This window comes from Homo sapiens, chromosome 10, assembly GCF_000001405.40.
Source record: "Homo sapiens chromosome 10, GRCh38.p14 Primary Assembly".
Classification (NCBI taxonomy): domain Eukaryota; kingdom Metazoa; phylum Chordata; class Mammalia; order Primates; family Hominidae; genus Homo; species Homo sapiens.
In genome coordinates, this window is record NC_000010.11 from 20328632 (window position 1) to 21303806 (window position 975175).

Consider the following 975175-nt stretch of genomic DNA (forward strand, 5'->3'; position numbering starts at 1 on the left):
GTCTCTGAGAAATTCTTGAGAAAAAATTTGACGTAGAGTTTTCCTAACCTACTGCTCTCCTTTCTTCCTCCCTTGCCCCCAACAATAACTTTCACTGCGATACCTATGCTTTAAAACACTCATTAGAAAATTCACTGAAGAAAGTTTCTTGAAATTACTTTTCTTTATTTTTTTACTTTATTTTATTTTCTTTTAGAGACAGGGTCTCACTATGTTGGCCAGGCTGGTTTCACACTCTTGGCCTCAAGCATTCTCCCATTGTAGCCTCCTGAATGGCTGGGATTACAGGCATGAGCCACAATGCCCAGCTTGAATTCACTCTTAATAAAGGATTTTTAAAAAAAAGTTTAAAAGGGATCTCCAGTGTACATTTCAATCATAATTCTAAAAGGCTCAGAAATTAAAAGAGAAAATTCCAAAATCTATCAAAGAAAATAGTTTCCAGTTAATGAAGTGCATGTAATGCCACTGATTTTTATCAGTGTCTCACTGAGGGGAATTATAATAATCACATTCAGCATGTGCTGAGTGTGTCTGTACACCAGACACTCACCCAGCCTATTGGAAAGCCATTTCTGAATCCTTACAGCAATTTCAAGAAGTAAATACTGTGGTTTACCCCTATTTTTTAGAGACTGAGGTTTAAAGTGTCTGTGTTTCTTGCCCAAGGTCACCTAGCTAGAAATTAGTTGCTATGGTTTGAATGTCCCCTCCAAAATTCATGCTGAAATTTAGTTACCATTGTAATAGTGTTGAGAGGTGGGATCTTTAAGAGATGACTGGACCACGAGGGCTCTGCCCCCATGAGTGGGATTACTACCATAGAAAAAGAGCAAGTTTGGTCCCTTTTTTCTCTTGCCCTTCTGCTTTCTGCCATAGGATGACACAGCAAGAAGGTCCTTGACATATGCTGATTTTTTGATCTTGAACTTCACAGTCTCCAGAACTATAAGCCAATACATTTCTGTGCATTATAAATTACCTAGTCTGTGATATTTTGCTGTAACCACAAAAAACAAACAAAAACAAAAAATTGGGACCAGAGAAGTGGGGCATCGCTATAAAAATATCTAAAACTGTGGAGGCAGCTTTGGAAGTGGGTAATAGGTACAGGTTGCAACAGTATTGAACTGAAGGCTGGAAAAAGCATCAGTTGCCCTGAATGGAACATTAAGATGATTCTGGTGCAGGTTCAGAAGAGAATATCTGCAGGGAAAGTCTGAAACTTCCTAGAGATTACTTAAGTGGACATGAATAAAATTTGGTGGAAATAGGGATAGAAAAGGCAATTCTAATGAGGTCTCAGATAGAAGGAAGAGACAGGTATTGGGAACTGTAATAAAGGTCAACCTTGTTATAAAGTGACAAATAAATTGGCTGAACTGTGTCCTAGGACTTTATGTAAGGCAGAACGTAAGAACAATGAGCTAAGATATCAAGTGGAAGAAATATCAAAGCAGCAAAGCATCCAGGATGCTGTGTGGCTTCTTTTAACCACATATCTTAAAATGTGAGCAGAGAGAAATAATTTAAAGATGAAATTTATAATTAAAAGGGATGCATAACATAAAGATTTGGCCATGTAAGGAATAAAAAATATTTTTTTAAATTCTCAGCCTGGCTATGTAAAGAATAAAAAAGTCTGTTTAGGAGAGAATATCCAGGGTACAACCAAGTAGACCTTTGATAAGATCAGTATGGATAGAAGGAAGCCAACTGCTATGCATTAAGACAATGAAAGAATGTCCCTAACAGCATTTCAGAGATCTTTGAGGCTGCCTCTCTCATTACAGACCCAGAGAAGAGCCTGAGGGCAAGCTTTCCAGAGAGGAGCCTCATACCACTTCAAGTGTCTGTTTCTTGCATTCTGGTGCAGTGCTCCTTGGCTGCTCCAGTCATTGCTCAAGTGGGCCCAGGTGCTGCTCAGGTCACCACTTCAGAAGGCACAAGTAGTGAATCTTGGTGGCATCCATGTGGTGCTAACTCTGCAGAAGTACAGAGTGCACAAGCTGCGGGGCCATGACGGTCTTCAGCTAGATTTCAAAGGATGTATTTGCCTAGAGGCCCAGGCAGAAACCTGCCACAGGGTCAGAACTGCCACAGAGAGTCCCCACTAGAGCTGTGTCCGGTGGAGCCACAGGAGTGGAGCCACCCCCAAGATCTCAGAACTGTAACACTGCCAGTGTGCAATGCCAGCCTGGGAAAGCTTCAGGCATGTGACTCTAATCTGCAAAATCAGATGTGTGGGCTGAGCCCCACAAAGCCATAGGGGTGGGGCTGCCTGAGGCCTTGGGAGACCCAGCCCTACTCCAGTATGCCCAAAGGTGAGACATTGAGTCCAGGAAGATTTTTCTGGAGCCTTAAGATTTAATGTTGTTCGCCTTGTCAGGTTTTGCACTTATTTGGGCCAAGTTACTTCGTTTTTTAATTTTCTTTACTCCTTTTTTGGTAATGGGAATGTCTATCCTATGCCTGTCCCACAGTTGTATTTTGGAAGTACATTGCTTGTTTGATTTCACAGGCTTGAGGCTGGAGAGCACTGTGCCTCAGAATGGATTGTGCCATGATGTTTAGGTGAGACTTTTGACTTTTCAATTGATGCTGGAACTAGTTAAGGCTTTGGGGGCCATTGGGATGAAATTCATCTATTTTGTATGTGAGAAGGACATGAGATTTAGAGAGCTAGAGGCCCTTTGGAATGATTTGAATATTTTTATCTCCTTCAAAATTGATGTTTAAATTTAGTTGCCATTGCAACAGCATTGAGAGGTGGGACTTTAAAAGGTGATTGCTGGGAAGACGAGTTAGGCCCTTCTTTCTGCTATGGGATGACTTAGCACAAAACTCCCTCACCAGATGCTGGTCCCCCGTTCCTGGACTTTTCAGCCTCCAGAACTGTGAGCCAACACGTTTCTGTTCATTATAAATTACGCAGTCTGTAGTATTTTGTTATAGCAGCCCAAAATGAACTAAGACATTAGTGGAACCAGAAATGCAAACACAGGTTTGCAGGCTCCAAGTCCCGTACCAAGGAGACTGTCAACTTCAACATGCAAATTACTTCTCCCACCCCTACTCTCTTCCACCTGGGGCATTCATAGATCCCAAACCCAAAGTTTTTCCTAGGATCAATTGCTTTTGTAAATGGTTTGTCATGGGTTTTAACTTGTAAGAAATAAAAATAAAACATTAGGTCACTAAACTGATTGAATGGACTTCCTCTTGGTCAAGGGGACCCCAAAGAAACCTTAAAAATGGAGTTCCTGGCCATGATGGGATGGGAGGTCAGACACATCTTAAAATGCCCATTTCTTATTAACCTTTAACCGGAATTCTTTCCTAAGGAGTAAGCAGAAACCAGCTCTGGAAAACAAGAAACAGATGACTTATTCTTTTGTTGTCTTTAGCCAATCAACTGATGCCATCACCAGATGCCCCCACCCTCTTCACAGTTTTGACATGACAGCTTGCCAGTTTCACAATGCATCCCTTCCTCATAAGAGTCTGTCCAGTCTATAGAGGATACACAGCACGAGTTTTTGTATCCTCTGCTTCACCTTTTGAGGTCAGAGGGCTGAAAAGCCCACCTTTGGATTATGCCAGCACTGCCATTTTTTTTCGTACATGGGACCCACAAAGAGGCATGAAACTCAATTGCACATGTACATGTTTCTCCTTTCATAAATATTTATGCTCCTCCTACAGCATATTGAATATGTATATAGCTAGCTAACAAATTCAACTTAAATTCCTGTCTTATTCTTTCCTCCCTTGAAGTGCTTGCTCTCAACTTTTGCTGGAGGTCACGCTTCTCAGTCTTTAGGATGGCTAGCTTACAGGCTGCAACCCTCTATGAGAACTAAAGGTCTCCTTTTCAAACTGATGAACCTTATCATTCTTCAGTTGACCCTTGCATCATAGGGATAACAATATACAGTAGCTATTGTCATCCCCAATAATAGACAAAGTTCTGAAACATTAGGTAATTAACATGAATATATAATCCTACTCACCATCTTTTCCCCTCTAAGATTTGACATTTTTACAAAAGTAATAAATAGAGGAGATAAGAACCAAACCTAAATGTTCTCCCTGCTAGTAAAGAGCTCTTTCTACTGCATCTTACTGCTATATCCAGAACTTTGCAAATCCCACTGAAATCTGTCTTTGTTGTTCTTTCTTATTGCTGACATTTAACAAATACCACTGGTGGCTTTGCTCTGTTTGTCTCCTAATGCTGAAATATGTTGTAGAGTTCTCAGACACTGATGGTGAGTGTCTGCTTTGTTTCTATTTGGTCGGCCATGCTGACAGCACATGTACCAGCATGTGGAGAGACAGAATAAGATCCAGCCCTTCGATATGCATCTTGCCTCACTTTTGCACCATCCATGCACCACCACATTCAAGAATCAGACCAAAGGGACCTTTTTGTAAGAAACAAAGTAGCCGTTTTTAGATCTGTTATTTTTCAAAACCACTCAGTACAATGATTTTAACTAGTAAAATTCTACCCAATCAAGAACATTTTCTCTTCTGTGTGGCAAATACAGCAGATGGGTCGATTAAAAAAAAAAAAAAAAAAAAAAACAGAGTGCTCTCAGAAGCACAAAGAAAAATGTACTTTTTAAAAGACAATCTATAATGTGTACATATCTAGGTACACAATCCAGTTTTTAAATTTCTCATCTATTGATATGAAACAGATCCATATTGTCCATGTTATCTTGATGTAAATATCAGTATTATTCCTATTTTTGATTCCCTTCAACCACCATTATACATGTGCTTGCATGTAGATACCACACACACAAATTATACATACACAACATATTTCTACTGTTAAATTTAGCAAGTTCCACACCAGCCTGGGAAAAGAACCATTGTCCATCAATGGTCACGAGCATGGGTAGTATCAGACAAGATATCAGGACCTCAAATCATCTTGATTTGAACTTCAGTAAGAAATGTCACTGAATGTGCCTCCTATTAGACATACAGCTGACAGTTAGAAACACCTGGTAGTAAATAAATTAACATATATACTACACATTAGTTACATAATATCAGTATCCTATTTGTCTTCCCAAATGACTTGTGATGGTTCATTTTATATGTCAACTTGACTGTGCTAAAGGGTGCCCAGATAGCTGGTAAAACATTATCTCTGGGGGTGTATGGGAGAGTATTTTCAGAAGAGACGACCATTAGAATCAGGAGACCGAGTAAAGAAAATTGCCCTCACCAATGAGGGTGAGCATCATCCAGTCCACGGTAGGCCTGAATAGAACAAAAAGGTGGAGGAAGGGAGAAGGTGTTCGCAGCATTAGCTGGGACATCCATCTTCTCCTGCCTTCCAATGCCGGTACTCCTGGTTCTCAGGCTTTTGCACTTGGATTGTGATTTTTACCATTGGCTCCCCTGTTCTCAGGTGTTCAGACTAAGACTGAAACGACACCACTATTTTTTCTGAGCCTACAGTTTGCGTACAGCAGATCGTGGGAGTTCTCAGCCTCTATAACCATGTGAGCCGACCCCTCACAATAATTCTCTTTCAATCTATATATATTGTATTGGCTTTATTTTGCTGCAGAATCCTGACTAATACATTTGCTTTAGTTTGGGGGCATTGCCACTTTCACCTCTATTTTAGACTTTCTTTTCCCTAAAACAGGAATCCCGATAAGACATTCATCATTTATTTCTTTGCTCATTTATTTATGTGACAGATGTTTATGGATCAACCACCATAGCCAGAACCTGCTGATGTTCCAGCACTGGTAAACAGGTTATATTTCATGCCCTTGCAGAAATAGAGGAGATAAACATTGGAAAAATAAACACATCGGTAAATATTTAAAAGTAAGCATTGTGATACGTGCTATGCAGAAAAGGCATGTGGTCAAAATGAAAATAGGGATATGAATGACTGGGCCGGCTGCAGGGGAGCAGGGAAATGGGTATAAGAGCAGTGTGCAACATCCCCCTAATCTAGTATGAGACACAAGTTTTTTAACCATGTATTTCTGTTGAAAGAAGAAACAATGACAGGAAGTTGCATATTTTTCTGACAAATGCTGAGGAAGAGCCCAAACCCACAGGCCGCTTTGAATGAAGAGAACAGAAGGTCTTTCTTATATTAGTCAGCATGCCACACTGTGCAGTAGTGATCTGCCTGGGGGTTGACCCCTGACACAAAGGGAGCCTTGCATACAGGTGGAGCATGAATGGAGCCAATGGCCTATGACAGGAGGTGGCCGAATTATCCAGGCAGTTAGAGAGGAAGCTAATGCATTAATAATTATTCATACATAATACATTAATGCATTAATAATGTAGACTTTACATCCATATTTGAATACTACTCTTTTGCTTTTAGTTGTATGACCTCAGGTGAATTATTTAAATTTTATAATTGGCTTATCTATAAAATGAAGACTGTAATAGTTCTTACCTGGTGGTAACTATTTTGGTGAGAATTAAATGTGTTCATATGAATTAACATGTACAAAAACAATGCACCCAGCACATAGTAGATGCTCAGTAAACAATTTTAAAAGCATATGTCTTATATATAATATAAAATATTATTTTTATATTATATTATGTCCATTGTAGTATAGTTTGAAGTCAGGTAGCGTGATGCCTCCAGCTTTGTTCTTTTGGCTTAGGATTGACTTGGCGATGCGGGCTCTTTTTTTGGTTCCATATGAACTTTAAAGTAGTTTTTTCCAATTTTGTGAAGAAAGTCATTGGTAGTTTGATGGGGATGGCATTGAATCTATAAATTACCTTGGGCAGTATGGCCATTTTCACGATATTGATTCTTCCTACCCATGAGCATGGAATGTTCTTTCATTTCTTTGTATCCCCTTTTATTTCATTGAGCAGTGGTTTGTAGTTCTCCTTGAAGAGGTCCTTCCCATCCCTTGTAAGTTGGATTCCTAGGTATTTTTTTCTCTTTGAAGCAATTGTGAATGGGACTTCACTCATGATTTGGCTCTGTGTTTGTCTGTTGTTGGTGTATAAGAATGCTTGTGATTTTTGTACATTGATTTTGTATCCTGAGACTTTGCTGAAGTTGCTTATCAGCTTGAGGAGATTTTGGGCTGAGACGATGGGGTTTTCTAGATATACAATCATGTCATCTGCAAACAGGGGCAATTTGACTTCCTCTTTTCCTAATTGAATACCCTTTATTTCCTTGTCCTGCCTGATTGCCCTGGCCAGAACTTTTAACACTATGTTGAATAGGAGTGGTGAGAGAGGGCATCCCTGTCTTGTGCCAATTTTCAAAAGGAAAGCTTCCAGTTTTCGCCCCTTCAGTATGATATTGGCTGTGGCTTTGTCATAGATAGCTCTTATTATTTTGAGATACACCCCATCAATACCTAATTTATTGAGAGTTTTTAGCATGAAGGGTTGTTGAATTTTGTCAAAGGCCTTTTCTGCATCTATTGAGATAATCATGTGGTTTTTATCTTTGGTTCTGTTTATATGCTGGATTACATTTATTGATTTGTGTATGTTGAACCAGCCTTGCATCCCAGGGATGAAGCCCACTTGATCATGGTGGATGAGGTTTTTGATGTGCAGCTGGATTCGGTTTGACAGTATTTTATTGAGGATTTTTGCATCGATGGTAATAAAGAATATTGGTCTAAAATTCTCTTTTTTTGTTGTGTCTCTGCCAGGCTTTGGTATCAGGATGATGCTGGCCTTATAAAATGAGTTAGGGAGGATTCCCTCTTTTTCTATTGATTGGAATAGTTTCAGAAGGAATGGTACCAGCTCCTCTTTGTACCTCTGGTAGAATTCGGCTGTGAATCCATCTGGTCCTGGACTTTTTTTGCTTGGTGAGCTATTGATTATTGCCTCAATTTCAGAGCCTGTTATTGGTGTATTCAGAGATTCAACTTCTTCCTGGTTTAGTCTTGGGAGGGTGTATGTGTCGAGGAATTTATCCATTTCTTCTAGATTTTCTAGTTTATTTCTGTAGAGGTGTTTGTAGTATTCTCTGATGGTAGTTTGTATTTCTGTGGGATCGGTGGTGATATCCCCTTTATCATTTTTTATTGCATCTATTTGATTCTTCTCTCTTTTCTTCTTTATTAGTCTTGCTATCAGTCTATCAATTTTGTTGATCTTTTCAAAAAACCAGCTCCTGGATTCATTGATTTTTTGAAGGGTTTTTTGTGTCTCTATTTCCTTCAGTTCTACTCTGATCTTAGTTATTTCTTGCTTTCTGCTAGATTTTGAATGAATGTGTTTGCTCTGGCTTTTCTAGTTCTTTTAATTGTGATGTTAGTGTGTCAATTTTAGATCTTTCCTGCTTTCTCTTGTGGGCATTTAGTGCTATAAATTTTCCTCTACACACTGCTTTGAATGTGTCCCAGAGATTCTGGTACATTGTGTCTTCGTTCTCATTGGTTTCAAAGAACATCTTTTTTTCTGCCTTCATTTCATTATTTACCCAGTAGTCATTCAAGAGCAGGTTGTTCAGTTTCCATGTAGTTGAGCGCTTTTGAGTGAGTTTCTTAATCCTGAGTTCTAGTTCGATGGCACTGTGGTCTGAGAGACAGTTTGTTATAATTTCTGTTCTTTTACGTTTGCTGAGGAGTGCTTTACTTCCAATGATGTGGTCAATTTTGGAGTAGGTGTGGTGTGGTACTGAAAAGAATGTATATTCTGTTGATTTGGGGTGGAGAGTTCTGTAGATGTCTATTAGGTCCACTTGGTGCAGAGCTGAATTCAATTCCTGGGTATCCTTGTTAACTTTCTGTCTCCTTGTTCTGTCTAATGTTGACAGTGGTGTGTTAAACTCTCCCATTATTATTGTGTGGGAGTCTAAGTCTCCTTGTAGGTCACTAAGGACTTGCTTTATGAATCTGGGTGCTCCTGTATTGGGTGCATATATATTTAGGTTAGTTAGCTCTTCTTGTTGAATTGATCCCTTTACCATTATGTAATGGCCTTCTTTGTCTCTTTTGATCTTTGTTGGTTGAAAGTCTGTTTTATCAGAGACTAAGATTGCAACCTCTGCCTTTTTTTGTTTTCCATTTGCTTGGTACATCTTCCTCCATCCCTTTATTTTGAGCCTATGTGTGTCTCTGCACGTGAGATGGGTTTCCTGAATACAGCACACTGATGGGTCTTGACTCTTTGTCCAATTTTGCCAGTCTGTGTCTTTTAATTGGAGAATTTAGCCTATTTACATTTAAAGTTAATATTGTTATGTGTGAATTTGATCCTGTCATTATGATGTTAGCTGGTTATTTTGCTCATTAGTTGATGCAGTTTCTTTGTAGCCTCGATGGTCTTTACATTTTGGCATGTTTTTGCAGTGGCTGGTACCGGTTGTTCCTTTCCATGTTTAGTACTTCCTTCAGGAGCTCTTTTAAGGCAGGCCTGGTGGTGACAAAATCTCTCAGCATTTGCTTGTCTGTAAAGTATTTTATTTCTCCTTCACTTATGAAGCTTAGTTTGGCTGGATATGAGATTCTGGGTTGAAAATTCTTTTCTTTAAGAATGTTGAATATTGGTCCCCACTCTCTTCTGTCTTGTAGAGTTTCTGCCGAGAGATCCGCTGTTAGTCTGATGGGCTTCCTTTTGTGGGTAACCCGACCTTTCTCTCTGGCTGCCCTTAACATTTTTTCCTTCATTTCAACTTTGGTGAATCTGACAATTATGTGTCTTGGAGTTGCTCTTCTCGAGGAGTATCTTTGTGGCATTCTCTGTATTTCCTGAATTTGAATGTTGGCCTGCCTTGCTAGATTGGGCAATTTCTCCTGGATAATATCCTGCAGAGTGTTTTCCAACTTGGTTCCATTCTCCCCATCACTTTCAGGTACACAAATCAGACGTAGATTTGGTCTCTCCCCATAGTCCCATATTTCTTGGAGGCTTTGTTCATTTCTTTTTATTCTTTTTTCTCTAAACTTCTCTTCTTGCTTCATTTCATTCTTTTCGTCTTCCATCACTGATACCCTTTCTTCCAGTTGATCACATCAGCTACTGAGATTTCTGCATTCGTCACGTAGCTCTTGTGCCTTGGTTTTCAGCTCCATCAGGTCCTTTAAGTACTTCTCTGCATTGGTTATTCTAGTTATCCATTCGTCTAATTTTTTTCAAAGCTTTTAACTTCTTTGCCATTTGTTTGAATTTCCTTCTGTAGCTCGGAGTAGTTTGATCTTCTGAAGCCTTCTTCTCTCAACTCGTCAAAGTCATTCTCCATCCAGTTTTGTTCCATTGCTGGTGAGGAGCTGCGTTCCTTAGAAGGAGGAGAGGTGCTCTGATTTTTAGAGTTTCCCATTTTTCTGCTCTGTTTTTTCCCCATCTTTGTGGTTTTATCTACCTTTGGTCTTTGATGATGGTGACGTACAGATGGGTTTTTGGTGTGGATGTCCTTTCTGTTTGTTAGTTTTCCTTCTAACAGACAGGACCCTCAGCGCAGGTCTGTTGGAGTTTGCTAGAGGTCCACTCCAGACCCTGTTTGCCTGGGTATCAGCAGCGGTGGCTGCAGAACAGCGGATATTGGTGAACCGCAAATGCTGCTGTCTGATCGTTCCTCTGGAAGTTTTGTCTCAAAGGAGTACCTGGTCATGTGAGGTGTCAGTCCGCCCCTACTAGGGGGTGCCTCCCAGTTAGGCTACTCGGGGGTCAGGGAGCCACTTGAGGAGGCAGTCTGTCCGTTCTCAGATCTCAAGCTGCGTGCTGGGAGATCCAGTACTCTGTTGAAAGCTGTCAGAGAGGGACATTTAAGTCTGCAGAGGTTACTACTGTCTTTTTGTTTGTCTGTGCCCTGCCCACAGAGGTGGAGCCTACAGAGGCAGGCAGGCCTCCTTGAGCTGTGGTGGGCTCCATCCAGTTCGAGCTTCCCGGCTTCTTTGTTTACCTAATCAAACAACAAACTCAGCGATGGCAGGCGCCCCTCCCCCAGCCTCACTGCCCCTTGCAATTTGATCTCGGACTGCTGTGCTAGCAATGAGCGAGACTCCGTTGGCGTAGGACCCTCTGAGCCACGTGCGGGATATAATCTCCTGGTGTGCGGTTTGTTAAGGCTGTTGGAAAAGCACAGTATTAGGGTGGGAGTGACCTGATTTTCCAGGTGCCATCTGTCACCCCTTTCTTTGACTAGGAAAGGGAATTCCCTGACCCATTGCTCTTCCCAGGTGAGGCGATGCCTCTCGCTGCTTTGGCTCGTGCACGGTGCGCTGCAGCCACTGTCCTGCACCTACTGTCTGGCACTCCCTAGTGAAATGAACCTGGCACCTCAGTTGGAAATGCAGAAATCACCCGTCTTCTGCGTCGCTCACACTGGGAGCTGTAGACCGGAGCTGTTCCTATTTGGCCATCTTGACTCCTCCTATAATTCTCAAATTGAATGAACTGAGATTGGTGATAGCATCGTTCTCCAAAGAAAAAGTCAGGGTAGAAGTGGATACTAGCAACAAACCATAATCTCTACCATGGTTGATATCAAGAATATTGGGCAAATTTGCTTTTCTTGATATAAACAGAGGGGATATAACATGTCATCATAATAGGTACATGGCAAAACTGGATTCCCTCTTCATAACCTCTCAGACTGTGTAATTCACATTGGAAGCTGAACACGCTGACTCTGCAGGTCACCTCTACACATTCCTGCCACCACCACCAGGAAATCTACTCTTTATCAACAATGCTGCCTTAGTTGTAAGGGTTCGCTTTAGAAGTGTCTGCCAATGTGCTTTGGCTAAAGTATTATAAAGAAAGTGACATTACACCTGGATTTTATGAAGGACAGATCTGGTGCAATATTGATTTCCATCAAATGTAGAGTTATTGTGAATATATTTAATCGGAGCACTTATATCATCATTTCAATGAATCTTTCTTAAAGTTGAATAGTTATGTTATAAAATTGCTAGCTGCAATGGGCATGACTTTTACTGTTCAAAGGGAGAAGACATCTGAGTGTTCCAGGCTCTGAGAAGAAATATAATATAAAGGCCAGGGGTGGTGTCTTATGCCTATAATCCCATGACTTTGGGAGGCCCAGGCTGGTGGATTGCTTGAGTTCAGGAATCCAAGGCCAGCCTGGGCAACATGATGAAATCCCATCTCTACAAAAAAAAAAAAAAAAAAAAAAATAGCCGGGCATGGTGGCACACACCTGTAGTCCCAGCTACTCGGGAGGCTGAGAAGTGGGAGGATCACTTGATTCTGGGAAGCTGGGGCTGCAGTGAGCCAAGATCACACCACTGCACTCCAGCTTGGGTGACAGAGTGAGAACTTGTCTCAAAAAAAAAAAAGTAAATAAGTAAATAAATACATAAATAAAATAAGCAGAAATACAAATACAATATAAGATACCCTGGAAAATATTTCCTGTTACTGTTTAGGAGGGAATGCCTGGAAAGTTGAAATATTCAGAGTCAGAAAATTAGAGTACATAATGCCAGGTGGAAACACTTTTTAAGAAGTAAAGAAGTTAAATAAAAGCATGTTAGAAAATACTCTTTCACAGAACTCCAATGTACTCTCTTATTCTCCATTAGTTCCAACATTGCTTGAGAGCAAGGATCCAAATTCTATAGAGAAGCCATGACTTCAAGCTTTTGCACCATTTCTATGTTTTTGAAGGATAGAAAGCAGTGACCATCATTTATTTACCTACAACCAAATATCAAAATACTGAACTTCAAAAATTGCATCTCTGGGCTCAAAAATGTAATCGGATGTCTACTAACATTTAGTAATCTACTCTATTAACAGTACAAGTTGTCCTCTTCATTTTATCTCTATCTCCAAAGCAGGCACTATCGTAATAGAATTCCTGTGCTTGTGTCCTTTGGAGTGCACAAGCCGAGGTGCAATATAGATTGTTATCACCACAGCAAGAATACAAAGAATTCTGAGCCCTCCAAGGAATAATCGATCTTCAAATGCAATGATGGGAAAAAGATGAAAAATCCACACACCTCTAGATCTTTTCTTACATTTTCCCTCTGGGTCTATTCTTCCTATATACCTTTTGCAAGCAAGGTGCCAACTCTTTAATTTCAGCAGCTGCTATTATCTCCAAGCTTCCTTTTTTTTTTTTTTTCCATTTTAGAATCACATTTTATTTCCTTAGGCTAACTGAAATAACACACTTCACACTTTCCACTGTTGCAGCTGGGTCTGTCACATGTGTCTACTCACAGGGTTTATTTTATCTGTATCTCATCAACTTGCTCTTCACTTTCTGTTTTCTGATGAGGCACCACACTAGGATCTGCATTCACCTTTTCAAGGTTTTCCTGCAAGGAATTAAGAGTTGATTATCCAGTCCTATAAAGTCATCTTGGCAGCTTCTGTGTAATAAAAATCCAGTGTTGCTAATTTGATTGAAAGCTTTCTTAGGAAGAAATGAGCTTTTTCCTTTCTCTTTTTTGAATCAGGGAACTAGGACTATTTCTTTTCCCTTTAATCATAGATATTCCGTGGATGTTTTCTATTTTGTAATATGAAAAACCAAATTTCAAAACCTTAAACTTGAATGGACTATCAAATTCCAAGACTTGCTTTAGGAGTTTCATTAAAAAAAAAAAAAAGGAAGTACAGAAGACTGGAAATGGGGCATAAGGGGCATAAGAAAGGGGAATAAGAATGTCTGAATGGAGTAAACAGTTCACTCCATTAAAGAAATCAAAAGAGAACACACTGAAGTCTTGGGAGGATCATCTGCAGAATGGCTGAGGTAATGCTATAAAGCAAAGTTTAAATGTGCTGTACATGGTTATGAAAATAAAAAGATAAATACAAATCTGTGTCGTGGAATGCTGGAATGTGTAATGCTGCCAATGACCACCTCTCAACCAAAGGACAGCAGAGGTAAATTGCAAATGCAAAAGCAGAAATGAGATTGAAAATGGCATTCCCAGCCAGGTGCAGTGGCTTATGCCTATAATCCTAGCACTTAGGGGAAACCAAGGTGGGAGAATTGCTTGAGCCCGGGAGTTCAAGACCAGCCTGGCCAACGTAGGTCAGCTTGATGTGGTGGCACGTGCCTGTGGTCCCAGCTACTTGGGAGGCTGAGGTGGGAGGATCAATTGATCCCAGGAGGTTAAGGCTGCAGTGAGCTGTGGATGTACCACTGCATTACAGCCTGGAAGACAGAGCAAGACCCTGTCTCAAAAAAAAAAGAAAAGAAAAAGAAAATAAATGAAATGAAAATGTCACTCCCTGTATTCTTTGGGAAAAAATTTCAAAGAAATCTTAGGTAGACTTCCCTACCCATTTCAAAAGGCTGCTTCCTCCTCACATCATCATCCCCTCAAAATTTCTAAATTTACATGTCCTTTCTCTGCCATGTCCTTCCCTATTCCTTCCTCACCCTCTTAGTCTGGTTTCTGCCTCAAAAATACCCAATAGGTTCATCATTCTTAACCCTGCTGACCTTTTCTTTCCCCTTACCTCATACTTTTGTCCCTAACCCTGTCTTTCTTGAAATCCCTCCTTCCAAATCTCAGTAGCATAGAGAGATGGGGCGCTGTCTCCTCTAGTCTCTCTTTTCTTCACTGCTTCTGCTTCACAGGCTCCATGCCCAGATCCCTTGCTCTCACGCAGCTCACAACAGAGTATTTCTCTCTGAAATCTTAGCCAGTCTATTGGCCTCAATCCCACAAAGCAAAAGCATGCCCATATTTGTATCCAAGCTCACTGGTTTCCCCAAAGCTGCCGTCCACTCTTCCACCTGCATCCAAAAGATACCTTTAACTTCTTTTTCCTCCTAAGCCATTTCCCTCTCTGCACAGTCTAACTTCTGGCACTGGCACCGGCACCCAAAACTACAAAATTATTCATATTAACCTTTTATATTCTTTTTCTTCTCCCTTTTGACTTATAGTCACCAAGATCTTATTTTCTGTGTTCAACAACTCTAGTAATCTCCCGGTTCTCTTCAATGCTTACAGTCTCTCTCTATTTAAGCCAGGTATATTCAACATGGAGGTTCCCTCTTCCCTTTTCTTTGTCGCCACATGTGCAGTAAAAAAAGCAGGCAACGTGGTGCCGGCCAGGTAGAGACACATCTGCATAATAAAAGATTAAGGTAGAATGTCCAGCTTCTTTGCATGCTATGCAAATGGCACACCTGGTCCTAACAATCTCACGTGCCATATGTAAATCAGACATTGCCTCCTCAAGCTTATCTATGAAACCCCATGGATTTCACCATGGAACCAGAAGATCCACTTGGGACCCCCTCTCTCTCTGCAAGAGAGAGACCTTTTCTCTTTTCTCTCACCTATTAAACCTCCACTCTTAAACTCTCTTCTTGTGTGTCCACATCCTCAGTTTCCTTGGTGTGAGATGAGGAACCTCAAGTATTTACCCCAGACAAATGACACCACTTCATTACCAATCAGAACCTGGAGAAGAAGGAAGCCTGTGGCTCAGGCCTGTAATCCCAGCACTTTGGGAGGCCAAGGCAGGCGGATCACCTGATGTGAGGAGTTCAAGACCAGCCTGACCGACATGGAGAAACCCCGTCTCTACTGAAAATACAAAAAAAATAGCCGAGCGTGGTGGTGGATGCCCGTAATCTCAGCTACTTGGGAGGCTGACGCAGGAGAATCGCTTGAACCCGGGAGGCAGAGGTTGCAGTGAGCCGAGATTGCGCCATTGCACTCCAGCCTGGGCAAGAAAAGTGAAACTTCATCTCAAAAAAAAAAAAAAAAAAGGAAGCCTGAAGTTCAACTAGGTCAGCACCCCTGAACACGGAGTGCAGGTTGAGAAAAGGATGAGAAGAGGAGAGACGGGATATGACTTGTGGGTGAAGGAACGAGCATGGGTACTTCTGGGTAGGTAATTCTACAGCTTGTATTTCTAGCTTGTTTGGCATTATGCTTTATAATTTTCTTGTGTATTAAGGTATTTCTTTTGTTGGATCATTTTTTTCATGTTTTGCCAACCTTATCCTATTTAAGATTAATTGGTAAAACAAATCATGGACACTGCCATGAGTTTCAATTTAACATAATGCTAAGATTTCAGAATCTGTTTTAATTTATGAAGTAACTTAAAACAAATATGTATGTCCTTTAGGTCATATCAATATGTCAGCAATAGGTTCTAACTTTTCATTTAATCACTTGGCTTAAAGAAATTCTATATGTGGGTATATTACAACAGAAATCTATGGTGAGCACTCTCTTTTCCCGGCATTCATCCCAAACCATCGACTTTTCTCTTCAGCCTGAAGTAAATGAAAGTGGGGAGGAAAATCACACAGAAGGAAGAGCTGTCTCATTTGATAAATGGAGTAAATGTGAACAGAATTCCGTCTATTTGACAAATGGGTCTAATTTAACTCATGTCCTGTTTCTGGTGGATTTCTCCACTTGGTGAACACATTAGTGTTTGTGGATTTTCTTGCCTCAATATATAGAAAGGAATCCACGAGGTGACTCCTAGCTTTTCAGTTCAAATATTCTTAAGGTCTCATTGAGTGATGAGATATCACACATTGCCTAACAAACTGACAGACACTAAAATTATCATTCTGACATTTCAGGAATTTGTAGGGATAAGAAGAGGAGTAGAGGGACAGGTTTAGGCCACATACGAAAGGGATCAGAATGGCATCAACTTACTCTATAACTACCCTAAAAGAAGAAGAGAATAGAAAATTACCTATAAAATGTATAGGAAATGGCTTATCATCTCGAATTCTATTTCCAGTCAAATAATAAAAAGTGTAAGTATAGGATAGACATTCTCAGACATGTAAGTTCTCAGGAGCACTGTATTCCCTATGGACCATTTTTTCAGGTTTTGGGAAGACATGTTCCACCAAAATGACAGTAAAAAAAAAGAGAGAGAGAGAAAGAGAGAGAGAGAATGAGAGAGAGAGAGTAGATCTTACAAACAAAGTACACAATGCAGAAAAAAGTGAAAAGAATTCCCAAGATGCTGTTGAACAAAAGCTGTGCAGAAAGCCAAGCGTGCACCCAATCCCAATCCAGACTGGAGAAAAACAATGAGCATTCCCAGAGATCATTCTGCAGGGCTAAAAAATAATAATAATAAAGGGAGATGACTTGTGATCTGATGTGTTTGATTATGTGAGAGGCAGCTACTCTTATAAAATCTATTTCAGAAAATTAAGATAAGGAGAAATTAACCAGTTTGCATAATCTGACTAGAATAACATTGATATCAAGAATGCACAAAGACTGGCAGAAAAAAGATAATTATAGATTATTGATGAGTATTGTAAAATTTGAGAAAACATATTAGTGAATAAATGCAACAAAGTATTAAACTGTCACTATCAATTGACATTTATTCCAGGAATTTAAGGTAGTTCAAAATTTAGAAAATTTTTATATGATCAGCCACAACAACAGATTAAAGAAAAAACACATAATTTAAAAGGATTAAAAAGGCACTTAATAAAACTTGGCATTTATTAATTATTGTAAAAAACAAAAATATTTGCAATGTATATCTCATAAAGATATTGTATCCAGACTATATCAAGTACTTTATAATTTGATAATAACCAAACAAGCTAAATAAAAAATACATAAAATATTTGAAGAGATAATTAAGTGAAAAAATATGCAAATGACAAATAAGCTCATGAAAAGATGCTTGCAAATTAAAACTACGATGATATATCAATTTTTTCTTTTTTGAGACAGGGTCTCTCTCTGTTGCCTAGATTGGAGTGCAGTGGCATGATCTTGGCTCATCAACCTCCACCTCTCAGGCTCAAGAGATCCTCCCACCTCAGCCTCCTGAGCAGCTGGGACCACAGTCAATACAGTTCTTGAATGACTGAAAGAAAAAAAAAAGGCAATACCAAGTGTTAGCATGAATGAGGAAAAACTGTTATGGCTGGTGATAACACAAAATGGTATAGCTACCTTGTCTTATTTTAAATTTTTATTTTATTTTATTTTATTTTATTTTTGAGACAGAATCTCTCTCTGTTGCCAGGCTGTAGCTCAGTGACGTGATCTCGGCTCACTGCAACCTCCGCCTCCTGGGTTCAAGTGATTATCCCACCTCAGCCTCCCAAGTAGCTGGGACTACAGGCGTGCGCTACCACATCCAGCTAATTTTTTTTGTATTATTTGTATTTTTAGTAGAGACAAGATTTCACCATGTTGGCCAGGATAGTCTCGATCTCCTGACCTCGTGATCCACCTGCCTCAGCCTCCCAAAGTGCTAGGATTGCAGGCATGAGCCACCACACTCGACCTTTCTTAAAATTTTTTACTTTTATAGATTTAGGGAGTACAAGTATGTTTTTGTGACATGGACATATTGCATAGTGGTGAAATCTGGGCTTTTAGTGTAACCATCACCCAAATAACGAACATTGTACTGAAGAGGCAATTTTTCAACCTTCCCCCTCTTCCCACCTTTCAGAGTCTCCGATGTCTACTTTTCCACTCTCTATGTCCATGTGTATGGTACAGCCACTTTGAAAAAGGGTGTGGCAGCTCCTTATAAGTTAAACACACACCATACGACTCCTCAGTTGCATGATATTTACTCAAGAGAAATAAAAGCATGCACCCACAAAAGAGCTATATGCAATGTTTATAGCAACTTTATTAATAATATTTACAGTAATCATGTTTTTATAATTTTCTGTATTCTATGATGCTTTGCTATCTTGGGAATTTATGGACTCAGGGAGAGACCTTCCCTTCCTGGGTTAGCTAATCCCTAGAGACGGCAAACAATTCATCCTGGGATACTACTCCACTGCCCTAAATCAACCTGAAGCCACATACCAAGAGAAGGAGAGACCACCCCTGCAGCACAGAGCCTGCTAAAATTCTTCACTCAATCCTAAACCTGCTCAGGTTCTTGGCCTGTCTTTCCCATTCCTTTCTGTGAAAAACCACAATTAAGACTGTGCCTCTGCCCTCTCCTCTCTGCTTCTGCCTCCCGACTGACCCAGGTGCTTCCCTGTGTGGTCCTGCCTACCATGGTATGACCCCTTCTCTTGGAAACTGTGAATAACAAAGTACCTTCCCAATGGCAGTTGTCTCCTGATCTGTTGGCTTCACCAAACCTGAAAAACACAATATCATTGGTACCTTTTCAGGCAGTATTCAATGCTGGAAACACTCAAATGTCTTTTTTTGAATAGATAAGATACTGCGGTGCATTACTACAATGGAATCCTGCCCAGCCATGAAAAGGCAGGAGCTACTGACAACATGCAACAAAACGATGATGCCAGGTGAAAAAAGAGCCACTGAAGGTTGGGATGGTGGCTCACATTGAAGGTTGGGATGGTGGCTCACATCTATAATCCCAGCACTCTGGGAGGCTCAGGTTAGGAGATTGCTTAAGTCCAGGAGTTCAAGACCTGGCTGGGCAACACAGTAAGACCCTGTCCCCCTGCCCCCTCCCCCACCACACACACACACACACACACACACACACACACACACACACACACACACATATTAGCCAGGCACGGTGGGTAACACCTGTGGTTCCAGTTACTTAAAAGGCTGAGGCAGGAGGATTGCTTGAGCCCAGGAGTTCATGGCTGCAGTGAGCTATGATCACCTGGGCATCGGAGCAAGACTCTATCTAATTTTTTTAAAAAAGCCATTCACAAGGGGCTACATGCTCTTTGATTTCATTTATATGACATTCTGGAAAATGCAAAACTAGTAACAGAAAGTAAGTCAAGGATTGCCAGGAGCTAGTGGGGACAAGTTTAACTGCAAAGTGCCATAAAGGGATAGTTTAGAGTGATGGAAATCTTCTGTATCTTGAATGTGGTAGTGATTATGTAGCTGCATGCATTTGTCAAACTCTCTAAAAACAGGCGAAAAGGCTGAATTTTACTAGATATAAATTGTATTGGTTTTCTGTTTCTGCTGTGACAAATTGCTGCCAAGTAAGTGGCTTAAAACAACACAAATTTATTATCTTACAGTTTTATAGAAGTCTGACATCCACGTCCTGGACTAAAATCTGAGTATTAGCAGGACTGTGACTCTTTCTAGAGGCTTTAGTGGAGAATCTGCTTCCTTGTCTAACCATGACCTCATGCATCTTTCCTTATATTTCTCTATATTCATATCCTTTAATCACAGCCTGGAAAGCTTCTCTGATTTAAAAACCTTATGTGATTAGATTGAGCCTAAAAAGATAAAGCAGGGCCGGCTGTGGTGGCTCATGCCTGTAATCCCAGCACTTTGGGAGGCTGAGGTGGGTGGATCAAAAGGTCAGGAGTTTGAGACCAGCCTGACCAATATGGTGAAACACTGTCTCTACCAAAAACGCAAAAATTAGCCAGGCATGGTGGCAGGCACCTGTAGTCCCAGCTACTTGGGAGGCTGAGGCAGGAGAATCACTTGAACCCGGGAGGTGGCGGTTGCAGTGAGCAGAGATTGCTCCACTGCACTCCAGCCTGGGCGACAGAGTGAGACTCCATCTCAAAAAAAAATGAGAGAGAGAGAAGCCAGAGAAGCCGGGATAATCTGCACATCTCATGTTTCTTAATGTAACCACATCTGCAGTTTCTGTTTCCGTGGTCCAGGTTGAGCCTGTAATTTGCATTTCTAACAGTTTCTCGGATGATCCTGATGCCACTAATCAAGGGACCATATTTTGAGGAAGAAAATAGATTCTCTTGGATGTCCTATGAGCCACTAGAAATAAGAATGTTTAGCAAGGTTGCTGAATACAGAATCTATATAGAAAGTAAATCACACACTGTCCAACAGTAATGTACAATTAGAAACTACAGGCTTACACAGCATGGCTGGTGACATTAGGTAGCACTCACTCTACTCTCTCTAATGAGGATACAATGGACTATAAGAGACTGAACTATACCTGCTTCTATTTCCAACAGACTCACATTCAACTTTCATTCACACAAACGCACAGCTGGGATAATTTTGTTAGTCTTTATCTATTTTATTTGTGTGCATATATTTATATTTAGAGATGGGGTCTTGCTCAGTTGCCCAGGCTGGAGGTATGGTAGCTTGATCAGAACTCATTGCAGCCTCCAGCTATTGGGCTCAAGCGATCCTCCTGTCTCAGCCTCCTGAGAGGCTAGGACTACAGGCATGTGCCACCATGTCTGACTAATTTTTATTTAAAAAAATGTTTTATAGAGACAGGGTCTTGCCATGTTGCCCAAGCTAGTCTTAAACTCCTGGCCTCAAGTGATCCTCCCTACTTTGCCTCCCAAAGTGTTTGGATTACAATCATGAGTCACTATAACCTGCCAGTTTTTTTTTAAAGCAGTTAATATAAAATTATAGCATTAAAAGAAAAGCAACCTGTATTTAGTAACACAGCGGGAACAATCTGCAGGAGTGGTGGCAGTGGCGAGAGAAAAGGTCTAATTTAAACAATTTTCTGTAGTTGTTGGTTGTTCACTTTTCTCATGGTGATGACAGTAGACATTTTTTCAAAGGGGACGAGAAGCTGCTGGAGGTTTGCTGCTCCCAAGGATCTGGGAATCTTTGCACTACTTCAGGATCTGAGTAAGTCGTATTAAAAGTAATGTAAGTTGTATTAAAAGTACGAAAAGTAATGACAAAAACTGTAATTACTTTTGCATCAACTGAACACATTTGATAAATGTGCAATGTTCAATCCTAAGCCTGACAAAAACTGACAAATAGGAAGCTTATGTACGCAGTGAGAGTAGCATGTTTGTCTTCAAGAGATGTCTCGTTTTGCAGACATGTGGAACTACCCTCTTTCTGCAAGCACTGGTTCCCATATTGAAGCTTGCTAGACATGACAATGGGTTTGACTCAATTAAAGCTTCTTTTATTCGCATAAGAATTTCATGAAGCTTCTTCACCAAGGATACTCACGCCAGAATTTCCAGGAAGAAATAGAGATTCTTAATGCAATTTTCCCAAATGGAGCAGCATATTGTATGAGATGTATGAGTTGTGATGTTGGTACTTATATGTACTGGGTTTCCCAGGGAGTGGGGTAATCAGTCAGACAGATTAAACCCTGGAAATTCTGATGAGTGTGCTTGACCCAGCAGTTATGGACCAGTTCTGCATGAAAGATGGTGTTACTGTAGATGACGTCACTCTCTAGAATGAAATTCATGACTTGATACCAGATCCTGTCATTGAGGCCACACTGTTCAATCCTTGGGGGATCTGATGAATGGAATGAAATAAGATAGAACTTATTGGACTATTCATATCACTCCAGAACCAGAATTTTCTTACTTTAGTTTTAAAAGAAACTTAGGTCATACCTCCTATGATGACCTAATCGGGACAGTTGTGAAAGTCTTCAAGACAGGAAAATTTGTGACCACCTTGTTAGCTAATCAGAGCTCTAAATGTCACACCATGTTTTCTTCACCCCAGCAGACTGAAGGTTTTAAATGTCTTGATTGCCAGAATGCTGTGTTCAATGATTACAATTTTGTTTTTACCGGTTTTGCAAAGCAGCAATGACAACAGAGACTTGATTAAGAAAAATGAAGGAAGAAATGCAAAAAGAGAACACATGTAGAAGGGAGTGGCTGCTTTCTAGATGTTCATGCCAGGGACCATGCTTTCTATAACCATCACCTTGTTGTTGCAGAAAGCCTTAGATATAATCATAGTGCAATCATTTTGAACTGTATGCATTATTATATGAAGGAGTTAGATATCTTGCATGAATGCTCTCTTCTGTGTTTAGACGTTCTCTATCACTCTTGCTGTGAAATTGAAGTATGTGTAGAAAAAAACACGTTTTATGATATAAAACTTTGCAACACTTGTGAAAACAATTCAATTTAGTTTATGTGCAGTATGATATTTCTCCAAGTATCATCCAAAATTTCCCGCACACAATTTTGTCCCAATTAGGTGTTGGTCTCCGCCTAACCATCTGAGACTGTTCTGTAAAATTGCTGCCAGAATTTTACATCCAATTGCCTCTACTTTCTAGCACACATTCTTTACTGTTACTGAAACCAATTTCTACTTTATACAGAATTTTTTGCCACTGTAATTAAAATTTTTCTTCCATGAGTCAAGTCCTCTTATGAAAATGATTTCAGCTACTCATTTTGTGTATGCCTCTTTTAACGTTATTGGTCCCTGTATCGGTAGTACTTTAATTCATTTATTCTTTCACCATGATGTATTCCCCAAACCTACCAAATAAAGCAATACACTTAAAAAAAATTGCACTAACAAAAGGATCACATTCACAATTAAAAAAAAAAAAAGGTACCTAGAAATAGACTTAACAAGAAACATGCAAGATCTCTGTTGAGGAATGTATAAAATATTTGTGAAGGACATAAAGAATCCAAATAAGTGAAAATGTATAACTTGCTCATGGTTTGGAGGAAATATGAGAAAAGTGTTCATTTTCCTCAAATTACACTGTAAGTTTCATGCAGTCTCAATCAAGATCTGAACAAGGTTTCTGTCAAACTTAAAATGTGCTTCTAAAATTTATACAGAAAACTTACTTACCAAGAATAGTTACTGCAGTTTTGAAGAATGAACAAAATTGGGGAATTTTAGCCAAAAAAAAATTAGTTTTCTGATTACCTAAAGAATTTGTATGACCCAATCAGAATAAAACATCCCAATAGGAAAACAAAAATAAGCAACTGATGCAAAGGAAACTAGCATAGCCAAAGCAGTTATGAAAGATTACATCAGGAAAACTCCAGTTAAAACAATAGACTATTATGTCCTATTCATCTTTTGGGAAAAATTTAAATATCTGACAAAACTATGTTGGTGAGAATTTGGAAAAACAGGAGCACCAATTCCTGGTGGTGGATGCATAAATGTATACAAATGCTTTGGAAACTGTATTAGTCCATTTTCATGCTGCTGATAAAGACATACCTGAGACTGGGTAATTAATAAAGAAAAAGAGGTTTAATAGGCTCACAGTTCCTCGTGGCTGGGGAGGCTTCACAATCATGGTAAAAGGTGAAAGGCATGTCTTACATGGCGGCAGGCAAAGAGGGAATGAGAACCAAGCAAAAGGGGTTTCCTCTTATAAAACCATCAGATCTTGTGAGATTTATTCACTACCATGGGAACAGTATGGGGGTAACCACCCCATGATTCAATTATCTCCCACGAGGTCCCTCCCATGACACATGGGAATTATGGGAGCTACAATTCAAGATGAGATTTGGGTAAGGGCACAGCCAAATCATATCAGAAATCATCTTGAACAATCTAATTGTTGCAAATGCTCTTGCTCAATGATCCAGGAATCCCACTTATAGGTGCAAATCCTGAAGAAACTGGCATTCAATGAGATTCATCCGCATTGTTTATATTAGTGAATAAATAGAAACAACCTAAATGTCCACCCACAGGAGAACAGATAAATAAATTGTGGCATAGTTATCTAATGCAACATTACATAACAGAAAAAAATGAATACATTGAATCTGTAAGTATGGCATGAGTAAATCTAAAAAATATAATGTTGGGAAGAGGATTAAAAAGCAAGTTGCAGAATATATAAATTTATCAAATTTACATAAAATTTAAAATGTTCCACCTAATTTCTATGCACTGCTTACATATATAAAAATATGTTTATCAATATAAAACCATGGATAAGAATGATAAACATGAGGTCCTCTTACTGGTTAACTGAGGAATAAGTGAATAACATGGATTCAAAAAGGATGGTGTGGCCGGGTGTGGTGGATCACATCTGTAATCACAGCACTTTGGGAGGCCAAGGCAGGTAGATCACCTGAGGTCAGGAGTTCAAGACCAGCCAGACCAACATGGTGAAACTCCATCTCTACTAAATACAAAAATTAGCCAGGCATGGTGGTGCATGCCTGTAATCCCAGCTGCTTGTGAGGCTGAGGCAGGAGAATTGCTTGATCCTGGGAGGCAGAGGTTGCAGGGAGCCGAGGTTGCAGTGAGCCGAGATTGCACACTGCACCCTAGCCTGGGAAACAAGAGTGAAACTCGGTCTCAAAAAAAAAAAAAAAAAAATCGAAAACAAAAAAAGGACAGTGATGAAGGCCTCAACCATGTTTGAAACCTTGTTTCTGTGTTTAAAGTGTCTTACAAAAATGGAGCACTGAGTTTAGATTTGAAAGAATTTTTCAATATACTTTATAGGTTATTTTCTGGATGTTTGATATACTTCACAATAAAAATTGAAATAATTTTGTTTCCCACTTTTCCACTTAATCGTACATTGTAATTTTTTTGTATAACACAGTAATCTTAATACAACTCTTAAATTTTCGCTAGTGTTTCATTGGCTGAATACTAAACCTTTCTCCCTTAGTTGGACAACTTTCAACTTTCCAGTTGGTTTCAATTTTTCAATATGATAAAACTTCAATCAAATCTTTTCAAAAAGGGCATTTTTCAGTTTTTAAACAACTGAATATGAAATGGAGCACTTGAAAAGAGATGAACATGGCAATTGAGAAGAAAAGTTAAGATAAAAACTTTTCTTCTTAGTTGAAAGTTTAAAATCACAAATCAACTACTGGAAATAATTTGCAGACATATCCAAAGAAAAGGTAAATAAAGAACATTTAATTATCCTACAAGGAAGCATCTAATTTTACAAAGACATATTAGAGACAAACCACAGCTACATGCAAGTCACTGAATCACAACACAAGATTTCATGTTGTTCATATTCAAAGGCTATTTTTTCAATTGTTTGTCAACCACAGTACTCAGCTTTTCCATTGTGCATATGCCAACAGTCTCTTCCTAAGTAAAACTGGGCATATGGAACATTTCAGCTCTAAAGTTTGGCCTTTCAAGTTATTCAAATATAAAAATAGCCAAAGAATGAAGTTAAAATGGGGGAAAAAAAGTATTTTCCGTTCATGCATTGCTTTCAATTATATGTTCCAGAAAAAAAATTACCTTCAGGCTGAGAAAAAGCATGAAAAATTTCAACCTCAAATCTAAATATCAATACTTGTGAAAGTAAAATGCAGAGAAATGTGGTTAGGGCTAACAATTACCCATGATCTCGTCTATTTATTTCCTAGTCGTCTTATCTGCCTTTACTCTCAGAGACACACACAGATGCTATATATTTTCCCTCTACAAAATTAATTTTAATTCTGCAAAAATCTGGGAAGGAGAATGGATTGCAGAGTCAGACTTTAGTTTGAGTTCAATTTTTGCCATTTTATGTTCTATAAACTCAAAAAATACCTAAATATTTCAGAATTTCACTTTCTCCCATCTCTAAAGTTAGAATATGACTACTTTTGTCTTGCTTTAAGTATTATTTGAAATAAAGTATGGTATAAAAATTTAAGTATTAATTAACAATCATGTCACTGTTTATCTAAGGATTTAGCAAGCTGTGTGAAAGCTGTCTAGCCTGCAAAAGGCAGTCAAAAGGTGTTTGTCCTTTTCCCCTTTCTCTTGGAAAACAAAAAGACATAAAATTATCATCTGCAAAAGTTGTAGTAGTTATGCTACTATGGTATATGCCATTGCTTTATGGAGTAACTGATTGTTTTCTTTTAAAAATTGCAATGATAGACTGAATAAAGAAAATTTGGTACGTATACACCATGGAATATTATGCAGCCATGAAAAAGGAATGAGAATATATTCTTTTCATGGACATAGATGGAGCTAGAGGCCATTATCCTTAGCAAAATAACACAGGAACAAAAAACCAAATACCGCATGTTCTCACTTATAAGTGGGAGCTAAATGATGAGAACACATGGACCATAGAGGGGAACAACACATACTGGGGCCTACTGGAGGGTGGAGCGTAGGAGGAGGGAGAGGATCAGGAAAAATAACTAATTGCTACTAGGCTTAATACCTGGGTGATGAAATAACTCTGTATAACAAACCCCCATGGCATAAGTTTACCTGTGTAACAAACCTGCACTCGTACCCCTGAACTTAAAATAAAAGTTAAAAAAAATTACAGTTGATACCAGTGCTTCACATAGCTCTTTAAATTTATTTGCTCTGAGAGGAATACTGAATAGCACCTTCATCAGAATAACCTGTGGTGGTTTTTAAAAAATGCTAATTAATGGCTCACCATAAGCTCCCTGGGAATGTGGCCTAGTGGTATGTATTTGAAAACAATTGCCCATTTTTGTTTTTTTTTCTGGCAAGCAGTGGCATTTGAAAAAATGCTCCTTCAATGTTTAGGTGAATATGGTCAACAACAACAGGGTTATTACAGATGTCTCCCTGTGCTGCTCTGGGAATACTACTACTATTCTATCGTAGACATTAAAGATTAAAGGTTCCTGGGGTAAGTCTTTTATAAAATATTGCCATGTATTCTCTCGGGAAAAAAATGTGCCTGGCATAGGAGAACACTCAGCCGCATGAATACTTAATAAATTACCAAGAAATGCCTAAACCTTCCATATACCAGAATAAAGCTTATGCTCAGAAAGTCTTGTGTTTAGCATGTTTCTTTGTGCAGATTCATGGTTGATTACACCTCGTAGGGGTGGTTTCCATTTTCAGAGCAGGCCTAGCCAATTATCTCATCAAGAGTCCAAGTCACATGTCACAACACTGAAGGGAAATACCTTCAGAAGGATTTATTCCAACCAGCAGAATCCATACTCACTGAACACTGCTGGGCTTCACTTCTCATAGGTGAAGGGCAGGTTTGGGAACTCTTCGTTAAGCTTTTTTTATTTTTCTTACAGACAAGGTTGCTCTGTCACCCAGGCTATATAGTCCAGTGGTATGGTTGTAGCTCACTGCAGCCTCTGTCTCTTAGGCTCAAGCCATCCTCCCACCTCAGCTCCCCAAGTAGCTGGAACCATAGGTGTGCACCACCAGGCCTGGCTGATTTATTTTATTTTTTGTAGAGACTGGGTCTCACTCTGTTGCCAGGCTGGTCTCAAACTCCTGGCCTCAAGAGGTCCTCCCCTCTCGGCCTCCCAAAGTGCTGAGATTACAGCCATGAGCCACTATGCCAGTCTTTTGTTAAGATTTCTATATGCTTTGTACTAAAGCAATATGTGTAACCACTTTTAAGGGCAAAGAAGGAAGTAACTGACTCCAGTAAGATTTTAACAGTGTCAGGCTGGGTGCAGTGGCTCACGCCTATAATCTCATATTTTGGGAGGCTCAGGTGGGCGGATCACTTGAGGCCAGGATTTTGAGATCAGCCTGGCCAACATGATGAAAACCTGTATCTACTAAAAATAAAATAAAATAAATAAAATAAAATAAGCCATGTGCTTGTAATCCTAGCTACTCAGGAGGCTGAGGCATGAGAATTGCTTGAAGCTGGAAGGTGGAGGTTACAATGAACCAAGATGGCACCAGTGCACTCCAGCCTAGGCAACAGAGCAAGACTCTGTCTCAAAAGACAAAGAAAACACAAAGTAAAAAATGAAAACAAAAAAGGATTTTCATAGTGTTATCTGATTGTTTGGAATAGCTGAGCTGGAGCCCACGCATTTTTAGTGCACACTTATTACCCTGCCTCCCTACCTCCCCACACTAGGACCTTTTATGTGCTTCCACCTCTTTGTATGCTTAGGTGTTTTTGTTTAGAAACTGGAGGAGAAATAAAAAGTTTGTATGAGTGGAGAAAGATGGAAGAACTGCTGTGGCATGTTTTTTGCTTCTTCCAGCATCAAGATATTAGACTGTGCTTCTGTCTAGAGTACAGAGATCCTGAGAGGGAGAAAAAAGGCACCTGGTCCTAAGGGAACTTCTTTGCTGTGAGGCGCAGTATTGAATTAGGCCTCACTCTAGCCCAGGAGAAATAACCATCGGTGCCTTACACCTGCCTGCACCAACGACATGATTTCCAATTCAGCTTTCTCAGTTTCATGGTCTTGGAAAACAATTGCTTTCGAGAATGGATCCACACATTTCTGTAACTGTAAAGAGATGTTGCCTTTTGACTATAAATAAACCATAGTTTGATATTTTTAAGTTCCATGGGGTTAAAAGAAGGGGCTTCAAAGGAGGTACCCTATGGCATAAAATATTGAAGATGCATTGGAGAATGTGGACAGGCACAGATGGAATGGCTCTCCAGAAAAGAGGATACCGTACAGGAAAAGGTGCTGAGCAAGATAAGCTTTTTTTTTTTTTTTTTTTGAGATGGAGTCTTGCTCTGTCACCCAGGCTGGAGTGCAGTGGCACTATCTTGGATCACTGTAACCCCCTACTCATGGGTTCAAGCGATTCTCATGCCTCAGCCTCCCGAGTAGCTGGGATGACAGGCGCCTGCCACCTTGCCTGGCTAATTTTTGCATTTTTAGTAGAGATGTGGGTTTCACCATGTTGGCCAGACTGGTCTCAAAATCCTGACCTCAGATGATCCACCCACCTTGGCCTCCCAAAGTGCTGGGATTACAGGAGTGAGCCACCGCACCCAGCCAAGATGAGCAATTTGAAACAAGGCTGTTCTTTAAGCAGGGAGTCTAGTCGAGCTTAACTGGGGTCCACATGAAGGAAAAGACCCAGCTGGTGAGGACTGGGGGTTACCATCCAAGCATGCACAAATTGTCAGGTTGACAAAGAAGAGTCATTCAAAACTTCATGAGTAGGGAAATCGTACAGAAAAGTGCAGTGAAAACGTACTAGTCCAGGCTATTTCAATAATCCAAGCAGAAAGAAATGAAGAGACACCAGTGAGACTGGTAAATGCAGGAAGAGAAAGGCAAATGCTGTTGCCACTTTCAGGACTACACAAATCAGGAGATGGGTTGAATTGGAGATGCCAGTGAGTCGTAAGTGGGAGCAAGTCTAGAAGACATGTGAGACACAAACCTAGGAGTGAGATGAAAAGAAGGGGGAGGTAGACAAGGTTAGGGATAGCAATTTGGGAGTTATTGATCATTACATGGGAGTTTTTACTGCTTGGTGCCAGGTATTTTTCTCAGCTCGAGACTGATACTTAGCTTTGCTTTCCTCTATGAGCAGTCTCCCGAGGACTCAGCCTCTTTTTCTCCTGTTCTTTCACATACAGTGCTTTTCCTTCCCCTCTCTTACCTGCTGATATGATTTGGCTGTGTCCCCACCCAAATCTCATATTTAATTATACTCCCATAATTCCCACATGTTGTGGGAGGGACTCGGTGAGAGATAATTTGAATCATGGAGGTGGTTTCCCCCATACTGTTCTTGTGGTAGTGAATAAGTCTCACAAGATCGGACGGTTTTACCAGGGATTTCCGTTTTTACTTTTTCCTCATTTTCTCTTGCTGCCACCATGTAAGAAGTGTCTTCACTTCCCACCATGATTCTGAGGCCTCCCCACCTGTATGGAACTGTAAGTCCAATTAAACCTCTTTTTCTTCCAGGTCTCGGGTCTGTCTTTATCAGCAACATGAAAATGGATTAATACACCTGCCTTCCCTACTCTGTAGCCTACTGAGGAGTAGAATCTAGTCTCTACACATTCACACATTCTCACATCCTTCTTCTTGCCTCTGTGTTTTAAGATTTTCTTAACAAATTTTTATAGGAAAGAAGACACAGCCCAAAGAGGCTCAAAGTCTTCTGAGATCTTGCTGTGGAGATTCCTGGTGTATAATTTCTGATGGCCTCCAAGAAGGTAAACGAGAAGCTTCTAGGAGCCTTCATCCTTCCTCACTTTTTTACTGAGCTTTGGTTCACAATATCATCTCTTCCTCCCAGACTTATTAAAGACTATCGTCCCCTCTCCTTAGCCTCCAGGTGCAATCCAAGCTGGAGATTTTGGCAACTGGAATTCCTCCAGACCATCAGGATCTATGTCCTTTTCCAGAAAGATATTTCTGTGGCCCCTCCTCCAAAAAAACAGCTGTCTCACCATCATGGTCTTACCTGCAGAATCAAGTGACCTCTTCCCATAAGAGACTGCAGATTTAACTCCTGAATTCTCCAAAATGTCCAAAGCAAACACAGAACTGCTAGATTTAAACTATCTTTCTTGTCTTTTGCCAAGTTAAATTATTTGGCCCTGTGGCCAAACTCAGAGAGCAGACCTGTATTTCAGTTTTTCCCCCTATAAAATTATTGTTTGACTAATATTCCTCCTGTTAAGTTAAATAAATTATGACAGTTTTGTAAAGAATTTAGATGTCATTATTTTCCATCTTTGTGGAATGAAAGCTCCGTGTGTACTGAATCTTTTTACAAATCTCTTAACTTCCTTAAACGTTGTGCTTGTTTGCGGTTCTCCCAATGATGATCACATCATTTCCTGAACATTCCCAGGGTGAACTCAATGCAGATTCTTCAGATTTTAGGGAAAACGTGGATTGGTAGAAAAAAAAACAAAAAAGACCATGGTTTTCAAAATTTTTTTTCTATATTCTTCCCCATTGACATACTGTACTGTTTAAAAGTGTCCTATTATACTATATACTGAGATGTTAAGCATAAAATCTTTCCTTAGATATGTTCCTATGACATTTCATCCATTTCCAATAAAACATGTGGGTAAGTAAGATGTAGTGGATGTCAAAACTAATAGGTTTATTTTATGCAAAAGTATATAATCTAATAGCCTTCCTTATTAAAGGTGACTTATAAAACAGACATTTAGGCAGTGATGTGCAGTTTCTGTATTTAACATTTAAAATTATTACATGGGCTTGGCTTATGCTTTGTATGGAAGCTTAAAAGGTTGTCAAAAGTTAGAGATGAAGGGAATTTGGGGTTTTATTGCCACACTGGTGTTTTGGACACAAGGCTAAAACACACAAAGATCAATTTAAACAGAGGACTGGCCGTGGAGTAAGTCTGACGAACTTCTGTGTGAGTGACTTGGACATGTAAGTCTTTGAGTATCAATACCCTGTCCTGTAAAACTAAAGCACCTCAGTGGTTGTTTTGAGTCTCAAATGAAATAATGAAACTGGATGTGTTTTTGTAAACTGTGCCACACTAGGTGAAAAGCTAAGGTCATTCTACTCTGTGGTTAGTAGTTCAGTTCTCTTAATGTGTAACACTTGGTTCTCCAGCTGCTTGGTTGATAATAATGCCAACTATTCAACTATTTTCATCCAAGGACTTAAATAAGAAACACCATCTCTATTTGTCTGTTCTCATGCTGCTAATAAAGATGTACCCAAGACTGGGTAATTTATAAAGGAAAGACTTTTAATGGACTCACAGTTCCACATGGCTGGAGAGGCCTCACAATCATGGCAGAAGGCAAAGGAGAAGCAAATGCATGTCTTACGTGGTCACAGGCAGGAGAGCTTGTGCAGGGGAACTCCCATTTATAAAACCATCAGAGCTCATGAGACTTATTCACTATCACAAGAAAAACACTGGAAAGACCTGCCCCTCATGATTTAACTACCTCCCACCAGGTCCCTTCCAAGACACATAGGAATTATGGGATCTACAATTCAAGATGAGATTTGGGTGGGGACACAGCCAAGCCATATCACTATCCCAGCTTTTTGGGAAGCTAAGATGGGAGGATCACTTGAGCCAAGGAGTTTGGGGTTACAGTGAACTATGATCGGGACGCTGTACTTCAGCCTGGGAAACAAAGCAAGATCCCAACTCAAAAAAAAGAAATGCTAATGTTTTGGAGTGCCGTGCAGGTCAAGCCTTCAGGCTCCAGGTGCCCATTCCCCCAGCTGCTGTGAGTGTTGGCTACTGAGAGCTCATAGCTGAGTTCCTTTCCAGCAAATGCCCACATCAGAAGGAAACAGCCTTCCCTGGAGCAGTCTGCTTCTGAAGATCAGCCGATGTAAGAATACACGGGCCCAGCTCTCTGCCTCCACTGAAGATAATTTTGAAGAGTCTTCCGAGATTTCATTTTCTGCTGGGACAGTAGAGGCCCCGTTTGCAAAGGCCTCACAGTTCTCAGTCACCCTCTGTCCCATCCTGCTTCCCCCACCTCCTCACAGGGTTATTCCCAGGTGTACTGCCTAAAAAAATTCTCCTTCAGGTAAATCTCCATTTCAGGAATTGGTGCCATTTAAAAGCTCTCCAGATAACTGCTGTCTGTCACACAAGGAAGATCACTAGTTTAATCTCTGCATCGGACAATATTGTTTCTAACATTGAACAGTAGTGTGCCAAAAATTAAAGTGTAACATTTCCAATCTCAGTTTTTTCATCTGTCAGATTGGAATAACTCCCTTACGGAGTATTTGTTATAAGACATACATAATGTGATAATATAGCGTCTACAACATTGTGAATACTCAATAACTATTGGTTTTACTATTTTTATGGGAAATCAGAAAGTGAAGTTTAGAGTTCCATGTGATTGGGACTATATTAGATGTTCTGTAATGAAATCTTTAGACAAGTGATAGTACTAATAATGTAATTATTAGTAACATATAATTCTAGAGAGATTTAAGAGTAATTTATTTGGGTGTTGATATGCTTGGCTATTTGTTCCTTGAAATCTCATGTTGAAATGTGATTCCTAATGTTAGAGGTGAGGTCCAATGGGAGCTGTTTGGGTCACAGGGATGGATTCCTCATGAATAGCTTGATGCCCTTCTCACAGAAGTGAGTGAATTCTCACTATTAGTTTCCAAGAGTACTGGCTGTTGGAAAGAGCCTGGCACTTCCTCTACTCCCTCTCTATTGTTGCTTCTCCCTCCATGTGATCTGCCCATGGTCACTTCCCTTTGCCTTCTGCCATGCGTAAAATCTTCCTGAGGTCCTCATCAGAAGCAGATGCCAGCACCGTGCTTCTTGTACTTGCCTGCAGAACTGTGAGCCAAATAAACCTCTTTTCCTGATAAGTTATCCAGCCTCAGGCATTCCTTTATAACAACGCAAACAGACAAAAACAGATAGCAACCAAGAAAAGGGGAAAAGTATTATATAAACTGTAGGAGGCATTTTATATTTACAGTGGAGATATTTATGTAGGAAACACACCCACACCCACATCAAATTTATTGTTAAATAACGTTTGAAAAAATTCTGGCTGAAGTGTGTGACTAACACGATAGCATAAAATATTTGTTGTCAATTGGTGCAAGTCACAGGATAATTAAAAGGTCAAAAAGAGTAACTGGAAGGGTGAAGCAAAGCTTTGGGGGAGGATTGTTATCTATTATTTATGTAGAATTTTAAAAATTGCTACTGTTTTACAGAAAATGGTGACCAGCCTGTCTCATTTCAATAAGAAGAAAAGAATCTAAAGTCCTGGATTTCCATTAGAAGGTGGGAGTTATATAGGGAGGCTATTAACATTTTTCATTTTCCTGCTCAAACACCTTTTAACAAGGGTCATGGTACTCTTACTCTACATGAAACAAATAGTCACCACAAGAAGCTGTTGAATTATCTAAAGAAAAATAATAAGAAAGACATTATCCAAAGAAAAATCATTTCTTCAACTTAAGTAGGATTGATGGGGCAAGACACTGTTAGGACTAATAAAGCATCATTATCCACTGTATCAACCCATAATCCAAATCAGTTTAAAGTCTTTAAAGTGCCTAATTCAGAATTTTTCCCCCTGTAATGGTTTGAAAAATGACCATCCAACACTATAATCAGAGAAGAGCTGAAATAACAGAACTGGTTTTATTTGCACTAATGTTTGTCTTTAGTTTAAAAAAGAAATCAAGTAAACTAACTAATTTTCATACTGTTGCCAAATTTTCTTTACTGGTATAACTCAGTATTTCAGACCTTTGTGATACAAAATAAGATTGCAGTTAATACTTTTGTAACTTTAAAAAAATTTTTAAATATTTCAGATTGACAAGTAATGAAGGCTCTTACTCATAACACCTTATTGTATAAATCCTTGATAATTGTCACATTTATCTCTGATTATATTAAGGCAGAAAATATGACTGGGTGTTTTGAAGCCCTCTGTGTTCCTCACTATAATTTCATTTTTCAGTCTCTCTCCCCAGAGGTAATGCCTACCCTAGATTTGTATTTATTATTCAGTAAATACGTTTACAATTTTAATAACATATTGGTAACCATTAATAAAACATAGTTTTTAATAGAAATGATATTATTTTCCAACATGCTTTGTTCTGGCTAAATATTAAACTTTTAAGATATATCTGAATTGCTATTTGTAAATTTAATTCATTCCATTAATTATGTTAATAATTACAGTATTAGCATAATTATGTTACAGTATTCCATTTTATGATAGAAAACAATGTATTCATCCATACTCTTGTCTTTGTGATCCAGCTTTTTTCTAATTGTTCTCTTTCACAAACATCCATTGTGCCTTGTATGAGGGCTTTTCTGTGGTATGTATCCAAAGTGGCATGGCTAGGTCCCAGGGTCACAAGCATTTTCAGTTTAACTCAATCTTTATAATTGCTCTTGACAATAGTTTAATCATGTTGACAGTCTCTCCAGCACTGTGTAAGAATTCCCAGTTGCCTGCAATCTGATCCTCACTTAGTAATACAGATTTTTAATCTTTCTCTATCTGATGGTTACAAAATTGTACCTTCTTGTGTAAATTCTCAATTTTCTAATTACAGTGTGTAGAAGTATATGTATTGGCTTTTAAAATCTTCTGCTACTTGTCAGCTCATAGTTTATGCAAATTTGCTATTGGGTTATTTTTATTTGTAAAGTTAATATTAGGTCTGCACATTTTTTGGATAATAAAATTGTCCAAGTATTTGTTAAAATAACATTTAAATCTATTTAAATTTAATAAAAATCCGGATCAGTCTAGTTCTGATAGTTCAGCTCTTTTCTGATTTGTGTTGGGGGGTCATTTCTAAATTCTTTAGGGAGAAAAAATCTGAGTTAAGCTTTTTAAAAAAGAAAAAGCTCAAATATCTCAGTAAGGAAGTCAGGCTGGGAGGCAGGGTAAGTACTTCATTTAGTATGTACTTTAATTTTCTACTGTGAGGTAGGAATGTGTTTTTTTTTTTTTAATTTTCCCATAGGTTATTGGGATACAGGTGGTGTTTAGTTACATGAGTAAGTTCTTCAGTGGTGATTTGTGAGTTTTTGGTGCACCCATCACCCGAGCAGTATAAACTGCACCCGATTTGGATAGTCTTTTATCCCTCTCCTGCCTCCCAACCTTCCCCACAAGTCCCCAAAGTCCATTGTATCATTCTTTTGCCTTTGCATCCTCATGTCTTAGCTCCCACATATCAGTGAGAACATATGATGTTTGATTTTCTATTCCTGAGTTACTTCACTTATAATAATAGTCTCCAATCTCATCCAGATCACTGCAAGTGCCATTAATTCATTCATTTTCATGGCTGAGTAGTATTCCATTTTCTTTAACCACTCATTGATTGATGGGGATTTGGGTTGGTTCCACGATTTTGCAATTAACGGATTGTGTTGCTGTAAACATGTGCAAGTATCTTTTTCATATAATGACTTATTTTCCTCTGGGTAGATACTCAGTAGTGGGATTACTGGATCAAATGGTAGTTCTACTTTCGGTTCTTTAAGGAACCTCCACACTGTTTTGCATAGTGGCTGTACTATTTTACATTGCTACCAGCAGTGTAGAAGTGTTCCCTGATCACTGCATCCACATCAACATCTACTGTTTCTTGATTTTTTTATTATGGCCATCCTTGCAGGAATAAGGTGGTATCACACTGTGATTTTGATTTGCATTTCCCTGATCATTAGTGATGATAAGCGTTTTTTCACATTTCTGTTGGCTATTATTTGTACATCTTCTTTTGATAATTGTCTATTTGTGTCCTTAGTTCACTTTTTGATGGGCTAAGGATTTAGCCCACTAAACCAAACTAAACAACCAAAAAGCCCACTTTTTGATTGTTTGTCTTTTTCTTGCTAATTTCTTTGAGTTTGTTGTGGATTCTGGATATTAGTCCTTTGTCAGATGTATAGATTGTAAAGATGTTCCCCCACTCTTTGGGTTGTCTGTTTACTCTGCTGACTTCTCTTTTTGCTGTGCAAAAGCTCTTTCATTTAGTTAAATCTTGGTTATTTATCTTTGTTTTTATTGCATTTGCTTTTGGGTTCTTGGTCATAAAATCCTTGCACAAGCCAACATCTATAAGGATTTTTCCAGTATTATCTTGTAGAATTTTTATAGTTTCAGCTCTTAGATTTTAGTCCTTAATCCATCTTGAGTTGATTTTTGTATAGTATGAGAGATGAGGATCCAGTTGCATTCTCCTTTATGTGGCTAACCAATTATCCCAGAACCATTTGTTGAAAAGGGTATCCCTTCCACACTTTATGTTTTTGTTTGCTTTATTGAAGAACACTTGGCTGTATTTGGGTTTATTTCTGGATTCTCTATTCTTTTCCACTGGTCTATGTGCCTATATTTATACCAGTACCATGGTGTTTTGGTGACTATGGCCTTATGGTATAGTTTGAAATCAGGTAGTGTGATGCTTCTAGATTTGGTCTTTTGCTCAGTCTTGCTTTGGCTATGCAAGCTCTTTCTTGGTTCCATTTGAATTTAGAATACTTTTTTCTAATTCTGTGAAGAATGATGGTAGTATTTTGATGGGGATTGCATTAAATTTGTAGATTGCTTTATGCAGTATGGTCATTTTCACAATATTGATTCTACCTATCCATGAGCATGGGATATGTTTCCATTTGTTTGTGTCATCTTTCATTTCTTTCAGAAGTGTTTTGTAGTTTTCCTTCCAGAGGTCTTTCACCTCATTGGTTAGACACATTACTAAGTTTTTCCAATTTTGTTTTTTGCAGCTATTGTAAAAGGGGTTGAGTAATTGATTTGATTCTCTGCTTGGTCACCATTGGTGTATAGGAGAGCTACTGATTTGTGTACATTAATCTTGTATTTGGAAACTTTGCTGAATTCTTTTATCAGTTCTAGGAGCTTTCTGGAGGAGTCTTTAGGGTTTTCAAGGTAAATGATCATATCATGAGCAAAGAGTGATGGTTTGAATTCCTCTTTACTGATTTGGATGCCTTTTATTTCTTACTCTTGTCTGATTGCTCTGGCTGGGACTTCCAGTACTATGTTGAAGAGGAGTGGTGAAAATGGGCGTCCTTATCTTGTTCCAGTTCTCAGAGGGAATGCTTTCAACTTTTCCCCATTCAGTATTACATTGGCTGTGGGTTTGTTATAGATGGCTTTTATTACATTGAGGTCTGTCCCTTGTATGCCAATTTTGCTGAGAGTTTTAATCATAAAGGGATGCGGGATTTTGTCAAATGATTTTTCTGCACCTATTAAGATGATTATGTGATTTTTGTTTTTAATTCTGTTTATGTGGTGTATCACATTTATTGACTTGCATATGTTAAACCATCCCTCCATCCCTGGTATGAAACCCACCTGATCATGGTGGATTAACTTTTTGATATGTTGTTGGATTCAGTTAGCTAGTATTTTGTTAAGATTTCAGTATCTATGTTCATCAGGGATATCGATCTGTAGTTTTCTTTTTTGGTTATGTCCTTTCCTGGTTTGGGTATTAGGGTGATGCTGTCTTCATAGAATGAATTAGGGAGGGCTCCCCCTTTCTCTATCTTGTGGAATAGTGTCCATAGGATTGGTAACAATTCTTCTTGGAATGTCTGGTAGAATTCTGCTGTGAATCCATCTGGTCCTGGATTTTTTTTGGTTGGTAATTTTTACATTACCATTTCAATCTCACTGCTTGTTATTGGCCTGTTTAGGGTATCTAATTCTTCCTGATTTAAGCTAGGAGGGTTACATTTTTCTAGGAATTTATCTATCTTTTCTAGGTTTTTTAGTTTCTGTGTGTAAAGGTGTTCATAGTAGCCTTGAATGATCTTTTGTATTTCTGTGCTGTCAGTTGTAATATCTCCCATTTCATTTCTTATTGAGGTCATTTGGATTTTCTCTCTTCTTTTCTTGGTTAATCTTGCTAATGATCTATCAATTTCATTTATCTTTTCAAAGAACCAGCTTTTTTATTCATTTACATTTTGTATTTTGTTGTTGTTGTTGTTGTTTCAATTTCATTGAGTTCTGCTCTGAACTTGGTTATTTCCTTTCTTCTGCTGGGTTTAGGTTTGCTTTGTTCTTGTTTCTCTAGTTCCTTGAGGTGTGACCTCAGAATGTCAGTTTGTGCTCTTTCAGTTTTTTTGATGTAGGCATTTAGGGCTATGAACTTTCCTCTTAGCACCAACTTTGATGTATCCCAGAGGTTTTGATAGGTTGTGACACTACTATTGTTCAGTTCAGAGAATTTTTAAATTTCCATCTTGATTTCATTTTTGACCCAGTGATCATTCAGCAGCAGGATATTTAATTTCCATGTATTTGCATGGTGTTGAAGGTTCCTTTTGGAGTTGATTTCCAGTTTTATTTCATTGTGGTCTGAGAGAGTGCTTGATAAAATTTTAATTTTCTTAAATTTATTGAAGCTCATTTTGTAACCTATGGTCATATGGTCTATCTTGGAGAAAGTTTCATGTGCTGTTGAATAGAACGTGTATTCTGTGGTTGTTGGATGGAATGTTTTATATATATATCTTATGTCCATTTGTTCCAAGGTATAGTTTTAATCCATTGTTTCTTTGTTGACTTTGTCTTGATGACCTGTTTAGTGCTGTCAGTGGAGTATTGAAGTCACCCACTATTATTGTGTTGCTCCCTATCTCATTTCTTAGGTCTATTAGTAATTGTTTTATAAATTTGGGAGCTCCAGTGTTGGATACATATATGTATAGGATTGTGATATTTTCCTGTTGGACAAGGCCTTTAACCATTTTGTAATGTCCCTTTGTCCTCTTTAACTGCTGTTGCTTTAAAATTTGTTTTTTCTGATGTAAGAATAGCCACTCCTGCTCACTTTTGGTGCCCATTTGCATAAAATGCCTTTTTCCACCCCTTTAAGTTTATGTGAGTCCTTATGTATTAGGTGAGTCTCTTGAAGGCAGCAGGTAGTTTGTTGGTGAATTCTTATCCATTCTGCAGTTCTGTATCTTTTAAGTGGAGCATTTAGGTCATTTATATTCAATATTAGTATTGAGATGTGAGGTACCATTCCATTCATCATGTTATTTGTTGCCTGTATACCTTGTTTTTCATTTTTGTTTTTGCTTTTTAAATTGTATTTTTGTTTTATAGGTCCTGTGAGATTTATGTTTTTAAAGGGCTCTGTTTTGATGTGTTTCCAGGATTTGTTTCAAGATTTAGAGCTCCTTTTAGCAGTTCCTGTAGCAGTGGTTTGGTAGTGGTGAATTCTCTCAGCATTTGTTTGTCTGAAAGAGACTGTATCTTTCCTTCATACATGATGCTTAGTTTCACTGGACATAAAATTCTTGGCTGATGATTGTTTTGTTTGAGGAGGCTGAAGATAGGGCCCCATCCCTTCTAGCTTGTACGGTTTCTGCTAAGAAATCTGCTGTTAATCTGATAGGTTTTCCTTTATGAGTTACCTGGTGCTTCTGTCTCATAGCTCTCAAGATTCTTTCCTTTGTCTTAACTTTAGATAACCTGATGACACACAATAATCTTTTTTTGATGAATTTCCCAGATGTTCTTTGTGTTTCTTGTATTTGAATGTCTAAGTCTCTAGCAAGGCTGGGGAAGTTTTCCCTGATTATTCCCTCAAATATGTTTTCCAAACTTTTAGATTTCTCTTCTTCCTCAGGAACACCAATTATTCTTAGGTTTGGTCATTTAACATAATCTCAGACTTCTTGGAGGCTTTGTTCATATTTCTTATTCTTTTTTCCTTGTCTTTGTTGGATTGGGTTAATTCAAAGACATTGCCTTAGAGATCTGAATTTCTTTCTTCTACTTGTTCAATTCTATTGCTGAGACTTTTCAGGGCATTTTTCATTTCTACAAATGTGTCTAATGTTTCCTAAAGTTTTGACTGTTTTTCTTTATGCCATCAATTTTCTTGAATATTTCTCCCTACACTTCTTGTATCATATTTTGGATTTCCTTGCATTGGGCTTCACCTTTCTCTGGTGCCTCCCTGATTAGCTTAATAACTAGCCTCCTGAATTCTTTTTTCAGGTAAATTGGGGGTTTCTTCTTGGTTTAGATCCATTGGTGGTGAGCTAGTGTGATTTTTTTGGGGGGGATGTTAAAGAGCCTTGTTTTGTCATATTACCAGAGTTGGTTTTTTGGTTTCTTCTCATTTGGGTAGGCTCTGTCAGAAGGAAGGTCTAGAGCTGAAGGTTGTTGTTCAGATTCTTTTGTACCACAGGGTGTTCCCTTGATGTAGTACTGTTCCCCTTTTCCCATGGATGTGACTTTCTGAGAGCCAAGCTGTAGAGATTGTTATCTCTCTTCTGGGTCTAGCCACCCAGCAAGTCTACCAGGCTCTGGGCTGTTACTGGGGGTTGTCTGCACAGAGTCCTGTGAGGTGAACCATTTATGCATCTCTCAGCTGTGGATACCAACATCTTTTCCAATGGAGGGGGCAGGGGGCTGAAATGAACTCTGTGAGGATTCTTAGCTTTGGTGGTTTAATGCTCTATTTTTGTGCTTGTTGGCCTCCTGCCAGGTGGCGGCGCTTTCCGGAGAGCATCAGCTGTGGTAACATGGAGAGAAACCAGAGAGTGGGTGGGGCTTTAGAACTTCCAAGACAGAGGCTCTGGAAGCCTCTGTCTTCAGCTACCAGAGTGGGTAGGGAAGGACCATCAAGTGGGGGCAGGGCTAGGTGTGTCTGAGCTCAGACTCTCCTTGGGTGAGTCTTGCTGTGGCTGCTGTGGGGGAGGGGGGGGTGAGGTTCCCAGGTGAATAGAGTTGTGTACCTAGGAGGATAATGGCTGCCTCTGCTGAGTCATGCAGGTTGTTAGGGAAGTGAGGGAAAGCTGGCAGTCACAGGCCTCACCCAGCTCCCATGCAATCCAAATGGCCAGTCTCACTCTCACCATGCCCCCTCTAAAGCATTGAGTCTGTTTCCAAGCAGTGGGTAAGCAGGGGTGAGAACTTGCCGCAGGCTACCCACCTCCCAGCTGTGAAAGAAAAGGGCTTTCGTTCTTCCCCCACCTGTGGAGTCTACACGCTGGATTTGTGCCCTCCCTTGAGTTCTGGCCAGGAGGCTTCTCCACCTGTTCAAATTGTTATAAAGTTCAGCTGGAGACTTCCTTCTCTCCGTGGCATTTTCCTCATGCCTCTGGCCACCCTCCCAAAGGATCCCTGTGAGGCCAGGCAGGAATGGCCTGCTTGGGGACCCAGCAAGCTTCTAGGGCCTTTGCTGCTGCTTCCTCTACCCCTGTATTTCGCTCGGCTCTCTAAATGGACTCAGCTCCAGGTAAGGTCAGGAACTTCTCCTGCAAACTAGATCTTCTGTGTCCGTAGTGGGGGTGTTTGTTCAGGGGCAAATGATCTCCCTTTCCCACTTTCATGCGCGTCCGTGTGAAGAGACCACCAAACAGACTTTGTGTGAGCAACATAGCTGTTTATTTCACCTGGATGCAGGCGGGCTGAGTCCGAAAAGAGTCAGCGAAGGGAGATAAGGGTGGGACGATTTTATATGATTTGGGTAGATAAAGGAAAATTACAGTCAAAGGGGGTTTGTTCTCTGGCAGGCAGGAGTGGGGGTTGCAAGGTGCTCAGTGGGGGTGCTTTCTGAGCCAGGATGAGCCAGGAAAAGGACTTTCACAAGGTAATGTCATCACTTAAGGCAAGGACCGGCCATTTACGCTTCTTTTGTGGTGGAATGTCATCAGTTAAGGTGGGGCAGGGCATATTCATGTCTTTTGTGATTCTTCAGTTACTTCAGGCCATCTGGGCGTATACATGCAAGTCACAGGGGATGCCATGGCTTGGCTTGGGCTCAGAGGCCTGACACCCACTTCCTCAGTTTGGGCACTCACAGTATTTGGGGTGTCTCCTGGGTCCTGCAGGAGCAGTCTGCTTCCTTCAGAGGGTTGGTGGGTCCTCTCAGGATTCCTGATTTATTCCTGTAGTCGTTTGGGAGCTCAAATTCGTGATGTGAGCCTCCGCACACTGTTCTGTCTGTCCGAGTCAGAGCTGCAATCCAGTTCTGCCTCCTGTCAGCCATGATGATCACCTTTAATTTTTTTCTAATATGAATAACCAGTTCTGCTAGAACTATTTTCTAAAAAGTCCATCATATCTTGCTGATATGTAATACTAAATCTGTTATATATCAATCTCCCATAGATTTGAGGGTCTATTTTTGAACGAATTCTGTATCTTTTATTTATCGTTAATGTCAATATCTTTTAATTATCTTGGATTACAGTAAGTCTTAACTTATTGTAGGGCATATGTTTCCACCCTATTCTTAAATATCTTGGATATTTTCCATTCTTTAGTCTTCTGTATTAATTTTATAAGTTGTTTATATTCTTGGGAGAAATTTAAAAGAAAAATCAATTTGCCAGTGATTGAAATGACATGATTTTTATTTTAAGTTAGAAGGAATAGGTATTTTTATACCATTGAGTATTTTATCATAAATATTTTTATCTCTTTTATCTACTTATTTAATGGTTTGTTCATTTATTTCTATATACTGAAAACTTTGTTGCTTTCTTTTATCTACTTAGTTTTTTGTTCATTTATTCCTATATACTGAGAACTTTTGTTGTTTTTTGGTTTTTTCTGTGGTATTCATTAGAGCAATATTGGAGCTTTTAATATTTCCATATTAACTGTGTGTTCTGAATTCTATTTTTAGTAAAATAAAAATTGTCTTCTGTTCTACATTCTTTGTTTTTAGGTCTACTGTACTAGCTAAAACCTAGAAAAATAAATTGAATAGAAATGGTGACGACAAGTATCCTTGTCTTATTTTTGGTTTAGCTTTAAAGAACTTCCAGTGTTTTACTATTAAATATTATGTGTACTACAGATTTTTGGCAAATACCCTCTAGCAGACTAAGAAAGTTTCCTTTTATTCCCAGTTAGCTAGATGGATTTTATATTTTGCTTTGTTTTAATTATATATTGCTATTGAATTTTCAAATGCTTTTTTTTTGGAATCTATATAATCACATAAATTTTTATCTTTAAAATGTTAATGTGGTATGTTAATGTGGTATGCTACTTTAATACACTTGTACTGGGAAATATATAGAGGTATAAAAAAATAGAGAAGTGCTTGGTCATATGTCTGACACATGCATATCGACAAATCTGTTCCCCCCAAAGATGGGCTTTTTCTGGGTTTGGTGTCACTGAAGCCTATATACAAAGCTGAAAGGGAGCATCAACTAGTGAGGACTTGATTCCATGGCTACATAATTGAAAGGCAGGAACCTGGCTCAGAAATCAACTTTAGGACAAGTGAGGAGTGAGAGGGCAAAAATATAGGCTCTCTCTAATGAAGGGGTTGGCCATTAAAAATGAGGTGAGGAATATTCATGTCTTTTCCAGAAATGAGTGGTGAACTTGAGTGCCACCTTCCTTTTGTCCTTTAATGGCTTCTTCTGGTCATTGTCATGGTGATTGTAAACTGTCATGGTGATGGTCAACTGTCATGGCACTAGTGGGAGTGTCATTTAGCATGAGAATGAGATTATAATGAAACCTGAGCTCTTTTTGAAGTTGTTAAGTCCTTTGATTAGCTACCATGATTCTAACCAGTCTCAGGTGGTCTGGTTATAAGTAGAACTTTGTCACAGGCATCCTGTTTCTTTTCTTTTTTTTTCTTTTTGAGATGAACTTTCACTCTTGTTGCCCAGGCTGGAGTGCAATGGTGCAATCTCGGCTCACCGTAACCTCCACCTCCAGGGTTCAAGCGATTCTCCTGTCTCAGTCTCCCTAGTAGTTGGGATTACAGGCATATGCCACCATGCCCGGCTAACTTTTTTTTGTATTTTTTGTATTTTTAGTAGAGACAGGGTTTCTCCATGTTGGTCAGGCTGGTCCCGAACTCCCGACCTCAGGTGATCTGCCCACCTTGGCCTCCCAAAGTGCTGGGGTTACAGGTGTAAGCCACCGTGCCTAGTCCCTGTTTCTTAAAGAAGTTAGGATGGGGTAGAATTCAGCTAGGTCATATAGGCTGGTTAACATGAGGGGTGTCTTTGGGAAGTAGACATAGAAATAAAATTCCTGGACAAAAGGTATGAGTATCTATGAAGTTACTATTTAATGCAAAATTGTTCTTTCAATTAATTGTTTCATCGTCCCCTAACCCCTGCCCACTCCAGTCCCCAATCAGTATATTAGAATTGCCATGTTTCCATATTTTCTCTAATACTTCATCTTCTGAGACATTTTGATTATTGCCCATTATACTAGTGTGAACTAATATCTACTTGCTGGATACATTTACATTCTGCTGATTTTCACTTATTCATTTTCATATGCTTATTGGAATTAAAATACTTCTATTAACAAAGAATTCTTAAATTTCTAAAATAAAATCTACGTATTTTATGATAGATTTTATTTAGACTATTTGGATGCAATTGGCCAGTATTTAAGATTTTTATATCTCTATTTATGTAATATTAAACTATAAATTTTCTTTCTTATACCCTCTTTTGTCAAATTTCGGGATTAAAGGTTGCCATAGCATTAATAAACAGTTGTGAAAAATTCCTACTTTTTCTATTTTATGAAATAATTTCTTTAATATATGGATTATTTGTAAGCAAATTTTGGTAAGCTCTTCTGTAATACTATTTGGGCATGGTAACATTTTGTGGGTGTATTTTGGCTACTGATTCAAGTTTCATAAATGAATATAGACTTATTTGTGCTTTCAATTTCTTCTTAGGTAACTTCTATGAATTAATATTTTCCTAGAAACAATAATTTTATCCAAGTTTTCACATCTGTTGGCGTAAAATTAGTCATGGTAATCTCTCGTATGTTTACATATTTTCTATTAGCTATACTGCTTGTCCCTTGCTCATTATCTTGATTGTTTTTATCAATCTGCCCATAGATTATTCATCACATCAGATTTTTCAGAACCAAGACATTGGTTGTGTTATTTCTATATTCCTTGGTTTTATATCTCATTAAAATTTGCTTTTATTTATTACTTTCTTCCTTTTACTCTCTTTGGACTTACTCTGCGTGTTAGTCTGTTTTCACACTGTTGATAAAGACATATGCGAGACTGGGTAATTTTTACAGGGAAAAGGTTCCATGTGGCTAGGGAGGCCTCACAATCATGTTGGAAGGCAGACAGGAGCATGTCACATCTTACATGGATGGCAGCAGGCAAAAAGAGCGAGCTTGTGCAGGGAAACTCCCCCTTATAAAACTATCAAATCTTGTGAGACTTATTCACTATCATGAGAACAGCATAGGAAGGACATGCCCCTATGATTTGATTGCCTCCCTCTGGGTTCCTGCCACAACATATGGGAATTGAAGATGAGTTTTTGGTTAGGGACACAGCCAAACCATATCACACTGTGATTTTTTTTTGAGTAAAAGTTTGTTCATTAATTTAAATTATTTTATTCTCTAACATATGCATTGGAGGATATAAGCGTAGTTCTATCTAACTTAAACTGCATTTCATAATTTTTAATAGCTTTATTAAGGTATAATTAACATACAATAAATTGTAATATTAATGTGTAAATATTACACGTTAAATATTATGAAATGATCATTTCTGTCCCCAATTTCCAGCAATCAATCATCTACTTTCTGTCACTATACATAAGTTTATATTACCTGGAACTCTACAGTATATCTCCCTTTTTTGTCTGGCTTTGTTCACTCAGCATAATTTTTTAGAGTTAGTCATGTTGTTGTGTAGATCAATGGTTCATTTCTTTTTGTTCCAGAGTAACATTCCATTAGAGAGATATACAACATTTTTTAAAATCATAAACCTGTTGATGAACATTTGGACTATTTATAATTTTTGGCTATTACTAATAGTGCTGCTGTCAATATTTGTGTACAAGTTTTTCTATGGACATACAGTGTCATTTCTCTTGAGTAAATACCTAGGAGTGAAATGGATAAATCATGTCAGATTTATAATTTACAATTGTACAATTGCTTTCCAAAGTAGCTTGGTTATTACCAATTTACATTTTGACCACCAGCATATGAGAACTCCAGTTCTTCTGCATTCTTGCCAACACTTTATTTAAACTTTTTAAATGTAGCTGTTTTCATGGATGTCTTATAATATCTCATAAGGATAAAATTTGCATTTCACTAATGAATAATGAATAATGTCGAACATCTTTTTAACCATCTGTCTAGCTTCTTTGGTGAAGTGTGTGTGTTCAAATGTTTTGTCTATTTTTTAGTTGTTTTTTTTCTTACTCTTGAGCTTTGGGAGTTTTCATGTATTGTAGATATAAGTCTTTTATCAGATATATACTTTGTAAATCTTTTCTCCCAATATGTGATTCATCCTGTCTTCTTTACATTGTATTTAGAAAACCAAGTTTTAAATTTTGATATCTAATTTATTGATATTTTTATTTTATGGATTATGCTCTTGGTGTTATAGCTAAGAAGTCTTTGCCTAATACAAAACCACAAAGCTTTTCTCCTGCACTTCCAGAATTTTATAGATTCAGGTTTTATATTTAGTAATATATCAAAAACATATCATATATTATAAAGATATACTACATATCATAATGCATCATACATTATGAAATGTATGGCACAATAAAAAGAAAATGTGTAATATATTTAAACAGCGTAAAGAATGAACAAAAACACCTATATGCCCATAAACCAGTGTCTAAAGGAGAACATTACAACGCGTATTCCTCTCTAATCTCAGCTCTTCTGCACATATCACTAGATGACACTTTCTTTTGTTGTTTAATGCTTAGGTCCCTAGCAACATATTGCCTTTATTGTTGCCCCTCCTTATCATTTGTAAAAATATAATCAAACTGCATTCCTGAGTTGCTTTTCTTGTTTAATATTGTGTTTTGGAAATTCATCCAAGGTGGTTGGAGAATATTAATTTTTATGTCTATTATTATATATGTTTACTGTGTATTTATGCAACCTACCATTGCTGACTTTTGATATTTTAAGGCTTTTATTTTATACAATGTTGAAATAAATATTTTTATGTTATGTCCTCTTGGACATTATATGGTAATACCTTTTCAATATTTATGTCATTTTATATACATATACATATATAATGTATACCACAATATATATTCACCTTTATTAGATAATGCTAAATAGTTTCCAAAGTAGTTATAACAAATTACACTCACACCAGCAATGTATGAGACTTTCATTCTTAAACATACTACCATCAGTTAGTATTACAGGGCCTTTTCATTTTTAGCAACCTGGCTGGTATGTAGTCATATCTTATTGTTATATTAATTTCACTTGCCTGATGATTAATAAAATTATGTCTTCTAATATGTTTATTAGACACTTGTGTTTCCTTCTTTTTTTCAATACAAGCACCTAAGAGATATTGCAGCATTAATTCCAGACCACTACAATAAAGCAAGTATCACCATAAACCAAGTCAAACAAATTTTCGGGTTTCCCAGCAAATACAGAAGTTATATTTACACTATACTGTACTTTATTAAGTGTGCTATAGCACTGTGTCTTTTAAAAAATAAACACTTTAATTTAAAAATACTTCATCGCTAAAAAATGCTAACAATCATCTGAGCCTTCGGCGAGACTCATCTTTTTCTGGTGGAGGGCCTTGCCTTGATGTTAATGACTGCACACTGGTGAGGGTGGTGGTTGTGGAAGGTTGGGGAGGCTGTGGCAATTTCTTAAAATAAGACAACAGTGGAGTTTGCAGCACTGATTCATTCTTCTTTTCATGAAAGATTTCTCTATAGCATGCGACGCTCTTTGGTAGCATTTGACCCACAACAGAACTTCTTTTCAAAATTGGAGTTATTCAGCTGGGCGCAGTGGCTCATGCCTGTAATCCCAGCACTTTGGGAGGCCCAGGCGGGTGGATCACGAGGTCAGGAGATCGAGACCATCCTGGCTAACACGGTGAAACCCCGTCTCTACTAAGAACACAAAAAATTAGCCGGGCATGGTGGCGGGCACCTGTAGTTCCCAGCTGCTTGGGAGGCTGAGGCAGGAGAATGGCATGAACCCGGGAAGCAGAGCTTGCAGTGAGTGGAGATGGCGCCACTGCACTCTAGCCTGGGTGACAGAGCGAGACTCTTTCTCAAAAAAGAAAAAAAAAAATTGGAGTTATTTTTCTCGAACCCTGCTGCTACTCTATCAACTAAATGTATGTAGTATTCCAAATCCTTGGTTGTCATTTCAATAATGTTTACAACATCTTCACCAGGAGTAGATTCCATCTCCAGAAACCACTTTCTTTGCTCATCTGTAAGAAGCAACTCTTCATCCATTCAAGTTTTAGTGGTTTTTGTTTGTTTGTTTTGCCCAAAGGCACTATGTGTAAATCATTTATTTGAGGGAAAAAGAAAGGAATTGCAGTCATTCCTTCAATGAAGACTGTTTGCTTTATTAAATATTTTCACCCTGCCACTGTTTCCACGTTTTATAGATATACAATTTTTTGTTTCAATATGAAATCATAGTGTAATCTTTTAAAAGACATTTTAAGTGGCAACCATATATGCATCTATGACCAACTTTACCCAAGTACAGGAAATGGCATATGGTGACGCTATCTGGCCAGCAGCTTTTGTGAAGCACTCTAGATTGTGTAAAGTACTACAACCTTTGAGAAGTTAACATGCAAAAAATACGTGCATCTCGTGCATCTCAGTAGTGTGGCCAAGTGTCGTCGTTTACCCAGGATTGATGAGGTTCTCAGAACACGGGACTTTTAGCACAACTAGGAAGCCCCAGATAAACCCACTTGAGTTGGTCTCTGTAATCAGAATCAATTCAGTATGATTGGTCAAAGGTACAAACTTTTAGTTAAAAGATTAGTAAGGGCCGGGCGTGGTGGCTCACGCCTGTAATCCCAGCACTTTGGGAGGCCGAGGCGGGCGGATCACGAGGTCAGGAGATCGAGACCATCCCGGCTAAAACGGTGAAACCCCGTCTCTACTAAAAATACAAAAAAATTAGCCGGGCGTAGTGGCGGGCGCCTGTAGTCCCAGCTACTTGGGAGGCTGAGGCAGGAGAATGGCATGAACCCGGGAGGCGGAGCTTGCAGTGAGCCGAGATCCCGCCACTGCACTCCAGCCTGGGCGACAGAGCGAGACTCCGTCTCAAAAAAAAAAAAAAAAAAAAAAAAAAAAGATTAGTAAGTTCTGGGGATGTAATGTATATCATGACAACTCCAGTTAGTAACATTGCATTGTGTATTTGAAATTTGTAACAAGAGTGTATATATATATATTTTTTTGTTTGTTTGTTTGTTTGAGACGGAGTCTCACCCTGTCTCCCAGGCTGAAGTGCAATGGCGCCATATCGACTCACTGCAACCTCCACCTCCTGGGTTGAAGTGATTCTCCTGCCTCGGCCTCCCGAGTAGCTGGGATTACAGGCGCCCACCATCATGCCCGGCTAATTTCTGTATTTTTAGTAGAGACAGGGTTTCGCCATGTTGGCCAGGCTGGTCTTGAACTCCTGACCTCAAGTCATCCGCCTGCCTTGGCCTCCCAAAGTGTTGGGATTACAAGTGTGAGCTACCACACCCGGCCATGAACCGAGTAGATCTTAAGTGTTCTCACCACAAAAACATGATAAATTAATATGTGAGGTGGTGGATATATTAATTTGATTGTAGTAATCATTTAATACAAAATTTATATTGTATATTATATGCATATATATGTATATATGTATATATAATATATAATATTTTATATTATACATATTTTCTATATATATATAATACCTCATTGAGGTATAATTGACAAAAATGTTATATTTGAGGTGGATAATGTGATTTATACATCGCCACCTTAAATATATACATTTTTGTCACTTATACTTCAATGAAGTTGAAACTGTGTTGTGGTAATTTCAATGACGATTGTTTTTCATTTCTGTAAGTTTTATTTGTTTTTTCTTTTTTTTATTTTTTCCCCAAATCAGCCTCCTCTTTTTTCATGGTGTTACTATGGGTTACTTTCTTTCTTTTTTATATTAATTTCTTGGCTTAGGGCCTCTGCACAATGTGAGTTTGTAAATCTACACCTTCACCTGCATGTGGCAAAGACCTGGAGTTTTGATTTCTCATGGGAAATTATGCTTCTCCCTCAAACATGCCCCTCCAGAGCTCAGGCAGAAGACAAACAGGGTTACAGGCAGGCAGAGTTCTCTAGTCTGTTTTCACTAACCCGGGGTCCTTTTGGCAGACTAGGCTTAACTTAGGGGTCTCTGTTTCCACTCACTGCCCTATATGGATCCATGGCTACCTGGATATTTTCTCATAGCCATTAACTTCAGCATTTGCTCTAGGCCCCATATCCAGGCTGATACACCCCTACAACCACCCACCATCTGTAACAATTTAATTTCACATAGATATGCCCACCACCAACATCCTCAGTCTGTCTCTGTCTTATATCAGTTCCATTTCACACTTCTGCCTCTGAGTTTCTTCTTTGTTTCTAGCACCTAGAGATTTCCCTTTCTTTCTGTTTGGCTTAAGTTTTAAATGTTGCTGTTACTGTATTTTATCTAGCAGTTTGGTATGCCTATTAGAGGTCATGGTCTGCATCAACTCAGGCAATCGTCAGAAACCGGTGGAAATTATCTTTGTCCTCTTTAGCTTCATAAACACAGACACACACACATGCACACACAACATGGACAGAATAATAAGCTCTCCTTCTTCTGAGAATCAGTTTTACAGCTTCTTCCTTATGTACATGAATTGCAGAGTTTTGATATTTTCACAATTATGTTGTGCAACATGGAAAGAGAAATAAAAGCCAAGCCCCTTTCTTTCTGATTCTATCATGAACTCCATAATTAATGTAAATGGATGAGCTACTTGGATTCCAGTTTTACAAAGAGAGGCACTCAAGTCTGATGCACGAGCCTGAAAGGTCTTCTCTCCTCACAAATGCATGGATGTATTGAAGGGGCTTGGAGGAAGGAAAATAGTCCCTGCTCCACCTAACCTAAGTACATCTTCAGAATTCCAAAATCAGTGACAGATATCACATCCTAGGTGCACAGGATCTGCAGGAGGTGCTTGGAGTCCTGTGTAGATGAGTAATGGTTACAATATCAGGAGTCTTTCATGCAGACACATGAGCACTTTATGAGTGAGAAGCAGTAAAGCATTGTGGTTATAGTGCTATACTTAATATTAGAAAGACTGAAGTTCACATTCCAGTTTTGCAACATAGTTGTTATGTTACCAAAGCCCTTTGAGATTTAGTTTCCTTATCTGTATAATAATATATTTACTATTCAAATAATGCTTTATTTAAAATATACATTAATTATGGAGTTCATGATTGTGTCAGAATTCTATCATAAATAAATAAAACATTATTTGCTTTATTATTTAGTAACAATATTTACTTCATATGTCTCTCGAAAATTTTAAATAAGAGTGCTAACCCTTAGCGTAGACTCAAACATTTCAGAATATTTATTATTACCTCCATTTATAGTATATTTCATTGTAATTATTACTGGCACATTTCTCTTACGCACTACACAGGGAGCTCCTTAAATACAGAGAGTTTGTATTGTTCATTATTGTATCTTCAATGTCAAGATCAAGAAGAACTTTGAAACCTTTTGAATTAATAATCAAGGTAATACATTAGAAATATTCATCTAGTGAAGTCACACATCATGGATCAGAACTTACAAGACTAAAGCTTGGAAGGTTAGTTAAGAAATCATGACAATATGAGAAAATTTGATGGGAACAAGCCTTAGAAATGGTGGTTAAGGATAAACAGAGGTCAAAGACTTCTAACTTTGGTACCTGAGGGAGTCATTTTCTATAGAAAGAAATCCTAAGTTTAATTTTTGATATCATCTGCCATTTTTAAACTAAGTAGCCTTCATTAAATCCCCATCATCTGAAGTAACCTAATGTATCTCTGATCCTTGAAGCCCAAGGGCTGCTATGTAATACAGGTGGTCTGGAGTGCATCTGTGTGTGTGTGTGTGTGTATGTGTGTGTGTGTACCTGAGGCAAGTAGTTAACTTGCACATAATTTTGGCAGAAACCACTCAAGCCCATTGCTTCTTCTGAAGATAATATGTTTTCACACCTTTTCCTTTGGGTATATTCAACTAATTATTCATCAAGAACTTACTCTTGTCAACATAATAGCATGGAAAGGGACAATTACTTAATTTGTCAACTGAATAGCACTGTCTTTGTTTATTTTGCTGGCCATGTTCTATCAATTTCCTTTGCTGCTTTAAAATCTGCTGATTGAATTAATGCCATTCTGGGATGTTTTAGTTATCAGGATTATCTCTTCTAATTTATGTTTTTATATTTTGGCAACAACTCAAAACACTGTTGAAACCGTGTGCATCCTAAAAAGCTCCAGTGATAGCAGTGCTACAGCATCACTGTCTTGCTCAACAAGCCCCTTGGGAGTGCAGACTTCCAAGGGCTTGTGGAGAAATGGGGCCTCATGCAGCAACATCTGATGGTTGTCATTTACAATGCCTTTGGATTTTGCTCCTGAGTCTTGTTGCAGATGACAGACTGTATTAGCTTTTTTCCATGCTGCTGATAAAGACATACCTGAGACTGGGAAGAAAAAGAGGTTTAATTGGACTTACAGTTCCACATGGCTGGGGACGCCTCAGCATCATGGCGGGAGGTAAAAGACACTTCTTACATGGCGGCGGCAAGAGAAAATGAGGAAGAAGTAAACGTGGAAACCCGTGATAAAACCATCAGCTCTCATGAAACTTATTCACAATCACAAGACTAGCACGGGAAAGACCAGCCCCCATGATTCAGTTACCTCCCCTTGGGTCCCTCCCACAACAGGTGGGAATTCTGGGAGATATAATTCAAATTGAGATTTGGGTGGGGACACAGCCAAACTGTATCACAGGGCTTTTGACTAGAGCGCAGTTGGTGGCCCAGGAGATAACCTATGTAGAGCCACATGCCTGCATAACGGCTTTCCTGGGAAGCACTGGATACAGCTTGAGCTGTTGTGCTCCTGAGAGCTTCTCTGAGCCCTCAGGAGTATAAAGGCTGAATTAATTTTCACTGCTTGTGAAGTGCAATATGAATTGCCCACACCCTGCCTTATATTAAGTTGGTGCAAAGGTAATTACTTTTATGGCTAAAACCACAAATACCTTTGCACCAACATAATATCTTATTGCTGCTGTCAGTCCCATCCTTTATTCTTGAAAATATTTTCTATTGGTACTACCAACCATTCAAAATTAACCATGAATTCTGTTTCCCAGTCCTGCTTACTACTGACATTTCAAGTTCTGAAGTAGAATCAATAAAATTTAAAGAAATGCTTTCTTTTCCAATTTATTCCTTGATATTGCCAGATATAAAGGTGTGTTGAGCTTGTCCCCTTGCCTCAGTCATACTTAACTAAGCAAGTTATTCAAAGGAAAGATAAAAATCTCTCTCTTCTGGAGCCAAGGCAGCCTTTTTCTCTTGATGTTAGAACTCAAGTTTCTCCTATCTTTGGTCTCTGAGACTTGTCCCACCAGTGGCTTCCAGGGCTCTTGGGCCTTCAGCCTTGGACTAGGAGTTACTCCATCGAATGTCTTGGCTCTAAGGCCTCGACTTGGACTGAACCACGCTACTGGCTTTCCTGTTTCTCCAGCTTGTAGATGGCCTATTGAAGGACTTCTCAGCCTCCATAATGAAGTGAGCCAATTTCCCCTAATAAATCCCTTTTCATACATATCTCTCTGTGTATATCATATTGGTTCTGTCTCTCTGGAGTACCCAAACTAAAACAGAAATTGGTACTGGAGAGTGGATTGGTTGCTATAATAAATACCTAAGAATGTGAAAGTGGCTTTGGAACAGGTTAATGGGTAGAAGCTGGAACAGTTTTGAACTAAGTGCTCGAAAAAGTCTGTATTGCAAAGAATGGAACATTAAGGGCAATGCTAGTGAGGGCTCAGAAGAGAGCTGTAGCAAGAGCTTCATTCTTGGAGATTACTTAAGTGGTTATGAACAGAAGGTCCGCAGAAATATGGACTGGAAGGGCCATTCTGATGAGGTCTTAGAAATGAGATACAAGGTATTGGAAACTGGAGGAAAGGCGGTCCTTGTTATAAAGTGGCAAAGAACTTGGCTGAATTATGTCCATATCCCAGGACTTAGTGAGAGTGTTCAGAATGCGGCAAGGCTTCTCTTAAATGTTTATAGTAACGCATAAGGAAAGAGAATGGTTTAAATATAGAATTCAGAATTAAAAGGGAAGCAGAATATAAAGGTTTGGAAAATTCTTATCCTGGCCTTGTAAAAAATAAAGAGTACGTTCAGGAGAGAAAACCAAGAACGTTGCCAAGTGACTATTTGATAAGATTAGCATGGATACAAGGAAGCCAGGGGCTAGTCATCAAGACAATGGGAAAATTACCCTAAAGGCATTTCAGAGGTCTTCAAAGGCTGCCTAGCCCATTACAGGTCCAGAAAACCATTCCAGGACACCAGAGGGACCAAGGGCACCCGTGTGGTCATGCGGCTTGCTGCCAAGGACCTCCTCAGTTCTCTGCTTCCTGCATTCTGGTGACGCTCTGACTAGCTGTGACTCAAGCAGGCCCAGGTGTAGTTCATGCTACCTGTCAGGCGCGCACAAGCGGCGATCCTTGGCTGCATCCAGTTGGTCCTAATTCTGCAGGTGTGGAGAATGCAAGAGCTGTGGAAGTGCGCTTGGCTTAGCGTGCTAAGTGAAATCTCTTAGATTTGAAAAATAATATTTTCAGAAAGAATGTTTTCAAGCAGTGTTTTATTCAGAAAGCCTCAGGGACCAAGGAGTGACCAGCCATGGGAGTGGAGCTTTTGCAGAGAGCCCCCGCTAGGGCAATGCGCAGAAGAACTGTGGAGTGGGGGACACCACAGAGAGTTCCTACTAGGGCAATGCCAGGTGGAGCCATGGGGACAGGGCTGCTCCTGAGACCCTAGAACTGTAGAGCCACCAGCATGCAGCACCAATCCCTGACAGCCACAGACATATGACTTCAGTACATCACAGGTAAGGCATGGGCTGTGCCCAGCAAAGTCATGGGAATGGGGCTGCCCGAGGCCTTGGGGCCACAACCTCCACTCAAGTGTATCCAGGAGGTGGGATATGGAGTCAAAGAAGATTATTATTTAGCCTTAATGTTGGATATTCCCTTTACAGTTGGGTTTAAGACTTACTTGGGACTTGTTACTCTTTTCTTTTTTCCTACGTCTCCCTTTTGGAATGGAAAAATCTATCCTATGCCTGACCTACCAGTGTGTCTTGGAAGTAAATAACTTTGATTGCACAGGCTCACAGCTGGAGGGAAATTTGCTTCAGGTTGAATCATGCCTTGAGTCTCATCAGTATCTGATTTAGAAGAAACTTCAGGGTTTTAGGCTTTTGAGTTGATGTTGGACGAAGTTAGGACTTTGGGGACTATTGGGATGGTAAAGATATATTTTGCATGTAAGAAGGGCATGACCTTGTGGGGTCCAGGGGTAGAATGCTATGCTATGGTTTGAGTATCTTTGTTTCCTCCAAAATTCCTGTTGAAATGTAGTCCCCAAGGCAACAGTATTGTGAGATGGTGGCCTTTGGGAGGTGATTGAGTCATGAGGGCTCCACCCCCATGAAAGGGATTAGGTGTCCTTGGAAGAGAGCTTGATGGAGTGAGTGAGTTTGCCCCTTACTGCCCTTCTGACTTCTGCCACGTGAGGACACAACATTCCTCTGCTCCAGGCAAGTCATCTGCACCATCTGGGAAGCAGGGAGCAGCCCTCACCAGATGCCAGTGCCTTGATCTGGGACTCTCCAGCCTCCAGAAATGTGAGAAATAAATTTCTCTTCTGTAAAAAGTACCCATCCTGTAGTATTCTGCTATAGTGGCACAAAACAGACTAAGACAATTGCTATCATCAAACCAGGTTTTCATTATTAAATTTGGAATTCCTTGAGATCAGAGGCCAAAATATGCTTGACTTGTTTGAGGAACAGTGGAGGTCAATGTGACCAGAATGGTGAGAGTTAAGGGGAGAGTAGAAATAAATGAAGTCAGAGGAAGCAAGGGGCCATGATAAGGACTTTGCTTTGACTCAGAGGGACATGGGAAGTCAGTGGAGGTTTTTTATCTGCGAATTGAAATAATTTGACTTTCACATTAAAAAGGATCACTTTGTCTATCATAAGAATAAATAAAGGGAAGACAAGGGCAGAAGAATATAGAGCAGATGGGAGGCTATTGCTTTAAACCAGGCAAGAAAGGTTGATGGCTTACACCATAGTGACAGTACTGGTGGTAAGAGGTGCTCAAATTCCATATTTATATTGAAGATAGATCCTATAAGGTTAGTTGATGGATTGAAGGTGGAATAAGAGAGAAAAAAGACCATCAAGGATTCCTCCAAGATTGTTGACCTGAGCAACTGGAACAATGAAACTGACATTTGCAGAGATGGGGAAGACTAAGGAAACCATATTTGAAAGGTGGATATAGGGAAAACTGAGAGATTGATTTGGGGCATGTTTAAGTTTTTTGATGCCTATTAGACAACCAAGTAGAAGTATCAAGTAAGCAGTAGGATAAACGAGTCTGGAGTGTACAAGAGTTTTATGCTGAGAGATTAAAGTTTGAATGTTATCAGCAGGTGCATGTCGCTAAAGACATGAGAGTGAATGAGATCCCTGGAGAGCGGTTACACATAGAAAAAAGGAGAAAATCAGGGCAAGACACCTAAACTCTGATGCTTAGGATGATAGGAGGAAAAATTAGGAAAGGAGATTACTGGCTTGTGGCCAGCAAAGTCAGAGGAGAGACAAGAGAGAATGGCCATGAGAAAGCCAAGTGAAGCAGGTGTTTCCAAGAAAGGAGGGAGTGAAAGATTAAATGTGATGAAGATTAGCAATCAGCCCTTGTATTTGGCAACAGGGAGGTCATTGGAGAGCTTGACAAGAGCAGTTTATATCAAATTGTTAAAACGTGAACTTGATTGAAGGGCGTTTGAGACAGGGTGAGAAACAAGACAGTGGATAGAGTGTGTATAGATAGCTCTTCTCCAGTTCCACTGAAAAGGGGAGCAGAGAAATGGGAGGTTGGAGGATGAGCCTGTAGTCTCAAGTAAGGTTGTTTATTTCCCCAAAAAATAATTTTGATGAATTTGTATCTATCAGCAGGGTGTATTAATAGGATAACATACAGATGACTTCATTTTGGTAAGAAGCAAGCTCTTTTACTTTATCAAATTGCTTTTTAATCTCCTGGACTCATCTGGCATTAAATTTGTTGGAAGATGTTATGTTAGAATGTTATCACTGAAATATCTCAAATTCCGATGAGCTATTTATTCCAAGTATCCAAGTACTTATCATAAATGGAAGTCTTCCATCTTTTTGGGAACTGCAGCAGGCACCTCCAGTTTTAGAGTCACATGACTTTATTAATGTTACTCCAAGCATTCCTTCAAAGTAATTAATACATCTTCATTTTGATCCAACACTAGACACTTCAGGATCAAGTACAGGGAGTTGGGGTGGTTCTGGAAGGATTGGGATACATTTGCTTGGATTTTCAGTGAGTGCAGCTCAGGAAAGAGAACAAATACCAAGGAGTAAACCAAGCAGTGGGAAGTCAGGAGATCAGAGACTGATGGTGAACCAGGAAAACCAATAGTGTGGTGGAGACAAAGGGACAGCATGAACTAAGCCCATCATGGTACAGAAGAGCACTGGGTGATGGAAGGATGACTCGGGGCTCAGATGGAGTGTGCAAATTTGGAAATATAGCTACTTTTAATAGGCAGATTGGTCTGTTCCTGCTGGGCTTGGCCTTTCTTATTAAGCTACTGCATTTGCAGTGCTTATACTCCAGTGTGTTCAGCATTTGAGGTGCATGAGCTTATTTAGTGGTTACCACATTCTCTGCAAATGCAATATTGTTTATTTCATAAATGAGGAAGCTAAAGTTCAGGGAGTTATTTGCCCAAAGTTATGCACCTGTTATATGGTTGAATCTGATTCTCTCTATTATAAAACACACTTCTAAAGTTTTCTGGTTTACTATCTCCAGTTGGACAGATCACACAGTCAGCCAAGTTTCCTGTTGGCAACTAATAGAAAATAAGGCTGGTGGTTGAGCATGGGCCTGGATGATATTTCATGTTGAGAATTGAAAGAATAGAAATAATTGCAAAGGAAAGATTTCTGAGGCAAGCTGTAAAAGGAGAAAAGAAAGTTTGTCTTAATTTTCAGTCTTCGTTGTTGTTTGTGCAATTAGCTTTCTCTACTTATTTTGCTTCTAAGCAGGGATATCAGTTTCATCTATTTCTTAATTGCTCTGTCTCCAAGGCAGGCATATGGTTCAAGCAAAGACTTGCAAGTATGCCAGATGAAGTGTCCACAGCCCACCTTTCTGTTAGGTGATCATAAGCTTTGAGACTGCAATGGGAAGAGTGGACATAAACAGAAGAAAGGAATGGAAGGACAATTAGTAATGTCATTTGCTGACAGCTATCCACCTTATATGAAATTGTAACAAAAAAAAAAATCCAGGTGAATTGCCAAAATTGAAAACAGACGAGAAGCATTTGGTATTTACATAGATGCATTTCCTTAATTTTGTTTTTCAAACATGCATAACTATAAGTTTTCTGATACTTGGACAATAGCTTTATACTGTAATATTTGTTGACTCCATAGTCTACATTTTTTTGTTTCCAACAGACTTCAGCTAATCTATAACATCATGACGTGTTTGTTAGTTCGTTTCCAACACAATGTCATACATGTACACCTGTGAACTTATTAAGAACCTGTATGCCCCGTGTACTTACTAAGAACACCACTTTCCTGGGCTTAAAGTCACAAAGACAAATGAGAATAATGTGAGCATTGCTTGACATGAAGTTGTGAAAAAGTGCAAATAAAACTTATAGTGAGAAAAACCCTCGTGGGCAAAGCAACTTTTTTATTTAGCTATATTATGTTGCTGGTGTCTGACACCCCCCTTTGGTCTGAAAGTATTTATAGGCAGCAGTTGCATTTATTGAAGACAGAAGCGAAACCAATTCTCAAGCAAAGAAATTAATTTCATTTGGGAGGTACTATATTTTAAGTCACTGGTGGATATAGAAATGAACATGCCTTATCAGCAAGTAGACATGTGAGCCTGTAATTCAAGGGGACAACCTGAAATGAAGGCAGATTTGGGAGTCATCCTCACAGAAAAGATCGTGGAACCACGGAAGTATACATAATACAGGTAGAAGAGAAACAAGGACAGAAAACGTAACATGCAAGGAATAGAAACCAAGAAGTTCAGAGAGGGAATATTTAGAATAACAGAGAATCAAAATGAGAGAGTTGTTTTGTAATAAATCATAGAAAAAACATTTCTTAAAGGTGTGAAGATGTTGATGAGGTTAGGAAAGAGGAAGGAAGAGAAGATAAAGGAGCACAACATGCTAAATTCCTGGCATTGCACTGAGACGAGGTAAAAAATAATTTCATCATATTTTGGACAACCAGACAGTTAAGGAATATTTTCATTTGTTCAAACTTAATAGGACTGAGCTGGAGTCATTGATTAATTTCAGCAGAACTGGAATCTTTGGTATATTGAGTCTTCTCATTTATGAATGTACTACATCTCAACATTTGTGCAGGCGGTTTTTGTGTTTTTCTCAAAGTCTTGTACACATTTTGCTAGGTTATTTCTAGGTATCTAGTCTTGTTTCCCTCGTAAATATTATCTTCCTACAATATTTTGTGATGAGTTGTGATGGTGCCAAGGAGTGTTCATGATTCCTACAGATTGATCTTGGATCCGATGCAAGTCTAATTCAAATACTACTTGGATAAAGGAGCAAATTGATTTTAAAATTCAAGTTACAGAATAAAGAGCCAGGAACAACAGAGCAATAATGATGGATTTTTTTTATTCGACCAAATGTCAAAACTTACAAAGCTGTAGTAATTTTTAAGATGTGGTTTTGGCAAAGGGATACATAGATGTTAGATCAATAAAACATATTAGCTTCCCAGACAGTACAAGCTATATGTGAGAATTAGTTAGAGGTATGAGAATATGATTCAAGTAGTATTAGAAATCAGTGGGGAAAGGGTGGACTCACAAACAAGAGGTGTTTATACCACTGATTTTCCAGATGAAAAACCATAGTAGTTTTTCCTCCTACCATGCAAAAAAAAAAAAAAAAAAAAGTAAATTCTACATGGGTGGTAGATCTCAATATGGAAAACAAAACTTTCAGAAAATTATAAGAAAATAAAGAGACCTTAAAAAGGATTTATTAGACAAGGCTCAAAATATTTGATTCATAAAAGTAAATGATGCATTTGATTATATCATTTGATGGACACATTTGACTACATCAAAATCTAAAATGCTGGTATAATAAAAGACAAACATAAAAGACGCAGGCTAATGAAAAATATTTGCATATGTTAAAAAGAATTAGTGTTTGTAATATAAGAATAATTTTTAGAAATCCATAGTAAATAAATAAGCTGCTTATTCTTGAGAGCAAACCAACAAGGCCTACAACATCCCAGTCTCCTCCCATCCCTACAGGTGTCATGAAAGTGAGGAGCATGTGTGTGTACCTGAAAAATAATTTTAAAATTATTCAAAATCATCAGGGCATCAGGATGCAGTTACGTGGCATGGAAAAGAAATGGAATTCCAGGGAAAGAGAGAAGAGTGTAACGTGGTCAAGGGATAGGTTGTAGAAGAGATTTCAGGTTGTATTCTCTTCTTTGGCTCAAAACTGCCTGCATGCATTGTTACCTACTCTGTCATCCTAGCAAGGCATAAAAAAAAGCAGTGGCAGCTACAACTGTTAAACCCTGCTGCATGGAGCAGCATTTATCAACAGATGCAGCAAACTGGACAGCCATGGAAATTTCTTCTACTCAACTCAAACAGCGTGGAGGGAAAGGGTGTTTCCATGAAGGCAAGGGTTCATAGAGAGGATATTCCTACAGGTGAGGGAGCTCTTCACCCTGGCATAGAATACCCTCCTTTCTGCTCCAGGCGGGGAAAATGTTAAGACCTGGATTATGGTCCCTCTCCCCAAAGAAGCTGCTAGGGCACCTCTAAGGAATGTGACCTCAGAGAAAAACAATGACCTAGCTAAGATCACCTACCTAAGATCTATCTCTAAAATCTATCTGAGACCTACAAATTACATCAGAGAGAGACAACAAAATCATACAACCTATACCAGGTGGAGAAGCATCACTATAGCACGGAAACATTTAAAATAAGCATGATAAATAAGTATCCTCCAAGAAATAAGGGCAGATTCTAATCACATAATGCAAGATCAAACATCTATTTTTTTTAAATCAAGGAAAATTATTGATGTGAAAATACAAGAGTTGAAACAAGAAACCCAGCAAAGGGAATAAATGGCAAAAGAATTAGAGCAGAAGAGAGAATTAGTGAGCAGAAGTCTTCAGGAAGCCATAAACAGGAGAAAAATAGAAAGTTAAGAGAAGTAGCAAAGAGAAATAGAAATGTCCGTATAATAAAGACAAATAATAGAAAAGGAAAATATTTTTAGGAAAAACATTCAGACATTCCCAGAATTAGAGATTAAAATGCTTATGGAGGACCAAATAAAATAGATTAACAAAAAATCCCAAAACTGGACCCTCTGGTAGTTAAGTCAAATTTGGAAAAGAATATCAAAGGAAAGGTACTTGCTCCAGCAAATATGAATAGATAATACAAGGACATAATAAATACTCAATGGTGCTGGGAAAGAAACTTCTAATATACCAGAAGAACAGGATAGAGAATTAAAATGCTTATGAAATATGGATAGATTGCTTTAAAATAAAATGAGGAAAGATTCTACTGTTTAATATGCAGTGCTGGGAGAACTGGCATTTTTTAGAGGAAAAAAAAAAAAAGAAAAATAAAAAGCTGGGTCCTTTTTTTCACTATAACAAAGTTAATGGATACTCCAGAGAGTTTAAACTTCTTAACATGAGAATTGAAGCCATAAGTCTAATATGAGGAAACAGAGAAGTTCTTGTAAACTAAAAGTGGAGAAGATCTTCTTAACGTGAAAAGTCAAAAGGTTTTCATAGCATCAGGTGGCAAAATATTGATGAATTTACCTGTATCATATTAAGGATTTCTATTTACCAAAAGAATGGATATATAAAATTAGAAGACAACTGACCATTATTTTCCATTCACAAAACCAAAGCCAGATGAATACCTAGAATTTACATGGAACTCCTAACAATTAATAAGAAAAATATGGAAATTTTAGGAGAAGAAAATGCTTCTTGAAAACATATGAATCAGCATAAATCAGAGAGGAAATCTGAATAGTTAACAAGAATGCATTATAATAAGAAAAATAAACAGTTAAAACATCCGTATATCATTTTATGTCCATATTGTTGGCAAAATTAGAATGATGAATAGTAACACGTATTGGTAAAGATACTGAGAAAAAGAATGCTTATATATCGCCATTGGGAGCCTTAACTAATGAAACAATTCCAGAAGACAATTTGTTAATATCTACTTTGCTTAAATATCTATATACCTGACAACCCAGTTATTTTACTCTTGGTATATATATTGCAAATAATTCTCATAAGACATAAGTGAATATGAATAAGGACATTTATTTGGGTTACTGGCTAGCTGAATATAAGCTGGGTTCCTCTTACTAAGAGAATACACCATTAAAAGTTGGTGGATGCAGTCTAGGGAAAACTGTGAAGCACTGAAGCAACAAAATAAATTTAGGCAGTAAGGAAGAGGAAGATGTCAAGAACTCCATCCATTGTCTTGAGTAATGGTTTATTATGGTATCAATTACTGTGATGTTGTTTTGGTAGTCTACTGCTCCATAACAAAGCATCTTCACATTTAGTGACTTAAGACAACAATCACTTATTTTGCCTACAAATTTGCAATTTGGGTTTGAAGGCTAAACGGGGGTGGTTCATTTCAACCCCATGTGACATAAATTGGGTCACCTCTATCTTTTTCCAAGAAGATTTCCTTACACGGCTGGCAAGGTGGTTCTGGCTGTCAGATGGAACCCAGGCTTCTTGACCGGTGACCTCAGTTTCTTCACATGTGGGCCTTCCCATGTGGCCTGACCTTCCTTATAAAATGACAGTTTGCAAAACATACTATTCTGAGAAACAGGAAGTGGAAGCTTCCAATCTTAAAACCTGGACCTAAAAATTGCTACAAGATTATTTCTGCCATATTCTAATTATCAAGCCTACTCAGATGCAGTGGGAGAATTGTCAAAGAATTTGTGGATATCATTTATTATTATAAACAGATATAACCATCCATTTCTACATCCATATGTGTCATTTGTTTGTCTGGCTGCAAATGATTTACTCTCCTTCCATGTGAAGAATACTCTTATCCTTTCCTAAGGCTCCCCTAAATCTAATGCCATTATGGCGTCAACTCAGAGTCCAAGATCTCATTATCATTGAAATCACGTTCAGGTGTAGATGAGGCTCGTTAGGTGTAGTTACTGTCTGTCTGAAGACCAGCGTGTTCCCCACAAACTCAACATACAATAGTGGACTAGGCTTAGCCTAACTGTAATAGTCCCATTCAAAAGGGCCGCAACACGGCCACGCAGCAGTCGCTGGTCCTTTGCATGTTTACAGTTCACAACAGCGCACATTGCAGTTTCTTGATGAGGGCAATTCCTACTCTATGGAAATTATCCTGCAGAGCTATTGGCTCTGTCCTCTAGGTTTGTAGTCCTAGCCACCAAGTCATACTTCATCTTCCATAAGAAATCATCTGTCTTACAGCTAAGTACTTTTCTCAGCCTGCTTCCTTCCTACAGACATTTGGGAGTTCTAATTATCTCTTTTTACTTTGTACTATCTTTCCATTTCATTCCTAACTGACACAATTTCTTTAAAACATTTGTGGGTTTCTTATTTACCAATTTATAGTAAATTTCATTAAATAGAAGTCACATCCACATTTCTTTCCAAGACAGACCTTGTGTGCCTTGGGTGGCTGGTGACATTGCTGTGGAATATTGCTCTTAACACCTAAAAGCCCTGTTATTTAAACTAAAGTATCTATGATTCTTAATCACAGGCCTTTTGATTCTCAGAAGTCCTACTAGGTACAACCTTAAATTTTTCTGAAGTCTTAACAAAAAATCTTAAAGCTATACTCTTGAAATCTTTGCCCTGAGTCCATGGTTTACTGATAGAGGCCTGGATTTGGTCTTTGCCCTAGAGCCATTTTTCACTTTGAACATTTTTTTCCTGGGTAAAAATGACAGTGAGAAAGTTTATTTTTGAACACAGCAAGTCCTGTATTCTTTGTATTTCCTCTAAACTTAGGTTGAAAGCTTAACCGGTTTTTATTTAAGTTTATCTCTCTCTTCTTATATTTTATCACATGCAGCTAAAAGAAACCAGATGGCCCTTTTGACATTTTACCTGGAAATCTCCTTAGGCAGATCCGTGAGCTTATTAGACATTTTCTCTACTATATTCTACAGGTGACGGTTTTGCTACACTTTTCACCACTGCCTAATACAGGTCATTTTTTCTGCAGCATTTCCCTTGCTGTCTTTCAACTTCAAATCTTAATCAACAATCACTTTCAGCTTCCACCTGCCACCTGGTCCCAGAGCTGACACTATGTTTAGATATTTGGTTATGGCATCATCTTACATCTAGGTAACAAATTCTGGTTCTAGATATAATATATTTCAAGCACTCCAAGAGATAGCACGTGGGAGGTGCCAGCCTCTTAAAAGCTGGGCCCAGAAGCTGAGCAGCATCACTCTGAACAAGCTTGTCCAGATTTAAGGGCAGGGAATGAAACTAGTGTCAAAAAAATTACTTCTCACAGATGGGGAAGTAAGAAGTGGGAGCAGGTTTGAAGATCAGAGCTCAATTCAGCACATTGAATTAGAGACAGACAAGTTAAAATTTTTAATAGGCATTTAGATGTGATTCCAGATCCCCCGAAAAAGAGATCTCGGCTTGAGGAATAAATCTGGGAGCTATGAAAATGAATACTCTTAACCCCCAAAAAAGTCTAGAGTAAGAAGAAAAGAAGACTTAAGACTAATGCCTGAGAAATTTTAACACAGAAGTGTCAGATAGGGGAGCATCCAGCAGTGTAGACAAAGAAAGAGTATCCAGAAAGGCAGGAAGAAAACCAGACCAGTGTGGTGTCATGGAAGTCGAAGAAGAGAACTAGTTAAGAAACAGTGGTCTGGCTGGGTGCAGTAGCTCACGCCTGTAATCTCAGCACTTTGGGAGCATCATTTGAGGTCAGGAGTTCAAGACCAGCCTGGCGAACATGGCAAAACCCCATCTCTACTAAAAAAACACAAAAATTAGCCGAGTGTGGTGGTTGGGTGCTTGTAATTCCACCTACTCAGGAGGCTGAGGAAGGAGAATTGTTTGAACCCGGAAGGCAGAGATTGCAGTGAGCCAAGATCGCACCACTGCACTCCAGCCTGGGTGACAGAGGGAGACTCTGTCTCAAGAAAAAAAACAAAACAAACAAACAAAAGAAAAACCCAGCCATCTCATAACATGTGTGCACTTCCCCTCAGGCCTCCTGCCAACTTAACGAAATGAAGCACATAGAATAACAAATGAAAACAACATACTTTCCTGCTGGGTTAAGGCTACTGGCAGGGTTTTGGCCAGATTATGAAATATGGTTTTGTAAAAGCAAAGAAATATTTAGATACTGTGACTTTCCATATAAAAAATTATGTATATAAAGAACCAGAAAGCTTGAGAGCTATGATAGTTATTGTCTGAGCAGAATCTACTGAATTTCTAATAAGGATGATACGCAGAAAACAGAAAAAGGAACTCCAAACCATCAGCATACCCGAGAATCATCCCTGCGCACCACGGTCAGCCATTTTGCCATTTCATTTGTTTATTTCAAAGGAGAAAGACTGTCTTTCTGGAGGATGAACAACCAAGATATGATATATGTTTTCACTAGGTATAAATCAAATAAGAGTACTGCAGAGAAGTAGAAATTTCCTTTTGAAACCATGTTCATGAAACTGAGTTTTGGAAATGATGGCTGCCTGGGTGGTATTGCTGGATCAGTTCAAGTTGGCTTGTATTTATTGGAAGGGAACACTGCAATTTGCTTAAAATACTCTTCCATTCTAGAATGTTTTATTCACCTCAAGTCCAGCTTCTGGACACGCTGATGTCAGGATTCCATCTCACTTCCTTCTTGGTCTCCTCTCTCCTTCAAGGGACACAAAGCATTTGACCTAAAGCAAGGACAAAAATCGAGTCTTTTTTCTTTGAGAGGCCCTAAAACCCACTCTATGGATGACTGCCCTACTGTGGAAGGAAATACTGATACATGACATGAAGCATTGTCAGTGTCTCTAAGGATGATTGGTTTCATCTCTTGTGGGGAGATAACTGTAAAACCACTCTTCTACGGATGTTTGCAAAATCTGGAAGTTCTGGAGGAAATGTCAAAATCCTCCATGTTTAGCACTGTATAAAAACTAGCTCAATGCTTTGTGGAAGTAGGGCTCGGGTCACCTACTTCTGGTTGGTTTTCTCTGAAATATCCCAAAGAGGTTAACAGCAAATAAATATAAAAATGCAGAGAGATGAGCAAAAGAGAAAAGATTCTAAGAGAGATGAAAAATAAAAGATTCCAGGAAGGATCTGGAAATTATACACGTTTTTCCAGGAGATTGATTTGAATTTTGGAAAAGTCGTCTAACTGCCTGGAGTTTATGCAAATCCAAGCTCTGAATGTTTTCTGAGGTCTGCCCTATCAGTCATAATATATAATGGAAAGAACTAATTATCTTAGAACTGTGCAGCTGCATGCAACCTTCAGATTAATATCAGAGTTCAAAGAGAGAAGCAGATGTGTAAGGCAGAAGCAATGCCAGCTATATACTTTGGAGCATTAGGAAATATTTGGTTTGATGAAAGAGTCTTATTCAATAATAATTTTCCATCTCTTAACCATGGCGATGGGATTAATATATATTAATCTGTCAACTAGATTGCTGTTTTTCATTGTATTTGTTATTTTTCCATGTGCGGCTTCATAGATAGGAAATTGTAGCATTTTCAGAGCTCATGTGGATCTTGTAAATCCCAATGGAAGACACTAAGAAAAACAAATCTAAATAAGGTGTCTGTACTATTGTCAATTGCAATTTATTATTCTCTTTTTAGCAGAACTGAGAATAACACTATACAAGTCAATTTGCTGAAACTTGTCTCTTAACTTTTTAGCTAAATAGTTGAGGTTTAGAGGCACGTTTTTAAGACAGTGAGTGTTTGTCGGCATTGCGCTTTAAGCAACCCTTCTAGATGCCTTGGAAAATGAGCTCAGTTTTCACAGGCTTGGAAAATTGTAAAACCAAAGATGCTAAGTGCTCAGTTTGACTCTGGAAGCTGTCTAGCTTTGTGACATTCGCATGTCTTTACTATAAGCCAGCCTTCAGCAGAAAAGGACAAAAACACACTTGGAAATGATCTAGTCAAAACTGTGCACAGAAAAACAACTGGAAATTAGTACAACCATTATGGAAAAACAGTGTGGAGCTTCCTCAAAAAGAAAAACAAAAATAAAACTGCCATATGATCTAGCAATCATACTATTGGGTATATATCCAGAGGAAATGAAATCAGTATGTCAAAGAGATATCTAAACTCCCATTATGTTTTTTAAGAGTTGAGATCCCACTCTGTCATCCAGGCTGAAGTGCAGTAGTGCAGTCATAGCTCACTGAAGCCTCCAACTCCTGTGCTCAAGCGATCCTCCCAGCTTAGCCTCTGTAGTAGCTGGGACTACTGATGCAAGCAAACATGCCTAGTTTGTTGTTGTTGTTGTTGTTGTTTGTTTTGTTTTTAGAGATGAAGTCTTGCTGTGTTTCCCAGGCTGATCAATCTTGAATTCCTGGCCTCAAGCAATCCTCCTACCTCAGCCTCCGAAGTCACTAGGATTACAGATGTGAGCCACTGTGTCTGGCTTGCACTCTCATGTTTTTTGCAACTCTATTCAACATAGCCAACATATGGAACCCACTTAAGTGTCCATCAGCAAATGAATGAAGAAAATAAAATTAGATACACAGTGTAATACTATTCAGCCATAAAAAAGGAGGAAGTCCTGCCATTTGCAACGACATGAATTAACGTGGAGGACATTATGTTAAATGAGATAAGCTAGGCACAGAATGACAAATAACCACATGATCTCACTTATATGTAGAATATAAAGTAGTTGAATTCATAGAAGCAGAGAAGAAAGTGGTGGTTACCAGGGCCTGGGGTCAGAGGAGTGGGGAGATCTGGGAAATGTTGGTGAAATGATAGAAAATTTCGGCTGGGCGCGGTGGCACATGCCTGTAATCCCAGCACTTTGGGAGGCCGAGGCGGGCGGATCACGAGGTCAGGAGATCAAGACCATCCTGGCTAACACAGTGAAACCCCGTCTCTACTAAAAGTACAAAAAATTCGCTGGGCGTGGTGGCGGGCGACTGTAGTCCCAGCTACTCGAGAGGCTGAGGCAGGAGAACGGCGTGAACCCGGGAGGCGGAGCTTGCAGTGAGCGGAGATGGCACCACTGCACTCCAGCCTGGGAGACAGAGTGAGACACTGTCTCAAAAAAAAAAAAAAAAGAAAAAAGAAAAAAAAAACAAGGATGCAAAAATTTCAATTAGGAGAAATATGTCAAGAGGTCTGTTGTACAACATGGTGACTACAGTTAAAAACAACATACTGTATATTTGAAAAGTACTAAAAATGGTAGATTTTAAGTGTTCTCACCACAAAAAAATTGTAAACGTGTGAGGTCATGCATATGTTAATTAACTTGATTTAGCCATTCCACAGTTTGTATATATATTACAATATGTCATGCACCATAAATATATACAATTTTTATAAATTAAAACATAACAGAGAAAAATGACTGAAGAAAATACATCAGTGTACATAATCATCATCTGTAGGTGGGAGGACAATGTTTGACTTTAGATTGTTCTTCCAGCATCTCTTTATTGTTCTAAATTTTCTATCATAGGAATGGAATAATAATTAATTGAGGTGAAACTAAATATTTTTAAATGTTTTAATTAAATTTTACTTCCTGTAACATCTAACGGGATGCCCACTCCTGTATAAAATGAGCACATTAGCTCATAAGTGGCTAGAATTTATAAGTGAATTTTTTAATTCTCTAGCTATCCATGACATGTTTTCTACTGATAGAGAAAAGAAAATATTATGGCCCCTGATTTCCCATATTTGTGGAGTATGAGCTTTATTTTCATATACCAATCAATAATGTGTTTTTTGGTCGGGTGTTGGTGGCTCACACCTGTAATCCTAGCACTTTGGAAGGCCAAGCTGGGCGGATCACTTGAGGTCAGGAGTTTGAGACCAGCCTGGTCAACATGGTGAAACCCTGCCTCTACTAAAAATAAAAAATTAGCTGGGCATGGTGACACACACCTGTAATCCCTGCTACCTGGGAAGCTGAGGCAGGAGAATCGTTTGAACCCAGGAGGTAGAGGTTGCAGTGAGCTGAGATTGCACCACTACACTGCAGCCTGGGGGACAGAGTGAGACTCTGTCTCAAAAAAACAAAGAAACAAAATAATAATAATAATATGCTTTTTAATCTTACTTTTGAAAACAGAGCACATCACTAGTGATTTGTTTTCCCTCATATGAACCAGTGATAGCTACATCCTAGCACATCCTAGCTGCCACCTGCGAAGATAAGAAATGATATAGGGTTAGATTTGGGACAGTTATTAGTGAAGAGGCAAGGATGATCTTCCCGGACTCAGTGTAATCCAGATATTGTCATGCAGAATGAGCCACTGGAGATACTAGCCCGTGGAGGAGACACAGAAGAAAGGTAATGGCAAAAACTCTTGTCTGGAGTTTTTACTATTACAAAGCAGCATTGGACATCAACAGCAGAAGGGAAGAAAAGAAGATAATGAGTGTTCGGCAACTCTGTGACCAAGGGCCAAAGATACCAGCCAATTTCTAGACATTCTCCTTGGTACAAAGGACAGTGTGAAGGCAGAGGGTTTCCTTCACCACTGCATTGATCGACGAGTGTTAAAAAGCAACGCAGAAGAACAAAACCACCTACCATATTCTGGAGCCCTTACTCTGTGCCAGACACTGTGCTGAATGCCTTACATTCCTGATCTCATGTAGTACACGTGACTCTAAGATGGGCACTATTACCCAACTTTTCTAGGAATATCTGTAGCTCAGGGTGGGAAAAAAAAATACTTATTCAAGATCACAAATCTAGTAAATGACAGAGTTGGAATTGGAACCCAGGTCTGTGTGACTTCAAAGCCAGGCTCTTCAATGTTATGATGCATTGCTTCCTCCCATCTGTTTCCCAGACTAACAGATGTATAGCTCTTTGCATCTTGATAGCATTATCGCATGGCATTCTCACACCAGCACTGTAGATGGAGGTGGAGCAGATGCCACCCTTGTACTATACATGCCAGCACAAAGAAAACACTGAGTGTCCAGCCCAAAGCAAGAAACCTAGTAAACAATGGCAATAGGTGACAATCCTAGGATTTCTTCCTTTCTTTTTGCTTCCTTTTAATCCGTAATACATTGTAATTTCTCACTGCAACAGTGAAACGCCTCTGTGTAGCAATGAAATCTCTGTTTTCTGTGAATTGAACAGAAAGAATAATGACCCAGGCAGAACACAGTCAGGATGAAAATCCTGCCAGAACATGGGATTGATCACTCCCTCTAAAGGGACACAAAATAGCCAAACTGTGATCACTGTAAAGAGCTAGATTTGCATCTTATCCTAAGTATGGCTTTAGTCAGTTACTTCATCTATTGATTTTCTGTGAAAATCTTGAGCCTGTGTTTTGTGAGAAAAACGCCTGAAGGGCCTGTGATGAATTCCTTTTTAGCTTTAAGTACAACCAGTACAACCATCAGGATGATAGAAGTGCTTCTCGGTGATGTAACTGCAACCATTTCTTTCTGCTTGTTTGAACCAAAGTACTTTTTGATTGAAAACTACCTCGTTCAGACCTGCTTTGAAGGAAGAAATGGAGCAGGATGGGTTAAAGTACTACATTGATCAGTTATTGCCACAATAATGCTGGGTAGTCAACTACCCACAAAGAAAGTGGTATATAGCCCTGCACTTTGATTCCCAGGCTAAGTCTGCAAGTTGACTATGGTTCTGCTGATTTAGGGTAGGGTGTACTCTGCTTCAGACTATGGTGTAACTGGTCGTGGTACCAGGTCAGTTTTCATGGGTTAGGCTCGTGTCTATCCATGTATGTTTATTTTGGAGTGGAGAAATAAAATATGTTTATTTTGGAGTGGAGAAATTAGCTTCCCCTTATTTGGAAGGGGAAGCTAATTTGCTAAACTGAAAAGCTCTCGAGAGAGCAGGTAAGCCAGGTTTCAATGTTTCCAATGTGGTCAGACTGGGTCTCCAAGGATTCCCCAGAGGCTTGGGGTTTTTACAGCAGGACTTTGGGGGTCATAAACCAATTAAGATAAAAGTACCTATAACAGGCTGGGCATGGTGGCTCAGGCCTGTAGTCGCAGAACTTTGGGAAACCAAGGCAGGTGGATCACTTGAGGTCAGGAGTTCAAGACCAACCTGGCCACCGTGGTGAAAACCCATCTCTACTAAAATTACAGAAATTAGCCGGGTGTGGTGGCACACACCTGTAATCTCAGCTACTTGGGAGGCTGAGGCAGGAGGATCACTTGAGCCTGGGAGGTGGAGGTTGCAGTGAGCCCGAGATTGCACCACTGCACTCCAGCCTGGGCAACAGAGCAAGACTCTGTCAAAAAAAAAAAAAAAAAAGACCTATAATAGTGCTTAAACTACACCCACCTTCTGTTGGAGAGAGAAACGGGGTGGAGAGAGGAGAATGCAACATCCCATACACCAAACCCAGTGCTGGACCTGACCTTGTGACAAATACCAAAGCAATGAGAATAAAGGAGTACACTCTCTTTTTTTGCCCTAAAATTCTACTTTACATGGAGAAAGTCATGAGAGTCTGCCATATAGAGTAGATAGAAAAAAATTAGTGAATAAAACATTGTCACTTTGGGTCCTATTTCCAAACGAATTAAAATGACGAGACTAAAATGAACCTTAGTCATTTTTTTTTCCATATTGAAACACTCAGCTGTGATTACGTTTTGTTTTGCTTAATGAAAAGATAGCACCTACTTTAGTGGTCTAAGTTTACACTTGCATGTTTCAAATATCAGCATTCATAACTTGTGATCATCTGATTTATACTACTTTATTCAAGTAGACAGAAAATGCTCTTCATTAAGAATAAATTCCTAACACATGAAAGTTTTCTCTCTTCTTTTTCTATGTTAGATTCCTACTAGTTACTGGCTAAATCTTACTATAATATCTAATTTTGAATTCTGATATATTTTATGTCTTTATATTAAGCTCTGAATACACATCCTTATATCTGGGGATATTATGACAGGTACAAATAAAAAAAAAAACAAAATATAAAATAAAGCTATTTCAGATGCCTAACAAGAAAGCATGGAAATTCAATTATCATGGAAAATCTCAGTATATTATAATTCAATTTGGTCCAGGTTCAAAAACCTACTTTCTGGTAATTGAAGTTATAGCAGGCCCATCTTCCAGTGTTCACTGTCTGCTAAGCTCAATCCTGTTGGCCTCTTCTGATCCGCAGTTCTGATAGGACTACTATTCTAATATTGCCCCTCTGAGATACTGCTTTTTTTTTTTTTTCATGCTAAGTTTATCTACCATAGACTATGGGAATGCAACTCCAGACTTTGCAGTGTGCTCTGGCTTCCAGAAAGATACAGACTGACCTGGGTTTAAGCCCCCGGGAAGTTCTATGTTTGCCAGGAGAGGACTCCGGGAGCAGTGACACCATCATGGAGTCTAGCTGAAGAAAGAGCAGGTTGTTGTCTGTAATCACCAGCTCTAATCAGGGCATGTCTCATCTTACTTGCTTTTATGTGAGTTCCATATATATCTCATTGAAAACAGGGTTCTGGCCGGGCACGGTGGCCTATGCCTGTAATCTCAGCACTTCGGAAGGCCGAGGCAGGCAGATCACAAGTTCAGGAGTTCCAGACCAGCCTGACCAACACGGTGAAACCCTGTCTCTACCAAAAATACAAAAATTAGCCGGGTAGAGTGGCGAGTGCCTGTTATCCCAGCTACTCAGGAGGCTGAGGCAGGATAATTGCTTGAACCCGGGAGGCGAAGGTTGCAGTGAGCTGAGATCACACCACTGCACTCCAGCCTGGGTGACACAGCAAGACTCCATCTCAAAAAATAAAAAAAAAGGAAAAGAAAATAGTGTTCTGCAATTCTTAAATTCCTTTTGATAAATCATTGCCTTATATACCATCTCAGAAAATAGGAGGAAATAACATTCCCTGGTGTGCTTTTCAGGGTATCCTAGAAGCCTCACTTTCCAGATATATCTGTATCCACCTATCTAAAATCACCTATACAGGGAGAGGAGGTCCTCAGTGGCCTGTCTGCAGTCATTCACTTTGAGTTTCCCTCAAGTCAATGTAATCATTTGCAGACATTTAATAAGAGGCAAACTGGTTACTGGGGAGACCGCATCATCTGGTCTTGTATTAGTGTCTGCCCCAAGGCTTTCCCCTCATTCCTTTATACATTTTTGCTAAGCACCAAGAAGCACTTTACTTCCAATGGTCATGGGCTTCTCAGCCATAATGAAAGATTCTGTGAATATCTTTTTTCCCCTTATTTATATCTTTATGAATCTTCATATAATTTTAGTAAATTGTTTATTTGTGCACATTGCTGTTGAGGCCATGCTTAATTATTGCTTTTTCATATACTTTGGAAAGAAAATAGACCCCTGTATCGTGGTGAACAAAGGAAGGTGACAGATAAAAGTTCCTTTTATCTCTGGAGTCCTTACATTCTCAAAGAACTTTAATGTTGATTAATTCACGTCATCTTCACAAACACGTTGGGTGAAAATAAAGGTGATGGCAGCAGCAGAAATGGTTAGACTTGGATAAGAGCTGGTGTTTAAAGCATATGCCCCCAAGAAACATTTATTTCATCTTTTAACCATCATTCAGTTATTTGTTTCACAGACCAGCCTGGTTTCATGTGCCCTGACCGTGAGCTCAGCCATGGGAGTCTCCTATCTCTTTGTCTGTTGACTCTGATTTCTCTAAGCCCTGGTCCTGGCTTAGCCTCCTGCTCTAAGTTCCAGCTTCCATTACTAATTCTTGTTTTTGTTTTTGTTTTTGTTTTTTGGTCTAGTCAGGATTCCAATTCTGTCTCCAAATCTAGCTGCTGAATTGGAGCTGCTTATTTCAGTATAGAGAATTAAAAAAAAACAAAAAAAACCCTACACCATAGAAAGACAAACACACAATTAACTTTTTTCTTGAGGAAGATTTTAAAGAAGCTGTAAATAAAATAAAATACTATTTCTTTTACTAATTGTCCTTCACTTGCATTGAAACTGCCATAACTAAAAATTGGTTGAACCTCTAAAATCCCCCACTGAACTTTTGTCACGCTCTTTAAAGTCAATTCATTCTGTATTTTTTTTAATTAGAGAAATAGTACCAGTTATTAACTTCTTACTGTTCGCCTTTCAGGTCTCGGTTTAAATATCATTTCTTCATAAAGCTTTCCTAGGCTGCCCTGACCAGGTTTGGTCACTGCTGTGGTTTGGATGTGTGTCCCCTCCAAAATTCACATTGAAGCGTAATCCCCATTATGTTGATGTTAAGAGATGGGGCCTTTGGGTAGCAATTAAGTCGGGAGTTTTCCACCTTCACAATGGATCAGTGCCTCATACAAGGACTGGGGGAGCTAGTATAGGAGCTAGCTTTTTGCTCTTGTATCTTGTCGGGTGAGGATACCTAGACAGCACCATTTATGAGGAACAGGCCATTGCCAGACACTGAAGCTGTAGGCACCTTGATTTTGGACTTCTCAGCTTCCAGAACTGTGAGCAATAAATTCCTGTTGTTTATAAATGACCCAGTCTCGACTATTATGTTAGAGCAGCAGGGATAGACTAAGACAGTCACATGGTAACATACACATGTGTAGCACTGCAAACTTCATTACTTACATATCCTGCAGCTTTAACAATCCATACCTTTCTTCCTCGATAAGCTATAACTTCAAGGAGAGCAGAGAATGTCTTATTCACTTGCAGCATCCTCAGGCCTAGCACAATAACCAGTAAGTACATCACAGATCTAATGAAAATGTTGATCGGTATGAATAAACAGAGCGCAGTGTATTAGCCATTGAGGATGCCAGGATCTAGACACCATCTCAGGCAATTCAACATCTAGCTGGGGATGCAGGACATGTAAAAACAAATGCAAACAGTATCAGAATAAAATAAAGAATAATCAAATGTATCATAAATTCCAAAAAGCTATACTTTCAGTGAAATCTACAAGGTCTTAGAGGCATGAAGACAGTGGTTTGGGATGGCCAAGAAAGGTTTGTTTGTTTGTTTGTTTGTTTCAGAAAGGTGATAATCAGAGAAATGGAGCAACTTAGTGGAAAGGGTGCCCTCTTGGTCTTTTTGGCAAGGGAGATCATGGGTAGCAAAGTAACGAGCTGCATGCATAATGGATTTGAAGAACACATCTGTATATTTTCATTTTATTCTATGGGATACCTAGGGCAATAGGGAATTCTCTCTTTCTCTCTTCCTTCCCTTTTTCTCCTTTCCTTTCCTTTCCTTTCCTTTCCTTTCCTTTCCTTTCCTTTCCTTTCCTCTCCTCTCCTCCCTCACCTCCCTGCCCCCCTCCCCTCCTCTCCCCGCCCCCCTCCCCTCCCCTCCCCTCCCCTACCCTTCTTTCCTTTCCTTTCCTTTCCTTTCCTTTCCTTTCCTTTCCTTTCCTTTCCTTTCCTTTCCTTTCCTTTCTTTTCCTTTTAAAATTTTATAGCCGATGTAGTAAAAGCAACTTTTGGGAACACTCAGGATGACAATATGTATAGGTCAAAAATATGATGGGAAGGAATAGAATTTTGTGGTCATCCATGTGATAGAATAAGGAGGGCTGTAACCATGAGAAAGATGGAGCAATGACAGGACCAACCAGACCTGATGCCCAACTAGACGGAGAGGGGGAAGGAGTAGGGAGTGTCTTAGGGACTCCCAGCTTTGGAAGGGGGATGAAGAATGCTAGGCATACGTTAAAAGACAGAGAGAGAGAAAGCCAAGGAAGGGTGACTATGTTGAATTTGAAGGGACAGCAGCACAGCCCAGCTATAAGAAATCACTCACGGATGGGTTTGATCTTGAGGCTTTGTTTGTGGCATGCGGTGCTGAAGAATTTGGTTTGAAGGACAGCTGCATACAGATGTTTTGCTTCCCTGGGGAACTTACAGAAGAGAGTCTTTAGTTAGAGACAAAAAATATTCATGTACTGGCTTTGCTTATAAACCTAAAGGACAATAATAAAGAATATTAAATTCTCTCGTGGAGTCCCAAAAAGTGATACTGACCCTTTTGGTTCAAACTTTGCATACCCTATCAGTGACTTCCAATCTTCATAAAAATAAGAAATATTAGTATAGGTCAATATTTTGACATTTATTATTACTACTAATTTCAGATATTAAAGATGAAACATCAATGAGTAAACATGATTAATGTTTAAACCAAGCAGATCTTCACGGCTAATCTAATAATGCAATAAGTGCACAAGTTTCAGATCACCATTTTCTCTCAAAGAAAAGTATCTTACTAGATGTGAACTTTTGCAGCATGAACAGCCCTGAACAAAAGAAAAACTGGCTTGGCTTTTAGAATTGAAGATCTGAGTGTGCAGGAAGCAGGCCAAATTAGCTGCAAATAAAGTGTCTGCACTATAAAAACAGTTCTGCAGCTTTTTCCAATGGCACTGCCTTTGAGTCATCTAGGATGCACAGTGCTGTAGTTATTGGGTAGGTTTTTAGTTGGATGTCTTATAGATTGTTCAAGAAATTAACAGATAGTCTGCAATGACAGGGCCAGCTATGAAATTGCTCCAACTTTTATTGCTGAAATGTTGACCATTCTGTGAATGTGTCAGTGGCGGTGACAAGACTGCAGTTTGAAACCAGTCTGACGATCCCCACCTCATCAGGGGCCCATCTGACTTTAGCATATTGGCACTGAACACCGACGCCAGCCTCTGTCCAGCACAGGAAGCCCTCTTGACACTTGGCAGTAGGTGTTGGGAGCCATATTGAGAAAGCCAGGAGTCTGACCAGATGGTAGCTCTCCCTTGAACTTCTTTACAGATTTATTTTCTCTATGAAGCAGAGGGAATTGGCCAAGTCTGCCAAGCACATGGCCTTTTTCTGTACTTTCATCAGATGAGGAAGCCCTGGCTAGTCTTTTGGAGGCCGAAGACTTGGCAGGCTAGCAATCTTGGCAAAGCCACGCAGCTCACAGACTACCAGGGGGCCCTTCAGATCACAAAGCAATCCTTGAAGTTTGCAAAGTTCCTAGATGAGGGGTGTGGGGACAGGGCAGCAATGATCCATCACAGACACCTACAGGCATTCTGGAAATATAACCAGCTCTGCCAAGATAGAGGGTGAAATAGAATATATTTAACAAGTCTTTCCAATAGAAAACTCATTTTGCAAGTGTTTAAATGCATAAATGTTGAACGGGCATTATGGTAGTCCATCCAGGTATTGATTCCCACACATTTCCCAGAATGTGCTCAGACTCCGTAGGTTTTCATAGTGAGGTTAGCAACTTTTATTTTCATTTAATATTATTATTATTCCCATCTATTCTTTTAAGGAAAGGATAGCAAGAGCACTAAAGTGTCTTATGCTCCTACTCTTCAACCTCCAATTGACTTTATTTTGAAACAGCTTTATGGAGATGTAACTCATATATTGTGCAATTTGCACATTTAAAATGCACAATGATGGTTTTTGATACATTACATCATTATTCAATAAGACTTGTGGAATGTTATTTTCCATTTTTACTATTTTAAAATATACAATTCAGTGGCATTAATTATATTCACAGTGTTGTGCAACCATCACCACTATTTCCAAAGTTTCATCACTCTAAACAGAAACTCTGTAACCATTAAGCAGTAACTCCCTATTTCCTCTTCCCATAAGCCCCTGGTATCCTTTCATGTACTATTTAGCTCTATGAATTTGCCTATTGTGGGTACTTCATGTAAATGGAATCATACAATATTTGTCATTTCATGTCTGACTTATCTCACTTAGCATAATGTTTTCTGGGTTCATCTGTGCTGTAGCATGTGCCAGAATTTCATTCCTTTCTATGGCTGAATAATATTCCATTTCATGTATATACCCCATTTGTTTATCCACTCATCTGGTGATGGACATTTGGGTTGTTTACATCTTTTGTGGAAACCCTTTGGCTACTGTGCTTAACTGACTTTCGTATGCCTTTCAAAGGAGAGAACGTGTGCCTGGTTGCACTTTGCAGTCAGGTGCACATGCATTCTGAATGCCTTGCAATTTTGTACATGCTTTAAGGAGAGGCATCCCATGATAGGCCTCTCAGTGCCCAGCATCAATAAAGACTGGCTGGTAAAAATTGCATGTATATAAAATAAAGGGCAGAGTCACTGAACGCTTTCACTAACGTAATCTATTTGAGAAAAGGTTATGTGGTTTTCCTAAGCATAAATCATGCCTGACTAATTGAATAGACTTCTTTGAGATGATACATATTTACGTGGGAAAACAGACACTGAGAATATGGCTGGTTTAAGCTTCCAAAATGTCTTGGAGGAAATTTTACACCAAAGCTATTATGTTTTAATTAAATCACCATAGGATTGGAAATAGGAGCAAACTGTTTTACCATTATAGAAAACTGACATTCCATTCAATGAATATTTATGATGTGCTTAGTTAGGAACTATGGAAAATACAAAATAAGACATATTCCCTGCACTCCCCCAAATCCACCTCCCAAGGGAAAAAGGAAGCACAAGTAATAAAATGTGTAGGATATGAAGGGTCACATCTTTGCAAGAAAAAAATATAAACCATGGGTTACCTTAGAGATTGGGCTCTAAGACCACTTCTATTCTAAATATATTTTAAGTAATGTTGTGGAGAGCATCTGGGGAAAACTCCAAGCTTACCTAGGCCAATAAATCCTTCAAGGAAGGAAACCATGGATGAAACCATGCTTTGTGAATGAACAACTATAATAAAAATGATGAAAACATATCATTGAGCGTTGAAAAGGCTAGTGAACTAATGCAAATAGTACAATCCATCCTAAAGAATGGGTTTAAATATAGCTATTATGTTCCATAAAATATGACCAAGTATAAATAACTAAATAAATTTTTCCCACATCACAATTGTTATGGTGGGCTCATATGATTTAAACAAACAAACAAACAAAAACAATGGCATAAGATATGATGACTGTTTGGGAACAGACCACAATAATATCTCCTAACCTAATCATCATTTTAGAACAGTCATACTTAGAACATACACTGAATTAGATGTTAGATGTTTGAAATTATGGGATTATAGAATGAATATAATCTTGCAGTCTCACAAGGTCACAAAGTCCATTGACATATTGGGAAATGTCAACTTATTGAGAAATAATTTTTTAAAGAAAAACAAAGTCTACATTCACATTTTATGTGGACATGAACAATACCATGATATGACTGTGAAAAATTTTTGGTTAAAGTATGCCTAAAAAATTTCACAAGAGAAATCTGAAAAACACATTCATATTAACTGGAAGAACACCAAAAGCAATCATTGAGCTTTTATCAAATGTTATTCTCAACATCAACAACTTACAAGTTATTACCAGGTGGTAAAGCATGAGGTACCTAACTGTGGAAATGCTAGTGTGAAATAATGTGAAAATGTCATTCAACTAAAAGAGAATTTAAAACATACCAGAATACTCAAACAATGCCAAACTTGTAAAGCTTAGTAGATATAATACTGACTGATCCAAATTAACCATGGGCCTATTTACTTCCAAGCTCTCCCTCATTTTTCTCCTTTTCCTTCCTTCCTTCCTTTCTCTTTCTTCCTTTCTTTCTTTCTCTGTCACGCTCTTTCCCTCTCTCTCTTTTCCTTCCTTCCTTCCTTCCTTCCTTCCTTCCTTCCTTCCTTCCTTCCTTCCTTCCCTCCTTCCCTCCCTCCCTTCCTTCCTTCCTCCCTCCTTCCTTCTTTCTTTTTCAGACAGGGTCAGGCTCTCGAGTGCAGTGGTGTGACCACGGCTCACTGCACCCTCAAATTTCTGGGCTCAAGTTATCCGCCTGCCTCAGCTTCCTTGGTAGCTAGGAATACAAGCATATGCCACTTTGCCTGGCTAATTAAAAAAAAAAAAAATTCTGTAGCGATGGAGGTCTTACTATGTTGCCCAGGCTGGTCTTGAACTCCTGGGCTCAAATCATCCTCCTGCCAGCTTTCCCTCCTTTTTCTGTTAACTAACAAAGATCTAATAGATCAGTTTGTAATGGATAAAGCATAATTGACCTGGAAAAAGTCCAGCAAAGGACAAGTAAAATGATCAGAGGTGTGGAGGGGGGTATCCATGAAGACAAATGTAAAAGTTTTGAAATTTAGTTGCAAAGGTAAAGACAGAGTGAGGGTATTTTTGATGTTATTAGAATTGTAAAAGCAGAAACTAGGGAGACGTATGGCCAGCTCATCACATTCTGGAATACTAGAACAAGGAGGAAATCTCTTCAGTCATTAGTGAGGAAAGTTTTAAGATAATTATTTGGGATAGAACTTCATAGTGCAAGGTGGACTAGTTGTTATAGAGTTTAAACATGAAGAGAAAAAGCAATTGAAATAAACTCACAACTTGACAAGTTCATGATGTGAGAAGAAGACAATTAGTAGATTTAGGATTTTCCTTACCTTTAAAGGAGATGCTCATGCAGTCAAACGTATCTTCCAGAATTACATCTCTTGATAGTCAGTTTTAGAATGCTAGACTGAATAAGGACAATAAGTATGACCTACTCTTCTGATTCTTATGCTCTTATGTTTAAGGCCAACTCCAGAGGGGAGACCTGACTGCAACCTAGGTTGTCATTTGTAAGTTAAAGAGAAATTAAGCAGAATACATACTTGGAAAGCTTTCTCCTCCAGAGCCTTGCAGCCCGCCCGGCCATAGATTTCAAATGGCTCTACAGAAAGCTACTAAACAACGTTCTTCTTTACTCCAAAAGAACACTTAAGAAAATCTATCCATTTTAGAGAAAAAAAATGAGAATATTCTGAAATCATACAGATCCTCAAAATATGTACATGATATTATCACACTCTTAAATGCTAGAAAAGAAGTATTTTTTTTCTGGAAAGGAAATCATTGATGAATCTTTTAATCTGTATTTATGATTAAAGCATTACTCTCATAATCATAACATTTATACAATTATTTCATAATTTGGCTTTTCTATAAAATGAGTTGGACTGTAGATTTCACCATTTCTAATTTCTTTTTTTCTCCTGTTTTTCAAAATTAAAGCTAAATCCAAGTTGAAGAAGTGCATTCTCAGTAAAAGTTGGGCTAATTTGTAGTGACCATTGCCTTTGACAAAAACAGATTAAGAAAAAGATAAGTTTATACAGAATTTGGATCAGGATTCACCTGGTTTCATGAAAATTTCAATAATCACATCTAAAACAATTCCCCTGTTTTACAAGCCAGGATTGTATTAGGTTAATAAACAAATGAGATTAGTAAAATGCAGATAATTGTTTATTATCAGGAAGTCACCTTTCATTCTACAATGTTGTACTGGAGCAAGAAGGATACACAGAAGACTCCAGTGACTTAGGGATAAAATAATGATTGATTGAATTTGCTTCAGAAATGATTGCCCTTTATCTTCTTAGGAACAGATGCACTAGGTACCTCCAATTATGTAACTAGGATCAAAATTCATTCTTCCCTCTGGTAAGAAAATCATAAAGTAAAATCCACGTCTCTCTTCTCTAGGTGCAATTTTGAAATATGTCTAGAAAGAATGCATTGGTAAAAAAAAAAAAAAGCATATGGGTAAAAAATATGCTTCCATTGAAGTGTTGTATCAGAAAGCACCACCATGAGATCTATCATTTGATAGTTTAAAACCTGGATCATATGGGCACACTGCCTATTCACAGGCCAAATACTGAAGTGATGGAAAACCTACAGTAACATGGGAAAAGAGTCCCATTTCTTTCCCCGTGCCTGGTACGTATAGAAGTTGATATGTAAATTATGTGCCCTTTGGAGGGTTGTATAAAAGAGTGATGGGCTTAGTTTAAGCTACATCCATTGGAGGCCAAAGGTTGTGATGAAAATGTATTATTTTAAAATAAAATCTTCAAGATGTTCTTGAAGTGCTACAAATAAATTGGGACTTCTGCATGGCTTGCTAGGTTCTTTCCTTTTTCATCTGAATGTCCTGGCATTGGATGGACCAATAAGTGCCTTCTTAAATTGGACTTGCTTCTGAGAATTCTTCCTATGCATAATCACAATTTCCTATTTTCTCTTACACATGAGTTTAAACATTTAAACAGATTGGGTTTTGCTAACAAATTGTAGCTTTTGTTATCTTTTTGAATTACTTGTTTAACCCTACACAAAGTCTGCCCTTGGATTTGCCTGAATTTTTGTCTTTTGAATCAAGAAGTTGATTAAGCCAAAATTTCATGTGCATATAAATAACCCAATGATCTTGGTAATGAGTAAATTCTGATTCAGTAGGTCTGGTGTAGGGCTCGAAATTATGCATTTATAACAAGCTCCCAGGACATGCTGAGGCTGGTGGTCTGAGGACCACACTTTGAGGAGCACAGTTAAGCAACTATCATTGAACCCATCAATCATAACACTTGTGTGTCTTCTGGAGATATTCTGAGAGTGACATTGAAAGTCTACATTTCTATGCACTAAAAAAAAAAATGCCACATTTCCACTCAGAAACTGCTTTTATCTTTGCCTGGCTCATTCAGTATGCAGGCCCTACACTGAATTCATAAAATCAAACTACACATTTGAAGGACCATGTATCAGCCAAATAAGGTCACCCAAATACAGAGACACACCTTCAATGAAAGAAAAAAATTACTCTTTGTTTCAATAAACTTTGCACATAAGGACTGAAAGTTGTTTTCTACTTTCAAGAACTTCTTACCAAAAGGAATGACAATTACTATACTTTGAAAAGGTCAAGGGATTTACCTTGGGTTTCTATAGCTGAAGAGCTCCATCACTTTTCTGTGGACATTTGAGCTGCTTGGACTTTGAAATGAAATAGCTACTAGTGCAGAGATTTATCTCAAGCATTGCAGTCTTTCATAGGTAATTTTCTAGCTGGAAAAAGATGTGAAATGTTGGCTGGCTGTTTAGGAATATTGCTACAGTCTACCGAAGTGTTCCAACAAACTCTTTTTTTTTTTTTTTTTTTTTGAGATGGAGTTTCGCTCATGTTACCCAGGCTGGAGTGCAACGGCATGATCTCAGTTCACTGCAACCACTGCCTCCCGGGTTCAAGCAATTCTCTTGCCTCAGCCTCCCGAGTAGCTGGGATTACAGGCATGTGCTACCACACCCAGCTGATTTTGTTTTTTTAGCAGGGACAGGGTTTCTCCATGTTGATCAGGCTGGTCTCAAACTCCTGACCTTAGCTGATCCACCTACTTCAGCCTCCCAAAGTGCTGAGATTACAGATGTGAGCCACCATGCCCGGCCCAACAAACTCTTAAGAAGCAGAAATTATGATATAGAATATAATACATAAGGAAATATATTAACAAGGTAAATTTAAATATAAATAATTTCTATAATTTAATGAAATAAACAAGTTTCTATACTAAAATTATAGATTCCTCAAAAAAAGATAGATATTCATTAGAATTCTAAGCAAAGAAAGAATTTTAAGTGAGCAACATATAGGAGGAAATAGAAAATATATAGAAAATAGGTAAGGGAGAATTAAAGAAACATTATCAGGCATAACATGAAAGATAACAACTGTATTACATATTGCAACTTCATACGTTCTGATATCCAAATCCCCAAATTCTATGGATATAATTTCTTTTGTATTAGAATTCCAAAAATCTATGCTTAGTGAACAGACTGTGGAAAGATGGAAATTGATAGCTAGGCAAAGCTAAAGTAGGCGAAGCATTTAAGCCCATATTAATACTGATTTCACAGAATCTATTCAAAATTGGAAGTAAATGCATTATCTGCAGATATAAAAATATCTGATTTTAATTAAGATAAAGCGTCTCTCTAAGGAAAACATTAATTCGTATGATTTCATAGTGTAATCTCCTTTTTTATGGTTTAATAACTGGGAAGCATTAAAGGCAAATAACATTATGTATTTGTTCATATCGAACAATACAGTTGAATGGATTCAACAAATGATGGTGACAAATAATCTTCAGTCATACAGAAATTTTAAAATAAATCAGATCTAATTATACTAAAGAGCTTCTGTGCAGTGAAAGAAACTATCATCAGAGAGAATGGACAACCTACAGAATGGGAATTTTTGCAATCTATCCATCTGACAAAGGTCTAATATCCAGAATCTATGAACTTAAACAAATTTACAAGGAAAAAAAAATCCCCTTTAAAAAGTGGACAAAGGACATGAACAGACACTTCTCAAAAGAAGACATTTATGTGGCCAATAAACATACTTTTAAAAAGCTCAATACCACTCATCATTAGAGAAATGCAAATCAAAACCACAGTGAAATACCATCTCACACCAATAAGAAGGGTGATTATTAAAAAGTCAAGAAACCACAGATGCTGGCATGGCTGCAGAGAAATAGAAATGCTTTTACACTGCTGGTAGAGATGTAAGTTAGTTCAACCATTGTGGAAGACAGTGTGGCAATTCCTCAAAGATCTAGAACCAGAAATACCATTTGACCCAGATATCCCATTACTGGGTATATACCCAAAGGAATATGAATCATTCTATTATTAAGACACATGCAAACATATGTTCATTGATATATTCAATAGGGAAGACATGGAATCAACCCAAATGCCCATCAATGATAGACTGGATAAAGAAAATGTGGTCCATATACACCATGGAATACTATGCAGCCATAAAAAGGAAAAAGATCATGTCCTCTGCAGGGACATGATGGAGCTGAAGCCATTATCTTCAGCAAATTAATGCAGGTACAGAAAATCAAACACCACATTTTTCTCAATTATAAGTGGGAGCTGAACAATGAGAACGTATGGACACAGGGAGCGGAACAACACACAATGGGGCCTACTGGTGGGGTAGGGGATGCACGGGAGGAGGGACAGCATCAGGATAAATAGTTAATGCATCCTGGGCTTGATACCTAGGTGATAGGTAGATACATGCAGCAAACCACCATGGCACACATTTACCTATGTAACAAACCTGCATGTCCTGCACATGTATCCTGGAAGTTAAAATAAAATAAAATAAAATAAAAAGAAACATGTGAATATCCAGCCCTAAACCTAAAAAAAAGAAAATATATCAACATTCTCTACACTACTTAACAACTGGACTTTAAAGTTAACTTAAATGATCTCTGTGGATAAAGTACCATTGCAACATAATGATACTGCCAGTAGTATAAGAGGAATGATAAGAGAAAAATTATCATTTGGACAGTAATAGAAAAGAAGGGTTAAATATGGTAATAGAGGCAGTGGAGATAATCCCAAAGAGAGTACTAAGTGGTTACAAAGACACAGTGCCTCAAGGCTCAGTCATATCCCTGGGATATACTTATTTCTAATAAGATTTGGCAATTACTGTGCAAAGGAAAAGCCCTAAACACAATGAATCCTTAAAAAGTTCCCTTAGTCGGCCGGGCGCGGTGGCTCATGCCTGTAATCCTAGCACTATGGGAGGCCAAGGCGGGCAGATCACCTGTGGTCAGGAGGTTCAAGACCAGCCTGGCCAATATGGTGAAACCCCATCTCTACTAAAAAATACAAAAATTAGCTTGGTGTGGTGGCGTTCACCTGTAATCCCAGCTACTTGGGAGGCTGAGGCACGAGAATCACTGGAAACCGGGAGAGGTTGCAGTGAGCCAAGATCGTGCCACTGCACTCCAGCATGGGTGACTGAGTGAGGCTCCATCTAAAAAAAAAAAAAAAAAAAAAAAAAAATTCCCTTAGTCATCTTAGATAACAGCTTATTGGCAACATTGTGCTTTATACCTTCAAATACATCTCTCCAAATGTTCTCAGAACTCACTTTTGTTTGTTTTAGCCTTGGTCTAACAGCAACAGCCTGGCTGATGTTATGCCAAGATTCCAGTTGGTGGAAATGTAGAGTTACTCATAGCTATGGCTATTAGAAGGAAGATGTTTTGTCATTTGACTAATAAGGTTTTACTAAAGTTAAAAGGGGTCTTCAAACCTCCGAGATGAAATTCAGCAAAAAGTTAGGGATATTTGCAGAAAGCTGACCATTACATAATCACCTTATGGAATGTTTAAAATCTTTTCACCAGGTTGTATTACCAGATACTGCCACTCACATTACTATGTCCACGGACCATGGTAAGACTGTAAAGCCTTATTTGGTTTATTTCGGTTCACTGGCGTATAATTCCTCTCAGCTCCCTATTCTTTGGCCCTTTCCCCAGGATTAGATCTGCTTCAAAGAAAACATCCTAAAATTAGCTTGACTGTGGTACAATTTCAATATTCATACCGTAATTTAATAAAGGTATCCTCTTGTTGACTTCATTTCTCTTTTCTATCTCACATCCACTGAACCCCAAATATCTTTCTGCTTCTGCTTCTCTTATTTCAGTAGCATAAACTATACCATTTAAAAGAGGCCTTTTCCAATGTTTCATTTACACTGAGGGCCAGTGAAAGCAAGATAAATGCACCCATATACATGCATAAGACATTTTAGGAATGTATCTTTCTTCCTGTGCTCCTTTAGGTTTTCACTTTTTTAGCTGCTTATTAGGGTTTTTTTGTTTTGTTGTTGCTGTCGTTGAGATGGAGTATTGCCCTGTTGCCCAGGCTGGAGTACAGTGGTGGGATCTCGGCTAACTGCAACCTCCACCTCCCGGGTTCAAGCAATTCTTGTGTCTCAGCCTCCCGAGTTGCTGGGATTACAGGTGCCTCCCACCAAGCCTGGCTAATTTTTTATGTTTTTAGTAGAGACAGGCTTTCACCATGTTGGTGAGGCTGGTCTTAAATTCCTGACCTCAAGTGATCCCCCACCCAGGCCTCCCAAAGTGTTGGGATTACAGGCATGGGCCACCATGCCCAGCCTGCTTATTAGTTTTTCAGCAGTGAGAGATAAATCAGTTTCCCTTTGAGGCCACCCCCGCCTCATGCAATAAACTAAATGTTTATGCCCCACCCCCCCATTCATATGTTGAAATTTAATCACCAATGTAATGGTACTAGGAAATGGGGCTCTTGGGAGGCAATTAGATCATGAGGGTGGAGATCTCACAAATGGGATTAGTGCCCTTTTAAATGAGACTCCAGAGTTCTCTCACCCCTTCTGCCACATGAGGACACAGTGAAAAGACAGCTCTCTAGGAACCAGGAAGTGGGCCTTCACCAGACACTAAATCTTCCAGCAACCCCTTCATCTTGGACTTCCCAGCATCCTGAACTGTGAAGAAGAAATTTCTGTTGCTTATAAGCCACTCAGTCTATGGCATTATGTTATAGTAGCCCAAACTGACCAAGATACCTCAGTTTATTTATTTATTAATGTTGAAAAGGTTTATTGGGTGCTATGCTTTGGGCACTGTGCTAGGAGCTGGAGGTATATAGAGTGGGACAGCACAGTCCTTGCTTTGAAAAGACTCACAGAATAATAGAGAAAGCCAGTATTTCTCCAATATTGGCTTCAGAATTAAAATAGAAAAGTGTATAGATCTCTTCCTTCAGGTAATCATTCATTCATACATGAGCCACTCATTCATTCATTTGTATATGATGAACAGGAACTATAAGGTCTCTGCCCTTGGCAGTTGGGAGTTTTTAGAGTGTCCACGTATGGCTGGGTGTGGTGGCTCATGTCTGTAATCTCAGCACTTTGGGAGGTCCAGGTGGGAGGATTGCTTGAGCCCAGGAGACTAGCCTGGGCAACATGATGAGACCCATTTCTACAAAACAAAAATTTTAAAATATTAGCTATTAAAATATTACAGTGGCTCACACCTGTAATCCCAGCTACTCAGAAGGCTGAGACAGTAGGATCACTGCAGCTCAGGAGGTCCAGGCTGCAGTGAGCTATTGTCATAGCACTATACTCCAGCCTAGGCAACAGAGCGAGACCCTGTCTCAAAAAAAAAAAAAAAAAAAAAGGAGTACCTACATGTGCTTATGCAAGCATGCACACACACACACACACACACACACGCACACACACACAGGGGATATGCAGATACTGACTTAACGAGAGTTTTATTTTTAAAGGATATGTTTTATTTTGCCATCACACACAGTCTGCAAGATTTGTGAGTGCCACTTCATGCTATGCTCTGAATACATCTCTGATATAAGGCTTCATACAAGGCTTGTAGTTTTAATTTAAAATACTTTTTTAGTGAATATTTTACTGACTACAGCTCCACCTGAATCTCTTTATGCAAGCAAGCAGGGCACTCTGAAAAAGGCATCCTGCGGTGTCAACAATGCCTGTGGGGGCTTAAAACGTCCACATTTATCTATGTGTAAGAGACCTATGGTCGTGCTCCATAGAGGGTTACAGGGACAATATAGGCAGAGAGAAATCTTGGACTGAGAAATTTTTCAACATAAATGGCTTAGCGAGATAACATCATAGAGGAAATTCATTGGTATAATCTCACATTGATAAGCAGCTATTTCTGACCCTTGTCAAGTTTACACATTCCTCAGCTCTTTGAAACAAATGAATCATGCCTGCAAAGCTTTCATGATCAGCTTGAAAAAGGTAAGAAGGAGCTTTCAAAATTCATTAGTAGAACTATGAAAAGCTCAAGCCCCTTCAAAATGAGTTGCAAATATTTTAGAAAAGGATGTATGTAGGTATGTTTATTTTTTATTTCAGTGGAGCAACTAAAGAAAAAATCTAAAAGTCTGTAACTTACTATGCCTGTATAAATAAAAAGAAGACAATTGAATCACAAGGATCAGAAAATAAAACATTTTTAAAAGAGAGTTAACCAATTAAAATCACGGCATGTTAATTTGCAGATATCAATAAACGGATTGTAAGTTGATAGGGAAGACAAAAGATTTAAAATAGCCAACATAGTGTTTCAACACAGTATTTAAGAAGATCAACAAAGCCAGAGGGCTGACACTACCCAACTTCGATAGTTGGTATAAAACTAATCAAGACACTGCAGTATCAGCAAAAGAATAGAGAAATAAATCAGTGGAATAGAATAGAAAGCCCAGAAATGGACCCAGATGAATATAGTCAAGTAAGCTTTGACAGAGGAGCAAAGGCAATTCAATGAAGAAAGGATCATCTTTACAGGATATAGTGTTGACACAACTTGGCACCTACATGCAAAAAAAGATGAATATAGACATGACCTTTTACCTTCCAAAATATTCAACCAAAACAGATCATAGATCTAAGTGTAAAGTTTAAAACTATAAAACTACTGAAAGAAAACACAAAATCTAGCTTACCTGGCTTTAGTTATGATTTTTTAGCTACAACACCAAAAGCAATATCCATGAAAGAATAAAGTGATATGTAAGACTTCATTAGAATTGAGCATTTCTGCTTTATGAAAGACATAGTTAAGAGAATGAAGACATGTCGCAGACTTGGAAAAAATATTTGTAAAACACATACCACATAAAGGAATTGTATTCACAATATACAAAGAACTCTTAAAACTCAACAATAGACATGAATTCCTTGACCATGCCTATGGCCTGAATGGTATTGCCTAGGTTTTCTTCTAGGGTTTTATGGTTTTAGGTCTAACATGTAAGTCTTTAATCCATCTTGAATTAATTTTTGTATAAGGTGTAAGGAAGGGATCCAGTTTCAGCTTTCTACATATGACATATGGCTAGCCAGTTTTCCCAGCACCACTTATTAAATAGAGAATCCTTTCCCCATTTCTTGTTTTTGCCAGATTTGTCAAAGATGAGACGGTTGTAGATGTGTGGTATTATTTCTGAGGGCTCTGTTCTGTTCCATTGGTCTATATCTCTGTTTTGGTACCAGTACCATGCTGTTTTGGTTACTATAGCCTTGTAGTATAGTTTGAAGTCAGGTAGTGTGATGCCTCCAATTTTGTTCTTTTGGCTTAGGATTGTCTTGGCAATGTGGGTTCTTTTTTGGTTCCATATGAACTTTAAAGTAGTTTTTTCCAATTCTGTGAAGAAAGTCATTGGTAGCTTGATGGGGATGGCGTTGAATCTATAAATTACCTTGGGCACTATGGCCATTTTCACGATATTGATTCTTCCTATCCATGAGCATGGAATGTTCTTCCATTTGTTTGTATCCTCTTTTATGTCGTTGAGCAGTGGTTTGTAGTTCTCCTTGAAGAGGTCCTTCACATCCCTTGTAAGTTGGATTCCTGGGTGTTTTATTCTCTTTGAAGCAATTGTGAATGGGAGTTCACTGATGATTTGGCTCTCTGTTTGTCTGTTATTGGTATATAAGAATGCTTGTGATTTTTGCACATTGATTTTGTATCCTGAGACTTTGCTGAAGTTGCTTATCAGCTTAAGGAGATTTTGGGCTGAGACAATAGGGTTTTAAAAGCAATGGCAACAAAAGCCAAAATTGACAAATGGGATCTAATTAAACTAAAGGGCTTCTGCACAGCAAAAGAAACTACCATCAGAGTGAACAGCCAACCTATAGAATGGGAGAAAATTTTTGCAATATACTCATCTGACAAAGGGCTAATATCCGGAATCTACAAAGAACTCAAACAAACTTACAAGAAAAAAAAAACAACTCCATCAAAAAGTGGGTGAAGGATATGAACAGACAATTCTGAAAAGAAGACATTTATGCAGCCAACAGACACATGAAAAAATGCTCATCATCACTGGCCATCAGAGAAATGCAAATCAAAACCACAATGAGATACCATCTCACACCTGTTAGAATGGCAATCATTGAAAAGTCAGGAAACAACAGGTGCTGGAGAGTATGTAGAGAAAAAGGAACACTTTTACACTGTTGGTGGGACTGTAAACTAGTTCAACCCTTGTGGAAGACAGTGTGGCGATTCCTCAAGGATCTAGAACTAGAAATACCATTTGACCCAGCCATCCCATTACTGGGTATATACCCAAAGGATTATAAATCATGCTGCTATAAGGACACATGCACACGTATGTTTATTGCGGCACTATTCACAATAGCAAAGACTTGGAACCAACCCAAATGTCCATCAATGATAGACTGGATTAAGAAAATGTGGCACATATACACCATGGAATACTATGCAGCCATAAAAAAGGATGAGTTCATGTCCTTTGTAGGGACAGGGATGAAACTGGAAACCATCATTCTCAGCAAACTATTGCAAGGACAGAAAACCAAACACTGCATGTTCTCACTCATAGGTGGGAATTGAACAATGAGAACACTTGGACACAGGAAGGGGAACATCACATACCAGGGCCTGTCATGGGGTGGGGGGAGTGAGGAGGGATAGCATTAGGAGATATACCTGATGTAAATGATGAATTAATGGGTGCAGCACACTAACATGGCACATGTATACATATGTAATAAACCTGCATGTTGTGCACATGTACCCTAGAACTTAAAGTATAATAAAAAAAAAAACAAGAAGATAACCAGTAATTAAGTTAATTATTTGTTTTTCCTTCCAACTTTTATTTTAAGTTCAGGTGATACACACACAGGTTTATTATATGGTTAAGGTGCACGTTGCTATGGTTTGGCATACAAATTACTTCATTACACAGGTAATAAGCATAGTAACCGAGAGGTAGTTTTTTGATCCTCACCCTCCTCCCACCCTCTACCGTTAAGTAGGGCCTGGTGTCTGTTGTTCCCCTCTTTGTGTTATGAGAATATGCAGTACTTGGTTTTCTCTTCCTGTGTTAATTACCTTAGGATAATGGCCTCCAGATGCATCCTTGTTGCTGCAAAGGGCATGATCTCATTCTTTTTATGGCTACATAGTATTCCATGATGCATACATACCACATTTCCTTTATCCAGTCCGCTGATGAGGGCCTTTAGGTTGATTCCATGTCTCTTCTATTGTGAATAATGCTGCAATAAATACATGATGCATATGTCTTTATGGTAGAATGATTTATATTCCTTTGGGTATATACCCAGTAATGGGATTGCTGAGTAAAATGGTAGTTCTGTTTTAAATTCTTAGAGAAACCTCAAAATTAATAACAAATTACTTTAGCCAGAGTGGCTAAACTGATTTATAGCCACAGTGGCTAAACTAACTTACACTCCCACTAGCAGTGTATAAGCACTTCTTTTCTCCACAATGTCACCAGCATCTGTTATTTTTTTTTTCACTTTTTAATAACAGCCATTCTAACCAGTGTGAGATGCTATCTCACTGTGGTTTTGATTTGCCTTCCACTAATGATTAGTGGTCTTGAACGTTTTTTCATACGCTTTTTGGCTTCTTTTGAGAGGTGTCTGTTCGTATCCTTTGCCCATTTTTTAATGAGATTTTTTGTTATTTGTTTGTTGATTTGTTGAAGTTTCTTATAGATTCGGATATTAGACTTTTGTCAGATGCATAGTTTGCAAATATTTTCTCCCATTCTGTAAGTTGTCTGTTTACTCTGTTGACAGTTTCTTTTTGTGCAGAAGCTCTTTAATTTAATTATGTCCTACTTGTCAATTTTTGGTTTTGCTGCAGTGGCTTTTGGAATCTTCATCATGAAATCTTTGCCAGGACCTATGTCCAGAATGGTGTTTCCTAGCGGTTTTATCCCTACAGTTTTTATAGTTTTAGGTTCTCACGTAAGGTTTTAAATCATCTTGAGTTGATTTTTGTATATGGTGAAAGGAAGAGGTCTAATTTCAATCTACTGTATATGGCTACCCAGTTATTCCAGCACCATTTATTGAATAGGGAGTCATTTCCAAATTGCTTTTTATTGTGGACTTTGTTGAATATCAGATGATTGTAGGTACACCGCATTACTTTTGGGTTCTCTGTGCTGTTTCATTGCACCATGTATCTGTTTTTGTACAAATACCATGGTGTTCTGGTAACTATAACCTTATAGAATGATTTGAAATTGAGTAGTACAATACTTCTGGCTTCGTTCTTTTTGCTTAAGATTGCTTAGCTATTTGGGCTGTTTTTTGGTTCCATGTGAATTTTAGAATAGTTTTTTGGTTTTTTTTTTTTTTTTTAGTTCTGTGAAAAATTTTATTGGTAGTGGGATAGGACTAGCATAGAGTATATAAGTTGCTTTGTGGAGTAGGGCTATTTTAACAATATTGATTTTTCGAAACTATGAGCATGGAATGTTTTCCCATTTGCTTGTGTCATCTCTAATTTCTTTCAGTAGTGTTTTGTAATTCTCATTTTAGACACTGTTCACCTTCCTGATTAGCTGTATTCCTAGGTATTTTATTTTTTTGTGTCCATTGTAAATGGTATTGCATTCTTGTTTTGGCTCTCAGCTTTGATGTATTGGTGTACAGAAATGCTTTTTGGTACCTTGATTTTGTACCTGAAACTTTGCTAAAGTTATTTATCAATTCTACAAAACTTTGGATAGAGTTTTTTTTTGTTTTTTTTTAAGATGGAGTCTCGCTCTGTCACCCAGGCTGGAGTGCAGGGGCGCCATCTCTGCTCACTGCCAGCTCCCCGTCTCGGGTTCATGCCATTCTCCTGCCTCAGCCTCCCGAGTAGCTGGGACCACAGGCGCCCGGCACCACGCCCGGCTTTTTGTATTTTTAGTAGAGACAGGGTTTCACCATGTTAGCCAAGATGGTCTCGATCTCCTGACCTAGTGATCCGCCCGCCTCGGCCTCCCAAAGTGCTGGGATTACAGGCATGAGCCACTGTGCCCAGCCTCAGGGGTTTTCTGTGTATAGAATCATATCATCTGCAAGTGAGCTAGTTTGACTCTCTCTCTTCCTATTTGGAGGCCTTTTATTTCTTTCTCTTGCCTTACTATCCTGGCTAGAACTTCCAGAATTATGTTGAATAGGACTGGTGAAAGTAGGCATCATTGTCTTTTCCTGGTTCTCAAGATGAATGCCTCTAGCTTTTGCCTAGTCAGTATGATGTTGGTTGTGGGTTTGTCATAGATGGCTGTTATTATTTTGAGGTATATTCCTTCGATGTTTAGTTTGTTGAGTGTTTTTAACATGAAGGCATGTTGAATTTTATTGAATGTCTTTTCTATGTTTGATATGATCACACCATTTTTGCTTTGTTTCTGTTCTTTATGAATCACTTTTATTGATCTGTGTATGTTGAACTAACCTTGCATTGCACGGATAAAGCCTACTTGATTGTGGTGGATTAATTTTTGCTGTGCTGCTAGATTAAGTTTTGCAAGCATTTTGTTGAGGATTTTTGCATTACGTTCACCAGGGATATTTTCCTGAAATTTTCTTTTTTTTGTTGTGTCTCTGCCAGGTTGGTATCAGAATGATGCTGGCCTTATGAATTAGGGAGGAGTTCCCTGTTCTCTATTTTTTGACATAGTTGCAGTAGGATTGGAACCAGCTCTTCTTTATATGTCTGTAGAATTTGGCTGTAAATTCATCCGATCCAGGCCTTTTCTGGTTGGTAGGTTTTTAATTACTGTTTCAATTTCAGAACTCATTTCTGTTCTGTTCAGGGTGTCAGTTTCTTCCTGGATTAATCTTGGGAGCTTGTATGTTTCCAGGAATTTCTCCATTTCTTCTAGATTTTCTAGTTTATGTGCATATAGGTATTTGTAGTAGTCTCTAGGGTTTTTTGTATTTTTGTGGGACCAGTGCTAATATCCCTTTTTCATTTCTGCTTGTGTTCATTTGGATTTTTCTTTCTGTTTTTGTTTATTAGTCTAGCTAGTGGTCCATCAATTGTATGTATTCTTTAAAAGAACCAACTTTTAGTTTAATTGATTTTTTGGTATTGTTTTGCATCTCCATTTCATTCAGTTCAAATCAATTTTGGTTATTTCTTTTCTTACTAGCTTGGGGGTTTGTTTGCTCTTGTTTTTCTAGGTCCTCTAGGTGTGATGTTAGATTGTTAATTTTGAGAGCTTTCTATCTTTTTCATGTGGATGTTTAGCCCTGTAAGCTTTCATCTTAACACTGCTTTAGCTATGTCCCAGAGATTCTGGTATGTTGTATCTTTGTTTTCATTAATTTCTACGAATGTCTTGATTTCTGCCTTAATTTCATTGTTTACCCAAATGTCATTCAGGAGCAGTTTGCTGGTTGATTTCCATGAAATTATATGTTTTTAAGAGTTCTTCTTGGTAGCAATTTCTGTTTTTACTGTGCTGTTGACCAAGTGTGTGGTTGATATAATTTCATTTTTTTTTTTTTTGCTGTGAATTGCTTTATGGCCAAACGTGTGGCTGATTTTAGAGTATGTGCCATGTGTATATTAGAAGAATGGATATTCTGTTGTTGTTATGTGGATTGTTCCATGGATGTCTGTTAGGTCCATTTGGTCCAGTGTCAATTTTGGATCCCAAATATCTTTGTTAGTTTCCTGCCTTGATGATATGTATAGTACTGTCAGTGGGGTGTTAAATCTCCCACTATTATTGTGTGGTTATCTGAGTCTCTTTGTAGGTCTCTAAGAACTTGTTTTATAAATCTGGGTGCTCCAGTGTTAGGTGCATTTATACTTAGGATAATTAAGCCTTTGAGTTGAATTGAACTCTTTACCATTATGTAATGCTCTTCTTTGTCCTTTTTGATCTTTGTTGGTTTAAAGTCTGTTTGGTCTGAAATAAGAATACCAACCCCTGCTCTCTTTTGTTTTCCATTTGCTTATCAGATCTTTCTCCATTCTTTCACTTTGAGCCTATGGGTGTCATAGTATATGAGATGTGTTTCTTGAAGACAGCATACAGTTGGGTCTTGGTTCTTTATGTGGCTTGCCACTCTGTGCCTTTTAAGCGGGGTGTTTAGCACATTTACATTCAAGATTAATATTGATTTGTGCAAATTTGATCCTGCCATGACGTTGTTAGCTGGTTGTTACTTAGACTTAATTGTGTCAGTGTTTTATAGTGTCAATGGTCTGTGTACTCAAGTGTGTTTTTGTAGTGTCCTGTAACAGTCTTTCATTTCCATGTTTAGCACTCCCACAAGGATGTCTCTTAAGGCATGTCAGGCGGTAATGAATTCCCTTAGCATTTGCTTGCCCGAAAAGAATTTTGTTTCTCTTTTTCTTATGAAGCTCAGTTTGGCTGAATTTGAAATTCTTTATTGGAATTTATTTTCTTTAAGGATGCTCCAATCTCTTCTTGCTTGTAGGACTTCTGCTGAAAGTTCTGCTGTAAGCCTAATACAGTTCCTTTTGTAAGTGACCTACCCCTTCTCTCTCGGTGCTAATATTTTTTCTTTCATGTTGACTTTGGAGAATCCGATGACTGTGTGTCTTGGGCATGGTCATCTTGTATAGTACTTTGCAAGTGTTCTCTGAATTTCCTGAATTTGAATATTGACCTCTCTAACAAGGTTGGAGAAGTTTTCATGTACAGTATCCTCAAATATGTTTTCCAAGTTGCCTGCTCTCTCTCCCTCTCTTTGAGGAATGCCATTGACTTGTAGGTTTATTCTCTTTACATAATCCCATATTCCTCCAAGGTTTTTTTTCCCTTTTTTTCTTTATTTTTGTCTAAGTTGATTGAAAGAACTGGTCTTTGATCTCTGATATTATTTCCTCAGCTTGTTCTGTTCTGCTGTTAATACTTCTGATTGTATTATGAAGTTCTTGTAATGATTTTTTCATCTCTATCAGATCAGTTTAGTTATTTCTTAAAATGGCTATTTCATTTTTCAGTTCTTGTATAATTTTACTCGATTGCTTACATTCCTTGGATTAGTTTTAACTTTCTCCTGAATCTCTATGATCTTCATTATTATCTAGATTGTGAATTCTATGTCAGCCATTTTAGTCTGGATAAGAACCATTGCTGGGGAGCTAGTGTAGTCATTTGGAAGTAAGAAGACACTCTGGCTTTCAGAGTTGCCAAAGTTCTTGTGCTGGTCCTTTCTTATCTGTGTGGACTGATGTTCTTTTAATCTTTGAAGCTGCTGTCCTTTGGATGGGGTTTTTTGCTTTTATAATCTTTGATGTCCTTGAGGGATTGACTATGGTATAACATGGGTTTAGTCAACTAGCTTCATTTCTGGATTATTTCAGAGGACCAAGGCTCAGCTCAGCAGTCCTGGGCTGTGTGCCCTAACCCTCTGGTGCTGGGACCAGGTCCATGCCTCTCTTCTATGGCCTCTTGAGGTTAAGCACCTGCTGTGATGGAGGTGCCAAGGTGTTTTTGGTCCAGTGCCAACAACAGTCTAATGGGAGGTGCACCACAAGTACTTCATTGGGGTGACGGCAGTGGGGTCTGTGCTCACAAGTGCATGGCAGTGGTGGCAGGGCTCAGGGTCTGCATGCATGATGCATGCATGACAACATTGGTGTGGCAGTGGCATCCATGTGCTCACGCATGCTGGCAAAGCAGTTGGGGGGAGGCTGTGGGCAAGTGAACATTGGCAAAGCAGTGGGAGGAGGCTGCAGGCAGGTGTGCATTGGTAGGAGCTCATTTGCCAAAGCTCCCTGATGGGTAGGCAAAGTCTACCAGCAAAAGAGCTACGGCAGTGGCCACTGGCACGTGCCCTGGTTGAGCATCTGAGGCTGTGCTGCAAGCAGTTGCAGCCAGGCAGGGACCCTGGGAAAAACCAGCAGATAGCAGGGCACTCAGATTAGACTGGTCCCATCCCAACTGCAAGATAGCCCCTTTCTATACAGGTCTGACACTCAACAAATGCCACAACCACCTACATGAGCATTGCAAGCCTTGGAAGAGTGCTCCACTGCCAGCATTCCTGCGTCAAACCCTCTGGGTTCTATGCAGACCAGAGTCTTGTCCCTGCCACCCCTTCAAGCAGTTCTCCCTTCCAGCTCAAATGTCCATGGTGGCCACTGGGTCTCCTGCAGCTAGGATTCTGGAGGTTTGTGGTGAGAGTGGGCCATTTCACACATATGTAACTCATTCCTTCCCCAAAAGCCACTTGGAGCCAGGAACAAATCCTGGTGCTTGACAACCCTGTGCTGGGACCTCAATTTCCTTCTGTTTCATCCCAGGGTCTGAGTCCTCTCACCATTCAATCTCAAAGTCTGCCTTCCAAAGATCTGCTGAGAGTGTGCTAGTCTTCTTGATGATCTGGTCTCTCAGTGGGAGAAGCTTTTTCCAGATGCATCTTGTCAGTCATATTGGCTCCTTTCCCTATTCTAATTTTAAAATAAGCTAAATATCTGAACAGACATTTTATCAAAGAAGATATACAGATGGCAAATAAGCATATGAAAAGATGTTCAACATCATATATCATTGAAGCATTATGAATTAGAACAACATTGAGATACCGCCATGCACCCATTAGACTGGCTAAAATTCAAAATACTGACATAATCAAATGCTAGTGAAAATACGAAGCAACAGGAATCCGCATTCACTGATGGTAAGAATGCATAATGGCACAGCCACTTTGGAAGATAACCTGGCAGGAGGGAGGAAATAAATGAGAACTCACTGTAGTTTTATTCGATTTTTTTGTAAAATAAAAACTGCTCTAAAAAATAAAATGTATTTTTTTTAAAAAAGAGGCAGTATAAAACTATTCCTGAAACAAAAATCACATAAAGATATACACAAAATAAAAAATAAAAATATAGAAGGAAAGTCTTACCCTTTAGAAGAAATTACAGGGCAAGAAATTAAAAGTGATGTAAAATTGCCAACAGAATTTAAATGTCTGTCAATAAGACAATGACTTTTAAATGGAAAAACAGGCACAGTGAACCCAAGATAAAAAGTTCAGGGACATTCAATTTCATGCTACTTTCTTATCCAATCCCATCAGGACCTCAAAATTACATGATTGTGCTATATATTCTAAAAATTCATTTGTCTCTTTTGAAATAAGCAACATTCATATTCAACTCTAATTGATATTATAGTAATTAGAAGTCTAGGATATTGGCCAACTTAATCTAATTAAAGTTTCTCAGGGAATCATCATCATTATTTTTTAATTGTTGTATGCGACAGAAGTAAAATAACAGATTCATGATTCCACGTTGTAATGATTACTGACATCTTCATTGTATTTGAAGAAATATTACATTTTTGCTACATGGCCAATTGGGAAATGAAAAAGAGAATGATGTAGAATTGCATACAATGATCTAAAGACTCAATGATGAATAGTTATTTATGGATATTGACAATGGCATAGTGTTAAAGCAGCCAAATACACTCCTAACGAATGAGTGTAACACTGCAGAGGAAAATTGGTTTGGTCTTACATGCCAAAGAGTACTATAGTTAGTGTTTTGTTTTTGGAGGGTTCCTTGGATATTAGTAACTATAATTTAGGGGAGTATTAGCCTTGTGGCAACAAAGACTCTTTGTTTGAAGGTCTGATTGCTACTTGGTCATTAAGTATGATGGGATCTTTTCTGTCTAAGATGGATTTTTTTTAGTTGAGTTGTGGATAGTACAAACTGATTCTCAATTAAAACTTGTATGAAATTTGCCATCTTTGAGACCAGCAATACTTCCTGTTTCAAAACACAGCAGAGGCAGCAAACTCAAGTATGTCATGCTAGCCATTTTACTTCCTGGTCTTTCTGTGCTTAGAAGCTTTCATTCTACCACGCAGTAGACAAGATAGAATGTCATCCTGTTGCTGAGCCTACAGGACACAGATACTCTGTCACAGTTTTGCTGAGTAGTCAGTGTCATTTATTGGGCACTTATGTGAGCATCTTCATCTGCTCATCTTGAAATTATTCAAAATCATCTTTACTTGTCCTCCTTTTTCTCACTTTCTGAGAAAATATGTACTGTATATTTCTTTCTCATCTGAATAAGAATCAGGGAAATACAAAAAAAACACCAATGAGATGCTGCATTTTATCCATAGGATTGGCAATAAATTATATTCTGCCAGCATCAAGAGTTGGTGAGGATGTTGATGGGATTAAAAGTTAGTATAAAACTTTGGCAGGGGTGGCCAGTTGTGGATAAAACTCCTTTGGTCTCTTTCAGAGCACACAGTTTTAGGTGGGAAGTGGATGCTGAACTAATGACTGACTGTATTTCCAGCCTTTCTTCCAGCTAAGTGGCCTTGAAACCATAGACGTTTCCTAGGTCATTACGCAACACAGAATGCCCTATTCCCATTAACAGTCACTTCTCATGTTTTTCTTCCTCCTCCCAGGCAAACACTGGTCTATTTTCTGTCTCTATAGACTTACCTATTCTGGGCATTTCTTACAAATGGATTCATATATGTGATCTTTTGTGACTGGCTTCTTTCCATCAGCATAATATCTTCAAAGTTCATTCATGTCATAGTATATGTATCAATACTTTATTCCTTTTTTAGTACTGAATAATATTCTATTGCATATGTATACCATATTGTGTTTATTACAGACATTTGGGTTGTTTCCAATTTTCAGTTATTACGGATAATACTGCTATATGCATTTACAAGTTAGGCCATGTAGCAACTCTATGTTTAACATTTCAAAGAACTGCCAAACTAGTTTTCTAAAGTTCCTGCAACATTTCACATTCCATTGGCAATGCATGAGAGTTTTCAATTTCTCTATATTCTTGTCAACACTTGTTATTGTCCATCTTTTTTATAATAGCCATACTAATCAGTGTAAAGTGGTATCATATTGTGGTTTTAATTTACATTTTTCTAATGAGTAATGATGTTGAGTATCATTCCATGTGTTCATTAGCTATTTCTATATCTTCTGAGATAAATATCTATTCAGATTCTTTGCCCATTTTTATTGTGCTTTTTTTCATTATTGAGTTGTCTGGCTTTCCATATATTCAAGATACAAGTCCTTTATCAGATATGTAGTTTGCAAATATTTTCTCCCAGTCTGAGTTGTCTTTTCACATTCTTGATGGTATTTTTGCAACACAAAATTGTTTAATTTTTATGAAGTCCACACTTATTTTTATTATAAGAATTAATCTTTATCATTAAGATAAATGAATAGCATCATAGTGAACATCAGGCCTGTATGACACAATGACAAAGAAATAGATGAGTTAGCTAAGAATGACAATTTTGACTAACAGTAAAGAAACATTTTCCAGGATAAATTCACTACAGAAAAAAATTTTGGAACAGCTCCTGGGTAACTATCTGGTATAGTCATTTTTTAGTTACTCTTCTGAGAATTCACCAAAGCAATAAAACTTCTCTGGCCATTATAACTTGAAGCACCTACTAGATTTTTCTATTCAGAATTATCTTTACAAAAGGGAACTGTCAGATTACTTATCTGTTAATTAAAGATATTGTAATATTGTGATGTCAATGGTACAGTGGCTTACTATGGTTTGTTCTTCCTTCTAAAAATCTTCAGATTAAAAAGAAAGAAAGCTAAGACTTACTAAGCTCATAATATGGGCCAGGGACTTTATAAAGCATTTTACTAAATGGAAAAATAATTCATAATACAGTCATTCAGGAGAAGTTCTTCAGCCACAAAATATAGGCCTCCTTTGTTTTCTAGTTTCTGTAACAGAAAAGTGAAGTATTCATTCAATTTGTCTTAAAGAAATATTAAATGCCTACTATGTGCCACTTATTTTACCAGGTATTACAATGGAAAATGTGATCTATTTATCATCAAGGGGACTGTAGTTTGCGAAGGATGAGGAGAAAGATGTAAACCAATAAATATAATAAAGTGTTACAGGAACAGAGTATTTATAGGGTACAGGGGATGAACAAAAGACAACAATATTAGTGAATATATAGGTGCTTAATGTACATTGTTTCATTTTAATACACACAATAGTCCTGTAAATCAGATATTTCCATCTCCACTACATAAATGAGGAAATTAAGGCCCAGGAAAGTTAAAGGACTTAAAAAAGATTAGAAAAACTAATAAGTAACACGATAGAAAGCCAAAGCAAGGGCCCCTGATTGCAAAACTGTGTTTATTGCAATCTGTCATGTAGACCCTCAAACGCTCACTACACTTATCCTGTTAGTCAAGCTAATGATACAGTGGCAAGAAAAGTGTGGCTCCGGGAGCATCAGTCATTCTGTGAGCTCATCAGTCTGCATTATCTATTGATTATTAATATATTCTCAATACAACTCTTCTTCTTCAAATTTAGATCTATCCCAATACACTGTAAGATTACAATAGCTATTAGGAATATGCAATTGCTCCCGAGAATCCTTATTAAAGATAGGATTTTAAAGCCCTTATTTTTATCTTACATTGTTAAGCCTTGTGGCAAATTGAATCATTGTTTGCAATTTTTTTGCCTCCCCTTCTTTACACCTTATACATCTGCACCCCTTACCACTTGCCCTTTTAATTCCAGTTACCAAAATGCGCAGAGTTTAGTGCCCAATCCCATCAACACTGGGTTTGACCATTGTCTTGCTTTGAACAATGGAATAAGGGTAAAAGCAACTATGTACAGTTCCAACTGAGGCTAACGGTGCAATGCCTGTTTCTCCTTGTGCATGCTGTCCATGTGCACTTTATGCTTTCATGCATATTAATGATTGCTATTCAAAAAAGTTGCTCTGTAACTGCACATCTTCGGCCTGAGCCCTACAATAAACATAGGTTGGAACACATCAGAGACAAACGCACACCAAGAAGCCTAGCTCAGCTTAGATCAGCTGATCTTCAACTTTCCTGCAAGAGCATGAGAAATAAATACTTATGGTACATGCCACAGAGATTTTTATGGTTGTTGTTTACACCACGATAGCTAACAGAGACAAGCCTTACTCTCTTCCTCCTGGGGAATTTAGAATATAAGCACTCCAGATTGATTTATCCAGCTTGTAACATGAAACTTCAATGGATAATATGGTCAGCCTATTTAATCTCTAAGTAACAAGAAAATCATGATTACAGAGAATTAAGACCTGCAGCCATTACTTCCATTATAAAGTAAAAGTAATGTGTCCTTGAATGTATCAAACTTAATAGGTCAAAATTTGGACACTTTATTTCTGCCTCTGAACTTAATTCCTCTTTCAGTTTCCCAGCACAGTAAATGCCACCTCGGTCCAGCTAGAAACCCAGGAAGTCATCCTGAACTCTTTCCACTTCATTGCTCACTACATCCAATCCATCAGCAGCTTTTCCAAAGATTTTCCAGGATTCATTCACTTTTCTCTTTGGCCCCTCTACAGTTTCCTAACCCTTGCAAGCACATCAGTCTCTTCTGCTCATCAAAACACACCATAAGGAAAGTAGCAAAGACAAACCACAAAAAGCAAAAAAATAAAAGCTAAAAAGATTTGCTGCCTACCAAAAATTGTTATAAGTTTAGAACAGTGCTGTCTGGCCAATAGAAAAAATGCAAACCACCTATGTAATTTTAAATTTTCTAATAATCACATTTAAAAATGTTAACACAATTGTTTAAAATAATTTTAATAATATATTGTTACTTAAGCCAATACATCAGAATTTCATCAACAGTAAATAAATATAAAAATTAATGAGAACTTTATACTTTTTCATACTGTCTTCAAAATTTAGTTTTTGTGCTACTTTTACAAAACATCTCAATTTAGACTAGTTGGATTTCAAGTGAGTATATGAGCACTTATGAATCAATGAGAAAAAGCAAACCATCCAAAAGAACGGTGAGAAAAAGACATGAACAAAAATGCATACATTCTGTCTTCGTTTTTACTCTATGTTTACAGTCATAGTACATTTAAAGTGCTTTTTCTGTGATTAGACTGAGACACTGTGGAGATGGCAGGGAGAGTTTTCTTCCTCTCTAGAAGGAATAAAAATGAATGCAAATCTTAATTATTCATAGTTGTGATTTTATTTGTTACTTAGAGATTAAACAGATTGGCCACATTATTCACTGAAGTTTCATGTTTAATTCTGTTATACTTTAATGGTGATCGACGTTCGTAAAATTTCCATTACCTAAGGTACTTTTGACCCTGATAGCCAATTCATTCCTCTTAGGAAAAAATGCTTCTTCTATATCACAGAATCTTCACTGTCAGCATGGCAGCAACCCCAAAATTGGTGGACAAAAGGGAAAAAAAATCAAATTTAGTTATTTTCCAAACTATACAAATTTACTTATTTTCTAAACTCATAAGAAAGAAACTAAGCAACCAAGTTTAGCTTCTTGAACATTGCAGACAGCATCCTTGATAAAGGATTTCTTATTAATCTCTTAAAAACATTCACCTTGTTAAGTGCATTGTTTTAAATATACCTGAGAGTTTTGTCCTTTCAAAAGAACAATTATGGCAGTAATTTTTCTGTGCTGTTCATGAGCATGCTGAAAAGGTTATTCATTTCATAAGTGATACTATTAGACTTCCTGGCGTTTTTTGTTCAAAGAATTCCCGATAAGCTTCCTCACAGAAATAAGCTTATAAAGGAAATAATTACTGAGCCTCAAGAAATAAATTTTTGATAGTCTGAGGTGGGAAACTGACTCATTCTGAAGAAGGGGAGAGTTAAATATTTGAGCCCCTCCAAGGCTGATGGCTCATTAATAGCAGGGAAAAAGGGCTCTGAGAGATCATGTGAAGTCCTGCCACTCACGTGTCCCATGATCCTGATATAAGAGCTGGCATGGCTTTTCTCAAAATAGGGAGTAAAGTGAAATAAATAAAAGTCATAACATAACCTGAGGATATGGTAAAACAACACAAACGACTGCAATGTTAAAAACAACAGCAACAAAAACAGAACTAAGAGGAGTAAGACCACTGATATGGTTCGGATGTGTGTGCCCGCAAGCCTCATGTTGAAATGTCATCCCCAGTTCTGGAGGTGGGGCCTGGTGAGAGGTGTTTGCGTCACTGGGGGGGATCCCTCATGAGCAGCTTGGTGCCATCCTCTCAGGGTAATGAGTGAGTTCTCACTCTCTGAGTTCACATGAGATCTGGTTGTTTATAAAAGTCTGGGACCTCCTCCCTGCCTCTTGCTGCCTCTCTTGCCATGTGGTACACTGGCTTCCCCCTTCACCTTCCTCCATGATTGTAAGCTTCCTGAGGCTCTCACCAGAAGCCAAGCAGATGTTGTTGCCATGCTTCTACCACCTGTAGAACTGTGAGCAAATTAACCCTGCTTTCTTTACAAATTATTTGGCCTCGAATATTCCTTTAAAGCAAGGCAAATAGACTAATACGCTCAATATATTAAGAAATTCAATAATTACTTTATAACCCTTGGGAGGGTCCAACTCCACCAACATGAACAACCAAGGAAGGAGAAATGGCATGGGGGCCAAGTCATGATGACCACACAGCAAGCCTGTGAGTGATGTTATTATGGGAGTAACCACCAGGTCCAAGTCACTCCCAGCCCCTGGTGTAAGCATCAAGGTGGAGGCTAAAATGAAAACCAATCGAGGCTGCATCCTATCTCAAGGATTAGGTGATATTTGGCACCAGAAGCTGGAGTACTCTGGGTGAACCATCCAGATTTTTCTGCCAAGGGAAGGGAAGTTGTTGAGTGATTTGGGAGCCTAGAGAATGCCCTCTGTGGGAGGAGAGGGAGACAACGATTGTGTTTCTTTCACTGGAGACCTTATCTCCACCCTCCAGCAGCCTGGAGACTAGCAGAAAGTCATCCTGCTTTCACTTGCTCTGAGCATTGCAAAAGTTTTCATAGTTTCCAGAAGCTTACTTTCCCTTCAGCACTTTTTAAAACCTACTTACCAATTTTATGGACTACTTATTTGACGTTGTATGTGATTTACAATGTGAAAAATCCCAACTGGTCTACTTTATGACCAGGAAGACGGTCCTACTGAGCTTTGGAATTGCTGTACCTGTTCTTTGAGCTATAATATATAGCTCAGGTATTTTGGGGATATTGCATCCAAATCTAAAATGTAAGCTGAAAGAAAAAAAAAAAAAAACAAGCACATTACTTGAAGTTCAGTCTCAGAAAAATGTTTCTCAAATTTTATTTCCTATTTCTCAATTTTCCTTTAGGCAATTAAAAAGCAAAACATCACTTCAGAAGATACACATTTAATCTACGTTGTAGGGAGCATGTAATTTGAATCTAAACCCCTTAAATTATCTGTCCATTAGCAAAAAACAGACTTTGCACTCCAAAAACTATTTTGTTTAATTGAAAGTGCTCAAAGGCAACCCTTCATAAGTATTCAAATTCAGTGACTTGAATTAATTTACCTCTATTTAACTATTCTGTCCTGGGATGCAATTGAAAGTAACAAAGCTAATAAGTAAAGGTAATAGACTACTCTCCACATGGATTAATATAGATTAATAAATTAATCCATCTTGATTAATAAAGAAAGTCTATCTTAGAAATTTAAGCAAAATGCCTTATTACTTTTGTTCTTGGCAGCAAGGATATTTTAAATTATATCCTATATAATATCCTATTATGTTGGTGTTTCCCCCTCAATTTTCTAATTTGAGAAATTCTAAATTTATAGGAAAGTTGTAAGAGTAAGGACAATTAATGTCTATATACCAATTATCTATATTCATGAATTAATAGCATTTTACCACGTTTCTCCTTTCTATTTGTGACTTAAGAGTCAGTTTATATCTTGACAACCTCACTTCTGAATATTTCAGCCTTTATTTCAAAAGAACAAGAATATTTTCCTACATAAACATACTTCAGTTATTCAAGTCAATAAAATTAACATTGATACAATTCCATCATTTAATATTTACCCTATATTCAAATTTTCCTTATTTTCCAATAATGCCCTTTACAACTTTAAAAAAAAAATAAACAGTGGGGTAAAGAATCATGTATTGAATGTAGTTGCTATATCCTCACCTACTTTATTCTAGACAAGTTCACTTGCTTTTAATTTTTTTTAAATTAATATCATTTTATTTTACTTTATTTTATTTTATTTTATATATTTATTTTTTTATTATTAATATACTTTAAGTTTTAGGGTACATGTGCACAACGTGCAGGTTTGTTACATATGTATACATTTGCCATGCTGGTGTGCTGCACCCATTAACTCTTCATTTACATTAGGTATATCTCCTAATGCTATCACTCCCCCCTCCCCCCACCCCACAGTAGTCCCCGGTGTGAGATGTTCCCCTTCCTGTGTCCATGTGTTCTCATTCTTCAATTCCCACCTATGAGTGAGAACATGCGGTATTTGGTTTTTTGTCCTTGTAATAGTTTGCTGAGAATGATGATTTCCAGCTTCATCCATGTCCCTACAAAGGACATGAACTCATCCATTTTTATAGCTGCATAGTATTCCCTGGTGTATATGTGCCACATTTTCTTAATCCAGTCTACCGTTCTTGGACATTTAGGTTGGTTCCAAGTCTTTGCTATTGTGAATAGTGCCCCTATAAACATATGTGTGCATGTGTCTTTATAGCAGCATGATTTATAATCCTTTGGGTGGATACCCAGTAATGGGATGGCTGGGTCAAATGGCATTTCTAGTTCTAGATCCCTGAGGAATCGCCACACCAACTCCCAGAATGGTTGAACTAGTTGACAGTCCCACCAACAGTGTAAAACTGTTCCTATTTCTCCACATCCTCTCCAGCACCTGTTGTTTCCTGACTTTTTAATGATTGCCATTCTAACTGGTGTGAGATGGTATCTCATTGTGGTTTTGATTTGCATTTCTCTGATGGCCAGTGATGAGCATTTTTTCATGTGTTTTTTGGCTGCATAAATGTCTTCTTTTGAGAAGTGTCTGTTCATATCCTTTGCCCACTTTTTGATGGGGTTGTTTGTTTTTTTCTTGTAAATTTGTTGGAGTTCATTGTAGATTCTAGATATTAGCCCTTTGTCAGATGAGTAGGTTGCAAAAATTTTCTCCCATTCTGTAGGTTGCCTGTTCACTCTGATGGTAGTTTCTTTTGCTGTGCAGAAGCTCTTAAGTTTAATTAGATCCCATTTGTCAATTTTGGCTTTTGTTGCCATTGCTTTTGGTGTTTTAGACATGAAGTCCTTGCCCATGCCTATGTCCTGAATGGTATTGCCTAGGTTTTCTTGTAGGGATTTTATGGTTTTAGGTCTAACATGTAAGTCTTTAATCCATCTTGAATTAATTTTTGTATAAGGTGTAAGGAAGGGATCCAGTTTCAGCTTTCTACATATGGCTATCCAGTTTTCCCAGCACCATTTATTAACTAGGGAATCCTTTCCCCATTTATTGTTTTTGTTAGGTTTGTCAAAGATCAGATAGTTGTAGATATGCGGCAGTATTTCTGAGGGCTCTGTTCTGTTCCATTGGTCTATATCTCTGTTTTGGTACCAGTACCATGCTGTTTTGGTTACTGTAGCCTTGTAGTATAGTTTGAAGTCAGGTAGCGTGATGCCTCCGGCTTTGTTCTTTTGGCTTAGGATTGACTTGGCGATGCAGGCTGTTTTTTGGTTCCATATCAACTTTAAAGTAGTTCTTTCCAATTCTGTGAAGAAAGTCATTGGAAGGTTGATGGGCATGGCATTGAATCTATAAATTACTTTGGGCGGTATGGCCATTTTCATGATATTGATTCTTCCTACCCATGAGCATGGAATGTTCTTCCATTTCTTTGTATCCTCTTTTATTTCATTGAGTAGTGGTTTGTAGTTCTCCTTGAAGAGGTCCTTCACATCCCTTGTAAGTTGGATTCCTAGGTATTTTATTCTCTTTGAAGCAATTGTGAATGGGAGTTCACTCATGATTTGGTTCTCTGTTTGTCTGTTATTGGTGTATAAGAATGCTTGTGATTTTTGCACAATGATTCGGTTTGCCAGTATTTTATTGAGGATTTTTGCATCAGTGTTCATCGAGGATATTGGTCTAAAATTCTCTTTCTTTGTTGTGTCTCTGCCAGGCTTTGGTATCAGGATGATGCTGGCCTCATAAAATGAGTTAGGGAGGATTCCCTCTTTTTCTATTGATTGGAATAGTTTCAGAAGGAATGGTACCAGCTCCCCTTAGTACTTCTGATAGAATTCGGCTGCGAATCCATCTGGTCCTGGACTTTTTTTGGTTGGTAAGCTATTGATTATTGCCTCAATTTCAGAGCCCGTTATTGGTCTATTCAGAGATTGAACTTCTTCCTGGTTTAGTCTTGGGAGAGTGTATGTGTCAAGGAATTTCTCCATTTCTTCTAGATTTTCTAGTTTATTTATGTAGAGGTGTTTATAATATTCTCTGATGGTAGTTTGTATTTCTGTGGGATTGGTGGTCATATCCCCTTTATGATTTTTTATTGTGTCTATTTGATTCTTCTCTCTTTTATTCTTTTTAGTCTTGCTGGTGGTCTGTCAATTTTGCTGATCTTTTCAAAAAAGCAGCTCCTGGATTCATTGATTTTTTGAAGGGATTTTTGTGTCTCTATTTCCTTCATTTCTGCTCTGATCTTATTTATTTCTTGCCTTCTGCTAGCTTTTGAATGTGTTTGCTCTTGCTTCTCTAATTCTGTTAATTGTGATGTTAGAGTATCAATTTTAGATCTTTCCTACTGTCTTTTGTGGGCATTTAGTGCTGTAAATTTCCCTCTACACACTGCTTTGAATGTGTCCCAGATATTCTGGTATGTTGTGTCTTTGTTCTCTTTGGTTTCAAAGAACATCTTTATTTCTGCCTTCATTTCCTTATGTACCCAATAGTCATTCAGGAGCAGGTTGTTGAGTTTCCATGTAGTTGAGCAGTTTTGAGTGAGTTTCTTAATCCTGAGTTCTAGTTTGATTGCACTGTGGTCTGAGAGACAGTTTGTTATAATTTCTGTTCTTTTACGTTTGCTGAGGAGTGCTTTACTTCCAACTATGTGGTCAGTTTTGGAGTATGTGTGGTGTAGTGCTGAAAAGAATGTATATTCTGTTGATTTGGGGTGGAGAGTTCTGTAGATGTCTATTAGTTCTGCTTGGTGCAGAGCTAAGTTCAATTCCTGGATATCCTTCTTAACTTTTTGTCTCGTTGATCTGTCTAATGTTGACAGTGGGATGTTAAAATCTCCCATTATTATTGTGTGGGAGTCTAAGTCTCTTTGTAGGTCACTAAGGACTTGCTTTATGAATCTGGGTGCTGCTGTATTGGGTGCATATATATTTAGGTTAGTTAGCTCTTCTTGTTGAATTGATCCCTTTACCATTATGTAATGGCCTTCTTTGTCTCTTTTGATCTTTGTTGGTTTAAAGTCTGTTTTATCAGAGATTAGCATTGCAACCCCTGCCATTTTTGTTTTCCATTTGCTTGGTAGATCTTCCTCCATCCCTTTATTTTGAGCCTATGTGTGTCTCTGCATGTGAGATGGGTTTCCTGAGTACAGCACACTGATGGGTCTTGACTCTTTATCCACTTTGCCAATCTGTGCCTTTTAATTGGAGCATTTAGCCCATTTACATTTAAGGTTAGTATTGTTATGTGTGAATTTGATCCTGTCATTATGATGTTATCTGATTATTTTGCTTGTCAGTTGATGCAGTTTCTTCCTAGCCTCAATGGTCTTTACAATTTGGCATGTTTTTCCAGTGGCTGGTACCGGTTTTTCCATTCCATGTTGAGTGCTTCCTTCAGGAGCTCTTTTAGGGCAGGCCTGGTGGTGACAAAATCTCTCAGCATTTGCTTGTCTGTAAAGTATTTTATTTCTCCTTCACTTATGAAGCTTAGTTTGGCTGGATATGAAATTCTGGGTTGAAAATTCTTTTCTTTAAGTATGGTGAATATTGGCCCCCAATCTCATCTGGCTTGTAGAGTTTCTGCCGAGAGATCCGCTGTTAGTCTGATGGGCTTCCCTTTGTGGGTAACCTGACCTTTCTCTCTGGCTGCCCTTAACATTTTTTCCTTCATTTCAACTTTGGTGAATCTGACAATTATGTGTCTTGGAGGTGGTCTTCTCAAGGAGTATCTTCGTGGCATTCTCTGTATTTCCTGACTTTGAATATTTGGCCTGCCTTCTTTAGATTGGGGAAGTTCTCCTGGATAATATCCTGCAGAGTGTTTTCCAGCTTGGTTCCATTCTCCCCGTCACTTTCATGTACACTTTCATGTACACGTAGATTTGGTCTTTTCACATAGTCCCATATTTCTTGGAGGCTTTGTTGATTTCTTTTTATTCTTTTTTTCTCTAAACTTCTCTTCATGCTTCATTTCATTCATTTCATCTTCCATCGCTGATACCCTTTCTTCCCGTTGATCGCATCAGTTACTGAGGCTTGTGCACCTTTCTTTGTCACGTAGTTCTCGTGCCGTGGTTTTCAGCTCCATCAGGTCCTTTAAGGACTTCTCTGCATTTGTTATTCTAGTTATTCATTCATCTAATTTTTTTTCAAAGTTTTTAACTTCTTCGCCATTGGTTCGAACTTCCTCCTTTAGCTTGGAGTAGTTTGATCTTCTGAAGCCTTCTTCTCTCAACTGGTCAAAGTTATTCTCCCTCCAGCTTTGTTCCATTGCTGGTGAGGAGCTGCGTTCCTTTGGAGGAGGAGAGGCACTCTGATTTTTAGAGTTTCCGGTTTTTCTGCTCTGTTTTTTCCCCATCTTTGTGGTTTTATCTACCTTTGGTCTGTGATGATGGTAACGTACAGGTTGGTTTTTGGTGTGGATGTCCTTTCTGTTTGTTAGTTTTCCTTCTAACAGACAGGACCCTCAGCTGCAGGTCTGTTGGAGTTTACTGGAGGTCCAGTCCAGACCCTGTTTGCCTGGATATCAGCAGCGGTGGCTGCAGAACAGCCAATATTGGTGAACCACCTATGCTGCTGCCTGATTGTTCCTCTGGAAGTTTTGTCTCAGAGGAGTACCTGGCCGTGTGAGGTGTCAGTCCGCGCCTACTGGGGGGTGCCTCCCAGTTAGGCTATTCAGGGGTCAGGGACCCACTTGAGGAGGCAGTCTGCCTGTTCTCAGATCTGAAGCTGCGTGCTGGAAGAACCACTGCTCTCTTCAAAGCTGTGAGAGAAGGACATTTAAGTCTGCAGAGGTTACTGCTGTCTTTTGTTTGTCTGTGCCCTGCCACCAGTGGTGGGGCCTACAGAGGCAGGCAGGCCTCCTTGAGCTGTGGGGGGCTTCACCCAGTTTGAGCTTCCTGGCGGCTTTATTTACCTACTGAAGCCTGGGCAATGGCGGGCACCCCTCCCCCAGTCTCGCTGCCGCCTTGCAGTTTTATCTCAGACTGCTGTGCTAGCAATGAATGAGGCTCTGTGGGCGTAGGACCCTCCAAGCCAGGTGCAGGATATAATCTGGTGTGCCATTTGTTAAGGCCATTGGAAAAGCGCAGTATTAGGGTGGGAGTGACCTGATTTTCCAGGTGCCATCTGTCACCCCTTTTTTTGACTAGGAAAGGGAATTCCCTGACACCTTGCATTTCCCGGGTGAGGCGAAGCCTCGCCCTGCTTCGGCTCACGCATTGTGCACTGCACCCACTGTCCTGCACCCACTCTCTGGCACTCCCCAGTGAGATGAACCTGGTACCTCCTCAGTGAGATGAACCTTGGAAATGCAGAAATCACCCGTCTTCTGCGTCGCTCACTCTGGGTGCTGCAGAATGGAGCTGTTCCTATTCAGCTATCTTGGCTCCCTGCTTTTAATTTTTATTCTTTGTTTTCTAAACAATCCTGAGAGGAAATTGCAGAGATTAACCAGAAATATCTCAGCATTTATCTCTAAAGAGCAAAGTTCTCCCCTTACTGAAACGGTGTGCTTTAAAAATTTGTGGGTGGGTTTTTGTTTTACTATATTTATTATAAAAATATATTGCTTCTTTTTACAAAAAGTTGGGTAAAAATAATAGGAGAAGAGAGGGAAGATCATTACCATCACCTAGCGAAAAATTGTGACTGTTTTGTTACATTTCATTTTAGTCTTTTCTTTCTGTTTGCTTATTTTTTGCTTTCATGTCATATACAAGGAATATATCTGAAAAAGTTAAATAACATATTTTAACTTCCACTTAACAGCATCTCTCAAGCCAAAACAACACAAACACAAACACTGCTGGACCAGTAAGACCAAAAGATTCAGGGCAACAAGTCCAAAAATCAACATCAAGATTCCCTGGAACCCAAAAGTTTGCCTAGAATTGTGGCAGCAAATTGACACACAAAATCTTTCCGTTATATTATTCTTCGGAGTTTCAAGGCAACTCTTGGTTGATAAAATTGTAGCTTCAGCCAGACTAATCTGAATACCAGAATTTTCCACTGTGGCATCTAATGGAAGTTATTGAAATGTCAAGGGAGCATGAGATGGGGTGAGCGTCAGATGGGAATTTTCTCAGTTGTATCATGGCAGATTAGCTGAATTCCTCTCTAAGTGCCTAGAGGACATTACCAAGGTAAGAGGAGAGTTTTAAAATGAACTTGAGGGCAATAAAGGGCATCAGATGATAAAAAATGAGTTGATGCAGTTTTGGCACACATTCAAAACCTTCAGTGTTTCACTAGATTTTTTTTTTCATTATCATTGAGAATGCACTTTATATTTCCTGAAGGGAAAGTGTCCTCAAACAGAGCCATTCAGAACACATTTCAAAGGAAATGAGGATATCATGTTACATGTATATTGACCTGAAAAGGCACTGCAGAGACAGGCAGAACTACCTGATTAAATAGAGTCTAGGGTTTTTTTTGATATTTCTCTCAGCCAAAACTCTATGGGAAGCCAGACACAGACATCTGAGATTAGAATAGTGCTCCAATGTGTAAGTTTATTACCAACTGGTATGAGTTTTATAGACATGCTTGATAAAAGTCTGACAATTTTTTTAAATGACAAAACTTTTCTGAAAAAGCAAGAAAGGAAAAGTTTAGGAGTCCTTATGGTCTCTTATAACAGAAAAGACAAAATGTAAAATGAATATAATTTATTAACTTAGAGTCATGTGCCCTTCCAAACTATGGAAACAGGACCGCGCTTTGAAATTCTCTAGAATGGTTTTACATGACTACTCTTTTCATGGGTGTTGGAAGGAACAATTCATTATTATATGCATATACAATTAAAAAGATTAATTAAAGTAACAAATAAGAAATAAGAACTGCTTGTTCTTTGGGAAAGAGAGTTATTATTTCTCCTTTTTTGTAAATATTACGCTCAAGATCAAGTTTATGCTTTTATGATACCATTAAATTTAATTGATAGTCTCCATTTTTCCTGTTTTGTTTATTTAAAAAAGGAAACAACCATTTGTTAAAATTAAGTTTGGGTAGTTCTAACAGCTCATGTGAAAATTATAAGCAATGCTTTTTACATTGTTTTACTTAAAAAATCCATTTGTAGCATAATAATTTAATTGGTTCATTTTAAATGCCAGTGTAGCAGTTGTTACTGTAATCTAGCATAAAAGCCAGAGCACATTTCAAGAAGTAACTTTAAAACTTTAAAAGTGCATAAAACTCTTCCATATGAGTGTAATAACATCATAAATTAAAATTTCATCAAGAGATATATATATATTTATAGTAATTTTTACATATATGTGTATAGATGTAGTGCAAATTCTGAATCTTTTCTGATTATCAATATCAGGAAATAATAAATAAATATATTCTTAGTATGAATTGTTATCCCAGCCCCCCTTCCCCGCTACACTCACAACTGCTAAAATACTACAGATCTGCTGTGTGAACAATGATAGAACATAAGTGTGTATGTTATCTTTTCTAATAAGGTACGTCCTTTACTTTACATAAAGGACTTTCTCAGGCTATTTTCAAATTATTCCCAATTTTTAAAAAAATGAAATGTTTTTCTGAACTCTGGACTTTCCATGTTCAGTGTTCCTCAGACAGTTAGGCCTTTTGAAATGACACAGGAACTTGTATCTTCTAAAAGGACAAATTACTACTTAACAAGAGAATATGCAACAATTAGTGCTCCAAGGTGTTCATTGTTAAATTCATGGCAAAGGCATGAACTTTGAAACCCCTATGTTTTGAGCTGCAAAAGATATCACAGGGGCCCGGCGCTGTGGCTCACGCCTGTAATCCCAGTACTTTGGGAGGCCAAGGAGGGCAGATCATGAGGTCAGAAGGTCGAGACAATCCTGGCCAACATGGTGAAACCCCATCTCTAATAAAGATATGAAAATTAGCTGGGCGTGGTGGCACACACCTATAGTCCCAGCAACTCAGGAGGCTGAGGCAGAAGAATTGTTTGAACCAGGGTGGCAGAGGCTGCATTGAGCTGAGATCGCGCCACTGCACTCAAGTCTGGTTGACAGAGCAAGACTCCGTCTCAAAAGAAAAAAAAAAAAAAAAGAGAGAGATCATAGGAAGTTGATATTAAGAGATTCCAAAAGTAGTCTTCATGCTACACAACACTGATGACATGCAAGAGTTGAAATTTTGAAAATATTAGTATATGCATCTTGTATTTAACCCAACAGTCATGAGTGACATAAAATGTGACAGTAAGTAGTGGTGATGGTGGGACATTAGTTAACGCAAGCCTAGGAATGAAATACCCTAATCCTAACCCTATTAGTAAGTGACTACACCTGTTCTATTAGTGAAAAAAACAAAAAAATTATCTTCAAAAATTGCATCTAAAACCCAGCCATTTGTACCCACCACTCAGTGTCAACAACAGAAATCACCACTATGAGTATAAATGTTCTTTGGATTCAACCATTTCTCAACAAACAGCTCTGTGATTCTCCCAAGCATCTTTAGGGATTGAAACAGTGCTGAACTTGAAGTCAGAAACAATGGGTTCAAGTCCAGATGATGCCACTTCTCAGTACCTTGAGGTTTTTTTTCTGGCAGGGTGGTTGCCTATGTCTGTCTTGAATGGTCAAACGCTCCCAACACCCCACACACTCCACACCAACTCAGGAAGTCCACAGAGTCTGAGAAGGGAGCAAGGATTCCTTGTCTTGGTACTTACTTGCTATGGACTGAATGTTTGTGCCCCTCAGAATTAATATGTTGAGGTTCTAATCTTCAACATCATAGTATGTGGAGGTGGAGTCTTTGGGGGGTAATTAGGTCATGCAAATGGAGCCCTTATGAACAGGATTAGTTCCCTTATTAGAAGAAACACAAAGAAATTCTCTCTCTCTCTGTATACCTTGTGAAGACACAGGGAGAAGGTTGCCATCTTTAAACCAAGACAAGGGCCCTCCACAAGAACTCCATCATGCTGACACCCCTTACCTCAGACTTCCATCTTCCAGAACTGTGAGAAACATACGTTGGTTGCTTAATCCACCCAGTCTATGATATTCTGTGATAGCAGCCTAAACCATTACTCAATTCTCAAATCTTTGTGATTTTGGTAAGAAATTTGTTTCTTCAATGTGAGAAACATTTTGCTTACATCCTATTGTTTCTGTCTCCCTCTACTCTCATCACTTTTACTTCTTCCTTGCCTCAATCCCTACCCAAATCTATCATTAATTCTCTATACACTCATACCCTTGTTTGGTTGTTTGGTAAATGCTTATCTTCTTTTATGAAAATTCAATCTGAGGTCCCACATCTTAATACTCTTTGGAAATTTAGAATAATTGAGTTTTAACATTTTCCCCTTTATTTGTGAGATTCAGTGGTCATTTTTCCTCACACAGTCATTTCATCTTTGCCAGCATGCGGGAAACTAATATTTCTACCTGGTTAGCATTGTGCATCATCAGCATCAACTCTTCCAAACACAGAGTGACTTTGCCTTCTAGTTCCCATTGCCTTTGGGCAAACACCATGCTTCATACTCAGAAGGGAGAAGTACAATCTTGCAAGTATGAAGAATCCAGAGTCCCTGAAATCTGACCAAATTTTCCTTGCATTTTTCAAGCTTTACCAAGAATAACTGGAGCTTGCTGTGAGAATTTTTGATGTCTTTGAATTATTTCTCTTCTTTCAATAAAGACTGATTCAGTTACTCATTTACAGAACTTTTATTTTCATTTCTAAGTATGCTACAGTGGAATTCCAAATGAAGAATTCAGCCAAAGTCCATAAAATGATTGATATCTTCCCTTCCCTAGAGTGGAAAAAACATTGAGGAAAAGAAAATGTAATTCAGCCTCAAATGTATCCTATATCCCACCCCATAAGGAAACTCTAAGTATGACCTTACAATAAAGAGACATTAAAAAGTGGCCTGTAGCAAAGACACTGTTCCAACTGGTGTCATCATGCTGGTTAGTTTATTTGTTCTTGTGATAAGCAAACATATTTTGTTCTCCCTGTATTTTTCCAGGCACCAAGCTAAGCACTTCTGTCTACATTATCTCATGTAATATTTATAATGACTTCATGTGGCATTTCCATTTTTACAGATGAGCCTATCAGGGCTAAGAGAGTAGAACCATTATATAAAGTTCCAAATCTACTAGTTGCTTAACTGAACTTGACTCAGGTTATCTGATTTCTGGTGCTGTCAGCATTCTCTCATTCTCCCATACCCCATCAGTTTATTCTCTTGTGGTACCACAATTTGTATAGTGGCTCCTTCATGTCTGAGTCACCCTTCTGCTGTCCACATAGGAGATGCTTATTAAATATTTGCTAAATAGACAATATATACCAAGGTACATGTGCCAGGCACAGCTCTAGATAATACAGTAGTGAATAAGGAAAAACCCTAATCTCATGGAATTTACATACAGCAAGGGGAGACATGAGGTTTATGAACACATAATTATACAGTAGAAGGTACAAAGGCAGACAAAGTGAGAGAGGGACAGAGAGGAGCTATATTGTGTGTGTGAATAGGGTGTTCAGAGAAAGCTCTCCCCAGTAGTAGCATTTAAGCAGAGGCCTGAGTGAAGTGAAGAAATAAGCCATTCTGATCTCTGGGGAAGAGCATTCCAGGCGGAAGATACAGCAAGTGCCAAGGCCCAGGGGCGGGAATGTGTTTGATGTATTCGAGGGAAATTGAGGCTACCTGAATGGTTGGAGCACCATGAGGAAAGCAAAGAGTTGCTGGAAAAGACATCAGAAACAAGGCTGGTTGGTGGATCAGGAAGGAAGCAGTAGGCAAGGTGAGAATTTTACAGTTTATTCTGAGTGAGATGAGAAGCCACTGAAGGGAGTGACAGTCCACTTCAACCGGATCCCTCTGGTTGCATGGACTCCTCTGAAGGGCAGGAGTGGTGGACTCTTTGGTTGGAGCATAGAGCCTTCAGCAAGAACCCAGAGGAGCAGCAGCTCTGCCTAGGAGCTGGGGCTGGTGGTGGCGGTGGTGACTGTTCCTATTAGAGCCAACAAGAGGGTTTGGTGGGTCATTTTGGCTACTTGTTAATTCAGAAAACAGAGGTTTTTCTCCAGCAGATGAAGAAAGGGTGGTTGATGTTTTAAGTAATGTGTGGACACAATTAGGATGAAAGAAGGAAGAGCCCACTGTGTCAGCACAGCCTCGGGAGGGATCCAGGTTACATAGATATGAAGCCAGGCTTAAGTGGGTGGTCAAGCCAGGCTTATTGAAAACAGACTTAATCCTTTGCACATTTTAATGAATAATTGGAATTCTTAGTTGATAAACTTAATAAACTCATGGATGAAAAATAATACCACTTTTGGAGGCTGGGGAGAAGATATCACCAAATCCTTTGACTTTAAAATGACTGAGGGCAAAATGGGGAAGTTTTATCACTGAAAGAATTCCCCAACCATTGGAAGTGATTTTATTTTTAATGCATAGAATCAGGGCCTTCCTTCCCAAGTAATTACCTAAATAGATATAAATGTGTTTCAAAATTGTCCCATTTTCCAGACACCATTATTCTGAGCATGCTTTTGATGTCCTGAAGCCCAGAGTACAATTATCTTTGATAGTGGGGACAGTTTTTCAGATAGGTTTCCTTTGAACAAGAGAAGGACTTTTCCCTAGGTTTCCATTTCAAGAAAATTAAATTGAATTGGATTTTCAGGTACCATTAATTGATGTAAGAGAGAGAACAGAAACCTAATGATTTGGCTCAAGGCCTTAAAAAAAAAAAAAAAAAAGGAAAGAAAAATAAAAAAAGAAAAGGAAAAAGACTTTAGTGAGAATAGCCTCCAGGCCCAAAATGTCAGATTTCTTGCTGGTTCTGCAGCTATACCTCCAGTTAAAAAAACAAAAGGAAACTATAGGGTTGATCATTTCCTTGGAGACTGCATATTTTTAGCTGCAGTTTCTATATTCCATTTTTCAGAAGTGCCAGAGATAGATTATTTATAGCAAGTGGATTTAAGAGTTAGAAATATTGAACAACCTAGACGAAACTTTTAAGTACGTATCATTTTTTCCAGTCTACATTTCAGTACCTGGTATTTCTAATGATTACATGGAGAAATTTCCATTCGACACTATTTTGAGCCTCTTAGGCTAACCGGATAGCTTAAAGGCTCTTAAAGAGCACAACAAATGTATTTGGTCAACAATGAGATTTTCTATACTGAAAAAATGGGTATGTTGTTCATTTTATTTTTAAAAGTGTGCATTAAGATGCATATGTGTATTTAGAAAAATTTTTATAATCTAGTAAGAACTTTTGTCTGGAGGGATATTGTACACTGGCCTGGAAGTCCAATAATGAAGAGAAGAAGAGATAATGGTAGAACCAACTGGTAAGCGTGGATTCTCAGCAGGAGGTGACACTGCTCCCACGGGGGTAAACATTCATTCTTAGGGGTCAAGAAAATCCTCAGGTATTACAGTGGTTTATTTCCCTTTTCAGTAAGCAGAATAATGCTTTTCCAGGGTCTCACCCTCCCAAAGAAGTCCATTCTCTACTCCCTAGAACCTGTGACCTCATTATGGTAGCTGAGAAAAAGGAATTAAGGTTGTAGGTGCAATTAAGGTTGCTAATGAACTGACCTGGAAAGGAGAGAGGAGATTAGCCTGGATTACCAGGTGATACAGTTTCACCATGTCTTCACCCAAACCTCATCTTGAATTGTAGCTCCCATAATTCCCATGTGTTGTGTGAGGGACCCAGTGGGAGATAATTGAATCATGGCGGCAGTTTCCCCCATACTGTTCCTGTGGTAGTGAATAAGTCTCAGGAGATCTGATGATTTTATAGCGGGGGTTTCTCTTTTGCTTGGCTCTCATTCTCTTGTCTGCTGCCATGTAAGACGTGCCTTTTACCTTTCACCATGATTGTGAGGCCTCTCCAGCCACTTGAACTGTGAGTTCATTATACCTCTTTTTCTTTATAAATTATCCAGTCTCAGGTATGTCTTTATCAACAGCCGAAAATGGACTAATTCACCAGGTGTGCCCAATGTAACCACAAAAGTCCTTAAAAGTGGAAGACAAAGATGGACTAAAAAGGCACAGAGAGATCCCACATTTGCTTTGAGGGTGGAGGAGGGCCATCACAAGCAAAGTTATATGGGTGGCCCCAGAAGCTGGACACACATTTGCCTCTAGACTTCCAGAAAGAAATGCAACCCTGGTGATCCCCCCACTCCAGCACAATGAGACCCGTGTCAGACAGATATCCCTGTACAACTGTAAGATGACACATGTGTGTTGTTGCTGCTAAGTTTGTAGGAATTTATTATAGCAGAAATAGCGGGACAATTAATATACCTTCCCAAAGGTCATAGAATACAAACATAGTGTAGCTGTAGTATTAAAAAGTCGTTGGTGGCCAATTAGGAAAAATGTGTCTAAAAAGGCTCCTTGGGGGGCAATAATGAAAACAAATTGAGTAATATTGCTCTAGAAGATGACAAGCAGGCTATTTGACTGCAGAATTTCATAAAATGGAGGCATTTTATGGCATTAGTGTTTGGATGAGTAAATTTTACAGCACCAAAAGCTGTTGCTTTAATCTGGAGCAGATCAGAAAATTAGCAAAAATAGAGTTATTCTTAAAAGTGAATAACTAAGAAAGTATTCCACGGGCAAAAGACTTAGGAAACTCTAATAGAAACAATATAGTTGGTAAGAAATGAAACCTACAAATCGCAGCTATAGAAGAACACTTCTCTAATTACATGTATATAGTTGCCTGGAAGAAAAAGTTTGAAGGTTGATAGGTCAGATGCTAATAGTGAGTTCTCTGGATGGTCATTCTATTTCTGTTTATTGTTGTTGTTATTATTGTTGCTGTGGTTTGTTTGTTGTGACTTTCCTAAAGGAAATATATATATAATAGGAGGCTTTTACTATATGCCAATAGTTGGTAACTGGATGGGAACCAAAATTTCATAATAAACAGTTTTCTCAAAATCCAGTTTGGGTTGAGTCTTAATCTTAAAAAGAAGAACTGGAATTATAAAATAAGTTTATTTCATTTTATGTATTGTTATTACTAAATTTCTGTTACAGATGTAGCTATGTTGTTAGAGCTATGTCTTTAGAGAGTAGAGAATTGAGAACATTAAAGTAGTGGCAATTTTGGTCTTTTTTTTTCTCAAATTTATATAATTACTTGATTATATACTTCATGTTTGATTTCTGCAGCATAGAGAGGGTCATATTGGAAGGTTGCATTAGATTTCCCAGGGGTTTTGCCTAATCCTTGAATAATCTAATTATTCCCTTTCGAAGTAGCTATTGTGTAGTCGTCATTGTGTATTTTTTCCCCTTAGTTTAATTGGTGAATGGTGCCAACTTCTCATGTGTCCGTGATTTGGCTTGTAATTGAAACAGTGTACCAACCTTCCTTTCCATCAAATTCTTAAGTCCTGTATTTTTTTTCCACAAGATTTTCAGTTTCATTTTGCAGTCTGTGTGCATTGAATAATTGGATGTTTAAGAGGTTAGGCTTGGAGGAATGTTTGAATGAGTGCTAATTTTATCATTGTTTTGCTCATTAGTTAATAATATTGATGACTTGTTTTCCCACACAACTTTAAGTTGGCGAGAACTTAGATAACTTGATCACATTGTACATAAACAATTTTATCATATTTTATCACGCACACATACAAAGACACATAAACTCACTCATGCACTCTGTTTCTTTCAAATATTTGGGTTTAAAATTTGAGAAATCTGGCCAGCTTTGTGGCTCATGCCTGCAATCCCAGCACTTTGGGAGGCCGAGGTGCGAGGATCACTTGAGGTCAGAAGTTCGAGACCAGCCTGGCCAACAAGGTAAGACCCTCTCTCTACTAAAAATACAAAAATTAGCTGGGTGTGGGTGTGCATACCTGTAGTCCCAGCTACTAGGGAGGCTGAAGCAGGAGGATCACTTGAATCTGGGAATAAATTTTATTTATTTTAATATAGTTATGATTTGCCCTGATCTGCTTGCTCCCAAGTCCTTGTATTTTAAAAGAACGAGAAATTCTAATTAACTTCAGAGTGGCATAGTTCAACTATAGTTAAATGATATAGAGATTCAAGGCTCTCTGAGGGAGGGAATACATAGATATTCACATGGTTAGATATTATGCAATGCTTGTATTAATAAAGTCATAATCATAATTCCAGTTTCTATATAGTCCTTGATGTCTGGATTCACTGACTTCATACCACACAGTATTGGCAACAGCCCAAGTTTGCCTAAATGAAAAAGTAATGCCTTTAGGAAGAAGCTTCAGGGAAATACATGAGTGGTAAGAAACCCTTGCATCAGTGCAAAAACAGAACAATTGCTTCTTTCCTTCATTTATTTATTAGGGACCAGCTTTGCCTGCAGAAAATAAGAAGAAAGTCTATTAATATTTTCTAACTTTTTATTTGACTTCTCAGTGGGAGAGAAGAAGTATTTTTCTTAAACTCTGAAGTTTATTACCCCGCAATTGTTTATGGCTTTTGCTACACCGAATTTCAGTAGTTGAAATGTATCTCAATATATTTTAAAAATGACTTTACTTAGGTGACAGCTTATATAACTTTTATTCCTGAATTGGCATCCCTGACAGTGTGGAAAATACTGTTACTTAATTAAGCCTCCTTTTTTTTAATATTATAGCTTTGATGAACTGAATATAACTGAAGGGGGACCTGGCATGAAGAGCTATGAACCTCACTGTTCTCCTGACTTTAAAAGTGTTTTTGGATTATTTTAGAGTCATCGTATATATACAAGAATATTTAAAACATGCTAAAGTCATGAATAGGGAAACACAAAGCCAAAATAAAGTAATATTCTAGAATGGATACAATTTGAAAGGCAGGTAATTTGGCAAGGGTATATAGATTGAAACCTTTAAACCTTGCAGGTGGGACTGTTCATATGCAACCGTTTTTGAAAAATAGTTTGGCAATGTCATAAAATGTGAAACATAGAGTTCCCATATGACCTAGTAATTCCACTCCCAGGTATATATACCCAAGAGAAGGAAAAACATATGTCCACACAAAAACTTGTACATAAATGTTCACAGTAGCGTTACGCATGATAGCCAAAAGGGTAAAAGAAATCTAAATTGTGACCAAATGTTGAATGGATAAATTTAATATTGTGTATCAATGGAATACTATTCATCAACAACAAGAAAATGAATAAATATAATATTGTGTATCTTTACAATGGAACACTATTCATCAACAACAAAAATAATGAAGTACTGACACAACATCAATGAACCTTGAAAACAGTATGATAAATGAAAGAAGCTAGTCACAAAAGACCACATTTTTCTTTTTCTTTTTTTTTCTTTGAGACGGAGTTTCACTCTTGTTGCCCAGGCTGGAGTGCAATGGCATGATCTTGGCTCACTGCAACTTCCATCTCCTGGGTTCAAGTGATTCTTCTAACTCAGCCTCCCAGATAGTTGGGATGACAGGCCTCCATCACCATGCCTGGCTAATTTTTGTATTTTTAGTAGAGACAGGATTTCACCATGTTGATCAGGCTGGTGTCGAACTCCTGACCTCTTATGATCTGCCCACCTCGGGCTTTCAAAGTGCTAGGATTACAGGCGTGAGCCACCACGCCCAGCCAAAAGACCACAGATTGAATGAATTCATTCACATTAAATGTGCACATTACGCAAATGTATATATAGAGAAAATAGATTAGTGGTTTCCTGGAAGTAGGGCTGAGAGGAAGGGAGGAAGAATAGGCAGTGACTGCTAATTTGGTACAAGATTTCTTTTGTTTTAACTTAGATTGTGGAGATGGTTGCACAAGTCTATCAATTTACTAAAAATCATTAAATTGTATACTTAAGATGAATGCATTTTATGATATGCAAATATGATCTCCATCAAGCTGTTAAAAAATAAGACGAGTGTACCAATGTGCAAAGGACACCAGCAGGATGTCAAGAGCACAATCATTAGAGGGGTCTGGACCTACATATGTTAATCAAAGAGGCTTGTGCGTCAACATCTGCATATAAAATGTTTAATTTTAAACAGGACATGAGTACAGAGGAATTGGTAATCTTTAGCTAGAAAATATTTCACTGCTGAGTTTTCTTTGCAATAATTTATTGAAGTGAGAATGAGGTTGGAATGTTCACCTTGGAAGGTTGCTCTCCAGACGTATTTTTCCTTCAGAGCAAGTCAAGTCATTTCTTTCTTTCTTAAACAACCATAAATAAGTGAAAATTTTTGACATAACGTACAACACAGTTTGGTGTTTTTTTTTTTTTTTTAGACACTGCAGGAAATGTTTGAGATTTTTATTCCTTGTAGACTTCACAAACAAATAAGAAACATAATAAAGAAAACCTTTTCAATCTTATTCACTCCTTGTAACTTTCTCTGAAAGCCTGCTAAGACACCAAATCTGATTTTCTTTTATCTACCCAAAGGCAACAGTCCTCATTAGCAGGGAAAAAACCTACAAAGCTAAGACTGAGTGAAGAATGTTGACGGTTATCTCATTAGGGCATGCAGTGCTCACAAGGCACCGGATGGACAGACAGCATTAAGAAGCCAAATGTCAAGGTAGTGAAACAAAATGTATCACAGCCCTCCACTATCACTGGCATAATCCCTTTATTAAAATTTCTGCTAATGAATGATTACAAAACTCCGGAACGTGGGCAAGGGAGGGGAGTGGAATTGAACTTTTGCTTTAATCGCTAGAATGGCTAGAAGACTGCCTTAGAAATCTTTACATCAGACTAATCATTTCAAATTCAAAATAGCATTAATTATTAATCTGAGAAGCAAATGAGTTCTGTGATGTATAAATTATACCTCAATGAAGCTGTTAAAAAATATGGCACGGTTTCTAATGTGCAAAGAGCATACAAAGAACATTTGCACATCGGTAACCTTCCTACATTTTTGTCTTTCTTGAGGTGTAATTTATGTATCATAAAATTTTAAGTATACAATTCAATGATTTTTAAGTAAATTTATAGAGTTGTACAACCATCACCAACAATCCAATTTTCTCTGTAGAGCACATGTTTAGAATGTGAAAAAGTGAACAAAATTCAAAAAAGGAATTTATAGAAGGTGCAATGATCTGTTAAGAGTAAGAATACACTAAGTTCAGGAACTTCTTAAGCTTTAAAAAAATTACTCATGTAAAAAATGTTACAACTTTTATGTGTGGGTTTCATACTTGTTTTATAATTGAAGGATGTTGTTATTGCTGTCTTAGGAATGTTACCAGGCATAATGTAAGCTATGTTATGTTTATTTCTGAAAACTAAAAATCTTTGGTGTATACATTTTTAAAATATTTAAAAACCTGAGGTGTTTGGATTCTGCCTTAAACATAATTTTAAAAAGAACAGCCTCTCAAGGATTAGAGGATGTGGCTGCTTCTAATAATAATGTCTTCCTTTAAGGAAAATGAAAAACAGATTCATACATATAATCAAGCAAAGTTGTTGACCAAAATGGCAATTATTCCCATAATGAGATACTAAAGGAAATTCATACAAAAGAAACCAACGGGCTCTGTGTTTCTTGACCTGTATCAACTGGGTGTGGAATGGAATGTGTGCTTCTCGTGAATTCCCTGGTTAGCTGCTTTATTAAACAAAAAAACCTGTCTACTTTTCCACTCTCACCCGCAGCTGCCTTACAAAGCAAAAATACATTCAGTCCAAATATGGCAACACAAGGTTTATGCCATCAACCTGGAGGTTGGCTGCAAGCAGAATGCCTGTAGCAACAAACTGTGTGTGTAACTGACAATGATGTCAGACGGCAAAGTCCTTGGACCACCGAGGCAGCTCTCAAGATCATTTCAAGGTTGCCTATGGCGACTAAGAGTATCACAAAGTGATGGCAGTTTTCCAGGTAACTAGATAATTATTAAAGAAATGAAAAGGATGTTAACTCTAAATTATTCTAATACAACATCCAACATCTGCCTTTGGGTAGATAAAAGAAAATCAGATTTGGGGTCTCTTAGCAGATTACCACAAATGACTTAGATAATGCCAGCGGTACTATGTTATATTCCATAAAGTCTGAGTAGACACAGTTTTATTCATGCATTCAATTAGTCAGTCAAATGATATTTACTAAGTTTCTATATGGGCCAAGAATTTTACCTCATAGAGTTTACATCTAGTCTTCCTATTTGATCCAATAACATATGAAGATCATGAAAGGATTTCTTATCCCTGTCATAACATATATTTAACAATTGTAAATGTACAATTACCTATAAGTAAAGAAAATGTACTGAGTTTATGTGACAGCCTGTATACAACGAATAGCCAAATAAGTCTATTGATTATTTTTGATCCAAATCAAACACATTTCCTCAATTCTCAATTACTGTTTTTCCACAGAAGACATTTAATTACTTCAGTAAATCTTAAACAGCCCTAACTTTTAGAATAGTCATAAATATTCTTTTCTAATTGCTCACAGACATGAGATCTCTTGCAGGAGGTTGGGAAGAGAAGACCCTTGGTTCCTTCTAACTTTTCTGAACTTCATAAGTAAAATGAGAAAAACAACATCCACTTCAAGAATCATAAAGAGAAATAACTGAAATAAGGTGAAGAAATGAGCCCAGCACTGTATCTTGCTCAAGGCATGTGCCTTTAAAAAAATAATAATGACAAAAGACAGGGTCTTGCTCCGCTTTGTCACTCAGGCTGAAGTGCAGTGGTGCACTCATAGCTCACTATAACCTTGAACTCCTGGGTTCAAGTGATCCTCCCACCTTCCAAGTAGCTGAGACTACAGGTGCACCCCATCATGCCTGGCTAATTTAAAAAAAAAAAAAAATATATATATATATATATATATATATATATATATATATATATATATATATATATATATATTTTTTTTTTAGAGATGGGGTCTCACTATGTTGCCCAGGCTGGTCATGGACTTCTGCCCTCAAGTTATCTTCTCACCTCGGTTTCCCAAAGTTCTGAGTGCCTTTATAGATACCTTCCTTTTGCTTAAGAGGCACCTGACCATTCACCCAGTCAGTATAAGGACAGTATGTAAAACTCATGTGACATTGAAATATGAGACATAGTGACTAGTGACTGACAGGAAGAGAGCCAGTACCGCTCACATAAACCTTAGTGAAACCGGAGGAGAAACAGCTCATGATGAAATTTACCTGCAGTCTGAGAAATGAAAGAAAGTGCAAGCAAATAAACTAACTAAGGTTATGCAGTGAGCTAATGTGCAGGCCAAGTTAACCTATCCTCAATTCGTGATTAAAACCACTAACTTCCACCGACTGCACAGACGCCTTACATTGAGTTTCTGAAGTAGTCTTCTTTTCCAGATGATGCTTTTCAGAGCTTTATAGTGATTTAAAAATTATGATACAGTATCTTTTATTGGTTTTATGATATTTTTATAATTTATCAGACTATGTCTGAAAACACTTGGTAGATTTGGATGTCGTTGCTGACAACATTTATATTCTTAATAATAAACACAATAATGGACATGTCTTATAGTATTGTTCTTAGGTTTTATTACAACACATGTTGACAAAGGACATAAATGTACCAAAAGGTTTACAAATCCATCACTTTTCTGTTCAAAGGTGCATGGAGTTACACACAAAATGCAATTCTTAATCAAACATGCTACATTAATCTTTGCAAGAGGCTAAAAGTCCAACTTTTGCTACTCAAGGCCCATGAAACTGCTAAAAATGACTCAAAATCAGTAAAAGTTGATTTAAAAAAATAAGCTTCTGCTCTGATTCCTAGCAGCCTGTGTTCTTTCTTAAAACCATATGCTCCACATGGAAAGCATAAACCCTGCTGTGACATTTCAGCGTTATCTGGTAAAATGGGTTCCATCTGTATGTCACTTCCAGGTTGGAAACAAAAGATGAGGTTGGAGGCATTTTTCCTTTTTCCAATCTACTCTCCCATCCTCCCACATTCCCATCCCGATACCCACTCAATTCTGGGGGAAAAAAAAACACCTTACAAAGCAAGTGCATATTTCTGGAGGCCACTTAAAATAGCAGCAATTCTGGATTGAAATTTCCCACATATTACCCACTGGGCCCCTCCCTCTCCCCATCAATATATGTGCTTCCAAGATGCCTGCTGTGAAATCCTCAGAACCAAGTACTAGAGGTCAATCAGCTTCATTTATAACCCACCAATGAGAAGTAAGTCTCCACGTTTCTCCCTGCATTCCTATGATTTCACTAAATAATAGAAAAAGAAACCCCCTGCACAAAAGGATCAAAATGCCTATGGAAGCTCATTGTCAAGTTACTGTCAGGAGCATTGATGTTGCCTGTTGCTAAGGTCACAGTAGTGACACTAAGACTTGCAGAGAAAGAAATTCTGAAAAGAGGATATAAGGGATATTTTGCTTAAAATGTGCTGGCCCCACACAGACAGGCTTTCTTTTTTCTCTTTTTACTTTCTTAATTTTTTTTTATAATGCAGCTATATTTGTTGGACACAATCAATTGCTCTAAAAGCATGTTGAATTAAAGTACAATAATAGAATGCGCCAAATACGTTATCTCTGGCAGTATACTACTGTGGATGCTCAAAGTAACTCAAATTTAAACAGGAGCAAGGTGGGGCTTAAAGTAAAATTCCTCTAACCAGAAGCTACTAGTTCCTTTAATAGCAATGACTGTTAAGGTATACCTAAATAACTAAGAACAAGAAATTTAAAAGACATGGACACTTATCCAAGACTGATATGTTTGTGATCTTGGTTTACAAATCATGGCATCTTTATTTTGTGACTAGTAGCCTTTAAAACTTCCTGTCTTTTCCCTGGATTGGAAAATAGCTGTTAAGTGATGCCAGGAATATGTGTTAAGACATTTACATCTTTATTCAATCACATGTACTTGGGTGAGATGCAGTGTCATCCCAATGGATATTAAGTATTTATTTGAAGCCAAGAAGGAATTAAACATCTAGGAATTTCAAAACATCATACAGACTAGTAAAGGAATGGTCCATAAATTGTGATCAACATCAGGAGACAATTGCTCAGGGCCATCAACTGAACATTAAATATTATTAACTCATAGATTTTGATGACAAGATACTGTAAAAGATTCATTTCAGTAATTTTTCATAGGACTTTAATTCTTCAAAATAGAAAATTTTTACTAGAGTGATATAAAGATGTGAGATCAAAGGAGAGAAGAAATAATTTGGAATTTGTAGGAGTCACCACTGCTGTGGAAGCCTGCTAAAATCTGTGTTATTAATATTCTTCATGTCACCACCAAATGAGAGAAGTACAGACATAAAGTGGTAGGTAACATTTTGAAAGACCCCAGATAGAAGTGGGACAACTGGGCCTTGAAATACAGCTGTCAGTATGCTTAGTTACCTTGATGTAGCGCTACACTACAAGAGATTGTGATATTGAGTACTATTTGACATTTTCATTTAGAAAATCATATAGCTGTGATCCAATGTACCCTGCTTTCTACTTAAATCCATATTATAGTGGGCATTTTATCATCTATACCGCAGTAATTATGATCTCAGTGCGTTCATAGCCTCACACTTTTGAAGCCATTAATAATACATCTAGAACTCAGATCATAACTGTGCAAAAGACAGACCATTCAGATGAATGTATATATTACTGTAACTTTATTTATTATTTTCTTAATTTTATTATTATTATACTTTAAGTTTTAGGGTACATGTGCACAACTTGCAGGTTTGTTACATATGTATACATGTGCCATGCTGGTGTGCTGCACCCATTAATTCGTCATTTAGCATTAGGTATATCTCCAAATGCTATCCCTCCCCCATCCCCCCACACCACAACAGTCCCCGGTGTGTAATGTTCCCCTTCCTGTGTCCATGCATTCTCATTGTTCAATACCCACCTATGAGTGAGAACATGAGGTGTTTGGTTTTTTGTCCTTGTGATAGTTTGCTGAGAATGATGGTTTCCACTTTCATCCATGTCCCTACAAAGGACATGAACTCATCCTTTTTTATGGCTGCATAGTATTCCATGGTGTATATGTGCCACATTTGCTTAATCCAGTCTATCATTGTTGGACATTTAGGTTAGTTCCAAGTCTTTGCTATTGTGAATAGTGCCGCAATAAACATACGTGTGCATGTGTCTTTATAGCAGCATGATTTATAATCCTTTGGGTGGATACCCAGTAATGGGATGGCTGGGTCAAATGGTATTTCTAGTTCTACATCCCTGAGGAATCACCACACTGACTTCCACAATGGTTGAACTAGTTGACAGTCCCACCAACAGTGTAAAAGTGTTCCTATTTCTCCACATCCTCTCCAGCACCTGTTGTTTCCTGACTTTTTAATGATCGCCATTCTAACAGGTGTGAGATGGTATCTCATTGTGGTTTTGATTTGCATTTCTCTGATGGCCAGTGATGATGAGCGTTTTTTCTTGTGTCTGTTGGCTGCATAAATGTCTTCTTTCAAGAAGTGTCTGTCATATCCTTTGCCCACTTTTGATGGAGTTGTTTGCTTTCTTCTTGTAGGTTTGTTTGAGTTCTTTGTAGATTCTGGATATTAGCCCTTTGTCAGATGAGTAGGTTGCAAAAATTTTCTCCCATTTTGTGGGTTGCCTGTTCACTCTGATGGTAGTTTATTTTGCTGTGCAGAAGCTCTTTAGTTTAATTAGATCCCATTTGTCAATTTGGCTTTTGTTGCCATTGCTTTTGATGTTTTAGACATGAAGCCCTTGCCTATGCCTATGTCCTGAATGGTATAGCCTAGGTTTTCTTCTAGGGTTTTTATGGTTTTAGGTCTAACATTTACGTCTTTAATCCATCTTGAATTAATTTTTGTATAAGGAGTAAGGAAGGGATCCAGTTTCAGCTTTCTACATATGGCTAGCCAGTTTTCCCAGCACCATTTATTAAATAGGGAATCCTTTCCCCATTTCTTGTTTTTGTCAGGTTTGTCAAAGATCAGATATTTGCAGATATGTGGCATTATTTCTGAGGGCTCTGTTCTGTTCCATTGATCTATATCTCTGTTTTGGTACCAGTACCATACTGTTTTGGTTACTGTAGCCTTGTAGGCTAGTTTGAAGTCAGGTAGCGTGATGCCTCCAACTTTGTTCTTTTGGCTTAGGATTGACTTGGTGATGCAGGCTCTTTTTTGGTTCCATATGAACTTTATAGTTTTTTCCAATTCTGTGAAGAAAGTCATTGGTAGCTTGATGGGGATGGCATTGAATCTATATATTACCTTGGGCAGTTTGACCATTTTCACGATATTGATTCTTCCTACCCATGAGCATGGAATGTTCTTCCATTTGTTTGTATCCTCTTTTATTTCATTGAGTAGTGGTTTGCAGTTCTCCTTGAAGGGGTCCTTCACATCCCTTGTAAGTTGGATTCCTAGGTATTTTATTCTCTTTGAAGCAATTGTGAATGGGATTTCACTCATGATTTGGCTCTCTGTTTGTCTGTTATTGGTGTGTAAGAATGCTTGTGATTTTTGTACATTGATTTTGTATCCTGAGACTTTGCTGAAGTTGCTTATCAGCTTGAGGAGATTTTGGGCTGAGATGATGGGGTTTTCTAGATATACATTCATGTCATCTGTAAACAGGGACAATTTGACTTCCTCTTTTCCTAATTGAATACCCTTTATTTCCTTCTCCTGCCTAATTGCCTTGGCCAGAACTTCCAACACTATCTTGAATAGGAGTGGTGAGAGAGGGCATCCCTGTCTCGTGCCCATTTTCAAAGGGAATGCTTCCAGTTTTTGCTCATTCAGTATGATATTGGCTGTGGGTTTGTCATAGATAGCTCTTATTATTTTGAGATATTTCCCATCAATACCTAACATATTGAGAGTTTTTAGCATGAAGGGTTGTTGAATTTTGTCAAAGGCCTTTTCTGCATCTGTTGAGATAATCATGTGGTTTTTGTCTTTGGTTCTGTATATATGTTGGATTACATTTATTGATTTGCATATGTTGAACCAGGCTTGCATCCCAGGGATGAAGCCCACTTGATCATGGTGGATAAGCTTTTTGATGTGCTGCTGGATTCAGTTTGCCAGTATTTTATTGAGGATTTTTGCATCAATGTTCATCAATGATATTGGTCTAAAATTCTCTTTTTTGGTTGTCTCTCTGCCAGGCTTTGGTATCAGGATGATGCTGGCCTCATAAAATGAGTTAGATAGGATTCCCTCTTTTTCTATTGATTGGAATAGTTTCAGAAGGAATGGTACCAGCTCCTCTTTGTACCTCTGATAGAATTCGGCTGTGAATCCATCTGGTCCTGGACTTTTGTTGCTTGGTAAGCTATTGATTATTGCCTCAATTTCAGAGCTTGTTATTGGTCTATTCAGAGATTCAACTTCTTCCTGGTTTAGTCTTGGGAGTTTGTATGTGTCGAGGAATTTATCCATTTCTTCTAGATTTTCTAGTTTATTTGCGTAGAGGTGTTTATAGTATTCTCTGATGGTAGTTTGTATTTCTGTGGGATCGGTGGTGATATCCCCTTTATCATTTTTTATTGCATCTATTTGATTCTTCTCTCTTTTCTTCTTCATTAGTCTTGCTAGTGGTCTATCAATTTTGTTGATCTTTTCAAAAAACCAACTCCTGTATTCATTAATTTTTGGAAGGGTTTTTTGTGTCTCTATTTCCTTCAGTTCTGCTCTGATCTTAGTTATTTCTTGCCTTCTGCTAGCTTTTGAATGTGTTTGCTCTTGCTTTTCTAGTTCTTTTAATTGTGATGTTAGGGTGTCAATTTTGGATCTTTCCTGCTTTCTCTTGTGGGCATTTAGTGCTATAAATTTCCCTCTACATACTGCTTTGAATGTGTCCCAGAGATTCTGGTATGTTGTGCTTTTGTTCTCTTTGGTTTCAAAGAACATCTTTATTTGTGCCTTCATTTCGTTATGTACCCAGTAGTCATTCAGGAGCAGGTTGTTCAGTTTCCATGTAGTTGAGCGGTTTTGAGTGAGTTTCTTAATCCTGAGTTCTAGTTTGATTGCACTGTGGTCTGAGAGACAGTTTGTTATAATTTCTGTTCTTTTACATTTGCTGAGGAGAGCTTTACTTCCAACTATGTGGTGAATTTCGGAATAGGTGTGGTGTGGTGCTGAAAAACATGTATGTTCTGTTGATTTGGGGTGGAGAGTTCTGTAGATGTCTATTAGGTCAGCTTGGTGCAGAGCTGAGTTCAATTCCTGGGTATCCTTGTTAACTTTGTGTCTCATTGATCTGTCTAATGTTGACAGTGGGGTGTTAAAGTCTCCCATTATTATTGTGTGGGAATCTAAGTCTCTTCGTAGGTCACTAAGGGCTTGCTTTATGAATCTGGGTGCTCCTGTATTGGGTGCATATATATTTAGGATAGTTAGCTCTTCTTGTTGAATTGATCCCTTTACCATTATGTAATGGCCTTCTTTGTCTCTTTTGATCTTTGTTGGTTTAAAGTCTGTTTTATCTGAGAGTAGGATTGCAACCCCTGCCTTTTTTTGTTTTCCATTTGCTTGGTAGATCTTCCTCCATCCCTTTATTTTGAGCCTATGTGTGTCTCTGCATGTGAGATGGGTTTCCTGAATACAGCACACTGATGGGTCTTTACTCCTGATCCAGTTTGCCAGTCTGTGTCTTTTAATTGGAGCATTTAGCCCACTTACATTTAAAGTTACTATTGTTATGTGTGAATTTGATCCTGTCACTATGATGTTAGCTGGTTATTTTGCTCATTTGTTGATGCAGTTTCTTCCTAGCCTCTATGGTCTTTACAATTTGGCATGTTGTTGCAGTGGCTGGTACCGGTTGTTCCTTTCCATGTTTAGTGCTTCTTTCAGGAGTTCTTTTAGGGCAGGCCTGGTGGTGACAAAATCTCTCAGCATTTGCTTGTCTGTAAAATATTTTATTTCTCCTTCACTTATGAAGCTTAGTTTGGCTGGATATGAGATTCTGGGTTGAAATTTCGTTTCTTTAAGAATGTTGAATATTGGTCCCCACTGTCTTCTGGCTTGTAGAGTTTCTGCTGAGAGATCCGCTGTTAGTCTGATGGGCTTCCCTTTGTGGGTAACCCGACCTTTCTCTCTGGCTGCCCTTAACATTTTTTCCTTCATTTTGACTTTGGTGAATCTGACAATTATGTGTCTTGGAGTTACTCTTCTAGAGTAGTATATTTGTGGCAATCTCTGTATTTCCTGAATTTGAATGTTGGCCTGCCTTGCTAGGTTGGGGAAGTTCTCCTGGATAATATCCTGCAGAGTGTTTTCCAACTTGGTTCCATTCTCCCTGCCACTTTCAGGTACACCAGTCAGATGTAGATTTGGTGTTTTCACATAGTCCCATATTTCTTGGAGGCTTTTTTCGTTTATGTTTATTCTTTTTTCTCTGAACTTCTCGCTTCATTTCATTCATTTTGTCTTCCATCACTGATACCCTTTCTTCCAGTTGATCGCGTCGGGTACTGAGGCTTCTGCATTCATCATGTAGCTCTTGTGCCTTGGTTTTCAGCTCCATCAGGTCCTTTAAGGAGTTCTCTGCATTGATTATTCTAGGTATCCATTCGTCTCATTTTGTTTCAAAGTTTTTAACTTCTTTGCCATCGGTTTGAATTTCCTCCTGTAGCTCAGAGTAGTTTGATCATCTGAAGCCTTCTTCTCTCAACTTGTCAAAGTCATTCTCCATCCAGCTTTGTTCCATTGCTGGTGAGGAACTGCATTCCTTTGGAGAAAGAGAGGCACTCTGATTTTTAGAATTTCCAGTTTTTCTGCTCTGTTTTTTTCCCATCTTTGTGGTTTTATCTACCTTTGGTCTTTGATGATGGTGACGTACAGATGGGTTTTTGGTGTGGATGTCCTTTCTGTTTGTTAGTTTTCCTTCTAACAGTCAGGACCCTCAGCTGCAGGTCTGTTGGAATTTGCTAGAGGTCCACTGCAGACCCTGTTTGCCTGGGTATCAGCAGCGGTGGCTGCAGAACAGCGAATATTGGTGAACTGCAGATGCTGCTGCCTGATCGTTCCTCTAGAAGTTTTGTCTCAGAGGAGTACCCGGCTATGTGAGGTGTCAGTCCGCCCCTACTAGGGGGTGCCTCCCAGTTAGTCTACTCGGGGGTCAGGGATCCACTTGAGGAGGCAGTCTGCCCATTCTCAGATCTCAAGCTGTGTGCTGGGAGAACCACTACTCTCTTCAAAGCTGTCAGACAGGGATATTTTAGTCTGCAGAAGTTACCGCTGTCTTTTTGTTTCTCTGTGCCCTGCCCCCAGAGGTGGAGCCTACAGAGGCCGGCAGGCCTCCTTCAGCTGTGGTGGGCTCCACCCTGTTTGAGCTTCCCCATGGCTTTGTTTACCTAATCGAACAACTAACTCATCAATGGCGGGCGCCTCTCCCCCAGCCTTGCTGCCGCCTTGCAGTTTGATCTTGGATTGCTATGCTAGCAAAGAGTGAGGCTCCATGGGCGTAGGACCCTCCAAGCCAGGTGCAGGATATAATCTCCTGGTGTGCTGTTTTTTTAAGCCCATTGGAAAAGCGCAGTATTAGGGTGGGAGTGACCTGATTTTCCAGGTGCCATCTGTGACCGCTTTCTTTGACTAAGAAAGGGAATTCCCTGACCCCTTGCACTTCCCAGGTGAGGTGATGCTTAGCCCTGCTTTGGGTCGCACACGGTGCACTGCACCCACTGTCCTGCATCTACTCTCTGGCACTCCCCAGTGAGATGAACCCGGTACCTCAGTTGGAAATGCAGAAATCACCCATCTTCTGCATCACTCATGCTGGGAGCGGTAGACCAGAGCTGTTCCTATTTGGCCATCTTGGCTTCTCCACCATAACTTTAAAAGTACTGATTAGGAAGCCCACAGAAAAGGGACAGAAAAATAACTGATGTTTTATCAAAATGGCTTATTCTTGTCAATTTGCTTCCTCTTATCCTAAAAAAAGAATAGTCGTATAGTTCATAGAAAATCTGAGCAAAACACCCAAATTTATTTATTTATTTATTTTTGAGATGGAGTCTCTCTCTGTCGCCCAGGCCAGAGTGCAGTGGTGCGATCTCGGCTCACTGCAAGCTCTGCCTCCCAGGTTCATGCCATTCTCCTGCGTTACCCTCCCTAGTAGCTGGGACTACAGGCGCCTGCCACCACGCCTGGCTAATTTTTTGTATTTTTTAGTAGAGACGGGGTTTTACCATGTTAGCCAGGATGGTCTCGATCTCCTGACCTCGTGATCCGCCTGCCTCGGCCTCCCAAAGTGCTGGGATTACAGGCGTGAGCCACCGCACCCGGCGAGGAATATGTTTTAAGACGTTTACATCGTTATTCAGTCACAGGTACTTGGGTGAGATGCAGTGTCATCCCAATGGATATTAAGTCTTTATGTAAACCCGAGAAGAATTAAACACCTAGGAATTTCAAAACATCATACAGACCGGTAAAAGAATGGTCCATAAATTGTGATAAATGTCAGGACACAATTGCTCAGGCCATTGACTGAACATTAAATATGATTAACTCATAGGTTTTGATGACAGGATCCTGTAAAGGATTCATTTCACTAATTTTCCATGTCAGTATACTTTAATTCTTTGAAATAGGAAATTATTACTAGAGTGATACAAAGATGTGAGATCAGAGGGGAGAGGAAATAATTTGGAATTTGTAGGAGTCACCATTGCTGTGGAAGTCCGCTAAAATAGACGAAAATAAATCATACCAAAATGTAACAGTTCTCCCAGGACTAGTCTTCTAAAGTTTCATGATGATATTTACTATCATCTTTTCTCAGGTAGACAAATACAGTTTTTTCAGACTTGGAATGCCCTCTAGATCCTGAATCTCTAAGGTAGGTTGGTTGTTTTTTCATTCTAGGGCAATGGATTCTTTTTACTCATGACTCACTGTGATTCAGTGACTTGGAATTCTTTCTCCTGCCATGTTGTGTAGTGCAGCATCTAGTGTAAAGCCTTGGCACTGAGATCCCCCATGAGGGCCAGCAGGAAAAGTCTAAAACAAGGACCAAAGGGATTGCAGTTAGAAATGTCTCATTTGAATGCAGTGTCCCAAATGACATTGCACCAGAATGCCACTGGACTGCCTGCAATAGAAAATGTGTTCTGTGGAATATAACTCTCAGAGTATAAACAAGATGTCTCAAGAAAATACCTTTATTCATGTTGTGAGAAAAATAATCCTCTTTGTTTGACTACCTATCTATTTCTCAGTGAATGGTAAAATTTTAGTAGTGATACTTGTAAATGCAAAAACCACCCCCGCTGTGTAGAATTTCATTGATTTAAGTAAAAGAGAAAGACTTTAAAAAATACCTATGACTTCCTATCTGTTTTTTCTTTAACACTTGAGGCTCTTTTCTCTTTTCTTTTCTTTTCTTTTCATTTTGTTTCTTTTCTCTTTTGAGATAGAATCTCACTGTGTCACCCAGGCTGGAGTGCAGTGGTACGATGTCAGGTCACTGCAGCCTCCACCTCCTGAGTTCAAGCAATTCTTCTGCCTCAGCCTCCCAAGTAGCTGGGATTACAGGCATGCACCACCATGCCTAGCTAATTTTTGTATTTTTAGTAGAGATGTGGTTTTGCCATGTTGGCCAGCCTGGTCTTGAACTCCTGACCTCAGGTGATCCACCCGTCTTGTCCTCCCAAAATGCTGGGATTACAGGCATGAGCCACTGTGCCTGGGCCTTGATGCTGGCTTTTTTTGTTTTGTTTTGTTTTGTTTTTTTAATTAATTAATTAATTTATTTTAGCATCATTCATTTGAAAACTTTTTCATAGGCTTTACTATGGTTACAGCATCACTGGATGTAAACATATTTGCAGAGCTCCGTGAAAGGGCAATTAGCTGCCCTATCAGTCTAGAAATCTAACATCCCAGAAGACAGGAATTTGAAAGCACTAATGGACTACAAAGAGCTAATTATTTTCGGAAATACAGAAAGTATACCTCCAACAGTCTTCTTGAAGTTAGGTAACAATTAATTAGGGACTGAGGTCTTTCTCTTTTCTTTTTCTTTTTTTTTTGTCTTTTGTTTTTTGTTTGTTTTTTGAGATGGAGTTTCGCTCTGTCGCCCAGGCTGGAGTGCAGTGGCACGATCTCGACTCACTGCATGCCCTGGCTTCCGGGTTCACGCCATTCTCCTGTCTCAGCCTCCCGAGTAGCTGGGACTATAGGCGCCCACGACCACGCCTGGCTAATTTTTTTGTATTTTTTTTTTTAGTAGAGACGGGGTTTCACCGTGTTAGCCAGGATGGTCTCGATCTCCTGACCTCGTGATCTGCCCAACTCAGCCTCCCAAAGTGCTGGGATTACAGGTGTGAGCCACCACGCCTGGCCATGGGACTGAGGTGTTTTTCTAAAGTTATAGCCCGTACAGGCTCTTTTTTTTAATGACTATATCGCATGCCTTTTTGTATATTTCAACATGCTAACATGAAATAGACTCCCAGACATGTATTAAATATTGTTAATTTGTTGTTAAACATGTAAACCCTGAAAGTTCTTAAAAGGGGAAAAATCTATTTTTTTTAAAGATAACAGTTCTCAAAGCACATTAATTTTTCTAAAAACATTTTCTGAAATTTATATAGCAGTCATCAAGCTAAATATTTCACTTAATTTTCATGGAATTGCTTTTGAAAACAGTACCACAATAATACTGAAAAAAGATATTGAAGTTGAAAAATGTAAAGGTCTTGCCCTAGAACAAATAGCTAAAAAATAATGAAGCTGGGATTTTAAACTACATCAATTAAACTTCATAGCTATTATAAAACCTGCACCCATAAGGAGTGCTCGGCAAGAACATACATGACAGGAAACTACTCGCCTCTAGAGAAAAAAAAAAAAATCACTGAAAAAGACCACAGGCAAGAATTCAAGGACTTACACAGGGCTGGAAATACTATTCATAATTCATACGACATAAGGAGAATACTCAGAAGGCTTTTGCTTAGTAGAGGGCCTGAGTTAGCTCCACACTAAATGTTGCTGTGGTCCCACCTAACAATGCTTAAAAGTAAAACTCAAAAAGATCAGACTGCTTCCAATGAACTGACCTGTATTCCACAACAAAGCTTCTATGAAGACAAAAATATCTAGCACCCATCAAGTTAATAATGGCAATGAATGGCATTCAATAAAAAATTACCAGGATGTCAAAGAATCAGGAAAATATGACTCACAAAGGAGTTATATATATATATATAAATATATATATATATATATAAATTTTTTCAACGTATGGAATTTTTTTTGGTTCTAGCCCTAGAACCAAAACAAATGATAGCATTAGTAACATTTGACATTAAAACTTAAAATATTCCATACATCGAAAAAATAAGAGGAACTATTAAACATGTCAATTAGAGATACTGAAAATACAAAAAATGCAAATAAAAAAATTTAAAAATAAAAACACAATTTCTGAAGTAAAAAATACACGGATAGGATTAACAGCAGATTTGACACTACAAAAGAAGTAGTGAACTAAACACAAAAAGAAAAAATAATTGGGGAAAAATATGAACAGAGCACCAGTAACTTTTGTGACAATTTAAAGCACCCTAAAATACTTGTAATCCTCAAAAAAGTGGATGTACGTGAAAAGCATTTAAATAAACAATGGGTGAATATTACAAGTTTTATAACAACTATAAACTCACAGATCCAAGAACTCAATGAATCCTAAGGAGGAAAAATATGAAGTAAACAATTTTAAGATATAGCATAATCAAATTGCTCAAAACTAGTGATGAAGAAAAAAAATCTTAAAAGTGGCCAGAAGAAAAAAGAAAACAGATTACATACAGAAGAACCAAAAAAATGATGACAACAGATTTCTCCCTGGAAGCAAAGCAAGTACAAAGGGACTGAAGCAGCATTTTAAACAAATGAAATGTAAAAAACTGCCATCCTAGAATTCTATACCAAGTAAAATGTCTTTCATAAACAAAGGTGAAATTACAACTTTATCAGACACATAAAATCTAAAATAATGTATTACTAGAAGACTTGTACTATAAGACAAGTTAAGGGAAGTTCAGAATAGAAGAAAATAATGCCATGGAAATATAGGTCTACGTATTTAAATAAAGAGGACAAGAAACAGTAATGATGTGGGTGAATATAGGATGTTTCTTTCTTAATGTTGAAGTCATGCTGTTTAAATAGTCTGATCAGAGCAAAACTTAAAAGAAAGTATTTATTAAGTGTGGATTTTAAGATAGGTAGAAGTTAAAAAATATGATAATAGCACTAACACTGAAAAGTGTGAAATGGAAATATAGTCTTGTAAAAATACACGTAAGCCACCTGAAGGTAGAACTATGATAAGTTAAAAATATGTACTTTAATCCTAAGGCAAGAACTAACAAAACAAAAAAAATTTAGCTGCTAAGTCAAAAAGTAGAATGAAATCATAAAAAATACTCAACTGGGCCAGGTACAGTGGCTCATGCCTATAATCCCAGCACTTTGGGAGGCCGAGGTGGGTGGATCACGAGGTCAGGAGATAGAGACCATCCTGAACAACTTGGTGAAACTCCTTCTCTACTAAAAATACAAAAATTAGCTGGGCATAGTGGCATGCACCTGTAGTCCCAGCTACTAGGGAGGCTGAAGCAGGAGAATCGCTTGAACCTGGAAGGCGGAGGTTGCAGTGAGCTGAGTTCACACCACTGCACTCTAGCCTGGCAACAGAGCAAGACTCCGTCTCAAAAACAAAACAAAACTCTATTAATCCAAAAGCACACAGGAAAGAAAAACAAAATGAAGAATAGACTAAAAAAAATGCAGAGCAAAAATGTATATTTAAAACAAATTATGTTAATAACCCTTTAAGATTAAAATCCTGTAAATATCCCCGTTAAAATGCAAATATTAGATTAAAAAATAAGATCCAACGATACGCTGCCTTCAAGAAATGGACTTTAAATATAAAGAAATAATAGGTTAAAAGTGAAAGGATGGAAAAAGATAAACCATGCATGCTAACACTGTTCTAAAAGAGTTGGAATACTATTTTTGTATGTTTCAACATGCTAACATGAAATAGACTCCCAGACATGTGTTAAATGTTGTTAATTTGTTGTTAAACATGTAAACCCTGAAAGTTCTTAAAAGGGGAAAAATCTATTTTGGTATTAGACAAAGTGGAATTAGAGCAAACAATACTACCAGATCTTTAAAAAGTCAGATTTGCAGTGATAAATTCACAAATGATAATTATAGTCAGAGATTTCAATATAATTTTCTCAATAACTAGTAGAACAAACAGGCAGAAAAGATTTTTTTTTAATTTCCACAAAGAATTATCCAGAATCGGATGGCTTCACTAATGAATTCTACCACATATTTAAGAAATAAATGTTATTGATTCTATATAAACTTTTCTAGAAAATTGAAGAAGAGAAAATAACTTTCAATTTATTCTATGAGGCCAGTATTACCCTGATACCCAAATCAGATAAAGACTCAGAAAAAGAGAAAAAACACAGACTAATACTTTCTTTGAACATTGATTTAAAAATTCTTAACATTTTAGCAAATTAAATTTAATATATTAAAAGGTAATATCTGATCCGGGTGTAGTGGCTCATACCAGTAATTGCAGCACTTTGGGAGGCTGAGTTGGGCAGACTGCTTTAGCTCAGGAGTTCAAGACCAGCCTGGGCAACACAGTGAGACTCTGCCTCTACAAAAAAGATAAAATCAGCTGAGTGTGATGGTGCATACCTGTAGTCCCAATTACTCAGTGGCTGAGGTGGGAGGAGCCCCTGAGCCCAGAAATTTTAAGCTATAGTGAGCCCTTATGGTGACAGTGCAGTCCAGCCTGGATGAAAGAGTAAGACTCTGTCTGAAAAAAAAAAGGGGGGGGGTGGGAGTGGTGGGGTGGGGGGTGATATTATCTTAGAACCAAATGGTGTTTAAATATTTAATATTTAAGTAATTTAAATGAGAATAAGAAGAAAGTTGAATACTAGCTCTACACAGGAAACACTCACTGTATATAATCTGCTGGTCACACATCCTACGCAGGCTCAAGGAATGCAAGGCTGATTAAACATTTGAAAACCAATCAATGTAACTCACCATAATAATAAACTTTAAAGGAAAAATTACCAGGTCATCTCAGTAGACGTAGAAATAACATTTGACACAATCCAGTATGCATGCCTGATAAGAACTCTCGGCTGACTAGGAACAGAGGGAAACTTCCTCATCCTGATGAATGGCGGTATGAAACTACAGCAAACTTTATATTTAATGGTGAAATATGAAATGCTTTCTTCGTAAGATCAGGAAGAAGACAAGAGTCTCTCTCTGCTCTTACCACTTCCATTCAAGATTTTCCTGGCAGTTCTAGCCACTTCAGTAAGGCAAGAATAAGAAATCAAATGCACTCAGATTAGAAAGGAAGAAGCACCTCTCAGTTGTATGAACATTGTTGGACATATTAACTTCACAGTGACTTTTGGGCTGTCTTATCAAATTTGGGACTATTTAGAAAATGCTATCATGACACCCAGGAACTGAGAGTTCATGATATATGTGGAGAACGCTGTGTAATTTTCAGAAAAACTACTAGAACTAATAAACGAATTTAGGAAGCTTCAGAATATAATCTGTATAAAATATCACTTTATTTTTATATACTACAATGAACAATCAGAAATTTTAAAATAACATAAAGAATATTAAATATTGAGTGATAAATCTCACAAAGGTGTGCAAAACTTGCACACTTAAAATTACAAAAATTTTCAAGAAAACATTTTAAATGTCTAAAAGAATAGCAATATAGTGTGTTTATTGATTAGGAAACTCTATATTGTTAAGACATTTTCCTCTCTGAACTGATCTCTAGATTCAATCCAAATTCCAGCCATGATTTTGTAGAAATATTTAAAATAGTTCTAAAACTCAGGTGGAATTCAAAGAACCTAAAATACTACGAAAAAAAAAAAAAAACTTTGAAAAAGAACAAAATTTGAGGATGAGACTATTTGACTTCAAGACTGATTATATAATAACAATAATCAAAACAGTGTGGTGTTGATGTCAGGATAAACAAATCAATGGAACAGAATAGAGAATCCAGAAATAGGCCCAAATGTGCATGGTCAGCTGTCTTTTTTTTTTTTTTAAACAAAACATTCTTTCTGTCGTAAGGCAGAGCATAACTAAGTGGTAAAGCTATCCTCTGCTGTGTGTCCAAAGTACTGTGAGGGTAGAGTCCTCATTTTCTCACTGTGCTTATTTTTTTCTTTTGACTTTCCTCTTAGATTTTTAAATTTGCTTCCTGGAAAGAGTGATGTGTGACAGTTCTCAGATGAAATGAAGTTCTGGTTTGGAAGCTGCTTAGCCCTAATATTTACTGTTCTCCCAAACATGCATAGCATCTTCGGTGAGGGAATCTGCTGAGAATAAAAAGAAAGTTCAATAATAGCTTATCACAGGAAACACTCACTGTACATATTCTGCTTGTTACATATCCAGTGCAAGCTCAAATTACGGACAGCTGCTTGGTCATCCTGTGTAGATCAATTCATGCCAAATTTCATAAGACAGCCCAGAAGTCACTTCACAGAAACAAAGCACTTGAAAACAAACCCTGGATTGTAATCGTTGGTGATGATGTAAATCAGCCACTGTGGAAGACAGTGTGACGATTCCTCAAAGACCTAAAGACAGAAGTATCATTCAACCTACCAATCCTATTACTGGGTATATACCCAAAGGAATATAAATTGTTCCGTTATAAAGACACATGCATGTGTATGCTCATTACAGCACTATTCACAGTAGCAAAGACATGGAATCAACCTAAATGCCAATGAGTGATAGATTCGATAAAGAAAATGTGGTACATATACAACATGGAATACTATGCAATCACAAAAAAGAATGAGATCATGTCCTTTGTATGGACATGAATGGAGCTGGAGGCCAATATCCTTAGCAAACTAACACAGAAAATAGAAAATCAAGTACAGGATGTTCTCACTTATAAATGAGAGCTAAAGGATGAGAACACATGGACACGTAGAAGGGGACAACACACACACCAGGACATTTCAGAGAGGGAAGGGTGGGAGGAGGGAGAGGATCAGGAAAAATAATTGGTACTAGGCTTAATACCTGGGTGATGGAATAATCTGTACAACAAACCACCATGACACAGGTTAGCCTATGTAACAAACCTGCACTTGTACCCCTAAACTGAAAATGAATGTGAAAATAAAACTTAAAAAAAAAAAAAGAAACCACAGATGTGCAAAGGAGAAGAGCAAAACTGTCCTAGTCTGAGGCTCCAGAACTGCTGAAGGAGGGTTCCTGTCTTAATCCCGAGATTAAGACAACCTGACGGCTCCATAGCCTTGGTCAATGAAAGTATTACTTGAAATAGTTTTTGAGGAAGTATTTTTTTTCAAAGAAACTATATTCCCTTAAAGGAAGGAAGCCTATTATATACTGCAAGGTCCCTCAGCCTTTGGCTTTACTTTATGCCTTTAAAATGCCCAAACTGGTTGGCATGTAAATAAGGAGTAATGAGTTATGTAAGGTGCCAAGCCTGATGAAGCTGTGTTACAAATGCATAACTTGTAGCTGCTTGCTAACATTGCAAACACTTCTAGTTCAGCACAGCATTCCAGAATTATTGTCATGAGCAGTGTTAAAGCCAATGTAGTGCCTCATTAATAATAATAATTATGCAAAGGTGACTCTACTCTTTAGTCATTGTGATGGTTTAGTCATTGTGATTGGGACTCAGACTGGCTCTCTTTGCTCCTCAGCTTGCAGAGAGCCTATTGTGGGACCTTGTAATCATGCACGCTAATATTTAATAAGCTCCTATAAATATATATACATTCCCATATATATATCATATATATAGGATATATATCCTATTAGTTCTGTCACTCTAAGAGAACCCTGACTAATGCAGTCATTAAATAAGAAACTATTAAGTAGTTATGAAATGAGGTATAACCAATGTAATCATTTCTCTCACACCATCCTTCCCACAATGCGTACATCGAATCTTTGAGGGGTTTTCCTTCACACTTACCATGTTCTCCTGCAAGAGTAGACCCTGTTCACAAGGGCATTGCAGCACTGCATCTCGTATGTTGAGGCATCTGGAATGATTTTATGTGCCCGACACATGTACACAGTGTTGCTTCGGCTGTTTTTGATGCAAGTTCCTCAGGATTTTTATCTTACTAGTTTTCACCATCTGATCAACTCAGTTCAGCTGAGTGGCTTTATTATAAGGCAGTGTGTAGCAGTCACTTCACTGGATAACAAATAGGAGTGTCTGCATAGCCACAGCAAGATTCTGGGAGCTGAGCTTCTCAAGCATTCACTATTGATTATCTGCAGAATGACAGTTGGACACAGAAACTTCAAAGATACACCCACCTACTCTCGCGGGTTCTCCACATAGCTTAAAAATTCATTGTGTATCTAAGCTCCTTCAGCTTGGAATCCACACATCTGATTTCAAAATGAAACAGTTTCTGACACTCTAGTGCCATTCAAAGGCTTGGACATTTTGACCCTGAGGAATTTTGTCTTGGGAGAAATGGGGCAGTGGAATATTGATGAAGTATACAAAGCTGCCTTCATGGAAATGAGTTTCCTTCTGAGATATTCCAGTGGTACATCAAAAGGAGAGACCAGGGACCTATCCTGGACATAGTCAAGTGAAATGTCACTCTTTTAGAATGGTTGATACCAGATGTTCACTTTACTGTTTGAAACACAAAGTTTGCATCATTCCATTTAGACTTTTATATTATCACAATTTTGAAAGGCTGCTGAGGAACAGATTTCTATTTACTTTCTTCATGAAAAAGCATCTGTGATACTTTTTAAAAGGTAACTTGGGCGAGTACAGGAAAGAATAAGAAATAGGAAAATAATTACCTATAGTTTTATTATCCAAGGGAAACCTCTGACATTTAAGTACATTCTTTTTAGTCTTTTTCAATGATCTTTTTGAAAGATTAAAATCATACAGCAGATACAGAAACAGCTCGTTTTATTGCACTTGCTTTATTGCACTTGACAGATACCATGCTTTTACAAATTGAGGGTTTGTAGCAACCCTGCATCAAGCAAAGTCTATCAGTGCCATTTTTCCAACATCAGGTGCTCAGTTTGTGTCTTTCTGTGACATTTTGGTAATTCTCACAATCTTTCAAACTTTTTCATGATTATTATGTGTATTGTGATCTGCGATCTGTGATCTTGATGTCATTGTAATTGTTTTGGGCACCATGAGGGTTGCCCAAATAATACAGTGAGTATAATCAACAAACGTGTGTGTTCTGACTGCTCCACTAACTGGCAGTTCCTCTATCTCTTTCTCTGTCCTCCAGGCTGTTTGTTCCCTGAGACAGAAATATTGAAATTAGGCCAATTAATAATCCTGTAATGGCCTCTAAAATTTTCAAGTAAAAGGAAGAGTCCCACATCTCTCACCTTCAATCAAAAGCTAGAAATGATTACGTTTAGTGAGGAAAACCTGTTGAAAGCCAAGATAGGTGTGATGGTTAATACTGAGTGTCAACTTGATTGGATTGAAGGATGCAAAGTATTGCTCCTGGGTGTGTCTGTGAGGGTGTTGTCAAAGGAGATTAACATTTGAGCCAGTGGGCTGGGGAAGGCAGATCAACCCTTAATCTGAGTGGGCTCCATCTAATCAGCTGCCAGCAAACGTAAAGCAGACAGAAAAACATGAAAATAAAGACTGGCTTAGCCTTGCAGCCTACATAGTTATCCTGTGCTGGATGCTTCCTGCCCTGGAACATCAGACTCCAAGTTCTTCAGCTTTGGGAGTTGGACTGGCTTCCTTGCTCCTCAGCTTGCAGATGGCCAATTGTGGGACCTTGTGATCATGTGTGTTAATAGTACTTAATAATCTCCCATATATATATCACATATGATATATATGATATATATCACACACGATATATATATGATATATATCACACACGATATATGATATATATCACACACGATATGATATATATGATATATATCACCTATGATATATATGATATATATCGCCTATGATATATATGATATATATCGCCTATGATATACGTGAGGCATAATGCTCAGAAAAAAAGATTCTTTTCAAAATATTAATGTTATTGTCAATGCTCCTGGTCACTCAAGAGCTCCGATGGAGGTGTACAAGGAGAATAATGTTGTTTCCATGACTGCTAACACAATGTTTCTCCTGTAGCCCATGAATCAAGGAAAATTTAGACTTTCAAGTATATTATTTAAGACATACATTGTGTACAGATATAGTTGCTGTAAAGGGTGATTCCCCTGATGGACCTCAGAAAAATGAATTGGAAAACTTCTTCATAAAGCTCACCATTCTAGATGCCATTAAGCACTTTTATGATTCATGGGAGAAGGTAACAATATCATTAACAGGAGTTTGGAAGAAGCTGATTCCAATGCTCATGGATGACTTTGAGGGCTTCAACACTTCACTGAAGGAAGTAACTGCAGATGTGGTGAAAATAGCAAGAGAACTAGAATTAGAAATCCAGCCTGAAGATGTGACTGAATCCCACATTTCATGAGATTCCTTGAATGAATGAGGAGTTGCTTCCTATGGATAAGTAAAGAAAGTGGTTTCTTGAGACAGGATCTACTGCTGGTGAAGATGCTGTGAACATTATTGAAATGTCAACAAATAATTTAAGATATTTCATAAATTTAGTTTGATTAAACAGCAGCAGGGTTTGACATGATCGATTCCAATTTGAGAAGAAATTTTACTGAAATGTCTATTGAATAGCTTTGAAACTATAGAGAGTAAAAATGCTATCAAACAGCATCACATGTTACAGAGAAATATTTCATTAAAGGAAGAGTCAACCAATGTGCCAAATTTCATTGATATCTTATTTTAAGAAATTGCCACAACCACCCATCCCGATCAGTCAGCAGCCATCAACATCAAGGCAAGACCCTCCACCAGCAAAAAGATTATAGCTTACTGAAGACTCAGATGATCATTAGAGTATTTTAGCAGTGAAGGATTTTTAAATTAAGATATATAAATTTTTAAGACATACTGCTATTGCACATATAATGGACTACACTATAGTGTAAACATAACTTTTATGTGCACTGGGAAATCAGAAGATTCATGCAACTCATTTTATTGCATTATTTGTTACATTGCACTGGTCTGAAACTGCACTGGCAATATCTCTGAGGCATGCCTTTGAAACTTTGATGCATGCTTTCTTGCATGTAACATTACATCATATCATCTTTTTACTCATACCATTAAAAACATTTCAAAAACACTACTTATTATCTCATAAATGGATGCATCAGAAGTCATTAATTGATCCTATTGTTAGTTTAGTAATAATTTTCTCACTTATTAACAATCTTTAGTAAATATCTTTAGGCATAAAACCATGACAAATACTCAAATTTTTTCCCTATGGTATATAGATTTGCAGAATTCCAAATACTGAATTAAAATTGTTGAAAATGTTTTATCTTTGATGTTCTTCATACACATTTGTCAAATAACTTTTCAGAAAAATTATACTTATTTAAACTCTCACAAGCAATGTATGAGGATAGACAATTTCACTCTCCACCCTCTCCATTGAGTCTTCTCCCTTTAAAAATATTTGCTAATTTGGTGGGTGAGAAGAATATTTATTAAAATGGTATCTGTTTTTTGAAGATCTCTCAATAGTTTCAGAGCAATTCAATAGAAGTTCAATTGGGTTTTTTCATGGCACTAAAGAAACTTTTTCTAAAATGTAGATGGAAGAATAAGGAGCGAAGATGAGTCTAAACATTTTAGAAGAAGAAGGATAAGAAAGGGGTGTCCTAGCACAGGACTCATTTTGAAGCTCAAGGGATTGAAATAATGTGGGAGTATTGCAGAGATAGCCACATTAACCAATTAAATAGGCCGCCCAGAAATAAACCCATTAATATATAAGAGTTGAAGTGATGGCAGTGAAGGGTACATCCATAGGAAAAGGAATTTTCACAAAATAAAGCTAGGTAAATAATTATATATATATTTTAATAAAATAGGATTCTATTTCTCTCAAAAACCAAAAATCAATTCCAGATGGATTAGGACTTAACGGATAAGTACAAAACCTTTGGAAACATTTAGTTTAATTGGCAAATATCTTGCTGACTTTGGGGAGGATAATGGTTTTGCAAGCAAGACTCAAAAAGCATTAGCTATAATAGAAAAAATGATGAATTTAAATGTATTAAAATTAAGATCTTCTGTTCATCGAGATCTAATCATATTTATTTGAGGAAGTGATTTAACTTCCTGTGTCTCAGCTGCTCATCTGTAAAAGAAGATAGTAAAACTATCTCATAGGGTTGTTGTGAGATTTTAAAGGGTTAATTATGCATTTATGTAATGCATTCAGAAAACTACCTGAAATTTAGCACTGAATTATTAGCTCATTAAATCTAATAATAATTTAATGGCTAGTGTATGTTTTCTATAGTGCAATCATTATCTTTATCACTTTTTTGTGATTTTATTGGTTGATTTTATTTTTAAATGACTTATTGAGATATGACTGACATGTAAAAAGCTATACATATTTAATATGTACAATTCTATGAGTTTGGGGATAAGTATACACTTATGAAACCATCACTCCATCAGGGCCTTTGACACATCCATCATCTGCCAAAGTTCCCTCCTGCCCCCTTTATTATTATTCTCTGTGTGCACAAGCACATGAGTGTGCTGAAAACATTTAACATAAGATCTGATCTATCCTCTCAGCAAATTTTAAGTACACAATACAGTATTGTTATCTATGGAAACTATGCTGTGTAGTACAGCAGTACAGCAGTCCCCAAACTTTTTGACACCAGGGACCAGTATTACAGAAGATGATTTTTCCATGGACCAGGGTACAGTGGGGTCAGGGGTGAGAGGAATGGTTTCCAGATGAAACTGTTCCACTTCAGATCATCAGGCATTAGACTCTCTTAAGGAGTGTGCAACCTAGATCCCTGGCATGCGCAGTTGCCAGTAAGGTTTCCACTCCTATGAGAATCTAATGCCACCACTGATCTGACAGGAGGCGCATCTCAGGCGGTAATGCTCACCTCCTGCTGTGTGGCCCCGGTTCGTAATAGGCCATGGACTGGTACCAGTTTCTGGTCTGGGGCTTGGGGACCCCTGCTGTAGTAGATCTCCGGAACTTATGTCACCCAAACTTTGTACCCTTTGACCATTATCTCCTCCTTTCCTAGCTCTAAACGACAACCATTCTAATCTCTGCTTCTATGAGTTTCACTATGTTAGATTTCACATAGAAGTAAGATCATGCAGTATTTGTTATTTCTTCACTGGCTTATTTCACTTAGGATAATGTCTTCCAGGTTCATCGATGTATCATAAATGGCAGGATTTCCTTCTGTTTTTCAGGCTGAATGGTCCATTATATGTATATGCCACATTTTCTTTGTCCATTCATCTGTTGATGGACACATTTAGGCTGTTTCATATGTTGGCTACTGTGAATAATGCTGCAATGAACAAAAAAAGTGCAGGTATTTTTTCAAGATCTAGATTTTAATTATTTTGGATAAGTACCAAAAAGGATTGCTGAAATATGTGGTAGTTCTGTTTTTATTTTTTATATTTTATTTTATTTGATATTATATTTTTTATTTTATTTTATTTTATTTATTTTATTTTATTTTATTTTAATTTAATTTAATTTAATTTTATTTTATTATTTTATTTTATTTTTGAGATGGAGTCTCACTGTGTCCCCCAGGCTGGAGTGCAGTGGCACAATCTCGGCTCACTGCAACTTCCATCTCCTGGTTCAAGCAATTCTCCTGCCTCAGCCTCCCAAGTAGATGGGTTAACAGGCACCTGCCACTACATCAGGCTAATTTTTGTATTTTTAGTAGAGATAGTGTTTTGCCATGTTGGCCAGGCTGATCTCGAGCACCTGACCTCAAGTGATCCACCTGCCCCAGCCTCCCAAAGTGCTGGGATTACAGGTGTGAGCCACCACGCCTGGCCAGTAGTTCTATTTTTGAGAAACTTGTATGCTGTTTTTCATAAAGACTATCAGTTTACATTCCACCAGCAGTGTATCAGGGTTCCCTTTTCTCCACATCCTTACCAACACTTGTTATCTTTTAAAAACTTATTTATAGCCATTCTAACAAGTATGAGGTGATATCTCACCATCTCACCATGGCTTTCATTTACATTTCCTGATAATTAATAGTGTTGAGAATCTTTTCTATACGTGTTGACTGTCATTAGTCTTTTTTGGAAAAAATGTCTATTCAGGTTCTCTGTCCATTTTTAATTAAGTTCTTTGTTTTCTTGCTATTGAGTTGTAGGATTTCCTTATATATTTTGAATATTAACCTCTTATCAAGTATATGGTTGTAAATATTTTCTTCCATGCTGTATGCTGCCTTTTCATTTTGATATTTCCTTTGCTATGCAGAAGCTTTTTAGTTTGATGTCATCCCACTTGTTTATTTTGAATTGTGTTGCCTGTGCTTTTGGTGTCATATTCAGAAAATCATTGCTAAGACCAATGTCAAGGAACATTTTACCTACGATTTTTTTCTAGGAGTTTTATGATTTTAGGTCCTATGTTTAAGTCTTTAATCATTTTTCAGTTGATTTGTGTGTGTGTGTGTGTGTGCAATACGATATATATTTTTTTTGCATACAGATATCAAGTTTTCCCAACATTCTTTGAAAAGACTATACTTCCACCATTTTGTATTCTTGGGACCCTTGGTGCGGATCAATTGATCTTCTGTGTGTGGGTTTATGTCTGGGCTCTCTCTGCTGTTCCATTTGTCTATGTGTCAGTTTTTATGTTAGTACCATGCTTTTTTGGGTACTATAGCTTTGTAATATAATTTGAATCCAGAAGTGTGATGTCTCCATCTTTTTTTAAATCAAGATTGCTTTTGAAGTTTTTGTGGTTCCATATGAACATTAGAATTGTTTTCTATTTCTGTGAAAAAATGGCACTGATATTTTGATATTTGAAATTATGACTTCATTGAGCCTGTAGATTGCTTGGATTAGTTTGGACATTCTAAAAATATTAATTCTTCCAATCCGTGAACATGGGATGTATTTATTTGTGTCATCTTCAATTTCTTTCATCAATGTTTTATGGTATTCTATCAATTAATTTGTCCCCATCCAGTCCCCATTTAGACATAAAATACTCATGAACATTTGTGTTTAATTTTTAAATACTGATTCTTATTAATATATTTTATTTTTTCATGATGTAGAAATTCATTTTAATGCATACTCTGAAAAGTAGATCTAAACATTTAGCTAAGTGTCTGGGTATTATTTGTTTCATAATCCATTACTGTTTCATGGATGTGTGATGACTACATTATTTAATCTTATGTTTTGCCTTTTGTTTTTCTATTAGTATCCCATTAATTTACCTTTTTTTTTTAGCTCTATAATAACTTAGAGGGTAGTTGTTTTGACAAAATTATCAGAGCAACTTATATCTCATATCATTTTCATATTTATAAATTACAATTTTAATTGTTGAGGCTACCTCATTTCCCAAACATTGTTTTCGAAACACACCAAATGAAAGTTCAAGAAGTCATCTCGTCATTCAATTATAGATCCAATTTTAACCCACATTACTCATTTAATTATAAGCAAGCCTGAGTCAGGCCTCTCTACCACACAAAGCTGCTATAAAATATATATTTGACAAGTAGAGTCTGGACCTTTCCTGTAAAAAGGCATCTTATTATTTTGCATAAAAATTAAAAAGTTATATAATTGCTGGATGTCAGGTTGTGAGATTAAACATCGTCACATAAGCCCCAAATCATGATTATGCAAAGCAGTTAATACTTACAGTTCTTTCTTGCTACTAGAACCAAATGGCTTGTTACTTCTTTTACAGCAATACGTTATGCAGAACAGCAACAGCATACCTAAAATAAATGTGCTTGTATGTGCTACTTTCTTAAGCATTTATTACAAGGCACAGTTTATAGTCTGAAGAGTTTCAAGAAGTTTTATGAGATAAATGCGAACAGACGTAAAAACACCTATGTTGTAGGATCCATATAGCTGAGATTAAAAAAAAAAAAAAAGAAAGAAAGCAATACATAGTTCAGCCAAAAGCTTTGAATGGCATGATTAATAAGCCTAGAAAACATAAAGTAGTGGAGTTAGCTTGGCTAAGCTGAGAAATGTGGAGATAACAGGAGAAAAACACTGAAAAGCATTAACCCAGAGTGGTCAACCTAGTTCACTGCACTCTTTTTCTTACGGATGGGTACATCTTGCCTCTGGGAAGTATCATAATCCATTATAAGCACATAAGTATAACAAGTAACTAAATAATGTCACTTAGTTTTGGTTGATTGCAAACATCTCCCTGTTACAGTGGACTTTTGAATTAGAGATGGTAGCTCAAAATGTGCTCATTCCGTGGTGTATTAAAAGTATCTACCAGTTTCCTGAAACTGGGAAACCTGGATTCTAGTTCAACCTCTGCCCTTAACTCCCTGTGTGACTTAAGCCAAGTTATAAAATGTCTTCACTTCAGTATTCTCATGCTTAAAATCAAGAATCTAAATTAGCTGTTATCAAACTTAAGGGTTGTTAAACATGTGAAATGCTTAGAACATTAAACACAATGAAAACAATAGGTTTTATGTATTTCCAACACTGAAATGTATGATTCTATTGTTCAGAGTGCACACTTAGCATGCACCTACCCTTAGCATTTCAGATTGTTCTAATAGGATTACCTCTTATTAGAGGTGTTTGTGACCCTCTTTTCCCTTTGGAATGAGACTGGCTTTGGGATTCCTCAAGTGGGCATGAGGCACAAGAAATCTATTCTGTCTGCAACCACGCCTGAGACACACTGTAGGGTAAGTGAGGAAAATTGAGCGCCTTCCCAGGGGGAGCCAAACATCTCTGAGACTCAATAGTGTGTTCAGCAGTTTTCTAGGAAAATGCCATCCTAATACCTCACTGTACCTCCCATTCTTATTACTCCATCATTCTGGAGTTAAAACTAAGCCACCTGAAATCTTAGATAGTCCTTCCTTTTTCTTGAATCCATTGTTTTTGTATACCCTTGACCTAAGTGACTCCATTTTAGAAAAATACTCCATCTTACATTTTAAAAGGCATCAAGCCATCGGGTCCAGGTGCTCACCTAATCAATAGAGACAACACCCAACCAGATAGTGGTGTAACCATTTACTACCAGTCCTTGTCAGAGGGCTCAAGGGCCATAAAATGAGCAGGACTTCACCAGCTACACATGGCCGTCTTGACTGACCCTGTCTTGCTGCCACTGGTGATCAGTACCCAGCATCTGCCATCCAAGGTTCTGACCAAATCAAAGACGTTTCCTTGCAAGATATTAACATCCATCTGGACCAAGCCAGGACACTCTCCTTGTCCGTGTGACTCTCCTTAGACTGGTTCATTAACCCCTTTTTCCTATTCCCTTTTCTTTTGATGTTAAATGTTAGTTTGTTTGATGTGGAATGTTTGATCTATTTTACTTATGTATTGGTTAAGTATACTATTACCTACACTTTGTAATACTGACTGACCTGTGGAGTGGCTTGAGCATGTATACGCACAGCCCTGGCTACCGAGTGTATGGCTAATACTAAGGAGAAGTGCCTCCTTGGGAGCTCAATGTAGCTCACGGGTTTTATAATTAAAATAGCATCAATACAAGTCTTACCTTGTGGAAAGACACAAATGTGCATGGACCTGGTTATGTCTGAACTTGTGCCACTCGTGGAAGTTTTAAATCTACATATTATGTTATTTCACAACCAAGATTTTATTTGGAAAGAAAACGCAGATCATTAGGGAAGCCTGATGGATTAACTTGAGCTGAAAGGAAGTCAGCCGAAAGACTTCCTTCTTCCTAATGATGCTCAAATTCAGGGTTTGTTTTTATATAAACTTAGTGTCCTTCCTGTAAAGAGATCCTTGTGCTCTCCCCACCTAGGAGAAGTGGGGATCTATACAGGAGGGGAGTCAAAGGGGGTCTTGGGTGAGTGATCAGTATCTATGAAAAATTTTAAAATCCAATTTAATTTTGGCAGCTTAATTATTCCTGAGGTCTGAGCATTTTTGACAACCTGCTGAAATATGTCAAACACAAGTGACAGAGCTGGAGATAAGACTGAGTTGAGACTTTTAACTACAAAATGATGGGACAGTGAGGGCAGAGGAGTTTTCCCATAAGAATTAAGATATAGAAGAGGAACTCTGGACTTTTATCCCTAATGAGGGCATTTTAGACTGTAAGTGCAAATAGAAGCCTTCTCTCCTGAACTGGACATTGTTTCAATTGCTAATAAAAAGATTCCGCTAGCTGAATTTCAGGACTGTGAAGCAAAGTGGGACAGTGGCGGGGAGACTAAAGAAAGCCAGGGAAATGAACCCCTTCTCAAGCAATGAGGCTTTATAAATGCTGAAGAAGCACTTAAAACTCGACAGTCTGCAAAGGAATATCACTTTCCAAACCTCTTAAAGGTTTGCTTAGGGTACTTTTCTGCTATAAGAGAAAATATTTCCTTCCCAGTGATCGAATGGGAGACCCAGACTGACTGGCTTAGCCTACTAATCTCTGCTCAGCACTGGGCAAAATGACCGACTAAATTAGAAGCACTTGAGGATTTCATCAGTAAATGAAATGCTGTGTCAGGGATTAATGATCTATTTTGTTTTCTGACTTGGAGCAGCAAAGCAGTCCCACCCTTAATATAAATAAAATTATTAGTGGAGGTTAGAACTCAATGAAACTTGCCAGGTTTTAAGCATGTGGAATGTTGAAAATTGCACATCCTCTTTAACTTAATAGCATTTATTGGTTTTATTTTTCTTCTAAAAGTGTATATATGTATCTTTTTGTGGAAATATCGGAAAATGCAACTGTGCACAGAGAATCTAAAAAAATGACTCAGTACCTCAATATACAATGGGGTTTTGGGTGAATCTAATCTGTTATTAAGATATAAGACTCGTTCCAATTTATTCATTCCTTCTACCACCACCAAAATCACTCACCACCATCTGTTTGCAGAGCCATTATAGTGATTATTTAATCTGATCAGTGTGGATAATGACTAAAAGATTAGAGGCCTATCACTCTTAAGCCTGATCCACTGCTATTTGATAAAATATCAACTGTTTATGAAAAACAAGATCTCAACCAATCATCAAGCATGGAAGTGAATCAAGATAAATTTTAACAGAATGTTTTAGTCTCTTCTTTGTCTTTGTACCAGGCAGAAGCAGCCAGAAAAAGAAACAAGTTTTTATTGTATTAGATCAAGCTTCCCCAACCCGCGGCCCATGGCTGCATGTGGCCCAGGATGGCTTTGAATGCGGCCCAAAATAAATTTGCAAACTTTCTTAAAACATGAGATTTATGCTCTGACCTATTTTTTTTAGCTCATCAGCTATTGTTAGTGAAAGTGTATTTTATGTGTGGCCCAAGACAATTCTTCTTCCAATGTAGCCCAGGGAAGCCAAAAGATTGGACACCCCTGGATTAAAAATAATCACAACATTTCACAAGGATATTTCACTGGACTTACTGGCCAGAGAGAAGAGGGGTGGGAAAGAAACAGAGAGACAAAAAAAGAGAGTGAGAGAGAGAATAGTCAGACCACCTGAGAGGCCACTGGCACATCAGTAGCATTATCTTGGTAGAGTTGTTAATTTTGTAGGATTCAAATGGATTTTGGGGGGGCACACTGTGTACCCACCCACAAGCATAGACTTGCAAGCACACATGTTTCTGTGTACAACCATGGTCCTCAAACCTAGGTTAGCTTAGACTCCAGCTGTGATTCCATCAGCCAAGCCAGGAGCTGGGGAGGGAGCCTGGCAGCTGGGACCTGACCACACAGGGAGGGGCTGGGAGGTGTTTATTCATCTTGGAAAACAGAACCACCGTGGTGACCCTTTGAGGTATCCCAGACAAGGCTGGGCTCTAGGGCCTCTTGGTGGCTCAGGTCCTTGGAGGGGACCTTAGGTTCACAGGGAGTGAGATGGGACCACCCTCACTGTCCAAACTCCAGGCAAGGTCAATGTACAGCATGGATCTTGCTCAGAGGAACAGCTAGAATGCAAGCTAGAAGGTCAACTTCAAAGGGGTAGGATTCTCTATTTGTTCACTCAAGTAGTCCAAGGCACATGGTCCATACTTTAACAGTGTTTGCTAAATGAAGGATTGACCTTAATGACACTCAAAAGAAACCAATTACACAAACCAAAATTCTGTTAAAAATGGGTAATAAGTTTTACCTATCATATTACAAATAAAGAATACCTTCATTATAGAAAATGAGGAAACATAAATGAAGAGAAAAAGACCCTCACACTAATAGTCATACTATGCAGATGTAACCACTAATAATAATAATTATTATTATTATTATTTGAAACGGAGTCTCACTCTATCACCCAGGTGGGAGTGCAGTGGCACGATCTCAGCGCACTGCAACCTCCATCTCCTGGGTTCAAATGATTCTCCTGCCTCAGCCTTCCAAGTAGCTGGGACTACAGGCATGTGCCACCAAACCTGGCTAGTTTTTTGTATTTTTAGTAGACATGGGGTTTCACCATGATGGCCAGGCTAGTCTCGAACTCCTGACCTCAGGTGATTAGCCCGCCTCAGCCTCTCAAAGTGTTGGGATTACAGGTGTGAGTCACTGTGCCTGGTCAAGAATTTTTTGATATAGAGGTATATTATCTTCACTCTTTTTCTATGAGACTAGATAGATGTTTTCTAACTAAAAGTTACTGCACTGTAAAGTGATTGTTTTAATTGAAAATATATTGTTTCTAGCTTTCCATGTGAAAATAACATTTATAATTCTTAGAGTTATTTCTGAATTAAGGCTTCATTTTTGTGATATATAAAAATGTACATAATTTATTTCCTTTTATTATATATTTATAGTAATAGAAACAATGCAATAAATATCTTCATAGAAAAAAATTACATGGGTTAGTTATTTCCTTAGATTCTTAAATTTGAAATTAATCTATAAAAATACACATTTTTGAAGCTGTTGATAATATGGGCCAATTGCTTTCAGAAAGTTTGTGTCAATTTACCATCTTGCTAGTAGTGTATGATGGTGAATAAATCCTCAAGCACAAGATATAATCTCTTTACTTGTCCAGTCAATTGGCTAAAAATGGTACTGTAAACAAAACAAAACTAACATTAAAAATGGCATCTATCATTGTTTGGATTAAGGCATTACTTTTATCATGGGGATAAATGAGAGCTGAAATTTGGACAATCACCTCTTTGGACAGGGCCTAGAGGCATGCCGGTTCTTCAGGCTGTCTTTGATATTCTGACTCCATGTTCTCTAATGCCTTCTCAGTCCTCACATTATTTCCTCCACATATGTTTTTACCCCAATAGCTTTATTTCATACTAGTTAAACACCAATTACATTTAGATCCTGTGAGTGCAGATTTTTATCTGGGAGATTTTCCACCTTCTAACGAGACATTGACAAATGTAATGATCTTATCTGTTATGTTAAATTATAAGATCAAATTATAAATTTAATGTTAAGTGAGCAGCCTGATTTCCCTCAGTTGCAAGTTTCTGAGATCAATTCACTATTGTTGCTAAATGACCTGCAGTACGTGAATAGCATGTCCTTGCTCGGGATTGGCAGTGAATGGGAGTGATGACAGAAATGTAACAGAAACAGAACATAAAACATAGGAACAGGACAGGACCTTAGAAATTTTTCCCTAGTCAATGGCTTTCACATTAAACACAGGAAACATGCTTGGGAAGATGAATTTCCAAAGCCTATGACAGAGTTTACTTGCACGCTGGATGTCTATTTAGGTTAAGATACAAGTAAGTGTTTAAATCACAGCCTACCACTTAGAAATATGTCCATAGAACATTTTATTTTTAAAGCTGTATCCCTCAAACTGTAGGTTAGATATCTAAAATGGATCACAAGGGGTGCTAGTTACAAATTCAGATTCTTGTCGTCACATCAGGGTTAAATTAGGGTTAAATTAGAATCTCCGACTGCACAGTCCAGAAATCAGCACTATTAACAAGTGCTTCAGATGATTCTTGGGCAAAATGAAATTTGGGAAGCAATGCTTCAGCCAAAAGAAAATCGTCACAGCTAAATGGGTACTTCACTCTATAAACTGGCTTTCTGCTTTCATCCAACTCTAGCCAAAGGGAGTTTTAGTTTGTATTGTGTGTTTTTTTCTGTTTTGGACTATACTATGAGGTGGTTATTAGACATGTACAGGAGCACCTGTGTACTTTTTTCCTTATGGTTTGTAGATCCTCTGAAAGAAATCTATATCCAAAAAGTGTATTAATGACATACATTTTTTTCCCAAATATCTGATGGATGGAAATTCTGAAGTATGGAAAAACGAATTCTTGGCCAGGAAATGAGGAAAAATGAATTCTTGTACTTAACTAGTGAGAGTGTTCATTGGTGTAACCACCAGGGACAGAAATTTGGCAGTAGATAGAAAAATTGTTAATGTGTCCCCTATGCCTTGGAAATTCTATGACTAGGTACATTTCATTCATTTATTATAGATAGGGTCTTGTTCTGTCACCCAGACTGAAGTGCAGTGGCACGATCATAGCACACTGCAGCCTCCAACTCCTGGGTTCATGTGATCCTCCTGCCTCAGCCTCCCAAATAGCTAAGATAACAGATGCATACCACCTTGCCCAGCTAATTTTTAAAAAATTTGTGGTAGAGATAGGGTCTCACTTTGTTTACCAGGTTAGTTTTGAGTTCCTGGCCTCAAGCGATCTTCTGGCCTCAGCCTCCCAAAGTCCTGGAATTATAGGCGTGAGCCACCTAAACCAGCCAAGGTACATGTTTACTTAGATTCTTGTTAATATAACAATAGCTCATTTTGAGTGAGGCACAGTTTTGGTGCTTTATGTGTAGCTCCCTTAATAATTACAACAGATAGGTATTATTGTTGCTGAGCTGCTGCAATGTTGAGCTGCTTGCTAAAGCCCCATGGCTGGAATGTGGTGAGTCAAGACCAAACACTCGCAGCCCGATGCCAGAGCCCATATTCTTAACCTTCAGTTTAGACTGCCTTCTATGGTCCTGTTGCGTACTGAATTGTGTCCTTCAAGATTCCTATATTGAAGTCCTAACCCCCAGTATGTCCATATTTGGAAATAGGACCTTTAAAGAGAAAAGTTAAGATTAAATGAGGTCATAACAGTAGGCTATAATGCAATAGGACTGGTGTATTTATAAGAAAAGGAAGAGACATCAGGGATGCTTGTGCACAGGGGAAGGGTTTTGTGAGGATACAATGAGAAAATAGCCTTCTACAAGTCAAGGAGAGAGGTCTCAGGAGAAATACAACCCACTGACACCTTGATCTTCGACTTCCAGCCTCTAGAACAGTTATTCAAGCCATGCAGTTCATGGTATTTTGTAATGGCAAAATATTTTGTAATTAACAAACCAATATGGGTACTTACAGAGATACAAAGGATTATACTGTGAGTTAGAGTGAACTCTTAGAAACAAATTCAAGAGCCATCAATAGGAGAATGAATAAATCAAATGTGGTATACTGATATGATAAAACCCTGTAAGGATATTAAACAGAAAAGGCTTGATCTTTATGCATTCATATGGATAGATCTCAAAAACCATGTTGAGTGACATAAAGTTAAAGAACGATACATTGCAAAGTATGAAATCACTTATATGAACTTAAAATACATATGAATACAACATATATATAAATTCATATAAATATATGATGTGGTTTTTCCACTGTTCTGTGGGATTGCTTCTGGAGACAGAAAGAAAGGTATCTGTGCATGGGAAAGAAATGGGAATTTGAGCTTACCTGGAATATTAAAATTAATATTAAAAGGACTTTAAATGTATATAAAATGCTAATACTGTCATTTTGGGTGGTAGATATATAAGCATTCATTAATTTTTCTTTGAGCTCCTTTTTAAAATTTCTCAACATCAAGATATTCTTATAAAAAGAATATATTAATTGGTAGAAGACATGAGTAGTCCAAAAATTATTGAGACTGCATAAAGCATATAGATTTTTTTAATTTTCATCATACCACAAGTGATTTAAACAAATTTATAAAATAATGTCCTGGCCAATAAAACTTTAGGAGCATTCTGGTTATCAGAGATTTTTCATCTTGTTTTTATTCTGTTGTTGATATTCATATATCTAAATCAACTTTCTTGAGAACCACTTGAGTCTTACAGATTTCTAATGGTAATCCTGAAACTTTTGCCATGATAGCATACTTGTTAATTAAGTAGAAAATGAGGAAAGGCTGCCATGAAATAAAACATTTATTTTTGCACTGTTTGATGATTTACAGAAAGTGTGATAACTGTGTTTAGGGTCTTTTTTCATATTAATTTTCCCCCCACTCATCCAATACATAGGAGAAACACAAGAGTCTGGAAGCCACCATCTTCAATAGCACGACTTATATACAATACATATTTTCCTTAAGTTGGAAAAAACAATGTTTTCACAGCCAAATATTACTGGGATTTGTGTACTCCTAAGCTTCTCCCCTAGTGGAAAGGATTATTTCTTCCCTTGCAGCTTAGAAGAAAGAGTGGGCTTGGGAGTTAGACAGGCTTGCTTCAATTTCCTCACAAACTACATGACTTTGGGCAAGTAACTTCATCTCTCCGTGCCTTAATTTTTTGCTCTAAAGTATATGAATAGTTATAATTATAATTCATATAAAAGCCATGTCATGTAGGGAGAAAGAAAGCAAATTCCTGAGCAGACTCCTGGGTTTGACGTTGGATGCACAGCTTGACAGTTGAGGACATCATTCATTATCTTCATTCTTGGCTATGCCTAGTCTATAAGAAAAACATTATGGGCAGTACCTACCTTGTACATTGTTGTGGTATTCAATGGGTAAACATACATGAGGTACTCAGAATCATACCTGGTACATTCTTACTCTTTACTATGTGTTTGCTACTATAATCATTTTAACACAGTTATTGTAGGATTAGAACTAATACGAGGAAAATGTGGGATACTTAAAAAGGGTTTTATAAACAACCACTATTCAGCCCCAGCAAAACTTGACAATTTGTATGAGAAAGATAGATGGAGTGAGAAGCTGGCTGTAAAATAAATACAAACAGTCATGAATCAAAAATGTCAATGATTCTCTTTCCCAGCCTTTAAACAATGTCCTCATCTTTTAACCAGGCTTCTCTGGATGGGTGGTATTAACTCCTCACGTTGCCAAATTTACCTTTAAAACACAGAAATGATGTCAGCCTCTGTAAAAAGATATTCAAAACCTCCAAATGAGAATGTAATAATTCAAACTCTCCATGTTCAACCCTTCTGGGGATTAGGGTTGAGATGTTGCAACTTACTGAAAGTGGATGAGTCTCTTTGAGAAGCAGTGATGTACAATGCCCTTGTGGCCTGGCAGAGTTAATGCAGCTTTCAGCAGCCCCTAATTATCTCCTAGAAGTAGTCTGAGCTCTGAGATAACCGGACTTACTGCAAACACACAAAGAGATAAGGGCACTAATAGCCCCCACAGGGCATTTTGGCTTCTTGTTGGCGTGGCTAAAGTATATGCTAGACCTCACTCCATGTTCATCATGTGCCCTGCTTATTCAAAATTCCATTCCCAGGTTTAAAGGCATAGATCAATGGGAGATTAAAAGAAATCCAGATAGAAACACAGTTGGCGATTTCAATTTCAAATGAAAATTAATTTACCCTCTTTCACTCCAGCCAGGTGTACAGACATTCTGCTCGGAACTTAAAAATGACACAGTAAAAATGTGGAAGCCCAACTATTATCACATAAGGAGAACAGCAAGGTGGTGGAAAAATAGACCCTGTAGCCAAACTATTTGAATCACAGTTTTGAGTCCCTGCTGCGTGTCTGTGGGTAATTTACACAACTTCTCAGTCCTCAGTTTATTCATCATGAATACGTGGGTAGCAAAAGTAAATTACTCATGGACTTCTCAGGAGTTAAAACAAAGTGCTCAGAACGGTGCCTGGCATGTAGTCAGCTCTATGTATATGTTAGCTTTTCTTATAATGTAGCCGTATCTGAAACACAAACATGGCATTTTGTTGCTGAATCATGTACTTGCCGGCCCCATGTGTTGCATACCTATTAGACCTGTGCTGTCCAATACGGTAGGCACTAGCCACATGAGTTCATGGGCACTTGCAATGTGGCTAGTCTGGACTGAGATGAGCTGCAAGTGCGAAGCACACACAGGCTTTCAAAAACAGTACCACAAAAAAAAAAATGAATGTAAGATATCACTCACTAGCAATGGAAACCTGGGAAAGTCACTTCACCTCTCTGACCCTCACGTTTCTCATCTGTAAACAAAGATGGATCTATAACATCCATCTTCTATGGTAATTATGGAGAAAAATGACATATCACACGTAAAGAATACCAGCAAGTGGCCAGGCATATATTAGGCTGGTAAATTGTGAATAGCCATTTTCTAAAAATTCTTACCATTCTGACATTAAGAGGTGACATTATTAAAAATGGAATATCTGCTCTGCCTCTCCAGCAAGGCACAATGTGGAAACCCCTTTCGGGTAGGCATGAGTAACTGATGTTACTCTAGAATAAGATGACTTCAGAAAATCATATCATCCTGAATTCTGACACATTTATATTAAAAAAATAGGATGAAAGTAGATTAATTCATAAGATACTTAATAGTTTGTTTCATTTTAGGGTATGTCAAGATTCCATACCTCAAGAGCTATCATTTAGGACTAACCCAGAGAGGTGAGGATGACCTTGAGCACAGAGTGTAGAAATTATATAATGATTTATAAATATTTTTTCAACTCTTCCAAATTAAAAAGGGAGACTTCCTAGACTTCTCATTTTCAGTTCAACATGTAAGGAGCTTGGAAATCATGTTTCATCCTCACAACAAGAAACAACCTAAACAAAGTGAAAATCAACAAGCCTTTTTACATCTAACAGAGAATTGAGGTCACAAGGAAAACCACTGTACCAAAAGTTAAAGAGACAGGCAAATACAGAGAATCACAACTTCCTGAAACACAAGCCCAGGAGAAGAAAACACCACTGCAACCAGCAGTAAGGGGAAAACAACTGAAAGAGCTGCATGGCGCAGACCTTATTTAAGAAGAACTCTCTAGGGAAACCCAAAGACAACACAGGAGACAAAAAAAAAAAAAAAAGACATCTGAACAAATTTTAGTCTCTAATCCTTACGGCTAAAGCAAACAGTAAAGATAGCCTAACCCTTAGCTTAATAATATAAAATCTCATGTTAAAGGTCCATTTGCCTCAGTTCCTTTTACTCAGTACATCACATTCAGCTTTCAACAAAAAAAATTACAAGGCATACTAAAAGACAAAAAAACAGTTTGAAGAAAGACAGCAAGCAGTAGGACAAGACTCAGATATGGAGGAGATGTTGAAATCATCAGACTGGAAATTTAAAACAACTATGACTAATATGCTAAAAGCTCTAATGGAAAAAGTACACAACATGCAAGAACAGATGAGTAATATAAGTAGAGACACAGAAATTCCAAGAACAGATGAGTAACATAAGCAGAGACATAGGAACTCTAAGAAAGAACTGAAAGGAAATGCAAGAAATCAAAAACATTGTACAGAAATGACAAATATCTTTGAGGGGCTCATTAATAGATTGAACACGGCCAAGGAAAGTCAGTGAGCTTGAAGAAAAAGAAGTGTTTTTAAAAGAAACTATACTTATTATAAAAGCAATAAATGCTGAAATCCAACATTGAGATTTGCAGAGGATTATACCTGAGAAAAGATGTTTGATATTATATCAATTTGTTGAACATGAGATATGTTTTGGCATGATTTCTATTTAAATTTCATAGACTTATTAAAGCTATATTTTTAAGTTTTATGGAGTAAGCACTGTCAAAATGGAATGTTTATGACAAACATTTAATGACAAACACATAATGTTTGTTAACTGATGAAATGATATATGTTAGATGATGAAATAATTTTTAGAGAATGCATTTGTTGGAATGGTTTTTATTAATGTGTCACCTGCCTTTTATTTATTTAAGATAAAACACCTGTCTTTCTCATTCCCACTTTAATGTATTGCACTTAAACTAACTAGTGCTCTCAAGAAAGCTACTTCCAGTAAAATTTTATGATATCCAATTCCTGGGTTTAATGACTCATAGTTAAATGCTGCATTTACCTGTTTGGAATTTATTTCTAAACTACTTTCACCATCTTTCTCTTCATTCTCTATACCAGTCTTATGTTGCCAGTATACATGCTACTGCATTTATATTTGGAGAAATTATAAACTTAGAGAAATTGTCTTGGGAAACTTACAGATAAGACAGTGGTTACTTGGAAAACTCTAAACAGATAATTAAAATTAGAGTTGAAGTTACAGGACTCTCTTATAGGAATTTCTTTTTTATTTTATTTTATTTTATTATTATTATACTTTAAGTTTTAGGGTACATGTGCACAATGTGCAGGTTTGTTACATATGTATACATGTGCCATGTTGGTGTGCTGTATCCATTAACTCTTCATTTAGCATTAGGTATATCTCCTAATGCTATCCCTCCCCCCTCCCCCCACACCACAACAGTCCCCGGAGTGTGATGTTCCCCTTCCTGTGTCCATGTGTTCTCATTGTTCAATTCCCACCTATGAGTGAGAACATGCGGTGTTTGGTTTTTTGTCATTGCGATAGTTTGCTGAGAATGATGATTTCCAGTTTCATCCATGTCCCTACAAAGGACATGGACTCATCATTTTTTATGGCTGCATAGTATTCCATGGTGTATATGTGCCACATTTTTTTAATCCAGTCTATCGTTGTTGGACATTTGGGATGGATCCAAGTCTTTGCTATTGTGAATAGTGCTGCTATAAACATACGTGTGCATGTGTCTTTATAGCAGCATGATTTATAATCCTTTGGGTATATACCCAGTAATGGGATGGCTGGGTCAAATGGTATTTCTAGTTCTAGATCCCTGAGGAATCGCCACACTGACTTCCACAATGGTTGAGCTAGTTTACATTCCCACCAACAGTGTAAAAGTGTTCCTATTTCTCCACATCCTCTACAGCACCTGCTGTTTCCTGACTTTTTAATGATTGCCATTCTAACTGGTGTGAGATGGTATCTCATTGTGATTTTTGATTTGCATTTCTCTGATGGCCAGTGATGATGAGCATTTTTTCATGTGTTTTTTGGCTACATAAATGTCTTCTTTTGAGAAGTGTCTGTTCATATCCTTCACCCACTTGTTGATGGGGTTGTTTGTTTTTTTCTTATAAATTTATTTGAGTTCATTGTAGATTCTGGATATTAGCCCTTTGTCAGATGAGTAGGTTGCATAACTTTTCTCCCATTTTGTAGGTTGCCTGTTCACTCTGATGGCAGTTTCTTTTGCTGTGCAGAAGCTCTTTAGTTTAATTAGATCCCATTTGTCAATTTTGGCTTTTGTTGCCATTGCTTTTGGTGTTTTAGACATGAAGTCCTTGCCCATGCCTATGTCCTGAATGATAATGCCTAGGTTTTCTTCTAGGGTTTTTATGGTTTTAGGTCTAACATGTAAGTCTTTAATCCATCTTGAATTAATTTTTGTAAAAGGTGTAAGGAAGGGATCCAGTTTCAGCTTTGTACATATGGCTAGCTAGTTTTCCCAGCACCATTTATTAAATAGGGAATCCTTTCCCCATTGCTTGTTTTTCTCAGGTTTGTCAAAGATCAGATAGTTGTAGATATGCAGCATTATTTCTGAGGGCTCTGTTCTGTTCTATTGATCTATATCTCTGTTTTGCTACCAGTACCATGCTGTTTTGGTTACTATAGCCTTGTAGTATAGTTCAAACTCAGGTAGCATGATGCCTTCAGCTTTGTTCTTTTGGCTTAGGATTGACTTGGCGATGCGGGCTCTTTTTTGGTTCCATATGAACTTTAAAGTAGTTTTTTCCAATTCTGTGAAGAAAGTCATTGGTAGCTTGATGGGGATGGCACTGAATCTATAAATTACCTTGGGCAGTGTGACCATTTTCACAATATTGATTCTTCCTATCCATGAGCATGGAATGTTCTTCCATTTCTTTGTATCTTCTTTTATTTCATTGAGCAGTGGTTTGTAGTTCTCCTTGAAGAGGTCCTTCACATCCCTTGTAAGTTGGATTCCTAGGTATTTTATTCTCTTTGAAGCAATTGTGAATTTGAGTTCACTCATGATTTGGCTCTCTGTCTGTTATTTGTGTATAAGAATGCTTGTGATTTTTGCACATTGATTTTGTATCCTGAGACTTTGCTGAAGTTGCTTATCAGCTTGAGGAGATTTTGAGCTGAGACAGTGGGGTTTTCTAGATATACAATCATGTCATCTGCAAACAGGGACAATTTGACCTCCTCTTTTCCTAATTGAATACCCTTTATTTCCTTCTCCTGCCTGATTGCCCTGGCCAGCACTTCCAACACTATGTTGAATAGGAGTGGTGAAAGAGGGCATCCCTGTCTTGTGCCAGTTTTCAAAGGGAATGCGTCCAGTTTTTGCTCATTCAGTATGATATTGGCTGTGGGTTTCTTATAGATAGCTCTTGTTATTTTGAGATACGTCCCATCGATAACTAATTTATTGAGAGTTTTTAGCATGAAGTGTTGTTGAATTTTGTCAAAGGCCTTTTCTGCATCTGTTGAGATAATCATGTGGTTTTTGTCTTTGGCTCTGTTTATATGCTGGATTACATTTACTGATTTGCATATGTTGAACCAGCCTTGCATCCCAGAGATGAAGCCCACTTGATCATGGTGGATAAGCTTTTTGATGTGTTGCTGGATTCAGTTTGCCAGTATTTTATTGAGGATTTTTGCATCAATGTTCATCAATGATATTGGTCTAAAATTCTCTTTTTTGGTTGTGTCTCTGCCTGGCTTTGGTATCAGGATGATGCTGACCTCATAAAATGAGTTAGGGAGGATTCCTTCTTTTTCTATTGATTGGAATAGTTTCAGAAGGAATGGTACCAGTTTCTCCTTGTCCCTCTGGTAGAATTCGGCTGTGAATCCTTCTGGTCCTGGACTCTTTTTGGTTGGTAAGCTATTGATTATTGCCGCAATTTCAGAGCCTGTTATTTGTGTATTCAGAGATTCAACTTCTTCCTGGTTTAGTCTTGGGAGGGTGTATGTCTCGAGGAATTTATCCATTTCTTCTAGATTTTCTAGTTTATTTGCATAGAGGTGTTTGTAGTGTTCTCTGATGGTAGTTTGTATTTCTGTGGGATTGGTGGTGATATCCCCTTTATCATTTTTTATTGCATCTATTTGATTCTTACTCTTTTCTTCTTTATTAGTCTTGCTAGCAGTCTATCAATTTTGTTGATCTTTTCAGAAATCCAGCTCCTGGATTCATTAATTTTTGAAGGGTTTTTTGTGTCTCTATTTCCTTCAGTTCTGCTCTGATTTTAGTTATTTCTTGCCTTCTGCTAGCTTTTGAATGTGTTTGCTCTTGCTTTTCTAGTCCTATTAATTGTGGTGTTAGGGTGTCAATTTTAGGTCTTTCCTGCTTTTTCTTGTGGGCATTTAGTGCTATAAATTTCCCTCTACACACTGCTTTGAATGTGTCCCAGAGATTCTGGTATGTTGTGTCTTTGTTCTCATTGTTTTCAAAGAACATCTTTATTTGTGCCTTCATTTCGTTATGTACCCAGTAGTCATTCAGGAACAGGTTGTTGAGTTTCCATGTAGTTGAGTGGTTTTGAGTGATTTTCTTAATGCTGAGTTCTAGTTTGATTGCACTGTGGTCTGAGAGACAGTTTGTTATAATTTCTGTTCTTTTACGTTTGCTGAGGAGTGCTTTACTTCCAACTATGTGGTCAATTTTGGAATAGGTGTGGTGTGGTGCTGAAAAAAATGTATATTCTGTTGATTTGGGGTGGAGAGTTCTGTAGATGTCTATTAGGTCTGCTTGGTGCAGAGCTGAGTTCAATTCCTGGGTATGCTTGTTAACTTTCTGTCCCGTTGATCTGTCTAATGTTGACAGTGGGGTGTTAAATTCTCCCATTATTATTGTGTGGGAGTCTAAGTCTCTTTGTAGGTCACTCAGGACTTGCTTTATGAATCTGGGTGCTCCTGTATTGGATGCATATATCTTTAGGATAGTTAGCTCTTCTTGTTGAATTGATCCCTTTAGCATTATGTAGTGGCCTTCTTTGTCTCTTTTGATCTTTGTTGGTTGAAAGTCTGGTTCATCAGAGATTAGGAATGCAACCCCTGCCTTTTTTTGTTTTCCATTTGCTTGGTAGATCTTCCTCCATCCTTTTATTTTGAGCCTATGTGTGTCTCTGCATGTGAGATGGGTTTCCTGAATACAGCACACTGATGAGTCTTGACTCTTTATCCAATTTGCCAGTCTGTGTCTTTTAACTGGAGCATTTAGTCCATTTACATTTAAAGTTAATATTGTTATGTGTGAATTTGATCCCGTCATTATGATGGTAGCTGGTTATTTTGCTCGTTAGTTGATGCAGTTTCTTCCTAGCCTTGATGGTCTTTACATTTTGACATGTTTTTGCAGTGGCTGGTACCAGTTATTCCTTTCCATGTTTAGTGCTTCCTTCAGGAGCTCTTTTAGGGCAGGCCTGGTGGTGACAAAATGTCTCAGCATTTGCTTGTATGTAAAGTATTTTATTTCTCCTTCACTTATGAAGCTTAGTTTGGCTGGATATGAAATGCTGGGTTGAAAATTATTTTCTTTAAGAATGTTGAATATTGGCCCCCACTCTCTTCTGGCTTGTAGAGTTTCTGCTGAGAGATCCGCTGGTAGTCTGATGGGCTTCCCTTTGTGGGTAACCCGACCTTTCTCTCTGGCTGCCCTTAACTTTTTTTCCTTCATTTCAACTTTGGTGAACCTGACAATTATGTGTCTTGGAGTTGCTCTTCTAGAGTAGTATATTTGTGGCATTCTCTGTATTTCCTGAATCTGAATGTTTGCCTGTCTTGCTAGATTGGGGAAGTTCTCCTGGACGATATCCTGCAGAGTGTTTTCCAACTTGGTTCCATTCTCCCTGTCACTTTCAGGTACACAAATCAGACGTAGATTTGGTCTTTTCACATAGTCCCATGTTTCTTGGAGGCTTTGTTCGTTTCTTTTTATTCTTTTCTCTCTAAACTTCCCTTCTCACTTCATTGCATTCATTTCATCTTGCATTGCTGATACCCTTTCTTCCAGTTGATCGCATCGGCTCCTGAGGCTTCTGCATTCTTCACGTTGTTCTCGAGCCTTGGCTTTCAGCTCCATCAGCTCCTTTAAGGACTTCTCTGCATTGGTTATTCTAGGTATCCACTCGTCTAATTTTTTTTCAAGGTTTTTAACTTCTTTGCCATTGGTTTGAATTTCCTCCTATAGCTTGGAGTAGTTTTATCGTCTGAAGCCTTCTTCTCTCAACTCATCAAAGTCATTCCCCGTCCAGCTTTGTTCTGTTGCTGGTGAGGAGCTGCGTTCCTTTGGAGGAGGAGAGGCCCTCTGCTTTTTAGAGTTTCCAGTTTTTCTGCTCTGTTTTTTCCCCATCTTTGTGGTTTTATCTACTTTTGGTCTTTGGTGATGGTGACGTATAGATGGTTTTTTGGTGTGGATGTCCTTTCTATTTGTTAGTTTTCCTTCTAACAGACAGGACCCTCAGCTGCAGGTCTGTTGGAGTTTTCTAGAGGTCCACTCCAGACCCTGTTTGCCTGGGTATCAGCAGCAGTGGCTGCAGAGCAGTGGTGGCTCAGATGGAAATGCAGAAATCACCCGTCTTCTTCGTCACTCACGCTGGGAGCTGTAGACTGGAGCTGTTCCTGTTCAGCCATCTTGGCTCCACCCACCAAGAATTTCAAAGAAAAATCTTTGTAGGCAATTTAAATATCTTGAAAGCTCAAGATAAAATGCATGGAGAGGTGTTTAGTATTCTTGATAGGCATGGTGTGCATGCTGTCTGGAATAGAGAAAACTCGAATGACTGAATTATTTAATTATTTGCAACACATAGTGTTATTACTATTGATATTTAAATGCAATACAAATGCTTCTTGATCGTTTGTTAATTTTCTTTAGTTTAGATCTTCCTGTTATTTCACTTCTCCTTGGCCCCTGGAAAAGACAAAATACTGAAATTTTACTGAGTTTTTACATGTGCTTTTTCCAGTTTGTTCTTAGGGAGTATCAGAGCAGCCCAGCACTGCAAGAATCTCTGCATGATTTTTTTTAGAAAATAAAATGAATGGGTGTTTTACTAGAGTGAGTATTAAGAACTCACAATATATGCAATATTCAATGCCTTTCTGCTTGTAAACCTCTCCAAGAGCCTCCTTGACAGATTTCCTCTCCCTCTGTCTTCTCTGCATCAGTGTTAAAACTGTCCCATATCTACCGGATGCCTCACTATTCCCTGATCATTCAGGAGCTGGATCTCCACTTTCGTCTGCCCCGCAACACAGACCCAGTGTTTTGGGCATAGTACATACTCAGTAATCATTTATAGTATTAAACTGGAGAGGAGACACCAAAATCATTTGACTCTCCCTAAGAGGTTTGTATAGTGACCTTTCCATACCATCGTCTTTCTTCTAGTAACAGAATTAGAGGCTACACTTTCCTCTACAAACTTTCCTGCTTCCCTAGCTTGCAAACTGGGTAGGACTGTCACTCCTAATGTTTTTGTCTCCCCTGGCCAAGGTATGGACACACAACCCAAGCTAGGTCAATAAAATTGCACTTTCCAGGGATGTTTATCTGAGCTAAGCTACAGAAAAATTGAAAACAAGTGGTCTACTATCTATTCCTTCCCAGCCCAGCAACACAGGACCTCTGGGACTTCTTAAGTTCATTTCTGCCTCCAATACCTTTGCTATTGTCAGTCCCTCTAACCAGAATGTTCTTCTCCAGACACTTACCTGGTTTCCTCTACCATTCTATTTCCATCTTTGCTCAAAAGTCATGTTCTCAGAAAGAACTTTCCAGAGAATACCATGTTAAATAACTCCATCTCCCTGTCTTGCCACTTTCTTTCCACTTCTTTTCCTTTTTTTTTCTTTTAAGAGAGAGTTTCACTCATATCACTCAGGCTGGAGTGCAGTGGGCAATCTTGGCTTACTGCAACCTCCACCTTCCAGGTTCAAGCCATTTTCCTGCCTCAGCTTCCTGAGTAGCTGGGATTACAGATGCCTGCCACCAAGCCTGGCTAATTTTTGTATTTTTAGTAGAGATGGGATTTCCCCACTTTGGCCAAGCTGGTCTTGTACTCCTGACCTCAGGTGATCCACCCACCTTGGCCTCCCAAAGTGCTGGGATTACAGGAATGAGGCACCATGCCCAGTCTTCTTTATTGTTTTTTATTGCTGTTTTTGTCATGTGAAATTTCTATGTGCTGTTATTGGTTTACTTGTTTTCTCCCTCTCTCACTCCTATGGGAGAGGGTAGGTACCTGTTTTGGCTTGTTAATGAAGAAGACATTTGCCTAGCACATAGTAGATAATAAAAACATATGTATTGAATGAAAGATTAAATAAATGCTACTAAATCCCTGGAATTGCCCTGATTCCTGTCCTTTCTGAAATCCCATTTGTTGTTGAGCTTTTCCCTTTTGTTTTTCCAGCACATTTCCTTTCTCTTACTCTTGGTTTTCTTGCATTTAAGTTAAAGAGTTTAAGTTTCTGATACTTATAGTTAAAGAACCCCACTGACAGGATCCAAATGTAAAAGCACACTTAACATGGCTCCTGGAAAAGCATCTCACAGCGTTTCTGACACATAAGTAGGGCACACAATTTGTATGAGTTCCCCATCCCATTCTTTTTTTGTACTCTCTTCTAGCTAACCTCAGGGATAGCTTGCAGCAGGCTAGAAAATATGTCAGACAGGACTAGATGCATGCACTCAGTGCTAAACAAATATTAGTTAAACATTCTATTCGAATTGAAAAGAACCACAGCCCACTGCCCTGGCCTCTAGAAAAACTATTCCCCTGGCACAACAATTGGGACATGGCAGGTGGCTTGGAACTGCCATCTCTCAACTGGCATTTGGGCAGATATAGGCAGGAATACTGCTTTTATTTTTTTAAAAAAATAACCTCCTCGCTTCATTTATTTAAACCATAAACCATAAAACTGATGATAAAACAAACTGCCAATTAAGCCATAAACCTCTGTGTGCACCTGAGCCAGTCACTATAGGAGGAAGCAAAGATGTGAGAGAAGGAATGAATCCAAGTGTGAGAAGTGACCACAGCCAAGTAGGTCTCTGCTCATCACACAGATATCACCAGCAAGAAGCACTCGCTGAGGGACTGCAACATGAAGAGCAGGATGTTGGGATCTCCGGGAAATTCAAGAGTCTCCATCTTCCAGGAGCTTCTCAGATTGTAGGAGACACAGACAAGTAATCAACTCATTGAACATCCAAGTAAACGGCTGGAGTATTAATAGAAGCAGGTTCAAACTGCCAGGAGGCAGCAGTGCCAGCTGATTCATGTGCATGCCCATTAGTGCACTCATCTATTCGGCACTGATTGCCTGCCTAATAAGCTTCATTCTGTGTGCAAGATCCTGTCAGTGTGAATCTCATACACCCTGATATGGTTTGGCTGTGTCCCCATCAAAATCTCATCTTGAATTGTAGCTCCCATAATTCCCATGTGTCATGGGAGGGACCTGGTGGGAGGTAATTGAATAATGGGGGCACGTCTCCATGTGCTGTTGTCATGATAGTGAATAAGTCTCATGAGATATGATGGTTTTATAAAGGGGAGTTCCCCTGCACACGCTCTCTTGCCTGCCATCATGTAAGATGTGACTTTGCTTCTCATTCACCTTCCACCATGATTGTGAGGCCTCCCCAGCCACGTGGAACTGCAAGTCCATTAAACCTCTTTCCTTTATAAATTACCCAGCCCCAGGTATGTCTTTATTAGCAGCATGAGACCAGACTAATACTCCCCCAATATTCCAATGGGGACATATATCTATACACGGATCTGTTACAAGAAGTCTGGAGGAAAGAATGATTTCATCTGGAAGAATTTAGAGAATGTTGCACATAATCACAGTAGTGAATGTTTGCTCCCCACTTTCCACGACCAGACCCTCCTTGAAGCCCATCATGCATTAGCTCATTTATTAAGTATTTTATGGTTATACTATTATTCCCATTAAAGAGTGAGTGACAAATATTTTCCTCAAGTAGGGACATTTGCCCATAAAAATAATAGTTAACATCTTTTGAGGATTTTTTATGTATTGGAAATTATTCCACATGCTTTATATCTTCCAGCATGTTTATTAAAACTTCCACAATTATCCCCATTTTTGCACACAGAAAGCTGAAGTCCGGAGAGGTCAAATCACCTGGACCAAAGTTTTTAAAAACTCATTTACCCATTTATGTTGGAAGCTGCAAAATTTTGTTGTGAAAAATCAGAACTTGGTGATGACCTTGAGCAGTAGGATATAATTAACTCTCCCAAGCTCAGCGTTCCAATAATGGAACACTAGGCATAAATGGATTAAGGGGCAGAAGTGGGATCTGAGTCCAGGTAGCCCAGGCTTTTAACCTCTACCTCTGCCTCCTCTGCTAGGTAAATAAGACATTTAAGTTGAGTCTTGGGGAAGGCATTTGCCTAATGGAAAAAAGGTGCAGGCATCCGAAGCAGAGGAGAGATGTGTTCGTTGGTTAGGGCTGCCATAATACCTTGGTAATTTATTCTTTCATGGATCTGGAGACCAGAAGTCCAAGAACAAGGTGTTGGCAGGGGCGGTTCCTTCTGAAGGCTGAGGGAGATCCTGTTCAATGCTTTTCTCCTGGTTTCTGATGGCTCTTGGGAATCCTTGGTGTTCTTTGGGTTGTTAGGTGCATTACTCTAGTCTCTGCCTTTGTCTTCATGTGACCTTCTCCTTCTGGGCATCTCTATTTTCTGTCTTATTGGATACCTGTCATTGCGTTAAGAACCTACCTAATCAAGGGTGAAACTTGAGATCCTTAGTTTTTTGTTTTTTTTTTTTTAATTTTTGAGATGGTGTCTCACTGTGTTGCCTAGGCTGGAGGATAGTGGTGCAGTCAGCTCAATGCAACCTCCACCTCCCAGGTTTAAGCAATTCTTCTGCCTCAGCTTCCAGAGGAGCTGGGAATACAGGCACATGCCACCGTGCCCAGCCAATTTTTGTATTTTTAGTAGAGATGGGGTTTCATCATGTTGGTCAGGCTGGTCTCGAACTCCTGGCCTCAAGTGATACATCCACTGACCTTGGCCTCCCAAGGTGCTGGGATTACAGGTGTGATCTGCCACACCTGGTGAAGATCCTTAGCTTTATTACATCCAAAAGACCTTAATGCCAAATAAGTCCACATTCTGAGGTTCCTAGTGGAAATATATTTTGGGGGTCACAATTCAACCAACTACAGAGGGCACATGCAAGGCGTGGTGCCACAACACAGTTGGAGGAGGTGAGCTGTTCACGTAAGCTGCGAGGTTTTGTGGTGCTGTGGCCAGGTGGAGATGAGGCTGGGAAAACACTTTAAGCAAACAAGTGGCATTATTTGATTCCCTTGGGGTTTTGTGACCATAGAAATTAAAAGGAGGATGGATTAGAATGAAGAAAAACTGATGGCCCAGGGAGTCAGTGGAGACAACACTGTGACATGGGAGAGACTTGGTCAAGGGTCATTGGCTTCAAGGCTGTTTCTGCTTGACAGAAGTAAGCAAAGCCCCATGGACAGGTATCATTGGAGCTGAGAATTTCTTTCCACAACTGTTTGTACCTCTCAGTCTTAGACACACAAACATATTCTAACTAGGTCTAGAAAATAACCTAATACATTTTAAACATGCTTTTTGGTTTCAAACTAATGGCCAGGTATGGTGGCCCACGCCTATAATCCTATCACTTTTGGAAGCTGAGGAGGGCAGATCACTTGAGGTCAGGAGTTCCAGCCCAGCCAAAATGGTGAAATGCCTTCTCTACCAAAAATACCAAAATTAGCCAGGAATGGTGGTGCTCAACTATAATCCCAGCTACTTGGGAGGCTAAGGCAGAAGAATTGCTTGAACTCAGGAGACAGGTGTTTCAGTGAGCCGAGATCACACCACTGCACTCCAACCTGGGCGACAGAGTAAGTGAAATTCTGTCTCAAAAATAAATAAATAAAAATAAAATAAAATAAAAACTAATGGGCAACTGCTAAACCAGTGATGGAAATCATGTCTATTTTAATCTATGTCAATCATTGGATGAGGGTATCAATATGAAGTAGCTTAAACAATTAATATCAGTTGATGTAAACTGTAAAACAGGTTGATTCCTGAGGAACTTTCTTGTGTAGCTGTTTCACATACATGTCTATGCCTTCTGATCAGTTGTTTATACGAACAAATAATTGACAGAGCTTCATAAAATGATTACACTACTCCCTTCCTCATTCTTGGCATAAACACCTAGCATTTATCAGCTGCATAATGAAACTTCCAGTTGCATTCAAATTAGTACATTTAAATGCTTAAAATTTCACGTCAAAAAAAATGCGACATCATCAAAGGGAAGTGAATATGATATATATATATATACTCACTTTTAGAAAAATGTACAGCATTTTATTTCCATAATAATGGCCATTTCTCTTTGTGAGAATTAAATTTCAAGTTAAAAAGAGTAGTTCTGTTCACTTAGAGAGTTTTGCAGACCAGAGACAGAGTGGCTTAAATTTTGGACAAATAATTTAAAATATTTTCAAAGAGAACTGCTTTTTAAAATTCATTTCTAAGAAACATGCTTTCTTATTAAAAGAATTTTAATGGTTTTCTTGTTCTTCATTTACAACAGATCACACTTTGCTTAGAACATTAAATGCCAATGTTTTATTTCATTATTTGTGCTTCATTTAGCTGCCTTACTAACTAAGAACACTTAAGCAAGAAAATAAAGCTTTATAATTGCTTCATAGTTGGGCTCTTTTATTTTCAAAAGTTTTTGTATAACTCCAGTACTGTGTAAGAAGAAAAAAATTATTCAGCTTGTCACATTTTTGTTATAAATTCCACATTAGGCAAATATAAATGTATGACTTTTTCCTTCAAAATCCTTTAACTTTTCCCTTTAATTGTAATATTCTTTTAGTTTTAATTCTTGATAGTTTTATGTTAGCTTCTTTAATCAGTTTTCATTTTAGATACAGATTAATAATACAATTTTCATGATGCATCTATAACATGCTTGTAAAATTCATCAGCTTTGCTTTTTGATAGTGAAGTTAAAATGATGGTTAATTTGCAACAGGTGTTCATTCCCATTTTTAAAAATTCAAACTGTCTGTGGATTGATAGATGCATGTACCAGAAAACTATAAAGAAAAGAAAGAAATGGTAGATACAAAGTTCAGGTCAATGTTATCTCTGCAAAGAGGTAGTGGAGAGAATAGGATAGAACTGAAGAAGGAGATGTGGGACTCCTAGACAATTCCTATTGTCATGTCTCTTAAGCTAAATGAGAAACTTGCAGGGTATGTACATTACTCTTAATCTTTAGACACTTCACATATTTTAGAAATATGTATTTCTATGTATTCAATCTTTAGTAAAGATAATTTTACAAAAAGAACAAGCATGTAACAGATGGAAATGTACTAAGCCCTTATAAGAAAGTAACATAAATGGCCCCCTTGCTTACCAACTCATTTGGGAGTTGAGTAAATATCATTTTTAAATATTGTATGCCCAATAATCTCAGCACTTTGGGAGGCCAAGGTGGGAGAATTACTTGAGGCCAGGAGTTTCAGATAAGCCTAGGCAACATAGCAAGACCCCATCTCTACCATTAATATATTAGACAACAAAATATTAGGTGTGCTGGCATGCACCTGTAGTCTCAACTACTTGGGAAGCTGAAGTTGGAGGATTGCTTGAGCCCAGGAGTTTAAGGCTGCAGTGAGCTAAGGTTGCACCACTGCACTACAGCCTGGGTGGCAGAGTAAGACCCTGTCTCTACAAAAGATTAAAAAATTAAAAATAAATATCTTCCTATAACTCTACTATCCTCTGGTCATTTAATATTAAATATGTTCCCCCCAAAAGCAGTAGGCTTTCATATTGGATGAATTTTACTCTTATGGACATCAATCTACAACGAAATTGTTACAACAAAATTAAAAGAACTCGTAGTTCTTTTTTGTTCCTATTAACAGATTTTCAAGTTTAAAGTACATTCTTCTTAGTATTTTACAGCATTGCAATGGTCCATTTATAAGAGATAATCATCATCTATTTTGTTACAGGAAGGAAGGGTGGGGCTTACTACTGCTCTGGCTTGTTGAGAAATTTCCACTTGGTTCTACGTATTCTATTAATACTTATTCCTAACACAATCATGTTTGAAGTTTTCCACTTACACCATCACTACCCTCTAGTTGTCACCCTTCATTTTAAGGGACCTAAGAGTGCCTTGAGTTCTTTAGCAAAGGGTAGTCAACATACCAACTTCCATCCTAAAATCAGGGAAAGATGAATAATGTATAACAAGAACAAAGACAATAAAATAGAAAAGGTTCTGAAATTCTACTCTCTTTTCAAGCTAAAAAGTTAGCCTTCCACTGTTTCATAGATGTTAGGAGATATGAGACCCCAAGGTCAGAGAGGAAGGGTGTTTTCATTCTCAGCACAGCAGACAGCATGAGCTTCAGGTCCACATTTGGCTCCTCTTGTCCCTCATGTTCCACAGGGGCAATGAAGAGGCAGGTCCACATACCTGCTGTGTATACAAGAGGGTCTGTGTCACAGCTGAGGAATTCTAAGTGTAGGAATGCTTGAATCTTATAAAGTGGTCTGCAAGCAAACCTGCCCAAGCATTGCCCCAGAGAGAGGCATAGTATTTATTATACTAGTCATGAGACAAGTAAGCCTTCTGACCCAGAGGACAGATCTCTTCCTTCTGAGGCCATCTGCTATGTAAACAGAACAAAAGTTTTATAAACACTATGGAGAATTTGCCTACAACACAAATAGACACAGTCATGTACCATATAATGATGTTTTGGTTAATTATGGACCACATATATGACTGTGTTCCCATAAGATTATAATGGATCTGAAAAATTCCTAACATTTAGTGTTATGGTTTGGTTATGGTTTGTTTATCTCCACCAAAACTCATGTTGAAATTTGATCCCCAGTGTGGTGGTGTTGGGAGGTGGGCCCTAGTGGGAGGTGTTGGGTCATGGGGGCACATCTCCAATGAATGGCTCAGTACTGTTCTTGTGGTAGTGATTGAGCTATCACTTTGGCAAGACTAGGTTAGTTCTCATGGGACTGTATTAGTTCCTGAAGAGTGAGTTTTTATAAAGCCTTTGCTGTTTCTCCTTGGTCATATCTACTTCTCCTTTGACCTCTGCCATGTTTAGATGCACCATGAAAGCCCTCACCAGAATCCAGAGCCATGCCCTTGAACTTCCCAGCCTGCAGAACTGTGAGCCAAATAAACCTTTTCTTTATAAATCACCAAGCCTCAAAGATTGTTATAGCAACACAAAACAAAGACATCTAGTGATGCTGTAGCTGTCATAACATCATAAAGCAACACATTACTCATGTGATTATAGTAATGCTGGTACAAACAAACCTACTATGCTGCCAGTCATAAAAAAGTATAGCACATACAATTATGGACACTACATGATACTTGATAATGATAATAAGTGACTATCTTACTGGTTTATGTATTTATTATACTATACTTTTTATCGTGATTTTACAATGTACTCCTTCAAATTATAAAAAATAGGTTTACTGTGAAACAGTATGCTGTTTTACACCAGCAGCAGCCTCATACATCTTGTGTTTACCATGCTTGCTGATTGCATCATTTTCTCTTCTGCATATTTTAAACTCATGTTGCTTTGTTCAACATGGCCCCTAAGCATACAAAATCCATTGCTAATGTTGCCAGCAAAAGACCACATCAAGTGACTGATTTCGAAATGAAATTAAAAGTGAAGTAAGGACTACAAAGGTAGAAAGTCAGTGATGGTTATTGCTTGCCAGTCAGACATGTCCCATTCCACTGTAACTATAATCTGGAAGAACAAGAACAAAATGATGGAAGCTGTTAGAGGATCTGCTTCATTGAAGGCAAAGAGACTAACACAATTTTAAGAAGGGCCTACATCAGACATGGAGAAACTGCTAACGACCTGGAATGAACACCAGACACACAGGTGTATTTCTCACGGCATTGTGACAATTATGGTCAAAGAAAAAGTTTGCCTGGGATGTTGAAAAAAAAGGCCGAACCCCATTACAATGTTGAATTTGCTGCAAGCTCTGGATGATATAAATATTTCAAGAATTATTATTATTACCTAATGTAAAAGTGAATGGTGAGTTTGCAAGAGATAATGTGAAGGCAGCTGAAGAATTTTTAGAAACTGTAAGTAAGTTAATTGTGGAGGAAAATTACTTGCCAGAGCAAATCTTCAGTAGGAATAAAATTTCTCTATTCTGGAAAAGGCTGCCTGAAAATATTTTCATCTGTAAAGAGGGAAAGTCAATATTGGGTTTCAAGGCTCTTAAGGACAGGATAACAGTCTTGATTGGGAGCAGTGGAGCAGGCTATAAATTGAATTCTTTTGTGATATGGCACAGTGAGAACCCCAGGTCTTCAAGTATATAAGTAGGCACCCACTGGCAGTGGACTACAGGAATAATAAGAAGTCATGAATGACCCACGTCCTCTCCTAAGTGCCCTCTCAAATTGCTATGCCAGAGAAATGGAGAAGCACAAATGGGAACTTTCAAGATTTTGCTTATTGTTGATAATCCTCACACATCCTCCTTTATTGGTGATCTTCATCCCAGTATGGAAGTAGTGTTTCTCCATTGGACAATCAGAAGACACTGATGCAATTTTGGAGGGATTATGACATATATAATTGCCTCAGGAACTTGCATGAGCTTGGCATAATGTCACCAAGGAGTGTGTAAATGGCATTTGGAAGAAGATATTCAAGAGGTTTGTTCATGACTTCAAAGTATTTTGCAAAGGATGAGGAGGGTGCAAAAATCAATAAGGCTGTGTGGTTGAGATGGCAAACAATTTTATTAAGCTAGCTGTAAATGAGGATGAAATTGAGGAGCTCACAAATAAAGGTGGTTCCTGATGAATTGACTAATGAGGAGTTGTTGGAACTGGAACAGGAATACACAGCTGAAAAGAGAGGCCAAAGAGAAGAAAAGCACATGAGAAGATAAAGAAGAACCTCATGAAAATTCACAATGACGAATTTAGCAGAAGCTTTTGCAGACCTCAACAAATTCCTTGAAAGTTTGAAAACATGGATCCCAACATCAAAATGTTTTCATTAATAGAGAACATTCATGGTGCATTATCTGCTTACAGGCGAATGTATGACAGAAAAAAAGAGAAGCCAATCAAACAAACCACCATGGACATATTTCCGGAAAGAGTGACTGTTCACAAAAAGAGCTTCAGGCGGGTCTCTTAGGAGATCTTCCAGAAGAAGAAAGCACTGTTATAACAGATGGCAGCTCCACGCTGTGTGTTTGTGTCTTAATTTTTAACAAAATGTTTAAAAAATAAAATATTTTAAAAATGGCAAAAAGCTTATGGAATGACAATATAAAGAAAATATCTTGTACAGCTGTGTAATAGGTTTGCATTTTAAGCTAAGTGCTATCACAAAAGAATCAAAAGTTTTAAAAATTGAAGAGTTTATAAAGTTAAAAAGTTATACTAAGCCAAGGTTAATTTATTATTTAAGAAAGAATATTTTTAAATAAATTTATTGTAGCCTAATGTAGTGTGTATAGAGTCTACAATAGTGTAATGTCCTAGGCCTTCCCATTCACTCACCACTCACTCACTTACTCACCCAGAGCAACTTCCAGTCCTGCAAGCTCCATTCATAAGTACCCCCATATAGGACACTTATAGGGGTGCCTTAATTGGGATACCTTTTTAAAATATTTTATACTGTATTTGTACTGTACTTTTTCTATGTTTAGATATACAAACACTCACCATTGTGTTACAGCTGCCTACAGTATTCAGTACAGTAACCTGCTGTGCAAGTTTGTAGCCTTAGAAGCAACAGGCTATATGATATAGTGTAGGTGTGTAGAAGGCTTTGCGTAAGTACAATCTATGATGTTTGCAAAACGATGAAATTGCCTAATGGCACACTTCTCACTACGTGTCCCTGTTATTAAGCAACACATGTCTGTATAAAAAGGTGAAAGGAACAGGCAAATGCATTAGGGAAGAGAAATGGAAATAAGATTGATTATAAAACATCTCTTTAGATTGTCACCTGACTGACTTCATTAGCAACTATTGTGCTTCACTCCTAAGTCACATTAGTAATTTGTTTCCCTTCATCTGAAATATTCATGTGTCTTATACTTGCTGGCAAAGTTCTTTTGGAGCCCCTTTTTTCAGGTACGGTTCGAGGAAAAGAGGAGGTTATTAGAGATATTTTCCACAGCTCTGGTTTCATTACTGCAGTAGTAAATAAGAAACATTAAAGTCTTCAACTTATCGTTGCTCTCACTAATCAGCAGCTGAAAATTCTGTGCTTATCGTTTAAGAAGCATTCCCTTAGCAATAAAAACCTCTTTACCGCAGCTTCTCTTAATGAAGAGTGCATACAATACCCTCCCCCGAGAGAGACAATGGGATGTGCAGGAACAGATAAGCATCCTCCGTAACTTCCAAACACCAGCACCAAAACGAAACTCCAAGGGAAAGCACATTTGCCCTCTCTCCACCCTCTACCCACTGGCTGGACAATTTTAGTTAGTGGGGATATCTGATGATTCCGTTCTTTAATTTTTCATTTTTAAAATTTTTGTATATTTAGGGGGTACCAATGCAGGTTTCTTTCTTACATTCATATATTGCACGGTGGTGAAGTCTGGTCTTGTACTGCAACTATCACCCCAATAGTGAACATTGTAACCAACAGGTAATTGTTCAGCCCTGGCCCTCCCTCCCACTCTCCCACCTTTTGGAGTCTCCAGTGTTAATTATTCCAGTCTGTATGTCCATGGGTACCCATTGTTTAGCTCCCCCTTGTAAGTGAGAACATGCAATATTTGATTTTCTGTTTCTGAGATATTTCATTTAGAATAATGGCTCCCCTAAGTGTTTCTCCCTTATAAAGGAGTCTAAAAATCTTCCAAGCTGCAAATCAAGAGCTATTATTTTGGTCTTTTTCTTCTCCTGGGGCAGCTACTTCCTGAGGTTGTAAACAGCATCAGACCAGGTGGAAATTAGATGTACTAGGATATGAGTTGAGGTTCCTGAATCAATATCACATTATGGTCCTAGAGGCAAGAAGGTGAGAACTTGTCTCATTCCAGTAGTAAATCCTTGGGTGTTCTTAAAGCTGTCAATCATGAACTAAAGTTTGTAAAAATCACGTGGAGAGATTGCAGAATGAAAAGAAACCGATACTATATTGCCTTGAAAACTACTATAACAAGAAGAAGGTCAAATGATGGTTGATTGAAGACAATGTTGGAATAAGTATCCATAGAGCTATGGTTTTTCATTTCTACCTACAGGCTTTATATTATTTTTCAAGTCTCTGCAACACCAACAGCTAGTTAACCATTTGATTTGATATGGATATTTGTGTGTATGTTGGGGATGATGGGGAAATAAATACACACAGCTCTTTTAATCCGTTAAAGAAAAATGTGACTTGTGCTACTTGAAGTGAGTTTAAAATGGTATCTGAATTTCTTCAACATGTATCTGCCTCACAAAAATGAAATTTTTTACAAACTAAAACATAATCATAAAAACTCTGTGGATTGGAATCTAATCCTGCTTTAATTCAAAATGAAAAGCTAGTTTTACTCAAACATATCTAGTTTGAGCAATATTCCCATAATAACTCAAAAGAGCACACAAATTAACTAAGTCTTTAATATCAGTGTTAATTATCAGATAATCAAGATTCTTTTTGCACATACTATGTGGCTTGATAATTCTGACCTTGGCCAGTTCCTCATACTGCATGGAAAAAGCAGAAGGAACTCAGGAGCAGATATTATTTTTGATAAAAATAACGAACAGTTCCCAACATTAATTTTAACTATTATTAGTTGCTATAGGAAAGGTCAAAATAGCATGAACTCATTTTTTACTGCCCTGTAGAGATATATGAGGATCCTTCCAATTTTTCTCTCTATAGTAGAGGAATACAATGAAAGTTATTTAACAATAATGGTGAGTTTTTACGTATATTTTTCAGCAGGTTATGGGTCACCATTTTTCTGTTCTTCTAAATGAATCAAGAAAATACAGTGTGTCTAACTGATCAAACACAACATAGTAGGCAAAAAAAAGATTTTTCACGTCAGCAAACAAGGAAAGTAATTTGGTCCAAAGGATTTTTTAAAAATCCTGATTTGTGTAGTTTGTCCACACTAGATTTATTGATTATTAATTGAATTAGCTCTATCTACTGGCATTCACCCAGCCTGCCTGAGTTGACATTCCTGTCCTATCTACCATTTACTAGTTGTATGGCCTTGATTAATTCTGTAAGTCTCAGGTTCTTCAACTTTTTTATAATATTAAAATTTATTACTAATTTAGAATGAAAAGGAACTGATGCTATAATCACTCCAGATGATTTTTACAAAGTTTAGTTTATGATTGGCAGCTTTAAGAACACCCAAGGATTTACTAGTGGAATGAGACAAGTTCTTGCCTTCTTGCCTCTAGGACCATAATGTGATATTGATTCAGGAACCTCAACTCATATCCTAGTACATCTAATTTCCACCTGGTCTGATGCTGTTTACAACCTCAGGAGGTAGCTGCCCCAGGAGAAGAAAAAGACCAAAATAATAGCTCCTGATTTGCAGCTTGGAAGATTTTTAGATTCCTTTATAAGGGAGAAACACTTAGGAGAGCCATTATACTAAGAGAACTAACTCATTAATTTATTTTTATTAATAAATAAATAATCATTTATTTATCATTATTTTTACAACGTGTTGGATACTGTTAAAAGCGTTTTGCACAAGTTCATTCATTATTTATAACATCTCTATGAGATAGTGTATTAGTCCATTTTCACACTGCTGATAAAGACATACCTGAGACTGGGCAATTTACATAAGGAAGAGGTTTAATGGACTCGCAGTTCCACGTGGCTGCGGAGGCCTCTCAATCATGGTGTAAGATGAAAGCACATCTCTCATGGTGGTAGACAAGAGAAGAGAACTTGTGCAGGGAAACTCCCCTTTATAAAACCATCAGATTTCATGAGACTTATTCACTATCACGAGAACAGCACAGGAAAGACCTGCCCCCATGATTCAATTACCTCCCACTGGGTCCCTCCCACAACACGTGGGAATTGTGGGAGCTACAATTCAGTATGAGATTTGGGTGGGGATGCAGCCAAACTATATCAGATAGATAACTACTATTATCACCATTCTATTTTTTTCAGATGAGGAAACGGAGATTCACAAAAATCAGGTCATTTGTCTGAGGTCCGAGTACTGTGTGATAGAGCAAAGATTTGAACCCAGGTAGGCAGCTCTGACACCTTGACTTCTGATGACTGTGTTAGGTTCTCTGTCAACAACACTTCCTTAGGTGGTCAGGAAGTTGTGAGAAAATGCTGGTCAGGCGCATAACCCAGTGTCTGGCATATAGTAAGTACTTCAAATTCTTACATATAATTGTCATCCACACAAACTTCCTGGGAATGATAATTAAGTCTCTACTATAAATGAGTTTAATAAGTACAACACAGGTGATGAATAACATGTACCTTAAGCAATGTAGATGTGTACCAATTTTCCCACTGAGAAATCTCCATTTTTCTATTGTTGGTGACATCATTCTCTCCATCACTCAGAATTGGTTTTTAAAAATACTTTATATATACATACAAAATAAAGAAGAATAAAACCATTATCAGTTTCACTGGGCTAAAGTTAAGGTGTTGGCAGGACTGGCTCCTTCTGAAGAATCCAATTCCTTGCCTTTTCCATAATCTAGTGGCCATCTGCATTCTTTGGATCCTGGCCCCTTCCTCCATTGACAAAGTGCATCACTACAATCTCTGCTTCTGACATCCCATCACCATCTCCTCTGGCTTCTCATGTGTCCCTCTCATAAGGACCATTGTAGTTATCTTAGGCCCACCTGGGTAATGCAAGCTAAACTGTTCCATCTCAAAATCCTTAAATTAATCACATTTGTAAAGTCCCTTTTGCCATATCAGGTTATATTCACAGGAGCCAGGGAGTAGGGTATGAACATATTTGGGGGGCCATTATTTAGACTACTACACTCCCATCCTTTTTCTTTTCTTTTTTTAAAATTAGTGCTAGCATCCTAAGCCAGCTCTGTTTCCTTACACATCTAATCTAACTGCCTCCTAATTGGTCTGCTGGCTCAGAGGTGAAGCAAAAGTGATATTGAGAAGTATACACATTCTATGGGCACCAATTTATGAGGCTGTCAAAAGATGCCAGAGAATGTTTTTATTGCAATTTTGTACTGAGTTACTAACTTTATGTTTGTTGTCCATGAAACATATAAAAGTGTCCCTAATATTATTTCTGTATTTATTCATGTCTGGGCAAATATCAACACCAGATAGGGAGAGACAGCGCAAATGCATTGCATTGTCTTTGGGCACCATTTATCTTCAATGTGTCAGTATTCCTGCCTCAGTTGTTCTGTGTTACCAATCCTACACTGCAATACCAAATCCACCCTTTCAAAATACAGGATACTGGATTATTTAACAACAACAACAAAAAATGCACACACAATAAGGAACAAAGACAGTCAGTGGCTCCCAATTGCCTACAGTCATGATTCTCAAATGTATTCAAGTTCAAGAATAACTAAGTCACGTTGCTCCAGGAATGTCATAAATTAAAAAAAAAAAAAAAAAAAAAAAAAGCAAGTACTTTAGCTTCAGACATGCCTGAGGTTAAATCCCGATCCTGCCCTTAGTAGCTATCTATGCATCTTTGGGTAGAGTGCATGTCCTCTTGGAGACTTTGTCCCCTAATCTGAAGCATTTGTGGAGAGAATAAAATCAGATATTACATATAGAGCATTTAGCACAACACCTGGCACTTGATAGAGGCTCAAAAATCTTATATCCTTCTCTCTCCTTTAGATAAATACCGTGCTGTTCACAGAAAACTATGAAATGTTAATTATTCAAATTAGAAGCAATATTTTTTAACAGACTGTGTGATATGTACTATAAAATATAAACTCTAAGGGAAAGATCTCAAGAAAGCAAAAGCTGTTAGACTAAACGCAATCAACTAAGTCTATATTTTGGAATAAATCATCCTTGGCTATCTTCACATATTGACATGGACTAACATTTGCTAGCAGATGAACACAAGCAGTGGGTGCCAAATTTCAAGAAAAGTATTTTGGATAGAAAAATTGCAAAAAAAAAATGGGGTGAAGAAAAGTCCCTATTAATTATGTTTTGAACAAGTTGAAAAATTCTGACATTATTTGATTTTAACCTCAGAAACTTCAGCTCAAGTCATAAAATAAGAATAATCTATGGGGACATAGTGGGAAGAACCTTTCAGATAAATCCAAATTGCCTGCCTTTAACTTCCAAATGCCTTTAGTTTGGTTCCAACTGATCTTTTCAAAGTTTTCTCCCTGAAAGCCCTGTGTCCTAGTCAGATTAGTCTGAAGGCCCCTGGCGAATTTCCTTCGTGCTTATCACTGCACCTGCTTTTCTGTTATTTCTACACCCAGGTGACAAACTCCAATGCTACAGCTCCAGGCCATGACAAAATGCAGACCCAGAGTGACTGGATCTTATAATTTTTTAAGAGAAGCTGGGACACTGGAATTTGGTGTGCAGTTTCCTAATTTTTAAATATGTAAAACTAATTTAAAATGTTTAAAAAAAATTGAGTTAGCTAAAGAAAACATACCTGCAGGCTAGATTAAATCCCCAATAAGCAGCTCTGATCTTTGCAAATCATTGAGGTGTGCAGCTCAAGTGTCCTTCCTCAGTGCTGAGTGTCTGGAGTGATTCCATCTTCCCACACATATGTCTTCTTTTGGACTCAACTTCCTCTTGTACTTTGATTCTTTTCTCTCTTTAGAACATATTTATGGGCTCTTTTAAGCTACTGTTTAATGTTATTTTAAGTTTCTGGAGGGAATGATTATATATTGAAATAATTTTTATCTTGTACTATTTTTCTAAACTCAGAATACAGTGAATTGGGTGAATGAATAAATTACATCAAAGCTTCTTTTCCAATTTCTATTGATATAATGATCATCATCTGTTTATCCAATAAATTCTTTTTTTATTTTTACTTCTCCATATATTTGGCTATGGAGCAAGAAGTCATCTACGATCTTTCTTTCACCCCAATTCAAGAAGGGCACAATCAACAAATATAGATGAAAACACGTGTATTTGGACATAAGGCTTATTCTAACCAGTCAAGTTGAGGTATTCTTCTATGCACACTGGCTCTAGAAAAAAGACCCTGATAGGTGAAATTATTTGGGAGGATTTTTGTGTTACTTATTCATAAGCTGCCTTCATCATCTTGTTTGTTTGAGGTATTTACACTTTCTGTTATATCAGAAAGGAAACTATATTTAATTCTAATATCAAAAATCTTAAACTGAATCCAATTTAAACCAAACTATTTATGTACCACAGTGTCATATTTTGGTTTGTTTTGGTTTGGTTTTAATAATTATTTTTTATTTTTATTTCAATAATTTCTGGGGTATGGGTGGTTTTGGGGGCACATGGATAAGTTCTTTGGTGGTAATTTCTGAGATTTGGATCCACCTATCTCCCAAGCAGTGTAGACTATACCCAATGTGTAGACTTTTATCCCTCATCCCCATCCCCACCTCCCCGAAGTCCCCAAAGTCCATTTTATCATTCTTATGCCTTTGCATCCTCATAGCTTAGCTCCCACTTATGAGTGAGAACATACAATATTTGGTTGTCCATTCCTGAGTTATTACACTTCACTTAGAAACATAGCCTCCGGCTCCATCCAGGTTCCTGCAAAAAGCATTATTTTGTTCCTTTTTATGGCTGAGGAGTATTCCATGGTGTGTATATACCACATTTTCTTTATCAACTCGTTGGTTGATGGGCACTTAGGTTGGTTCCATATCTTTGCAATTGCGAGTTGTGCTGCTATAAGCATGCATGTGCATGTGTGATATGTTTTTTGAATTTTATAGCCCATAAGTGGCTTCCATTTGTGTGAGGAAATTGAGAAATGTCTATGTGTTGAAACAAAAAAACTCCACTTCTGTTTTGATTCATGTCCTTTCTTCCCTAACCATGTCCAATGTGTCCTTTGTGGAAGTTTTTGTTGTATCAGTCCATTATAGGCTATAGTGACTTTTGTCTATAGTTCAAATTGCTGTCCAAATTTTAAAGTACTGCTGCTATTATGACAACTCCGGGCTGTTGCAATTGATGGATGGCAGCAAGACACAGTTTGAGAACATCGGCTTCATACAAAGTACTGCTTACCAGCAGTTATAGCTGGGGAGGACTAATTAATTTCTGGAGCTTCTGTTTTCTCACCTGTAAAATGAGGATTGTAATATGTAGTTAATGGAAGCATTAAGAGAATTAAAAGGTATATGTAAACTATAAGTACTAAAAAAAAATTGTAGCTATTACTCATTTTCCCTTTCCCTTCCCCTCCTTTCTACCCTTCTGATGTGAGAATCTATGGAATCTGCCCACTTTTCCTCCAAAAGGATGTGGACTCTCAAGAAGATGTTTTTATTTGGTTTGAATCCCATTTGTAATTTCTCTCCACAGAGGTACTTTAAATATTGTTGGATATTTATTTCATCCATTTATTAATCTGACAAATATTTGTTTTTCCTTTGAGTCATCTATAGAATGAAATGAAAGCTGAGTTTATGAAAATTACAATATATACTGAAACATAATTTATTAATCAGAGTGATGCCATCAAAGTAAATTATGCTCTTCTCTAAACGGGCAAATTTAAATACAAGAAGGAAGAAGGCTTGCTGGTTACAAGGTTAAAAATTAACAGGAAATCTTTGTGTGATCTAATTTAGCCATGTGTTAACTACAAGGCCAGCATTGGAGACTCATTAGAAAAGGATATCAAAATTTTAATAAGATGTAAAGTGCAAGACATAATTATATAGTGTTTTACCTTATGACAGGTACTTACAAGAGCCTCAGCATTCATTCATCCAAGAATTACTTACAGGCATTGAACACCATGCATATACTAAACAGGTGGGAAGCATCTGTAATTAGTAAATATAATATTGTATCCAGATTAGGCAGTGATTCCTTGACAGAAGATGGAATCCAATAGACTTACTAAGGGATTCCTTGTCTTAACAATGATAGGAGAAAATAAAGGATTTTTATAGGTTAGCCTCAAAAAGAGAAGGCTAACGAATAAATCAGAATTGGTTTCAAAATATAAAGGATTTCAATGAGAAAAGAAATGAAAGGTTTTTAATTATCATTGTAAAGTCAAGACAATAAAACTGACCTAAAGAGAGTGAGAGATTTTTCTGATGATTGGATAAAGAAAATTTGTATATAGACATAATGGAATATTATTCAGCCATAAAGAGAGAATAAAATCATATCTTTTGCAGTAACACAGATGGAACTAGAGGCCATTATTGTGATAGAAACAACTCAGACGTAGAAAGACAAATCTTGCATGTTCTCACATATAAGTGGGAGCTAAATCATGTGTACATATGGACATAGAGTACAGCATGGTAGACACCGGAGACTCAAAATGTTGAGGGAGCGGAAATGAGGTGGATGATGAGAAATTGCTTAATGGATACAATATGCAGTATTTGGGTGGTGAATACTCTAAAAGCCCTGATTTCACCACCATGCAATCTATGCATGCAACAACATTGCACTTGTACCCCATAAATACATATACATAAAAGTAAACAAATAAAACAAGAAGAAAAAATGATTCCTGATGAGCCAAATGAAAAACTACAGAGGTGCTAAAGCACAAGAAATTCTTAGGAAAGTTTTACATTTTTTGTCTAGGAGGTCTCAAGACAAAACAATCATTCACCTTCAGAGAGGGTTTCAACGTTGATTGACATTGAAAGTGCGTGACATGTAATTATATATGTTGTAACAAAACGTCAAAGATTCTCCTTTGTTATCACTCCCACACGTACCATTCAAAAGATTGCTGAAAAACAGCTATTCATCTTTTACTTCAAAATCTTTAGAGAAATCATTCACTCACTGCTTTTCGATAATATATCATAGCATCTTTATTTCTCCCAGCTATGGTGTTTCTTGATGTACACCCTAAATTACTGGGCAGAAGAAACAACTGACCTAGGATGTTCTGCGTACCCACCTACTATGAAAAGCCTGAAGTGTTAAAACCAACTTAGAGACTGTTTTTCTTTTCTTTCAACTTTTATTTTAGGTTCAGGGGATGCATGTGCGGGTTTATTACGTGGGTGTATTGTGTGACATTGAGGTTTGGGATATGAATGCTTCTGTCACCCAGGTAGTGAGCATAGGACTCAATAGTTAGTTTTTCAGCCCTGGCCCCACTTCCTTTCTCCATCTAGTAGTCCCCAGTGTCTATTGTTGCCATCTTTATGTCCATGTGTACCCGATGTTTGGTTCCTACTTATAAGTGAGAACCTGTGGTATTTGGTTTTCTGTTTATGCATTAATTCATTTAGGATAATGGCCTCCAGCTGTATCCATGTTGCTGCAATGGCTATGATATTGTTCTTTTTTATGGCTTTTTCTTTATCCAACCCACAATTGATGGGCACCTGAGTTGATTCCATGTCTTTGGTATTATGAATAGTGGAGCAATGAACATATGAACGCAGCTATCTTTATGGTAGAATGTTTTAGTTTCTTTTGGATATATACCCAGTCATGGGATTGCTGGGTCAAATGGTAGCTCTGCTTTAAGTTCTTTGAGAAACCTCCAAACTGCTTTCCACAGTGGCTGGACTAAATTTTCATTCCCACCCATAGTGTGTAAGCCTTCCTTTTTCTCCATAACCTTGCCAGCATCGGTTATTTTTTGACTTTTTAATAACAGCCATTATGATTGATGTAATACGGTATCTCACTGAGTTTTGTTTGCATTTCTCTGATGATCAGTGATGTTGAGCTTTTTTCATAGGCCTGTTGGCCACATGCATGTCTAGAGATTGCTCTCTCAAGTCAGATTTCATCTAGTGAGTTCTCATACCCAGTATGCTAAGGATAAAGATCATTTGCTTTCCTTTTATTCACTGTTGGAAACAATTTATGCCAGAAAAAAATATATGCCTTCAATTTTTAAAAATGTATTAATTTTTGTGGGTACATAGTAGTTGTATATGTTTTTGAGGTACATGAGATGTTTTGAGACAGGCATGCAATGAGAAATAATCCCATCATGGAGAATAGGGTATCCATTCCCTCAAGCATTTATTCTTTGTGTTCCAAACAATCCAATTACACTCCCTTACTTACTTTAAAATGTATAATTATTTAAAATGTACAATTATTATTGACATAGTCACTCTGTTGTATTATCAAATAGTATACCTTATTTATTCTATTTTTGTACCCGTTAATTATTCCCATCTCCTCCCACCACAGCCCTCTACCAACTTCAATTAATTAGAGTCATTTCTACTATTTTTATTGGAAAAAGACTTGCATAATTAAAGGTCAGATTTTTATATGTGAGAGACATGGAGTAGGAGAGATAAATGGCCTGTAATTAAAAGTCAGGACAAGACCGCTGGTGAGCTACAGAGCAGTTGGGAACATCTGTAGACTCCAACAACCATATAATTCATTATCCAAACTAGAACACTTTTGAGAGTGAAAAGCTGAGGAGCTGTTAATCATAATAGCAGGACAAAAGGTATAAACTGGAACTGTCCCAGACAAACCTGGATATAGGGTCACCCAATCTATAACCAAATGTCATACACAATAAAAATGATGGGGTCAGGTGCGGTGACTCATGCCTGTAATCCCAGCACTTTGGGAGGCTGAGGAGGGCGGATCACCTTAGGTCAGGAGTTCAACACCAGCCTGACCAACACAGTGAAACCCCGTCTCTGCTAAAAATACAAAAATTAGCCGGGCATAGTGGCATATACCTGTAATCCCAGCTACTGTGGAGGCTAAGGCAGGAGAATCCCTTGAACCTGGGAGGTGGAGGTTGCAATGAGCCAAGATTGTGCCATTGCACTCCAGCCTAGGCAACAAGAGAGAAACTCTATCTCAAAAAAAATTTTAATAAAACAATAAAAAATGATGTTAGGACCTCTTTAAGTTACACCAAAAAAGGAGCTTCCCTGTACGTGATTTACAGACACCTAGAATGACTACTTTGACAATGTGTGACCATAAAATGAGGAAGAATACCTACATCACTTAAATTCATTCTTACACCTGTTACCAAAGAAAATGCTGAACTTCCAGGATATCTCTCTTACATTCTTTCTTTTGCTCATAGGATAGTTCAAAGAAGCAGTGTTAAAAAAGAAACATGGTAATTAGACTGCCACTGTTCATGAATGAGAAATTTCTGAACTCATCTCCCGTGAGAAGAGTATGCTTCTTAGCCTAACACAAACAGCAAACGTTGCATTCGCTCTGTACGTGATGGTATCTTGTATTTGCCAGAAAGCTCTGAATCAGGAAATTAGCCGTCATGAAATTAGATAATACACTTCCATTGCTTATCAGAAAGCAAATTTTCTGGGTGACCCTGACACAGGATCCTTAAGAACAATTCTTCTTCCAAATCGGCATTATTTTATTTCCAATATATATGACTCTTCTGAGAGATGTATTTTTTGTAAATATCAGATGCTCTTGCTAGCTAGTGCACAGAGTTGCTCTCAGCTGGTTCTAATCATTGTTCTTTTATTCCCCTTTAACACTTTCCTGTCCCTCCCATGTCTCAAGTTACCATACCCAGCTAAATATCTAAGCATCGCTTAAGAAACCCATTTTCCTCACCTGTAAAACGAAAATTTCAGGCTAAGCAATGCTTAAGAGGCTTTCCTAGCTTTAAATTTCTGCAATTACATCTCATTGGTACCATTGCAAGTGTGTCCAAAAATAGCATCCACCTTTTACTCCCTGCTTCGATTGTGACACTACAACATTCTGTTATAAACACCATTTGTATTTCTAAGTACTCTGCTCTCAGAAACCAGGACTCTTTACTGCAGAACCTAATCAATCTAGATTTTTTTATTGTAGAATATAAGACTTCCAATGACTGAGTTTCTAATAACTTTCTAGCCCGTCTTTGATTATTCCTTCACAGTCCCTCTCAGGAAGCCAGTCCAAATAACTCACTCTGATGAAACATAATTTTTCAAGGTTTCGACAGTTTGTTTCTGTTTCTTTTCTAATTTGTATTACCCTCTCTTTACTTTATAGTTGACATATCTATTACATACTTCAGGATTCAAACTATTTTCTTCTAAATATTTTGCCTTAATCCCCTTTCTCATGACTATTTATAGATTTAATCAATTTTCTATTATTTTTCATACAATGATAGCCTTCATTCATGTTTATTTAACAAACATAGGGGGATAATTATTATGTGTACAAGGCACTGAGCCAAAAGCTATGAACAAAACAAAATGGTGAAAGTTCCTGCCCTTATGGAGCTTACATTTTATGGAGAAGACAGACCATTGGCCTTAAATGAATGCTAAATAATAACAGCAATAATACTACTGATAATGAAGCAAGGAAGAAAGAAAGTGAGCAGAGGAGAGGCATCACTGAAGAGATGGCACCTGAGGGTGGCATTTGAAAGAAATGAGGGAATAAATCATCTGAAAATCTCGTAGAATCATTTTCCAGTGAAGATGAAGGGCAGGGGCCCAGAGGTGAGAACAAGGTTTAAGCAGTAACAATAAGATTGATGGGGCTGGAGCCAAAATCCTACCTTACCCGCTTATCCTGTTGGCCTTCCTATTCCTCATTGATCCCCTCATTCACTCTGATTTAGCTGCTCTGGCTCCCATACAATGCCTCAAACATATTAAGCACGTTCCAACCTCGGGGGCTTTGCACGTGCTGTTTGCCCCACTCAGAATGCTCTTTACTAGAAGATTTCATGCTGCTTCTATCTGTTTGGAGTTCTGATTAAACATCACTTAACAACTTTCTCTCCCCTTGCCTGGCTTTACTTTTATCCATAGATATGATTCCACGTGGATTTGCAATTTTATTTGCCTGCCTCCATCTGCTGGAATATAGTTCTAGCTGTTTTGTTCATTTCCTCAAATTTCAGGACATTTCCTAGCAGATAGATGGGACTCAATAAACATCTGTTTGATGTGTGGTCCATGAAAGTTTATAAAACTCAACAGTTCCTACCAACCTGGCAACATGAATGTGTAGTATGTCAAAGTTTATTTATTTATTTATTTATTTTATTATTATTATTCTTTAAGTTTTAGGGTACATGTGCGCAACGTGCAGGTTTGTTACATATGTATACATGTGCCATGTTGGTGTGCTGCGCCCATTAACTACTCATTTAGCATTAGGTATATCTCGTAGTGCTATCCCTCCCCACTCCCCCCACCCAACAACAGTTCCCTGTGTGTGATGTTCCCCTTCCTGTGTCCATGTGTTCTCATTGTTCAATTCCTACCTATGAGTGAGAACATGCAGTGTTTGTTTTTTTGTCCTTGCGATAGTTTGCTGAGAATGATGGTTTCCAGTTTCATCCATGTCCCTAAAAAGGACATGAACTCATCACTTTTTATGGCTGCATAGTATTCCATGGTGTATATGTGCCACATTTTCTTCATCCAGTCTATTGTTGTTGGACATTTAGGTTGCTTCCAAGTCTTTGCTATTGTGGATAGTGCCGCTATAAACATATATATGCATGTGTCTTTATAGCAGCATGATTTATAATCCTTTGGGTATATGCCCAGTAATGGGATGGCTGGGTCAAATGGTATTTCTAGTTCTAGATCCCTGAGGAATCGCCACACTGTCTTCTGCAATGGTTGAACTAGTTTGCATTTCCACCAACAGTGAAAAAGTGTTCCTATTTCTCCACATCCTCTCCAGCACCTGTTGTTTCCTGACTTTTTCATGATTGCCATTCTAACTGGTGTGAGATGGTATCTCATTGTGGTTTGATTTGCATTTCTCTGATGGCCAGTGATGGTGAGCATTTTTTCATGTGTTTTTTGGCTGCATAAATGTCTTCTTTTGAGAAGTGTCTGTTCATATCCTTCGCCCACTTTTTGATGGGGTTGTTTGTTTTTTTCTTGTAAATTTGTTGGAGTTCATTGTAGATTCTGGATATTAGCCCTTTGTCAGAGGAGTAGGTTGCAAAAATTTTCTCCCATTCTGTAGGTTGCCTCTTCACTCTGATGGTAGTTTCCTTTGCTGTGCAGAAGCTCTTTAGTTGAATTAGATCCCATTTGTCAATTTTGGCTTTTGTTGCCATTGCTTTTGGTGTTTTAGATATGAATTCCTTGCACATGCCTATGTCCTGAATGGTATTGCCTAGGTTTTCTTCTAGGGTTTTTATGGTTTTAGCTCTAACATTGAAGTCATTAATCCATCTTGAATTAATTTTTGTAAAAGGTGTAAGGAAGGGATCCAGTTTCAGCTTTCTGCATATGGCTAGCCAGTTTTCCCAGCACCATTTATTAAATAGGGAATCCTTTCTCCATTTCTTGTTTTTGTCAGGTTTGTCAAAGATCAAATGGTTGTAGATAGGCAGCATTATTTCTGAGGGCTCTGTTCTGTTCCATTGGTCTATATCTCTGTTTTGGTACCAGTACCATGCTGTTATGGTTACTGTAGGCTTGTAGTATAGTTTGAAGTCAGGTAGCATGATACCTCCAGCTTTGTTCTTTTGGCTTAGGATTGACTTGGCGATGCAGGCTCTTTTTTGGTTCCATATGAACTTTAAAGTAGTTTTTTCCAATTCTGTAAAGAAAGTTATTGGTAGCTTGATGGGGATGGCATCGAATCTATAAATTACCTTGGGCAGTATGGCCATTTTCACGATATTGATTCTTCCTACCCATGAGCATGGAATGTTCTTCCATTTCTTTGTATCTTCTTTTATTTCATTGAGCAGTGGTTTGTAGTTTTCCTTGAAGGGGTCCTTCACATCCCTTGTAAGTTGGATTCCTAGGTATTTTATTCTCTTTGAAGCAATTGTGAATGGGAGTTCACTCATGATTTGGCTCTCTGTTTGTCTGTTATTTGTGTATAAGAATGCTTGTGATTTTCGTACATTGATTTTGTATCCTGAGACTTTGCTGAAGTTGCTTATCAGCTTGAGGAGATTTTGGGCTGAGGTGATGGGGTTTTCTAGATATACAATCATGTCATCTGCAAACAGGGACAATTTGACTTCCTCTTTTCCTAATTGATTACCCTTTATTTCCTTCTTCTGCCTGATTGCCCTGGCCAGAACTTCCAACACTATGTTGAATAGGAGTGGTGAGAGAGGGCATCCCTGTCTCATGCCCATTTTCAAAGGGAATGCTTCCAGTTTTTGCCCATTGAGTATGATATTGGCTGTGGGTTTGTCATAGATAGCTCTTATTATTTTGAGATATGTCCCATTAATACCTAATTTATTGAGAGTTTTAGCATGAAGCGTCATTGAATTTTGTCAAAGGCCTTTTCTGTATCTATTGAGATAATCATATGGTTTTTGTCTTTGGTTCTGTTTATATGCTGGATTACATTTATTGATTTGTGTATATTGAAGCAGCCTTGCATCCCAGGGATGAAGCCCACTTGATCATGGTGGATAAGCTTTTTGATGTGCTGCTGGATTCGGTTTGCCAGTATTTTATTGAGGATTTTTGCATCAATGTTCATCCAGGATATTGGTCTAAAATTCTCTTTTTTGATAGTGGCTCTGCCCGTCTTTGGTTTCAAGATAATGCTGGCCTCATAAAATGAGTTTGGGAGGATTCCCTCTTTTTCTATTGATTGGAATAGTTTCAGAAGGATTGGTACCAGCTCCTCCTTGTACCTCTGGTAGAATTCAGCTGTGAATCCATCTGGTCCTGAACTTTTTTTGCTTGGTAAGCTATTGATTATTGCCACAATTTCAGATCCTGTTATTGGTCTATTCAGAGATTCAACTTCTTCCTGGTTTGGTCTTGGGAGGGTGTATGTGTCAAGGAATTTATCCATTTCTTCTAGATTTTCTAGTTTATTTGCGTAGAGGTGTATTTCTGTGGGATCGGTGGTGATATCCCCTTTATCATTTTTTATTGTGTCTATTTGATTCTTCTCTCTTTTCTTCTTTATTAGTCTTGCTAGCGGTCTATCAATTTTGTTGATCTTTTCAAAAAACCAGCTCCTGGATTCATTAATTTTTGGAAGGGTTGTTTGTGTTTCTATTTCCTTCAGTTCTGCTCTGATTTTAGTTATTTCTTGCCTTCTGCTGGCTTTTGAATGTGTTTGCTCTTGCTTTTCTAGTTCTTTTAATTGTGCTGTTAGGGTGTCAGTTTTGGATCTTTCCTGCTTTCTCTTGTGGGCATTTAGTGCTATAAATTTCCCTCTACACACTGCTTTGAATGTGTCCCAGAGATTCTGGTACATTGTGTCTTTGTTCTCGTTGCTTTCAAAGAACATCTTTATTTCTGCCTTCATTTTGTTATGTACCCAGTAGTCATTCAGGAGCAGGTTGTTTAGTTTCCATGTAGTTGAGCAGTTTAGAGTGAGTTTCTTAATCTTGAGTTCTAGTTTGATTGCACTGTGGTCTGAGAGACATTTTGTTATAATTTCTGTTCTTTTACATTTGCTGAGGAGAGCTTTACTTCCAACTATGTGGTCAATTTCGGAATAGGTGTGGTGTGGTGCTGAAAAAAATGTATATTCTGTTGGTTTGGGGTGGAGAGTTCTCTAGATGTCTATTAGGTCAGCTTCGTGCAGAGCTGAGTTCAATTCCTGGGTATCCTTGTTAACTTTCTGTCTTGTTGATCTGTCTAATGTTGACAGTGGGGTGTTAAATTCTCCCATTATTATTGTGTGGGAGTCTAAGTCTCTTTGTAGGTCACTCAGGACCTGTTTATGAATCTGGGTGCTCCTGTATTGGGTGCATATATATTTAGGATAGTTAGCTCTTCTTGTTGAATTGATCCCTTTACCATTATGTAATGGCCTTCTTTGTCTCTTTTGATCTTTGTTGGTTGAAAGTCTGTTTTATCAGAGACTAGGATTGCAAACTCTGCCTTTTTTTTTGTTTTCCATTTGCTTGATAGATCTTCCTCCATCCTTTTATTTTGAGCCTATGTGTGTCTCTGCACGTGAGATGCGTTTCCTGAATACAGCACACAGATGGATCTTGACTCTTTATCCAATTTGCCAGTCTGTGTGTTTTAATTGGAGCATTTAGTCCATTTACATTTAAAGTTAATATTGTCGTGTGTGAATTTGATCCTGTGATTATGATATTAGCTGGTTATTTTGCTCATTAGTTGATGCAGTTTCTTCCTAGCCTCGATGGTCTTTACAATTTGGCATGATTTTGCAGTGGCTGGTACCAGTTGTTGCTTTCCATGTTTAGTGCTTCCTTCAGGAGCTCTTTTAGGGCAGGCCTGGTGGTGACAAAATGTCTCAGCATTTGCTTGTATGTAAAGTATTTTATTTCTCCTTCACTTATGAAGCTTAGTTTGGCTGGATATGAAATTCTGGGTTGAAAATTCTTTTCTTTAAGAATGTTGAATATTGGCCCCCACTCTCTTCTGGCTTGTAGAGTTTCTGCCGAGAGATCAGCTGTTAGTCTGATGAGCTTCCCTTTGTGGGTAACCTGACCTTTCTCTCTTGCTGCCCTTAACATTTTTTCCTTCATTTCAACTTTGGTGAATCTGACAATTATGTGTCTTGGAGTTGCTCTTCTCGAGGAGTATCTTTGTGGCCTTCTCTGTATTTCCTGAATCTGAATGTTGGCCTTCCTTGCTAGATTGGGGAAGTTCTCCTGGATAATATCCTGCAGAGTGTTTTCCAACTTGGTTCCATTCTCCCCGTCACTTTCAGGTACACCAATCAGACGTAGATTTGGTCTTTTTACATAGTCTCATATTTCTTGGAGGCTTTGTTCATTTCTTTTTATTCTTTTTTCTCTAAACTTCCCTTCTCACTTCATTTCATTCATTTCCTCTTCCATCACTGATTCCCTTTCTTCCAGTTGATCGCATCAGCTCCTAAGGCTTCTGCATTCTTCATGCAGTTCTCCAGCCCTGGCTTTCAGCTCCATCAGCTCCTTTAAGCACTTCTCTGTATTGGTTATTCTAGTTATACATTCGTCTACATTTTTTTCAAAGTTTTTAACTTCTTTGCCTTTGGTTTGAATTTCCTCCAGTAGCTTGGAGTAGTTTGATCATCTGAAGCCTTCTTCTCTCAACTCGTCATAGTCATTCTCCATCCAGCTTTGTTCCATTGCTGGTGAGGAACTGCATTCCTTTGGAGGAGGAGAGGCGCTCTGCTTTTTAGAGTTTCCAGTTTTTCTGCTCTGTTTTTTTTCCCATCTTTGTGGTTTTATCTACTTTTGGTCTTTGATGATGGTGATGTACAGATGGGTTTTTGGTGTGGATGTCCTTTCTGTTTGTTAGTTTTCCTTCTAACAGACAGGACCCTCAGCTGCAGGTCTGTTGGAGTTTGCTAGAGGTCCACTCCAGACGCTGTTTTCCTGGGTACCAGCAGCGGTGGCTGCAGAACAGTGCATTTTCGTGAACCACGAATGCTGCTCTCTGATCGTTCCTCTGGAAGTTTTGTCTCAGAGGAGTACCCGGCCGTGTGAGGTGTCTGTCTGCCGCTACTGGGGGGTGCCTCCCAGTTAGGCTGCCTGGGGTCAGGGGTCAGGGACCCACTTGAGGAGGCAGTCTGCCTGTTCTCAGATCTCCAGCTGCATGCTGGGAGAACCACTGCTCTCTTCAAAGCTGTCAGAGAGGGACATTTAAGTGTGCAGAGGTTACTACTGTCTTTTTGTTTGTCTGTGCCCTGCCCCCAGAGGTGGAGCCTACAGAGGCAGGCAGGCCTCCTTGAGCTGTGTTGGGCACCACCCAGTTCCAGCTTCTAGACTGCTTTGTTTACCTAAGCAAGCCTGGGCAATGGCGGGTGCCCCTCCCCCAGCCTGGCTGCCGCCTTGTGGTTTGATCTCAGACTGCTGTGCTAGGAATCAGCGAGACTCCTTGGGCGTAGGACCCTACGAGCCAGGTGCAGGACATAATCTCCTGGTGGGCCGTTTTTTAAGCCTGTCGGAAAAGCACAGTATTAAGGTGGGCGTGACCCGATTTTCCAGGTGCTGTCTGCCACCCCTTTGTTTGACTAGGAAAGGGAACTCCCTGATCCCTTGCGCTTCCTGAGTGAGGCAATGCCTCACCCTGCTTCGGCTCGCGCATGGTGTGCTGCACCCACTGACCTGCGCCCACTGTCTGGCACTCCCTAGTGAGATGAACCCGGTACCTCAGATGGAAATGCAGAAATCACCCGTCTTCTGCATTGCTCACGCTGGGAGCTGTAGACCGGAGCTGTTCCTATTCGGCCATCTTGGCTCACTTCTCCTGTAATCTAGATTCTTAAGGCGTGCTTCAGATCCACCAATACAAAATATTCCAATTTGGAGGTCAAGAGATATTAATATAGTTGAGAAGAACTTCACTCCTTTCTGATGCCACACAAATAGTAGTGGCCAGGGTTTTTCCATTAACACTCCTTGTTATGAACTGAATGTTTGTGTCTCCGCACAATGTATAGGTTAACATCTAATCCCTACTGGGACAATGTTAGGAGGCAGAGTCTTTATTTTTATATTTATTTATTTATTTATTTTTAAGACAGAGTCTTGCTGTGTCAGCCAGGCTGGAGTGCAGTGGCACAATCTTGGCTTATTGCAACCTCCACCTTCCAGGTTCAAGTGATTCTCATGTCTCAGCCTCCCAAGTAGCTGGGACTACAGATATGCACCAAGACACCTGGCTAATTTTCGTATTTTTAATAGAGGTAGGGTTTCACCATGTTGGCCATGCTGGTCTTGAACTCCTGGCCTCAACTCATCTGCTCACCTCAGCTTCCCAAAGTGCTGAGATTACTGGCCTTAGCCACTGTTCCCAGTGGAGGCAGAGTCTTTAGAAAGTGATTAGGTCATGAGAGTGGAACCCCCATGAATAGGATTAGTGCCTGATATGGTTTGGCTGTGTCCCCACCGAAATCTCATCTTGAATTCTCCCAGTGGGAGTTAATTGAGGTAATTCTCCCAGGAGGCAAGTCTTTCCTGTGCTGTTCTTGTAATAGTGAATAAGTCTTACAAGATCTGATGGTTTTAGAAAGAGAAATTCCCCTGCACAACCTGTCTTTGTCTGCTGCCATCCATGTAAGAGGTGACTTGCTCCTCCTTGCCTTACCCTCTAATTGTGAGGCTTCCCCAGCCACGTGGAACTGTTTAAGTCCATTAACCCTTTTTCCTGTATAAATTCCCCAGTCTCAGGTATGTCATTATCAGCAACATGAAAACAGACTAATACAATACCATTATAAAAGGAAACCCACAGAGCTCTCTCTCCTCCATTTAGGGACACAAGAAGAAGTTGGGCAGTCAGCACCAGAAAGAGGGTCCTCACCAGAACATGACCATGGTGGCATCCTGATCTCAGACTCCCAGACCTTAGAGCCATGAGAAATCAATACCAGTTGTTCATAACTCACTCAGTCTGTGGTACTTTGTTTAGCAGTCTGAGCTGACTGAGGCACCACCTCTGACCTGTGGGTATCAAGATCCTTAGATAGCATCCTGGCTATTCCCATGAGGCAGCCCAGGTAGGGTTGACAAACCCTCATGATACAGGTTTATTTCCCAATGCTGGATAATCCTGGTGTCATTCTAAACCCAAAAATATATTCCTACCCCTCCCTTGATGCTCAAGATTTTTTAGAAAAAATTTCTCTCCCTGAACTGCAAAGAAATTTCACCAGTACTCTACAGGTGACGATTTCTTGCTTTTGTCCCCACAGATTAATGATTTTGTTTCATAGGGGAGAAAGAAAAGAATTCACTCTGAGTTTCTTGCCTCTGATGCCTCCATCCCCATCCTGCAGATTTTCCTAGGATTTTCCCAGTCTTCTGTGACCACCTAGAGGAGTTCATGAAGGAAAAGCCTGCAAGCATGGGGGGCCCCCCTGTATTTATAGTCCACTTCCCCCAGGGGATTCACCCTCTCATTGAAGTACACACTCAACCAGGCTCCACCTATTTACCCACCAGCCCTAGCAGGAGTCTGCTTATGGAGTCCGCTGCATCTGCCCAGAAAAGCCAGTGTTTGCAGCTCTTGTCTCTCCCTGCAGGCACCCGTCTCTCCCTAGACTCTGGGACGGTTGGTTGCCTCTCCACTATTCCAATGGTTAGGAAAAGGAACATTCAAGACAGGTTCAAAGGTATTGTCTTTCTAGCTTTTTAAAAACTGACATTTGGGAGCGAGGGTATTTCCAGCTATCTACATCTAAGTGGAAACTAGAAATGTTTGGATATTTTGTTTTGTTTTGAGACAGGGTCTCACCCTGTCACCCAGGCTGGATGGAGTGCAGTGGTACAATAACATCTCACTGCAGCCTCAACCTCCCGAGCTCAAATAATCCTCCCACCTCAGCCTCCCAAGTATCTGGGACTACAGGTGTGCCACCATGCCCAGCTAACTTTACTTTTATTTTTTGTACAGATGAAGACACACTGTGTTGCCCAGGCTGGTCTTGAACTCCTGGGGCCAACCAACCTGCCCACCTTGGTCCCCTGAAGTGCTGAGATTACAGGCCTGAGCCATGGTGCCTGGCCAGATATGTCTCTTAAAGCTCCTCTACTAGTCCTTACTATTGGGCCTGCCCAGCTCCTGACCCATTTTCTGTGAACTCTGCCCACATCTCACCCCTCCCCTCACATAGTTAGTGTAGGAACAACCATTTTGCAACCTGTTGTCATCTCCCTTAAGACCAGAATTGGTCTAGGGTTGAGCAGTTGAGTTAATCCAGAAATGTCACAACTGGGATTAGGAGAAAGAAATTCTGTCTCTCTCTCTCTCTTTTCTCTCTGTGTCTCCACTCCTCTTTCTCTATGATTAAATGTTTGCTGGGTTTTCTGCCATTTGGACTGAGAAGTAGAGAAAGTCATCTGAAGACAGAGATGGAATGGCTATACAGAGATCAGAGAAAAGCACAGAGGTCAGACCATTCTGGATGCTAAACTCCTATCATGTCGTTGAGTCCGTTACAATGCCAGAGTTCCTTATAGCTTAAGTGATTGTTAATAGGGTCTTTTTGTAAAAAAAAATAACCAAATATATCCCAACTCCAATAGCTCCCCAGGCGATTTTGATCCACATAGAGTTTGAAACCATTATCCTAATTATCACCTCACTATTTCTTGACCACATAGTGACATCCACAATCACCTTAAAAAATTTTAATTTTCAGCCCACAATTTGGCAAAGTGGATTATAAATTCATTACCCTAGTTAGGCATTGAGAATTAAAAATAAGTTCATAGCCTGCTGTTTTCATCATTATTACTGAATCTGGGAACCTTTCTTCTCTTCATCTTCTATTTTCCATTAAAATCTAAAGTGATGGCTATTAGAGGAAGAGCAGAGAATCAGCCAGTGAGCATTGGTGAACAGGGTTCCAGAAAGAATAATTTCCTGTTGTAACTTTTCTTACACCAGCCTTGGCCCAGATGATCTTACACCAACCTTGGCCCAGATGATGGTTGAAGTGTTTGTTCATCAAAACAAAATTATACTGCCAAGGAAAAATACAATTATTTTGCCTTTTAATAAGAAGACCTTGCATTTTCTATCTAGGGAAACAGCTTCTGGAGTTAAATATCTCCCAAGATAATAAAGAACTAAGATGAAGGCAATTTTAAGTAATTGTGTATATGACAAAATGGATGAAAATGCTCAGAGACTTGCATAATTCATACACATTTTCTACAGATTGCAGGCAGGAGTAAATGTTTACTAATTAGGTTGGTAGCCTATTATTCGAAAAAATGAAACTTGATTATAATAATTGTTACTCATTTATCCTGCAAAAACCTTCCAACTGCCAAAGTAAAAAGTCTTTTTCAGGCAGTTAATAGTTGCTCATTTCATACCCTTGGCGCATTCTGTTTTCCCACTAGAGACATATGTATGCTGTTCAGTAGATGCTGTGAGATGATAACGACCAACTGGGATCATTTGGGCACTTATGAAATTTATAGGAACATAATTTTTTCTCTAAATTGACTGAACTTGGAATGGAATTATAATGATCCCAAACAGATAAAAATACAACGTATTTTCCTTTTAGGTTCCTCAACAGTTATTTAATTTAAAATGCATTGCATTTTGGTATTTAAATAAGTTCACTGTCTGTTTGCAAATATCAATCACCTTCCAAACTATTACATAAGTGATCTCTTACAACTGTATTTAAATTGTAAGAGATCACTTATATAATAGTTTGGAAAGTGATTGATATTTGCAAACAGATACCAAAAGATACACTGCAGAGAATGAAACAAAAGAACATTTCCACACAGCGTTTTTCTATTAGCACTTTTTCTTCCTCCTTGAAACATAGGCCCCAGGGAACTATACTCTCCTTTATCCTGACTAGTTGTGCAGCTGAACAGACATCCTCACGAGAGGAAGCTGTCATTCCCGATGCACTTTACAGAATAAACAATATACTTCCTTGTGACCACATTATACACTGCCACGATCTCCTCCAATTTGGTACATTTGAGCCGGTAAGCCCCAGGAATCAATGTCATTGAACTGTGGGAGGTAAATGAAACAACTGTCCACCAGTTGTTTTATTAAAGATTGGGCAGCTGGAATAGTCTCCAAGCAAATGTGTCTACAGCCCCTGGGGATTGCTAGAGACGAATGTTACAAAGTCTGACTTAAAGGAACACTTTTAGAGGAATACATTTCTTTTTTGACCCAAGCATCAATAATCTATTTTGCTTTCCTCTAACATGTATGTTGCCTGAGGGAAGGAAAAAAAAAAAAAAGTTTCCCTTTAAATAATAAAATCCAAAATGAGGTCAACATTTCCATCCCCAGCAGGTTACTCCAGTTTGAACTCTCCTCTTTTTAATCATGGATAATTTCACCAACAGCACAGCAGTCCTGCTAGTATACAGAAGATGAATTCTGTGTTTTCCTAGTTTGATGATTGCCTACTACGGTGCTGATGTGATGTGGATGCTAATGTTACTTTTCTGTGATTTATTGTTGACGGAGGAAAAATATTGCCTTGTTTTCCTTACAATGTGTAATGTTAAACCAGAAAAATAATGACTCAACAGTAACATTTCTTCCTCATGAATACAGATTGGCATGCCAGAATTAAAATGAATGAATAGTAATTACATCTTGCTAGGGAGAAAGGAAGGGGAGGGACACCCATTGTCCATGGCTAATATATGACCAGCCTCCTAAATCCATCAAAATCCCTTTATAGTTAATTAAATAACAATTAAATGACATGGTAATGTTATTTAACATTAATCATAAAACCATATTTAACCATATTTAACTTGGTAATCATAAAATATGTACATATTGATGTGCCCTCCTAGGTATCCCCAAATTGCCCTCCTGGTAACAATTTTATTGTATTGACCCCAAGAAATAAGTAGCAGGAAACACAAACACAACTGCCCAATCCATGACCTTGAGCTCAAAGATGAAGCCTTAAACCCAAAGATGAAGCTCGCTCCAGGGCATCTTTTCACTACCCCTTAACCACAGAGTATTAACTTGCAGAGTGTCTGCAAGATGCCAGACACTATGATGTATTGGTGCAGAAATATAAACTCTGGGCCAGACTGCCTGGAGTCCTAACTCACCTTATTATTAACTTGCTGTGCGATCTCCAGTGATACTCACCTGCTCTGAGCTTCAGTTCTCTGTTGGTAATGTAGCAATAATAATCATACCTGCCCCTTGGGGTTGTTAGGAAAATTAAAAAAGTTAATGTTTATGAAATACTTAGAATAGTACCAGATGCCTTTAAAGCAGCAGTCCCCAACATTTTTGGCACCAGGACCCATTTTGTGAAAGACAGTTATTCCATGGACTGGGGTCCAGGGATGGTTTTGGGATGATTCAAGAGCATTACATTTATTGTGCACTTTATTTCTTTTATTGTTGCATTGTAAATGGAATACTTACACAACTCACCATTACAGAGAATCAGTGGGAGCCATGAGCTTGATGGTCCCACCTGGGGGTGATGGGAGATGCAGATCATCAGGCATTAGATTCTCATAGGAGCGTGACACCTAGATCCCTCACATATGCAGTTTCCAATAGGATTCACGTTTGTACGAGAATCTAATGCTGCCACTGATCTGACCGGAGGCAGAGGTCATGCACTAATGTGAGTGATAGGGAATCGCTGTAAATACAGATGAAGCTTCCTTTACTTGCCTGCCACTCACCTGCTTCTGTGCAGACCTGTTCCTAACAGGCCACAGACTGCTACTGGTCCATGGCCAGGGGGTTGGGGCCCCTGCTTTAATGCAGTTATTAAAACAGATAGAAGCTTAAATTAAAGACTTCCTAGGGGAAACTGTGACATCCTTAGCTTCAGAATTACCCTGTATTGTGTGGAAGTAGGTCAGATTCAGGAAATTTTTAAACCAGTCCAGCCTACACACATTTCAGACTTAATCAGATATTTTAAGAATATTTCTAGAGAGTCTTAAAGTCATCTGATGTTTTGAGATTGCCTAACCAAAAGTTCTGTTTCCTGACTTAGTACCCTCTTAACACACAGTGACGCTAGCATCCAGTATCCTAGGGTTTGCAGAATCTGCATACATTCATACTGCATTTCAGGGACTTATGGCACGTATGTGAATGTGGTTGGTGGTTTCTTATTCCAGTATCTTATTGAAGTTAGGAAGTGTGGAATAATGGAAGGGACATGAATTAGGACTCAAAATAAAACTAGGGTCTGACCCATCCCCTATTTAAAGGGCAGATCTTGTTTTGCCTACCTGGGATTAAATATGTGAATCACAACTGAAGCTTTCCTGATTCTAAGGGTATCTATGACAAACCCACAGCCAATATCATACTGAATGGGCAAAAACTGGAAGCATTCCCTTTGAAAACTGGCACAAGACAGGGATGCCCTCTCTCACCACTCCTATTCAACATAGTGTTGGAAGTTCTGGCCAGGGCAATTAGGCAGGAGAAGGAAATAAAGGGTATTCAATTAGGAAAAGAGGAAGTCAAATTGTCCCTGTTTGCAGATGACATGATTGTACATCTAGAAAACCCCATTGTCTCAGCCCAAAATCTCCTTAAGCTGATAAGCAACTTCAGCAAAGTCTCAGGATACAAAATCAATGTACAAAAATCACAAGCATTCTTATACACCAACAACAGACAAACAGAGAGCCAAATCATGAGTGAACTCCCATTCACAATTGCTTCAAAGAGAATAAAATACCTAGGAATCCAACTTACAAGGGATGTGAAGGACCTCTTCAAGGAGAACTACAAACCACTGCTCAAGGAAATAAAAGAGGATACAAACAAATGGAAGAACATTCCATGCTCATGGGTAGGAAGAATCAATATCGTGAAAATGGCCATACTGCCCAAGGTAATTTACAGATTCAATGCCATCCCCATCAAGCTACCAATGACTTTCTTCACAGAATTGGAAAAAACTACTTTAAAGTTCATATGGAACCAAAAAAGAGCCTGCATCACCAAGGCAATCCTAAGCCAAAAGAACAAAGCTGGAGGCATCACACTACCTGACTTCAAACTATACTACAAGGCTACAGTAACCAAAACAGCATGGTACTGGTACCAAAACAGAGATATAGATCAATAGAACAGAACAGAGCCCTCAGAAATAATGCCACATATCTACAACTATCTGATCTTTGACAAACCTGAGAAAAACAAGCAATGGGGAAAGGATTCCCTATTTAATAAATGGTGCTGGGAAAACTGGCTAGCCATATGTACAAAGCTGAAACTGGATCCCTTCCTTACACCTTATACAAATATCAATTCAAGATGGATTAAAGATTTAAACGTTAGACCTAAAACCATAAAAACCCTAGAAGAAAACCTAGGCATTACCATTCAGGACATAGGCATGGGCAAGGACTTCATGTCCAAAACACCAAAAGCAATGGCAACAAAAGCCAAAATTGACAAATGGGATCTAATTAAACTAAAGAGCTTCTGCACAGCAAAAGAAACTACCATCAGAGTGAACAGGCAACCTACAAAATGGGAGAAAATTTTCGCAACCTACTCATCTGACAAAGGGCTAATATCCAGAATCTACAATGAACTCCAACAAATTTACAAGAAAAAAACAAACAACCCCATCAAAAAGTGGGCGAAGGACATGAACAGACACTTCTCAAAAGAAGACATTTATGCAGCCAAAGAACACATGAAAAAATGCTCATCATCACTGGCCATCAGAGAAATGCAAATCAAAACCACAATGAGATACCATCTCACACCAGTTAGAATGGCAATCATTAAAAAGTCAGGAAACAACAGGTGCTGGAGAGGATGTGGAGAAATAGGAACACTTTTACACTGTTGGTGGGACTGTCAACTAGTTCAACCCTTGTGGTAGTCAGTGTGGCGATTCCTCAGGGATCTAGAACTAGAAATACCATTTGACCCAGCCATCCCATTACTGGGTATATACCCAAATGACTATAAATCATACTGCTATGAAGACACATGCACACGTATGTTTATTGCGGCATTATTCACAATAGCAAAGACTTGGAACCAACCCAAATGTCCAACAATGACAGACTGGATTAAGAAAATGTGGCACATATACACCATGGAATACTATGCAGCCATAAAAAATGATGAGTTCATGTCCTTTGTAGGGACATGGATGAAATTGGAAATCATCATTCTCAGTAAACTATTGCAAGAACAAAAAACCAAACACTGTATATTCTCACTCATAGGTGGGAATTGAACAATGAGATCACATGGACACAGGAAGGGGACACTCTGGGGACTGTGGTGGGGTGGGGGGAGGGGGGAGGGATAGCATTGGGAGATATACCTAATGGTAGATGACAAGTTAGTGGGTGCAGCGCACCAGCATGGCACATGTATACATATGTAACTAACCTGCACAATGTGCACATGTACCCTAAAACTTAAAGTATAATTTAAAAAAAAAAAAAAGGGTTTCTAAAAAGAAGTATTCTGTGAACTATTTTTAGCATTTTAAATCTCCAAATGGAAAACTGCATTCACTCGAGATAACACTGTGGGGGCTTATGGAAACATTAAGTTTTATTGTTTATTTGTTTGTTTATTTTTCTCCATTGGCAAGAATGTTATCACCTTGGTGGAGTAACACAACCAGTGACAACCAGTCTTGCTCTGATGAGAAATTCTGAATAGCAACCGCATAAGTCATTGGTAGCAAAAGATAGAAAGACAACTTAAAGATTACTAAAGTAAATGCATTGTTTTTAGACGAAAGTCTTTCAAAATACAGAACCCAAAGGAGAAGGAGAATTAATAAAGGAATCCTAAATAGTAGAGAATTTGAGATTCTGAACTCTGTAAAGTTCCTCTTAGCTCCAGAGTAATAAGATTATATGGCTCCAATGGCCCAGGACAGAGAGAATAAAATAAAATGAATTTAAGTGATAGAGAACAATACAAACTCTAATAAGGCAGGAAAATAAGAAATAAGGACTAGTTAGAAATACACGAGACATTATAAAATATAAGGATTCATCTTTTTCCAGAAGAAAAAACTTGAGAAGTGATAATAATAAATTAGGAAAATGGGTTTCAATGAATAATTTATTAAAGTTGACATAAAGTATTATCATGACAAAAAAATACTAATATAAACTGAGAACTGTACACCAAAACTCCAACTGTCAGTCAACAAACAAGAGCCAACTTTTCAGGAAAAGTTCTCGGGGTTCATGAAGCCTGACTTTCCTGTCCTCAGTTTAAAGATGCCATCCATAGTGAGTAAGATAAAGATGAAAATACTACCACGCATAAAAGAATAAGGTGAAATACGTAAAATTTGGTTTAAAAAGTTACATCCAATTTTCATTTTCTATTTTACAACATCCCTCTTTGATTTGCCTCTAAATATAACAAAACAGACAGAAGAGACTCCAGTGAAGAAAGACAATATACAAAACTACAACTATATTAATATATTTTGGGGGCCAGAGCAAAATGTGAGATTGTTCAAAATGAGAAATGTCTAGCAGCAGTTAATGGCCTGACTTTCCCAAGTGAAAATATGTTTAATATAAATTATTATCATTAATAGATCAAATATGTCAAATGGATCTTCATGATGTAGTGGAAAGAGTATCAATTTGAGAGTCAGATGCCTGGAACATTTTCATTAACTGGTTAAATGATTTGGATTGAGAAGAAGCTCTATGCACTCTTTTCAGCAAATATTTATTGATTCCTTTTATATAATAGTTATTATTGGCCATTATCCAGTTTATTTATCTGTATGGTGAGTGGGATGGGCTAAATGGTTTCTGAATGTCTTCCAACTCTAAGAATCTTCATGTACTAAGAATCTTCATGTAAAATGTTAATTAACATAGTAATTCCTTATTTTCTTTATCTCAGAACAGCACAGCAGTAAAGCATGATGAATTTGCCAATAGCATCTCCAGTTATAAATGCCAATTGTGTGCGTAGAAAGTTGACAGAGAAGAATAAAAAACACAAAACACAAATATTAACATGATTAGTTAAGTAATAGAAAATATTTCTTTGAACAGGGCTCTTTGAGAAATGTATCATGAGAGAATAAATGCAGATATTAAAATTCCCCACAACATTTCCATGGAGCTTTGAAATGAGCAATAATTGTAATTTGTGATGACACCAAATATTCTACACATGCTTAGAATATCAGCCTGTAATTAATTTATCTTAATGTGGAAATATTTACTGGTTCAAATGAATGCTTTTTAGAAAATATTGCATCAATTTGTAAGTTTGTTTCCTCAGTGCCAATATCATGTTTACATACAGCTGGAAAAATCTGAAATCCTCTGTTAGTAAGGTTAGAATGAGCGGACACCCTGAACTGTGAAGAGCATATTGGACTGGATGTCCAGGGACCTGGGCTCTATTTCTCACGCTGACATGTGATCCTAGACCCATCACTTTCATCTTCTAAGTAAGTGCCACGTTTTCTCATTGCTAAAATGACATTAGACCAAATGGAGTAAGGATTTTGAAGGGTGACAACTCAAAATCCCCCTCAGTTACTGAATCCAGCTTAAAGTCCGGCATTTTCAGGTGATGTTTGGTTTTGTCTGTCAGCTCTGGAAGGGACTCTATGTTATCCGGTGACTTCTGATTAAAATGGCAACTTATCTGTCCCCACTTGTCCCTCTGCCCTTACACATGCTCAAAATTCAGTGGCAAATCAAAGCTAGGATGACGATGGCAAATGCTTTCATTTGCAAAAGGAAAGAATGGGGCCTGCACAGCAGTCCCTGGCCCTTAGCAATAATGGAATCCTGATGGCCAGGCATTGTGTGATGACCCTGCTTTAGCGGTGAGGGAAGCTTCTTTATATATATATATATATATATATATATATATACACACACACACACATATATATATACGTATATATATATATACACTTTAAGTTCTGGGATACATGTGCACAACGTGCGGGTTTGTCACATATGTATACAGGTGCCATGTTGGTGTGCTGCACCCATTACCTCATCATTTACATTAGGTATATCTCCCAGTGCTATCCCTCCCCGCTCCCCCAACCCCACAACAGGCCCCAGTGTGTGATGTTCCCCTCCTGTGTCCAAGTGTTCTCATTGTTCAATTCCCAGTCAACAGGTGCTGGAGAGGATGTGGAGAAATAGAGACACTTTTACACTGTTGGTGGGACTGTAAACTAGTTCAACCATTGTGGAAGACAGTGTGGCGATCCCTAGGGATCTAGAACTAGAAATACCATTTGACCCAGCCATCCCATTACTGGGTATATACCCAAAGGAATATAAATCATGCTGCTATAAAGACACATGCACATGTATGTTTATTGCGGGAAGCTTCTTGATTAGACTCTGATTCTTATTTTCTGAAAGGAACTCACTTACCTATTCTTCTCTGTGCCTCTGGCTCTGCCCTCTGGGAAGATCTAATCTTTTGTCCACTGAAGTCACAGCTGAAACTGGGATCTGGAAAGGGGCCCCAATGAAGAACCTGCAGGCACTAGTGCAAGTTTGAGATTTTAGGAGTATTTTTCAATCTCAATTTTTAGTCCAGGCTTCTCATTTCTTGGCAATGGTTTCCTAAAAAGCTAGTAGACTTTTAATGTATTTTTTGACTTCCCAAATTTCTACCTAGACACAATACTGAAGCCTGATTTTTTTTCTTAGTGCCCAGCCTCCCATGCCTCTCAATCAAGTTAATGACAGCTACTTAGAAGCCATCATCTCAAAAAAATAGGTGCATAGGCCACCTCGTTAATCTGATGTTTGCTGAAAGCTGAGTCAAGTCATCTGTGATTTCTTCTTGGCCTTTGTTACTTACTAAGGCTCTTACTAATTTGTGGCTCTTTTGTTTGCAACAGGGCACTTCCAAGTTTTTGACAGAAGGGGAAAGAGACCGAATAATTGTATTTGGGAGGTTTTACTTCCCATATTTCTTTGACTGCAGCTCAATAACTGGAAAGGAAACTGATAAATGAAGTCTTGCTCAATATTGTCCATTAGTTTTGGCAATGATGCAAATATTCTATATCTGCTCTGTGCAAAATGGTAGATACTCATCAAATCAAAATGGTAGATACTCATCAAATGTGGCGATGTTGCACTTGAAATCTGGCTATTGTAACTGAGGAATTGAATGTTTAATTTTATTAAATTACTAGTCATTTAATTTAAATAGCCACGTATGGTTAAAAACTACCATATTGGATAGTGCAGGTTCTTATCTTCCCAAAAAAAAAAAAATAGGAAATAGTTTCAGTGAGTGGCTAGCCAGTCTCTGCCCAGCTGGGTCAGTTATGTCAGTGCTACTGGAGAATACTGAAACAGGTGCATCTCAAGTACATTCCTTATGTTACCTTCCAAACACTGTTACTATCCAAAGATATAGAAGTCATCTCCACTCTTTTTTCACAGGCATACTAGTAAAAGCTGAGAAAAATGTACTACTTATATTTATAGTGGATTGTTTTAAGAACATTTTGTGAGACAAATTATTCATGCTCTGCTGATTGATAGAAACAGGAATTGGGATGTAATAAGAAGGACCTATGCTGATCACCAAAGTTTCTGGTTTTGCCTTTTCTCCAGTTTTATGAATAAGAAACATGTTAATCTTCCCATTTTCAATTCCGAAGGAGTTACAGATAGGCTTCAGTCCATTGCAGCTTTTGCATTGACAATATTTTGTATGGGAGAATGTCATGGGAAGGTTATTGGGGCAGTGAAGTGTGATAGCTCTTCTCTGGGAAAAAAAAATCAACTAAATCCTGCTTGATCAAAATGCAAAGCCTCTACCATAAAACGTGTAACAATAATTTCGAGTAAGGAATTAACTACAGAAAGAAATTGTTTAAAAATTTTATGGCTTCCTTATTGAAAGACCCCATTTTTATTTTATTATTTATATTTCATTCTAAAAATGAAATAAGCATCTTAATAAGCTAGAAGTCTTTATTAGATTTTTAGATTTTAACATTAAAATAGTCCCATTGTCCCCCAAATGTTTGCGGCTTGTTCATACAGAATTTATAATCGTGTTATTTTGTCAAAACAGTCATGTGCTTGAAAAATGTAGAGAATAGTGTCTTTCTTGGGAGTTGGCAGCAGTGTAAGGTGAGTGGAATTGAGGCCTCTTAGAGCAAATACAGAAAACTTGCATATATCAACTTGTGCAAAGCACTCACACCCTTCTCCCCCTTTGCAGTTCAAGATGTAATATTTTAGTATTCCATGAAAACCTCAATTAGTAATATTTTTGTTTGGTAAAATGCTATTATATGAGTGATTGTCTTCATTTCCCTTATTATCTTTTCCTGACTGTCTCGAGGCAATACTTTGGAAGAACAACAGAGCTGGTTCTAAGCAAAGTTGTAAAGTAAAAAACTCCATGTGTCCTTTCCTCAACCATCTCTTTCTTAGATCTTTCAGTATCTTTGCATTCCACTGCCTTATACTAATCAAAACCTATTCACTTTAGAGGATTGGATGTGCCAATTTTACAGTCATCTGAAATTGTTCGGATGAGAATATTAGCTCTTCTAGCAGCTATTTGTACTTTAAGCCTATCACCTGTTCCTGTACAGAGTAAAATTATCTCTGATGAAGGAATTCCAAGTACCAGCAAGAGGTTGGAGAACTTCTTTAAGTGGTGGTCTCTGGGGCTGCTAAAAATCACACAAAATACACAATCAATCAGCTTGTATATGGACTCCCCAGGCTAGGCTTATGGAAGAAGGAGAAAGTCTTGTAGTAGATGATTCCATGCTTCAGAAAGGATGATGGTGCCAGGCACAGTGACTCAGGCCTGTAATCCCAACACTGTGGGAGGCCAAAGCAGGAGGATTGCTTGAGGCCAAGAGTTCAAGGCCAGTCTGGTCAATATAGGAAGAACCCATCTCAAATATACATATATACACACACATATGTACATATATATATACATACCTATATACATATATACGTATATATACATATATACACATACATATATACACATACACATGTATATATACATACACATATATACGTGTATATATGTATACATACTATATATGTATATATAGTATGTATACATATATACTATATATGTATATATAGTATGTATACATATATACTATATATGTATATATAGTATGTATACATATATACTATATATGTATATATACGTATATATAGTATATATGTATATATATGTATATACGTGTATATGTACATATATAGTATGTATATATACTATATATGTATATATACGTATATATACGTGTATATATACATATATAGTATATATACGTATATACGTACGTATATATGTATACATATATACATATATATATAAAAGCCAGGAGGCTGAGGCAGGAGGAACACTTGAGCTCAGGACTTCAAAGCTGCAGTGAGCTATCATCATGCCACTTCACTCTAGCCTGGGCAACAGAGTGAGACTCTAGAGCTTATCTCAAAAAAAAGACAGAAAGAAAGAAAAAGAAAAGGTAATGGCATCCATGTGACCAATCCCCTTCATTTGTGAAGACTTCCCTGAAGGTTCAAAGAAAAAAAAAAGTCTGAAACTAAAAAGTGTGGATTATTGATTACTTGTTAACTCATAGAAAGCTAGAAACATGGTTGCTTCTTTTTCCTTCTTAGCCCTACCTTCCAGTTCCATCTACAATTCTCAGATACGTCTTGCACTTTCTTTCCCAAGTTCCCACTGCATTGGGCCCAAAGCACAATAGCTCTAAATTTATAGCAAATTTCTTCCAGAAATTTCTCGGAGATTTCCATCAAATGAATCCTCATGTCATTATCTCATAGTGGATGAAGACAATGAGTACTCAAGGGATTTTTCTAAGGCCAATTGACTTTTAAAGTTATTTGTAAAACCACTTTATTTTCTCCTAAATGGTTTTATTTGAAGCCTCCAGAAAAACCTACTGAAATTTCAGAAAGGTGATCTTTTAAAAATCACTTTAGTTATTTAGTAATTTCATTATTTTAGTCATTTAGTTGGTTGATAGTATTTATTCAATTTGAATAACACTCATTGAATTTGCATATTCATTTAACTTTCACTCTCACATAGAACTGCCATGGTTCTGCTGCACATGAAGTGGGGCGACAAGAGCCAGTTCCTGCTGCAGGTGCCAGGGAGCACCAAGCCGGAGGAGCTTATGGTGCAAGTGGGCCAGGTCTATAATGGGTGGCTCAACGTGCAGCGCCTCTGCTTGGAAATGGAAGAATTAGCACAACATGACATATTTCTCTCTCCTAATATGCAAGGACTGACCAATGATCAGATTGAAGAATTGAAATTAAAGAAGGAATGGGGTGAAAAATGTATGCATACACACACTCATCATAGGCTTAGCACCGAAGACCATAAGTCACCAACTCAGACCTCAGGCAACTCACAAATGAGTAGTCACTTTTACATTAATGATGTTAACTTCACCCGTAAGATGCTGCTGATGTTTTTTGAAGTTTCAGGTAGAGTAGATCACCCTTTCTTAGACCAGAATGGCCACACAATTTATCATCTAAATACATACAGTGTCCAAGGTGAACAGGGCACTATTATTAATTATGCCTGGACCACAGGCTCACTTCCTTTTCTGAGACACATCTGCATCCTACCTGAGCTTCTCACTACACCTCATAAAGACTGATCACAGAACCTGTAGCACTTTACCAGATATGCTGGTTTATACACAAGTTCCTCCTCCTCCAGATCATAAGTCTCTTGGATCTTGGCCTTTTCATCACCAGATCCTGAATTATGGTAGCTATATACTATTTTTTTTTAAAAAAAATAAGTATTAGCATTGCCCTAAGGAGGAGATTGGGCTGGTAGTGGCATGGCTTTCAGAGAGAAAGGTGCTTTTGAATTGGAGCAAGTATGGTCTACCCAGGAGATATTTATTGTTTCTATAAACAGTTTATTTAATGCACCCACAACACTATTAATCTTGTCCAACCAAAACTGTCGAAGTGATTTTACATATACAATCTCATAACAGTATAATAAAGGATGTCTCTAATATTTTGACTTATAGTCAATAACATAACTTATTTTACTTTTAACCACCAGTTGCCTAAGATGTCCAAAGCTATTCTCAATGATCAACTTGCCTAAAGATTTTCACTTACTGTGGGGACAATATGACAGAGTTTGGGGTTGTTATTAAATCTCCTTGTAAACTACATGCAATCCCAAAATCTGAGTGACTCTGATAGAAGCTCAGATGGGGTCCAGTTTTTGCACTCACGATCTCACTCCAAAACTACAGTGATGGTGCAACCATCATCTGAACACTGCTGGTCACTGTGGCAGAGGGTCAGAATACTCTGAAGGTCTTACACTGCCAAATACTCACTCCCAAGTGGCAGTGACAAACATCACTGCTGCTGACCATTTATAGACCAGAACACGTTACATGGCTCCACCTATGGATAAGGAGGCTAGGAAATGCAATCCTACGATCACATAACATCAAGAGAGCCAGAAATATTTGTTAAAACAACATTACTGTTTGTCACACTTATATTCCTGAGTTGAGATCTTACTGGCTAGAAGAAGCCTAGGAAAATATGAGGACCAACAGAATTCTGCGGCAACACAATTGTAAATGACCTTGGGCCCTGAGCTAAGGGTAGACATCTTGTGAACTTGTACAGAATTTACTTGCGTAAACTCTGAGTAAATTCCTAAAATGAGAGCCTCACCAAAGAGCTAAGCTCCCCGGACCCACCAGCTGCCATTAGAAACTTAGGAAGTCTGCTACTAATTAGCAATCCTTCGGAACTCCCAAAAGAATCAAGCCACAAGTTACATTAAGAAGCATGAGATAGTAGGTGTCATGATTGATTAATATTTATGAGCAGTAGGTGAACATCAGAAGCTGGGCACAAAGAAGGATGTATTGGGAGATGCCAATTTGCACCTTATGTGAATCAGCTCTGTTGGACTAGTGTTTAAAAGAAAATAATCACCAAGATGGGAGACTTAAAGAGTAGACTCAACTCTGAGCCACTTGAAGAGAAAAATGAGACATATCAATTATACTTGTTCATTTTTAGCAGGTTGAATAGTGCCCCCAAAACAGATATGTCCAAGTCCTACTCCTAGTAACTGTGAATTTGACCATACTTGGAAATTATGTCTTCGCATATATAATTGTTAAGAATCTTGAGATGAGAACATCCTGGATTGAGGGTAAGCACTGAATCCAATGATAGGTATCCTTGTAAGAAGAGAAAAGGAGACAGAGGCAAGAGAGGAGGAGGCTAGGTGAAGATGAAGGTAGAGATTGGAGTGATACAGCTACAAGCCAAAAAAAGCCAGGAATTGCCAGCAGCCACAGGTAGCTGAGAGAGAGGAGAACAGATTCTCCCTCAGAGCCTCGGGAAAGAAGCAACCCTGACAACACACTCTTATGTGAGACTGCTTAGCTCCAGAACTGTGAGAGAATAAATTTCTGTTGTTTTAAGCTATCCAGTTTAGGGGATTTTGTTATGGCAGCCCTAAGAACAATACCTTTAAGTGGAAAAGAGGTTTTTTTAAGCTTGAAAAATCCCAGAAGTTGATGATAAAAACCCTGATAAAGAGATAATCTTAAAATCATACTGAAGGTATGATGGGAGTATCACAGGTGTGTGATGGCAGATGAGATGGGATTATGATGTGTGTATAATGGCAGGTGTGATGGGCGTATGATGGGGTTATAATACAGGTTTGGTGGGAGTATCATGGAGGTACCATGGCAGGTATGATGGGATTATGATGCAAGTGTGAAAAAAGTATGGTGGGGATGTGATGGCAGGTGCAAGGGATTATGATGTGGGTATAATTGCAGGTGTGATGGGAGTGTGATAGCAGATGTAATAGGGGTATACTGAGGGTATAATGGCAGATTTGATGGTAGTATGATGGGCATATAATGGCAGATATGATGGGAGTATGATGAATGTATAATGGCAGATATGATGGGAGTATGATGAATGTATAATGGCAGGTGTGATGTGATTGTGATGTGGGTATAATGGCAGGTGTGATGAGAGTATGATGTAGGTATGATGGCAGATGTCATGGTAGCATTGTGGGTATATGATGGCAGGTGTAGTGGGATTTTGATGTGGGTATATGGTAAATGTGATGGGAGTATTATGGTGGTACAATGGCAGTCATGATGGGAGTATGATGAAGGTATAATGGCAAGTGTAATGAGAGTATGATGTGGGTGTGATGACAGATTTCATGGTAGAATTGTGAGTATATGACGGCAGGTGTGGTGGGATTATGATGTGGGTATATGGTAAATGTGATGGCCATATTACGGTGGTACAATGGCAGGTGTGATGGGAGTATGACAAAGGTATAATGGCAGGTGTGATGAGAGTATAATGTGGGTATGATGACAGATGTTAAGGTAACATTGTGAGTATTTGATGGCACGTGTGGTGGGATTATGATGTGGGTATATAGCAAATGTGATGGGAGTATTATGGCGGTACAATGGCAGATGTAATGAGACTATGATGTGGGTATGATGACAGATGTCATGGGTGGTATTGTGGGTATATGATGGCAGGTGTGGTGGGATTATGATGTGAGTATGTGGTAAATGTAATGGGAGTATTATGGCGGTACAATGGCAGGTGTAATGGGAGTATGATGAAGGTATGATGACAGGTGTGATGAGAGTACAATGTGGGCATGATGCAGGTGTGATTCGAGTATGATGGGGGTGTGATGGTGGATATGAAGGCACTTGTGCTGGGGTTAGCTGGGAATCCTACCCCACATCCCCTCCAAAAAGTATGGCAGGCTGGGCTTCAGGAAATGGATCAGAACCATTCTCAAGGCCTATGATCCGAATGATTCTTTTACAAGACTTGCCGGTAGGCAAGAGGAAAGATCCCTGATGCTCTAGTGATACAATTTAAGGTACTTTCTAAGAATAGGAAATAAATAAAAGTTATGTTCAAACCTAAGCACAAAAACTCATGATAATGTTCCAAAATTGAATTCATACCCAGCATTATGACACCAGCATATCAACATGACAATTTTTACTGCAGTCCACCCTCCCTTATTCTTTCCAGCCCATGAGTCATATTGGGGTCACATTAATATCATGCTGATCTTAGCTCTTAAATTGCATAACCCAAAATCACCTCCTAAAATTTCTCCTCCAAGTATTGCTGGATGTAAGTGAGGTGTTTTATATGTGTTCACCAACATTCCACTTTTATATTTTTCCCCTCTTTGCCCATTAGTTAACATCCTTGCAGTCACAGCTACCGAGGGCAGTGCTTGACATTTTCACTCCTGCCTAGGCTCTGTGGAACAATGTTCCTATGCCTGTGCTTCTTTCAGAACACTAGCAGAACTAGCTGCACATGCAGTGAGAACTTTGCAGAATTCTGCTTGGCTTTGACATGTCACTTCATCTCACATACAATTGTGAGACACCCCTACCTAGCATTTAGTGAGGTTGCAGAAAACAGCAGCAATTGCTTTTGTTGCCATTGTGGCAGATTTCAGATCCTATCTAATGAATAGGAAGGTAAGGTTTCCAGGAGTCAATTTGTAAGAGAACTATTGGTTCCAAGAGACAGAGACAAGGGATTTTGTACACATTTTTAGGGAAAAAAATCAAAATGAGAAAGATACCTGCCCCCTTCCCATGGCAACCCTGCCACCTGATATTATGTGCAAAAAAAGCAGCATGGCATCTAATCTAGTGTTTCATAGGGCTTCTAGGGACAATAGCTCCACCCTCACAGGAGTTCAGATTCAACTGAAAGGCATGCAGGAGTTAGATTTATGAAGATTAAAAAGTCAGCTTTATAACTGATAAAATCTAGGCTGAATTGGACAGACTCACTCCATGAGAAATCCTGCTGGTCAACCATAGCCCTGGTCAGACTCTCCGGGGCTGTGATTGACCAGCAGGACTTCTCATGCACTGAGTCTTAGAGCCCTCTCCAAGCAAAAGGAGAGTAGAAGCGACTTACTCAACCATGGCATAGTTCTTCCCATGTCAGGAAAACCACTTACCTGGAGAGAAATAGGGTGTGGGCAAGGAGCTTTACCTTCTCCCAGGAGAAATTCCTGCAAAGGAAAGGAAATCCCGGCTACTCACCCTTGGAATCAAGTGGGGAACACATTCTCCCATTTCAGTGTTCCTTTCTGGGAAATGCACAATACCTTTCAAGGCCACAATCCACATCTGTTTGAGACTGGAGCCCTTATTTTTTGGCATTATGTTACACTTCCTCCCTGGAATCCCTGGTACATTACAAGTATCCAACAAATATTTACTAAAGTCAGAATAATTATTCTCACTATCATTATTCTTTCAGTCATAAATAAGTTGGAATTACTAAATATATCTTTTCTAAAATGGGTGTTAAATATATACAAGTAAGAATAGCTGAAAACACTTGCCACATTCTTCCTGCAACATATTTCAAAATGAAAGCCGATGTGGAAATTTCTTCAGCTCATGTGACCCACAAAGCAAGTATGCTAGAAAAATCCTCTGTCATCAATCATGATAGTAGGTCGGGTCTGGAACTGAAAGCTATTAAAAAAAAAAAAAAAAAAAAAAAAAAAAAAAGCTTGTCTGTGGTTTGGAGAGGTAACGTTAACCAGGTCAAATTCTCAAGAGTGCTTATTTTTAAAAAATAAATCTATACTGAATAAAGAAATTTGCACTTGATATCATTTCTTATTAGCCTGGGCATTTTCATCTTTAAAAATCAGTAACAGAATTTACAACATCTTTTAACAGTAGCTTGAGAAGTCACAGTAAAGTATAACATTAAAGTAGCCTGTAATGCTGGAAAAGCTCTCCTTAAATCTTGAAATCAATAGCTTCACTTAGGATGAATTCAGCTGAAGGTTATGGAGGACAAAATTCAAGTGGCTGAACCAATACAGGAACTTTACTTATTATCTTCTTTTTTTTTTTTTTTTTTTAGAGTCTACCAGTAAGGCCCTCACAGCGTTGGTTGATTCAGTAGCTCAAATACACCACCAGGGACTCAGTTCTTTCCACCCTTCTCTTTTGTCATTGCATTGGCTTTTGCACTCAGACTTGTCACTTCCTGGTCACAGTATGGCTACCACCTCCTGCTTAAAATATGGCTGCCACAATATGGCTACCACAGATCCAAGCATCACATCTTCACACGTGTCCAAAGAATGGAAGAAAGTAGGCCCTTTTCTCAGATTCCTTGCAAGAATGAGAAGAAGATAATTCCTTCTGTCTCATTGGCCAGAATTCTGTTGTCTGCCTTTCCGTAGGCCAACCACTGGATAGAATAATAGACTTCCCATGACTGACTAATGTTAATTAAGATTCATTATCTAGGGCTGTGAAGACATCAGCTCCCATGAAGCACAAGGTGGCAAAGGTTTGGACAAAACTGGTTGTAAGCTACCAAGGGAGGGAGAATGGAAATGGCTGCTGGAGAGGCAAAAAAAAAATTCTATCTGATGCATCAGCAATAACAAAATATCTTAATTTGAAAAGCTATCAGGAGATGCCTTCAGTGTCAGTGTGTTTATAAATACCTGTCAACATGGTTCTGATTGCAGCTGGTACATCTTTTACCTCAATCAATGTTGCCTTGGTATCAGGCAATAATAACAGAAGGGTTTTTTTTTTTTTTTTGGTTATTGAATGTATTTAGAAAAATTCTAATTGTTCAATCTGTAAATTATCCAAGTCCCACATTTCTGTTTCTGAGAGGTGTTGGACTATTGTCTCACTTTGTTACTGTGCTTATGTTAGAGCAGAGCTAATTAAAATCCTTTTGTAACTTTAATTGAGTGACCATAATTCTCATTGCTCTAGGGTTTGACATTTCAACACCTTCAAATGGGCCTATATATTTCCTGAGACTAACCTATAGGCTGATTTTTTAAAATTGAACTTCGTAAAAATTTATCTAGCTTTGGAAAAGCAATATTCAATAGTTTTTTCACTCATTCATTTAGTAAATGGTCTTTCACTGCCTCCTATGTCCTGAGCACTGTTCTAGGAGCTTGATACAGGCAGATACAAGGTTTGCTTCCAGTCCAGTGAGGGGAATTCAGACAAGCATACAGTGTAATGGTAATGAATTTGCTAAATGCTCCAGAAAGCATAAGAACACAAGGTTGTAGTGGCCTTTGGGAGGCCATGATGGATTCTGCCTTACAGAAAAGCAGGCTTCATGATGGAAATGACATTGGCAATAACTCTTGCAGGATGAGTGGGTGAAAGGACAATTTAGAAAGCAGTAAAACCGTAAAGTCAAATGTGAAGAGATAGTGAAGGCACAACATATTTTGGGGAGGGTATGGAGCTCTTGGAGTGAACAGGTACACAATGGCTGGAGAAGTGGGTACATCTTGAAGGGAACTAGAACCTTTCTTAACAGAAGAGGTATTCCTTTTCTTTCTGAAATGTACTGTATCCCAACCATTATTTCATTCATCTATTAAATATTTCTTATGGGTCTAGTGAACAAAAAGTGCTTAGAATTTTATAAGATCAAGTCTCAAAAAAATATAAATCTTGTTTCCTACATCCTTACTCTGTCTCTCCTCTGTCTCCTTCTTTCAACCTATAAACATTTTCAAGCTTACTTTACTTAAAAATGTCTCCCTTCATCCTTCTCCTTCTCAGACCAGCACTCTACTCACTTTCTTCCCTTTGCCACTGTAGTTCCTGAAAAACTGTTGAAGACATGCTTTCATATTTTATTAACTCCTCAACATATTGCAGTCCTTTCTACTCTCTGATAATAGTTACCACCAAAGACCATCAAATTGCTGTTTTCAGTTTTCAGTCCACTGATCTCTGAGACTTAGCATTGTTATCCATACCTTCCTCCTTGAAATTTCTTCTTTTGAGTTCTAAAACAGCACTTTCTTCTTCTCCTATATCTGATGTGATTTCTTCTCAGATGTTTGCAGTCTACTCCCTCTCAGCCCATCTCTCAAATGTTAGTGTTCACTGCTCTGTTGGCCTCATTTTTTTTCTGTTCTTTCTCTCTGGTTTCTACCTAGATGACCTCATCTGAAATCACAGCTTCAATTAGTGTGGGCTCATCATTCCTAAATCTATTTTCAAAGACCTGACCTCACTACCAAACCAGGGACCTCTATTTCCAACTGATTCCTACAAAATTCCCCAGGACTCTGAAGATGTCTCTCATTTAACACATCTGAGGTCAAACTCCTCATCTGTCTCATACACCATTTTCTTCTTTCCTATATTCAGTCTTCATTAATAGCATAATGTGGATTAAGAAGTCTAACTGGGACACAGGGTGGAGCCAAGATGGCCGAATAGGAACAGCTCTGGTCTACAGCTCCCAGCACGAGCGACGCAGAAGACGGGTGATTTCTGCATTTCCATCTGAGGTACCAGGTTCATCTCACTAGGGAGTGCCAGACAGAGGGTGCAGGACAGTGGGTGCAGCGCACTGTGTGCGAACCGAAGCAGGGTGATGCATCACCTCACTCGTGAAGCACAAGGGGTCAGGGAGTTTCCTTTCCTAGTAAAAGAAAGGGGTGACAGACGGCACCTGGAAAATCGGGTCACTCCCACCTTAATACTGCGCTTTTCCAAAGGGCTAAAAAAATTGCACACCAGGAGTTTATATCCCGCACCTGGCTCAGCTCGTCCTATGCCCAGGGAGTCTCACTGATTCCTAGCACAGTACTATGAGATCAAACTGCAGGGCAGCAGCGAGGCTGGGTGAGGGACGCCTGCCATTGCCCAGACTTGATTAGGTAAACAAAGCAGCCGGGAGGCTCGAACTGGGTGGAGCCGACCACAGCCCAAGGAGGCCTGCCTGCCTCTGTAGGCTCTACCTCTGGGAGCAGGGTACAGACAAACAAAAAGACAGCAGTAACCTCTGCAGACCTAAATGTCCCGGTCTGACAGCTTTGAAAAGAGTAGTGGTTTTCCCAGCAAGCAGCTGGAGATCTGAGAACAGGCAGACTGCCTCCTCAATTGGGTCCCTGACCCCCGAGCAGCCTAACAGGGGGGCACCCCCCGGTAGGAGTGGACTGACACCTCACATGGCCGGGTACTCCTCTGAGACAAAACTTCCAGAGGAACCATCAAGCAGCAGCATTTGCGGTTCACCAAGTTCCGCTGTTCTACACCCACCGCTGTTCTGCAGGCACCACTGCTGATACCCAGGCAAACAGGGTCTGGAGTGGACCTCTAGCAAACTCCAACAGACCTGCAGCTGAGGGTCCTGTCTGTTAGAGGGAAAACTGACAAACAGAAAGGACATCCACACCAAAAACCCTCCTGTACTACACCATCGTCAAAGACCAAAAGTAGATAAAACCACAAAGATGGGGAAAAAACAGAGCAGAAAAACTGGAAACTCTAAAAAGCAGAGTGCCTCTCCTCCTCCAAAGGAATGCAGCTCCTCACAAGCAACAGAACAAAGCTGGATGGAGAATGACTTTGATGAGTTGAGAGAAGAAGGCTTCAGATGATCAAACTACTCCGAGCTACAGGAGGAAATTCAAACCAATGGCAAAGAAGTTAAAAACTGTGAAAAAAAAAAATTAGACGAATGGATAACTAGAATAACCAATGCAGAGAAGTCCTTAAAGGAGCTGACGGAGCTGAAAGCCAGGGCTGGAGAACTACGTGAAAAATGCAGAAGCCTCAGGAGCTGATGGGATCAACAGGAAGAAAGGGTATCAGTGATGGAAGACGAAATGAATGAAATGAAGTGAGAAGGGAAGTTTAGAGAAAAAAGAATTAAAAGAAACAAACAAAGCCTCCAAGAAATATGGGACTATGTGAAAAGACCAAATCTACATCTGATTGGTGTACCTGAAAGTGACGGGGAGAATGGAACCAAGTTGGAAAACACTCTGCAGGATATTATCCAGGAGAACTTCCCCAATCTAGCAAGGAAGGCCAACATTCAGATTCAGGAAATACAGAGAAGGCCACAAAGATACTCCTTGAGAAGAGCAACTCCAAGACACATAATTGTCAGATTCACCAAAGTTGAAATGAATGAAAAAATGTTAAGGGCAGCCAGAAAGAAAAGTCGGGTTATCCACAAAGGGAAGTCCATCAGACTAATAGCTGATCTCTCAGCAGAAACTCTGCAAGCCAGAAGAGAGGGGGGCCAATATTCAACATTCTTAAAGTAAATAATTTTCAACCCAGAATTTCATATCCAGCCAAACTAAGCTTCATAAATGAAGGAGAAATAAAATACTTTACAGACAAGCAAATGCTGAGAGATTTTGTCACCACCAGGCCTGCCCTAAAAGAGCTCCTGAAGGAAGCACTAAACATGGAAAGGAACAACCGGTACCAGCCACTGCAAAAACATGCCAAAATGTAAAGACCATCGAGGCTAGGAAGAAACTGCATCAACTAATGAGCAAAATAACCAGCTAACATCATAATGACAGGATCAAATTCACACATGACAATATTAACTTTAAATGTAAATGGGCTAAATGCTCCAATTAAAAGACACAGACTGGCAAATTGGATCAAGAGTCAAGACCCATCAGTGTGCTATATACAGGAAACCCATCTCATGTGCAGAGACACACATAGGCTCAGAATAAAGGGATGGAGGAAGATCTACCAAGCAAATGGAAAACAAAAAAAGGCAGGGGTTGCATTCCTAATCTCTGATGAACCAGACTTTCAACCAACAAAGATCAAAAGAGACAAAGAAGGCCACTACATAATGGTAAAGGGATCAATTCAACAAGAAGAGCTAACTATCTAAATATATATGCACCCAATACAGGAGCACCCAGATTCATAAAGGAAGTCCTCAGTGACCTATACAGAGACTTAGACTCCCACACAATAATAATGGGAGACTTTAACACCCCACTGTCAATATTAGACAGATCAACAAGACAGAAAGTTAACAAGGCTACCCAGGAATTGAACTCAGCTCTGCACCAAGCTGACCTAATAGACATCTACAGAACTCTCCACCCCAAACCAACAGAATATACATTTTTTTCAGCACCATACCACACCTACTCCAAAATTGACCACATATTTGGAAGTAAAGCTCTCCTCAGCAAATGTAAAAGAACAGAAATTATAACAAAATGTCTCTCAGACCACAGTGCAATCAAACTGGAACTCAGGATTAAGAAACTCACTCAAAACCGCTCAACTACATGGAAACTGAACAACCTGCTCCTGAATGACTACTGGGTACATAACGAAATGAAGGCAGAAATAAAGATGTTCTTTGAAACCAACGAGAACAAAGATACAACATACCAGAATCTCTGGGACACATCCAAAGCAGTGTGTAGAGGGAAATTTATAGCACTAAATGCCCACAAGAGAAAGCAGGAAAGATCTAAAATTGACACCCTAACATCACAATTAAAAGAACTAGAAAAGCAAGAGCAAACACATTCAAATGCTAGCAGAAGGCAAGAAATAACTAAGATCAGAGTAGAACTGAAGGAAATAGAGACACAAAAAACCCTTCAAAAATCAATGAATACAAGGAGCTGGTTTTTTGAAAAGATCAACAAAATTGATAGACCGCTAGCAAGACTAATAAAGAAGAAAAGAGAGAAGAATCAAATAGACACAATAAAAAATGATAAAGGGGATATCACCACCAATCCCACAGAAATACAAACTACCATCAGAGAATACTACAAACACCTCCACACAAATAAACTAGAAAATCTACAAGAAATGGATAAATTCCTTGACACATACATCCTCCCAAGACTAAACCAGGAAGAAGTTGAATCTCTGAATAGACCAATAACAGGCTCTGAAATTGAGGCAATAATCAATAGCTTACCAACCAAAACAAGTCCAGGATCAGATGGATTCACAGCCGAATTCTACCAGAGGTACAAAGAGGAGCTTTTACCATTCCTTCTGAAACTATTCCAATCAACAGAAAAAGAGGGAATCCTCCCTAACTCGCTTTATGAGGCCAACATCCTGATACCAAAGCCTGGCAGAGACACAACCAAAAGAGAGAATTTTAGACCAATATCATTGATGAACATTAATGCAAAAATCCTCAATAAAATACTGGTAAACCGAATCCAGCAGCACATCAAAAAGCTTATCCACCATGATCAAGTGGGCTTCATCCCTGGAATGCAGGGCTGGTTCAGCATATGCAAATCAATAAATGTAATCCAGCATATAAACAGAACCAAAGACAAAAACCACATGATTATCTCAATAGATGCAGAAAAGGTCTTTGACAAAATTCAACAACCCTTCATGCTAAAAACTCTCAATAAATTAGGTATTGATGGGATGTATCTCAAAATAATAAGAGCTATCTATGAGAAACCCACAGCCAATATCATACTAAATGGGCAAAAACTGGAAGCATTCCCTTTGAAAATGGGCACGAGACAGGGATGCCCTCTCTCACCACTCCTATTCAACATAGTGTTGGAAGTTCTGGCCAGGGCAATCGGGCAGGAGAAGGAAACAAAAGGTATTCAATTAGGAAAAGAGGAAGTCAAATTGTCCCTGTTTGCAGATGACATGATTGTATATCTAGAAAACCCCATTGTCTCAGCCCACAATCTCCTCAAGCTGATAAGCAACCTTAGCAAAGTCTCAGGATACAAATTCAATGTACAAAAATCACAAGCATTCTTATACACAAATAACAGACAAACAGAGAGCCAAATCATGAGTGAACTCCCATTCACTCATGAGTGAACTCCCGTTGCTTCAAAGAGAATAAAATACCTAGGAATCCAACTTACAAGGGATGTGAAGGACCTCTTCAAGGAGAACTACAAACCACTGCTCAAGGAAATAAAAGAGGATACAAACAAATGGAAGAACATTCCATGCTCATGGGTAGGAAAAATCAATATCATGAAAATGGCCATACTGCCCAAGGTAATTTATAGATTCAATGCCATCCCCATCAAGCTACTAATGAGTTTCTTCACAGAATTGGAAAAAACTACTTTAAAGTTCATATGGAACCAAAAAAGAGCCCTCATCGCCAAGTCAATCCTAAGCCAAAAGAACAAAGCTGGAGGCATCACACTACCTGACTTCAAACTATACTACAAGGCTACAGTAACCAAAACAGCATGGTACTGGTACCAAAACAGAGATATAGATCAATGGAACAGAGCAGAGCCCTCAGAAATAATGCCGCATATCTACAACCATGTGATCTTCGACAAACCTGACAAAAACAAGCAATGTGGAAAGGATTCCCTATTTAGTAAATGGTGCTGGGAAAACTGGCTAGCCATATGTAGAAAGCTGAAACTGGATCCCTTCCTTACACCTTATGCAAAAATTAATTCAAGATGGATCAAAGACTTACATGTTCAACTTAAACCATAAAAACCCTAGAAGAAAACCTAGGCAATACCATTCAGGACATAGGCATGGGCAAGGACTTCATGTCTAAAACACCAAAAGCAATGGCAACAAAAGCCAAAATTGACAAATGGGATCTAATTAAACTAAAGAGCTTCTGAACAGCAAAAGGAACTACCATCAGAGTGAACAGGCAACCTACAAAATGGGAGAAAATTTTTGCATCCTACTCATCTGACAAAGGGCTAATATCCAGAATCTACAATGAACTCAAACAAATTTACAAGAAAAAAACAAACAACCCCATCAAAAAGTGGGTGAAGGATATGAATAGACACTTCTCAAAAGAAGACATTTATGCAGCCAGAAAACACATGAAAAAATGCTCATCATCACTGTCCATCAGAGTAATGCAAATCAAAACCACAATGAGATACCATATCACACCAGTTAGAATGGCAATCATTAAAAAGTCAGGAAACAACAGGTGCTGTAGAGGATGTGGAGAAATAGGAACACTTTTATACTGTTGGTGGGACTGTAAACTAGTTCAACCATTGTGGAAGTCAGTGTGGCAATTCCTCAGGGATCTAGAACTAGAAATACCATTTGACCCAGCCATCCCATTACTAGGTATATACCCAAAAGATTATAAATCATGCTTCTATAAAGACACATGCACACGTATGTTTATTGTGGCACTAATCACAATAGCAAAGACTTGGAACCAACCCAAATGTCCAACCAACCCAAATGTCCAAGGATAGACTGGATTAAGCTAATGTGGCACATATACACCATGGAATACTATGCAGCCATAAAAAATGATGAGTTCATGTCCTTTGTAGGGACATGGATGAAACTGGAAACCATCATTCTCAGCAAACTACCACAAGGACAAAAAACCAAACACCGCATGTTCTCACTCATAGGTGGGAATTGAACAATGAGAATGCATGGACACAGCAAGGGGAACATCACACACTGGGGACTGTTGTGGGGTGGGGGAAGGGGGGAGGGATAGCATTAGGAGATATACCTAATGCTAAATGATGAGTTAGTGGGTGCAGCACACCAACATGGCACATGTATACATATGTAACAAACCTGCACATTGTGCACATGTACCCTAAAACTTAAAGTATAATAATAATAAAATAAAAAAATAAAAAAAGAAGTCTAACTGTACACAGAAGGATGACTGGTTTGATTTCTTAAAATCAGGGTCAGATCAGATAATGAAATAGATATAAAATGGCAAGGAGGTCATGCCTGCTTTGAATTTCATGTTATGTCATATCCATACTCAAGGTGTTATACTTGTGAAGAGTTCCTACAGGGCTTCTCATTTAGAATGCATTAGAATCACCTGGTGGGATTTGTACAACAGCGATTCCTGAGTCCTGCTCCTGGGATTCTAATTCCTGGGATCTGGTGTTGGGGGTGAGAATTTGTGTTTCTGGATAGATCGTAGGTGATGCTGATGCTGTTGGTCCATGGATTACACTTGGGTAGCACTGCCCTAGAGAACATCAACTTTAATTTTGTTGTATTATCCAGCCTATGACTTGTTCTAATGGTTCTGTTTACCGAGGTCTTAGTTGAGAAAGGCATTAAAGTGTAACAGCTAAGATTGTGATTAGCGGAGCCATGCCTAGTTTTGAATCCTGGCTCTCCTCATTACTGTAGTTGTGTGACACTGGGAAGTTACGTAGCCACTCCTTTATTTGGTACCATTAAGTGTAAGATCAGAATCATAATAATAATACTTGTTTCTTAGGTTAAGAGGATTGAGGTCATTCATGTAAAGTACCTGGTGGCACAGGGGAGCCTACCTCAGAGTAAATTCTCAAAAGATGTCTGTTTCTGGCTGGGCATGGTGGCTCACGCCTGTAATCCCAGTACTTTGGGAGGCCAAGGCGGGCAGATCCCGAGGTCAAGAGATCGAGACCATCCTGTTTAACACGGTGAAACCCCGTCTCTACTAAAAATACAAAAAAAAAAAAAAAAAAAGCCTGGCATGGTAGCACACACCTGTGGTCCCAGCTACTTGGGAGGCTGAGGCAGGAGAATGGTGTGAACCCGGGAGGTGGAGCTTGCAGTGAGCCGAGATCCCGGCACTGCACGCCAGCCTGGGCGACAGAGCATGACTCCATCTCAGGAAAAAAAAAAAAAAAAAAGATGTCTGTTTTAATTCATGGTTATAGTTTGGATGGGGAAGAATGGTAAGAAATTAAGCTAATAATCTAGCTCTGGCTCTAGAGTCTTTAAATTATATCACCCACTACTCTACTACTCACTCTAGGACATTTCCCCTCATTTCTTGACAATTTTAGCATCTGGCTCATTGTCACTCTCTATAATATCGCAAGAATAGCTTCATTCTTGGAAATTCCAATGTTCTCATAGATGATCCTCCTAACATCCAGGCTTCTCTGTTCCTTGAGCTCTTCTCTGCCAGTGATCTGTCCTCCACATTCCCTCCACTCCTCGTTCTCATGGTCATATTCTAGAATTTATTCAGTAGTCTCCACCCATCTCTAATCTCGATTTCACTTACTCTACTCTGACCAAAACTTGCTACCTTCTCAGCTCACCCCTCCTGGTGCCTCAGTTCATCCAGTCCTGTGACCCCTAAGAGCTTTCCGTTGATCCTATCATCTCCCATTCTCTCTTGTCTTTCTGATGCCATCTCTCTTCATCTTACTTGGGTTAAGTTTCATGGGCAATTGCTATAATCACTACTGGTGCACATTCTGTCAATTCCCTGCCCAGTCCGTGCGACACCCATGCAGTTGAACTTGGCTGTAGCAAAGCTCATAGCCACACTAACAGACTTTACTCTCATGTCTCTGAACCTTAACTGACTCAGCAATCTTTCCATCTTGCACTAGTCCATCCACTGTCCTACTCTCCTAGAACATGCTTTCTTTACTGGATGCTTTCTTTATTTCAAGACACCTCAATGTACATGTTGTTTAAATGCCCTGGTCATGTTCCTTGGGCCTTTCCCCTTTAGTCCACCTTCCATCTGCCAGTGTCTGTACTCTTTGGCTTATGGCTTTTCTCCAAATAGAAAGCTGCTCTGCCCATGTACACAGCAGGCTGACCATGGTGAGGAATGAACAGCACCCAGGCAGATCTCCACACTTCCCATCCTGGTCCAAGCCTCCCAGATTACTGCAGTGGCCATGGACTTGCCTCCTTCTTTCATCTTAGTTCCCCAGTTATCTGCAGAGGAACTCAGCGGAGTGGTTAGGAAAATGCATTTAAAACTTAGATCAGACTACATCATTTATCTGCTCAATATTCTGCGATGGTTCCCCATGCTCTTCAAAGTGATGGTCTAAGTTGTTACAATGGCTGTCATTCTTACCTGATTCTTGTTGCCTTTCTGGCCTTATTTCCTAATCCTCACCCCCTGATTCACTCTGCTCAGGCCACATTGACCTTCTTGGTGTTCTTCCAACACACCAGGCACGCTCCTACCTTACAGCATTTACACTGGCTGTTTTCTCTTCCTAGAAGCCATTCCACAGAAATCAGAGGACTCCTTCACTTTTTTTCAAGTTTTGCTCAAACACCCCCTCAATTAGACCTACATTGACCATCCTATTTAAAATTACAATCTTCCCTGAACCCGTTAACATTCCCCTTCACCCACACCCTACTCAACTTTTCCTGCTCAACTTCTCCTTATTGCCACAGCATGTATCTCCTTCTGCCACTCCATAAAAAGTATTTATTTCTTCTGTCTCCACCTACCAAAAGCAGGAATCTTTGTTTTGTCTGCTGATGAATTCCTAGGGACTACACAGTGCCTGGTGCAGAGTGTATGCTTAATAAACATATTTAATAATAATAATAAAACTCCCCAGTTCAGGTTGTGAAGAGTTTTGAACACCCTGCTACATTATAATTCAGATTTTACCCTTTAGGCCATTAGAAGTCTTTCCAAGCTTTTGAGTGAGCAAATGAGAGATCAACTGCATATCTTAGAGTCCTAACTCTGCTGCATTAGGTGAATGAATGGAGAATGGATTGTAAGGGACAGAGAATGCAGGCAAGAGCGGAAGGAGCAAAATAACATTGTTGAGCACTTATTAAGAGTCAGACACATCAGCCAGTGCTGATGACACAACAGTGAATGATATGGTTTGGCTATGTGACCCTACCCAAATCCTACCTTGAATTGTAATAATCCCATATTGTGTGTGGGACCGGTGGGAGGTAAATCAATCATGGGGGCAGGTTTTTCCCATGCTGTTCTCATGATAGTGAATAAGTCTCACGAGATCTGATGATTTTATAAAGTGGAGTACCCTGCACATGCTCTCTTGCCTGCCACCATGTAAGACATGACTTTGCTCCTCTTTCACCTTCTGCCATGATTGTAAGACCTCCTCAGCTGTGTGGAATTGTGAATCCATTAAACCTCTTTCCTTTATAAATTACCCAGCCTCTGGTATGTCTTTATTAGCAGTGTGAGAACAGACTAGTTCAGTAAACAAAACTTGCCTGGTCCTCATGAAGCTTGCGTTGAGGGTGGCTGGGTGGGTGGATGAAAAAAGGAAGAGTGGCAGTAGGTGGAAAATAAAGAATTATACACATATGTAGGCAGAAACTCCAAGTCCCAGTATAGAAAGGTAAGTGATGCTATGAGAAGAGATAGCAGTGAAGCTAAATTTCACCTGGGGAATAAGGAAAGGCCTCTTGAACACATGAAGTTTCAGGGAGAACTGAAGGCTGAATAGGAGTGAGCCAAGTTAAGAAGGGAAATGAGTGCATTACAGGAGACAGTGGGCAGGAAGGAGTTGTGGAGCAAGAACCCTTGGCACTTCCTAGGAACTGAAGGAGTCTGTGAGCTGGATACCAGAGAGGGTGGTGGGAGGTGAGCCTGGGGAGGTGAGTGGGTCAGATTTCACTGTACATCATGTTTATTCCAAATCTAGTGAGAGAATGGGAAGAGCCAGAACTCACTTGAGGCTTCTAGCCCCATCTATGCTTCACCATACCTGTGTCTCCATGGCCTTCCCTGGTTCTGGGCCCAGGCAGGTGCTCTGCCCCCATCTGTGGATCCCAGGAACACATCAACCAAAGCACAGAATACCCAGTGGGCTTGAGTTTATGCTTCATTTTAGTTGCCTGAGTTGAAGTGACTCCCATTAAATAGTGAAGATTGGAAGAAAAGACTTCTGTGTTCCCATTTCAGTTCATCTTTACCTTTACAAAGTGGAAAACTTCTCCGATACCTGAGACCAGGAATGCCAATAATAGCAGTTCACAGCTTCTTCCTCCAAAAAGTGCCCAAAGCGCACACTGTCCCCACAGGCCAAGGCTTTCTGCTGTAGTCCAAGCCGTACTTCAGAACCGGGAGGCTTTGGGCCCCACTTTTTTTAGGTAATGTTCTGTGAGCATTCTAAACACAGCCTAGAGTAAAAAATGTTGATTATCTTGATTGTGGATATGGTCTTATGGGTTTATGCACATATCGACATTTATGAAATTGTATTTCATGTCACTTAAACCTCAACAATGCTGTGAAAAAAGACGTTTAAGATATATTTTTGCCACTTCTGTATTTGGTGCTTCAGTTACATTAGCCAAGAAAATAAAATAATGAATGAAATCACGCTAAAAGTTAATCAAAATGAAAAATCAAATCTCTTGCCTTTATGAAACACAAACAATGGGAAAATGGGTCACAGAGTCACATTCTTTTTGCTGCATTTTCCTATAACTCACACTACCGGGAGTAATTAAACTGGATTAGTGACATTTCATTTAAAGGGAGAACAAGTCCCAGTATAAGCAAAATGCTAAAAATCAACTATCATATCATTCTGTTGTTCTAAGTAGTGTGGATATGCTGAATAATTGCTTGTTATTTGAGAATCCTTCTGCTTCTTAGAAGATTTAACCTGCACCTTATGAACTGGAAGTGTTTAAAGCATTTGCTTTCACTGGGGATTGGCAGGCAATGGAGAATGTAGATACTGGGAATGGAGCAGGAATTTAGTGTAGCTCCTTCCCTACTGCCTCCCACTCCTAAGCCAGAAGAAATGTTTAGTCAGTGAATTTCAACTGTTGGCAGCAAGTCTGTACGTTAAGAAAGTGATTTGAAGTAAACCTTAATTATGCCCAGGGTTGTCCTCTCTTTACTCATGTGGCCTCTCCCCTCTTCCACCATCCAGGAGAAGGAATTCTCTTGCACCTTATCCAGGGAGGAAGACAAAAAGAAGGAGTCCCTGGGAAATCTTGGTGCTCAGTATCAGACAGATCACTCTTTAATTTTCCAAAAGAGAAATTACCCTGAAGGGATGCAATGACAGGAGAGGAGGTTAGAGGCTGAAGTCCCTTGGGGAAGAAAGCTATCAGGATTTAGATAGGAAGTCAGGGTCTAATCACCAGACCTAGATCCAAAAATGACCCAATCTTAGGAGGAAATTGGCAATAATATCAGAACCAAGTTAGAAGCACATTCTAAAGATAAAATCCAGGAAGATGCAAACCCATGCACAGAGTTTACTCTAGAAGGAGCCTCACATGACACAAGTCATTTAGAAGCAGAGAACACCCCCATTGGGCAGGTACTGCTACTATCTTGTCTTTGACTCTTAGGGAAAAATCCAGGAGATAGAGCTTTGATATTCAATAGTTGGGTAGGGGAATGTAGGTTGCGATCACGAATTATTTTATGAGCATATTTGTAGAACTCAGACTCGGCCAGGAGAGCATGGGCTAAATTTCTTTTCTTTCCCCTAATTTTCATCTTTTTAAAATTCAAAATAGAAGAGGTTTACATTAAGGGTTTTCTCTCTTAACTTGTGGTATTTAATTTTGTTTATATAGATGTAGAAAGACAGCAGTCTGAAAAGACCCAAAAGATAGTCTTAACATTTTTGGAATACAATATATTTCTTTCTGGACTCAGAATACAATTTTAATATAACAGCCTGTAATGAGGACAGAATCCATTAGTTAAATAAATAAACCATTAGAATGATAGCAAAAGTGCCAGTTTAGGTAAACTTACTTTGAGGCAGATGGTGGCTGATTCTTGGACAAAAGATAGAGAATAAAATTACCAACACAGCCCTGAAGCTAAGAAAACTCAGGACAAATTTGGAGCAATTCAGCAGCTTCATTATACGATAATGTTTCATATTCTTAATTAGTACCCTTTCCATTTCCCACAAAAGAAAAACAAAGTTCATTCTGCTCAGAAATGGTCTCAATTTAGTATTCATTAGTTTATAAGCTAAAATTGAGCATTGTGGTTTTCTCTGGTAAATTCAAAAGTTTATCAGTTTGCTTATTATTTGCTTAAATAGGTTTCTTACTGATTTTTTACTTTAAAAAATTGATGTTAAATTAGAAAATATTTTTATAGTATTACTCAGAACAATATGTTGAGATTTTGTTTGAAAAGTTTACCCCACAGATTGTAATTGTTTGAAGTTCATTCCTGAAAATCAAAATGTTCTGGGATTTAAGTAAAATTAACCTTTCTTAATGGGCTATTATTGAAACACAATCGTGGTTTATTTTCAAAGCTCACACTTGTTTCAAATGGGGCTTTCTCATTTGCATCAGATTTCTGAGTTCTTCCTGCAGTCCTTTTTTTTTTTTTTTGAGGAGTCGTCTCAGTCTGGAGTGCAGTGCCATGATCTCAACTCGCTGCAACCTCTGCCTCCCGGGTTCAAGTGATTCTTCTGCCTCAGCCTCCCAGATAGCTGCGATTACAAGTGCCAGCCACCATGCTTGGCTAATTTTTGTATTTTTAGTAAAGACAGGCTTTCACTATGTTGGTCAGCCTGGTCTCGAACTCCTGACCTCAAGTGAACTGCCTGCCTTGACCTCCCTAAGTGCTGGGATTAGAGGCGTGAGCCACCACACCCAGCCAGGTCCTTATGATTTATACAGACATAAAGCAGAAGGAAACAATTTGCCTGAAAGAAAGCTGAGTGGGATTCATTTATATACTGAGGCTCTCATTCTCAAAATAATTATGTGCCATTTGTATACTTCTACATGGTTTATAGTAAAATGGAAAAAAGATGCAGTCATCCAGTACATATAGAAAACCCTTTTATTGAAACCCTACAAGCCAGAAGAGAGTGGGGGCCAATATTCAACATTCTTAAAGAAAAGAATTTTCAACCCAGAATTTCATATCCAGCCAAACTAAGCTTCATAAGTGAAGGAGAAATAAAATCCTTTACAGACAAGCAAATGTTGAGAGATTTTGTCACCACCAGGCCTGCCCTAAAAGAGCTCCTGAAGGAAGCGCTAAACATGGAAAGGAACAACCGGTACCAGCCGCTGCAAAATCATGCCAAAATGTAAAGACCATCGAGACTAGGAAGAAACTGCATCAACTAACGAGCAAAATCACCAGCTAACATCATAATGACAGGATCAAATTCACACATAACCATATTAACTTTAAATGTAAATGGACTAAATGCTCCAATTAAAAGACACAGACTGGCAAATTGGATAAAGAGTCAAGACCCACCAGTGTGCTGTATTCAGGAAACCCATCTCACATGCAGACACACACATAGGCTCAAAATAAAAGGATGGAGGAAGATCTACCAAGCTAATGGAAAACAAAAAAAGGCAGGGGTTGCAATCCTAGTCTCTGATAAAACAGACTTTAAACCAACAAAGATCAAAAGAGACAAACAAGGCCATTACATAATGGTAAAGGGATCAATTCAACAAGAAGAGCTAACTATCCTAAATATATATGCACCCAATACAGGAGCACCCAGATTCATAAAGCAAGTCCTGAGTGACCTACAAAGAGACTTAGACTCCCACACATTAATAATGGGAGACTTTAACACCCCACTGTCAACATTAGACAGATCAACGAGACAGAAAGTCAACAACAATACCCAGGAATTGAACTCAGCTCTACACCAAGCGGACCTAATAGACATCTACAGAACTCTCCACCCCAAATCAACAGAATATACATTTTTTTCAGCACCACACCACACCTATTCCAAAATAGACCACATACTTGGAAGTAAAGCTCTCCTCAGCAAATGTAAAAGAACAGACATTATAACAAACTATCTCTCAGACCACAGTGCAATCAAACTAGAACTCAGAATTAAGAATCTCACTCAAAACCGCTCAACTACATGGAAACTGAACAACCTGCTCCTGAATGACTACTGGGTACATAACGAAATGAAGGCAGAAATACAGATGTTCTTTGACACCAACGAGAACAAAGACACAACATACCAGAATCTCTGGGACGCATTCAAAGCAGTGTGTAGGGGGAAATTTATAGCACTAAATGCCCACAAGAGAAAGCAGGAAAGATCCAAAATTGACACCCTAACATCACAATTAAAAGAACTAGAAAAGCAAGAGCAAACACATTCAAAAGCTAGCAGAAGGCAAGAGATAACTAAAATCAGAGCAGAACTGAAGGAAATAGAGACACAAAAAACCCTTCAAAAAATTAATGAATCCAGGAGCTGGTTTTTTGAAAGAATCAACAAAATTGATAGACCGCTAGCAAGACTAATAAAGAAAAAAAGAGAGAAGAATCAAATAGACACAATAAAAAATGATAAAGGGGATATCACCACCGATCCCACAGATATAAAAACTACCATCAGAGAATACTACAAACACCTCTACACAAATAAACGAGAAAATCTAGAAGAAATGGATAAATTCCTCGACACATACACTCTCCCAAGACTAAACCAGGAAGAAGTTGAATCTCTGAAGAGACCAATAACAGGAGCTGAAATTGTGGCAATAATCAATAGTCTACCAACCAAAAAGAGTCCAGGACCAGATGGATTCACAGCCAAATTCTACCAGAGGTACAAGGAGGAACTGGTACCATTCCTTCTGAAACTATTCCAATCAATAGAAAAAGAGGGAATCCTCCCTAACTCACTTTATGAGGCCAGCATCATTCTGATACCAAAGCTGGGCAGAGACACAACCAAAAAAGAGAATTTTAGACCAATATCCTTGATGAACATTGATGCAAAAATCCTCAATAAAATACTGGCAAAACGAATCCAGCAGCACATCAAAAAGCTTATCCACCATGATCAAGTGGGCTTCATCCCTGGGATGCAAGGCTGGTTCAATATACACAAATCAATAAATGTAATCCAGCATATAAACAGAGCCAAAGACAAAAACCACATGATTATCTCAATAGATGCAGAAAAGGCCTTTGACAAAATTCAACAACCCTTCATGCTAAAAACTCTCAATAAATTAGGTATTGATGGGATGTATCTCAAAATAATAAGAGCTATCTATGACAAACCCACAGCCAATATCATACTGAATGGGCAAAAACTGGAAGCATTCCCTTTGAAAACTGGCACAAGACAGGAATGCCCTCTCTCACCACTCCTATTCAACATAGTGTTGGAAGTTCTGGCCAGGGCAATTAGGCAGGAGAAGGAAACAAAAGGTATTCAATTAGGAAAAGAGGAAGTCAAATTGTCCCTGTTTGCAGATGACATGATTGTATATCTAGAAAACCCCATCGTCTCAGCCCAAAATCTCCTTAAGCTGATAAGCAACTTCAGCAAAGTCTCAGGATACAAAATCAATGTACAAAAATCACAAGCATTCTTATACACCAATAACAGACAAACAGAGAGCCAAATCATGAGTGAACTCCCATTCACAATTGCTTCAAAGAGAATAAAATACCTAGGAATCCAACTTACAAGGGATGTGAAGGACCTCTTCAAGGAGAACTACAAACCACTGCTCAATGAAATAAAGGAGGATACAAACAAATGGAAGAACTTTCCATGCTCATGGGTAGGAAGAATCAATATCGTGAAAATGGCCATACTGCCCAAGGTAATTTACAGATTCAATGCCATCCCCATCAAGCTACCAATGACTTTCTTCACAGAATTGGAAAAAACTACTTTAAAGTTCATATGGAACCAAAAAAGAGCCTGCATCACCAAGGCAATCCTAAGCCAAAAGAACAAAGCTGGAGGCATCACACTACCTGACTTCAAACTATACTACAAGGCTACAGTAACCAAAACAGCATGGTACTGGTACCAAAACAGAGATATAGATCAATGGAACAGAGCAGAGCCCTCAGAAATAACGCCACATATCTACAACTATCTGATCTTTGACAAACCTGAGAAAAACAAGCAATGGGGAAAGGATTCCCTATTTAATAAATGGTGCTGGGAAAACTGGCTAGCCATATGTAGAAAGCTGAAACTGGATCCCTTCCTTACACCTTATACAAAAATCAATTCAAGATGGATTAAAGACTTAAACGTTAGACCTAAAACCATAAAAACCCTAGAAGAAAACCTAGGCATTACCATTCAGGACATAGGCATGGGCAAGGACTTCATGTCCAAAATACCAAAAGCAATGGCAATAAAAGACAAAATTGACAAATGGGATCTAATTAAACTAAAGAGCTTCTGCACAGCAAAAGAAACTACCATCAGAGTGAACAGGCGACCTACCTAATGGGAGAAAATTTTCGCAACCTACTCATCTGAGAAAGGGCTAATATCCAGAATCTACAATGAACTCAAACAAATTTACAAGAAAAAAAACAAACAACCCCATCAAAAAGTGGGTGAAGGACATGAACAGACACTTCTCAAAAGAAGACATTTATGCAGCCAAAAACACATGAAAAAATGCTCATCATCACTGGCCATCAGAGAAATGCAAATCAAAACCACAATGAGATACCATCTCACATCAGTTAGAATGGCAATCATTAAAAAGTCAGGAAACAACAGGTGCTGGAGAGGATGTGGAGAAATAGGAACACTTTTACACTGTTGGTGGGACTGTAAGCTAGTTCAACCCTTGTGGAAGTCAGTGTGGCGATTCCTCAGGGATCTAGAACTAGAAATACCATTTGACCCAGCCATCCCATTACTGGGTATATACCCAAAGGACTATAAATCATGCTGCTATAAAGACACATGCACACGTATGTTTATTGTGGCATTATTCACAATAGCAAAGACTTGGAACCAAGCCAAATGTCCAACAATGATAGACTGGATTAAGAAAATGTGGCACATATACACCATGGAATACTATGCAGCCATAAAAAATGATGAGTCCATGTCCTTTGTAGGGACATGGATGAAATTGGAAATCATCATTCTCAGTAAACTGTCACAAGAACAAAAAACCAAACACCGCATATTCTCACTCATAGGTGGGAACTGAGCAATGAGATCACATGGACACAGGAAGGGGAATATCACACTCTGGGGACTGTGGTGGGGTGGGGGGAGGGGGGAGGGATAGCATTGGGAGATATACCTAATGCTAGATGACGAGTTAGTGGGTGCAGCGCACCAGCATGGCACATGTATACATATGTAACTAACCTGCACAATGTGCACATGTACCCTAAAACTTAAAGTACAATAAAAAAAAAAACCCTAACAGAAAACCCTTTCATTAAAAAGTGCTGTTGGTAGTACAATGTGGTAGGCAGAATAGCCCCCCAAAATTGTGTCCTAATCCTTGAAATCTCTAAATAGGTGACATGACAAAGAAGAATTTAAGTTGCAGTGGGGTTGAGGTTGCTCACTGGCTGACACTGAGTTGAGGGGATTATTCTGGTCCAATACAGTCACAAGGGTACTTGTAAATAGAAGAGGACGGTGGATGAGTTGGAGTCAGAGGGAGATTTGAGGATGCCACGTGGCTGGCTCTGAAGTTGCAGGAAAGGGCCATATGCCAAGGGATGCAGATTTCTTCTAAAAGGTGGGAAAGGCAAGGAAAGATTCTCTTCTAGAGCCTCCATAAGGAACACAATCCTGCTGACAACTTGACTTTAGCTCATTGGGACCTAATCGAAAACTATAAAATAGTTTAAATATAAAATATAGGATAGTTTTAAATAAGACACTTTTCAATTGGTTCTCAATGAGCTAAAATCAAGCCCAGTAAGTTTGTGGTAATTTGTTACAACAGCAATCAGAAATTAATACTGATAATATATGGTAGCATCTTGAGATGCCCAGCAAACCTGCTAATATTGTTCATTCAAACCTTTTCTTCCATCTTCAGCAGTCATATTCTGAGTTCCTGCTATGAGCCAGGCAGGGTTACAAAGAGGACAGAAAACATTGTCCCTGTCTCCCAGGAAGTTTACAGTCTCACATGGAAAACAAACTCATAAACACATAGATACAACCATGTGAAATAACTATTTTCTTTATTTTATTTGTATTTTTAAATTAGAGACAAGATCTATTTTGCCCAGGTTGGTCTTGAATTCCTGATCTCAAGCAATCTTCCTGCCTTGGCCTCCCAAAGTGCTGGGATTACAGGCATGAGCCGCCACACCTGGCCTGAAATAACTATTTTGTGAATGACATTTAACACACCTCCAAAGAGTAAGCGCCTATGTAACAACATGGGCTTCCAAAATGAAAACAAATCATTTAGCCTTTTGCTCCACAATTTATCTGAATAAATAAAGAATAATACATTTCACCAAGTGCAATTTCAGAAATAAAGACGATGCCCTTGAATGATGTGCCCAGTTATTGCTAATCAGGCCTTTAGATCTAGGACCAACTTTGCAGGCAAAAAGTGGAGCAGAAGATTCATCACAGGTGACCTTTGGGCCAAGCAAGGATCCCCAGGGCCTTAGTTGGTGCTTTGTGGCAAGGTTTCTGTTTGTTTTGTTACCAGGGATCACTTCCTTCTCCTCATAAGTTATTTTAGCTGTAGGTGAAACTGTAAAGAAAGCTAGCTTGCCCCACATTTTTACCCGTTTCAAAAACCTTCTTGGTAATCTAACCTTCTTGCTTACCCACAAATTCTCTTTACTGCAGTTGTACCCCTGTGGTAAAGTTATCTGAATGTAATCGATACTCATGTTACTGATTTGATATGTCACACCTTCAAAGCATACTAAAAGTGACCAATACGGAATTCATGCCAAAGGAATTAATTACTGCAGCTAAAATAACAAGCACTGTGATCAAAGGGGGAAGGGAAGAGCTAGGTACAAATTTTATGTGGTTGAATCAAACCACATAGGGAACCTCATCAGGTAATCCTGAGGCTAGCCATTCCAGCTAGATCTAGAAGAAGACTGTAGAACAAGAGCAATATTGAAATATGTTTCCATAAAATGAAATATTATGTATTTCGAAAGTTAAAAATACTGATTATAGGCTAATCATAACAATCTAATTCTAAAACTGGGGAAAAAAACAAACTGGAAGCTGATGCACATTCAGAAAATAATCATATGTCTTAGGAGAATTAACTGCTTTATGATGTGAACAATTTGAAATACTATGCACTCTTCTTAGAAAAACAACAAAGCCTTGTGGTCAAGTTTAGAAGAATTGTCTTCAACATCAATTAACACAATTTTTTCCCTGTTTCTTTTTTGCAAACTGGTTCAGAAATTATACTTGTCAAGTTATTATTATTATTATTATTATTATTATTATTATTATTTTACCAGAGTCACATTGGGTTGCCCAGGCTGGAGTGCAGTGGCATGATCTTGGTTCACTGCAACCTCTGCCTCCTGGGTTCAAGCGATTATCGTGCCTCAGTCTCCAAGTAGGTGGGATTACAGGTGCCCATGACCACGCCTGGCAAATTTTTGTATTTTTAGTAGAGATGGGGTTTCTTCTTGTTGGCCAGGCTGGTCTCAAACTCCTGACCTCAAGTGATCCGTCCGCCTCGGCCTCTTAAAGTGCTGAGATTACAGGTGTAAGCCACTGCACCCAGACAAATTACTCTTAACTGCATGATTGATATAGCTGAAAATGTGGTCTTTGATAATTATAATAATGTACCTAATAGTTTTTTTAAATGGTTTTCTCCCTTCAGTTATGCAGTGCCCTTAGAAATAATCTTCTATATGGAAGGCAAATGATTTGCTTCTCAGAGAACTGAATAAATGACTTGATAAATATTTCACCGAGTGTTTGTAAATATTATATTAGTCCATCACTAATTCTTTGATACATACATTGACTCCCAGGGAGTCTTTGCTTTCTGATAGAATTTGTTTTCATAAAATAAATGGAAACAATAACTATATCATGATATTATATCAACAAATACTGAAAGGCTTAAAGAATAAAGGTTTATATTTAAACTATAGAGTTACCAGCATGAAAACGTCCTTTCTAATCTAAAAGTCCAGGAGACAATAGTAGGAATATGAACAATGACTAGATATTCTTCCTTTTACTTTAAAGAAAAAGGAATGAAATGAAACACAGTTCACACCATTTTTCAATTGTTCTAACTTAGTCTTCAGAAGTTCGGAACAGCAACCATTGTCATGAAAATCTTGTGAAAGGAAAAATCACTCCAAGGAAAAAAGTGGTTATATAGCCTTTCTACACTGAGAACAAAAAGGGGAAGGGCTAAGGAAGTAAAAGGAACCAAGATGTTTTTGTTAGATAAATAAGGGATATGGATGTGAAGGCATTGACCCTTTAAACATATTTTGCTCTTTTTTTTTTTTTTTTTTTTTTTGCCAAAAAAGTCACACATTTATTTTTGGTAAAAGTCACATGGTAAAATCTTTCTTTATGAAAAGAGGAAAATATGTGATAGTTATTATAGATTATGCACCTTAAATTCAATACCTGATAGAATGGGAAGGGCAGATGTCATTAAACACTAGGGACAAATAATTGGAAAACAAAAATGCTCTGTGGGTGGGAATACAGCAACCCAATTTTCTTCTCTGCTAGGCTGTGTAGGAAAAAAAAGCCTTTTACAAGAGACAAAAAAAAAAAAAAAAAAAGAGGCATAATCGATTTTCCTTACCCCTGGATTGTGAATTTGGCTTGTGACTTGCTTTGGGTAATAGATGGAGGCAGAAGTGAAGGGGGGCCAGTTCTTGATTTCTGCTTCCAACACCATGAGAAAGACAAGCGTGAGTGAGCCCACCAGCCCCAGGAGGAATGAGAGACACATGGGGTTGAGCTGCCCACCAAGCCTGCCCCAGAGCAGAACTGTTAGCCAATCCCCAGACCACAGGAAGGAGCCCAGCCACAATCAGCTATGCCCAGTGGAGGTAAACCAAGCCCCACTGGACCAGCTGATCTCCAGTCAACCCACAAATGTGTAAGTTCTAATAAATAATTGTTCAAGCCAGTAAGCATTGGAGTTTGTTATGCAGTAATACTTAATACATGATCCCTAGACATTACACCTTCTGTTTTTCACCACTAGGCTAAATTAACTGGTCTATATTATAAAAACTAGATTTCATTCCATCCTATTTTTGCTACCAGCATCTGTGGGGAAAGTATTTCAGTAATTTATTGTCATGCCTGTTCTGCCTCAGGTAGCAATAGGGCTTGCGATTATGAAAACTTAGAAAATAAATGATTTGTGCAGCTATTAAATTCCAAGATCCGAAATCTACTCACATTGGCTTCTAGAATATAAAAATCCTCCAAATCACAGGCTTTGATAAAAAAGGAAGTCAATCTATGAATACTCAAAATCTCTTTATAAGTTTGCTATTCTCTTTTAAACATTCCAAAGTTATTTATTTTGCATAAAATAGCTACATTGTTAAGGTAATTTGAATGTAGAAAGCTTTAAGAAAATTAAATAGGTAGATGGCATCATATTTGATAGAAGAGGGGATTATATTGCTAATTTGTATAATGAAAATTGCAAGGACCAATTTTTCATGAGGTTACACAGCTGGTATTACTTTCCCTTTAACTATCAAATACGTAAGAAGTTCATTTTATAGTGACTCTTCATCAATAGCTCATTGTAAATTTCCTAAAAATCAATTTTCCTCCTTCAGGACAAGAGATTTATATAGTAAAAATATCAAGGCAACCTATCTCCTATCCATGTAATTAAGAGCTCAAAAAAAGCACTTAAGAAATCAAAGAAAACCTATCTGAAAAGTACCAGAGGGAAACACTTCTCTATATGTCAAACCTGTTGACACAAATCAAAACAACAACTTTTTACAGGAGACTAAAAATATATACACCATTAATACACAATATGATGTAAACCAGTCAAATATTTCTTTAAAATTCATTTCTGAAGAATAAATTAGTCTGCTTCAATCTTTATTTACCTTTGACTTTATAAAGTTTTCAATTCTTGGTTCTTGGCATCTAAATATTGCTACTTAATAGAGGCCAAAAGAACTGCTGTGTATGCCATTCAAGTTCTGACAGATTTCCAATGAGCCTCTATATTTTGGACGGGAAAACACATCACCATAAGCATGCCTTGTATTTCCTATTTTTTTCATATACATCATAGTGAAGGCAGTAGTGCTTTAGTCATATAATTTCGGTCAAATCCTTTGAGGGGAAGGGTTTGCTTTTCCATAAAGCACATCTGGGAAGACAGTGTTGATCACAATCAACATGCTTCATGGTTATTAAATTAACTTATCCACCCATTCTTGTGACAAATATTTATTGAGGACATTTCTGTGCCAGAAACTTTTTTAGGATCTGGGAGACCTAACAGTGACCAAAACAAAGTCTTTGCTTTTATGGACAGACTACACACACACACACACACACACACACACACACACACGTTTCCTGATATTATCGCTATATGGGGTATGAAGAAAAATAAAATAAGAGAGACAGTCACTTATTCCCTTCAAACAACTCAAAGGATCTCAGCACATTGACTAATTCTCTCAGCATGCCATTTGAAACAAGGACGCTAAAAACTTAGGATGTACAAACAGAGCTGACTTTGCTACATGAATAAATGGCAAAGAGAAAAGCAATTTCAGGATACAAAAGTATGCAGACCCCATCCATTGACATCTAGTTTTTTAGTGCCACTGATTCTATCAACTGGAGTTAGAAATGAATGTTTCTAGGCAATTGGGGAATGAAGGAAGAATATGAAGGCATGGCCTCTGTTCAGGGACCTGTGTGAGGTGATGGGAGGAGAGGTTTTGAAAATGAGAATTGTTCAGCTGTGTTTCATTACTCTTCTCTTCCTTTAGCATGTTTTTATATTCAAGAAGAGCCTTCTAAACAAAAAAATAAATAAAAGAAACAGCTTTTTCCAGTGACTCTCGCACTGAAGTTTAGATGAAATCAAGCCTTTTGGTGCAGGCCCTTGTTTTAAAATCACACTTAGGCCGGGTGCGGTGGCTCACGCCTGTAATATCAGCACTTTGGGAGACCGAGTCGGGTGGATCCCGAGGTCAGCAGATCGAGACCATCCTGGCCAACACGGTGAAACCCCGTCTCTACTAAAAATACAAAAAGAAATTAGCCAGGCATGGTGGCAGGCGCCTGTAGTCCCAGCTACTCGGAAGGCTGAGGCAGGAGAATGCGTGAACCCGGGTGGCAGAGCTTGCAGTGAGCCGAGATCGTGCCACTGCACTCCAGCCTGGGTGACAGAGCTAGACTCCATCTCAAAAAAAAAAAAAAAAAAAAAAATCACACTTAAACACTTCAAGGTGAAGAATAACCTTAGCACAGATTCCTTCCGGGAAATTGGAGCTGTTGCTGCCTTGGTAGTCAACAAAAAGCAACTGCAAAGGTTGCTGACGTGGACTACGCCTGGTCCCTGGGTGCTAGCATATGATTGTACCCCATGATGCAACTGACAGCCACAAAGGTGCAGGAAACCAGCCCTCAGGCGGGTTGGCCTCCTGATACCCCTGCACCCAGCTACTGTCACCAACCAGCAGCCATTCTGCTTCCATCTCCACTTCTCTAGGCAAATGTTCAAGCCCCAAGAAGCATGGCATTGACTCAACAAACTTGAGAACACCATTGAAAATTGTTCGTATGCTATTATGTTATTAGGAAAATGATAGCATTTACTTTATAAGGTTATTAAAAGCGTTCAATGAGCCAGTATTTGTAAAGCTACTAAAACAGTGCCTGGTACATACTAAGTGCTAATGGACTTGCTAAGCAATGTACTTAATGAAATAAATCTGTAGTAATAGTTGGCTTTCTTTGGAAATTAAGTGAAAAATGAGCTGTGATACTTTCACTTAGTTTCTCCCTTGGATACGATAGATACCTTGTAGGGCACCTTCATAGCACAAGGGCTCTGTTTTATTAATGCACCTACATCTACCCAGCTCCCATTTCCACCTAGCGCAGTGGTTGCCAGAAAGGAATCCATGCACCTTAGGGAGTGCACAAGACAATCCACTAAGCTGGGTGGAGAAAATATTAAAACTTCTATTGATACCTATTTTTAAACCTAAAAATAAGATTGAAATCGTGCTTTTCTAATTTTGCACAAAACGACAGGAGCACATGGGTATCAGTTTTATTTTATTTATTTTTTGAGGCATGGTCTTGCTCTGTCACCCAAACTGGAGTGCAGTAGTGTGATCATGGCTCACTGCAGTCTTGACCTCCTGGACTCAAGCGATCCTCACACCTCAGCCTCCTGAGTAGCTGGGACTACAGGCACATGCCACCACACCCGGCTAGTTTTTGTATTTCTTGTAGAGACAGGATTTTGCCATGTTGGCCAGGCTGGTCTTGAACTCCTGACCTCAAAGCCATCCTCCTGCCTTGGCCTCCCAAAGTGCTGAAATTACAGGTATGAGCCACCACACCCAGACTGGGTATAAATTGTAGATAAATATATACTTATTGGCAAAATTTGATCAAAATGTTTTACTGATGGGGTGTGATTTTTAAAAGTTTGGAGACCAGTGAAATGGATGATTTCTTCCTGTCTTGAAATTGAATGCTTTGGCAACAGAACTGTTTCTAGTTGAACAAAAAATAACTTTCCATTGGACTGATGACTATCTGGCAGAAGCCTGCCTGCGTCTCTGTGAGTGGATTACAACTGACTTGTGCCACCAAAGGTAGAAGGCTTGAATCTTACCGAGCAGAAACCTCTCAAGAGACAGACCCTCTATATGTTCTTCCCCATTTCCAGTCTCATGAGAGAATACATATGTACATTTTTATTTAAAAGCACAAAATACAGTGCAAGCTTTCATAACATGGGGCTCATGGTTCTCTGGAGGATTCAGGGGTGGATGCAGGAGATGTGTGGGCTTCTTGAAATCACATAACACATTTTATAAGGCTGGATATTTATGCATTTTACTAGGGAGTGAACTCAAAGCTTTAACATGATTTTCCAAGAGCAAGTGACTCTCCAAAAATTAGTGGCTGGTATAACTTTTTAAAGTACAGTTAACCCTTCAACAACACAGGGTTTAGGGGTGCAGATCCCCAACACAATCGAAAACTTGTGTATATGTTTTGACTTCCCAAAACTTAACTATTATTTAGCTACTGTTGACCAGAAACTTTACCATAACATAAACAGTTGATTAACATATATCTTGTATGATATATATATGATATACTACATTCTTACAATAAAGCAAGCTAGAAAAAAGAAAATGTTAAGAAAATCATTTTAAAAAAGTATGTTTACTATTAATTAAGTGGAAGTGGATTATCAAAGGTCTTCACCCTACTGTCTTCATGTTGAGTAGACTGAGGAGGAGGAGGAGGAGGAAGAGGAGGTGTTGGTCTTGGTCTTGCTGTTTCAGGGGTGGCAGACGCAGAAGAAAAGTCACATGTAAGTGGACCCATGCAGTTCAAACCTGTCTTGCTCACAAGTCAATTGTACTGAAAGTCTATCTTAAGGTATGTATTTAAATGCTAATATGGTTTGGACTTGTGTTCCCACCCCAATCTCATGTTGAATTGCAATCCTCAGTGTTGGAGGAGGGGCCTGGTGGGAGGTGACTGGATCTTGACTGCAGACTTCCCCCTTGCTGTTCTCTTGAACAGCAAGTGAGTGAGTGAGTTCTCTTGAACAGCAAGTGAGAACAGTGAGTGAGTTCTCATGAGTTATGGCTGTTTAAAAGTGTGTAGCACATCCCCCTTCACTCTCTCTTTCTCATGCTCTGGCCATGTAAGACGTGCCTGCTTCCCCTTCCACTTCCGCCATGATTGTATAAGTTTCCTGAGGTCTCCCCAGCCATGCTTCCTTTACAGCCTGCAGAACCGTGAGTCAATTAAACCTCTTTTTCTTTTTATAAATTACCTAGTCTCAAGTAGCTCTTTTATAGCAGTGCAAGAATGGACTAATGCAAATGCCTACTTTCAACAAACACAATTTACACATTACAACAAACACATTAATTGTTTTTAAAGAATTAAAGCACTTCAACCAGGTCATTGTGGGCAGAAAGAGTTCAGAATATTGTTCAAGAAATTGGCACACAAGTCAGGAACAAAGAAAACCCCAACTTATGCTTCCTTTTGATAGGGACAGGGGACAGAGAAATTCTATGCAGAAAAGGGAGGGTCCCTGGCAAAACCCCACCCTCAAGCTGAAAAGCTTGAAACCACAGCCCAAAGTGATAACTTCTATACCTGTTTTCCTGCTCAATGTTGCCTTTTCCTAAACCACACATGGCCCTGCTCTGCCCCATCCTGTGCCTATAAAAACCCCAGGCTCACCCGGTAGATGGGACTACAGCTGGATGTCGAAGAGAAGTGGTTTGACTTCAGAAGGACAGCTTGACGGCCTAACTCCAGAGAAGAATCTGGCTGGTGATGGCCAGACTTCAGGGAAAGATTTCCTACCTGCCCAGTCCCCTTTTCAGCTCCCCTTCCCACTGTGACCCTCTTTCGTTGGCAATAAAATTTCCCACATTTGCCATCCTTCAATTCATTCATGTGACCTCATTTTTCCTGGATGCTAGACAAGAGCTTGGGAGCCACTAGTGTGGATACAAAAGGCTGTCACACTGGCCCTCTGCCCTTGCTGGTGGAGGGCAGCCACCTCATGCAAAAAGGCAAAGGGCCCACTGAGCTGTTAACACTTAAGCAATCCATGGATGGCAGAGCTAAAAGAGCACTGTAACATATTCTCTGGGGCTTTGGGGGTTGCAGGCAGCCCCATCTGAATGCTGCTGTGGGGCCTGCATAGGGTTTGCTCCTGCTAGAGCCCAAAAGTGGCCACTCTGATGCCCGCACCCACTCACCTGTGTGCTCCCTCCCACAACAGGTGGAAAGTAACAGGTCCGAGTGAGTGGAGTTTGATCATGCCAGTGCCAAAGCGACTGGCTAGTTCCAGTGCTTGTTCACTCCAGTTCCTGCACTCATTTGCTCCTGCGTTCCATCCATCAAGGAGTTGAGAGTGGTGGGCTGAGTAAATGAGGCACCCCTGTCGTGAGTCTCGCAAAGGGGTCAAGGAAATATCCTGTGTCACCATATCCCCCCCTCCTCCTACTTTCTCTGCTTTTAACTGAGCACTTTACATGATTCCATTTTCTCTCTTCTCTTAAAATATCATTTATATATATATATATTTTTTACTTTTTCAGTGGTTTCCCTAGAGCTTGCAGTATATATTTACAATTAATTTAAGTCCCCTTTTGAATAACACTATACCACCCCACAGGTAATGCAAGCAACTTATAACAAAGAATTCCTACTTCCTCTTTCCTGTTTCTTATAACATTGCTGCTACTTCTTTTATTTATCCATATCCTATAATTACCCAATATGTTGTTACTATTACCACTCTGAATACTAGATCAACTAAGACAAAAATTATTTTACCTTCATTTATTCCTTCTCTGATGCTCTTTTTTAAAATGATTTTTAATTTCTTTTCATTTTTGTGGGTACATAGGTGCATATATTTATGGGGTACATGAGGTTGTACAGGCATGGAATGCATAATAATCACATCATGGGAGTGGGGTATCCATCCCCCAAACATTTACCCTTTGAGGTAAAAATGATCCTGTTATACCCTTTAAGTTATTTTAGAATGTACAATTAAGTTATTATTGACTATAGTCACCATATTGTGCTATCAAATAGTAGGTCTTATTCATTCTTTCTATTATTTTTTTCTTTCTTTATGCACATCCAAATTTACGACCAACATTCTTTCCTTCTTCCTGAAAACTTTTGACAGTCCAGGTCTACTGATGAATTTCCTTAGCTTTTGTTTATCCAAAAACATCTTTAATTCTCCTTTACTTGTAGAGGATAATCCCACTGGATACAGAATTCTTGATCCGTGGTCTTTTTCTTTTGACCCTTTTAAATATTTTATTTCACTCTCTTCTTCCTTGCATGGCTTCTGACAAGAAGTTGCATGTGATTATTATCCTTTATCTCCTACAGGTAAAGTGTGTTTTTTTTTTTCTCCATTTCTTTCAATATTTTCTTTTTGTCTTTGGTTTTCTGTAGCTTGAAAATTAAATGCCTAGGAACAGATTTTTTGATATTTATCCTACTTGGTGTTTGCTGGGCTTCCTGGACCTGTTGTTTAGTGTATACCATTAATTTTGGAAACTTTTCAGCCATGATTACTTCAAAACTTCTTCTCTTTCTTTTCCTTCTGGTACTCCAATTATATAAGTGTTACACCACTTGAAATTGTCCCAACGTTCCTGGATTTTCTGTTCTGTTTGTTCCACTCTTTTTTCTCCCCATTTCAGTTTGTGAAATTTTATTGACATTATCTTCAAGCTCATTAACTATTTCCTCAGATGTATCCAATCTCCTGAGGATCCCATCAAAGGTATTCTGCATTTCTGCTACAGTTTTTTAAATTTCTAACATTTCCTTTTTATTCTTTTCAGTTTTCATCTTTCTGCTTATGTCAGATTCATTAGTTCTTGCATGTTGTCTGCTTTTACTGGTACAGCCCTAGCATATGAACTATATTTTAAATTCCCTGATGATTTCAAATTTGTGTCATATCTGATTCTGACATTTGCTTTGTCTCTTCAAAATTTGTCTTTCTTTTTAGCACATCTTGTAATTATTTTGTTGTTAAAAGCCAGATGTAATGGGTACTGAGGTGAATACATCTTTAGTGTGATGTTTTATGTTAATCTGGCTAGAAGTTGGACTGGGTTAATGTTTGCTGTAACTGAAGGTGTCAGAGACTCCAGTTTTCTCTAGGGTCCTTATTTTTGCCTCTTCTGTAGTCTTTAAATTTCCCTAAAGACTCCTTCTTAAATAAAGTCTGTGCCTTATAGCTCTTTCAGCTGCAATCCACTGTTATGATTTTGGAACCCTGTTGATTTGGTGGTAAAGTGTGGAAGAAAGCAAGCCTTCTCTAATCTCATGATTAAATCCCAGTCTTTTTGGAGGCCTATGTCCCTAGGATGTGAGCTTCACAAGTGTGTCTTAACTGTAATCTACAATTAGTTAAGACAGGAAGTCTAGAGGGAAGTCTAGAGGGTGCTGAAGTTGGGTAACTGCCTTCCTCCCAGGGGTGAATAAGCCTCTGAAAGTCTTTTCCCATAAGCAGTGGGCCTTTGTTGCAGCAAATGCTCTGGGTATACTTCGAAGTGGTCATTTCTCCCCATCTCTCCCCCAGAAACATGAAAGAGATTTTCTTGGCTATTCATCATAAGAACCTATTGGGGTCCCTGGAGATAAAAGTCATAAAAGTGTGCTTCTCCTCCAAGAATGTGGTCTCTGGAAGTTTTCTATTCTCATGCTAGTTCATAGTCAGCCTTTAGCAAGTTGTCAAAATGATCATTTTAGTGTTCCTACTGGTTTATGGCTTCAGTGGCTTCTACTCCAGATAAGCTGATTTCACTGTGATTCTCTGCATTCTCCTGTCGTTGCAGATCGGGGTGGTGATTTGCTCTACAATCTCAGGTCCCTAATAGATCCAAGAAAAGTCCTTGATTTTCAGATTATTCCACTTATATCTTGTTGTGAGGATGGGAGTGAGGACATCCAAACTCTTGACTTGTCAGAGCTGAAATCAGAAGTTGAACATATGCTTTTTAAGCTCCTGGTGCCCTGAAAACCAAAAAGCCTTCCCTCTTCAACCCTATCTCAGAGTATTTTCAGCTGCATGCTGCCTGCTCTTTCTGCCTCCCCTCTGAGCCTCTCTCAACTACAGCTCAGCTCCGGGACCATGCTACAGCAGAGTGACAGAAAAGGCACTTAGAGAGGTTGTGCATTCTGTCCACCTCATCCTCAGCCAGTTGTCCTGGAGAGAACTCCTCTCCACTGGATTAGCCTATCTATCCTCTACACAATGGACAGAGCTGTCCTAGTTGAGGAGGAACAAGTGTGCATTGATGCTTTTCAACTCCATTTTCAGTGCCAGCACCCAGGATGCTTACTGCCCTCATCCTACTTGGGATGCCCTCACATTAAACCCTACACAGACTAGCAGCCCAAATAAAATTTGGGGTTTAGATCTCTACAATCATTGTGTTAAAAAGCCTCTGAGACAAAAGTCTCCCAATAGAAACAATTAAAATAACATCAAGTTGTTTGAAATTGAAAGGCCATAAGCAAAGGGCATTTTAGAAAGTGTAAGACCGAGATCTTGGGCATCATCGTAACTATAATTTTGTCAGCTATATGAAGCATAGACATAAGAAAGCTTAAGTAATACAACCCAATGGAGAGTTCAAGTGGAGAAAATTGAAAAAGATATTAAATGTACTTAAGATTACATTAACTAAATGAGTCACTTAGAAGTAATAGTAATAAACATTCAGAAGAAGGAGCAATTGCTTCAATCTGGGGATGATCAGTAACACTAGATAATCTTGCAACAACCTTCTGAGTTTCACTACAAGCCCCTAGAAGAATATCAAGAATGCTAGAGAATTCCAGTGGGTAAAGTGAGGGTAACAATGACTTTATTATTCTTGATGTTCTCAAAGAATTCCAGACAAACTGGATATGTCAGCTTCATAATTGACTCCAGTTCTTAGTATACTTGGAGAGTCAGATGTGTGATAGAAATGTCCATTCCCTTCAGGTCCAGTCAGCAAGTGACAGGGACAGTGCATTTTGTTCCCAAATGACTTGCTAGCCTCATAACTCCTTCCAGAATTCAGAAGTCTTGTTGTTTTATCTACAAAGTTGTGCCTGTGTTGGAGGTATTCACAATTCTTATAGGCTCATTTTTCGTTTGTGTGTTAGGAAAACTGATTCAGGGAACCATTTAGCAGAATCTGTTACAGAAATTATAGGCTATTTCGCCACTGAAGAAGCATCACCGCTCTGGAGTCTTTGAAAAGACCTAGAGCTTTTGCTTTATAACTAACTTTTTTAAAAATTAAATGGCCATCAACTTTTATTGCTATCATTATAAGCCACAACATTGCACCAAGGTTATGTTTGGCCCTTTATAGATATGTGAATAATTCTGGCTCTGCCTTTTGGGAGGATCTCATTATCTTTCTCTCTCTGTTAAAGCTGAGATGTGAATGGCTGAAAGACCTGAGAAAAATATACTGCTTTGGTATCTCAAGATCCATCCTAAATACCACTTCATCTATGAAATGATCCATCTTTTAACTCTTGTAGCACTTTGCATATTTTCCTATTGATTCACATCTACTTCACAGTAACCTGCTTATGTGAATACCCATTAAACTGTTGAGAGATTTGATGGTCCTGTTCTCCCTTGCACCTCCAAGCCAAGCACTGTGTCTCAAAAATAGAAGTACTCAGTTAATGTTGAATGAACACACTTGAACGTGTCCCTTCCAATTATTTGCTTAAATTTGACGCACAGCTGTTTTTCCCTCCTGTATCTTCACCACACATGCAACTGCAGTTAGCACAGAAATGCAAGAAGCCAGGCTGAGCGTGGCCTGGCTGCGGCTCGCTGAGGCTGGCCAGTGCAGGTGGGAGGGTAAAGTGGAGAGTGTCTGAACCCACTCTATGGAGTCACACTGGGGTCAGGAAGATCCAGGGAGATTATTAGTGCACAGTGCATCAATACTTGATCTTGTAGTTCCCTTTCTAATTCTTCAGATGTTCCAAATTTTCTCTAGGAACCACCTTTCAGTTTTATGATTGAACAAATATCAAAAATTTTCACAATAAACTTTTTGTATGAAATAAAATCAAATTTCCAAAGAACAAACTTTACAATATGGTGACCACTGTACAGCTCAGCCTGCCTCTAGAGTATTTTTTATGATGTTTTAAACTTTGACAAGTTACATAACCAAAATAAAGGTGTGGCTTCCCAAAGTGACTACGTTAAATGAACAACACTCATCCATTATATGCTGTAATTCTTAAATATTGCTAGAATGCTATATAATTATATATCTTGAAAACAATCTGGAGAAACCACCTTAATACATTTGAAACAGTAAGAGCAATGCAAAACAATATTTAAAGTATTAAATTAATTGGTGATGGCAGTACTTGTTAAAGAAGTTGAGACTTCAGGATAAACCCTAGAAGAATTTACGATTTGCCCCTTGGGGCTTCATGCATCTCCACACATGTCTGAATGGTAACAAAGGCCAAGTAGACAAGCTTCCTTGGATTGGGAATCAAACAGGGAAGTGTGCTGGAGAGTGCAAAGACATATTGTTTTCATCAGTGTGTCGCTTTTAAACTTGTGATATAAAAAAGCAGGGATGGGGAGGGAGTTAATTAACTGACTTGTTACCTGACTGTTACCAAGCAACTTGTTAGCTGCTTGCCCATATCAGGGATGACTATTATCTCACTCTTTTCAACTTTCAGATCTTCCCCTCCTTAAAATGGAGGGCTATTTTCCCCATCTGTGGTTTTCAACTGTTATTCCCCTGAAAGACGCAAACACAAACTGATTTATAATAATCCAAATCTTAGTTAAAAAGACAGAATACACTTTCAAATTTTACCTCACAGTGCCATCAAACAATGAATGGGAACAAAGTGATCACACTGTGGACTAAGAATGTGGGATAAAGTTTCCTGAAAGAAGCAAGTCTTGGGATTAGCCAATTATGAAGAATGTGGATAAGTGGTTAAAGTCAGTGTTTAAGAACAAAATTATTGATCGAATGTTTCTAAAGTAGGTTGCCCCTATCAGGCATAGCTCCCTTATCTATGTTTTTAGGATGGATATTTCAGTGTACAAGTCAGGTCAAAGTGGTCCCCTACACTTCCCTCTAGCCTTTACCAAGACAATGCTAGACAACACACATGTATTACATACCCTGTTTCACAGGCCACTGACAAAGATATATTCATTCCAAAAGTCTCAGGAGTAGAATTTTGAGCTGGCATAGTGTGTCTGTCTTGAGGAGCAAACACACTGAGATTGTTTGCATCCGTTAGCCAAAAGGTGGGATATAACTGAAAGATCCCTGAAAAAGATGCACCTTTTATTACTTCCCTGAAAAACAGATGATGAATATGGTTCATCATTTTTGATGCTATGGGATAGCATCATTCTTTGCTATTCCATATTTGCAGGGATAGCAAATTATGGGTAACGTTTAATTATAATTTCATTATTTTAAAGGGCAGAACCCCTTTATTCACTAAGAGCAATATAAAAAACTGTTGATAAAGGGACTATCTGCTGAGAATTTCTAAATATTAAATGGTTCACCTGTGGTAATACATATGACAGTATTCTACGGAAGTTACACACAGACATTGGTATAAATGATAGGTAAGAGTCATAATTTGCTCATTCTTTGTGTTTCCAGCGAGAAAGGGCAAGAAATTATTAGAAGAGAATTGAGGAGACTCAAGCCTACAGAAGGAATTTTACTAAGAGATCCCTGATCTTTCTAGAACACTCCCATAGAGATAGGTTCCAAAGGCATGTAAGTAGCAGTTTACATTGGGTAGCCATTTTTCATTCCTGACTCCTGGCCTTTCTTGGAGGTTTGACCCGCCAGTTCTATGATGGTCATACGGGTCCCCATTAAGCTGAACACATAAACTTAGCTGTTCTCATACAGTATCAATTCCATCAGGAAACAAGAGTCCACTAACCCACTGACTAGTGTCTCATTCTTTTCAACTTTCAGAACTTCCCCTTCTTAAAATTGAGGGACATTTTCCCTATCTATATTTTTCAGCAGTTATTCCCCTAATGGATACAAGCACAAACTGACTTGTAATCATCCAAATCTTATTTTTTTCAGGCAAAGTATACTTTCAAATTTTTATCTCATAGTGCCATAAAACAATGAAAGGAAACAAAGTGAGTATACTGTGGACTAACAAGGTGGGAAAAATTTTCACAAAAGGAGTAAGTCTTGAGATTAGCAAATTATAAAGACTGTGGATAAGTGATTAAGATCAGTGTTTAAGAAAAAATTTATTGTTCAAATGATTCTAAGGTAGGTGGAATTTCTATGCCAGAAACTACTCCGTTTTGAATTAGATCTAAATATATATTTTCCATTCTACACAGGCTTTGAGAAAATGACAATGAACATATACAATAGTGGGTTTCTAGCAGAAGGGAAGAGATGCTGCGTTTGCTAAACCTACCATCTAAAATACACATCCACACGAATACCAAAAGATTTTCACATCAAATATAATCCAGTGAATATTAAATCACCATATACTTGCCATAGTAAGACTTTATGATGTTATTAGCTGCATATTCATTTAATGGCTTAGAAACAACCAGCTTATTCTACTTTACAATTTTAGCTTGAGCCATTCTGAGCATATTAATGTAAAAATTGTGCTTACTCACCTATGAAAAAGTTACTGACAACTGCCAAATGTATTTTTAGAAAATTCTCTTTCTGAAATTTCCCAATTGCTAATCAAGGTCAGATTGTAAAGACTACAACTTTTCTAGCCATTCTCTCAAGTCCCCAGTAGCAAAGTCAGTAACTGGGCACTCTCACAGTATAACTGAATCCTGTCTTTTATTTAGAATATTCTTCCCCTCTTGGCATTTGAGTCTGGTGGTGCTGGTGCATTTAAATAAAGTCTTGCACACATAAAAAACAAATTTTTGTTCTATAATAACCATCTGTGTTCGGTTCACTTACAAAGGAGGCTAAGACTATGATGATACTACCTTCATTTTGTGAAGACTTTGAAACTCATTGAACTATTTTTGGTGGTACAAATTATAACTGCCAATTCACTGAAGCTACCTAGGCACTAACAGACTGAAGAAAAAAAGCGATCAATTATCCACTGAAATCAATGTGTGATGACTAAGAAAAATCTTTCAGTTTCCAAACATTTCCCAAATGTTCCACTCCCACTTCCTCATCTACTCAAAGCTTACCAATCATCAGTGGGCTATCTCTAATCTCATGTGATCCATACAAATCTTCTCTTTAAATTTTTATTTCACATGCATTGCACTGTATTTTAAATCTTACTACCTCTTTCTCAGGCATGAAGAATTCCATCACTAGGTTGGTTCCCAAGGGACATTTGCTGGAAAGTTGGTTAACCTTTGAATTGCATGTAAATCAAGCCAACAGCTCCTGGTCTAAAAACATTTAGAAGTTAAAGAAAACATCCTTCATAAAGAGCAGACACAGATGTAAAGCAAGCAGGAAAGCCCTGTGTGCTTGAGAACACAATTTTAGAGATTTTGGATTATCTAGTACAGACACATTCTTTGCAAGGGGCAGGGGTGGGAGGATATTGGGAGAAAATGTGGCTGGAATTTTTTTCAGCTTTGTTAAAGTATAATTGACAAAAAATTTACATATTCAAGACATACAGCATGATTTGATATACATTTATGTTGTGAAATGACTGTCACATAAAATTAACTTCAATCACCACACAAATACCTCTTGTGCGTGTGTGGAGGAGGGTGAGGACACTTAAGATCTACTCCCGTAGCAAATTTAAAGAAAATAATTTTAAATAAAATAAAAAATAAAAAATTTGAAAAGACATTCAGGCTAGGCGCAGTGGCTCACACCTGTAATCCCAGCACTTTGGGAGGCCGAGGCAGGTCGATCATTTGAGGTCACGATTTCGAGACCAGCCTGGCCAACATGGAAAAATACAAAATTAGCCCGGCATGGTGGCATGCACCTGTAACGCCAGTTACTCAGGAGGCTGAGGCAGAAGAATCACTTGAATCAACCAGGTGGAGGTTGCAGTGAGCCGAGATCGCACCACTGCACTCCAGCCTGGGTAACACACAGAACGAGACTCTGACCAAAAAAAAAAAAAAAAGAAAAAGAAAGAAAAAGGAAGACATACAAATAGCCAACAAATATACGACAAATTGTCAACATCGCTAACCATAAAGGAAATGCAAATCAAAACCACAATAACATATCATCTCACCCCAGTTAGAATGGCTATTATCAAAAAAACAAAAAATAACAGATGCTGGTGAAGATGCAGAGAAAAGCTAACTCCTGTTCTGTATGTTGTGGGTGGAAATGTAAATTCGTGTAGCCACTATGGAAAACAGTATGGAGGTTTCTCAAAAAGCTAAAAATAGAACTACAATATAATCCAGTAGTCTCACTACTGAGTATTTACCCAAAGAAAATAAATCAACGTATCAAAGGAATACCTGTACTCACCCCTGTTCATTGCACCACTACTCATAATAGCCAAGACACAGATACAGAACCAACCAAGTGTTCATCAACAGATGAATGGATAAAGAAAATGTGGCACACACACATACACACACATATACACACACACACACATATGTATACATATACATACAATGGAATACTATTCAGCCATAGGAAAAATGGAAATCCTGTCATTCAGGGCAATATTGATAAGCCTGGAGGACATTATGTTAAGTAAAATAAGTCAGCCACTCATATGTGAGAGTTTAAAAAATAAAAAAGATGTCATAGAAGTAGAGAGTAGAATTATTGATAGTAGAGGATGGGAAGGGTAGGGGGAGGGGAGGATGAAGAGAGATTGGCTAATAGATAGTAAATTACAGCTAGATGGGAGGAGTGAGTTCTGGCGTTCTGCAGCACTGTAGGATGAATATGGTTAAATACAATTTATTGTGTATTTTCAAAAACCTAAAAGAGAGAATTTTGAGTGTTCACAATGCAAAGGAACGTTAAATGTTTGAGGTGATGGATATGCTAACTATCATGATTGGATCATTAAATATTGTATACACATATCAAATATCACTCTTTCTCCCATAAATATGTACAATTTTTTTGAGACAGGGTCTCACTCTGTTGCACAGGCTGGAGTGCAGTGGCATGATCACAGCTCACTGCAGCCTTGACCTCCCCTACCTCAGGTAATCCTCCTACCTCAGCCTGCAGAGTAGCTGGGACCACAGGCATGCACCACCACACAGGGATAATTTTTGTAATTTTTTGTACAGATGGGGTTTTGCCCTGTTGCCCAGACTGGTCTTGAACTCCTGGGGTCAAGCAATACTTCCATCTTAGCCTCCCAAAGTGCTAGGATTACAGGCGTGGGCCACCGTGCACAGCCAATATGTACAATTATTTGTCAACTAAAAAGAAAAAATAATCAATACAGTATTAACTATTACTTATGTATTATGTGATTATGTATATTATTAATTGCATATTATTAGTGAGAACCATTGTCTCTGAGGCTTTTCTTCATGCTATCTGAAAGAGAGAGAGAATTGCAGAAAGAATCACAGAAGAACAGAACCTGAGTTCAAGGTAAAGTGACAGAAAAGTTTCTATTAATATCTCAAAAATAATGAACCAAAACAATCCTGGTATCTTTTATGTCAAGATTAATAAGAAAAGACAAAATCAAGGAAACAGGAAAGAAATGAAGTTGACAGTAGTTAAACATGGCAGTTGTCTAATGATATCCTAGGGCTGTTGACTTTCCAAATTTGCTCTATATTTGAAGGTCAAGTATGATTTCATAAAACAAGTCTTTATTGCACATACAATATTTAATGGAGAAAAATATTTTTCTTCTCCCCCCTCACCCTGCAAGGCACACACACTGACTAAGGACCAGAGAAGAGTGGTAAAGGACAAAGAGCTTCAGGACAGATTCCCAGATTAGTTTCAAAATTCCTTTCCTTTATATCATGTAATACTATGTCCCCTGCTAACAGCATATCCCAAATATAGGAAACAAGAGGGAAGTAAATCCTTTTTGGGGAGCCTGATTTGCAGAATTAAGTCATAGAATGATATCACCTGCAGCTCTTGGTACATAAATTGTTATGGACTATTATGCATTGACGTCTAATGTCTTATGGGTACAGTTCTTGTCTCCCAATAAGCTCAAATTTCATGAGTGTTAGGGCAATGTTCCATAGCACTTACAAAGCCCTATTTATATACAACACAATCTTAATGACATGATAACCACTTAATACATACTTATTGAATTAAACTGAATTGATCAAGCTAAATTTAATAAGTAACAAGAAATAAAAGGGAAAATGTAATTTTAACTTAGGAAAAAAGTCCCCCAGATGTCCCCTATCACTCCTCTCTCCTCCCCACTCCCCACACTCAGCACCACTGTAGCGATTTTACTTCTAGAATGATTGAGAAAATTCTTATGCATATATTCAGAAATTCCTTGCAAGGATATCTAACCCATCCTGCATGTCCCCACTGCTCGCTGCCAACTTTGGGCCTGGGGATGCTGCCAGCATTCCAAGATTCCTGTGGGGAGGCCCTTTGAAGGTGGCATTTCCTTCCCAGCCTCAATACTGCCCCTGGGTCCTGGGACAGGGAGAGCCAGGCCTCTCTAGAGTTGCCTGGAGTCTTGGAGAATTAAGGTCTCCTCTCAACCTCTACCCCCAAGACCTAAGCAGCCAGCCTACTGCCTGATGCGTGTGCACATTCTCATCCACTCCATGACTTCTGTCCATCCACTCTCCTGTATCTGTGTGGCTTCCCGTCCAGGTGTCTGTGTGTCCGTGTATCTGTCTCCTTATGCATGTGGCTTGTGGAGACACCGTGGCGTGCATATAGGGATAGAGCTAGCCTTGTGGCATCAGAGAGGTGCCTCTCCCTGCCTGTGGTCTGATGTGAAGGAGATATACTGAGAAGTGCTAGAATAATTTTGGGAGCATATTTTAAGAATAGATCAATTGGAGATGATAACTAAAGTTTTCCAAGGTATCTTTGAACTTCTTGCAGGGGAACATTTAGAAAGTTGTAGAAGCAGCATATGTGATCAGGGATAAATTAGTAAAGGAATAGAAAATTATAAGAGCAATAGGAGAATTGAGCTGGACTTTACCAACTGCTGACAATTGTCCAAGGATCACCAGGAGAACTGATTTGCATGCTGTGATGTTAGCTGACGTTCTTTGTTGTAGTTCTTTGTGTCTCCCCATGCACTCTTGCATAGTTTAGAGTCCTTGAAATATTTTTTCTCATCCACAATAAAAATAGCTCTTTTTTGAAGATTCAATGACTACACATTCATTATACACAACTCACACCCTAGATCAAGCAATTTTAAAAAGTAAAAATGGCCTGAAATCCCACTGACCTGATATAAATCAATATCATTTTAGTCATGTGTTTCTTGACCACTTGATCTTCTATGATTTATTCATAACCTTGACAATTTTTATTGTCTTTTCCTTATCAGTTTGTAAGCACTATCTGTAGAGTACTAATAATATTTTTGTCTATTGCCTTGCAAATATTTTTAGTTTTGCTATATGAATGTTTTTATATTTATAGTATCTATATAAATATATAGCTATATGTTTTGTGTGCTTGGTACTTTTGCCATATAAAAGCTGTTATATTTATACAGTACAGTGCATCTGACCTTTTTAAAAAATATCTTTTGGATCTGTTGCAGGGAGACAAGCTTTCTGGAATACTGTTAAGCTGCAGGCAGTAGAGTTGGGTACAGCTCTTGAAGACCTGTATTTCTTTGCTCTTAAACATCTTGAAATACCACCTTCACATATACACCAATACTTATTTTTTATTTGAAATAATCACAGAGATCATATAAAAATTGTGATCTTTTCCATAGCTATTAAATACTACTAAAAAAGACACTGATAGGCCAGGCACAGTGGCTCATGCCTGTAATCCCAGCACTTTGGGAGGCCGACATGGGCGGATCCCCTTAGGTCAGGGTTCGAGACCAGCCTGGCCAACATGGCAAAACCCCATGTTTACTAAAAACATAAAAAGTAGCCAGGCATGGTGGCACATGCCTGTAATCCCAGCTACTTGGGAGGCTGAGGCAGGAGAATCACTTGAACCCAGGAAGTGGAAATTGCAGTAAGCCAAGACTGCACCACTGCCCTCCAGCCTAGGCAACAGAGTGAGATTCCATCTCAAAAAAAAAAAAAAAAAAAAAAAAAGGGAAGAAAAAAAAAAAAAAGACACTAATACCCAGGAGCAGTGATTCACATCTGTAATCCCAGCACTTTGAGAGGCCAAGGCAAGCAGATCCCTTGAGCTCAGGAGTTCAAGACCAGCCTGGGCAACATGGCAAAACCCCATCACTATTTAAAAAAAAAAAAAAAAAAAAATTAGCTGGGCATGATGGTGCATGCCTGTAGTCCCAGCTACTCTGGGGACTAAAGCAGGAGAATCTCTTGTGCCTGGGAGGTTGAGGCTGCAGTGAGCCACGTTCCTGTCACTTTACTCTAGCCTGGGTGACAAAGTGAGACCCTGTCTTAAAAAAAAAGACACTAATAGAGAATGAAACATATTCAATGAAACAATATTTTTCATATTTCTTTTTAAGTGTGCTCATGTAGAAAATGTGTGAAAATCCATCTCAAAAAGCCTTGAAATAATGAGAATATATTACTTGATATGAATTTATAGGTCATTTACTTAGGTTTCTACATCAATTTATTGATCCTTAGACTCTAAGTTTGAGAAAAAGTTTAAGACGGGTTATTTAGATGACACTTATCTTCCTCTTGTTTTATTCATCTTATATGGAAATACATTACTTTTGCCTGTCACTTTTGTTAATTAGCTTTATCAATAGGCATAAACTGTATAGCAAGCTGAAATAACTGGATCTTATGTGGTATCTTTTAGCTACATCATTTAAGGCAGTTGATATTTCTATAAACAACATTTTTATGCACTTTCATGTTTGTGGTTAACCTGTTAAAGCTATTCTTCCCTTTTGTATTTCTCTATGTCATTATGAGGCAGTGTCTAAAGAAAAGATACATTTGACTGATAAATCCAAGGTTATCCAACATTAAGAAAAAAACATATATATACCCCAAAGGTTCAATCTAATGATATCAGGATCTAGGAATGAGGAGGCCTGGTCCCATAAACCCCTTGAAAACAATACATTTGATGAGGAACTTTTAATAACTCTCATCCTTAGCAATCATTTGTATGAAGAGTTCAGTGAGTCATAGCTGACCAGGGAAATATCTCACAACAATGCAGTCTGATAGCCAAGCACCCTGCTTTCATTCCTTGTAAAGTAAAAAACACTTGTCTAAACACTCTCAATGTAACACCATTATTCTCTTTTTTTCTTTTTGAATGGTAAATGACAGTATCAAAAAATCATGGAATTAAAATAGCAGCTCCTTTCTTTTTCGTGCATTTTTATCTAAATGAAATCTGCCATACTTCAGGGCCTATGTTCAGTGTGATACTTTTGTGGAGGCTCAGTCTATAGCCAAAACTGTGTGTGTTGATACTAAGATTCTGAAAACCTTCATTTTTTTATCTTTCAATTCTATTCATTATACTGAGACATTTATTTTCCAGAAGCAAAAAGGATGGATGTTAAAGTTTTTTTTCTGATTTGTACTTTTGATTCACGATCTGATTTTTCATAAAGAAGCCTCGACAGGGTTTGTTTTCCTATTGAAGATCTCACATTCAAGTCTTCACTGTCAAGAGCAAGCAGGGGATAGAATGTACCAAGTAACTTAGCAACCATCCAAATTCCATCCACATTCCAGGCCTGTGCTCCAGTTCTATGGGAAACACCATTCAATCCAGAAATAGACAAGAAAGAGGGTTGAAACCTTCATGACAATGCTAGAGAATTAACAGTGAGAGATGCATTAAGCAACAACACAGTTTTGCCTTTTACAAGCTCCCTGAGGTTTTTATTTCAGTCAGAGGACCAAGATTTCAGTTCAAGTCACTGGAAGAAAAGAGCTGTCATTTATGGTAAGAGAACAAATTTAAGGAGCAGAGGGAATTAAAAGTTCAGTTCTGACATGTTAAGTTCCAAACACCTTAATGGGTGTTTTCTCCAAAAGAGGATTATAGTCAGCAAGTAATTTTCAGGTGAGAAGGTGAGAGGGGTGAAGGAGAGGTAAAATGCTTGAGCCCCAAGGCATGCCAGCCTTTAGACACCTAAAGATGAGCATGAATGAGCTAAGGAGACTGAAAAACAGGTCAGTGATAGGGATATGCTAAAAGTTCAAGAAATTAAGTGTTAAAAAAGAAGAGTGATCAACTGAACAAGTACCGAAATAGGTAGGCAAGATGACAACGATATTGATTCTGGTAACAGAAAAGTCTTTGGGACATTAACAAGAGGCCTTCAGAGCAGTGCACGGGACAAAAGTCTGATGGGAGGGCCTTCTAGGGTGACTGGAAAGGCAGGGAGATCCCTTTTGTTACTTCCGGTGTGTAGCAGGAAAAGTAATTAACATATGGAGAATTCACAATCTTGCACTGCCTTTAACTTTGTGATTTTCGATGAACATTTACAATTAAAAAGTTAAGCTATATGATCTTTACCCTTCATTTGAACATTTTCTAGTCTATAATCCCTCCTTAAATAATGCTTTCCCAAATTTGACTTTAGTTTCTTAACTGTTTTTTAGATTTAAATATGCCTGCTTTCTCTGCGTTCTGTTCTCTATCTCTCTCTCTTCCCCCCACCGTGTGTGTGTGTGTCTGTGTGTGTCCGTGTGTGTGTTGCTGAGTCTCCCTTTAAGTCAGGTAGAAGAGGAAAACTACCATATTACCATTAATAAGTCCATTATAAATTATGAGCTAATATTATTTAAAACATAGATGAAAATAAAAAATTCAAAACTTTTGAAATGGGAAACAATCATGAAATTTCTGTCCAGGCTATTTTCTATGACATTATAAAACTAAATAGCCCCTCCTGAATTTAACATTACTATTTTGTCTTAGGCTTTTTAAAAAATACAGATATGTAGGCAAATAATTCTTCTACTCAAACATATCCCTACTTTATAAGGTGGCTTTCGTGCCACTTACTGAGTAATTTTATATTCGTGAAGTGCTTTGAGCTACGCAGGAAATCTGTGAAAAATGAATAAAGAACCAGCTATGTCTTCAATTTACTCCAAGATGGAATGAAACTTTTCATCCTGATTAGGGAATAAATATTAAATATAGATAATCTTGGATTCATGTTATGATGTGAACCTGTATGTCTCTCTTTCACTGACAAAATATACAGAAACACTTTATGGGACATTAATTCTTAAAAACCATGTCAAAATATAGGTCCATGGTGGAATCATTCTAAGGTGGCTCTCCAGTGCATCCTGCAAGGGTAGGGTAGGGAGGAGGCCCCCCAGCCTCTGTGTCCTAGCCTGGTAGCAGCTGTCGTCTGGGCAGCAAGGATGACTCACAGGGCTGAGATCCCACCAGGCTCTTGCACCGGGGAGAGCCTTGGAGAGCTGAGTCATGAGCCAGGATAATAAGCCAGAATTCACTTCCAAATCTGACTCAGAGCACAGGAGCTACCGAGACCAAAACATGTGGCCACTTGGGTGTAGCATTTGGTGCCCCTTCAAATCAATGTTCTTTAATACATGGTAAGAGACAGGACATTCTCTTCTATTGCTCAGAGCAATTTAGCTCTGGTAACACGCTTAAAACCTCACCCAGCAAAACTGAAGCTTTCCAACTATATTCCCATCCTCCTGAGAAGGTACTTTAGGAATAAGGGCCATATATTGTTACTAAAACATGACTCTACTGTGACCAAGGCATACCCCTCTTATTTCCTCTTTTACATAGACTTTAAACTGTAGACTATAAAGAATAGACTTCACTTTTAGAGCTGTTTAGGTTTATAGAAATATTGAGCAGAATGTATAGAGTAATATACCCCCTCGCCTACTCCAGTATAGTTTCCCTTATTAGTATCTTGCACTAGTCTGGTACATTTGTTACAAATGATGAATCAATATTGATACATAATTAACTAAAGGCCATAGTTTAAATTAGAATCAACTCTTTGTTGCACAACTCTATAGGTTTTGAAAAATGCTTAATGTCATACATTCATCATTATAGTATCATACAAAATAATTTCACTGTCCTAAAAACCTAGCATGCTTTACCTGTTCATTTCTCCATTTTCCTTTTGATGTAGTTTATCAAAGTATTCCTTACAAACGTTATCCCTCTCATCACATTTTCAGTGATGTTTCATTACCGGGGAGGTATTTTAGTATCCCTTACAGAGAAACAACTATCCAGCTGGTCCAATAGTAATCAGATTCTCACTCTATGGATGGAAAAATTGCCAGCTTCCCTTTCAATCTTACTGAAATAGAATTTCAAAAATTATGTCTAACAAGTGAGAAGGTGATAGGTGATTGCCATGGTGGGAATATGTCCCACAAAGTTCATGTGTTGGAAGCTTAATTCCCCATGCAACAGTGTTGGGAGGCAGGGCCTAATAAGAGGTAATTGATTAGGTCATGAGGACTCTGCCCTCATTAATGGATTAATGTCATTATTGAGGGAGTGGATTTGTTATTACAAGAGTGGGTTGTTATAAAAGTAAGTTTTGCCCCTTCTTGCTCTCTCTTACTCTCATACTGTCTTGCCCTTCCACCTTCTGCCTTGGATGACACAGCAGGAATGCCCTCACCAGGTGTTGTCACCATGGTCTTGAAATTCAAGATTCCAAGATTCCAAGATTTTGGATTCTCTAGAATCATAAGACAAATAAAGTTACATTGCTTACAAATTACCCAGTCTCAAGTATTCTGTTACATAGAGTACTCAAGAATTTTCTTAAACACAAAATGGACTAAATATGACTAGTGTTTATACTCAAGTTTGAAGAACAGCAAGAAAGATGAGGTACAATACTCATTAAAATTTTCATCATGCTAAATTCACAGAAATACTGAATAGAAGACAGAAAAAGGGGCAATGCCATCATTAAGGCAAGGTTAAGTTACATATCAAATTCTGGTTTCCTTTTACTAAGTTCTCTTGAAGAAGAGTGGGTCTCTTCCTAAAGCAAGTTCAAGTTTCCTTCTCTACAGGGAGGCATAAGTTCCAATCACTTGCCACAGTTGTATTCAGGACACGAGTTAGGTTTTTATAAGATATGTAGGCCTAAATATAATGGAAAGGCAGATCCATAATTCAGAGCACACAAAGAGTTTCCCAAATGACCCAAGCTTGGGATACTCTGTCTTGCATTTTGAACATCATGCTTATAGGAAAACTTTGATGGGGGGTAGGAAATGAGCTGAAACATTTGGGTTGTGAAATATCAACATAACTCAAGCTTTTCAGATTGATGCAAAATAGCATGAAGGAGAGACAGAGTGTAGTCACACTGAAAAAAGATATTTATAATCAGAGCTGAATTCAAATCCAGTCCCAGCCACTTAGTAGCTGTGTGACCTTGCCTAGCTTATGAACTCTTAGAACATCAAAGTTTTTCCATCTTTAAAATGAAGAAAATAATTATTTTGATAATTTAGATCAACAATACTGAGAGCTTGGCTCCCAGTAGGTTAGAACAAAAACATTAACTACTATATTTTTATTCACAAAAAAGAAAATTTATTACCATGTAGCCTATTAAGTGTATATGTTTTAACAGAAGTTTTTGCTTTCTATAGAAAAGCTTCATCACTGAATTATCTGTTTCTCTTAGCACAGTGTGCTTTGTGTTTGGCTGATTGTTCGTTGTGCTTGGTGAAAAATGTTTTCACTATTTAATTTGATTGAATTATTCTATTGCAATAAATAGACAGCCTGTAGTGAAATAATGATTCATTTCTCATTAGCAGAAATGAGTTTTGCATCACAAACATGAATTATTTTTTGAACTTAGAGAACGGTGTTTGAAAGAAATGATGACAGTAGCAGAAGTATAGTAACTTTCTAAGCCAACAAAAAGTAGGATTTCAAATATAGATGATTATTTTTTGGGAGAAAGAAAAAGGAAGCGAGTAGCAAAGTTTCATTTTAGCCAGCTTTTCCTTCTGTAGGAAAATAGGCTTGGAGTTCACCCTTATCCTTCCCAAAACGTAAATGGCAAAAGATGTCTGCCCAAGACACAGAGAAGCATGAACTGGACCTTCTTAAAGCCAATTGTTTTCTTATTAGTTTTCCACCCCCTTCCTCCTCGTGGGAATTATTGCTGAACTTTAATTTCCCACATCTACAATGAAGTTTAGAAAAAAAATTAAGGGATCAAAGAGAACTTTCAGATAAAATGAAACATTTTCCCTCATGAAGCAGCAAATGTTTTATGTAAAACAAGCAAACAGACAGTTAAGAAGAAAACATTATGTGTTAGCCAGAGAACTCAAAAACAGCAAAATTCATTTTTAACAATTTCTTTGGCTTTAATCAAAAGCATTTTTTATTGCAAAATCTGTTTTTCATTTAGCTGTCACATTACTGCTTGTCATTAATTTATTGTTTATGAACCCCAAACCAAACATTTTTCTGTATGTGGGCAAATATTATTGGCAAATTAACATATCACCAGGGTTGGCACAGAGAAATAGCTAATCAATTATTTAGAATTTTTCTCATGATCATTCTTGTTTTTCTGACTTTAATAGATCTTAACCAAAAACTATTAATAGAAATATTAGAATTGAAGATATAGTACAACTAAATTAGAGACATCACAACCAAGCCACTGGATCAACTGGTTCATCACTGTGGTGACTGAGAGGCAGAGAAAAACTGGATCAATTACACAGAGCCACAGAATATTGTAAGAGGGAAAAGAGAATGGACAAGAGCCAGGCTCTTATTCAAAGCCAGAGCAGATACACTTTCTGTTTCCTTCATTAGAAATTCAACCATTGGTCCAGTGTTGGCTCTTCAAACATGTCATTATTCACTCAATAAAGAAATTATGCTGGGTGTGGTAGCTTACATTCATATCCCAGAGCATTAGGAGACCTGGGTGGGAGGATTGCTTGAGGCCAGCAGTGCCAGACCAGCCTGAACAAAAATTAGCAAGCATGGTGGCACACACCTATAGTTCCAGCTGCCTGAGAGACTGAGGCAGGAGGATTACTTGAGTCCAGGAGTTTGCGGCTGCAGTGAGCTATGATTGCACCACTGCACTCCAGCCTCAGCAACAGAGGGACGACCTGTCTCTAAAATAAATCAATAAATATTGACACCTATGATGTACCAAGACTATTGAAAGTACTGAGAAGGCAGTAGGGGAAAAAAAGTGGTAAGACCTCAGTTCTCAGGGGCCTCACATTCCAATGGAACTGGAAGAAAAAAAAATTTAACACATAAATATACATTTCAGGGAATGGAAAGCTCTAAGAAGGCAGATAAAAAAGAGAAAGGGATAAACGTGCTGGAATGCACTATTTTAGGTAAGGTGATAGGGAAGGCCTGTTAGAGGAGACCTTTACAAGAAGCCTGAATGACGTAAGGGAATGAACCACATACGTATTGGAGGGAAGAGCATTCCAGGCAGAGGGAACATCAAGGACCAAGATGCTGAGGAAGGAGTATGCGTGGGGTATTCTAAGACCATCTGAAAGGCTGAGGAAGCTTGCCCAAAGTGAGCAAGGGGGAAAGCGATCGAGGTTGAATATTCCAAATCCAAACTTTGAAATGCTCCAATGAGCATTCCTTTGAGCATCATGTTGGCGCTCAAGACTTTTGGATTTGGCAGCATTTGGATTTCAGATTTTTAGATTTGGGACACTCAACCAGTAAGGATAATGTAAATATTCCAAAATCCAAAAAAACTCCAAAATCTGAAACATTTCTGGTCCCAAGCATTTTAGAGAAGGGATTCTTAACCTGTGGTAGGTCTTTTGATCTATGGTAAAGAGTGGTGATTTGACTCTGATTGACATGGGAAGCCTTGGAGGAAGGTCAGCAGGCAGTGACTTGCTCTGATGTTGAGTATAATGGGCTGTTTTTGCTGCTGTGTGAAAAATGGACTATTGAGAAGTAACCAGGGAAATCAGAAAACAAGGTGAGAGGCTTTTGCAATAGACAGACAATAGGTGCTTGGTGGCTGGGACTGACAGTCATGAAGTCAGACAGAAAAGGTCATACTGGGGATACGCTTTGAGGGCAGAGCCAACAGGAATGGATGCCAGGTATGGAAAGAGAAGACTCAAAGATGACTTCAAATGTATTGACTGGAACAATTACAAAAATGGGGTGGCCATTTACTGAAAATGGGATTGTGGGCAAGGAACAAGTTTGGGTACTGGGGAATCCAGGCTTAAGTTTGAAACTTGTTTTGTTACACTGGATTATCTTATTAGACATCCAAATGGAGTGTCCAGCAGTCACCTAAATACACAAGTTAGATGTTTAAGGGCGTGGTCAGAATTAGATAACTACATCTTGGAGACATCAGCATATTGGTAGTATTTAAACTATGTCATTACCCAGGAAATGAGTTTTGATAGGAATAGTCATCAGCCTGGATAATTGACCTTACTGACAGAAGACTTCCTTTTCTGTTTTTTCCCCCTTTTTCTGTATCACCACCAATGTAAAGACTTAAAATAACAATCTTGAAGAAATGACTACAACCTAGAAATTCAGTAGTTACTAGGAAGATGCATGTCTTTGTAAGTTATAGTGACTCCTTAGAGTAAAAAGTGTTGTCATAATTTAAAAACCAAAATCCATCTCATCCTGTAAGTCTATAGTGCCATGGAAACCACTCTGGACTGGATGGTCAGAATCCAGCCACTTTCATTCCCAGAGTCCCAGTTCCTCAACTGAAAATCTAGTGGTAGGATACTAAGTTTCCTTCTTATTTCAAAAGCTGATTCTCTTTTGTTTTACTCTTTACCGTATGATAGTAGATAGACTATTTTACTGTATTTCACTCTTTATTTTACTACAAGAGGCAGTAAAATATTGTGTGTGTTATGTGTATGTGTGTGTATACACTCATGCCTCACTTAACAAGGATACATTCTGAGAAATGCATCATTAGGCAATTTCATTGTCATGCAAACGTCATAGAGCATATTTACACAAACCTAGATGGTATAGCATACTACACTTCTAGGCTATATGGTGTAGCCTATTGTTCCTAGGCCACAAACTGTACAGTGTGTTACTATACTGAACACTGTAGGCAATTGTTAGACAATGGTAAGTATTTGTGTATCTAAACATAGAAAAGGTAAAGTAGGCTGGGAACAGTGGCTCACGCCTGTAATCCCAGCACTTTGGGAGGCCAAGGTGGGTGGGTCACCTGAGGTCAGGAGTTTGAGACCAGCCTGGCCACCATGGTGGAACCCCATCTCTACTAAAAATACAAAAATTAGCCGGGTGTGGTAGCGGTTGCTTATAATCCCAGTTACTTGGGAGGCTGAGTCAGGAGAATCACTTGAACCCAGGAGGCAGAGGTTGCAGTGAGCCAAGATCATGCCATTGCACTCCAGCCTGGGCAATAAGAGTGAGACTTCAGAAAAAAGAAAGAAAGGAAGGAAGGAAGGAAGGAAGGAAGGAAGGAAGGAAGGAAGGAAGGAAGGAAGGAAGGAAGGAAAGAAAGAAAAAGAAAGGGAGGAAGGGGAAAACACGGCGTTATAATCTTATGGCACCACCATTATATATGCAGTCCATTGTCGACTAAAACGTTATGGAGCTCACGACTATACATATATATATACAGAGAGGGGGGTCTAACAAAATGCTTTTCAGAATTTATACGTCCTTTCTTATCTTATGTTCACACTAAAAACAGTTTTCTTCTTCCATTTTTCCAACTTCCCAACTTCTTTCCAACTTTCATCTTATGATTTTCTGGACATCGAAGCTATCAGGGGTAATTCAACTCATCAATAGATTTCTGTTCGTTGAACTGAAGCTGTGAGTCCAGCATTCTGGGAATTCCACTGTCAGTAGTTATGTGCTGTTTCTCTCCACAATTTAACGACTGATTTTCTGCTATAAGTTTTAGCTTGTACAATATACAGTACTGTATCACCTTTCATTTTATCAAAACTGTAAACATCGAATTACATACAGTCCCCAAAGGCATTGCTAAGCTATGTGGAATTCATGTTGAGCCATCAGGATACGTTAGGTCAACATATTCTTATTCCCTACCCTACTCCTTTCCTAAATATTGATACCAAGATTTCCTGAGGTCATAGGGAGAAGATGATAGAGGAATTTAAAGTTAGTCAAGCAAATTAAATCACAACATTGAAAAATCTTTGATACCTATATTAACCACAATGGATTAATTATTTCTAAACCTCTACATTTTACAAAACATAGTTAACGAACGAATAAAAGACAACTTGTTTAAAAGCATTTCTTAAGCCAGCTCAAATACTTACATACAATTATAGGGATTTTTTTCCATTTAGGCCCTATCTTAGGCTATTTGGTGTGCTCTCATCTCACACGCACACGTATACATCACCACAGTTATGTACTACATTATACTAAAGGGGAATCCTCAAAAGGAATTGTTACCTACAAGAACAATAGGAACAAGCACAATACAATAGGCACAATAGGAAGGAAATGGGAAAAAATGGTGCTTCTATACAATGGAAAAATGGGTACTCATTAAACGTCAGGCCTTGAAAATTATTTAATGATATTGGGAAATGTTTCTGATACAATGTTAAATGAAAAAATGTACAAAAACAATAGGATTTCAACATTTTTACAAAGAAATATATGTATTTCAAGCTAGTAATGATTTTAAGAGGCCAAAAGGAAATACAGATTCTCTAAATGATAGAATTATAAAATTTTACTTTTATTATTTATTCTAATAAGCATGTATTATTTTATGTTGAGAAAAAATTTTAGATGGGTTGGAAATGTAAAATCATTCAAATATTGAGATTACATTGTAAATAATACTATGGAGGTGGCAGAATATCATTTGTTTTTTCAATATTGCTGTAATTTTATACTCACCATTGTACCTAATGTCCTACAGCTCTCTACTTACAGGTAAATTGTCTTGTGATTATTTCCACAGAACTCTGACTTGGATAAGGTGAGCTATGCTGTTATATATGTCTAAACAAATAAATCTTCACACAAATCATAAAGGTCCATTGAATTTAAATGATGTGAACTCCAGAACCCTGTTCATAAAGTTTTATCCTATATCCACTCATGGATTAATCTGGACCAAATGATCAAGGATACGCAGATTACATGCCTGGTTTGAATTAACCCAGAAGGAAAGCCTGCTCTTCATGAGTCTGAGATACTAAGGAATGCACATGTTTACAATTCTCAATAATGCATATTTCACATTAATTCCTAAAATATAATATAATATGTAGCAGGCATTAGTGTGATACATTTGTTTGTAAGTGTAAGGATTGCTGCATGTTTATTAATTGAGGCAGAAATTAATCTTAGAATGCATTATCTCTGATTTTACTTTTATTCTAAAAGGAAGACAGAATAATTTCTGATCTGGTCATGCTTAGAGAAATAAAATCTAAAAATTGAAACATAAGCAACCCAAACACAGAGATGGTAGAGGGAAGAATTATATTGAGTCTATTTTAAATATTGAAAAGTGAAACAGATTATCAGAAGCCAAACTTTGTAAGCCTGCAATTTTTTTCTTGCTTAATTTCATAAGCTTTTGACACTAAATGAATGCACATTTAATCTCTTGATGTTTATTTAATTACAGACTTGTATCCATTTTATTACGATGTTCTTCTTTTTTACAATTTAGTTCCCCAGAGGGCAAGACCAAGGTCAGTTTAATCTGAAGTCTTTCGTACTTGATAAAAATGTCACTGTAATGAAAACTTGACCGCAATTATAAAGATGACATCATTATGATGATGATTATGATAATAATGATGACGATGATGATGACTTTGCCATTGCTTTGCAGAAAAGGGTAAAGAAAATTCATCCTATAATCTTAAAACAGTTTCACTGAGATAATGTGGTATTATTAGTTCAAAGTCATTGCACCCATTTTTCTGGAAGACCCCAAATCATTGCGAAAGTACAGACAAAAGGAAGAGGTACTAACAGTTTCCCTACAAGTGGCTTCCAGGCAACACATTCTGGGTTTTGTTGTTGTTGTTGTTTTGTTTGTTTTGAGATGGAATCTGGCTCTGTCACCCAGGCTGGAGTGCTGTGGCTGGATCTCTGCTCACTGCAACCTCCACCTCCCAGGTTCAAGTGATTCTCCTGCCTCAACCTCCTGAGTAACTAGAATTATAGGCCTGCACCAACATGCCCGGCTAATTTTGTATTTTTAGTAGAGATGGGGTTTCATCACGCTGGCCAGGCTGTCTCAAACTCCTGACATCAAGTGATGTGCCCACCTCAGCCTCCCAAAGTGCTGGAATTACAGGCGTGAGCCACAATGCCCAGCAATTCTTGAACATAAAAATAAATAATAAATAAAACTGAATTCCTCCCAATCTATCATAGAAGCTCTTTGATAACATGAGTCAATCAAATAAATAAGAATAATAGGATTTTGACAAAAGAAGACATTTATCTATTCCCAGAGAAACATATTGGTCACACAACTTATAAATTGCCAGTTGAGGTTCTCCATTCATCACCAAGATTTCCATGTAATGACAGGGAAATAATTACCATACCTCTCCCATGTCATGCAATCTTTTGATGTGTCAGGAAGTCAAACAATACGTAAATTCAGCCCTCAGTGTGTGGACAACACCTGTGGAGTGGGCAGATTTTTTTTTCACTAACAGCAGCTAATTTCTCTCCTGAGTAGGCATGGAATCTTTGTAGCAGGTCTACGGCTTCCGGAAAAGCTGCAGAGAGCCTTCCCTGGAAAATCAAGGATGTTTAATCTTGAACCTTTCGACAATCTATCACAACCCTTTCTCCACTAAAACGTCCAGAAAAATGTGCTAATATTTGTTTTTTAAAAAATCATAGATTAGAAGCTCCAGATTCAGCTCCAACTCACCGGTTCTCTTCAGCTTAAAAACAGAATTTTCTCTTACCTGAAACCTATAGGCATCTATTAGCATCAAATTTCACTATTTGAATAGGTAGTAGGGTCTTTGCTCCCAAATGATACATATTTTTACATGTATATAATTTTAAATTAAAATGTAAATATAAAATATATAAATAGTATACATATGCATAATTGGTATAAAATATAAATTTTACATATATAGAGAAAGAGAGAAAAAGAGAGAAAGTGAACCTGTCCAGAAATGAAAGAGTGAAAATCAACTCAGATTGAAAAAGAAACAAGGAGTCCTTCTGCTAATCCAGTGGAGAGGACAGCTACATAAGGCCAGCTGTGTAATTAACAGGAAACCCAATTTTCCCAAGGTCATGCAGCAGCTGCTCAATGCCATAACAACCCTCTTCCTGAATCACCTCTGCCTTGTCACTAATGATGCTCACAGACATGCTTTGCTGTAACTCATCTATTCCTGGGGATCCAGAATTGCTAAATGTCCTTGCCTCATGACATGGCATAATCCCTAATCTTCATTTGTCCTAATCCAGAACTGATCCCCACTGGCTTCTGCTGGATCCTCCTCCAAGCTCTTCAGTTAGAACCCAGACCTTGTGAAAGACACTTCCTCCTATCATGCAGCACTCCTGGCTCTTCCCAAAGGCCACCCCTTGCTGCATTGACTCAATACATGTGATTTTGTCGGACTCTGGGTTTGTTGATAGTGATTTGTGACTAACCCATTAGCCTGTCACAAGTTGGAGGTTTCACAGAGAGTTGGCTAAGACCTTCGTTGCCATGAACTGAGACCCTAACTCCATAATAATGTGTATGTTTGAGACCCCATGAATCTCACCTACTCAAGACTTCCCTGTCACCAATTGTGTGAGTTTTTCACTGGACCAGGGGTCTGATGACCTTTTTGTCTCTCCTGTGTCAGCTTTATTATTTATCTCTCAGGATTTGGTCGTTATAAATCTGACTTTGTCAGACTATTTGTTCCCGGTGGTCTAGAAAAAAAAATGTACACACACACACACACACACACACACACACACACACACATATAATATACATTTAATTATTTCTTCAGTTCAAAGATAATTTTTTGGGATGAAAGTAAATTTAAAGCACAGATTAAGACACAACTTTCTGGTTATTCAATTGCTTTAACTAACTTACCATAATGGATATATTTGCTATAATTTTGCTACAATAAACTCTTAATCACAAACAAGATAGAGAAGTGAATACACATATATGTAAGAGTGGATACAAACAGAAAGAAAAAATAAAGAATTCATGTGGTGAGCTTATGAACCTTTCTTGAAAAATTCTTTTTTGCAGAATGTATCACTTGCTGAGAATTCTTGATCACCTTTATAAAAATAACGTTTATTGTTCTTTTAGGATTATATCTTTTGTGATGATATGAATGATACATCTTAGCCTCTTTACTTGCTAGATGACTTCTCTTTATTTCACAATCAGATAAGAACAGAGAAGACTCAAGCTGATTAGCACATTTTTTGTTTTCCTCTCAAACTACAGCTACCTAAGATCGGAACCCTCTGATAATTTGTGCTGCTATTTTAAGATCCAGTTCCATTCTACAACTGGCTGAAGCATGAAGTCAACTAAAATAAACTGAATTGAGTGGAACTGAACTGAACTGAAGTGAAATAATGTGATTTCCAGTAAACCTGACACCTTAAGGACAGAACATGAGCCTTGCCCATCTTCCTCCCAGAGGTCCCAGCACAATCACCGACTCACACAATACTCTCAGTGCATGAGTGATGAATTTCACTAACAGCGACCCATCTCTCTACATAATCCACTCCGGTTTCACCAGAGCTGAGAGTATCATGAATTACATCTATAGATAGCTGTAAGCTAATGACCAAAGCACATAACTGAATTCAAACATATTCTTTATTGCAGTCAGATGTGAGAAAACAAAATTTAGAAGACAAGCCAGAAAGGAAATGAAGAACATAAAGAGCCTGAATTCTCATCGTCAATTTTTCCCTGACTGACTCCGTTTTCCTCTCTTCTTTCCATTTACCTTTCTGTTCCCATCCCCATCATTTTTGTAGTGTTTATTGAGTGTCTGCTGCATGCCAGTCAATGTGCTGAGTACTTTTCATGTGTTATACCATTTGATCGTCACAGCAGCACACTATTATAATTATGAATATGATTCCACATACTATATCTAAAATTTAACTTAATTTTACATAGGAGGAAGCTGAGACTTGCCCAAGACTACTCCATTAGTAAGATGTGAACCAAGTGAACCATGTCTGACTCAAACCTAACCCCTGATTCTCTGAATCCATATCACCGTAGAACTCAACAGTGAAATATTGGGGTAGAGGTAATGCTATTAGTACACAAACTATGCACAGATTTACAAGCAACTAAACAGGAACTCATGGCCAGGCACAATGGTTCATGCCTGTAATTCCAGCACTTTGGGAGGCCAAGGTGGGCAGATCACCTGAAATCAGGAGTTCAAGATCAGTGTGGCCAACATGACAAAACCCCATCTCTACTAAAAATACAAAAATTAGCTGGGTGTGGTGGCACATGCCTGTAATCCCAGCTACTCAGCAGGCTAAGGCAGGAGAATTGCTTGAACCTGGGAAGGAGAGGTTGCAGTGAGCCGAGATCACATCACTGCACTCCAGCCTGGGTGACAGAGCAAAACTCTATCTTAAATGAATAAATAAATAAAAATGAAAAAAACAAACAAATGAAAGAAAGTCACGAGCACAACTTCTGACTCCCCCTCCATCTTTTCCATTGTTCCCTGTCTCTCTGCTTAAAAACAATCCGAGTGACTCTCACTTTTTCCTTGTGTCTCCCACCCATCTACCCTACTCTTGCTCTACACAGTTAAGGATTGTTTTGAAATTCTATGGGGAAAAATTATAAAATTTATAATCCCAAAGAGTCCATCCAATTGTCTGTAACAAGATTTAAAGCTTAGTATTATCTCAACCCAAAATTTGACAAATGACAGTTTCCTTGTTGCTTGTACACACGTCACTCCAACAGCTGAAAAGCCAGGATAGATGTTTGCCAGTAACTTCCTTGCAGAGGCCTTAATAAACTTAAGCATGATATATACCAATAACCTAATAAATATATTGAGGGTTTCTTCTTAGCCATATCCTTGATATAAAGTGACATCTGAGTTTTATGACGTTTAAGGTTTTTGCCTTTTCTTCTGTCTTGGTGGCTATTAACTGAGCACATTTCTATTTGTGAATCATAAGCTAATGTATTTACATTTAGGAACAGAAAATCATGTCACTTGATAAGTATGCAGGTGTCATAAGCTCCAGAGCACCAGCAAAAGATGCAGGTGCTGACCACTTTGTTTCATGTCAAAATTCACTGTCTGAAGATGCTCTGTGACCATGAGGCTCATCAAACACTCAACATTCAAAAGAACTCTTACCACATTCACACAGCAAATCAGCAAATCATTTTTAATCATAAATCATCTTTGTTTGAAAACAATTTACTCACTTGAATTCTAGGTAACATTCTAGGTTATGTGTTCATTTAGATGTTCTTCTTTTCCATGGAAATCAATTAAAAACAAATGCACCATCTTGGGAGATGAGCTTAAAAGATTAATGTCAGACTTTTTGAAAAAACAATTACTTGGGCAGAATTATGAATGAACAACGTGTGACGTTTTTGTCATTTTTTTTTTTTGGTTCTTTTATTCTGCATATTTCAGTTTGGCTTTTAATTTCATCAAAATTATAGATGCACATAATTCTTTTAAGCATAGTAGGAAGACCATGGGCTTCCTAATGTGCTTAAAACAGGGTCCTCACACCTTGTCCAATATATCCGAGATTTCTCCCCTTTCTAGAGAAAACTACTTTAAATTCTGATAGATTTTTTGTTGCTGTTGCTCATAGTTACTTCCATAACTCTAAATAGCTCATGCTGTTACTTTTAATATTTCTATTTTGAGGCTATCTAATGGGTTCTCTCTATGGAAAATCAAGATTCACTCTCATTCACTCTCCCTCAACCTGACTGACCCCCAAGTATCATCTTCATTAGTTTAGTTAGATTACTATACAGTATTTACCTTATTATAGTTAGGTCAATGCTGGGTCACATATTAATCTATAATAACTTTTCCTTTTTATGAGCAATATTTTGGTTTTACTTGAAGTTAATCATCACACTTGTGTTTGCTTAGTTGTGCAAATGTCTGTCACTAACTTTGCAAACTTTTCCTCCAGTGTCTAAGCTTCACACATGAGCTAATTTTATTGATTGCATCTTTATTTCATCTCTGGTGACATCTGACCTGTTCTAGTCTGGACAGGTTTCTTCCCAGTCCCCAGCTGGCTCTTTCTTAACCACCAACTTGGGTTTGGATTTCCTATAACTGGATCCTGTGTCTTTATTGCTAGTTTAGTTCATAGTTTTGGTGGAGCATATTCTCAAGACCATCCATGTGTGGAGAACTAATTTGACAAAGACTTGATGTGAACATGTCTCTATTTTCTAATGTAAATCATTTTCCCTTGGGATATCAAAAGTTTACTGCATTGACTTCTTCCCTCTAGTATTGTTTTTGAGGCATCTAAAGCCAATCTGATTCCTGATCCTTCAGAAGAACCTCCTGCTGCTTTGGGGAGAAGGAGGTTCCTCTACCTGGTAGCTTTTGGGTACTCCTCTTTGCCCCCATGGCTGAAATTCACAATGAAGTGCTTGGTGTGGTTTTATTTTTATAGGTTATGCTGTACACTCAATAGGTCCTTATATAGGAAAAAAACAAAAAATAAATAACAAAAAAAACAACAACACTGTTTTCTTCTTGATACGTCACTTTCAATGCATCTGACAAGAGACAGGGGAGGAGTGTTACCACACCAAGCAATTCTCCACTTCTTGGCAGACACCAACTGGGTGCCCCCCAGTTCAATTCAACTCTGACACTAACAGAATCAATGTAGGCCCCAAAGTTTAAAGGTTCAGTCCCACAAGACTGCCCCACACTTTGCAGGCCAGTTGCAAACAGTAGGTTCCCAGATTACCCACAACTTCTGTCCTACTTGGCTACAAACCAGAGTTTCCCACACCCAACTCTGTGGGTTTGACAATTTGCTAGAGTGGCTTATAGAACTCAGAAAAGCACTTTGCTGTTATCAGTTTATTATAAAAAGATACAGCTCAGTAACAGCCAGATGAAGAGATGCCTAAGTTAAGATATGAGGGAAGGGGCACGCAGGCTCCATGCCCTCCATGGGTGAGCCACCCTTCCAGGACCCCCACACGTTGAGAAATCTGGAAGCTCCCCAAACACAGTCTTCTTGGGGTTTTATGGAGGCTCCATTTAGCAGGCAGGATTGATTAAATCATTGGCTGTTTGTGATGTTCATCTCCAGCCCTCTCTCCACTGGTGGAAGGTTGAAGGGTGTGGCTGGATGTTCCAACCCTCTAATCATTTGCTTAGTTCCTCTGACAAGCAGCCTCGTCCAGTGCCTGTCCAGGAGTCTCCAGCCACCAGTCATCTCATTAGCATACTAAAAGATGCTTATCATGTCAGAGGTTCCAAGGGTTTTAGGAGCTACATGCCATAAAATCAAATATTTAGTGGAAGACTAATATGGTTTGGCTATGTCCCCACCAAAATTTCATCTTGAATTGTAGCTCCCATAATTCCCACGTGTCATGGGAGAGACCAGGTGGGAGGTAATTTAATCATGGGGGCAGGTCTTTCCCATGCTGTTCTCATGATAGCGAATAAGTCCCATGAGATCTGATGGTTTTATAAATGGGAGCTCTTCTGCACAAACTCTCGTCTGCCACCATGTAAGATGTCACTTTGCTCTTCCTTCATCTTCTACCATGATTGTGAGGCCTCCCCAGCCATGTGGAATTGTGAATCCATTAATCTTCTTTCCTTTATAAATTACCCAATCTCAAGTATGTCTGTATTAGCAGCATGAGAACAGACTAATACAAAGACCAAAATATATATTTCTTATTATATCACAGTAGCACAGCCCTCTTAATGTACAAACTCATTTTCTACAATTCTGGCTAATTTCTTGAATTTTTTTTCTCTAATAATTTCTTTTCTCTCTTCTTTTTCCTGTTATTCAGATGGATGTACCTGCTTCTTGAGCTGAATTCTCACCAATCCCTCATTTCTGGTCATTCTTAACCTTACTCCCAGATGTGTTTGGTCTACTGCAGCCTTCGGATCCCTACTAGAGTTTGCCTTAGGAATCAGCTTTCTCAGACCTGTGTCTGAGATAAAATGTCTGGGATAAAATGTCATTTATCCTGCTTCCTGGATTCTGAAATTTGATGATTCTGTTCTCCTCTTTCATCTCTTCTTTCTTAAACCCTTTTTTTTAAAAAAAAATCCTGTAACTGTCATTTACTGGAACTTCAGAGAGAAGCAGAGGTTAATACCTATGTTCAATGGATACAGGAGATAAAAAGAAATTATTTAGGCAGTTAATGAGGGTAAGAGAGTTCTTGGCAAGGCTTCCCTTTTAACACAAGCAACCCGCCAAATCATTTCTTTTCTAACAAAGAGCAGCCGGTAAAATCAAGCCACAGACACAGATAAGCAAGCTAGAAGCTTTCACAGGTAAATGTGGCAACTGTGCCAATAGAAACACACTACCTAAGGGCCAGGTATGTTCAACATGGAGGTTCCCTCTTCCCTTTTGTGGCTACATAAGTGGTAAAAAAGCATGGAGCCAGCCAGGTAGAGGCCTCATCTGCATAATAAAAGATTAGGGTGAGATGTCCAGCTTCTTCACGCCCTATGCAAACAGCACACCTGGTCTGACTAATCTCTTGATCCCTATGTAAATGAGACACCGCCTCCTCAAGCTCCTCTATGAAATCCCTTGCATTTCAGTAGGAAACCAGAAGACCCACTTGGGAGCCCCATGCTCTCTCTGCAGGAAAGAGAGCTTTTCTTGTCTCTTTTCTCTCGCCTATTAAACCTCAGCTCTTCAACTCACTTCTTGTGTGTCTGTGTCCTTGATTTCCTTAGTGTGAGACAACGAACCTCAGATATTTACCACAGACAACGTAGCCACTTCACAATCTTGCAAATTTTCACCAAGTCCTTTTCATTATTATGTAAGGAGTTGGAACTGACTGATGAGGGTTTGATTGTGATTGCCTCTAGCTCTCCCTGATAGCATTTGGATGAGCTGGACAGATGTAGGATTAACAAAGGTCTGTAGGGTGGAGCAAATATGTCTCATTACCAAGGGTAAAATTTCAAGTGAAGAGGCTCCCATACTAGAGCAACCACAACAAAACAAATAACCATGGATTTGGGACTGAACACTAGGAAAGAGTGAATATATGTTTTTGAGGTCAGCTGTGCTGAAGGCAAGAGAAGAACATTGCCAAGTAACTTCCAAATGTGACATTTTTCAACCTTGGTTTATGACTGAAAAGCCAAGAAAGACTAAGCTAAAATGGAATTCAGCTTCCCAGCCTAAATAGTGGGAGAGGTCCAAAATACAGCTAAGGAAAATTTTACTGGGAAAGCTAGTTGTATCCATTTACTCTGTTCTACACATATCAATTAGAAATTTTAAAAAGGTAAGTTTGATCAAGCTTTTATTCCGACATTTGAAAACATCCTTAACTATAGCAATATTATCTAGAGAATAATATGTAGGTAACAATAGAGATAGTTCAATATTTGCTTTAGAACTCATAAGGGACAGTAATCTTTATCCTATATATACTAAAATGTATTCTTTTTTAACTGGAAAAGTTAGAGCATTATCGAGTTTAATTCAGACTCCTGTCTTCAAAAGCTATTCACAGCTACCACATAGTCAACATCACTGGACTTTTTAAGTACATGGTCTTGCTTGCAAGACAAGAGAATGAGTTTGTTGACCAGATTAGGAAATTACTCATTGGCCTCAGCATGAATAAACTGTTACTCTTCTGCTCATATTGAGACAGTAGAGCGGATTCCGTAGTCAAGTACACAAATACTATTTCAAAGGAGGTCCCAGAGAACTGTGAAGTCACCTGAGAAAGATTGACATTTAGCTGCTAGTTACTGCAATGCAAACAAACAACTTGGTAAAATTACACCTATCTATGACCTACCTAGATCATGCCAGACATGAGCAAGTCTAGGCCATGGTGCTAACAGGATCATTCAACACTGTGTGTTCAACAACCACATTTTGACTCTGGCTTGAGCCTCCCATTCTCTAACTTTTCTCTTCTTACCCAGAGCAGTGCTTTCAAATTCATTTTATTTCTTTATTGTATCTTCCAAAAGTTCTATTATTAAAGCAATACACAGGCTACAATTGTAGGGCTAATACTTTTCTTTCCCAACTGTTTACACTTCCAGACATGCTGTCTTCTGTAAAATCTGGAATATGGGATATGTGGGAATATTAAAGATACAGTTAGTTCTGATAGAATGGGACATATGTTTCTAAAACTTACCAATGCTATCCAAAATGGTGCAATTAACACCACAGAACTAAGGAAAAATTGGAGTTGAGGAACACCACTCAGATACTTAGTGACACGTAAAAGAAAGTAAAATGCTAACAGCAGCACAGTTTTACACATGTTAAGTGGATAGGAAGTATATTTAAGTACTACAATAAATATGGTGCCTTATCTTTAAAAGACCTGCAGTTTGCTTGAGGAAGTGGGTGTGGGAACTGTGACTGCTTGTGAACTATCGTGAAGGTGGAAGGAAGGTTCTCAGAAACGGGAGAGAACGTCGTTAACATCCTGTGTGCGTGAGAGTGACTCCTGACACACATTGCTGGTAGAGGTTTGAGGTACATTTTATGTATTTGTAAGTGGCTTTGTGCAGAAGGTGCAATTTTTTGCATTCTACTAGCGTTTCTTCTGGGTGAAATTTTGCACAATCAAACACAGAATTCTCATGTTCAAATTGTTCACTAATCACACGATCCATTGTGAAACATCCAGAGCACTCAGGCCTTGTTCCCCTTTGTCGTCTCCACTTCCCCTTTCTCTCTGATTCTGCACAAGAGCCTGAAGATTTGTCCGTCATTGAACCCTCCCCTTGAGATTCAGTGCAAGATGGGGTAGAAGTCACAACTCCACAGTGTGCAAGGGGAGAGAAAAGACCAAGTGCAATCATCTAATCACAATTTTCATCTGATCCCATTTTAAAAATAAACTGATGCCACTACCCTCTAATTCTGTTAAGGAAAGAACTGTGTCTTTTCTGCCTCTATGTCTAATACATTGCAATGCGTCTGGCACATAGCAGACACCCGATGATATCTGATGATTGCAGCAGTGCACATTCCACTAGAATAACAGCCATGTTATGTTTCCAAAGACCCTTATTCTGTTTCAGATTCTATAAATATAAATAAAGTTTTAAAAGGAATAAACTGACAAAGAGACTTGGCTGCAATGTCTTAACATCACAACACCTAACGATGTAGATCATAAAACTTAAGCTAGTCCTCCTCTTTGACAAGATGAAGGAAGAAAGAGCATGTACTCTAAAGACATATGGCAGGACTTAAGAAAGAGTATTTCATAAATGATAGACTCTAAAATATCAGGCCAGAGAGCCCTTTATTACTTTATTACTGTGGTGGGAATTTTTGCCATGAAGTTTCCATCACAATTTGCAAACTTAAGTTTTTGCTTGTACCGATCTGTGTGTGTCCTAAGTCTTTACCAGGCCCTTAAGAACCAAACAGAAACGTAGCTGCTTTGCATAGATTCAAGAAGTATGTGCCAGTTTCTACGCTGGAAGAGAAAGCAAACTAGCTAAGGCAAGGAGACTTTCCAGAGAGAATGTTCTGTGATGTTCTTCAACTGAAGCACTAAATAGAAATTGCCCATTCAGATGTTTCTTTCAAGAGGCACCTATTTAGTTGGGTAACTAAGCTGTTTAATTCTCTGTAGTTCATAATATTTACTTGGTCTCCTCTATTTATTTTTTAAAATACTTCATATGAGGAGATTATCAGAGAGTCAGCAAATTTTTTACATGAGAAGAAGTTCAACTTTAAAGTAACAAATGGCAAATTTTCAAGTTATAAGGCCTATATGAAATTATAAGACCATAGTTTAAAATTGCATTTATTTGGAGAAATTTGTTAATAAATATTTTGGAAAGATGAAAATCTATTGAAAAATGGTCATTTCAAAGAAATTTGCAATGAAAGCAACAAATTGAGGATCAAATTATATGTCCGTCATCACTTACCAATTGCAAGACTTACAAAGGCTATTAAATGCCTTTATTTATAAAAGAAATGATTAAATACAACCACTTGCACTAAAATGTAGATTCCAATTAGGAAGAAAGAGATGTACAATGTACTACTTCCCAAAGGGTCTATTTGACTTCAGTGATCAAAATGCTTAACACAGAGTAGGAAGGACAGGTAGGATGAAAGAGCCCCTAAAATACTGATCTAGTTTAAGGACTGGCACTATGAAAAGCTAAGCTACAAATTAGAAGACATTCTAGTTACATCCTGCCTTTGTTACTACCCAGTTTTTGTTTTATTTGTTTGTTTGTTTGTTTATTTTGAGATGGAGTCTTGCTCTGTCACCCAGGCTGGAGTGCAGTGGCGCGATTTCAGCTCACTGCAACCTCTGCCTCCCGGGTTCAAGCGGTTCTCCTGCCTCAGCCTCCCCAGCAGCTGGGACTACAGGCACATGCCACTAAGCCTGGCTAATTTTTCATATTTTTAGTAGAGACGGGGTTTCACCATGTTAGCCAGGATGGTCTCGATATCCTGACCTCATGATCCACCCGCCTTGGCCTCCCAAAGTGCTGGGATTACAGCGTAAGCCACTGCGCCCGGCCTACTCCCAGTTTTTAAGCAAGAGAACATTCATTTAACAGAAAAGTCATAATATTCAATACACACGTGTCTCTTTGCTATGACAGATATGCGTGATATACACTCTGCCTTTCAAGAATTTATAATCCAGATAGAAATACAGAAGATCAACAATATAAGAGCTAAATATAAAACAACTGTTCAAGGAACATCACAGAGCAATGTACTGTTATTTACAAAGTCTTTGTACAATCACATTTGCCTTTGGACAGGCACGTATATATAAAATCCAATTATTTTTATAGTTAACACCAAACACCACATTATTGTGTTTGCAGTACAATAAAATATTAACTTATTACAATATGAGATTCAGAGCATTGCCAGACTGGGCAACACGAATAATTCAATAAAAAAAAAAGGAATCTTTTTGTCTCTGAGCCACAGTAACCCTACAAAGGATTCATATTTCTTTTGGCAAGATGGATTTTCGGAAGGCTTAAACAGGGAAGTACAAAATTGATTTTGAATAAAACAACAAATATTTAAATGAAGTGATTAAATGCTAGTCACTGAGAAAATAAATGATGCAGCATTCCTTCAGATCTGCCTAAGAACTTGGCTCTATGTGGCCAATAAGGAAAATAAATCCCAACAGATGTAATAATTCTAGTTGATCCCTTCATGCTCAGCCCCTATCTGCTTTCCCCCACTGTTCCTCACTTTAGTGAATAGCTTTTTCCTTTCCACCCCATCACTATTCTCTTCCAAACTTTCTCCCCCATGGCAACTCCAAAACTGCTCCCCAAAAATCATTAATGACCTTCATGTTGCTACATTCAGTGATCAATTCTCACTCATTGCACTTGCCTCTCAAGAATATTTACAACAGTGGGCCACACCTTCCTTAATACATTCTCTTAGGTGAGCACACATCCTCTTGGCTCTTCCCTGGCCTCAGGGCCTCCTTTGCTAGTTCTTCTTTTCACTGCTTCTTACTGTTGGATTACCCCCAGGGCGCAGTCTTTGACTTTCTGTCTCCATTCACTCCCTAAGTGGTCTCTTTCACTGCCCATGGTTCTCAATATTACGTGTATATCTCCACCTAAGAAGGCGTATCTCCAGCTCAAAACTTTCTCCTGAGCTCCAGACTTGAATATCCAACCACCAGTATGATTCTTTCACTTCTACTAGACATCTCAAACCTAAAATGTCCAAAACTAAACTACTGAATCTCCCTCACCTCACATTCAAATAGGATTTTTCACCATCTCAGTCAAGGGCAACATCATCCTTCTAGTTTTTCAGGCCAAAAAATCAAGGTTCCCTAATCTATCAGGAAATCAGGAGGGTTCTACCTTTACATATATCTAGAATCTGGTCACTTGTTATCTCACTGCTGTCACTCTCCACTGAGCCATTAGCTCTCAACTGGATTACTGCAATAGCCTCAGAGCAGGTCTCCCTGTTTGATCTCTGCTGCCTGCAATATGGTCTTAGAGGAGCAGCCAGAGTGAGACTTTTGAGCATAAGTCAGACCATGTAATTCCTCTGCTCCAAACCCTAAAATGACTCCACATTTTATTTAGAAGGAATGACAACCCCCAGTGGCCTTCAAGGTCCTAAACAATCATGCCTCCTGGTTTCTCTTCCTCCATCACCCACCCTATACTACCTCTAGCTCACTGAGCTGCAGACACACTGGCCCCCTTACCCTGGCTCAGATTCTGTGGGACCACCCTGATCACCCTAATAAATAAAGGAGCTTGTTCTGTTGCCCACTCCTCTTAGCCTTCTCTGTTGGTGTCTCTCTTTCACCACATGTATAACCTTGGAATATATTTTAAGATTTATTTATGTTTATTTTTATTGCCCTTTTCTTCCAGAGATTTTTGTCTATTTTGCTCAATACATTTTCCAAGCACCTTTTATTGCCTCCAGCACAAATTATATTTAATAAATACTTGAGAAAAGAATGAATAATTGGCTCAACCATTTCCCAGTGGCTCAAACTAAGTACTTTGGAATCGTTCTCAATTCCTCACTCTCCTTTACACCTATTGAATCCAGCAGAAAAGTCTTAGTATTCCTGGCTAGGAAGTATATCCAAATGTATCGAGAAGTAAACCACTTCTCACTCCACTGCTAAGCTCTAATACAAATCACCATCATCTAAGGCCAGTACTAGCACAATAACCTTCTGCTTGGCCTCCCCATGTCATCCTTCTCCTCTATACAGTTTGTCTTCCACAAAACGGCCAGAGAGACTTGTAAAATCCTTAATCACATAATGTCACCCTTCTCAACATTTTTCAGTGATTCCCATCATACTTAGAATGAGTCCAAATTCTTACCTGATTTTATAGGGTTCTTCTTGATTTGGACTCTACCCATGCAGTAACAACTTCAAATTTAATGGTATTTATATTTTTTTTTTTTTGTAGAAACAGAGTCTTGCTATGCTGCCCAGGCTGGTCTCAAAGACCTAGCCTCAAGCGATCATCCTGCCTTGACTTCCCAAAGTGCTGGAATTATAGATTTGAGTCACTGTACCCAGCCCTACCCTCTACATTTCTTTCCTCTCTCAACTTTTCATTTCACTCCAGCAACATTGACTTGCTAGAAGTTCCTCAATAAGGCAAATTTAGTCCTGCATGAGAATCTTTGTACTCATTTTTCCTTCTGACTCTTCCTCCGAATTCCAGACTTTCTCATGGAAAGTCTCACTTTCCTTCATTGAAGTCTCATCTTAACTATTGGAACCTCCAAGTCTTTCCTGATCACCCTACATAAAAGAGTTTCTTTACCTGCTCTCAGTATTTCCCTTCTAGCCTTTTTCTTTGAAATATGCGTAATATATGGTAACATCATATTATATATTTATTATTTTCTCCAAACTAGAATCCCCATGAAGCTGAGACTGTGTTCTGCCCACTGCTCTATTTCTGATGCCTAGAACAGTCCTGTGACTTAATAGGCACTCAACAAATACTTACTGAATAAATGAAGGATATATGAAGATATTGACTTTAATCCTTGAGCTGTATAAAGTAAAAAATGAAATCGTATCCCAATCCACTTATTTTTGTTCTAATAAATAGTAAGTTCTATTCAATGGATTGAGCTTTGGTCCCCAGAATAAAACGTGAGATAGCTTAACACATTCCACACCATTACTTTTTTATAAACTGTAAACACATATACTTTAAGTTTTAGGCATAAAGATTGCTAAGTCTTTTTATGAAGACCCGTGACTTCTTTCTGAATGTCATTAACTGCACTATGTAAAATCAGAAAGGTTTTTATTCTCTTCTATTCAGCTATTACCTTATATAGAAATTCTACTATGTAAGTGAATTACGGAAACAAGAACAAATAATCCCAGAACAAGGCTTTGCTTGAGATTAGAGTCACAAATCATAATCATTTGGATTTGGTCCCATCACCCAGATGCATTACCGAAAGATTTCTCTTTGAGGTTTCTCCCTCTACAAATTGTTGCCTCACAGTCGAGGATTTGCTATGTGTTTGCAGCTAAAGACAAAAACACCCCTAAACACTTTGTAAGATTTTATCTACAAAACTTCAATGTGTTATTTCCTGTCATTTTATCATCCTTCTATAAGCAGGTCATAACCAGAAAAAAAAAAATAGTGATAAGGAGAAAAAAGCCTGAGGAAAAAAAAAATATGTACTGACATATCAGCTGATTGTATCTGTTGGTTTTATCCTGTGTTGGATTTTGGGTTTTGACTGTGCTGTCGTGAATGTTGATTTGTGATGAAGTTTCATCAAATGTTGACCTTCTTCCCTCAGGTTTTGTCTAAGTGCTAACCATGTGGAAATAATTACAATGTACACCATTGTACATACATGAGTTATTTTATTAGCAGAGCATAGAAACATCTTTGAGAATTGGCTAGAATTTCCACGGTGGTTTATGCAAGTAAGCCCTGAGCTATTTGCTAAATATTTGAGCAAACAGAACATTGTTTATTTAGTTCTTGTTAGCTTCTCATGTGCGTTCTTGGAATGCGGTTGTAGGTTTTCTGTTTGATTTTAAGGGAGGCCACAACCAGAAAAATCATAAGTCTGAATTAGAGAAACTACACAATCATTCTTTGCAATTTTTTTTTCTTCGATTCCTTGCCTGTTTCTGGTGACCTCTTTAGTTCCATGGTGCTTTTCCTGGCCTCACTCTTAAATGTGGGCTCTGAACGATTCTTCTTTTTTTTTTTTTTTTTTTTTTTGGGTAGCTACTGGAGGCAATGGCCTGTGCTGGCCCTAAGGATTCAAAAGACTTTTAAAATTGTGTGTTCCCGAATAAAATGATCTCCACACAACTGGGTCTAAGAGGTCCCAAGCTTGCTTCTGATTGTTCCTTTCTCTGTCTTCATTTGTAAACACCCACCTCCCAGTTAAAAATGTCAGAGAGAAGCACTTCCTGCTGTAGTTCCTGTCTTGGTCCTCTTGAACCCTATTCCAAAGACAATCAGAGCTTTCAGTATCATGAAAGGTAAGGGTGAATGAACCTAAGGAGATTTTCTAATCCATTTCCCTTCTTGAAGCAGGATCACTCCTTAATGATCTCCAGGGAACAGTAGCCTGGAAACAGCAGAGGCTGATAGCAATTTAAGATAGTCCATCCTAAGTTTCCAACCAACTTGATTGTTTTACAATCTGGGTCTCTCTCAAGTTGTGTTCATCAGGAAAAAATTCACAAAACTTTTCATGGAAAAAAGTCCTTGAGCAACATATTTAACAGCCATATGCTGGTATATCATCTTAATTTGATATTATTTAAAATTAAGAATATTCAGCAAGAAAACTTTGTAAAACAGACTTATGTTTTCAGTGTTTGGGGCAAGGACATTTATTAAGTAGTGACAACTTGTATCTTTTGCAATGCTGTGTCCTTAAGCAGTTTCTAGTGGAACTGTGTAAATAATTAAGATCTTTGGAGCAGAAGCGTCAGAGAGGTTGCCGAATGGTTTATGGATCAGGAACTTTGCTACTGAGATTTTCAATTTATTTCTCAAAAAAACAGAGATACAAGGAAAATTTATACTGATATTCCTATCACTACTAGGTTATTTTTAGTTATTTCATTTTTAATAATTTAATATTTTGTAATTATAGATTTAGAGCTACATGAATAAATATTTTATCTTAGATACTGACTTACTTTTTAATTTTGGATCTGTCATTTGAATGGGCATGAGTTAGTGTTTTAGGGGTGAAATATGGGAGGGAAATTAACCTATTTGATTACAACCTAAGTATATTTCAAATAATACTAATATATAAAAAAAAATCTTCCAGAGTTTTAGAAATCACAATACATTTGCTACTAATATATTTAAATTTTACTTTTTTCTTTTTTCTGGATTTAATATTCAGAACTATATTATTTTCCTTCTGTTTCATATCCATTTTAAAAATTAGGTATTTTGGTTTACAAACTCTGAAAGAATTAGAAATTAAGAACAGAGCTTTGTAACCCTCATGTTACCTGGGAACACTTAGTTCTTAAAGTCTAAATAACATTTGTCTGAAAGCCCATGCCATTCTATCTGGGAGAGTTCTGCAAATTCATGGGGAGCAGACATTTTCATGGTTCCCAATCCCACTACTTCTGAATCAGTTCAGTTTCTGGATGCGTCACTGTCTTGTGTTTGCTGGCCAGACTTCCAGCCATGTCGACATAACTGTGGAATTTTCCTCAAGCTTCTTTCTCCCTATCCTTTCCTTCTCACAAAATAGCCACTCACCAAGACATTTGGGGTGTGGAAGATTTTACTGAATAATTGAGGAAAAAGACGGCAATGACGACCCTGTAAAAGTTTTCTCCATGTACACACACATCTACATACACACCCATGTTCACACATACACACACACACACGCAGAACCATCTGAAATACAGAAAGCAGACTCCTAAAGCATGCACTGGTAAATTTTATTATTTGATTTTATTTTTAAGAAATAGATTCACCTAGTTCACAAATAAAATCCACACAGAATGTCATGCATTGGGAAGATCCACTTCATTTCTATCTGCATGCATCCTATCCTCTACTCCCACCTACTAGAGGTAATCACTTTTATAAGTTGTTTTTATATCCTTTCTGTATTAGTCCATTTTCAAGCTGCTCATAAAGACACACTAGAGATTCGGCAACTTAAAAAAGAGGTTTAATAGACTTACAGTTCCACGTGGCTAGGGAGGCCTCACCATCATGGTGGAAGGTGAAAGGCACTTCTTACGTGGTGGTGGCAAGAGAGAATGAGAACTAAGAGTAACGGATTTCCCCTTATAAAGCCATCAGATATTGTGAGACCCACTCATTACCAAGAGAATAGCATGGGAGAAAACACCCCCATGATTCAATCGTCTCCCACCAGGTCCCTCCCACAACAGGTGGGAACCATGGGAGCACAATTCAAGATGAGATTTGGGTGAGGACACAGAGCTAAACCATATCATTTTCCAAATCTGTTTTTGCAAACATATAAACTAGTTATCCACTTTCTTAAATAACATACTGTATACACCGTTTGCACCTTGCTGTTTTCATTTATTAATACATCCTGAAGAGCTTCTCCATTCTTCCTTATAGATGCACAATATTTCATTATGTGGATGCACTACAGTTAACCAGACTCCTATTGTTGGACAAATTGGGTAATTTCCAGTCTTGTGTTATTACAAATGTTGCTGCAATGAATAATCTTTTATATTTGCCGTTCTATAAATATAGAATTATTTATAGGATAAATTCCCAGAAGTAGAATTGCTAGGTCAAGTGGTAAATGCATTTGTAATTTATATAGATGTCTTCCATAATGTTTGCACTGCCCTGTACACTAGCAGGATATCTGAGTGCCTGTTTCTTCACAGCTCTGTCAAAAGTGTGAGTTGTAAAACTTTGGGGTTTTGGTAATCTGAGGTGTGAAAAAAGTAGCCTTTATATGTCATTTTAATTTGCATTCTCAAATTACCTGTAAGCCATTTGTATTTTTCTGTGAACTATCTGCTCAGGTTTTTTTTACTGCTTTATTGCCTCATTAGTCTTTTCCTTCTCTATTTCTAATAATGTTTATATATTAGGGAGATTAGTTCTCTTAGAGAAGAATGAGTTGCAAATGTTTTTCTAATTTCTCATTTGTCTTTCAAATTCATATAGCCATGCAGAAGTTTTTTGGTTATTTTCCCTCTTTCTAAAGTTTGGGTTTGTTTTTATTGATATAGGATTATTTTTGGTTTTGTTTATATATTTGTTTTTAATGGCTAGTGGATTCCAAATAACTAGTAGCAAAGTCTTCACTTCATTTGTTAAAAAGGAATCAGCTCATGTTTCAATGTGGTGCTTTAATTCTAATGCAATAGATTGAGGTATGAATACAATCTTATCTTTTTCCAGATAGCTACATGGTTCTCCCAATCCTATTTTTAGGGTATGGTGAATCTATATTTACTTCAATTATTCGAGCTGTCACGTTAATCAGATACTAAGTTCCAAAATGTGTTGGTATTTATGGACTTTTCCTCTGTTCTTTTGGTCTGTTACCTTTTCATGCAGTGACACTATATTATTAAAGCAATAGTGTATTTAATTATCTTCTAGGGATACATATCCTTATTGCTTTTATTTTAAATAGTTTTCCTGGTTATCCTTACTTGGTTATTTTTGAGATGAACTTTAGTATCAGCTTGCTTAGTTAAAAAGACTGATACTTTTTACTAAAATCACGTTACATTTAAAAAGAATAATGTGCATTAGCCCATCCAAGAACATAGTATGCCTTTATATTTTAAAGTCTATTTTTTTAATTTTTATATGCCTTTATATTTTAAAGTCTATTTTTTTAATTTTTAAGGAGTGTTTTAAATTTTTGTCATATAGGTCATGCCCACTTCTCATTAAGTTTATTCCTAGATATCATCTCTTAATTGGCTCAAATTTGTCTTTAGTATTTAATTCCAAAAGGACTCATGGGAATAAACATTTCATAGGTTCTTATATATTCAAGGCTATTATACAGCAAGTGCCTTTGTACAAGATTATTATATAGCAAGTGTCTTTGTACTTTGAACTTGCCTGAGTATAAAACCCTTGGCTTTCTCTGTCCTTGCTTCAGCATTGTTTAACTATTGTTGCATCCTGTTTTAGCATTAACCGATGCCATAAAGAAGTCTGATGCCAATCTAGTTTCCTTCTTCTGAGAGATGTGATCCTTTTGCCTGCCTTCTTTTTAAGCCCATTGCATTTAAATTCAATAGTTTTATTAGGCTATATCCCATGTTGGGTCTACAGGGTCCATTTTTCCTGAAAAGTGGCATGTCTATTTACATACATATGTTCAAATCCTCTTTAATTTCAGGAAAGTTTTCTTATAGTTTTAAATATTCACCCCCCAAAACCCTCCTTTCACTCTGCTATACTGTATTTCACATTTATATGATAATTCATTGGCAGACTATAACATTTGGAAGTGTATATTTTATATGAGGCTTTGCCTGAGCTAGTTTACATGTTATTATAAGAACAAATGCTACCTACTTACAACCCCATGTGATAGGCATTAATATTCCCATTTTACAGATGGTGATCAAGTCTCAGAGCTGGTAGGTGTCAGAACTGAGGCTTATGCCCCAGAGAAAGATAGGCTTTTTCCACAAACCATTATTTTCCAGTGTATCATCAAGAACAAAAGGTACACATACACAGATTGCATGATTACATAGAGAAAAATATATTCATTTTTAGATGCTCAATTTTCTGAATACAAGGCAACATGAAAGAATTTTTTAAACGGCAAATATAAGCAGGGGTTTTTTGTTGTTGGCCAGCTGGTTATTTCCTTAATTTTGGACCACACAGAACATCTGTTTAAGATTTTAAAAATTCCCATTCAGAGAGGAAAAACGCTGTGGAAACTGATTTCTTAACTATAGAACTAGACCTTCCTGGCAAATCACAAATATAATACACTTTTATTTGAATGAACAAAGCTCTCCCAGGTGACGTATTTGTTGAACTTTTGTCATAACTTACTTTAAAAATGAAAGATGCAACAAGATAAAGTTCTAGGTATATCTGAGTCAGAAAAAAAAAAATATTCACACTTATGTAGTCCTGTCTCCCTATTCCACAGATGAGAAAAACCAAGACAGAGAAAACTGGAGGCAAGAGTCCAAGGTTCTGGAAGAGATGGTTAGATTAGGACCTGGAGATTCTTTCAGCATTGGAAACAGTCCTTAGTATGAGGAGAGAAAGAGATTAAGAGGAGGAATCAACTGAACAATATGCCTCTCAGATATACTCAAGTGAATACATTGCCCCTAGATTTTTTTTACTAAAACATAGTGCAATCAAAAGTCAAAATATCATATTAGTTAATAAAAAATTGTTTTGATATATGCAGTAAAAGGGAATTGAAACCATTATTTCCAAATTGATAGTGTCATATAAATTCACCCACATGTGAGTCCAACATATTTTGACAAACTCCCTTCCTGGTCTTGCACTTTGCTTTACGTTTGTTCCAACAGGAGTTGATGTTTTAGGTATACATGCCAAAAGGTAATATGAAACAGGAGTGGGGATAATTATGGTTTACCTCGGCATGTTGAAAAGCAAGGAGAGGCCAAATATTATATGCAGACCCATGAATCAGAGTAGATACGAAGCATATACAATATATTGAAGTGTGTCTTGAACACCTATTTATTGGCAGAGGTGAAATGCAATAAAAACTTTCTCAAAACCATCAAAAACATTCAAAAACATTAAGTTTGAATTTGACCCACAGAGATTGATCACAATTGAGGAATCTTACCTCCAAGGAGAAATTGTTCAATTGATCCAAGGGGAATTCAATATAATTTGAAACTATTCTCACCTTACAAGATTGTCTTCTTAAATTAATTTTGACCTTCAAGAAAATGAATAGAGAAATAACTCATTGTATCACCTGCCAAACATTTGTGATGTTCATTGCTTTAATAATAAATTGTTAGTGCCATAAAGACTTCTATTTTGACCTCTTGTATAGAGGCTAGCAGTGGATATCTGGCTAAGCCATCTTGCTTGTTTCACTGATGGGTGTCCTAGTGATTGGCTCACGTATCCCAGTGTCTCTTGATCAGTAGGGGGCAACGTGATATAACACACATCCAGACAGAATAAACCATATTGTGTCAGCATTCTTCAGAGCATTAGAAGGCCTGGACAAAATTAGGTGTTTATAAGAAAAAAGTGAGATTCCTTAAGAAAGTTAAAACCCACTAATAGAATGAGATTACAGCTTATAGGTCTAACATTGTCAAACTTAAATATGTGACATACTTCTTTTATTGACTTCCTATATATTCTCAGAGGAAATAGTTCCTCTTTGGTCTGATATTATCTCACCTAATATTAGGTAGCACCCACTATTAATAAAAGAAGAAAGAAGGGGCTGAGGCCAAGAGACTCTGGCTTGGCGTTTCCCTTCCACCATTGGTATCTTCTCCCTCACTCCCCAAGGCATAAGATTCCATGGAAATCTAGAATTGGTTTCATTAACCTCTGAATTTTACTCTTGTTCATATAATATTTTATACATTAATTTATATTTTGTAATTATATCCACTTTAGCATGAGTCCTTTCTAATTCAAATATTCTCTTCCTGTATTTCTAATCATCTCTGGCTGCCTCCATTCCAACTAGGTAGGATACTTCTTGAAATGTCTGCACTGTGATATTTTCTATATTCTTAGTATGCCTGTGATGAAACAAATTTGAAAGCAAATTTCTTGGAAATAGTAATTTGCTTTTCTAGTATGCAGTATTCACAGAAGGTTGTAGACTTCTCTTTCAAGCAAGATGTATGCATGCTACTTTCTCTCTAGGTTTGTAATTATATTGTGTTGTAAATATGTCAATATAGTATCATATTGCCAATAAGATATATTAGCATTACCTACTTCAAAAATAGAAAATTAGATGGATGTTTCAAATTTTTGTGAAGGGAGTGTTGAAAACTTTTTTTTTTTTTTTTTTTTTTTTGAGACAGGATCTTGCTCTGTCACCCAGGCTGGAGTACAGTGGCATGATCATAGCTCACTGTAATGCTGAATTCCTGAGGTCAAGCAATCTTCCTATCTCAGCCTCCTGTGTAGCTAGAACTACAGGCATGTGCCAACATCCCTACTAATTTTTATTTTCTGCAGAGGTGGGGACCTTTCTGTGTTGCCCAGGCTGGTCTCAAACCCCTGGCCTGAAGCAATCCTCCCACCTTGGCCTCTCAAAGAATTAGGATTACAGGTGTGAGTCACTGTGACCACCCTGAAAACTTTTTCACTGTGAAGTTATTTTTCAGTATGAGTAACATACCGAAACAACAATGAGCTGTTGTTCCTGTTGTAAGAACAGAAAAGGATATGAATTCAAACCTGTTATTATGCAAAAGAAGGGAATAATACTGTTTAAAAGTAGAAGATACATTAAAATATCTCTATCCCTAATTTCCTGTTCTCAAAGATATCCATTAAGTAGTCATTTACTTACCTCTCACTCTATTTACTCCTTAGACAGGCTGCATGGAGATTGTAGCATGAATGCAGATATTGGAAATTTACTGGATGTATGATCAGACAAACCAATTGAAGTGGAGAAGAGAACCAATCAGCCAAATCATTACAGAAGTTGCACCACTGCCTGAAATATCTTGACTGATTCTATATAAGTTGAATTTTTGCCGAATAAATTCTGAAAATAATTACAAGCTTCCTTTTGATTTGAATGTTACACATCAAGTTCTAGTAAGAGCTAATTTTACATCATTGACAGATAACAAAATAGAAGGAACAAAGTGCCCTTTGAGTTAAGGGCACTCCAATGTCCCGGAATTTAACCTTTTTGTCAGATCAATAAGGTTTAGTGCAACTAGCCAGACACCTGTCCCTCAGCCTCTCAGTCTAGGAGCAGCTTCTTTCTTTCTTTGGGCTGGGCTTATTCAAGTTAGTGAAGCCAGTCTGGTTTCTTTTAAATCATATCCCCTGCCCCTGCTCATCTGCAGTGAAGGCTGCTGGCTTCATATTTCCATTCTTTGCTTTTATTCTGAGCAGCAATAACTGGACTAGCTAATGTACAGCTTCCTGATAGTTAACCATTCCTCCTAGAAGCTAATCTTTAGAGGGAAAAATCTTTATGCGATTTAATGCAATTTGGGAAAAATGAGCATATTTCCTGAGATCTCTGAGGAGATGCTGTCTTACAATGAGGCAAGAAACTTGAACCAATTATCTGAGGCATACACACAACTGTCAGGAAACAGTAGTTGATGTGCTATTAGTTGCTCTTCTCATACTCCCAGTTGTATAGCTGTGGTTTTTGTCAGCATCTTGGGGAAGAAAAGGGATATTTAGGTGATGATAAATCAATGCAAACTTAATAAGCCTAGTGTTAATCTATCCCTACAATTGTCTCAAAGTATTTTAAAATATCTGGTACAATTAATTTATTCTTTAGCATTGCAGGAAAGATGTTTGTTGGCTTTCTTTTATATTTATTCTATTAATTGGGGTAACAGGCTATCTAAAATAAAATAAGCCAGATTTTGAATTATTCACACTTTTAGGTACATTTTTAGTCAAAATGTTGCCTTTCTGCATATAAGGCTTTGGTAACTACTAATTCTCATTATGCAGGAGGCATTTTCCTGTCTCAAATGTCAAAACAAGAGATTATGGCCACTATAAAACCTGCACACATAGTCCAGATTTCAATTATCTGTGGATGACTCAACACATTATACATGGTGTGTATGGCCCAGGATGCTTGTCCTCATAATTTAACAGTTTCAACCAATTATCCAACACATTCTCTGTCATGCTGCAAAGTGTCTAACTACGCAATGACAATGCAGCCTTAAGGATGCGCCAGGTGACTGCAATATATGTTAAAGGCCACAATGAAGTCATAAGAATTTAGAAGTGTGTTCACTTATGGCGACTGTAATTCCAAGACTTTGACTTGAGAAAACCTCCTGAAAATGCCTGTGAGTAAAAAATTTCTCCTGATCACTAGAGCTATAAATAATAGGTGGAAATATCCAGGTCTAGACTCACAGCTCTTAGAGTGCTCAAAGGAGAATACATTCCCATGAGCTCATGCATTCATTCATTCAATGAGCATTTCAGCTTTTGCTATGTATCAGCTACTACTTGGTACATACTAATTGGTTCTGAAAATCTCAAAGCTTAATTTACAAGTTGATTCCAGTAAGAGGTTAAAAACCTGGCCTTCTTCAGAATAGAAAATGTCTGAGACCTTTATTAAAGAAAATGCATACACACATACACATACACATACATACATGTGCATACACATACCCAAGTTTGTTGTGGAGTGGGTAGGTATGAAGATGTCTTATGACCACGTAATAATGTCACATGTAGCTTCAAAGATATACCTAGCTGTGAAAATCTGTTTTTGTGAGATTTTTTTCACTCTTAGATAGATAAGTCCGAAGAGGCACTTTAGAAATATAAAATGTTTTCCATTCAAGATGTGTCTCAACAAAATTTATGTCTCTATTGTCAGGATGCTTTTAAGTATATTTATGGGCCTGTGAGCTAGGGAGATGACCCATGGGATAGTATTTGGAAATGTTTATTTCTCTTTCACCTCAAAATAGATAGCTAGAAGGACCCCTTGCTGACTTCTGGCCAGAACATCAGATGCATGGCTGCCCACTGCAGAGCTCGAAGACAGCAGGAAGTGGTATCATCTTTCTAAAATAAGAGTATCACTTTAGGTACCCAAAAGGAGACTTAAGAGTTGACTGTAAGTGGTGGGAGCCTAGGGAGGTGGATATTGTCAATCCTGAAAGGAAAGGAATGGCCCCCAAATATCCTCTTAATTTTTCTACTGTTATAACGTTGGATTTTTCAATGATACGATTCAAATGTCCTCTTTATGTTCATGCATCATTATCTAATTTTACATTCTACTTCAAGAAGTTCACTTAAGTCACCTCAGAAAAGACTTTTAAAAAATAAGTTCCAAATGATCTAAGACAGCTCCCTTCTGTCCTTTTGACCTCTGTTGTGCTTATGCCAACCTTCACATTCCTAATTGCTGGATTTCTGAACAAATCTCTGTGACTATCAAATCAGCATTTGCACCTTGATGTTTCCCATTATCATTTCAGTGTGGCTAGTAAAACTCCTCACTCTTCTTACTCACAGTGACTTCAGGCCAAAATCATGATTTGTGGGCAAACACCATAGATAGGGCCCACTGGATCTCCCTCATAGAGACAATAAGAAAGGCAGCCTCACTCGGCTGCTTCCACCCAAGAGAGTTTCTACTTCCCAGAGAGCAAAAACTGCTCCAGCCATAAAAATGTGAATGAAGAAGTTGAATATTCCTTCAGCCAACAGTTATACATAACCACGAATTGTCGAAATGCATTATTTTAATGAATAAAGGTAGATTTTAAAAGCAAAGCAAAAAGTATCATTCTCTCTTTGTAGAAGTGTTTCTTTGGTTATTTAGTTTTTTTCCTTCACCTCCCCAAACCTTCTCCACTGTAAGAAGCCTGCCATAGAAGCATAAATGTTAGAGTAATACATCTGGCTGCAAATTCTTCCAGGAAATAAAAGATAAATTTGCCATCAGGACAAAGAAAGAAAGGGAACTGGATTCAGAGTCATCAAGCACCAGAGAACAAGTCTTCGTAGCTCCGCCCTCTACTTGATTTCATTACCTCCCTAATGGGAATTTGAATGACAGAGCAAGGGAGTAACCATTTAGGTATCTGGCATTGATAACGAATAAACTTACGGGAGAGGGAGTTGCATGCTCACATTTAAAAAGCTCCTGACAAAAAATATGACTTTTTTACATTTTAAGAGATAAAAAAATGTATAAGCAAATACTTTACTATTTGTCTTGAACATTAAATCATCACAGTATAAAAGCACATAATGTGTTTGCTATACTAGCAACACGCATGTTAAAAACAAACTTTCTAAAAGTCATTTAGATTTGCACAGCTGACAAGAAGGCTGTCTTCTGGATCCAGAATCTCCTCCACCACTTATTAAATATTTGACCTTGAGCCAGGTAATAACACCCTAAGTCTCAGTTTCCCCATTTGTAGGATGGAAATAATGATAGTGCCCTATCACGGAATTGTTTTATGTATTATATGTATCTGGAAAACAAAATCCTTAGCAGAATGCCTAACACAAAATAAGTTTTCAAACATTAGTTCTATATGAAATAGCAAATTGAGACAAAGCAGCCTGGGGGTGGAAGGATTGAGGAAAAATAGTCCCACTTTATTGAGACAAACACCAAATATTTAAAATCTGGGTCAAAATCAACTAAGAATGGATATAATACAACTTTTAAAAACTCACTCCAAAGAAGTATGGACTAAAAGTATATTGAGGAAATGTGTCAAGATGACAAATTTATGCAGTAGAAATATATAATAGGCTATTAGAGAAAAACCAAGATGCTTTAAGGCCTATTTATTTCATGCGAATGTTAAGAAAAAATATAATACAACCTTCTCTCAAACTCTTCTCCAGCACTATCGTCAGAGACAAATAGTTCATTTAATGCACAAAAGCAACTTTTGTGTCCATAGATGAAATTAGCATAAGGCAAAGAGAGAGTTCTGTTGGAAAAAAAAAATGTTTTTTCAAGACAGCGCTGAGCCCAGTTATTTATTCATTAAGTCAACAACTATTTATTGAGTACCATCCTTGTGCAGATGTAGCAAAAAACACAGGGGATAAAAACAGTGAACAACGTCGAGCATGGCCCAGACTCTTATGATGCTTGCATTCCAGTGCAAGAAGCTAGTCATTAATCAAACCATGATCCAAATGGCTGTTTATTGCCAACCAAGGGAAAGTGCTATGAAGAGACAAGATATGTAGCCTGCAGTTCTGAAAGGCTTCAATGAAAAGATGGAATAAGTAGTCTACGGCTGTTTGAGGGGGTTACAGATTAAGGAGTTTGTAGTTGTTTTAAGATCTTTTAAGGGAAAGGCTGGAATAAAGGAAATGAACAGGAGTCAGGATTCAATTTGTCAATAAGCAGGTGAGATCACTTAATTCTTTAAGAACTGATTAAATTTTTTAGTTTCTGTAATTAAATATATGTCTGTATTCTCTTTTGTTAGAAAAGGTCAGCCCTCATGCCAGGGGTACCTGGGGTAGCTATTTGTGTCCTGACAAAAGAGACTCTTCTTCCATGTTTTAAAAATAAACGTTTCCACCCAGAGACAGTAAGGAAGCTGAAAATAGCTCAAGATTAGCTCTAAGAGATCAAGCCAAGTAAAGCCTTTACCCAAGCTCCAGAAAACCCATTTCTGGAAGATAATCATGTCCAAATAAATGTTCCTAAGGAGGACAATGTAATTTTCTCCTCTAGGGAGTAGGCACTTTTGCCTATTCATCCTTTTTTCTAATTATGAGTTTCATTGCATCTCATCAATTTGCAGGCTTATCTCCATTTGAAATGTATCTGTTTGTCAGTGCTCCAATTTAGTGTGTCTGGGATTTATCCTGCATTTGCTGACCTCTGGAAGAGAGCTGCCAGGACTAGGTCACCTCCTTTTCACTAAGCCTGTCTTACTGGAATGCCTTAACCAATGGCTCTCCTAAGCATGGAGGATGTCCTTGCTCTGGGAGGTTTCTGTTTACTTTTGGCCTTGGTGGCATTTGTCTAAGACTGGACCCCATTCTTTTAGGGCTCCTGGCTTGTTCATTTCATTATGTTCCCAAGGCTACTCCTTGGTTACGGGAAGATCTTTTGTCCCCACTGATATTTGTTTAGAGAGCTTGACAATTTATCAATTGACCTAGATAAAAGGTCTCAAAACATAACATCTGTTTGTTGTCCGAAGTACTACTTTTTTCAGACCTAACATGACTCTAGATCAAAATTATGAATGTACTCTCTTGGAAGTGTTAGAAGATCATCAAAAGAAAAAAAAGAAAAAATTTACAAGGATCCATAAAGAACACTGTAGTTGACTGAGACACAAGGTAATTGGTACATGCTGGAAGGTTTAAATCCCTCAAAAGAGCTGACTTGGATTTGAAGAAGATAAAATAAAGATGTATGCATACTTTCTGGGATGTGTTCTGTAGGTAACTCCATGGCACTGCTAATGTAGATGAATGATAACCACAGTCAGGTCATTTTCAGATCATTAGCAACCTTTGGTTAACAGGCCATAGAAATTACACTCATTTGTTATTTGACAAATATTAATTGAGTACTTGCTGTGTACCAGGCACTGTTCTAGGTTCTAGAGTTAAAGCAGTGAATAAAAGTCCTCATGGAGCTTATATTCTAGTTGCGAAGGATCTGCAACAAGGTGAGCAAATATATAATGTATCAAGTTGTGTTAAGAGATAGACATAAAGGGAGGGAGGTTGGTATACACGTGCTCTTTTATGAAGTGTGGTAAGTGAAGGCCTCAATGAGAGAATATTTTAGCAGAGACATGAAGGAGATAAGGAAGCAAGCCATGCCAATACCTGGGGGAAGGGCATTCAGCTAGAAGGATCAGCACATGCAAAGAGACTAAGTTGGGAGACAGCCTGGTGTGTGTGAGGAAGAGAATGAGTGGGAAGGAGGTAGGGAAAGAAGTCAGGTAAGAAGTTGTAGAGTCATATAGGACCTTCCAGGACATGGTAAGGTGTGGGCTTTTATCCTGAGTGAGGTAGGAAGCCGTTGGAGGGTGGTGAGTAGCAGAGTGGTGTCATCATATAACTTACGCGGTTTAGGAGCTCACCCTGTACACTATGTTGAGAATATAACTATAAAGGCACAGGGGGGAAAATGAAAGAACAATTCAGAGATTACTGGAATCACCCAGAGGTGGTAGAAGCTTACACTAGGGTAGTGGCAACAGAGGTGGTGAGACACGGCTGCATTCTGTATATTTTGTAAGAGTAGAGACAATGTGATCTGTTAATTAGTTGGCTGTAAGGCATAAGAAAAAAAATGAATCAGGATAAATCTAAACTTATGTCCAGAGTAACTAAAAAGATGGTTTTCCCTTAACTAAAATCAAGCTATCAGGAAGGAACAGTGTGGGTGTAAAGGGATTACAAGGAGCTTGATTTTAAGCAAGTTCCTTTGAAGATCCTTGTTAGAGTTCCACAAAAAGACATCATTAGGCTGTTAAATAGACAAGTATGCAGGCCAGGGGGAGGTCCAGCATGTAGAAATACATTTGAGAGTCTTCAATATACAGATGCAAGTAGGGTGAGATTACCTAGGAGGTGACATGAAGAGACAAGGTCCATGGACCAAGCCCTTGGTCACTTGGACTTAGAAGTACAAGGAGAAGCAACTAGTGTGGCCGAGGGAAAAGCAAGACTAAGGAGTCCCAGGTGAGATAAGGAAAATATTCAAGATGGAGGTGGTTAGTGCATGTGTAAGCATAGTTACTGATAGGGTGAGAAAATACTCAGAGTTGACCCTTGGGTTTAGCCATATGAAGATCATCAGAGACCTTGGTGAGAGCAGTTTTGGTGCAGTGATAAGGGCCAAAGGCAATTTCAGTAGGAATAAGTGACAATAAGAGGAGAAAACTAGAAATAAGACAGACAATGTATAAGTCAGGACTCTCCAGATAAACAGAGCCAATAGGAGGTATATGGAGAGAGAGAGAGAAAAGTTTATTTTAAGGAACTAGCTCATGTAACTGTGGAGGCCAACAGGCTGAAGATAAGGGAAGATCTGCTGTTGCAGCTCAGGTCTCAAGGCCATCTGCAGGTAGAATTTCTTCTTCTGAAGAGGTCAGTCATTTTCTCTGAAGGCCCTCAACTGATTGGAAAAGGCCAACCTACATTATGGAGAATAATCTATTTCAAAGTCTACTGATTTAAATGTTCATCTCATGTTAAGGTACCCTCACAGAAATATCTACTGTTTGACCAAATATCTGGATGCTATGGCCTAGCTAAGTTGACACGTAAAATTAACCATCCTAGAGAAGTCCAGGAGAGAGTGTGTGTGTAGAAAAGAGATAAATTGGGCAGTAGGTGGACAGTAGGTGGAGGGGAAATTACTTTTAAGATAAGAGAAATATGCCAGGCACTGTGGCTCATGCCTGTAATCCCAGCACTTTGAGAGGCCAAGGCTGGAGGATCACCTGAGGTCAGGAGTTTGAGACCAGCCTGGCCAACATGGTGAAACCTCGTCTCTACTAAAAATATAAAAGTTAGCCGGGCGTGGTGGCATGTGCCTGTAAACCCAGCTACTCAGAAGGCTGAGGCAGGAGAATTGCTTGCACCCGGGAGACAGAGGTTGCAGTGAGCCGAGATTGTGCCACTGCACTCCAGCCTTGGTGACTGAGACTCCATCAAAAAAATAATAATAATAAATAAGAGAAATAATAGTATGTTTTTATGCTAACAGCAATGAAAGTGAGAAGGTAAAACTGATGATTCAGAAGTGAGAGGGGAGAATTGCAAGAACAATGCTCTTGAGTAAGTGAGAGGACTAGGATCTATGCACAAATAGAAGAATAGAAGGGGTGGTATTTGATAGGAGCCAGGGAAAGTCTTCCATGTTCCAGGAAAATGGCTACATCGATGTGTCAGCAGGAACTTAAAACATTATCTTCTGAATGCTTATATCTTCTTACAAAATAGGAAGCAAAGTCACCAGCTAAGGGTAAGGAGGACAGAGAAGTAGTAGAGGCTTGAAGATCCAAGAAAAGACAAAACTTTTATCAAGTACAATATGGAATTGAATAGACAAGAAATTGAACAGAGTTTTCAGGTAACACTCAGGAAGGACCTGTAAACATTCATTATTATGAGTTTAAGGTGTGATCAGCCTGCATGGTTGTGTGTGTTTGCAGCCATGTTCAGGTGAACCATTGCAGGGGCAGAACAGGCTAAGAGCATAAATTAATTGGACCATGGGGCTTTGCTGTCCAAGGACAATAAGGGTTAAAAGGGATGAAGGAGTTGAGAGTTCACTCAAGAGAGTAATTATAATGATAAACCATGAAATCTAAACTGTTTAAGAAAACGAGTAAGAGGGTGATGAAGGATAGCAAAAAGCTGGGAGGATCAGCATGGATGGTTGGTCTTGTTGGGGCTGAGGAATCTTTGAAATATGGATGCTAGAGGGAGTGAACTAGAAAGCTAGCAGGTGATGGCTGGAGAATACTCAAGTTGAGACTACAGAGATGTTTTATTGACAATGGTACCTTCGAAAGTGAGCATGGCTGAGGACAGGATCATCTGGGGAGAGGAGACAAAGATTTCAAATAGCCAAAATATTGAAATCCCCATAATTTTGACAAGAACAAAATTGGAAAGTGACAATGAGTGCAGGCTTTCATCCCGAATGAGACAAGAAGCTATTGGAGGGTTCTCAGCAGAGTGGTGTCATAGTCTAACTTAGGTAGTTTAGGAGTTCACCCTGTACACTATGTTGAAAATACAACCATAGAGGCACAAGAGGGGAAACGAAGAAAAAAATCGGAGGCTATTGAAATCACCCAGAGATGGCAGAACCTCGCAATAGGGGAGCAGCAACAGAGGTGATGAGACATGGTTGGATTCCGTGGATATCAAAATCATCATAATTTTGACAAGAACACAGTTGAAGAATGACAGTGAGTCAGGAGCTGAAATCTCTGAGAGTCAAGGGAAGTGGACTGGGGGTTGTGGGTTGGATAGTCTGAAAACATGGTGCACACACTTCATGGAATGATCCCTGCCTGCCCCTCACCATAGGCTGGAGCAGACATGGGGTCTCAAACTCCTGAAAAATGAAAATTAAATCCTAAGCCCCCAAACAAGTGAATTGGCCTTCTCCTGGCCAAGGGGACCCCGGAATAACCTTGAAAGCTTAGCTGTAATTAGATGGGGGTGTCAGACACAGCTCATTATACCCCCTCCCTGGCTTACCACGATTGAGCTTTCTTCCCTAAGGACTAAAAAGAGAGCAGCTCTTTCAAAAGACTCTACTGCTGATATTAAACAACTGCCTGACATGGCCCCATCTTTTTGGCCTGATAAAGGAGCAGACCAGAGTGGTTCTGCCAGTCTACAAAGGATGCACAGTGAGGGTTTTGGCATCCTCTGATTCACCTTTTGACACCAGAGGGTAGAAAACTCCACCCTCCAATCACGCTAATGCTTTTTTGTACTTGGGACCCATGAAGGGCCATGAAGCTCCATCACACATGTGCGTATTTCTCGTTTCATAAACATTCATGACTCCTATTGCTTCATGAATATGTATATTTGGCCACCCTGCTCAGCATACATGCCAGTTCCCCTTGCACCTCCCTTAAAGTATCTGTTTCTGGCTTCTGGCTGCAGGCTTTGCTCCCCAGCCTGTCAGAATGGCCACCCTGCAGGCTGCAACCCCTTATGAGAAATATAGGTCTTTTCTCCAAATTTCGGAACCCTGCCATTCTTCAGCTGACACTCCATTGAAAGGTTTTAAGGAAGAAAGCACGATCTGGAAGTGACAAAAGGATTAAAACTCCCAAATCCAGGCCCACTGAGAAGAGGGCTGTGGGAAAGGAAATGGCCACCACCTGAGGAGGTTGTCAGGGAGGACGCCATGATCTCAGGGCTGGGCCAGATTTCACATAGAGCAAGCAGGTAACAGTCACTGTCAGAGAGGAGGTTGCAGATGATTGGCTGGGAGATCCAGAGGGCAGTAGAATGATGGTAGGAGCTGGGGACAGAAGCACGTGATGTGCAAGGAAATAACTTATTATTAGAGTCTGGGGATAAGGAATTGTGTGCTGCTTGTGGGGATGGGTACAGGGTATAATGACAATAGCCTTGATGTTCTCAAGGTAGATGGTTAATATCATTCATATGTATTATTAGGAAATTCTATATACTACTGTTTGTATTATTTATATTGAGGGCAGGAGGTGAGTCTGGGCAGGAGGGGCAGAGTCTGAAGCCCACCTCCACTCCTGCCTTTGGTGACATGGGGTAGAAGAGGGGTCATCCTTGAATTCCTCACTCTCTCTCAGCTCACTCTCAACTTCAGGGGTTCTCAGTGGTTGTTTTCCTGCAGCCACATTCAGCTGCACCTGTGTAGGGGTAGAAAAGGCTAAGAGCTCAAACTAACCAGACCATGGGACTTTGGCAGGCAAGGACAACGAGAGTAGAAAGGGGTGAAGGATTTACAGTTCACACAACAGGGTGGTTCTAATGACCTGCCATGAAATGTAAACTGGTTAAGACAGGAAGTAGGAGGGTGATGAAGGACACCAAAAAGGATATGATCAATGGATGGTGGGTCTTGTTGGGGTTGAGGAATCCCTGAAATCTGGATACAAGAGGGAGTGATGTGGAAAGCTAGCAGGTGCTAGATTTACAGTAGAAATTGTTTCTTCTCTTGTTGGTGTCTTAACCTATCTTGACTTGGACCCAGTGCCAAAGATTTCTGTGAATATTCCAGATAATGGCCAATGCCTTAACTTTACCAGAACAAGTGTATATCTCTCAGCAGAAGAATTATTTCCAATCTCAGCTCCTGCTGCATCTACATGCGTGCCGAGATAAAATTCCAGAGTCAGGCCAAACTGGAAGCCACAGCACTGATGGAGGTCAGAGGAAATGGGCTTCGATCCTGCCTTTGTCACAAGGGGAACACCACACCTCTCCCTCAGCTTGTTTCCTGCTATTGAAAGTAAACGCTGAGCTGTGAGAATAGAATCAACATAAAAATTCTGTAATGGTACCTGTGCTTAATGTGCTATACACACTGGATAACTTCCTTAAAAGCATGGGTAAGGAATGAAGATAATTTTAATGCTGTGCTCCACTTCAAAAGAATGTTAGAGAGTTTTGAGACCATCTCACATGGACAGGTGAGCTCTGCGGAAGAAGTCCCAAATCTTCAACCAAGGTCATTAGGAAAAGTCTGGAGCTTGGGAGAAACACTTATGAACCTAGTGATTGAGAAAGGCCACAAACTGGAACGCCTACAGGGGCCTAGAAATAAAGTAGGCCAGCTATCACGTAATAGGGCATGGTGGGGACTGCAGCAAACTAGAATGGGTACTGATTTTCAGGACAGCCATGAATTAACTCCAGGTGATTGTTTCTTCCACAAGTGCAGGTCTTGTGTGGTCTTCTGGCCACACAAGACTTTTCTATTTCTGAAAGCACCCAGAATCTTGGTTTTATGTGAAATTTGCTCATTTTAAAAGTTTGTAACCAAATCAAAATATTAAAGCCACTGCATGGATCATAAAAACACACTTGTAGGCAGATTTGACTTTCAGTTACCAATGCTCAGTGTTCTAAGGCTGTATATGGGTGGTGATTCCAAACAGACCATGGAGAAATTCAAGTTTAGTCAGTGCACCCTGAGTCTTCTGTCAGTGTTAACAGATCATATAGTTCTTAGCACATAATGGGTTCTTGTTAAACATTTTATTCAAGAAAAATTCTTTCTCTTGAATAAAAGAACATACTCAGTGTGAAAAAAAACTGCAGCATTCTTAGTCCAGTCGTTTTCATGTGTTTCAGCTGCTGCATCCCCTCTACCACCACCCCCCGATGTCCTGGGAAACACTCTCAGATAGAAATCAGTGTGCAGGTGGCTTAACAGGGAGGTACTCAGGAATAACACCTGGAAGGGAATAAAGGAAGCGGGGCTGGGCAGAGGAGGAAGGTAGGTTGTGAGACAGCTTTAACACAGGCCTCTGCCAGTCCCTGGGGGAGCTCTGAAGCTGGATTGGCCCTTCAGTGATCTCCTGAATTGAGGTTGGGGACTAGATCTTTGTCACTGGATGTGAGCTGCCCCTATAAATGGGATCTCAGCCATCATCAGGCATTGCCCATCCATAGCAGCTGGGGAAATGAGTGCCCCGACCCAAAAAGCAAGAGTCTAGGCAGCACACCGCAGCATCCACTATACTTGTCAACCCTTAGCGTAAGAAACTGCACAGGGAAGTCCAATATAAAGCCCAGTCAAGCGGAGATGCTCTGGTTACAGAGTCCAACTCCACTCTTGCTTTTTCTATCCTCACTTTCTTACCCCAGGGCAGCTTCTAAGAATGCATATTCATCTCAGAGTCTAGAAACAGCCCTCAGAAGTTCTTTGCCTTAGTCCTCAAGTATCCCCTCATCTGAGCCCCTAGCGAAGCCCCTTTGGGGAGTGTATTAATCCATTTTCATGCTGCTGATAAAGACATACCCGAGACGGGGCAATTTATAAAAGAAAGAGGTTTAATGGACTTACAGTTCCACATGGCTGGGGAGGCCTCACAATCATGGCAGAAGATGAAAGGCATATTTCACATGCGGCAGACAAGAGAAGAGAGCTTGTGCAGGGCAACTCCCCCTTATAAAATCATCAGATCTTGTGAGACTTATTCACTATCACAAGAACAGCACAGGAAAGAACTGCCCCCATGATTCAATTACCTCCCACTGGGTCCCTCCCACAACATATGGAAATTCAAGATGAGATTTGGGTGGGGACACAGCCAAACCATTATCAGGGAGGTTACTCCCCACCTTCAAACTAGAGATTAGCCCTGCTGTCTTTCCCTCTCTGCCTCAGCTAGCAAAACCCAGCCACCACTACCTTCGCCACCTCAACTCTCCTCTTGGAAAGGAGCCACACCACCTCAAGAGAAGCACTTAAATACCTCATGTCACCTCTTCAGAGAATATTTTGATAGGAATGAAATGATCTGAAAATTAGGATCAAAGATCCTTTCATTTAAAATGGTTCATTCCTGTGGAGATTGTTCAGGTTTTCTTCCTCAGACATCTCCATAGCATACTTGGCTTCCTCTTTGAAGAACAATGTAATTATAGAAAAAGAACAGAGAGCACCATGCAGATTGAAATGACAGGTTCTTAGTCCTTATAGAAACCTCAGTGTTGAATCCAGCAGCATTCAGATGCCCTTTCGTTCACCTTCCAATGTAAGCCTTCTCAAAACTGGAAACTTTTTCAAGGAGGCATAACGCCTGACTAAACTTGCCTTTCTTTCAGTTAACCAATCACCTTCCCTGCCTCCTGTTAAAGAGCTCATTATGTTGCCTTCTTACCCATTTGTTTTCCTCAAAAATAGCCTCTCTTGGCCTCACCACTGAGTTTCTCTGAGAACTTTGTGTAATACACTTGAGTATACACTTGAGTATAATACACTTGAGTCATTTCTATGATATATTTTTTAAATGCTACTGGCTGACCCACATGGTTCATATATCACTTTCACCATGTATGAGCTTTTTCCATGAAATAAGGCCACATTTATATTCACAGCGATCCTCTTTTCTTCTTCCCTGACCATTTCCTCACCTGTCCTCACCCTTCTGCCTCGCCCCCTCAACCACCACACATACCCAAACCGCTAAGAGCAATTCCAGGAGGGAATGTACGCCCTCTTGTCCCAATGGAACAATTTTTGCTATTATTTTTGCTCAACAGTACATTTGGCTGCACGCCTACTTATTCACCCTGCTTGCTCAGCTAAAGTATGTCATCTGGGAAGATTTAAACTATCAAATTCAGGAAAGTGGTTTTAGGACAGTGTTCGAAAAGGGAGACACATTTGTTGACACATGTTACAGATCCACAGTTAACGTCGTTTCCAGGCATCTTGTGCCAGGTTCTCTCCTTCACCAAATACCACAATAAAAAAAGGTGACACACGAAGGCACAAAAGCATCTCGCATAACCCAGAAGCCGACACGCTCAGCAAGTACTACAGAAAAAGTGCCATCCTGCCTGACAGATATAACCTTTTCTTCTTGGTTCTGTTATTTTCGGAAAGGATAGGGAATGATTGCTTAAATTACTTAGGTTTGTATATTAGAAATTCTGGAGAATAGCATGCAAAACATTCAGTCATGTAAGTGGGAAATTTTTAAATCTCCATTAAATAATATGGCTCCAAACTGCAGTGATCTTTAGTTCTCTATAGCAGCCCAAGACTCCACTGCTTCTCCAACTCTCCATTCAAGGGGGAATCTCTAAGCCCACTTTTTAGGATAAACTCAACAGACTCAACAGTCAACAGCCTTTGCCTCTACTTACTTACACTGATAACTTATGAGGCTGTTTGACAAGAATCATCCAATGAAGAGTCAATGCCATGACCACATGCCACCCCAGAATGAAACATCTTCCCAACACCATAGATTCCTTTCCCCCAAGGGCTAACACTTTTGATTTTACGCATAAATCATTTGTAATAGAGACATTTAAGCTCAAGTTCAAAAAGACTGGAAGTTAAGCTCTTAGAATTCATAGAGGTAATTTAGTCATATGGAGACTCAGATAAAAGCAGAAAAGGAGTATCTATTTACCTCAGGACTTTTTTTTTAACTGGAAGTTTGACCTAGATGTAAAATTAGACTTTAAAGCTTACTGAGGGTTTTATCTTCCTTTTCTCAGCCCGCATACTTTCTACGGCTGTGTCTACCAAGACTTGAAAGGCATATTCTTGAAAGTCATAGACATCTAGTCCAATTTGTATAGCTTAACTGGAAGAGGCGTCTTCATCATATTTCATCAACCACATAATCAAGTTAACTTCAGAAATACCATGTAGGAAACACTGGTTACTTAAATCAGAGTTCATAAACACAGATCACCTAGAAATACTTACAGAAATACATCTAGAAATACGTCACCAGGTCTAACTAAAGGAAATATGGAGAGGTGCTTTGTGTTTTCAAAGAGACAATGGTTGATCCTTTTATCTACACTAACAGTCAAAAAATAACATGATCTCTTTATAAAATGCATCATACATAAGCCCAGATTGAGTGGTATTTATAAAGCAACATTTTGAATAAGCCAAAAACGAAAGACTTTTAGAACTAGAAGGGATTTTCTAGTTATATCCACTTTATTTTTTCAGAAGAAGTAATGGAGAGCTAAAGAAGTGAGAGAGGAAGCATTTACCCCTACTGTCAGAGATAAACTCAACAGACCCAAAAGCCAAGTCTCTTCCTCTCTCTACTTCTGCTGAAATTTGTGAATCTATTACGACAAGAGTCACCCAATGAAGAGTCAAGCTGCGACTACATTCTGTGTCAAGCCACATCAGAATGAAGATTTTCCCCAGGTCCCCATGTTCAAAGTTCAGTGAGTTTTATTCTGTACTTCTCCTTTAATAGCACTTATTTTCCATCAAATAATACAATATCCTGCTTTGCAAATGAGCAACAATGGAGCAGATAGAGAATATTAAGTTATCAACAAGAAGTTGCTTACTTGGAGATGTGAGTGGTCAGAGACTTCTCATATCCTGTGGTCTGATGGTAATCATTCCTCTTAATGGGGATTGAATATCGGTTCTGAGGGAAGAAATCAGAAAGCCATATTCTAATGGTTTTAAAAAGCACCGACAATGGTAGTGTGCTTTTTTATTTTTAAGAAATATCAACTGAATGTGTTCTTTGTATTTATTACAAAGTTAAATAGCCACTGTAATTTTCATGTCTTTTGGTAATTTATTTTCTTTTGCATTGTAGGTTAGATTTAATAACAAGGCCACCTAAATGAATATCTTGTGACTTTCCTGTTTAAGTATTTGCCAGATCTAAGTTATTTCAGATATAAGATTTTCTAGCAGGGAAGAGAAATCGAAATCCACTCTTATCTAGTAAGCTCACTTTAACACAAATAGAATCTTGAAGTCAGTACTTTTGACAGGGAAATTCTTGCTGGTATGTCTTCTAAGCCACAATTATTGAAGGATGAATACTTCTTATTTCCATTTAAACTACTTTTCTAGGAAATGGAATAGTAAAAAAATAAAGTTGAGCATGTCTCATACAAATAATATAAAAATACATCTAAGGATCCAGTGGTGACTGGCATCTGAAATTATAGCAATGAAATGAAGAAAATAATGTGAGTCCCTCAAATGTCAAGACCCAATGAGAAAAAGATCAAAAGTGAGACTGAAGGTGCACGCTAGATTATATTCCTAACAGGAAAGGTTAAGAACTGATGGTCAATCCTGGCCACTATCTCTTTTGGATTTTACCTCATTTTTAAAAGTTTTTAAAAACACAAGGCTATTGATACAAGGGCAAAGAAAAGCTATAAGGAGAAACCATAAAAACAGAAACTTACAACCTATAAAAGACAGTTCAGAGGAAATTTAATTTTGGCATATAAAGTCTTAACCAGCCTATATAGGATGCCAAACACAGTGACTACTTCTTCAAAAGATAGATAAGAAAGCTCTAAGCTTAATTGCAAAATAAAGCAAAATAAATTTGAAACAGGTGTCATAAAACCACCCCCCTTACTTTGTTTTAATTATAGAAAAATCAGGAGTTCATCTATACAATAACTTGCCAGGAAAAGATAGCGAAACTTAAACACTAGGAGACCTTTCAAGAAGCAGTCACTATAACTGAAGTCTTCAAGGGAATTGGAGTATTAACAGAAGATAAACCTTAATGAACTAAAGAGGCTTCAATTATTCTGATTTTTAAAAATTTTCTCAAACTTAAATGTTGTACAGTGAAAAATAAATTAGAAGGGTCCAAGCAAAGCTATTTTTTTTCCTGTAAACTTCACTCTTACCGTAAAACCAAAGTTCAGATCTCTATATTTTTTTAATGTTTGAAAGAGTTAATTTTTTTCTTTAGGAAAATCCAATGGCCTCAGCTCTTGCCTAAAGTTGATTCAGCTGTTCCTAATAACTTTTTAATGTTGGTTTCTTAAGGCATCTGGGAAGCTTTCAGAAAAATTCAGTAAATGTGAAGATCCTCACTGTACACCAAGAAAAAGAGACACTGCTGATGCCAAACTGTGCCATCTTCACACTGAGTTTCTAAACAGCATGTTTTCACAGCAATATTTTGCTTTGAAAGATTTAAGAGATTCAGAAAAAAAAATTCACTACATTAGATTTCCCACATGAAAACTGTTAGCTAAAAAAAATTGTCTTCATTTTTGGTTGAGTTAGTTGGTAAGATTTAAATTAAAATTACGTTTAATGGCTGGATAGAGGAACAGATGAATAAATTAGGAATAAATCAAATAGAATAATGGTAGAAACCAGGCTGTGGAAAAATGTGCTCACTATAAACTTTTTTCCAATTTTATATTTGGACATTTTCATAATTAAATGATGGGGGAGAAAAATCAGTTAAGAAAGAATGACCATTCTGAATTTTATCAACCAAAAAAGGCTTATTTCACCAGCCACAAATCAAACCAGACAGCAAACAATTTTCCAGTGAGTTCATAAGTGATTAGCTCACATTGTTGTCAGATGGAAGGTCTTGACTGTGAGTTGTCCAGGTTCTTGGCATGTTGAACAAAGAATTGAACAAAACACACAAATCAACAAAAGAACAAGGCAACGAAAGACAAAGAAACAAAACAATGGAGTAATGAAAGTACAGATTCATTGAAGTGAAAGTAGACGTCACAGAGCAGGAGCAGGCTGAAGCAAGTGGCTCATGATCTTCCCAATTACAATCTCCTTTAGTGTTTTTATTAGCCTAAAAGAATTTGGTAACACCCCTAGATTACCTTTAGAGGCCTCCAATTGGTTACATGCTATGAAGGATTGGCCCAGAACAAATCAGAGGCTGAAGTGGAGACTTGACCCATGGCCAATCAGAGGCTGAAGTGGAAACCTCTGTCTTGTTGTCACAGGGGTGAGGATGGGGCCTGTATGCTGCCCATTCTTGCCTAGAACTGGCTGCACCTGCTGTTCTCTTGCTTATGTGAACTGGCTGCACCTGCTGCTCTCTTCCTTATGCCTTAACTCTGGGTTTCCCTAATTCCCTCTTCTCCTGCCTCAACATTATGTAGGAACATTAGATCAGTAAGTTTGGGTCTGAATAGAAGAATTATTTGGCAGATATTCCAGGTCAGCAAATAGATGGAATGTGGATAAGAATGCATATTATTCATTCAAAAAAATGTATATCTTAACCTACCTCCAAAACCTGCACCCTGGAGACAGATTAGGTACTCAGAAGACCCAGTGATGTCTAAGGAAGAAAGAGAGTAGACAGGTCCAAACAAATTAGGACCACAGGAGTTCATGACTCCCTCCCCAGGTACCTCTGTATCAAAACCAGGTTGTTCTCTCTTTACCCATGATTGGAAAAGTCTCTACCAGTTGAAATCACCTGGCAAGGACCACAGTTTTCAGCAGACAACAGGAAAAGATCCAAGGTTTGCAAAACTCCAGATGGGGAGGACAAATTCATTGGTAGATAGGGAGGGTTGGGGTCTACCATGAGTTCAGGTACATCAACAAGAACCTGAAGCCCACGCTGGCCAGGGAAAGTAGTGCAGGCAAACAGGGTTGTACCTTCAGATCCTAAAGCTTTCTGTCACAAATCTTGTCGTTTGGCCATCTGAGGGAGGTAACAGTTTTGGGGTGTTTTTGCAGGTAGAGAAAGGCTGAGCTCCATAGAAGTCAATGAAAGCAGGTAACTGCAGAGCAGCAGTTCTGCATGATTTTGACCTCAAGACCCCTTTATGGGCTTAAAAATTATTGAAAACCTCCAAGTGCTTTTGTTTACAAGGATCACCTATCAACAATTACAATATTCAAAATTAAAATGGAGACTTTTTTTTTTCAGATGGAGTTTCACTCTTGTTGTCCAGGTTGGATTGTAATGGCGCAATCTCGGCTCACTGCAACCTCCGCCACCCGGGTTCAAGTCATTCTCCTGCCTCAGCCTCCTGAGTAGCTGGGATTACAGGCACCTGCCACCATGCCCAGCTAATTTTTGTATTTTTAGTAGAGACGGGGTTTCACCACATTGGTCAGGCTGGTCTTGAACTCCTGACCTCAGGTGATCTGCCCACCTCAGCCTCCCAAAGTGCTGGGATTACAGGTATGAGCCACCGCACCCAGCCTTACTGATTTATTTTTAAGATGACGATAATAAACTCACTACACGTTAATGTATGTAAATATTATATAAATAAGTTAAATAAAATATTTTTAATATAACTCATACTTTCTAGACAACAGTGTTATTCATTCATAAAAGACAGACAGTGGAGAAGAAAAGTAGAATAATTATGAATATTGTTTTGATCTTGTGGACTCCCTGAAAGGATCTTGGTCCCCAACCCTGTATTTCCTGGAACATACTTTGAGAAACACTGTCATACAGGCAATGGCTAAGACTTTGAGAGTTCTTAATAACATCTGCCATTGTAAAAGTTATCTTCATATTGATAAGTATAATTTATATATATAAAGAAAAATCTTTGTGATAGTAATGAGCTTCAAAGAGAGGTGAGTGACCAAGTTAATTTGTGTATGATACCAAACATGGCTTAAAAAGATAGTTTTGAAATAGCAGACAGATTATCAAATTTGAATTCTTCAAGGCACTTAGCTGTCTTCCCCTTCCAAGCCTTTAAAAATCATTTTTTAACAGTTTAGCAGCTTGGAAACACAATTATAAATGATTTCCTTATGTCCCAAACCTCGTGATATAAACAAATTGATTAAACCAAACCCAAGTTGCCAGTGGCTGGGAAACTGGTCTTTACCATTCAATGGACACCTAGACCTAGCCTGCCTCTCTTGTCAGGTCTCACAGAGCCCACAGACTCCCCAGACACAGCAGGAACCAGGCTACTGCTCTTTCATTCATGCCTTCTCTCTCCATAGCAAACTCCTACTTATTCTAAAGGCCAGCCAAAATTGTATTTGGTCATCTTTTAGCATTTCTCACTTTAAAACTCAGAAATTCTCAACCCTGTTTTTCAGAAAGAACAACCTGAGCCATAGGGAGAAAGTGAATCTCCCAGGATCCCAGACAGTTAATTGGCCTAGACAAGAATAATATGAAGGTCATTTTTGATCATTGTCATTCACAATCCAGTTGTCTCCTGTGCCTCCGTATGCAAAGAAGTCTACATTCCTGACTCAAGAAGTCAAATGTATTTGTCTTTCATGCTAAAACTAGAAGGACATTCATTTGTATTATATTTTGTTTTTGTACCTCACCAAAACAATGCAATGTTCTATGACAAACATGAGTTGTGTTTAAATCTGAACTCCAAGTTGTTCCAGGGCAAAGGTTATGTCCTATATTTCTTTGGCATTTCCTCTATGGATTTATATAGAGCTCTTTCACAACACTGAATCCTGAAAGGTTAAGGAATCACTCTGTTTTTTTCTCCTTTTCAGAATTATTTAATTTTAGCCCTAGCTTTGATTCATTCATTCAGCCAGCAAGTATTTATTAGATCCCAGTCACGTGGGTGAGACATTAGAGATATATGATCTTCATGTGCCTTTCTTACATCCACAAGGAGTGCCAGAAGGCCGTGTGATCCTGATAACACTGCTGTACCTCCTTACCCCAAATCCTCAAATCTTCACCACAACTACATACTAGAAGACCATTAGGAAGAGCCCCAATGGGTTTACATCACTCGTGCAAACGGTGACTTTCTCCCATACCACTCCACCCCATACGAGTTACCACTCTTCCCTAACTCCTGAAACCATTCTGCCAGACCCTCTGTAACGTACAGCAAAATCAGCCAATTCTTCAGCTATGCTTAGAACATTCCTTTCCAATGACAGCCATTGAACCATGCTTCCATAGAGCCCTCCTAAGTGTAGACTGCTTTCTCCTCCACACCTGTAGATCTGTCAGCCTGGAGGTGAGGTCGTAGTTTTCATCACTCACCATTGCTGCTGCCAGATTTTGTCCTTCCAACCTCTTTTTTGTTTAGACTCTGTTTTTTATACCTATATATTAGTAATAAACACTTCTATTAATCTAATCTATAGTTTTATTTTTAATGTTGACTGAATATATAGCAGTTTAACACCTATTGTTGAAGATTTATACTATTTTCAGTTTTTAATCATATAAACTATATTGCCGTGAACAACTCTGTGGCTAAATTTTAGCATAGTTTTTGGTTGTTTCCTTAAGACAATTTACAAAAACATAATTATCCTTGAGCCTTTTACAACTATGTCCAAGTCATAAAACCAGAATTCAGCCAAACGACACCAAGTGTGAATCATCCTCTCATTGGAGATACTAGTACCAACAATTTCTGTTGTTATAATTAAAGATTATTTCAATAAGCTAACATTAATTGAGCACTTTCTTTTTTTTATTAAAGTTCTGGGATACATGTGCAGAACGGGCAAGTTTGTTACATAGGTATACTCGTGCCATGGTGGTTTGCTGCACCATCAACCCGTCATCTACAATAGGTATTTCTCCTAATGCTCTCTCTCCCATATCCCCCCGTCTGCTGACAGGCCCCGGTGTATGATGTTCCCCTCCCTGTGGCCATGTTTTCTCATTGTTCAGCTCCCACTTATGAGTGAGACCATGCAGTGTTTGGTTTTCTGTTCCTGTGTTAGTTTGCTGAGAATGATGGTTTCCAGCTTCATCCATGTCCCTGCAAAGGACATGAACTCATCCTTTTATATGGCTGCATAGTATTCCACGGTGTATATGTGCCACATTTTCTTTATCCAGTCTATCATTGATGGGCATTTGGGTTGGTTACAAGTCTTTGCTATTGTGAGTAGTGCTGCAATAAACATACGTGTGGATGTGTCTTTATAGTAGAACGGTTTATAATCCTTTGAATATATACCCAGTAATGGGAGTGCTAGGTCAAATGGTATTTCTGGTTCTAGATACTTGAGGAATTGCTACACTGTCTTCCAAAATAGTTGAACTAATTTACACTCCCACCAACAGTGTAAAAGCATTCCTTATTCTTCACATCCTCTCCACCATCTGTTGTTTCCTGACTTTTAATGATCGCCATTCTAACTGGCTTGAGATGGTACCTCATTGGGGTTTTGGTTTGCATTTCTCTAATGACCAGTGATGATGAGCTTTTTTTTCATATGTTTGTTGGCTGCATAAATGTCTTCTTTTGAGAAGTGTCTGTTCATATACTTCACCCACTTTTTAATGGGGTTATTTTTCTCTTGTAAACTTGCTTAAGTTCCTTGTAGGTTCTGGATATTACCACTTTGTCAGATGAATAGATTACAAAAATTTTCTCCCATTCTGTAGGTTGCCTGTTCACTCTGATGATAGTTTATTTTGCTCTGCAGAAGCTCTTTAGTTAAATTAGACCCCGTTTGTCAATTTTGGCTTTTGTTGCCATTGCTTTTGGTGTTTTAGTCATGAAGTCTTTGCCCATGCCTATGTCCTGAATGGTATTGGCTAGGTTTTCTTCTAGGGTTTTTATGGTTTAGGTCTTATGTTTAAGTCTTTAATCCATCTTGAGTTCATTTTTGTATAATGTGTTAGGAAGGAGTCCAGTTTCAGTTTTCTGCATATGGTTAGCTAATTTTCCCAACACCATTTATTAAATAGGGAATCCTTTCCCCATTGCTTGTTTTTATCAGGTTTGTCAAAGATTAGATGGTTATAGATGTGTGCTGTTATTTCTGAGGCCTCTGTTCTGTTCCATTGGTCTATATATCTGTTTTGGTACCAGTACCATGCTGTTTTGGTTACTGTGCCCTTGTGGTATAGTTTGAAGTCAGGTAGCATGATGCCTCCAGCTTTGTTCTTTTTGTTTACGATTGTCTTGGCTATACAGGCTCTTTTTTGGTTTCATATGAAATTTAAAGTAGTTTTTCCTAATTCTGTAAAGAAAGTCACTGGTAGCCTGATGGGGATAGCATTGAACCTGTAAATAACTTTGGGCGGTATGGCCATTTTCACTATATTGATTCTTCCTATCCATGAGCATGGAATGTTTTTTCCATTTGTTTTTGTCCTCTCTTATTTCATTGAGCAGTGGTTTGCAGTTCTCCTTGAAGAGGTCCTTCACATCCCTTGTAAGTTGTATTCCTAGGTATTTTATTCTTTTTGTAGCAATTGTGAATGGGAGTTCACTTATGATTTGGCTTCTGTTTGTCTGTTATTGGTGTACAAGAATGCTTGTGATTTTTGCACATTGATTTTGTATTCTGAGACTTTGCTGAAGTTGCTTACCAGCTTAATGAGATTTGGAGCTGAGATGATGGGGTTTTCTAAGTACACAATCATGTTATCTGCAAACAGAGACAATTTGACTTCCTTTCTTCCTATTTGAGTACCCTTTATTTCTTTCTCTTGCCTGATTTCCATGACCAGAACTTCCAATACTATGTTGAATAGGAGTAGTGAGATAGGGCCTCCTTGTCTTGTGCCAATTTTCGGAGGGAATGCTTCCAGCTTTTGCCCATTTAGTATGATATTGGCTGTGAGTTTATCATGAATAGCTCTTATTATTTTGAGATACATTCCATCAATACCTAGTTTATTGAGAGTTTTTAGCAGAAGGGGTGTCAAATTTTATCAAGGCCTTTTCTGCATCTATTGAGATAATCATGTGGTTTTTGTCATTGGTTCTGTTTATGCGGTGGATTACATTTCTTGATTTGCATATGTTGAATCAGCCTTGTATCACAGGGATGAAGCTGACTTGATCATGGTGGAGAAACTTTTTAATGTGCTGCTGGATTTGGTTTGCCAGTATTTTATTGATGATTTTTGCATCAGTGTTCATCAGGGATATTGGCCTGAAATTTTCTCTTTTTGTTGTGTTTCTGCCAAGTTTTGGTATCAGGATGATGCTGGCCTCATAAAATGAGTTAGGGAGGAGTCCTTTTTCTATTGTTTGGAATAGTTTCAGAAGGAATGATACCAGTTCCTCTTTGTACCTCTGGTAGAATTTGGCTATAAATGCGTCTGGTCCTGGGATTTTTTTGGTTGGCAGGCTATTAATTATTGCCTCAATTTCAGAACTTTTTATTTGTCTGTTTGGGGATTAGATGTCTTCCTGGTTAATCTTGGTGGGGGGGTGTATGTGTCCAGGAATTTATCCATTTCTTCTAGGTTTTCTGGCTTATTTGTGTAAGGGTGTTTATAGTATTGTCTGATGCTAGTTTGTATTTCTGTGGGATCAGCGGTGATCTCCCCTTTATCATTTTTTATTGTGTCTATTTGATTCTTCTCTTTTCTTCTTTATTAGTCTGGCTAGCCATCTATCTATTTTGTTAATCTTTTCAAAAACCCAGCTCCTGGATTCACTGATTTTTTGAAGGGTTTTTCATGTCTCTATCTCCTTCAGTTCTGCTCTGAGCTTAGTTATATCTTGTCTTCTGCTAGCTTTTGAATGTGTCTGCTCTTGCTTCTCTAGTACTTTTAATTGTGATGTTAGGGTGTCTATTTTAGATCTTTCTAAAAAATATTAAGCCCTGCACTTCATCACAGCAAAGTTTTCTTGTCAATAGCTCTAAAATATGACATGCTGAGTATGAAGAAATTGTTCCTCATGGACAGCTATCATGTTTCAAAATCCACTATCAAATTTTCCAAAAACCAAGCTTAATGTATTTTAATAGATATTTTCACCTTGGGTTGCTGCAAAAGGGAAAGTATCTGTAGCTGCTCATAGCTTTTACTTATTGGGCACTTCTTTTATGTTGTTACTTTTCTGCTCTAGTACTCTACCCATGCCTTGATACAGAATGAGACCAAGAGCTCGTTATTTTGCCCGTTAGTTGATGCGATTTCTTCATACTGTCGATGGTCTTTACAATTTGGCATGTTTTTGCAGTGGCTGGTACCGTTGTTCCTTTCCATGTTTAGTGCTTCCTTCAGGAGCTCTTGTAAGGCAGGCCTGGTGGTGACAAAATCTCTCAGCATTTGCTTGTCTGTAAAGGATTTTATTTCTCCTTCGCTTATGAAGCTTTGTTTGGCTGGATATGAAATTCTGGGTTGAAAATTACCTGGTATATAGTAGATAATCAATAGGTAAATAAATGATTGGGTATGTCTCTACTATTCTGGATTCAGTATCTCCTTTTTTATCAACATTATTATTTCTATGCAATCAAATGCACAGACTTAGTGTATACTTTGATACATTTTGACAAATGTATAGCCCCTCATCAAGATCCAAAACATTACCATCTCCCCAAAATTCCATGCCCCTTTCCAGTCAATCCCCTAGATTCAGGTGACCACTGATGTGATTTCTGGTGCCATAGCTGATGTGCGCCTGCCCCAGAGCTTAACGTGGTTTTCAGAAGTTAGGCTCTGGTGTGTGGATGTCTTCCTAGTTGTGTCTTGGTGTTTGGATGTGTCTAGGTATATTGCTCATCATGATCATCTTACTTAGCCTTCACTTGTCATTGAGTTCTTATTTTTAATCAAATTTGGGGAATTTTGAGGCAATATTTCTTTAAATGTTTTTCTACCCATTCCCTTTCTCCATTTTTCCTAGAACTCTAATTACACATAGGCTTGAGTGCTTCATATTGCCCTACAGGTCATTAAGGTTATTTTCATATTTTTCCATCTTTTTTTCTCCATGTACTTTGACTTCCATTAGTCTGTTTTCAAATTCATTTATGTTTTCTTCTCTTGTGTCCCATCTGCTGTTAAGTCTATCAATTGAATTCCCTGAATATCTTTTATTTCAGTTCTAGGGTTTCCATTTTGTTCTTTTTTAGTTTCTAAACTTTACTTCTGAAGGAAAGTTGACTGTATCTTCATTCATTATATCCATCTTTTTCTATATATTCTTTAAATATTTATCATGATTATTTTAAGTTCTGCTAACCCAGTGTCTAAATAGTCTGTGACTATACTATTGAGTAATTTTTCTCTTGACTATGGATGACTTCTGTGTTTTTATATAACTCTTTTTTAAATTGCAGCCAGACTTTATGTCGAAGGACCAGTAGAGGCTGAAATCTGGGGCTGGGATATGGCTTTATTTCTACTAGCACAGCTTCTGAATATGAAGTCCAGGAGTCTAAGAACTGTCTTTGTTTTTCAGACTACCCCTTATATTTCTGCACTGTCACAAGACAGTTGCCTTTGATCTTAGCATGAGTTGAATTGAGTGGGGATTTGGTTACAGCTTTTTTTAGACTCAGATCACATTTACCTACAAACACTTTGAAGATGTCTAGGCCTCTCCCTCTAGTAGCATCCTGGGGCCAAATTTTGCAGGACTTCAAGATTTCAAGTACGCGAACTTTTTAGCCTGCTACAACTTGAGGCTGTGAAACTGCAGGAATATAAGACTATGAAACTCCAAGACCACTTAACGCCTCAAGGCTGTGAGAATGCAGATCAGGAAGGTGAAGAATTATGTGTTCAAGAGTAGGGGATTTTGAGACTGTGAAAATGTGAGATCATAAGATTGCCTTCCATTTTTTAAAATAGACCTTCTTTCTTAGAGCAGTTTTAGATTCACAGCAAAATTGACCAGAAAGTACAGAGATTTCCCATATACTCCCTGCCCTATACACATACAACCTACCCTACTATCAGCATCCCCAACCAGAGTAGTGTATTTGTTACAATTGATGAACCTACATGGACACATTATTATCACCCTAAGCTTGCAGTTTACCTTAGGGTTCACTCTCAATGTTGTACATTACATGAGTTTGAACAAACGTATAATGGCGTGTCTCCACCTTTATAGTATCATATAGAATATTTTCATTACCCTAAAAATCTTCTGTGCTCTGCCTAATGAATAGTGTGACCCTCTTTACCCTCCTTAGCTCCAACCCCTGGCAACCACCTATCTTATGTTTTCCACTTTTCAGCCATTGCTTAATGGCGAAAGTCATCTTAGAGAGTTTGGAACTCTCTATATCCAAATCTAACACAATATCATGCAGGTCTGTCAAAGACCAGTTGCTTTTTCCTAAGCTGAATAAAAATCATCCTTCTCCAGCTGGCTTTCTCTGCCCAACTGTTTCCATATATGAAAGTATCCTCTGTCCCTTGGTTACCAGGAAGGTCTTGTTACTGACAAAGCTGGTCCCCTAAAAAATAGGATCTTTCCCTTTTGGTGTCATGAAAGCAATATACAATACCAAAAGTGTCAAGCAGTGCAGGCTTTATTCGATGGCCATGGAATTCAGAAGAAGCATCAGGCTCATAAATCAACTTCTCAGGTCATGAGAGCCAGGAGCCCACAAATAAATGGCATCTTCAATGAAGGGTCTAGGCATTAACAGCAAAGGGAGGAATATTCATTTATGACTTTTCTGGGAACAGGCAGAGGACTTCTTGGAACTGGAGTGCTGCCTTTCTTTTTGTCCTTTTGTAGTTTCTTCCAGTCTTTGTCACTGTGATTTTCAACTGTTACGGCAATAGTGGAAGTGTTGTTTAGCATAGAAATTAGATTATAATGACGTCAGAGGTTCTTCATATGTCAAATGAGCTGCCATCTTGGATTCCACGATTTCAGCCAATTTGATCACGAGGAGGATCATCTGACTACAAGCATTCTGTTACTTAAAGATAAGCAGAGTTAAGGCAGGGTAGAAATTCAGCTAGGTCATATAGTCCTTACACTGGATAACAAACTCATCTTTTGGGAATTTAGTTCTTTTAGATTTCTTTGCATTCACAGCTAATTCATAGTTTAAAGAAAAGTATAATTTTTTGGTATACAGAAACATTTCTTGTTTCATCAGGAACACAGGTCTTGCACACACTCCTACATTTTAACCCGAAGTGGAAACCAATTGTTCTTAATAATGGGTTAAAATTTAGTGTAGGGAAGATGATGTGTAATTTACTCCTTGTAGCCTCCTAAATGACCAAGTGTGCTTTAGTAACAAGAACCATATTCACAAAGGGAGAAAAATGACGTGTGGTACTTTTTCAAGACAAATAAAGAGGAATAAATGCTGTCTTGCATTCTAGTAATTGAAAAATGGCTACACTGCTGCTGCTGACACTGGAAATGCTACATCATCTGCCTAAAGTAGAGACCTCTATTGTTATGTATTAAAATAGCATTTACTGTAAATAGAGTTGGTTATAGGCAGTAACTGTTTGTAATCAAACTTTCATGAAGATTTTTGGTCAATGAACTGAAAATAACCACAGATGTAGAATGCATGGGATGGGCTCTAAAATTTTATAATCCATCTTGGTCAAAGTTCTCCTTCTTTAGTTTGCATTAGCATCATGGATTTTAATGTAAATGCAGAATGGTTATCAGTCTATCAGTGTGTTTCACAAATAGCTCTGAATACTTTATGGTTTAGAAATACTCTTTCAAGAGTATTTCTCTTGAAAGAGTGTCATCTGGAGTAATTTGCCACTACAACAGCAAAGTACTTCCTCCCCCAAGCTGGATGGAGCTAAAAGAGGTGGTTTCTCTGTATCAGAATACTAGATTGGGACATAAAAACATTTTAAAGCATCGTTAGTCTGAGAGAATGCTTTCTTGCCCTGGCATGTCCATGACTAATCAATCATATAGTATCCCTCAACAAGGAAAAATACAATTTTTTTAACGGTTGTCATAGATGAAGACTTCTTTCCATGACACTTGTGTGTACTAGCTGAATCAGTCTCAGAATTATTTTTGTGAATTTGTTCAAAGAAAGTTTTAGTTTTGTTGGAAAATAAATTGTGTGCATTCTAGGGATATTGATCTTCTAGGAATTGATGGCAGAAAAAAAAATACCGTTCCCAAGATGTCATCATTTTAAATGGAAATTCTTGGTCTATGATCAAAAAAAGAAAAAAGAAAAAGAAATTGTTAAAAAAAATTTCTTATTTATTAACTTCTGCGGCTTATTTAATTGGAGTCCTTTACCCTAATTACCCATCAGCAACTTTCCCAGCCAACACAAGCACACACACATACTCTTTCTCAGCACTATAGTATGGCAGGCACTGGTTGGGCAATATTAACACCAATACCCTAGATGAGGAGTCCCTGAGTTTGGAAAGTGAGATCATTTCCCTCAGTTTCCTTGGCCACACTCTTCATTCCCTCTTTAAAGTATTTAGTAACAGAGGAGTAGTTTGAATATTAACACATCAGTCTGAATTTTGTACTAAACAAAGCTCAGCATACATCTAAAGAAAGATTGTTATCAAGAAAGGTATCCCTGCAGGAGGCTTTGCTTCTGCTGTGTAAAGATTTCTGACATTTCTCACTGAGGGCAGCTTTTAAAGCCTTTGGGGCCACACTTGTTTCAACAGCAGCAATGGGATAGCACAATTTTCCATGAGTAGCAGATTTTATATTTGAGCACCTATGTAGTGGAGAACTGTCTTTTGTTTTGGAAAGTACCATACAGGGCACATATGGATGGAAAGATGGTCTGTGTTCCACGGCCTGCAACAGTGGAGTTCAAAGTATTTTGACTGTTATCTACAGAAAGTAACATGTTTTACAACATAATGGAATCTACAACAAAATTTCACCTTACAATGAGCAACACACTTGAATATTCCCTATTTGATTCTTTTTTTTTTTCAATGCTTTGTTTCTACCCACATGCAATACACTGAATATTTGTGTTGCCCTGAAATTCGTATTTTGAAGCCTGAATCCCCAATGGGATGGTGTCTGGAGGTAGAATCCTTGGGAGATAATTAGGTTATGAAGGTAGAATGCTTATGATGGGACTACTGCCCTTTAAAGAGGGACCTGAGAGAGACAGAGAGAGAGAAAGAGAGAGGACAGGGGGCTGGGGGAAGGAAGCTCCCAGCCCCTTCCACCATGTGAGCACACAGCAAGAAGATCTCAGTCTATGAAGGAAGCAGGCCCTTGCCAGACATGGAATCTGTCAGCACCTTGGATCTTGAACTTTCCAGGCTCCTGTACAATGAGAAACAAATTTCTGTTGTTAATAAGCCACCCAGGTTAGCACTATTTTTATAGCAGCCCAAAGGGACTAAGGCATCATGGAACAAACTTCTCAATCCACTAATTGGTTACTACCTGCAACTTGAAAAGCAATGGTCTAGAAGAAATCAGCAAAACAAACAGAAATCTAACCTGCTGTGAATAAAGGATTGACAGGAATTTGGCGGTAAAAGGAGGAATGGGGAAAATGAGAAAAAAGACAAGTGAAAACTGAGGAACGTGATCAGAGGTTAGATGCTAGAAAAACTAGCCAGGGAGAAATTCTCAGTGACAAAATGCATGATGACTTCTAAGAGGAAGGTTAATATTCTATTTTCAACCACCTAGAAACAGTATTATAAGAGACTACCCCATTGCTATAAAATGTCATTAAAATTGTGCTGCATTTACAATTTTGTATTTGTTGCATTTTGAAGACATAGAATGGGGCTGTATGTGCACAAGGCAGAAGAAAAAGAACATGCAAACTTGGCAAGACCATTCAGAGATGGAGATAGTTCAGTAAAGTAAAGCTCAGAGCAGCAGAGATCACAGAAAACAATCTCTTCCCTCTTCCAATGTTCCTCTGCAAAAAAAATAAAAAATAAAAAAAGAAGAGAGAAAGAGAGAAACAGAGAAAGAAAGAACAAAAAATCTTCAGAGATATTTCAAGGACACTGATGTTTTAGGACTTATGGTGTGAAGACAAGTCTATTTTCTTTGGATCTCAGAGGCTAGAGTGTTTGCTGATAGTATGTGAGTTACACACCCATAATTTTATTCAGAGCCAAGCCAAGTGATGGAGGACAATTATCAAGCTTCATATTTCTGTTTGGAGGGAAATGTTTCACAGAAAGCACAGTATCTGTTGAGCTCTGTTACAATGAAAGCATCAAATACAGGGACTTAGCTCAAATCCAGGTCTCTGCTTTGCACAGACCTTCCTGAATACTTCAGAACCTGATGGCCAGCCTGCCTTTGTAAAGATCAATTCGGCAGAGCAGTCTTTGAGCTCAAATAAACAAATCAACTTTGTCTTCGCTTCTGCTAATATAGGTGTCCAATGTTTGGCTTTCATATTTGGTTTTTACATAAGAGTACAAAAAAAATCTGTTGGAATCAATATTTATTCTTACCACCTCTGACCACTGTGCTGGTTTAACCCATCTAATCATCTAGTTCCTAAATCAATCTTGACCAAAGTGAGCAGAGATCAGCAGGCTTTGATTTACCACCTGGTGCCAACTGAAACTACTCACTGCTAGGAAATCCAGCATCCAGGAAGGCCAGGGCAAACCCAGGTTGTCTATCTGCCCATCGCACCTCGACCATCAGATGACTTTTGCTCTTCTGTCCAAGTCTATCTAACAAGGGTTCTGCCTAAATTCTTAGGGGGACCCACCCAAAACTCCAGTCAGCTTGACTACATCCCTAAACCCCTGCTTGGCCACTGGGTTCTTGACTCAGCTACAAGCAGGAATCCTCCCAAATTGCATGGGATCTGTCCCTTCCCCATGCCACACACACATCCTCAACTAACACTAACTGATACCCTTCCCGAGACTGGAGCACCAGCTGTCATATCCCATGCCAGGATCAGATCTTCTTAGAGACCAGCATTGGGGCAGATCAAGTCTGGGCATGATTATCTTAAAGGACACCCTTCCCCACTCTACCACTTTCAACCACAAGTTGGCTCATGTGACCTTGCTCAATTTTCTTCACTTCACCTCAACCTCCTCTTTTTTTTTTCTTTTTCCAGAGCAGGAGCCTCATGCAACCTGTTCATGCCTGAGTTTGCCCAGGGGTAAGCGTCAACATTAGGCCTTCTTTTACCTGCTTTTTGAGAATATAAGAAATACTAGACCTTTTCTATTTCTTTCTCAAGCTATGGTAATATCTTCATAGAAACATTTTTCATGCTCATCATGTTCTTTTAGAACAAGTCTGTTTACCTAAAGCTTCTACAATTTGGTGGAGAAATCCAAATCTCTGACCTCTGGAAAATCCAGCATCATGCCTCACCATAGGGGGCAGCCCTTCTGCTGCAAAACCACACCCATCAAAAGCCCTTCCATTGTTTAGCTTTGTAATTGCTCCCTTGACCTTGTCATGGGAGCTACTCAAAATTTTCTTTTATTCTTTTCTTGTCCTTTTTTTTTTTTTGAGACAGAGTCTCTCTCTCTCTGCTGCCCAGGCTGGAGTGCAGTAGTGTGGTCACGGCTCACTGCAACCTCTGCCTCCCAGGTTCAAGCGATTCTCCTGCTTCAACCTCCCAAGTAGCTGGCACCCACTACGACACCTGAATAATTTTTGTATTTTTAGTACAGATGAGGATTTCACCATGTTGGCCAGGCTGGTCTTGAATTCCTGACCTCAGGTGATCCACCTTCCATGGCCTCCCAAAGTGCTGGGATTACAGGTGTGAGCCGAGCCATCACACCTGACCTCAAAGATATTTTTAGTCTTATCACTTTAATGTATATTGTTTGCTTTTAAAGAATAGATGTTTATTTGTATGCTAATATGAAACAACACATATAAAGGAACATAGCATGAGATATTTGGTCAACACTGCAAATCAAAGCAAGTGGGATCCTCTCTGTCACATAATTTACATTCTTCTATTGTAAGTATCACTCATTCACATGCTTCTTCTTTTTTTTTTTTTTTTAATTTTTTATTGAGACAGAGTCTCCCTCTGTCACCCAGGCTGGAGTGCAGTGGTGCAATCTCGGCTCACTGCAACCTCCACCGCCCGGGTTCAAGCAATTCTCGTGCCTCAGCCTCCTGAGTAGCTGAGACAACAGGCGCATGCCACCACACCCAACTAATTTTTTTTGTATTTTTAATAGAGATGAGGTTTTACCATGTTGGGCAGGCTGGTCTAGAACTCCTGACCTCAGGTGATCTGGCCACCTCATCCTCCCAAAGTGCTGGGATTACAAGCGTGAGCCACCACGACCAGCCTATTCACATGCTTCTTCACCCTTATAGTCTATATATCTTTTTTAAATGCAAGTATTTTTAGATTAATTTTAGTCTAACATTTAGTACCTTGAATAGTCTTGAAGATTATTGGTAAGGCCTTGGAATAATACTATACAATAGGACATGACGAATGTCTCTCACCCATGTTACCAACTCACAGAGACTCAGATGTGAGAGAGCCAAATGTTGACAGAGGAATTGCTTCAGAATCACTGGTCTGTCGGTCCCACAGACACGTAGGCATCCAGGACACCCTTTTTCTTCACAAAACCTTCTCGCTATTTTTTTAAGGAGGCAATAATTCTGTTTGTGTTTGAAGGCAGAACTGTTGCTATAGTTTAGATGTTTGTCTCCTCCAAATCTCATGTTGAAATTGGATTCCCAATGTTGGAAGTGGTGCCTAGTAGGAGGTGTTTGGGTCATGGGGGTGGATCCCTCATGAATGGCTTGGTGCTATCTCTGTGTTAACAAGTATGTTCTCTGCCTATAGTTCAGGCATGATCTGATTGTTTAAAAGGAGCCTGCCTTGCACCTCCTTCCCTTCTCTCTCACTCTCTTTCTTGGCATGTGACATACCTGCTCCCCCTTCACCTTCTGCCATGAATGGAAGCTCCCTGAAGCCCTCATCAGAAGCAGATACTGGCACCATGCTTCTGGTGCAGCCTGCAAAACCATGAGCCAAATAAACCTCTCTTCTTTATAAATTACCCAGCCTCAGGTATTCCTCTATAGAAACATAAGACAGACTACATGGCTGTAAATACTAATTTCTAATTCAATAAGGAAAGGGAACATCACTGACCTTTTTAAAATTTCTTATCTAAATACAGAAGAAAGTTAAACAGCATCTGTGATGGTAAAACATATACTTTTCCCAAAAACTCTGTACCTAATTAAAGAGGGCCAGGCATGGTGGCTCATGCCTGTTATCTCAGGACTTTGGAAAGCTGAGGTGGAAAGATTGCTTGAGGCCAGGAATTGAAGACCAGACTGGGCAACATGGCGAAACCTCACCTCTACAGGAAAGTTTTTGAATCCTGCGTAGCTGGGAATGCAGGTCTGTGCTACATAGTGGTGCAATGCCTGCAGTCCCAGCTGCTCAGGAGGCTGAGGTGGGAGGATAGCTCAAGTCCAGGAGGTCAAGGCTGCAGTTAGCCATGATTGTACCACTGTGCTCCAGTCCAGGCCGAGAACTTTTCTCAAAAAAAAAAAAAATTAAAGAGGCACATGACTGTCATTGTCATTTTAGTTTTCTTCCAAAAGAGCATAATCATTCTCACATATATTTTTGTTGGAGCCCCTGCTGCTTGAGGCTACTCACTACGCCAGATTAGTTTGGGTGGCAGCATTAGTGGAAGTACAAATAATCAGTCAAGAATCAACAAGCAGCACGATCTATTTTGCTAATGCTGACTGCAATTCATCTGTCAAAGCCATTTCACTTTCCCAATATGTGTGCTATTAACTTTGTCATAGGAAAATTAGTCTAAGTGATTTCTAGAATTATTTCTGAATTTTAAGAACAGGCAACAGAATTATATATAAATGTAAGTTGACGTCTTGGAATTCTACACAGAATTCTAAAGGCATCACAGATTGAGAGCTTGTTTTCTCCCACTTTCTTAGTTGAGAAAAATTTGCAGATAAGGAAAGGCTGACCTTAAATAACAAGGCAGGAGACAGTAGCCCAAGGAGGAGAATCTGGCCCTACCTGCCCTTTCTCTAGAAATGAAGGTGTCTAGACTAAGATTTCTTCATTGCTGCCAGGACAGAGAGAAGCAGAGGGTTCAAAGGTGTGAGAGTTTCTTCCTTTATTCAGAAAAAAAAAATGTAACAAGATGCAGGTGAAAATTACTATACAGAGAGATTTTTCAAAGTTTCAAATAGTATGGCTGGCTGCACAGAAGGTTCCCACAAGGTTACATCTACCTTGATGAATTCACTACACCCCAAGGTCTGGTCTCAAGCTGGCAAGTTAAGAAACTTGATTTTACTGAGTACCCTGGAAGTAGCTCTGTCACCCCTCAGAGGCACCACTTGCCTTAATCAAGTTGCAGAGACCAAATGCCTGCTTATGATGATATAATGAGAAGCAAGCATATGGGAAGCCAAGTTATTAGAGGGTTTCATGGTGTGTATGGAAGCAGAACACAGGAGTAGAGATGATCTGAAAATGAATCTCCCAGTGCAAGGTGCTTCAGGCCCTCTCACCAGCCACAGGAATATCTCTGCTGATGGAACCATAATGTCAATTTATCGTACCAAAGCTTCCTCCTCCCTGGATGGTATTTGGATGTCTGAGCATTGACTTGAGGGATACTTTCTTTTGTCTATACTTTCATTATAGACCAATTCCTTTGGCTTATGCACTTATGGATAGTATCTTGGCTCTGCTCCTTAACAACCACAGCAAGCAACCCCACCTGCTGCCTTTGATTCCCAAGTCCTTGAGATGGTTGTGTATTGTATGCCCTACGTGTGCACAGGGCTTACTTGCTGTGGTTCCTATGTACTCACAGCAGCAATTATGTCAACTAATAAACCTATGAATGGGGCTGGGCACGGTGGCTCATGCCTGTAATCCTAGCACTTTGGGAGGCCAAGGCAGACGGATCACCTGAGGTCAGGGGTTCGAGACCGGCCTGGCCAACATGGTGAAACAACCCCATCTCTACTAAAAATACAAATATTAGCCGGGTGTGGTGGACACCTGTAATCCCAGCTACTCAGGAGCTGAGGCAGGAGAATTGCTTGAACACGGGAGGCAGAGGTTGCAGTGAGCCAAGATCGCACCACTGTACTCCAGCCTGGGTGATGAGAGCAAAACTCCATTTCAAAAATAATTAAATAAATAACCTATGAATGGATCATTAGTGAGCACCTACCATGTGCCTGAAACTCAAGCAAAATGATGTACACAGGAAAGGTATGTACTCCCAGCCCCCAAATACTTTCGTCTGTTGGTGAAAGGCAAACTATCACATGTGAAAAAAAAAAAATTGAAAATCAATAGATGTTAGCATAACACCCCATAAGTGCAACAGGAGTTTTTAGAGATGGAGGAATCAAGTTAAAGTCAAAGTGACTTTATGAAGAAAGGAGGATCAAGCTAGATTTTGAACGGTAGGTAGGAGAAAGAATAAGAAGTGATTTTCCAGTCTGAAAAAGCCAGAAAGGCTTGTTCAATGTAAAGTCGTAACCTTAAATTAGGAATAATAAACAAAGGAAGTGAGATGGAAATTATTGCCAAGTCTGGGGTGTATTGGAAACATAGTAGGTACTCAAAAATGCATGTTGAATAAGTGAATGAAGTGGGACCACGGTGAGAAATAAGATTCATTTAGTGGTACGGGAAAGAGTAGACATCTTGAAAGTGAGGAAGAGCTATATAGATGTGATATGTTATCAGAGATATGAAATATACCAGAGATTCCCATAGAATAATTTCTGAGTTCATTTTTTCTCAACTAAAGGCTAAGCACTTTTATAGTGGCATAATTCTACCTGTAGTAGAAGTTCTGCTCAAAACACACATGTTGAACAGGAAATTTCCCAGACAAATGGCATACAACGAACCAAGTAAAGATAGTCCTGCATAATAACCATTTACCTATACCATTGTCCATTCATTCCTTCTTTTGAAATTCAAAAGCTTTTTCCAACATTCTCATTTTGAGGCGAGGGAGGCCCATTTATTCTCATTTTCTTCCCATTCTCTTTTCTCCTCTTTCTCTATTTCTCATTCATTTATCCATTCCACAAATATGTAATGCCTATGATTTGTCAAACAAGTGCTAAGAACAACGTATGTCTGGATTTTTCTTAAAAACTGATGTGATGCCTATCTCATGGACAAAATAGACATAGAGAGGTCAATAAACAAGAAATGCCCAGCAGCAAAACTGCAGAGCTGATGTGAAATAAAGGAACAAAATGCAGTGGTAGAGAATCACAGAAGGGAAAACATACCCAGACACAGCAGCCAGACACGGAGGCTAAGACCTGAATGATAGGAAGGAGCCAGCTGTGTGTGTGTGTGTGTGTGTGTGTGTGTGTGTGTACATGAATGTGTACGTGTGTGTGCCCGTGTATGTGAGTGTGCATCTGTGTGTGTGAGTTGCATGTATGAGTGTGCACAAGTGTGCGTGTGCACTGGCAGGGAGCAGGTGACAGAAGCCTGGTGCTCCAGGCAGAAGGAGTGGTATGCGGGAAGACCTCAAGACAGAGACCTCCTCAGCACGTTCGCAGACCCTGGAAGGAAAGCAATTGCCCAGCGTATGTGGGGTTGAGGGATCGGGGGGAGCAAGGAAGTAGATGAGCTCTGTGTGGTTCACAAGGCACAGCTCACAAAGCGCTTCCTAGGCTAAGCAGACTTTGGATTTTCAAAGAGTAAGTAGGATGGTGTTAGATTCATGCAAGAGTGCCCTGGTTTCCAGAATGAGACTAGGTTTGAAGGATGCAATGTACCAACGCTAGAGCTGTAGGTAGAAATGCAGTCACCCTGGTAGAGCTGTTGGTGGCTTAAACTGGAGAGAAGTAGTTACGGAGAAGTGGGTGGATTTCAGACATATTTTAGATGTAGAAAGACAGGATTTGTTGATGGACTGGAGTTCAGGAGGAGGGAAAATGAGAAAACAAAAATGTCTGCTTATCTCTCTCCCTTCTCTTTCCCTATTCCACAATCTATTAATGATTTTTTTAATTCATGGTGTCATTTTCCTATCTCAGGTTAAAGGAGAGTTTAACAGCAGTAAATCCCAAACAAAAGCATTCTGATTTTAGACAATGCTATACATAAGAAGTAGAAATATCTCAAATACAATTCTCAAATGACGCTTTTAGTTGTATGAGAAAGAAAAGCCGTAAATACTAGCATAACCAAATGATATGGTTTAGCTCTGTGTCCCCACCCGAATCTCATCTCAAATTGTAATCCCCACATGTCGGAGGAGGGGCCTGGTGGGAGGTGACTGAATAATGGGAGTGAACTTCCCCCTTGCTGTTCTCGTGGCAGTGAGTGAGTTGTCACAAGATCTGGTTGTTTAAAAGTGTGTGGCACCTCCCGCTTCACACTCCCTCTCCTGTTCTGCCATGGTAAGATGTGCTTGCTTCCCATTCTCTTTCTACCATGATTGTAAGTTTCCTGAGGCCTCTCAGTCATGCTTCCTGTTAAGCCAGTTAAACCAATTAACTGTGAGTCAATTAAACCTCTTTTCTTCATATATTACCCAGTCTCAGGTAGTTCTTTATAGCAGTGTGAGAACAGACTAATACACCAAACCTCTGTCATCAAACAGGAAACCATTATCTTTCATTGAAACTGCTAAAGACACCACAGTCAAAGTTATAACCTCTATCCACTGGTGATTTAATTAATGTGAAAGACTTACTCATAAGAACCAGTGTGGTGTTGAAGTCCCCACACACACCCCTCCTGTAAAGTAGAAGTTTGGTCACTATATCCCCTGATGGCAATGTTTATTATATGTGGCTGTGCAAATAGGGGAAGAGACAGTGAGACAGCACATGACCTGAGTACAGAAACCATATTACAGGACCAGAAGTCCTGGCCCAGTCTCTCCACACCAAATTCAGCCCCCAAATATGTCTTCCTCTGTCTCCAAGCTGCAGGACATGGCACAAATTGAAAACAAGAAAAGTCCCACTTTTGAATACATAGCCAAGTACGTTGGTAGAAAAAGAGCATATTTTGGCCAGGTGCGGTGGCTCACACCTGTAATCCCAGCACTTTGGGAGGCCAAGGCAGGTGGATCACCTGAGGTCAGGAGTTTGAGACAAGCCTGGCCAACATGGTGAAATCCTGTCTCTACTAAAAATAAGAAAAATTAGCCGGGCATTATGTAGGGTGCCTGTAATCCCAGCTACTCAGAAGGCTGAGGCAGGAGAATCGCTTGAACCTGGGAGGCGGAGGTTGCAGTGATTCGAGATCGTGCTATTGCACTCCAGCCTGAGCAACAAAAGTGAAACTCCATCTCAAAAAAAAAAAAGAAAAGAAAGAAATAGAGCATATTTTTTTAAATGTTCCCTCAAAATCACTTTTCAAAACAGGCTTTTCCCATTGAATGTAAATGTAGCAAGTTGAAAAATTAAGTCTGTAGGTTCCTTCATCTCCTGAGTACTTGCTTTAATGTGGCCAGTACCAGAAACGGTTCTTCCATTTAAAGTCTGATCATTAAATTAGAAGTAACTTAAAGGGACTAATTGCTCATGGGAGATTTGTTCTTTTCAAGCAGTAGAACACAGAGCTCTGTAACATCCTGTGTTCTAAATTATCATTATGGCCAAAATAGGTCCTGATCCAAGCACAAAAATCCTTCTCATATTTTGCAGTTCTTAATAGAAGTGTCTAACCTAATGTAATTTGATTCACGAATGTTAGTAGTGCAAGTAAAACTTGTTTTTAGAAATTGGGTTTTTTTGGTTTGTGTTGCTGATTTCTCATTTTTAGTTACCTCTGCGGGGTCATTGCTTTTAAGCAGTCCATTGGTTGCATGACAAATGTATTTTAGAGACCTGTCTTTTGTTCAGGAACCGTATTTGTCTGGGAGAAAAATGTCAGCAATTCAGAGTCTGAATCCTGTGTGTGAACAGTACATCTGTGTCACGCCAATGTCAAGCAAACAGAGACAATAGTTTTATCCTGGTTTGACTTCAAGTCTAAACTGGCTCCACATCCAGGAATAGAGCAGAAAGAGGCAGGTTATGGATTGAATTGTGCCACCCCAAAATTCACACATTGAAGTCCAAACCCACAGTATCCCAGAATGTGATTTTATTTGAAAATAGGGTCATTTCAGATGACACTATTTCAGTTAAAATGAAGTCATCCTGAAATAGGGTGGGCTCAGTCCAATACGACTGGTGTCCTTATGACAGAGCACCATGGGAACAGACAGACACACATGGCAGGGAGAACACCATGCCAAGATCAGAGTTATGCAGCCACCAGCCAAGGACCTACCAGGAGCTGGGAGAGAGGCCTGGGACAGATGCTTCCCTAGGGCCTTCAGAGGGAGGGTATGGCACTTTGCCACAGCAGCTCTAAAAGACTAATGCAAGGAACTTGTAAATGTCCCACAACACTTACCTTCTTTGTGGACTGCTATATTCTTCATTAGAAGACCTCCTTCTTTCAAAACTATACTTTTTTCTTACTCACTAAAACCTTAGCCAACTCAGAATTACCTCCATGCCCCTCCCAGGGGGTCTTCATTCTAGGTGCACGTTAAAAACTCTCAGGTGGTGGGTGGGAATCACTGAGCAGCTTCTCACTGGCTAGAGTACTCTGCCACATGACCAAGTAGACCATATGCAAGCAGAAGATCACCCTGGCAAGTCCATGGATGCAGAGATAGACCCCAGACTTCCATATTAAAAAGATGGGTGAAATGAATGCTATCACTTGGATGAAGTTTCTGCCATAGGATTTGCAGATTAACCTAAATTAAGTTCACTTTTGCATCTGGAATTACAAGAGACATGGTAGGGCAGGATCTTCAGAAGATGAACCAAGGAGCTTCCTGTGATTTGTGGGAGAATGGAAGAATCATCCTATTGTCCTACTGACAGAGAGTTAGGGTGCATATATTTGGTGACAGGAGAGTGGCCTACCGTTGGAAAGGAAGGACCATTCGAGCACAGTGGATCTTCTGTTTTGCAAACTGCCTACTAGACCTTCACCCATAGATGCATGGCAGAAAGTATAAAATACAGGAATACTATTTAAAGCATTGGGGGCATTGAAAACTCAAGACCCAAGAGCATTGGTACAAGCATTCAGGAATGGAAGACCTCACCAGACACAGCACTCCTGACAATGGACACGACGAGCCTCACTGAAGGCATTAGGGAGCTGCTTCTGCAGCATCCGCAGTCAACAACAGCACCAGGAATGACAAGCAAATCCTGCAGCGACAGATAATCATTATGCCACAGGGCAACCAAGAAGAATTGTGCTCAGAGCACCGTATGATCCATCATCTAGGAACTAACTTAACTTGTCTAGAGGAATTTAAAGAGGGGCAATGGCAGGGCAGGTGAAGGAGGAGCCGGAGAAAAACACTTACTTGTGATTCTTCTTGTTGTCCTCATTTTATCCCCAGAAAAGTGTGGCCTGAGAACAAAAAGGGATGCAGTTTCTTCTTCACTGTATTTGGCACTAACAATGAGACATAGATGAGCATAGTGTCAATCACAATAAACTCAAATCAAATTAAAAGCACCTTTGAGAGCTCTGATGATCTGGGACATTTTAACTAGTAAGTTCGCAGCATTATTATTTCAAAATCAATTTCATGAATGAGTGCCTATTTGCTAACACTCTCACCTTGTCAAGGGAAAGAAAGATATGAATATATGATATGCCTTCAAAGTCCTTAAAACATGGTTCACATTGCTGCAGAAAAGACAGCACAGGAGAAAGGAGGTGTAGATGGAAAGGTTGAGATGGCTCTGGGAGAAAAGATGGTGCAATGCCGTGGAGATGAATAGACCAAATGCAGAGGAAGACCAGCCCAAACCAAATCAGCAAGTCAGAAAATGTCTAAAAGCCATAGGACATGTTTCCAAGGTCTCTAACAAAGTAATTTGCCTTCCTAATAAGTACCCCAGTTATGATTCTGGGAAAGTTGAATCTCAGAGGAAGTTGCTCAAGATCAAATAAGTTATTAAAAGAGCTATGAAAAAAATGCTGAAATTCTTGAATTCCATCTGGCCCCTTGCCCTCACAAAAACACTAAGTTTCTGATTCCATTTCAAGCCCCCTGAATTCAAAGTCTAAAAGCATGACAGGGCATGAAATAGCCCTCTCTCCTAAGTGAAAGGATTTCCTTTCCCCAGCACCAATGACTCCGGCTGTTTTCCGTATTTTCCCTATTATAAATTCTGTCACCATCTTTCACAGAAGCTCCACTTATGGGGTTAAATGTGGAACTGCTGGCTTAATATCTTCTGATTGAAAAGTGGGTATGTGTTTCTCACTTCGGGCTCACTGAGTTTGGACACAGCTCCCCATGAGGAAATGCAACTCCGTGTCTGATGCCTTTTACAGCTGTAAGAAGGCGTGGAACCCAGTAAGGACCCACAGGATTAAGGAGGAAGCAGGGGATGTCCCTTAAAGCATGTTGAGATGTTCCCAGCTGCATATGTCATGTGGGTGGAACGGGGAAGTTATTATACAGGAAAACATGGGCACGCTTGAAGCATTGCTCTACAGAGGAGCCAAAACTCTGGGGATTATGTTGGGATTCAAGACCTCTACACCAACCTATCAGAACATAAGTCCATGAGAAGAAATGCAGAGAAAGAATGTGTTGACAAATTAACCATTATGTTCATTGTTCTTTACACTTAAAAAATAAAATAAAATAAAGTTCTTACTATATCTTATCTTCATCAGCCTAGAAGCTTTGTGTCACTTTTGAGTTTCTGTGGTTAATACTATTAAAACAAAGGCAGATGAAAAAAAAAGTAACTATAAATACCACCCTTTCCAAGGCCGTCATAGTCTCTTTTGTTAAGATTCTCTCCCACGTATTTTGAGAAGAATACAGTAGCCATGTCTGGGGATATGATGTTGCTTGTTTAATGGTAGGTGTGAAATTAGGAAAAATGTTAAGTGTCCTCGCCCAGAGATGATGTTGTAGTGATGCACGGGCATTGTCATAAAATGGCTTCCTGTCCCACAGAAAATGTTTTCCACTTGGTCTCAAAGTTCAAGTTATTCTTCCCCAGAAAAGAAAAATTAAAACCACTGCTCCCATCACTGCTAAGTTGGTGAATCAATGATGCCTTTGAGCAAGAGAGCCAGAAAAACAGAGAAGAACTGCAATACTATCAAATCAAGGATGCTATTGCCAAGGTGAGAAATCATAGCTGTGGGTGTTTTTGCAGAATGCTGAATGGAGAATAAACCGCCTGGAAAGCAACTGATAAAAATTCTGTATTTATGGTGAACTTCCAGGGGTTTTTTTGAGGGGGAGGGGCGGAAGGGTCATAAGTACAAACTAAGGCTTCTGAATTTTTTTAACAGTTTAAAAGAATAGTTATTTTTATGAGAACACATGGACACAGGAAGGGGAACATCACACACCGGGGACTGTTGTGGGGTGGGGGGAGGGGGGAGGGATAGCATTAGGAGATATACCTAATGCTAAATGACGAGTTAATGGGTGCAGCACACCAACATGGCACATGCATACATATGTAACAAACCTGCACGTTGTGCACATGTACCCTAAAACTTAAAGTATGATAATAATAAAATTTAAAAAAAGAATAGTTATTTTTAATCTCTAGGTATATATATATCAGTCAGTTTCAACAGAGAGTAACATAAGAGGAGTCTGGAGCAGGACTCTCCAAAGAGAATCAGAACATGAATCACATAAGATGAAATAGGAGAATTCCCCAACCCCACTGGGTTGAGGACATCATCAATTTTTATTGAGGACAGATCAAAAGTTTAGAAGTTCATATTTGAACGTTATTATGTATTATGTCTGGTTCATGCATAATCGTGTTCCAGTTAACTATATCATGAACTATTATTTCATTTCCAAGTTTAATTCTGTTTCAAATAAATTTACTGGAAACCTTTTATGGACCACGGTGTATGCTAGATAGGCCCTGAAGATATGAAAAGTATGAGTTCAATCATCCTCAAAATCCTTTTATCTTTTTACAATTCCCAAATCCCCTTCCAGATATTACCTAACAAGCCAGGTAGAGCTCAAAAGATTAGTCACAATTTCAGCGGTCAGCATCCCAGCTTGAGAATTCTTCCTTCAGCTATGGGCAGTGAATATTAAAAACTGTTTCTCTAATTGGATGTTTCCATAAAATGCTTTTCTGATTGTTTTTAGAAACTATTTGGTAACCATATAATCCACTAAAATGGAATTTTCAAAGTTCAAAGGAACTCTCGAAACCAGACACCTAAAGTACATTTCGGACCCTCTAAAATTTTAAGGTGGATATTTTTGAATTATGCTCATTAAAACACTGCTCTACTGAAAACGAATCAGCCGTGGGTGAACTGTTAAGTGATCTAATGACCTGGAAATCTGGGGATTTCTAACACCTTGCTTTCATCTCTGGGCAAAACTATGAGCTTTCATTAAAATTAAAATCAAACTTAAATAGCTTGGACACTTTCAAGCTGTGAACATCAACCATATGTGCAAACCTGGGCAAGTTCTGTCTCTGTGGGGTTTTGTGAGTGGGAGGAGGAAATGGATGATCAGATGACTACACAGATGTTCAAAAAGATCCTGGGACGGCAAGACAACTTGCATCCATTTCAGCTTCCTTAGAGGCAAACAGAAAGGACAAACAAAAGCCTGGAGGTAAAGCAAAGAAAGCAAATTACAGGCCTGTGGCCAAAGCAGCTTAAAGGCACAAGATTCCATTAATTGCAAACACATTTTCTTAGGAACAAAACACTCACTGATAAAGGAAGCAAAATTGTGGTGTTGGAACCCAGCAAATTTGTAATCACAACAATGGTGCTTCAAATTAAAAAAGCATTGGAACTTGAGGCAGTTTCTCAAATCTATGCATTATAGCTGATATAAAAACAAAAGACTAAGATTTAATCTACATGAATTAGAAGGAATGTTTCCTCCGTCTTTGATCTCCAAAGAAATATGGGTAATGCTTTTTTCTGCTTTCAACCGCTCGCAAATGCCTTTGTAGAAATTGATCTATGTAAAAAAGCTGAGGAAGGGTGCATGGAAACCCAAGAAAATGGGGAGAAGAAAATAAAAAAAAGTCTCAAAAAATCTTTTCTATATGTTACTCTGGAAGGGATCTTGTTCACTGAGTTTTCTTACTCTGGGCATCAAATCACTGCATAAGGCTTTTAGATTTTACAACGAGCCCCGTTGGATGGAAACCTAGTTGCCAATGACATGTAACATCATTAAACAGCTCCGCCTGTACCAACTGGTTAGGACCATTTCACACTTGTCTTCTTGGGATGCACATTTATCATTTATCAAAATCAATCAACTTCTAGCTTTTATGAATTACATGGCGAGAGATACTAATAGATAGGAAGTGTTGCTTCTTATTTATATAAGTTGACCTCATACTGGCATCAGGCAGTGATGAGGATTAGGTGAAAAAGACATATTTTACCAAACCATTTGGTTGCCTACTTTACACAAGACATCTGTTCTAGGAGCTCCCTTCACTTGGCCTAACACCTCTCATTGCTTTAATTCAAGAATCTAGTTCCAAAAATATTTTTGCCGAAATAAATGCTGGCAGGTTCGGTTGGCAACTAAGAAATGCAGGCCTAAATTAATTAGCTTCTCCTGTTTCCCTGTTTCCCCCAGGGGGTTTGTCAACTAGGTACCTATTTCTCATTTTCCTAAATAAGTTGTTATAGAGACTTCATTAAGTTAGCGATTCTCTGCTGTTTTTAATCGACCTAAGCATATTTCACATTAAAAACAAATAAATAAAATGAAAACTCATGTTCACACAAAAACCTACACAGGCATATTTATAGTGGTTTTATTCATAATTACCAAAAACTAGGACTGTCACAAGTGTCCTTCACCTGCGGAGTGGGTGAACAAACCTCTGCCTTCATATGATGAAACACTATTCAGCAATGACCTTGTTAACACTACAGAAGCCAGCAAAAACATGGATTAGCCTCAAATGCATTAGCCTAAGTGAAAGAAGCCAGACTCAAGAGGCTACATGATTCAATTTATGCGACATTCTGAAAAACGCAAAATTATAGGAACAGAAAACAATTCGGTGATTGTCAGAAGCTAGGGAATGGGTTGACTACAAGGTAGCGTGAGGGGTTACTAGAACTGCTCTCTATTGATTGTGTTGAATATACACTGGGGTGCTTTTGTCAAATGGTGACATATATGTATATACATGTAATACTTTTAAAACATATGTATATTTATGTATAATACCTTTATAAGGTATATATCTAATACCTTTAAAAATGAAAAAATCAATAACTGGACTCCTTTTGAAATGAAAAAAAAAAAATGAGAAATACAATATAAGGGTTAGGACACACGAGAAGTGAAGAGAAATATGATTCGTTCCACATCTAACTTACCTGCGGTTGACTGCATCCAAGTCTCAAGGATGTTACTAATGTTGAAAGAAAAACGCCAGCCAAGTTATATGTAAGAGCGTTTAACTGAGCGAAGAATGACTCGCGAATCGGGGAGCCTCCTGAGCCAGAGTAGGCTCAGGGACTCCAGGGCAGCCTCGTGGTGGAAGAGGATATATGGACAGAAAAAAGGAAAGTGACATACAGAAAATGGAAGTGAGGGACAGAAACAGCCAGATTGGTTTTGGCTCGGTGTTTGGCTTATTTGAACATGGTTTGAACAGTTGGACCACATTTGACTGGCCAAAACTCAGTGATTGGCACAAGAGTAGATTACTGTCCGTTGACATTTCCAGTTAGGCTATAGTTTACAATGTAACACAGAAACCTGTAGGCCAAATTTAAAATATTTAAGGAGGCAGCTATAGGCTAAACCTGATTCAACACTAATGAGATCAAGAGGTTATAAGAAAAAATTAGGAAAAAATAGAAAAATAAAGCAAATATAATTTCTGCCTCTCTCAGTGTTTGCTCACCATCACAGGCTGCTTACAGCTTGTCTTCTTCAGACAGGGCTTGCACGTGGAGCTGCACTTATGAATGGGCTATGCTCCAAGGACAGTTGTAAATGGGAAGGTTTGTTATTGTCTTAGTCCGTTGGGGCTGCTGTAATAAAGTACTTTAGACCAGGTAATGTATAAACAACAGAAATCTACCGCTCACAGTTCTGGAGGCTGTGATCGAAATGCCGACAGATTTGGTGCCTGGTGAGGGCTTAATCTCTGCTTCAAAGATGGAAACTTCTTGTTGCATGCTCACGTGGCAGAGAGGTGAACAAGCTCCCTCAGGCCTTTTTGTTATAAGGTCACCCATCCCATTCTAATCACCTCCAAAAAGCCTCATTTCTCAATACTATTTGCTTTGGGGTTAGCTTTTAATATTGAATTTTGGGAGAGAGCATTATTCAGACCACGGCGGGTAACGTAAAAAAAGGTTACAACTGTCAGGTGGATTTATAGGCAGACCTTCAAAACCTGCCTATCCACAGTGCCTGTCAATAACGGAATCCTTGGTTCTAGCATGAGAATGTAAACTAGCGGCCATGAGGTGTGCACAGAAGGAAGCCAGTGGATCAGGATTCACTCACCCTTTCCTCATGGCAAGGCCCGTCCTAGGCAAGCTTTAGAAGCAGATGACTTGAGTCTTTGGCCTGTACCCTTTGCATAATTATCTTCCCAATCTCCTTCACCTAGCCATTGTCGTAGGTGACCATTGCCTTCAAGAGACCTCCATCCTTAACAGATGGTAATACGGAGGTATGCAGCCCTCCCCATCAATGTTGCCAGCTAAGTTTTAGGACAGAAATGTCTTAAATGAAATTGCTTCTCATTAAAATATAAAGAACAAAAAGAGTCTTTTGATTCTTCCAGGGGTATTCATAATTCAAAACAAATGTATTGCTGGGTCAGAAGGAAAATGTAATTTATCTAGTTTAACATAGGTTCTTTTAAATAAATAAACTTGAACCAAAGGTAAAGTTTTCTGCCTTGTCTATTACTGTATATTGCTACTTAAAAAATAAATAAGAATTAATTAATTAAAATTAAGGCAGGCACAGTGGCTCACTCCTGTAATCCCAGTACTTTGGTTGGCCAAGGTGGGCAGATCGTTTGAGCTCAGGAGTTCGAGACTAGCCTGGGCAACAAAGTGAGACACCATCTCTACAAAAAATACAAAAATTAGCCAGGTGTGATGGTGTGTACCTATAGTCCTAGCTACTCAGGAGACTGAGGTGACAGAATGGCTTAAGACTAGGAGGCAGAGGTTGCAGTGAGCCGAAATTGTGCCATTGCACTCCCGCTTGGGTGACATAGCCAGGCCCTGTCTCAGAAAAAAAAAAAAAAATTAATATATGACTCTTAAGATAAAATCTGAGAGAGTGCAAATCAACCCTATTGATAGTCAGATTGGGATGTTCCTAACAGAACAACAATATTTCTAACAAAACCCATACAAAGCCACGAGGCAGCTGCAAACTGACCAACAATTTTTTCTTTTAAACTATCAGTGCATTCTTACAATTAATATTCCCAGAGCCCCCTTTTTCCTCCCATCCTCTGGACAAAGCTCACTGAGACATCTATTTGTTGAACTGATGGCAAACAACCCAGAACTGACCTCAGCTCCCTGCACCCCTGAGTTCATTTCAGGGGGCTGCTGTGAGCAAATACCAAAACTGGGTGTCTTAAAACAACAGAAATGTAATTCTCCTTGAAGAGGTCCTTCACTTCCCTTGTAAATTGGATTCCTAGGTATTTTATTCTCTTTGAAGTAATTGTGAATGGGAGTTCACTCATGAGTTGGCTCTCTGTTTGTCTGTTATTGGTGTATAGGAATACCAACAGGCACATGTAAAAATGCTCATCATCACTGGTGATCAGAGAAATGCAAATCAAAACCACAATGAGACACCATCTTACGCCAGTTAGAATGGCGATCATTAAAAAGTCAGGAAACAACAGGTGCTGGAGAGGATGTGGAGAAGTAGGAACACTTTTACACTGTTGGTGGGACTGTAAACTAGTTCAACCATTGTGGAAGACAGTGTGGCGATTCCTCAAGGATCTAGAACTACAAATACCAGTTGAGCCAGCCACCACTTACTGGGTATATACCCAGAGGATTATAAATCATGCTGCCATAAAGACACCTAGACACGTAAGTTTATTGCGGCACTATTCACAATAGCAAAGACTTGGAACCAACCCAAATGCCCATCAATGGTAGACTGGATTAAGAAAATGTGGCACATATACACCATGGAATACTATGCAGCCATAAAAAATGATGAGTTCATGTCCTTTGTAGGGACATGGATGAAGCTGGAAACCATCATTCTGAGCAAACTATTGCAAGGACAGAAAACCAAACACCACATGTTCTCACTCATAGGTGGGAATTGAACAATGAGAACACTTGGACACAGGATGGGGAACATCACACACTGGGGCCTGTCGTGGGGTGGGGGGAAGGGGGAGGGATAGTATTAGGAGATATACTTAATGTAAATAACGAATTAATGTGTACAGCACACCAACATGGCACATGTATACATATGTAACAAACCTGCACATTGTGCACATGTACCCTAGAACTTAAAGTACAATTTAATAAATAAATAAATAAATAAATAAATAAAAACAGAAATGTACTGTCTCGTAGTTCTGGAGGCTGGAAGCCTAAAATCCAGGTGTCAGCAGGGCCCTGCTCCCTCAGATAGCTCTAGGGAAAACTCCGTCCTTAGCTCTCTGGCTTCCAGTGTTTGTGGGCAATCCTTGACATTCCTTGGCCTGGAGATGCTTCATTCCAGTCACTTGGCTGTCTTCTCCTTGTGTGTCCTCACTTCATCGTCCTTCTGTGTATATCTGTCTCTATGTCCAAAGTTACTCCTTTTATACAGACACCAGTCATATTGGATTAGCGTCTACGCTAAAGACCTAATTTTGACTTGATTACCTCTACAAAGACCCGATAAGGTCAAATTCTGCAAATAAGGTTACATTCTGAGGTGCTGGGGATAAGGATTTCAAAACATCTTTGTGTGTGTGTGTGTGTGGAGGCGGGGGGGCAGGAGGTGCCATAATTCAACCCATGACAACCCCTTCTCAGAATCATTCAGCATAAGCCCAACATCTAGAGTAGGTGGCTCCCACCTTCTTCTACTGGGTGTTCCTCACTTGCTCTGTGCACTCTTCCATGCAGCAGCAAGATGAAGAATCTCAACTCTAACTTCAGATGTGTTTCCAGTGGACTTTGACAGCTGGGCTCCAAAAGCTCTAATGTCGTTTTAGAGGTTCTAACATACTGTCATAGTACACACACCACGCTTTGCTAAACTATTCTCTAACAAGCCCGGTCTAAGCTCAGTATTAACCAAATACTTATTTCCCGTGGGTGATATAACACAATCATTAGAACTTATAACCAAACCAAAAAATTACATAACTAGCATTCAGTTGGAAGCAACTCTACTTTTTTTTTTTTTTTTTTTGAGACAGAGTCTGGCTCTGTTGCCCAGGCTGGAGTGCATTGGCATGATCTCAGCTCACTGCAGCCTCTGCCTCCCATGCTCAAGCGATTCTCATATCTCAGCCTCCGAAGTAGCTGGGATTAGAGGTGTGCGACACCGCCCCTGCCTAATTTTTGTATTTTTAGTAGATATGAGGTTTCGCCATGTTGGCCAGGCTGGTCTCAAACTCCTGGCCTCAAGAAATCCATCCACCAAACTTGGCCCCCCAAAGTGCCAGGGTTACAGGCAGGAGCCACTATACCCGGCCACACCTCTATTTATTAGCAGAAGTTTCAGATTTTTTCTAAACTTCAGTCATCTTATCTGTAAAATAAAGGTATAATAGTGCTTTCCTCCTTTGTGAGGAGTGTTAAATAAGTAATGTATACAAAGCATTCACTCAGCGCAGCCTGGCCACCTGCTAATTATTTAATAAACTTTGGCAAAAATGATGGTTGATAGTGATGTCAGTTACTAGATTAAAATTATTGGGAGACTATCAGAAATACTAATTTCTGCAGCTTTCCAGGATTCATAAAATTTCACAACGATAGTGCTAGACTGGTCCTTGGAGATCCTGAACTAACCTTCTCCTGTGTTGGAGGAAAAAAACTGAGCACCTGATGGAGTGGCTGTCTTGCCAAAGGTCACATGAGACCAGGTTGAAGCTCCTGTGGTTCTCATAATGTCAATAGCACCCAAAATTGAAGACCTTTACTGAACTCTTAAATTAGACACAACCTTGCATAGGCCATCTTTCCTGAAAATAAGTCACAGGCTAAAGAATTGTTTCTTATCTGCTTCCAGTTCTCTATCAATTTCCTTCAAATGTCAGTGCTAAATTCTCTGTAGGAGGACTTAATCATATTGAAGACAGAAACAGAAAATGTGGTGACAATCCTGCTCATATTAAGCATAATAAAGTCGTTATTAGAAGCGAATGAAATTGAAATACCACTTATTTTTATTCCCCCACCTGACCAAGTAAATGAATGAAATTAGATTTTATAATTAACTTTATAAATCCTAGATCACAAAGTTTTTCTAGTTTTCTAAATTTAAACACAACCCAAAAAGAAACGGCAGAAATGAATATTCTTAAAGAGGGAAAATTAAAGTTATAAAATACAGCCAGGTGCAGTGGCTCATGCCTTTAATCCCAGCACTTTGGGAGGCCAAGGTGGATGGATCACTTAAGGTAAGGAGTCTGAGACCAGCCTGGCCAACATGGGTGAAACCCCATCTCTACTAAAAAAAAAAAAAAAAAAAAAAAAAGGAAAACTTAGCCAGGCACAGTGGTGCATGCCTGTAATCCCAGCTACTCAGGAGGCTGAGGCAGGAGACTCGCTTGAACTTGGGAGGTGGAGGTTGGTGAGAGCCGAGATCATGCCACTGCACTCCAGCCTGGATGACAGAGCAAGAGTCTGTCAAAAAAAAAAAAAAAAAAGTTATATAATATGTCTGTCTCTTTGAATGTTATAAACTCTCTTTACTGAAAATAATCTTTTATAAATTGTAATATAATTCTTAGTGTTTTCCCCCATTCCTGGCCTGAGGAAGTCAGAATTGAGCCCAGCACTAAATTTGATGTGAAGACTTAGCAATGAAGCCTTGGGTTGCTGCTATGTTTTTTTGGTACCTTCCTTCTTTTCTCCCTCCTCCCTCCTTTCTGATCACCTTCCTCTCAGTGACCTTGAATCTCATATTCTTTTATTTATCCTCATGTTTTTGAGACCCTATTTAAGGACTAGGTGTTGGGAAAGTAAAAATGGAAGGCTGTTACGGGATGAACTGTGTCTTCTCCAAATTCATATGTTGAAGTTCTAACTCCCAGAACCCCAGAATGTGATGGTATTTGGAAATAGAATCTTCTTTAAAGAGGTAAATAAATTAAAATGGGGTCATTAGGGTGAGCCCTAATCCTGTATGACAGAAGCGATTAGGACACAGGCATGTACAGATAGGAGGCATGACACAGCAAAAGTGAGGCCACCTGCCAGCCAGGAAGAGAGGCCTCAGAAGAAACCAAACCAGCAACAACTTGCTCGTGGACTCCCAGCCTCCAGAACTGAGAGAAAACAAATGCCTGACTTTAAACCACCTGTGGTATTTTGTGATGGCAGCCCCAGCAGACTAATGCAAAAGCACAATATCTATATTGAGGGCCTCACTATTTAGAGGGAATGATAGGTAGGAAACAGAAAATTACAGAGTGGCAATTGCCCTGACATATATAAGCATGAGAGAAAAAGCCACTGCCCAGATTAATGGTGGGAGATATCAGAGAAGGCTTCCTGGAGAAGAAGGAGCAACCAGGCATCCCAGACTAAAAGAACAGCACATCCCTTTGTCATGTTTAATCCAAAGACAGAGTTAAAACACACAGGGTCTGTGAGAGAGCTCAAAAAGTGAGTTACAGCTGAAGTGTGAGTACAGGGTGGAAGAAAAAGTAAGAGAACAGATTGGAGAAGCAGGAAAGTCAGTAGAAAGGGCTAGATCAGAAGAGGCCTTATATGCCCTGCTGAGACTTATGGCCTTGCTCCAGAGGACAAAGGTCAACCACAGAGGAATTAAGCAGGAGAGAGAGATGGTCAAAAGATCACTACAGAAAAAAGTGTGGAGAATGCATGGAGTGTGGTGAGCCTGAAGACAAAATGACCTGCTGATATGGTTTGCCTGTGTCCCCACCCAAATCTCATCTTGAATTGTAGCTCCCATAATCCCCATGTGTCATGGGAGGGAACTGGTGGAAGGTAATTGAATCATGGAGGCAGGATTTCCTGTACTGTTCTGGTGATAGTGAATAAGCCTCACGAGATCTGACAGTTTTATAAAGGGCAGTTCCCCTGCACACGCTCTCTTGCCTGCCGCCATGTAGATGTGCATTTGCTCCTCCTTCACCTTCCGCCATGACTGTGAGGCCTCCCCAGCCATGTGGCACAGTGAGTCCATTAAGCCTCTTTTTCTTTATAAATTACCCAGTCTTGGATATTTCTTCATAGTAGTATGGAAATGGACTAATACACCTGTTAAGGGCTATTAAACCAATCTAGCAGGGGTTCTGAAGGCAGTGGCACCAGAGATGGAGAAGAATTGCTACCCAACTGGAAGTTGTAAATGAGGAAGAAGGAGTTGCCTATGATGGTCTCCAGGTTTATAGTTTGCGAAACTGGACACCACTGACTGAGAGTGGGGATCGTTTTTGAGGAATGTGGTGAGATCAGCTGAGGCATAGACAAGCTGATTAAGCTTACTGTTGGAGAAATAGATTTCAAGCTCAGGATGAACCTTGAAGCCGTTATGCTAGGTGAAAGAAGCCAGACCCCAAAGGCCACTTACTGTATGATTCCATTGAAATGAAATGCCCAGAACAGGGAAATCTAAAGCGACAGAAAGTAGATTAGTAATTCCAAGGACTGGAGGTGGGGAAAAGGGCAGGGAGACTACATGTGACTGCAAATGGGCACAGGGTTTCTTTCTCAGGCGAGAAATGCTTGGAAATTACACAGAAGTGATGGTTGTATAACCTTGTAAATATGCTAAAAACCACTAAATTATATACTTTAAAGTGTAAAATGTATGTTTCTGAGGTTATATATAATTTATAATGTATGAATTATATCTCAATTAAAAAAAGAATTTTGGACACCAAAAAAAAATCAATGATCAATCAAAAATGAAAAATCCATCTAAGTTATTGTTGAAGTCATGGACTTGAGTGAGTTTCCCCAGGGAAAGTCAGAAAAGAAAAATTAATCAATTATGACTTTATTATAAAAATCTTAAGTCGTCTTTGAAAGTAGCCAAGATATAAACAAACAAATAAATAAACACAATGCTTTCCTTATCTTTTGGAGAACTTGAATTCTTTCCAAGTATCTGTTAACCCCTTCATAATTTATTACGACAGGCTTGGTGAAAACTGTATCCCACAAAACCAAAACTGGCAGGATTCAGCCCTTGCTTAGCCAGCAAGACTTGCCCCAGTACTTGCTGGGATGCCCCATTTAGCTTATGACAAATGTCCATCTGTGATTGGCAAGTTGGAATCTCATTCATTTATATTCTAATTTCAGTGTAACAGCTTATTCATTTAACTATGGGTTAGTATCCCCACTAGGAGCTCTTAGCACTTCAAAACAGTGATTACCAAGTGCTCTCCATTGTTTAGAATTAGCATCTAGCTAAGCGTTGGCTATGTAGGAAAGACAGTGGGTGCTGGCTAATTATTAATACATGGACATGCAAGTTATGCAGGTGGACTTCTTGAATTTAAGGCTGTAATTTTATTAGTGAATACCCATTAAATGCAATATGCCTTAGAACAGTGGATTTTGCCCACCTTTCACTCCATGACATTTGGCAATATCTGGACACAATTTTAATTATCAAGAATGGACTATTTCATCTAGTGGTAGAAACCAGGGATGCTGTGGTAGGTCCCAAAATGCACAGAACGCCCCCTCACAACATATTATCCAGACTAATACGTCCATAGTGCCAAGGTTGAGAAACTCTGCCTTAAATTAATGTTGGCATATAGTAGCCATAATATTAACAGAAAACCATCCATGTTTCAGAATCATACGTGAGTCAGTCTGGTGTAATGATTTGTCGTAATGAGATCAGATTGGGGCAGGACATATGCACACTCTTACCAATCTTTTCAAAGCTTGCACATTAAAAAGCCATGACATACATTTTAAATAGCCCAGACGGCACTACAGAAAACACACGCGTTACCTCATCAGGTGTTTTTTCTTTTTGCTGCCGCTCTCACATCGTCTCCATCCACATCACAGGCTGCAGAACAAGGGGGAAAGTATGACAAGCAAGAGACAATCCCCTTCATCCCAGATCTGCGGGCAGATCCTCAACCAAGGCCGATCAACGTGCAAAAAGCAAACAGAAATCATGCGCGTTTTATTTTTTTTTCTCTCTATTCATTTAAACTGTAAAAGAAGAAGCTGGTAAAATGAGTCTCTGGCTGGCCAAAGTTTGGCACATCTGTAAAAGTGTCACCTCGTTATATGGGTTTATTATGAACATGAAATCAGCTTAATTAATCTTAGCCATTAGAGCTATAAAAATTCTTCCCAATAGGATTTCCCATAAGCCCTGGGGCTGATGTAAGGCTAATTTAATCAGTTAACTACCTTCCTCCTGAGCTAGAACCCCGTGACCTTCTAGTCATGTCCCCCTTCTCAATAAAGAATCAGAGAATGAGCATTCAGACCATGAATGGGTAGAAGCAGAAAGATGACAGAAATGCACTCTGTTTCATGTTCTACAAAGATAATCCATCACGCGGAGTTTCAGCTCCTTCGGAATGGAGCAGTCTGCCTGCTTTCCAGCCCTTAGGGCCCAGCAGGATTTTCAATATTTCTCCTCCAATTTTCTGTCAACTGAGATAAGGCAGGGTGTGAATGCTGACAGTTTGGAGACTTAAGAAAAAGCCTTTTTCCATGAACCAGCCACATTTCTGAGCTTCTCTTCCTCTGTTGAAGCCATTTGGCTGGGGCCTGCTCGCTTTCAGGACAGAGAAATGGGACGACCTGGGGTTCAGGTTTTTTTCCAAAGAAGGAAGAGGGGGTAGCTGCAGACTCTGATTTTAATTTATCTTTTTTTAAAAATTTTTACCCATGTGACCACCAGCTGTTCAACACAGTGTTTTATAAATATGAAAACAAATAGTAGAACTAAAAGACTAGTGGTTCCACTCACAGCTGGCCATCAGTGACCCAAGAAATTGGAAGTCAACTGCTTATAAAGAAAAAAATGCTAACTGCTAAATAGATTTAAAGGTAAATCCAAATCCCATGTCAATTTATCAAGATGAAACACACGAATATGCATTCTTTAGATAAGAAAAGGATTCCAAGAGGCTCATTACTTCCTTTATTAATCCAAAATAGTCCCAGCAAATCTGCGATTGGCAAAAGGTTTTGATAAACACCGTAGAAAACACAGAGATGAAACAATATAGCTGCTTATGAGGAGGATAGTGTCATTTGGAAATATTCATGTATCCATAAGGAATTATAGCATAAGGTAGAAAAAAAGGTGATAAGAGAAACAAAATCTTTCAGCTACTTTCACAGCTTGCAGAATAAAGTCCAGATCCCACAGCCTACCTACAAAACTCTTGATGATTTGGCTCCTGGCTCCATTGCTGGTCTTATTGCCTGACACTTCCCTACGTGCTCCATTTGCATTGACCAAAATGAACTACTACCAGCAGGCTTTTGAACCTAACTTTTCCCTTTCATCTAATCAACTCTCTTTTTTCTTTAAAGATAATAGCTTGCCAGGTTCACGCCTGTAGTCCCAGCACTTTGGGAGGCCGAGGCGGGCAGATCACTTGATGTCAGGAGTTCAAGACAAGCCTGACCAACATGGTGAAACCCTGTCTCTGCTAAAAATTCCAAGATTAGCAGGGCATGGTGGCACATGCCTGTAATCCCAGCTACTCAGGAGGCTGAGGCAGGAGAATCACTTAAACCCAGGAGGCGGAGGTTGCAGTGAGCCGAGATCATGCCACTGCACACCTGCCTGGGAGACAGAGCGAGACTCTGTCTCAAAAAAAAAAAAAATACAATACAATACTATACTATAAAAAGATAGGATCTCCTCTATCATCCAAGCTGGAGTGCAGTGGCGCAATCATAGCTTACTTCAGCCTCGACCTCCTGAGCTCAAGCAATCCTCCCACCTCAGCCTCCTGAGTAGCTAGGACTATAGGTGCACACCACCATATACAGCTAAATTTTTTTTATTTTTTGTAGATGTAAGGGTCTCACTATGTTGCCCAGGCTGGTCTCAAACTCCTGGCCTCAAGCAATACTCCTCCCACCTTGGCCCCCAAAGCACTAGGATTACAGGTGTGAGCTATGATGTCAGGCCTTACCTAATCAAATATCTGCCTTCAAAACACATGCCAAGCCTCACTCTTGTAGAAAACCTACCATGATCACTCTCTTCTGGGCCACCTCTGCAGCCTGGGCTTGGCTTTGTCATTGTACTTGTCATACTATAAACACAATTTCATTTGTTTCCTCAACTTAGTCCTTGAATGTCTATCCCAGACTCTGAGCAGTGAGTGAACACAGAGAATAAGGAGAGTATAAGAGATTTTATATATCAGTCAAATTGTATCTAAAAGAAGGTAGGATTTGCATATTCAGAGGTCAGCGAAGTGCATTCCACCCAGATGGATGGAATAAGGGTGAAAGCAAAGTGATATACAGGATGGAAGCTAGTGCAGGTACAGTGCCTTGCTCCCTTCCTAGGATTAAATGGAATATTGATTTCTCCTGGGATATGAATGGGATAAAAATTGCTCCTTTCCTAAGATTAAATGGGATATTAGTAAAGCAGCTCATACAGGACATTGCTCCCAAGTGCAAGGGGCAATTCACTGTATGAGCTGCTTTACTAACATCCTATTTAATCCTCACAGTAGCAAAGAGCCAATAATATGTCTGGGCATAGTACTCACCCCCCAGTGGAATAATGGAAGTATAAATGGAAAAAGTAAATTGGGGCCATATTCTGAAAGGATGGCTCTGATCAGGAACATTACCCACCCCTAGGGATCTTTGGAAATACCTGGTTGGCAGAGTGACAGGAAAACCATGTACCCTAAACATTCTGCAAAGTGCAGGCCAATCCCTCCCAGTGCAGGGTTGCCTAGTTGAAATGTCATGAGAGACCAACTGAATCTCCTTAAAGGCTTTCAAAGTCAGGCTAAGGAGTGGGAATATTGTTTGGTAGCTAAGGGGAGTGACTGAGGGTTTCATAGCAGGAGCAACATATATGGAGAACCAAATCCTTACCTCTTCCACCTCTCTATGAGGCTCTGGTCATCCCAGGGGTAATCCAAGTAGCAATGGCCATGAAAATGGAATTACTCACTTAATCCTTCTCAAGTGTCACTGAGGATCAAAGCACCCTGGCCAAGAACGCCTTTGGAAACTTGCTCCATGATATTCACCCCACCCCATGTGTGCTGTGTGAACAATTTGAAGCCCCAGCAGGAATACTTCTTGAGCTGCTCAAGCTTTTCAGAAAGATTAAGCTTGATTTCAAAAGAAAAAGAAAACAGTTTGCTTGACTTTGAGTTGAGATTGAAATTGAAAAACGGTTTTATTGCTTTTGGAAAGGACTTCAAATGAGCAACTTTTCAAAAAGAATACATCATTAAGCGGATGTTAGAAATTGAACCCAGTTCCAGAAATGTTACAACAATAATGGTTTAATTGTACCATTGGTCCCGAGTGGCCCTGCCAAGAGATATAGTCATTAGCCTTCCAGTGCGAAACACGGTAATATTCCAAGCCTCTGATACAAGAAGAGCAGGACCTCAGTGGTGTTTCTGAAGTAATTAGAGACTGCATATTAGTTGGAGGAACAGTCCTGAATGCCTCAGGTCTGGACACTTAACAGTGGAAACTTCAAAAGTAATGGCTATGTTCCTCTAACTTATGACTCAGAAAATGGGGCTGAACACGAGAATCAGGAGAATAATTTAGTAATTGGACCATTTTTGGTGGACAAATTGATACCTCAGAGGGGCCCTGATGGCCCATTTTTAATGACGCTGTGAGGCAATATAAACCTCACACATCTGCACACTGAAGATATAAAATATTCCACCTGGGGAAAGCAAATGGCAGGCGCTACATTCCAGGATTTTATACCCTAGGCTAGATTTTGCATTTTGCATTTGTCCAAATCATGACATTCTGTCATGATTTCAACTATTTTCATTGGTTCTTCACATCACCTACTGCTAGTTATTTATTTATCTGGGTTTGGAAGGGAGCTCTGAAATAAAAATTGTTAATGTCCTTTTATGCCCACCTGAATCCCGGTAACAACAGCTGGCCCAGCCAGCTGCAAAATATGTGCTAATGACTTGAGCTGGGTGAACTGGGAGAGGATTATAGATGTGAATTTCTGTAGTTAAGAAGTCAGATTTCCTTTTCTTGCCTCTCTTATTAAAGGCCTTTACCTCTCTTTGCAGATGTGAATAATACTGAATTTGTGGAATCCTCAGCATGATGCTAAAAGAAGACCTTTCTTTTCATTCAGATGTCCCAAATCAGAGAGTGGCAAAATAAAAATGAAATGAAGACTGGTTTTGATGGGATTACTTAGCTACATTAAGATTAATGTTGCCAGAAAAGCATAGTTACATTTGAACTTAAGATCCACAAAGAATGTCTTAGTATAAAGTGTGCCACATGCAACATTTGTCCAATTATTGCATGAAACGTACTTGTACTTAAAATCTCTTTGTTGCATATCTAAAATTGAGATTTGACTGGGTGACATGTATCTTTGTTTGCTAAATCTGGCAACCAGAATTAGGATAAAAAGTTGAACAAAGATATTCATTCAATTCTCAAATTCCAATGTGTTGAAATGGAATGGTCATGCCATTATTAACCACAGCAAAAGCATAATGTTCTAAAATTTATATGTAGCTTGAGGCAAATTTGGGTATTTATATTTGAACATGAGTATTCAAATCTGTTTTCTAGGAATTCACATCACTAAAAACTGTCATAAGGCCCCTGCAAGAACTGAATGTTGTCAATGTTTCCTCATACTCAGCTTCTTCTCCCATTCAATTATCCCAAGAACATCTACGGACTCTTTCTCAAACTAATAGAATGCACGAATCTAAGCAGGAAAATGCCTGTTTGCCAGCCTTTCCAGAACTTACAGCTGAATTCCATTTCTAAGGTTTAAATAGGATTTTTTTCCCTTACTACAGTCTACACTTAAAGTCTAGTAAAAGTAGATAAGTAGATTGTATATAATTTGGCATCAACCAGGACGCAGTGCAACAATTGCCAGTATGAATGTGGAAGGAAAAAAAAGTGAATAAAAAATATCCTATGGGTACATCGAAATTTCAATAGTCTGTGAAAATGAAGTATTGGCTTTGGTCTCCCGTGGTATGTCATGTAGCTGTGTGCCTCTAAAAAAGCAGAGGGGAAAATGCCATCACCTACTGGAACCTGTATATCTCCTATCTTACGATGGGCTAGTTGGCTCATGATATCTCCTATCTTATGACGGGCTAGTTGGCTTATGAACAGAAACACAAGACGGCATGTACGGAAATCAACAAGCATGGTTTTTAAACCTTCCCTGAACATCCTGAAGACGGTCACAAAGATTGAAACACAGGGCCGTGATGCCAGGAAAACTGGATCGCCACAAATTCTGTCTCTTGAAGTTAGGAAGTCGTAGCATTGCAATGCAAAGCAACGTGAACTGTCTGTGGTGCTGGTTGACTTGTACCCTAGTCAGTTACACATGGTAAGATCCAGCAGACAGTGTAAACAGTGTTTACCAACCATATCTCCTCAAGATGTTGTGGACAGAAGCTACAGCTGTGGCTTTTGAAGGACTCAGATGAAAGCCTGAAGATTTCAGAGCAAAGTTATTTGATGCACAAAACTGAATTCTAAGAGCTTTTGTAAATTGAGGGACTGCGCTAGAAAAGTCACACTTGTGGCAACAGCTGAAGACCAGAAATGAGCCTATGGAGTGGGTTATATTACCTAATGGGGTAATATACTAAACAGATGCAGGAACGGGAACATGATCCCAGAACTTTGACTGTCACATCATTTGGCAGGGATGTGGCTGGGAAAACACTATGATCTCAAAACCCATGAAAACAGAGTAGGTGTCAATGTGAAATTCTAATTATCCAAATATATACCTTCTTAGTTTTATCCAATTCAGTTCAACAAGCATTTAGCAAAGCCTAGATGAGTTAGTTATTGTAGCAATAACCAGACTCCTAACTGAGCCGTAGCCTGAAACGTAAGGAATTCCCACCTTCATTTTTTAATCCTTTCACTTTGAAAAATAAAAATTTTGCCATTTGGGGACTTTACACATTAATTTAAAATGGATTGAAAAAGAATCCAGTCCAAAAGTGTCATCTATGAATTAGATTTAGAGTTTGCTAATCTTAGCCTTGATCTGGGAAAATAAGACTAAATCAGTCCTCAAGATTAAACCTCAAGATTTATCTGCAGGAGAATTTTGCTAATTTTCAATGTCTTCATAGCTTAGAAGGCAAAATGGGAGGTCTAAGATAAAGAGATTTAAAACTGTAACTCCTGGCCGGGCACAGTGGCTCACGCCTATAATCCCCACACTTTGGGAGGCTGAGGTGGGAGGATCACGAGGTCAAGAGATCGAGACCATCGTGGCCAACACGGCAAAACCCCATCGCTACTAAAGATACAAAAATTAGGTGGGTGTGGTGGCACACACCTGTAGTCCCAGCTACTTGGGAGGCTGAGGCAGGAGAATCACTTAAACCCAGGAGGTGGAGGTTGCAGTGAGCTGAGATTGCACCACTACACTCTAGCCTGGGTGACAGAGTGAGACTCCATCTCAGAAAAAAAAAAAAGAATCCAGTCCAAAAGGGTCAACCTATGAATTCGATTTAGAAGAGTTTGCTAATCTTAGCCTTGATCTGGGAAAATAAAAATAAATCAGTCCTCAAGATTAAACCTCAAGATTTACCTGCAGGATAATTTTTCTAATTTTCAATGTCTTCATAGCCTAGTAGGCAAAATGGGAAGTCTAAGATAAAGAGATTTAAAACTGTGACCCTGATAATTTAAAAACAAAACTTCAAGTAGGATCCAAAAACATATGAGAAATGATTGCCGATGGCAAATGTTAGTACACTGAGGCTATGACGCACCAGAGACCCAGGCATGCTTTCCCAAGCTCAGCTTGTATATAACCCTGTATCTCCATCTGCGAGTCTCTGGAAAAATAACTGGGAGACTCCACAGGCAATGAAAGTAAGTGGTAGCAACTAAATGAGAATGGAGTGGGTAATAAAATATAACTGTGATCTGGGAGAGAATAGCTACAATTCAGCCTGGCTGTGCTATTTGTGAGTAATGTGATTCCCTGACACAGGTGGCAACGAGGACTTTATAGGTTCCGGCGTTATTTTTCTTCTCCCAGGATGTTGTTGTATTGAGATATAGAGACCCATGCAGCCATCCTTATTTACCACTTTAACCAATATTCATGAGGCACTTTACTGTCATCCTTTCAGGCTCCCACACTGTGTGGGTGGTACAGTTAAACTATCCCCCAAGTCCCCTTTCCTAGAAAATGCTGTAATGTACATCTGTTTATAACCTGTATGTTTTGTAGTTGGATTTCTTAACTACGATGTTTATAGCTTAGCTCTAAAAGGAAATGTCGCCTCCCATTTGCGATCAAGATTCAGGATTGAGTAATAAAAGAAACCTGGGCTTCATGCAGAAAGCATATCCATCAACTACTGCCCCAAAGGACCTACAACCGTTCATTTTTCCCTTTCTATTTCTGTTGTCTATAATGGAGAATAACCTAACTGACTTTTCTCCTGGTAGCTCCAAAAATGAACTTTTAATCAAAGACAAGTCTATGCAGTCATTTAAAATAAATTTGCCAAACCATGGAGGGGACTTAGACTTGCATCTCTAAAGAGTAAAATATTTGCAAGAACTTGATATCGTAAGGAATTTTGCTCCCATTAACAAGATTTTCATCTGCAAGTCATGTGCAAACTGCTAAGTATTCTAAATCTACAATTCAGCTGCTTGCTGATGGGTTTTTTTTCTTTTTCTGCTGCCAGAATCATTGCTCCCCGCACTCAATACTTTTTCTGACATCTAGTTTTTCATTCACATTCCCATGACTTTGTTTAGTTGGTTTGTTGGAGGGAGGAAGGGGAAGGGAGATTGCATTGTCTTTCCCTTTTTCTTCTGTTTCTTTACAGAATTGCTTTCAAGTACTACACTGACTCTTTTTCGAGTTTATTGATTTGGGGGTGTGTATTTACAATTGCCAATTGTGTCTGACACCTACCTTTTGTAGTACATAAATAAGATTTTTCTCTCCATCACAGTCTATAGTTTGCCTGTTCCTTACTTCAACCTCACAACATGCCTGCTTCAGTACTGAGGAGAACAAAATAAACATAAACAATTTCTACCCTGTAACTAGATGACTTCAAATTGGGACCCTTAACATTCACTTTTAAATTCTATTTCTATGCTTCAGTAATCGGATTTCCAGCTAGTACAGCAAAGAAGTATTAGTTGTCATTGTTATTTAACTAAATTCCTACCTTGGGAAGATGCTTCCCCCAAAAAAAGCAAAACATAAATAAAAACTAAAATTCTCAGTTCTCAAGAAGGAGATGAGCAAAATCAGAAAATGGTGTCTTCTCCTCCTGTTTCTTCCTTCCAGTTCTTTTCTCATACCTTTCCATTTTTTACCCTGTAGTGATTTCTCCTTCCTCATGTACTGTCTTCACTTCTATTGACCTCAATCTCTAGCTGTTTACTTGGAAACATTCAGAAAAAATAAATTAACATGTCTGTGACCTAAGATTAAGGTGTTGTCTCTCTCTGATGATTTCCTCCTTGGTGGAAATACTTCTTAATCTAAAGGAATGACTCCCTAATGGAAGAATTTCAAGTATTCCTCATAAGTAGAGAGGCAAGATATTTGGGGGCAGAGGGACACTTCCTGGCACCATTCATATTATGCCACATTTAACACTTCTTTCATTTGCACTCTTTCTCCTCTAAAAAAATGAATTTGAGGTGTCTTATAAAAATATACAATGTAACAAAAAATTAATAGATGATAAAATTAGGGGTGAGGGTACATAAAATGATAGAAGGCAAAATAAGTCAGGGATAATATCAGCACACAAAATAAACATGCAATAACAATTGTATGACTGTTATAACTGGTCCTCAAATTTACCTCTGAACAGTGCAGAGAAACAAATCAAAGGGAAAAGTAAAATTAGTTACAGATTCACAGGGTTCAGAAAGTTGAGAACAGTTGCTGATTCAGAAACTACACTGAAGAGTAACCAACTGGCCTCTGTGCAGGGTTAGTTTGTAGAGAATTCTTAGAAGTACAACTTTTAAATTATCACAAAGTTATTCACAGCTATTCACAATAGCCCCAAACTGGGAAACAAACAAATGGTCCATTAAATGAATAAGCAAATTGTGGCATATACATTTAGTGGAATACTACGCAACGACAAAATGGAATGAAATGCTGATAAACACCACAGTAGCGGTGAATTTAAAAATCTGTGCTGAGGTCAGGAGTTCAAGACAACCATGGCCAACATGGTGAAACCCCATCTCTACTAAAAATACAAAAATTAGCTGGGCATGGTGGTATGCACCTGTAATCCCAGCTACTTAGGAGGCTGACTCAGGAAAATCACTTGAACCCAGGAAGCAGAGGTTGCAGAGAGCCGAGATTGCACCACTGCACTCCAGCATGGGTGACAAAAGCAAAACTCTGTCTCAAAAAAAAAAAAAAAAATCTATGCTGAGTAAAAAACAGGCACAAAGGCATGCATACTTCATTGCTCCATTTATATCAAATTCTTGAAAATGCTAACTTATCTTTAGTGACAGAAAACAGATCCTTGACTGCCTGGGATCTGGGTGGAAGGAGAGGTAGACTGCAAAAGGCCACAAGGAAGCATTTTAGGATGATAGAAATGTTCTGTATCTTGATTGTAGCAATGGTTTTGTGGGTTTATCCATCTGTCCAGACTCACTAAATTTTATACTTTAAGTGTTTTATTTTAAAGAGCTCTTAGCAACTTTAATAGCCCCAAATTTTAAACCCCCCAAATTTCCATCAGCTGGTGAATGAATAAACAAATTGTGACACATCCGTATAATGGAATACTATGCAACAATAAAAAGGAATGAACTAGTGATATGCATAACACCATAGATGAATCTCAAAATGATTATGCAGGGGAAAATTCTAAAAATTGGGAAAAAATTCAAACAATGAATGGCATATCTATGGTTACCTGGGAATATGGGGGAAGGGTTAAATGGAGGAATTCTAAAGAGGCTTGAGAAAACTTTGCGGAACTGTGGAATGTTCACTATGTCATGGTGAGAAGTTCCTGAGTATAGACATATGCCAAAACTCATCAAATTGTACACTTTAAACATGTGCAATTTATTCTGTTAACTGTACTTCAAAAAAGCTGTTTAAAAAAAATCACACATTTTCTATGCATAATTCTATCCCTGCATGTACTTCATTATACAACAGTTATCTTTTTTGTGTCTGTCTCCACCACTGACCATAAACTCTAGCATGGAAGGAGCCATGTCAGTTTTGGTGTGCACCTCCAAAGGCATGGCCTGGCTCATGGACTGCTCCATAAGGATCTGTTGAATTGTACTGTGAGGTCTGATAGCAATTATTACTATTTCTGCTGTTTATTTGCCATGTGCTATTCTAAATACTTTTTATGGGTTAACTCTTTAGTCCTCACAATACAATAGTTCTCTGAAATTGAGTCCTGTTCTTATCCCACTTTACAGGTAAAGAAACCCAGGCACCTGGCTCCAGAGCCCTTACTCTCTTTAATATGAATCTGATCTTGCCTTTTTAAAAGATGCTCAAAGGAAATGAGAATTGTCTAGGATCTCAAGCTAACACCTTAAAGCCTGGGGTATGGGGTGTGACAGAGAGTCTAGGAACTAAGACAATAAGCCCAAAAGACCAACGGAATAAGACTGGACTTAGAGTTAGAAAATTTGGTGTTGAGCCCTAACAGGGCCACCTGAGAGCTACTGCAAAGATCAAATGAGAAAATGAATAGAATCTTGATATAAATTGAATGACATCATAATCACTCTCTAGAATAAATCCATTTGGATTATAAGAATTCAATTATGAGAAAAGATTCATTTGAATCCTAGTTCTAATTTCAACACATTACCTTTCAATAATGAGGAAAAATTCAGATTTTACACGTCAGCAGCTTGCCCAGTAAAACAAGAGCCACCTCTTATCGTGCTCCCAATTATATGGTTGCCACAGGTCACCCATAATCCTTCTTTCAAAATACTTATGTTTCGCCCATTTTATAGTCATGAAAATCTTATAGAATGGGTGTCTTGCTCTCACTGATTTCTTCAGTCTCGACTGTTCTGTTTGGTTCTTTTTGAAATTAAATGTTTCATTATAAAGACATTGCGCATCATTTTTGTCTCGGTCTATTTGGATGTTAATTTTAAAAATGCCATAGCTTGGGTAACTTATCAACAACTGAAATTTATAGAGGCTAGAAAGTCCAAGATCAAGGTACCAGCAGATTCAGTATCGGGGGGGCCGATTTCCTTGTGCCTAAATGGCATCTTCTCAATGTGTCTTCACAGGGTGGAAGAGAAAAAGTAGCGCCCTGGGACCTCTTTTATAAGAGCATAAATCCCATTCCTGAAGGCTCTGTCTGCCTGATCTAACCACCTGCCAAGGGCCACTCCTAATACCAATCACTTTGGTGGTTAGGCTTCAACAATGAATTTTGGATAGATGTAAACATTCAGACCATAGCAATATGTATGCAGTTTTTGTGTGCATCGTCCTAGCATCCTGCGTGCTGCATTTTACTTACTGCATGTGTCATCTACACAAAGCTGGATCAGCAAGCCGGGAAGACACCACAGTGCAGACTCATCACAGAAGGTCCCCTGCCTGCTATGCCATCATTGCCAATCATGAAATTCAATGCCATGTTACTATAAATGGGTATTAATTTAAGGGTCGAAAAATGCTTTAAATGTTTTTCCACGGAAATTAATGGTGATTATATACTTGACTTTTAAAATTTACTCTTAGATGAGTTTTTCAGAGAAAAATAAATCAACCCTGAAAAGACAGGGCAAGACTAATAATAAATATAAGAAATTAAGTTTATGGCCTTTATTTTTAAAATCCACTATGACCTGCTTCATTGGGCACTGTTTCCCAAACTCAGTTCTATGAAACAATCATGGGTCATTGTTTGAATGGAAAACACTGGTTGAAATAAGTTGTGAGTCACTATAGCAGGACTTCTCATAACATGTGATACCCAAGAACAAGACACAGTATAGAGCATTTCCCCAAAATATTTATCTTCCACTAAATGGTTACTGATTAGAAACATTCAAGAATTTTTAAATTTGCTTGGTTGATACTGAGAGATATTTAAGGATATAATCATTAGGCAGTGGTGAAAACAACAGTCTTTCAAGTCAGAAGACCTGGTTCAAATTATGACTCAGGAGTTTATTATTATACAAGTGATTTGATGTCTCTATTCCTTAGTATCTTCATCTGTAAACTCGAAACAATAAAAATAAGAATATTTCACAGGTGTGTTTATGCAAAAGCTTGTGCAAATGAGAGGTGATTAGGAAAGCATTCAGATTTTCCTAGTTCTCTTAGTCTTTATCTCAAACAACTTAGCTCAGGGTCAGTACACATTTCACTAAAATTTGCAATCTATTTTAGATTTCTAAGATCCTTGGAATAATATTTAAAGTATTTAGCGTAGTTAAATAGAAAATGGGAAAATGTCCTCATGTTGGGAGGTTTCTGCTCAAAGGTAGGGTTAATTAGGGTGAAAGCCCCCAAAAGCTAAGGCAGGTTTAACCATGGGAAACGTGTGAATCAGATAAAGTATTGTCTATTTTCCATCCCTCTGTAAAAAAAATCATTCCCTTTAATTCCCCTCCTCTCAGAAATCTTCATATTTGATTTTTAAATTACTTAAGAAGAGATATATGGGGAAATTATTTAAATTATTATTACTAATAGCCTAAGAAAAAATTCCCAAAGATAATAAAAATTATTTTTTATTCTTATTATAATCAAATTGGTATTCATATGCAAATGAGTTTGTATAATTAATCCCATCTTCACCAAGTCTTCAAAATATGTAATACATTAAGAGAAATGGAAAAATATAAGTCACATTGTTAAAACTCTAGGTCATCAGAATACACACATGCCTGGAAGCCTGGAAATATTGCTTATTCCAGGGCTAATGAACAAGCCAAAGGGATTCAAAACACAGACAGTTCTTGTCACATTGAATAACAACAGAAAAGAATGATATGTATTATTGGCATCAGAAGAGTTAACCAAAACATCATTGGCAGTCAACATCTACTGTGGACCATCATTCTTATTCATGCTGCTAATCCAACAAGTTTAAATAGCTTAGATTCTGCAGGACCAACTGTGGTGCTATGTGATTGTATTATTCTCTAGTTGCTTCACCTATACCAGTGAATAAACCTTCCCTAAGTAGATAAAAACTCTCTGAGAGTATAAAAGATGTATTTGCTCTTTTAAAGGTATTAACAGGCATGCAATAGGTAATCAGGAAGTAGTTATCAATTGGTTGATTGACAGAGTGAATTTGTTCCCTGGGCCAATGACCCTGAACTTATCACCTAAACCAGGACAACTTTGAGAGTGAAAATAATCAATACAATAATTTTTTAAAATACATTTTTATCAATCAATGAATATTTATACTGATGAACCTAAAACATAGCATGCCTTTTAAAAAAATAAAATCACTTTTTAATAAACAAAAACAACCATGCATATTTTAAAAATGTTAAATGTCTTCTATATGATTATCTGACTACTTAAAAATAACAAGTTTTTTTGTGTACTTTTAACAGTTTTGTCGACATTTCTGTGTCAAGTACTCTTTACTAGTAATTTTTTGATGAATGAATGTTATATCATCTCTTTATTTTTATTTATAAGATTTCCTAAAACTTGTTCAAAGTTTCATTTTATGGTTAATAAATGTGAAATTGTCTATACTTACATCACCCTAAAGTGCTAAAGTACATTGGGAGCCCAGAGGAAATTCTACTAAATACAAAATATTCTCATTACTATTTTTTCAGATAGAAATATGTAAATATTTAAGCCCTAATATTCTCATAAGTATTGTTAACCCCTTTTTAAGCACCTTTCTTTCACTTTTTAAAGATAAAACATGTCAAATGAATTGCCTCTATTTATTAATTCTTTTGAATATTTTGCTACATTTAGATACTGTATAATCTTAGGCCTTTCAGTTTTACTTCATTCTTATGAATAATATAAATTTAGCCAATTAAAAGTAGAAGCTATATTCCAAGAGTCTTGCCATAAATCAAGATATTCCACAGAACAATTATAGAACTTTAAAACTAGTAACAACTTGAGCTCTTATCTTTTAAGTTGTTATGTTCCTCCCTTGCTTCTACAGGGATAAATTTTAATGCCTTTTTCTTTGCAGGCTTTATTTTAATAATTAGAATCAGCTAATATCTTCAAAACTCAAATTTTTTTATGCTTATTCATGGAGGGCTTTGATTAAAGATTTCCAACTAATTATAAGGGCATACACATTGTGGATTATAATGTCTTCCTGATTAACTAAACTTTTTATCATTATGAAACATCTCTCTGATAATACACATTGTCTTGAAGTCTATTCTTTCTGACATTAATTTAGTCACACCAATGTTCTTAAGCTTACTCTTTTATGGTATACATATTTTCATCCTTTTACTTTTAACTGATCTGGGTCTTTGTATTTAAAGTAAATTTTGTATAGACAGTGTATAGTTGGATCTTACTTTTCACTTAGATCTTACTTAGTCTGACAATATCTATCTAATAATTGTAGTGTTTAATTACATTTAATGTAATTATTGATATGGTTAGGTTTAAGTCTACCAGATTGCTGTTGTTATCAACTTGTCCCGTATTCCCCTCCCATCCTCTTTTCCTTTGTATTCTATTATCTTTTAGTATTCCATTTGAAAACTGACTATTGATAATTTAGCTATACATGTTTATGTTATTTTTAGTGGTTACACTTGGGATTATGATATAAATGTATAACAGCACAGTCTACTTAAAGTTAATATTCTCCTACTTAATAAAAAATACAAGAATCTTTAAAGAATACATTGTAATTCCATTTGCCCCTCTTTCTTTGCTAGCATTGTCATACATTTTCAGTTTTGCACTGGAGTTAAGCAGAGATGTGATTTGTTAAATTTTCAGAAATTTTGCAGCTGATTGACATAACATTGATAACTCGAAATTGGCAATAGTGATATTTACATCATGTCACTTGGCAACTGACTTTTTTTCTTCAAAGAGCCAGTTATTAAACATTTGACAGCACAACACTATATATTTTACTCTCATATATAATCCCACAAAAAATATTATTTTCGTTTAGTTTTTAAAGAAATTAACAAAACAGAGCTTTCTTATCTGTTCATATATTATGTTCATCTTTTCCTTTAAGTCCTTGAACATGTTTGTAATAGCAGTTTTAATATGTTTTTATGCTAATTATAATACAAGGTCATCTCAGGGTGGGCTTTATTAATTTTTTTCTTAATTATGAATCATATTTTTCTGCCTTTTGACTGTCTAGTAATTTGTGAATATATGCTGAACCCTGTGGGTGATACATTGTAGAGAGTGGGTTATGTTGTCTTCCTTTGAATGATACCAAATTGTACTCTGGTAGGCAGTTAATTACTCACTGACCTTTTCAATTCTGTCAAGTTTTATTTTATTCTATGTTAAAGCAGGTCTACTTCAGTCCTATCATTAGTCCTAAGGAATAGACCCTACTCTAGAGGGTGATCCTTACTCTAAAGGCACACACAAAAAAAAAATTTAGAATAGTCATTTGATCTAAATGAAAAGTTATGCTTCTCAGAGTGACATGTAAACACATCTTCTGCAGTGCATGTGATATCTTGTCATCTATGGGCATAGTCTCAAAATAACTACTAATTTTTAAATAGATAAGGATGTTTCTTCAGCAGACTTGTGTATTTTGGTTTTCATGTGGTCACCATCATCTAATTAGAAGATCATCGTAAATATAAGTTACACATTCACCATCAGCATACCTGAGGAAATAAAAATCTAGTATTTAATTTTTCATGAAATATTTCCTTTTTTCACAGTTTATTGCTCTGGATGGTTTGTTGCAATTTTTTTTAATTACCAAACAATTTTTTAAGGTTTATATTGGTATTATAGAATAAATGACAGTAGTAAGAACATTCACATCACTCCCTAAATTCTCTGTGGTAGGAATGCTCAACACTAATTTCCATACAAACACCCATGTATGCACATATTAACGTACATATCCTATCGTTTCCCATTACCAACTGACTGGCAGCCTGATGCTTCTATGCACCTTGAAGGTCCTAAGGCTATCGCACAACTAGCTGATGCACCAAGCAGGAGTGGATAAGCAGTGTCAAATATTTAAACAGAAACAAGTTAACTGATCCTCACTTTTTGTGCCCAAGAGCACTCGGTCTTATCATTGGATGCCCTGCAAACTGTCCCTGGAGGGAGATATTAGTTATCTTCAGTCTGGAAAGGCTCATAAAGAGAGAGATATAATTACAATATAATATTTAATTTAACCATGCATTAAAATGTAACCATGTATTGGCCAGGTGCAGTGCTTCACACCTGTAATCTTAGCACTTTGGGAGGCCAAAGTGGGTGGATCACCTGAGGTCAGGAGTTCAAGGCTAGCCTGACCAACATGGTGAAACCCCCTCTCTACTGAAAATACAAAAATTTGCTGGGCGTGGTGGTGCATGCCTGTAATCCCAGTTATTCAGGGGGCTAAGGCAGGAGAATTGCTTGAACCCGGGAGGCAGAGGTTGCAGTGAGCCGAGATCGCACCATTGAGCTCCAGACTGGGCAAGAAGAGCAAAACTCCATCTCAAAAAAAAAAACACAAAAAACAAACAAGATGTAACCATGTATTAAGGTTATTAAAGTGAGAACTCTATACCTAAGCCTTTAACATAATGTGGAAGAGCCCACAGCAGAAACCAGAAGGATAAACTGAAGGTCTACACAACCTCTAGCCTTATTTTAAACGCAGCTATTAATGGTAAGATTCATAATAAAACTTGAAAATCATGTCGACACAATTATCAATTTTAAAAATAACTATGTTTAAAATAATTTAGACAAATGCTAACCTGGATGGGACTACAGAACAACTGGTGTAATCCAGAATTATGCCAGGCAAATTAGGATCACCCAGTTGATACCGCTAGATGAGCTATTTAAAGAAAAGTGAAATGGTCAAGTAAAAACAAAACAAAACAAAAAACCCTAAAGGCTATATGAGGAAGAAATGATGATTTCAAGGTGACTTGGGAAAGTGGGACCATTACTAGACATGAAAAGAGGCTGTTTCTGTTCCGGATTAGCCCCGAATGGTGTTTCTTTGACAAAGTTGAATTTTTCTTCCTACCTCTTTTGGAAAACGATTTATGCTTACTCAACTGCCAAAAGGGATGAAGTGGATAATATGTAATGTCTCCTGTATCTGTCACATGTGTGGTCTCCTTCCTGCCTTTTTTTTGGCCTAACACATTAAAAATCAGAAATATTTCTGTTTTTTATAACAGGTTGAAAGCCAATATTTTTCATTATCAACTTTTTCATGTTAATAATTCATCACACATGATATATTGAAATATTACATAATTCAAGTGCCACACAGCAGTCTTCCTAAGTGAGCTAGGTTTTATTTTTAACTATGACTTCTAAACATAATTACTGTATGTGTGAAAAAAGAAGAAAATTCATCTTTTCTTTACATAATACTTGTCATCCCCAAAGCCATTTCTAATGAAAGTGACTCTTCTATTTCTTAAAAAGCACAGTTGTCTCCTTCTTTACCTCTTTCACTTTATTTCAAGCTTATTCAGCATTTACAACTTACACTAATTAATTTGTGTAGACTTCATTAAATGTTCACTGACTGAAGGCAGCAGTTAAGAATTGAGAGGCTCATCAAGCAATTACATCTCCTTTTACTATAATGAAGCCACCAGGAGTATCAGCCATTTCCTGAACTCTGGACTTCAAAGATGACATCTACCACCCCTGGGTCCACTTCAGGACTGGCCGCTGAACTGGGACCTTGTGGCTAGTTCCAAACCCTGACCGCAGCCCCTGGCTCCTGGTGTGGCTCCTAACCCAAGGGCAGTGCTCATACCCTAGGAATTGGAGATGTGGGAATGATGCCTATGAAGAAGGGAGACTTATCAGTTCTTAAATTGTGTGTTTCCAGGACTATAACTACCACCCCAGAGTACAACTATGGGCAGCTGCTTTGAGCTCTCACTCAACTTCTGGGCAACATCTGCTCAGCCTTACCCCACTGCAGCCAGCCATATGCCCACAAAATGCCTAGAAGACATCAGTAAAATATAAGTCAATTGATCTCCCTTCTGCAAGGTCAAATGCACACTAAAAATACGTTACAGATTTCACTTTCAAGGTCAGAATGTCTTAGAGTTCCATTTCTGGATTTTAGCTACCATTGTGTTCCAGTTTTTGGACTAAAACCAGGAACATCTAGAGCGGTGTCTCCCAAACCCAGTACTGTGAGTCACTTAGTGGATTGTGATGGATCCAATACGTCTTAATGAGGAACCTTTCTTAATGAAACAGAAGAGAATTGAAAATACCAGAAAAATGTACCTGTATTAAATGTGTTACAGAAATGAGGTCCGGATCCAGACCCCAAGAGAGGGTCCTTGGATCTCACGCAAGAAAGAATTGAAGGCGAGTCTGTAAAGGGACAGCAAGTTTATTAAGAAAGTAGAGGAATAAAAGAATGGCTACTCCATAGACAGCAGCCCCAAGGGCTATTGGTTGCCCGTTTTTATGGTTATTCTTGATAATATGCTAAATAAAGGGTGAATTTTTCGTGCTTCCCCTTTTTAGACCATATAGGCTAACTTCCTGACATTGCCATGGCATCTGTCACTGTTATGGCGCTGATGTGAGTGTAACAGTGAGGATGACCAGAGGTTACTCTCATTGCCATCTTGGTTTTGGTGGGTTTTAGCCAGCTTCTTTACTGCAAACTGTTTTATCAGCAAGGTCTTTATGACGTGTACTTTGTGCTGACCTCCTATCTCATCCTGTGACTTACAATGCCATAAATGTCTGGGAATGCAGCCCAGTCTCAGCCTCACTTTACCCAGCTCCTATTCAAGATGGAGTTGCTCTGGTTCAAACGCCTCTGACATGAGTGAGACATTTATTTAAACTTTGTGTGTGTGTCACAGGTTGTGATGTAAAATATATATTTTTTACTCTGAGTCCGACTTACTTGAAGGCCCAGATGGGAAACAGAAAGACAACTTATGCTATTGAGGGTAATACAACTAAAGGAAGAATATGGAAGTTGCAAAAGACATATTGCAGTTCAGTGAAAGAACAATTTCTTTCCAGTAATAAAACATCCGGTCTCTTGAGAAAGTGAGTTTCTATTTAAAAAGTAACTGGATGGCCTCCTACGTGAGCCATGGGAGCAGCGATTCCAGACATTACTAAGAAATGGCTCTGGATGACTTTCGGGCACTTCTTTGGATGCCTTCAATCGTTGGCGATTAATTTTCTACAACGATCACAAACCCCCAAGCTGCTAGTTTGTGCTATTGAGCTCTAAGTTTTTAAGCTATTAAGCATTTTTTTTAATTTATAACTTGCACTTTTTCTCTACTTTCATATAATGTCCTTATGTTAAAATGGCACTTTCAGGATTTGAGACAGAAATTTCAAAATGGTAAAAAGCAATTGCTTTGGTTGAAGGGCAGTGTAGCTTTTGTTCCATTTTATATTCCTTTCTTTTATTGCTCCAAAAAATAAAAAATGAACCCTGTATTATAAAATGGGCAAGAACAAATAAAATAACACCCGTTGCAGGGAGAGCACTTTGAAACCAGCAGTTATAACAATAGCTTTACTTTCCTTGGAAGGGTATTTAAAAATGAGAGACTCTGTAAAAGTTTTCGGGATCAGGACGCTTGCATTTTCCAATTAGGCCAGCCTATAAATTCAGGACAAATGTGAGACAAAGATGCCATCCAATAAAATAATATGGGTATGTATGTGGGTTTTGATTCCTAATCTCAACCTTCAACATGTTGGATTTAGAGATTTTGGCTACAGTCCTAGACCTGGTATCTGGTTATGAAACTTTAAGCATTTCAGATAAAGAAAACTTCCTATAAATAGGATAAAACTTCACCCTGAGTCCAGGCGCAGTGGCTCATGCCTGGAATCCCAGCACTTTGGGAGGCTGAGGTGGGTGGATCACAAGGTCAGGAGTTCGAGACCAGCCTGGCCAGTGTGGTGAAACCCTGTCTCTACTAAAAATACAAAAATTAGCAGGGTGTGGTGGCGTGCACCTGTAGTCCCAGCTACTCAGGAGGCTGAGGCAGAAGAATCTCTTGAACCCGGGAGGCAGAGGCTGCAGTGAGCCGAGATTGCGCCACTGCACTCCAGCCTGGGCAACAGAGCAAGACTCCATCTCAAAAAAAAAAAAAAAAAAACACTTCACCCTGGGTTTTACAAAGAGCATTTGGTAAGAGAAGTTTACAGGTAGAGTACATTTAAACTTTACCACATGTTCCTCAGTGAAGAAAGGTTTCAGGAGGGTGATTTGCTAAAGAGAATACAGACTTGGAACACCAACCTTCTGTTCTATCTTCTGTTCTATTCCCTCACCTCAATCCTATTGTATTTAAGTTCATGGTCCCTAATTGCCAAGAGGAATCCAATAATTCATAATCTACGGAGAACCATATACTACCACACTGACCATCAGGGTTCCCCATGGGTTAAAATGGAGCAGATAGAAACAAATGAGTGAGTGAGGCAAACCAGTTACTCACTCTAACATGATAAGTAATGGAAGACATTTATATGGTCACAAGCTTTCCAAGGCTGATATGCTTTGGCTCTGTCCCCACTCAAATCTCCTCTTGAATTGTAGCTCCCATAATTCTCATGTTTTGTGGGAGGGATCCAGTGGGATATAATTGAATCATGGGAGCAATTTCCCCCATACTGTTCTCCTGGTAGTGAATAAGTCTCATGAGATCTGATGCCTTTACAAGGTGTTTTCCTTTTCTCTTGGCTCTCAATTGTCTCTTGTCTGCTGCCATGTAAGACATGACTTTCACCTTCCACCATGATTGTGAGGCTCCCCCGCCCCAGCCACGTGGAACTGTGAATCCATTAAACCTCTTTTTCTTTATAAATACCCAGTCTTGGGTATGTCTTTATCAGCAGCATGAAAACGGACGAATACAAAAGCCCAAATTCATTCTACATTAAATCAATTCAAAAATTTAAGGCCAGAAAGTAAGCTATGCCAATTAATTCAATTACAGGAACCATGAAAAACAGACTTTCTTCTGTATGTTTCATCATGGGCATTAAACACTAAATTACTTCAGAACCATAGATAATTATACATGGTTCTGTATAGAAGCCCAAATTGCTCACTTTGTCCAGTTTTCCATCAGCAATGAAAAGTCCATTATAGCGTAAAGGAAATCAGGTGGCATGAGTAACATGTATGGAATCTAGAACACTTCTGGTTTCCTTTTGCTTTCTCAGTAACATAGAAGCCTGTGCTCCCGTCACACAGAAGGACACAGAGCTGGTGCAGGGCACAGTGTTCCAGGAGGGAATTTAGGAGCCTTAGTAATTAACTGTGGCCTATTTATCCCCTGGGGATATGGAGTTAACCACTTGTCTTTAAAAACAGGTTCAAGAGCTTTCACAGCCTCATAGACAATGGTTCCTTCCTGTCACAGCAGCTTATTATATTAATGATTTTATGAAACATATCCCCGTCTATGACTTTGGTCCTTGCCAATTGGTAGAAAAGCATCGTGTTCATTTAGCAGAATTTTCTTTTCATATCTTCAACATCCTTCTGAGCCGTTAAAATCTCTACTAATAGAGAAGCGTATTATGTCTGAAGTCTATCTCCCTGCGGTCATTATTCCTTTACAGCACTTGTCATTTGCAGCTTCCTTTCTGTATTCCCTAAACTTTCTGGTATCTTTTCAGAAAAATTCTTTTTAATTTCTTGAAATCTCACAGTCAGCACTTCAGTTCATGTCTACATTTTACCCTCGTTGCTCTCTAACAAATGAATCTTTTCAGGTTGACCTCTCCCTAATCTCTGAAGCTTTGACGGGATTTTCAGAAGTTCAGACTGAAGCAATAAAGGCCGTCCCACTTTTCTTCACTTTGCTGTGCAGATGGAGAAAGTCTACTATGTTTGATTATGCCGCCTCTTAGAATACTCGTAAGTTTCTACTGTGCTTATGAATTTTAACTCTTCTTTCTAGTGCACCAAGCTGACTCTGCTTCTAAATCCACTTCCAAAAGAACTTCTACTAAGTATAACATCCTCACTTGCTGCCATGTATAAAGACATGTTTATGGAGCGCCTTATGGGCTCTTGTTCTTTTTTTGTTTCTCAAAGTCCTAACCAGGATTTTCTGATTTTGTGTCTCGAATCTACAAGTTGACACGAGATGACGAATTGCCATTCTATAAATGACATCATGAGCCCTAAGTTGTGACTTTTCACCCCAGGATATTCTGTGCCAGTAGGATGGAAACAGAATTAAAAGACAAATCCCAGTCCAGCCATGGACCTGCTGCTGGAAAGACCAGCCACACTCAGAGGCCCTACGTCTCCCAGGACTGACTCATTTCAGGGTTTTACAGGCAGTACATGTAGAAAGTAAAGTGCAGACTCTCATAGGTTTGCATTCTGGCTTCACCTCTTACTACCTGTGTGACTTTAGGCAAATTATTAACTCTTCAATCTTCAAATACCGCCTAGGGCTGTGGTGCAGACAAAAAAAAAAAAAAAAGACATTATGCATATAAAGTTCTCAGACCTGTCAGGTGGAAGTGTTAGCTATTATCTTTATCAATAGGACCTTAGTAACACCTTAATGGCTTCTCATTGATGTATTTAGGGACCCTGGTGTTTTAGAACACTTTTGGGGTTAAAGTACCTTCCTTTGCGGTTAGAGTAACTTCCTTGAGTTCTCCTATAGCCCCATCTTTATAGAACCATTGCTTTTCTGATACTTACTGTGAAGTGGACCATTTGGAAGAATGAAAAACATTTCAAGATTAAACTATGAAAAATAACCCTTGTTACCCACAGTAAGTTTCTCCAGAATGGAGATTTTGTTTTGCTTTTCTTTTCCATAAAGCTGATCCATAGTGACTGGGGGCAGTGCTACGAAAAATCAGGAGAAAAGATAGCCTGGTCTCTGACTCCTGTAGATTATAAGAGGATTCAGGAAACTAGACTAGAGCACAGAAGTGTATGTCAGTAGCATAAGATGAAATATAATCGTCAGCAGGGTGAGCTAGAAATTAGAAGGGCCTAGTTTGGGGCTAAGAACACAACTGATTCTCTGCCAGTGCTCATTAACTAATACCACTAATAACTTACAACAAATAACATCAGAAATTCTATGACAGGCATTCCAAGATGATAATTTTCAGAATGTAAACATGTATTTACCTTGCCACCAATACCAATAGAGTCTGTAAAAACTGGCTTCTTGGCCAGGCACGGTGGCTCACACCTGTAATCCCAGCACTTTGGGAGGCCAAGGCGGGAAAATCACTAGAGGTCAGGAGTTCAACACCAGCCTGGCCAACATGGTGAAACTCTTTCTCTACTAAAAATATAAAAAGTAGCTGGGTATGGTGGTGCAGGCCTATAATTCCAGCTACTCAGGAGGCTGAGGCACGAGAATCGCTTGAGCCTGGGAGGCAGAGGGTGCAGTGGGCCAAGATCAAGCCACTGCACTCCAGCCTGGGCAACAGAGCAAGACTCCACTAAAAAAAAAAAAAAAAAGTGGCTTATTTTTATTTTATTTTTATTTTAATTCACAAATAAAACAAAATAAAGAAAGTGAAAAAATTAGCCATAAAAGACTTGTACCTATACAGGGTAGGAGCAAAATGAATGGAGTGAGGACTATTGTGCGACTCTTGGCCCTAGTAATTGCAGAAATTCATACATATTTGAGATCCTGTGATACTCTCTGTGCCCATGGAACAATCTTATCAGCAAGGTTCCTGCTGAGCCTTTCTTCAGTGTTCACCTCAACAAAGGCAACTTCTTCCCCTAGATTCTTGTCATTGTTCCTGTCAACTGCTGCTGAGAGACCAACTGCCCAAATATAACCTGCAGCAGTATCTACCTGGGGCAGAAGATTCACTAGAAGGCTAAGAGAACAAAATTTTTTCTTCTCAGATAGGCACCTCGCCTTTGATACTTTATCCTCATGTCTATAAAATCCTATGGCTTGAAAAAAAAAAAAACCCTCTTAAGAAACTTCATATGAAATGAAGCCAAGAAAATATTGCCATTTACAAACCTGAAGCAATATTCAGTTATTAGGACAAAGGCACAGAAAATCTGTGTTGGGTAGAAATTTCATTATCCCACCGGATATTAAAATCCTGATATCAACATTGTCAATGTTGTGATAACAAATACAGCCCTAAAAGTAATTGCTTCTTGGAATGTACCTTTAAAGATCATTTATAATTTAGTAATATCTCCACTACCACGGCTGCTAATATTGATTAGCAGTCAACTACATTAATCAACTGCATACAATGAAAGACTCAAAGAGAAACACAGAAATGAGAAGTCCAGAAGCATCGTTGGCAGGACAGTTTCTGCCAAGGAAAAAATCACTTTGCTTTTCTTTGATTTCTGATCTCTTTGTAATAATAATAACAATCAAAAGGAAAGTGCAAATTCAGTGAAGAAGAAAAACAGAGAAAATACACTAGAAACTTACTAAATCCTTACCCTGACTTCCACATGATAAGTTTAAAACCAAATAAAATCAAAGAGATTTTTCTGGCACGTTTAGTAAGAAGCCTTATAATGAGATGCAAACTGGTGAAACTTTCTTAGAACATTCCAGTATGCATTTCCCATGCTACAAGAGGTGAACGCCATGTTAAAAGAAAAACTTTGGACAAATTAAATTTAACAGCGTTTAATGGAGCAAAGAACAACTTGCAAATTGGTCACCCCCCGAACTAGAACAGGTTCAGAGCAACTTTATCAGAGAAGATTTAAGGATGGAAAAAGGAAAATGACACACAGAAAATGGAAGTGAGGTACAGAAACAGCTAGATTTGTTACATATCAGCATTTGCTTTATTTAGGCACAGTTTAAGCACCAGGCAAGGTGGTTCATGCCTGTAATCCCAGCACTTTGGGAGGGCCAAGGTGGGCGGATCACCTGAGGTCAGAAGTTTGAGACCAGCTTGACCAACATGGCGAAACACCATCTCTACTAAAAATACAAAAAAAATTAGCTAAGCAGGATGGTGCACGCCTGTAATCTCAGCTACTCAGGAGGCTGAGGCAAGACAATTGCTTGAACTCAAGAGGCGGAGGTTGCAGTGAGCCGAGATCACTCCACTGCACTCCAGTCTGGGGGACAGAGTGAGACTCCGTCTCAAAAAATAAATAAAATAAAAATTTTAAAAAATAAAAATAAAAACAAGCACAGTTTGAACAGTTGGCTCTCTGTGATTGGCTGAAATTCAGTGACTGGGACAAGAGTGGTTCCAATTTGTTTACACATCCAGTTAAGTTATAGTTCAGTATGTACAGAGAAAACTTTAGACAGAACTTAAGATTTGTAGAGACAGACTTAGACTGAACTTAACAGTCAGTATCGTTGAAACATGCAGACCAATATTTACAATGGTATGTAACACCCACCCCTCCAACTCCTGCAGGCTTAGGATAAGGACCAACCCTGGGAGAGTTATTTGCTTGAGTGTTGCTGTAAAACCAATATTCAATAGCAACGCTAAAGCAAGTGACTGACGAGAAAGACCTGAAACCGCTCTGTGCTACATGTGCAAAACAGCCAGGAATGTCCCCTGGAACGTCTGTTTCTAGAATAACTTCTACCATGCCTTGCTGTGGACACACTGGCTGCCAGAGAATACTTTAGCAAATGCCAGGATACAGACATGTGGAAAATTTGGAGGATTATATTGTTAATTCTCCCAATCAGCAATAGCCCCACCTCTGGTCCCATGTTGCAGTTCCAGACAGAGAATGAATGCTTGTAAGTCTCCAAATCAATGACAGTTGTCTCACCCACCAGAACTCAAGGATGGTTCATGTTTGAGCACCACCGTGTAAGTTTTCTTGTCACCAGCCCATGTTTTATGTACCTGTTTGGAAACAATTCTTTGGATTACTAGATAATCATTTGTGTCCACCTGGGTCACTGGGCTATGGAAACTGTCACCAAAAAGAGTCAAACTCTGTAAAATATATGAAAAGATTTATTCTGAGCCAAACATGAGTGACCAATGGCCCGTGATACGGCCCTCAGGAAATCTTGAGAACATGTGCCCAAGGTGGGGTCACGCCACAGCTTTGTTTTATGTATTTTAGGGAGGCAGACATCAATCAATACATATAAGATGTACATTGGTTCAGTCCCGAAAGTAGGACAACAGAAAGTAGGGAGAGGTGCTCCCAGGTCATAGGCAATTCAAATATTTTCTGATTGGCTATTGGTTGAAAGAGTTAAGTTACGGTCTAAAGACCTAGAATCAATAGAAGGGAAAGCCTGGGTTAAGATAAGGGGTTGTGGGCCGGGCATGGTGGCTCACATCTGTAATCCCAGCATTTTGGGAAGCCAAGGCAAGCAGTTCACTTGAGGCCAGGAGTTCGAGATCAGCCTTGGCAATATGACAAAACCCTGTCTCTACTAAAAATTAAAAAAAAAAAAAAAAATAGCCAGGCCTGGTGGCAGGTGCCTGTAGTCTCAGCTACTCAGGTGACTGAGAATGCAGTGAGCTAAGATCATGCCAGTGCCTGGGTGACAGATAAGGGGCTGTGGAGACCAGAGTTCCTATTATGCAGGTAGAATCAATAGAAGGGACTGTCTGGGTTAAGATAGGGTGTTGTGGAGACCAAGGTTCCCATTATGTATAGGAAACCTCCAGGCAGCAGGCTTCAGAGAGAACAGATTGTAAATGTTTCTTATCAGACTTAGAGTGTGTTCTATCAGTCTTGAGGTCTCTAAGATGTTAATGCTGGTCATCTGTGCCTGAATTCCAAAAGAGAGGAGGGAATAATGCAGCATAGCTGATCCTCCCCCCAACCCCCCACATCATGGCCTGAACTAGTTTTTCAGGTTAACTTTGGAATTCCCTTGGCTGAGAGCCGGGTCTGTCAGTCAACTGGGGGCTTAGAATTTTATTTTTGGTTTATAAAACACTACTTTACAAAAGCAATTAGGGGACATTTTCCATTCAAAAAATGAATGATGGAGTAAGAGGTATTTGGGAAGAACTGTTGAAATACTGTAAGAACGCATATAATTAACCTTCAGTTTAAGGACGTGTGTGTGCACGTGCCTGGCCTCTGCCTGTGCAAGCATCGGAGAGCAGAATATTTGTCCTTTTCTTCTCTTGCTCGTTCTTAATATTAACTCACAGGGATCCCTCTGGTATCTTCCGAACTCTAGATCCCAGTGAATCTTTTGGAAGTTTCTAATTCTTCAGTCTCATTCTCTCTCAAGACCTTATGCTCAGCAATTTGAAGAGGCTGTCTCTCTTTTCTCTTTGTTTTGAAAGTGAAATTAATAATTTCTGTGAAAAGTGTTAAAAGGGAGACTCTTCTTAGAAACAATAGGTAACTTATTGGCATTCTTTTCCTTTTCTTAAATAACACTTTCTCACCTCACTCTTCCCAACCCACCCCCACAACTATGGTGCTAGGGAAAGAGGAGCAACCATAAAATAAAAAGGTAAAGACACTAGCAGGGTGTTAAATGACAAGACATTGTGTGATCATCAACAGAGTATTGGCAAAGGTCCCAGGGCTAAGAATACAAACAGCTAAGAAAGGGGCCGGTCATTGTTACTGAAGCCTATAATCCCAGCACTTTGGTAGGCCAGGGCAGGAGGAGTGCTTGAGGCCAGGAGTTCAAGACCAGCCTAAGCAATGTTAGTCAAACCTTGTATCGACCAAAAAAAAAAAATTGTTTTGTTGTTGTTGTTGTTGTTGTTGTTTGGAGATAGAATCTTGCTCTGTCACCCAGGCTGGAGTGCAGTGGTGTGATCTCAGCTCACTGCAACCTCTGCCTCCTGAGTTCAAGCAATTCTCCTGCCTTAGCCTCCCGAGTAGCTGGGACTACAGGCACACACTGCCACACCTGGCTAATTTTTTGTATTTTAATAGAGACTGGGTTTCACTGTGTTGCCCAGGCTTGTCTCAAACTCCTGAGCTCAGGCAATCCGCTCACCTCAGCCTCCCAAAGTGATAGGATTACAGGCGTGAGCCACCACACCTGGCCTAAAAAACTTTTTTTAATTACCAGGGAGTTACAGTGTGTGCCTGTAGTGGAAGCTACTCAGAAGGCTAAGATGGGAGGATTGCTTGAGCCCAGGAAGTTGAAGCTGCAGTGAGCTATGATCATGCCACTATACTCCAGCCTGGGTAACAGAGCAAGACCTTATCTTAAAAATAAAAAATAAAAATCAAACAGACAGAGGAATGTAAGCCCTCATCTCCCACCTCAATTTCAGGCAAGGAAGGATTCCAGAGAACCACTCATAGAATGTGGGGATGCTTTTCAGGAGGGAAACATCTCCTGGTTCAATGCTTGCCAACCTGCACAAATATATGGGACCCTCCCTATGGAAGGGGCCCAGAAGAGTGTGGAGACAGTTATTTTGGGATATGTGTCCCCTTGCATTTAGGTGACTCAGAGACTGGGCCTGATACTCTCTTGGAGAAAGTATAAAGATAAGAAACTTGCTAGAATTGTCCTGATAGCATGGTAAGTAAAGAGGCTTGAGAGGCACACCTAGGCAGAGTGACGACATTAGTCAGAGTACATCAGCAGATCTCCAGTCAGATGTTTCCAGTGGGAGAATCTCTGAAGAACTCTTTATTAGTTATTAGTCATATATTGCTGTGCAAAAATAGTACCACCAACTTTTTAAACAACACATATTTTTTAAGCTCAAAGTTTCTGTGGGTCAAGGGTCCAGGCATGGCTTAGCTGGCTTCCCTGAAAGGTTGCAACTGAGGCTTGGATTGTGGTCTCATTTGAAGCTCAAGTGAGGAAGGGTACATTTCCAATCTCATGTTGTTGTGTGAAGCATTCACTTCCTTGTGAGTATCATACTGAGGTTCTTGGTGTCTTACTGGTTGTTAGCTGGAGGCTGCTCTGTTTGCCACATGGCCCTCTCCAGAGGAAACTCACAACATAGCAAACTAGTTTCAAAGCCAGCATGGGAGATAGAAACCTCTTTTAAGGAGGGGGTGGGAAACAAAGCTTGCGATGAGATGAACAACCAGCCCTAGGATGTTTACCATCAACAAAGGCATTTGAAACCCAAAGGAGAGCTGCAGACAACAGCAGCCATCTGAGACTACAGCACTCTTTCTCTCACCCATCTTTCTTCCCTTTCACCCAATCCTGGAGGAGCCAGAACCAGCAGAATGAAGGACAGGGAGGGTAAGACCCAGGAGTAATGCTGAAATGCTAACCACAGTGCCTTCCCTACTGCAGGCTTCTAATCCTACATCTGACAAGGATTTGAAGAGCAGGAAGAGGAAAAATGTTAAGATAAATAAAAGATTTTTTTTTCTATTACAGTTGGCAGCACTTTTTAAAATTTAGAAATAAAACTCTACACACTGCACTCCAGCCCAGGTGACAGTCCAAGACTCCATTTCAAATAATAATAATAATAATAATAATAATAATAATAATAATACTCTATATAAATGCATGGAAAGTTACTCAAAAAGCTGTGAGATCACTGAAGATATCATCCTGGGAATATCATTAAGAAAATATTTTATAGCTCTAATTCTACTGAGTTCAGTTTGGTCACGAAACTATTTTTCATGAGCTAATTCAGGAGGCCACAAGAATTAATAAGAAATGGAGATATGCACAGGACTCATTTTAAAAAGAAGGAAAAGAAGAAGAGAAGAGGTAGAAGTAGAAGAAGGAAAAAGAGAAAGAGACTGAGGAGGAGAGAAGAAAGAGAAGAAGGAAGGAGGAGAGAAGCAGTGAGAGAAGGGAAGGGAAGGGAAGGAAAGGGAATTACTCAGAGGAGACTTGTTTTCATGTGACATTTACTTCAGACATCAGAGGGGCAGGCACAGGTGAAAGACGAGTGACAAATAAGCTGTTTCCTGATTTGTATCTAAACAAGCCTAGTTTGTTCATCAAACAGATTACAACTACATCCAAAGGGTTGATATTTCAGTAGAAAGTAAAATTAATTACTCCTAAATTATTGAAGTATTCCCTGCTTTCTTTTGGATTACATTTGTTCCTAATTTTAAATGCCATTCAAAAAGCCAATCAGGTAATATCTCTTAGCAGCAGTTTGTCTGAAAGATACACTGTCATTCTTTTTCAGTTTACATAAGCAAATAGAGTTCAAATTTTATTTGCATGATTTAGTCTTATTAGCCAAAGGGAAAATAACCAAAGAGTAGGAGAAATCTTCAATTCTTTTCAGTCTATGTCACCCATAGGCATAGTTCTCATTTCTGATTTTTTTAAATCCCTATGTTATTTCTTCTTGTAACCCCCATTTTTCTAAATATTATGCTTTATTTTTGCATCTTAATTTTAAATGTTGGACATTATGAACTACTATTGTGATAAAAAATTCTCTTTCTTACACTACTGACACACCATCATGCCTCACCCATTCTTTCATTACACTTATATTGCTATTTTCAGTTAAGTAACTGGTATTTATGTTATTAATTTATAAAAGTGTATATGTAATATTTTTCTGCAAAGTTAAGTATAAATCTATGATTACATATTCTTTCTTGTATAGCTTTTTATTTTTCCTGGAGTTTTTAATTGCTTTTCTTTTGTAAAAAATCTAAGTCTAATTAGTACTCGTATATTTTTCCCAAATAATCTGTTATATCAGGTACTCTCATAAATAACACACTTCTTTCCCAGTGTCTCCTTTTTTCTAGGGAAACTCTCTTCTGGAGTTGTCCATTCTCCTGCTTCAAAATAGACTGGTTGCTTCCTAAGCTTGCTGCACCCTGTCATTTTGGGTCTTCTCCTTGCTGGTCCCCTGGGTTGGATATGCTATTTTCATAAATCAATGTCTTTCTCTATTTTGTTTACTTTCTTGTTTTCCTGAGTCATATCTTTAGCTTCCTTTAAAAAGATGCATGGCAAGAAGACATTTCTAACTTTATACTTCACCATCTTCAGATGAAACTCAATTTTATGGAACAGGTTAACAAAGACTTTTAAGTATGTTTAAAGCACTCAAAGAGATACGTAAAGTTCCTTGTGATGACTGACCTATTAAACAAACCTTGGGAACACCTTGCCTGTGGATTTTTTTTATGTGATAATAAAAGTTATCACTGATTGAGCCAGGTTTTTGTTACTTATAACCAAAAAGCTTCCTGACTTCTACATAATAGCTCAGAAAGTATCAAGATGATCCAAAGCTAGAGAAGAATCAATCTGCAGTCCAGTAGTTGTAAGTTTTGTTCTGAGTAACAATAAATGCGAAATTGTTCAATGTGCAATTGAATCATTTTAAGTTTTATTTCATGTAAAGAAAAAGAAGAGATAGACTTAGACTTTGGTAAGAAGATTTATGGTTAAATATGTATGTTAAAACGGCCACTAAAATAACAGGAATATATTCTATCAAAATCATTTGATAGAAACAAAAAAGGAATGTAGAAAAATTAAAGATCCAACAACAGTCAAAACATGCAGAAAACAAAGAAAATAAAAAGGGTATTGTATATACACAATAAGGTAATAGAAAAAGTCCAAATATTGCAGAGTAAAACTATTAATTTAAAAACTATCAGATAGGTTGTTTTTTTTTTTAAGTATATGCTGCTTATAAAGAAATACAACTAAAATATGGCCAGGCACAGTGACTCACACCTGTAATCCCAGCACTTTGGCAGGCCGAAGTGAGCGGATCATTTGAGGTCAGGATTTCGAGACCAACCTGACCAACATGGTGAAACCTCGTCTCTACTAAAAATAAAAAAAAAAATAGCTGGGTGTAATGGCACATGCCTGTAATTTCATCTACTCGGGAGGCTGAGGCAGGAGAATCACTTGAACCCAGGAAGCGGAGGTTGCAGCAGTGATTGCTCCACTGCACTCCAGCCTGGGTGACAGAGTGAGGCTTCACCTCAAAAAAAAAAAAAAAAGAAAAAAAATACAACTAAGACAAAACTCATAGAATGGTTGAAAATAAATATATAGAAAATAGCTCAGCTCACAAATACATATGAAAAAAAGCTATTGTAGCAATATTAATGTTAGACAAAGTAGAACTTAAGGCAAAAATATTAAGAATAAAATGATACTACATAATAAAGAAAACCTACCAAAAGAATACATTCATTATAAACTTCTATACACCTACTAATGCAGTCCCTAAATACACAAAACAAAACCTGACAAGACAGCAAAGAAAAAGTAACAAGTCTATAGCCACAGCGGGATATTTTAACATTAACTCCCTGTCTTAGTTCTGGCTGCTGTAACAGATTACCATAGACGAGGTGGCTTAAACATAAACATTCATATTTTTACAGTTCCGGAGTCTAGGAAGTTCAAGATCAAGGTCCCTAAAGATCCAGTGCCTACTTCCTGGTTTTCAGGTGTCCATCTTGTTGTATCCTCACATTTATCTCACAGCAGAGATAATTTATCTTGTGTCTCCTGTAAGAGCACTAATCCCATTCATGAGTTTCACCCTCATGACCTCATTATCTCCCAAAGGTCCCACCTCTTAATACTGTCAAATTGTGAGTTAGGATTTCAACATTTGAATTTTGAGGGGACATAAGCATTCAGTCCATAACAATATCTGAAACTGATAAATTAAAAAGACCAAAATAGAACATGGAAGATTTCAACAGACAAGTAAAAACTTAATATATGTAAAAGCCTACACTATCCAAAATAGATAATATACATTCCTATCTAGAACATATGGAATATCACCAGATTTTCATGTACCAGTTCATAAAGTCTCAAAAATTTCAAATAATTTATACCATACAAATTACATTGTCAGAAAAAATGAAGTTAATTTAGAAATCAAAATAAAAGATTTATAATCCAAACAAAAAGTGATACTTAAACATGTATTTATAAAGGACTCATTCTTAAAAAGGAACTCACAGTTAAACCGGCCAAATATTTAGGAGTAAATGAAAATTAAATATTATACAGAAAAATTTATGGAATTCAGCCAAAATGATACACTGCTAAATAAATGTATAGCATTAATTACAACTATTACAAAATAAGAAAGCCTTGACTTCAAGAAGCTAGAAAAATAAATAAAAAATATGTAATATATAATTTATATTATAAATAATATAAATATATATAGTATATAAATAACACATAAAATAAAATATAAAAATTAAAATAACAAAAGAGTATACCTAGAGAAAATAGAAAGAAACAAATATTAAAAATAGGAACATATTTTAATAAAATGAGAAAGATAGCACATCAGAATACCTGAAATACGATTCTTTAAAAACACTAAATCTACAAATAAACACTTCTTGAAATACTGACAGAGAAAAAATAGAATTGACAAAGATAAAATGAGAGTTAAAAATCAAGAGTAGACTTTTTTTTTTATTATACTTTAAGTTCTAGGGTACATGTGCACAACGTGCAGGTTTGTTACATATGTATACATGTGCCATGTTGGTGTGCTGTACCCATTAACTCCTCATTTACATTAGGTATATCTCCTAATTCTATCCCTCCCCCCTACCCCCCCCCCCCACCCCACGACAGGCCCTGGTGTGTGATGTTCCCCTTCCTGTGTCCAAGTGTCCTCATTGTTCAGTTCCCATCTATGAGTGAGAACATGCAGTGTTTGGTTTTTTGTCCTTGCGATAGTTTGCTGAGAATGATGGTTTCCAGCTTCATCCATGTCCCTACAAAGGACATGAACTCATCCTTTTTATGGCTGCATAGTGTTCCATGGTGTATATGTGCCACATCTTCTTAATCCAGTCTATCATTGTTGGACATTTGGGTTGGTTCCAAGTCTTTGCTATTGTGAATAGTGCCACAATAAACATACATGTGCATGTGTCTTTATAGCAGCATGATTTATAATCCTTTGGGTATATACCCAGTAATGGGATGGCTGGGTCAAATCATATTTCTAGTTCTAGATCCTTGAGGACTCACCACACTGTCTTCCACAATGGTTGAACTAGTTTACTGTCCCACCAACAGTGTAAAAGTGTTCATATTTCTCCACATCCTCTCCAGCACCTGTTGTTTTCTGACTTTTTAATGGTCACCATTCTAACTGGTGTGCGATGGTATCTCACTGTGGTTTTGATTTGCATTTCTCTGATGGCCAGTGATGATGAGCATTTTTTCATGTGTCTGTTGACTGCATAAATGCCTTCTTTTGTGAATTATCTTCATATCCTTCACCCACTTTTTGATGGGGTTGTTTTTTTCTTGTAAGTTTGTTTGAGTTCTTTGTAGATTCTGGATATTAGCCCTTTGTCAGATGAGTAGATTGCAAAAATTTTCTCCCATTCTGTAGGTTGCCTGTTCACTCTGATGGTAGTTTCTTTTGCTGTGCAGAGGCTCTGTAGTTTAATTAGATCCTATTTGTCAATTTTGGCTTTTGTTGCCATTGCTTTTGGTGTTTTGGACATGAAGTCCTTGCCCATGCCTATGTCCTGAATGGTATTGCCTAGGTTTTCTTCTAGGGTTTTTATGGTTTTAGGTCTAACATGTAAGTCTTTAATCCATCTTCGATTAAATTTTATATAAGGTGTAAGGAAGGGATCCAGTTTCAGCTTTCTACATATGGCTAGCCAGCTTTCCCAGCACCATTTATTAAATAGGGACTCCTTTCCCCATTTCTTGTTTTTGTCAGGTTTGTCAAAGATCAGATGGTTCTAGATGTGTGGTATTATTTCTGAGGGCTCTGTTCTGTTCCATTGATCTGTATCTCTGTTTTGGTACCAGTACCATGCTGTTTTGGTTCCTGTAGCCTTGTAGTATAGTTTGAAGTCAGGTAGCGTGATGCCTCCAGCTTTGTTCTTTTGGCTTAGGATTGTCTTGGCGATGCGGGCTCTTTTTTGGTTCTATATGGACTTTAAAGTAGTTTTTTCCAATTCCGTGAAGAAACTCATTAGCTTGATGGGGATGGCATTGAATCTACAAATCACCTTGGGCAATATGGCCATTTTTACAATATTGATTTTTCCTATCCATGAGCATGGAATGTTCTTCCATTTGTTTGTGTCAAGAGGACACATTTTAACACTTTATGCAAATTTATTCCAAAGCTTTAATAAAAATAATAACCTCATGGAATTCCATATATCCTCGTATTCTCAAAAAGAAATTTTAAAATCTTAATAATCCAAAATCATTAATGAAATTCGATGTTAAAAACCACAAATAAAATAGAAAACATATGCCATTTTGAAGTTAAACTTCATTATATGCCCATGGAACAGATAATCTCTTATACATGCTATGCTAGAAAATAGATAAAAATCTTTTGTTGTTGTTGTTGTTGTTTTTGTTTGTTTGTTTGGTTGTTTTTTTTTTTTTTTTGGATACAGGGTTTCGTCATGTTGCCCAGGCTGGTCTCAAACTCCTGAGCTCAAGCGATCTGCTCACCTGGCCTTCTCAAAGTGCTGGGATTGCAGGCTGGAGCCACTGTGCCAGGTAAAAATCTTAATTAGTATCAATCTTTACTGTAATTTCAAAAACATAGGTAATCAAGAAGCATGCAACAAGGAGAGGAGGGTCTTGGATTTCCCGCATTGCCGTCCAGAGCCTTCTACCCAGACCCACTTCTCTGGCTCAGAGTTCTAAGGAAGCCACTAATGAGGTATACACATTCTTACCTCCCACGGCTGGGAGCATGTAGGTTGTGAAACATCACCAGATAGTTCCTATAGTTTACATACAATCTCTCTGCCTCACAAATCCGTAGATTCTAGGTTTTCTTACTACAGATGATCTTCAATTACAAACATCTTGCTAAGAGCATTATAAAAACTAAGAACTCTCAGCAGCTATCATCAACCTGTTTATCAGGATATCCAGTTATTAGTATATTTATGAAAATTTATGAACATGAGGTCACCTATCTTCTTTCCCTGGGAGGAAGAATGACAGTACAGCTACTTTAACTCCTTCCTGCCCAGTTGCCATACTGATTTTATGCGGCTGATATATACTTGAAGGACTGTACAGACAAGTATCATACAAGAAAAGGAAATATTGAGATCAAACTCAATTATAAACATAAGCACAAAAAATGTAAATAAAATGCTAGCAAATTAATATAGCAATACTTTTAATTAGGTAGCAAAACAAATATGGATTTATTCCAGGAATGCAAGATAATTCAATGTTAACAAACCACATTTAAAAATTAAACATTTTTGAGCATTATCTCAATAGGTTCAGAAAAACCACTCCATAAAAGTCAAAACATCATGTGTGTATCTAACAAAACACTAATGACAAAATATATTTTTCAAATCCCTACACATTGTTTCTTACATGCAGGTTTGAAACATTTTTATTTACTCAATGTTTATTAAAATAATTTTTAAAACTTATAAGGAAAGAAACAGTCAATTTACAGAAGAGCTATGAATGGCAAAAAAATAAAATAAAGGATGGTCAATCTTACTACCAATAGGAGAAATGCAAATTAAAACAAGGGATCTGATCAGCAGGATAATGTTTACTAGAATTAAAGATATGCATACTTTGAAACCAACAATTCCACTTTTAGATGTTACTCTAAATAAATGCTTTTATATTTGTACAAGGAGAGCTGTACAAGTATATTCATTGCAGCATTGGTGGTAATATTTAAAAATTAGAGAGAAGTCAACAAGAGGAGGTTGGTATGGACTGAATGTGTACCCCTAGAATTCATATGTTGAAACCCTAATCTCCAATGTGGTGTTATTTGGAATGGGGCCTTTGGGAGATAATTAAGTCATGAAAATAGAGTCCTCATGATCGGATTCGTGCCCTTATGAAAACAGACAGGAGAAAGGTTGTTGCTCACTTCTCTCCATCACGTGAGGTTACAAGAACAGAACAGTCATCGGCACACCAGGAACCCAGCCCTCACCAGACACCAGAGGTACTGACAACTTCATCTCAGACTTCCAGGCTTCAGAACTGTGAGAAATAAATATCTGCTGTGGTTGGGCATGATGGCTCATGCCTGTAATCCCAGCACTTTGGGAGTCTGAGGTGGGAGGACTGCTTGAGTCAAGGAGTTTGAGACCAGCCTGGACAACATGGCAAGATCCCCTCTCTACAAGAAGTTCTAAAAATTAGCCTAGTGTGGTTCCATGTTCCTGTAGTCCCAGCTACTCAGGAGGCTGAGGCAGGAGGATAGTTCGAGCCCGGGAGTTTGAGGCTGCAGTGAACTGTGATAGTGCCATTGTACTCCAGCCTAGGTGACAGAGTGAGACCCTGTCTCAAAAAAAAAAAAAAAAAAAAAAAAAAAGTTTACTGTTCAAGCCACCCAGTCTATGGTATATCATTAAAGCAGCCCAAGCTGACTAAGACAGGGACAGTGGAATATTCCATTTACATCTCCTGGGCAAGTTAGACACGTTTGCATGTTTTAGGATGCACAGCTTGGCAGATATTATCCAATAACCCAAAACCTATATGAAAAAGAGGAGTGGTAAATTTCCTTTGGAAATGTGTATAAGTAATTTCCCTTGGACAATCCCTGCCCCAAGTCCACAGAGCACCAGTGATTTTGATCTCGTGTTCCTTCCACAACCGTCCTGCTCAGGTGCAAGGAAGTCTTCTCAGTTAGTTAACTTTCTGGTCCACAAGGTAGCTCATCATGAATCTCTGCGTATCCCGGATGGAGAACCCATGACTGGTGAATATTCTATGCTTAAAAAATTTTAAATGCCAAAGGAGTATTTTAGCAGCAAAAAGAATACCAAACTGAGGAGTTTCTAATTATGAAAATCACTATAGAAATGATTCAAATAAATTCAAAAATAATTCAATAGAACTTTTCAAAATAAACTCATTTACCCTTGAATTTCTAATCTAACATATAAACGTACCTGCTAGAAAATAAACATTCAATAAGAAAAATATAAAAGAATCTTAGGTAGTAAGTTGATTATAGGCAGCAGCTTAAACATAATTTATGTATAATTTTTTAATTTTGTGAAATATTTTCACTGATAGCTGGAGAATGAATTTTCCATAAACTGCTCTAGTAGAAAGCCAGCCGGGCACGGTGGCTCATGCCTGTAATCCCAGCACTTTGGGAGGCCAAGGCAGGTGGATCACCTGAGGTCAGGGATTTGAGACCAGCCTGGCCAACATGGTGAAACCCTGTCTGTACAAAAAATACAAAAAAAATAGCTGAGCATGGTGGTGTGTGCCCGTAATCACAACTACTTGGAAGGCTGAGGCAGGAGAATTACATGAATCCAGGAGGTGGAGGTTGCAATGAGCCGAGATTGCGCCACTGCTCTGCAGCCTGGATGGCAAAGTGAGACTCCATCTCAAAAGCAAGCAAGCAAGCAAGCAAACAAAGAATAGAAAGCCAGATTATCTGGGCCACATATGAACCTCAGAGAACTCCTTCACACTATTTGGATGCTGACCCCAGACTGGAAAACTGAGTTCATCTAGTGTCAACTTGTCACATAGCTCACCGAGACAACATTTTGTTTTTTAGCAAATTTGGCATCCAAAATATGAAATGCTCAGTTTTTTATTATGTCCTTCTCCCCCACTTACCTCTCCCATACTCATAAATAAGCAGCTAATTATCATAGAAAGAGCTCTTGAGTCTGTGTGCATGTACATGTGTGTACATGTGTGTCTGCATGTGTGTATGTGTGTGTATGTGCATGTGGATGTGTGTGTGCATGCGTGTGTGGGATGTGTGGTTTCATTGCATGAGGCAGGATGAGCCAAACCTTCCTAATGTTGCAACTGTTCAATCATCTGGGAAAAAAATCCAAAGAAGTCATTTACATTTTCTGTTTAAATAATGCAAACCCTCTCATCAGAAGATGACAAATGGTTTATGAGCAGCGTCTCTGACAAACGGTACAAAATCAACCCCAGTTTGAGAATAAACATACATGCTGCACACAGGTCAATAACCCTTCCAGCATAAGTGAAGAGGGAGTGGAGCTAATTCCACACTGTGCTTGTTTCCTCTCCCAATAGTAACTGGGTAACAGCCGTGTGCTGATTGTGTGGATTTTGTTGCTAGTTCTCCTCACAAATTGCAAAGCATTGCATTGCCAGAGACAGATTTGATTTCACATTATTTATGCTCATCCTGATTTCCCATTCATTCTTTGCTTAGATTCCTTCATTTTAATCTTGCAGATTCTTTATAATCTTTCAGCGTCTATCACTACAGCCTCTCAAATATCACAGGACCTCTACTGAAGGGTAAACTTTTGAAGAATTAACTTGCTCAATCTTCAACATTTTCCAAGCCAGTTATAGTGCATCCTGACCCCTATAAACATGTGCCACATCCAGGCTAATGTGAGGTGTGCTTCATTATCAGGTAGGTTCACGTCCTCTAGTACCTCCTTCACCAAGGAGAACTCCATCCTAAGATTTCTGTCATTTGTCACCACAGCAGTGGAGGTTGAGGTGACTCTCTCTCATGTATTCGCCACACTGTCACCATTCCACATCATTCCATACCATTCCCTATATTCAGGACCAAGGCATTGAACTGAGAGGACTAGGGGAATAACACCTCATTATTTTGTAGGGCCTAAAATCTGTACCGAATGGTGCTTCACTGCTGGAGCTGGCAAAAAGCTAGATCCTAAATCTTGGTGTATTAGGGTCTTCCAGGTGTGTATGTGTGTGTGTGTGTGTGTGTGTGTGTGTGTGTTTAAGGACCTGCTCACATGCTTGCTGGCTGAGAAGTCCCAAGATCAGCAGTCAGTAAGCTGTAGACTCAAGAGAGCTGATGGTGTAAGTTCTAGTCCAAAAGCCAGCATGCTGGAGACCTAAGAAAAATGAATGTTTCAGTTCCAGTCCAAAGGCAGGAAGAGACTAATGCCCCAGCTCAAGCAGTTAAGCAGAAGGAGTTCCCTCTTACTCAAGAGACATTCAGACTTTCTGTTCTATTCAGGTCTTCACCTAGTTGATTGAGGCCCATCCACACTAGGGAGAGCAATCTGCTTTACTCCACTGATTCAAATGTTAATCTTATCCAACAGCACCCTCACAGACACACCCAGAATAATGTTTGATCAAATATCTAAGCACTCTGCAGCCTGGACAAGTTGACACACAAAATTAATCATCACACCTTGATTTACAATCTAGGCTGTACACTAGAAGCACTTGAGGGTTTTAAAAATCTGGATGTCAAATTTGTAGCCCAGACCAATTAAATCAGAAGCTCTGGAATGAACCAGACATAAATATGTTTAAAGAATACCCAGGCAATTGCAATGTAAGTTCAGGGTTGAGAACCATTGCCCAAGGGATCACGCTAAATGGAACAACCCTTTTCTTTTTGTACCTGAACAAGACCTGAGCTGGGTGCAGAAACAGGCTTTGTGTGGAGTTTCTGTTTTCACTATAAATTGTACATGGCAGCAGAGATATGTAGCTCATACAAGTAGGAGTGGTTGGAAAGTGAAGTTTCCGGTGCAAAAGTGCATGTTACTAGCAACAGTAGTGGTCGCAGTGGAGTCAATGGCATTTACACCCTGGTTGGTGGTTTCCTCAATAGGCCAATTCTTGAACTTTGTTCTTGAAAGCTTAGCCTTTTTCTGTTTCCCTAGCTCTCTGAATGATTAAGAGGGCTAATTAACATTTTCAAATAAAGACCTTTTCTCTATGAATCCTAATCTGGGATAAATGTCCCTCCCCTGTGCTCCTAATATGTCTTCCTTTGTTTTTAATGTATCAATTATCAATTGCATTAGTTTAACAGGATATATCTATAAATTTGTTTTTACTGCTCACCAATAAGCTACTCCAGGGAAAGGATTATTTATTATTCATTTTTGAGCCCCCACTGCCTAGTCCAGTGCCTGGTTTACATAACGAGCATTTAGCGAATATTTTCTAAATGGAACTGAATATTCCTCTCATAGTTCTGATCACAGTCATCTCATACATGAGTTTTTACTGGCACACTGTAAACTCCTTGAGGGTTAAAGCAAGTTTCATCATTGTTTCATCATTGTATTCCTACAGTTGTGTAGAATTAAAGATAATCATTGTTTAAGTAATGACCCCATCGAGGCATAATTTTAAAGTTCCAACACAGACAAGGCAATGATACGTTAAGAGGTAAAATTCTCATATGGCAAAGTTTTCTAGAATAAGTAACTACAGTGTTTCAGCTTTGTACAGACTAAATTCTTTAAAAATTTTTAGAATAACTAATTAGATCAATAAATCAAGTGTAAAGTTCACTAACTTGAAGAGAGAAAAGTTTTGGAATCCTACTGATGCTAACTGTAAAGTATTTAACCTTGGGAAAACCACTGAAAATTGTCAGCCTCTTTCATCACCTAGGAGAAATTCTATCAGTTCCAGAAACTGCCCATTTCTTTCACACCTTAGGTCCTTTGCAGCACCCCATACCTTTATCTCTCTCTCAATTATGTTGCCTTCTATTACACCCTGTCTATTCTTCCTTTGTCGTGTCAATCACAACCACAATGTCACACTGTTTTATCTTTTTCTGTTCTTATTTTTCTCCTCAACTTAAAAGAGGGCAAGAATATTCTCTATATTGATGTTCTTATTTTTGTGGTGCCTCAAATGGTCCCTGGCATATAGTAAGTAGTGTCAATAAATATTTATTAAAAGAATGTATGTAAGTTTAAAAACATACTTTAGGTAAGTAAATCTGCTAGGTCACTACAAGAAACAAACAGACATGAATAAGAGGAAAGCAGCAGGCTGATTGAATATTCTTCCATCATATTTCTACAGTTTATCTCCCTCCTGTGTTTGCAGATGCCTCCTCCTACCTCTTCACAGCTGCCATCAGCCCAGGAAAACCTTCAACTCAGTTAAGTACCAAGACACCTGCCCAAGATGGAGATGAGAAACAAAAAAAGGTGAGCCCTATGATTGCCCCAATTTACAGCCTAGAGAGTGATTCTAAACAGTGGATCAGGGAGAAGGAACCCAATCAGAGCCTGGTAAACCCCACAAATTGAGGAGTTGGATCTGAGAGTCTGGAGAGACAAAGGCAGCCAGAGTTCCTAGGATGTGAACAGAGAGTAGCACAGTGGAGAGAGCTGCACAGAGAAAGAACTTTTCAGAGCTGCAGAGGGTTCCTCTATAGAACTCGGCAGAGTTCTAATCAGCACAAAGCATGCAGAAAAAGCTACCTGACGCCAAGAAAGAAACACCGAAAAGGACAGAGGGAACAATATCTGATACTCACACACAAAACTATAATTGTGCTTGTTCCTACCAGTCGGACTGCAAGACATAATTCACAGGGAATCCAATATTGTACTTAGAAGCCTTTTGTCTCAGTCATGGGGACTAACTAGCTTTAGGCTAAACAGTGCTCTAAACCTGTCTCACAAAATTTAAAAGCAAGACCTGAAAGGACCAAACTGTGTCCAAGGATAAAGCTCAAGATTATTTACAGAAACCTAAAAATATCAAACATTATGCAAAGTAAAATTCACACTCTCTGGCAGCCAAAGGACAATCAGACATTCAAAAAGCAAGAAAATATTATTTATAACAAGGAGAAATGATGTAAATGAAATTGATCCATAAATGACACTTGTTAAAATTTGCAGATAAAGACACTAAAATAGTTAACTATAACAGTATTCCTTATATGAAAATATTAAGTAGGGACATAGGGAATATAAAAAATTAAACTTCTAGAGATGTCAGTTATAATGCCTGAGATGAAAACAGTGAATGGGAAAAATGGCAGATAAGATATTAAAGAAGAAAATATCAGTGATTCTAAGACATAGAAATAAAATTACTTAGAATTAAACACAGAGAAGAAAATAATATGTACGTATCAACAGAACATTAGTGAGTCATGGCGCAACTTCAAACAGCCTAATATATGTGTTATTAAAGACCTGAAGAAGAAGACATAAGGAGGGCACAGCAAAAAATTGAAGAAATAATTACTGTAATTTTCCCAAATTTGATGGAATCTATAAACTCACTGATTCAAGATGCTCAGCAAAACCCAAGTACAAGAAAAATAAAGAAAACTATACCAAAATACATTGTAATCAAATGGCTCAAAACTAGTGACAAAAACATAATCTTTAAATCACACACACTACATACAGAGGCACTAAAGATAAGAATGAGAGCACATTTTTCATCAGAAGCAATGTAAGTGAAAAGACAGCGTAGTAACACTTTCAGCATCCTGAAAGAAAGAAAACATTGTCAACCTGAAAGTCTATAACCAGCAAAAAATATCTGTCAAATGCAAGAGTTGCAAGAATTCACTAACAGGAAATCAGCACTAAAATAAATGTTAAGAGAAGTGATTTAGGCAGAAGGAAAATGATACTGGACCTACATAGAAGAATGAAGAGCACCTTAAGTGGTAACTACATAGGTGAAAATAAACAATTTTTTCTTTTATTTAATTCTCATTAAAAAAATCAATTAACCAAAAATAATAAGAATGTACAGGGGAATTATAATATATGTATACGTAAGATAAATGATACCAATAGCATAAAGACCAGAAGGTAAAAAATGGAAATATACAGCTGTAAGTTTCTTCACTATCAATGAAATAGTAGAAGGAAGGAAGACTATCAAAAGTTAAATATGCACACTGAAAACACAAATGCAACCACTAAAATAAGGAAACATATATGCCTAATAAGACAACAATGGAGATAAAATGGAATCATGGAAAAACATTCAAATAATCAAGAGAAAGTAGAAAAGGAGGGAGATAGAAAAAAACAGGTGAAACAATAGAAAACAACTACCAAGTTGATAGACTTAAACCTAACCATATCAATAATCACATAAAATATAAATGTTCTAAAGACTCCAGTTGAAAGGCAAAGGTTGTCAGGTTGAGTAAATACCCAAGACCCTACTCTATGCTACCTGTAAAAGAAAACAGAACATTAAATATAAAAACACAAATAGGTTAAACATTTAAAAATGGAGAGTGATATTGGCAGGAATGGTAGACTAAGAACCTCTAACAATCCTGTCCTCCATAAAAGCAATAAGATCAAATTTATCAAAATCACCTTTTTTAGAACTATAGAAATTAAGCAAAAGCTTGCAACAATCTAGCAAGTAGACATTTAAGAAAATGGCAGAATCTCTATAATAACAGTAAGTTTTATGGCTTTTTAGCTTGCCCTGTCTCCTTCTCCCTCTTACTAGATCTGTAGGTAGCCTTGAAAAACAAGAGCCCTACAGTCACGGCAAAACAGTAGCCTAAAAGCCACTGGACAGCACAGTTCAGGTTTGCAGGTCCTTCAAATCCCCATTCCCAAAAATTGGCATTATTTGAGTTGTTTGGAATCCCCTGGAAAATCCTATTACAAGGCATTTGTATTAGCCTGACTGACATCTCACTCAGTAAAAAGAATCTTTTCACCATAAGCATTTGATAAAAACAAACAAACAAACAACAACAACAACAAAACAGAGACAGTTGTTTAACAAAACAGTTTCCTGAGGGAGTGATAACAGTTTGGGCAAACAAGAAACTCACCAAAAAACTTTAAAAGTTGAGCAATGACATGTCCATATTTGGGCTTTGAAAACCTTTCACATATTCCTGAAAATCTAAAGACCACATGCATTGAAGGGCTGTGCACATGCCCAGAAAAGAACTCAGAAGCCCTTAAGCTCTTACCTGTGACTGACCTTGAGGTTCTGCATGAGCAGGAAGCAAAGGCTAAGGTGGAGTTGTAAACTGCCTGCCTGACCATTGAAGGAGTACCCCAACACTCACACAGAGACCTCAGCAAAAGATGGGAGAATTATTGGTTTCAGTAATATAAGGACACCTTTGTCCAATCATTGATCACCAAGCTAACTGAGCAGAGACTTCAGTGGCCACACATGAAAAGGAATACAGACTTAAAGAATGTGTACAGGAATGTCACTAAACAAACAAATAGCAACAACAAACTCTGGGAAGGGAAGTCACCACCTTTTTTTTTTTAATTTTTATTTTTTGAGACAGAATCTCACTCTGTCACCCAGGCTAGAGTACAGTGACACAATCAGAGTTCACGGCAGCCTTGACCTTCCAGGCTCAAGCAATCCTTCCACCTCACTCCTCCAAGTAGCTGGGACTGCAAGCATGTGTCACCACACTCTGCCAATTTATATTATTTTAAATGTTCAATCTATAACTAAGAAATTACGGCATGTAAAGAAAAAAAGAAAGAGTGATTAATATGCAGCAAAAAAAAAAAAAAAAAAAAAAAAACTCAATAGAACCTGTCCCTGAGAAAGCCCAGGCATTGGACTTACTAGACGAAGACTTAAAATCAGCTATTTTATTTATGTTCAAAGAACGAAAGAAAACCATGTCTCAGAAATATGAGATCAACATTTAACTAAGTAGAGAATAGCAATAAAAGGATAGAAATATTTTCTACAGCCAAACAGAAATTCTGGAGTTAAAAAGTAAAACAACTAACAAGAAAAATCCCCTGGAGGGTAGCTCTCAATGGGCTAAAGTGACACAATGTGACTTCTGAGGCCAGATTATACAAGAGGATACAGCTTCTTCCTGGTTCTCTTGGGGCATTTCCCTCTTGGAACCCATGTGCTGTGAGGAAGCCAAAACCACCACATGAAGAATCAGTGTTTAGGCCCTCTGGTCAGTCACCCCAGTGGAGATTCCACCTAACAGCAACATCAACCACCAGTCACGGGAATCAATGATCCTTTAGATAAGCTTAGTTTCCCAGGTATCAAATCTTCCCCACTGGTGTTGCAGGTACTGTGGAACAGAGACAAGCTGTTCCCACAGCCACTTTCCGAATGCAAAACCTACAGTATATACAAGCATAATAAAATGTTTGCATCATATCTCTGACATTTCAGGTAATTTTTTACGCAGCAATAGTAAGCAGAACAGGAAGCCAGGCAATCATTGTCTTCATTGATTTCCATTCACAGGAGTCTGTTATTATTCTCAAAATTATTGTGAAGATATTTTCACTGGGGAAGAAACTCAGAAGAGCAAACTTTATAGCATGTTTCTGAAGAGGCTGTACCCAGGAAATCCATTGACAGAGTGTGTTATGAATTCAACAGATTGGTGCTATGGCAATGAATCAACATAGAAACCAAATTGGATGCTTTCAATTAAAAATTCAAAATCACAAATTCTTTCAGGAACCCCTAAAGTGAATTAATTCATGAAGCTAATATTTATTGACCCATAAGAACATTTTTTAAAGCAGTGCCACTATTTTATTAATTACCATAAAATTGAAAACAAAAAGCAGATAAATCAATATCCTTAGTTTCTACGAAGTACAACACTTTATAGTAAATTTAACTTTATTTTCTTTAGAATATTTTCTCTTGTATATTTAATTCCAAGCTCAAAATAATCATACCTTCGCCCTCACAGGTGCAGCTGAGTTGAAAATACATAGATGTCACTTTGGTTTTCCTGCTTAGTAAGAAAAGCACATATTCAGAAAGTGAAGTCATAATTCTCCAGCTCAGTTCAATATAAATTTATTGAGCACCTACTAAGAAGATGGCAGCAGATGGCTTCATTTTCTCTGGCTATGTTTACCTCTCTGCAGATATCTTCACATAGTCAACCTTCTGATAGGAATGAAGGTGAAAGGGAAGTTCACTGAAATAAATGTAATGGTACAGCCAATGGACGCATTCTTAGGCACAGTCTCTAACTGGATGTAATCTACCCAGGACAAATGGTACAGCTTTTTAGAAGAAACCAGCTCACTCAGTTAAATAAACCTTTGGGGCTAATGGCTTCCCTCAGTCTCCTCATTGTTTCCCTGAATTAATGGAACTGCCTGGTTATTTTGGTATCACATAAATCCGTTCTCTTCATCCTTATCATGCCAGAGATAAAACCGTTCCATGTTAATTTATACAGCCATGCCAGGCTAACAAAAAGAAACGCATTACAGTTCTTGAAACTCTGTAAGCCCAGAAGCATAAACGATTTTTTCAATCATCATTTCTCCACAGGCAAAAAAATAACAATGTACTGGAAAGAACTAATTAAGGGGGCTGAGACATGATTCAAGTCAGGTCATTGCCATGAACTAGCTCTATGACCTAAGAGAAGGCCTCCTCTTCCTTATTTTTGTTCTGACTTTATGATTCTGAACTACTTAGCAGTGTCACTCTGGTTAAATACATATGCCATTGCTTATGATTCATACCAACAAATATTAGAAATATCAAGTTAAAGATGAATTTTTTTTTTTTTTTTTTGAGACAGGTTCTCGCTCTGTTGCCAGGCTGGAGTGCAGTAGCACTATCTCGGCTCACTGCAACCTCCGCCTCCAGGGTTCAAGTGATTCTCCTGCCTCAGCCTCCAGAGTAGCTAGGACTACAGGCACACACCACCATACCCAGCTAATTTTTGTAATTTTAGTAGAGACGGGGTTTCACCATGTTGGATGGGATGGTCTTGATCTCTTGACCTTGTGATCCTCCTACCTCGGCCTCCCAAAGGGCTGGGATTACAGGCGTGAATCACCATGCCCAGCCAAGATGAAGTTTCTTTTTGTGAAACCTGAGTCATAAGATTTTAATTATTGATCCAAGTAAGTGAATGCTGGGGCTAAACAAACGTGCTTTTAGACTTGGCTTCCAAAGAAGCTGCTTATATTTGGCGATTCATAGGAAGTTACATTGCAGAATTAATGAAAATCATGGAGCTAGTTTTGACTTTACTGCTGTGACTACTGGCTCGCATGGTACTTTTAGTTGCAGTGATTCTTTTTGTTGCTTTGGGTAACATTTCTTAGCTTTTATGATTTGGTTTGAGAGAATAGAAGAGAAAATAAACTAATATATACCAAGTGAATAACACTCGCTGAGCAACAAATCTGTTTCTGGAGAAGAAGAAAAAAAAAACCTCACTACTTTCCTGTTTTCAAAATAACTCTGTGGAACACAGATCGTTTTCCCAAAGCCAATTAGATCAATAAGTAAAAAATCTGAGACCTGACCTGGGCCTCCTCTGTGGCCACAGAGTTCATTTCCACTCTGCAATGTACAATGATATTGGCACAATATTGGAACAAACATTGACCTTGATACAATTTCCTTTCTTCATACTATGTCACCAGAAGGCTTATTTCTGGAGCTCTAAATTCCATAATATTGACATAATTTGTTGATCAGATGAGATTATTGATTGATATGATATACTGATTCCCATTAAAACAAAAACTGCTATAGCAGAACATAGTAAGCAACTAATGATGCCCATTTTCATTTCATCTTTGTGTGCATTTTATCAGTTCTGTTCCAGTGAACACTTCAATAAATGTGTATGTTGGAATATTGGAAATGGTCTTATAAAAGCACTTTACAAAGTGATGGGGACACATAGATGTTTCTGGACTGGAAGGATTCATGGTCTAGAAGGTACTAAGAGAATATAAATCATTAAGCCAGGCACAGTGGCTACCACCTGTAATCCCAGTTACTCGAAAGGCTGAGGCAAGGGGATCACTGAGCTCAGGAGTTCAAGACTAGCCTGGGCAACACAGTGAGGCCCCATCTCTAAAAAAGAAGAAAGAATGAAATATAAATCATTCCTCTGTAATGGTTCACACTCAAAGGTCTACAATAAAATAATATAGAAAGCCATGTAGAGACACAGAAGAGTCCAAGAAAGTTTCAAACTAGGCTGGATGCAGTGGCTCACAGCTGTAATCCTAGCACTTTGGGAGGCCGAGATGGGTGGATTGCCTGAGCTCAGGAGTTCAGCACAAGCCTGGGCAACATGGTGAAACCCAGTCTCTACCACACACACCCACACACACACACCCAAAAAAAAAACTGGCGTGGAGTGGTGGTGGGCACCTGTAATCCCAGCTACTCGGGAGGCTAAGGCACGAGAATTTCTTGAACCCAGGAGGTGGAAGTTGGAGTGAGCCGAGATCGTGCCACTGTGCTCACACAGCCTGGGTGACAAAACAAAACTCTGTCTCAAAAAAAAAAAAAGTTTCAAAGTAAATGACAACAGAGGTCATTGGAGGATTGAAATACATGCTGTTGCGTCTCTCATGAAGAAATGTAAAACAAACAAACCTGTATTCCCCAGGGTTGAGAGTCTCAAGAGGGGAAAAAAATGACCTCAAGTTGGGTATTTTGAAAATATAATGTAGGGACAATTTAGAAAGCATGGGCAGATATAGGAACCCACTAAGGACGTTATAGTCATCAGGACTAATTATAGTCCTACGATACATCAACACCTCTAGGCCTGAATGGGGAAAAGGAAAGAGTGGTTCTTGAATACGCAGAGAGCATCACAGACATAACTGTGCCCCCAGTGAAGGGAGGCAGCCCACTATTTGTGACTGCGTTTGGAAAGAAGCATGAAAATAAACTCCTCCATCTCACTCTTCCCTCTCTCCCTTTAATCTCTTGCTGGAACTCCCTATTGGCCAAACTCAACCAGAAGCCAGAGATTAAAGGAACCAGTTGATGTAGCTTGAACAATCCAGCCTCTTATAACAGAAAGGAGGGTAGAAAATGAATCTGGATGGGCAAATTGAAAGTATTCAGACAGGAAGGTAGAAATGTAGTTTATAAATGTCCTGCACAGCAAAGAAGCAGGCCAGAGCCTCAGGTAGCAAAGCTTGGACCTGAATCCTAGCTTTCTAAACATGTAGCGCCTTTGTGGAGTTTTAAAAGAAAAAAAAAAAAACAAGGAGCAAAGATCTTTGAGTTTATGCCTGAGGCTGATAGCCCGATCTGCATAGTTCATGGAAAAGACTTCATCTTTTTGAGTTAACAATTTAGGGGAAAATGACGACCCACTTCTATTTGGAGAAAGAGCAATAATGTATTTGAAAGCCTGTTATAGAATGGAAAAGAGAACAATTCAGAAAGCTATGCTCCCACCATCTATATTCACATATATAGAAAGGCTGCCAAACAAATTACCAGAGCTGAAAAGAATTTGTGCAATCATTACATTTTCTTAAGGCTAAAAATACACTTTCCCCAGAAACTAAAAATAATAATCAAATAAAGACTTAAAACAGAGAATCAGAGACCTCAGAGATTGCCCCAGTTGCAGTCAACCTTTAAGTGATGTCAGATTTAAAAGTTTTATTGTTTCATTGCGTTAACTAGAACCAACAGGTGCTTGCATTTCTCTTTCACTCTCTTTAAGCCTTCCCCACCTTCATATGGAAAGAACGCATAATTTTCTCTAGGCATTCATCAGTAAAGATGAATGAATATTCTATCATCAGATATTAAAATTTAATTTGTGATCCCATCTCTAGCTTGTCACCTCCTCCACAGCTCAGAGCTTATTGAACTTCAGAAACATGAAGTAGGAATTATTTTTCTCCTCCCTCTGTGATTTCCCTCATTCGGAATCTACTGGGGCTCTTCCAGCATTGGAGCCGGAGGAGTCAAAGGACAGAGGATGAAGGGTCTTTGTGGGGTGGTGCTGAGGTATCCAGGTGTTGCTGTTTTCTGGGTAGAAATGGCTGCACTGCAGCTCTTCCACCACATAGCTGGAGGTGGCTGCAGGGCTGTCACCATCCTCTTAGCCACCTATTAGCAAGCCCTACCAATGGGACTTCTCTTTAGAATGTGTTATTCTCAGCTAAAAATTCAAGACCAGAAAAGTCCCATTTAACATTCCATTACAGCATCATTAAAACTGCCTGTGTGCTGAAGGGAAAACATTGAAGTTGTAGGTGACATGATATAATGATTACAGTATTGTCCTTAGCATAGAAGATCTGGACCCCAGCCCTGGAATAGTTACTGGCTGCAGTAGCCTGACCAAGTTGATTAATTTATATAGGTCTTAGTTGCTTCATCTGTATGATGTGTTTGGTTGGATATAGAGATCTCAAAATTCTTTCTTATATCTAGTATAGTATTTTTCTATGAAATTGGCACTGCAAATATTATATACAATCATGCCTCACATAAAAATCTTTCGTCAACAATGGACTGCATATGATGATTGTCTCATAAGATTATAATACCATATTTTTACCATACTTTTCTGTGTTTAGATACACAAATACTTACTATCGTGTTACAATTGCTTATAGCATTCGGTACAGTAACCTGCTGTATAGTTTTGTAGCCTAGGAGCAATAGGCTACACTATATAGGCCAGGTGTGTAGTATGCTACACCATCTAGGTTTGTGTAAGTACACTCTGTAATGTTTGCACAATGATGCAATTGCCCAATGATGCATTTCTCGGAAAGCATTTTCTTTGTTAAGCGATATATGACTATAATCCCATAGTACTGAGAAATGTCCCAACCCACACAACGAGAGAGCTGCACACAGTATTCTTCTGCCATGTCAGAATCTATGTCCAGGCAGATGTAAGACACAAACCTATCAAACCTACGGCTCTACACTTCGTGCTGTTTTTTAAAACCTCTCTGCCAAACACATCCCCCTCTGCTTCCACAAACATCTTTTATCGACATTTTCTTCTCCCATGCTCTGCCGAATTTACATGGGTTTCTACCTAAGACTTTTCAAGAAGTATTATCAAAAGGTATTCAAGCCAGATTAAGAAAATAAAATTCTCCTATGGACTCAGCCTCTCAGAAAACATAAAACTCTGCAATGCTCAGACACTAGTGCTTTCTGGCTTGAAATTGTCAGTCAATCCTTTTCCATCTTCCTCAATGTTCAACTCTACTTTTACCCTGCTGTAATTGATTAATTATCAAAGTAGGAAAGGTGGACAGTTTGTTGACAGATGTTTTTAATTGCTAATTTAAGGAGCTTCATGATAGAAGTAAAAGACTCAAAAAAAAAGATACTAATGGCATTAAGATTGTGCTAGGTAAAGACAACGCTTGGGGGAGGTCCCATTTTAGGGGCTTTTCATTAAATTAGACTATAGCTCATGTGGCTAGCTAGATGTGTACCATTCTAGGGGAATACCCACTGTTAAATCTCAATATTCCTTTGTAGTCAAATAGGTCCCAGAAACACAACGTAAAACTTACCTAGTCACATAGCTTCAGGCTACATTATATACAAAATAAAGACAAATATACCCAATACTGTCAAGGGAAGCATTGTGAGCCATAGAGACCAATCCAAACTTCTGATTTAGGAGTTGTGGCTCAGCTGTGTGATTTTGAGTAATTCATTTAACTTCTCTGAGCCTCTGTTGCCACCTTCTTCAATTTTCTCATCAATTTATTCAGTTTATCCATTTGTTCCTACACCTTTCTCCATGAAGTGCATTGACACCTTTGTCAAAATCAATGGACCATAAATTTGAGGCTCTTTCTAGACGTATTCTATTTCATCATCTATTTTATGCCATTGTTGTAATGTCTTCATTACCATAGTTTTTCAGACTTGAAATCAAATAGTGCAAGTCCTCCAACTTTATTATGTTGCAAGATTTTTTGGACAATTTTAGGTCCTTTGCATTTCCATATAAATTTTAGAATCAGCTTGTCAATGTCTGACCCCAAAATGCTATATTTTGATTGGACTTGTGTTTCATCCATAGATCAATTTAGGGAAAACTGATGCTGTCAACAATATTGAGATTCCCAATTCATGAACAGCAACATTTTATAGTTTTCAATAAAGCAATCCTGCCCATCTTTTGTTAAATTTATCCCTAAGCATTTTAAGTTTTATGCCACTGCAAATGATTTTTAAGATTTTATTGAATTTGCAGCCTTGCTGCTCATGCTTGCACATTTCCATGTCCACAGATTTTTGTGACTGCCCAATGGGTTCACCTTGCCCACTGCCTAGACAGAGCCGATTTATCAAGACAGGAGAATTGCAATAGAGAAAGAGTAATTCACGCAGAGCCAGCTGTGTGGAAGACCAGAGTTTTATTACTCAAATCAGTCTCCCCGAGCATTCAGGGATCAGAGTTTTTAAAGATAATTTGGCGGGTAGGAGCTTAGGAAGTGGAGAGTGCTGATTGGTCAGGTTGGAGATAGACTCATAGGGGATCAAAATGAGTTTTTCTTGCCATCTTCTCTTCCTGGGTGGGATGGCAGAGCTGGAGGAGCCAGATTACCCATCTTGGTGGTGTCAGCTGATCCATCCAGTGCAAGTTCTGCAAAATATCTCAGGCACTGATCTTAGGTTTTACAATAGTGATGGTATCCCCAGGAACAATTCGGGGAGGTTCAGACTCTTGGAGCCATAGGCTGCATGACCCCTAAATTGTAATTTCTAATGCAAAGGCAGACTGGTTCCCAGGAAAGAAGGGGTCTTTTGGGGAAGGGGCTGTTATCAATTTTGTTCCAGAATCAAACCATGAACAGAATTCCTTCCCAAAGTTAGTTCAGCCTACACCCAGGAATGAACAGGGACAGCCTAAAGGTTAGAACCAAGATGGAGTCAGTTAGGTCTGATTTCTTTCACTGTCATAATTTCCTCAGTTATAATTTTGCAAAGGCAGTTTCATTTACCCCATCTGGAATGCCCTTCTTCCCACCCCCACATATCAAAACTCACCCATTCTCCAAACTCTGCCTTCTCCTTTATGAGAGCCACCTTCCCTTCCAAAAGAAAGTAACTGCTCCCATCTCTAAACTTCCACAGCCCACACTTCCCTCTAATACCTCTTACTGCCTGCCTTTATTATGTGCATGTGGTCTCGCCTCCACCAGAAATAAATTCTTTGAGGGCAAAGTCTCTACCCCATTTATCTTGTATGTTTCTCCCGGAATCTAGGGCATGGTGGAAATATAATAAATGTTAAGTGAAAGCAAATTTTTCACCTCCTTAGGTACAGTATATGTGCATATCTGTCCTACCTTTGGGCATAATTCCTTATCCCTGTGTTCTATCAAGCCAACAGCTTTCATTTCACCACAAACCCCACAGCCTCAGAGTAGAGCATCCTAACCTTGACAGCAAATATATAACTGCTCTTACTAGACTCTATAAATCCCTTCTCTTTGAGGTTCTAAATCTTTTTTTGGCTAGAGATATTTAACTAAATTGCTAGTCGTTGTGGCAACATTTGCTGAACTACATTTTTGATAATTTTTAATATCTCCCAATATTTATTGTGATATCTATAAATAGCCGGGTCCATATTTTATTATGGTTAGAAGCACCTACCCTTTGATTTATTACCTTCATGTACTAGATCATCAAATTGGCTGGAGTTCACGGTGTTGCAAAGTATTGTGCTGTCCTGGAACTCAGGAAGGGAGATGATTGGTAACAGAAACCATCCTTTAAGATGTCATTGATTAATACACGGCATCTGTCGGCCATGTGTGCAATGGTCATAATGGGTGATGGGGGACGGAAACGGATCTTCAAATCTCAATGTTTTATCCTATGAGATGGGTGCTGGGATGATTGTGTCTTCTTTTAAAATGTGATTACTTTGAGAACACAGCTGAAGAAAACACAAAGTAATTCTATTCTGAAATGGAGTCTTAGCCAAGAAACTTGATTTGGTATCGAGAGTCATTTTCCCAGAGACTGGCTCCCAGATGATCCTCCTCTGTTCACTGGACTATTATGTTTTAAGGGACTGGCTCAGGATGTCACAGTGTCTGTCTCCCCTGCCTTTGATACCTGTGGTCTGGAAGGGTGACTGCATCTTCCAAGCTTCTGTAATTTTTAGCCAGGAAGATTCAGGGTTACAGTGGCCTCATCTGTATAAACAGCTGCAGTGATAGTCACAGAACACCTGAGTGCTTTTATCAGCTTTGTCACTGACCAGCTGTTTCATTGTGGGGAAAACACAAGATTTTTCTTAAGCCAATTTCTATTCTAGAAGAATTCCCATGCTAGAAATATCTCCTAGAAAGGTATAAAGGTAGTTACAGTATACTATTCCAGCCAAATATATTTGATCAGAAGAGGTTTTTTAAAATTAAATGTTGCTTGAGATATCTATTTCTTGGGATATTGGTTTAGGAAACACTAACCTATCCAGTTGCCATGGCCCAGCAATAGACCTGAGTTATCAGCTACACATATAAGTCATAATATCGATATTCATAAAACAAACTTAAATTATGAAGGGCTCAGCTATTACAGCCTCAAGGGCCTGGTTACTTATCATTTGGTCTATAGAGCAAAGGGAAGTTCTGTGAATGCCATCCTTTCCAAATATGTTAGAAACTGAAGTTACTGATATGGTTTGGCTGTAGTTTGGCTGTGTTCTCACCCAAATCTCATCTTGACTTGTAGTTCCCATAATCCCCACATGTCATGAGAGGGACCTAGTGGGAGGTAATTGCATCATGGGGGTGGGTTTTCCCATGCTGATCTTGTGATATAAGTTTCATGAGATCTGATGGTTTTATAAAGGGTAGTTCTCCTGCATACTCTCCCTCTTGCCTGCTGCCATGTAAGATGTGGCTTTGCTCCTCCTTCACCTTCTGCCATGATTGTGAGGCCTCCCCAGCCATGTGGAGCTATGAGTCCATTAAACTTCTTTTTCTTTATAAATGACCCAGTCTCGGGTATATTTCATTAGCAGCATGAGAATGGACAAACACAGTTACCACAAGAAAGAGAAAAGCAGAAGAAAAGATAGCAGGAACTTTTAAAATCATATTTGAAGGAATGAGAGCATGACCACTGATGTATAAGACAATAAAACAGAAGACAGGCCTTGCCAGGATTTAGACAAGCAAATGTTTCTCCATCCTCCTCATGCAAGCTCCCTAGGGGACAAAAACCAAAGCTATACTTCTTTGAAGCTGCAGAATGACACAGTGGATGAGACAAGAGCATTAGATTCAGATGAACCCAGGGGAGAGATGATCTGTGTCTCTTACTGTAGCTGTGTGATACAGGCATGTTTGCGTGTTAGGGAAGTGTGAAAGCAAGCCTCAAGGCAAAAGAATCACCTAGACCAAGACCTAGAGGATGTGGACAAATTAGCCAAGGGAGGAAAAAGTAGAAGTTGCGGGCAAAAGGCACAACACAGTTGAAGACCTGAAAGTAAGAAAGATCATAGCATGTTTGAGACACCGAGATTAGCTCAGCAGGGCAGGAATGCACAGAGGGAGGAAAGTGAGAACAAAGGAAGCTGGGGGAGAGTCAGAGCTAAGAAAATTGGGCTTCATCCCGTTAAAAGAAAAACTTCAGGCCAGGTGCAGTGGCTCATGCCTGTAACCCCAACAATTTGGGAGGTCGAGGCAGGCAGATTGCTTGAGCTCAGGAGTTCAAGACCACCCTGGGCAACATGGTGAAACCCCATCTCTACTAAAATACAAAAAATTAGCCAGGTGTGGTGGCAGGCACCTGTAATCCCAGATACTCGATAGGCTGAGGCAGGAGAATTGCTTGAACCCCAGAGGCAGAGGTTGCAGTGTGCCGAGATCGTGCCACTGCGCTCCAACATGGGCTACAGAGTGAGACTCTGTCCCAAAAAAGGAAAACAAAAGAAAAACTTCAGACAAATTAAATTTAACAGAGTTTAACTGAGCAAAGATCAATTCACGAATCAGGCAGCCTCCTGAGCCAGAGTAGGTCCAGAGAAACTCCAGCCTGCCTTATGAGAAAATTTATGGGCAGACAAAAGAAAGTGACAAGTAGCATACAAAAAAAAATGGAAGTGAGATACAGAAACAGCTGGGTGGTTACAGCTCGGCATTGGCCTTATTCAAACCCAGTTTGAACAGTTGGCTATCCTTGATCAGCCAAAACTCAATGATTGGCATAAAAGTAGGTTCCAGTCTGTTTACACATCTAGTTAGGTTATAGTTCACTACATAGGATAAAACATTAGGCCAAATGTAAAATAAGTAAGGAGGCAGCTTTAGGCTAAACTTAATTTAACAGTCCTAACAGTGACAGGTTTCTAAAGTGGAAATGACGTCACTAGGACAGGATAAGAGAAAGAAATGGCTCACTTGTCTACATGGACCATTAGACGCAATGCAAAGGAGAAGAAGTCAAGAATGGTGTCCAGTTTTCTGGATTAGGCAACTGAGTGAATAAAAGCAAAAAGCTGCAATGTAGACAAGGTGTCTAAGAGGCAAAGTTGCAAACAAAGTCCAATATCACTATCTGCTTCCAAAGGAACAGCTGCTGGTGGCTGTAGTAGCAGAAAGAATTTCAGATAAACAAATCATCTTTTTCAGCCGCATGTAAACAACCATAGCTCAGCAATAACCTTAAATAAGAAAAGAAATGCTTGCCACAATACTGTATTGAGTGGCATTCAAATTAAATACTTCAGATAATGGGGTCAGGTTGGATCCTTCTAAGAGACTCCAGCCCAGGCCCAGACATCTAGAAAATATTTGAAGCATTACCGAATATTTTAGAAGCCAAATGTCTGCTTTGCCTTCTTAGCACAAAAGAGTCTAAGAGCCTGGAAAAGTTCAGCTTCACCAGCTAGTGTTGCTATACCCAAAGGGTGGAAGTCACTGAAGGTCAAAGAAAAATTGTAGGCACCAACTGTTAGGTTTAGTAATAGTTCAATTAAGGATGCTGGGAACTTTAAAATAGAACATTGTGTTGGCATCAGTGGTGACTACAATTTCTACAGGGTGTTGCTTTCAATGAGATTTAGGGTCTCTTAAAGACTTTGTTAACTTTTTTTTTAATGTGGCCATTTAAACAGTTTTAAGGTTAGGGGCTTAGAAACCCTTCCTTCTTCCTTTGCAGAAATTCCAGGTGTGTATTTCAAGAGGTAAGTACCTTTGAAAAATGAGAATGAATGTAAAGCCGGCTCACTTCCCATCACTTACATTGCATAAATGTTTTGGGATGAGATCAAATAAAGCTTGATATATGTGGTTCAGGCAATATGCAGAGCCCCAAAACAATTTCTGAAATATATGGCTTCTCTCTTGTCCTTTGCCCATAATCCTACTGTTATGTTTCAGCTTTTGATGTTCCTGAGGCTTAGTTATATTTCTTTCTTTATCTCACTAACGGACCTAAGGTGCCACCGGATTTTTACAATGTGGATTCCTTTTATCACTAACTCTTATCACGAAGCCACATTCAGGCATCACTCATGTCCTGGTTCTGCATGCTTTCCTCCTCTTCACAGCTGCCATCCACAGTGCCTCCAGCTACTGTCACATCAAATTACACTAGCTAAATAGAATGAAGAAGAGTCAGTCCCGAGTCAGAACAACTTCGGTAAAGATGCTTGGCTGTATTTAGTGGACATTTATTAGGTATCAAGTCACACTGAAGGAAACATTCATTTATATCATGTTTAGCAAATCATTGAAAAACAGACATATATATTTCATTGATTTTTGGAAGAATTAAACATGACAGCTTGATGGAAATGCAATATTTAAAAACAATAATATCTGGAGCTTCATACAGTGACTTTTATCCAGTGAGTTTGTAGGTTTCCTTCCCTCACCACACATTCCCACGTGCAAGTTGTATCTACTGTCTCCAATCATCAGACTCATGATAAAGAGAATCTAATTGTAGGATATGAAGATATGTAGCTGTTTCCAGTGCCTCCACAGTAACCTCAATGAAACAATCAACCGTTTAGTAATTCTTGTTCCCTGAAAAACATGAAGCTGGCAATAAATCTACAGGCAGAGGCCAGCTCTACATTAGCAAAATGAAGCAGAGAATTAAAGTAATTATCTAAAAAATTCATCATGAGCCTGGGGTAGGTAGCTAAATTACTTAAATGAATATTTCAGGGGGAAAATGCAGTTTTGGAAAAAGGCCTTTGAAGACTCTCTTGGCTCACTGATTGCATGTAAAACAGGAAAGTCATTGTACCAATGACGTCCACGTATAGATGGAAGGTATCCCCTACTGGAGCCTTACTTTGAGAGTGCAAAACTGTTCAAAAATGTTACTGTGGTTTAAAATTTTTGCCACTTGGCTTTAAAATCAAAAGAGATTGAGGAGGACCAAACAATGATTCGTCCATTGGGGATTTAGTCCTATCGACCATTGTTTCCTGGGTTCCACAGAGTGAAGGCTCAAAGAAACTTCTAGGAGACATTCCTTTCCCTGCGTTCACCTCAAGATCAGCCAAGATCAACACTTACCCCAATTGGCAGAGACAGAGGGAATTTTAAGACTTTCCCAAAGTAGGCAATTTTTTCCCTTCCTTCAGTGCAAAATAAGCCTTAGAAAGGTTTGTATTGATCTAAGTCTGGTCACTTTGTTCTTATATGCCTGTCTTATAGGAGCATCGGTGTCATGCCCTCTGAACTGGTCACAAGGATTCAGGGCAGAGATACAGGCTCTCTTTCCAAGCAGGGGACTTCAGATCCTTGGAACTAAAAGTGTGGACCATGAACCAGCAGCATCAGCATCATCTGGGAGCATGTTGGAAATGCAGAGTGTCAGGCCCCACCAGTCCGCTGCATCAGACTCTGAAAAATCTCCCCAGGGAATGAACATTTGTGAAGCGCCTATCTCCATGACATTGTGGATCTAGGAGAGCAAGGGGTAAAATCTGAGCAAACCTGTAAGGTAGGAGAGAAGAATCAATTCTATAGGTTCACAGAGGGCTGAAGAGTCCAGAGATGTGAGATCTGAGAATAAGCAGAATCAATACAAACAGACCAGTCTATGAGATTACAATCCCAGGGACTTGGGCTTGCTGTTTGATGCTTCCAGCTGAGTGTCTACACCTTGGGATCGCAGGTGTTAATTACGGCCACAAAGGGCCCGGAGACCTAACTGCGAATCCATCACTTTAAGAGGAATACCTGCATCCCTGTTAATGGTTTCCCAAGACACACATCCCTTCCCCCAAAGGCAGACGCTTCATATGGAGGACAGCAAGTCCCATGACATTCACTAGGAGCTGGGGGAGCTGGGCAGGAGCAAGTGAAGTGTTAGATGGAAAGCCCCACTTTTAAAAATGTCCTCAATCTCAGCTGAGCATGATGGAAACATGCTGTTTCCACAGTACATATTGTGTTGGCTTTTATTAGAATGTGTTGTTGCTGCCATTAATTTAATTATTTTATGGATTGATTTTGCAGAGCTTGCATCCTGAGGCTATACATATTTTTTTAAAGCAGAGAACTCACTTGAGAATGAATGTACATATTGCACATGTGGCTGAAACTCATTTGCTCAGAAAAGATGGGAAGCAGCTGGCTGGCTTCTTGCACATATACTTAAGGAGCATGCCTAAGTCACATGAATGTCCTCATTACCAAACTGAAGAACTCCAGGACCATCTTTCTTTCTTAGTCACATCAATAATGACCATTTATAGAGTGTGCGCCCATCTGAAGCACCATGCTAAGTGCTTTGCATACATTACATCTTAATTCCGTAAGACACTCAAGTTCCCACTGGGTTCTAGTCTCAGCTTCAAATGGTCCACCATTTACCTTCTCTATATCTCAATTTACCCACCCTTAAAAAGGTGGCAACTACCTTCTCAAGCTGCATACAAGAGTTGTCTTGAGCAGGGGTCCCCATGCTCCAGGACAGGGACCCATACCAGTCCATGGCCTGTTAGGGAACCGGGCTGCACAGTACGAGGTAAGTGACAGGCTAGCGAGTATTCCCGCCTGAGCTCCACCTCCTGTCAGAGCAGCAGCAGCATTAGATACTCATAGGAGCACAAACTGTATTGTGAACTGTGCATGCAAGAGATCTAGGTTGCGCGCTCCTTATGAGAATCTAATCCCTAATTATCAGAGGTGGAATACATTCATCCCAAAACCATTTCCCCTCCCCATGCCCCAGTCGATGGAAAAATTGTGTTTCACAAAACCAGTCTCTGGTGCCAAAAAGGCTGGGGACAGCTGGTCGTGAGGATCAAACAAGAGTGCCCAGGTAGGAGCAGTCTGTGATATAAGGGCTTAATATTCCTGCGGAGCTTTTGTTTTCATCTGGAACTTCTTCTTCATGCACTCCATAAAAATTTATGTGTAGGAACAAGAAGCAGTGCTGTTACCTGTGCTGCAAAGCAGGGGGTCTGCTTCAGAGAACTTCCTGCTGCTGCGCTGGCCGACTGCACTAATGCACATCCCGCTGAGCGACTGCTATCAATAACTACTTCTTCCTGACTTCTCCCCTACTAGTTTGCACTGAGCCAGCCCTCCCATGTTGGGCGACTTGGGCTCTGGCTTTTCCTCCCTAAACGAATTACACTTTCTTGCTCCTTATTAATCTTGTCATACTTTATATTTAATTCCAATTCTGTCCTTCACACTATTGCCCACACACACCCAAATTGGAGCTGTCAGCAAGTTATCCCTAGAGCCTTACTGGGTCACATCACCCAAATGCCCTCAGGTACTTCCTTTACTTACAAACAGCAAGGGAGTTTAATTTATTTGAACATTGAGCGTTTGGTGAAGCCTGACTGCACTTTAATGTATCTAATCAACACTTCAAATGCTCTACGATGAAATCCCCGATACCAGATAACCAGTCTGGTGGCTTAAATGTCAGTTTCAATATAATGTTCATTAAATAGCATGTCCTCTTCATTAGACCCTATGCCAGGTGTTTTACCTATATATAGATATTTAAACCTTATTTTAGCTTTGTGAGATAAATATTAATATCCCAGTTGTAAAGTTAAGGAAACAGAGGCTCAGGAAGGCTAAATCACTTGCCCAGAGTCGTAGAGCTACTTGGAAAAACTGAAGTTCCAATCCAGGACTCCCAATTCCAAGTCCAAATGCCTTTCCACCATGCCACAGTTCCCATTGAGAGCAATGTGGAAGACACATTTGCAGAACTCTTCAGGGCAAGTGTTATCATTATTACATCCTGGAGCTTGGTAAAGTTGTCTTGAGATGCTTCAAAAGGAATGTCACTTGCTTGGTCTAGCTGAATACAGAATCTATTTTCCTATCACTAATTACTTCATATTGGTGTAAAACACATGAAGTCCTGACTGCAAAGCCTTATAGTGCTCATTGAAAATGACTAAGTGTTATTTTAAGTTTGGCAGGAACTAGCACATTTTCACAGCCTGAAAGAATTTTTTGGCCAACAGGTTTTGTTCAGATCCACAGTTGTTAACCATTACAGATGCCTAAAAAAAACTAAGATTGGGGTTGTTGAAATATTTAACTGATGTCTGGGGTCAATAGAAACTGAGAATCTTCAGTTTCTACACTGTCACTAGTGCTCCAAAGTGAAGGAGAAGTTCATTTTCCTTCACCTTTCAAAAAAGATATTTCTGGATATGAATTAAACCTTTGTGATCTAAAGATGAGTTACGTGTGCTATACCATTCTTCAGGTTTACACTCTTCATCCTGTTGAAGGATTTATCATTTCTGAGAAACCCAAGTTAGTTGTATCATTTAAAAATGTAACTCAACTACTGCCAACAAAACCAAGAAATAATGTTGACTTTTTAAATTTTTTTTACATAAAAAAAATCTGGAGGCAAGCAATTTAGGGCATGGGTGGCAGCTCAACCATCACATCAACAACCTAGGTAACTTTGATCTTTCTACCAACTTTTGTATATGACTTCCATTGTTAATATGATTTTGAGGTTCATGATGGCTGCTGGGGCTTCAACCAGTATTTTCACATTTCATGTGGGACAGAGAAGAAAGAGTTCCAGCTTCAGGAGGAACCAAGAATAAATCTTTGTTACCAGGCAGTAAAAGCTGAGATTCTTACTCAGGAAGAAAGAGTAGATGGATTTTAAACAGTTGACTAAGAGTCTCAGTGAGTTGCCAAGGGATGAAAAATTCCAAGTCCATTTGGAACCTTCTTAGGTTGGATTACAGGCATGATTCATAAGCTCTTAGAGCTAAAAAACATGAGAGATCAACTAGTCCAACATCTGCATTTTAAAGTTGAAGAAACTGAGGGCCAGGAAAACCACTGGACTCGGTTAAGACAGCAAAGCCAGTGAGCATCAGAGGTTGGACTGGGAATGAGGTCGCAGTCATTCCAACCTAACATGGTTTTGACCATAGCACATTTCCTTACTAAGCTTGCTTTATAACTGTGACACATCCTTTTGTTGAAGTTTTAGAGTATCTATGCATAACATTTCTCTCTTCCCTTCCTGTTGAGAAATAAGAGAAGTCAAACAGATTCTGATCAAATACTGGCTTTATTATTGGTGCAGGCAATTGAACAGTGTTGTTATCCAGCAGTAACCAAAAAGGCTTCCCTTTGCCCTTCAATCAGGCCAATGTACCCACCCACTCATGGGCAGCACTACCACAGGCCTCTTCCACAAGACAGCTTCTGTGGGGTGGAGACAGGAGTAGGATACAGAAGGGCACACCAGAATTCATGCCCCTGCAGTAAGACTTGCTCAGAAAGGAATGGACTGGCCTGAGCATGTCCTGTCCCTTCTCCCAGTGACAGCAATCTCTTCTCTGCCCTGCAGAGTACATGGGGCAGCAAGGAGAGGCCAGAAGTGGTTCTCTAATGAGTTCTTCCAAATGAAATTTCCTCTACATAGGGCCAGAGAAAAACCACATCCCCCTTAACACTTAAAATATGTTTATCTTATCTATCATATTTCCTACCATAATATTTGACACAGATACTTGAACATGGCTTCATTGACTTACTATGAGATTTATTATAAGGGTGGGGTAGACCAGAGTCTGGAAAGTAAAGCACAGAAAGGTTATGTAGCTTATTCAAAGTCATACAGTAAGTGGGAACAAAACCAAAACCAGGACCCAAGTATCTGGCCCCACTTCCCTGGATACTTTCTCTAAACTTGGCTGTATATCTGCAAGTCCTCCTGTTCTGACAAAGCAATCATACCCTAACTAACTGGAGACCATCTGGAGCATTCAGAATAGCTCCAGGTACTTTTGCCAGATTAAGACTAGTGTCCCTCACAGTGAGAAAAAGTCTTTGAGGGTAAAGAATACTCAAGCCTTATGAAACTTGCTGGTGGGCTAGAGGAATAACTCAATCAATCAAGAAACTTTTAAAAAAGAGATAGAAGACTCAAAATCAGAGATGAAAAGGGAACCATTGCAACTGGTACCATAGGAATACAAAGGATCTATCATAAGAAACAATTATGAACAATTATATGTCAACAAATTGGAAAAGCTGGAAGAAATGGATAAATTCCTGGACATATGCAACTACAAAGACTGAATTATGAAGAAATAGAAAATCCAACCAAAGAAAAAGATCGAATGAGTAATTAAAGATATCCTATCAAAGAAAAGCCCAGGACCTAATGACTTCACTACTGAAAATTCTAGGCAACACTTAAAGAAAAACTAATACCAATTTTTATCGACTATTCTCAAAAAATTAAAGACAAAAGAATTCTTCCAAACTAATTCAACAAGGAGAGGATTACCCTGATATCAAAACCAGACAAGGACACAACAACCAAAAAGAAAATTTTAGGCCAATATCTCTGATGAACATAAATGCAAAAATCCTCAACAAAATACTAGCAAAGCAAATTCAATAGCATATTTTTAAAAAATCATTCACCATGATTAAATGGGATTCATCCCAGGAATGCAAGGATGGTTCAACATATGGAAATCAATAAATATGATACACCACATTAACAGAATGAAAGGCAAAAATCACATAATTATTTCAATAGATGCAAGAAGAGGATTTGAGAAAATTCAACTTCACTTCATGCTAAATATTCTCAAAGAAGAAACATACTTCAACACAATAAAGGCAATGTATGGCAAACCCACAGCTAACATGATATTGAACAGGGAAAAGTTGAAAGCTTTTCTCCTAAGGTCTGGAACAAGATGAAGCTGCCCACTTTTACCACTTCTACTCAATATAATACTGGAAGTTCTAGCCAGAACAAGAGAAAGAAATCAAAGGCATTCAAATTGGAAAGAAGGAAGTTAAATTGTCCCTGTTCACAGAAAATACGATCCCATTAACAGAAAACTCTAAAGATTCCATCAAAAAAACTATTTGAACTAATAAATTCAGTAAAGTTACAAGATGTAAAATGAACATACAAAAATCTGGCAAGGCATGGTGGCTCACACCTGTAATACCAGCACTTTAGGAGGCTGAGGCAGGCAGATCAGTTGAGGCTAGGAGTATGAGAACAGCCTGGGTAACATGATGAAACCCCATCTCTACAAAACATACAAAAATTAGCCAGGTGCTGTGGCACACACCATAGTCCCATCTACTGGGGAGAATGAGGCAAGAGAATCACCTGGGCCCAGGGAGGCAGAGGTTGCAGTGAGCTGAGATCATGCCACTGCACTCCAGTCTGGGTGACAGAAGTGAAATCTTGTCTCAAAAAAAAAAAAAAAAAATCAGTAGCATTTCTATATATTAATAGCAAACTATCTGAAAAAGAAATCAAGAAAAAATACCATTTACAGTAGCCACCAAAAAAACCAGCCTAGGAATAAATTTAACCAAGAAGGTAAAATATCTCTACAATGAAAACTATAAAACATTAATGAAAAATTGAAGAAGACCAAAATAAATGGAAAAATATCCCATAATGACAGTTTGAAAGAATTAATATTCTTAAAATGTTTATACTTCCCAAAGAGATCTACAGATTTAATCCAATCTTTACCAAAATAGCAATGGCATTCTTCACAGACATTTTTTTTTTTTTACATATAGAAATCAAGGTATTTATTTATTTATTTATTTATTTTTTTTTTTAATTTTTTTTTTAAATTATACTTTAAGTTTTAGGGTACATGTGCACATTGTGCAGGTTAGTTACATATGTATACATGTGCCATGCTGGTGCGCTGCACCCACTAACGTGTCATCTAGCATTAGGTATATCTCCCAATGCTATCCCTCCCCCCTCCCCCGACCCCACCACAGTCCCCAGAGTGTGATATTCCCCTTCCAGTGTCCATGTGATCTCATTGTTCAATTCCCACCTATGAGTGAGAATATGAGGTGTTTGGTTTTTTGTTCTTGCGATAGTTTACTGAGAATGATGGTTTCCAATTTCATCCATGTCCCTACAAAGGACATGAACTCATCATTTTTTATGGCTGCATAGTATTCCATGGTGTATATGTGCCACATTTTCTTAATCCAGTCTATCATTGTTGGACTTTTGGGTTGGTTCCAAGTCTTTGCTATCGTGAATAATGCCGCAATAAACATACGTGTGCATGTGTCTTTATAGCAGCATGATTTATAGTCATTTGGGTATATACCCAGTAATGGGATGGCTGGGTCAAATGGTATTTCTAGTTCTAGATCCCTGAGGAATCGCCACACTGACTTCCACAATGGTTGAACTAGTTTACAGTCCCACCAACAGTGTAAAAGTGTTCCTATTTCTCCACATCCTCTCCAGCACCTGTTGTTTCCTGACTTTTTAATGATTGCCATTCTAACTGGTGTGAGATGATATCTCATAGTGGTTTTGATTTGCATTTCTCTGATGGCCAGTGATGATGAGCATTTTTTCATGTGTTTTTTGGCTGCATAAATGTCTTCTTTTGAGAAGTGTCTGTTCATGTCCTTCGCCCACTTTTTGATGGGGTTGTTTGTTTTTTTCTTGTAAGTTTGTTTGAGTTCATTGTAGATTCTGGATATTAGCTCTTTGTCAGATGAGTAGGTTGCAAAATTTTCTCCCATGTTGTAGGTTGCCTGTTCACTCTGATGGTAGTTTCTTTTGCTGTGCAGAAGTTCTTTAGTTTAATTAGATCCCATTTGTCAATTTTGGCTTTTGTTGCCATTGCTTTTGGCGTTTTGGACATGAAGTCCTTGCCCACGCCTATGTCCTGAATGGTAATGCCTAGGTTTTCTTCTAGGGTTTTTATGGTTTTAGGTCTAACGTTTAAATCTTTAATCCATCTTGAATTGATTTTTGTATAAGGTGTAAGGAAGGGATCCAGTTTCAGCTTTCTACATATGGCTAGCCAGTTTTCCCAGCACCATTTATTAAATAGGGAGTCCTTTCCCCATTGCTTGTTTTTCTCAGGTTTGTCAAAGATCAGATAGTTGTAGATATGTGGCATTATTTCTGAGGGCTCTGTTCTGTTCCATTGATCTATATCTCTGTTTTGGTACCAGTACCATGCTGTTTTGGTTACTGTAGCCTTGTAGTATAGTTTGAAGTCAGGTAGTGTGATGCCTCCAGCTTTGTTCTTTTGGCTTAGGATTGACTTGGCGATGCGGGCTCTTTTTTGGTTCCATATGAACTTTAAAGTAGTTTTTTCCAATTCTGTGAAGAAAGTCATTGGTAGCTTGATGGGGATGGCATTGAATCTGTAAATTACCTTGGGCAGTATGGCCATTTTCACGATATTGATTCTTCCTACCCATGAGCATGGAATGTTCTTCCATTTGTTTGCATCCTCTTTTATTTCCTTGAGCAGTGGTTTGTAGTTCTCCTTGAAGAGGTCCTTCACATCCCTTGTAAGTTGGATTCCTAGGTATTTTATTCTCTTTGAAGCAATTGTGAATGGGACTTCACTCGTGATTTGGCTCTCTGTTTGTCTGTTGTTGGTGTATAAGAATGCTTGTGATTTTTGTACATTGATTTTGTATCCTGAGACTTTGCTGAAGTTGCTTATCAGCTTAAGGAGATTTTGGGCTGAGATGATGGGGTTTTCTAGATAAACAATCATGTCGTCTGCAAACAGGGACAATTTGACTTCCTCTTTTCCTAATTGAATACCCTTTATTTCCTTCTCCTGCCTGATTGCCCTGGCCAGAACTTCCAACACTATGTTGAATAGGAGCGGTGAGGGCATCCCTGTCTTCTGCCAGTTTTCAAAGGGAATGCTTCCAGTTTTTGCCCATTCAGTATGATATTGGCTGTGGGTTTGTCATAGATAGCTCTTATTATTTTGAAATACGTCCCATCAATACCTAATTTATTGAGAGTTTTTAGCATGAAGGGTTGTTGAATTTTGTCAAAGGCTTTTTCTGCATCTATTGAGATAATCATGTGGTTTTTGTCTTTGGCTCTGTTTATATGCTGGATTACATTTATTGATTTGCGTATATTGAACCAGCCTTGCATCCCAGGGATGAAGCCCACTTGATCATGGTGGATAAGCTTTTTGATGTGCTGCTGGATTCGGTTTGCCAGTATTTTATTGAGGATTTTTGCATCAATGTTCATCAAGGATATTGGTCTAAAATTCTCTTTTTTGGTTGTGTCTCTGCCCGGCTTTGGTATCAGAATGATGCTGGCCTCATAAAATGAGTTAGGGAGGATTCCCTCTTTTTCTATTGATTGGAATAGTTTCAGAAGGAATGGTACCAGTTCCTCCTTGTACCTCTGGTAGAATTCGGCTGTGAATCCATCTGGTCCTGGACTCTTTTTGGTTGGTAAACTATTGATTATTGCCACAATTTCAGAGCCTGTTATTGGTCTATTCAGAGATTCAACTTCTTCCTGGTTTAGTCTTGGGAGAGTGTATGTGTCGAGGAATGTATCCATTTCTTCTAGATTTTCTAGTTTATTTGCATAGAGGTGTTTGTAGTATTCTCTGATGGTAGTTTGTATTTCTGTGGGATCGGTGGTGATATCCCCTTTACCATTTTTTATTGTGTCTATTTGATTCTTCTCTCTTTTTTTCTTTATTAGTCTTGCTAGCGGTCTATCAATTTTGTTGATCCTTTCCAAAAACCAGCTCCTGGATTCATTGATTTTTTGAAGTGTTTTTTGTGTCTCTATTTTCTTCAGTTCTGCTCTGATTTTAGTTATTTCTTGCCTTCTGCTAGCTTTTGAATGTGTTTGCTCTTGCTTTTCTAGTTCTTTTAATTGTGATGTTAGGGTGTCAATTTTGGATCTTTCCTGCTTTCTCTTGTAGGCATTTAGTGCTATAAATTTCCCTCTACACACTGCTTTGAATGCGTCCCAGAGATTCTGGTATGTGGTGTCTTTGTTCTCGTTGGTTTCAAAGAACATCTTTATTTCTGCCTTCATTTCGTTATGTACCCAGTAGTCATTCAGGAGCAGATTGTTCAGTTTCCATGTAGTTGAGCGGCTTTGAGTGAGATTCTTAATCCTGAGTTCTAGTTTGATTGCACTGTGGTCTGAGAGATAGTTTGTTATAATTTCTGTTCTTTTACATTTGCTGAGGAGAGCTTTACTTCCAACTATGTGGTCAATTTTGGAATAGGTGTGGTGTGGTGCTGAAAAAAATGTATATTCTGTTGATTTGGGGTGGAGAGTTCTGTAGATGTCTATTAAGTCCGCTTGGTGCAGAGCTGAGTTCAATTCCTGGGTATCCTTGTTGACTTTCTGTCTCGTTGATCTGTCTAATGTTGACAGTGGGATGTTAAAGACTCCCATTATTAATGTGTGGGAGTCTAAGTCTCTTTGTAGGTCACTCAGGACTTGCTTTATGAATCGGGGTGCTCCTGTATTGGGTGCATAAATATTTAGGATAGTTAGCTCCTCTTGTTGAATTGATCCCTTTACCATGACGTAATGGCCTTCTTTGTCTCTTTTGATCTTTGTTGGTTTAAAGTCTGTTTTATCAGAGACTAGGATTGCAACCCCTGCCTTTTTTTTTTTTCCATTTGCTTGGTAGATCTTCCTCCATCCTTTTATTTCGAGCCTATGTGTGTCTCTGCACGTGAGATGGGTTTCCTGAATACAGCACACTGATGGGTCTTGACTCTTTATCCAACTTGCCAGTCTGTGTCTTTTAATTGCAGAATTTAGTCCATTTATATTTAAAGTTAATATTGTTATGTGTGAATTTGATCCTGTCATTATGATGTTAGCTGGTGGTTTTGCTCGTTAGTTGATGCAGTTTCTTCCTAGTCTCGATGGTCTTTACATTTTGGCATGATTTTGCAGCGGCTGGTACCGGTTGTTCCTTTCCATGTTTAGCACTTCCTTCAGGAGCTCTTTTAGGGCAGGCCTGGTGGTGACAAAATCTCTCAGCATTTGCTTGTCTATAAAGTATTTTATTTCTCCTTCACTTATGAAGCTTAGTTTGGCTGGATATGAAATTCTGGTTTGAAAATTCTTTTCTTTAAGAATGTTGAATATTGGCCCCCACTCTCTTCTGGCTTGTAGGGTTTCTGCCGAGAGATCCGCTGTTAGTCTGATGGGCTTTCCTTTGAGGGTAACCTGACCTTTCTCTCTGGCTGCCCTTAACATTTTTTCCTTCATTTCAACTTTGGTGAATCTGACAATTATGTGTCTTGGAGTTGCTCTTCTCGAGGAGTATCTTTGTGGCGTTCTCTGTATTTCCTGAATCTGAACGTTGGCCTGCCTTGCTAGATTGGGGAAGTTCTCCTGGATAATATCCTGCAGAGTGTTTTCCAACTTGGTTCCATTCTCCACATCACTTTCAGGTACACCAATCAGACGTAGATTTGGTCTTTTCACATAGTCCCATATTTCTTGGAGGCTTTTCTCATTTCTTTTTATTCTTTTTTCTCTAAACTTCCCTTCTCGCTTCATTTCATTCATTTCATCTTCCATTGCTGATACCCTTTCTTCCAGTTGATCGCATCGGCTCCTGAGGCTTCTGCATTCTTCACGTAGTTCTCGAGCCTTGGTTTTCAGCTCCATCAGCTCCTTTAAGCACTTCTCTGTATTGGTTATTCTAGTTATACATTCTTCTAAATTTTTTTCAAAGTTTTCAACTTCTTTGCCTTTGGTTTGAATGTCCTCCCATAGCTCACAGTAATTTGATCGTCTGAAGCCTTCTTCTCTCAGCTCGTCAAAATCATTCTCCATCCAGCTTTGTTCCGTTGCTGGTGAGGAACTGCGTTCCTTTGGAGGAGGAGAGGCGCTCTGCGTTTTAGAGTTTCCAGTTTTTCTGTTCTGTTTTTTCCCCATCTTTGTGGTTTTATCTACTTTTGGTCTTTGATGATGGTGATGTACAGATGGGTTTTCGGTGTAGATGTCCTTTCTGGTTGTTAGTTTTCCTTCTAACAGACAGGACCCTCAGCTGCAGGTCTGTTGGAATACCCTGCCGTGTGAGGTGTCAGTGTGCCCCTGCTGGGGGGTGCCTCCCAGTTAGGCTGCTCGGGGGTCAGGGGTCAGGGACCCACTTGAGGAGGCAGTCTGCCCGTTCTCAGGTCTCCAGCTGCATGCTGGGAGAACCACTGCTCTCTTCAAAGCTGTCAGACAGGGACACTTAAGTCTGCAGAGGTTACTGCTGTCTTTTTGTTTGTCTGTGCCCTGCCCCCAGAGGTGGAGCCTACAGAGGCAGGCAGGCCTCCTTGAGCTATGGTGGGCTCCACCCAGTTCGAGCTTCCCGGCTGCTTTATTTACCTAAGCAAGCCTGGGCAATGGCGGGCGCCCCTCCCCCAGCCTCGTTGCCGCCTTGCAGTTTGATCTCAGACTGCTGTGCCAGCAATCAGCGAGATTCCGTGGGCATAGGACCCTCTGAGCCAGGTGTGGGATATAGTCTCCTGGTGCGCCGTTTTTTAAGCCGGTCTGAAAAGCGCAATATTCGGGTGGGAGTGACCCGATTTTCCAGGTGCATCCGTCACCCCTTTCTTTGACTCGGAAAGGGAACTCCCTGACCCCTTGCGCTTCCCAGGTGAGGGAATGCCTCGCCCTGCTTCGGCTCGCGCACGGTGCGCGCACACACTGGCCTGCGCCCACTGTCTGGCACTCCCTAGTGAGATGAACCCGGTACCTCAGATGGAAATGCAGAAATCACCCGTCTTCTGCGTCGCTCACGCTGGGAGCTGTAGACCGGAGCTGTTCCTATTCGGCCATCTTGGCTCCTCCCCACAGACATTTTTTATTTCAAAAACATTAGTAGACATTTTTCTATGTTGAAAAACCATCTGAAATTTGTATAGAACAATAAAAGACTCTGAATAGTCAAAGCAATCTTGATCAAAAAGAACAAAGCTAGAGGCATTATACAACTGACTTCACAATACAGTAACCAAAACAGCATGGTATTGGAATAAAAACAGCCATATAGGCTAATGAAACAGAATACAAAGCCTAGAAATAAATCTATGAATTTACAGTCAACTGATTTTCAACATATGTATCAAAAACACATCTTGAGAAAAGGACAGTTTCTTCAATAAATGGGGTCAGGAAAACTGGATATCCATGCACATAAAAATGAAATTAGACCCTTATCTCTCACCACATACAAAAATCAACTCAAAATTGACAGAGACTTAAATGTAAGACCAAAACTGTGAAACAATTAGAAGAAAACATAGGGAAAGTGCTTCATGACATTGGTGTAGGCAAGGATTTTATGGAAAGCCCTGTAAAGTATAGACAACAAAAGCGGTGATAGACAAATAGAATTACATCGAACTAAAAAGCATCTGCACATCACAGGAAACAATCAACAGAGTGAAGAGACAACCCACAGAATGGGAGAAAATATTTGCAAACTACACATCCAACAAGGGGTTAATATCCAAAACAGGGAAATAATTCAAATAACTCAAAAAAAAAAAAAAAAGAAATGGGCAAAAGATCTGCATGGACATTTCTCTGAAGAAGACATACAAATGGGCAACAGGTATACAAAATAATACTCAACATCACTAATCATCAGGGAAATGCAAATCAAAACCACAATAAAATATCTCACCACAGTTAGAAGGATATAATCAAAAAGACAAAAGACAATGTGTTGGCAAAAATGTGGGGAAAAGCAGATCCTTTTATACTGTTGTTGGGAATGTTAATTAGTACAACCACTATGGAAAAAAGTATGGAGTTTCCCAAAAAAAAATTTTAAAAGAACTACCATATGATCTAAGCAATCCCACTACTGGGTATATATCCAAAGGAAATGAAACCAATATGTTGAAGAGACATTTTCACTCCCATATGTTTTTGTAGCACTATTCACAATAGTCAAGATACGGAACCAACCTAAGTGTCCATCAGTGGATGAATGGATAAAGAAAATGTGATCTATATCTACATATATATATATATGAATATATAGATACATAATGGAATACTATTCACCCATAAAAAAGAATAAAATCCTGCCATTTGCAGTAACAGGGATGAATCTGGTGAATATAATTAAGTAAAATAAGTCAGACATAGAAAGACAAATACTACATGTTCTCACTCGTATGCAGAATCTAAACGAGTTGATACGATGGTGGGTATGGGGTGGTTAGGGGGAGGTGGAGATGGGGAGATGTTGGTCAAAGGATACATAATTATAGTCTGGAGTACATTTCAAGAGATCTGTTGAACAGCAGGATGACTATAGTTAATGTTATGTAATAGTCAATGTTATGTGCTATCACCACAAAAATAACTATAGAAGTAATGCATTTGTTAATTCACTAGCGTTAACAGTGTATATATATATTTCAAAAATCATGTTGTACAAGATAAAAGCATAATGTTATCTGTCAAATGAATGTACAAACATTTTTAAGCACCTTCTGGGTGCCAGGCTATTACTGGGATAAAGAACTGACAACATACCAGTTGAAATCTGTCATAACCTAGTAGGGAAAACAACCAAGAAGACACAAGCAGGCTTACAGTGATATGTGTGTTCACAGGATGCTAAGTGGGGAAGGGATGTCATTCCAAATGGAAAGCATGAAGAGACGGAAGAGTTTGTCTTCTTCTAATAACTTCAGGTCACTTAGAATACCTGGATCACAAGGAGCAAGTCAATGTTGTGTGAGGAACAGAAGGAAAACAACTTCCCTAGAAACAGCACAGGCTGATGTTGCACCTACATTAGGCCAACCATGAAACATGAAAGCCCCTGCAAAGTTATAAGGTCAGTGTTTCCCAAGGATACCTGCCACTTGGATAAGAATAAATCTAGAAGCCATTGATTTGAAAATTATTCTTTATGAGTCTTCTTTCTACTGTCCCAATTTTTCTGCTAAGCATTACTCCCACCATCAACACAGACACATTAAACGACTTGTTCCCTACCATATCATTTCCTTTAATGTGGACATATACATGCACTTAGGAATGCAGTTTCTGTACTTCCTTCAGAAGGACTCTTCTATTTGAGCTTTTAGCATCTTTACTTAAAGTGTGTTCATAGCTCTCCTTTCTGAAGTTGGCCAGTTGAAGTCTGAAGGAAATTTTAACAGATTTGGCACATTTGAGAGCCTGCAACTGAACAGGTTGAATCGGAATCAGTGTTGCTTTACTCTTAGTCTCTGTTTCAGGTTTAAAGTCTTCAAAATGGCTTTCTACATTTAGTTTTTCAAGATTTTCTAAGTCACTTAGGCTTTTTCAAAAGCTATATTGTCTAGAACCTCACAGAAGCAACAGATATCTATCCTGCTGCACCTACTCAAGACTCTCCTTGGAAACTCTTGAAACAGCTTTGCTGACCCACCACCACTTCCTGGTGGACACGGTAAAAACCACTGGTCTCTGTGCTGGTTTGAGAGCCCTTGCAGTTTTAACAAATAGACAGAGCCCAGCTACTTAATAATCTTCTCGGCACCTCACTCCCAGCTGAATCTGTGGATGTGCAAGACAAATGCCCAGACACCCCAACTCCCTCTTCAACTCCCCAGATTTCTTTGGTCAAAGCATCAGCTCTGGGCCCCAGCAGTGCTGTTGAGAATTCAGTTCCAATCCCATCAGAGTAGATGGAATTACAAGATAGATTCCACTTGCCTGAGACTCCCAAGCCCAAGTCAAAGGAACACATTTTTAAAATAGCAAATGTAACACATCTCCTGTAACTAACTGTTCCTTGTATAATGTGGATCCAAGATTGCTCACCAACTTGAGCATTTTCTCCTGGGCATATTCCAGAGTGTCAGAGTCTCTGCTAAGAAAAACAAAAATTTGAGAATGCAATTTAATTCTCTATTACTGGAGGGCAGAATTTTAAGGGCGTTTCTTTTCTTTCTTTTTTTAATGGAAGAGGCATGGGAGAAAACACGTTTAGCTATGTGCTGGACATTTCATATAACATCTTTTAATTGTCATGTAACAACTAAGAAGACAAGGTTAGGCTGTCCATAACAGAGAAAGTCTTTCTGTGTTGATTTATCTCTCTTGTAAAAAGGGCAAGCAATGAGAAAACAGAAAAACAGTATTCAGGCCCGGGCTGTTTCTTGGATTCCTTAGAGATCAAGCCCCTTTCAGCTCACTATTCTGCCATCTTTATCAGATGGCCCTTGCCCTCATAATCTGAAGAAGCATTTTCCTTCCAGGTGGCAATTTTGAGAAAGACAAGAAAAAAGAGAGGAAGAAAGAGAAGTTGCCAGCTGTCTCTCAAGGAAGGTTCTCAGTCGCTGTCACACAACTCTTCTCTCATATCCTATTGTTCAGAACTTTGTCACAGTATCACACCTAACTGCAAAGAGCCCAGGAAATGTATTCTTTTGTTTTATGGTCATCAGCTCAACTAAACTTTATCTTACTCTGGAGGAAGGGGAGAAAAGGTATTTAGAGACAATCAGCAGGGTCAGTCACAAGTTACAACTCCATGAAGCAGGCATTAATAAACTCATCAAACAAATGAAGAAACCAAGTCCGAAATGTTTCAGTAAGTTGCTGTAGGTCATACAGCTAGAATGTGCTATAGCCACTACCTAAATTGAAATCTTTTTATACCAACAACTGTTTTATTTCCTCTATTGTCCATACTAAGAGTAAGAAGTACCCTTCTATAAATACATTCTGTTCGTTGTATTATATCCTTGGCTTTCATATGGTGAACTAAAGTATGTCACCTTTCTCTCATGATTCTCTTTATACTACCACTAGGCTGGTACAAACTACATCATCTAATTATTGTCATTGCCTATCAATTAGATTCCCTATTCTCATCTTGTCCTACTCCAGTTCATCCTCCACACAGCAGAAAGAGTGGGCTTTTAAAAACTCAAGTCTAAAAATTTTACTTCATTGCTTAAACACCCATAATAACTGCACATGACTGTTTAGATAAAGATCAATCAACACCATTAATGCAGCTTTCAGGGCTTGCAAGTCGGGCCCTACCCACCTCATCGGTTTCCTGTCGTATGATTCTTCTCCTCCTTCTCCACACTACTCTGGATTTCTGTAGACACTCCGTGGTTCCTTCTATCTTGGGGCCTCTCTGATGCTGTTCCCTCTGTCCTGAGTCTCTTTTCCTGATATCTTTGTGTCCTTCACATTTCAGATTTTGACTCAAGAAAGACCTCTTTGACACCTCAGACTATATCAAGTCCTTCTAGTATATGCTTTCAAAGCACCTTATTTTTCTGGATTCTGAACACAATTTATAACTATACATATATTTTAATATAATGTATTTCTATTTCTTCTGCTAATCTGTAAGCTTCCTGAAGAAAGTACCATTTTCCTCACAATGGCATCTCCAACATCTGGCAAATAGATGTTTGCTGAAGGAAAAAGAAAACAGTTCAATTTATAACCCTTCTAATTTTGCTTGTTTGTTTTTTGTTTGTTAGAGATGGAGTCTCGCTCTGTCACTCATTCTGGAGTGAAGTGGCACAGTCTCTGCTCACTGCAACCTCTACCTCCCGGGTTCAAGCGATTCTTCTGCCTCAGCCTCCAGAGTAGCTGGGACTACAGGTGCATGTCACCACGCCCAGCTAATTTTTGTATTTTTAGTAGAGACAGTGTTTCACCATGTTGGCCAGGATGGTCTCTATCTCTTGACCTCGTGGTCCACCTGCCTTGGCCTCCCAAAGTGCTGGGATTACAGGTGTGAGCCACTGTGCTCGGCCCTAATTTTTATAGTTAATTAATTGTGACTGAAATGAGGAATACTGCATGTATCCATTCATCTGTTCAAAATATTTATTGAGCATCTACTGTGCTCTAAGCGCTAGAAATAAAACTGTGAACAAGACAGACTATGTCCCTGCATTCACCGAGATTACATTCTTAAGGAAAAAAATTGATAGATGACTGGATGGATGGGAAAAAGGGATAAAGAAAAGAAGAAAGAGAAGGAGAAAAAGAAAACATGAGATTTTGTCAAGTGCTAGGAAGAAAAGTAAAGCAGAATAAGGCAGAAGACTGTTGGAGTGGGACAAGACATACTTAGGCAGGATAGCCAGGGAAGGCTTTGCTAAGGAGGTGATATTTGAATGTAACTAAATTATATTAAAGGGAAACCATGTAAACATATGGAATAAGAGCATTCAGGTAAATGGAGCAAGGAAAAAGGCTTTGAGATGGAAACAGCCAAAGCACTGTGGCTGGAACAGAGAGAAATCAATACTGAGGTAGAGCACTTCAATCTGATGAGATAAATGTAACATATTGATTCCTCAAGAGTAGAAACTAACTTTCAGCTTTAAGTTCTCTATAAATATGGTAAACATGCCATGTACAATGATAGACCATGGTGATCCATCATTTTAGTCTACCTCCTAGGTCACTCTCGATTTGAACAATAGTTTGTGTTCAAATAAGTAACTTTTTCTACCAAATGTGTGAGCAAAGAAATAACAGCAACTTCTTTACTATCTATTCCAGGAAAAAAAAAAGGATAGAACACTTCCTAAATCATTTTATAAAGCTAACATTACATTGATACCAAAACCGGAAAAAAAAAGTTTTCAAAGGAAAATTATAGATTCTCTCTCATGAATATAAGTGCAAAAAGTCTTTTTAAAATATGAGCAAATAGCATTCAGCAATATTTAAGAATTATACACCATGTTCAAGTGGGATTTACCCAAGCATGGCTCAACATGTAAGAATCTATGTAATTCATGATATTAACAGGCTAAAGAAGAAAAATATAATCATATCAATAGGTGTGGAAGAAACAATGGACACAATTCAACATCCATTCATAATTTAAAACACTTAGAAAAATGAGAGCAAAGGAAAAGGTGTTCAACTTGATAAGGAGCGTCTACAAAAAACCTAAAGCTAATATACTTAATGGAGAAAAACTGAATGCTTTCACTGTAAAATAAAAAACAAGGCAAGGGTGTCCGCTCTTATTCAACACAGTGATGAAAGTTCTAGCCAAAGCAAGAAAGCAAGAAATGGAAACAAAATGCAAACAGATTGAAAAGAATTATTTTAGATCATCTGTACTAGCAAATGACATGATTGGGTACACAGACAATCCCAAGGAATCTACAAAAACACATATGACTAATAAGCTCAGAAAGTTCTTAGGATACAAAATAAACATACAGAAATCATTTGTATTTCTACGTACTAATAATGAGCACCCTATGTTCATGGACTGGAAGACTCAACATAGCAAAGATGTCAATTCTCCCAAAAATTCATATATAAGTTATATGCAATTCCTAGTAAGATCCCAGCAAGATTTTTTGTATATATAGACAAGATTATTCTAAAATATATATGGAAAAGCAGAGGAACTAGAAGAGCTAAAACAATTTTGAAAAAAAAAAACAGTCAAGTGAGAGAGAGATCAGTTTATTCAATTTCAAGGGTTATTATATAGCTGCAGTAATTAAGATTATATTTGGTATTAGTGGAAGGATGGACACAAAAATGGATCCGAATAAAGAACCCAGAAATAGACTCACATGAATATGCCCAACTGATATTTGACAAAAGAGCAAAAGCAATGCAATAGAGGAAATATTGCCTTTTCAACAAACGGAGCGAAGGGACAACAATGAACCTTGACCTAAGTCTCACACCTTATATAAAAATCAACTCAAAACAAATCACCAACTTAAACGTAAAAAAGAAAAGATGAAATATAAAACATTTAGAAAAATATATGAGAAAATCTTTGAGATCTAAGGCTAGACAGAATTCTTAGGCTTGATATGAAAAGCACAATCCACAAAATTAAAAATGGACAAATTAGATATCAAAATTTTAAACTTTTTGTTCTTTGAAATATCTGTTAAGAAGATTAAAAGATAAGCTATAAACTGGAAGACGATATTTGCAAACTACATCTCCAACAAAGGACTAGTAATTAATATACATATATATAAAATATATATTTAAACACTCAAAATAATTAAAAAACAATCTAATTAGACAGTGAACAAATGACATGCATAGACATTTCACAAAAGAAGATAAACAATGGCAAATGAGCTCATGAAACCATATTCAATATCATTAGTCCACAGGCAAATGCAAATTTAAACTACAATAACTTAGATATCACTACATGTCTACCAAAATGGCTAAAATTTTAAAAAGTAGTGACACCACCAAATACTAATGATGATGCAAAGAAATTAAGTCATTCATACATTGCTGGTGGGAATGTAAAATGGAAAACATCTGGAAAATCATTTGGCAGTGTCTTAAAAATTAAATATGCAACTATTATATGACTAACAATTATACTCTTGGGAATGTATCCAAGAGAAATGAAAAATTTTTGTTTGCACAAAAAAACTATGCCTAAGTATTACAGCAGCCTTATATATAACAGCTAAAACTTGAAAGAAATCCAGATGTCCTCCAGTGGGTGAATAAACTGTGGTAGATGACATCATGGAATACTATTCAGTAATAAAAAGAAATGAACTGGCTGAGCCCAGCGGTTCACACCTGTAATCCCATCACTTTGGGAGTCCAAGGCAGGAGGATTGCTTGAGCCCAGGAGTTTGAGGCTGCAATGGGCCATCTCACCACTGCACTCCAGCCTGGGTGACAGAGCAAGACTCAGCCTTTAAAAAAAAAAAGACAAAGAAATGAACTATTGATACATGCAACAATTTGGATGATCCTTCGGAGAATTATGCTTAGAGAAAAAGGCCAATCTCAATGTTTACTAACTGTACAATTCCATTTATATATCAGCATTGAAATTACAAAACTAGAGAAATGGAGAAGAGATGAATGGTTAAGGATGAAGGGAGGCCAGGAGAGAATTGGAGTGGCCATGGAGGGTCCACATGAGGGATGCTTATGGTGATGAAAATGTTCTGTATTGTATTTTATTATAGTTTTGCAAGATGTTCTCATTGGAGGAAACTGAATGGTACATACAATCTCTCTGTATTGTTTCTTACAAATGAATGTAAATATAAAATTACATCAAAATGAAAAGCTTAATTCAAAAAATTTTAAAATCAAAGTTTATGCTCAAATCAATGGCTATTTTTCTGGATTGCAGGTTTATCCATTACAATATGTTTAGCAATCCTTCCTCATTCCAACATCTTCAAATATTCATCTATATTCTCTTCCTTTTGATTATTTAAATTTTTGCATTTTATTCTTACTTTTACTTTAGTACATGATAATTTTAAAGGCTCTAGCTTGATTTTTTTCAAACGGAAAATAGTTTCCAAAACTAATTTTTTGTTGATTCATCCATTTTCCACTGGTTTATTATATTTTCTTTATCATATGCTAACTTCTGAAATACACCAAGAACAATTTTCTTAATCACTCTTACTGTTTATTTTGCTAAATGCACTCCGAATCTCTTTGTCAAGTTCAAAAAAAATTTTACGGTCTAATTTATAATCCATTAAATGTATAATTAATTATGGAAGGATTAACATATTTACAATATTTAATCTTTCCATTCAAGAATAGGGTTCTCCATTTATTCCTATTCTTTTGTATCTCTCAGCAAAGTTTTATAATTTTCTTCATATAGGTCCATTTATTTCTTGCTAGAAATATTCCTAAGTTTTATTGATCTTGTAGCTGTAGTCTTTGTTTCCATGCAAAGGAGATAGATGTCCAGTTTCCTAGTTTTAATACATTCTGTATTTCTTAAACAAGGGCTAAACAGTGGGGGAGGAAGTAAGGGGTCTCTCTACCTACATGTAAGCAATCATTTTTAGAGTACTGATTGTCATTTTCGTCAACTTTGAACTTAGTAGAAACTCCTCCCTGATACTAGCACTAATGTGGTCAGTCCTACTTTTGGTTTTCTTCTTTCCTATGTCTCCATAGGAACTCTAGTAAGAATTTGTGAGAGGCAACATGGGCACTGACCAAATGTCATTGTGAATTGAATTTTTTATTCTCCCATTCTAAGCACAAAGTTTTCAAACAGGTCCCAGCCACCCAAGAGTACTTTTATACTATGTGTATTTTTGCTATATCATTCATAGTGATATTTTGGCATGTCAGATATTGCCAAGTGTTTTTGTAAACCCAAGAAACAGTAGATCTATGTCACTCCCAGTGATCTATCAATTCAGTAAAATGCTTTCACAAAAGGAGGTCAGGTTAGTTTGTCATGATTTGTCCTTAGTCACTCCGTGTCTTCTAGCAGTCAACACATTCCTTTCAAAGTACTCATAAGACATCTGCTAAAAATTCATTCTATAATTTGACCAAACTTTGAACAATTTATTAGTCTGTAGTTTCTGGAGTCCACCCTTTTTCAAAACTTGTGACATTTACTTGCCATCAATCTTCTGGTTCCTCTCTTGTTGTACATAATTTTTTTAAGATTACCAGTGGTGACTCTGATTACACATCTAAATTCCTTCAGCACCCGGGGATGAAACTTGGCTGCACCAAAAGACATGACCTCATGACAGGAATTAAGTCTTGCTCTCCTTTTCCAGTCATCCTGGGCTAGAATTTCTTTACTATATAGATTATTCTACTTTGCTAGAATCTGAAACTCTTGAGAGAACCAACAATTGTGGGTGGTGTTGTCCTTACAGGGGAAATTGTTTCAAAGTGGCACAGAAGGCAAATCACTTCCTGATGTATGATCAGCAGTGATGCCTAGATACATGGTGGCATGGGTGTGTGCGTGTGTGTGCAATCTGGATGCTTTTCCTGGTTTCTCCATTTTAGACTGTTACCTGCTTGTTTTCTCGTGTTGAACATCCCCTTGCACCATGCTTATTTTAAATAGCACACCCATTTGGAATCTCCAGTTCATACTGCTGAACACCTATCTTGTCCCTAATGGTTGGATTGGAATAACGTTAAGACCTTAAGACGCACAGCCCTGCCCTGTTGTTTCTGGATGAATGGTCCCACCACCAGTTCTTGAGTCTCTGCAGCTCCACCTTCCAGCCTAGTCTGCCCTTACTCCCCGTATCGGTTCCACTGTACTTGTCTCTGTAACTGTGTCTCAGGAGTTCACCCCAGGCTCCACTGGTATCACTATGAACCAGCATGCACTGCAGTACAGACTGACTCCGGGGCCACAGCACCTGCTCTCTGGGGATATACTGAGTCCCAAGACCCAGGTGCTTAAACCATACCCCACCCCATGCCACCTCCTCCTTGATCAATTAGTTCCTACCAGAAGACCCGGTATGGCTTCTCTGTACCTTGCCATGTGTAGATAATTAATAAATGTTTATTGAAATGAATTAAGTAACAATTGCGTATCCACATTCACTTTGAAGAAGGCTTGGTAAGTTTTGTAAGGGTCTATTTGTATAAAGTTTTACACCCTTCCAAAGCCAATTTCATTCTTGCTAAAGCCTGGGGGATCCTTAACAGCTCCATTCCTGATCTGTGCTGAGACAGAACTCTTTCTTCTGCTGCCTCCACACAACTGCACAAAACCCTTAAACTGAACGCAATTCAGACCTGGAACATTCTCGCATCTTCTGAATCCCTTGGCTCAGAGTATATTATCCTAGTGCTCAGGTCCTATCTGCCTCCTAGGACATAATTCACTCATAGAACCCACACCGCAGCTCAGGCAGGAGACCTCCAATACCATACAGGATATTTATTTACCTGCCATGAATCTCAAAGGATGACAAGAAGTAAATCAGCTTCTAGAATATGTGTGAAAACAGCAGCTGAGACATTCTTGTCCAACTCTGCAAGACTGTTAAGTTCTAATGCACAGGATACACCATTCATTCTAACATATACACCTCCATGGGGACCAGAATACCCAGCAATTGATAAACACTTCCATCCATTCCCCCATCTCACTTGCAGTTCAGTCAAGTGATTGTCAAGACATCAATAGGAAGTTCTGTGTAAACACAGGCACTATAGCTAATCAGTAGGATGTTTATTGTATCATTGCTTGTCAACCATTATCAATAAGGATTTGAGTGCTACAAAGGAGAATTAACTGGTTTCTAATTAAGTAATTATACTACCTCTATAGAATAAGAAATTCATTAAAGACAATTTCCAATCATTCTGATCGTTCACATATTTGGTTTTAGCCTAATATATTGTAGCAAAAAGTATTCAGAAATAGTACGCAGCTGCCCTCTTGTGTCACTTTCATATAATTAAATCTATTAATGTTTACCAGTGATTCAATTAGCTTTGCATTTTTAAAGGTCACCATATACCACTACGCTTCCACTTCTGATGATAATATCCTAAATGGTCATTTACAAAGTATGATATGTGGAAAGATACCAGTTCTCTCTACCAATGAAACTTAGTGGCATAAACATCTAAATATTGAAGAGGTAATATAATTTACTCTGTCCTCCAGGTCCTCTCCTCATCCAAATACCCAGATGTCTTAAAATGATTCTGCATCATCTCATTATACTTAATTAATACCTAATCAATATTTAATCCATTCTTAATGAGTGTATGGATTTGTACTAATTCTTCACTACTGGCCACTCCACGACCCCACAGGAGATGAAATGGAAGCAAGTTCTCTTTCATAATTGCCAAGGGCATCCCTCACAAAGAGCCCCTTGTGGTCTCTGTTGCCATTTATTAACCACCTATTATGAGCTAAGTACTGTGCTACATTCTTTACAAACAGAATATACAACAATATGCATAAAACAGAAAGCTTATCTTCATGTAACAGAAGAAACCCAGTTATCAGAGTTAGATAATGCCTTCCCAGAAGCCAAAGGATAATGATGGTCTCATTCTTCACATTGTAACTTGGCAAACCAAGGCTTGTTTGTTCTTTTCTTCCACATCCATCTACGATAATAAGCCACCATACACGAATTTGCAGACAGCCAGCTGCTCAACATACCAGAAACTATCTTACTAAAGTGAGAGTAAGTTTAAACAATGGAGATAATTAATGGATGTTCTGTTTCTTTACTACGTTGTGTTTCCTTATTGAGTACTCTACAGTTCCAGCTCTGTATCACAGTTCTCTGCATTATGGAAGAGTAGATATAAAAAACTGAAAACAAGTCATATTGGTTTGGGACAAGTAGGAACTGTACTTTTGCACAAATCAACACTGGTTTGGTGGCTACACTCAATAACTGGGTAGAGAGAGGATCCAGTAGTGACACAAGAAGATGAACCAATTGTACAGCCTCAGTCCCTCATCTCCTGGGAGGTAGAGTCCCTGGAAGCACTTATTGCAAAGACATAGGAATAAGATGCAATGTATAAAATGTAAGCTGAGATGTGACATCCTGTGACCAAAACCAGACATTGTGAGAGTGGAAAGAGGAGGTTCCAAGGGTGCCTTGAAGGTGGGAGCAGGGTGGGAGATGTAGAGTAAGGAGGTGTCTGTGTTTCTTGTTGTGTTAATGCACACACTGGTGGTGGGCTCCCTCTAGAGTGGGCACAAAGCGAAATGGATCCTGCAACATTGACTCTAACTCCATAGAGAGGGGAGAGATACCTGCAGATGGGATGTGTGGAAGACGGTCCTTCTGGAGACTGTAACATAACAACAGTGATGTGGGGCATGCAATAGCGGATGCCCAGCTCAAGCGGATGCCCACTCATTGCCAAGGGTTGGAGTCAGAGGAGAGACACAGGGGCCCAGTCTAGCTCTGGAGCTGAGCTTCCTGAGGCAGGGTGGGGCAACAGGAAAGCCTTGAGAGTCAAAAGTCTAAGTCCCGGGCTCTTATTCTAGCTCTGTAATTAACTTGTTCTGTGACCTTGAGCCAATTGCCTCACCTTCCTTGTTCTGTTTCTTCATCTTTCACATGTCTTCCTTGGGCGCTCAGAAAGTCCCTCCATTCCTAATGCTCTCTTTACTCAATCCCTTCCAAGGTAGCTTGGTTGTGTGTGGCCACCCATGGGGACTGATTTGTTTTATTATTATTATTTTTTTGAGACAATCTTGCTCTGTTGCCCAAGCTAGAGTGCAGTAGAGCAATCTTGGCTCACTGCAACCTCTGTCTACTGGGTCCTAGCCATTCTTGTGCCTCAGCATCCCAGGTAGCTGGGATTACAGTCATGTGCCACTATGCCCAGCTAATTTTTTTGTACTTTTAGTAGAGATGGGGTTTCTCCATGTTGCCCAGGCTGGTCTCAAACTCCTGACCTCAAGCACTCTGCCCGCCTCAGCCTCCCAAAGTGCTGGGAGTCACTGTGCCCAGACTGATTTTTTTATTCCTGTTGTGAAAGTTGTCAGAATGAAACTGAAATCACTGATGTTATGGAAATCCTGACAAATAGAGCTGCGAAAGGATATGAAGGGAGGGATCTCAGGTTTGTATGCCTGATAATAAAAGAACTCTACAAAACCACAACCTTGCACAAAGGCCATTGCAGCCTAACACAAAAAATACTTCTGCAAGAACATGTGTCCAGCAACTGCCTGTCAACCTGGGGCTGGTGTCATCCTTGTTTTTGTTCTCAGTAGCCAAGGATGATTATTTCAAAACAACTATGTAATCTTCCTCATTTCTGCCTTTAAAATCCATTGGCTTTCTCTCCCTCCCCAAATATGCACAAAGTTTACTATAGCATGCAGATTCCCATTACAGTACTCTATTCCAAAATAAATATCTTTTTCTTTTAAAGAGACTCTCTGTTAGTTATTTGGGTTGACATTGTTATGGGATCAACTGTGCACCCCCTTAAAATTCATATGTTGAAGCCCTAGGATCCAGCTTTCAGAGTGTGACTATATTTGGAGATACGGTCTTTAAAGAGATGATTAAGGTAACATAAGGTCATACGGGTGGGCCCTAGTCTAATATGACTGGTGTCCTTATAGGAAATTAGGACACAGGTACAGAGAGAAGGCCTTGTGAAGACACAGGGAGAAGACAGCCATCTGCTAGCCAAGGAGAGAGGCCTCTGAAATAACCGGTCCAGCTGCCACCTGGTTCTCGGACTTCTAACCTCACTGTGAAAAAATACATTTCCATCCTCTTTTGTACTCAGTTCCCCTCTGGGTTTTCCTTTCTATTTATATTTTCTTCCACTTAGCAACCTTAAACACTCATGGGCAAAGTCCACATTGTGCCCTCTCCCCATACCTCAACACAATTATCTTTCTCCCTCTGATAGGGTTTGGATATTTGCCCCTTCCAAATCTCATGTCGAAATGTAACCCCCCATATTGGATGTGGGGCCTAGTGGGAGGTGTTTGGGTCATGTGGACAGATCCCTGACAAGTGTCTTGATGCCATCCTCACAATAATAAGTGAGTTCTCAGTCTATGACATCACCCGAGATCTGGTAGTCTGAAAGAGCATGGTACTTCCCGCCTCTCTCTCTCTCTTGCTCTCTCTCTTGCCATGTAACATTCAGGCTCCTCCTTCACCTTCCAACATGGTTGGGAAGCTTCCTGAGGCCTCAACAGAAGCAGATGCCTGCACCATGCCTCCTGTACAGCCTGAAGAACCATGGGCTAAAATAAACCATTTTACATCATCAATTACCCAGCCTCAGGTATGCCTTTATAACAACCCAAAATAAACTAAAGTTCTCTCTCTCTTTCTGTTCTATAACGCACAGCAATTGTATATGGAGAAATGAAGCCATTAACATACAACATACACAAAGCAGTGTCTGTAACTAAAAGAGTACACATGAAAACGAACACACACAATGGCATCCAATGCCAGGAAGGGCTTGGTGAAACAGACACTCACATAAACTGTTGGTGGGAGTATATATTTGAGGAAACTTTCTGGAGGTTAATTTGGCCACATACATCAAAAGTTTTAAAAGCATTCATACCCACATGCTGAATATCCCAGGAAACAAAATGAAAGATGAGGAAGTTGGGCGGGGGGAGGAACTGAACTTCCAATGGCCAACTTCACTAGAAATCACAGAAATGAAAATGTGTGAAAGAGGAACACTCTATTAATGGTGGGTAGCTAAATTGGTTAATCTTGCCAAGAGACAAATTAATAATCATTATTAAAATCTTAAAATTATATTTTCCTTTTGTCTCAGCAATCTCATTTTAAGGAATTTAGCCCAATGAAATAATAATGAAAGTAATAGTAAGAACATATTTACTGCAATATTTTAAGAGGGAGATTATCTTTTCTAGTATTTTTATTTCCATAGGTTTGGGGGGAACAGGTGGTGTTTGATTATATGAGAAGTTCTCTAGTGGTGATTTGTGAGATTTTGATGCACCCATCGCCCGAACAGTATACACTGAGCCCAATTTGTAGCCTTTTATCCGTCACACCCCTCCCACCCTTTCCCCCAAGTCCCCAAAGTCCGTTGTATCATTCTTATGTGTTTGCATCCTCATAGCTTAGCTCCCACTTACGAGTGAGAACATACAATGTTTGGTTTTCCATTCCTGAGCTACTTCATCTAAATGTCCAATGAGAGGGTTAAATAAATAACAATTTGTCCATATGATGGAATCATTTACAAAAATGATTTAATGATCGCAGAAATTTTTCTTACACAATGTTAAATGGGTAAAAAGTACAAAAAGTTTCTATAAGTATTGCTAAAAATGTATGCATGTGTGTAAAAATACTCTGGAAAAATATTCATCAACACCCACAATTCCTGATCATGAATCTCCCCACGTATTTTTTTTTCTTCTCTGTACTCTTCTGAATGTTCTCCAGTAAGGCGGGGTTACTTTAAGTAGAAAAGCAACACATCATTTTAAAAATGGAAAAATAAGCCAGGCACGTGTCTCACACCTGTAATCCCAGCACTTTGGGAGGTCGAGGTGGGTGGATTGCTTGAGTCCAGGAGGTCTAGACCAGCCTGGGCAACATAGTGAGACCCTACCTCTACAAAATTTTTTTTTAAAATATCAGGCAGGCATGGTGGCACACACCTGTAGTCCCCACTACTCAGCGAGCTGAGATGGGAAGATCACTTGAGCCCAGGAGTTTGAGGCTGCAGTGAACCATGGGCACACCACTGAACTCCAGCCTGGGTGACAGAGTGAGACCCTGTCTCAAAAAAAAAAAAAAAAAAAAAAAAATGGCATGGGAAGGAAAGAAAAGGAAGGACAAAAATGAAGCACACACACTTGAGAAAGGGACGATCTATTGCAACATGCCACAAATCTGCCTTACAGGCCCTAGTCTGAGCCCTGCTGGCATCATGTGTAGCATCACATGTGGAAGAAATATGTATTAGATGTTTAAGAAATCCAAGTTAAAATGCCATTAAAAAAACAGATGAGAAGTCCCAAGGCAATCTAACTGCCCAGTCTACAAGAGGACCAGATGGCAGCCTAGAGCGCCATACTATACTCTACTTGGGAAAAGGAAGTACTGGACTTGGAACAGGAGAAGATATTCTGACTTCCTATCCATCCCGTGAAGACCTTGTTCTTCTTTTATCTTAATTTGCAGGTGCAGAGTCTTAAAGAAAATGAGACACTGACTTCCTGGCCTGAGATAGGAGAGTCTAGACTCCATGAAGACTTCTGCTACTCCAAAGCATCCTTGCTGTGGTTTGGGTGATCAAAGTCAGGCCACTGCTTGGGATCACGCTCCTCAGGGCATATAGCTGGGCTGATGACCCTACTGGGACATTAAAGGAAAAAGAAGGGCAGCTTCAGACAGGCGCTCATTCCTGTCCTCCGTGTATTAGGTAGATTTGGAGTATAGCATGGGAAGCAGAGTGGGGGACGGAAGGGACACAACGGCAAAAGACAGAGAGGGGAGCTGGGGTTTTATCTGCCCTTCAAATCAACTGCCATTTGACTAAGTTCCCAGTTGGCTCAGGTCCTCGTCTTCCAATCTGTAAAATGGCACACTTATGCGATGTCCTCCTGAAGGTGGGGGTGGACTAAAGCTCCCCGACTGCCTGAAAACCCGTGAGTCTGAGTAATGTGCCTGGAAGTGGAGAGATACTGCCGGCTGAAACTCATCTGCCTCAGTAGTATTCAGCAGAAAACAGAGGGTCTGCTCAGTTTCCCTCTGACTTCCGTAAGTTTCTCAAACATAAAAAAAAAAAAAATCGACAAATGGCTGAGGAATCATAGAATCCCAAAATCAAGGAATGTATCCCTTGATACATTCCATAACGCATGAAGTCAATTTTCAGCATTTTCCCAGTGCTTTCTAAATCAAGAAAGGCTAAGCTACAAAACAGAGTGCAGCATTATTTTGGAGACATCACTAAACTGCAAAGGCATGAGAAAATAAATAAGGACGACCTGCGGAGATTCTACTTCCTGATTCTGAGATAATTATTATTAATAAGTAAGGAATAATAACTTCCTGATCCTAAAATAATTTTGAAAGATACATTTCTGCTTGAAACTAAAACTTTGACTTTTTCACCGAAGTGAGATATTCGGAGTTTCAGGTCTGCCTTGGCTTCAAATGTTTTCTTCCTTCTCTTCTCTGCCAAAGATGATCCCGTCCCACAGATAATCACTTACCTGTCAGGGTCACCTTCGGCATTAAGGCTTCTCACTTACTGCTAAGCCCCATCCTCCCCAGTGGATCATAATCCAGCTCTTTGATCTGTGCATGAATATCATTAAATTGACTGTCAAATTCTTAAAGGTTATGTATATTATGAAACTACTATTGAAGTGTCTCAGTGACAATCAAGTAACTTATATCAAGACCAGAAGCCCTGTTCAAAGCTCTGAAAATGTTTTAGTGTTTTCCAAACATGAAACCTTTGAATGATCCTAAGAGGCTGCACAATATAATTATAGTTCTTATACCATAAATATGTTTTGTTTGCCGGTTTTGAAAATAAATCATCCCAGGGACCCAACCTCCTACCCAACCTCCACGTCTTTCTAGGATGTAAATCACAGAAGATGGAAAAATCCCCCCTGGGCCTGCTTCTTGTTTTTCCAGCTAGAGGTTGGTTACAGGTAAAAGCCACATTGAAGTGCTGGAGCTGTGGCCCAGACACTCCTGGAAGGAGGCTTGGCAGGTGAAATGCACAAAACAAGTTTATCCTGCAAGATTTTCAGGCTCCTTTCCTCCCAGTCCCACTGAGGTGAACATAAACAGTGGAAATATGACTTGTGAATAAATCCTGAGTTACAATATAGATGTGACACTATAGTTAGATCATAAGAGCTAACTTTTTAAAAATTTTTACAAAAATCAACATACCAAAAAGATGTAGAGGTCCAGAAATCATTTTATGTAGCACTGTTGGAAGCCAAAACATTTCTTTCGAAAGAAAGAAGTACATGCAACCAGGAAACGTTTGTAAATATCAATGAGTTTTCCTACAACAAGCATTTTGTTAGGCATTGACTATGGGAATCAAATATGTCCAAAATATTCCCAATTGTTAATTTAAATGGCCCAAGGTAAAGTGTGCGAGCATACAGTTAGACTTTTAAAGGAGGCAGGTGTTCAAAATTCTTGCTAGAATTCTATAAACAAAGCTGTGACTTACCTCACAGCAAGGATGTATTCTAAATGATTACAAACAACTTTCTTGCACTGCAAGTTATTTTTCTGTATGTTGCCCAGGTATTGTAGCATATCTAACTCATACCACATATTAGATGGGAATGACAATCCCTGAATATGTTAAATCTAAAATGGGAGAACACAGTATTTTTAATCAGACTGTACCATAATAAACTCCAGTAAGCACACGCTGTCCCAAAATATTCAGGGAGGAAGTAAGGATACACAGGAAAGCCTATGTAATAACCAATCATCCAAAAAAGGGAAGTGAAGTATTCCACATCTGTAATGCTTTGTTTATATAATTAACTCTTTGCAACCTGCTGAATCTTATTAAAGTGAAATAAGTCATAATTCGAATAATAAAAGGGTGTGCTGACACATAAATTTGTCCATATGGATGCACTGACTTTTGTCCACAAGGAATTTAATGGTATTAAAAATACAAAACCGAGCATTGCTACTGAAATTAAAATTTGGGAGAAGACTGGAGTATTTCTGTCACTAACTGCTGGTGACTACATTTTCCCATGTGTCTCATGCTTACATGAACTTGGATGGCTCTCAGGGCTCAAATAGCAGTTCCTCAAAGAACTCTTCCAGGCCCTCCCTCCTGAGTCCACAGATCGTGGGTCCCAGCTACAAGGACTCCAGGCACACTAGGCTTCCCTTTCATGACATCTCTTAAACTGTAATTAAGTAATTAATTGTATAAGTATATAATTAGTCGTTTGATGTCAGTCTTTCCCTACTAGTATGAAAGCTTTATGAAGAAAGTGCCTGTGTTCTGTGCCTTGAATCAAGCAAACACTGAATAATTATATGTCGAATGAATAAATTACAATTACTGTTTCTTCTGTTTTCATCAAGAGCCGTCACTGAGTAAGCCTGGAAGAATTAAGTACTTCTGAATAAAGCTCTGCTAAAACAACTCCGCTTTTATCATCAGAGCCTATGACACTCTCTAAGGTGGTCTCTGCTATCCCCTTCTTCTTTGCCAAACATTCAAATATGAGTGAGAACGTTGTCTAAACCCCCAAATCCTTCCTTTGTACATATGTACTAGTAAAAGTGAAATTCATTTGATATTAGTTATTGATGCCCTTCCCAGGGCCCGGGGAAACAACTTCTAACTACTAAAGTGATTTTAGATAGGATATATAAATAACATATCATAAAGCAAAACAGTAAAATTTAAAACAACTCTGTGACATTTTAACATAATGTAATCGGCATTTCAATCACATTTTCTATATAGTGGTTTGTTTGGGGGAGGGGGTACATTGTGCAACTCTCCTGCTTATCCATAAAATTTGTTCCTTGTCAAAATGTTATTTTTTTACTTTGTCAGATATGAAAACTATGAAGCCAGGAATGGTGAAGCATGCCTGTAACCTCAACAATTTGAGAGGCTATGGCAGGAGGATCGCTTGAGCCCAGGAGTTCAAGAACAGCTCTGGCAACATAGTGAGACCCCATCTCTACAAAAAATAAAAAAAGATTAGCTAGGCACAGTGGTGTGTGCTTGTAGTCCCAGCCACTCAGGAGCCTGGGAGATCAAGGCTGTAGTGAGCCATAATTGCATCACTGCACTCCAGCTTGGGCAACAGAGCGATACACTGTCCCAAAAATGTATAAGTAAATAATAACCCTATAATTTGTGCCAATGGATGTATATGGCCGCTTTGTTAGTCTAAGTCTCGGATTGCTTATAAGCCATAGAAAGCCTTTCAAAGGCACCTCCAGGAAACCTTATGTACAAGTGTGGAAAGGAACGTAGGATTTGGCCTTGTTGGGGGCCCTAAGGGCACACAGGACAGCAGAGGAGGTGGCCTCCTGGGTGGGCGAGCTTTGCATGCCTGGGATGGAGAGTGGGTACTCCTTGGGAAGCAGGAGCTGATGTTCCCTCGTAAGGGGACCACCATTAACAAGAACCTGTTTCTCCCGTGGCCCTGTGACTCCTCCACTGCCAGCCACCTACTTTACTCTGTCTATGCTAAGTATCTTTTCCCCCATTTCATGAGTTCTTTTACTTATACTTTCTGCTTACTCACAGCTTAGGCTTCCTCCTGACTTCTTTCTCTACGTTTTTTAACCATACAACCTGAGAGCCAACTTGCTTTCCCTCTTGAACTCAGGCCTCTTCAGGGGGATCTGAGCAGGTTCAGCCACCACCATCCCTGTTAGGCAAAGTCCTTGTGTAGCCCTGCAGAGTCACCTCATTCCAATCAGCTGGGACCAGGGAAGTGAGAGCATGTAGGACAGAGCATGGTTATCCACAAAAATTAATGAAAAAGTTAGCTGGGGCCACATAGCCTTGGACAGTAGCCCTCTGGAAAAAAAGGCAAGAAGTGTGACTGTCTTGTGTTAAGAATCAGAAACTAGTTCCCTTCAAGAGTGATCTTATGACTCAATTTGGGATGCAGAAAAGTTTCCTCTTTCCTCAGGTAGAATAACAGGAGTTTAGATGTTGTCCATTTCTCTATTTTAGTTTACTATTCCCTTTCATGTTTGCTGCTCAAAACAGAAAAGGAACTGGGGGGTGGGGGGCAGGGGAAGCTACAAAGATTAAAATGCCACAACGTAAACACAAAATCAGCAACTAGACTCTTGGTTCTAATATTGACTTTTCACCTTTTGAATCCATTTTCTCATTCTGCTTTTTTTTGTCAGAACTCTGCAGCTGCCAAATACAAATATAATAGACAAAGGCCTGAGAATTTTGCTTAGAATGACAGAAAGGAGCTAAAGTTCACAACTGGACCATATCCAGTTTTCTGCCACAACAAAACTCATATTCAATCCCTCTGTGTAGGAGAAGCATATATTAGCCCATTTTCACACTACAATAAAGAGCTGCCTGAGATTGGGTAATTAAGAAGGAAAGAGATTTAATTGACTCACGGTTCAGAATGGCTGGGGAGGCCTCAGGAAACTTACAATCATGGCGGAAGGCGAAGGGAAAGCAAGGCGCTTTCTTCACAACGTGGCAGAAAGGAGAATAAACAGAGGAGGAACTACCAAACACTTAGTAAACCATGAGATCTCGTGAGAACTCACTATCACGAGCACAGCATAGGGGAAACCGACCCTGTGATTCAATTACCTCCACCTGGTCTCTCCTTTGACACGTGTGGATTATGGAGATTATAGGGATTACAATTCAAGATGAGATTTTGGGTGGGAACACAGCCAAACCATATCAAAGCAGATTATATGAAGAAAAAAAAAAATCCCCTTTTACCTACTTTTTAGTTTATTATATATTTTTGTAGAAACTTATTTTGGTAGAAAAGTTGTTTGGTGCGCATGTCATAGTTACCCGTAAAACCTCACAAATGTTTAAGAAAATAAAATTATAAGCACAGTCTGTTTAAAAGCTAAATTATTTTTTGTCAGAAAAAAAAAAATCTAAGGTATTCATTTCCTCTGTGGCCTGGGTTACAAAGAGTAAATTTATAATCGAATGGAAAAAAAAAAAGTCTCAGAGGGAAAAAAGGTAGTGAATTCTTCAAATAAATAACTGTGCTGTCTTGTGATTTCAAATACAGTGTGCTTGATTCATAATACTATTAAAATATTCATTTCATACTTACGGAATATGAAAAACAGAAAATCCAATATTTGGAAGAAGTGTTTATTCTACGAGCAGATGTCATCCGCAAAGTTTATCAATTTACAATTAGGAAGGATTATGAGCCAAAGAGAAAGTTTTACAAAATAATACAATAAGACTAGCATCCAAATCGCATAGATTTATATGAGTGTGAAAAATAGGGACTCACTTTTTCAATTATGGGAAGCGTAGTGGGGGGAGAAAAGCAATTGTGTTCTGTGATAAATGAGCCTTTCTTAGCTGAGAAATCAGTTGCTTCCCATTTTATGTACTCAATTTGTGCACTTTCTATTCTATGCTCCAAACCATTTCTTTCATCTTATGAATAGAAGAAAATTAGAATTGTACTATTGAGGACATATGAGGAATTTATTCTTGAAATAAATTAACTACAATGATGCATTGTTGCGGTACTTTGATATAAAATCAGAAAGATACTGAGCTTGGAGAAGCATAATATTGTTATCACTTACAACTAAGTTTATTTGGGGGAGGAAAATATCTTGACTGATTCACCAATGTAAATGCACTGAAGGCAGCACACACCTCTGATGCGATTTGATGTGAGTTGTCATGTTAAATCTCAGACCCGGGGTATTATTAGGGTGCATTGCTTGCATCTAACAACCCATGCTCCAAGAAACCACGGTGAGAGCCAAGAAGTGAACCATTTTTTTTATATCCTGCATTTATTTAAGCAAACCAAATGTGTAGAGATAGGAAATTAATGTGTTATAATGTTTTACAAATACAGAGAGAAAACACAGAATATTAAGACCCTGAAGAGAGTGCATTTGAGAACGCAGTTCTATCATAGGAGACCACTTGCAGGGAACACATTAAAGCCATTGCTGACACAGCCATCTGTCATTCCTGGTTTGCCGTCATTTAAGTAGTTTCAATAGATAAATCGGTGATTTGCTTTTAAACAAATATTAATGTTAATGATTAGGGTAGCCTTGAAGGGTTTGTGAGTGACTGTACTATACAATGTGATGCTAGGCTTAATGTGTCATTTCAATGCTGTTGTACATTATGCAGGGGAAATAATGTCTTATTACACATTAACTGCGACATCCACTAAAATGTGAACTAGTTTGCATAGGTTAGTCCTTTGGGCAGCACGATGTTGCTCTAGTCCACCAAGGCTTAAAGATTCACAGTGTAGAGGAAAAAAATATGAATTAAAGCATTTCTACTAAAATATATTTTAATAGCTGGTGTTAACAATTTGCATAACAAAAGCCAAATTATATTAGTAACATTGTAACATTCCGTGAAGCCCCTTCATTTGCAAAACATTCAATGTTTTCTTCAAAACTGTTACACTCTCAAAGTTAGTCTCGCAAATTAATCATCAACCACAATTCTACATATTTTGAAGCAAACAGAAGCCAAACTGTACAATGGTTCAATTTTGATCACAGGTCAAACATCAAGTTTCACACCATGCCTGTAATAGACTTGGTGCTGCTTCCTAAATGCTCAGCAATTCATTGCATGGACACTGGAGAATGGGACTGTGATGCAGTTTTCTCTTTTCCTTTAAAGTACATCATTCTTAACAGCAACTGGATTACAAAGAAGTGATACTATGCAAACTGGATACCATGTATCAAGCACAAAAAATCCTATGGCATTCCCAGGAATATACTGAAGTCATACAGACAACTGAGAAAATTTGCTCAAAGATTCTTCCAAGTTTATGGGTTCAAGTAGTCTAAGCATCACAGAATAATAACCACAGAAGCAACATACAATGCCTTGACTTTTTTGATCAACAGTTGACAGTTAGTTGCGAGGAAAGGGTCCAAAAGGCATGGAATACTTCAGAGACTTTTATTTTAGCATCCTTGTCAGTTTACATAGCTTCTTACTTAACTAAAAGCTCTCCCACCTCCATATCACCTTAACCAAAACAACCACAATCTAGCCACTTTTAGATTATCAGAAGCAAATCGCTAAGGTATAATTAATTTATGAAGTGAAGTTCATCTTGTGTAGTGAATCCAGCCTCACAATTATTCTATCTTACAATAGGCATTTTAAATCCCAAATCTAAAGTTAATGTTTATATAGCTCAACTCTATATAAATCCACAAAGAACCTTTCAGAAATAGATGGAAGAAGTCGGCATTTTCTAAAGTTCTAAATCTTTAGAGATAAAATACAATCAGCTAACACCTTTAATATCTGAGGAGCATCCCACTTCCCTACCACAAAAATATCAATCATGTGTAATAAAATATTACTATAGAATAGGCAGCAACTTGCTTGCTTGGTTTTCTTTCCAAGAGCATACTAGACAAACAAGAGTAATCAAAAAGGCACCTATATTTGTATATATCTGTATTACAGTTTTGGTATATCTTTTATCCACTTTCTATAGGGATGTGTTATTAAAGATCACACACATTTTCTTCATCTTTTATTGAAAACATTCCACTGGAGATGGATGAACCTGAAAACGAGGTACATCCCTTGAACTTCCACTATCTTTTTAGAAAAAGTCTTGTTCCTCATTCCCAGAGTGTTGTCAAGCTCAGCATGGAGAGGATAAGGAAAGACTGTGGCACATTGGAAAAACCAGATCTGCATCTTCTTCAAGAAATAAACCCAGTGGACAGAGAGGGGCTGGTCTAATCTTATCCATATTCCTACAAGGTGCTTGTGGAAACTGTGCTTACAAATGCCTGTGTGGTGTATGGAGGTCGAGGAGACCTGGGATCATCAAGAGCCTCCTCCATGGGCAGTTGATAACCAAATAAATATTTCAAACTGGGCTACACTGCAAGTGTGTAAACAATAACAAGAAGACATGAAGGATTCATTTTGCCATAGGTTAGAAATAGAAAGCTTTCTAGAGAACAAGAATTATTAGTAAAAACATGTACTACAAAAGCTTACAACAAAAGCAATATATTCTGTTGCTATACTTTGCTCAAGAGAGAGAGGATCCCTATACAGCTTTGTTTTCAGAACCTTTTAAAAGTGTATCAAACTGTTCCTTGTGCTTCTGTCAGGCTTGAGAACACATCAAACTTTAGAAAGTCAGGTGCATGCTCTCTGTGCTTGGACATTTACACAGTCATCTTTAACTCAATTTTTAAAATCTTCTTTAGCTGTCAGCTTCATGCACGAGATACCTGTTGCCAAACCAAAGGTGGGAGGGAAGCACGTGGAAAGTGGAAAAGTTGTTCAGGCATGTCATTTTTTTTTAAATGATGCTTTTAAAAATAGCACTTTGGTTTTATACATATAATTTTCCAATATTTCTCCTGAGATGCTTAACATCCTGACAAGCTTTATTAACAACTGCCAACACTACCAAATTATGGCCTCAAGAGCATGCAACATCTTGTTCAGTTTTAGTCTTCATTGTAAAACAACTACCCTTTAGTTAAATTCTGATCAGATCTTAATTCCTAAAGGCTTGAAGCAGAAATATTTTGCTATGCAAACATTATTACGTGAAGCTTAAAATTTTAGGAGACTTATTCCTCAAATATGTATTGACTTTTATGCTCAGTGAATCTGGTTTTGAAATCGGTGGATGAAATTACTTTCCTGATTACAAGCATTATTTCAAGTCAGTTTTCATTGCGGTTCTTATAAATGTGCTATTTATCCAAAATTGTACCTGTCCTATATTTAGTCTGAAAATTTAATCAACAACTACTCTTTCTTATAATCACAAAAGAAAATGGCCTGCCTGGGTGAAATGTAAATATATACTTAGTAAAATAAAATTGAGCAGGTATTTTATCCTCAGTTTTAACGACAGATTTTTTTGCAAAAATATTGCAAGTTCAGTTTATTTTTGTAGGTTTGTGTACAATATACCAAAACAGATATGGGGTTTTATCACTTTAATCACGACTGGCCATTTCAGTGAGAGAAAACCAGCCAAACCCCCTTAAAAGAAGTCTCTAGTTATTTGCCTGCATTTATTTTTTCAACTTTATGTCAGTGACATATAGATGCAGCTTCAGTGTAATAAAGCCTATTTACCCTTTTAGCCTAATAAAATGAAATCACAGATTTTCAAAAGCATGTGCTAACTTTTCTAAAGTGGAAATAAATTAGCTTTGGCCTTTGGACTAGTAAACGTTTCCTTAAACGATGTTTTACAGGATGTTTTGTTAATTTCCTTGAATATAACATATAAGGCAGATATCCCCAAGACCCGTACATCTTAGTACTTTTTTGCAGTTTTGCTTTTTCGGTTTTGTCATAGCTGTGAAGTCAGACCCTAAGTGAATGCCACCCCGTTGCAGGTCACAGTAAACGGCACAATCAGAAAAACACAGGGTTGCCGACGGGTGCCGCTGGCTTGGTGACCTGGACTGCAGACTCTGGATGAAATTTCAAGACCCACCAGCAAGGGCTAGCATAAAGCCTGCAAAGTCACTTATTCGAAAATCAAAACATGGCAACAATTTCTTTCTTAGAGAACAGGCTCTTGGGCCTGTACTAAAAAATCTCTGATGACATTCCTGTTTCATTCCCTTAAAAATGATTTAGAAAATAAAAGCAAAAAAAAATGGAAAAGGACGTCTTTTGATTAACCCGTTTTGGTGGCTAGATTTCCATTCCAGAATTTGAATACCATTTTCCAAAAGAAGATACCAGATCATCTCTGTATGGAATTGGTAACTTTGTTTGCTGAGTATTTTTCCAGTCACACTCCAGCTTCCATTGCTTCACTGGCTTCTGTTACATTTTCTTCACTTTGAAATCAATGGTGGCATTAAGTTAATCAAAGCTGTTCAATGGAACACCTAAATCGCTTATTTACTAGAGTATACATGTTATTTCCTAAGATGTAAATCCTTCAAAACTAGAGTGCGATGCAGCAGGAAAATCTCAAGCATCTTTTCAAAGTATGTTTTTCTGATGAGCTGGCGACTAGAGGAAGAAAGGGCTTTTAGGTATCAGTCACCCTTTTTGCTTCAATAATAGGAACGCGCAGTGCAGCTGCCTATGTTACAGAAGCTTGAATCTACATGACATGCAACAGGGTAAATGCTACTAGGGAAATTATATCAATGACATTATAATTTGCCCTTTGCAGAGTAGCTGTGAAGTTATTTGGTCCTGACATTCTGTGGAACTGAGCATAGACTTGGGTCCATAGAATATAAATGGAGAGTAGGAGATGCCTTGGTACAAATGAGAAATAAATAGATACCAGTCAGCCTAGGGAACAAGGAAATTTCTCTGTTTAGTAGAAGTTTCTAGATCCCTAAGGCCACCAGTCAATATAATTTTAACCAGACTGTCCTTCTGCCACTGTTTACACTTATTATATTGGGCAATTTTCACTAATATTGGAAATTGCCTCATGACTCAAAAGCAAAACGGGTTTGAAATTATTGGCTGCATTACAGAGTTAAGAGAATTGGCTTGGGGTGATTCCAAAGTGACAGCTAAGAAGTTTCAAACACACACTACATTTAAGGGACAATCAACTTCTCTATTAAAGTCTACAAAAATACATTTCCCAGAAGGGTTCAATAGCCAATCAAAGGAAACCATGAACACAATTAGCAGCACCAGGTGTCCAGACACAAAGATTTTTGTTTGTAGGAATTACTGAAAATGCTGCTGTTTTCAGCCCAGAGGTCATTCCTTCTTCCTGGTACCTGTGTGTCTAATTGTCAAAGGAAGGATACATCATTGTAAAATAATGGCCAAGTTGTCTTAAAAGTATCTTCTATCTTTTAAAAAGATTAGGTTTGGGATACATTAGAATAAAGCTCAAAGGGCAGGGAGAAATAATTAATTAACAAACTCAATGTAATTCGCTGGGAGCATTCCTGTTCTCCCTGTTCTCTGCACTGTGCCGTACATCCAGCCATCGTCAATAGGCTGCACGTTGACGATGTAGTCGCCGTCTCTAAAGGAGACCTCGTCTTCATCCTGGGCACTGTAATCGTACATGGCTCGGTAGGTCCTCTGAGAAAGGAAGAAGGGATTATACGATGAATGCCGAAATAGCTACAGCCACAAATTCCAATCACAACACACCGACCCACACATAAAGTAACTATTAGGAATGTTTTCAAACACATGTATCTCTGGAAATCTGTAAACCTAGCATCTCATTGTGCTGATCTCAAGTTTACTAGTCTAGCAAATAGCTTAATATTTTTGGAACAGGGATAGAAAAGTCACTAAATACGACAGGTAGCCCATCAAAAAGTAGGCTTTGAAATAATAAAGCCAAGTTCCCCCCAACTTCAGATAACCCCAGAAACCTTAGATAATATGTGATTTCATATTCTTCAGAGAACAAAACTCGTCATATGTCAGAGAAGTTCAAATCTCTCCTGGCAATGTACTTTTCTTAAGTTGATGCTAAAAATGTTCATTTCCTCTTAAAACTATGTAAAACAAATGAAAGAAAAAACTCATAACATACTCACTATATAGGTTTCTGTATCACTATGAGAGAAATTTAGCATATAAGTGTCCTGAATGTTAAGATACATACTCAATTGTACTTATTATATTATGATTATAATGAGTTTTCCTATATTTGTTTTTGTTTAAGGCTAAGCATTTAGCTAACATTAACATCAGACAATCTCAAAATCAAGTACATTCACAGACTGAGGACATGGCTGGGACCCAAAGAATTTTAGAGCAATTCAAGTTACCGGACAGTGTAGAAGAGTTTTCTAGGTGTTGAGGCAAAGACCAAGAGACTATGTTGAGGGCTTGTAGAAGAAATTTCTGCATGAGAAGCCAAGTATAACTAGCAAATGTTGAACACTTCTTCCAAGTTTTACACTGAATATATGAACCAGTTCTTCAAGATTTCCAATGGGGGATTTGAAGATATATTTTGGCCACATAATTTAGGCTTTTGTGTTCATTTTGATTAAGATGAACTTGTAAATACAACCATCAAATATCCATGCTCCTAAGGCATGAGTAAAGAGCATAATCGGCTAGTACCAATCATGAAGTAACAATTAGGATACTGTACTGGTAGATTCTTTGTATGTTTTATTGTTTTATGTAATGCTTATTAATGCCTTCCTTTCTCAACAGTTTACCTCTGTAAGTTTTTTGCTTCCTTCAAAAGAGTTGTATAAATGGCAACACATCATCATTTATCTTTAAATGAAAATACCCAATATTCAATTCAACTCTATTCCACATGTATTTACATGCTTGAGGGGAAATGGGAAGACCAGCTAAGGAGGAACGTATCAAATGGACACTTACTAGATTTGGTGAATGCTGCATTGATCTCATGGATGACACACTGGTCTGGTGCATGTAGCCATAGCCTTGGGAATGGCTTTGCTGATAGGCTCCGGGAAGAACAGGTGCTGCATGTTAAACATACACACACACAAAGATTCCTTAAAGTTAGCCTCGAAATACCCATCCCAAACCCTCAGAGTGATGTTATGCTCTGCTAGAAGCTTCTGAAACAAAATGCCTTTTCAGTGTTGTGAAATTTAAGTTGCAGTGTTATAAGTGATCTCTAGATTAGTAGAAATCTTAGTAATTAGGGACACATAAAGAAACTCAGCTTAGCATGCAGTTAAATATGCTTTAAATATTCTTGTGGCTCTATTGCAGATGCTCAGTTAAAAACATAAACAAAAATTTTTCATACTCCCTTAATGAAATCATGTTTTTATTCGACCATGTGATCCTTTTTGGCATTTTCCAAAAGAAAAATAAGAATTTTAAAGGAATTTAATGATAGAGTATAAGTGTTTTCACAGGGTATTTCTCATATAACAGATACTGTCAATATTTCAAGACATACAGCTGAATGTTACTTTTACAAAGACGGCAAACATAACGTATGTTTAGCAACACGTTTGTTCGGTAGTTAACAAAAAGTCCATACCCTTTAAAGAAACATTTACTTAGAATATATGAAGTCTTTGTTTTATGAAGGAGTGATATTCAGCTGACTTATCAAGACTAAATAAGTCAGCTAAATACGTTACAAAAGCCTGAGAAACCAAATCCTTAAAGAATTTCATAAACATTATTCTTCTATATTAAAAAAGTATCAAAATAGTATTCATTTAGTATGTGCTCTCCAAACCACTAATTATGACATTCAAAAGGCATAGTTCCTGTTTTGAAGAACTCGGAATTCTAGAGAAGCCAACACAGAAGCTAGATTTTAAAACCCCACAGAATCAGCAGACATATGCTTGTGTGTTTCTCTGTGAATGTGTTTAAGTTATCTGTGACCAGAAACATGAGCTATAAATGAGGGTATTTTCGTAGCGTGCCCTTCATTGTCTTTTGAAAAATTTATGTGCTACATTAGTAAAACTTATAGTCATATGTGCTATAAAATATATAATAGTTTGCCATTTTTGTTTAATCAGGTTGAGTATATAAAGTAATTATAATGGGTTGATTTATTCAGAACAGTTTTTATAATAAAAGAAATAAGATTTAATTCTGAGTGTTATGAATAATTAATATTTTATAAGTAGAAAATTCACTCTAATAAGTGAGAACATCAATACTTTAAAGAAGTTTAATCATCAGAAAATTACAAATCATTTAATATGTTCTCCAGATGATAATTATATTAGATTGAAAGGGGATTTTTTAAATAGTTCTTGAGTGAATTTATCTTATAAAGTTATTACAAATTATGCTTAATGTCCAGATAGGGGACCAAAGAGAAACTGCCAAGATCTCCACTTGAATTATAGTATATTGCAAAGTCATTAAAACATCATTAAATATCAAATACTTCAGAAAAGAACACTTTTTAACATTATCAACAAAATTTAAATATTTGATATCAACAGATGTTAAAGATATTGTCAAAATCCACTCACGAAGAAAAAAGAATGAAATTCCCATAGATCTCCAGGCCCACTTAATTAGCTGAGTAGGGAGGCTTTTCTATATTAGACTCTGGAAGCCTTGTCCATTGATTCATTCACTGTCTCTGCTCTCAGCAAATATTTATCAGTTAATGCGTGCACAGAGCATACTGCATTTCCTGGCACATAGTAAGCCTTCACAAATGGTAACAATAATTATTACTGTCCACTATGTTCAAGGCATGCCAGGAAGAAAAGGGGTGACAAAAACAATTGCTCTCCTGGAGCACCGAGGGTCTTGGGCACCTGGCCTTTTACCCAATTAACAAAATGGCACTGGCTACTCACGGTATTTCCAATTAAATGATTCAGCCTGCATACTCCAGACTGTTAGTCTTGCACTGGTTTTTAACCATTTAAACAACTCATGGCTTCATTAATTACTACTTGAATCTATTTGTAAAGTTTGAAAGATTAAATATAAACATCTCTGTAAATTTATAAAAATTAAATTCTAATTCATTGTTACACCATTTAACTGTGAACTTTAAGTTTTAATGTGTAGAGGTAAGCACAGCCATCTTTAAATGTTTAAGAAAAACTTTCAGGAATGGACATTGAAAAATTTGGGAAAATAGGCTATCTCACACTCTGTAATACATTTAGGTTCACCTAGTTTATACATCACAGTCCCAGCTTAGTGCCTGTTAAGTGCTGACAATTCAAGAATGTTGCTTAACAATGTTTTCTCATTTTGGCTTTCAAAAAATAAGTATGCTGGGTATGGTGGCTCATGCCTGTAATCCCAGCACTTTGGAAGTCCAAAGCAGGAGGACTGCTTGAGCCCAGAAGTTTTGAGACCAGCCTGAGCAACATAGCAGACTCTGTCTCTACTAAAAATAAAATAAAACAAATAGCTGTGTGTGGTGGTGCATGCCTGTGATCCCACCTACTTGGAAGGCTGAGGTGGGAGGATTGCTTGTATCTGGGAGGTCAAGGCTGCCATGTGATCTCACCACTACACTCCAGCCTGGGTGACAGAGAGCAATCTTATCTCAAATTTTATATATATATATACATACACATACACACACACATATATATATGTATAGATATATGTATATATATATGTGTGTGTATATGTGTATATATATATGTGTGTGTATATATATATATATACACACACACACATACAAGTTATATTTATGCCTACTCCTTACTTATATCTGACTTTGAAAGGGAACCTGTGCTACTGTTAAATATAGCAAGAAAAGAAAGTAATGTATTAGTTCTAAATGTGTATATGTTGCAGACAGCAGGGAAGGGAGTTTAGAATGAGAAACTTTGGAATAAACATAAGCCATCTATCTAGCCCTTGCAGTTTATCTTCATGCCTTTATTGATTATTCTCATTTGCCATCTGGCTGAATTAGTTATTAAAAAGTTTCTTTGGGATTATAAAACCTAGTTATCTACCTTATACTTGGTACAATAAAAGAGTTTTTAGGGAACTCCTATAGGGGTTATAAAAAAAATAACTGATGGGTCACACCTGTAATCCCAGCACTTTGGTAGGCTGAGGTGGGCAGATCACTGGAGGTCAGGAGTTCAAGACCAGCCTAGCCAACATGGTGAAACCATCTCTACTAAAAATACAAAAAATTAGCTGGGCGTGGGGTGTGTGCCTGTAATCCCAGCTACTCGGGAGGCTGAGGTAGGAGAATCACTTGAACCCAGGAGGAGGAGGTTGCAATGAACCGAGATCATGCCACTGCACTCCAGCCTGGGCGACAGAGTGAAACTCTGTCTCAAAAAAAAAAAAACAAAACAAACAAACAAAAAAACAAAGACAAACATAATTGAAAGCCTAAAGAAATCAACTTAGTAAAAGCAAACAGCAATTTAAGAAGAGGCATAAACACTGCTTTTCTATTGTTATGCTACAGGAATGCCTTTTTTGGAAACTTAGGTAAATAAAACAAGCAAAAGGAAATCTAAAGCAATGGCTTCACATTTGGTTCACTGAGAATTTGGTTGAAAGATAGCTATTCCATGTATGAGATTTCTTCCATGAACATGTGGAATCAAAGGATTTTTAAAAAGTAAGATGTCAGGTTCATTTGGCAACAAACAAGGGCTTTTCAATCAAAGAGTAAAAGCATAGTGCCCTGTTTATTAAACTAGTCATCAGATACCATTAGCATTGCTACAAATGGGGGACAATGGCTTTTCTAACCAAAGAGTTTGAGTTTGACAGGTTGTTTTATGTCAACAAGATTAAAGCCACAAATAATAGTTTTAGTTATACTAAGTCAATGAAAATACACAGAAGTGTGACTCAACTTTCACTTCACATTGGTAAGATTTATTGACCAAAGATCTAGAAGCTGTCTAAAGCTCTAAGCATTTCAGGCTCTATATGGAATATTCTACAACATTTATAACATCAAAATGTCTCTTCTACTGTACAATAAAGTACTTCCACAGATAGGCTATTTTCTGCTTAATGGTTATTATTAAAATGGAAAGAGATAAAACCAAGATAAAGAAGTGAATACATGTGAAGATCATAAAAGAGAAGATGAAAAGGGAGGAAGAAAAGTTTTGTTTTTTTGTTTGTTTGTGTTTTTTGAGATGGGGTCTCACTCTGTCACCCAGGCTGTAGAGTAGTGATGTGATCACAGCTCACTTCAGCCTCAAACTCCTGGACTCAAGCGATCCTCCTGCCTCAGCCTCCCAAGTAGCTGGACATACGCCACCATGCCCAGCTGATTTTTTTTTTTCCCTACAGACAGGATCTTGCTACATTGCCCAACCTAGTCTCAAATTCCCAGTCTCAAGCAATTATCTTGTCTCAGACTCCCAAAGCACTGGGATTATGGGCGTGAGCACTGCACCATGCTAAGAACATGTTAAGAGGCTCACCAAATCTGAAACTGGAAAAGAGGAAATATACGTAAATACACAAAGATTAGAGTAAATGAAAGGAAGAAATGTACCCACAAGAAACGTTGAAGAGTACTCAAAAAGAAGTTCACTGGGGGGGATGTACGCAGAGTGCGTGAAAGAAGAGAATATGATTAAGTGTCCTTGGTGTTCATGGTGCTTTGTATGCCATCATTTAATTACTGCAACAACTATCTAAAACAGATACCATTCCCACTTTACAGAACAAAATACAACAGAGGCTGAGAGATTGAACAGGAAGGCAGCAAAAAAATTATTTGTGCAGTGAAGCCACAGTTAAGGTTTCAAGTCATCAAAGAAAAGGTGAAGGTTTTGAAGGCCCCTCAATGACTATAGAGATACAGTCGATGGCCAAATTCCAAATAGAAAAAAAAAAAAAAGAAAGAAAGAAAAAGAAAAAGAAAAAAATGGTACTTTAACTATAGATGTAATGTGAAAAGAGAAAATAATTTGGGTTTTTTCCTATGGGCTTACTTTTTGAAAAAATCCAGAAAAAGGGAGAAAATCACCATTCAGAAATTTCCCAATAAAGAGTCTAGGACACAATGCAATTATTGTCATATTTTCTAACACTTGACTACTGTTTTATCAGCTAATGTATGTCAAATAACTTAATGAGGTTTTGTTTTTCTTTTTAGGACAAAGAACCCCTATTTAGACAATCAGAGAGGAATTGCTAAAAGAGAAAGTAGGACTATGCTGCTAGTTTTGAAGTAAGTATTAAATAATGAACTAGATCCTAGTTAAATCCTGTCTAGTCCTGGCCGGGCATGGTGGCTCACGCCTGTAATCCCAGCACTTTGGGAGGCCGAGGCAGGCAGATTGCTTGAGCTCAGGAGTTCGAGACCAGCCTGGCCAATATGGTGAAACCCCAACTCTACTAAAATTACAAATTAGCTGGGCTTGGTGGCAGGTACCTGTAATCCCAGCTACTTGGGAGGCTGAGGCAGGAGAATTGTTTGAACCTGTGAAGAGGAGGTTGCAGTGAGCTGAGATCGTGCCTTTTCACTCCAGCCTAGGTGACAAGAGCAAAATAATTCTGTCTCAAAAAAAAAAAAAACAAAACTCCTGTCTAGTCCATGAGCAAGGTGGCTGTGCTGCTTGGTTATAACACACGGCCATGGTATGGACCTTTCTGCTCAAATTGCTTTTACACGTGTCACTGAGAGTTTCATGTCAAAGCCTCAAGTCCTATTCACATCTGATCACAAGACATAAGTGGGAGTTAAGTCCACAAAGTTTATATGCAATCTAGAAACAAGATGCTATTTTTTAATCTGAAAGGATTCTTAGCACTACAGAAACCCCTTTTCCTTCCCTGCAGGATACAGAAGCAAGCCAGATTGCCTCTAGATTTTAGTTTGCAGATTCTTAATTATAAGCTCTGAATAGGGAAGTGCCGAAGAAACAGGCTTACTGCATAATAAACTAAGAATACCCAGACTTCAATATAAAAATGAAGTGCTCTATAATTGAGTTAAAACCACCAAGTTTTAAAGACATGCCTAATCATCGTGATACAAAATAATTAAGCTCAAGCTTTGGGAATCATTTAAAAATAAAAGCAGTCATTACTGTTTTATATGTTAAATCTTCAGTTTCAGCAGGAGCAACAAACCCTGGAAAGGAAGGACAGGAGATTAAGGACTGAGGACAGAGGAAGAATCAGTTACTTGCAGTGTTTTCAACCCTGACTGCATATGACGTTCAGGTCCCCCACACCAATTATAATAAATCAGAATCTAGGGTGGCGGTAAAGGAAATTGCATAATGGTGTCTTATTTTTCTTTCTTTCTTTTCTTTTTTTTTTTTTTAACACAGGATCTGGCTCTGTCACCCAGGCTGGAGTGCAGTGATGCCATCTCAGCTCACCGCAGCCTCCATCTCCCAGGCTCAAGCGATCCTCCCACCACAGCCTCCCAAGTAGCTGGGACTACAGGTGCATGCTACCACACCCAGCTCATTTTTCTGTGTTTTTCATAGAGATGGGGTTTTTCCATGTTTCCCAGACTGGTCTCAAACTCCTGGGCTCAAGCCATCCATCCACCTTGGCCTCCCAAAATGCTGGGATTACAGGAGTGAGCCACTGTGTCTGGCTGGTGTCTTGTTTTTTCAAATGAGCAGCCACAATGCGGACCTACCGAACTGGCGGGCTTCATTCACCCCCATTTGACAGGAATTTAGGGGTATATGTGGCTCTATTTTAAACATGCTATTTCCCCAATTCCCTCTTTTCCCCCAGTGCTTTGTTTCCAATATCTGTGGAGGCGAATGTTTGAACCTGGGCCTCGGGAAGCAGCCTGGGACTGCAGGAAGAAATCCAAGTCAAGAGAAAGCTCATTGTAGAATAATTTGGAGGTTAGCGTGCAACATTCCTGGGAAAGCCAGTGCCACGAGGCGAGGGGAAGCGGACCCCATTTCCTTGGGGTGGAGCAGAGCAGGACCTGGCGGTCATCAGCTGAGAGGAAGGAGGAAGTGTACAGCCTAAAATATCTTTGCAAAATCAAAAATCCTCTCTCAAGCCAATGCTAGGATCCTAATAATCAATTCTCCTCTTCTAGACTCTCATATTATCTTTGTTTTAATTTTCTAGTTTTAGCTAAATGTTATTTCTATTCCTATAATGTATCCTGTTTATAGTATATACTATATCCTGCTTACTGCTGACCATACTACAGTAATACATACTACTTATAGTGATAAAACAATTATCGCCATTATTACTTTAAGATTGCAAATCTATTTATTTTGGTGAAATATACATACCATAAATGTATCCTTTTAATCGTTAAGTGTACAGTTGTTTGACATTAAGCATATTCATATTGTGCAACCTGCATCTTTATAAGAAAATGCAACCTACATAAAAGTATTTAAGCACTCAGGTGTATACCCCTGTGAAAGTTAGTGGGGGAAAGAGGTAACATAAGACTCTACTTCCCCAGGAATACTGAATCTGCACACAATAAAAGTTTAATAATATAAGTAAAATGCTTACAACCCCGTTAGCTCAAGATTTTACTAATTTAGCTCTTAAAGTTCTGCTTTTCAGGAACATCCTTAGTCTCGGGCAATTTGGGATGTTCGGTTTTTTTCCTTACAATGTTCCAGCCCTGCGCTTAGGATGTCACATGCTTTAGTTGGTGTAACTGTCACCACAATCTTCTTTTCACCAACAAAGGAGCTGAAGGTTAGCAGATTAAGTAATTTGGTCAAATATCAGAAATGAGGGGGAGCCAGAATTTAATGCCAAAAATCTGACTTCAGAACCCAAACTCTTGACTATACTAAACCTAAATTATTACAGAAGAAATGACAAAACAGTGTGAGATTAATTTCAAAATAACCACTGTGAATTCAGAAAAGTGTAAGAGTACTATGGCATGTTGAGCAGAGAAGATTCTAGGAGTAAGAAGACTGGATCTGAAGTTTGAAAAGGAGGCGGTCAACCCTTCCTGCTTGGGGCAGTAGAAGTGAGAAAGAGGGAAAGGTAAAGAAAAATGAGTTTAAATGCACAGGATATGTGCCAGCCAGGCTTGTTAGGCTCATAGAGGTTACTCTATTTGTCATTAATTTGTGTGTATATGTGTGGTAAACATCCAACCAGAAGTTTATGTGTATGTGGTTGATGAGGTATGCTAAAACATCTCTGGAAGAAATTGTAGAGGCAGAAATTCACCCACTTTTGGAAAAGCAAACTCAAATAAAGTAGCATCATTTCTGAAGCAATGACTTTTAGATTTATTGTAAGAGTCATTTTAGCATCTGACAAGTCTCTGGGGAGAGAGAGTGTGCGTGTGCAATGTGTGTGTGTGTGTGTATGTCAGATTAATTTTTCTTTTTCCCATTGCCAATACCAACCTATTTTATCCAGGGCAAATATTTAGTCGCCTTATCTTGTATGATAAATTTCAAGCCTATGTTCAATATCACGTCTCCTAATGTGACTTCAACCACATTCCCACTGAGTGACAACAGCTGCATAGTGATGGCACCTAACAATCTTCAAAGTCACTGTGTACAACGCTGCCTGAAAAAGATCTCCCACCATCAGTATTAGAATAAGCAATGCTGTCACCAATATATGAAAGATTTAGTTGAAAATACAATTAATTCCATGAGATTTTTAACCATTTTCTTCCCCAAATATAAATAACCAGGTTTATAATATTCCTTAAATATTAATGGATTAAAGATTCTTTATTGCCTGTGAACTGCAAAAGGAAACATACATACTTTGTACTTTTTAAACTACATATGCAGACATTACATTTCAGCACTTCATTGATATATTTGACTTAGTTGTCTCAAATGAGAACTTCTAGGCTGGGCACGGTGGCTCATGCCTCCAATCCCAGCATTTTGGGAGGCTGAGGCGGGCGGATCATTTGAGGTCAGGAGTTCGAGACCAGCCTGGCCAACACAGTGAAATCACACCTCTACTAAAATACAAAAATTAGCAGGGCGTAGTGGTGGGCGCCCGTTATCCCAGCTTCTCAGGAGGCTGAGGAGAATCGCTTGAACCCAGGAGGCAGAGGTTGCAGTGAGCCGAGATTGCACCATTGCACTCCAGCCTGGGGTGACAAGAGTGAAACTCAGTCTAAAACAAGAAAAAAAAAAAAAAAAAAAAAAAAAAACTTCTCTAAAATATTATCTTGGGGACTCTGCAGTTCCTAAATATTGAAAAAACACACAACATTAGTTGTATTTTTAATTTTCCACCAGTTAAACTTAATTAGCCTCACAAACCAAGAAAATCAGTACATTTTGATTTTGAAGCCAACTGCTTTTTCTCTAGAAAAAATTAGTCTGCAAATGTTCTGACAGAACTGAGCTAAACCATAATATGGTTTAAATACAACTAGATAGCTTTAGATTTTAGAATTTCTGCTATTTTACTTCAGAATAATCTAGCCCATTTACTTCTACATTTAGATTCGAATTGCCACTTCCATTTTTTTCCCTCAGATTTGTTTCTCATTTTATCTCTCTTAGGATAAACTCTGCAAGTTGTAACTATAATTCAAACCACAAATATAAGCAGGATTGTCGGTGAGGGAAAAGAAAATAATTTCTTCCCCAAATTATAGAGTCTTTAATAATTATTCTCATGGCACAAAATCCATATGGTATATGTCTGTGTGCACATGAACACGTGTGAGCTATCCCCCAAAACAAGACAGAAAGAAAAGAAAGGAATGTACAGTGCAGACACATATGTAGCTTCCTGATAAGAACTACGTAATTCTGGGCAGTTCTTCGATAAGGGGAAAGCAATTCAGAACATACAACTGGCAGGTAGACAGAGATGCTATTTCCACTCATGTATCCCTATCACCAAGACTAGCTTGTAGATGCAAATTATGCCATGACTGAAGAGTCAGCTAACAGCAAATCCCAATTTTCCTCAGTGAATACTACTGTCCATGTTGTATAAATCAATATTTAATATGAAGATTCATTACTCGAGTACAATGAAAGAAATTGTCATTATTCCACTGCAGAGGATATTCTAGAAATATGTATTGGATCAATGCATGTAACATTTTTTAAAGACTTAAAATGGCATTGCCTTTGGTTTTTCTTGAACTAATGTATTCTAATACTGACCCTTAGACAATACCATCAATCCATAAGGAGTTCTGATACGTAGTTTTACACTAGACATCCTAAGTGACAAGCCACACTAAATATCATAAATAGACATATCTTGGTGCTGATTAAATTGCTGAATGGGCACATATATATTTTCCAACAAATAGACATATATAAAACTGACTCGATGTGTCCCCAACATGATCTCAAGATACAGAAATACGAGAAAGTAAATGTGAATGATTGTCTGCGTCTCAGAGGGCCCAAATTCTCTATGTGGGTCTGAACAAACAGGCAGGTATGAAGATTCCCTGCCAGGTAGGGAGGTCAACAGGTTGACTGCACACAATCGTAAGGATAGTTAGACAGGAGCAAGGTAAGAACTTGACAGACAGAACAGTAGACAAGTTTAACACACATGGGTCAGGTATGGCACAAGAATAAGATCAAGGACCAGAATGAAAAATATAGACATGGTGGTTCCATGCCTGTAATCCCAGCAACTCAGGAGGCTGAGATGGGAGAATTACTTGAGGCCAGGAGTTCAAAACCAGCCTGGGCAACAGAGCAAGAACCATCTCCGCAAAAAAACAAAAAAATACTCACCAGGCATGGTGGAGGATGCCTGTCCTCCCAGTGATTCCAGAGGCTGAGGCAGGAGGATCCTTTGACCTCAGGAGTTAGAGGTGCAGTGAGCTAGGATTGTGCCCCTGCACTCCAGCCCCTAGATGACAGAGCAAGACCCTGTTTCTAATTACAAAAAAAAAAAAAAAATGTAGCATGGGCATATCAGAAATACTAGGGGGAAAGATCAGGCAGTAATAAGTAGCAAATCTCGCCACAAGGGATAAAGTACATGACAAAGAGCCAGGGCCACAGATAACGGGCAAGCAAAATGCAGAAAATTCATACACTATTTCCCCACTGTATTATTTCCAGCACGTGGAAATATTAAAGAGTTCCTCTAAAGTCAGGAACCAATCCCCACAACCTACACGCCTAGGGCTTAATGTGGGGCACCTGGCTGAAATGGAAAGTGGGAGAAAAGCAGGGAAATTTGTGACTGTGGAGATCACATTATGACTCTACTGTTTTGCACATGAGACAGACAGGTAAGTATGCATATCTGTTCAGTCTATGATCCAACTTGGATATTGATTTTAATCTATATAAATCAAAAACAACTATTTTCATTTCATTTGCTAATGTTCAACCATCCGATAAGCAGGAATATTTATTTTCTCCTTTACATGCATGTCACTTTACAGTTTATGAAGCTCTTCCCGAAAAGCTTTCTCATTTGACACACATGCTAGAGCCACATTTATGTTCTTCCTGAAGATCAAAACTTCTCTTTCTCCAAATCAACTCAGCCTCACAGGAAATGTATTTTTAATGTTGTATTGTTTCTAGTTTAAGTGTCAGATGTTTCTCCTTCACACACATACGGAACCCTTTGACTGAATCTTGGCACATCGATGAAAGACACATGTGCATTCTAGAACAAGTGCTATTCATTAGTATTTGATCCTTTCCCCAACTTCACACTCAGAAAAGAAAACGTATGACATTTCTTTCATTCCATTTCTATTGAGACTAGGAATACAAGTTTCGCTGCCCGAAACTTTTTCTTAGGGACGTAACAGAATGAACGAATACTTGCGAACAATGTACAATGTGTTTTTTTCACAGGCTAGATGTACAGACTAGATGGTAAAATATAATCATATGATAGCCTACACATTGGAATTTACATTATAAAGAAATAATTCATTTTTCTAATGATTAGATTCATCGCAGAAATTTATTTATTTTATTTTTGAGGCAGAGTCTTGCTCCGTCACCCAGGCTGGAGTGCAGTGGCGCAATCTTGGCTTACTGCAACCTCCACCTCCCGGGTTCAAGTGATTCTCCTGCCTCAGCATCCTAAGTAGTGGGGACCACAGGTACGTGCCACCACACTCAGCTCATTTTTGTATTTTTAGGAGATACCAGGTCTCACCATGTTGGCCAAGCTGGTCTTGAACTCCTGGACTCTAGTGATCCACCCACCTCCGCTTCCCAAAGTGCTGGGATTGCAGGCGTGCCCGGTTCATCACAGACATTTAGTATTTCAATCATCAATTCTTCATATCTTCCTAAACTTAAATGAAGATAGCACTTTTTTGGACAAATGTAAACACAACAGCATTTTTGGGACAAATTTAAACCAACTTTTCAAATTCAGTTTGCAAATAACACTCAAATATAGTTGGGAAGTACAACTGAAATTCTGAAATTCTCTTGCTGAATGCACATTCTTTACAGAAGTCAGGCTAGCAAGGAGTTGGATTGGGGAGTGATCTTGAAGGGTCACCAATCAGTAGTCAGAAAACCGAAGCAGTGGCTAAAATAGAAACACCAGCAAGTTTATTTTAAATGAAGATACATAGTTCTAAATCAGGAGTGTATTTTCTTCTTCTTAAATAAAGCTCATGTATATTTGAAGTTTACAACATGATGGTATGGGATACATATACGTGGTAAAATGGTTACTATAGTGAAGCAAATTATCATACCTACCATCTGGCACGTGTGTGTGTGTGTGTGTGTGTGTGAGACGGAGAAAGAGAGAGCGCACGCGTGTGAGAGAGCGAGCAAAGGGCAGCTACAATCTACTTAACAAAAATCTCTAACATAATTTTATTAACTACAGTCCACATGCTATATGTTACATCTCTAGATGTGTTTATCTTACATATCTGCTACTTTGTATCATTTGAGTTACAACTCCCCATCCCCCCACCCCATCGTAACCATTGTTTTATTTTCTATCTCTGTAAATTTGACCTTTCTTTTTCAGATTCCACATATAAGTGGGATCATGCAATATTTTTCTTTCTATGTCTGGCTTATTTCACTTAGTATAATGTCCTCTAGTTCCACCCATATTATGGCAAATGGCAGGGTCTCCTTTTTAAAGGCTAAACAATATTCCATTGTATGTGTATATATACACATTTTCTTTACCCATTCATCCTTTGATGGGCATTTAAGTTGTTTCCATATCTTGGCTATTACGATAAAAATGCAATGAACATGGGAGTACAGATATATTTACAGGGTGGTGGTTTCATCTACTTTGGGTTGGGTATATACCAGAAGAGGAACTGCTGAGTTGTATGGTAGTTCTATTTTAATTTCTTTAGGAACTTCCATACTGTTTTCCACAACGGCTCTACCAATCTACATTCCCACTGTGTGCTAAAGTTTCCTTTTCTAGGAGTGTATTTTCTAATAGGTTTTTCTGGTTATCTAATTTCAGTGTTTCTGCTCTTCTGCATAAACGACAAATGCTCACAATAAGAGAGGTTGCGATATTTGAAAAAAAAAATCTACCAATACTATTTCTACATCATTAATCCCTCTAGCGGACCACTGAGAAGGTCTCTTGATGCCTGAGGAGTCAATTTCTTGGTAAAAATCTAAACAACGCAATGCAGACCAGATTCTTAGAAAAGCTCCAGGAATGGATTAAACCTCCAAGGAAGAGACTCCACTCACCTACAAGTGTAGGTCACTGGTCCTCTAAATAGCGTTTAAGTCTCCTACAGGATAAAATCCAAGGAAAGTGTGCTGGGACCATGTTCCCTTGAGCCCTATCTCTGCAGAGATTGGGGTTCAGCACTGCCCGTGCTCTAGTTCCAGACTTCTTCTTCAGCTCATCTAGACACACAGCCTCAAGATGTGCTGAACTATACCAAGTTGCCAACGTGCTATGCTCTCTCTCGTCTACCCTTTTTCTGCCTAGTACATTCCTTTCCCATTTCTCTACTTGGCTATCTCTCTCTCTCTCTTTAAATTTTATTTATTTTTATTTTTATTTTTTATTTTCTTTTGAGGCAGGGTCTTACTCTGTCACCCAGGTTGGAGTGCAGTGGTGTGATCTCAGCTCAGTGCAACCTCCACCTCCTGGGTTCAAGCGATTCTCATGCCTCAGCCTCCTGAGTAGCTGGGATTACAACCAGCTAATTTTTGTATTTTTAGTAGAGAAGGTTTTTTGCCATGTTGGCCAGGCTAGTCTCGAACTCCTGACCTCAAGTAACCTGCTTGCCTGGGCCTCCCAAAGTGCTGGAATTACAGGCATAAGTTACCATACCTGGCCTCTACTTGGCTATTTCTAACCCTATGCAATACTTCATCACAATGCTTTCCTGAGCACAATGGTTTTATGCAACTGGTTCACCTAACAGAATGTGAGCTCTCTAAAAACAGTACCCGTTTCTTTTATTTTTGTGTTCCCAGTATCTCACACATACAAGAGATACTAGATAAATGTTTGATGACTGAGCAGATGGAGTTATGGGTACCAGTAAAACACCAGGGCAATTGGCCGCACAGTTGATGCACTGCCCTCTTGATATATGCTATGAACAATAAACTGAGAGTTCCAGAATGTACTGAAGCATCTCTTGCAACTCTTGAATACGTATTACATGGGATGAAACGCCGGAAGCATAGCCTGGCTAGGGTGGGTTAAACTGCTACAAAATTCAGAAACTTACTTTCAGTCAGTTAAGGTAGGGCTAGGCCATCCCCATAAGACTCTCTCACAGCAAAATGGGAAAGGCCACGAGGTTGGAAAGCTGAAAATATTTATTTTGAAAAGTGCATCTGTTTTTCATTCCCCATCACACTCCCATATCCTTTTACGTTTTCCGGAGGAAAACAGAAACACATAGCATACCTGAAGCAAAACTGAATACAAGTTCAAATCAAGGCAGGTAAACACCAGGTGAGATTGCAAGCACATACGAATACTTTCAATACCAGAAAACTGCAAGTTAAGGAAAACCAAAGAAACACAAAGTAATACCGGGAAGCAGATACACATTGCAGGCAATGAACTAGAGGCAAACACAAAGATCAAAGGAAACCTCACAGTGAAATAAGCTGAAATCATCAGGATCCTTTTCACCAAAGGAGCTGTGTGTCAAATAAAATATAAGTTAAGCGAATCTAATACCAAAAGGCAGTAAAGATAATTTCAAGTAATACTATTCATGAATCAAAACAAAATTGGGTAGAGGTTAAATAAAAGCCTCTGTTCTTAAATCAAAGTAACACAGTAGAGATGTAAAATGCAAACCCTTTGGTAACTTAATACATTGAAAAGTAGATTGACAAGTAAAGAAAGTCCAAAATAATCACATAGGAAAATGAAAATACTGAACAATCAAAGTAAGATGGGAAAATATCATGGAAAACACATAACCAAAATGATGATGAAAACTTAAAGGAGAAGGCTTATCTGTTAATGCTCATGAAAACCAAATGTGAACGATGAAAACCTTGTACTTTTGCCTTAACGAAATGAGTTGATTGTTCAACCCTTTGTCCTAACAATCAGAACTTACTCGAAAGAAGGAACGAAAACTGTGACTCTCATAACTGCCCAAGTACTTCATTCATAAAGTAAAACAGACCACTTTCAGAACATAAACACATTCTTACACATAGAAAGAAAAGAAAGAAAAAAAGTTTATTTAGGGCACTTAGCTGAGGAAATGTAAAATATCTGCTTCTTGTTCTGCGCCATTCTTATGACAGATGCAAAATTTAAGCCTAATAAGGTTAAATGACCCCTTTGATAACCCGGACCAAGTCGTGAGAGCACTGGGACTTAAGTCCAATGTCTCGTCCTCCAGTTCAGGGTTCCGGCCACCGCAGGACACCACTGCCACACACCCCACCTCGACCACAAGCAGGCAACCAAATATTAAAGGACGTCTTTCTGGGACATAATACATTTTATCATGTAAATTACAGCTAGACAGGAGAAATAAATTCTAGTGTTCTATACCACTGTAGGATGACTATAGTTAGCAAGAATATATTATACAGTTTCAAATAGCTAGAAGGATGTTTAATGTTCCCAATACAAAGAAATGATAAATGTTCAAGATGATGAATATGCTAATTACCATGTTCTGATCACTATATGGTGTATATATCGAAACATCCCTTGGTACCTCATGCATATGTATAATTATTATTTATCCACTGAAACATTAAAAAAGAAAAATCAATCCTTAAAATAGTCCATTATAGCAGTGGTACTCAGAAGATGATCTTGAACCAAAAAATTTTAACTACATTTTGTTTTTAAAAGTAAATAAATTTAAAAGAATCAACAACATCCAGAAGAAAAATAGCGTTTCTAAATATTTATAAACATTTCTTCATCTTACCCCTAACTAGTATTGTTATAAAATTCTTTTCAATTTCTAGGATAGAATTTAAACAAATGCATATGATTGACTGTTACTGTTAAAAGCACTAACGATTTTCATCACTCCACTTTTTATAGAGTCAATCAGCACCTTCTCACCAGAGCCCAGCAGAGCACACATTTCAAAGGGGACCCTAAATTTCAAAGCCACTGAGAAATCATGGAGACTTCTTTCCTTCTGTACGAAAAATATATATATATATATATATATATATGCACACATACTGGGAATGTTTTCACTTTAGAGTATTTTTTCAGCTATGCTTTAATGTCATTGAAACATATCAAAACATCATAAAAATGTAAGAATCTTCTTGAAAGCCTTCCCCAAGAGAATTTTATTTTATAAAAATAATTATACTTATATATATTTATGCATGTGGTCCTTGTTTTTAAAATATTCATTTGGCCATTTTATTCCCTCTCCAAATAGTTGCTGAATGCCTATTCTAAGAGCTAGAGATACAACAGTCAACAAAACAGCCAGTACCTCTGATCTTGTTGGGCATGCAGAGAGAGACAAATAAATAAATCAATATATAATATCTGAAGTGGTACCAGGTGCTATGAAGGAAAAAATTCAGAGAAAAGGGACAGATAGTCAGGAAAGGGGTGCTATTTTATCTCTAGTAGTTAGAGAGGGTACCATCTGAGCACTGGACATTCAATTCAAAATATGTACTCATTAGCGCACTTCAAGCAGTAGCCCAAACAATTCCATACAAAGTTCCCCTAGCAATCATCCTCCTGTTAGTTTTCTTGATAAGTGGATCATTTGCTTTATCAACCCTCATCACTACACAAAGGTTCACATGACTAACCCTACCATTATGGCCTCTAGCTGTAACATGATTTATTTCAACATTAGCAGAAACTAACCAAGCACCGTTCCACTTAAGAGAGGGTGAATCAGAATTAATCTTGGGCTCCAATGCTGAATATGCTGCAGGCCCACTGAAACATAAAGAAAAATGGCACTTAGCTAAGCAAATATCTGGGGTGGCAGAAGTATTCCAGGCTGGGGGAACAGTGTGTGCAAAAGCCCTAGGGGGAAGCATTCTTGGAAAGTTTGAGTAAAGCAAGGGGACCAGAAATGGTGAGAGTGGACAGATATACTTGGAATGGCAGAAAATTAGTTCAGAGCAGTGACCGGGGCCCAAGATCAGATATGGGTCTTGTACGCAATGATGAAAATTTGGGTTATATTCAGAATAAAATGATAGAAGAGTGACATGATGTCACCAGGGTTTCAAGAAGATCATTCCAGATGTCAGGTGGAGAACAGATCAGAGCAGGAGGTGGGTGGAAGATGGTGTGGCCAGAGCAGAAGCAGGCAAACCAGTCAGGAGGCAACTATCATTGTCCAAATGAGAGATGACAGTGGCTGACATAAGGGTAGCAACAATGGAGGTAGGGCCAAGCACTCAGATTCTGGATATTTTTGTCATGGTCCAGCTGACAAGATTTGCCAATGAACTAGACATGGGGTATGAGTGAAAGACAAGCGTCAGGGATGACTCCAAAGGGTTTAAGTAGCTGGAAAGTTGTAGTTGTCACTTAGCAAACTGGGAAGCTCAGAAAGGAGATTTCTGCAGGGAAGGGGGAAGCAGAGAGGTGGTATTGAACTTATAAGGTTTGATATATGTCACTAATCATTTGAATACTGACATCAGGTGCCAATTGGTAGAATGTGCTTTGCTTCACTTAAATTAAATTAGCATATTCCAATGTATCCTAAAATCTTTTCAAATTCATATGGCTCTTTTGTGGGCACATGTCACTTGTGTTTATGTTATACAACTTATTGGTACATCTTGACTTTTGCTTCATACCCCAATATCTATTTTTTAAAATAGGCAATGTCCCTAAAGACAGAGCATCTTGGCCTCAAAACAGAGGACTGAGAACAACAGAAATTTATAAATGACCCCAAAGAGTCAACTTTTTGGCCAGGCACAGTGGCTCATGTCTGTAATCCTGGCATTTTGGGAGGCGGAGGCAAGTGGAGCACTTGAGATCTGGAGTTCAAGACCAGCCTGGCCAACACGGTGAAACCCCATCTCTACTAAAAATACAAAAATTAGCCAAGTGTGGTGGCGTGCACCTGTAATCCCAGCTACTCAGGAGGCTGACGCAGGAGAACCGTTTGAACCTGGGAGGCAGAGGTTGCAGTGAGCCAAGATCACGTTACTGCACTCCAGGCTGAGTGACACAGCGAGACTCCGTCTCAAAAAAAAAAAAAAGTCAACTTTTTCTTACAAGGCATTATTTGAGTCACTGAGTCATCGCTGCTGTCCAAAATCTCCCTCCATCTTTGAAGAAGTATGAAATTCCTCCTTTAAAAAAAAATATGATTATTCCCTCTTACCCATCCATGTGTTACTCAAATTCTAGTATAAATGCAAGAATATTTGCCTATACCTTCTTCCAATGAGACATTTTCTCATTCAATTTGGCTTAGGATAGGGTCCTCTTGCTAGAAATAATTAGAAAAGAGAAGGAATGTGGGCTTAAGAAAAAGAGGTGATTAACTAACAGCAGCAGGTTTTTACAGCCTTGGAGGAGAGAATGCAAAGAGACAAGTGACGTGGGCATGGTCTGCTGCTGCAGAGGGAGTAGAGGCATCCAAGCAGAGGCCCTCCGAATTCCTGATCTCTACACAGATTCATTTAGGACCTAAATCATAGACTTGGATGGATGATTTCCAAACTGACCTCGGGTGCGGCCTCCTCTTCTAAACTCTAATTGTGTGTGTGATGCTTCCATTTGAACATCTCAATGTTCTGCCCTATCCAATGCATGCGTCTGTCCTATCAGAAACATTTTTCTCCCAAAGCCCCACAGCCTCGTTAACGTCCATCAGCATTCACATCTCTACTCAAATATCCCCTCCCCAAGGAAGGTTTCCCTGACATCAAGGCCAGATGCAGCTGCGCTGTTATTGTAGCCCTCATTCCACCCCGTCACAGGCCTGATTCTGCTCTTCATTATGTATTACTTGTTTAAGTGTCTGCTAAATGTCAAGGTCCCCCCACCAGCCTCTAAGCCCCTTACAGCGGATGCATGTTTCTTTTGCTCACTGCTGTGTGCATTGCCAGATCTAAGCTCTTGGCCAGTGCACAAACAGCACTCAGTAAACATTTGGTGACTAAATGAATGAATGATGGACTGAGGAGGATAGACATGAAGTAAAGGGTCATTCTTGAAACAAAGACTCTCTGGTACATTGCCTTTGGGAGAGACATCAATTCCAGTATGCTGAACTGAGTAACATTAAATAAGGTTGATCAACATTAGTTCTTGTATTTGCTTTGGGTTTTATTTATCTCTTTAAATATCAATATTATTCTGCATCTACAGAACCAGGAAGGACACTGAGGGCATAAATCAGTGACCCCACGTCCAAAAAAAGTAATCAGAGGTCAGGTACAGTGGCTCACGCCTCTGATCCCCGCACTTGGGAGGCTGAGGTGGGTGGATCACTTGAGGTCAGGAGTTCCAGACCAGCATGGACAACATTGCGAGACCCCCGTCTCTATAAAAAATACAAAAATTAGCTAGGTGTGGTGGCACACACCTGTAGACCCACCTACTCAGGCGGCTGAGGCACAAGAATCACTTGAACCCAGGAGGTGAAGGCTGCAGTGAGCTGAGATTGTGCCACTGCACTCCAGCCTGGGCAACAGAGCAAGACTCTATCAAAAAAGTAATCAGAAGTTACTGAACCCTTCATTAGCAATTCAGACAGACACAAAAAGGGGAGATTTTCTCATGTATTTTTACCCACAATAAAACAACCAGTTTATAATGATTTCATTAGTTACACAAAAAGGAGACCTTTAATAAATTTCTACCAAAATAAGGTCAGTCCAGTTTTACAATTCAAGATGTATAGAATATAATAAATTTTATTCCCATTAGTGTTTCACTGTAATGAGTGCAGAAAAACTAATTACACAATTATACAATCTTTCGCAGCTTGGTCATTTCCTCAGTCACATTACTTTTTACCCACCAAGGTGTTAAGTTGCTCAACCTCAAAATTTCCTACCTTTGGGATTTCAACAATATGGCCTTTGAGTTGAAAGGGAAATTCAGTATTGCTTTTGTTCTCATATGCTTCAGTCCTTTCCCCCTCCTTGCTGTACTAAAATATAACTGCAATGAGGTGAGGAAACATTTTAGTCTTAACCTTTAAAAACAGATTTATAAGTAAAATTAGTTTAATACCCTAAAGAAATTCATTGAAGTTCTAGGCTTAATCCATCAGCCTGGATACAGAAAACAGAAGATACAGGAAAAGAGTGGGTATATAAAATAGTGACAAGATTATTAACAATCAATAGTATTTCTCATTTAAAAAAAAAAAAAAACCCTCTCATATCCCAAGTATTATGCCCAATTTCTTTTGGCAAGGTCTAACTCTGTCTGCAAGTTTATATTAATATTTAAAATATACACATTCATTATAACCTCTGAGGTACCCCAATATTACTGTAAGATTGATTTTTTTCCTTAATGGAAATCATATAAAAACTATGCAGAACTCAAGTTTCTCCTATGACTGTGTAGTGTGTATATTTATCACATATAACTCCTGTGAAACAGACTCAAGCAGCAAGTCTCAAGACCCTTTTGTCATTACAAATCCATTGCTGCGATAATAGTGAAGTAAGACGGGGGGAAAATAACATGCAAAAATGCAAATTAGTAGGGTTTTTTCTTTAAAAAAAAAAAAAGACTATTAACTTTCTGAACTTAATTTTAAATTCTCAAATACAGCCAGGATAGATGTTCATGCAAAAGTGAAAAGAATTTTAAAGACACTCTTGTGACACACTTAAAAAATGAATCGATTTTCTTTGTAAGCAGTGAATGTTTGATACCTCCTTCATCAGACGGTCTTGTTACCTCACTGCAGCATGAAAAGCTAGGGTAAATCTCGGAGATTTCTGACCTGTCGTCTCCGAGACCTGTACCGAAAGTACTGCTGGAATGGGATCGAGACCAGTGTCGCCTATAGTGACTCGCCTTTTCTATATTGGAGGGAAAATATTTACACGTGTGATTAAGTGACTCGAAAAACAAAATCAACAAAAAATTACTTAAAAGCTTAACAGAGAAGAAAAACCATCTCTTAGTAAAGAATAACTCAAAATCTCAGCGCTAGGCACCTATTCCCAAACTTCAGCATGCATTGCATCAACTACATGAATAACTTAACCATCGTTTTATGCTCTTTTAAGTCTCAATTTTAAAGGACGGGTAAGGGATAGGAAATTGACAAGGACAAAGAAAACATTGGTAAATTAATAAATTTTTGTTAATTGTAATGCCTGGTTTTCAATAATTCCTTTAAACTATCACCAGATATATAGTATGTGTTGCCTTTTCTTTATTTTTAGAAAATCAAGTGACACTGTTTGGCTAACTATATGAATGAAAGTGACTATAAAAGTACTAGAATTCCTGCTTTGCCTTGGGTATTCAATTCTATTCACATCAAAAATTAAATATAGAGTAGAAATCAGGGGTTAGAGCAAGATCTAAATGACATAGCTATCTATTGTTTAACATAACTGCATAACTGTCAGAGAAAATTTGAAATGTCAAATCAAGCCATCATTCGTACCCCAACTATTCATTTTTTTGCCTTTAATTATGAACTTGCAATCTAAGTTAAAAGCCAACTATGCTTGCCATGTAAACTATTCATTTTACATTATATAAAATGTCAAAGAAAATTTTAAAGATACTTGAAAATTTATTTTAAGACATCTATGATGCCCTGTAAAAAACCTTTCTACTGTTCTATATATAATTCTTTAAATCTACCTTTAAAAAATTATAACAATGTATTTCATGAAACAAACCTCCTTTTGTCTCAGCACTTTAGTGCAATCCAAATAACTGTATTTGTAAACCCAGAAATAATATAAAAGCATTCTTACTAATAAAAAGCTTATTTAAATGAATCTAGGACAGACTAATTAAGATATATTAAAAAGTTTTCTTTTCATAAATGACTAATTGTATTTAAAAGTAGCATAGCATTTTTTTGGTTTGCCAAATTCTCAGCTTTAAAATTTACATTACACAGTACAATGAACCTCTACAGTTCACAGTGGTTCACTTTTGGGACAAAACCACATAAATGGGATGAACTAAAAAGTGAGTAATACCAGAGAGCATATGGAGACTTCTAGACTGAATATTGTCTTCCAGGGGATCAAGGTCGAAGATGGAGCCAGGATCTGTGCGCCAAACTTTGAGGTCTTTTGCCAAAAGGAAGAAATCAACACTCATCAAGAAGGAATTTAAAAAAGGAAAAAAAAAAAAAAAAGCCAGTACCCAAAAGAGTCAAGACAAAGTCTGCAAAGGAATAGATATAAGAAGCAAACATGTAACAGACAAACTCACAGTGCTGCTGACTTCAGAAGAGAATGAAAAAATACTTGCTTTCACAAGTATCTGTTAAGAAATCTTTGTAATCAGATTGAAGTTGCCTGCTCTATTCATTGAGCTGCCCTATCAGACCTTGCTGAAGTACCTGTGACCCATCACACAACACAGGAGCACATGGGGCAGCTATATGCATCCCCTCACAGCACCCCTGAATCCCCAGTCACTCTTGCTCTCCACAGGCTGAAACAAGCAAAATGTTTGATTATAGTTTCTGATTCAGGACATGTGAGTAATTCATAGGAAACAATTGAGAAGTTTATGTTTAAAAAACAAAACAAACAAAAAAAAAGTCCCTTTCTATAACAGAAATGAATATTTAAAATGTGGAATGGTGGCAAGCCTAGTTTTCATTCTGAGTCTGTGAGTGCAAGCTAAGTGTATCTTAGGGAATGCATATCTTATTAGATACACTTATTTAAAAAGTGTTATAAGCAAGGCACACAGCAAGGAAATATGATGAATGAAAAGAGAAATAATATCAGCTTCCTGCTGTCAATGGATCCCTGCCATAGTCAGTGATCAGACTGTGCAAACCACTTTATTCTCCTCTTATTTTAATAACTTCTGAATTCACCAGTCTCTCCAACAAAAGGGCATCAGATCCTAAAATAAGCTGTTTACAGCTGTACCAACAACTGGAAAAGAAAAACCTAGTTATAGACATACGGCAGAAATGGGGCTACAGCAAAAACAATTAATTTGTAAAATGGAACTGGAAATTTGCTTGTCTGTTTTTAATTAATATTATGTAGTGCTGACCATATGCCAGGCACTCTTCTCATTTAACACCTAATTAATTTAAGTTTCATACATATTATCCTCATTTTGTAGATGAGGAAACTGAGGCACAGAGAAATTGAGTAGCTTGGCCAAGGTTACACAGCTCGTAAGAAGTAGCAGAGCCTCCAACAAAAATAGAAGCAGCACAAATTGGCTTAATCTGAATTACTCAGAAAATCTCTAAACGTGTATTTTCATGCCTGATACAGAAGCTGGCTCATTGGAAAGTTTAATGTTGGCCAATTATGGAAATTTCAATGGAAAACAGTTCTTCCCAATAAGAACAAATAAACTGACTTCTGGATTGCCAAGTAAGTAAATAACTTAGAGTCATACATCTTATATTTTATAAAACAATCATAATTTCAACCTCAATGGTTTTGAGTACTGAATTCTGAGAGCCCACGGTCTAGACAGTTTCATGGTTTTTAGCAACGACCTCACCATCATTCCTGACCTCTGATGTGTGCAGGGCCTGGAAGTAAGCTGTACAGACTTTAGCAGTTCCACCCTAAGTGAGATAAATCAGAACCCCTGCACTATCCCTTAAGATAGTTCCATCCCTTTAGCACAAAGCAATGAAACTCTAATTTGGTGTCACATTGAATGAAAACATCACAACTCATCCATCCAACTTAATGTGATCCTTTTAAGTAATCAACTCAGGCAGATCAGCAAAGCTATCAATTGCCTACAAACATGTTTGGAATCCTTCTTCAGAAAATACTTCCAGAGTCACTTTAGTATAATCATCCAAGTTACTTAGTGCTGCTCTGACTTTAGCACCCTGGTTTTGTAAAGACATTACCCTGTCAAATTTAGCTTATCTCTAAATGGCCTTTCACTAGTACCAAAAAATAAGCTCCTACTTTTGAAGATGAAGAAAACCTAACACTGATATTACTGAGTGGCATATACCAAAAATATTCTTTAAGCTACGTAACTACATAATTCAGAGGTTAACTGCTCTGAAGGAGACAATAGTCTTCAGTTGTTGATACAGACTGAAAAATCAATAATCATCCTTCCTAGCCCTGCCTTATACTTCAGTATGATCTTTTCTGATATCTCAGCCACCATTCAACAAATATCCTTCTAGGATTTCTCCTGACTATAAGGAACAGATAGCAGGAATAAAAGTTTGCTCTCTTAATTGCAAGACTTTCAGATGGCTCTCAACTATTCCAGTCCAGAAATAATATTTTTAAAATGAGCTATTACTATTATGGAGTACCATCAGAACGCCCATGGCGTGTCTGTTTTTGATAAAAGGACCTAAACGCAATATGGTTATTTCTGCCACTTATGCACATGAGGTCAACAGAACAACACGTCAACCAAGCAGAAAAACAATTATTTTGTTTTTCTTTTTAAAGAAAAACAAAGTAATTGTTCAACCATTGTGATCACTCATATCTCTGCTGCTTCTTTGCTTAACAAGGAGGAACATTCTTTTTTTTATTATTATTATACTTGAAGTTCTAGGGTACATGTGCACAACATGCAGGTTTGTTACATACGTATACATGTGCCACGTTGGTGTGCTGCACCCTTAACTCGTCATTTACATTAGGTGTATCTCCTAATGCTATCCCTCCCCCCTCCCCCCACCTCACAACAGGCCCTGGTGTGTGATACAAGGAGGAACATTCTTAAAATTAGCAAGGTATTAAAGACAGAGCTTCCAATAATAGAAAAGACTTGAGATGATACCAGGTGAATGCCAGAAATCCCATTCCACATCGTACAAAAATAATACTTTACCTGCGGTCCATTTTAAATTGGGTACCACAACCAACATGTGATGAGGAGTCAGATGACTCAAGAGGGTAATTCTGAAGCTAGAGCAAGCATGATCTTTTCGACCACACACACCGGCCGACAAACGCCGTCAGCTTACCAACAATGATTCCAGGTCTCCTGTCCATCTCCACGATGTGAGGGTGGACCCCTTTATAGGCAGCATCGCTGACCACCTGGGTGTTCTTCCTCACTCTCTCTGTCACAGGATCGTCCACGACGGGAGTAAAGCCTCTCCCCTTTGTTTTTTCAAAATCTTCATGGTATTTTACCTGAAAAAGGAAAAATCATCATACTGAATTTTGCGGATAGTTACCTCTTTCACAACATTTTTATTAAATGACAGGTGTACACTGCACTGGCTGCGTGCAGATTGTCTACATGTATGTATCTTTTCCAAATACTCCAAAACTAAAGTCTGGAACTTCAGTTTCTTAGCATCAGAAATCAAGTGCTGATATTTTCACAAAGTTTTTAATCATTATAGCTCATATCTATTTTAAATTATATATAAAACTATATATATATTATTAATGAGAGCTTGTAAAAATACATATTCTCAAATCCTGGTTACTTCCTAAAATATACTAATTTAAATATAAATTAAATTTCCTATCTCTTCAACTTCAGTATGCAATAAAGTGATATCTATTTCCAGGCAATCATTCATGAAAATGGCATTATTTAAAATCAGTTTGAAATTTTATAGGTAACAATATATACCACTTTTAATATAATTACAAAAACTTATACTTCAAAATATACTTTTTTTATGTCCTGAAATTAGGTCCAGGAGATAGTTGTGTAACTGTAAATTATACTAGAAACCATTGAATTGAACACTTTAAATGGGCAAACTTTATGGTAGGTAAATTACATCTGATAATATAATTTTTAAAACACACATTTTTAAAAACACAGCTTTAAAAACACACTTCTTTTCATATCCTTTATGACAGGCAAACAGACCAAATTTTGTCTTAGAATTAATTGGAAAGAAGTCTACACAAATATCTTTCACACTATGAGTTTACAGTAGTCACGTTAGAAATAAAGACACACCAGAAAAAGTCACTGAGAAAAATCATTTTATTAGACTAAATGTTTCCACTGCATTTCAGTGTGATTAGAAATGCCCCTCCCTCAAAAGACAAGCCAACCACATTTCCATGCTTTGTTAGTTATCGGATTAATAGTGAAGTAATGCCATCCGTGCACTGGATCCGCCCATTCCTTAGCATGTTTTAAGAATGATCTGGTTGGACCCTACCATTGAAATATGATTTTGTGCTTCTTTAACATGTCTCATAGCAGGTGTATCTAAAATCAGACTTGGTCTACCTTTCATCTGTTTATGGTCCTGGGTATATTTTACCTGCAAAGTAAATAGTAGGCATAAGACAATGATAAGAAAACACATGATGTAACATTTTTAAGCTTTACAAATGAGTGAAACATATGCAACATACTTGAAATTATTTTCCAGGTAACTATTTCAGTGAATTAAATTTTGTTCTAGAATAGCAACCTAAAATTTTACAATCAAAGATCTCCTCCACCGCCTACTGCTAAATGACCTAAATCTATCAACTCTAAACAAATGTGTGAATGACCAATAGTAACTATCTATCTAGTCTGTAAACCTGCGCAAGCCCGAGGACTCGTATCTGTAATCACAGCACTTTGGAAAGCTAAGGTGGGAGGATGACTTGAGGCCTGGGATTTGAGACTAGGCTGGGCAGCACAGTGAAACCCCCCATCTCTACAGGTAAAAATTAAAAAAAAAAAAAAATTAGTTGGGCGTGTGCCTGTAGTCCCAGCTACTTGAGAGGTTAAGACAAGACAGCTGCTTGAGCCCAGGAGTTCAAAGCTGCAATGAGCTATGATTGTGCTATTGCATTCCAGCCCGGGCAACAGAGACTGTGTCTCAAACACACACATACACACATACACACACACACACACACACACAACTGGTTATCATATTTAAGTTAAACAGAGAAAATCCAAAACTATTAAATAGAACCCAAAGTTATTTTGTTTCTAAATTTCCCAATTTTCTACCATAAGAGTGTTAAAAAATGCATACAAGCTACTCTATTTCTTTTTATTTTTTTCTCTGCTTAGGGAATAAGAAACAATGAGGAACAAATTTAGTTGTTCTTCTAAGCAGCCACAACTTAAAGGTAATTTATGTTAAATACACACAGCATCTCTGGACAGAAATGTCACTAGGAAGCTGTAAATTGCAAAGCCTAAATGCTGATTCTCAGGCAAACAGCTATTCAGGGTATGCTAAGAAAAGGGCCTGTGTTCTTCACAACTGCCCATCAGAACACCGCCATTTATGAAACTGATTAGGTGTAAGATATGGATACCACTTACTGTGGACCTGAGGGCATTATGTACAATTCAGAATTGAAGCCCTGATATTCACTAAGAGGAAGCACAATATTCAGATAAGATACTCATGTACACCACTGGACTTTGGTGAGCAACTGAATTCTACGTTAACTGTATTTAAGGATTCTTTTCTGTAAGTCTTTAGTGGGGGTAATGATCCATCTCCTATTTTGTTTTGCAGACAGCATTTAACAATCCATGTTCAATGAAATATTTCAGGAAAATGACAATTATTTAACGCACACATCAAAGGCTTTACCACCTTCAAAGACACGGCTAACATATCATGAATCGTTGTTTAAATGAATATAATTTTAACCTAAGCTTTGAATGTAACTGTTGGTCACATCTGGAAATAACAAAGAGTTGCAAAATAATGTAAATGTTTGCAGTGGCAGCTTTTGGAAGTCATCTGAAATAACACATGTACTTATTGGACACATCACAAATGTTTCTTGAAAATAAGTTTTATTTTCACAAGCAAAGGAGGACCGCAAGTAAATAATAAAAGACACATCCTTTGTGATAGTCTAAAATGAAGAAAACCACTTGCCGAGCTAATATTTTCTTGATTCTTCTTCACTCTTTCCATTTCAGGAGTTACACTTAAAGTGGTAGCTCTTCCCAGCTGACCTCTGTAATAAACCTATCATTTCAGAGAACAAAAAATAGAATACTATGAATCAATTCAACAAAGAGACTTATTTATTTATTTAAGACAGGGTCTTGCTCTGTCACCCAGGCTGAAGTGCAGTGGTACAATCTTTGCTCACCACAGCCTCGATCTCCCAGGCTCAGGCAATCCTCCCACCTCAGCCTCCCAGGTAGCTGGGATTACAGGCACCTGCCACCATGCCTGGCTAATTTTTGTATTTTTGTAGAGATTGAGTTTTGCCATGTTGTCCAAGCTGACCTGAAACTCCTGGGCTCAAGTGATCCACCCACCTCAGCCTCCCAAAGTGCTGGGATGACAATCCTGAGCCACAGTGCCTGGCTCACAGTATTTATTTTAATGAGTTAGTCAGGGAAGTTTTGTAGGAAACTACAAAAAATATTTTCAGAGGTTGAGTTGTATTTAAAATGCTGGCATCTTAAATCAATCTATTTCATTTCATCCCATAAGAGAGTACATGTGTCCAAATCACTGTGGATGTACTCGAATACATAGGCATACCATCCGTAAAGCTGTAATAAATATTTAACCACAAAAGGAAATGAGAATAAATGTCTTCATGGAGATTACTTAAAGGTATTCACCGTAGACTGGTACTACATGGTCGTGGTTTCTTAGGAATTAACTGCGGCAGAATTTTTGTAAAGATGTGTTTAAATAGGTGACTGTGGGCATCCTTTAAAAAGCCAGCATGCTTCTCACTGGTCCACTCCTTGTCTAAATAACCATGTTCCTTTTTGAGAATAATGGAGTCACATCAAGTATGACTCTAAATATATGGGGGAAAGATGAGCGTCTACTTCTCTAAAATATAGTTGTTAGGAAAAGTATCAATCACCTGCCTTTGCATTATAAACTGGTAAAATGACTTTAAAGGTGTGAAGAATAAAAGATTTCTTTGAACGTAATAGATTTCCAAGTTTCCTCTTCCAAAGAACCCAATCTATATGTTAATGACTGTAAAAGAGGACTTTCTTCTTGAACTGCATCCGTGAATTATTTCAACAACAGGGAATCGGAGCAGGCCACAAGTTGGTGTCTAGGTAAAAACTGCCAGCCCCTTATTAAGTGCCCCCAAAATGGTCCTGTCCAATATAACCTATTCAGCCATGCACACATTATCATTTCTTCCTAGACTTTGCCCAAAAATGGAGTCATGATTGTGGGAAGTGGAAAGTGGGGCTCGGAGGAAGCGCAAGAACAGGAACACATGCTGGTAGAAAAGGGAGGGAAAATGTTTGTTTGTAGGGCCAGGATGCCAGAAGCTACGACTGTGGGACTTGAGGAGACCATAGCACCCATCAGCTAGATGACAAGATAGAAGGGATACACAACAACCTGTCAAAAAAAGTCACCCAGGCCCGGTGGCACACATCTGTAATCCCAGCACTTTGGGAGGCCAAGGTGGCCGGATTGCATGAGCTCAGGAGTTTGAGACCAGCCCAAACCCCGTCTCTACAAAAAATACAAAAATTAGCCAGGTGTGGCAGCATGTGCCTGTAATCCCAGCTGCTTGGGAGGTTGAGCTGGGAGGATCACTTGAACCCAGAAGGCAAAGGTTGCAGTGAGTCAAGATTGTGCCACTGCATTCCAGTCTGGGTGACAGAGCAAGACCCTGTCTCAAAAAAACAAAAAGAAAAAAGTCATCCTGATGAGTCACTGGGAACCCTGAGGTGGGGAACACCTGACTGTACCCACAATACCAAAGTCCCCGAAATCTTTCAAATAAGTTGTTAGTCAAATGAGAACAGGACATCAGCTCAAGGTTATGAAAATTCTATAAATACAATCCCTTCATTCACACGTGGACAATGCATTTGATAGTGTAAGAAAAAAGTTACTAAGATGATCACACATTGCTGATGTTTTTCTGGTTTTCTTTTGCCCTCTTCAGCTCTGGTGGATCAGAAATTGCAGTTCCCCGTTGAAGTTCTCCCTTATATTTTACCTAAGAAGGATAAATAAGAACTTTAACAGATAGCACAATGGGCTCCACTGAAATACCACAAAGGACAAGGCTCAAAATTAGCACCATCTTTTTACACATTTTTTTCCACAGTTGATTACATCAACCTTCACGCTTACATATACGCCCACATTCCGATGGGTCTGATTTAGCAAGCACAAGTTGTTGCTGGTACTGTTTAAATATGTCTTCAATAAATGCTTTCCTCTTCAATATCAAAATTAACCATAAATTCCACAAATAAAAGTAATGGAATCATAAGGCAACATGCTTTAAAAGAAACGCCAGAATGAAGTCATTACAAGAGAACTCTTGTGAAGTCCATTCCCTGTCACCCTAGAAGGCTTTTTACTGTCTTCTGACCGTGGGGCTTCTCCCTTCAATAGAAGCTAAAGCTCTCTGACTCCTACCACCTCCCAGGGATATTATAAGGATAAACAGTGTTGAGCCTCATTATCTCCACCCAGGAGAACCTACTCTTACATTTTGAAGTCTTTCAAAGGTACTTGTTTTGGAAAAAGAAGGCTTTTGTTTGTATTGGTGAAAGTTCAACAATATGTTCCAATCTCAGCTCTGCCTTTACTAGCTGGGTGGGGGGGCTGGGGGTGGGAGGCCAGCATGTCCTCTGACCTCCCCAAGACTCAGTTTCCCACATCTACCAACCAGAGAAACAAACAGTGCTGACCTCATGGGTTTACATAGAACATTAGTACAGGGCCCAGCACAGAGTAGCGCTGCCTTGTTAACTATTTTTGCTTTATTCACAACAGACTATTGAATGACTGAAAAATGTTTTCCATTTATAAGGCTCTTTGACTTGATACTATGTCTTAGAATGCCAGTCAAGCCAGGTCTTCTTTTGCCCTGTTCCAATATATATATATTTTTCTTTTCATATTGACATCAGATCCAGTATTCTCCATTAACTGCATTTTTTTAAAGAGATTTACCAACTGAACTATGAGGTCCTTGAGGATAGAAAGTGGGTCTTACCCATCTTTGTGTCTGGGTGACCAGGACAATGCCCAGTACATTTGGGTACTTAATGAAGATCTCTTGAATAAGCAAACACAGCTAAGGTACAGCAACACAGTCCCAAATTTCCTGGACACGCAGTTCATGCCCTTCAACAAGGAAATGTGAAAAGGAACATCCAAAAATGCAGAGGGTGTAAAACTTTTCCTTTTTAAATTTTTAGATAGTTTTATTAAATCTGGAGATATTCCGTTTATCATCATCGTTATTATTGCAGTTGTTAAATTTTACAAAAGAATTAATGCTGCATGTACATATTCACTTTTTCATGTTATAATGATATGATTCATCCATATAATTGCATGTTGCTCAAATTCATTTTCTTTTAAAACTTTTAAGTTCAGCGGTACATGTGCAGGTTTGTTACACAGGTGAACTTGTGTTATGGGAGTTTGTTGTACAGATGACTTCATCACCCCGGCATTAAGCCCAGTACTCAACAGTTACTTTTCCGGATCCTCTCCCTCCTCCCATCCTCTCCCGTCCAACAGGCTCCGGTGTCTGTTATTCCCCTCTATGTGTCCATGTATTCTCATCATTTAGCTCTCATTATTATGCAGTATTTGGTTTTACGTTCCTGTGTTAGTTTGCTAAGGATAATGGCCTTCCAAAGGGCATATTTTTAAATAAAAATATGTTATGTTTGAGAAAATATAAAAGGAAACAGAAACGACTTGCCGCACTCAGCTGCTCCTGGTTTCGCCTCACTCTCTCTATCTCCGGGGTCATGCTTACCGGAGTGGCCTTGTAGTTTTGCTCTTTATACTGGAGCTGAGAGACAAGGTGCAAGACAGTTTGAGATTATGGGAAATAAATACGTCCCAAAACATTGCAACAGATTTTTTTTAAATGTCACATGGCTACAGAACATTCATTAATAAGATCATCATCAGGATTTCATAGTGAAATATGTATTGCTTATAGATTTTATCTTCTTGGCGATGCCAGTCTTTTCCTTGTCAAGTGGTTTTGTTGTTGTTGTTGTTGTTTTATTTTTGAGACAAGGTCTTGCTCCGTTGTCCAGGCTGGAGTGCAGTGGCGTCATCACAGCTCACTGCAGCCTCAACCTCCCAAGCTCCAGCGATCCTCCCGACTCGGCCTCCCAAAGTGCTGGGATTACAGGTGTGAGCCACCACACCCAACCCTTATCAAATGTTTTAAGTCACACTTTTTGTTGTTTTCCTTCAGATTATATTATTTATTGGTGGCCTCTCTGAGTTTGATCTTATCAGTAATAATGAATAATCCCCTCATCAGTAAGAATGAATTCTATGAATTCATTTCTTCATAGCACTAAAGCAACATTTATCAAATTGCCATTTTATATTTAAAAATAATAATTCTACATTCTTATCATTGGGAAGGAGAGTAACAAAATCCTGTACCTGAACTTTAGTGATAGACTATTACTGTATAAAGAAACCTTGAACTTCAAAGGTTCTTCTCTATGCCGTTCTAACATTGGAAGCCCCATCTCTGACCTAGCATTATAGAAATTTTCCTGACTTAATGCACAGAGGTGTTTTTCTTAGCTGGGGATCTAACTCCATTGTTTGTGGTCATCTTTCCCAACAATTCCACAACACCTCCCAAAATAAATGAGCATCAATAGAGAAAATCAGAATGGCAAATGAACTTTTGGCAGACAAAAGTAGAGCTGGAGGTTAAGATCTCATTAGAAGAAACTTCACAGGGACAGTTTTAGTGTCTTTTTAGACTTTAAAGCTCAGGTTAGGGAATTTTCTTTTACAAGAAATCCCCACAAGACCTGCAGGGCCTGCTGATGAAACAGACTTGAGGTCGGGTTTGGTGGCTCACGCCTGTAATCCTAACAGTTTGGAAGGCCGAGGCAGGTGGATCAACTGAGGTCATGAGTTCGAGACCAGCCTGACCAACATGGTGAAACCTCATCTCTACTAAATATACAAAATGAGCCAGGCATGGTGGTTTGCATCTGTAATCCCAGCTACTCAGGAGGCTGAGGCAGGAGAATTGCTTGAACCCAGGAGGTAGAGGTTGCAGTGAACTGAGATCACGCCACTGCACTCCAGCCTGGGTGACAGAGTAAGACTCTATCTCAAAAAACAAAACAAAAATAAAAAAGAAAGAAAGAAAAGAAAAAGAAATAGACTTAAGATGCATACTCTTAGTAGTGAACATGAGAGTGAAGGGAAGTTGAATAAGTTTAAAAAATAAATGAAAAGGGGTAAGGTTCCTCTGGCCTCTTTCCTCGATATGTAACTTTCTGTGTGCCATGGTATGTAGTTTGAGATGTTACGCAGATTCTTGTGACCGGGTGATTGAGCTAAAGGGAGGAATGTTTCAGTTTAATCTGTATCAAGCTTGAAAGAAATCACTCTGGCTAAAGCTCAAAGGGGTTACATCTGAATAGTAAATTCACATTATTGACAAAGAGAAACTCTTACTGCCAATTTCTAGTGGATGTAAGTTTGGGTGCATAAGTTTGATAGAATCTTCACATCTTGTATTCATCCCTTCACAAACATGCTGTGTGCTTCACAAGCAATATCTCTTCAATACTCTTATCCTTGCTTTATATAGAGGAAATTTAGGTTTCAAGAGGTGAATGGCTTACAACAATTATACAACAAGTAAGATCTGGAGTTAGGATCAAATCATCCAACAGTCCAGGATCCAGGGTTCATGTTCTTTTCCACCACTTGAGTGTTATCCAAATTTCCCAAATTTCTGCCATTTGCATGCCCCTTTCTCTATGTCATACCAGATAAATACTACAAATAACACCTACAATGTTATACTTTTTCATTAAATTAATTCACTGTTTATTTTCAAATAAAGTTATTTCTAAGAGATTGTTATATTTCTACCATCAATTGAAAACTAGTCACCCTTCTTTTGGAAGAAGGTAAACATTAGAACAATTTAATCACGAAGTCAACTGCTCTTAAACATTAAGATTGTCAGTAAGCCACATAATATCTACCGGAATGCCATAATGGTATATGAACCACACTTTAGAGACACTGTGGGAATCCATACTACCTTTTTGTGATCTGTATCTCAACTTCCCTCTCCAGCATACGCTCCTGCCATCTTTCACCCCAAGTACTCATCACACTAAACCCTCTTCTTGAATCCTGGAACAAGCCTTGGATCTTGAACATATTTGGTTTGCTCTGCCAGGAATGCCTTTCCTCACAAAACTCAGCTCTAAACCTTTATTACCTTTTCAAGATCTAACTCCAACGTTACCCCTTCCCCAAGGCTCTTTGTCTCTGCCACTGCATAGCCGTCCTTCTGCGTTTGCACAGCACTTTGCAAGAGGCATTATTACTTATGATTAAATGAGATATTGCAATGTAAAGTACCCAAAATGCATAGTAAGCACCCAACAAATAACAGTTATTGTAATGGAACTTAAACAGTGAACATAGCTATATACTCCTATCTCTGTTTCTCCTACAAACCTTGAGGATGCCCACGACCCCTAATCTCAGGGCATACCTCTCATCTTTAAAATCCCCCAAGAACAAGAACAGAGAAGACATTCAATAACACATTTCATGTTTAGTTTTGTCACTTGTTTTGTTTTGTAGACTAATATATATATATGTTATCTATCTATCTATCTATAGGTCTATCTATAGATAGATATCTATACCTATTTTCATAAATATATATATTCATAGATATCTATACCTATTTTCAGAAATAGGTATAGATAAAAGAAATAGAAAATGTTCTTTTTTGTGATTTGTTTTGCTTTGTAGACTAATATATAGATAGTCCATATGTCTATATAGATAGGTAGTAGTCTAACTAGATATAGAAAGACTATATAGAGATATATACAGACTATCTAATATAGACTATATATAAACTAATATAGACTATATAGAGATATACAGACTATCTAATATAGGCTATATATAGATATATAGAGACTATAGATATATAGATATATAGAGACTATAGATACGTATATATGTCTACAAAACAAAATAAATGACAAAACAAAAAAGAAAATATCAATATATGTTTCTGAAAATAGGTTTCATTCCTTTTTAATTATTATAGATTCAAAGGTACAAGAACAGTTGTGTTACATAGACATATTGCATAGTGGCGATGTCTGGGCTTTTAGTGTAACCATTACCCTAGATAGTGTACATTGTACCCAACAATATTTCACCTCTCATCCTGCTCTCACCCTCCTACCTTTTGGAGTCTCCAATGTCTATGATTCCACTCTGTATGTCTGAATAATATGTGTCTTTAATAAATAAATGCTGACACAAGGCATTAGGCTAGGTGTCATGGAGGGCATACAGATGTGTAAAATGCTAGCTCCACTTTTAAGGAACCGATCCTCTCGCAATGAGGTTCATTGTGATGGCATTTGACCTGTACAGGTTTTATGCTGTCATTACGTGTTGATATACAATAAAATTTTTAAAAAATACTTAAGAAATATGATCACATTGCTGATGTTCTTCTGGTTTTCTTTAACTCTCTTTAGTTCTGGAGGATCAGAAATGGCTGTTGCATGTTTAATCTCTTCTTTGTATTTCACCTGCATAATTTATAAGAATATAACGTTAACTTTATTCTATGCAAGGCTTTAAAATATTGAGAATTCTTCAATTGTAACTATTGCATAATTGAATTTTATTAATTCCAACATTACTTTTCCTTCACTGGGGACATAATTCTTAATTTTATATGATGCTTTCAGGATTCCTTATTCCTAAGGTACAAATAAATCCGTATCTATTCACTTATTCATCACTATAGGAGTTTTTTAAGTAAAATAAGCAAATGTTGCTTATAAAAATAAATTTTATCATTAGGCAGATGCAGGAAAAAAACCTTGTACATTATCGTAAATAAAATGATTATTTTCTATCCAAAAATCAGTTTCTATTAATATGGTAATTAAAATTTAACAAGTATTTAAAGGCAAAAGTCAAATTGATTTAGCCACAGAGTCTGGGGAGCACTGCTTGTCTGACTGAGAGCACATAAATAATAAGGAAATAAATAAGGAAATAAGGAATTCCTTATAGAATAAGGAAAAAAATAAAGTGAGCACAATAAAAGAAGAGAAAAAGGGAGATGGAAGGAAATGTACTAAAAGCATAGACCACTGGGTCCTGCATCAGTATAAGGAAGGTCAGCGCCAGGAAGTCAGAGATGTCTGCTATCCACACAATCACATTAGGAAAAGCTCACCTTTATCCTGGCTTCTACTTCACTCAAAATCTCCCCCATCACATATATTTAGAGGAAGATCAATCAGGCAAATGGTAATACAAGCATACAGTTATGCACGGGACAAGAAAGAGTTCTTTGAACTCATAAAATGATTAGTGATACTATCAATTCAGGTGGTATTTTAATATGTCTAAAATTCATGGAAGATAATTCAAATTCAATCTTCCTTGAATGAAAAGGATACATATATATGTAAGTATATGAAAGCATAGGCTCAACTTAAGAGGCCGTGTTGAAATTTAGTAAATATCTAAATCTACATGAAACATGTTTCAGAAATCACCTGGTAATGTTTAAAATGATTAAGGGTGAAAACCATGCAGACTGTCATAAAGAAACAGTACCTAAATATCTCAGATATCATCTATGTCTTAGTATCTGTGGATTTCATGTAAGTAACAATGCCAATATTAGTCCAGACCCAAAACAGTTAAATTGGAAGTTCACTGAGACAGGCTACCTCTAAATAAAATTCAAAAATAGTTCTTAAGACAGAGAGCTAACAGCTAAAAGGCTTGTACTCTGGAGGTGGAAAATGTCGAGATCTTTAAATGTTAGAGAATCATATCTTGGTTTGACAGATCTAGCTAATCTTAAAAGGGCAACTTTCCATTTGAATACTAAGCAGGAGTTTATGGCCCAACCTCATGCAGATACAGAACTATGCATTTATTGTTTGCTAGAAGAGGCTGTGGGATGCTAAGAGAAGAAATGATATACTGTAATACTCTGGGATTTTCCTCAGGTAAGAAGCTTAACATGATTAAAGATGAACACTTTTGTTTTTCAAAGGGACTCTAATCAAAATGGCACAGTTATTTCACTGTAGTCTATAGAATTGCACACTACAGAATATTTATAATATTAAACCACAGTACATCGATGGGTGCATTTTAAATATTATCATTGGAAAGAGAAGCAATGAATATTTTATACTTCTCTCCCAACCTAATTCATCTACCAGGCTAACACAGGCTCTCACCATGAAAGATCAGAAGAACACATTCATCCACTCTCATCCACACCTTAAGCCTAGGTCCTCCTTACACTTTATTCAAGAGACAGCTCCATGGTGCTACAGAGGTTTTATTGCACTCATATTCTGTAGACTTTTTATGCTTTTATTTTGAAGTATACTTTACTATTGCATTCTCTTACCTCTCCTACACTTTCTTCACAAACGCTGACCCACACTGATATTCTCTGGATGCTGCATAATGACCAAGTGACCCACAGATGAGTCTAATCAAGGCAATTCTGCTTGGATTACTTAAAGGGAAGGTGCTCTTTCCAAGGATAAGGTGAAAAGATAAGTCAGAGTAAGGGATTTAAAGAACGAATCCTTTTTACTTCCTCAAGAAACTAAATGTAACGGAAAGGCACAGTAGCTTATGCCTGTAATCCCAGCACTTTGGGAGGCTGAAGCGGGAGGATCACTTGAGGTCAGGTGTTTGAGACCAGCCTGGCCGACATGGTGAAACCCCATCTCTACTAAAAATAAAAACAATAAAAATAAATGGCCAGGTGTGGTGGTGTGTGCCTGTAATCCCAGCTACTCGGGAGGCTGAGACAGAAGAATCACTTGAATCTGGGAGGCAGTTGCGGTGAGCTGAGATTACGCCACTGCACTCCAGCCTAGGCAACAAAGCAAGACTCTGTCTCAAAAAAAAAAAAGAAACTCAATGTACTAAATATACATGGGAGAATATCAAATTGGTAAGGAGAGCAATTATCCACAGCAAATGTCAAACACTCAATGGAAAAAACAATTTATCCGTAATATTAAGCACCTTAATGTTAGAAGGACCCTTCCAACAGAAGAGGACCCCTCCCCCCAGTCTAAAGGTTACTGGAAGCTAAGTTATTTCACAATTTATAGTGAAGATGTGTGATTTGTTTTCGTTTCTGCTGGAAGAAGCAGAAGGTAAAACAGGCTGGAAAGAAGAAATGGGCAGAAGCGTGTCTGATAAAAAGCTTAGAGATGTGACTGACATCGGTTAAAAATGAACTGGTACTATTTGCCTTTTCAAATCTAATCCTTCACTTAAGCTGCCAAATAAATGTTCTGGGGCCTTTAATCATTGTATCAGGGAAAAATTTCTTTCTTCCAACTTGTGGAGAGGTACTGAAATGTATCCTTTCTCTGCAAAATTTAATAGAGTTAAAATTCTCTTCAAAGAGATGAAATCTAACCCTAGGTTTCATTAAAATGACCTAGCTCTTCTTCATTGTGATATATCAAAATGAAACACTGCTTCAGAGTCAAGGGGAACAAGGATACAGTTTTTGTTCTGAAAGTTAGATCTTTGATATATGATGAAATAGCATTTCAATAAAGTGAAGAATAAAAGGAAAAAAGCCATCAGTTGAGTAAAGAACTAAAAACATTTGTCTATAGTTTTGGTTTGCTTTTAGAAAAGATAATTAATGCTGTAGAGAACTTACTGAACTAATATTCTGCTGATTTTTCTTCACTCGTTCGATCTCTGGGCTATCTTTCACTGCAGTGCCAGCTCCCACTTCTTTCTTATAAAATACCTTTATTATAAGAAAAGGAAAAGAATAACTAAGCTTGTCAGAATTCAAGTCCTAGATCCGCTTCTTAGAAAGACAATTTCTCAGGTTTTATAATAATATGAATACTGCATCTATTTATGAGTGCCGGAATTATAGGAACAAATTAAATAATCCATTCAGATAATCCATGAAAACTTTGGTTTTATATCCCATAATCTCACAAATAACCCTCTCCTGCTCTAGGTCTAGACCACTACCATGGCTGACTGCAGATTATTTGCTTTAAGAATACACATTGGCAAACCAGAGTTCCTTTCTTCAAATATAAATATATGTCCCATGTGTATTTGAGAAAAAGCAGATATTACAAAAGCCCATTAAGCCGTTATCACTGAATTCAAAAAGAAAATGACATTTTAGGCAACTTCTATGCTCCAAACACAAGGATGCCCACATTCTCTTCCAAGAAAATGTTAGCTCATCATCAATATCAATGTTAATTTCAAGTCTATCTTCTTCATCTTCCACTTATTTGTTAACCCTCTCCCATGTGTCTCCACCCCTACTAACGTCTACCCTTCCAAACCCAAAGCAGAACAAAAACACAAGAGTATTTATGAGTGCCCTCGTTATGAGTACTCTGCAGAAAAACAGAGTAATTATAAGAAAGGTAAATGAGGATAGAATTACTCCCTTTCTTGACATTTGGTAATCCAGTGGCCCCCGCGTGGGTGGGAGAGCACGGTAGGAGAGATGTTTTCCTCCAAAGGCTAGAACTACAGAACACTATAGAATCACACAGCCTCTTTTCCTCATCCTTCCATCAAGACTTTCCCATTTCTCAGTACAGCCTGGCCATCCCTGTGGAGACCCAGCAGACATCTGACCAGCTTACTCTGAGAGCTGGCGCTTGCCAACTAATTAGGAGGTAGGAAATATTCCAGAAGTCCTCACACTTACTAGAATTTATATTTTGATGAGATGCTTCCTTAACTATTAATGACTGAGCTAATTCTATGTTAAAATATTAGTTGTATGGTCAATTTTTACAATTTTAGAACAGAAGTCAAGTTTATACATTTATTAATGGACTCAGCCTCTTAATTAATAGTGCTGATGCACTATTTACAATAGGAAAGACATGGAATCAACCTGAATGCCCATCAATGATAGACTGGATAAAGAAAATGTGGTACATATACACCACAGAATACCATGCAGTCATAAAAAAGAATGAGATCATGGCCTTTGCAGGGACATGGATGGAGCTAGATGCCATTATACTTAGCAAACTAATGCAGGAACAGAAAACCAAATACCGCATTTTCTCACTTATAAGTGGGAGCTAAATGATGAGAACACATGGACACACAGAGGCGAACAACACACACAGGGGCCTATCAGAGGGTGAAGAAGGAGGGGAGGGAGAGGATCAGAAAAAATAACTAATGGGTACTAGGCTTAACACCTGCGTGACAAAATAATCGTACAACAAACCCCTATGACACAAGTTTACCTATGTAAAAACCTGCACAGGTACCCCCAAACTTAAAATAAAAGTTAAAAAAAAAAGTGCTGATGCAATTCCTCTTCCTCAAAATAAAAATATAGAAGTTTAGAAATTTATTAAGAATGAGTAAATGGTTAGACATATTATCAGTAAAAACAATCAATAACCAGGAATAAAATCACTTCATATGACTATTTTCACCTTCAAAGTAAAATCTGTGTAGAAGACAGACTTCTTTCCTGAGTTAAATTTTAAAATTTAGTTAATAACTGTCATTTATACCGAAGAGGAAATTTTGAATTTGTAATTCCAAAAAAATAATGAAAAATGATAATTTGTAAAAATTATCAGTATTCTTATTATTTTAAAGAAATAAAGATAATACACTTGACAGAAAATTCAACTAAGACAGCAGAAAACATCAGACAATGAGGAAAAAAGACCATTTCTTACAAAACAAAATTTCAAGGTGGCAACTTAAAAGAAGTAATGGCTACTCACCGCACTAATGTTTTGTTGAGTTGTCTTAATTCTCTGAATTTCAGGAGTATCTGCTATGGTAGAATAGTTAGAAAGCATCTTCTCTGCTTCATCTTTATACTTTCTCTAAAAACATAAACAGTTAATATAAATCTGAAACTATGTGTGTGCGCACATGTGAGAGGGAGGGAGGGAGGCAGGAAAGGAGGAAGGGAGAGAGAGAGAGTAAAAAACTGTTTTTACTGACTTACACTCCCAGAGAGAGAGAGAGAGAGGTGGAGAGACAGAGATAGAATGATACCATTCTTCGATCTCTACCATACGACATGGCTTCTAGATTTACGCTTTGCTTCCTACTTCATGTGAAGATAGATTTGATTAAGGGAAAGTTAACAGTATTTTGAAGTTGAGATTAAAATCTTAATTTTCTCTCCACTAAATGAGCTACTATGAGCTCTAATACAACCCAGGCAATATCTTATCCTAGTACCAGCACTTACATTGTACTTACTATGTAATGGGTATTGTTCTAAATACTTAACACACACTAACTCATTTAATCAACCTGACAAGCAGATACTATTATTATTTCCATCTTACAGATGGAGAAACTGAAGTACTAGATAGTAAGTATCAGAGCCTCAACTTAAAACCAGGCTCTCTGATTCCAAAATCAGTGAAGTTAATTATTCTGGCAAACTACTTAAGAAAATGTGGCACATATACACCATGGAATACTATGCAGCCATAAAAAATGATGAGTTCATGTCCTTTGTAGGGACATGGATGAAATTGGAAATCATCATTCTCAGTAAACTATTGCAAGAACAAAAAACCAAACACTGCATATTCTCACTCATAGGTGGGAATTGAACAATGAGAACACATGGACACAGGAAGGGGAACATCACACTCTGGGGACTGTTGTGGGGTAGGGGGAGGGGGGAGGGATAGCATTAGGAGATATACCTAATGCTAGATGACGAGTTAGTGGGTGCAGCGCACCAGCATAGCACATGTATACATATGTAACTAACCTGCACATTGTACACATGTACCCTGAAACTTAAAGTATAATAATAATAAAATTAAAAAAAAAGAAAGGTAACTACTATTCATGTTGAAATGCACCAGGCTTCATTACACCCTCGTAAGTATCCCAATTGTATTTCAGTGATTAAAATCCCTTAAAATTAGATATATTCTCACACCACACTAAAAAAAAATCTATGCTGTTGAGTTAATGCAGGAAATCTGACAGCTCAGGCACCTTCACTCTCAATACTTTTACTTTCAGGTGTATATATCATGGTTGTAATACTATATTTACATGATTATTAGATTTATCTGTAGCTTTCCAAGAGCAAAGCCATGTCTAGTTTTGCCTGCAAATGGGTGCTCAGGAGGTATTTACCTACTGAAGGAATGAATTTGGCATTCTTGAGAGAGTAAGTAACTCTTCTCCACTGACTCAAATGTCTATTTGTTGTTTAATGCATTGACTTAGGATTTTAGTTAAGCTGATATGGCCAAGCCAATGTCTCCAAGTTCACGAACACTGAGAACAGAACACACACTTCAGGATCATCCCAGCGGCTGTGTCGGCTGCGGAGGCTGAGAGGCACACAAGTCCTCTGACATTTGACTCTGCCATCTTGATACTACCCTTTTGAACTAGTGGATGGTTAATGTCCTTGCTTATGTCTTAATCAGAATTTTAACAAATTTCACCAAATGTTGTTACACAATCCTTTCTGCATAAACTCCATTAATCAAATTAAATGCTATGGTCAATTTTAAATAACCATTTTCATTTTTTTCATTCCTTCTATTTTTTTCCATTGGGAGTCATTCTTTTTTAGTAAATGTTACAGCAAAGATATTATTTGCTAATGAATGTTTTTGCCCAAGTCAGATTTTATAAATAAATTCTTCTTCCATAAATTTTTGTGGTCACTACTTCTCCCACATCCAGCTTTGTTTACAGAATATGGGACAAGTATATTTGACAAATCTAAATTTTACCAAGAAAACCTCACTGTTCCCTTAATTTTTACCTAACACTAAACTTCACTTTATACCTTGTGCAGCTTTAGCCACTGTTAGCTTTATTTGGAACTATTTTAATATTAATATTCATTATGAAATGGTTAAAAGACAAAACGTTTGTAATTTATTTTTCTGTAGTATTAGCAAAAGCATTTGAGCCAAGTGTCCAATAGGGTCAAAAAAAAAAAAAGAAAGAAAGAAAAGGTTAAAATATCCTTGGGCTGGGCACAATGGCTCATGCCCACTGAGGCAGGAAGATAAGCTTGAGCCCAGGAGTTTGAGGCTGCAGCAAGCTATGATGGTGCCACTGCATTCCAGCCTGGGTGAAAGAGTGAGACCTCCATCTCTAAAATTTAAAAAAAAAAAAAAAAAAAAAAAGGTTTAATGTCCTTGGACTCAAAACAAGGAGCCCCGACAGAGAGGCTGTAGCTCTCCATAATGTCTGTTGCATTGAATCTATGACTGTTGTCCTATTAATTAGTACGGTTAATCAAGTTTGGCCAATGGTTTCTTAGTGAAAGAGTACACTAGCTCTGAATGCAATGCCCTCAGAAAGATATCATTCATAGAGACATACAAAGCACATGGCAACATGACATTGGAATACACGATTCTGAGCATCTTCATTCATGACCAACCTGGCTATAGATTTCAGATGTCCTCTTGGCTCGAAGGATATCTGGGATATCCATGCTCACTTGCATTCCTTTCCCTTTAATTTCATTTTCTAAGTCCTTCTTGTATTGTTTCTAAAAGAACAGAAAATAATCTTAGAGCTTTGCTTAAGCTTTAATAGCGATGTTGAAATTTACATGTTTGAATCTCAAAGCCACCCATGTGGAAAGAAAACTTATGCTCTTTCCAGCTATGATTCACGGCATTTATTTTAAACTTTGTATCTTGCTGCTGTCTTACCTGGCTGGCCATCTCGGATGCTTTCTTAGCTCTCTGGACATCAAGAGTGTCTGTGCTCACCTGCATCCCTTTCCCTTTAATTTCAGTCTCCAGATCTCTTTTATAGTCTTTCTGCAGAAAATGAAACATACAGTTAGTGCTCTCCAATCATTTGAGAAACTGCTCAAAAATCGAGATGTCATTTTGACATTAAGACCATGTCTTTTGGAATGAAGTTGAATCCTTATTTCTTTTATTTCTATAGAATAATAGAGTTTTTACTTGTGGTAGGAATACGACTTAGTATAACTTATTCACCAGTAATCAGAACAATTTTTTTCAGCTAATCTGAATTAAGAAGAAGAAAAAACACAGCTAGCCAAGGGGAAAATTTAACATTTCAATATGATAAACTTGATATATTATTGGGTCATATATGGCTTAGTTAAGTGTCAGTCAAGAGTGATTGTAAAATTGCTGTTTTTCACTCTGTAGTGAATAAGTGTTGGTTGCTTCTCTGGAATCCACCCCTTTTTTCCCCTTCATTGGCTCCCTAATTTGCCACTAGACAACTCAATGTTCCCACTCCTAAACCATCCAGCTTCGGTGAGACTGGCTCAAATCTCTGGACTTAGCTGGGCTTAAATAAATCATTATTCCCTTCACTGGCTCTCTGATTTGCCACTGGACAAGTCAATGTTCCCCACTCCTAAACCATCCAGAAACTGGCCCAAGTCTCTGGGATCTGCTGGACTCAATAAATCATTATACCCCATCACCCACACTGCAGAATTGGTTCTGGGATGCATGCATCTTTTTTTCCATATAAGAGCTGCTGGAAGCCTCTTTGCAAACAAGAATGTCTACCTAAGAACTGCAAGCTGAAACTATATCTCATTATTTGAGTCCTAGATCAAGCCGTGCCTAGGAATTTCTCTACTATTCAATCATAAGAACAACAAATAAGTTATCTCTGTTTTTTTTTTAAGCCAGTGGGAAATGGATTACCAATTGCTTACAAGATAGTCATAATTACATAGACACACATGTCTTTAGGGACTTCTGTCACATTTGAAAACTGATTATAAAATTCAGAAAGCTGTACATATATAAATTTGCTTTTTCTATATGTATATTATTCTTCAAAGAAAAATGTTATTAAAAAAAACTATTAACTATAGCCAATTAAATTTGCTTTAAAACAATTATTTCTTATTATGCTGACACACTCCAGATTTGTAGATTCTCTGCTGCAAAGTAAATGTTGATTTGCTTATTAGGAGATCCTCAAATTTAGGTAAGTGGTAAACAAAAATCTCAGTCTTGGAGTATTTTGCCTCCTATCTTCCACTCATAATCCTTCCTGTTTTTACTGACTTACACTCCCAGTATCACTTTTCTAAATAAAAGTTTACATAATTATGTTTAACTTTCAAAATATTAATATTCAATTATTACTATGTCTACAAAAAGCACTCTGTTTTAGTCAGCCTGTTCAAAGCCCCAAAATGAAATGTTTCATTTGAAGGCCAACAAATATGATGAAACTGAGGCACTGATAACAGACAGCCACCAAGGTCTGATGGTAAAAGGATGTAACAATTTTTTAATATGAACTTTCAAATGTAAATGTGTTCTAAAGCACATAGACTACATTAGACACCCTTTGCATCAGTTATTTGTTGTCTGCATAACAAAACACACCAAAACTTAGCAGGTTTAAAACAACATGGCGGCATCTACATTCCAAGAGGGCAAACCCTAATGCAGAAGTGTGTTTATAGTCTGAGTCACATTTGCTGATGTCTCATTGGCTAAAGAAAGTCACATGGTCAAGCCCAGAGATATGGGAAGGCTTGACTCTTGAGGGTCATTTGTGTCACAATAAGATCCATTGACTTTATTTGAAAAATAAACTTTTGATATTAAAAATAAACTATGGCAAAGTCCCGAACATTGGTTGAAAATGATCTGAGCCTGTCATTTAGGCAAAATGGGACATGACTATGATTATATGCAAATGAGATTTTTATTATTATTATTTGGGGGGTTTTTATTGACTAAGATTCTCAGCCTGAGAGTGGAGACTTCACCAGAGCCACGTGAATCAATTTACACTGGATGTGACTGGAAACCATTAAAGAATTGCATGTGAGGAGAGTAACAAAATTTCATTTAATTGCCTCAAGGATTCTTCTCCTGCTGGGTTAAGAATGTCTACTAGGACCCTGGAGGCAGAGCTTGCAGTGAGCCGAGATTGCACCACTGCACTCCAGCCTGGGCGACAGAGCGAGACTCCGTCTCAAAAAAAAAAAAAAAGAAAAAAAGAATGTCTACTAGGAAGGCAATAATAGCAGAATTCTGGTTAGGAAGCTATGGCAATGATCTAGAGGATAGAGATAGTGGCTTAGGACTAGGGTGGCAAGAAAGATGGATTTAGACCACCACTATGGGGGTGGCATCAATAAAGTATGCTGATGACAGGAATCAAAGTGACTTCTATGCTTTGGTTGGCGCCATTTGAAGATTGGGGAAAGCTAACCTAGGGGAAAATTAGGGATTCTAGTTTTGGCCTGTAACGTTGAGATCCCATTATACATTTCCCTTGCAGACAACAAAAGATAAATGGTCACATATTCACATCCATGTTACAGAACACTTAATTTTTCTATAAGAATGAGGTAGACCTATATGAAGGAACATGGAAAAAAATCCTTAATATAAAGTGAGAAAACAATCAACCACTTAAATGGGGTCTGACCCCATTTAAGATTTTTTTAAGTCGCTGTGTGTACATGTGTATGTTTATCTATATAAACACAAAATAGATTTGGAAGGTTCCATAACAAACTTATAACAATGACTATCTCTCAGGACGAGAACAGAAGTAGGAAAGGGATAAAGCAGGTTTTCAAGTTCCTCATGCTCCTGGCCGTCCACCCCTGGCCACCACTTCAAAATGGAACACTTATTGATCAGGAAACCTATACCATCTCCACTTCCTTTGTCTTATTCAATCATGGCAATCCCATTTCCCTGGCCAGTGCCTAACTCTGGGGATGTCAGTCATTTTCAAAACAACAGTAACTTCCCTAGCAGCTAAGCAGCTACCTCTGGCCTTCCAGATTTCCTGTAAGGTGTCAGTCCTGAGTCAGCTCTTCCTAAGTGCAAAGATCACACAACAGGTCTCAGGATACTCCACTGAAGCCCCCACCTAACCAACCTTGAGATAAGTGAACAGGACCCCTTCACCTGCACCCCGATTTTTTCTTCACATACACTTTTTATAAAATCATCACATCCCAAAGCTTCTTTACTCCAGTGATCCTTTTATATTCTCAGATTTTCTGGGGAAGTTCAAGAGGTGTAGAGAAAGTTCTAGGGTATTTCCTTTGAAAAATATGCATATGGTCTGACTCCTACAACCTTGTGATGTGATACCCAGCCTGTCACAGAATTTAAGACAAAACTTCTAAATCAATATCCTGTATCCCATGAAGAAAAAACTGGTGTTATCAGATGAATGAACATGGTCGTTCAGGTTATATCAGACCTCCATCCAAAATGCTGACTGTGTAGAAATTTCATGCGTGCTGATCATGTCAACAAAGGCTATTTTAAGAACATGCAATCAGACAGGAATGACTATTGTTCTCATGTAAAGTGTCCATATATGAAGTTCTGCTCAGAAATTTGGAAATACAGATATGCCAAGCAGCACATGATCCATTAAAAAATACCATGAAAACATTTATCATAGCCTAGATTACCATTAAATCTGTTGTATTCTGAAATAAGGTGTGCAGGGGAGTGCATGTGTGCATGTGTGTCTGTTCAATTAAAATGCCTTCCACCAAGCTTTCTTGATATATTGGAAGGATATGAGCAAAGCAAAAACTGTAATTTTTCAAACTGGCATAATGCTTCGGAATAGTCTCCATTCCAAACTGTTAAACCAGCTGCAATGCTTTGAGAAATTCCATATAGTAATCAAGTTGCTAATACGATTTGTTAGGTTCCAAAATATGAGTCTTAAGGCCTGCATCACGCACCCTACTAACCTCACTCGCTATCTCTGCAGCCTTCTTGGCATGCTGCATTTCAAGGGTGTCAGTGCCAGCTTGCATTCCTTTCCCTTTAATTATTGACTCCAGGTCTTTCTTGTATTCTTTCTGCAAAAGACAACATTTTACAACATTCAAACACTCAGTGGGCAAACATGCATCTGCAGTCAATGATACTAAAAAAAAAATAGTTAGACATATTTTACAAAAGAGGTAACAAAGCTCCTTGAGTACTATGAATGATCACTCACAACTAACTTCTGAACTGCTTAGAATGATAATCTCATTCTCACTGAAGAAGGGCATGCAAAGCTCCAAAAATGTTTAGTATACAAAGGCAATTGCCATGTGAAAATCTTCACTGACAATTTTCTTTGGGGCTGGAGGATAGGGAGGTGGGTGTAAATGAGCTGCTGTTGTACAAAACAGATGAACTTAGAAGCCAGAGCATTCACCAGCTGTATGACACTGAGAATTCTTAACCTTTCCAGTTTACTCATCTGCAAAATGAAGGTAGTAATGCAAGCATACCTCATTTTTATTGTGCTTTGTAGATATTGCATTTTTTTTTACAAACTGAAGGTTTGTGGCAACTCTGCTTGTCAAGCAAGCCTATCGGTGCTATTTTTCCAACAGTATGTGCTTACATGGTGTCTCGGTGTCACATTTTGGTAATACAATATTTCAAACTGTTATGGTGCTTTGTGATCAGTGATTTTTTTGTTTTGACAGAGTCTTGCTCTCTCGCGCAGGCTGGAGTGCAGTGGCGTGATCTCGGCTCACTGCAACTTGTGCCTCCTGGGTTCAAGCGATTCTCCAGCCTCAGCCTCCCGAATAGCTGGGACTACAGGCATGCGCCACCACATCCAGCTAATTTTTGTATTTTTAGTAGAGACCAGGTTTCACCACGTTGGCCAGGCCGGTCACGAACTCCTGACCTCAGGTGATCCACCCACCTCGGCCTCCCAAAATGCTGGGATTACAGGTGTGAGCCACCGCATCTGGCCAATCAGTGATCTTTGATGTTACTATTGAGACAGACAGATAGGAGGGGGTCACTGGCAAAACTCCAACTGGCCTGTGCACTGGGAAGAGCATGCGCTGGGGTGGAGCCACAGAAGTTCCGGCAGTTTGCAAGAGGGAGGAGCCTGGCCTCTCCTATTCCTGTGTGGAACCTGGGATTCAAACTGTGAGGTGGGAAGCACTCTAGCAGGGACTCTGGCCTTGCAGAGAGTCCCTGTTTCCCCCTTTTCTTCCTTTACACCCAATAAAACTCTGCTTTACTCACCCTTCAAACTCTCTGCAAGCCTAAATTTTCATGGCCATGGGACAAGGACCCTGTCTTTAGCTGAACCAAGAAGAAGTCCTGCAACACTATTGTAATTGTTGGGAGATGCCACCAAATGCACCCCTATAAGTCAGTGAACTTAATCGAGAAATGTTGTGTGTGTTCTGGCTGCTCCACTGATCAGCCGTTCCTCTATCTCTTTCCCTCTCTTTGGGCTTCCCTATTCCCTAAGTCAAAACAATATTGAAATTGGGCCGATTAGTAACCCTACAATGGCCCCTAGATGGTCAAGTAAACAGAAGAGACGTGCTTTAAGTCAAAAGCTAGAAATGACTGAGCTTAGTGAGGAAAGGATGTCAAAAGCCAACACAGGCCCAAAGCTAGGACTCTTGTGCCAAACAGTTATTCGAGTTGTGAATGCCAAGGAAAAGTTCTTGAAGGAAATTAACAGTGCTACCCCAGTGAACACATGAATTATAAGAATGTGAAACAACCCTATTGCTGATATAGAGAAAGTTTTAGTGGTCTGAATAGGTCAAACCAGACAAAACATTCCAGACACAACATCCCCTTAAACCAAACCTAATCCAGAACAAGGCCCTAACCCTCCTCATTTCTGTGAAGGCTGAGAGAGGTGAAGAAGCTGCACAAGAAAAGTTGGAAACTAGCAGAGGTTGGTTCATGAGGTTTAAGGAAAGAAGCCATCTCCATCATATGAAAGTGCAAGGTGAAGCAGCAAGTGCTGATGGAGAAGCCACAGCAAGTCACCCAGAAGATCTAGCTAAGATAATTAATGAAGGTAGCTACACTAAACAACAGATTTTTGATGCAGACAAACCAGCCTTCTATTGGAAAAAGATGCCATCTAGGACTTCCATAGCTAGTGAGGAGAAGTCAATGTCTGCTTCAATTCTTCAAAGGACAAGCTGACTCTTATTAGGGTCTAACACAGCTGCTGACTTTAAGTTGCAGCCAATGCTCATTTACCATTCTGGAAATCCTAGGGTCTTTAAGAATTATGCTAAATCTACTCTGCCTATGCTTTATAAATGGAATAACAAAGCCTGGATGACAGCACATTTGTTTAAAGTATGGTTTACTGAATATTTGAAGCCCACTGCCAAAACCTAATGTTCATAAAAGAAAGACTCCTTGAAAATATTAATGTTCAGTTACAATGCACCTGGTCACCAAACAGTTCTGATAGAAATGTATAAGGATATTCATGTTTTCGAGCCTGCTACTCAACATCCATTCTGCAGCCCATGGATCAAGGAAAATTTTTACTTTCAAGGCTTATTATTTAAGAAATACATTTCATAGGGCTATACCTGTCATAGATGGTGATTCCTCTGATGAATCTGGGCAAAGTAAATTGAAAACCTTCTGAAAAAGATTCACCACTCTACATGCCATTAAGAAGATTAGTGATTCATGAGAGAAGTACAAAATATCAACATTAATAGAAGTTTGGAAGAAGTTGATTTCAACTCTCATGGATGACTTTGAGGGGTTCAAGACTTCAGTGGAGGAAGCAACTGCAGATGCAGTGGAAATAGCAAGAGAACTAGAATTAGAAGTGGAACTTGAAAATGTGACTGAACTGCTGCCATCTCATAATCAAACTTGAATGGATAAGGAGTTGCTTCCAATGGACAAGCAAAGAATGTGGTTTCTGAAGATCAAATCCTTGTGAAGATGCTGTGATCATTATTGAAATAACAACAAAAGATTTAGGATACTACAAAAACTTTGTCATTAAAGCAGCAATGGGTTTGAGAGGTTGGTCTCTAATCTTGAAAGTTCTACTGTGGGTAAAATATATCAACAACATCACATGCTACAGAGAAATCTTTCATGAGAGGAAGAGGCAATTAATGTGGCAAACTTCATTGTCATCTTATTTTAAGGAATGGCCACAGTCAACCCAACCTTCAGCAGCCACCATCCTGATCAGTCGGCAGCCATCAATATAGAGACAAGACCCTCCGCCAGTGAAAAGATTACCACTTGCTGAAGGATCAGATGATCATTAGCACTATTATAAATAAAGTACTTTAAATTAAGATATGGATGTATTTTGAACATAAGCCTATTGCATACTTCTTAGACTACAGTATGGTATAAACATAACATGTATATGTATGGAGAAACCAAAAAGTTCATGCGAATCACTTTATTGTGATATTTGCTTTATTAGAGTGGTCTGGAACCGAACCCATAGTATCTCCACAGTGTGTCTGTACCTCCATGTAGGATCCATTGTGAGGATCAATGACAGTGCATAGCACAGAGGAGATGATCAACACCTGACACCTTCTTCCAGTTTTTCAATCTTATTCTCCTAGGCCGGTTCTTCCTTCTCCTAATAAGGCCTAATTAATGCTGCTCCTGCCGCCATCCTGCCATTCAACTGCATCTGTCTGTACTTTGCCATTGAGAGAATAAAACAACTTTTACACATGCTACTGACAAGTAATTACAAGACAATCTCTGCATGTGGATTGGACATGTCACGGCAACAGAAGAATTTGCAGAAAATGACTAATGTAGGGTTAATGTGATGACAATGTTAGCCACAGACCTCACCAGGGGCACGTGTTGTTTATGGCTGACCAGCATCCATTCCTCCTCCTTCTGGCAAAAAGCTCCATGATTTCCTTTTGGGAAATGACCTCTAAGTTCTCTCAATCCATACCCTTGGGAAGGATTGATTTCCATCACCTCCCTAGTCCCCACATATATTTTTAATTCTACTAAAGTGCCTTTTAAATGTTTCCTTTATTTAAAGAATGTGAATATAGCTGAGATTAAGGTCATGTTTTAAACACATAAAAATTTAGAATGTTTTCTATAAGACACTGTTAAACTACCTCAACAAATGGGTGACCATGAGAGGATAATCAGCACATTCTACTCCCCCAATCCCAGACACAATGATTATGCCAGGTGTAAGCACAGGATAGAGATTAATCCAAGGAGATTCAAACCTAAGACTTTGATTGGAACTATAAAAAGGGATGTTCACTTCCCATTGGGATTACTGGCCATAGATATGAGTTATCCTTTTATTAAGTGGGTTCATTGCATGGAGACAGCCTTCCAGAAGCAAAGCCAATAGTGAAGATAACAGAACCAAGAGATGGAGGAAGAGAGACATCATCTGAATTCTACCTTGACAGTAACTCAATCTTCGGATTTTCTATTCCATGAGTGAAGACATCTCCTTTGATGCCTACCCTAGTTTGAGTTGGGTTTCTGTCATTTGTAACCTAAGAGTCACCATCACCATCGTCATCGCTATCATCATCATCATTATCATCAGAGTTTCAAAATATGGGGACAAGGCTTTAAGCTCTTTCACTGCTAAATTCAGCCAAAGTCTCTTAAAAGCACAGTGACACCATATGACCCAAAGTAATGACATAATACAAGGATTACAGGACTGAAAACACTTCAGAGACATTTCAGTTCTCCTTATAAAGTGCATGAAAAGTGAGCAGAAACCACTTTCATTTGATAAAGAGGCTGAATAAGGTTCAAACAGCAGCCCAGGGCAAGACTGGGAGAGTCAGTTGGGTTATGAGTGGCAAAGCATGTGAACTTTCTACCTGCAGTTACTGATGGACCATAATAACATACCTTCCCAATCATCTGCCTTTTACCTGCTTAAAAGATGAAGTTAAATCTCATTAAACTATTTTCGTTTATTATATGGATTTTCTCCAAAGTGGGGAAACGGCCATTTTTTTCACATCACATAGAAAGGGGATTTTAAAAAAAATTAATAGTCCAAGAAAAGACTACAAGGATATAGCTGTTTACAATCACTTACATATAAAAGTTATAGATGTATAGAACCTTTGAGAAAGATTGACAAATAAGAAAGTCAGCTAAAAACATATTCATCTAAGGTGTTAAATAAACATACTCACCTCACTTGCCATTTCAGAGGCTCGCTTTGCTCTTTGGATATCAAGAACTTCTGAATTAAGTTCCATTCCTTTCCCTTTTATCTCATTTTCCAAATCTTTTTTATATTCTTTCTATGAGACAAGAATATCACAGTTCAAAACTTAGCAGGAATCACTTTATTCAGTGTGCTATTCTACATGTTTTCTAGAGATCACAGAAATGAGAAAATATTACTAGGAAGGAATGAATCACACAGCTAAGTATTCATGCTTTTTTCCTACAGACACTTCATTTTCCCCTCTACCAAGTTCAGAGTGGCTTCCAATATTTTCAGCCTTTTCCTTTTCATACTTTCTGTCAATATGTTTTGGTACCATAGTGGATTTTTTTTAAAGACATCTTCTCTTTCAATGGTGAGGAAGATCTTAAGAACACGTGTTCCTTATTAATTGTTAAAACTATTTTTGAAAGTTCTATAAAACATGCATTACCAAAAAAGAACATGGTTGCAAAAGAATGGAAAATTACAAAATCAAAAGGAGTGATGTAGCCAAAGGTTTTTTTTAAAGTTTAAAAAGTGAGCAGAAACCACTTTCATTTGACTCAGGTCATTCCAAAATTATAAGCAGCCCATTCCAATGTCTAGTAAGCTATTAGGAGTTTCAATTACTTGGGCTCACCACAGCCTGATAGATGGTACTTGAAAGCAGATACTTCAAGCACTATCCATCACAATTACTTTAGGTATTTACTTTACCCTTTTACAAGCCTCAGAATATTTCAAGGCCCCCTTTACTATCTCTGATGGAATCTATGGCTCAACATTCATGATGATGAATGGAATCATCCATAGATAATGAAATGTGCATAGATGATGGAATCTATGGCTCACGATGATGATGATGATGATAGCGATGATGATGGTGATGGTGACTCCTAGGTTGCAAATGACAGAAACCCAACTCAAACTAGGGTAGACCAAAAAGGAGATGCAATCACTCATGGAATAGAAAATCCAAAGATTGAGTTATTGTCCAGTTGGAATTCACATGATGTCTCTCTTTCTTCATCTCTTGGTTCTGTTTTCTCTATTGGCTTTGCTTTTGGAAGGCTGTCTCCATGCAATTTAAAGAATTGGAAAACCAAAACATTTTCTACACATTAATAATAGTTTGAATTTCACCCATTTGAATGTCATATTTTAAGTAGATCCAAATGCCTTCTATGAATACTTACATACAACTTATTTTTCTCTGCTAATGAGTTGCTTGTTTTCTTACTTAATTGCGTATGAAAATCATAAATATCTTATTCCTATTCAACTAAGTTGCATTTATGATTAACTTGCCAGATGAAAGATGAAATTTCCTTTATTGATAAGAAATCAGGTTCCAGTTAATTCTAGGGTTCATTTCATGTTACTTTCCCTTCATCCATTATAATTAAATTAGCCTGTCCTCTGCTCAACTAATAGCTTACTAGACATTGGAATGGACTGTTTTATAATTTTGGAATGATCTGAGTCAAATGACCCGAGTGAAAGTCAGACCTCTTTCATTTATTTCGTGGTGTGACCTTCGGGAGTACTTTTAAGTAACTCAACCTTGATTTCCACCTTGGTGAAATGAAAATAAAAATACTTGTTCTAGTAATGTCAAAGGGCAATGGGGGGATCATAGGAAATGAAGTATAAAATGATACTTTGAACACTCTAATGCAATGTCAATGTAAAAACCACAAAGTAAAAAATGCAAAGTTCATTTGAAGCTAAATGCTTACACTTACAAAGGGAAGTAATAATTTAATTAAGTCACCAAAAGTCCTCTTTTTCAAATTAGACAAGCTATAACTATTTTTTAAGTTAATTTTTAAAAAATTCTTATTGGAAGTTGACAATTTATGGTTGCATATATTTATGGGGTACAGAATTGCCATAATTTATGAATACAATGTGGAATAATTAAATCAATCTAAATAATATATCCATTACCTCAAATATTTACTTTTTCGTGGCGAGAACATTTGAAATTTACTCTTAGCAATTTTGAAGTGCACTATATACTATCTTCACCACACTGTGCACTAGATCTCAAAAAAAGTATTCCTCCCGTTTAGAGATTTTGAACTCTTTGACTATCACCTTGCCATTCCTCCCACCCTCCAGCCTCTGTAACCACCATTCTACTTTCTGCTTCTAGGAGTTCAAGTATTTTAGATTCCACATAAAAGTGAGAATATGCAGGATTTGTCTTTCAGTGCCTGGCTTATTTCACCTGGCATCATAGTCGTTATGAACTAAATGTTTCTGTCCCACCAAAACCCGTATGTTGAAGCCCTAGCCCCCATTGTGACCGTACTTGAAGGTGGGACCTTTGGGAGGTGATTAGGGTTAGATGGGATTGTGAGAGTGGGACTCCCTTGATAAGATTAATATCTCTAAAGGAAGGAGGAAAAGCACCACAGTTCTATCCCTCTACTGAAGTCACAGTACAAAGGTGTCTGCAAGCCGGTAAGAGGGCCCTCGCTAAGAATCAAATCTGCCAGCACCTTGATCTTGGACTTCCCAGTCTCCAGAACTTTGAGAAAAGTCTGTTGGTTAAGCCACTTAGTCTGTGGTATTTTGTTATAGCAGCCAGAACAGACCAATACAATACAGTGTTCTGAGCCCTTTCCTACCCTGATGCATGTATTCTGAATTAATAAATTAAGACTCACTCCAAAACAGGAATAAAAGAAAAAGGCAATGGCACATAGTAAAGTCATTTATGAATCTCAAAATAGACTTCACATTGCCATTTGTATATAAGTGATTAAAAAAAGATTCTCCTTTAAAAAATTAACATAAATAGTGTATTTTTAAATGGAAGACAACAGTAGTAGGAAGTTGCCATTATTTGAAATTGTTTTAAAAATAATTATTAAACATTTTTCTTCCAAAAAGCCTTATGGCCAACTATTTCTCTTTTTTCCTTTTATTTTTAGTTGACACATAATTGTACATATTTATGGGATACAGAGTGATATTTTAATATGTGTACACAACATATTATGATCCCATCAGGGTAATTAGCATATCCATCACCTCAAACATGTATCATTTCTTTGTGTTGTGAACACTCAAAATCCTCTCTTCTAGCTTATTAAAAACATCCAATCAATTATAGTTAACCATATTCACCTTACGGTGCTGCAGAACACCAGAGCTCATTCCTTTGTATCGATTAACCAACCTCTCCCCATCCTCTCCTCCTGCCACTGTGTCCTAGCCTCTAATACCCACAGCTCTACTCTCTAGGAAGTTGCCATTTGCTTAGCCTTCAACTTCAAAAATTTTTACTAGGAACTAGAAGTGAGAAAAGATAGTGCAGCAAGAGAACTCTTATAGAAATTACATGTCTATTTCAGCACATTACATATTACAACACTGAATCACATTAAATTTCTAAAACCAGTTAAACGGTATGACCAGTTAGCATTTGCTTATTAAAGAAGTTCATGATGATGTGCTCCTATAGGCAATTAATCTCAAATTTATTTCACTGGTCTAAGAGATTTCCTTCAGGAATAGTTTCCTCAGTTCAAAAATTCAAAATGAAATGAAATTTCATATGTATGTATGTAATATACATTCCGTTTATATATCATAAAATATATATTATATTGTGTATAAGATATATATACAAATATTACATGATATACTACATTTATACTTAGGGAACACTTTCCCTTAATATAAAGAGTATATAAGCAGATTTGGAAAAGCTATGAGCTACTTTTTGACCATTTAAAAAACATAAAAAAAAAAAAGCTTTTAAAGGTGGACTATAGACATGATATTTTTAGTTTTAAGGTCTTAATATTAAGAAAATTTAATATATTACTTGTGAGCAAAAAGTGCACCATTATGTTTTTGGGGAAATTTTTGCAGAGAATAAAATGAAAAGTGGACATGAGTTCCTCTATTCTATATGTTAAATATATTATTTTTCCCTACTTAGAACACAAACTACTTATAAGTAATGTAGCATTTATCCAGACCTTCACATGTGAGCATCTTATTTCTGATATCAAATGTCAAGAAAGGGAGAGAACTCTGGTCTTTTTCCTCCTTCCTTTAGAGACATTTGCTGCAGGAAAGCGACAGGAAAAGTTGGTTCTAAAATGTTTTTATAATAACTAAATTTGAAAGAATCAAGCTCTCTCCACCCATATTCAAAACATTTTTTTAAAAACTGCTATAAAGCTATAAAACTATTTATAGAGCTTCTGAGCTACAACTAAAACAAAAAACTAGGCTGTTTTTCAAGTTTTCCCAGGAAATCTGGGTAATTTCTTCTCGCAACTTTAATGGGAAATGTTAACACACACTTTCTTGTTTCTAATGAAAATGCAACACTTTATTAGTGAAGATCAAAGTGAAAAAAAAGAGTAATGCCTTAATATCTGAAACACTGAATTAGTAGAGAATTAGGTAAACATTTCCTGGGTTTTTTCTTTACTTTTCTTCATAATATTTAATAATAAACACCAAGATCGTACCTCCCTCAGAAGGTTGGTGATGTACTTTACATGTAAAAATTCTGGAGTCTTGTCTAAATCCAGTGATGACCTTCCTTTAATCTCCTTCTCAAAATCCTCTTTGTAAACTTTCTGTTAAATAAGACCACATAATTTTAAAGTTAGCAAATATCAGTGACCATTGAAAAGAGATTTGAACAAGAGTTCCCAGAACAAAAATGATGTTTTCTTAGGTAGTTCTACCACCTGAGGGTCATCCTATCAACAGGGAAATAAGTTCAACTTTGTCATAAATTTTAGAATTCTACCAAACAAAGGAGAATTATTAAGTGGACTCTTCCTCTGGTAAATCATTCTAAGTGAGGCTTCCTAACATCTTACTAGCCTAGGATTAATATCAGCCCATTTTTTGGAGGAGAACCAACAAGACTGGCTATTTGACTGGATCCCCCAATTGGTTTACTCCAAGGTGAGTGGATCCACTGACTGGGGGAAAATCTGGTGGCACGGAAGCCATTCAAACCACCTTCAAACCCAAGCAGCATTAATGTTCATGTCCCCATCATCCTTCTTCATCAGACTTTTGCAAATTTAGGAAATATCACTTCTAAAATGTAATGATGCCTGAGGGTTAGGGAGGGGGTTTCCCTTTAATGATTTTGGAGTTGAGAATATTTCTCTACCATCTATGGTGTTTGATATGAATGAAGTTGTGCTGTGAGGAGAATTTTATCTTGAACCTTATAACTGAACTCCTCCTTTAAGTGAGAGTTCACAACAAGAAATGAAAGGTGGATGCGACGGTGATAGCTGGGGGCTTAGATTCAGACCACCATTAGCCTTTTTAAAACACTGAGCCACTCTTTGGCTATGACTCTCTAAATTCTAACATTTGAACTACACATTTGAAAAATCAGTGATAATGCATGCTTTATGACTATAAAGACAGCCTCTCTAAATAACAAAAATATCCATCCATGTGAAATATCTACTAAACAAGGGCCCAGATTTTACCAGCCAAATATTTTGTTCAAATTGCATCCCTGAAATGATAAAAGTAAATAAATTCTGCATGAAATTGTTATTCAGGCAAAAAGAGAAGCTGTTTCCAGGTTGATTATTTATTCATTATAGAGATAGGTAATTTTATAAATAAAGAATGTCTCTAAACCATGAAGGAGAATAAGAGAAGCATGCTGTCTCCTCACTTAGCACATGTGTTCCATACAGCAATCTAACAAACAACGTGGATATAGCCACAAGGAGAGAAACAAAGGATGTTCTGAAAGTCTAACAAAGTTAAATAACCAGTTGCATTGAGAACATCCTGAACTAAAGAACTGAGATACAATGACCAAAAACAACGACTAGAAACTTTCCTCTTCCTTATGTGGAATTAGTAGAGATAACAGTTACAAGGCTGAATCTAGGGCATCTCTAGGCTAAAAAGGACTCTTTAAATGGTGAAATAGAAATATGTCTATGCATTCACGCATGCATTTACATCAGCTAATTCACTTCAAAAAGCCCTTCTGGAAAAAAAAGTTATTTTACTGAAGTAAGTCATTAAGGGAGGTTAATTACGACTAGAAGTAGCCAAAATATATAGCTAGAAAAAAAAAAACCTTTTGGGTATGCTTTTTGAAGAAAGCAGTATTTGTGAAATAAGACAAAGAACTTTTCAAGCCAAATTTAAAGATTTCCTCCAGAAAACACACACATTAAGCCTATATCTGCCATTGGAAGAAAGTATGATAAACTTAATTATAGGCCATAGCAAAGACACCAGTGGCTTTTCTTGGGATCATAAATACTTAAGTTTACCTGTAAGAGGTTCCTTGAGGAACTCATAGTCAAACCTACCTCTTGGGAATAAAAAAACATCTCTAAGACAAATGATTCTCTTTATACCTACTTCATCAGTCCTATATTTAAAAATATTTTTTACACCAAACTTTGTCTAAGACTTTTAGCTACTTTATTTTTCTGGCCTTTAGCATATGAATTGGGTCCAAAGATACTTTCTACTGAAAGATTTCACTCTCCTCAAGAAATGATGGTTGAGCCTAAAACATCTAATAGTCAATGACTATAATTAAAGGGAATATATGTCAGGGAAAACATGTCTCACTTGGCAAGAGTGAGAGAAGAAGTTGGGTGAAGAAAAGAGAGACTATCTAAAATCCCAAATCATAAATTACTGTTATTTCTACTACAGAAACATAGTATTTGAATATATTAATCATGAATTATAAGTTTCTGGATTTATCAGTGAAAGGAAAGTTATCCACAGAAGGAAATAAGAAAGTTAAGAAACTGTGCAACCAGAATGATAAAAGGTTGCTCAGCATGAATGTTTCTAGGGCTGAGGATCAAAGAAGAGGGGAGGGGGTAAAGGGAAAGGGGCAGGGGAGGAAACTAGAAGGAGGTCCAGCCTGAAATACTGATGCTGCCAGAAATGTTCTCAGAAAAGGAAAGTGATTTTTGATCCCTGTCTCTTTCAGTGAAAATGTATGTTAACAGCTTCATACTGTCTTAACCCATTTCCGTTTTGCCTCAAGAATATTCTTGTCTCTAATCCTAACGTAACATTATAAACCTGTCTGTTCCATTAGAATTAGAGACAAGGTCTGTTTAGAAATAACTCCAAGAACAGTTTTTATATTTTATTTTCACGTTGAAAATCAGGTCCGATTTGCTTCAGCCCCAAAGAGCATGTTTATGTAAAATTAAATGAGTGCTGGCAGCAAACTGCACATTTTTTTTCTAAATGGGAAATGGGTTAACCTTTCAGAAGACCCACTAAGCAAAAGCACTATGATAGCTCCTGAAAACAGAAACCTTTCTCTGGGCTGTGGGTCAGTGACAATGGCCACATTATCTCTACAAAACAGGGACATTCATTGGGTGGCTCTACTCCATCCAAAAAGTGCTGCTGCAGAAAAAAGTGCTGCTGCAGTGGAAGATAGTAAAGCAATGAAAAGAATGTATAAAATACTTTATATACTTTATACAGTGTTTACAAACTGTTATCTAAAGGAAGAAAAGGTAATCTAGGGAAATTTATTCCATTAAATGTAAATTTTTGTAGGGTTTCTGAACTTTGACCAAATTCACTAGTATCAATTCACTTGAAACAAATAACTAATTTAATCAAAATGGTTACTTCATATTTCTTTATCAGATTCCTCTTCATTGGCTTAAGAAGATACAAGACAGGAGTCTCCAATCCTTAGACCATGGACCAATATCAACCATGGCCAGTTAGCAACCCGGTAACAAAGCAGGAGGTGAGCAAGGGTGAGGGAGCATTCCTGCCTGAGCTCTGCCTCCTGTCAGATCAGCGGTGGCATTAGATTCTCATAGAAGCACAAACCCTATTATGAACTGTGCATGCAAGGGATCTAGGCTGTGCACTCCTTATGAGAATCTAACTAAAGCCTGATGATCTGAGATGGAAGAGTTTCATCCTAAAACCATCCCCTCCAACACCACCACCACTCGCCAGTCCATGGAAAAATTGTCTTCCATGAAACCCATCCCTGGTGCCAAAAAGATTGGAGACCACTGAATAAGACACAAAAAATACAAGTAATTCTTTTTCCTTTTTGCTTGAAGAAGAAATTAAACAATTTTGTCTATTCAGTAAACCATAGTAATATCTGAGTGCCTTTTTCCCAAGAATATGAATTATAACATTTCAACAAATAGCATAGTTAATGCTTACAAAATTCCTGAGAGTTTTTTTGTCTACAAGTTATCATTTCTGCCTGTTTTGATGTTGTTATTGGGCAACAGAAAGGATCTTATTCATTGAGCATGCCTAGCATGAAGCATCAAGGTTGTATTGGACTGAGACCAGCATCCACTATTTCTATCCCTTTGCATTAAGAACCCAGCTGCACCCACAAAACTTTGATATAGGCTGCAGACAAAACCTTGTGTGTCTGATCCTGAAAAGGTAAGAAGGAAAACACACACACATACACACACAAATAAGTCTCGCTGGAACAGAGAAAAAAAAAGTGTGGGGAATATCGAGATGTTACTTAGCATAATCTTAGGTTGAGAATAAAGTAGGTAAGTAGAAAACACTCTTAATTGTTTATTGAAAAAAAATCAATCAAATACGCCGCCTATGCTTTGAATGTGTCCCTTCAAAGTTCGTGTGTTGAAAACTTCATCCCCAACGCAACACTGTTGGGGGGTGGGAACTCTAAGAGGTGATCAGGCCATAGCGCTCTGCCTCATGAATGGATTGATGCCAATATCATGGGAATGGTTTTGTTACCATGGGGTTGGGTTCCTGATAAAAGGATGAGTTTCCCATCTCCTCCTCTAAGGCATGTGCAAGCACTCTCTGTCTTTCCACCTTCTGCCATGGGATGATTCAGCAAGAAGACCCTTGGCAGATGTGAATCCTTGGATTTTGAACTTCCAGCCTCCAGAACTGAAAGAAATTAATCTCTGTTCTTTATAAATTGCCCCGTCTGTGGTATTCTGTTATAGCAACACAAAATGGACTAAAATATAAACTAAAGAGAAAAGGAAATCATTCATGATTTTGACCAGGTGCTAAAACATTAACATTTACTGGATACAGAATTTCATCTAAGACAATTTCAGTAGACACATTCTTAATCTACAGAGAACACCTTCCTAGCATCATTACTTTGAGGACTAAATGAGCTGACATATATAAGACTCTTAGCATATTACCTAGCATGTAGTAAGTATTTTAAAAATGTTAGTTCTATTTTCATTGAAAAAAAAAGGGGGCCAGGTAAATAAAGCAACCAGCTATTCGTTTTTAGTTTTTATGAACTCATCATAGTTTTACATTAATATCTGAAAGGCAAAAGGTAAAATTAACATTTGAAAGTGTCAGTTATATTATCATAGAAAATTAGAACTGAGGGGGATTTTAAAAGCTCATCTAGCTTGAGATCCAATTCACCAATGAGAGAAGCTAAGGACCAGATAAACTCAATGACCTAGACAAGATCCCAGGCAGTGGGTGGCTGGGTCTAGAAAGCAGGTCCTTGAATCTGCCCACAGCAGCACTCTTCCTTCCAGACCCACTGAACATTCTGCGTCCTTTCAAATGACAAAACATCAAATTTACATTAAACAATTAGTAACAAACTAATTGACCTACTTCACTTTGCATCTTTTGAGCCTCCTTTGAAGCTTGATATGATGGTGTCTCAACAAATTCAAGCATTGGCTTTCCCTTATTTTTCTCATATTCTTCTTTATATTTCACCTTCATTGGAAAAAGAAAAGCATATACAAATCGAAAGTCCTTATACAAACAGAGCAAACTAAGAAAAAATATATGTTCTAAACTAGTCATCTTGTTGTCTAAAATCATATTATTCTGGCCATTTAGGTTGAGCACTGGGTTCCCTTTGGTTAATGACATACAAGGAAAGTAAACAGGTAATATAAAATATCTTAAGGGATAAAAATAATTTAGAACAACTAACTAATGTAGTTCTAGGAGTTGTATAAAGCATCTTGTCAAATGGCTGGAATATATAGATATGTATCGTATATATGGGGTTATACATGTATATGCAAATGGCATACACACATAGGTAGCAGGTGTGAGAAAGAGAGAGATCCTTGAGGTTGCATTGATGTCTATTGGTAAATCAAGAACAAGAAAGAAAACATGGGTATGATTCTCTATTTTTTCTGTCAAACGGAGGAGGATGTCCTCCAGGGATGCTGAATTTTTTCATAGACACTGAGTAAAACACTCACACAGACCTTATATGATTTATATCAATTTCACTATGCAATATTTAATATCATATTATGAAATGTTTAATTCAATTACAGTCTAATCCTCATCTTACTTCGGTTTATAAAATGAGTGATATTTTTTATCTTCCAATAACAAAAAATAATATGTAAGCCATCACAATGGTTGGCTTTTTAAGCAATATACTGTTTAAAATTAAACTCATAGAAGTTTTTATACTTCATTTCATTCAGAAATGTGCTCTTGATAAAATTTATGTTTAATAATATCTATACAATTATTTCTTAAGTTATTAAAATAATAATGTTAATGATAATTCAACCCAAGAGAAATTTTTCAAACTTAGAACTTTATGAAACAGGAAATATGACACATTTTAAAATACCTATTTGTAGACATAATTTTGTTGCAAAGAGTATGATAGAGTAATCAATAAAGTATCGGGAAGTATAATAACACACAACACTAGGATAGAACTTTGTGAAATGGCCGGGTGCAGTGGCTCACACCTGTAATCCCAGCACTTTGGGAGGCCAAGGCGGGCAGATCACAAGATCAGGAGTTTGAGACCAGCCTGGCCAATATAGTGAAACCCCGTCTTTACTAAAAATACAAAAAAAAAAAAAAAATTAGCCAGGCGTGGTGGCATGCACCTGTAATCTCTGCTACTCGGGAGGCTGAGGCAGGAGAATCGCTTGAACCCAGGAGGCAGAGGTTGCAGTGAACCGAGATCACGCCATTGCACTCCAGCCAGGGTGACAGTGCGAGACTCCATCTCAAACAAAAATTTTGTGAAATAAATGAAATGAAAATAAGTAATTTTTAGAAATGATGTATATTTCCAAACTTAAAGGGGAACTGTTTCGTATATTTTTAAAACCAATGAAGGTGAGTACGAAATTATTATGGACTTTAAGTTCCACAGAATACATTTAAAAGAGTGATATAATATTTTATCTTAACAGATGCTGGAACTGACATCTTTGCAACTATTTAAGCTCAGAATTAAAAAAAAATAACGACTTTAAAGTATGCTAGAGAGAAGATATTTTTTAAGTTTATTCAGGGGGTACCTAGAATTTCATATTGGAAAAAAATATTAATCAAGAATACATTAGTCATATTGTATTCCCTTTTAATAACACTTATAATTGAAATAAGAAATTATAATAAACCTTGCACCTGGAAAATTAACGTTACTGCTCAAAATGACAAATCAAGACACTAGAAAAATTTAAATCATCATGTGGTTTGACCATAGTTTAATTAATTCCTATCTTGTAACTTTTTAATTATGTGAATTAACGGTTATTTTACAAAATGCCTTTAGATTGAAATATGGTTCAAGCTCCCCTGACCCCAATACCTACACAGCAAATAGTGTTTGAGATTTTCAAAAGTAATGTTAATATTCTCAGGATTTATTCTTTTCTGCAACTGTACTTTCTCAGTTAAGACGCACGGCAGTGAGCGGCGGGCCTCAGGATGGTTACGGGTTGCTGGCAGGGAGGGTAGGTACCGTACGGGCAAGTGTGTACCTGACTTTGGAGGACGGCATTGCCTTTATGGTGCAGATGTTCCACAGCATCTGCATCAAAATGATACATTCCTTTGTTTTCCTCAAAGAGCTTTTTATATTCTCGCTAAAATACAGAATGGGGAAATCAACTTAGAATCAAAGAGACTGATTAGAGCAATAAATACTTAGAAATACAAACTGCACATTACAAGCCACCAAGAGCTGCAAAGCTGTTGCCAAGTCCCCATCTGCAGTTGGCTGGCAGGTAGGAGGTTTCTGACACTGAGATACACAGACAATGCAAGACAGACCAGCTCTAGGTCAGCATATGAAACACGCAAGAGAGGCAGAGGACAATTAACCGCAAACATAATGTAAAGGATATTCACAACACCAGCGTGTGGCAACGGAAAGCTAGCGCTAGGACATGCGGAAAAAGGTAAAGTGGGGAAAAATAAAAGCAATTTGTCTTGCTCTTATCTTATGACAGGAATATGTTTAATACTGTTCAAAAGAAGAGAAGGAAAGAAAAGCAAAAAGAACAGAGGAAAAGAAACCCAGAGGCAAGGAATAAAAAAGTCCTATACAAAAAGACTCCACCACAAAGAAGATTGAGAGGCACAAGGAAAATGTAAGAGAAATAAGCAACTATTGTTCCTAAAAGGAAAGGGTAAAAGGTGCCTGAAAGAGAAATTGAGAAATCTGGGAACAGTCAGTTGAGTTTTTAAGGTGAAAAAATTGGATGAAGGCTACTATTTGGACATATAGACAAAAAGTTGAATTTGGAAGACACCAAATTGAACAGGGATGCCAAGTTTGGCCACTGAAAGAAGCTAAATGTAACAGGCAGCAATATGACAAAAATTGTTTCATTAGCAACCTAAGTGTCCATCAACAGATGAATGAATAAAGAAAATGTGGCACATATACACAACGGAATACTATACAGCCACAAAAATGAACGAGATCCTGCCATTTGCAACAACATGGATGGAACTGGAGGTCATTATGTTAAGTGAAATAAGCCAGGCACAGAACAACAGATTTCACATGTTCTCACTCATATGTGGGAGCTAAAATAGTGAGACCCCAGTTCTACAAAAAATAAAGAAATCAGCTGGGCATGGTGACATGCACCTATAGCCCCAGCTACTCGGGAGGCTGAACTTATGAAGACAGAGTAGAATGATGGCTACCAGCAGCTGGGAAGAGTGGTGGGGAGAGGAGATAAAGTGGAGATGGTTAAGGAGTGCAAAAATACCGTTAGAGAGAATGAGTTTAAGATCTAGTATTCAATGCCACAATAGGGTGACCATAGTTAACAATAATTTATTGTACATTTTAAAATAACTAAGAGTGGAATTGAAATGTTCCTAACAGAAAGAAACGACAAATGCTTGAACTGATGGATACCTCAATTATCCTAATTTGATCAATACACACTGTATGCCTGTATCAAAACATTACATTTACCCCATAAATATATACAACCATTATGTATCAATAACAATTATAAATTAGAAAATTTTAAAAATAATTATTTCATGATTTCTATCATTGGAGATTGGACACTTTGTTATTTTGCCTTATTTGGAAAAGACCTTTAGTAGTAAATGGTAGCTCTTAAAGACTCAAGGCTACAGAGACTTAAGAAGCTAAAGATAGCTGCTTATTAGACAATGGGGTACCAGTAAAAATGGCAATAGAGTGGAGGGATCCAAAAACAGTATTTGAAAGGGAGCGGGAAAGAGCTGGCCATAAGGAAATTTGCATTTTGATCTTAGGGGATACTCCAGGGATTTCAGAGTGAAAGAGGAAGAAAGCTCAGTGCTAGGAATGGAACAGATGACCAAGTGGCCTGCCACAAGAGAGCTACCCTTTCTAGTGGGACAAAGCAATAGTCCCCAGAGGGAGCCTGGCCTCAGGTGCTTCCACTCAATTAGGGAGCTGCAATATATGTTCCCCCAAACCTAACCAGAATAAAATCAGGGAGGAAAGCACCCCCCAGGAAGGACATGAAAATGTTCATATAGTACTTTTTTTTTTTTTTTTTTTTTTGGACAGGGTCTTGCTCTGTCACCCAGGCTGGAGTGCAGTGGAGGGATCATGGCTCACTGCAGCCTTGACCTCCTGGGCTCAAGCAATCTTCCCATCTTAGCCTCCCAAGTAGCTGGGGCTATAGGTGCATGTCACCATGCCTAGCTAATTTCTTTATTTTTTGTGGAGCTAGGGTCCCACTACGCTGCCCACGCTGGTCTCAAACTCCTGGCCTCAAGCCATCCTCCTGCCTTGGCCTCCCAAAATGCTGGAATTACAGACAGGAGCTACTGCACCTAGCCCACAGAGTACATCGTGATGGAAGGAAACAAGTTATAAATTTTGGCTCCTCTAATGTTTTTTTAAAAAAGCCTTTTTTTGGCTAGGCGCGGTGGCTCACACCTGTAATCCCAGCACTCTGGGAGGCAGAGACAGGCGGATCATGAGGTCAAGAGATCTAGACCATCCCTGGCCAACATGGTCAAACTCTATCTCTACTACAAATACGAAATTAGCTGGGAGTGGTGGGGTGCACCTAGTAGTAGTAGTCCCAGCTACTCAGGAGGCTGAGGCAGGAGAATCGCTTGAACCTGGGAGCGGAGGTTGCAGTGAGCTGAGATCGTGCCACTGCACTCCATCCTGGAGACAGAGCGAGAGTCCGTCTTAAAAAAAAAAAAAAAGTGTTTTTTTTTTAACCAGTTAAAATCTGGAAAGAAAGATAATAATACAGACTTTATAATTTGATTAGAAGTTATCTTGTAATATGTATTTATAAAATAATCATGAATGTAACAAGCTACAACATAGTCCATTACTGAGTTAAAATCCACAACAAATACATATAAATATATGTAAAATAATGAATATATACTGAAAAATTCAGTAAATATTGTTCCCAACACAATTATCGATTTTAGTTACAAAGAATTTCAGAAACTCCTATTTAAGAAAACAAAACAAAACAAAAAAAAAACGAAGGAAAACTTAATTGAATTAAGATCTGCAAAAGAACTTCGAATGCGTGTCTTTCCTTATATAACAGTCTCTGCTACCTCCTAGTGGGAGATACACGGAGTAACACAAAATATATATTTCTTAATTTATGTAAAGTTGTGAAAGAAACTCAACACTACCAGAGGTCCATTTTCCAGGGGAAAATGTTTTCCAAAACTTTAATTAGAATGATTTTACACAGTAATTAAGGCACTCATATCACTCTTTAGAGTTTGGGTTAAAATAAAAGTAACTCTGATGTTGCTAAAGACATCTAGGGGTCTTTAAAACAATAGCTACTGTGACAAATGGATAATTTTGGCAGAATATCTCTTATTGAGCAATCTTATTCAATCTTTTAATTTATAAATCAACACAACTCCAATTTTTTACATTAAAATGTTAAAGTAGGCTATTCTTTGTTTCTTCACAAATGCTAGATAAAGGAGGCCATTCTAATATACAATAAAGTTGAGCAAATGTATACAGCTTTATACAATGTACACAACTTTGTAAGGAGACACTTCAAAAGGAACACATTTTTAAGTCTTTCTCTCCCAGGAAGTAGTCAATCACAATTTGTCTATGGGGAAAAAGAAATCTGTCCTCTAGGCAAAAGCACCACCTAAATGAAGATCTAAACTTTATATATGATACATGAAATAAGTAACGTATGACTTTGCTGTGTTTTCTCTGTTGAAGAGATGATAGAAACAATTTATATTAGACTGCGATTTTTTTCTCTGTTATTATAAAATAAAGGTCAACGTTCTTGAAAAGCAATATTGCATAGGAGTGGCACGCTTTCTTCCAGCCACCAAATGTTGAAATTACCACCATGATATTTTTATTGGCTTATTTACACATGAATCCCCATGTCCCTAGGAAATTGAATTTAAGTATGGCTAGAGAAAGGTCAAGGGCAAATGCCACTGCCATGATGAAAACTGGATGCCAAAGAATGAATGTGAAGAAAGCAGGGGGCTCAGGGAATAGAAATATATCAATTTTAGAAGCATATCTATGAGTCGTGGAGAAAAAAGACAGAAATAGAGACACTCAAGGAATAGAGGAATGTAAAAAGAGGTGTGGGAATGAAGACTGAAGTGCAAGCCAGCATGATGTAAGTGTCCTGGAACTGACTGCCAATTCTGGGCCCTCCAGATATTCCTCTAACCTCCATTCCCTGTTCAATAGCCTGGGAACATTAATGTACTGCTTTTCATCCAAGGACCAATGATTAAAAAAATAAATAAATTTATTTTTATTTTATTTTATTCTATGTATTTATTTATTTTTTAGACAGAGTCTCACTCTTGCCTAGGCTGGAGCACATTGGTGCCATCTCAGCTCACAGCAACCTCCCAAGTTTAAATGATTCTCCTGCCTCAGTCTCCTGAGTAGCTGGGATTATAGATGCCCACCACCACGCCTAGCTAATTTTTGTATTTTTAGTAGAGACGAGGTTTCACCATGTTGGCCAGGCTAGCCTTGAACTTCTGACCTCAGGTGATCCACCCGCCTCCCACAGTGCTGGGATTACAGGCATGAAACACCATGCCCAGCCAGAAAAAAATAAACTTTTAAAAACTCTGTATGAATTATTTGCATGCATAATACCATTAAGGAAGGAAGACAGTGGCAGTGATATTCCAGAAAGGAGGCTTACAAAATAATAAACATACATTTCAAAACACTGAAGCCAAGTATAGATTATTTCTAAAATTGACCTGAAGCTGTATCTCCTTATTTAACTGTCTGGAAACTAAGTTTTGCCTATAGATTTCTAAGTCTAGGCCCATCAACTGAAGACAACTATCTTCATTTTTTCTCATGTCTTCCCCAACATATATTTCTGCATCTAATCTATGCCTGGCCCAAAGCAGATATTCAATAAATTATGATTAATTTTGAGCAAGTGAGTGAGAAAGTGATTATTAAAATAGGTATGGAAATAACTTATGGTCAAATAAGAGCTCATTGCCACCATGAGATGTACAAAATGGAGCCAAATGTGTCTTAGGGCTGTCAGTTACGAGAGCTAGCGAAGTCAGGGTCCTGATGTGCTATGGGTTGAAACAGCATTCAGCGTAGTGAGAGTCCTGCAGGACTGACCACGTGGGCAGTGCACCCAGATATTTTCATCAAGACATGAAGAACTCACCTTTCTCTTCTGGTTGCCTTGACCGAGAACATGGAAACCATGACAAGACTAAAAGCGATGTGTCAATGCAGTATAAATGCTGTTAGGAATTATTTGCAGAGAAAATACAGTTTAGACTAAGACAATTTTTCATGCTACTGAAGGCGTACTAAATACAAGACACTCTGGTCTGGCCTGCATAAAGTAAAATATCCCTGACTTGAGAGCCTGAACTTCAAGTGGCTTTAATCTAACACAGATGAAGTAAGGGAAAGAAGAATGATGGAAAGGCCACTGTGCAGACACTTTGAAGTATAGTTGTATGCAGGAGATACTGGAGAGCAAGCAAGAACCTCCTTTGCAAAGTGACAGCTCTGGTGGGATTTCTGCAAGCAGAGGACTGTTTTTCAATGAGTTAGTTAACGAGGGAGGAGTGAGGCACAGGCCTTCTAAGGAAGCAGGTGAGCACATGAACGCTGCAGACATATTGGCTTCTTGGAGCCACAAGGCAACTACGGTTGCCGCTAGATGAACCACTTACGCCGCTGAGCATTTTGCTGGCTTTCAAAACATGGTCTAAAAACAACAAATTTGGGAGATCTGAAACTGGATCATGCATATTTTGAATGTCTTTCTTGTACTTCACCTATGAAAATAACATGGAACAAAATACCATCGAGGAGAAGAAAATATTATGCTTTTGCATTATTGCATTTTTCATACATCATAAAGTAGGACTATTTAGTGGTAAATGGACAGACGAATTTACAAGGAGCCACTAGATGGTGCTGATTTACTACTGAATGAATTTTAAAAAGTTATTTCTATATGGGCTTGAGAATACTTGGATAATTCCTTTTGTTGTTCACATATTCAGGAAGGGTAATGTCAATAGAATAAAGTAATTTTCACAGTAACTCTGCTTTCAAAAAATAAAGAGAATAGCCACTTTATTCTTTAGAAATTACTACAGTATTTCAACTATGCTTTGTGGAGATCTGAGGATTTTGATGTTTCCCATCCTATCACCACAGGCTTTTTTAAAGCAACTTTTTGAAAATATAATACCAGTAATAATAAACCATTGATAGCAAGCATATCACACACTTACTATGTGCCACTTTTCTAAATTCCTTTATATGTATTAAGTATTGAATCTCCACAATAACCTCTTTATTAAGTAGGTACTTTAAGTAGCCCCATTTTATAGATAAGAAAACTGAGGCATAGAAAGACAAAGACATAGTAATACTTGATAAAACAGGATTTAGATCCAAGCAATCTGACTCCAAACCTTTAGCTTTCAGCACTATGTTCCATGTTCCTTTAAGTATATTTCATCTCTATTTCTAAGAAAGCAACAGATCAATAATACATAATTTTTATACTTGAGAAGGAAATCTAAATATTTTCAACTATAGCAAAGTAATCAATTTTTTGATGTTGCTGTTTTTATACTCTAATTCTAACAAGAATTTAAAACATCATTTCTTGTAAAATGAATTTTGATGATTTTTAAAAACACAGAATGAAAACAAATCACATAAGGAAGTACTTCACAGCATTTTCACAAGGGATAAAAAATAAATTGTGAGGCATTACAGTAAAATTTCTAAAAATTTCTTTATATGATAAATTACCATGTACCAGGCAGTACTTTACAATAAACTCAATTTCATAGCCATAATTACATGAGGTAACTACTGTCCTAACCACTAATTTGTGTTAATACAGACCACTTCTCTGCAAAATTCTATAATCTATTTCCACTCTTGAACAGATATAATAACTTCATTTGCAACACTATTCCTACTTATTAACTAATTAGTAATCAGTAACCATTAAAAATTAATTACAATAATATATTTTTCTCAGAAAAAGCTTTAGAAAAATATGCTTCAGTTCAACTACAAATTACTTGGAAGCTAAGTATCAGTAATTACAACACAGTCGATTCTAAAAAAAACAAGAATCAAAAGATTTTGAAAATAATTTTCTATGAATTACAACTTACATTGCTCGCCAGTGTAGCAGCAAGCTGATTCTGCCTAAAAGAAGCACTTTCAAGAGGATTGTAATGATGTTTCTTATCCTTCATTTCATTATCAAATTTTTCTTTGTATTTAATCTGTCATAAAAGAGAAATAGTACATGTAACTTTACATTTAAAAGTAACACATATGATTTTCACGTAGATAAAATAAAAGCTACCTTAAAAATGAATGTTGCCAAGTGTAAATTCCTGGTATCCATCGCCTTCTATAAAGCTTAATTAGGCACAAAAGTTTTTATCTTTAATAAAAAAAACTCTGCTTCTACATTGATCACAAATGCAATTAGGCATGAACTCAAATCCTATTAATGAGAATTATGCACTAAAATACCAACATTTTTAAATGTCAGTTTTCATTTCTGCATTTCTATAATCTATGATCAGTTAGAAACCTAGACCACAAATGTCTTAAGGTCTAACACATTTAGAAAATAGATTCTAGGCCCCAGAATTTAAATATTTTTCCTAAGGGAATTATTCCAAATAAAGAGCATGACGTGTACCACAGTTTTTCTCATCATTTCCTATACTTCATTTGCTCAAAAATTTAGTTTTAGGAATTACATTTTCTGAAATGTCCTGGGTCAACTTAATGTCAATGTAAAACTTTCTCTGCTTTAATTCCACTAAATTCAGCAGGAAAACCATCTCCAATACTCTCTCTAAATTGTTTGTCTCCTTTTAAAGCACTCTTAAAACAACCAAAAAGGGATTATCAACTTATTTGGTAGGACTATATTTTTCTCCATGTATAGAGAAATATGAGAATGCATGTCATAACTAATTAGAATATAAACACAAGTTCACTACAAAAAGAAAAAAAAAAAAAAAAAAAACCTAGCTATTCACATGTCATACCCCCTTTAACTTACTGTAGCCAGGAAAGGGTGTATTGATTTCACAGGTCAAAGTAAGCTGTTTTGTTCTCTCATAATATTTTTCTGATGTTATAATTATTACCATGTTTGGTTTTCTAACAACATTCTGATAATGCACCTTTATTCATACATCTAAAGGCTCTGCTTTGCAGAAGACTTTATTAAAAAGCAATTTGGGATGACTCTCATCAAATATTTTAGGCATGCATAGGGTGATGGTCTCCTTCAGGGACACATGTTTGGAACCTATTAGAGAGAGCTAGAGAAAATCTTGGTGGGAATACAGCATTTGGTAAATATTTTGAGATGGTTTACAGGGAATATTTTCTGTTCTGGTTCCATTTGATAATAAAAAATTTCTGATATTCTCAATACCTTACAAACTGATTTTAAGTAATCAGCAAGAACTCTTTAAAAAAAGAAAAACTGACTTTTTTTATTATTTTGTGTCTTGAAATCAATAACAAAATTACAAATGAAATAAATTTAGATTTCCTTCAGTACTTTATACAGTAGGTGGCACAAAAGCAATGATTCACTCTGCCTGGTCGTCCCTTAAATATATAGTCTTAGAGTCTCACTCTATCACCCAGGCTGGAGTGCAGTGGCACGATCTCAGCTCACTGCAAGCTCCACCTCCCAGGTTCACGCCATTCTCCTGCCTCAGCCTCCCAAGCAGCTGGGACTACAGGTGCTCGCCACCACGCTCAGCTAATTTTTTGTATTTTTAGCAGAGACAGGGTTTCACCATGTTAGCCAGGATGGTCTCGATCTCCTGACCTTCATCTCCTGACCCACCTTGGCCTCCCAAAGTGCTGGGATTACAGGCGTGAGCCACCGCGCCCAGCCACAGTCTTATTGCCCTCTTCACCCTTCTGCTATACTTTTACCATATTTTCGTCACTGGTTCTGTCTCTCCTAAGTTTGTAGTGCCTAAAGGATATTCACTGAACAAAGATGGTGGACTCTTCAACAGCCTTCCGCTGGAATGACACTTCTGACTCAGCCAGATTCATTAACACTGTATTAGCTAAATGGTAAAAGTAGGTTATATGATCTTTGCACACACAGAGCCCATCATACTGTTTTTGCAAACTCTGAGGTTTCCAGCATAATTACACTAGAGTATTTGAAAATGATACTGATAAATTCCTTTGTTATTAAACCTTGCATATGCTCTCCCAAGTAAATGTTACAGACACCCCTTCCTCAACTTATGATGGGGTTGCATCTCAGTAAACCCACCGTAAGTTAAAAATGTAAGTTAAAAATGCACCATATACCCCTAACCTACCAAACATCACAGCTTCGCCTGGCCTACCTTAAACATGCTCAGAACAACTCCCTTAGCCTATAGCTAGGCAAAATCATCTAATAACAAGCCTGTTTTACACACGTTGAACATCTCATATAATTTGTTGAATACTGTAATGAAAGTGAAAGGCAGAATCATTATATGGGTACTTGAAGTATGGTTTCTACTAAATGTGTATCACTTCCACGCCATGGTAAGGTTAAACAGTCTTAAACTGAACCACTAGAAGTCAGGGACCATCTATGCATTTCTAAGAAACAATAATCAATCTGTTATTCATATATTTATATTAAATGTAATAATAAGCATTGTATTGTGAAATTTATCTTGTTTGAACGTTCAGTACAGTGAGTGATTTGATTCAAGATGCCTAAGGAACAAAAACACAAGTTTCCCTCATTAATGAACCACAATAGTAACATAACTACATTATATAAAAAAATGCACGGACCAGACACTGACACCCAATTGTTTCTAACCTCGCTCTTTCTGTAAGGAATGCAGGTAAAATGAACTAAGATCACCAAATGGTTGCAGTGAGTCACATCACTCACCTTCGGACTTGTTCACTCGCCAACTACACAGACACACTCAACATTCTATTGTATTTTCAATCTAGAGTTCATACATCTGTGTGTCTACCTCCTCATGCAGGTTTGCATCTTCTGAGAGATCCAGGAAATGCTTTTCCTTGACTATAACTTGTTATCCAACCATGGAACAAGGCATAACCCTTTCAGTTTTAAGATCATTTGAGAAAGGGAGGAACAGGTATTGGAGTGACTTTGCCATGGTTTTAAGACACAATGTTACTCCTTATACCTACATAATTATTCTGGAAACAAATGAAGTTACTCCATATGACTGGCTTTATTTACATTATGACTAGTGTGCCTAGTGGTCCCAATATTTATCACCTTTTTTTATTAATTTTTTTTATTTTTAATCTCTGTGGGTACACAGTAGGTGTATGTATTATATTTATGGGGTACATTATATGTTTTGATACAGGCATGCAGTGCATAATAATCACATCAGGGAAATAACACCTTTTGAAAAAATACTGTATAGGTATATAGGATCAAACTCCTAGATGTTTTTTAAAGAATTATAAGAGACAGCAGGATTTTCAGAGGCTCACACTTGGAGAAAACACGGATACTGTTAAGCTACAGTGACGGCATTGTAGCTCCCCATAACTGCACAACTTCTCATATAAAGAAATGAGAAGTTACATCTGCATATCCTCATATGAGGATCCAGATCCTCATAACTGCACCTGGGTATGTGTGAAGTCTAACACGCAAACCCAAAACTTTACACTGACATCATCTGTGACTCAGAATCGCAAAAAGCCAGCAAAGGCACAAAAAAGCAGACCCTGAATGAAGGTGTTTCACCATAGCCACATAAACACATTTTAGCAAAGAAATAGCTTGATAAGTGTACCTTAATTATCATTGAAAATGAAAAGTAAGCAAATAACACAATACTACGTATCTATAGATATCAATCCCCAGCAATCTTGGATGAAATCAAACTAAAAGCTGTCAAGGAAGACAGGACAGATTTTTACATAGAACTCATCATAAAATCAATAATATCTTTAAGTCTTAATTTTACACAACACAATATCTCTGCTCTTATTTTCCTTGCAAAATAACGTCTTACTGACTTTGCACCAAATGTTAATGATCCAGAGAATATTGGTTTAACCAGGCTCCATACACCTATTGGCAGCCTAATCTGTTTTCCCATAATAGTGGATCAAAGGCATATGAGCCCTGTCTCCATGGAGCCTGCCTTGTGGGAAGTGAAATGGATTTCGAAAACACACACATACACGTATATATTATGCAACTACTACAAATCGTATTAAGAACTGTAAAGAAGAGGAGAGAATAAAGGGGAGGAGAGCAATATTTAAATTGGCGAGTCAGGAACATGATATTTGAGCTGATACTTGGGTGTGATGAGGTTGGAGGAGGGAGTGCTTGCCAGGATGGGAGAATGGTAAATTCCCCAAACCAATTAATACCCCTTGCAATTTAAGGCCACTGCTTACTACTAAATTTTCATGGCAATTTATAATGTGATTTTTAGGTTTAAAACCCATTCTTATCAATGTATTAATGCAATTTTAAAACAATGCTAATTATTATAAATACATAGCTTTTCCTTGAGGTTATAAAACTGAACAAGGAATCTATTCATCATATAGACAAATTCCAAGTAACAAGATGATCTATGGATATATTAATTAATAAACTACTCTTAGAATTTTTAAAGTCAATGACTTCAACAGTTACTGTACTTAAATCTGAGATACATATGCACCAATCCCTTCATCTTCGCATAGGAGATTTTTGTTTTAGTTTTTTAATGACTTTTTAAAATAACCTGGCCATAATTGTATGTATATTGCAAATTTTAAAAAGGGAAAGTTTACAACTACGGGAGCAAAGCTATTGTAGAAGTTAATATAAGAAGGGTTTGGTATGTGTTCCCACTACCTTTCCTGGGTAAAATCCCACAGAGTTCAATTTACAGATAAAAGGTGAGAATCCTGCCCATTCACTCTCTGTTCCCATCCTTTCATCAGACAGGTCTTATCTCCACATACTTTGACCATTGCCTTGTCATTGCCTTCTCTGTTACAATGCTTCTGGTGCTGTGGTGCTCTTTTTCTCCCTGCATTCTATCCATTCTCATCTCCCTGTTATTAAATCCCTAAATCATTTGCCTTCTATGTATTTATGTGCCTTTATCATTAGTTTAGGAGCAAACTAAAAACTTTAATGCTGTCAGTGAAAATAAGAAACTAAACTTGCTGCCCAAATTTCTGTTATAATTGATATACCTGAAAATACAAATGGAATACACTGAGTTCATCCCAGAATTCCTATTATTTATTTTCCCAGCTTTCCCCTTTTCTTGTGAGTTTTATACAGCTTATAAAATCTTATATGACATGAAAAAATGAATACGATAGCTATAATGTAAGTTAAAAATTAAAATCTGCTTAAGAATCTGATCACTCAGTTGCTAAATAATTTGAGATTGAAGGAAAAAAATCTGCTTTCAAGTCCAAGTAAGGATCACATGGGGGAATTTTTGTGGATTGAATTTGAAATGTGAAAATAAAGCTCAAATGTCAAAACTTTCTTCTAAGGGCTCTCAAATAGGATTGTGATGGAATGAATTTAAGGCCAGAATCTCACAGACAGTGTTCATATTCCTTCTCCACTCTGTGCATGAATTCATCTAAAAATGTAGAACAGAAAACTATTTTGAATACCTAAAGTAAAATTATTCCTATGAAATTATGTCATGTTTCTATGGGCCAGGCACCATTTTAAGTGTTTTACTCACAGTAACTCATTTAACCTTCACAGCAGCCCTGAGAAGTAAATACTGTTGCTGTCATCCCTATTTTACAAATGAGGAAACAAAAATAGAGAAATGAAGCAATTTGTCCAAGATCACTCTGCTGGCAAGCAACAGAACCAGGAGTTTAACCCAGGTACAGCCCAGCTCCAGGGTACATTTTCTTAACCACTAGACCAAACCATACTGCTTCTCCGGGATTTGCTTTGTCTCCTGTGTAACTGATGGGGAATCTTTGTCCCCAGAAAAGGGCGAAGTTGTAAGAGGCCAGTAGCTATGCTGGAAATCTGAAGTGATGCCCATATCCCCTGTCTCTTCAACTAGCATTACTGGGAATATGTAGAGCTTAGAGTCACCGCCCTTTAATGCAAGTGTCACCCAGACATGTCCCCAACCTCTTGCACATCAGTAGCCTCCTGAGTTATAAAGTCGCTTTATAAGTGAAAGTCCCTTGTTAACTGTAAAACAATTACTATGAGGCACAATTGCATTTGGGCATCTCTCATGTCTGCCTCTCCCAGGGAGCAGTTGTGTCCACTTCATTTTCATTCCTACTGTCACAGAGTCTATTCAGGTACTGATCACTTTATGTGTAGATTACCACTGTCACAGCCCAGCTGGCTTCTGGGAGGTTCACCATTTGTGAGCCAGACTTTCCTGCCCAGTGTCACCATGTTAACCTTCCCTAAGTGTTTTCTTCACAATCAATCTTTGCTCAAAATCTTCAGTGATGTCTTCTTTCTTCCCTGAGAGACTACAGTTAACATGGCAAAAAGTAGTTCTGATGTTTACTTTTTGGAATTGAACCCTAAAATGCTTCCTATAATTGCGCTCTGAAATCACTTTTTTATCATTATTTTTTCATAGAACACACCATTCTGGGAAGGGGGCGTTGGGGAGTTATTATTTAACGGGTATAGAGTTTCACTTTTACAGGATGAAAAGAGTCCTGGAGATGGATGGTGGTGAGGGTAGCACAACATTACAAACGCATTTAATGCCACTGAACCGCACACTTAAAAACGGTTCAGATGGTAAATTTTATGTTATATAAATCTTATCACGATAAAAAAATGGGGAAAAATTACATATATGAACACATTATTCCTATTATGTTCTCTAAGCAATGGCTTATACTCAAAATCAATACACATTGACCCATTCATCATCACACAATATCTAAACTCTTCTCAAAATCCTTTTTATACGTGCACAACTATATCCTCTTGCCCAGAGGCTCTGCCATCAGATTTCTGTCCCCTGGCAGGCATACTCCCAGCCTGTATTTGGGGCCTTCCCCTTGAGTAGAGTTTACTTCTCCCATTAAATCCAAATTAGCTAAAATCTACCTCCTACACATGAACCTTCTAAGGACGCGTCTTTCTTCTCCACACTAACAAGACACATTGTGATGGGTGTAAATGGGTGTAAAAGACATTTTGCTTTCACTTTGTTGGTATTTCCCTTTCTACTAATAAATTTGGGCATCTTTTCACCTGTTGATTGGCCATTTATGTTTGCTCTTCTGTGAATTATCTATTTCACTGACCCCTTTTTCTACTGAGCCGTTAATCTTTTTCATTCATGGTAAGAACAACATTGGACCCAAATCTTAAACTATATACAAAAATAAATTCCTTTTCAAGAATGTTTATATATTATAGATATTGTACACTATAGATCTTATATTTAAAATATTAAAATGTTCTCATCAAATGCATTAGAAGTACTTTTCCAAGTATTTGAAGACTTCTCTTTTTTTATATTTTAAAAAACTATTCTCAGACACATCCTTCTCTGTATAAACTCTGAATTATTTAATTTATTCAAGTTTTTCATTTCATTTAAATTTTTTAAACCCTCTTTTTGGATTGCAATTGGAATTGCATAGAGCTTTTAACATTAACTTTGAAAGAGTTAACATTTTTTAGGATGTTTAGTATCAAGGCTCTTTCACCAACAGAATAGTACGTCTTTTCATTTGTTCGGGACTTATTTTATGCTCTTCAATCAGACTTCATACCTTTCATCATTTACATCTCTCCACTTTGAAATGTAATTCAAGTAAGACTTCTGCAACTTGAGAAATGAGTATTTTCAAAGTCAAAAAAACTATAAATGTGTAAAACTTACTGTTTGTTAACATTATTGTTGACTCTGCAAACATTACCTTTTTCATTCAGAGAGTTTTTCATTTTTACATAGTTAATGTGCCTACCTATTATAGCTTCTGGATTTCTGGTCTTGCTTAAGAACAACTCTGTTATCCTTATGTAGTATATAGAGTCTCCTGGATTTTCTTTGAAGATTTTAAAATTATTTTATTGTTTGCATTCACATTTTTAATCCACCTGGAATTCATTTTTGTATATGGTTTAAGATTTGGGTCCAATTTTGCTCTTCCCATGACAGACGGTGTGTTATGTCAGCACCATTTATTAGCTAATCCAACTTCTTCCCACTGACTTGAATCGACACTTTTATCATATATTAAATTCTTATACATACTGGAATCTATTTCAGGACTCCCTATTCTATCCTACTGATTATTTAATCTCTCACTACACCAATCCCATATTGATTTAATTTCAGTGGTTTTCTATTAACTTATAGTAACTCATAACTTAAGTTCCCCTTCACTGGTCTTCATTTTCATACTTTTAAAGGCTATTCCCTGGTATTTTCTTTCCACACAAACTTTAAGATCATTTTATCTATATTAAAAAAAAAAAAAAACGCTGTTGGAGTCTAACAGAAGTTGCATGACGTTTATATAATTCTGAAAGAACTGACATCTTTATCTATTGAAACTTTCAGCCAAAAACATAAAATGCCTTTATACTTTTTCAGATCTTATTTTATGCTCTTTGATAAGACTTCAAAGTTTTCTTCATTTTCATCTCCCTTTTTAAATTTTGTGATTAAACAAAAGCACTTGAAAATTGGGAAAATTAATATTTTTATTACTAAGTTAAAAACTGTGTGTGTGTGTGTGTGTGTGTGTGTGTGTAGGTTAAAACACAATTATTTAGTATGACTATTAATGACTTCTGGAAATCCAGGGAAATGTGACAACATGGCTAGAGACATTGAAAAATGTTCAGATTTATGCCTGGAGAAAAGAAAACTTTGTTTTATGCTTAAAATTAGACTTAATTTTTTTCCTTTACTGAAATTCATAATGATTGCAAGCCCATCTGAACTGGGTTCAGAAACATTATCTCTGTTTATTCTTGCAATTAAAGATATTATCTAAAATGCAATATTCTCCTGTGCTGTTAGAAACAAAATATCTGAATAAAGTCATTGTGGAATCATCACTAAAGCCTTACTTGACTAGAAAGTTTAGAAGCTTCCACGGCATGTTCAAAATCTGGTCTTCCAATTACAGCGGGCTCTTTATTCATTATTCCTTGTCCTTTCTTGTATTCTGCCTAAAATGAATAAATAAGACAATGTTAAATATTTCTACCCTCCAATGATGAACTACATTGACATTAGCCAAAAAAAAAAAAAATAACAGACCTTCATCTCATTAATATTCCTTACAACACATCAAACACTAAAATGTTGACTGCTAAAGCAGAAATTGATTTTATCCTGTGCTTACATGAACAAACTCAACTTTTTGCAGTAAAATAATTACTAACTTTGAGGCTAAGTGTTCAGTCATCATCATGTTTGTAATTATATATAAATACTAAAACAAAATATTAGGGAAATTTTCTGGGGAATTGAGACCCTGTACTCTCCATATAGGTAGCTTTTATAGTTTCGTTTATTCTCAGGAACTGTTCTGGCCATACTTGATTGACATGCAGTTGAATACAGTAATGATTGATTTTAGGGTGAATTTAGCCTATGTTATGAAAATTTTTGGTTCAAGTTAAATCATCATTTCCAACCAGGGTTTTCAGCATGTTGAAGTAAAATGGTATTAACTAAAGCGGGCACCTTAGAGAAGGTAAGAAACAGTTACGCCATGTAGGAAGTGGACAAAGGTAAGTGTTGGTGGAAGAGAATGTACACAATGAACAGCAGCAATATGGAAACAAGGCCAAGCAAGAGCCTTTGGAGCAAGGTGAGGGGAGAGATTATATGGGACCATATGACTGATAACCCTGACTTTCAGGCTGAGACATCTGAATGTCAATTTATACCTAAATAGTATTTATTTCTCTAAAAGTATGATGACACTAACCACAGCCAATTTGAGTTTGGGCTGTTTCTGCATATACCCAAATAATTAACATAATAAAATAGATAATTTAGGGGGGGAAATTGAGATGTATTCATTTATATTGATTAGTTACACTAATTAAATGAACCATCCAACCACTGAAGCTATGCTTTGCCTCCTACAAAAGTAAGAAATCATTTCCGTTCAAGGTTTAGAAAGAGAAGTTACATTGCTTATGATCTTAGAGATCTGGGTTGCCATCTTGATGTCTGGTCGGTCAAGTTCTGCACTGTACGTGTGGGTGTCCTGCACGTCTTTCCTATAAGAAATCTGATCAGAGACAGTTTTGGTTAAAAAATAAATAAATTAGTAATTTCACATAGCTACTAGTCTTAGTGTTCATAACATTATTTATTCTCATAATAATAGCTTAGAGAGCCTACTGACCTTAAGTTGGCTTTTTGTGCATCTATTTGTATAGCTATATTAACTCTTTATACTATACCTATGTCTCACTGATATTAACATATTTGGGCCAGGCACAGTGGCTCACGTCTGTAATCCCAGAACTTTGGGAGGCCTAGGTGGGCGGATCACTTGAGGTCAGGAGTTCGAGACCAGCCTGGCCAACATGGTGAAACCCCATCTCTACTAAAAATACAAAAATTATCTGGGCATGGTGTGTGCGCCTGTAATCCCAGCTACTCGGGAGGCTGAGGAAGGAAAATCGCTCAAACCCGAGAGGCAGAGGTTGCAGTGCACCAAGATAGCACCACTGCATTCCAAACTGGGCAAAAGAGTGGGACTTTATCTCAAAAAAAAAAAAAAAAAAAACTTGAACTGAATTTATGCTACCTAAGAAATAAGACTAAGATCAAAGCACAAAACCAATCTTAAAGGGTCTTTGTATCTACCACTTTATGAGTATGTCTTTGTATCTAAGTGCATATATTTATATTCATAAGCAGAATATCCTCATCAAGAACTTCAACTTGCCCATCACAAAGTCTCAAGCCCCAGTGGGTGCAAGATAAGCCCAAGCACAAGAATATTGCAAATTATTTCCTTGGGGATGGTGGGTGGTGAAGCTCTGTAGTTCTCCAGCATTTGCCCTTTCAACTACACACTTCTCTCCCTTCAAATGTTCAAAGGCCCATGCCTAGGAGATCTAAGGTACTGAGAGCTTTATCACCCAATAAATATCATTGGAATGACTTGAGCCTCCCAAAATAAAAACAATTACATTGAGTAACATTCTCCTTCTGAATGCATGTTAGACACAAACCAAAGTATGGTAAGTAGAGATTTAAAGAGAAAAATACATAAACTTTGCCAAATGTACTTTAGATCACATTCGTCATTTAGATTAACTTGACTGACAATTGGAAAGAGAGACAAAAATTGAACTGGCATAATGTCCGATGGCCCATGTTTCACTGGTCAGCTCACTTCTTTATTTCTTGCGATTTGTCTTGAGCTGAAGCAATATTTGCCAGATGTGGTTCTATTTGGCAATATCCCCAGGGACCAGCTGGCAATTAAAATATATTCTATTAAAGTCATAATGCAAAGTGTACAGTCATGGACATTCTTAAAACCCATCTTCCTTTTTTCAGAGCACAGAAAGATCACAGAAATGTGTCACTGGACATCTGTACAAAATGCACACTTAATTACATTGTGTACAAATATTTCTAATGTCACCTGCAACCTTTCTGAAATAGCATCATTTAGGGGTACTTATTAAAGATTTAGATTCCTGAGGTCCAGCCACAATCCTCTGTAACAGAATTTTGACAGATGGTGCCCAAAAATCTAATTTTAATGAATTCCCTAGCTGACTGCTATAAACCAGTGTTCTGGGTAATATTCATATATCTTGTTAGTTTCCTTTCAATCTAGCAGAATTAAAAATTTCACCCTTTCTTACTCCTTTTAAAAATAAGATCAAGTGTAAGAAGTGACAATGCATTAATACATCAACAGGCTCCCTGTGCGTTATGTTATTTTATTTCAATGAAACATTTATATACACTTCTACTTACTCTTTTATGAGCTTACATTTGCTTCACCACCAAGACTATTTTTTAAACTACACTTATAATCATGAATCTGTCTGACAAGTGAACACAGCTGAAACACAATTAGTATAATTTCAGAAAGAACATCTGTTTTCTTCCACATTTATATTTTCAGAGGTTTTATGTTAACAAGTCATTTCAGGTAGGTTTTATGCACACAGGTAGTAAAAGGAACATAAAAATAAGGCCGAAACTGAGTTATTTTGTTGGGTGGATTTTAAATCTTTAGGGATTTTTTTTTAAGCAGGCCAATTCCATTGGCTTCAAAAAGCAACATGCTTATCCACAAATGATGGTAAATCAATCTCATCCTACCCTGAGTTAAATACAAGCTGTGTAAACAAAAACTGGCTCTCAGGTGAAAACAAACCCAAATTATCACCCACCTACAAGACTAACTGTTTCTAAGTTACTACATTCATATGAAAACCGCAGGGGGGAAATGTCTTTTTGTTTAGAAAAGAATGAGGGTAAAAATGGAAACCCTTACTTTTTGAAAAGAACCACAACCTTTCAGAAATCTAAGCTTTACATGGGTTACCTAATTATATGGTGTTCAGCCTAATGACTGCGTGAAGAGAGGTGAACGGCACAAAGGCAGCAGGAGCAGGACTTTGAATAGGGCCCCATCATCCATGTAAATTGCAAAGTAGAAGCCGGCATATGTGACTCAAAACAAATATTAAGATTGACATGAACTGCAAATTCAAACAAGAGGACACCACGGAGCCACACAGAAAAAAGCTTCCGCGCCTGATCACTTGTCAGATCTTCCAGAATATCACTCCTTGGGAATATTCCATAGGAAAGGGGGCTTATGTTGGGGGACATTCAAGAGGGTGACACTCTTGATGTCACTATCTCCAAGGGTGTCTGAATATATATGGAATGGCAACATGGCTTCTCACACAGATTCCTACACGTAACCCATTGCTAGTGTCAGAGGCATCTGAACCACAGCAACTCCATCTTGAGAAGGGAATGGGTAAAATGAGGCTGAAACCTACTGGGCTGCATTCCCAGATGGTTAAGCCATTTTAAGTCACAGAATGAGATAGGAGGTTGGCAAAAGATACATGTCATAAAGACCTTGCTGACAAAACAGCTTGCAGTAAAGAAGCCAGCTAAAACCCACCAAAACCAAGATGGCGACGAGAGTGACCTCTGGTCATCCTCAGTGCTACACTCCCACCAGCATCAAGACAGTTTACAAGTGCCCATGGCAACATCAGGCCGGTACCCTACATGGTCTAAAAAGGGGAGGCATGAATAATCCACCCCTTGTTTAGCATATCATCAAGAAATAACCATAAAAGTGGGCAACCAGCAGCCTTCGGGGCTGCTCTGTCTACGGAGTAGCCATTCTTTTATTCTTTTACTTCTCTAGTGAACTTGCTTTCACTTTATGGACTCACCCTGAATTCTTTCTTGTGTGAGATCCAAGAACGTCTTTTGGGGTCTGAATCAGGACCCGTTTCCTGTAACACTAGGTTTAAGGGAAGCTCATCTGACATTTCTCAATAAGTATTTGCTCCAATCTACCATCCATCAGAGCTCAGGAAGAATAAAAAATGTAACACAGCAGAAGAGAGGCTTGGAGTTCAAAGTGTGTGTATACATATTTTTTTCTATTCCTTAATAAATTCAAACCCTAAATGCTAACCATATTGGAACAGTGGACTGGCCTTCACTCTTCAGTCTTCTCATGACAATGTGGTGCTCTATAAATCTTGTTTTGCATAAGGACAGGGAAAAGAAGAAATCATCAACTCAGCAGAGATGTGAACTTGAGGGCCAATAATTGCTTTTACATTATTTTCCTTAATGTCTTGTTCCCTACTCTGTCCTCAGATCATAGCAGAGAACAAACAAGGAGGAGGAAGAACAGGAGGAGGAGGGGGAAAAGAGGAGGAAGAAGAAAGAAAGATTAAAGAAGAAGAAAGAAGGAAGGAGGAGGGGAGAAAAAGAAAATAATAATAATGATAGTCTCAATTTTAGACTATTATGTACCATATTAAGGACTTAACATTCACTCCCTCACTCATACATTTTTTCAAGGTATGACGGTATGAAATTTTTCAAACAATCATAACATCTGCTAAATTTTCATTTCCTTACTACTCATCTATTTCATTTATTTTCTTATTTTTATTAGAATAATTTTAGTCAATTCCACAAAACAAATAACTGTAATTTTAATGAGCATTGCACTGAATCTATAAAATGCCTTAAAGAAAAATGATATCATAACAAAATGTCAGTCTTTTCCTATGAGAAGGTGGTATATTCCTCCATTTCTTCGAATATTTTATTATAACTTTAAATGAAGTTTCATCATTTTGTTCTATATGTCTGTCACTGGGCAAAGAAATTATCATACTATCATTTTTATACATTTATCTTGTACTCAAGATGATCCACTTTTTCCTTTTAATAGTGAATAACAGTATAGAGTCTTATCTGAAAATAGTGATTCTGGTTTCTTCCATAGGAACACCTAGAATTATTACCTTATGTGCTTGATCTCTTCCTCTTAGCTTCTTTTCACTGAATTTATCTCTTTATTCTTTCTCATTTATCTAAGTCATTCTCCTATCTAATCCCTTTGTAGTGGGCATGTGTTAAATTTTTTTGTCAGCCTAGGTTTTTTAATTTGGAAACAGCTCCCCCATCACTCCATGTGATTGGTGGGCCTCTGAAGTTCAGCCTGCCTTCATGTTGACTTAGGCTGTCCTGCCAGATACCCCATCCATTTGGAAACCATGATTAATGAAATCGGACAGACACGTAACCCAACCAAGGCCAGAGTCATTTGAATGATCTGAGGCTGGAGGAGAAAGAGCTTCTCTTCTTTTCTCTGAGATCAGCTGCTGTAAGGATGATTAAAGTTTGGAAACACCAGCTGTCACCTTGAAGCCACAGAGAAAGCACCTGTCTGAAAGTGTCATACACAGCCCAGAGCCCAAAGATGGGAAGAGAGGAAGAGTACTGGTAACACTGTAAAGCCTCCAGCCCACTTATGCCTGAAGATAGCTTGGATTTGTCAATTACATACACAACAGAATCTCATTTTTCACTTGCACTAACTTGAGATAGATTTCCGTCACGAAATCTAGAGAGTTCTAACACAGCCTCCATTTCACTTTTCATTTTTTTTCTTTTTTGAAGATGAAGTCTTGCTATGTCACCCAGGCTGAAGTGCAGTGGCATGATCTCAGCTCACTGTAACCTCCACCTCCTGGGTTCAAGTAATACTCCTGTCTTAGCCTCCTGAGTAGCTGGGATTACAGGTGAACACCACCACACCCAGATAGTTTTTGTATTTTTAGTAGAGATGAGGTTTATCATGTTGGCCAGGTTGGTCTCAAACTCCTGACCTCAAGTGATCCTCTCACCTTGGCCTCCCAACGTGCTAGGATTACAGGCATGAGTCACTGCACCCAGCCTCACATTTTTCTACAGTGCCAAATCTGTTCTTTGTTGCTTCCAACGAATATTTGAATTCCATCAAAATCTGTCTCTGAATTTCTTTATCTCGCCATATTCACTTTCACCCTGAGCTCATATTTTTATCTTATTTTATTGTCTTTTAATCTCAGCTTGTTCTCTCCTTATAATCCTCCCACTTCTGTTTCATAAGAGCCATGTCTTTTGCATGTTCCCTATGCTCGTGCAGAGCATCCAAGGTGCCCGGCTATCCTTTTCTGCATCAATTCATTAAATCCTCACTTCATCCCTGATGTGTCTTGACTCAACTGGGCTACATCAACACTCCCTTTTAAGACTGGAACTACATCCTCCAGAGTACCTTTCCTTAAATAGTTCTGGGTTAGACATGGCCAATAAGAGAAATGCATATGAGATTTTGAAAGTGGATGTGAAATAGACATCTTTATTCTGCAGGTATAGGCAGACACATGTGCAGCTGGAGGATTCACAGTGGCCTTCCAGCAAGCTTTTTATACTCAGGCAACAGTGATTTGAGACTCTCTGGTAGGTGAGTTAATAAACCAGAGAAAAGCAAAACCTCCACAGACTCTCCTTGAAGTGGAAGTCAAGGAGATGACTTTCACTTGGAGATGAGAAGATTGAGACAGCTCAGGAATGGCAGCCTTGCAGGAGTGATAGCCAGCCAGCCAGCCAGCCAGCCAGCCAGCCATGGGGTCTAAAGTCTGCATGGGCAGACAGACCTTAAAGAAAACAAATCCAGCTGACCCAGAACCCTGTGAAGGTTAAACTGATTCTTGGTGAGAAGAAACTAGACAGGATATATAACCTTTTAAGTTTGTGGAACAGAGGCAAATCATGTAACTGGTATATAGTGGTAATCTTTAAGCAATGGTTCAACCCATCTCAGGAAAACCTTTGTCTTTAGCAAAACTCTCACATTAGAGAAGCCCTCCAGGTATCATCAAATAGGCATGTGGACTGCTAATTCCATCTCAAATGATGCTTATCTTTGTCTAGGCATGCTGTGCATAAAAACCTACTAAATTATTAAATTGTAAATATTATTTTTCTGTAAGAGAATATAAGCCTTTTAAATATAAGTAAAAGTAGGTTCTGATACTATTCAGAAGAGAGAAAAAGTTTTCAGTCTTCCAAAAGAAGGAGTAAAATACAGAGTTATGGCCAGAATGGCTTATCATTTAGGATTGCTGTCACTGTTTATAAATCTATAGTTGATAAAAGTTGTCTTATTTTCTTATTCATGATTTAATTTTATCACCACCATATTGTGTAGAAGGCAGAATAAGTATTACTAACTATTCTGTCTTAGAGATGAATAAAACACTAATATATCTAATTTTAATGCTAAATCCTAAAGCACTATTATTGTAAGTCTCATCGGGGAACCACAGAGAGCCATAATTGTTTTTCTAGTATCATTTTACTGATTTATCTTTAAGCTTTCTCACTTTCTGATGGAATAGAAATTGTTTACTGATAAGTTTTTATTAATTTTAAGAAAGTACATATATCATTCTTGAAAAGAACAGTAAGTCTTTCATTTCCCACGCTGAATACTTCTTTCTAATACACATTGAATCGACTACCAATATGGTGTTTTGGAAAAGCTTACCACTCCAATTTCATCACAAGTCTGTATAGACCACATTACTTACAAAACTTAAAATAGAGTTTAAAATTTGTTTGACTTATTTCAGAACTATTGGACTTCATGTCTCTCATAAGACTGATGAGAACTAATAATGGAACTAGGGCTTTCATTATAAGCCCATCTTTAGGGGAAAGTCACTGGATAGAATATCTCCAATTTCTCTAATTACATTAGAAAAAACTGGCAGGGGTATGTCCCTTAAGGTACAAAAAGATTTCGATTGGCTGTTTTTAATCATTTTCTGATTATAGTATTAATAAGATAGGTTCAGGAAACTTTTGGATATGCCCTTCCGACCTAAACATTTCTTAACATAAATTTCACATTGATTTGGCCTTTTATAAATTGAACTTCCTTTACTTGTTTCAAATTAACTATGACATCACCCTAAACTCCCAAATCACCCTTTAAAAGTAGAAGGAGGACGAAATAGAACCAGTAATGTATGCCAGCAACTTTTAAGATGGAGGCTCTGCTGTGAAGCTCTTTACACATAATGTTTCATTTAATACTTGTGAGAATCTTCAGAGGTAGATATCGTTGTCCCCATTTTACAGATGAGAAAATGGAGATTTAGAGACATTAAGTAACTCATCCAGGGTCATCCACGCAACGTGTGCCCAAGAAACATTTTAACCAATGTCTGACTCCAAATTCCTTTCCTAGTATATGCTACTGATATAGGAGTTAAGAATAAAGTATTTAGGCAGATAGTGAGGGTAAGGAAGTCCTTCGTAAGACTTTCCTTTTAATAAAAAGCAGCCCCGAAGTCTTTTTCTTTTCTAACAAAGAGCAGCCTGTAAAATCGAGCTGCAGACATACACAAGTGAGCTGTAAGCTTGCACGTGTGAATGTTGACAGTTGTGACAATAGGAAAAGGCTGCCTGGGAGTAGACATGTTCAAAATGGCAGCTCCATCTTCCCTTTTCCTTTCCAACCATGTGTGCAGTAGGGAGCAGACAACATGGAAACCGCCAGGCAAAGACCCCATTTGCATAATATAATTAGGGCGGAGCAAACAGCTTCCTTGCAGTCTATGTAGAAAGTCACGCCTGGTCCAACCAATCTGTGGGCCCTATGTAAATCAGAAACCGACTCCTCAAGCCTGTCTATAAAATCCGATGCACTCTGCCACGAGGCACAAGTCCCATTTGGGTGCACCTCTTTCTCACAACAAAGAGAGCTGTTCTCCTTTCTCTTTCTTTTGCCTAGTAAACCTCCACTCCTAAATTCATTCCTTGTGTGTGTCCGTGTCCTTAATTTTCTTGACATGAGACGATGAACCTCAGGTACTACCCCAGACAATGATGCCACTTCACTACAGTAGAGGATATTCTAAGAAATACTTATTTTTACTGTTTGGAGATCATTTAATTTTGGGGTGGCGCAAAAGACTACTGCCTCCAGAAAACTCTTGCCCGGGAACTCCATTACTCAGAGGTGGAAATTCATCCATACAGTCACATGAGCCCTCTCCCTCATTCTTTTCTGCTTACTCACATTACTAAAGGCACAAGAGAGAGACATCTTGGTTCACTAAAAGATATTAGAAATCTGACTTGATTTTGGTGGAAACATAAAAAAGTTAGGCAAAGATGTTGACTTCCATTGTTTTCAGGTGAATCAGATACACATATAATGACACACTTTTATTTTAAATTAAATGAAGTCATTTATAGCCATAGTGCAAAGTGACAGTCTGCATTATGAAAGGGTAATTCCACTAGTAAATTCTCTGCAATGAGTTTCATTTGGCTGAACTTTTACAGGAGACAGGTTTATGGGAGATTGTCTTTTATAGAGATTCCATAGATCCACCCACTGAACCAAGAGATGTACTTTCAAGACCTATGTTTAAATTTCATATTGTAGGGACAACAAATGTATTATTCTAAGTGGCTTGACTCCAGAGGAATATCAACTACTTCACAGGTAGAATACAAATATCATTCTCACTTTAAATCTGAGTAAATAGTCTTAAACACTTTCTAAATCCTATTATATGTACAAACTTTGCATGCAAAGGTTGAGTCAAGTCGGCAGAGGAGTATAAGTAAACACAGCCTTCTCCCATAAGTACACAGTATTGAATGAAGGAGAAAAGGGCTTTATACTCTATTCCCTCAATCCCTCAATCAAAGACCTTTTAGAAGAAAAGGCAGAGTTAAAATAATAAGCCCAGTTCTATGATAAGGAACTTCCGTATTTGAATTTCATTGAATTATAGAGTTGGAAAGAGCCTCCCGGGGATCCGTGTAACACCAGACCTCACCCCAGATCACCAGACCACCTTCTAACCCGTGGCCTTTTGTGTGAATTTCGTCTCTTCAGTGTCAAAATACTGGAAACTCGGGATTTCTCTGTCATTCTTTCCTGCAGTGCGTTTGAAATCTGAAGATAACCTATTTTGCTCCCCATTTTTAAAAACTGCATTTAAAACCTTGACTAATTGACAGTAACCTTTAAGGTGGAGACAGCAAAGTGGAACAGAAAGAGCAGACTCAGGAGTTTGATTTCTTAGTCTCATTTTCCTCATCTACAAAATAAGAATCAGTACAGGGTTTTCATGAGAATCGGAAATGATCAAAGTCCTGGCATAGTTCCTGGTGCATGGCTGTGCTCAGTAAGTGGTAGTTATTATGATTATTACAGTCATCCTTAAGCAAACAGTTCTTATAAAGCACCCCCCTAAAATAATTACAGACATGTAGCCTCTTCATCTCCTAGCAATCTTAAACTATGTTAGAAAAGTGCTCTGCTTTTGGCATATGTTTGTATATTTGGGTTAAAACGTAAAACCTCATTCCACTTTTTTACTTAAACATTTGCTTACTGCAATTTAATATCAAATAACAGTTGCCGTTCTGCGGAAAACACTCTGCACAGTGGGACTATGGGGGCACATGGTCAGCCAAGCACCATTCCATAAAGGGACTAAGTGACAGAACAGACTGGATGTGAGATGGCAACTGTACTTCAGGTACTTTTCCAAGAAAGGGAGTTTCTTGACCCAAAAAAGATAGGCATTTTATCTTAACTGATTTTAATGCATAAAGAACCTGACCAACAGTTCACACATTCCTCCTGGAGAGAAGTCAGGATGAGGAGATTTTAAAAAAAAGCTTTCCCTACAATTCCAGGAAGAAATTACTCTTCTAGGCCACCAGGATGGTGGTGGTAATCGAGCAAATGCATGCAAACCTTGATGCAACTGCTAACTTTTACCAAAAAAGAAACTGATTTTCTACTGACTGACTTCCTCCGTTTTGGCTTTAAAGTCAGCCATTAGGCATCTATTGCTGTCATATTCCCCATGGGTCTTAGGTTGGACCATCTGTTCTTACAAACATCCTAAAAGAAACAATAGGCCAGGCACGGTGGCTCGTGCCTGTAATCCCAGCACTTTGGGAGGTTGAGGCAGGTGGATCACAAAGTCAGGAGCTCAAGACCAGCCTGGCCTAGATGGTGAAAACCCGTCTCTACTAAAAATACAAAAATTAGGCCGGTGTGGTGGTGGGCACCTGTAATCCCAGCTACTCGGGAGGCTGAGGCAGAGAACTACTTGAACCCGGCAGGCAGAGGTTGCAGTGAGCCAAGATTGAGCCACTGCACTCCAGCCTGGGTGACAGAGCGAGGCTCTGTGTCAAAAAGAAAAGAAAAGAAAACAGTAGTGGGTACAATATAGCTGGTGTTCATGAATGATCCTTCTGTGGGCCATTGATTCCTGATGGCCTTTCTTCCAGTTCTTCTGTGATTCTAGACTTAGAAGCCATGAGCTTCAGCATCAAGTCAAGGAAGCTCTGGAAATGCTTGATAACCCAATAGGTCTGAAGGATCTACATTTGTCTTGTACAAAGCAAAATTCCAATGCCTGAAAGTGCCTGACAACATAAAGGCATTCGGCAAGGTGTTAATGACTGTGGATAGAATAATTCAGATGTACCTCTGACTGATAAGAAATATTAAAGTCTTTTTTGAACAGGGCTGTTGTAATGTTTAAATTTCAGCAAAATAAACATAAGCCCTAATATGACTTAACTACAGTTCGCTAGAAAATCATGAGAAATGCGCTTCCTTACATTACTCTGGTGTTTATTGACCTCCATGGCATGTTTAACCTCAGGGGGCTCCTTCATGTGGGCATAATCTGAGAATCCTTTGGCAGCATCATGTTTCTGCTTGTAGGCCACCTGAAAAACACAAATAATTTTTAGTCCCATTTAGAGGCATATAAATTCTTGCCTGCTAATTTCAGTGTTTTGCCAGGACTTTATATATTTGAATACCACCACTGATAGTTAATTTGCCTAAATCTCTGTAACAAGACAATATCCACAATGCATTCATCTTTATGCTTCTGTTTAGATTCCTAATTCTACCTCTTTGTTGTTTACTTCAAAATGTCCTTGACCAAAGATGAAATTTCCATTTTTATTCATCTAGCTTAAACCTCGGGTGTAGTTTTGGGAAATCATCCATATCCAAGAGCTTTCTGGGATATAGATGTCAGAGATTTAAATCTTGGAAAAACAACTAAGTAGAGGGGAATTATAGGATATTTGAAAGTAAATTGTTTTCAAATGATTGGGTCTGATTTTATGTAGGCACAGCTATAAGATAATATAAGCCTCATTAAGTGCACAAACCTTTGGGAGAAAATATAGCATGCAGGCAAAATTCTCAGATATGTCAAGTCTTGGCCTCCATTAGGGAAATGGACCAGTGCCATCCATTACCACCATGTTGAATTTCCTCCATACTAGGATGGAGAGGGGATATGAGAAAGATATCTCAGAAGTAGATGTAACCAAACTCAACCACAAAGTTGGAAATTAAAGAAGAACCTAAAGACAGCAACCAAGTTATCCCCTTGGTCTCCACTGATACTATTAACCTATTTATTTCCTTCATAATGTTTAATTACTTTGTTTAGTTTATGTATAATTACTTATCTATCTTCCCTTACTAAACACAACTGTCGTGTTCACTGAATCCTCAGAACCCAGAATAGTGCCTGGCACAAAACATTTGTTCAGTGAATGAATAAATAAATAAGTGAATGAATAACTAAAAGAATGAGAATAAAACAATAACAAATGAAGGACAGAAAGGCAATATTAATTTTAAAATATACTAAAAGCTTAATACTAAAAGGATGTTAAATGGAGTTGGAATTACTTGACATGAGAAAAATGGCAACTTAAGAAAGACAAAGTAGGCTGGACTCAGTGGCTCATGCCTGTAATTAGGGAAGTCAAGGAGAGAGACTTGCTCACGACAAAGTGAGGCTCCCATCTCTACTAAATATCGAAAATTAACCAGGTGTGGCAGCACATGGCTGTTGTCCCAGCTACATGGGAGGCTGAGGCAGGAGGATTGCCTGATCCCAGGAGGTCGAGGCTGCAGTGAGCCACGGCATTCTATCCTGGGTGATAGAGCAAGATCCTGCAAAAGAAAGAAAGAAGGAAAGACAGAAAGAAGGAAAGAAAGAAGGAAGTAAAGAAGGAAAGAAAAAAGGAAGGAAGGAAGGAAAAGGAAAAGAGAGGAGGAAAGGAAGGAAAGGAAAGAAGCAAAGAAAGGAGACAAGGAAAGGAGAAAAGAAAGAAGAGGGGAGAGGAGAGAGGAAAAGGAAAAGGGGAAGGGAAAGGGAAAGTAAAAGAAAAAGAAAAAGAAAAACTAGAACAGGCTTTACCAAGAACAAAACAAGATCTAGTTTTCAATGAAAATAATATATAAAATTAAATTTAAGGAGAAAGTTTTTACCAATATGAGCTCCTTGGGCGCATGTCTGTCTCACACCTTTTTATCCTGTGCCTAACATAGTGAATGACAGAGTAGAAATGCAATAAATGTTTAGTGAACAGATGAATAAATGAGTTTACTAAACATTCTTGTGAGCTTAAACTCTTCATTGGCTTTTATAAACAGTATTAACCACCCATTCCACTTGGATAATATACCTATCTAAAGGATTAATGTGATAAGTCGGATTTTTACAACTAAAGTCATTGAATCTTGTCATCCAAAAAAAAAAAAATGTCATCTGGTATAACTAACAATGTTTAATGCCCTCTCTGGACTGCCATCTAGTTTTTCAAAAACTTCCACTGAAAGAGAACTCAACCTTGGCCACCACAGCCTCTAAATTTTGAAAGTTCAGATTAAAATTTCTTTCTTTACTGAAACCCCAATCTATCTCCCCCTAGCTGCGTCTATGTGGCCTTATGAAAAGAGCCTATTTCATGAGACAGAACTTCCAATGTGGGAAGACACCCGTCACTGACTTCTGTTCCTCCAGACTCGCAGTATGGATTAAAGTGCTGCACTCCTGAACACCTTACATGCTCTCTTCAGCCCAAATCCGAATTTATCAATCTCTTTCTTAAGGTGCTCACAATGGTTGGACCATTCTTAATTAGAACTGTTAGATTTAATCCAGGTTATCACCTCCCACATGTTAAACATTATTAACACATCCACGGACCACAACATTTTTCTTTTGATGGCTATGCTGAGACTTCTGTCAACTGATACCTTTAAGTCTTATTCAGTCCTGCCCAGCCATGTTCCTACCTCCAATCCTGTGGATTTGGTTGGTTACCAAATCAGAAGCAGCACCTCACATTGTTCCAAGGATAATTCATCTTGTTAGAGTCTGTCCACCAACATACTCCATCAAGATATCTCCCTCTGGTGACTGTATCTTTACAATTTTCACCAATTAATTATGTTAAGCAGGAAACCCTTTAAGAACCTCCATTCAGGTGGAGAAAGTCCATTATCTCAGTTCTATTACATTCCGTGTTTTAACTCAGAGGTAGGGAGAGGAGGAGTTTCATGGGTACCCAAGTCTACAAAGCTAAGGAAAAACTTCTATGAGATTTGCTCCTTCTTCTTAAATGAAAAGAACTAGTATATGCCTATTTCCTTTTTCATGGTTGCCTGGTTTATTTTGTACTTTAGACCTACTAACATATACTTGTGACTTTATAAATGTAACCAATGCAGCTGATCATTTTGTGGGTTATCACAGAAATGATGAGTCAGCAAGCACAATTTTAAAAGGCACTCTTTCTTAAAAAGGCTATGTAATTTTCTACTTGCAGCATTAACATCGTCATTTCATTTACAGCCGCTACTAAGTACCACTTTAGAATTAAGATTACATCAAATTAGAGGGAGCTGAACTTTAATTTATCATATTCATTTTCTTCCTTAAAATAGCTAATGGAAAATTATGTCAAGCTAATAAATTTGCCGATAAATTTGATTTCTTAGGATTTGTCATTATTGTATGGTATTTCCCTAGATTAATGCTGTTTTCTTCATACTTTGAGAACTGAGATTGCCATGTTACTAGGAACCTGGAGACAGGAGTCCACTTGCAATAGTCATATACACTTTGTTTATATAAGTGATAAATACATTTATTCTATATTTTTGATCTTACAGCATATTTTATATTTCATATGTATACAGATAAAATGTACATTTATGTTTCACTTATAGATTTTTTTGGCATTTACTTATTTATTCATTTATTTTAGAGATGGAGTCTCACTATGTTGCCCAGGCTGGTCTTCAACTCCCGGGCTCAAGAGATCTGCCCACCTCGGCCTTCCAAAGTTCTGGGATTACAGGCACGAGCCACAGCATCTGGCCAAATGTGGCATTGAAATTGGGGGTTTCACAGATGCCCTGAAGCTTCTCCCTGCCCTCGCTTTCAGAAAATTCATAGATCTCTAAATTAAAGTTTACTGGCCAAGGAGGTCAAGTATGCAAATTAAAATAATGGCTTTGCCTCTGAAAAGTATGATTTATCTGGCACCTTAATTCTACTTGATGGTTATTTATAGTGTCTAACAACATAGCATAAGATGCTACAAAGACGATCAGAATAATAACATAACTTACATTATATTTTATATGACACAGGTAAATGTGCTGTTAACCCCATAGCATAGACACCTCTGGACTTCTGAAACAGAATCCTGTGACCACCGTGGATGAAACATAGACTCTCATTAAGCTGCAGTTCCAATGCCTGAGTAGCGTGAATTGCTTCTATGATAAGGCATTATTTAGCCTTTGCCTGAAACAGCCCTAATGAGAAGGATCTCGCCACCTCATGGCATGGTCCAGTTCATTTTCAGAAGCTTTCTTTGTAATCTGTGCTTATAAAATTGTTAACAGGGGATAGCTAATAAAATGGCCTCCTAAAAACTCTACATCTCTCTCTCTTTTTCTGGCATTTCTTCCTTTCAGGCATTTTCTGTAAGTGTTCATCTAGCTAACTTTATCATTCTAGTTTGAATTTAAGCATCTGAGAGTGTTTGCAAATTGACTTTAAGATAAGTTTGTTTTAATAATTTGTCAAAAGTTAAAGAGACTTTTCATTAGAACCCAGAATGTCATTAAATTTCTGAATTCATCCAATACTCCGAGTTAGGACATCACAAATCTGATACTATTTGGACACTGTAAATGTTAGTCCTTTAATTATCATAGATACTGTCAAATAGTTCTTCTACTTTCTTGCCCCGCTTATTAGGTAAACTCTAAGAATCACAATTTTAACAATAATAAAATCGATGTACGTAAATCTAAAGAAATGTTATGACAGTTACATAAATCTTTGAAGTAGCCGCCTTATTCAAAGTCTAGGTTTTTCTTTATTAATAAGTTCAGTGACTAATTACAACAATGGAAATCAATGCTAATTGTGAGTACATATGCACCTTTCCCAGTGGTGTCTATTTCAGTATAGGATAACATGCTAACAATGTCAGTGGGAACCTATTCTGACAAAACAAATGATAGATTCCAAAATATACAACCTGGATTATTTTTCATGTTAAGTTCTATGTTGCAGGGATTTGTGTATTACAGCCCTATTTATGCTATAAGAAGTTGAGAGCTGTTGTGTGCTTTCAAAGAAATGAGGATGGAAACATCGGAAAAGTTACCTTCCCAAGGAAGTATAAAAGCAATAATAGATTGTTTTCCTTTTCTTTCGTTATTGCTTAATTGTTGCTTGTCACATATCAAGTGTTGGGTTGTAATTATCTGCTTTTTAAAGTGACCCACATTATCAGCAAGTGCTTAGGTGGCCAGATATTGGCAGGAAAAATAAAGGGCATATTAGTCACAGTCACCCATGCAGAACGTTGACATCATATATTTTAAGCTGCATGTTGCATAACCGAGATTAGTTTACTGCCAAGTCAGGTACACAGTGGACATTTAAATGTGTAATAGTGAAACACTTAAAGGTGTTCTGCAAAGAATAACTATGCTCAGCATTTTTCAAGAGTAATGTATTTTCAGACTACTTAAAAATAGCTAATGCATGCTGGGCTTAATACCTAGGGGACGGGTTCATATTAAATAGGTGCAGCAAATCACCATGGCACACGTTTACCTATGTAACAAATCTGCGCATCCTGCACATGTACCCCAGAACTTAAAAAAAATTTTTTTTAATAAGATTATCTAGGTATCTCTACTTAAAAAGATTCTGGGGAAAGGTAGGGCGCAATGGCTCACACCTGTAATCCCTGCACTTTGGGAGTCTGAGGTGGGCAGATCGCCTGAGGTCAGGAGTTCAAGACCAGCCTGGCCAACATGGCGAGACCCCGTCTCTACTAAAAAAAAAAATACAAAAATTAGCTGGGTGTGGTGGTGTGCGCCTGTAATGCCAGCTACTCAGGAGGCTGAGGCATGAGAATAACTTGAACCCGGGAGGCAGAGGTTGCAGTGAGCTGAGATCAAGCCACTGCATTCCAGCCTGGGTGACCAAGCAAGACTCCATCTTAAAAAAAGAAATTCTGGGGAAAGAAGTAAACTGCTTGCTTAACAAGAAAAAGAGGGTTAGAAATGGTAGGAAAAATATAGCATAGTGTGTGGTTAAAAACCTAGACTCTGGGGCCAGACTGCCCATATTCATGTGCCGGCGCTGCCATTTACTGGCTGTGCCACCTTGGCCAACTGACTTAACCTCTCAGTGCTTCGGTCTCCACAACTCTAATCTGGGGACAGCTCATTGGGTTGTTTTGAGGACTGACTGGGATAAATACACGTGAAATGCATAGAACAACTTCTGTGTGTTTACTATTATTAACCTAAAATGTGAAATGAAGAATACAAACTATGTAAAAGGAAGCATATCCTTAGAAAGAAAATTTTAAAATTCCACAAAATCCATTTTACAAGTTTTTACTGAGCACTCTCTATGTGCCAGGAACTCTTCCGAGCACAAGACCAGAGCAAGGAACGAGACAGATGAGGTCCCTGCTCTCACGTAGCTGAGAGAGCTAAAGAATAGATTAACAAAATAACCTCCCCAAATTTGATTGTTCTGTGAAGAAAACACAACATTAAGATGAACCAGAAAGAGGTGAAACATTCCATTTAGAAAGTCTGTTTTAGGAAATGCAATAGATTAAGAATGCCTTATGTGTTGATATGCTACAAAGAGAAAATTACTCCTAAACCCTTCTGGATTCAAAATGAGTTTACCTGATGACAATTCTTAAGTTCCTCTGCAACTGGCAATCACCAAATAGTAACTTCCACCTGATGGGGGCTATTTTTGGTAGCCTGAGATATCCTAAAGGAAAAACACAATCTACAGAAAAGGAAATTCAGGAAACACTTGTCTAATTGATGAAGCAGATCTGTGGATCCTGAATTCAACCTTTTTTTTTTTTTTTTTTTTTTTTTGAGACAGAGGCTCACTCTGTTGCTCTAGTTGGAGTGCAGTGGCATGATCTTGGTTCGCTGCAGCCTCAACTTCCCAGGCTCAAGCAATCCTCCCACCTCAGCCTCCTGAGTAGCTGGCACCACAGGTGCATGCCAACAAACGGCTAATTTTTGTATTTTTGGTAGAGACCAGCTTTTGCCATGTTGCCCAGGCTTGTCTTCAACTCCTGAGCTCAAGCATTCTGCCCACCTTGGCCTCCTGAAGTACTGGGATTACAGGCCTGAGCCAGAGTGTCCAGCCCCATTATCTCTTTATGTGGCTTTTAACAAGCTATTCAAATATTCTCTACTTAGGGATCATATATCAAATTAGAGAACAGTTTAATATTTACTATAAGAATTTCATCCATGTAAGCTGTCTAAATGAGATTAAGATTTGCTCTATAAATTGCATTGAATGGGACTCAGAAAACAGTACCATGTGACTGACATAAACCTGCGTGTCCTTTTCATTTTCTGCAATTTCAACAGCAACTACTGACAGCACATTAATCAGTTGCTTTCAACTTTCATTTGGTATTTAACACCCATGATGAAAACGTTTTATTAAAACGCTAAGTAGCTTTTTTCCAGTTATATGTTTTATCTACAAAATCATGAAACACTTTAGAAAAACCCTACCTCACTCTGGAGCTGTGTAACTTCTCCTGCAAAAACACTGTCAATTGTGGCTGGCATCCGCTTATAAAGAGAATTAGAAAGGTCAGCTTTAATGGTGCCTTTGTATTTTGCCTGGGGGAAAAAAAAACAGGAAAAAAATAAATAAATAAACTTCCATTTTTTTAAACTGTGATTATAAGTAGAAAAGAAGAAACTTTCTCCCAAAACAGAATTGATTTTAAAATCTGCAGACCATTTTAATTTTAGATACCAGAGCTGACAAACTCCAGGATTCTGAAGAGATAGAAATAAATCCAATTTATCATAGAGAACGCTTTCAATGAGACATGCAAGGACATAATGGCTTTCTATTTAAATGCAAGCACATTTCTAAAAGTAAATCTATTTGTGTATATTGACAGTTTCATGCTGGATGAGTGAGCAAACAATTCGAGTTGTTCCAGAAAATGCAAGTCGTTAGAATCTACTATCTAGAACTTGACAAAGGACAGTGTTCTTTTATTCAGGTCTTCTCAGCCTCCTCCTGCTCCAGGGGGAGAGGGGAGTGAGTGCTTTTTTGTTGTTTATGTGCCTACCCACCTCTAGCCTGCACTGTCTTTAAGCCATCTCAGTCACTACTCTAAAGACAAACACTCTTTCCTCTTGGGAAAACTAAGGTTCAAGGGAACACAATAGATTGCTCACTTCCAATATTTTGCTCTGCAATTAACTCCTTCAGGAAACATAATCAATAATTGAGAACATCAAGTATTTATCTGCACGGGAGAATGGAACATAGCTAAGACAAACAAACTATGTTCTTCCATTATCTGCAGATGAGTTCCTGATGTTCTTCCTGCTCAGAGCTAGATTTCAGTATTGATTTATTGAGCACAGATCCTGTGCTAGCCTTCTGCTACCACACTCTTTGGATTTTGGTACTTAATGAAAGAAAACGTACTGATTTCATTCAAAATTGTTTCGCATTAGCAGAAATAATCCCAAGGACATCCAGTTGATCTTTTTCCAACATAATTTATGAAACACTAGAGGTCAGTCATTTACAACACTATTTCATTTCCGTTTCTTTTCAAACGTATCTCTTCTAAGTGATCTATTCACAGACTACAGTAATGCCTCACCACAGAAATCATCATCGTTAACATTGTGCTTTACAATGCAACATAAACTGTAGTTCTAAATGCTCTCAGAAAGAAACTACATAATTTTTCAGCTGGAAAATGAATATAGCGTATTCCTCAGTCTGTGATTTTATAATAGGTATCACTGTTGAACTGAACTTTATCCTACTCCAAAATAGTTTAAATACATTTAAAATTATTTATCAAAGATATCACATTTTAGAAAACTGGTAAATCTTATTTATTTCCAAAATGATATTCAATCATTTATCTCTGATATATCTATTAGGAAACAAAATAATGGAACTTCTAAAGTGAACTATTGTGCCAGTGCTTTTACTTATTTAATAAAAAGATGCCTTTTCAAGAGGAATCGTATATAAATAAGAAAGATTTAGAGTCAAAATATAGACATATATAATAAAATGTATGAAGCATACATAGTAAAATCTGTCAATCTATATGAGTTAAATGACAGCGCATCACATTAGATAATTATGTAGCTATTACTAACATTCAGTAGTGCTTTTGAAAATATTATTCTTCATCTCTTTAATGCACAGACTTTCATCTATATAATAAGAAAAAGATAAATGCAAGCCAGTTTGCAAGCTTTTGATACCTTACCTCAGAAATAAAAGCACCGATATTTTTTACATGGTTTAGCATAGGACTGTCAGTCACAAATGTACACTTATCCTTGGACTTTTTAAACTCTTCTTTATAACGGATCTAAAAAAGAGAATGATTTACATAAGAAGAGAAAAAGAAAAACAATTCTAATGGCCTTTTTTGAATGATAATTAGGTTGATAAAGTCCATTTACTGAAGTAAATACTCAAGTGTGAAAGGGACCTCAAAACAAGCCAAGTTAAATAAACGGCTATCCAGCACAGGATTGCAAAGATGATGAGGCATAGTGAGGAAAGACCATTCTTTAGATAAGCGAGGGTCCAGTTAAGCATCAACACCAGGCGTGCTGGCTACGGGTGATGGGTCCTGTTTACCCAGCCAGCCCAGTGCAATTAGCAAGCATGTGCCATCTCGCTCCTACAAGTGTCCTGGTGTTTTGTTGCTTTTAAGCCTTGACACATAAGCCTTTGGCCAAACAGAAACACAGCTGCCTACCTCAAGGTAGAAAATAAGTAGTCAGCATGACAGATGTGACCAATTAAGAAGTAGAGGCGAAATTAAATGGGGATCACTATTACCGTTATTACCTAGACATGCTTGATTAGAGGAAGAGGCTTAAATTGTGGCCAACGTGGGCTTCCTGTTACTAATTCCTCCCAATTTATGAGCACCCATAGGCTTCCCAATCCTCCTCCTGAGCGCAGAGAAGAACTGAACCTGCCCAGAAAGCTTGCTATGTGGTGGAGATCATTCCAGAAGGCCTTCTTGCTGGAGATCAGCAAGACAAAGCCCAGTGAGGCTTAGCTAAACCTGCTCATCTCTTCTCTGCAACTCACAAGTCAAATGACTCACTCTCTTCCCCTTTGGGGATAGGCCAGAATTGTTATGCCGGGGGAAGACCCGGGTGGATATTTGAGCCCAAAAGAAGTCAGGAAATGTGGAGAAGGACCTAAAGTATAATCACACTGTCACACTAATTGCTGCACAATCTGGAAACTGGGAAGGCAAAACTATGACTCATTGAGAAGATGCAGGTAATTTGCTAAAAGTTGTATCACTCTGTAATATGCTCGTGTTTATCCTCCCAAGACCATAAATACTTAAACTGAAAAAGTGTTCCTGTTTCAGATGATAAATTATATGTTCTCCCTAATTATAACCCAAAAGTGGAGCTGAATTGTATATACTACCTGGTTCTTAGAGGATGTGAATAATATTGATGTTATACACTAATGGTACATGGAGATTTTCCCATATGCAAGCCTGATTTGACGGGCATTACTTAACCTGTGGTAGAACTAGATACAGATTAAGTGAAGTTATTTCAAAATCCCATATTTCACTGCTGTGACTCTTGGATATCAGATGCCTACCACATTAAACATTTGCTTTATTCATGAAATCAACACGAGAACATATTTATCTTATCTGAGCACTAAATTACTTTTTTTTCTTCTCAGAGATTAGCCATAATTTTAGGTTCCTGCAAATCACCCTCCTCAGCCACTAGTAATTAAACTGTTAATGGCAGTATGATAAATAGTAGGCTATTTTGATCATATGGAGAAAAAAGTATCTCCGTTATATAATTAAGTGTGAGAGAAAATAGCCTATCATTAGGCTTAAGTTTGACTCATTATTTTTATCTTTTGCCACCATCTATTCCCCATCACATTCACATTCTTCACTGCAGTGGTATGTGCTTGTGGCTACAGCCTCCTGATAAAGTCTGACACATGCAGAACGTTCAGGACAGGAGGACTGGATAAGGGTGAGGTATTTACTTCTTCTGTTAGGCAGACAAATAGCTCAGTCTTAATTGTAGACTCTATTTTTTTTTCTTGGGTCTTTATTAAAAAGATACACATATTTGTATATTTTAAATGAAGGTGTATTTAAAATTTAAGATCCTTTACAATTGTACAATTCAAGAGAAATTGTACAATTTGTTAGAAGTCACACACAATCATGTGTGATTTCAAGTGAATTGTGCAATATGAATGACAATAAGCAAAGAATGTTAGATTTTTAAATACATAAGGAATATTTATATAAATATTAGATACATATTAGTAGCCTTCCTACACCAAGATAACAGGAAATGATCATTGAAAGGGAACTATATTGGTCAATGAAACAAATCTTAGGTAAAATAAAAATCACTGAATAGATTGCTATATTTTATTACAGCCATGTCTACATCTTACAATTTCGGGTTGACACCATCTATTGGATAGACTGGCCACTCCCATTATCTCCTATTAAAAGAGCCCAGATGGATTAATGAGAGCAGCCAGGCTCCTGCCCAGCCCCAGAGGACAAGCTGATCTAAACCAGGCATGGTCATGCCATCCAGTGTTTGGCCTGGGGAGCCACACTCTCTGTGACTTTAGTGGAAATCTTCCCAGAAGTGCTTCTAGTGTTTCTGGTACAAAGGGAGAGATGCTGCACAACCCTGTGACATTCTGTCTTCCACATTTTTCTTTCTCAATCAAAGGGAAGGCAGCAGCAATGATGTCATTACCAAGGAATAAGCCACCATACTAATGACGACAGAATAGAAGGAAAGGAGCCTGGGAGACTGATAACACCCATAGTACCCAGCCTGAACTACCTACCTCCGGGCTTTATATGTGGAGGCTGGGGAAACAAAAACCTACTTGTTAAGCCATTGTGTTAGAGTTTTCCTGTTTTTACAGTCATCTGCACTCCTACCGAATACACAACCCAACACCAAAAGACAAAAAGGGCAAAATTGATGACTTTATGATCATTAAGATGTCCCAAACATTGACCTTCTCTTTTGCCCTCACCCACAAATCCCACGTCTCCATTACAATTAGGATGAATTTAGTGCAGGGTCGCTTCCTCCTCCTGGCCAAGTTTGTTTGAATGAGTATGAGATTAGCTAAAGGCTGAAATCGGATGACAGACATGGAGATGTTTGCGGATCTTTCCTTTCACAAGAATTCTTAACTGAAAGTATCTGGAAAGGCTCTTCACAAGTGAAATCATACAAGTTAAATTCAATACACCCTGGAAGGAAAAACAATGGCTCCATCATTATTTAACTGGGCTGGACATAGCTAAGATCACTCTCCCAGGTTTTCTGATACCATCTAAGCTTTCTCTGGAGGAGTAACCACAGAATTTAATGTTTTTGGCATTGAAAGGATTTACCCACAACAACGTTCATTTGCCTGGAAAATATTCTTCCTGCTGCCATGCAGATGAACACCCTAAACAGCCTTGAACTAAACACTGAGAGGCTGCATGCAGATGTGGTCCACCTGCTCTGCAGAAGGCTCTTTCTGCCTAATCTACAAGAAACATACAAAAGATTCCCTTTTGCCCAATCTTTTTTATGACTCCCCATCAGAAGACTACTAGATCCAGGATTCTGAATGCTCAATAGAGAGGATAGGTTTAACTTATTCAAGGGATTGATTAGATAATGTTAGGTTAGACTAACAGGAATAAATATGACAGAGAGAATATCTGTGAAAATATATCTGAGAAAATAATAGTATTATGTGATTAACAGAAAAATAAAAGAGGCTGCCTCAGAAGACCAGCTGTTCTTCAAGACTGGGAAGTGAGTTGTGCAAAGAGGAACCCCATAATGTGGGTAGAGCAAGTGCAAAGCAGAAACTAGGTGGGGGGAGAAAGAGAAAGAAAGAAAAATGCCTTATACTGATGCCCAAAGTGAAGCCACTTGACCTGAAAAACGGACATTTCTCTCTATGGAGAATTCTAAGCAGTGCAGGCTTCCTAGGGCTGATCTCTAGGCCAATCTTGCTTAACATTTCTATAAAATTGTCTGACAAGGGGATGATATAGCAGTGTCTACAGGTCTGCTGACTCCAAGCTGTCTCAGTAAGGGAAACGGCAAACTGAGATGAACTTCAGAAGTTCTCAAAGGGCCAGGCAAGAGGGCAGAAAACTACAGATTAGATCTAGCCCTAGTGTGGTTAAAATAATTCAAACTATTATTTAAAGATGATGGGTCCTAAGCTATCAGCTACAGGTCAGAAATTAGGAATGAAATGGCTCTGATGGTCTACAGATTATCAAGCTGATCTAACAGCTTTCTGCAGCTCCCAAGTCTAAGAAACTCTTCATAGCATCATAAAGGGTGCTAGAAGCTAAGCAAAACATCATCCTGCTCTACACGTGATCTAGACCGTCCACATCTGTACCACTCTGCACAGTTCTGATTATTACATATTGGTTATTAAGGATATATGAAAGCTGGAAGAAGTCCAAAGAGTAACAATTAGGCTGCACCATGAAGAGAAGTCCATGAAACCATCCCTCTCATCTACAGAAACGAAGCAGGGCCAGCCCGGTGGCTCACACCTGTAATCCCAGCACTCTGGGAGAACGATGCAGGAGAATCACTTAAAGCCAAGAGCTTGAGACCAGCCTGGGCAACATAGTGAGACTCCATCTCTACGAAAAAGAAAATGAAAATTAGCCAGGCATGGTAGCACACACCTGTAGTCCTAGCCACTTGGAAGGCTAAGGCTGGAGAATCACTTGAGCCCAGGAAATTGAGACTGCAGTGAGCTGCAGTCACATGACAGAACTCCAGCCTGGGCAACAGAGTGAGACTCTGTCCAGAAAAATAAAAAAGAAGAAGGAAGGAAGGAAAAAAAGGAAGAAAGAAAAGAAGAGAAAAAGGAAAAAAATCTAAAAATTAAATAAGTATCTTAGCAAGTATAGAATTCTATTCGGAAGCAAAATGTGAATGTGTATACAGATATAAATTAAGCCAGAATAGGCCGGGCATGGTGGCTCACGCCTGTAATCCCAGCACTTTGGGAGGCCGAGGCGGGCAGATCACGAGGTCTGGAGATCGAGTCCATCCTAACTAACACGGTGAAACCCCGTCTCTACTAAAAAAAAAAAAAAAAAAATACAAAAAAATTAGCCGGGCTTAGTGGCAGGCGCCTGTGGTCCCGGCTACTCGGGTGGCTGAGGCAGGAGAATGGCGTGAACCCAGGAGGCGGAGCTTGCAGTGAGCCGAGATCGTGCCACTGCCCTCCAGCCTGGGTGATAGAGCGAGACTCTGTCTAAAAAAAAAAAAAAAAAAAAAAATTAAGGCAGAATAATCATGTCCTAAATTTAAGTAGTACATTCTACCATGCCACAAAAATCTGTAATAAACAGAAAGTATGCCTATCTGTTTCATTTTACCTACGTGGGTGTGAAATGTATGGATTTAGCTTTTGCATAATGATAAAGGCCACCACCCCTCACAACATGTTGGTTTTAAAGTCACTGATAGACAATCTTATCCAAAACAACTCCAACCAAATCACCTACTAACTACAGTTACCACTTTAGTCCTGATGGTTTATGTAACACAAGTTAGCTCAGCTATAATTGCACTTCAATAAAAATATATCAAAGCTGGAAGAGGTTAGGAACTCAGGGTTTTAGTTGGTAGCATTACTACTAATAATAGTAACATAATAATAATAAGGCGAAGAACAACATTTCATGGAAATCTACAGGGAGAGATAACTTGGCAGTGTAAAGAGGGAGGCCTCTGTGTTCAACTATTACTGCCTCTGCTTAACTGTGTGACCCAGGCAAGGTACTGAACCTCTCTGTGCCTCTATCTCCTCGCTTCAGAAATGAGAAAAAGCCTAGCGCCTACCTCGCAAGCTGCAATCCCTGGCACACAATAGTCACTAAATCTTAACTGTTGCCAATAGTGTTATTGTTGTTGTTGTTGTCATTGTCACTTATTATTACTGCAATTTACAGAGAACTTTCACATACAATAGCTAATGACTATTAAGTAATAGCACAAAGAAATACTTAATTTAAAGGGTAATTACATCACATGTCAAGTATATGGGAAAGGGTATGATTTCCACCAGCATCCTTTGTGCTTGCCTTCTGGTTTGTCAGAAAGAGCCAGTCATATCTAAATTGTGATTGGATGGATGTAAAAGGAAGTAACAGACAGAGTAGTTAATAACAGCTAACATTTATGGAGTACTCACAATGTTCCAGATAGTTTATTCAGCATTTATATGCATTACCATTATTTAATCTTATTATAAATGTTACAGCTGAGGGATGGAGCCAAGCCAGGTTCCATAACCTTCCCAAGGTTACTGGGGAGTCAACCCAGGCAGGTTGACTTTGGAGGATGTGCCAGACCACTACCCTCCTGCCCAGGACTGACTTCCGTTAGAAAACAAACGTGCAAAACATTCTGATCATTTTGCTTATTATCAACAACAGAAACAACCAGTATTGTGCTCATCTCTCTAAATGAAGACACAGGCACATATTCACTTTACAGGAGTTACCCTTTCTCTGGACCAGCAATCCTCTTAGAACCGCTAATGAGGATCATCTAAATTCTCATCCCTGGTGAGCAACATTTTTCCTTGTACTTCTTGAATTCTAGCTTACATATTTAACATAAAATTATATGTTCAATCATTCAATAATTCTGGGATTCCCTTAAAGTGTAATATCAACCAATCCCAGTTACTAAAAAATGTCACAACAAAAATACCCCTTGCACTAATATCCTTGCACTAATATCAGGGTTCTTAGCAAGCAGGTCAGTAATCAACAAATCCTGAATTGTAAATAAATATTATATGCATATATATATATATATATATATATATATATATATGCATTTTCCTGTTCTGGAAGACAAGTCCATTCATTAGATTGTTCAGAAGGCCCCAAAATGTTAAAAAAATGACTATTCATTTAGATAGAGGGCCTCCCAAGACAAATTACATCATTATATTCATTTTAAAATCTTTGGGGGTTCTCAAATGGAATAAATACTGCAATTCAATGCCTTATGATTTCATGCCAGCGTGACAGCAAAACTCATAAGGGACAGGATTCTGGATTAAGAATGAGGAGACTTGCTCTAGCAGAAATTCTCTGTATAGGTGACCTTGGGGAAATCACTGAAAATTTCAGGACTTTGTTCCATGATCTGGAAAGTGACTGTGTTTTAAAAGGTGATTTCAGGGTTTCCCCCACAGCTCTATGACTCTATAACATAATAATACCACAGGTGCAATGCAAAATAAGACAAAAATTACTCCAGCCACTTACATCGCTAATGAGTTCCGTGCATTTTCTGGCCAATTCCATGCTTAAGTCTTCAATAACAGGCTTATAGAAGACCTATTTGAAAAAAAAGAAAAGAACAGAAAGAACATTTTTCTCATTGTCAATTTAGAGGAACAAACGCTGGTCTGAGTATGTGTTTTCTCACTCACCTGGTCTTCTTCATTTTCTTCTTCCCCTATCTTTTCTTCTTCAGTTTCATCTTTTATATCCTCAAATACAGGGACCCTCATTTTTACCCTTTAAAATATTTATATTTTTAAAATTTACTCATGTGGCGTCCTTTTCCATACCACAGTGCCCTTGAGATGCTGACGTCTCTGGTGCTCTGGCAGAAATGCCCTTGCCCAAGCCTCAGCCCTATTTAGCCCACACTTCACTCCTTATCTCAGTGGTGTGTGAGTGAACAGAAAAGGATCCCAGAGGTCTACCAGGCTGGCCTCACAAGTGGAAATAACATATTCTTAAGCAAAATTTGATTTTATGAACTTTTAAAGTCAACATTTTTTCCACTGGTTAAGAAATCCAAAAGAAAAAATTTATTTATCTTTTACTAATTCTATTCATTCATAAAAGAGCATAAAAAGGACTTAGAGATTCTGGGAAAACTACTCAGCTCTAACACTCAAGATAGCACAGTCCAAAGCCTGTTATCTCAAAGATTCCTTGTCTCTGTCTAAATAAAGCTTTCACTGGAATGTCAGACTTCCTTCTGACTTGGGGTAGTGAATCTGGATCATTCAAACTCATTTTGTCAACCTAAATTATATGTTTTATCAGACATACCAGTACTTCTCACATCCTAAAAAATACCCACTTTATATTAGCTGATTAGAGGCTACTTATTTATTATGAAAAGCCCTTTGAACCACTTCAAAGAATCTATTCTGAGTTAATTATGACTGTTAGTATTATACTGGCGAGTATGGTATTGTATTAATTGTAAACATCATTAAACATGAGAAGTTGCAGTTAACATATGTTGATACATAATTTAACAATTCTGGAAACATCGTTTCAAAAATCATCATCATCATCTTTGAATTCTGCAGTTCTACTCATCATGTCAATTTTTACAAAGTCATTGGTGATTTGCATTATTACTCAATGGGCACCCCACATTCAGAAAAGTTTGGAAAAATAAACCATCACAATATTTATAATGTAGTGTATGTCCTTGGTTACGTAAAACCAAGGTTAAAAAAAAATTTCTCAAAACAAATATTTTAATGTCAATTCAGGCAATTCCAAGACTCCCTACAACTCACAATTTATTAATCTGGTTATGTAAATCCTAGGGTAAATTAATTTTACCAAGTCATAGCACATTAGCATTGGGCATAAAAAATACCCTACACTGAATAGTAATACTGATGATACAAAATACAAATTTATTAAAAATAGTATGTCATTCTAAGTAGCCAAGCATAATTTTTTCTCTTGATATCATATCTAGTTTTCAATGTACTGTAAAAAAAAAATGCCTTGGCCTTACCTAAACTGAAAATCCTGACAAGAAAAACATTCTACACAGTCATCACGTATAAATTATTTCTGAAATTGTGTTCCATGAGGCAAAAGTTCCACAAAAGATTCTGGGGGAAAAAAGCAGGTTTCTTAAACAAATATGTTTGGGAAATCTGTACCCCAGTCTCTGTCCCTGCCACTTAGAGATCTACAAGGCATATTGACATACTAGAAGTTCTGAGAAGACCTTCAACCAAAAAACCTGCTTAGGCTTGCTTAACCTCGTGTTCCCCTGAACACAAACCTGTTTATCTCATCAAATCTAATCCAATTTAATCTAATCTACCTACCTACCTATCTACCTATCTTTTTTTTAATCATACCCACTACCCCAGAAAACTAACACTCCTCTGTGAAATATGACCGACTGCTTAGGGAAACATTGCTCTATTCTCCTAAAATGTTGTGTTCTAGAAGGAGCTGTTGGTCTTGAACTAGTTTTTGATACAGGCTAAATTAATGGTATCACATATCCTGTTCACCAACAAAATACCAAAAAGAAATTGCCTCAAGCATGCTGAACTTGGAAACCACAACTCTAAGATTACAGCCATATCATGCTGGCCCAGTGTAGTGGATTCCACAAGGACATTCCTTGTATATTTTATTTGTTCCGTAAAAGGAAAGAATGTGTGCATTCCAATTATTTCCCTCAAGTCCTCTGCTGGCCAGAAGACTATTCTAATATTCTATAGATCTATTACATTATCTTTATTTGGAAATAGGGAGGAGTAATTTCTGTAAACTTGTCTTGCAAATTTCTAGGAGTGTAGGGAGAAAATCTTGCCAAAACTGCCTGAGACACACCTTTTGGCTCATATTTGAGGAGACAGTACTGGTGTTACTCAGGGTGACACCTATTCCCCAAGGTGAATTACCTTCATCAGGCTTGCAGTGCAGTTATTTCTCATTTCCCATCACGTAATATGTTCTTAGGGACTCTTCACTGTGCTGCAAGAAAATAAGCTGTTGAGATTTAATGCACAAACTTTTGAAAACAAAAACCAAACACCACGTGCAATGTGAACACAAATTTTCCATTTGAGATTCTAGAATCAGAATTTCAAGCCAAAGGGATCCTTAAGAAATCAATACACCTAAAGCCCTCTCTTTCACAGATGACAAAATGAAGGCTATGAAAAATTATGTGTCTCATTTACAAAGCCATTCAATGAAGCACTAGGATCAGAACCTAACTAGAGACCTGTGTTCATTTGTTCAACAAATAAATGTTGTTATGCCAGGCACTGTGCTTGGTGTTAGAGATAGAATGGTGAATAAAATATTCTTCATACTAAGATAGAATTGGAAATAAAATACTCATCACTCAACACTTGCTGGATGAAGTCTTTAATGGATCGTTTGGCAAGCTAGAGACACCATTACTTTTGATTGAATACATCTTTTTTCCTCTCACCTATAATATAAAATTCATGCAAAGTTTTCTCTAAAAAAGTGTTAAGCCCTGCACTTCATCACAGCAAAGTTTTCTTGTCAGTAGCTCTAAAATATGACATGGAGAATATGAAGAAAGTGTTCCTCATGGACAGCTATCATGTTTCAAAATCCCCTATCGACTTTTCCAAAAACCAAGCTTAATGTATTTTAATAGATATTTTCACCTTGGGTTGCTCCAAAAGGCAAAATCTCTGTAGCTGCTCATAGCTTTTACTTATTGGGCACTTCTTTTATGTTGTTTACTTTTCTACTTTAGTACTCTACGCATGCCTTGATACAGAATGAGACCAAGAGACATCACTTATGGCTAAACTCTCAAAGTCCAGGTCTGGCTCTGCCATGTCCTCTAGGGCAAATTATTCAACCCCTCACTACCTCTAATTCTTCATAGTTAAACAGAAAAACTGAGTTGACAGAAGTTAATAAAAAGAAAGCACTGGCTGGGTGCGCAGTGGCACACGCCTGTAATCCCAGCACTTTGGGAGGCTGAGGCAGGCAGATCACAAGGTCAGGAGTTCGAGACCAGCCTGACCAACATGGTCAAACCCCGTCTCTAGTAAAAATAGAAAAATTAGCCGGGCATGGGCTGGGTGCGGTGGTTCACGCCTGTAATCCTAGCACTTCGGGAGGCCAAGGCAGGTGGATTGCTTGAGCTCAGGAGTTCGAGACCAGCCTAGGCAACATGGTGAAACCCCATCTCTACTAAAATACAAAAAAAAAAAAAAAATTAGCCGAGTGTGATGGCAGTAGATGGGATTACGCCTGTAATCCCAGCTACTAGGGAGGCTGAGACAGAAGAATCGCTTGAACTTGGGAGGCGTAGGTTGCAGTGAGCCAAGATCCTGCCACTGCACTCCAGCCTAGGTGACAGAGTGAGACTCCATCCCGAAAAAAAAAGAAAAAAGAAAAAAATTAGCCGGGCATGGTGGCACACACCTGTAATCTCAGCTACTCAGGAGGCCGAGGCAGGAGAATCACTTGACCCGGGAGGCGGAGGTTGCAGTGAGCCAAGATCGCGCCACTGCACTCCAGCCTGGGTGACAGAGCGAGACTCCCTCTTAAAAAAAATAAAAAGAAAAAGCACCTTAAAAATAGTGGAGCCCCTCACAAACACAAGCTTTTTTTCAACCACCAATAAAGGTACACAGTGATGTGAAAAACATTTGGCATGAAAAGGTCTTCTCATTCTCTGTGCCATTAATATCCTTTTAAAGTCAAGAAGGGCCTTCTGCAACTAGACAGCTTAAAGATAAGAGCTCACTTGCTTATTTATAATTCAGAAGTCTTCTGATCTTTTGATAGCTTGATGTTTACACGTAAGCAAATGTATTTCCTTAGCAACTGTCAGGTGGGTAATTCAAGTCTCAGAGACACAGCCGTGGCCAAGGGAACGTATCTGTGCCACCATCTGGAGTCGTGCAGTGCACAACTGTCTTCACCTTCCTTGAGGTCGCCTATGACAAGACTTTCTTGGTTTTTGACTGTTTCACACTTATTTCACTTTTTTCTCCTTTTTTTCATAATGATAGAACATGTACTTTTCCTCAACATGGTGATACATGATTTAAAAATAAAAATTTATAATAAACAATTAAAACAGATCCAAATTCAGTTCTGAGTGGGGGGAAAAAAGTACAGAGATAAACTGCTTTTCTTTTAACTTTAAAAATGAATTCAACATTTCTTATTATAAAATATTCATTCCAAATGGTTAGGTGAAAGAAGAATTTGTTTGCCTGATTTGTTTCCCTGCCATGATGGTTTTTTCACACTCATTTTTTGTTGCCTGGTTTTTGTTTTGATGACCGTCTTCCGGAAGGTTCCTGCTTCTCAGTTGAATCCCTAGTCATTCCATCTTTGCCTCACCTATTTACTCAGTAACTGGTATCTTCCCAGAACAGAACTTTACTGATGGACGAGGCAAGATAAATCATTTCTTGAAAGAAGAAATGTAAGCACTCTAGGACAATTTGTCTCCTTTATAAAAGAGAAGAGTTTTGCTTAATATTGGTCCAATCAACTTTTACAATTTAGAATTCATGAACATATTTTCTCCTTTTTAATAGCTATTTCATTACTCTTTAATAATCAGAAATCGAAAGAACACAAAGCAACCTAAACATGTGTCACCATGACCAAGTATGCTATTAAGATTTAATAAGGTGGCCGGGCGCGGTGGCTCACGCTTGTAATCCCAGCACTTTGGGAGACCGAGACAGGCGGATCATGAGGTCAGGAGATCGAGATCATCCTGGCTAACACTGTGAAACCCCGTCTCTACTAAACAAAATACAAAAAATTAGCTGGGCATGGTGGCGGGTGCCTGTAGTCCCAGCTACTCGGGAGGCTGAGGCAGGAGAATGGCGTGAACCTGGGAGGCAGAGCTTGCAGTGAGCCAAGATCGCACCACTGCACTCCAGCCTGGGCAACAGAGCAAAGACACTGTCTCAAAAAAAAAAAAATTTAATAAGGTATATTCCATATGTATATTCCCCTTTTCACAGATGTAGATCCCACTCACAAATGAGAGCTACATAGTTAGATGGATGTTGGAGGAAGTGAAAAACAAGAAACTGGAAATAGTATGGGGCACAACAATTTCCAGGTTGGGTGTGGTGGGGAAGCCCAAATTAAAACGATGTACTCTGCTTATAGAGGGGGCAGGAAAGTATTCTCAATGTCTACATTAACATAGCGCCCATTGAGCTGAAAGTCTTCGGTTTCATTTACAGCTTGAGACATTAGTTCAGTTTTCATAGCAATTAAGCTAATACCATGATCACTCCCGCAATCTTCACCACCAAGAGGAAGAAACCTAAGCTCTTCTTGGTCTGTATGTGGCTTATACCCAGAACCAAAGGGTCAGGCAGGATCAAACAGCTTGACTCCCACAGAGTGTCCCTTTCCTAGAGTTTTATGTGAGATGTGTCAGGAATAATTGTGAAAGACTTTGAAATGGGCACATAGAAAACAAATTACTGAGTGTTCCCTTCAGGACTATACTGTTCTTTCATTATCTTTGAACTACTTCACGATTCCATAAACTGTTGAAAACTGATAAGAATGAGAATGATTCTTATCCATAGAAATGCAAATTATAGTAGCCCCCAGACCTTATCCATAGAGGATGTGTTCCAAGCCCCCCAATAGAAGCCTGAAAGTGCAGATAGTATCAAACTCTATACATATTATGTTTTTCCTATACATACATACCTATGATAAAGTTTAATTTATAAACTAGGATAGTAATGGCATGAAAAGACATTTCTCAAAAGAAGATATACAAATGGCTCACATATGAAAAAAATGCTCAATATCACTAATCATCAGATAAATGCAAATTAAAACCACAATAAGATACGGCCTTACCCTGGTCAGAATGGCTATTACTAAAAAGTCAAAAAACAATAGATATTGGTGTGAATGTGGTGAAAAGGGAACACTTATACACTGCTGGTGGGAATGTAAATGAGTAAAACCTCTACGGGAGACAATATGAAGCTTTTTTAAAGAACTAAAAGTAGAGCTACCATAGGATTCAGCAATCCCACTACTGGGTATCTACCCAAAAGAAAAGAAGTCCTTATATCAAAAAGACATCTGCATGTGTTATGTTTCTCACAGCACAATTCGCAATGGCAAGGATACGGAACCAGACTCACTGGACATCAACCAATAACTGGATAAAGAAAATGTGGTATGCATACACCACGGAATACAACTCAGGCAGAAAAAGAACAAAATAACGTATTTTGTAGCAACTGGGATGGAGATGGAGGCCATTATTCTAAGTGAAGTAACTCAGGAATGAAAAACCAAATACTGCATGTTGTCTGTCACTCATAAGTGGCAGCTAAGCTACTGGTATGCAAAGGCACATAGAGTACTGTAACGGCCAATGGAGACTCAGAAGGGAGAAGGGTAAGGGATTAAAATCTACGGATTGGGAACAATTACACTACTCAAGTGACAAGTGCACTAAAATCTCAGACATCAACATGATAAAATTCATCCATATAACCAAAAACCACTTGTACCCCCAAAAACCATCGAAATAAAAATAAATTTTAAGATGTCATAGCAAGAGAACAACTAGTAATAAAATAGAATAATTATAACAAAATGCTATAATAAAAGTTATGTGCATGTGTTCTCTTTCTCTCTCAAAGTATCTTCTGCTGTACTGACCTATTTCCAGACCTTAGTAACTGAAACCTCAGAAAGGAAAACCATAGATAAGGGAGCATTACTGTAGCTGTGTTCTTGGGAAGGCAATTGAGTACTGTCCATGAGACAGACCCTTTTTGCACCTATTTGTAAATGCATTTCAGCATTCCTTACTATGCATTTATATGTGGTTCTTCAGATTCACCTTTGAACCAACTGTAAGGTCTTATGGGTACCCTCATTTATTAATGAGTTAAAAATCTTTGAAACGTGTTTATGTTTTATGAGAGTCATGACTTTACCACTTAAAAAATTCTTTAATGATGCAAGTGATTTGATTACCCTCATTTCTTTAACATTCAGGAAAAATAGAAAGAAAAAAGGCATTACTGGAGAAAGCCCACCTCTCAATTGTGAAATTTAGCTGTAAAAATTTCTAGCATTTATTGATATCAGCTTTTGGTTTTGTTTTATTTTCAGGTGGGGTCTCATTTGACTACTGGCAAATGTCACATGTGTGCTTGTACATATGTACATTCACACATGCAACACACACACATGTAACAAGCAGAGTTAACTCACCACAGCCGCAAGTTCTTGCTTGAAAAGCATAAAAGGCTTCAGTAAATGCAATGACTTAATTACTTCTCACATCTGGAAAAACTTGAATATGAGAGTGGATTTATTGAAGAAGCTCTTTGCTTGGCTGTCAACACCGTATCAAGAGCCAGAAAGAGAGCAGGCTTGATCACTCTTGGCAATTCTTTAACCCATTCAGAGATAGATGATCTACCAATTAATTCGTAACATGTCCTGTTTATGTGATTTATGAATTTTATGAAAACACAGCAATGTAAATAGTTTCCTAGTAATTTATGGAGAAAAGCTGTTTTTGTCATGTTTCTAGGAGGAAAAATATCACACATTAAAATGGGGAAATAATGAAGAAGTTTTTACATTCAAGGAAACAAAGGAAAGGGTTTTGGGGGTTGTAGAGCATATTGCAAACAACCATTAGAACTATAACTTACACAAACACATGAAAAACTAGATGATTTGGCACTTTTTGGAGAAAGTGTAATATAGTGCTCCTAAAAGGGAATAGGAGATTTATATAAGCCCATAGCAAGAAGATTTAGCAGAAACCAAGTGTATTAGCCCATTTTCACATTGCTATAAAAACATACCCGAGACTGGGTAATTTATAAATAAAAGAGGTTTAATTGACTCACAGTTTTGCATGGCTGGGGAGGCCTCAGGAAACATACAATCATGGCAGAAGGGAAAGCAGGCACTTCTTACATGGTGGCAGGCAAGAGAGAGCCAGCAAGAGCAGGGAAAACTGCCTTATAAAACCATCAGATCTCATGAGAACTCACTCACTGTCACAACAGCAGCATGTGGGAAACTGCCCCCATGATCCAATCACCTCCTTCCCTCAACACATACGGATTACAATTGGAGCTGAGATTTGGGTGGGGACACAAAGCCAAACCATGTCACCAATAAATGACCAGATCTCCCCTAGAAAAGGATACTGAAAATGGAATTAGTCAAAATGATGATAAGGCATCCAAAGAGCATTTGCAAAGACCCAGAGACAAGAGTTGAAAGAACCAAAAGTTCTATGTCACTGGAGCAATACAATAGGACAGAGATGAGGGAAGGAGAGGAGCTGAGGACCCTTCAGCCTCCAGGATGTCAGGGGAGAGCTACATGACGGAAATGTATAGAAATCACTTATCCTAACACAAAAAGCTGAAGTCAGTTTGAACCATGAAGCCTTTGCAGTTATAACAATTCCTAGTCAATTAACTGTGGAAGCAGCACTACCACAGCTTCTCTATTCCCTTTATGTGCCTTGAACATAATTTTTCCTTCTTCAGGTTATTGTTTGCCCTTCAGAATACTCTTTGTGTATGTGGACTTTATGAAAATTCTTAGTGAAGAAAGTGTTTCCAGATTTATGAATCTTTGGAAGAAAAATATTTAAGGGAAATTCATTCGTATTATGTAGACCCTGAAATAAAATTTATGTTAAATGTGTTTATACATTTCACACTTTTACATTTCTATAATTACAGCTTTATTATTAAAATGCACCTCTTTTTTCTATTATTTACTAAACAAGTGATGTCAATGTTCCTTCTCAAACCTTAAGCATCAAGTTACTAACACCTATGTTCACTGAGGAATCCTTCTTCCTGAAATCATGATTTCATCCCACTTTAAGCCAGGGAAAACAATACTACTGATGCTCAGAAGTTTGGCACTTTTAAAACACTAATTTATGAGCCTTATTCCAATTATTTCCATGGAGCTTTTCCATGTTTAACTTAAACTATAAGATAATATCAAAATAAAATTATAATTAAAGTAAATATATCATTAAAACAGCTATGAAGTTAATGATGCTTTAAAATAACTGGTACTCTCTGAAGAGTGAGAACTAGTTTAACGTATATTGGGGTGATTTCTCTCTGAGGACTTTATCTTCTTTATTATTTGTGTGAGGGTGTGTGTTGGGGGTGTGGGTGTGTCTATGTTCATTCAATCATTCACTCATTTGTTATACCAATGAATGAAGATGGACATGAATGAATTATAACAAATATAATTCAACAAATTTTACTTGTTAATAAGTTCACAAATGTTTCTCGTGTGCATTCTATGGGCCAGGCCTCATGTTAATCTCTCCAGTCAACGAACAAAACCAACAAAAATCTCTAACTTTCTCTCCTATTTCAATCATACATTCATTTATGAAATATCTATGATTATCTACTTCATACTACGCACTACAATGAGACATGTTATATTTTTTCCTACTAAGTCTTTAAAATCCTGTGTATTTGAACTTCACAGTTACAGCACAACTCAATTCCAACTAGCCACATTTTAAGTGTTCAATGGTCAGATGTAGATAGTGGTGACCATGTTGGACAGTATAGCTCTATAGTAATGCTATAAGACTGGAAATAATTGGCTATTTTTCAATTTGATCATATATACCTTAAGCATGGAAAAAACCTTTAAAATTACATTTAAGATAATGATCTCAGGGTCTTAATAAGCAAGCAATAAAGTCTACAACCTGATTTTAATTTCCAGACCTGTCTAAATAAGTCTTCAGTGTGGAAATGTATTTTATTAAGGGTTTAAATTTTTATTATAAATAATGAATTAATTTTTAAAATTATGTTTTAATTAAGTTTACCAAAGGTGTATTTTCAAAATGCTATCTTGTTTCATTAATGAAATGACGTAAAGTCCCACTAGTTTTCAGGATATTCACCCTCTAATTTTCTGTCTGATACATACTTATATGACTGAATAATAAACATTCGATAATTCTCTATCTAAATAGCAAAAAGTCCAAATAGTGAAATATCTTCCATCGATACTCCCATTTTTACCTCAGATAACCGAATTTAAGCAAACCATTCGTTCATCACATTGGCTAGGTAAGTCCTTTTAAACAATATTGTGAAGTAATGTCACCAGGAAGTATATGAGATTTTTAATAAAGAGGTTGGCATCTCATGAAAAGAACCTAAGTTTCACTGAAACGAGATTTTCCTATTTTAAAAGAAATTTAAAAATTTTCAAGTGTTCAACAGAAAAGACCTTCATCAGTGAGGAAAAACACAGTATTTCTGATTTCTGCTCCCAGCAAATTCATCTCTTGCCCTGACAGAGCCAGCACAATTGGTACTTTAAAACTGCTGGAATCTTGAATAATATCCAAATGCAATGAAGTGCTTCGAATCTAAAAATACTGTTGTGCAGAATGATATTCAAGGTCTTAAATTTTATTTGTGTTATACCTCATCCAAGCTATGCTGACATTTTTTGGGAAAGAGGAACTCCATATAAAAATGATGGGAGGCAGCCATGAAGTCTTCGAAGTTCTTGAACTCTCCACTGACCTATACCAGGTACCGAGAAAAGGTACCAAAGGATGATCACTGCATGCCAAGCACTGTGCTGTGAGCTTTATATACAGTAACCCATGTGATCTTCAGACACCCATTTCACAGATGAGGTCACTAGGATTTAGACTGATAACTTGCCCAAGTTCTCACAGTAAGAGATTCATACCTAGATCTTACTACTTACTACTTCCAAATCTGCTAGGCCATAGGGCAGTAGAACATTGAATGGATGGATGCTTTTTATTCCTTTCTGGTAGTGATATTACTTTCTCTCATCTCCTTCAATTTCCAACTTCAAAGGAATTGTCATTACGGATGCTTATATAAAGGAAGAGTAGTCCTTGTGGTATGGAGACAATCTGGTCCCTGTGATCAGTGAAAACAAGCCCCCATGGGCGTTAGAAGCAACAGGAAAGGCAGGCCATAATGAAAGCATTATGAGGATCCTTGATCTAGCAGGAACCTAATTTGAGGAGCTTTTCCTGCTTTTCATTCATTAAATGGCACATTTATGAGCAGTAGTGAGCTGGCAAATGTTTAACAATCAACTCTCTCAGGGTTTATATTTTTTAATTAAGAAATAAATTTTTAATTAAAAAACAATCTCTGCTCTGCAGCATAATCATGGAGTCGGGAAGAGATGAACACACTCTGCTCTGGTAAGCTGATAGCAGCCAGCGCCACACAGCACTGTGAGTAACAACAAAAGCCTATATCTAATGTTAAATGGACCAAGAAATGCCAATCAACCTGAGGCTAATCTTCCACATTTTTAAATGGGCATTTCAAGGTATACAGTTATGCCCTGCTGCTATTCTGTTCCTTACCTGTATGTTGATGTACTCATTCTAAATGGTAAGATTTCAAACTTATTTGTGCTACACTTTTTGTACTGATCACCAGACACTGAGATCATAAAATTTGTGTTTGTGGCACTCTTTTTTTTAATTTTTAATTTTTTGGGTACACAGTAGGTATATATATTTATGGGGTACATGAAATGTTTTGATCCAGGCATACAATGCATAATAATCACATCATGGAGAATGGGGCATCCATCCCCTCAAGCATTTATCGTTTGAGTTACAAACATCCAACTACACTCTTTGCATTATTTTAAAATATACAATTAAGTTATTATTGACAGTCACCCTGTTGCTATCAAATAGTAGGTTTCGTTCATTCTATTTTTTTTTTTTTTACCCTTTAACAGTTCCTACCTCCCCACCACCACCCCCACTACCCTTTCCAGTCTCTGGTAACCATCCTTCTACTCTCTATGTCCATGAGCTCAATTCTTTTGATTTTTAGATTCTATAAATAAGTGAGAACATGCAATGTTTGTCTTTCTGGGTGGCACTCTTAATAATTTAGATGCCTCTAAGATATTGGACACACAAATGAAGCAAATGAAATGGAAAATACTTTTAAGAGGCAGATTTTCTTGTACCCAAATAGAGCCTGCCTTTTCTACATAGCTGTCTTCACACCGAAAAGGATTAAAACTTAAAATTTTCTTTAAGTAGGATCTAATACATAAAAATTTAGAATATAGTAAATGCTAATTGAAAATAGTATTATAGTAGTGACTTTTATACTATACAGTCTCTGATTTGCAAAAAGCTAATGAAGATAATTTACAGAATAACTCAACAATTCTCTCAATTGGGATAGAGTATTAGGAGAAATTCACCATAAAATATTGAAACAATAATATATACAAAAGAAATACAGAATTGTCAGAGGAAACAATTTATACAATGGCTTTAAGTCTTAAATTAAGGAACCTAGTACAGCCCTGATCCAAAGCACATATAGTGATATATCTGCAGGAAAAAAAAAGTGTTTTATAGAATTATAATACTTGCCTAGTATCAAAGCTTAATTAAAATAGTGAATAAATATGTCCTTTGTATTTCACTGTGTGTCAGCAAAAATATCCCCTTTTCAGCAAACTTTACACTTAGGTAAAAATTTTGACATAAAAAAGATTCTCAGGGTAGGACTCTACTTTAAAAAGTTGAATTTTTTGGGCAGTTTGTCATGGAAAGTCTTAAAGCAGCTTCTCTGTGCTTTTCAGATGGATAGATTTAGAAGAAATGAGTTGAGGACATACTTTTTTAAAAATTATCTATATAGTTAAGCAAAATTGTCATTTTCAGCTCAAGGTTCATACAAAAGCAGTATTTCTTTTATATATGTTATCATGGCTCTGACAATTCTTTATAGTATTTATCTGCCATGATTTGACAAAGATTATAACTAACTCATGAGCTATTTAATCATGTAGCTTCCACTTAAGTTCCTTATGTTATACCGAAAAGTTAAAACACATGCATCAGATGTCATGAGGTTGTAGTCCACAATGACTGATGGCAGAACTGTATTCTGTTTTTTGGCCTGGCAGTAACACTACAACTGATCAGACAAGGATGACTAAGGACAGAAGAGATGTGAAGGCAGCTAAACCCTCACTGCATGAACCATGGTCAGAGAGACACTGTTTGAAAAGGAGCAAGCATTGGAAGGGCCACATTTGGGGTGGGCAGTGGAAAGCATGCAACACAGAAGGAGTCCTAAGACCTACCTTCAAAATCCCTACACTGTAAAAAATTAGACCAATCTTCCTAGTTCTAAGATTGTATGATTACCAAATTTATCTACCTATCTACTAATCACCAGGGTACAAGGAATTCAAAGACGAAAACCTCATCTATTAACAAATTCTTTTGTCAAACCACTTTTTTTGTTTGGTGTTTTTCGTTTTTGTTTTTTTTTTTTTGGCCAAAGGGGGATAGGAGTAACCTATGCTAAAGAGTAGGCACTGGCCAGGCATGGTGGTTCATGCCTGTAATCCCAGCACTTTGGGAGGTCAGGGTGGGAGGATGGCTTGAGTCTAGGAGTTCAAGAACAGCCTGGGCAACACAGCAAGACCCTGTCTCTAAAATAGAAAAACTAACTGGCTGTAGTGTTGTGAGCTTGTAGTTCCAGCTGCTCGGGAGGATGAAGTGGGAGAATTGCTTGAGCCTGGGAGGTGGAGGTTGCAGTGAGCAGTAATTGTGTCACTGCACTCCAGCCTGGGCAACAAAACAAGATCCTGTCTCAAAAAATAAAAACAAAATATAAAGAGTAAGCAAAGAGTAAGCACTGCAGTAAGTCCTTTACACATCTTATCTCATAAAATACTCATAAACTCTCTGGAAAGTAAATTCTATCAGGATCCCCAAACTGAAGTTCAAAGTTAGCATGAACAAACTTAGAATAAGATCTTCTATGTTGATGTATACACCTGTTGTGAGCATTCAACACAGTTAAATGTATATACCCGTTGTGAGCATTCAACACTGTGAAAATGGCTGAAACCCACATTTTAAAACTCTCTTTGTATTATGATTACATTTCAGAAACTAACCAGGTATGCCTGAATGGCCAATAAAGTATAGGACATTTATAAAACCTACTACCATACACATCAAAATATTTTTAACTGTTATAAAACCATAGTCTTCAAACAACTACAAGGACATTCTCATAGTCTAGTTTTAAAACTAGAGCATTTAACTCAAGTACATATAAATAAGAAAGTATAAGTGGATTTTATATGTACATAAAATAGGGACATATTCCCAAGGCATGGGAAATCATCAGTGATGTAGCTATCCTTAGTGTATTCATGACTATGTGTTCCAAAATCGATATAAACATCATCAGTGGGAAATTAAATTCTGATAGAGCCAAGAGTATGACTTTGAAAAGCTTTTAAGCATTTATCTCCACAATGATCTCATGAGGAGTTCAAGCTTGCTTTTCAAGCAACAACACCGTCAAAGGCTCTAAAAAGCAGATATTTATCATAGCATTCAGTCTGTTGCAAAAATTTCTTGGCAGTTTGACTCAATATAAGAAAAATAAGTTTTCGTGTCATCGCAAATGGGGAAATAAATTATTATCTTAAACACCACCTTTATCTCCCAATTTAATTAACATTCTCCCTCTTACGGTTATAATAACTTTTCTTATTCTTCACACTAACACTATTTTAGTTTTTCTGCAAATATGAATGTAAATGTAAAAACATGAAAATGACTTTTAAAAATAAACTAGATAACCAACACAACTATTTTTTATATTGCTTCTGTTTTATAGTTTCCGTTGTATTACCATGTCTCAGAGGAATGCTCACAGACGTGGCTTGCAAGAAAAGCAAGTCAATGGCATTGCTATGTTTGAAATAAAAATGCATTAGCTGGGTGTGGTGGTGTGTGCCTGTAGTCCTAGCTACTCCAGGAGGCCGAAGTGGGAGGATCACTTGAGCCTAGGAGTTCAGGCTGCAATGCGCTACGATCGTGCCACTGCACTCCAGCCTGGGTGACTGAATGAGACCTTGTCTTTAAAAACAAACAAACAAAAACAACTTACAGTATCTCAACACAAGCTTTCTTTTCTCATTCTTCACATGTTATCTGTTGCTTTGTTTACATTTTTAATATCTCTCAAATCTTTATCAACCACTTTCATGAATCCAGTATAAGTCTTTATCTCTTGCCGGCCTCTAGGTCATTTTGCAGACCTGATATCTTGTTCCTCTCATTTCAGCATTTCCTACTTACGTTGCACCTAGATTACTCTTTCTGTATTGGATTTGTATGTCACTCCCCTGGTTAAAACGTTGTGACTTGAGATTTCTGAATGAATTATATACGCAGTTGTTGGCTTGACATTTGAAGCTGTCTGCATTCTGCCTTTCCTTCAATCTTTACTCCTTCACTTTCCCTATGCCATGCTGAACTTGTTCCTCATGGGGGCCATAGTATGCCAATTCTTTTTTTTTTTTTTTTTTTTAGACAGAGTCTCTCTCTGTTACCCAGGCTTTAAGGTTTTTGGTAGACACAGGGTCTCACTATGTTGCCCAGTCTGGTTTCAAGCTCCTGGCCTCAAATGATCCTCCTGTCTCAGCCTCCCAAAGTACTCATATTACAGGCATGAGCCACCATGCCCTGCTGTAAATTGTTTTGAACAGAGGGTGAAATAGGCTTAGGGAGGAACATACTGAGTCTGAAATAGAACATCCAGGTGGAGGATCAGCCATCAGTGAGAGCTGCACAAAGGTCATGATTAGAGCATTGACTCAGCTTAGAGAAGGGAGTCAGAGTTCAGACAGCCACAGGCAATTCCTAGAGTAAGTGAAGAGAACAATTTTGAAAGGCACCTGCTGAAGAAAAGCAATTATTCATTCCTAAAAGGCACTGCCGATCCTTCACATTGAACATCAGAAAAGGTACACTCCTGAAACAAGGTCTCCTGTGGGACAAAGAAAAACTCTATTCTGTTTCTTAATAATTCTCAAAAACCAGACCACTTTAATGGAATGCTTCATTAAAAGTACTTATTAAGAGATCGTTACGTGAATTAGGAACTTGGAATATAAAAATATTTATTATCTGCATTAAGAGGTTTTAAACATCTTTGATATATTGTCTGGTTATAAAAATGAAAAAATGTTCAGTTTACTGGAAATAGCAAAAAAGTACAAAAACCAAGTGTACGAAATATCGTATCAGGAATTGTTAAATTTTATCAGCTGCTTTTCCAGCATCAGATGGTATATTTGACTTTTTGATCAATATCAATAGCATATTAATTTTATTATATTAATAGATTTCCCAGTATTGAATCACCCTGCATTCTTGGGTTAAATACTATTTGCCTGTGGTAGGTTGTTGAATGAATATGATCTTATAGTATTTGTTTATACAATCATATATATGAGACAATGAATATTTATGCTCATGTACTGGAGCCATTTATGTTCAAAAACTGGAGTTTTCTTTTTCAGGCTGTTAGCCTTTTTTGTGCTCAATACCAATATACATATTTTGGAAACGGTCATTCTTGAAAACAGGATAGACTCATCAATAGAGCTATAGCAGACATGTCAATAAATTCACCAGTGCAAACTACACTCAGGTTCAACCTCCTCTGCACAGACTATGAATCAATCACATACCCTGATTATCCACCCACAGCTCATCAGACCAAAAGCAGACACTGCACTTGAGGAGAGGAAACACACTGGTCATTTGGTGACCAATGAGAATGTGTTTTGCGCGTTTGAACTAAGAGACATTTAGCTGTGGATAATTCGATGTCAGTAAGTGCTGGAGCTAAATGCTGGGTAAATTCGGGTGGGTCGCTATTATTCAACTATATACAGGCTAAGAAAACGTGTATTTGGAGAAAAGCAGAGAACAAGAGCCATAGAAACCTTAAAAGATACAGTGAACAAGATTTGCTTTTTAATGACTTCACAGTTTACATGAAGTCCAGCCTTACTTACTGCAAAGGTTTTCTATGAGATTACCCTCTATGTTTCCTATAAATCCCTTTTCCCTTTAGTCATTCCTTGGAAGCAAACATTCCTAATACAATATTTATCAGGGACAGGAACCTTTCATAAAGCGAATTGTTTAATAATATTGTTCAATGCTTTCCTTGGTTATTGCTTTGTTCAGGTTTTCTAATTCCTCAAGTCTATTTTGGTAGTTTATATATTTCTTTTAAAACTCCATTTATATTTTCCAGGTTTGTTAACATAATGTCCTCTTGTGGGTTTTGAATTTAACGATAACCTAGTCAGATTCTGAGCTACAGGTAACTGCATATCCAGACAGAAATTGATGACAGAGTAAAAACAATAGAAATGGAAATTTCAAATAATTGAGACAATTTTAATACCAAATTTACTATACATTGAGGGTAATGGTTCTCAAGATGTATTTTTCATATATTTTCTGGGGTTGTTTTGTTTTGTTTTTTGAGGCGGAGTCTCACTCTGTCACCCAGGCCGGAATGCAGTGGCACAATCTTGACTCATGCAATTCTCCTACCTCTGCCTCCCAAGTGGCTGGGATTTTTTTTTTTTTTGGAGAGATGGGGTTTCACTATATTGGCCAGGCTGGTCTCAAACTCCTGACCTCAGGTGATCCACCCACCTCAGCCTCCCAGAGTGCTGAGATTACAGACATAAGCCACCATGCCTGGCTTTTATATATTTTCTCAGTAAAAGTTATTTATCATAGTACAGACCAAGGATGCAATGAATGAAAATAAATGAACCCATCACTGTAATAACACTTCACCAACAAATACTTGTTAGACATTTATATATGCAAGGAACCAGGCTTTGAAATTTTTTTTATATTATTATTATTATACTTTAAGTTTTAGGGTACATGTGCACATTGTGCAGGTTAGTTACATATGTATACATGTGCCATGCTGGTGCGCTGCACCCACTAACTCAGCATCTAGCATTAGGTATATCTCCCAATGCTATCCCTCCCCCCTCCCCCTACCCCACAACAGTCCCCAGAGTGTGATGTTCCCCTTCCTGTGTCCATGTGTTCTCATTGTTCAATTCCCACCTATGAGTGAGAATACATGGTGTTTGGTTTTTTGTTCTTGCGATAGTTTACTGAGAATGATGATTTCCAATTTCATCCATGTCCCTACAAAGGACATGAACTCATCATTTTTTATGGCTGCATAGTATTCCATGGTGTATATGTGCCACATTTTCTTAATCCAGTCTATCATTGTTGGACATTTGGGTTGGTTCCAAGTCTTTGCTACTGTGAATAGTGCCACAATAAACATACATGTGCATGTGTCTTTATAGCAGCATGATTTATAGTCCTTTGGGTATATACCCAGTAATGGGATGGCTGGGTCAAATGGTATTTCTAGTTCTAGATCCCTGAGGAATCACCACACTGACTTCCCCAAGGGCAGGCTCTGAAATTTTTAAACTTTTGAATTGGATCTGCAAGCTAACCAAACATTTATATCCAGGTATTCAACGAACATTCTATTTAAAACAAAATTGTTAAACTGCATTACCAAATGTTGTCATAACCTTATCACTTAGTTATATAGGACAGTAAGACATAACAGACTGTCTTTCTACGATAAACCGTTATTAACTAAGTCAGCCCTAATTTCAGAAATAATCTTTTATTTACTAGATGAGAAGTAAAACACAATGAATCACGAGGTGATTAATCAGTCATCTAGTTCAACTAGATGTTTGATGAGTGCAGACTGCTAAATGTGAGAATTTTAGAACTACAGGCAAGAACCATGGGTTATGGAGTTCCCAACACCTTAACCTATACAACTCTGAAAAACAACTATACCTGAGAAACTGCAAAGTGGGGAAGGAGGGAAACAGAAGCAAACTATCGCTTAAAAATTAAATAATTAAAAATATAAAAACAGCTAGAGTTCTATTACGAAATATTTCTTAGATAGCTCTGAAGAAGAAGAAAAAGACTTAATTTTTTGTTTTCTTTTGTTTCTTGGGAAAGGGTCTCACTCTGTTGCCCAGACTGGAGTGCAGGTGCAGTGGCACGATCTTGGCTCACCACAACCTTCACCTCCCAGGCTCAAGAGACTCTCCTACCTCAGCCTCCCAAGTAGCTGGGATTACAGGCATGCACCACTACCACTTGGCTAATTTTTTTGTAATTTTAGTAGCGACAAGGTTTCACCATGTTGGCCAGGCTGGTCATGAACTGCTGACCTCAAATGATCCACCCACCTCAGCCTCTCAAAATGCTGGGATTACAAGTGTGAGCCACCACGCCTGGCTTGATTTAACTTTCAAATATTCTCTTGATTAAAAGCTTCTAACCTGGCTTAGGTATAAAATGCGTGCCCATCTGAAGTTCCTCAAGGCAATAGGCTATTTTATACTTTACCACTAGAGTGACACATTATGAATATTTGAAAAAGAATATACAAGTCCTGCAGTGTATTGACATGGGGAAAAAAGTTAGACTTTTTAGAATATTTATTGACTTTTTTTAGTTCCAACATTCAAAAAAGAAAACTTTACAAAGCATGTGCATATAATTTATAGTAAATATAAAATATCCTAGGGAATGAACTCAGACTATTATTTAGTGAAAGGGACTGTATACTGAAAAAAAATACATTCTGTGCATTAAATTATAACCCTCCTGATTATGGGAACTAGACCTGGTTTAGCCTACTTATCCATGTGTGCCTAGCACAAAGCTGGTAAGAACATTAACTTTTTATGAAGTTGAAAATCAGCTTGTAAGTCCAAAGTCTACCATTTTGTCCTCACCCAGCATACACACAAACACAAAATTACACTTAAAATGTTACAGGCAAAACACTGTCCTCTAACAATCACTAATATTGTATTTTCACATTAGCCTGATACATTCCATTCATTTCTTTCTTCAAGGGTCCTCTGAACTATTTCTCGAGGGGCACAAACCCATAATGGCAAAGAATTTTTCATCTTTTTCACTGATATACCCATTGGCGTCACAACAGAAGCAAAGGGTAGAAGGAGCATTGCTGAATTAGGCTGAAAGTTGAGACTGTTCAGGGGATGTCTATTTATTTCTCAATGTATGCAAAAAGTCCGAACTATTCACATGCTGGCCACACATTACTATGCATCACGTACCTCATTTTTAACTTGGATTTTGAGACAATGTGGATCTTAGAAGGGCTAGGAAAAATTAAGAAACTTATGCAAATTTTGACATAAACAAAACTTCCAAGTTCAATTAAAACAGGAAAGTGAATGCTCTCTAAACATCATGTAAAACACTTAGCAGCAACCATGTCTATAAAATTAATGTGTGTTTCTGTCTCATGGTGACCTTGTCCATAATTGTTCTATTTTATATTTCACTTTCAAGATACTTCTTTGAGAAGCCAAGATTCTATACTAACTGAAGAAAAAATATTCTTAACTTGCTCTTATTGAAATCTGGTTTAGGTCATTTAATTGTGTTAAAAGAAAGATGATATTATAAATAAAATTTAATATGATCATTGAGAAAATGAGGATGAACATTTCTGGTAAAATACTAATAAAATAACAGGATCCAAAATGATATATGCATGACACAATGAAAATAGTGGCTGAAATACAGTTTTTGGAGAAAACACACAGGAGTTAGAATCCAAGCTCCAGGCCAGGTGCAGTGACTCATGCCTGTAATCCCAGCACTTTGGGAGGCCAAGGCGGGCAGATCACTTGAGGTCAGGAGTTAAAGACCAGCCTGGCCAACATGCTGAAACCCTGTCGCTACTAAAATACAAAAATTAGCTGGACATGGTGACAAGCGCTTGTAATCCCAGCTACTCAGGAGGCTGAGGCAGGAGAATCGCTTGAACCCAGAAGGCAGAGATTGCAGTGAGCTGAGATTGAGCCACTGCACTCCAGCCTGGGTAACAGAGCAAGACTCTGTCTCAAAAAAAAGAATCCAAGCTCCACTGTTCACCGAGTTTGTGAGTTTGGGAAAGTTATTTAATTTCTCAGAGCCAATCATTACTCATCAGTAGTAGTGAAATAATAAAGATTGCATCTTCAGATGAGTTTTGTGATAATTAAATAGGATAATATACTTAGAGCACTTGAATCAGTGCACTTAAGTAAGTACATAATAAATGCATAATATTGGGGCCGGGCACGGCTGGCTCATGCCTGTAATCCCAGCACTTTGGGAGGCCGACGGGGGCAGATCAAGGTCAGGAGATCGAGACCATCCTGGCGAAGGCGGTGAAACCCAGTCTCTACTAAAAATAAAAAAAAAAACTATACAGGCGTGGTGGCGGGCGCCTATAGTCCCAGCTACTCGGGAGGCTGAGGCAGAAGAATGGTGTAAACCCGGGAGGTAGAGCTTGCAGTGAGCCGAGATTGCACCACTGCACTCCAGCCTGGGTGACAGAGCGAGACTCCGCCTCAAAAAAATAAATTAAATAAATAAATAAATAAATAATATTACTGTCATTCTCTTAAAATCGTTCCCACTTAACATGATCATAATAAAGCGAAACATTATGCATAGGAAAATTCTGGAAGGAATTGACCCAAGTAACACAATTCTGGAGGTCAGTAGTAGAATTCTGGAATATTTTTTCCTTTGGTATTACTATTACTCATTTCAGAAAGATTCCAAATGCCTTAAGATGCAATATGATAATTAAAAATAAGCTAAATTATGTGCTATCCTAAAAATTCAAAACTAAAAAAAATATTTTGTGGCAAGAGAAGGCATCTGAGCTATAGTTAAGTCTTTGCTGGGAGATTAGTCTCTCATGATTTCCGAGAAAATTATATACTTTTTAGAAAATTATGCAACGTACTGGTTGAGAACATAGGTTCCAGTCCCACTGCTGACTAACTGGGAGATACTGGATAGGTTTGTGCAACCTCTGTAAGCCTCACTTCCCTTCTATGCACATTGGAAGAATAAGGGTAGCCCATTCATAGGGTATCTCTAAAAATTCTACCATTTCAAACTTTATGTTTCTATAATCATGGGAATCATGTCATGGTGACTTTTAAAGTACTTTTAATCCATTTTATAAAGAAAATTTCCATTATTAGAGCTGTGTGCTCCTGAAACATTAACCGATAGAATGAGATAAACAGTCCAGAGATAGACCCATGTCCACAGGACAAACGTCATCCAAGAAAAGGGAGAAAAGGACAACCCCTTAATAAATAATGTTACAACAACACAGGAAAAGCATATAATTGGATCCATTTCTCATGCCTCACACCAAGATAAATTCCAAATGAGATCCAAATGCAGAATATGAAACCGTGGAACAAAACATAGGGGAATTGCTTTACAACCTGGGAGTGGGAAACCATTCCTAACTCAAAATCCGGAACCTACAGGAAAAATAACAACTACATAAAAATAAGTTTGACTACATGAAAATAAAAATGAATAATAATCTAAAATGTACACAGAAAAAGAAAACCACCACTGCAAGCAAAAGCAAGGTAGCAGGGGGAAATTGCATCATGAAGGGCTAAGAGTCCTAATATAAAAGAAGTATCTAAAAATTGAGAAAAAAAATCAACAACCCAATATGGACAAAAGATGAATAGTTCACAGAAAACAGATACAAATGGTCCTTAGTGTAAGAGAGGACGCCCAAGCTTCTTACTGGTGATAAGAGAAATATAAATTAAAAGAACATGACATTTTATACCTTTCAAATTAGCAAAAACTCCAAAGTTTAACAACGTATTCTGTTGGACTGTGGAAAAACAGGCCCTGTCATATATTACTGTTGGAAACATAACTGGTTCAACCCCAGTGGAGGAGAATTTGGCAATATCTAGCAAAATGACATATGCATTCACTTTTTAACCCATCAGTCACTCTTATAACAACCAACCCTCAGGGGTACTGGTAAAAAATATGAGATGATAAATATACAAGACTATTCATTACAATACTAGCAATAGCAAAAGACTGGAAATAACCCAAATGCCCATCAACAAGGGACTAGTTAAAGAAATTGTAGTCCAGCGACACACTGGAGCTGTCAAAATGTATAAGGCAGATTTCTGCATACCGCTAAGGAGTCCAGGATACAGCAATAGAGGAAAAAGCAAAGTACAAAAGAGTGTGTACTGTAAATTACCATTTGGTTAAGAGATGAAAGAATATATGCTATATGAACACATTTACTTCTGTATTCAAAAGAAATAAAGACAAACAAAAACTAATAAAAAGAAGAAAAAATATTTACCAAGTAAAGGTCAGAATAGGAAGGAAGAAATGGGGAAAAAAGTGAGATCTCTCTTAATAAACATCAGTTTGGAAAATCATGGAAACTTTTATACAATTAAAAATATATAAATAACTCAGAATACAAAACAAAGCAAACTCTACCATTTGAAATCAAATGGTACATAGCTGAAATAAATGGAACTAATTATACTAAGCTGAAATAAATGGAACTAATTATACACACACATTTTATAAATCTAAATTTGATGTATGATTAGGTCCATTTATTTCTAGCCAGCTTGCTATTCATATTTTGAAAATATTATATTTTTTCTCTTTCAAAGAAATATGTGTTTACCAGCTCTGTCCACTGAAAATGTCTGGAGTAATGACAGTAGGAACAGGGAATCAAAAAAGTAGAAAGAATATTTCCAATCTACATTCGTGAATAGTCTGAGATAATCACCCAGAAAGTGAAGTTATGCCTTTTCCTAACTCAGGAAACAAATGCTGATATTTTATTTAAACTGTGAAGCCAACACAGAGTAGTGCTGATCCATGCCAAATTTTTCAGCTCTAAGGTGAAATTGGAAAAATAAGGACAAATTCACACACACACGCACCTACCTGAGTATTCTCCATTTGCCTCCGGCCCAGCTCCATTATTCCTCCCCTGCCCTGTTCCATGTCCCAGGAGGAGACCCTGAACCTGAGCACTGCATCTCCTGGGCTTCCTTGCAGGTTCCCATCCAACTGAGTTTGGCCAATGGAGGCAGGAACGGGAGATCAGATGACAGGATAAGAGGGAGGTAGGGTATTTCTTCCTCACACCCTCCCTTCTCTGGAGTTCTTTCTCTGCCAATAGCCTCATCCTCACAACTAAGTCTCCCTCTGGCAGCATCCCCTCCCACAATTCCAGTTCTCCATGGGCTTCAGCCCAGAGGGTGGTCATGACTTCCTGAATCTCGGGGCACCTCACTATCCCTTGCTTGTTCCCCTAATCATGCCCACAGCTCTGCAAACTCTCTTTATTTGCCAATAAGTGGGTTTACTTTGTTTCCTGCTGCACCTTAATATGTGACAACACACACACAACACATGCACACACATACACATATCCATGCACACACATACATGTACATGCACACACACACATATGTATACACACATGCACACCCCCACACACATAGCTATACCTATATTTCCACATCCATACATCCACACACTCACATTCATATATACACAAACATATACATATCTAAATAAGTACATATAAAAATATGTGTGAACATATATGTGTCTGTGTAAGGTTAGTAATAAACCTCACTACAATTTTATGTGAAAATGCACTTTTTTGGAAAGGAAAATAGAGCAAGCAATGGTCTCCTAAGTAGGCTCCTAAAATTGTTTTGGCTCTGAAATTTTATGCCTCCAAAACAATTGTATGGACACTGTATGACAGAGCAAAAACCACAAACACAAAGAAGCAACAGGGTCAAGAGAAAAGCACATGCGCTGGAGAGCAGGCAACCTGGAATGGCAACTCTGCTCTGCATCAGCCAGGCTGTGACTCTGGCTGAGAATTAAATGATTCTGTGCCTCACTGACTCCTCTCTGTGTCATAGCGACCCAAATATAGGCCCTCCCTCCATCCCCCTACCCATGGCTGTTGTGAGGCTCTGAATGCACTAAGTGCTTCAGAAACATTAAAAGCATGAGAACGATATGTTTTATTCTCCATTTATCCGGGATGTGTACAGTGATACTCCAATAAATTCATAGAGTGTCACTTTACATCCCTCCCTCCTATACCAAAAAGCAAACTCATCCATTTAAGAGCACTCAAGACTGAAACCAACCTTGACAGAAAAATCTAGTCTATTCCTTCTCATCAGCAGGACTGCATCAAAGCCATTATGGACAGATGGGCATTTTGTTCTATTTCTGAAGACCTCCAGGGAAGGAGATTCTACAAACTGCCTTGGCAGCTGACGTGCTAACGCAATGTAGGATAACTTATAAATATAGGCAGAGTCAAGGAGGCCGTCCAGAATGCAGCCCAGCATGGGTGTGCACTCACCCAGCCTGACACACAGCTAAGGAACATTCTGAGCACTCGAGCCATCCCATCCCTTCCGTTGCTCCCCTTCCTTTTAATTATAATTGGTCCTTCAGAAACCAAGTCAATTAAAGGGAAAGGGAAGAGAAGATTTTGTGCTAGACAGATTCTGAAAAATGTAAAATGAAATGATAATACCAAACACACAGAAACCGATGACTTCAGGCAGAGATAAGGCAGAGGGGAGTATAGGGAAGCACTTTTCCTTCCAGTACCTGGTAGAATGTTTGTTAAATGAATATAAATATTTGTTAAATGAATGCATTCACAGAAATACAATCTCTCTCTTGTTCTTCTTTTTCTTCTTTTTCTTTTCTTTTCTTTTATGAGACAGGGTCTCGCTCTGTCACCCAGGCTGGAGTGCAGTGGTGCCATCACGGCTCACTGCAGCCTTAATCTCCCATCTCAATCGATCCTCCAGCCTCAGCCTCCCAAGTAGCTGGGACCACAGCCATGCACCACCACACCAAGATAATTTTTGTATTTCTTGTAGAGATGAGGTTTTGCCATGTTGCCCACGCTGGTCTCAAACCCCTGGGCTCAAGCAATCTGCCTGCCTCAGCCTCCCAAGTACTGGGATCATAGGCATGAAACACCACACCTGGCCACGTATTCATATTAATAAGAAATGTCTTCTGGCCAGGCACGGTGGCTCATGCCTGTAATCCCAGCACTTTGGGAGGCTGAGGTGGGTGGATCACGAGGTCAGGAGATCAAGACCATCCTGACTAACACAGTGAAATCCCATCTCTATTAAAAATACACAAAAATTAGCCGGGCATAGTGGCACAAGCCTGTAGTCCCAGCTACTCAGGAGGCTGAGTCAGGAGAATCGCTTGAACCCGGGAGGTGGAAATTGCAGTGAGCCGAAATCATACCACTGCACTCCAGAGCAAGACTCCGTCTCAAAAAAAAAAAAAAAAAAAAAAAAAAAAAAGAAATGGTTTCTTGACATGCTATTTGGAAGTGACCACAGCACAGCTGATTTAATGTTGAAGCTGTCAAGCCTGCACTTCATCCCTTTGCATGAGTACTGGCTCCAAGAACCTGTTCTCTATCAACACAAGGCAGACCCTTGACTTAGAGCTCCTCATATCTAGGAACCCAGCAGGAATAAAAGGAGGGGAGAGCTGGAGGATGAAACCCAGCCCACATTCCCAGCCTACATTTCCTATCTAGCCCTTTTCTAATTCATCTGGGTGTCTTCTAGTTCTGCACAAAGACACTATGTAAGCTTTCAGGAGCTTTACTGGGCCCCACATCTAGGTCCCCAGGATTTGAAGAGTTTCCTCTCGATATACAGCAATTCTTGGACAATGAATAGCAAATCCAAAATCACTCTAAATTGGTGATTGTCAGCTAGGGAGATTTTGCTCCCAGGAGACATTCAGCAATATCTAAAGACTTTTTAATTGTCATGATTAGAGGCTCTTATTGGCATTTCATGGGTAGGGGCCAGGGATGCTTCCAAACCTGTATAATACACAGCCCAAGATGTCAATAATGCCAGGATTGAGAAGCCCTGTGTCTTCTGAGACCCTGAAAGTTTCACCTGTGACAACTTACAGTACCTATCTGCTTTGTATCCACACCTTAAGTTACCGATTTGACAGATGTGTATCAAATGCCTATAGCTCTCGATCAGGCATGAAGTAAAAAAAAAAAAAAAAAAAAAAAAAGGCTACACCTTTCCTTTGCTTTGCACTTCGTTCACCAAAATAAGCTCCTCGGAAGAGAAAGTGCAATACAGAGAGTATCTTGTATAAAAAAAAAAAAAAATCCCAGCAGGTAGCTAAGCACCAAGCACATAACTACATATAGGGCTCTGGTCATTTCTGATGAAATGAGTGAGAATGTGAAAGAATAGGGCCTCCTGGAATAAATCCAAAGTTCTTTTTTTAAAAAAAAATAAGGTGAGGGAAGGTGAGGAAAGTGATAGACATGAAAGGGAGAGAAAATGGCTGGAGGCAGTTTGGTTAAGTGTGCTCTCTGGAACACTGTAGAGCTTCCCCCATAGAAAGAGATTACAAACGGTCGTTCAGTTCCAGGTCAGCCCAGAAAAGCTTAGTTAACCATAATCCGGCTGGCGCTATAAAACTGCAGGAGTCGAGGGGTACATGGTCCCTGAGGTTTGTAACTTGGAAGAACAAAGGACAAAGAGATGATCTGTCCCTTCCCTGTCTCCTCTCCCCCATCTGCAGACCCCCAACCCCCTGCTCTATACCACCTCTCTTAGAGGTAAGAGTAATCCTAGAAAACTAACTAGCATATTAAAAAAAAATTAAAAGTAATGTACACAAAAATGCAAAGTGTAGCCCCGGAAATAAAATAATACCTCAGACCCAGATCCCCCAGGCTCCTTTTGTAGAGACAAAGTCACTGTTTATTACATTTCTTCCAGAAATACTCTCTGCACATACTCAAACATATACATGCATATATGCATGTATCATCTTTCAAATTATATCCAGAAATGGAAATATACAATGCAATCTGTTCTTCACTTTCTTTTTACTCATAAATCTACTTTATTTCTTTAATGACTGTGGAACATTCCATGGTATGGATGGAATATTTGTATCAACATTAGGATGGCTCCTAGGAATACTCTGAAACAGCAAAAGTTCATCTTTCCCCTCTTATGACCTAGTATCCCTCCCTCCATCCCCCTTGTAGAGCTTCCCTGAACCCTTCACCTTCTCTCTCTTGACTGGTTCTACTCTGTCCTTTTTCCCAAAGCGTCCACCCTCCAAAAGCATGGACTTCCTCACACCAATAAATACACTCACCTTTTTCAGAGTGGCTGGCCTGACTTACCTTATTCTGAAAGAAAGCAATCTGATTTCACACTAATTATTATATGAATTGCTGCCAACTCCTTAACCCACACATTTAGAAAGATGTTTGTTAACTAAGTTGAACTCATTATTGGAATTCCAGAGAGAACAACAATTAAAAAAAAAAAGGCAGAACAGAAGCTATCAAGAGTACACAATTTGGAGTAGAGGTCAGCCATATTGGCTATTGTCTCATGCCGGAAAATCTGGACATAGAGCTTTCTCTAATTAACGACATTTTGGGCAGTTTTTTTGTTTCCTCTAGCTGAAAGTCAAACTATTCTTCAAAAGCTCTGAGATTTTTCACAATACTCTTATTCAGTAGGTGTCCTGGAAAGAGTAGGCCAGCTGTCTATAGGTGTGGGCCATTCGTAAACAGGTGTCCATAACATATGGACCCACCATTCCCAGCCTGCCACCAGTAAATTGAGAAAGAGCAGAAAAGAACATTTTGTTTAACTAAACTCTCCATTATGCCTCTTATGAAATCTTATAGGCCATATAAAAATACCAACATCTCTTCATCAGATGCACAAAAAAATGGCTTGAGTCGCTACTGGCATCTTTTGCTATGTTACAGGCAAAAAGAACTGGTTCCCTTTCACCAGGGACAGGATTGCTGCAGATTCATTTCTGAAATAATATCCTGTTTGGAGACAGACCCAAAGTAAATGCTGAAGTAACCTGGTACCACAGAGCTCTGAGCATGATTTATATTCATGGGATTCTTTTGCAATCCTTTATAAAACTTGACTAATTTTTCTAAGAGGGCTTAAACAAACTTGTGATTTGATTATGTGAAATTTTGCTTCTTTTATGATCTCATTTTTCCTTTTTTCAGTTTCCTATCAAACATTTTGGCTTATAAACCATGTGCCTGATGCTCTGCCTATACCTATATGAAAATTATCCACAGTTTGTCCCAAGGTTATCAAGTATGAGATATCGTATTCCAAGGATTTCTATCACATTCTATTCCTTAGGGGCATATTACTATAGGACTTATGCTCCAGGAAAGAAATCTGTCCCTCATTCATTGGAATAGCCAGGGAGGGATTTTAGCTGGATTCATGTGAGCTGAGCGGGTGCAGGGGGAGAGTGTGTCGTCTCGCATTCAGCAATGGCCAGCAGCATTACTGCCGATGGCACATCCAGCTGAAGAGTGATGCTGAATAAGCTTTGCTAACAGTATTCAGGAGAAAAGAACGCAAACAGAGAGTAAACACAGATCGGTTTCAATTTCTGAAAAGAAGAGAAACACAACCTATGAATATTCCCATCAACTAAGCACAAGCTCTCAGCTAAGACCTAAAAATGCATAGATGAAAGAGACAAAGGCCCCTCTCCTAAGAGATCACAGATGAGTGGGGAGGAAAAATCATTGAACAATCACAACTGAATGGAGAAGGTCTGCACTAGGCAGTGGTGGTGGTGGAAAGAAAGGATGGGAGGAACTGGAGAGATTTGGAGAGGAGTTTCAACGCGACTGCATGTGGAGAGACAGAAGCTCAGGAGCGGAGGATAACTAAGTTTCTACTCTGGCCACTGTGTGTCCAGTGATAACATTAAATAAGATGGGGAATGAAGAAGAATAAAAGGAATGGACCATGAGTTCAAGTTTGGGATGTGCTGACCCGCAGATGCCCACAGAACATCATAGCCGACTATGAACTTCAACCCTTTAAAATTTATATTAACTTTAAATTATTCCTATTAAATAGATCTTTTCTTCACAAAGATTCTTTATGAAATCTTAATCTGAAGACAGAAAAAGAATGTCATCAAATATGGAAGAAGTTTGGTTCTTGTAGATCTACTCCACAGAGCAAATGGTGATCATCACTGATAGTAAATAAGACACATAAAAGAGTTGACTGTTAGCCTATGAGCTTAAGGACAAGGAGATCCCTAACTATAAACTGTGTATCCTCAATTTGATCAAAGCAAAGTCAGTAACAGTACATTAAAACCATACTCTGAGAGTCATAATTTCAACTATGAGTTAAAAACCAAAACCTATCTTTTAAGTGTTCGTGTAAATATCCTTTGCCAGTGTAAACACAGAATAACTCAAGTGCAAGACTTCACAGAATGACTTATGTGTGGTATACAGTCCAGAGCACAGCCTGTGGCAGCCAGACAGCCAGGGTTCAAATCCCAGTTTTGCAGCCCTGAGACCTTAGGCAAGAAGAATAAACTCTCTGAGGCTATGTTTCCTAAACTGTTTCTGCTTCTCGTGGTAAGATATGACTTACTCCTAGATAGGCACGACCAAGTATACACATAAAATACGAAGCTTTCATCCTGTAAGATAGTGTCACCCAACAGAGATACAATGTGAGCCACATATTATATTTAACTTTGCTAGGAGGTACTTTTAAAAAGTTTCTTTTTAATCTAACGAAATGAACTTAATAATATATTTTTAACTCAGCAGATCCAAATTGTCATTTCAACACGTTATTGATATAAAATTATTAATGGAATAGTTTACATATTTTTTAGCTAAGTCTTCAAAATCACTGTACAATTTATACTTACAGCACATCTCAATCCAGATGCTAAACATCATCTGAAATACTTGGTACAGTTGAAAAAGTAGATTCACATGTCCCAAACATAGTAAAATTTTTCCAGTAACTGAATTGAGTATCAGTGTTTACATTTAAACTAAGTAAAATTAAGTGTTCAATTTCTCAGTTACACCAGCCACCTTTCAAGTAGGCAGTAGTCACATGTGGCCAGTGGCTACCATGCTACACAGCTGAGTGCTAAGGTAAAAAAATTACTCTGGGTCAGGCTATGCCATCACTTGCAGGCACCACAAGAGAACTCAGACATATATACAGCATAAACAACTGAACTGAGACTGGAGATGTGCAGAAACAAATCTTAAGCGCTAAGAAAAAGGACTGGAGAGAAAAGGAGAAGAAATAGCAGGCAGAGCCCATGAGAATACAGAAAGCAGAAGCAATCCGTTGTGGGTGTCTCACTTTCCCCTGCCCAAAACTGTAGACATATTTTCTGCTTTCCCTTCTGATCCAATGGAAGGAAATATTCCTGGATTCTACTGAAGGCCAACACTATACTTGTGCTTTGAATTATATCCCCTTCTTTCCACCCTTCTCTAGAACTTTGCTCCTGCTGTAATCCCTCTCTCTTGTATCACCGGTTTCTCCTACTCTACCAGACCAATTCCATCAACGTTAATTAAAGCACGCTTTTGTAGCTCCTGTATTTAAAAACAAAGATGAAAAATACAACAAAAATATTTTGATCTTAGACTACTTCCATCTTCAGTGCCATTTCTCTTTGCCCTTCACAGCAAAACTTCTTAAATGATTACCTCTATTCACTATTTCCAATTCATCGCCTCCTCTCTTACCTTCTTAATTCTCTCTCATCTCAGTAGACCCACCTTTGCTTGTTCCTCCTCTTCCACCAGGCCTCTAAAGGTTGGAGATCTTTGAGAAACCTCCATACCTACCATTTTGATCCAGCAATCCCGCTACTGGGTATCTACCCAGAGGAAAAGAAATCAACATATCAAAAATATATCTGCACTAGTATGCTTATCACAGTACTATTCGCAATAGCAAAAATACGGAATCAACCTAAGTGTCCATCAACAGATGACTGGATAAAGAAAATGTGAGAGATATAAATATATATATATATATATTCCTATCACTGATTAAAGGAACTTCAATAGACTTATTCACAGCTATTAAGTATATTTACATAAAACCATTTTATTTGTCAATATTAAGGGTTGTGCTATTTCTCCACCTGCCTTTCCTAGTCAATAAAATTTTGTTAAAAGGACAAAAGTTGAAAATTGTAACCTCAGCAATCCCTAACTTTGAGGACTTACCCCCTGATACAAACGTTCATGCCTATGCATATTTCATCACAGATGCAGACAGATGCCCTTGCATCTATGTATACATATACACATACACCATGGAATACTACTCAGAGAAAGAATAAAATCATATCTCTTCAGCAATGTGGATGGAACTGGAGGCCATTATCGTTAAGTGAAATAACTCAGGAAGTCAGATACCACATGTTCTCATTTACAAGTGGGAGCTAAATAATGTGTACACGTGGACATACAGAGTGGAATAATAGACACTAGAGACTTGGAAAGTGGGGAGGGTGGGAGGGGATGACAGATGAAAAGTTACGAAATGAGTACAGGGTATACTAATGAGTACAGTGTATACTATTGGGGTGACAGTTACACTAAAAGCCCGGACTTCACCACTGTGCAATATATGTATTTAACAAAACTGCACCTGTACCTTCTAAGTCTATAAAAAATAAAAATAAAAAAATTGAGGTTAGAGAGCTTCAGGCTTGGTACTGGGCCACTTCTCATTTCTATCTAAACTTTCTCGCTGGGTGATCTCGCCTCATTCCAGGGTTGTAAATGCCATCTAGGTGCTGACGACTCTCACATTTATGCCTCTTCTCTGCCTTCTCCCCTGAGTTTCACACTAGTAGAGAGAACAGCTTAACGGCCACCTCCATTTAGATGTCCACATCCAACCAAAATGTGTCTACCTTTAATTTATCCCTTCCCTAGTCTTCCTCATCTAAGCTGACTAGCCATTCCACTCACTCATTTACTAGAAACAAAATTCTAGGAGACGTTCTTGTTTTCCCTACTCCCTCATTACAAACATTTCATCCTTCGACACGTTTTATTGGATCTATCTCCAAAGCAAAACTGAAATTCATCTTCTTTTCTCCATTTCTATGGCCACCAGCTTAGTCCAAACCACCCTATCTCACGTGTCTCCTGTACTCATTCTCTGTGTACATTCTTGCACCATAAAACCCATTTTTCCTAGACATCAGCCAAGGTAGTCTTTTTGAAAATGCAAATTAAATTGTATCATACCTTTACTTCAAAACTTTCATGACAGTGACAGTAAAATCCTAGCTCTACCATGGCCCTGCCTAGTCTCTCCTACTAAATCCTACACCAGTTCCCCTTTTGCTCAGTCCAGCTTTCTCTCCACTGATGACACACCATCCTCCTTTTCACTGCAGAACTTTCCCACTTGCTACCCCTTCTGCCTTGAGCCTAAATAGACGGCTTCTACTTAGACATGAGCCACATAAATGCCAACTGGAGAGACAAAATCTTCCTTACAAATGATTCTAATCCTCTTTTACCACACAGGAGCATGGAGATCCAGGACCCAAATCCCATACCATAAGGTTTGCCTAGAATGATGCTAACTGGAAAACATTCAAAGTAGGCAATATTGTATGTCCATTTGCAATCTGGAACATCTAACCAATCGACATCTGCTGTGTGGACAGTCACAGCCTTACCCTAAACATACAAAACATAGAAACAAACGCCTGTACCTTTACTCCAGTCAATCGTGGAAAATCAGTACTGTTTAGGCTTTCAGGAAAGACATCACAACTCTGAGCAAGCCAGTCCTTTCAGATTCACACCTCAGTCATTCATAATTTTCTCAACCTTTCCTTTCCCATAAGAAAAAAAAAATAAACTCTCTAGCATTTCAGCTCAAAATAAACTAACCAAAATTTCATTGGGAAGATGTTATCAAAGTATGACAAAGACGCACCATAATTCTCAATCCTTCTAAACAGCTGGTAGATATTAAATTCTTCTGCAATGAGATTTTTAAAAAAAAATCTTTGGCACATCTTTAAACTGCAAAACTGATGTTTCAGAATCAACTCTGTTTATTCTTGGCCTGCCATAAACTGCTAACATAGAAGACTGGAGTTTTACCAGTATATAAATACGTTTATAAATTAAGAGAAACACTTTGCCATTTGAAACTAATAAATGGACAAATCAGAATTGAAAACATAAGAGATCAAAAAGAAATGTTCCTCTAAACTAACAAAGATATGGGATGAGAGTCAGTAGATCATCAAGGAATGAGGACTGTCAGTCCTTTTGCGCCATGGCTGTGGCCTGGAAAAAGTCCAGGCCTCCTGGGGGAGGCTCCTTGGCCTGCCTAGGGCGGTCAATCCCAGACGCTGGAGTTTCCAACCTGGGAAAGAGTCTCCGGCCCATGCAGGGCGCAGAAGTTAGAGCCACCTGACATGACATGGACGAGGGTCTCAACAGTGACCACCAAGAACTTGAAATCAAAACTCTTCTTCCCCACCCCAGCCCCATATTCTATCATCCTTTACATTCTTATGTGCATCTGGAAGGAGGTAAAGAAAGTCCCACACTAACCAAGCCTATTTATTTCTATAGGTCAAATTCAAGCCAAAGTAAGGAAAGAAATAATAAAGAAATCAAACATTTCTTACACAAATTATTTTATTACTAACAGCATATTCTTTCATGTATTCCTTCCCTGGTCTTCCTCATCTAAGCTAACTGGCCACACCACTCACCCATTTACTAGAAACAATATTCTAGGAGACATTCTTGTTTCCTCTACTCCCTCATTACAAACATTTCATTCTTCAGCATGTTTTATCCATCTATCTCCAAGGCAAAACTTAAATTCATCTTCTTTTCTCCATTCCAGTGGCCACCAGCTTAGTCCAAACCACCATATCGTACCTGTCTCCCGTACTCATATATAAGAATAAGTGCCCTTCGTATACACCATGGAATACTATGCAGCCTTAAAAAAGAATGAGTTCATGTCCTTTGCAGGGACATGGATGAAGCTGGAAGCCATCATTCTCAGCAAACTAACACAGGAACAGAAAACCAAACACCAAATGTTCTCACTCACAAGTGGGAGTTAAACAATGAGAACACATGGATACAAAGAGGGGAGCATCACACACCAGGGCCTGGGGCTGGGGGGTGGGGGAGAAAGGGGAGGGAGAGCATTAGGACAAACAACTAATGTATGAAGGGCTTAAAATCTAAATGATGGGTTGATAGGTGCAGCAAACCACCATGGCACATGTATACCTATGTAACAAACCTGCACATTCTGCACATGTATCCCAGAACTTAAAGTAAAATTTTTTTAAAATTTTTAAGAAAAGAATAAGTATTCTTGCTGAAAACTGCTACACATTCTAAAATAGCATTTTCTAAAAATCATATCACTGATTAAAGGAACTTCAATAGACTTGCTATTACGTATATTTACATAAAACCATTTTATTTGTCGATACTAATCGTTGTGCTATTTCTTCACATGCCTTTCCTAATCAAGAAAACTTTGCCAAAAGGACAAAAGTTGAAAACTGTAACCTCAGCAATCCCTAACTTTGGGGACTTATCCCCCAGTACAAATGTTCATGCATATGCATATTTTCATCACAGATTCAGACAGATGCCCTTGCATTGATTTGAATACTTGCATAAATATTAATGTGTACAAATGCTTGCATGCAGAAAACCCATTTATGAAATATCCAATTGCATAAATTAGGTACATTAGATACTAACTGCATTAACACTTCAGAAAATGCATGCACAAGTTTGCATGACAAAAAAAAAAGGTACAATCGATTAGAAGAACCTAGATTCTCTCGATGTGTTTGCCATTCTGTGGGCATGAACTGGGGATCCCCAGCAATGATTTGAAGCCTTTAGATTACTTATGGTTCACCATTTGCATCAGTCCCTCCTGACCCAAAAACTAATTAAGCCCTTTTTTATAGTAAATTTATAAATTGTTACCTGTGACCATGAAAGAAAGTGTCAATTTTTTAAGCCATCAGATGCCCTTAAGAACTAGTTTTTTCACAACAAATATGACTCCAAAGTTATTTTCAGAAAATAGCCTCAAAACTTACCCGTACACTACTAGACTATATGACTGACTCACTCTCAGGAGTGGCAGGTAAATATAAACCTTAAAAAGTTACAGAAGAAGGCCGGGTGCGGTGGCTCATACCTATAATCCCAGCACTTTGGGAGGACAAGGCGGGTGGATAACCTGAGGCCAGGAGTTCAAGACCAGCCTGGCCAACATGGCTAAACCCCATTTCTACTAAAAATACAAAAATTAGCCGGGTGTGGTGGCACGTGCCTGTAATCCCAGCTACCTGGGAGGCTGAGGCAGAAGAATCACTTGAACCTGGGAGGCAGAGGTTGCAGTGAGCCAAGATCACACCATTGCATTGCATCCAGATTGGGTGACAGAGGGAGACTCCATTTCAAAAACAAAAAAAGAAAGTTACATAAGAAAATACAATAAAGCCTCACGGTTTGGTGAATTCAGATACAACACAAATGACATTGGCAGGTGTCCTCCACTCAGTTCTAGTTCTCAAGTGAGGACGGTTCTTATCTTGGGGAGATGAGTGTTTAAGAAGCCATTTCCTTATCACCAACTATTAGGAGTTTCTCAGTTCAGTATATGGCCAGCTGGGTACACTATCAGTTTCACTATCTTTACTTTTGTATTTTTTGTAAAAGTACAGGTTGATTTTAAAATATGTTTTCATTAATGTTGAAATTTAAAAAAAAAGGCCCCATTTTACACTTCAACTTTTTGTGCCTGATTTATGAAATGATTGCAAGTTCTCACTCCCTGCTTCAGACTGGACTTTAGTCTCATCTGGGACTGAGCAAGACTTCACAGACAGGTCTACGGTCAAAACAAAAGGCAAAGAAGATGGGTTCTGAGCCCCAAGTATTCCTTCTATTACAGAGAGTGCCTAGGTCTCCTTGAAACTCAAATTCGGCTGTCATGAGAATATGACAAGCATCTCAGGAGCTGAAGGGATATATAAAGTGTTTGGGACTATTTCTGCCTAGTCTCAAAGGATGTGCTTTTTGATCAGAGAGTGTGCCACAGGGACTTACTAATGTGCACTAACGCAGACTCATTAGTCATTCTCCTTGCCACACCACTCCACATTTTGAGCCTTCCACAGTGAAGTGAGTCCGCAAAACTGAATTCTAGCCTGTGGAATATGGATGGACGTGACGTGCATGACTTCCAGACTGAACCTGAAACCCGTGCTATCCACGATGGGCCCGCTCTTTGCCTGACTGCACACCAGATACAGCTCATCCAGTGGAGAATGCCATGGCCCCACTGGATACGAGAGGTGCTAGACAGAAGGGGCCTGGATCCCTGAATGACTGCATGGAACAGAGCCCTTTTAAGCCCCCTCTCTGCTACCAAGCTGTGTTGGTTTGTAGTGTCAGAGTAAAATAAACCTCTATTGTACTGAGATCTGAAGGTTGTTTATTTCAGCAGCTAACTTCCTGACTCATACAAGGTGCAACCACAGCACATAAAATGCACCTACTATTTCATTAACAGACAAATCTTTAAGACATAGCAACATTTCTAGCAGGAACAAAATGGGAAGAGAGATCTAGGACAGTATCACGATAGGTCAAGAGTTGTGATTGGAAATGAATCTGGAAATAAACTGGCATGCTGTGCAATAGTGAAGCAAAGTGCCACACGATTTTATTTATTCGTTAAAACACTTACTGAAGGCCAATACATGCCAGGTACCATGTCTGGTGCTAGGGTTAAAAATATGACTGGCCACATTCCCTGAGCTCAAAGAACCACAGTCTACCTGGCTAGAAAGAGAGGAAATTCAATCAGTCCTTCAACACAGTGTGGTAAGCATTATAAAAGTCACCCCGAGGAAGCATCCACCATCTCCTCTCAGATGGAGATTTTGTATAATACACAACATGGGTATCAATAACAAAGATCACAACATAGATTCATTTCTGGATAAAAAATAACAGAAATTTTGAATCTTCTCAAGACTGTGCTTAACACGACAACTGGCAACTGTGAGCCTACAAGTGACGCTAATATCAAGTAAGGCAGCAGACGATTATCAGCATCTCTTCATCGAATTCACTAAGCACCACATGGAAGAATGCAGATAACAGAACTGAGAACACCCCCAAGAACATGCTCCCCTCGGTAGTGAGCCTTAAAATATTTGCATCGCCTGGAAATCACACGGACTTTGGCAGATCTCCTCCTTTGCAAGGATACTGTGCAATGAGAGACTGATTCTGGAATCTGTGCCTTTTAATGAAATGGAAGCAGAATTAAAACACTGTTACCTCTTTAAATTAAAATACAGAATTTCAGAAGAAATACACGGTTTTCTCCATCCCATCTTAAATAATCTTGATGCTTATCACAATGCTTGTAAGGATGCAAAGAATCATTAGGAAATTATCTAAAAATCTTAGGGTCCTGAGTTTAAATTGCAAAATAGCTCATTTGTGAAATAATAATCTAAGAAGAATTTTTTTCACCTTCAATACATGAGAATCATTATAGGCCCAACTTCCACTCTTATCACTGGAAGTTCTATAATGGACATTAGCTCCCAGAAAAAAATTGCAGCACTATTTAATAAAGATATTATATCTAAAACTGTAAGGGATGGTAATCAAAATAACGTGCCTTCTAAAAAATCCAAATAAATATAAAATAAACTGTTGCAAATGGCAATAAATTTGAAGACTGGAAATACTGCTGCTACTTCTACAAATTCAAAATGACATGACTAATTAAAGCATTTCCATGCCAAAATCTTTCCTCCATTTTCAGTTTATTGCATAATAATAACAAAACTACCAATTATTAAGCACAATGACAAATCTTTTACTCATATTCTAAGAGCTAATATTTAATTCTCATAAAAACTCTGCAAATATTTTCATTTCCATTTTACAGATGTGGAAACTTAGACATAATAAAGTGAATGAAACAGAATCACTTTATTACTCTATTTCCTACGGTAAAAGGGGCAATAAAAAAAAGATGTGGGCATCAGAACTCAGGTCTAGTCTGTCTCTCAAATCAGCTGTTTATGCCTAACAGGCTATTGCAAATGGAACCTAAAAAATGGTGGACAAAGATTATGAAATCTGTATAAGCAGAATCCAAATTCAGTCTGCTTGTCACTCTGGCCCATGTCTTTTCTGTCCTGAATCACATAATTAACTATGTCTGTTCCCCACTTCCTTTTACAATTAGGTCTGGCCTTAGAGCAAGAATTAAGTGAGAGCTTAAATCCAAGGGACAGCTCCTTCTCTAGTGTACAAACATTCCAAAAAGCAGAAGGCCAGCTGCCTCTTTCTTGGCAACTTCTCACTGAATCTAAATAAATAATGCAGTGTTTTCTGTGTTTCAATTTTCTTTAGGATTACCACTCATTATAGTTTAATTTCTGCCTGTTCTAATTATTGCCTTTTCTGACCTTGCAAATGACCTGGTAATCCAACACTGTTCAACAGGCTTGAACATCTCCCACCTTATGAATAAGCTTGGGTCGATTCCTTTTCAGCAGCAACATAAACACTAGCTCATATCACATACTCTTAAAAAGAACAAAAGCATAAGAAGGAAATGGGACCTTTCATCAAACATCCCGTTTTTTGCCTGGTATTAATCCGCATTTCAAAGCAAAACATTTTGGAATCATTAGGAATAAATACCACCACTTTGCTTTCGATGTGTGATCTGGAAGGATTTAAAATTGCACCTGCCAAGTGCAGCCCAATGACACAGGCTCAGCTTTCTCCTGCCCTACATGAGGGCACACAGACTTCCCCAACTCTCCCAAACCATGCTAAACTGGTTTTCCCATGTCTCTCAATTACATGTTAATAAAATTCTTAAAGACCCAAAAGGAAAGCCAATCACCCCTTGGTGTACCCATCTCCACTGAGAAAGCTCGATTTCATATTTTTATTTAACAGCAACTTTCTTCTGAGTCACGCAAAGGGCTTTTCCATCATGCATTCATTCATCCTCCCAACTTAAAATAAGCATCAGATATTATCATTCCCATGAGAGATGTAGGAGAAAACAGGCATAGTGATTGAGGTACAATGTTCAGCTGAAACAGGTCACTTCAAAAGTTGAAAGAGCCAGGGGGTGGAGACAAGATGGTCGAATAGGAACAGCTCCAGTCTACAGCTCCCAGTGTGAGTGACGCAGAAAACAGATGATTTCTGCATTTCCAACTGGGGGACTGGGTTCATCTCACTGGGGAGTGTCAGAAAGTGGGTGCAGGACAGTGGGTGCAGTGCACCAAGCGTGAGCTGAAGCAGGGTGAGGCATCGCCTCACCCAGGATGCACAAGGGGTCAGGGAATTCCCTTTCCTAGTCAAAGAAAGGGGTGACAGATGGCACCTGGAAAATCGGGTCACTCCCACCCTAATACAGCACTTTTCCGACGGTTTTAGCAAACGGCACACCAGGAGATCATATCCTGTGCCTGGCTCAGAGGGTCCTACACCCATGGAGCCTCGCTCATTGCTAGCACAGCAGTCTGAGATCAAACTGCAAGGCGGCAGCAAGGGTGGAGGAGGGGCGCCCGCCATTGCCCAGGCTTGAGTAGGTAAACAAAGCGGCCAGGAAGCTTGAACTGGGTGGAGCCCACCTCAGCTCAAGGAGGCCTGCCTGCCTCTGTAGACTCCACCTCTCGGGGCAGGGCATAGCCAAACAAAAGGCAGCAGAATCCTCCACAGACTTAAATGTCCCTGTCTGACAGCTTTGAAGACAGTAGTGGTTCTCCCAGCACACAGCTGGAGATCTGAGAATGGACAGACTACCTCCTAAAGTGGGTCCCTGACCCCCGAGTAGCCTAGCTGGGAGGCACCCCCCAGTAGGGGCAGACTGACACCTCACACGGCTGGGTACTCCTCTGAGACAAAACTTGCAGAGGAACGATCAAGCAGCAACATTTGCTGCTCACCAATGTCTGCTGTTCTGCAGCCTCCGCTGCTGATACCCAGGGAAACACGGTCTGGAGTGGACCTCCAGTAAACTCCAACAGACCTGCACCTGAGGGTCCTGACTGTTAGAAGGAAAACTAACAAACAGAAAGGACATCCACACCAAAAACCCATCTGTACATCACCATCATCAAAGACCAAAGGTAGATAAAACCACAAAGATGGGGAGACACCAGAGCAGAAAAGCTGAAAATTCTAAAAATCAGAGCGCCTCTTCTCCTTAAAAGGAATGCAGCTCCTCACCAACAACGGAACAAAGCTGGATGGAGAATGACTTTGACGAGTTGAGAGAAGAAGGCTTCAGACAATCAAACTACTCTGAGCTAAAGGAGGAAGTTCGAACCCATGGCAAAGAAGTTAAAAACTTGAAAAAAAATTAGACGAATGGCTAACTAGAATAACCAATGCAAAGAAGTCCTCAAAGGACCTGATGGAGCTGAAAACCATCGCACAACAACTACGTGACGAATGCACGAGCCTCAGTAGCCGATGCGATCAACTGGAAGAAAGGATATCAGTGATGCAACATCAAATGAATGAAATGAAGCAAGAAGAGAAGTTTAGAGAAAAAAGAATAAAAAGAAATGAACAAAACCTCCAAGAAATATGGGACTATGTGAAAAGACCAAATCTATGTCTGCTTGGTGTACCTGAAAGTGATGGGGAGAATGGAACCAAGTTGGAAAACACTCTGCAGGATATTATCCAGGAGAACTTCCCCAATCTAGCAAGGCAGGCCAACATTCAGATTCAGGAAATACAGAGAACACCACAAAGATACTCCCCAAGAAGAGCAACTCCAAGACACATAACTGTCAGATTCACCAAAGTTGAAATGAAGGAAAAAAGGTTAAGGGCAGCCAGAAAGGTCAGGTTACCCACAAAGGGATGCCCATCAGACTAACAGCTGATCTCTCAGCAGAAACTCTACAAGCCAGAAGAGAGTGGGGGCCAATATTCAACATTCTTAAAGAAAAGAATTTTCAACCCAGAATTTCATATCCAGCCAAACTAAGCTTCTTAAGTGAAGGAGAAATAAAATACTTTACAGACAAGCAAATGCTGAGAGATTTTGTCACCACCAAGCCTGCCCTAAAAGAGCTCCTGAAGGAAGCACGAAACTTGGAAAGGAACAACTGGTACCAGCCACTGCAAAAACATGCCAAATTGTAAAGACCATCGAGGCTAGGAAGAAACTGCATCAACTAATGAGCAAAATAACCAACTAACATCATAATGACAGGATCAAATTCACACATAACAATATTAACCTTAAACGTAAATGGGCTAAATGCTCCAATTAAAAGGCACAGACTGGCAAATTGGATAAAGAGTCAAGACCCATCCGTGTGCTGTATTCAGGAAACCCATCTCACGTGCAGAGACACACATAGGCTCAAAATAAAGGGATGGAGGAAGATCTACCAAGCAAATGGAAAATATAAAAAGGCAGGGGTTGCAATCCTAGTCTCTGATAAAGCAGACTTTAAATGAACAAAGATCAAAAGAGACAAAGAAGGCCATTACATAATGGTAAAGGGATCAATTCAACAAAAAGAGCTAACTATCCTACATATATATGCACCCAATACAGGAGCACCCAGATTCATAAAGCAAGTCCTTAGAGACCCAGAAAGAGAATTAGACTCCCACACAATAATAATGGGAGACTTTAACAACCCACTGTCAATATTAGACAGATCAACGAGACAGAAAGTTAACAAGGATACCCAGGAATTGAACTCAGCTCTGCACCAAGCGGACTTAATAGACATCTACAGAACTCTCCACCCCAAATCAACAGAATATACATTCTTCTCAGCATCACACCACACCTATTCCAAAATTGACCACATAGTTGGAAGTAAAGCACTCCTCAGCAAATGTAAAAGAACAGAAATTATAACAAACTATCTCTCAGACCACAGTGCAATCAAACTAGAACTCAGGATTAAGAAACTCAATCAAAACCGCTCAACTACATGGAAACTGAACAACCTGCTCCTGAATGACTACTGGGTACATAACGAAATGAAGGCAGAAATAAAGATGTTCTTTGAAACCAACGAGAACAAAGATACAACATACCAGAATCTCTGGGACACATCCAAAGCAGTGTGTAGAGGGAAATTTATAGCACTAAATGCCCACAAGAGAAAGCAGGAAAGATCTAAAATTGACACCCTAACATCACAATTAAAAGAACTAGAAAAGCAAGAGCAAACACATTCAAATGCTAGCAGAAGGCAAGAAATAACTAAGATCAGAGTAGAACTGAAGGAAATAGAGACACAAAAAACCCTTCAAAAATCAATGAACACAAGGAGCTGGTTTTTTGAAAAGATCAACAAAATTGATAGACTGCTAGCAAGACTAATAAAGAAGAAAAGAGAGAAGAATCAAATAGACACAATAAAAAATGATAAAGGGGATATCACCACCAATCCCACAGAAATACAAACTACCATCAGAGAATACTATAAACACCTCTACGCAAATAAACTAGAAAATCTAGAAGAAATGGATAAATTCCTCAACACATACAAACTCCCAAGACTAAACCAGGAAGAAGTTGAATCTCTGAATAGACCAATAACAGGCTCTGAAATTGAGGCAATAATTAATAGCTTACCAACCAAAAAAAGTCCAGGACCAGATGGATTCACAGCCGAATTCTACCAGAGGTACAAGAAGGAGCTGGTACCATTCCTTCTGAAACTATTCCAATCAATAGAAAAAGAGGGAATCCTCCCTAACTCATTTTACGAGGCCAGCATCATCCTGATACCAAAGCCTGGCAGAGACACAACAAAAAAAGGGAATTTTAGACCAATATCCCTGATGAACATTGATGCAAAAATCCTCAATAAAATACTGGCAAACCAAATCCAGCAGCACTTCAAAAAGCTTATCCACCATGATCAAGTGGGCTTCATCCCTGGGATGCAAGGCCGGTTCAACATACGCAAATCAATAAACGTAATCCAGCATAAACAGAACCAAAGACAAAAACCACATGATTATCTCAATAGATGCAGAAAAGGCCTTTGACAAAATTCAACAACCTTCATGCTAAAAACTCTCAATCAATTAGGTACTGATGGGACATATCTCAAAATAATAAGAGCTATCTATGACAAACCCACAGCCAATATCATACCAAATGGGCAAAAAGTGGAAGCATTCCCTTTGAAAACTGGCACAAGACAGGGATGCCCTCTCTCATCACTCCTATTCAACATAGTGTTGGAAGTTCTGGCCAGGGCAATCAGGCAGGAGAAGGAAATAAAGGGTATTCAAGTAGGAAAAGAGGAAGTCAAATTGTCCCTGTTTGCAGATGACATGATTGTATATCTAGAAAACCCCATCGTCTCAGCCCAAAACCTCCTTAATTAAGCTAATAGGCAACTTCAGCAAAGTCTCAGGATACAAAATCAATGTGCAAAAATCACAAGCATTCTTATACACCAATAACAGACAAACAGAGAGCCAAATCATGAGTGAAGTCCCATTCACAATTGCTTCAAAGAGAATAAAATACCTAGGAATCCAACTTACAAGGGATGTGAAGGACCTCTTCAAGGAGAACTACAAACCACTGCTCAATGAAATAAAAGAGGATACAAACAAATGGAAGAACATTCCATGCTCATGGGTAGGAAGAATCAATATTGTGAAAATGGCCACACTGCCCAAGGTAATTTGTAGATTCAATGCCATCCCCATCAAGCTACCAATGACTTTCTTCACAGAATTGGAAAAAACTACTTTAAAGTTCATATGGAACCAAAAAAGAGCCCACCTTGCCAAGTCAATCCTAAGCCAAAAGAACAAAGCTGGAGGCATCACGCTACCTGACTTCAAACTATACTAAAAGGCTACAGTAACCAAAACAGCATGGTACTGGTACCAAAACAGTGATATAGACAAATGGAACAGAACAGAGCCCTCAGAAATAATGCCGCATATCTACAACCATCTGTTCTTTGACAAACCTGACAAAAACAAGAAATGGGGAAACGATTCCCTATTTAATAAATGGTGCTGGGAAAACTGGCTAGCCATATGTACAAAGCTGAAACTGGATCCCTTCCTTACACCTTATACAAAAATTAATTCAAGATGGATTAAAGACTTAAATGTCAGAACTAAAACCATAAAAACCCTAGAAGAAAACCTAGGGAATACCATTCAGGACATAGGCATGGGCAAGGACTTCATGTCTAAAACACCAAAAGCAATGGCAATAAAAGCCAAAATTGGCAAATGGGACCTAATTAAACTAAAGAGCTTCTGCACAGCAAAAGAAACTACCATCAGAGTGAACAGGTGACCTACAGAATGGGAGAAAATTTCTGCAATCTACTCATCTGACAAAGGGCTAATATCCAGAATCTACAATGAACTTAAACAATGTACAAGAAAAAAACAAACAACCCCATCAAAAAGTGGGTGAAGGATATGAATAGACACTTCTCAAAAGAAGACATTTATGCAGCCAAAAGACACATGAAAAAATGCTCATCATCACTGGCCATCAGAGAAATGCAAATCAAAACCACAATGAGATACCATTTCACACCAGTTAGAATGGCGATCAGTAAAAAGTCAGGAAACAACAGGTGCTGGAGAGGATGTGGAGAAATAGGAACACTTTTACACTGTTGGTGGGACTGTAAACTAGTTCAACCATTGTGGAAGTCAGTGTGGTGATTCCTCAGGGATGTAGAACTAGAAATACCATTTGACCCAGCCATCCCATTACTGGGTATATACCCAAAGGATTATAAATCATGCTGCTATAAAGACACATGCACACGTATGTTTATTGCGGCACTATTCACAATAGCAAAGACTTGGAACCAAGCCAAATGTCCAACAATGAAAGACTGGATTAAGAAAATGTGGCACATATACACCATGGAATACTATGCAGCCATAAAAATTGATGAGTTCACGTCCTTTGTAGGGACATGGATGAAGCTGGAAACCCATCATTCTCAGCAAACTATCACAAGGACAAAAAACCAAACACCGCATGTTCTCATTCATAGGTGGGAACCGAACAATGAGAACACATGGACACAGGAAGGGGAACATCACACACCGCGGCCTGTGGTGGGTTGGGGAGAGTGGGGAGGGATAGCATTAGGAATATACCTAATGTTAATTGACGAGTTAATGGGTGCAGCACACCAACATGGCACATGTATACATATGCAACTAACCTGCATGTTGTGCACATGTACCCTAAAAGTTAAAGTATAATAATAAAAAAAAAAGTTGAAAGAGCCTTACGAATTTATCACATAATCCATATAGCATAGGAAGTTATTTCTTGTTTCTTACCCACATGTCCTGCTACAATGCAAAGCCAACTTCCTTTGCTTTTAACTAGGATCAAGTCCTCGATTCCTTACACACGTAAAACTAAGTCGTTCAAAACTATTCAGTTACTAGGATCCTACTTCTCTGTATTCTGACTTTAAGAGTCAAAGGTAAATGGCCTCAAGCAAGCATCCTCATAAGCTGGCAAAACATGGTAATTCCAGACAGTGTCCTGAGGACAACAGGGACCCAGGGCCATCTCTTGGGTCGTCTGTATCCACTAAAATGACCTATGCTAGTCAATCAATGTCTACGGTCTAGTCTCTGGTCTGTTTAATGAACAAGAGGCGGTTAAGTTTTGGAGTCAAAGTTAGCTACCTTATGGTTCACCATCTAACTTTCAGACACACAGTCAATAAAAACAATAAAAGTTAAGGCTTAACTTGTATTTAAATATAGTTAAATATAGGCCGGGCGCAGTGGCTCAATGCCTGTAATCCCAGCACTTTGGGAGGCCGAGGCAGGCAGGTCACCTGAGGTCTGGAGTTCAAGACCAGCCTTGCCACCCTGGTGAAACCCCGTCTCTACTATAAGTACAAAAATTAGCCAGGCCTGGTGACGGGTGCCTGTAATCCCAGCTACTTGGAAGGCTGAAGCAGGAGAATCACGTGAACCTGGGAGGCGGAGGGTGCACTGAGCCAAGATCACGTGACTGCACTCCAGCCTGGGCGACAAGACCAAGACCCTGTCTCATAATAAAATAAAATAAATTATATAAATAAATAAAATTAAATATAATAATTGGTTTACCAGAACACCCCACATTGCAGACATTTTAGGTTAACTGAGATTTTCTGTGTTTGCATGAGAACTAATGTAGCATTTCTCTCTATATTTGTATGAGAACTAATGCAGCATGCAAGGCTAAAGGCATACATATTTATATGGGTTTGCACTCTCTCACACCTGCCAACCTGAGAGCATGTCTGAGACTAGCTATCCCAGGCTTGTATCACAGTTGGAGCGTGAGCACACCATTGCCCAATTTACAAACCACACAGACACCTTTGCTCAACATTTGTCATTCAATTCTAAATCAATGCAATAAAAGTGCCTAAGTTAGTTGTTTAATTGGCATTGCTTCGACATACAGAGATACAAGAAATCATAATTGTTTCCCTTTTATTCTCCAAAAGCAGACATGTACAAATCCTAGTGCCATAATCATACCCGGCTCAACAGTCAGACATAAGAGGCCACAAGATCCCATATGACAATTAGAGTGAAATCCAATCCACATAAGGGCCAAGTTGACCACAGGACTAGATTAAGCACTCTCAATATTTAAACAAACAATAACCCTGAAATGTAGGGTTATTTCCTTACTAAAAAATACTTTTTAGTTACTCTTCAAAACTTTCAGGATAAAATTAGTATTTGCAGCTCATTAAACACCACACAGTCTCATTCTTCATTCCTGTACGTGCAGTTTCCCTACATGCGAAGTTTTTTGCCACCCACCATTCACCACTGCCAAGTCAGTCCTCACTTGTGTCTATCCTTATTCATTCTTAAAAACTCATCTCAGGACACTTTCTTCTGTAAGCCATCTGGGACCGTCACCAAACCCCAGCTAGGGTTAGGTGCCTTACTCTGTACTCCAAAAATTCCCACTCTTAACACACTTACCAGGCTACGTTCTGTGTTCTGCATTGACGGCTGTGCTTAGATCTTGTACCCTCAGCTCCTAAGATAGTGTCAAGCTCAGAAAAGGTACCTTCAGAGAATGGAGGAACAAGTAAAGTAAGCATATTCTGAAGGAGAAAAAGCATCAACCCTTAATAACATCATGCATCACGTGAATAAACCACAGGTAAATTGTCTGGAAAAATGCAAAGCCTTCTTATATCCCAGCACATAAAGGAACATCTGAGTGAGATTCTCCTTAGGGATGAGAAGAAAGTCTGGTTCCCAGTGTTAAGAAACTTGGAATTTCAAAATTTGGTCCTAATACTCACCATGCAGATCCCAAAATGCCGTTTAAGAACACACTAGCTTCCGTACCGACAAAAAGAAACCAAAATCTTTGGACATTTGCTCTGTGGCACAAGGGCTCCAGATATAACATATAATCAATGCTCCCAAAATCCTGGTGTAGAGGATTCAAGTACTGGACTTTGAGGTCAGAAAAAAGAAAAACAAACCAACAAACTTGGACTCCAGTCCCAGCTCTGTTCTTTACTGATTGTATGCAATTAAATAATTCATTTATCCTCTCTAAATGCCAGTTTGCTCATCAGTGAAATGAGAATAATGACAAGTATTTCCAGGGATTGTTGCTAAAAATAAGTGAAATAACAAACATGAAAGATGGCCCGACACACAAGAGCCCTTCATGAATGTTCGTTCTCATCTCTTCCCTCTATTCGGGTATGTGGGTGTCATCTATGTACGAACAGGGATGCACAGATGATTGACAGGCCCCTGCTTGAGTCTTGAACAGCTAAATGAGGACAACGAAGGTGAGAGGCAGCCCTCATAGGCTGTATGAGCAAGGAGCCCATCGTGTTTCCTCCAAAGTCTACATGTTGTTTCTGCACATGGAAATTGGATTTTCAAATAATCTTTTCATCTTTTCAGGAGCTCACTATGAAAATCTATGTTTTCAAGAAGCTGTGGCCCTCGTGCTACTGGTAGTTAGCAGGATGAAGCTGAGTCAAGGAACACACAAAGACCTTCAGAGGTTTTTCAAATATTCCATTTCTTGAGCCAGGAGTAGCTACGTGGCTACCCATTTTATTATTTTTGTTTTTTGTTTGTTTGTTGGTTTTGAGACAGGATCTCGCTCTGTCACCCAGGCTGAAGTGCAGTAGTGTGATCTCAGCTCACTGCAACCTCTGCTTCCTGAGTTCAAGCAATTCTCCCACCTCAGCTTCCCAAGCAGCTGGGACTACAGGTGCACGTCACCACACCCAGATAACATTTGTATGTTTGGTAGAGACGAGGTTTCACCACGCTGTTGGCCAGGCTGGTCTCAAACACCGCGCCAGTCCCGTTTTATTATTCTTTAAACTGGACATATTTTCTATCAACTGTTTTGTATGTGTAATATAGTTCACAATCTAAAAGTGGGGTAGAGTCTTAATATCAGGAGGCTGGAATCAGGGATTCTAGATGTGGAAATCCTGGCAGCATTTAACAAAGGATAACATTTATTTTTTTGCCTCCTAAACTGATGGGTTTTTTTGAATCGTTAATAGCTACTTCTGTGGAACCCATACAAGTGCCAGGAGGCTCACCACCCCAAGATCCCCAGAAACTGACTGACTCCAAAGAATTTGGTAGTGAGACATACAAAGGTCCCCTAAAAAATAACCAGGAGTACAGGGTGCATCCTGAGAATAGGATGATGCTGATGATATCTGAAGGATTTACAGTTTAATACTTAATGAGTCCTTTTTTGAATACACCTTGAAAGTCTGTTTCTGAATGACTGGGAATTTCAGCAATGCCTGTGGATGTGAGTTTCAAAGAGTCATATGTCGAAAACAAAAGGCAACCTGGACTAGAGGTCAGAATGCCTCGGTGCTAGCCCTGAGTGTTTCACAGAGAGCATTAGGGGAGTTGTAGGGTAACTTTCAAAGTATTCAGGCAGCACAGATTTAAGATGAGAAGGTACTTTGTCTGACATCCTCATATCCTCATTGGCTAGAACAGCAAAACATAGGCTATTGTATGAGGGCAGGCTAGAAAGTGTCAAACTCACCTGCTCCCCTCTTCTTGTGCCTTCTCTTAGGACAACATTCCCCTCCCCACCCCACTACCTCCCAGTTTTTGGTGTATGTATGACAACTACAAAATAATTTAACTAAATATTTAACTTCTAAAGATATAATTGTAACAGTCACAGTAATAATCGATGGAGTAATCTGCAAAAGTAAAACAGCACTGATGAGCTTCATAGTTGTTTATTATCATTGTGCCAGGCTTTGCTATTTACAAATCACAGCCATTGACATTTTTACTGAGAAATCACACACACACACACACACACACACACACACACACAGTGTCAGGAGACAAAAGGGTAATAGTGTAGGAAGCAGATGGAAGGACGGCTTCATAGCAGACTGAGCACATGCTTCATGCGTAAGTGAGGTAAGGGGCACCCAAAATAGAAAAGAATTCAACAAACTTACACAGAAGTCTGCAATCAGACAATCTAACAAACACCGAATTATTTTCAGGTTATCTGTATGTCTTATGCTTTAGAGCAGGGGTGTCCAATCTTTAGGATTCCCTGGGCCACACAAAAAAATATGTTAACACTAACAAAAGGTACATGTATAAATCTCATAATGTTTTAAGAAAGTTGATGGATTTGTGCTGGGCCACATTCAAAGCTGTCCTGGGTCGCATGTGGCCCAAGGGCCATGGGTTGGACAAGCTTTAGAGTTGAGTGTTGTTCCTATTTTTAAATTTCTTTCATTTAGGGGGAAGTATCATCTTTTTTATGGAATTTAGAGTCTTTAATGGTTTGCATCTAACCCTGGAAGCAGAAATAATAATGGGATAGAGGTTAGAAGCAATGTAAATAATCTTAACCATCTGTCCGGCCTCTTGCTAAATATTTCATGCCTTTCAACCAATAACATAAAGCCTAGGATCAGAATCCAATATGCTAGTCAGTTTACTCCAAATAACCCAGTGGTGTGGTTTATTTCATTATACCCATGACACTAGTCCTTTCCTTTTATAAATACCAAAAAATATTATTTTCTCCCTTAAGTAAATCAAGTAAATAATGGCTTACCCTTCACAGTACTCAGTTATTTAATGTATCAAATGCCTTATCTGGCAAAACTTGAATGTGAAATAGTTATGGAAGTGTTTACAATAAAGGCACAGGGGTGGACAAGAACAAGTTTTGGAGAAAATGAGGGGAATAAATGGTTAACTGCCAACAGACACACACTCACGCTGGAGGACACAAAAAGGTTCACAGCAGTTGTTAAATTCATTTAGAGAAACTCACTTTATTTCTCCAACAGAGCTCTCACCAGCTAATCTGTATTACAACCTGCAGGATTCTTAATATTCTCAGCAGGATCAAGATTCGGGCCACACTGATTCAGCTATTTAATCTTGCAAGAGAACAATATTTGGCAGGAAAAGACCCCACAGCACTGAGGGGATGTCCCAGTGGTTTGTCGTTAACACAGACTGGGCCAAGAACGCCAAAGGTGGAAACCAAACAGCACTAAAACCAATGTTTCTCTTTTCCTTTCACTAGCTCTGTCCTCAAACACATATGTGCACTCTACACATACGTGGCAAACACATATGTCACATGTGCAAAGACAGCTATTTCAGATGCATGTATGTTTTTAAAAGGCAAAATATTTCCTGAATATTTTGGGCCCTGTCATGAAAAATTTAAAATTCAAAAGTATTGACTTCCTCTTTTCCTATTTGAATACCCTTTATTTCTTTGTCTTGCCTGATTGCCCTGGCCAGAACTTCCATTCTCAGCAAACTAACCCAGGAACAGAAAACCAAACACTGCATGTTCTCATTCCTAAGTGGGAGTCATACAACGAGAACACACGGACACAGGGAGGGGAACATCACACACTAGGGCCTGTTGGGGGATGGGGGAAAAGCGGAGGAAGAGCATTAGGACAAATACCTAATGCATGCGGGGTTTAAAACCTAGGTGACGGATTGATAGGTACAGCAAACCACCATGGCACATGTATACCTATGTAACAAACTTGCACATTCTGCACATGTATCCCAGAACGTAAAGTAAAAAATAAAAAGAAATTCAAAAGTATCACACACAGGTTGGAGGCAGGAAAAGAGATGAAGGAACCACGGCCAGAGTTTCACTTTCAAACTCTTTAATCTTCTTAAGCATTGAAAATCGAAATAGTAAAAACATATTTATGAATTTTTAATGTATACAAATTTTTAAGATACTGATTTTTTTTAACCATTTTGAAATTAATAAGCTGAACAACACTCTTCTATACTTGAACATTTGCAATGTTTTATATAGAATACTGTGGTTTGATTTCCTTTTGTGTTTTGTTTTTTTTCTGCTGAGGACGTCTTTATTTCCTTATTTAAATGGCTGTTAAGCGATTTAGATGGTTTGACTTAATTTTTTGTGGTATTTTCTGGAATACTGATAGGCAAATAGTGAATAAAGAAAACAGACATACAGAAGTGGACAAACTTAAAAATAAGATGTATAGCCTCTATTATTAAACAAAGATTATAAATCACTCTTGAAATCAATGATTCAGTGAAGTTTTTAACAACTAATAAAATAGTATGACTCGTGTTCAATTCCTTTCCCTCCTAAACCTGAGTTTGTTACCCTCTGATATTAACACAGCATTTCCCTCTATCTGGCATTTCTCCCATTTAGAACATTAGATGTATTATCTCATATACAGAGCTTGTTGCTCTAACATTGTCTGCTGCCTGTCAGGCTAACTACAAGCCGCAGGGCATCGGGGGTCATCTGTGCTTTATTCCTCATTAATCCCACCTCCTAGCAATGTGCGCGGCACATAGTAAACACTTTAAAACATGTTTGTTAAGTCAATAATTAAGATCTCAAAAGTGGTATCATCTAGAAATGTTTGTTTTGGATTTATAGATGCCCAAATTATGCACATTTGAAACTACGATAACTACTCCTTCAACAATCCTGCCTCAACCTATATTTCAGGAATGGGATCTCTCCCTGCACTCTAACAAGGAGACGCCGGGTGTTCCTAACCTTATATTCATCTCTTCCCTTCCTTCTGCCTCTTCTCCCTCATAAACACTTTTACATCCAACCGAGGCCCTCATGCATCCTAGGATGAACATGAAACACATCCAGAAAAGTGGTTTTTCACTTTTTCTGAAATCCACACGGCCTGATGCAATGTCATGTCCAGACCCAATGTTTCATGAATAAAGGTGTATACGTGTCAGGTAACTGTGAAGGTAATTTCTACTTCTGTCTTATACTTTACAGTCAAAGCCCCAGATTCTGGAGGATTTAAACATGATCAAGAAATGCCACTTATCATCAAAGGCCTCACACAATTACACAACAAAAATAAATATTTCAATCACTTTGTTTATGGGAAATTGATTCTATCAAAAATGACAGTGTTAAGAATAATAGAATGGTTTTTAAGGTTTTTTCCTGTATTCTTTTTTTCTAAATCCATACTCTCTTTCCTGGTTTGCTAAACACAGGCAAATTCTAACACCTTTATAATTCTAAGGATGCAATGATACAAAGCTTAATTCAAATGGTTAAATATTCCTTTGTGGCCTGGTATGGTGGCTCATACCTGTAATCCCAGCACTTTAGGAAGCTGAGATGGGAGGATGGCTTGAGCCGAGGAGTTCAAGACCAACCTGGGCAATATAGGCAAACCTTATCTCTATTCGAAAAAAACAAAAAAAGAAGCTGACTTTGTTACAATTGATATAGCCACAAAAGGAAAAATCAAAAATATAAAGAAGCAAAAAACATGACTTCCTACTTCTTGTCCTTGGAACCAAATAGAGTCTGGAGGCATTTCACAAAAGCAATAGGTCCTTCAGACAGAAATTTAGATATCTTTGTGCAAGCAGCATTGCATGTGATTCTGTACAAAAGAGAAAAAGGCCACAAAGCAGGCCTGACAACCATGAATGGAAAGAAAGCTATAGAAGAAAATATGAGCAAAAAAAAAAAAAGAAAGAAATGCAATTTTTATGACATAATCCTTCCAGGAAAATGCAAAGTAAATTAGAGAGCATAGTTGCATACTTAAAAAAAAAAAGACATTCTTGTTTCTAACTTCCAAATCATAAAATTTTCTCTAATTGTATAAACTTGGCTTAGATTACCAATGGATTTTGAATTAAATCTCTATACAATGTCTCCCTTGACTTATGACCCTCCAATAAGCTAAAATAACACTCAACTATTACTCTTAAGAACTAAGAAAACAACAGGTTTTAAACCTGCCTCTAAAACTTCATTGACATTATAATTATATGGCCTAATTATTAATGATAGTCACATCTGGGACTCCAAAAATATATACATAAGAGTTCTGGTTTTTCTTTAACATTCAGGATATTCTACTCACTGTGGCTATGTCCCAAAAGGTATAATAAAATCTGGAAGAAAATTTAGATACTTTCAAAGTTCTAAATCTGCATCATGCACTGGAAATTGAGACGTGAAGCTAGTCTTTGTTAGACTTTCCCTGTGTCCTGGAAATTTTTTTTCTATTCTCACCTCTCTGCCCTCCTTTTTATTCACATCTGCCCAGGCTAAACTGCTAGCACGGGACATGTGAAGTCCACATTCTGAACTACATAATTCAACCAAGATCTGGAAAACTTAAAAACTTCACTACACTCTAAAGTATCTGTGTTTCTATCAATGACTAATGGCTCAAACCTGGAAATGAAAAGTTTTAAAGGTTCAATTAAGAACCGGGGCCAGGCGGGGTGGCTCACACCTATAATCCCAGGACTTTGGGAAACCGAGGGAGGTGGATCACCTGAAGTCAGGAGTTTGAGACCAGCCTGGCCAACACGGTAAAACCCCGTCTCTACTAAAAATATAAAAATTAGCTGGGCGTGGTGCCAGGCACCTGTAGTCCCAGCTACTAGGGAGGCTGAGGCAGGAGAATCACTTGAACCCAGGAGGCAGAGGTTGCCATGAGCCGAAATTGTACCACTGCACTCCAGCCTGGGCAACAGCGTGAGACTCTGTCTGAAGGAAAAAAAAAAAAAAAAAAAGAACTGGAAATAGGATATAGGAGGAAGTTTTTTTTCTTTTTTTAGTTAAGAATATTCAGCTTGAAAATAGGGAAAAGTTTAAAACTGAATGTAGAAGTTTTCCTGGAAAGGCAACAGGTAGAGGGTAGTATTATCTAGCTTCACTAAAGAAACTAGCTCATCTGTCAGGGTACAGTGGCTCACGCCTGTAATCCCAACACTTTGGGAAGACGAGGTGGGCGGATCACTTGAGGACAGGAATTTGAGGCCAGCCTGGTCAATATGGCGAAACCCCATTTCTACTAAAAATACAAAAATTAGCTGGGCATGGTGGTACATGCCTGTAATCCCAGCTACTCAGGACACTGAGGCACGAGAATTACTTGAACCCCGGAGGTGGAGGTTGCAGTAAGCCGAGATTGCACCGCTGTACTCCAGCCTGGGTGACAGAGTGAGACCCTGTCTCAAAAAAAAAAAAAAAAAAAAAGAAAAAGAAAAAAGAAAAGAAAAGAAAAGAAAAAACAAGAAATTAGCTCATGATAGCAGCTTATATTATAATTATGTGACACTTTGGATATTTCAAAGCACATTCACAAAGTGTATGTCACTTAAATACCTCAAAATTTCCCTGTTATACATGCAGATCATTCCCCATTCAGCCCTGGTATGGACTGAACTGTGTACCACCCCAAAATTCATATGTTGAAGCCCTAACCACCAATGTGACTGTATTTGGAGAGGGTGACTTTAAGGAGGTAATTAAGGTTAAATGAAGTCACAAGGAAGCCCTGATCCAATTGGGTCTGTGTCCTTCTAAGAGGAGGAGACACAGAGATCTCTCTTGCTCTCCCTCTCTCTCTCCACATGCACACACCAACGAAAGGCCACATGAGGACACTGCAAGAAGGCAAGTGTCTGCAAGCCAGGAAGAGAGCCCTCACCAGCCCTACCATACCTTGATCTGGCACTTCCCAGCCTCCAGAACTGTGAGAAAAATTTCTGTCGCTTTACGCTGCCCAACCTGCAATATCTTGTTATGGTGCCTGAGCAGACTAAGACAAGCCCTAATTTTTTTTTTTTTTTTTTTTTTGTAGGCTCTTGGATTAGACACCAAAAAGAATTCCCTATGATATATTAAGATAGGGGAAGTCCTGGCATTTGTAATGTAATTAGAAAATAAATTATCCTGCTTTACTGAGGAAATGTTGCTACAATCCTTTGATAAAACTATAGAAGTCACTGAATATTTAAGGAGCAGAGAGTAAAAGATCGTGTTTATCAAGCAGCACCAAAAAGAAAAGAATCATAAAATTGAAAGCAACTTGAGAAACTAAAAATATCCTTGCAAAGAGGAGTTTCAAGAAAAAGAATGTACAAAATTAGTCAATATTTTACATATTATTACCTCATTCGTTTATTCCACATGCATTTATTGAGTACGTGCTCTGTACTGAGCTCTATTCTAGGCATAACCGATCTTGCATTGAAGGGGTAGACTCATTCCTTGCTCCACTATGGCAGATATTCCAGAAAAGATTTTACTTGCCTAGACTGAAAAGTGGATGGGATGGCAAACTCTTCTTAAGGAAAAAAAAAAAAAAAAAAGAAAGAAAAAACACCCTGGATATAGAGAAAGTAATCCCATAAAATAATCCAGCTATTTACTGAATAGATATTTATTTGATAACTACTTTGTGCTAGACAATGACACAATAGAAAAAAAATCTGGGAGCTTTCAAGAAGAAAATTGATGTGCAATGGATATGTAGACCTTGAAAGAGATTAGAACTCCTAGTAATAATCTTCACTGTAAGATGAAATTCACACAAGGCCAGGAGATTCACTCATCAAAGTAAAAAATAAAAATATTTGTTGACACAAATGGTCGATACATTTGTTTATTAAATATGGCAGTGGGCTAGGCCCTGGGTCTGTATAGAAAAAAAGACACAGCCCATTTCTTCATAGAGTTCAGTCTGAGGGTAGGAAAACTCATAATGCAGCTATAGAAGCTGACTGTCAGAGCAGCTAGGGAAAGATGGTGTTGCAGGACTTTTCCTTAGTTCAGCTAAAGATGGGGTCCTTTGTCCCACGGCAATGAAAATTCAGGCTCGCAGACAATTTGAATGAGTAAGACAGGGTTTTGCTGGGTGAAAGGAAGAAAAGGGGGAAACAGGGACTCCCTGCAAGGCCAGAGTCCCCTGCTAGAGAGCTTCCTGCCTCATAGTTCGAATTCCAGGTTTCACACAGGAAGAGGAGGGGGCCTGGCTCCCCCACCACCACCCCGCCCCCTCTGCAAACAGCACAAACTTCCCAAGGCTCTACCCTAGTGGGCAGGCTGGTTGGAGTTTTTCCGGGGACCCCCTCCCATCTGGCTGTCTCAATGGTAGCCTCTGAGCCAGTGTGGATGGGGAGAGGTATGAAGGGACTTGCAGGCAGAAGTGTGAAATGGATGGGTTCAGATTGCAAGAGGGCCTCCCAGGCTAGAGGTCTCAGCTAGCACTAAGCCAGGGACAGCCTCACATTCCAGGCAAAAGATTTTACATTTTATCCTAAAGGCAGCAGAGAGACTTAACAGATTTTAAAAGAGGATGTGACATGATCAGATGTGCATTTTAGGAAAACCTTGCAAGAAACTGTAAGGAGAATAGCCCAAGTCAAGAGACTATTCCCACACTCCTATCAAGGGGTAGGGAGGGCCCTAAATTAGAGAGGTGACGAGAAATGCAAAGTATAAAGCACCATCTGGTGCATTCTTTCAGATATAAAACATAAATGGAAAGAGACATGGATGATCTTCACCTATGGGAAGTTAAGGAGGTCAGACATATAGACACATAAAATGCTAATTAAAACCAAAGTGGAGAATATGATGTGTGAAATGAGTGGTACAAATGATAGTGTTATAGCACAAAGTCCCACAATAATTCAGAGATGAGACACATCACTGTAGCTGGGTTTGAGTGTGTGTCTGGGATCAGGGGGCTGGGCTGTCATTTACAGATAGTGTGAAATTGTCCTAAACATGCAGAATGACTCATGCAAAAGCCCAGAACAGAGTAAGTAGGCAGGCCTAAAAGAAATCGAAGAACAGAGGTGAAAAGTAGTGAAAGATAAGGTGAAAAATAGTCATTTAGGAGCAGATTGTGGAGGGTCCTTAGAGTCAGAATTAAAGGGTTTAGGAGATTAGACTTTATCCTACTCAAACTGGAGGGCCATGGAAAGTATTTTAGTGGGTCATAATTAGGGTCTTGATGAAAGAGATATTTTAGAACACCTCATCTGGTCATTGTGTTTTAGATGCAATGAAAGGAACAGAAGGAGATAAGGCCAATTAGGAAGTTACTGCAGTAACTCAGGCAAGATAATGGCCTGAACACAGTGAAACTGAAAAGAAAGGAATATGGGAAAAAAGGATTTCATGAAAAAAGGATCTTCACAGATTGTTCACTGAATCCCTCATCTCTTGTTTCAAAAAAAAAAAAAAGTCATATGTGTTAATTCTTTTATTACCGGGGCTCTTCTCAAACCTCCCCTTTAGACAATGCCATTTTACAACCAAAACTCTTGTACTTGACATGCACAAGTAATTACTGGTCTGGGATGTATTTGTTTCTTTAAGTGACTGTGGCTGAAAAATTGAGGCTAAAAAGAAGAGATCAGCCTTTGAAGTTCTGCTCTACATGGAAAAATAAAGCAAAACCAGGTGTAAGGGAAACCACAGATTTGGAAACAAGAAAGGACCAAGAGGTAATTTTCCGTACATTTCTCACATGAAAGTATAAGTAATCCTTATAGAAATACTTTTCCCGAGGAGCGGTTGTTCAGAGGATCTAATTAAACAGGGTATGTCAAAGTGTTTCAAAATAAATGAGGTATTCATACATCTGTTAGGTATTATGAGAAAATATGTGTTATTGCCCTATCACTTTCTCTTTTTTTTAAACTTTGTCTTTAAAGATAATGCTACTGACCCCACTATTTACTGGGAATTCATCAGTTATTGGTTGAGATGAGCTACAGATAAGGTCTAGTCCACTAAAGCAACATATAGATTCACTCTGTAAAAATACTAGCCTTCAAGAGCTTAAATCTAAACCACTGACCTCATAACTAATCGTCTATGTTAATCAACCCACTTATGACTTACAATAAAAATAACATTCATTCTCCCTTCAAACTGCTTAGTGTACTAGATTTTACTACTCAAAATCAGAAGCTTTTACATAAATGTTTCATTAGTTATAAAACTTCTGCTTTTTGTATAAAGAACAAAATTAACAAATAATGTATTTCAATGAATGACTTTATAATTTTTACCTTTCTCATATTTAAAAAAAAAAGTTTGCTAAATATAAAAAGAAAAAAATCTCCTTCAGTGTCTGTTGTTCAGATTCATGTAAGACCTAATTGCCTCATACACGATAATTTTGCCACCAGTTTACAATTAGCATGTATTGCTCATGCATGAGTTGACCCAATTACATAACAAATTTCGCCTTTGGGGATTTCTCTTGACTGCTTGTCTTCTGTCCACCATACAACTCAATTTCACACTGTCAGCAGCCTGAACATGGTTACAGTCAGTCTCTGTCAAAATGATTTATTTAAATTACAAACAGAGACCAAATCCCTAGATAATTGTCCCTACCCTCATGTTCACCCTTGCACTCAACCGAACTTTGAATCAAATCTTTTAATAGCCCATAGACACTACTATTCAATTATTAGGCAATGTTTAGTCCCAATAATCTAATATTGTTGAAGCTAACTCACAAAATCTCAGGGAACTAAATCAGCAGTATCCGTGTGAGCTTATTAATGGGCATATAATTTATTTTACATTCTAAGAAGTCAGTGAAAAATTATGTAGTGTAGCAAAAGAGCTAAAAATAATTATATTACAAGATCAAATTATAGAGAGATTACTTTTTGGTATACTTTTTTAAAAGTGTCACTCTTAGCTTTTCTTGTAAAGTAGGCAAGCAATTCTTATAAATGGGTATGCGAAATTGAAAGTGGTAGCAAAAAAGGATATTTGGGAAAGCGGACAGATAATTAAAATTGTGAACATTGACAAGGTAAGGGAAATAATATAGGGCAGGTGAAACACTAATGTCTATAGACATTAGTCTATACTGATCTAGGAAAATGGGGTTTTAGACACTCTCATTGAAGTCAACACACAGAGGTACATACACAGATATACGCACACACAGACAAGCAAAACTATTTTCTCCATTTGTCAAGAACACGCAGAAATCCTGACAAATCAAATAATGGTACACTCACCATTTCAGTCAGTCTTTAAAACACACAATTTTGTCATCTGGTCGATTTTTGTTTCTTTCCCCTTCATTTGATATTTCTCTTCCCCCTGAAATAAATTAGAAAATAAACATCCAGTTTTCATCTATGGCACAAAGTCTGTAAAAGTCTCTTGGGGTTTGACTTCACCATTTTATTTCACAATTTATCCCCAGACTGTCTCAGCTAATTGAAAGTGCAGCTGATATTAGTGGGTAAACAGCCAGAATGAAACATCAGTAATTTTCCCAAGGCTAGCCTGAGTCCCTTGAATGTCTGGCGATGGTTGTGCTTTGAGATCCTGCTGCAGGTACCCTGAATGCATTGCTTGTAAACTTGAAGGTGGGAACCACCTGAAATTAGAAAGAGCCTTTACAGTTACCCACATGAGCTAGCCCAGTAGCAGCCACAGAAAAGGGTGTTTCATTTTTTTTAATGCCCTTGGGCACAGTATTCCTCAATTCATATTTGGACACTGTCCCTTAAGAATATTTTCCTAAAATATTGGTAAATAAAGAAAATGTGATGTACAAAGATATTTCTGCCATTTCTGAATTTATGCCCTAGAGTTTGGGGGCAAGGAGAGGGTGGATGGCAATTAAGCGACACAGTTGTGAAAATCCGTAAGGCAGGGCTTTCTGGCCCACAGTTCCTAAGTCAGTGCTGAACACATTGGCTGTCAGGTTTCATTCTACTGAAGAGATACAGTTTCAACAAAACCTGGACTTCTGAACATTATCTTCAATTAAACGATTTGGCTCGATTTCCTGACTTCCTATAAAAACTGTTCCCAAGCCTAACATTCAATTTCATAAGCAACCAAACCCCATCTGAATATTAATATATTCAATGAGATGAAGACATCTTCTGGAATTTCATGGGGAAAAAAATAATTTTGCTTTATTTTAGAAGCCAAGTTCTTTTTCTTCCCAGCCATTTAGTCAATTCTGAAATACTGCCTCTTTTCTTGTTTTGTTCTGTGGCTACACTAAGTGGGTAACATAGCAGAAGAATTATAAATTGCAGTATTTAACAAATCTCCCATGTTCAATATGTTGTCATTACAGCTACCCAGAAAAGGCAAGTTCACCCACTCTCACCTCGTTCATCACACTCAATTTGAAATTTACGGTTGTATTTTATCCCACACCTCAGTAACATGCAGACTGAGTGGTCATTTCCAAATGATTTCAAATCCTCAATAAACAAACATGAGAAGAGCTGAAAAAATTTCAAAACATTGACATAGACATAAGCAATCAAAAATTCCCATTCATCCGTAACATATTACCCAAAACACTTAGGAGTTGTCATTAAATTCACTGCTTTATGTCTTTATACAAGAGAGATTAAAGGCAGCTAAGAAAGAGCCACACAATATTCAGAGATAAACTAGAAACAAATAGGAGAAAATGAAACACAGGGAAACATAAAGACAGCAAAGACTGCCGATCTTAGTTAACCTACCTATATTAACCTATATTAAACTTGGCACTCAAATGCAAGACTCACAAATTTCATACCCCTAATAATTTTCAGGATCTATAATTTTCAGGATTATAATTTCCCAGCATCTCTAGCCGGAAGATTCTGGGGTCTTTCCAGTCTAGACACTTTCTCACCTGTTTCCTCTCATAACAGACACAATCCAGCCACTGTCAAAAAATATCTGTTTGGGTTTTAGCCAATACTGTTCAGTGGGTTTAGATTAAAGTAATATGGAAAACTGGACTTGCCAAAGTACTACTTTTTGGATCAACCCAAGTTTCTTATAGAAAAAGATCCTTGAGTAATATGGAAAACCTAGTGAGGTAAGGGAAAAAGTTCATGAAGTTGCAGTCTTATAAATGAATAATAAATTCACCAGACCTCAGAGCACTTAACAGCCTCCCTTCTTTAAGAGTTGTTCCCTAATGGTAATATTATGAAGTCTATATTTTTTACAGCTATCCAAACATTTAATATGCCTCATATTGGCTAAGAGAACTACTTATAAGACTGCTACGGCTGCTAACATTAAGACATCGCAAAAAGTTTTTTTTTTAAAAAAAGATGTTGTCTAAGTTACATGCTTTTAAAAATCAGAGTTGTCTAAATAATAGGCTTAATCTAAATGGTGCTTTTTATACTGCTGTCTATATAACATATTATATATGATAAATATAGATTAATACATACCTGTGTGATAAGGGTATTTTGCATAATTAAGAATGGATCTGCAAACCACCTCTGGTATTGAATAAAATGTATATTCCTGCTAATGATAAAGGTTGGTAAAATGATCAGTATTTTTTAATTAAACATGAATATTGACTAAATTTGAATAAAAATTAAAAGGCTTACCTTTGATCAGCTTCAATCCTTATGTTAGCTGTCACATGGATGTCTTAGGTAGAAATGTTTAGTTCTTTTTGAAATAAAATTCAGTGATTGTTGAAGATGTATAATATAACTGTTTTTGGCAGAATTATTTTTTAGATAAACATTTGCCAAAAATAATCCAAAGAAAGAACTGTTATTAAATGTAACTGCCAGTGTAATAGATCATTGATTTGCATTCTTAAAAGCAAAAATAGGTTTTTGGTTTAAGGAAAGAATAAAGAGGAAGAAAAATAAGGCAGTGATCTTCAGTATTCATGACTGATGGATTGCTGGGATGGGGTAGAAAAACTAAGAGACAAATGTCATGAAGTCTTAAAATTCAACTCTTTTTCTTCAAAGGAAATCCCTACTAATATAAAATGTCCATTTAAAGAGCAAAAAACAATGTGTACTTTGCATCCTCCCACTTCCTAATAAATTGTTTAACATGAAATAATTCTGTTTTTGAACTTTAGACATATAAAAAGTATTTTTCTCAAATTATACATAATTCTATCTGCAAATTTTATATGTGTGTATATGTGTGTATATATACACATATTTATATATAAATGCATATATAATATATACACATGTATTTTATACACACACACACATATATACATGTATACATACATCTCATGATGATGACCAAATATCAGTGAGTTTAAAACCACCTGCTAATTAAACATGTCCTGGAAATTAAGGCTACATCAGTTATAACACCTAGATATACAAATTTTAGTGACTTTATAAGTGACGCACAAAATACAGTTCTCGTGAAAAATGGTATGAGTGTTGCCTGTTTGCTCATACTTTTATGTCACTCACACATCTGTTAATTTTCATCCATATTTCTTCTTGGATATCTAACATTGAATTAATTTTTGTGAAGAAAAATACATCCTGACACACTTCATGTAATATTTTGGAAGAAACATAATCACAGGTGTGAATTACCAAAACTTAGAAGAGCTGTTTATCCACCTTTAATAAGTACTGAATTAATACCTCCCTAATACATTTTGAACTTCTCCTAGTCTCCATTTTCTCTTTTGAGGAAACTATATTAATAAACAAGGCACAGCTTCAAGTCCAAAGCAACTACATATATAAATGTTTATTTCAAAAGTAAGATGTAATACCTGATTTCAACAAATATCTAATTCAAAATATGAAATCTTATAGACACCTAGTCGGCAAATAGGAGATCTTAAGACTCCTAACCTTATATGTATATTTTATATGCTTATCCACAGTCAAAACTTAACTTTCAAGTTTCTTATTTTAATTATAAAAGGCCTATTTTGGAAAAATTTGAAAGCTGAGAACCATTCAAAATGGAATAAGGAGATCTTCTATTAGGTAACTAAGCACCGGGTCCTAGATAACTGTGATGGAACCAGAGGGCAGGGTTTACCAGATGAAATTGGCATAGTCTATGCGTGCACTGAGTACTGCTTGCACCCCACAGCAACACAAACACTTCCAAGTCATCCAGCCTCCCTTTCTCATCCAGAAATGCACATCAGAGCCATCATGCTATTGAATAAACAGGCACCTACATTACTGATTTGCTCCTGAGTCCTCTTCAGTCTCTGTAGCTCAGGAGTGTCCGTGACGATGCTGAAGCCCCTCCCTTTGCTTTCTTCAAAATCTCTTTTGTACTTGACCTAACAAGAAGGGGGAAAAGAAAAGTGAACAGAGGGATCACGAATCCCACTCGGGATAGGCTGGGCCAACGAAGCTGCTGGAATTGGAAACAATGGCTAAAAACACAGATCTCAGCCGGAGGTGCAGTTAAGAACCAGAAGGAAACAGCCAGGCTACCTGGTTTGTGTCACAGAAACTCCACTTACCATTTGTGTGACTTTAAGCAAGTTCTTTAACCACTCTGTGCTCAGTGGTGTCATCTGTACAGCGGCAATAACAAACAACAATGGCTATTTAAGAGGTTGTAGGGATGGGATCAGACTACTTGATGCATGAATCTGGCTGACAGAAACAAGTAAGTACTCCATAATAGTTATTATGATTATCACCATTAATACCATTACTACTGTGAAAGGAAAGAAAATGTAGAAAAAGAAAGCTAAATCTTCTTCTCCTCCTGTGCCCGCCTGTCAGTGAAAAAGCCTCATTTTGAGCCTAAACTGCCCTATGGAGGAGGGAGATGAAGAATTGACAGCTAGCCCTGTCCAAGAAGTTTTTATTCAACTTCAGAAGGCCAACATATGGATACAATTACACAATGCTGTATTGCCAAATGGCAAGTACATAAATGCTTATGAAAATATTTATAAAATAGGCCACACCTAGAGATTAAAAAGCTGCTCACACATGCCCTTGGCATACTGTGTGCTGAAGTAGCGAAGATTTTTTTCAGTATTTAAATATACTTCTTTTCTAATTACAACCCAATGGAGCTGAATTTTACTGTTTCCTCGGAGGACTGGAACAGCTAATGCTTCATCTTACAGAACCCCATCTCCTGTTATTAGCATAATGACAATAACTGTCACACCAGTTAAAGATTTGGCTTGTTAATGACTGAGATGGTTACATCACTTTGTTCTTTTTTTAAGCCTAAATATCAAGAAATTTGGAAACATATTTTGATAATCCATAGAATCCCCATTTTACATTCAAAATTACAAGCTTCCAATCAACACTTACATTGATCATTAAAATTAATTAAGTTAATTTAGGGTTGCCTATTCAATATGATTGTTAGTGTAGTGTAGTCTTCTGCAGAAGGTAGAAAAGTTCACTTCGTTGAACATGGAATGGCTGTTTCTGTTGAATCATGTCTGTATTTAAATACCCAATTCTATCAAGCATTATTATCCTCAAGGATACGACAAGATTTTCTTTTACCAGACAAGCTTGAAAGAAAAACACACACACACACACACACACACACACACACACACACACACACGGAAATCTAGATACTCTCATCGCTTTTAGCTTAAGAATACCTAATTCTTCTCTCTGTACTTTCGATTTGTAAAAGCACTAAACCCCTTACTTTATTCCCATAAGTAAAAGGTCAAATAAACTGCAATATTTTTCTTCCACATAAAATGCTGAGAGATTAGCCTTCTCACCCTCCATCTCCCAGCATGGGTAAAGATCCACATGCTGGCACATTCTCAGCGTTTAATGCCTAACTAAGCAGGCAAGCTATTTAGTTTTGCTGGTAGTAAGCACTGGAGCTCAGAGTAGTAAAATAATAAAAGTTAAAAGGATGACAAGGTTGGAATAGCAACAGGCATGAAGACATAGGAAGAAATGCCTGTGAGACAAGTTCTAGCATTCCTAACACCAGTCTCAGAGAAGGCACAATCACATATTATTTTTGTTACTCGTCTGTATTTTTTAATAGCAATTTCCAAAGACAGAGGTGAAAAGAAAAACCAATAAATTCTAGAATCATAGGTATTTTTGGTTTTTTCTTTTTGTTTTGGTAGTGATGGGTTCTCACTATGTTACCTAGGATGGTCTTGAACTCCTGGCCTCAAGTGATCCTCCTACCTTAGCCTCCCAAAGTGCTGGGATTGCAGGTATCAGCCACCACCACACCCAGCCTAGAATCACAGGTTTTGAGCTGACTACTGTTCAACAATCCTTTCCACATTCACAAGACACAAAAGAATCATCTGACTTTGGCTTGCTGGTTGTGTGACTAACTTTGAGAAGTGTACAATCACCTCTAAAAATGGCTTGCAGAGTGTTGCAGGATTCCTATTTCTTTTGAATGGTGTGAAACACAGCCAAGCCTCTTACCCTCTCAGCACCAGTTCAAGCACCAGCCCACCAGTATTTCTTTACTACACATAGGGAAACTCCGAGCCATTCATCAGCTCTCTCTTTTCCACACTCCCACCCACTTTCATCCTATTTACTTAGGTCTAATTTTAAATGTGGTATCAGATGGTTTGTCAGTCATGTGTAGTCTGATTCTAGGAGGCAAGTGGATATAAAAAGAGAACAGAGGACAGAGGGAAATAGCAGGATGTCTCTCTCCAATCTCATGTGGCCCCTTTGCCCTCACATGACCTCATCCAGCCAAAAAGGACACCACATCCACAAGACCCTGTGATAGATCTCGGGAGGGCCACATAATCTAGCAAGCATCCAGAAGCCTCAGCTCTGGGACTCTGGCAGGAATTCTTGGGAAAGGGGTTGTGTCATTTATTTGTGCTGCTATAAAGGAATACCTGACACTGGGTAATTTACAAAGAAAAGAGGTTTATTTGGCTTATGGTTCTGTAAGCTGTACAGGAAGCATGGTGCCAGCATCTGCTTCTGGTCAGAGCCTCAAGAAGCTTCCAATCATGATGGAAGGTGAAGGGGAGCCAGCGTGTCACATGGCAAGACAGGGAGCAAGGGCAGGGGAATGTGCCAGGCTCTTTAAACCAGCTCTCACGTGAACTCATTGTTGTGGGGAGGGCAAAAAGCCATTCATGAGGGATCCGCCCCCATGATCCAAACACCTCCCATTAGTGCATACCTTCAATGCTCAGGATCACATTTCAACATGAGATTTGAGGGGGACAAACATCCAAACCATATCAGGGGTGCTCTTTTGCTATGGTCTGGCTAGTTTAACTGGCTGTAAAAGTGGAGTTGCTGACTACCATGTGGCCACTGTCCAATAATGAAGTCAACACAGAGGCAAGCAAAAGAGTGATTGAGAGAGAGTCCTGACATCACCATCTGAGCACCTGAATTTAACTCTTCCAAAAGCCAGAAATACCAGGTTTGCCCGTTACGTGAGCTAATCTCTTCCTTTTACAATCAAAAGAATTCTGATGAACATAACCAGCCCCCGTGTCCATGTGTTGTACACACGTATGACAAGGCTCCCAGTAAATACAAACATGTAAATTTCTCATTGACTTCTATGCCCTGATTCTTCCTATGTATGTTACAAGATGTAATAGTTTAGATCAACAGCAGATTCTATCAAGGAAAGAGCATTGCTTTCATGGACAATCCTTTGCTCATTCAGCAAATCTTTACTGAGCACCTACTATGGGCCAAGAGCTGTTCCAGGTATAGAAATGATGTGACAAAGAGAAGTCAATGGTCCCTGCCTTCATGGGGCTTATGTTAATTACAATGCAAGAGATGAAAAACACACAAGATCTATGTAGGTCATAAATGGTATGTTAGTGGGAAGCGCTAAGAGAGAAAAATAGCGAGACAAGGGGACGTGAAGTGTCAGGCAGTCTGCCCTTCTAGACAGGGTGGTCAGGGAAGTCCCCAGTAAGAAGGTGACATTTCAGTAAGGCCTCAAAGAGGGAGGAAGAAAGCCACACAGACTTCTTCCAGGAGAGCTATGCAGGCAGAGGGAACAGACAGAGCAAAGCCCTAAAACCCTTTAGAAAGGTCAAGGAAGGCCGCTCTGTCTGGAGCAACCTTAGTGGGAGGGAAGAGGAAGAGGACTGCAGAGAGTGGTCACACGGGGCTTTGCACGCCCTGAGGATGTTGGCTTTTCTTCCCTGTGGGTCATGGGGCCCGTGGAGGTTTGTATGCGGAACAGCGGTATGCCCTGACTTGTGTTTTAAAAGGCTTTCTCTGGCTGCTATCCTGCAAACTCCTTGGAAGTGTGCAGGACAGACGCGAGAAGCCCAGGTAGAGTCAGGCAATATCCAGCCACCTCCCCCAGTCAGCCACTGTCAGAGAACTGTCCCAGGACCACAGAAGAAAGCAAAAGTTCTTGGGCCCAGCCTCAGGGCCCTGGCGTCCCCGAAAGACCCCACCAGGCATGTTACACACTGTTGTCAGAACGGAGCAGGAAGGACAAAGAGGAGAGAGGACAGAATTAAGTTACCAACCTGAGCTCAGAAAGAGAATGTGCCATACCTGGGAAGTAACACAGTCTTATCTCCCTACAGTCTTATCCCTTCAAGACTGAAGAAAGGCACTTTGAAAACGCATTCAAAGTCAAATGTGAGAAATTCATGTAATAGGCAACTTGCTTTGCCATATTTGCCTTCAGAAGTAACTTCAAAATGTCTTATGTCAAATATTGAATACTATATATTATGGAAATTCTATATATGTCATATGTGTTGACATTCTACGTGTCTGTGTGTATATGTTGCATGTATGCACAGAAACATGATATGCATGTGTACATATATAACTTCCTGCAACATAGATTAGAACGCTAAAGCAAGAATCAAGAAACCTGAATTTAAACCGATTCTTTTCTGTGATCTTAATTTGTTCTATTTATCTAACACTCCTGATCCTCAGAAAATAAAACAAGAAAATATGCAATATGCTACACATTAAATGAATGTTTGCAAGGTGAAAATAAATAACATGTGAAAATACCAAGCAAGGATATGACCCTTCAGCAAATATTAGTTTCATTCTTTTCACTAAATTTTAAAAACGGCCTTTGCTGCTGAAGTATGTGCATTTCTGCCAAAGTGTGCACCCTTAGTGACAGTTTGTGTTTGAAGTCATCAGCAATTAGCTCTCCCAAGTTCATGCAGGGTGACAGCCTGGACACCGGAGCAGTTCTGGACCAGCTTAAGGAAAAGGCTCACAGTGACTAAAAAGGAAGACTTCTGAAAAACAAAATAACAGGCAGAGTGGCAAATGGAATTATTTACTAATGCTGAGATAAAAGTTCTCTTCCCCAAATGCTGCAAACAGCGCAATTATTACTATTATAAAACATCAGTAAATGGAGACAATGGAATCCACTAAAGAGAAAGGCCACTGTTAGGCAGAAAGCCATCGCGGATGAAGGAAGAAGGAAGCCAACTGGGACCAGAGACTGGTAAATTGTTGAATGACAATTAAATAACACTAATTGGAGATTATGTAGGTCATAAATGGTATGTTTATGACCATACCATTCACGTTAAAGGAGATTCACGTTAAAGGAGAGTTCACGTTAAAAGGAGATTAAATAACACTTGGCAATGAATTCAAGGATGGGCACATCCTACAGCTCACCAGCTCTACACCAGATCATGCTTCTCTCCAAAGAGAGAGCATCTGGAGACCTGGACCAACATGTTCTTAATAACGTTGTTTCTATTTTCAAAGAAAAAAAAAAATAGGAAACAACCTAAATATCCATCCACATGAGAATGAATAAATCCAATGTAATATTATTTAAGAGTTAAAATAAGTGAATCATGGATCTATGTGGATGAGTCTCAGAAACATTACGCTGAGGGGAGGAAAAAGCAAGAAATGTAGACACAGGGCTGGGCATGGTGGCTCACGCCTGTGATCCCAGCACTTTGGGAGGCCGGGGCAGGTGGATCACTTGAGGTCAGGAGTTTGAGACCAGCCTGGCCAACATGGCCAAACCCTAGCTGTACTCAAAATACAAAAATTAGCCGGGTGTGATGGTACACCCCTGTAGTCCCAGCTACTCGGGAGGCTGAGGCAGGAGAATCACTTGAACCTGGGAGGCGGAGGTTGCAGTGAGCTGATATCACACTGCTGCACTCCAGCCTGGGTGACAGAGCGAGACTCCATCTCAAAAAAAAAAAAACAAGTGCATACTGGTGAATGTATGGTGGGAGGGGGCTTGATAACAACTTTCAGGGGAGTGGTGACAAGACCTGCTGGTGAAAAAATGTACAGGGAGCTTCCCTGTTACTGGTGATGTTCTAGTTCTTACATTTGATGGCGAATTCACACGTTATCTTTTTACTATCACCCTACAAAACTTGCATGTACACATTATATATAATCTTTTGTGTTGATCAACTATCTCACGATAAGAATATTTTCAAAGAAAGCAGGGACGCAGTTTTAAAAGTCCTGATGCAGAAACTGAGGAACCCAGAGATTAGACAAAAAACATGAGTGGGAGAAGAGAAAATGAGTATTATAACCAGTAATTCAGTTGATATTTTCAGTCAGCCAAAGACTTGGGTTTTTTCGTAAATGGCAGGTGAGCTAGTCAATGGGTATCCACCATCTGCAGAAAGTTAAATCGGCCACTCTGAGTTTCTTCATCTTAGTGAGGCTGTTTACACCAGCAAACACAGACTTGAAGCAAGAAGGTAGGAAAAATTGCATTGAGAGAGTGTAAAAGGGTGGTGTTAAAGGGATTCCAAATATGGATTAGGGCCAGGCACCGTGGCTCCTGCCTGCAATTGCAGGACTTTGGGAGGCTGAGGCAGGAAGATTGCTTGAGGCGTGGAGTTTGAGACTAGCCTAGGCAACATAGCAAGGCCCCATCTCTTAAAAAAAAAAAAAAATTAAAATCAGCCAGGCATGGTGGTACATACCCATAGTCCCAGCTACTAGGGAAGCTGAGACAGGAGGAATACCTCAGCCCAGAAGTTCAAGGCTGCAGTGAGCTATGTTCACACCATTGCACTCCAGCCTGGGCAACAGAGCAAGACCCCATCTCTAAAATAATTAAATACATACATAAATATGGAGGAGGGAGGAATCATAGAAGTTCAAGGGGATGCGTCGCATGTATCACGATAGACAAGTGCAGTGAGAACTATGCAAGGACGGAAGGTATATATAGGAGGAGAACAGTATTTGCTTTAATGCAGCTTGTCAGAATATGTTTAACAGAAGCCTAAAATCTCAGGCACATGTATTACTGATTCGCATTATTCTGTTCTTTATTTCATACATTTCTGATACAATGAAATCCATGACTAATTTCATTACCTTTCACGACATGATAGATACTCCACATTTCTTTAAAGGGAGATGGTGAGGGTCGCAATATTTTAAAACTACATGCAAAATTCTTAATTTGATCTGCAAAATTTAGTGCTCAATTATGTATAGTTCTTGTATAGTTCATCATCATCTTATATCTTTCCACAGATTTTAAGGTACTAGAAAATGTAGACCACATGCTTCTTTCTCTCTCACTGCACTTTGTTTGGTGCTAAGCAGGTGCTAAGCATAGATTAAAAGCTTAATAACCATTTCATGATTGATTACTATCTAGTTTTGTACGTTTAAGGTCTAAAATGCAGAAAATTGATTAATCTCACAATGTTAGACGGGAATTAAACAGTCGAAAGGAAAATCTGATTAAGAGTTTTTTTTAAGGTGAAGTTAATTTTAGCAAATGTTAAGTCAAAGGAATGAGCTCAAAAGTAAATTTGCTTTTTTATAAATTAATCTCATAATTTGTAAATCTATGGTTAATTAAATAAAATTAAAATTATAATTACCTTTTTAAACATAATTAAAAAGCATTAAAAATCATGTCCATAGATTTCTAAGCTTTCAATTAAACTTCCACTGCATTCCCAGAGGCTCTTAGTGATATTTACTGTTTTGTCAGTTTTCCATGTATATTCACAATCCAACTTTACCAGATTTGGGGTTCTTTTACTTAAAAAAAAAAAAATGAAATTTTTTTTATTCTAAACAAAAATGCTAAATACATTAAAAATGACTTTTTTTCTTTTCTTTTTTTTTTTTTTTTTTTGAGACAGAGTCTCTCTCTGTCACCCAGGTTGGAGTGCAGTGGCACAATCTTGATTCACTGCAACCACTGCCTCCCAGATTCAAGCAATTCTTGTGCCTCAGCCTCCTCAGTAGCTGGGATTACAGGCGTACACCACCACACTGAGCTAATTTTTGAATTTTTAGTAGAGACAGGGTTTTGCCATGTTGCCAGGCTGGTCTCAAACTCCTGACCTCAAGTGATCTGTCCTCCTTGGCTTCCCAAAGTGCTGAGATTCCAGGTGTGAGCCACCGTGCCTGGCCCCAAAAAGCACCTTTCAATTTCTCAATCAGTTAAGATAATTAAAAATTACCCCTAAGACACTCAAGTGTAGCTTAGTGTTTAAAAATATAGCCTCAGAAATTACACAAACTTGTCTTGGGCCCTGACTCCACCATATTAGCTGTGTGACCTTAGGCAAGTTACTTAGTATCTCTGAGATTCAGTTTCCTCATATACAAAATATGCGTAATTTTAGTACAATATTGAGAGCACTTTTGTGAGAATTAAATGAGATAATACTACTGCCTGACATCTAGTAAGTGGCTCCTGTGTTCCAAGCATAGTAATGAGTGTTTTACATTATTGTGTGAGCAGAGCGAGGATGGGAAGCCCAGCGGATAAGCTGTAAGATGTGCTCAGCACTCCTTACTGTACACACATGTTGACTCACTCACTCATCATAACTCAACATCCTGCCCCATGGCCAGGGACTGTGCAATCTGCATTTAGGAGCTCCTTCAGTCCTTTTTGGATCAAAAAAAGAATACAAATAGGCTGGGCACAGTGGCTCACATCTGTAATCCCAGCACTTTGGGAGGCCAAGGCAAGAGGATCACTTGAGCCCAGGAGTTCAAGACCAGCCTGGGCAACACAGTGAGACCTTGTCTCTGCTCCCCCCACCAAAAAAAAAAATTAGCTGGACATGGTGGCACATGCCTGTGGTCCCAGCTACTCAGGAGGCCTCTGAGGTGTGAGGATTGCTTGAGCCTGTGAGGTGAAGGCTGCAGTGAGCTGTGATCATGCCACTGCACTCCAGCCTGGAAAACAGAGCGAGACCTCATCTTAAAAAAAAAAAATTAATAGAATATAAATAAATAAAGGCAACAATAATTACAAGGTACATATATCATCTTCAGATAAATCTTAGCAGGTATGCACGTTAAGGTCCATTTCACAGATGAAGGAAGTTTGCAGAAGTCATGGAGCTGATGGAAGGCGGAAGTCTCTCTGACATCCACCTGCCCAGCATCTCCCCAGATGTTATCTTTCAATTTATCTGACAAGGAAAAAAATGCCAAAGCGAAAAATATCAAAGTGAACACAAGTAAGACATAAACAACATTCTGTAAATAAGCAGAAGTGAAAGTGGAACCAATTGAATATTTCTTAGTATAGGATGCCAAAAGATTTGCATAACCTAAAATTAGTTAATTTATTATCTGTAACGGATCCTGTAGTGCCACAAAAGAGACAAATAACCTCCCAAGGTAAAGTTTAACACAACCTACATTTCAATAAAAGTGTTTTCAGGTCTTTCTGTTGAAGTCAAAAATGGTTTAAGTTTTCTTTTAGGAAAGATCAGATTAGCAGGGAAATACCATTGCCAAAATGGTAGCACTGGCAAAAATACTAATTCAAGGCAAAATATTATATCTATATTAATAAGGAAAATTGAAGCCTAAAATATGTACACATAATCCATATTTTCACTAAGAATTTCACTAATAGCATTTAATAATTTGGACAATTGATAAATTTTGCTTCTGAACACATGTTCTCTTAATCCTTTAGTCTCATCTTTATATGATTATAATTTTTAAATATAAATAGCTTAATTCACACACAGAATAGAATTTTTTTTTCTTTTTTTTTTTATTATACTTTAAGTTTTAGGGTACATGTGCACATTGTGCAGGTTAGTTACATATGTATACATGTGCCATGCTGGTGCGCTGCACCCACTAACTCGTCATCTAGCATTAGGTATATCTCCCAATGCTATCCCTCCCCCCTCCCCCAACCCTAGAATTTTTTTTTTTTTTTTTTTGAGATGGAGTCTCACTCTGTCACCCAGGCTGGTGTGCAGTGGCGCAATCTCGGCTCAATGCAAGCTCTGCCTCCCGGCTTCACGCCATTCTCCTGCCTCAGCCTCCCTAGTAGCTGGGACTATAGGCGCCCACCACCACACCCAGCTAATTTTTTGTATTTTCAGTAGAGACAAGGTTTCACTGCATTAGCCAGGATGGTCTCGATCTCCTGACCTCGTGATCCGCCTGCCTCGGCCTCCCAAAGTGCTGGGATTACAGGCGTGAGCCACCACGCCCAGCCATAGAATAGAATATTATTGAAATTACTTTGAACCAGAAGGTACCACACAAGGTTAAAATAAGGAGAGAATAAGAAATCACAACAGGGAATAGTCCTGTGTACATATTCTGAATTATAAAGTATTACGAAATAAGTAATTTCCAGTTAGAAAATAACTAATTAGGAAATGAGTCATTCAGAAAAGAAAAGCTACATCCTAACTAGCTTAAAGAAACAGGATAAACCCAGAATCAAGCAAATATAAACAAAGTGAACTAACACAAAACAGTCATGAAAGTGAAAATAACCTGTCCTAAATCTCAAAGTCTCGTCACAGCTGATAAAAGTGACAGATTATTCCTCAATGTTTCTAGATATGTAGATTGATAATGTCATTAAAATTGTTCCTAACCTCCCTCTCATACCTGCAATGGCATTATTGATCAGGCAAACACCAACTGTTTTTCTATAACAAGACATAATTCTTCCACTCTACAAAACTGAAAAAAGAAGAAAAAAACTCTGTAAACAGCAAAAGAGAAAAAGAAATACAAATTTAAAAATCAATATAGGCCAGGTGCAGTGGCTCATGCCTGTAATCCCAGCACTTTGGAAGGCCAAGGTGGGCGGATCATGAGGTCAGGAGATCAAGACCATCCTGGCCAACATGGTGAAACCCTGTCTCTACTAAAAATACAAAAAAAAATTAGCTGGGCATGGCAGTGCGCACCTGTAGTCTCAGCTACTCGGGAGGCTGAGGCAGGAGAATTGCTTGAACCCGGGAGGCAGAGGCTGCAGTGAGCCAAGATCACGCCACTGCACTCCAGCCTGGTGACAGAGCAACACTCCATCTCAAAAAATAAAATAAAAATTAAAAAAAAAATGTAAATGCATTATACTTAGTGTGTATACAAATGACACAAAGGGATGACAGACAGCATGGATCTCAAAAAGTCATTTTAATCAAAGCATGTAAAAGATTATTTCCTTACTGCTGAATTTCATTTAAAATATAAATCTCCTAGAATTTTTTACAGGTTATTTAAAAAATCTATGTTACAACTAGAAATAGAGCACTAATTCACGTCTTCCATAAGAAAGAAACTATTAAAAATAAATATATTAGAAGTGTTGAAGAGTTACATGAAGAATTATGGCTTCTTAGCTAACCGTAAGAGCTCCACATTAATTACAGTGTCAGTTGTAAGAAATGCTGGAATGTTGTCTCCCTGCTATGTAACAGCAGGTATGATTTATTGAAGACCTATAAGGTGTCAGACATTGTTCTAGGCACTTAACAGACTATCCTGATTAATCTTCAAAATCACTTTGTAAAAAAGATATTTTACCTTTTTCTTTTTTTTTTTTTTTAAGAGACAGAGTATTGCTTTGTCACCCAGGATGGAGTGCAGTGGCATGATCATGGCTCAGTGCAGCCTCCAATCTCCTAAGCTCAAGCAATCCTCCCACCTCAGCCCCCGGCATAGCTAGGACTTTGGGCATGAGCAACCATGTCCAGCTAATTTTTTCTTCAATTTTGTAGAGACAGGGTCACACTATATTTCCCAGGCTGGTCTCAAATTCCGGGCCTCAAGTGATCCTCCTGCATCTGTCTCCCAATATGCTAGGATTGTAGACATAAGCCATCGCTCCCAGACTACCATTTTTTTACATAGAAAAAATGTATCAGAAACCTATAATTTGATCTACCCAAATCCTCCCTCCTTCTAGTAATGGTCCTGAGCCTCTTTCTCTTCACGTAGACTTTGTCAAGAGGTGCCATTTTTTAATTTAACCTCCTTCTTTAACCACCATGGATTGGCCTCATTTGGCCTAAGCCAGTCCAAGTCAAGAGGTTTGATTTAGGAACTAGAACCCAAAGTCTGGAGTGAATCTTTCTCTCTAGTGAATAAAACTCTAAGACATCAAACTTTAGAACTATCAACAGCCATGTTTGCCATCACAGATGTGGAGGAACAGATGCAGTTCATCTGCCAAAAAGAGTCCTGGTCTGATGGCATTTGAATCCTGACCTCCCACTGTTCCTGAAGACCAAGCAGGCACACTTCTGCCCTTGGATTTTATACCCCAGTATCCTCAAAATTCTCATTTTGTTCAAGTTAATGAGCATTGGGTACTTTTATCACTTGTGACCAAGAATTCTAACTAATATGAGAAACTGAGGCTTAGTGGTTTAGTGGTTACAACCCAGGACCAGCATTGCCATCTGTGAATAGTAGAGTCAGGATTCAAACCCAGATCTGCTGTCCCCAAAGTCTTTGCTCTTCCCATCCTATCATGCTACAAAATGGCAATTCAAATACTTCGTAAACTTCAAAGACCATCGCTTAGTTTTTTTTCTTTTTTTTTTTTTTTCTTTTAGACAGGGTCTCACTCTGTTGCCCAGACTGGAATGCAGTGGTGCAGTCTTGGCTCACTGCAGCCTCAACGTCTTGGGCTCAAGCGATCCTCCCATCTCAGCCTTTCAAGTACTTGGGACTACAGGCATGCTCCACCACATCCAGCTAATTTTTGTATTTTGCGTAAAGATGGGGTTTTGCCATGCTGCTTCTCGAACTCCTGAGGTGGGCAAGTAATCTGTCCACCTCAACCTCACAAAGTGCCGGAACTATAAGCATGAGCCACTGCACCCAGCCTTGAAATGTAATTTAAATAAAAATATATCATTATTTTTCAAAAGACTAGATTCTAAACAATGTAAACAAGATCTGAAATAATTTTTAAATTGTTCTTACATGTTACATACATTAGCCAATTAACCTTTAATGGTTACACATACTACCAATTAGATGCTCAGTAGGTGTCCATCAAATGAGTAAATAACTAAGATAACTACTTAAAATGACCTGTAAAATAACTGCAGTCTTAAAGCACCAACTTAGAAAAGTGTGTAGGTTAATTTGCTAGTCTGACTTTTAAAAATTAACGTGAATTTTCAACAGGAAAAAAATGGATACTAAATAATTCAAGAAAATCCCAAACTTTGTTAACATTATAATTAGAAAAACTATTGCATGAGTTTGTGCTTCAGTTCATCTATTATCTTGATTGTATTTCTATGAAGTTTCAAGTTTCATGATTCGATATAATTCCATGGTGTTACAGGTACAATTATATTTGTCCTTTGCTGACTCCAAATGGTCCCCTCAGCCTGAACACACTAACGGGCTCCAAGCAAGTCCAGTTCTAGGTCAGTTTCCCAAAATGACATAGGACCATTCTTTTTCCTCTACAATAAATACCTCAAGAGCCTATCATATTGTTTTCTTTGTAATGTAGATATAAAGAACTGGACTTTATAATTACAAAGAGAAAGAGTTAAAAATAAGATCTTAAAAGTACTAGAAGTGGGAAAGAGGGGCCAGTTTGAGGTTGACATGGATAAGTGTTTCGACTTCTCTTAAGAATCCTAATTTTGGAATGTCATTCTGCTTGGGCCCATGAATGGCTCACTCCTACATTTCATAGTTCATGAGAGTACAGCTATTTGAGAAACAGCAATAAGTTGGCATTGCCAATGAGCCAGGTGGTTCCACTATGTGGAAACCATCTGGTCCGAGTTTTCTCTTTGTCAGCACCATCAATACATCAGTAGCAAGAGCTATTATAGGGATTGTGTATGTTTCATTTCTTTAAATAAACTCAAACAAAACTACCCTGAATGTAAATTTGTTATTTCTTTGAATTGTTCTTTCAGAGTATAACGAAACCCACGTCAAGATGAGTTACACTTGAATACCTACAGTCATTACATAACTTTACAAAACAAGGTGGCAAAAGACTGGAAGCCTGCCTCCAACTCCAGCATCTCTTGGACATGTTAACCATTCACGAGGTAACTACTGCCCAACCTAGCACTAGCAAAATGAGGAATTTTCTGCTGAGGTAGCTGCCAAAGGAAATCTATGTGTCCATATAGATATATATGTGGGCTGTAAAGAGATTTAGATAGAGGTGTTATTTAATCAGTCAAGAAAAACAAAAAGAAGGGGCTCTGAGAAACTTAAACCTAATTAATCAGAGGCCCTACTGACCCCATCCAGTGGACAATATGACAAGCCAATGAGCAATACTCATCAAATCACTGCCTGTATTGTGAAAAATCTATGACAAAAATATGCTTCCAAGTTTGGAGATTTCAGCTGGGTATGGTGGCTCACACCTGTAATCCCAGCACTTTGGGAGGCCAAGGGAGGCAAATCACTTGAGGTCAGGAGTTCAAGACCAGCCTAGCCAACATGGTGAAACCCCATCTCTACTAAAAATACAAAAAAAAAAATTAGCTGAGCATGGTGGCGGGCACCTGTAATCCCAGCTACTTGGGAGGCTGAGGCAGGAGAATCGTTTGCACCCAGGAGGCAGAAGTTGGCAGTGAGCCGAGATCACACCACTGCACTCCAGCCTGGGCGACTGAGACTCTATATTAAAAAAAAAAAAAAAAAGTTTGGAGATTTCTCAAAGAACTGAAAAATAGAATTACCATTCGACCCAACAATCCCATACTAGGTACATACCCAAAAGAACATAAATTGTTCCACCAAAAAGACAACTGCACTTGTACATTTATCACAGCAGTAGTCACAATTGCAAAGACATGGAATCAACCCAGGTGTTCATCAATGGTGAACTGAAGAAAGAAAAGGTGCTACATATACACCATGGAATACTATGCAGCCATAAAAAATAATAAGATCATGCCCTTTGCAGCCACATGGATCGAGCTAGAGGCCATTATCCTAAGCAAATTAATGTAGAAACAGAAAACCAAATACCACATGTTCTCACTTATAAATAGGAGCTAAACATTGAGAACACCTGGACGCAAAGATGGGAACAATAGACACTGGGGACTTCAAAAGGGAGGAGGGAGGGAGGGAGGCAGGGGTTGAAAAACTACCTGTGAGATGCTATGCTCACTATTCAGGCAACAGCAACATTAGAAGGCCAAACCTCAGCATCACACAATATACCCATGTAACAAACCTGCATATGTATTCCTGAATCTACATTAAAAAAAAAAAAAAAAAGTGCTTCAGGTCCTTACCTGTACCTAAACAAAGGAACATAGCCAACCAAAAACACTAGGCTTTCTGTAATACACATATGTGAAGAGATACTGGCATTAATAAACCTTGTCTTTTAAGCCCTTAATCTCAGTTTCAGTCAAAGATAAAGTTTCCAGTCCAGGTGTTTTTATCAGAACACCCAAAGTCAAATCTCCCTAAATGCCAGCATCTACCTTCCAAAGGCCGACCTCCATTTCACTGCCCTTTAGATAGAAGCCGGAAGTCAGCACGTCACATTCACTTAAGAAGGGACAAATTAAAGAGGTTAAAGTACTGACCTAAAGTTAAAAGAGAAAGAAAGTGAGGCTGTAAGGGATTTTGCTTTCTTCTAGTGGCAGGTCGTCTTCGTTCCCCCATTTCTTAACCAATGTTTGACTTGTCAAAATTGCTTTGCTTCATCTGCACCTGACATCTAAATCATGTGACAGGCACATAACCTTATCAAATTTCTAGTTATAGTACAAATAGAGGTAACAAACCATATCCACTGAAACTGATAACGGCTCACACAAAGAGCTGAAAGGCTGGGCTTGCAAGACAAGGGAGAGGCATCACAGATAGGCGAGCTGGCCTGTGAGCCCACAGGAGGAGGAGGAGGAGGAGCTGCCCAGATGAAAGGCTAATTCCACCAAATCCAATTGGTACTCAAATCCTTCTGCCAGAGATTGAATCAATCAAAAGACCCCGCACTGGGGTGAAAAAAAACTGTGAAATCAGTGGTGTTAGCTTGTTCCAACTAGCATTTAAACTTAAAAGGCAAATGTAACAAAAGCATCAGAATGGTACCTTTGAAAGTTGTCTGCCAACCACAGTTTGCCCTAATACGTTGCCAGGTTATGAAGTACCACTTCCTAATTCAGTCTTGCAATGCAAGGAATACTAAATACAGCCCCGGTTTTATCTGTAACTCAAGCCTAACGTTCCTGCTCATCTCTAGGATTTGCTCGGAAACAAACAAGAAAATAGGATCTGCCACGAAAAGAATACAGTATTTTAAGGGAATAGATTACATTGAAAATTAATCTTAAAATGTGGTATGAAACACACATCCTTTTAAAAATCTTTTTTGTTTATTTAAATGCTCTGGGCTCCTAACGCTTCAGGAAATACTGCAGAAGAAAATAAGGAAATAGATATGAAAAATAGATGTAGTCAGCTAGGCAATTCCCCAGCTAAAAGACAGACCCGAAATGAGATTCAAGTTTATCCAACCATAAATATTCCATCTTCCCCAACACTTCCCTGGTCTGAGACCTTTTATCCTAGTCTCAGGAAGGGCTCCTCTAAGACTGAATAGTCTAATCAGAACACCAAATCTTTTTAGTTTTCTAAATGAAGACAGATCAATAATATCCCGAAGAATAGAGAGCTTATTCAAGTAATATACAAGGCCATTTGTGAGTCTATCCTATTTATGACATTTCTCAGTAAAATTAACAAGAAAAGCTAACCAAAAAAAAAAACGAGTTATTTGATTAAATCAAAAATTTAGAAAGGGCTGGGTGCAGTGGCTCACATCTGTAATTTCAGTGCTTTCAGAGGCCAAGGTGGAAGGATTGGTTGAGGCCAGGAGTTCGAGAACAGCCTGTGCAACATAGCAAGAACTGGTCTCTAATAAAAATTTAAAAAAATTAGCCAGGAGTGGTGGTGCATGCCTGTGTTCCCAGCTACTCAGGAGGCTGAGGTGGATTGCCCGTACCCAGGAGTTTGAGGCTGCAGTGAGCCGTGATTGTGCCACTGCACTCCAGCCTGGAAGCCAGAGCGAGACCCTATCTCAAAAAAAAAAAAAAGTTTGGAAAGGTGTGGAGCATCCAGTAATCAAAACAATTGCTGCTAAAAATAAAAGTTGGAGCCACTCGAGAGCAAGAGGAGTATGTCTCCATATCTACCCCTAGAAAGTCTCCTCATGCACAAGGATAAATAGCACAGTGAAATCTGCAATCTAAATGTCTCAATACACAGATAAGACAGCATACAGTCATATTACGGCATCTTAGGCATCAGTTAAAATTAAGTAAGTAAATAAGTAAAAATTAAATCAATTCTATTTCTCTAGCTGAATCACCATAACTCTGCAAAACAATATTAGATGAAAAAAAAAGCAAGCTGGAGGATAAATATAGAATATGAAATCTTTTATTAAAATAATACACGTAGGACTGGGCACGGTGGCTCACGCCTGTTATCCCAACACTTTGTGAGACAGAGGTGGGAGGACTGCTTGAGACCAGGAGTTGGAGACCAGCCTGGGCAAAAGAGCAAGACCTTGTCTCTACAATAATAATAATGATAATACACATATAAGATTGTATTTTCTATGAGTATTTATTTAGATATATAAATGAAGAAAAAAAAAAGAAAAACCTGGAAAAATGTACACCAAAATGCCAAATGGTAGGAATGGTCCTTTGAGAGCATGAAAGAGAAGATGCAAAAGGTGGTCAAGAGAGCCCAGGTGGTCATTAGCCTTGTCTATACTATTTTTATTTCTTACATGTAATGTATTTATGTTTTACTCGTATAATTCTCAGAAGAGATCTAATATTATTACTTCAAGAAAACATGCCACATTATTTTAGATCTTTCAATGTACAGAGTAGAATTGCATCGTGAAATGCTTATCCCATAGATTCTCTTTATTCTGATTGACTGAATAAAGGTAAATAGTGATGTAGATATACATAATGTTTTAAGCAAACATAATATAACACAGTTTTTTTTAATTCATTTATGTGTTTGTTTAGTAGAGACAGGCTCTCACTCTGTCACCTGCGCTGGAATACAGTGGTGCAATCATGGCTCACTGCAACCTCTAACTCTTGTGCTCAAGCAATCCTCCTACCTCAGCCTCCTGAGTAGCTGGGACTACAAGCACATGCCACCATGGTCATCTAATTTTTAAATAAAATTTTAATATAGGCCTGGGCTGGTCTCAAACTCCTTGCCTCAACCAAGCCTCCTGCCTCAGCCTCCCAAATCACTGAGATTACAGAAGTTAACCACCACAACTGGACACAGTTTAATTTAAAATTTTAAGATGTGAATATATTCTTTTAAAGTGTCTCATTTCCACAAAAAAAAAAAAACAAACCATAAAATTCACCATGAGATGAGTTTCTGTAGAAATTCCATAGGGCTTGTATTCAAAGAACTCAATTTAAATGGCTTAACTTGCTAGCAAATATTTGTGTGTTTGTAGCCTATACAGAAGTATACAGTGTTGGAGTTGGTATCACCTATAAAACTCAAATGTCATCAGTGAATGGGCTAAGCCATACTTTTGTCCAGCTCTGGTGGTCACAAAGAAAAGTTTCTTTTTGTTCAGAAACATAAAAAAGTTTTTTTTGTTCCAGAACAAAAAGAACAAAAAAAAAAGTTTCTTTTTGTTCAGAAACAAAAGAACCAGAAAAAGAAAAAAAAATATATTTAGGTGCTTGAGAAAGAAGAAGAGACACTGAAAGAAAAGTAGAGAAGAAAGAAAAATAAACAGGCAGATGTACAAACACCTGCAGTGCACATACAATCGTTGGTTAAGGTCATGTACATATATAGCGTGCATGGTACAAACAGTGCAGGTAGCATGGAGGTGACCACCAGTAACCAGTGGCCTTACACTTGGTAAAGTATCAGCCAGGGGCCCTAGAACAGAGAGAGCCTCTATACCTCAAGACCAGTGTGAAGGCAAAGATCCACATCTGCCATTCCCTCCCCAGGCTCTAGAAATTGCATCAGGTACAAACTTAGCAGGTTGATCACTATCCTAGCTCCCATCTCTTCCTGGCTGCCTTTGTTAACAAAAGTGAGACTGATTTTCTTTGTAAGTATCAATGCTTTTTGAATCATCTTATAAACAAAGCATATTTTAAGTTTATTACTTCTTCCTTCTAACAGGCAAGAATTTAATATTCTTCCAAGGCTGGTAAGAACTGTGCTTAAGACATTCCACCGAAGTCTCAGAGTCTCATCTAACATTTTTTATTCCTTTTTAATCAATAGAGATGGGGCCTCACTATGTTGCCCAGGCAGATCTCAAACTCCTGGCCCCAAGCGATCCTACCACCTCAGCCTCACAAAGTGCAGTGATTATAGGCATAAGCCACTGTGCCCAGCCCCAACAAATTATTTATTCAAAGCCACCTCACTAAAATTCCACTTAAACACACAGGTTAATTCACTGTCTTACAACGTAGTACCTGGTCAAACTTGATGTGTCCTAAAGATAGAGAACACATAAAGTTCAAAATATAGATATACTGATTTGAGGACAGGTCCTGCTGGAGGCACAGTCTACCCGAAATGGCTTCAAACACTAATACAGGCCAGAAAAGAAAAAAAAAAAAGACATTCTAATGTTGACTTCACAAACACAGGAAAATTATTTATCTCACCCCCTTCCTAGTATTATGAAGAATTCTACTGCATCTCATAAAAAAAACACACACAAAATTATAAAACAATCACTTTATAAAGTAAAAAACAAAAATTTCATATATACTGTGGTCAGCATTTGTCATTCCTTGAGCAGTCAGCAACCTACATCCCTTCTTTGGGTAACAGCACCCTGACTTGCTTCTGAAAACTCAGCACTCCTTATCTCTCCCAAGGCTGGATAACATGACTTGGGACTGGCTAATCAGAGTATCATACTTCCCTATTTCAGTGACTTGTTCAGCCATGGACATGATATCCAGTCAGGGCCAGAGAGACCCACTGACACCGGTGATAGGGGCCTCTCTTCCACTGGACTGACAGCTACAAGGATGTAGGCTGAAGGTCTGGCAGCCACCTTGCGACCATGAGGTAAGCCTGCCTGAAAATGGAGTTGTCACAGAAGACATGAATTGAGAGATAGAAATAAACAGCCTATGAGCCCCTCTTAGCAGCCTTGCCCTAATGCCAGTTTCACCTCCCTGGACTCCTCAGGCACCAGAACCAACAATGCCAATGACAATTGGAGTTGAGATATCTGGCATTTCTAACAAAAAGAATTCCTAACTGATACACTCATCTACATTTTGTTAGCATTAAAACATATCTCAATGGGTTTTAGAGTCTTCCAGATTACATTTCTCCTGTATCATACCTTTCATTTGCCAGGCTAAGACTTAACACAGCTGTTTGTGATCAACGTTCAATTACCCACCCTAACAGAAAAGTGGTTCAGAAAATCCTAAACAGCGGGTACTCAAAAATCATTTGCATATGGTTTAGGAATGCATCGTGTAGTTACAGAAAATTCGGAAACATCGTCAAATGTTGTTTAAATATTTTTTGACAGATCCTCAGATGGGACTCCCCCTCTCCAAACTACTGCATGTAAGTCTAACTTCAGGCATCAGTGCTCACACAAATTTTAAAAAGTCTCAATTTCAGCAAGGGTATCCTATTTTTTTATTTGTTGAACTTGAGCAAGAATTCTTTTTCTAGAATTTGCTGGGGTGTTACTATTTGAGCTTCTGGTGATAATCATATTTAAAAGTACACTATAATATCACTAAAATGGTATTTAAAACAATTTTCAGAGGAGAGAATAATTCCACAAAATGACTGAAAACAAGATAACTGTGATTTAGCTGTGTATATTCACTGATTCTATATTTCTGTTGAAAAGATGTTTTCTGGATTATGCAAAATTCCTAAAAACCCTAAAAGCAAGAACTGACAAGCATCTTACTTATACCTTTTGGGATATCTTTTAATCACTTAGCATACCATAGGTATTCAAAAGTTCTTAGTATGGCCTTCCCCCCCAAAAAATTTCTCACTATCTTTTGTTTTTTTCCAGTCATTTTAATATTTTATTTTTCAACCATAGTGTTGTTTAGTAATGTCTATTAAAAGGGATAAAAGATAATTTCTGATATCAGGGCAATCATATCTTAAGAATGCCAAGTTTTACATGGGTTTGAGAAGCTTGACAATAAACTTAGTATTTAAATTGATCACAGTAAGACCTCAGAACATTCACTAGAATGTTTTATCTACAATCTAATTTCAAAAAAAATAAAGAAAATGTGAAGGCTGGAAGCTGATCTTATAGGATGGGTAGGGTAAGGTAGGTACCCTAACCCTTGGGAACCGAAGAGGGGAGTATGGCAACCTGGTGAAAAATCCTGAATTTCCAACTTGGAGCTGGGCCTATCCCATGGTGAGACCTTAGCAGCTATCTGGAGAAGCATGTCTCTTCACTTAGGAAGTGAGAAAATCAAATTAGATAATCTCCATAAGTCTTGTAGAATGCTGAGACTTTACGATTCATTCCAGAGAATTGCCTGGAAAATTAACCATGAAAGATAGAACAATTATCTTGAGACCATTTATAATAATCACCAAATACACATAAAATCAGTGTACTGCAAAAGTATGTGCTAAACTTCAACGCAAAAGTATGCACTAAACTCCAATGATAGCTTAATTTTGATTTATGGTAGAATCATTTTCAAAAATCATCAGTGAAATAAAGGGAGTTTTCTGATTAATCTTTGGCTAGCCAAAACAGTGAATCTGGAAAAACCTCTCTTTCCGTAAGTATTCCAATTTTATTTGGCAATAAACTTACTAGTTGTTATCAAATTGCAAATCGTTGTACCCAAAATATCTGTCCATAGGTATTCACAAGCATCCAGTGATAACTAGCGCAGTCTAATTGTGTACAAGGCAAAGAGAAATTAAAGTAATTGGTGTGTCCAGGGACAGAACCCAAAACTTGGCCTCATTAATATTGGCTAGGCCAACTGAGCAGCCCATTAGGCACAAACTAATGAGACATATACACTTACCCCTGGTATGAGAGTCTCCAGGAAAATGCTACACATGACATGTACAATAAGGAAAAATGGCTAAAATCATCAGACACTAAGAAATCCTGGATGACTATAATTTACACTTTAGTTAATCAAGTCCTATTTAAAATGCCTCAGGGAACTGGTATTTAAAATTCTTTTATAGCAATTACTTTTTTAAAGAGAAAGTAATGACCCTAATATATCTATTTTGCAAATCTATGTAGTTTTTCAAAAGGTAAAAACATTAAACAGCTCACCCAATAATTAGTTTTTTAATCAAAACCTACAAGGGAGGGAAAGGTACTTTTTAATAATGAAGTTTTGCAGGCAAACATCCAAAAATCCAACAGAAAATGTACCTGAAAAAAAAAAAGCTCCAAACTTCTAAAAAGTAAAGATTATATTAAAAACAGGTACACCAAAAACACATAGTAAAAATCTAATATCAAACTTGTGTATGCTACATTGATTTCCACCATCATTGTAAAACAAACTATCGTGATGTTATCTCAACTTAATAACAAAATTATTTGTTTCCAAGCTATAGGAATAATGTAGTTGTCAGTTTGTTTGACAGGGTCCAAGGGACAAAACTAAATAATCTAGAGGAATGGAATGTTGTTTATGTTTTTCATGTAGGACAAAATAAAATATTGAACGAAAACTATTATTTCTAGAGAGAAGGCAAATTGGTGAAAATTTTCAGTCTGACACATGAGAGGACCTTTGTCTCATCAGGTTTTGACAATGAGATGTCTCTCCCCTAGTTGAAATTCGACTTGTTTTAAGCCAGAACATCGAAGAATTGGAGCATTCTACAAGGCAGAGTCATTCTTTTTATTGTGAGATACAGAAGGAGCCCTGAAAAGTCTTCCCCCATTCATTCTCTGTGCACTTGGGCCCTGCAGTTCTTCCTCACCAAGCAGAAGTCAGCCTTGGTCTTATGCTGTAAAGCAGAGGTCCCCAACCCCCAGGCCACGGACTGGTACCGGTCCATGGCCTGCTAGGAGCCGGGCTGCACAGAAGGAGGTGAGCCACAAGTGAGCTGGCAAAGCTTCATCTGTATTTACAGCCACTCCCCACAGCTCCCATTATCGCCTGAGCTCCACCTCCCTTCAGATCAGCGGTGGCATTAGATTCTCATAGGAGCACGAACCCTATTGTGAACTGCACGTGTGAAGAATCTAGGTTGCTTGCCTCTTATGAGAGTCTGATGCTCTCATGATGATTTGTCACTGTCTCCTATCATCCCCAGATGGGGCTGCCTAGTTGCAGGAAAATAAGCTCGGGGCACTCACTGATTCTACATGATGCTGAGTTGTATAATTATTTAATTATGTATTACAATGTAATAATAGACATAAAGTGTACAATAAATGTAATGTACTTGAATTATCCTGAAACCATCCTGTGCCCCATCCATGGAAAAACTGTCTTCCACAAAATTGGTCCCTGGTGCCAAAAAGGTTGGTGACCGCTATGGTGAAGAAAATGCCCCACATCTGTAATGCCCTTCAATCTCAAACAGATCACAGCAACTCTATCCCCATGCCCTTCAACCTCAAATGGATCACAGCAACTCTAACCTCATAGGCTAGGTGGTCAAGGAAACCTCCTTTACCCACTCACAAAAAATTTTGTTCAAAAAATATTTTTTAGTCAGAGTCTCTAACATTCTAATAAGATTATCTTCATATTATTCAGAGTCTCTAACATTCTAATAAGATTATCTTCATATAAAATACCAGAACATGGATCAAAAAAACTCATTACCATGAAATCTCAATCTAAGCTGCTAATTAAATATCCGACAAACCAGTCACATTGCTCCTTGAATCCTGCTACTCATTTCAGGCAGTCAGAAACATCTATTAGTAGTGAAAACACTCTACTGTTTTAGTTGAAATAAATAAATAAATACTATTTATTTATTTCCCACAATCTACTAGTATGCAGCTATACTGAACATACAATATTCAGGATGGAGAGTAGCTCTGTCTAAAAAGGTAAGTGAAAGCTATAACGAAAATTATGTTTTTAAAAAAAACCAGTGTGCATCTCTATATAAAAGGACCAGCAGGAAAATAAAAATGTTGATGCATTAGATTCTTAGAGAATGGGCCTACAGGTGAGTTCAGATTTTTATTTTCATTATTGTTGTTATAAAATTATTTGTGCAAGAATTAAAAAGTTTAAAAACATATCCCTTTAGGTTAAGGGGATTTGATCTACTCTGGACCTGGTGGCATTACAAGCATGGAGAATGGACGCTGCTCTACAAGGCAGAAATGAACTGCAACTACATAAAAGCAGGTCAAGTGCTAAATGGAAAATACATCAGAGGCAGTGATACATCATAATTCATTGTCCTCCTGCCAAGTTCTAATACATATGCAGTTGTGTATAGGTGCTTTTTCCAAATTAGTACAATATAACCAGGAAATATCATACCATATATATAATTCATGCAAAGCAACCCAACAGTTCAAAGGTTGGTTCCGCTGTTGCAATAACTAGATTAGCCTACTCCAAAACAAACACAGATTTTAAAATAGGGCTAACAGTAATGGAAATGTCACATATCTCATTGACCTAAGCAAAATAATTAAGCCAAAAATAATTCAGCAACTCTTCGCTTCCCTTCAAAATTCCCAAAGTACTTTTCAATTAGATCCTAACTGAGCAACTTAATGCCTATTAGTGTTACAATCAACCCAGCTAATTATTGCTCAAGGTTTGCCAGCCTTCCAATGCCTTAAATGTTCCTAAATAATGGCTAAAGAAGATTTCAACAAATGATACCTAAAATCCCTTTCAAAAATAAGTTCTGTGTTTCCCTAGTATCTTAATATATCAAAACATTGATGCACACATGTACAATTTATAGGTTCTTGAAATAAACTAGCATCAATTAAATTATAATGAACAAGTCATTCTCATTTCATGTTTAAATAAATGACAGAGAAACTTGTTTTCTCTTGAGTATGAATTTCTATGATAGATCCTAAATAAAACTTGAAAATGTAAAATGAAATGAGACTGACAATAGAAAAACATACTCTCTCCAAATAGCATCAGAATAATAAATCCAAGCATCTGCTTTATATTCACAGGAACTTCTTTTCTTCTTTTTATTTCATTCAGCTATGGGGAATTGTTAGCACAGAACCCCCAACACCCACCAAAAAAATGTTATCGACTTACTATCTTTGGAGTCCTATTTTAGCAATTGTAAAGCATCGTTATTTGAATTTAGAAATTCATTTCTGATATTACATTTCTCAGGTATTTGCTAGATGAAATGTGGATTAAATGGGTAAAAATATTAATGTATTTTTCTAAGCTATTATACCATGTTGCTATAATTGCATATGTACTATCTGTACCGACCGTTATGGGTAAACCTACAAACAAGATCATTGCTTCTTTTTTTTTTTTCCTAAGACATTCACATATAGCATTCATTCTAACCAAACCCTGAGTGGGTATTTCCTAAGGACAATGTTTCCCTTGAAGCCCCTCAAATGATAACAAGTTGAGTTGGATGACCCCATTCCTGCCCATTGCTGCTTCCAGGCCTTTGTTCATCTCTCCTCCCTGCTCTTTTGATATACATGTTGCTGGATGACACACCCATTACTCCAGCCACATCTCTTCATCTAATCTTTCTCATTTCTTCACCTTTCTTTGTGCTTTCTCAGTGACCTCAATGTCACTTATGCAATGCACTCCACATCCTCACTCCTCAATCCTTAACCCCCTCTCCCAAACACTATATCCTCCACTCAGCTCTGCCTCCCACCACCAGAGCCACAGACTGGAGCATGGTGCCAATAGCTGTGCTGCCTCCCAAATCTATTTCAAGCATCTCAGTCTATACTAGGATCCATCTGAGACTGAAGGGATTATAGCAATGCGGGGCATTTTCTTTAGAGCATAAGACCAAGGCTAACTTCTGCATGGTGAGGAAGAACTGCAATGAACAAGTACTCAGGAATAAATGGAAGGAGATTTTCCAGGGCTCCTTCTGTACCAGCACCCCTTATTTTTCCACTCACTCCTTTTAATACTTCAACAATCCTCTGACATCACTAGGACTTCCACTGACTCCACCTACTGGAATTGCCCACCAGTCTCCACAGCTTCATTTCTTTCACATGAAACTTATATTCCATGGTACAGCATTATGGTTACTTCCTTATGAGATGATATACCATCTTCATGGACTGGAAAACTGGATAAATATGTCAAGTCTTCCTCAAATTGATATATGGTTCAATGTAACACCAATCAAAATCAATTATCCTCAAATACTCTCCCCTTCTGCTGTCTGTGGGACTCTCCTAGCAAAACCCCAATTCTGGTAAAATCCAATCTCTTCCTACTCTGCGTTGTATCCAAAAGGCCCAGTGTGGTACAGAAAAACACATAACCATGCTCTCTGGCTCCAGCTTATGATCATTTCAACTAAGCCCTTAGCCATGTCTGGCAACCCCATGACTTGTCCTGAGTCCATGACTTTCCCATTCCTCAGAAAAACCCTTTCCACATTACTCTGCCTCCTCAACATTCCATATCTGTGCCTTCACTCATTTTCAATTGATAATAATTTTTATTTTACTGGAAAAATGGGACTACTTAGAAGAAAGCTTTAGCATTTTCCCACCAAAAAAAAATTGACCAACCCTCTGCCTTGTCTCTGTTTCAACAGATGAACTGTCCTGGCTCCTAGCTAAAGCCAACTCCTCCCTCCATTGTGCAATAAGTCCTATCCCCCCTTGCCTAGCCAAGGACTTTGCCCCCAGAATTAACCTCTCTCTCCTCCATCATCAAATTGTCTCTCTCTATTGGGTCACTGCCATTAGCATACACACATACTGTGTCACCTAGATCCCTGTTTTTCTGCTACTCTATAGCAAAAACTCCTCAAATAGTTATCCAGATTCACAGCTTTGACTTCTCTTCTCTTACTTGGGCATGAGCACACTGCAAGCAGATGTTTGTCCCACCACACCATGGAAACCACACTTGGCAAAGCCACCAGTGAACTCCACATTGCTAAATCCATTGGGCAATTCTGCCATCAACTTCTTGGGAGCATTTGAGCAGAGTTGAACCGACCCTTCTTGAATGATTTCCTTCACTTGACTGCATCCCAGTCCATAGAGAAGTGCATGGCACACATTAGGTACTCAATACATATTTGCTGAATGAATAATTGGTCCATTGAAATTTACACAGTTCTTATTTTCATAACTAAATATTATCAGTATGAATTTACAGTAAATGTCAAAACCATGATTACTTTAAGAATTTTTGCTGCCAGAATCTGATTTGTCACTTATTTAAATAAGTGGTCAATTTTCTAAAGTGATGCTTTTAGTACAAATGAATAGAAGATTTGTAATCTTGGGAGATGGGTACATATTAAGTACTTGTCTCTCGAGGCAGCCAAAATCTTAAAATCACCATTTCCCCCCAACTTACCTAGTTTAAAAACATATTTAATCCAACTTTACTTTGGGGAGGTTTTTTGTTTTTGTTTTTGGAGGAAATGATTTCCAAAGGTGATCATTCAAAACATGTCTTAGCCTTCATTAGCAATTTGTGAAAACCAAAATAAAAGATGATATACCATTCTTGTGGACTGGAAACCTCAATAAATATGTCATAGTCTTCAAATCGATATATAGCTTCAACGTAACTCCAACCAAAATTCCAAAAAATGTTTTTTTAGAATGCAGTAATTTATATGGATGAATAAACAACCAAAAGAAACCATAAATTTATGAAGTGTGAGAAGACAGGGAGGGAGGAGGGGAGTGCTGGCCTTTCTGGAGAAGAAAAATATTACAAAAACTTCATGAAGTACTAGCATGGGACTAGATAAATTGATCAACAGAACAAAGCAGAAGGCCCAGCAATAGAACCCCACTTATATTGACATTTGATTTATGACCATTATATCTGAGGGATTCTTGTTCCTTGGAGGATCACATGCTCAATGAACATTTACAGGAGTAAATCTTTTGGAGCAGGGGTCCTTACCCTGACGTCTGCAGAGGTTGGGGGGTGGGCTGTGGATAAAATTCAAAGAGTCAGTAAATTCAAATGGGGAAAAAGAACATCTTTATTTTTACTCACCTCTAACTGAAATTTAGCATACCAATTACTGCTGAAATATGAGCAGAACCTGTGATGTTAACATTGATAAAAATCGGAAATATTTTCCTGTCACATTAGAGTTGTTACAGATATCTTGAAGTATTATTTATACTTGTCATTAAATTGAAGTTATGTTATTTGGCATCTTAATAATGAAGCCATATTATTCTATTATGAATTATTTTTTAATATTTTGATAACTATATTTTAATATACTTCATTTCCATGTGATTAATTGTATTTAATGGAATTAAAAACATTTTTTCTAAATAGCAGCCAATAAACTTTATACAACTGCCAAAAGGGTCCATGGCATACAAAAAGCTTAAAACCCCTGCTTTGAAATGTTAACAACACTTACAGCTATGTTTGTGTCCTCCCCAAATTCATATGTTGAAGCCTAATCTCCAGTGTGATGATATTTGAAGGTGATGGCCTTCGGGAGGTAATTAGATCATGAGGACAGGGACCTCGTGATTGGGATTAGTGTCCTTATAAAACCACAGCACTAGCTCTCTCTCTCTCTACCATGCAAGGATACAGAGAGAAGACAGCCATCTGCAAACCAGCAAGAGGGCCCTCACCAGACACCAGATCTGCTGGCCCCTTGATCTTGGACTTCTCAGCCTCCAAATCACTGAGAAATAAAGGTCTGTTGTTTAAGCCACCCAGTCTATGGTATCTTGTTGTAACAACCCAAACTAAGACACTTACCTCCAGGCCAAAGATATCTCAGAGAACCAACACTGTGCAGAGAATTTATGCAAGTTAAAATTACTCACTAAATGCAGCTTAGCCAGCCTAGCAAAATGACATTTTTCTTTCTGTCTCACCCAGTGTGACTCAGTCACTAATCTTCAGCCAGAAAGAATGCTTGCCACTATTTACTACATCCAGCAGATAATCCCTTGGTTTCAGATCATTCATCCCTGCTCTGATTTTCTCATTACCAATCTGACTGCAAAATCCTCTCCACATCCTGCTTTTCTCCTTCCCTTTCTTCCTGCCCCACTACTCAGTCCACAAACCTGGGCACTCTATTTTGCACGCTGTCCATCAATCAAGCTCTGCCCTATACAACAAATTAGCATCCCTAACACATACTCTGACATTTGACAGCTTTTCTCTACAGGGACACAGGGGCTATAATTTAATAAACAAAACCTATAGAGAAGTATGAGATATTTCCACATTGGTTCATTTAACAATTTTCTCTGCAGCAAATGAAATGTTCTAGACTTCATTCCTATTTCCTAAATGGGGAATTGGCTCTCTGACTTAATGAAGAATGTATATAGGAGATTTTTTACAGTACATTTATAACTGTCAAGCCCTCAAAAAAAAAATGCTATTAGCTTGATGACAAAAAATGTTGAAAAATTATCTATAAATAGGTGGTTCTAAAGTTTGAAAATTTTTATGACAGTGTTATAAACACTGTCATATTGTGAAATTGACAATCAATTTAGTCACATTTATTATCATAAATTTTGAACAAAATTTAAATCAATTAGATTTTCATGGAAAAGATAAAATTTTCCCTGATATTTGCTTTTTGGGACTGTTTTAAAGAAAGTGCCCAGCTGACAAATGTATGCCTATAAAACCAGAGGTTCTACTGAGATTTTTAATTTGTTTATATAAATGCTCATTTTTCCTTTTTTTGTTTTGTTTTTAATTTTTTTAATTTTTTTCTATTTTTATATTCAGGGGTACCGGTGCAGTTTGTTACATGGGTATGTTTCATGATGCAGAGGTTTGGGCTTTTAATGACCTCATTGCCCAGGTAGTGAACATAGTACCCAATACTTTGTCAACCTTTGCTCCCTCCCTCCCTCCCCCCCTCCCCTTTTTGGAATCCCCAGTGTTTATTATTCCCATCTTTGTGTCCATATGTACTCAGCATTTAGCTCCCACTTACAGATGAGAACATGCAGTGTTTGGTTTTCTGTTCCCACATTAATTTGCTTAGGATAATGACCTCCAGCTGCATCCATGTTGCTACAAAGGACAAGACTGTATTCTTTTTTATGGCTGTGTACCATTCCACGGTGTATGTGTACCACATTTCTTTACACAATCCACCACTGAAACGAACCTAGGCTGATTCCATGTCTTTGCCATTGGGAATGGTGCTGTGATAAACATGAATGCAGGTATCTTTTTGGTAGGAATGCTAATCCTTATGTTTTTAAAAGTAATGAAATAAATTACATTTTCACTTTTTAAAAATTACTTTGCTAATTAGTAGTAATTAAACGTTGGTTTAAAAATAGATATTACAGATGTATATGAACATTTTTTATGTTTTATGACTATCTAGCATCTTTTGAATGCCATTCCTAAGTTTCATCAATTTTCCACATTTTAAGTCTTGCCTCTCACCAGGTTGAAGTTATAGATACTTTCTCAACCGCCCTTGCAGTTCAGACACAGGCATGTGACCTAGGCAGCATGAATTAGATGGACCCATAAGAGTCTTTAATTCCAAAGAGAACATGGGGAAGCAGGCACCATGCAGAATTCCTCTTTTGAGTGACGACAGAGGCTCCTGGGCTCAAGGGTGGCACAGGCCCCAGTGGCAGAGGTTCTAGGACCCAGAAACCCATGAGAGCAACAGGAGCTGTGACCTCTTATCAGCAGATTTAATAGGGTCCTTGCTGACGGTCACTATGCACTTTGAGAGCCCTATCCCTGACTGCTCAGCCTCCAGACCTAGCTCTCCTACCCTCGCCTTGAGCTGCCTTCCTTCCCTGAGCTACTTACTATCCTCTACTAAAATTTACTTTCTCCGTAGGCCAACTACAATGAAATCAGTCATTTGCAACTACAAAGTCTTTTTTTTTTTTTTTTTTTTTTTTTTTTTTGAGGCGGAGTCTCGCTCTGTCACCCAGGCTGGAGTGCAGTGGTGTGATCTCTGCTCACTGCAAGCTCCGCCTCCCAGGTTCATACCATTCTCCCACCTCAGCCTCCCCAGTAGCTGGGACTACAGGCGCCCGCCACCACACCCGGCTAATTTTGTTTTTGTATTTTTTTAGTAGAGACGGGGTTTCACTGTGTTAGCCAGGATGGTCTTGATCTCCTGACCTCATGATCTGCCCGCCTCGGCCTCCCAAAGTGCTGGGATTACAGTCGTGAGCCACCGCGCCTGGCCTGCAACTACAAAGTCTTTTAGGGAGTTTTTCAAAGTCTTTTTAAAACAATCGTGTCTACGTGACGTTTTAAAACATGTAAAATCCCAAAGAAAAAAGATTAAATAGGGGTGTCTAATTCTATTAATATTTAAGAGGATATATTCATGCAACCTCTGGTCATGAAAGTTTTGCTAGCAAAGGACATTACCACATTGCAGGCAAAAGATACCACTAAGTTATGAATGACGTTGATTTACTGGTAAGGTGAGAACAAGGATCTAAATGTAAAAGGAGCTTATTAATCCAAATGAAAATCTTACAAGGGCAGGGAATTTTTAACATATGTACACATATTAGCTATTTCCACAATTATACTGCATAGCAAACTAGCCCAAAAGTCAGTGGCTTACAATAATAGGCATTCACGCGTCTTGCTCATGAGTCACAGTCTACTTAGTTTTAGGTTTCAGGGTGGCTTTATTTCTGCTCCACATGTCTCCACACCCTGCTAGACGGCAGCTATACAGAACATGTTCTCACAATGGGTTGCAGGGATGCCATGGAAGCCCATCTAAGACCTCTGCTAGTATCATGTTTGTTCAAAGCCCATTGGCTGGCAAGAGTCACATGACCATGACCAACACCAATGGGGCAACAGTACCTTCTCTAATAGAAGATCTACAGAGTCACATGGCAAAGATGTGGGCATACGATTCAAAAAGGGGGAGGTGACGAAGGGAAGGAAAACACTTCGACAATTACAGAGGCACCTACTCCCTGATCTGGGGCACTGCCACCCTAACTAACTCTCTAAAGAATATAATACATTGGTTTATCACAGCTTAACAGGCTTTAGCCACCCATCGTCATCTCACCCAAGGGCACCGCACATTACTCATAAAGGTCAGACCAGCCCCTCACAATGTCAAATTAAACCACAGCCACATAAACAACTGCAGCCATCTCACAACAGAATCATCTCACAGCAGACAAAATAAAATGTTACATAACTCCAATTACTGAACCTCAGAATGCAAAGCGATTCTTCCCATCCCGTAATTTAAACTGTCTTTCAGTTCAGCCAGCTAAATCATGTTTTCTCACACTTTGAATTACGCTGACCTGAAAGGAATATACCTTTTCACTGAGTCATTTATTTTATGTCATACTTAATTGCTCTCTTTAGTCTCTCCATGTGTAGTCAATTTATCAGACAAAATGTATTTGAACTTGAAGCTGATTCCATATAAGAGAAGCTAGAGGCAAAGTACAGGGAAGCCAACTCCAGGGGGATCTTTCAATGAATTTCATCTATGAGATCCAAAAAGAGTAATTGCGTCTATAATATACATTAATTCAAGCCTCAAAAATCACTGCATTAATTAATGAATAAGATTCAAATGTAACTAATTCAACGTCTTTTTGCATTCAAAATCCAGACTCAAAGATAATTACTTCCATTGGCCGTAATATAAAAAGCCAACAGTTGACCCTTGAAGAATGCAGGCATTAAGGGCATTGACCCCCCCGTACACTCAAAAATCTGCATATAACATTTGGTCCCCCAAAAAACTTAACCACATATAGCCTGCTATTCACTGGAAGCTTTACTGATAACATAAACAGTCGATTAACACATAGTTAGTATGCTCTATATTATATACTGTGTTCTTACAATAAAGTAAGCTAGAGAAAAAATGTTATTAAGGAAATCATAAGGAAGAGAAAATACATTTACTATTCATTAAGTGGAAATGGACCATCACAAAGGTCTTCATCCTCATTGTCTTCATGTTGAGTGGGCTGAGGAGGAGGAGGTAGAGGGGGGGGTTGGTCTTGCTGTCTCAGGAGTGGCAGAGAGGGAAGAAAATCCACTTGTAAGTGAACCCATGCAGTTCAAACCCTTGTTGCTCAAGGGTCAACTGTAGTTATACCAAATTAACTTACAAAAGTAACTAAAAATGCTTACAAACACCTCTCCCAAAAGCCAACCACAGACATCCACATTGGGTTGGAGAAAACACGGAGGGCATGGGGACCCCCCTCACCTTTGAAGCAAAGTCTGAACGTCAGGACAGGGAAAAATGCCAAGGGAAAATGATCTTGAAAAGAAATGGTTATTCCCCTCTGAGAAATGTACAGCACCCCCCAGTCTCTGAGAACAGGAGCCCAGAGCTGACAGAGCCGGCATGCAGGGCAGACATCATAAAAAAATGATGTTTCCAGTCCCTGGGGGTGGGGACAGCAGCTAGTGCTGTTTTCTTGGGAAGGCAACAGATTAGCAATTGCAGCCGTGTGAAGGCGGCTGCTTGGTCACCTTTTCGGTGCAGGACAATCACTGTCATTTTTGTACAAAATGAGAGCTGCCACATACAAGGAAAAAGGGTCCCTGAGCATGAGGAAGGCCTAAAAAGTAAAGATCCTCCAGTTCAGTGTAATTATGAGGGGATTTGCAGCAGCACCGCACGCTGAGGAATACCAATGAGAAGCTCTATGGTAACCGAGCAGACAAATCTATCAGCAAGATAAATAGGAGGACGCTGGAGAAACGAAATGAACTCCCAACTTCACTGCTCTATATTTTTGTAAACTGTTGCTAATAAACCCTCCACATCAAAACATCCTTGAATTCCTTTTTAAATTTCCAAAACCTACTTTCAGGGTTTATTCTTGAGCAGTTTTCACACATGCTGAAGCTGACGCAGCTGTTGCCGAGCCACCTCTGCAGATGCTGCTCGGCTTGAAAATAATTATTTCTGAGTGGGGAAGGCCCGCTCTGAGCTAGATGTTGTGAGCAGCAATTCTTACTGCTGTACCCACCAACTTACCCTTTGTGGGACTAATTCTTTTTCCTTTACAGTTTATTATGAAAAAAAAAATCTGCACCTCCATACTTCCAATTTTAATCTTATAAAGGAAGAGTACCTTTTATAAGATTCCTTCTGTGGCCAGATTCCTTCACACAACTTATCTTCGCCAGCAAGGTTTAGAGAACAGCGCGTTCTGGCTCCTAACTCAGGCAATACTAATGGGGGTTCTCAGGTCAGACACAGCATAAACCAAAGAAGGCTGGAGACTTCTAGATGCTTCTTACAGCAAGTGAAACAAAATCGGTTAATGTGCCACTACGATGTGATACGCTTTCAAGGTTCTCCCATGTGAAGTTTTAGGAGAGGCCTTTTCCCCAGGGGGTAGGGCAAACTAACAAATTTTGGGGATATGATTTCCAGAATGCTTTTTTACTTGCAATTGCCATCCCACTCCCAAATGTAAGAATAACAGCTGTCATTTTCAACACTGATCAATGTCACTTTATAGACAGCGAAGTGAAAATGCAGAGTATCCTGAAGACAGTGATTGTGGTTATTTCCTGGGTGCCTGGAAGTGCCAAGGATTGTCCTAGGTCTACTGGATCGATGCCTTATCACCAACCTCACAATAACCTTTTGGGAGAGATAAACATCACCATTCTAAAATAAAGAAAATGAGAGTTTAAGTAACTTGTCCGAGGACACATAGTATTAAGTGGCGGAGACAAATTGAAACCCAAGTTTAACTTGTTCCAAAACCCTCACTCTTTCCTTCACATTCCACTAGTTCTCAGGGGGCTAGACTGTAATGTGAAGCTATTAAACTGCAAAAGTTACCTTCTTAAAAGTATCATATGGACTGCCTAAAAACAGCCAGAAAGTTTTACAGGGATATTTTTGATATCCCTCAATATCAAGACTAATGGTAAATCTAAAAATCTAAAAAGCAGTTCCAACTCTCAATACTAACTGTTTTTGTGCAAATATTTTTTCTCTGGTCTTTTTCTCTCTCTAAACCCCAGAATACATTTGGAAACGTGTGTGCAATTGATCAATGCCTCGGCCATTTTGAAAAATAAATGTTCAAACTGGATAACAGTTCATCATACATAATCTATAAAATGTGGGTTATTTATCCATAATCATAAACATTTAGTTTCAAAAATCCATCTTTCTACACTGTAACTGAACATAATTTTAGAAAGCTTTGGTCACTACTTGGTTTTTACTTTACTATCACTGTTTGTCCATCAGTATGAAAGTCATTTCCCCTTAAATAATAGCCAAACTCTTTAATCCTAATCCTGAACTCACTCACTCACTCACTCAATCCTTTGTTCATTTAAACATTTACAATGGTGGGGTTGCAGAGATAATGGGATCAGCAGGCTCCCTGCCCTCTCAATCTCTGACCACAGCCAGTAACAGTCCCTGTTACTCAGGTCTGGAATCTCAAAAGGCATCAGTGGCATTAGACTTCCATCTCTCCCCATGGCACTGCCAAGGGGGGCAAGGTGGGGAAGGAAGTGGCCACAGTCACCATTAGGTACCCCCATCCCTACAGCCGCAAACCACACCAAATAAACGCACAGTCTCAGTAAAAAAAAAAAAAAAAAAAAAAAAAAAAAAAAAAAAAAAAAAACAGAACTCCTGAAGAATTTAGGATTCGGATTAGTAGCCAACCCTGCAATGCACTATGGATTAAAGTGTTCAACCAGTTCCTAACAAAGTATCATTACACAGAAAAGCAAATTTCTAATATAATTGGGTACTTTCTATGATCAGATCTACTTTTTAAAATGTTTTTGAAATGTGAATAATATATTATTTCATTGGTTTTATAATAGCTTCAGTGGTAATGTTCTGATCAGTAGTATAGCAATAACTGAAAACATTAGATGCTTGAGATAGGATCCTATACAGAATTTGAATTTAAAAATCAGTAAGCTCAGAAAACATGAGGACATTTATTCAATACCAGTTAAGATGGGTACAGCCAACAAAACAGAGTGCTGCTAAAATAATAAACTGGCTAAAATCATTGACCTCCAAATGAAAAGTTTACTACATAACTTAATTAAAAGTATTAAAAACATTCAGGAATGATGAAAATCAAATGGAGCCAAAAAATAAATTAAATACAATAAAAGGCTATTTATCAGAAATCACAATTTTTAAAAGTCCAAATATAAAAATTTCACCTAATGAAGAGATCCTGGAGAATTTTAAACCTAAAATGTCATATCACTGATACGATACGGTATGGAAATCACAGAAATGTCATAATAATGACAATGCTGAGATAGCTAATAAGAAACATCTCAGGCTTTGGAGTCGGAAAGTCCTGAGGCCAAATATTAGCAAGGACCCTGAGTAGCCGTGTGGCCTCAGGCAGTTTACATGACTTCTCTGAGCCACAGCTCCCTCATCTACAAAATGAGAACAATCATGCTAACCTAAGAAAGGTATGGGGAAGATTAAATGAGATACTCTACAAAAAGCCTTAGCAAACAACTGGCTCATCGTTAACTCCCAGTAAATAATGTCTGTTATTGTTTCCAATAACTCATTCATTCATCTAGAATCTATGGGGAATCCAAAGATAAGGTCTCCACTCTTGCCAGGGCTCTCAACAATAGGCATTTAGAAACCATGGCTCCTGGCTGCTTCAAGAAATGTGCAGATAAAAGAAGGCAGGGGAAATGGTAGAACCATAAAAATGCTACGTCTACATCTCATACTTAACATCAGAATTAAGACATATATAACCAAGCAGATGGCCAGGAAGAATAGAAATTCCAATAATGCACACAGCAATAATACTATCCAATCTGCATATTACATTAAAAATCCAACTGGCATTGCTTTGAACACTCTGCAACATGTCAACTCTGACACCCCCTAAAAGTCACAATCTGAATTCACAACTAGCCCCAATGAAGTCCCTTAATTCGATCACTTTGTTTGTCTATGGACTAACTTCTGTCAGTCTGATATACGGATCATGAGGACTGTGAGATGACAAGGATGGAAGGTCACACCGCAGCAAGTTCTGGGGGCCGCCAACAAAACAGGATCCGCCATCTGGAACAAGTGAAGATATGCTGGGTGTTCAGGGTTAGGCAAGGCCTGGAGTCAGAGCCAGTAAAGAAGTCCAAGCAAACAATAATTCATTCCCTTTCCCAGACTTATGTTTGAATTATTTATTTTTATCTGCGGCACCAAAAATTTCCAAATCCTTGGCTTTTACCATACAAAAACTGTACAGAAACCCAGAGGTGTGTGGGGGGAAAAAAAAAAAAAAAGGCTGTCAGGGAAGAAAGGCGTACTCTCTGAGTAAGACTCTGGTTTATTCCAACAATCATTTATTGATTGCCCAATTATGTGTGAGAAGACCTGCAGTGATGCTATATTCTCCCAGCCCCACAAGAAATACAAGCCAGGCTGGATGCAGTGGCTCACGCCTGTAATCTCAGCACTTTGGGAGGGTAAGGTGGGAGGGTTGCTTGACCCCAGGAGTTCAAGACAAGTCTGGGCAATATGGCAAGACCCCATCCCTACTAAAAATTTAAAAATATTAGCCAGGCATAGTGATGCATGCCTGTAGTCCCAGCTACTCAGGAGGCTGAGGTAGGAAGATCACTTGAGCCCAGGAGGTTGAGGCTGCAGTGAGCTGTGATTGCATCAATGCACTCCAGCATGGGCAACAGAGTGAGACCCTGTCTCACCTCACAAAAGAAAAAAGAAAAAGAAATACAAACCAAACTGATTCTATATCCAGGATCTATATACCCAGGGTTGTAAAAGCCAAAGCATTTTCCCTACACTCACTGGGACCTATCTAAGGCAATGAGGTCTGATGGCTCCATGTTCTCTTACAACCCCCGCTTTAACTGCCGTGGAGGCTGTGAAGCCTGTCGTATTTCTTCAAACATAAACATGAACGCTGCTCCTTTAATGTCTTTCTTCTCCCATAATAATCTATACTCTAATTCAAAGAAATGCAATTTCATCGTTGGTTCCCCATGCTGATGTTTGAGAAAAGATCATGTGATGCAAACCGTAATGACTAAGGAATATAATCAAGACGACGCCAGTAAGTGATTTCCAGCAATGTAGTCATTTACTACAAAGCACTTCCTCCTCTGATGGAAGGTTTTAAAAAATTAAGCTTTCACTGCTGCCACGAACTATTGTAGTTTGGAAGGCGGCCCGTGGCAGTGTCACCATCTTCGGTGAATCTAGTGAAGAGCTTTGGCCACTAGGGCAAGGAAAAAGCCAGGCAGAGGGGGGCAGAGAGGGGGCAGAGGGGGATAGAGGGGGAATAGAGGGGGTATAGAGGGGGCATGGGGGGCCAGAGGGGGGCAGAGGGAGCTGCAGCTACCACAACAGATTATTGCCCTGCCCTCAAGGGGCCATATGGCCCCAGCATGGCCCCAGGAAATAGCTACAGAGAGGCCCTGAGTGCTAGCTGGATGGGGTGGTTTATTGTGTCCCATGCTGCACTATGGTAGGGGGGATTCTGGTCCCCCCATTAGTCCCCTGTCAAAAGTGACTTTTCCTGGCCAAACAAATTTATCCCTCCCCATCTACACAGGGTTGCAGAATGTTGACCTTCTGCAAAGAACAGAGGTCTCTAAAGAGAGAGAAGCCACCCATTCCCAGGTAAATGAGTCAAGCAGGAGACCAGCCTTTGCAAAGGAAGGAGCAAAACATTTGTAGAAAAATAAAATCAAGTGGGTAAGAATTTGTTTAAATTGAAACTCTGAACATTTTGAGATAGAAGGTTAAATACTTACTGCAAACAGAAATAAGGCTCCCAAAACGAGAAAGCAACACCCCAAAATGACAAAGTGAGCAAAAGACTGCAATGGAGCAGATGACATCAGGTAAGATGTCTCTTGTCTTTCTGGATGCTCTGCTGTTTTTGCAGTCTAAGATATGGAAGAAAGCTGATTCACTGGAGAGAAATCAAGTGCATTGAAGGGAGAGAAAAAAGGTAGGATGGCCAGGAAGGGCCACATTGGGATTTAAGGGCAGAGAAAAAGGGAAGAAGCCCAGATAGAGCTGGAGAGCTGGTCTCCTGCAGACAAAGCCAGCACAGGAGGGTCCTGACTTCCTGGTCAGGAATTCGCTCCTGCACACCCAATCATCTGCAGTTCCCTCAGGAAACCAATGCAGGTCCCCATGAGCTTGTATAGATCCTCCCTTCTCCACAGAAAGCAGCAGGTAAGATGTCAGAGGGATGGAGGTGGTCAGGAAAATGCTAGTCTAACCCCAGGCCTAGACTCTATTGCCTGCTTCCCCAGGTCCAGCCAGCCGACAGACCGCCAGAGACAAAAAGCTAACAGCACCTGGTTGTCACATTCCAGGTGAAAACAGGTACCTAGTGCTAGAGGAAAATCGGCAAGTAAAGAGAATGTCTTGTCCCACAGACATTCCCTGGGACAAGCTGGGAGCCACGTAGCAGCTGGGAATCAGAGAATCCAGGGAGGTGGAACACAGCCAGAGTTCTTCCTATCAGAAAGATTTTTCCAACTTGTAAGGTGGACATCATTTCATAGCCTAGCAAAATAAATGATTTGCAAGACAAGCTATGGCATTATCACAGATACTCCAGGGAAAGAAACCCCAAGGAACATCATGCCACTACTGATAAAGCTCAATTTTCAGTAATTAGGAGGTAACTAACACGCAATCCACAGGTGAACTTATTGCAGAAGCCTAGTGCTCCTTGGGAAGTCAATATACTCACAACTTTTTTTTTTTTTGTCTTTAGCCCATTTATGCCTAGTGTTCCATCATTGGAACTCTAAGCATGTGGGAGTTATTTATATCCTACTGCTCAAGGTCATCGCCAAGGTCTGATTGCAAAAATTCAAAAACCTGCAACCTCAGACATGAATGGATTAATTGCCATTTGTTTTGTTTTCTAATGGAAAATAAGAACTGATTTCCTCGCTCTGTTAGGTAGCAATCTGATGTACCCTTTCTCTCCACCCACCACACCATATATAAGCAAAACTGGTCTCTGTTTTTCCACCAACACTTATTTCTCATTTGTGGATTGAGCTAAAAACACACACAATTAAAAAAGAAACATAAAGCCAACCCTTTTTCTCTGCAGGTAGTAATTAAGGTGATTTGTTAGTTAGTTGGGTTTTTCTACACGTATTTCTTTTTCTTTTTCAGAGATGAAAGGTACTCGCTCGATGTAAATGTCAACCTCCAAAAAGGAGTAGGTGCTTCTTAGACAAGAGGAAGATATCCTTGATGTGGGAAGGAGGGAGGGTTTTTTTTTTTATGGTGATGAAACATTGTTTTTTTAAAATGTTGATTTACAGTAATATTACTAACATGAGTCATAAAAAAAGTTATTCCTAAATAATTGTAGCAGAACTTCGTGTCCTATGCAGGAAAAAACGTCATATAGAATTGCAGATTACTTTCCAAGATAAACACCAGAATTCAGTCATCTAGCACTTACTCACCACCTACTACCTAAACCTTATAAAGTTATCCTACGCTGTAGAATGTTTACCATGTCAAAGGTCTGTTAGATGATATTTGTATTTTATTACAGAAATAAATTCTTAAATTATAAATCAACAGAAAATTAAAGATTTAAAATTGTATTAGTCCATTCTCACGCTGCTATAAAGAACTGAGACGGGGTAATTTATAAAGACAAGAGGTTTAACTGGCTCACAGTTCTGCAGGCTGTACAGGAAGCATGGATGGAGAGGTCTCAGGAAACTCACAATCATGGCAGAAGGCAAAGGGGAAACCAGCACACCCTCACACAATGGAGTACGAAAGAGAGCGAGCGAAGGGGGAAGCGCTACACACTTTTAAACAACCAGATCTCGGGAGAACTCACTTACCATCACGAGAACAACAAGGGGGAAATCTGCCCCCATGATTCAATCACCTCCCACCAGGCCCCTCCTCCAACACTGGAGATTACAATTCCACAAGAGATTTGGGTAGGGATACAGAGCTAAACCATATCATCAATTAGTGAGGTCTCTTTCACACCACTACCCACAGTGTTCACTCTAATTTAAAATGCCTTAGACTGAACCCATCATGATGGGTTTAATAACATCACAGGTATTTTCATTATGTGGCTTTTTTTTTTTTTTTTTTTTCAAATTTAGCCCTAATATCCCATTTTCTCCAAAAGGAGCTCTAAGTTTTTCTTCTCTGTTTTCACAGCCACCTTGATCCTGCCTCCTAACTTCTTCACATTGGGCTTCTTTAATTTTCCAAGCTTTGCATTTCATAAAATCCCTAGACCACAGCTCTTCTGCAGTGTTTCCCTATCCTAATTAAGGAATTCATCACCTGTTTCTACTAATGCTTCTCCCACCCTGGGGAACACAGACCCACTTGCCTGACCTCCCACGCCATGCAGCTGACACCTTTGGAGGGAAACAGCTTTATGGATTAAGCTCACACTTTTTCTCATGTCTTGTTTCTGTTCCATTGTCTCCTGACAACCCATGTCCCTGCTGCCAACACCTCGCCTGCCCCACAATCTCTCCTTTAATGCTGGTTTCCCTAGCATTTTGATTGAAAGGATCTTTTGTTATGAAGCCATGTCAAAACATGCACATTTGAACTATTTTCTGAACCAGATTATTCTTCAAAGACGGAAACCATGAATTTTCCTTCTGTATCCCTACTGGTACCTAATACCTACATCTGAAACCAACTCTATTCAATCAATGATTATTGACTGAGGGATGACGTCATGAGTTTCTTGAATCGACTTCGGTTGTACACATCCTGCTGTGAAGCTAAAAGGTTCTCAGGCAGGATCTTTCTAATCAGAATAGGGTTGTTCTCTGCACAGGTACAATCACATGAGGAATGTAGGAAAATTGTCATATAATTCTGCTTTTCATAGGAACTAGCCTTTGCTTAAACTATTCAATTATTTTAAGATTTTATGAAAATCTCAAAACGTATCTAAATTTCTTGGGGAAGAAATGTATGAAAGGGAATAAAAAATATCTGAAAAACCCTTTCAGTTCTTGTCTCTATTATGGAACTTTATAAACAAACCAAAAGTCGTCCAAAAAATCAAGAATCCATGAATGTATCAAATGTGTATCACGGCTAAAAATTCTGGTTTGATTCCTGTAGTTCAAAACAACAGAATGCATTGTAACCTGAAATTTTTTCTTATACGCATACACATAAGTACGTGTATATTAAAGACATTTGAATTTGAGCATCAGATTGTTGATTTTTTTAAACCATTCTAGCCTTTAACTGACCTACATTGATTCCTTTACATTAAGAATGCAGTGGATATTTGGTAACAACAGTGTTGTTTGAAGAAGTTTCTTCTTCATGAACACTTCTCTAAAATGCAGACATCGTTATGAATAAATGCATCATTAATAAAAAAATAAAAATTCAAAGCCATTGAAATATTGGAAAAATTTATTAAAAGAGTAAAATTTTGGAAAAAAAATGCCAGGAGTGTTCATTATTTGGGACGACGTTCTATGGAACTGGTTCTCAAATATTAACAAGCGTAAATAAGAATCACCTGGGCCGGGCACGGTGGCTCACGCCTGTAATCCCAGTACTTTCGGAGGCCGAGGCGGGCAGATCACGAGGTCAGGAGATCGAGACCACCCTGGCTAACACAGTGAAACCCCATCTCTACTAAAAATACAAAAAATCAGCCAGGCATGGTGGCAGGTGCCTGTAGTCCCAGCTACTCGGGAGGCTGAGGCAGGAGAATGGTGTGAACCCGGGAGGTGGAGCTTGCAGTGAGTCGAGATTGCACCACTGCACTCCAGCCTGGGGCACAAAGCGAGACTCATCTCAAAAAAAAAAAGAATCACCTGGAGAATTAACAATGCAGATTTCTGGGCCTCCCTGTCAGTGGGTCTGGGGCCAGGCCCATGAATGAGCATTCTCACCATATTCGCTAGGTAACTGTGATGCATACAGGTAGGCAGGAAAAGACTATTTGGAGAAACACTGACTCACAGAAAGCATCTCACCTTTCTTTTTCCTCTAAAACCCTTTCAGTATTAACCTCTCAAGGTCTTTAGGCATTTCTATGGAGAAACTGGTGAATTAAGGGTAGGCCATTTAATAGAGGCAAAAAAGGAAATCAAGACCTCACCCAAACAAATTCTTAGGTTCTTACTGGCCTGAGAGTAACACCTTATGCCCTCCATTTTGCACGCTCACAACCAAATAAACAGACAAATACCAAATTGAGGACAGAAAGTTCAATTGCAGCTGTTAACAGTCCCTGACTTGTGCAGACACACACACACACTCACACCTTAGTTCTTTAAGGAGCACAAGGCCTAGTATATGACATAAAATAGACATCCAATAAACATTTGCTAAAAGACCTAATGCCTTTAGAGCAATAAGTCACAGAATACCCATCTAAGAAATCAGCAGGGAGACCCCCAGCTGGTCAAATTGGCCAGATTAGTCCCCAGCAGCCTGAATGGTAAAGCCTCAGTGTTACTGACTGTGAAGAAGTAAAACAGTAAAATTTAAAATGTACATAAGCAAATCTGTTTTAAAACCATTATCTGGCCAGGCACAGTGGCTTGCACCTGTAATCCCAGAAGTTTGCAAGGTCAAGATGGGGGGATCGCTTGAGCCCAAGAGTTCGAGACCAGCCTGGGCAACATAGGTAGACCCCATCTTTTCAAATAAAATAAAATTAGCCAGGCATGGTGGTGCACACTTGTGATCCCCGCTACTCGGGAGGCTCAGGTGGGAGGACCACTTGAGCCCAGGAAGTCAAGGCTGCAGTGAGCTGTGATCATGCCACTGCACTTCAGCCTGGGTGACAGAGCAAGTGTCTCAAAACAATAATAATAATAAATTAAATAAAATCACTATTTTATTTATTTTTACATCTACCCACCCATAAGTATAATCTGATACAATGAATTACTGACATACTAACACTTTTTTTTTTTTTTAAGTATTGCAATCTTTTTTTTCCTTTATTTGCTAGGCTCACCCTGTAAGCCCCAAGAACCAATGTTAGTAACCTGGAATATATTAATCCATATTTTTCTACCTATACATATATTCCTAATCAGAGCTAAACATATATAGACATAGATACGCAAACGCAGGCACACACAGAGGGTTTGGTCATCTCTACGCTTTTCTACATCTGTGTTTCTCACTGAGCAACACTTCACAGGCATACCTCCAAGGCATGTGGCTATAGAGCTCTATTTCCTTCCTTTAAATGATCGCATCATATTCTTTGGTGCAGATTATCAAAATGTAACTCACTATTCTCTTGCAGATGACCTTTCGCTCTGTTTCCAGTTTTGTGCTACTACAAACGGTGCTGTCATAGACATCCTTGTACTTACGCTTTCTATGCTGATAATTTTGTTTCCATGGGAGAGATTCCCAGGAGTGGAATTGCCAGAACAAAACGTATTTGTGTCTTTCAGGTTTTAACACTTGTTGCTAGATTGCTTTTTTTAAGGCAGTAAGAGTTCATGTTTCCAAAAGAGTTAATATTTTAATGGAGATAAAATAAAATTGTGCTTAGAAGGCAGGGAGTCCATAATCTTTCTGTGACAATGCCACCACTCTCCGTGAGACCTGTAAATCCAACCAGTCCTTCTTCCCTGTTCCTTCCCTTGGCCAGCCCAGCCACTCCTGCTAAAGCTTGAGACTTTCTAGGGTTCCACTGATGGAGTTCACTATACCCTGAACTTCTGCATTTATATTCTAAAGCAGGCTACCATAACTTTTCCAAAGGAGGAGTTGCATGGCTTTCACCAAATTTCCACAGTGGTCCGAGACCCGAAAAGCATTAGGAGCCACCCTTCTAGAGTCTGATGGATGACAAGAGGATTGGGATATTGTTTACGACATGATTTAATTTTGCCAAGGATAACAATAAGAAGAAAGTTGCTTTTTTTGGAGAAGTCTTCCTGTGTCCATGAAGCAATCAAACCATTTTCGATCCACATTATTTTAAGAAGGAGCGAGTTCTATAAATAGTTGACAAAAAGGCACAGGTGTTGGGTGGGGAAAGAAAAACAGAAAGAGCTCCTTCCAAACCAGGTAAAGGATCCTTTCTTATTCTACATATTTCTCAAAGAATTTGGCATCTGATCCATGGAAAGAGGAAAAGAGTCACTTTGGGGTTTCTTTCAAAGAAAGGATAAACATTTCAGTGGAGAATGAGAGGAGAAAGCCGAATGAAATACAGAAAAAAAAAACTGTTCACAGAATTTGGGAGAATATATTTTGAGGGGACCCAATAAACACCTCTAAGTCAGGGGTCAGGTCTTTCCTCCATTCACCCTCTCTCCCCACAGCCGCTGGTCTCTCGCCTCACACAACCCGCACCCAAGAGCTGGCAGGGCTGGGCCAAAGGAGGTATCCAATAAATGTAGATTAAACCAATAAATAATTAAAGCAGCCTTATACAGATAAGTTACAGGAAGTATGGAGGGTCCTTCAGTGAGATTTCTTTGCTAGTAAAGGTTTGAAACCAAAAATACCAAGGTTTTTCTCCATTTGTAATTTATGCCAAGAAAGAACTGGAAAAGCATCTGTCCACCTGTCAGAAAAGTGTCTTGTTCTTCATTCTTATAAGACTCTTGCTTTTTATGAAACTACCTTCCATTCTTTCTATTTCATTTCATACATTATCACCCTTATCATCTGACGGCACAATATCATCCAGGCGATTGCTTAGTGTGGTTATTTATTAGTAACCATTAAATTAAATAGGATCACTGGCCTCTAGTTTAAAATCTACAGCAAAGGACAAAGATGAAAACAGACATAAAAAACCTTAAATTAATGAACAAACTACACAGAGAAAGACCCACTAAAACAGGTAAAGCCTCTTGAATTACATCTGTGCTTGTTATATAGTAGAATGAGTGATCTATCCTCTGGAATCAGTAATATTTTGAAAAAGATCTCATTACCACACTTCCAGAAGTAACACTACATGTTTCTGTTACAGTTTTTCACATTCGCTATTTCTTAAAACATATGGAATAACTAAAAGACACAGAGACTGCAAAGCTAATTCACAGATGGGGAACTTAAATTGCAATAAGGTGACTGTTAGAGTGTCCAGCAGTGAATTAAATCATACTTAGCCATTCATAACAAAAAAGAAAAGACACTTCATGTTTTCTTGGTCTTTCAGGTTTTCAAGACTTTCCCGAACATTGTCCTTCCAAGTTAACTTTGTTATATTATTATATACGTGTGTGTGTATATATGTATAGGTAGATGTCATACAAATGTATGTAAAAACATGCATATATTTATATGCATAATGAATATGTTTGCATATTGTATGCATATCTATATATATGTACAGTAGTCCCCTCTTATCCCTAGTTTCACTTTACACAGTCAACTGTGGGCTGAAAATAGGTGAGTAAAGTACAATAAGATATTTCGAGAAAGAGAGAGACCACATTTGCATAACTTTTATTACAGCATACTGTTGAAATTATTCTATCTTACTATTAGTTATTGTTGTGGTTTTTTATTTTTAAATTTTTTTCCACAGATTTTTGGGGAACAGATGGTATTTGGTTACATCAAAAAGTGAGCTAAGGACATGAATAGACAATTCTCAAAAGAAAATATACAAATGGCCAACAAACATATGAAAAAATGCTCAACATCACTAATGATCTGGTAAATGCAAATCAAAACCACAGTGCGATACCACCTTACTCCTGCAAGAATGGCCATAATCAAAAAATCAAAAAATAATAGATGTTGGCGTGGATGCAGTGAAAACCCGCTGGTGGGAATGTAAACTAGTTATTGTTGTTAATCTCTTCCTGTGCCTAATTTATAAATTAAGCTTTATTGTAGATATATACACATAGGAAACAACAGTATTTATAAGGTTCGGTACTATCTGCAGTTTTCAGACATCCACTAGGGTTCTTGGAACATATTCCCTGCAAATAAGGGGTGTCTACTGTATGCATATTGTATGTAATGTATGTATATTATATGTATATCTACATACATGTATATTACATATAATATTTATTATATATGTATATAAAAAACCCATATACATACACACTCCTAAGACATTAAGTGGTATTCCTATGAAGAATAAAATATTCTAGAATAAAAAGATTCAAAGCCTTGGAAATTATCCAATTCTAAGGAAAACTTATATAACAGATATGTTCTCTGTCCAATAGCAGAAATATAGTTAAGAGCTACTTTGGTTTTAATTTTAATGGTTTATAAGCATTAAAGCCATTCTAGAGGTTTTTAAAAGAATCAGTATTGAGGCTCTATGACTGCCTAATTAAAAATAGAATGGAATTCTTGGTTTTACTATATTTCACTTTTTTGTATAAGTAAATCGCTTGGAATTGGTATATTTAGTTGTGTGGTGTCTAAAATACTGTGTGCTTAGGAAGCTAACTCAGTAGCTAAAGATGCTTATTAGATTTATCTTAGAAGACATTCACAGATCATGGATTCCTGTAAATAAGAAAAATTCCACAGAAACAGGAGCTCAGTGTCAGTCAAAAGGGGTCCAGAGCAGCTCTACCAGTTGGGATCAAATTTGTGTTGCCTTAATTTCTGATTTAGCATCATCCTGACCCTTGACTTCACCAAAAATCAAGAGAGAGGGAAGGAGGCAGAGAAGGAAATTCTAATTGCTCTCTTCCAACATTTTGTAATGAGAAAAACTCCATTTTACAAAGCACAACCCATATTTTGGAAGCCCAAGTATCTCATTTCAGAATACAATACAATTGTCCCAAACGGAAGCTTTTTCAAAGAATGATGTTAACATAGTCATCTTTTCTCTACAGAATTTCTTGAGCCTGTTTTTATCCTTTTGCAAGGCCCCCAGAGAATTCCGGTGGGAAGGTCCTTCTGAAGCTAATGGGTGCTCTAAACAAAGTTCTGAGGTAAAGGAAAATGACAAGTAGGCTAGATAATTTCTGCTTAAAATATATAATTTTTAAGCACACATATATGTACTTCATGAGAGTTTAAACATTCAGGGCACAATAAGGGCTACCGCAGGCTGCTGGTTACCCCTAGAGTTATCTCCAAGAGGCCTTTTCTGAATTCTATATTGTCCTATAAATTTGGTTTTGTTGTTTAAGGCCATTACGAGACAGTAGTGTCTAAGTAGTGTCCTCCTTTCAAAAAATACATTGTTAGGAAATTAAGAGTGTTGATTAAGGGTATTAAGGAATAGTTCCCTAATGAGCCTGTTAATTTAATGAAATGGGATTGCTTTAGATCAGCTCCTCTGTATAAGGGATCACAGAGACATGCTGAATTGAGATATATGGTTTTTGTTTGTTTGCTTTTGTTTTTGTTTTGTTTCATTTTGTTTTGAGACAAGGTATAGCTCTGTCGACCAGGCTGGAGTGCAGTGGCACAATCACAGCTCACTACAACCTCGACCTTCTGGGCTCAAGCGATCCTCCTACATCAGTCTCCTGAGTAGGTGGGACTACAGGTGTGTGCTACCATGCCCAGCGAATTTTTTAATTTTTTTTTTTTTTTGCAAGAACAGGGTTTTGCTATGTTGCCCAGCCTGGTCTCAAACTCCTGGCCTCAAGCCATCCTCCCACCTCGAACTCCCAAAGCACTGGGATTACGGGCATGAGCCACCACACCCAGCCAAGACCAACTTTTGAAGTTCAAAAGCTACCACATAATCAAGCAAAGCCATTCAAAAAAAAATAAGAAAGCATTAGGAAGTAAAACTAAAATAAGACATTTCATAAAAGTATACAAATATATAGAGTTACTCTACTTCTACATAGAAAACTTGAAAAATATCTACTGAGCTAATTAGGAAGTCATGTAACATGGCATAAATGACTTTGAACGTAGGTTACTGAAGCTCGACAACTGAGTTAAATGATGAGTTGCTATCAGTGAATGAACAGCATGACTGTAGCTATTCTTGTCTTTCGTCCTGTGCCATTCTTTAAACATCTTCCAATGTGAAACTGATTTGCCCATCAACTTCCCTCAAATCTATGTGACCTCCCAATTATGACCTTCAGCCAATATCTGAGACCAGTCCAGGGAAGGAGCTATTTAGAGAATGGTCAAATGAAATGGCAGGCCTGACAATTGCTATTTTGGCAGAAAAGAAAAAATAATGGCAGTTTTTTTTCAAGTTCTTTTATTGCTACATTGAGACATTATTGCAGAACATTTTTGTACTAAAATCAGAGACTATTACAACTGGAAGGAATTTTACTACAACCTACATCTTATGCCCTGAAAAAGGTTAGGAGTGCCCAAAGTCACACTTAGTGGCAGGGACAGGGGGAGAGCCCAGATCGCTGGGTGGCTGGTCTAGTGCTATATTTACCCAATAAAATCAAAGCGTATACAACAGGTCAGCAACTTATTTACGATGTACTCGTATTCTGATACAAAAGAAAACCAAGCTTCTTTATGTGTTAGAGCTGCCCTGTGATTCTTTACAAGTCCGTACCACACGGAAGTGGAAAGAACTAAATTTAGTTCCATCGGTTGCATTGAGTCCATTCAACAACTGAAACAGTCAGCTTAGGTCAATTCCCATTTCCTCCTGCTTCCTGGTTCCCCTCTGAGATGATGTCCTGGAGTGTGTGAATGAAGGAAGAAGAAAGCCTGGGACCCATGCCCACATTCCCTCCTTCTCTCCTCGAACTCCTTTGGCCTCAGTGGTGTCTCCTGTCCTCTCAGGTGCCAGGCACCCTGTTGGCATCTGTGGCTGGCATCTGTTGGCATCTGTGGCATCTGTTGGCATCTGTTGGCATCTGTGGCTGGTAACCCTGTGGTGTGTTCTTCCTTGGCTCAGGAACAGCCTAGCGGTACCCCCTGAAGACACTTCCTTCCATGCTTCTCGTTGAGGTCTAACCTCTACTCCCCACCTGCACATCCACCCCTGGCCCCAGGGCCACACTGTTCCTGCAATGGCAATGCCCCTGGCAGCTCCCAGCAAGCACCTCAGCATCCTTCTACAAGGCACATTGCAGCTGCCATCGCCTTCCACACTATGGGAGAGACTAAGATTCTGGGAAATGCAACCCACATTCTTACTTTGCCTGCCATGCTGCAGAGGCCCCAAGTCTGCCACTGAGGTGGGAGGAGATTGGGAATACATTTTGTGGGGTGGTTTTCTCTGCTTTTGGCAGTTTAATCTGCCTCTCCCAACTTTCATCTCTGAGCCTGCAGTCAGCAGAGAGAGAGGAGGTCATGTTTCAGTCTCCGATTTTCTGCTTGCTTCGTACAATCTACCATGGCCAGAAGTGGGAGTAGGGTAGGTGCCCCCCTTCAAGTGGGACCATCTTCCCTCCTTCCCAGAGTGCCACTCACTCTTCACTCTGTTTCTCTCTCTGGGGCCACAAGTGTGAAGCAGGATGGCAGAGCATGATTTATGTGAGAGAAAGATGAAAAATGCATTGATTGTGTATATATATATTTATTTATTTATTTTAATTTTAGAGACAGGGTCTCACTCTGTCACCCAGGCTGGAGTGCAGTGGCATGATCACAGCTCACTGCATCCTTGAACCCCTGGCCTCAAGCGATCCTTCTGCCTCAGCCTCCTAAGTAGCTGGGGCTACAAGCATGAGCCACCATGCCTAGCTTATTTATTTTTATTTGTTATTTTTTTTTGGCAAACACAATGGTTTCCCTATGTTGCCTAGGCTGATCTTGAATCCTGGCCTCAAGTGATCCTCCTGCTTCAGCCTACCAAAGCATTGGGATTATAGCCATAAGCTACTGTGCCCAGCCTGATTTAATACTTTTAAAACATCCTCCTCGATAGATAGACTATATATTGAAACGCCTAATACAAGGGCCAGTTACCAGACTCTGAACCACTTACTCTTAACAAACAGCCTAGAGCCTGCCCACCCAAAATACAGCACTCACACCTCCCTCCACCGTCAGCTATGGGAATGATGGAAAGGGAAGTAGGGTGGGCCAGGAAGGAATCAAAGGACCAACTTTCCAGGCCTTGGGAAACAGATGAAAAGGATGCAGGTCATCTCAGGAGGGTTGAGAGTAGAACACCAGGTCCCTGTGATTAAAGGGTCGAAAACCTAGCAGTGCACAAAAATCAAAACATCTTGGTTATTTTCCTGTCTCCCACTACTGACATTTTTGTCTCTTACATCATTTTATCCAGGGGTACAATGGGGGCGTGGGGGCAGGGTGGGGATCTGACTTATGGGAAACTGTGAGGGTGAGTGGAATCGCAAAGGTTGGAGTTAACATCTGCTTAGCACGCTGTGCTCCCTGAAGGAAATGTACCACATCCAGTGAATTCATATGTCCCCTTTGAAGTTCTCATTCACATTCACCCATTCCTCTATGTGAAACGTAATCTCTTATCATTTACGTTGCCTCAAAACCTTGAAAATAAACATGCTGAAGCTTCTCCCAATGAACTTTAACCATTACATACATGAGAAAGTGCTTACTCGGAGAACAAGAAGCATTACCATGGATCAGAAGACAGCATCAAATGGTGGAAAATCAAAAGGTGGAAGTGTAAAGCTGCCAAAATGGCGTTCAAAGAAAAGAGAAAGTTAGGAGGCAAGCATAAAAGGCTTCTTGTCCAAGACCAGCAGAACCCAACAAAAACTGTCGGGAGAAGCAGTGTTTGTGTTTAGAAGTCTGAAGTTGTCCAATGAGATAAGACATAATAAGAGGGCCAGGCGCAGTGGCTCACGCCTGTAATCCTACCACTTTGGGAGGCCAAGGTGGGTAGATCACTTGAGGTCAGGAGTTCGAGACCAGCCTGGCCAACATGGTGAATCCCCATCTCTACTAAAAATACAAAAATTAGCTAGGCGTAGTGGTGCGCACCTATAATCCCATCTACTCGGGAGGCTGAGGCAGGAGAATCGCTGGAACCTGGGAGGCGGAGATTGCAGTGAACTGAGATCGTGCCACTGCACTCCAGCCTGGCAACAGAGTGAGACTCCATCTAAAACAAAAAGAACCCAATGAAGAGCAGAGTCCCCTAGGATTAAAAAATGGGGAAAATGGATATATATTTGGAAATGGGATCCGGAGCTGAGCAGGATACAGCAGACTGTTCTAAGATTTTATTATGCATCTGCTGCAGAAAGGTCTGCAGGCCTCCAACTCCCCAAAAGTGCCTTAAAACATACTTAAAATACACTCCATTCTCTCTGCAGGTCTTGTTGCAGTTGTAATTTTTCCTATTTTTTATTATTATTAATATTATTTTAGATTTAGGGTCTCACTCTGTCACCCAGGCTGGAGTGCAGTAGTGTGATCGTAGCTCACTACAACCTCAAATTCCTGGGCTCAAGTGATCCTTGCACCTCAGCCTTCCAAAACACTGGGATTACAGGAGTGAGCCATCAGGCCTGGCCTATTTTTTATTACGTTATTACCACCCTCTCTCCCACTAGACCATAAACCCCCTGAGAGTAAGGGCCTCATCTGGTTTCACTCACTGCAGGATATCCAAAATCTGACATGCAATCGGTATCCAGTGGCAAAAGAAATTTAGGTCAAGTTTAAGATTGGGCAATCATACAGAGTGGGATTTGAAACTTTTGGACAATGCTATCCAAAATAATTCTCCAATTATCTTTGGACAGTCAATGGAGTTCTTCAGTCAGGGATTCTTTGCTTTGAAGGAAGTCAGACTTCAGCAGACACGCTTTAAGATGCAACTCCCCCCTGAGAAAGGTTCTGCTTTAGGTAATATTTACCAGTAAGGTCCATCTTACTGGATGGTTAGATGACAGATAACTGAGAGAAAACCCTCTGGAAATGGAATATAAAATAAGAAGGTTCAGAAATGTGCCAAGGGCAAGCCACGTTACTGCCTTCTGGAGCTTCCAAAGGTTTATACTAAACACGTGCCTTCATTTCTCCCAAAAGATGTTTAACTATTATGTTCCCTATAAAAAGAAATCACTTTTACTTCTTACCCTTACTACTATCATTTATCGTACTTCCTATGAACCACGTTTTCATGCCTCTGCAGAAACCTGGAAGATTAAAAAAGAATCAACATAGATTACAAAAGAAAGACTCAAAGGTTCCAGAATGATTTGCATTCTCTCCATTATCATTTTCCATCTTTCATCGTATCTGCCCTCATAAATTACACATACTCCATTTAAGAGCACAGTGAGCCCCAAATCCCTCTTATTTTCAACATGATTGCAAATAGCTAAGCCAAGCACATAAACAACTAAGTGGGCAGTAGCTATTGTTTTGTCTTCATTTTAAGCAGCCTTTTTCAAAACCATGCTCTACAGAAGACCAGGTTTCCTTAAGGCTCTGGGGGTGGGAAGATGAGGAGAGTCGGGGGGGTTTGGAGATGCCAGGGGCTTGCCCCCGCTCCCCTGCTTCAATCACGGTAGCTCCATGTTGTTGTCTTCTCAGTAGGGGCTCCCACTCAAAATGTCATCGGAAGAACCATTTCAACGGCTTTGAGAAGGCTCCAGAGCCCTGGTTCAGAGTACCCAAAGCATCTATGCCTTCCCTTCCAATAAGAGTGTGCTACACAGCCCGAAAAAGGGAATGCTTTCTACCACATGATATTAAAATAATCAGTAAATTTATTTTTTCTGTTTTTTGGGGTTTTTTGTTTGTTTCCTAGAGTCTTGCTGTGTCAGCCAGGCTGCTGGAGCACAGTGGTGTGATTACAGCTAACTGCAGCCTCCAACTCCTGGGCTCAACAGGATCCTCCTGTCTCAGCCTCCTGAGTAGCTGAGACTACAGGTATGCACTATCATGCCCTAATTTTTTATAAAATGTTTGTAGAAACAGGAGTCTCCCTATGGCGCCCAGACTGATGTCAAACTCCTAGCCTCAAGCAATCCTGCCACCTCAGCCTCCCGAAGTGCTGGGATTACAGGCATAAGCCACAGCACCCGGCTAGAAATTTCTTTTTTAAGGGGTCTTTCATCTCGCCTGGATGTTTTAAGTTTAGGGATCACCTAATTTACAAAGAGTTTGTGTTCCAAAACTTTTGTTTCTAAGTCAGGGCTTTGGATCTCACTTTCCTAAAGAAAATGAGATGAGCCACTCCCAAGGCAAGCAGTAAAAGCCTGATGCCCCCGCAGGTGAACTATAATGTTGCTGATTCCACCAGAAGCAGTTTTACTTTTGCTTCTTGTTGAATGGGCTGCTGCGGGCCCGTGGGGGCGTCTAACCACTCTTCATGCTATTTCTTTGAAGCAGTTCATGCTGGGATGTGTGATCAAAAGGGAACTAGTAACTATAAAAGGGCTTTCCTTCCCTCTCTTCCTCTTGACTGCCAAGGTCCAGAGCAGTCCACATCTACTGCAGTCAGAGGCTGGCCAAGTGGATGTTCACCAGGTACTGGATAAAGCCTATGAACCACTGGCTTTGAAGAGCTAACTCTTGGTTTGTTTGTTTATTCACAGTATTTCATAAAATGTTATTATGACAATCTGGCACCTGATATAGATTCCAAAAAAGCTTGAGAGGATTTAGCATTTAGATGTAAAATATTCACAGTGTTTATAACCCTCTCAGGAAGAGAGGGGGGGAAATAAAAAGAAAAGAGAAAATTTTTTAAAGAAAGAGATAACAGTGGGTAACTATAAATAACTTTCTAGATTGAATTGGAAAATATATTTCGATTTTCTTTATTTTTGGCTCACTTGGTAAGCTAATGAACTGAAAGAAGAGAACTGGTTTTAACCAGACAATTCTAAAAGATTTCAGAATTTGAAAACTTGGAGCTATGAATAGATGTGATTCACTTAGCATCACAAATGATCAAAACAAGCCTATAAAATATTAATAGTCAATTTTCCACCAAAACCAGTGAGCTGTTCAGAACTCCAGATATCAAAACTCTAAGGAAATGCTCTCATGCAGAATCAAATCATTTAATAGGCTAAAATGAAATCCAATGCCATTACTGAGTATTACCATTAGGATAGATACCTACCCACGTTTTTGCAAAAATGGAAATATTCTTACAGAAGTGTTTTCACCTCTCACCCAGAAAAAAAGAAACCATAATGACTTCTTCCTACTTATACTTAATGCCAAATTCTACCTTTACATACATTGCATCAACCCTTGTATTGCAATTCTTTGCTTACAGATCTTTTCTAGGTGCTCTCTGAGCAAGGGGACCAGGGTACTGGTGAAAAGTGTGGACATCGAGGGCTCAGAGATCTAGGTCCCATTCCAAGACCTATTCCGTACCAGCTAAGTGTGAAAGGGCAGGTTATCGAAATTCTCTAAAGGTTGAATGTGTTACCTAAATAGAGATAATAATAAACACCTGTATCATTGAAGTTGTTTATGATTAAATAAAATAATACATGTAAAATTATGTCCTTGGAATACAGCAACACTGTTGATGATGATGATGTCTTTATATCCCAGTGCACAGAGTAGGTAATCAATACATGTTTCTTGAATTGCATTGAATTTCCCCATGTTGTCTGCTTGATGGAGCCCAATTGCTTCTAAAGAACACGACATTTGAGCAAAATCTTTATAAAGATCTGATGTCTTCCCCTGACTGCTGCTTGGCGATCCCACAGATCTTTGGACATCTCGCCATTAGCTCTTGTCCCACCAGCCTATAATTATTTGTATATGCCACCCTTTGAAGCTTGCAGCTGGCCACATCAGGGAGAATAAAATCGGCCATTCATAAAACAGTGACCTTGTTCTTCTTTGCATCTCCAAAGTCAGGCATATAATAGGAAAACAATAAATGCTTGCTCCTGGAATGCACTGAAGGCATCTATAACCACTAACTGAGCCCAAAGTGTGTGGTGTGCCTTCGAAAGGGAGGAGACAGTGGTTATATCAGATTCTTTCTCAACCTTCAAGGCTCCATTCAAATCTCACATCTGGCACAAAGCACTACGGAGTCCAATCCACACTGATTCTTCTCTTTTTTTTTTTTTTTTCCCCAAAATAGAGTCTTGCTCTGTTGCCCAGGCTAGAGTACAGTGGCACGATCTCGGCTCACTGCAACCTCCACCTCCCATGTTCAAGCAATTCTGCTTCAGTCTCTCGAGTAGTTGGGATTACAGGCATCCGCCACCACTCCCAGCTAATTTTTGTATTTTTTTGTAGGGATGAGGTTTCACCATGTTGGCCAGGCTGGTCTCGAACTCCTGACCTCAAGTGATCCACCCACCTCGGCCTCCCAAAGTGCTCGGATTACAGGCATGAGCCCCCGTGCCCAGCCTGATCTTTCTCTTTTTCAGTCCTTATAACAAATTAAATATAGTCATTCCAAGGTGTGTGTTAGTCCTCTTTCCTCAGACACCCTATAAATTTATGAAGGGAAGAGAAACTAATTTTAAATGATTTTGCACAGTACCAAAGCATGTCACAGGCAGGAAATGAGTATTTGATTGCTTGATTTAGTTCTATGTCCAGTGTGTACTTGTCCAGAATTACCTGATGAACCCTAACTTGACGAGAAGAAAGGCACATTGGATATGCACAGAGCAGATCCAGATTCTGGTACCCCTGGGGGTGTGAATGAACAGAGGTGTTCTTGCCGGCCTCCATAATAGTGTCTCTCTTTGGCCAGCACCTCATTTTTGTAACCAAAACCAGTATACAAACACCAGCATTTTACACAAACTAAAAAATAGCTCCCAACCATCTATTCATGGCATTATTAACCAACAGTAAATTCCACTTGGAGATTATTTCCTCTAATTAGATGGACTGAGAAGTGATCCCAAGTCCCCCAGAAAGAGACTACAGGCAACTGCAACCTCCCCTGTGATTAGATACACCATCAAGGAAATGATTCAATCCCAAGCCACTGAGAGCTGCCTGCTCTCATTAAGAAAGAGCTTCAGGCCGGGCGCAGTGGCTCACGCTGTAATCCCAGCACTTTGGGAGGCCGAGGCAGGTGGATCACAAAGTCAGGAGTTCAAGACCAGCCTGACCAAGATGGTGAAACCCTGTCCCTACTAAAAATACAAAAATTAGCCGGGTGTGGTAGCAGGCGCCTGTAATCCCAGCTATTGGGGAGGCTGAGGCAGAGAACTGCGTGAAGCCGGGAGGCAGAGGTTGCAGTGAGCCGAGACGGCACCACTGTACTCCAGCCTGGGCAACAGAGCAAGACTCCGTTCTCCCACCCCTCCCCCCAGAAAAAGAGCTACACACTTGACATGTTCAAGCCTGTTAGCTGGACACCTCTTTCCTTCACAAACTCTGTGCGTTTCCCTTTCATATACCAGGAATTCTCAGGGACCATCATTATCACCATCATAACAAGCCTCCACAGTCATAGAATATCTTCTCACTTTTTGAAATGCTTTCACACCTAACTACCTCATTTAATACTTACAGACACCCTCAAGACAGGTAGACAAGATGGACTGTCTCACTGCACGTTAGTGCAAACATCAGAGAAACTGGCCTAAGGCCACAGCCAATGAACAGATGAAGGAGGCCTACAACCACCTAGCCTCCCCTGCCTCCACCTTCCTTCTCCCCTCTTCCGTCCTTACTTCACCACTGACCAATGGATTGCAATGTAGTTGCTCCGTGTCTTACTATGGGGTGCCAGGAAAGACAGCTTCTTTGAAAGAGAGCACCCCATATTTACTAAAAGATCAAGTGTCCCTGCAGAAAACGCTGCCACTCACAACCCTAGTCTTAACTGATGTGTTTCACCATATTGAAGGCAAGTTGCCATCTAACATGGTTGACCGGGAGCCAATTGTGGTGTTCTCATCTTTGTTCATGCTGTCAATGTGACATATGAAAGAAATATGAACAAAGTGACAGGAGGAAAACAAAGCCCTTGGCTGGTGTGAGATACACAGACGGGGTGTTAGCCGCACACACACTGCAACTGGGTCAAGTTAACACCTTGTTTTTCCCCACATATGCGGTGTGGAAAAGCTATTTGTAAAATGTGTTTAAATATTTAGGACCAAATAAGTCAAGATTGTTGGGAAACATTGACTCTGACCGGAACTCATTTACTTGCCCTAGTCCAACGTGAATAACAAAACTGAGAATATCAGGACAATTCAAGACCGGGAACAGTACAGATGTTCAACACTTTCACCCGGAATTCCCACACAGGCCTGCTTTCAGCCTCCACACCGGCTGGTGACCCAGCAGGAACAGTACGAAGACAAGAATCTCAGAAGAGCAGCCTTGTGAAAAATCTTTAGGGCCAAGGGAACAAAACAAATCTTCTAGAAGTTACCTGACTCTGCAATTCACTTTGCTGCTTCAGGCGAAGATTTTCAGGTGTATCTGCCACCGTGGTGAAGGACTGCTTCGGGTAGTGTCTGTGGGGAAATTTTTTAAAAGGACATAATTAAAATATTGTGCTACAAAACAACACTTTCACACCCATTGTTTTGCACATCCCCCCTTTTCCCAACCCCATCACAGTGGAAGAGGGACCTGAGCTTGGCTAAGGTCATCTCTCTGTCATTATTCCAGACCTCATCCCATTCTCATGGCTCTGTCGCCCAGACATCCTCACTCTCTCCCACAGCTTAACCTTGACTTCTCTTTTCTAAGCGCATCTTCACCCATGCTCAAGGTTCTCCTAACCTCCACCGTTCCTGCACCCCACACACCCTTCCAGCATGTGTGCCAAATCATCCATCCTCCAACCAAACTTCCTGACAAAGAAGCCTCACCTCACAGTGCCTGCCCATCTCCTCTCCGACTCATTCCCCAACTCTATGACTGGCTTCTGGCTTCCGTTTCTAGAAGTTTCTCTTGCCCGTTATAATGACTTTCTGTGGACACAACCAACAGACATCTTGTAGTCCTCCTCTTGGGCGGCCTCCCTCCATCTTGAAATGTCGTCTCCCCGGGTTTACACACACCCCTGGCTCAGCTGCTCCCTCTAGTGGTTCCTTCCCTGTCTCCTGCAGGCTCCCCTAAGTCTGTGTATCTCCCCACTCAAGGTCCTCACCTGGGATCTCTTCTCTTCTCAGTCTACACCATCACCTGGGGATCACATCATTCCCACAGCTTTGGGGCCTCTCTGTGAGCTGACTACTCCGAAGTCTGAGTTTCAGATCCAATAGCATTTCCATTTGCAGATTCCATACCCAGCACAACTCCACCAGTCCAAAACACAGCTGTTCATCACCCCACCCCTCCATAACACAAGTTCCTCCCCTGGATCTTCTTTTTCATTTATTATATTAGTGCCCCGTAGCCCAAGTCAGAAAGCTGGGAGTAATCTAGATTCCTCACACATCCAATCACTCGTTCACCAAATCTATTGATCTTGTCTGCAAATATATCTCAACTATTTACTTATATAAATGTATATATGTGTATATGTCTCCATCTTGACTCCATTTTTTAATTGTCGGCCACATTTATCGTTTAGGTGACTACAGCACTAGCCAGTCTTGCCCTTCCCATCTGAGAACAAATGTTCTCAAATGCAAATCTGATCACGTCACTCCCCTGAGTAAAACCTTTCAACGGCTTCCAGTTGATCTTGGAATAAAGTCTGGCCTCCTGTCTGCCAAGGCCCCCATGGCCAGGCCTCTGCAGACTTCTCACTGTGAAAACTGCATGCTCTTGCTGCAGGGATCACTTCAGTCCCCTGAGTTCCCCCTTCTCGTTCCCACTGCTCCCCTGACACGTTATTCCCCTTTCCTGGAAAACCCATCCCTCTTCCCATCCTACTGCCCATTTTTTATAAACTGTGTTTATTTTTCAGGTCTTGCCTTAGATGTCACTTTCTCCAGGAAGCTCTCCTGGCCTCCCAAGTTTGGGTCAGGAATGGCCCCTGGATGGACTTTTCTGCCCCTGTGCTAATGCTTATCTTGCTCATGGCTTTTCCTATTGGCAGGCCTCTGCCTCACAGTACAACGAAAGTTCTGTGGTAGCAATAGTGGGCTGTCTTGTGCCTTGCTGGGGTGCATTCCTGCCTATATCGCTAGCACCTGCTAGTGTCTGCCTCTTAGTGTGACCTCAGTAAATACTTGTGGACAGAAGAAACGAAGGGATGGAGGGAGCAGAACAACCACACAAGGAGCCCATGCCTTGGCTACAGTCAAACTTCAGCGTGTCCTATAAGGCATGTCGTCGCATTTGTGCAAACATTCAGCGGCCTCTTATGTTCACAGATGACTCCCCTGGTGGTGAGGAGATGGCATTTCCTCCCTGTGTGCAGGTAAAGACTCAAACACTGATTCAGAGCTGCTGTCCCATCTACTCACTGCTCCCATGTTCGGCTGGCGCTGAGGAGACACCTTTAGCTGCTGTGACCCCATGGTCACAAAAGCCACAGAGCTCAGAGCTGCTCCTCAAAGAACATCCTCCCTGTTTGCTTCTTTCTAGCCCCTCTCCTTTCTGGTATCCACGTGTGTCTCTTCCTGTGGCTTCTCTAACATCCTCACTGTTTCAAACTCGACTCTCCTGGTAAAAGTTTCTTTTCAGCATCCCTGTCCCTGGCGTCCCATGAGAAGGCTGATGCAGTAATCATTTGTCGGTGCAGATAAAGCCTACCCAAAGCACGCTAGCACTTGCGAAATAAAGATTAAATATTGTAGCTCCCACGGAGTCAGATTCGTGGTAGGAAAATGTACATGCAATTCTCATTTTTCCAGCATTCTTCAGGAATTTAATGTCCCATATAAGCCAATGTTCCAGGTAATTGGAGTTAACCCCATAACTGCTGGACTCATTTTAACTATTTTAATTAACATCCTTCAAAACCCTTTACACAATTTTCCTGCCTTCTTAGAGTATAAACGAATCTAGTTATATTTTTTCCTGATAATGTAGGGTCATCTTAATAGATATTATCAGACCATGATACAAAGAAGTCATGCTTTTGAAGTTTGTAAAGGTAAATAACCCAAATCATACAAGATGATTATGCTTGTATAACCGCTGGACTGTCAAGAGATAATTTCTCACACACAGCATTCGGTTCTGCCTCATCTTCTCTAGATAGTCAAGTTGTTTAAAATGTTGGTAAATACCAGAGTTATTGATTCAAACGAGTAAGGTGTAGCAGGTAAGGTCTTTTGCTCTCCTTATGCTGAAGTCAGACAAAATGTTGGCCACACTCTTCCAGGGGCTACTTCTGAACTATGTTCCAGACAATAGACAGAGGAAGTTAGGCAGACAACTCTGGTGTGTTATGTAATATTTGCAAGTTCCAACTTGGGAAGTTGAACTTTACTGAACTTTAAAATGTAGCAACTACGTATGGCTGTATTTTAAAGCTATAGTAACAACTGAGCATGTTTTCTTGTGTTTTGTTTTTCAAAATGTATTCTGTGGGATAAAGTTGCCACTGAGATTTTCAGGTCTCTACAATGATTAATTTGAAAATTTTACATATGGATTTTAACCATTTTTTAAACTGTAATTAGAATCCACTGTCAAATGTGTTACAGAAAGTTTAGCCCGTTGAGAGATCCCCTTCATACTAACTTGCAGGTTCACTCAGTTTGGGGGCATGCTTTGGGGAACAACCTTCTTCTGCCATTTACCTTTAATTTAAAATTCTGGGCCAGGCACAGTGGCTTACCCCTGTAATGCCAGCACTTTGGGAGGACGAGGCAGGTGGATCACTTGAGGTCAGGAGTTCGAGACCAGCCTGGCCAACATGGTGAAACCCAGTCTCTACTAAAAATACAAAAAAATAGCCAGGCATGGTGGCGCACACCTGTAATCCCAGCTACTTGGGAGGCTGAGGCAGGAGAATCGCTGGAACCCAGGAGGCGGAGGTTGCAGTGAGCCGAGATTGTGCCACTGCACTCCAGCCTGGGAGACAGAGTGAGACTCCATCTCAAAAATAAATAAATAAATAAATAAATAAAATAAAGTAAAATTCTGCTTAATTATTTAATTAAAGAGTATCCTGAGATTGAAAAGTGAACTGTTAGAGGAGAGTGCAATTTGTGTCTCTTCACTATGTGTGCACAAATTTCCTCCATGCAAGACAAAAATGAATTCTATTTGGATAGTAATGAACTTCACTTGCTGCCCATACCACTAAGTTTGAAGTATCATTTCAGGAAAATAATTGAATTGTTCTCACCATTTGACTTTGCAACATGAAAGGGTGATAGAACTTATAAAATATATGCATATAAATAAAACACTACTTTGATAAGTTTGGTATGAGCATCAAAGTTCTATTTGGAAAAAGTGTTACTCTGGGGAAAAAAAAAAAAAACATTGAAAAGCTTCTACTGTCTTTTAGAAAAATATTCTGCTAATCTCATGACCAAAGTGCAAACTTACTAGCATACTATGCAATGTATACTGATATCTAGGACTAGAAACATATAACAATGCTTTGTACTTTTTCCAATTATCTTTTTAAATCCTAAGATTTAATGATTTTTTAATAGTGGGTTAATCAGTATGTAGCATAACTTTCTCTAAAGATGCATAACAGGAAGAAACTATCCAAAATCTTGATGTAGGAGAGAAAAAGTTCAATTTAGTATTAGTAACGAAAATAATAAATGCTGAGGGAAAGAAGGAATTTATACCTGAAACTACCAGGGATCATGAGAACTAAAATGAATTAAAACCTGAGGATTGGGGGATTCACATTATATTCAGAGCTAGCAAAATGCAAGAGAATAAGATCTTCCAAAAAAAAAAAAAGAAGGCTTAACTATTGAGAAAGAGTGGGATGGCCTCATGAGTTGAGACCATAAGACTCAGAAGAAATAAGTGTAATTATAGAGATGGCAACTCATACTGCCTTATACTGAAAATGAAAATTACAATATCTGTAGGAACCTAATTAATTTCAAACTCAACACATCTGAAAATCCCATCAAACACTGGATTTCTCAACATCATGTCCATGTAGTAATGTCCATCTAATCTAATCCGACAACATTCTGCTCTGAAGTCACAATCTCAACTTCCACTCACCCACCACTCCACCTCTCCAGCAAAAAAAGAAAAAGAAAAGAAAACCAGATAAGATAAGAAATAAACTGAGGGGCTGGTGGTCCTCATACGATTATAGAAGAGAGAAGTCAAGCATCTAACACGAATCGGTAGCACCATACAATTAATTCTAAAGCCCTTTCCAAACACTGCATTCAAAAGATTGTGAAAGGTCTTCCTAAAAAATTGTCTTGAATAGAAATCTTAAGGAAAACAGAAGATTTCTCCACCAGGCCTAGAGGAAGAATAACACTTTTTTCCTCCTCCATATTGGAGTAAGAATGTAGGAAGAAGACACAGGGCATGAGAAATGGATGTTCAAAGAGAATCAGGAAACAAAAAAAAAAGGAGGAATGGATGAATTGACACATTCATAAGTTTCATGGAAAACAAAACATAATTGTGGAAATATGACATGTAACGCATTCAGAGCTGGTTGAGAGATGTGGGGAATATGCTGAAATGTTTAGCATCATAAACAGAAGTCTCTTAGATGAGCTATGCAAGAATTGGCTGAAGTGTGTGTATCAAGACTGAGCTGACAGTTGCAACAAATCCAGATTTCCATAAAATGCTGTATTAAAAATAAAGACAGAGAGAATCAAGATAATAATAGAAGACTGCATCTGAAATAGTAAAGTTAGGTCACAGAAAGATGACTTCAAATTTTTTTTCTCTGTGAGATTCAGTTGTTAAAAATATAGGAAAAGTTATATGCAAATCACTAGACCTCGTCAGAGCTCGTCAAAATGCAGGAAGCGACATAAGCAAATGGCAACCTCCATGGAGATGGGAATGAGAAAGAACATGACTGGGGAGAGCGAGAACCCAGAAACACTCTCTTTTTATCCAGATTCCGGTGCTTATAGGAGCACAGGAGTCAAAGTGCCTGGGTTTGTACTTGGCTTGTCTACCTTCCATCTGTGTGCCTTTGGGTTAGGTTTCTTAACCTCTCTGGCCTCAACTTTCTCATCTATAAGAAAAACATAAGAGTAGCACAATTCAGGCTTGCTGCAAAATTCACACATGCAAGTCATTTGAAACCATTTGTGGCTCATAGTAGGCACTCAAGAAAATGTCTACCATTACTTATAATATTATTATCACTATTACTATTAATATTATGGCTACTAACTACTACTACTTTCTCTTTGCTCTCCTGCAAAGTAATTTAACCTCTGTGTCTCACGACCTTCATCTATATAGTCGGAATAAAATATTCCTGGTTCTCTCATGAAGTTGCTGCTGGAATCACATGAAAAAGTTTTATAAATGGAAAACTACTGTAAATGAGAAACATTAGTGAACAACTCAGACATATAAAGCTAAGATCTTCATGGATTTATTTTCTGTAAAACCCATGTTTTCATACTGTCCTCAGAGGACATTTGGCAATAGGCAACGTCCGGAGACATTTCTGGTTGTCTCATTTGGGAGTGAGTAGGGAGGGGAAAATACTACTGACATCTCGTGGTCAGGAGGCCAGAAATGAGGCTATCCTACAGTACACTGTACAGCCCCTCCCTGACAGACTTATCCTGTCCCAAATGTCAACAGTGCTGAGGTTAATAAGTCTTGTTTAATAGATATAAATCTCTAACATTATAGGCAACCACTAATTTTAAGACTTCTAGCTCTAACAAATCTCTAAACTTTGTTTTCATTCCTGTCTCCTGGTGAAATCAAACAGCCACCATGGCCCCTTAATCTTTTGCCATATTCTAAATCGATTATATCCATCTCCATCTTCTCCCTCCTGAGCACTTAAGTCCACCTTCTCTGGCTTTCCGTTTACCTAACCACTGTCACATTTACACTCAAACTAGAGGATCTGAGAGCAGAATTCAGATGTCAAAAGAATTTGTTGCTATATGATGATTTCCTTATGGGCTTTATGTGAAAATGAGTTAACATGGCAGGGCTGCCTGCTAGCATTCATTTGAAAGGCCTGCTTAGAAGGATGGCCCTTCTCTGGTGTCTGGGAACTTGAATTTGGGGAGGGTTTTCTACCATCATTAACCACCAAGAGTGGTTCACTGTGCTGAAGCTGTTTGTACAAACAGCTAAACACCTGCTTTCTTTATGGGTGTCTGGAATTTGGTGATAACCCACTCCCCCTCTTGGCCACCCATGGGCACTAAGTCTCTAAGGAGCTTCACTGGTTGGCAGTGTTTGACATAGGTTGTCACAATTCATTGCTGGAGGAGTTAAGCGCATCTTGTGTGGCTCTGCTGGAACAAGCGTCTTGCTTCCTCCTGACATGTCCCCATGCATTTTACCTTTGCTGATTTTGCTCTGTGTCTTTTCACCATAACAAATCATGGCCACATGAATAAGCAGGACTGTATGCTGATTCTTGTGAAACCTCCCAGAGAATCATCAAAACTGAGGATGTTCTTGGGGACCCCAGCACAGGCCCCTTTGTGCGTAACAGGCTTTCATTCATAAAGGAAGAAGTATACTAAATATTTAACGTATTATCTTTAAAAAAAAAACAACAACTTTTTTTGTTTTTTTTTTTTTAATTTTCAGATAGAGTCTCACTCTGTCACCTAGGCTGAAGTGCAGTGGCAGGATCACACATCACCGCAGCCTCGACCTCCTGGACTCAGGTGATCCTCCCATCTCAGCCTCCTGAGTAGCTGGGACCAGAGGCAACTGCCACCATGTCAGGCTAATTTTTGTATTTTTTTGTTGAGATGGGGTTTCACCATGTTGCCCAGGCTGGATCTCGAACTCCTGGGCTCAAGTGGTCCAATCAATTCAGCCTTCCAAAGTGCTAGGATTACAGGCATAAGCCACCACACCTGGCCATATTTTTAAAGAACATTTAAAAAGCAAAAGTTGTGACTTCACATCATGAAACTGGCTTTTTAGCTCCTCCTCTCTGAGTTAGGAGAGAGACCAATCTCTTTGCTGGGGACCATCTTTCACACTCTGATTTTAACCAAGGAAGTCATTTTACCCAATGACCAAGACCATAACTAACTGTTAGGGATGTAGGAAGATGATAGAAGGTTTAAATGTAATTTTAATTATTCCTCCTAAGTCTGAACCACTCCATTTTGTAGGAAAAATGGTTGTTTTATGTCATTCAAAATTATCTTTAAAGAATGAGAAATAGGCCAAGTGCAGTGGCTCACACCTGTAATCCCAGCACTTTGGGAGGCCAAGGCAGGTGGATCACATCACCTGAGGTCAGGAGTTCAAGAGCAGCCTGGCCAATGTGGTGAAACCCTGTCTCTACTAAAAATACAAAAATTAGCCAGGCATGATAGCACACACCTATAATCCTAGCTACTCAGGAGGTTGAGGCAGGAGAATTGCTTGAACCCAGGAGGCAGAGGTAGCAGTAAGCTGAGATTGTGCCACTGCACTCCAGCCTGGCCAACAGAGCGAGACTCCATCTCAAACATCTCAAAAAAAAAAAAAAAAAAAAAGAAGAAGAAGAAGAAGAAGAATGAGAAATAAAACATTTAAAAATAAGCAGACTCTGAGAGAGAGTACCACCATCAGGTCTTCTATGAAGCTACTTATTATAAAGAATACACTGTCAGGAAGAAAGAAAATAATTCCAGAAGGAAAAGCTAAAATGCAAAAAAGGAGAGTGGCAAGCAAATAAAATGTAAATGTGCACACACGCATGCACAGGCACACACACAAACACACATTGTGTGGAATAATAACAGTGTCTACTATATAGGATTTTTTTAAAGACAAAGCTAAAATACTGGACAATAAGTTGAGAGGGCATATGAGAATTAAAGTATTCTAAGATCTTTCTATCCTTCATGAGAAAGGTTAGAATATTATTGAATTTTAGATTTTGTTTAAGCACATGCAATAACATTTTAAGTATAATCACAAAAAATGGAAATAAGATTACATAAATTCAAATCCTAAAAAAGGGAAAATATCAAATTTTTTAGAAGAACCAAAAATCTAACTCAATATAATTTAAAAAAAAAAATGAAGACAGAGAGAAAAAGCATAGAATAAACAGGACAAATAGAAATTTAACAGTTGGGAGAAACAATTCAATAATCATAAAAATGTAAATAGGCAATACTTGCCAGCTAAAAGATTGATATTGTCATATTTTTAAATTCCACTAAAAAATAGCTATACTAATATGAGACAAAATGCTTTTTAAAATGAAAGTGTTGCTTTCCCGCTCCCAACATGGCGGCCTCAGCAAAAAAGACGAATAAGAAGAGGAAAACTATCTCCCTAACAGACTTTCTAGCTGAGGACTGGGGGACTGGTGGAGGAAGCACCTATGTTTCCAAACCAGTCAGCTGGGCTGATGCAACAGATGACCTGGAAGGAGATGTTTCAACGATTTGACACAGTAATGATAACAATGTGTATAGGGCGCCTCCAATTGACCATTCCATCCTTCCCACTGCTCCACCGGCTGCTCGGGAACCCAATATCAACTGGAGCTTTCTTCCCAAATCGCCACCCTACACTTCTTTTCTAGGGAACCTATCCTATGATGTGACAGAAGAGTCAATTAAGGAATTCTTTAGAGGATTAATTATCAGTGCAGTGCGTTTACCACGTGAACCCAGCAATCCAGAGAGGTTGAAAGGTTTTGGTTATGCTGAATTTGAGGACCTGGATTCCCTGCTCAGTGCCCTGAGTCTCAATTAAGAGTCTCTAGGTAACAGGAGAATTCGAGTGGACGTTGCTGATCAAGCACAGGATACAGACAGGGACGATCGTTCTTTTGGCCGTGATAGAAATCGGGATTCTGACAAAACAGATACAGACTGGAGGGCTCGTTCTGCCACAGACAGCTTTGATGACTACCCGCCTAGAAGGGGTGATGATAGGTTTGGAGACAAGTATCGAGATCGTTATGATTCAGACCAGTCTGGCCGTGGGTATTGGTATGAGTATCGGGATGGCCCATGCCGGGATATGGATCGATATGGCTGGCGGTAGGGATCGCTATGATGACCGAGGCAGCAGAGACTATGCTAGAGGCTATCATTCCTGGATAGGCAGTGGCAGAAGGGCATTTGGCAGTGGGTACCCAGGGACAATGACTACAGAGGAGGCAGGGACCGCTATGAAGACCGATACAACAGATGGGATGATGGGTCGTGCAGCTCCAGAGATGATTTCTCTCGGGATGATTATAGGTATAATGATAGACGTCCCCCGTCCCCCTCAAAGACCCAAACTGAATCTAAAGCCTCATAATACTCCTAAGGGAGATGATTCTTCTGCTAGTACCTCCCAGTCCGGTCGAGCTTATTTTGTCTTTGGAGGGGCAAAGCCCGTTGATAGAGCTGCTAGAGAAACAAAAGTAGAAGAATGGCTACAGAAGGAACAAGATAAGTTGCAGCATCAGCTGGATGAGGCAAAACTAGAATGACGGCCTCGGGAGAGACACCCAAGCTGGCGAAGTGAAGAAACCCAGGAACCGGAGAGGCACCCAAGCTGGCGAAGTGAAGAAACTCAGGAACTGGAACGGTGGAGGACAGGAAGTGAGTCATCGCACACTGGGACCTCCGCCACACCCGGCAAAAGTCAATCAGACCAGGATGCAGGAAGGAGAGAGACTGAAAAGTCTCTAGAAAATGAAACACTCAGTAAGGAGGAAGACTGTCACTCTCCAACTTCTAAATCTACCAAAACTGATCAGCCCCAAAAGGTAATGCCAGCCCCTCCACCAAAGGAGAATGCTTGGTGAAGTGAGGTTCTAACCCTCCTGCTCCATCTCAGAGCTCAGACACACAGCACGAATACCCTACAAGTGGTGGGGGAAAAGTAACTCCAGCTCAACCGTCTGAGAAAGGACCAGCAAGGAAAGATGAAAATAAAGTAGGTGTGGTGAATGTCCCAAAAGACCACACTGGGAACTCTAGCCATGGTCCAGGAGACAGAGGGAACAAAGACCACTGGAAGGAGTCAGATAGGAAAGATGGCAAAAAGGAGCATGACTCCAGATCTGCACCTGAGCCAATATGTGAAATACGGAATTTGTGACAATGATATTAGTCATGTCTCCATGCAGGGGTGGTATTCAAACCACTTAACACCTGTACATCATGGCACTCACCAATCAAAAATGGTATCTGAAAGATCAGAGCAGGCCTGGCTACAAATTACCATTAGGACACACCGGTGTGCACTGATGACCATCACCCTGCCTCCAACAGCTCCCATGTGGAGGAAAAAGCGTGATGCCCACGTGTGCCATATGGAATGAGAACAGAGTAGTAGAAAGAATGAACAATTCTCTCTGTTTGACAATGGCTGTCTTCGTGGATGTCTGTCCCATCTGAGTTAGCTTCATTGAGGATGTCTGCATTTAAGCCCAGAAGTAGTGAGAAAAGGAAACAGCATGTCACTAGGGTGGAGGCAGAGAGATAGGAGGAGAGAGAGAGAAAGAGGATGATGATGAACCCTATGGGGGTCACCCATCACCTGCTCACCATGAGAAAGCTGCCACCACAACTACCCCAGGAAGAGAAAGCCCAGAGCTGCAGAAGCCCAAGGAATCCCATGCTCAAACAAAGAGGTTTCCCCTAGCAGAGGGAACAACAGGAACAAACACAGCCAGAGGACCGCAGGACAAAAACCAGGCATAGCAATGAAGATTGGATGGACCAAGACCACGCCTATTCCTGCCGCGATGGGAGGCCCAGGGGAGCAGTGAGATGCAGCAACTTCAGGCAGAAACATGAACTGGTGAATTTACATCTAAGCGGCGCTGTGTTCTCCCCAAAACAAAAATGTTAACAGATTTGTTTAAGGAAGACCTCCTCCAATGCCTAGAAAATCTGAACTGAAGCCAGCTCCAAGCTGCCACATCAAGAACAGAACAGAGTCAGCCACTTGCTTTTGCAGATGACTCTGCTGCCTGGGCAGTTTCTCCTTCTACCATTTTCTTTCTTTCCCACCGGGAGCCCAAGTTGTAGAAGACCTGAACCCCCAAAAGTCAAGTCCTGGGCCTCCTTCACTCACTTCTTCCAGGACAGAGTATACACATACTCACTTTACTAGTCTTCATGTTTTATTCCCTATAAAAAAATTTTAAAACTCACATTCATTGCACATAAAAGATTCTGTCTGTTAGTTTCAGAACTGTAAAGCAAAACAGCCTATTATATGAGATAACAAGAAAAACAGAACATTTTTCCCTTGAATAAAAAACTCAAAACTCAAAACTCAAAAACTCAAATGAATAAAATGTCCTAGGAAATGGTATAAGAAGCTATTAATAATTTACAAAAATAATCCAAATTGGGTTATAATTTCAGATGTGTAAAATTGTACAAATGAAGAAATTCTCCCATCAAATGTTTTAAGTCTCATGATAACATTAGTGCAACAATTCTACATATTTCCACAGATTTCCCATTTGAGCAGAGCCAGGAGAATCACCATTTAATAGGTAGAGACATTTTAAGATAATACCTTTTTTACATATTGGGGTCAATCTGGGCATTTTCCACTTAATGGAGCCACTTAAGTAAAAATTTGGTAGTGTACCATTAGCACCATTCAACATCAGCCAAAGGCATAATTATAATGACTATAAGCCTGATATTCTTCTGGGATTTTGGGGTCTAAGATGCTTTTTGAGCCTATCTTCCTGTAGTGTTGATGCGATGTCTATTCATGAATTTCCTTCCACAGCCATCGTCTTGTTCTTAATTCTACCACTAACCTTCTTCCCTGTAGCAGCACCTCTATAAACAACTCACATATAATGCCTCTGGTTGCAAACCATCAATTTTATAATTTTTTTAAAAGACGGTGAATTAGAGCACGTAAATGGGGAATGCCCTTCAGAAAGCAGACTTATGAGAGCTGCTGATAGATAACATAAAAGCAAAAAATGGATTATGATAATGTAGGCCTCTCACACGTGAAATACAAGCCCCAGCTGAAAGGAGTTACAGAATCCAAACCCCTGGCTCTCTAAAGGGCAGTCAATAACCTGTCTAACAATTTACCAAATTCTCTTTCTGGCTCGAAGGGTCAAACAGCTTGCCACCTATTGATCTACTTCCTCAGCAGGACTCAATTGTAACTTCTCTCATGTATTTATAAAAGAAGGCATTATCAAAGGGATTATACGGTAAACCTGACCTACCCTACTATGAAATGCTTATCGGCTATTGAAACATGTCACCTAGATTTTGAATTATGGTGTAAAAGGTGAGAAATTAATACACACACACACACACCTACATATTGTTTAAGAAAAATATGAGCTAGTGGAAGAGAGTCTATTCCCTGTGCTGTTGCTGATATTGATCACGGGAATACACAAACAAGGAAATGTGTGACATCGAGCAGCCCTGTGATTTGTGCCCAGGAACACCAACCGGCACTGTTGATTACAGCCAAGAGAAACACACGCAGATTTGGGACTCGAGTATCTAAGATATGAGTATACTCTGAAAAATATCAAAACAAAGTTTATAAGAAAACAGAACATTAGAAGCACAAGAAGGATCACATTCGATTCCTTTGATAAAGATAATAAATAAGTATCATACCTATAGCAAATGTGCAATATGAACAAAAATAATTATTTAAAGCCTAAAGATGGGGGAAAACCATAAAATAATTCTATTTTTAAGAAAAGACCATGTGTAGATGTACATAAATGTGTAAATGTTTAGTTCCCACTTATAAGAATATATCACAAATATTAAAACTTAAATCTCTGTCACTCTCAAAATTCATCCATGTAGAACAGAAATCTCTTATTGAAAATTGTCCCATCTCTACTAAACATACAAAAATTAGCCAGGCATGGCGGTGTGCACCTGTAGTCCCAGCTACTCGGGAGGCTGAGGCAGGAGAATCACTTGAACCTGGGAGGCAGAGGTTGCAGTGAGTCAAGATTGCACCACTGCACTCCAGCCTGGCAACAAGAGCGAGACTTTGTCTCCGAAAAAAAAAAAAAAAGAAAGAAAAGAAAAGAAAATTGTATGATAAAATATCAATATCTCACTTGGCTCTTATGATATGGCTCTCGTTTGGCTCTCAATATAAAACTACATCTTCAAATAAATTATTTCTTTAAAAAACACCAGTCTGGGCACAGTGGCTCACGCTGGTACTCCCAGCATTTTGGGAGGCCGAGGCGGGTGGATTGCTTAAGTCAGAGACTTTGAGACCAACCTGGGCAAAATAGCGAAAACTCATCTCTACAAAAAAATACAAAAATTAGCTGAGAGTGATGGCACACACCTGTAGTCTCAGCTACTAGGGGGGCTGAGGTGGAAGGATTGCTTGAGCCTGGGAGGTTGAGGCTGCAGTAAGCTGTGATTGTACCACTGCACTCCAACCTAGGCAACAGAGCAAGACCCTATCTCGAAAAAAAAAAAAAAAAAAAAAAAGACCCAAACAAAACTAGAAATACCATATTACATTCAGGTATATATTTTCCATTAAAATACTATGGTCTATAAATGTATGGCCCAAAATAATAAATAAGCTAAATAAATTGTGGAAAACTAATAATTAACAATAAAAATAACAAGAACAACCACTACCACCGGCATACTGATCTATGCCTAGCTTATGGGCTACCTCCTGTGCTCAGAGCAGACATTACTAATCACACCACTCTCAGCAGAGTCCAGAAAAGATCCAACATTCTTCTCAGCACAGTAACGCAGGCACCTGTTGCCAGACATCCTAGAGCACAGGATAAGCCTCCTTGCAATACATAGACTCTACTTATTTGACAATTTGCAGATCAGTTATTTCCTAACTTGTATGACTACAAAAGCAATTTCAACAGACTAATATCTATGTAATCATTGGCCTCCACTATGGAGTTAAAGAACTGTCCTTGGGGAGAGGAGGAAACTGTCTAACGGAGGAAACTGTCTAACGCACTTCAATTTATTAAGTTCCAAATTTTATACATTAAATTCATTTAAATATGGTTTTTCAGGATCGATGCACTGAGGGAGGGAAAAATTATACCAAAATTAGCATCTTTTTTAAATTTTTATTTTAAGTTCCAGGGTACATGTGCAGGATGTGCAGGTTTGTTACACAGGTAAACATCTGCCATGGTGATTTGCTGCACCTGTCAACCCATCACCTAGGTGTTAAGCCCAGCATGCACTAGCTATTTATTCTTATTTATTTATTTATTTATTTATTTATTTATTTATTTATTTATTTTTGAGACAGAGTCTCACTCCATTGCCCAGGCTGGAGTCTAGCTCTGTTGCCCAGGCTGGAGTGCAGTGGTGCAATCTCAACTCGCTGTAACCTCCACCTGCCAGGCCCAAGTGATTATCATGTCTCAGTCTCCTGAGTAGCTGGATTGCAGGCGCCTGCCACCACGCCTGGCTAATTTTTGTATTTTTAGCTGAGACAGAGTTTCACCATGTTGGCCAGGCTGTTTTCAAACTCCTGGCCTCAAGTGATCTGCCCGCTTCGGCCTCCCAAAGTGCTGGGATTACAGGCATAAGCCACCATGCCCAGCCCCCAAGCTATTTATTCTGATGCTCTCCTTCCCCCCGCCCCCCAAAATTAGTATATTTTACAACAGTATGTGTTAAAGAAAATGAACTAAGCATTGTGTACAACCTTGTCAACTACTGTGACCCCGACTATTCTCCTCACCTCTTCCAAGCAACTCAATAAGCAAATCACACTTTCTTCCTAGGTACTTCAAGGCAGAATCTAATCACAAAATATATCAGCTCTTCTTTAAATATACTTATTCCTGGCCATCGATTATATAATTAAACTAAAACTCAATAGGTCATTATACTTCTGCTGTGTTCAGTGCCTTGAATCAGGAGAAAGATGTCCAGCTTTAAGCCTTTTCCATCACAGGATAATGGCATAGGAAGAAAAGAAGAACTTTGTGGAAGGTCTGAACTAGACACCATATTTTAAAATAAATATCCTTATTACCTTCAAAATCATACACATTTTCTTCTCAAATGGCAAACCTCCCACCCAAAGCCCAGCTGAAATATTTTTAAATGTACATATATACATATATAACATGTACATACATACAGAGACAGGAAGAAAGAGAGTTGTTTAAAAGAATAAAAGGGCTGGGCACGGTAGCTTAGGCCTGTAATCCCAGCACTTTGGGAGGCTGAGGTGAGCGGATCACTTGAGGTCAAAAGCTCGAGACAAGCCTGGCCAACATGGTGAAATCCCATTTCCACCAAAAATACAAAAATCAGCTGGGCATGGTGGCGCGCACCTGTAATCCCAGCTACTCAGGGAGCCGAGGCAGGAGAATCACTTGAACCCAGGGGGCAGAAGGTGCAGTGAGCCAAGATCACATCACTGCACTCCAGCCTGGGGGACACAGCTGGAGTCTCAAAAGAAAAAAGAAAGAAAAGGACAGGCACAGTGGCTCATGCCTAAAATCACAGCATTTTGGGAGGCCGAGGCAGGAGGATTGCTTGATCCCAGAGACCAACGTGGGCAACATAGCAAGACCTCCTTTCTACAAAAAATTCTCAAATTAGCCAGGCGTGCTGGTGTACACCTCTGGTCCCAGCTACTCGGGAGGCTTAGGTGGGAGGGTCATTTGATCCTGGGAGGTCGAGCCTGCAGTGAGCCATAATTGCACCTCTGCACTCCAGTCTGGGCAACACGGCAAGGATCTGTCTCAAATTTAAAACTTTAAAAAATAAAGAATAAAAGCATTGACAGTAGAAAGGAAAGAAGGAAGACCCCTTAGTTGATAGTCAATGAATAGGAGCAGATTGATAGAAAAACAAAACAGCCAATGATATCAGACAGATAGGGGCTCTGGAAATGTCACCAGGCCCACAATGGCCAGGCTATTCAAAAAGTGCATTCAGATCAGCTGGCTACTCAGGTCCTTTGCACCCTCCTTTTACTCCATATAAGCAAAGCACGTTCCTCCAGCAGAAGAGGCATCTACCCCAGGTACAGATTTAAGCTTGTCTCTACAGAAAGTGAACCATCCGCCTGAGCATGGACATACCCTGTCTTGAGGCCAGAGATGAGGAATATTAGGCCTGGAGGTGACTTGGGTATCTCCACATCAGACACCAGGTAGGGGGAGCAACACTACTCAAGCGTAGAATATTCTAAAGCTCTTGACCCCTGGAATACAGCCCTCCTTGCTTTTGTTTGTTTCGTTTTGTTTATTCCAGAAACTCCAGAGGTTCTCCACCGTAGCTGTTCCCACCTGTGCACTTTACAGAAGCTGGTCTGTTGACACCCCTGGCCACGCACAGCACTTGTAGAAGCCCACAGTCAGCATTCCCAGTCAAGTCTAAAACCTACTCAGGAATCAGGACTTCCCCATTGCAACTGAAACCCATTCTGGCCACCTGTGCTATTCAGCCTCCTCTTTGCTCCTAAAAATGAACAAGCAGCCAGCGACCATCCAGTCATTTAAGAAAACCCAACCAGCAAGAAAGAAAAGAACAAAGATGAAAATGAGGGTGGGGGTGGAGGGGGTGGGGAGAGGGAGAGAGCGAGCACAAGAGAATAAGGCTAGCCCTGGAAGGAGCAGATAATTCATGCATGAGAACCCTGAAAACCATTCAAGAGGATATGACATTACATGATTTTGAATATCACAACAAAATCAAGTTAGATCAATAAAGTAAGAACAAATTGCAAAGAAAAAAAATGGGAATCAGAAATACCAAGGAGCCATTAAAAAATTTAAAAATAAAAATATATGTGTTGAAATTAGTGGTTCATGTGGGTCGGGTGACAGTCAGGGCAGGTTCACCACAAAGGGGCCACAAGAGAGAATTTTAGGGAGTGATGAAATGTTCCATACCTTGATTGTGGCAGTGGTTACTCAACTATATGGGTTTGTCAAAACTCATAGAATCATATTCCAAAAATAAATTTTACTCTACATAAAATTTAAAAAGTGATTTTTTAAAAAATGTGTGATTGTTGAAATAAAATAGTCAACAGAGAGATAGAATAATGGAATGAACATTCAAGATAAATTGGAGGTCAAAAAACACTCCCCTAATGAAGAGTAGAAAGATAGACAAAATGAGAGAAAAGTTAAGGAAACTGTAGACAAATTCATTTAATACGAGGTTCAGAAACAAGAAAGGGAGTAAGAACCATTTGCATCTTCACCTCTGAAGAACAAACTAAATGCCCAGCAGAACGAGCAAAAATGTCTTCATAAGACATACCCTAGGGAGATTTCAGAATCAAAAGTAGATTCTTCAGAAACCTTCTAGAGAGAGAGAGAGAAAAGTTTGCCTCTAAAGTTATGATATCACATCTTCTTATCAGCAAAACTATGCCTTTAAGGTTTTGAGGGCAAAATTACTACCTAACTATGAGGGGAAAAGCATGACATTTTCAATCAAGTAGCAACTCAAGGTTATAACCCATGCACTCCCTCCATATATTTTTTTTATTTTAAGTTCTGGGATAGATGTGCAGAACATGCAGGTTTGTTACATAGGTATATATGTGCCATGGTTGTTTGCTGCACCTATCAACCCGTTATCTAGGTTTTAAGCCCTGCATGCATTAGGTATTTCTCCTAATACTGTCTCTCCCCTTTACTGCCAGCCCCTGGCAGGCCTCGGTGTGTGATATTCTCCTCCCTGTGTCCATGTGTTCTCATTGTTCAACTCCCACTTATGAGTGAGAACATGCAGTGTTTGGTTTTCTTGTCCTGTGTTAGTTTGCTAAGACTGATGGCTTACAGCTTCATCCATGTCCCTGCAAAAGACATGAACTCATTCTTTTTTATGGCTGCATAATATTCCATGGTGCATATGTGCCACATTTTCTTTATCCAGTCTATCATTGATGGGCATTTGGGTTGGTTCCAAGTCTTTGCTATTGTAAATAGTGCTGCAATAAACATATGTGTGCATGAGTCTTTATAGTAGAATGATTTATAATCCTTTGAGTATATACGCAGTAATGGGATTGCTGGGTCAAATGGGATTTCTGGCTCTAGATCCTTGAGAAATCACCACACTGCCTTCTACAATGGTTGAACTAATTTACACTCCCACCAACAGTGTAAAAGCATTCCTATTTCTCCGCATCCTCACCAGCATCTGTTGTTTCCAGACTTTTTAATGATCACCATTCAAACTGGCGTGAGATGGTATCTCATTGTGGTTTTGATTTGCATTTCTCTAATGACCAGCGAAGATGAGCTTTCCTTCATATGTTTGTTGGCTGCACAAATGTCTTCTTTTAAGAAGTGTTCTGTTCATAGCCTTCGTCCACTTTTTGATGGGGCTGTTTTTTTTTTTTTTTTTTTTTTTTTTGTAAATTTGTTTAAGTCCCTTGTAGATTCTGGATATTAGACCTTTGTCCAATGGGTTACTTGCATAAATTTTCTCCCATTCTGTAGGTTGCCTGTTCACTCTGATGATAGTTTCTTTTGCTGTGCAGAAGCTCTTCAGTTTGATTAGATCTCATTTGTCAATTTTGGCTTTTGTTGCCATTGCTTTTGGTGTTTTAGTCATGAAGTCTTTGCCTATCCCTATGTCCTGAATGGTATTGCCTAGGTTTTCTTCTAGGGTTTTTATGGTTTTGGGTTTTACGTTTAAGTCTTTAATCCATCTTGAGTTAATATTTGTATAAGGTGTAAGGACGGGTCCAGTTTCTGTTTCTGCATATGGCTAGCCAGTTTTCCCAGCACCATTTATTAAACAAGGAATCCTTTCCCCTTTGTTTTTGTCAGGTTTGTTGAAGATCAGATGGTTATAGCTGTAAAAATTGATATAGGACATTTTCTATGACGACAAGAAGATTCAAGAGAGAACTAAATTATGTAAAAGATTCAGTAACCACTGAACATAACTTAAAATGGTGTTTTTAAAACTTTGATTGGAGCCCACAGTAAGAGATGCATCTCACCTCACAGCTCAGTACATGCCCAGATGCATATAAAATGCAAGCTTCGGAATAATACCTAGACTAATTTTGTGTGATGCCCTTTAACTTTTTCTATTTTATTCTAATATATTCCTTTTTTCTTAATGTTTGTCTTGACCCATCAAATCAATGCCCTGACCCAGTAAATGGAGCCAATCCATAGTTTGAAAAATACAGACCTCACAGAAGCAAGCAGGAAAACAATTAACCATGAAGAATGGGAGGATGCAGTAGACCGTGACATGTGGGATGATCCTTTTGACTGGCAGAGGTTTAATAGCATAGGATTACACAGCCAGAGAATATTTTTGAAATACCAACTGTTAGTCTGTTTGTGTTGATATAAGAATACCTGAGCCTGGGTAATCTCTAAAGAAAGAGGGTTTAACTGGGCGTGGTGGCCCACACCTGCAATCCCAGCACTTTGGGAGGCTGAGGCAGGTGGATCACGAGGTCAGGAGATTGAGACCATCCTGGCCAACATGATGAAACCCCGTCTCTACTAAAAATACAAAAATTAGCTGGGTATGGTGGCGGGTGCCTGTAATCCCAGCTACTTGGGAGGCTGAGGCAGGAGAATCGCTCGAACCCAGGAGGTGGAGGTTGCTCCAGCCTGGTGACAGAGTAAGACTCCATTCAAAAAAAAAAGAAAGAAAGAGGGTTTATTTGGCTGACAGTTCTGCAAACTGCACAGGGTGCATGGCACCAGCATCTGTTTCTGGTGAGGCCTCAGTAAGCTTCCAGTCATGGCAGAAGGTGAAGGGGGAGCAGGTATGTTACCTGGTGAGCGAAGGAGAAATAGAGGAGAGAAGGAGATGCCAGACTCCTTTAAACAGCCAGCTCTCATGTGAACTAACAGAGCGAGAACTCACTCATTACCATGGGGAGGACACAAAGCCATTCATGAGAGATTGGCCCCCATGACCCAAACACCTCCCACCAAACCCCACTACCAACCTTAGGAATCACATTTCTTTTTTTTTTCTTTATGGTTTGGATTTGTGTCCCCACCCAAATCTCATGTCAAATTGTAATCCCCAATGTTGGAGAAGGGGCCTCATTAGAGCTGATTGGATCATGGGGGGATTTCTCCCTTGCTTTTCTTGTGAGAGTGAGTGAGTTCTCATGAGATCTGGTTGTTTAAAAGTGTGTAGCACCTTCCCCTTAGCCCTCTTCCTCTTCCTCCAGCTATGTAACATGTCCCTGCCTCCTCTTCACTTTCCACCTAAGTTTCCCGAAGCCTCCCCAGCCATGCTTCCTGTACAGCATGTGGAACCAAGAGCCAATTAAGCCCATTTTCTTTATTAATTACCCAGTCTCAGGTAGTTCCTTATAGCAATGTAAAGAACTAACACACTTTCCAACTTTTATTTTAGGTTCAAGGGCTCCATGTGCAGATTTGTTACATGGGTAGACTGTATGTCATGGGGGTTTGGTGTACAGATAATTTTGTTAACCAGGTAATCAGCATAATACCTGATAGTTTTTCAGTCCTCACTCTCCTCCCACGCTCCACCCTCAAGTAGGCCCTAATGTCTATTGTTCCCTTCCTTGTGTCCATGTGTATTCAATGGTTAGCTCCCACTTATGAAGGAGAACATGCGGTATTTGGTTTTCTGTTCCAGCTTCATTCTAGAGCTACAGATGTCCCATCAAAAGCTTGCAAAGCCACTGCAGCTTCAATACTGCCACAGCACTGTCAAGATGGAGCAAAGACAACATCATCATCACCACTAACAACCAAGGGAAGATGCAGACAACATGGAAAAAAGCCGAGAAGAAAAAGGAGAGTTTTGACCTGAGAGAGAAATTGCTTTTACTAAAAACAAGCAATAACAGAAAGAAGGTTATACTAACCTTCAGCCCATTCTTAAATGCCTTTGAGATTTAAAATCACTAGAAGGATAGTTAGATATACAGCTATATGGCATTCCCTCTACTCTTTTTTTTATTATTATTGAAAGCAAGTTTATTAAGAAAATAAAAATAAAAAAATAGCTACTCCATAGGCAGAGCAGCGGCATGGGCTGCTCGACTGAGTATACTTATAGTTATTTCTTGATTATATGCTAAACAAGAGGTGGAGTATTTATGAGTTTTCCAGGGAAGGCGTGGGCAATTTCCAGAACTGAGGGTTCCTCCCCACTTTAGACCATATATAGTAATTTCCCGATGTTGTCATACATTTGTAAACTGTCATGGTGCTGGTGGGAGTGTCTTTTAGCATTCTAATGCATTATAATTGGCATACAATGAGCAGCGAGGATGACCAGAGGTCACTTTGATTGCCATCTTGGTTTTGGTGGGTTTTGTCCGGCTTCTTTACCACGTCCTGTTTTATCAGCAGGGTCTTTGTGACTGTATCTTGTGCCGACCTCCTATCTCATCCTGTGACTAAGAATGCCCAACTTCCAAAGCTCTAATGCTAAAAATTACTTACATTTACTGAGCACTTAGTACGGTGCTAGGTACTCCTCCAAGGACTCTGTATTTAACGTCTCATTTAATCCTCCCAACAACCTTATGAGGTACATACTCTCATTTTCCTCACTTTGGGACTGAGGAACGTACGTCTTGGAGAGTACACAGCTAGTGAGTGTTGGATCCAAAAATCTAACACAGGCTTGTCTACCAGCAGTGGGCTAGAGTTGGCTCACACTGGCTCATGGGAGCTGACTGTGCACTTTTTGAGAATTTTATGAGTAAGTTGCTAAATACAGCCATTATTAAAAATTAAATTGTATCAACTTACAGTTAAATCAATGGTAATATAAGCAAAGGTAATAAATGTTCAAATCTCTTCACTTCCTAATTATGTTACTACGTGGTATTATGGTCTCTGCTCTTAGTCACATCTCTTGTATCTGTAAGGGAAAATGCCATCAGGATGTGCCTTTGCACTGTTCTTTCCAACTTCAGATCATGTAATGCCAGCTTGATGGCTTGAAATTTACCATGGTGGGAGTATTTTTCACCACAGAAAATCGCAAACACTGCAAATCAGGCCTTTTTGTTCTCTGAGAGAGCTGGTTTTTAACCATTGACCAGCAAACCTCTGGATTCTTCCTGCAGACCACAAGCTCTTAATGCAACAATTTTCTCTTTCACATGATAAGAAGTACACATTCATTTTGATTAACAAAAACAAATGGCTTTCACAGAGAGCCTTTGCTTTCACTTAAAGAATTAAACCACATGAAAAGTAAAAGTAGCTAACTCCATTGAACCATTTAATTAAGTCCTCTGAGGAAGACTTTTCTTTTCTTCTTCAAAAATAACATTGCCCAAGAAATCAAGGAGAGAAGGTGGAAAAGTCTGCTGTGTATGCAAACAAGAAAGGACAATGCTTCCACCAATATCTCCCTGTAACCTACTTATACAGCTCTTCTAGAGACTTAAATCTGACAGAAGTAGGCCTTTTTCCCTCATATAGCACATTTTGTATCTTAAAAAGGGTCTCAGACGATATCCCAGCAACAGCCTTTCCTCATTACACACTATCTCATAGTACAATGCTTCACATCCAACAGATGGTGGAGCCATTTTTGATACTTTTCTTTTTTTCAATAAAATGGAGCAACACCAACCAGTTGTCATCCTACAAAAAAACAGCCGTCAACATTGACGAATTTAGAAGCAGCCCTGTCAGAATTTTGAAAGCCTGCAATCTTACAAAAATCCAAGATCTTCGAGTGTGCTTTCTATGCACAATAAACAGGATAATTAGCTCTTTTCCTTGAATGCTAAACTTTCTCATTTAAAAGGGACAACTTTAAGATATCATTCTTCAAATTTTAATTTTCTCTTTAACTAAATAGCATGCATGTGACTCAATTTTGTGCATACAGACACACATACATGATTAAAGGAATTCTCTTTTTAACTTATTTATAAACTAGATTTCCTTTGTACTGAAAAAGAACTGCAGATGGGAATATTTTAATATCATCACCTTTCCTAGTGAGAGAGTTGCACACGTTGTAACTGTCACTCCCCAGCAACAGATCTGCCACGCCAAACAATTGAGGTCTCTCAAATATTCATTTTTTCAACAAATAATTAGGATGTATCAAATAATAATCATGTTATATTTATTCAACATAGATGCATCAGACTATGTAACCATATGTAAGTTTATGTATTTGTTTTTATTATCTATTATAAAATTTAAAAAGTTGCCAATTCAGGATGAGAAGAGAGAATTATAAAATGAGTGGAGAGATCCTAGTCTACAACTCTAAATAGATCCACAGTGTGCATATGGCCACCTGAAGCTCCTTTCTACAGATTCGTCTAAAAACAGGGTAGGATATTTCTTCTACAGAAAGCTGATGTTGGATATTATTTCAGAGGAACATTCCCTAAACAATGCTCCATGGAACACAGATTCCACAGAATGTTAAAAAGCCACCATAGGCAGGGCACGATGGCTCACGCCTGTAATCCCAACAATTTTGGAGGCCAAGGCGGGCGGATCACCTGAGGTCAGGAGTTCGAGACCAGCCTGGCCAACATGGTGAAACCCCATCTCTACCGAAAATACAAAAATTAGCTGGGCGTGGTGGTGGGCGCCTGTAATCCCAGCAGCTCAGGAGGCTGAGGCAGGAGAATCGCTTGAACCCGGGAGGCGGAGGTTGAAGTGAGCTGAGATGGTGCCACCGCACTCCAGCCTGGGTGACTGGGTGACAGAGTAAGAATAAAAAAAAAAAAAAAAAAAAAAAAAAAAAAGCTCCTAACTGCAAGATTTCTCAGATTTGGTCCTCTTTTTCCAGGAACATCTTACACAACTGGTACACTTCAGAACATATCCTGAGAAATGCTGATTCATGCAGTGCTGTAGCCAAGTATTTAAATAGGAGAGGGGTGCTTAAAAGAAGAGAAAATAAATTCACATGGCTGTTCACAGATTCTTCCCACCACACTGAGATTTCCAAACAAATCCATTTGCTTTTGCTATTTCTTAAATGTGTTCTTCTTCCTTGCTAAATGGTCAACATCTATGTACCCTTTATCACCCTGCTCAAATGCCCCTGCTCCGTAAGCTCTTCTCCATAATACTGCATGATCCCCCAGCCACAGATTCATATCAGCACTTCTGCAACTCACTCAGGATAATCCATCATGACATTTGTGTGCATGCCCATTGTCCCTAATTGCCGGTATGTTTGTCTAGGGGAGGAGGAGAATTGACAAAAATACTTAATGAATAAATGAATTACTAAAAGACTGATTAACTGAAAGAATGATACAACAAACAGCTCACTGGAAACTAGTGAAAATAAAAAAAGTATAATTGGCTTGAAATACAGGCATTCTCAGAAGAACGTTAATTATAGACTATTTTGCTAAAATGAAAATTCAGCCTTTTTTCTTCAAATACATCCACATTCTCATGGGCCTCCATAAATTGTTAAAATTAAAACTGTATCTTTAAAATTGCTGTATGACTTTGACTCTGTGCCTCTGCTTAAAGTGAGTAATCTTTTTTATGGTTTCTGAATTGTAGGAAATACTAAAGTAAATTAATAGAATCAAAAGAAAATGTATGCTCAGAGATGAAATCTGACCATTCAAGTATTGAACAAACCATAATTCATTGGAAAATTTAATTTACACATTTAAAGAAATATGTTCCTTTTGTTTTAGGTGTCACAATCTCAATCTCGCGATACTAACTGCTAAAAACCAAAAGCATATGCATAAATGTCATTGACTCCAGTGCTCAAAAACTCATAATACACCAAAAACCACTGTGAATGTTCAATTGCTTAAATAATCAATCTACTCTGGTCAAGAAATAAAGGGAGAAAGAAACTGAATAGTAAGAAAACAAATAACCTGATTAAAAAGTGGGCAAAGGACCTGAATAGACATTTCTCGAAAGAAGACATACAAATGGCCAACAGGTGTGTGAAAAATGCTCAACATCACCAATCATCAGGGAAATTCAAATTAAAACCACAATGGAAAATCGCCTCACACTTGTTAGGATGGATGTTATCAAAAAGACAACACATGTTGGCAAGGATGTGGAGAAAAGGAAACCCTTGTACATTGTTGATGAAAATGTAAATTAGTATAGCCATTATGGAAAACAGCATGGAGATTTCCTCAAAAAATGTAAAATAGAATTACTATGTAATCCAGCAATCCCACTACTGGGTATACAGTATATCCAAAGGAACTGAAAACAGTATGTCAAAAAGATACCTGCAATCGCATGTTTATCACAGCACTATTCACAATAGATAAGACACGGAATGAATCTAAGTGCCCGTCGGCAGATGAATGGATAAAAAAATGTGGTACACACACACACACACACGTGTGTGCACTGGAATACTACTTAGCCTTTAAAAAGAAGAAAATCCCGTCATTTGTGACAACATGGATAAAACCTGGAGGGCATTAAGTGAAATAAGCCAGGCACAGAAAGATAAATACCACATGATCTCACTCATCCATGAAATCTAAAAAAGTTGAACTCATAGAAACAAAGCAGAAAATGGTGATTACCAGAGGCTGGGAGATGAGAGGAATAGGGAGATGTTGGTTGATGGGTACAAAACTTCAGTTAGGATTAGTCAGTTCTGGAGACATACTGTACATCATGATGACTACAGTTAATAACAATGTATTTTATACTTGAAAATTGCTAGGAAAATAGATTTTGTAGTGTTATACGAGGTAATACATATGTTAAATAGCTTGATTTAGCCATTACATAGTGTACACATGTATCAAAACATCATGCTAGACACCATAAACATACATAACTTTTGCTTCTCTATTCTAAAAAATAATTAACAAATAAAGGCAGACATATGACTTTTCATTTGTTTTCTGCTTTAAAAAATTTGGATTCTTTAGCGGCAGGTTATAAACCTAACCTCAATACTTTTGTTTTTGTTTTGTTTTTGAGACGGAGTGTGACTCTGTCGCCCAGGCTGGAGTGCAGTGGTGCGATCTCGGCTCACTGCAAGCTCCGCCTACCGGGTTCACGCCATTCTCCTGCCTCAGCCTCCCAAGTAGCTGGGACTACAGGGGCCTGCCACCACGCCCGACTAATTTTTTTTATATTGTTAGTAGAGATGGGGTTTCACCATGTTAGCCAGGATCGTCTGGATCTCCTGACCTGGTGATCCGCCTGCCTCAGCCTCCCAGAGTGCTGGGATTACAGGCATGAGCCACCGCGCCCGGCCCCTAACCTCAATATTTTTATCATTTGTTACTTTGTTTTAATAACTAATGGGGAAGACATCCATTTTGGATGGGGAAAAAAACAAGTATATATATGATTTTAGACCATGGTCTCTTATAGTGTTATATTTTCAAGGAAGTATGGTTTACAGAATAAAATGTGATGAATGTTACTGCCATGCAGACTTTCCAGATGTACTGAAAGTCAATCACTGACTTCCTGATAATGAAAAAGCCACACATTTAAACTATGGGAGAAAAGCAGATCATCTATTTAGTCACTTTTACTCAATCAGCTTGTTGATTTACTCAAGAACAAAAATACAAGATCAACCCAAGTAACAGACACTGATTATGGTCATGAATAAAGTGATGATTGAGACATTCCTTTGTCAAAATGTCTGCCAATACTTGAACAAGTCACATCCTTCCTGGGAGCTCTGTGCCCTAGGACAGTATCCAGTCAGGTACTTGATCAGGAGAATGGGACAGAAAAAAACAAAAATACATGTGGGGTTCTGCAATGCTTTAGTTATTTCTATAGAAGAATCTATTAATAATACAACTCACATTTCTCCTAAACACATTTAATAATAGATCACCTCATATTTAAAACTGCCCCAAATGAAGCTTTTTTTAAAAAAAAAAAGATTTTTTTTAACACACACTCTACTTTGTCCCACAAATAAATGAAGGTAAAGTGGCATAAAACAAATATTGGCCAAGTACATAGCATTGACCAAAAAAATGTGCAGGAGGTTTATGAAAATCTGTGCCTAAAATAACCTGAACAACTATTGTATGAATCAGAGGGGATGAGTCTTAATCCTTGTTCTGCCACCAACTAGCTCTGTGACTTTGACCAAATCACTTCATCTCAAGAGGTTCCCTTTCCTCAGACTGTTAAAAGCAACCGGAATCTTCCCCGCATGCCCGAGCAATATTGTCAAAGGTGTTTGCTGAAATAAATCATGAAGAGATATATAAATTTCAAGTATTATTAACTTTGCCAAGAAGACCACTTTCACCCTACAATGTTATTGCCATATAGCTTAGAACCTTCCCTTTTTTGTGGGGGTACACAGCACCAGAGGATATTTAAGCAACTGATAAATCACAGAATCCACCCTTCTGCACATCACAATATCAACACATTGCAATGCAAAGTGAGCGGTTCTCCAAGACAAAAATTTCTGCTGTGGCAGCTTCACCAGGAGGAACATCCTGCACTGAACTCTCCCAGCATCCCTTGTCATTTGCATGGGCAATTTCAGTCTTGTTCTCCCCTCGCACGCTGTCCTCAAAGAGTTGGTATCCCATCAGTCACTGTGACAGCCCCACATTATAGTTCAGTGTAATTTGTTTATTGACTTCTGAATACCAAATTCCTTCAAGGAGAGTCACAGACCCACAGCATGCTGGGGAAACACGGCTGGAAAACATGTAAATACAGATGCAGTCTGGCAGCTTCTGATGGTTGCCACTCAGAAAATCTCCCGGGGCGGTCTTCTTCCAAGGGCCATTCTACTCTTAGACATAATAAATTTCTACCAAAAAAAAAAAAAAAAAACCTAAGTAACAGAAGAGAAACAATAGATTTAGCACCACATGAGTTTTAAAAATATAAAAGTGGTAAAGATGCAAATGGTTGCAGTCTTAGAGTCCTTCCAAGAAACAGAATCAATAAGAGGGAGAGAGAGAGAAATTCATTTCAAGGAATTGGCTCACATAATTGTGGGGGCTGGCAAGTCCAAAATCTGCAGGGTAGAGACCCAAGCAAGAGTTGATATTGCAAATTCGAGTCTAAAGGTCTAGGCCGGGCACAGAGGCTCATGCTTGTAATCCCAGAAATTTGGGAGGCTGAGGTGGGTGGATCACCTTAGGTCAGGAGTACGAGACCAGCCTGGCCAACATGGTGAAACCCTGTCTCTACTAAAAATACAAAAAATAAAAAATAAAATTAGCCGGGCATGGTGGCAGGTGCCTGTAATCCGAGGTACTCAGGAGGCTGAGGCAGGGAGAATTGCTTGAACCCGGGAGGTGGAGGTTGCAGTGAGCCAAGGTCACACCACTGCACTCCAGCCTGGATGACAGAGAGAGACTCCAACTCAAATAAATAAATAAATAAAAAGACTGTCTAGAAGAATAATTCCTTCTTCTTTGCAAGAACTTAATCTCTTTTCTCTTAAAGCCCTCAACTCTTTAAATGAGACTTACCCACATTATGAAAAGTGATCCGTACTAAAAGTGTACTGATTAAAATGTTAATCTCATGTTTTAAAAAAATCTTCATAGCAACATATAGACAGGTGTTTGACCAAAGGCTGGGTACCATGGCCTAGCCAAGCTGACATATCACATTGAACATCACAGTGGCCTTTTAGAGTGTTTCTCCTATGAGGGTTGCTACCATCTAGCAGGCCCACCACACCCAGGGTCTGGGGCCCGCTGCTTTGCATTTTTGGAGAAGAAAGTTTATCAATTCATTGTAGATTTGGGTGAGAACTTAGCAAAATTATTTATTCTAACCAAGCTCATAAGAAGATTGATTACACGTCAGAACCAAACTCAACAGGGATGAGACACCACATCACTCCAGAGCCTAGAATGTCATCTGTGCGATTTTCATAGCTTTGCTTCTACTATTGTTCTCCCACCCATCTATTTATTGAAATCTTCTCATTCCTAGAAAACACCTGTCAAATGCCACAATCTTCAAAAGCCCTTTGAATCTACACAGTCAAATTAAACCAACCGCCCACCCTGACCCCGTTCCTCACTTTCTTTGTTCTGCTTTACTGCTGGTTCACTGTTCTCATGCTTCTCCCCCTACTGCAGTGACATCCCCTTCTTTGCAGGCAAAGGCTGTGTTTCTGCATCTCTCTTCTCTAATGTGGAGAGAGGAAGGCCACTTAGAGGCAAAGTGAACTGTCTATTACAGAAATATTTTCCTTCCAATTTTATTTAATTTTTGTATATTACTTCTTATTGGTATAAAACCTCAACGGGCTAGAAAAATGGTCTCTCCAGAATACCTCATTGATGAGGAGTAAGAGCTTTAGTATCCCCCAGGAAACCAAAGTGAACATGAAAGGTTACTGAAGAGCATAGGATTTGAATGACCTTGAGAGACCAAATGAAGGGGGAGGAAGACTAGGTAATATCTAAGGTCCTTTTCATCTCTAAGTTCTAGATAATTCAACCTTATAAACTGCTACTATCTCATAACAGAGCATACCATTCTTTATAATCTATCTTTGGTTTCACCAGGTAGAGTCTCTCTTTTGCCTGGACATCATTAGATACGTGCTGATAAATTCTTACTTTCTGATTTTACTTTTTCTGTATTCTCACGGAAACTATCTGATTTCTGTTGGCAACTTTTTTTTTACCTTTTCTCAATTCGGTAATCTTTCATAACATCATCATCACAACTACATTTTAAACACATTAAAATCAATTCTCACAGCCAACGTGTAAAATCCCTATATTATTTCCCTCTTTTTACAGGTGAGAAAATTCAAAGACATTAAATATTCTTAGAGGCAATACACTTTGCCTCTAAATGGCCTTCCCTCTCCACATTAGAGAAGAGAGATGCAGAAACACAGCCTTTGTCTGCAAAGAAGCAGATGTCACTGCAGTACGGGGAGAAGCATGAGAACAATGAACCAGCAGTAAAGCAAAATAAAGAAAGTGAGGAACGGGTGCAGCGTGGGCGTTTGGCTTAATTTGACTGCGTAGATTCCAAGGGCTTTTGAAGATGGTGGCATCTGACAGGTGTTTTCCAGGAATGAGAAGATTTCAATAAATAGATGGGTGGGAGAACAATAGTAGAAGAAAAGCTATGAAGATCACACAGATGACATTCTAGGTTCTAGAGTGATGTGGTGTCTCATCCTATGTAGAATGCAGAAAAAGTCATGAAGCCATTTGGCTGTAGGGGCTGTGCTCTCTGTCTCCAGTACACAGCACTGTTTCCTATGTTAAAAAATAATGCTTCAGATTCCCTGAGTCTTACACACCCTGTTTCACTGACTTTCATCCTTTTGCCTATTGACTTTGCACCTAGATTTGGCTTCCATCTATTATGAACACTCCACTCAGCCATGTGTGTATGGAATGTACAGAATATCCTTCTTCTTTAGAAGAAATTATATGCCCCTGAAACCCAGCCAGGATGAAAAAAGAAGAAATAGAATAAAGCACCATCCCTGATGTCTAGAGATAGGAAAAAAACACATACACCTCAACCTCAACCTGACTATGACCACATCATACCCCTTACACAAGAAGCCAATCAGAGCTTTGCGAGGATTTATATTCGGAGATCACATTTTTTATTGTAATTCTCATTTGTAATCCATGCTTTTATTTTCTGTATGATTTAAAAAACAAATGCATAAAATTAGAAATCAATGTTAATGAGTACACAATGTGTAGAGATGTAATTTGTGATACCAATAAGCTAAAAGGAGTAGAGATGTAAAGCAGTAGGGATTTTGTATGTGGTTGAAGTTAGGTTGATATGAATTCACAACAGATAGTTATAGTTTAGGATGCTTTATGTCATCCTCATGGTACCCCCAAAGAAAATATCTACATAATATACATAAAAGAAAATGAAAAGAGAATCAAAGTGTGACACTGCAAGTAATCAACTAAACACAAAGGAAGAAAGGAATAGAGAAATGAGGCACAAAAAAATCTATGACACATGGAAAACAAATAACAAAATGAACAAATTAAGTCATTCCCTAACAATAATCACTTTAAGTATAAATGGATTAAATTCCCCAGTGAAAAGACACAGATTGGCAGGATAATTTTCTTAAATGTCCTAACTATATGTTATCTACAGGAGACTCTGTTTTTAAAACCACTTTATTGAGATATGATTGAAACTTAAAAGCTGTACATATTCAATGTATACAACTCAATGATCACATTTGTTCCTTAAGTATTTAATTTAACTGAAAACTTCACCTATGAGGGTGTGGTGGTGTGCTGGCCTGTAGTCCCAGCTACTCGGGAGGCTGAAGCAAGACAATCACTGGAGCCCAGGAGTTTGAAACCAGCCTGGACAACACAGCAAGGCCAAAAGGAGAGCAGAGAAGGGGAGAGGAGAGGAGATATTCACATGGTTCAAAATAAAAACATGTATTTTTTAAAGATATATGATAAAAAGTTTAAAAAAAAAACTTTACATATCAGATAAGAAGGAAAATGACACAAACTGCACCAAGAAGTGTTTGCGCTTTTTCCTTCAGAAGGAAATGCAAGTTGCAATGAGCTGTCACCCTCCAAAGGAGTGGTTCTGAGGGAAGATGGCCAGGCTCATCTGTCAGCAGATGTCACTTCATGAGTCAACACTGGGAAGAGAGAGCAAACGACCTCAAAATGTTCACAGAAAATGATGACACAGGTCAAGTCTGCATTTTGCTAAAAGAAGCTAAGCTTTCCACCTCAATTCTCCAACCACTTCCCAATTTTTCTGCAGTAGAATGATAGGCAGCTAACAATAAGACTCCGGAGAGCCTGGCAGCAAAAGACACCCACAGCCCAATCCAGCCTTGCTCAGGATCTACAAAGCCCACACAGTTCAAAGTCAGTGGAACAGGGGACTCACCCCTGCCCTTCATGTGGAAGCTCAGTCACCAGCTGACTGTCACCGATTGGTCAGCGGGGTATAGAAGCTCTTTCTATATAGAGCAAAGTCTGTAGAGATGCTAAAACCAAGATTAAATGGCATGATCTTGAAAGAGCATGGATAATCCAGTGAAATCACCAACACTCAGGAAGAGCAGTGCCGCTCCACCCCTCAAGAATGGGATTTTACAGACCAGGTTCTCTCCAGCCATGTTCTGTAGAAATGCCACTTCCTTGAACCCTGGGAGGGCCACCGGTGGTGCATACAGACAGAAAATGCTCAGCCCCAACCTGTTGTCACCTAGTCCTACTGATGACTCCACTAAAGACCTGGGGTCCACATAAATAATTCGCTGACATACAATTAAATGGAAAGAGCATGTTCTAGGGTTTGACAGCACAGTAGGGTGACTATAGTCACAACAATATATTGTCTATTTCAAAACAGCTAGAAGAGAAGATGTTCCCAACACATAGAAACGATGTTTGAGGTGACAGATATCCTAATGCCTTGATTTGATCACTATACATTGTATGTATGTATCAAAATATCACATGCCCCATAAATATGTACAAATATTATATCACGATAAATGAAAATAAATAAATACATAAAACTTTAAAATAAAAAAATTAAAAGAATTCACTGACAACGTTCTTTCCCCCCTACCATCTTGAGCATATACAATGTAAGATTTGTAGTTTGGAGAATTTTGGGGAGAAAAGAGGAGTGTTAATTAAGTGATGTTAAGCAGACTTCTTGGCTATAATCCCACTTCCCACTCTTTTAAAATCCTGGCTTTCTAGATGCTTTCTGTGAGTCCCTGCATACTCATCCACACTCACAAGAGTCTGAAAGGAAACAGGCAAGAATATTATCTATGATTGTTTCTGAAGGATGGGAATTTCAGGCAGTTTCTTCTTCTTTATTGCTTTATGTTGTTTAAACATTTATAATGAGCATCAGTAGTTAAGGAAAAAGATAATAAAGCTGTTTTCATTTTTCAAGTATAAAAATAAGCCTACCCATTGGATTCTTTATAAGCCTCATCCAATGTTCCCTTATTATAATAATCCCCAAGAAGTTATGAAAATCAAGGCCTTAGCATTTCATTTTTAAGGTATGGCCTGAAACTTGAGCTAAACCAACATGAAGGGTCGCGTGTGAGTGTGATAAAGTGGGATTTAAGAAGTATGCCTAGGGCTGGGCATGGTGGCTCAAATCTGTAATCCCAGCACTTTGGGAGGCCGAGGCAGGTGGATCACTTGAGGTCAAGAGTTCGATACTAGCCTGGACAATGTGGTGAAGCCCAGTCACTACCAAAAATACAAGAATTAGCCAGGCATGGTGGTTCGCACCTGTAATCCCAGCTACTCAAGAGGCTGAGGCAGGAAAATCACTTGAACCTGGGAGGTGGAGGTTGCAGTGAGCCAAGATCACACCACTGCACTCCAGCCTGGGCGACGAAGCAAGACTCCATCTCAAAACAAAAAACAAAAAACAAAAAAGAAGTATGCCTAAAACACTCAGGATATCAGGGCAAAATGGACAAAATAGGAGAAAAATTGAAATTTTTGCAAAAATGTGTTTCAAATAAATTTTTTAATGACTCATCAAATAGTGCTGTGAGAAATGAACTAGAAACAGTAGAAAGGTGGTTTGGGGTCCACGTACCTTTTCTCTTTTTTTGGTGTTTTCTGTTTTCTGTTTGTTGTTATTGTTATCATTACTATTAACAAGAAAAACAAAAAGTGCCAGTTAAGGTAGAGCCAGGCCAAATCTGTTTAATGGTTATTTTTCCCAGTTGGTTGTATGGGTTTATAGGTGACTAGCTGGCATTGTCCGGAACGTTCCAAGTCAACCGTTTGCCCCAAGCATTTCCGGGTCATTCTGATCTATCCAGCCTTGCACTTAAGCAGCTGTACTGCCTCTCGGACAGGCATCGGGGAATTGTTTTTGTTTGTTTGTTTTTCTGGCTCAAGAACAAGCTTTTTCTGTTTTCTTTGAAATGTGAGAGATTTAAATAAGTTTTTCTAAGCCATTTTCAATTCATAAGTTTACATGTAAATTCTCTTGGATACAGATGAAAGGAAGGACCATAGCACAAATGTATTTTTTCCAAACTGTTCTAAGAATTTTGAAAAACTTATGAAAATGCCAAGCTCTGCCCGAGATCCCTATTAATGTCATTCAAATAAATTTTTATTTTATTGAAACTCTGCATTAAAAGAAATGTATGACTTGGCACTTACTCGGAGGCATACAGTACAATCATAGTATCCAAAAATGCCCAAATTTTTCAATTTCATGAAACTTGAGAGTTAATTACCCAGGCACTGCAAGATAAGTGCTAATATAAACACAAAGACAGATTTCAATGCTTTAGTATTACTTTAGAAAATAAAGTTGTTTTTAAAGCGTTCTTACTTCTGGGCAGAACTGATGAAAGTTCTGTTTCTGTTAAGAGGGAGATGAACTTCTACCCTGAAGAAGAAAATGTATCCAGTTAGTTTCAAAACCACCATAGTTCATTATATCTGGGGGAGTTGTTGATACTGAGAATTCTTTTAAGCTTCTGCTATTAAAAAGTTTTACAACCTTATGCTTTCTTAATTTTTTCAGAAGCATTGTAACAAGTTATAACCTTGAGCTAGGACTATGAAATTGGAAAAAGTCCAAGCAAATCTTTTAAAATCTATAATTTCAGAGAAAATATTTACAGTTTTAAGTACTGGGAAGAATTCTCTGAGACCAAGAGACATTGTAAAGAGGGAAATATTCAGCTAACAAGAAATTTCTAAATCGGCTAATTCACGCACCCCAAAGGAAATAGGTCTGGAGGCAGAGGGTCTGTGGCATCAAAGCCACAGATCTTTTAACTTTGGTGTCAATGCTGTATTGACACACAAAGATCAGGCCACCAAATGATCGTGTGACATAAATGAAAACCCACCCACCTGTTTTGCTACTTTAAGGTTACCATTCTGCATGTAACCACATCCTGGCTCTATCACCCACCAGCTATGCCACTTGGGGATGTTATTTAACCTCTGTGTCTCGGTTCTGTCATCCCTAAAATGGCAATAATAACAGTGTGTACCTCACAGAATTGAATTAATATCTGTAAAGTGTTGAACATGTCTGGCACAAAGTCTGTGTTAGATAAACTGCAATTTACACAACTCCTGCCACCCAACTCCGTGACAAGCCTGTAGCGCAGATAATCCAGCCAAATTAGCATCAAGTGTAGCCACCATGCCGATGAGGGTGTTCAGGGGGCTCCCGCGTGAGAATGAAAAGAAATGATCCGGAATGACTCCAAGTGGATGCACCACAGCGAAGCACACATTAAAATCAGCCAGAGTATCTTGGCTCTGGGCTGCCCTGAGGCTACACGGGCAAATGCTTTGTTTGTCCTGAGGCTTTAGTTGTCTCTGGGAGGTTCATCCCAATGCAGACCAGTGAACTATATTCAGAGTCCTGCCTTAACATTAGAGTAGAGTGAAATAGAAAGAGCAACTAGTACTTGCTGAGCTCTGACACAGGCTAGACACTAGGTCAGATGTCTCTGCATCATGATGTAGGATGATTATCTGCTTTTAACGGTAGAGAATATTTTGCCATCATGAAGCTATTAGGTTTTGCAAGGTAGGAGGAGGTTATAGAACTCACACCCAGATCCCTGATTGCAATTTATGGGCTTTCTCCTACACAGCCCTCTCTCTTGTTCATAAAACCTAATATAGAGTACTTCAAAGAGAATGGGGAAACTTATTCAATTCTTTAATTCAACCAAATAATGAATCAGACAATCAGGAGTTACTAAATTTGCGCAAAGTTCCCTGTTAAAAGCTGGACCTGCAAAAAAAGATAGACTGACTGTCCTCCCGGAACTTTAAAAGCAGTAGGAAAAGGTTTTGGAGAAGGAATCAGTATATGTAGCCAGTGGGAGGATAATTTTAGTACAACCATTTTGAAACACAAAATAGCATCACATCCTAGAAATGTTGAACATGCATAGAGAACGAGCCAATCCACTCCTAGGTATATCTTCTAGAGTTGGAACTCTTGCACATGTACACCCATATTGTCATGTCAAAAGAACTCGATATATTCTACATTAGAATATTACACAACAGTGAAATTGACAGCAGTGATGGATTGCAACATTAAAGCTGTATGGATGCATCTCAAAAGCAAAATACTGCGAGAAAGAAAGCAAATCACAAAATCGTCCACATGCAGATTAACTATAAAAGAAAGCAAGGAAATTATAACCACAAAATTCAGGATGGTGGTTCATCCAGGAGGGAGGAGGTGTGGTCAGGGAGGGCTCCATGCAGTACAGCTAATCCCTTTCTTAAGCTCGGAGTCAAAGACAAAAGTGCTCATTTTATGATTCTTTAAACTGTGCATTCAATTTAAAGCTTTTTGCATATATGATATATTTATCAAATAAAGTATTATTTAAAAAAACAGGTAGAAAAGTCAAGTTTACTCCATTAAATGCCAAAAGCAAAATAGTCATATATACAAGTGGCCACAAAATAAGATAAAACAAGTGGTTAAGCTGAGATTTCTGGGTGCCTATGTCCCAGATCTTATGCCGGGCTTTCACATCTAAAATCTTATTTAAAATAACAGAGAGGTTATATGGGGTTTCAGAGAAAAGGGAGATGACACCTGGTTGGGAGAACAGTCTCCCGGGAAGGGTTGCTCTTTGACTTTTGGCGGTAAGGCAGAGTAATGTGTGTAAGTAGTATTAATAGCAGGGAGATGCAGCATCTCAGGTAAAACAAAAAAGCAAGATGTGGAAAACAGGCATCAAAGGGACCTTGCACATATCAAAGAAACACCAAGCAACACCGAGAAAAACCATTTGGGACCTTTATCTTAACTGTGTGTCACTAGAGGTAAAGGTTACTACAAACTAGTTTTCAAATCTGAAATTCTGTTAAGAATCTAAATGATACCTAATAGCCAATGAAATTCCTTTTTTTTTTTTTTTTTTTTTTTTTGAGACGGGGTCTGGCTCTGTCGCCCAGGCTGGAGTGCAGTAGCGTGAACTTGGCTCACGGCAACCTCTGCCTCCGAGGCTCGAGCAATCCTCCCACCTCAGCTTCCTGAACAGCTGGGACTACAGGAGCGCACCAGCACACCCAGCTTATTTTTGTATTTTTTGTATATTTTTTATAGAGACAGAATTTTGCCATGTTGCCCAGGCTGGTCTCAAACTCCTGAGCTCAAGCCATCAGCCCGCCTTGGTCTCCCAAAGTGAGCCACTGCACCTGGCCCTGATCTGTTAATTTATTCATAACTTAACATGACATGAAAAGGATATTTAAAGCCAGACTTATTTTTGCATTTCCGAATTTCATCAGTAAATCATATAATCGTGAACACCAGCTTACTCCACCATCAAAAGGGAAAGTTCTGACTTTCCATCTATTTTTTCTGAGAGATACATCACTTTGAAAACAGGGCAAATTTCATGTCATTTTTACAGCCAGTTGCAATCAGCTCAGCATGTTTTCTCAGAAATGATACTACTAACAGCTACTATCAATGTGAATAACTTTCATTCCAGGGGTTTTGGAATGTGGCTACCAGTGCCATTGTTCACTGGGTCTTTTCATTTTGGTCAGGAGCCAGGGTTAGTTCAGACATGCTAGACTTGTGTCCTTGCATTCTGCCTGCAGTCCTGAGAGCATAGCATTCTCCCTGGCCAAGGAGAGCATAGATATAATCCATTCTTGCTCTTTTGGACTTTTGGAAGGTGCTTTAAGCTAAACTTGGCATTAAACTGTTCCATTAGATCAACTTTCACTGCAAGTTTTAAATTAAGCAAACAAAAAAATTTCAAACACACACAAAACAGCTTCAATTTCTTATAAATATAAGGCTTTAAAATATGGAGAAAAAAAGGAAAGAAAAAGAACAAGTTGAAAACCTATAAGCCAAAACCTTCTACTTTGGAAACAATGACAGTGTAGATAAAGTTTTGTAGTGTATTAAAAAAAAACAACTTGTAAAAGAAACAACATTATTTAATGGCATGTTTATCAAATGCAACATTAAATACAAAATTGTCTCAGTCATCAATCTCAAGCTAAACTTTCTTAAAAGTTCCCAATTATAATATCAGAGTTGCATGTAAAGGTTCACAATTTCAAGGGAACTTAAAGACATTTCAAACATCCTTTAAATTACTGCTGAACTGTAAATTGGTCTAGTATATAATTTAGTTCATTTCAGAACCAATTCTGAAATCAATCATAGTTCATTTCCTTAACTATAGGTACAAAACATTTAGACCAGGATTCAGATGTGCTGAGTATTAGGTTTGGCTCCTACTAATTGTGTAAAGTTGAGCAGGTCAAAGGTTCTAAGCCTTGATTTTCTTTCTTGATCTGCCTATATATTGGGTGTTTGTGATGATAAAACAGATGGGTATAAAAGTAATTAAATATTAAAACATGAAAGATTATAATCCATGTTATTATAAATGATTTAAAAGATTACATATTAGACAGGCTTTACTATCACTCACCCCCATTTATCAAGCTTACTATTAACCACCACCCCCAGCAGTCGGGGTGAAGCCCCCCTCACTTGTTCAGCCTAAGCACCCTGCACCTGCGTCTGTCATTGCTCTTATCATGTTGTATGAATTACAGATGTTATTTTCTGGGTGCCATTCCACCAACCCAGGCACTCCGTATGGTCTGCACCACTTGTGCTGGGCACAGGCACTCTATCTGTTGGATGCTGAGTGAAAGTTCCAGGATGAAAATGTTAACATTGACATTAACAGATGGACAATTAACAAAATCCCAGAATACTAAAGGGCAAGTCTCATTCCAAATTTCCTTAGATATGTTCAGAGAAACTAGGGAAATCACTTTCTAGTATCAAAAGGCACTTCAAATACTTTGTGACTACTTCAAAGGGGAGGAAGGGGAATGACCTCTTGAATATACAACGTTAACAACCTTATACTTTCTACCAAATAAAGCAAAATAAATATTCTCAAATTAATTTTAACAGCTGGAAAAGCATAATGCTCTGTGCCAGCCAAACATTTGTTCACACCAAGTTATTTTATTAAAACTCAGGTTATTTACTGCGTTGATTAAAACTCTTTCCATTGTCTCAACTTTTTTCAGTCATGTAACATTAGGAAAATTAAAATCAACTTTAATTGACTTGAGAAAGAAAGTGTGGCCATTTTGTTAACTGTGAGTTTTAGAATTAAGGTTATCTTACAGTGATAATGCCAATCTACAGCTCCAATTTATGAGGAACAAAATAAAGTCATAAGATGGCCAGACACTCCAAACTGGGGATCCTTCTTTGGGAAGGTTTCAATGAAAATACTAGGTCATATTTTAAGGAAACTTGATATACAACAATTTGATACAATAGCATTGGGGTACTGAGACATTAATTTGTCATACAGCCTTTGGGTTCTGCCAAATACAAATATTTTAAGTCCCTGTGACACTCTCTTCACTATGCTAGGGTTTAATGCCCGGTCATCTAAAAAATAGCAGCTGGAGATGCAGCCAGATCTCCCAGGCAATGATGAAGAGGTGCTTCTAAATGACAGAAGTTATAGTTTAAAGAGACAGTACAGCTGATTAAGCCTCTCAGTGTAAAGCACAGATGGAGAGCTACCACTCCCCACAGCACATCTGCCTGTAATACATGTGGTCACATTCCATCTCGACTCATTCTTCATATACATTAGGCAGTATCAACATTCAAAACAAAAGAGGGGGTTTCATTTTCAGCTAATGGGGTAAAAGTCATCACAAGGCACAGAATTTTAGAGAGTCCTAGAGATTACCTGGAATGGTGGTTCTCAAACTTGAGCGTGTATCAGAATCATCTGGATTGCTTGTTAAACCAGCCTTATTCTGCACAGCTATTATATCGTACACCCTCTTGCCTACTCAAAGACATCACTCTACAAACTGTCTCCTTTTCCTGTAATATTTTCCCCCTCTACTGGCTCATATATTTTAAAATGGTTTTATTTATCTCATTTTTTTTAAAAATCCCCTGGAACACTGGTTCCTCCTCTGCCACCTCCCATTTTTCTCTTCCCTGTATGCAAAACTCTTCAAAAACCTCTCTATGCTTGCCTTCTCTAACTCCTCTGTTTCCATTCTCTCTTCCATTTCAATCTAATTCTCATCCTTACCCCTAAGCTGAAACGACTCACTCCAAGGGTGATCACAACCTCTGCATTGCTCAATCCAACCGTCAATCTTCAGTTCTCATCCTATTTGCTCAGTCAGCAGCATCTGATTCAGTTTATCCATCCTTCCTGCCTAAAGCACACTCTTCACTTGGCTTCTGGAGTGCCATGCTCCTTTGGTTCTCTTACTGTCAGCCTTACTGGCTATTAAGGGTTGAACTGTGCCCCCGAGAAAGATTTGTTGAAGTCCTAACACCAGGTGCCTGGAAACGTGACCTTATTTGGAAATAGGGTCTTTGCAAATTTAACCAAACTAAATAGAGGTCATTAGGGTGGGCCTTAATCCAATACAACTGGTGTCCTCATAAAAAGGGGAGCATGTCCCCTTTTTTATATATGATACATGTTCTTATATGTATTATATATATCATATGATGTATTATTATAGATCATATAATATAGAGAGATGTGGCATTATATATTGTGATATATTACATATTATGTGATATGTAACATATTACATATTATGTGATATGTAACATATTACATATTATGTGATATGTAATATATTACATATTATGTGATATGTAATATGTTACATAATATATGGGTCAGATTTATGTTTTATATCATATATCATATATTACATGGTACATGATACGTATCATATATTGCATGGTGTATGATATATATCGTATATTACATGATATATGATATATCATATATTACATCATATATGATATATCATATATTACATTATATATTATATATCACATATTACATCATATATTTTATACATATATAAATATAAATATAAATAGCATTGTCTTAAGTTCATCTACCTAAACTTATCTGACGTTGGGATGAGCACAACTGTATCTCAGCACTGCAGATATCATGGCCATAAAAGAAAATTCAGAGACCCTGGGAAAAAAGAAGCATGCTAATAAGTTCTTCCTTTAAATGATGTTTTTATCCCTAAAAGTGGTTGTGACCTCCTCAGCCTCACAGAGTGGATAAGGACTGAGCCACCTAAATAATATGACTGCTTGGCAGGGGTTTCTCCCCTGCAGTGATTGTACTTGGGTCACCTCTGTACTTAAAGCTACAACACTGTCCTAGAGACAATAATTTGTACATTGCTGCACTTTAGGTTAACATAAGCTATAGATGCAAGCACAGAGCTAGATGACTCACATGTCTGCTTCTGCAGGCTGAAATGGTAATCCTGAAATTTCCTACTGCCCAACACGCACAATGCAAACCCGATGAAAAGAGCAAAGATGTAAAACTAGAATATCTAAGCAGTCAGTGGTGAAGATTCTAGTCGTGTTCTGTGTGTACACAGCAGCTGCATATCTTGTGAAGTTTAATTTTATCAGTCTGACTTATATTTTATGTGCCAAGTTTTTAGCATTTCAGCAGGTGCAATGGGACAAATCAATACAGCTAAATTCTTAGCAACTGAGCTAAGAAAACTCTTTCACAACTCACACATCACAGCGTGAGAGACTGCAGAAGTTAAGGGGAGGGGAAAGAAGAAAAAAACAATGAGGTAGAAAGAGATGATATTTTAAATGAAAACTGTTATGTATGCCTAGGGGTGCTGTTAGAGAACTCTGTTCCTGGCTGGTGTAGTGGCTCTCGCCTGTAATCCCAGCACTTTGGGAGGCGGAGGTGGGAGAATTACTTGAGCCCAGGAGTTTGAGATCAGCCTGGGCAACATAGAGAAACCCTGTCTCTACAAAAAAAATTAAAAAATAAAAAATAAAAATAAAAATAAAATTAGCTGGGCATAGTTGTGTGCACCTGTGGTCCCAGCTACACCAGATGCTGAGACAGGAGGATCGCTTGAGCCCAGGAGATCAAGGCTGCAGTGAACCATGATTGCACCACTGTATTCCAGCCTGGGTGACAGAGTGAGATCCTGTCTCTAAAAAAAAAAGGAAAGAAAGAAACTCCATTCCTTTTGTTTCCCTATCTGAAGGACCTAGAATGAGATCAACCCTCTCAGTTCTGCACCAGTCTAGACATTCCTACTACAACACACCAGCACTGGGGCTTGAAATGTGGTCTCTGGAAGGTAACAATGCTGTGATATCAATTTTTTTTTAATGTTTTAAGCATTTGAGTCTACAGACGAGTGTACCCATAAAAGAGAACAGAGAAGGACACGAGCGGCCAAGCTGTGGGCTACAAGATAAATCTAGAAGAGTGATTTTGCTACAGAGGAGACCTGGAGGGGAAGTTGAGTATGCAAAAGATGAGGCAATAGAAATAAAGGTTGCAGGGGTTGGGGGTTGGCCTCAGTTATATGAAGGCCAAAGTGATATCAGCATGGGGATGCCTGCAACATAACTGCGGGTGCTCCATTGCTCAGAGGACTGAAAACACACACAGCAAGACCCCTGGCACTTAAATGGCCCTCTTAACCCCATGCACACGCAGTTCCGATCTTGCTCCCCCATACCTGTCAGCTGTGCTTCTGACCTCCCTAGAGGCCCACGTGCTCACTTGTCATATTCATGGCAATGCTCAGAGATCATTCCATGATCACCATCAAGGACATGGGCTGCATCTTCTGCCTTCTATGATACTTAATGCTCTAAGTTCCCAATTAATAGTTAATCACTAATAGTCACGAGATGCCTACTATTTGAGACTCACATTCGAACAGTTAGTCAAATTTAACAAGTCATAATAAACAACATGGAGCTGAAATCCCTCTTTAATGAAATCCATGGAAACATGACAGAAATCACCCAAGTTTTCTATTCACATGTAGCAAATCAACAGTGGTTATATTTTTCTTCTGATTCTCACTGCAGAACAGGAATGCTTTTAAAGATCTCTGGAGTTGGCTGGATGTGGTGGCTCACACCTGTAATCCTAGCACTTTGGGAGGCAGAGGCAGGCAGATCTCTTGAGTTGAGGAGTCTGAGACTGGCCTCAGCAACATGGTGAAACCCCAGTTCTACAAAAAATTTTCAAAATGTGGCCCCAGCTACTTGGGAAGCTGAGGAAGGAGAATGGCGTGAACCCGGGAGGCGGAGCTTGTAGTGAGCCAAGGTCACGCCACTGCACTCCAGCCTGGGCGACAGAGCAAGAGTACATCTCAAAAAATAAATAAACAAATAAATAAATATAAATATAAATATAAACAAAAAAAATTAGCAGAGTGTGGTGACATGTGCCTGGGTTCCTAGCTACCAGGAAGGCTGAGGAAGGAGGATTGCTTGAGCCCGGGAGGCAGAGGTTGCAATGAACTGAGATCGCGCCACTGTACTCCAGCCTGGGCAACAGAGGGAGACCCTGTCTCAGAAAAGCTTTCTGGAGTTAAGGCTTCTTTTTACTCAGGGGTTTTTGTTTGATTTTGTTTTGCTGTGTCTGTTGTTTAAATAATCACAGCAGTAGAGGAGACTTAAAATAGAAACACAGCACATACTTAAATATAGAGTTAACGTCAAAAAAATTGAATTCAAATGAATTTTCTAAAAATACATACATATTTCCTTTTTGATTTCCACAGATTTGTTCACTTCTTTGAAAACTTTTATAATGTTTTAGGATTTCACTGCAAAGCCCAGATAAGCTTTGATTTTTATCTAGTGAGGGTGTTGCCTTCCCAGAAAACAATCCAGGTTGACAACCACAATAAAAGTAAACACAATGGCCAAGGATGTGGAAAAAGAAAACTCATGATCCCACACTCAGTTGGTAGGGCTCTAACTCAACCTTCAGAAAAAATGAGCAATATATACAATTCCCTTTACAAGTCTCGTTTTATTAACCATTTAAAAGCAACTGAAAGTTTCTATTAGCTTTTCCTAATTAAATGTATGTTGCTCCTTTATTAAGTGTTGTTGGTGTTTTAAAAGTAACAGTGTCAGGAGATGCATTTCTAATTACTATTTTGAAAAATAGTACAAGCCATGTTTTTACCATATCAAAATGAAACAATTAACTGTAGATGTCCATAATTAGAAATGCAATGTAAATTTGATTCTGAAAAACCAACCCATTGTGTCTTAAAGATAGGATAATTAACAGAGATACTATTAAACTGAGATCTATGGTGAGAGGTGCCATAAAGACTTACAGACAGATCATAAAAAGCAATCTGAGAAAGGAAATTAGGTGGTTTGGACAAGCAGGAAAAAAAAAATATTTAAGAATGAGATAGAAAAAAAGGAAGCAAGAAATAAGAAGAGTGAAGGGTATTGTAACTGGTTTTAGGGAAGGTGTGTTGGAATACATATTTAATATAAGTAGTTCTCCATATATACCTGAGTCTGCCCAATAATGAGGCATCGTGACCTTTTACTGAACAATAAGATTTTCTTCTTGATAGCATTGCAAAAAAAGATTCTTTATAAACATGGAAATGGGTGTAAGGAACAAATGAAAAAAATCTCCTTTGGGTGAAAAGAAAAATCTGACCCCACAGCATATGCCTTAGTTACAAGGAATACAGCAGTCTTTCAGGTTTGTTTTGTATTTAAGTCATGAGCTTGATCACAGTTTTCTGATGAACACACTTTGTTTAACCCACAAATGAATAAAACTGTTGTTTTGTCTTCTTCACACTTTGCAATACTCTGGGAGAATTTGAGATGATAAAAAGGAAAGTAAGTGTGAGGGAGGAAAAAATTAGGTACCCAGTCTTGACTTCATAGAAAAACAGGGAATATATGATAGTTTTTCCACCCACAGTGCCGAAAATGAATTAAGCACTTAGCAGCTCAGGGGACATTTGTTTCAGAAGAAAGAAGGTGTGAAGGAAGAAACTTGTTTACTTCTGAAATGCAGGTAGAAACTGTGCTAAAACACATTAATGTCTTAACTCATGATTCTTAATGCAAAACCTGTCACATCCACCTCTAGCATCTTCACACAAAGCCAGTGGCATTTATTGAGCACCTGCTATGTATGAGGATTGCCCCTTCGGCAGCTGCCACTCTATATTAGTCTTTAATCCTGCAGCTGAAAAGCCCCAGGGGCTGTGAGCAGATGGGGCTAGTAATGGTGCATCACCCTCCCTGCAACCCTATCACTCCATCTGGCACATCTTTCCTGGAACAGTCCCTGGAAGAGAAATTGCACCAGGTTAAGAACATTAACAAAGGGAGGGTGATGGGTTTCAACAGAAATTGCATCTGACAGGCAACCTTTCTAGTCTTACCACCAGCAGCTGCACACCTCTCTTCAACCTGGTTACGTGTTAGCTGTCCTCTCTTTATCCTTCTACACCTCCATCCTCAATTCACCCTCCTCTTAGACTAATAGTTCTGCCAACTCAGCATCCATCAGTCTTTCCATATGAGCATAAGCTGGATGGAAATGGAAGAGAGAGTGAAGTACAGACCTGTGAGTTGGGCCACCTCCCTCCATTCTCATGGGCTTAGAGAACTCATTAACCTCTTCCCTGCTTCTCCTTCCTAACTTGTAAGAATATATGCTTCTTAAAGCTGTTCAATTTCCTCTTCCACATACTTTTACAGACCCGACATAGGATAGGAATGTTGCAGTTGTTGAAAAAAAATGTTAATTATTGGTGAATTTTTCATGAATACGGTAATCACCACCTAAATAACTGAATAAAATTCTCTATTTCTTATAAAGATGATAGCAATTCGTTGTTGATAAAATGTTTTTCATGCTAATGATTAAAAAATAAAAGTTAAGAAGTAAACAAAATGTAGTGAGTACACAAGACACGATTTAAAATGGAAAAACCAGGAAATGAAATGATACACACCTTCTTTAAAACAAATATGTCTAAGATATTTAACTAAAGGAAAACAAGACTGATCCAGAAATGTCAATGGCCAAAGCAAACAGAGAATCATTAATAATGGAGTTTTATTTTAAGCCTCCGAATTTGCTTTAAAAAGCTAAGATTGTAATATTCTTTGCTTAGATTTACCATTGCTTAAAACACAGCAATACAAGAGAGAGCAATGAGACATCCCTTCTTAAGAGTTCATTTACTGGGTCAAATGCATATTAGAATCTTAATTCCCATCTACAAAATCATTGTTCTCTTACATCGATTTTCTTACATTGTTCTGCGGTTTTTCTATTTAACTGAATATTTATACTCATGGGCTATTTAAGGACACTTAAGAACTTTTAGCATCATGTTCAGTTGCTCCATCTCATAGAATACTTAGGACACAAAAGATGCTTAAAGACCTTTGTTTCCTGAAATAATTTAACTTTTTTTTTTTTTTTTTTTGAGACAGAGTCTTGCTGTGTTGCCCAGGCTGTAGTGCAGTGGCGCGATCTCCACTCACTGAAAGCTCCGCCTCCCGGGTTCACGCCATTCCCCTGCCTCAGCCTCCCGAGTAGCTGGGACTACAGGCGCCCGCCACCACGCCCGGCTAATTTTGGTATTTATAGTAGAGATGGGGTTTCACCGTGTTAGCCAGGATGGTCTCGATCTCCTGACCTTGTGATCCGCCCACCTCGGCCTCCCAAAGTGCTGAGATTACAGGTGTGAGCCACCGCGCCCAGCCGAAATAATTTAACTTTTAAAGTGAAATACATAAATGCTGGAGAGTGCTGTTTAAAAATTCAGTTTTGTGATAAACACTTTAAATTGAGCCTTCAAACTGTAATTCATTAAGAAACAAGAGAAACTTTTAAAAAGGAATTACATGTCCAACGATTGTCATGAAATTGGATTATAAGCTTTCTTTATATCATAAAAAAGAGAAAGCAGGAGGAGGGAGGAGAACAAGAAGGGAACAAGTAAGAGAAACAGTTATGTATGCCAAAAAACAAATTAGACTTTGAAAAGAACAAAGGAGATCTTGGAAAGATTACATTTATTTCATGTAACTCCAAAAGGCAGAAAACAGACCATTAGAACAAAGGCAAGGGAGAAGGGGGGACCTCTCAGCTTAATCTGAGAGAGAACACCTTCCTATTAAAATGGAATACAGGCTAGGCACGGTGGCTCCTATAATCCCAGCACTTTGGGAGGCTGAGGCAGGCAGATCGCTTGAGCCCAAGAATTCAAGACCAGCCTGGGCAACATAATGAGAACTTGTCTCTACCAAAAAAAAATTAAAACATCAGCTGGGCATGGTGGCGAACCTGTGGTTCCAGCTACTCAGGAGGCTGAGGCAGGAGGATCACTTGAGCGCAGGAGGTCAAGGCTGCAGTGAGCCGTGACTGCACCATGCACTCCAGCCTGGGTGACAACAAGATGCCGTCTCAAAGAAAAAAAAATGTAATATACTTCCCTATGAAGTAATAAATACAACATGCCTAGAGGAACTCAAATGGAAGTTGAAATACTTCTTAGTAGGAACACTGAAATTGTGAATTTCTCTACTAGGTGGGAAAAAAGGCTAGGAGGTCAGCTCCATGATTCTACACTTTACATTTTTTCCTTCTTTTTACAGATATTAATTACATGGTTTTAGTCAAATGTGTTGAACACTTTTATAAAGTTAAAAAAGCATTTGTCAGCACTTTTCAATAAACAGGTTTAATTTATATGTCAGTAACAGACATCTGTATTTTGGGGCCAGCAGCCATATCCTTCCTTCTGATGGCATCAACTTGATTTCCCCTTTGAAATACACCAGTCCTTTTGGTTTGCATGGGGCTGTTTCAACCCCTACTCCCTCAGTTTGTACTCTCCTGGCTACAGGGATGGCCGTGTGACTAGAATCAGGCCCAGCCAAATAACCTTGGAGCTTTCAATCAAACTATGGGGGGAGGAACATTCTTTCCCCTGAGATGGCTTGGATGTAAGCCTGAAGCTGCAAAATGTCATCTTGTCACCACGAGGAAAGAAGCTACCTAGAGAAGAGCTAAGAGGGAGAGGAGGTGACACCTGACCATAGACCCCGGACCCATGGGCTCTGGTCTTTTCAGCTGTCAGCTACTAAGCCAGTACACCCTCTTTTCTGCTCTAGGTAGTTGGTGTTGAGTTTCTGTCACCTGCAACCAAAAAGTCCTGACTAATGTCAAAGAAGGAAATAGGGAGAAGGAAAGCTTGAATATCTAAATAGTCTAATTACCTAGTTTGCTGTAAATTTCAATTTTTAAAGCTTGAAATATTTGGAGTATTCCTCCGATGCTTATTACATTGTCTCATCTTCATCATGTTTGTTGTTATTGTTGTTGTTGTTGTTTAAGACTGATTCTCACTCTGTCACCCAGACTACAGTGTACAAGTGGCAAGATCACGGCTCACTGCAGACTCAAACTCCTGGACTCAAGCAATCCTCCCATCTCACTCTCCCGAGTAGCTGGGACTACAGGCACATGCCACCACACCTGGATACTTTTTATATTTTTTGTAGAGACAGTGTCTCACTATGTGGCCCAGGCTGGTCTTGAACTCCTGGGCTCAGGTGATCCTCCTGCCTTATCCTCCCAAAGTGTTGGGATTACAGTCATGAGCCACCACACCTGGCCCATCATAACTATTTTCGAGTTTGCATGGAACCCACTTTGCTCCCAGCTTTCTGCGCTGGTTGCCCTTAGGCCCCTTGAGAAGTTCTCCCTTCGTTTTTCATAATCTCTCAAGAAAGAAATGAAATGGGGCCGTTTATGGCAGGCACACAATTCTTCCTCATGGCATTGTTCTCCCATGCACCATGTCACATAAACCACAGCCAGTAGAGCACTTGGAAATTTCCCCTCTAAGTGAACAGATTGTTTCAAGAAACAGGATTCCAGAAATAGTTTGTCAAGCTGTCCAGGTTGGCTGTTTTGACACCACAGCGCCCGCCAGGAGAATCACTCTCCTGCTCCCTGAATCCCAGTTTTCTCAATGAGTCTCGGGCCCATTAACCAGGGCATCCTGAATCTCTTCATCCTTCCACATTGAAGCATTCTGCACTTTGGAGCATTTAAAAATCTTTATGTAGATTTTTCTCACAAACTGAGAAATGGTTCATGTTACACATTTTCATACAACCTGGTATAGACCAGGGTGAGGATAGAAATCTCATTGCTAAGGATCACTGTTTCTAACCTTCTATAGAACAAAACAAAGCACAGAGACAAACATGTACATTATTATTGTATTCATCTGATCATTATCTAACTGTATCTAATTATATTAATCACAACATTGTCTTTTACAGAAGATTAAAACAAGTTTTTTAAAAGAATAAGTCTTCTGCAATTTTCCCCTGATAGCGCAAGTCATGTAAATATCCCCTATCATGTACTTACAGCGGCTTAGGGACTGCGCCCCTGGAGCCAGAATGCAGCCACTCATAATAGAAATGAAGCATCTGATTTGCAGCACACGGTGTCACCTCCACACAAAGCCTCACACTTCGGGACAGGAAGGAAAGAATAATACTGTATCCACTAGTAGCTGCAGGGGGACTTTTCGGGAGGCAAAATAGCATTACTTGAGTTGGAATTTGGCCAGGACACTGGGGCTAAATACCCGGACTGTTATGGAAAGTGCTCTAGGATTGTTAATGCCCTTGAGTCGTCAGGACCTCAGTTTTGTGTCTGCTATGAAAAGAAAAGCTGATTAGATCATTTAAGTAAATCTCTCAGTGGGCTTCTTTAGCTTCTGATTATCTAGATATGCTTTAATCACTGTCAGATTGCCCTGGTTAAAATTAATGACAGATTAATGTAAGACTCTCCAAGATATCAAAGCACCAAAATATATACTACCTCAATAATATATCACGTATGTATTTTTTCATTTGTTCCCCAGGAGATTAATTTAGAGCCCCAGCAATTCCTACTTGGACTAAATCATGCTGTTTTAAAGAGTACATAATATCCTAACTATCCAGTTGCCCTTAGCTTCGTGAGTCTCCAAAGGACAGATAACCTAAGTGGGCGATTAGATTTAATACCACATCCCTGAAACCAAGACACACTTAAAAAAAAATTACTCTGAACATTAAATCTTCTATGTTATTTACCAAAATGCTTACCCACAACAAGACCTCAAACACAATTATTCATCTCCTTTTCTGTACAGAAATCTAGGCTGTGCTTGAATTTCTTCAGGGGATAAGGAAACGGAGTCTTTATTGAGGTGGCAATGAAAATCATAACTATTTTAAACTGGCATACATGTCTAAGAAGGAAAACATTTCTTTTATTGTACACATGAACAAATCAACTTTTAGAAATGATTTAGGCCAAGATGGCAGTGGCTCACACCTGTAACCCCAACACTTTGGGAGACTGAGGTGGGAGGATCTCTTGAGGCCAGGAGTTCAAAACCAGCCCAGGCAACATAGCAACACTCTGCCTCTACAAAAAAAAAAGGAGCCAGGTGTGGTGGCGTGTGCCTGTAGCCCAGCTGCTTAGGAGGCTAAGTCAGGAGGATCACTTGAGCCCAGGAGCTTGAGGCTAAAGTGAGTCATGATGGCCCACTGCACTCCAGCCTGGGTGACAGTGACACTCTGTCTCTAAACAATAAATAATAATAATATTTTATTTTTAATATTATTATAATTTTTAAATAATATTATTATTATTTTTAAAAATAAAAAACGGGTATGGTGGAAGGTCCCTGAAAAATATTAGAAGATGAATTCTTCCTCCCTTTTCTTAGTCATTACCACCCACAAAACCCAAAAATGAATTTTTTTCTAAAATTTTAATTTACACACACACTCCTTTGTCCTCGAGTGAGTTGTTTTTCCCCTTTCAAAGCCCTACAAAAGGACTTTTCAAATTTTTCTCTGGACCATAAAGCAATTTTGCTGAGTCTTGGTTTTCTTATCTGCAAAATGGGACATCTGGCAAAGATCTGTGGTTCAGAACCCAGGCTGTACATTACAATCACCTAGGACACTTTTAAAAATATTAATCCCTTAACTCAGCCCTCAGAGACTCTAATGCAGTGGCTGTTCTTTTTAAATGTTCTCCAGGTGATTCTAATGACTGAAAGTGACTGAACTGGGATCTCCAGGATTCATCCAGGATTGGTTTACTAGGGCTGCCATAAAGAATTACCATAAATTTGGTGGCTTAAAACAACAGAAATTTATTCTTTTGCAGTTCCAAAGATCAGAGGTCCAAAATCAAAGTTACAATAGTGTTGGGCTTTTTGTTTTTGATTTTGTCTTTTTTTTGAGATGGAGTCTCACTTTGCTGCCCAGGCTGGAGTGCAGTGGTGCAATCTTGGCTCACTGCAGCCTCTGTCTCCTGGGTTCAAGCAATTCTCATGCCTCAGTCTACTGAATAGTTGGGACTACAGGTGCCTGCCACCACACCCAGCTAATTTTTGTGTTTTAGTAGAGATGGGGTTTCACCATGTTGGCCAGGCTGGTCTTTAACTCCTGACTTCCAGTGATCCACCCACCTCAACCTCCCAAAATGCTGGGATTACAGGTATGAGCCACCGTGCCTGGCCCATTGGTTTTTTTTTCAGGAGGTTCTGAAAGAGAATCGGTTCCATGCTCTCTGCAGCTCCCAGTGGCTGCAGCCCTTGGCTCTCCTTGGCTTACAGACAGGTCACTTCAATCCCTATCTTAGTCTCCTCATAGCCCTCCCTTCTGCATCTGTATACCTCTTTTCCAGTTCCGTCTTTTATAATGTCATTGGATTTAGGGCCCACCCAAAGCCAGCACGTGCTTATCTCAAGTTCCATACCATATGTACATCTCCCGAGACTCTTACTCCAAAGAGGGTCACATTCTGAGGTTGTAGGTGGACATGTCTGTTGGGTCCCCTATTCAGCCACTACATGAGAGGTGCCACTTTTATCAGGAGCCACCAACAAAATCTTCTGGAACAAGTGGTAGGGCAACTAACAGGCATAGTGTATAGAGGTCATACAGGCCACGGGGCTGTCGGCTGCCACACAGGAAAAACAAAGGACAGAGTGCGGAGCACAGGAAGGGTATGCCCAGGGGGATCCAGGCCAGTCCCCACCAGCAGCTCAGGGCTCAGTTGTTGGTCATCTCTATTCAAGTGACAGACTCAGTGAGTCAAGAGAGAAGCCAGCCAGGTGCAGTGGCTCATGGCTGTAATCCCAGTACTTTGGGAGGCTGAGGCCGGTGGATAACTTGAGGTTAGGAGTTCGAGACCAGCATGGCCAACATGATAAAACTCCGTCTCTACTAAAAATACAAAAGTTAGCCAGGCGTGGTGGCAGGCACCTGCAATCCTAGCTACTTGGGAGGCTGAGGCATGAGAATTGCTTAAACCCAGGAGGTGGAGGTTGCAGTGAGTCGAGATCATGCCACTGTACAACAGCCTGGGCAATAGACTATGACTCTGTCTCAGAAAAAGAAAAAGGGAGAGAGAGAGAAGCAGCCACAGCACAGGGCTCCACCAGTGCCAACTCTGTGCTGGGACAGAGGATGGGACAGGTTGCATGGCCTACAAAGAGGGACCAGTGTTTGAGAAGGCCTGCTAGGACCACTCAAGAAGTGTGTACTCCCCAACCCTGGAAAAATGTCTTCATTCATCAGGGCGCAGTAGTTCACATCTGTAATCCCAGCACTTTAGGAGGCTGAAGCAGGGGGATCGGTTGAGCCCAGGAGTTTGAGGCTACAGTGAGCCATGATTGCACCACTGCACTCCAGCCTGGGCAACAGAGTGAGACCCTGTCTCAAAAAAAAAAAAAGCCAGACACGGTGGCTCATGCCTGTAATCCCAGCACTTTGGGAGGCCAAGGCAGGTGGATCACTTGAGGTCAGGAGTTCAAGACCAACCTGGCCAACGTGGTGAAACCCCATCTCTACTAAAAACACAAAAATTAGGCAGGCTTGGTGGCACGCACTTGTAATCCGAGCTACTCAGGAGGCCAAGACAGGATAATCACTTGAACCTGGGAGGTGGAGGTTGCAGTGAGCCTAGAATGCACCAGTACACTCTAGCCTGGGTGACAGAGCAAGACTCTGTCGTCAAAAAAAAAAAAAAAAAAAAGTCTTTATTTCAATCATATTACTGCTTTCTTTTCCCCACTGCTCCCTACTCCCAAAGAAAAACAAATCTCATACCTAATGTATTTCTAGGCAACCTGTTAACATACATGGCTAAAAGGAAGAGAGAGGAGATGAATGCTATGAAATGCCTACTATAGCCAGGGGCGGTGGCTCACGCCTGTAATCCCAGCACTTTGGGAGGCCAAGATGGGCAGATCACGAGGTCAGGAGATCAAGACCATCCTGGCTAACACGGTGAAACCCCGTCTCTACTAAAAATACAAAAAAATTAGCCGGACGTGGTGGCGGGTGCCTGTAGTCCCAGCTACTCAGGAGGCTGAGGCAGGAGGATGGCGTGAATCCGGGAGGTGGAGGTTGCAGTGAGCCGAGATCATGCCACTGCACTCCAGCCTGGGCGACAGAGTGAGACTCCGTCTCAAAAAAAAAAGAAATACCTACTATAGTTATCATTTTGCTTTTATGCCAAGCCACATTATTCCCTTCTTTCAAAATTCTGTTTCAAATCCTCACCCTTTCAGGACCTCTCCCCACCCTAGGCCTAAGTACCATGTCGGTCCATGTGCCTCAGCATGAACTTCTATCATTTTAACTGTATCTGCTTGTGCCTACCCATATGTTTACTCTACACATCTTTAAGTCTCTTTAGATCTAGGCTTCAGGAGGCTGAAAGTTCATCACAGGCAGAAATCCTGCCATTGGCTTCTATGGGATTCCTAGAAACTAATATCATCCACTTCACAGAGGATGCTGTCAAATGAGAGATGATTATATTGTACATCTCTTGTAAAATGCTGCTCCTCATTGAACTTCTTTCTGAATTTTTTTCTTTTTTTTTTTTTTGAGTCAGAGTCTCGCTCTGTTGCCCAGGCTGGAGTGCAGTGGTGATCTTGGCTCACTGCAACCTCTTCCTCCTGGGTTCAAGCGATTCTCCTGCCTCAGCCTCCCTAGTAGCTGGGACTGCAGGTGCACACCACCAAGCTCGGCTAATTTTTTTGTACTTTCAGTAGAGACGGGGTTTCACTGTGTTAGCCAGGATGATCTTGATCTCCTGACCTCATGATCCGCCTGCCTCGGCCTCCCAAAGTGCTGGGATTATAGGCGTGAGCCACTGCACCTGGCCATATAGATATATATATTTTTGTTGTTGTTGTTGTTGTTGTTGTTGAGACAGGGTCTCACTCTGTTGCCCAGGCTGGAGTACAGTGGCGAGATCTCACCTCACTGCAGCTTTGAACTCCTGAGCTCAAGCCATCCTCCCACATCAGCCACCCGAGTAGCTGGAACTACAGGCATGTACCACCATGCCCAGCTAATTTTTTGTATTTTTAGTAGAGGTGGGGGTTTCACCATGTTGCCCAAGCTGGTCTCAAACTCCTGAGCTCAAGCGATCCACTTGCCTTGGCCTCCCAAAGTGCTAAGATTGCAGGTGTGAGCCACGACACCCAGCCCAGAATTATTTTTTTAAAAAGAAGAACAATAACCAGAAAGAAGAAAGTAGATGAAAGAAATATTTCTCTTCTGAAACAAGAATGGCAAACCCACGGTGGAAACACAATGGTAATATTTTGTGCTACAAACCCAAGAACGGCCCAGCAAGCCAACATTTAAAACGCTGAGGGCAAATCCTCCCAAAAGCCCAGTAGTTTCTTTGCTTCTTTAAAATGGCTGGAGACGGACTGAGAGGGTCACTTGCTGATAATGGGAGAAGCTGTAAATGAAGAGCTTATTTTTCCTCTTCAGTATCCTGAAACAACACGACCTAAGAGGGGCTCCACCACTATTTGATTACCTGGCTCTCTGGCAGTGACCTTGGCTGTGATGCTACACCTGATAGCAATGATTTCACATCACCAACCTGCCACAGTGAGGTGACAGGGGTTGCTTTGTCCTTGCTGAGCCAAATCCTTCCAGAAGCACGATGCAGTTGCCCAAAAGTGAGAGGTTGGCCACCGGTCTGCAGCGTGGATGATCTGTCTAGAGGGAGGCCCTCATTTTCCTCAACTCTTAGCTTCAACAATTGCAGTCATATCACAGGATGCTTGATTTTCTCAAGCTAGGGCATCAACCATTTAAATCGTCAGTCCACTTGAATTTAACTACTCTCAGAAAATACTTGCAAATCACATATCTAATAAGGGATTGGTATCCAGAATATAAAAAACTACAACTCAACAACAAAATAACGAACAACCCCATTTAAAAAAGGGCAGAGGATTTGAACAGATATTTCTTCAAAGAAAATAGACAAATGACCAAGAAGCACGTATGAAAGATGTTCTACATCAAGAATCATTAGGGAAATGCAAATCAAAACCACAATGAGATACGACTGCACACACATTACGATGGTCATGATTTTAAAACAGGAGGAAAATAACAGGGTCTTGGTGAGGATGTGGAGAAATTGGAACTTTTATGCATTATCAGCGGTAATGTAAAATGGTACAGCTATTACAAAAAAAACTGTATAGCAATTCCTCAAAAAATTAAACATAGAATTACCAACCAGGCACGGTGGCTTACACCTGTAATCCCAGCACTTTAGGAGGCCGAGGAGGGTGGATCACCTGAGATTAGGGGTTCAAGACTGGCTTGGCCAACATGGCAAAACCCCATCTCTACTAAAAATACAAAAAAATTAGCCAGGCATGGTGGTGCACACCTGTAATCCCAGCTACTCAGAAGGCTGAGGCAGGAGAATCGCTTGAACCTGAGAGGCAGAGGTTGCAGTGAGCCGAGATCGTGCCACTGCACTCCAGTCTGGGCAACAGAGAGAGACTCAGTTTCAAAAAAAAAAAAAAAAAAAAAAAAAAAAAAGAATTACCACACAACCCAACAATTCTACTTGTGGGCATATAACCAAAAAAAAACTAAAGTGGGAACTCAAGCAAATATTTATACATCCATGGTCATAGCAGCGTTGACCACAACAGATAAAAGGCAGAAGCAACCCACGTGTCCATCAATGAATGAATCAGAAAACAGAATGTGATATACACATATGATCAGCTACTATTCAACCTTAAAAAGGAAAGAAATTCTGATGCATACTACAACATGGATGAAACTTGAGGACATTATAATTGAAATCAGCCAGTCACAAAAGGACAAATACTTATATGAGCCCACTTATATTTGGCCCTAGAGTAGTCAAATTCATAGAGACAGAAACTAGGCAAAGGACTTGAATGGATATTTCTCCAAAGAAGATAGACAAATGGCCAGAGACAGAAAGTAAGATGACGGAGGGGGAAATGGGGGGTTAGTGTTTCATGGATGTGGAGTTTCAGTTGGGGAAGACGAAAAAGTTCTAGAAACATACATTTGCACAAAAATGTGAATATACATACTGCCACTGAACTGTCCACTTAAAAATTGTTAAAATGGTAACCTTTATGTTACGTATATCTTACCACAATTTAAAAATATGTTTAAAAATAGCCACCCAAGTCCAGAAATGACCTACAATATAATATTATACTCAAAATTAAGGTAAGTTATTGGGGTCTATCTTGGTTTTTATTCTGAACAGTACTTAAAACTCATGCTTAATCTACTTTTCTTCAAAAAAAATAAAAAATCAAAGGAATTGGGGGAAGAAAAGCTTTGTTCCTCACTCCCTTATATTTATTATGGAGCAAGGTACATTTTAAATTGCTTTTGCTGGCCGGGCGCAGTGGCTCACGCCTGTAATCCCAGCACTTTGGAAGGCTGAAGCGGGTGGGTCACAAGGTCAGGAGATAGAGACCATCCTGGCTAACAACATGGTGAAACCCCATCTCTACTAAAAGTACAAAAAATTAGCCAGGCATGGTGGCAGGTGCCTGTAGTCCCAGCTACTCGGGAGGCTGAGGCAGGAGAATGGCGTGAACCTGGGAGGTGGAGCTTGCAGTGAGCCGAGATGGCACCACTGCACTCCAGCCTGGGCGACAGAGCAAGACTTCATCTCAAAAAAAATAAAAATAAAAATAAATAAATAAATAAATAAATTGCTTTTGTTATTTGTCATTTTTGTAGTTAGAATTCAGCTGATGGTCTGTTGGTTCCTGATATCTTTTTCCCTTCTTCATTTTCTGTCCTCCCTTCCATCTCATTCATAAATCCCCTAGCACTTGCCCCTACCTCCCACACACCTAGGAAGTGGGAGGAAATCTCTCTACCCTGGGGTCAACATTGTCAGGCACAGCAGAACTGATAGACCTTTCAACAGCCCGAGCTATGGGCTTCCCACACTATTCATGACCACGAGAAAGTACTTTAGCTCTTAGAAAAGCAACACTACAAGAGCCACCATATCAAGTCCGATGGATACTGCAGAGCTGGCTGTCACAGGGACACTGAGACACCTTCCAGAGCACGGATTGACTCTCAATACCAGATTATTCTGAAAGCTGGGTTGTGTGCAGAATGGACGGGAGGAGGAGATTGGAAGATGGAAATGCATTCTATGGGGGATCGAAAATAAAAATAATGGGGAAAGCAACAATCAAAGCTGGAAGCTTACCTCAAATTAGTCCTAAAATGAACACAGCAGCATGAGTACAAAATAGACTCTTTCTAATGACAAACAAATGGACCAGAATGAAATGGATTTTTCTGTATCCTAAAAATCTTGGTATTTTGTGTTATTTACAAGGTGTTTAACAGCCAGTAGAATGTATTCTTTTTAAAGTAATAAGCCTTTCAAATTATTACAACGAACACTTTTATGATCAGAAAAAGAAATACTCTAAATAAAAAACAAAAAGGTTACAGACTGTAATAATATAAATGGTTTCCTCTCCTAAATAGAGTCGTGTATGTTGTCTATGCTGTTTGCCATCGTGTACAGTATTTGTCATCCTGAGTTTCACTCCTGGTTAATACACTTTGGAAATCTTCTTGAATCCCAACACACACAGCCCCCATCCCTCAGTTTTTATAAATGACCTGTATACACGTATGCAGAGGTATCTACTCCTATGACCTGCTCATTTGAGTGGGACTTTAAAGGTTTTGATTGTTTAATAAAGAAAAATCATGTATCCAAGCTCTACAACATGCCAGAAGAAGGTATGTCTACAAGATCATTCTCTCTATATCCACCCTAGGAAAATATACTTGATCTTATTTTTAGAAAGAAAAAGAGTAAGAGACAGAGATATTTGGGCAAAGCACTAGAAGTTGCAGTCTTAGTGTTTCAACTTGCTTATTAGCTGGCTGCCACTTGGTGGCACTGTTGATTCCAGTTTGCTCCCAGATCCAGGGGATGAGTGTATCCACTGATCCAACCTTAATAAGCACGTGCGGCTCCTGCCCCATGAAGAACTTCATTAAGCCCTGACAGCCTTTATAGAAACATCAGAATGTCTGTATTTCTACCACCTCCAGATCTAAATGACAAATGGCACAGCAAATGCCCTCCTCTTAGGACTTTCCCTAGCTTTTCCTCCAAAGGAGATATCCAACCTTTCCTTCCAGGTGTCTGTCTCAGCCTCTCTCTCTCGGAAACCTTCTCTATTAACTATAGCCAGAGCCTCCCATGGGACATGGCAAATCTGGGAAAGTGTCCTGGGTGCATCCTGGTGGAGGGGATAACAGGGCAAGACCAGAAAAAGAAAGAAAATGAGGAGGTGAAGAGGCAGTAGTACCACCATCTTGAGATTTTAAAAAAATACAAGATAAAATGCAGGGAGCACAAATCTTTGGTAGGCTCTCATTTCTGTGATTTATTTGGCAGGTGCTTTCATCTAAACCTCCCAGCACACCTGTGTGAGGACCTTGTTTTGGAAGTGAGAAAACTCAGGCTCACAGGGCTTAAGTAACTTGCTCAAGAGTGGGCACACAGAATTTGTGGATCCAGGACTGGAGCTTCAACCTTTTCTCCAAGTTGGCAACACCACACAGCCTTCAGAGGGCTTTATAAAAATAGGGCTCCCAGTATAAACATAGGGAGGCTCAACAACTTCTCACCCAAATAGAAGGACAAAAGTGGGCAGCTTCCCTCTCAATAAGATCTATGGTTCTCATCTTCACCTATCTGCCCCGTAAACACACAGATTGAGCTGCATATTCCTTTATTTATTTTTCCTCCTTTGAGATGGCCAAGGCTGTTAATTTTCAAAAGATCGCAGTTATAGAAACATTTGGAGGAAGGACGTGCACAGACATATAAGATCATTATTTGTTCTTTGTACTCTGCCCCACCACCCAAGGTAGCTCCACCTCTGTCCTACATTGAACTCTCCTTTTTCATATAATAAAAGAAAATCACTAGAAGCCTTGAACAATGACCAATATAGAATCCTCAGAGAGGGGCGGAGTATAGATACTGTATATCAATAAGTCTTACGCTATTGCTTTGAACAGCATGTATTATGATCCTTTCCTGGTAAGAAGAGAATTCTATGATGTCTCAGCTAACTCAGAACATAAATCTTCACAGGTGAACTGTAAAGCATAGAGAGACGGTTCTGGTGGCTGTGATTTTGTAATAAGCACATAATTTATAATGCATATAAAATATGGCTGACCATAAAGTAATGAAAGCGATTTCTTAACAGCACAACACATAGATACAACAAAAGCATGTCATCACTTTCTAAATAGATACTTTGGATATGATATCCATATTCTGTGATCTTGAGACTGCTCAAAACTCTGTGAAAATTCCTCTTTTGATATTGCATTCCGTGCATGAGACATATATTTTTGACTCTTCTCAATTGTGGTAAATATTCATACTTTGAGGGCGAATTTCATTTTTGGGAACAGCTGAGTCATTTGGGACTAACTCTGGCATATAAGCTGGAGAAAATTGAATCAAAGACAAGATTCATTCATTGAATAATTCAACAACTATTCTGTTGGATGCTGTACAATATGAAGTTAGCCTTGGATCTTAGGGTCTCACAGACTAGAGGGGAAGATAAGCATATACATAAATCATTGTAATAAAAATAATTTTCCCACAGAGATTTATGCAGCTCTGGTTGCTTTTAACTAGGACTACAATGGAAAAGAAGCAAGGCTGGGTTTCTGGATTGGGCTTGGAAAGTGGTTCTAAAAACAGATCTAGAAGGAGGTGTCCAACCTGTTTGAGTAAATGCAACTTTGATGGAATGATTATATACCCTCCCAACAGTGCTAATTCTGGCTTATTCAGATATTGATATTCTGGTAGGTGTCATTTTTAAAATGTGATCTGGTTTTTTTGTTTGTTTGTTTTTTGTTTTTTGAGATGGAGTATCACTCTCGCCCAGGCTGGAGTGTGATGGCACAATCTCAGCTCACTGTTAACCTCTGCCTCCTGGGTTCAAGCCATTCTCCTGCCTCAGCCTCCCAAGTAGCTGGGTCTACAGGCATGCACCACCACGCCTAGCTAATTTTTGTATTTTTAGTACAAACAGTATTTCACCATGTTGGCCAGGCTGGTCTCGAACTCCTGACCTCAAGTGATCCACCCACCTCGACCTCCCAAAGTGCTGGGAATACAGGCATGAGCCACCACACCTGGCTGATCTGGTATTATTTAATAGTCACATTCCAACCCCAACAAACTGCAATCATGACTTGATAATCAAATGATGCAAAAATTTTCCACTGTGTTTTTCTAAGCTGGCCTAAAATCAATGGGGCCACCATTTGAGTTGTGGGGAGCTCCAGCAGCTGGCACAGGATGACAAAGGCTTTCATGGGAAGCAGGGGAAAGGCAGTCAGCCATGGGGATGTGAGGCTTGTTATGCACAGGAGGGTTGATCAAATAAGTAAACACATAGAAAAAACCAGGAGCCAGGTTTCTCATCATGGCTCCTAGTGGGAAAACTGAAGGTGGAGATATTGGTGGGAACTCATTTTTAATAGTACCTATAATAGATAAAGAAATTGATATTTAACACACACATATAAACACATACATTTCCTAGCTGTGTCCACTGAGAAGGTCCAGGAGCAATGACACTCCAATAGCAACAAGCATACTTAATGTCCCTAGACGGTTGGTTTCCAAAGACTGTTCTTCACTAAAAGGAATCAAGCATCCTCGGAGAAGTGATTGATTCCAGGGATGGGGGAGGAAAAATATAAGATAAGTCTGGAACATCTCTACTGTGCCAGAAAGTAAGGATGTACCCAAAGAATGATGGAATTGTGTCATAAGGACCTGGAAACTTGCTCATAAGGGCTCCCATGGGCCAGGTGTGGAACAACTTAAGGATAGAAATAAATCATGATAGTGATGGATTATAACCCATTGAATAAAATATGAAATTGAAGTCTATACCAATAAAAATAAAAATACATGAGCAAATTAAAAGTTTGATGAGGTCCAGGATACATCATGTCAATTACCTTCATCAAATGATGAAAGTGAACATCACCAGGTTTGGTGCCACCTGATAGGATACCATGAAAAGAACATAGCACCCCTTTCATGAAATCCCTGCCAACCATGCCTAACCTGAATATAACCATGAAGAAACATCACCCAAACCGAAACTGAGGAACTTAACTGGGCTTCAAAAGAGTCGTGAAAGTCACCAAGCAACGAAGGAACTCTTGCAGGTTAGTGGAAACTGAAGGAACATGATGATTGAGTACAAGGCATCATTCTAGATTGGATCCTTTTGCAATAAAGAATATTTATTTGGGCAAGTGGCAAAACTTTAATGGGGTCTGAGGATTAGATCACAGTGATAAATAAATATTAGTGTTCTGATTTGGATGGTTAGAATGTGGTTATGTAAGAGAATGCCTTGTTTGTGAGAAATACACACTAAAATATTTGGCAATGAGGAAACATCATTCTGGCAACTTACTTTCAAGTGATTTCAGGAATAAAAATGTTCTTTGTAGTGTACTGAAAATTTTTTGTAAGTTTGAAGTGTTCCCCACCACCACTAAAAAAAAAAAAAAAAAAAAAAAAAAAAAATTAAGACTGTGTAGAGAGAGTGGAATAAATGGTCCAACTCAGCAATGGGCTATTTCCTCACCTAATTCCGATGCCCATTTTGATCCTATACCAGTGAACTATCACAAGGATGGAAAAAGTACTGTACTTATCACAAAGGACTTGAAAATACATTTATTTAAGAAGGGAAAATTATGGGATATGCAGGAGGGATGCATTTTTTTTTTTTTTTTTTTGAGACAGAGTCTCACTCTGTCACCAAGGCTAGAATGCAGTGGCATATTCTCGGCTCACTGCAACCTCCAGCTCTCAGGTTCAAGCAATTCTCTTGCCTCAGCCTCCCAAATAGCTGGGATTACAGGCGCCTGCCACCACACCTGGCTAATTTTTGAATTTTTTTAGAGACGGGGTTTCACCCTGTTGGCCAGGCTGGTCTCGAACTCCTGACCTCAGTTGATCCACCCAACTCAGCCTTCCAAAGTGCTGGGATTACAGGCGTAAGCCAGCGCACTTGACCTGAATGCACCCTTTCTTTGGTGACTGTTTCATTAAGCAGGAGCGCAGTGCTGAGGAGAAACATTTACACTTACCAGATGCCATCAGAGCCCCTTTGGTATAAAAGCCTTAAAGATTCTTTAGAGAATAGAAACACAAATAAGTTAGGAAGGCCTATCAGGGAAAATGCTGGACAGCATAGCATGACCCCAGGGTAAGCAATAGTCGATTTAAATTGATTTCACAAATGGACTTTCAAAATGAAACTGTGTAGTTGTTGTATTTGACTATCCAGGAAGTTTTTGTCCCTTCTTCTGGGCACTCATCATGTCCCTCCACCCCAGTAGCAGCACCCCACCTCCTTGTAGCAATGATCTGTTCAAGGGGTACACTGAGAACCAAAAGAGCCCGTCTGAGTTCTTTCTGAAATATTTTTGCAATGCTTGAAGAAGGAAACTCTCTCTTTGCACTGCAGTCACTTAGCTAAGATCATCAGCCACTATATACCGCTCCTCTCAGAGAAGTCCTCGGTGGAAGAGAGAGAATAACGCCAGTGTGCAAAGAGGAGGCCAAGGCAGGAGGATCACTTGAGCTCAGGAGTTCGAGAACAGCCTGGGCAACATGGCAAAATCCCGTCTCTACTAAAAATACAAAAATTAGCCAGGCGTGGTTGCGTGCAGCTGTAGTCCCAGCTACTTAGGAGGCTGAGGCAAGAGGATGACTTGAGCCCAGGAGGTGGAGGTTGCAGTGAGCCATGATTGTGCCACTGCACTGCAGCCTAGGTGACAAATGTGCAAATGTGCAAAGGCAAGTTGGGAAGGAAGAAGCTACACTCTTACAGGTCTGCCTATGACTGGAACAGATACTCTGGCATCCTTCCAGAGGCAGCGTACCTTTTCTTACTGAAGAGCCTATGGCCTGGGCTTCTCTCATTTGTCCCCAGAGAGTCCTGACTAATACAATTGTCATCTTGGGAAAAAAACCCTAGTATAAATAACCTGAATTTCCAGCACAGTTCCCAAGTATTTGGGTAGCACAAGCTGGTTTTTCAGGCCCTAATCACCTGCTGGATAAACCAGCCACTGTGGTCCCAGATTGGGTATTAAATTCTGCAGTCCAGAGAGATGGGAGTGGCTTTGAGACTTTCTCAAATTTCTCTGCACCCTTCATTTAACCGCAAGTGGTCACAGTGTGTGGTTTATGCGTTGAGTGTTGAATGCAGCTATACATACATTGTTGCCTCATTCACAGATTGCTTTATGTCTGTATGGCTTGCCTCCTCAGTTACACTGTAACAGTTTTATGGGCAAGAGTCTATAGTTTGTTTCTCTCTCGCTGCAATCACTGAGTAGATACTCAATAAACAAGATTGAATGGGTAGAGCAAATATAAAAGGCCAATGTTAAAACTAAGTCTCAGCCTGTAATCCTAGCTACTGGGGAGGCTGAGGCATGGGAATCACTTGAACCCAGGAAGGATCCCAGGAGGCAGAGGTTGCAGTGAGCCGAGATCGTGCCACTGCACTGCAGCCTGGGTGACGGAGCAAGACTCTGTCCCAAAAAAAAAATAAAAAAATAAAAATAAAAAACAGCAACAATGAAGTCTCTTGAGGGAAATAAAACTAAAGAGAGTAGAAGAGTTCAACCAGAAATTAGAAATTCACAGAATTCAGGATGGACGTCTAAGAAATACTGAATGAATGAAATAACCTTGCCTTCTCCCTCCTGCTCCATTGCCAGCAACATTCAAGCCAAAGCACAGGGGCATACGCACTAGCACAGAGAGAACCCGGTTGCTGCCAAGACTCAACATGACTTTACCACCTGGTCTGGTCATGGTTCTTGGTCAACTCATTAGGAAGCTTGGTGGGGAGTTTACGCATGGCTAGCCCTGTTGCACATGAATGCTTTTTAGAAAAGAGACCAGTGGGTTAGTGCGGAAAAATGTGAAAGGGTTATGCCAATCTGATTTCCTCTAGCCTATGGTAGTGTCACTGGGCTTGTCACATTCACTGTGCCTGAATAGCTTCTTCCCAGCCACCAACCAATACCACTTGGAAGACAAACCTACCAGCGATTTTGAAAGAATTGCCTTCTAAACTCGCTTGATTTTCATGTGAGGACCCATTATATTTCTCACGCTCCATCACATGCTAATCTTGAAACATTTATATTTCTTCCAAAAGTAGAATGCCCTTCTGAGATTTTACTAAGTCATAGCTACTTTCTTCTCATTGTTTTAGAGATGTGGAATTTTTCCAATTGTGCATTTTCAGTTAATTTGTTTTAAAACAGCACGTAGGCCAAGTATGGTGGCTCGTGCCTGGAATCCCAGAAGTTTGGGAAGCCGAGGCGGAAGGACTGCTTGAAGCCAGGAGTTCGAGACCAGTCTGGGCAACAAAATGAGAACCTGTCTCTACAAACAACAAACAAACAAAAAAACTTAATTAGCCAAGCATAGTGGTGCACACCGATGGTCCCAGCTACTTGGGAGACTGAGGCTGGAGGATCATTTGAGCCCAAGAGTTAGAGGCTGCAGTGAACTATGATCATGCCACTGTACTCCAGCCTCAGCGACGGAGTAAGACCTTGTCTCTAAAAATTAAAATTAAAATTAGAAATAAAACAACATATATACAAAAGCTCATTTAATTAATACATTAAAGCAATTTTCTACATAAATATTAAGAAGTGTATATGTGTTAAAGTAAAGTTTTGTTCTAATATAAATGCACAACTATGAAAATATATATAAATGTAGGACCTCATGGCAACAGGACAAAAGAGGCAAAAATATGCACTTCTCATTTACATCTCACTCGGCAGGGCAGGCAAGTCTCTCAGATATCATGAATAAACATTTAAAAATGTTTAGATATACAGGAGGAGCTTTTATGGAAATCTGCATTTTTTTCATTTGGGATTTTCTTAAAATGGGCTGTATCTGTACTTTTCCTTGTCTTCACAGTACTTCTTTGATAAGATGTACTTTGAAAAAAAAATCCATAAATATGTGTGTTTTCAACCAGGAGAATCTGGCGTTGTATTGGTGTACTAATGTAGAAAACAAGCAAAAGAGACTAGGCAATGCAGTTTGTTGCCCATTTTCACAATTTCCATAGGAATTAAAGAGTTCGACTCCGTGTTGTTATCATTTAGGCCCACATGAAATAGAGCCCTTTTCTAGAAGTGTTTAGAAATATCCCAGAAAAATATTAGCTTATCCAAAACTGCACGATTTGTGTAAGGAGAAATCAATGACATAACAGATTTCTCATTTTTCTGTCAATTGTGCTAAGACCCTATAACTCAAACAAGGTGATGCTATTTCCAGATGGCTATAGCTGCTCCCTATAGGTTTCCTCTCAAACATAAAAGTTATTCTTTAAAAACACTGCAGCCAATGAATGATATAGAGAATTTCATTTCTGAAGGTGCAAATTAGAAATCAGTGTCTAGTCGGGCATGGTGGCTCACACCTGTAATCCCAGCACTTTGGGAGGCCAAGGCAGGAGGATCACTTGAGCTCAGGAATTTGAGACCAGCCAGAGCAACATGGTGAAACCCTATCTTTACTAAAAATACAAAAATTAGTCATGTGTGGTGGTGTGCACCTGTAGTCCCAGCTACTTGGAAGCCAAGGTGGGTGGATGAGTTAAGCCAGGGAGGTGGAGGTTGCAGTGAGCCATGATCGTGCCACTGCACTCCAGCCTAGGTGACACAGCAAGACCCTGACTCAAAAATAAAAATAAAAATAAATTACTGGAAATCAGACTTCTAGTGAAACTAAAAACCAATGACAAAGACAGATACCAGTTTGCTGAAGAGTTCAGTCATGTCTCTTATGACTGCCACCCATAGGGAATGTTCTCTGCCTGAAAGATCTCCCTGCACCCCAACACCAATCCCAATCAATTTGGTTGTCTGCTCAACTACCCATCTACACTCAGCAGAACCATTAGTTTTCCAAGGGATGTCTCTTAACCTACCACCCTCCCTCACCAAGAATTTGCCTCTCTCTCTTCTGAGCTTCCATCTCACCAACTGTATATTCATTTCCAGTAAAACATATGACACAGTGTCACATTTATTTATTTTTCTATCTCTGTGAACTCCTGGAGAACAGGGAAAGTTACTGTCTCCTCCCCAGACCCCCCACCAATGATTAGCAGTGTCTATTTTAGTCAACAATAAATATTTGCTCACTAAATAAATGAGTCAGTAATTTTTCTGAAAACCAAGTTCATGATCTCGTTTTGACTTTTTATGGAAATTTGTGTGAGATGAGCCTGGCTTGTTAGGGTACAACACATAATTAAGCTTTTTTTTATTGATGACCCAAGTTCATTCTCACTTTAGAAAACACACACTGAGAACCTCTGCCTGTTGATATGTACAGAATGCCACCTAGAATCCCAAAAAGTCTCTGTCTCTCCTCTTTTTTCAGACTTTCTCTTCTCCCAGTTTTTAGTAAAACTGCCTCTAACAGAATTCACAATCCACCTCTCCTAATTGGCAGCCTTTAATCTGCTAAGGGCAGAGGAATTTGATAACTAAGCTTATTAAACTCATGTGACTAAAATGAAATAGTATCTGAATTGGTGCCTATCGAGTAATAATGTCTTGGAGCTTTGGAATTTGGAATGTGTGACAATTAGTTCCGCTGTTTGAGGTCTTGGAAATTACTTCATGATTTCTCCACCCTAGTTTGCAGCCCTGACCTCGGTATAATTGAGATTTTACAATATTTAAGTGCCTTAGATATGATTTACCATAATCCATCCTTAAAAGAAAATGACTTACGTGGAAATTACTGAGAATCAGAAAATGGACATGTAAAATGAATTAAATGGCTCTTGGTACACTCTGAAATAGGCAAATCGATTTCTGCCCTGAATCTGACGATTTGCAATACCGAAAATGCCACCACACTACTTTATGGAGATATTATGTATCAGTCAGAACAGGCTTGATTATGCTGTACAAACAACATGGAACAAACAAAGTGAAGCTTCCCCTGACAGTGTTTCCCTCCCCTACCATTCATGCTACATGTCCATCAGGAATCACCCCTGGGTCTACATTCTCACCCTGGGGCCCAGTTGTTTCTCTCCACATTGTCAGTCTTCTGGCAGAGGGAAAGGGACACAGTGTACCACATCCTGGCTCACAAAACTTCTGTCCAGGCACAGTGGCTCACACCTGTAGTTCCAACACTTTGGGAGGCTGAGACAGGAGCATCACTTGAGCCCAGGAGGTGGTGATCAGTCTGGGCAACATAGCAAGACCCTATTTCTGAGAAAACATTTTAATTATCTGGGTGTTGTGGTCCCAGTTACGCAGGAGGCTGAGGCAGGATTGCTTGAGCCCAGGAGTTCAAGGCTGTAGTGGGCTATGATGGTACCACTGCACTCCAACCTGGTTGTCACGGTGAGATTCTGTCTCTTAAAAAACAAAACAAAACCTTCTGCCCAGAAGTGACACACATCACTCTGACCTTCTTTCAATGGCCAAAGCATGTCCTATGGCCACTCTGAGTGCAGCCAGGTACTTCCTGCGGGGATGGAAACTAGAATATTTAGTAAATGGAAATACAGTCTACTATAATGACTGTAAAAGACAGAGTGCAGGCATCAGATGCACACATTAGCAGCAAAGAATAGTGACAGCCATCCTTCCAGTGGAAGATGGACTGTACCTTGGAATCTTTCTTACTCCAACATTCTGGACAACCACTACCAACTGGCAGAGGCCAGCAACTAAGATAAGAAGTATCTGCCAACCCTTCTACAGAGTCAGAGAGTCCAAGCTTCAGGGTTAAGGGAAGTCTTTCTAGAAGAGCTGGAGACTTTCTGGAAGAACTGCCCTCTGCCGTGAGGATGGGCAGTTAATGAACCACGCGAGGCAGGAAAGATTGTTTGAGGTAGCAGCACAGGTGAAGCTCTAGAGGGGAGATGGGTGAAATGAGGGTCCCCTGGCACTCTCAATGAGGAGAGATGGTGCAGTGACAGAGGAGACAGAAAAAGGGAGGCAGAACAGGTGTTAAGGAGGTCAAGTTGATTAGACAGGATTGTGTGGGAATTAAAGAAGAAGCAGTGAAAGAGGACATTTGAGTTTTCTGCTTGAGCGGAGTCTAGAGGATGCTGACATTCAGGAACTAGGCAGGAGGAAGGAAGGACAGGTCTGTGGGGTGACATGAGGTCAGGGCTGGATATGAGCAGTGTGAGCTGCTGTGGAGCCACACAGGGCACAGCTGGATCCCAGGCCTGAAGCTCAAGGTAAGAGCTGAACTCCAAATATGAACATGAGCATCATCAGCTTAGAGCTAGCCATGGAAGTCCTGGACTCCAAGACTGCGTTGGAACAAAGTGACTGGGACACGCAGCATGGAGGATTTCCATCAGAGCTTGGAGGAATGTTACTGGAGAAGGGGAGCAAGAGCACGTAGCCAAAGAGGTGGGGGGTGACACGGGTGAGTGTGGCAAGAGGGAAGCTGAGGGCAGAGAGACCGAGAAGGAGGAGACTGACGGGGAGCCACTGAATTCACTCAAAAAGTGGTGTACTGGTACCTGGCAAAAAGTGGGTGAAAGCCTGGGTAAGGGGGGCAGGACTGGAGGCTGCTCTCAATGATTGATAGGTGAATGGGAAGCGGGGAGGCAGAGGCATCCTTCACTCACCAATGTGCTTCAACAACAGAATCTTCTCCCTTTTCTCCCTCCTTCCCCTGCCCAGATAAACATCAAATCCTCCTCTGAATAAAAGTCCCCATTCGAGTTAAAATAAGAAACATGAAAACAGATGGGTTTTCCAAAAACATGTCCATAGTTCCAATATTCAAAATTACCCATTTGTAGCACTGTGCCTTCTTTTAAATTTAAAAATGATTACACATCATCTTCTATAGTGTGTCACATATGCAGAACGTACAAATGGCCTCTATGTTGATGACTCCCCGGTTTGTATTTCCAGCCCAGATCTCTGCCCCAAGTCCCAGCTGTCCCATTGAACATCCTGCTCACAACTCAGACCAAACATGGCCAAAGGCATCTTCCAGGTGCACTGTGAGCTCCAGGAGAATGGAAAGAATGAAAGTCCTGTCCGGTTAGGCCAAGAGCTACGGTCTTCCCAGTGAAGTGCTTGCAAAACAGTATTTATCACCCCAAGAACCACTGCCTACTAAAACTACACACAAAGATTCTTGCTATAAACAAAGATACATGGATATCTTCTAAATCACAAGGGCACAAGTACAGTCAGCCCTCCGTATCCATGAACTCAACCAATCGCCAATCAAAATATTTGAACAAAAGTGTAGAAATTCCTTTTCTTGTCATTATTCCATAAACAATACAACAACTATTTACACAGCATTTACATTGTATTAGGTATTATAAGTAATCTAGAGTGATTTAAAGTATACAGGAGGATGCGTGTAGGTTATATGAAAACACTTTGCCATTTTATGTCAGGGACTTGATGTTCTGGAACCTACCCCCACAGATATTGAGGGACTGTATTCCCTCCTTTGTTTTCTCTCTCAATTATAAGAATATATTTATACAATAAACAAATTAGTCACACTTAACACTTTTATTTTGGTACTTATCCAACTCACTGACCTGTGTCACACAACATCACTTGGAGCCAAATGCCAGCCTTTAGGAATTAGGAAGCTGAATGGCCGCCCTATCGCCACCTGGTTTTGTCATTAGCCAGTTTCCTCCTGGCTCAGAAGGCACCACAGCTCATCGTTGCTGGCCCCTGCTGTTCACTTCCTGTTTGTGGTTCAGTCTAGATCCATTTATCTACTGAGCTTTAGAAACACATCTCCAACCCACCAGCAGATCCATGCAGATGACCTGCAGACACTTCCGGCTCAACAAGACAAAACCAAGGTCATTATTCTATACCAAAAATGCCAATTTTTTCCCAGCGTCCCACCACCACCCACCCAGCCACCCCAACTAGAACCTCAGCACAATTTTGATTCCTCCCTCTCCTCCATGCCCCAAGGTCAACTCCACCTCCTGAACCTCTCTCGGATTCGTCTGTGTATTTCCTTCCCTACCACTGTGAACTGGGTTCAAGCCTCCATCATCTCTTTCCTGGCTTACTAACATAGCCTTTGACTGCAGTCAAGAAAACAAGTTCGTGTTTCACATTTAGCTAAGAAGACTTTAAATGTCTACACATGCAATTCCATTGTTGGGGGCCGGAGGTTGCCCCTTATGAAACATCTTGGTTATAAAATTTTCCTGCCAGAACATTTGAACTTGGATTCTCATTTTCCTCAAAAATCTTAAGAGTTCATGTGTCTGGGCCATTTCAATACATAAATAAAAAAGAATAAAGCATCAAGGATGCTAGCTAGATGTTATGTTCTTTCTATCACAATGAAAAAAATGTATGAGACAAATAGGCAGCCTACAAAATACACTGTTAACACAAAACAAAAATACTTCACTTCTTTATCCAATTAGCTATCAGTACCTCAAGTTTCCTCTGAAATTCTCCCAAATTCAGTCGTTGTTCTTCATCTCTCCACTTGAACTTATTAATTCATGCTTAGATTGCTACTTTCATTTTATTATATTATTTGGGGGATGGGGGTCAGGGTCTCACTCTGTCCAAGGCTGAAGTACAGTGGCGCAATTATAGCTCACTGCAGCCTCAAACTCCTGGGCTCAAGGGATCCTCCCATTTCAGGCTCCCAAGTTGCTAATACTACAGATGCACGCAACTACACAAGGCAAATTTTTTTATTTTTATTTTTTGTAGAAATGGAGTCTTGCTATCTTACCCTGGCTGATCTTGAACTCCTGGACTCAAGCAATCCTCTTGCCTCAGCCTCTCAAAATGCTGGGATTACCGGCAAGAGCCACCACGCCCACCTTGTCACTTTCAGATAGTTTTTTCTCATCTTGCATTTGCTATTGATATTTTTACCCATAGCTAATTTAACCCTATAACATATCTTTTTCTTCTATTTGTTAAGGGCGATTTTAGTTATGTCGTATCTTACAGAGTATCAGCAACTACAGGCAATCTGATAATGGAAGAGTTCTGTTCTCAATTCTTCATCAAGTTGTCCAAAGATACATTAAGCAGAACTGGTCGTTATGTGCTATCACTACTCATATGGTCTTTCATTGATTGTGGGAACAAGGATACATGTTCTACGGGTGTGCCATTCATTCATTCATTCATTCATTGATATGCCATTACTACAGTCAAGAGAAAGCACCAGCTTCCCAAAGTTAAAATAAACATATCTAGTACTATCCCACTGTTTGCCTGTGCTTCTAAATATAGAAGGCAGTTAGATTGCTCTAATACCATTTAGTTTGTGCAAAACCCTGTTTTTTACTATGTTCCTCTAGAAGTAACAGTAAATTATGTGATGATTTATTCCGATATCACTTCATGTATTTGAAGTTCGTCTGACCTGCCTATAATTTCCCTTGTCAATCTATTCTGGCTGTGTGTTTTATAAGCTAGTCACAATACTATATTTTAATTCACATGGACTTCTTTTTACCTCTATAATTTAATAATAATAATAATAATAATAATAATAATAATAATAATAATGGCTCACCACCAGAGTAGCACCTGCCAGTTCCTTTAGTAGCCAACAGGCCTTACTAATACAAATAGTTCCAGTTCTTCAAAGCACTTTTTAACTCTTTTTCTATTTTGACTCTCTACTTTCATCAAACCTGGGAACTGTTCCAGGCCCCTTCACATCTGATATTTCTTATGAAGAATGAATCGAGTAAGGCATTAAAAAGCCTTTGCCTTTTCACCAGCTTATGTTATCAGCTTTCCCAGCCTGTCCATCAGAGACCCATGCCAAGCAACTTGTGAAATTATATTACTCTAAAGTCTTTCTGGAACTTTCAGTAGCTAGCCCATATGGACAGGATCCAAAGTGGACTCACAGTATATTTTCTCTGATGTGGGAACAGTTTATGACAAGAGAATAATGAAAATCTAAATTGCCTTGTACAATTTATTGTATTTTATTTTTGTTCTTGGCTTCTTGCGTATCTACCAAGGAGAAAAGAGGAAATAATTTTTTAAGAGTACTTTTATTCATTTAGCAACAAGTCTTTTTTTTTTTTTTTCCATTTTAGCAGAGCCAAATGAAGATTCTTCAAGATATGGTATCTTTTCACTTGGCTGTTTCTGCCTGGGTGACTCAGAGGATAAGTATTTGGGAAAGACATGAATGGTAGTGCCAGGGTCCACCAGCCCAGAAGCATTGGACGCATTTTATCATAGGACCATGAGTTGGACAAAATTTTATAGGTGAGAAAAAAAGAAATGGGCTGGAGAAGGGAGACTGTCATCTCTCTTGGCTTGCTCTGTCTCCTCCTCTCACCCATCAAGTCAAGGGAACCAGACGCCCAAAGCCAAGTTCATCAGTCCCTCCATCGGCACTGAAAAAATCCATCAGTGTTCATAAGCTGCTAAGCTTGTGTAAACTGAATGCCATCTCCAAATTTCCAGTCTTGCCAACAAGCTGAAACAGGAGAAAGAATATGCAACCAGATGGGGGTCACAGCATTTTAAGTGCTTTCTTCAAGATTAAGAGTTGGTAGAACCAAGAAAAGGAAAAGACATACAGAATGTCTTCAGCTCATGTATCCACAGATCTCTGTCTTGTTCAGGTATATCTAAGCTCATCCACTGGAAGAGGAGAACAATATTTTATCCTGAAAAATCTACTGCTTCGTAAACAAATCAATACATTTCTTGTGAAAATCTTTTATAAAAATGTCCTAGACTGGTTTCCTTAGCCTTCATTGCATGTGTTACTCATGATCCATGAATCACACAAAGTTCTCACTGACCTTCTTTTCTACAGAGATATTTTTTGCGGGAACCAGAAAACATTTTGTCGTTTTTGTGAAAGACTATTTTCCATTCTAAGCTTTCCATAGAAAACTATATTTATCTGTGGTTTGACACATTAAGCATCACTACTCAACTTAATTTGTTCTTATGGGTCCTTAAGAGTCTAAAAAAGACCGGGCTGGGTGTGGTAGCTCACGCTTGTAATGCCAACACTTTGGGAGGCTGAAGTGGGAGGATCACTTGAGGTCAGGAGTTCAAGACCAGCCTGGCCAACATGGCAAAACCCCATCTCTACTAGAAATATAAAAATTAGCCAGGTGTAGGCCGGAGACGGTGGCTCACGCCTGTAATCCCAGCACTTTGGGAGGCCGAGGTGGGCGGATCACGAGGTCAGGAGATCGAGACCATCCTGGCTAATACGGTGAAACCCCGTCTCTACTAAAAATATAAAAAATTAGCCGGGTGCAGTGGCAGGCGCCTGTAGTCCCAGCTACTTGGGAGGCTGAGGCAGGAGAATGGCGTGAACCACAGAGGCGGAGCTTGCAGTGAGCCGAGATTGTGCCACTGCACTCCAGCCTGGGAGACAGCGAGACTCCGTCTCAAAAAAAAAAAAAAAAAAAAAAAAAAAAAAAAATTAGCCAGATGTGGTGGTGGAGTGCCTGTAATCCCAGCTACTCGGAGGCTGAAGCAAGGGAATCACTTGAGCCTGGGAGGCAGAGGTTTCAGTGAGCTGAGATTGCCCTAATCCACTCCAGCCTGGATTTTTGTTGGAAGAAACAAAAAAGGCTAAAGAAGACCAGAAGTCTGCTCCTTTGTAAATGGGACTCTTGGGTGGTGGCATGAATATTACAGACTCCTGTTAACATCAGATGACAAAGCAAGGTCACCTCTTTGCTTCTAAGTCTCACATTGTAAAATTAATTTCACCGAACCAGATTCAGCAATTGGAAGAATGGCAGTATCGTAGGAGAGACTAGAACCCTCTCGTCATAGTTTCCCAGGTGATGGTGAAGAAAATCCTTGGGCCAACAGACAGAACACAGAAAACGCTCCCTATAATTAGGTGAAGGGATCCAAAGTGTAGGTGTGCCTATATCCATAGTAGTGTATTCAAAATCTGACACCACTAAGCATTATGATCTGGGAACCACCTGCATCCCATTGAGAACTCACTTAGATAGAAAGGTTTGTTTCCAATTCACATTCCAAGGCCTCATCTCAGACCAACCAACCATATCAGAATCTAGAGGTGGGGCCCATGAATCAGCTCTCTAGACTGTTCATAAGTCCACTAAGATTTCAGAACCCCTGCCCTGAAAGCTGACCCTCACAAAAGTTCCATCCAACAGGGAGTTATCTAGGGAGTGGTAAAAGGTAAAGACATTTGGCCCAGGTAGTGATGGAACCAGGGAAATTCTAGCCTAAGAAAAGCAGATAAAAGATAAGACGAACATGGTCAGAGTGATGACCGTTGACAAGGAAAGATGGCCAGGACCAACTACAGATTCCCTTCGATGTAGAATTTTAAAATTCTAAATCACTAAACTTTTGGGAAATGCTGAGTTAAGGGTGTTAAACGGTGCTATTAGCATAACTGTACCTTTTAAAACCAAATCACTAAACTGCTATTTAAACTGTTAAGCTTAAGGATTTTGAAGCTAATCGGATTATTTAGGATGTGATTTTAATGTAAGTAGAGTCCAAACAAGAATGGCAATTTTCTATTAAATCTTGAAGGTTTTTGAAATCAATTCATCTTAAATCTGAATTTGGGGCACTTGGTGCTCAGAGAGAAAGGGACATCTCAGTGGCATCTGTCTCCTAGTCACTGGTTAGCTTCATCTTGATGCAATGAGATGTAATATATTCCCTTCAGCTTTTTGAGAAAATGACAAGGAAGACTTGGGGTTATCTCTCTCATGCCTCCCTCATCCATGAGTCCTCTTAGTACTGTTCAAAAGATGACGGAACTAGAATGTAAGAAAACCTGGGTTCTGAGCTCTACAAATCCCCTAACTAGACTGGATAAGTCATTTAACCTTGGTAGGTTGCAGCTTCCTAGTCAGTAAAATGAAAAAGTTAGACCAGATTATCCTCTGGCTCTAACATTCGAAATGTAACATTACACACAATAGTGATGCTGTGCTTTAGGCTTTAAATAGGATTAAATAGATCCCATAAGCATGTCCATTTATTTTCCCCTAAAGAGAAATGTAATATGTCAAAATAATCCTGTTGTTAATATTGTGACTTGGAGTGGAAAAAGCATACATGGAAAGAAACAAACACTACTGTGGACTTCAATACCACTGAGTTCTAGGATCCTCGTCCTTCCCTCTCTCTTCCCACTGTCCTTTGATTCCCTGCCTTTCCCTATTCTCATCCTCAGTCAGCTAATTCCCCTTGTTGGATATACATGGAATATAAACCATAATACAATTTGCATATAAAACTCGCTTCTCAAAAATACTGTTGAGGCTAGTATCTTAGATTAGCCTGAAGAAGTTGTTTAAAAGCCCTTTTATTAAAGAGTTTATTTAAAGAAAAAAAACAGAATGTTTACACGGGCTTTAGAGCAACTTGGTTTTGAGTGTGTGTGTGTGTGTGTGTGTGTGTGTGTGTGTGTGTGTTTTGAGACAGGGTCTCAGTCTGTCACCCATGCTGGAGAGCAGTGACCTGATCATAGTTCACTAAAGCCTCAAGCTCCTGGGCTCATGCAACCCTCCTGCCTCAGTTTTCCCAGTAGCTGGGACCACAGATGCTCACCACCATGTCTGGCTAATTTTTACAATTTTTTATAGAGGTGAAGTCTCACTATGTTGCCCAAGCTAGTCTCATACTCCTGGTCTCAAGCAATCCTCCTCCCTCAGCTGCGACAGGATTACAGGTATGAGCCATCAGGCCCGGCCTGAGTGTATATCTTTTTAACATAGATTTTGGCTAGTTTCATCACATTGGTCTTTCTTTCATTAACTTATCTCTCCTTTTTGCATCACTCTAGACCCAGCTATTTCATCTGAGCTCCCCACAAATTCCTCTACCCTTCTCTATTACAAAAAGGCTCAATCAAAAATCTCCAAGGCATCCTTAAAAAAAAAAGGTAATATTTCCTGGCTTATATTTTATTTAAATACACTTGTAGGAGTTTTACCTTCCCAGATACCACTACTTTGGAAATTTTCACCTCCACTCTCCTAATACTTTATTGTTTCCAAATAAAATTTATAATAATTATTCATTGCCTCTTTGCAAATAAAATGAGCTCAATATCCGGCCAGGTGCGGTGGCTCACGCCTGTAATCCCAGCACTTTGGGAGGTCCGGGGGGGGGGTGGGGCAGATCACAAGGTCAGGGGTTCGAGACCAGCCTGACCAACATTGTGAAACCCTGTCTGTACTAAAAATACAAAAATTAGCCAGGTATGGTGGCGGGCGCCTGTAATCTCAGCAACTCAGGAGGCTGAGGCAGGAGAATCACTTGAACCCGGGAGGTGGAGGTTGCAGTGAGCCGAGATCACACCATTGCACTCCAGGCTGGGCAACAGAGTGAGACTCTGTCCCCAAAAAAATACATAAATAAAATGAGCTCAATACAATGGTGTGTCCTTTCTGTTTTCTATAGCAATAGGCTGACCTCCATTTCAGCATGGCTTAAATGAGTCATTTTGTATATTGCCAGGCCCTGGGCTCTGCCTGTACTATTCTGGTTACATCATTACCCACAAAAGATTTACAAACAGGTTTCCATGGCAAGCTACAAGAACAAATGAAAGAAGTCCAAGAGAAGTGTAAACAGAAAAGATAAGTCTCGGTCAATTTCTGATGAAACTGGAATGCAAGCTACCCAAAGCAACGACTTCAATCACCACAACTGAAATGATTGTCATTCCCCTGAAACACGACAGGAACCGCCCAATAAATGAAGACATTGGACTTTTTTATGGATGTAATAGTCACAGCTCCATGAGAAAGACTCTAGTAGCACAAGGGCAGTCACCTTCTGTATACCAATTTTTTTCCTTGTTTAATGGTCTAGACAAGTGTTACTGCTGTAATTTGTGACCCTACGTGAAATGAACATTCGTAATAATCTCCTTTTGAATCTTGATGTTTTCTGTAACCCTGGTAGCTAAGTGCTGATAACAACAATTATCTAAATGTTGCAAAAGGATGAAATCAGTAACAATGGGTCTACTGAAAAGAGGCAAAAATGTGAGTGGATATGAATTTATAACAGCAATAGGGCTAAAGCTGCAGGGCCCTTTCATGTAGGAGGATAGCAACACACACACACACTCATTCACATACACACACATTCTCACTCACACGTGCACACATACGTACACACACTTGTACACATTCACACACACTGTCACACAGAGAGTGCAGAAATGAAAGGAGACATTTTCACGCATCCACACAAAAGACAAAGATCAAACTATGACTCTTTCCTCTTTGCAGCCCTACAACTCTTCCTATCACACAGCAGGTCATCAATAAATGCTCATTGAATTGAAATATGGTACCAAATGCAGACTCAGGAAACCCAATGGTATTTAATAATTATTATGCAAATAAAACTGCATCTTTTCACACAGAAATAGGGGTGACTTGTTCTACCTCCCTTAGTAATGAGAAGCCATTCTGGACATCTTACTGCTAGACCTGGAATAATTTCTTGTTTCTCAATTCCCTCTCTTAAAAATTCCTCCCTTCCCAATCAATCCATGAAGATAAACTCAGTTCATTTGGTGTCCTACAAGATTGTTACAGGAGCGCATAAATACACTCCTATATACATATGTATCATCATAAGCTGAATGTATATAGAAAACAAAAAAAATTAAGGAAGTCCTCCTCTGGCCAGCTTTCCCCCATGGCCTCTCACTTGAACAGTTGTTTTGCCTGTAGCCACAGGTTTAGCAAAGAAATCAAAGTGAGATAAATCTAGCCAGGCATGGCGGCTCACACCTGTAATCTCATAATCCCAACAATTTGTAAGGTGGAACCAGAAACATCACTTGAGCCCAGGAGTTCGAGACCAGCCTGGGCATCACAGCAAGAAACCACACCCACCAAAAAAAAAATAGCTGGACATGGTGGCACACACCTGCGGTCCTATCTACTCGGAAGGCTAAGGCGGTAGGATGGCATGAGCCCAGGAGCTCACGGCTTCAGTGAGCCATGATCGTGCCACTGCACTCCAGCCTGGGTAACAGAGAAAGACCCTGTCTCTAAAAATAAAAATAAAATCAAAACAGAGTGAAGCATATATACCTTTTTCATAGACATATCATTTTTTAAAATGACATGAACCTACTGAGTAAATTATTAAACTAAAAGTGACGGGTATGAATTCAATGATTCCCATTTCTTCTTCTATAACCTCACACACTGAGTAGCCCACCCACCGACATGGCTGCTTTGCTCAGCTTGCTTCCCTCCTCTCCTTTCGCGTCCTCCCCTGTCTGGTGCCAGCCTGTGTTCTGTCCCTTCACACCAGCTTGCCATTGCTATTCCTGCCATCTGGAGTCGGTTTTCAGTATCTCTGTCTCATCAGCTCTCCATCTATTTTAAAATATCATCTGAAAACATATGTTCCCCCAACCACCACCCCTTTCAATTTCCTCTCTGCTTTTATTTATTTCATCTTGACTTCCTTTAGCTCTGAAAAACTCATCTGATTCACTTCAGAAAACTGCTCTACAAAGGGCCGTAACTGCATTTGATATGAAAGATTGTAATCTCTCAGATTTGAAATATCTCATATGAGTGGCCAGCACATGTTCTTCCATTTTATCTCCATGAAAGGATGGAAGGAGGGAGAAAGACTGTGAGCCAGGAAATGAGGGTATTTCCAACATTAAAATCACCTTGAATGTTGCAGATCAGTTGCAAGTGTTCACTGTTGCACACTCCTCTGTTGAACAAGGCCAAAGAAGCCAGCCCAAGATATTACAGTCACTGAAGTTTTGAAAGCAGGCTGTTCTGAACATCTTTGTAAACACTTATAACTCAATAAGAAACTGTTGAACCCCTATTTAGGTTTGCCAATAACAGAGTTGCAAAAAAATAAAATAAAATAAAAACAAGAAGTCCTCCTCAATCCTTTCTATTTCCCTTAAAAACACGCCCAATAACCTGGCCTAAAAAGAAACAAAACCCCAAAACAGGGAGGGGATGAATGTGCTTAGACACCCACTCAGTCAAAAACTTCCATTTCCAGACTGCCCGGCCATCACATTCTATTGACTCTTTAGTTTCCCTAATTAACCTCTGCTGCTGTGATCACCCCCTTTTAATTCTCTTGGCGAGCATTTACTAAGCGTGTGTGGGATGTGTGGTACCCGACCATTCCCCACCATCAGCCGGTCCTTTTCCACGCTGTGCTGTTGACTGTGTTTCTTTCATCCCACTTGCCTTTTCTTTCTTTATTCCCTCTCGCCACAGTGAAGAAGCTGAAAAATGAGGAGCTCACTCGCAAACTCTGCTCCATTGTCAGCTGTGCGGGCTGCCGCAGTTGTTAGAGCTGGAAGAATCGATGTTGCTAAGCAACACTTTTGCACCCTGTGTAAAAGATAAAGAGTGCAAAGCATGGCTCTGAGGATGAGGCCGTCCAGTTTCCCGTGAACCCTGGGGGGCTGACCTCTGTGCAATCAACAGAAAAATGTAGATTCTGTTAATACAGGGCTTGGGGAGGAAAGTTCTTCAATTTTCTTCCTTTTTCTTTAGATCATTTCTAATTTTCTCCAAAAGAAATATGACCTGATGGGCAAAGAGATGGATATCAAACCCCTAGTTTGGGTTTCCAGGATTGGTTTTGCTACAGATTTCCTTGTTGAACAGAGCTACTTCATTCTATATCCTTCCATGACTCCGTTTCTTCCCTGTGAAAAAGTGGAAATGAAAATCAGCTGCTTCACAAAATTGTAAAAGTGAAGTACTCAGCAATGACTAAACTATTATCCATTAGATGATGATAACAAATTTCCTGTGATTGGTCTCAGATGGCTCTTGTAACAGTTTTTGTTTCTTTGTTTGTTTTAATCGAAGTTTCCATTCCCACACATCGACCTTTCACGGGAACATTTTGTGGCTTTTTTTGGAAGGAAATACTCACCAGAATGTAACTTTAGAGACACAGGGGAGGTTATTTCCTTCATTCACAGGCCTGAAGCAGAAGTGGATGGACCAGGGATGGGGTAGAAAGGTGAGCCTGTCTCCTAGCCACATGACTCAAGTCTCCCCTCTGTGTCACTTCCTGAATTGAGGCAAGAAGTGAACAATCGGGAGACATTATGATATCATTTTCCATGAATTCTAATCATCTGTAAGGCTACAGCTTCTGTGATACTCAAATCCTTCCCTGTGGCTAAGGCTGCTAGGCAGCCTCACAGTATCGATTCTCAGTTCTTCCAAGGTAAGACTTCATGCCCAGATCACGTGCAGGCAATGTGGTCAAGTAACAGCTCTGGCTAAAACAATCCACGCAGAAGTGATGGGTAGAAATTTCTGGTAGTAGTTTTCACTCCTCCTTCTGCTACCCCTTCTTGTTAGAGGGAAAGTGGACATGATAAGAGCCACTGTGAAACATCTGGACAAAGGCAAGACCTAGAGACGGTGGGGAAAAAAGAAAACAAGCCTGGGTCCCTAATGGTTTCCCAGAGCAGAGCCCCTGCATTAGCTAGGACTTAGGTGACAGAGAAGTACATTTCCACCTTGTTTAAGCCACTGTTGTTTGGCTTCTCTGTCACTTGCAGCCAAACTCAGATCTTAAATACTATGTACCCCCACAATTTATGTTCCACTTCAGAAGCTCTTCCAGACCCAAGGAGTGTCAAGCACGCCACTAAAACAACTTTGTGCCCAGAGGAAACTCCAAATGAGCTCAATAAGTGGAAACTGTAATAAGATCTACCACTTACTGAATGCATCTTTCCACTATACCAAGAAAGTGAAGCACTTCTCATCTATAATTCAGTTTAGGAAACATCACGCTTTGACTAGCCAGCATCTATTTACTGAGCACCACTGTGTACAAAGCATTGTCCAAGACAGAGTAGAAGCCACAAAGGTAGACAGGGCAGGCCTGTCTTCCATAACATTCTCATAGGTGTGTCACAAAATGTAGCATTCCGTTAAGGGCTTAATTAAACTACCTGTAACTATCCTGAACAATTCATTTTACTTCTCTGCAATGTCAAACATCATTCCTAAGGTCTCATCTGCTCTAAATGTCCAGACTTCTACCACAACTGTTAATAAGCTACTTAAATGTTTCACCAAAGGCAGAAGTTAGGATTCTTACCCAATGCACAATCTAAACTTAGTCTCGAAATTCTCTATATCTTCTTTTTTTAACAGCTTTAATAAGATATAATTGGCTCACAATATAATGCATATATTTAGAGTGCACAACTTAATGGATTTTGATATATGCATGTCCATGAGACTATCACCACAATCAAGATAATGGACGTTTTCATCATCAACTGTTTCCTTGTATCTCTTTGTAATGCATTCCCCATCCTTACCCACTAACCCAAACCCAGGGAACCAACAATATGCTTTCTGTTGCTATAGATTCAATTGCATTTCCTACAGTTTTATTGAAATTGAGCCATATAGTGTGGACAAATTACTATTGTCTGGTTCCTTTCACTCACTTTGAGTTTCCTTTGAGTGCAGTTGTCTTACTGGCATGCTTGACATTTCTTGGATTTTCATTCTTTTGAGAGTCATTAAATATATTGATATTTCCTTTTCATTATGAGTACTATTGCATTGTATGAGTATAACAAAATTTAACCATGTACCTGTTGGAATTCTGGATTGTTTGTAGTTTAGAGCTATCAGAAATAAAGCTGCTATGCATGTTTGTGTACAAGTCTTTAACACATGTTTGCACACATGTTTTTTGTTTGTTTGTTTTATTTTTATTTTTATAGTTCCAGGGTACATGTGCAGGATGTGCAGGTTTGTTACATAGGTAAGAGTGTGCCATAGCGGTTTGCTGTACCTATCAACCCATCACCTAGGTATTAAGCCCAGCAGGTATTAGCCTAATGTTCTCCCTCCCCCCACCCCACTTCCAGACAGGCCCCAGTGCATATTGTTCCCCTCCTTGTGTCCATGGCACACATATGTTTTTATTTCTCTTCGAAAACTATCTTGGAGTGGAATCACTGGGGAGTATGGTATCTAACTTTTTAAGAAACTACCAAATTATTTTATAAAATATTTGTACTATTTTATAAAATAAAATGTATGTACAGGAGCATATGAGAGTTCCAGTTACTCCAAACATTTTTCAACTCCTTTTTTTTTTTTTTTGAGATGGAGTCTCACTCTGTTGCCCAGGCTGGAGTGCAGTGGCTGCAATCTCGGCCCACTGCAAGCTCCGCCTTCCGGGTTCATGCCATTCTCCTGCCTCAGCCTCCCCAGTAGCTGGAACTACAGGCACCCGCCACCATGCCCGGCTAATTTTTTGTATTTCTCGTAGAGATGGGGTTTCACCATGTTAGCCAGTATGGTCTCCATCTCCTCACCTCCTGATCCGCCCACCTTGGCCTCCCAAAGTTCTGGGATTACAGGCATGAGCCACCGCACCAGGCCTTTTTCAACTCTTGATAAGGTCAGCCTTTTCCATCTTAGCCATCCTAACAAAAGTGGTTTTACTTTGTATCTACTTAATGACTAATGATGTTGACAAAAAGAGGCTCCTTCAACTCTTCTGCCCATTTCTAATTGGGTTTTTGTCTTCTTCCTGCTGAGTTTCAAGAGTTCTTTATATATGTGTGATACATATTTTGCAAATATTTTCTCCTATTCTCTGGCTCCCTAGTCATGACATGCGATTATTAGTATCTTTTGAAAAGAAAAAGGTTTTCATTTTCATAAAGTCAATGTATCCATTTTTTTCATTTATAGTTATACTTTTTGAGACATATTCTTAAAATGTTTGCCTAGCCCAAAGTCACTAAGACAGTCTACATTTTTTTCTAGAAGTTTAATTGCCTGAACTCTTACATTTAAGTTTATGATATGTTTCAAGTTAATTCTTCCATGAGCTGTGAGGTAAGTGCTCAGGTTTTGTTTTGTTTTCTTTTCATGCTTCTGGATATAAAATTGTTCCTGCACCCCTTGTTGAAAGAATTCTCCTCACCCAGCTGAATTAACTTGGTGTCTTTGTGGAAAATCACTGCTCTACATCGCCCTGTATATCTTCTACCTGTATGATATTACCACACTGTCCTGATTACCAGAGCTGTATAATAAGGTTTAACATCACATACTATAAGTGTTCTAACTTTGTTCTTCTTTTTCCAAAATTGTGTTTTTGAATCAGCAAGTCAAATTCTACAAAACAAAGAGCCTTCTGGAATTTCAATTGAAATCATGTTAAATATATAGATCAATTTGGGGAGAACTGATATCTTAACAATATTGAGTCTTCCAATCTATGAGCATTGTATATCTCCCCATTTCACTAGGCCTTATTTAATTTTTCCAGCAACATTTTGTAGTTTCCAGTGTAGAAGTTTTACACATTTTTCCTCAAATTTATCCCCAGTATTTCATAAGTTTTGATGCTATCATAAATTGTATTGTTTTCAGTTTCAAGTTCTAATTGCTTATTGCCAGTACATAGAAATGCAAATGATTTTTATATTGGCTTATATACTGCATTCTCACTAAACTCACGTATTAGTTCAGTTGATTTTTTTTTCAGATTCCCTACGATTATCCACATAGACAATCATGTGGTCTGTGAATGAAGGTAGTTGTATCCTTCTTTTCTAATCTGTGTGCTTTTTATTACTTTCTCCTGCCTTACTGCACTGATAAGAACTTCCAGTACTATGTTAAATAGAAGTAATGAGGCAAACATCCTCACCCTGTTCCTCATCTCAGGGGAAAACTTTCTGTCTTTCACCATCAAGTAAGACGTTAGCTTTACATTTTTTGTAGATGCCCGATATCAGGATGAAGAAGTTTCCATCTATGCCCAGTTTGCTCAGAGTTATTATCAAGAATTGATGTTGCGCATAGTAAAATGCTTTTCTACACCAATTAAGATAAACATATTGTTTTTCCTTTTTAGTCTGCTGATATGGAAAACATTGATTGATCTTTTTTAAGGTTATGCCAACCCTGAATTCTTGGAAGAAACCCCACTTGGCGATGATATTATCTTTTTTACATATTGTTGAATTTTATTGGCTAAAAGTCTGTTAATAACTTTTACATACGTGTTCATGAAGAATATTGGCCTGTAATAATCTTCATTTCTTTTTCTTTTATATTTTAAGTTCGGGGATACATGTGCAGAACATGCAGTTTTGTTACATAGGTATACATGTGCCATGTTTGTTGGCTTGCTACACCCATCAACTCGTCATTTACATTAGGTATTTTCCTAATGCTATCCCTCCCCCAGTCCCCTACCCCCCGACAGGCCCCAGTGTGTGATGTTTCCCACCCTGGGTCCATGTGTTCTCATTGTTCAACTTCCACCTATAAGTGAGAACATGCGGTGTTTGGTTTTCTGTCCTTGTGATAGTTTGCTTAGAATGATCACTTCCAGCTTCATCCATGTCCCTGCAAAGGACATGAACTCATCCTTTTTTATGGCTGTATAGTATTCCGTGGTGCATATGTGCCACATTTTCTTAATCCAGTCTATCATTGATGGACATTTGGGTTGGTTCCAAGTCTTTGCTATTGTAAATAGTACTGCAGTAAACATATGTGTGCATGTGTCTTTGTAGTAGCATGATTTATAATCCTTTGGGTATATACCCAATAAGGGGATCACTGGGTCAAATGGTATTTCTAGTTCTAAATCCTTGAGGAATCGCCACACTGTTTTCCACAATGGTTGAACTAATTTATACTCCCACCAACCGTGTAAAAGCGTTCCTATTTCTCTACATCCTCTCCAGCATCTGTTGTTTCCTGACTTTTCAATGATCACCATTCTAACTGGCATGAGATGGTACCTCATTGTGGTTTTGATTTGCATTTCTCTGATCACCAGTGATGATGAGCATTTTTTCATGTGTCTGTTGGCTGCATAAATGTCTTCTTCTGAGAGGTGTCTGTTCATATCCTTTCCCACTTTTTGATGGGGTTGTTTGTTTTTTTTCTGGTAAATTTGTTTAAGTTCTTTGTAGATTCTGGATATTAGCCCTTTGTCAGATGGGCAGATTGCAAAGATTTTCTCCCATTCTGTAGGTTGCCTGTTCACTCTGATGATAGTTTCTTTTGCTGTGCAGAAGATCTTTAGTTTAATTAGATCCCATTTGTCTATTTTGGCTTTTGTTGCCATGCTTTTGGTGTTTTAGTCATGGAGTCTTTGCCCATGCCTATGTCCTGAATGGTATTGCCTAGGTTTTCTTCTAGGATTTTTATGGTTTCAGGTCTAACATTAAGTCTTTAATCCAACTTGAATTAATTTTTGTATATGGTGTAAGGAAGGGATCCAGTTTCAGCTTTCTACACGTGGCTAGCCAGTTTTCCCAGCAGCATTTATTAAATAGGGCATCCTTTCCCCATTGCTTGTTTCTGTCAGGTTTATCAAAGATCAGATGGTTGTAGATGCATGGTGTTGTTTCTGAGGCCTCTGTTCTGTTCCATTGGTCTATATATCTGTTTTGGTACCAGTACCAGCCTGTTTTGGTTACTATAGCCTTGTAGTATAGTTTGAAGTCAGGTAGCACGATGCCTCCCACTTTGTTCTTTTTGCTTAGGATTATCTTGGCTATGTGGGCTCTTTTTTGGTTCCATATGAACTTTAAAGTAGTTTTTTCCAATTCTGTGAAGAAAGTCAGTAGTAGCTTGATGGGGATAGTATTGAATGTATAAATTACCTTGGGCAGTATGGCCATTTTCAGGATATTGATTCTTCCTATCTATGAGCATGGAAAGTTCTTCCATTTGTTTGTGTCCTCTTTTATTTTGTTTAGCAGTGGTTTTTAGTTCTCCTTGAAGGGGTCCTTCACATCCCTTGTAAGTTAAATTCCTCGGTGTTTTATTCTCTTTGTAGTAATTGTGAATGGGAATTCACTCATGATTTGGCTCTCTGTCTGTTATTGGTGTATAGGAATGCTTGTGATTTTTGCACATTGATTTTGTATCCTGAGACTTTGCTGAAGTTACTTATCAGCTTAAGGAGATTTTGGGCTGAGACGATGGGTTTTTCTAAATACACAGTCATATCATCTGCAAACAGAGACAATATGACTTCCTCTTTTCCTAATTGAATACCCTTTATTTCTTTCTCTTGCCTGATTGCCCTAACCAGAATTTCCAGCACTACGTTGAATATGAGTGGTGAGAGAGGGCATTCTTGTCTTGTGACGGTTTTCAAAGGGTGCCCATTCGCTATGATATTGGCTGTGGGTTTGTCATAAATAGCTCTCATTATTTTGAGATACGTTCCATCAATACCTAGTTTATTGAGAGTTTTTAGCATGAAGACCTGTTGAATTTTGTCGGAGGCCTTTTCTGCATCTATTGAGAGAATCAAGTGGTTTTTGCTGTTAGTTCTGTTTATGTGGTGGATTATGTTTATTGATTTGCATATGTTGAATCAGCCTTGCATCCCAGGGATGAAGCCGACTTGATCATGACAGATAAGCTTTCTGATGTGCTGCTGGATTCAGTTTGCCAGTATTTTATTGAGGATTTTTGCATCGATGTTCATCAAGGATATTGGCCTAAAATTCTCTTTTTTTGTTGTGTCTCTTCCAGGCTTTGGTATCAGGATGACGCTAGCCTCATAAAATGAGTTAGGGAGGATTCCCTCTTTTTCTACAGATTGAAATAGTTTTGGAAGGAATGGTACCAGCTCCTCTTTGTACCTCTGGTAGAATTCAGCTGTGAATCCATCTGGTCTTGGCCTATTTTTGGTTGGTAGGCTATTAATTATTGCCTCAATTTCAGAACCTGTCATTGGTCTATTCAGAGATTCAACTTCTCCCTGGTTTAGTCTTGGGAGGGTGTATGTGTCCAGGAATTTATCCATGTCTTCTAGATTTTCTAGTTTATTTGCATAGAGTTATTTATGGTATTTTCTGATGGTAGTTTGTATTTCTATGGGATCGGTGGTGATATCCCCTTTATCATTTTTATTGCATCTATTTGATTCTTCTCTCTTTTCTCTTTATTAGTCTGGCTAGTGGTCTATTTTGTTGATCTTTTCAAAAAAACAGCTCCTGGATTCAATGATTTTTGAAGGGGTTTTTATGTCTCTATCTCCTTCAGTTCTGCTCTGATCTTAGTTATTTCTTGCCTTCTGCTAGCTTTTGAGTTTGTTTGCTCTTGCTTCTCTAGTTATTTTAATTGTGATGTTAGGGTGTCAACATTAGATCTTTCCTTCTTTCTCTTGTGGGCATTTAGTGCTATAAATTTCCCTCTACACACTGCTTTAAATGTGTCCCAGAGATTCTGGTACGTTGTGTCTTCATTCTCATTGTTTTCAAAGAACATCTTTATTTCTGCCTTCGTTTCATTATTTACCCAGTAGTCATTCAGGAGCAGGTTGTTCAGTTTCCACATAGTTGTGCGCTTTTGAGGGAGTTTATTAATCCTGAGTTCCAATTTGATTGCACTGTGGTCTGAGAGACAGTTTGTTGTGATTTCTGTTCTTTTACATTTGCTAAGGAGTGTTTTACTTCCAATTATGTGGTCAATTTTAGAATAAGTGTGATGTGGTGCTAAGAAGAATGTATATTCAATTGATTTGGGGTGGAGAGTTCTGTAGATGTCTATTAGGTCCGCTTGGTCCAGAGCTGGGTTCAAGTCCTGGATATCCTTGTTAACCTTCTGTCTCATTGATCTGTCTAATATTAGCAGTGGGGTGTTAAAGTTTCCCATTATTATTGTGTGGGAGTCTAAGTCTCTTTGTAGGTCTCTAAGGCTTTACGAATCTGGGTGCTCCTGTATTGGGTGCATATATATTTAGGATAATTAGCTCTTCTTGGTGAATCGATCCCTTTACCAACAATGGGGTTTTCTAAATGTACAATCATGTCATCTGCAAACAGAGACAATTTGACTTCCTCTCTTCCTATTGGAATACCGTTTATTTCTTTCTCTTGCCCGATTGCCCTGGCCAGAACTTCCAATGCTATGTTGAATAGGAGTGGGGAGAGAGGGCATCCTTGTCTTGTGCCGGTTTTCAAAGGGAATGCTTCCAGCTTTTGCCCATTCAGTATGATATTGGCTGTGGGTTTGTCATAGATAGCTCTTATTATTTTGTGATACGTTTCATCAATACCTAGTTTATTGAGAGTTTTTAGCATGAAGGGCTGTTGAATTTTATCAAAGGCCTTTTCTGCATCTACTGAGAGAATCATGTGGTTTTTGTCATTGGTTCTGTTTATGTGATGGATTATGTTTATTGATTTGCGTATGTTGAACCAGCCTTGCATCCTGGGGATGAAGCTGACTTGATCGTGGCGGATAAGCTTTTTGATGTGCTGCTGGATTCAGTTTGCCAGTATTTTATTGAGGATTTTCGCATCAATGTTCATCAGGGATACTGGCCTGAAATTTTCTTTTTTTGTTGTGTCTCTGCCAGGTTTTGGTGTCAGGATGATGCTGGCCTCATAAAATGAATTAGGGAGGATTCCCTCTTTTTCTATTGATTGGAATGGTTTCAGAAGGAATGGTTCCATCTCCTCTTTGTATCTTTGGTAGAATTCGGCTGTGAATCCATCTGGTCCTGGACTTTTTTTGTTTGGTAGGCTATTAATTACTGCCTCAATTTCAGAACTTGTTGTTGGTCTATTCAGAGATTCAGCTTCTTCCTGGTTTAGTCTTGGGAGAATGTATGTGTCCAGGAATTCATCCATTTCTTGTAGATTATCTAGTTTATTTGCATAGAGGTGTTTATAGTATTTTCTGATGGTAGTTTGTATTTCTGTGGGAAATACAAACTTTATCATTAACTTTATCATTTTTTATTGTGTCTATTTGATTCTTCTCTCTTATCTTCTTTACTAGTCCAGCTAGTGGTCTATCTATGTTGTTAGTCTTTTCAAAAAACCAGCTCCTGGATTCATTGAATTTTTGAGGGGTTTTTCATGCCTCTATCTCCTTCACTTCTGCTTTGAGCTTAGTTATATCTTGTCTTCTGCTAGCTTTTGAATGTGTCTGCTCCTGCTTCTCTAGTTCTTTTAATTGTGATGTTAGGGTGTCTATTTTAGATCTTTCCTGTTTTCTCCTGTGGACAATGTTCATTTATTATAATTGCTTTGTCTAGCTTTGAGAATCAAGGTCATGCTGGCCTTGTGCCCACTTCTATTTACTGAAAGAGTCTGTAGAATTGATACTTTTTCCTTCAATCTTTGTTAGAACTCACCAGTGAAGGCAACTGAGTCTGGAGGTGTTTGTTTTTATAACGGTAATGTTCTTAAATACAAATTTAAGTTTCTTAATAGGCCTATGTCTTCTTAAGTGAGCTTTCATAGTATGCATTCAAGAAATTTTTCTCTTTCATGTAGAAGTTATCAAATTTATTGGTATAGAGCTACTCATAATATTCCCTTACTATTCTTTTAATATCTATACAATCTGTAGTAATGTCATTTCTGTCATCCCTGGTATTGGTTCTTTGTTCCCTATCTTTTTTTCTTAATCATTCTGCCTATTCAGCGATTTTCATACTCTCAAATAACTAGCCCTGGTGTGATTCTGTCCTGTACAGCTCTTCTCTGGAGCAGTAATCATTTATCTCCATCCATCTTCTCTCCTACCTAAGCATATGCCACCACCCCATGGAAGGCTCAGTGGACATGGACATGAGCCCCCTGAGGCCCCAGAACCAACAAAGATTATCGCTTTAAAGTGGATACTGATGAAAATGAGCACCAATTATCTTTAAGAACAGTCAGGTTAGGGACTCATGCAAAGGATGAATTGCACATTGTTGAAGCAGAGGCAATGAATTACAAATGCAGTCCAATTAAAGTAACACTGCCAACTTTGAAAATGTCTGTACAAAATCAATGTGCAAAAATCACAAGCATTCCTATGCAGCAATAACAGACAAATAGGGAGCCAAATCATGAGTGAACTCCCATTCACAATTGCTACAAAGAGAATAAAACACCGAGGAATTTAACTTACAAGGGATGTGAAGGACCCCTTCAAGGAGAACTAAAAACCACTGCTAAACAAAATAAAAGAGGACACAAACAAATGGAAGAACTTTCCATGCTCATGGATAAGAAGAATCAATATCATGAAAATGACCATATTTCCCAAGGTAATTTATACATTCAATGCTATCCCCAGCAAGCTATCACTGACTTTCTTCACAGAATTGGAAAAAACTACTTTAAAGTTCATATGGAACCAAAAAAGAGCCCACAGAGCCAAGATAATCCTAAGCAAAAAGAACAAAGTGGGAGGCATCGTGCTACCTGACTTCAAACTATACTACAAGGCTACAGTAAAAACAGGCTGGTACTGGTACCAAAACAGATATATAGACCAATGGAACAGAACAGAGGCCTCAGAAACAACACCATGCATCTACAACCATCTGATCTTTGATAAACCTGACAAAAACAAGCAATGGGGAAAGGATGCCCTATTTAATAAATGCTGCTGGGAAAACTGGCTAGCCACGTGTAGAAAGCTGAAACTGGATCCCTTCCTTACACCATATACAAAAATTAATTCAAGTTGGATTAAAGACTTAATGTTAGACCTGAAACCATAAAAATCCTAGAAGAAAACCTAGGCAATACCATTCAGGACATAGGCAAGGGCAAAGACTCCATGACTAAAACACCAAAAGCATGGCAACAAAAGCCAAAATAGACAAATGGGATCTAATTAAACTAAAGATCTTCTGCACAGCAAAAGAAACTATCATCAGAGTGAACAGGCAACCTACAGAATGGGAGAAAATCTTTGCAATCTGCCCATCTGACAAAGGGCTAATATCCAGAATCTACAAAGAACTTAAACAAATTTACCAGAAAAAAAACAAACAACCCCATCAAAAAGTGGGAAAGGATATGAACAAACACTTCTCAAAGGAAGACATTTATGCAGCCAACAGACACATGAAAAAATGCTCATCATCACTGGTGATCAGAGAAATGCAAATCAAAACCACAATGAGATACCATCTCACGCCAGTTAGAATGGCGATCATTGAAAAGTCAGGAAACAACAGATGCTGGAGAGGATGTGGAGAAATAGGAATGCTTTTACATGGTTGGTGGGAGTGTAGATTAGTTCAACCATTGTGGAAAACAGTGTGGCGATTCCTCAAGGATTTAGAACTAGAAATACCATTTGACCCAGTGATCCCATTACTGGGTATATACCCAAAGTATTATAAATCATGCTACTACAAAGACACATGCACACATATGTTTATTGCAGCACTATTTACAATAGCAAAGACTTGGAACCAACCCAAATGTCCATCAATGATAGACTGGATTAAGAAAATGTGGCACATATGCACCATGGAATACTATACAACCATAAAAAAGTTGAGTTCATGTCCTTTGCAGGGACATGGATGAAGCTGGAAGTGATCATTCTAAGCAAACTATCACAAGGACAGAATACCAAACACCACATGTTCTCACTCATAGGTGGGAACTGAACAATGGGAACACTTGGACACACGGTGGGGAACATCACACACTGGGGCCTGTCGGGGGGTGGGGGACTGGGGGAGGGATAGCATTAGGAAAATACCTAATGTAAATGACGAGTTGATGGGTGTAGCAAACCAACAAACATGGCACATGTATACCTATATAACAAACCTGTGCATTGTGCACATGTACCCTAGAACTTAAAGTATAATAAAAAAAAAAAAAGAAAAAGAAAAAAATTGAAAATGTCTGTACAGCCAGTGATTTCCCTTGGGGGCTTTGAAATTACACCACCCAGTCTTACAGTTGAAGTGTGGTTCAGGGCCTGTACATATTCATAGACAGTATTTAGTATCTGTGGAGGAAGATGCAGAGTCAGAAGACGAAGAGGAGGAGGATGTGAAACTCTTAAGTGTAACTGGAAAGTGATCTGCCCCTGGAAGTGGTAACAAGTTTCCACAGAAAAAAAGTAAAACTTGCTGCCACTCCTGAAGAAGAAGGAGGAGGAGAGGGAGGGGGAGCAGGAGGAGGAAGAGGAAGGAGAAAGAGAAGGAGAATAAGAATAAGAAGAAGGAGGAGGCGGAGGAAGTGGAGGAGGAGGGAAGAGGAGGAGGAGGAGATTTTGATGATGAGGAAACTGAAGAAAAAGTGCCAGTGAAGAAATCTATATGAGATGCTCCAGCCAAAAATGCACAAAAATCATTTCCACCATGGAAAAGACTCAAAACCATCAACACCAAGATCAAAAGGATGAGAATCCTAAAAAAAAAAAAAAAACCAGGAAAAAACTCCTAAAACAGCAAAAGGACCTAATTCTGTAGAAGACATTAAAGCAAAAATGCAAACAAACACAGAAAAAGGTGGTTCTCTTCCCAAAGTGGAAGCCAAGTTCATCAATTATGTGAAGAGTTGCTTCTGGATGACTGACCAGGAGGCTATTCAGATCTCTGGCAGTGGATGAAGTGTCTTCAAGAAAATAGTGTTAACAGTTTGTTAAAAATTTTCCATCTTATTTCGTTTCTGTAACAGATGATATCTGGCTGTCCTTTTTATAATGCAGAGTGAGAACTTTCCTTACCATGTTTGATAAATGTTGCCCAGGTCCCATTGCCCAGAATGTGTTGTCCAAAATGTCATTTAGTTTGTAAAAATGGAACTCCTCCCTTTCCTTGGTTTTTAGTTTGTATGGAATGTTAACATTCCATACATGCTTAAAGTATGTATGTACTGCATACATAGTAGTACCAATGGTCAGACATGGAAATAGTGGGAAGACAAAAATATACATGTAAAATAAGCTCAGTATTTTAATAAAGTAAAAAGAAAACTAGCCTTTGCTTTCACTGATTTTCTCTATTATTTTTGTTTTTTATGACATTGATTCTGCTCCTATAGTTTATTATTTCCTTTCTTCTGCTTACTTTTGCTTTAACTTGCTCTTCTTTTTCTAGTTTCTTATGGTTGAAGCTTAAGTCATTGGTTTTAGAACCTTCTAGTTTTCTAATATAATACACTTTTAATGCTATTAATTTCCCTTTAAGCATTGTTTATTGGTAACTCACAAATTGTTGTTGTGGGTTTTAATATGTTGTTTTAATTTTCATTTACTTCAAAATATTTTCTAATTTCACTTGTGATTTTTTCTTGTATTGATTCAAGTTATTCAAGTGTGTTGTGTGGTTTCCAAATATTTGGGGATTATCCAGATATCTTTCTGTTATTAATTTCTAATTTAATCCCACTGTGGTCAGAAAACATACCCTGAATGACTTAAATCTTTTTAAATTGATTAAGATTTGTTTTATGGCCCAAAATATGGTCTATCTTGGTAAATGTTCTGTGTGCACTTGAAAAGAATCTGCATTCTGCTGTTGTGAGATAGGACGTTCTATAAATGTCAATTTGATCATGTTGATTATAGTGTTGTTCAATTATTCTGTATTCTTACTGATTTTCTGTCTATTTGTTCTACCAATTATCAAGAGTAAGGTGTTGAAATCTCCACCTAAATGGTGGTCTGGCTATTTCTTCTTTCAGTTTAGGATTAGAAACTTCAACCACATTTAGGATTGCTATGTTTTCTTGAGAAAATGATTCCTTTATCATTTTGAAATTACCCTCTTTATTCCTAGTAATATTCCTTGCTCAGAAATATACGTTGTCCCATATGCATACAGCTACTCCACCTTTCTTTGATTAACGCTGGCATGCTGTATCTTTTTCCGTCCTTTAACTTTTACCCTATCTGTGTCTTCATATTTAATAGATTTCTTTTAGCCAGTGGAAAGTTGGGTCCTGCTTTTTTTTTTTAATCCAGTCTGACAGAGCCTGTCTTTTAATTGACAGAGTTTAGACCATTTACATTTAATGTGGCTATTAAAATGATTGAGTTTAAATATATCGTCATGCTATTTGTTTTCTATTTTTCCAAGCTGTTCTTTGTTCCTTTTTGCTCATTTTTAACTTCTTTTTAATTAAGTGTTTTTTATGATTCCTTTTTATCTTCTTTATTGGCTTATTAGCTATATCTCTTTATATTGTTTCTTTAGGCATTTCATTAAGTTTTGTAATAAACGTCTTTACATTAATACAGTCTACCTTCAAGTTTTATTATACCACTTTATATATATTATAATAACTTCATGACACTTTTTCCCTTTTGCCCCTTCCTGGCCTTTGTGCTACTATTGTCACAGATTTTACTACCATAATACCTTGTTATAATATTTGCTTTAAACAGTTAATTGTTTTTTAAAGATATTTTTAAAAACAAGAAGTCTTTTGTATTTATGTTCATATTTACCTTTTCTAGTGCTTTTTATTTCTTTGTGCAGATTCAGTTTCCATCTGGTATCATTTTCTTTCTGTCTAAAAGCCTTCTGTTAACATTTCCTGTACTGATGGTCAGCTGGTGACAAATTCTTTCAGCTTTTGTGTGTCTGGGAAGGTCTTTATTTCATCTATTCTTTAATTTTTTTTTCACTTTGTATGGAAGTCTAGGTGAGAGTTTTTTTTCTTTCAGTGCCTTAAAGGTGCTGCTCCATTGTCTTCCGACTTGCATTGTTTCCAACAAGGAGTTCGCTCAATATCACCTTTGTTCTGTGCATAATGTCCTTTGTCTCTGACTGCTTTTGATTATTATGTGCCTTGGTGTAGTTTTTTTCACTTTCTTCTAACTGGAGCTTATTGAAATTTTGGGTCTGTGGGATGATGATTTTCAGCAAATTTGGATATTTTTCAGCCACTATTTCTTTAGATTTTTTTCTGTTCCTTCCCAATCCGCTCTTAATTTTTTAGCCATTATTTTTTAAGGTATGTTTCTTTCCTTCCACTCCTTTTGTGACTATAATTATAAACATGATGGGCTATTTTCTACGGTCCCACTACTCACTGATGCTCCGTTAATTCTTTTTAGTCTTCTTTTTTCATGTTTCATTTTAGATAATTGCTATATCTTCAAGTTTACTAATGGTTGCTGTTTATCCCTCTCATGTATCTTCTGTATCATATTTTTTCAACTCTAGAAATTTAATGCATGTCTATTTTATATCTTCCATGACTCTCTTTATCATACTCTTTTTTTTTCCTCTACATACTTGAACATATGCAGTATATTTACAATAGTTCTTTTAATGTCCTTGTATTAGCTCAGGCTGCTATAACAAAATACCATAGACTGGGTGGCTTAAACAACAGATATTTATTTCTTACCATTCTGTAGGTTGGAAGTCCAAACTCAAGCTGCCAACCAATTCATTTCCTGGTGAGAGCCCTCTTTTTGGTTTGCACATTGCTCCTTCTCACTGTGTTCTCACACGGTACACGCAAAAAAGGTAATCTGTATCTCTCTCTTCTTCTTCTTATAAAGTTATTAATCTTATCATAAAGGCCCTACTCTCATAACATCACCTGACACTAATTACCAAATTACCAAAGTGTCCATCTCCAATTATCATCACATTAAGAGTTAGGACTTCAACATACGGATTTGGTAAAGATGAGGAGGGTCACAATTCAGTCCATAGCAGTCCTTGTCTAGTAATTCTATCATCTGTGTCATTTCTAGGCCTTTTTCTATATACTGTTTTTCTCCTCATTATGGGTCACATTTTCCTGCTTCTTTGAATGCCTGGTAATTTCTTTTTCTTTTTACTTTTTTGGAGACAAGGTCTTGCTGTCACTCAGGCTGGAGTGAAGTGGCACAATCATAGCTCAATGCAACCTCAAACTCCTGGATTTAAGCAATCCTCCCACCTTAACCTCTTGAGCAGCTGGGACTACAGGTGTGCCGCACCAATCCCAGCAACTTTTTAAATTGTTTTCCAGAGATGGGGGTCTCACTGTATTGTCCAGACTGGTCATGAATTCCTGGGCTCAAGCAATCTTCCTGCCTCAGCCTCCCAAAATGCTAGGATTACAAGTGTGAGCCACAGCACCCAACCTGAATGACCGGTAATTTTTATTGGATTTCAGAAATATACATGTTACTTTGTTGGTGCTGGAGCTTTTTATTCTTTTAAATATTGCTGAGCTTGAGCTGGGTGCAATAAAGTTACTTGGATACAACCTGTTCCTTCCATGGCTTGCTCTTAAGCTCTGCCAAGTAAGACCAGAAGAACTTTTGGTCAAGGGCAAATTTGGCTCCACCATGAGACCCACCAGGAGACAATGGTTCCCTGAGAACCAGGGCCTTTCTACTCTGGGTGATAGGGGAAAAAAAAAAACAAACTATTGAGCTCCTGGATGACTGCACCCAATTCTTGATTCTCTCCTGCATCTTTCTCTAGCCTCAGGAGTTTCCTCACTGAAAACTCAGCAGATCTCCAGAGTCACCTCTCTGTTCTCCTAACCTTGGTTAGATCTCTTCTAACCAAGATCTGGCCCTGTGAATTCTAGCAGCCTTAGCCTCTCCAACCTCTGAACTCTGTCTCCTCAACTTAGGGTAATTCCTGGGCTCTGTTATATGTCTAGGAATATAATACGTTATTCCTGTGCCTCAGCCTAGAACTCTCTCCAGGCAGCAAGCTGCAACAATCTCGTTTGTTTGCCTTCTCTGAAAGGTCACTGTCTGTGCTGCTTGCCTAATGTCTGACAACTGTTCTGTCCTATATATTGCCTAGTTATTCTTAGTATGTTACGTTGAGAGAGTAATTTCAATCCTTTTTACTCAATCATTGCTGAACGCATCTCTCTATAGCTAAAAAGCTTCCACATCTTTTTCGGCTGTTCTCTCAAATATCAACTTTAGAGAATCAGTTGAGTATAGCGTGGTGGTTATAAAACAGGCTCTAGAGTCAGACAAACTGGGTTCAAGTAGCAACTCGGCCGCTATTATCTCTATGACCTTACATAAGTTATCTAACCTGAGTCCACCTGATCTATAAAAAAAGAATATTAGAAATATTTCTTACCTACCTCGGGGATATAGTGAGGTTTAACTGAGAAAATACACAGAAAACATTGAACATCACTCCTAGCACAGAATAATTACCCAGTGGTTGCTAACATAGCCATCATTATGATTTCCTCATGTGCCCACTGAGAAGGATGGCAACCTAGTGTCAGTCTGGCTGGTGCAGCACCCCACAGCCACTACCAATGAAAACTACAGCCTACACCTGAACTGTCTATACCAGCTGAAGAAATTCATCAAGTTCAATGCCTGACAGGAACATCTCCTCCAGCTGACAACTTATGTTTGTTGTTCCATAATCCCTTCCTTATCGTTCTTTCAACATGGTTTTCTTCCAGTCAGGATCAAAGTGTCACCATTTTACAGATATTCTGGCCTGCTTCCCTGAGAAGGGGCAAAATGTTCACTCTCCAGGTTCATGTCAGTACTCCACAGACATTGACTCCATTTTACATTTAGTCTAACAGTAAAATCCTGAACGCATACTTAAAAAGAAACCTAAATTGAAATTATCACAAGATAATAGCACAGTATGTAACTCCGAGCTTTTCTCTACTTAATGTTCTATTGACTTATATTAAAGCTGCTGTTTGCTAGTTTTCCAACCTCTGGGGAAAGATTTTCCATAAATGCAACTGGCTAAATGAGCATTAAAAATAAGTGAAATTTTGTTTCTTTACTGAAAAAAAAAACTATTATTTGTTAGATGTATTTAGACACTGTTTTAGATATGCCATGGGCAGAACTATATTAATCTCAGTGAAACAGAGTCAGTTTTCTTTTTCTAAATTACATATGTGCGAAATGAGTCTTAATAAAGCCACTGATTAAGTTTCTCTTTCCTATGAATGCATAGTCATTTATAGAAAATACAAACACTGGATGTTGTACTTCAGCACAAGTTACAACCCAAAATACAACATTGGGTGTTACAGTTCAGCACAAGTGACATCCTAAACACAAAGAAGCTTAGAGACATTACTTTCACCGCTTACAGGGCACATTCATACACATCTTCTCAATCATTCTTACAACAATCTTGTGAGCTAAGGACTTGCAACATGAGAAAGCTAATATCATGGAAACAAAAGAAGAGAGAGACTAAGATGCCCAACAGCAATCCTTTCTCTACTCCAAAAATAGTTAATTCTGGATGATCTAAATCAATCTCACTTTACAGTTTATTTTTGTGGATACTATGTCTTCTAGCTTTGCTTTATTCGACAATAATAACATGTCATTTTCTCATGAACCTGAATTTAACAGCTCAACATTTTTCTCCACTACCTCATCTCTAACACAAAGTTCTTTCTTCCTAACTTTTTATTTTGAAAAATTTCAAACCTGCAGAACAGCTTCAAAACTAGTGTGATGAAGATACCCTTCATCTAGATTCACCAATCACCAACATTTTGGCATATTTGCTTTATATACATACACAAACGTGTATATGTGCAGGTATAAAGCAAATATTTGTAATATACTTAATATAACATATATAGTTATATTAATATACTGAATATAACATATATAGTTATATTAATATACTGAATATAACATATATAGTTATATTGAGTAATATACTGAATATAACATATATAACATTTATTTTTATTATAAATGAATATTACCATACATGTTTTAGATAATTTACATGTATAAATGTGAACTGCTTGAAAGTTAGTAGCAAGCATTATGACAATTAAGTCATAAATGCTTCAACATGAATCTCCCAAAAACAAAAACATTCTCTTATATATGCATAATTATCACACTCAGGAAATTGACCATTGATACAATATCATTATCTATTATATAGTCCATTTTCAAATTTCCCCAAATGGACCAAGAAATGTCCTTGATAGCTATTTCCCTGATCCAGGATGGGATCCAGGATCACATCCTACATTTAGATGTCATATCTCTTCAATCTCCTTTAAACAGCTCCCCAGCCTTTCTGGTCTATAATGACTGATATTTCCTAAGAGGATAACACCTCATTTGCGGATTTATCTAATTGTTTCCTCATGATTCGATTCAGGTGGAACATAGTGCAGAGGAATGCTAAGTGATGGGCAGAGAATAAGTCAATGGGTAAATGATGTCAATTTGTTACTCTAGTAATGATGTTAAATTGTTTAAATTTAGCCAGGCACAGTGGCTTACACCTATAATCCCAGCAGTTTGGGAGGCTGATGCAGGAGGATCCCTTGAGACCAGAATTCGAAACCAGCCTGGCCTGGGCAATATAGGGAGACCCTGTCTCTACCAAAAATTTAAAAATTAGCCCTGCATGATGGCATGTGCCTATATCCCCAGCTACTCTGGAGGCTGAGATAGAAGGATTACCTAAGCCTAGGAGGTCAAGGCTACAGTGAGCTGTGATAGCACAACTGCACTCAAGCCTGGGCAACAGAGTGAGACTGTGTCTCAAAAAAAAAAAAAAAATACATATATATATATATATATATATATATATATAAATTTGATCACTGGTTTAAAGTATTCCCCATCATAAAGGTGCATTTCATCTTTGTAACTAAGTAGTCCAAGGGTTGATACTTGGAGAATACTCTATTCTTCAACAATCTTTCACTCACTGATTTTAGCACCTGCTGGCCATTCTTACCTAGGTCACTTATTAATTACTAGGGCAGTCATAAAATACCGGTTCTCTCTCCCATCATCCTTCTATATTTATTGGGGATTGGCACTCTTCAAAAGTATTTCATGACAGCAAAAAAAAAAAAAAAAAAAAAAAACCCAGGACCACCTATGCAAGAGTGTTAGAGTGAAGAAGTTCCCTGTGGAGAACTAAGCCCTGCTGAGGAAGAACACACGCCCAAGTGAGGTCTGAAGTCAGTGCTAAATACACACAACTCTGCGTCGGCTGCTATGAAGATATGAAGACATTTTCCCTATGGTTAATCTGGTTCAAAGGAATTATTCCATTCTATTGTGTAAGCTGTGGATGTTTACCATATTCTTTGTCCCAAGATGATGATGGGATACTGGCACAGGATCTAAAGGAACTACATTTTCAGGCTTTATACAATAACTTCTGACTTCCTCCCTGGAGTAGAGAGGAGGCATCTGAAAACATCACACTGGGAACATTGGTCCTGACTGAAAACCCCAGGAGATCAATTCTAAAGTATGTTTGGCCCTGAAACTTTTTTTAACAGTATCTACCAAATGCCTTAAAATTATACTCTTTCATTCCTTATCTCAAATGGCTTCAGTTCAAAGAAGGAAATGGTATTTCTTTCCATCCCTTTCTATCTTGCTTATGGAGAGACAACCTGAGCCCTTAACACTGTATAACTGTATAAACTTAGGCTAATTGTCAGGGGATTGATCACTTTAATGTCACGGTCATGCCAATCCCCGTTCTTCCAAGGTTCAGTCCCTACCTCTTGAGTTCCATCCTACCAAAAATGTTGGTAAATAAAATCAAGATAATATTTATTTTAGCTTAATTCAACAATCACAGTATAATTCATGAATACCCTGCCACCCTTGGACATCATTTTTAAGTGCTTAACTTTCTGCCTTCCAAGTTGTCATAGGAAAAGTCCAAATCAATGTATGCCTATCACGTGCACACTATATAATAGTAGAAATGCATTATGAAATAATTGTCTTATGAATCACTATCAAGTTAGAAAATCCTAATCTTAGAATGAGTCGTAGAGAGCAAATCCAATCTCCTACCCAATGCTAGGCTCACAACTTCAGTATCTGAAATAGCGATGCCATCTCCGTTTAAATGTCACCGGGGAAAGACAGCCCACAACACATGACAGTTAACTCCCCTAATTGACAGTAGCACATTAGACAGCCTGGAGATAGATGTGTTTTGCATGTAAACCCACCAGGATACCAAAATGAAGTGATAGAAAATGCAAATTTGAAGATGCAAATTCCTTTCAATACTAAGCTTTTCTAAAACTTTGAAAGCAAAACGCTATCAAAATTTGATATACCAATATTAAGGAAGTTAACAGGTAATGTACATACAAATACATTTTCAGGCCAAGGAATGTGGGGATTTCTCCTGGTTGTTGTTGTTGTTGTTGTTGTTGTTGTTGTTGTTGTTTTGAGACACAGTCTCTTTCTATCACCCAGACTGGAATGCAGTGGCACGATCTCGGCTCACTGAAACCTCCACCTCCCAGGTTCAAGCAATTATCCTGCCTCAGCCTGCCAAGTAGCTGGGATTACAGGCACCTACCACCATGCCTGGCTAGTTTTTGTATTTTTAATAGAGACAGGGTTTCACCATGTTGGCCAGGCTGGTCTCAAACTCCTGACTTCAGGTGATTCGCCCACCTCAGCCTCCCAAAGTACTGGAATTACAGGCATGAGCCACCACGCCCAGCCGGGATCTCTCCCACTGTTCTATCTTGCCCTGAAACAGATCTATCTCGGTGCCACTAAGTCAAAACTCTACCATCTGTGTCTTCCATGGAAGTGACCTGAGAGTCTCACTTCATTTCCTTCTCTCCTCCATACTTGCTTTGCATATTTAGGCTCACTTGATTAAAAATCTCTCTATTCTTTTGATCTACTCACAATCCAGAATAAGTGGCCATGGTGAGTGATAAATATAAAGATGTACAGATATGCAGAAATAGTCAATGATTTTGAGCCTGGGTGATTAGAAGAAGGGTACTATAAAAGGCAGAAAATGAGACTTAATCTGGTTGGGAGAGACAGAGTTTGGGTTTGGAGATCTGAAGTTTAGGATGGTGCAAAAATCCTCAGTGTCTGGGTAGCGGATCCAGAAGAGATATCTATTTGAGTCACCAGTAGAGATAGCAGTTGAAAATATGACAGATCAATTTCCTAAGGAAAAGGGAAATGAGAGAAAGAACAGCAGCAAAGACATCCACTTATACCCCCTTCAAGTATTCCCTCCTTGTATATGCCTTTATTTCCTAGTTTTCCTCCAGTGAATACTCTCATCTTCCTAAGTTCTGTAGGATCAAGAATCAGGGGTCCCACATATTTCCTTGTAGGCTGCTGGGGTCATAGAAGATACTCAGTAAAATCATTTTGGCTGGTTCTAATAACAAGCCAGAAATTTTTTTGAAATATCTCATATCAGTGGGATTTCATCCATGCTTAACACTTTCCCTGGACAATGAAGACTGCCTTCTACAGGTGGCCTGGAAAGTCACATATACTATCCCTTTGAGGTTGATACCAAAGGATGTCTATATAATAAATCCATGCAACTCTTAAAAATCCAGCAAGTGCCAAGATTCTCACTGTTCTAGATCTTACTCTGTACAAAGTCAAAGATAAATCTGTGCTTTTTGTCATTTTGGGACACTCCAGTGTATTTGCAAATATAAGTACTTGTGATTTCATAATTTTCTTTCAATTTTGGCAAATAGACTAAACTACTTAAGCTAGCAACAATATAATTTGAGGATAATCGCTACTTCATATCTGTACAGAGAACTGCATATTCTTAAAGTTCTTTATCATCAACTTTATTCATACACTGAAGATATCAGTAAAAAGCTCACTAAGTCTTTTATGTCACGAGAGCCCTGAGCTCAAGTCGTCCTGACCTTCCATAAATCCCCACCACTTAGTCCTTCTTTTTGAATTTACTGATGTTATTTCCCATGCCTGGAACTCTTCTTCTCCCCACCTGGCTCCCCTGTATCCAAATTATCCAAATTCTTCCTTCCCCTTCATATTGGCATCTTCAACTTCATCCAGTCTATAGTTCCCCTTCTCTGAATTCTGATGATCATATATCATCAGAATATATATATATATATCATCTCAAACTAATATATTCATAAAATCTTCAACATATATAATTTTATATATTATATAAATATACATAATCTCCAATTGGTTGTATATGTATATGTATATCTCCAACCAATCTAACATTGAAGTTTGCTTATGTTATTTAGTAAATTTTTCATGTAAGTTCTTTTTTTTTTTTAATTTTTGTCTTCTAGAATGTACCAGTAATTTCTCTGAGGCCAATCCTCACCTGAGATACGTGTGTGTGTTCACTGGCACCAATCTATGACATTTTATGCATACAGAAGGTAGACAATATTTGTAAACCACTGAAATACCTCTTGGTATTTGTAGAATTTCATATAATTCCTTATCTACTTGGCCATTGAGAAATGCTTTTAAATCATAATATTGCCTACTAGACCAACATAAATTCATTGTACTCATAACCCAATCCTTCAGGGAAGGTCCTATTTTGATTAAAAATGAAGGAGTAGGAGGAGGTAAAGCTTTTAGCATATTGATAGAACTGTTACTAATATTGTATTACTGTCCTTTATAATTTAAGGCAACATCACTAACAAAGATTAGGGAAAAGATCAATAAATTATGAGTTATTAATGCAGGAACGAAAAGAAATCCAATACCAAAGACATTGAAGCTAACAATATCTTCTCCTCCACTTGCTGAACCATTATAATCAGGCCTGGGCCTTTTTTCCCTAGTAGAGGTGATAAATGCTTACAGAGTGGCAGTTTCTCCCTGAGCTGTCTAAAGACCCTAATGCAATGAAACCAACCACTTCAGGCTCATTAGGGTCACTTTTAACAAGTTAAGCAGAACCCACCACCCAACCACATCAGGATTCAAAGTTTCAAAGAGGATGGGGAATGTAGAGTTTGGAAAAGAGCAATAAAAATGATCAGAAATAAATAGTCCAAAAGAAATAAAAACAAGGCCGAGCATAGTGGGTCATAGCTGGAATCGCAGCACTTTGGGAGGCTGAGGTGGGAGGATTGCTTGAAGGCTAGGAGTTTGAGACCAATCTCGGCAACATAGCAAGACCCCATTGTTACCAAAAATACACGTTTTAAAAATTGGCCAGGCATGGTGCCATGCACCTGTAGTCCCAGCTACTCAGGAGACTGAGGCAGGAGGATGTTTGAGCCCAGAAGTTTGAGGCTGCAGTGAGTTACGATCACAGGACTGTACTCCAGACTGTGAAGCAGAGCAAGACTACATCTCTAAAAAAGAAAAAGAAATAGAAACAGCACAGCCTGCATCAGTCTCCACTGAAGTGCAGTGTTGAGAGGTGACGGGGCAAGGCAGCACAAACACAGATCATGAAGGAAACATCTCAAAAGCAAGCCATAAGGAACAGTCCTATGGCGGCAAAGAAGAGACAGAATTGCTGAAAGCAATGCTAACATCTCTAATTCTTATGATGAATGGAATTCCAGAGTCTCTAGAAGCTCACAGGCACACACACGCACACACATGCACACATGCATATACACACACACACACACACACACAGCCACTGTGCACATTCATTAGGTTGAAGCTACATTTGCTCATCACCAAGGGGTCCCATCACATTGAAATGAAACCACGAGCTCCTTTTTACATCATAAGACTCCTATGAAAGGGATGTTTCAGGTTTAAAAGTCTTCCAAACAACTGTTTTAAATTGGGGGTTGGGGAGAAGAAATGGGAAGTTGCGGAGGGGACTACTTAATGAACTGGGCTATTTAAGGCTTCCCTCGAAATCTAGCATCATTCTTGCCTTTTTTCCTGCTAAATAAAGCCTCAAAGTAAGAGGAATGCAAAGGTTGAAGAAGTGGAAGCCATCACTGTAGAAAAACAAAGGTGGATCTGCCAAACGCAATGAATTTAGAGGGAATGTAAGTTTTGTTTCCCAGCCATCAAAAATAGTTTGATGGATTTGTGCCAAAATGAGAAATAAAAGCACACTCCTTCCTCCCTGCACCCTACAGAGCTGCCTTTGAAGTCACATGTGCTCCACAGGGCACGGATGGAAACAGAACTCAGGCTCATTTAAAATTTTATTGTATATGGTATGGTATAAGACAGTGTCCTTCAGACATTTACAAAAAAGTCATTTTCAGCACCTTCTTAGATACGTTGAACTTTTCTTTTATGCCCTGGAATTTAAATCCATGCTTCCCTTTGGTTATACCTTCTGGTCCCAGAGACAGCCTTGGGGACTTGGCCCAGTTGCCTGGATCTGGTTCAGGAGCTGCCTGGATGGGCGGCTTGTAGAGACTGAAGCTGACTCTCCGCAGCCACCTGGCAAGCGTTGGCCAGCTTTGCAGCCTTCTGGTCTCCCCAACCAGCTTCCTGGGAGGCCTCAGGCCCTTCTCGGCTCTCCGTTCTGCCTTACCAGGCCTATGGGATAAAGTGCAGCTGTCCGTTCTTCAAGCCTGGTACCCCCCATAGAAAGGAAAAAAAATACCACATTTGGAATAATAACAACTACATTGCTGGTTATGTTTCAGAACCAATCCATCTTCAAAATCAGGGACTTCTTTTGTAAGCCTCATTACAGCCTTAAGTATAGAAATGTTTATATTGTTTGCTTTGTTTGGTTTCTTACCTAGATACTGAGATTAGAGTGTGGACCCCTCTCAAGCCAGTGTCACATAACTAGGAGCTCAAAGATCAGAGAGAGAGAGAAACAAAAGCATTCCATATTTTCAAATGCATTAGTTCACCCAGTGTGTGGACTCTAAAGAGGGAAAAAAACAAAAATAGTAGATTTTTAGCATAAGAGATTTAGTCGTAGAATATTAGCATACACCATCTTTTTTTCTGGAAGGGAAGCTACAACTAAAAGGAATCATAAAGACCAACTAACCCAATTATTTAAAGAGGAGGAAACTGCTGCCCAAAAGTTAATGGCTCAGATTAAGAGTGTCAAAGAGACACACAAGCCAATTAGAAGAAGCCTCCACTGGGCCAGGTGCGGTGGCTCATGCCTGTAATCCCAGCACTTTGGGAGGCCGAGGCGGGTGGATCATGAGGGTCAGGACTTTGAGACCACCCTGACCAACATGCTGAAACCCTGTCTCCACTAAAAACAAAAGAAAATTAGCCAGGTATGGTGGTGCACACCTGTAATCCCAGCTACTCAGGAGGCTAAGGCAGGGGAATCGCTTGAACCCAGGGCGGGGAAGTTCTAGTGAGCAGAGATCGAGCCACTACACTCCAGCCTGGGTGACAGAGGGAGACCCTGTATCAAAAAAAAAAAAAAAAAAAAAAACTCCACTGGCCAAAGATGGGACAATATGAATATCAAAAGGAATTACTGCAACTGATTCAATACACTCAAACGCATCCATGGTTTTATAATGAGTTGATAAGATGTTCCTCCCACTCCTTTCCCTCTTCCCAAAAAAGTAGAGAACAATTTCCTGATCCCCACCGAGGGAGGCTGCCAGGACCCCAATTCATTATTCAGAAAATGGATCAATAACAGAAAATAATGACAAATGGATCTTGCTTTTTCTTTTCAAACTATATTTCAAGATATCAAATACATAATGATGAAAAATTGATCCCTACTAAAGAATTCCAACTACTAAATGCAGAAAGAATGATGGAATTAAAAAATTTCCAGTTTGTGACTTCTAGAGAAGTCCATTGCAAAAACCATTACTTAAGGTAATGTATGGCTGATGAGGAACCTTATAAATGGTGGACCAGGTATACAGCTAAATCTTCTGACCAATCTTAACTCACTGAAGTTGGGACAGACAGATACTATGTCTCTCCCAATGAGATATACTGGAAAGTACATAGCACCAACTATACAGCAATCTTGCCTAGAAAAAAAAAAAAGAAAATTTGAGCCAGAATATTATCAGGCCTGTTGATCTATGAGTTTATATGAAACATGGGGATAGAGGCACAAATTAAATGATACTGGAAGGAAGCAATCAGCCCAATCCAGAATGTGGGACATGCTATAAGGCAAAAACCTGATTTCTGCAACAAATAAAGGGAATTAAAAGGGGGAAAGGAGTGGAAGGGGACTATTATAAATTTAAAAATATTTAAGAGACAAAGCTGCCAATTGAATAAATGTACTTAATTTGGCTCTTAACTTGAGCAACTACTAAAACAAAACAAAACAAAAGACTTTGCAATTTGCAATTGAAAGAGATAACCAATAAAATGTGAACATGAACTGTGTTAAAAGGAATTAAGTAATTATTATTAATGTTTTGCAATATTGATGTTGTAGGTATTTATACATACAACTAGGTACTTATTTGTTAGGAAAGCATACTAAAATATTTTGGCATCTATATTTTTGTAAAAAGGAAGTTAATGACTCGGTTGGGACTAGAATCTGCTCTTATGGTACCCAGCACACATTCATTTCATTATAACCAAATTCAAAGGAAACACAAACAGTAAATTTTTTTAATTCTTAAAAAAGAGCAACACCAACCATCACTTGTTTTCTCTCTTCCCTCCATTAGTAAGACATGTATGTTTGAAGACCATAGACATTTTCTTCCTCTTGAAACAACAAAAACAAATCAACAGGATTACATAATAATCTTATAGATTACAGTAATTACAGTGAGGTTTTCTGCACTGGGTGAGTTAACCTAAATGTAAAAAAGGAGAAGAGGCTCTCCAGACCAAAAATGTCACACACACACCCCCAAGAGCATTTCAAATACTCATGTACACTTTACACATGTGATATGGAAGGAATGACACACTGAGCCACATAACCTTGATTACTGTATCAGATTAAATTTAATCTAAAGAGATAACACACAGGACAACTAAGAATCTGTAAACATACAGAGCTGAAAAATCCACAGTAAGGATCCTTAATTATTAAAGATATAAAAGAAATGGGTGTCTAGAAAAGAAAGTTCAGAATGGAAAGGGCGAGAGAACAAAAGCAAAAAAAAGGAAGACCAACAAGAGAACATCATCAACACCTTTTCCAAATCTCAACTCTCAACTTATCCCGTAATTGTTAAAACACATTTTTTAAAAGTGTGACAAAAGTGAAAATGTACTCAAAGCATAAAAATATAACATTGAAAAAAACCAGAAAAGATGGTCCTCAAACTCCCACTTGAATCTCCATCTTCAATGAACAGCATGAAAGAAGGACATACAGGGTTTAAGGCTGTCAGTGGGCTAAGTAAGAGCCGAATATCATATAAGCCACATGCATATAAACTAGAAACAACAAAGTTTCAGAAACAATGACAGGTGCACAACTTTCAGTGTGTGGTTCCACATGTAAGCAGTTTGGAAGCCACCACTCTAGAATTCTGTACCCTGCTAAATTATCCTTCAGAAGTGAGGGAGAAATAGCAACTTTCTCAGACAAACAAAAATTAAAGGAATTTGTTGCCAATACACCTGCCTTGCAAGAAATGTTAAAAGAAGCTCTTTAAAGAAAGAAAATGATGAAGGTCAGGAACTTGGATCTACATAAGAAAGAAAGTACATTTTTTTAAAAGGCGTAAGTAGAGGTAAAATTAAAAAATTTTTTAACTTTTTTATTTTATTTTATTTTATTTTTTAATAAAAAATAAAATATTGCCCAGGCTCTGACCTCAAACTCCTGGGCTCAAGCCATCCTCCCACCTTAGCCTTTTGAGTGGCTAGGAATACAGGCATGTGCCACTATGCCTGGCTTCTTATTCTTAATTGACCTTACAGAATTTTGTTCAAAATAATAATAGAAACAATGTATTCAATTATATATGCTTATATAGAGATATTTTACATATGTATATATGTGTATATAAATATCTATGTACAGGCACACTCATATATGCTTTTGTATAAGTGAAATGGATGACAAAAAGGAATGAGAGGGAGGAATTAGAAGAATTAGAATTATTTTATTATAAGGTACTCATATACCCATGAAGTAGCATAGTGCTATTTGAAAGAGGATTTGGATTACCTGTATATTGCAAACCTCAGGGCAACCACTAAAAAAAAAATACTTTAAAAAGCAGTATAATGGATATGCTAAGAAAGGAGAGAAAATAGAATCATATAAAATGCACAATTAAAACCGTAAAAATTAGAAAGAGTATAAGACAGAGAAACGAAAGAACAAGGGCAAAAAATTTAAAATAGTAATAAATACGGCAGATATTAACCCAATTATATCAATAATCACTTTGAACATCAGTGATCTAAATGCACCAACTGAAAGACAGAAATTTTCAGAATGGATCAAAAAAATATGACCTAACCATATTTTGTCTACAAGAAACCCATTTTAAACACAAAGTCATATATACATTTAAAGTAAATGAACGGAGAAAAAGATATCATGATAACACTAACCAAAAGAAAGCAGGAGTAGCTATGTTAATTTCAAAACAGGGTAGAACTTCAAAACAGGGAAAGTCATCTGGGACAAAGAAAGCCATTACATAATAATAAAGGGGTCAATTCTCCAAGATGATATAACAGTCTTTAACATGTATGCACCTAATGACAGAGCATCAAATTACACAAAGCAAAAACTGATAAAACTGCAAGCAGAAGCAGATGAGTTTACTCTTACAGTTGGAAATTTCAACACCCCTCTATCAGTACCAGACAGATCCAGCAGGCAGAAAATCAGCAAGGACATAGTTGAATTCAACACCAGCATCAATCAACAGCATATCATTGACATGTATAGACTACTTTACCCAACAACAGCAGAATACACACTCTTTTCAAACCCACATGAGACATTCACCAAGACAGACCACATTAAATACACCTTAGCAAATTTAAAATAATAGAAATCATACAATGTCTTCTCTCAGATCACAATGAAATTAAACTAGAAGTCAATAACAAAAAGGAAAATCCTGAAATATATGGAGAATTAAATAACACACTTCTAAATAACACATGGTTCAAAGAATAAATCTCAAGATAAATTATAAAATATTTTGAACTGAATGAAAATGAAAATACAACTTGTCAAAAATTGTGGGATGCCACGAAATCAGTGATCTGAAGGAAATTTATAACATTGAATGCACTTATTATAAAAGAAAAAAGATTGAAAATTAATAATCTAACTTTCCACTTTAAGAAACTGGAAAAAGAAGAGCCAATTAAATACAATGTAAGCAGAAAAAAAGAAATAATAAAAATTAGAGCAGAAAACAATAAAATTGAAAAGCAGGGACTCCATACAGAAAAAAATGTCAATGAAACCAAAAACTGGTCCTTTGAAAAGATAATAAAATCAATAAGCCTCTAGCCAGGTTAAGAAAAAAAGAGAGCAGACACAGATTACTAATATCATAAATGAAAGAGGGGCCATCATTACAGATGCCATAGATATTAAAAGGATAATAAAAGAATACTACAAACAACCCTATGCTCACACATTTATTAACCAAGATGAAATAGACTGCTTCTTTGCAAGACACAATCTGCCAAAACTCACACAAGAGGAAATAGACAATCTGAAGAAGCCCATATCTGTTCAAGAAATTGGATCAATCATTAACAATCTTTGAAAACAGAAAGCACAAGGCCTAGATTAGTTCACTGGTGAAGTCTACCAGACATTTAAGGAAGAAATTATACCAATTCTCTACAATCTCTTTCAGAGAATAAGAGCAGAGGGAATACTTCCTAACTCATTCTTACGACACCCTCATTGCCCTAATGCCAAAACCAGACCGAAATTGACCATATTGTATCCTCCACAGCTGAGTCTCAGTGGGCCTGTACTCTGCTCACTGTGATAATTTTCTCTGTACAAATAAATAAATAAACAAACAGAAGTAACAAAATCAAAGCAAAAAGCAACCCAGCTGGAGAAAAGCACAGGACTGCAGAAAACCAATAAAAGCAATGTGGAAAGAGACAACATTTCCATATGTTATTGTTTTCAAATCCATGTAGAACCTCTGGTGTGTATGACAGGTCATGACATAGAACACTGCTTCAAGATTGAAACAGAAGCAGCATCTTTTTTCTCCCCGCTGAACTAGTTATTTCCTCCAACCACAAAGTTTGGGAAAAGGAATAAGGAGAAGAAAAAAATAAGAAAATGAAAGGTTCATTTGGCAAGGAGCTGGGTCCCAGTGCCCTTGGGTGCCCAAAGTGAAATTGGTAAAAGTTTCCTGCTGTTGTATTTTTTGAATGGTCAATGCTAACTTTGCTTCCTACTTTCTGCAAAAAGGCAGATACAGCTTTCTTTTTTATTTTTGTATATGTATGCATATATTTACATTGACATGTAATCATAATACCATAAAATTTATCTTTTTAAAATGTATAATTCAGTTTTAGTATATTCTCAAAGTTATGCAATAATAACCATTATATAAATCTAGAGCATTTTCATCACCCCAAAAAGAAACTCAGTACTCATTAGCAATCACTCCCCATTATCCCTATTCTCCAAGAACCTCTGGTAACTGCTAACCTACTTTCTGTTTCTATGGATTTGCCTGTCCTGCACATTTCATATAAATGGAATCATATCATATGTGGCCTTTAGTGTCTGATTTATCTAGCTTAATGTTTTCAGGATTCATCATGTTATATTAACAGCATGATCAGTGCTTCACTCCTTTTAAGGGGTGAATGGTGTTCCATTGTATAGATGTGCCATACTTTGTTTATCTACTCGTCAATTAGTGGACATTTGGGTTGTTTCCACTTTTTAGCTGTTATGCATAATGCTTCTGTGAACATTCATGTACAAGGTTTTGTATGGATGTATGTTTTCAATTCCCTTGGATATATACCAAGAAGTAGAATTACTGGATCATATGGTAATTCTTTGTTTAAATTTTGAGGAAATGCTAGGCTATTTTCTAAAGTAGCTGCACCATTTTACACTCCCACCTGCGATGTGTGAGAGTTCCATTTTGTCCACATTCTCACCAACATTTGTTATTGTCCACCTTTTTCACTATGTCCATTCTAGGAGTTATGAAGTGTCTCATTGTGGTTTTGATTTGTATTTCCCTAAAGAGTGATGATACCAGGCCTTCTTTCATGTGTTTATTGACCGTGAATCTTCTTGGGAGAAATGTCTATTCAAATCTGTTGCCTATTTTTAATTGGGTTACTTGTCTTTTAATAACTGAGTTGTAACCATTCTTTATAGATTCTGGGTACTAGTTCTTTATCAGAAGAATGATCTGCAAATATTTTCTTACATTCTACGGGTAGTCTTTACACTTTCTTGAGAGTGTCCTTGAAGGACAGGTGTTTTTAAATGTTGATGAAGTCTAATTTGTATTTCCTTTTATTGCATGTGTTTTTTGGCATTATATATAAAACCACTGCCTAATCCAAAGTCACAAAGATTTACTCTGTTTTCCTCTTAGAGTGTTTTAGCTTTCACATTTAAGTCTTTAGCCCATTTTGAGTTAATTTTGTATGTGTGTGAGGTGGGAGTCCAATTTTACTCTTTTACCAGCTTTCTTTTTGTGACACTTTCAATTTGATTCTTGAAGCTGCAGCCCTCACACCATTTACCTCAGTAGAAGTCCTGGCTTCAAGGTAAGAAAAGGAGATGATGTTTTTAACCTAATGAAATTACTAGTTAAATCACGAAAGGGAAAATGTACTGTGTCTTGGGAGGCCAGGCTTAGCGGAGGGGGCTCCTTACTGTGGGTGAAATGTGACCTGTTACAATTTCTCTATGATTCCCCAATCAGTGTGGGGCAGTCCATAAGGGGTTGATGAAGAGCAAGTCCCAAAGCCAGATTCCATCTTAATTCTACAGGCTGTGTGCCTTTGAGTCAAGTTATTCTCTTTTCTGTGTATCAGATCCTCCCCATCTTAAACTAAGAAGAGAAAACATAGGGAATCTTCATAGAGTTGGAAGGATTATGTGAATGAATATAAGGCAAAGCACTCAGAACAGCATATGGCACGTTGTGAACACCCAGTACATATTAGCTGTTATTATCAGGAAAGATCCCATCATATCAATCCTAAGGGAATAGTTTCCAAGGAAACCTATGTCTCAAAATAATAGCCGTGTAGGGTTTGGTTGGGTGATGTGGCTGTCATGATGACATCTCTGATTCTACCAGGTGGCTGCCTCAAATCCGAGAACCTTAAGGAGCTTAGGAACCACTTGATGCTGATGGTCATCTTTGTCCTGTGTATAAGTCAATCTCTGTTTTGTTTTCCACAGACCTACACATTTACCAAAGGCAAATTCTTAAAAGGGCCGGGCACAGTGGCTTACTTACGCCTGTAATCCCAGCACTTTGGGAGGCTGAGGTAGGCGGATCACTGGATGTCAGGAGTTCGAGGTCAGCCTGCCTACATGGTGAAATTTGGTCTCTACTAAAAATATAAAAATTAGCCAAGCATGGTGTCACGTGCCTGTAGTCCCAGCTACTCAGGAGGCTGAGGCAGGAGAATCACTTGAACCCAAGAGGCAGAGGTTGCAGTGAGCCAAGCTTGTGCCATTGCACTCCAGCCTGGGCAACAGAGTGAGACTCCATCTCAAGAAAAAAAAAAAAAATCTAAGTAGGTGCCAAATTTTCCATCCCACTGGAAAATAAGACTACAGTTGAATTAAGTCATGTCCTACTCTCCTAGACTCAAAGCTGCTTTATAAAGACAATGTATTCTTATTTTCTACAGTATTTTTGTTTCCAGATCATTTAGCAACAGTGTTAAAAACCTTTTGTAATGCTAAAGACAGAGGGCAGGATTAATTCTCTTAGTCTCATTTGTTTCCAGAATTTTCTGCATATGTTTCCTAAATTTTAGAAGACACTATTCAATCATGTAAACCCACATTATAAGCAACTTTAAGTCTTCTTCCAAGGACTACCTTTTACACGGTCGATCCCTAATTTTCCGGATTTGGACAAGTTTCCATTCAAAAGTGATGTCCATCCAGTTAGAAAGCTTCTAGAACATTTTCCTTCCTACTCTCACAACTATTCCATCAATTAGTGTATGTTTAGCAATTGCAAATTACTTTTAATATTAGCAGATGCGCAATATAATTAGATGGGGAAACCTTCTGGGATCAAATCACGTCTTGGGTGATTACTGAGTTCTGACAAACATCAGTATTCATTCATCTGTAAGAACATTGTTCTCTTCCCCTGGAAGGTACGCTACTCTGCAATGCTGCCGTGCTTAAAACAGTTTTCAGAATTTCTCTTATGAATTCCTCTCAAAATCCGTTTGTGGTCTATGTACACACATCACACACACTTAATATTTTATGCCTTTTTAAAAAACCAGACATGGGATTATTCAGCTCGATTATTCACCCGCTCCACCCTCCATCGAGGGCAACGTTTGTCCAGGTTCCAGTACACTCTTTCATTTCCTCTGGACACCTCTTGTGAGTCATTTTAGTTCAAACAGAGCTTTGTGTGTAACAGGCCCTATTTCATCCCAGAGCTCAAGCTGAGAGGAAAACAGCCTGAACTCCACCTTGGGGACATTCCTCATTCAAGAAAACACATTTTCCTCTTCCAAACTGAATACAGTAAGAATATAGTACAATCTCTCTAGGCTAATAGTAAAGCCACTGGGTGGGGCGAGGCCACAGGGCCAATGCTGACAGGACAGCCCGTCCTCCCTTAACTCCTTTGTGTGGTACTTCCCCATCCGTATCCTCCAAAGGGCTGTTTGAAGATCTAATTTCTCTAGTCTCAGTGAACTTACATGCTAGTTACAGCCTCAGTGGAGATAAAAAAAAAAAAAATCTGGCAATGATGCTTGACATCATAATATTTGACAAAAAGGAAGCACTGAGGAGTTACTTCTCAGGCCAGGTGACGCTGCCAACAATCAGCCTCCTGCAACTCCAGGAAACAAGCCAAAGAAACTAAACTGAAAAGCGCTTTTCTGCTAAAGAAAAAAGAAACAGCTCCTATGGGTGCACCAAATCTACTCAGTGAGTGATTCCCCCGGCCTGGGACATCATGGCACAGCCTTTATGTAGCTGAGTAGAATTGGTGAGGGGTCTACACCACATGGGCTTCTGTACAGGGAGGGGACTCACCATCCCAGTGGGTCTGGGACTGTCCCAGCCTCAGTGCTGAAGGTCCTATTTTCAGTGGTCACCCTACTTTTCTTGGCTCTCCGTGCAGCTGGAAATCCAGCTCTTCCTCCTCAAACCCGGCCAGGATGAGAGATGGAGCCAGAAATTAATTAGCTAAGAGGCAAGGAAGAAAAAGGCAGCCTATCCCTGAGGCAGAACTTTCTGGAACTTGAAAAGCTTTGCCTGGATTGATTAAGCACATTTCTCAAAGAGAGGAAGCCCTTCTTCAATTCAAACACCTTCAGCTGTTCAACCAGGGAGTCCCCAACCTCACAGAAGCCACAGGATCACATTCTGGGTTGGGTATAGACTTGCCTACCAGCCCAGTGGAAGATACTCTAACCCAAACTTTCCACAAGTTTGGTCCTCAAGGCATCTGCATTAAGATCACCTAGTGAGACTGATACAATCCAAGTTCCTCAGTCCACTCCACACTTGCTGGATCCAATTCTCTAGTAATATATTTCCAAAATCTCCATTTTTAAGAAAGCCCCAAATACAACTGGCGACTGTTGAAATCCAAGGACTGCTCTCCTTCCTACTTTTTTGTTGTTGTTTAAAGACAGGGTCTCACTCTCTTGCCCAGCCTGGAGTGCAGTGGCACCATCACAGCTCGCTGCAGTTTCAAACTTCTGGGTCCAAGCGATCCTCTCACCTCAGCCTCCCAAAGGGCTGAGATAACAGGCATGGGCCACCATGCCCAGCCCTTTTTACTTCTTATTTCAAACCCTCACCCTCATCACCCACCAACAAGAATCCTCAGAGTCAGCAAAAGCAGGAGAGAGGTGAACTTGTCTTTGGAGCTTCCCCACCTCTCCTTCTGTATCCCTGTCCTATTTCAGCCTTCCAAGTTCCCTTTTGCCTTCCTCTATGCTTTCTACCCTACGGCTGGACAAAGCTCGCCAAAGCCTACCCTACTCTAAAGGGTCTCCATGTTCCAAAACCACCTCCACTTTCTCCTTCCCAAACCAGCAAATATTTTATTCACACAGTACATTGCAGTTTGCTGTTAGGAAAGCAATCTGGGTAAATTAATTCCTATCTAGAGCAAAATGACTGACATAACTTCTTACTCGTCTCTGGATGGAGGAGTTGCTTATTGCCCCCAATGAGTCATGGATTGGTAGAATTAATGGACATCTAGAGACAATATTTTTGGAGTTGATAGGTTCTTCTTTAAATCAGTGCTTTCTGGTGACTTCCCTGACTGGCATAGCATTTTCTTAATTTGGCAAGGAAAAATCCCACTAAGTTAGTTGTTAGAAAATTCCTTATGCCATTTGTCTACAGGGAAGTGATTAAAGCATGGTCGTTGGTCTTAGGTAGATATGGGTCTTAGTCCTGACTCTATCACTTACTGGCCATGTGACTCTGGACAATGAATTTAACCTTTTACTTGTAAAAGTGGAGATAATTAGAATATTTGTCTCAAAGGGTTGTTAAAATCCAAAGAAATATATTTTTTCAAAGTATCTGGCATCTGGTACTTAATAGTAATTGGCATTATAAGAGTCTGTATATAACAAATATCCATCCAAACAACTGCGGTATTCAGTTAGCCACAGCTATTCTTGCATGCTTAGTCTTCATTGTTAACTGTTCGTATAGCCTTGGTGTTCATTTATAACTCTGAAAAACTGAGAAAACATCAGTCAGGACCAATCTGGTTTTGCCCTGGGCAAGTAGACATCTGTAGAATTATTCCAGTTTGCTCCTGCTCCGTGTCTAAGAACACTACGGCTACTGCTGCCCCATTAGGTTTTCAGTCTTTGAAATCCACTCAAGGTCTTGGTCACTGAGGTTACTACCTCCTTGGCCACTTCTGATAGGTGGCACAACCTAAGCTAAGTGAAACTGGAAGTGAGCCAGGCATGGTGGCTCATGACTGTAATCCCAGCACTTTGGGAGGCTGAAGCAGAAGGATTGCTTCAGGCCAGCAGTTTGAAACCAGCCTGGGCAACATAGTGAGACCCCTCTGCCATCTCTACAAAAAAAATAAAACTAAACCAGCTGAGCATTATGGTATGTGCTTGTGATCTCAGCTTCTCGGGAGGCAGAGGTAGAAGTATCACTTAAGCCTGGGAGACTGGGATCACACCACTGCACTCCAGCCTGGGTGACAGAGCAAGACCCTGAAAAAAAAAAAAAGGAAAGGGAAGGGAAGGGAAGGGAAGGGAATGGAAAGGAAGAAAGGAAGGAACTGGAAGTGGATGGAGAGGAGCCCAGCATGCTGCGAATGGTGGGTATCGAGATTTCCAATGGTCAGTGGTCAACTCCTCCTTGCCAAGTCCTCCACCTAGAGGGTAATGATATCTATAACCCTAAAGAACAAGGTAGGAGGGAGCATGAATCTGGCTTCCGAAAACAGTAGAAACCAAAACAGTCTTATATTATTGGGACAACGGACAGCACTGTCCCAACTCACCGTAAACACTGCAAAATGTGTGCATGTTCCACTGGAAATTTCCAAGATCAAGGAGAAACAGATGCATCCAAGGAATGGCCTCTGAGGTGGAGCGGAATGATGGCTTATGGATTCCCACCAAGCTCAACACAAAGAAGCCCAGAAGGTACAACTGAGGGGCTCTCCCAGGAGACAGAGGGAAGAAATCTTTATAATAAATGGACTGTCCACTTTGCCTCTACCATGATTACAAGCTAGAAGAAATATATAATGAATAGAGGCAATGCACAGCTATTAGAGAAACAAAAAGAGGGGTCAGGGTTCAATAAAATGTCATCGGGAGAGGTGAGGAAGACCAGAAGCAATGGATGAGGACAGAAACACGACAAAAATGGGAAGTGTGAATAATAAACATTATTTTAAAAAAACTATACTCCAGGTGCTATGTTATGTGTTCCAAAATCAGCCTAATCCTCATGACAACCCTGCAAGGTACCCACAGGAGGCTCCGAGAGGTTTGGTAACTTGCCCAGAGTCACACAGCTAAAAAACTGCAAAACTCCATTTTGAACTCAAGTGCAGCTGATTCCAAAACATGTACTTTTAGTAACGACACCAAACTAAACTATTTAAAAAAAAAAAAAAAAAGATTAATGGGACAGAATATCTGCCAAGAAAACAGAGAGCGATTACTATCATTCCAGACACTCTAAGTAAGCAAAATTAAATTAAATTACCAAAAGTAAATAGCACATCGTAATAAATAACAGCCACTATCCATGACTTCATGATGTTCTTATACGTGATCTATTCCTACTTTGATTGTTCATTTGTAATTTAGCCTTCAAATCTGTTTGAAAGCAATTCAACAACAAAAGAGAACACGCTCAGTCATCTCTAGTTACAATATGTACACAGAGCTCTCAGATGTTAAGAGTCACGGCTGGCCTAGGAATTTTTATAATCAAGTTACATAGCACTAGTGGAACTTTTTCTGGGAATCTAAGTCAAGCTCTAAAGCCTATAATTCAAAGTAACATGAAGAAATTAGAGAAGGGCATTTTCATTAGCATGAAGCTTTGGAGTTGTGGCCAAAGGTTTTGAAAGAAAATGTAAAATCCAATCAGACAGAATAAAATGATGATATAATCCTGCCAAGAGCAAAAGAAATGCAGAATGTAATCAAGCAGGAGGGGAAATCGGTTACAATTTGGATGAGGATACCCTACGTCCACTCAAATCAGAGGAAAGAAGAACATAAGGATATCAACCCAGGAGACCAAGGTTGAAAATCCATCGCATCTGAAGGGTGTGGACCACTATCTGTTGTCAAAGAAATTATATGAGGTTTAGCCTCATGTTGTCATAGCAATGATGAAATGGATTTATCTGTCCAAAAAGAATGTGGACATATGGTTCCTCAACCCCAAATCTCTGCCAGATAAACAATTGTATAAGAGGCACGTATTAGCACATGTCGCACCTATTAGCATGGTAACCTCAACCCAACTCCCATTATAGACCTGCTTTCCACAGTGCACATTTGTCTTGGCAACCTTGGGAAGGTACGGAATTAAATATAGAAATGCCGAAGTCTATGAAAGCCACAGTATTAATAACTTTGTGTGAAGCTCAGAATAATCTTCGTACATTAGGGATTAAAGTATATGGAACATGGTCAGGCACTGGTGGCTCACGCCTGTAATCCCAGCACTTTGGGAGGCTGAGGCAGGCAGATCACTTGAGGCCAGGAGTTCGAGACCAGCCCGGCCAACATGTTGAAACCCTGTCTCAACAAAAAAAAAAAAAAAAAAAATACAAAAATTAGGCGTGGTTTCAGGTGCCTGTAATCCCAGCTACTCTGGAGACTGAGGCACGAGAATCACTTGAACCTGGGAGGTGGAGGCTGCAGTGAGCCAAGATTGCTCCACTACACTTCAGCGTGGTCGACAGAGCGAGACTCTGTCTCAAAATAAATGTAAAATAATAATAATATATAAGGTGTATGGAATGGTTGAGAATCTGATATCTTTGAAAATGTGCCAGATTTGAATTGATTTTAGATGTGATTGAGTAAACAGTGAAAATATGAGCGTTTTCAAACAATATTAGAATGTCTGGAAGAATGAGGAATCTACCGTATTTATACATTTCATTTTTAATTTGCAAGAATTATTCAAATACTTAGGAAAGTGTTTGCTAAGGTCTTCAGGTTTGCTTTATCAGGCATTTAAAGTGATTAAAAAGAAGATTAGACATATTTATTTACAAATACAATTTTAAATGTTTAAGAAGATGTAATTAAGTTACAAATTGAATGGATTAATGGGAATATAGTCTGTCCAGCCTGAGTTTATCAAGCATCATTTAAAGCAAACACCCATAAATGATTTGTTCTTATTTCCTACTCTACTTTCTAGATTTATATATAGAATAACAAGACATTTACGGTAAAATAAAATCACACAATGAAAAAATATAGTTTTCAACTTGAATAAATCAATACTAATTAAAAACTAATATCAATTTAAAACTAATATGAATTACAATGGGAACACATGGACACAGAGAGGGGAACATCACACATGGGGGCCTGTCGGGGAGTGGAGGGCAAGGGGAGGGAGAGCATTAGGACAAATATCTAACGCATGCATGGCTTAAAACCTAGATGGTGGGTTGATAGGTGCAGCAAACCACCATGGCGCATGTATACCTAGGTAACAAACCTGCATGTTCTGCACATGTTTCCCAGAACTTAAAGTAAAATTAAAAAAAAAAGCTAATATCAATTTTGGTCCCATCAATAACGGAAACCCTGAATCTAATCATGAGGAGACATCAAATAAATATAAAACAAGAGGTATTCGACAAAAAAAAAAAAAACCTGCTCTATGCTCTTCAAAAATCTCACTATATGAAAGAAAAGAAAGAAATGTCCCAGATTAAAGACACCAAAAAGACATGAAACAATAAACTGCATGATCTTGGATTTTCTTTTGCTAAAAATGGCATTATTGTTTCATTTAGTGAAATCTGAACGAGGTCTGTAGATTAGATAATATGACAGTATCAATGTTAATTTCCCAGTTTTGAAAGTTATATGGTATTTATGTAAGGGAATGCCTTCGTTTTTAGGAAATACACAGTGCATTATTTAGGGGCAACGAGACATCTTATCTGCACTTACCTCAATGGTTTCAGGAGAAAAAAATAGCATATAGAGAAAAAGGATAAAACAAATGTATCAAAATATGACCATTTGGAGAATTTGGAAAAAAGCATACAAGAATTTTTCATGATATTCTTGCAACTTTTCTGTTTGTCTAATATTACATCAAAATAAAAGTTGAAACAATGAAAAACTAATATTTAAAGTAAAAGTGTTGTTGTTTATTTAATGCCACCCTTGAACATCAAAAATCACCCATTGACAGAGAAACACAAAAAAGATGGTTAAAAGCTGAAAAAGTAAAACTAAGAGACTAGAACAAGATTGAATAAAATGAACAAAAGGGAAAATTCCCATTCTTAATAAAAGTCAGAAAATCTCAGAGTGTGTTATCTGAAGTATGTTAATCTTTCCTCTGCCTTGAACCCAAAATTGATAACATCCCTTTGGATGAAGCTCTGATGCAAAGCATGTGAGATGTTCACGGCAAATACCTGTCCCAAGGTTCTACCCATAGGGTGCCTGAGGTCCAGGATTATTCTCCCACTCCACCTCCCACGCCTTCAGCAGAACTCCTGTTCTAGAAAATCTTCCTCTTGACATAATACTATATCCTTCTAGGTAGAAGACAGGCCCTGCCCCTGGTATCCAAACATCAACTCCAGCCTGGCCGGGATTAAAGGGTTTTGAATCACTCTCTGTAATAGGACAAAAGACCTCATTCAGTGGCAAAACTTGTAGGAACAACAATTCTCTTAGCACTCTCCTTGGTAATATAACCCACTATTCCTAAGCATTCACTCTTGGTGGTATTCCTAATACACAGACATCTGACTTAAAATATGCCAGCCTTTCTCAGAGACCATGACCACATGGACCAACCAAATAGCCTAGAAATATTTATGACTTCACCCTGGGTTGCACCAGCCCTGTCTACTAGCACAGCCTGAGCCACCTATGTACTGCAGCCACACAGACTCCAGCTTGGCTTACTCTGACAGCACCACAGGACACCACCCCAGAAGTTCCAGATCACCTTACCACTCAGTCCATGGCAAAACTACCCATTCAGGGTGTATAAGAGAATACTTGGGCAAACAAGCGAGCACAGGAGTCAACAGCCACCTGTGAAACAAACTAAACAAGACAAAGAAGTTTTCCAACAGCGTCAGTTATGAAAAATCAAAATGAGCATCTAAGGGAAATTGTGGGATCCTTTTCTCTATTTAAAATCATGGAAAAATGATTTACTTTTAATATTTCAAATACTCCATGCCTGAAAACAGGAGATAGACTATATCAGGGGCCCCCAACCCCCAGGGCGGCAGACGGTATGGCGAGCATTACTGCTACTGCCTTCTGAGATCAGCGGTGGTATTAGAGTCTCACAGGAGCATGGCCCCTGCTATGAACTGCGCGTGTGAGGGATCCCAGTTGTGCTCCTTATGAGAATCTAACTAATGCCTGAAGATCTGAGGTGGGACAGTGTCATCCTGAAACCATCCTCCTGCCCCCCACCCCCAACATCTGTGGAAACCACAAAACCTGTCCCTGGTGCCAAAAAGGTTGGGGATGGCTGGACTTTATAATCTTCAGGTAGTTATACAGTGGTGAATTTGAGACTTAAGTGTGTGTGGGGTGTGTGTGTGTGTGGGTATGTGTGATTAAAGTATAGAAATACCTAACAATTATCCTTTTATTAATTCAACAAGGGTCAACTAAGTACATGTTATATGCATAATGTGAATGTAGAAAAAGAGGAGTTTTCATAAACATGTTCAAAGGGAGGTTAAACTTTAAGCATGAAGCCAGGCCCAGTGGCTCACACCTGTAATCCCAGCACTTTAGGAGGCCAAGGTGGGCGGATCACTTGAAGTCAGGGGTTTGAGATCAGCCTGGCCAACATGGCGAAACCCTGTCTCTCCTAAAAATACAAAAATTAGCTGGGCGTGGTGGTGGGTGTCTGTAATCCCAGCTACTTGGGAGGCTGAGGCAGGAGAATAGCTTGAACCCGGGACGTGGAGGTTGCAGAGAGCTGAGATAGCACCACTGCACTCCAGCTGGGTGAAAAGAGTGAAACTTCATCTCAAAAAAAAAAAAAAAAAAAAAAATCAAACGTGAAAAGTGCTTTATCAACTACTTAGCACAACAATTCAATGCAATAAGTACAACCAGACTCATTTTCAAGGTAAGAAATCCTAAGGTAAAAGAAAGGAGAACATAGACAAATATCAGAAAGATATAAAATGGCCCAATCAGAAGTCCCAAAACAGTTGAAGAGGACCCCAAATTCTAGTCTTCAATCTGGAATAACTGAGTGCCTTGGCAAACCACCCCACTTCCCCAGATCTTAGATTCCCTACGTGTTCAATAAGTGACTTGAACCAGAGAGCTCTGAAGGTTGCTTCCAGCCTTTACGAACAAATAAATACATCTAGATTTTCTATTCTAGGACTTAGCCCCATCAAAAAACATCACAAGCCAGATCAGGATAAGACAAGAAAAGAAAAAAAAAAAGCTTAAAATAAGACCATTCCAGAAAAACTTTATATCAAGTTTACTCTTTTACACAGAAAAGGAGAATGGTAATTATTCAATCAGAAAAAAAGAAATGATGATTATTCGAATAAGATACCACTGAAAACTCCAACAAGGAGAGAAGGATTTTTGCTTCAAGTATTTTGTGATTACTGACAATAGTTATGTTCTCTGGTCTCTGTAATGAGAGGCATCTGCAGCACTGTTTGTGCCCTTGGAGGGCAGAAAGGTGGCACTGCCAAGGGGCTGTCACTCTACTCCTCCTTTGTCTTTGTATCCACCTCCTAAGGAACAAAGACACAGTCATTGCCCTCAGGCCCTCAGTTACCTTCACTTTTTCCCAGGATTAGGTAACACCTGCAGATGGGGCTGGATGGCTGCTGGTACTAGAAGAAACCTGTGCTGGGCACCGTTCCCCTTCCTTAACCCAGTGGCTTCCCTGGTACTGCATTCAACCATCCAAATCGCCCTACAAGGTAACGCACCCTCCTTGGCCAGTTGAGCCTCCCAAATAACCCCCTCTTGCTCAAATAAAATCAGAATGGGGCCGGGTGCTGTGGCTCACGCCTGTAATCCCAGCACTTTGGGAGGCCGAGGTGGGGGAATCACCCAAAGTCAGGAGTTCAAGACCAGCCTGGCCAACCTGGCAAAACCTTGTCTGGACTAAAAATACAAAAATAAGCCAGGTGTGGTGGCACGTGCCTGTAATCCCAGCTACCTCAGAGGCTGAGACACGAGAATCACTTGAACCCGGGGAGTTGGAGGTTGCAATGAGCCGAGATCATGTCACTGCACTCCAGCCTGGGAGACAGAGTGAGACTCTGTCTCAAAAAATGAAAAAAGAAAAAAAGGCAGATTGGAATAGGAAGAGCCAGGTTCCAACCCAAGCCCCATCATATAAGGCCAAGTGACTGTAACTAGCTATTCACGTCATATGTCTCTCATCTCCTCTGTAAAATAGTGGTTAGCATGGGCTCTCTCCTCTCAATGAAAAAGTATATAAAATGAAATGAAAAAGTATTAAACATGTTCAAGTATATAAAAAGCCCCTTCAAATTAAAAAAAAAAAAAAGATATCTCTCCAAGCACAAAAAAGGGGTAGATAAAAAGGCTAACCACAGAAGTAAAAATGGCAAAAAAATAAAATAAAAGATGCTCGTGGATAGAACAAGAAACCAAAAATAACACAACCATTAGATATTACTTTTCATCCAGCAAACTGGTAAAATTGGAAAGATTAGATTCACAAGATAGGGAAAGATGGGTATTCTCTTACATTTTGTCTGGGACAGTAGGTTGCTATTGCCCTTTGGTGTGTTTGATAGTGGCCAACAAAATATGAAATATATAAGCCTTCTGGCTTGGCAAAATCTCTTTCAGTACTCCCCTACAGAAATATTCTCACATATGCCAAAGTTATTTGTATAAAGCTGTTCAATGCAGCACTATTTATTTAAATGTCCATTAATTGGGGAATGGTTAAATAAATGATGGAACACCTATTTTATAGGATATCAAAATGCCATTAAAAAGGATTAAATAGATCTATTGATTTGTTCTGACATGAACTATATTATGGAACTAGAATAGTGCCTGACACTTAGGAACCACTCGGTAAGTATCTGTTGAATAAATGAATATGTATACACCTTTTCATAGCACTTTACATAATCTATCTCCTCTCATTCTTATGCCAACCCTACAATATGAGCCAAGTGGCTGTTATTGTGCACTCTGTAAGGATGAGGAAATTAAAATCCAAGGAGGTTATGACCTGCCGAACATCCCAAACATAAAGTATGGAACCAAAACAGAATCAGATCTACCGGTCAGTACTCTTTGGTGGCTGACATCCATTCTGCCTGCAACAAGGCTAACCTGCACGCAAACCCTGTAGGGAAATGCCAAGGGCTCCGGCAGCTGGAGAGTAACTCAGTAATTGCTTGCTGATTTGGACTGACTGAATCTTCTTTTACCAGCAAAGCCCTCCATTAGGTGAGGCTCGGCTCTCTGGACCGCAGCTCGGGCCCATTGGGCATCTAACAACAGGTCTGAAAGGAGGTCATTCAACAACAGGTCACCATGGAAACCCTAACCCCCTCCTCGCCCCTGGAACAAAATGGAGTGGGAAGGCAAAGAGGAGCATTTGTTAAGCGCCCGCTATGAGCCAGGCACCATGAATAGGGAAAAATTCATTTGAGTCTTCCTTTACAAATCTCCAAAAGAAAAAGAAACTGTGCATTGTTAAACAAAGTACAGAACAGGCCTGCGTCGCTGCTTAATCTAGGTCAGTGATAACTGCAAAGGAAGTTTATTTCATGCAGAGGGTACTCCGTTCACCCCTCTTACAGCTGCACGTGTCAGGCAGCATCATTTACATCACCACGTGGCCCTGTCTCAGCACACCCATGCAGTATAAACCTGCCCCCAACACATACTCTACCTGTTCATGTCTGGAATGTACATTTCAGCCACACAAGAAAAAAATGACTGGTTGATTAGTAAAGCACAAACACTCTCTCTCATATAAGCTAGAGGACAGCCAATATCTTCAGAAATTTCAGGTGCCATGCTTTCCATAGAGTAGATTCTTCTTTCACTTTTAGCCATCCTACTCCTGCATTATCAGAAAATGGTGAAAATGGTGCTGTGTTTGGGCATTGTTACCTTGGAACTTTCATCTTAATTACAGAAGCTCTTAGCAACCGTTGCTTAGTAACAAACACATTTGAAATAGATTTGTTGACTGATTATGAGATGCTCTGAAAAGTCTGTAGAATGAAATTCACTGATGGAAAAGAATTGCAATGCCCTGGTAAAGTAAAAATTTTTTTTAACTACAAAAGTATTCACAAAACTTGGGCTATGAGCAGGTCCCAAAGATATTACTGAACTTCTGGAATAGTTTCATAATATTTTATGCTGCTTTATGGCTGGTCTATTATTTTCATAATCAATTCGGACACAATTATCTGACTAAACAGCTGTCGAAGCTCTGGGAGATAGGCCTTAGGGTTTTAGTCAATGCAGAATTCTGCACAGAAAATCAATGGCTTCTTGATTTCCACGGGTTCACAAGGTCCTCCCTGCCATAACGCCTCTTCCCACTCAAGATTTCTGAAGGGCCTGAGGCTTCTAGTGACTCTTCAAGTCAGAAGCAAAAACCAAGGAAAGCTTTGCCTCCATCTTTCCAATAATATTTCTTCAGCACCTATTAATAAAATCTGTGATAAAAAGTAGAAATGGAGATGCGTTTAGGACTACATCCACGCACATCTTCCCCAAAGCAAAACCCCAACCCCACACACACTCCCCTCTCTGAGCCTGGGACCTCCTCCTGCCTCTCAACAAGGTCTCATTGCACGTTAGCCATTTTCACCTCAAAAACTAGGAACCTTCGCCCAGTTTCTCAGAAGAAGGGGTCCTCATCAGCAGAGAAAGTCCCTCTCCTCCCTTGTATCTTTCTGGAATTCTTCTCTGACCCTGTTTCTCCTCCGGTTTTTTTTTTTTTTTTTTTAGACAAACCTCTCAAAGGAGGAGCCTCCCTTCACTGGCTTTCCCTTCTCACTTCCCACTCAGTCCTCAACCCACTGCAGGCTAACTTTACCTCCTGATTTCCTCTTTCAGTCACCATTGCTGTGGATTCCAGAAAGACTTCAATGAAGAGTAGTGTAAGTTTCCTCAGTCTTCTCTACTCCATAAGTCCTTTCTTCCCAGGGAGTCCTTGATATTTACCACGGTTCAAGCCTACATCCCTGAGTAAGAAGAATCCGCCTCCACGGAAGGAACAAGAGAACATCCACCAAGCGAGCACCTGTCCAGAACATTCTATCTGGTTGCCCAGAGCAACTCATGTTCCTCACAGTCTGCTTCACCCATTTACCTTAGCTACCCAGCCCCTTCAGCATTCGGACTTGAGGCTGCAGGCAGGAATCTTTGTACTGGCCTTCCTGTCGCCAACCAAATTCAATTCACTCACAGGTTCCTTCATGAAACAAATATTTATCAATCACAGATATTTATCACCATGCCAAGCATTGTCTTTAGGCAGTGATGATACAATAATGTCCAGAAAAAATAACGGAACTCTTCGTTATCTTATGGAGTTCACAGGATGAAGAATTACTCAAATAAATATAAAATGAGTGCTAAGAAGAACTATACAAGGCTAGAAGAATTTACAGTAGAGAGCACTAGCCAGACCATCCCTGTTGACAGTTGAGGCCTAAAGGACAAAAAGTCATCAACAAGACAAAGATGTGTGGTGGGAGAAAGTTCCAGAAAGGGAATAACACGTGCAAATGTCCCAGCTTCTTCTCAAATGATTTATCCAGTATACTCCTGTGATATTATGAAACATGTACATTGGTTTCCATCCACGTTCATGGCTCATCACTCCCAGGACGCTTGTTATTTCCTAAGTGACTGAAACAATAAGTATCTCTTCTGTTAAAGTATGTGGACTTTGGTCCGTGGTTCCCAAAGCAGCTTTGGAATAGCATCAGTGATGAAGGTGAAAGACAGCCCTGTGGTAGAATGTTGGGATTCTTTAGGCCTCAGAAAACAGAACCTCTCAGGCAGAGTTTTATCCTGCCCTCCTTTTTTGTTGTCGTTGTTGTTTTGTTTTTGTTTTTGTTTTTGTTTTTTAGACAGAGTCTCACTCTGTTGCCGGGCTGGAGTGCAGTGGCGTGATCTCAGCTCACTGCAACTTCCACCTCCTGCGTGGAAGCGATTGGCCTGCCTCAGCCTCCCGAGTAGCTGAGACTGCAGGCACATACCACCATGCCCAGCTAATTTTTGTATTCGTAGTAGAGACAGGGTTTCACCATGTTGGCCAGGATGGTCTCAATCTCCTGACCTTAAGTGATGCACCCGCCTCAGCCTCCCAAAGTGCTGGGATTACAGGTGTGAGCCACCACGCCCGGCCCCTGTCCTCCTTTTGTCTGCTCCTTTTTCTCCCCAAGACAGGCCATAGAAACTAAAAATATGCTCTCACCTTCCCCTACCTTTCCATAAAGAAATTCTCTGATGTCCATTGTCTGACTGTGGGTCACAAGACCCCCATTTCAGAAGGGGTCCTGCCCCATACCCAGGAGGAAGGAATCCTGCACAGAGAGCCCAAGAAGAACCTGAAAGGACGGGACTGGCTGGGTTTCCCCACTCGTCTGTTAGGATTAGATCATTCCCTCTGTGTCTAATCACATTTCTCCATGGGTGTCCACGCTTCAATCACACCTATCCGGTGAAGCGTCCCAAAAAGGCCCAAGAGAACACTGTAGTGAGAACTTCGGGGCAGCTGTTCCTGGAGGGGGTGCAGCAGGGGAGGGCAGGGAAGCTCTGTAACCCTTCCTCACCTTACGCACCTCGTCGTCGGTATCCTTTGCAATAGTCTTTCTTTTTTTTTCTTTTTGAGACAGAGTCTGTCTCTGTCACCCAAGCTGGAGTATAGTGGTGCAATCTCAGCTCACTGCAACCTCCGCCTCCTGGGTTCAAGCGATTCTCTCACCTCAGCCTCCTGAGTAGCTGGGACTACAGGTGCCTGCCACCACACCCAGATAATTTTTATATTTTTAGTAGATACGGGGTTTCACCATGTTGGCCAGGCTTGTCTCAAACTCCAGACCTCAAGTGATCCGCCTCTCTTGGCTTCCCAAAGTGCTGGGATTATAGGCATGAGCCATCGCGCCCGACCTGTAAGTCTTTCTAATAAACCAGTAAACATAAGCAAGGGTCTCCCTGAGTTCTGTGAGCCACTCTAGCAAATTAACAGAATCCAAGGACAGAGTTCTGGGAACCCTGATTAATAGCCCGTTGGTCACAAGCACAGATAAAGCCAACTGGAGCTTGCGATTGGCATTGGAAGTGGGTGACGGGGGCGGTCTTGTAGGACTGAGCCCTCAACCTGTGGGATCTGGTGCTATGTCCAGGTAGATAGGGTTGGAATTGAATTAGAGGACACCCAGCTGATGTCCACTGCAGAACTGATCACTTGCTTGGTATGTGTGGGAAAATCCCTCACACATCTGGTCACAGAATTCTTCTGTGTTGATTGCTGTGGGGTAAAAGCAGAGGAAAAACAGTTTGTGTTTTTTCCACTCAGAACTCTCCCCTTAGAGAGGTTCTCTACTTAAGTTATGTTCCTTTTTTAGCATATTATTATTGACTTCTAAACTAAATAAAGGCTCCCATTGCAAAATCAGAGCAACAATTATTTTTGAAAGACTAAGACTGAAGTATGAAATAACGAAGGCCTCACTTTTAAATTATTTACAAAATAAATAAATAAAATATGGACCAAAAATATTTTTCTCTACTTCCATAGCCTCATTTATGTGCGGCTTGCATCTTTTTTAAACTAAGGATTTATATCGAACGGTTGGAAGCTTTCGCTTCTCATCAACTTTCTGACAAATTCTGCTCAGAACAGCTGCTACCATAAAATTTAATTTGCTACTTCCCAAAAAAGTCACTTTGGTGTAAAATAACTTTGCCTTCCTGCTAATATTTTACAACCAATTAAAGCTGAAATGATGGCTGGGAGTCTACCCAGTGAGGCTCCAACCACGGGCTTGCACAACTACAATATGTGAAGAAAAACATGAAGTCACATGTGCTGAAGAACATACAATATATCTCCAAACATTTGCACTGCCAAGAAAAGAAACTCGTGGGGTTGTTTGGCAAATATAAAAATGAGATGTGAAAACTTCAGAATTATTATCTGTGTAAATCCATTTCCATATTTCAAAAGTTTAAAAGACAGAATCATTACATGTTCCTAATTAATCTTTATAGTAATCATTCTTTGCACACCTTCTGTACAAAAGTCACACCCGAAGCCAACAGCATGGCACACCATGTTATGGCATTTATTATGAGCTCACAAAATGAAAACTTTCTTCAGATGTTTTCCTAGGTGTCCAAATTGTACAAGAAAATTAATAGGAAGTGGAATTTCACCAACTTCTTCAACCCTGGCTGAAGAACAAGGTTCCGTTGTCAAAACTCATTCACACCAAGGTGGTGCTCGATGCTCAAAAGAGGTGAGAGGAATGTTTCCTCAGCCAAGCCAAGGAAAATTAATGACCACCACTCAGAAATATACAGATTGTTAGGGCAATTCCCTGACCTCTGAGCATCACTGAAAGGCAGAGACGGGAAGGATGAAATGAGGGAGAGCAAAGAAAGGAACTGAAGTCATTTTTGGAGAAATAAACAAGACTCGATTCTTCTGCAGGATTTTTCCAAGTTCCATTTAAAGCAATCTAGGCCAAAATTATATTCAGGAAACAAAAGATATGTCTTTGCACATATAGCAACGCACACCATGTAATTCACCCTGCTTCAGTCAACAGTCATGACTTTGTCACTGATGATGACAGAATCCTCCTGCGTCACCACTCATGTGGTGAAACTTCCAGGGGGTCCAACTCCCTCAAGGACCATGGCTTCATGATAACTCTTGGTTCATTTTAATGACAAAATGCACTCTTGTTTACACCCAATGGGATATCATTACAGTAAATATGTGACTGTCCCTTTAGCACAAGCGCACACACACAAAAGTCCTTTTCTAGCCCATTAGTGCTTTATTTTTACAACCAGCCAAAGTGAAAAAAAACTTAAAACCTAAATCACACATCACGTCACTCCTCTGCTCAACACCCCAGCAACTGCCCCCCTTAGTCAGAGCTGCCCAGATTCTGCAGTCCCTGTAATGGTTTACAGGCCTTGTAGGGTCCCCACCGTCCCCAGGCCCCTTCCTCCTTTCCACACAGGCTTCCTGCCTGGATTGCTTTTCCCACACGCCCCAGGTTCACTCCGTGCCCTTGCTATTCCCTTGCCTATACCAGGTTTTGCTCCAATGTGAAAACTAGACTTCCCTGACCAACTTATGCAAAATTGCAAACTCTCCTCCAACCCCCTGCCCAACCAAGTGAAACTTATCTCTTCCCCTGCTCCATTTTTCTCTATAGAACATATCCGTTTCTAATATTTTACTGATTGTTTGGTTTTGGGTTTTGTCTGCCTCTTTCCACTAAGAAGCTCCACGAGGGCAGGAATTTTCCTCTACTTTGCTCACTGCCACATTCCAAGTACTTAGAACAGCGCCTGGTTCATAGGACAGGCTCTTTCAATATTAAGTAAATGAACAAATGAATTCCATCATTACTGAATAATAAATGAAGGAGTGAGTGCATTTCCGCTATCCGGAAATGGGACAGAGAAGGCAAGTCTTCCAGGGCCTGCGAGGAATGCAGGCGGAGTCAAGTCTGAGCTTACTTCCACCCAACACAGCCCAATCCATGATGGATTCTCTTTCGTGCTCATCTGTCTGGCCACCCCTTGACTTCCAATGATCATCAACGAATCTCATAGATTGGACCCCAAGGACAGTGACGCCAGTGTAATATTTTAAATCCGTTAGTCCCAAGAATTCCAAAGGCATCCAATGAGCATCTCCCCACCTCCATTTCCCAAAGTTATACAATGCCCCTGGGCTATTCCTCACATCACAGGCTACAAGGACAATAGTATCCAACATTGACAAACCTCAGCATAAATCCGCAGGACACTGAAGTGGGAGGATCACCTGAGCCCAGGAGTTCAAGGTTACAGTGAGCTATGATTATGCTACTGCACTCCAGCCTAGGAAACAGAGCAAGACCCTGTCCAAGAAAAAAGAAAAAAAAAAAATCCAGAGCAACAAAAGCCAAAAAGAAACAGGAAGAGGACAAAATTTCATCCAAACTTCTAACTATTCTGCCCAATTGTACATCAAGTAATATTATACTTGGTTCAAGCACAAACTCCACTCTGAATTTAAGAACCTCAGAACAGTAATTTAACTTTCTGTTTGGAGAGAAAAGAAAGACTAATGAGTCAAGCTGTAGTCCAGAAATCCAATGACTGCATTATTTTCCTTCTTTATTCTTCTAAAATAAAGAGTGACCTTGAAAAAAACAACTGTACATCAATTTCCTTGTTTGTAGCAACATGAATAATAGAATAACCCCATAGAAAACCAGCACCACCTTATGTACTTAGAACCAAAGTCTTGGTCTCCTTGGTCTCAACCTCCCTTTTCAGACTTGGTGGATTTTATCTGGCTGAGAAACTCCAGTCTCCTAGGCCAAAATTGTCCACCCCACATCACGAGCCTTCTAGCTCACAAATGTGCAATGACCGTGAAAATAGGTAATATTTATGGGTCAGGCAGTTTATATGCATTATCTCATGTAAACCTCTCAACAACTCTTGGCAGTAGATGCTATTATTCAATATTATCTCCCATTTCACAGATAATGAAATTGAGGTTGGAGAGATGAAGTGATTCCCCATGTGGATCTAGAGGTCAAAAAGAAATAAGTCTGGCTCTTAATGCCCACACTATACAGCAGGGCTGCAAAGGCCCTTGTATTATAAATTAATTTTTTTTTAAGATGGAGTTTTGCTCTGTCATCCAGGCTGGAGTGCAATGGTGAGATCTCAGCTCACTGCAACCTCCGCCTCCCGGGTTCAAGTGATTCTCCAGCCTCAGCCTCCTCAGCCTCCTGAATAGCTGGGATTACAGGTGCCCACCACTACACCTGGCTAATTTTTTATATATATTAAAACAAATATATATATTATATATGTATTAATTTTGAGACGGAGTCTCACTGTATCTCCCAGGCTGAAGTACAATGATGCAATCTCAGCTCACTGCAACCTCCACCCCGAGGGTTCAAGTGAATCTCCTGAGTAGCTGGGATTACAGATGCACACCACCACAACCAGCTAATTTTTGTATTTTCAGTACAGACGGGGTTTCACCATGTTGGTCAGGCTGGTCTCGAACTCCTGACCTCGTGATCCTCCCTCCTCAGCCTCCCAAAGTGCTGGGGTTACAGGCGTGAGCCACCGTGCCCGGCCATAAATTAAGTTCTTAAAATAAAAGTATATACGGAAATAAACGTAAGTCTTTACATCTTAAAAGTTAAGATGTAGGACCTCGTTATATTTGTTAAATGATGCAAAATGAAATAAGACCACATGAACAAAATAGAATGGGCAAAATAGAAAAGTTCATAATGAACACAGACATGATATACATATTTTTCAGAAATCTATTCCACCTGATTCAGTGTTTTTGGGAAACTGTTTCCTAAAAATCAGCTTAATCATAAAGAGAATGATTCTCCAGTTCAGAAAGGAACTTCTCATATTATTAATACCATACAGAGAATAAATTGTCTTTAAAGCAAACACTAAAGTCATATTTAAAAGTGAGCCACTGGCTGGGCACAGTGGCTCACATCTGTAACCCCAGCACTTTGGAAGGCCGAAGCAGGAAGATCACCTGAGGTCAGGAGTTCGAGACCAACCTGATCAACATGGTGAAACCCTCTCTCTACTAAAAATACAAAAATTAGCCAAGCATGGTGGCATGTGCCTGTAGTCCCAGCTACTCGGGAGGCTGAGGCAGGAGAATCACTTGAACCTGGGAGGTGGAGGTTGCAATGAGCTGAAATCGCGCCACTGCACTCCATCCTGAGTGACAGAGTGAGACTCTGCTTCAAAAAAAAAAAAAAAAGTGAGCCACAATGTAAACAAGCTATAACATTAAATTTTCATGACTTTGTGCTCGTGGGTCTCAATAACACCTGTGTTTAGAAATTCACAATATGAAACAGAATATGAGAAAGGTAGCACAGCACTCAAAACCAGCAGCACAAACTCTACACATTATCCAAAATGCTAAAGAGATGCTGGATGTGCACTTTCCTCAATTATCAACATTGTAAAATAAATCTTCACAGCCTGGAATCTCTTTATTGCCTTTATTAACTCTTACTCCAAATCCAAATCTTACACAAAATCTAAAATAATTTGAAAATGCATTCCAATTTGAAATATATACAGGGGTACTTTTTGAATTTTTTATTTTAACCTTTGTGGGTGTATAGTAGGTGTATATACTTGTGGGGCACATGAGATGTTTTGATACAGGCATACAATGCATAATAATCACATCATAGGCTGGGCGTAGTGGCTCACGCCTGTAATCCCAGCACTTTGGGAGGCCGAGGCGGGTGGATCACGAGGTCAGGAGTTCGAGACCAGCCTGGCCAACATGGTGAAACCCCATATCTACTACAAATACAAAAATTAGCCAGGGGTGATGGTGCACACCTGTAATCCCAGCTACTCCAGAGGCTGAGGGAGGAGAATTGCTTGAACCCAGGAGGCAGAGGTTGCAGTGAGCTGAGATCTCGCCACTGCACTCCAGCCTCGGCGACAGAGCAAGACTCCCTCACACACACAAAAAAATTTTTTAGTAATCACATCATGGAAAATGGGGTATCCATCCCCTCAAGCATCTATCCTTTGAGTTACAAACAATCCAATTATATTCTATTAGTTATTTTTAAATGTACAATTAAATTATTATTGACTATAATCACCTTGTTGTGCTATCAAATACCAGGTCTTATTCATTCTAACTATTTTTTTGGTACCCATTAACATCCCCACCTCCTCACCACCCTCCCACTAACCTTCCCAGCTTCTGGTAACCATCCTTTTACTCTCTAGCTCCATGAGTCCAGCTGTTTGGATTTTTAGATCCCACAGATAAGTGATAACATACAGTGTTTCTCTTTCTGTGTCTGATTCATTTCACTTTATACATAAGTACTTCGGAAATCTTGAGTACTGTGCCTATAATAAGGTAACATTTCAACTTTCAAACTCACATTCAAAACCCAAGTAATCACTGGTAATCACTGCATTGCTACAGCTCAAACAATTGACACACCTGAAAAGACCAGAAGAGTGAAATAGGGAAAACATTACCTGGTTCCAGAGAGAAAACTGACTGGGCAAGGGAGGTGCGTTGGAAAAGCACTATCACATGGTCATTCGTGTTTCCACTTATTGAGCTGTGCCCAGTTCTTTATAATTATCCATTTTCTCTTTTCCTCCTCACAATCAATTCCTCTGCAGAGATTAACGCCCACTGCATGACAAGAACAGAGGCCCCAAGAGGTGGAGTTGGCCCCCACCTACTGATTATTGCCACCGCTCAAAAGCAATATTGGGAACAGCCCTACAGTCTCCAGCAGGGCCCAGACCCCATATTTCAAAACAACGGTTCATAGAAAAGTTAAAAACATCCATCACACCACAAGTGCTGAATTTCTGGCCACTCAAGTGGTAAAATAGAAAGAATCAGTAGAAACTCCAAGGAAAGAAAAAACTGCTGGCATTCATTTATTGGGGGACAGGAGGAATTCTATTCATGTAATTTGCGAGAAGTAGCTTTGCCCTTTCTTTAAAGACCAGGAGAGTTTTCCATTTGGCATCTTTTTGGTGTGGTTGTAAGCACGGGGCAAAAAAGTACAAATGTGCTTTTGTACAAATGGACAAAGAGTTATCAAAAAATTAACTCAACAGTATTTAGGAGGCATTGAAAGCTAGGATCTGATTATGAGGAGGAAAAGAGAGCAGTGTGTTTGGGATTCGTTTTCAAAGTCAGGAGCAAACATGGAAGAAGAATGGTGTTTTCAAAACACACATTAATTCAATTGATGGATAAGATTTCTATCAGGTAATAAAGTTCACCTGGGAGAATAGGCTAACCAGGGAGCATGTCTACTGGAAACAAAGCAAGACCAACCCATTTCTTATCACAGGACATAACTATGCTGCCTTCGTGCTTTTTTTTTTTAGGAGCCCATTACTTATATATAAAAAATGGCAATTACAAAAGTCTATTTCACTCACTCTTGAAATACAGATACAATCCTTCATTGCTTAATAAAATAATAAAAGAAGTTTTAAGAAAGTGAAGCTATCTGAGAAACTTTCATGAGAAAATTAATAATTAAATTCTGAAATTGAAATATAAATCCTAAATCGTAGGAATATTAAGATTATAAATCTTCACACTAGAATCTCTACATTGAACTACAGCCAAGGTCACAATCATGAGTTTTTCCCCCTTCTTTTTAAAATAAAACAAGAACTATGTCATTTTCTATAAAAATTTAAACCATATTTCTTCTTGCCATTTGAAACTGAAATTCATTTCCTTATGAATATTTCAATACCATTCTCCTACAAGCAAGAACAATCTATCAGAGAACAATTTTCTAATTGTTTTACAAGCTTACAAAGCACATAATGTCACAAAGTAAAGGTCCTGGGTGAAAGAAGAGAAGGTTATTACTCCTTGAAAATATTAGTGAAATCACAAAGATATGCATGTCAAAGGAAGAAACAGACACTGTGGTCAACTCGTAATTCAGAAAAAGTCTCCATTATTCCTTCACTTTTTTTTTTAACACTGATCTTTTATAAGCTTTATTGAGGTGTCATTGATATACAAAAAATTAACAGCATTTAAGCCAGGTGCAGAGGCTCATGTCTGTAATCCCAGCACTTTGGGAGGCCGAGGTGGGTGGATCACGTGAGATCAGGAGTTCAAGACCAGCCTGGGCAACATGGTGAAACCCGTCTCTACCAAAAATACAAAAAATTAGCTGGGTATGGTGGCACGTGCCTGAAAGTCCCAGCTACTCAGGAGGCTGAGGTGGGAGGATCACTTGAGCCTGGGAAGCAGAGGCTGCAGTGAGCCGAGATGGTGCTACTGTACTCTAGCCTGGGTGACAGAGCAAGATTCCATCTCAAAAAATAAAAAAAAATTGACAGCATTGAATTTGTTTTATAAAATTCTTCAGTTCACTGTGTATATATTTCCTTTCTTCTCTAGCATCAAAAACACAGTTAATTTTGCTCTGCTTGACTTTTCTTAGTGAACCTGTTGGAGTTGAATTGTATATGTATTGGAGTCCAAAAAGTGTGTTAGAGTCCTAACCCCACAGACCTCGGAATGTGACCTATTTGGAGATAGGGTCTTTGCTGAGGTAATCAAGTGAGAATGAGGTCATAGGTGTGGGCCCTAATACAAGATGGCTGGTGTCCTTAGAAAACGAGATTAGGACACAGACACACATGAAGGGAAGTTGATGTGAAGACACAGGGAGAAGACGGCTAGCCATCTATTCAACATAAGCCAAGGACAGGGGCCTGAAACAGAGTCTTCCCTCACAGGCCCCAGAAGAAACCAACCCTACAGACACTTAGATTTCGGACTTTTAGTCTCTAGAACTGTGAGACAACAAATGTCTGTTATTTAAGACACCCCGTTTATGGTACTTTGTCACAGCAAGCCTAGCAAACTATGACAGAACCTATGAGGACTTTTTATTTTAAAGTCTTTACAAACCATTCTGCACTCATCCATGTGAGGATTTTGCCAGGAATTAATGTCACATTAATTAGGCTGTAATTTCTACAATCTGTCTCTTCCCCTTTCTAAAACTTGGGATGTTTTCTCATCCCCAAAGCTTTCTTTTGCTGACAATTTCTCAAAGAGAATAGGCAATAGTAATAATAGCCAACATTTATACAGTGTCTACTCTATGTCAACTATTTACATAGATTATCTTATTTATCCTTGCAGTAACCAGAAGAGGTAGCAAATACTATTATTATCAGCAACTGAGACACAGAATGCCCATTTTGCAGATGGGATAACTGAGACAACATCACCATTTTGTAGGTGAGGAAACCGAGGGATGGTGAGGCAAAGTAACTCAACGTCAGCCCCAGAAGGGAATGGTCCCTTCACTCCCCCACCACATCCGCTCTCACTGCTAAGGGACATGATTCCAGTGTTTCAGTTCCAGGACCACATCTACAGGGTTTTCTCAGGTCCCTAAGATGCCACCCTCTGGATGGACAGATTCCAATTTCCTTAATCCAACGCAAAACGACTTGATGTCTGACTACTGGCTCTCCTAATTTTTACTTTAATTTCTTAATGACGTTTTGGATCTTTTCTAGTTGTAAATCTGTTCTTCTCAGTTGAAAGGATAAAAGCTAAATAGGAATTGCATGAAAGCTAAATAGGATTTTTTTCTGTCATCGTTTATTATCACAATTATCCTCCCCAAGCCAGGGTTCCACTTTTTTCTTAGAATATAAGTGCTTTTGAAACCCACTTTGTCTTTAGAATTGTCACAAGCCATGGTTTTGAGCTTTTCTGATCCCATTCTTACTGTGTCTGCCATCTTTGAACACTCAGTGATCCATCTTTTAAACTGTGTGTTAGGCTAATCTGAGCTTAGAAAGCTCCCAAGGTATGTCCTATGATGCTTTTCCTCCACCCTTTTTTTAAAGATGTATTCCCCCTTTCTCTCTCTGAAATAATTAACACTTTTTCAATCAGGATTTTATTTTTCAAAGTCTTCTATCTCACTTGAGCCACCTTTTTTTCTTATTCCTTCTTCTGTTTGTTCAGCAAATCTTTATTAAAAGCTAACTGTGAGCTAATGACTAGACCAGTCACAGGGGTATGGCACACATCGTTTATCTTAGAGTTTCTGAGAACCTAAGATTTCTTGAACAAGCACAGCCTTTCCTTCTTCCCCTACACCGTTTGAAGGTTTTCTTAAAAGGCTAGGTGTGGTGTGACTCCTTCTTTTGCTCTCCTGAACTTCAACATAACAGAGACTACGTGTTCTAAAGTCCTCACAACTGCTACCCCATCGACCAATTCTTTTCCAAATTAAGCGCAAAGCAGCTTGAAAGCAGTGACGTTGTCCACAAAAGCAAAGCAAGAAACCAACTGGTATTCTCTCTTAAACCTTCAGCAGATAACTCATTGAAAAAGCCTCCATGACATTTCCAATCTGGACAAGAGGCACATGGTCTGCCATGCAGCGGGGCCACCTGTTTCCCTTCTTTTCCTTCTCACTCAAATGTTCTCCATCATCTTTTCACCTTCAAGATTCTTTCTATTCATGGATTCACCTCCTAGACATGTTTCTCTTTTAGCATACCAAGCCTCTCCACTGTCACAATTTAATCATCAGCCTGTCCCCATCCCACGTTGGCAAAACTCCTGGATCTTACGTATCTCATAATGTGGCTATGCATTGGTACAGACAGGTGAGGTCATAAATATTCCCCTGCTGGTCTCTTCTGAGAATTACTTGATCCTTCCTCCATTCAGGGACTTCTTTTATGTTACCACCTGTTTTCTCCTGCTAGGGAATTAATTTTTAAATCCTCGGTAACAATTGTTCCTGACCCACCAGTATAGACCCAGAGAAAGAAGCCAGACTTGGGAAGCTTGCTATCAGATCAGCGACTGCTGTCTCCCATTCAGAGTAAAGGTTCTTTTACAGTCAATCAACACATGTTTATTCAGTCCCTGTTATATACTCATCACTGTATAAAGAAAAAAAAAAAACTAATATGCTTTTCTTTCAACGTCTGCCAAACTGCCATTCTGCAGGACACTTCCTGGGCAGCAGCCCCCGTGTGCAAATCTTGAGTGCTTTTTACGGGCCACTCAGCCCTGCAGGTATATATGACACAAGAGGCGCACAAATAAGCCAGCTTCCTGACTCCCAGCCAATTAAACCTGACATTACATAACTGCTGTTTTAAAAAAAGACCACAGAGGCAAACCCTCTAAACAGAATTTTCTTTCTTTAGTAGCCTCTGAGGAAGAACTGTTCTAATATGGTGTTTCTATTCCTGATAGGAATAACCCTTAATTATCACGTGCCTTAAGCATCTAGAAATTTTTAAATAGAATTCCCCTTAATGTTAAGAGAATCAGAGAACTACGTCACTGGCAACAGAAAAGACTTCAAATAGAGAGAAAGAGAAACGGAGAGATAGTGGGGTTGGGGAGGGTGGGTTGGGGGAGAAGCACTGATCCTACAGAGTTATTTTTAAAGTTCTGGAAATGTGGGAGAAAAGGCAGAACATTGAAGAAAAATCACTTGAGAAAAGAAGATTCTTCCACAAGAGCCTGTTAAGACCTTTTATTCATCAGGAATTGACCATTAATCCCTGATTAAATTTAGTTTCAGGAAATGAAGCCATCAAACTTATTTCCAGGGGGAAAAAAAAAAAAAACATGATATGCAAGTAAATGTGTATATGGTCTGATGTCTCAAACACATGGTTCACTCCTAGGACTTTGAAAAACAGAGTCATAACAAAGTGATTTTTATAAACTACCTTTGTAGACATTATTCTTGTCATCATTTGTTCCATTGCATGTCAGTGACCCGTAATCCAGCTGCAAATTTCAATATTTCACCTACACAGAGGAAGTGTTTGCTACTGTTCATGTGCATTATCAGTCCAAGCATGGCCAGCAACATCTAGGATCGCCACACAGATCCTTATAGAAAGATATGTCTATTGCTTCTTTTTTATTTTTATTTTTATTTTTTGTTATTTTTTATTAGAGACAGGGTCTTGCTATGTTGCCCAGGCTGGTCTTGAACTCCTGACCTCAAGTGATTCTCCTGCTTCAGCCTCCCACAGTGCTGGGATTACAGTCTTGAGCCACCATACTCGTCCTCTATTCCTTCTCATTGAGTCAGCTTTCTTGGCTGGGGATGCCTAGAATAAGGCTAAGCTGTATCATTCAGACAGCCAAAAGAACTCACCATGCCCCCAACAAAGCTAGATGGGCAATCTGTTCCAACAGAGGGACAATTTCTGAGCACACAGCACGTGTGCTTGTAGACAAAGGCAATTAGACCATTCCTGACCTCAAGAATGTAATTTGCCAATAGGACAGACTCGTGTATCAATAAAAACAAAATCTAGAGAGTTATATTAAGAATCCGCCCATAATTAGTGACCCCCCACCCCCTGTTCCTGTTCACAGGCAGCAAACTATTTCTAATCTTCCCCAACTTCTATTGACTGACTGGGGATGGTGGATTTTAGGCCCTCATTCATGTCCTGATGGAATAGGAAGGCTCAGGATGTAAAGAGGCAACCCATCAAAGGTAGCTTTGATGGCGACAGTGTGAAGCATGCCTGTTGTATAATAAAGAATTTGAATGGCCTTTGTCCCTGGTTCCTGGGAGGCATACTCTAAATACTTGAAATTTCCCAAGTAATTGGAATGTCTTTGTTATTCATGAGCTCCTTGGACCATATCTAAGGGGATGTGATCAAGGTGGCTCAGTGCACCAGAAAAACCAACTCTGTGATTAGAGGTTTGGGGCTTTGAGCCGGATGAGATCAGCTGACCTTTTCCAGGGAAGAGAGGGGGCTGGAGATTGAACAATCACATCACCAATGAGTCAATCAATCATGCCTACATAATGAAACCCCAATAAAAACTCTGGATACCAAAGATTGGTGGAGATCCCTGGTTGATGATTGCACCAATGTGCCAGGAAGAAAACACATATTGATCCCACAGAGCAAGGACAGGGAAGCCCCATATCCAGGATCCTCTCAAACTTTGCCCTAAGTGTCTCTTCATCTGGCTGGTCTTGATTTGTATCTGTTATGCTAAAACAATCATCTTAAGTAGAGCACTGTCCTGAGCCCTGTGAATTGTTCCAGCTAATTATCAAATCTGAGGGGGTCGTGGGAACTCTCAAATTTGCAGCCAGTTGGTCCAAACTGTAGGTGACCTAGGGACTCCTGGGCTTGAAGTGAGAGCAAATTTGTTGGGATCTGTGCCCTTCATTTGCAGAGTTGATGCTAACTCCACATGGTTGGCATCAGAATTGCATTGCGGTATTGTAACACCCATTCTCAATTCCTTACACACTTGCTCTTTAAAAAGTAAAGTAGTCCCTTCAAGGAGCAAAGCTCTTGCAGGCTGACTTGACCTCGCCTATCCCAACTCACCTCCCACTCCAGGCTGAGAATATCTATGGTCCAATTTCAGCAGGAAACCAACTCAAATGGGAAGACAAACACGACCATCATACAAAGCAGGCTCTTTGATAGGTGATATAATTGAGGCATAAAAAGTACAATGGATGGACAAAGAAAGAGTTCAGTAATTGATTGAGAGATTCAGAATATCTTCACAAAGGTAGGCATAGCCTTACAGATGTGCCTTAAGGATCAAAGTCACTCCAATGCCAGAGGGCATAAGAACAGCATGAGTAAAGGGTCAAATCACTGTGTCTAGTTAATAATGAGGAAAATTACAAATATATCTAAATTTTATTAATTCCTTACCATGTGCCTGAAACTCTGCTAAGCTCATTATTAGATTGGATATTCCAATGAATCCTTAATCCTAAGAGATAGAGTCTATTATACCCATTTTACAGATGAGGATACTGAGGCTTAGGTTAAGAAATTTGGTGAAGGATTCAAAGCTAGCAGCCCAGTGTGGCTGGAGAGAAGGAGGTTAAATGGAAGTGGATAGAAGAAGGTAGATTGTGAAAGGCTCTGAAAGTCTGCTAGAAACCCAGTTTTTTTTCCTATAAGCAATAGGGAGCCATCACAGGTGTTTGAGCAAGAGAGTAGTATACTCAGAACCAAGTTTTCAGAAAATAACTGTGGTGGCAGGAAATGCATGAAGCTCAGGAGACTGGGCAGATAGTGGGGAGAGTAGGCAGGAGAAGACAGTGCAGGTTATCCAAACAGGCCATCAAAAATACATCTACTTATAGGGCACGTCTTTCTGCACTGAGGTATGCGTTTGCTGCAGTGTTCTTGCCACTCCCACGCATTGCCTGAATTTGCTGGAATTCACACTCTGGATCAATTAATGGATACAGAGTCATATTTAAAAACCAAATCCAACATTGGCAGGCAACCTTCTAACTCCCGCTCCACATCCCAGATCTATAGACCCTTGGCTGAGTTCAGTCATCCTATTTCTCCAAGTTCTCTGTGTTTGGTTGCACCTGCCTTTGATGGATAATGAGTCTCAGAGTGCTAATCAAAGATTTTTATCCAAATGGCTTTTTAGACCGCTGAGCTGATGCAGAAGTACAACAGACCACCAGTCTGGTTATTGATCAGATGCTATTCAAGAATGCACACATCGAACTAGTTCTCTTCTGGCTCCTCCTAGAATTCAATAAGAATGAGTCAACAGAGAGTGTGAAAAAGTAAACAGAAGTCAAACGCGAAGCAACATCCTCCAAGACTCTGCTAAGAAAAATGCACAGCTAACTATAAATAAAATTAATACGGGATTTCCAGTGATGGAAGAAACAATCATTGCCACTTAAACCTGGTCCTTCTCACAACTTCCTGTTTTCATGGTTAGGTCTGTGCCCTATCTAGGTTCGACCAGAGAGGCCTGAAGAACTGTTAGACCCATTAGCAGGACTTTGCTGAATTCAAATAGCCAACCTGAGCATGGAAGAAATCAATAATAATCATTTTACTTAGTTCCTAAAACATTCTGGGTACTCAGCTCATAAATATTATTCTAGATTCCACGGTAAAGCCAAGGTCTCCTAAGGCTAAAAGCCAAGGTCTTCCTAGTAACACTAACTATAAGAACTGAAACAGAACAGAAACGTAATTGATTTCTCCTTCCTCTAGAGACTTAAAGGAGTTCTAAGCCCTCGAGGACAAGGGTGTCATGCATGGCTATGTCTGTATCTCTCTTACTCCCTGATGTCCTAGGAACCACTCTGTAAAGCACTCGTCTGAAAACATTTAAAGAGGACCCACTGAAATGTCCTCTCGCACAGGCCCTTGACACATAATCAATATACCTTTAAGCACACATATCTATATCTTGCATTAACCTTGCATTTCACCATGATTGAGGAGAGATCTGCTGAGCTTCATCTCAAAATCTTTTCTAATCTGACATCATTCCATAATAAATACATCATCATAAACAGGCAGAACTTACACATCAAAGGCACCTTTCAGAAACATTGCAAATGGGACAGAGAACCCAGAGTGTGGTTTGTAAATATGATTCCCTACAATGACTTAAAAGATACCAAAATGCATTAGATGTTGCCAACGGTCCAATACGGTGACTGAGAACCAGATCATTTTGTATATACACTGGAACCTTTTTATTGGCTCAAAGTATCTCCTTCCTTTGTTTTCAATCATCCAATTATAACCCAAAAAGAAAAAAGAAAACTGTCATCCTGTCACGTCAGATACTGTGTCAAGGGGCAAAGGTTTAATTTTTTCCATGAGGTATGTAACTAAAAAGTCAGGCAGGGCACATTGCAGTGGATGCTAACTAGAACTCTAACATGCCACAATATCCTTCCATAGAAACAGTCACTTTTAACAATGTGACCTTTTCTCTTGTCTTTAAGGGAGAAATAGGAGACAACAATTTTCCATTCACTATTATAAGTAAAAGAGTGGACTGACATTTGGGTCCTGAAGTGTTATTTGATGGGCTCAAGCTTACAAACATTTCCCCATTTAATCTCTATAAAGTCCCTGGTAGGTGGGAATTATTTTCCCATTGTACAGATTACAATTTAACCCAGAAGGAAATAAATGAGCATTCATAAGAAATGTTTTTAGAAAGATGTCACATTTTGAAACCAGACCTCTAAGTAGTGAAAGTAAATTCCCACTACGTTCATTACAGATCAGAAAACGTGAGACTATCCCAACAGCAGGATACTTTATTATCCCTTGGAATTCAGGCTTAATGAACCCTAGTCACCAGTCCCCACAGATCAGGCTCCTCAAAGCCTCATCCTAATCCAGTTCTTCTGGATCATGCAAGCTCTGTCTGCCTTCCCAAAAGAAACTAGCCTGGGCCTTATCCTAAACTAGGGGCTAAGAGCAGAGGCTACACACAGTCCTCGCAGTCCCTGAGGTGACTAATATTATCAAGTACCTTCTAAATGCCAGGCTCATCTACGGCCATACCACCCTGGACGTGCCCAATCTCGTCTACGTGCCAGGCTTGGGGGCATATGCAGATACATGGGACAGATCCCTTGGAGGATACAGACAGATAAGCTCATGGTTCCTGCACAGGGTGGTGTGGGCTCTTACTGCTGAGCTGAGACCTATGTGGTGACTGTGTTGGACTGAACCCCAGGGAAAGGTGTGGGGTCGGGTGTGATGGGCACAAACAGAAAAGTGGCTGTTATGATTCACAAACTTATTGCATGTCATTGTACGTTACAGGTAACTTTCAGTGCTCTCTGATGTATGGAGCATTAACAATATGGAACTAAACTAGTGTTTCTCATATCTTTCAATCACCACTTCCAATAAAAAATATTTTCTATTGGGAGGCCGATGTGGGAGGATCACGAGGTCAGGAGATCGAGAACATCCTGGCTAACATGGTGAAACCCCGTCTCTACTAAAAATACAAAAAATTAGCCGGGCCTGGTGGCGGGCGCCTGAAGTCCCAGCTACTCCGGAGGCTGAGGCAGGAGAATGGCGTCAATCCGGGAGGCGGAGCTTGCAGTGAGCCGAGATCAAGCCACTGCACTCCAGCCTGGGCGACAGAGCGAGACTGTGTCTCAAAAAAAAAAAAAAAAAAAAAAAAAAGAAAAGAAAAAAAAATTTTCTACATCATGATCCAGTACACATATGTACCCGTATCACTGAAAAAAAAGTTTGCCGAAAGAATTCTCTTTTTAGTACTTAAATGAATTCTGATGTTTTCTCTTCTCATTCTCTTTTCTTCCTTCTTTCAATTCTGGTTACAACTCTCTAATGGGTAGCAGCCCATAGTGCGAAAAACTTCGGTATAAACCTTTTAATAGGTGTGAGTGAGTTCTTATCATTTATTGATGTACTTCCTCTTCTCTCTTCCCCACTCTTTCTTCACCCCTCAAAAAAGTACCAATGAGGAAAGACGGACACTACTGTTTCCTGGAGGTCTGCCATGTGCCAGACACCAGGCTACGGCCTATCCTAGTGTTGTTTTGTTACTTCTCATACAGCCCTGTGGGTTTAGTATTACTGTGCCCATTTGACAGATGGAGAAACTGATGCTTGGCAATCGAGAGACTTGCTCAGTAGGCCAGGATGGAGCTAGGATTCAACTCCAGCTCCATCTAGCTCCAAAACTCCAATTAGAACATGTTGTACTTTGTGACACATTGTTTTGTAATCAAAGCTAACTTCATAGCAGGAATTTCATCAATCTCCTTGAGATAACTCAAGTCCTTGGAGTGTTCTAGAACCAAATTCAGGAGGCCCAACTACAGATAAGGAAAATAGATGGTGGGAATACTCTCAGGTTTCAATTTAATTTCCTTCTGTGTCCTCTGATTACCCTTAGGAAAGGCACTAATGAGGAGTGACCAGCAGCGAAATGGTACGTGAGAGGCAGCGGAGCACTGGCCTCGATAATCACACTCAACAGGGGCCGGCAGAACTGTGCTGACCGTTCTGGGTGACTCGTCACGAGATGCACCCAGCCCAGCCTCTTGCAGGCGGTAGAAAGTCAATAAATATTCACGAGAGGGAATGTGAACACAGGCAGACCGAAAGTAAACACAACACTCAGCGCCTGCTGTTTTATTTTTTAAAGTCTTCGGAAACCATGTTAAGTGAAACTCTTTGATGAGAGGGAATCTTACTTGGATCACTAAAGATACTTCACTGGATACTTCTGTTCTTTTAGCCCCATAATTAAAGATACATTTGACTAAGATACAAGGTATAGTAAATGTAGGCAGGTCAGAGGAAATGTTCAGCCCAAAAATATGTCTGTGAATAATGTTCAGCCGAAATAATGTTCTGGGGAAATTATTGGCAAGGTCATGTTAAACTATTGCGTCGTTCCTTGGTGGCACCCCAGACCTAATATAACTTGACATTTGGTGAGAACACATTAGCTGGTCAGTCTTGGCAATGCTACTTCTAAGTGGTAATACCTCTCAAGAAATTTTAAGAACCGACGTATATTTTAAAAAGACATAGTAAATGCAATTTTGACTTATACACACAACAAATTAAATAATTTATTTGACAAATGGTCTTAGGGTTTATACTCATTGTGTGGCTTGCTGGGTAGCAAAATGTTTATAGTTTAGCTTGGCATATAAATTCACATAGAAATATTAGCTATGTTTTTTGTCTAATCATCAAGTGTTATTTTCTCGGCACCTCTTAGTGATAACAATTTTGCCTAGTCCTCATTTCTTTGCAAGTTCCATGGTGAAAAAAATCCCAAATGTGCTAAAGAATCCATTGCCTGCTTATGAAACATAAAAGCTTATGAAAACATGGCACGCACTCAAGTACACCAGTTTGTTTTTAAATATTTTAATAGTGTGCACTGCTGCGTTAGGAGCAAAATGGGTATTACGCCCAATCTTACATCTAGTGTGTACTATACTTTGATCGTTCTATCAAAAGATCAAAATTTAAATATCATGTAAATTATATTTTATACATGTTCTCCTTTGCATGAAATCAAACAGAATACTTGTTTCTTCTCTAAACACATGAGAATATAAACAAGCAACATATTTAAACTGAAGAAGCACTCACTACTTCATTCCATTAAAGAATGCCCTCAGGTAGCGATTAAAATGAGAAATCTTTATGTTTTCTTACAATAATTCCAAATGTCTATGCTCATGGTTTCCAATTCTTAAGCATATTCTTAATATTTATTTTAAAGGTTCTTCATTTAATTATGGATGTTTTTTCATAAGAAATGCTACTTAAGCCCTTTTCTTGAAAACTGTGAGAGATTCTGTAAATCAGTAGAAATAATAGCAGAACTTGAATAACTGATATTGAATCTCTAATAGCTAAGAAAAGTTGTCATTTTCATAACAGCTAAATGTAAAGTATGAGCGCTGATTGGATCCTGGCTTTTAAAAAAAACTGTAAAGAACATTCTTAGGACAATGGGGGAAATGTAAAATTAGACAGGATATAAGATGTTATAATAATGCATTTGTTAATTTTCTTAAGTGTAATAAAAGCTCTATGATTCTTGAAGAAAATGTCCTTAGTCTTAGTGCATGCATGACGTAGTTTCTAGGGATGAAATGTCACGATGTATGAAACCAACTTGATGTATGAAATGGAAAAATGGCTCAACAGTGGCCGGGCGCGGTGGCTCATGCCTGTAATCTCAGCACTTTGGGAGGCTGAGGCGGGTGGATCACAAGGTCAGGAGATCGAGACCATCCTAGCTAACATGGTGAAACCCTATCTCTACTAAAAAATACAAAAAATTAGCCGGGCTTGGTGGCGGGCGCCCCTAGTCCCAGCTACTCGGGAGGCTGAGGCAGCAGAATGGCATGAACCCAGGAGGCAGAGCTTGCAGTGAACTGAAATTGAGCCACTGCACTCCAGCCTGCGCTACAGAGTGAGACTCCGTCTACAAAAAAAAAAAAAAAAAAATATATATATATATATATATATATATATATATATATATATTTGGACATATAATTAGATCAAAATATGAAGCAGCAAACATGGCAAAATGTTAATAATAGCTGAATGTCGGTGGAGGGGATAGAGATGTTCCTTGTATTATTCTTTTACTTTTTTTTCATGTATGAAAATTTTCACAATAAAAAGTGACAGGGGAAGACGAAGAGTTGTTTTCATTTAAGCATGTATATACATTGACTCCTGAACCAAACCAGGTACAGATAAAATATTGCATTACATGGAAAGCAAATGTTTCATTTTCTGGTAGCAGTATACATAAGAAAATCAATTTTCTACCATTGACCCGGAGAAATTATGGCGGCCCTCTGGCCACAACCACAGGGAGCAGCTGATTGACATGCACCACGTGAATTAGAGCCAATGAGTCAGGATCCCCAGAGGGCAATCCATACTGCCCAGCCAGTTTACATGGCAACACGTATCCTTTTCAGACTACAGACTGACAGCAGGGACCTTTGAGCCCAGAACCCTCTTAGCAGACAGAATCCAAAACTTTGCCAGGCTCCATTTTCTAGAGTTAGCATATGACATGAACCTAAAGCTAAATTTTAAATATCAGCTGTCTACACATTCATTCACTAAGGATGAATTCCTATTTCCCCCTATTTATCTGCTCAATCAAGTAGACTTCCAGGTTCAAAATGAGGCAAAAATCCTAGGGTGCTACCCTCAGAATTCAACTTAAAACTAAAAATAATGTACTGGAATCATATGAGAAATTTTAGAGAGAAAAATCTATAAACATTCTATACAGGTATGTTGAGAGTATTAAAAATAAGGTTAAGACCTATGAAACAAAACAACGGGATGTTTCTTTTTCATAAGTAGAATCATTTCCTTTTGGGGCCCACATCTCAACGTTTCTGGGCACTCATCACTATCAAGTCAAAGTGCAAAATAGCTCTTCCCAACTCATCCAGAATCTCATAAACTTTTTAAATCAGATTGAACTCGAACTAAGCAATAAGCACTAAATAATTTTCAAGTATCCCAATGCAGTCAATGACTCTACTTCAGTAGAACCTTTTTCTGTCCTTTTATTTTTGATCATTTCTTTTTCTCCCTTATCCAATTCTCTCTCATTGTTGTAATTGCTATTCTCTCCCCATTTTCTTTCTGTCTCTTTCCTCCTTCCCTCCCAATCCCTTCAGGCCTACCAGGGCCACCCAAAGGCATTGTTATCACTGGGGTTAAATTCCTGGCCCTGCCCTGTAAAGAATCCTGAATCCTGATGTGGTCCATAAAGCCTGATGGAAACAGGCTGCCCACTGAAACAGTTACAGGAAGAATGGTTCACTTTCCTTTAACCAAAGAACAATTATCCCGTTTATGGGTGCTTGGGGCCCTTTCCCTTCTCCTTACGCCTGCCTTTGATCTTTAACCAGTCATTTATGGCTCTCTGGAAGGGAAGCAGGAAATCATGATACTGAAACCTCATTTTTGCTTCACGCTATTCCAATAGGAAGCACGGTGTAGGAGGATCGAAGACATCAGAAAGTTTGGGGAATATCTGTGGACTTCCCCTCTCCAAGAAAGTCCTGAATTCTGTTCAATGCCCCCATTTTCTGATTTCTTGAAAAGTTTCTGGTCTACCTGTAAGCACTAAGGAGTAAGGAAAAACACATATTAAACAGTCTTCACCAGATAAAATTTTTTTTAAGTTATTTGCCAGAGAGGTATGAGTGATTCCATTTGCTTACCAAAAATATACTGTCTATGATAACATACTGTCAGTATGTAATGAAGCATGAATTAACCAAGGGCCCTCCATCTCTAGGAGACCTGAATGATGAACCTACTTCAAAAACTGTAGGGAGGATGAATCTCTGGCAACATTCCAGCCAAAAGGCCAGGGGTCCAAAGGCCCCTTTGCTGCCTCCAGACTATGCCAACCACACAGGGGAACTGGTGAGAAAACTCAAACATCAGGCCAGGTGCGGTGGCTCACGCCGGTAATTCCAGCACCTTGGGAGGCCGAGCGGGGCAGATCACCTGAGGTCCAGAGTTCGAGGCCAGCCTGACCAACATGGAGAAACCCCGTCTCTACTAAAAATACAAAATTAACTGAGCATGGTGGCGCATGCTTGTAATCCCAACTACTCGGGAGGCTGAGGCAGAAGAATCGCTTGAACCTGGGAGGTGGTGGTTGCAGTGAGCCAAGATCATGCCATTGCACTACAGCCTGGGCAACAGGAGCAAACTTCTGTCTCAAAAAAAAAAAAAAGAAAAAAAAAAAAGAAAGAAAGGAAAAGAAAGAGAAAACTTAACCATCAGGGCCAAGAGCTTACAGTTGAAAGCAGTCTGGGGTAGGGGGATGTTCACAGGAGTGGAGAAACATATGCCCCTGGGCAGCAAGGTAGACATTTGGAAACACTAGCCAAATCAAACCACCAGTAGCCTCCAGGAGTGATCTGAGCCCCCTCCTGAGCCTGATCCTCTCAAGGCCGCAATTTCATTACCCGCCACATGGGGGTAATAATAGTGTCCCCTAACTCGTAGGGTCGTTGTAAAGATTAAATGATCAGTATGCATAAAGTGCTTAGAACAGAGCTTGACACACGGTGAGCGCGATATAAATGCTAGCTAATTGCTATTCTAGGCTAGCAGCATGCCTACACAAAAGCCTTCCAAAGAAGGCTTACCTTTTTTAATCCCCACCTACTACAGCACTAACCAGTCGGAAGTACCCGGTCTACTTCAGTCGGTCTACTACAAACGACCTACTACTAACCAGCCAGGAATACCCATGTCTTTGGTTCCATTCTCCAAACCATTCTTTGATTTCCTGTTTAAGCCCAGAATCTCTGCAGTGGTCTCAGCTAAGACCAAATGAGCAAGACTCCTTTCCATAGCAACTAGGTTCAGGTATGAAATTGCAGTATGGCAACATCCTATGATTAAAATGGAAATTGACACAGGATTAAAATGGAAATCTACCTGACATGCACTTCAGAGCCCACACGTTCTCAGTGGGGAAGTTCAGCAGCTTCTAATAAGTGTCCCTAAGGCTGTAACACTGCGAACCTCAAAAACTAACCTGATTGAAGATGCATAGACGTTACCCAACACATTAGAAAGGTATAAAAAGCAGTGATCGTCAACAAAGTACATGGCCCCAGAGTCTGTGATATAAACAGGTAACTGGCCCCTGCCACACCTGGGTGACACAGTGAGTCAGTTCTTCAAAACAGGCAGGTCCACTGGCTCTCAAGCTCTGAGGCTGTGCCACACCTGGACAGCGTGTTGACAATACTTACGCATTACAATAGGGCTTCTTTTCATAGCCTTTGTAGTTGTTCATGTTGAGTGCCATCTTGCAGACCTCACAATGGAAACATCCTTTATGCCAATACTGGAAAAAAAAAAAAAACATTTAAAAATACAGTACAATGCCAGTTCTCACCAGGATGGGCACAGAAGGAAGGCTTTTTAGTGCATCACAGTCCCTGTAGCTGAAAATATTACAACAAAAAGAGTGTAGGGAACTGGGGATGTGTTTACCTACTTTCAGCTAAGTAAATAAAGCAGGCAGCTCTGAAAATGGAGTCTTAAAGGAAAACCCACCGCAATACACAGACGCACCATGGACGAACTGTCAAGGTTCTGTCGAAACAGCACTTCTTTGAGCAGCCAGAAACGATTTCTGAGCTCGGTTAATGAAGAAACGGGGCCCAGAGAGTGGCTTCGAAACCAAAAGGAATCCAGTTCAAAGTGTCTAAATGCAGGGTTTGTAGGATCTCAATAAATATGTGTTCACCCGAAGTCAGGCAAGCTGAGGGGGCTGCACGAGAGCTATGTAAGTACCCCTACACCTGACCAGCTTCCACTAAAATGCTGGACCTCGGACTCTGCCCGGGATGACTGTCAGGATGGCAGCTTGTTCTAAGGAAGCATTTGTATCTTCAGACGCAAATTTCCCCAGAACGCCCCTGGCTGGTTTCAACTGTCAGTCACTCCGGATCGCTCCTGGGTGTCTCTCTCCCGGGCTGTTCATCTCCGTCCCTGCCCGGGAAGGGCAGGGGGCAGGGCTGGAGGGGCCCGGCTACAGAACTACTTCCCCTGGAATTCCCCACCCGGTGGATTAGACACCCGTGGGTCCGGCTTGCCGCGCTGAGCCGGAGCTCTCCAGCAGGGATTATTCTTAGCAATGCGGCAGCGGCCGCCCCATGACATATTAATTACTATTTGCCTCTCCCCCTCGCCGCGGTCACAGGAGGCGCTGCGGGTGGGCGGTGAGGTGGGATCGCGGGCGGATCTGTGGGGCGGGGGGCGGGGGTATTGTGGAACACGAGTGGAGGTGGAGGGGGCGCGGCTCGCCGAAGTGCCCCCCTGGGTGCCCAGCCTGGTCCCTCCGGGGTCCGGGGCTGCGCACCGCCGTGCGCCCTCCGCAGAGGCTCTGCCGATGTCGCACCGCCCCGCACCGCGACAAAAGCCCTTCCCGGTTCCAACATCACAATCGCCAAGCGTGGTCTCTGACACTCCCGCTGGCGTCTTCGTTCGCGCGCCCTCCCCCCGTGCCAAGGCACACGCACACGCACCGACCCACTCATTGCTTTCCATCCCAGGTGCCAAAACTTCTCGAAGCAGGTGCAGCCCCTCGCCCGGCAGGTCCAGGCTGGCCCGGCGCCCCCTCGCTCACCTTATCCAGGCAGTTGACTTTCTCGGTGGGATACACGACTTTTCCGCAACGGGCGCACTGGGGGTTCATGATCGCGGTTCCCGGGGGCGGCGGCGGCGGCGGCTGCTGGCTCCCAGGAGCCGCTGTGACATCCCCCGGCGAGCCCCGCACCGCCTCCTGGCAGGCGGGAGGGCTGCGGGCGGCGGGCGCCGGGTAGGGAGTCGGCGCCGGGCCACGGGTGAGTGCACGGGGAGGGCGACGGGGCCTGGCGCCTGGGGCCGGCCGCGCTCTCGGGCTCGCAGGCGCTGGGTCTCGGCTCCGGCTCCGGCTCCGCGCCGCTGGCTCTGCGTCGCTCGCACTCCAGGTACGGGTGACTCACACAGTCACTCGCGCCCGCCCCTCGCGCTCACTCGCTCCCCCGCCTCGCCGCCGCCGCCGCGCAGGCCAAACCCACCGGCGCGCCCGGACCGAAGTGGCAGGGAACGTGCACGTCGGGCACCCTGGGAGGGAGGGCGCAGCGGGGGAGGGGGCGGGCAGAGACCCGGAAAGCTCCGCAGACCGCCGTGGGTGCGACTGTGCGGCCTGGGGAGTGAGCCTCGCGCCACCGCCGCTGCAGGCCGGGGAGCCCAGGTGGGCGGCGGCTGGGGAGGGAGGGATCCAGGCGGGGGAGGTGACAAACACCGGTGGGGAGAGTGCTCAAACCCGCGTACTCCCTTCCCTCCCTCTTCTCTTCCCCAGCCGGGGGCACCCTCATCCCAGGCTGACTGACGTCCCTGGCACCCAAATGTCGCGGGGAGTGCGGGGCCAGGGTGCGCCCTCCCTCCTCCTCCAGCCAGTGAAACCCGGGACAGCGGCACCCAGCCCCAGGGCGGAGGCCGTCTCTGCTGCGCGCAGCGACGCACCCAGGCCCAAGGGCCGGGAGATCCGCGGGGAACCCGGAGACCTGCGTCCCAGAGGGGCCGAGGGTTGCACCGCGCCCGCTCCCACGGGCCTCTTCCGAGAGGACGCTTCTCCCTCGTGTCCGCGGGAAGTCCTCGGATCCTGGATGAGAAAGAGCCTTCTCTCACCGGCTCCCAGACCCCGCGCTTTTTAATACCTGTCCTTGCAGAGCGACTGGTCATTTTAGGCCCGAGTCGAGCCTCTCTTGATTAATAAATGAATATGGCTCGTTTTGTTTTAAGTGTGCGTGGATGTATACGTTGTATTGTTTTGCAATTCAACACCGCAAAGATCTGGGAAAAGTTCTTCACCTGCATTAAGGAAAGCAATTACAAACTCGTAGTCCAAACCAGAAGAGCCAGAAAATCAAGTAGAAGGCTCAGGGTAGGATGAAACCAAAGGGAACAGGAATCGTTTCTTCCTTTTAATAAGATGTCAGGTTATTGGACTCACTTGATGAGAGGCAGCAAAATGAATCGAACACAGCCTGGGTTCAAAGCCTGACCCCGCCATCTAATGATGTGACCTTCTGCAAATTCTTAGTCGCTCTATGCCTCAATTCTTTAATCTACAAAATGGGAATAAGGACGCAGCTACCGAACAGCTTCTACTCTCCTGCTGTGAGGATTAAATGAGTCAGCAGTTCCGAACTGCTTCAATCGGCCTGGCTCAAGGGAAGCTCCACGGAAGAGTCAGCTAGGATTATTATAAATTGGTTATAACAAAGAAGCGAACACATTCCGTTGCTAGCGCACAGATTAAGACTCAATAATGCCACATACCAACTGCCACTGCTCTGACAAATATTTCTGTCATTTCAAAAAAATATCATGGCTGCAGCTTTTCATGACAAAAGAAAACCATTGGTTTCTGGGCCTCTTAAACAGCTGCACTGATGGACATATTCATAATAATGCTGTACTGTTTGACTTTCCAGAAGATGTAACTTCTTTAAAGGATTCACCAAATTCAACAGCCCCTGAGCCACTCACTCACTGCCATGTTCACAAGTCCACCTCAAAAGCAAATAAAATGAGAATTTGCTGTCAGAGAGGATCAGCTGTCTTTTAAAAATATTTCAGAGCTCATTAGAAATGTATGACGAGGGGAAAAAAAGTATGTGATCGCCTGAAAGGCAGTAGTTTTTTTTTAAACATTTACATTTTCATAACTGTAGATCATGAAATATAGTTTGAATATCTTATTCTCTTTTTCAAATTGTAAGCACAAAATTCAGAGCAAGAATGTTGGTGATATGTGACATTATAGCTGATTACATCTAACCTTTGAACTTTAAGTTATGTTTAATCTTTTTTTTTTTTTCTGAGACAGGGTCTAACTCTGTCACCCAGGCTGGAGTGCTGTGGCACAGTCATGACTCACTGCCTCAGTGAGTGGCAGCCTCGACCTCCCAGGCTCAGGTGATCCTCCCGTCTCAGTCTCCTGAGTACCTGCGACCACAGGCATATGCCACTATGCCCTGCTAATTTTTGTATTTTTTGTAGAGATGGGATCTTGCGGTGTTGCCCATGCTGGTCTCAAACTCCTGGGCTCAAGCGATCCTCCCACCTCAGCCTCCCAAAGTGCTAGGATTACAGGCATGTGGCACCACACCCAGATACATTTTATAATTTCTTACCAAACCAGCAATGATCACAGTGCCTGACATACAGTATGAATGAAATGAACAAATACATTAAAACCATATTCATGTGATATTTTATTCTCTGAAGAAGCGATACATGCTCAGAGTTACATTTTTCTCTCATTTTTTTCTCATTTTCTACATCAAACCAGCTTCTAAGTTTCTTAATGCCATTTTACTGATGTAAGAAGAATTTTAATACCATCTGTCTTAAAAGGACTCCTTTATTTTCAAATTCAAAGTACTATAAACAAAGAATTGGCAGAAACCTGTCCTCTAGCCAGTCTTCTCTCTTCAATAATGATTGAATTGTCTACTGGGGAGAACTTTTGCCCTTCCATGTCTTTTTCACTCGACTGGTTAAGAAATTGTTCCTTGTGTTAACTCTACCCCAATATCTCTACTTTAATTTCAATCCTTTTCCGCTGACAGGGACACTCACAGATATACAAAACAATTGACCTTCATCACTATCCTAAAAACACTTCTGTATTTATAAAGTTGAATTTTTTTTAGCTAAAATCCCCAAATCTCCTTACTTTTTCCTCCTATTTATGAAAGCCCTATTTATGCAAAATCAATTATAATCACCTTTATTATTCAGGCTACATAAATTGAACTCCAAATAAAAGTTTTAAAGCATAACTAATATCACAAAAGGCCAAACAATGGCTTTGACTAATACCAGTTTGGATGCAGAGTGTGATGGATAGTATGATTTGTTCACAATTTTTTTTTCCTTCTATTCTGGCACACTTCCTATAGGCAGTGTGCCTTTCCCCACTGAGCTTGGCCGTGTGACTTCCTTCGGCCAATGGAATGTGAGTGGACATGACATATGTCGTATCTGAGCAGAAGCTTCAAATGCGCTTGCATAGTTTGCCCCTGTTCTCCCACCTTTTGGGCTTTGGCCCTTGGCCTTGAAAAGATCATACTGCAGGGAGGTGACTGTTTCTTTGACTTTTGTTCAAGAATGAGACGGGCTGAATCATGCCCAACAGAGCCACAGCAAGCCCACAGCCTTCACATGACGGGAGTAAGAAATAATTGTTATAAGTCACTGAGATTTGGGGGATTGTTTTGTTACTGCAGCAAAAGCTCACTAGTATGTCAATGATGAGACTTCAAGAGAAATGTTTTCCACTTCATCAACAACAAGAAACTAATGAATTTACATAAAAGATTCAGTATACAGTCTTTATTTTTCCTTTTTTTTTTTTGAGATGGAGTCTCGCTCTGTCCCCCAGGCTGGAGTACAGTGGCATGATCTCAGCTCACTGCAAGCTCTGCCTCCCGGGTTCACTCCATTCTCCTGCCTCAGCCTCCCGAGTAGCTGGGACTACAGGTGCCCACCACCACGCCCGGCTAATTTTTGTATTTTTAGTAGAGATGGGGTTTCACTGCGTTAGCCAGGATGGTCTCGATCTCCTGACCTCATGATCTGCCAGTCTCGGCCTCCCAAAGTGCTGGGATTACAGGCGTGAGCCACCGTGCCCAGCCTACAGTCTTTATTTTTCTAAAAGGTGAGCCGTTAGAAGTGTAGTGGCCAATAAAGTATAGAGCTCTTATTATTAATTATTTCATCATCTCATTTTATACAGCTCAACTGCATGTTTTCCATTTGTCAGGTATTGTATAAAATTGTGTATGTTGTTCCTAGCTGACTCAAATTCACCGTGGAGGAAAGTTTTCGCAACCAACAACTTTGGTGGCAAAAGGAAAGGAAAAAGGTCAATTTTAGCTCACAGTTTCATTTGATATCCACATATGAGCTTTAACCTAATGAAGCATTTCTCCAAAGATCTTAAGCACTGTAGAAAAATTATCTCATTTGCCATTATAATATTTCTGCAAGTCAATGAGAAATGTAAAATACAAACATTAGGGGAAATTCAAGATTCAGAAGCTATTACAGAAACAATTACCTTCCTTCATCCATTCAACATATAGTTATTGGTAGGCAGGATGTTAGGCACCAGGAAATGCATTGGGGAATAAGACATGATCTCTGCTTATAATAAAATCTAGTGGGACTGATAAGTAAGCAAAGAATTATAATACAATATGATAAATGCTCTAAAATAAAACTCTACTCTAGATACCATGGAAGAACAGAGGAGAAATTTCTAATTCACACCGGGAAGTCAGGAAAAGACAGCTAGAAGAAGTCGTCATTACTACACATCTCACCAGGAGTTGGAGCTACCATATTTCCTCTCCCACAGAAAATATAAGACCCCCTAAAGTGAAGGGTTTGGGTGTTTACTATTTTTCCTGTTTTGGGGATTATTCTGCTTTGGCATACATGCTGAAAATTTAATTACATCACTTCAATGCCCCAACATAGCACAGCACAGTGACAAACTTCAAATAATGATGAAACATTCCTTGGTAGATGACATATCAAAATAAGTCCCAAACTTCCAATTTATCAAAAGCATCTGTAGATATCAACTCATAATTGCAAGTGTGAGCTAAAACCTTTCTAGACTCGGAAAGAGGAAAAAAGAAAGGTAGGAGGACAAGCAACCCTTGTTTTGCCCCTTCTGGGATTGAGTCTCTTGGGATAAAGGACAAGACAGACCCTTTGTGGCAGGCAAAATAATCCACTCCCTAAAATGTCCACATTTTGATGCCCAGAACTGGTGAATATATTGCTTTACACAGGAAAAGGGACTTTGCAGATGTGATTAAGTTAAGAATGTTGAGACGAAGAGATTATCCCAGATTATCCAGGAGGATCCAGTGTAATCACAAGGGGCCTCCTAATGAAACTGTCCCTATAAACTCTATAAAATTAATCAGGGAAGAAGGGAGGGGGAGAAACAAAAATAAACCAAGCTTATAGCTCATGCAGCCTTAATCACAGGGTCAGCCTGCTCTCTGACCTGCTGCCTCATCGTTATTTGGGGCCTATTGCTTCAGAATCACATAGACCCTGTTACAAGATTATAGTTCCCCTTAACTACTCCATAGATAACAACTTGGACATTATGAGACATCAGTTTTCCCTTTGAGATATTCTTGCAGGTCCTGCATACCACTGAGGCCAGCTGCTCTGAAGGGCCCCACAAGAAGCTGACTCACCAAAGAATGCAGCGTCCATGTCCTGATCATTTCATCCCCCTTACCCCTACCAATCAATGACCCCCCGCTCCAGCCCCTCACGCTCCATCATCCCCTTAAGAACTCCAGCCCAAAACTCCTTGAGGAGATAGATTTGAGGATCTCCTCCCACCTCCTCACTCGGTGCTCTGCGATCATTAAAGTTTCTCTGCTGCAAACCCTACTGTTTCAGTGTATTGGACCATTACTGTGCAGTGAGGCATTTGCATCTGTTGGTCCTATAACACTAAGAGGGAGGCAAGAAAATCAGAGTCAGGGAAAGAGATGTGACAAAAAAAAAAAAGCAGAGATCAGAGAAAGAGATTTGAAGATGCTACACTGCTGGCCTTGAAGACGGAGGAAGGGGAAGGGACCACAAGACAAGGAATGTGGGTAGCATCTAGAAACTAGAAATGGCAAGGAGGCTGGGAGGGATGGCTCACACCTGTAATTGCAGCACTTTGGGAGGCCAAGGCAGGCAGATCACTTAAGGTCAGGAGTTGAGACCAGCCTGGCCAACATGATGAAACCCCATCTTTACTAAAAATACAAAAATTAGCTGGGTGTGGTGGTATGCACTTGTAATCCTAGATACTCAGGAAGCTGAGGAAGGAGAATTACTTGAACCTGGGAGGTGGAGGTTGCAGTGAGCTGAGATTGTGCCACTGTACTTCAGACTGGGTAACAGAGTGAGACTCGGTCTCAGAAAAAAAAAAAGAAAAAAGAAAAGGCAAGGAAACAGATTATCTCCCCGAGCCTCCTGAAGGAACATGCCCCTCAGAACTGTGAGATACTAAATGTGTGCTTTTAGCCAATTAATTGTGCTGTCACAGCAGCAAAAGGAAACTAATACACCCTCTCTGTGTGAATTCTGATCTCTCTTTAGGGAAATAATGACGTTCTGGGACTTCTAAAATAATCAGTTGGAAAGGGAGATGGTATGATTCCTTCTCGTTGTTGTCCTCCATGAAAGAGACCTTAAAACAAAGTGGGTAAAATTTCAACAAGTGTCATTCTCTTTCTCCGCCCCATCGAAATGAAAGGGCTTATTTTACTTGCAGTCTTCAGATAATTGCCTCACTTCTCCATTTAATTTTGCACAGGTAGACACAAGCATTCTAGGTAGTTTGCAAAGTCAACATATTTCTTTCCAAATTCCCCCTCCTTCTCTATAGAGCAACTCCATTAGTAGCATCCTCATCTTCTGATCCAGAACCCTAAAAATCAACAATAACTCCTTCCTCTCTCCCTAAGCCACCTTGTCCAGCTATCTAATTCTGCCAATTTTATCTCCAAAAAAAGCTCTTGAATCATCCCCACACCCAGACCCAATGCCACTGCCTTAGCTAAGCAATTTCTCATGTCTTCCCTGGTTGGTTTTGTAATGATAAGACTCTCTGAGGTCTTATCATCATAGGAGGCAAGAAAGGGAGGTAGGATTTTACTCTCCTAGACAGGATGTAGAAATGTGGTAGATTAGAAAATCATTACCTGCAGGCCTGGGACCTCTGCACTGTATTTTTTTTAAATAAAAATTAATTCATGTAGGCCAGGCACAGTGGCTCATATCTGTAATCCCAGCATTTTGGGAGGCCAAGGCAGGCAGATCCCTGGAGGTCAGAAGTTCAAGACAAACCTGACCAACATGGCAAAACCCCATCTCTACTAAAAATACAAAAAATTAGCCAGGTATGGTGGCACACACCTGTAATCTCAGCTACTCGGGAGGCTGAGGCAGGAGAATCGCTTGAACCCAGGAGGGAGAGGTTGCTGTAAGCCAAGATCGGGCCATTGCATGTCAACCTTGGCAACAAAAGTGAAACTCTGTCTCAAAAAAAAAAAAAATTATCCAAAGTGAATGTAGCCACGTTCTGCGCACGTATCCCGGAGCCTAAAGTAAAATAATAAGAAAAAATAAACAGAGATGAAAAAAAAAAACCAAAGTGAAGGTAGCGTTTTCTGTAAACTGGTTAAAAAAAACAGAGAGCTATCATATACTGTCGGTAAGAGGGAGACTCATGATCATTTTCCCCATATGCAGGAACCCAGGAAAAACTGAACAACCCACCTTCAAAAAGGAAGAAATCTTTGTAAAACTGGGCCACCAGAGGAAAAAAACAACCCCCTCTGTAATAGGATCAATTCAAGGGTCTTCAGCTGAGCGGCCTGCATTAGCATAACATCTCTGACCTTTCCGGGTGAGCTTCTTGCGACACCACGTGCTGCTTTTCACCCTCATCTGCCAATCATACCTGCTTCTTCATGCACAGGTTTCCTTGCCCACAGAGCGTACTTTCCCACAATTTCCCTCTATAATGTTGGCTGGCCGTGACCACACGTGGGCCCTCCTGCTTCTCTTGGCATCTTTTCATCTTCACCTCCCACAAACAACAGCCTTATTCTTTCTTATTTCCAGTAAGTATTCCAAAGAAAAACATGTTGACTGGCCCAGCTCACTTTTGCACATCTCTGGGTCATGAATCTATGTCTGGGTTGTCCTGCAGCCATGCCTAAGCAGTTCTGGAGGAAGTGAGGAGGTGGACTGGACAGGACCAAATGGGGCACAGGGACCGCCCATCAGCAGACGCATCTGATGGCCTAACCGATCCAGAATATTAAGGGAAACTCAAGAACAAAAATGGCGGAGGGCTAAGACTCATTTTAAAAAATCTGGATATCATTATAAACTAAAATTTAACCACGGACAGGATATGGCTGCTGGCTTTTTTTTTTTTTCCTTTTAAAAATTCATTTTAGGGTTGGGCACGGTGGCTCACACCTGTAATCCCAGCACTTTAGAAAGCTGAGGCCAGAGGATCAAAGAAGGCCAGGAATTTGAGACCAGCCTGGGCAACAAAGCAAGGCCCTGTCTCTACCAAAAAAAATAATAATAACTAACTAGGTGTGGCGGTGTGTGCCTGTAGTCCCAGCTACTCAGGAGGCTACGGAAGGAGGATCGTTTGAATCCAGGAGTTCTAGGCTGCAATGAGGTATTATCGTGCCACTGCACTCCAGCCTGGACAACAGAAACAGACCTTATCTCTAAAAAGAAAAAATATATAATTTTAAGATAAATTAGTAGAAGTGCGTATATTCTTGTCTTTAAGACAAATATTCCCATTTCCAAGAAGTAAAAGTAAATAAAAAGAAGAAAGCCATGATGTCCTCAGAAGAAAGCTCTGAGACTTAGCAACTAGAAAACTGCAAGTTCTGAGGAATAGTCCAAAGATCCACACATGTGTTGTCCAACAGAAATATAATGAGAGCCGCAAATGTGAGCCACATGTGTAATTTTAAATTTTCTGGTAGCTATATTTTAAAAAGTAATAAGAAACAAGTGATGATATTTTAGCAATATATTTTATTTAACCCAATGTATCCAAAATATTATTTCAATATGTGATCAGTATTTTAAAAGTTAATGAGATCATTTACATTGGCTTTCTCATACTAATGCTTCAAAATGCAGTACCCACTTTATATTTATAGCGCCTCTCAAATTGGACTAGCCACATTGCAAGTGCTTCAGAGCCACCGATGGCCCATTGGACAGCATAATATTCATTCACCCTAAGACAGAAAGCAGGTGGCATGAACAGGGCCAGGGTCAAAGAACTGGGCAGGATTTGCATCTGCTTACTCTGAAGGGTTCCAGGCAGGAGTAATCACACTAGGGGCCCCCCAAGCAGGGACACCACCAAATTCTGCTGACATGAAAACCGCTGATACACTCACCTCCCTCTCTGTTCCCAGATCTCTGCCCAGCAGCATGAACGAGAGAGAAATAGCAGAGATGAATGAATGAGTCACCATGAGAGAGAGACAAGAAGAGGGCAGAGAGGGAGGAAGATGGGGAAGGAAGAAATAAAGTGAAGAAGGGAAGGAAAGAAAGGCGTGAGGACAAATAGACAGGGTTGGAAGAGGGGAGAGCCGCAACCACAGGACAAGAGGGCGTCTGGACACCACCAGAAAGAGCACAGATGCAGGGACCTCTCAGCAAACTTAACAGGGCAAACAGAAGAGAAAACAAGGAAAGGGCCCCATGAATTCAGGGAGGCTGCAGGGTTTTCTGAGCCCAGAAGTGAACAAAAACCAAGAGTCTGGAAAAAATCAGCAGGGCAGTCTCAAAGACAAATGCCATCCACATCATTTACAAAAGTAGAATGTTTTGTTTTATATTAACAAATTAATTCAGTTGCTTAGTCTACTTGTGGTCAACTAACTCTGCATTTAAGCTCAGTGCAAATGGCTTAAGCTCCTGGGAATGAGGCCCCACTTGCAGGCCGGACATAAGGAGGACATAGTTGCAGGGTGATATGGTTTGGCTGTGTCGCCACCCAAATCTCATCTTGAATCATAGCTCCCACAATTCCCATGTGTTGTGGGAAGGACCCAGTGAAAGGTAATTGAATCATGGGGGAGGGTCTTTCCCATGCTATTCTCGTGATAGTGAATAAGTCTCACGAGATCTGATGGTTTTATTAAGGGGAGTTTCTTTGCACAAGCTCTCTTCTCTTTTCTGCCGCCATGTGAGACCTGCCTTTCACCTTCCACCTTCCACCATGATTGTGAGGCCTCCCCTGCCACTTGGAACTGTGAAGTCCGTTAAACCTCTTTCTTTTGAAAATTTCCCAGTCTTAGGTATGTCTTCATCAGTGGTGTGAAAACTAATACACAGGCCAAGCTTTTAATGAGTGAAAAAGGGAAGCCTGGCCCAAATGAAAACTAAGCTAGTAGTCCACGTGACTATTACTTTTGTTTTCCTATTTCTCTGATCATTTTCCAGTGAAATATGGGTGCAAGCTTGTCCAAAGGTGTTTTCTTGTCTCAGATAATGCAACAAAAATGTCCTGTGGCAATCAACAACAGAAGTAACCCATGCTAACCCATTGCTGGTTGCTCAGTAAAGGGGCTGAGATTTCACTGAAAGATCTGGAAAGTGGTTTTCCCTTCAGGATAATGACTCATCAAACAAGCATGGAGCCTGCTCTTCTACCAATATTGTACAAAAGTGCACGGTACACAATGTGCTCATCAGCAGTAGACATCAGAACAACCAAGTGTCCTTCAGCATGAGTAATATTAATTAAGTGAAATGAATGAACCTGGCTTCATGGCGATGGATGGAGAAAAGAGCCTTCATTATATGAAAAGGAAACCTGATCCCCTGCTGCTGCTGCTGCTAGGGGAACTTCATCCAATAAAAATAGGTATCAAAGCTCAAATAAAACAAAACAGAGATGTCATGTTGGAACAGAGTGCCTCTTAAAAATTAAAGTGAAAAGGTAAAACATAATGTTAAATAGAATTTTATGACATAAGAAGATGTTTCTGATACTTTGTTAAGCGAAAAAGGTTATAAAAACATTTGTTCGTGATGATATCATTTTTTGTTAATTTTATATAACTGAATGTGTATAGAAAACATTGGCCTGGTGTACCCGAGACTGTTAACAGAGGTGGGATTACATACAGTTCTTTTGTATTTTCCTGTGTTTTCCAAATTTTCTACAATAAACATTATTTTAACAAGTCAACTCTTCTGTAAAGCATGAGGGCTTTGTTTTGAAGATTGCTATCTTACCTTCTCCCATCCTGGCCCCATGTCTCCCCTGATCAGCCTCCATCTGATTCAACAACCATTAAAGATGGTGGCCCTTCCCATAATGGTATGTCTCTTGCTCCATTAGAGAAAAAAGGAACCAAGAGAAAGTAATGACCAGTCCTCAGGACAAATTTTAGGGTGTGGCTTCTGTTTTGTTTTGTTCACATTTTAAAGAATGCAGCCGGCTGGTAACACCCAAGCTACAGCCCTTGTTCTGGCTCCTTACAAGAGTGAAAGGGCATGAAAAGGTCACCGTTCCCAGAGACTGCAGAGACCTGCTGGGCAAAGGTGGATGGGAAATAATCCAGGTCTTTTCCATTTCTGGAACTCCTGGGGGTCAGGGAGTAGAGGAGGATGTGGCTTCTCAAAACTCACCTCTGTATGGAGAGAGGTCACCACCAAGCTAAGCACACAGAATTTCGACTTCTCTTTCGGTTCCATTTTCTTTCCTTTTTTTTTTTTTTTTTTTTTTTTTTTTGACATAGAGTCTAGCTCTGTCGCCCAGGTTGGAGTGCAGTGGCATGATCTCAGCTCACCACAACCCTCCATCTCCCAGGTTCAAGTGATTCTCCTGCCTCAGCCTCCCGAGTAGCTGGGATTACAGGCATGCCACCACACCTGGCTAATTTTTGTATTTTTAGTAGAGACGGGGTTTCGCCATGTTGGCCAGGCTGGTCTCGAACTCCTGACCTCAGTTGATCCACCTCGCCTCAGCCTCCCAAAGTGTTGGGATTACAGGCGTGACCCACTGCGCCCTACCTCTTTCTGCCCCCTTTTCCTCAGACCCTGTGGCTCATGCATTGCCTTCATAAAATTCTAGTAGTTTATGCAATCGATTTTGCTATTTGGGAAATCCTCATGTCTGCCTTTAGTAGACTATTTTGACTGAGAACAGGGATTTCAGTTATATTCCTGCTGCTGCTTGAATTCCAGAGAAGCTCACTAAAGTCATCAGAGATGTGTGCTATTGGGGCTTCCATTCCCAATGAGAAGATTGTTTGGTTTCATTTCCATTTGTACCTCTCTAATTTCCCATCACTTCATAAAACATCAAAGCCAAAAGTGAGTTTTAAATTTTAAGACTTCAGGTGATACTAAGGCACACTTAAAACTTTAAAAAATGTGTTTTTATGCATAGAAAGCTGTTACAGATGTATTAAATGTGAAATCAGAGAGAACATACATAACCATCCCTTTTTAAAAAATTTTTATATATACAAACACACACACACACACACACACACACACACACACACACACACATTCCCCCCCACCATTAAATATATGCGTTGAAGTCCTAACCCCTAAGATAATGGTATTCGGAAGTGGGACCCTAGGGAGGGGACTAGGTCATGAGGGTGTATACGTGTGTATACAGTTGCCTTTGGTATCCACGAAGGATTTGTTCCAGGACTCCCTGCAGACACCAAAATCTGAGATGCTCCAGTCTGTGATATAAAATGGTGTAGTATTTGCATATAACCTACACACATCCTCCTGTATTCTTTAAATCAAGCTTGTCCAACCCATGGCCTACATGTCACATGCAGCCCAAGATGGCTTAGAATGTGGCCCAACACAAATTCATAAACTTTCTTAAAACATTATGAGAATTGTTTGCGACTTTTTTTTTTTTTTTAGTTCATCAGCTATCGTTAGCGTTAGTGTATTTCATGTGAGGCCCAAGACAATTCTTCTTCTTCCATTGTGGCCCAGGGAAGTCAAAGGATTGGACACCCCTGCTTTAAATCATCTCTAGGCAATATATAGGTAATAAAACGTAAAAGCCACGTAAATAGTTGTTATGCTGTATTGATTGGAGAATAATGACAAGGGAAAAAAAAGCCTGTACATGTTCAGTAGGAATGTGCTTTTTTTCTGAATATTTTTCATCTTTGGTTGGTTGAATCTACAGATTCAGAACCCACAGATACAGAGGGCCAACTCTGTATGTGTGTGTGTGTGTGTGTGTGTGTGTGTGTGTGTGTGTGTATACATATGTATATGTAATAAGTTTTTATTCTACCTTTATTTATTCCTAACACTCTTCCTCTTTTACATAGATGCAAGTACGTACCTATGTATATATACATACATACATACACACATGCACACGTCTGAAAGGATGTTTACCAAAGTGCCCTGTGAAGAGGTGCCTTCCACCATGATTATAAGTTTCCTGAGGCCTCCCCAGCTGTGCAGAACTATGAGTCAATTAAATCTCTTCCCTTTATAAATTGCCCAGTCTCAGATATTTCTTCATAACGGCATGAGAATGGACTAATACACTCTCCTAGGTAAGACAGGAAGAGAAGTTTTTTGGGGGAAGCCTGAAATTGGGTATTTCTCTTTCCCCCACGGGGATGACGTTTTGTCGAACCCGATCAGCTAGCATCTGGTAAAATAATTTCTTTTGAGGGCAAATCTTGGCTTTTTGAATTTATTATTATCATTATTATTACTATTATTATTTATTATTATTATTATTATTGTTATTACTAAGGTCAGATCTGTCACCCAGGCCGGAATGCAGTAGCATGATCACGGCTCGCTGTAGCCTCAACCTCCCAGGCTCAAGCGATTCTCCCACCTCAGCCTCCTGAGTAGCTGGGACTACAGGTGTGCACCACCATGCCCTGCTAATGTTTGTATTTTTTGTAGAGAGGGGATTTCACCATGCTGCCCAGGCTAGTCTCAAACTCCTGAGCTCAAGCAATCCTCGCACCTCAGCCTCCCAAAGTGCTGGGATTACAGATGTGAGCCACAGCACCTGGCCACACCTTGTTAAGAAAAACAGAATGCTCTGCTTATTTCACAATGGTTCCTTTTTCCCCTCTGCCTGCCAGAAGTATGATGGGATTTTTCTCCCATCTTCATTGTGAGAGACTGGTAGGGCTCCTGGAAGTAAAACTCGCTAAGTGTGGGGCTGCTGTAAAACTAGGCCCCTCTGGAGTGTTTCTCTCTCGGGCTTGTCTTCACGGAGCCTTCATCAATTACAGTTAAGGTTTTCCTACCCCAATACCAGTTATCATGAAGGTTTCTGTTTATGGGCTTCTGCTCCAGTATGCTGTCACTCTCTTTACCTACATTTCTGTCTCTCTAATTTTGGGGTCAGTGGTTTGCCCTGTGCCCTTAATTCTCTCATGGACCTAAGAAGATTTGCTGATTTAAAATTATTCAGCTTTCTTCTTCTGTGGACGGGAGTAGCAACTTTCAAGCTCCCTACATGCCCAATCAGAAATCGGAAGTTGTCGTGTAACACTTTTTATGGCTTATGTTCTAGTTCCCCGTGACCAGACAGCTCATATGAGATCTGGAACACTAAGAAAATCCAAGTACCTCAGCATCATTTTCACAAGTGTGATATAAAAACAGTTGTCATTTCTAGCTAGACTTGTCACAGTTTGGGAATTTATATTTCCTATACTAATTATAAGTCTGATTTATTTCTTCTCAAAGTTTAACATGTGTTATAAGAGCAAAATGCCTAAGTATAATAGTTGCAAAATGTGAACATGCAAAAATGAAATTTAAACATGCAATTGGATATATAGTAAAATCTTTTTTTTTTTTTTTTTTTGAGACAGAGTCTCGCTGTTTTCGCCCAGGCTGGAGTGCAATGGCACAATTCCAGCTCACTGCAACCTCCGCCTCCCGGGTTCCAGCAATTTTCCTGCCTCAGCCTCCCGGGTACAGGCCCCCACACCACAGCAGGCTAATTTTTGTTTTTTTAGTAGAGATGGGGTTTCATCACGTCGGCCAGGCTGGTCTCGAACTCCTGAGCTCAGGTGATCCACCAACCTCAGCCTCCCAAAGTGCTGGGATTACAGGTGTGAGCTACCACGTTCGGCTGTGAATTCTTAATTATCCACATAAATGAAGAAATAGAGTGGATGAAAATTACTATTGTTTTAGGGGACATACTTTGTCACCTACAATATATATAAGATTTTTCTGAAGATTTTTTAAATAAAAATATTGGAAATATACATACTGTAAAATAACTATAGTAGATTGAATGGTGGCCCCCAAAAAGTATGTCAATGTCCTAATCCCCAACATTTATGGAATGGTACCTTATTCATAAAAAGGGTCTCTGCAGATTTAATTAAGTATCTTGGGGTAAGGAGATCACCCTGTATTATCTGGGTGGGCCCTAAATCAAATGGCAAGGGTCCTCATAAGAGAAAGGCAAAAGGAGATTTAAGACAGGCAGAAGAGGAGGAGACACAGAGGAGGAGGCAATGTGACCACACAGGTAGAGACTGGAGTGATGCAACCACAAGCCAAGGAATGCTGACAGCCACCAGAAGCTGGAAAAAGCAAAGAATGGGTTCTCCCCCAGAGTATCCAGACACCTTGATTTCAGACTTTTCCCCTCCAGAACCATGGAAGACCAGCTTTCTGTTGTTGCTTTTTTTTGGTTTTGGTTTTTTTATTTTTTTGAGATGGAGTCTCACTCTGTCTCCCAGGCTGGAGTGCAGGGGCACGATCTCTGCTCACTGCAAACTCTGCCTCCCGGGTTCCCGCCAGTCTCCTGCCTCAGCCTCCCGAGTAGCTGGGACTACAGGCGCCCGCCACCGCGCCCAGCTAATTTTTTTGTATTTTTCAGTAGAGACGGGGGTCTCACTGTGTTAGCCAGGATGGTCTTGATCTCCTGACCTCGTGATCTGCCCACCTCGGCCCCCCAAAGTGCTGGAATTACAGGCATGAGCCACCGCGCCTGGCCCAGCCTTCTGTTGTTTTAAGCAACCACATTTACGGTAATCTGTTAAGGGAGGTCTGAGAAACTAATCCAACAATTTGGAAAGGTTTTCTAAAGTGTCCATTTTTCTCATTCTGCTCCCCTGCTCAGAATCCTTCTGGGCATCACAGCATCTCATCTCTGACTGATGCAAAATAACAGCTTCAATTCAATGACTCTGTTGAAATGTTTCAGAATTTCAGACATCATCCCAGAATTGAGGTGTTTTGGATTAAAGTGGCCTTTTTGCTTCAGGGCAAGAAGGAATCGGTCTCCCCTAATAAATTATAAATTCTTCAAGTGCTAGGATATCATGGATAATTCATCTTGCTACCCGAGCACAAAACTTGACATATTATAGGCACTCAATATGTGGTTATTAATTGACTGAAAAGACAACACAAGATCCTGGATTAGGCCAGGCCTAGTGGCTTACGTCTGTAATCCCAATGCTTTGAGAAGCCAAGGTGGGAGGATCACTTCAGGACAGGAGTTTGAGACCAGCCTGGGCAATATAACAAGACCCTGTGCCTACAAAAAAAAAAAATGTTTAATTATCCAGGCATGGTGGTGCATGCCTTAGTCCCAGCTACTCAGGAGACTGAAGCAGGAGAATTGCTTGAGCCTGGGAGGTAGAGGCTACATTGAGCTATGATTGAACCACTGCACTCCAGCCTGTGCGACAGAGCGAGACTCTGTCTCTAATTAAAAAACAACCAAAAAACCATCCTGGATCTGGTACATCTCTGAGTAGTTAATAAGAACTTGGAAGGCAGAATCGTCCAAGGATAATTTAAAGTAGATGCTCTACTTGTTGATTATTAGAAGTGAATTATACAATGCAATTAATCTCTTAATGCAACTTGGGTGTTATAATCTGCTTATACCAAACATTTAAAGGATCATTAAGAATAGATTTATTAAGAATACAAGATCTAGAGATCCAAACTCTTCCTGATATTGAAATGTCCTTGTAGAACACAGAAAAATGATTATTATGCTTGTAGAATAAAACAAAATGCTAATTTAACCAGCAAGTACATAAAGCTATGTAATAGATTTGTCCTTTTTATTAACCAACTGTATTTTATTGTTTGAGGTAAGTAATATCTGAGGGCTTCCAAATTACCTTCTTATAATTCATCTTCCTCCTCTCTCTGAGGACCAAGAATAGAACATTTCCAGAAAGGAACTAGGCATTGCTTTCTGTTCATTTGTTCCTTTAGAAGTGTTCCCCCATTTATAATTAATAATGCCTGAAGTATTTTTTATTGATGGAGGAACCTTAAACTACTTAGAATAAAGGGATACAGTTTCATATACAATATGTTCTGTGTTGGGCTTAGGAGCATCCACAGGTGTTCTTACTCAATTTGCCAATTTCCCACCTGGGATCTCACCCCCAAGTACTCTTAAATCTGATATAGTTTTAATGAACACTCCTAGGAGCTTATGATATGCCAGCAGTAATCTAAGCACTCCACATGCATTGACTATGCCTCACAATAACCCTACTAGTATTATGATAACCCCATTTTATAGATGAGGAAAATGAGGCACACAGTGTATAAGTAACTTGCCCAAGATCACATAACTAGTAAGGCAAGAATCTGGATTTTCATCCAGACCATCTGGCTTTGGAGTTGAATTCTCACCCACCGTTCGATATTAGGATGAGCTGAGCCTTCTTTATAGTACATGGATACCAGGTTAGGAAGTCAGAGTCAAAATTTTTCCTATCAATGGAAGTTCTTATCTTTGGAATGTCCTATCGTATTGCCAGGACAACACCTGAGTTTGTTGTTACTTTGCTAGGCCTATTCAGAAGGAAAGAGTGAAACCAGCATTTGCTACTGGCTTCTGTGATTCCATTATGTAATTATTTGACCACACGCCCAAAGGCTTTAACAATAGGTACATTATAACAATATTGTTGCTTTTAGCTGAAGGCATTCTATATGGTGAGTCACTCTTATCAAAAACCAAATCTCATCAATTTCAGAATCATTTTCCCAGCCCCTCCCTTTGTAAATATGACATGCTTTCCCACAAAGCATTTGATGATCAAAAGCTTCCCCAACTTCTAAAACTAGAAATGATGCAGGAGACCTAGAGACAGTGGGAGGCATGAAAGAATGACAGTCAAATATCTGTAAAACAAAGTTTTTAGAATATCTCTTTTACAGGCTTAGCAGGAGTATTAAAGGGTTATTGATTGCTCTTCTCAAAGGGGTCCCAAGGTTTTTGTTTCTTTAATGACCTACTCAGTAGAGGGTATCTTATGGGTAATCCATCATTCCCAGGTTCTCAAAAAATCTGCTTCTTAGTAGATAAACTCTTCTAGGCAATGCAATTTCTAGACACTTCATTCATTCATTCACTCATTCCCTCTCCTAATTTGATAGACTTTTTTTTTCTTTTTTTTTTTGAGATGGAGTCTCTCTCTGTCACCCAGGCTGGGGTGCAGTGGCACGATCTCGGCTTACTGCAAGTTCTGCCTCCTGGGTTCACACCATTCTCCTGCCTCAGCCTCCTGAGTAGCTGGGACTACAGGCACCCACCACCACGCCTGGCTAATTTTTTTATAATTTTAGTAGAGATGGGGTTTCACCTTGTTAGCCAGGATGGTCTCAATCTCCTGACCTCATGATCTGCCTGCCTTGGCCTCCCAAAATGCTGGGATTACAGGTGTGAGCCACCGCGCCCGGCCAATAGACATTTTTTTTTAAATGCCAGTCATTGTGATAAACATCAGGAATAAAATAAGAGGGTACAATTTCTGGCCAGGCGTTGTGGCTCACACCTGTAATCCCAGCAATTTGGGAGGCCAAGGCGGGTGGATCACTTGAGTTCAGGAGTTCGAGACCAGCCTGGCCAATATGGTGAAACCCCATCTCTACTAAAAATACAAAAATTAGCTGGGCATGGTGGTGCGTGCCTGTAATCCCAGCTACGAGGGGGGCTGAGGCAGGAGAATTGCTTGAACCCAGGAGGCAGAGGTCACAGTAAGCCAAGATCATGCCTTGCACTCCAGCCTGGGTGACAGGCCTCAAAAAAAAAAAAAAGAGGACACAATTTCTGACTTCAAGATGCTCACAGTCTAAAAACAATGAAACATAAAAAAATATACAAACACCTTGAATACCAATGACGTGATGAGAGTCCCTAGAAAGACTGACTCCGAAGGCACACTTTATTCCAGAGGTGGAAAATCTCCAGGACTGACTCGATGTTGAATGTTCAGCGATAAGAAGTTTGCTGGGCAGTCAGGAGGGAACAGAGCACTGCAGACAGAGGGAAGAGCGTGTTCAAATGCACTGAACAAGCTCCCAATGCTCCCAGGATGTAGCAACCCAATCACAGGGATGGGGTGGAGTGGAAGGCTGACAGGGAGGAAGAATGGGAGAGAGAAGGTAGAAATATGGGGGAAGACGTGGGTGAGCACCTGGAGACCTGGAAGCTACAGCAGCCAAGAGATTCAAGGAAGCCAGAGATCTGAGCTCACACAGCTAGTAGCTGGAACTGGACAGAAAGTTGATTATTGGTGGCTGCAAAGAAATTTGAGAGCCAGAGCCAAAAGCCTGAAATGGTCGGAAACCAGCAGGGGTGCAGGAGTGATGAGTTGGGGAAGCTTCAAAACCCATCCCCACTGAAATCACCATTATCTATCCCTTCATCACCCACGCTTGGATGATACAATCCAAGTTTTAAGGGCTACACTAGCTGTACAAACACTATTTCAAGCCAAGTCCTACAGAGCTCCTTCCAACCAGATTGCTTGTCCAAAGCCCTCCTCTATAGAAATTCTAGAGCAACCACTGAGCAACAGAAGGACAAAGGGAGAAAAAGGTATGAATTCCACAACCTCATTTTGAGTAATAATTGATAATAATTATAGCTGATATTGATTGAGGGCTTACTCAAGCACAGTACCATATATTTTCCTTGCATTGTGCCCTTGATTCTTTATACAGTCTTGTAAGGAAGCCCGTAATGGACTGTCACTTACAGTGTAGCCATGTTTATTTGTTGTTGTGGAGATTTCTTCAGCACAAGAATTATCTGCTGTTGAAATCCAGCATCTTTTCACATGCATATTATTTTTAAATGTTGCAAATTCAAAGATAAAATACTATCATGATATTTCTCCCATTGAAGAATGTAGCTTCCCAAAACTAAAATGTATTTTTAAAATTTATTTATTATTTTTTGAGACAAGGTCTTGCTCTGTTGCCCAAGCTAGAGTACAGTACCGTGATCATAGCTTACTGCAGTCTCGAACTCCTGGGCTCAAGTGATCCTCCCTCCTCAGACTCCTGAGTAGCTGAGACTATAGGCATGCACCACCATGCCTGGCTAATTTTTTTTTTAATAGAGATGGGATTTCAATATTTTACCAAGGCTGGTCTCGAACTTCTGGCCCCAAGTGATACTTCCCCCTCAGCTTCCCAAAGTACTGGGATTATAAGTGTGAGCCACTGCCCCCAGCCTTAAGTGTATTTTAAAATATTTAGATTCTACAAAGTTACAATAAATACTGTCAAGTCTAGCAACTCTTTTTTTAATAGAAAAAAAGTTATTGAAGTAAGCATTGATACCAAAAGCAAGCCACGTAACTGTTTAACAACAAATCATTAAATCATAGAGACTTTGACTATCTAACTGTTCATTTGGAACTAATTACTAATTTTTATGACCTCAAGTTCAATAACTGATCACCTTTAAAGAATTATTTTGTAATCTTTGTTATTATGAGAAATACAGTGTACTCACTTAAATGTTGTTTACTTAAGGGAAGGGCACCTTTTTCTAAGTCTCACAAAGCCACTATATGGGCCAGCAGCTGTCCTGGGAGTGGAGCCAAGAATAGAGAAAGGGAAGTCCTATACCCGTACTTTGAGGCCACACAGAGCCTCTCCCCAGATCTGTCCTGCACAATCCAATTACATCAGCCAACAAATTCCTTTCAGTTTTGCATAAGCTACTTTGGTTCAAGTTTTCAATCATTTGCTACCCCTCGCCCCGCCGCCCTGACCCCCACCCCCTGCCGCAAAAAAATACTAATACACAGAGCTATGTAGTCAGATGTAATCTGACATGACTCACTTCAGGGAAATCAGAAAGGAAGCTAATGATGTAGATCAAGGGAAAAATGGGTACTGTTTGTATAAGGCACCTGTAGTGGGGACAGATTCAAGAGGTGATCAAAGCCAGACTGGATAGAGAGAACTTGAACACGAATGGGACACAGGAGAGAAGTGCACGGGAGTCATTGAAACGACTCCCACTTCTAAGTACATTTTAGAATTTCACAAATTATTAACTAATAAAATTAGATAATTTCCTAGCCCTGTCAACCCTCCTTTCTCCTATCTAGATGACTGTCAAATCAATCCAAGCAGTCACCCTAGAAATGTCAGTAGATACAGTCATCCTTATGAAAGGAAGATCTTCAAATTTTTGGAGAGACATCACTCAACAAGACTAAACCACAAGGAAGAAACAGCAAATGATAATAAAGGAGGAAATACACCTAGCTCAACTTGAGTGACAGCCATAAAATTAACCCTACTTAGGGTGTTTTCTAAAAACATAAATCTTCAAGTTGTCAGGGTGATGTTCAGCCTAAACATCACAACATATCCAGATGTACAGTATATTCTAGTAATTAAATTGACTATCTGTCACCAGGAAGGACTTTTATTCCCACTGAATATATTCCATCCATGAACCTGCCAGACCGGCTCAAAACATGAGACAGGTGCTTTCAATGACTGGCTAAATACTGGATGTCAGCCATTTAGTTGCATAACTGTCATTCCAAGAGTTGAAAAACAAACTCATCTTCACTGTTTTTATACCATGTAACCACATACCTCCCTCCCTCTCTCTCCTTAGAGTTTAAAGTATACATGCAAGTAATTTAAAATATACATGTGAACTAGTCAAGTTTAAAATAATCACATGTATATTTTATACTCTAGGGATAGTAAATTAGCTCTCAGTAAATTCAAAGTTACCAAAATATACTACAATCCAACAGAAATATTGGTGCTATTTGATATTAATTACAAGCACTCTGTAAATATTTTTTATTCATTTCATAAGGGCTGTATATTCCCACAACCAAAATTAAAGCAATTGATTATACCAACACAAAACCCTCCAAAGAGTTTTGTTTGTTTGTGTCACTGGCTTTTATTTTATTTTACTTATACATTTGTTTATTTATTTATTTTTCAGATGGAGTCTCACTCTGTTGCCCAGGCTGGAGTGCAGTGGCACAATCTCAGCTCACTGCAACCTCTGACTCCCGGGTTCAAGTGATTCTCCTGCCTCAGCCTCCTGAGTAGCTGGGATTACAGGCACGCACCACCATGCCTGGCTAATTTTTGTATTTTTAGTAGAGACAGGGTTTCACCATGTTGGTCAGGCTGGTCTCGAACTCCTGACCTCGTGATCTGCCTGCCTTAGCCTCCCAAAGTGCTGGGATTATAGGCGTGAGCCACCACGCCGGGCCTATATTTTTATTTTTATTTATTTATTTATTTATTTATTTATTTATTTATCTATTTATTTTGAGACAGAGTCTTGCTCTTGTTGCCCAGGGTGGAGTACAATGGCACAATCTTGGATCACTGCAACCTCTGCCTTCCGGGTTCAAGAGATTCTCCTGCCTCAGCCTCCCAAGTACCTGGGATTACAGGCGCCCATCACTAAACCCGGCTAATTTTTGTATTTTTAATAGGGACGGGGTTTCACAATGTTGGCCAGGCTGGTCTCGAACTCCTGACCTCCAGTGATCCGCCCGCCTCAGTCTCCCAAAGTGCTGGGATTACAGGCATGAGCCACCATGCCCAGTTGTCACTAGCTTTATTTTGGCACTATTGATACTGGAGACAGCTCTTTATTTCTGAATCTCTCCACTTGACTGGCTTCAAGGACACTACTCAGCTTGTATGCAGTACCAGAACTCTTCTGAACAATTCATTTGACAAAAAAATAGTTTTAACCACTCATTGGTATCACTTTGACCCAGTCTATGTCAATATCATTAAGCATTCTTTTAAAAGCTCAAGATTTTGCTCTAAACTTTTTCTGTATAATGCTATCTTTCCTCTAATACATGTCCAAGCTTTGCTGCGAAGGAAATGCATGACAGCATTTTTCATGAAGTGCGAATTTTTTTTCTCGGATGTTATTTCGTTTTCTCACATTCCCAGTTAGCAGTTGTGATGGATCTCATAGTTACAAACTAAAAGCATGATGAAGATACATTGGCACAGATTCCTCAGACAAATCGTGGCATATTTAATTTTGCTCTTCCACTTGTGAAAAAAATGGTTACTTCTCTTCTAGTGAATTTTATCCAGTGATTTTCTCTAGCCATGGCACTGAGCCCTGGCTGTGCATCAGAATCCCTATGAGGTTGTTTAAACATACAGATGCCCAGGGCCCTGCTGCCAGGAATTCTGAAGCTGTAGCTGGCATTTGTATATTTAAAAGCTCCACAGGTAATCTTGATGGACAGCCAGGGTTGAGAACTGCTGTTCCACAATATGTCTAGAAGTTTTTCTTCTCAGAGAATGGAGTATAAAGTTGCATTAATTCCCAAATTTTGAAAGCAGCAATTAAACATTGATCCATGTTTGTATATTGTGACTCAAATAGAGAAGGGGGCTGGAGTGAGATAAAGAGAAAAAGGATTACAGCTTTGTCCCCCTGTGAAACCATCCCTAGAAGCTGTATAAAATTTAATCAGGGAAGAAGTGGGGAAGGGGAGAAACAAAAATGAAAATAAGTCAGGCTTACAGCACACTCAGCATTGATCACAAGGTCAGCCTTCTCTCTGGCCTCCTTCCTCATAACTCTTTGGGGACCATTCTCCTAGAAACACATAGACCCTAGATTATGGTTTCCCTTTACAGCTCCATAGATGGCAACTTGAGCATTACAGAATGTTAAGTTTTCCCTTTGAGATATTCTTCCAGGTCCTACATACCAGTGAAACTACTGATGTCGGCTGGTCTTTGAGACCCCATGAGAAGCTAACTCACCAAAAAACGCAGTTTCCATGTCCTGATGATTTCATCTTCCTTACCCTGACCAATCAATAATTCCATTCCTCCAGCCCCTCACCCTCCATGATTCCCTTAAGAAACCCAGCCCAACTCCTCCAGGAGATGGATTTGAGGGTCTCCTCCTATCTCTTCCCTCAGCCACCCTGCAATCATGAAACTCTGTCTCTGCTGCAAACCCTGCTGTCTCGGTGTGTTGGTAAATTACACAGCAAGAAAACAAACCTGTTGGTCATGTAACGTCTGTAGCATCATACCTTACAGTGATCACAGCCTTCACCAGCCTCCTCTGAATACCAGTTTCTTCCCTGTATTTCACAGCTGTCTGCTGCCTGGATATTCCTAAATCCTTCAGCCTGCTAGGTCACCTTGTCCTCTTAGCTCATGAGAAAACTGATGTAAACCCCATTTCATTAACTGGGGGAAATTCAAAGACCTTTTCCATATCTTTAGGATGTATTAGGAAGAAGAACAGGAAGTGTGGAACTGTCATTTTTCTGGGCTCTTTGGTCTTCAGGCTGCTGCTTCCTTTAAAATCCCTCTCTGTGCCTCCTGGTTTTGCCTCTGTGCACACAGCATCCTGCTGAATAAAGTTTTGACACCCTCCTTCCCAAAGCACCACCATCACAAAAAGGAGGATGCTAGCAAATGTGGAATGTAGGTTTAGGCAATAGAGGTGGGCTACTCAGAGCATAGAACAGCTAAAAACTCCAAGTTTAATATTAAGAATCTGTGCTGTAGAAATCCCTTGGCCATTCTTATTCCAGAAGTCCCTTTGTGTCTGTCCCTCCATAAAGAGCCTCCCCATTGCTAGGTTACTTGCCTAGTCTTCCATACATACCCCTCCCACTGCCAGCACCAGCCACTAGTGCCAGCTACTTTCCCCATGCAGAGTAACTTAGCTCTTCTTCTGCCCAGAGCCTGCCCTATGACAGACCTTCCCCTATTATTCTCCCAAAACTGTCTAATTATTGAATAATCAGAAAGTGACCATTTTCTCTTTCTCGGGAATTTTACCACCTGCTTTTAAGCTAAATTGTTTCTGTCCATCAAACTGGTACCCAATTACCTTACAGGGATGGGCCTAAAAGAGATTAATTTTTGATTTTTTATTCTATTCTACTTTTTATTTATTTTTATTTTTATTTTATTTATTTATTTGCACCACTGCACTCCAGCCTGCACAACAGGGTCTTGCTGTGTTGTGCAGGCTGGAGTACAGCAGTGCAATCACAGCTCACTGCAGCCTCCAACTCCTAGGCTCAAGCAATCCTCCCACCTCAGACTTCTGAGTTGCTGGGACGACGGGTGTGAGCCACCACACCTGGCCAAATTTTAATTTTTGTGTTTTTAGAGATGGGGGGGGTCTCACTATGTTGCTAAGGCTGGTCTCAAATTCTTGGACTGAAGCCATCCTCCCACCTCAGCCTCCCAAAGTGCTGGGATTACAAGAGTGAGCCACTGCATCCCAATTGGAATAATTAATTTTTTAAAAAATCATTATGTTTCTTTGGACTCTTGAAAGATTTAACAGAAAGTCCTATCACAAACCTCTTGAAAAATCCCAAAGTCTTTACCAATTGCATATTAGGATCTTTGAATGTGGCATATCTGAATTCTTCCTATTCAAGTGGAAGCCCCCTTAAATGTATGTATCAGGCAACTGACTAAAACTAGATAGTACACAGTCACAGGTGGGCACATGAACACAGCTCAAGGGTGATTCAGAGAAGTGACTGCTTGGACTGATCTGAGAAGGAACTGTGCTGTCAGGAGGCAATGCATGGGTGGCCACCCACATAATCCTTCAGGATAAGCCACACATCTCTCCAGCTGCTGGGGACATTGGCAGCTAAGGCTCACTGGTGAGTCCCTCTCCAGAAGTCACTCTTGGCCAGAGAAATCTACCCTCCCCAAGATGAGGCTCTCACACCCAGTGTGTGCCAGGAATTTTTTGACAACTGGCTGGAGGTTATGGAAAGCCTGATTTGTAGCTTGTCAAGGTATCAAGACTCCAGTCAATGTGAATTTGAAGCTGCAATGTGGCATTATTGAACACAGAGCTGGGGAGAGACTGTACACTGTTGGCTCTAAACTGCACTGAGATAGCCCTCATCTCATGGCTGGTTAAAGCAGGCAACCACAGATCATCTACTTGTCTCAGTCCAAACAACTCTGGGATGGGCCATCCTAGCTCCAGAACACCCCATGGGATCAGCTGAGGTCTCAGCTGCAACTTAATGGTGTTTCCATTTCTGCCCCAGCCCAACCCTGCATTCCTCGCTACCCTACAGGTGCTGCACCAAAGAGCATGCGGCCCCCACTCGCTACTCAGACTCAGGGTCTCAGAGTCTGCATCTGAGGAAACCTGACCTAAGACGACAGCTGACTACATCTATTGACTGTTTTCATCCAAATTGGTTGTGTGAAGTGACATATTCCAAGGGACTTTTTTTTTTTTTTTTTTTTTTTGAGATGGAGTCTCGCTCTGTCTTCCAGGCTGGAGTACAGTGACACGATCTCGGCTCACTGCAAGCTCCACCTCCTGGGTTCAAGCAATTCTCCTGTCTCAGCCTCCTGAGTAGCTGGGACTACAGGTGCACACCACCATGCCCAGCTAACTTTTGTATTTTTAATAGAGATGGGGTTTCACCATATTGGTCAGGCTGGTCTCGAACTCCTTACCTCAGATGATCCACCTGCCTCGGCCTCCCAAAGTGCTGGGATTATAGGCGTGAGCCACCGCGCCCAACCCCACGGGAATTTTAAGATGGCCACAATTCCAGAGATGTTTGCAAGGTGGTATTCAAAATACTTAACACCTGTTAGAACATGAGCATCCTGGAGTCAGAGCAGAGGCGAGCTGTGGTCAGCTGGCATACCTGGACCAATGTAGGCCAGCTGAATGTCATTTTGAATTTTGGTGACCTAAGGTTACAGTGATGGAGATGATTTAAAAAGTGGAGGCCAGGCACAGTGGCTCACACCTGTAATTCCAGCACTTTGAGAGGATTGTGCGAGCCCAGGAGTTTGAGAGCAGCCTGGGCAACAGAGAGATATCCCGTCTAAAAAAATAAAAAATTATCTGGATGTGGTGGCACAAAACTGTAGTTCCAGCTACTCAGGAGGGAGGATTGCTTGAGCCCAGGAGATCGAGGCTGCAGTGACCTGTGATCACACCACTGCACCCAGCCTGAGTGACAGAGCCAGATTCTGTCCAAAAAAAAAAAAGATTTTTCAGCAACCATCCAATTCTCTCCTTCTGCAGAATTTTGTTTGCCATAACAAAAAGGACAATGCCAAAGCTGGGGTGCTAAGACAGAAATGGTTATTACTTCAACTATGTGCCTAATTCAGGATAAAAGAATACAACTTCCACTTCTTCATGAAAATGGGTCTCATCTCCCTGCCTGTGTCGGGCTTTCTCTAGTAAGTGTGTACTGAACAAAAAGTAGTTTCTTACATGGTGGCCAGAACAACAGAGTGTGATCTTTATGCTTTCAGGGGCAGAATTCCAAAAGCCTAACATAAAAAGAATCTTTCCTAGGTGCATCAGAATTTATTGTGAAGCATGATTAGCACATTTATATTCAGAGGTAGGAAGCAGGGATGGATACAGGTTTTGTGGGTCCTGAAGCTTATACAATTTTGGAGTACTTCCTTAAGGAAAGGAATACAAAAATTATAAACACAAAACTAGCTATGAACCTGAATATGTATTTTTTAAAAAGATAAAATTACAACATATTTCAAAAAGTGACAATTACTGCAAACATCACAAAATCTGGAAATTAAAATAGTATTCCTATTAATTAACTGACACACCTCTATAATACAATATGCCTGCATATTCTTTGATAGCATCATTTTTGGTAATATTTTCATAGAAAATATTACAAATATTTCAGTCTTTCCTCTAGCATGGTTGATCTTTGTTTATTTTTTTATTATGGATGGTTTGGAAAAGTTTCTTTCAGCTTCACAAATTGCTATTCGTAATGTCACGCACAATTTTTAGGAATCAAATTTGGGAAAATAAACTCTATCAGATTTCTTTTTTCATGTAGATTTGAAAGAATATTCTATGGAGGAGCTTGTGGCTCCACGCATTTCAACATTTTTCTTCCTCTCTTGGCATCCTTTGGGTATTTTGCACTGTAGTCTGATTTCCTATCGTGATACAACATCTGTCTCTGCATCTTGATGACATGACACCAGGTAATCCACAATGCTGGCAATAAAAGAAAATCTATGCAGGTCATATTGAGAGAATATGATCTGCCCTATGCACCCCACAAAGTTAGGTGGGGTTTTTTTAATGTCTAGATTAAATGTGAATAGATGTGAACAGCACTTTTTATAGATGATAGGTAATTTTAAAAATGAGTAGTCATTGTGTTTTTTAAGTATTATATATGCAAGCTACTTTTATCATGATTATTATTTTTGTGAGATAAAAAAAGATCTCCTAAAAGTTCCTGTTACATTCTCTGTGCCCACTTCTTGACTCACCTGCGTTCTAGAAATACACATAACAGAACCACTGATAGAAGCTTGGACAGAATAGAGTTGATTCACCTTCTAATTTTTCTTTTCTTTTTCTTTTTTTTTTTTTTTTTTTTGAAACAGAGTCTTGCTCTGTCGCCCAGGCTGGAGTGCAGTGGCGTGATCTCAGCTCACTGCAAGCTCCGCCCCGCTGTTGACGCCATTCTCCTGCCTCAGCCTCCCAAGTAGCTGGGACTACAGGCGCCTGCCACCATGCCCGGCTAATTTTTTGTATTTATAGTAGAGACGGGGTTTCACTGTGTTAGCCAGGATGGTCTCGATTTCCTGACCTCGTGATCGCCCGTCTCGGCCTCCCAAAGTGCTGGGATTACAGGCGTGAGCCACCACGCCCGGCCTTCCACCTTCTAATTTTTCTTATTCTTTCTTTTCTTACCAGCTCCAAAAATGGAGACTAATTTTGCTTTGAACTTTGTAAAATACATATTAAAAGATTGAAAATATTTTCTATACTAAGTACTAGTAGCATCAGAATGTAAACCTGGAGCAGTTTATCCAGCTTCCTAAGAATTTCTGCTCAGACCACAGAAAATTCCTGACAGACTAGGAACGGCATGTTAGAGTTAGCAAGTTTGGCAACGCATTTATTTAAAGCATATTTGCATAGTCATTTAGGAAACTTAATGCTGCAAGATGGGGAATAAAGTCCTTGGAAATAAAGTTTCTATTCTCTTGGAGATTCCTGAATCAACTTATTACTATATAGGTACTTTTTAAAAATCAGCCTTTATTAATATGCTGCTTGTTCTCCTGCAAACAGGATTCTTGATGAGATAGAAGAACACGACTAAGCTGTTCCCTCATTATCACCAAATCATCTCTCTCTCTCCCAAGACGTTCTCTGTACAGTCATTTCCCAAGCCCAGATGGCCACAAGCTCCCATATCAAAATTTCAGAACTCCTGAGCTAAGTATTTTCCCTAGAGGATCCACAATTATCTGTATAAGTTAGTGTAAAAAAGACTGAGAAATTGCTTTTATAAAAAAGTTCTCCAACTTATGGACTGAAATCCCGTGGGTGTTTACCCAGGCAGTAGAATTTCTCACTTCATTTCTGTTTCAGTCTAAGAGTGGCCAGCAGATAATTTTCTATTTTGGTGGAACAGCAGCAAATGCTTTATTACTCCCTCTGTAACTGGAATAGACGAGTGGGGCCGAATGATAAAGAAGAATAAAAGGAGAAAATAACAGCAGTATTTTATATGTTAACAATGGCTTTTGCAACAGGTCTGAATGCAACCTGTTTCTGTAATGGGAAAATGGAGTAACCCAATAAAAATACACAGATGGCCCCTCGAAAAGGACATTTATTGTTCTTTTGGACTGCACAGTATCGAAAGCTCCTTCCTGCATTTGACGACCTTCCCACCTGATGGGTCTGAACTCGGGATGACTGTGCCAGAGACTTGCTTTTCCAGGCCCCCTTGCAGCCCGTGTGCAGGCAGGTACTATTGCCCACCCCTACCAGACCTGACTCAGAGCACAAGAAGCAGGGTCAGTGGAGTGTGCTCTTTCCCTGACGTCAACAGCAGCTTTGTTTCAGGAATAAGTCCATTGGAATAAGCCTATCTACCCAGTCAGATTCCCCAAGAGGCAGACCCGGAAATCAGGCTTTGAAGACAAGCTGTTTATCGGAGATGTGAGCTCAGGAAACATGGGTTGAAAAGTCAGGGAACAGAAAAATGTCAGTAGGGGTCTTCAATGAACAGGTTACCCCTGTGAGCACCTGAACTTCAGTCCTACTGGGGTCCTCTGGGAGATGGCTTAGAACAAGCCTCAGAATTAGTTACCCCCACTGTGGAGGGAGAAATCCAAACTGCTTGTCTTCTGTTATGGACTGAACATATTTGTCCCCTCAAAATTCATACGTTGGAGCTCTAACCCCAGTGTGACGGTATTTGGAGTAAGGAAGTAGTTAAATTAAAATTAAATGAGGTCATCGGGGTGAGTCCCTGATCCGATAGGATTAATGTCATTGTAAGAAGAGACAGTAGAGACCTTTCTCTCTCTCTCTTTCTTTCTCTCTCTCTCTCTCTTTCCATGCGCACATGATGACAGACCATATAAAGATACAGCAAGAAGGCAGCTGTCTGCAAGCCAGGAAAAGAGCCCTCACCAGAAACTATACGGGCCAGAACTTTGATGTTGGACTTCCCGCCTCCAGAACTGTGAGAAAATGGATTTCTATCGTTTAAGGCTTCCAGGCTGTGGGATTCTGTTAAGGAAGCCCTAGCAGAGGAATACATCCTGTGATTCTCTTTTGTCCTGAGGGCATCATCACTCCATGACACCCAGCCTGCCCTGCCTGGGGTGGGCAGAGCATTGTCAGAGGCAGCCCTCAGGAGAGAATCACAGGTACTTTCAGAATCACAGGTGACTGAGGAAGGAGTGGTGGGTGCCAAGCAACTGCAGGTGGGGCATTGACAGAGCCTGCTGCACTCCCCGTCATGAAACCATGACATTTAGCATTCTGGGGCAGCAGACGTGGTTTTTTTCTGCTGCATCATTTTCATCCCTTTTCCTGGCTGCCTAGCCTTGCACCAGGGTCCTGCCCTCCAAGGATTCAAAGAGCTACTATTTCATAAACTACTTTCCTGCTTCAATCAGTCAGAGTCCATTTCTGTTGTTTGCAACTAAGAATGCTCACTGTGCACTCCAAGTTGCATCTAGGCATGAAAACAAGAATTTATCAGTGTTATCTGCATCTTCCAACCCAATATTACAACAATAAAGGTGTCTAATTCATGACTGAAACAAGGCAAATTGGTACATGACCCTGAAGGGATACTATTTACAAAGTAAGATTACAATATCTGCCCCAAATGTGTAGCAAAAGCCTTAACATTTTGTTTACCATGTAGTCCAGCAGTTCTATTTCTAGCTAATTTGTCCTAAAATAATTGGACAAGAGCTGAATGAATGTGTATTGTGATGAACACATAATGATATTTAGGGCAATGTATATAATGTCAAAAATAAGAAATCAAATGTCCAAAATCAAGAGAATATTTAAACAAATTACAGTGTATCTTTAGTGGAATACTTTGCAGCTATTAAAAGTGACATTGCAGAAGTATATTTTTAATATGAAAAAATACTCATGATGTAAGCAAAAAAACAAATTACAGAACAATATAGATCCCATTTTTGTAAGAAGAAAACTTATTACATCTTGGACAAAATTCTGAAAGAATATATACCAATATATTATGGAAAAAAACACAATTACTTTGGCACCAACCTATTAATCAAAGCTAAATTTGGGTAGTAGAACAAAGGTGATTTTTATTTTCACCTTATATTTAGGTATATTTATGATTGCTCTATAATAAGTATTAGATACTAACCAAATTTTTACATAATAATAATAATACCTATTCTACCTCATTCACAGGGATAGGTAGGAAAGTGTGATTGTCACTAAAAATTTCATAAACATGCAGCTAAGGAAAGCCTCCATAGAATAAGATATATGATAATCTCCAAAACAATTTAGCATATAATTTCACAATGCATCAGTAGGACTGCTATGATTAGTATCAGCAGGCACAAAAATATCGTTAAGATTATGCATGAACCATTAGTCATCAGGTGCCAATTAATATGGGAATTCACTCAGTACTAAAAGTACAAACCTAAGATTGTCTTCAGCATCAGCTTCATCAGGATGTTCTGGAATAAAACCAATTACAAGAGACCAAAAAGTCCTGGCCAATAAAATGATCATTGGATTATATAAAATATTAGTAACGCAATGCATCTTGCTAATATCCTAATCGCTGTTAGCAGGAACACTTTTAAATCCTAAGGAGACAGAATTAAGTAAGGAGCTCTGGCAGAAGAATTAAAGCAAATGTATACATTGAATACTACTAAAATAAGTTATTTTGTCCTGGCAACTCTAATGCTTTGATAAATAAGTTACTCAACATCTTACAGAACTTGGAATTTAACATGTGCTAGTGAAAATTCAGAAGTCGTTCCTTTTACATGCTTGTCACATGGCCAAAATATTTTTATCTCAAAAATAAGTTGTAGCCATGAATTTAGCCCCCAGGGGCTGAGATCTAACCAGGGGGGTAGAAACTGTGGATTGCTCCTCACCCTCCCTTACTGTAACTGTAATAGGTTCATTGCCTGCCCATTGCTTATGGGAAGTCAACATACCTAGACACTGGGTTGCAGCAGAGAAAAAGTTTTGTAGTAGGGCCACTGAATGAGGAGACAGGAGGAACCTCAAATCTATCTCACCAAGGAGTTTGAGGCTAGGGTTTTCGAGAGTTTGGGAGTGGGCTGAAGTATAGAGATCGTTGACTGGTAGAAGAGTGCCAGAAGAAGTCGTGGGACAGGGAGATGAAGAAGCTGTATTCCCACGCCAATCCCATTCCTCTGTGGGGATTTTCCAGCTGGTTGTCATCAGCTGTTTCACTGGAATTCAGGACCAGAAAAAAACATAACTAAGTAATTCTTAAATAAAAGCCTTACAATTCCAATGTTGGGGATCCTATCTTAAGCAAAAGCCATATTATCATTTTCTTTTTCTTTCTTTTTTTTTTTTTTTTTTTTTTTTAGACAGAGTCTTGCTCTATAGCCCAGGCTAGAGTGCAGTGGTGCAGGCTCGGCTTACTGCAACCTCTGCCTCCCAGGTTCAACTAATTCTTCTGCCTCAGCCTCCTCAGTAGCTGGGATTACACACACCCACTACCACGCCTGGCTAATTTTTGTATTTGTAGTAGAGATGGGGTTTCACCATGTTGGCCATGCTGGTCTCAAACTTCTGACCTCAGGTGATTCACCTGCCTTGGCCTCCCAAAGTGCTGGGATTACAGACGTAAGCCACCACGCCCAGCCAAAAGCCATATAATTCTAATGTCAGACATCCTATCTATAGGAATGATGGGGATGTGAATGGTCTATATCTAGTACTATGTGACTTTCAGTCATAAGGAAGTGAGTCAAAGTACAGCCTGATTAATGCTTAATTATAACAATATTTCTGCCCAGAATTCTTATTAACTCTATAAAGATGGCATCATTGTCCCCTTTCCAACATCCTAACAAAACCCAGATTTGGTTTTTGTATTGACTGTGCACACACACACAGCCTGTTGTCCCCTCCTTTCTCCACCCTACTTTGCCCTAGAAGCCTGACCCTGCTGGACTACATCATGGGCTCTCATGACCTTGAGCTTCTGGTTGGGTTTGGCCAATGGGAGCCCCTGCAGGAGATCATGGAGCAGGGGAAGGGTAAATCCAGGGTAGTTCTTTCCCTGGCTCCCTCCTTACAGACTGGTTGCATCTCTCAGCCTAAGGTCCTAGCACTGGAAAAGCAGCCCTCTACCCACAGACTAGCTATACCTATGGAACATCTGTCTCTAGGTTCTAGAAACCATTCATTTAAAAAGTGGACAGAAGATACAGGGTCCAATGGGGTGAATCTCAGGATTCTTAACTTGGAACGTAGGCCCGAAGCAGTCTCTCTTATGACAGATACTGTTGAATTAGTTGATCCCAAAGAATCCAGCGTCTCAGTGGTGTCACAGGACCAACAGGTTCATATGTCCACTGCACAGTAACAAACCAACTACACTGAGACAGCAGAGTTTGCAGCAGAGAAAGAGTTTAATGATCACAGGGTGCCAAGTGAGGATATGAGAGGAAAACCTCAAATCCATTTCCCTGAGGAGTTCTAGGCTGGGGTTTTTAAGAAGATTGTGGAGGATAAAGGGCTAGGAAATTGGGGTCATTGATTGGTCAAGGTAAGATGGATGAAATCATCAGGACATAGAAATTGCATTCTTTGATGACTCAGCTCATGGGGGTCCTTCAGACCAGCTAACGTCTAGTTTCACTAGTATGCAGGACCTGAAAGAGTATCTCAAAAGGAAAAATTAATGTCTCATAATGTGCAAGTTGTTGTCTTTAGGGCAGTTAAGGGAACTATAATCTTGTAACAGGTTCTAGCAATTCTGAGGCAATAGGTACTGAACAACTACAAGGAAGAGGTCAGACAGCAGGCTGACCTCATGATTAATGCTGAATATGCTAAAACTTGGTTTATTTTTGTTTCTCTCCCTCCCTCCTTCTCTAATTAATTTTATAAAGTTTATAGGGACAGTTTCAGTGGCTGACACAAGGGAAGTTTATTTCTTGCTCATGTTACAGAACAGTGAGGGTCAGCATGAAATGAGAGGGATCTACTTCCAGAAGTCACCATGAACCCAGGCTGCTTTCTTCCAATGTCTCCACTATTCCCTATGGCCCCTGTTCTTGCTGCAGGTGGGGAGAGCACGAGCAAGGAGCAGGCCTGGAAGTCACATACATTCCTTCCACCCACATTCCATGGGCTGGAACTCAGCCCTACAACCCCACTTAACTGCAGGGGCCTGGGAAAACGTAGTCCAACAGCATGGCAGGGAAAAAGAAAACAGAACAGTTTGGTAAACAACCAGCCAGTCTGCACCTCACCCTTCCAGCAAGGAGTAGCTAGATAAGTCAAGACTGCTCCTGGTAGCATGTGATAGGAACTGAACTATGGTGACTCGGCCAAATAAGGGTGCCCTTTGTTTGTTTTTATACAGCAAGGAATCTGGGAGTAGGTAACTCAGAGATGTTTAAGGAATCCGGCTTCTCCTCCCTTCTTTCTCTGCAATCCTTAAAGTATGAATTCTGTCTCCCAGTTGCAAGATGGTGCCAGGTATTCTGCCCAAATTCCAGGCAGGGGAAAGGTGAAAGGGCAAAGTGCAAATGACAAAAGGAATGTGTCTGACAAGTTTAGTCGCTTTTTAAAAAGACTTTTCTGGAAGCCCCCCTCTCATAGGATGGTCTCTTTCATGACTACACTGCCTTAAGAAAACCTAGGGAAGGGTTGCCAGATAAAACACAGGACGTTCGGTTAAATTTGAATTTCAGATAAACAACAAATAATTTTTAGTATAAGTATGTATGTCCCATGCTGGGTATCCTGTTTTTTGTTTGTTTTTGCTAAATCTGGAAAGTCTAGCCTCGGGAGATGTGTATTTTTTCATGGATACATTGCCCCTCTGAAAAAAGTCAAGATTCTGTTGAAAAGAAAGAGAGGAAAATGGACTTCAGGTAGGCAGCTGGAAGTATATGTCCCAGTGACCACAGGACCCAATACGTGCCAATAGCACATAAGCAGAAGTCTGCAGGATGTGTCTTCCAGGAAGTTTCTCCTATCTCCTGATACAATTAGGCACCTGACCTTTTTTTTTTTTCTTTTTTTTTTTTTTCTTTTTTTTACCACAGTTGTGACTCCTGGAGGACCAGGAGCCATCTTGAGATCACGAGGTAACAAACATGAGAACAGAGGCCTACACGTCAAAGATGGAGAAACAGAAAGATAATCAGTGCCTGGGTCCAGAAGGGATTGTTGCCCTGCTGGGGAAGGCTATCCAGGCTGACACTGTCTTTCCTTGCACTCCACGATTATCCTTGTGGAGCCAGGAACTGGTGTCACGCTTGTCAGGATGAGGGACCTTAGAATTAAACCAAGACCAAAAAGAGGATACAGCTGATAGAATTTCCCCAAAACCAGACCCATTTGGTTAAGCTGACCCTAAAGCCCCAATTGCTCAATACCTCCAGTTCCACGAGCCTCAAAATGTCCTTATTGTTTAAGATCATTTGAAGCAAGGTTTCTGTTCCTTGTAGGAAAAACATCATGGGCAGGGCATGGTGGCTCACACCTCTAATCCCAGCACTTTGGGAGGCCAAGACAGGCAGATCACCTGAGGTCAGGAATTTGAGACCAGCCTGGACAACATGGTGAAACCCTGTCTCTACCAAAAATACAAAAAACTTAGCTGGGTGTGGTGGCAGGCGCCTGTAATCCCAGCTACTAGTGAGGCTGAGGCAGGTGAATCACTTGAACCTGAGAGACGGAAGTTGCAGTAAGCCGAGACTGCACCACTGCACTCCAGCCTGGGTGACAAGCAAAATTCTGTCTCAAAAAAAAGAAAGAAAGAAAAACATCCTAACTAAGAAAACCAAACTCTCCAGTCCAATACATATACTTCTAACAGATTTGACATTTATCTCATTATACAAATATGCAGAAAGAAAATTAACATTAGGCAATATAACATTGCTGCCATTTTTAAGGAGGAATATGTATATTTTTACAAACAAAAATTCAAAGCAAAATCATACAATTAAATGTTTGTGTCAAGTATGTTTTTTCCATATCATTCTATGTATCTTGTAAGGCCTGTAAATAGATTAAAATTTTTGTTGTTACTTATTCCCACTGGTTCTGGAGTCATGCACTAAAGTGCTGCATTTTTAAGTTTCAATAATTGGACTCCTGAGACTCACAGAGAGGAGGAACATACGTTAAGATATCATATTCTATTCTCAACATGTGACTGTCATTATCTTCCAACTCAATAATGCTTATAAATGTACACGCTATGTATGAGCTACTGTAAGTCTTTAAAAAACCTGTAGCTTTACATTTACAGCTATCCTAGCCAGTAGGAGTTAATTTTAGCTGGGTTGCACCTATTGTTTCATGCATGCCCTCTAGGTTCTTTGGAAACACTGTAAAATATTATGACCCAAAAACAGAAAACCATGATCCATATCCTCAGTCACGTTTTCTTTGACATGGGCAACATGTCACAGATTCAGTAGGAATAAAGGCCACTCGCAGAAAGAGGAGATAGACTAAGTCTCGATTTGATCATCCTTATCAATGCTATGTAGGAAAGGAAAGGAAAATCCTGGCATGAAAACAATCAAAAATAGTCATTGGCCGAGTGCAACAGCTCATGCCTGTAATCCCAGCACTTTGGGAGGCTGAGGCTGGAAGATCACTTGAGAACAGGAGCTTGAGACTAGCCTGGGCAACATAGGAAGACCGCGTTTCTACAAAAAAATAAGAAAAATTAGCTGGGTGTGGTGGTGCACACCTGTAGTCCCAGCTACTAGGGAGGCTGAGGTGGGAGGATCGCTTGAACTTGGGAGGTGGAGGCTACAGTGAGCTGTGACCTTGCCAGTCTGGGCAACAGAGTGAGACTCTATCACAAAAGAAAAACAAACAAACAAAAAACAAAACAAAACCCTAAGGTTTTTTTTCTCCTGAGTTAGCTGATGTGTGCAGTCAAAAACCCTCTCTCCAGTTAACTGGAGAAAAGACTGGCCCCTTTAAAGATCTTGCTTCCCTGATGAGGAAAGCCAATGAGCTGCCATCTCCTCTTGAACAGAGATGCCAAACCCAGTTACGTCAACTTCAAAAACCCGTCTGAGTCCTTTTGTAAAGGTAAAATTTTGTTGTGACAAATGTTTGTTGTGTCAATGAAGTTGGCCATTGCCAAGGGAGATCCTTTTGTTGGGGAAGGATCCTCAAACCAGCAGTGATTGTGATGATGGAAACGGATCTGTCGTCATGGCTTCATTCATTCTCCAATGGTAATTGGAGAAGCACAGAATTTCTCACTCATGCTGAGGTCAGAAATCTTTCATAAATGACCTACCAAGTTACTATCAAGTGTGTTTGCTCTTATGTAATGCTAGTAAATACATTTCAGGGTTTTAAATCACTCAATTCTCTCTCTCTCTTCAGATATATATATCTATAAACATATGTACATATGTAAATGTTATGCATATATTATTATTACATATTATACAACTATTACACAGTATACATATAATATATACTATGTTAGATACAGTATATATACAGTATTATCGCTACATCTGAGTGACAACACTATATATACTACATATAATACTGTGTACAATATATGTATAATATGTCAGAAAGATAATACAAATATATGATTTATTATGTTACATATAATATACATATATAACAACTTGTAAATGTATATATATCTGTAATGTACAACACAATCTTTTTAATCTTTCAGGAAATTCACTGAAAATTAAACTGACAAACAAAGATTTCCCAATTAGTGCAATCCTGGCCCCAACTTTCCTTGCAAAGATTTCGAACACCCAGCGCTAACGTCTGGACAGCGCCTACCCCTCCTCAGAGTGATGGGAGGAAAGAAGGAAAGGCAAGCAACGGCTGAAAAGATGGAAGGAATAAACCAACACTCGTCATTTCTCAAGAGTTTGTGAAACTTCCCATTTTCTGTTAAGGAAGTAAATTACAGAAGCTTCGGTGAAAGGGGTGGAATCACCCGGTTCTTCAGCTTTGCTTAGCTTGTTGGATGACCAGGGACATCTTCAGATTTTTGTTACCACACCTGGCTCCTGAGCCAGGTCCTTCAGTGAGTGCTTTCCAAAGGCCCTGTGGCCACTTGCGACTTCCACTGGCTTCTCGTGTTTCGACACTAGTTTTATTTTTGAAATACTTGCCACTTTTCATCATAGGAAATAGCTGGCTTGACTACCGTTCTCACTCCTTTAGCTGCTGTGTCAATACTTCAAAACATTCAGTCAGTTAACTCGATTCAGTCAAAAATTGTCACAATGTTTAGCATTGTGTTGACAAAGCCTATGGCTTTGGAGAAAATACAGCTCATTAAGTTCTTAGTGATTCTTCATGGTGCAGAGCTACACGGTAGCAGCTACAAATGTAACCAGACCACCGTGACAAAACGAAGGCAATGAATTAATATCGGAGTGCTCACCATGTGCCAGGCACCGGTTGGAATTTAGCCATGTCTCATCTCACTTTATCTCACAATAACCCAAGCCCTTCAAGCTGATGGTTGCCCAAAGTTGGATTGAAATGATAGTTTATTATGCCATTTCTGTTTACTCACTAATACTCAAAGAATGCAGAAAAAGATAAGCTTGACAGGCAAATTTCAGTTGATGGTTCAGTTTCCTTGAACTTGTATTTGGTCTTGTTGCAGACTGATTTGACTCCCTTTAAAAAATCAGAATGTAGAGTGTCTGGGTTCCTGTGCCCAGAGAAAGGACATTAGAGAAGATTCAAAACAGATGGAGATGTAGAGCTGGTTGAGTGCAGGCGGAGGAAAACCGGAGAGGAGCGGAGGACGGGGGAAGCTTCAGTCTAAAGAACAGTGTCTATAAAATGCACTTTCAAAACAACACTGTCTGAATGCCTCCTTGTGTGCAAGTTACAGGGCTGACCAAGAGATTTTTAAGTAACCAGGAGAAGACACTAACTTTGCTAATGAATAGCCAGGAAGTGTTAATGAGGCATTCATGAAGATGCTCTCAGGACTTAGCAATGAGAATGTCCCGAGGCAGGGAACCAGGGCAGGAGAAGGCCTGGGGCGACCTGGGCTTGAGGAGTAGAGTAAATAGAGAAAAACCTTAGAAATGGGTTCTATAGCAGCCTTTAGCTATAATGTAAGTGGAGTTTATATCTTAAATAAATTATTCTATTTTTACTGCAAATATTCCTCTCTTAAAAGGACCAACGAATATCTACACATTATATACCTGCTCATCTTCCATGTTCTGTGCCCAGAGGAAGTCCAACAAGCTCGAGACACCACACATCATTTGCGAGGGAAAGGACAAGGTCTTCCTTAAAAGCAATAAACTGTGTCTCCTGGACTTTTATGTAAGTATCGGCTGGTAAAGGGAGTTGTCACAGACAATAGATTTTCCCCACAATTATAAAACTCAGCAGTTTTGTGTCTTGAATGATGATAATACAGACAGATAATTAAATCTTAACTTCTGTCTTAGTCTTCTTCAATTCTCAACAATGAATTGGTAATTTACTCATGAATTTCATGTATATATATGTATATAATATATATGTATAAGTATATGATATAGATGTATATATATCATATATGTATATCATGCACACACACAAAAGGCAAAGAAAAGTGCTTTCTATCTTATGTTTTTTCAAATTAAAAATTTGTATCTTGCACTTATTTTTAGTGGTATCAAATAAAGCATTCTTTGTACTTTCTGAAGATTTATTAAGACACTAGTAAGCCTTTATGCATTTGTGCTAAGGGAAAAAGGAAGAGAGGGAGGAAGGAAAGAAACAAGAAGAGAAGAAAGGAAAAGGATCTCCTCAGTATAACTACCCCATACACACATGGCACACACATGGCACACACATGCACACACACGCGCACATTACACACATGCACACACATGCACACATGCACATTACACACACATACACACATGCACACACATGTGCACACATTACACACACGCACACATGCACATTACACACACATATACACATGCACACACATGCACACATATGCACATTACACACACATGCACACATGCAAGATTGTTGGGTACAGTGAGGAAAGGGTTTTTCAGGTGCTTCTTTTTTAACTGCTAATTCATGGTATTTACAGAAAAGTCAGAAAATATATAGTATGTAAAAAGGGAAAAAATGGAAATCACTTTTAATTGAAGCTCCCAGAATTAATCATTGTCAGTATTTTTGGCTACACTCCTAATATTAGTGTCTTTAAAGAGAATATCCTGTGTTCTTTTAGAAAAGAATAGGAAATAAATTAAAGGACAGGCCCTGCTGTGTCTCTCTGCCCCCATCTCCTGGAATCTAGCTCCCTTTTCCCTGCCGGGGAGGAGCAATAAACTGTGAAGCCCTCCCTGTGCCACCTGCCTCACCCCACCCTGATCCCTCCGACCCCATGAAGAGATGTCAACTTCCACTTGGCCAGAGTTTTAAATCCACAAAACTTGAAGATTAGAGCGAAATAACTAAAATGAACTTTTAGTTTCTGTCTTCTTACCTAACATACAATTTGGTTAGATTTGCACAAATTAGTGGCATGTGGTGGCACGCACCTGCAGTCCCAGCTACTCAGGAGGTAGGGCAGGAGGATTTCTTGAGGCCAGGAGTTTGAGGCTGCAGTGAGCTATGATCACGCCACTGTACTTCAGCCTAGGTGACAGGGCAAGAGCCTATCTCTTTTAAAAAGAGTTTTTAAAAGATCTGCACAAATGAAGAATATGTGTTTGCAATGGGCTGTCTTATTATGGGCATTTCATGGTGCTCATAAAACTCACATTTGGGAGGATTCTCTGTAGCATCTGTATTCAGGGAGCAAATTAAGCAAAACAATACAAACTCATGAATGCAAAATGTAGCACAAAAGTAAATATTCAGAATGAGAAAAGATTTCACAACAAATAACATATCTTTTAAAACTAACAAATACTGCAAGTGCCACAAAAGGCAAAGAAAAAAATATAATCTGTTTATTAACTGGCTGACCCACTACCATAATATTTTCCACAGACTAGTTTTTTTTGTTTTGTTTTGTTTTGTTTTTGTTTTTGAGACAGGGTCTTACTCTGTCATCCAGTCTGGAACGCAGTAGCACAATCACAGCTCACTGCAGCCTCAACCTCCCAGGCTCAGTTGATCCTTCCACCTCAGCCTCTTGAGTAAATGGGACCATAGGCATGTGCCACCATGCTTGACCAGTTTTTGTTTTTGATTTGGTTATTTATAGAGACAGGGTCTTGCCATGTTGCTCAGGCTGGTCTTAAACTCCTGGGCTCAAGTGATCTTCCTGTCTCAGCCTCCCAAAGTGCTGGAATTATAGGCGTGAGCCACCGCACCTGCCCTCCCAAACTAGTTTCCAGCTCTACTTGTTCCTCCTTCACTTCCTACTTCCCAGCAGGGTCAGTATCCTAAGACAGGTTCACATCACAGTTCCGCCCCTGATTCTAGGCCGTCATTCATAATTCCAGTCAAGTTGCCACGGTATGCAGTAGGGTACTGCTGAAACCCATCCTACGTGGGAAAGCCAGCCACGAGTTGTCTACAGAGTGACTCTGAACCACCAGAACACATCCCACTAAACTCTCACTAAATATACACCCCCAACCTGACTTCCCCTTAGCCACATATCCAAGTGCCTGTGGCTACTTCAATGCCACCCAACTCAAGGAGAATTAAGACAAGGAGAAGTCAAAAGGGGAAGACACAGTGGTCCTAACCAGCTGCAATTAAAAGATCACACTTTTTGGCCGGGTGCAGTATCTCATGCCTGTAATCCCAGCACTTTGGGAGGCCCAGGCGGGAAGATCACGAGGTCCGGAGTTCAAGACCAGCCTGGCCAACATGATGAAAACCCATCTCTTGGGCCAGGCGCAGTGGTTCAAGCCTGTAATCCTAGCACTTTGGGAGGGCAAGGTAGGCGGATCATGAGGTCAGGAGTTCGATACCAGCCTGGCCAACACAGTGAAACCCTGTCTCTACTAAAGACACAAAAATTAGCTGGGCATGGTGGCACACACCTGTAGACCCAGCTTCTTGGGAGGCTGAGGCAGAAGAATTGCTTGAACCCAGGAGATGGAGGTTGTGGTGAGCCGAGATCGCACCACTGCACTCTAGGCTGGGCAACAAAGCAAGACTCCATCTCGAAAAAAAAAAAAGAAAAAGAAAAAAGAAAAGAAACACGAAAACCCATCACTACTAAATATACAAAAATTAGCCGGGTGTGGTGGCACGTGCCTGTAATCCCAGCTACTTGGGAGGCTGAGGCAGGAGAATCGCTTGAACCCAGAAGGTGGAGGTTGCAGTGAGCCAAGATCGCGCCACTGCACTCCAGCCTGGGAGACAGAGCAAGACTCAGTCTCGAAGAAAAAAAAAAATCATACTTTTGCTAATTTTACTAAACTACTACCATAGGAACACAATACCCCTGGGAAGGGGCTCTGCACTGAGGGGACCTGATGTGAGTGTCGTTAGCTTCAAGGTAAGTCCACCTCTGCACGCACAGTTGTTGGGGAAGACTTCTTCAGCAGCACCCAGAGAAGCTGGCATCCCCCCAAAATCTAAAACAGATGAGAGGGTAGTTATCAGGTTAAGTATACAGAATTTACTTAAGAGGTCATGGAGAGGAATCCAGAAGTTTCCTCCAAATTGAGCCACAGCCAGAGACAGAGAAAGCAAAACAATCATGAGCCCAAGTCACAAGGGACAGTGCTCCAAATTACAGGCATAGACTTGCCAAGGAGCTGCTTCTCACAGGGGAAACTCTATCTGGTTTGTTTCGGAGTGGGGAGCAGCAGCTATTTATTTATTTAAAGGTGGTGAACAGCTCTCCCAAATATTGCCAGGTGGCCAGCAAGTTCTAAATACGACTGGCTTCCAATAATTTGAAAACTTTAACATTGATAGCATCTGCTGTTGAGAAAAAAAAGTGTAGGCTTTGGGTGCCACACAACTGTGGATTCAAATCCAGGCTCTGCTAGTTACTAGCTATATGACCCTAGATAAGATACTTCGCTGCTTGGAATCTTGGTCTTCTCACCTGCAAATGGGTTTAACAATATTTACTCTATAGTATTACTTGAAGATTCATGGTATTTGTGACAATTCTGCCACAAATGAAATTTTCATCAAATAGTAGTCATTATTATAAAGCTGTATTTTCCATTTATTTTGGCTTGGCACAAAGATGATTCAAACCTCATCTGCAATTTGTGCATTTCCATCTGGCAGCAACCAACAAGTCAGCTAAGATGGCGACTTACTCTAAGGGTGCAACCTACAGCAAGCCTGTCCATCACAGTACTAGCCAGCTAAAGTTTGTTACAAGCTTTCAGTCTGCTGCGGAGGGACAAGCTGGACATCATTTGGGGCTCTGAGAGTCTTGAGTTCTGACCTGGTCGGTGAGCTAGTGTACGAATATTCCACATACAAATTCTTTGGCCTCATGGATACTTTTCATAAAGCTACCGGAAGAAATCCTGACACCCAGGCAATCACCAAGCCAGGCCACAAGTACAGGGACAGATATGGGCTGCTATCTGTAGGCGCAAGAGCCTTGGCCCTGGAAAGGGCCACTCATCCCAACATCCTGTGGCGATCGTCACCAGGCAGGTGGGAAAAGACACAACACTCCCCAGCCCCACCGTTACCATCGATAAAAGTAATGTTTGCAAAATGCATACCTAACAATTTAGGACAGTTCAGGTCTGCTTGATAGTGTTCTTTAATTTGCCTGTTTAAACCATTCTACAGATAGTTTCATGACTGTCAGATTACAAAAGTTACAATGCAATGATATTTGAAGACTCTATGTGATGGTGTGTCTTCTTTCTCATAAGATAAAATTTTTTTATCTTTGCTTTATCTTATAAAGGAGTTATATATCAGACATGCTGTGTGGTATAATAGATGTAAAATAAATTATTTAAAAGAGGAAAAAATGCAGGAGTGTTGAGGAGGAAAAACTTTTCCTCTGCCCATGGAACACAAAAGTTCCATGACTTGGGTCCTTCACATTTAACTGATAAAAGACAGATTAAACAGGAGAAATGGAATACACAATTTATCGATATCTACATGCACTGGGAGGTCACAGAAAAGAAGGAGAACCCAAGGAAGTGATCAGACTTGGGGACACATGCCATTGTAACAAAGGAAAAAGGGTTTGGGCTTCAAGGGAAAATAAATTGCAGCAAAGTGAGTAGGAACTATATGGAGAAAGCTAACGGGAGATAAGGGTTATTTTCGTAAAATCTGTTTATGCACATTCATTTTGCTGACCCTCCAACTTCCTGGTACATTTGCTCTCCTCTTCCTGGTACAGGACAGGGGAAACCTTCACAGACGGAACCTTATGCCCTGCTTTTAGGCAGAAAAGAGGAGAGAAGAGAATGCTTCCTATTTGATTCTCATTGCCTTCAGCTCAAAATAATCCTCATGCCACAGTGGCATATTTTGGGATGGCATACCCCAATCCCCTGCAGGAGCATGTGGTCAGGCCAAGACATCAGCCTTTGATTTGTTATAAATGAAAACTTTCTAAAAATGTGAGTTGGGTGTGTGTTTGATGTGTATTTGGTTTAGGAATAAAGTGAGAAAAGGTATTAATTATAAGTAATAAATGAAATTAAAAATGTATTTTTTATAAGTGAGGGCTATATAAATTACAAAGTAGTCAGGACTGACTTAAAGCCTAGAATTTCTGCTACTAAAATGTATATTTCGGAGGCTAAAACCAACCTATTGACATTCAAGAGTATTGAAGCAAATGTAAATGTGTCTGTACTCCTAGACTCTATTACCATTTTTTTCCTCAAATAAGCTCATTTTGGCATTTAAAAAACAACTGATATTTTTACTCCAGTAGCATGCTGTTTTGATTACTATAACTTTGTGGAACATTTTGAAATGAAGTAGTGTGATGCCTGTAGCCCAAGACTGCTTTGACTATTCCTGGTCTTTTATGGTTTCATATGAATTCTAGGACTGTTTTTTTCTAATGCTATCAGAATTTTGATAGAGATTGCATTGAATCTATAGATCGATTTGAGTAGTATATGTATTTTGACAATATTAATTCTGCCAATTCATGAACATAGGATGTTTTTTCACTTATTTGTGTTCTCTTCAACTACCTTTATCAATATTTTACAGTTTCCAGTGTACAGATGTTTCACCTTGGTTTAATTTATTCCTCAATTTTTTGTGCTATTGTAAATGAGATTATTTTCTTGGGTTTTTTTTTTTTTTTGGAAAGTTCATTGTTAGTGTATACAAATGCTATTAATTTTTGTTTGTTTGTTTGTTTAGACAGAGTATTGCTTTGTTGCCCAGGCTGGAGTACCATGGGACGATCTCGGCTCACTGCAACCTCCACCTCCCAGTTCAAGCAATTCTCCTACCTCAGCCTCCCAAGTAGCTGGGATTACAGGCACCCACCACCATGCCTGGCTAATTTTTGTATTTTTAGTAGAGGCAGGATTTCACCATGTTGGCCAGGCTGGTCTCGAACTCCTGACCTCAAGTGATCCGCCCATCTTGGCCTCCCGAAGTGCTGGGATTACAGGCATGAGCCACCATGCCCGGCGTGATTTTTGTATGTTGATTTTGTATCCTGCAACTTTACTGAATTCATTTATTAGTTCTAACAGCTTGCATCTGGCATAAAAACAGACATATAGACCAATGTAACAGAGCAGAGAGCTCACAGATAAATCCACACTATTATGATCAATTGATCTTTGACAAAAGTACCAAGAACATACAATAGGGAAAGGACAATCTTGACAATAAATGGTGTTAAGGAAACTAGATATCCACATGCAGAAGAGTGAAATTGGACTTTTATCTCCCACCATATACAAAAATCAACTCAAAATTAATTAAGGGCTTAAATGTAAGATCAGACACTATAATGCTACTAGAAGAAAACTTAGGGGAAAAGCTCCATGACATTGATCTGGACAATGATTTTCTGGATGTTACCCCAAAAGCAGAGGCAACAAAAGCAAAAATAGGCAAATGGGATTGCATCAAACTAAAAAGGTTCTGCACAGCAAAGGAAACAATCAACAGAGTGAAGAGATAACCTATGGAATGGGAGAAAATAATCTGCAAATCATACATCAGATAAGAAGTTAATATTCAAGATATATAAGGAACTCAACCAATTCAATATCAACAAAACAAATAACCTAATTTTAAAATGGACAAAGGACCTGAATAGATTCTTCTCAAAACAAGACATACAGTTGGGCATGGCGGCTCATGCCAGTAATCCCAGCGCTTTGGGAGGCCGAGGCAGGAGGATTACTTGAGCCAGGAGTCCCAGACCAGCCTGGGTAACACAGCAAGACTCCATGTCTACAAAAAATTTTAAAAATTAGCCAGGCGTAGTGGCATGCACCTGGAGTCCCAGTAGTCAGGAGCTGAGGTGGGAGGATTGCTTGAGCCCAGGAGTTGGAAGCTTCAGAGAGCTATAACCACACCACTGCACTCCAGCCTGGGTGACAGGGAGAGACTCTACCTCAAAAAACATATTTAAAAATAACTACATGAAGTGATGGATAGGTTAATTAGCTTGACTCATGCATTTCACAATGTATACATATATAAAAATATCACGTTGTACACTGTAAATATATACAACTTTTATTTGTCAATTGTACCTTAACAAAGCTGAGGGATGGGGATTTAAAAATAAAGAATAAAAAAATAACTGACACAAATGTGCGAGGCTACTCTGATGAGAGCTAAGCCCCTGCAGTCACAGCATGCTAAACTATCATTCAATGAGACACACGTAAGTCAGCCTTCATCTTCTCAGTGCATTCTTTCAAGTCCTACCTATTCTACAAGAAAAACAGATGTCTGATTTCTTTCTTTCTTTCTTTTTTTTTTGACAGAGGCTTGCTTTGTTGCCCAGGCTGGAGTGCACTGGCCCGATCTCGGCTCACTGCAAGCTCTACCTCCCAGGCTCAAGCGAGTCTCCTGCCTCAGCCTCCTGAGTAGCTGGGACTACAAGCACATGCCACCACACCCAGCTAATGTTTGTATTTTTAGCAGAGACAGGGTTTCACCACGTTGGCCAGGCTGGTCTTGAACTCCTGACCTCAAGTGATCCGCCCGCCTTGACCTCTCAGAGTGCCAGGATTACAGGCATGATTTCTTTTCACTTAAAAATAAAAACTTTTTAGCAAGTTACATCAGGGAAATTAAGAAAGTCCTGGCTTCTGTCCTCTCTCATTCATCTTTGTATTGTTCCTTTTTACATAAACACTGAGACCTAGGTGCCCATCCTGACTGCATGGCGTTGAGTGATGAAAGATGAGACCCCCTAGAAGGAGGTAGTGAGGCTCTGAGCAAGCCCGTTCTCTTTGGTGCCCCCGAGAACCAAATGGGAGCCTGTCATTGGGCTGCAGTGAACTCTGCCATGTTCATTTCAACAGGTTTTATACCACTATCTCATTTTGAAGTTTATATTTTGAAATTATGGTATACCCAAAATGAAGAGGTGCTTTCAAAAAGTTTAGTGATTTGGACTGGGCACGGTGGCTCACACCTGTAATCCCACCACTTTGGGAGGCCGAGGTGGGAGAATCGCTTAAGCCCAGGAGTTGAGAGGCCAGCCTGGGCAACACAGTGAGACCCTGTCTCTACCAAAAAAAAAAAAAAGGGTAATGATTTGAAACTAGGTTTCAGTTTAATTCTCACCATTTTTATATCCTAGAGAATAATTCCTTTAAATTACGTATTTTGCTTTGCTTTTTTCATTTTTTTACTCTTCAAATCTCATTTTCTCCTGTGAAATCCACAGTTTACTTGTTCTGTGTTTTTGGTGTTATTGTTGCTGATGGTGTTTTTGGTTAATATGATTAAAGAAAAACTTTTTTACTAATACCTTATTGCTGCCAATTCTAAAATTTCTAACCCTGCCAAGTCACTACTATTTTCTTTGTGTTACTTTTTTAATTTTTAATTTTTGTGGGTACATAGTAGGTGTATATATGTATGGGGTACATGAAATATTTTGATACAGGCATACAATGTGTAATAATCACATGGGGTAAATGGAATATCCATCACCTCAAGCATTTATCCTTTCTTTGCATTACAAGCAATCCAATTATGCTCTTTTAGTTTTCTTTTTTTTTGTTAGACAGAGTTTTGTTCTTGTCGCCCAGGCTGGAATGCAATGGTGCGATCTCAGCTCACTGCAACCTCTGCCTTCCAGGTTCAAGTAATTCTCTGGCCTCAACCTCCCAAGTAGCTGGGACTACAGGCATGCACCACCATGCCCGGCTAATTTTTGTATTTTTAGTAGAGACAGGGTTACAGCATGTTGGCCAGGCTGGCCTTGAACTCCTAACCTCAGGTGATCCACCCACCTTGGCTTCCCAAAGTGCTGGGATTACAGGCATGAGCCATCGCGCCTGGCTCTTTTAGTTATTTTTAAATGTACAATAAATTATTGTTGACTTTAGTCACTCTGTTGTGCCATCAAATACTGGATCTTATTCATTCTATCCAACTATATTTTTGCACTCATTAATCAGTCCCACTTTCCCCCATCCCTGCTACTCTTCCCAGCCTCTGGTAACCATTCTTACACTTTCTATCTCCATGAGTTTAATTGTTTAAATTTTAGCTTCCATGGATAAGTGAGAATATGTGAAGTTTGTCTTTCTGTGCCTGGCTTATTTCACTTAGCATAATGACCTCCAGTTACATCCATGTTATTACAAATGATAGGATCACATTCTTTTCTATGGCTGAATAGTATTCCATTGTATATATGTACCACATTTTCTTTTTCCATTCATCTGTTGATGGACACTTTGGTTGCTTCCAAATCTTGGCTATTACAAATAGTGCTGCAATAAACATGGAGTGCAGAGATCTCTTTGATGTACTGATTTCCTTTCTTTTGTGTATACACCTAGCAGTGCGATTGCTGGATTAAATAGTAGCTCTATTTTCAGTTTTTTGAGGAACCTCCAATTGTTCTCCATAGTAGTTGTATTAATTTACATTCCCACCAATAGTGTATGAGGGTTCCCTTTTCTCCATGTCCTCACCAGCACTTGTTATTGCCTGTCTTTTGGATCACTGGAGTGAGATGATATCTCATTGTAGTTTTGATTTGCATTTCTCTGATGATCAATGATGTTGAGCACCTTTTCATTTATCTGTTTGCTCTTTGTATGTCTTCTTTTGAGAAATGTCTATTCCGATCTTTCACTCATTTTTAATTGAATTATTATATCTTTTCCTATTGTTTTGAGCTCCTTATATATTCTGGTTATTAATCCCTTGTCAGGTGGACAGTTTGCAAATATTTTCTCCCATTTTGCAGATTGTCTCTTCACTTCGATAATGTTTCTTTGCTGTGCAGAAGCTTTTTAACTTGGTGAGATCCCATTTGTCCATTTTTGCTTTGGTTGCCAGTGCATGTGGAATTTGCCACTCCAATGTCCTGGAGAGTTTCTCCAATGTTTTCGTTTAGTAGTTTCATAGTTAGAGAGCTTAGATTTAAGTTTTTAATCCATTTTGATTTGATTTTTGTATATGGTGAGAGATAGGGGTCTAGTTTCATTCTTCTACATATGGACATCTAGTTTTCCTAGCACTGTTTATTAAAAAGACTGTGTTTTCTTCAATGCATGTTCTTGGCACTTTTGTTGAAAATAAGTTCACTGTAGATATATGAATTATTTTCTGGGTTTTCTTTTCTGTTCCATTGGTCTATGTGTCTGTTTTTATGCCAGTGCCATGCTGTTTTGATTACTATAGCACCATAGTGTAATTTGAAGTCAGATAATGTGATTCCTCTAGTTTTGTTCTTTTTGCTCAGGATAGTTTTGGCTATTCTGGGTCTTTTGTGATTCCATACATTTTAAGATTTTTTTTTCTGTTTCTGTGATGAATGTCAATGGTATTTTGATAAGGATTGCATTTATTCTGCAGATTGCTTTGGACATTTTAACAATATTTATTCTTCCAATCCATGAATATGGAATATCTTTCCACTGTTTTGTGTCCTTTTCAATTTCTTTCATTAATGTTTTACAGTTTTCATTGCAGAGATCTTTCACTTCTTTGGTTAAGTTGATTCCTAAGTAGTTAATTTAATTTGTAGCTGTTATAAGTGGGATTACTTTCTTAATTTCTTTTTCAGATTGTTCACTGTTGGCATACAGAAATGCTACTGATTTTTGTATGTTGGTTTTGTATCCTGCAACTTACTAAATTTGTTTATCATCTCCAGTAGTTTTTTGGTGGAGTCCTCAGGTCTTTCCAAATATAAGATCATATCATTTACAAAGAGGATACTTTTACTCCTTCCTTTCCAATTTTGCTGCCCCTTTTTTTTTCTCTCTTGTCTGGTTGCTCTAGCTAGGACTCTAGTACTATGTTGAATAACAGTGGTAAAAATGGGAATCCTTGTCATGTTCCAGATCTTAGAGGAAAAGCTTTCAGTTTTTCCCCATTCGCTATGATACTGTGGCTCTTGCAGACTTGTAGAGGTACCACAGTGGTTTTGAGTAAGATCTTGAAGAATCCTCTAGATGACAAGGCAGAGACTCTTTTTCTCTTCCCTTAACTTTCTCCCAAACTGAGTCTCTCTGTGCTTAGCTCCATGGAGCTGGGGGAGAGGTGACACAAGCACCCCTGTGACCACCATGACTGGGACTTCCCTAGGTCAGACCTGAAGCCAGCACGACACAGGGTTTCACTCAAGGTCCACAGTAACCACTGCCTGACTACCGCCTATGTTCACTCAAGGACCTAGGGCTCTACAATGAGCAAGTGGAGAAGCCAGCCAGCTTTATGTTCTTCTCTTGAGGGTGGCAAGTTCCCCCAACCCCAGGCAGGTCCAGAGATGCCATCTGGGAGCTAGGGCCTGAATTGAAAACCTTAGGAATCTACCTGGTGCTCTGTGCTACTGCAGCTGAGCTGGCACCCAAGCCACTAGACAAAGTTCTTCCCACTCTTCTCTCCCTTTTCCACAAGCAGAGGAGTCTCCCCATGGCCACCACCTCCCCAGGTTCATGGCAAGTACTGCCTGGCCACTGCCGATGTTCACTCAAGGCCCAAGCGCTCTTCAGTCAGCTTGTGGTGAATGCTGTAAGGCCTGGAACTCTTCCTTCAGGGAGGTGGATGTCCCTCTTGCCCAGAGCAGGGTGGGAAATGCTAGCCAAGAGCCAAGCCCTGGAATTGGGGCCTCCAGGAGCCCACTTAGTACCCTGCCCCACTGTGGTCAGCTGGTACCTAAGCTGCAAGACAAACTTCCTTTTACTCTTCCCTCTCCTTTCCTCAAACAGAAGGAATCTCTCCTTGTAGCCACCACGGCTGGGAATGTGCTGGGTCACACCTGAAGCCGGCACATCTCTGAGTCTCACATGAGGTCCACAACAAGTATTGCATGTGTCTCACTGCTGATTATCCAGGGCCCAAGGGCTCTTTAGTCAGCAGTTGATTATCCTGACAGGACTGTGTCCCTCTCTTTAAGGCAGCAGGTTCCCTTCTGGCCCCCAGTGTGTCTAGAAATGTCAGGGAGCTAGAGCCGAAATTGGGGCCTCAGGACTCTGCCTGGTGCTTTATCCTACTGTGGCTGAGCTGGTATCCAATTGCAAGATAAAGTCCTCTTTCCCCTCTCCTCTCCTCAAGCAGAAGGAAGGATCTCTTCTGGAGCTTCAAGCTGTGCTGCCTGGGGTTATGAGAGTGGTGACATGAGCACTCCCTTGGTCACCCCAGCTAGCATCTCACTAGTTCACATGCCCCAAAGTCCATTGGCTCTGAGCCCAGCACAGCATCAGGAATTGCCCAAAAATTGCAGTCCTGGTGGCCTAGACTGCCTTTCAAGTTTATTTAGAGCCCCAGAGCACTTTAGCCCATGGTAGTGAGGCTTGCCAGAACTCAAGTTCCAAATGCTGGGATGAGTGATGCCCCTCTGGCTAGGGCTCAATGCTCCCTCCGTGGTCACTGACTGAGATCTGCCTATGTTGCTTTCTGCTGTGACAGGGCAGCACTGAGTTCCAATACCAAATCCCACAATCACTTTACTCTCCCTCCTGCAAGCACACAGATTCTGTGTCTGTGTCACACAGCCATTACTGGGGAATGGGAGAAAAGTGTATCAGCAATTCAAGACTGTCTTTCCCACCCTCTTCAGTGCCTGTTTTGGTGATATGAAGGTAGACACAGGTACTGTTTCTCTCACCTGACTTTTAGGTCCTATGCTTTTTTGTGTGGATAGTGTTCAATTTGGTGCTCCCATGGAAAGGACCATCACTGGAGGCTTCAAATCAGCCATCTTGTCCACCTCCCCACTACTATTTTTTTTTAATATTACATTTCCCCACTTCAGAATATCACTCTGGAGTTGGAATAAGGTAAGATTTCACCAATTCAATTCTTAATATATTTTCTTATAAAATAGCTGAAATCTCAAATCAGTAACAATGTTGTTATTGTTCAGTGATGGCTAGATTTAAGCTTTTTTCCCCCCATTAATTGGAAATTTTCTGATCTGTGAACTTAAAAACCCACTTATGGGACAGTTTGTTGATCTCGTTGCATCTTCCTTTGCCCAGGATAGAGGGTTCCTTTTCAGGACATCCTCCTTGCCTCCATTCAGTTAATTCCATATTTTAGGGCTCTTGTTTGTCTACTGCAAGAGCTCCCAAAGTTTTGGGAATTTTAGCATTAGTGTATACCATTTATATACCTACTTGCCAGATATATAAATAAGTAATGTTAAATTCTACTTTAAAAATGCCATATGGCACATTTCTAATTTAAAGGAGGTGAACAATAATTTTGTGTTGAAAATGTTGATTCTCCCTGTGATCACCAGAAATGGTTTCCCGATAAAAGGAAACACTTTTTCTTGAAGGTGTTTGACTTTCCACCCTCTCTGGCTGTAAGCCAGTTCCCCCAGGTCAGAGAAAAGCTACATACTTTTTCAAGGTGCATTTTACTTTGCCAGGAAATATTGCACTAAGGGAATTCAAAAGCACTTGAAGTTTCTTCTTCTTCTTCTTCTTCTTCTTCTTCTTCTTCTTCTTCTTCTTCTTCTTCTTCTTTCTTCTTCTTCTTCTTCTTCTTCTTCTTCTTCTTCTTCTTCTTCTTCTTCTTCTTCTTTCTGCTTCTTCTTTCTCTTCTTTCTTCTTCTTCTTCTTCTTCTTGTTCTTCTTCTTCTTTCTTCTTCTTCTTTCTTCTTCTTTCTTCTTCTTCTTTTTATCTCAGGATACCTTGAGAAAGAGCACTCATAAAAATGTAAATGGTAACGTTCAGAATCTTGTGGCAAGCACTGATTTTTAAAATAGATATTTACATTTACATTCTTAAAAGGCAGTTCCAAAATGGTCTGATTTTGAGAACCAGAATTAGAATAACAGAGAATGATAGTGTTCCCATATGAAGGAGTATTTTCTTCAACTTGGCTTACTTGAAGTTCAAAAAAGTTAATCCAAAGTTTTTTGGGTTTTTTTTTTCGAGTTGTTGTTGTTGCTATTTCTTTGTTTGTTTGCTTATTTGTTTTTTAAACAGGATCTCACTGTGTCACCCAGGCTGGAGTGCAGTGGGGCAATCACGACTCACTACACCCTCAAACTCCTGAAGTCACGCAATGCTCCCGCCTCAGCTTCCAGAGTAGCTGGGACTACAGGTAAAAACCACCACACCCAGGTCATTTTTAAACTTTTTTATAGAAATGGGGTCTCACTTTTTGCCCAGGCTGGTCTCAGACTTGTGGCCTTAAACAATCCTCTCGCCTCAGCCTTCCAAAGTGCTACGATTACAGGCATGAGCAACTGTGCCTGGCCAATCCAAAGTTTTTAATGGGTGATTTTTTTGAATTGGCCAGGGACAATTAGACCATCTTGCTCCCTGGCAGATCTATCATCCACATGGGTTGCTCTCTAAAGACAGGTAAAGAACAGGTACATTTTTACAGATTAGAATCTAAGGAAAAGCAAAATAATTTTATTAAATCACTTTTAAATGGTTAATAAAAACAGTCATTTTTAAAAATTAAAAACAGTCATCATACATTTAACTTGAATTTTATCCTAAATTACTTTCCATAAATAAAATTTCTAAAATATAACCATAATGGAGATATTAGATTCAAGAAATGTAATTGTACCTTATGAAACCTTTGCCCCAACTGCAGGCCTGTTACAGTCATTCATTTTACTCATGGACTATTTCTAAATCCCTGCACTTCTTACTGCCCTTGTGCTTGGATGGGACCCAAGAGTTAGTAGTAGCCCATGGGTTGAGGTGGAAGTGAACTGTTGGACTCTCCAGAGCTCTCTATTTCCTCTGTCATAGCCTGCATCCCAGTAAGGATAAATTAGGACATGAAGCAGAGCTCCCACCAACCCATAGTGGACATAGAGTGTAAGTGGGAAAAAAAAAAATCTGTTACAATTTGGGACTATTTGTTACCTCCCTATACTCTAATCTGTACTGAGTAGTATAAATTCCATATAATAAGATAATTAAAGCCAGGTGCAATGGCTAACACCTGTAATCCCAGCACTTTGGGAGGCCAAGGCGGGCAGATCACTTGAGCCCAGGAGTTACAGACAAGCCTAGGCAACATGGCAAAGGCCTACCTCTACTAAAAATATAAATATTATCCAGGCATGGAAGTGTGCACCTGTGGTCCCAGCTACCTGGGAAACTGACGTGGGAGAATCACTTGAGCCCGAGTGGTTGAGTCTGCAATGAGCCGTGATCATGCCACTGCACTCCAACCTGGGTAACAGAGGGGGACCCTGTCTCAGAAAAAAGTGGGGGAGGGAAATAATATAATAAAATGTTACCAATTTGGAATAATGTTTAAAAAGGCAGCATGAATTAGTCATTTCTCTGAATCTCAGAAGTTTTAAGAAGAGCATGTTATGTCTTACGACTGTCTACCATGAATTTCACCCTCTACTGAAACTCCCTCAGCTCTCATCTGACTGGAGAGTAAGTGGTGTTATTTTCAACAGTTTTTATTCCCACTTGTTTCATTTCTATTCTGTATCTCTCAAGAAGGTAGGAGGGGATATATCCAACTGAATAAAGATGTCGACAGGAGCAGATGGGCCTAGCTTTCAGTCACGTCTCTGTAACACACCAGCTGGTAACCTTGACCACGTCACATACCTTTGTATGTAAAATGGGGATAACATGTGCCAGCACAGAGTCTGGCGTGTAGTGAACTGACCTGGTAAACCTCATGTGGGAGCCTGACATTATCAGAAATCATTCAGAGCAGAAGCTTTTCCTTTTATATGTAACCCACGTTGCCTAGCTCGGTGCCCTGCATGGGGTGGCCACTCCGCTAATGTAGTTGGCAGGCACTATTTTTCAAAATGAATCAACTCTTCTTTCTCCAGTTCATGGTTCATCAGATAATTCCATCTCTTGGGTTAGAGATTCCTGCTGTGGTGTTTTCAGATGCAAACATTCCATTTCATTTTTAAATTGGAATTTTGACAGCCCATAAAAATAATTCAAATATACCTGTGAGATTCTCACCCTAGTTTTCCACATGTGAGGGGGTCTAAAGAAATATAAAGAATATGGGCTTGGGAGTGAGTCAAGCTGGATTTGAATCTCCCTTCTGATCTTCACTATGACCTATGGCAACCATGTACATTTTCTCATTCTCAACTTCCTTATCTCTAAAGGGCTAACAACACCTGTCCTAGGATGAGCTGAGCATGCATGTTAAAGCACATTACATGGGAGAAAGTAACTGCTCACTTAAAAAAAGAAAGAAAAATGTTAGTTTCCTTCCCATGTCATGCTTCTGAGAATTCAACATGATTTATTAAAATGTAAATTACTATGGTTTCAAGATGAATGTGTCAACAATCTCACTTTCTCAGAGCTTTTTCTATTCCCTTTTGTTTTGAGAGAAAATGGAGGAACTCTACTTGAATTTTAAGCTTAAGATCATCTGCAAACTGGAAACCTTTTTTTTTTTTTTTTTTGAGACAGGGGCTCGCTCTGTCGCCCAGGCTGGAGTGCAGCGGCGTGATCTTGGTTCACTGCAACCTCCGCCCCCTGGGTTCAAGCGTTTCTCCTGCCTCAGCCTCCCAAGTAGCTGGGATTAAAGGCACCCACCGCCAAGCCCAGCTAATTTCTGTATTTTTGGTAGAGATGGGGTTTCACCATGTTGCTCAGGCTGGTCTTGAACTCCTGGGATCAAGTGATCCACTGTCCTCGGCCTCCCAAAGTGTTGTGATTACAGGCATGAGCCACTGTGCCTAGCCACCAAGAGTCTTAAGAAACGAAAAGGAACCCCCATGCCAGTCCATTTCTTATTAATCATTTAATTAAACTGAAAGCTATTAAAATTCTGCTTTACTGTATGTCTTCCGTCCAAATGAAGCACGATCCATGGACCAAAAGAAAGTCAATTGATTCACAATCATGCTTTGCTAAGAGGCATAAGGACACAAGTTGATGTATTCATTCATTCGTTCTTGCTGTGTCCTCGCGATGTGCGAGCACTTCTTGGCTTGGTGGATGCAGTGATGAACAAGAAAGCCAAAAGAGCCACCTTTATGGAACTTACATTCCAGTGGAGGAGACAAGCAAACATGTGCTGTGAAGAAAAATAAAAGGCTGGGCGCAGTGGCTCACATCTGTAATCCCAGCACTTTGGGAGGCTGAGGTGGGCAGATCACCTGAGGTCAGGAGTTCAAGACCAGCCTGGCCAACATGGTGAAACCCTATCTCTACTAAAAATGCAAAAATTAGCCAGGCTTGGTGGCACACGCCTGTAATCCCAGCTACTCGGAAGGCTGAGGCAGGGGAATCGCTTGAACTCGGGGGAGGAGGTTGCAATGAGCCGAGATGGCGCCACTGCACTCCAGCCTGGGCAACAGAGCGAGACTCTGTCTCAAAAAAAAACAAGAAAAGAAAAGAAAAGAAAAAGAAAAGAGGATAATGAGACAGAACAATGTGGGGCAAGGGAACAGTATTACAGTCAGGAGAGAACATCAGAGGAAGGTACAGTGAACAGGGGCATGAAGATCTGGGGAGAGAACGTTCCTGAAAGCCAAATAAGGCAGTCAAAGCCCCGAGGCAAAACGAATTTGCCAAGTTCAAAGAATAGAAAGGCATCAGCAGGAGGAGGTAGGGAGAAGGGTAGGAAACAAGATGAAAACTAAAAATAAAATTCTACGCCCTCCAACCATGGAACAGACCCCCTCTTGGCCAAGGACACTTCAGAAAAAAAACTTGAAAACTTAATTCCCAGGCATGGCAGGATGGGAGGCCAGACACACCTCGCTATGCCCCCTCCCTTTTGCGGTTTATACACAACTGATCAGCATTAGTGTTAAAATAGGGATCATAAAACCAAAAAATGCTCTTCATGACAATATGATATCAAATTATAAATAGGACCCAAAGCCATGCCAGACAAGGGTTAAGTCACACTTCCCTACGCTTCGAGAATAAACTATGTTCCAACTGCCACAGGGTTGTTGTTTTTTTTTCTCTCTCTCTCTCTTCTTTTTCTCTTGCCAGCAGGAGGAGGCAAGAAGAAGCATAGGAAACAAGGTTAGAGAGCAAAGTAGCCATAGACCATGCAATTCTCTGCAACCCATAATACAGAACTTGGATTTGACTTTAGATAGTCCAGAAAAGCTTTAGAGCAGCAGTCCCCAACCTTTTTGGCACCAGGGACCTGTTAAGTGGAACACAAATTTGCCACAGACCAAGGGTCGGTCGGGGGGTGGTTTCAGGATGATTCAAACCCATTACATTTATTGTGCACTTTATTTCTGTTATTATTACATTGTAATATATGAGGAAATAATTGTACAACTCACCATAATGTACAATCAGTGGGAGCCCTGAGGTTGTTTTCCTGCAACTAGACAGTCCTATCTGGGGATGCAGGGAGACAGTAACAGGTCATCAGGCATTAGATTTTCATAAGGAGCATGCAACCTAGATCCTTCACATGAGCAGTTCACAATAGGGTTTGCGCTTCTATGAGAATCTAGCACTGCTGCAGATCTGATGAGGCGGAGCTCACGTGGTAATTCAAGTGATGGGGAGACAGACAGGTACCAGTCAGTGGCCTGGGTTTGGGGGTTGGAGACCCCTGCTTCACAGGGTTTTGAGCAAAAGAGTGACATGGTCTGACTTACATTTTCAAACAATCACTTAAGTTTCTACAGAAAACTAGACCACAAAAAGCCAAAAGCAAAAGCAGCAGCTCTATCAGAAGTTGCAGTAGTTCAGGAGAGATGATTCCAACTCAAACTAGAACAGTAGCATTAGAAAAAGTGAAAAGTAGTCAATCTCAGGGTATAGTTTGAAGACAGAACCAAAAATACTTGCTGAGCAATTGAAGATGAGCCATGAAGGAAAAACAGGAATCAAGGACAATGCCTTTTCCTATCTTAGGTTCAACCACATTTCTTTTTTATTGAGACAGAGTCTCACTCTGTTACCAAGGCTGGAGTACAATGGCACAATGTTGGTTCACTGCAACCTCCACCTCCCAAGCTCCAGCAATTCCCACCTCAGCCTTCTGTGTAGCTGGGACTACAGGCACTCGCTAAATTTTGTATTTATTGTAGAGATGAGGTTTCATCATGTTGCCCAGGTTGGTCTCGAACTCCTGGGCTCAAGCAATCTGCCCGCCTTGGCCTCCCAAAGTGCAGGGATTACAGGCATGAGCCACTGCACCCAGCCTCAACCACTTCTCTTGACTTGCTCCAAACTCTGGCACACTATTCAGAATTGTAAGAGCATATTTGGTCATCTGACATTTAGTACTTATAATTTGGGAAGGACTCTTCCATACTAACACACATCCAGCAGAGATATAGATAAATGTATGCATACATAACTATATCTATATCATATATATCTCTATAGATATATATGCATATATACATACATATATAGATATGGATATATATACACATGTACATATTTATGTATCTATATATACATATATAGATATATATCTATATAGAGAGACTTATCTATATATACATATATAGATATATATCTATATATGTATATCTAGATATAGAGACATATTTATATATGCATATATATGGATATATATTACATATATAGATATATATTACATATAGATATATATTACATATAAATGCATATATATGCATATATATTACATATATAGATATATATTACATATATATGCATATATATGGATATATATTACATATATAGATATATATTACATATATATGCATATATAGATATATATTACATATATATGCATATATATGGATATATATTACATATATATATATATGCTGGATGTGCGTTAGTATAGATGCATCCTTCCTAAATTATAAGTAGTATAATTTAGGAGATTGTGAGATAGATAGATAGATAGATAGATAGATAGATAGATAGATATCTCCAAGAAAGCTAAACACTCCAGGAAAGTATTATTTTTAGGACTGGACTGGACTGGACTGGACTGGAAATATTATAAAAGAGCTACTTGTTGAAAAGGGGGTGAGTGGATTTGACTTTCCTATGCCAAAGTGGATTTGGATTCAGAGACGCTGGACCTGATGTAGTTTCCTCCAAATCACATGTTGAAATGTAATCCCCGGTGTTGGAGGTGGGGTCTGGTGGGAGGAATTTGGATCATGTGGGCCGATCCCTTATGAACAGCTTGGTGCTATCCTATCAGTAATGAGTTCACCAGAGAGCGGGTTGTTTAAAGAGCCTGGCGCCACCACCTTCTCTCTCATGCACCCTCTCTCTTCATGTAATTCACCTGCCTCTCCCACTTCACCTGCTATGGGTAAAAGCTCCCTGTGGTCTCACCAGAAGCAGAGCAGATGCCAACACCATGCTTCCTGTACAGGCTACAGAACTGTGAGTCAATTAAACCTCTTTTCATTATAAATTACCCAGTCTCAGGTGTTCCTTTAGAGCAGTGTAAAACTGACTAACACAGACCCTGCTTTCCATTGAGCAGTGACGTGCTGTTAATCCCCCTCTCTCTGCTCCAGCCCACACTGCTATCCATCTCCCAGAGAACCTCAGCCGACTGGGATCAGAAATCTGGCTTCCTAAACAGAGACCAAATCAGCTTTAATGTCTGCAGAGAAGCCAGCTGAACCCACAGTGGCCACCTCCAGTTCACCGTCACTCAGCAGCACTCTGCCCTGAAGTTTCAGAACACTTAAGGTCATTGATTTGTCTGGAGGGAAGTTATATGGAACAGCTGGTTTCCTCCGGTACAGGCCAAAACAAGGCTCAACGGTGAGATATAACCAACACCCAAGGCCTCTTTAACAGAGAGAAAGGAGAGGACCTAAGAAGATTATAGAACAAGAGCCAGGAAGCAATCACAAAACAAAAAGTAGCCAGGCGTGGTGGCACTCGCCTGTGGTCCCAGCATTTTGGGAGGCCAAGACAGGAGGAGCACTTGAGCCTGGTAGTTCCAGACCAGCCTGGGCAACATAGTGAGATGCCATTTCTACAAAAACGTACAAAAATTAGCTGGGCATGGTGGTGTGCGCCTGTAGTCCCAGCTGCTCGGGAAGCTGAAGCGGGAGGATCACTTGAGTCCAGGAGGTTGCGGCTGCAGTGAGCTACGACTGTGCCACTGCAGTCCAGCCTGGATGACAGAGTGAGACCCTATCTCTTAAAAAAAAATCCAAATGTTAAAAAATCCAAAAACATAAGTGTTTTTATTTATTTATTTAAAGACAGAATCTTGCTCTGTCACCCAGGCTGGACTGCAGTGGCGCGATCTCGGGTTCAAGCGATTCTCCTGCCTCAGCCTCCCTAGTAGCTGGGACTACAGGTGCCTGAGACCACGCCCAGCTAATTTTTGTATTGTTGGTAGAGACAGGGTTTCGCCATTATGGACAGGCTGGTCTCGAACTCCTGGCCTCCAGCGATGCAGCCACCTCAGCCTCCCAAAGTGCTGGGATAACAGGCGTAAGCCACTGCGCCAGGCCCATAAGCATTTTTAGAATTCAACAGTTGTTCTCCCAAAAGTGAATATGAGATGGCATAAGTCATTGGGGGCAGCAGATTAACTAGCACCTATGAACTGGGAATAGCAAATAAAAACTTGATAACATTCTTATAGATTTCTGCCTGTTTTAAAAAATATATTTGATTTTCAACTATAATTAGGGATCAGGGATGTGTCAAGACAGAAAAAGTGTTTTACTACATTGTGCATCGATTTATGACACACCCATCTCATCTGAGATGTGGCGATCATTCATGCTTCCTGAAACATAGGTCATCAGTCAAATCTCTGAGAACATATTACAAAATGGAAAAGAAACGACTTTTTAAAAAATGATATGTTGCACAGTCTTATGGCCCCTTGTGGTTGAGAAGGGTTCAAGGCCACCAGCTTTGACATTCATAACCCCCGTAGTCTTTATTTATATGACAAAACAGAAGTCGTTCCCCTCTGGAATGATTTTCTTTTCACTGTACAAGATTAGCATTCAGTAATTCTTTCTACAGGTGTTTCATATCAAATCAATTCACAATAGCTCACAGTCTCAATCATGGGAGGGAAATCTTAGCATGGTTAGCAGTTTGGAGTTATAGCTAGAAATCTTTAAAAAGCCTACAAAGAATTTAACAACTGAATTTTACAATGTTGCTTCCTCATGTTTTGTCATTCTGGTTTTGTTACTCACCTACTTTATTTTATTCCTTTTTTTAATTTTTTTTTTTTTTTTTTTTGAGACAGAGTGTTGTTCTGTTGCCCAGGCTGGAGTGCAGTGGTGCAATCTCAGCCCACTGCAACCTCCATTGCCCAGGTTCAAGCAATTCTCATACCTCAGCCTTCCGAGTAGCTGGGACTACAGGTGCACACGACCACGCCTGGCTAATTTTTTGTATTTTTAGTAGAGACAAGGTTTTGCCATGTTGGCCAGGCTGGTCTCGAACTCCTGACCTCAGGTGATCTGCCCGCCTTGGCCTCCCAAAGTGCTAGGATTGCAGGTGTGAGCCACTGTGCCAGGCCACTCACCTACTTTGAAAAAATAAAATCTTTGAAGATTTCCCCATGGCCTATCAAATTAAATATAAATTTAAATCTGACGTAATTTAGGCCCCAAAATGAACCCCAAACTCTTTCTAGACTCATAAACACTGCACCACCTACTAAACTCCACTAACAACTACAACAATCACTAACATTTCTAAAGCCTTTACTGTAAGTCAGGAACAGTTCCAAGAGTTTCACATCTTAAATAAATTAGTTCTCATAACTACCTAGTAAGATAGGTACTATTATTATTCCCCCTTTATAGAGAGAGGACCAAGGCATCGGTTAGTAACTGACCCAAAGTCACAGACTCGAATTCAGTAGAGTTGGGATTTAAACCCAGGCAGCCTGACACCTAAGCCCAAATGCTTGATCTTGATCACTTACACTCCTTGAACTTTCGTGTTTTGTAGATCCCTCTCTACTCTGCATCTTAAATAACCTCCTCCATAAAAAATCCATTGTCAAAATCCTGTCAAAGCCTGTTTCAAATATGACATCTTTCTTTTTTTGTTTGTTTGCTTTTGTTTTGGTTTGTTTTGTTTTGTTTGAGATAGAGTGTCACTCTGTTGCCCAGGCTGGAGTGCAGTAGCGCAATCTCAACTCACTGCAACCTCCCCTTCCCGGGTTCAAGCAATTCTCCTGCCTCAGCCTCCCGAGTAGCTAAGATTACAGGCGCAAGCCACCACACCTGGCTAATGTTTGTATTTTTAGTAGAGACGAGGTTTCACCGTGTTGGCCAGGCTGGTCTCAAACTCCTGACCTCAGGTTATCCACCCACTTCAGCCTCCCAAAGTGCTGGGATTACAGGCATGAGCCACTGCGCCCTGCCTAATATGACATCTTTCATGAAGCCTTTTTTTCTGTTAACATCTAATTGACATCTGGTCTTCCTTGGAGACCATACAGCATCTCCCTCATATCTTTCTATCTCCCTGATGTTCTTTTTTGTGAGACAGGGTCTTGCTCTGTCACCCAGGCTGGAGGGCAGTAGCACCATGTCAGCTCACTGCAACCTCCACCTCCCGGGTTCAAGAAATTCTCCTGCCTCAGCCTCCTGAGTAGCTGAGACTACAGGTGTATGCCACCAAGCCTGGCTAATTTTTGTATTTTTAATAGAGACTGGGTTTCACCATGTTGGCTGGGCTGGTCTCGAACTCCTGACCTCAGGTGATCCACCCGCCTCAATCTCCCAAAGTGCTGGGATTACGAGCATGAGGCACCACATCCAGCCATATCTCCCTGATGTTCTATTCTACCTTAATTTATTGTTAGTTTTCTTGCCTTAGACCCCTCAGTGATCTATAAACCTTTGAGCAAACAGACTAAGTGTCTTCATCCCTACAGCCCATGCAGCAGCTACCAGAATTCCTGGAACACGGAGAGCTCTTAATAAATATGTTCACCTAATGAATGCTTTCTTCCTTGTTCTGGTCTGATTTTACCTGGGGTGCAAAGCAAAAATAGAGTCTCAACTTTCAGGTGTGGTATCAGGTGTCCTGGCCTTGTGTTATGTCACCCTCAACAACAGTTGGGAGAAAGTCAAGGAAGTATACACACATTTTCCGTAAAGTGAGTCATTTCAGGGGAAAGGGTAATTTTATAGATTGACAATTATCATGTAACAATGTCCAGGTGAATGTCTAAAATAGTTTGTACTTTTTCCTAAGAGCTCAGAGGCATAATCTAGCTTTGCATTTCATAAAAGTGAGTATGATGTTTTTCCTTTAAAGTTAAGAAAGTTGGGCCGGGCCCGGTGGCTCACGCCTGTAATCCCAGCACTTTGGGAGGCTGAGGCAGGCTGATCACCTGAGGTCAGGAGTTCAAGACCAGCCTGACCAGCATGGTGAAACCCCATCTCTACTGAAAAAAAAAAAAAATACCAAAATTAGCTGGGCTTGATGGTGCATGCCTGTAATCCCAGCTACTGGGGATGCTGAGGCAGGAGAATCACTTGAACCTGGGAGGCGGAGGTTGCAGTGAGCCCTCGCGCCATTACACTCCGGCCTGGGCAATAAAAGCGAAACTCCATCTCAAAAAAATTAAAAAAAAAAAAAAAAAAAAAAAAAGAGAAGGTTGAGGGGAGAGGAGGAGGAAAAGAAGAAATGGTTCTTTCTTTTCTTTTAAGATCCCCCCCAAAAGCCTGTATAACTCAGTGGCAGGTGTCTGACTAGTTACTTTTCAAGGTGTGTCTGATGTTGATTTGGAAGGTTCAAGTTACCAAGAAAACAGACGCTTTGGTTACCTTGACAACATAGGAAACTCAGGGCTACAGCGTGTTTGACTCAAAATTCCCTTTCAAACCCTTTGTAGACTGAGTACCATTTTATAAGAATGCCAGGCCTGAAACTCTTGTTTCTGTGATAAATTAAAACTGCACTAGAAATGGTTTTCAAGATAAATACATCTTTTGTTTCATAGATGATAAAGCTACACAGCTTTAATAATTCTGATAAGCCAAGTCTTCTATCTTGAATTGCCTGGGTTGGTTATCTCTACTGCCCAAAGCCCCTGAATAATAGTCCCAAGTCTGTTCCAACTCGTCCTGGTGAGGTGGCAAACATAGTGCATTTTACTTTTTTTTTTAAACAAACACGTGAAAATGAGCTTTGGCCTGATGTTCAGATGCTGAATAGTTTACTCTTCATTAAACATAAAAATGCCAAGAAATAGTCGTTTGAAGAGATCCAATTATTTTTTCAGGGATCTAGTCAGCTGCTGCTGACTAGATACCAAGGGAAACAGATACCCTGAAATGCTGTCCCACTCTGCACCCCCACATCCCATTTTCTCACTCCTGCCTTAGTCTTTTCCAGTCCTGTCAGGCTCACTGAAAGGACTTATCTGCAAGACCCCCAAACCCAGAATTTTTAGAGTGCTGCTCCCCTAAAAGCTCTGGGAGGTCTCTTCTTTGTACTCTATTCCAGCCTCTGAATCCCTCTCCCAAGTGCCAGAACATTCGGGGCCTTGACCCTTCTCCCTTGGGACTGCCAGTGCAAATGTGATCTTAGCCAGCCTCGTCCAAACTCAGAACAGATTTTATTGTTAAAAAATGCAGTAAGTGGCAGGGCGCGGTGGCTCACGCCTGTAATCCCAGCACTTTGGAGGTTGAGGTGGGCGGATTACAAGGTCAGGAGATCAAGACCATCCTAGCTAACATGGTGAAACCCCATCTCTACTAAAAATACAAAAAATTAGCCGGGCATCGTGGCGGTCACCTGTAGTCCCAGCTACTCTGGAGGCTGAGGCAGGAGAATGGCATGAACCCGGGAGGCAGAGCTTGCAGTGAGCCGAGATTGCGCCACTGCACTCCAGCCTGGGTGACAGAGCGAGACTCTGCCTCAAAAAAAAAAAAAATGCAGTAAACGGTAGTCAATATCTGTATTCCTGTTGGTACAATAAAATAGAAGCAAAACAGAATTTTGTAAACTAGCCTAACAACCTGTACATAGCTGGTATATCTCTTTCTAGCAGGAACGTTTTCTTAGTTCAAACCAGCTAAGTTACCGACAAAACTCTTGGAACCTAATATATTCACAAATTGGATTCTCCCTGTATTTCTAGCTTTTCAGTGCATTTTACACACTGAAAATCCCTTTGTTAGTTTAGGATCGTAGAGATTCGTTGCATGTAAGTATAGTCTAAGGAAAATCAATCGCTTGGTTCATTTTTTTAAAAAGCCATGATGTGACCGGGAGCAGTGGCTCACGCCTGTAATCCCAGCACTTTGGGTACCAAGGCAGGAGGATCACCTGAGGTCAAGAGTTCGAGACCAGCCTGGCCAACATGGTGAAACCCCATCTCTACTAAAAACACAAAAATTAGCTGGGTGTGGTGGCACTCGCCTGTAATCCCAGCTACTTGGGAGGCTGGGGCAGGAGAATTGCTTAAACCCAAAATCGCGCTACTGCACTCCAGCCTGGGCGACAGAGCTACACATTGTCACACACAAAAAAAAGCCATGATATTAGATGTGTGAAATATAAAAGCAATATTTAATATCGTTACAAGTTATTCTGGGATTTGGTTTTTAATGTTTTTACATTTCTAACAAATGATGTTACAAGTTCAGAATATAAAATAATATACCATCTTTTAGTTTTTTTCTGGGTTAGGATAAGTAAGTAAAATTGTAAGTTTAGAAGAAAATAGTTACAATAGAATTTTATCTCCTGGGAAGAAAAGGAGGAGGAACACTCATTTTCAGAACAGAACAGGGCAAAACACGCACACATACACACACACACACACACACACACACACACACACACACAAAACCAGTATCAAACTGTCTACAACTTTTGGCATGTTGAGAATTTTCTACTGAGCCCCATTTTTGGGGCTTTCACGATCATATTTCCTGTTTCTTCTGTGGCTTTATTTTTATCAGCTTCACAGATTTGTGAAAAGAGGAGTTCTTCCCAGATTGAAATATGTTTCACTACCCTTTCACGTGTTTATTTCTTGGCTTACATTCAGGCTTATGTCCTGATTTCAGGTTTGTGTTATATCTCTCGAACATGGAATGAGCTCCTTCACAGAGTCCAGAAGCTAGAAAACCCCGATGCCAGCAAAATAAATAAATAAATAAATAAATAAATAAATAAATAAATAAAAATAAAAATCAATCAAAAGGACCAAGAGCCAGCCTGAGCCAGGCCACCAGGGGGCCGCCTGCGGGATGAGCTTGTTCGGCCCCCTGGGTTGCATTCCCGTTCCAGGCGGCGCATCTGTGGCTGTTCTGCTTCCTGTAGCTTTTGGAAACATCTCTCCTACTTCAAGCATTCCCCTAGAGGGATGGTATGTTTTGCAATGAAGTCAACTCAGCAGTAACACAACCATGGCTGACATTTCTGCCTTCGTGCCAGAAAAATGTTCTTAGTGTATACTCTTCCAGAACATTCTGTTTGTGCTTCATTGTCATGTTCTCAATAAGTCATTTGCTACAGGCTGAAAAAGGGAGAAAGACATGCAAGATTTTTCTCCACATCTGGAGAGCCAGATGTGGAGCCTAGGTAAGGAGGTTCCTATGCCTATACGGAAACCAGGCCACCACCCGGGCATTTGAGTTCAGCGTGGTCAGCAGGGTGGTGACAATGCTATCAGCATTAAAGAGGAATTAAAAGACATTAACCTGGTGACACTTTGTAAAGTCATCAAGTTCTTTATAGACCTGGGATTCCATTTCTGTCTTAGTACATCTTGGTCATTGAATGGACCCACAGCTCATCTAAGAAACGTTCTGTAGGCCAGGAGCAGAGGCTCACGCCTGTAATCCTAGCACTTTGGGAGGCTGAGGTGTGTGGATCTCTTGAGCCCAGGAGTTCAAGGCCAGCCTGGGCAACATAGTGAAACCCCATGTGTACACAAAATATAAAAATTAGCTGGGTGTGGTGGCACACACCTGTGGTCCCAGCTACTTGGGAAGCTAAGATGGGAGAATCACTTGAGCCTGGGAGGCAGAAGTTGGAGTGAGCCAAGATCACGCCACCACTGTGCTCCAGCCTGGGTGACAGAGCAAGACCCTGTCTCAAAAGGAAAAAAAAGAAAAGAAAAGAAAAGAAATGTTCTGTAAAGAAAATGTGGTACATACACACCATGGAATACTATGCAGCCATAAAAAGAATGAGATCACGTGCTTTGCAGCAACATGGATGGAGCTGGAGGCCTTTATCCTAAGTGAACTAATGCAGGAACAGAAAACCAAATACTGCATGTTCTCACGTATAACGGGAGCTAAACGTTGAAAATACACGGACACAAAGAAGGGAATAACAGACACCGGGGCCTGATGAGGGTGGTGGGTGAGGACTGAAAAACTACCTATCAGGTACTATGCTTATTACCTGGATGACAAAATAATCCGTACACCAAACCCCCATGACACACAATTACCTGTAAAACAAACCTGCACATGTACCCTGAGCCTAAAATAAAAGTTTTTTTAAAAAAAAGAAACATCCTGCTGTACTGGCCGAGAGGTGCACAACTCACTTGGGTAAATTGAGGAAGGAGCCACTACACTAATAATCCTATAGGTAGTTTGTATTTACAAAGTACTGGAAGCATTTCAATATACCCAGTGGCTAAAAGAATTGACTGTTTTTCAAGCTAGGACTGGAAAAAGAGCTAGCTTGTCCAAACACCTTTATCTAAGGAAGCTGTAAACCAAGTCTCAGGCAGAGTGAGCTATGAAATGTCAACAAGCAATGTTTGGGGGTGAGAAGAACAGAAAGAAAAAAGCCACAATGAGCCCCAAGCACACCCCTGCCTTGGGAAATCAGGCAGTCTCCTTTGGGTGGCAGGGTTTTGGGTAAATAGTGTTTCTGATCTTATGAGGGTCTCAGAAGCCTTTGACCTTTGCTTTTGCAGCCATGCCCACCTGAAGGAATGCATGATCAGGGAAGCTGATAAGAAAGCTGATTGCTACACTCTGATGAGTCTCCACTTAGAACCTGTTGCCACTGCTCCTGTTCCGGGAGTGGGAAGTGTCTACTGAGTGAGATTAAAATCATGGTAGACATCCATTCAAGATATCTAGACCTTTGCGGACATCTTGTCAACCCGCAGGACCAAGCATGACCTAGCCCCTCTGTAGGCAAATTCCCCTGGGTGATTGAGCATTCTTTTTTTTTTTTTTTTTTTTTGAGTCAGGGTACGGTTGCATGCTGTCGCCTAGACTGGAGTGCAGTGGTACAATCTCAGCTCACTGCAACCTCTGCCTCCCAGGTTCAAGCAATTCTCCTGCCTCAGCCTCTGAAGTAGCTGGGATTACAGGTGCACGCCATCACGCCTCGCTAATTTTTGTATTTTTAGTAGAGATGGGGTTTTGCCATGTTGGCCAGGGTGGTCTCATACTCCTGGCCTCAAGTGATCCTCTTGAGCCACCATGCCTGGCCCATATTATCATTAACTAATTATGTGTATTGGCTCGTTATGACACACCAGGAATCATGCCAGTCATTTCACAAGCATTATTTCTTTAAAAATTTCAGTAACTGTAAGAGGGAGGTGCCAAGGCTTTATCCCCATGAGGTAGGGGGATTGAACATTTGCAAATTTCAACCTGCGCTTCCTTTCCGCATTCTCCCCACACACAGCGGCAATGGGGACATTCTGCACACATTCCCCTAGGCGTACAGATAGCACAGTAGAAACAGCGAAAGAAAAGTTTATTCCCAGGTCCAAATACACTTTTGAGCAAAAAAAGAAAGAGAGAGAGAGAGGAAGGAAGGAAGGAAGGCGAAAGGGAAAGGGAAAGGGAAAGGGAAGGGGAAGGGGAAGAGGACGGAAGGGAGGGAAGGGAGGGAAGGAAGGAAAGGGAAGAAAGGGAAGAAAGGAAAGAAAGGCATGTTTTTTATCAAGATGTGATTTATTTTTAAATAAGTTTTTTTAAACTAAAAAATAATAATGAAAATCAGCAATTCTTCATCTCACCCCTTTCAATCTTTCCCCAGGCCAAATCTTGAATGTCACAACTTTCCACTCCCTAAGCTTATTCTTTTTGTTTTTTGACAGTCTTACTCTGTCTCCCAAGCTGGAGCGCAGTGTGGCCCGATCTTGGCTCACTGCAACCTCTGCCTCTTGGGTTCAAGTGATTCTCCTGCCTCAGCCACCTGAGTAGTTGGGATTACAGGCACCTGCCACCATGCCCAGCTAAATTTTGTATTTTTTTTTTTTCAGTAGAGACTTGGTTTCACTGGGTGCAGTGGCTCATGCCTGTAATCCCAGTACCTTGGAAGCCTGAGGCAGGCAGATGACCTGAGGTCAGGAGTTCAAGACCAGCCTGGCTAACATGGTGAAACCCCATCTCTACTAAAAATACAAGAATTAGCCGGGCATGGTGGCCGGCGCCTGTAATCCCAGCTGCTTGGAAGGCTGAGACAGGAGAATCGCTTGAACCTGGGAGATAGAGGTTGCAATGAGCCAAGATTGCACCACTGCACTCCAGCCTGGGCGAAAAGAGCAAGACTCTGTCTCAAAAAAATAAAATTAAACTAAAAATTTTTTTAAAAAATTAAAAATTAAAACTTAAAATAAAAAATAAATAAATTAGGCCAGGCATGGTGGCACACAACTGTAGTCCCAGCTACCGAGCAGGCTGAGGGCAGGAGGATCACTTGAGTTTAGAAGTTCAAGTTCAGCCTGAGCAACACAGTGAGACCCTCACCTCTAAAAAATAAAAGTAAAAATTAAAAGTCAGGCCAAGTGCAATAGCACATGCCTGTAATCCCAGCACTTCAGGAGGCCAAGATGGGAGAATTGCTTGAGCCCATGAATTCGAGACCAGCCTGGTTAACACAGCAAGATGCTGTCTCTAAAAAAAAAAAAAAAAATTTAATTAGCCAGGCATGGTGGCACAAGCCTGTAGACCCAGCTATTCAGAGGAGATGAGGTGGGAGGATCACTTGAGCCTGGGTGGTTGAGGCTGCTGTGAGCTATGATCATGTTACTGCACTCCAGCCTGGGCAACGGAGCAAGACTCTTTCTCAAAAAATAAAAATAAAAAGTCAGCATTTATAAAGGTCCACATCCTGAAAGAAAACATCTGGGAAGAAGGAGAGAATACTCAACCTAAGAGAGCAGAAATCTTAAACACCTGTAGAAACAGTGAGTTTGACCAATGCTTCTGAGAAGCATCAGAGAATTTCTCAGTTCAGACAAGGTGCATGTTAAACTATGGTATGTTTTATTCTGTTTTGAATATCATACTGAATACATTACATAAGCTTAATGATAAATGTTATCTATCAAATTAACTATTTAACTATAAGAAGTCTGCCCCGGTAGGGAAGTAGGGATTTATCCTTGCATTTATTCATATTTTCTGATCTTGAATTAGGTTCTGTTTGGGTTTGTTGTTGTTGTTGTTGTTTTGAGACACAGTCTGCCTCTGTCACCCAGGCTGGACTGCAATGGCACGATCTTGGCTCACTGCAACCTCCACCTCCTGGGTTCAAGTGATTCTCCTGCCTCAGCCTCCCAAGTAGCTGGAATTGCAGGTGCCCACCACCATGCCCGGCTAATTTTTTGTATTAGCTGGGCATGGAGACGAAGTCTTGCTCTGTTGCCCAGGCTGGAGGTGCAATCTCCACTCACTGCAAGCTCCACCTCCTGGGTTCACACCATTCTCCTGCCTCAGCCTCCCAAGTAGCTAGCATTACAGGTGCCCACCACTACGCCTGGCTAATTTTTTGTATCTTTAGTAGAGATGGGGTTTCACTGTGTGAGCCAGGATGGTCTCGATCTCCTGACCTCGTGATCCGCCCGCCTCAGCCTCCCAGAGTGCTGGGATTATAGGCATGAGCCACCGCACCCAGCCATATATTACTTTTTTATATACTTTTTTCCTTCTGTGTCCCCACACAGAGCTACATTCACTTCATCAGAACAACTTGGTAGTGAACAGGAGGAGTGCGCTGTGTGACCTTGATGCAGTTACTCTACAGACTTTTGATAAACTTGACCACAAACTCCTCTAGAGCAGGGACTGTGTCTTCTCTGCCTTTCCTCAACACCTTGCACCATGCCAAGTGTTTAAAAAATATTTGTTCTACCAAGTGATGGTGAGAATGTGACGCAACTAAAACTTCACTAGTAGAAATGTGAAATGGTATAGCCCCTCTGGGCAGTTCTTACAATATTTAACATACACTCGCCATATAACCCAGTAATCCCACTGCTGGGTATTAACCTTAGAAAAGGAAAATGTTACGTCATACAAAAACTGGGACGTGAAGGTTTATAGCAATTCTATTCATATTTGCCAAAAACTGAAAACCACTCAAATATCCTTCAAGGGATAAGTGAGTCCTTTTTTTTTAATTGGGCCAGGCACAATGGCTCACGCCTGTAATCCTAGCACTTTGGGAGGCCAGTGCAAGAGGATCACTTGAGGCCAGGAGTCTGAGACCAGCCTGCCTAGTGCTTTGGGAGGCCAAGGCAGGAGGATCACCTGAGGCCAGAAGTTTTTGTAGAGACCTGGTCTCTACAAAAAAATTAAAATAAAAAAATCATCGAGCGTGGTGGTGCATGCCTGTAGTTCCAGCTGCTCTGGAGGCTGAGCAGGAGGATTGCTTGAGCCCAGGAGTTTTGAGGTTGCAGTGAGTCATGATCACACCACTGCACTCCAGCCTGGGTGACAGAGTGAGACTCTATCTCAAAGAAGAAAAAAAATAAATTGGTATATCCATACTGATATAGTTTGGCTCTGTGTCCCCACCCAAATCTCACGTCAAATTGTAATTCCCAGTGTTGGGGGAGGAACATGGTAGGAGGTGATTGGATCATGGGTGTGAATTTCCCCCTTGCTGTTCTCGTGATAGTGAGTGAGTTCTCATGAGATCTGGCAGTTTAAAAGTGTGTAGCACCTCCCCCTTCACTCTCTCTCTCCCCTGTTCCACCATGTGAAGATGTGCCTGCTTCCCCTTTGCCCTTCCTCCATGATTGTAAGTTTCCTGAGGACTCCCCCGCTATGCTTCCTGTGTAGCCTGTGGAACTGTAAGTCAATTAAACCTCTTTCCTTCATAAATTACCCAGTCTCACAGTTATTTATAGCAGTGTGAGAACAGACTAATATACGTACAACGGAATACTATTCAGCAATAAAATGGAACAGACTATTGATACAACAACTTGGATGAATCTCAGGCATTATGCTAAGTGAAAGAAGCAGTCTCAAAAGATTATTTACTGTATGATTATTTTCACTTGACATTCGCTAGAAGACAAAACTATAATGATGAAAACCAGATCGGTAGCTGTCTGGGGTTGGAGTTGGGGGAGCAAAGAAAATTTAGATCACAGGAGTAGGGCAGCTCCAGGATTGATGTAGGGACTCCCTAACATAGCCAGAGACATGGGGTCTTTCTAATTTTTCACCTCATCATCCTCAGCAAGTGGCTGGTCTGCTTCATCCTCTACTGAAAATCTGTTCCCATTAAGCAATAATTCCCCTATTTGCTGCTTCCCCAAGTCCCTGGTAACCACTGTTGTGCTTCCTGTCTGTATGAATTTACCTATTCTAGGTACCTCATACATGTGAAATCATGCAGAGTGTGGTGCTGTGACACAGAGGAGATGGCTTCACTTCATAACCTAACACTTTCTGAAAAAGTGCTGACAAATCATCCCAGCTGGACAAAGTTTAATTTCCTAGATATGTCTCTAGATGACATTATAATCTATAAAAAGTTAGAAGAGATAAACGCTGAAAAAGAATAAAAGAACCATAGTAAAAAGGATTCACCTTCAAGACAGCAATCAAATGCTCATGGACATCACCAGCAGAGAGGATACCCAAGATTCAGAAGCAACTCTGAGGAAGGAAATTATGATTAAAAAAAAAAAAAAAACCATCCCAAGAAACTTCTGGATTCAAGTCTGGACGGCACCCTTTAAATGGGCAGCCTTTAACTGATCAGGGTCTCATTCTGTTGCCCAGGCTGGAATGCAGTGGTGCAATCATGGCTCGCTGCCCCCTCGACCTCCCGGGCTCAAGTAATCCTCCCACCTCAGCCTCCTAAGTAGCTGGGACTACAGGCATATGCCACCATGCCCTGCTAATTTTTTTTTTCTTTTCTGTAGAGATGAGGTCTCACTATGTTGCCCAGGCTGGGAAAGCATCCTTCTATTGCTCATACTTTTGAAACTTTTGAGACTATCACTACAGCCAAACTCACTAGAAAAAAAAAAAATTACCTTGCAGTGAAGAAATGTATTTAAAAAAATAAGTGGAATCATGCAAAATTTGTCCCTTTGTGTCTGGCTTATTTCACTCAGCATAATGTCCTCAAGATTCATCCATGTTGTATCATGTGTCAGAATTCTATTCCTTATTAGGACTGAAGAACATTCGATACATGTAGATCACATTTTGCTTACCCATTGATCTATCAATGGATGCTCATGTTGTTTCCATCTTTTGGTTATTGTGAATAATGCTGCTATGAACATGAGGTTATAAATATCTGTTTGAGTCCCTGCCTTCAATATTTTTGCGTATATGCCCAGGAGTAGAGTTGTTGAATCCTATGGTGATTCTATATTTAATTTTTTGACAAACCACCATACCATTTTCCATGGCGGCTGCACCATTTTGCCTTTGCACCAGCAATGCACAAGGGTTCCAATTTCTCCACCTTGCCAATCTTTGTTGTTTTCTGTTTTGTTTTTTTTTTTGACAATAGACATCCCAATGGGTATGAAGTGATGTCTCATTGTGGTTTTGATTTGCATTTCCCTAATGATTAATGACATTGAGCATCATTTCATTGTGCTTATTAACCATTTGTAGATCTTCTTTAGAGAAATATCTATTTAAGTCCTTTGCTCATTTTTGGGTGTTTTTGTTTTTGTTTTTGTTTTTGCTTTGAGAGACAGGGTCTCACTCTATCACCCAGGCTGGAGTGCAGTGGCATGATCATAGTTCACTCCAGCCTCAAACTCCTGATCTGAAGTGATCCTGCCACCTCAGCCTCCCAAAGCACTTGAGTTACAGGCATGAGCACCATACCCAGCCCCATTTTTTAATTGGGTTGTTTGGTACTTTTTGTCGTTGAATCTTAGGAGTTATTTATATATTCTGGATATTAATCCTTTATGAGATACGTGATTTGAAAGTATTTTCTTCCATTTGACCCACAGAATGGGAGAAGATATTTACAAATCTGCTGATAGTGTCCTTCAATGTACAAAAGTTTCTAATTTTGGTGAAATTCAATTTGTCTATTTTTCTTTTGTTGCCCATGCTGTGAGTGTTACAACCAAAAAATCATGACCCAATCCAGTGTCATGAAGCTTTTCCCTACTACAAGAGTTTTATGGTTTTAGCTCTTACATTTAGCTATTTCACCCATTTTGAGTTAATTTCAATAGTGATCTTAGGTAAGGTAAGGGTCCTATTTAAATATTTTATTTAAATTTTATTTTTTATATTTTATTTTTATCTATTTTATTTACTTTTAAATTTATTTATTATTTTATTTAATATCATATTTAGAATCATGATTCAAATATTACATGTATCTTTAAAAAGCTCTTTAAGTGGGGAAAATAAATGAATAGAAATAAATTAAATAAATAAATAAAAGCCTTTTAAAATGTTTCCTGGCTGGGTGCAGTGGCTCACACCTGCAATCCCAGCACTTCGGGAGGCTGAGGTGGGTGGATCACCTGAGGTCAGGGGTTTGAGACCAGCCTGACCAACATGGCAAAATCCCGTCTCTAATAAAAATATAAAAATTGACTGGGTGTGGTGGTACACACCTGTAATCCCAGCTACTTGGGAGGCTGAGGTACAAGTATCACTTGAGCCCTAGAGGCAGAGGTTGCAATGAGCCAAGATCACGCCAGTGCACTCCAGCCTGGTGACAGAGCAAAACTCCGTCTCAAAAAAAAAAGAAATCATATTTCACAATGGATCTCTGTGATGGTTAATACTGAGTGTCAACTTGATTGGATTGAAGGATACAAAGTATTGATCCTTGGTGTGTCTGTGAGGGTTTTGTCAAAGGAGATTAATGTTTGAGTCCATGAGCTGAGAAAGGCAGATGCACCCTTAATCTGAGTGGGCACCATCTAATCAGCTGCCAGCTCGGCCAGGATATAAAGCAGGCAGAAAAACATAAAAAGGCTAGATTGGCCTAGCCTCCCAGCCTACATCTTTCTCCCATGCTGGATGCTTCCTGCCCTGGAACATCAGACTCCAAGGTCTTCAGCTTTGGGACTTGGACTGGCTTCCTTTCTCCTCAGCTTGGCTTGCAGACAGCCTATTGTGGGACCTTGTGATTGTGTAAGTTAATACTACTTAATAAACCACCCTTTATATATATACATATACATATCCTGTTAGTTCCATCCCTCTAGAGAACCCTAATACAATTTATGTTTCCTCTATAAATGTCCTTTATGACAGAGCCTCTCATATCCAGTACTTTTTAAACTTTTAAAAAACCTGGCCGGGCTCGGTGGTTCACGCCTGTAATCCCAGCACTTTGGGAGGCCAAGGCAGGTGGATCACCTGAGTTCAGGGGTTCAAGACCAGCCTGGCCAACATGGTGAAACCCCGTCTCTACTAAAAATACAAAAAAAAATTAGCCAGGCATGGTGGTAGGCAACTGTGAGGCAGGAGAATCACTTGAACCCAGAAGGAGGAGGTTGCAGTGAGCTGAGATCACGCCATTGCACTCCAGCCTGGGCAACAAGAGCAAGACTCCATTTCAAAAAATAATAATAATAATCTTTTGGCAATATGGTATGTTTCTTTTTACTAAGTAATGAAGTCCTTGTCATTTTTCATTTTTCCTTTATTTTCTGGGTTGAGAAGAAACTCAGAACTAAGAAGAAGTACTTTTTGATGAATTGCAATTGTTCCTCTTAAACCTAGTTATTTAGTATAATCATTTTCTCATCTTCCTTCTCCCTTCTACACTACCCAAGATTGTATTATTTTTGCTTGTGATATTTTACCTTGATTACACTGATCTGGTAGTAGCTGTTTCTTTTACTTCCTTTTGGAGTAGGAGCTAGCCAGGTACACAGTGATGTGGCCATTTTAACCTCAAAATTAGTAAGATAGAAATAAAAAACATAGCTTGTTCATTTTCTGGAACAGTTTAATCTTATGACCCTCATCCCTCTTGGTAGCTGTGGCCAGGTCGGGGTAGGGCTATCTGAACTAGCCAGTTAATGGTATCTCAGTCTCATCAGGTTGTAATAGTCTATTTCAGTTAGGTCAATCTCTTTCAGATGAATGTTCAGTATTTAATATTAAGATTTTCTCAGGCTATGTAGTAGGTTGAATGGTGTTCTCCCAAAATTCCACCTGAAACCTGTGAATGTAACCTTATTAGGAAATAAGGTCTCTGCAGATGTCCCTTCTCCAAGAGACCTTGTTAGAGACTGAATGTTTGTATCTCTCTTCTCCCAATTCCCCAAAAATGTGTATGTTAAATCCTAATACCAATGTAATGGCATTTGGAAGTAGGGCTTTTGAGAAGCTCCACTCTCATGAACGGGATTAACACCCCTATAAAAAAGGCCCCAGAGAAACCCCTTACCCCTTTTGCCATATGAGGACACAGAGAAAAGATGGCCATCCATGAACCAGGAAGGAATCTGCCAGCGTCTTGATCTTGGACTTCCCAACGTCAAGAACTGTGAGGAATAAATTTCTATTGTTTATATCTACCCAGTTTATGGTATTTGGTCATCACAGCCCAAAAAGACTAAAACAGACCTCAAAATGGAGAACAAGATAAAGCCTTCTCAGCTCTCCACTTCCCTCTCTCCCCATCTAAAACCAGCCCCACCTCCCAGGATGCCAGTCCAAGGAGGGAAGTCAGGCCTCACAGCTTCCCCGCCCTCCGCTTCTCTTCATTCTGTGTCCTCAGGACTAAAGGGCATCAACTTCTCCTACTTCTCATGTACCTCATAGCCTTGGCTTATAGAAAAGTCTCCGGCTTTTGAAGTATTAAAGGGAGCTTAAGAAACTTAGAAAACACTTCCTCTATTACAGTCTGGTTTTCAATAGTCTTGCTGTGGACTCAAATATCCTATTTTGGATATCTAACACTTACCATTGATTCTTTCTTTTTGCAATTGTGTGTAATAACTCTAATCCTTCCCAAGGCAAGTAAATGCCCCTGGCAGAATATGTGGAAAATCACACAAGCACTAAAGACAGACAAAAAAAGCAGAAAGCAGAATTATGTTGATTGATTGATTGATAGATAGATAGATATTTTATATTAGCCTTGTTACAGGAAAGCAGGGAAAAAGCAAACTCCATGCCCTAATTTTAGGTGAATTAGTTTTGGATCTTGTAATTCATGTTGAGAGTTTTTAAGGAATTGAGCTATCCAAAAGAAGCAAGCCCAAAGATACCACGTTTTTAAAATGCACAACCTTACTGGGAAAAAATATATATAAATATACAGAAAAGGGGCCACATCGAAGCATATACAAGTAGAATATCTTGCCTATAAAAATGAGGCAGAGGAGGCTGGGCGCGGTAGCTCACACCTGTAATCCTAGCACTTCGGGAGGCCAAGGCGGGCAGATCACCTGAGGTCAGGAGTTCAAGACCAGCCTGACCGACATAGAGAAACCCTGTCTCTACTAAAAATACAAAATTAGCCAGGCATGGTGGCGCATGCCTGTAATCCCAGCTACTTGGGAGGCTGAGGCAGGAGAATCACTTGAACCCGGGAGGTGAAGGCTGTGGTGAGCTAAGATTACACCACTGCACTCCAGCCGGGGCAACAAGAGAGAAACTCCATCCCAAAAAAGCAAATAAATAAGGCAGAGGCCAGGCATGGCTGCTAACGCCTGTAATCCCAGCATTTTGGGAGGCTGAGGAGGGTGGATCACCTGAGCGCAAGAGTTCGAGACCAGTCTGGCCAGCATGGAGAAACCCCATCTCTACTAAAAATACAAAAATTAGCTGGGCATGATGGCAGGCACCTGTAATCCAAGCTACTCAGGAGGCTGAGGCAAGAGAGGTGAGAGAATCGCTTGAACGAGGGAGGCGAAGGTTGCAGTGAGCCAAGATCGTGCCATTGCACTCTTGCCTGGGCGACAAGAATGAAACTCTGTCTCAAAAGTAATAATAATAAGGCAGAAGCCAGAGACTACTGACTGTGGAGTGTTGAGAAGAAACAGGGGCCTGAGTCACAAATAGAGAGAGATTTATAGGTACAGAGCACAAGAGAAAAAGATAATCTGGACGCTCCTGACCAAATTTTTGCGAGCCATGGCACACAGAGGAAAAATATTGGCTTCGCATGCTGGGATAAACTAGACAACATTGAGGGTAGGAGCCATTTATAGAGTACTTAGTGGGAAAACGTCATTACTTTTTAAACCTCTTTTTTTTTTTTTTTTTTTTGAGATGGAGTTTTGCTCTTGTTGCCGAGGCTGGAGTGCAATGGCGCAATCTCGGCTCACCACAACTTCTGCCTCCTGGGTTCAAGCGCTTCTCCTGCCTCAGCCTCCCGAGTAGCTGGGATTACAGGTGCCTGCTACCATGCCTGGCTAATTTTTCTATTTTTAGTAGAGATGGAGTTTAGCCATGTTGGCCAGGCTGGTCTCAAACTCCTGACCTCAGATGATCTGTCCACCTTGGTCTCCCAAAGTACTGGGATTACAGGCATGAGCCACTCGCACCTGGCCAAAATGCCAACTTTTTAAGGATGATCTCTTCAAATTCTTGGAAGTCATTGTCAATGAGATCACTTTTAAATGAGAAACTTCAGAGAGTTTTAAATGAAGAAACTTTGCACAAATACATGCTAAAGAATGTAAAGTGATTTTTACATCTATCCAAAATGTACAATAGTTGAAATATTGAAAGACTTGATTATTCATATTCTTTATTGATAAATGTAACATTTAAATGTCTTATGATAATATGGATGGATTTCTAATTCAATCAGACCCTTTCATATGTAGAATTTTAAAATAATAATGAAAAAATATTTTTAGAGACAGGGTCTTGTTCTGTTGCCCAAGCTGGAGTTCAACGGCATGATCATAGCTCACTGCAGCCTTGAACCACTGGGCTCAAGTGATCCTCCCATCTCAGCCTTCCAAATAGCTGGGGCTACAGGCACATTCCACCATGCCCAGCTAAGTTGTTTTTGTAGAGACAGGGTCTTGCTATGCTGCCCAGGCTGGTCTTGAACTCCTGATCTTCCATCTCAGCCTCACAAATTTCTGGGATTACGGGCATGAGCCACCATACCTGGCCCAATAATGTAATTGTTTATTGTCTTTTGTTTTTTTTTTCTTTGAGATGTTGTCACCCTGTCACCCAGGCTAGAGTGCAGTGGCACAATGTTGGCTCACTGCAACCTCTGCCTCCCAGATTCAAGCGATTCTTATGCCTCAGCCTCCCAAGTTGCTGGTATTACAGGTGTGCACCACCACATCCAACTAATAATAATGGAATTTTTAATTCACAGAACATGCACGTGTTGTTGGGGCAATTAACCAGCCCCTAGTTTAAGCACCACTGCAAGGACGTGGCCAGGCACAAATGGACAGAAGTATCTGAAATAGGTGAAGAGGAAGATTTGGGACCACCCAGGAGCTGCACCCACCAGTAGCTGCACCCACTAGGGGCCCCTGTCTGGACTTCACATACCCTGCCCATGACTGCCTGACCCTGGGGCTTGTGTCTTACTTCCTGGAGACCTAAATGGACACACCAGGGCCGCTGGTCTAGACCAGGCAATGTCCCAAGCTGTGGCTGGCTGTTGAGGTCCAAGTTCACATGGCAGAGCACCTCATTAGCCACACATAGTGTGTGTTGGGGTAACAACAGAATGCTGATGTAGCTGGAGTTCTCTGCCTTGGAGGCCATAGGACAGTCTATCAGACTCTGCTCCCTGCAAACCTCCCTCCGAAGGGCCCCAAACAAAGCTGCTTGAGTCTGAAGATGGTTCGCCCAGGAGCTTCATCCACACCAGTCCCTGCCAGGCTACCCTGAGAGTTTAAGAGGGCGATGGCTCACAGGCACATGTGTAACCCATGAGTGGCACATATGGGAATTAGAGCGAGAACGTCATGTCCTAAGGCCAGATATGAGAAGCAGCTGAGTGTATATATTAGTGATGGAGAAAAGACCCGTGGAGGAACCAAGGTTGAGAGGAGGAGTCAGTACAAGCAGATAGGCTGAGAGATGCTGACTCGGGTATTGCGAGCTGAGGATCTAACATGTGATCTGATAATAAAGACCTACTAAAAATCATTTGACAAAGTATAAGCTGTGCTGTTCAATACAGTAGCCATTAACCACACGCAACTACTTAGATTTAAATTTAAATTCATTAACAATAAATAAAATTGTAAATTTGGGTTCCTTCATTATACCGGTCACATTTCAAGTGTTCAAGAGCTGACACGTGGCTAGTGGCCACTTTACTGGACAACATCATCGTAGGAAATTTCACTGCAATGCTGCATCAAAGAATATTCCCCCTTAACTATGATAAATCTTCAGCATCAGAGAATAATCCAACCTCTGAAAAGGATTCATCTCCGGCTGGGCGCGGTGGCTCACACCGGTAATCCCAACACTTTGGGAGGCCAAGGTGGGCAGATCACGAGGTCAGGAGATCGAGACCAGCCTGGCCAACATGGTGAAACCCCATCTCTACTAAAAATACAAAAAATTAGCCAGGCGTGGGTCCCAGCTACTCGGGAGGCTGAGGCAGGAGAATTGCTTGAGCCCGGGAGGCAAAGGTTGCAGTGAGCTGAGATCGCACCACTGCACTCCAGCCTGGGCGACAGAGCGAGACTCTGTCTCAAAAAAAAAAAAGAAAAAGAAAAAAAAGGATTCATCTCCAGCCTTCTGAGACAAATTTTAATGATAAATTCACTACTGAAATTTATTTTTATGTCCCTGTTTTGGGGATTGAGTCTTGCTCTCTCACTCAGGCTGCAGTGCAGTGTCACAATCTCAGCTCACTGCAACCTCCACATCCTGGGTTCAAGTGATTCTCCTGCCTCAGCCTCTTTAGTAGCTGGGATTACACACACCCACCACCATACCTGGCTAATTTTTGTATTTTTAGTAGAGATGGGGTGTCACCTTGTTGGCCAGGCTGGTCTCAAACTCCTGACCTCAAGTAGTCCGCCCACCTTGGCCTCCCAAAATGCTGAGATTACAGGCGTGAGCCATCACACCCAGCCTCTTTTTATTTCCCTTTCAAGCCATAGGCTGAGGTATGCTGAAGCCAGTTGATACTGTCCCACAGCTGCTGAATGTTAAATTTCCTGGGATATTACAAACCAGTTGCTAAACATAACCACTATTAAAAACTAAATATGTAAACTTAAAATTAAATAAATTATATTAAAAACAAAGATAACAGGCTGGATGAGGTAGCTCATGCCTGTAATCCCAGCCCTTTGGGAGGCTAGGATGGGAGGATAACTTGAGGCCAGGAGTTCGAGACCAGCCTAGGCAACATAGTGAGACCCTGTCTCTAAAAATATTTTGAGTATTATCTGGGTACAGTGGGTCACACCTGCAGTCCCAGCTACTCAAGAGACTGATACAGGAGGATCCAGAAACTCCTTGAGCCCAGGAGTTCCAGGCTGTAGTGAGCTCTGATCGTAGCACTGCACTCCTGCCTAGGCAACAGAGCAAGACCCTGTCTAAAAATAATAGTAAGTACTCAAACTTACTCTTCCTAATTATTTTTTCTACATTTGACTGCTATCTATGCTGTTGAGGTTTTGTATGTCTACTGGTTCTATAAGCAGAAATACCATATAATGGTGGGCTACCACCATCTCTCCCCACTGCCATGCTGGTAGCTTGAAATTGGCCATAGTGGGAATAACAACACTATGAAAATTAGCCATCACTGAAAATAGGGCTTTTGCTTCAGAGTGCCAATTGCTAAACATTTATCAGCATACTTCTGCTCCTTTCTCACAGTATTATCTATTGAGTGTTTTATATTAAAATTATATGACTTGGGTCCTGGAATAAACACTACCAAGCAAAGGATAAAGTTTCAATGTGGCTACTGTTTACCATCAAGCATTGTTTTCAGTATTTCTATGAGGCCCTGAGATTCAGACATACCTATATAAATATCTTCACTGCCACTTACGAGCCTGTGTCCTTAGTAAACTAGGGAAACTTTCTTGTTGTGTATCCTCAGGGAATCTGGTGAGCTCAACACCTCTGAGCTTAGCCAAGCCACTTCAAGCACAGTGGAGATAATGATAAGAATCTTACAGCGTTCTCCTGAGGATTATGTTTTAATATGTATGTAAAGTGCCTGGCACATAATAGCTAGTAAGCACTGGTCCTCACCTCCATTGCTGTAGGAACTGAAAAACACTAAAAAAGTTTAAGTCCTGGTCTGTTTTCACAAGAGGTGACAATCTGGTTGATGTAAAAAACCACCAAAACGCCGTGCATGGTGGCTCACGCCTGTAATCCCAGCACTTTGGGAGGCCGAGGCGGGCGGATCACAAGGTCAGGAGATCGAGACCATCCTGGCTAACACAGTGAAACCCCATCTCTACTAAAAATACAAAAAACTAGGTGGGTGTGGTGGCAGGCACCTGTAGTCCCAGCTACTTGGGAGGCTGAGGCAGGAGAATGGCGTGAAACCAGGAGGTGGAGCTTGCAGTGAGCCTGGATCGCGCCACTGCACTCCAGCCTGGGTGGCAGAGCGAGACTCCATCTCACACACACACACCCCAAAAAAAAAACATCAAAACACACACACACACACTACATACATATATTGTTTTTTAATATCTTTAAGTCTAGATTACATGCTTTCTTGGTTTGGGTTCTCCCAAGAGCAGGGCCTGAGATAAGATCTTGTGTTGTATTTTGTTTGGAAGATGATTCCGGGAAACAGGAGTGAGAAAGCAGGGAGACTGAGTGTGAAGGAGGAAATGACAATACAAGAAAGCATGATCAAAATCACTGCTATAAGCTGAGCACAGTGACTCAAGCCTGTAGTCCCAGCAACTCAGGAGGCTGAGGCGGGAGGATGGCTGGAGCCCAGATGTTCACAACTGCAATGAGCTATGATTGCACCACTACACTCCAGATCACTGCTATAGAAAACAGAGGTTGAGGCTGGGTGCAGTGGCTTATGCCTGTAATCCCACTACTTGGAGAGGCCAAGGCAGGTGGATCACTTGAGGTCAGGAGTTCAAGACCAGCCTGGCCAACATGGTGAAATCCCCTTTCTACTAACAATACAAAAATTAGGCCAGGAGCTGTGGCTCGTACCTGTAATCCCAGCACTTTGGGAGGCCGAGACAGGTGGATCAACTGAGGCTGGGAGTTTGAGACCAGCCTGGCCAAAGTGGTGAAACCCCATCTCTACTAAAAATACAAAAATTAGCCGGGTGTGGTGGCGGGCGCCTGTAATCCCAGCTACTCAGGAGGCTGAGGCAGCAGAATCGCTTGAACCCAGGAGACGGAGGTTGCAGTGAGCTGAGATCACGCCATTGCACTCCAGCCTGGGTGACAAAAGCGAAACACCATCTCAAAAAAAATAATAAATAAAAATAATTAGCCAGGTGTGGTGACAGGCGCCTGTAATCCCAGCTACTCAGGAGGTTGAGGCAGGAGAATTACTTGAACTCAGGAAGCAGAGGTTGCAATGAGCCGAGATCACGGCCACTGCACTCTGGCCTGGGCTGGAATAATAATAGCTAATATTTACTGAGGACCTGCATTGGGTCAGGCAATGTTCTAGGTACTTTATGTAGTTTAGGTCATTTAATCCTCACAATAATCCTATGAAATAGATCCTATGATTACCCCCATTTTACAGATGACGAAAGTGAAGGCTGAGATGATAAGTAGTTTGCCCAGTAGTGGTGATACTTGGGGAAAAAAAGACGCACAGTCTTTTTTTTTTTTTAATAGCTTTTTTGTCTTTTTTGAGACAGAGTCTCTCTCTGTCACCCAGGCTGGAGTGCAGTGGCAGAATCTCAGCTTACTGCAAACTCCGCCTCTTAGGTTCAAGCGATTCTTGTGCCTCAGCCTCCCGAGCAGCTGGGATTACAGGAGTGTGCCACCATGCCCAGCTAATTTTTGTATTTGTAGTACAGACGGAGTTTCACAACATTGGCCAGGCTAGGAAACACACAGACTTCATCACTAGGCTGTGCCCATCCCTACTTGGAGACGGCGAGGAAGAGAGCGAATGGATACAGGAGGAAGTGAGGGTGCAGCTATGAAACTGACTCAGACAGGCTTCAAGTTCATTCCCACCCTTACTTCCTAGGGTTTGGGATGTTACTTCACCTTCTGTTCCTCATCCCGTGCCTCTTTCTAGCCTTTCCCACCCTCAAAAGATCCACACCTAGAGATAATACCTGGTCATTGCTTAACCAGCTCCACCCCAAGCCCCACCCTTACCCGTATCCCTCTTGCTAACAGCACCTCAACTTTCCTTTGAGGGAACACCAGTCTTCCTGGTGGCAAAGCCTTGTGTTTGGGGTGGATTGGCCCCTACCCTCAGCTCCAGAGGAGGCCCCAACGGCCAAAAACAATCAGCAGAATTGCACCCCACGTGCGATGGCTTCAGGGATGTGTAGTAATCCAGGCCTAAACCAGTCAGCCCCCTGCCTTTCCTTGGCCACAATATTGCAAGCGTCTTCCTAGAGGGCAGGGGGGTGGATCTAAGGTGGAACAGGAAGGTGCAAGACTTCGGCTTCATGTTTGAGTGGCGGAGGAAGCATGTCACCCTGAAGGCAGTTGGCAGCCACTTTGCAACCAAGAGAGAAGCCAACCTTGGAGTAAACCTGATACCACTGGAGGCAGCACGGAAGAGAAAAAGAAATCCAGTCCTTGGCAATATTATTGAACCATTGGATCCAACCAACCCAGTCCTGCCTTGCATCTGGGTTTTCCTGTTAGGCAAATCAATACGTTTCCAGATTGCTTGAAATGGTTTGCATTGGGTTATGCTGAAACTGAAGCATTCCTTAATGACTGAGTCCACGGGAAGCCCTAGAATGAAACAGCTCATCCGGGAATCCGGTCCAGACTTCTGCAGCCTCTAGCCCTTTGAAAACAGCTCCAGACAGGAGCAGGTCATCCAACCCTATCTGCTTAAGAGCCACTTTTCCAAAGGCCAGAAGGCTCTGGAGAAAGCCCAGGGCCTGTGGTGTGCCAAATTTGCTAACAGGGCCTGCGGATTCCAGACGCAGTCTGATGGGCTTCTTTATTCTATCATTATGTTCATCATTTTCTTATTTGCAATTAGAAACATTGACTTTTAATTTAGATAATTTCCTCTTTTTCTTTTTGCCTTGCCTTTAAAATAGATCTGCTCTAGGATGCTGAGTTATAAACTGCCCTTGATTGTGTGTTCATTTGTTCAAGTATTTGGTATATTGGCAGCCAAGAAGCCCCAGGCTCTGAATCACTATGTTCCCCTGTTTTCCCTTTCCAAGTATTCCGTTAAAACCCATGATGAAACCAGACAGGCAGAGCTTTCAGGCATTCTTCTGAAGGTCGAGCCCTTCTCTTCTGCACCCCGGTCAGCTCCTACTCAGGACCTGGCATCTCCTAAAAGAGAAAAAATGTTGCCCCTCATTATGCCCTTGCTGAAGTTCTAGCCACACACAAAACAGCAAATCCGTTCAGAGCAGAGGAATTTTCTTTAGAGATTCTTCCAAAAGCTCAACAGCAACGAACAACAAAATCTTGCAGTGAAAGTTAAAAACATTAGGGAGTCACAGGCGCTCTCGATACTTAAACCTCATGGTGGTGCACGGGAGCACTGGTGTAGACTCGCAAGCAGGAAGCATTTCCATTTCAGTCAGTAAGAAGGGATCGTGGATGGCAAGGCATGCTTTGATGTGCTGATCCTCTTATTGAATTTCTTTCTCTAGTTGTTCTACTTGTGAGGATAGTTGTCCGCTTGAATCACTAATGCTTCTTGCAGGTCTTGGTTTACACCTATTAGACTAAACACACCCCAGGGAAATGGTGGGTAACCCCTGTCTGAATACACATGAAACATCAAGGCAGTGGGAGCCACAAGGCTCCAGGCTGCTCTGCTAAATGTCACTGACATTAAGTGTCCCAGAAGAGTCTCTAAAAAGAAAGGAAAATTATCCTGATTCCAACCTTCAATAATGGACGCTGAACCTCATGATGGAAGTTTTTCATCCTAATCATCAGTACCTTCAAAATAAAGAGACAGGCTGGGCACAGCGGCTCACACTGTAAGCCTAGCACTTTGGGAAGCTGAGGCAGGAGGATTGCTTGAGCCCAGGAGTTCAAGACCAACCTGGGCAACAAAGTGAGGCACTATCCCTACAAACAATATAAAAATCAGCCAGGCGTGGTGGTCCCAGCTACACAGGAGGCTGGGGCAGAAGGATTGCTTAGGCCCGGGAGGCTGAGGCTGCAGTGAGCCATGACCACACCATTGCACACCATCCCAGGTAACAGAGTGAGACCCTGTCTCAAAAAAAAAAAGAAAGAAAGAAAGAAAAGAAAAAAGTGTCCCAGGAGATGCTCTAAAAAGAAAGCAAAAGCAAAATGATCTTGATTCTAGCCTTCAATAAAGGATACTGAGCCTCGTGATAGACTTGTTTTTATCCTAATCTCCCTACCTTTAAAATAAAGAGATAGGAGTGTCAGCGGCAACACACACTCACATGCACCAAAACAGCCCTGCGTGTCCTGCTGAGACGTGCACACTCCCAGCTGTTGCCATGGTTCACTCAGACCAGCAGCAGCCGCCTGGAGACCATGCAGGAATGGAGTCCACACTGTTCAGTCCAAGATATCGCCTGGGATAATGAGCAGAGGCCTAAGGATTTTGAAAGCCAAAAGGCCCCTCTCTTTTGTAAGGCTGCCCCCAACCGAAAGCCGACAAAAAAGAGAAGGGTAAAATAAAACAGACTTTGTCTTATTATCCTGGCACACACGCCTGGTGATCCCTGGCTTAGCTGGCAAATTGCGAGGGCCTCGATAGGAGATTCAAAACTCAACAAGTGGCTGTCACTATGGAAACGGCTCCAATGAACCCCAAGAATGAAGGACGCTGGCCTGAGGAAAATGTCGGAGGAGGATCGCTGTGTCTCTGAATACGCCATCACGAAATGCTTTGCTGGGGAAGAGGTTAAACTGATTGAACAAGTGCCTCTGCACAAGAAGTTTGCCCCAGATCACAGGATTTAGAAGGGAAGGTGCTCTCTGGCCCACTCGGCTAGGGGGACCCAAGCTGCGTGAATCTGGCCCCACGCCTGTTCCCTATGGGGGTCTCTGAAGAGTGTCAGTCTTGCAAAGCTCCCAGTGCCAGAGCTGGAAACCCAGGGAGAAACGAAGGAAAGCAAAATGTATCTGGGATTGGAAATTAAACTGGGGCTTTGATGAATTCAAAGCTGTGGGCAGTTAAATATAGGGCTGAATTTTCTCTCAGGAAGTGATCAAAATCAAGGTCACAATTTTTAAAAGAAATTTCCCCAGAAAAGCCTCATTTCCAAGAGAAGGCCAGGCTTGTGTCTGAGCACATTGGTTGAGCCTAGGGTCCGGCCCCAAGGCTGGGGCTGGGGATGGAAGGCTGAACTTAGCATCTGCCATCCCTCCCTGGTCTGTGACTCCATGATAATTGGCTGGTGGGTGTAGTGGTTTTCCAGTGTGCCCATGATTACAAACCTCTCTTTAAATTCCGTGTAGACATTCTAAATAGCACGTTTGTAGACGATTACCCAGTCAGGAGATTATACAAACGCAATAACTAACATCAGAGCAGGATTCTCTTTCAGCATCAGGGGACAGAAAAGGCCATCTAAAAACAGTACCCACAGCCCCTTTGGTGGGCTTCTCAAGAAGATACAGATGTATTATCTACTTTGGGTCTTTTGTGGATGCACAAGGTGCTGTTATAGTGACAGTAATAATAATAAGAGAAATAATCACAATGGCAACAGCGATTGAACACATATTATGTTCTGGGCATTGTTCTAAGTACTCTTAGCGTAGGTATTTACCCATTTAATCCTCATACCACTTGAGGTATTGTAACCAAGTCCAAAGCTTGTACTGCTCACTGCATCACAGCCAATAAGTCAAGAGATAAGGAATTGGGACAAGGAAAACACCTTTTATTAAGAAGAGCCAGCAAATTGAGAAGATGGCGGACTAGTGTCCTAAAGAAACACCCTAAGCTAATAGAATTCTAGGCTCCTGTTATGTTAGGGGAAAGGGAAAGGGGGCGGGGGGTTGAGATCAAGAGGTGACTGATGATCACAGACATCTGGGTGGCAGTAAGAGTCCAAGCGGGGGAGGTTGTGAAACTTCTTTGTCCGTGACCAGGTCACAGTGCTTCTATAAATTTTAGCATAGCATGCTTACTTGTGTGTGCTCTCCTATCTCCCCGGGGGTTAGTTTTGGGAAGGGACTATGATTATTCTTGCTTTAAAATTAAACTCTAAGCTAAATTCTTCCCATAGTTAGCTTGGCCTACGTGCAGAGATAAGCAAAAGCGGTTAAACTGGCCAGGCACAGTGGCTCACGCCTGTAATCCCAGTACTTTGAGAGGCCGAGGCAGGCGGATCACCTGAGGTCAGGAGTTCAAGACCAGCCTGGGCAACATGGCGAAACCCCGTCTCTACTAAAAATACAAAAATTAGCCGGGCGTGGTGGTGGGTGCCTATAATCCCAGATACTCGGGAGGTTGAAGCAGGAGAATCACTTGAACCTGGGAGGCAGAGGTTGCCGTGAGCCAAGATCACACCATTGCACTCCAGCCTGGGCAATAACAGTGAAACTCCGTCTCAAACAAACAAACAAAAAGCAGTTAAACCAAAAGATATCACCATGGCAGGAGTAGGAGGGAGGGTGGTGCAGTTAGGGGCAAAATGGAGCTAGTCATGCTAGGCCTCCTTTTCTCTGCTACAGTATTCCTCTTTTCCAGATCTAACAGTTGAAGAAACTGGCCCAGTGGTGCCATAAGAAGTTTATACTGTGGTTGGATTTGAGGCATATCCACTTCACACTGTGTCCCCAGTTGGGATGATCCTGTAGGGAGATAGCCTGAAGCAGAAGTGTAGGGAGCTGGAAAGGCACAGCACTGATATATAAAGAGCATCTCTCATCTGCCCCTACCACGGTGCTGGGACAGTGCAGCACCATTGTCCATGGCCTTCCAGGCAGCACATGGCCCTCTGCAAGGAGCTAGAGAAGAGGCATTTGCTGGGCCTTTGCCTCAGGAATGAACTGGGTGGGCCATCCCATCCCCACAAGAGCAAAGGGCTGACAGAGCAAGTTGCCACCCTTCTGCAGGTGTTGTCCTCAACTCTCCTTCTGACTCACTCAAAGTATTAGAGTGAGTTCTTACAAGATATGAGGGAAAGTTGTGGAAAAACAATGTAAGTTTACAGGTGGGGAAAAAAAAAGAGTGATGATTAATGCAGAGGTGTCCAGGCACGTTGTTAAGTTCATAGACCAGAGTATACTTTCTGTTGCTCTGGAAAGCATTGGTCCCTTAATTTGTTCCAGTTGCTATTTAAAAAAAAAAAAAAAAAAAAAAAAAAAAAAAAAAAAAGCCTTACACTGGGTAATTTGTTAACATGACAACAGAAATGTATTGCTCACAGTTCTGGAGGCTGGGAAATCCAAGACCAAGGTGCTAGCAGATTCAGTGTCTGGAAAGGGCTTGTTCTTTTTCAAATATGGTGCCTTCTTGCTGCATCCTCACGTGACAATAGGGGCAAGAGAGCTTGCTGAGCCTCTTTTATTTTATTTTATTTTTATTTTTATTTTTATTTTTGAGACAGAGTCTAGAGTGCAGTGGCACAATCTTAGCCCGCTGCAACCTCTACCTCCTGGGTTCAAATGATTCTCCTGCCTCAGCCTCCCGAGTAGCTGGGATTACAGGTGTGCGCCACCGTGCCCGACTAATTTTTGTGTTTTTAGTAGAGATGGGGTTTTACCATGTTGGCCAGGCTGGTCTTGAACTCCTGACCTCAGGTGATCCACCCACCTGGGCCTCCCAAAGTGCTGGGATTACAGGTGTGAGCCACCGCACCTCTTTTATAAGAACACTAATCCCATTTATAAGGATGGAGCCCTCATGATCTAATCACTTCCCAAAGGCCCCACCTCTTAAACTATCACATCAGTTATTAGGTTCTAACACAGGAATCCTGGGGCAGTGGGAGGGGGACACCAACATTCAAACCACAGCAGCCTCTTACTCTCACGCTGCAAAACCCCATCACAGGTTTTATCACTACTAATCTCACTGCGTATGGTGAGCACCATCATACCCCAAAAAATAGTCTTTGAATTTAAGAAGCCTTAAGTATTTCTGATTGCTGTGTGACTGTATTGGTTGAATTCCCTCAGAAGCAGGTTTTGATGCAATAATTCAAGGGCACATAGTTTATAATAGAAGAGAGGAGAAGTGAAACAGGAAAGGGAAGAAAGCCAATAGTGCGTTATCAAAGTGGCCACTGTGGGCACCTGAAGCTCAGTCCCACCTGGAACCTGGGAAACTGTATAAAACAGGCAACAGTACGCTTTTCTGAAAAGCCCAGACAGTAAATATTTTTGGCTTTCCAAGCCAGGCAGTCTCTGTCACAACTACTCAACTCTACCACTGGAATGTGAAGACAGTCATAGACCATATGTAAACAAATGATCATGGCTGTGTTCCAATAACACTTTTTTACAAAATGGGTGGTGGCTGGATTTGGTCCTTGGGATTTAGTTTGCTGAGCCCTTGTGTAGAACACACCTTGGAGTTATCCCAACCAAGGGTGAAGAAGTTGGAGTATTTATCAACAGACTCTAATCCGTCATTGGTTAAAAATTGCTTCTAGGAGCATTAATTCTTCAGCACCTCTGGCTGCCCCTGCAGACCAGTGGAAAAGCCCCTCGATCCTGCTGCCCCCCATATCTGATCGATCACCAGGTATGCTGATTTTTTTTTTCTTTTTTGCTAGTTTCTTTTTGTTTTTGTTTTGTTGAGATGGGGTCTCACTCTGTCATCCAGGCTGGACTGCAGTGATGTGATCTCAGGCTCACTGCAACCTCTGCCTCCCAGACTCAGGTGATTCTCCCACCTTAGCCTCCCGAGTAGCTGGGACCACAGGTGCACACCACCATGCCCGGCTAATTTTTGTATTTTTGGTAGAGACAGAGTTTCGCCATGTTGCCCAGGCTAGTCTCGAACTCCTGAGCTCAAGCAACCCACCCAACTTGGCCTCCCAAAGTGTTAGGATTACAGGCATGAGCCACCACTCATACAGCTCATTACTCACGGTAGTTAACGTTCTAAAACATTGCTGCAAGCACTGACTTAGCGAATACTCAATGGAAGATGCTGCTCAAGGCAGGCCCCAATTCCCCACACCCACACTGCATGAGGCTCTTCCCTCACCTGAGTCCCAGGGTCGAATCTTAAGAGGATGTCCTGAGAAGCCTTGGTTTGCCCGTGGATCCACACGGTGCTCCCTGGGGGGACTCTTTTCAGATGCCTGTGTCTCTTTTCAAACAGCCCAGAATCCTCAGGGGAAGCACTAAGGTGAGCATCTCTCAATTTCAGCAAGGGAGAAAATCCCAGCCTTGGTTTTCAATTGATGGAGTTTGAGGGGCTTGTTTTGGAGACAGAGTCTCACTGTGTCACTCAGGCTGGAGTGCAGTGGCATGATCTCAGCTTACTGCAACCTCTGCCTCCCGGGTTCAAGCAATTTGCTGCCTCAGCCTCCAGAGTAGCTGGGATTACAGGTGTGCACCACCATGACTGGATAATTTTTGTTTTTTTTGTTTATTTGGGGTTTTTTTTGTTTTTTGTTTTTTTCAGACGGAGTCTCACTCTGTCACTCAGACTGGAGTGCAACGGCGCGATCTCGGCTCACTGCAACCTCCACTTGCCAGGTCCCAGCAATTCTCCTGCCTCAGCCTCCCGAGTAGATGGGATTACAGGTGCTCGCCACCATGCCCAGGTAATTTTTTGTATTTTTAATAAAGATGGGGTTTCACCACATTGGCCAGGCCAGTCTCAAACTCCTGACCTCAGGTGATCCGCCCACCTCGGCCTCCCAAAGTGCTGGGATTACAGGCATGAGCCACCACACCTGGCCTCTAATTTTTGTTTTTTCAGTAAAGACAGGGTTTTGCCATGTTGGCCAGGCTGGTCTCAAACTCCTGACCTCAAGTGATCTGCCCACCTCGGCCTCCCAAAGTGCTGGGATTACAGGCATGAGCCACCATGCCCAGGCTGCTGTTCTGATGTGTCTTATTTGGATAGTTGGGAAAAAAAACTTTTCCCAGAAGCACTTTCTTCCCACCCTCGTTGTGGAGACATGGATCACAGTCAGGGCTGCTGTGGGCCTACACTTTGCCTTTATGCAAACTGGAGATGGGATCCTCTTTCTCACGCAAGACTTCTCCTTGGAGACACCCCTCTGGTTGAATTTGGGAGTGATTGTGTGTGTACATGTTCCCGACAGTGTGGTCTCAATGGAAGATGCTGAGAGGGATTTATGATCTAAAACTGCATGGTCCAATATGGCAACCATCAGCCACATAATGCTATTTCAATTTAATATTAAATTAGTTAAAATTAAATAAAATCAAAAATTCATTTGTTCGTCAGTTGTACTGGCCACACTTCAAGTGCTCAGTAGCTACATGTGGCTAGTGTCTGTTGTATTCAAAAGAACATTTTCATCAACACAGAAAGATCTATGGGACAGAGCTGCTCTATAATTCAGCCAGAAGGTCAGAAGCTTCATGCCTGAGCACTCTTGTCAGTTAATGTATGTGTATGATGTGAATGATGCCCTCTTAGGTGTGGTACCTTCGGACTGTGTGCAACATGAACACCGATGTGTGGCGCCCCAACTGCATGCTCATTCATAAACCAAGACTCCTAGGATTGCCTTGGTCTTAGACCAACCAGGAGTCAGTCCTGGTGTTTGAAATACCTCCTCTCACTGCATGTGACCACTCAAAAGAGAGTGGAAACTACAAAATCAAGACTGCGGCAACTGAAGCTGGACGTGGGATTATGCCTGTAATCCCAGCACTTTGGGAGGCTGAGGCAGGAGGATCAGTTGAGGACAGGAGTTCAAGACCAGCCTGCACAATAAAGCAAGACCCCTGTCTCTTCGAAAAATAATTTTAAAAAGTTAGCCTAGCATAGTGGCATGGTGGTATGCACCTGTAGTCCCAGCTACTTGGGAGGCTAAGGCAGGAGGATCGCCTGAGCCCAAGAGTTTGAGGCTGCAGAGAGCTGTGTTCATGCCACTGTGCTCCAGCCTGGGCAACAGAGCAAGGCTCTATCTCTAAAGAGTAAAAAATACATTAAAAATAAAAATTTTAATTTAATTTTTTTTTTTTTTTGGGAGATGGTATCTTGCTCTGTCACCCAGGCTGGAGTGCAGTGGTGTGATCTCGGCTCACTGCAACCTCTGCCTCCCAGGTTCATGCAATTCTCCTGCCTCAGCCTCCCAAGTAGCTGAGATTACAGACACGTGCCACCATGTCTGGTTAAATTCTGTATTTTTCAATAGAGACAGAGTTTCACCATGTTGGCCAGGCTGGTCTCGAACTTCTGACCTCAAGTGATCCACCCGCCTCGGCCTCCCAAAGTGCTGGGATTACAGGCATGAGCCACTGCACCTGGCCAAAAAAATTTAAAAAAATTTAAGAGACTTTGGAAACAAGAAGATAGGGTGGATTACAATTGGCATACAACTCATAAGGTGATCGTATGAGTTAAAATAAAACATCCAGAGCAGTGTGTATAATCCCTAGAGCATAAGTACCTAAGGGATCTTAGCTTAGGTACTTTAATCATAATCATTATTGACTGATCATCGCATCTCCATTGTGGTTTGACCACCGCCAGAGCAGAGTGTCTCACAAGAATGCCAAAGAAGCACTGTGGGGATCCCCATTTCCTGCTGGGCACAACAGAGCAATGGAAGACACTTGTCCCATCTTCTCCCATTGTGGCTTTCCATGAGGGCATTCCTAAGTGTCTTGGCCCTCTGGTACCCAGGGGCCTTCTGAGTCCTCTAAGAGGGGTTGGTTGTGTACAACAACAGCAGATGCTGAACTCCAAGGGCTGGCCGAGGCAGCCTGGGCCAAAGAAATTGGGCCCTCCTCCCCCTAAATGAGAGTGCAAATGAACATGCCTGTCACAGCCACCTCCAGAGAGATGAAGGCAGATTCGTAGAGATGGGATCTCCCAGATAAAACCTTATAAGAGCTTTGGGCTTCTTGGGAAATAGTCTCGATGAGCACAACAAACAGAGTTGCTTTTATCTTCTTCGCACTCTAAAGACTGAGTGTTTAATATTCCAAAGCAGGCCAATTTGTCAAACAAAATAATGAACGTTCGTGGTTAGAACTATGCAGCAGCATCAGACACTTTGACTTCAAAGGCTACACCCTCTTTCATTATCAAAGATTACTAAATATCAACACATTAGGATGAAGCCCACAGTTCATTAATGCTGAATATAATTGCATCAGGCTGTCCATACTGGCTTTTCCACTGGGCTGAATCTGTTGTTTATGGAGATTTGCTGTAGGGAATATATTTGCATATATAGTGAGAGTAAATGCCTAATAGAGGAAGAAGTTTACCTCTAAGGTGGTGGTCTTCCCTACCAGACTGGGTCTCCAGGCACAGCTCTCTGCCACCTTCTATTAATCTCATTGTCACTTGACTTAGAGCAAATACAAAAAAGTGGTTAAGACCCAGCTAGGAAAATGGGTCAATGTACGGAATTAACCTGAAAGAAATTTGAGGAGTTCTTTGTTTGTTTTCAAATTCTCTATTGCTTCTGTGCATGAACTCCATGTAAAATTGCAGTAAGAAAATTATTTATGTCTGAAACAGGTTAAAATATCTTTCTAGACATCATCTTGAATTTAACCACAACTGTACTTGTATCCCCAAAGCAAAACTCTGGAATTCCACTGAATGGTGGCATCATCTGGTGGACATAAATGATACTGCAACTCCCCTACAGTTTCTGTCATCCCTCTGTGAGAAATATTAATTTCTTAATTGTGCTAAATTACTCAGAAATTATCGTAAACCACAGAAGTTTCTTCTATTAAGCATCTTCAATTAAGCTGCACATCTCCAAATTGGTATAGCCCTCCTAGACTGTCATAAAACTCTTATAATCTGATAGAGTCTGAGACTATTTTCCATATTTTTTTTTTTTTTTTGAGACAGAGTCTCACTCTGTCACCCAGGCTGCAGTGCAATGATGTGATCTTGGCTCACTGCAACTTCCACCTCCTGAGTTCAAGTGATTCTCCTGCCTCAGCCTCCCATGTAGCTGGGATTACAGGTGTGCGCCACCACACTCAGCTAATTTTTTGCATTTTTAGTAGAGATGGGGTTTCACCATGTTGGCCAGGCTGGTCTCGAAATCCTGACCTCAAGTGGTCTGCCCACCTTGGCCTCCCGAAGTGTTGGGATTACAGGTGTGAGCCACCGCGCCCAGCCCATAATTTTTAAATTGTTTGGTATATAGATCTTATCTCACCCCAGCAGGTCATGAACTCCTTGAGGACAAGTCGTTCAACTCTTTTTTATACCTCATACTTCCTACTATCTTAGTGGGTTCTCAATAACGACTTGTCCAGGACCGAATAATTCACACAACGTATGGATATGTACATTAAAGAGAACAGAATGTGCAACTGCAAGTGTACAGAATTTGGGGACAAAATCCCAGGGATCTCCTCATCTCTGTTGGTGAGACTGTAAATTGGTACAGCCATTATGGAAAACAGTATGTCAGTTCCTCAAAAGACTGAAAATAGAATTACCATATCATCCAGCAATCTCACTTCTAGGTATATATCCAAAGGAATTTATATCTCCACTCTTGTGTTCACTGAAGCATTATTCACAATAACCAAGATATGGAAACAACATAGAAGTCCATAGACCAATGACTAGATCAAGAAAATGTGGCATATATACAATGGAATATTATACAGCCTTAAAAAATAAGGAAATCCTGCCATTTGCAACAACATGAATGAACCTAGAGGATGTTATGCTAAGTGAAATAAGCTAGACACAGAGAGACAAATACTGCATGATCTCACGTAAACTTCTAAACAAACTCTAAAACTTCGACTCCTAAACAGGTTCTCAAGAAGTTGAACTCCTGGAAGTAGAGAGTAGAGAGGTGGTTGCTAGCGGCTGGAGGGCAGACGAAATAAAGATGTTGGTGAAAGGTTACAAAATTTTAGTTACAAGATTAACATATTCCGGGTTTCATGTACAACGTGGTAGCTATAGTCGATAATAATGTTTGTATACTTGAAACTACTAAGAGAATAGTAAACAGATCTTTTTTTTTTTTTTTTCTAGATGGAGTTCCACTTTGTCATCCAGGCTGGAATGCAATATTACGATCTCGGCTCACTGCAACCTCCACCTCCCAGGTTCAAGCGATTCTCCTGCCTCAACCTCCTGAGCAGCTGGGACAATGGGCACCCGCCACCACGCCTGGCTGATTTTTGTATTTTTAGTAGAGACGGGGTTTCACCATGATAGCCAGGCTGGTCTTGAGCTCCTCGCCTCAAGTGATCCACCCGCGTCAGCCTCCCAAAGTGCTAGGATTACAGGCGTGAGCCACTGCGCCCTGCCGAGAATAGATCTTAAATGTTCCCACCACACACAAAAGAATAGTAACTATATGAAGTGATGGATATGTTAATTGTGGTAATCACTTCATAGTGCATATACATATATCAAAACATCACATTGTACATCTTAAATAGAAACAATTTTTTTTTTGAGATGGAGTCTCACTCTGTCACCCAGGCTGGAGTGCAGTGGTGTAATCTCAGCTCACTGCAAGTTCCGCCTCCCAGGTTCACACCATTCTTCAGCCTCCTGAGTAGCTGGGTCTACAGGCACCCGCCACCACACTTGGTTAATTTTTTTTTTTTTTTTTTTTTTTTTTTTAGTAGAGACGGGGTTTCACCATGTTAGCCAGGATGGTCTCGATCTCCTGACCTCGTTATCCACCCACCTCGGCCTCCCAAAGTGCTGGAATTACAGGCGTAAGCCACCGCACCCGGCAAATATAAAAAATTTTTACGTGTCAAAAATAAACAAATACACCTGCTGTAGTGGCTCACACCTTTAATCTCAGCACTTTGGGAGGCCAAGATGGAGGATCGCTTGAGGCCAGAAGTTTAATACCAGCCTGGGCAAAATAGCAAGATCCTGTCTATACAAAACCAAAAATTTTTGAATTAGCCAGGCATGATGGTGCACATCTGTAGTCTCAGCTACTCACGAGGCTGAGGTAAGAGGATCAACTGAGGCCAGAAGTTTGAGGTTACAGTGAGCTATGATCACACCACTGCACTCCAGCCTGGGCAGCAGAGCAAGACCATGTCAAATAAATAAATACATAAATAACAAAACACCAGGGGTTCTTGCTCCAGATCCTCCGTTTGATAGCTGTGTGGCATTTGAGCAATATCTACAAGTTGCTTTTTGCATCTGTAAATTGAGTATATTAATAGCTCTCTTGCAGCATTATCTTAAAAAATCAATGAGATCATTGGAGTGAAAGAGGAGTGTCAACTGTGAATCATTATTAGTTGCTCTTACTGTCCTTTATCTTCCTCCTCCCTGGACAGTTGAGCGTGCATTTTTTGCTTTATTGATATTATGTCCATCATGGTCATTGTGCCATAAAATGGCAAGATAAATTGTCCCTTGAAGCCAGGATCATGCTGGCCATCTCTCTTCTTGGATGTACAGAATAGACAAGGCTCCTTCTTACTCTGCCACCCCGCCCCAACCAAAACAAACAAACAAAAATCTAGGTACAGGAAAGAGGAAATGTGACTTGGCAGCTGCTCACCAAAGACAACTGGAGTCATCTACTTGATTGGAGGTTCCACATGATGAAATTGGACAGCCACAGGGTTGGGAGCTTGTGGGCCCTCGGAGGAGGTTAATAGAAGGGCAGTTTGTGGGGAGGTGAGAGTTCCCTCTCGCCCCTCTCATATCTGCTCTAAACCAACCACATCTAAGACACTATTTATACCTTTGAGCACCAACCTGTAAAATTTCAACAGGAGGAAGGATCCCAAGCAGCAGATTTCTCCCTTGGAGAGCTGGTCTCCAAGAGAAAGAGGGAATTGAGCTTCAGGGAAATAGATTTCATTTCTGTATAAGAATAAATTTCCTAATAGTCCTGGAGGGAGCGGGACAGAGGGTATTCCAAGTCTAGGGGACTTCCTCCCACTGAAGCTAGACAGAGGGGCTAAGCATCACAGGGCTGGTAGAACTGACCAGCCTTTGGGCTGAGATCCAATTTGTGAGGCTGTGGTTTCCAGTTCAGTTGACACTGAGGAAGTGGACAGTCCCTCCCTATCTACACCCTACAGCCTCTGCCAAGTGTTGCTCTGTGGACCAGCCATGAGGATTCTCCAGGGAAACACAAGAAAGACCGCCTGGCAGAGAGCAGCACATCCCTTAAGATGCAGCTTCTAGTCCTGCCCTCAGGGGCTCAGACCCAGGAACCAGGGAGTTGCTAAGTGCTCTGCCCAGCTGAGGGGTGGATCTCACTGTCTGGGACCAAAGGCTCCCAGGGTTCTCAGCTTATCTCTATACACAGATAATTTACCCTTGACCTTTCCTTACCAACACCCCTTCTCCTTCACCAGAATTTGCTTACCCCTGCAGCAGATGCTGTAAGTCCTGCTCACATTCCCTCTGCCCACGCTAGCTCTGCCAGGCAGCCTCTAAGATGGCTCCAAGGAGACCCATCTTTCAATGTTCATGGCCCTTGTGATCTCCTTGAGTAACTTGCATCTGACCAATAGAATATGGCAATGCTGAGGGGATGTTACTTCCATGAGTAGGTTATAAAACATTCTAACTACCATTTTGTGAGAAGATTTTCTTGCTTTGAAAGCAAGGTGCCGGTTTAGAGAGGCCCAGTAACAAGAAAGTGAGGGCAAAATCCAGCCAACAGCCAAGAAGGAGCCCAGGTTCTCAGTCCAACATCCTTGCAGGAAATACAGTGGACCCTTAAACAATGCAGGAGTTATGGGTGATGGCCCCAGACAGAGTCAGAAAAATCCATGTATAACTTTTGACTTCCCAAAAGCTTAACTACTAATGTCCTGCTGTTGACAAGAAGCCTTACCAATCACATAGTCGATTAACACATATTTCCTATGTTCTATGCATTATACACTGCGTTTTATTTAGTTAGTTAGTATTATTTATCTATTTTTGAGACACAATTTCCCTCTGTTGCCCAGGCTGGAGTGCAATGGCATGATCTCAGCTCACTGCAACCTCCACTTCCCAGGCTCAAACAATTCTCGTGCCTCAGCCTCCCGAGTAGCTGGGATTACATGAATGCACCTCCACTCCTGGCTAATTTTTGCATTTTTAGTAGAGACAGGGTTTCATCATGTTGGCCAGCCTGGTCTCGAACCCCTGGCCTCAAGTGTTCCACCCGACTTGGCCTCCCAAAGTGCTGGGATTACAAGTTTGAGCCACCACACCCAGCCTATACACTATATTCTTACAATACAGTATGCTAGAGAAAAGAAAAATGTTATTTAAGAATCATAAGGAAAAAATATTTGCTTTTTTTAATTTAAATTATTAATATTAATTATTTTAAAATAAAATTTAAAAAGAAAATATATTGACTATTCATTGAGTGGAAGTGGATCATCATAAAGGTCTTCATCCTCATCATCTTCACATTGAGTAGGCTGAGGAGAAGGAAGAGGAGGAGGGGTTGGTTTTGCTGTCTCAGGGAAGGCAGAGGAGGAAGAAAGTCCATGTGTAAGTGGACCCATGAAGTTCACGCCTGTGTTGTTCAAGGGCTAACTGTAAATTCTGCCCACCACCATGCAAGTGAATTTAGAGGTGGATTCTTCCCCAGCTGAGCCTTCAGATGAGATGCCCACCCCACCCTGCTCAACAGCTTTATCGCGGCCTCATGAGCGACCCTGGAGCAGAGCATCTCTCAACTAAATCATGCCCAGGTCCTGACTCCCAGAAACTATAAGCTAATGAATGTGTGCTGTTTTAAGCCATTTTAAGCTTTTAATAAATACACTGGCTTTCTGCATCTCTCTTCCTATGGGCGTTTTCTGTCTCAGGCTTGACCCCAGCAGAAAACATTACCAGAGCAACCTTCAATCACTAGATTTGGACAAGTTTCCCCAGCTTCCAGACCTTAAGTGGGATGACTCCAAAATAGGGGTCTCCGAGAGTTCCTCTCACTGAGCCCGAGTGGTGCAGAGTGCCCACTCACGAAACCCACTTTGCAGGTTTTCCTCCTCTCTGTTTTTCGTGTCCTCACTCCTCCTAATATTTCCTGAGATCACCTCTGCAAAACCTACTTGCACCCATGTGTCTTGTTTGCTTTTGTAAAACCTGAACTAACATAGACTCATCACATTACCAGCTTTTTTTTTTTTTTTTTTTTGAGACAGAGTTTTGCTCTTGTTGCCAAGGCTGGAGTGCAATGACGGAATCTTGGCTCACCGCAACCTCTGCCTCCTGGGTTCAAGCAATTCTCCTGCCTCGGCCTCCCGAGTAGCTGGGATTACAGGCAAGTGCCACCACACCCAGCTAATTTTTTTTTTTTTTTTTTTTTTGTATTTTTAGTAGAGACGGGGTTTCTCCATATTGGTCAGGCTGGTCTTGAATTCCCGACCTCAGGCGATCTGCCTGCCTCAGCCTCCCAAAGTGCTGGGATTGGGATTACAGGAGTGAGCCACCACAGCCAGCCCTTTCTTTTTTTTTTTTTTTTTTTAAAGACAGAGCCTCACTCTGTTGCCCAGACTGAAGTGCAGTGGTGTGATCTCAACTCATTCTGACCTCCGCCTCCTAGGTTCAAGCGATTGTCATGCCTCAGCCTCCTGAGTAGATGAAACTACAGGTGTGCACAACCATGCCTGGCTAATTTTTTGTATTTTTAGTGGAGACAGCGTTCCACCATGTTGGGCAGGCTGGTCTCAAACTCCTGACCTCTAGTGATCTGCCCACCATAGCCTCCCAAAGAGCTGGGATTACAGGCGTGAGCCACCACGCCCAGCCCAACTTACCACCTTTCTGTGCTTATAAAAACCTAGAATTTTTCTTCTACATGTCCAGGCTCTGCTGTTGTGAGGTTAACCCACACCTTGGGCTTCATCCCACCACAACCCTCCACCCACCAACCCCTAGTGTAGCCCTGGTGTGGCTTTTCAAGTTCCTTGCCTTGAGACCCACACTTCCTATAATCTTCTACCCCTTCCTCACAGAAGCCTCTTCTCACCAAAACTGAGCCACAAGTAGAATATGGTAGTTTGTTGGTCAAAACTGATTGCCACTCGAGTATGATGGCTCATGCCTATAATCCCAGCCTTTGGGAGGCCGAGGTGGATGGATCTCTTGAGTTCAGAAGTTTGAGACCAGCCTGAGCAATATGTCAAAACCCCATCTCTACAAAAATATACAAAAATTAGCCAGAGGCCAGGAGTGATGACTCATGTCTGTAACCCTAGAGCTTTGGGAGGCCAAAGCAGGCAGATCACTTGAGGCCAAGAGTTCGAGACCAGCCCGGCCAACATGGGGAAACCCCATCTCTACTAAAAATATAAAAATTAGCCAACAGTGATGGCAGGCGCTGGTAATCCCAGCTACTTGTGAAGCTGAGGCATGAGAATCACGTGAACCTGAGAGGCGGAGGTTGCAGTGAGCCAAGATCATGCCAGTGTACTCCAGCCTGGGTGATAGAGTGAGACTGTCTCAAAAAAAAAAAAATTAGCCAGGTATAGTGGTGCACACTTGTAGTTCCAGCTACTTGGGAGGCTGAGGTAGAAGGTTCACTTGAGCCCAGGAGGTCAAGGCTGCAGTGAGTCATGATGACACTACTGTACTCCAGCCTGAGTCACAGAAGAAGACCCTGTCTCAAAAACAAAAACAAAAAAAAACACGATTGCTCATGCCTGCAGGTATATAGTCTGGAGCCAATGCACCAAATATTTCTTTCTTTTTTTTTTTTTTTTTTGAGACGGAGTCTCGCTCTGTCGCCCAGGCTGGAGTGCAGTGGCACAATCTCAGCTCACTGCAAACTCCACCTCCTAGGTTCAAGCGATTCTCCTGCCTCAGCTTTCCAAGTAGCTGGGATTACGAGTGCCCACCACCACTCCTGGCTAAATTTTGTATTTTTAGTAGAAACTGGGTTTCCCCCATGTTGGCCAGGCTGGTCTCGAACTCCTGACCTCAAGTGATCCACCCACTTTTGCCTCTCAAAGTGCTGGGATTACAGGCATAAGCCACTGTGCCTGGCCCAAAACTTAACCTTTCTAGGCTTCAGTTTCCACATTGGTCAAATGGAAATAGTGATAGGATCAATAACATGTATTGCTGTGTGGGTGCATGGGACAGAACATACAGTTAGTCATTGGTGCTACCCAGTGCTCAGAAATCATTATCTTCTGTTACTGTGACCAATTGTCATTCCCTGCCTCTTGCATTCTATTTCAGTCCCAGGTAATGATTCTTCTGACACAATGCTTTGGGCCTTTCCATGTTAACATAGTCTTCCAGGACTGTTTTTAACACCTTGTCCATTGGTTTTATGAAAGTCATTTTTTTCTTTCTTTCTTTCTTTTTTAAGAGACAAGGTGTCTTGCAGGTGTTAGGCAGGCTGGCCTCCAACTCTTGGGCTCAAGTAGTCCTCCTACCTCTTCTTGTTTGTAAACTGGGAGTAATTATAGCACCTACTTCATTGAGCTGTTGTCTATATTCAATGACAAAAGACCCCTTGAGGCTTCGCCTAGTTATCTGGAAAGCAGTAAGTGCTCAGTAAATTTTAGCTGCTACTATTACTACTAACAACATGTGAGGGATGATTGGGAAACGCCAGCACCACAGAACATTCTGGTTGACTGAACCAGAATATGTGGCCTCAAAGCATGCATGCAAAGATCTGATTTGAGCCGGGCATGGTGGTGCACACATGCAGTCCCAGCTACTCGGGAGCCTGAGGCGGGAGAATTGCTTGAGCCCAGGAGTTCAAGACCAGCCTGGCCACACAGCAAGACGCCGTCTCTACAGAATAAAAATAAAAACATGAGCTAGGTGTGGTGGCGTGCACCTATCATCCCAGCTACTCAGGAGGCTGAGGCAGGAGGATCACTTGAGCCCAGGACGTCGAGGCTTCAGTGAGCTATGATGGCACCACTGCACTCCAGGCTAGGTGACAGAGTAAAACCCTCACTCTAAAAAATGAAAAGTAAACTGGTGTGGGGCTGTTCTCAGTGATGAGGCCCTGGACCCATAACTGCTAGGGCTGGGAGGAGTTTGGAAATCTCTTCTGTGCAGTCATCATGGGTCAATGAGGGAGGCTTAGGCCAAGACCCACTTCCAACAGAGACTCTCCACCTTCAGCTGTTTACTGTATTAGGGGTCTATCGGAGCACTGATTTGAGGAAAGGATTCTGCCAAGAAGAATGCAGAAAGGAAGGGACAGAGGAAGAGAAGGAGTTTTAGAACCATTGAGAGTACAACCCCTTCCTTTTACAGATGTGGATTTGAGGCCCAGAGAAGTTCGGTGAGATCTGCCCCTGAGTTACATAGCCAGGGAGTTCTCTGCAGGGCCAAGGTTAGAATCAGGCCTCCTCACTCCCCGCAAGGCCTGTCCACCACACTGGCTGCTTCAAATCCAACGTTGCCTCCAGGGGGCGCTATACCCCTTGTATTGTATGTGCATGGCACCTCCCTGAGGCCCTGCACCTCCAGAATCTTAGCAATTAGATAGTTCATAGCCCCAGCGCCATGAAGAAAGATCACAGCTACAACAAGCATGTCTTATGTGTGTACTGTGCCTTACAGAGGCGGGCAGAATTTCTCTGTGTGGGCTGGATATTTACTATTTAGGCTCTACACATCATACCGTCTCTGTTGCATAGCCTCAACTCTGACATGGAAGAACAAAAGCAGCTATAGGCAGTAAGTAAACCAACCAGCCTGGCTGCATTCCAATAAAACTTTATTTATGGATGCCAAGATTTGAATTTCATATAATGTTCACATGTCACAAAAATAGCCATCTTTTTATTTTTTCAATTTTTTTTTTTTTTTTTTTTAGACAGTCTCCCTCTGCTCCCTCTGTTGCCTAGGGTGGAGTGCAGTGGCATGAGTAGCTCACTGTAACCTCTAACTTCTGGCCTCAAGCAATCCTCCCGCCTCAGCCTACTAAAGCACTGGGATTACAGGCCACCATGCCTGGCCTATTTTTTGTTTCAACACTTTAAAAATATAGGCCAGGCACAGTGGTTCATGCCTGTAATCTCAGCAGTTTGGGAGGCCAAGAAGGGCGGATCACTGGAGGTCATGAGTTCGAGACCAGCCTGGCCAACATGGCAAAACCTAAAAATACAAAAAATTAGCTGGGCATGGTGGCAGGCACCTGTAATCCCAGCTACTCAGGAGGCTGAGACATGAGAATCACTTGAACCTGGGAGGCAGAGGCTGCAGTGAGCCAAGATCGCATCATTGCACTCCAGTCTGGGTGACAGAGCCAGAATCCATATAAAAAAAAAAAAAAAAAGTAAAAACCATTCTTAGTTTGTGGGCTGTACAAAAACAAGCAGCAGGCTAAATGTGTCCCACGGGCCATCATTTGCTGCCACCTGGTTCATATGATTCATTGGTATTCTTGTCTCTCTTGAGCTTTGCAAGAGTTATAAAAGCTGACAAGGGAAGTATCAGATCTACTTCTTAGAAACAGAAATGGACCAAAACCCAGAGGTTAATTTTATACTTTATTGCCCAAACTCTAAAGCTTCTCTGCCGCTTAAGAGAAGCCAAAAAGTCCCCTAAAGACCCTAAAAAAAAGCCAGTTTTGAAATAATCTTCTGATTGAGGCTGCCTAGAACCCAAGTGGATCTTGCAGATTAGGGTCACCTGGGGTCTTTCCACGGTTCGTTCCAGTCCAAGCATAAATCCCCGTGATGCCCCTATAGCAAAATGGAACCAGCATGGGTTCCAGAACACATGGGCCGAAGTCACATGACCATCTCTTCCAGGGGTGCAATTCTCATTTCTACATGTGAAATGGATCACCCATATGCTCCCATACATACCCAACCAAAAAAAATCAAGCTGTTAAATGTATGAGTTTATACCACTGCCCTAGGCAGTAGAACAAAAGAATTGTAAGTCCCTTTAGGAGTTGGATTTCGGGCAAAGAGCAATGAATGGGGAGAAAGATTCTAGGCATGCCAGCCCAGAGAGATACAAAAGGCAGATAGGAAGGTGGGAGGTTGTATTGGGGGTGACTGAAAAAGACAGTGGCCTAGGAGGTGTGGATGGTGAACAGGGGTCCCCCAGAGTCAAGAAAGAGCCAAGACTTCATGTAAGGGGCATTGTAGGTATTTTTGGTTTTTCTTTTTCCTTTTTTTTTTTTTTTTTTTTGCCTATTGCCCAGGCTGGAGTGCAGTGGTGCAATCCTAGCTCACTGCTCACTGTAACCTCCACCTCCCAGGTTCAAGCGATTCTCCTGCCTCAGCCTCCCGAGTAGGTGGGATTACAGGCACACACCATCGCGCATGGCTAATTGTTGTATTTTTAGTAGAGACAGGGTCTCACCATGTTGGCCAGGCTGGTCTCAAACTCCTGACCTCAGGTGATCTGCCCACATCGTCTTCCCAAAGTGCTGTGATTACAGGCGTGAGCCACCTCACCCAGCCAAGCATTGTAGATTTTTTAAGGTGAGAAGTAACAGGAAGAAATGCATCTTAATCTGATGATATTGTATAGGATGGTAGAGAAATAGGCAGATATGTTCAAATATTTAGAAGACTGTTAGAGTATTCCAGGGATGAGCTAAAGGAGGCCCAACCCACAGAGTCATGGCAGAGGTCAAGCACAAATGCTCTTCCAAAGGAAAGACAAAATGCCTGGGATTCACCAGACCTGGAGGCCTGAGCTGTCAACAGGGATCTAGTGAATCCAGCCTGAGTGAGTGAACTACTTCCTCCTTTTATGAATAATCAGTTTGTCTGCACTGACTCTAATTAGTGTAAATATAGTGAGCTTCCAGCACAAAATACCAAGCATTCTGGCCCAGTGCAAGCCCTTGTTTTTTGGTTTTGGGGTTTTTTGTGTGTGTGTTTTTAGAGAGAAGGGATCTTGCTATATTGCCCAGGCTGGTCTCAAACTCCTTGCCTCAAGTAATCCTCCTGCCTCAGCCTCCCAACTCGCTGGGATTACAGGTACACACCACCACTCTCTGCTGCTTGTCTTTCCTTTTCTTTCTTTCTTTTTTTTTTTATAATTAATAGACATTTTTAGAGCCATTTTAGGTTGACATGAAATGGGGTAAAATGTGCAGAGTTCCCGCACAGCCCCTCCCCAAACACACATTCATCCTCCCCACCATCCACATCCTGACATCCCACACCAGTGTGGGACATTTGTTACCTACATAAACCTACGTTAACATATCACGATCACCTGGAGTCCATAGTTTACTTTGGGGGTTCTGTCTGTGTTGTGCATTCTATGGATTTGGAAAAATGCATAATGATGCACATCCCCCATTTAAAGGAACCTACAGGATAATTTCACTGCCCTAAAAGTCCTCTGTCCTCCCCCTTCTCATCCCTCCGTCCCTTCAAGCCCCTAGTCACCAACAGTCTTCTTACTGTATCCATAGTTTTGCCTTTTCCAGAATGTCATGTAACTTTTCCTTTTGAAAAATAAATTCCTTTCTTTTTAAGTAATACACGTGAAGGTACAACAAACAAAAGATGCAATTGTTTTAAAAGTTTCCCTCCTTCTGTCCCACAACCATTCCTCCAGCCTACCAATTTCTTCCCATTCCTATAGATGCAAGTGTGGGATTTGTGCGTATGTGAGACTTTTGAAGGGAGAGGTTGAAAATGAGGTGCTAGCAAGACAGTTAGCCAAAGAGATCAGTAAACATCTGCAACAATGGAAGAGGAATTCCAGTGACAGGTCAGAAGTGAATATGTAGATTTAGGAGCCTCTGCCCAGCCGGTGACTGCTGTGAATGGATGAGCTCTCTGCGGGGGTAGAGAGCAGCAATCCAGGCCTTGGGGAATTCCTTCATTACAAATATTTATTAGTACCTACAATGCAAGAGGCTCCGTAGGGAGCACAAACCTAAGGAAAGGTGCAAACAAACAAAACCAAGCTTTGGTCACAGAGGCAAAAGGGAGGGACGGCTACCATAGTGTCAGGGAATGATGCCAAGGAAAGAGCTCCCAGGAAGGACGAAGTCATACCTTTGCCACCAGATCAAGAAGTTAAGGCCAAAGGCAGGGGGGAAAAAAAAGAAGAAGAAGCAAAAAGAAGCATTGATGACAGAAAGTTCAGCTGGAGCCTGAGGAACAAAGCCATATATTGAATTAATAGGGACTGTGCAGTGAGGAACTAGAGGCTGAAGAAAGACCATTTTACAACAGGTCATATTGTCAGAGGCGTGTGAACCTCTGAGCAACTCCATGTTGAATAGGAGCTGGGTAAAATGAGGCTGAGACCTACTGGGCTGCATTCCCAGACAGTTAAGGCATTCTAAGTCACAGGATGACATAAAGGGTCACCACAAGATACAGGTCATAAAGATATTGCTGATTAAAAAAAGGTTGCAATAGGCAGGGCGCAGTGGCTCACGCCTGTAATCCCAGCACTTTGGGAGGCCGAGGCAGGCAGATCACCTGAGGTTAAGAGTTCGAGACCAGCCTGGCCAACATGGTGAAACCCCTTCTCTACTGAAAATACAAAAAATTTTAAAAAATTAGCCAGGCATGGTGGCATGCACCTGTAAGCCCAGCTACTTGGGAGGCTGAGGCAGGAGAATAGCTTGAACCCAGGAGGCAGAGGTTGCAGTGAGCAGAGATCATGCCACTGCACTCTAGCCTGGGCGACAGGGCAAGACTGTGTCTCAAAAAAAAAAAAAAAAAAAATTGCGGTAAAGAAGCCAGCTAAAACCCACCAGAACCAAAATGGCAACAAGAGTGACCTCTGGTTGTCCTCACTGCTACATTCCCATTAGCGCCATGACGGTTTACAAATAAATGCCATGGCAACAACAGGAAGTTACCCTATATGGTCTAAAAAGGGGAGGCATGAATAATCCACCGCTTGTTTAGCATATCATCAAGAAATAACCATAAAAACGGGCAACCAGCAGCCCTTGGGGCTGCCCTGTATACAAAGTAGCCATTCTTTTATTCCTTTACTTTCCTAATAAACTTGCTTTCACTTTACTCTACAGACTCCCCCTGAATTATTTGTTGCGTGAGATCCAAGAACCGCCTCTTGGGGTCTGGATCTGGACCCCTTCCCTATAACTTTGGAGCCTGTGGTATTCCAGAATTTGGATGATTTTTGGTTTTAGAAAGGTTATAGAGTACATATATTCTATTATATTCCATGTAACACACCCAGCAGAGTCTGGAATAAGACCCCTCAATCAAACCTATTAATATTTCTGCAGTGAATCATATGAATATTCATACCAAGTGGGATAGGTAAAGACTACAAAATTTCAGCTTCTCCTTAAGAAAATCTTTTGGGTTTTCAGAGCTTCTTAGACTTCAGAACAGATAAGGGACCTGAGCTGAATTTCTTTTCAGGGCTTAGGTAGAGCAGCATGGGTTTATTTTAGGTCTTAGACTGCAACAAATAGTGAAGGTCCTCCATCGGACTCTAAGTGGCTTGGCCAGTCGGGCATGGTGGCTCAAGCCTGTAATCCCAGCACTTTGGGAGGCCCAGGTGGGTGGATCACTTGAGGTCAGGAGTTCGAGACCAGCCTGGTTCAACATAGCAAAACCTAATCTGCACTAAAAAAAAAAAAAAAAAAAAAAAATGAGCCAGGTATGGTGGCTCACGCCTGTAGTCCCAGCTACTCAGGAAGCTGAGGCAGGAGAATCTGTAGAACCCAGGAGGCAGAGGTTACAGTGAGCCGAGATCGCACCACTGCACTACAGCCTGGGTGACAGAGCAAGACTCCGTCTCCAAAAAAAAAAAAAAAAAAAAAAACGAAAATGAAGTGGCTTGAAGACAGAATTCAGTCTGATGATATTTCCTTGGCACATAGTGCATGTCCACTAATTTCAGCTGCACTGAGCTTTTGTTCTTTCTAATCATTACAATGCCTAGGCCTGATCACCGTCCCAACTTGGCTCTTCCTGCAGCCCACCCTCCCAGCCCAAGTCAGCCCAAGTTCCAGAATTACTCCTCCATTGATATGCAGCAAGCACATCTTATTTCTCTTCTTAAATCCAAACTCAATAGCCATCTGTTTGTTCTGGTATTCTAGCACTAATTGCCATTCCTGATTTTGTTTGATATATTTGACCTGGTATTTTAGAACTAACTCTTAATTGTGTTTTTATTTAATATGGATAGCACACATAAAGGAAGAGCACAAGGAGTGCTATATAAATGCAAATTTTATTGTATTTCACTCTAGACCTCAGAGACTCGCCAAACTTGGTTCTACTCTGAAGAAGTTTTGCCCTAAAGGGGTTAGGGAGGCTTCCTCACTCTCCCTTGCACAGCTTCCTCAAAGCTGGACTAATAAAGACATGAAAACCCATCATATTCAAGCCAACTGGTCTACTGAGTTTTGCATCAAAATTAACAAATCTCACATTAGATCATGATTTTTTACATCCTGTTTTTGTGAACTGATTGTGCATTTTGTATGAAAAAGCACCATTCACAGGGCATGGTGGTTTGTGCCTGTAATCCCAGCTACTTGGAAGACTGAGGCAGGAGGATCTTTGAGCCCAGGAATTTGAGGCTACAGAGCTATCGTGGTACCACTGCACTCTAGCCTGAGTGACAGAGCAAAATCCCACCTCTATAAAATAAGAAAAGCACCATCCTAACTGAGTCACTATGACATTGTTTAAAGTTTAAGTTTGCATTGTGGAAAGGACTATTTTAATTTTCTGTTTTTCGAAGGACAGATTCATGGTTACAGAAGTGTGCCATTATCGAGTAGATCATTGGTGCAGCTTGTAAGGCTTGTGAAAGAAAAATAAATCTTGGGGCCCCAAATCACTAAGCTAAAGGGAAAAATCAAGCTGGGAGCTGCTTAGGGCAAACATCCCTCCTATTCTATTCGAAGTCACCCCTCTGCTGACTGAGATAGATGCATATCTGATGGCCTCCCTTGGAAAGGCTAATCAGAAACTCAAAAGAATGCAACCATTCCTTTCTCGCCTACCTGGAAGCCCTTCCCCATCTTCCTGCCTTTGCTTCAAGTTGTCCCACCTTTCCAGACCGAATCAGAGTGCTTCTTACATATACTGATTGATGTCTCACATCTCCCTAAGATATATAAAACTAAACTATGCCCCAACCACCTTGGGGACATGTCGTCAGGACCTCCTGAGGCTGTGTCATGGGCATGTCCTCAACCTTGGCAAAATGAACTTTCTAAATTAACTGACACCTGTCTTGAATTTTTGGGCTTCACAGGCTTCACTGAAATTTTTCAAGATAAGCTGTTCTACTTCCAGGAAGTGTCTAAAGTCGTTATTACAATGAGATTTCAGATCATGTAAGAATCAAGTAAGGCATCAATCACTAAAGCAAAGGAGTCACTCCTGTGACTCATGAATCATCCCATTTAGGGGCCACTGAGTCACCATGCCATGCTTGGCTGCTATGCTGTAAACAGCCACCCCGGACCCCACACCCTGTGAGAGTTAAGTGCATCCACTGTCCAGGGTCTTAATTTTGAACTTCTCGCCCTGACCCATTCCTCAGGCCACATTCCATGCGGGGCTCAGACCTTCTGGCTTTTTACATCACCGCTCATTCTTCCATCTCTGGTTCTCCCCCTCTCTTTAGACTTGGCCTTCAGATTTTCTTCCTCACTATGACCTTGGCTCTTTCTCAGCCTATCTGTGACTGGATGAATGAATGGATTTTATTTTCTATTTTCTCTTAGTCACTGATTTCATCCTATTGTGTTCTTGAAACAGTCTAATAAGTTATACATGTCTGCAATGGGAGCAGCATATTTGGTTTTCATCACTGGAGACAGAAAATACTTGCCATTTCAGGAATCTTTTTATCTTTAATGATTTATTTAATAACATTCTTTGTAGCCCAGAGCTGGTCTTGGAAAATTACTAACATTCTCCATTTGTGGGGCACGGCCAGGCCAATGAAATGCTACCAACATTGTTATGTCTCCATTGATATCCTATCTGAAGAAAATTGCCATATTAAGAAAGATGTTCTGTTACTAAACATGTTATCTTGCATGTATCACCGTGAGGTTGACATGCCTCTACCCCTGCTTTTGGCCTTTAGCAGACTGGATTCAGACTATAGCTATAGCAGGGCGCCATGGCTCACGCCTGTAATCCCAGCACTTTGGGAGGCCAAGGCGGGTGGATCACAAGGTCAGGAGATCGAGACCATCCTGGCTAACACAGTGAAACCCTGTCTCTATTAAAAAACACAAAAAAATTAGCCAGGCGTGGTGGTGGGCACCTGTAGTCCCAGTTACTCGGGAGGCTGAGGCAGGAGAATGGCGTGACGTGAACTTGGGAGGCGGAGGTTGCAGTGAGCCGAGATGGCGCCACTGCGCTCCAGCCTGGGTGAAAGAGCAAGAATCCATCTCAGAAAAAAAAAAAAAGCAGACTACAGCTATAAATACTGTAGAAATCATACAGGAACAGACAATTTGACCTTTGTTCACACCAGAGTGGAGATGGCAGTAGCGACAAGTGTGACCAACAAAGGGTGGTGGGGAGGCAGAGGGTACAGACCAGAGGATTATTCAAAAAGGTCAAGATCCAAGTAATCAGAATGAGAATCTGAGCAGAATTCCCTAATAAGAACCAAGGCTGGTTACGGGTTCCAGAAGCTGAAAATCCACAACCAGAAGCAACCGTTAACAGAGAAGCAAGTACCGGCATCCATCACAAAGACCAGGAGGTCAGCAGTGGCAGGTCAAGGGAAAGAATCCAGGAAGTCATGAGAACTCCCATAAAAGAAGTGGAAGCTAAGAGCCTTGGTCAAGAGCCAGAGGGTTAGGCTGGGCTCAGTAGTTCATGCCTGTGATCCCAGAATTTTGGGAGGCCGAGGCAGGTGGATCACTTGAGGTCAGGAGTCTGGGACCAGCCTGGGCAACATGGTAAAACCCCATCTCTCCCAAAAATACAAAAACTAGCCAGGCAGGGTGGCATGTTCCTATAGTCCTAGCTACTTGGGAGGCTGAGGCAAAAGAATAGCCTAAGCCAGGGAGGTGGAGGTTGCAGTGAACCAAGATTCGGCCACTGCTCTTCAGCTTGGGTGACAGAGTGAGACTCCGTGGAAAAGAAAAAGAGTCAAAGGGTTGAAAGTATGTTCAACTCTACATACAATAAGAGAAATGCAAGTAAAATTAAAATTATAATGGGAGACCATTGAAAGTATTCATTAAAAATCTAATCAAACCCCTATAATCCAGATATATCACTTCACAGGAAATACAGGAGATAGAAGAAATGTTAAATGTTAGTACATACTGAATTGGCAAAATCAAGACTGAAAATAAATCTAGAAGACAAATAACGACATTCTCTCAACAACAACAAAAAAATTGCAAAGAAAATAGAAGAGATGGAAAAAGGGTACAGCTGTCAACCAACTGCAATGTATAGACCTTATTTGGATCCCAGTGCAAAAAACTGTAAGAAAATAAAAATTATGAAACCATCTCTGAAAAAAAATAGGCAGAGCATATGTTCATATCCATATACTATGTGAGTTATTCCAGGCAAGCTATTAATCTGTCTCAATTTTCTCTTCTGAAAAGCAATGAATAATGCAATGTATCCCCATAGGATTGTGAGAATTAAGAGATAATGCATATAAAGTGCTTAGCCAAGTACCTGGTACCTAGAAACCATTAAACAAATGGTAATCATTATGACACCAGTAATCAAAGGAGTGAAGTAATAACAAGACATGAAAATCATTGCTGCCAGCCGGGCATGGTGGCTAACACCTGTAATCCCAGCACTTTGGGAGGCCAAGGCGGGCGGATCACTAGGTCAGGAGTTCGAGACCAGCCTGGCCAACATAATGAAACCCTGTCTCTACTAAAACTATGAAAATTAGCCAGGCATGGTGCCAGGCATCTGTAGTCCCAGCTACTTGGGAGGCTGAGGCAGGAGAATCACTTGAACCCAGGAGTCAGAGTTTGCAGTGAGCCAAGATCGTGCCACTGCACTCCAGCTTGGGTGACACAGTAAGCCTGTGTCTCAAAAAAGAGAAAAAGCCCGACGCGGTGGCTCATGCCTGTAATCCCAGCACTTTGGAAGGCTAAGGCGGGTGGATCACGAAGTCAGGAGTTCAGGACCAGCCTGGCCAAAATGGTGAAACCCCGTCTCTACTAAAAATACAAAAATTAGCCGGGCCTGCTGGCAGACACCTGTAATCCCAGCTACTTTCGAGGCTGAGGCAGAGAATTGCTCAAACCCAGGAGGCAGAGGTTGCAGTGAGCCGAACTCATTCCACTGCACTCTAGCCTGGGCGACAGAGCGAGACTCCATCGCCAAAAAAAAAAAAAAGAAAAAGAAAATTATTACCATCTGACAATATATACGTGTGTGTGTGTATATATATATATATATATATATATATATAAAAATTTTTTTTTTTTGAGACGGAGTCTTGCTCTGTTGCCCAGGCTGGAGTGCAGCGGCAGGATCTCAGCTCACTACAACCTCTGCCTCCCGGGTTCAAGCAATTCTCTGCCTCAGCCTCCCGAGTAGCTGGGATTACAGGTGCCCACAACCAAGCCTGGCTAATTTTTGTATTTTTTAGTAGAGACAGGGTTTCACCATCTTGGCCAGGCTGGTCTTGAACTCCTGATCTCGTGATCCACCCGCCTCAGCTTCCCAAAATGTTGAGATTACTGGCATGAGCCACTGAGCCCGGCCCTTTTTATATTTTATGATAGGGCAGTAATCAGGACTTAAGCCCGGTTGTTCCCAAACTGGAAAGAATGAGCAGGAACATAATTGCACCTGATCAAATGAGGGCCTTACAGCTGCAGGGGAATCCTGACACCAGCTGGGTATGAGAGGAGCAACTCAGTATTCACGGAGATCATGAAGGACTGTCCAGAAGACAAGCATGCAGCTCATTGCTCAGCTAAATGATCTCCATTTGATGTCAATTTCAACCCAAACCAGCAGCAATAGGACTGAAGTGCCTTTTGTCCTCAAATTTGTTTTTCTAAAATATGCTTTGGAATTGTGCCCTTGGCTCACTTAGTTGCTTAACAGCAAATATATGAAACTGGCTACTGAAAATGTAATGCTGTGGACGTTGTCCCTTACTGGTGTAATGCCCCCTTTCTCAGGGCCTTTAAGAGATTATCACAACCACAGTGTCAGGACTTCTCCAGAGCACCCAGCGTGTGTTAATCTCATGGAAGTAAGCCTGGTCTTACTCTTTGCTTTGAGCTTTAGGAAACTCACAACTAAATTTGGGCCCCTTTGAATGATGATACAGACCCTTCAATTATGCAGTTCACTGAAAATATATTTTCCTTAGTTTAATTTTAATATTCTGAGGCTAGATAGTGGGTCAGAAACTACAGTCAAAGGGCAAACCCAATCTGGTGCCTGCTTATTGTTCCATTGAAGATGCTTATTCACTTGCCTGTTGTCTGTGGCTGCTTCTGTAGCACAACAGCAGATAATTGCAACAGAAACTACAAGGCCCAAAAAGCTAAGACTCTTTACTCTCTGGCCCTGTACAGAAAACATTCATCAACCCCTTCTCTAGACTTACCTTTTTCTAACTTTTTCTCTTGATCTTTACCCTGTTATGGGTGTTTTATAAATCCATTTTAGAAGAAAGCAGGTTGTAAAGAATCTAATAAGGAAGCAAGGCCAAGAGGGCCATGTGATGCTGTGTGGTCCTCAGTGACACCCAAACACACCCACACTAAAATGTCTGTGGGAAATTGGAACCACTCTCCCTGCTGTCAGCATAGACAGTCTATCCACTGCATGAGTTGTAGTCAGAGTAAAGAGAACCATCCTCCATCTCAATGTTGGGGCTCAGAGCACTGCAAAATATGATGCTCCGGTATGCTGAGCATTTTTGAATTAAAGGAAATTGGAAAACCTTAGAAGCTACCTCAGAATCAATAAATTTTCTAACCTTCTCTTGTTTCTTTCTCCAACCCCTGCCCCTACAAGCCAAGCACATGCAGAGGTTCACTCTGGAAGTTTCTTTATCTGATTGAGGAAAACTTCTTCCAAAAAAAATACAATTGTCTTAATAGCCCCTTCCTAGGAATCTTATCAAATAACCAAGAAAAATTAACCACCAGAGGAGAGAAAGACTAAAATCATCACAATGTTCAGACAAACTTTTCTTCTGTTCTTTTGAGGGTAACTCCAAAAGATTATTAGGAGATTTTATCTACATAATAAGACAACCTTTGTTCACAGTGCAGTTCTTCCCCTCACCTTACCACCACCTCCCCCAGAGCTCAGAACTTTGTCCCAGGCCATTGTCTATTATTTGGGCTCATCCAATTCCCTTGAAAATTATTTACCACCCCTTAAAAGTACCTACACCCCCCATTTCCCTCTCCCCTATGAAGAGTATATTTAGGCCTCAACCATCTGATCCTTCCTTGAGTCTCATAGTTTTGCACGGCTCCCATGCTTATGCATGTTAGTAACTTTGCATGCCTTTTCTCCTTTTAATCTGTCTATTGTCAGTTCATTTCAGCAGACTGGAACCTTCAGAGGGGAAGGGAAAATTCTCCTCACCGCTACACCCACACCAGATGCCAGTAATGGTTCTTAGAGATTCCTCTCTCCTAGACCTCAGTAAAGTTATTTCTGTCTTTAAGGGCTTTCTTTGCTAATTCCTCTAAATAATCAGTTTTCAGTAGATCCCACTGGCACCTAAAAGAAGAAATACTGGGCAAAGAGAAGAAAGGAGTGCAATGGGGGTGGGGGGAAGGTAAGGGGGTCTAAGAAGGCTAAGAGAGGCCAGGCGCAGTGGCTCACACCTATAATCCCATCACTTTAGGAGGCCAAGGCAGGCAGATCACTTGAGGTCAGGAGTTCAAGACCAGCCTGGCCAACGTGGTGAAACCCTGTCTCTACCAAAAATACAAAAATTAGCCAGGCGTGGTGGTGCATGGCTGTAATCCCAGCTACTCAGGAGGCTGAGGCAGGAGAATTGCTTGAACCCAGGAGGCAGGAGTTGCAGTGAGCCCATATCACACCACTGCACTCCAGCCTGGGTGACAGAGCAAGACTCTGTCTAAAAAAAAAAAAAAAGAAGAAGAAGAAGCCTACAAGAGTCAGAAGTCACGTGTTATCCTTCCTACTCAGCACTGGGCTTGACACCAAAATTGGGTCATGATGATGGCAATTATGAAAAATAAAAACCAGACCAGGCGCAGTGGCTCACACCTGTAATCCCAGCACTTTGGGAGGCCAAGGAGGGTGGATCAAGAGGTCAGGAGTTCAAGACCAACCTGGCCAACATAGTGAAACCCTGTCTCTACTAAAAATACAAAAAAATTAGCCAGGCGTGGTGGTGGACGCCTGTAATCCCAGAGGCTGAGTCAGGAGAATCGCCTGAACCCGGGAGGCAGAGGTTGCAGTGAGCTGAGATCACGCCACTGCACTCCAGCCAGGGAACAGTGCGAGATTCCGTCTCAAAAATAAAAATAAAAAAGAAAAAGAAAAACCTTATTTGTTTTACAATTAAACCCATATGCAGATGATAATTGCTGTTATAAGTTTAATGCCCAGACTTGGTTTCTCTTCCAAAAAAGTATAAACACAGTCCAGCTATATCTTTGTAATGCTCTTAAATGTGTCTTAGTAAGGACCAAAACATCTGATTTTCAAGGTATTTGGAGTTTGGGTCTCTGTAGCTGAACGTGGTTTCTTTTTCTCTTCAAAGAGGATATTTCAAGGAAGTCTTTCATCAAAAACTGCTAATTTAAGGCTCTGCTTTGTATAAAAGTTTATTTTGTATAAAAGTTACATGCTTCCCAAGATCACGTTTTAATTAACAAAGCACTGTATGGTCTTATCTAACAAAACCCTGAAAATCAAGTTGGCCATTAAAGGGTATTAAATGATTAATTGATAATCATTAAATGATAGGCAAACCAGAATATCACTGGAATTGCACGATCATCTTATTAGTCTCTCACACTACATACTGTCAATGCAAAAGACCACTTAGGAAGAAAATGTATGGCTGGGGTTGAAATAAATGTTAGACCCCTGAGAAATTTATTGAAATTGACTGAGAAAGTAACATTCGGGACTTTTTTTCCTGAAAACTGTTCAAGCCTTAAGCAACTGCAATTATACTTTTATCTTACTCTAAATACTGTCTTTATAATTAAGAAAAACATCCCTTGTGCCTATTCTTTTAAAAAGGACTTTTTCCCTCTATTTCACTTAAAAGGAAATCAAGGTTTTACATTTTCTAGTAAAAGCATAAGAAAAACGATGAAGGTATCTATCTTGTGAAAGGAAAGCTCATCAGCATCAAATGTAAAAATCTGTATAAGGATAGATTGTTTCATTTTGTTTCTTTAGAACATAAGAGAATCCGAATGACTTACATTCTTGGCTCTTTTTCCACCCACGCAGGGAAACCAGGAGGAATTCCAGAATCAAAGAGAACCGCATTCCTCTCTACCACAAAGTACTCACACTTGGCAAATGGCAAAGATTTGGGTCATCATTTTTTAAACGACAGCCAAGCATTAAAGAGCCCAGGCAGAGAGCAAGTAAAAGAGTCTCCGTGGTTCCTCCCAGCGCTAGTCTGTGGCCTCAACAACATAGCACGTTGCAGGAAAAATTCCAAATTTCTGGGTCCCAAGGGGAGGCATTACTCAGCAGTCTCAGCGGTGACGGCGTCAGCAGGACAAGAGCCATTTGCTCCGGGAGGACTTTGATGTTTCTTTAAATGGTTTCTGCATCTAGTCCAATAGAATGGATACGGAATTATCTTTATTACAACCACAAGGATGTGCAAATTTATTTACAGTATAAATGGTTCTTTCCACAAGTCCTAGCTGTCAACAACTCTTTATTTTCCTGGAGTGACTTAGAAGCCAAGAATGTTTTGTTTCTTAAGCTTCCTACCTAGAGAGGTAAAATAACAATCTTGTTAATGAGAAGACAAAGAAGCTAACTGTTCTGTTTTGCAGCGTTCCTACAGACCGTACCTTTTAATTGCCTAGTGCTGGCAACTTAACATACTGTAATGAGTACATTGTTCCTCTTTTTTTGTTTGTTTGTTTTTTCTTTTTTCTTTTTTTTCTTTTTTTTTTTTTTGCACATAGCTCTCTTGAAGTGCGTTAGAAACTGAGTTTGTTGTACAGAGCAGAGAAGATTCTTATTAAAAACTGGCGGAAGCATTTGGAACAAGCGGTTTATTTTGACTGGTGAGGTATGTCTTACATAGCTTGCATTCAGATGCAAGAGGAAAAAGAGATAAAGTGAATTAGTCCCAATCATCTGGGAAATGACATTTCTTACCGTGTTTGAAGTACTTTATGAATTAGAGAATGGGACTGATTTTGAAGGCTAAATTAATTTAATCTGTTTGCTTTTGTTTGATGCAGCAGCTGCAGCGACACACCCTACTTCTTTGAAAATCTGCAGCTTTCAAGGGTTTGGGTTTAGAAGAGAAAGAGTGCAGCTAAGTGGTGGTGGCTTGCTTGGTGGGGGTGCTGGGGGAGGGAATCCGTTTGCAATTTCCCCTGGTGGAAGTCTGGCATTCTCAGAGAGGGTTTGTCTCAGACATCAAGGTAGCCGCTCACTCAGGCCCACCATTCTTGTTATTAAAGGAGAACTTTCCAGGTGAAGCAAACAGGAGGCAAAGAAAGGAAATTATCATCCAACTCTTTCCACCACCCCCCCTCCCCCCAGCACATTTTCATTAGGGGAAAAAAAAACCTCCAGGGTAAAGATAAAAGAGGCAGAAAGGTTCCCATTGGCCACGGTCCATTAACAATGACTGACACCCAGTTTGCCACACAAGAGCCCCATAGCCCATAGCTTCCTTATTTATGTTTGAGTTGGGGATTTCTTTGGTGCCGCAGATGGGCTGATAGGTTCAAGAACTCAATACTAACCATGGACGTATGTCCCATCATCTTCGTTTCTCTACCTTAGAAGATGAGGACTGTGCGTTTCCAAGCAGGACAGAGAGACAGCATCTTTACAACAACACTGAGTATACATAGGTCAATTTTTCAAAAACGGATTAGGTTTCTAAGAGGAGAGCAGCTTCACCTGGTACATTTTCACCATCAACCACAGAGTCAGGGAGGCTTTTTGCAGATGGGTACGCCGAGGAGCATGGACCATTTCAAAGTTCAGACAGGAGTTGGGTTCAGTGAAATTTGCCCATCATGGTACTAAAGGCAGGAGATCAGGTCACATAATTCACCCCTGACTTGGTCTGGAAGAAAAATAGGCTGGCCGATTTTAGAAAAGGAAATACTGTACTTGGAGAAATCAAGAAGAGGCTAGAAGTGACCACAGACTGTCACATCATACTGGGCAGTGTCTGGTTGCAGAGCAATATTAAAGTCCACATGGCATTTATGGATTCATTACCATCACGACCTCCAGAACCGTAAGGTGGAGGAAAAAAAGACTGATGTATTTTCTGATGAGTAACACATTTATCGGGGCATTCGTCTTGTAAAGCAAGCTGAGCTGGGCCTATGTTCTATAATCTGCTACCTAAGGTAGACACAGGGGCTACATGCCCAGCCTCTGTTCTACCAGAAGCAACTGGTATATGGAGTGTGATGGGCTTTGTTCCTTCTAAGAGGGCCCAGGGTAAGCCTATGACTTTTTTTTTTTTGACACGGAGTCTCACTCTGTCACCCAAGCTGGAGTACAGTGGTGTGATCTTGGCTCACTGCAATCTCTGCATCCCAGGTTCAAGTGATTCTCCTTCCTCAGCCTCCTGAGTAGCTGGGATTACAGGCACTTGCCACCACGCGTGGCTAATTTTTGTATTTTTAGTAGAGACAGGGTTTCACCATGTTGGCCAGGCTGTTCTCGAACTCATGATCTCAGATGATCTGCCCACCTCGGCCCCCCAAAGTGCTGGGATTACAGGCAGCCTGGACTTTAAGTAAGGTTAAAGGTGAGACCTTTTTCCCAGAGCAATTCAGCTCCTCCCTGAGACAAGATCCTTGAATGATAAAACACCCCACATCCGCACCCTCCCTCTTAAAATTTTCCCTCTACATTATGGAATATTGTTTAATATTGACTTTTTAAATTAAACAAATCACTGCTTTATATCTTTGAAATGATCATTTACTGAAATTGAAGCAAACATGTTGCATTTTTTTTCACAAATCCATCTTTTCCAAGAGCTACATCCAGTCTCTGCTCAGAGCAAATGGCACAGAACTTAGGAGGCAAAAATGCAAGCGTGTGCTCTTCTCCCTCACACAACTGGTTCAGACATCAGGACAAACACCTCCATCAACGAAGTGTTTTCAGGGCAATCTCATAATTCTGTATTTCCAAGACCAAATATTTCTATGCAGTGAGCGGGAGAGAGTAAAAACAAGAGTAGCGGAACGATAGGAAGAAGAGCTGGTAGGCCCAGGATACCAGGAGCTGAAAATAACCAGGAAGCAGGTGCAGGCATGCCCCGGCCAGGCCCTGCCCTCTGCCTTCTCCTCTGTTTCTTGCCCCGCCAACCCAGGTGAAATGCAGCTGCCTCTCCCCACCTCCCTCCAGCTCTCCCCCTCCTCCCCAATTGGGACTGAAACTCTTCCAAGGGGACCAGGTGCAGTGGCTCACACCTGTAATCCCACCACTTTGGGAGGCCGAGGCAGGTGGATCGCCTGAAGTCAGAAGTTCAAGACCTGCCTGACCAATATGGTGAAACCCTGTCTCTACTAAAAATACAAAATTAGCTGGGCACGGTGGCACATCCCTGTAATCCCAGCTCTTTGGGAGGCTGAGGCAGGAGAATCACTTGAACCAGGGAGGTGCAGGTTGCAAATTAGCTGGGCATGGTGGTACATCCCTGTAATCCCAGCTACTTGGGAGGCTGAGGCAGCAGAATCACTTGAACCAAGGAGGTGGAGGTTGCAGTGAGCCAAGATCATGCCATTGCACTCCTCAAAAAGAAAAAAGAAAAGAAACTCTTCCAAGGGGCTATGAGAGCAGATTTTCACTACTAACAGCAACTGTGACAAGTTACTGATCACAGTGAATACCCACAGTGTCCCCATGTGCCTTGGACACAGGTCTTCCTGGGCAAAGCCACAAAGCAGCCGGGCAGCCCCCGGAGACTCCACCCAACATCTCCCCAGACCATGTGGGGAGCAACCCACAGGCCCTGACTGGGGCTCGCTCATGGCTATCACATCAACCCCCACTTGGAACCCAGCTCCAGCAACTGTGGGTTTTGTTTTTGTTTTTGAAGACAGGGCCTGGCTCTGCTACCCAGGCTGGGATGCAGTGGTGCGATCGTACTCACCACAGCCTCAAATTCCCAGGCTTAAGTTATTCTCCCACTTCCACTTCTCAAGTAGCTGGGACCACAGGCACATGCCACCACGCCAGCTAATTTTTCTTTTTTTTTGAGATGGAGTCTTGCTTGGTCGCCCAGCCTGGAGTGCAGTGGGGAGATCTCCGCTCACTGCAACCTCCGCCTCCCAGCTTCAAGTGATTCTCCTGCCTCAGCCTCCAGAGTAGCTGAAATTACAGGCGCCTGCCACCACACCTGGCTAATTCTTGTATTTTTAGTAGAGACAGGGTTTCACCATGTTGGCCAGGCTGGTCTTGAACTCCTGGCCTCCAGTAAGTAAACTGCCAACCCTGGCCTCCCAAAGTGCTGGAGTTACAGTAATTTTTTAATTTTTTGCGGAGATGGGGGTCTCACTGTGTTGCCCAGGCTTGTCTCAAACCCCTAACCTCAAGTGATCCTCCAACATCAGCCTGCCAAAGTGCTGGGATTACAGGTGTGAGCCATCGTGCGTGGCTGCAGCTGGTTTTCAAAAGCGATCCCTACAACTTGCAGGTGTATTTGCCAAGCTCTGCGTCTGGAACTGCTTTTCCCTTGATGTGGAGCTGAAGCTGTCCCTGCTCCTGTGTTCCTCTCCCTCCTAGTAGCAGGGCCCAGGGCTCCGTTGACATGGGTCTTTCCTGTCTAAGAAGCAATTCCTTCATTGCCGAAAAAATAGACACCAGATTTCCACAAGGAAGACCCCTGACATGAATAGTTTCAACCTATACATAAAGTGTTTTGGATTCAGATTTGCAAAGCTGTTCTGCCATTTTGAGTTGAAAGAATTGGGCCCCCTGACTTTCTGCACAGGCACCTTAAGCCTAGGAAGCTCGAAAATAATTATAAATAATAAATCTCTTTAAGCCATGCAGTCTCACCGTAAGAGGACAGAACAATACCAAACCTACAGAGAAGTCCCCAAGAGGTTAATTATCCTGCCCCAGCAAATAGAGACAACTTAGAGGGGAGTCCAGCAGGGACTCCAGGCCCTCCTCCAGCTCCGCTTCAATTTTCATTTAAATCATGTGATCTCTCCTGTTTCTCTTTTTTAAAGTGTTGACCTCATCCTTAGAAGGCAGATTCTAGTTGTAATTTAACTTTGACACTTTCAGGTCCAATACTTGTTTTTATTTACGTCAGCTTCTGTGAATGGGAGTTAGGTCAGAAAACAAGAAAGGAAAAAAGAGAGAAGGAGGGAAGAAAGCAGGCAGGCAGGCAGGCGAAGAAAGAAAGAAAAGAAAGGGAAGAGAGGGAAAGAAAGAGGGAAGGATGGAAGAAGGAGGGAGGGAGGGTAGGAAGAAGGAAAGGAAAGAGGGAGGGAGGGAAGGAAAGGAAGGAAAGAAAGAGAGAAGGAGGGGAGGAAGGAAGGCAGAAAGGAAGATCATGTAATCTCTCTAAGCCTCTGTTTTCTCTTCTGTAACCTGGGAATGAGAATTCCTACAGCACCATTATTGTGAAGACAGAGGATTACGTAAGGCATTTAAAACCCAGCTTTACATAGTCAACACTGCACTGCAATTATTGTGTTACTGTTATTATTGTAACCGTCACATTGCATCATCTTAACTCTGTTGGGAATTCATTTATGAAGTTATATTTTCTTGCTTTTTTGTAAGAAAGTTATTTGCAAACAACCAAAGTATAGCCTTAGCCAATATAAAATGAAAAACATTTCTTTCAGGAATACATACCTGGTCATCAGTGGATTTTAATAGCAACACCACACTGTGAGGCAAAACATTCCTAATTAATATTCCTCCATGACTGTGGCTTTTGTCAAAATATATTTTTCTGCTTTCTTTCGTGTGTTTATGTGTTAAGGGTATCAAGTTATCTAATATCTAATTTTTTCAAGCATCTACTCTGTCTAAAATGTCATACTAAATGTTGAGAAAGACATAGACAAATGTTAGAAATAGCTATCTTAATTCGATCAATGTATGAATCCACTGTCAAAATAATAGTGCCCATACTAGTCTGTCATTTGCAAGTGACAGAATCCCAATTGAGACCGGCTCAAGAATAATTTATTAGCTTGTGTGCCCCACAGAGTAATGGAGAAGTTCACTGAAGGAGAAAGGATGTAACTAGGAAGAGGAGAGAGGTTTTTACAAGCAGTTACAGTCCACTACACCCTCCAAATGATAACATCATCATCTTCATTAATATAAACCACATCTGAAGTGAAACAAAAATAGAGGCCGGGTGCAGTGGCTCACACCTGCAATCCCAACACTTTGGGAGGCTGAGGAAGGAGGATTGCTTGAACTCAGGAGTTCAAGACCAGCCTGGACAACATAGTGAGACCCCCATCTCCACAAAAAAAAAAAAAAAAAGTCAGGCATGGTGGTGGGTACCTATAGTCCCATCTACTTGGGGACTGAGGATCACTTGAGCCCAGGAGTTCAAAGCTGCAGTGAGCTATGATCATACCACTGCACTCCAGTCTGGGTAACAAAGCCAGACCCTGTCTCAAAAAAAAAAAAAAGCACACGAACAAGAAGTTACTTTTAAAACTGATAAAAGAATGATACTTGAGTTTCCAGGGAATTACATCAAAGTAGATAAAACGTTCACACCAAAGGGATCTTCCAAAGGCAACCGAATTTCAGTGCCTCCGCTCAGCCTAATTCTAGAAACCTAGTACATTTGATCAGAGGAGAGGTGGAAAGAAATAGAGATGCCCTCCTTCAACCCACTCCCCAGTAGGGCTGGCACTGGGCAAGGCTGTCCACCGCGCCCTCCAGCCCTGCTCCAGGATGACAGCTGCCTCCTCTGGCACTCCCTGGGCCATCGCACAGCATCTTTCTTCCTGTTTCTCTCTCCTACTCCACAGTAGGCTCTGAGGGACAGTCACTCCAGTCTGTCCTACTCCCAACTTACTGAGTGCCTACTATGTGCCAAGTGGGGCCATAGAAGTGAGCAAAACAAATCACACATTTCTTGTGGAGCCTGCATTCCAACGCACACAAACAGGTGCATCTATGTCAGATGCGAAGGGAAGGGGAGGGGAGGGGAGGAGAGGGGAGGAGCAGAGAAGAGAAGGACTGCAGGGTGAGTGGGAGACAGGAAGGCAACCTTGAGGTGGGGTGCTGGCGAAGCCTTGCCTGCCCTGGAGGAGATCTGGGGAGGACCAGGCTCCAGAGCAGAGGATACAGCCAGCACTGATGGCAGAGGTAGGAAGGAGCCCCCGGCCCATCTGAAGAGCAGCATCAGGGGTGGGGAGTGAGGAGATGGAAAAGGGGCCATGAAAAAGGCTCAGGATTTTATGCTAAATAAAATGAGAAGCCACTGGAAAGTTTTGAACGAAGAGATTTTATTTACTTATTCATTCATTCATTTTTGAGACAGAGTTGCACTCTGTTGCCCAGGTTGGAGTGCAGTGGCACCATCTCGGCTCACTGCAACCTCTGCCTCCCAAGTTCAAGCGATTCTCCTGCCTCAGCCTCTGGAGTAGCTGGGATTACAGGCGCCCACCACCACGCCTGGCTAATTTCTGTATTTTTAGTAGTCAGGGTTTCACCGTGTTGGCCAGGCTGGTCTCGAACTCCTGACCTCAGGTGATCCACCCTCCTCAGCCTCCCAAAGTGCTGGAATTACAGGCATGAGCCACCGGGCCTGGCCAAGAGATTTTAGTATTAGCATTCAGGACCTTGCCTCTGTGTCTTTAGACAGTGTCTCTTCCCCCATTGGCTCAAGGCCCAATGTATGAGAACAGGTTTGCTCTCAAAATTTGTCACATGATATGTTAAGATACATACATTCCTACAGTAACCCTACAATAATACTTTAATTCCTCAAAAATGTCCTGAAAATAGTATGTATTTTTTAATTTCAAAAGTTATTAAGAAGGCTGAATACACACAAATCTCTCTGATCTCCTTCCTAAGTAATCTTGTACACAGTGACAGTTCTTCGATGGGTTTACTTGGGTTTTAACCTCAGAACTACTGAATGTCATCCTCTCAATCTGTTCCTCTTTCTTCAAGATAGAGGAACCAGGCCCTTGCTGGTTACAGCCATTGGGGGAGGGTAAAGGGATAGTCCAGAGATAAAGGAACCAAGGCTAGAAGGCCATTGGGGGGTCTAGGATGGATTTTTTTTTTCTCAGTTGGAATAGCTGTGGGTAGAATGTTCTCCAGTCCTGCACCTCACATAACAATCACTGTCATATTCCACCTAGAAATCATCCTTATAATAACGCGCATACATTCTTTTCTTTTTTTAGAGTTGGAGTTTCTCTATGTTGCCCAGACTGGTCTCAAACTCCTGGGCATAAGTGGTCCTCCCACCTCAGCCTCCTCAGTAGCTAGCACGACAGGCACGCACCACTGTGCTGGGCCTAAAGCACGTTCTTAAGAGAATATCAAAATACTTTTCCAGAGACACAAAGCATTGTCTCATCTGGGAAAACAGGAAGACGGAAACTCGGAGAAGTTAAATACTTAACTGAGATACCCAGAAGTTCAGCTGCCAACCAGGCAAGGCATCTGAGAAGGCTGTTCCATGAGTCTGGCTTCTGTCAGTTACAGATATTTCATCCAAGTTATGTTATATCTGTGTTACTTTGTCAAGTAAAATGGCACACTCCCTCAGTTATAGTCTTTTTAATTTATTTTTTTTGTGACAGTCTCACTCTGTTGTCCAGGCTGGAGTGCAGTGGCGAAATCACAGCTCACTGCAGCCTCAACCTCCCAGGCTCAGGTGATCCTCCCACCTCAGCCTCCCAGGTAGCTGGGACTACAGGCATGCGCCAGCACGCCCGGCTAGTTTTTGTATTTTTTGTAGAAACAGGATTTCACCATGTTGCCCAGGCTGGTCTTGAACTCCTAGCCTCAAGCAATTCGCCCACCTTGGCCCCCCAAACTGGTGGGATTACAGGAGTAAGCACTGCGCCTGGCCAGTCATAGTCTTACCCTATTTATTCATCTGCTGGGCCCTATGATGTCCTAATTCTATCTGACTTGCCTAGTTGTAAATTTCAGTGGCCAGGACCAAGGGCAGGTCTGCCTAGATTCTAAAGTACCCAGGGCTTTGTGAAAGTTCAAGAACCACACAAATACCAGAAAAGCAGTGTCCTGGGAAAAGCTTCTATAACCGACTCATAAATGGATGATTCTCCAAGGAGGGCATCAAGGGGAAAAAGAAATATGATCTTCCTCCACTCCCATCCCCCCTCCACCTCTTTGCTATAAAAGCCTTATTTCTTATTACTTTAATTAAGTTTCTGGTATGATCCCTGGTAAAAGGCTTTATGTTCATGCAGTCTTGTAGAAAACAGCCGTGAACTGGCCAGGCGCAGTGGCTCATGCCTGTAATCCCAGCACTCTGGGAGGCCGAGGCGGGTGGATCACGAGGTCAGGAGATCGAGACCATCTTGGCTAACACGGTGAAACCCCATCTCTACTAAAAATACAAAAAAATTAGCTGGGCGTGGTGGCGGGTGCCTGTAGTTCCTTCCAGCTACCCAGGAGGCTGAGGCAGAAGAATCGCTTGAACCCGGGAGGTGGAGCTTGCAGTGAGCCGAGATCGCACCACTGCACTCCAGCCTGGGCGACAGAGCAAGACTCCATCTCAGAAAAAAAAAAAAAAAAGAAAAGAAAAGAAAGGAAAAGAAAACAGCCCTGAACCCCACAATGACAGCAGCAACCCAAGAACTTGGTCACCTATACAAGCCCCTACCTTCTCTCCTGCCAGTGTTAACTTAGGCCACCAACATGTCAAGGTAGGCCAGGCATAGTGGTTCACGCCCATAATCCCAACACTTTGGGAGGCCAACATGGCATTGCTTGAGGCCAGGAGTTGGAAACCAGCATGGGCAACAAAGCAAGAACCGGTCTCTACAAAAAAATGTTTAAAAGTTAGCCAGGTGCTGTGGTGTGTGCCTGTAGTCTCATCTACTCAGGAGGCTGTGGCAGGAGGATCACTTGAGCCAGGAATTGGAGGTTGCAATGAGCTACGTTCACACCGCTGCACTCCAGCTTGGGCAACAGAGCAAGACCCTGTCTGCAAATAAATGAACAAATTAATGTCAATGCTATTATATGCAACAGAGAATCAAATCTTTACCCAAGGTGAAGGCATCTGGTTGTGTCTTGTCTTGCCTTGTGTTGTTCCTTTTTCCCTCACTCCAATTGTCCCTCCACTCCCTATAAGAATCGATCTTTAAGGCCGGGCGCGGTGGCTCACGCCTGTAATCCCAGCATTTTGGGAGGCCAAGGCAGGTGGATCACCTGAGGTCGGAAGTTCGAGACCAGCCTGACCAACGTGCAGAAACCCTGTCTCTACTAAAGATACAAAATTAGCCAGGTGTGGTGGCACGTGCCTGTAATCCCAGCTACTCAGGAAGGCTGAGGCAGGAGAATCGCTTGAACCCGGGAGGCAGAGGTTGCAGTGAGCCAACATTACGCCATTGCACTCCAGCCTGGGCAACAAGAGCAAAACTCCATCTTAAAAAAAAAAAAAAAAAGAATCGATCTTTAGTTTCTCCAAAACTGATGCTACTGTTCTCTCTTAACAGAAAAAGCCATCCAAGGTCCCTGTTGCCCCAGTGGGTCAGCCTCAGGGATTGCCACCCAGGAGGGAGGGTGCTCAGCCCCGTGGAACAGGTGCTAGAGCTATGCCATTCCACACCCCCAGACAGTACAGGGACAGGGAATATTCCCAGAAGAACTCTGACTTAAATGAAGAAAACTGCATTTCAAGACACAATTGTTCGTCCGGGTGCGGTGGCTTATGTCTGTAATCCCAGAACTTAGGGAGGCCAAGGTGGGCAGATCACTTGAGGTCAGGAGTTCAAGACCAGCCTGGCCAACATGGTGAAACCCTGTCTCTACTAAAAATACAAAAATTGGCTGGGTGTGGTGGCACACGCCTATACTCCCAGCTACTTGGGAGGCTGAGGCATGAGAATCACTTGAACCTGGGAGGCAGAGGTTGCAGTGAGCCAAGATTGCACCACTGTACTCCAGCCTAGGTGACAGAGTGAGGCTCCATCTCAAAGAAAAAAAAAGAGAAAGAACACAATTGTTATCACTGGAGA

General features: G+C 39.4%; 1 protein-coding gene, 4 long non-coding RNA genes, 1 other non-coding gene and 5 pseudogenes across 28 annotated transcripts, besides 28 other annotated features; 9 read left to right on the forward strand and 2 right to left on the reverse strand.

Moving 5' to 3' along the window:
* Positions 21421 to 22469, forward strand: AMD1P1 (adenosylmethionine decarboxylase 1 pseudogene 1; annotated as a pseudogene).
* Positions 42003 to 42647: an enhancer, noted in NCBI's record as "OCT4-NANOG-H3K27ac hESC enhancer chr10:20659563-20660207 (GRCh37/hg19 assembly coordinates)". NCBI's record gives its function as "activates a minimal SCP1, AML or CMV promoter by ChIP-STARR-seq in naive and primed H9 embryonic stem cells {active_cell/tissue: H9 hESC(naive and primed)}" and the evidence as "EXISTENCE:reporter gene assay evidence [ECO:0000049][PMID:30033119]".
* Positions 43926 to 44547: an enhancer, noted in NCBI's record as "OCT4-NANOG hESC enhancer chr10:20661486-20662107 (GRCh37/hg19 assembly coordinates)". NCBI's record gives its function as "activates a minimal SCP1, AML or CMV promoter by ChIP-STARR-seq in naive H9 embryonic stem cells {active_cell/tissue: H9 hESC(naive)}" and the evidence as "EXISTENCE:reporter gene assay evidence [ECO:0000049][PMID:30033119]".
* Positions 98905 to 99405: an enhancer, noted in NCBI's record as "H3K27ac hESC enhancer chr10:20716465-20716965 (GRCh37/hg19 assembly coordinates)". NCBI's record gives its function as "activates a minimal SCP1, AML or CMV promoter by ChIP-STARR-seq in primed H9 embryonic stem cells {active_cell/tissue: H9 hESC(primed)}" and the evidence as "EXISTENCE:reporter gene assay evidence [ECO:0000049][PMID:30033119]".
* Positions 223339 to 223415, forward strand: MIR4675 (microRNA 4675). Its single transcript, NR_039822.1, has one exon. It is a non-coding gene; the product is annotated as a microRNA 4675 (primary transcript).
* Positions 268379 to 282817, forward strand: LOC105376442 (uncharacterized). 4 transcript variants are annotated; one of them, XR_007062080.1, is made up of 4 exons: positions 268379 to 268679; positions 277684 to 277743; positions 278401 to 278467; positions 281230 to 282817. It is a non-coding gene; the product is annotated as an uncharacterized LOC105376442 (long non-coding RNA). The 4 variants fall into 4 exon arrangements; XR_930729.3 differs by having other exon boundaries at positions 278401 to 278616; positions 281230 to 282163; XR_007062081.1 differs by having other exon boundaries at positions 278446 to 278616; positions 281230 to 282163.
* Positions 268422 to 268922: an enhancer, noted in NCBI's record as "H3K27ac hESC enhancer chr10:20885982-20886482 (GRCh37/hg19 assembly coordinates)". NCBI's record gives its function as "activates a minimal SCP1, AML or CMV promoter by ChIP-STARR-seq in naive H9 embryonic stem cells {active_cell/tissue: H9 hESC(naive)}" and the evidence as "EXISTENCE:reporter gene assay evidence [ECO:0000049][PMID:30033119]".
* Positions 428140 to 428672: an enhancer, noted in NCBI's record as "NANOG-H3K4me1 hESC enhancer chr10:21045700-21046232 (GRCh37/hg19 assembly coordinates)". NCBI's record gives its function as "activates a minimal SCP1, AML or CMV promoter by ChIP-STARR-seq in primed H9 embryonic stem cells {active_cell/tissue: H9 hESC(primed)}" and the evidence as "EXISTENCE:reporter gene assay evidence [ECO:0000049][PMID:30033119]".
* Positions 428673 to 429203: an enhancer, noted in NCBI's record as "H3K4me1 hESC enhancer chr10:21046233-21046763 (GRCh37/hg19 assembly coordinates)". NCBI's record gives its function as "activates a minimal SCP1, AML or CMV promoter by ChIP-STARR-seq in primed H9 embryonic stem cells {active_cell/tissue: H9 hESC(primed)}" and the evidence as "EXISTENCE:reporter gene assay evidence [ECO:0000049][PMID:30033119]".
* NEBL (nebulette) lies at positions 451342 to 964419 on the reverse strand. 17 transcript variants are annotated; one of them, XM_047424443.1, is made up of 31 exons: positions 630215 to 630527; positions 629100 to 629184; positions 616707 to 616794; positions 570747 to 570819; positions 568327 to 568398; positions 561214 to 561318; positions 559466 to 559576; positions 552163 to 552273; positions 541109 to 541210; positions 540033 to 540134; positions 531082 to 531195; positions 529609 to 529713; positions 523914 to 524018; positions 521764 to 521871; positions 516627 to 516737; positions 512108 to 512218; positions 506882 to 506992; positions 502842 to 502952; positions 502565 to 502675; positions 499899 to 500003; positions 497816 to 497908; positions 494577 to 494669; positions 490793 to 490885; positions 488969 to 489061; positions 486994 to 487086; positions 485308 to 485412; positions 484138 to 484309; positions 481175 to 481267; positions 479879 to 480028; positions 458571 to 458677; positions 451342 to 457292 (listed from the first exon to the last, which is right to left on the reverse strand). In XM_047424443.1, exons 4-31 carry the CDS (start codon positions 570777 to 570779, stop codon positions 457116 to 457118), a joined length of 2997 nt encoding a protein of 998 aa, XP_047280399.1. In that variant the 5' UTR covers positions 570780 to 570819; positions 616707 to 616794; positions 629100 to 629184; positions 630215 to 630527; the 3' UTR covers positions 451342 to 457115. The 17 variants fall into 17 exon arrangements, 15 of the variants coding, with proteins under 15 accessions (XP_047280399.1, XP_011517593.1, NP_006384.1 ...); XM_011519291.3 differs by lacking the exon at positions 616707 to 616794 and having other exon boundaries at positions 630215 to 630526; NM_006393.3 differs by lacking the exons at positions 570747 to 570819; positions 616707 to 616794; positions 629100 to 629184; positions 630215 to 630527 and adding an exon at positions 568494 to 568680.
* Positions 475650 to 475949, forward strand: MTND1P21 (MT-ND1 pseudogene 21; annotated as a pseudogene).
* Positions 488186 to 489385: an enhancer, noted in NCBI's record as "MED14-independent group 3 enhancer chr10:21105746-21106945 (GRCh37/hg19 assembly coordinates)". NCBI's record gives its function as "activates an origin of replication core promoter dependent on BRD2, BRD4, P300/CBP and CDK7 cofactors, and independent of MED14, by STARR-seq in HCT116 cells {active_cell/tissue: HCT116}" and the evidence as "EXISTENCE:reporter gene assay evidence [ECO:0000049][PMID:35650434]".
* On the forward strand, positions 516958 to 556311 carry LOC102725112 (uncharacterized). 3 transcript variants are annotated; one of them, XR_007062082.1, is made up of 6 exons: positions 516958 to 517074; positions 519790 to 519895; positions 536709 to 536836; positions 544813 to 545019; positions 550940 to 551063; positions 556019 to 556311. It is a non-coding gene; the product is annotated as an uncharacterized LOC102725112 (long non-coding RNA). The 3 variants fall into 3 exon arrangements; XR_930737.4 differs by lacking the exons at positions 544813 to 545019; positions 550940 to 551063 and adding an exon at positions 524385 to 524525 and having other exon boundaries at positions 556019 to 556100; XR_007062083.1 differs by lacking the exons at positions 550940 to 551063; positions 556019 to 556311 and adding an exon at positions 524385 to 524525 and having other exon boundaries at positions 544813 to 544877.
* Positions 625889 to 626183: a silencer, noted in NCBI's record as "tiled region #670; K562 Repressive non-DNase unmatched - State 24:Quies". NCBI's record gives its function as "weakly represses a minimal TATA promoter and a strong SV40 promoter by Sharpr-MPRA in K562 cells {active_cell/tissue: K562}" and the evidence as "EXISTENCE:reporter gene assay evidence [ECO:0000049][PMID:27701403]".
* Positions 625889 to 626183: an enhancer, noted in NCBI's record as "tiled region #670; HepG2 Activating non-DNase unmatched - State 10:DNaseD". NCBI's record gives its function as "activates a minimal TATA promoter and a strong SV40 promoter by Sharpr-MPRA in HepG2 cells {active_cell/tissue: HepG2}" and the evidence as "EXISTENCE:reporter gene assay evidence [ECO:0000049][PMID:27701403]".
* Positions 640038 to 640207: an enhancer, noted in NCBI's record as "experimental_11562 CRE fragment used in MPRA reporter constructs". NCBI's record gives its function as "activates a minimal promoter by MPRAs in K562 erythroleukemia cells, with activity observed for both the introgressed and non-introgressed 10:21257683 variant alleles {active_cell/tissue: K562}" and the evidence as "EXISTENCE:reporter gene assay evidence [ECO:0000049][PMID:34662402]".
* LOC124902389 (uncharacterized) lies at positions 674367 to 690133 on the reverse strand. Its single transcript, XR_007062084.1, has 2 exons — positions 686225 to 690133; positions 674367 to 684352 (listed from the first exon to the last, which is right to left on the reverse strand). It is a non-coding gene; the product is annotated as an uncharacterized LOC124902389 (long non-coding RNA).
* Positions 692001 to 692160: an enhancer, noted in NCBI's record as "active region_3119". NCBI's record gives its function as "activates an Ori minimal core promoter by ATAC-STARR-seq in GM12878 lymphoblastoid cells {active_cell/tissue: GM12878}" and the evidence as "EXISTENCE:reporter gene assay evidence [ECO:0000049][PMID:35858748]".
* Positions 700352 to 702162, forward strand: EIF4BP2 (eukaryotic translation initiation factor 4B pseudogene 2; annotated as a pseudogene).
* Positions 704969 to 705145: a silencer, noted in NCBI's record as "fragment chr10:21322529-21322705 (GRCh37/hg19 assembly coordinates)". NCBI's record gives its function as "represses an EF-1alpha promoter that drives an FKBP-Casp9 reporter gene in an ReSE screen in K562 erythroleukemia cells {active_cell/tissue: K562}" and the evidence as "EXISTENCE:reporter gene assay evidence [ECO:0000049][PMID:32094911]".
* Positions 755931 to 756084: a silencer, noted in NCBI's record as "fragment chr10:21373491-21373644 (GRCh37/hg19 assembly coordinates)". NCBI's record gives its function as "represses an EF-1alpha promoter that drives an FKBP-Casp9 reporter gene in an ReSE screen in K562 erythroleukemia cells {active_cell/tissue: K562}" and the evidence as "EXISTENCE:reporter gene assay evidence [ECO:0000049][PMID:32094911]".
* Positions 768969 to 769263: an enhancer, noted in NCBI's record as "tiled region #12489; HepG2 Activating non-DNase unmatched - State 9:DNaseU, and K562 Activating DNase matched - State 5:Enh". NCBI's record gives its function as "activates a minimal TATA promoter and a strong SV40 promoter by Sharpr-MPRA in HepG2 and K562 cells {active_cell/tissue: HepG2 | K562}" and the evidence as "EXISTENCE:reporter gene assay evidence [ECO:0000049][PMID:27701403]".
* NPM1P30 (nucleophosmin 1 pseudogene 30) lies at positions 781955 to 785216 on the forward strand (annotated as a pseudogene).
* Positions 830531 to 831081: an enhancer, noted in NCBI's record as "NANOG hESC enhancer chr10:21448091-21448641 (GRCh37/hg19 assembly coordinates)". NCBI's record gives its function as "activates a minimal SCP1, AML or CMV promoter by ChIP-STARR-seq in naive H9 embryonic stem cells {active_cell/tissue: H9 hESC(naive)}" and the evidence as "EXISTENCE:reporter gene assay evidence [ECO:0000049][PMID:30033119]".
* Positions 832335 to 833239: an enhancer, noted in NCBI's record as "OCT4-NANOG-H3K27ac hESC enhancer chr10:21449895-21450799 (GRCh37/hg19 assembly coordinates)". NCBI's record gives its function as "activates a minimal SCP1, AML or CMV promoter by ChIP-STARR-seq in naive and primed H9 embryonic stem cells {active_cell/tissue: H9 hESC(naive and primed)}" and the evidence as "EXISTENCE:reporter gene assay evidence [ECO:0000049][PMID:30033119]".
* Positions 833240 to 834143: an enhancer, noted in NCBI's record as "OCT4-NANOG-H3K27ac hESC enhancer chr10:21450800-21451703 (GRCh37/hg19 assembly coordinates)". NCBI's record gives its function as "activates a minimal SCP1, AML or CMV promoter by ChIP-STARR-seq in naive and primed H9 embryonic stem cells {active_cell/tissue: H9 hESC(naive and primed)}" and the evidence as "EXISTENCE:reporter gene assay evidence [ECO:0000049][PMID:30033119]".
* Positions 844938 to 845828: an enhancer, noted in NCBI's record as "H3K27ac-H3K4me1 hESC enhancer chr10:21462498-21463388 (GRCh37/hg19 assembly coordinates)". NCBI's record gives its function as "activates a minimal SCP1, AML or CMV promoter by ChIP-STARR-seq in naive H9 embryonic stem cells {active_cell/tissue: H9 hESC(naive)}" and the evidence as "EXISTENCE:reporter gene assay evidence [ECO:0000049][PMID:30033119]".
* Positions 845359 to 846292, forward strand: NEBL-AS1 (NEBL antisense RNA 1). Of its 2 annotated transcripts, none has more exons than NR_046283.1 (2): positions 845359 to 845476; positions 845851 to 846292. It is a non-coding gene; the product is annotated as an NEBL antisense RNA 1 (long non-coding RNA). The 2 variants fall into 2 exon arrangements; NR_046284.1 differs by lacking the exon at positions 845359 to 845476 and adding an exon at positions 845671 to 845742.
* Positions 856389 to 856683: a silencer, noted in NCBI's record as "tiled region #12641; HepG2 Repressive non-DNase unmatched - State 10:DNaseD". NCBI's record gives its function as "represses a minimal TATA promoter and a strong SV40 promoter by Sharpr-MPRA in HepG2 cells {active_cell/tissue: HepG2}" and the evidence as "EXISTENCE:reporter gene assay evidence [ECO:0000049][PMID:27701403]".
* Positions 919119 to 919465, forward strand: LUZP4P1 (leucine zipper protein 4 pseudogene 1; annotated as a pseudogene).
* Positions 950242 to 950361: an enhancer, noted in NCBI's record as "active region_3120". NCBI's record gives its function as "activates an Ori minimal core promoter by ATAC-STARR-seq in GM12878 lymphoblastoid cells {active_cell/tissue: GM12878}" and the evidence as "EXISTENCE:reporter gene assay evidence [ECO:0000049][PMID:35858748]".
* Positions 953188 to 953866: an enhancer, noted in NCBI's record as "OCT4-NANOG-H3K27ac-H3K4me1 hESC enhancer chr10:21570748-21571426 (GRCh37/hg19 assembly coordinates)". NCBI's record gives its function as "activates a minimal SCP1, AML or CMV promoter by ChIP-STARR-seq in primed H9 embryonic stem cells {active_cell/tissue: H9 hESC(primed)}" and the evidence as "EXISTENCE:reporter gene assay evidence [ECO:0000049][PMID:30033119]".
* Positions 953867 to 954543: an enhancer, noted in NCBI's record as "NANOG-H3K27ac hESC enhancer chr10:21571427-21572103 (GRCh37/hg19 assembly coordinates)". NCBI's record gives its function as "activates a minimal SCP1, AML or CMV promoter by ChIP-STARR-seq in primed H9 embryonic stem cells {active_cell/tissue: H9 hESC(primed)}" and the evidence as "EXISTENCE:reporter gene assay evidence [ECO:0000049][PMID:30033119]".
* Positions 956889 to 957648: an enhancer, noted in NCBI's record as "OCT4-NANOG-H3K27ac-H3K4me1 hESC enhancer chr10:21574449-21575208 (GRCh37/hg19 assembly coordinates)". NCBI's record gives its function as "activates a minimal SCP1, AML or CMV promoter by ChIP-STARR-seq in primed H9 embryonic stem cells {active_cell/tissue: H9 hESC(primed)}" and the evidence as "EXISTENCE:reporter gene assay evidence [ECO:0000049][PMID:30033119]".
* Positions 958409 to 959168: an enhancer, noted in NCBI's record as "H3K27ac-H3K4me1 hESC enhancer chr10:21575969-21576728 (GRCh37/hg19 assembly coordinates)". NCBI's record gives its function as "activates a minimal SCP1, AML or CMV promoter by ChIP-STARR-seq in primed H9 embryonic stem cells {active_cell/tissue: H9 hESC(primed)}" and the evidence as "EXISTENCE:reporter gene assay evidence [ECO:0000049][PMID:30033119]".
* Positions 963907 to 965106: an enhancer, noted in NCBI's record as "MED14-independent group 3 enhancer chr10:21581467-21582666 (GRCh37/hg19 assembly coordinates)". NCBI's record gives its function as "activates an origin of replication core promoter dependent on BRD2, BRD4, P300/CBP and CDK7 cofactors, and independent of MED14, by STARR-seq in HCT116 cells {active_cell/tissue: HCT116}" and the evidence as "EXISTENCE:reporter gene assay evidence [ECO:0000049][PMID:35650434]".
* Positions 963937 to 964700: an enhancer, noted in NCBI's record as "OCT4-NANOG-H3K27ac hESC enhancer chr10:21581497-21582260 (GRCh37/hg19 assembly coordinates)". NCBI's record gives its function as "activates a minimal SCP1, AML or CMV promoter by ChIP-STARR-seq in naive H9 embryonic stem cells {active_cell/tissue: H9 hESC(naive)}" and the evidence as "EXISTENCE:reporter gene assay evidence [ECO:0000049][PMID:30033119]".
* Positions 968199 to 968999: an enhancer, noted in NCBI's record as "H3K27ac-H3K4me1 hESC enhancer chr10:21585759-21586559 (GRCh37/hg19 assembly coordinates)". NCBI's record gives its function as "activates a minimal SCP1, AML or CMV promoter by ChIP-STARR-seq in primed H9 embryonic stem cells {active_cell/tissue: H9 hESC(primed)}" and the evidence as "EXISTENCE:reporter gene assay evidence [ECO:0000049][PMID:30033119]".
* Positions 972118 to 972197: an enhancer, noted in NCBI's record as "active region_3121". NCBI's record gives its function as "activates an Ori minimal core promoter by ATAC-STARR-seq in GM12878 lymphoblastoid cells {active_cell/tissue: GM12878}" and the evidence as "EXISTENCE:reporter gene assay evidence [ECO:0000049][PMID:35858748]".

Bases quoted from the DNA above. Each gene is read 5' to 3' on its own strand.
- NEBL (NM_006393.3), bottom strand. From the start codon at position 568,574: ATGAGGGTCCCTGTATTTGAGGATATAAAAGATGAAACTGAAGAAGAA. The intron at 561,319-568,326 runs GTAAGTGGCTGG...TCTCTTTTTTAG, and splicing joins GCACGGAACTCATTAGCGAT to ATCCGTTATAAAGAAGAGTT. The intron at 559,577-561,213 runs GTAAGGTATCAA...TTTTTCCCCCAG, and splicing joins TCGGTGCTTTTATTTCTGAG to GCAAAATACAAAGGCACCAT.